Source organism: Lissotriton helveticus, chromosome 10 (genome assembly GCF_964261635.1).
Source record: "Lissotriton helveticus chromosome 10, aLisHel1.1, whole genome shotgun sequence".
Taxonomy (NCBI): Eukaryota; Metazoa; Chordata; class Amphibia; order Caudata; family Salamandridae; genus Lissotriton; species Lissotriton helveticus.
This window is the reverse complement of record NC_136071.1, coordinates 324,966,146-326,016,413: the sequence shown is the minus strand read 5'-3', so window position 1 is coordinate 326,016,413 and position 1,050,268 is coordinate 324,966,146. Positions and strand designations below refer to the sequence as shown.

Genomic DNA, 1,050,268 nt, shown 5'->3' with positions numbered 1-1,050,268 from the left:
GGCCTTTTGAGCACTTTGAGTCTGCCAGGGAACATCTACATGGGAAGACGAGGACGCTCAGAGTCCACCGCCATTACAATTGCAAGGGGAGGACTTGCATTGATTCTACACTTTCCGAATCACATGGTGCGGCTGCACCATTTTGAGGTTGCCCTACATTTCACCGCGTTTCTCTCTGTGCTGAGGAAGACTCGTATGCTAGGACCCAAGTCACCTTTTGCAACAGTCGGGTCGAAACGTCGACATATTTTAGGGATAAGAAGCCTGGACTGATTACCGAAACCTGTGTGGGATTGTTGTCTCAGCTATATACCACCCTGTTCTGAAGAAGGAGAAATAAGAGACTGTAGTTAATCCCGTAGACAGGCTACGTAGTAAATCCCCTTTTTCACTTTTTACTCTATCACTGCGCACTTGAGCACCATCTGAATACACCCCTTTTTTCTTTCCTTCTTGAAGCAACCGTTATACTATGAATTTGATGTTTTCGTTTGCTGAATGATGAATTATGACTTTTGATACTAAAAACGTTATCTGATTGTTTGATTCTTCATTTAGTGCATTTCATTGACTGTGTTGCCTTTTGCTGTATTTTTTGCTCACCTACAGTGCTAAATAAATGTTGCATTTGTAAATTGCTCACGTACCAGTAGGACCATACTGTTTTACGTATCGCATATTACCCAGGTCCTATGGGTTTGTATGGGTTACCTCAGTACCTTGTTCTAATGGGCCTGCAGCACCGATTGTGCCACCCACAGAAGTAGCCTTTCAAACCTGACTCGGCCTGCCACTGCAGGGCTTGTGGGTGCAGTTTACTGCCACCTCAACTTGCATTTCTAACTACTTGCCAAGCCTTAAATTCCCCTTTTATTACAAACCAACCACTCCTTAGGTATGCCCTAGGTAGCCCAAGGGCAGGATGATGTGTAAGTAAAAGGTAGGACATTTACTTTTTTGTTTTACATGTCCTGGTAGGGACAACCACCCGTGCTCTTTTTCATTACTGTGAGGCCTGCTTCTCTCACAGGTTTTCATTGGGAATTCCTTTAATACCCTTTTAAGTGTAATACCTGATAGCAGAGTAGAAGCTGCTTTATGTTTTATATCATTGGATTGGTAATGACAACTCCTCTTTAGTAGGAAGGTTAGAGCTGCTATTACTAATCTAGAAATGCCACTTTTAGAAGGTGGACCTTTATCTGCTCTTAGCTCTCTTGTGTGCCTTACTGCCTGTCACCAGAACACGTCAGATGTGGAGTGACAGCTACATTTTGTGCATTCCCTCTAGACAGGCACAAGTACAGCACACTCAGCTGCATCTGCATTTGCTACATACTGATGGGTGTTACTGGGCAAGAGGGAGGGAAGGAGCTGACACGTACTCCTGAATAGGTAGTGACCTGGCCTCACACAACACACTGATATACCTCCCACAGATAGGTTGGCAGACAGAGCTGGACTTAAGGAGAATTGTGCACCAAAAAGGCTTTGCTTAGAAGTTATCTCCACTTCAAGGGTACATTTGGGTATATGTATTGGGTCTTTGATCCCCTCTCACTAATTTACTTTGGGCTCCTAAGGAGAGTCTGCGAAGAAGAGGAGCTTTGCTACAGAAGGGACTGTCACTTTGTTACCTGCTTTGCTGAGTTGGCCTGCTGCCTACTCCTTGCTCGGCTACAGTAGGGAATGCCACTTTGCTACCCACTCTCATGTGTTGGCCTGCTGCTCTGACCTAGGCGGTCAGGACTGGGCCTGTTCTATACAACCTTTTGCAACCTAAGTAACTCTTGTTGGCTTGCCCATTTTCTGGAAATCCCAGGGCCATTAAAGATTTCATTTGCACAAACGACCTCTGCTCATCTGAAGTCCGACTCTACCTGACTTGCACTCAACCAGTCCTGGGCATTTGCAGAGTGTCAGCAGCTGTTTTTGAGCATCCACATAATTCAGCGTAGTGCACCATATCAAGAACTGCCATGTCTGCCTACTCGAGTGCAAACCATAATTTTTGTCGACTTCAGCAAGGCCACAGCACCCGCAGGCAGTCCAGCGCAACTCGGCATGCTCTGCATGCATCAAGGAAAGACAGGCATCTGCCCTCTGTGACTCCAATCACCGCATTGTATCCAGCAAGGGGAGACTCCAGCAATGTGGGTCTCAATCCTGAGGCCAACGGCACTGCTGCAATCCCTCGAGAAAGGTACTGTGCACTCCAGGACTTAAGAGCTTCCTGCCGCCCACCAGCGCTCTCACGGGCGGCCCCGAACAGAGCGAGTAGATGAGTCTACCACAAACTTGACATTGCATTTTAACTGTAATAACTTTTGAAGCATTGCTTCCCACTGACCAGGAGAGAAAGTCAGTTCCCAATCCATGGCGTGGATCCCTGTCATTTCCCCAGTGTAACCATAAAGAATCTACTGAAACCACAAGGGCTCTTTCAGCATTGTAAATTCTTGAAGTAATGGTATCTTGAAATGCTTTAATAGGATTCCCATCATTTTTATCCTGTTTTCAAGAGTAAAAGAGATACTTTTTTAGTATCTCATTGAGAAAATTTTTGTGGTGTTTTCACTGTTTTATTGCATCCTGGTATGCACAACTGCTTTACTCATTATCTCTTATGTTAAGCCTGACTGTTCTGTGCCAAGCTAGCACAGGGTGAGCAGGGGCTGATTTAAGTTTGTGACTGATTTGCCCTGACTAGAATTGCGATCCCTACTCAGGGTGCATACCTCTGGTTACTAGAGTCCCGATTTCTAACACCACCTCATGCAACAAATTATGTCTGACCCTGCATTGTGCTATGGTTGGACCTGTCTTGCCACACAGGATCATGTTAAGTTAGAAGCTACTAACATTATGGTAAGAATTATCACTGTTGTGTCAGAGGTGAGTCTTTTCATTTCATAGATAGATGTAGTCTGCAGAGGCGTTGCCAGATGCCATGTGTTACGAAAATGTTGGCATCACATCAGAGTGGTCACATAGTTGGATATAGGCGTGTACATACACCCCACCACCCCCACCCCCTCACTCTCTTTAGCCCCAAACAGCACTGTTGTTTACGTATTTGTTTCCTATGCTCCCTTTCTTTCTACCAGCCTCATTCAGTTCTGAAAGTGGCTCAAATCTGAATCCTCTCCAACTTCTGTAACTGAGCCTCCAATGTTGTGTACCATTTTAGGACCCTATTGTATTTTTCCCGATTCATGCCCTTATATGGGTATAAAACACCATATCCTTATATAGGCATAGAAATCATAACCATATTTGGCCTTAGCTCATGCAGTCCAAGTACGGCAGGGATACATCCACTAGTTCCTAAAATCTACAACGATTTCTTGGAAAACTCGGCTTCAGCAGCTAGGGACTTCCCCTTGCTCGAAAACTGACTTGTCCAAGAACTCATGGAGTTTTCAAAGAACTGAGACTCTTTGATGACGTTATTATGTCCACCTTTACGTCAAACTCGGCACCTTCGAGGTATAAATATGCCAACACTTGCCTTAGCAAACACACAGTGGTTTGGAGCAGTTCCACTATCTACTTGCCCGACGCATCTCGCTGCAGCAAGTGCCGAAGGAAGCCGACCCTCCAGCAGACGCACTGAGAGAGACGCTGTCTTTTCTCTGGTTGAGAAATCCAGCTCCAGTGTTTCCAAGCTACCCTCGCGGGTTGCTGGGAAATGGAGTCTGAGCCTGACCTTCTTCATTCTAACCAAGGTATGGGGCTGATTAGACCCTAAGAGAAATCTTGGACAGATTCTTGGCAAAGAATACTAGATTTATGCTACACCTCACTTACTTCTGCCCTCCTACTAAGCTTAGGTTAGGTACATCGGGGTAGGCGTATTTTAGAAGCACCAGTTGAGTACTTTTAGCCTCTTTTATTTATGTATGTATTTATTTATGGTTTAGGAACCATACAATGCTCTTACAGTATTATTTTATTCTGCTCTTTCTACTTTATGCATTATATTTTGCATCCAGTTTTACAATTGTAGCAGTTCATTTCTTATGCCTGATAAAGAAGACTGTTCAATAAATCCTTTTATTGAAAGCACCCGTCTATCGTTTTTCTCGGCACCTCTGGTGAAACGAAGCATGCACGATTGACTGAGTGAAATATCTATCTATTGTTTCCATGACTCTGAAGATCAGTTTTATCTTGGGGAAACAAAGTGGTCATGTTGTCAGAGACTAATCCCTTCTTGTGAATTCGAGAAAGTCTCTAGTGACCTCTGAGCTAGCTGGCACTCACAATTAAGTTTAGTATATTCGATAGAGACCAAGGTGGACCTCAGTCCTACGTCTAATCTATAGGATATATTGTTCCAGTGCTCAGAGCCTATTGGGAATATAGGAACTACACTACACCAAAACAGCTAGCTGTGCTTTTCAACAGTTTATTCCGCTGCTCGGTTCTTTAACTTGCACATCAGTGGTCCCATGATAGGTAACTTGGGTGATGTTTCCGACTTGCGGAGATCAGAATGTAGTGATAGAGGTGACTAAACCAATCATGATGCCAATACAGGTTTGGTGGCACGTTGTGCTGGAGGGTGACATAGAACCTGCTTTGGGCCAGAGTCTGAGTCCAAATACACTACTGACACCTAAGTGAAAAGTGTACTCACCTGCACCATTCTCATTCATACAAGTTACTCAATTCTTGCTGCTGCCTCAAGCCTCCTGTTGTCACAAAGAAGGACAAGCAAAGTCTCGTCTGATGTTATGGAGGCATCCTATTGATGGACGTGCAAACTTTCACTCCCCCTCTGTGTCTTTTCGCCACTTTTCCTGCACTTTTCACTGCCTTATTTCCACTCTTTCCTCTCTTTTTGCCTTTTTTTGCCCGTTTGTCCCTGCCGCTGCTGCCCCTGTGACCCCTCCCCCCAGCACGACCAACGCAACCAGCCCAGTCTAGCTCCCCTCCCGCTCCCGCCTCCCAGCTGTCCAGCCCTCCCCGGCCCCTACTTAATGGCGGCCGCTGGCGCGCCAAATGCAAGCCTGTCTGCGACCCGAACACGACCAGCGCCAGGAATACAGGACCTTCGCAATGCCAATGGTATGACCCAGCGGCACTCCACGGTCTCAACCCAGGATGCAACAAGAACTGCAAGCTAGCATAACCGGCCGACACCCACGGACCCTTCAGCTGTCACCGCTGCCGGCACACCTACAGCATCGCAAAGACCACGGACCCGGTGCAACATGCCCGCAAGACCACAACCGAACTGAAGACCCTGTGATGCATCCTCCTCAACGTCCTATCCCTCCACAAACACGCCACCAAAATCTGGGACCTCCTCAATTTCACCACCCCGGATATAGCGTTCTTCACCGAAACATGGACCAACACCACCTCGGGACCGGCCATCGCCATTCCCCAAGAATACAAGATCTCCAGGAAGGACCACCTGGGAGGAGGTCCCCCCGGAGGAGGAATTGCCATTGTCCACAAATCCACCCTCCGCCTGAGCACTCTCCCTGACAAGCCCACAGACCTGACGGAACACCTTCACTTCAAGATACTGGCCAGCCCTACCATCACCCTCTGAGGAGCCCTAATCTACCAACCCCTTGGACCCCGCTGACTTTTCGCCAACTCCATCACAGACATCATCTCCCCACATGCCATTGCATCCACCAACTACACCCTACTGGGAGACCTCACCTTCCACCTCGACAACCAAATGAACCCCAGCACCACATCCCTCCTGGACAACCTCCACTACATTGGCCAGATCGTGACCGAACCCATGCACTCAGCAGGACACACTGTCGATCCCCTCTTCACAACAGGAAACTCCATCACCTTCAGCCACACCACTGAACTCCCATGGACTGACCATCGATGCATCCATTTCACCCTGCGAACACCTACCATCCACAGACACCAGCATCTGCTCCCACGAAGAAACTGGACCAGAGTCACCGAAGACCAGCTAACCTCATCACTCAGCAACTCTTCCCCAACCATCGCGGAACACGATAACCCAAACATCACAGACCAAACCCTGCACTGATGGATCTCTGACAGCGCCAACACCATAGCTCCCCTCAAGAAAAACAACACCCATTCCAAGAATGCCAGATGGTTTAACACCGAACATTGAGAGTCCAGACGCACTTGCTGCCGCCTCGAAAAGACCTGGAGGAACACCAAATCCACAGAAGCCCACAACAACTTCAGAGCCGCCACCAACACCCACCACCAACTCATCAGAAAAATGAGGAAAAAAGCGATTGAAGACAGAATCTCCCCTCACGCACACAACAGCAAAGAACTCTTCAACATCATCAAGGAGTTCGCCCAACCCACTAGCGAGTCCACCGACATCCCTCCCTCACAAGACCTCTGCGACAAACTCAGCTGCAGCAACTTTTTCCACCACAAAGTCAAGAGCATCTACAACAACTTCGACGAAGACAACCAACATACTCTGCTCCTCCCAATCCGGCTTCAGAAAAAACCACAGTACGGAAACCGCTCTCCTCGCCGCAACAGACGACATTCGCACCCTACTGGACAAAGGAGAGGAAAGAGAATCAGCAACCCTCATCCTCCTCAACCTCTCAGCGCCGTTCAACACAGTCTCTTGCCGCACCCTAATACGCAGACTCCACGACGCAGGGATCCAAGACAAGGCCCTCTACTGGATCCGCTCCTTCCTCTCCGGCAGAACGCAGCAGGTCAGACTCCCCTCTTTCGTCTCGGACTCTACATCAGCCACCTGCGGAGTCCGCCAGGGGGCCTCCCTGAGCCCTACGCTCTTCAATATCTACATGGCTCCGCTTGCCCCCATTGTCAGAACCTACCGACCCAACATTGTGTCATACGCAGGTGACACCCAACTCATCCTCTCCCTATCCAACTAACCCAATTCCTCCAGAAATAACTTTTGAGAAGGCATGGAAGCTGTCGCCAAATGGATGAAAAACAGCTGCCTACAATCAAACACCAACAAAATAATAGTACTCATCATGGGCCCAAACCCCGATGCCTAGAAGGACACCTGGTGGCCCCCTGCCCTCGGAAGCCCGACCACCCCCATGGAGCATGCACGCAAGCTGATTCCTGGACTCTGAGCTCACAATAGACAGCCAGATCAACTCTGTCTCGTCTTCCTGCTTCCACACCCTCCGCCTCCTACGTAAGACCTTCAAATGGATCCCCCTCAAACACATAAAAACAGTCACTCATGCCCTGATCACCAGCAGGCTCGACTATGGCAACGCACTCTATGCCCGAAGAAACAAAAACCTGACCTGCAAGCTACAGAACATCCAGAATATCACCGCAAGACTGGTCCTCGACCTGCCAAGACACTGCCACATCTCCCAGCACCTGCGCACACTCCACTGGCTCTGAGCATTGAGTTACCGTCGAGAAAAAGCTAAGGAAAATGTGCACTCAAGTACAAAAAGCTGTTACTGGGGCAATTCAGTTTTAAAGTACCCATGAGAAAACAGTGCTTTAATTTTTAGTATTTTCAAGGTCATCAAACAACCGCGGAGAAAACTATAACCAGGCATAGGTGAAGGCAAATCAGACAAGACAAGCACTGGCAATGCCAGTAGGTCTGGCTTTAAAGGAATGGTAATGTGAAGCATTACACCTAAATAGCATAGGAATGGATATGTATTTGTATTGAAGCAAAGAACTGTAGAATAATACTAGTGTAGTGTAAAGGGTCAAGTGACATTTGCAAAAAATCATCAGAGGTTAATGTGTGCCCTCCTCCCATCTGTGCTGCTGCCAAAAAACAATATAAACTATCTAGTTATCTAAGGCACTTTAATAGCATTTCAATGCCATGTTTATGCCCCTGAAAGTTCAGGCTCAGGCAGCTGGATAAATAAACCATATGATTACAGCTGTGTGCAGGGCAAGCACTTTTTCTGTGGAAACATTCAACCCAATCAAAACATGTACTCCTGGCTCCAAACGCGGACGTAGCTAAAGCCCCTCTCTAGTGCTTCTCAAATAATTGTCTGGCGACAGCTACGCTGTCAAGCAAGACCATAAAAACTCAATGTACTACACAAAGGCCAATAATTGGGAACTGTTTGTGTAATATCATTTCACTTTAAGTTCAACCTCCTCCTTACCCAAGTACTTTGCTTGCAGTTCTGAACTTAGACTACACACATTCTTATGGACATTTGTGACACATATAGCGACACAGTGCATTTAAGTGGTCAAAATGTAAGTGCATTTCAATATTGGGTGTTAAATGTACATATTTATTTATTTGTTTGTTTATTTACCAGGTTTATGTTTCTCACCTTCACAAGTACTATTAGGGCGCTTTACAATGAACTTGAATGCAGAAATTATAAAAAATAAAGAAAAAGGGTTAGAGAAACATAGTGATAGTTGTTCCACAGCATGTTATGAAATGTAAGCGTGCTAGGATTGATACCTATAGTCAGATTCCACCTTCCTATACATAGTGAAGTCTGAAAATTGTGATGAAGGAAAGAATGAGTTAATTCACGTAGCAGTGGAAACGGATCAGTTTTAAGTGTTTCACAAACTAGAAAATGGGTGTATTGGCACTATTGTATGAAAACATTTAGACATGTTCACAACCATGAAAAGTGTAACTGTTTTTCCAACTGAAAGAAACTACCATTTCAAGGTTCACAGAACTAGTGAAAACTCTCTTTGTTCTAGTAGTGTGTTTTAAGTACCTTAACCTTGGTTAGGGAGATCACTTGGTTGCCGGACTTTCATGACGTGTTTTACTTTTTTCCATGCACTGTTTTGTGTATTTTGACACGATTTAATGGACCCCAACAACTTTGCCCAAAAGTCATCCAAAGGGAAATTAACTACTTCAGACGACAAACGTTGGTCCAAGTGAGGATGCTGAATGTTAATCTGCCATTTTGATCCCTAGAGATTTTGTCATTTCAGGAAGGTGCAAATTTTTCCAGTTCTAAGAATTACACAATGCCTATTCTACAAGGCAATGACTGTGGTGCATGCACAGGAATTTCTCTCCTCCTGTTTATCAGGGGTAGGGGAGAAGAGGCTTACTTCCTCCACATGGCCTGGAACTCTAGCATTAAAGGGCTTCCGATATCGAGTAGGGGAAGCATCAGTGGAAATTCTTGACCTCCCTCCTCAATTTGCATTTGCCGAACATTCTTGATGAGGTGAGACTTAATCGATTAGAGAAACGTCCTTGTCCTGGAGGAAAGAGACATCGTACAAGACTGGCAAAGTGATACACCTTACACTCTGGCCAAGTAGAAGACCGGTCTTCATTTAGTATATTGGAAGAGGATGTTTTGGGAAAATGGCTGTAATATCGAGGGTTTTCTGCATCAATGATCCATTAGCACTGATACTATTCATCGAGTTGATAACTTTCATGTCAGTAAAATGTACATTATACTCAGGTAAAATTTACTATGTGTACATGTACAATTGTTGTTTTTTACATCTGCATAAAAGTTATTAACCAGTAGATAGGCTGAGGCCTTTATAAACGTTCTTATATTAAATCTCCCTTGAAAGAATAAAGATAAGCATACATAGTTGAACATTTTGTATCACAAAGAGCTGACAATCACAAAAGCCTAATGTGTTGTGGAGAACTTAGTACATATTGTGGCAGGTTTGTGGACGTTAAGTCCAGTAATAAGCGTTCTTGGGATGGTGTGAGTTCTCTGGGTTTATTGACCATTTGGTGAAAAAAAGAATGTATCATAATGCTTCCTCTAGCAGGTGTCAAATTGAAGTGGCCGAAAGACAAAGTTGTTTTCTTTTTAACAAACCAACAAAAGGTGATAATAAATGCTCCTGCTCTGCAGCCTGTTTTTTTCTGATTAATTTTAGCATTTGGCAGACTAATTGTACAATGTATACATAATCAATTGCTCGCCGTAATAAAATGGCAGCATGGCATCCCTACATTACTTTAAATTGCAAAATTAATTATTAATTACTTCACTGAGATGTAGCTTACTTTGTAGTGTTAGCATGCAATATACATATATAAGCTGATCCATAAGCCTTGTGTGGAGCTATTCAACAGAAAAAATAGAAAAACTAGAACTACATTTCTGTAGAGTGAAAGGAAAATATGTCATATGGTCCCTGAGAAAGTAAAAATATAATTTGCAGTATTAAATGCATTGTGCTTTTTAATTACCTAAGAATTCCTTTTTATATCATATGCCTTTGTTGAAAATTCAGGTAGGGTTTTATGTTGAGGTGAATGAAAAAAGTGGAAATATATGTCTCCAGTATTGTACCTTTTTATAGATTTTCATGCTAGAATCTTCCCCGTCGTCATGGTGGGAATCCCACGGTAACAGCAAAATAGCAGTACAAAGCTAAAAAGACAGTCTCCCTTGAGAATCAAAATTATTTAGTAACCTGTTAACATCATTAAGGAACATCCAAACTCCAGGAAAAACAAAACAAGGGATTACCGGTCAACTAATCAAACCTAATACAAGAACCCAAGAGGACAAGAACAACAAACACTCACGATTTGAGTAGCACCAGGCTCAGAAACAAATCCCTTCAGCCCACCACTCTGGCGGAGCATCGTCATCTGGGAAATGATGGAATGAAATCTGTGTAGCCAACCCAAAAGTGGAATACAGCACTAGATTTCTATCCAATAGTTGGTCCAGCCAAGAGTGCTCTCACAACAGCGGTGCTGATGGTGTGCAGTGCGAAGTGAATGTGATAACTAAAATTGACTAAGAGGACAAAAAATAAGTTTATTCAGAATTGTCCAGTTGTCAAGATTAAAAACAACCTGATAGTGTGAAAAAATGACTATCTTTTGGCAATAGATAAAAGGTCAACATGTTTCAGCCGTAAGGGTAACAATGACCGGCTTTCGTCAGGACCTAAAGAGAGTGATATGCTACTGCAATAATATACACAATATATGAAACAATTCAGAAATACTTGTAAGAAAATATATGCACCAGTAGTGAAAACCACCCTACCAGAACCTGGTGCAGACCGGAGTAGCCGGTAGGTACATGTGCAATCTTCTTTCCTGAAATAATACAATGAATTAATTTGTGATGCTGTTAGATGAACACACATCCTCTTGAGCAAAATGTACAGTTTGATAATTATGTCAAAAAGTAGACACACATGTGGCACAACAGAACAGTTGCTGGATATCCTCATTAATTCAAAAATTAGTACTCACCCAGCTCTGTGTGGGAGTAGGCCTCACCTCACCCGGCAACTTCTCGGAAAATGAGGCCCCGCTCTATTTGTGGATAAAGCAAGGAAACACAAATGAAAGGGGAGACTCAAATGTGTTCCTTGTCAGACAACAAATTATAAAAACCTTAATTGTTACTAAGATTCTGACAATAGACTAGAGGGCTTGAGAACACACCAGGACAGCAGTGGAGTTAGACAATGAAGCTGACAGAATACATAATCTATGTATACATGACGATCATATCCACCCCAACTGTTTAGGGCAGCCTGTACTTAGGTTGAGGCCATGAGCGACCAATGGATCTCCTACTCTCAAAGTAGAAAAGAAAGAAAGAGAGAATACCATCCCTCCAGAAGCAGAATTAGATTAAAACCTCATTTAGAAATTGAGGTACTTAATGAACAAGTGCTGGAACGGGGAACAAGTAGTAGTGACACTGGAAGCACTCGCAAGCTGCTTACCTGTCCGTCAGTACCTCCGGTTGATGACCAAGCCGAAGGGGAGGTACCGAACGGCAGGCCGGCTTGCTTAATATACTGCCTCTAATTGGTGAAATTGGGGTGATTAATTGAATGCTGATTGGAAGCTCAGCAAATGCGAGTGATCAAACCACTGACGTAAAGAGGAGCGCTCGTTGCCGCTTAGACTGCGCATGCTCGTACTCTGAATGAACAACCTATTGAACAGCGCGCATGTGTCCTAACAGCCACACTACATCCGTTGTTCGCGCATGCTCAGAAGCTAGAACACAGTAGCACTCCCGGGCACGTGAGTGCATTACGGAAGGTCAGTGCTCTATAGCAGCCGCAATAGGTGCTGTCCAAGGAGCGGAATGGACCGGCCGGCAAGCCCTTAGTAAATACCAAACTGCATAAATATTCCGCTATGAAATGCTGCAGATGATGATACTATCTGAGATCTAAAAAAATCTATAATACTGAAAATGGATGTCGATGAGCCCCCACATCGAAGCGGCGCATACAACATCACATTAAACAGCTGGTAGTTGGTCCAGTAAGACACATGCTGTTAATTGTAATATTAACAACAATGTGCCATTAACACAGACTGTGTAACTGCCATACCCATGTGAAAGGCATCTTCAGGATCACATTAATGAATACCTCCAGAGGTGTTGTTAACATTTTATTTGTAAGGACGGGGAGTCTTTGCTAAGCAACGGTGTTGTCGGGTTCACGTGACAACTAAGCCCTTCGAAAAAGAAGAGACTCCGAACCATCAAGAGGCTAGTATAAGCAAAGGGTCGAGAAAATACTCTATTTGAAAGATGTTAATGTGAGTCAGAAAGGGGTGTAAATCAAGGCTATAGTCACTCCACACCTGCATTTGCTAAAAAATGCATTAAAAGATGTTAGTATAAGTCAGGTAGAGGTGTAAAACGTAGTTATAGTCACTCCTACACTTGCATTTACTGAAGTAGTACCCTCCAGAAAAATGCCTCCTGCATACAGTGATACTCCTAATGAGTGTGTCATAAATTTGGCTCTGGATAGAAATGAACCGACAAAGGAGCTCAATGTGCATAGACAAAAGGGCCTCACCTACTTATAGAGAGACTCACGGAATGTTATCATTAAGACCGTTGGTGTCACATTTCAGTTTGAAAATCCACTTTTGTTCTTTAATAAAGAAGAATCTCGAGATGTCACTGACCTGTGGTGGAATGAATGGATGTTCTAACACAAGCCACCGCTTATCATCCATTTTGTGTTTAAGCTAAAGAAAATGATTGGTGAGACCCGTGGATTGTTTGTTACAGCGAATAGTGCTTTTATGTTCGCTGATTCTGAGTTTAATTTTACGTGTGGTATGGCCAATGTATCTCAGTGAGCATGGGCACATAATCATGTAAATAACTCGATCCGAGTTGCAGTTATTATGAGTCTTCAGAATCCATGGCTTCCCTGAGCCAATGACCTCAGACTCTGTCTTGCATGTTTGATTGCACACACTACATGACCCGCATGGATAGCGACCACGGACAGGTGGGAGATTCCATAATGTGTTGCTGTTGTTATGGGACTGAGTCTTAGGCCTAGTGTGTACCAAGCTGTCTCGTAGACTAGGGCCCTTTCTGTAGGAAAACAGTGGAAAAGGGATGTTTTCAGTAGCCACATTTAGAATACTCCAGTGTTTGCGTACAGTTTTCTGCACCTTATTTGAGAGAGTGCAAAAGGTGTTTACGAAAGTGAGTCTCTCCAATGGTGCTTTCTCGAGACGGTCGTCTAATAAGGCATCGCGGTTGTTGTTAGAGGCCCGTTTCCATTCCCTTCGAACAAGGTGTTTCGAGTAGTCACGATCTTGTAGTTGTCGCGACAATTCTTTGGCATGTTTGTGAAAGAGGGGTCTCGTTGAACAGTTCCTACGGATACGTAGGAACAGGCCTACGGGCAAATTATCACGTAGGGCTTTGGGGTGGTGACTACCAAACGCTAACAGCGAATTCCTGGCCATGGGTTTTTTGAATAATTCACATTGCAATTTACCATTCTCCGGAAAGATGAGGATGTCCAGGAAGGGGAGTTTGATCTTGCTAAACTCCACTGTGAATTTAAAAAATCTATTCTGTTGGTTCAGCCATTCATGAAATGCCTGGATCTCAGTAGTCGAGCCTCGCCAAACCACAAGGATGTCATCTATGTATCTCTTCCACAGCACCACTTGATGGAAATACGGGTTGCTCTGGTTAAGAACATGATCTTGCTCGAACAGATGGACATACAGGTTGGCGAGGCTGGGCGCAAAAATACTGCCCATTGATGTTCCTGAGATCTGCAGGAAGATTTGTTCCTCAAAAAAAAATTTTTTCCATCATGGCCAATCTAGCACACTCCATGATGAAGTTAACTGGAGTGATGCTATCCATGGTTCGTGCATCAAGGAGGCCTCTAATGGATTCCAGAGTGTCCTCCTGGGGAATGCAGGTGTATAATGACTCGACGTCAAAACTGACCAGCAGGTCAGTCGTGACGTCGAAGTCAATATCTGGGAGAAGTCTGAGGACATCAGTGGTGTCTTGGAGGTATGTTGGCATGTCTTTGACCAACGGCCTCAAAAAGTAGTCCACAAAAGTTGAAAGAGGTTCCAAAAGAGAACCAATCCTGGAAATGATGGGACGTCCGGGCGGTGGTGTCTGGCTCTTGTGGATTTTTGGCAAGCAGTAAAAATAGGGCATGACTGGATGACTCGTGACCAAAAATTTTGTTTCATGTGGGGTGATCCACCCCTCCACACTAGCCTCATCAATCAATTGTTTAATCTCAGAAGTAAGTCTAGGTGTAGGATCTGTGGAAAGCACACGGTATGATTTGGTGTCGTCTAGTTGTCTACGACACTCAGATCGATAAGTGTCGGTATCCATCAATACCGTTGCACCACTTTATCCACCGGTTTTATTGTGATGGAACCATCCTTCACCAAACTTTCTAGAGCAGTTCTCTCTCTTCTGTGAGGCGGTGTCACCTTCTTTGTTCTTAAAAAAGAAGTGGAGGCAAATTTTTCTGAATTTTTTTCCAGTTCACACCTTAATTTAAAGGGATCTCCTTTATTGGTAGGGACAAATCCCAAACCTTTGTTGAGCACCTTGTGTTCATCAGATGTTAGGGTACGTGAACTGAGATTAACAATTAGATCAGTCCATCTATGTTCATGTTGGTCGCCTGCTGTTGCCCTCCCCTGCTGCCTGTATTGGGGAACGTGGAGTCCCTCTCCCAATGTACAGATGGCACTCCCCTTCTTCTGCCGCGGTTGCGTCCCCGGCCCTGTCCTAAAAAAGACTGGTCAGAAAAAAATTGTGGGTGTGGTTGGAAAGCAGGCATCTATTGTGCAAATGGTGGTGGTTGGTATCCCCATGGGGCTGGCGGCCACCATTGTCCCTGGTTTTGATAGAAGTCCTGCATACCACGCCTCCTGTTAGATCTTCGTAGTGACCCTCTCCCTCTAATACAAAGCTAAAAGGACAGTCTCCCTTGTGAATCATCAGTATTTAGTAGACAGTTAACATCATTAAGGAACATCCAAACTCCAGCCAATCACATGATAGACCCCTGAGTATCCATCCCCAATAGAGCCACCATACCTCACATTTCTTACAGCACGTCGTGTGCTCTGCTCAGTCACAGTGTTTCTACTTTGAACTCTTCAACTTTCAACTGGCAGTTTTCCTTCCTCAACATTCTCTTCAACTGAGGTGCTACTAGAAAGTGAGTTTTCTGTATTTACTACAGATTTTCAGAGTCTAAAAAAGGGCTGATCAGTCCCAGTAAGACTTGTGGAAAGTCCAGGCTGTTCTGAGAGGATCCTCACAGGGAGTGCTTATATTGCCTGTATCCAGAGTAAAACCTAAAGATTGTAAGCACTGCTGGACTTTCTCTTCAAAAACCCTCAATCACCGTGAGGGAAGACTTCTCATTTGTCTACAGAAGAAAAGATCTATGAGGGATTCTGACTCAGAGAGTGAAGAGAGGCCTCATTCCTCCTCAAAGAAAAGAAAGGAAGAAGATCCTTTTTCTGTCAGAAAGATCCGAAAAAGCAAGAATCTCTGAGCAAGGAGTCTGCAGAGGAAAGGAGTAGGTAAAAAAGAGCAACTTGGCTCTTCTTAAACTATAAAAAAGATCTGGCTCTGCTCCTCCTTTTGCTCCACTTACTCCCTCTCAAAAACTCCGCCCGTCGTTGGACCCGTCGACGAGGCATTCTCCGCCTACGACCTTCGAAAGGAAGACTCCGTCGACAGTTTTGTCAGTGTCATCGACGACATCAACGGTAATGACGACGGCTGTTTCATCGAGGAAGACGGAGGTAGTGTTGTCATCGGCGACCTTGGTGAGGAGTTCATCGTGGACGAGAGCCTCATTGTTGACTGTACAATTGTATGCCGCGCCATTGACGAGCATCTTTGCACAGTCGAAGTTTAATTCCACACCGTCATCACAGTCCCTGGTGACGATTCCATTGACGATCCCGTCATCGAGGAAAATGGACATACCAGTCTCAAAATCTTCTTTGCAAGACTTTTAAAAAATATCTCCTCTGCCTCCTTCTCACCTCCTGTATTTTTAGGAATTGGAGGATGAAGGTCCGTTTGGCCCTGCCTACAGCCCCTCTCAACGTTGGTCTAGGTGAGGATGCTGAATTTTAATCTGCCATTTTGATCCCTAGAGATTTTGCCATTTCAGGAAGGTGCACATTTTTCCAGTTCTAATAATTACACAATGCCTATTCTACTAGGCAATGACTGTGGTGCATGCACAGGAATTTCTCTCCTCCTGTTTATCAGGGGTAGGGGAGAAGAGGCTTACTTCCTCCACATGGCCTGGAACTCTAGCATTAAAGGGCTTCCGATATCGAGTAGGGGAAGCATCAGTGGAACTTCTTGACCTCCCTCCTCAATTTGCATTTGCCGAACATTCTTGATGAGGTGAGACTTAATCGATAAGAGAAACGTCCTTGTCCTGGAGAAAAGAGACATCGTACAAGACTGGCAAAGTGATACACCTTATACTCTGGCCAAGTAGAAGACCGGTCTTCATTTAGTTAATTGGAAGAGAATGTTTTGGGAAAATGGCTGTAATATCGAGGTTTTTCTGCATCAATGATCCATTAACACTGATACTATTAATCGAGTTGATAACTTTCATGTCAGTAAAATGTACATTATACTCAGGTAAAATTTACTATGTGTACATGTACAATTGTTGTTTTTTACATCTGCATAAAAGTTATTAACCAGTAGATAGGCTGAGGCCTTTATAAACTTTCTTATATTATATATTAAATCTCCCTTGAAAGAATAAAGATAAGCATACATAAGATAAGCATACATAGTTGAACATTTTGTATCACAAAGAGCTGACAATCACAAAAGCCTAATGTGTTGTGGAGAACTTAGTACATATTGGAATAGGTGTGGCGCCGCGGCCAGGGCGACTGACTCCGGAAGCTGGGGATCACGGTTCGATCCCTTGCTCCGGCGGCAGATTAGTCCAGCACCATGTGACTCTGGGCAATAGCTTGCTTAATCTTCCCGACGGCCCCCAGCGAATAGAGACCCTAACGGGTGATTGTGCGCTTTACAAATGTGGATTATTATTATTATTATTATTGTGGCAGGTTTGTCTCTGAGTGATAATAAGATTTTCTGAAGTCACGTTAAGTCCAGTAATAAGCGTTCTTGGGATGGTGTGAGTTCTCTGGATTTATTGACCATTTGGTGAAAAAAAGAATGTATCATAATGCTTGCTCTAGCAGGTGTCAAATTGAAGTGGCTGAAAGACAAAATTGTTTTCTTTTTACAAACCAACAAAAGGTGATAATAAATGCTCCTGCTCTGCAGCCTGTTTTTTTCTGATTAATTTTAGCATTTGGCAGACTAATTGTACAATGTATACATAATCAATTGCTCGCCGTAATAAAATGGCAGCATGGCATCCCTACATTACTTTAAATTGCAAAATTAATTATTAATTACTTCACTGAGATGTAGCTTTTTTTTTTAGTATTACCATGCAATATACATATATAAGCTGATCCATAAGCCTTGTGTGGAGCTATTCAACAGACAAAATAGAAAAACTAGAACTACATTTCTGTAGAGTGAAAGGAAAATATGTCATATGATCCCTGAGAAAGGAAAAATATAATTTGCAGTATTAAATGCATTGTGCTTTTTAATTACCTAAGAATTCCTTTTTATATCATATGCCTTTGTTGAAAATTCAGGTAGGATTTTATGTTGAGGTGAATGAAAAAAGTGAAAATATATGTCTCCAGTATTGTACCTTTTCATAGATTTACATGCTTGAATCTTCCCCGTCGTCATGGTGGGAGTCCCACGGAAACAGCAAAATAGCAGTACAAAGCTAAAAAGACAGTCTCCCTTAAGAATCAAAATTATTTTGTAACCTGTTAACATCATTAAGGAACATCCAAACTCCAGGAAAAACAAAACAAGGGATTACCAGTCAACTAATCAAACCTAATACAAGAACCCAAGAGGACAAGAACAACAAACACTCACGATTTGAGTAGCACCAGGCTCAGAAACAAATCCCATCAGCCCACCACTCTGGCGGAGCATCATCATCTGGGAAATGATGGAATGAAATCTGTGTAGCCAACCCAAATGTGGAATACAGCACTAGATTTCAATCCAATAGTTGGTCCAGCCAAGAGTGCTCTCAAAACAGCTGTGCTGATGGTGTGCAGTGCGAAGTGAATGTGATAACTAAAATTGACTAAGAGGACAAAAAATAAGTTTATTCAGAATTGTCCAGATGTCAAGATTAAAAACAACCTGATAGTGTGAAAAAATGACTATCTTTTGGCAATAGATAAAAGGTCAACATGTTTCAGCCGTAAGGGTAAAAATGACCGGTTTTCGTCAGGACCTAAAGAGAGTGATATGCTACTGCAATAATATACACAATATATGAAACAATTCAGAAATACTTCTAAGAAAATATATGCACCAGTAGTGAAAACCACCCTACCAGAACCTGGTGAAGACCGGAGTAGACGATAGGTACATGTGTAATCTTCTTTCCTGAAATAATACAATGAATTCATTTGTGATGCTGTTAGATGAACACACATCCTCTTGAGCAAAATGTACAGTTTGATAATTATGTCAAAAAGTAGACACACATGCCCGTAAAGTGGCACAACAGAACAATTGCTGGATATCCTCATTTATTCAAAAATTAGTACTCACCCAGCTCTGTGTGGGAGTAGGCCTCACCTCATCCGGCAACTGCTCGGAAAATGAGGTCCCGCTCTATTTGTGGATAAAGCAAGGAAACACAAAGGAAAGGGGAGACTCAAATGTGTTCCTTGTCAGACAAAAAATTATAAAAACCTTAATTGTTACTAAGATTCTGACAATAGACTAGAGGGCTTGAGAACACACCAGGACAGCAGTGGAGTTAGTCAATGAAGTTGACAGAATACATAATCTATGTGTACATGACGCTCATATCCACCCCAAGTGTTTAAGGCAACCAGTACTTAGGTTGAGGCCATGAGCAACCAATGGATCTCCTACTCTCAAAGTAGAAAAGAATGAAAGAGAGAATACCATCCCTCCAGAAGCAGAATTTGATTAAAACCTCATTTAGAAATTGAGGTACTTAATGAACAAGTGCTGGAATGGGGAACAAGTAGTAGTGACACTGGAAGCACTCGCAAGCTGCTTACCTGTCCGTCAGTACCTCCGGTTGATGACCAAGCTGAAGGGGAGGTACCGAACGGCAGGCCGGCTTGCTCAATATACTGCCTCTAATTGGTGAAATTGCGGTGATTAATTGAATGCTGATTGGAAGCTCAGCAAATGCGAGTGATCAAACCACTGACGTAAAGAGGAGCGCTCGTTGCCGCTTAGACTGCGCATGCTCGTACTCTGAATGAACAACCTACTGAACAGCGCGCATGTGTCCTAACAGCCACACTACATCCGTTGTTCGCGCATGCTCAGAAGCTAGAACACAGTAGCACTCCCGGGCACGTGAGTGCATTACGGAAGGTCAGTGCTCTATAGCAGCCGCAATAGGTGCTGTCCAAGGAGCGGAATGGACCGGCCGGCAAGCCCTTAGTAAATACCAAACTGCATAAATATTCCGCTATGCAATGCTGCAGATGATGATACTATCTGAGATCTAAAAAAATCTATAATACTGAAAATGGATGTCGATGAGCCCCCACATCGAAGCGGCGCATACAACATCACATTAAACAGCTGGTAGTTGGTCCAGTAAGACACATGCTGTTAATTGTCATATTAACAACAATGTGCCATTAACACAGACTGTGTAACTGCCATACCCATGTGAAAGGCATCTTCAGGATCACATTAATGAATACCTCCAGAGGTGTTGTTAACATTTTATTTGTAAGGACGGGGAGTCTTTGCTAAGCAACGGTGTTGTCGGGTTCACGTGACAACTAAGCCCTTCGAAAAAGAAGAGACTCCGAACCATCAAGAGGCTAGTATAAGCAAAGGGTCGAGAAGATACTCTGTTTGAAAGATGTTATTGTGAGTCAGAAAGGGGTGTAAATCAAGGCTATAGTCACTCCACACCTGCATTTGCTAAAAAATGCATTAAAAGATGTTAGTATAAGTCAGGTAGAGGTGTAAAACGTAGTTATAGTCACTCCTACACTTGCATTTACTGAAGTAGTACCCTGCAGAAAAATGCCTCCTGCATACAGTGATACTCCTAATGAGTGTGTCATAAATTTGGCTCTGGATAGAAATGAACCGACAAAGGAGTTCAATGTGCATAGACAAAAGGGCCTCACCTACTTATAGAGAGACTCACGGAATGTTATCATTAAGACCGTTGGTGTCACATTTCAGTTTGAAAATCCACTTTTGTTCTTTAATAAAGAAGAATCTCGAGATGTCACTGACCTGTGGTGGAATGAATGGACGTTCTAACACAAGCCACCGCATATCATCCACTTTGTGTTTAAGCTCAAGAAAATGATTGGTGAGACCCGTGGATTGTTTGTTACAGCGAATAGTGCTTTTATGTTCGCTGATTCTGAGTTTAATTTTACGTGTGGCATGGCCAATGTATCTCAGTGAGCATGGGCACATAATCATGTAAATAACTCGATCCGAGTTGCAGTTATTATGAGTCTTCAGAATCCATGGCTTCCCTGAGCCAATGACCACAGACTCTGTCTTGCATGTTTGATTGCACACACTACATGACCCGCATGGATAGCGACCACGGACAGGTGGGAGATTCCATAATGTGTTGCTGTTGTTATGGGACTGAGTCTTAGGCCTAGTGTGTACCAAGCTGTCTCGTAGACTAGGGCCCTTTCTGTAGGAAAACAGTGGAAAAGGGATGTTTTCAGTAGCCACATTTAGAATACTCCAGTGTTTGCGTACAGTTTTCTGCACCTTATTTGAGAGAGTGCAAAAGGTGTTTACGAAAGTGAGTCTCTCCAATGGTGCTTTCTCGAGACGGTCGTCTAATAAGGCATCGCGGTTGTTGTTAGAGGCCCGTTTCCATGCCCTTCGAACAAGGTGTTTCGGGTAGTCACGATCTTGTAGTTGTCGCGACAATTCTTTGGCATGTTTGTGAAAGAGGGGTCTCGTTAAACAGTTCCTACGGATACGTAGGAACTGGCCTACGGGCAAATGATCACGTAGGGCTTTGGGGTGGTGACTACCAAACGCTAACAGCGAATTCCTGGCCATGGGTTCTTTGAATAATTCAAATTGCAATTTACCATTCTCCGGAAAGATGAGGATGTCCAGGAAGGGGAGTTTGATCTTGCTAAACTCCACTGTGAATTTCAAAAATCTATTCTGTTGGTTCAGCCATTCATGAAATGCCTGGATCTCAGTAGTCGAGCCTCGCCAAACCACAAGGATATCATCTATGTATCTCTTCCACAGCACCACTTGATGGAAATACGGGTTGCTGTGGTTAAGAACATGATCTTGCTCGAACAGATGGACATACAGGTTGGCGAGGCTGGGCGCAAAAATACTGCCCATTGATGTTCCTGAGATCTGCAGGAAGATTTGTTCCTAAAAAAAAAATGTTTTCCATCATGGCCAATCTAGCACACTCCATGATGAAGTTAACTGGAGTGATGCTATCCATGGTTCGTGCATCAAGGAGGCCTCTAATGGATTCCAGAGTGTCCTCCTGGGGAATGCAGGTGTATAATGACTCGACGTCAAAACTGACCAGCAGGTCAGTCGTGACGTCGAAGTCAATATCTGGGAGAAGTCTGAGGACATCAGTGGTGTCTTGGAGGTATGTTGGCATGTCTTTGACCAACGGCCTCAAAAAGTAGTCCACAAAAGTTGAAAGAGGTTCCAAAAGAGAACCAATCCTGGAAATGATGGGACGTCCGGGCGGTGGTCTCTGGCTCTTGTGGATTTTTGGCAAGCAGTAAAAATAGGGCATGACTGGATGACTCGTGACCAAAAATTTTGTTTCATGTGGGGTGATCCACCCCTCCACACTAGCCTCATCAATCAATTGTTTAATCTCAGAAGTAAGTCTAGGTGTAGGATCTGTGGAAAGCACACGGTATGATTTGGTGTCGTCTAGTTGTCTACGACACTCAGATCGATAAGTGTCGGTATCCATCAATACCGTTGCACCACTTTATCCACCGGTTTTATTGTGATGGAACCATCCTTCACCAAACTTTCTAGAGCAGTTCTCTCTCTTCTGTGAGGCGGTGTCACCTTCTTTGTTCTTAAAAAAGAAGTGGAGGCACATTTTTCTGAATTTTTTTCCAGTTCACACCTTAATTTAAAGGGATCTCCTTTATTGGTAGGGACAAATCCCAAACCTTTGTTGAGCACCTTGTGTTCATCAGATGTTAGGGTACGTGAACTGAGATTAACAATTAGATCAGTCCATCTATGTTCATGTTGGTCGCCTGCTGTTGCCCTCCCCTGCTGCCTGTATTGGGGAACGTGGAGTCCCTCTCCCAATGTACAGATGGCACTCCCCTTCTTCTGCCGCGGTTGCGTCCCCGGCCCTGTCCTAAAAAAGACTGGTCAGAAAAAAATTGTGGGTGTGATTGGAAAGCAGGCATCTATTGTGCAAATGGTGGTGGTTGGTATCCCCATGGGGCTGGCGGCCACCATTGTCCCTGGTTTTGATGGAAGTCCTGCATACCACGCCTCCTGTTAGATCTTCGTAGTGACCCTCTCCCTCTAATACAAAGCTAAAAGGACAGTCTCCCTTGTGAATCATCAGTATTTAGTAGACAGTTAACATCATTAAGGAACATCCAAACTCCAGCCAATCACATGATAGACCCCTGAGTATCCATCCCCAATAGAGCCACCATACCTCACATTTCTTACAGCACGTCGTGTGCTCTGCTCAGTCACAGTGTTTCTACTTTGAACTCTTCAACTTTCAACTGGCAGTTTTCCTTCCTCAACATTCTCTTCAACTGAGGTGCTACTAGAAAGTGAGTTTTCTGTATTTACTACAGATTTTCAGAGTCTAAAAAAGGGCTGATCAGTCCCAGTAAGACTTGTGGGAAGTCCAGGCTGTTCTGAGAGGATCCTCACAAGGAGTGCTTATATTGCCTGTATCCAGAGTAAAACCTAAAGATTGTAAGCACTGCTGGACTTTCTCTTCAAAAACCCTCAATCACCGTGAGGGAAGACTTCTCATTTGTCTACAGAAGAAAAGATCTATGAGGGATTCTGACTCAGAGAGTGAAGAGAGGCCTCATTCCTCCTCAAAGAAAAGAAAGGAAGAAGATCCTTTTTCTGTCAGAAAGATCCGAAAAAGCAAGAATCTCTGAGCAAGGAGTCTGCAGAGGAAAGGAGTAGGTAAAAAAGAGCAACTTGGCTCTTCTTAAACTATAAAAAAGATCTGGCTCTGCTCCTCCTTTTGCTCCACTTACTCTCTCTCAAAAACTCCGCCCGTCGTTGGACCCGTCGACGAGGCATTCTCCGCCTACGACCTTCGAAAGGAAGACTCCGTCGACAGTTTTGTCAGTGTCATCGACGACATCAACGGTAATGACGACGGCTGTTTCATCGAGGAAGACGGAGGTAGTGTTGTCATCGGCGACCTTGGTGAGGAGTTCATCGTGGACGAGAGCCTCATTGTTGACTGTACAATTGTATGCCGCGCCATTGACGAGCATCTTTGCACAGTCGAAGTTTAATTCCACACCGTCATCACAGTCCCTGGTGACGATTCCATTGACGATCCCGTCAACGAGGAAAATGGACATACCAGTCTCAAAATCTTCTTTGCAAGACTTTTAAAAAATATCTCCTCTGCCTCCTTCTCACCTCCTGTATTTTTAGGAATTGGAGGATGAAGGTCCGTTTGGCCCTGCCTACAGCCCCTCTCAACGTTGGTCTAGGTGAGGATGCTGAATTTTAATCTGCCATTTTGATCCCTAGAGATTTTGCCATTTCAGGAAGGTGCACATTTTTCCAGTTCTAATAATTACACAATGCCTATTCTACAAGGCAATGACTGTGGTGCATGCACAGGAATTTCTCTCCTCCTGTTTATCAGGGGTAGGGGAGAAGAGGCTTACTTCCTCCACATGGCCTGGAACTCTAGCATTAAAGGGCTTCCGATATCGAGTAGGGGAAGCATCAGTGGAACTTCTTGACCTCCCTCCTCAATTTGCATTTGCCGAACATTCTTGATGAGGTGAGACTTAATCGATAAGAGAAACGTCCTTGTCCTGGAGAAAAGAGACATCGTACAAGACTGGCAAAGTGATACACCTTATACTCTGGCCAAGTAGAAGACCGGTCTTCATTTAGTTAATTGGAAGAGAATGTTTTGGGAAAATGGCTGTAATATCGAGGTTTTTCTGCATCAATGATCCATTAACACTGATACTATTAATCGAGTTGATAACTTTCATGTCAGTAAAATGTACATTATACTCAGGTAAAATTTACTATGTGTACATGTACAATTGTTGTTTTTTACATCTGCATAAAAGTTATTAACCAGTAGATAGGCTGAGGCCTTTATAAACTTTCTTATATTATATATTATATCTCCCTTGAAAGAATAAAGATAAGCATACATAAGATAAGCATACATAGTTGAACATTTTGTATCACAAAGAGCTGACAATCACAAAAGCCTAATGTGTTGTGGAGAACTTAGTACATATTGGAATAGGTGTGGCGCCGCGGCCAGGGCGACTGACTCCGGAAGCTGGGGATCACGGTTCGATCCCTTGCTCTGGCGGCAGATTAGTCCAGCACCATGTGACTCTGGGCAATAGCTTGCTTAATCTTCCCGACGGCCCCCAGCGAATAGAGACCCTAACGGGTGATTGTGCGCTTTACAAATGTGGATTATTATTATTATTATTATTATTGTGGCAGGTTTGTCTCTGATTGATAATAAGATTTTCTGAAGTCACGTTAAGTCCAGTAATAAGCGTTCTTGGGATGGCGTGAGTTCTCTGGGTTTTATTGACCATTTGGTGAAAAAAAGAATGTATCATAATGCTTGCTCTAGCAGGTGTCAAATTGAAGTGGCTGAAAGACAAAATTGTTTTCTTTTTACAAACCAACAAAAGGTGATAATAAATGCTCCTGCTCTGCAGCCTGTTTTTTTCTGATTAATTTTAGCATTTGGCAGACTAATTGTACAATGTATACATAATCAATTGCTCGCCGTAATAAAATGGCAGCATGGCATCCCTACATTACTTTAAATTGCAAAATTAATTATTAATTACTTCACTGAGATGTAGCTTACTTTGTAGTGTTACCATGCAATATACATATACAAGCTGATCCATAAGCCTTGTGTGGAGCTATTCAACAGAAAAAATAGAAAAACTAGAACTACATTTCTGTAGAGTGAAAGGAAAATATGTCATATGATCCCTGAGAAAGGAAAAATATAATTTGCAGTATTAAATGCATTGTGCTTTTTAATTACCTAAGAATTCCTTTTTATATCATATGCCTTTGTTGAAAATTCAGGTAGGATTTTATGTTGAGGTGAATGAAAAAAGTGAAAATATATGTCTCCAGTATTGTACCTTTTTATAGATTTACATGCTTGAATCTTACCCGTCGTCATGGTGGGAGTCCCACGGTAACAGCAAAATAGCAGTACAAAGCTAAAAAGACAGTCTCCCTTAAGAATCAAAATTATTTAGTAACCTGTTAACATCATTAAGGAACATCCAAACTCCAGGAAAAACAAAACAAGGGATTACCAGTCAACTAATCAAACCTAATACAAGAACCCAAGAGGACAAGAACAACAAACACTCACGATTTGAGTAGCACCAGGCTCAGAAACAAATCCCATCAGCCCACCACTCTGGCGGAGCATCGTCATCTGGGAAATGATGGAATGAAATCTGTGTAGCCAACCCAAAAGTGGAATACAGCACTAGATTTTAATCCAATAGTTGGTCCAGCCAAGAGTGCTCTCAAAACAGCTGTGCTGATGGTGTGCAGTGCGAAGTGAATGTGATAACTAAAATTGACTAAGAGGACAAAAAATAAGTTTATTCAGAATTGTCCAGATGTCAAGATTAAAAACAACCTGATAGTGTGAAAAAATGACTATCTTTTGGCAATAGATAAAAGGTCAACATGTTTCAGCCGTAAGGGTAAAAATGACCGGTTTTCGTCAGGACCTAAAGAGAGTGATATGCTACTGCAATAATATACACAATATATGAAACAATTCAGAAATACTTCTAAGAAAATATATGCACCAGGAGTGAAAACCACCCTACCAGAACCTGGTGAAGACCGGAGTAGACGATAGGTACATGTGTAATCTTCTTTCCTGAAATAATACAATGAATTAATTTGTGATGCTGTTAGATGAACACACATCCTCTTGAGCAAAATGTACAGTTTGATAATTATGTCAAAAAGTAGACACACATGCCCGTAAAGTGGCACAACAGAACAATTGCTGGATATCCTCATTAATTCAAAAATTAGTACTCACCCAGCTCTGTGTGGGAGTAGGCCTCACCTCACCCGGCAACTGCTCGGAAAATGAGGTCCCGCTCTATTTGTGGATAAAGCAAGGAAACACAAAGGAAAGGGGAGACTCAAATGTGTTCCTTGTCAGACAAAAAATTATAAAAACCTTAATTGTTACTAAGATTCTGACAATAGACTAGAGGGCTTGAGAACACACCAGGACAGCAGTGGAGTTAGACAATGAAGTTGACAGAATACATAATCTATGTATACATGACGCTCATATCCACCCCAAGTGTTTAAGGCAGCCTGTCCTTAGGTTGAGGCCATGAGCGACCAATGGATCTCCTACTCTCAAAATAGAAAAGAAAGAAAGAGAGAATACCATCCCTCCGGAAGCAGAATTTGATTAAAACCTCATTTAGAAATTGAGGTACTTAATGAACAAGTGCTGGAACGGGGAACAAGTAGTATTGACACTGGAAGCACTCGCAAGCTGCTTACCTGTCCGTCAGTACCTCCGGTTGATGACCAAGCCGAAGGGGAGCTACGAACAGCAGGCCAGCTTGCTTAATATACTGCCTCTAATTGGTGAAATTGCGGAGATTAATTGAATGCTGATTGGAAGCTCAGCAAATGCGAGTGATCAAACCACTGACGTAAAGAGGAGCACTCGTTGCCGCTTAGACTGCGCATGCTCGTACTCTGAATGAACAACCTATTGAACAGCGCGCATGTGCCCTAACAGCCACGCTACATCCGTTGTTTGCGCATGCTCAGAAGCTAGAACACAGTAGCACTCCCGGGCACGCGAGCGCATTACGGAAGGTCAGTGCTCTATAGCAGCCGCAATAGGTGCTGACCAAGGAGCGGAATGGACCGGCCGGCAAGCCCTTAGTAAATACCAAACTGCATAAATTCCGCTATGAAATGCTGCAGATGATGATACTATCTGAGAGCTAAAGAAATCTATAATACTGAAAATGGATGTCCACGAGCCCCCACAAACGAAGCGGCGCATACAACATCACATTAAACAGCTGGTAGTTGGTCCAGTAATGAACCTCGCGTTAGAGTTCAGCTCATGATGAAAGGTACACAGTAAGATACATGCTGTTAATTGTAATATTAACAACAATGTACCATTAACACAGACTGTGTAACCGCCATACCCATGTGAAAGGCATCTTCAGGATCACATTAATGAATACCTCCAGAGGTGTTGTTAACATTTTAGTTGTAAGGACGGGGAGTCTTTGCTAAGCAACGGTGTTGTCGGGTTCACGTGACAACTAAGCCCTTCGAAAAAGAAGAGACTCCGAACCATCAAGAGGCTAGTATAAGCAAAGGGTCGAGAAGATACTCTATTTGAAAGATGTTAATGTGAGTCAGAAAGGGGTTTAAATCAAGGCTATAGTCACTCCACACCTGCATTTGCTAAAAATGCATTAAAAGATATTAGTATAAGTCAGGTAGAGGTGTAAAACGTAGTTATAGTCACTCCTACACTTGCATTTACTGAAGTAGTACCCTGCAGAAAGATGCCTCCTGCATACAGTGAGACTCCTAATGAGTGTGTCATAAATGTGGCTCTGGATAGAAATTTACCGACAAAGAAGCTCAATGTGCATAGACAAAAGGGCCTCACCTACTTATAGAGAGACCCACGGAATGTTATCATTAAGACCGTTGGTGTCACATTTCAATTTTGAAAATCCACTTTTGTTCTTTAATAAAGAGGAATCTCGAGATGTCACTGACATGTGGTGGAATGAATGGACGTTCTAACACAAGCCACCGCATATCATCCGCTTTGTGTTTAAGCGCAAGAAAATGATTGGTGAGACCCGTGGATTGTTTGTTACAGCGAATAGTGCTTTTATGTTCGCTGATTCTGAGTTTAATTTTACGTGTGGTATGGCCAATGTATCTCAGTGAGCATGGGCACATAATCATGTAAATAACTTGATCCGAGTTGCAGTTATTATGAGTCTTCAGAATCCATGGCTTCCCTGAGCCAATGTCCACAGACTCTGTCTTGCATGTTTGATTGCACACACTACATGACCCGCATGGATGGCGACCACGGACAGGTGGGAGATTCCATAATGTTTTGCTGTTGTTATGGGACTGAGTCTTAGGCCTAGTGTGTACCAAGCTGTCTCATAGACTAGGTCGCTTTCTATAGGAAAACAGTGGAAAAGGGATGTTTTCAGTAGCCTCATTTAGAATACTCCAGTGTTTGCGTACAGTTTTCTGCACCTTATTTGAGAGAGTGCAAAAGGTGTTTACGAAAGTGAGTCTCTCCAATGGTGCTTTCTCGAGACGGTCGTCTAATAAGGCATCGCGGTTGTTGTTAGAGGCCCGTTTCCATGCCCGTCAAAGAAGGTGTTTCGGGTAGTCACGATCTTGTAGTTGTCGCGACAATTCTTTGGCATGTTTGTCAAAGAGGGGTCTCGTTGAACAGTTCCTACGGATACGTAGGAACTGGCCTACGGGCAAATTATCACGTAGGGCTTTGGGGTGGTGACTACCAAATGCTAACAGCGAATTCCTGGCCATGGGTTTTTTGAATAATTCACATTGCAATTTACCATTCTCCGGAAGGATGAGGATGTCCAGGAAGGGGAGTTTGATCTTGCTAAACTCCACTGTGAATTTCAAAAATCTATTCTGTTGGTTCAGCCATTCATGAAATGCCTGGATCTCAGTAGTCGAGCCTCGCCAAACCACAAGGATGTCATCTATGTATCTCTTCCACAGCACCACTTGATGGAAATACGGGTTGCTGTGGTTAAGAACATGATCTTGCTCGAACAGATGGACATACAGGTTGGCTAGGTTGGGCGCAAAAATACTGCCCATTGATGTCCCTGAGATCTGCAGGAAGATTTGTTCCTCAAAACAATTTGTTTTTTCCATCATGGCCAATCTAGCACACTCCATGATGAAGTTAACTGGAGTGATGCTATCCATGGTTCGTGCTTCAAGGAGGCCTCTAATGGATTCCAGAGTGTCCTCCTGGGGAATGCAGGTGTATAATGACTCAAAGTCAAAACTGACCAGCAGGTCAGTTGTGACGTCGAAGTCAATATCTGGGAGAAGTCTGAGGATATCAGTGGTGTCTTGGAGGTATGTTGGCATGTCTTTGACCAACGACCTCAAAAAGTAGTCCACAAAAGTTGAAAGAGGTTCCAAAAGAGAACCAATCCTGGAAATGATGGGACGTCCGGGCGGTGGTCTCTGGCTCTTGTGGATTTTCGTCAAGCAGTAAAAATAGGGCATGACTGGATGACTCGTGACCAAAAAATTAGTTTCATGTGGGGTGATCCACCCCTCCACACTAGCCTCATCAATCAATTGTTTAATCTCAGAAGTAAGTCTAGGTGTAGGATCTGTGGAAAGCACACGGTATGATTTGCTGTCGTCTAGTTGTCTACGACACTCAGATCGATAAGTGTCGGTATCCATCAATACCTTTGCACCACCTTTATCCGCCGGTTTTATTGTGATGGAGCCATCCTTCGCCAAACTTTCTAGAGCAGTTCTCTCTCTTGTTGAGGGATTCTGATAACTTTGTTGATGGGAATTACACAGCGTCATAACGTCATGAGTGACCGCTTTCTCAAATGTTGCCACTTGGGAAGGTACTTGTTGTATCAAAGGTGTAAAAATCGACTTAGGGCGTAACCCTGTGTTAGTCAGACTGCTATCCTGTGAGGCGGTGTCACCTTCTTTGTTCTTAAAAAAGAAGTGGAGGTGAATTTTTCTGAATTTTTTTCCAGTTTACACCTTAATTTAAAGGGATCTCCTTTATTGGTAGGGACAAATCCCAATCCTTTGTTGAACACCTTGTGTTCATCAGATGTTAGGGTACGTGAACTGAGATTAACAATTAGATCAGTCCGTCTATGTTCATGTTGGTCGCCTGCTGTTGCCCTCTCCTGCTGCCTGTATTGGGGAACGTGGAGTCCGTCTCCCAATGTGCAGATGGCGCTCCCCTTCTTCTGCCGCGGTCGTGTCCCCGGCCCTGTCCTAAAAAAGACTGGTCAGGAAAAAATTGTGGGTGTGGTTGGAAAGCAGGCATCTATTGTGCAAATGGTGGTGGTTGGTATCCCCTTGGGGCTGGCGGCCACCATTGTCCCTGGTTTTGATAGAAGTCCTGCGTACCACGCCTCCTGTTAGATCTTCGTAGAGACCCTCTCCCTCTATTACAAAGCTAAAAGGACAGTCTCCCTTGTGAATCATCAGTATTTTGTAACCAGTTAACATCGTTAAGGAACATCCAAACTCCAGCCAATCACATGATAGACCCCTGAGTATCCATCCCCAATAGAGCCACCATACCTCACGTTTCTTACAGCAAGTCGTGTGTTACCGAGTCTCCTGAGCTCTGCTCAGTCACAGTGTTTCTACTTCGAATTCTTCAACTTTCAACTGGCAGTTTTCCTTGCTCAACATTCTCTTCAACTGAGGTGCTACTAGAAAGTGAGTTTTCTGTATTTACTACAGATTTTCAGAGTCTAAAAAAGGGCGGATCAGTCCCAGTAAGACTTGTGGGAAGTCCAGGCTGTTCTGAGAGGATCCTCACAAGGAGTGCTTATATTGCCTGCATCCAGAGCACAAACCTAAAGATTTTAAGCACTGCTGAACTTTCTCTTCAAAAACCCTCAAACACCGTGAGGGAAGACTTCTCATTTGGCTACAGAAGAAAAGATCTATGAGGGATTCTGACTCAGAGAGTGAGGAGAGGCCTCATTCCTCCTCAAAGAAAAGAAAGGAAGAAGATCCTTTTTCTGTCATAAAGATCCGAAAAAGCAAGAATCTCTGAGCAAGGAGTGTGCAGAGGAAAGGAGTAGGTAAAAAAGAGCCACTTGGCTCTTCTTAAACTCTAAAAAAAGATCTGGCTCTGCTCCTCCTTCTGCTCCACTTACTCCCTCTCAAAAACTCCGCCCGTCGTTGGACCCGTCGACGAGGCATTCTCCGCCTACGACCTTCGAAAGGAAGACTCCGTCAACAGTTTTGTCAGCGTCATCAACGTTAATGAGGATGGCTGTTTCATCGAGGAAGACGGAGGTAGTGTTGTCATCGGCGACCTTGGTGAGGAGTTCGTCGTGGAAGATAGCCTCATTGTTGACTGTACAATTGTATGCCGCGCCAACAAGGAAAATGGACATACCAGTCTCAAAATCTTCTTTGCAAGACTTTTAAAAAATATTTCCTCTGCCTCCTTCTCACCTCCTGTATTTTTAGGAATTGGAGGATGAAGGTCCGTTTGGTCCTGCCTATAGCCCCTCTCAACTGAGAGTGAAATGCCAGAAATTGGAAGAAGAGGATCAGCCAGATAGATAATCCTTCAACATACTTTTAGGGTGATTACTTCTTTTCAGAGGCGCTGTGGTGCACAATGCCCAGATACCTTCCAGGAGCAGTACCCATATTATGAACAGGAGGAGGAAGATCGTCAAGAACCCTCCATCAATGTGCCAATGTCACTAGTCACAGACTTACGCTTCATGATTGGTGACTACTACAAATGATTCCCTGAACCAGTGTGGCCCAAAAATTAGTTTCTCGACAGGAGGCGCCTGCCGTGATTCCAGTTCAGGAAAATCCTCTGGTTCCACCGAAACATACGTTCTTGCCTCCTCTGCAAATCCCAACTAGGGCATTAGACAGTGGAGACAAACAACTAGAAGAGGGTGAGATACAGATTGACACTGATGTCCATGACGAGTGGATGGACTACGTAGCACATATGCCACCTTCTCCCACGTTACCAGTGGCTGACTCTCCACCTACAGACATAGGTAGCTTCCACAATCTGCTTGAAAGAGCTTCAAAGCGCTTCGACCTTCCTATGCCTTCAAGCAAGTACAATGCTTCTTGTACGATTTTAAAGCTTCCACTCAACGTTCGGTTAAGGCGATACCGTTTATCGACTTCTTGTGGCAGGAGGGTATCAAGCTAATGAAAAATCCAGCGTCTGTGCCAGCAGTCATTCCAAAGCTGAATAAGAAATACCGGGCTCTAGAAGACTCAACAACATGTCTCATTGGCCATCCAAAGCTAGATTCAGTTATAATGCAGGCTACTCAGGGAAGATCAAAGAACCCTGCTTCTACATGTACCACCCCGCTGGACAAAGAGGGGTGTAGGTTGGACAATATTGAAAAAAGATTCTCTGCGCTGGCTGGTACGGCCATTAGAGCTTCCAATGCAATGGCTATTCTTGGAAGGTACGATAGGCAGATGTGGTCATATTTTGCACCTTTTTTTGGAATTCCTGCCAGGAGATAAGAAAAAAGAGGCAAAGGAAATCCTTTCCGAAGGTGAGAGAGCTTCATCAGAGGCCATTGATGTGGCTATGGACATTGCCTCCACTCCCTTTAGGCAGATGTCAGGTGCCGCAGTGTTATGCAGGCAGGGTTGGCTGACAGCTACTTCTTTTTGACCAGAAGTGCAGGCAAAGGTGCTGGACATGCCATTTGATGGCGAAAATTAGTTTGGTGAGCATGTGGGTGAGGCACTGCAGGCTATCAAAGCCGACACGGATACGGCGAAATCCTTAGCCAATGTACAGCAGAAAAGGTTCTCTTCCTTTCCTGGAAGAGGAAGAGGCCAGTTTACAGCTCAGTCCGAGCCTCAACAGTGTCTTCAATCCTATGACCAACAGGGTTTCTGTCCTCAGTACTCCGCCCAGTCCTTTCGGCAGACACCTGCTTCAACTTATTCCAGAGCTCCAGTTTGAAGATGTCCTGCTTTAGGAGTTACAGCCCAGGAATCAGGCAGGAGACAATGAGTCCCATAGGGCACCCACCAGCCTAGTCCCACTTAATTCGGCTCAAGACTACTCCAAATTCGTCTTTAATGGAACTACATTTCATCCAACAAATGGGTGCAAGACGTCTTCACCCTAGAATTTATTCAACAACCTCCAGATTTCCCTCTAAAAAAGACTGCTCTCCGACATCTGGCACTTCTCAAAAGGGAAATAAAACTCCTTCTCGACAAGCAGGCAATAGAGATAGTGTCGCGCAGTCAGTGCAACTTGGGATTCTACTCCCACTTTTTTCTCATAAGGAAAAGAACTGGAAAATGGAGGCAGGTCATGGACCTCAGATTGTTGAACAAGTTAATCAAAAGCCAACCGTTTCGGATACTGTTTCTCTAGGAGATTCTCCTTCTCTCGGAATCCGGGGATTACATAACCTCTCTGGAACTTCTGGATGCGTACTTTCACATTCCTATTCATCCAAAGCACTGCTGTTATCTCCGGTTCCAAGTGGCAGGGTGCCTCTACCAGTTCAGGGTATTCACCAAATGCTTAGTGCCAGTAGCAGCCTTTCTCCGGCGTTCCGGTCACCAGGTCTTTCCCTACCTGGACGATTAGTTGATCAAGGCCCTGACTTTTCATTCTGCAAAAAAGACCACGAGCGCATGTCTTCGCCTTTTTCACTCTCTGGGTCTCAATCTCAATGAGGTGAAGACTTCGCACCTTCCTTCCAGGTCTCTGGTGTTTCTCAAAACCAGATTAGACACCAACCTCTCAATGGCCTTTCCCACAGAAGAAAACATTTCAGGACTTTTAAAGATGGCTCAACCCCTTTCTTCAAAAAAGTTCATTTCTGTAAGGATTTACAAATCAATGTTGGGAATGATGTCATCTTGCAAACCGCTGATTCCTCACTGTTGGTTAAGGATGAGCCTCTCCAGGAGCAGCTCGACAACCAATGGGTTCAAGCCAGAGGCTCCTTCGAGGACGTCATCTCAGTCACTTTGATGATCAAGGCAATATCCCGGTGGAAAGTCGAAAACCATCTCACACAATGTCTATCCTTCCTTCCTCCAGAGCCTCTGATGGTCATGACAAAAGATACTTCCATGGAGGGAGGGGGTGCTCACCTCCAAGAGCTTCAGGTTCCAGGGAAGTGGTTGGATCAGGAATCTCTTTGCCATATCAACCTCTTGTAGCTGATATTAGTTTATCTAGTGGCGCGTGCCTTCCTTCCAAGGATAAAAGGTTCTTCAATCCTTGTCCGCACAGACAACACAACCACAATGTTGTACCTACAGAAACAAGGAGATACGAGATCGCCGGCTTTCTCAACTCTGGCACAACAAATCTGGAATTGGTTGATTCACCACAATATCTCATTACAAGTCCAACACGATCCAGGGGTGCTCAACGAATGGGTTGATTCGCTTAGCAGAGATTCCATACAATGTCACGAAAGGGAATTGGATGGCGTTCAACTCAAAGGAATTTTTCAGTGTTGGGATCACCTAACTTGGATCTGTTTGCTAGATTTCTCAACAAAAAATGCAAGTTCTACCCCAGCAGATTCCCTCAACCAGATTCCCTAGGGAACGCCTTCCATTTCTCTTGAGAAGGGACATTTGCCTACGCATTCCCTCTGTTCTCATTGATACCCAAGGTCCTGCAAAAGATGAAATAAGAACCTTGCCGCATCATTCTCATTGCCCCAGCATGGGCAAGGCAATGCTGGTTAACAGAGCTGTTTCTACTATCAGAAGTCTCTCCAATTCATCTTCATCCCTCAGATCATCTACTTACTATGGACCAAGGCCAGGTGATGCATCCGCAAGTTCAATCTCTTCACTTGTCGGCATGGCTCCTCACCACACTGAATTCGGCGACATAGATGTTCCTGAGGAGTGCCATTCCATTCTCAACAAGGCCTGTGCTCCCTCCAGGGTCAAATGTTACTCTGCCAAATGGAGAAGGTTCTGCTCTTGGTGTGCAAATCACTAATGCCAGCCGCTCTCTTCATCTCCGGAGGAGGTTTTTCTATATCTCCTGTCCCTAGCAAAGACTGGTCTCCCTCATTCCTTGGTAAAAGTCAATGAGGCCACGATTTCAAGGTTTAGGAGATGTTCAAACCAATCGTCCCTATGGTCCTGCAGATTGGGGAAGGAATTCATGAAAGGCCTTTTCAGAGCCTACCCACCGGTTCACCGTGTTTTGGTGTTTGGCAATTGAACATTGTGTTGTCTCATCTCATGAAAGCACCATTCAAGCCGATTCACAAATGCAACATAAAACTTCTATCTTGGACTATGTGGCCCTCCATTCTCCCCTTACAGGTGCACCCTTCCATAACTCTTTTATTTGGCTAACAACACTTGTGCTCGAAATCTGAGGTATGGTGGCTCTGTAGGGGATAGATACGTAGGGGTCTGTCATGTGACTGGCTGGAGTTTGGATGTTCCTTAATGATGTTAACTGGTTACTAAATGCTGATGATTCACAAGGGAGACTGTCCTTTTAGCTTTGTACTGCTATTTTACTGTTACCGTGGGACTCCCACCATGACTACAGAGAAGATTCAAGCTTGTGAATCTATAATAGATATCAATACTGGAGAACCACAGTGTACAGGTAAGTAACTTGTTTTATAATTTACTAAAGAGTAACAAAAGGTTTACGAAATGTACACAGTGCTCTTTTTTAAATGTGACATATGGCGTATTCTACCTAGAGATCTGGGACATGCTTGACACACTCTCGCCAGACAGCGCCTTCTTCACAGAAACTTGGACCAACGCCACCTCTGCCCTGACAACGCCACCGCCATCCCCCACGGATACAAGATCCAAAGAAAGGACTGCCCCCGCCGCCCAGGAGGAGGACTCGCCATCGCATACAAGAACTCCCTCCGACTCTCCACCTCCAGCACAGGCGACCCCTCTCCAACACTGAGCACCTCCACTTCCAGATCCACACCAGCCCCAGACCCACGCAGCATGGGACCCTCATCTACAGACCCCCCTTGGCCTCACGCCTCCTCCGCCAACAACATTACCAACCTCGCCGCACCCCACGCCATCGCCTCCACGGACTACATCCTCATCGGAGACCTGAACTTCCACATCGACTACAGCAGCGACCCCAACTCAACCACCCTCCTTGACAACCTCGCCAAACCTCGGACTTAAGCAGCTCGTCACCACCCCCACCCACAGAGCCAGACACACCCTCGACCCCATCTTCGCAGGAGGGACAACATCCATTTCAGCCACACCACGCAGCCCCTCTTGACAGACCACCATTGCGTACACTTTACATTCAACACCACCACTGCACCCAAATCCGCCCTGTGCCACAAAAGAACTGGAGCAAAATCATAGAGGAACACCTCAACACCACCCTCCTCCACGACCCCCCCTCCGCCACTACCAACAGCAACTCTAAAGCCAAAGAATTATACTGCTGGATCGCCAGCTGCACTAACAAGCTTGCACCCCTCCGCCACCGCGTCAAACGATGCCCCCTGAAGGCCGCCTGGTTCACAACCGACCTCCAAGAAGACAGGCGCTCCTGCAGACGCCTCGAGGAACTCTGGCGGAACAGGAAAACCACTGAAGACCAGAACAACTACAGGAATGCCATGAATGAATACCACAAGCGCATAAGAGCTACAAAGCAGACCTTTGTCAAGAACAAAATCCACACCAACACAAGAAACGCAGAAGAACTCTTCAATGTCATACAACAATTCACCAAACCCCCGGAAAGCCACGGACGTCACACCATCTCAGGACATCTGCAACAAGCTCATCTCCTACTTCCACCCTCTATGACAACTTCAGCGAACAGACTCCGGGCACCACCCCCCCACCACCGACAACCAGCTGACATCACCATCTGGAAATCTGCCACCACTGAAGACACCGCCACAACCATGAAGAACACCCACTCAGGAGCCCCCACGGACCCCTGCCTGCTGCACATCTACCACAGAGCCGCGGCCGCCATAGCACCCTAACTAGACCAGACCATCAATGCCTCCCTCGAATCTGGCACTTTTCCCAATGAATGGAAGCAGGCAGAAGTCAACCCTCTCCTCAAGAAACCCTCGGCCGACCCCTGCGGACCTGGAAATCTACCGGCCCATCTCTCACCTTCCCTTCGCAACCAAAGTCACAGAGAAATTCATCAACGCCCAGCTGACCACCTTTATCAAAGAGAACGCCATCCTTGACTCCTCCCAGTCCGGATTTCACAGCAACCACAGCACCGAGACACCCTCATCGCCGCCACCGATGACATCTGGATACTACTCGACCAGGGCTACACTGCAACCCTCATCCTGCTAGACCTCTCCGCTGCCTTCGACACCATCTCCCATCGCACTCTGGCTGCCAGACTCCATGACGCCGGCATACGAGGAACTGCCCTCGACTGAATACGCTATTTTCTCTCCGGCAGAACCCAAAGGATCAGACTCCCTCCCTTCCTCTCCGAACCTACAGAGATCAACTGTGGAGTACCCCAAGGATCTTCGCTCAGCTCCACGCTCTTCAACATCTACATGGCCCCTTCGCCATCATCGTTAGACAGCATGGGCTCAGCATAGTATCTTACGTCGACGACACCCAGCTCATCCTCTCTCTCAGGACGAACCCCGAAGACACCAGACTCAGCTTCCAAGAAGAAATGAAAGACTTTGCAGCCTGGATGAGTGACAGCTGCCTTAATCTGAACTCTGAAAAGACAGAGGTCCTCGTCCTTGGACCTTCCCCCACTGTGTGGGACAGCTCCTGGATGCCCCCTGCCCTCGGAAGCCCACCCACCCCAAAAAAACACCCCTGGAACCTCGGCATCATCCTAGACCCACCAGATCAACGTCATTGCCTCCCCCTGCTTCAACACCCTCCGCATCCTCCGCAAGACCTTCAAGTGGATCCCCCCGAATGCAGAAAGACCATCAGCCATGCACTCATAACCAGCAGACTAGACTACGGAAATGCCATCTACGCCGAAATCAACAAGACCTTGCTACACAAGATACCAAAGGCAAGGGTTCTTAGTATGAGGGAGCGATTGCGCTCTGCTGGATAATTGGCCAGTTCACTATAGAGGCCTGATGGTGTGGTGCTACCAGGAAAGGGGTGACCCTAACAACCCCTTGAATGATGTTTGTACAGGACATACATCTACATTAGATACAGATAACCTGTGCACACACATAGAAATCAAACATATGATATGGCAGTCTCGGACACTGGAAGAAAAAAGTAATTGAAGCTTGTTGATCTCGTAGCTTTAATGTTCGTTCTGGAAAACGCCAGCCGACACATGTTTCGTCAGAGTACAATACACTCTGACTCTTCAGGGCTGGAGATTAAACAAAATGTACACACCACTGACTATTCTAGTCAGAATGTCAGTTACACATGACATCCCTGGGGAGGAGATGGTCAAAAGATCAAAATTCTCCAATTCGCGCATCATGTACACATTTTACACATTTTAAGAAGGCTTCAGAGATTACCAGTGAGCATGCGAAAAAAGAGGGGATATGTGTTTCACACCGACATTTCGAAATATTAAAAAGTACCGGTTAGTGTACTCGATTGCCCCATTCTCGTGATAACTTACTAAAACAGAAAATTTCAATTAATGCTAAAATATCACAATACCTATTATAAGATTGACTCTACACAAATGGACCAATAGTTTGTTGGCTCATAGACCATCCTTTGTAGTTGAAGACCTTTGTGATAAGACAAAATCGACTATTCTTGTCCGTGTGTAAATTCAAATGTCACCCATGTGATTGAAAAAGAGGGGGATGAAAAGAAAACCGCGAACCTCAAAAACACCACACAACTCTGTGTTGTCCTCGGACAATGATGGGTGAAGTTAAAGTTCTAAATTATGTGAAGATGGGCATGCTGATACATACCTACGTCCTAGTAGGTATGTATCAGCATGCCTGCTACACAAGCTCCAAACCATCCAAAACACCGCAGCCAGACTCGTCCTCGGAACCACATGTCATGAGCACATGACCCAGCACCTACGAGACCTCCACTGGCTCCCCATCGAGAAAGGAGTAACCTTCAAGCTACTCACCCACGCCTACAAATCCATTCACAACATCGGACCCAAGTCTCCTTCTATGTACCTGAAAGGAACAACCGCTCCGCTGACCTTGCCCTGGCAGAGACCCCCCACATCTGCAGAACCAGAGCAGGTGGAAGAGCCTTCTCCTCCGTAGCAGCAAAGACCTGAAACGACCTCCCAGTCAACATCAGACGCTCCCCCACTCTGTACACCTTCCGGAAGAACCTCAAAACCTGGCTCTTTGACTGATCTGGAGATGCAAAGCCCCTCATGCCTTTATACCTTCACGGGTGAGTAGCACGCTTTATAAATCCCTGATTGATTGATTGATTGACCATGAAAAGCATTCTTCGTTTTGACAATATTTACACTTAGAATTCCTCTACCTGTTGCTAGAGACTAGGCAATATAATTGCACATATTGGAAACCAAATAGCATCCATTTTCTTTGTCTCACTTTTCGCAATTTTATTTCCACACTGTGGACCTCGAGGAGTACAAGGAAGGAAGTCAATATCCACATGTGGTCAAAGAATGAATCTACTGTTATTAGAGAAATTGAGTAATCATCCAACACACCCCAGAATTATTCTGTCATCTTCTTGGATGTCTGTCACTCATCTTGGATGATGTGAAGTCTAAAAATATAAAGACTACAGCCTGGTCAATAGTTTTTTTTTTATTCTATTACCTGGTACATATCTGTGTTGGTTCGAAGTGTTGATATTTGATATAGATATGTCCATCAAATATGTCTCGATGTTGAAATATAATATTCAGCTATTTTCTTGATTTAATTTTTCACCTGTTTTCACATCTTGGACCTCAAGGATACAGGGAAAAGCGAAAATATATTTTTAAAGCTTGCAAAGAATACATCTTCTGCTAATGGAGCGTGGAGTGATGATCCAACAGGCGTCAGAATTCTTCAGGATTTATGTTGGAGGTAAAGTATTCACCTTGGATGGTATAAAGAGCAACAAACATATAATTAATTAGGCCTGTTCAATGTTCTTGATTCATCTGCAGCTCAAGATATTTGCATTTGTTCAAAAGGTTGATCATTGTTGTAGAGGTGTCCATAAAATATGTTTCTTAGTAATACACTTGCATCCAACCAAGAGAGAATGATTGTTTAAAAATTGTTATGAGGAAAGAATAACATAAACCCCCAAACTGAAAGAAAAGTGGCTGGCCAAGAGTGGTGATTTCATTAGGCAAAATAGCCTGGAGTGTCCATAAATGCATATTAGACAAAATATAAAAGTGTGCTTCTTGACAGGGACACAGCAAAACCAATTGACCCATTTAAACAGACAACTATTTAAATAAATTTGAGTAAACTGACTGCTTCCAATTACATTCAGAATGATGCATTTGGGGAAAATAGTACAGGTATGTCATTTGTGTGACCCCTTTTGTATATCTGGGCACACTATCTCTTAGATAATCTACATGATAGTGGCTTCCAAATGCACGGTCAGGGATGTTGTCGTCTTCAAGCATAAATGAGGCAATATGACCCTAAACACAAGATTCAAAATAGCATTTCAAAATACTCTCAGTAAGAAAAATAATACAGGCTCAAAAAAGGAGTTTGAGATCATATACCAAGTGAATATTATGAAGCAACAGCAGCCATGTTAATTAAAATGAAGTTGCGTCCTGGTTGCTGCCACGTTTAACGTAGGTCAATAAATAATTTTTTATACATTTCCGCATTTACATTTCAATTGCAATAGATTCAAGGCACTACATAACACTGGCCCATTAAGCCTCATCTATCGCATCTGCTTCCACAAACCTTCCAGACACCTCTGCAGTCCAAACTCCTACTTGCACAAATCTCACACATGGAAAACCAGATCCGGAGATCGAGCCTTCTACAACATTGCTCTTAAAGCGTAGAACAATCTACACCTACACATATGAGCCTTCTCCTCACTTCATTAACTTTGCAAGAAGCTCAAGACCTGGCTTTTCGAGTAGTCACACTAGTCCCTAGATCTGCCTTTACTCACATCAGCTCAGCGCCAGGATACGTTTCCAGGTGATGAAGCACTCAAATCTGCATAACATGTTAATATGCTCATATGTTTCTCACCCCAAAAAACTTCTACGAAGTCCACCCTCTGATTGCAATCATCACCAAAATCCCATTTTTACATTCATAATACAGTCTGCATCACCTTCAGTCTTTTCCGTCTCAATTCTTCCAACATCTTGTTGTCCTGATCCTCTCGTACTTTGATGTCTGCTATCTCATAAAGGTTACGCCTCCTCTCGTACTTAGATGTTGTGACACCTGTTTACTCCCACAATTTAGTCTTGTTAACCCCTTCCATGCTGGACCGATTCCGCTCCCGTGCTGAAGATTTCAGCGCGGGTGCGGTCATGACAGCCCCCAGCCATCATCAGCACACGAGCACTGTAGTGCATGACGGCTGGGGGCCGTCATCAGCATGCAAGGGGTTAAGAGAAAAAATACTTCATACATTTTAATAAAAGAATGAAAACAATTGCACAAAATGACACAATAGTTATTGAGGTTATTATCAAGTATACACTCCCTCATAAATTATCATACTATTTACCAACCATTACAAATTCCTTTCCAATTTCACTAAACCAAGAGCCAACTGATACTTACAAATCATACACCCCAAGAGCTTTTGCTTCATGAGCAATATTATTTACATTTATTAAATAAGAGTTATTAAACTTACTGTTATCAGGTATGAAGGTGCAACAGTTTTGTATCTTCAACACACAACAGATTTTGTCCTTCTTCGCGAGAAAGGTATCCGATACAGGTCGGTTTTGCAAAATCACAGCACACATAGCCATCAATCGTAGTTAATGATCAATCAGTGTTAGAAGCAAGGTAATAATAATAATAATAATCAATTTCGCAAAGCGCTTGTTTACACTAGACTAGTGTGTCCTCTTGCACGGTACAGCCGAGAAGAGACATAATTCCCAAGCCACCCCCCCAAGCAGGGCACGGCACCAGGTAGCTAGTCAGTGGGGAATAAGAACGTTTTCAGTTTCTTGCGAGGCATCCATCCGAGCCCCTACGGGAGTTTATTCTATTGATGAGCTGTCATGAAGCTAAAGGAGCGCCCACCCATCCTTACCCTCCTTACCCTCCTGACTCTGGGTATTTTAACCTGCTCCATCCCGCTAGATCTTAGTTGGCGGGAGGGGACATACGGAGTCAGAAGGTTATGTAGGTATGTGGACCCCTTCCTGTGTAGAATCCGATAACTCACACAAAGGGCCTTAAACAGGATTCGCTCCTTAATAGGGAGCCAGTGAAGGGCGACCAAGGCCTTCTTGGAGGAGGCTGTCCTCGGTAGCATGAGAACCAGGCGGACTGCTGCGTTCTGTATACATTGAAGCCTCTGAAAGCAGTTGACATTAGCCCCCAGGTACAGCACATTTCTATAGTCCAGCCTCGATGTTACCAATGCATGAACCATGGTCTTCCTTGCTACGGTAGGCAAAAGGTCAAGTGTCTTACGGAGTCCACGCAAGACTCCAAAACATGTTCCTGCCACCCGCCTTCTATGATGCTCAAATGAAAGCTTGGGGTCAAGCCACACCCCTAGGTTCTTAACCTGTTCACTAGGCACAGGGATAGGACCCAAGGTCTGTGGCCACCACACCGATGTCCACACAGAAGGTGTTTACTAATAACCAGCACTTTTGTCTTGCTCCAGTTCAGTTTGAGGCAGTTGTTGGCCATCCATACTGCTAGTTCTTGCAGGCATGTATTAAAATTAGCGGCTGCTTTCTCGTCCGACTGTGTTAGGGACACCACCAGTTGCGTGTCATCAGCGTAAGCCACAACTTTGACCCCAAACTTTTCAGTGATCTCTGCCACTGGGGCAACATATAGATTAAATAGGGTCGGACTAAGGGTAGACCCCTGTGGCACCCCGTTTTAGCTTGATGCTCTTATATAGATAGGGTCGCTGCGGTACCTGAAAACTGCGGTCCTGCAGAAAGGATTCCATCCATTCCAAAGCCTTCCCACCCACCCCTCCCTTCCTGAGACACTGAAGCAACCTATGATGAGCTGCAGTGTCAAAGGCGGCACTCAGATCTAATAAAATTAAGGCCGCCATCTGTCCCTCATCAACGTACTTCCGAATGGTCTCAGTGGAGAGGAGCAAAGCCGATTCAGTCGAGTACGACGCTCGAAAACTGGACTGAGTGGGGTGGAGAAGACTATGTTTGCTAATATGGGCCTTCAGCTGGATATTCCCTACCTTCTCAACAATTTTCGCAAAGTAAAGGAGTAACGAAATGGGACGCAGATTGTCCAGCTGGTCCTTGCTGATGCTCGGCTTCTTTATCAGACCACAGCCTCTTTCCATTTTTTGGCACAGTGCCTGAGCTGAAAGAGAGCTCTAACAAATGCCTAATGCAGGGTTAAAAGCATTCCATACTCCCTCGCAGCACCCTTGGCCTTGCAGGGTCACTGGGAGTGCCGGACTTGATGCTACTGGCTATCTTCTTTAGGGTCTCGTGATTTGGGGTACTAAAGATATCCAGACATTCTCCTCCCTTTATGTTAATGGGGGCAACAACCTCAAAGCGCCCCACCCTTGCAGAGACCAGGAAGGTGGAATAGATTTTCTCTACCTTCTCTGCAAAAAACTCTGCTACCCGATTACAGGATTCCACTGAACCTGTAATCGGTGCTGCGATATTGGCCAAGGATGAGATCTCTTTGTTGATGGTAAACAACTTTTTGACTGAGTTTTCCGCTCTCTCGATTCTCTCGTTATAGTAGGAAGCCCGCGTTTTTCTAATAAGGGTATGATGAAGGTTAAGACTGACTTTATATTCAGTCTTCATCTGGGCCAAAATCTACAATCGTCTATCATTTTTTAATCTTTACATCATTCAAAGCCACAACGACAGAATCATAGCACCTAGTAAATCCAACACAATTTGTACAAATCCATGTTTTACTTTTTTCAAACTGACAGGATTATCTATTTCATTTACATAGTAAACTTATAGGAGTACCAAAGCAAGATAGCAGCTTCCTACCCAATTACTTTGCAGATTGAGATAGGCAGTCTTAACACAAACATAATAAAGTCCTCTAAATATTGGCTCTTGACCAATATAAAACTCAGCATTAACAACACAACCTCTTTCATGCTCATTCTCTCCAACAAATTCCATAGTATCTTGAGACATCTAGCACACCAAACACAATGTCCTTTTCGCACATGCTCCATTCTCAATCTCGGATGCACATTTGAATTCTTTTTTTTTTTTTAAGTTCAAAATAAGTTTATTAAAGGGAATACACGATAATAATTCAAAATAGGAACATAATAATGCGGGGGAAAACAAAAGAAGGAAAAGGGAAGCAGATAATGATTAATTGAGAAGAAGGAAGGAAAACAATGCAATATAATATTAACCATTCAAAACATAATGGATTAATCATGGGTTTCAATAGGTAAAAAGTAAATATTGTAACATATGAATAATAGAAACAAATGCAATTAGAGTTGTGCAGTAAAACAGTGTAGCCGAACATGAGGAAATGGAAAGGGTATCAAGGGGGTTTAGAAACCTCCTGCTGATCAGGTCGTAGACGAAAGGAACGGGTTTTACAATTATCCAAATATAACGTGATAGGAAGCCATAACTCAGCACGTTTAGCTGCCAACTGTGCAGGAAAAACAAAAGCATTATCAAGTCTGTGATTGTGGCAAACATTATACCACCAAGCTTTGAAAGTGATATTTGACGTAGACTTCCAGTTGACAGTAATTTGTTGAAAAGCAACTGCTAATAATAAGTCAACAATACGGACATTTGGGTCAATCTGATCCCAACAAGGGGATAGGCTTCCCAGAAAGATTCGTGCATGTGAAAATGGAATGCTGGTGGAGAAGATAACATTAATTTGAGCCCATACTTGTAACCAGAAGGCATGCACCTTTTTGCAAAGAAACAACATGTGAAACAAAGTGGCATTAGGGGAAGAGCATGACCAACATGTGTCTGGTGTAGTAGGGAAACGTTTGTGAAGGGTGGAAGGAGTATGCAATAAACAATTGTAAATAAAGAATATAGTTTGCGTCAGAGAAGCAGCTCTGGAGGTGTTACGGATCTTCGTCCAGATCTTATCCCAAAAAGAAGTTGGCCAAGACAAGGAAAGATCATTTTCCCAGTGCTCCTCCACTGTGCTTTTGAGTCTGGGAAGAGTGTATGTGTAAAAGCGTTTGTAGAGGACAGAAGCTTTTGGGAGGGTAAGTAGAGTAGAATGGAGTTGAGTAGTAGGATCAGGGGAAGAAGGAGAAGGGTGTGATTTGGGAAGTTTATTGTAGACCTCCATAACCGATGCTTTAAGGAGGAGATATTGGGGAGCAGAAGAGAGGGGTAATTCAAAAGTGGAGCGAAGAGTATGAAAGGGCAAGAAAGTGGATTGTGAAAACAATTGTGAGATCCAAAGCAAACCCTTGGCTCTCCAGGATTTCCAGAAAATAGGTTTGCCTCGGATTAAAACTCACTTTCACTGCTGGCTCAGTCAGGTGGATGCATACTTCGATTGTCTTGATTTGTATTTTAGAGGGCATTTCACTGCCTTCTCAGTTGTCGGTAGGCCTTTGATTTTCCCCCATGGCGGTTATTGGCTCCTCTTTTTAAAAATGTGGGTGTGTTAAGTAGCGCACCCAGCACTCCTGAGCCTCCCGCTCTCTCGACCGGTCACCGCGGCAATTCAGAGACACGCTCTGCTGGGCAGCCACGCATCTTTGACAATACTGTTTGGTGTGGCGCTTCTCAAAAGAAGTGACCACACCCATTGGCCCCGATAAAAAATTCCTCCTTGTTGGAGGAAAGTTCCTCAGTATTCTTATTCGGTGCAGCGCTTCTCCACATAAGCAACTGCACCAATTGGGCAAAAAGCGGACTTCCATTCATTAGAGGACAATAACTTACTAGCGTCCGATTGCTTTTAAGGCATGTATGTAAGCAGCCATTTTGTAAAATTGGGATAGTTGAATCCCTAACTATACAAGCAGCTATTATGTTTGTTTGGGCATTTTTGAATGACAGTTGAAAGAGATCTTGGCACTTGTAGTGCAGCTGTGAGGTATTTAAACTGCTTTTGAGGAGAGTTTTTTTGCCAATTTAATTAAGGGTTTTAGCATATTTAAGTACAGCTAGTATATTTTACCTGCCTTATTCTAATAAAATATTTTATATTGTGGCAGAGAAGTCGGAGGATCAGTTAAAGCGAGAGAGAAGGAGAAATTGGTGGGTATGGAAAATACAGCACTGGGTATGTCGATGGGCTCACTACTGCCACCATCAACAAGAAATTTGAAGCACTTTCCAAGAAACATAAGGTTTCAAAGACAAGTGCTGAACAACCAGAATGCTCATTTTGGGTAGGTAAGACCCAAAGGAAACAAACTTCAGGCAACGACCATAAGAGGAAGAGCAAGAAAGCAAAGTTACAGGGGAAGATTTGACACTTGATAGATGGTGTTGATGACAGGATTATTGTGTCAGGCACTATGGATGGGCAAGATAAAGGCCTAGATGTTCCGATAACCATTGATAGTGATGACACTTCAGAGCTAGAAATTGATCTCTCTTACTCCTCAGAATTTGACTCTGACTACAAGGGTATCAAGGTCAGGTAGAAAGGATTGTCAGAGGAGGCAAGTAAGGCCACAGGGTCACAGATGCACATAGTTAACCCTTTGAGGAATGAAATGTTTGACCCTTAATACGACATCCTCTATCCCCTGAATGGGCGCCATCACAGCACGTTGCTGATTACATCTCCTTTTAATTAAGAAGGGAGATACCTAAGGAAAAGAGGTCTCAACTGACATCTGAGTACCCACACCCTTCTCTTCCTGATAAGGTTGCTATGACCCCAGATTTGGATGCCATAGTAGTGGCATTCATTAACAAGACCGGGAAGGACCCAAGGAAGGGACTAGACAGATGCTTGAAATCCTCGTAGGATCGTCTTTTGGGCGTAATTTGGTCCCCCGACTAAGATTGGTTGAGGGTGCCTATCTTAATGAGATTCCAGTTAATGCCTAAGAATTATAACAATGGGCCCAATGAGCCATTTGCCTCCTGGACAATGCTAACAGTGCACTTTCTAACGAGAGAAGGAAGAATATACCCCTAAAGATTGATCCGAAATAGAATGCACTGGCAAATAAGGAGGAAGGGCCTTCCACAGAGGGTTACCTCTTCAATTATGATTTTATCAAAGATATGGGTAAATACATCAGGGACTTCAGCTCGATACAGAAGCTCCAAACGGATATTAAAAAGGCTTTTTAAGACAGAGTTTTTGGTAGGGCTGGGAGGAAAAGGGTCCAGTTCATCAGCCGAGTACAACCTACATTCGGACCCTACTTGGGACATGGCGCAAGGTTCACCCAGACAAAGTTCGGATCCTACCAAGGATTCTACCCCCAGAAACAGAGGTTTTGTGGCAGGTCTTCCAGAGGAGATAGGTGACAAAGAGGAATGTCAGCAAGTGGTTTAACAAAAGACCTTTCAAATACCCCTATAAAAGTGGCAGGTTGGCCCAGTTTTGTGGGACCTGGAGGGTGGTGTCACATGATCCTCGTGTTTTAAAAACTGTCAACGATACAAACTGGAGTTTATAGATACCCTGGTACAGACAAGGATACCTCCGGAGATAAGATTCTCAAAGGCAGATTTGAAGTTGTTGACACAAGAGGCAGAGGATTTACTGGAAAAAGAGGCCATACAGTCACAAATGGTGGTCTAGGTTTCATCAGCACTGTATTTCTGTTTGAGAAGAAAGACAAAGATATGCAACCAGTGATAAATGTAAAGGAATTGAATGAGTGGGTGGTGTATTGCCACTTTAAGATAAAGGGAATGTACCTGATAAGAGATGTGCTAAGGAAAGGAGATTGGCTAACAAAGCCAGATCTCTAGGATGTGTATTTGACTATACCGATTTGGCCACCTCAGAGATATCTTCAGTTGGATGGGGAAAGTATGGCAATTTCGCAGTCTCCCATTAAGCTATTCCTCGGCACCTTGGTGCCTTACTAAAGTGCTTCGTCCAGTGGCAGCATGGCTACGGATGAGAGGAGTAAGGCTAATAATTGACCTGGACCACATTCGTATAATGGGTCAGCGCAAGGAAGTTGTTTTGAGGCATATGGAAATGACTATAGTGCTATTAGACTATCTGGGCTTTGTGATAAACAAAAAGAAATCTTCTTTGATCCCAAGACAAGAAACTCAGTTTCTGGGTTTTGTTGTGGACACGTTCAGGTTGAGTTGAAGTTACCAGGGGAAATGCTAAAGAAGTTATGATATGAGTTGAGGATGGGGTTAGGGATGAAGGCAATACATTTAAGGATTTTGTCAAGGAGTCTGGGTCTGTTATCCTCAAGGATTCATGCAATATTCCCTGGACCACTGTATTATCAGGCCCTACAGAGATTGGAAACTAAATGTTTATGAAACAATTGGTCATACTCCCAGATGATAATATTACATCATGAATCAAAAAAGTAGTTAGAGTGGCGACTCAGGAATGCAGAGGAATGGCAGGGACATTTTCGGGGAGGAGCCGGAGGTGGTGATTTATTTATTTAGTGTTTTTTATATAGCAAACGTGACCTGTTAGGGTTTCAGAGCGCTTAAGAGAGATAAAACGGTCTAGATTGCGACAAAAGCAAGCATCATAATAAACTTACGAGTGAAGAATAAGACAACACAGTGGCTAGGAAAAGTGATAAGCACTTACAATAATATCTGAGACTGAAAGAATACGTTGAATTACACATTTTCTTTTTACCATCAAAGGACTCGGAATTCAAACTTAAGCTGAGCATTCGCCTCAGTAGCTTAAAGTGATAGGGGACCCTTTAAGAGGTTGTATAGATCCCAATGCGCTTCATTAAGGAAGTCTTGAGGGGTCCTCTGATTAATAATCTGTAGGGTCCAGATGAAGATGATCAGGTGATTCCTCTGTAGTGAGTTATGGAAATAATGTACCCATTAGGAAGTTCTTAGCTTCGTTCTTGAATTTTGACAAGGACGGCATTCTTCTAATGTTTGGCAGTAGCGGGATCCAGATTCTGGGTGCGGCACTTGAGAAAGCTCTGTTGTATGTTTTATTCTTCTATAAGAATGGTGGTTTCAGCACAAGATCTTTTGAACTCCAGGAGTACCTTCCTCCTTTGGATATCATCACTTTCTGAGCTAGATACGCTGGTGTTTTTGATTGATGCGCTGTATGAGTGATACAGGCCAGTTTGAGTTGTATTCTGGCTTCGAATGGTAGCCAGTTCCTAGCTTTTAAGTGCAGAGAGATGTGACAAAATTTTCTAGAGCCAGTTATGAGTCCTGCTGCTGCGTTGAGACAGGCTTTTTACGGAGCTGCTGAGATCTCGGGAAAGACAGATACAGTTGTACATCCCTATTCGATCCTAGCGATGACCAAAGCCTAAACTGCCATTTTGAGGTCTGATGTTTCTAGGAATGGTTTCAGTTTGCTAAGACAACTCAGGTGAAACCAGGCGTTTTTAGCCAACAAGTTGATGTGGGTTTGCATGTTCAGGTTCTTGTCCAGTGTGATTCCTAGTGATTTGGCTGAGTGCACTAGGATCGAGGTGAAGTAAAAAGCGGTGATCAGTTTGGTCCATTCCTTTATTTCCAAGGAGAGATGTTTTGGGAGGAAATTTGTAAGAATTCTGTTTTTTGCACGTTTAGTTTAAGGTGATTTCTTGTTAGCCTATGAGTGGTCATCTTTAGTGCTTCATTCATTGACTTGATCTCCACCAGGGACAAAACTTTACTGTAAATCTGTGTGTCCTAGGCACACATATGATGATGTTTGTGTGTAGAAGTCCTTCAGCCATAGGTTCCATGTAGAGGTTAAAGATTGTTGGGCAAAGGGGGCGTGGCTTGGCCGGTTGCAAGATGGCCGCACTTTAAGTGGGCTCTGCCGGCCATGCTCTTTATCCGCCACGATCCTGCAGCCTGAACGTGTTTTGATGCCCTTCACTACCTCGACCGTGGGATTGAGAGGAGTTGCCTGTGACTTTCTTTGGCTGACTCCGACGTCGCTCGGTTGCTGATCGAGCTCCGGGCTGGTGTCGGACCCGCACCGCGTTTCTCCCGGAGCCCCGGTGGTGACATCATACCTGGTCCGTGGTGCTCGGTGAGGCGCCGCGGCGGTGCACCGGCTGCCTGGCGGTGAGTGGTGTCCTGCGGGGGGGTCTGCTGGTGGTGGGCTGGGGGCTCCCGGCTGCCTGGCCTGCGCGTGTGGTGCAGCGGCCTAGTTGGGGCCTAGCTTCCGCCTCTGCTGCTGCCCTGGTTCGGGGCCGGTTCCCGGCTGGCGCACTAGCCCGCCGGGTTTGGTGTGGCGGCAGGGGGGCCTTAGCCGGTCCTCTCTGGTTGCGCCTCCCTCTGTGGGGCGCGGGCTCCTGCTCCCTTCGGGCCTCGCTCGGGCCGGGCCTGGGTGATCGGCGCTTTTTCCATCGGGCGGCGTGGGGCCCGGGTGCGGCTCCGGCTGAGGGCGTGCCACGTTGCTCGGTCCCTGGGGACGCCTCTCCCCCACTGAGCCCCGACCCTGCCTCGAAGACACCAGGCGACCCAGCAGACAACTCTGACGCAGCATCTCTCCCCTCGACTGTCTGCCCTGAAGATTAGACTTGTCCGCCTGCTGATTGCTGTGGCTCGGGCCTGGTGATTCCTCTCCCGACCCCCTGCCATGCGCTACCCTGATAGTGGCCGGCTCCTGCTGCTGGTGTAAATCGTGGCCTGCTACACCCTGCCTGGGCCTCCTACACTGCTGAGCTACTGGCCATCACTGCCGCCCCATCCACGCCTGTGATTTCTTCATTGGTGGCTGGCCCCCTCTGCTTTGGGACTTTTCTTTGCCTCTGAGTGCCCCCGCCTGTGGGGTTGGATGCTGGGCTGCCTGCGCTTGTTCGCCCCGCAACCTTCAGGGATCATCGCGCACATGATTTCTCCCCTGCTGGAGTCCTGCTGGTTCTGGTGGGCCGGAGTCCTGGGTACTGAGCCGCCTGTGGCCAGTGGGGTCACTGACCGGGCCATCTAACTCGGCCCCTGGTGGAAAAACTATCGGACCTATACCTTGCCGTGGAGCCCGGGAAGTGGCTGGTGGTTCGGGCCTGGCATTTTCTCCTACTTACCCGCATGGTCGCACCACGTCGTGGTTCGGCGGTTTGTTGCCTGGTTCGTCCTCCGGACACCTTGACCTCTGGTGGACTCATGTCGCACTCTTCTTTCAAGCCTTGGGTCTCTCCTCCACTGGTCGACCCTGCAGCAAGCCACATCACCATGGGGAAGTCGGACCCCAAGCAGCCCAAGACAGCTTTCGAGCTCTGCAGGTCTTCCTGTCAAGATGGTACGGGCTCGGAGGCGGCGGACTCTGCCGGAGCCCCCGACGCTCTCCCTCGCCGCAACGACAATCTCAAAGCTATAATGTTGGAGGTAAAGTCGGCGGTCTCCTTGATCGTCTCTCAACTGGAGCAGCTCTCGGCTCGCCTCGACTCGGTACAGGCCCGGGTGGACTCCCACGACAGCAGGCTCCTTCATCTTGAATCCAGGGTCTCCGACGCTGAGGACGCGGCCACTCAAGATCGACAGAAGCTGCTTCAAATGGACAAAATCCTGGCGGTCATTTGTGAAAAGAATGAGAACTTGGAGGCGCGCTCCCGTCGGAGCAACCTTCGCCTTACGGGCCTTCCAGAGTCCACCAACATCTCCAAAATGGAGGACTATCTTGAGTGTCTACTCGGGGAACTCTTTGGGGATGTCCTTTCATCCTTCTTCGTGGTGGAACGCACGCACTGTTCTCTGGGCCCCCATCCTCGTCCTGGTATGCCCCCCGCCCTATCGTGGCTAAAATATTGAACTTTCGCGACCGAGATGCCATACTCCGGGCCGTCAGGGACAGGGGCACCATCACGCACCAAGGAAACACCCTCTCCTTTTACCCCAACTACACCGTGTCCGTGCAGGCCGCAAGGAGAGAATTTCTGCCAGCCAAGCGAATCCTTCAAAAACATAATGTGTCTTACTCCCTGGCATATCCGGCAAAACTGAGAGTTCGCCAGGGCACCAAGACACTGGTATTCCCCTACCCGAGGGAAGCGCTTGCCTTTGCCAAACGCCTAGACAAAGACTCCAGGAATTCCCCCTCGGGGTCATCCCATGAAACCACCAATCAGCGAAGTGACAATGACTAACTGCTCAGGCTGGTCACTGTTTGTATTTCTCATTGTTTTTTGTGATTAATATCGGACCTCCGTGTCCATGCTGATCTTTTGCTCGCAACTCTGACCCCTTTATTGTCTGCGGTTGCCCTAATTAATGCGAACTGTGAATTGCTCATATGGGTTGTTTTACTGATCCCGCAGCGGTTATTGTGCCATGTATTCTCCTTTCCTCTTCTTGGCTGCTGTGGGGCTCCTCTTCAGGCCTGCTGGGCATGTGAAATGTACGGTTTACACGTTATTTTTCAGGAGGCTGCTTTTTGCTCTTAGCTTGGCCACCCTGCTTTCTCGCAGGGGTGTTCGCCGAGCCCTACCATGCCTTACATGGGATGATTCCCACCTCTTTGTTGTTGATTCCCGATCCAAGTTTTGCGTTCCCGGGGTGGGGTGGGTGGTATTCTCAGCCTGATTGGGGGGTTGGAGTGGGTGGTGGGAGGTGGGGTGTGGGGGTTCTGGGTCATGTCCACTAGGTGCGGACTTATGTTTTCTGGTGGGGTGGGGGTGGGGGAGTGGGGGCGTTCTTCACATGACGTTGTGGTTTTGTTGTATCGCTGTTTTATTGATTTTTTTTTCTTTGTATGCTTCAATGCTTATATTGTGCCATGTCTGATCTTCTGCATTCCTGTGCTCGGCGAAACACTTGCTGCTCTTTTGAACCTGACTAGCCATGTTAATTCCATCCCAAGCACTGCGCCCTATCTGCAGCCCTGTCTTGTCGCCTCAGTGGCGGAGTGCATTGCTTCAGTCCTGGCATTCGCCTTCTGCTGCCACCATATGCCCTCCTCCCCATATCGGTTGTGTCACGGCGGTGCGTCTTTCGTACCACCGATCCTTCTGCTACCCGACACTTGCGTCTGCCCTCCCCAGTCTGGATTCAGTGCCCTTCGGGCCGCCACCTATGCTCCTTGCCCCGGGGGTTCCCATTCCCTCCTGCTGGATTGGGGGGTGGGACGCGATTGGTTTCCTGGCGGATTCCCCCGCGCTGCGCTGCCTCTGAATCTTCCCTAAATGGCTAATATTACGTCCTGGACTTGGAATGTCCGTGGCCTTAATGACTTCCGCAAGGCCCGCCTGACTCTTGCCCACTTGCAGCGCCATTGCGTGGATATTTGCTTATTGCAGGAAACTCACCTGCTCCCCAACTCGGTATCCAGGCTGCGTGCGCGTTACTGGGGGGAGGCCCATTCCTCTACTTACTCCTCCTACGCCATGGGGGTCTCAATTCTGCTGCGCCGAGGTCTCCCTTGGCAGACTTTCAATGTCCTAATTGATCCGGAGGGTAGATACGTGGTTTTGCACGGCCTCCTGTATGCCCACTCAGTTACAATCGCTGCGGTCTATGGCCCGAACTCTGACGACCCCAAATGTTTTCATCATGTGTGGCATCTGATCTCCTCCTGTGGCCCTACAGCTGTGATCTGGGGTGGGGATTTTAATGTAGCCTTTTCCGCGACACTGGACCGCTCGGGGTCTACCGGTCCCACACGCGGGCTGCTAGTGCTCTGTCCTCTACCCTGATTGACAATTCGCTCTTCGATGTTTGGCGTCATCTTCGCCCGGAGGCCCGTGAAGGGACTTGTGTGACGGGTGCGCGCGGCTGCTGGTCGAGAATTGACCTTTGGATAACTTCACCTGACGTTTTGTCTTAGACGGTCGATGCACTCACATGGCCCGAACCCTATCTGATCATGCGCCGGTTCAACTTATCATTAAACCCCCCCTTCTCTCAACGTCGGTCCTTCTCCTGGCGCCTTTCTCCCAGTGCCCTAAGGGACACCGTATTCTGTGATGAAATTCAGTCCTCCATCACAAATTTTTTCGAGCTTAACGCGGGATCATTGGACTCAGCTTCCGTCCTCTGGGAGAGTTTTAAGGCATACATTTGGGGGGAGTGCATATCTAAGCAATTGGGCGTTCTTCGGTGTATTCGGTCTACGCTGGCCAGATTGGAGGGAGAGATACGTGACCTTGATGCTGCTCTGCTATTGAATCCTGGTCCTGATGTGCTGGCGCTCCTGTGCCAGAAACACACTGAATTTTCTGACGAAGCTGGCCGGGAGCTCTCCTTTTTGGGCAGAGAGGGTCGGGCCTGTCGTTTTGGGGAGGGGGACCGCCCGGGGCGCACCCTTGCTAACCTACTGCGCCCTCCTCGGGCTGATTCCTATATCACCGCCCTCTGTGACGGGGGTCCGGATCGCACCACGTCCACTGGGGAGATATGCGCCTGGTTCGCTGCATTCTATTCTGATCTTTACTCCGCTGGCTCTCCCCCCTCTTCGGTGGAGTTTGACCAATACTTTGAGCCTATTACCCTGGTATGGTTAGCGGATTATCATCGGAAATTCCTTGACGAGCCTTCTTCGAAGGAGGAGATACTGGCGGCGATAAACAGCCTCCCGAGTGATAAGGCACCGGGCCTAGATGGCCTGCGAGCTTCCTTCTATAAAACGTTTGCCGCTCCTCTTGTTCGGCATTAAGCCACCATGTAAAACGAATCCTTCAAGACGGGCACGTTCCCACCATCCCTTCGCGAGGCCCTGCTGACCCTCCTTCTCAAGCCCGATAGCCAGCGGATTAGTGTGACTCTTACCGCCCCCTTTCCCTTATTAATATAGACAACAAGATCTACGCCAAATTAATCGCCTCTCGTCTCTTACTATTAATGCCCACCATTGCACTCCCGGATCAATCTGGCTTTATCCCCGGCAGGGCCACCTCCCACAATCTCCGAACCATTTTCTCCATTTTACACCAAATTAACCCTGAGCTCCCATCCGTGGCGGCATTGCTCGACGCCACGAAGGCATTTGATACCCTGGAGTGGCCTTTCTAATTCTATGTTTTATCGCGCATGGGCTTTAGTGCCCATTGTTTGCAGAATATTCGTCTTCTATATACTAATCCCACGGCCCGGCTCCGTATAAACGACTGGTGTCTGATCCCATTGCCATATCCCGCAGAACTAGGCAAGGGTGTCCTTTGTCGCCCATGCTTTTCGCGATCCCTATGGAACCCCTAGCTGCTCGGTTGCAGCAGCACCACACCCACAGGGGCATCGGTTTTTTGTCTCGTTCTCTCCTGGTATCCATGTATGTGGACGACGTCACTCTTTATGTTTGCCACCCCCAGGACAACCTCAGCCCCCTGGTGCAAGAGGTCATTCGGTTCGGCGGACTCTCTGGAGTCCAGATCAACTGGAATAAATCTGTGCTCTTTCCCTTAACTGACACCACTCGTCCGTTCGCGCCTGATTATCCCTTTGAGTGGGCTTCCGTCCCCATGCGTTATCTAGGAATTTGGTTGATCAGGGACCCAGACAAGCTCTGGCGCTCTAACTTTGGCCGCGCGGTGGATTGGTTCGAGTCCAGGATCCCTCAATGGAGCCGGCTACCGCTATCCCTGGCGGGCCGGGTTGCTATAGCCAAGATGGTAGTCCTCCTCAAATTTCTCTATTTATTTTCCAATATACCTATCCCCCTGACGGCTTATTTCCTCCATCGACTCTGCTCGCTGGCGGTGTCGCTGGTGTAGGCTGGGCGGCAACCCCGAATTGCGTATGAAATTCTAACACTTCCTATGTCAATGGGTGGTCTGGGTGCCCCAGATTTCAGAAAGTATGCCCTTTGCGCTCAAGCCAGCTTCCTCCATTTCTGGTTGCATCCCACCCCTTACCAACCCCATGTCGCGGTGGAATCAGATGTTGCCTCCCCCTGTCCACGGCACTATTCGCACCCGCTGTTCGACCCCGGGTGGAAGTGAATACTGTGGAGACACTGCGCTGGGCATGGTCGCAGCAGAGCCGCCTCGATGGTCTCCCTCTTCTGTCCGCCAACGCCGCACCCATTGTTGATCACCCGGATTTTCCGCCCCTGCAGTCCTCTGCTATGTCTCACCATGCGGCGTCTCGAGGCCTTAAGACCATTGCGGATCTATATACGGACGACTCCTTCTATTCCCTTCCCGAGTCCCTGTCCTTGATGGACACACTCCTTTTTTATCAGCTGCGTGCCACCTGTCGGAAACTGCACCCAACCTTCCCGCGCCCCCCACCTGCTTTCCCAGCATTAGATTACGTATACACTTCGGCTTCCCCACGTAAACTTGTTACCAGATTGTACGCCCTTACTCTGCTGGCCTCTACCGTTTCCTCGTCTCGCGCGTGCGACGCTTGGAGCGCGGACCTCGGAGTGGAGATTTCGGACGCCGATTGGCTGTAACCAGACTACCAAACTGTCCCCGAATTATCGGCTTCGCTTGATCCACTTTAAATTTTGACATAGGTTTTATCGCACGCCGGTACATCTTCACCGCTTGGGGCTATGCCAAGAGGACTCCACCAGGCGCTGTTCGGCGCCGGCGGCTGACTTTGCTCACTTGTCCTGGCTCTGTCCTAAGGTGCAGGGGTTCTGGATAGAGGTCTGTTCCATTATTTCTGCCATTACCGACGCGGAGGTACGTCGGATCCTTCCGTTTGTCTTCTTGGTTTTGTGAAATCCTGTCCCGATGCCTCCCGCCGGCTGATCGCCATGCTCCTGGTGCTGGCTAGGTGAAGAATAGCTATGTGCTGGGGCCGTCGTCCCGCTCCTGAGGTCGCGGCCTGGCTGGAGGATGCCTCCCGTTGTTAAACGCTCCTGTCTGAATTTTGGGACCTGATGCCGACCAGATCGCGCCCGGTTGATATCTGGGGCCCCCTGGTTGCCTATCTCCTCTCCCGTGCCCCCTCTAGAGGAGCTGCCTCCCCTGCGCTCCCCACCGGCCCTGGGTCCGCCGTGGCCACTGCTGATGACTGCGCCTGACAGCCCTCTCCTACCCCGTCCTTTACTGCGTTGACAGCTGATCCCGACCCGGGCCGCCTCTCCCGCGCTCCCCGCCGGCCCCTGGTCCGCGGTGGCCGCCGGTGCTGGTCCCCGTTACCCCTGTCTGGCATGGCCTCGACCGTCCCTACGCCTTTCCCCCTGGGGTTCCCGCCCCTCATGTCATCACTCCAGGAAATTTTTACTTTTCTCTCACACTTACCAGGCAGCACAGCACTGTTAAGCTATTGTTTTCATGATTGCTTGCTGAGTATTCGTTATCTATTGTAATGGACATGGACTCGCTATTATGTAACTTGTCACCTTGCATAATATACAGACGTGGAGCTTTCTTTTGCATTGATTTGTTGTAATATGTATGCATTATAAAATGATAAATACCATTTTTTTTTAAAAAAGGATTGTTGGGCAAAGAGTTGATCCTTGCGGTACTCCAATCGTAATAGGGGATGGTGTTGATAGCTTTTGATTTACTAAATATGTTTGCGTCCTGTTGTGCAAGAAAAATTTAAACCATTTGAGAATGGTTCCCAACAGTCCCATCCTGTTTCTGAGTCGATCTATCAGTTTATCATGGTTTACGGTATCGAATGCAAATGAAAGGTCCAGAAGAATTAAGAGACAAGCTTTGTCTTGGTCTAGAGCTTGTAAGGCGTCATCCACTATATGTAGTATTGTAGTTTCCGTACTATGGTCTGGTCTGAAACCCGATTGACAGCCGTCTAGTAAATTAAATTTAAAGATGTGTTGGCTCAGTTGTTAATGCCACATTTTCCTAGCACTTTTGCTAATAAGAGAATATTGGATACTGGCCCGAAATTATTTGGGTCACCAGTTTTTTTATGATGGGGTGACTATCCCAGTTTTTAGGTAGTCTGGTATGGAGCCTTAAGACATAGAGGCATTATTTATCTCAGTCCAGATGGGGACGACAAATTGGTTGGTTGTCAAGAATTTCGAAGGGAGAGGATCATTGAAGTGGTTATTTGGTTTTGTAGACGTGAGGATTTTGGATATGTAGTTGTCGTCATATAACTTGAAGGAAGACCATTGAGCTTCATTTTTGGGTCCTGCTTAGAGGGAGTGTCCAGGTTCATCGATTTGTGAAACCTTCAGGGAAGGTAGGTTGATAGCGGCTGCTGTAAGTTCACTTCCCAATGTATTGACTTTGTCTGTGAAGAAAGACGAGAATGCCTCACAGCTTATTATGGGTTTTGCAGCTTCTTCATAGGATTTGCCCAATTTATTCGACTGTTGTTTTACCATTTCAAAGCGTTTATGTGGTCTTTTTTGAGCGTTCTCCAGTTCCAATCTAAAGAATTCTTTTTTTGATTTGAAAATGCTTTTATTGTATGCGTTTCTGGTGTTTCTTAACAGTTTTAGTTTGGGGGATGATGGGTTTTGCATCCATTCCCATTCGGTTAGTCTCAGATGTCTCCTTTCCTCGTTCATGAAACTGCTAAACAAAGTATGTTTGTCTCTATCTGTGATTTGTCTCAGTTTTAGAGGAGCAACTGTATTGATTATGTCTGACATTGTTGCGTTGTGGTGGTCCATAAGTTTGCTGACGTTTGTTAAACTAGAGGGTGGGGGAAGATCCTTCTCGTAAGGCCCAGCCAGTTTTTCATATTCTAGACCTTTTGTATCTCTAATCCATCTCTTTGGTTTGACATACTGTGTAACTCTTTCCTTTATTACTCCTGGAATTTGGAAGGTAATAAAATGGTGGTCTGACCATTTACATGGCAAAATCAAGATTAAGTTGACTGCCTTTTCCTTAGAGATGATCCTGTCTAGCGAAGATCCTTTTCTGTGAGTTGGGAGAGTGCTGGCTTGGGGGAGTGTTTGTCAGCTAGGGATTATTTAAAGACATTAACCTGGCTATCGTTAACATCATCCCTGTGCAGATTAAAGTCCCTCAGGAATATATCATTGGAGTGGGGGGAAGCTTTTGCAGTGATGATTTCCATTAGATGGTCTATGAAGGTGTTGTTCTTACATGATGGATCGTAAAAGGTGTGCGATAGAGTCAGATGCAAGTTTAGAAGGATGGGGAACGAGATGTGGGAACTCATCCATGGGTGGACGTTAGACACCCATGGATGAGTAGTAATTACATATAATTTGTTCAGAATTGTTGACAGGTTCATTTGCAATGCATTGCTTTACCCAAGGAATGATGAAATGTTGTGTAATGCTTTGTATGGACAACGTGTCAGCTGTGAGGTACTTCAACAAGATGGGCAGATGGCATTCAAAGGCTATAGCGGCTGGCCATTGCTTAGTAGATGGTGTGTCTGTTGGTCAGAATTTACTTGCTAGGAAAATTATGAGTAGTATGCGAGTCTTGGATCCCACTACGGCGGGATACACTTTGTTGTGGAATGTTAGACAGGTCATACAGGTCTTAGTGAGTTGGGATAATTCTTCCCTGTCGCTGAAACATATCTGTTACAAACTGAGACGTTTGCTTTGTTTGGTGTCTTTTAGATGGACTTTAGATGTAAGGTCTCTGGATGTTAAAAGTAGGGCCTACATGCCCAAAGGAATTTTTATATCGAAAGGGAAATGAAAACCTTATCTAAAATTATTTTCTACCCATAGTTTGAATCGAATGAAAGACTTTGTCTGGTTAAATATTTGAAAGAGTATGAGAGAAGAACTGAGAGTTTGAGGAACAATGTTGCACAATTACTGCTTTCCTTAAGGTGGCCTCATAGAGCGGTTTCACCCCCAACTTTGGCAAGATGGGTTAAAGAGATCATGACACAGGTAGGTGTGGGTGTCAGTAGGTTTGGCACACATTCCCTTAGTGGTGCGTCAGCATCAAAAGCATTCTTTCTGGGTGGTGGCCTGCAAGATATTTTAAGAGCTCTAGATTGGTCGAATGAAAACATGCTCTAAAGTTGCTACTTTAGACCTGTTGTGAATGCAATTGGTATTGTATTATCTAGAATTTAAACTAAAATTGATAATATATTAATTGGAATTTAAACTTGAAAAAGGTTAGTGTACTTATCCAAAATAAAATGTAGATTTTTCACAGCCCTGATGGGCAGAAAACCTGGGTTTTATTGAAGACACAGAGGCTAAAATTAACCAACCACAGTAATATCCCACACTGATGGAATAAATACAGGTTCTGATTTTCTTTCAGAATAAGAAGGCATCAGAGAAGCAAAATCGGGGCGACTGAATAAAAGCATTTGCATTTGGATTTTTAGTTCTCAGTTTTGGGATTTATCATGTTTACAGCATTTGAAGAAGAAAGATGGCATTTTTTAAAAGAGGAGCCAATAACCTCCGCGGGGGAAAATCAAAGGCCTACCTACTGCGTAGAGGGCAGCTAACAACTCCACTACACTACAATTCAAGACAATCAAAGCGTGCATCCTCCTGACTAAGCCAGCAGTGGAAGTGAGTACAATTAAGCTTTGAGAAAGTCGCAGTGCTAAATATAGCTGCGTTATATAACATGCAGACATTTGTTGGGGGTATCACCTGGCCTGGTGCTGCTTCCGTTTCCCGCCGTTGGTCTCCCTGGTCTCCTTGCCGCGGCTGCACCTTTCCACCAGCGTGGCCGAGGGGGGACTACAATCCCTGGGAGCCCATACGGGAGCGGGAGCCCTTGCGGCGGAACCTGCCACCGACCACACCGCGCCCGGAGGCGCATAAATATGAAGAGAGCCCCGGTGGAGCGGGGCTCTGCGGACATTTGTTGGGAGTATCACCTGGCCTGCTGCTGCTTCCGTGCCCCGCCGTTGGTCTCCCTGGTTTCCTTGCCGTGGCTGCACCTTTCCACCAGCGCAGCGCGGCCGAGGGGGGCTACAATCCCCGGGAGCCCTTGCAGGAGCGGGAACCTTTGCGGCGGAAGCTGCCACCGACCACACCGCGCCCGGAGGCTCATAAATTTGAAGAGAGCCCCGGTGGAGCGGGGCTCTGCGGACATTTGTTGGGGGCATCACCTGGCCTGCTTCTGTGACCCGCCGTTGGTCTCCCTGGTCTCCTTGCCGTGGCTGCACCTTTACACCAGTGCAGTGCGGCCAAGGGGGGACTACAATCCTCGGGAGCCCTTGCGGGAGTGGGAGCCCTTGCGGCGGAAGCTGCCACCGACCTCACCGCGCCCGGGGGCGCGTAAATTTGAAGAGAGCCCCCGCATCGCGGGACCGCGCAAGGGCCGCGCCAAGCCTGGGCAAAGGGCGGACCGTCTGTGGGTGTCCGGGGCAAAGGAGGCCAGGCCCGGCCACCCCTTTGACATTCCAGTCAAAACTCAAAAGTATTGTTGATCCCTATCAAGAACATTAAGGGAACGAACTGTGTGACTTTATTGGGACAATTCTGTGGACTAACAATAAGGGACTACTTGAGTTTGTGTTGGGGTTTGGGGCCAGGGGCAGAAGTAGATTTTGCGTGTATGAACAACCAGCGAGGGGGTATCTGGCATTTACTTTGCATCAGTGTTTAGCAAAGCTTACCTGGTAGTTACTGATATAAGCTCATTTATTAACAGACCGACAATATAATGGCCAGTTTGGTTCAAACCAGGTCGGCCAGGTACACCTCATGCACTTCACCTGACATCCGCTCGGCCGGCAAGCCAAAGGTAATCCCCCCCCCACACTCGACAAACCTACAGCAATAGATAGAATGCTGCGTAAAGCCATAGGGGTAGTGGCAGACGAAATCGAGTGCACAGAGAGGTGCCTCTCATTAACACCACAAATAGATCTAACGGCATCAAAAGTGGATTGTGAGGTAGAAGTGTCACCAATCCCCATATATACATCACCAGACTCCGAGCTAACTGATATCCCCTGCGCCCAGGGGGAGATCTCGAAAGTACAAGAGACACATAAAAGGGAGGTGTTGGCACAATTGGGCAAGAATAAGAAGAAGCTAAGCTCTAAGAAAGCAAGGCAAAAGAGGGGTAAACCAGTTGTGGTTGTGAGTAAAAAGCCTAGCACTGCAGCTACGTCCCAGGGTGAGGACGAGTTACACACACAAGCTCCCCCAATGTGGGTAACTCAAATTATAACTGAATTACAGGCTCACTTTGAACACGTTATTAACACTAAAATGAAATTAATTATTAGTAGGCTAGACAAAGTAGTTACCTTGGTAAAAACAAAGGGGTTGGGTGGTGGGAGTACCTTGCCCACACAAAGTAGCATCACAGGAGGGGAGTCTATCACCACAAACCTGGCCATGGCACCATGTAGTAATCCCGTAATAGGACTTATCACCACCGCCACATGCCCCTCTCAAATTGTTGGCCCTTCAGGGTCACATATAACTGAGGCTCCAAAGGGTCACAACGCCATCACGGGTGAGGTGAACTCAGTCGTGACAAAACTTTCTCACCAAGCTATAGTTCACAGACAGCCTTCTCCAGCATCCCTGATACGGCGCCAAGCAGAAGGTCCCCCCCCCCTCAGGGCACCCATTAACACTTTACCCTGTATTAACTTACCACCGCAAGCAGCCCCATATGTAATTATTTTAACGGGGGTCCCAGAGCTAAGGCCAGACCAGATTGAGGCCCACGACGAGCTCAAAAACAAAGTGATGTTTTGGCTGAACAAGCATAGACCCTGTGCAGGGAACGAACAGGGGGGAATGTTGCTGGTACGCAGGGTGAACTGGGTGGGGAACAGGCCTAAGGACATCAGTGGGGATTGCGTGGTGGTAAAATTCAGTAACCCCCGCATTGTTGATCAAATAGTAAGGTGGGGACTGCTCACCCAATCTAGCAATATTAGTTCTATGCCCTCAAGCTTTTTCTATTTAAGGGGTATGCATAACCCGGGCCACGACCTTGCCATACAAAGTAGAAGTGAATGGAACCGGGTGGGGTTTCGAGGTCCATCTTTACAAGCCCCTATCAGGAACCAAGGAGCGATACACCTGAAGAACAGATTTGATCCCTTGATGTCCCTGGAAGAATTAGACTGACTAGCGAAGGACAGATCCCCCCAAAAGAGAGGATGTTGTGAAAATGGTCCTTATATACATGTTGTACAGTCCACAATTTTATCTCAGTACCCCTTACCTAATGATTCACTAGATACTCCCTTTGATCTGGTGGGCGGAATTAGAGAGAGCCCACAAGATTGTCTCGCAGATGATACTCAAATAATGGGGTCTGACATTACTGCCTTGTGTTCCCAGCAACTGAACTCGTACACCTCAGCAGAATTTAAGGAAGCCCTGACTGGGGACAGGACAGAAAACAATAATTTAATCACATCTCTAAGTATGACCGAAAAGCAGGAGGGGCTAAAGCTGTTATCTTGGAACATAGCCGGACTCGCAGCGAAATTTAATAACCAGGACTGGAGGGAATACATCATCAGGTTCCAGGTAATCTGTTTGCAGGAAACCTGGGTGATTGATTGTAATCCTTTTTTTCTACCGGGATATAAGTGCTTCTCAGTCCCTGCCCAGAAGTCCTCATCGGGGAGAGCCATGGGAGGACTGATCACATATGTGGACTTACAGGTAGAGGGAGTGTGGACTGACTTCAACTGGCCATCCCATAACATACAGGCCCTGGGGTTACATATAAAAGGGTTAAATATCACCATGATCAACTTATATAATGCCGTGGGAATAAATGGGAAGGGATGCACAATGAAAGAACTGGATAGCCACCTTAAAGCAGAGCCAGCCTCCGGGAAAAGGGCGGTGGCGCCACTATTGGTTATTGCTGGCGACTTTTAACTGCCACCTTTGCCCGACCCTTAGACCCATCAATAAGGATTGGTCCCGTTGCATGTTGGAGGATGGCCCACACTTCCTGCACTCACCCGAGGGACTGGAATGGGATAGGCTATTGAAAGGCCATGACCCGGTGCACACCATCGACTTAGTGGCAGTGGAAGAGGGAGAGGAGATTAATCCCACTTTTAAGGGCACAGACTGCCGCTCCTTTATTGACTACATTATGGTCTCTAGTCTACTTAAAGTCTGGGTGAAAGGGGCAGAGATTGAATGGAGTATACACAGTGACCACAACCGCCTAGTGTTGGAGCTAAAAACTCCGCCCACTAAAGGGGTGACTTAAGGGGGGGGCAACATTGAGAGGGCAACTGACCAGGGGCGGCGTCTCAGGTGGGCCAAAATAGACGGGGACACCTTTTATAAATCATTAATGGAGAAAGGGGGAGACGCCTTTAAGGTGAGTCTCGACCTTTCCCTAGAGGATGTTGCTGTTGTAAATGCATTCGAGGATATAGCGTACCTGATTGACGGATTCTTAACGACCTCTAAGAAGGCGAGTTTAGATATCACCCCAAGATGGTTTGATAAAGTCTGCTCGCAGGCCCATAAGAAGCTGAAAGCCAGCTTGAAAACCCTACCACGTGATAAGTCATACATTGTCCAATGTAGGCTTATATACTAGAAGGCTTTACAATCTAGGAAACAATCTCTTCAATCTCAAGCCTGGGAGGATCTTAGGGAGGCTACGGAGAGAAGGGACCTGACAGAGTTTTGGAAAACTATAAATAAACCTTGTTTTCAGGATGCAAATGCCCCTGATATATGTAACACAATTCTCCCAGAACAATGGCACACCCATTTTAAAGACCTATACAATCCCATGGGTGAAAATTATGATGGCGGCGGGCCAGGCCCCCGGTGGGTTGCCAAGCCTGAGTTTACACTGAAAGGAGTAGTAGGGGCCATTCAAGGCCTATCCAAAAATAAAGCATCAGGCCCAGATGGCATACCACCAGACCTCTACCTAAGCAAGGTGGAGCTGTGGGCACCTATCTTGATGAGGGTTTTGAATGCAGCAGCCGAAACAGGTCTCCCGCACTCGTGGTCCACAGCAATAATAGTCCCCATTTTCAAAAAAGGGAATAGGGGCGACCCCCAATGTCATCGCCCTATATCCCTGATTGACGTAACGGCTAAGGTGTTGGGTCAAACCCTGTAAGAATTTTTCATTTAAGATAGGCACTCATAAACTAGGGCTGGTCCAGTCCTTCTCCTATCTAGGTTTGCTCTTTGATGGGTTGCTAAATTTCAAACTCCTAGTGGAAAAACAACGCTCCAAACTGGGGGCCTCGACTGGGGCAATAATGAACTATGGTCGGAGGCTGGGAAGGTGGTCACCTGAACAAGTCATGAACCTATACAGATCAATTAGCTGCTCTAAAGTGACCTACGGGTCGGAAGTTTGGGGTTTCGCAAACATTCAACAGCTACAGGAAGAGGAAAACAAATATTTTAGAAAGGTACTCAAAACCCCACAAAGTGTCTCTGCCCTCATTATACACGATGAACTAGGGGGGGAGTACATTGAAGACCTAATAAAGGTCAGACCTCTTATAGCCTGGCTGAAGATCTGGACCAAGAACGAGGCAGATCTAAGCAGACAAAGTATCACAAGACTGCCTGAAAAGGGATAAAGGGCTGAGTATTCCCTGGCTCAAATATGTAAAGGGCACATTTGAGGGTATTGGCTGCATGAACCTTTTTACCAACCCTGAGGAAATCACCGCCCACGACAAATTGAGAGTTAAAAAAATATTTGGGGAACGGGCTGCCGCACTTAGGGCTGCCTTCGAAGAACGAAAACCCACAGTGGGTGCTTACAGACTCCTGAAAACAGGGGTAGGAATGTAACCCTATCTTGCTCTGACACATAACGCGCAGTACAGATTTTAAATGACCCGTTTTAGGCTCAACCTCTTACACCACATATTGGCCGATCCTTCAGGTTTTACGCCATCGGTTGAGCAGAAGGGTACCTGCGGCTGCGACATTAGGTCTCCGCAGGATACCCTTCATTTTGTATTGTTATGTTCATTTTATGCCTTACCCAGACGTAAGTGTTTAGTGGGTATTTTAAAACAAGCAAAGTTCAAACATGCTAAAGTTGCACTACTGTTTTTGCAAAGGGCAATTGATCCCTACACCCTGTTCTGTATAATGAATTTTATCAGGATCTCTGTAAGGCTTAGGAACTCGAGAGGGCGGTGTTGAACGTATTGTGTTTATTCTGTATAATCATGGGTCAATGAATTGTATTTTAACTATCTCTTACTGTTTTGCACTTTTATGGTATTTTTTAAATGCCGAATAAAGATACATTGAAATAACATGCAAGTATTAGGTCCCAGTGGGGGAGAGCCAGCACAAATATCAACACAACCTTTTTGTAACAAACAACACTCATACATAACCATCTAGAGAATTCCCAAGAAAAACTCAATAAAAACAACAGAGACTACTCTTGTGAGCAGCAACAACAAAAGAAGGAAGATTACTGCGATTTGGTGGACTTTATACTTTATTGGAATGTTTAAAAGTTTCAAGTACTCTCTATGCTTGCTGCGGTAAGCATGCACAAAAAGGAGATTTGAATAATTTTACCCTCTGTGGTGTTAGCGTTCTAGACGCTACGTTCAGGGCGTGTGACGTAACACGCCTGACGCGTCCAGACGGGACTGCGCATGCGCGAACGGCTGTTCGCGCGTTACACAGGCCGGCACTGCGCTACATACAGCAGACGCCCTGCGCTCTTCCTGACATATATGTATTGGCAAATAAAGCATATTATCTACACGATATACCTGCCTCCTGGTCCTCTGTATGGTGCAACCTGAGCTTCTACAGTGGCGACGAGGAGTGGGATCTACCCACAGGGAACAAGAAGGAGCAGCACCTGACAGAGCAGGGGTGGAGGAAGCCTTGGGGAACACCAGAACACGAAGGCCCCTACGCTATCCACCTGCAGCACCGGAAGAGAAGGACAGAAGACATACAATTCAGAGGGAAGAGCGTGGCAGAGGCGCAGAGAAGAAATACACATATCACAGGTCAGAAAAGTAAGGCGACCTACACAATAGCACTGCGGGCCGGCGAAACCACCCCACGTAGAACCTGGCTGAGAAGGGCGCCCGCGAAGGAGCGGGGAGTAGTGCACCCAGCGCCGCAACGACGCAAGCTGACAGTGCCAGCGCTCCTGGCAGCCCCAGGCGTCAGGAAGGGGATAACAGCGCGCCTGGCAGCCCCAGGAACCAAGAGGAAGGACCTGAAGGACGGACCAAAATGAGTAGTCAGGCGTCATCACTCACAGCCCCAATCCCGTTCCTACCTAGGCCTGGAGAACCCCAGATGAAGTGGGAGGACTGGAGGGAGTACTTCGGCAACTACCTAGAAGCCCTAGAGGACGAATCCACCGATGAGTTTACTCCAGCGAGACGGAGGCGGATCTTACTACACAACCTGGGCCCAGAGGGCATGAGTATTAAAAAATATTGCGTCTGCACCACTTCAAGCAGCTGACGCCGATACCTTCAAACAGGCCTTAGAAGACTTGGACGCCCATTTCCGCCCAGCAGTATGCGTCTCCATCGACCGGTTCAACTTCCAGCAGAGGAAACAGGGAGAAGGAGAGTCGGTAGACGACTACGTGGCGGCCTTGAGGAGACTGGCGGTCACGTGCAAGTATGGGAACATGGAAGAAGATTTCATTAAAGACCAGATAGTAATGCACACTACCAACAAGAATGTGCAGGACAAGCTATGGGCTCATGGTGAGGCCACGTTAAAAGAAGTGATCGCAATGGTGAAGAAAGCTGAGCTCTCCAAGAGGTGCGCAGAGGCTGCAAAGAAAGAAAGTGCGCAAAGAGTAATGGTTAACAAAATTGATGACGCAGAACCGTCAAACAGGTACAAAATGGCGCCGAGTGGTGACCGTGCACCCAGCAAATGGGCGGGAAAATCTGGGCAAGCAGGAAGACAGTCCTCAGCCACTGGATCGTCGTGCTACAGATGTGGCAGTGCTAACCACTCAGCTCAGGACAAACGCTGCCCAGCCTTTCGAGCGAAATGTATGTTTTGCGGTCTGATCGGCCACTATGAGAAAGTGTGCCGCAAGAAGGAGAAAAAGACAATGGTGAAATACATAGCTCAACAACCACAAGATAGAGGCGCTGGAGAGGAGTCAGGTGAAGATGACGAAGTACTGTTTATCGAGGAGCAGGTACTAGGTGTCGACACTCAGCGTTCCGACAAGCCGCGAGCTGAAATGCTGATAGGTGGTGTAAAAATCAAAATAGCGATTGACTCAGGGTCTCCATACTCCATTGTACAGAGATCGGTGTGGGAAGGAGACTTCAGTCCGAGCTTGGGTTCACACCTCGATCCGCCGGACATCAGACCGATATCGTACACGGAAAACCTGATTCCCATGGTGGGGTACCGGAGCCTCCTGTTCGAGTTCCGTGGACGGAAAGCGACCTGTAAGCAAGCTATATGTAGCTGAGAGAGGACCCTCTGTCCTGGGGTGGAGAGACCAAGGAGACTTGGGAATTAAACTAGACCCGGGTGGCAAGGAACAAATTCTCCTTACAGACGACGAGCAGTGGCCCGACTTGGACAGAGTGAAAAGAGAATATCCCAGAGTCTTCGGGGCCAAAGTGGGCAAATTGGAGAAATTCATGCATAAAATTGTGCTCAAGGGAAACTCCCAGCCTGTGTCCCACAAGGTCCGCAACGTACCCATCGCAGTGAGAGAGGCAGTCCAACAAGAATTGTCCCGACTGGAAGAGCAGGGAATCATAGAGCCCATCGACAGCTCAGAGTGGTTGGCTCCCCTCGTAGTAGCCAGGAAGCCCAACGGGAAAGTGCGTCTATGTGTGGACTTACGCGAGCTAAATAAATGCTTGGTGGTGGAGAAGTTCCCCCTCCCGAGAATAGAAGAGATGCTAGCGAAAACCAGGGGTGTGCAGTGGTTCTCCACAGTTGATCTCACGTCGGCGTACCACCAGATCGAACTCCACCCGTCCAGCAGGAAGCTGACGTCCTTCATTACCCCCTATGGGTGCTACCGATTCCGCAGGATGCCCTTTGGGCTAGCGTATGCAGCGGCGGTTTTCCAAAAACTAATGCATCGCCTATTCAGGGACGTCAATGGCATCCAATACTTCCAAGATGACATCCTGGTAATGGGCATGGATCGCAAGGACCATGACGCTAAACTGGACCAAGTGCTGAGAGTATTGCAAGGAAGAGGACTCACGGCGGAATGGGAGAAGTGCCGTTTCGGTATGACATCTGTCACCTACCTGGGGCACGAAATAAGTGGACACGGAATCACACCCAAGAAAGACAACGTGAGAGCAATCTGCGATGCCAGAGCCCCCAACAACAAAGAGGAGGTACGGTCATTTCTAGGGATGGCAGAGTACTATAGCAAGTTCGTCCGGCACTTCGCGATGAAGACACACGGCTTGCGTCAACTGATTAGAGACAAGACGTCCTTTTGATGAAGCAAAGCTTCGCATATTTTGCGGCTTGCCGAAATCAAGAACCTCGTTTATGTGTAACAAGGTAACCCGTGTATGTTTTACTAACATTTATATTTAGTTTGGAGAAAGACCGTGAAGCTTGCACATGTGTTTTACTAAAATAATTACTCGTGTCCCCTAAAATGGCCGCTGCTTGTATTTTAGTTACTGCGCATGCGTCAGCCACACTCACGTGTCCTGACGCGTCTGCAGAAGTGGAGGGAAAGTTATGCGCATGCGTAATTCATAGCTGTGCTTATCATGTGGTACTGCTCGTGCCACTGCTCTTGTGATTGTGTCAATATAGCTAACATTTAATTGCATAAGTTTATTTCTTGATGATGAGTTAAAAGTACAAACCCTGTGATGTGTTTTCATAATGACATTATTATGTATTAATTTGTTTTCGCTTACTTTTCATGTACTGCGGGAAATGGGGGTCTGAGTGAGAGGAGAGCCATATTGGAGGTCCCTTCTGCGCCTGTGCGACATTCGGCAGCACGAGGGACCTTGGCTGATGGAACATAGCCAGCTGGCAGTGATGGGCGAGATGCTCCTGAGAAAGTCACCTCTGCCCTGCGAGAACAGCGAATGTAGCTCCTTATATGATACATTGTATTGTTGCGCTACTGTTAGCTCATGGGAACCCCAAATCTGCTAGGCGGTACCCAAATATGTAAATGAAGGCTTCAAATCGTGTATTGTGATTGGTGTGTTACCCAAACCCTACCTTAGGACCAATCGAAATTGAGGGATTCTGACACTTTGCAACATTGGGGGGTGGTACACTGTCCCCAAACTGTATATCTACCCTGGGTTCACCTAGTGAACCGTCCGACTTGTCTGGTTTAGCTGACCTGTCACTGACCCAACGCACTCAATAGGTGACTGAAGATACAGAGCGCTGCGGAGCACTCTGTCCGAATTTGACCATAGACTAAGGTTCTACTGAACCTTAAAGTGCTGGCAAAGCACTTAGCTGGGAGTTCGCTGACCCAATCGGGGTCTTGATCGATAGCTGCAGAGCGGGTGGAGCGCAGGCGTTGCTTCCGAACTGTGGGTTCCGGTCCTGTCCTGAAGAGGGTCCTGTCCTGAGGGTTTGCTGTCCTGTCCTGAGGGTCCTGTCCTGATTCCTATTCCGAGGGTATCCTGTCCTATCCTGGGTGTCCATTCTGCACCTGCTGTCCTTTGAGGGGTATCCTTCCTTGAGGGTTTCCTGTCCTTAACTGACCCGTGGCCAGGGTTTGGTTTCCACACCTTTTCTAGGTAAATATTACTCTGAACTTCTTGAAACTCTTGCACCTTCTGAATTTCTAACTTTTGCTAAAATAAAGTTCAACATTGCATATGTTATATTTCCATGCCTTTCCGCAACTATTGAACAGTCATTTATAATTTTGCAAAGTTATTCCTATGTCTTCTCATTTGTTAGAAATCATATTTTGCATAGCAGTGTGTCATTTCCTGATATGGTCTAGAACTTCGTTGCCTAGGTTGTTCAAAGGCCCTTTCACCTTAAGTGAAGCGTGTTATTCATTATAAGTTCTTCTATAGTCACACACACTTAGTCTATCACTGTCTAGATAATACTGACTTATATAGTATCTTTTATCGTTACATTTTATTAGTACTTTGATGATTACTCTGTCATTATTTCTTTATGCATATGTGATTTACGTTATCTTGGTTATTGATTGCCTTGTTTTATTGTACCTCATGCAAGAAAATAATGAACTTTAGATAAACATTTTAAAACTTCCAGTTGTCCGTGGTCATTTAAACAGTATTTGAATGTTATTGGTTGGGTTTGTATTTTGCTGCCTTTCCTTTACAGCTAGCTCCCTGATTCATTGTGGTCATTAGGCACCCGCATCGGTGGATGGTAAGTCGGGTGCACCGAAATTTGGTAGCAGGGAACACACACACACCAACTTGATAGAGCTCGTGAAGTCACCTGATCGATGTATATGGTGATTTGAAAGTATATGGGCCCTGAAGCCGGAAACGGCGAAAACTGTTGGTCGGGTGGCCTCGCGCGCTCTATCAGTTTTCTGGTAGCTAGAGGATGGTTAGGGACTAGTTGAGAGTAAGGCAGGGACTAGTTAGGCTAGTTAAGTCGGAAGCTGCTAGTATATCGATGCTGCTACAAGAGTAGGCACTTCGGGAGGATTGATCACCCACTTGAAATGTTTGCTTTGAAAATTCATGAAATGTTTTAAACTGTTTTTTTTTTACTGTTATATTGATATATGTATTAACCCATGCGTTCGTAATTGTTATATGTCGTCTGGAACTCCCCGGGGAATTGAAAGGGCAAGTGGTGAATAGAATCCATTGTCCTGAGGTCACAGGTTCGAGGAAAGTTAGGTGCAGGTTAGGATAACCGGGAAGCACTAACTAGGGTTTTCTGAATACATGTGTGAATAAATGACAGTAACGGGGTTCATTGGCAAAATTCCCATAGTGGCGTAACCTAGTAAGGGTCACATCGGAAGAGTAGCAGGTTCCTCGGAGCTAGCGTGAAAGCAGAGGGGTCCGCTGAGAAACCTTAAACTCGGAATATATCCCGGAAAGAAGTGGATGAGTTTAGGGGAATAACAGGTTCACCGATGCTAGAGTGAAGGGTAGGCGGAAGAGATCTGCCCGCAGCGAGTGAAAAGTAAATGGAAGTAGTTTACTTGCTGTAAAAGAATTCTTACTCTGTCTAGACACTTGAGCACTGTGGCGAATGTGTATTTGTTGTAAAATAACCAAGCACTGAGCACTTTAAAAGTAAGAAAGTTTCCGTTACCTTGTGAAGGGAGGGAGTCAGTCGCGAAGCGCCTCTGACGTCACTCTGTGCCGCGCTGGGATTGGTGGACGCAGCGGGCGGGTAGCGGAGCTGAAGATTGTAAAGGAGGGGTGAGCGCCGGAGCGTGGGAACTGTCTCACGAAGGGGCCGCGCACCCATTGGCGGAGCTTATTTTGTGTCGCGCACCCATTGGTTGCACGAATTTTCTGAAGAGTATTCTGATTGGAGGTAATTTGTAAACAAAGTTAGCGCAGAAGTCGTATGTGGCACTCGCGGACTACAGAGACGCGACCTGATCCAAGGCATCTAGGGTTTGAAAGGGATCAGTGGAAGGCTAACAGATACGATATTATGTACGGAACCAAGAGAAAAATGTCCCTTGTAAATAAGGTGAAAAATTATTTTAAAACGGACAAACCGATTAAATCTAGGGAGGGTGTTCTTGTCCCAGCACCCAATACTCCCGCCTCATTCATGATGTTTGACCGAGGGTACAATACCTGTGTGTGGCTGGAGAATTGGGTGAAGTACACAAAAGATGACGGAGTATTGGCTTTTCCGTTAGACGGTACTTTCAATGGTAGGATCTTATTTAATTTAAGAACCCGAATGAATGAACTGCATCCCAGACCAAGACTAACGCAGTATGAGGCATTAGAGGAATGGGAGATTGAGGCTTTCGAAAGAGAGAAACCGCGGATGGACAAAGGTCTGACCAAGTGGTACCCCAGGCTGAAACAGGAGTCCAGGGACAAAAGGATGAAACAGTGGAGGCAGAGCATGATTGTTGAGGGTCTGTTTCCCATGATGCCGGCATGTCATAACATTGGAGCGGGTGAGAAAAGTACTGAAAAATGTAAGCATTGGGGGGCCCTGGGGGATTCAGATGATGAACTAATAGATGACATCTGTACCAGAAGTCCGCCACCTTACAATGAGGGAACCCGACCTTCCAGTGTAGGAGATGTTCCCCGACGCCACTTCCTAAAAGAAGAAGACAGGTCCCTGGGACTGGGAGGGGGTGGTCAAGTATTGCCCTATCCTGAAAAACCCGAACTGACGGAAACAAGGGATATATATCCCAAAGTGCCCGCAAGTCAGGAAGAAAAATATCCACGTACGAAAACCTTTTTTCCCAGACCCTTGTATGAAAGCGAAGAGAAACCATCGAATTCAGGACTGCCTTTTGTTCAACCTCCATATGGGGAAGAGCGCAGGTCCTTTAATACTGGAACTTTATTCCCGAAACCAAATTATGGGGGAGGACCAAGTGAAACGCATCCTACTGCCCCGAGTTTTACTCCTCTGCCTACTGCCCCGAGTTTTACTCCTCTGCCTACTGCCCCGAGTTTTACTCCTCCATTGACCCCACAGATATTACATGACACAACTCTAAGAAGGGTACTAGTGGAAAAGGAGCAAGAGGCCCTAGCTAGACAAAGAACAGAAATAATTCAGAAAATTTCTCAGATAAATACCAGTCCTGAGGCATTGACTATTCCAGTAACTATTGGACCAGTGGTCCCGTTATACGGAAATGGTAAGGGAAATCCGATTACTCCAGTCATGACCCCAGTCATAGCAACCCCGAGACAGGAACCAATCATCATAGATGATCAGTCTATTGAATGCGAGTCTGAAGTTGCGTTTTTGGAATTGCCAAACAAACAAACTGGAAAGGGAATACAGCAGAGGTATAATCCTTTTAATACAAAAGAAATTAAATTAGAGACAGCAACAGGTACTAGGAATGTCTCTCTGGTAACTCCGGATGAAATTGAGAGTTGGAGTCGTGAATTAGAGAAGCAGACTCCGCAAACAAAGCCTTTAGACCTCTACAAGCTGAGGGTTGAAATAGAAGAATTAATGGCAGGAAATGTGGGGTTGGATCGATTGAATACCTACTCTGAGGAAGAATTGTCGTTCATATGTAAAAGCTTTACAAGGAACACCAGAGTGCTCCACGAAAAACTGACCGAAACAGCAGTTAGTATGGGGGTAGATATCTCAAAATCCAAGCCCTTACAGAAACCGTACAGAGCAGACTTCTCAGACAAAGATATAGAACACCTGAATGTGGCAGGGAAGAAGTTGCAGATTAAAGAATTAATGGGGGTACTGCAGAAATGGGGAGATGTGGAAAGATGGAGAAGCAGGTGGGCGAAAAAGAGGGAAGAGGTTCGCTCCCGACAAGTGACTCCCGAGTTTGCTTTAAGAGAGGTAGAAAAACCTGAGCAGTTATGCCCCATGCGCGAAGTTCCAGGGGGGAAATATGTGCATGTCCCCTGGTCTAGGCAGGATATTGTGTCCTTCACGAATGATTTTCCAAAATTAAGAGAGAAACCAGTTGACTGGTACCGGCAAGTGGAGAGGTTCGTGAAGGTACAGAAATGTCTGTGGAAAGACCTGGATGGGTTTTTCGACATTGTGGTTCCAGTAGATTTATGGACCCAGTGTAAAATAAACATAGATTGGCCCAGTGAAGAGTATCCCAGAAACAAGGAAACAGGGGAGCCATCAAAGGAAGTCATGCGAAAATATGAGCAGGTAATTCAGCACTTGAAAGAAAAGGTGCCCGCAAAGGAAACTGATTGGACAAAAATAGATAGAACAACACAGGAAAGGGACGAGACAGTGCACTCTTTTTATGAGAGGTTATTGCAGGTATTTAAAACATACAGTGGTATTGACAACATCGACCTGAAGGATATGACGCACTTTATTTACAGGTTTGTAAATGGTTTAAGACCTGAAATTTGTCAGTGGATAAAAGACAATAAAATCTGTTGGCATACTAAGAAAATGGATGAGGTCCTGCGGTACGCTAAGTACTGCGAGGACGAGATGGCAGAAAAGAAAAAGGCCCTTAAGGAGAAGGTTATGTGGGCTCAGGTGAAGCTCGCAGAACAACAGGAAAAACAATTGAGTAACATGGTTAAAAATGCTGAGAACAAAGGTCCTGGGGGAGGGGGTGGAGGAAAGCCCCGGCCCAAATTTAGCAGGGAAGAGGCTATGAAAAAATTTCCCTGCCATCAGTGCGGCGAAATTGGACACTGGCGAAACGAGTGTCCCCAATTAGTCGATGTTAATGAGAAAACTCCTGATTTAATTCCACAGACGCAGAAAGAAAGACCAAGAAAGACTCAACCCCAGGTAAAAACAGTTCAGGTGCCTCGAGCACCCAAACAGGTATACAGGGGAAGACAGGCAGAAAATGAAGAGATAGAGGTTTGGGAAAGTGGGGAGAACAGAAATACAGCAACTTCGCAGTATCTGCTAAATGATACCTTCCTTTGTAATGAACAGGACTGACGGGGCCTGAGAGGGGAGGACGAGGAGTGCGTACTTGGCGCTTCCTTGCCGGTAGACCAGTCTGGACCATATATTGAAGGGAAGGTTGACGGAAATGATGTCACCTTTCTGTTGGACACTGGCGCTACCCGTTCTACTGTAAGAACAGTGGACGTTCCAAACCTACCCCTCTCGGGAGAAAATATCCAAGTAGTGGGTGTATCTAATCAATTGATTAGTACTCCTGTTACCGAACCAATGGAGATTTCAATTGGAAATTTTAAACAGATGCATAGATTTGTCGTCTGTGACACCAGTCCAGTAAATTTACTGGGACGTGATTTGCTGTGCAAAATGAACTGTACCATCTTTTGCACACCAAAAGGTGTTGAAATACAGACCCCAGATGAAGACGGCATTTATAAATTATTGTTGCTTAGACCTGACTCAGAAATTAAAGGATTGACCCTGCAGGACTTGCCCCAAGAACTACAGGAAGCCGTAAAGCCAGAGGTGTGGGATTTCACTGGAAAGGATGTGGGGTTGATGAAAGATGTGGACCCCATACAAATAGCCATCAAGGACAATGCAGTATATCCTAACACTAGGCCCTATCGAATGAATGCTGAAGTGAAAGCAGGTGTCACTCTGGAAATACAAAAATTATTGGAAGGAAACATCATACAGGAAGTGATGAGCAGCCCATGCAACTCACCGATTATGGGCATCAAAAAGCCTAGTGGCAAGTATAGGGTAGTGCAGGACCTGAGAAAGGTTAACAAAATTGTAGTTCCTTGCTGCCCTATTGTCCCAAACCCTGCAGTGATATTGTACCAGATTCCTTGGGATGCTGAATGGTTCACTGTGATTGATTTGTGTCATGCATTCTTTTCGATACCCCTGCACCCCGACAGCAAATTTCTTTTCTCATTTGCTTTCGAGGGTCACGTGTATTGTTGGAACAGGGTCCCTCAAGGGTATACAGAGAGTCCCTCTATCTTTAATCAGATCTTGAAGAAATGTCTAGAGACTTTGACCTTACCTGGGAACTCTGTCTTAGTGCAGTATATAGACGACCTTCTATTGGCGTCTAAAAGTCACAGGGACTGTGTAGTTGACACCATTGCCCTCCTAAATCACCTGTGTGAGAAAGGGCATAAAGTGGCCCCTGACAAACTACAGTTCTGTGCAAAATCAGTGAAATATCTAGGACACCAGATAGAAAAGGGTGTCAGAAAAGTCACTTCAGAAAGAGTGAGAATAATTCAAAAGATGCAGTTGCCCCGTACTCAAAAAGAAGTCAGAATGTTCCTGGGTGTATTAGGGTACTGCAGGCAGTGGATTCTGGGATTTGCAGCCTTAGCCAGGCCCTTGATAAAAATGACTACGAGAGGAATGCCAGATGTTGTACAGTGGGACGATGAAAGTCTAATGGCTTTCACAAGATTGAAAAACTGTCTGTGTACAGCCCCTGCGTTGGGAATGCCAGATTATTCCAAAGAGTTTGCACTATTCTGTGACACTCGCGATAATTGCGCATTGTCAGTCCTGACTCAAGAACATGGCACAACCAGGAGGCCTGTGGCCTATTTCTCTGCCACACTGGACCCAGTAGCTGCTGGGTTACCAGGCTGTCTGAAAGCAGTAGCTGCTACCTGTGCAAGTTTGGAACAGAGTGAGTCCATTGTCATGGGACATCCTGTGACCGTGTATGTTTCACATGGAGTGGTAATCTTATTGACCAGAACTAAAACACAGTATCTCACCCCTAGTCGGCTGACTAAATACGAGAGGATTCTTGTGGGTGCAGCAAATGTAAGCATTGTTAGGTGCGGTATTCTGAACCCTGCCACCTTACTCCCCGACCCCTTGGAAATGGAAGGTGGGGATGATGATGAACATGATTGTATTGACCTGACAGAGTTCAGTACTAAGCCACGCCCAGACATAAAAGAAGTACCATTGCCTGTGCATGATAAAGAACTATTTGTGGATGGTTCCTGTCTAAGACATGAATTAGGAGGCTTGAGTGCTGCTTATGCAGTAGTGTCTTTCACAAAAATTGAACAAGCAGGTTACCTATATAACATCAAGTCTGCACAAGTAGCCGAATTGATAGCCATGATAATGGCTTGCAAAATTGGGAAGGACTTACGCATAACAGTGTATACTGACAGTCAGTACTGTTATGGCGTTGTGCATGACTTTGGCCAATTATGGATGCAGAGGGAATTCATGACTTCCTCAGGTACTCCCATTCGGAATGCAAAGGTTGTTCATGACCTTTTAGAGGCCATCCAGTTGCCCAAAGAACTGGCAGTGGTAAAATGTACTGCTCATCAAAGGAGCATGGACAGAGTATCTCTGGGAAACGATTATGCTGATCGAGTGGCTCAATGGTGTGCCAAAGATCGGTATATTGTAAATCCAAAACGAGGGGGGCCAGGAACCAGCTGCCAGCTTCAGGTGTTTGAGGAAGTGCCTACATGGGATGAGGTGAGAGAGTGGCAGGAGTCGGCTCCTTGGCAAGAAAGAGAAAAATGGAAGGAGGATGGATGTAGACCGAGACGTGTGGATGGTGTCATCATAGGTCCAACTGGTATGCCTGTGTTACCCCGACACTTGCTTGGCACAATGGCAAGATTAATACATGAAGGATCACACATTGGTAGGGATGCCATGATTCTGGTATTTCAACAGACTTGGTACAGCAAGAAATTCAGGAAGGTAGCAGAGTCCCTCTGCCAGAGGTGCCTGTCATGTCAACAGATGAACCCAGGCAAGAGGACAATGGTTGAACTGAGCAAGATTGGGAGGTCAGGGGGTCCCTTTATAAAAATACAGATTGATTTCATCACCATGCCCCATTGTGAAGGAAAGCGATATGTCCTTGTCATTGTGTGCGTATTTTCGAAATGGGTAGAAGCTTACCCTACTCCCAAAAGTGACGCACTGACAGTAGCGAAGTGTTTACTAAAAGAACTGATACCTAGGTTCGGAATACCATGCATTATTGAATCAGATAAGGGTGGACATTTCCAGAATGACATACTGGCTGAACTCTGTAAGGCCTTTGGAATAAGGCAGAAACTCCATTGTGCATACCACCCAGAGGCTTCTGGAATAGTGGAACAAGTAAATGGAACTATCAAAAACAGACTAGCAAAGCTGACAGATGCTACTGGCATGAACTGGGTGAAGGCCCTGCCCCTGGTCCTGATGGGACTGAGAAGTGTTCCAGACCGCAAGACAGGCCTAAGTCCCCATGAAATCATTATGGGAAGAGTGATGAGACAAGCATGGGTGCCAGGAAGCAAACTGTTGAGTATTACTGATGATTTGGTGCTTGAATACTGCAGAAGATTGGGTGACCAAGTGCGTTCTATCTCTCGCCAGATTGGAGACGACGGCATCCTTAATCCAACGACTCCTCTCCACAACTTGGTTCCAGGAGACTGGGTCAAAATAAAGAAGCACACTCGATCAAGCTGTCTGGCACCAAGGTGGGGAAAGAAACGCCAAGTAATCCTGGTGACAACCACTGCAGTAAAAGTCGCAGGTGTTCCCCAGTGGATCCACGCCGGACACACCCAGAAGGTATTGCCAGACAAAGGATTTGAAGAACCAGGGCAACCAGCAGAGGACCCTGAAGAAGTCAGACCAGTAGCAACTGACAACGAGCAGCCCAGCACCAGTCAGGTTGCAGGAACAGCAGACGTTGGCCCAGGAGTAGTTGACTGCGAACTGCCAAGAACCCAGCCTGCTGAAGAGGTCCAGGAAACTGAGCCAGGAGTAGCTGAAGACGAGCTGCCAAGCATATGGCCAGAAGAATGGATACCGATGATTGATCTGACCGAAGATCCTATCAGAACAAGAGAACGACTTAGTGAAGGTAGAGAGTGGACTAGTCAGGAAAAGCAAGGCACAGGCGAAGATCCTCAGCCACTTGAGATTCAAATCAAAACTGAGGAAGGAGAAGGTCAGACAGGGACAGAGCACGTGATTGATACAGATCCAGTGAATAAGACTGAACAAATACCCGATACTGAACAAGTGCAGGATACAGAGCAAGTGTTTGATACTCCTCCGCTGACTCCTGATGTGGATAAGGGACAGACTAGACATAGAGTAATAGTTCGAGCAGAAGAAAATCAAGAGATCGAAGTGCTTGAACAGGATCAGATAGGGTTAGAAAAACAGGTTCAGGAAACAGAAACAGAAACAGAAACAGAGACAATCGAAAGCCAAAAACAAAATATTCCTGAACAAGGCCAGATTAGCAACCAGGCAGAAGAATTTGATGCTAGCCCTGGAACTAGTCAGATAAGGGAAGAAGAAGAAGAAAGTGGAGAAGAATTACCACAAGATAAAGAGAACAAGAGAATAAGAAAAGAAAGTGAAGTCAAAGTACCGACTAAGAGACTAAAGAAAAGAAACAACCTTGAGCCTAGGTTTGTAAAAAGACTGAGACTAAGGATAAAGACAGTGGAAGAAAAACGTGCAGAAGCAAGAAGAAGTGCTCGAATAGCAGAACAAGAAGAAGACTCTTCCAAAAGAAGGAGTGAGCGAATAAAAAGACAAAACAAAAAGTACAAGTCTCCTGAATGGACACTGGTTTTGGAAGAACTTGAAGATCTTGATATAACTGACGTAAGCGACGGAGAACCTGTCCCAGAGTACTCAGCTGAAGAGGAAGACGAGCCACCGTGAATTTGCACAAAGTAAGCTAGTTGTGTAAAAAGTAAAAAAGAGGGGTGAGAACACTCCTTCTGAGCTAAAATGTCTGATTCAACAGTGAATGGTAGTCCTAGTTGCAGCCGTTTTAAGACGTGTTGCAAGGTGTGTATATGTAGTGTAGTAGTGCTGATAGTTATCTGGATAGGATTAACAATTTTCATTCCCTTTGCTGTAAGTAAAGATACTAACATTGTCCCTACTGAAGTTGTAAATACTGACAATGAGGAGCTGACAACACAGAGTGTAGAAAGACATGAGAGAGCATTGAGACAAACTAAACGAGACTTAGAAGCATCAGATGAGAAAGGACTACATTACCATGGAATGAAAAACAGGACACATTTGAATGTTTTCGCAAACTTGTTAATACATTATGTAGAGACTATGGAAATTGAAGATTGCTATGTCTGCATGAAGCTACCTACTTCGGTGGCTGAAGGCGTGACATACCATCATCTGCCATTGACATATGGAATTTCCTGTAGCATTTTAGCTAGTTTATTTTACAAAAGGGGACCGTTACAGTATTATTACTCTAACAATGACGTGATCTTTTCTGAACTTCCTATACGTGGGAACTTGAATCCTGTACATACCAAAACTGACACCATAAGATATATGGGAGACTACTTTCTGACTATAGGGAACATTGACATAGCAGACGCACACAGAGATAACTTGACTTGTTCTTTGCGTGAGCAGGAAAAGATGTTCCTGAACATGGCAGAGAAAAGGAGAATTAAAATTCAGAAGAAGGCTAATGACGAAAGTCAGAAAAAGCCAAAGTGGGCAGAAAACATGGAAGGCACCTCATCTGGTGGAGCGGGTCCTGCTCTGTTGCTGGATTTTGAAAAGAAAGGCAAGCTATGTCTTCACCGCGAGAAGACTAGCTATTATAATAATGTTTTCATTGGTTCCAGTGAATGCGAACATAATTACAAGGTAATTGGAGGTTGGGGTTTCAAAAATGGGTCAGAGCCTGTGTTTCCTGGAATTTATTATATTTGTGGGGACAAGGCTTATTTCAAATTGCCGGATCACTGGTATGGGAGCTGCTACTTTGGCATTGTTTTCCCGAAAATATACCATGTGAATGAAAAAGCTGGAAGCAATGAAGATACTAACGGCTTAGTGCGTAGTAAAAGAGAAAGTATAGGTGAAATTATGGGTAGTATTTTCAGTGCACTGATACCTGGAGTGGGAGTGGTTCTGAACACTCACAGAATTTGCAAATTGTCTACTATAGTAGATGTGCTGTCTACTGAAACAGCTCATGGATTTCTGCTGGTCAATACCGAAATGGTTGCGATCAGATCAATGGTTTTACAAAATCGACTTGCTCTTGACACCTTATTAGCGAAAGAGGGCGGAGTCTGCCGGATGTTGAAGGCGCAACATTGTTGCACTTATATTCCGGATAAAAGTGTACAGATCAAAAGATATGTGAAAAACATTACTAATTTGGCAAAGGAACTCAAACCACTCGAGGTTGATAGTGCCTGGAAGAGACTGGTAGATGGTCTCTCAAATGTAGGTCATTGGCTTGCTAGCATAGGTAAAAGCTTATTATTCAAAATTCTGATGCCAATTGGTATTATAGGTCTTATTATACTTTCCATTTTCTTATGCTGTAAATACCGCAAGCGCACCAAAAAGCATGAGGTAAATGCAAGAGGAGTGAAACGAAGTGTGGATGAGATTGAATTAGAGGAAGTGAATGATCAGATATACAAAAAGGTGAAAACTTCTCACCCTGCTAAAACTGAAAGAGAAAAGTTAGAGCGGTTGCTGGAAGAAATAGAACTTTATAAAGTGTGAAAGAAAGTTGGCATCTGGTTCCATTATAATTTGTGATGATAGTAAATATCATCAAAGAGGGGATTGATGAAGCAAAGCTTCGCATATTTTGCGGCTTGCCGAAATCAAGAACCTCGTTTATGTGTAACAAGGTAACCCGTGTATGTTTTACTAACATTTATATTTAGTTTGGAGAAAGACCGTGAAGCTTGCACATGTGTTTTACTAAAATAATTACTCGTGTCCCCTAAAATGGCCGCTGCTTGTATTTTAGTTACTGCGCATGCGTCAGCCACACTCACGTGTCCTGACGCGTCTGCAGAAGTGGAGGGAAAGTTATGCGCATGCGTAATTCATAGCTGTGCTTATCATGTGGTACTGCTCGTGCCACTGCTCTTGTGATTGTGTCAATATAGCTAACATTTAATTGCATAAGTTTATTTCTTGATGATGAGTTAAAAGTACAAACCCTGTGATGTGTTTTCATAATGACATTATTATGTATTAATTTGTTTTCGCTTACTTTTCATGTACTGCGGGAAATGGGGGTCTGAGTGAGAGGAGAGCCATATTGGAGGTCCCTTCTGCGCCTGTGCGACATTCGGCAGCACGAGGGACCTTGGCTGATGGAACATAGCCAGCTGGCAGTGATGGGCGAGATGCTCCTGAGAAAGTCACCTCTGCCCTGCGAGAACAGCGAATGTAGCTCCTTATATGATACATTGTATTGTTGCGCTACTGTTAGCTCATGGGAACCCCAAATCTGCTAGGCGGTACCCAAATATGTAAATGAAGGCTTCAAATCGTGTATTGTGATTGGTGTGTTACCCAAACCCTACCTTAGGACCAATCGAAATTGAGGGATTCTGACACTTTGCAACATTGGGGGGTGGTACACTGTCCCCAAACTGTATATCTACCCTGGGTTCACCTAGTGAACCGTCCGACTTGTCTGGTTTAGCTGACCTGTCACTGACCCAACGCACTCAATAGGTGACTGAAGATACAGAGCGCTGCGGAGCACTCTGTCCGAATTTGACCATAGACTAAGGTTCTACTGAACCTTAAAGTGCTGGCAAAGCACTTAGCTGGGAGTTCGCTGACCCAATCGGGGTCTTGATCGATAGCTGCAGAGCGGGTGGAGCGCAGGCGTTGCTTCCGAACTGTGGGTTCCGGTCCTGTCCTGAAGAGGGTCCTGTCCTGAGGGTTTGCTGTCCTGTCCTGAGGGTCCTGTCCTGATTCCTATTCCGAGGGTATCCTGTCCTATCCTGGGTGTCCATTCTGCACCTGCTGTCCTTTGAGGGGTATCCTTCCTTGAGGGTTTCCTGTCCTTAACTGACCCGTGGCCAGGGTTTGGTTTCCACACCTTTTCTAGGTAAATATTACTCTGAACTTCTTGAAACTCTTGCACCTTCTGAATTTCTAACTTTTGCTAAAATAAAGTTCAACATTGCATATGTTATATTTCCATGCCTTTCCGCAACTATTGAACAGTCATTTATAATTTTGCAAAGTTATTCCTATGTCTTCTCATTTGTTAGAAATCATATTTTGCATAGCAGTGTGTCATTTCCTGATATGGTCTAGAACTTCGTTGCCTAGGTTGTTCAAAGGCCCTTTCACCTTAAGTGAAGCGTGTTATTCATTATAAGTTCTTCTATAGTCACACACACTTAGTCTATCACTGTCTAGATAATACTGACTTATATAGTATCTTTTATCGTTACATTTTATTAGTACTTTGATGATTACTCTGTCATTATTTCTTTATGCATATGTGATTTACGTTATCTTGGTTATTGATTGCCTTGTTTTATTGTACCTCATGCAAGAAAATAATGAACTTTAGATAAACATTTTAAAACTTCCAGTTGTCCGTGGTCATTTAAACAGTATTTGAATGTTATTGGTTGGGTTTGTATTTTGCTGCCTTTCCTTTACAGCTAGCTCCCTGATTCATTGTGGTCATTAGGCACCCGCATCGGTGGATGGTAAGTCGGGTGCACCGAAATTTGGTAGCAGGGAACACACACACACCAACTTGATAGAGCTCGTGAAGTCACCTGATCGATGTATATGGTGATTTGAAAGTATATGGGCCCTGAAGCCGGAAACGGCGAAAACTGTTGGTCGGGTGGCCTCGCGCGCTCTATCACTTTCTCTGGGATAGTGCAGCTCAGAAGGAGTTCGATGAGCTGAAGAAGGACATCAGCCAAGCTGTCCCGTTGCAGGGTTATGACCCAATGGGAGTCAGCATCCTTACCACAGATGCCAGCGAAAAGGGACTGGGAGCAGTCCTTGCTCAACAAAGAGAGAATAACACCGTCGAAACGCTCAGCTTTGCGTCCAGAGCACTGTCAGCCACTGAGCAGAAGTTCAGCGTAATTGAGAAAGAAATGATGGCAGTCGTGTGGGCCATAGGAAAGTTCCGGCAGTTCTTGTGGGGCACGAGGTTCCGCCTGCAAACTGACCATAAGCCACTAGTCAAGGTGCTGACCTCAAGTGGGCACGCAACGGCCACCCCGCGGATTGCCACGATGACGCTCAAACTTTTGGAGTACACATATGATGTGGAGTACATCCCGGGCACGCGCAACAAGGTTGCGGACTACCTTAGCAGGGCGTCGAACATGGAGGAAGCACCAGCTCCCGCAGAGGAGAACGAGGAAATGGTAGCGGCAATGGAAGACGTGGAGAGGGCGATAAGCATGCAGGAATGGACTCAAGCATATGGAAATGAAGAGATATTGGAGGAGACTAAGAGGCACTTAGTCAATGGTTGGCCGGACAAAAGAAAACTGAAGGAAGAACTCAGGAAACTGTTTGAGGTGAGAGAGGAGTTGTCCATGAGTGATTCAGGAACATTTCTGTACCGAGGGGACAAGGTAATACCTCCTCAGGAGCTGATCCCTACACTGCTGAACCAACTGCACGAAGGTCACCTAGGGATAGTGAAGACCAAGTCACGCGTGAAGCAGATGTACTGGTGGCCAGGGATGGACATTGCAGCTGAGAGACATGTCAGGGACTGCAGCCAATGCCAAGAGTCAGATAAAGTACTCAAGCCATTAAGACCAGCTTTGGGCCGCTTCGAACAACCCAGTGATCCATGGGAGGATATAGCTGTTGACATCCTAGGGCCGATATTGGATGGGCAAGGGATAGCCAAGTACTTGTGTGTGCAGGTGGACAAGTATTCCAAATGGCCTGAGGTGCATGTACATGAAGTAATGGACGCGGAGGTCGTAATCAAATTCCTCACATCCGTGTTTCTGAGGGAAGGTATCCCGAGGACCATCCTGACAGACAATGGCCCACAGTTCACGTATGAGAAATGGCAAAGATACATGGAAAGAAACGGAATCAAGTCAAAACACACGGCAGTATATCACCCCGCCTGCAATGGACAAGTGGAAAGATTCAACCGCGTGCTGATGGGATCCATTAAAGCCGCCATAATGCAAGGAAAGGACTGGGAACCAGAGGTCCAAAGAATGCTGTGGGCATATAGAATTACCCCCACCACGACGGGGTACAGTCCCTTTCAGATTCTCAGAGGTAGACACCCGTTCACGAAAGACAATGTGGTCTGGAGAGAGAAAACGATCACCAGCAAATGGTCACCTGCTGTAGTCCAACACAACTTGCTGAGAGCGCAGAAGGTGTATACAGACCACTACAATCAAAGAAAAAAAGCACAAAGTCCCTCGTTGGAAAGAGGAGAGTGTGTGCGAGTAAAACATGCCGTCCTGAAGAAGAAAGGGGAGAGTAAGTACAGCCCACCCCTACAAGTAGAGGAAGTGTACAGCAGAGCGGCGCTCCTTAGTGACGGCAAAGTGTGGTCACAAGATCGCATGGCCAAAGTCAACAAGATAGTGAAGTGCCCAGAGGAGAACAGCAACGACATGCCCAATCAGGTACAAGGGGCAGGAAATGGAGAAAAAGAGCCAGAAGAAGCAAGCGGAGGAAGGGAAAATGTGAGCATGGACATGGGAGACCCAATCGAGACCAGTGGAAGAGAAACATCGACGAGAGGGGAAGCAACGCCTGGGAGAGCTGGACAAGATCAAGTAGGAGGAAAGGTAGAGAGCCCTGACCCAGAGCTGCTGAGAAGACCCTCCACTCCGGTAAGACGCACGCGTGCTGGGAGATTGGTGGTCAGACCCTTGCATCTACGAGACTTTGAATAATTGAACATTGAACACTGAACTGTTCCCTGTCTTATAGAAAAAAGGGAGATATGTGGTGTTAGCGTTCTAGACGCTACGTTCAGGGCATGTGACGTAACACGCCTGACGCGTCCAGACGGGACTGCGCATGCGCGAACGGCTGTTCGCGCGTTACACAGGCCGGCACTTCTTTAATTTTGTTTTCTAAAGTGGCTAGGAGAGCCTCGTGCTCAGCTCTGTAAGGGTTACCTGTCTCGTCAGTTCTTTAGTTTTGTTCTCAGAAACAGAATGGTGAGCACCCTGCTTAGAGCTTTCACACTTAATTTTCTTGTCAGTATTTTAATTTTGTTTTCTGAAGCTGTTAGAAGACTTTCCAGTTCAGTGATTTGCCACTTCATTTTCTTGTTATGCTTTTGTCCCAAAAGATCTTGCTGCTCCAGGTCTTTTGTTCTGTGAAGTGGCTAGGAAAGACTCCTGCTCAGAGCTTTCACGCCTAATTTTCTTGTTAATGCTTTTCTTTGGAAAGAACTTGATTTTTGTTCATGCTTAACTTCCTTGTTACGCTTTTGTTAGGAAAGACCATGTTGCTCCAGTTCTTTAATCTTTCCCCAGGAAGCGGCTACAAAAGCTTCCTTCTCAATGCTATCACAGATAATTTTCTAGTCACTTCTTTAAGTTTGTTATCTAAAGTGACTAGGAGATCTTCCTGCTTACCGGCTCAATTTGCTTGTCAGTTCTTTTGTTTCGTTCTTTGAAGCAGCTAAGAGGGCCTCCTGCTCAATGCTGTCACACTTAAATTTCTTGCTACGCTTTTGTTTGCTGCTCTAGTCCCATACTTTTGTTCTCTGAAGAGGCTAGTTTAGCCTCCTGCTCAATGCTTTCATGCTTAATTGTCTTGTCAGTTCTTTAATTTTGTTGTCTGAAAGTTAGAAGAGCCTCCTGCTCAGCCCGTTATCGCCTAATTTTCTTGTTAATTCTTTCATTTTTTTTCTCTGCAGCAGCTAGGACAGCTTCCTGTTCCACTCTTTTAGGTTTAATTTTCTTGTCTGTTATTTAGTTTTGTTCTCTTAAGCAGTTAGGAGAGCCTCTTGCTCAGCGCTTTTACACTTAATTTTCTTGTCAGTACTTTCATTTTGTTCTCTGGAACTGTTAGGAGACCTCGCTATTCCACGGTTTCACAATAAATGTTATTGTTATGCATTTGCTCCAAAAGAACTTGCTGCTCCAGGTCTTTAAGTTTGATCTCTGAAGCGACTAGGAGAGCCTGCAACTCGGTGCATTCACACTTAACTTTCCTGTTAAGCTTTTGTTGCGGAAAAACATGCTTCTCCAGTTCCTTAATGTTGTTCTCTAAAGCAGTTAGGAGAGCCTTTTCTCAGCACACCACTTAAATTTCTGTCTGTTCTTTAATTTTATTTTCTGAAGTACTGAGGAGAGTATCCTGTTCAGCGTTTTCAGGTGTATTTTTCGTGTCGGTGTTTTAGTGTTGTTCTCTAATGCAGCTGGGAGAGCCTATGCTCAGTTCTTGCACACTGAATTTTCTTGCTACACATTTGTTTGGGAAGAACTAGCTTTTAATTTTTCCTTTAAAGCATCAAGGAAAGCCTCTTGTGCAGCAATTTCACATTTGATTTTCTTGTTTGTTCTTTCATTTAGTTCTATTAAGCATCTTGCAGAGGCCACATGCTCAGCTCCTTCATACTTAATTTTCTTGTTATAGTTTTGTTCCAAAGGAATATGCCTCTCCAGTTCTTTCATTTTGTTCTCTGATGCAGTAGGAGAACCTCCTGCTCAGCGTTTCACACTTAATTTTCTTTCAAGCTTATTTATGGGAAGATCTAGCTACTCCAGATCAACGATTTCACACTTAAATTCCTTGTCAGTTCTTTAATTTTGTTTTCTTAAGCTGTTAGGAGAGCCTTCTGGTCAGCGCTTTCATGCTTAATTCTCATGCTTTCGTTTGCAAAGAACTTATTGTTAAAGTTGTTTATTTTATTCTCTGAACCGGCTAAGAGAGCCTCCGCAGCAGCACTTTCAAGCTTAATTTTCTTGTCTGTTCTTTAATTATGTTCTGTGAAATGGTTAGGAAAACCTGCTACTCACCTCCTTGACTGTTAATTTTCTTGTCAATTCTTTCATTTTGTTCTCTGGTGGTGGCTAGGAGAGCCCCCTGCTTAGAGCTTTCACTATTCATTTTCTTGTTACGCTTTTGTTTGGAAAGAACTTTCCCCTGCAGTTTTTAAATATTTTTCTATGGAGCATATAGGAGAACCTTCTACTTAGCACTATCATGCCCAATTTTCTTGTTATTTTTTAATTTTGTTTTTTAAAGTGCCTAGGAGAGCCTTCTGCTCAGTGATTTCATGATTCATTTTCTTGTTAAGCTTTTGAACTGAAAAAACTTGCAGCTCCACTTCTTTAATTTTATTTTCTTAAGCGGCTAGGAGAGCCTCCTGTTCAGGGCTTTCACGCCTAATTTTTCTGTCAATTCTTTAATTTTGTTCTTTGAAGTGGCTTGGAAAACCTCCTGCTCAGTGCTTTCAGGCTTATTTTTCTTGTTATGCTTATTTTGGGACAGAACTTGTCACTCCAGTTTTTTTCTTTTTTCTTTTAAGTGGCAAGGAGAGTCTCCTGCTCAGTGCTTTCACGCTTAATTTTCATCTCAGTTCTCTGAAGCGACTAGGACAGCCTCCTGCTCAGCGCTTTAACACCTACGTTTATTGTTAAGCTTTTGTTCAGAAAGACCTTGCAGCTGCAGTTCTTTTTAATTTTTAATCGTAAGCTACTATGAGAGCCACCTGTGCAGCACTTTCCTGATTGCTTTTCTTCTGTCTTTTACTTTTGTTCTGTGAAGCAGCTATAACAGCCCTCTGCTCACTACTCTCACATTTAATTTTCTTTTTTAAGCTTTTGTTTGTAAAGAACTTTATGCTCCAATTTTTAAATGTTGTTCTCTGAAGCAGCTAGGAGAGCCTCCTGCTCAGCGCTTTCAGGCGTTACTGTTATTGTCAGTTCTTGTGTTTTGTTCTTTGACACAGCTAAGATAGCCTCTTGCTCAGCACGTGAACACTTAATTTTCTTGTCAGTACTTTCATTTGTTCTCTGAAGTGAGTTTTCTGCTCAGAGCTTTCACACTTCATTTTATTGTTACGCTTTTGTTCAGAAAAAACTTGCCACTCTTGATCCTTAAGCTTTTTCTCTGATGCTGCTAGCCTGCAGCACACCACTTTCTTACTTGATTTTCTTGCCAGTTCCTTACGTTTGTTCTTGGAATTGGCTAGGAGAGCCTCCTGCTCAACCCTTTCACTGCTACTTTCCTTGTCAAATATTTCATTTTGTTTTCTGGAGTGGCCTGTAGAGTCTCCTGCTCAGAGTTTTCACGATTAGATTACTTGTTACGCTTTTGTTTGGAAAGAACAGACCTATGCAGTTCTTTAAAATTCTTCCTTGAAATGGCTAGGTGAGCATTCTGCTCAGCTCATGCTTGATTTTCTTCTGTTTCTAAAATGTTGTTCTCTGAAACGGGTAGGAAAGCTGCTTTCTCAGCACTTTCACGCCTAATTTTCTTGTTAGTATAAACATATGATATCCCAACTGGTATTATTCTGAGACAATTATAAATGATATGTCAACAACATTATCAGAAGGAAGTGAGGAGACTCTTTCTTGGTTATTGTAAGTGCTCAAGGCATCATTTTATATAGGAATATAATGCAAAGGAAGGAAAACAAGGTAATTCGCAGTTGTGACAGCACTGCACTTAAGCAATTAAAACAATAGATGACAACCCAAATTGTACTTGGTGCTAGGTGTAAGTGGGTGAAGAACACGGTAGCGGCGCAAGTGACAATGTGATCAGCGAAGACAGCGCAGAGTGACTGGTGCAGAGATATATACAATGATTACACGACGATAAAGGATTTCAAGTGACTTGATGAGTACATTTCTATTTGTATGTTTGTAAAACGCGGTGGTAAAACCTTTACTTAAAAAGGCCTCTCTGGATCCTGCGGTTCTAAAAAAGTTTAGGCCCATATCTCTGCTCCCTGCTCCAGCAAAGATGCTGGAAGCACATCTTAATAAACATCTTGCCGCATTTGTAGAGAGTTCGGGCTGTCTTGACTCCTCCCAACATGGTTTCAGGAGGGAACACAGCACCGAGTCGGCCCTCACCATAGTGCTGGATAATATCCGCACGCGTGTTGATGGGGGCCAGACCACCCTCCTGATGCTTTTGGATCTGACGGCAGATTTTGATACTCTCTCTCCCTCAGTGTTAACAGCTCGGCTGAGGGAGGTTGGGGTTCAGGGTTCAGCCTTAGATCTACTTACCTCTTTCCTCAGTCATCGAGTGCAAAGAGTGAAGTTGGGGGAGTATCTATCTCCGTCCCTGCCCGTGCAATGTGGGGTTCCTCAGGGGTCGGCGCTTAGCCCGACCCTATTTAACATCTATGTGACCCCACTTGCCAGGCTTATTTGATCATATGGGATGGAGATAGTATCCTATGCGGATGACACCCAGATCCTTGTCTCTCTCTCCCAGTCAGGTGTCCCGACTGCCTCCAATTTTAGATCTTGTATGGAGGCAGTCGGACAATGGATGATTCATAATTCATTAAAACGGAATGGGGAGAAGACGGAGGTGATGGTGTTTGGAGGGAATGATGACGTGTGGTCATCCTGCTGGTGGCCAGACTCATTAGGAGTTTGCCCCTCCCCTACCTCCTCTGCAAAAAATCTGGGGGTCATGATTGATCCTGCCCTCAACTTAGACAAACAGGTCAGTAGAACTATCTGTACCTGTTGGGGCATCATCCACATTCTGAGGAGAATCAGGCATTATCTATCTCTGCAGGCAAGAAAACAGCTTGCAGTTGCCCTCATTGGTTCCCGGCTGGACTACTGCAATGCGCTGTATATGGGACTGAATAAGAGTCTATTGCAGCGCTTGCAGGTAGTCCAGAACACTGCTGCCAGGTTTGTGCTGGACCTCCCCAAGCGTGCCTCGGCCACAGCGGCCAGAAAATTGCTACACTGGCTTCCTGTTGAGGACCGTATCCTTTTCAAGACCCTATGCATGACTTACAGGGCCCTTTCCAAAAACAGTTCCACTGGTGTAGGATCTATCCTGTCCCGCTATATGCCCTCCATGGACTTGCGTTCCTCTAGTAGACTTCTCCTATCAGTCCCTCGAGTCAGAAGAGCTAAATGGGGTGGCAGGGCTTTCTCCACTTTGGCGCCCAAGGAGTGGAATGCACTTCCACTGGAACTAAGATCCCTACCTACTCTTCAGGCATTCAGAAGCGCTCTGAAGACGCATCTCTTTGTGCAGGCTTACCTGTAACGGTGTCATGCCTATGTTAATGATATGTTTTGTTAGGCGCCTTGATGCCTACGGGTTATTGTCTGCGCATTATACATTTTATTCAAATCAAATCAATCACTTTGTATGAAGCGCCTATAGTCGCGCTGAAAGGTCGACGGCGTTTTGATCCACTTGAATCAGGATCTTCTTCAGGACTTGGGTTGGTCGCAGTGCGCAAGTGGTAACTCGTTGCAGAAGGTCCAGGGTGGTGGTACCAGGGCGGGGTAAACTGCTAGCAGAACATCCTGTGCAACACTTTCACACAAACTTTTTGAGTAAATTCTGTAACTTTGTTTGTTGAAGCTGCTAGGAGATCTTCCTGCTCAGTGCTTTCACTGTTAATTTTCTTGTCAATCTTTCATTTTGTTTTCTGAAGTGGCTACGAGAGCCCCCTACTCAGAGCTTTCATGATTAATTTTCTTGTTACATTTTGTTCGGAAAGAACATGCCAATACAGTTCTTGAAAAGTTTTCTCTGTAACAGCTAGAAAAGCTTTCTGCTCAGCACATTCATGTAAAACTGTCCTGCCAGTTTTTTAAATTTTGTTGTCTGAAGCTGGTTGGAAAGCCTCCTGCTCAGCGCTTACATGCATATTTTTCTTGTTAACCTTTTGTTTTGAAAGAACTTGCTGCTCCAATTCTTTAATTTCGATCTCTTGTAATTTTTGTGTTACTCTTATGATGTGGAATAGAACTTGCTGCTCCAGTTTTTCACTTTTTTATCAGTTCATTAAGTTTGTTCTTGGAAGTGAAGTGGCTAGGAGAGCTTTCTGCTCAGAACATTCATACTTAATGTTTTGTTTTTGTTACGCTTTTTTCGGAAGAACTTGTTGCTTCAGTTCTTTAATTTTGTTCTCTGAAGCTGCTATGAGAGCATCCTGCTAGGCACTTTCAGGCATAGTTTTGTTATCAGTTGTTAGACTTGGCTTTTTAAGCGGGTTTACCCCCAGACTTTTTGCTTTCAGGCCTCCTGTTTTGCACCTATTGTTTGTTGGTTTTAAGACTCTGGGCACTTTACCACTGCTATTCAGTGCAAAGGGCATATGCTCTTGTGTTAGTATTTGGTTTCTATGATTGGCTTATTTGATTTACAACTAAGTCCCTAGTACTGGGCACTGTGTGGGCCTATGGCCTGTAAATCAAATGCTGCTAGTGGGCTTGCACGATTGTGCCACCCACATCAGTAGCCTTTTAAAGGGTTCTCAGACCTGCCAATGCGGTGTCTACTCGTAGTTTTTAACTGCCAAGTGGACCTGGCAAGTGCACCCACTTGCCCAGCCCTAACCTTCCTTTTTCTTACATGTAAGACACTGCTCAGGTAGGCCCAAGATACCCCCATGGGCAGCGTGCAGTGTATGTGAAAAGTAGGACATATACTGGTGTGTGTTATATGTCCTGATAGTGTAATACTGAGCAATTTGGTTTTTACTATTGCAAGGCTAGCTGTCTCATAAGGTTAACATGATAGTTGCTTTCTAACATCATGCACGCTAAACGTTCCATGGGGCTAAGATAGAGAAATGGATTTTAGGCTTCCTGAACTCAGAATTAAAGACACATCTTATTAGTAAAGATGATTTTTATATTCTGTGTATGAAAATGCCCCTTTGGCTTTGCTTTGTTTGCCCGAAGTTGGCAGGGTATGCCCAGACGTGGGTCCCTTGCTCACTTTGCCACTGGATTCTTGCTAGGCTGGCTGTTGACAGCTGATTAGCCAGAAACCGGTCCCAGGATGCTTGTTTCCGGTCCAGGGAAGACCTGGCCTGACAGTTCGGACTGGACTGTTCCCATGAGGCACAGGGTCAGACTGATTTGCATATGGCCATGTCGGAACTGGGGTGGCAGAGTGAGCTAAAGAATGATGATGGATTAAACCCAGATCAGTTGACTGGGGGTGAGTGTTTGCAATGTTCAACACTCCGTCCATCATCCTCTTTGGTTTTGCTTTGTTCTCCCTAAGTTGGCAGGGTATGCCCTGACGTGGGTCCCTTGCTCACTTTGCCACTGGATTCAAGCTAGCCTGGCTGATGACGGCTGATTAGCCAGAAACAGGTCCCAGGATGCTTGTTTCCGGTCGAGGGAACATATGGCTTGGCAGTTCAGGCTGGACTGTTCCCATGAGGCACAGGGTCAGACTGATTTGCATATGGCCATGTCTGAACTGGGGGGGGCGGAGTGAGCTAAAGAAGGATGATGGATTAAACCCAGATCAGTTGACTGGGGGTGAGTGCTTGCAATGTTCAACATTCCGCCCATCATCCCCTTTGGTTTTAATTTTAGAAAGTAGGCATTTTCTTGCTTAACCAACTTGTGTGCCTCAGCCTTTTGTGTATTCCTTGTCTGAGTTTAGAGTGACAGGAGCAGGGAATGTGCATTCACACCAGACAAACACAAGGAGAGGTGGTTGAGGTGTGTCCTGCATTGCCTGGGTGATTGATAGCCAGGCTGAATAGACCTGACTGCATTTGGAGTAGTGGGAGAAGTTTCTGCTTGCATCTGAATGGATTGTGGCTGCCTCTTACAAAACTGTCTCCACCTCCTGTGGTTAACATGGCCTGAGCCAGGCTAAATTGGTTTATGTGTGTCTAGTGACCGAGGTATTTTCAACGATTGGACTGATTATGACCGTTGCCCATCACCATCTCAGTATATTTTACTGTTATCTGGGTATGTGTGATTATAAAGCAGGGATTTGTTTCCGACTTTTATCTACCAAAAAAAACTATGCGTAAAAAACAGACCAGAACGGGCTGTGCCCCCTGGTTCACCCCTGAGCTCAGAATATTAAGGCAGGGCTGTAAAAGGCATGAGCGTATCTGGAGAAGAAATTGGGACACCGCCAATAAAAACACCTATCGGGACGCAATCAGAACTTACAAAGTCGCCCTCAGAAACGCTAAAACCATTTTCTATGACAACAGAATTAAAAATGCCTCAAACTCCACGAGAGAGACCTATAAAATCATGAAAGAACTGCTGAAGATTCCCGATCCTCCGGTGCCCCTCGACCCCTCGGGGTCTAAATGCAATAACTTAGCTACCTACTTTGATCAGAAAATAAAAAACATTCTTTCTTTTCTCCCCCAAACTGAAAGCCCCTCACTACAAGATAACGAGAACGAGAACTTGCCCAGGGACACAGGCCCCCAGTTGAACACTTTCCGCCAAATCTCCGAGGAGGATTTCATCAAAACCCTAACTAGTATTAAGAGTGGCTCCCCCTGCGACCCCGTTCCGATGCGCTTCCTAAAACAGGTAGCTGCCACCATCTCCACCCCGGCAACTGACCTTATCAACCTCTCCCTCTCACAGGGCACGGTGCCCCCAAGTTGGAAAAGGGCCATTGTGAAGGCCCTGCTGAAGAAACCCCATCTCGACCCTCTAGAGCTTGCCAACTTCAGACCGATATCCCTTCTCCCCGGCCTCAGCAAGATTGCTGAAAAAGTGGTGAACCACCAACTTTCCCACTTTCTAGAGTCCAACGACCGGATGTGCAATTCCCAAACCGGATTCCGCCCAGGCCAAGGTACTGACACCGCCCTCCTCTTTGTCATGGAGGAAGCTAGGCGCATTCTGGACTCAGGAGGATCAGTGGCTGTGATCCTCCTGGACCTTAGTGCGGCCTTTGATACAGTGAATCATCGTATCTTGATTAAACGCCTGGCCGAAGCAGGAATAGGCGGGTCTGCCCTAACGTGGCTAACATCCTACCTCTCCAACCGAACATTTCAAGTCTGGGAAGGCAATTCACATTCTGCCCCAATACCCCTCCAGTGTGGAGTGCCGCAGGGCTCTTCCCTGAGCCCCACATTATTTAATGTGTACATGGCCCCCCTGGAGGACGTGGTCGCCCCGTTCGGTATAAAAATAGTTAGCTACGCCGACGACACCCAACTGGTCGTCTCTCTGTCGCAACTCCACCAATGCCCTGATAATTTCCATCAATGCCTGACTAAAATCCATGCTTGGATGTGCGACTCTGCACTCAAGCTAAACGGCTCCAAAACAGAAGTCATGATGTTAGGCCAAAAAACAGCAACCTTGCCCTCCTCTATCTGGCCGGCCTGTTTAGGGGACCCTCCCCCCCCCCAAAAACAGAAATCAAAAGCCTAGGGGTATGGCTCGATCAGGACCTTTCGCTTAAAACACAGGCGAACAAAACAGCAGGCACCTGTTTCGGGCTACTTCGCTCTGCCCGTAAAGTTCTCCCTCTCCTCCCCCTTCATTCCAGAAGGTTACTGATACAAGTCCTAGTTCTCTCGAGACTAGATTTCAGTAACGCAATCTCACTAGGAGCCCCTGAAGCCACAATCAATAAACTGCAGCAAATCCAAAATGCCGCTGCCAGGCTACTAATGGGGATCCCACTCAGAGCATCTGCCAAACCCGCTCTCAAAGTGCTTCATTGGCTTCCTGTGCGTGAGAGGATTATTTTTAAATCCCTTTGTATCACCCACAAAATCATGCAAGGCAAGGGTCCCCCGATTCTGAGAAACTTAGTTACCCCCTATAAACCAAACAGACCCTTACGATCAGATAAAGGGTACCTGGCCTCGGTGCCTAGAATCAAGAAAACTCGCACCGGAGGTCGTCGCTTCTCGGTGAAGGCAGCCTCTCACTGGAACGCCCTTCCCCTACAATTACGCGCTGACCTGCCCTTCTCCGCTTTCGGAAAACACTAAAGACTCTCCTTTTCCCCAATTAATTCCTCTATCCGACTCCCCCCCTCCCTCAGAGTATCTTTCATTTTCAGCGCTGGGATGCCTTCTGGTAACCATGCGCTCTATAAAAACGACATACAATACAATACAATACAATCTCACTTAATGGCAGGGCTTGCCTACTTGCTTTGGCATGATCTTATGCCTTCCTGTATGCCGCTTTTGCTCTTTTAGGGCATAGAAGCCTATTCTCGAGTTACTCCATGTTCTAAGCTGTTGCTATTCTCCGAGCCTCTTTAGGTAAGAGGTTATGTTTTAATTCTGACTTGTTGTGCACCCTTTCTAAACTAGAGAGGACCAGTTCTTATCAGAGGAATGTGCTCACTCGATGCCGGAGTCATAGCCAAACGCTTGGCCAGCTGCTTGTTGCACTCTCATCGTACGAAGTGGTACAGGGATTTGGTGGGAAAGGTAGGTGGAGCTTTCTAGAAGTTTCGATGGCGGGTTGCATTCTATATTAGAGAAAGAGGCCCGAGAGGGTTAGTTAGTGAGTGAGTTGCCAAGGCAGTTGCGAAGCCAGTTATGAGAAGTGCTGGGCCGATGGTTTTGGCGGTCTGGTGATACATCACGGTGCAGACGTGCAGTCGTGTCTGTGGAACAGAGAGTCCTGAAGAGAGAGAGAGAGAGACCTTTCTCCGAGTGCAAGAAGACTAAGATCATGGTGAGGTGTTCCAATGACACTTGTTATATGATTACTTATGTCTAACCATTTCTTTAATTTTCAGCATTAATGTATATGTGAGTAATTGCTATTGTGAAGAATGTCTACTGTAATGTTTAGGTATTTCTTTCTGTTGTCATTCTATCATTGTGTAATAAAGCAACCCCAGAGCATATAATTTGTCTGTATTTCTTGTAAAGGAAGGTCGGGCCCTTTTTTTACCAAGTGCCCACCGAGGGATGGTGATTCCCCTCTAACGGGTAGTTGTTGATACGGGAGGGAAATCGGCTCCCAGCAGGGAAATCCAAATTCTAAGTACTTCACCCCAGCATAGTGGAGGTATGTGTTCGGTCGCCGGAAGGTGTTGTTCGTACTGAGGTGCGTTGTCTGGCGTAGTGGCGCGTTGTTTCACTGAAAGGTGTTGTCGGACAGTGGTGCGTTGTCTCGCGTAGTGGCGCGTTGTTTCACCGGAGGGTGTTGTCGCACAGTGGTGCGTTGTCTCGCGTAGTGGCAAGTTGTTTCACCGAAAGGTGTTGTCGCACAGTGGTGTGTTGTCTGTCGTGCAGTGACGCGTTGTTTCACCGGAAGGTGTTGCCGCACAGTGGTGCGTTGTGCTGCTTTACATATGTCCTCCTAACTATGGCTATAGATCTGCAGTATTTCTAGTCTTCAGTGTTATTCCTTTCTCAGGTAGGTATTCTAAAAGTGTGGTGTTTTCATGAGTCCTGAGAGGGGCTTTGGTAAGTAGTGGCCTGGTAACTGACAGAGACACCAAAAATAGGAGAAAACCAAGTCATTAGTGTGCCAGAAGAACTTTGTTTGTACCACCTTCAAAGGAAAAGGATGAGCACTGCCTCTTTGCTGTTATTGCTTTGTTGGGTTGGCCTTCAGTTGCTGCTTCAGTCTTGGACAGGGAAAGGACTGGACTGTTCTTTCTGCGCTTTTACTGTTGATTTTATTACACTTTTGTGTGGAAAGAAGTTACTGCTCCAGTTCTATTATTGTGTTCTCTGAACTGGCTAGTAGAGCACCCTGCTTGGCGCATTCGTTGTTAATTTTCTTGTCAGTTCTTTAATTTTTTTCTGTGAAGCAGCTAGGAAAACCTCTTTCTTAGCAGTTTCATGCTTAATGTTTATGTTACGGTTTTGTAAGGAAAGAAGTTGCCACTTCAGTTCTTTAATTTTATTCTCTGAACAGGCTGTCAATTATGATGTTGACCGTCAGCCCACAATCCTCCAAAACGTGCCCACCATTTCAGATTTTCTCTGTTTTTGTACTAACTCCTCTCCCAGGGTGGTAGGTGGGTCACTTGTGAATCTAGAAGTGTTTCAAGATGCAAAACTATTGTTATAGGTAAGTAAAATATTTCTTTTTCAGTGTATATCTCTTCTAGGTTCAGATGCATGTAGCACACAAGGGTTTGAAGGGCAAGTAGTGACAAACATATACATTTATAAAATACGGTGCACAAAATGTAAATCGTGTTTCATAATCAACAGTCCAAAGGCAATCACATTTTCCAATTCTTGTTAGAATCTTCTTTTATCCAAAATGGACTTCTTCTGGGCAATATATGACAAGAAAGGATGTCACTACCAATAATGTGACTTTGTCAATTATCTCCTCACCGACAAATCTCCAAAGTATTATTCTCCACAGTAACCAAAGGTCCTTGGGTCATTTTACTGGTCAATTGATTCAGGACCTGTAGATCTATGACCCATCCAAAACGCTCCGCCCCTCCAATTTAGAACATTGAGGAACCCTATTGGGTTGATATCTGACTGTCATCTCTGAACTCCGAGCCTTTCCATTTTGGTGCTCTGTTTCGGGTTTGACTGTTACCCCTTTATACCCTATTTGGTTCCTCAACGTTCTAAATTGGAGGGGCGTTTGTTTCCTGTAAGTAATACATGATTGCCCTTCCTACATCTTATTTGTGTAAAGTGCTCTCAGCTACAGTAAAATAATTAGGAAAAGTGCTCCAAATGCAAAAACAACAAGGTAATGGATGGAATGCATGAATTATTCTCAGCCACTGGCCATTGCTCAGCTTGCGTTGTTTTTCGCCCGCCATACCACCTCAGTGTGGACCCCGGCATATGGAAATCAGTCTAGACCCCGCTCCTTATGGGAACAGTCCAGCTCAAACTGCTGGCAAGGTCCTTCCTGAACCTTAACAGATGCAATCTAGGACTGGTTTTGCCCTAGTTAGGGCTCTTCAGTTAGGAATACCTTGGTTCCAGTGGCACAGTGAGACCAGAAGCCACGTTTGGGCATACACAGCGCACTAGGGGCATCAAACGTAAAAATCACAAAGGTGATTAATGGAAACTTTGAATTTATCTCAGCCACTGGCAATCGCTCGGGCAGCATCCCAATCCATTGTTTTTCAGCCACCATGCCTTCTCAGTTTGAGCCCAGCCATATACATATCAGTCTTGACCCTGCTCCTCACCAGAATATTCCACCTGAACAGCCAGGCCAGGTCCTCCCTGAACTGGAACACAAGCAATCTAGGACTGTGTGTAATGGGTATTCCCAAACGTGAGTCTTGTGCTCACTGTGCCACTGGAATCAAGCTATACCTGCCTGATGAGCTCATTATTTGGGAAAATCTGTTCTAGATTGCTGCTATTCCAGTTTAGGGAGTACCTGGTCTGGCAATTTGGGCTGCACTATTCCCATGAGGAGCAGGGTCAAGGCAGATCCAAACTGAGGTTGCATGGTGGGCAAAAAACAAAGGATTGGGATGTGGCATGAGTGATCCCCAGTGGTTGAGATTAAGCATTCTATCCATCACTGTGTTTTTTGAAGCCCTTTGGAAAAGTGTTGGCAGTTAGTTTAATTAACATGAAACTGTGAAACCACTTTGGGTATGAATTGTGGATTGGCTTCACCACTTTGTTTTTAAAAGATGATTTTCTATCCTTCTTTTGCCAGCGCTTGTAATGTAAGTAACTCTACTTAGGGGGAGAGTTAGTGAAACAAACTTTGAAGAAAAAGGCTGCTTTAAAGTCAAAAGATGTGCTAAAACCACATTTAGGATTTCACTTTGGTAGAAATACTATGCATGGTGGGTATACCCTTTTTGGTCCTTAAAGAAACTGTTCAATTACAGGTTTTAGGAAAACCTCTTTTGATGCATTGCCTTGGTATATGCAGTTATGGCTAAGGAGAGTACCATTAATGAAGCATTACTTAATTTGCATGCCATCCGATACATGATCAATTGTACTATGTCTTTCTCATCTGACATATGTCTTAAGTTATTTTTCTAACTCCAATTAATACATTGTCGGCATTTCATCTGCATTTCCCTATGGAAGGCTTTCTTTTTTGTTTTGTAACATACTTGCAACTTTTGAATAGCTGTAATTGTTGGAATTGTAACAGTTCCTTACCCATGCAGCTGGCTTCAATTGCTTTGGAGTCAGGCGGTAGCTCTTTTCCACCCCTCGGGAGAATGACGATTGTTACTTTTAACTTCAATAATGGTTACTTGCAACTTCAGTACCTCACCTTTGGACAGGTTCATCACCTCTGAGAACCAGTTCTGTCTAAGCCATTTTTGGTGCAACTAGAACTGTCTTCATAATGATCTTTGGAATTTGTTTAAAATTGTTGGCATGGCTAGTATGTGGGGGAATCATATGTAAAGATCCCATCTCAACAGTGCATGTGCTAACAATTTTGGATGTGTCTGTTTAGAGGTGAAGGTCCAGCATCTTCTGCTTGCTTTCGTTGCAACTAGATCTGTGCTTGCGTCTTACCACACCTGTGTGTACGTGAGGCATGACTCCCAATTGCGAAATGTCTAATTGACTGCTTAGGTAATCTGGTTGTACATTTTGATCTCCTAGAACATGATGAACTATGAGAGCAAGTCTTTTGTATTGCCAGTGCCATATTAGGATGGTCCCCATTGTTTGTTTATGTAGAATATTGTTGTAGTCTTGTCCAATATTATTTGCACTGCTTGATTTTGAACCTGACTTTGAAATGTTTTAAGTGCCAGAAATAATGTCATTGGTTCTAGGTAACTTTTGTGATTTACTGCCTCTTTTGGAGACCGGCGACCATTTTCAATCAACTGTTTGAAATGTGCTCCTTGGCCCATGTGCGACTCAATCGCTGGAAAGAAGTATTGAATTCTCCCAGTCACCCTTCTCTTGAGACCAATGACTGCTAAGCCATTCCTATACTGGCCTTGTGTGCAGAATGCCTTCATTCCCATAACTTTCATTGCTGTTCTCATTGTCGGAGACTGTGATGTCTTGTAAATGAGATTCTGCTTTACAAAGACATAATTCTCTAATGCGTTAGTTTTTGTAATGACATTGTTGTATTCAAATTTGCTTTCAATATATTTGGCTCGCACTAAAGTGAGTGTTGCTTGCAGGCAGGCATTAGATACATTGGTAAGCCCGTGCTAATTTGCCTTGCAGACCAATATTCTTGGTGGTGGAAGTGTCCAACGAAAAAATCAACATAAAATAACTTGTTCGCCTTATTTTATTTATAGTTACAAACTCTCCTACCTAATGAACTTTTAAAACACTTTTACATGAAAACACACTTCAAGTTCTCCAGAGAAAAACATGCATGAAAAACTGAAAATAAAAAAATAATCAAGTTGATTTGCACACAGATTACTTAGGCAGTTCCAGAACTTTGAATTCCTGCCCTTGAAACCAGGACGTAAGGCACAATAAAGCTGTGTCTTGCTTTCCTGGTAGGGTTACAATAAATAAGTATTTTAAAAGTGCAATTCTGAGTTGCACCTAATTTATTTTTGTTTTTGTAAAGTACCCTGGTGTCACCTTTTGGCCACTACAAAGCACACATTGATCATTACTGAGTTTCATTACAAATGAGGGCATGGACCGATTGTAATGAAGTGCCAAATAAATTAGCCAGGCTTTGTGACCACCCAAGTATAAAAGTGCTCTTATAGTTGCGCTGGGAAATGTTGGCATTCTTGTGAGCTGCGTGCAACATCTTCCAGAGGGTGATGGATAAAGGACTGAAGCTGTTTTGGACCCAAGTGGACTGTGAGTCCTTCCTTTGCGGAGGCATCTACCTTTGCTTATCTTCACAGTGGAAAAATCCTTACATCGATGCCATTAATTGCTATCAATTAGATGGTCTGGGAGTACAACCCTGGGTTGGAACTTCCTTCTTATACACCTGCACTCTTTTATAAATAAAGGGCATCAGTACAATGCCGGTTGGATTCTCGTCTGACCAGCACTGTAGCGGAAGAGGGACTGCCCAACAAGGAGTCAGCAGTCCCCCTGCATTCATTATGATGCAACCGCCTTCACGGAGTTTGCAAAGTGTATATTTTCTATTGTGGCTTGTGCTGTGGGCTGTGGCCCAAGCTGCTATAGAAAATATACACTTTAAAAGCATCCCTGAACCATGTGGCCGGCACCACGCGGTGCCTGCCACACAGTGAGGGGATGTATTGGAAGCACCATAGGGCCGGGGGATAGGGGGGCACTAGGGCCCCCCAAAGTCACTTTCCGCATGCTTTTTCATAGAAGGTGAACCCCCATGAAAGGACACACGGAAAGGGACATTGAAATTCCTATGGCGGGGCCTGAATAGGCACCGCCCCTATTATAGGGATCAATGACCCTTCGACGGTCCGACTTTGAGCGCGTCGGAAGGTGTTGGAATGTCCCTCCACCTGCTGCCTATGACTGCACGATTGTAATGCGTCTGTTGGACCACAGCAGCAGATGGCGGCTGACCGCATCTGATGAGCCATTAGAATGACCCCCTAAGTAATAAAAGACTGTGCCATTGCTGGTTTATGGAGTTTTTGCCTTGTGCTCAACCCTTCTTTATACTTTCCCTCAAAAAACAGTAATTCAGTAACTACAGATAGCACAGGGCGTCGATTAATGTGCTACAAGCACATCCCATTCTTCAAATATTTAGGCCTAAACTGTGTATGATTTTGAAACCAAAAAGGCGACTGGATGTCTATGTTTTTGTTCTGTTGAAGTGCATAGCACTGCTCACTGGTTTTAGGTGAGGAGAATCCTTGAAAACTTGAAAACAGAATAATTACAAAAATTGGTGAGTTCCAAGCACAACATTATCATACACAATTTACAAAATATACAATTTTCATCTCTGTGCTGCAGTACGTCATATAAAATGTCAGAAAAAATAATTTACATTGTTCTAGTCACAAAATATTGCATCTCAATTAATCTTTGCAAAATATAATTATAATCAATATATTAAATTCGTTTTACAAAGAAGGATTATGTTGGCATGTTCATACACATTTAAATATACATGTCTTTAGTGCATTTTAGTTCATACAGAGATTTATATAAAGGCTGAAAATCAGCAGTTTTCTGTACAGTGCAGCCAGTTGTGCACTGTTCATGACCAAGCAGAAAGAGAATGCAGTTTGAACTTACTGGTGTCATTCCACTTTGTGCAGACATAAGCATTACCATCTTTGGGCCATATTATAAATAGTACAGTAACAGATGGAGTTCATGACCCAGAAATGCGCTATTACCTCATTAGTCAAAATCTGAGCAATGGTACCTATTACACTGGCTTTCTCAGTGATGCTTCCAATGTTTCTATTTGTCAACAATTTTTAAATTACTCATACTACTTGTTAGATGCACTGTACTCTTTCTGATAACGAGGGTATGTTTGGCGGACTAGCAGCATGGATTTCCAAATGTTTTTATGAAAACCAGGTTAACATTTGATAATGCCATTATTACTTCAAATGAAGATTTAACGGTGTGTGTTCATTTTATCACAATTTGTGATAAATATACCAGCGGTTACAAAAAGGCATGAATGACTCAGGATGACAATGCCTGAAGCTTTTTTTATAGCACAAATTTGTAAGCATCAAATACAGCATATCTTCTCAAGTGATTATCTGGCCCAATTCACAAAAAGTTTGTAAATCTCTAGGTACGCAGTCACTCTCCTTCACACTGCTGGACTGTTCAACGGCATACCAGTAAATTCACCAAGAAGTTTCAGAAATTACAACTGCAAATGTATGCTGTTTACATCCATTTACTAAATGATGTTTTCCTTTTGATGAAAAAAAAATTCTGTGCCACACCCACCTGAAACTGAGATATTTCAGTGTTCTTTCCCACACATAGTGCAACTCTTAAGCTGTGATCCTTCCAGTGTAAGCTAACCATTGTGCAGCTGTCATTAGTGCAAGAGGTGCATTGTCACCAGGTCTCTGGCATATGAGGGGCTCACTGTGCCCCAGTTGTCTCTTTCTATCTGCGGTAAGGAATGCCCATTTCCCTTGCTTGCATTAGGGCCGATGGCACTGCTAAGTTTGGAAGTGTTGGTAAGTGTGATGAAAAATGGAAATATTTATCAATACACAAAATTACAATTATGTGGATGTTTGATTCATTTGCTCATTGATGTGAGAAAAGCTTTGTGAATTGTCTGTTTGGTGCTTCTAGATTTTCAGATTCTCCCCATACAGAAGTCTGTCTTATTCACTGAAAATATGGGTGAATCACATCCGATGCTTGTTTATTGGATGTTATATTTGCATTTATCATGTGTGATGAAGCCTTCCAAGGCACAGCCAGAAGTCATAGTCATTCACCACGGCTCCTGCACTCCATTCACACTTGTCCAAATTAAAATAGTGGCAGCTATCCTTGACCAGCTCCCACTAAAGCATGTTAAGTTGCACTGCATTCCATATTCCTGGCATTGAGGGCAGTACGAAAAGCTGGATCAACTAGAGACCCTTTCCCCTTTGTGAATGTAAACCAAAATGTTTGCTTAAGAGGAAGCAGTGGCCCACAGGACCACTGCGTCTTCATAAACAAACAAAAAAAAGAATGAAACTTTAATTTTTAAATGTGGTGCTCTTTCCTTTTAAGGAAACAGGCTGAATTTTTTTTTAAAAAAAAGATTGCTTTATTAAAAAGCAGTCACAGACATGGTGGTCTGCTGACCCTGTTATTGTGCAAATTCCTAGTGGGTCGCAAATTGAAACCAACTTCATTTATAATCGTGAGGTAGGTTGATTTGCAACACTCTACAAATTGCTAATTAATCTTTAAAACTTTAATACATTAGGAATTGCGATTTTCAAATTGTGATTCGATAAAAATTTAAATTTGAACATCACAGTTACTAATCTTGATACATATGGCACTGGATTTCTAATCCAGCTTTCCTATCTGATCATATTGTGCAATCCTGAGTAAAATATCTAATCTCCATGTGCCTTGGTCACCATTCATGCCACAAAAAGTAGTGCTTTGAAGTGGCCTGAATGTAGTTATTAAGTAGTATGCAAATAACTTAACAAATGAAAAATCTTTTTAGGTACAACGTAGAATGCATGGCATCCTGGCCCACCCTTAACTCCTATTACATTGAGAGCAGATTAGCAAGCATACGCTGAAAAACATTAATAATATTAATAATTGCTAGTCTCAATATCAGTAGTGTAGTTGTAGTGTTTTTCCCTTAAAAAAACTCGTTTATGGTTTTGTGAATAGCGTTATTTCAAGATATTGACATGGCATAGGTATGGACGGCAGTATTTTGAATGAAAATTGATTGTTGGGTATTCATGGCCTGGGATGAATTTTGAAGGTGTTTTGCTTCTTCGACCTTATACATCATTGTCATATGATAAAATGATCATCCCATGGCTTTGAAATATTCCAGTATGTCTGTTCAAGGAACTTGAGAGGACTTTGACTGTTCATTCTGAATATACTCGTAGCAGGACTGCAGGGTAAAAGAAAAAAAATTTCAATACTGTATCAAATTTTATATTTCACATTATAAATCATACAATACTGTTCTTCTATTTTCACATTCAAAAATGGAAATACAGAAGGTCATTTAGACTTAGAATTTGAGAAGAGTGACATTACTTACGCAAAAAAGAAGGGCTATTATGTAAGAACATTATAAAGAAACTCATGACCAGATGACTCCATGTCTCTGGTTCAGCATAAGATTGATTGAGTAAAGGTAAAATTAACTTATAGTACCAATATAGGATACATACCAATACAGTGACCACCTTTTCATTGACAAAATTCAACAGAGCCAGAACCTCGACTAACCATGACCTTAAACTGGTCTGGAAGGCCTATCTCTCCCATAAGTTAACAATGGGATCCCCTTAAAACATCTTTTAAGTGTATTTCCAATTAGAAAGAGATAAAGATTTGGAGTTTGGGGTCTCTGGACTCACAAATTAAAAACACAATGTATGGTGAAGTCGAATTGTTAATTGTTAGTCTGAAAATGCCACTTTTAGAAAGTTGGTATATTCTTACTTTAACCACCCTGTGACTCTGCCTGTTTCTGAATTCATGTCTGGGTTGGGTGACAGCTGGGCTTTGTGCATTCACTTTAGACTGGCACACAAAGGGAGAAGGGGTATGACTTTTGCATCCTGATGGCCCATTACCAGATGGGCATTCCTGAGGTAGATTGGGAGGTAGGAGCGGACTCTGGCACCTGAATAGGACAGTGCCTGCCCCCACACAAAGAGCTGCAAAGAGTTGTTAGTCTGGAGCCTGTGGTAAATTAAATTTACTTATTACCTCATTTCTGAATTTCTATGCTTAATAAATCATAATTTCTTGTCAATGCAAAGCGAGGAGTCCGTGGTGCTCAAATGAAGGAGGAGGAGACCAATAACTCGAGTTAAGGGGAGCGCTTCCAGCACCAAGCGGGCACAGGAGCAATCTCTCAAGTCCCTCTCTTGAAGTGGGGTGTCTTTATTTTCAACAACAGGACATTTATACAGTCTTGGTCACGAGGCAAAATAGAGGAACAAACAGGTCATGGCAGATAGAGGAACAAAGATCAGCAAGAGGAGCAGATTGTGAAGAAATGGGGGCGTGTCTTAGGCTTGAGGGGACTTGCGATGTGAAATAGTCTGACAGTTGGAAGGGGGAGGCTTCCTCATTTGGGGTTTGTGCTCGTGCTTCATGTCAGAAACAGGAACCATCTTGTGTAAAACAGGAGCTATCTTTCTGGTTCTGGGAATTGGCTGAACCACAAGAGTCAAAAAGAGGAACTATCTTGTGTAAAACAGAGACCATCTGCTCTCTGGCTTGCAGTAACTATTTCTTAAAACAGGTACTATCTGCTGGTTCTGGGAATTGGCTGAAGCACAGGAAGGGGTGGTCAATGAACTAAGATGCCAGGTGCAGGGTGTCTTACAGTTAAGTATTTTGGAAGATCGGGCCCCTGCCTCAAAGGATGAACCCTAGCAAGGTATAATACTATTTGAAAAAATGGACCGTACACACCGGGTTACGTGCACATTTATTAAAGGAAGGGAAGGGAATATATTCTGTATTTAAGAAATGATATTATGAATGGTCAAAAATGAATGTGTTATTTATGAATTTATCTGTGTAAATTTAATGCCATGTGTTATATGTAAATAAGAAACTGTTATATATATATAAAAAAATGTTGATGAGTTGTAAAAATGAAATAAGACAAGAAAAACTACACCCCCCAAAAAAAAAAAAAATAGAATTATTCAACATAAGTTAGTTGGTGGAAATTAGTTTATTGACAAACAACGTCTCTTTTACTCTGTAGTAAATGTGCACGTAACCCGGTGTGTACGGTCCATTTTTTCAAATAGTATTATACCTTGCTAGGGTTCATCCTTTGAGGCAGGGGCCCCGATCTTCCAAAATAATTATACTCGCGGCAGGTCCGTGAGGGGTCAGATGTGCATATATTTAAAACTAATACAATAGTCAAAAGAAGCAATACATCGCAGTGATTTCTCCTTTTTATGGGCTGGTCTTGTCGGCAGGGCTGTGAGTGGAATTCACCATTTGTTTACTAAAAAGAAAAGTTTTATCTAAATCTCATCTTTTAGTTGGTAATTGCATAGTTTTTGAAATATGGCCAAACTACCAACCTTTGGCTTTACAGATGAACAATACGCCAGTATGGTAGGAAGCTCAGTATCTTTTGGAGAATCCTCAACCACAGGCCAAGATAAAAATAAGGATGTTAATACACTACTGGGACTAAGAAAAAAACTTAAGCTGATAGAACAGCATGGTCAGTTCGTGCTTCAATACTTGAAGGCCGGAGTAATACCACAGGGCCTAAGGGTACAGAATATTCCTGGCCTGTTTACACACATCAGAGAGTTCCTGGAGCGCTGGGCGTTAATTTCAAACCGGTGTTCCAGGGACTACATGATGTTAATCGTTGAAACATCCAAGGGCATCTTACAGGAATTAGCAAAGGAAATTGCAGAATTAGAAGATAAGATTAAGAAATCAGGAATAGTAGATGATGTAAAAAAGACACTGGACGAAATAGAAAAGGATCTCAATTCTTATGCAGACTACCTCATAAAAAGAAAGACAGATAAACTACAGAAAGATATAAAGTTCTTTACAAAAGAGACTGCCTATCCCTATCTATCGGGAAGGGAATATATTCTGTATTTAAGAAATGATATTATGAATGGTCAAAAATTAATGTGTTATTTATGAATTTATCTGTGTAAATTTAATGCCATGTGTTATATGTAAATAAGAAACTGTTATATATATATAATTTTTTTTTGATGAGTTGTACAAATGAAATAAGACAAGAAAAACTACACCCCCCCAAAAAAAAAATAGAATTATTCAACATAGGTTAGTTGGTGGAAATTAGTTTATTGACAAACAACGTCTCCTTTACTCGGTAGTAAATGTGCACGTAACCCGGTGTGTACGGTCCATTTTTTCAAATAGTATTATACCTTGCTAGGGTTCATCCTTTGAGGCAGGGGCCCCGATCTTCCAAAATAATTATACTCGCGGCAGGTCCGTGAGGGGTCAGATGTGCATATATTTAAAACTAATACAATAGTCAAAAGAAGCAATACATCACAGTGATTTCCCCTTTTTATGGGCTGGTCTTGTCGGCAGGGCTGTGAGTGGAATTCACCATTTGTTTACTAAAAAGAAAAGTTTTATCTAAATCTCATCTTTTAGTTGGTAATTGCATAGTTTTTGAAATATGGCCAAACTACCAACCTTTGGCTTTACAGATGAATAATACGCCAGTATGGTAGGAAGCTCAGTATCTTTTGGAGAATCCTCAACCACAGGCCAAGATAAAAATAAGGATGTTAATACACTACTGGGACTAAGAAAAAAACTTAAGCGGATAGAACAGCATGGTCAGTTCATGCTTCAATACTTGAAGGCCGGAGTAATACCACAGGGCCTAAGGGTACAGAATATTACTGGCCTGTTTACACACATCAGAGAGTTCCTGGAGCGCTGGGCGTTAATTTCAAACCGGTGTTCCAGGGACTACATGATGTTAATCGTTGAAACATCCGAGGGCATCTTACAGGAATTAGCAAAGGAAATTGCAGAATTAGAAGATAAGATTAAGAAATCAGGAATAGTAGATGATGTAAAAAAGACACTGGACGAAATAGAAAAGGATCTCAATTCTTATGCAGACTACCTCATAAAAAGAAAGACAGATAAACTACAGAAAGATATAAAGTTCTTTACAAAAGAGACTGCCTATCCCTATCTATCGGGAAGGGAATATATTCTGTATTTAAGAAATGATATTATGAATGGTCAAAAATTAATGAGTTATTTATGAATTTATCTGTGTAAATTTAATGCCATGTGTTATATGTAAATAAGAAACTGTTATATATATATAATTTTTTTTTGATGAGTTGTAAAAATGAAATAAGACAAAAAAACTACACCCCCCCCAAAAAAAAAAAAATAGAATTATTCAACATAAGTTAGTTGGTGGAAATTAGTTTATTGACAAACAACGTCTCCTTTACTCTGTAGTAAATGTGCACGTAACCCGGTGTGTACGGTCCATTTTTTCAAATAGTATTATACCTTGCTAGGGTTCATCCTTTGAGGCAGGGGCCCGATCTTCCAAAATAATTATACTCGCGGCAGGTCCGTGAGGGGTCAGATGTGCATATATTTAAAACTAATACAATAGTCAAAAGAAGCGACACATCGCAGTGATTTCCCCTTTTTATGGGCTGGTCTTGTCGGCAGGGCTGTGAGTGGAATTCACCATTTGTTTACTAAAAAGAAAAGTTTTATCTAAATCTCATCTTTTAGTTGGTAATTGCATAGTTTTTGAAATATGGCCAAACTACCAACCTTTGGCTTTACAGATGAACAATACGCCAGTATGGTAGGAAGCTCAGTATCTTTTGGAGAATCCTCAACCACAGGCCAAGATAAAAATAAGGATGTTAATACACTACTGGGACTAAGAAAAAAACTTAAGCGGATAGAACAGCATGGTCAGTTCGTGCTTCAATACTTGAAGGCCGGAGTAATACCACAGGGCCTAAGGGTACAGAATATTCCTGGCCTGTTTACACACATCAGAGAGTTCCTGGAGCGCTGGGCGTTAATTTCAAACCGGTGTTCCAGGGACTACATGATGTTAATCGTTGAAACATCCAAGGGCATCTTACAGGAATTAGCAAAGGAAATTGCAGAATTAGAAGATAAGATTAAGAAATCAGGAATAGTAGATGATGTAAAAAAGACACTGGACGAAATAGAAAAGGATCTCAATTCTTATGCAGACTACCTCATAAAAAGAAAGACAGATAAACTACAGAAAGATATAAAGTTCTTTACAAAAGAGACTGCCTATCCCTATCTATAGGGAAGGGAATATATTCTGTATTTAAGAAATGATATTATGAATGGTCAAAAATTAATGTGTTATTTATGAATTTATCTGTGTAAATTTAATGCCATGTGTTATATGTAAATAAGAAACTGTTATATATATATAATTTTTTTTTGATGAGTTGTACAAATGAAATAAGACAAGAAAAACTACACCCCCCCCAAAAAAAAAATAGAATTATTCAACATAAGTTAGTTGGTGGAAATTAGTTTATTGACAAACAACGTCTCCTTTACTCTGTAGTAAATGTGCACGTAACCCGGTGTGTACGGTCCATTTTTTCAAATAGTATTATACCTTGCTAGGGTTCATCCTTTGAGGCAGGGGCCCCGATCTTCCAAAATAATTATACTCGCGGCAGGTCCGTGAGGGGTCAGATGTGCATATATTTAAAACTAATACAATAGTCAAAAGAAGCAATACATCACAGTGATTTCCCCTTTTTATGGGCTGGTCTTGTCGGCAGGGCAGTGAGTGGAATTCACCATTTGTTTACTAAAAAGAAAAGTTTTATCTAAATCTCATCTTTTAGTTGGTAATTGCATAGTTTTTGAAATATGGCCAAACTACCAACCTTTGGCTTTACAGATGAACAATACACCAGTATGGTAGGAAGCTCAGTATCTTTTGGAGAATCCTCAACCACAGGCCAAGATAAAAATAAGGATGTTAATACACTACTGGGACTAAGAAAAAAACTTAAGCGGATAGAACAGCATGGTCAGTTCATGCTTCAATACTTGAAGGCCGGAGTAATACCACAGGGCCTAAGGGTACAGAATATTACTGGCCTGTTTACACACATCAGAGAGTTCCTGGAGCGCTGGGCGTTAATTTCAAACCGGTGTTCCAGGGACTACATGATGTTAATCGTTGAAACATCCGAGGGCATCTTACAGGAATTAGCAAAGGAAATTGCAGAATTAGAAGATAAGATTAAGAAATCAGGAATAGTAGATGATGTAAAAAAGACACTGGACGAAATAGAAAAGGATCTCAATTCTTATGCAGACTACCTCATAAAAAGAAAGACAGATAAACTACAGAAAGATATAAAGTTCTTTACAAAAGAGACTGCCTATCCCTATCTATCAGGAAGGGAATATATTCTGTATTTAAGAAATGATATTATGAATGGTCAAAAATTAATGAGTTATTTATGAATTTATCTGTGTAAATTTAATGCCATGTGTTATATGTAAATAAGAAACTGTTATATATATATAATTTTTTTTTGATGAGTTGTAAAAATGAAATAAGACAAGAAAAACTACACCCCCCCAAAAAAAAAATATAGAATTATTCAACATAAGTTAGTTGGTGGAAATTAGTTTATTGACAAACAACGTCTCCTTTACTCTGTAGTAAATGTGCACGTAACCCGGTGTGTACGGTCCATTTTTTCAAATAGTATTATACCTTGCTAGGGTTCATCCTTTGAGGCAGGGGCCCGATCTTCCAAAATAATTATACTCGCGGCAGGTCCGTGAGGGGTCAGATGTGCATATATTTAAAACTAATACAATAGTCAAAAGAAGCGATACATCGCAGTGATTTCCCCTTTTTATGGGCTGGTCTTGTCGGCAGGGCTGTGAGTGGAATTCACCATTTGTTTACTAAAAAGAAAAGTTTTATCTAAATCTCATCTTTTAGTTGGTAATTGCATAGTTTTTGAAATATGGCCAAACTACCAACCTTTGGCTTTACAGATGAACAATACGCCAGTATGGTAGGAAGCTCAGTATCTTTTGGAGAATCCTCAACCACAGGCCAAGATAAAAATAAGGATGTTAATACACTACTGGGACTAAGAAAAAAACTTAAGCGGATAGAACAGCATGGTCAGTTCATGCTTCAATACTTGAAGGCCGGAGTAATACCACAGGGCCTAAGGGTACAGAATATTCCTGGCCTGTTTACACACATCAGAGAGTTCCTGGAGCGCTGGGCGTTAATTTCAAACCGGTGTTCCAGGGACTACATGATGTTAATCGTTGAAACATCCAAGGGCATCTTACAGGAATTAGCAAAGGAAATTGCAGAATTAGAAGATAAGATTAAGAAATCAGGAATAGTAGATGATGTAAAAAAGACACTGGACGAAATAGAAAAGGATCTCAATTCTTATGCAGACTACCTCATAAAAAGAAAGACAGATAAACTACAGAAAGATATAAAGTTCTTTACAAAAGAGACTGCCTATCCCTATCTATCGGGAAGGGAATATATTCTGTATTTAAGAAATGATATTATGAATGGTCAAAAATTAATGTGTTATTTATGAATTTATCTGTGTAAATGTAATGCCATGTGTTATATGTAAATAAGAAACTGTTATATATATATATAATTTTTTTTTGATGAGTTGTAAAAATGAAATAAGACAAGAAAAACTACACCCCCCCAAAAAAAAAAATAGAATTATTCAACATAAGTTAGTTGGTGGAAATTAGTTTATTGACAAACAACGTCTCCTTTACTCTGTAGTAAAAGTGCACGTAACCCGGTGTGTACGGTCCATTTTTTCAAAATGTCTTACAGTTAAGAACAGGAACTATCTGCTGCTGTTTCCCAGAATTGGCAGAACCACAGAAATGTGTGTGTTCACAGTGTACAACCTTGTGCTTCCTCTATTAGTTGGTGTGGTTTCAGGGCCTAACCTCGTGCTTCCTCTTTCAGTTGGGGGTGGTCACAGGGCAGTTGGTGTGACAGGCTGAGTTACCAACAATGGACAGGATGTGGCTGAGTCTCTGGCACAACTGGGGGAAGGCACACAGGCAGGCTTCTTGGAATTGGCTCGACCACAAGGAGCAGGGGGTTGTGCAAGATTCAATGGGGATGTGAAGGACAGTTTTCAGACAAGTTGCTGAGAGCATGTCACACACAAAATGGGTGTTTGTCTGAGAAAAATGGCTGTCAGGCAGAAACAGGGAAATGATGGGGCACAATTGTCAATTTTATTTCCACATTCCCTCCTTGCCCCAGAGTGTACCTACATTATATCTCAATTTGCATGAGATCATCTATACATTCTTGTAGCATAATTCTTTCCCTTTCTCTCTGCTGGACAAGAGGTTTAGGAATGCAGTTTGCAGCACATAGACCGCACAGGGCAGGGCCACATTGGATGCAAAGGCAGCATCCAGTTATTATCAAGAATATTATACCTGCTGCTGACAGCAGTTGCCATCCCCAGGACGATCTTACATGGGGCACTAGGAGGTCTCGGTGGTAAGTGGATGGGGCCACAAAGACAGGGGGTAACAGGAATGCTATATAGCAAGTTCCCCCCCAGTTCAAGGGCAGCTGCACATAGGCCGTTTGGCCACAGACGAAATAAGTATGGCGAAATGCTAGGAATGAGGACTTTCCTCTGTCTTCAAAACTTATAGTGGTATGACAGTCACTGTGTCCTAATGGAACAGAGCCATTTTTCTGGATGCACAGGTGTCCTTTTACTGGTGAGACCGAGATGGAAGGGGGACCAGCATTCTTTTTAGGTTTGGTATTTAACATCTTGTAGGACATGGTCATGTTCCCTTGCTTGTATTCTTCACTTTCTAGGACTGTACCTGTCGCCTGAGGATCTCCCTCCTTATTAGGGTAACAGGCAGTATTGAGTACCTTGTTTAAATCCCCCCAAGGCCACCCATTCTTGCATGAATTATTTTCGTCAGGGCAGGAGGTGGGGGTAGTATCGTCAGCTGTTATTAGGGCAAACCAGACTTCACAAGTTCCATTATAAGAGAATGGGAAAGGAAAAAGAGGCATCCCTCCCTTTTTCTGATGAGGTGGGATGCGGCCACATATCCAACAATTGGTGCTATTACTGGCCTGCTGAGTGTGGTGTAGCATCTGTATGAAGGTATTGTTTCGCAAGGCTAGTCTATGGGCTTGTTCATGAGGGGGTAGGTCGTGATAGGTGTGTTCCTGAGTGCTGTTGGGTGTATGAGAGGTGTGTTGTGTTGGAGGAAAAACAGTGTGGAGAATCCAACCAAGACACGTCATAACTGCCATGAGGAAAAATAATACTGTCAAACATATAGTAGGACCATTATGTCTTTTTCAAGAGTTCATTTTTTTTTTCTCCCACATAGTCAAGGTGTTAAAATCCATTCTCATGCTCCAACCGCTTCACCACTGGACCGACGCCCAATGGACTTAATTAGCCAGAGTCCGAATGGCAGACCTTAACTTTGATTTGTAGTTCTTTTGTGGGGTTAGTTCCAAAGGCAAAAAAGATTGTTCAGTCACAATGTCAGTGGGATTGGCAGGGTCATCAGCAACAGTGTCTTTTTGTCCAAAATGTTTCCGGCAGTGGCTTGCGTGGAGCCAGCCCTTCCTGCCCTCGACCTTCACGGCTGTCCGTGTTGTTAGTAGTACGAGTCTTGGCTTCTTCCACCTGGGCTGGAGGGGGCTGGCCTGGTCGAAGTTCCTCACGAGGACCCAGTCCCCGGGTCGGATGGCGTGTTCTTCCGGGTTGGTTTTGTCAGGGAAGGTGGCAGCAACCTGAGAATGACAAGATTGGAGTGCAGACATCAAGGAAGCCAGGTAGTCAGTCAGCATAGTACTGTCAACATCAGTTATTCTTTTAGGCCTTGGCGTACCCCACATATTTGGTGGTCTGCCAAAGACCACTTCATATGGAGATAAGCCAGTTCTGGAATGGGCTACCATACGCATGTAAAAGAGGGCAACCGGTAAGGCTACCATCCAGTCCACGCCTTTGTCAGTGCATATCTTGGCCAATTTTGTCTTCAAAGTTTGGTTGTTTCTTTCTACTAGACCTGCTGCCTGAGGATGTCTTACACAGTGAAACTTCCAAGTGTACCCTAACAGAAGAGACACTTGCTTCATGAGTTCAGAGGAAAAAAGGTTGGCCGTTATCTGAGTAGATGACACAGCGCAACCCATACCTCGGGAAAAACTCTCTAACTAATTGTTTAGCAGTTGTCGTTGCAGTGTAATCTGGGACGGGATAGGCTTCTGTCCATCTGGTCAGAGCACACACTACAACTAGTACATACTTGTGACCTCTAAATCTCTCCATCTGGATATAGTCCATCTGGAGAACTTCAAATGGATGGTCAGGGGGTTGGAATCCTCCCTGTTCCACCTTTGTGCCTTTTCCTGGGTTGAACTGATTACAAATCATGCACGTTTTAACTTACTTTTTGTTTGGCTGCAGTTCTCAAATGTTTGTTGTGCCATATATTCTGTATGCTGTCTAACATTGCTTTTTCTCCCAGATGCGCTGGTCCATGTATGGTGTTTACCATAACCTGTACCATGGCATCCGGTAGAAACCATACTACTCTTTCAGGTGTCATCCAGCCTTGATCTGTAAGGACCCCTCCTTTTTCCTTCCATTATAGCAGTTCCTGTGGTGTGGCGTGACTTTGGACATCCTGGATGTCAGAAAAGGGGTCTCGTATTGTATATTGGCGGTGTGGTATACTTAATTCTGTGTTTGCTGCTAACTTGGCTGCACTGTCTGCAGAATCATTTCCTTTTGATATTTCATCTGTTCCTTTTGTGTGCGCTTTACATTTTAGCACTGCGATTTTCTCTGGTAACTGACCGGCCTCTAAGAGGGCAGTGATGAGTGTAGCATGCTGTATTCTGGACCCATGTGATGTGAGAAATCCTCTCTCTCTCCACAATGTACCGAAGTTGTGTACAACTCCAAAGGCATATTGTGAATCAGTGTAGCTGTTAACTGACTTTCCTTTTGCTAAGTGACATGCTCGTGTTAGGGCTATGAGTTCTGCTGCCTGTGCCGACAGTATCTCTATCTTGTGTGCTTCTAAAGTGTCTGTACCATTTGTGACGGCATAGGCTGCTGCTAATTCTCCTGTGGGGAGTCTCATACATGAACCATCAACAAAGAGTGTCATTTCTGCCTTAGCAAGAGGAGTATCTTGTAAATCTGGTCTTGGTTTGGTCACTAAATCAATTATGTCAATACAATCGTGAATTTATTCAGTAGGAGAGGTCAGTGGCAACAGTGTTGCTGGGTTTAAAATGTTGCAGCGTCTAATCTCAATGTGTGGCTGAAAAAGTGTCATCTCATATCCGGTGAGTCTGGCTATTGTCAGATGCTGTGTTTGTGTTCTGTTTAACAGAAGTTCTACAGCGAGTGGGACCTGAACTATCAGATGATGTCCCAATACAATAGAATCGCTTTGTCTAATAGCTTGTGCAGTAGCTGCTGCTGATTTTAGACATGCAGGCAATGCTTGTGCTACTGGATCTAATGTGCTTTAAAAATAACCACATGGTTTATGTTTGTCTGCTTGAAGTTGGGTCAGAACTGATAGTGCTGTACCTGAGTTTTCTGTTACAAATAATGTAAAATCTTTGGTGTAATTAGGTGTTGCCAGCACTGGGGCTTGACACATAGCTTTTTTAAGAGACTGAAAGGCTTGCGTGTGTTCATCTGTCCAGGGTAATTGTGGAGTAGCGCCAGCTTCGAGTGTTGTCAGCTGCACTAACGGTTTGGAAATGAGTGCAAATTGTGGGATCCACTGTCTACAATATGAGGTGAGACCAACAAAGGCTCGAACTTGTTTCTGTGTTGTTGGTTGTGGTATTTGTAGTATGAGCTGGATGCGTTCCTGTGTAAGCTGCCTATCCTCCTTTGACAGGAAGTGCCCTAAGTATGCCACTTGCTGTAAACAAAATTGGAGCTTACCAGGGGAAACTTTATGGCCATTTGCAGCTAGGAATTCTAGTACTAGTAGTGATGCTTCAGCACATGCTGCGTCAGATCTGGCCGTAATGAGGATATCATCAACATATTGTAGTATGGCTGTATCCGTGGGCATTTGAACAGTATCTAGTTGTCTTTTTAATGCTTGGCTATATACGCTTGGACTCTCTGCGAAATCTTGAGGAGCTCTTGTGAATTGGAAACTTCGTCCTTGTAAGGAGAAGCCAAAAAGGTATTGACTGTCTGGGTGAATAGGTATGCTAAAGAATGCGTTTTTCAAGTCAATGACTGAAAAATGCGTTGCTTCCGCATCTATGGCTGTGAGTAGGGTGGAGATGTCTGGAACCACAGGGTGTTGTGGAACGACACATTTATTGAGCTCTCTCAAATCCACCACTAGTCTGTAGACAGGTGGTGTTCCTGGTTCCACTTTTTTATGGACTGGTAAAACAGGGGAATTGCAAATGTTAGAAGTTGTTTCCTTAATCACACCTGACTGTATTAGGTCCTGAATAATTAACATTAATGCTTGTTCAGCCTGAGGTGGAATTTTGTATTGCCTTATGCGTGGTAGTTGGGCTCCCTCTTTCAGTGTAACCTTGTGAGGTGTTATTTCCATACATCCTACTGTGGTGGAATCAGTGGCCCACAGTGTGTGTGGCAAATCTTTCAAACGCTCATCTAATTCTCTACTTGTGTAGTGGCCCTTGAAATCTCGCAGAAATAGTCTGACATCTGTAGGTGAGCAAACAATGACAGCTCCTAATTCTTTCAATGTTTTTATACCAAGCAAGTTTTCTGGACATGATTTTGTCAATATAAGATCTGTAGTTGTCGTGAGGGGACCAACCTGCAAGGGCAGTGGTTTTGACGTGGCGTTTGTCACAGGTTGTCCCGAGAAACCCAGAGAAATACTTTTTGAACCCGAGAGAGGAGCCTCTGGGACCTCTTGATGGCTTATTGTTGTTTTACTGGCCCCAGTGTCTAGTAGAAATTTCCTGTCCTCCCCAAGAAGTCGGACCTCTATAAATGGACCTGTCTGATCTACTGGAATGGGGATTAGGGGCAGTTTGTCATCTTCTCTCTCTGGGCAACATCATGAGAAATCTGGGTAATATTCAGTGTAGTCGCTGTCTATAATGTTCATTTGGGCCATTTGTGTTGTCGGTGGAACTGAAGGTGTTGAACTGTCTAGGGAACCATTCTGTTTTGGCTGATATGGACGTGGCTGTGTCTTACCAGTAGCCAAATTGTGCTTTAAGACAGGGCAGTCTTTAACGAAGTGTCCCATCTTCTTGCAATAGTTACAAGTGCTTTTTATATTTGTCTGGCTACTTGGTGTCTGTTGACGCTGGGGTGCAGTTTGGGCTACTAATGCTTTCATCTTTGTGTCTTTCATGCGTTTCTTATAATTTTCTTCTTCATCCCTAATGCGATTTTGGTGATATTGTAGCATTTGTAACACTTGTGGAGGTGTATGTGCTTGCCAGGTACTTTGTACTTTTAGTACTCTGTCCTTAATGGCTGGCAAGGCGTTATCTACTAATTTGGAAACAAACAGATGCGGGTAAGCTTCACTTGTCGGCGTAACGCCGCTATTTACCGCAAAACATTTTTCAAGTCTGGTGTAATAATCTCCTATGTCTTCACCATGTTTCTGTTTGCAGGAGGAAATGGCATCCCAGTCCTCCTTTTTCACTGTTAGTAACTGTGATAGCACCTTTAAAATAGTGCCAGGAAGTGCTTTTAGTCTGTCTCCTATACCTTGACCTGCTACTCTAGTATTTTCGTCATTCTGAAGTTCAGTCCATCTAATGTGTTCACCTGCTACTTCCCAATCTTTTTCTCTTAGTTTGTCATATATACCTGATGGCAACAATAATTTCAGAATTGCTGTGATATCAGAAAGAGTATATGTTCCCATAATTAATACATCTCCTAATTCCTTAAAGAATCCAGCAGGATCCTTTGAGTGGGAGGGAACCATCTCTTTCATCCTTAGTAACTCAAGTTTTGTCAAGGGTACATAAATGAAGACGCGTTGTAGCGCTCCATTTGTGTCAGCTCTGGGGTGGACCTCTCTCATGGGGAACTGGCGTGTTTGAGGAAGTCTATTAGTTGATCCACACGTATTATGGGGAGATCTATATCCAGTCACTTTCTGGTATTTCTGTCTGAAATCTATAAATGTGTTGAGAAAAACTGAACTATTGTGGAGGAACATGTTATCAGCGCAGTCAGACAGAAAATCTTCGAGTCTTGGATCATGTTTAAAATGAGTGTCATTGAGTGTGATGAGATGTTGTACCATGTAGAGACTTGCTAATCTTTGATGTGAGCGTGGTAATGCTAGAAAAAGCTGGGCTATGAGATCATTGTCATATATCGTATATTGAGAGAAGGCAGAGGGTGTTGAATTACTGGAACCTCATATGGAGGTGGAGTATCTAAGAGGAAATTGGTGAAAGTATCCTCTGGTAGTGTGGCTGTAGGCTGTGCTGATGCAATGTTAATGTTTTCAGGTGGAGATGGCAATACAGGATAAAAACCAGTAGAAATGGCTGATGGTTCCCTTTTATTCCTTTCACTAACTACTTCTTTCCCTATTTCTTGTAACTGTTCTTTCTTGGCCTGCTCTGACATTCTCTTACCCTTTTTAACTTTATGCAATTCCTTCTGTTGCCTCCTATGGGCTTCTTTTCTCCATAACTCTACTGAGTCACTCTGTGACTGGCGGACTCTCTTTTTCTTCCATAACTGTTCCTCTAATTTTATAATACATTCCACGTCAAAAGTACCATTTTCAGGCCATCTATATCTGTGTTCTAGGTCTTTAGTATAATCCACCCATAAATCACAATAAATAATTGCACCGACACCATGTTTTGCATACATGAAGTGTCCTGGAGTATCCCGAGGAGGAAGGGGAATTTCCTTCTCAAGAATACTCCTTTTGGTTGCCATCTTACGTATTTTCGAGAAAATAGGCATGATGGCAAGACTTTCAAAGATTTTAGAAGTGAGAAAAAACACAAACAGAACAAATATCTTTACCGTACCCACGAAAGAGGTGAGTCCGTCTTTTATACTAATTTAGTAGTCCTCACAAAATAAGTGAGAAACCCACAAAAACATGTATCTTTACCGTGCCCACAAGGTAGTGAGTCCGTCTTTTATACTAGTTTTAGTAGTCCTCACCAAAGATAGGTGAGAAACCAACAAAACGCGTATCTTTACCGCCCCCACAAAAGCTGTGGGTTCGTCTTTATACTTTTAAGCAGTACTCACCGAAAAATAACTGGAAGGCCTCTTGAAGATTTTGGAAACACGCGGCGCGCAGTTTCAAGGTGGGATTTGTAGAACCTCGGACTCGTCTGCTTCGCAGGTTGGGCTTTGGTTCAGGACGTTCCGCTATTTCCTCACCGCCTCGTGTGGATGCTGGGCCGCAGTCGGTCCCCCTCTTCGCCTCGAGGGAGTTAGCGGGAATTCCCCGCGTTGTGCACTTTTGAAGTCCGTCAACGGTCAGGAGGGGACAGTACCGGGTCCAATATCGCCGGCGCGTGGGGGAAAGGGAATGTCCCTGTTCCGGGCGCCAATTAATGTGGTAAATTAAATTTACTTATTACCTAATTTCTGAATTTCTATGCTTAATAAATCATAATTTCTTGTCAATGCAAAGCGAGGAGTCCGTGGTGCTCAAATGAAGGAGGAGGAGACCAATAACTCGAGTTAAGGGGAGCGCTTCCAGCACCAAGCGGGCACAGGAGCAATCTCTCAAGTCCCTCCCTTGAAGTGGGGTGTCTTTATTTTCAACAGCAGGACATTTATACAGTCTTGGTCACGAGGCAAAATAGAGGAACAAACAGGTCATGGCAGATAGAGGAACAAAGATCAGCAAGAGGAGCAGATTGTGAAGAAATGGGGGCGTGTCTTAGGCTTCGTGAGGGGACTTGCGATGTGAAATAGTCTGACAGTTGGAAGGGGGAGGCTTCCTCATTTGGGGTTTGTGCTCGTGCTTCATGTCAGAAACAGGAACCATCTTGTGTAAAACAGGAGCTATCTTGCTGGTTCTGGGAATTGGCTGAACCACAAGAGTCAAACAGAGGAACTATCTTGAGTAAAACAGAGACCATCTGCTCTCTGGCTTGCAGTAACTATTTCTTAAAACAGGAACTATCTGCTGGTTCTGGGAATTGGCTGAAGCACAGGAAGGGGTGGTCAATGAACTAAGATGCCAGGTGCAGGGTGTCTTACAGTTAAGAATAGGAACTATCTGCTGCTGGTTCCCAGAATTGGCAGAACCACAGAAATGTGTGTGTTCACAGTGTACAACCTTGTGCTTCCTCTATTAGTTGGTGTGGTTTCAGGGCCTAACCTCGTGCTTCCTCTTTCAGTTGGGGGTGGTCACAGGGCAGTTGGTGTGACAGGCTGAGTTACCAACAATGGACAGGATGTGGCTGAGTCTCTGGCACAACTGGGGGAAGGCACACAGGCAGGCTTCTTGGAATTGGCTCGACCACAAGGAGCAGGGGGTTGTGCAAGATTCAATGGGGATGTGAAGGACAGTTTTCAGACAAGTTGCTGAGAGCATGTCACACACAAAAGGGGTGTTTGTCTGAGAAAAATGGCTGTCAGGCAGAAACAGGGAAATGATGGGGCACAATTGTCAATTTTATTTCCACAAGCCAAGGCAGGAAAAGGCAGGGGGCTCCTGATGTCCCCCCTCTGCAATGAGACATTTGGTTATACATACTGGACCCCTGACACCACCAGATGGGAGCTTGCTGGAACCAAGGACATTTTGCCTAGAAGAAGACCTGCTGTGCTGCAGGAGGGACTGCCACTTTGCTAACTGTTTGCTGTGCTGGCCTGCTGATTGTTGTGCTGTAGGAGGGACTGCCACTTTGCTACCTGCATTGCTGTGTTGGCCTACTGCTTCTTGCTTGGGACTGAGAGAAAGTGGACTGGCTCTCTACATCCTTGGGCCAAAGTTTCTCCAAGGGCTTGTTGGCTTGCATCCTGTTCTCTGATGGCTATGGGTCACAAAAACCTACTTGCAACTCTGCTGGTGCTCCTGGACCCTGCCATCTGTGCGTCCTTCCCTTGCCTGATGTGCCTCCTCCAGTCCTGGGCCTCAGAAGTGGGTTCTGCAGCAGTTTTCTGCAAATGTTAACTTAGTCATCTCTTTGCGCTAATGGGATCAAATGCAGTGCCCTCCAAAACAGAAGCCAATTCGATGACAGCGTGAGTCTCAACTACACGGTTCGAAGACAGCACAACGCTGATCTGAAGACTCCACTGCGAGGCTCTACTTTGACATAGCACTGATCCTTCTACATCCTCTGTGAGGTTTGACTGTTGCATTGACCCGACTACTTAATTGGGAACCAATGCTGGAAGTCCTCGATGCCAACTCTTGCTCCATACAGGATACTTTTCAGCCGGCCCTGCATGGGTCCTGTAGCAGGACAGGGTGCACACTCTGCCAACCAGAAGCATCAATTTCTAACATTGGTGATCAGCGGTGAGGATAGGACTTGTTTTCATGCAGTACCTTACCCTATTTTGGTGTACACTACTATCCTCATCTAAGATTATTACATGTTTCTCCTTTTTTATATCAAATAGCTGTCTTTTGGAGGCCTATATCCGGTAATAGAGGAGACTTTTAAAAAAAAAATTTTTTTTAGAGTTTTATATAGCGCAAACTAGACCCGAGACATCGGGTATCAGAGCACTTTACATGAGCACCAGTTTTGTTGCAGATGGACACATTCTCTTTTTTTGTTGGGCATGGGGCGATTAAGTGATTTGCCCAAATTCCCAGGATGTTGAGCATCATTGCCAAGACTCGGACCAAGTTCCCCATCTTCAAGGTCAACCACTCTAGCCGTAAGGCTACACCTGACTCCTTGCTGGCCCTAGGTAGGAGAGACAGGCTGAGGTAACGCACCAAGAAGGAGACTTTTGGCAAGAGAAATGGTTTCATTCCAGAAGAATGCAGGCTGAGATTTAGGGACTGTAGGAAACTATCTTACCAGTCCTGGGGGATTTTTCGGGTCACTTTTGCAGGGCACTGGATGGATGGGTGAAGGGCAGGTTGGTGAACAAATGTGAGGGGCTGCACAGTTTGATAGCTAGAAAGCATATGTTCAGTCAACTTATTCCAGAGCTATGCCAAAACCTGGTGGATTGTAAGTTCTCTTACCCCAGGGAACTTGCAAAGGAGGCAGACTCTGGGTTAGTACCAGAGTGTCTGGGATGGCATTGGAGAGTGATCCCAAGGAGGGTGGCTCACGTTTTCCCATTCAGAGTGAGGGGGAGGGTTAGAGTGACCCAGACAGGTTCCAGTGTAGTGGGGGAAAAGGGTCCCATGTCCTCTCCAAGAATAGGGAAAGGGGTGGGGGTAGGCAGAAGCCCAGGTTGCCCTATTTCTAGCCTTCGTGTTTGTAATGCTCACAGGGAAGGCACAAGCAGAGGGATCTATTCTGTGTCAGGAGGCCGTCCACTGGTGGGAATCCCAAAGTGTCAGGAGAGCTAAGAGGGGCAGCTGCTACAAGCACTCTATCAGTTCTTGTTTCTGGGGACACCACTCCACAGCGGAGGGTACAGAGGCCTAGATGGAGGGGCAGGGGTTACCAGTTCTGAGATTAGAACACCCCAAGACTGTTTCTGGTGAGGCCACTTCTGGCCTGGGGAGCTCCATGCACACTCCCAGGGACAGTGGGCTGGGGACATACACCAGGCCAATCAGGCACATTCTTGCACAACCAACCCAGAGTGTGTTTCTCTTGAGGGGGTAGAGGTACTCCCCATGAAGTCCTGGCTTCCCAGGCTCCGGCACAGGGTACAGATCCTGGGTTGAAGGACGAGTGTCAGGATGTCACCCCTGGACTGGTAGGAAGAAGGTGGCAAAAAGGGGGCCAGTCACCTGGGGCTACTGCCCCCCACTATGAGAAACAACAAAGGTTAGGAACCCTGGATGGCCTGAGGCCTGGCTCTTGACACGGCACCTCTCAGTGGCCTCAGTTGTTGTCCTGTGTTGGGGAAAAGAGTCAGACCCAAGGGGTGGTATGGGCTACATCACACTGTCGGCCCTGGTGGTACAGTGTGCCTACTGAGATGCATCTGTGAGCAAAGTCAGGTTAGGTGCTGCACAGATGGGGACCACAGGTGAGGTGATTAGTTCCCATGGATCAGTTCAGTGAGCCCGAGAGAATAGGAAGAAGGATCAAATTGGTTTCAGAGAGGTGTAGGATTGGCAAGTGCCCCTGCAGTAGTGGGCCGTTCTCCATGTTCTATCGCCTTAAACAGGTAAATCCATCAGGAAATTGACTAGTCTACCCTGGCCTTAGGCTCAAGGTGGATTGTGTTGGACCTGGCCCTTTCTGCAGGGTCACACCCAACTTTTTGCCTCCCGCCTCCTGTTTTTCTGACCTCGTTTTTGTTGGCTTTGAGACTCAGGGCACTTTACTATTGATAACTAGTGCTAAAGGGCATCTACTCTGTACTCAAAACATGGTAACATTGGGTTATCCACAATTGGCATGTTTAATTTACTTATAAGTCCCTTGTAGAGTGCACTATATGTGCCCAGGACCGTAAATTAAATGCTACTAGTGGGCCTGCAGCACTGATTATGTCACCCACTCAGTAGCCCTTTAAACATGGCCCATGCCTGCCACGGCATAGACTGTGCAGTTTAAACTGCCATTTCAACCTGGCAGGTTAACCTATTTGCCAGGTCCAAGCCTTCCCTTTTTTACATATAAATCATCCCTAAGTTAGGTTCTAGGCAGCCCCATGGACAGGATAAAATGTTGTGAAAAGGTGAGACTTGTACTTTGAGTTTCACATGTCTTGATAGTGAAAAACTACAAAATTCATTTTTCACTAATGCAATGCCTAGCTCTCCCATAGGTTAACATAGGGATTTCCTTAAAACATATTTTAAGTGTAATGTCTGATAGGGAAGAGATGGAGATTTGGGGTTTGGTGTCTCTGGACTCAAAATTTAAAATCACAACTTACAGTGAAGTCAGATTTTGAATTGTATGTCTGAAAATGCCAGTTTTAGAAAGTTGGTAAAATCTTACTTTAATCACTCTGTACCTCTGTCTGTCTATGAATACACGTCTGGGTTGGGTGACAGCTGGACTTTGTGCATTCCCCATTACAGTCACACAGAGGGAGAAGGGGTGTGACATTGGCATCCTCATGGCCCATCACCAGGCATGAGGTAGATTAAGAGGAAGGAGCGGACACTTGTACCTGAATAGGACTGTGCCTGTCCCCACACCAAGAATTGCATACCCCCTTTAGTGAGTCTGGAGCCAGGGCAGGAAAGGCCTCTATGATGTCTCCCTCACTGCAGTGGCATATGTGGGTATAAATACCGGACCTGTGACAAAGTCTACCAATTTGCTGCCTGCTTTGCAACCTGCATTGCTGTGTTGGTCTACTGCCTGCTGTTTCTTGCCTGGGAGTGAGAGGAACTGGACCGCTGTCTACATCCTTGAACCCAAGTTTCTCCAAGGACTTGTTGGCTTGCCTCCTGTTCTCTGAAGTCTCAAGGTCACAAAAGACTTCTTGCTGGTGCTGCTGGACTCTGCAATCTGTGAGTCCTACCCTTCCCTGAGGTGCCCCCTCCAGTCCTAGCCCTTGGAAATTGGTTATGCAGCAGTGTTCTGCAAAAGTTACCGCAGTGAACCCTTGGTGCCAATCAGAACCGATGCAGTGCGTGAATTGGAACAGATGTAGGGAGTCCTTGATGCTGCTCCGGACAAGGTACTTTTTCAGTAGGCCCTGCGTGGGTGCTACAGCCCGCCTGCCCTCCATCTCGGTTGGTCTGAACTTGAACTCATCCCTATCTAGTGCAACCTCAAGTAACCTCTTAGCGATATGGACTTCTAAGACCTGCTTGTGCATTTCATCTGTAGAAATTCATAACTCAACTTCTACTGATTGAATTTTTGTCATTTTGGTCTTGCTTTACTCAGATAAATATTTGCTATTTTTTCACATTGTTAGATAAAAAGGTCTATCTGTGGTCACACAAATTTATTACATGGTTTCCTCACTGTAATCTGGAGCAGTTGCTCACAGTTTCTATTCTGTGCTCTCCTCTCGGCTCTTGTGATAACCCTCATTGGGTATTCCCTATCTCTAGGATTCTCTTTTAATACTTCAGCGAGTTTTCATAACCACTTTTCTGAGTACAGTTGCATCTCAATCGCAAAAACAGGCAGAATGACCGGTTCTCTTGAAGACACCTCAGATGAAAAGTACTGAATCGTAACGTTATTTCTATCATTAGGTTTCAGGTAGACCTCTGTTTTCAGACCTTCGGCAGCTGCAAGAATCCTTAAATGCAAATAGTTCAATTTATTCGTATTCATCGTTCATGTAAATCTAAGGTATTTATCCAGTGGCGGCTGGCAACATTCATGAATGGTGAGGCTCACACCATAAATGCTGCCAGCCCCCGGGCACTCCAAACAGATGCTCCTCTCCCTGCCCGGATCCTGGTGGTGACAAGGAGCAGGAAGGAAAGAGAAGGACTTTACTCCTTGTGCACCGTGAATCCAACCAATCTTGGAGCTGCAGAGCACCTCCAGGATTGGTTGGAACAGGTTAACACAGTGCCATTTTGAGGCTGGCGCCTGTGCCTGCAATTCCTTGCCTGTTTTACAGAGCTGGAATTGCTGACTTTGAAGTATGCATTTGTCAGATTGGCCTGCTGTAGGCAGCCGGCCAATCTGGCATACGTACTTGAGCACCGACGCATCCTGCAATCTGCAGCAATTTTTCCCGGCCACACCATCCACTTGCTACGGCCGGTGGCACACCGAATTATAAAATGGTAATGGCCATTTTATTATTCTGTGTTACTGCTGCACTCGCAGCAAGTGAGGCAACGTTCTTCTGCCCATGAAGAGAAACTGCCCCTGAATTTATCCATATTATTTAACCACAATGCAAACTCCCTCGCCTCTTCCTTGAGGCCTTGCCAGATGATAAAAGCATTGTCCATATAGCATTTCCATAATTCAATCTTCTCTTAATATGGATTATCATCACAAAATAGACAGACAATTGCATGACCCTAAACTTCAACTTAAGCTGGTAGAGTTAGACTTCTTTCATCCAAGTCATGCACTTAATTTCTATAAACAAAAGGAGGGCAGTCAAGCTGTTAGCCATACTATCCTGCCTACCCATGGGGAGAGACAACCTCATGTGAAGGAAATAAATATAATGTATCTTAATACTACCTCTCTGACTACCTTTCCTTGCCTAAACAGAGAACTTTTTTCCGAACTTGTAAACAAAGTAAAATCAGGCTCCCCAAGGAGGTATGCCCTTTCCATGTATTTATTTATTTAAATAGTTTTATATAGCACTGGCTAGACCCGAAGGTATCAGAGCGCTTTACATTAGGTTCCACAATGTAACAGAAAATGATAACAATTACACATTACGACAAAAATTAAGCAATACATTGAGAGAGGAGAGAACAGAGAGACATAAATAGTGGAGGGGGGAAAGGGGCAGTGTGAAGAGGGAGAATGAGGGAAGAGACGTCAGGAGAGACGAAAGGAAGTCTGTCTAAAGACCGACTGGGTAGGTGACGGCTGAGAAGGGAATCCACGGCCCGTCTCCCCTTTAGCTAAACAAGGTAGCTCCATCGGCATCAGTCAAAATATCTGGATCTCAATTTACGAGGGACAGTTCACAGATAAACAGGGTGGGGACTAAGGGCAAGGACAGGTGAGGGCAAAGGTCAGTAGCTGGAAAGAGGAGAAGAGTGGAGTGGAGTGGAGAGGGGTTGGGGGTAGGAGAAGGGGGAGGAGGGAGATGAGGTCAGGAGAGATGCGGGAGGGTTTGCCCAAAGACTGGCTGGGTAGGTGATGGTCAAAGAGGGAATCCATAGCCCATCTCCCCTTTAGCTCGCAAGGTAGCTCCACCGGACATCAGTCAAAATGGCTAGGTCTCAGCTGTCAATGGAAAGTTCTCAAAGAAAAGGTCCTGGTGGGTGAGTGGGAACAGGGTTGCATGAAGGCTGGTCGAGGTCCGAACGATGGCCAATGATTTTAGACCAGGAGAGGAAAGAGCATCGCAGAGGGTCTCACTGAGGCGGCCATCTTGAAGTCCGGCAAGGGGGATGAGTCCTTAAAAGTTCAAATTCAATCGGCCCCATGATTCTCTATAGCCCAGAAGGAAAGTGGGAGGGTGGCTATCTTGAGATCAGGTCTAAACACTGGGGTAGAGATTATTGAGCCAGGTCAGCGTTTTTTTTGATGAGTGAAGCCCTGTGGTGCAAGTGAGGGGGGTGTCCGTGATCTGAAGAAGAGGCCCGCTTCATTTGGATGGACCGTGTGTCACTCGCGTAGCTTCAAGTAGTCGGGAATTACCCGGTGGCAGCCATCACAGGGCCAGGCCAATCCAGCAATTGAGTGGTGGTGGAACTGTCCTGGTCCGTACCGACTGGCCGTCAGATAAAAGGTGAATTGTTAGTCGTTCAGGACATTGATTGTAAGGAGCAATCCGCGTTGAATAGGGTCCGGATTTGTGTGTTATCAAGGGAGAAAAATTCTCCGGGTTGGGGGGGCCCGAGTCGGCCATCTTAGGGTCAGGCAGTCTCAACTTATGAGACAGTGTTCATTGTAGGTCCATTGCCGGTGTCTTTATTCAAAGGTCCCCTCCAGTATGGTCATGGTGGGAGGAAGTCGGGATTTACTCCGCTCGGTCGGTGCTTGGCGGGGCATATTATTAGTTGTGCGGGAGAGCTGCGAGTGGAACAAAAGCGGCCATATTGGGTCAGTCAATCTCTCTCTCGGGACAGCATTCTGGGCAGAACCGGCGCAGAAATGCACTCCGATCCAGGTTCCCAGCACCCGTGCCCAGGTGTGGTTAACCATCGGTTTTGCAACTCCTGCAGGTCCAGATCAGGGCTGTCCAGGGGTCGTTTGGAGGGTATCATCGCGACAATCACCTCAAACAGTAAAGTGCTTTCACATCCATCCCAATTAGTAAATCTTTGTCTTCATTGTACCTCAAATCATAAAGAATATTTAGTAGTTTCTTTATATCCTTTATGTAGGTTGGTCCCCTCTCCACTATCGGTCTAAAGAACCAATCACAGAACTTTGGGAGAGGTTCAAGAACTGATTCAATGCCTGAAACAGTCGGAGTACCCGGGTGGAGGGGGGACAACCCTTTGTGTATTATTGGGAGGATGTAGAAGTATGGGACTTGGGCTTCTAGGTGTACAGAAACCTGGCCTCCATCTTAGTGATCCATCAATTCTCCAACCACGTTTCTACCTGAAATTTAACTTCTTCCAATATTTCACTTGTAGGATCTTTCCTTAGTTCCTTGTAGTTTCTTTCAACACTCAATAGTTTCAGGAACTCATTACTGTACATCTCCACCTGGAGGATAACATTTGAACCCAGTTTCCCCCATGCCTACTTGCTTTATGACAATGTCTCATGCTGCTCCAAGTTCAGTGATCGTTTGCTGCTCCCTTTTCATGATATTGTGAAAATTACTGTGTTGCTGGGTCTTTAATTTATCTATCCCCTCACTCACTACTTCCTCAAAATCCATCATACCCGGTGGCATTAGGTGGGTGTGCGGAATAAATGTTGACTTTCTCTTGAGACAAGTGTTCACATCAGTGACATCCATGCTCTCTTGATCCTCATAGAAAAGCTTCAGGTGAATCATTCTAAAGAAACCTGCAATATATGCTCTCAACCTAACAAGGACATCTCTTGGTGTTAGTTGAAAGCTGAGGCCCTTGTTGAATACCGTGATCTGAAAGTCAGTAAAGGTCTTTCCACTCAAGTTGAGTACTATATCTCTGGTGACGCCTAGTCTTTGCTGGTCCTGGGTGCTTGGTCGAAATCCCCGATATTACACTTCGCAGTTTTTTCTTTCTGCTTCCCCATCCTCAACCTCTTCCTATTAATGGTGTGCGTGCTTTAATTTGCCTTGGGACAAAAAACTGAGTTATTGGTTGTGGGAACCCATAAAACTTGGGTCACCCCCAATACAGGTCTTGAAATCTGTCAGGATCATACAATCTATGTGGAGGTATACCCCGCCATTGACCCAGTTTTCCTCTTGATCCTTAGGACTGACGCTTCATCTGAATTCCAAAAGTCAAAAAGAGAATATCCTTTTTTTGACAATTTTCGGATATGACAAAATTGTACTTCTATCACTCACTACGACAAACATGCAGAGTCCCTTAAGAATAAATTGTAAGATAGAAGGTACCCCAACAGATTAGTTAACAACAACTAATACTAACAGGCGAGGAACTATAACAGGGAAACTATGTTCTCTAATGAGAAGAATAAGCAAGCGATGTAGAAACTAGGCTTTGTTAGCTGCTTCTAAGGAGTCAGTAATAGGATCAAAAATTTTATAAATAGGAACTGGAAGATTCTAAATAGCGAACAGGATACCAAACTAGGGAAACCTTTGTATGTCTTTCGACCAATAGAACTTTGAGAAACACACTAGTGCACAAGTACAGAGAATGGAAGTCACAAGTACACATCAACATTACCAGAAATAGTACAATTATAAGGAAATATATATGTGACAATTGTAGTGTTTGTTAGCACCATATAAATGACTCGAAAGACTCTTGTCATGGAGCAAACCATGAGATCCGTTCCTTTTTCAACTGCCCGTGCAAGAACATAGTATACCTAATTGTATACCCATGTGGATTGGGTTATGCCGGTGAACTGAGAGTGATGATTAATGAGCATAAGTCAGCTGTCAGAACAAGTAAGGTTAATGGTCCTTTGGTCGAACATTTTGCACCGGTCATAACAAAACTGACATTAACTGGGTTATTCTAGAAAGAGTTGAGTATTCTATACTCTTTCTAGAATAAACCAGTTAATGGTAACCTAAGAGAACACTTTTTCATGTTGAAATTCAAATACTTTCAGAATTGTCTTGAATAGCAGGGATAATGGGAGCGTCTCATGTTTCCATAGGTGAGCAATGCACTGCATATGTCAATCTTTCTTTACTTTATTATATACTTATAAATTAAATATGATGCTATACATACAGAAGCATTACCATATGTTGTTGGCATGCTTTAGGATATAGTGACCACTGGCCATTCTATTCCGTGATCTTTCTAGTATTGTCGTAATTTATTTGACCAACCTATGTTGTGGATCAGATAGGAATTTCTATTCCTAACCCCTACATATGATTGAATTACCCTCATTTTTTGAGTTATGAGGTCGGTCTATTACATTATTGAATACCAATATCTTGATTATTATTAGCCTTTGTGTTGTCACCTTGGTTGTTTGCAAGCCAGTTTCCGTTTCTAGTCTCCTTTATGCATTATCATATTTTGCTATGAAGAGAGCCCTTTTATGGAGTTTATACTGGGTAAAGAGGAATGCATAAGTGAGCCATTACGTGCAGTGGCCAATCGATTATATTGCCCAATAATTAAGATTGTTGGTGGGCTTGACTGCATGTTTCTATTTTTTTTCCACTTCGGTTCAACCTTTCATTGAAGTTTTCCTTATTTTTCTTTGCTTACGTGCATTATAAATTCAAATTTGTAAAACTCGATATAACTTTGGGAATGTATTTTATTTTATTTTTAAAATGGACGTTGTTCTTTTATTAGTTTGTCTATACTGTGGGAGAGGTGTGGCGCCGCGGCCAGGGCGACTGACGCTGGAATCTGGGGACCACGGTTCGATCCCCGGCTCCGGCGGCAGGTTAGCCCAGCACCATGTGACTCTGGGCAATAGCTCGCTTAATCTTCCCGACGGCCCCCCAGCGCCTAGAGACCCTGAGGGGTGATTGTGCGCTTTACAAATGTGGACTTTACTTTACTTTAAACAGGGCAAGAGGTTTGCGTAATATCAGAAAAACATGACTTCCACCGATTGCTGCCATAGTGTTTAAGCGCAAATCGGTCAAGACTATTTTCTTCTAGTCTAATTGGATGCAGGTGCAGCATGGGTTTAAAAAGCAGGTAACAGGCTGTTTCCTTACATTCTAAGCAATACAGATTGAATAACGGAGTGGCCACTTTTTACATGGTGAACTCATTTTCTTTATGAATGTGAGATTGATGAACCTGTGATCAGGTACATCTCAGCAATGGAATTACTGAGTTCTAGTGGTTTGGACAGAACAGGTGTTAATTTATGACATGAGGCTCAACAATACCCATCATATGTTTTTCATTTTTAGATGGGCAGTTGTCCCCTATTTTGGCAAAAACTAGTATTGCGCTTACATATTTAATGTGAGATGGGGGCTGCCCTTTATTAGTCTTTCCAAATAGGGCCACATATGATAGGCATGCGCATCCCTAGAAATATGTCTGCTACCAATTGCCGCCGTAACACACTGAGACAAATCTGTCTAGTTTATTCCTATCTTATTTTATTTAATACAGGTTCGGCACAGGTTTAGAAACAAAGGCAACAAACATATCTGGTCAATTGTATACATTAAAAGCAGCACAGATTGAATTACGACATGGCTGCCATTTACACGGTAGGCTCTTTTCACATATGGTAGAAAGATTTATAAGTATGTGGGTAGGCATTTCCTGGCACTGGAATCACTGCATCTTAGCGCGTTGGGCATGTTATATGTCTTTAATTTATGACACCAGGCTCGGTAGAAGCCATTTGATGGATTATGTTTCTGATTATTGATTCACATTGAGGGCAACATAATGAGAAAATAATTACTTGCGGTGGTGTCTTTATTACATGACACCACTTGGATAATAAACTTGCGATAATGGGTATATGTGATTCATTGTGAAGTGCAACATTCTTGTTATTAGATAGAGGTTTCTTTCTAACATTTGGAAAAGATGCTACCTAATGTGAGGGATATATATAATCTACTACTCCATCCATATCATACACTCTCTGCATATTGGCTACTTCTTAGCACCATCATTAGCAGAAGACCATCATGTAGCTGTGAATGCCTATATGGAGATATTACCTCTTATTTAGTTCTTTAAAGTGCAGTTTTGAAAAATGTGTTCCACAGAGATTTGGAAGAGATCAGATTCACCTACGATGTAGAGATTTTATATTAGATTCACACTTTTATATTTTTGAATAGTGAACTTCTTTAGTGAATCAAGTAATTCCAGTATACAATTTGGGTGTTCGGTATGGCTTGATCTGTCAGTTTTGTTGAGTATGACTGGGAGTTCGATTTAATTACTTTAGATTTTATTGTTTCCACTCCTGTCAACTTCTTTGTTCCCCATTTGCTCGTTCTGCTGTCCGGAGAGCGGGTGTTACGCTCTCCCTTATCTCGCTGCCTGCTGCCTGGGAGTCCTCCAGTGTCGTTTCCCTGCTGCCGCTGGCCCTGCCCTGTAGTCCCCCCGCCGCCGCAATTACCACCTAGCGGCCGCCGAGTGGGGGACTACCTTTCCCAGCGGCTTAGCGGCCGACACGGCAGACACGCGCCCGGAGGCGCCTTAAATTCCTCTCATCATCGGTGGAGCGGGTGTTCCCCATTTGCTCGTTCTGCTGTCCGGAGAGCGGGTGTTACGCTCTCCCTTATCTCGCTGCCTGCTGCCTGGGAGCCCTCCAGTGTCGTTTCCCTGCTGCCGCTGGCCCTGCCCTGTAGTCCCCCCGCCGCCGAAATTACCACCTAGCGGCCGCCGAGTGGGGAACTACCTTTCCCAGTGGGCTTAGCGGCCGACACGGCAGACACGCGCCCGGAGGCGCCTTAAATTCCTCTCATCATCGGTGGAGCGGGTGTTCCCCATTTGCTCGTTCTGCTGTCCGGAGAGCGGGTGTTACGCTCTCCCTTATCTCGCTGCCTGCTGCCTGGGAGCCCTCCAGTGTCGTTTCCCTGCTGCCGCTGGCCCTGCCCTGTAATTCCCCCACTGCCGCAATTACCACGGCCTACACGGCAGACACGCGCCCGGAGGCGCCTTAAATTCCTCTCACCATCCGCGTCGCGGGAGCGCCCGGGGCGAAGCCCGGGCAAAGGGCGGGCCGTTTTGTGGCCGTTCGGGGGCCGAAGGAGGCTGGGCTGGCCACCCCTCTTGGCCCTTGCCTGTTCACACATCGCTGGACATCATCATACTATGAAGTAAGAACTGCCTACCTTGGTTTGCTGGTCTACTGTCTCCCATTAACCTTATGTTAGTCATCATGCCTTCAATTAAATCAGCTAAACAACGCAAAACCAATATGCAATCGTTGACAGCCATTGATCGCATGCTACAAAAGACCATCGGAGTAGCGACAACTGCCATTGAGTTCACAGAAAGACGCTTGTCGCTACCCGTAGGTTCATTGCCCCCGCTTTCCATTATTAATTTGTCGGATACCACAAATAACTTTCAGGATTCCTACCTACTTCCATCATTTGTATCTCTTCCACGTATTCCATCAATGGCACAACACACTGAAAAGGACTCTAGCATTATGGAACTGCCTTCCCTGCACTCCACGGCACTTTCTTCTTTATCGCTTAATGACATCAGTGCCCCTACAGGGCTAGCTAGCAAGGCCGTGTCCCCCTCACACCAACCTCTGGCCCAAGACAAAGACGGAGATATTAGTATTCCTCTCCAGTTGCGTGAGCAGAATTCTCCAAACATCTCCACAGTAGACTTACTAGAAAACGATGCTCCACTAGAAAGGAAGTCGCCGCCATTGCCACAATTACTTACTCTTTCACCTATAAGGACTAAGAACCAGGTTGCTCCCAGAAAGAGGAAACGAGGGTTGGACCTACTCCAAGGTAGAAGAGCCAAGTCTAGGAAGAAAGTGGACACTAAATACGAGAATGCCAAGAATACCCAAAAAGACTTGACTTCAAACGATACAAATGTCCCAAATAAACTTACAGCACAAATCCCTTTCTCCAAAGAACTGGTAGAGAATTTTGAGAATTTGATCAAATCACTAATTTTACCGTTAGTACATAGGTTAAAAATTATCTCAGAAAAGCTAGGAGAACTAGAAAGTACATCTCAAAGCAATGTAGAACTCACTAGAGATCTAATCAACCAGATATCTAGGAATCCAGCATGTAGGAAACACATTATTCCATCAGTCCCCCAGGAAAAACATACTAGACCAGAGAGCAAAACAACGAAAGGGCAAAATAACCCTAAATCAACTAGTGATAAAACCACCATGGCGCAACCCCTGCAGTCTGAACTGGCCCTTAAAAATTCTACATCCTCATCTCAAAATCAACAAGGTCCAAGAAACACAGGGGATATAAACACTAGGGCCGTTGCAGCAAATAAAGAATCCAATAAAAATAAAACAGAAGCCAATGGGACTAAAAACAACCCTAACCCCACACCAGGTAAAAATAATCCTATTAATCCTAATGGCCAAAAGAGGCCAGAAACCAGAACTCGGCGCGAGATTCAAATTATGCTTCCTCCTGAATCTGCTCCCTTTGTTGCTGTATTGACAGGGGTCCCCGAGTTACTTCCAGCCCAATACGAGGACTATGGGAGCCTCAAAAACAAAACAATATATTGGCTAAAAAGGAATAGACCCCTTCCCCCAAATATAAATGGAGACATCCTACATGTAAGAAGGGCTAAATGGCTGGGCATTAGACCAAAGGACATCAGTGGAGATGTCATAATTATCAACTTTAGAGACTACAGAGTAATGAACCACCTAAATGAGTGGTACCAGGAAAAGGAGAACTTAGGTATTCAGTTGCATGAATTAAACTACTTCTACCCTAGGACATTGATGTTACCTAAACCCCAACAGGAGTCTCAACATCAGAGACATCGTGAAGTCTACCAGTACTCACCCACCTTAACAAACAGATATCGTGCTCTCCTAGATCTTGAAGGTGTAGATTGACCTACCCAGGGACTCCTCTCTAATGTAACCCCTCAATTTCAATCACACTGTTTAGGTGAACAACTACTAGCTCACCCTAAATTGGGAGTCTCTACAAGCATTGTAGCCGGCTCACTCACCCAAACCACCCAAATTGACCCTCCCCAAAATCTCTCTAACATTCCGAAACCCCCATTAAACACAGAAACCCCGGGCTCAGTCATTACATGGAATGTAGCGGGTCTAGCGGGTAAAATTAAAGATGCCCAGTGGCAGATAATAACAACAACTCATTCCATCATTGCCGTGCAAGAAACATGGGCAACTGAGGCACTTCATCTCCTGGGCTACAAAACATTCACTACACCAGCTATACCTAGTAGAAGAGGCAGACCGAAGGGAGGCTTATCCCGTTATACATCAATCACCACGGGCCCAACCGTCTTAAAAACCTACCTGGATAACAACTATTACCAAATTTTAATTACCGTCTGGGGTCTTCAAAAAAATGTAATCATAATACATTTTTATAATAATACTCCACCATCAGAAGTAGAAAAGGCAATAAAATTTTTTTTAGGTACACTTAACGCCATCGAAGAATCCCTAACTGGGGACATGACAATTATCTGGGTAGGTGATTTTAACTGCTCCATATGTCCAATGAGCTCAAAGGGGGTGTGCGGCTTAGAGGGAGATGATCACAGGGCGACATACCATCACTTCTGCCACACAAAGTTTGGTGACTTAATGAATAACATACTGGGAGCTTACTCCCTGGCTTTCATGAATGAGCTTTGTAATCCGCCAAAAACTTTTAGCCCAACCTTCAATGGAAGAGGAGCAAAATCAATTATAGATTTTGCACTATTCTCAACTCGATACGCCTCCCATGTAACAAACTGGGAGACACTCAATACAGCTATGAGTGACCATTACCCCATTTCGGTCACTTATAACTTTTATTTCAATAGACGACCTCAATCCACTTACACCTTTTATGATTAAAATCCGACCTTGGGACAAAAAAATGGGTTTACAATTAAATGGGAGAAAGTAATCCCAGAAAACTTTACAAAAACTCTGATAACCTCTGCTTTAAACGATATCAATGTGTGTCTGTCCGTAGAAAAAGATCCAACCGCTGTTCTTAGTTCCTTTGGTAACATCTGCTCCCACATTAAAAAGATTCTGACAAAAATCCCCCGAAATATCAGTAAGGGTGTCCTGGGCTGGTTTGACGGGAACTGTACAAGGGCACTTAGTGCACTCAAAAATATCCTACATGCTAGTTCGTCCACCAGAACACAGATTAGATCTCCTAGACAGAGTTACCGCTCTGCCCTAATCTCCAGGAAGAAAGATCTTAAAGCTAAGGCCTGGGCCACTTTGCACTCGGCGTGAGAAAAAAAAGACAACGTCGCCTTTTGGAAGGCCGTAAATGCTCCATTTTACCAAGAGCGCGTGGGCCCTTCCATAGACAACGCAATTCCAGCACAGGAATGGGTGCAACATTTTCAGGCCCTGTATAGTTTCCCCATTTCCCTAAATGATTCGACTCATTTAAGATCCATTACCGAAAAATCGGGAAGACCCTATCCAATAGACATCTATTTTGAGTTGGAAGAGGTTCAAAAAGCTTTAAAGGAAAGCCCAGCGGCCAAAGCTCCTGGACCCGATAGTGTCCCAATTGACGTTTTTAAAACTCTTCCTGACCTTTGGGCCCCAATACTTACAAATGTACTTAACTGCGCAAATCAAATAGGTTTTATTAAGACCTGGCAAGAGGCTGTTCTGGTCCCCATATACAAAAAAGGCGATAGAAATGATCCTGCCTGTTACCGGCCTATTTCGCTCTTAGACGGCCTAATGAAAACGGCAGGCAGGATCATTCTTACTCGATTACAGGACTGGCTTGATGAAAATGATGTTCTATCCCCATTACAATATGGATTCAGGAGAGGGAAGGGAACGAAAGAACAGGGTTTAAACCTTGCCCTCATTACCTCAAAATATATACATGCCAAAAAGAATAACCTTTATGTAACCTACGTAGACCTCAGTTCTGCGTTTGATTGCGTAAGGCATGATATTTTGTGGCAAACTTTAGGAGATATCGGGCTAGACAACAGGATTCTTATTTTTATTAAAGAACTTTATTTTGGGGCTGGAGCTCGTGTGAGGTTTGATAAAAAAGGAGAATGTTCAGACTTCTTCCCTATTTATAGAGGAGTAAGACAAGGGTGCATCCTTGCACCCTTGCTTTTTAATTTATATATTAATGATGTGGGCTCTTTCCTAGAACATTATTATAATGACTACCCTGTAATCAAGGGAAAACCCATACCTATACTTCTCTATGCCGACGATGCGGCAATTTTATCACAGACTAAGAGGGGACTACAAAAAGCAGTAAATACATTCTCACAATACATGAGTAAGAGGGGGCTTCACATAAATGTCTCTAAGACCTTTACTATGTCGTGTGGTCCAAGTAAAACTAGAGCACCTTGTAACATAATTTTAGAAGACAGACGCGTTGATTTAGCAGATACTTTTTGCTATCTAGGTGTACATTTTGATAGAAGAGGCACCTGGAAACCCGCAGTCAACGCAAGGGCCCTAGCGTTTACCAAAGCAACCGGAGCACTTTTAAATTTTGCAAAAAAAATAGGTTCAAGGCCTCCTAGGGAGCTTCTCCAAGTTTTTAAATTCAAATGCGTTTCTATAGGAACCTACGGAGCAGGATTATGGGGATTACATCCTGTGGAAACAATCCAACGCATAGAGAACAAATGTCTACGGTACCTCCTGGCAATGCCCAACAGTACATCTACATAAGTACTTCATGCTGAGCTTGCTATCCAACACATCTCGGATATCATAAAGGTGGCACCAATTTTACTTTGGCACAACATCTGGACTAACCCTTCCACAACATTAAACAGAACTATAATAGAGGATTGTTTGTTGTGTGAAGGAGTAAAAAATATTGCATGGTTCACCTACATAAAGAACATGGTATCTGAAATTGGTCACCCGGAATATTTCTCAAACCCAACTACAATGGATTTTGTTTCACGACCTGGTCTAAAAAAAACTTTGATCGAACACCTTGAAATGAAAAGATGGAACATGGAAAAAGCCAAGATATCAGTTATTAATCATGATGATGTTACACTGTATAGAAACATCCAGCTGCATCTTGTAGTAGATCAACCCTTTTTCTTCCGTAGGCTACTAACAAGCTTCCGACTGGAAACGCTTTTTAGACTAATAATGCTCCCAAGGTCTAAAGATTGGTCTAAAGATAAAATTATCTGTCCTTGTGATGAGGTCTCAATTCAATCCAATATCCATTGTACTCTCTTTTGTACTTTCTATTCATACCCAAGGCGACAAATATTAAGACCTCTTTTTCTATCCTGGGGAATAAGAAAGTCACGCGAGGCATATAACAAACTAAGGTTATTGAAAGATTACTATACTATTAATACAGTAACTATGTATCTGAGAGCATTATTGAGACTAAGATGGACCATCATATTCGAATAATTGCTGCCTTTTTTGATGAATTAATTCTTCAATCATAATTTTTAATTTACAAGTTTTTATAGAATACCTCGTGCTAAATTCTAAAAAACCATTTAGACTAAACTTTATCACTGGCTCCTTATTTTTAAATTATAATCAGTACTCACTGAGTTTTTAACAATTGTGATTGTTGTATGCTTTTATGAATTGTTTTTACACTTCGAATAAAGCTTTTTGAACGAACGAACGAAACTTCTTTGTGACTATTGACTTTGAGCAGATATGTCATATCACTGCGCTGTCGAGTATGATTTGTTCTTACAGACACACCCATTTTAGACCTAGTTAGGTCAGTAACTCTACTAGGATGATTTTATTTATATTTGACCTTTTCTGATTTAAATGATGGGACCATGTGGTTTCATTATCACCCTAGGTTTAAGAAATCTTTCCCCTGAGTGATTGAGGGGGTTTCACCCAAAACATAACCACAGATTGAATGTGATGATATAAAGTAGAAGGTAATAGTCCCCAATTATTTTTGGGTATTGTAGTGATTCAATAATTGAATATATGTATAGACACGTATGATGAATGTGATGAGTGGATGCTAATGATATACACTTTTGCACTTTGAAATTATACCTGGTGTCCATGATAACTGCAAGGTTGAGTGAATTACAGTTGTATTTTTATACCACGGAATACTGGGTCAGTACAAATGGTTGGAAAATTAGTTTTACTCAGTGAAAACATTTATAGGGTTTTAATCATTCACTATCAATGTCACAAAACTGTGAAGTCTTTCTTGTATCTCAAATGTTTTTGTTTCAGAAAATGTATTATATGATTTTATAGATATTCAGTTGGGAGGAGTCAACTAATTTACTTGCCCTGAGGAAGGTGGTAAATATTGTCTAAGACCACAAAACACATTGAAGGAACACACAAACACGATCCACCGTGCATGCACGATTTCAATATGTCACTGAACATATTCACTAAATGGTAGTGTGGACTATGCACTCCTAACTTTCACTAATACACAAAAAACCTCTATCTTTTTTTCACTTATCAGTGTGCTGCACCTGATGGTGTACACCTACCACGCCATGTCAACCTAAGCAAAAAGAATGGGCCAGAAGGCAACTTGCCTGCTGGACTCAGGTGCGCACAATTAAAAATGATATACAAGCTATAATATTTGATGACGTAAGTTCAATAGTTTCAGACAAAACACAATTTAATCATGTTAGAACATTGAATTTTCAATTCAAAGAGTCCTTAATTTCTCAATGATACAAAACATTCACTATGTTATTACAATCACTTTGTGAATATTCATAATTTTAGAACAACATTTTCATGGTTATGCATGTTGCAAAAAAGACATAAGCCCAATGCATTTCGGGACTCTGTAGTCCCTTCTTCAGGGGTGTCTCTGCAAAATCAAAACAGTAATGAGATCCTATAAATGTACATTCTTGCAGACCTATTAGTCATCTTTTTGCTACATTCATTATAACAATGTGTGCTCCTTCTCCAAAAAAGAACCATCTGGTGCCACCGTCTAAATCAGAGAAACCAAAATATACGTGTCTGTGAAAAGAAATACGCGACACTGAAACCAACATAAGCAACACAGACATGCATAAAGAAGAAAAACACAGAATGACATAAAGATTTCCCAGTCAAGCAGAGCCTTGGTGGTTTATAGGACAGCTCTTGTTTTCTAGTAGAGCACATCTATAACACAACACAAAGAGAGAGCATGACCCTATTTACAAAGGGCATTGTCACCATGCAAATAAGGGAACACATTAGGGCTGAACCAGCAAACATTTTATGGTGGCAAATACATATTAAAGAAGCATCCGCACAAACATAAGCATCTGCAGCCCCTCTGCAATGCCAACGTTCACAGGGTTGCTAAACATGAACACAAATACATGGTGTGCTACTGAAGCACAATGTGTAATACGGCCCAAAAAATGCATACACCGATTATCACACAGCAAGGACACGCTCAATTATATACCACGCCTTATCACACCCCACCAATAAAGAACTTGCCTCACACCATGACCATATAAACAAAGTTCCTATGTACACTGCTGATTTATGCTACTGGATCACCACAGCTAGTCATGATTAGCATCTTACAATCATTTTTCTGCAAAGTTGTAAGGCAGGATATTGATGCACTGAAACCGCATATGAAACACCACAGACGTTATGGCAAGCCTGCGCAACCTCTATGGCATCGGTGATTTCACTCCTACCATACGTCCAGAGATTGCATACATTTGTACACAATTCTAGTAATGTATCATTAGGATTAATTAAAAAAATCCTTAGTGACTTATCAAAGTTAAGGTTAGTAGACCATAATATTTTCAAATTGGAGCTTATTCTATAAATTGGGTGCTTCTAAAGAAATTATTTGGTTTCCTCCACGTTCAGTTTATGTTGCATAGCGAAACAGTGTGGCTACAGGGTTGTATGTACACCTTGATGCATGGCAAAATGTAATGAGGGTCTAGGAAATGCAGCCATTGATAAGTCAATCAACGTTTTAAAAAAATCACTAGCTTTCCTACTGGCATCTAATGCAGAGGCTCAAGGAGAAAAGCCATTGTGCCTAGCTTTTATTTTATTTTAGTTGGTAACAATAGAGCTGATAGTGTGGTCTTTAGCCTGCTCTCTTTCTGTGGGCACTTACAGTACTCACAATGCTGCAAGTGGTACTATTTCCATAGTTCATGTGCCCATTTATTCATGTCATTTCTCATAATGCGCACACACATATTAATAAATTCCTTAAGGTCAAATTATTGCCTGTTTTGTTTCATGGTGATATTCCATGACAAATTATATCTTTTGATCTGCTTTATGACATGCATGCGCATGTTGGGTCACTTGTCACTCCTTATTCCGGACCTGCCATCTACTATGGATAATGGCAGCACTGTATCGTGTTCTCTTGTTCTTCATGTAACCATCAGTGTAGAGATTTATTTTCTTTTGTAGTCCTTATGAGTCTCATAGATACAAACACACAAGCCTTTCAAAATCACTGAAAAAGCCCTCACTTCTTGAAGCACACATTGGTCTTCTTTTTAGGTCTCTGAGCCCGTGCAATATGGCCTCTTTATTTACGGGGTCGACTCCTCAGCTTTGATTTGATTTGGGATTTATAAAGCGCACGAATGCCCATGGGCGTCTTGGCGCTATGTGACATAGAAGACCAGCTAGCTTCTGTTTGAGGTTAAAAACTTGCAGAGAACAACCAAGTTTTTATCTCTTTTCTAAAAGAGAGCAAAGAGGGGCTGTTTTTGATTGACATTGGGAGCAAGTTCCAGATCCTGGCTGCATGCAGTCCGAAACTTCTCCCACACCATCGAACCTGATTGAATCTAGGTACCTGAATCATTTTCTGATGGCTGGATCTCAATGATCTGGAGGGCTCATACCATTTTAAATGATTTTTCAGGAACTGACAGCCCGTTCTATGGAGTGTCTTGTATGTCAGACAGAGGGATTTGAATGTAACTCTTTTGCCAATTGGCAGCCAGTGAAGACCAATTAATCTGTGTGCTACTGGTTCAAACGCTAGGATATCTAGCCCCAGCCTGGCTGCTGCATTTTGTAGACGTTGTAATGTTGCCTAGTTGCTTGGCCTGAATCCCTGCATAAAGCGCGTTTCCAAAGTCCAACCTAGACAGAGCCAGTGCAGTAACCACTGTCTTACGCGAATCGTGTGGAATGAAAGGTAGGAGTTTTCTAATTATTTTGAGAATGTACCAAATGGAGGAGGCTAACTTGTTTGTTTGTGCCTCATATGTGAGCTTGTCATCCAGGAGGACTCACAGGTTTCTGACTTTATTGACTGGGGAGGGACGTTGGGCCAGGCTAACCGGCCACCATTCTTGAGACCAAGCTTGCATGTCTGTCCCCATCAGCATGACATCACTTTTGTCTCCATTTAATTTCAAGCAGTTGCCCTGCATCCATTGAGAGATGTGTTGCATGCATTTCTTAAATTTCTCTGCCGTCTCTTTAATATTATTCGTGATAGACACCACAAATTTTTGTGTCGTCGACGTATGAGACTGGGGTAAAGCTGTAGTCCCTTATTATTGCCGCCAGGGGTGCCACATATAGGTTGAATAAAGTGGGACTTAGTGACGACCCCTGTGGAACACCGCATGGGGATCTGAAAGGTTTGGATTTTGCCTCTCCCTGTTCCACCGTGAAAGTCCTATTTGACAGGTAGGAGGCTATTAGAGTTTGAGCTGACTCATGCACTCCTGCATCTCTGAGGCGGCAGAGTAGGATATCATGGTTTAGCGTGTCAAAGGCCGCCGAGAGATCTAATAATATCAAGGCGGCCTTTCCCCCGGCATCCAGTATATACCTAAGTTCCTCTGTGGCCTTCAGCAGGGCTGTTTCAGTTCCATGCCCTTCTCGAAAACTAAATTGTGAATGGTCTAGCGTATTGTTCTCATTGAGAAATTGGGACAGCTGCCTGTTCAATAGTTTCTCCAGAACTTTAGCCGGAAAAGGTATTCTTGCTATGGGTTTGTAGTTGCCCGGTTCTTGTGGGTCTAGGGTGGATATCTTTAGTAGTGGGAGTACTGATGCTGTTTTCCAAGTCTCCGGGTAGTGGTTAGTATTAATTATTTCTTTGAAAAGCAATGGTAATTGTTCACTCAATAATTCGGGGAAAAGGTGCATTATCTTGGGTGGACATCGATTGGAGGTGCCTCCTGACTGTTTGCCTAACAACCTGAAGAATCTGGTCAGTGGAAGGAGGGTAAAATTGGAAAGGGTGTCCAATTGTCTGTGATATAAGGTGGTCATTCATTTGCCTGTTGGTGCATGTAGTTTTGAAGGACTCATAGACACTACCTACTTTGTCTACGAAGAACTGGCCCAAGATATTGCAAAACTCTGAGCTGATTTCAGCAGGCGCAGAGTTGTCATTTTTTGTTAATTTGTTTACTGTGGTAAAGAGTTCTCTGCTTGAGTTTTTTGCTTCCTGTATTTTTCGTGTGAAGTATTTATTTTTTCCAGCTAATATCAATTTTTTATAGGTAACCAGTGAGGATTTATATTTCTCTCGTGGTTCAGACTAATAATTCCTCCTCCATATCCTTTCCCATTTCCTACAAGTTTGCTTTTGTGTTTTTAACGAATTTGTGAACCAAGGTTGGGAGGGCGATTTCCTTCTTGCTGTATTTTTAATGTTTGGAGCTGCTACTTTTATCGCAGCTCTTATCCAGCTGGAAATTTGATTTGAGGCTGTACTACAATCTTTGTCAAGGTCTGGAATAGATTTTGTCAGGTGTTCCTCTAGAAGCGAGGGGTTGATTTTTGACCAATTGGGGGTGCAAGTGTGATTACCGGGAGGGACGGCTTCTGCTAACTATTTTCATATTATTCGCTTATGGTCCGACCATGGTACCGGAAGGATTTCTAATAGTGAGATCTTCTTGTTAGATGTGAAAATCCCATCTAGCGTATGGCCTGCGTCATGGGTATTTTGGGTTACGCTCTGTTTCATGTCTAAATTTGACATTGCATCTGTCAGTGTTAATGTACCAATGTCCTTGCTCTTTTCTAGGTGCAGGTTGAAGTCACCCAGGACGGTAGAGTCCGGGTTATTCACACCTGACTCCAAGACAGGGCTCAGTAGTTGTGTCAGAGGTGTTGTCGCTCTTGGAGGTCTATAGATGAGTAGGCTCCTAAACGTGTCATTGTTGGTTAAGTTTGTTTGAAAAAGCAGCATCTCACAATCAGGATTACTGCCCTCATTTTGGCCTTTAGTCCTTCGGGTACTACGATGAATATTGGCCAGACCCCCCCTCGTTTCCCCTTCCTGTCTGCTCTAATTATGGAGTATCCCTCCGGGATTGCTAGTGCTAGGTCAATGTTGGAAGCTTCATCTGCCCATGTCTCGGTGATAAAAAGAATATCGAGGTTTTGGGTTTCTATAAGTTCCATTGTTTCGGAATTATGTTTGACTAGTGATCGTGTGTTGATTAGACCTGCCCTGAAAACTTTGGGGGGCAAGCTCTTGGGCTGAGAACCACTGGTATTCGACCCTTCTCTTCCGGATGGATTCAAAGATAGTTTTAAGCTAGGACATGATTTGGTGTCTAGCAGGCATGGTAGTATGGGGCAGGTTATTTGTGGCCTGAGAGCAAGTAGCTCCTCCCGTGAAAATCGAATGATAGTTGGGTCTGTCTTGGAAGGAGTAGGGGTTCTGGCCCTGGGTCCAGGCGCGGACAGGCGCAGACTGGAGCGCCCGCTGCGCGCGTCTGCTGCGCGCGTCTGCTGCGCGTCTGCCCTGACATTGCTAATGAAGCGTCTGGGCATCGGTCGACTTGACCGCTTCACGCCCGCAGCGCCGGAAGTGCCCCAGCGGGAAGTCAGTCAGCTCTGGCCCGTCTACACCCTCCGTTCGATCGGCACTTGCCGTGACGGACCGGGGTGTTAGGGCAGAGCTAGCAGGACTTGCGGGGGAAGTGCAGAGTGCCAAGCATCAGGTGAGATTTGTAAGGAAATATGTCATGAAAGCAGCAATTTTTAAAAACTAACGTCGCTGTGGCAAGATAAAAAGGAAGTGCAACAATTTTTAAAAAGGAGTGTCACCGAAGCAGTGGTGGTGTGCAGCGATTAACTCCAGAAGCAGCGTGGTCTCTCAATCAGACTTGCACTGCGTGTTCTTTGCATTTGCACATGGTAGTCCTTTAGTCAATGCTATGTCTAGGTTCCAGATTTATTTGCATGTTAATATAATTAATGTTGTAAATAAATGTACGATGCCTTTTCCTTTTATTTAACTTTGAATATGTTAACAAGCAAGGCAAATTATTTGAACAATAAATAAAAACTGTGAAACAATAGCAACATCATCATTGCTAGCTTTGCCAAAAGCTGAAGGTCTTCAGGCTTTCTATCAGATTTACAAGCAAGCCAGAGAATACAAAAAGATATACATTATTTTAAGTAGCATCATGGTCTTAGTCTTATCTTACCTCCAGTGCAGTGAGCATGAAATCGTACATCCCACCCACATTTTCAGGATCCATTAAATCCCTAATGAGATGAATCTCGGCTCCTAGATGCTGAATTCTAAAGAAAAAAAACATTTTATTTTTACAATTCTTAGTAAATGTAGAATCGCCCATTTGGCCAGGACCTTTCTCTCTCTTACCCTCCCAGCTCCACTTTCCTCTGATGTGATTAAAGGCGGTACACAAGCTATTTTGACACTGTCAGCTTCCCATTCCGCCAGTATCCCTACTTGATGTGTCTGGGCACTAAACAGTAATGCACTGTTTCTTGACAAAGTAACATGCTGCTTTACCAGGACTCAACACCTCCCATGGAGGTTCTGTGGGAGGAAAGAGGAACCTTTTTATGGTGTGGGTATGTATTCCTCTGTAATGCAGAAAGAAATAGAGAAAAGAGGTAGTGGCTGCAAGTAACAGGCAATGGTAGCTAAATTAGTGCAAATCAGATGTATCTGATTATCTTTGGAATTGTCTTTCCTGTCTATGCACCACTGCTGATTTATTCCCATTGCTAATCTGTATTTTTGTTATCTTCCCTGAAGAACTGCAAAATCAAGAATGAGCACAGTTGATCAGTTAAGTGTATTTTTACCTTGCTCGTGACACCACATACACCAACAAAGGCAGGAGGTCATCCATAGAGAGGCTATACGCCTTTCCCACAACACGTGACACCGTAGTTTCAATCTCTTTGTAAGTCTTCAGAAGGATGTCTAGTTTTTCCCTGGGATCTACAGTTGTACTAAAAAAACATGTATAATAGAATTAAGATGTTATTTGTTTCTTTGTGGAAAGCACTTACGTACCAAATGAAATAAGAGTTTTGTAATACAGAAAAATGCAAGGTTGATTGCAGCACACACTTAGTGGAGGAGCGGCCACTGGGACCTGCCAAGATCAATTTAGGATGAAATTATGGCCTTACCCTCCACTGGTCTTCATATATTCTTCAATAACATATAAAAGTTATATAAAAGGAACAGGTCCTATGTGAGTGTAACTCATGCAAGCCTTAATCTGGTATTAAAGCACAGTGTCCTAATGCATCCATACTAAGAAGCTGTGTTTAACTTCATGGTAACATCAAGAATTCCCAGGTATCCATTCATTGTTTCATCTTCAGAAGTTGATCAATTAGTACTATTGAAGATGTGTGAGAAAAAAAGATGTTATTCACCGTCAATATACCCTAAAACGTGAATGTGTGCTTTATAAACACACATGATAAGTTATAGTCTCTTTCAAAAATGAGAACATTTTGCAGAACCTTTGGTCACCCAATAAGCCGAACCAGAAAGGTTATGGCTTCCATATTGTCAATAATTGGCGTTGTTTATCTGAGAGACTTAATTACACTCATAGAGTCAACTGTTATTAAATGTCTTTGTTCATACCACGGTTTATCTGTATTCCCTGGGGAAAAATTGCCCCCTCCTGCCTACCTTTTATGTGTTAAAGAGAATACCAACCCACCGTTTTCCTGTTTACTGACCGGTACCAATGTTTGATCAATAATAGTGAAAATACAGACCATCCAAATACATTTTAGCTCACATGAGGTAGAATATCTTTTATCAGTTGGACAAGCTTTGCATCCTTTTTAACCCTATGCTTTGTGAAGATGTCTTTTCATTGGTTTGGCAAATTTCTGTATTCAGCTAATTTGCTGTCACTAAGAAGGGACTAAGGGGATTATTTAAAGTCTGGCTGAAGCGAGTCGCCTGCCAAAAAATGGCTGTTGGCCTACTGGCCAGTTTGGAGGTGGGGAATAGAAGGGTTTCCAAAGGCGGAGTCAAAGCTCGATTCACTTTCAAAACCTCTGACCTGATGGCCTGTCCACAACAAGGCTGTCAGGTCACAATGATGGTAGCCACAGCCTGAGCTTTCATTTCACAAATCATTGCTATTAAGTGTGTTGGTCCAAGTGGGTAAATGGAAGCAAACCAAGTCTATGACTTCCTGAATGCGTAAGAATGTGAAATGACAGCCCATGACTGGGTGCATGGTGACTTTATGACATGGATTGTGGTGAAAACCACACATGCATGTTCTTCTGTGGACTTTAGTTGTGGTGATGAGTGTCAGGAACAAGAGTTCAGATGCCACAAGTGAATTTTCAGTTCTCTGTTATGCTGTGCCTTCAGACGTGACTACCCCAGATCCTGCCATAAGCATTATTGCTTCTCCAAGTAGGAGAGAGTACTGTGTATACAAATCTGCACTAACAGAGGTCACAGCATGCACATCACATAAATAATTCAAGCTGTTGTGAAACAATGTGTGCTGATTAGAGTTAAGTATGTACACACATGTTATTGCTTGCTGTTTGGAATTACTCCCAAACCACAAGATTCAGAAGTGAGGGATGATAACAAATATACATTTTACTATAATCTAACTTATCACTTTCAATATACAGATGTTTGGCTCTTAGAGTTTCAGCCTTGGGTATTGGTATCTTAAGAGTATGTATCTAGTGCCTACTACCTGTGATGAGACGCTGAAGTTCTGTGTAGATGGGTAGCACAGTAGTCTGAAAGATCCCAGTGTTAATAATTTATTCATGCATAAGAGTTGCAATTTTACATGCTATCTTCATGCTGTCATTCATTTTGCACTATACATCTCATGAACAATTTATGTGCACTTCTTTATACTTGATTTATATGGGATGCCAAACACCATTAGGAACTTTGACATTCTATTCTAAATGACGTACTGAAGCAATTTCATTTCAACTTTATTCAGCATCAATGCCATAAAAGCCATCAGTTCAATGTTAGCAGAAATAGTTTGAAAGGAACTGCAATAGAGACATCAGCACAATGATAACGAAAATAGTTTAAAAGAACTGCAATACAAGCACCATCAAAGGAAAGTGAATGTGTTCAAAGACTCAGCAGCATGGAAAGAATTCTCTAAAGACTTGTCATCAGAAGAACAATACATTAATTTACCTAAAATATTTGCCGGACCTACTAGAACAGTTTTCTTTTTTAAAGCTCGTGTCAATGATACATTTACAGACATCACAAGTTTTACACTGCAAAATGTTAAGATAAGTGCATACAAATACTGACTAAGGGGCTTATCATGAGTCCGGTGGACCACGGACCACCGGACTTGCGGTGGCAAGATGGTTTTCCAACCGCCCTATTAGGACCAGGGCGGTCGAGCTGCCCTGGGACAACCGCTACTAATGGCACGGCAGTCTTAAGGTCAGAATATGCTTGGTTGTGCCGCTGTGGCCCTGCCAAGCATAATTCGAGTTTTCTCACCGCCACACTTTTCATGGCAGTGAGGCCTCCATGAAATATGCGGCGGTGAGTAAATAAAGAGAGCAGTACAAGGCCCCCTGGTGCCTCACACCATGTGGATGCACATAGGGAGAAAGGCACAACATGTGCTCCCATGTGTGCATGCACACTAGTACTTGCACAACATGGAGTGCAAGAGTTCGTGCCATTCAGATACTGCCTTTGACATTTCCATTACGGTGCCTATTTCATAGGCACAGCACTGGGAACACCACAGAACCACTCGCTAGTCCAGGAAAAAACTCCTGATCTGGCAGGCAGTTCCTACATAGGTTTAGTGGTGCAGGGCGGTCCCACTCCCACTCCACCAAAGTCGTAATGAGGCCTTAAAATATAACACATTGAAACGCCACACTCTACTCTGTTAGATACTTGCGACATTAGAGACAATAGCTAGGCACATTTAGTTAGAGCTGCCATGCTATTTCTCACTTAGTTGTCACACAGTTTAAAAATAGTTTGCCATGCGATCTGTATTATAAAGTTATCACAAAATGTCATGCAGCCTTTGTGTTGTAGGCTACACGTCCTTAAGAAATTTTGGAATTCGTCACACAGGCAATCAATCGATTGATTGTGTATACAGTTCTGGAATGATCATGCGGACAGTCATGCAAGCATAAGGCTACTGTAAGATAATAGTGCTACCAATGAAATAATGTATGCAATTAAACTAAAAGTGACAGAATCCCAAACTTTTATGATAGGACTAAGCCACCAATACTTAATGTTTATGAAGTGTAGGCTACAAGGGAAAATTGCAATTGTCTCTTTCCTAAATTCGTTACAACTTCAGTCTTTCATCAGTTCATCTTGCCATTCCTTCCTTCCTCAAAGATATCTCCCTGAAAAGGAGAGGTTCACTGAGGGGAGTCCCCCTATTCATTCTCCAATAAGGCTCCAACTAGTTTATATGGTATAGGTTGCCTTCCCATGTGTAGGAGCCACCTCGTACAGAGAGGAATATTGCCTAATAGCTAAACAACTCTTTGGATGTATAATTGTTTGTTTGCTTTTATACATGAAGTTATGGAAATAAAATATACACAATCATCTTCAAATTAATGGCATCCTGCTAAGTCACTTACATTATCTTCTGAAGGCATTCTGTGGCAGAGAGAAAGCACCGGTCTCTGACGAGGGAGAGCCTCTAAAAGCAGGGAAAAATCGTAAATTTATTGTCATGGTTGTGTGTTCACAGCCTCATTCTGTGCTGCAGACTTGAAGTAATTTCTTCTTGGCTCAGTCTGTGGTAAACCAGCTTTGTCCACAGATGGTGCAGCTCTCGCAGTTAAATTGGTACTCTTATGAGCAGTCAAGCAACAACAGAGAGATATTGTAAAATTCAGTGTTGTGGCAATAGAAGAAACATGAGGGTGTCTATTTCCCTGCTTACTCAAAGATGTGTGTAGTTTGTGACTGCTCGGGCCTTCAAGAACTGTCACACCTACCAAGCGAGCAAATTCTCAGTACAATTCTGGGAAACATATTTGCCATGTTGGTGGTAGCAAAATCCACTCAATTTAGAGTTCTTTGCTGCTATGATGCACAAGATGTAATCCAAAGGTGGATGTTTAGCTGCAAGCATTGGCAAAGCCAATGGGTCTCACCATTGCAAGAACAATTGATTATGCCAATGTGTTTTTGCCATGGTGTACACCAGCATGGCTAAAAGTGGCATAGAGGAGAGTGGTGTGGAGTGGCGCAGTGTGGAATTGCTCAGAGTGGAGTAGAGAGTTGTAGGTGTGGAGTGGCATACAGTGTTTTGGAGTGAAGTCGCGTAGAGGGGTGGACAGTGCAGTGGTTTAGAGTAGAGTGGACTGGTGTAGAATGCATTGGCGTAGAGTGTTGCAGAGTATAGTAGTGTACAGTGCACTGGCATAGAATTCAGTGGTGTACAATGTAACATTATAAAAGGCAGTGGTGTATATTAGAGTGTAGTGGTGTTGATTGGAGTAGTGCACAGAAGAGTAGAGTGGCATAGAGTGCAGTGTTGTAGAGTAGAGTGTTGTGGAGTGAAGTGGTGTCGAGTTGGGTAGAGTGCATTGGCCGAGAGTGCAGTGACATAGAGTAGAGCGGCATAGAGATTAGTGGTGTCGAGTCCAGTGGTGCAGAGTAGAATGCAGTGGCATAGAGTGCAGTCCTTCAGATTACATTAGAGTGCATACAGTGGATTGGCGTAAAGTGCAGGGGCTAGAGTGGAGTGGTACAGTATAGAGTGCATTCGTGAGGAGTTTATTGGCTTAGAGAGCAGCATTGCAGAGTGGTGTATAGTGAATTAGCATAGAGTGCAGTGGTGTAGATTGCAGTGATGTAAAGTGGCATAGAGTGGAGTGGTCTAGAGTGGAGTTGCACAAAGGAGAATGGAGTGGCCTCGACGGGAGTGGTGTAGAGTGCAGAGGTGAAGAGTGCATTGGCATAGAGTAGGGTGATGCAGATTGGAGAGGAGTAGATTGGAGTGGCATAGAGTGCTGTGGCATAGAGTGGAGCGGTGCAGAGTGGAGTAGAGTCCAGCAAGACTGTCATATAAATCCTTTCACTTTGAAGTCAGTAGAAGAAAAGCAAACACCAAGCTTGGACCTCTGTCTTTGAATACACAGCAAATATGACAAGATAAGAACAAGATTACAGTCGTTTACCAAAAGGAGCACTCGTGGAAGAATACAAGGAGAGGTAGTGTGAAAAGACTTTGTGCCTTGGGGGGGGGGGGCAAACTCAAGCTGAACAGCATAAAAGAAATAAAGACAGCAACTACAAAGGCAGAAAATGTGAGTTACAAGCCACCAAGCCAATGGTAAGCAAGGGGCAGAGTGCATTCCCAGGGAAGTTTTCAGAATGTCCCCAAGATTTCTTTATCCACCCAGACATGCGGGGATCCCCCTGCAAAATCATTTCTTATACTTTATTTTTTTTTACAGTTTATGGCATCTTTTTATGACAAGACTTTTCCGAGATTAATAAGCCCTTATCTAACAAGGGATGTTCAGCTCTATACATGGCATTTCCATCACCATTTTTATCTGCACATTTACCTCTGTTTGTTGGCAGTAATGATAGTGGTCTTTTTAGTGTAAGCACAGAGGAATTTTTGCTGATAGCCAAAACTTTGCATTGGCTTTATCCATTGTGACAATGCAATTGCACACAACACGCTTTCTATTAATTTCCAAGGACAGTCGTTCTCTAACTTGGTCTTTAAATCTTTTTGGGCAAATCAGGGTGTTTGTCAGCCTGTAAAAACTAATTACTATTCTTTAAGATTATAATTATTAGATTATAATTATTTTTGAATATTATCAAGCATTAATGGTCAAATGCAGAATTTTATAGATGCTTCTGTCAAACTGTAGTTCATTTTCTAATTTATTCTTCATCTTCTCAAGTGCTATCATTTTCCTCCTCTTTCTTTCATAAGCAAAAGGAATAAATGATGAATGAAATGCTGAACAATGCAAACAATGCAAACATTTGTCCCAGTCACCAGGATCTGGGTTTAAACCATAATTCTTTTCCCTGCCACGCCACCCCAGTTTGAACCTAACCATATGCAACTTAGACCCTGTTCCTGATGGGAACAGTCCAGCCCAAACTGCAAAGCCAGGTCCACCCTGGACTGGAAACAAGCATCCTGGGACCAGTTTTGGGGATTCATCCATCATCAGCCAGGCTAGTTTGAATCCAATAGCGAAGTGAGCACTGGACACACGTCTGGGCTCACACTTCTGAGGACCTGGCTTGGCAGACCAGGCTGGACTGTTCCCGTGAGAGTTTTTCATTTTTTTAAAATTATTTTTTATAGAGTTTTATATAGCGCGAACTTGACCCGAAACGGGTATCAGAGCACTTACATAGCACCGGTTGCGTTACATGAGGCCACATTAATTTTTAGAGATTAAGTGATTTGCCCAGTATCACAGGATGTTCAGCGTCATTGCTGAGACTCGAACCCAGGTTCGAGGTCGACCGCCCTAGCCGTTAGGCCAACTCCTCTCCCACATGTGGGGACCGACATTCTGGCCCTACAAATCAGCCCTATTGGCTTCTCATGCAAACTGCAAGTACTCTACTCACACCCGTATTCATAGCATTTAATGCATGCTGCGTTGTACTGAGCAGCCGCCTGTAGCGGGATGTTGAGTTTTCGCGCACCTCACCAACCTCTCTGTACGTGCCTATTTTTAAGGATTTCATTTGAATGGGTTGTGTCCTGGAGATGCGCCGTGTCAAAAGTCAAACCTAAGACAAGTGAACACTGTCACACCTTTCATTCAGACTCAGCAGCATAGGAGGGGAAAGAAATGAGAGATACATCGAGATATCAATGTGTTTTACCTTCTCAAGATTACCAGATGTGCAACTCTATGCATGCTCTATATGTATGTAACATAAGAGGGCCTATGTTTATTCTGTATGTACATACGTTTATTCCCAATCAAACTTGTGAATAGAAGACTGCATGCTGATAACTAATGTAAATACATTCTTCCACGGCCCTCAAGTTTTGAAAATTTCTATAGAGTAGGAACTAAATGGCATATTTTTTGACATCACAGGAATTGATTTCTCATGACTTTTGACATTAACACGACACAATATGCGACATGAATGAACTGACTGAATAACAAAAGCTCACTAAAGAAGACACATTGCTTACATTGGTTCTGGAGAAGCACTCCTTTAATTAAGTGAGGGGTTCTTTATGAGTGCTCTCACTGTGGTGGAAGGACTTCAGGAGCCATCTGCAACTCCCAAGAGCTGCAGTGAACAAAGAAGAGCTCTAAAGGGAGTCACATTTAGTGATCAGGTCTTAGACTTTCTTAGAATGTGTGTCATTTACCATGTGAGTGACAGGTAATCCCAGCATAAAAATGTGTGTTGAGTGAGACTTGAGGTCTCTGTTATTCATCTGAACTACATTACCAACTTATTACCCTCAGTCAATCTCAACATTCAGCAGGTAAGCTAGAAGAGAAGAGCTTCACTGTTGCATTAGTTCATATTGCCAATTTCTTTGGTGGCCGAGTTTGTAACTATAACTGCACATATAGTGGTAGCCTATAAGCAGACTTACGCTGACTCTGCCCCTTGGGACTCCACTCTTCCTATCGCCCAACCACTTCTGCCACCACCCTTAGTTCACAGGGTTTCGTAGTAAATTATTTCAATGTGCACAATTGCAAACATTCTTAGGCATCATATATCATTTGTGAAGCTGATACATATGATACAATCCAGAACTAAGGATCTGTTCGTGAGATAGCATATACCATAAACAAAATCAATAAACAAGGAGACTTCTCTACAAGAGAGTGAAGGTGGGAGAAGACGGACATGGAAAGACAACCATCACAAACTGGAGTTCTGTTTGGACTAAGGCCCAAAGTCATGAAATCTATGATATCCAATGTACAGAATGCTAGGCATGTTTTTGTTGGGACGTGTTCCCTCTTGCCTCATCCCAGTGCTTAATTTGTAAAATATGAAGTGGCAGGGCTCTGACCAGGAGGCCACTGCAGCTTGCACCACCCATCACCCTTGTCATCGCTGCCAAAACAACTACTAACCATCTCTCTCGCTTTGAAATGCAACAGTTCAGAATATTCCAGGTCCCCAAAGCTAAAGGAATGGCTGGGGAGGCAGGTATTCGCGATTTTAATGTATATTGTAGTCATAAACTACAGTTGTTCTGCTCACCTCTAAAAATAAGTATGGTGTTGACAATTAGGTGCCGGTGCTGAGCACCAGAAAGCACCTGCTCAAATTAAGCACTGCCTCATCCTGAAATCTGATGGGCTGCTGCGTCTGCTTTAGTTGTAAGGCAAGGCAAGGTAAGAGTGTCACAGCGAGTCCTGTGATTCTTGTGTTAGAATTGGCTACAACAGTTAAACAACCACAACTAAATTGAAACAGTCTTTCACATCCTTTAATTACACAGCATGCATGTGATTCCTTTAGTTGCTGTCTCACCTGGTTGGTTGTTAAACTGATGTCTTTTAGAGGCCAAAAATGTCTGCAAGTAAACAATAAACAATTGTTAAAAGCTGCACATGAGTCACTTTTAGTTATTTTGTTAAATAATGCATTTCTACACAAAAGAGGTACTATAAAGGAATATCTTGAGAAAAGAAATGTAATTCTCAGTTCAGTGACAGAGGGTAATGCAATTTCGTTGTCTGTTTTATATTTAGGTGAGAACAGTGAACACATTCCTTGTAGTTCGACACTCCTGCATATGGCTAATGATAAATAATAATGGTTAATTGCATTTGATACCACAAGTACCATTATGCACTAAAACATACATAGACAACAATTCAATATTATAAAGCAAATGCGGGCATCAACATTAAAGAAACTAAAAGTCCATTCACTCACCACTACTTCCTTTATATTCAGTAATTTTAATACAAATAAAAACAAAATCACAAAATGTAAACAAGATGCATTCATCAATGCTGATTACAGATATGCCTAATCTGTAGAAGTAAGAGAAAACTGACAAGGTGTTCCAATATAAAATAGGTTGCCAAACACTAATACATCTTTATAGCTAAAACGATATATGAGGTTGGAGTGGCACACAGGAATGCATTTCGATGAAACCCGAAACTTGCATTGGATTTCAAAATGTAAATACAACAGTGACTTATCAAAAGTCTCAAATCTACTCAGTTTGTTTTTGTAGGCATGGGGGAAGCATCCATGCTAGCCACAAGGTTGTGAAACATTATAAGAAAATAAAATGATGAAAAGCATGAGTAAAAAGTTGAAAAGTTATAACAGGCAAGCACTGCCAAAACCAACATTGGATCTAATGTGGTAATTGAAACACGGACATGTAGAAATTATGTTTTCATGCAATAGCACTTTAAGCTCACATTTACTAACTTTGTTGGTTGACACACTCTTTAAATATATGTGATTTACCTTGTTGAAAGTGCAATTTAAATGTGCCTTTTCATATTTCTTAGTATGTGAGGTTGAGTGTGCAAAGGCTGTGGGGATGTATGTTTCATGTGCAGAGGTATCTATGTCTCTCTAGTTGATATCTGATAACCCACATTATTTCACGAATTCACCCTGGCATTCTCGAGGCACTCAAAAAGCACCAGCAAGGTAGACACACAGCAAGATAGGAAATAAGCAAAAAAAAAATCTAGCCATAGGCTTTTATTTTTTTGTTAGAGAATTTCCAAGCAACTTTTATATTTTAGCTAGAGGCGGATGTCGGCTGCGGTGAACCACGCTCCGCCTAGCAACAGGTGACCGCGCTTCTCTCCCCCGGCAATGGCGATTCGGCGTTTGTGGACAGCGCGGCACGGCTCGAGGTGGAGCTGTGATTCTCGGCAGTGCTCAGCGGGCGTGCTCTGATGCTCCGCCGGCTTTCTGTCAAGAAGGGTGAGGCTGAATTGGAGTAACTGATTGAATGTGCATTGAGGCAGCGCTGCGGAGCCGGCATGAGTGACTCTTCAGAGGAGGTGGGAGTGGGTGTCCGAGAGACTGAGAAGCTGAGAGCAATTAAATGGAGGGGGATTTCAGAGTTTTTGGAGCTGGGTCAGCCGGTGCTTGACTGAAAATAGAGCTGATGGAGCAACGGCTGGCTGTTCGACTGATTGACTGACTGGAGGGGCAGCTGCTCTGCTTCGTTCCATTGGGAGGTGAGGCGGTGAGGCGATTCTAGGATTTGCTCAGAGAAAGGTTGCTTTGGTGATTTAGCAGTTTAAAAAATGGAGAAAGCAGATTTATTTTTCCATATTTCTATTTTTAAACTTACCCTCCTTCAGCTCATTGTGTACGGTATGAACTTAAATTTGAATCTATAAGAAGGAGAGGAAGGGGTCAAATAAAAAAATAAAAAACTGTTGTGCTTTCGTAAGAGGGAGCTAAGGATGGGAAGACACAATAAAACAACAATCCTGTCGCTAAAGTTGATTCTGCGGCAGGTTTAAAGGCTATAACTCGCCTGGCGCAGGCGAAAGCGCCTCCCTCAATGATCAGAGCTGGACTTTCGGTCAGCGGTCCCGGCCTCAATTCCAGTTTTGAAAGTTCAGAAGAGGAACCAGTTGAGGAACCTGGTGAGACAGTTCTGGAAATAGGGACTCCACTAGCCTAGCCTCCGATGGAGAATATTGAAACTACAGCGAAAAGGTTGGAAGGGCACTCAGTAGAAGGAAACAGTAAAGAAGAGGGGAAAAGCATGAAAGAATTTCCATTATTTGTGAAAAAGACATCTCAAGCGGCCCTTCCCCAACTTAATGCCCAACCTCCACAACAGGCTGAGAGGGCAGTGGTGATTGCAGATACTGTCAACATCCAACATCAGTCTGGGTTCCCTTCTACATCAACATCGGCAAAAATCCAGGCTGCTCCCTCCCTCTCTCAGCTGCCTGGCACAAGAACTGAATCAAAGTTCCACGACCCAAGTAACTTCCCCCTTCTCTGGGGTCACGCCTCTACTCCATATCCAGCTCATGCAGATTCAGACTCCGTGAGTGTATGGAACAGGATTTCTAGCAGGAGCTCAGGAACTGCTGCAGCTGTCAGATGACAATAACGTGGGACCATCAGGTCAGCCTCCGGCGAGACAGAAAGAGATACAGAATCGACAGTTTATGGTTCCAGAAAAGGTAGAAGCCTCAATCTATGGTTCTTCTGATGCGCCCTCACAAAACAGATGGATATCAAGATCCTGCTAAATTTAATTCTTGAGGAGATAAGAGAAATGAAGAGGTCCCTAGAAAATGAGATAGCCTCTCTCCATCAGCGCCTTGGCAAAATTCAAGAAGCCAGATAAAGGATCACCCAACTAGAGGACCAAATGAGCTCAATGCTCTCGAAAGTCAACAAAGCCACCAAGGACAAGAACACTCGAGAGAACAAACTTGAAGAGCTTGAAAACCACTCACAGCGCTCAAATTTGAGAATAGTTGTGGTTCCCAAGAGGAGCAAGGGTACCCAGACGGTGCAATGGTTGGAATCCTTTATCAAAGAAAGGGTATTGCCAGAGCATAATGGGGATCTCACAATCACAAGGGCCCACAGAATTCCATTTAATCCGTTGCCTAACTCGAACAGTCCATGCACCATCTTTGTTAACTTCGCTGACTATCGCATCAAGGAAAGGATTTTGGCAAAAAACATACAACAAAGACAATTTCCGATTAACGAAATTTCAAATTGTCAAATATTCTCTAATATGTCAGCGGCTGCTGCTAGTAGGCGCAAATAATTTGTCAAATTACTCTTTCTCTTCAAAGCTCATGGCGCACAGGCATCGATAGCCCAGCAATCCAAGTTACGTGTCCTTGTGAGGGGAAAATTTCTTATGTTCTCTAATTTAGAAGATGCTCAGGGTCTGCTTAAGGAATCTCACCTACAAAATGAATTGATAAGCTGGACTCATAGTTTCTGTCCTCACTATTGCCGGGGGGAGGTGGGTTACTGAGGGTGCAAGTCCATGGCACCCATAGGGGAAGTTGGGGGGGTGAGAAGTGGTCAGCGTGGTGGTCCACATTTCTAGAGGGGTGTTAGGTGGAGGGAGGAGGGGGGCCAAAAAATAGGTGTAGCAGTAAAAAGAGCAGCAGCAGGGGCAGTGGGGGAAAGATCATCAGGATTGTGGGAATGATTGTTCACTATTTGAAATTTCATCCAAATGATTAATAAGTGCTGTATTTTCTCTGTCAATGTCAACAGGATACTTAACAAGCAAAAGTATGGAGGATTAAGTAGGTGGCTAGCTTCCATCTCGCCCCAGGTACTATTTCTTCAAGAAACTCATTTAAAAACCAACTCCCCAAAGCTATTTTTTCAAAGAGTTTTCTCCCATGTCTTTTTTGTTTCAGCTGGACTAACGAAAAGAGGAGTAGCTATCTACTTCTGTAGAGGTCTTCCATGGGAATTTGGCCAAATCCGGAGAGACCCCTTTGAAAGGTGGATCTGGATTGAGGCCAAATGAAGCGGTATGCCATTAAACTTTGTGAATTATTATGGTCCAGAGGTAGATGATACTACAGTGATACTAAAGATCAGTGAGATATTAAGGGGGGCACCAGGAAAGTCTATTTTGGGTGGAGACTTTAATTTTATTCAAAATCTTAAAAAAGACACCTCAAACAAAAATAAGAAAGAGTTGAAGCCCAAAACCAAAATGTCTTAGATGCCTTACGACAGGAAGATCTTTTGCTAGATCCCTGGCGTCACTCTGATCCAACTGACTGTAAATTTACATGCTATTTTCGCCAATTTCATACAGCCTCCCGAATTGACTTTTTTTAATGTCCCGATCTCTGAAACATTCAGGTATTGAAATAGGGGAAAACTCTTTTTCGGACCACTCCTTCGTTAAGCTTGAGTTGGAGATTGAGGAGGGCAGGAGGATTAGATCCAGGTGGCAGATGGATCATCTCCTCTTGCAGGATCATCAGTGGGTTGTCGATATAAAAGAATGGATATTAAACTATTTTAAGATAAATAAAAATACAGCAGAAATATTCTCAGTCTGGGGTGGGTTCAAAGCCGCCTTGCGTGGGCAAATGATCGCGTTTTCAGCCGCCCAGTCTAAAAGACAGCGAGACAAGATCGCTAAACTTCAGCGTGTGGTGGACAATGCTATGTGCATAAGAAATGCCCAGTCTCAGGGGACGGGTGATGCCGGAGTTCAGCTGGAAAGGGCAAAGAAGGCACTGAAGGAGTTTTTTTTAATTGAAGAAATAAGCAGCTCTAGAACAACCAACAACAAGTCTACGAGGATAGTCAAATCGTTGGTAACATATAGCTGGGGTAACCAAAACAAAACAAGAAGCAGCCCTGATATCTGAAATTATTGATCCTAAGACTGGAGACACTCTAATGGATAAGGACGGCACAGCCCAAGTCTTTATGGAGCATTACTCTCAGTTATACGCTATTAGATACGAGGTAGGACTGGACCAAATCTATAAATATTTTGAGGAGGCAAATTTTCCCACTTTGTCAGAGCTGCTCGTCAAACAAATTCAGCTTGATTTATCTGAAACAGAAGTTTTAAATGTGATGAAATCTATTGCAGGGGCTAAAGCCTGTTGAGTGGATGGGTTACCAATCAAACTTTTACAAATTGTTTTGTAAGGAATTGACTCCCTTCCTGGCAAAGCTGTTCAACACTATTAAATCATCAGGTCATGTTCCCCCTAATTCAAATGAATCTATAATTGTCAGTTTTGTGAAAAAGGGGAAAGATCATAAGGATGTCAATTCTTACGGGCCGATTAGTCTCCTTAATGATTTTATTTATTTATTTATTCTTTATTTCGGCCGGTTGGCCATAAAAGACACACATGTATACATACAACAGGATCATAGCAATATACGTACATCAATACTTTTTAAAAACAATTAATTTTTTAAGATTCAGTGCAAAATTAATTTTTCGCCAGCCTCTTTAAAACATATTTCGTTTAGCAGCAAAAGATAAGCTTTTGAAGGAGTCCTACTCAAAGCATCTGGCCAGATTTCCTGCGAACAAAATACACAGAATAGAGGAACTTACTAATACTGAATACAATAAACTGGGCAGTGTTAGTTTTTAAGATCCTATATGCTGTAAGACAAGATCTAGTTCCTAGGAGCGCACACATGGGTTTTAGCCATCTTTTTCGGGCTTTCGAATACGCTTTGCATATAAACAACATGTGGACCTCGTTCTCCATACAAAAGGCTGAGCACATAGGACATCTCCCACTTTTGCTGTTCAGACATTCCAATTTTTTCTTTGACCAACGTTCTATATTAAAGTTCAACATAAGATTCCCATACCTAAATTTCAGAAAAAGAGACTTCGCCATAGGGGGCTCTATTTCGTCCAAAAAGGATTCAAAACAGGGTTCATCTTTAAAGGATAAGAAATCTTGTATTAGGGTCCCAGTTCTACTTTCATGTGCAAGCCTTTTAGTCATATAAGACCAAAAGGCTTTCTTTACTATGGACTTGGCGTATGGTGGTAAATTCTCTGGATTTTCCCACAACGAATACAAGCCCAGCATTGTGAGCCATTTTCTAATATGCCCAAACCATAGAATGGAGTTAAAAAAGTCCATATTCAGTAACTATCGAAGGCCATTCCTGTAATCTAGCAATTCTGGGGTAGACCAAATCCTTATCCAAAACATTAATGGTCTAATGATGGTCAGATAATCAGTTCGTTTAAAATTCAGATCTAATTGGAGGGGAATTAGTGGTGTACTAGTGGGAACCCTTACAATTGTTCTCATGAATTTGCTATCCAGGCCTTTGAAGCTCTCCCTGGCCCAAGGTCCCCATATCTCAGCCCCATATAGCGCGGCAGATTGGATTTTAAATTTAAAGAGTTTCAAGTACAGGGGTTACGCTCTTGCTTGTACTGGCATTCAATTTATTAATTATTGGTTTGACATTGTGGGCGTATGACACCTTGCTTTTCTCAATTTGGGCCTTCCATGTTAGTTTTGAATCGAGTATTACCCCCAGATAGGAAAAATTGTCCACAGTTCCTAAAGTTTGGCCATTCAGGATCAAATTCCCTCTGTCCGGTCTACTAGGATTCAATGCCATACATTTAGTTTTGTCAACGTTTATTTCTAGTCCTTTGGTCACACAGTAGCTGCTAAAGGAATTTAAGAGTGCCTGGAGGCCCTTCTTGGTTTGGGATATTAAGATGGTATCATCCGCGAAGAGCAACGCAGGCACCCTCTCTCCATTAAGCTGTGGTGAATCATTGCTACAACCATTCAGGTGATCAGGGACATCATTGACAAATATAGAAAAAAGGGTGGGGGCCAAGACGCATCCTTGCCGGACACCACGCTCGATTGGGATGTTGCGCGTCAGCTCACCATTTGGACCCCATCTAATATTTGCATAATTTCTAGCGTGCAACTCAATTATTTGTACCAAAAGACTCCCTGGCAGTCCGGCTTCATTTAAGGATCTCCAGAGCAGGTTGCGAGGGACAAGGTCAAATGCCGCTCTCAGATCTACGAAAGCTACATACAAATGACCTTTCCTAATGTGCACATATTTCCAATATATACAACAAAATCTGAAGACCTGATCTATGGTACTGATCTTGCTCCTAAAGCCTGCTTGAAATTTAGAAAGTATTGCTGACTCCTCCAGCCAATCATTTATCCGAAATAGTAAATGTTTGGCATAGAGTTTTTGCAGGGTGTCCATTAAACTAATAGGTCTGTAATTTGAAGGAACAGATCTATTCCCCTTTTTGAAAATTAAAACAACTTCTGCTGCATGCCAACTATCGGGGAATTCACAATTTTTGGACAAAGCATTAAACAAACGATTTATATAAGGAGCCCAAACTTCAATTTCGTGCTTGTAGAGGTCGCCCGGCATTTTATCAGGGCCAGGAGCTTTACTATTTTTTAGTTCATTAATTGCCCTTTTCGTTTCGTCCAGAGTGAAATCAAGACATTCAGAAGGTGGAAGTAGCCGTGGAATCTCGTCAACACCTCTATCATATTGTTTTTACAGAGATGTAAAGTGTGACACCCATGTCAATGATTTTAAAATTCTAATGAAAGTCTAGGCTCAACGCTTTACCCGTATTGCCCAGGCACTAATTCATAGTGATCAATCCGGGTTCGTTTGCTGGAAGGTCTATGTCCTCCAACACTGGTTCTTAATTCAGGCCCTCGATTACTCAACGATCAATAAAATTCCAACGCTGATTATGATGGTCGACGCCGAAAAGGCGTTCAACCTGGTCAATTGGGACGCACATTTTATTGGACTGGAAACATTTGGTATCCCTGTTCAAGTCATAAATATGTGGAGTAAGAAGGCTTCTAGGGTTAAGCTACCAATACTACAGTTGGAAACTAATCTGGGGGATTTAGCTTTATCAAGAATTCAAACCTATTATCAGGCAGCGATCTTGGATCCCACAGCACACTTATTGGAACCAAATGGTTTATTCAAATTTTTTTTTTTGATAAAATGATTCAGGAGTCTGGTTCGCAAATTCCAATATTTTTAAAGACATCAAAATTACAGAAAAAACCCCTAAAATAAGACGGTTCGAGACTTTTCCTACAGATTACAGTCCTTTTTAAACAAGCTGGGTCCTCAGGATTTAATTATTTGAAGCTAGAGGAGTGCAAAATGTTCGGTCTTCAAGTACACTCGAGTTGGCTTAAAAGATGGAAGGATGGTGGTATTGAGAAATTGGGTCACTTTTTAATTAATAGGAAAGTAATCTCCTAGCAGAAGGTTAAAAATAGATATGGCAATCAAAATGAGCCTGGGTTTTTGGAGTATCTGCAGATTGTAAATGTAATAAATAAATACGGTCTATTGTCAAGTGGTGCTCCAACAAAGCAGGTAAATGCTCTATATAGATTTAAACTAAAAGGGGGCGGAAATTGGTATTCTCAATTGAGAAAGTGTAATGAGCTCCCCATGGTTGAAGAATTCCTGGAAAAAGTTACCCGGGAAACCAACTGTTCTTTCTCTTGCCAGGAATGGCAGTCTACTGCACAGCTAGGAAGCCAGGCCCTAAGAGCAGCCAACTTTAAAAGCATGGCTTTTTTATCTCAGTGGTTGACATACTACACCCCTAAAACTCTTAACAAACGCTATTCGGATGTGGAAAATAAATGTTTCCTATGCCAGGCAGAAGGCAAGGGAGATTGGCTTCACACATTTTGTACGTGCCCAAAACTCGAACTATTCTGGCTCAAGATCTTCTCGGCAAAAAGCCAGGCAATAAAGAAGAGGCTTGACCCCGAGGCAGAGGTAGCTCTCTTTGGCATTTCTAAAGCTAGGTCTGATTTGACCAAAGCCGAAGAGACCTACATGGCGATTTGCTCTTTAGTGGCTCACTCACTAATTCTCCAAAACTGGAGGTCTGAAGATGTGCTTTCCTATTCAAAATGGTACGCGCTACTATGCCCAGTGGGCATAGTAGCGCGTGAATAAATCATATTTCATTCATTCAAATAAAAGGGAATGGACTATGAGATTTGAAGAAGCTTATGCTAAGAGGGTTGGTGCAACAAAAAAATTAAAAGCGTTTGGAAGTTTTTTGAAAATTGCAAAACTATGATAGAAATATAATTATTAAGAGATGTATGTATTGATGTGTTGGGGAGCACTTTAGCACACTGCACTTTTTTCTGCTGTATATTTAAGGAAATGCAAAAAGAACAATTGATGGACAGAATGCAGAACAATGTCATACATTCACCCCAGTACAGAGATTTGGGCCTTAATCCATTGTTTTGTTGCTCACCATGCCATTCCAGTTTAGACCCAGCCATATGCAAATCAGTCTTGACCCTGTGCCCAATGGGAACAGTCCAGCCCGAACTGCCAGGCCAGGTCCTCCTTGAACTGGAAACAAGCATCCTAGGACCGGTTTCGGGCTTTCAGCCCTCATCAGCCAGGATAGCTGACTCCAGTGGCATGGAGAGCACAACGGCACCTTAATATTACAGTCTTTTAACAATATTAGTAAGTCGTCACTTTAGCAAGTAGCACTTTAGCACTTTAGAAATCTAAGTAGTAAGATTAGGTTTTATAATATTGTAAGATCTAGCCAGACTTTCGATGTCTTTTTTAAATATTGGGTGTTTAGGTGTTGCTATTTAATCCATAGAGGTTCCACTTGTGAATAATGAATAAGAAAGTGTTTTATTCTAAAATGTTGGTGTTTATTCTTGATGATTAATGATATCACAATATATGTACTATCATCTGCTCTGCTCAATAAAAAATTTACAACAAAAAAACTTTTATATTTTACCTCGACATCAAGTTTGGTTGAGGCAAAGTGATGGTATAAGGGAAGCATGACAAGTCCCACGGAGAAGAGTATGAAACGTGGCATTTGTGAATGAGGATGACAAGACCCTGGAAAAGGAGGGCAGATCAGGGCATTGGAAATGAGGCTGGAAAGATACAGAGAGCGTAGGAGGAGGAATTGGGTCTCCAGGAGAGGGTCTATTTAGAAATGGAGCATCACTGACAAAAAGGTCAGCCGTGACACGAACATGGTTAAACAGAAGAAAGGGGTTGATAGGGTGGCAATGGCCAGGTCATTTTTAAAGGAAAATACTTCAGGTGATTAAAAGAGTGCACTCTCCAAAATGTTGCTATCAATGCAGTATCACAAGACCCAGCAAAAGGAAGAAGTAATAAGTCATTCAGTGATTGAGGCTGACCAGACAAAGATAGAAAGGAGTAGTGTCTGGAGCATCTGAAATGAGGCAATGCACAAGGAGTAAAGAAGGGAGCAGGGAAGTCGAAATGAGGCTGACCCCCCTGGTAAGTGAGTAGGGGCTGGGGCATCAGGAATGAGGCTGACAGGTCATGGAGAATGCGTCTATAGATATGGAAAGGGAATATTGTAGCCTTCAGGATGGCCTGACTTCAAGATGGCCGCTCCAACAAAAAAAGTCTTTAGGATGGCCTTGACAGGGTCAATTTTCAAGGAAATATGAAACAGCTTTTGTGTTGTAGCGGGATGTCAAGTGTTCAATATTGTGAACATCCCATAATGTTTGTGTGTGACAAGATACAGTGAAAGGAGGAGGATGCGCTGAATTGGTAATGAAGGTGACAGTACACAGGGACTAGATCAGTGAGGGGGGCATTGCGAATGAGCCTGATATGACAAGGGTAATGGAGGAAAGAGTGGGAATGATTCAGACAAGACACCAGGAAGAGGAAGATGAGAATAAGGCATGAAGGTGTTAAAAAACAGGTTTACAGTCTGTAGATACAGAAAAGGATGATGTTGGCATTAGGACACATGCCAAGATGACCAACCCATCTTGGCACTCTTTTATATCTAGGTAGTCAAAGCAGTGATTGTAAGGAGGCAGAAGCTGAAGAGCGACATGACAATGTAAGCACCAGGTAGGCTGCCGCATTTGGAACAGTCTGGAGCTTTTTGAAGATTGCCTTGTTGGCACCCGCATGTAGGCTATTTCAATAGTCTAATCTGGAGGTGATTAGAGATGCTGTAACAGTTTTCCTTGCTGTAACTGGGAGAAGGTCAAAACACTTTTTTAGGGATTTACACCTTCATGCCTTATTCTCATCTTCCTCTTCCTGGTCTCTTGTCTGAATCATTCCCACTCTTTCCTCCATTACCCTTGTCTTATCAGGCTCATTCGCAATGCCCTCCTCACTGATCTAGTCCCTGTGTACTGTCACCTTCATTACCAATTCAGCGCATCCTCCTCCTTTCACTGTATCTTGTCACACACAAACATTATGGGATGTTCATCCCTGTTCATGAAGCAAAATTACGATCGCAATAGCTGCGAATTAGCTATTGCGATCGCAATTGACAGAAAAGCAATTCATCATTGCAAAAATACAGATTCTCAGAATCTAGGAGGAACCCCTTTTGCGATTCAGAATTAGCGAGAACCCATGGATTCTGCGAATTGTTTAGCAAAATCGCATAATAATCGCAAACGCTAGTCATGAAAACTCGCAAATTGCGAAATAGCTTAAAATCGCTATTCGCGAGGCGCAATTTAAGGAGAACCAAAAGCAGGTGGTAACCATTAAGGAAAAAAAAGAAAATTACTAACGACCCACAGGTGCAGTCCTAAACAAACACACTTAAGGAAACACAGTAGTAGCATGAGGACTCTCACAATGCCAGGACTCTACATGGTGGTCAGGCGGCGCAGGCTCCAGGCTGCAGCACGGAACAGACGCAGGATCCAGGAGCGAATATTCCGCCTGCGGGTCACCCTGCTGGGACAAACAGCGGAGCAAATTTACTCTAAGTACCGCCTGAATGGGCCAATGATCTTAAAGCTGATCCGGGACCTAGACCCCCTGATGCAGCACCCAACAAGGAGGACCAATGCCGTGCCCACCTATGTCCAGGTCTTGTGCTGCCTGCACCTACTGGCCTCCGGAAGCTTCCAGGGGATAGTCGCGGTTGCTGGGGGGATATCCCAGAGCACCATGTCCCGCTGCCTAAAGACTTTCCTGGAGGCAATGCTGACCCGGCTACAACACTACATCTCATTCCCGACAACCCAACAGGACTTGAATGAGACCAAGCTACAGTTCTACAACTTGGCGCAATTCCCACATGTTATCGGATGCATTCACTGTACCCACATCCACATCTGCCCACCAGCACAAACGGAATACATCTACCGCAACCGCAAGTCCTACCACTCCCTCAATATCCAGATGGTGTGCTACGCAAAGACCTACATCACGGACATAGTGGCACAATACCCGGGGAGCACACATGACTCCTTCATTTTCCGGCACAGCGGCATTCACACACGACTGGCCAGGGGAGACTTTGGCGAAGGACACCTACTAGGTAAGTACACATGCCCCCATATAGTACACTGTGATCATGTAGCTGCACAGAACATGCACTCACCCTCTGCTCCTTTCATTCAGGTGACAGCGCCTACGGTCTCCGTGAGTACCTCCTCACCCCTTACCTCAACCCTGCAACACCACAGCAATGGCGTTACAATGCAGCACACATCCGCACTAGGAATTGCATTGAGAGGACATTTGGGCTTTTGAAGAGCCGCTTCCGCATACTGCATAAGACAGGTGGGGCCCTCAAATACGAGCCTGAGATCTGCTGCCGCATTGTTGCCGTGTGTGCAATACTACACAACATTGCTACTAAGCGCAGGATACCTGTTGATATATCTGGCAGTGAGTCGGAAGGGGACAACCGCCCACCTGCACATGATCGTCATGCACACGGGGAAAATCCAGCTGAAGGACACAGACGACGCAACCAAATCACAATTAACTGTTTCTAGTGCACCCACTCCCCTCACCCAACACTTCACTCATGCATAACAATTGAAATAATGACATGAGTCTGATGTACTGTTATTGAATAAATATTATTGTTGTAGTCACAATAATATGGCATTATTTTCACAAGATGCATTTGAGGTGTACTGCGTCATACATCTCTTGATTTGTTAGAGGGCATGCTTTTCTCATCAGCATGTCCCTGCATGATGAGCACAAATGTCAATGGTGCCTCTGGCCCGAGGCTCCGATTGGCCTATCAACATCTTCCTCCGGATTTGCCCGTGAGGCCGCAGTGGGCCTGCTGTTGCGGCGGGGAACTCTAACCGGTGGCAAAGACAGGCTGATGTGGCTAGATGTTCCCTCACTAGCGTCATCCCCTCCTGCTCGAGTGCCCGTGCCACGTCCTGGCAGCATTGGACCATGATCTTCGGGACATCTGGGATGTTGCGTTGCCAATTATATAATTGGAGCGCGTGTACGCCGGGAGGCGTGTTAGGAGCTGGCGGTGGCGGCACCGGGTGAGGTCCCGCTGGGTCAGCATGACCTCAGTGTTTGCCTCCACTGCTGTGGTCATGCGCTCCATCCGGTCGGACAGCTGGCCAACATTCCTGGCTGTATTGTGAAGCTGCAGATGTATTGCTGCAAGGTGTTGTGCCTGTTGTTGGTGGACGCGCAGCATGCGGCACTCTATTGAGAGATCCGGCACACGCACAGTCACCCCTCTCCTGCCGGGGCGTGGTGTAGTTTGGCGCCCTGACCTGTCCGCTGGACTGGGTGGGCACAGTAGGTGTGCGTTGTGTTGGTGGCCTGGAGGCTGCTGGTGTTTCTGGTGCAACTGGCATGGGTCTCACAGTTGGCGTTTGTGGTGCGCCTGTTGTCGCTGGCGTTGCAGGTGGTGGTAAGGCTGCTGGCGCTGGTGCTCGCACTGATGGACCAGGTTGTGTGGATGGATGTGCGTCACCCTCAGAATACTCTGGATTATCGGCAATTTGCAGCCCCTCACTGTCGCTGCTGGTATCTTCAGCGCCACCTGTGATGTAAAGTGAACGTTGATTAGTTACATGTATCTTGCACATGGAAGGTTGCTACATGCATGCAGGCTAGCATTCCCTGACTTGCTGTTGGATTGACTCTATTATGACATGTCTGGCTGTATGGGGCTGAATGTGAATTGTGGTCAGACTACATGTCCCACAATGCAATAGTGATTTTCTGGTGTGCATGGGCTGCATGACTGGGGTTTCTGATGGGTAGCTCTAGGGTCATGGCCATTGTTAGGGGACAGGGGCGCAGTCGCATGGCACTTACCTTGGCTTTCTTGGGTGGGTCGGGAGGAGTCCAGCCGGGTTACCCCCACGCATGCCTCAGGTTGCAAGGCGTCCTCGACGAGGTCCTCCAATGGTGTGTCGGAAGTGACAGTTGGCTCTCCCCCTCCTGTTGCAACGCGGTCACCCAGCCTCTCGGCGATCCTCTCCTTGGCACGACCTCGGAGATCGTACCACCTCTTCTTGAGATCGTCGATTGATCGCTGGGTGACTCCAACTGAATTGACTTTTGCACGGATGCGCAACCAAATTCGCCGTTTGTCGGCCTCTGGCACCCTCCTGGAGTCCTTCCCAAACAGTCTGTCATGATCTCGACTGACTCCGTCAATCAGATGTTCAAGCTCCTGTTCGGAGAATTAGATTTTTCTCTTTCTCCCACTGGAACTGGCCCCTGCTGCTTCCTGTGACATTGCTGCAGTGGGGTGTAACCTGATTCAGTTCTGGAGGTGGTTTAGAGTGGAGCTCTGGGCAGTGCTGCTTCCAAATCAGACTCTGTATTCAGAATGAGGGAGGGAACTGCCTGCTTCCTGGTTGTGATGTCATCACTGTGCTCGAAATGCGACTTCCCGTTTTTGCGATCTCGCTAATAGCGAGATCGCAATTTCAACACGGAAATCGTCCGATTAATCTGCGATTTTTGGAATTTCGCAATCGGCTTTTGCGGCCGAATGCGAATCGCAATTTTTTCCGCATATTTTCATGAATACCATTATGCGAATTCTAAATTGCGATTCGGTATTTCTCGCAATTTAGAATTCGCAGAAAATGGGTTTCACGAATCTAGGGGTTAATCAGCTGAAAACATTTCCCAGCCACTGATAATGCTTGTGGACGGAAAGATAGAGTTGAGTCAAATTTTACCCAAAGATTGTTGAGGGGGAGTGTTAGGCGGCCACCAGAAACTGAGGGGTGAAAGTATTAACTTTGCCTAGGAGCATGATTTCTGTCTTTTGTGTATTACACTTCAAATGGTTCTGCTTCCTCCAGTGTATGACCTCCTTGAGACAATGTTGGAAGTTCTCTTCAGCATTGGCAGAGTGTTTGTCTAATGCTAAAATCAGCTGAGTATCATCAGCATATGAGGTGGTTTCAATATTGAATGATGATATCAGTTCTATGAGGGGAGCCATGTAGATGTTAAACAACACTGGGCTTAATATAGAACCCTGCGGGACACCTATGTGCAGGGGTTTTATGGCTGACTGATAGTGACCAAGCGTGAATATTTGATGACGGTCTGTTAAAAATGATTTAAGTCAGTCTAGAGCCAGATGGGAGATGCTGCATGCTTTGAGGCGATGTAATAAGAGAGCATGAGAAATGGTGTCAAAAGCAGCTGATAAATCGAACCGAATCAGAACTGCATTTTTACCTTGATTCAGGGTAAATTGGAGGGTCTCCGAAGTATATAAAAGTGCCTATTCTGTGGAATTTAATGGCTTAATGCCAGACTGAGTAAGGAATAGTGTGTTAGGGGTTTCAAAGAAGGTCAATATTTGACTGTTGACCAGTTTTTCAGTAATTTTACTGAGGCAAGGTAATAGAGAGATAGGCCAGAGGTTACTTTTTCTGGAGGGACTTAACTGCTACGATTTTCCATTGGGGGGGTAGTGCTGCTAGTGAAAGTGAAGAATTAATTATGCTCTTAATGAATGGGTTAACAGTGCCAATGATGGCGTGGTGTATCTTTGGGGGGCAAGGATCAAAAGGAAATCCTGACTTGCAAGAAAGGATAGCTTGGCGGGATTGTTCCATGTCAATCATTTGAAACAAATGTAAATGGTGTGCCTCGTTCTGGGGTTCAGATGCTAGTTTCGTGTTGGGGTGAGGTATCCCCTTAAAATCAATGTGAATGTTTTGAATTTTCTGTAAAAAAAAATCAGCTTTTTGGTTACAGAGAGATCTAATTCAAGTCATTTAGGGTGCGTGAAATATTTCAATTTTAAAAATGTTTTTGGTCAGAGTCTACTAACGCAAATAATTTGGTGTAGTATGCCTTCTTTTCTAGTCTAATTTAATGGTGATATGCTTTTAAGGCATTAAACTGGGAGAGTTCTTCTGATTTATAGTTTCTGCACTATCTGCGTTCAAGCTGTCTGCATTGAAGGTGTAGTTCTACCAGTTTTTGTGTGAACCATGGAGATGAGATTTTGGTGCTGGGGTTTTTCCTTTTTAAATTGACTGAGGGGGTAGAGCATGGGTACTCACAAACGTTCTCTCGGGGGCCAAATTTACAGTGTGGTTTGTGTCTGAGGGCCGCACCGGTGGGGGCGGGTCAGTGGGGGAGGGGGCAGGGCTAGAGCAACAAAAAAAATGTGACCGTGAGATTGAACACAGGTCCCTGCAGCGGACGCCTTCGTCCACTGAGCCACCAGACCCAGCATACACATATCTCTCTCTCTCTATCTCTCTCCCTCTCTCTGTCTCCCTCCCTCTATCTCTCTCTCTCTGCCTTCCTCGCTCCATCCCTCTATCTCCCTCTCTGTCTCCCTCTGTCTCACTCACTCTGACTGTCTCACTCCCTCTCACTCCCTCTCTCCCTATCTCTACCTCACTCTGACTGTCTCACTCCCTCTCCCTATCTCCTTCTCTCTCCTTCCCTCTCCTCCCCTCTCCCTCCTTCTCCTACCTTCTCCCTCCCTCTCCTTTCATCTCCTTCCCTCCCTGACCATCCCCATCACTCCCCTTCCCCCTCATCCCCCTTCTCCCTTCCTCACTCCCCTTCCCTCACTCCCTCCCTCACTCCCCTTCCCTCACTCCCCTTCCCTCACTCCCTGCCTCCCCTTCCCTCACACCCTGCCTTCCTTCCCTCACACCCCTTCCCTCATTCCTTCCCTCCTTCACTCCCCTTCCCTCACTCCCTCCCTCACTCCCATTCCCTCACTCCCCTTCCATCACTCCCCTTCCCTCACTCCCTCCCTCACTCCCATTCCCTCACTCCCCTTCCATCACTCCCCTTCCCTCACTCCCTCCCTCACTCCCCTTCCCTCACTCCCCTTCCATCACTCCCCTTCCCTCACTCCCTCACTCACCCCCCTTCCATCACTCCCCTTCCCGGCACGGTGAGGTGTTAGCCGGATGCTTTTTCACATCTCCCCACCCTCAGATGCCTTCACTCTCCCGCGAAATGTCTCTTGCTGTCGAGAATCCTTCCCCATTCAGGACATAGTTCTTTCTCGCTGTTGCCCTTCCTGTGAGGGTCTTCGGAAGATGAAACCACCCCTCCAAGGAAAAGTTTATCCCCGGAGCTTTTCTAGGGAGGGGTTCAGCAGACCGCCCCCTCTCCCCCCCACTTGTATTCACCATTAAGGTTGTGACGAGAACCCCGCTCCCTCCACGGGAGTGGTCTCTCCGGCTCACCTCGGGTGGCTGTCTTCACCACAGATCCCTCCCCCTCTTGATATGTTCTCGGCGCAGTTCATCATGTGAGGGTCTCGGGCTCCTCCAGTGAAAGAGCTCTCTATCATTCAAGTGCCTCACATGATTTTGGGCCTCACGAGGAGACTGATGCTGCTTTTTCATGTTTATTTAAATCTAGATGTATGTCTTCCTTAGCTGCTCCCGACACCTTTCAAACACCCCACTTCACGGGCTACTTATAATTCCTGCTTCTGTGTGACAGTTTTGTGGCCACGCTTCCAGGACGTTGCACAAACACAGACTTCACTGTAACTTAATAGGCTGCTTCCTCCATTCTAACCCTGCCTTCTGGACACAATCAGTAATTAAAATGCGTAGAGGTGGAGCCCCGAGTTAGAAAAAACACGATAGTTTACAGAAATACTGGAGGAAAGCATTCTGTCACTCTCTGTCTCCCTCCCACCTGTCTGCCTCTCTCCTCCCACTTCCCTCTCCCCCCCTCTCCCTCCCTCTGCCACCTCGCCTGGCGTGCGTGTGTGTCAGCCGGGGCTGAGACAGCTTCCCACCGCACCCGAGTACTTAACAGGTCTTTAAAAAACCACTTACTTGTTAATGAGGCTTTGTTGTTCTTTAGCCCCTTCTTAGAGCCCCTGCAGCTCCACTCTGACCTTCGCTGGAATCGCCCGGCCCCATAGAGCGCTGCTGCAACCGGCAGTGTTTGCGGACACAGGACACTTAAATTTTTCTTAATAACACTGGTAGGATGTCTGCAAGGTCCGCGGGCCGCCAGGGAAGGCTTGCTGGGCCGCTGGCGGCCCGCGGGCCGTACTATGAGTACCCCTGGGGTACAGCATTGCAGAGTAAGAATGACCAGGAGTTAAAATATTATGTATCCCTAGAGAATCTCCTGTTAAATGTGGTCTAAGGTCTAGCGCTTTGTTATTAAGGACCGGATTGGCTATAATTTTGCTCCATTTCCGGACCATTTTGGGGGTACCCCAGGTACGACCCAGTGTAGTGTTGGTATACTGATGTTTTATCTCAAATGGGATGAGCCAATGTCAGTCTAAGACATAGGTACTGGGCCATTGATTTTTAAGGAACAGTGATTAGAGCAGATTCCATGTAGGGTATGTCCAGCATTATGAGTGAGACAACATACCAGCTGTTCTAGACCCAAGGTGTCAAGGGTACCTAAGAAATTTCTAACTCCTGATTCATTCTTGCATTCTAGGTGTATATTAAGATCCCTAAGTAGGATGAAATTGCAATACGTGATGGTTAAAGGGCCTAAGGAGTCACCCAGTGTGTCTAAAAATTGGGCGCTAAGGCCTGGAATACGATAGACCAGGGCAAGAAGTGGACCCATTGACATGTTATGTTATGTTATGTTATGTTATATGTATTTGTTTTGCGCACAGCTCCTCCAGCTAAGGAGCGTCCTGGCGCCACCAACAAGATGAAGCACAACACAACAGCAGCTAAGAACAGAAGAAAGCTAAACAAAGAAACTAAAACAGAAATGTTTTGATAGCTTTCCGAAAGGGCATTAGGTCCTCCAACAACCGGATTTCCACCGGGAGGGAGTTCCAGAGAGTTGCTGCCTTGACACAAAAAGAGCGGCCACCAGCACGACAGCGCCTGAAACGTGGGACCACTGCCAGGGCCTGGCCAGCAGAGCGCAGAGCACGCGTTGGAGCATAGAGGGACAGAAGATTAGACAGGATCTGAGGCCCCATGCCCTTCAAAATTTTAAAAGCCAAACAAAGAACCTTCAAATCAATTCTCTTCCTGACAGGTAGCCAGTGGAGAGAACGAAGGACATTGGAGACAGGGCAAAATCTAGGCAGACCGACTATCGCTCTTGCCGCGGCGTTTTGTACCCGCTGCAGGCGAGAGATCTCTGCCAGATTAGCTCCCACCAGGAGAAAGCTGGCGTAATCAAGGCGAGAGATAACCGTAGCCTGAATCACCAACTGCCTAGTTGGGGCATCGAAGAATCTAAGCACGGGTCTCAAGCCTCGAAGAACGCCAAAACAGCAAGCTGCTGTTTTCTTAGTGTGGCCAACAAAAGAGAGATCAGCGTCCAACCAGACTCCCAGGTTTCTGAGTTCCAAAACCGGGGTTGGGACTGGACCCCATTCTGAGGGCCACCATCTATCGCCCCAAAGCTCCACTCCCTTCCCGACAATCATAATCTCAGTCTTGGTGGCATTAAGCTGAAGGCAATTCGCCGTCAGCCAATTGGCCACAGCCAAAAAAAAAAAATAAAAAAAAAAATAATAATTTACAACAAGGGGTGGTGATGGACAGAGCCTCTGAATTAAGCAGAGTACTCTCACCCAGTCAAGAGATCAGGGCTAGATCCAACACCGTTTTTTAGCTCATTGCACCATCCCAGTTTCAGAACCTGGCTGTATGCAAATTAGTCTGTCCCTGGCCCAGTGCATCATGGGAACAGGGCAGACCAGACTACAAAAGCCAATTCTTACACTGGGAAGGAAACAAGCTTCCGGGGACCGGTTTCTGCCATTTCAGGCGTCTTCGGCCCGGCTTGCTTGAATCCTGATGGTGCAATGAGCAAGGGACTCACATCTGAGTATACCCTTCCACGCTTAGGGTGGACAAAATAATTTACAACAAGGGGTGGTGATGGACAGAGTCTCTGAATTAAGCAGAGTACTCTCACCCAGTCAAGAGATCAGGGCTAGATCCAACACCGTTTTTTAGCTCATTGCACCATCCCAGTTTCAGAACCTGGCTGTATGCAAATTAGTCTGTCCCTGGCCCAGTGCATCATGGGAACAGGGCAGACCAGACTACAAAAGCCAATTCTTACACTGGGAAGGAAACAAGCTTCCGGGGACCGGTTTCTGCCATTTCAGGCGTCTTCGGCCCGGCTTGCTTGAATCCTGATGGTGCAATGAGCAAGGGACTCACATCTGAGTATACCCTTCCACGCTTAGGGTGGACAAAATAATTTACATGGAGAGATAGCCATAACCTTGACCTCGCCCAAGTTGGTGAAAAGGGGGTCCAAAATATGGCCTCCTACATGGGTGGGCTGGGTTACCTGTTGTGAAAGCTGCATGGCCTCCAGATCAGCTAAAATGCTGCTCACCGTCGGGTTGGTCTGAGGATCAAAGTGCAGGTTCAGGTCACCTAAGATGGAAAAGTTCACACAACCCAGAATGAGTGTGCTAACAGCATCTGGGAAAGCGTTTCTGAACACTGCCTCACTACCCGGTGGACGGTATACAACCATCCCCGAGAGCGTGAATTGAGGGCTGACTTGGATCTTAAATGAGGCACTTTCGCAGCCAGCGATGTTAAGGCCACTCCACTTACAGTTGAAACAGGATCTAACTATGATGGCGATGCCACCACCTCTAGTAGGCCGATTCAGTGTGTACATGGAGTATTCAGGGGGACATGCTAGATTGATAATAGCCGCGTCCACATCCTGAAGCCATGTTTCAGTGATAGTAAAACATCCGGCGACTCATCCTCAATGAGGTCGTATATGGCTTGATAGTGTTTAGCCATCGATCTAACATGAAGCCACAAGCCCAGAATTTCAGCCCCTTTCAGATCTGTGATCTCGAAAGTAGAGAATCAGAGCACATTGAGGTAGAGAATTCCAAGCCCTCCTCTCCGTGATTCCTACCGATCTTGTCTGTGTAGGGTGTATCCCTGAGGGTGAGCCAGAGAGATGTCTGGACTACACCACTCCTGAAGCCAAGTTTCTGTAAAAAATAGAATGCCGAGATTCCAATCTAGGATCAGATCATGAATGATTTGAGTATGCTGACATTGGGATTGAGTGTTTATAAGTCCTCCTAAAAGTGATTTGGAGGGCCTTACGACTTTCTTAGACTGTTTTGGTTGACGATTAAATACAAGTTCGCATTTCCTTCAAAAATAGGACCGTGCCAGTTGTCAGGATGCATGCAATTGTCACAATTCTGAGAGGCATTGTTAAAGCCAAATAAAACATCTCTTGTTAATGGCATCCCTGGTGTGAATTGGACAGCATGGCTGGCCACAGTCCGGGCACGGATGGACTCAGATGGTCTTGCCTTTGGTGTACCCACTGCGTGGGACCGTGGTGGCGGGCACATTTTAAAGTCAACTACTAGATCGCTGCCGGACAAAAAATGGCCACACTTCCTGTGAAATTTCGGAATTTCACCCCTCCTAGAAGACTGTCAGAGCTGGAAGACCGGCAAACATGTATACGAGGCTCTCAACAGGAGAGCGTAAGTGGAGATGATGATGAGTGCACAAAGTCGGACTAGAAAGGTTAGTGCAAATTTAAATTCAAAACAGTTGTACATATATTCTACCTCAGTCTAAATAGTTTCTGTCGTTCGATTTTCCAATCTGGTACAACCCCTCTCCCCGGTTAAAAAAACGTTGTTAAAAGCTTTTAAAAGCAAGTAAAAACAAGAAAAGAGCCAGTGTGGTGCCTATCTAACTGTCAGTAGAATGAGGCAAGAAAGAAATACTCATCTGGGGTGGAAAGAAAGCCCACTCTAGGTGTACTTAAAATTGGGCTACTTGTGACCACCAACCTATTTATTTTTTTGCAAACAGAAATAGCAACAAAACTATTGATTTTCTCCATATTTTCACAATGATAAATGTCAAAATACGACAAAGTATCCCAAATATATCAATAATGTCATAATTAACTAGGATATCAAAAATACTACGAAACAATTAAAAAGCAGTCTTAAAACCTCAGAGGTTAACCTACCTAAACAAATGATGACAGTGTATGGAATGAGACGTGCAAAAAGCTGTCACCATTCTTTTTTTAAATACAAGTCCCATGCAATATACATATCTAAATCGTTCCACAACCGATCTGCACAAACCTAAAAATTAAAAATCCCTCATTTTGTCTGATATTTTCAGCCAAAATCAACAGTAATAAAACCATTCTTCTCCATGTATCTTATACTTCATTTTGGAGCACCATTTACCCAACCTAGGCATCTCCGAGGACGTCCACTGCTGTCGAATTATAGCTCAAGCCACCACTAGAGAGCCAAAAAGCTAAAACCACGAAGATCTCAATCCCTCACCAAAGTGCTCTTCTCATCTTAAGGTAGTGGATCCCTCCTGCACCAATACGACTACATTCTTGGAAAATCATCTACCAGAATAACATTAAGCTACAGCAGCTCCAAAACATATGTTCTCAGGTTCCTGTATCTAACTTGCTACAAGTACAGATAGGGGAGGTTTCTCCAGACATCCTATTTAAGCATCAAAGAGTCAAATAAAGTTAGAAAAGAAAACAATCATTGGAATTGCCACAAGGTCTGCCAGTTCACTTGTAACAAAAAGTTTAAGCATCGCTTATGCAAGGCTCTTTCACCAATTATAACACAGTATGGTACAGTGGTGCACTCCTTCATTACATAGCACACAAGGTGCTTAGAGCCCTTACCCTCACACCATAGGACAACCGGAGCCTGTCCCGGAGCAGGCTTTGAACATCAGACTCCCTTTGGGGTCTGATGTGTCTGGACACTGGTCTCTGTGCTCGAGAAGCCAACTACCAGGAACTGTAGGGAGCACAGCATGGGACTTCATAAGGTCATAATAACTTGAGTATAGAAGCATCCAGTTAAAGGAGGGTGAAGGAAAGTAAGAGCTTTTTCAATAATACCAGAAAGAACATGTGAGCTAGAGCTCAAAACAAGGACAGAGAGGATAAAGGGATTCTCTTAAAGATATGCGTTAGTTCACATTATAACTTGTGTATTCTTAAAATACATGCATCTGGGGGAATACAAACAAGATGACCTCGGAGCAGAATAGGGGTCCAGAGCAGTGGGGCAGTTAAGTAGAATGTGCAACAGAGATGGAAGGTCAGGACACTGATGTTAGGGCTCTGGGCAGGCTTACAAACTGGGAGACGAAGCAGGTGCAGCGGTGTGTGATATGCTTCCAGGAGGCCAGCTGAGGTTGGAGCATTCTGTGTTCTCAATGTAGGCACTAGATGTTAGAGCACCCGCACTTAATGCATGTGGTAAGCAGACTGCCATGCAAGGGGATGTGACTTGCATCATGCAGGGCTCCCAAGTCGCTGGTGTCTGAGCATAGCGTGCACGGGAACCTCGGGCGCCGAGAAACCCTTACCTGCATTCCACAGCTCTTTTTCCACCTGCGCAGCGGTGCACCCTCACCTCTTCATGGGTGCAGGCCAGGGGCATCTTCCGGCCTTGCGGTGGGTGGCAGAAGAAGGGTTGCAATGAGTTTGGCATGCATTCCTCTGCAGGATACTGTAGTTCAAGAGGCTAAAGGGATCGCGAAGTGCCCCATATACGTAACTTTATGCCAAGGGCAACCTCATAAAAGCGGCAACCAGAATGCTCTCCTACCTGAAATTACATCTTCTAGCGCATATGCATCAACGTGTCCTCAATGGAGCTCCCCCACCGCATTGGCTACTGTAATCCAGGCTAGAGATTGGAGCTTGAGCGCACAGCTGCCGCCTGCTCAACATTCACATGCAGGCTGAGAGGAAGTGCTACTGCTTGCCTGGGCTTGCTTAAGCCCCTCGCAGTGCTGCGATCAGTGCGTCATTCCTGCCCTTCCTCCAGGTGATTCCAGGAAAGGAAGAGGAACAATGATTAATGGATCAATCAATCAATCAATCATGCCATTTGTATAGCGCACTACTCACCCGGGAGGGTCTCAAGGCGCTTGGGGGGAGGGGTATGCTACTGCTCGAACAGCCAGGTCTTGAGTTGTTTCCTGAATGCGAGATGGTCCTGGGTCAGCCGAAGGTGGATGGGGAGGGAGTTCCAAGTCTTGGCAGCCAGGTAAGAGAAGGATCTTCCTCCGGCGGTGGCTCTTCGGATGCGTGGTACGGCTGCGAGGGCGAGGCTGGTGGACCGTAGCTGGCGGGTGGGCGTGTAGAAGGTCAGGCGGTCGTTGAGGTACTTGGGGCCCAGGTCGTGGAGAGACTTGTGTGCGTGGGTGAGGAGCCGGAACTTGATCCTCTTGTCGACGGGGAGCCAGTGCAGGTTCCTCAGGTGGCTGGAGATGTGGCTGCGTCGGGGCACATCCAGGATGAGTCGGGCGGAGGCGTTCTGGATGCGCTGGAGTCTTTTCTGTAGCTTGGCTGTGGTTCCGGCGTAGAGGGCGTTTCCGTAGTCCAGTCGGCTGGTGACGAGTGCCTGGGTGACAGTCTTCCTGGTCTCGGTCGGGATCCAGCGAAGATCTTGCGAAGCATACGCAGGGTGTTGAAGCACGATGAGGAGACGGCGTAGACTTGTCTGGTCATCGAGAGGGAGGGGTCCAGGATGAAGCCCAGGTTGCGTGCGTGGTCGGTTGGCTTGGGTGCGGTGCCCAGGGCTGGGGGCCACCAGGAGTCGTCCCAGGCGGAGGGCGAAGATCCCAGGATGAGGACTTCCGTCTTGTCCGAGTTCAGTTTCAGGCGGCTGTCCTTCATCCACTCGGCGACGTCTTTCATCCCTTCGTGTAGGCAGGTTCTGGCGGTGTCGGGGTCTCTGGTGAGGGAGAGGATCAGCTGGGTGTCGTCGGCGTAAGAGATGATGTTGAAGTTGTGCTGGCGTGCGATGGCTGCGAGAGGTTTCATGTAGATGTTGAAGAGGGTGGGGCTGAGTGATGATCCTTGCGGGACGCCACAGATGACTTCGGTGGCCTCGGAGCGAAACGGGGGGAGGCGGACTCTTTGTGTTCTTCCGGCGAGGAACGAGATGATCCACTCCAATGCCTTCTCTTGGATACCGATGTTGCTGAGGCGCTGGACTAGGGTGCGGTGGCAGACCGTGTTGAACGCAGCGGAGAGGTCCAGGAGGATGAGGGCCACTGTTTCCCCCTTGTCGAGCAGGGTCCGGATGTCGTCGGTGGCTGCGATGAGGGCGGTCTCGGTGCTGTGGTTGGCTCTGAAGCCGGACTGCGAGGGGTCGAGGGATCCGTTCGTCTTGAGGAAGGAGGTCAGCTGTCTGTTGACGATCTTCTCGATGACTTTAGCAGGAAAAGGGAGGAGCGAGATGGGGCGGAAGTTTTTCAGATCGGTGGGGTCCGCTGTAGGTTTCTTCAGGAGGGCGCTGATCTCGGTGTGCTTCCAGCTCTCTGGGAAGGTGGCGGTGTTGAAGGAGGCGTTGATGATGTTCCGGAGTTGGGGTGCGATGGTGGAGTCGGCCTTGTTGAAGACGTGGTGTGGGCAGGGGTCGGTCGGTGATCCGGAGTGGATGGTGTTCATCGTGCGGGCTTTGTCTTCGGTGGTCACCGTGGTCCAGGAGCGAAGGGTGGCGGTGGGGGGCGTTGGTTCGACGGTTGGGTGCGTGGGTGGGGCGCCAAAGCTGTTGTGGATGTCGGCGATCTTGCGGTGGAAGAACGAGGCGAGGGAGTCGCAGAGGTCTTGTGACGGAGTGATGTCGTTGGTGCCGGTGCTGGGGTTGGAGAACTCCTTGACGATAGTGAAGAGCTCTTTGCTGTCGTGGGCGTTGTTGTCCAGTCGTTCCTTCAGGGATTTCTTCTTGGTGGTGCGGATGAGCTGGTGGTGCTTGCGGGTAGCGTGTTTGAGGGTGGCCATGTTGTCGGTGGTCCGGTCGAGGAGCCAGGTTTTCTCGAGGGTGCGGCAGGTCTTCTTGGAGTCCTTGAGGTCGTCGGTGAACCAGGATGCCTTCTTGCTTCTGGGTCTGCTGGGAGGGTTCTTTAGTGGCGCGAGGTTGTCGGCGAAGGCGGTCAGCCACTGTGTGAAGTTGCGGGCTGCTTCGTTGGGGTCCGTTGTGTTGGCGGGTGGGCTCTGGCTGAGGGAGGTGGTGAGCTGGTCTGCGGTGATCTTGCTCCAATTCCTGTGAGGTACCTGTTGCGGGTGGTGGTGGTGGGTCGTGGATCTTTTGAAGCTGAAGTGGACGCAGCTGTGGTCAGTCCAGTGGAGTCCGGTGGCGTGGCTGAAGGTGATGTACTTGCTGGAAGAGAAGACGGGATCAAGCGTGTGGCCGGCGTAGTGGGTGGGGGTGTTGACCAGTTGCTTGAGTCCGAGGTTGGCGAGGTTTTCCAGCAGGGCGGTGGTGTTGCGGTCCTTGTTGTTCTCCAGGTGGAAGTTGAGGTCCCAGAGGAGGATGTAGTCAGTGGAGGGGAGGGCGTGCGGGCTGATGAAGTCTGTGATGTCTTCGCTGAATTGTGTGCGTGGTCCCGGGGGTCTGTAGACGAGGGTGCCTCTGAGGGTCGTCTTAGGGTCGGTGTGAATCTGGAAGTGGAGATGTTCGGCTGCGGCGAAGGAGTCGTTGGCGTCGGTCGTGATGTGGATGGTGTTCCTGTGGACGATGGCGATGCCACCTCCGGTCTGGTTGATGCGGTCCCTCCTGATGATCTTGTACCCGTCCGGGATGGCGATGTCGGGTGCAGAGGAGGCGTTCATCCAGGTTTCCGTGAGGAAGGCGACGTCCGGTGATGTAGCGTCGAGGAGGTTCCAGAGTTCCACGGCGTGTCTGTGGACGGAGCGGGTGTTGATCAGGATGCACTTGAGGTGGTTGCTGCTGGTGTTTGTCTTGGCGGGTGCGGGCAGGTTCGGAGGCAGGTGAACTTGCAGGTGCAGCAGGTGAAGGGTCCGTGGGTGCGTCTCGGGCTGGCTCGGCAGCAGGCGTGGGTCCGGCCGGCATTGAGTGCGTTGAGAGGGGCGGCGTCGTAGGTCAGTCGGGTCGTCTTGCCTCGGCGGGGAGGGCCAGTGGTCCTGGCGCTGGGCGCGGGCCAGGCGCGGACGGGCACAGACGGGCTTACCTTTGGCGCACCTTTGGCGCTCAATCGGCGCTCCTGCTGCGCGGTCGCTCTGGGGGCGTCATAAGTAAGGAGCCGGGAGGGAGGAGCAGCTGGGTGGCGGGAGCGGGGCGGCGAATGGAATCACAGGGGGGCGGGGCCGCAGGGAGGCAGCGGCGGGAAATTCCAAGAAGCAGCGGGCAGCGGGAAATTCCCAGGAGCAGCGGGAAATTCCCAGGAGCAGCGGGAAATTCCCAGGAGCAGCGGGCAGCGAGCGAAGGAATCTGCAGGCAGGAGCGGCAGCAGTGAGTGGGGCGACCAAGCCCTGTGGAGGGCTGAGCGGTCACCAAGGGCTCCAAGTCAGTGCAGGGCAAGATGGGGCTTGTAGTCCCTGCAGCGAGGTGCAGTGCGTGAAACAGGCACAGCACTGACACAGAACAACAAAACATGATCACTTTGAAGAAGTGCTCGTTCTACATAAAAAAAGCCCAATACATGAAATATAATGGCACAAGTGGAAGAAGACAAGTCCTGCGACGATACTCCATGGGAATTGAGAAAATGGTGGGACACGTAGCAAGCATTATCCAATTAAAAGCAATATTTTTTAAAGGGCATTGACAACAGCCAATCAAAAGCTGGAGGCTGGCTGTAAGCCCACAGTGTGAGTTCAGTATGTCTTGAGATACAGTGCATGCGCTGCCTAGGCTCGATCTAAAAATACTGCAGCCACTTCAAATTGGTTGCAAAAGTTATTTTTTGAAGATCAGTGAGAGCTTGCAGCCACTCTGGCTCAGTAATGCAAATATCATCCATTTCTTTCCATGTTCCGCTTATCAACTTTGAAAAGCTGATTTAGACCCTTATGTTCTCTGAAACGTACCCAACTGCTCCAACTTCAAACAACTGATTATATAAATTAACATTTTCACCATTTACCTCACGCAGGTAAGAGAAATTCCTATGATGCGGATATTTAAAAAGGAAGAACCCAGAGCAGTTAGGTAAGCATTGCATCAAATGTTTTAATGTTCGTTTCCATGATTGTTGTGAGAGTTATGGATTGCAATTCTAACCGCAACTTGTGAACTTCAGTTTTGTTTTTTAACCATAAATGCACTTTAACTACTTGAATTTTGAGGTTTTTTAATATACAGTAAAACGTTATAAATAAGTCAACCATAAATTTACTTAGACCTTTGCTTTTCCAGTAATCTTTTTTTACCACATCCAAGAGTTTCCTTCAGCCATGCGTAGCAGAGTTGACTGCAAAGCTTGTCTTCCTGAACACATGTCACCACTGGAGTACTACCTTTGCTGCATTAAGTGTTTAACTGCAGGCAGCCAACACCCCTTGCACAAAGTCTGATCAAACAATGATTGGGCACAGTGTTTGTTCTATGGCCAGACCTTTCTTATTTTCTATTCATTTGTGGACCCATGAATTATCTGCGAATCCTCGAATTGAGGGAGGATCCACAAATCTATATGGGAGGGTCATTCTGGGATCCATGAATCCCGAGAGAACTGTTTTATTTATTTTAAACTTGGGTGGGGGGTCGGTGTGCTCACTCTGCCCCCTTATGTCCCCTTTCCTTTTTTATGTTTTTTACTAAGCTTTAGAACTTAATAACATCAACCAGTTTCACTTTAAAAATATGTTACATAAGTTAAGCTGTATCCAACAATGTAGTTCTTACTGATTACAGCTGAAGAGTGAATAGTGTATAAAAGGTGTCTTGGTGTTCATATAAACAAGGAAAAAGTTATATAAAAGGAGTAACACAATGTTAGCCATTTAAATAACAGTGGTGCTTAGCAGGGCAATCATACGGTATGACTTTTGAGAACTTGAGTTATGTGTTTCGTTCATATGCCCAATATGGTGGACATGCAGCTGTACCAATGTGGTCAGTACCACTTAGAGTGCTTCCAACTCTATCAGTTAACATGTCTATTCTCTATCCTGTGAACCCAGACATGGCAGGCTAGGCCGGCCTTCTCATTGTGTATGGCTCAGTGGGCTATTCTGTATCTGGCTGGTATATATAAGATGTAATGTTATTGATCTACAAGGTGGCCCTAATCAGTTTTTGCATCCAATTTCATGAGATGCATATCTCAATCCTTGAATCACCAGCGCCAAGAAACCGCATGGTGAATGTGCGCTTTATAAATTCTTTTCAACTTCAATCCTTAGCTGCCAAGTCAATGTGTTTTACAGGGCTTGGGGAACGAGTCCCTGTCTCCTGCAATGGCAGCTGTAACATGTTCTCTCATGTTGTGGCCAGCCAATCAGATAATTTCAGATCCAAAACTCTAAGGGGCCGATTATGATTGCGGATAATCCGCATCCTCCGGGCCGGCGGAAGCCACCGCCGGCCCGGAGGAAGCGGATTAACCACTGCGGACTGGAAAAAGACCCCCGTCAGATTAGGATGGCTGGGGGATATTATTTCAGTCCGCAGCTTTTGTGCTGCGGTCGCTTTCCGACCGCGGCGGAAAAGCACTAACATGGCTGGTGGTGTCTATCAGACACTGCCAGGCATATTAGGATGGCGGCGGTCCTATGCCTTTCCACTGCGGCATTTCCGCCGTGGGAAGGCATACGGTCTTCTCTTTGGGGGCCCGTTGCGGGCCCCCAGGGGTGAATGGGGGTGGGGGGTGCACATGGGAGGTACCTATGGTACCCCCCTGCCTTTGCGTGCATGAAGCGGCAGGCACCACGTGGTGCCTGCCGCATCGTGCATGCAAAGGTCAACATGCACTTTTTAACCTTGCGGCGGGTGCTGCTACAAGCAGCACCCGCCGCAATGTTAAACATATAGGATGTGACCGCCAGGGTGGCGGTCACATCCTAATTTGCACGGAGGGACCGCTGTTGCCCCTGCGGACGGTCCCTCCACCTCTGGGGTGGCGGACGGACGCAGGTCCGTCCGCCATCCTAATAGGGCCCTAAGTTTGGATCCATGTACCTGAAATGGCCAGTAGTAGAAAAAGTTTCCTCAGTCAAACTGCTTGGGCACCAACTTTATGCATTCTGAGTAATGGACAATGCGCCCTTGAGAACTGTAACAGCACAAGTCACTTGAAATAGCTTATTACAGGTGTGTTATTTTCTTATCATTGGCATGTTCTGACTCAAAGACACACCTACAATAGTAAATTAAAGCACACCACAATATAGAAAGATTACAGTCTCTGATATATTGTAAATATTTCTGTCATATGCATAAGCATATAATATACTTGTAAACCTGGTGATTTTTTTGCTGTCTAAAGTGTGAACATGTGAGATTTACATAACAATGGATAGTGTTGCCTGAAATCTATGCCTACACGCAGGGTGCACTTGAGGCTTTATGATCTGTCAGCTAAGTGATTGCGACATGAACCGAATATGAGTAGAACTTTACTAAGTGAAGAATGAGTCTTTAGTCGGCTCTGCATAATTTGATGTATTGTATTGTTCTTCTGTGGAAATTATTCCATTTCCTAAAGTAAGCCACTGACTCGGTTCTCTAAAATTAGAGGAAGTGACATCTTTGTTGACCTCCCTCAATATACCTCAAAGAAAGGGTTAGATTAATTACTCTTTATAAAATGTCTACAGTTCATCTAAATGTTTTCTTGAAAGCTGAATTACAACCCTCATTTTGGTTTATTGATGTAAACAAAACTCTTAAACATCTATCATTGTAGTTCTGCTGTGTACAATGACAGACAGTCCAGTATGTCTTCTATGTCTAAGGATCGGTATTTGGAACTTTTTTTTTATATCCGTGCACACTTGCAAACTGAAGTTCTTATTCTGTACTCAAGACTCTGTATGGAATATTAGGGTGTGGATAGGTGTAAGATACCACTTATTATGTCTAGGTGTTTTAAATATGGAGCCCCAAAATATGTATGTATTCCTGGCCACAAAACCCTTAAGATGTCCCTGCTTGCAATGTTTGGTTGTCAAAGAAGACCTCTCTACTTTTTGATAGTGTCCACATACTGAGGAGGCAGGGATGGCAAGACTGAGCAATTTGAAACATTCCAAGGTGTATTTGCATATGTTGCAGTTTGAATGTTTGTGTTATCTTTCGTGACAAAGTTGGACTGCTGTAGTGATCAACATAATCTGCATAACTTTAGGAGTCTTTCATTGTATTTAGTATCTTGGGAGTAAAGCTGCTTATTTTGTGACTCAATAGATAAAATTCCCCTGCAGGGCTTAATCGGATTCAGCTGTTTAAAACAAATAGTTCCTGCCGGGCAGATTGCATCTTCCAATCTACCAACGTTTTCCGAGACATCTTCTGCATCCTAGAGTAACAGCAACATTCCGTGTCCTACAGTCTGACAGTCAACTCTTTAGAAGTGTGAGACACAGAACCCCAGCTCACTATGACCTGCATACCCAGAAGTAGCGAAGTTGGCAGAACATACGGGCGCAGAGACGACTAAACACAGAACGAGTCCTGCCCTGACGGAAGACACCTACACTGACCAGGTACAGCCATGGCTGGAGTAAAGAAAGTGATGCAAAGGAAAAACATTCAAACACGTTTTGTGTATAGGGTGCTGGATAGCCATCTCACCAATAAGATTATCACCAATAAGATCATCAATAACATTTACGCGTGTGTACTGTGGCTCACAGGAAGAGCTCTGAATAGAAAACACATTCTTATAGTCTCATGAATGACGAAGCCATGCTATCCATGGTCCTGCACTCTGAATATCAGTCTATGCTGTGTGAATACTCTAAGGGAATTCAAGCCTCACAGTTTAAAGGGATGCTCATGTTCCTGATTATAAAGACACAGACTTTTGGTTGCCAGGACAAAAAGCTAGCTTTTGAAGAATTTTGCCCACACACCTATTGCTAAAATCCAGGGAATCTAAACTGTGGTAACCTGATCATCTTCACTAGCATGCATGTTGGGTGATCCTTGATGATTTAAAGGCTGAGCTTGGATTCCCTTGGCAAGGGCATAGGTGGAGTCAATATTTTAATATTGATGTGAATATTGATCTGATCTCAATGGACAGAGATTTAGCAGTTTTGAAAACTGCAAATGCTTTACAATAACACATCTGAATATTTGCAGCTCTTCACAATCGTGGCTTAGCACATTAGATCTCTCTTAAGAGACTACAGAAGGTCCTGGGTCCAATTTACAAATTGCATTTTGTAGTATGTAACGAAGTACTGTAATAATACCACTTACTAACTACAAAATGCAATAACAAACCTACAGCCAGAGATCTCTGCCCCCCTTATCGTATTTGTGCGGAGATCTCTGGCATGTGTGAGGAGAACTCTGAACTCATTGGCATACAATTCTGTAGGAAATGTGGGAGTGACAAAGGGGAGTAGGTGGGAAATGGTTTGGAGGGACATGTTAATGGAAAACCCACACACAAAAAGAGATAGGCTAATGAAATTCATACATTATACCTATAAAGTTACTTCAGTTCCAAAGGTGACAACGCATATAAATGTACTCCAGCCCATCCTTGGGGTAAGTCTCCACATTTGTTCAACACACTCCCAAAGCAAACAATAGAGGCAGGGAATTAAAGTCCACTTTGGGTCCTTCATGACATGTTTTGTGCAGATCTGTTAACCTGGGCCAAGAAAAGCGGAGGTCCCAAAAGTGCCCTTTCCCATATTAATTTCCATAGGAAGTTTGCTCTTTGATACAAAAAAGGCTTAACCGAATTACACCAAATTTGCCAAGAAGTTAGAACTTCATCAAGGAAGTGCAATTTTGTTTGGTGTAAATTATTTTCAGTTGGCAAGATATCAGCATTTAAACTGGTAATTTTCAAAAGTTTATAGATATCTGGATCATTAATTACCCACGGATCTCCTTAAATCCTGGTTTAAAAAATATTCATATCCTATTGTGCACAGGCTCATTTTGTAAAATTAGCTGTCAGTTTATAGAGAGAGTTTCTGGAGCCACATTAACACTTCCCTCGTTTCCAACTGCAGGCTATTTAAGTAGCCTGCCAAAGTGAGCTGCGCCTGTCCATGTAAACAACAAGAATAATTTCTTACAAAAATGAAGTTTAGAGGAAATCGTTTGCTTGCTCCTCTGCCTTTCAACAATTTTTCTGGATAAACTGATAGTACTGATTTCTGCAAGCTGGCTGAATATAAATGTAACGATGTCCGGTATCACGTATGAACTCTCCAGCAAACACTACATTTTTAGCAGGCAACGTTGCATTCTGGGACATGGAGTTTTGAATACAGCATTGAAAGTCACAGGATGCACAGTGCTCATGACTAAAAATGCAGTGCTGGCATAAAGTGTCACACATGACATGACATGCGGCCACATGCCAGCGAAGGAGGGTGCACGAGACCTGCATATTATGTTGGATAAGATACCCCTTTACTTCACATTGTAAGTATTTTCCAATCCACCTTGAAGGTCTGCTGCTTCATGCCTCCATATGATTATTGGACACCTTGGTGACTTGCAATATCCTTATTAAGTGCTGAAGGGAGTATGTTGCCCCATATATTTCAGGTCACATGGATGTTATAAGGGCGGAATTTTAGCAGAAAAACTATCATTCTAGGTTAAAGAGATTTTACTTACTAGCTTTTCACAAGAGCCAGATACTATGTTACACAGAACTAACAGGTTCTGGTGGCAGCAGTGCCATCCTTCAGATTACACAAATTCTTCAGGCCTGTGCCTCTGACAGCAGAAGGACAAATCAGGTTATAGAAACTTTGAAGGTTCAGACATCTTGTCAGTTAGATCTTACAGGCTGAGGATCTGACAGAAGCTATCACTGGGCCCACCAATCTCTTATGGACTCATGCTACTGTCAGAAGCATTATCCTTCAGATTCCTCTGATTTTATATGACCTCAGAGAGAACAATTATGCCTCAATCATGGAGATCTCATAGGCCAACATTTCAGAATTAACATCTCCATTGTGATCACTCATTCCCCCTAAATTCACAAATGACCAAACCACACAAATATTAACCAAGAGCCTCTTTACCAGCATCACTTGACCTCGTACCTGAGATCACCAAGGCATCTTACAGATCTAATGTAACGGGAAACATCTGGAACTATGAGACCAGAGGCACAAGTTCCGGAAGCCCGCAAGCGTAACCATGCATGCCCGAACTACGAAATGCACTCTAGTGTTCGGAATGGGCGGGGAAAGAGGGGTGTCGGGAAGCAGACACGGACAGGTAAGTGGGACTGGAGCTGGGTGGGTTTGTTGTAGTTTTCATTGGTGGTGGGGGTTCGGGGTAGTGTTCAGTGGTGTTGGGTGTTCGGATATTTCTAAGGGGTGTTGGGGGTTCTGGGTAGTTTTCAGGTGTGGTGGGGGTTCAGGGTAGTTTTCAGGGATTGAGGGGGGTTTGCTGTAGTTTTATGGGCTGGAGGGGGTTCGTGGTAGTTCTCAGGGATGGGGGTTTGGGGTATTTTTCAGGGGTAGTTTTTAGGGATTAGGGGATGGTGGGGTCGTTTTTAGGGCTCAGGGGGAGGTCGGCTACATTTTCAGGGCTTAGGGGAGGTTGGGGTAGTGTTTAGGAAAGGGTTTTAAGCATTAGGTCTGGGGCGGACACAGCGTGTGGGTTGGGAGGGGGTAGGGGTATTTGCACTTCAGGGCAGGAGGGGATATCACAGCTGTCTATCACATTAGAAACATCTTACAGGTTCGGGTTGGTGACAGAAAAGCTATACTTCAGCTAACAGGGAGTGAATCTGCAGGGTGAGAAAAGCGTCCCGTAATGTAAAAGATAAATTACATGCTTAAACTTCAGGCAAGGTATCCATTGGGTTAGCAAGCTCTTTCTGGCTCAGTTTTAGGAAAGCAATCATATCTTTCGGTTTTTGCACTCTAAGGCTTTAGTCTCAAGTCCTTTAGGTCACACAGAGCTCTTCGACTTTAGGCAGCAAAGCTTTCCTTCACCAACAAAGTACAAACTTTTGTTTGGTGTAAGCTACTCACCCACACATACAAAGCACTGCACAACACAGGCCCTGCCTACCTGAACAGCTACTTACATTTCTACCAAGCCTCCAGGCACCTCTGCTCAGCCAAACATTTATTAGCACACATCCAGAGAATGCACAACAGCAGATCAGGAGGTCTTCTCATACACCGCCCCAAAACATGGAATGACCTCCCACACTACATTGGAGCTTCCTCCTCTCTTCTTGAATTCCACAAGAAGCTGAAGACTTGGCTCCACGAGTAAGTCCACATAAGGCTATCCCCAGTCACCTACAAAGCACATGGATAGTAATAATAAAAAATACAGGCAACATAACAACATACTATGGGTATTCCAAAAGTGAAAAGTATGTATTGGAGATGAAAATGGGTGTGTTTCAGAATTCCAATTCAGATTTCTCAAAATATATTTAAAGTTGATTTGTGAGTGAAAACTCATGCAATATTACTGATATTGTTACCTTGGTGCCAGGGACTGTTCAGCTGTAGTTGTCATGCATTACACATGTAGGGTAATTTCAAATTGAAAAAGGCTTTTTACATTACTGCTGGCAAACCTGCCTGTTGAACGGAGGTAATCACTGTTGGGAATCCTGTATGTGATTAGTCAATGATGTAATTTTGTATGACGGGCTCACTATTCAAACCTCAGGGTGCTTTTCGTTAAACATGAGTAGCTCTTATTACAAAAAAGGTTGAAAACCACAGAGCTGTTAAGGCTAAGGTCTCAGACACAGAAAGAACTATCCATCTGGTTTCAGACATCAGGGCTCACACAGTCACAATCAACTGGGAAACCAAGTGTTGCCCTCTGGTTAGATGGATCTTCTGGCCATTCAACCAAGTAGTTTGATCATTTTAAAGACCTTGCATGATTACATGCTCAATCATTGGACAGCTAAATTGGTTTCAATAATCTTTATTCACTCATTAAAAAGACCATAAAAGCAAAAAATAAAATACATACATTCAACAGGCTTAAGAAGATTTTCCAGTTTTATAAAGCATATCTCCTTCAAAATTTGATAGCAGCAGAAATGTAAGTAAGAACAACACAGCAACTTTCCAGAGAAGATAAACTTCTTTTAAAAAGATCCATCCCTTCTTGGTAAAATATAAAATGCTCAGGCTTTAAAATTAGGCATAAAAAGCAGGCTCTCAAAGTGCAGTATTAAGTGCAGAACAGCATAAGGTGCGAAGTAGTTTGAGTGGAAGAAGCATTACATGGACAGCATGGTAAAGATGCAAACCAAGATCCAGGACAAGGAAAAGCAACTAGAAAATGGATTGTGTTTAATCCTAATCTCGTTAAGGAAAATCTGTGTCCTAGATTTACTATCCATTTTAAATAGGTTTCCATTCCAGAAGTGGTAGAAATTGATATATAATTCAATACTGAAGACATTTCTAAACCTCTCACTATTCGAGCCTCCTCTCTATTAGAGAGGAATTTTCGCTTTACTAAGGCTATTGTTTGTAGTCCAGTACTATCTGGAGAATCAAAATGTGTTCTTTCTTCTAAGGTAAAAAGAGTATTACTAACATAGGCATCCATGGGATGGAACTATTGTTACTTGACTTTAAACAGTCCTTCAACACACACCTAGAGAAGCAGGCTTCAGAGGTGCTCCAGTAAGAGCGGAGCCATTTTAATACCCTCTTCCGAAAACCCCATACCCAGTTCAAGGTGTGAAATGAAGATAGAGGTAGACTTGGGGATGGATAAGAGCCTACAGAGAAGTTTATTCTCAGTTGCCTGCAGTCTCTCCAGAGATTCGTAACCCCCCACACCTGCTCCATAGGTTCCTACGGCAAGCTGTTATTCTTAAAATGTTGAGTCATCTCCTTTATACGCTTGTTGCTGAGCTTTCTTGACAATTTAAAAATCGAGTTACAGACTGTCCCCTTTTTCTGAAGACTTTGATTTATGAGTCTACCCCAGATCAAATCTGCTTCAAATAAAATTCCTCTTCAAATACAATTCCTAGGTAGTTGAAATGGTAGATCTTAGTAATTGGAGTTTTCCCCATAAAAAAGGTTTTTGATTCTATATTTTTTGGATCTCTAGTTAAAATGAAATATTTTTTATGGTTAACTTTACGGTTTAAATTGGACATAAAAACATTAAAGCCATTTAAACGTTTTGCAGATTATTCGCTGTCTGTGCAATTAAAACTGCGTCATATGCATACAATAAAACTGTTACTGGATGAGAGCTGATTCTAGGGGCGTCATTACTACAAGTGCCCATGGCTGTATCCAAAGCATTAATATAAAATAAAAACAAAAATGGGCCTGAAATGCTACACTGCCTTACCCCTCTTGCCACCATTATGGGAGGTGTACGCTCTCTGTACTGTGTGTAGCGAACACTGGTAGTCGTACCCCAGTGCGGGTTCCTAATAGTGTTCAACAAGGGGGTTCCGCTCCTGCAAGCTCCATCAATTCCTCTTATCTATCAAGACAGATGCACATGAGAGGTCCATAAAAGCAATGTGTAGGGCACATCTCCTGACCTTGATGTACTCTCCCATGATGAGGGATAGGTTTAATGCTTATTCAGTGGTCCCCAAACCCAGGCCAAACCATATTGAACCTTAGAAAAAAAGAGTTTGCATCAGCCCATTTTTCACATTTCGGCAGTATGACAAGCACTAATAATTTTGCTATGGAGTTTAACAATTACATTAGACAGTGGCATGCCAGAAGGTTCCTGGACCCTTTTTTTGTATATCAGTACTGTGATGGATCCTCATCACATATCAATCGGGGATTTCCTGACGACTGCTCTCAGTACATTTGTGACTAATGATGTCCAGAGTTCTAAATTACTCTTAAACATGTCTACTGATATGCCATCGGGACCAGGAGCCCTTCCTAGTGCTGCACTCAGTATAGCTTTAGCCACTGTTGCTACATTAATAAAATCATTGAGCCAGTTCACATTATAAAAGAGTTGGTCGATTGCTGGTTCTAACGAGGGTTCAGCTGTCACATTATGACGGTTATAAATTTCAGGAAAATGACTGATTAGTCTTGTTAAAAATGTGGCAATCTATGCCACTGGCTGGGCCATCTGAGAAAAAGGTACAATTTATAACTACCCAAAACAACCTGCTATCTTTCAGGTTGGCTGTTGTATCAAGATCTTCCCAGGCTTTAGCTTAAATTCCCCTTTTCCTCTTTTTTATTACCTGTTTATAGATTTTCCTTGCTGAGCTAAATTCCATCTACATTTCATGGAATGGTGTTAGTGGCCTTCCTGTGAGAATTAAGTGCAAATGTACATTCTGAATTAAACCAGGAATGAGATAAGCTAATAGTAGGTGGCTAGGTGCTTATTTGCAAATGGGCAGCAGTGCCACGGATGGCTATTAAGCTTTTTCGAATTACTCTATGCTTGGAATTGGGAGAGAGGCAGCAGAAAACACCCAGACCAGCTTTAGTAATAATATCTTTGTGAAAAATGTGTGGATCAATAATGTGTGGATCAATTTGATCCCACTTTATTCGCACACCCCTGTTTGCTGAAAACTTAGGGGAAGATTGGACAAGGTAAAGGGCTAGTATTCACTGAGATATCAAAACCAATTATTATTAGATTGTGGTCACTATAGGGGAGAGGCCACACCTCATAATGAACTAACAACCGGGCAAAATCATCAGAGACTAACACAAAATCTATTGCACTGCCATTGCCTCTTCCCTGAAAGGTGGGCGGGTTAACAGAATTTGGACTTGAAATCTCAGATGAAAAAACTGGGTATTCACAAATACAATTCTGTTTAGGGCTTTCCTTATGCAGAATGTAAAAAGTGATTAGCATCTTCCCCCTCACCATCTGTAGACCTTGCATATACGATTATCACTGTATAAACATTGCTCTACATGAAAGTCACCGGCCTATATAATCGATACGTAGCTCCCCTTACTGTTTAATGAGTTCATTAATAAATCCCCCAGTTCTTCGATTTTGCCCACTGACCCTAATCACATTGATGGGTTTAAATCTTTTTGTTCACCTGCAATTCTGTCCCCAGTAGGGAGGGGTAAGGGTGGCTTGGCCGTTTTTATATGTCAACATTAGAAATGTGAGAATAAAAGTAATAGAAGTTAAATCATGTTTCCAGATTTAAAAGATGTCTTTGACTAAAGTGTCTAACTTTATATTGGTTAATTGTTATATTTTTATTTCTTTTCAGCATGACAGCTAACTTATCCCTTAGGTTACAAACACTTTCAAGGCTTCAAATATCAAGAAACGGGCACATATCTCACAGGTATAAAAGACGACAAGTAGTTGCCAAAAATGTTCATAATTTCTTCGGACCTGTTTCAGAGTTTGGAGGACGGGTTACTCTGTTACAAACATGGTGGATACGCCATCCACCTCAACAAAAGTGCATTATAACCTGTCCGCCAAACTCTAAATCAGGCCCTTTGAACAATAAATTATGAAAACGAAAAAAAGTTGTTACTTGACATTGTTAGAACACAGCAGTAAAAACATTCTTGACACACACATGGAAGAGTCAGAGCACAGGAAGTACCAGTTCAAGCTCAATCTAATCCCTTGGACGCTGCGCTAATTCCGCCGCGGCGCTGGGGGGGTGTGGGGGGTGAGTGCAGCTCCGCCATGCTTGTGACGGAACCACGCAGCCATGAGTCATGGGCGAGCTGTGCTCATGACGGTGTGGTTCCATCACGACCCCACCCACTCACTAATTCGCACGCACAGGCGGGGAATCAGTGCCGCGTGTGCGGAGCGGCCGCAGCATGACAGAACCACGCCGTCATGAGCACACACCCCCCATGGCTCATGAAGGCGTGGTTCCGTCATGCGCACGAAGGGGTTAAAAAGTACAGACAAAGCATAGACAGCACTTGAGAAGGACTCAGTAACAAAAAAGACAGCAGAACTACAAGTGTTCTGCAACCACAGAACGACTCATCCAAGAACAGGCATAGCTCTGCAGCAGACACAATGGGCAACAGTAATTCCATCTGATTTAGAAATTATATCGAAATTTGATTAAAATATTTGATGGTTTTTTCTTTTCTTTTAATTTGTATAGTGCTGACTTTTCTTGTGACTGCTTCTCTGTGGCAGAATTTTATGTATTTTGGTTAGATCATTAGGCTGCTTCACACAATGTCAACAGTGGCAATCGTTGATGGACTGCTTTTTCTTTACACGTCAGCCACATTACAACTCTCTTAACAGACCAGTAATAAAACACAGACACTTACTTCTGTACATCTAGGAACTCCAGCAGCTTTACATCTGAGAATAACCCAAGGTGCACAATGCCCTGCCAGTAGAGGCCGTCCTCCCGCTCGTGGTAAACCAAGTACAGCATCGAGAGCTCGGGGTAGAACCGGGGCAATATAAGAGGTAGAATGAAACTGGATGAATTAAAAATAGAACTGCAAATAAAAAATAAAACAAGTGTACACTTTAAAATGTCGCAAACTCGAATATTAAATAGATAACAAATATTTGTAGTTAGGTAAAAATGAAACTAATTTATTTATTTTTGATAATTCTTTTAACATTTTTTGTTCCTTGGGTAATCATTAAAAGTATTTTTGATGTGAGGATTTATATTGCCCTTTTACCCTTTCTAAAAATTGGGGGACAACCTGTGATAGTATTATCCTCTTTAATAGTACCAATTTTACCAAACTCAGAAGGAAGCCCTGCTAGAATGTGAAGCAGCAGACAGCATTCAATGACAGCAGGGAGTGTTTAACACACTGTGCAAGGAGTGTTTGCTTTATTGTATTTTACACAAGGATATTTGCACATGGGCAAACACGGAACAAAGAGAATTGCATCTATTATCTCTATGTTTTCATAAAGACACAAGTTTTCTCCACTTTTAAATCAAGAAATGTGTGACAAAATCGATGTAGTCCACTCCACATTAACCCCTTGCATGCTTTGGACGGCCCCTGGTCGTCCGACTTCATGGTTGGCGTGTGCGGAGGAAGGCCGGGGGCCGTCCGAATCCCGCCCACCATTTAAATCGCCCGCACAGTGAGAAAATGTGTGCAGCATGCAAGGGGTTAAGGAAGAAATCGGAGCCAAGCAGCATTTGCTTTTTTTTTTACTTCTTCCACAAATCAATGAACTGAAACAAAACACGTGGACCCTGATTACGGGCAGCCAGATTAATTCAGCACATTTCTCAAGTACAAATTGCGCAGTAAACACAGGAACTCGTGCATTTTTCACCGCTAAATTCTGATCCCATTGATATCAGAACATAGGAGTGTGATAAATACTGCTCCCTTTTCCAGGCTGACCAAATCAAGTCATGAAGTGTGGATTGTTTCCCCTCTATCTTTTTGCACAGATAAAAAAAACGCACCCGCTTTTGTGTAACCATGGATATAATTGGATTCATTTGTTTTGTTTAGTGCATTTCTAACACAAACATATGTTTTCTTTTTGTACTTAGTGGATCTTTTTTTTTACTAATTTAATTTTAAATCTGAAAAGTAAGAAAGTCCGCCTATTTGACTTCACATTCCAGAAAACACAAAAATGTTAAAGCGAGAAAGAGTTAGAGCAAGGAATCCACTCCCCGTGTAAATTACCTTTCTTCGGATTCTTGGTTCTCTGGAAGCTCATTTGTTTTCAGGGTTGTCGGGATATCAAGGAGATCCCTGAAAATGAAACAGTCATTTGTTATACTAAATTAGAAAAGAAAATCATCGTTTATTCTTTATCCCTTTCATAGATAGAAATACGTGACGTGACCTCTGGGGCGGCTTTAGGGCAGTGCGACTGCACAGGCGCTGACCTCAAAGGGGGGGTAGGTGCTCTTTTTAACTATATCTTATGATTGGAGAGCTGAGGGGCACTTTTGCCAGGTGTTAGTGAGAGAATCCGAGGAAGCGGTCATGGGGGCGCCAAAAGTGATTGTTGCATCCGGTGCCATCAGACGACTGTCTGTGGGGTGAGAAATTAAACGCGTCTTACCTGCAAGAAAAAGTACAATAGCCAATTTTTTAAATTTGTTTTATTACATACACTGCAGAGTTGTGCGCCAAACAAATTCTGGGGGATTATTGGATCCTAATGGAAAAGCCAATGCGTTGCGACCCTAATCTAGTGCTCCCTGTATCATTAAAAGAGCAAATATATATATATATATATATATCCGGATAAACACCGCGTATGTGAAAAAGCCACCGTGGACTGTGACAGATTACAAATGACGGAGAAAGGAGTGCTTTGCAAAACATTAAATCCCATGAAAAGAGAGTTATTAGTAGTGATAGCCCATGGGGTAGACGTGCTTGGCGGGGGCAGCGATAACCTTTGTAGTATTGTTGGCGGGGCTGGCTGGGGCTGGTCTCTTGAGCGGAGTCTCGACCTTGCTGCTGTTACCCTTCTCACGCTCCCGCTGCCGCTTGTGATCCTCCCAGTGCTCGGCCACGTAGTTGCCATTTTAGCTTTTCTCTTCTATGTCAAAAAAGCATAAGAAATCGAGAAACTGTCTACTTTTGTAATGCAAAATACCCGGGATGACCTTTCAGAAGAAAACTGGCATAATTTGCTGGGTCAAATATTTTCTCTAATTTGCCTAATTTTTTACTCCCACTGTTAAATATACATTAGGTTTAATAGGGTTCTTAGAAGGAGTAAAAGCAAAAGTATTTTATTTTGTTTCAAACATTTTCTTATGTTGGACAAGACATTTTATCTATCTATTTTATCTATATTTAACTCTCTTGATCAACACACAAGAGTAAATATTTGTTGGATCAATAAGGCATAAAGTGAAGCTTAGATAACCCCGGCTCCTTCAATGTCACACCAAAACTAACTTTTTAGCCGTGATCACTACAGAATTGGCAAAATATTAGTGCAAATTTGTCATCCTTTAATTAGTGTTATAGGAGGAGTGGAAATTGCACCCGAATATTGGTGTACATCCAGGAATGTGCACTCATTTGTATGTTTACCACTAATAAATATTTTAACAGGTAACTGAACCACATTTTTCTTTTGGGATCCCATTGTGGGTTCAAACGTGAGCGCAATTTGGGGCCCACTCGTAATGAGGTATTTGGAAGCCACAAAGTGGTGTAGCATTGCATTTGATCGAAAGAGACTATCTGTGGGAGCGCGAGCGCACAAAACAATATGGCCGCCTACCGGTGAGCCCCGCTTGTCATTGCCCGTTTTTCAACCATTTACTACACTATTTATGTCAGAATTTACTCCTAAATGAGGTAGCTGTGCTCAGAAGCCCTTACCTGCTGCTGTGAGTTTTTTTTCCAGGATTTTCTGGCATCTGAAGTGGTGTCTTCCTCCCTCCTGCTCCAGCTCCCAGCTCTACCTCAAGGTATTGCCCAGCTTGTCTGTCAGTGTACAAGAGAGTGCCTGGCTTTGGCCTAACCACTCCCACTGTCTATTTTAACTGCTGCACCAATCATTTTATCAAGCTTTTTCACTGCAATAATTACCTTTTCCCTAATTTTGCATTTCTATACAATTTTAATTCTTAAAGCAGGAGAATGGAAAATGTGCAAACACCTCATATTAAAAGGAAGCAACCGGTCTCTCCACCTCCAGTTAAATCTAAAGTGGGGGAGTCAAGTGAACCTTCATTGCCATTAATTCTTGATGAAATTCAAGCTCTTCGTACTAACACAGATACAATTGCATCAGAGATAAGAAAAATTGTGCAAAGACATGGCTAGTATGTCAATGAAAATTTCGGATAAATCAATTAAAATACAAGACAATAAAGGTAAAATTTATGCTTTTACTCCACTTGTGGTGAACATTTCTCATATGTCTGCCCAACTTCTGGATATGGAAAATTGTAACAGGCAATATAACTTACGCATTTTTTTTTACCAGAAGATTTTGAAGGTTCCAATTGCAGATTATATTGAGAGAATCTGATTCCTGGCCTTCTAAACATCAAATTTCCGGAGAAATTTGAAATTGATAAAACACATAGGATTCCATCTCATCGTAATCTTCATCACACAAAACCTCGACAAATTATTTTTAAAGTTTTACGTCACCATCATTTGGTCTTGATAAGGAAAGCAGCACGAGAAATTCCTTCCTTGATGGTCAATGGAAATAAAATCTTTATTCACAAAGACTTCGCTAAAGATACTGTTAAAATTTGCCAGGGATTCACTGCTTTACGCCCTCAGCTAAGAAATATTGGATTTAAATATGGTCTTTTTTGACCCTTTAACAATTTGTGTTTGGAAAGATAATTTTTCTAAGTCCTTCCATCAAACTGAAGATTTAAGATTGTTCCTGGATCAACATTCACAGCATACAATTGATACACAAGATTCTGCTACTTCGATATTATTGTTACGTATATTTCTGACAAATTTATGGTTTATTTTCACATGAGGCTCCAACAGTTTTGAAGGAAACCGAAAGGCTTTTTGTCAGAGAAACCACTGGGTGCACAACCGAAAGTAGACACACTGGATACTGATTAGCAAATAAAGGTGGTGCAACTGGGTGAGTGGAGAGCCCTTAGAACCACTCAACAATTGGTAGCATAACCACCAACTTAAAAGGATTGCAGGTTTACCCAATGCACTCAAAAAGTAGATCACATGTTATGTAACATTCAAAAGACATATACAATAAACAAAGCCACAGAGAAAAATAGGAATCTCCAGTGGGAGAGTGGACCGATGGAGTCCTTTCTTCCGTAAAACAGCCAGCCGACACGTGTTTCATCGCTATGGCGAATCCTCAGGGCTATATATGGCTGTATCCCAACAGAAGGTCGCTCAGCTGGTGATAATTCCGACCCAGCCGGGCCCGTGACCGCGGGTGAAGAATAGACAGGGAAAAATATCAGCCACTCCCTGTGTGTGGTAACTGATAAGTGTCACGGTCTTGTGTATGACATCCGAAAGAAGTCTTCGTATATGACGTGTTTGGGCACTAGTGAGTTCCAAGTGATTGTCTAACAGTGCTTCACGCTGCTATCGAGCAGCCTAGCGTCGAGTGTGACTCCCGTCATGTGGAAGCAAGATGCCCAATTCTGGTATGAAGTGCAGCGCTGCCGCGTACTTCTCGTGGGTCGTGTGCCTGTTTGGATGTCCAATAGCAGCGTGAAGCACTGTTAGACAATCACTTGGAACTCACTAGTGCCCAAACACGTTATATACGAATTCCGGCTATGTCGGAATTATCACCAGCTGAGCGACCTTCTGTTGGGATACAGCCATATATAGCCCTGAGGATTCGCAATAGCGATGAAACACGTGTCGGCTGGCTGTTTTACGGAATAAAGGACTCCATCGGACCACTCTCCCACTGGAGATTCCTATTTTTCTCTGTGGCTTTGTTTATTGTATATGTCTTTTGAATGTTACATAACATGTGATCTACTTTTTGAGTGCATTGGGTAAACCTGCGCTCCAACGGTTTTGGTCATGCGTGTAAAGAGTGTGCGCGTTTCATTCCTGTTATAAATGTTTAATTGTTGTCGTCTCGTCATTTTTTTAAATTTTTTTTTTCCTACTCTCTCCTTTTCCCCTGTCTGAAGCTACTATTCTTCAAATTCTTCCTTTACTTTTTTCTCCTCTTCTTGATCTTCTTTTTCTCTCTTTTTACTATGGCTAATGTTCATAATGTCAAGAATATCTCTTTAAATGTCAAGGGGTTACGTCATCCTGTTAAACGTACAAAATGTTTAGATTATTTAGGAAGTTGCAAAGCATATATTTGTTTTTATACAGAAAACACATATTGATGACAACATATTAGATTATATGAAAAAAGTGGGTTGATAGCATTATTTCTTCTCCTGCAAATGGCAAAAAATACTGTTGCTATTCTTTTTACAAAAAGACTACATTGCCAGATGTTGAGTACATTTTTTAAGATACTGATGGTAGATATGTTATAGCTAAAATTAAAGTTAATGATTTAGTCAGTTTTTACTAAATATATATGGTCCAACTGCTGATGATCCTATATTTTGGTCTACTCTGACTACTGAATTTCAACATTATATCTGATCCTTTATTAGATAGATTCTCTCTCACTAAATGTTGACCTCCTAAAGCTTGTTTTGCTTTTAAATCATTTCTTCAAACTACAAAGCTGGTAGATATTTGGTGATTGCACTTTCCTACAGAAAAAATGTTTAAATTTTTTTCTAACCCTCAATATTCTCACACTAGGCTTAATTATCTATTAATTTCCAGACAACTCATTAACTCTGTGGTCACTCCTACTATTGGTAATATTGATATTTCGGATCATGCCTTAATTTCTTTTTTCTTTTTAATTGAATTAATATTTTACAACGCAATCCAGATGGCGAATGAATGATAGTATTGTTCCTAATGACCAAAATAAACCTAAACTCTTAAATGCTATTCATGATTACTTTCTTCTCAACCCAGAAGGCTCTACTTCCATGGTGAATAGATGGGAGAGGAGCTTTTATTTCTCTTATGGCATATGAAAAGATTTGGATAAACAAATCACAAAATATGAGAGACTTTTTATTACATCTAATGATCCTCAATAGATATTGAAATTGTAAAAACTTAGATATGAGTTTAATTCAATCCTTAGCAGAAGAGCTGGTATTCAACTTTCAACCTCTAAAGCCAAATTTTGTTTTAATCTTAACAGATCAGGAAGACTTTTAGCCAATTAGTTATGCATTAAAAAAGATAAGGCACAAATAAATTCAATTCATGGCTTTAATGGTAAAATTGCTTCATCACAAAATGATATTGTTAATGAATTTCAGGATTTGTATACTACTTTATATAACAAATCTAACTTTCACGAGTCTTCTTGAATTGATTCTGTTTTAACTAGATGTGGTTCGACCAAGATTTCCCGATCAAATAAAACTTAATTAGATTTGCCTATTGTTCAAGATTTAAATTTATTAGCCAAAAAATCTCTTAAACAAATAAGTCCCCAGGACCCCATGGTATTCCCGCAGAATTTTATAAAGAATTTCAGTTACAACTTATTCCTTGTTTATTTTAACTTTTTATCTTTTTGGTTCTATGGGAGTTACTACGGGTTCTATTACTGAGATGTGAATTATTGTACTGCCCAAATTTAACAAAGACCCTACACTTGTGTCAAAATACCGTCCTATCTCCTTAATAAACCAAGATTGTAAACTGTATGCCAAAATACTTGCTACTAGATTAACCTCTGTGTTAGATTCTATTCATCTAGATCAATCTGGTTTTATGAAGAATACATATTCTGCCAATAATACAAGAACTTCACAACATGTTTTAGAACAAGGATCCACTCTATCTTTACCATCAGGAGTTCTCGCATTAGATGTTAAAAAAAGCTTTTGATAAAATTCATTGGCAGTTTTTATTTCGTACTTAAATAACATTTAATTTTGGTGACTTATTTATCCGTATGATTTCTGCTCTATATTCTATTCCTACAGCTAGTTTATTTATCAATGGACAAACTTCAAACCAATTCTCTCTTTTCAGAGGTACAAGACAAGGCTGACCCCTCTCTCTACTTGTGTTTCTTCTTGGTATCGAACCCTTACTTGTTTCTATCAGAACATGTGATAAAATTACTGGAATCAATATTAAGGAAGTTTCTATTAAAACTTTAGAATATACAGATGATGTACCTTTATTTATTATTAATCCTTTATCCTCATTTCCTCACTTATTGGAAATTATTTCATCTTATTCCACAGTTTCTGGTTACCAGTTAAATACTAATAAAACAGAATTATTTCCTTTAAATATTTATTGTACTCCTGATATGTTACCCATGAATTAAATCATTTGGCAAAGAGATGAATGTAAATACCTTGGCACTGGGTTTTCTTCATCTATGAAAACAACAATATCATTGAGTTGTGATTCCATCCTAAATTCTATTAAAGATAAAATATCCAAATGGTGTTCACTTCATCTTTCATGGTGGGGTAGAATGGACTCCATAAAAATGACTATTGCACCAACATTTTTTTCATACCCTTGCCATTATTCCTACTCAATCAATCAAAACAAGCTTTATTCGATTTTAGGCACATAAAAGCATACTCACTTTCCTTTAAAGTTTTATAAAGCTGTAGATAAACTCTCCAAATTTCTGTGGAACAACAAATCACCTTGTATTAGTTATAAAAAACTCCCTTTGGCTTAATCACTCTTATTTGAATAATCCCCCTACATGGCTTCTTATAGAAAAACTTTAATAGAACCATTTCCATTACCCACTTTGCTAACTATGTCCAATAAATCTCAATTTTTCATAAATCTGTTATTTTAAAACCCACTACATTTATTTTAAATTATTTTCATTTAATTTTTCAATCACCCATATCCACTACCGAAGATGTGGCATTATGGTATAACACAGGCATAAAACGTAATAGAAATGTTAGATTTTGGCATTCATGGATTAAAGCTGGTATTTTTTACCTTAAAGATGTTTACAACAATAATACTTTTATATCTTTTGAGGCTTTACAAACTAAATTTCTTTTACCTTCTGATTTTCTCAAATATGAATTTTTATGTAATTATATCTTAGATTCATTTCCTCATAATATTCCTTCTAATGTTAAATCAGATATATCAATTTACATTCGAACTATTTCCACTTTATCTCATGGTGTTTCTATATTATATAGAAATATGAACATCTCTCAAGGAATGATACATGGAAAGTTATTTGGCTTAACAATATTTCTGGTTGGTAACCTGTTTCGCTCTATCAAAAACACTCATATATTATATATAATTGTTTATGGTCTCCATTACATTTATTTCAAGCTATACTTCTGCCGAATTCAATTTGTTGGCACTGTAATTTACATACTGGTTTGCTAAAACATATGCTTTAGGATTGTCCTTTTGTTTTTAAATTTTGGACTGAAGTTTGGGATATTATAAAAAAGAGTCTTAATATTCATGGTGATGTTTCATTCAAATTCTTAATCTGTGAATCTGTTGTTCTTTCTCAAAAGTAATTGACTTAGAAGGTAAACGTTTTAATTTTCTGTTATCAGCAGCTTTAAAATCCATTAAAACTTGTTGGAAAGACGTTTCATTATTATCTGTTCATGTTCGGTGGTCATGGATTATTTTTACCAGAAGAGGAGCTCAGTTATCTTTGAATGATATTAATCATAATTCTAATTCTTATCATGCATTTTGTAAACCTGTTGATAATTATTTATCTTCTTAAATATGTAATTGTTTCTAGTTATTTCTTGGTATTATAATAGTTCAGTCTTCATTTTATAGTAGCTCTACTTAACCATTATTAATAATATATTTATATATGCTTCTTCTCCCACCCTTTTGTTTTTCTAGGAATATCATATTATATTGTTTTTACCTATTGAAATTTAATTGCTGTTCTTAATATTTTTCTATTGTAATTGGGTATTTTTACTGTACTTTATTTTGTATTGTCATTTGTTTATTATAAAAATTCAATAAACTATTTTGAACGAGAAAGAGACTATCGGTAAAAACCGTTTACAATCTAGAGAAACAAATGCAAGGATTTTTTGTATCTATTTAACAATTACAATACTGGTAGAGTGCACCCAGATGGGAAACAATAGAGTGCTGAACAAAAGGCAACAACAGAGCAATACGACTCAGTGGGGAAATTAACATGTAAGAACAATACGTGTGGAGGTCTATAACTATATGTCTACAGCTCAAACCTAGGTCGGACACACAGTTTGTCCATTTCAGAACCTCATATTTTCAGACGTTATGCGTGTAAATAAAATGTCAGTGGAATTTATGACCACAAGTCTAATAAGAAGGCACTCTGCAATATTCAAAATAATCTGATTTTGAGATTATCCAAGAGACTTGGTTTCCTTTAGTATTAACTAAACTCCAAGATTGGATAACACAGTGAATGGACTGCCAGAATAAAGGAACTTCATTGCCTTCTAAGGCAGTTCCCATGGTGCACAAATGTGGAGCCTTAACTTTAAATGTATGCAAGGCTACATCTTCAATACTGTCTCACCTTTCAAGAACAAAGAGAAATGATTGTGTTTCGGATACCATCCAGTACATTCCTCTGCCCACAGTATGCCTTTGCTTCCTCCCTCACCACTTAAACACAGCTTGCCTCCATCGGCCCATCCACAGACTGTCTCTCTACCCCAAAACAACAAAAGAGGACCAGATGTGTGTGGGTCATGGGCAGATTAAAAAAAGGCACTGCACTGAGACTTCACTGGAGGAAAGTTATTGACATTGGGTGAAGAACCGAGAACTTCCTACAATAATATCACCTAGGCCCAACAAGAGCAGTATTGGGTCTACCCGGATACGATAGGGATTCATGTAGATGGGATTAATGTCGCAGGTCCCACTGGGGATACATTCACTATACGCCTGCATTTTTATGGGAGACATCTATCCAGAAACGCATCACTAAAAGTGAGAACAATAATTTTTTTAATGCCTGATCAGGAATAAAAATGAGTTGGCTGGGTTGCTGTTGATTTTATAAAGAATAAGTATCATGCCTTGGCTCCTGCATTATATTGAAATCTATGAGAAGAATCTTGGTGTTTTAATGATCACTACATCAAGCTAAATTTGGAATAATACTTACTTGGCTTCCCAAGCAATTTTTGTGCATTGGCTGGACCTGAAAGAAGAAGTTGCATGAGTGGAATGAGATTTGGACTGATATTGTATTGAGATCATTTAGATTTTGATCAACACAATTTTTTGGGAGTACCTAAGCACTTCCTTTTTACGTACATTTGTTCACCTAGGCTTGCTTACCACCCCAAAATAAACTCATACATAATTTGCCCCGTTGGGCAGTTCTCCAGCCCGCCCAAGGGGAGGTGGCCATGGCCATGGCTTCTGTCACCCTTATGGTGGACCCATCCACCCTATTTAGAAATCTCTACCTGCCTAATGGTGCTTTCAGTCTTATCAGAGGAGCTATGACTGAGTAAGTTCCGCTCACAACACTGCAGATTAGCCCAATAGGGACCATGTTTAAAGTACTTTTTTGGCAAAGTGATTTGTTTAGAAATGAGACAAACTCAATTAGCAGGAGTTTGTTTTCTCTAAAAAAAACAAAGGCCCAATACATAGGGTGTTTGCTTCATCTGCTTAGTGACTATTCTATATTTCCTTGTATGCAGACAGTGGAAGTGGGAATCAGCTTCTCTGGCCTGTGGCAGATAGATCCCTGAGTCTTGCGTTTCCATCGGTAGAGCCTCTTGGGACTCTACTTGTAGTAACCAGTGTTTCCACCCATCAAAGTGTTGGGGGCTGCACTGCTGTGATGGGGCAGGAAGACTGCCACACTATGTTACTCCTGCCATTACACTTACACAACTCAGATGAAGTTGTAATCATGTTGAAATATGCATTTTTATTGCTCACCTCAATAAGGAAACATTGTTCTCCGTGCAGAAGCACCTTCCCTTATATTGTCATTACATTTGAGTCTGATCACTATATATACACTTAGTTCTGACTTTAACAAAAGTAGTATTCATTTCCACTACAACACACCCTGTAAAATGTTTGTAAATGCTCACAAATCTGCGAATTTGTAGGTGCTCACTGCATTTTGCTTGCTTTCATTCCACCATTCCCATTTCCTTTCTATTAGGGTGGCCAAAAAATCTAATAGGTTGGCAGATGTTGAGCCACAGTAAATGCACTTTGCCCTTTGAAGATTCCACCTACCCCAATTCCATGAATTTTAAAGTGCAAGTGGCTTTTTTGTTCACCAAGATTACACTGAGGTATGGAAAACTCCTTGTTAATCTGCCTCTTATTATTTTTAACAGTACATGCCTTGCATCATTGCACTTTGCAAACATGATTATCAGGCGCTACAATTACAACTGTTATATAAGGTTATTGAAACACTTCTAATCAACATAATGTCTACACGCGGCAGCAGGTACTTGAATTTAATGAATAATCCTGCCACAGGCAAAATAGTATCCAAAATATTTAAGGGTATGCTACATGTGGTTTGATCAACACAAGATTTTCATATTTTCAAAATATGTTACCTTTCTTCTTGCTTTTTGTTCCTTAACAACTCTTGACTTTCCCGCTGTGTAGCAATCTTTAATAAATCCCTACAAATTAGACAAAAGAGTATTACACAAGTTCCAAAAACCTTACTTCATATTTCCTTATACATTAGCTATGGCAAACTGCTTTGAATAATTCAAGGTATCGGTCGGTCAAATGAAAATACAGTTAAGGGCAGACCTCCATACACTGAGGAGTTCCTTAGGTATTGAGTAGCATATTGGAAATTTCTCGATTTCCTGGTCCATGGGTCACCTATTTACTTATGTAGTGGTGAAATGTCTTTTACTAGAGCAATAGGAACACCTGGTATTATGAACTTTCGACAAGCCTAATTACATAAAAACATCAAAAGACATCAAAATCATCAACCTGGTTGTTTTGAAGGCAACCTATATGTGGATGCCAGAAGGCCAGGGAGGGTCATCAATTCCATGCCAGGAATGAGGTAGACTACTTATGCTTGGCTCTATCTGGCTTGAGAGAAGACCATCCACATAACCCAAGTACTATTAATACCTTACAAGTTGGGTCCGAGACAACCTGATCAATCTCTCCTTCTGTTCAGGCCTAGTGGCGTGCAAAAGTGAGGTAGTCTTCTTCCAGAAAACCTTGTTTAGACATGGCAGATATGGAAAATTACAGGCCGATCACACTGTTGGAAGTGGCACTTTCTGGTTGGCTGAAGCGATGCCCCAGCCAGGCAGAACCTACCACTACAGTCAGGGGCAGGTGATTACACACATTGTATAACCTGCACTCACCCTTGGGTAGCTTGGCGCTGAGCAGCTGGGCTTAAAACAGAGCAAAAAACACAGATGATGGACAGAATGTAGAACAATGTCATACATTCACCCCAGTACAGGGATCTGGGCCTAAATCCATCGTTTTTTTGCACTCCACACCACCCTGGGTTAGACACTGGCTATATGCAAATCAGCTCTGACCCTGTGCCTCATGGGAACAGTCCAGTCCGAACTACCAAGCCATGTCTTTCCCAGACCGGAATCAAGCATCCAAGGACCGGTTTCTGGCTATCAGCCTTCATTCAGCCTGGATAGCTTGACTCCAGTGGTGTGGAGAGCCTGGGACTCACGTCTGAGCATACCCAGCCCACTCGGGGTGAAAATGGCAAAAACACAGATGATGGACAGAATGTAGAACAATGTCATACATTCACCCCAGTACAGGGATCTGGGCCTAAATCCATCGTTTTTTTGCACTCCACACCACCCTGGGTTAGACACTGGCTATATGCAAATCAGCTCTGACCCTGTGCCTCATGGGAACAGTCCAGTCCGAACTACCAAGCCATGTCTTTCCCAGACCGGAATCAAGCATCCAAGGGCCGGTTTCTGGCTATCAGCCTTCATTCAGCCTGGATAGCTTGACTCCAGTGGTGTGGAGAGCCTGGGACTCACGTCTGAGCATACCCAGCCCACTCGGGGTGAAAATGGCAAAAAACACAGATGATGGACAGAATGTAGAACAATGTCATACATTCACCCCAGTACAGGGATCTGGGCCTAAATCCATCGTTTTTTTGCACTCCACACCACCGAGAGGCACTGTATAAAGCATTAGCACAGCCCTCACTGATGATAAATACCTTGAGCATCCCAAAACTTCACATCTGATGTATGTAAATAACGTTTGTATTCAACACACATAATAGTCAACAAAACATGAACATCATTTACTTCTGGGCATAAATCACATTTGGAATTATTACTAGCAGTACTAGGCCCAACCATGTTCAAATGACATCAGCAGTATGTATACTTGTGAAAGGTCCTGTTCTACACCCACCACCCTTATGCGGTGCAACACGTTGTTCACTCCAGGCCCATCCTAGTAATTCTTGTTTTTCAGTACCACCCTGTTAGGGGGTGCACCCCGGGTCACAACGGTATCCGAAATATGTACATAAACAGAATTATACCACTTTTTATATGCACCGTTTGGCCGAGGCCACCCCGTAAAACCAATGTCAAACGTAATGCTCTGCTGGAAAGAAATCAACGTATAAGGTAACACCACTGACCAGTGTCCTGAATCACAGGCGGGCCACAGATTATCACTCCGATACATTTACCCACTTCACACTGACACACAGTGCAACGGATATCTGGTAGGTCTACCCGGAATGCGCTTGCACGCATACACACTTAGCATCCTAATGTGGTGCACTGATACCCAGGAGATCAATTGATAACACTCTGCAAATCCCATGGCCCCAAGCCACCCTCCAATTCACCCCAACTATCCTACACCCCCAGATTGGAGATAACCCCCCTCCCTCCTGGGAACTAGGCCACATGTGGCTGAAGTCACTTTGAGTCAGGATCTCAGGGAAGCAGGTGGAGGGTAGGTAGCAGGACTAATTAGGAGGCAATCGTCAAAGGGTGTTTGGCAGCCACTCGAGAAGTTCACCCACAGGATGCGGAGTGGAAACAGTCTGAGGGCAATAGTCGGTCACACTTAAGGGGTCCACAGAGAGATTCTGCCACTAGCATAGCACTGCAAAGCACAGGGGGGTCACAGAGTCTCTTGACCGACATTCAATCATTCTTAAAAGCCCAGTCAATCACTCTCACCATCCAGGCCCAAGTCGGGCAATACTACCTGGCAACACGCTTTCAATGGGAATGGCCGGATGAGGAGATGCCAGTTGGTCCGCCGCGCGGAGGGCCAAAAAGGGAACAATCAATGAACGATAAATGAAACAGGGGAACCTCTCGGAATAAGGAGGCCCCCCTCCAGGTGCACGTCAATCTCAGTCACACCCTGGCAATCTGGGCGCAATGTCTGGTGCGCAATGATACAAGTCACATCCGACCATTCCAGTCACATACAACAAAGAGGTGCAATTTCTGAATCTCCCTGAGAATGAGGGAAAACGTCTGGTGCACATTGATATGGGTCGCACCAGATAACTCCGATCACACACAAAGAAGAGTTGCAATTTCCGTACCTTCCTGGGATAGAGGCACAACGTCTGGTGGGCATTGATATTGAGCATACCAGACAGTTTGGTCATACACACAGACGCAAGTTCAACAATATGTCACAAGGTAGAATGAGGCACTACTATGATTACACCCCCACCTTTGAGGGTCGCGACCTGTGAATCGGACACCACATACAATGAGCATGCAGACCACACCACTTGCACTTTAGCCCCGGTCCAATCTGGGAAACCAAAGTTCCCATGACCACCGGCTGCCCTTGATTTTAATTGTGGTAAAGGACCACCAGAATAAAATTGTTTTCCGGTACCTTGTACCGCATTTTATCCTCACCCGCACTATCTACTCTGTCCTGGCCCCTCACCCCCACTTCACCCATAGGCAGTTGGATAAAAGATCTCTGAAAAAGAGCCCCTCTTTGAGGTGAGCCCGTTGGGCATTGCACCGCCTGCCCGATGAGGAGCATTGCCTATGATGAAGCATGACACTCGCAAGGGTGTGTGAGGCCATTATATCCAAATAATTGGATACCCAGGGGTGGTCCTCCATTGAGCACTAGCCCTTATACCTTAGTGACCTTCTCCTTCTTTCTTTCTCCCCCCAAGGAACAGCCCAGTCATCTCTCTTGTTGTCTTGATATCTGGGGCAACGACTGCGGCCGGACCTTCCATTCTCTTTTCTCTGAATGGTAATCAAAACCCTACTGGATCACAGTTGATCCTTGTCCTCCCCTACCCTTTGCTACATGCAGTTGGCATGTCACACAAGAGATATGCAGCACAATTGACAAAGTGGGCCACACTGGATCCTGCAACCGGTAAACCCGCTCACCACCAACAAGACGCTTATGCTTGCTAAGCTACATAGAGGAGGGCAAGACTTTTGGGCTCCGCACCAGACATTCCGGTCTCCAGATACAATTCTTAGTTTCACAATCACACCTCACTGTCAGTTGGGATCCAGCATATGATGTTGGATCTTGAGAGCACACCGCTCTCCGTGTGTCACAGGTAGATGATGTGGGTCCCTCGTAAGAGATCTTTGATGCCCCTGAGACCTCCAAAAGAATTGGGGGCATGTCAACACACCCTTTGGAGAGCACACTTCAAGGTGTTACACAGCAGCAGGTAATCAGCTCAGGCCAGCCACTATTCAAGACGGGCACGCAGTCCCTTTAAATGGCAGTAATCCTCCTTGAGCACAACAGATTCCTCTGGCAGTATGGACCTGCACAGTTTCATGTTCTCCGGTCCCACGTCCCCACAAGCATATCTCTGCCCTGCTGAAGTATGGCACTTATACTTATACTGCAGTGTGCCTTTGAAGTTAGGGGTAGTTCAAAGGGTGTCTCTTTGAACCACTGATGTCTCCCCGAAATGTCAGTCCTGTTTGCCATGAGGCAGTGGAATGCAGATCGTAATCTTAATTGGGGCCATGATCTTGCTCCAGAGGCCAAGTGTCAAAACCTCTTCCTCCAATCTATCCAGCCAGGCTCTCAAATGACAGAGGTCTGTTTTTCCAGTTGCATGCCCAGTGTGGTATAGCTGTCGCTGGGGAATGCAAGCTGTGCTCCCCCCAACCCCCAGTGTTGACTGGAGCCAAGCACAAAGGCAGCCAAAGAGTTGTAGAGCAGAGAAAATGTGTACAAAGACTTTTGATGGTAGCTCATAAAATTCTTCTTTTATTCAACAAATCTTATGAGTATCCCATAGAGAACTTCAAACAATGATGAAAATTATGGTTGAAAGCTTCATGCAGATTATAAAAGAATCCCAATGCATTTCGGGCATAAGGAACTGCCCTTCTTCAGGGATATCTACAAGTGAATAAACGTAATGTATTGATTTTTACATTAATACACAACTAAAATTACGAAAGTCTTATGGGCATGGAGAAAGTAAAGGTTCTATGACATAAGAGTTGATAGCTGTAACCAAATGAAGGTAATGAACTCCAAGGCCTTGTGATGACATTCATTATAGAAAATGTAGCTCATCATTTATAGAAGAAATTGGAAGAGAGTCCATCACCTAATCCCCACAAATGTGCATGGTTGTACCGCAGTGATGTGAGCTAAGCAAGCTTTTCGATGTTTGTGTTTCAAGTCTACAGAAAAGCAGGTATTTAATATTAAATGAAAAAAGTGCTCAAATAATACCAGATCTCACCCTGCGTGAATCTGCTTAAAAATAACATGCACCCTGAAGTGGGTGTCTCTTCCGTAGCAAGCAGTTACCTGGAAGCTCAGTCGTGAATGCGACTGGAACAATTACACTGAGTGTATCTAAAATGCACAGTCACCACTCTAAAAAGAGAAACGACCAGCATTATAGCCCCTATTGTTATAATGTGGGGAACAGAAATAATGCTAAACAGAGCTCAGGACTCACCATGGGACTAAACGTCTCACAGTAGATACTGGATCAGGCAAGCTGAAATTGTTTGAATCCGACCAACCTATGCGTCAAAGTATAGAAATATATCCACGTTCGACTATGCTCACTCCGACCCGGCTATGGGTACATGCCGTCAAACTGCACTTGTGGTCGGGAACCACGCCGTGATTCAAACTCAATTTCAGAAAAACAGGATTGAGTCTAACTCTGTTGTGCACGTAGTGGTTTACGTCGTTACCACGCTACTCGGAAACTAAGTAACTGGCCAGCCTTAAAGGCACAGAGTCTCTATGCTACAATGCTGGAAATAATAAAGTTGCATGCAGAGTAAATAATTGAATCCAGTATACGAAGAGTGGATGAACATCCAGGTGGAAAATAAAAAGTGAAAAATAATGTGAAAAGAGTAGTATAACCCGCTAGACTGTACCAAAGGAAAAAGAACAAGAGGAGAAAGAATTAAGTAATCGATGGAAATTATTCAGCAATTACAAACAACGAATAGACAAACATTACTCGATTATCACATACTACGTATACAATCAGGATATGTAATAGCCTCAAGCATAAAGTTGCGGTTACAATTGGCTGAAGGTAACAGAATACAAAAAAAGTTGCCATGTTATGTGGCACACAATTGCCGTTTTATGTCACAAAATTGAATCCAATTAGTATAAAAACAAAGGAATTCAATGACTACATCATGGATCTATAAATTATTAATAGTTTATCGACTAAGACTGGTACAGTGCCATGGTTTACATATACAGCTTGAATGACATCACATAATAAGAAACATGCTCCAACTAAAAAATGTTAAATAGCATCTGGTAAACTGTACATCTAAGGTTTGTGATCTTGATTAATCTAAAATCATGAGAGATAACATGCAACACAATTGTTATGTGAACACACTAGCGCATAACTCTTTGATGACTAATTGAATACATATGCCTGCAAGCATATATACAAAAAAGTAGTGAAAAACTGTAATGCATAACATAAATGAATATCCTGAAAGGACATCTCAATGATGTGTGGCAACCAAGGTGAGCAAACAAGGTGCAAGATGCAAGGCCTTAAGGAGTGAGGTTACTTTATTGAGGTCAGAGAAAACAGAAGAATTCAAGTTTATCATTGAGCCCTTTTGGCATTAAGGTATGCAAACAAAGTATCCAGTAGGACTCACGTTGCGACAAGTATTTGGACAAATCCCTGTCGGCATGTATTGTCTCTGTTTCAAGGATAGTGAATTGGAGCGTTCCCAGCGTTTGAGGATCATGTGCTTAATTGCGGAGGATGAAGTGGAAAAGGTGGATAGAAAGACTTCTCTACTCAGTGGTTGCTTAGTCTCCTTGTGTAGCAATGATTCTCTCTGTAAATTCTGCGCTCGTCTTTCTTCTTCATCAACAATCTCTCGCGGATATCTCTGGTTAATAACCTATTTCTAGTTTTGTGCATGGAAGTAACCAGTTTGGTGGAGTCAGAAGTAATGCGTTTAACACAAAATTTTGAGTAAGGGAGATGGCGTTTCAATGATGGTGGATGGAAACTTGAGAAAGTAATGAATTATTGAGGTCGGTGGGCTTTTTTAAACGTGAAGGTCATGATGTCATGATGTTTGTACCTTTCACTTCAATGTTTACATCCAAATAGGAAATGTGTTGTTGATCCATGGTGAAGGTGAACCTAATTGTACAATGCTAGACCTATGGTCATAGCCTTCAAGTGCACTACCCTAAAACACTCCTCAGGAGTGAGTCACATATTATTGTGAGTAATCTAATATCACAGGTAAGTACCTGAAGAAGGCAGTTGTTTATCCCCGAAATGCATTGGGATTCTTTTATAATCTGCATGAAGCTCGCAACCGTCATTTTCATCATTGTTTGAAGTTCTCTATGGGAGACTCATAAGATTTGTTCAATAAAGAAGAATTATTGAGCTACCAACAACATTCTTTGTATACATGTTCTTGATATTTACTTTGGATACTTTGGTGTCAGCAGTATTATTGTATATGTACTTACCTGTGATATTAGATTACTCAGAATAATATGTGACACACTCCAGAGGAGTGTTTTAGGGTAGTGCACTTGAAGGCTATGACCTTAGGCCTAGAATTGAACACTTTCTAAGCAGGAGGTGGGCTGTATCTCCTCTTTGGGTGCACAGTGAACTGTACAGTCGGTTTCTTGATTGTTTAAATTTGCTGTATCTTTTGTTTAAGAGTAGGCATACTAGCTGTTCTCCTTTTCACCTCCTAGGAGAGGCATTTCTAAACTAGTAATGACAAAACCACTTTTACCACAACTAAGGGTTTGTCATTGTGAATCCAATGAAAGGAATCATGATGAGCCTGATCCACTGCAATCCACTTCTGCAGCCAGAAGTAAGTTCAACTATTTCCTCATGCTAGCCTATGGGAAGGGCAAACCTCATAGTTAGTGTAAATACATGTTTAGTCCTCGCTACCTGGGCAGGGAACACACGTGTACCTGTCCGGCCTTTCACCTACCACACGCTTCACCCCTTAAGACGTACCACCGGGGTACTCTAGTGGTAGTGAAAGGTCCTTTCTGGATGGCTAGTTATTTATACAGGCTAGCCTGAGAAGACGTGCAATTGAGCACACACGGAGCAACAATGGCAGGTTGGACACATGTTTAGAAGCACCATTGGTGCAAAGTGCACACCAACCTGCATTGGTAGGCGGGACACACATTTAGAGACACCATTGGTGCAAATGCGCACACCAGTCTGCAATGGCAGGCTGGACACATGTGTAGAAACACATGTTTAGAAGCACCATCAGTGCAAAGCGCACACTAACCTGCAATGGCAGACGGACACGTATTTAGAGACACCATCTGTGCAGATGCGCACCCCAGCCTGGAATGGCAGGCTGAACACAGGTTTTAAAACATCATAGGTGCCAGTGCGCATAAAGGCCTGCAATAGCAGGCTGGACACTGGTTTACAACCCCCCTAGGTGTGAGTGCGCACACACAGGCCTGAAATGACAGACCTGACCTATGCTTAGAAACCTCAGGTAAGCAGTACTTCCTAACATGTGTAGGAAGGTGCACACACTTTCACACTGCATTTACAGTGGGAAAGAGGGCAAGGCCATAAGGCCACAACAAGAGAATAAGCCACACTCTGGAGGTGTCCCATGGGGAGATCCGACCCCCTATGTAGGGAAAACCCACATGGGGATTCCTCCCTACCCAGGCAGTGCACATGCATGTGAACCTAGCCCGGTTTGGTGGTACTGAAGGCCCCCTCTGGGTTGGCTACCTAGTGAGACAGGCTAAAGTGAGCAGGAGACATTTTTTACAGACTATTCCGGTGGGTGGCACAATCAGTGAGGCGTTCCACTACTAGCCAGTGTAGCAGCCGTCCTAGGTATGTGGTTTAGCGTTTCCATGGCACACACTTGTACAACACCTAAACCAGTCAAGCAAGCACCCTATCCTGGCATGTTCTAGGAATGGATGTACACTTCCCCGCTGTAGTAAAGTGGGAAAGTGCCCAGAGTCCTAAGGTCATGAAAAGAGAGTTTGCAGAAACCAGGAGGGCAAAAAGCAAACAGTTTTAGGGAAATTCCTCTAAGAAGGACCATGTCGAACACACATCTTTTCCCATTTTCCCCAAGATTGCGGGAAGGCATTTGGCCAAATTGCTCCCCTGGTTATTATACTTCTCTGAGCTGAGACAGTATTACGGACTAGAATGCATGACCTTTGTGCTATCAATAATGAAGATGTTTTTGCAAGGTGATGCTATTGGAGGACCTAGGTAGTCATTCTAACCCCTTTTCGATCTGAAGAATACAAATGATCTGCCACACTTGGCCATAGGTATATATGTTCACTTGCACATAAACTAGGTGACACCTTATGTATTGTATTGTCTGCTGACCAGATTAGGAAACTTTGAAGACTACAAAATATGGCCATCCGATTGAAGTTCAAGCTTCAAAGTTCTAACCTTGACTTTGCAGTGTTACATTGACAACCTGCGGAGCAGTTCTTTCAGTTCTATGCTTTTTCCACACAGTGTTTCATAGGACCAACCATTTGTTTCTCACTAACAGTGTGGTCCCATATTTTACAGCACGGCTGCCTGGTTATCTGACCACACACCCATTGACCACCACTTGCATTTAGTAAGCTCCCTGGATGCTTGGTGGAGCACATGCTACAGTGACTCAACTATGGAACAACCACCATTTGAACCGTTGATGTAATTCTGATTGCCTTCAATGTTTGCCATGTCCTGGAGATAAATCTATGTTGTTAAATGTTGTCTGTGATTGTTGAAAATACTTGCTTTCTTTTTTTGCTTGCTCGCACCATCGATACCCTTCAGTCAATGCACAACCTACAGATTAGTACGTACATGAATACATTGTCACACAGAAATTACATTTCTACCATTCATATACATAAAATAAGCAAAATATTTGTGAAATGATGTCATCGAGAATATTTCCACTCCACTGTGACCTGATCTCAATCCTCTCTTTCTTTTAATTCCGCATAGTCTACCTTCCCACAGCTGTTCAAAAAATGTAAAACTGCACGTGTTCATTAAGCAATTACATGCGGTTGAACAATAAACCATGGGGGGAGGGGGCACATAAGGAGACAACCAACTTACAACCTCCCTAAGTCCTCAATGTGCATGGGCAACGACTCTACCTTTAGACTATTTTTCGCAAAGTCAGTGAAAGATGGAAGAGGAGTATAGAATAGGTATAAGCATATGTGCCCTGTGCATTGTAAATAGTTATTTAATGTATATTGAAAAAAGAAGCATGTGCTGTTACTGCTGGCTTCCTGGAAGATGGAGGGGACACATGAATCTTCAGCGTTACAGGCTACAAACAGATGCTTACAGGGTAAGTAATGTTTTCTGTTGTAGCACATGTGGTTGTAGATATCCATGCTTTTCATCAACTGTAAAGCAGTTTTATCTCAGCAGTGGCTAGCAGGCAGATAAGGCGGGTGTTTAAAGCTTAACACAGTGTGGCCAAGCATTGTCTGTTGACAAGATAATATGTCCACACATTAATGCTTTGTGAATGTGTGTGGTGTTGACCAAGGTGCTGCCTAGCAGATATCAGCAAATGACATGTTGGCTAAGAAAGTGAAGATGTTCCCCTTTGTACATGTAGAGCGTGCTTTAGGAGGTGCTGCAAGCACACGTTTAGCCTTGGCATAATACATTTGCATATATTTCACAATCCATCTTGCAATACCTGCTTTGGAAATTGGGTTTAGAAAAAGCAACAAAAAGTTGATTAGTCTTTCTAAAATGCTTAGTCCTGTCAATATAGTATGAGTGCCTGTTCAACGTCTAGTAAGTGTAAAGTTCTCACCACAATTGATTCAGGTTTTGGGGGAAAAACGGGTAGTTCAAAAGCTTGATTCAAATAGAAAGGTGAGACTTCTTTAAATAAAATGTAGGAATGGTTCTAAGGACTACCCTGTCCTTGTGTACCCCGAATGAATGATTCCTGAATAGTCAGTGCTTGTAACTCACTTATTTTCCTGGGCGAAGTTATAGCTACAAGAAAAGCCATCTTCTATATAAAGAACTTTTATTGAAATGACTGGAGAGGCTCCAAAGGCAGTCCCAAAAACCTAGTAAGAACAACAATTAAGATTCCAAACAAGTGCCTAAGGTGTTCTTGGAGGTTTCATCATTTTAAGACCCTCTATGAACGCTTTGACAATATGAATCCTAAAAAAGTAATGCTTGCCCCCTATTTGGCATGTTTCCAGCTACTGCTGCTGAATGAAGATGCCTCGAAGTGTATGCTAGACTTGTCTTTTGATGATTTAAAAGGTAGAAAATCATGTCCAGCACTATAAACTTGAAGGGATTGAGTTGATTTGAGAAGCAGTAGTGGACACAACATCCCCACTTTGCTGTGTAGCTTGCAGGCGTGAATGGTCTACATGTCTCTCACAAAATCGCCATGTACTCCGATGGAAAGTGTAGGTATCCAAACTCTAAGTCTTCAGGTGCCATACTGCAAGAAGGGGCTTTGCAGGTTTGGGTGCCTGATTATGCTGTGTCATTAAGTGAGAGAATTTGGCCTGATTGGAAGCTTCTCACAGGGACTGATGCACATTTCTAGTAGCATTGAGTATCCGTAATGTCTGGCCCACTCTGGTGCAATTAGCAATAAGATCAATGAGACTCATTCTTCCCATCACATATGGTGTGAGTGGGAGAGGTGGAAAAATGGAGGCAAATGTTCATGACCAGTTCATTCGCAATCCATTGCCAACAGACTGAGTGTGGGTACCTGGGGGTGGAGCATGCGCATTTTGTATTACTCCTGAATGTATACTGCCAGGAGGTGAACGTTGTGGCAGACAGCCCTTTGCTAGATCAGTCGAGCCATAGCTGACAGCAGAAGGGAATATGTACCTCCTGGCTTTTGTATGTAATATATCACTGTCATGTTGTCCATCCTTAAGAGAACTATCTTGCCATGGACACGGTAATAAAATGCTTTAAGGGCTAGGTGAATAGCTAGTAGGTCCAGGTAATTGATGTGCCTTCCCTGTTGAAGAGGAGTCCAGATGCTTTGGACAGCTATGTTACCAAGATATCTGCCTCATTCTATGAGCAGTACATTAGTGGTAATAGTCACCTGAGGAAGAGAGGACTGTGAAAGGCTGCCCAGCAACAGATTGTTGCTGTTTCACCATTGCAGAGAGCTCAGAGTGGTGGGCTTCATCAACAACAGATCTTTGCACTGACACTCTGCTAGTGACCACTAACTTATGAGACACTTTTGGAGTAGGCAAATGTGTAATCTGGTGTGTGGTACAATTGCTATTCAAGATGCCATCATACCCAGCAACGTCATTACAGTCCATTGAGTAGACTTAAAATGAGGCACAAGCTTTTTAAATGCCATCCCAATCTGGTGGTTTAGGTGTACCCATTAGACTTATCCTAGAAGTGCTTAGTTCTCTTGAGTTTGTAGGCGGGATTTCTTTGTGTTTAGAGTAAACCCTTATCTGTGTTGTAGGGTTCGAGCTGTCTGAGTGTGTGCCAGACATTGCTGCATATCGCTGCTGTTGATCAGCCAGTCTTTGAGATAAGGGAAGACGTGGATACCCTCTCTCTGCAGATGAGCGACCACAATCACTAGACACTTGGGGAAGATCGTTGGGGCCGTTGTAACCTGAAAGGGTCGTTTTGTGAACTGGTAATGTTTTCCACTTTCACAAACTGGAGGTATTGGTCAGCAGTGGGTGTGCAAAAGTAGGCTGAACACCGCCATGAAGTCCCCCTGACAAAGCAAAGGGATAACATGCTGCAGGATAGTCATATGAAAGTGCTCTGTCAGCGATTTTATAAAATCGATACAATCATTGTATGTAGGACCAACGGCGTGTGTAAGGGTGAATGGAAGCCGCACTACCCCATTTAGAATTACACGGGGCACACGACAGGGGTGCACATGCTCACCCTTGCTCTTTGCACTTTACATAGACCCACTAATTAAGAAACTGGAGCTAAATGATGGAATTAGGCCGCTCGATACTAAGATGGGACTGATTAAGGTACTAGCATACGTAGATGATATCGCGATTATCACACCCTCACCAGCAGAGGCCATCGGTAAAATAGAACAGGAGGCGGAGCAATTCGGGCAGGTCGCGGGGTACGCACTAAATAAAACTAAGACACAAATTATAAAGAACACATACGCAACATGCACAGATTCACGGGTGGTGGCTGAGGGGGTTTACTTAGGAATAACTATCACTGCTGACCTGGGCAATTTAGTGGACTTAAATACTTCCCCTATCATCGCGAAAGCGAAGAAGGATTTGGATAGGATACATAACCTGCATATGTCCATAGTTGGCAGGGTAAACTATATCAAAATGAATCTCCTCCCGAAATTTCTATATATATTTAGAACTATACCTCTATTTTTTAACCCACTTTTGTTTAGTAGAATAGAGCTCATAATAAACCGGTTTATTTGGTCACAGGGTAAAACAAGAAGGGCACTAAAATTTATGGCATTACCTGGAGAGAGGGGGGGTGGGCACTACCGGATCTGAGACTTTATTACTAGGCAGCAGTGCTGCAGCAAATAACGGGCCTCATTGGTGCGGCCGAGATGGAAGGAGAATTCTATACCGGCTCGTTAGAGATATACGGTTTGATTTTAGGTGAGGAGGCACAGAATGTATTCCTGAGATACACTGAACCGAGCTACTTTAAGAGGACCAGATTGAAGACCCTGGAGGCAGCCTATAAGGTGTGGAAGGCGTTTAAAAAGAGCTTTGGACTGGGTAGATACCATGCATATACTAGGTTAGGGAACGACCCCACATTACCCCCAGAGATCTTTTCTGATACTGTTTTCAAGGAATGGGGACGGTTAGGAGTGAAAAGAATGGGGGATTTGATAGGCCCGCTAGGAGTGCACCAATTCTCAGAGATACAGAGAAAATTTGGGCTCAGTGCAAGGACGTTTTTTAAATATTTACAGATAAGAAGCTTATTGGCTGGAAAGAGAGGAGGACCTCTAGGATTTGGAGACAATACAATATTACAAGTAAAATAAGGGGGACAAGGCTGTACGATAAAAAGGTTCTATGCTGAACTTATAGCACACAGGGGAGATGACCTGGGTAAATTTGAAGCAAAATGGATTGATGCGCTAGGGATTACGGAGGGGATCTTTGAGAAGTCATTGCAGATGGGACAGGAGGTTCTCCGCTCTTCTTCATTGCAAGCCCAGCACTATAAGACCTTGTACAAGCTATACTACACCCCAGCCAGAATTGCACAGTGGGGGGGGGGGCACACAAGGGATAACATGCCCAAGATGTGATAGCCAGGAGGGAGACATAGTCCACATGTTCGGCGAATGCCCCAACCTGGTCCCTCTGATAAAAGAAATCGAAGGGTTTTTGGATCAATCGCTGAATTGTAAGTTAACGATGACATCAGAAGTAATATTAATGGGACTGGACAGGACTGGAGAGCAATCACAGTTTGAGAACTTTTTGTTTGTAGCCATGGCAGTATTTCGTCTATGCATAGCTTCAGCATGGCGAGATAAGCACCCCCCCACTATGCAGCAATGGTTGGCCAGGCTTTTACATATATACAACATGGAAAAAGCGTTATACGCCAGAAAAGGGAAGAAGGGCAGATCCCTCGGTCTGCAGATCTGGAAACCAATAACAGATTGGAAGAATAGGGTGGCAGGAAACATAGAATTTCCATAGGGCCTCAAGTCGGGTGTGTAATGAAAACCAGGAATAATAATCAAGCTGTATCCATGGGGTTATGTTTAGTTGTTCGCCCTACTTGGGTTTTTTTTCTTCTTTCCAGCTGTTTTGATTGATGCTCTAGCTTACCCAGTATAATTTGCCAGGCAGAGTTCTTGTAACCTGAGATATAGAAATGTTGTGGAAAAAAGAAAATTTGATTGTATTTGTTTTATGCATTTTTCATGTCCTGTGCGGGGGCGGGGGTGGGGGGAGGAGTTAGGGGAATAAACGTTGTACATTTTTTTTGAATAAAAATATAAAAAAGAAATTTAAAAAAAAGAAAGTGCTCTGTCAGGATAAATTGATTGAGTGACCTGAGGTCAAGAATGGGACAAAGGGTACAGTTCTATTAGAGAGTAAATTCCTCCGTTTCTCTCTGGCAGGGGCTTGTGCACCACTGGGCTGGTCATATGGATTATTTTTCCAATAAAAGCTGCCTGGGTATGAAATGGAATGCACTGACCATTCTGGGGATTCAACTGGAGGTAGAGGTGGGGGCAGTTGTGTGACTTGCCTTGTTGGTGGAGGGGATGGTGGTGAGTGTAGCCATGATGGTGGAGGAGGAGGTGAGTGTGACCATGGTGGTAGAGCATGCAGTGCAAGCTTGGGTGTGAGAGGTTGTGGAGGAGGGCTTGTTCCCTGGTCCTTGTGCTTTTTTTGTCATTGGTGCTGATGTTTACTGTAGCCATGTTCCTCCTCTAAAGTCTGCCTCCTCTTTTTGTGAATTAGAAGTGACATGGAAAACTGCTTTGGTTGTGTGTGGCTTTGCTGGAATTCTGCCTTTTCAGGATGAATAAAGAGATGCTTTTCGTCTGGCGTTGAGCTCCTCTGCATGTCTCTCGAGGACGGGAGCTTCAGAGGTTTCTGAGGTTGGTGTTGAGGGGAATTTTCGGCTTCAACTTTGTGTCCGACGTTAGAGGAGCAGGTTTCAGCTCTGAAGGTGGATTCTCTGCAGATTTTGCAGCATGAGAGGGCAGTGCAATTGGGTGTAGCCTGACACCTCTTGGTAGATGGTGGTTTGGATCCAAAACTCGGTGCTGACTGGAAACCGATGAAATTGGTGGACCAGAGGCCTTTTTCCTGATGGTTTTGGGCTAAATGCCTGACTGCCTCTGGGCCTGTGTCTGCCTTAGTTTAGGGCTGTTTATGGGGACTTGGCTCTATCCCTTGGGTCATCTTAGGAGCTGATGTCGATCTCGTAAGGAAACTCTTCTGACCGAATCAGTTTCAGAATAGTTTCCGAATTATTCGGGTTCTGCGAGTCTGACCGACCCATTACAATGCATCCGGATGCTTCCGGATACGATTCGGTTGGATTCCCATTGACTTCAATGGGAGCCTGCATTCTGAACGAGAACACAGGCTTCTATTGAAGAAAGGGGTGGCTGGGGAAAATGGTGCACCCTGTGGCAGGCACCCCATGGTGCCTGCCACACTGTGCATTGTTAGAAAGGGGGGTCCCTTGGGTGCCCCCACAGGCCTGATTCAGAAAGCCCTGGGTGAAGGGGGGCCTTCTACGGCCCCCCAAAGACCGATTTTGACAGCTGTTTTGTTTCAGGCACACCGAATCGGTCATCGTAATCGCTCGTTTGGAAACCGTGCCCATAGAGCTGTACTATTCGGCTCCGAATGGCTTGGTCTGTACAAATGCTGTTCAGAAGTGATTTGGACAGCCCGAATGATTTCCGGGCATCGTAATCAGTCACTGGGAACTGTGTACGATTCGGTCGGAAACAAGGGTTCCAAATCGGATTCGGCAAATCCAAATCCGATTTGGAGCTCTTCAGAGCGGCATTGTAATCAACCCTTTAGTGTGTAGTCTAATCAAATCTGAAGGGTGTACCTTTTCTTCACCAAAGGTGCTCGAGGCTCTTGAGAAGAATATCTCAGAACTGGGCGTGGGTTGGGCGGCAGAGTGCCGGCGGATCCTTCCTTCTCAATGTCAAATGGGTCCTGTTCTCTTTATCTGGGGTGTCTTAGAACGCTCCATGCTGCATTTTTATATTTGACAAGCACCTTTCCCTACAATACCTCAATGTCTTATTACACCAGATTGCAAGACAGATATTGCATGTCAACTACTCATGGTCAGGAAAGAGACAGATGTTACAGACCCCATTGGGGTCAGCCCATGGAACTTGATCTTACATTTTGGGCAGAAATGGAAGGGTGTGTGTTTCATCGGCTCACATTTTCCAAGGCCAAATCTTCTGTAATCGAAGTGAGACCACGCAATGTCTCTCTGGGCATTGCATTGTCTGTTTCCAAAGCTTGAATAAATGTAAAAATGATCATTATCTTTCACTGGATACAATAACTGCTGTAGGGCCTGAAATCATAGCGAACAAATGCGTCAGTCCCAGAGCTGTGGCTACACCAGTGGCGGCTCCTCCTTCAGCAGTGCAAAAAAGGGAAAATAAAATGTTAACAGCATGCTGTTGTTATTTTATTTTTACTTGCTGATGCAGTTTTACGGGGCAGGGTGAGGCTGCTCACAGAGCAGGGGGAAGAGTGGTGAGTACTAAAGTGCGCATGATGGTTTGGCAGGCCGTCTTGGGCCAGTCAAACAGTCTTGCACACTTTTCATGTTCCCCACCAGGCTGTAATTCACAGCCTGATGCAGAACATGCACAGGCTCCCACTGCCTGTCTGAGCGCTGAACCACAGTGCTCAGACCAATCACAACGCAGCATTGCAGCATTGTGATTGGCTTTGGAGACACCTATTTGTTTCCTGCTTCCGTTACAGACTTGTCGGAGGGGAAAAGGAGGAGAGACGAGGCCGGCCAAAGAGGTAAGTGAATGTTATCTTTTTTACTTCCCAGAACCCTTCCTCGCCCCATCACCCCCGCATCACCTCTCCCCCCTCGCCCTCACCCGCACCGCCACCCCCGAGCCGTGCCAACTGCCACTGAGCTACACGTACGAGCCCCACGACAAAAAAAAACCATGAAGTTGGTGACCCATGTGCATTATGGACTTTGAGTGGAGTTACACAGTATGAAAGGGCTTGAAGTTTCATAAAATAACATCAACTTGTAATGTTCGAGCTCAACACTGGTTAGTTAGCAGGAATGTGCAAATAATGTGTATCTACCACCACACATGCTACAAACATCCAATGTTACAAGTGCAAACTGTGTCCACTTAAAACAACATTAGTATTTCCAAGGTGGGGGAATTACTCCAGATTACAAGTTAATACTACTTACATGAGCAGCCATATTATTTTGAAATAGTGCATTCTAGGTGCATGTTTGCTAATAACATTTTTTTAGTATTAAGTTTAAGTGATTGCAACAAACAGATAAACGTGACTAATTTTCCACATTTTATTTTGTGCAGGAATTTTGTTTCCAGATGAAGGCCGGAAACCTACCTATAGAACCCCCAGATTCTGTCAGCATGGTATTTAACTTCCTCTTGCGCCATGTCTAGGAGGTGCTTGCTTGCTCCCAACCCAGAGTACGTCGCCTGGAACACCCCAACAAGGGTCTTCAGAAGCTTTCCAAATGGGTGGACTGAAGATTTGAAGGCCTATCAAAGAAAGGAGAAGCAATGCAAATGTAAAATGTTGAACACAAGTCAAATATACTTTCAGCCTGACGGTGACCCCGAGCACAAAGCGCCAATGATTATATGTTATATGTTATAAGTGGGATTGAAGTAAGACTGGGACGTTCAAGCTTATGTGCTCTAAGAGGAAACTGTACTACCAGCAGTAAGCCACATGGGCTGTCACCCCTGTATGGGCAATGCAATGATGATTATATGTTATTTGTCATATGTTGTAAGTGCAAAAACCAATAAAAATATTTTTTTAAAAAGAAAAAAAATATTCAACAGATTCTGGATACTTCTGACAGCAGTAACATTCCCTTTTGTACTGAAAACATAAGTAACAGAAGCATGCACTCACCTGTTCCATCCTAAGAAAGGTTATTTGTGTGATACTCTATCTCTAGGGGTTTGCGTAACTAACTACTACATTCTCAATGTGTGATAGACAGTGAAATCAGCACCATACCAGAAAGTGGGAGTATCAAATCATGTATGCAGTGTGTGAACATATTACATATTGCAATACATTTTTATACAAAATGAAACATTACCTACAAATAATGGATGAGGGAGGAGGGCACTGCCCGATAGCTTGGGCACTCATTTACAACAACCTATTCACAGAATTTTCTCTCCAAACATAGGACGTAGACTAGAATTGTGATAAAGGAGCAGGCAGAGGATGTGGCCTAATGGCTAGAGCAGTCAACCTCGAAGCTGGGGACCTGGGTTTGCGTTTCGGCGCCGGCTCAACATTCTGTGATTCCGGGCAAATCACTTAGGGCCATATGTAAGACCCACCAATTTGCGACTCGCAAATGGCATCCTATTTGTGACTCACAATTTGCGACTCCCAAATTGGGATGTATAACAGTGTCTCAGAAACTGTTTGCTATTCCTAATGGGGTCACAAATTCCATGCCTCATGAATATTAATGAGGCAGGCGCAATTTGCGACCCCATTAGGAATGGCTAGTCCTCCCAGGGATGTTGGCCTGCTGGGGTCAGCAGACCACCATGTCTGGGACTGCTTTTAAATAAAGCAGTCTTTTTTTTTTTAAATGCAGCCTGTTTTCCTTAAAGGAAAACGGGATGCATTTAAAAAAGAAAAATGAAACTTTTCAATTTCATTTTTTTAAGGGCAGGCAGTGGTCCCAGGACCACTGCCTGCTCTTAAAAATATTTTCTCACATACTCACAAATGAGAAGGTGTCCCCTGCGGACCCCTTCCCATTTGCGAGTGGTCTACCACATACTTGAAGTAGGTGGTAAACTGCGAGTGTTTTGCGGCCACAAATGTGGTTGCAAAACAATTGTACATGGCATGGTGACTCACTATTAGGAAGGGAAGCCCTTTCCTAATAGCGGGAGTAGCAAATGCTATTTTGCGAGTCAGTGACTAGCAAAATAGCATTTGTACATGCCATTACCCTTCTTGCGGGCGCAAACGGGAGGATCTCCCATGTGCGGTCGCAAAAAAGGGTTGTACATTTGGCCCCTGATCTTACTGTGACTAAAAATGAATGTGTCCGTCTGTAATGCAACTGGTACTCCTGTAAAGCGCTCTGATACCTTCGGGTCGAGTTCCCGCTCTATAAAACTCCCCAAAAAACTAGATGGGAAGGGAAAGGTGCAAATTATTTCACTATACAGACAAACATGTCCTAGTGTGGTAAATAAATAATTAAATACCTGATCTATTTTTGACTAGATATACAATAACAGATAGCTCAATAAATAAGAGTCAAGATTCGAGGTAGCTGGAGTTTGCAGGTTTTAATACAGCATGAAGGACAGGAACAGGACAACCTGCACAGGCATAGGATGGCAGAGCCCGGCAGCTGCCGGGACAGGATCTGGGATGAGCGCGCTAGCTTTAATAACAGTACACAACATATATATACTAAAACAATTGCATTACATTCAGTGTAGTAGGCGTAGCAGTGGGTGGAGTTCATAGCAGTCGCGAAAGATAAGGCATAAAGTGGGTGTAACAAGAGGCGTATACATAGACATGTGATGTAAACGTAACAGAATATGTCATAAATGGGGCGGAAACATGGAGGGGGCTACCTAAGGAGCCGGGACCTCTGACCTAGTGGTGCGCACAAGCTGGCAATGACGTGTTACTAGGGAGAAGCTGGGGGCTATGACTTCTGCGCTAGAAGGAGAGACTAAAGTCTGGAGAGTCAGAGCGACATGTACCTAAACACTATCTAGTATCTGATGTTTAGAGAACATGTTGATAGAATCCAAAAGTTATCAGGGTAAAGGCTAACAGACTCTAAGACTGGTGCATACATAATTCTACATGTAGTGCGTGTCGAGGAATATTAAATGACCATTAATACAGTATTTCTCTTACATGGAGACGTAAAGGCTAGACCATGACTGAAACTATTGATGCGATTCAGTAGCTTAGGAATGCAGGGAAGGAGAGCTGGACTGATAACTAGAATCATAACATACTCTTGGCAGACTGGAGGCAGAGCCAGGCCGAGCCGGGCACTGTGAGGCAGGAAGTAAGTGAAGGGTCAGGGATACAGGTGGGGGCTGTATCGCTCCTCGGAGAGGGTTCAGAAGACAGGAGCTGAATCTGAGTCCGGGCCCTTTTGAGGCCTAGAAACGGGGACTTTACAATGAAATAACGTGCACACTGAGAAACGTGGCAACGTAACTTTACATAGACCTGATATTCGTTGTATTCACGAAAACTAGGAACTGGCATACTAGAGATGGACACAACTATAATTGCGTCTTTAATCGATCATAAGGGAACACATATGCATATTAATCATGCACATATAACATAACATGGGGAACACGTAGGCACATATAACATGGCAAAATTTACTTTTCCACATTCCCTCCTTGTGCCCTACGTTTCCATCAGGAAACATCTATATTCATGATACCATCTATCATTTCATACAGTATCATTTGCTCGTCTCGAATTTTCTTGGAACGGGACTTAGGACGGGACTTGGGACTAGGAATACATGATGTAGCACAAATGCCGCAAATCGCAGGGCCACATTGTAAACAGAGGCAGCAACTGAAAATGATCGCTACTGCAATACCTAGAAATGACAATATTTTCCATCCCCAGGCAGATATGATACTCCAAAACCAACCGGACCATGTCCAGGTGCCTGGATTCTGGTGTAACTGATGGGCAATTTTATGAGGTCTGGTTATAGCTGAATAAACAGACGGCGCGTTATTAGGAATGAAAATGCAGCAACTAGATCCGATGACTCTACATGCTCCTCCTCTATCGGCCAGTATGACGTCAAGAACGAGACGATTTTGGAGCACAACAAATCTCATAGCAGATTGCTCTTCGGTTAAGTTACCTAGGGCAGAAGTAGTCTCATTCACTACTGCTTCAAGGGTTCTGGTCAACCTACGGATTAGCTTACTATTCTGGATAGGGCCTATAAAGAAGAAGAATCCTTTATTAAAGTCTGTATACTGTTCTAGAGCAGTTTCAGTTTGATCGACAATCGGGGACTCAATCTCCCTTCTATGTCTAAGGTGTACTAGATGTGTGTTTCTATGATAATCAGATGGGGCTAGAAAAACTGGTGGCAGTAGGAAGGCAATGTAACAGGTTCCATCCCAATCGAGGGGCAGACGAACATATGCGGTCTGACCACAAACAAAATATGAATGACGTGAGGCTTTGAAAATAGATTTCCCACTGTCACTATACTTGACAATAGTAGTACAATCACTATGTCCTACATGTGCGGAACCATTATTTCTGACACATAATTCGCCTTTGACTGGTAGTACTGAAATAGCAGGTAAGTCTGGAGTAGGATCAGACTGAACATTCAGGACCATAAAATTCGAAGAATAATTACCCAAATTATAAACTTCATTTTCTAGATCTAACCCTGTTCTGTGGGGAAGACCTTGCTTGTCTGGAAAACATGTACTATTCAGAAGGGACATATCTGTTGAGGATGACGTTAACATGGACCATGCTCCACACGAACCATTATGTGAAAACGGATAAGGAAAGAGTGGCAGAACTCCCTTCGGTGTCTGGAAAGGGGGGAGTCGACCACACACCCAACAATTAGTGGCATTGCTGGTCTGGTGTGAAAAATGTAGCATTCTGATAAATGTATTGTTTCGCATAGCAAGACGATAGGATAGTTCGTGAGGAGGCAGATCACTAAACGTGTGCTCTACTGTAGCATTAGAAAACTTATTTACATGAGAAATTGAAAAACATAAATGCAATGCATAACTTGTGCAGGTAACCATCAAACTCAGAAACAATATAAAACTTAGAAAAACGATACATCTGATTGAGTTTTGACTAACTCTCTCACTATGGGGGTCTATCTCATACATGTCAGAAACCTGTCTAACCGTTTCACCCGAGGGGGACTTAGACAATTAAACTCGCTGACTTATTTTACTAGACCGGAGTTTACTTTTATACTCCTGCTGCGGAGTTTTCTCTAACAGGGGAGGCTTGGAATCAAAGTCAATAGCGGGACAGTCCTTGAGAATAGGGCAATTTTTAGAATCGGAAATGTCTGTAGAAGTGTCATTGAACGTTTTAGTTCTTAGTCCATGAAATTTCTTGACGTGAGACAGGTGCACCCAGCCTTTTCGGCCTTCCAACTTCACGGCTGTACGGGTGGTCAGAAGGACTAACTTCGGCTCCTTCCAGCGAGGTTCCAGCGGACTTGAACGATCAAAGTTCCTGATTAAAACCAGAGTGCCGGGAAGGACCTCGTGTGGCTTGACTTCAGTATTGTCGGGAAATGCAGCGGCAACCTGTGAACGACAAGAGTGTAGGGCAGACATCAAGGAAGCTAGGTAATCTGTCAGCATATTACTGGAAACATCTGTAATACTTCGGGGTCTAGGTGTACCCCACATGTTCGGGGGTCGGCCGAATACGACCTCATAAGGGGACAGACCTGATCTGGAATGTGCGACCATGCGCATATAAAATAGGGCGACTGGCAGAGCTACTAGCCAGTCCACACCTTTCTCTTTACAGACTTTGGCGATGCGGATTTTTAGGGTCTGGTTATGTCTCTCTACGAGACCGGCTGCTTCTGGATGGCGTACGCAATGGAACTTCCACTGGTACCCTAACAAAAGGGAAACATGCTTCATAAGTTCAGATGAGAATGGCTGGCCGTTATCAGAATACACGACCCTAGGGAGTCCATAGCGGGGGAAAAATTCACGAACCAACTGCTTGGCAGTGGTCGCGGCTGTGTAATCTGGAACTGGATATGCTTCTGTCCATCTGGACAAAGCGCATACAACTACAAGGACATACTTGAAACCTCGACATCGCTCCATCTGAATATAATCCATCTGGAGGACCTCAAAAGGGTGGTCAGGAGGCTGAAATCCACCTTGTTCCACCGGGACACTTTTACCTGGATTGAACTGGCAACATATCATACAGGTGCGGACTTTCTGCTTGGCTGCAGCTCGTAAATGCTTGTTGAACCAAATGTTCTGGATACTGTCTAACATGGCTTTTTCTCCTAAATGTGCAGGACTATGTGCGGTATTAATAATGATTTGAACCATAGAGTCGGGGAGAAACCATGTGGCTTTTCCCTTCGTCACCCATCCCTGATCTGTCTGGACCCCTCCTTGTTCGGACCATTTCCTGATTTCTTCGGGAGTAGCATGTGACTGGATATCTATGACATCTTGAGTGGGGTCCTTAACTGTCATACATGTAGTCGGATCTGGAGTGGATGTCGGTGTCTTGTTAACTGGTATGTCTGGTGTCTAAGCAGTAAGCTTGGCTGTTCGATCTGCTAGATCATTACCTTGAGAAATAATGTCAGTGATTTTCGTGTGTGCTTTGCACTTCATGATAGCGATAGATGTCGGTAAATGTATTGCATCTAACAGAGCTTGAATAAGGAAACCATGCTGAATCTTGGTTCCATGAGAAGTCATGAAACCTCTTTCTTGCCAAAGCACTCCGAAGTCGTGTACAACTCCGAATGCATAACGTGAATCTGTGTAAATGTTAACTTTCAGGTTCTTGGCACGTATGCAGGCTTGGGTCAGAGCAACTAGCTCTGCTGCTTGGGCGGACAGAGTGTCAATACGGTGTGTCTCTATAACTTCAGTGTCAGTAGTCACTGCATACGCGGCTACTAGTTCTCCTGTACTTGTTCTCATACATGAACCGTCCACATAAAGTGTCAGGTCAGGATCTGGTAACGGAATATCTGTCAGGTCTTGTCTTGGCTTTGTCATGGTGTTAACAACTTCCACACAATCATGTGTGGCAGGATTTGAAGTAACTGACGGTAACAGTGTAGCAGGATTTAGAACGTTGCAGCGTCTGATTTCTATGTGTGGCTGGAACAGTGACAGTTCATAACCTGTCAAACGTGCAATTGTCAAGTGCTGAGTCTGTGTTCGGTTTAAAAGAACTTCCACGGAGTGTGGAACTTGTACTGTCAAGGAGTGTCCTAATACTATGGAATCACTTTGTCTGATAGCTAGTGCTGTGGCTGCAACTGACTTGAGGCACGCAGGCAGAGCCTGGGCTACTGGATCTAGTGTGCTCGAAAAATAAGCACAGGGCCTGTATTGTCCGGCTTGATCTTGTGTAAGAACAGATAATGCTGTACCATCACGTTCTGTGACAAAAAGTGTAAAAGGCTTACTGTAGTTCGGTGTAGCCAGAACAGGTGCTTGGCATAAAGCTTTCTTTAACTCATTAAAACTAAGTGTATGTTCAGATGTCCAAGGGAGAACAGTCGATACGGCTGCCTCCTGTGTCGTTAACTGTATCAGTGGCTTGGCTAGGAATGCATACTGAGGAATCCATTGTCTGCAATAAGAAGTAAGGCCGATAAAAGCTCGTACCTCCTTCTGGGTCTTGGGCTGAGGAAGACTCGCTATTAACTGGATGCGATCGGGTGTCAACTGCCTACCCCACTTGGACAGTAAGTGGCCTAAGTAGATCACTTGCTGGACACAGAATTGAAGCTTCGAAGGGGACACCTTGTGCCCCATCTCGGCTAGGAAATACAGGACTGTAAGTGATGCTCGCTCGCAAGCACGTTCAGAGCGGGCCGTGATCAGTAGATCATCGACATACTGGAGCAGGGCAGTGTCAGCTGGCATGTGAATATTGTCTAGTTGTCTCTTAAGTGCTTGACTGTAAATGCTAGGGCTTTCTGTAAAACCTTGAGGAGCTTGTGTAAATTTATAGCTCCTCCCATTTAAACAAAAACCGAAAAGGTACTGGCTATCTGGATGAATTGGAACACTGAAAAATGCATTCTTGAGGTCGATAACAGTAAAAAATATTGCCTCAGAATCAATAGCTGTCAACAGAGATGAGATATCTGGAACAACTGGGTACTGGGGAATGATACATTTATTAAGTTCTCGAAGGTCAATCACTAATCGATATACTGGAGGTGCACTTGGATCAGTACGTTTCATGACTGGAATGATAGGAGAATTACATACATTGGAGTCAGTTTCTACAACTACTCCTTGAGCAATGAGCTCGTCAATAATTTTGGATAAGGCTGCTACAGCCTCAGGTGGCAATCTGTACTGTCTAATTCGTGGTAACACTACACCTGGTTTGAGAGTCACACGATGTGGTGTGATTTGCATAAAACCAACATCAGTTGGACCTTGCGCCCATAGATGCTGCGGAACATTGGACAATCTCGGATCAAAATCTCGTAAAACATAGTGACCCTTGAAGTCACGCAAAAACAAACGTATTCCCTCTGGGGAACAACATATGACTGCACCTAATTCTTTCAATGTCTTAATACCTAACAAATTTTCTGGACATGACTTTGTAAGCAATAGATCAGTAGTTCGGGACAATGGACCAACTTCTAGAGTAACTGGCTTTGATATCTCGTTTACAATAGGCTTTCCTGAAAATCCAAGGGAAACATTTCTAGAGCCTGAGAGCGGAGCCCCTGGAACCTCGTCATGACTGATAGTAGTCCTACTTGCCCCTGTATCAATCAAAAACTTTCTGTCTTTCCCTAATACTTGACTATGTACATAGGGACCCTCTTGATCTACAGGAATCTCGATGAGAGGCAAGCCTACCTCCCTCCCTAGGCTGTTTCATGAATACGCTTGATACTCTGGATACTCTGTCTGAGCATACTGGTACATCTGCTGTGTAACATGCTGTGTTGCAGCGATAGGCTGCGGTACTGGAACTGTCTGTTGTGCATTCTGTGGCTGAGAAGTCTGTGAAACTTGTTCTTGTCTAGGCGGACGTGGTCTTTCTTTAGTTTTACCAGTGGCTATGTTGTGTTTCAGAACTGCACACTCGTTTATAAAATGACCTGGCTGTTTACAATAATTACAGGTCCCTTTAACGGGAGCTGCAGGATGACTGGCTTGATTCGGACCCCTCTTCTGACGGTCTTGTGGAACAGATTGTGCAACTAGTACTTTCATTTTCGTGTCTTTCATACGTCTTCTCTCGTGTTCTTGCTCTTCCCTGATTCTATTCTGGTGATACTGGAGCATCTGTAACATCTGGGACGGAGTACTAGCTTGCCATGTACTTTCGACTTTCAAAACTCGATTCTTAACTTGTGGACTTGAATTCTCGACTAGTTTAGTAACAAAAAGATGAGGGTATGACTCGCTACTCGTCTTTAAACCACTGTTTATGATAAAACATTTCTCGAATCTGGAATAAAAATCACTAGTGTCTTTGTCTTGTTTCTGTTTACATGCTGAGATTGCATCCCAGTCTTCCTTTTTAGTGGCTAATAACCTAGGCAAAACTTGTATCAATAATTCTGGTAATTCTTTACATTTGTCTCCGAGACCGGTACCTGGTACTCGTATCTTATCTTCAGCTTCTAGAGCTGTCCAATCGATCTTTTTCTCTCCCACCTCCCATTCTTTTTCCTTGAGTTTTTCGTATACCCCTGCGGGCAACAGGACTTTTAGCATTTTAATAATATCTGGATACGTGTATTCTCCCATACGGAGCATGTCTTTTAGTTCTCGGTGGAACCCTGCTGGATCTTTGTCGTGACAGGGAATTAACTTCTTCATTTCTAAGAGTTCCATCTTGGTAACTGGGGTGTAAACGAATACTCGTTGCATTTCACCAACCTGTGTCCTAACTGGGTGTACTTCTCGTAACGGATTCTGTCTATCTATGTAAAACGGTTTACTTTCTGGGGGTGAGACGTGAACAAAATGCGGGTTCAGAAACGTTCTATATTTGTGGCGCTGTTCTAGAATGACACTAATTAAATCGGTACCTAAACCTTTCCATCTATACTGGAGTAACTCGTTCAGGATATCATGTAACGGACCTGGATCAGAATGTTGACCCTCATATAGTGTAATGAGGTGCTGGATCATATACATACCCACCAGTCGCTGCTCGGCTGGGGGCAGTTTCAGAAACATTTGTGCCGCTATTTCGTCTGGAAAAGTGGTGGAATCAGTAATCCATCGGACTGCTGATCGGGCTAGTTCTTGTTCATGCATGGTACTTAACTCACAATAACCGATTCGTGATTTCAGAATGTGATCGGTAGCTTGAAATACTTGTTCTAGAGAGCCTTGTTCTGGTGCTGGAAGATGAAAGACTTTCTTGTGTTCTAGGCGTAAATGTCGGTCTGGAAATCTAGATTTACCTACATACGCTATTCTGGCGGGATTCTCGTCGTCTACCTCTTCACTAGAAGAGTCATTTTCTTTTTCGCTTACTCGAGCTTCTTTGCGTTGTTCGTGTAACCTTATTATTGCTTTACGTATTTTCTTGTACATACTCTCGATACTATTGAGTGTCTTGTGCTTACCCTCGGCTATATTATCACTCCATCTTGTCAGAATTTTCATTTCGTTCAAATCTTTAGTCGGATAATCTTGTTCCCTAATTAAACAATTGATCAGAAACTTTAATAGCATGAACTGAATCTCAGCTTTCCTGAGAGACATGACTTCACCAATACTTTCTGGATCTTGTCCTGTACGAATGAAACGATACATTCTGTCTAGATCTTCTTTCATATTCGGTAGGGTGACCAAATACTCGGACACCTGTCTTATACGCACGGAATATATAACCATACTATCCTCACCTGGAACTGGATCATAACAGTAAGAGCTCGCCTGATTTCTGCAATGGACTGATATTTGGGCGTACGCTGTAACGCACGTTCATGTAACTCGACTAACCCTAGACGTCTATTTGGCGGCGGGGTACCAGGAGGACCTCCTCCCGCGGCCCCTGAACTGGAATCGTCGACTGATACTCTTCATGCTGGCAGAGTGATCGATGTAGCGGGTACTTGTAATGTAGGCTGGACCGGGGGTACCGTAACAGGTGCCCCGGTGGCTGGAGGAGCAGAAATTACATTATTTACAGGAGCTGGCGGAACAGGATTTGCATATTCTGGGACTGTGTCGTCCAAATAGGACGAGAGAAAAATATCAGCTGCGGTCGGTTTGTGACGTAGCTTGGTCGGAACTAAGGGCGGCGGAAAATTACTGGATGCCTCCGGGGTTGCTCTTGGCAAGCCCTCGGCAAGAAGAGGATACATACCCTTAATGAGGGCATTTCTCTGTCTGTCTGACTGTTCGGTTTTAACTCGTTCACCTATTTCGATTAATTCCCTTTCTTGGGCTCTTTCTGAGGATTCTCTACTCAATTCGGACTTTCTGATTTCTTTTTCTGTTCTTTTATGAGATTCTTTGCGCCATAACTCGATGGCATCTTTCTGTGACTGTCTGGCTTTCTTTTTCCATAATGCTTCTTCTACTCGCATGATGCACTCGGCATCCCACGTACCTGATACGGGCCATCTATACTTTTCTTCTAACTGTTTGGTGTACTCCACCCATAAATCTAGATATAATATGGCACTTATGCCATGCTTATGATACATAAAATGACCTGGACTGTCCCTAGGCGGGACAGGAACTGCTTCTTCTAACAGACCTTTTCTAGTTCTTAACTGACGTAACTTGGAGAATAGAGGCATGACTGGGCTAGAGTCTAGACACAATACAATACACAATGAACACGATAATTACTGAAGAACAACACATTCATACCACGACATTGAAATACATGAATGACATTTAAGATAACAGTTCGGGCAAAATACTACCTGGAATACCAAAAACAGAATACATGAATTTCTCGAGAACAGAACAGACTAGAACAGAAACTAGATGCACTGCTAAAACAGTACGAAACTTACCGGTCTCATAAAGAGACACGTCAGGACCCGCATCCACCTAAGTGGACACTTCGTGTTGGATCTGTGTACCCAAACCCACGGACCAGAGACAATACAATTGACCCTGTCTAGATACTACCCCAGCAACGGTACTCACCGGGCAGCAAGAACGGAAGGCCTCGGACTGGACTGGACTGCTACGATGACGGACGGACTTCGGACTTCTGTTACGGGTGGGCCTGCGGATACCTCGGACCTTGGACTCTCGGCTTGGGCTCTGGTCGGGACTCGCCGCGTTCCTCCACCGCCTCGTCTGGATGCTGGACCGCAACCTCCGTCTCCTCCGTGGGCCTGAGGGATACTTGAAGCAGAAATATCTGCACGTGGCCGGTATGGTTCCGTCACGGCTGCAGAGGATCAGGGGGCTTGCGTGGCTTCACCGGCGCGTGGGGAAAGGGTAAGTCCCTATTCGGGCGCCATTATGTGGTAAATAAATAATTAAATACCTGATCTATTTTTGACTAGATATACAATAACAGATAGCTCAATAAATAAGAGTCAAGATTTGAGGTAGCTGGAGTTTGCAGGTTTTAATACAGCATAAAGGACAGGAACAGGACAACCTGCACAGGCATAGGATGGCAGAGCCCGGCAGCTGCCGGGACAGGATCTGGGATGAGCGCGCTAGCTTTAATAACAGTACACAACATATATATACTAAAACAATTGCATTACATTCAGTGTAGTAGGCGTAGCAGTGGGTGGAGTTCATAGCAGTCGCGAAAGATAAGGCATAAAGTGGGTGTAACAAGAGGCGTATACATAGACATGTGATGTAAACGTAACAGAATATGTCATAAATGGGGCGGAAACATGGAGGGGGCTACCTAAGGAGCCGGGACCTCTGACCTAGTGGTGCGCACAAGCTGGCAATGACGTGTTACTAGGGAGAAGCTGGGGGCTATGACTTCTGCGCTAGAAGGAGAGACTAAAGTCTGGAGAGTCAGAGCGACATGTACCTAAACACTATCTAGTATCTGATGTTTAGAGAACATGTTGATAGAATCCAAAAGTTATCAGGGTAAAGGCTAACAGACTCTAAGACTGGTGCATACATAATTCTACATGTAGTGCGTGTCGAGGAATATTAAATGACCATTAATACAGTATTTCTCTTACATGGAGACGTAAAGGCTAGACCATGACTGAAACTATTGATGCGATTCAGTAGCTTAGGAATGCAGGGAAGGAGAGCTGGACTGATAACTAGAATCATAACATACTCTTGGCAGACTGGAGGCAGAGCCAGACCGAGCCGGGCACTGTGAGGCAGGAAGTAAGTGAAGGGTCAGGGATACAGGTGGGGGCTGTATCGCTCCTCGGAGAGGGTTCAGAAGACAGGAGCTGAATCTGAGTCCGGGCCCTTTTGAGGCCTAGAAACGGGGACTTTACAATGAAATAACGTGCACACTGAGAAACGTGGCAACGTAACTTTACATAGACCTGATATTCGTTGTATTCACGAAAACTAGGAACTGGCATACTAGAGATGGACACAACTATAATTGCGTCTTTAATCGATCATAAGGGAACACATATGCATATTAATCATGCACATATAACATAACATGGGGAACACGTAGGCACATATAACATGGCAAAATTTACTTTTCCACACTAGGGATGGTGAGGGAAGTATAATTGCCCTTTTCCTATGTTGCTAAAACTCCTTGCTCTGAATTCAGGCAACATCCTCAACGGCCTGTCTGAAAATTACATTTTCATCTCAGTGAAGTATGTATCTATTAGTCATTTCCTTCCGCAGTATTTTCGTGGTTAAGAAAGGTTGATGTCAAATGAATACAAAACGACAAATCTATTTTCACTGCACTTCATCACGGTGCATTAACTGTCCAGAACCCAGGTACCTCCCTTTTATGCATCAACTTTACACTTGTCGTTGACCAAGTACATGGCTCCTCTGCCTATTGGCTAGGACATGCATACTGCACTTTACTGTCGCCTTGTTATACTGTCCCCTGTCAGTGGGTATTGTCACCGTAAAACTCTAACAGAGAAGGTGCCTATTTATTTGTGATTTTATATAATTCCTAAGGGAAGACTAGTGAGATTCTCGGTGACCAGAATGGAAAGCCAAAGCTAGTATAGGACTCTTATAAAGGCTCATACAGCAAAGTATTGTCCTCCTAGGAGGATAAGAAGACAGTAGGACATCACGGCAACCACCATGAATCGAGAAAGAAAGCTATTTGTGTTTTGGCATAATGTTTTAATGGAAATCAGCATGCAAACTGTATGCAAGACTTAAAATCCATTGAATAATTATGTGTGTTTGAGGTGAAAAGAAAAAAGAGACAGTATGTATGTGAGATAATCACCTTACAAGGTTTTTGAATCACGCACTCCGATGTGCTCAAATTGCTCCAGTGTTTTTTTGTTTTTATTTATGTTCGTGGGCGTTCGCTGAGGTATCGTCCCCTAAACCCGGGCGTATTAAAGTTACTGCAGGTAGCACTTCCAATGCCCGAAATGCATTGGGGTTAATACTAATGTGCTTAACACATTGTGGATAATCACCAATGGATCCAAGTAAATCATGTAAAATTCTCATGAAAACAATGAGCATCAATCACTGCACAATACATGAAAAAGAAGTTTTGATTGCAAATGTGGACCACCTTGAATTATTCGAGTAATTTTGTGATTTTTGAGATAATCATCTTACACATCTGCACACCACATTCATGGTTCAGTCACGAGACACCGGACTTTCAAATCCCAAATATTCTCTGTATGGTATTGAGGTTGCTACGTTGTGCAGGGTAGTAAATGTATTGTAAATGTATTTGAGCTTGTAAAGCGCACTGCTACCCGTCCGTAGGTTTCCTGGCGCTGTATAACTCTGGGGAACCCGTCCTGGCTTTCCCTGTGGGATGGTCCCTGCTGGGAGTCCCCAAGGTTGAGCCAGGCATCCCCAGAGTTGATGGGGCCGTTGTGGAGATTAGGCAAGCTAATGCCCAGAGTTGCCGAGTGGAACCCCTGATTAGAGTAAGCACCTAAGCGAGAATTATCGAGTCCGCTGACCCAAGTCCTCGACCCCGGTAGTAAAGTAATCCTGCTGGGCTCTAGTGGCAGGGTTACAGTAGGATTTGAGAAAATGTTGTTTCAATGTGCTTCAACTGACACATTTGGAAAGGTGCCTTGTCGCTCACTGTAAATGCCAGATGCAAGGAACCCAAAATGGTTTTGAACAACAGGTGGGCTAAGTGCACCCCCACTACAGAGGATAAACTCCTAGAATCGGCCAAAAGCTTACTCCTCCAGAAGTATATTACACCTGGAAATCCCTTAGCTGCATGGGAGATTCTCACCAAGGAATTCAGCAATACATTTGCCACCAATATCACAATCATAAGTGCGCCCAAGGCTGGGAGGCGCCGGGCAAACACCATTGCTTTGCAATTTGCGCAAAACAAGAGGCTCAAGCACCATTAGGTCTGGTCACCAAACACTGTCAGCTTCTAAACTGGCATGCACTGTGTGAGTGCATAAATATGAAGTAATCATGGATGAGACCGGCATAGGTGCCATTTACATTATGAGTGATGTTATGTGCATCCATGCCAATAACCGATTGAGCGTAACATCTACTAAAGTACAAGTATGCAAAATTTAGGGATGTCTATATACCTATCATGCCTGAAAAGCCAGAAATTGCATGAAATGAAAAGGCCTATTGCTATGACATAAGAACCTTAAAGCATAATGTTATGATCATGAACTGCTGCTGAGATCATATTTATAACCTGATGAGGGGCCTTGGACGCTGATGTTTGCAAAATGTCAGCTTCATCCCAGTTCTTTGATAGGTCACATTGGAAGTGAGCTGTGGCAACCAGTTTTACCTGTGGTGAAACGAAGGGCGTGCATGATCACAGAGGTTGACCTGAGGGCATCCTTGCACTGTCAGCATTTGGAAGTTTACATGTGGAGACATAACCATTCCTATTAACTACCATGCTAGTGGAAGGGAATAAATAAGGCCACACTACCCTCTTCCCCAGTAGCTATGAGACGTGGACACCAGACGCAAACTAGTTGTATTGTCTGCCATTATACGTGTATGTTTGGGTGTATACAATGTGAATTAATATTCTTAGTTCGGCAGATGTCATGTTTTCATAATTCATTAACAATTTAAATGTTTGTAATTTCCTATGTTTGCACCTCTGTTATGTTTACAATTTGATGATGTGGGTCTAAAGGTACCTGCAATTTGTCAGTTATTGTTACAATATTTATTTATTTGAGTTTTTTTTACATTACTTTAATATTATTACATTGTAGTATATATAGATGTCTACAATGTCTGCATTTGCAAGACCATTTTTAAATTAATTTCATTTTTTTAAATTCTGTAAATATTTTTGCAAATGCAATGTATATGGGTGTCTTCGATGTCTACATTTATAAGAGCAGGCGTTGGGCTTTGTGCTGGTAGTGTTATTCCATTCTTCTGTGTAGTACTGCTGAGTAACTATGTGAGCTGTGTGATTTACTCCAAGGCTTGGCTGGAGTGCAGGAATACGGAAGGAGAAGCAAAGTCAAAACAGCAGAGTTTGGGGTGCAGATCATCTGATCATCCTGTCATCAAATCTCCCCCCACCCAGGGGGGATCGTGGTATTAGGGCCTTCGGCCTGTCTTCGGCTGGATCCCCTACATGCTCGGGCTCACTTGCGGCCTTCTTTTTCCATGCAGAGAACTCCTTCATGCCGGCGTTCAGCTCTCAGCTTGGCATCCGGCGTTTAAGGCTCATCTCGGCGTGTGTGATAGATATTCTCCATTTTCCAGTCGGTCACCCATGCCACTCCCACATTTACACAAAAACATATACCTACGCTTGGAAAGTCCCCTGAACTTGAGACAGGGAACTCCACACATAAAACATAGGGCAGGTCTAGGTGTAGATTACCGCCTATACCTTAGAGAATTGCATTTTTATTTGACGTAGTATTGCAAGAATATTACATTACATATTCAAAAATGCTTTGACAAATAGACCCAACTGTAGCTACCTTATGATATTCCCCATGATAAAGCAGCTGAAATGATCGCTTGGCAGACTAATTAACTGGTCCTATGAAGTTTGTATAGACAACTGTTATATGATGAGGACGTTGCGTAACTGCAATGGACTATTGGCTAATGCCCAAAAGAAGGTCATTCAAAAATTACAAACCGTTAAAAACGCAGCAGCAATAATTTTATCAGGAACACCTAAATTCAAACCCATCTCCAACATACTTAAGAACTATCATTGGTTATCGGTAAAGAACCGGATAAAGTTTAAAATACTCTGCATTGCTTTCAAGGCATCTCGTAAAAATGGACCTGAATTTTTGATAAATCACCTAAAAATTAATGTACCCAACAGAGCACTCCGGTCATCCGATGCTTTTCAGCTTAAGGTTCCACGCACGAAAACATCCTGCAGAAGATTCGTGGTCACCACAGCTAAGCTATGGAATACCATCCCATTGGAGATTAGATCCTGTCAATCTTTGCTCACTTTCAGAAAATTGATCAAAACTTGGCTTTTTAATCAATAAACGCTTCTGGTCACTTACTGCAGTCCGTAGCGCCGAGACACCCCAGGGTATTTGTTCGCTTTAAAAATCTCAAATAAATAAATAAAGAAGAGGTTCTGTTAGAGGAAGAAGTTCAATAAAATAGGCTCCATCGATTGTAAAGGATAGCAGTAACGTCTTGTGGCCAAATACAGCTACCATCTTCACAGACTTTGTATGTTTTTTTAAAAGACTACCTTAGTGAGGTAAGAAAAAATGTTGAACAGGAGACCATTAAAAAGATAAGACAGTTCCAGGGAGAGATTTGAGATAAAGGGAAGACATCAAGCGAGAGAGGACAGAGGGAGATAGAAAAAGAGAAAGAGAATATGTTCATGGGTCTGGTGGTTGAGTGGACTAACACATCCATTGCAGGATCTGTGTATGATCTCATGGTCACAGGATCAAATCCCAGCAAGCCATTCATCCTTGAGAGGTCAATAAAATGAGTACTATTGAGCTGGGTAACAATAAACAGCTGTTATTCAGCCTCTATAAACCCTTGAGGGAGAATGTGCTCTTTACAAATGTACATTATGTTAGAGCAAGTAAAAAAGAGAGAGGAAGGGAAGAAGAGAGAGGGAGACAGAGGTAACAAGAGAGATGGATTGAGTTGGAGAGAGATAAATAAAAAGTGACCAGGGAAGGACAGTGAAAACGAGAGACAATGAAAAATTGAAAGTGATAGACTGGGAAAGAGAACAAGTAATATAGAAAAAAAGGTAAGCGAGAGAAGAAAATAAATGGTAGAGAGAAAGAAAGTTGAAGGCAGGGTGAATGCAGGCAGAAAGAGAGAAAACAATGTACAAAGAAAAATGGCATAATGGTGAGAAAGAGAGGCAGGATAAAAAAAAATAGATGAAATAGGAAAGATTAGAAGTAAATGAATAGATGAAATGGATGAGGAAATGGGTGCATGGATAGCTGGAAACTACATTAAAGACTGTGCAAATAAAAGGACAGAGATTGAGAAATTGATAAATAGGGCAAATATTTACAAAGAATGGCACACTGTTTGTGATGGGTAGTTTCGTTGTTCCAAATATTCATGTATTTCCTTTATGCACTCACATTTTGATTAAAAAAAGCATGGGTGCCTGTCTGGCAGCACAGATGCTGTGCATCATTTTGCAGCCACATCTGCTGCTTTCGATCTCATTGGCTCCAATGGGTCATGTATGGGAGGGTAAAGGGCCGATCATATCCGCAGGCCCTAAAACCTACCCTCCCCCATGCGGATTAGGGAGAGTATTTTCCTAGGTGGGATTTAAATGGTCCACCGAGGTGAATGTGCATCATTCTTAACATAGGCAGTAAATGCATCTCGCTCAGCAATGCTCATACAGGGGTATATTGTACAGATTGGTTTCTTCTTTTTTGAATCAGGAGTACATCAAGCATTCCGATGTGCATATGTTCTGAATTATTTCACTTGCACAACTGTGGTGTTGCATGGGAGGATATGTTTTTGTAATCAATGCATGTGAAGTGGAGTAATAGTAAGGTATCCGTACTGGGCACATGTATGAGTTCCACTTTTTCAGAACGAGGCAAAAACCACTGACAAGAAGATAAGGGTAGAGCATATTGAGATGTCAGTATTGAAGGCAATTAGAAGTACCTTTTCAAGATAGCATTGCAACTGATCTGGATCTTGAAACTTCCAAATGTCTTTCAGCACAGCTTGTATTTTTCCTGAAAATTCTTCTTTCTCCCTGCATGAAAAAGAAATGATAGGGACACACTTTTATTGATATTTGATTATTTAAACTCACAAGGGAACAGACAGGCAATCAGCTCAACAATGTATCTACAGTTTGTATTCAAAGCTCCAGAGAGCTTCCTGTGATGAAGAAATAGTGGATCCTGATCACTGAAAGATGAGTTCCTGCTGGAGTTGTGGGTTAGTTGTGCTCCTTGGAGAAGATTGTCTCTTTCCATATGGTTGCCAAGATAAAATTAGGATACCTTCTGAAAGCTAGTCCTTTACAAACTACTAGTGTTGGAAATTCCCATTTATGTGTGGTGTACCCCATGACTTTTGCCTTGACTCGGCCTTTACTCCTGCTGACAAGGGTTAAGGTGCTTGTACTCCCCATTTCAGTATGATGCAATTGCCACACTCCTAATTAGTTTATTTAACCCTTCCGCTGCACGCTTAGGCCCCTGTAAATATTTGTCCACGTAAGGTATCCACGCCAAATTTACATCCTTTTCTTCCAACATCATGGGGATTGTAAAGGTACCCAGCATTTGTTGATTGCCCTGGAGGAGACACATAAATTAGCCAGAATACAGCTACATTTTGTTTTTGGGGGAAAAATTGGAAAAGAGTACTGCAGAAGCAAGCATCTGATTGTTTCCCTGCAAATGGAAGCAAAGGGTTTTTGGTGCTGAAATCAACATCTTCCCAGCTTTCAGGGACAGACAGACTTTTGTCAGAAAACCAAAACGTTTTTACACAGTTTTGGCATTTTACTGAGACATAGCCTATTTTTGCTTCTTTTTGTGCTTTCAACCTCTTTCCAGTTGGTGGTGGAAATGGGTATGAAAGCAATAATGGATCCTGGAAAACTATACATTTCTAAAATGTAGATAGAATTCTGAATTCAGCAAGGGGTTATTTGTGTAGATCCTTCAAGGTTTTGTTTTTATAGAAACTAACAGTTGAAAATAGGAAAAATTGAAAATGAGTTGAAAAAAACAGCCATTTGTGCCAACATTTTCACCTGTAACTTCTTCTAAGTATGACAAATTTTTTAAAGCAATATACCGTTACATCCGCTTGACAGTTTTGGTTGTTAGGATACCAAGAACCCAAGGAACTCAAAGCGTTTTGGCCTGCTTCCTGTCATGGGTACTAGGCTTACCAACACAAGTGAGGTACCTTTTTTATCAGGAGACTTTGGGGAATGCGGGGTGGGTAGAATTGTGTGGATCCACACAGATTCCAGAACTTTCCATCACAGAAATTTGAGGAAAATGTGTTTTTATTACTCACAAAGTTTGAACTTTGCAAGGTATTCTGGGTAACAGAACCCAGTGAGAGGCACACAAGTCACCCCATCCTGGATTCCCCTTGGTGTCTAGTTTTAAAAAATGTACAGGTTTGCTAGGTTTCCCTAGGTGTCAGCTGTGCTAGGACCCAAAATCCACAGCTAACCACATTGCGAAAAAAAGTCAGTGCCTAGTGGGCTTTCTGCCGCACTGGGGTGGTGGAGATTGGGGGCTATTGCCCTGATATGCGGCCAAGGGGGGTAGAAAGACTGTGATTATTTTTTGGGGGGTGGGGGCTTTGGTATGTCCGTTCTGGGAGCCCCCACCCCAATGTATAAAATGGTCAGCGTAATCCCTGGCGCCTAGTGGGCTCTCTGCCTCCCAGGATGGGCATATCAGGCGCTATTGCCTCCATCTGCCTCCTGGGGGGACAGAACATCTGTGGCATTTTTTTTAGGAGGTGGACAGTATTGTCATGCCCATTATAGGCAACCCTTGACCTTTGGAAAAAAAGAATCCCTGGTGCCTAGTGGGCTTTCTGTCACCCTTGGGGGACAGATAAGGGGCTATTGCCCCCATCCGCCTCCCATGGGGCATAAAGACTGTGGCAATTATTTTGGGGGTGGGGCATTGGCAGGCCCATTCTGGGTAGCTTTCAACCCTATTTGTAAAAAAATAATGATAATCCCTGGTGTCTAGTTGGCTTTCTGCCCCCCAGAGGCAGATCAAGGGCTACTGCCCCATCTGCTTCCTGGGGGGCAGAAAGACTGCTGCGTTTTTCAAGGGGGGTGGGTGGGTGGTTGCATTGGCATGCCCATTCTGGGCAGCCCCCACCCCTGAACTTTGGGGAGAAAAAATCCCTGGTGTCTAGTGATCTTTCTGCATACCCGGGGGAAGGCAGAAAGACTGTGGCCAATGTTTTTGGGGTGGGAGACATTGGCATGCTCATTCTGGGCAGCACCCACCCCTAGGAAAAAATGAATCCCTGGTGCCTAGTAGGCTTTCTGCCCCCCCTCCCCCGGTGAAGATCAGGGGTATTGCCCCCACCTGCCTCCTTGGGGGGGCAGAAAAACATTTGCATTTTGCATCGCAAAATGTGATGCAGGGTGAGCTACGAAATTCGTTTTATTTATTAAATAGTTTACTTACCTTCAATTATCCATACTCCGGTTTTTAGCACCCCCCACCCTGTTCCTCCCCCGCCCCGCCTCTCCACCCCACCATAACTCCCTCCACGGACCGTAGCTGTATAATGACCTCCAATAACAGGCCAACCCATTTCTTTTAAGTTATAATAAATAACCCTTGGGTACGCTTTATTGCCCTTAAGGCAGCGGGCTTGGTAGTTAAAAGTATGACCTGTGCAAGTTTAATGAAAAGTAAAAAAGTCCCAAAAGATATTTCACTGAAGAAAGGCTGGTTGTTCCTAAAGGAACCATAGGGAGCCAAAACTGGATGTAGTAATGTTATCTCCTTATGGGAAAAAGACACCATTTTCATTCTTGGACTTCTAAAAATATTTGTGGAAAGCCCAGTTCACTGGTGAAGTTGTATTCTTAATAAATATTTTGGCAAAGGCACTTGTACAATGTTACAATTTCCATATGTAGTTTTAAACAGAGCTACAGCCAAAATAGCTGTAAAGAATAACACCAAATTTGGCAAAAAGCAAGATCTTGACACAGAAAGCATGCTTTTTGTGAGTGTGGTGTAAATATGTTCAAAAGAAATTAAGGTTAAAAAGTTAGTGATATCTGGAAGGTTTGGTTCACAGGAGTGCGATCCAAAAAACATGTAAAAAAGAAAGCAGCCTTGAGTATCTGTGGTGGGCTGGCCACATATCAGTGGTTGGCTCTGAGCTACCCCAAGCCAAAGGCCGTGCATGATTGAGGTTGGGTGCCTGCCGCTCCCATGCAACACACAGCTGAAGGCTGTGTGTGGCAGGAGGTTGGCCTTGTTACATACAGTAATAAAATATTACTTTGTGTCAAAAAAACAATTTAATGGAAAAAAGCAAAGCTTAAAGGGTCATTATAGTTAGATATCATAATAACATCTAACTTTACATTTAAAAAAAAACTTAAAAACAAAGGTTAAAGGGATGTTAATGTTTGGTGAAGAAGTCTGTTTTAAATGCAACATTTTAAACAAAAATTTTTTAAATTAACCAGCTAAAGATAACTGGATGAACTATAACTTGCGCCCTCGCCATGTACTGCTTATGACCTCACATATTACATGACTCATGACATGGTCTATGACATCAATGATAACATCACTGATGACATCTGAAATGGCATACACACTGTGAATGAGAGGGTGTGAGTTATAGTTACCTCAGTTTGCAGCCTTACTTCTTTGCAAATGTTTATACACATCCCTCCTTATCCCTTCCTACCGGCTTTATTTGTCTATGATTAACTTCTCCTCTGTGTATTCCTAAAATGTAATTTTTTTAGGCAAATCCATCATGTGAACTGTTCATATTTTGTTATGATATGTGGCTCACTCTCCACTTGACTTCTTGATTCGTCATCATTTTGTGTTTGCTCTTCAAGTCTATAATTGAATGTATCTATGAAAAACACTCTGCAGCCTTGCCAAGTACCACGTATCAGGCATAAGACTAACGCATTTCAGTGTGGTGGTCCGCACCACCACTCTGAAATGCAAAGCCACACATTTACCGCCTCCTCAGCTGTCAAGCTGGAGGTCTAGTATTCATGCATAAACTGGAGTGGCAGCGCGCCATGCGCGCAGCTCCCGGCATGCTTGGGAGCTGGCTCAGAGTCCACAGCTCTAGCTGGTACTCTGACACAATGTAACAATATTCACCCGACACTGCACCGCGGGTCTTTGTTACATCGCAAGACCATGACTTCCACTTATAACCATGACGGGATGTCCTGCTGCTGTTGCACGCTGGGCAGCTGCAGTTCAAGAAAATAAAGTTACAGGCTCCAGTTGCAATGGCAGCGCTGCTTGCACTGCATGTGCCAGGGAAAAGTATCAAAAAAGGGTGGTCCCACGATCGGGTCACCCAGTGACCACCACCGGCGGTTGTACGAACCATACAGAACAGGGAACAGTTCCAGGTTCGTCTTCCTGCTCAGCTGCCGGTCGGGGTGCAATCGGGCGGCATAAGCAAATTTTTTCTGCACTTTGAAGTTTGGGGATTATGAAGAGGGCCGCAGCAGCTCCTCTGAACTAACTGCTCGCATCACAGCGGAAAGCGAGCTCGTTGTCTGGTGCAGTTGACCTGCAGTCCCGGGCACCTCGACAAGGCAGAGCCAGCAGCTGTTTACCGATACCACGGCCGGTAATAAAATAACACCGGAATATGGGATCCCACCAGCGGAACTCGACCCCAGGCCCACCATCGCTGGCTGACAGTGACTCAGTATGAAGCAAGCTATTGTCACTACATTCAGAAAGTGGAGTTAATGCAGCAAATATAGGTAACTGCACATTGGAGCGGACCGGACCAGACCTCAGCCCACTGTGCTGCGGCATCGCCTCAGCAGCTGCTGTGCCGAAGAGTCTGCATGCTGCATGATAAGCGCCTGAGAGAGTGAGCGCCAGTAAAGGGTATTTGTCCTAATTCAACTAACTAAACATTATTTGCGCCACAAATTATGTGTTAATTGCTTATATGACTAGTGGCATGTGCAACGTAATCTTATTATACTACTCAGTCTGTGTTTAACTAAATTTGAGCCTGTGGCTTGGAAAGGAGACCCCTAGGCTGTGAGTGTGCCTCTGTCAGTCTCTCCTGCCTTTCCATTTCTGGTGCTTTGCAGCAGTTCTAAGATCGTCTTAGTGTTTCTCACTGCTCAAATGGGTGTAATTTCTGCTATTTATCTGTTTCCCTCATCTTAATTGCTTAATTTTGCTTGTAGGAAAGTGTCACTCATAGTTGTTGAAATGTCACTCATAATGACACTGAAATTATGAAAATGTCACACATGGCAATCTGAAACCTTGGCAGCTATGACTGTGTCCTCACTGGAACATATACGCACTATGCAGAACTTCATAACCTTAAAAAAGGAAATAAAATCTGGATCCCTGTTTAAAAACATATGTTTTGCTTGCAAAGCACACCTTACATGCCAGTTGAGAAAACACAAGTCAAAATAAAAATTGTGTTGCTATCATTACTACCTTTGGCAGAAGAGAATCTCTTGAGATTTACGCAGTTCTTTGCTGGTCTGTACATGGAATCCCAGGTAGAATTCCTCTGTTCCTTCTCGACAACCAGAATTGATGAACCACTGGAACTGATCATAAATTCCCTGCCATCTCTCTTCCACTGGGATCTCATCAGCACCCAATTGTCTATTAAACAAAGCAAAGATAGATCCAATTAGTATCATTCAATTTCAATTTACTGTGTAAGGCTCGACAACCAAAATTGATGAACTACTGGAACTGATCATAAACATTCTCTGTCATCTTGTCTCCACTAGGATCTCATCAGCACCCATTTGTCTGTTCAACAAGCAAAGATAGTTCCAATTAGTATCTTCCAATTTTAATTTACTGTGTTAGGGTCATCAAGATGGCAAGGTGGACCACCATCATTTTAAAGGATACCACTGTTTTACCCTAAACCGACCTAAAAACTGCTGATCCATGGTGGCAGCACCAGTAACACGTTATCGTCTAATGATAAACTTACACTAAACAGCCTGTTTTGGTATGCTGTGCTTCATACGCTAACCAATTTTATTTTCAATAGCCAATTTACTGGACAATATTGAAGTACCTTTCGAGGATTACAAATAACAATTCCCCAATTCATTAAAACCTGTACTCAAATATTTCCATTATAAAAATTCAGTTGAATCTACAAAATCACATCTTTCAAGTAAATACAAAATGGGATAGGCAAATGATAGTCCATCTGGTCTTATTTACTGTAGGTGTCTACTGCACAATAGGGATGGACTGAGAAGCCTCCAATGGAGCGGGGTAGATGTCCCTCGAGGGGACCTGTGTAGGGGAGTTGCCTGTAAGGGACTAGTGCTTCTTTGCAAAGTAAATTGGAGGAAGGATCTGCAACACCAACGAGGAGAAATGTGAACACTCAGTGACATATCACTCAACCAGCAGGGAACTAAACCTTTAATCCTTTTGAAACCTCCATCCTCATCCAGTAATTGCTAGATTAACTTAATTGTCATTACTACAGAGACCTTGGTGGGAATACCCCCTCTCGAAGAACCACCACATAAGTATACCATCACCAATATTCATATTAGTGTCATGCCTAGTGATACCAAACACTAGAGGACACTGTCCCATCCTGACTTTCCTTGTGGTGACTGGAGAAGGAAGGGCAGGGCTGTAGTGAGGATGAATATGACAGCACGCTATCATTGCACAGTGCTTAATTTGTCAAATATGAAGTGCATGTGCTCAAATGTTTGGCAGAGGCCACACCTACTTTTCTCTGGCTCCGCCCACTTCATACACTGGCCCCACCCACTTACCATATTAGCTCCACCCACATTTTCAACTGGCTCTACTAAAAGTCAGAGGTAATATATATCTGGCTGATCCGAATTTCAGCAAGGGAGCCTTCCTCATAGTAAGGTTTTGATAGGAGGGTCCCTTGCCCTGTGAACATTTTGAAAAAGATTAACTCAAAAGTGCATTTAAAGCACAATTTTGGAATAAATTAGCTAAAATCACTAATGCATTGAAAAGGGACAATTTCAGTGCTGTATGTGCTGATTTGGTGAAAGGACAATACTGGGGTAGGGTATGCCATTTTTTTTTAACAGTCTATGAGTTCTAAGGTACAACTTTTACATAGCTTATGTGCCAAAATAAACCAAAATGTTGTTAAAACACACTAAACGGAGAAAGTGAATAACATCATGCAATGTACTTGAATTAGTCAGTCATGGCACTTCCAGTTGCCGAAGGGGTATGTGGTTATTCAGTACACTAGAGTATTTTGTTAGAGAAACAATTGAAAAAAGAGGATTATCAAGTGGGCTTGTTGCTATAGCTTAGTCCCCTGGGGGCTATATGTGCATTTATTAGACACAGATTAGTTAAATAAAATATGGAACTATGCAGTTCTGTATCACACAGACACAACAGATTAGAAAAGAGGCATATATTCCAAATATGACTTTTTAATTAAAGATTTGTATCTTAGTATAAAGCTCAGAAAAATGTAATCTCCACCAAAAGGACCTAGAGCTACCTAGGCCAAAGGAATAGGTAATGACGAGGCAGTTTGAATTTCACAGTATTGCAAGTCATAGCTATTAGTGCAAAATGGCCATAGTCAGTGCCATACAAAATCTAAACATATAAAGACAAAATAATGTAACATAAAACATATAAATACAAATAAATATGTTCTAAAATGAAAAAGCAAGGTAAGTCTTATAAAAACAAAATAAATTATATAAAATAGAATAAATATAACATCCAAACCAAGAGACAACTATAAGAAAATATTAAATAAATTGACACTGTCAATCAATGCAAATAAATAACCTATATAAAGTACACAACAATTAAATTTCCCCAAAAGTCCAGTAAAGCCTAACTTTTTTAAAACATTGCAATGACCCATTTTTCAGTTGGACTGGGCTAGCATCTATTTTTCTAGGAAAGCCCACACACAGTCTAAATCACTTGTGCATTCCAAGTCCTCCTCTTTCCTTGCTCTACTCCTAGTGTCATCAGCTGCTCTCCGTCCTTTTGCAAGCCATGACTGAACATACGGGATTGGATTGAAAGACTTAAATGGTGGACCAACAAGATTTAAAATCATTAAAGAAGATATTGTTTCAGTCAGCAATGATGCTCTTGTAGATGTGCAAATAAGATTAATTAGAGAAAAGCCCCGCTCACATTCTGCAGTACTGATAGCAATAGTGTGCAAAGCCATCAAAAGCTCCTTGAACTGCCTTTTAATTTCTTTTCCTCCAGATTTCTTATACTCTCTGTAGGCACGTATGGTTTCTCGGCTGGCAATGTTGAATCTTTTGCACAGAGACTCAATGTCACTTTCACCATAAAGAACAGGTAGCTCATCAGGCCAGTACAGTTTGTATAAAACTTTCACTTCGTTAATCAGTGTATCATAGTCAGCCTTTTTGTCAGCAGAATTAGTACCACCTGTAGACAACAAACGATTTCTCAGATTTTCTGCAAGGCTACGAAAAAACTGTCCCTGTTCAATGATTTTGTCAGTGGTCTTTCCTTTGTGCAGCATCACACCCTGGAATATATTTTCTTCCATTGCCTTTTTACACTGTGAGAAATGCTTCCCTTGCCTGTCTACCATTGCCTCAAACACTGCTATTTGCCGACAAATAGCCCGATGGGCATCAATGATTGTAGAATCACGTTTCTGTAACTCGAGTGATAACTCTGATAACTCCTGAAGAGCATCATACATGAGGCCAAGATTAGCAACAAACTGGATAGATGATAATCGCCTTCCTAGGCCGGTGTACATTTTTCGATTGGAACTGTCACGGGAAGTATCAACAGCTGCACTAGTAAAATGCTTGTAGAGAGCAGGATAAGCATTCCAAACAGCCTCTACTGTTCTAAAGCTTGATGCAACCCAACGAGTATCTAACACTCTACCTATTCTGCAGAGCTGAATGTCAAGAACTTCTGCACACTCCTTTAGCTCCAAACGGTTTTTAACAGATGTGGCAAACAGAGAATATAGCTTGTCGAGTAAGTTTTTGAAGTGATTTGTAGCGCCAATATCTTTCATGACATCATGAACGGCAAGTTCCAGGCGATGTGCTGAGCAGTGCCAGGCTACAATATTGGGAGAGATTTTTTCTTGCAACCTCTTTACAACACCACTGTGACGGCCAAACATCACTGAAGCTTTATCACAGGCAACTGAAACCTGGCATTTGGAGAGAAAGTCCCCACTTATATTAATAGGATCTTTTTTTAGAGCAGACAGTAAACTGCTTACTATGCCGTCAGCTGACAAATCACTCAGCTCAATGAGGTCAACAAAAATATTAGCTGGGGAGTCCATGCCAGGTAGCTGCATTCGCATGTACACAATTAAAGAACTTTTCCTATTTAACGCAGTGCCTTCATCTAGTAAAATACTTATTTTTGGGGAAAGTTCAATAATTTGAGCAAATATCTTCCTCTTCATTTCTGAGGATATGTGGCGTTGTATGTTTGAGCAAGCTACATTGGAGTGCAAAATTCGACCCATATCCAGTCCATTTAACTGGTGGCAGTCTATCTCTGTTTCAAAACCATACGCTGGCCTGTTCCGCTTTGCTTCCTTATAAGCTACACAGAATATTCTGGATGTTGATGACATTTGTAAAGATTGAGCTTTTGCAGTTACTTGCAATAAAGAATCTTTTTTTGCATTTTCTAAGATTTTTAAAGTTGCAACATGAGCCTTGCTTTGTGCATGTTCTCCAATCTTTTTTCTCAATGATTTTTGCTGTTGTTTTAGATTTGTGCCATATGCCTTCACAGTAGAGTCAGTCCATTCTTTGGACAATTTCATTCCCCTGGATTTCTCAGCACCAAGATCACGGACTTGGCGACGCACAGAACAGCCAAGGTTAGGGCCTTTAACAATTAACCACGGATGCTTGCGTTGGAAATATATCTTTTGATCATGTTTCCAACCTTTAGGAAGAATGCCTTTCCTAAAAACTCTGTCTGAATGTGGTTTCAGCGATAATTTGTCAAATTGTTTGCTAGTGCTTGGAGTTTCCTCTGTCTCAGTAGCAATCTCCACAGCATGATGCTGGTCATCTCGGAGAGGACTATCTTGTGTCTTTTCTTCTGTAGGTGTGATAACGCTGCTGCTAGTAGTGGTGTCCCTCTCATCTAGTGCCTTCTCTTGCACTTCATCTTCTGTGTTGTTCCCTTCATCCAGCGTAAGTACATGGTCTTTTTTAGCTACTTTATTAGTAGGCTCCCCATCATCTTTGGGCTTAAATTTTGTGAAGTAGCTTGTAATCTTCTTCTGCCCACTGTGTGACATTCTAGGGAAGCAAAGTGAAATAAAACATGCTAGACATGTGTGAAGTGTGATGTCAATTCATCTAAGTAATTACATGCACAATTATTTTTTTTTGCAGTTTGCTCCAAAGAAATGTATGCATCTGCACATATATTACCATCTACAACTGACTACAAGTATAATCCAAATGGATCTTACTTTGCCCACCCCACCCAAATTCAGACCTTTTCCAATACATACGCCTGCCCTGCAGCACTCACTGAAAAGAGGCACAAAGTCTTTAAAGTTTGCCTCACTTTTAAGCGTTGGCTTCCTGTAGTATGACAACTAAAGCAGGGTAAGGTGGAAGTGTGCAAAGTTAGTTACACACTGATTCACAAAAAGTATTCATTAATTGACACTCAAGGCCAGAATGGGAACCCAAAGCAGCCCTGGCAAGTTTTGTTACCAGCCCCCATTGTAGTGTAGCTCCTATTTTCCCAATAGGCTCTGCGCATTGGAATAGTACCTACAGCAGTAAAGGCCTAGACCAGACGTTAACTAGGTCTACTACTGTCGATACTAGACTTAATTTTTGGGTTTGCCAGCTAAGCTCAGAGTTCGCTAGAAACTTTCTCGAATGTTCAGGAAAGAATTACCTCCCCTGATTAGACAAGAAGGGATTTAGTTTCTGACAACCATAGAACATGACAACTTTGCTCTCCCCTAATCAAGAGTCAATCTCAAGAGTCGTGTGAGCACAAGGCAATTATTTTACTCAGTCAGTACGTGCATTCTTAGTCTCATCAGAATGTAGAGAAAAGGAAGAGACGGGCGTGTTCAATAAAAGGTGTTATTTATTGATCAGTCTCTTTTCTCATACATGAGAAATGGATCGATATTATTGCAATACTTATAGTTAAGTAAAGTGCATACATTAAACGCAATAGTATAAAATAATACTGTAAAAACATTGATATGGTTTCTGAGCCATATGATGTTTTAAATGATTAAAATATATTTACATACACATATACATTTGACTAAACGTACTCAACTGGTGTTTCTAAATACGCCTACCCCGTGTACCTGACCTAAGTCTAATGCGTGGGCGGGAATAGAAAGTTACAGTTTAAGTTAAGTTTGTTTTTGCCAAGTGAATAACTAAAGAATTCTCTGTGAGGGGTTATTCAGTTCTGTACCTGGAATTTAGGATGAATGAGGAATGGTATCTCTTTCTCTGCTCTCGATATTCCAGGCTGCCTGCGAGGGCTACCCGGAAGCGCCGGTGCTGGGTCTCTCGGCTTGAGATAGCAGCGCGTCTCTCAGCGCGTCAGGAAGGCGGGGCTGCTGCCTGCGGGTCTGCTTCTGCTCTCGGCTTCGGCAAGTATGGCTGCTCCGTCTTGTCACCACGCGTGTCTTTGCATAGGGCAAGGTCGGCAATATTTATACCTTAAAGGTGCCGGGATTGACGTAAGGATGGACATAGGTACGTCAATAAAGATGTCATACGACTTGCTCGTTAGCACATTCTTTTGCAAAAGTTCTCTGTGAAATCAAAACAATGGCCGCACGGATTATCCAGGTTGTCATAGGTTTGATTTGTTATGAGAACGTCGTATGCCTTATCAGGGGCTGGAGGAATGTCGCTTGTCTAATTAGATCTCAAGCGTTATGACCTAATCAGATAACACGTTCCTGTGCCGTAGTGTGACTGCGTCAGATAACGGTATCTGCATCATGGGGGCTGTTCTTGCCTCATGGGCTGACTGTTAGTTAACTAGCTAGTTAGTTTAACCAGAATAGGGTCAGGAATAGGGGGATCGATTCAGAACCTATAGAAATACACGACACCCACTCCACGCTAACTATGGTCATATCTACTAATCTATGCATAGTATAACATAGTACAACATACTATAGAGTATAGTGTATACCTTACCACCCCAAAATACATAAATGCATTTCGAAATCTTCAAATATACTGAAAAATTGCAGTCATATATATTGTATGCACTTAAGCTATGAATTAAATGCAAAAGTAAACACGCATTTTATGCATTATTGCTTGTTGGTATATGAGTAATACACATGAAATGGCTCTTAATATAGCTATACAGAAAGGAAATTCGAGACCATTTCATCACATAATAAAATATTTGTGAACATACCAGCGGGCAGCTAAAGTCTATATAAAGTATCTAAAAATAGAAATCTTAGTTCTCTAGGAATAGTTTCTTACTTTAAGCAGAAGATCAGTGTCCCGGAAAAAAATATATATAAAAATATTTTAGGGGCTTGCTGAAAAAATTTCTGTTCGTGAACTGGATTGTAATTGTTCATGTGACTTTATTTTTAAAAGTTGAAGGCCGAATTCAGGGAACGCCGTGTGCGAGTTTACTCAAAAGTCTCTATTTCTGTTCGGGAGAGAACATCATATCATTCAGGCTTTCGAAAAAACTGTCAACAGCTTCATGGGAAAGTTCCACTAAGTCGGAAATAGGTGTAACCATGCATTCATGCGCATGATTGTCTGCATTGACATTCTGATTTGCATTGCGGACAGAAGGTCGTACCTGTTCGATGCTGCTTTCATCTTGAACTTCACTACCCTTCAATCGTAGTGGTGAAGATTCCAGGAATGCCGTCATCAGGATTGGCAGCCTTTGAGGGCAGCACAAAGCGTGAACCTTGGTAGGAACCAACAGTGTATCTGCATCCACCGGCGCATCCGATTGTAGCGTCAGACAGGTGTCTAACACGCATTATTCTCCGCATAGCAGACACCTTAGTACAGGTAAAACACACCTTTGCCACATTGGTCGAAATGATAGAAACCAAGTCATGTTCAGGTCTCTAAGCCGGGAGAGTCCCAGGATTTTTGATATCCGGTCCCGGTATCCAATGGCTAGGATCGTTTCTTCCATTGTCGCGAGAGTTTGATCTGTGACATGGGTTGCCATAACGAAAAATAAGGACTAGGAATAGGATTCCTGCAATTAGTCCCAGGATCAGGGGAAGTCCGCCAAAAATCGAATGGACGAAATCTGGAAAAATACCCAGTATGGCTTTGAATGGTGTTAATGCCATCGAAAATACTGTCTTAAATACCTTTGAGACCCCAGTGGTATCAGAAATATTTAAGATTTCGCTCAGGATTTCCGCGAAATGTACGGGGGAATTGGTTGATAATAATGTATGTATCTCTGCAGTCGTCCTTGCGACTTGTAGATCATACGTTTCTTTAGATGACGTGAGCCTTGTAGGCGTCTGAAGAAGCACTGTTTTCATTCTGCTTAAAGTGTCTATTCGAATAGAAGTAATTTCAAACCGGGCCATGCCCTTGCCTCCCTGTCTGGAAAGGAGCTGGGGAACAAAGAACGTCCACAGCACTTGACCTTCGCCGTCGTAGTGACGAGATAAGGAGTCCCGGGCATAAGACTACAACATCTGCGGTCTACAATAAGAATGTAACTCCCATTATAGAGTCTTTGAAAGAATGGTTCTATTTCAGTTGCAGGTGCGCCTTGCTGGTGACATGAAAGGTTGTATGAATTCCCTTCACAGGCTCCGTGCAAACTAATTCCGTGACACAGAAGCGTGCCGCTTAGTGACATAGCACAATTGTTGCCACTAAGAAACACTTTCTGTCCTTTATTACTGACACATGCATGTGAATAGGGCAGGTTCCAAGTTGTTTTAAGGTACCCCTTTCCCAATTTCTCGTACATGCCAGCCTGTATATATTTTTGGCAGTATTGAAACCTGAAGGTTGAGATTGGAATATTTATTATTCCGTGGATTATCCATTCACTGACAGGTCGTTCTGACATTGTCAACGGTAATCTTTCTAGTTTTTCAATGCTCAAGATTGTATAATCAGCACCCTTTTGCGCCATACCGATTTGTCTATCAGTAAGGTTAAAGATTTGGAATAGTGACGTTGTGTTGATTAAACGCCAAGGCACATAGCCTGAACGCAGATTTTGTAACGTCCAGCCAAGCTGTACGATAGAACGCAATTGTGACTGACCATGTTGTAATAACAGTAAGTCTTGCGATAATATATCGATTGCTGAAGACACAATGCTGTCCAATGAAAAAATTCTGGAGGACAGAGTCATTAACCCATTGTCCACTACAGAAAGTGATTTTTCCAAATTAATACGGTCAATTTCCCGTATTCTTTCTGCTGTCTCAATTTGAGTAACCTTCCAGGCCTCATTGTATGCTGCATATACAGAGGCTGCTATGAAACGCTTTTGACGCTGTTTGCGTGGTCCCATTATGAAATCACGCAAGTCAGCACCATCAGTAAGTAAAGTTAGGTGTTGCTTAATTTCAGGCAGTGTGGAAGTCTGAAGCCATTGAAGGCATAGTTTGCCCACACTGTAGGTTGTTATTATCCCTGGGTGATGTCTTTGAGGATATCTAGGGTCTGGCCTGTTCATTTTGAAACCCTGTGTTTTATTCAGGAATCTATTTTGACAGGGATTTGTATCTGTGGGCCAGATCAACCATTGTTTCCAATCAGGATGTGTTCTGTTTTGGTTAAGTATATGGTTTATGTCTATTTCTTCATCTGTATCAGAGTTATTGCTAAACATTGTTGGCTTTGGAATAGACGGTTTGTTTAAATCTTTGATTTCGGCTAAGCCAAGACAGGTGGTTTGTTGAACAGTGTCATTTAAAAATATCATTTGTTCTGGGATCATGCAGGCTCTAAACAAAGCTTCTATACCCTGTACTTGCCATTCTTTTGTACCCCAAACACTTTTCAAATCAACATTTTTGTCCCAATAATCAAATCCAAAAGTATTCATTTGTTCAAAGAACGAATCAGAATAAATCAATTTTGTGTTGGTTATCATGGTTTTGGTCCCTGTCTTGTTTGACAATTTAAAATAAAATGTTTCAGCATTACTAGTGTTAAAACCTTGAAAGTATGAATATTTGTCATAAACGGTTCTTGAGCTCCCTTTTGGAGGTGTAGCACAATGTTCCCATTGATTATAATTTAAAACATTTCTAGGTTGTGCAGATTTATGCAAGAAATGGTTACCATAATGGTTATAGCAATACATACTATCATAATTTGTAGAACCTTGCAAATAATCATGTTTTGTAAATTTAGCAGACATTACTAAGTCAGACATCATATTGTTAATACTTTCAAAGTCCCAATCATCAGCAAATGAGTTTGGTTTTACAAAGTCACTCAAGGAGATCTTAATTTGGTGTGGATATTTCAGGATCTCGACCGGACCATAAATTTCATAGTCAGTGTTGTCCCAGGCTACCCCACCAGGTATCGGATTTGCTGTGAAGTTGGCTGTAGAAAGTTCTGAAGAAAGTTCTCTTTTCTCGACGTGTGAAGATGTGTGTGGTTTGAGGACCAAGTTGATGTTCTGACTTGCTGTGTCCATTTTAGCATATTTTCCCTCAATGAAGCGTCCCAAAGTAAATACCATGATGAGCCAAAGTATGAGGATAAATGCACCAAAACCCACCCAAAATTCAATCCATGGAGAAACCAGATATGTTTCTTTCAGTTGTTTCAAAAGTTCCTTAGCTTTGTCTTTAAAGGATTTTGATGATGGCTGTGTCTTTTGTTCGCTGAAACCTTCAGATGAATCATCGAAGTTGATGAAGTACCCGGATGCAGTTCTGTCAATTGTTCCAATTGCTTCAGGATTTTTGTTTCTTGCATTGTCACTTGGTACTTCATTGTAGATTGGTGTGTCTCTGCTAAATGTCTTTATTTGGGTTTTCAGAGGTCTTAGTGCTATTGCATTGTTGCATAGTCCTTGTTGTTCTTCTGTAGGCGTTTCGAATGTGATGAGCCTCTTTGTTAGGACCTCTGTACTGGTAGCAAACCTTGGTGTTCTGCTATTTATTGGGAGTCCACTTGGCCTACTGTTTGTTATCGGCCACATGTGGTTTTACCAGGTCGATGGATACAACTCGGTTCTCCTTTTTTCCAGCAAGTGGCGGTAGTACAACTGATCTTGTCCCGTTGACAGACAAGACAGCAACTGCTTTTCTGTAAGAAGGCCCAAATTCCTTCTTTACCGCGATCTTCTCCCTGACTAGATCCCCGACTTTTGGAATCCAGACAGGTCTTGCTGGGACAGGTGGTGATTCTTCAGTGGTTGTTGGCTGTTGTTTCAACTGTATGTTGCTCAGGTCTTTTCTTGTTTTGTTTAAGTCCTGCAAAATAGCCAAACGGTCTTTGACATCAAAGGTTTTTTCTATTACCACTGAAGTCTGACTATCAAGGTCAGAGATCAACATCCTAGTTCCGAATAATAATTCGTACGGACTGAATCCCTTCAGAGAATTTCTTGGCAAGTTATTTAGACTACGTTGGACACTTATTAGATGTTTGACCCACCCAGCTCCCGAACCTAATATCCTTTCTATTATAGATTGCTTTCTGCCTTGGTTTTTTCTTTACACCATCCCATACCCTCAGGAAGGAAGTGAGAAGATTCCCGCTGGGCTGTGCTCATTTGGCCATGTTTCCCCCCCAGGCTGGATTGCCTGAGTGAAAGAAATGGTCGAACGTAGCATGCTCTTAGCGTATATGTCATTTAGACTCGCAAATCTTGTATAACAGTCCGGACGTCAGCCGAGTGCTGTGGATCTACATTATAAGTGGAAACTAGCCCGTATATGTTAATCGCAAGCCATTCTTTTTGCTGGTAATATTATCTGCCTTGATACGACGAGGTATTAAACTGCTTCTCTCCCCACTGCGATCTCTGTTGCAGTTTGGGCAGTTTTTTACAAACATGGTGTAGTGCAGGCTCATGCCTGGCCACCAGTACCGTGATTGTAATTCTTCCAGAGAATCTTTTAATTTAAGGTGTCTGAGACCCTCGCCCATGTGTGCGTCTGCGATTAACAAGTTTCTCCTGTCCATGTTTGGAATCACTCTATCCCCCACTCCAGGGATTCGAGCAAAAGGGACGGAGTTTGCATCGATTATGTATGTATAATTGAGTGGATAGTTGATCGGTAACGCTGAGCAGTCGCCTTTTGATGACGTTTTCACTGCCAGCAATGTTTCACCGTCAATGTATTTTAATGTACGCTTTTTTCGATCTACGGGAGCCGGTTTAGTGGCTGCCGCTGCGGCTGTTTCAGCCAATGAATTCCCTACAACGTGAACGCCATCACGCTGATGACTCAGTGAGTGAGTCACGTGAGTCTTTGGTAGTTCTTTTTTCAAAAGAGCTACTTGTTCCCAGAGCAGTCTCTGCTTTATTGGTGCATCTGTGTCATCTTTGTAACCGTTCTGAATCCAGGTCTGCAAATTGCTGTTATATGATTTGACGCAGTAATATGAATCTGACACTATAAGTGTCGGGAATTCGCGATCCGCATTATCTAGCGCCATTTTCAAAGCTAATATTTCAGTTTGTTGTTCTGAATTGGTTTCTACTGAGTGTGTCTTTGTTAATAGAGGTCTTAGTTTACCTCCGCGCCACACTTCTTTTGTAATCCCACATGTGGGGTTGTATGCTTGTTCTCCCCAAACGGGAGGTTGAGCATGTCCGTCTGTATAGATTACACAGGCGTAATGTCGTAGAGGCAGAATGTCGATTGGCAGAGGATACGTCTTTTCATATTTTAGATTTTTCAATTCTTCTAGCTCTTTAGAAGATTGTCAACCAGGCTATACTTGATAACTCATATCCTTCGTACAGGACTTTCAGATGGGCAATTCTGGATTTTTTAAAGTTGAATTTGTAACCCTCTGCAGCGAACCCAAGTATTATGGTGTTCACTCTTTTCAAGTGAGTATCCAAGTCATCATCTGTTAAGTAAATGTCATCGACATAAGATAATGCTTCATCATCATATAGTTGTAGTAATTCTGTTACTCTCGCTGAGAATACCCCCGGGCTGTTCTTGTACCCCTGGGCTAACCGACAGAATTGTTTTTGTGTGCCATTTACTGAGAATGCAGTTAAATATCTGCTCTCTGGTGCTATATTTTGACAAAAGAATCCATTGGAGATGTCCAAGGTTGTTTTGTATTTTTTGCGCACTATGTTATTCATTAGTGCAGCACTGTGTGAGTTTTGCACTGCAAAAGTTTTGCAACATGTGTTAAGGTGTCGGTAATCCAAAACTAGACGATATGAATTGTCTGGTTTGGAGACCGGAAACAAAGGATTGTTCATTTGTGAGGTGCAAGTTTCAATCACCCCCTGGTATTCTAGCTGATCTAGTATTTCATTTACCTGTTTTTTAGCTTCTTGCTTAATTGGGTACTGCCTTTGTGCAGTTGGTTGTGATTTTAACTGGATTTTGTGAGGAGGAGAATCCTCATCCCATCCTACATGATTTTTATATAAAGCAGGTGCTAAGGCCACTGCCCACTTTCTAGCAAGTGTATATTTTTTATGAATCGGGATTTGATTCGAGAAGGCAGGCATAATTACTTCTTCGCCATGAGGGCACTCCCTGACAAACTCTGGTGGCCAGTCTTTTTCAGCTAGAAGGATGTCATAGCCCTTGGAGAGGTTATCCCAAAATAGTCCCCTTATTTTCCTAGTCTTATCTCCCTCTATACGTAATGTTATCTCGTATATCTTGTGGGGCTTGCTAACTCTGGTATCTGCAGTTTCCACTTGAAGGTATTCATTCGTGTCCACTGTCTCCAGATGATTCATAAGGACTTTGCGAGCTATGCTCACCTCTGCTGCGCTGTCTAGCATTGTCTGAGCCCACTCTCCGTTTTTCAGTTGTGTCCTCAGTATTCTCGGCATTGTTAACTACCTTGATACTGGCTACCTTCTTTTTTGGAAATTGTAATTTCTTTTTCAGTTGAGCAGGTTCCTTGTCTTTGGACTTGGCGTGCTCTTCTGATCGTCCTCTTCTTTCCGATTTCTGCGAGGAAGTCTGAAAAGATTGAGAGGGACGTGTATCAATGTCTTGATATCTATCAGGTTTTTTAATATTATCCCTATTTCTAAGGTTATATCTATTCCCAGAGGGGTCACTCTGTGGTGACCTATGTCTTTGGTTTGGAGATTTCTCTCTTCGCCTAGGAGACCTTCCTCGGGACTGGAATTTCTTTTCTTTAGGATTGGATTGTTTGTTTCCATCCCAGTTCTTTTTTGGTGAATTATTATTATTAAAAAATATTTTTTCTGGACTTGTAGTCAGTTGCGGTTTTACTGGTATTCCACCTAGACTATCTCTGCCTAGTTCTTCATAGGATTTTTCTATGATTCTGGCAATTTCAGCTGGTTGGTCTGCTATATCTGTCTCTTTTAACCTCTGGCGGATCGCCACGTTTGCTGCTTCACCTTTTATGTTGGCTAGTAATATAGCCGAGACCTGCTTGAAGTCTTTTAGTAATTTCATACCAAGAGTTAAAGCAGGTTCTGGACCGTATTCATCTTGAATTTGTTTTAGCACATCTGGTATCACCGAAATGGATGGGACACCGTGCGTTTTTGTGTAGATGGAAGCAAAGACTGTACCCCAAGTGTCACAGTCCTCAATGTGTGGTGCGATTCCCATTGGGAGACATATAGTCAGAATCCTGTGTTTTTCCAGCGGGGTGGTGTCAGGAAACACCGCCTCTATTTGGGTGATTTTCTGTGCCAACCAGAATGGTATTTGTTCCCGTTTTGCTGGAACTTTACCTAGGCAGGATTGGATGTTCTGTGGTGTAATTTTATTTGTGTTCCCCTGGTGAGGGGTCAGCTGTGAGAATTTTAATCGCTGGCTGAATTGTTGAAGTCCGCATTACATACTGAACTAATTGTCTATGAATTTTTAGTAGTTGTTTTAGCTGTATTAACAGCTCTGCTGCAGGCATTCTATCGATGTCTGGATGTGGTGTATATCCGGCTAAGACCGGCCACGTTGCTCCTGGTCTTCCTAAAGGACCGAGCCTTGTAATGTGATTATTATGTTTTAGGGCGCCATCAAATAAGAGCAAATGCTCTTGGAATTTGAGTGGTACTTCCACCTCCTCGAAAGGAGTGTATGTTTCAGGAGGTTCCTCTACTTTGTAATAGTGGAAGTACTTTGTTACAGCATTAGCTGCTGGAAAATGTATCCATGAATAGTATACCTCTGTCTGCCGATATTCGTGTGCCTCAATTACGAATATGACTGTGCCACCTCTAGGTGTCAGTCCATTTTCTATAAGTTTTAAGGTTATAGATCTTCTTTTGGCGACCTGGATGAGTATTATATCCGGGTCTGCACCGAGTGCTGTAGTATCAGCTGCTGCTATTTCAGCTGCTAATCTAACTGCTTCTCTTTCTTCATCACTGTCTTCCATTTTATTGACAGGATGGTATTATGTTTATTTGCAGATCAGGTTTCTTTATGGAAACAGAGATTAGATGCACAATATTTTGGAACACTGTTTATCCTTCAACGTTGACTAGACCAAGAACCATACATAGGAGTTCCCTCCTGCGAGGTTTTGGAGGATATAACCTTTCACCCACTCCAGACGTCTTTGGAGTATTTGGGAAAAGGGGTCTGAGTGAGAAAGCACGACTGAGTTACTCTAAATGTCTTACGTTAGTTTTATCGCCCTTTCCAAACGCGTTGGGCGCCATGTAGTGTAGCTCCTATTTTCCCAATAGGCTCTGCGCATTGGAATAGTACCTACAGCAGTAAAGGCCTAGACCAGACGTTAACTAGGTCTACTACTGTCGATACTAGACTTAATTTTTGGGTTTGCCAGCTAAGCTCAGAGTTCGCTAGAAACTTTCTCGAATGTTCAGGAAAGAATTACCTCCCCTGATTAGACAAGAAGGGATTTAGTTTCTGACAACCATAGAACATGACAACTTTGCTCTCCCCTAATCAAGAGTCAATCTCAAGAGTCGTGTGAGCACAAGGCAATTATTTTACTCAGTCAGTACGTGCATTCTTAGTCTCATCAGAATGTAGAGAAAAGGAAGAGACGGGCGTGTTCAATAAAAGGTGTTATTTATTGATCAGTCTCTTTTCTCATACATGAGAAATGGATCGATATTATTGCAATACTTATAGTTAAGTAAAGTGCATACATTAAACGCAATAGTATAAAATAATACTGTAAAAACATTGATATGGTTTCTGAGCCATATGATGTTTTAAATGATTAAAATATATTTACATACACATATACATTTGACTAAACGTACTCAACTGGTGTTTCTAAATACGCCTACCCCGTGTACCTGACCTAAGTCTAATGCGTGGGCGGGAATAGAAAGTTACAGTTTAAGTTAAGTTTGTTTTTGCCAAGTGAATAACTAAAGAATTCTCTGTGAGGGGTTATTCAGTTCTGTACCTGGAATTTAGGATGAATGAGGAATGGTATCTCTTTCTCTGCTCTCGATATTCCAGGCTGCCTGCGAGGGCTACCCGGAAGCGCCGGTGCTGGGTCTCTCGGCTTGAGATAGCAGCGCGTCTCTCAGCGCGTCAGGAAGGCGGGGCTGCTGCCTGCGGGGTCTGCTTCTGCTCTCGGCTTCGGCAAGTATGGCTGCTCCGTCTTGTCACCACGCGTGTCTTTGCATAGGGCAAGGTCGGCAATATTTATACCTTAAAGGTGCCGGGATTGACGTAAGGATGGACATAGGTACGTCAATAAAGATGTCATACGACTTGCTCGTTAGCACATTCTTTTGCAAAAGTTCTCTGTGAAATCAAAACAATGGCCGCACGGATTATCCAGGTTGTCATAGGTTTGATTTGTTATGAGAACGTCGTATGCCTTATCAGGGGCTGGAGGAATGTCGCTTGTCTAATTAGATCTCAAGCGTTATGACCTAATCAGATAACACGTTCCTGTGCCGTAGTGTGACTGCGTCAGATAACGGTATCTGCATCATGGGGGCTGTTCTTGCCTCATGGGCTGACTGTTAGTTAACTAGCTAGTTAGTTTAACCAGAATAGGGTCAGGAATAGGGGGATCGATTCAGAACCTATAGAAATACACGACACCATACAGTGCATAGCAGGCAAGCTTAATGACTGCTAGAGATGTTTGCATGGGGGTCTTTGTCCCCTCACGAACATTTTTTAAAAAGAAAAACTAAAATGGTGCACAACATATTTAGCTGTATCAACTTTCAAAGCATAGTAAATTGTACACCTAAATGGGGACCTGCATAGCCACCAAGGCCAGAAAGCATAGTAATCTCACACTTAAGTACTCAGACAACTTGGAAATGTCAGACAAAGGCACCCAGGCCAGAAATCATAGAAACGTCAGACAAAGGCACCCAGGCTAGAAATCATGGAAACGTCAGACAAAGGCACCCAGCCTCAGGCCAGACATCGTGGAAACATCACACAAAGGCATCCCGGAAAGAAATGATGGAAACGTCATACAAAATCAACCAACCAGGCCAGAAAGCATAGAAACATCACACAAAGGCAAGGCACTCAAGCGACAAAGCATGAAAATGTCAAAGAAAGGCACCCAAGCCAGTGGTGCTGGAACAATTTCTAGAGTGTTGGTGCTGCCCTCAATGTTACATCACTGAAGAAGTCATAAGATTGTGAAAAACCCAAACATACACTAAGGACAAACATACCAAATGAGCCTTGCTCATTCCGGCAGAGGTGGTGAGTGTGTGGTATGTTGCAGTAGATCATTTAGAAGCCCACTGCTTGTTGAGTGGTGTTGGTGTGCTCAACTGTATGAACTAAGCTTTCCACAATACTAAACTCACCACCCCAAGTACCTCAACTTCCTGCTCTCTCCAGTGCTGTGGTAGAATTCCTGCATATCAGCTGATGCTTTGGACAGTTGAATAGCTACCAGACATTGGTAGTTGTTAATGATATGTATGTAGGCATACTGGCATAGTAGCTCAACGAAACAGCTGTAACGATTCAAGATGGCTTGACATAGGTCTTTCAAGCAAAGTGAGCCCTATGAGGAAGAGAATTTGTATAGGGACCCTATGCCCGCCGTAACATTCGGTATGTTTACTTTGGTACAGGTACCTCCAGGGCTTGGCACTTTAACTTAAGGCAATCTCAGGAATGGGCTGGCGAGGTGAGCTGGCATTCTTCAAAATGGGGAAAACGGACTTACCCAGATGATCCAGTAAGCAGACCCGTGCCTTGGGTTACGTAAGGCCTCAAGGGCACTTTGCAGGCAGCATGTAGGCCTGTGGTAAATGCTAAGAGAGTTAAACTGCAAGCTATCTCAACTCAAGCCTCTCCCAGAGATGCTGTGCTGGCTGGCAGGGGTTCTTTATTGAGCTTCCTGCAACAGCTATTAGGTCTGTATCAATGAGGGTTAACTTTACATCTATGTTCGGACTTGAGCACCTGTGCAGACTTATTTACCACATTAAAGTTACACATTTGAAAACGTAAACTTCAATGTAATGACATTTGGGAGTGAGAAACAAAGTCCTAAAATACTCTAGATAATTTGGACTACAGTTTAGTTGCAGTCTACACTAGAGAAATATTTTGTCTCCGGAGCAAAATACAGTACATTTTTACCAAAACCTTGGTGTCCTAAAAACTTAAAAACATTGCTCAAAGTTGCAATCAGCGACGTGTAACTCCCTGTTTGGGAGCATTATGTAGCGGAGTACCCAGTTTCTTACATTAATTTAGTTTAATAGCGCCTCTCATACCAGTTTAAGGTGTCAGAGCACTTTGCATCATTCACACATTGCATAAATACAATCCTATGTGTGTAACTCAGTATAGGGAATGTTACATCAGACAGGACTACAAGGTATAGGCGTCACATGTTATCCATGTTTGTCATTGTAGGCAATATAGTTTAGGAGTTCAAAGTCTGAAAAAGCGCAAATGCAGAATTCAAAACATACCAGCATTGTTAGGGGTTCTCTTCAATAAGAAGTGATTTCTACCCACATTAGACCCTTTTTGCAAGATTAGGATAAAGAAAGATTAGCCCCAAAAACATATAGCGGTACTATATAACTTGCCGTTTGCATGCAGCTCTTTGATGACAGACAGACTAGTTAATAGCTTGCTGTTCTATGGTAGCATTTTAACTTACAAACTGCAAGTAAAAAAAGGATCTTTCCGACAGAAGCAGTAACACACTGATCTATTTTACATTATATGCACATTTTTGATCTGCATGGTAAACGTTATTTGCAGCAGGTATATAACCCTGGCCTGTACTACCTGACTTTCAAGCAGTCACAGCTTCCCCTAGACAAAGCTCCTGGCTGGCTCTCTCCAGGTAGACGATTAATCACCAGAGTTATCTTGACATTTTAATTTTTGCCTGAATATTACTGGAGCCCAGGAACTCGGCACCAGCTGCTTTGCCTTATGCTTTCTGCCTGAGAGCATATAAAGGACAGCAGAGGCAGCATACATTGGCCTTACTGAGCTGGTGCCACATTGTGTTGAGGATACTGCGGTCTCTTTCTCCTTGCAGTAACAGTACGGGAAAGTGCATTTATATATTGCTGAGATCGTACCTTTCTTTTAAGGCCAGCTCAGTGGCAAACTTGTGCTGGCTTCAAGGGTAATTAGTTTCAAGGTTGTTTATTACTTGGGTAAGGGGTTGTATGATTCCTGCTGTAGCACAAGAAGGTGGCTCTGCATTTGCGTCATTGCAACACGAGCCCCTGACAAGTTAATTAGCCAGGCTCCCATGCCCTCATGCTCATGCACATGATCATCTCATATGCCAACATCACTTCTTGGTGCAGAGCCGGCTCAGGTGACGGATTGCCATTGGTTTCTTTGCAAGCAAGATCATCACACTATATTACTTCCCCTTCTTTAACCCCAAACTCTATTACTTCCCCTTAATACCAACTCCTCTAAATGTTTGATGAGGAGGGCGGCTCTTAAGCGACTTGCAGCTCTTCCAGGTAATCTTATACATCCGCCCTTAGCAGGCAAATCTGGCTCTGAGTCCACTAACTCTCTTGTAAAGGCACCTGTATTGACAGGACTGGAGAAGGTCATGGGGGTTATTAGCACCAAAATCGCTTAAACTGAAAGGACACTTTCTCTCAATTCTAGTGTGTCCCTCTCCCTCCCTAGTTGATGTATGATTGACTACACCTTGCAATATAACAGCGTTAGAGACGCGCCTGCGGATGGCCTCCAGCTTCATCTCCCGCCACCTGGGCTCCCACCTTCTCTCCTGGACCTCTTGACTTTTTGCTCTGTCCTGGCCGACACTTTCCTGCTGGTTTCGGACAGTTTTCTCTGGACTCTAGCCCTTCTCCCATTCCCTCGTCCTTTAACCCTTTTCCCCGTGGATGATCCTCAAATGTTTCCTCCCTTTTCTGCTTCCCCTTCTCTCCATACCCTTGCATCCCTCCCACCCTCCCTTTGTGCTGTGACTGCATCCACACTTATGGACCTCTGCTCTTTGTAATAACTCTAATCAATGGTATTTGCTTTAGACCTTGCACCATATACCATTCCTGAGTATATCCATGTGCATCCCCTCCCTAAGTAGATAGAGATATCACTAGTATATGCCTAGAGTTTATCTCCTCCTTGTGTGACTTTATCTCTTGTACATTTGCATTTTTTTCTGTTTGTAAAACTTTGTACCTTTTTTATAACGCATGTATTCCTAAGTCCGTATGTTTTCAACTGGTTCTTATGAAAGTCAAAAATTTGCCGCTTGTAACCTTCAGTCCTTATGTTTGAAACTGGGTCGTATGTAAAGCGCTCTGACACCTTCGGGTAAAGTTCGCGCTATATAAAATTGCACAAATAAATAAATAAATTGTTCCTGCCTTCAGTGTGTACTTGGTTTGTGTGTCTCTCTCACCCAGGACTGCTCTCACCTCACGCCGTATCCATTGCTTCAGAAAACCCCAGCCCTGCTTTGCAAATGTTAATGTGTAAGTCAGAACATTTGCACACGCTGCCTGCAGTGCTTGCCTGGCACAGCCCCAACCCCCACAGATTTTATGAGCGTGCCCGGCCTGCCCTGAAAACGAAAACGAATCCTGCCCTGGGCCTGCATCCTGTACTGATTCCAGGCAGCCCGCAACTGCGCAACAAATAGCCAGTGCACACTGCTGGCAACAACAAAGTTTCAAACATGATCGTGCATCGATTCATGATGATCAAAGTACCAGTAGCCAGGGCATCAGAAACAACATTTAAGCAGTGTGACGTCCATGAACATAAAAAAGTAAATCTGTAGGCCTCGCCTGCGCAGATTTATTAGTTAATTCATTATATATGTGTCTGACTCTGCCGGCCTACGCTGCCTAAATCCCAGGCCAATCTTCATGATAACCAACGACCAACCAATCATCAACTATGAATTGATTTTTAAAAAACGTAATCCTGTGCCTGCGGCCCCCGCCGCCCCCAGCCAGGCCCTGCCCAGTGCCAGCCCTGCCTGCTGCCTCGCCTCACCTGCCTGCCTGCGGAAGCGCTGCTCTGCTCGCCTCATCATGAGGATTATTTATTTATTTATTTCGGCCGGCGCCGGCCTACCCCCATCTTGTCCAGGCGCCCTGCGCTGCTCGTAGCAGTGGTAGGTAGACCAATGCCAATCAGGATGATTTTAAAAACCTGACTGGCCACCACCACCAGTAAATTAATTAATCACCACTACTAGTGTAAGGGCTCCAGGCCCTGCCTCGCGAGTCGCGCCTCGCCCTCACCTGCTGAGCGCTCGGAATCGGATGGATGCGCTCCCAACTCTGAGTCCAGCAACTTTGGGCGGCGAAGGAGTACCAGAGCAGATACTCGCCGAGGGCCAGGGAGAGGGGTGCGGGTATGCTGGGGCGGGCAGAGAAAATGCGCGTGCAACACATGCAATCTGCGCACGCGTCGCTTCCTCTGGCGCGCACAGCCCCAACCCCCGCAGCAAAGCCCTGCCCAGTGCCCTGCCCTGGCCCCTGCAACTGCAACAACACTCAACAGTGTCCCGCCGACTGGGGCCCTGATCCGCGCCGCGGCCTGGAAGAGAGAGAGTAAACTGGGAGCAGCAGGCACGTGACGTCACGTCACCGACACAGCAGTAAGTACTGCCAGTGCAAGTGCATGCATGATCATCGAAGACTAAGTGAATGAATAATCAATCAACAAGTTTGGCAGTACAGCAGCAGTAGGTAGCACAGCAGCGCACGCTCTCTGTGTGTGCCAGAGTCACTCACCGAGTCACCAGTCAGTGCGCAGTGACACGCACGAGTCACGACTTTTAAAAAATTAAATTCTGAGGCAGGAGGACAGGTGCACTTAATGCCGCGTGATAGACCCGGCCCCCATAATTAAGTGCCGGTGCTGAGCACCGTCAGGCTCCGGCTCAAATTAAGCCCTGTCATTGCAAAGGGTAGAGATATCATTTATTCAACAATAACGATCTTAAATAACGATCTTATAGCTCCCAGTGACAATGTTCTACTCTGGTTTTAGCAGCATCGCCATCAGGCAGGAACAAGACCCCACTGAAAGTTTACCATTGTTGCTATTTCAGAGCTTTCAGAGACACTTAATAGCAACATTAACCAGGAGTTTTTTTCTTTTATTTTTCCACAAAACGTTTGAAGTAATGTGGTGTTGTGTCCCCCTCCAGTGCCAACATAAATGCATATTTTATTCTCAAAACAACAGTATTTTGCAAAAAAATGAGTGTTTGAAGTTGTATTACCCCTATGTATCAATGTGTCTACATATGTCTATGTCCAGCCTCTCACCTTCCTCGACCATAGCCAAGGAATATAATTGTTGAGCTAAACAGAATCACACAATCTTCCAGAACTGATACTTTGAGTATTAAAAGGGTAGTGCTGAAGATAATGCTAACCAAATCCAAATATCTGCTTTGGTATTATGCCGTCAGCCTAGAGGGATGGCCTAAGGCGGTTAGTGTTGACACAGTTCCTATTTCTTTTAATTTTCAGCATTTTATTTACTATTTACCTAATGGACATTACAAACTGAATTGTCCCTTGGTGCTTAAATAGCAAATATTATTCCTACAACTCATTGTAAAAATACACTCTATAATGATGAAACATGATATGAATTTGTGACAAATTTTACACCAGGGTCCAATAACGCTGAGAACAAACAACAGGCAAGTAAAACATAAGAAACAGACAGCTAAATATACGCAGTAAGGGCGAAGTTAAAAATAAATACATAAATGGTTAGGGATGAGGGTAGAGCTAGGGCAATAAAAAAAAGATGAGTAACAGGTAAACAAAAGAGAAATGTTTAGAGGGGTACCCCCGTATGAAAAAAAGGTGGACGTCTCATACAAAGATCTCAATAGCAATTAATGAGTCCACAATAATAACAAAGAACCTGATGTTATGGTGATTGGGATTTGCAGGTTTTACAACTGTATTTTGAGACAACAAGGGAATCCAAGTAAAGTCAGCCAGGGACCTCGGGATTCATTTATTTTAAACAACAATGGTCCCTAGGAAATTAGAGATATAAGTACATTAATGAATATAGACCCACTCAGTACTATATTGGTTAAACCTGTCAAGCCGGACACGGGTCTAATATTTAATATTCAGCAATTCTTTGAAATGTGTACAAACAAAAATACAGAGAGTGAATTGGTTTTACAACTGTGACGCAAAGCTGGCACACAGATACCCGCAGTTGGTACTAATCCACTGAACTGTCTGCCAATATTCTATGGCTATACATTTTTCTATCTTTAGCTTCTACAAAGTGACTACCTTGACTAAGATGCCAGGTAACATGACAGGGTATCTTTATAAAACATATCTTTGCTAAGATTATTAGAATACAGTTTCTGGTCCAAATAGGTTTCCTCCCCCATTAGTGGGAATGGGGCTGTTGAGGTGTGTTTTATATAGCTTATGGTGATAGGAGTTTAGATTGCTCTCGTTGCTGTTAGGTTTGTTTTTTGCTATGTCCTTAAAATGCTAAACCATGAAAATATTGCCACTGGATTTAAAATATTCACAGTTCCAGGCAATACTCTGCAGAGCAGAAATTTCACCCAACACTATTAATAACAATCTAGAAAAGCAGCTGCAAATAGGACATGTCCACTGCTCACATTTGTCGTGTTGTCCTGTAATCCTCCTGGTTGCTTCCTGTATTCAGTACTCCCTGAGTCTGGAGCCCAATTTCAGAATTTTTGCTGAAAGTACCTTCTAAAGTAAACCCATTCTGAAAGGTAAGCTTCCCCTGAAAGGAAAAAAAAGAGATCAGTTAAAAGGCTGTTTCTTATGCCATGGAGCTTCTTTGATCCCAATTCTGCCTTCATATCTTTAAATGGTTATGAACTAAGGTGGATTTGTAATAATGGCATATAGTAAATCAGTTAATAAATGTGGGAGTTTAATTTTGCCTCTGCTTCCAGTTTTGCCAGTTGGCGATATTAATGAGCCTTTGTAATCCTCCCTCTTTGTGGCCAGTTGCTGACATCTTTGTGGTCTACCTCAAAAATATAATCTTTAATCGCCCACCTTAGATGACCAGCAGGTACTTACATCATAATACTAAGGTTTATTACATGTGTAAATGTATGGAACAGTTAAGAAAGGAAATTAACAGTAAGTGAAATGAGCTAATTCCCTAAAAATTCCTAAAATAAGTCAATGGGTAAGTAGTTACTCATAACATGACCTGAGCACTTACTCAAAACACTCAACACTAAGGGGCACATGCATAATTTGAAATTGTGTTCGCAAAGGGGCAGATTCGCAGAATCTGCCCCTTCGTGACCACAATTATTGCATTTGGGATGCATCATCCCAAATGCAAAAATCGCAGTTTGCGATTGCATTTAAGGAATGGCAAATTGCAATGCCTTAAATGCAATGCAAGATTGCATTTAAAATAGCGATTTCGCTATTATGGACCGCTAAATACGGATTATTTCAACCTGATGGTATTTTTTCAAAGTTTCAGGTTACACACACACACATTCCCTTGGGGTATGTCTGTGTGCAACATGGGTGCACATCACAATTTCAGGGATGCAACAGGGTGTCCTTTTGACACCCTTGCACCCCTGAAATTGCATGCGTAATTTGCGAGTATCTATTGGTACTTGCAAATTGCACATACAATTTCCCATTCATTCCTATGGGCCTGTGGGCCCATAGGAACGAATGGGAATCCATTCCTTAATTGCAACTCACAATTTGCGAGTCACAATTAAGGAATGTTTAGGAATCACAATTTATATAGCGATTCCTACATGCATAGGCTTTTGCAAGCCCTTAATTGCGATTCCTTAATAATCACAATTAAGGACTTGCAAAAGCCTACCTTGATGCATGTGCCCCTAAGGCTCCTGATATTTAAGCATGCATGTTTAGGTGGTAGGCAAAGGAATGTTTTGGCTGCATACTTGGGTGCCAGGATGTGGTCACATGCATTTAAGTCATGTCATTTACTATTTAATGGGAGTTAGGTTCAGGCAATTTTCAGTTCTGTTTCATTGAGATTTTGCTCCTAAAAACACCCAAGTGTGAAAGAACTCCCAAGAGACTTGGCAACCGATGTCAAACAAACCAAAGAGGATACTCAGTTATGAAAAATGGGAGGATCTCTGGAAAATATAAAGTATTTTATCTAAAGAGTATCCTTTAAAGTACCTTTATCGTCCTATCACTTACCATGTGATATAAAATTACAAAAATTATGACTGGAATGCTTGATTGCTTGAAATATTCTTAGTCACTGGTAATTGCATGGGCCACATTCTAGACCATACTTTTTGTCATTAAAGACAGCGAGCAGCAGTATTCCTATCATACTTGGTCGCCTCCAATAAGAACAGAAAAGGCCAAACTGCCAGGCCAGGTTCCCTCAAGCACTCTACCTATCACTTTTTTATATTTTGAAATGAATAGATTTAGGCATCCAATGGATAGAAAACATCTTAAATGCTCAAAAAACATAGGTTGATTCACAATATTTAGCTGGTATTCATTTTAAAATGTCAATGCTTTAGAGGAAGTTAGAAATATAAAAAGTTGATATTGATAAAATAACATTTATCAGGAATCTATTAAGGAATAATCATCTGACCATGACCATGACAAAATTGTTTTTGAAGACTGAATAAATCATTCTCCATAACCACATAGGTAAGGGAATTGTTTTTTAATCATTCATATAATTCATAGTTCTAGAAAGCACTGGTTATTGCCTCATGTCCACTTTAGACTGGTGTGAATCGGGGTACATTATTGGAGACAGGTTGGATATAGTGATATATTGATATACTTTCAAGATGTAGAGTGAATAACCAAGGCTAACAAATATAAAAAAAAGGAGAAGACTCTAATCTCAGAAGATTTGTATACCTTTTTCTAAAGGTATTCAGGCAAGGATGCATAGTGACTGCTATCTAGACTGGTGCATAGTGACTGATTTCTAGGCTTCCAAAAGTATAACATGTATTATTCATTGGAGTAACAGTGAGATAGACTATGCAATATTGGTATGTGAAATGTATGATTTTCATTTTGAAATAGATGCAATTGTCACATAATTACACATATTATACAAATTACATTTCACTTGCATCTTTAAGTCTTTTCTTTAGTTTATACCTCACACAAACAAGCCTTTATGCTTTTATGTTTTTCTAAATGAAATGCGAATAAAGTAATTTTGACTTGACTTGACTACCTCACACAAACAAGCCATTTGAAATATCATCAGAAGGCTGGTTCGACGAAAAAATAACTTGTATGAGCTGAACATATATTTTGCTCGAACCAGCATAGATAAAAATCGCATAATGGTTTACGTTATATCATAAGATTTGGCAATTATTCAAGATTACACAGGCAAAACAATAAAATTGTACATCAGCAATAGACTATGGAAATGATATTTTGTTTACATTGTATGGGCTGTTTAACACAATTAAACAATTGCACTGTAGTTGTGCTCTACATTTACAAATAATTCACCCATAGGTGCGTTCTTTAGGGGAAATATAGGATATCTGGTGGCAGAATAAAGCGGTCCAGCATAAGTTAATTATGCAAAGAACTGCCCTCCAGTTATTAGTCGGTTTAGTTGTTGTTAAACGGATGTCTAGCAATGCACTCACCTTTCAATCTTTACAAATCAATGGAATGGCAATATGTGAAAAAATATCATAGCTTACCCTGCCGGCCAGGTGTAGCTCTTCTGTGAACTCGCCCTCGTAGAGAGAGTCATCTTCCGAGATGAGAACCCCTGGACCCTACCAACAAAAGCCTACATTACTAAATAAAATAGTTTTTGAGTGATATATGTTTAACATCTAATGTACATATTATCCATGTGGAATTAATACACCTAGTTAGAACACATGGAACATACACATACAACACTTGCACATTGTACATTTTTATCCACAAGGTTGGCTCTATTGTGTTTTGCCCATACGCGTAAAAAGCCATAAAGAATTCTTGGCCTCTTTCACATATGTAATTCCACTTTTGAATCCCTGTAGTATACCTCGGACTCAAAAAATGTGCATGCATCTCTATATTGGGACTGATCATTGATTGTGTACAGTAAAATTATAGCACAAGCTAGAAGGAGAAAAATAATATTGCTCTTGGAGTTACAAGGTCTCTGGTTGAACGAGGAGTTAAAGCAATAACCTTCTGAATTGTGTCTGGTACTAATCATTCTGCCATGTATTCCTTATTTGTGAGGGGACGGTGGGGACCCTGATGATTCTGCTCATGCCCCTGGAGATATCCATACACCGGATGAAGATAAGTGGGTGGCTGCAGCAGAGTTAGCAGGCAGGTTAGGTTAACACTCAACTTGTAACATCACCACTATCCCCCAGATGCATCAAGCATCCATTTTGCGATTCCTTATTAGCGAAAAATAAGGATTCGCTAATAAGGAATAGCAAAATGCTAAGCATGAAGAAATCGCTAAAAAAATTGCGTTTTCTTAATATTCCTTAATTGCGACTCGCAAATTACGAGTCGAAATTAAGGAATACCTCCCCATTTATTCCCATGGGCCTAGAGGCCCATAGGAATGAAAGGGAAGACATTCTCAATTTGCGATTAGCAATTAGCGAATTGCAAATTGAGAATGCAATTTCAAGGGTGCAGGGGTGTCCAAAGGACACCCTGATGCACCCCTGAAATGAATCTGTGCACATATGTTGCGCACACACATGCCCTAAGGGCATGTGTGCGCGCAAAATGAAACTTTGAAAAATGCACAAAAGTGCATTTTTCAAAGTTTTTGCAAATTACCATGAAGTTCAACTTCATGTTAATTTGCTCCCACTATTAGCGAAATCGCTAATTTTTTTACTTTGTTGCATTGCATTTAAGGAATCTCAATTTGGGATTCCTTAAATGCAATCGCAATTTAAGGAATCTCAATTTAGAGATTACTTAAATTGCGATTTTTGCATTTGGGATGATGCATCCCAAATGTAAAAATACCGGTCGCAAAGGGGCAGATCCTGAGAATCTGGCCCTTTGCGACCAGATTTTCCTTTCACGCATCTGGGCCGATGTCTCTAAAGTTTTTATTTATTTAATTTGGGGATTTTGTTATGCGAGAAACAGCACATTAACTGGAGTCTACAGTGTTTGCAGCCGAGAAATGCGGTGAGATAGTAAGAAACGTATACATAAAATAAAATAACTCAAGAAAACTGTTGTTAGAAATGGTCATAAGAACAGCTGGGAGCCAGAGGGCCTGATTATACACGAGCTGTAGAAAGCAGAGCTCAGAAAGACAGAGAGATGGTTTCCACTATGTGCTTCGAGCTGTCCTGTTTGCAGTTCATGGGCTAGCTCGACGTGTTACCTAGTTACTGTATGCATATTGATCAGTCCAATTCCATTGAAAAATGGGGCATGGACCCATCCATGCCCCTATACTCAGCAACTGGAAGCATCATGGAGTACACCGTGGTGGCATAATAACTACCAGGGATAGAACCCAAATAATAATATATTTATTGCATGCCAAGCCTTCAATAATACAAATTGGGGAGGCAATTACAAAGTCCTGCTTAATTCTCCTGGGGCTGGAAACTCCTGCAATCACTCAGCCCCATTGCAATGTCAAAATCTGCAGTATTCGCACAGATCCGGTGCATTAAACCTGGATATTTCAGCTCCTGAAAGGAACCAAAAGCTCCGGGTGAAATACCAGTAAATAATGAAAAATAACTGTAGAGCCATAAACAGGATTGAAGATTGATTCAGTCAGTAATTAATTCCTAATTACTAAAGGGACCCTAAGGGTCCAACATTTGCAGCCAGATTCATCATCGGCATGTTTTGCGAGTCTGTAATAGCGAATAATAAGGAATCGCTATTACAGACTTGAAAAACGGGATTCATGTAGGAATCGCAATATTTATTGCGATTCCTACAGCTTCCTTATTTGCGATTAGCTAATTGATAATCGCAAATAAGGAATAACTCCCCATTCATTCCTATGGGCCTAAAGGAATGAATGGGAAGACATATCAATGTGCGAATCGCTATTAGCGGTTCGCATTTTGATTTTGCGATTTCAAGGGTGCAGGGGTGTCCAATGGACACCCTGTTGCACCCCTGAAATGACATTGGATGTTGGTGTTACGCACACACACATGTCCTTGGGACATGTGTGAGTGTAACATATAACTTAGAAAAATGCACTTAAGTGCATTTTTCTAAGTTTCCGCTATTTACCATGAGGTTTGACTTCGCGGTAAATAGCGGCCCAAATTTGCGAATTCGCAATTTTTAAATGTTTCATGAATTGCATTTAAGGAATCTCAAATAGAGATTCCTTAAATGCAATTCCTCGCAAATTTGCGAATTCTATAATTGCGATTTTTGCATTTGGGATGATGAATCCCAAATGCAAAAATTGCGCTCGCAAAGGGCCAGATTCTCAGAATCTGGCCCTTTGGGAGCCGATTTCACTTTGATGAATCTAGCTGTTAATCCCTGTTAACACCGTCCCTGGAATTTTTCCACGCTTGGCATCAATAACTACGGGGAGCAGGTTTATCCCATGCCCTGATATTGAGGCCCTATGAGCAATATATTTCATAGTATTTAAGTACAAATGCGTGAATTCAGTTACGCTACTGAAGTGAGATATGCGAATTTCAATTTCTCTGAATAATACAAGTGTGCAGATAAAGATTGGAGAAATGAGGGGCATGAATGCAGATTAATTAAAAAAAATTGATGAGCAAATGAAGATTCCGGGTTGATGAAGAGTGAATCAATTCAAAGACTATGTAATGTTACGCAATGCAAGTCTTCAGGGGCTTTTGAGTGATATTTGCTTATTAATGCCTAGGGGCATATGCAAAAGAAAGTAAAAGTCTCAAAATGCTTTGTCATAGATTATGTACATCCACAAACCAGCTCTAAGCTCACTTTACATAATATTTCTTATCCACATCAAGTGGAAGATTCCTTAAACTAAGCCTGCTCTTCAAATAAATCAAGGTACTCTTCTCTGGGCTTTCAGCACGCCATATTATACTTTGTAGTTGAAAATACAACCTAAAGCCTTAAAGAGAATGAGACCCATGGCAGTATTGTAAACAATGAAGCAGGCTGGAGTTGAGGCTGATATTCCCCTGTAGTTTAAAAATCATATGTTTGGAAAGTGCGGATATAAGATATCCCAAACAAATAAGTGTCAGACTTTTTTCTTGTGGAAGGCTGAAGTACATAACCAGAAAGTGTCCCACTATGATTAGCTATAAAAGCCAGAGAAGGTGCAAGTTCCCTTATAAGCAGGGCTTTAAATCGTCTGGTACTCTCTGGTACGGAGTACCAGCACTTTTTTATTTTGAGAGGGAGAGAACTGGCATTTCTCCAGAGAAATGCTATACTTTTAATTTGAGAGTACTGACACTTCTCAGAAACAATCAGGTACTCTGGTACAGAGTACTTCCACTTCTATTTTTCCATTTCAAGCACTGCCTATAAGGTATAAAGATTAATGAACATTTGTAGGTGAGATACAATGAAGCACGTGCAGATTGACCCACTCAAAATTTTAAAATATAGGTCCAATGTCTGGTTGCACAATGGATACATGCTGTTGAAAAAAGTACGTAATTTTCAGTTGTCTCATTTATTTAATAGTAAATCTGCCATCCTTTCATCTGGTTCAATGTATCGGAGTCTGACGGGTCAGAATCATCCTCCATGTTTGACCAGTAACACCCATATTGAACCTTTGTTTATACGTATAGTTTGAAAAACATGATTTCTGGTCTTTTTTAAAGATTGCTTACCAACATCTTGTTCATATGGAAGTATCCTTGGTAGCAAGCGCCGGACTGCATTACCATGATGCCTGGACCGTGCCTGTTGTCATCCTGCCACATTCCAATATATCTTTCTCCCCTAAAATGATAAATAATATTCACACTCTGTGTAACAATCGCCCTGAGTAAATTGTTTTTTAGTGTCTGACTAAAGCATAATACTTACATCCCTTATTTTAATACCCCATAAAGCATATCTATGACATGACCTGACTAGTCACCATATAAAGTTTTCTCCAAACTACATAAAGCACTCTCCAGTTGCTTCATCCCCACCGGAACAAGAAGAACAATCACCCAGGCCCTCGTCAGCAGCAGGATGGACTACGGAAATGCCCTCTACCCAGGAGCCTCGGTCAAACTCCTGAAATGACTTCAACGCATACAGAACGCCTCTGCACACCTGATCCTCGACATCCCTCTCCACAGCCACATCACACCCCACCTGAGAGACCTGCACTGGCTTCCCGTCAACAAGAGAAGAACCTTCAAGCTCCTCACCCACGCACACAAGGCACTCCACAACACCGGTCCAGCATACCTCAACAGACGACTCACCTTCTACACCCCGAACTGCCAGCTACGCTCAGCCGACCTCACTCTCGCCACCGTCCCCCGCATCCGAAGAGCGACCACCGGCGGCAAATCGTTCTCCCACCTCGCCGCCAAGACCTGGAACACCCTCCCCATCCTCCTGCGGCAGACCCAGGACCTACTAACCTTCAGGAGGCTACTCAAGACCAGGCTATTCGAGCAGTAGCAACACCCCCCCCAGCGCCTTGAGACCCCCACGGGTGAGTAGTGCGCTTTACAAATGCTCTGATTGATTGATTGACTGCAGGGACAAAATGTGTTCCTGCAACATTCAGCATGCCATGCGTGCTTTCACGGGTTGCTTTTACAAAAAAAAGTCTTTTGTTTGTCAACTTGACAATCAAGTGCTTATTTTAGTAAAAGCGCCCCATACAGCGCTTTCACTTTAATAGCAGTCATGGACCTTTCTTTAGACACGGCTCGTCTAAAGAAAAGGTCCTGGCCTCTATTAACGTGAACCCGCAGCATGGGTTGCTTGTAAATAACAATCATTTGCAAGTTAATAGGACTCGCATTTTACAAACTTTGACCATAGGTATTGTAAATGACAAAGCCTTTTATTATTGCAGGTTTTAAAAAAAACACATACATAAATGGCATTGTTATTTACAATGCCAATAGGTCAAAAACTCGCAATTGCTAGACCTCTTGCGTTGCAAATGCTTGTTAACATTTACTGAAAGGGCTCTTGATGATGGAATGTGGTACCTCAAGATTTTGCTCAGCCCTATCATTTTACAAAAGCGTACATTATTTTGGCAAGACCACATTAAGTGGAGACGGAGGCCTTGTAAAACGGGCTTTAAAACAGCACCCTTAAATATTAGAAACAAAACAAAATAACGGCAGCACTTGTGGATATCACTAGCATTCTTTATTTGATGTTTTAGCACAGATGGCCAGCACAAAAACTCCTCCAAAACTCGTGCCGCCTGCATATTTCCTTGTTACATTTTCACTTGCAAGACCATGACATTTTTGAGAAATTTCATTTAATATCATTAAATCTTTACAAAATATTGTAACTTTTCGTGAACCAAAATGTTGCCATTTCCACAGTCCTAGACACCGTCAAAGGAAATAGAGCATCTGTCCATTGCCATTTTAATGACACAAAAGTAAATCCCCAGACATTTTCTAACACCATTTTTTAGTAACTTGGGTGCAAGAAAGTACATAAATGCGATATGTATTTTTAAGCCTACCGTTTCTGCTCTCGAGCTAAGCATCTGGATGGTTGCTTTTCTCTGTAAAAGGCTTCACTCTGCATTACCTTTCACTGTTGTCGAGCACTCCATAGCCCTTTCTCTTGTCGCTGTCCCAGTGCCCGGTATACTTGAATGGGTGTTCATCTGTTACTGCTGTTTCTAGAACGCCAAACCCATGACGCAGGTTATCCTTGAAGTACCCCTTGTAGACCCGTTCATTGCTGTACCTGGGAGAAAAGATTCAATCACTACTTCAGGTAAACACTGTGCCCTTTCTCTTCACTCATGTGTAACATTTTCGAGCTTTAAAAAAGTTCCAGAAAGTGACACTCTTCAGGCAGCAGTATTCATGGAGCTCAGGTTTAGCAGAGGAAATGCAGGAGTTTCTGTAGTGCCCAAGTTTATAAAGGTTTACGAAAATATTTCATGGTCACCTGCTGTATGGAGAGGGATATTCGGGTGTGAAAAGGGATCCAAGGTGTGCTATGCCCTCGTGATACTCAAAAACATTCCATTCACACCAGTAAAGAAGCACACAAAAAGGCTCCACATATAAACTTAAATTTAAGAAAGCTGCCACCCCATTTTTTGAAAGAGGGTGTGAGAGAAAACCCTCTCATTGGGATAATATAATGGGGAGAATCGCACTGGCATCACCTGGACAGGTTAATGTCAACTGGCTTTAATTACTGAGTGGTGGGCTTCCTGTGTTCAAGCTAAGCCAAACATGGGGCATTGGCAGTGAGGCCACTCTTCACCCGCATAAGTTGTTTGTGGTCCCCCCCACAAGGATAACAAGATGAAGTATTTATTAGGCACAGCCAAAATCCACAAGATTGGGGATGACTTCCTGGGGCAATGCACAAATGCTAGCTTCAACCATTTGCATGCCAGTCCACCCGATAGTTTACCCGATAGGCCTACAGGCCATATACCTCAACACTCACCAACAGAATATGGTATCACTCATGATGCAGTGTAGGTTCCCAGCAAAAAATGGAGGCACTCACACTTTACTTAACTCTTAACAGTATCATCCTCTGCCATTGTTTTTTTTAAAACTTACATTAGGCATATAAGTAGACGCTGGATATGCATGAATAGTTAACTGTTCAGTAAGATGAGTGACCCTTCGTATACTTAAATTTGTGACTTCATCAGAAGGCCAACAGGCAAAGATGCACTTTAATGAAACACCATCCACCATTCACCAACATGCCACACATACAACCCACACGTCATTTTCGTTTCGAGATTTGATCAGGATGCCTTAACATTTTTTTTATTCCATCATAATTTGTCAAATTCTGTAAACTTCATGGGTGCAAAATCAGACACACCCTTTAGGCACAGACAAATGGTTCGAGGAGAAAATGTCTTGAAGATTACATTTTCTGCTTGAGTCAGCCCTTTGCTGGTATTACACATCAGTTTTGAACAGAACATGTAGTATGGCCTCCAATCTATCATCATTCAAGATATTGCGATGAGAAGTTTGTGAAATTTCATGTACTTTCAAGTAAATTTGGTAGTATGTTGAGAAAAAAACTTTTTAACAGCGATAATTCAGGTGTAGTGCATAACAAACAGAAGAACAATGTAAACAGTATTTGCATAGAAATCAATAGTACAAAAACATTTTAAATGATCAATTCTTTTTTGGAATAATTTTAAAGCACGTTTGGCAACCCAATAGTTTCGGTCCAGATCAATTACTAATTCCATATTAATTGGCATGGTTAACTGAATGACTGAAAGTCGGCTTCACTAAACCATGACTTAATTAATAATTTTAAAAGTGGTGGCACACATAAATGTAAACTCAATCAAATAATTCCATTTGTTCCATTTTATTCACAAATTTTGCTAGGGATTAAACGCTTGGGCTCCCCCTCATCGAGATACTGAGGGAGGCATATCTATGTTGCCAAAGATACAAAAATTTACTTTGGGCCTATTACGAGTCTGGCGGTCCTCGGACCACCCAGGCTCGTGGCTGGGAGGCGGTGCTGTCCTGGGACCTTCGACTCTGCCAAGGAATTGCCCTTCCCTAGCGGTGGAGTGGCGGGGGTGAGGCAGTAATATACTTGGCAGGACCGCTGCGGTCCCGCCAAGCATATTACAACTTTCCTCCCTGCCACTGATTTCCTGGAGGTCTTTCCTCCATGAAAACAGTGGCAGTGAGGAAAGAAGGGAGGCACTACAGGGCACCCTTGTGCCTGACTCCATTTGGATGCAAATACGGGGGCACAACATGTGCCCCCCCTGTGTGCATGCACCCCCATTTCCAGCACAGCATGGACTTCACAGTCCATGCCGTGCCGGAACTCCCTTTGACGTGCCCATTGCGGTGCATATTCCATAGGCACTGCCGTGAGAACACCAAAGAAATCGCCCGTGAGTGACTAAAAAAGTCATAATACGGTGGGTGGTTCTCTCGTGGGTTTGTTGGTGTGGCGGTGCCGTCGCCACATGGATAAACTCTTAATTGGGCCCTATGTAGTGACAAATAGGTGAAAATGGAAGGTGAATGTGCTTGTGGGCTACTGTAATAAGATTTTTTTTGTGATATTAAACATTTCTATTGTCTCCTGAATTGTTTCGCAAAATATAGCTCTACAGGAAGGCAAATTGATGACTTATTGTTATTGAAAAAAATAAATGTTAACTCTTCACAGATTTAGGGCCTTTTAGGACTTTGGTGGTCCTCCAGCAGCGCCACCATCGTGCCGTCTGCTGAAGGACCCCCAAGACTGTGGTGCGACCTCCCACTGGATTACTGGATTCGGACTGTAATCCATTACAAGCGGGTGATGCAGCATCGGTCTGACGGCGGTGGTCTGTTAGGCTCATGGGAGAGCCTATCATGCAGCCTGCCGCCGTGAGAGCACCGACTGCACGTTCCTGCATGATGCCACACATTGCAGGAACTGGGTGTGCAAATCCAGGGGGTCATAACGGGTGCCACCCTGCATGCAGCCCCCAGGAGCTGCAGGAGTTGTCTCTCTGACCCCTTTTCATGGCGGGCTCACTGCCATGGAAGGGGTGGTGGAAAGCCAACTCATAATATGCTCAGTGGTGCCGCTGCTGTACCACCAGCATGGTGTTGCACCCTGACCGCTGTGCGACCAGTGCATGATCCTGTAATCCCCGGCAGGCTAAGCAGTCCTGTGTGGTCCGACCTCCACACTCTTAATACTGTGGGCCGTCCCACAGTGTGACGGTGGTCAGACCGCCATTGCAAGTACGGCAGTCCTCACATTAGCATCTTCCTGAACACCTAACTATTTATGCATGAAATAAGGGCCATAATGTAAACATGTGTTAGAAATTGATGTATTAATTCAGCAAGCGCATACCCTACCAATCTCATAACACTATCTGGTTATTGTGAAGGAAAAACCATAATAAAATTCTCAAATTAATTAGCAAGAAAACTTGAATAGGCAAAGACACCATTAGGAGCTAAAGCAGATAAGAGGAATCTGTGGTATGAATCTTTAATGTTTTGAGGCAAAAAGAACCAAGAAACAAGAAAGCGCCAATGATAAGTCACAGCATGCAGTGACCTTGTCATGATTTTAAATTGGCCAGAGTGCAACAGAGGTTAAGTGGGCCAAGTGGGTCACACCTGTCACAGGTTGTACCTTCCGACTTAATATATTTATTTACTATCTGAGTCCGGAAGCTGTGCAAGGCAAGAAGCTGAAGCCACCAAGAGTCCCTTGCAGTTGGATACTTCAGTGTTGAACTCCCAATGAAGACTTCAAACAAAACAAATTATATTGGAGTCATCAAGTGTCCTTCACCACTGGGGTAGATTTGATGCCTTTTACCGGTACAAGATTTTACCTATTGAATTAGGCACTTTTTATCCTCAAAACCCTTCACTGTGGCACGGCTGGAGGCTACCACTTGCAGAGGGCTCCACAAGACTTCCCTAGGAGAGACTGCTTAAGTCTTTTCCTTTGGGCAAAAAAGTATGAGTTTGACAAACCGGATATCTTGCCACCAATGGTGTGATTTCCCTGTGGAAGGCTCAGCACACTGTTCCATTTCTCTGGGCTGTCTTATATGGCCCAGGCTGTTTCCTGCAGGGTTCTGTCCACACTTGCCAGCTGGGCCTTCTTTGAGTCACACGTCCTTTTGCATTATATGCACCTTCAGCAATAAAGAAGAGGCCTATCACCTTACCCATGGACAGCAGGTCCAGTTACTGGAAACCAGCAGGTGTCAGGAGTCCTTGGGGCTTTTTTCTACTGCTGGTCAGGCACATCCTCCTTCCTTTTCCAAGATATTTTCTTCTCAAGGCATGGGATATTCTAAGCATGTGATTGTGAGATGACAGCCTTTTCCTATGCACTAGCCAGTGATTAGAGGACTCCCTATGCCCAATCCTTGCTATTTTCGTACAGAATTACCAACTCTTTTTTACAGCAGTTCCTTTCTATGTGTGCTGCATATCCTTCCAGAATTCCTCAACCAGTATGAACTGGCCATTTTCCAGATTCAACGGTCTTGTACCTCCACTAAGTCCCTCCCATATAGAGATGAGCTGTCTTCCAGTCTTCCAGTACTAGAAATGGTTTTCTCTCCTGTTGGGGACACAAACAGAAAGTCTAGAGTGGGTCTGGGAATCAGTGGTTGAAGTTCTTGACAGCCCAATTTGGAATCTCCACTTCAAAGGAAGAGCTGTGAGAGTCCCTTTGTGTTGTGAGCAGTTCCTTTTCTCCTGCCAGGTGGCTAATTCCTAGTTAGTGGCCACCGTTAAGACCACTCCTGCCAGCCTACTGCCAAGGCCAAACTATTGTCTTTCAGGGATATAAAGCTTTACCTACACAATGAAAAACAGATTTTTTTTTGGGGGGGGGGGGCTGTTCACTCTCAGGGCATACTTCCCCTAATATCTAGCATGCCCCTTTAAGATGACAATGCAAACTTTAGGGGTAGCTTAGCTAACCTATACGAGTAGGCTTTTCTACATGGCAAAGGCCCTTTTTTCTATCCATGTGTCACTGCAGTATTCTGAAACACAAATTAGAATGCTGGGGCACTGTTTTGCAGTGGCATACACAAAGAATTCTAAAGCTAACTAAAACAGAGAGTAAACGTTGGGGGAAATCAAGAGAAATCATTTTCTTTCTTAGAGGTTGGAAGGGAGAAAATAAAGATTCATGCTACCACTCTAATGTTTTGTGGTTCATAGTGTTAAAAATGCTGGTTTGAGTACATGCTGTTTAAGTTTGTGAATAACATGCATGTAATACCAACACAGGAGATTTAAATTCCGGGAGTGGTGATTCAAGCTTTCTGTTTATTGAGGTGATAAAATGGCAAACAGTTAGTCAGGGAAAAATACTATTTTTACTGCTGTAGTGTCAAGGGACAGTTAATTTGATGGTGTGCTAGATCATTTCAATGTTCTAGTTTCCAAACGCTTTGAAGTTCGACCTTCTGACTAATTTGGGTATCTGTTTTTCATTTCACTATATCTATTTATACAACCTAGGATTATTACTATATTCAAGAACGGTGATATAGCAGAGAGAAGGTCTGTTTTTATAAATTGGATTAACGTTGCTGATGTAATGGATAATGCTTAAAAAATTCAAAGTGTCGTATCAAAATATCATTCACAACTAAGCCATTTCACAAGAGTATTTTTAAAAAAAATATTTAGCATTGTTACTTACTCACAGATTCCATATCCTTCCATTTTTCCTTCTCTCCAGTGGCATTTGTAGCAATCATATCCATCTTCAGAGGAGGAAGGAACAAGGCATATTCCAAACCTATGAATCAAAGAGATTAATGCTCTCTAACTTTGATGTATAACACAATGCTTTGCATTTGGAAATCATAATCATATTTGTGGTGCTACCAACTCAGGTGATTATATATTTAGTAGGACTGAGAATATGTGTTGTTCCCAAATGGACATTGTGAAAAGATTAAAGCCATCAGTATGATGTTCCTGGTAATGCAGATGGGGTTGGTAACAGTAGTTACTGGCTTCATCAGAATTACAAGACCTGATGTAACTCTGTGGATGTGGTGTCTTTCACCATAGCTCTCTCGGAAAAATACCAGGGGGAAATGAGCCATCAATAGGTGAATAGCAAATCAGTATTTCTGATTCCCCTATATTTATCCGTCCTTCAGGGTCCCACATTCAAGGCCTGGAAACTCTGCCCCTTGCTGCCCCTTTTGTCTATAACTCTAGGGGCAGAGTTACTGGGTATACTTCGAGATATGAAAAAAAGGAACTAAATCAGCTGAACAACGATCTAAGCTTGGAATAGCTCCTTTTTCCAAAATCAACGGTATAAAGTGAGTGGTACAGGTTCTTTTTTAAAGAGAGAATAATGTATTTGGTGCAAAGAAAAATAAAGAAAGTAGAATGGGCTGATACTGAAGCCATGAAAGCTTAAACAATTAGATATTACTTGTTTAGTTAGGGTTGACAAAGTCACTACCTTGTTACTATAATTCTCAAACCCTCATATATTTCTATATAGTACTCTGTGATGCTGCAAACTGATAGGGCTTCCCAGGGGTTAGGGGAGGACAATGTACATTTACACATTGGTTTACTAAAAAGTTCAAGTGAAGTGCAAACTTATCATTTTAAAACTTGTACTCTCTTTAAATTCTATATGTTATTAATGGAGAGGAAAGGTTGCCTAGTTCCTAATTGGATGACTTCAGGGTTCATATTTTGTACCTTATAATAGTGACTACATCACTTATTTTTTAAATTCTGGGCAAATTACTTCTTCATATGCTTTAAATTGTAAAGTGATATAAACAAATATGTGACTGTCACCTGTAGAGTATGCTGTTTATCACTATTCCTACTAAATACACCTCTTACTAATCCCATTTGTATTTTCGTAATATGGTTTCTACCAGACCGCACACAGCAATCTCTCTCTATCTAACTGTACATCCGTCACCTGGGTGTCAAAATCCCCCAAAAATGGCGAGAGCTCCCCAACGTGACAACAAGAAATATGTAAACCATTTAAATATATGGAAGATACCAACACTGGAGAACTGTGATTATGGATACAAATCCTTTTCCTTATTAGTGGACTAAGATCTAGGGGAAGTCAAATGTCCTTTGCAAGTAGTTGTCATTCCAGGTTTCTTTCCTCATGTTGTTATTTGTAGATGTGCTTTCCTCACTATAAATCATAGACTACAGGTAATAAGTGGTAAAAAATGGTTTGGATTATCTGATTGTATTTGCCATGGGACTAATTCAGAGCTCCTTTGAGTATAAAGCTATTTTCACCACATACGTTTGATAGAGAAAAAGGAAAACACGGGTTCTAAATCTTCTTACCCATCTTCCTTTCCCATCTTGAAGTCACCAACATGATTTCGCCCATCAGGCCACTTCAGTGTGCCCCTAGTGTAAAAATATGCCAAAGACAGTCAGAAAATTAAAGATTCTAACAGCCTTGCTGTGTTTTCAATTTTCGATTTACGAAGTCCATTGGAAAATCTCTTCCAAATTATAAAGTACAGTGGAAATGAGTGAAACATTTATGAACATTCCCCACATCAGAAGAAAACTAGAAGGCATATTCATTAGATAAATACAAAGTACATGTTCCATGATGTAATTCCTAGGTAAAAGAGGGGAACTATATTAAGCATTTAGTTATAAAAGTTGATTAGGAATAAGGAGCAAAGCAGGTCTGTATGTTTCACTTGAAGTGTGTTTCTTACACAATGAGTTGGCAACTGAAAGTACTTCTGAAACTGAAAATGACCCCATGGAGTCTAAATTTACCCATTCTGGTGAACCTTTATAACAAAAAGAAAGGGGTACAAGACGCCCCTAAAAACAAAAATCTCAACACTATTTTGAAACAGTAAAAGTTTTATTCTTCCACTTTTTTCTTTAAAACCGTACTATTGTAATAAGAAAGAATGGTCTTTGAGCAATGTCCATTAAATGTAATTGATGTTCCATAAAAAGGCAATTTAAAGTTACACAAAGTTATACACATCTTTGGTGAACTGCAAGGCAGTGTCGTTTGCTGTGTCTGACAGACTGGAGGAAGTCTGTGTGCTGAAACCTGTTCATACCTGATTTAAAAACCACACTTCCAGTCTGAATTCCTGGCCAAATACCATGGTTTGTTGAAATCTTTCTGCCGGTATTGGTTTCAGGACTGGAATGAGGGCCACTTGTTGAAGTGAAAAAAAATATATATTTTTTACTTCTTTATTAGGTTTTACAACAACATAGGAAATAGAAGCAACCAATGTACCTTCTGGCATGAGTTGCCTAATAAGCATTCAAATTAGTTACATAGACATGTAAGAAAACTTGAAGCTACCCGGCCACAAGATATAGTGTATGAATTTGCCTCTTTTTACAAATCTCTCTACACACATGGGACACAAATAGATTCAGAAATGTTGACTGACTTTCTTTCAAAGGTAGATCTCCCCCGTCTTTCTGAAGAGGGTAGAGTTTTTCTTGAGGGAGAGATTAATAAAGAAGGAATTTCTCATGCAATATCCAACTTACCTTATCATAAGGCCCCTGGGGAAGATGGTTTCCCATCCAAATGTTATTGATGGTCCTGGCATAATGTTATAGACTCTCTACATGCTGGATTTCAAGAAGTGGATCGTGACAAATCCTTGGGTCCTCGCTCTAACAAAGCAGCCGTACTCCCTAAACCCGTGAAAGACCCCTTGATTTGTGCCAGTTATCGTCCTATTTCACTTTTAAATTGTGATATTAAAATATTTGCCAGTATTCTAGCTTCCCGTCTCAAGAAGGTATACCTTCCCATATGCATCTAACTCAAGTAGGGTTTGTCCCAGGACATAAATACTATGAACTGCTAAAAACCTTTCACAAGATGCATTAGCCTTATCATTAGATGCCGAAAAGGCATTTGATCGTATTGAGTGGGAATACCTTTTCAAAGTATTAGACCATTATGGACTGGGGGATCAGTTCATAGCAAAAATATGGCTATTGTATGACAACCCTTCTGCCCAAGTAAACTGTGGAGGTTTTTTATCTGGTCCATTCCCAATCTGAAGAGGAACTCGCCGGGGGTGCCCTTTATCTACGATTTTATTCCTCTTAGCCATGGAACCTCTAGCAGCCACAATTCGCCAATCAGATGAAGTCAGGGGCATACATCTCTCTACAGGTGAATCCAAACTTTACTTGTATGCTGACTACATACTTTTTATTCTTACTAATCTCTCTTGCTCCCTGCCTTCTTTACTTCGAATCATGGACAACGTTTCCCCCTTCTCAGGTTATATAATAAATTGGGACAAAAGTGAAGCATTACCTATATCTGATGGAACCATGAAAGCAGCTAGACATAAATTCTCTTTTCATTGGCAGTCTTCACGCCTTAAATATCTGGGGATTCTGGTAAACAAAGGTATTGAAGATATAGTTACAGATAACCTGAATCCCCTAATTGCACAAATGCAGCGTGACTTTGAAAAATGAAAATCTTTAAGTCTCTCCATGTGGGGTAGAGTTTAAGCTGTTAAAATGGTCACTCTCCCATGAATCTTGTACACTTTAGGTATGCTTCCTCTTTACATTCACTTGTCCACATTACGACTTATAGACTCTAAGATAAAACCCGCTATATGGGGTTCAGCAAAACCTCACTTAGCAGTGGCAAAACTAAGACTTCATCACTTTTATGGGGGAATGAGTCACCCATCAATTGAACACTACGCTTTGGCATTACAAATCTCTCAATTATCATATATGCTGCTGGAAATTTCTGATGTTCCACAATGGGTTCACATAGAGTGACACCTCTTATCAACATACCCAGGTATTTCCGCCTTATATGTTACAGGAATTAGTGGCCAGAATCCCCCAAACCCAATTTTATCAGCTATGCACAAATCCTAGCAAAGGGCACATCAATTATTAGGCTTAAGTCCAAATATTCATGAAAAAGCACCTATATGGGATAACACCAGCGTTCGCATCAATAGAAAAACATTATCATGGCCCTTATGGAAGTCAGCAGGCTTTCAAACCCTAGATCTAATTTTTCATAATGGTGATTTTAAACTGTTTACACCATTAAGAGAAGAATTTGATCTTCCAATGCATCAATCCTCGATATATTCTCAGATTCAACATTGCTTGAAAAAGCATCTAGATCTGTCCCATGGGGTACTTTAAGACTCTCAAGTATTATCATATTTAATTACGTGGGGCAAACATAAAAGAGTGATATCTGGTCTTTATAAAACTCTTACACTACACATTTACTCTCAACCTCTTTCCCAGACACTACAGTTCAAATGGCAAGCTCGGTGTTAGAACTGGCTATTTCTGGTAGGCTAAGGCTGACGCCAAAGCCAGGCAGAAACCACCATTCTAGTCAGGGCAAGGGAGTCTCACGCCAAGATAACCCCTGCTCACCCCCTTGGTAGCTTGGCACGAGCAGTAAGGCTAAACTCGGAGGCAATGTGTAAAGCATTTGCGCCAGCACACAACAGCAACAACATCCTAGGCACACCACAAAAGGAACTCCACACAAGGTTATATGAAAATAACTTCTGTATTGTCAAAACACATCAGATAGAAATCACACATGTACATTGTGCCAACTGGCACGGGCAATATTCATAAGGGATTATGTACAGGACAGGGCCACATGGGCCACTGTCAGAATCAACGCTTTTAGAAATAGCACTTTGTAGATCATAGAAAATAAGATATAATATCACTGTAAGACAAATTAGCAAGAATAACACACAACCAGTAACTACTGGTAACAGGTAAGTACCACCTACGCAACCCTAACCACCTTAGGAGAATGTCACGCAGGGGACCAGGACCTCACTAGGACCACCTGTACTGGAAAGAACAACCACCTAAGAATAAACTACATTTAGGGGTGTAAGCAAGAACACATTACACATGATGCATCAAAAACACATTCAGAGGTGTAGGGAAAGAAAAACACATGATGCCTAAAACATTCAAAGGTGTAAGGAAAGAAAACACATGATGCATAGAAACACATTCAGAGGTGCAGGGAAGGAAAAACACATGATGCATAAAACAACACATTCAGAGGTGTAAAATCAAGGAAGACACATGATGCATAAAAACATTCAGAGGTGCCAGAACCTAACTCAATGGCGCAAAAACACATGATGCCCAAAAACATTCAGAGGTGTAAGATCAAGGTGCGTAATCATATTAAATGCATTACATTTCCTAGCACCACATCACATTGCGCAAAACTCACATTAGGCAATTACCATCACATAGATAATCACATTGCGCCTAAATAAAATCACATACCAGCCCCCATCTAATAAAGGTCCTAAAGAGCCCTGTGTCCAGAATGTCAGGGCGCGCTGCCATGCAGCGCCAGTCAGGGGTGCGCCACTGGCGCAAAACCTAAACGTTGCAGGTGCCCATTACTTGCTGGGCACCTGGGAACATCCCAAGACCTAAACGGTGCAGCTGCCCACTAATTGCTGGGCAGCTGGGAAGCAGAACTGCGGCAGGGCTCTCACTAGCCTTCAGGGACCAAAACTGCGCCAACTGGGAGCCTTCTAGGCTCTGCACAAAACCAATGTCCCCCTGAGCCTCTCTGGGCTCAAGCAAAAGTGGCACCAACGTTGGAGTCCCCCCCCCCCTGGGGACTTGCAATCACTGAATGTCCCCAAGAGCCTCGTGGGCTCTAAACAAATTGCCCCTGCAATGTAGGAGCCATGCTCAGGGGGCTCGAAACTCCAGTGGTACCCAGGAGCCTCTCGGGGCTCATCAACAATATGCCCCCTGCACCCCTCGGGACGCGAGCGAAAGGTGGGGCAAGGAAGGAGCGGCCCGCTGCCTTCGGGGCCGCTCTACTAATGAATAAAGATGCCCCCTTCGTCGGAAGAGCCTAGACAGGCTCTGAAAGCCACTGCGGCCTGGTTGGAGCCCCCCCTCTGGGGGACTCAAGAATGGTAAGATGACTCGGAGCCCTAGAGGACTCTGCCTCTCTGCGAGCTCCCTCCCGCCCCGTCACTCACCGGCTTCTGGAGGCTGGGGCGGCAGGTCCTCCTCGGAGCTGCAGCGGGGCAGGCACGGCACTGTGCCTCGCGCCCCTCCTCTCCTTCCTGTGGGCGGTCCGGGGCTCTCCATTGCTGCCGCGGGCCTCTTCTCTCTTCTTCTCCGGGGCTCCCTCAGCACAGGGGAGCCCCGCTACAGGACGCCACACCTCCGGTCTCCCTCCATCGCATGGGAGACCGGCCACGAACAACCAAGGCTTCTGCCTACGCCACACAGCTCATGGGCCACGAGGAGGCGGGGTAGGCTCCCGACCTCCTCTCTCCACCACTTCCGGTTGTCTCTGTCGTCCCGACCCCGGCCTGCCTGACTTCCGGTTCGGGCGCCGGGCGGCGGCAGGGACGATCTCGGGGGAAAAAGCCGAGTGGGCACCGGCCATGGGAAATAAAGCGCTTCCAAGCGCTAAGGAAAATGATCAGAGCACTACCAGCGCTATAATCAGAAATAAAGCGCTCCTAAGTGCTATTGTCCCAGTGAAGCGCTCACAGGCGCTAAAGAGAAGAAACACAGCGCTCCCAGCGCTAGAAGGACAATAAAGCGCTCTCTCAGCGCTAGATGCAAATAAAGGGCTCCCTCAGTGCTACAGGAACAAGTCCAGCAAAGTCCTTAAGGAGTCCAGGACCTCAGCAGTCCAGGACATAAGGTGGAGCACAGCAGCTCCCAGAGAAGGAACGTCCATCAGGTGTCCAGGGGCTGGGCAGGGCTCAGGGAGGCAAGCCTTCCCCTGAGCCCAAGCAGCAGCACGCCCCTGGCAGGATTCAAGTCATAAACAAGAACAATTTGGAAAGGGACACAGCCCCTTTTTATACTATAAAATCCTTTGTCTAAAGGGTGCAGGCAGTGTGAGAACCAGCTAGAACTGGTTATAGGGAATTCCTTTCAGTATCAGGGACAGAGGTGACAGTCGCCCAGCGGGGAGGTGGAGCCAGCATTGAGGCCAGGGAGGCACAGCCCTGTTCACTCCCAGGTGCTATCTCCTCCCACTCCCCTGGCAGCAGATGCAGCCTTTCATCCACGGGCTGACTCAGACAACCTCCTGGGGCTCCCCAGCCCCTGTCACCATCAACCCAGACAGTCAATCCACAAGCAGGCCCAGGCACTCCTGGAGCCACGCGCCAGCCAATCACGTGCCAGCAGGCTCACTACACACGCACACCCATGTCCAGAAGTGGCTCTTCCACACTAGACACACTCATGCCACATACATCATTACGCAGCATTTAATCTCACGAGTTCGTACATACCAAACTCGACCCTGCACTCCCCACACATCAGGAACTACCATGGGCATACATATTCCCCATTCATTCCTATGGAGGGGCAGGTCACTCATCACACATACACAGAGAGCTCACGCACTTTACACTGTACCACAGTGAAAAAGTGCGCAGAGGCCTAAAATCACTAACACCAGGTCACATAAACAGGCTAGGAAAAAGCAAAAAGTTTCGGGGTGAACCTGCCAAAAAGGGCCAGGTCCAACACTCGGCTTTCAATGTCCTATACTGCAAGGGAATGGGAGGAGCAGATAGAAGAATTAGACAAGGGAGCTCATGAAGCTAGATTAAAATTCTGCCTCTTCAAAATCCTGCATTACTGGCATTGGTCTCCAGTAAAACTGCGGAAAGCTGGAGATGCTCTAACACCAGTTGCGACACAACTCATATTATATGCGAATGTCCAATGATACAACCTGTATGGATATATGTGGGTAACATTTTACACACAACAATGCCTATAAGCCTTCCATTAATCTAGCAATATTCGTCTCCATGACTCACTACTTTCTCCAAAGATCTCTAAACCACAACGCCGTCTTTTCCATACAGCACTGGCCACGGAAAAAATATGCATATTACAACATTGGAAATCTTCACCCCCCCCCCCTTCACAAGAACAATGGTTGACAACGATGATACACACAGCCTCGCATGAGAGAATAATTTAGAATCTTCAAAATCAGACTGACATGTTTCTTCAAGTCTGGTCACCTTTCTTGAATATGAAGAGTGATTCTGATATTGATAATCATACTTCCACAGCAAATACTCCTATCCCTTGATCTAACATTGTCTTCTTTAGAATTATTATTTTTCCCATCCTCCTTGGCTCCCCTTTCCCTTTAACTCTATTTAATTCCATCTTATTATATCTTATAATATTTCACCCCTTTTCTATTCTTTTTTTATCCTACTTTACTCCACTATCTATATAACATATTGTATTTTAACTCATTTATTCTATTAATATGATTATCTTTATTTTATTTCATCACTACAATGTATTTATCCAAGAATCTTAAAATGATTTATCATATCATACTATTGTTTGATTATAACTATAATGGTTCAATTTATGTATTTATTAAATTATATAGTAATTTACTTCTTACTTCTATGCACTTGTTCTTCTTCTTTATTTTATACTCTTCTCAACTATTTACCAGCTATTTATTTATTTATATATTTCATTTTGTTACAAATAGTATTCTCTACATGTATTTGCTCTTCTAATTTTAATGTAGCTACTTATCCATTATGAAATATTAGATGTTATTACTATTATTGTGATTACATTTTACAAACTGTTAATAAAAAATGACAACACAAGAAAACTTGAAGCTGTTATAGGACTTCTGTTTAAATATTGACTCTACTCATGAAGGGGGAGCAGCAGAGGGCAGGTGAATTTTAGCGGCATACAGTTGCAAAGGTGTCAACGAGGGGTGAAGTAGAGAACTAGTGAGAAATTGGAGCAACAACGGAAGAGGGCGGCGGCAGGCATCCTCAATTGGAGGAAGAGACGTGTGAATGTCTCAGCTAAGCATTGAGCACCAAGCCTAGTCTTCAAGCCCAGGTGCCACTACATCGTAAACCACCAAACTGCCTATACTGCCATCCTCTTGTTCCTACCCTCCCACAATGCTGCAAACTCAGCCATCCGCCCAGGGAGGCCAGGGGAGCATTTCAGCTCTTACTGGCTTTTGTTGGCGGGCGCAGCAGCGGGAGGTAGGAGACAGGATTTAAATGGAGACCGCACTGCCTGCTACTTTGCTTACAGCAAATTTCCCCTGAATTCACACTACGTGTCCCCCCACCGAGTCTAGGTACATCAGTCGTGCCTTGGAGAAAGCAGCACAGCACAACGCAGCCCGATAAGGAGAAAGGGGAGAGGGCACTTGAATGTACTAATGAGTGACTTCCTGGCACCTGCTCAGTGACCGCTGACCAACCAGTGAGACCTGCCCATTCAGGGGAGCAGCCAAGGTGACGGAGAAGTTATTTGGAATCTCAGTGCTAAAGGTACAGCCCCGAGTTTGCGGATGTGGTACAGCTAGTTGGGCTGGGTGTGGCTTGTGTCTGGGCATGCTCTCCACAACTACAACCAATTGCAAACTCTCTGAAAAGGGGGCATGAACAACTGCAGACACTCGCCCCCAGTCACAGATCTGGGTTGAATCCATCATCGTTCTTTAGCTCACTTCGCCACCCCAGTTCGGAACACAGCTATATGCAAATCAGTCTTGACCCTGTGCCTCATAGGAACAGTCCAGCCCGAACTGCCAAGCCATGTCTTCCCTGGACTGGAAACAAGCAACCTGGGACCGTTTTTGGGCTAACCGTCCTCATCAGCTAGGCTAGCTTGAATCCAGTGGCAAAGTGAGCAAGAGACCCACGTCTGGGAATACCCTGACAACTCAGGGCGAACAAAGCAAACACAAGGAGATGATGGACGGAGCGCTGAAACTTTTCAGACACTCACCCCCAGTCACAGATCTGGGTTGAATCCATCATTGTTCTTTAGCTCACTTCGCCACCCGAGTTCAGACACAGCTATATGCAAATCAGTCTTGACCCTGTGCCTCATGGGACAGTCAGCCCGAACTCCTTATGTTTGCTTTAGGCACCACCCACCAGCCTTATCTGCTTTCTGCTGGAAGACCTAATAAGGGACACGACTACAGCCAAAGGAGTGGGTAACTCACCCCGGGACATCAAACCAAATCAGCAACCTGAACAATACTGCAATTTTTGAAAAGATAAAATCCAGCCAATAACTGTCAGAGTTCTCTCTTGAATCTCCTCCCCCAAACAAGCTCTCTGGCCATGCAGCAAAGGAGGAAGTCTCTAATAAAGCTCTTAGAAGGAACAGATGTAGCGCCGACTACATCATGCAGTCAGGCCATGAAAAGGTACTGCATATGCAGACAAAAAAGTTGAAAAAACTTCAACCTCTACTATCGGCAAACAGCGCCACGGCTAAACCAGCAAGTGAAAATCAGTTGCTAATTTCATCTGTAACATGCTGGCTAGGAGAAATCAATAAAAATTTCAAAAAAGGTGACTTCCTAAATTACCCAGTCAGAGTAATTTTTGCCACTCCATGTCACTCGAAGTCTCTCCCAGATCCAATTTCACCAACAAAAAGCAATAGTAGATCTCCACAAACTTCCAATTCAAATTCAAAACCTCAGGAGGCCCCCTTTGCCCCTTCCCTAAGATCGAGCCAGAGGCTAGCAAAGAGTCTGCCTGAAGCCCAATTAGTGACCTGGAGCTTCTATCACTGGGATCTTTGTGGCCACGACTCTCCCCAGAACAAAAGTCACCCCAGACATCTTCTAGATTCCTATTAACAAAACTAGCACCACTCCCATTTGAAGTAATAGTGGAAATGAAAAAAGGGCAAAGCAACTTGGACACTAGCTTAACATACCAGCAAGTACCTGATCTAATAGAACCCCAACAAATGACTCAGGCCCTCTCAAGGCGCAGCTCGCCAACTTCCCCAAAAAGTCGAAAAGTACAGAAGAAGCAACCTGTGTGTTAGAAATGGGGCTATGGTTTGCAACTTTTTCCAAATAGGGACCCTTGCTTCTAATCAGGGAAAGGGGGATACACTCCTAATATAACCCCTGCTCACCCCCTTGGTAGCTTAGCACGAGCAGACAGGCTTATCTCAGAGGCAGTGTGTAAAGCATTTGTGAACACATACAGTAATACAGTGAAAATACTACAAATGGGACACCACACCAGTTTAGAAAAATAAGTAATCTTTATCTAGATTTAACACAAGATCAAATGACAAAAATCCACAATACAATATCAAGAATATGACTTTAAAATGGTAGAAATAGCTTAGTTCAGTGCATATGGTAAATGAAACACTTTATTCTCAAAGTCTCTCGCAGGGAAGGTGATGCGTAATTCCTTACACTCAGGGGAGTGGATGCATTGGTTCCTTACTGCAGCGCAGGGGAGGTGATGCGTGGCTTCCTTACTGTGTGGGGAGTTGATGCATCGGTATCTTACTACTTCCCAGTACGATGCGACAAGATGGCGCCTCAATACGAAGCGACGATCTGGTGCAATGTGACAAGATGGCTTCTTTGAGGCGATATGACAAATTGGATGCGATGCGTACACGCCCGGCAGCAGTGGGGCGGACTCAGTGATTTCTTGAGCCCCGACAGGCCCTGCGACACACCTCTCCGGTGATGCGACGGCAACGTCTATGGTGGCGACACACTTCTCCAGCGATGTGACACGCTTCTTCGGCGATGCATCGGCAAACAGCTGCGGCACACTTCTTCAGCGATGTGATGGTAAAAGCTGCGGCGGTAACACGCTTCTTTCTTGTTGCATCGCGTTTCCAGCTCCCAGCGACACGCAATCTCTAGAGGTCCTAAAAAAAGCAGCAGGCACCTCTCTGCAGGTAGAATTCCCAGCATGGTTAGGCAAGAAAATACCTACTTTCTAAAAGTGGTATTTTCAACCAAGGTTTTTCACCCATCACTGAGAAACTGCCCGCGCAACCCCGCTCCCCAATCTTTCCAAGGGACCCAGTAGGAGGTCATGGGCAATTTATAGGCCTAAAACCATTGCCCTGGGTCAATTAGTATTATAAAATGTTATATTCAAACTGCCCATTCTGGCCTATGGGCTCAGGTAGCCTTGCAATAGTGAAAACGAAATTGGTTGTAATTCACTATCAGGACATGCCACACACATCAGAGCATGTCCTACCTTTCACACACAATGTACCCTGCCCATAGGGGTGACTACCATGTAGGAAAGGGAAGGTTTAGGGAGTGGCAAGTGGGTGCACTTGCCAAGTGGACATGGTAGTCCCAGACTGCACACAGGCTCTGCAATGGCAGGCCTGAGCCACACTTTACAAGCCGCTTCTGTGGGTGGCACAATCAGTGCTGCAAGCCCACCAGTAGCATTTGATTTACAGGCCCTGGGCACACATGGTGCACTGTAATAGGGTCTGAACACTAAATCACATAAGTCAATCATGGACTCTCTCATCCATTACAATGATTTACAATGAGGAGCACTTCCACTTTGGCACTGAATAGCAGTGACAAAGTGCCCAAAGCATCTAAACCATCAAAAACATAGCAAAAACATAGGCGGCAACAGCAAAAAAATGGAAGGGAGACCCACACCAGATCTAACACTGGGGATTTCTCTCGAAGGCACAGTTCTCCTGCAACAACAGATCCAGAGATGGTTTGGGACAGCTTGCTTAGAACATCTAAACTGACTCTCAATGCTCTCATGCATCAGTCTAATAAAATGTATGTGCAATTAGATTTATTGAATCAAATGGCCATCTCAGTCTCCGGCATTAATCAAAAGCTGGCCGAATTAAATAACCAGATCAACCACGCGCAAGCATACATGGCTACGACCAGTATAGACTGTACCTATCCCCGAGGGTCAAAAAACTTGTGACAATCCCTGAGGCTTTAACCATAGAAAATATAAAAATAAGTCTCTGATTCCCTTGGCACAGCAATGACCCTCAATCATATGTGCAACAGTGTCCTCCAACGAGCACAGGTGAGTAACCAAAAGAGATCGAAGTGCACCCGAAAGACGGCTCACTCCCTCACATGGCAGTCTTAATGGAGGACAAAGACACTCTTTACCCAGCCATTGACACACATTGCACTGAAGATGCTAGCGAATACCAAATTAACTACCAAGTGCCCATAATGTCGATAAAACTGAGAAAGAAGTAACGTAAAGCAAAAACAAAAAAGTGTAAGCCCAGAAATTGCTCCAGGCATTAGAACAGCAAAGTTTGGGAACAATTAAACCATTACCGATGCAAAATCAACAAAGAACAACAACAAGAGCCGGCTAAAGGAGGTCAAACTCTTCCTGCTGTTTGATAAAACACTAGTAATACCAACTGGGGGGATGCCCATTGCAAGACCTTTCATCTCTGAAGACGTGCTAGCTAGCCCACCACCTCATAAAGGCCCAAGTACCCCTTCCAAACACACCCAGCGATACATGAGTCAGAGGGAGATGGTTCAACTACATCAAGCGAACCCGTTAAAAAATTGTAATCAGACCTGAGCCCTCAAATTTTAACAATGGTGAGGACGAATATAGCCTGTCATCCAGTCTGGTTAACGCTAACTTCAGGGAAACTCTGTACACAAAAGATCCCCTGAGTAACAGGTTAGCAATTCTAAGTGAAATTGGAAACACCACAATAGCCAGGCGACCAGCTGACCACCATTCCCTAGCACTCAATTCCTCTTTCAAAACTATTTTCACTCTGATAAGTCAGTCGAGAGGGAGACATGACATCCTTAACCAGGGCAATATTCTAAAGCTACTACAAGCAGAACTCTCACATGATAAGATAACCACAGCAGAAATAGAATCTATCAAATTTCTGGCTTCATTGGATGGCAAAAAACAGGAATCCACTCCTGTGACCTGGACAGAAAGCTTACGTGCAAAGATGGCTCTTCAGGAAAAGGAATTCTTCTTGGTCTGGGGTATTAAAATAACCATACCTCCCCCTTGAGCTTATCTAGCTCTAGTTTCACCTTCAAAGGCGACATCAAATGTAAATGACTCAGAAGTAACCAAACAAACATATTTGATTCTCAGGAATTTTGCTGAGAAATCTTCCACAATAGCATCTCCAGTCCACAATATCTCGACAAAAACACAAAATAAAGCTAAAGATAGGGTAGCTTGCAGCAGCCCTACGTAGCAATACCCACTCATTACACTGGAAAGACCATCAAAATAATAAATGTAATAAACCCCTAGCATCAAAACAGCTGGAAAGACTAAATATCTGCTCCTAGAATATCAGTGGTGTACAGACCAAAACTCAGAAAAAGAACCCTTAAACATCTTCTGAAAGGGAATCACTTAATTTGCTTGCAAGAGACATGGACTCTTTAACCATTTTCCATAGACAGCTTTGCTGGCTATTTTAGCCCTACAATCAAAGCAATGAAGTCAAGACTTCCAACGGTGGGCTTGGCCACCTTTGTAGCTGTGGCACTGCAGACCTATAGCTAATTGGTGGAATCAGAAGACTGAACTATCCTTATAATTAAACTCCAGAAGTGGCACCAAGAAATCAAGAACCTGCTCCTACTGATAAATCTATATAAATACAAACAGGCCCAGGAACAAGGACTTCAAGTATATCTAAACTTTCAAGCATCTTATTAGCTAGCCTGCAGGATCAACTGTCCCCAGGGGACTTTAATATGAATCTACTGAGTGTATTTCCTTGAGATGACCTAACATCAGCAGGACCAACTATGGCCTGTCCCCACTCAGTCTACAAGGGGCACAAGCAGGAGAGCTCATGACACCCAGCAATTGCATTAGTGAAAGATCTAGAATCCCAAGGCCTAAGAGTACTGAATGGAAGATACCAGCCAGACACACCACCGGAATGGTCCTATTATTCCTCAGTCTCCAGTTCCGCTATAGACTACACAGCTGCCATACTTCCCTTATCCCACGCAGTTACTTGATTTAAGATTGTCAAAACAACCAACACTGACCATGGGCAACAGAAGATAGAAATCACGTGCAAAACCGACTTCATCACAAAGCACCTTTTCTTCCGGGGGAGCTTGGTACAATTAATTATTGGAAACTCCGCTGGGCAGAATAGACCATAAAACATATTGAGGTCACAGCCCTAACACTAGCAAATCTCTGCTTCGGTAAGGATCATACTGTTCCTTACAGAAACATGGCTGACGCCTGATTCAGACGCTGACATAGTCCAAGCCCTTCCCCCAGGATTCGGTATCCAACTCCTTAACCGTCCCAAGGGCAGAGGCGGAGGCATCGCTGTCATCTCCAAGGACCCAATGCCATGCCGATTCCTTGACAGTCCACTGCTAGACTGTGAAAACGTTCACTTTACCCTACAAATCTCCCCTTGCTCCTCTCTATCTGGATTCCTTATTTACCGTCCCCCTGGTAGCATGGGAAAATTTGTTAACTCCCTCCTGGAATGCTCCTTGGTCACATCTAGCGCTCGGACCAACTTCCTCATTTTAGGGGACTTTAATGTCCATATAGAAGACAGCAGTGATAACACGGCCTCAGAACTGATTCAAGATTTGGCAGTCCACCAAATGCACCTTCAAAACTCCCTTCCCACCCACAACCGGGGGCACTTGCTCGACCCCATATTTTGTAATTTTCCGGACCTCGTGACCAGGCCCCCTATCCCTGTACCGTGGTCCGATCACCTACTTATTCCTTTCAGCTGGCGCACTTATGCCAAACCGCCGCAAACCCAAGCACCTGGTAGACCCTCTCGACCCTGGGCGAAACTGGACTATGACAAATGGAAACAAGCCCTCGAGGATACAGTCCCAACCCTTAGCTCATCCATTGACCTTGCTGATAGTGAATTTTCATCCTGGATCACCAATTCTCTAGACATAGCTCTCCCAAAAAAACCTCATCGTAAACCAAGGACTAAAGCAACCTCTCCATGGTTTACCCAGGAAATACGCATCTTAAAGAAAGCCTGCAAGAGAGCAGAAAGAGTTTGGAGGAAAGACTTTAATCCCATCAGCAAAAACAACTATAGACTGATGATTCTGAATTATAAAAAAGCTCTTAAAACGCACAAATCTCCTTTTATAGTGAAAAAATCAGTAACGCAACAAATTCATCAAGGGAGACGTTTCTAACCATGAAAAAACTTCTAAAACCCCCCACCCCTCCAGCTACGCGCGATCCATCAACTGAATACTGTAATGAGTTAGCCAACTTCTTCGACTCAAAAATACAAAAAATACTTAAAAAACTTCCGCCTCTTTCCCCGATAGACCCCTCCCTCCGTTCCTCCTCCCAACACCAGAACAGAGACAATGAACTAAGCAAGTTCCATCCTATCAACGCGGAAACCCTTGGTTCTCTACTAGAAGCCCTTAAAAGTGGATCACCTCATGACCCAGCCCCGGTGAGACATCTGAAGCAGGCTGCCCCGAGCATCCTACCACTCATGACCAACCTACTTAATGCCTCTTTTGAATCCGGAATCGTGCCCATAAGTTGGAAAAAAGCGGTGGTGAAGGCACTTATAAAAAAACCTAACCTCGACCCGGATAACTTGGCTAACTTTAGACCGATATCACTTCTTCCAGGCATTAGCAAACTGGCGGAAAAATACATCAACTCCCAGCTCTCTCAACACTTGGAGTCCAATGAGCTGCTAAAAACCTCTCAAACCGGTTTTCGCCCTGGCCAAGGAACAGAAACGGCGATGGTAGCGGTCGTCGAAGAAACTAGGAAAATCATCGATGCAGGAGGATCAGTGGCAGTGATCCTCCTGGACCTCAGTGCAGCATTCGACACCGTTAACCATAGCATTCTGGCCCAACGCCTGGAAAACCTCGCCATCACGGGGATGGCCCTCGAATGGCTAAAATCCTTTCTCCACAACCGCTCCTTTCAGGTGGCAGAGGGAGACAGCATTTCTAGGGAAACCCCGATACGTTGCGGAGTGCCTCAGGGCTCTTCATTGAGCCCTACACTCTTCAACGTATACATGGCACCTCTTGAACAAATTGTCGTCCCCTATGGCATTAAACTCCTGACCTACGCGGACGACACACAGCTGGTCGTTTCCCTTAGCCAGTCTGAATCTCCCACCATCGATCTATACTCCTGCCTGGAGAATATAGTCAGCTGGATGAGCGACTCCCACTTAAAGCTCAACGGGGACAAAACTGAGCTAATGGTATTGGGCAACCAGGCCCACTTTCGCTCAGAGTCTCTATGGCCTCCCAGTATGGGCCCACCACCAACCCCTAAAACTGATATCAAAAGCCTGGGGATCTGGCTGGATGACAAACTTACCCTCAATACGCAGGCTAAGAAAACCGCAGGTACATGCTTTGGCTTGCTCCGCACCATCCGTAAGATCCTCCCACTCCTCCCTTTCCAGTCGAGGAAACTGCTCATTCAGGGTCTTGTACAGTCTAGACTTGACTATGGCAACGCCTTATATCTTGGTTCCCCAAAAAAAGTCATAGCTAGGTTACAGATGGTGCAAAATGCGGCCGCCCGAATTCTTACAGGCACAAAAAAATGGTGCTCGGCCAAACCTGCGCTCAAAGAACTCCATTGGCTCCCGGTGGAGCAAAGGGTGCATTTCAAGGCCATGTGCCTAACCCACAAAATCCTGCATGGAAAAGCTCCGCCGGTCCTGAAAAATCTTGTGACTCCCTATACGACTAACAGAACTCTACGCTCAACCAACGCCCATCTGACCAAAATACCCAAGATTAAGAAAACACGCTTTGGAGGCCGGCAGTTCTCATTTCAGGCGTCCAAGATGTGGAACACTCTTCCACTGGACCTTCGGGCCCAACCTAATTTCCTGTCATTCCGCAAATCCTTGAAGACATGGCTGTTCCCCTGACTTCGTCTTTTCCCCTCCTGACCCCACCTCTGGAGCTCATAGTGGATTTCAGATAGCGCTGGGACGCCTCCGGGCAGCCATGCGCTCTATAAATCTCCAAAATAAAAAAAATAAAAAAAATAAATCATCCTGACCCAATTACCAAATGGTCACTTTTCATTGGCAAACTAATTAATGGGTTACCAACGCTTGCCAAGTGGCATGTCATCGTATCAAAATAAAGGAAATACAGAAGAGCAAAGGAGTATGAAGGTATCTGATTTTTGCTGGGAGGTGAGGAAGGAGCATAATCAGGCCTGGAGGCATGCTAGGAAATATCCTGCCAACCCTGAAAATACACTGATCCTTAAAAAGCTTAGACAAATCTATCGGAAATTGATAGGGGAAGAACAATCAACCTTAAAACAACCTTGTTGGGCAAAAGCTTTGTACCTTTCTAAAAAGAAAAATTCAAGGGACTTCTGGAAGATTTTAACAGTCCTTACCGAGCACCTATCGCATCCACCAGCTTTAATCTAATGGAGGATAGCTGGGTCAAGTTTCTGAAGGATCATTTTAAATACTCTCCTGTAGCAACCCCTTTCTATCCTGATGTACAGGGTCATTCTACTGTAACTCCATCTTATAGCCCGGATGCCTTCCCATACATTTTCCTAGAAGAACAAACATGTAAAATTTAAATAAATAAAGGTCCAGGCAGGATGGGGTCACAGAACTATATGGTCTGCCGCAAGCACTGTTTAAATCAAATCCAACGTACTGGGTGGCTACTCTAACAATAGTATTTAACAGTGCGTTGCGACAAAAAATCATTCCAGACTCTTGAAGCGCTCCATAATCAATCCAATCTTCAAGAATCACAACCAGCACATTTTCGCCTGATCACCCTTCTAGACACGAAAACAAAACATTTTGCTAGTCTGCTTCTTACAGATCTGCTGCAGAGGGATGATGCCAATCACATCATCCCTCTGAATCAAACTAGATTCACTCAAGAAGCTGGCACATCAACTAATAATCTGGCATTACCACTAATAATGGACAAGCTCAAGCACAAAAAGTAACCGCTCTAAATATATTACATAGAGTATAAGGCCGCATTCGATTGCATGGACCGTAACCTTCTTTGGCAAAAGCTAACATTTAGAGGTATCCTGGCTCACCTCCTAAAAGCCATACAGCTCCTCTATACAGACAACTGGGCAATGGTAGGAATCGGAGACGGTTCCATCTTGTCCAGGAAAAGACAAACCTCCAGGGGGTTAAAGCAAGGGTGTGTTTTGGTGCCACATTTGTTTAATCTTTTTTTAGCCAACTTCTCTCCCGCCCTGGATGCAGTAAAATCCTATGCACATTTCAAACTTGCTATACGTGGATGATGTGATCCTGCTTACCCAGACAAAAATTTGGCTACAACAACATATTGGTAACCTTCTCCAATACTCTTCAAGGAATGGCATGATAATAAATCAAAAGAAAACTAAGATCATGGAAGTCAGCAGCAGGATCAAGAAAAGCTACAAATGGTTCCTACACAGTGAACAACTGGAATTGGCAAGCACTTATAGATACGTAGGGATACACTTTGACGAAAGAAGCTTATTCCAATAGCATAGAAAAGACCTGATGAGGAGCGGCAACATCTTGATCCTTGCTTTTCACCCTACAACGATCTTTGGGCAGACCAAGTTTTTTACCCTTATTGAAAGTAATAAGAGCAAGCCTCATCCCATGCATTTGGTATGTAAGTGAAGCCCTCCGCGGCATAGACAGCAGTTTTTAATTTAATCTAAAACATTTAGATCACTGGTTCACCTTCCCCCGAATGCTTTGCCTGACCAGATAGGGTTGGAATTGGGTCTACTCAATCAGTAATCAGTCAATAGCAAGGTTGGGGAGCCAAGTAAAAACATGGAAAAGGATCAGGTCCTCCACAGGAAATCAACTGTGCCAAGCGCTCTGGTAGGAACTGCAAACAAATGAAGCAGCACCTGCTCTCCAAAACCTTCGAGGAAATTCATCATCTCCAATCGCCTTCAAAAGCTGATTAATGGCAATTCGAAAAAAAACTTCTGTGCTAACAGACGTGGGAGCATATATATCAACATCCGTGTTTGTGATTCTCAAATAGCGATTTTCTAGGAATCATTATTTGAGAATTGCAAAAAGGGATGTATGTAAAAATTCGCAATTTTTTTGCGATTTCTTAGTTTTCCTTAATTGCAATTAGCAAATTGCGAAATCGCAATTAAGGAATACTTTCCCATTCATTTCTATGGGCCAGGAGGCCCATAGGAATGAATGTGAAGTAATTCTCAATTTGCGATTCGCAATTTGAGAATCGCAAATTGAGAATAATTTCAAGGGTGCAAGGGTGTCATAAGGACACCCTGATGCACCCCTGAAATGAACATGTGTGCGCATATGGCGCAAATACATGCCCTAGGGCAGGAGGGATTAAGTCTGTACAAAGGAGAGGAAAGGGAAAAGTTTGGATGGAAAAAGAGGGAAGAAGGGTGGAGGGGGTCAGGATGGGGGAGTGTGAGGAGGGAGGGAGGGGGAAAGCGAAGGAGTTTAAGGGAGGAGAGGGTGGGTAGAACAGGAATGATAGGAGAGGGATTATGTACCCCAGTATTTGTTGAGCAGGTGAATTTTAAGGCCTTTTTTGAAACTGATATAGGAAGGGGTACATCATAGATCTTTGGGGAGGGCATTCCAAATTCTAGGGGCCTTTCCAGAGAAGGAGCGTGACTGAGAGGTTTTTTTTTTAAGAGCAGGGGGACGAGAAGAAGAGAGTTTGTGCTTCTCAACGTCCGGGCGCAACCTGCTTTAGTGAGTTTGTTGGAGAGGTAGATTGGTGTCTGTTGATAAAGGGCTTTGTGTGTAATGCAGGCGATTTTATAGGAGGATCTGCCTTCAATGGGAAGCCATTTGAGGTCCTTTTAGGGCAGGTGAAATGTGTTTGGAACACTTACAGACAGTTGTAAGCCTGGCCGCTAAGTGGAGGACTGATCTGAGGCGGGCAAGGTGAACTTTGGGTGTTCCAGAGAGTAAAGCATTTCCGTCGTCAATCTTTGAAAGGACTAGAGATTGGATAACGGATTTGAAATCTTCTGCTGGAATGAACGTTTTTTTTTTGAGGTGCCGGAGAGTGAAGAGTGCTCCTTTAGCCGAGTTTTTTATGTGGGCATTGAGCGCAAGCTTATTGTTGATGGTGATGCCAATCGATTTAACTGATTTGGCGAGGGAGAGAGAGAGCAGTTAAGGGCATTAAGGTCAGCGATCCAAGCTTGAATGGGGAGAGGGTTGTTTTTAGGAGAGAAGAGAATGATTTCAGTTTTGTTTGGATTAAGTTTGAGATGGTTGGTGAAGAACCAGGATTGAATCTTAGATAGGGCAGTGTTGAGGTGTACGATGTCAGAGTGGGATTTGATTTTATAGTACAGTTGGATGTCGTCAGTGAGGAAAATGATATTTTGCCTGACCAAATATGTCCACTACATATACCCTATGTTACATGTCATGTGCATGTCACCCATGCATATTTCCCGTAGTGGCCTGAATCACTAGGCCTCTGCAAACATGTCCTGCAAGTCAAGTCATCAAGTCTCCCAAACATTAAGCTAAAATGAAGGCCCATGTATTTGCATTTTGCATTATGCTCTTTTAAATAAATATCGTACTGGTTGAGCCTGAAACCACTTTCTGAATTAATGTTTTCATGACTCTTGGCATACTGAGCTGCAGTCACGTCAGCAAGAAGTCTGCCAAGACAGTATTATGAATAACAGTTATCCGTCTGCTGTACAGAGTGGCATCCCTGCCCGGTGAGGAAAAGTAAACAGAACCCGTCCGATAGCCATTCTGTCTCCATTTAAGTGAATTACAGTGCTTGCACCCATAGAAAGCTCATGCAATGAACGAATAAATATGCCCTCTCTGTCTTTTAGTGACGAACAACCTTTGCTTCAGATAATATATCCCTTGACTCTAGATATCAGTTGTACTAGACGTGCTGGTCGCCCTGACATAATTGAGATTCCTCTACTAGGTTGAAAGTCAGCTCTCCTCCCAGTTACACGTCAATTGCACGTCATGCTCAAAGTTGCACAAGTAGGGCAGAGTTCCAGCTGGTCATGCAAACTCCTCCTAAGTACCCACCCACCTATGACACCTACCTATCACCTACCTATGACTCATCAAAGTACACACCCTCATGTACACCCACATGTTCTTATCTCATTTTCTTTCTTGCTCTGCTTAGCCTATGTACAAGAAATGTATATATACCATGTTCAGTAAATAATTGTTAGAAGACTCTTCCTGAACCTCAGAGGTGATGGAACATATTCTCCCTTTGACTCGAGTTATTGGAATAAAGCCCATTTTAACTCAGATACCACGGACTCTGCTTCTCACTTGATGCATGATACTTTGTTAATGCCTAGAAATTCTGCCAGGGTAATTATTTATTTACCACATAATTTGGCGCCCTTACAGGGACATATCCCTTTCCCCACTCGCCGGAGTTGTGGGTCTAGTCTTTGCCCCCTTCTACAGCCGTGACGGACTTCAAAGTGCGCACGCCATCGGGATTTCCCGCTACTCCCTCAGGCCCAGGAGGAGGACGGACTGCGACCAGGCATCCATTTGAGGCAATGAGGAACGCGGATCGTCTCAACCAGAGGCCCAGCCCGTGAGAGAGCAAGGTCCGAGGTCTCCAGAGGTCCACCTGTTCCAAGGCGCAAGCGTAGTCAAGTCAAGTTTCCGAGGCCTTCAAGTTTCAAGTTCTGCTTTCCCGGTGAGCACCACTATGGGGAATGTATCAAGTTTCAAGACGGGCTCATTTTAAATGAGAACGGTCAAGACGGGTCCACGGTTAAACGTGGGCCCGGTAAAGACGTGCCTCATTTCTGGGACCGGTATGGTTGTACTGTATTTTCAGTGCACAAACTGTTTTTCAAGTACATGTTTAACTCTCTGTATCAGTTTAGGTTGTATCTGTATCTGTTTCAGTGTTTAAATTGTTTAGTGTGAATGATTGTTGATTGTTACAGTCTATTTTTTGTGTATTGTGTTTCCATTGTGTTGATTTCACCATGCCACTGTTTTCAAAGTTACGTCAGATAGGGACCAGAAAAGGTATACTAGAATAGACAGTTAATATCCGGCCTAGAGACACACCTGGTCATGATATGTGTTAAAAAGTCAAGACCCTCTCAGAAAGATGCCATTGAGTTATGGCGCAAAGAGTCACATAGGTGATCAGAGAAAGAATTCAACAAAGCAGAGAGAACTAAAACAAGCAGAGAAAAAATAAAGCCAAAGAAAAAGAACTACGGGATAAGGGGGAACAGGTCAAGACAGAACAGACTGTTAGAGAAAGAAATTCCGTCATTACTGGTATTTATCCCACCCTGTCAGAAGAACTAGTTCAAGTGACCACCTCAGAAAGACCCAGTAGGTAAAGAACGCCACCACCTGTACCCTTTAGAGTATGTAAAATAAGTCAACAGCATCTGAAGAGTTCATTTCCTTGTATCTAGACGAGTCCCTTCTGGACTGCGAAAGTGCCTTGTGAGTAACTAGTTGGTTTATTTGTGAATAAGCGCCTTGTGATTAAGACTTGTGAGTAGTATGTTGAATTTTCTTAAGTATAGCTCCTTGTAAATATGCCTTGTGAATAGCGTGTCATTTTTGTGACTTGTTGAGCTTCTTGTAAATATGGCTTGTGAATAGCGCCATGTGGTTATGTTTTGTGCAGAGCATGTTATCATCAGGTCCCTAGCCATTACGTCAGGCAGGAGAGAGCTGGATCTCTTTCAAGTACTTGGAGAAAACGTTTTGAAGATGTGCGTATGTGTTGTGTGATAACGTGGAGAGATGAGTTCATGACTTTCCCATGTACTGCAGTCATTGGGGAAAGATTGTGCTTCAGCTGCCGAAGAGTTAATATCTTGTACTGAGTAGGCAGTATTTGTTTTAACATGCTGATCAACAAGGTGTTGAGGGATTTTGGCGTTTTTTGCTGTTTGCGGGGGGGCGTGTTTTTGAGCGGAAATTCGTACCCGTTCCAGTGGAGGGATTTGGTTGCTTTTTGGTGAGGATTTAGGGAATAGCTTGGACTACTGTGATGCAAAATTTGAAAAGGATCCGAGCTGTGGAAGTGGTGGAAAAAGCATGTTTTGTGTGGAGGTGCGATTTGCCATGTTATCCAATGGGCGTATTTCTGAAATGTGAGATAAAGGTTTCCTTGACTTTTCATTCTGGGTCTGCCTATGGGCGTATTCAGCATGCAGATTGAATGGTAAAATCTTGCATGGAGAGTAAAGAAGTGTGTTTGTAAAGGGTTTGCCTTGGAACACTTGATTTAATGTGTTTGGCTCAGAGGTCGGTATAGTTGTAAATAGACCAGTCGAATTGAGATAAGGGTTTGCACAAAGAGTGCTTCAATGTTTTCACGGTTGGAAAGAAAATATGAAACAGACCCATTAGAGAATGTGCTTTAAATTAGTGTAATGCAACAGTGTTTTTTGTTTAAATAGGAATGTTCCTACAGAATATTTTTCCCAATGCAAGCTGCCCTTTAGCGTGTGACAGTTATCCCACTCACTTAGGAAAGTGGCTATTTGTAAATTAATGAACGTGGCCCTTTTTGATAGCTACAATACACTACCATCTTAGTGCATTGCTAAGAGTCCCCTACATTAGTTTGATTTGCATTCATTTAGTTTCAAGGCTCACCTATGTACTTTGACAGGCTGCTGATAGAAAGGTATAATGTTGCACGGTAAAAGCAGTGTTCATTAAACAAGACTTGGAAAATAGGATCAATCAATTGATATATGCAGAGAACAGTCCCAACCCAACAGTCCATGATTATTCGTTTTTTTCTCTCAACTGCAAAGTGCTTAGCATTCTGTGCAGAAGCAAACTGTCCCTTTTTGTGTGGTAATTTGCATGCTAAACAAATGCCCATGTTTCAAATGTCTTGCCTTCTAGCTGAATTAGTTAGACTAAAGTGTTTTTTAGAAAGTGGAGTTTTTAAGTAGCAGTACAGAATTATTTTGAGATGCTAGCATGTCACTCAGTTACAGAAAAATACATGTCTTTATTAATTTACTTTTTAACACGTTTTAAAAGTTTGCTTCAGTTAAGTTAGAGAACGTGGGTTAAGCTCTCTGTCCTGGGAAAAGTTATGTTTTGAATAACTTAGAAAGTGTTTTTCGACCTTGAAATGGCTGAATAACTTCTCCTGGCTGACTCCCAGGGACAGATGTTTATGTAAAGGGAGGGCATTTCCCTCTTGGAGCGAGGTGGCCTGTGCCTGTCTTGTTGATATTGGCCATACTCCAATTCTTTTCCGCGGACGAGACCGAGCTCTGTCTTCAGTAACTTGGCAGCTGTTCTCAGCTCTCAGAGCCTCCGTGATGAGCCGCAGAGGAAGGTTTATGTAAAGGGAGGGCTACTGCTCCGACTTACACTAGCTTCATTCGCATGTAAAGAGAGGAGGCTTGCAGCTCACTCTTTAAGGAACTTGGCAGACGCTTGGCTCTTTCAATGAGCTCAGCGTTGGCAGCGACCCAATTTAGAGAAGTAGAGACGAGTGAGAGGCTTGTCACCTATTTGTTATGTTTGACACTGAGCCAGCTCCTGGCTCTGAGGGGAGGGGTAGGTGAGCAAGGAGTGAGTTCGTAGCGAAGTTACCTCCCCAGCCCCTCTGACTTGTGTACAAATAGTTGCTCTTCCTTACAGTTAAGTCACGCTTGCAAATGTATAGTTTAAAATAGTGTAAACAGAATAATTGGCAGGAGTCTTGCTCTTGCGATGGGTTCAGCATCTGGCAGTCATTCAATTGTAGATCTCAGTGTAGCCCGACTTGGAGTTGATCCAAAACTCCGAGCGTGGACATCTTTCTAAAGGGAGGGGCTCTCACAGAGGCTCTAGGCCTTCTGTCTATGACAAGAATACTTTGGTTTTATTCGAATACATTTAGAGAACATATTGTAGGTAGTATGGTCATACTATTCCCAAGATTTAGAGTAGGATTTTAGTGTAAACTGCAGAGCTTTTGGAATGAGGCTCCACTTAACTTAGAGGTCAACAGAGGTTCATGGGCGTTTGTTTGAGGTTCCCCCAAAATAGAAATTGTGCTTTTGAATTGAAAATTCATTTTTATTTATTTATTTATTTTTATGTAATTCATTTTTGCTGGATTGATGACATAGGGTCCTAGCATTCGCAGTCAAGCATTAAAGCGACAGCTAGTCAGTGTTTACATGCCTACCAACACAGCACTGATACAGTACATAAACGACATTCTAATTTCAGCAAGATCAGTACCAGACTGTGACATTGCATCTCTGACAGTCTTACACTTTCTGTGAAAAGCAAGTGGTGTACAACACTTGCTTTCCAAGGAGGGTACACCAGGTATACAGCTAACATAACCATTTATTGGCATTACTTCTTACTGCAGGCAATGGATTCCCCAGTATGCATATCTAGCCAAACCGCTCATACAGTTAACTACACAGAAGGCAGCCATTTTGACTGTCCTCCCTAGGACACAAGAACACACCTTGGCATTTGAGGAATTAAAAAGAACATTATGTCAAGCGCCAGTTTTAAGCGACTCCATGTTGCAGTAAACATTTTATGCTTTTTTATTTTTATTTATTTTTACATTTGACTGTAGCGAGACTGACAGGATATGGACTGACATTATTTCAACCACACATAGAGATCAGACGTTGTAACATTCTGAATCCTGCAACACTTTTGCCCTCAAGTACAGTAAATGCACCACCACATGACTGTGTGGAAGTTATGAATATAGTGACCAAGACAAGACCTGACAGATATTGTACTCCCAGACCCTGACCTGACACTCTATGTGGATGGTTCATGCATGAGAACGAGTGCAGGAGAATTAGTAGCAGCCTATGCTGTGACCACAGGAAATAGACACACTGTCTGCACAAACAGCAGAGCTCATTGCTCTGACACAAGCCTGCATAAGAGCTAAGCACTTGAAAGTAAACATTTATACTGACTCACAATACGCTTTTGACGTTGTTCATGATTTCGGGGTTCTGAGGAGGAAGAGAGAGGTTTCTTGAGACCTCCCATGGGACCAAGATTCAGCACAGCCAGCTTATTCAGGCCCTGTTAGAGGCCATACATTTACCTACAGCCATTTCTATCCTGAAATGCAAAGCTCATACCAAAGTTACAGACACCAACAGACACGACAAGGACAGAGGTACCATTACTGACATAAAGTATGACAGTCAGGGACCCTACACAAGATGTACTCGACATACAGACATATGCCACCACAGATGAGATAAAGAAATGGACTTTACAAGGAGGGGTCCAGACTAACCAAGGTTAGATGACTAGGGGAAAAGGTACATTGTTTTCTTCTCAGCACATAGTCCAGCACACTTGGGAGAGAAGGCAATGCTAGACAGCTTACAGAACATTTGGTTTAACAAGCAGCGAACATGTATGATCTATTACCAGTTCAATCCAGGTAAAGGCATTCCGGTGGAACAGGGCGGATTTCATCCTCCTGACCACCCTTTTGAAGTTCTCCAGATGGATTATATCCAAATGGACAGATGTAGAGGTTTAACAAGTATGTCCTAGTAGTTGTGTGTGCACTGTCTAGATGGACAGAAGCATATCCAGTTCCAGATTATACTGCTGTTACAACAGCCAGACAATTAGTGCGCAGTACTTCCCCAGATATGAATTACCTCATGTGATCTATTCAGATAACGATCAGCCATTCTCCTCTGAACTAATGAAACAAGTGTCCCTTCTGTTAGGTTACACATGGAAATTCCATTGTGTCAGACACCCAGAAACAGCAGGCCTTGTAGAAAGACATAATCAGACAATTAAGACATAGTTGCTGAGATCTGTACAGACAAAGGCGTGGATTGGATGGTGGCCTTGCCGGTTGCCCTCTTTTACATGCGTATGGTAGCTCATTCCAGAACAGGCCTATCTCCTTATGGAGTATATATGTGGGGTACGCCTATGCCAAAGAAAATAACTGATGTTGACAGTAACATGCTGACAGATTACCTGGCTTCCTTGATTTCTGCACTACTCTCTTGTTGTTCACAGGTTGCTGCCGCCTTCCCTGACAACACCCAGGTCAAGGAACATGCCATAGCACCAGAGGATTCTATACTTGTGTCCGGATTTTTGATCGTTCAAGTCCCCTTGAGCCACGTTGGAAGACGCCGAAGTTGGTGGAAGGACGTAAAGGCCGAACTCACCTTCATCACTATTTGGAACTTTGGAACTTTGGAACTTTTATAAAGAACACTGACCTTTGCTAGAAAATACCCCTCAGCAAGAGTATAGGTCTAGATTAAGAACTAGCAAGTCAGACGTAGTTTAATTGTTTAAGCCCACCCGCTGGTGAATCGGTTAGACTCGATTCTGACATGTATAAGATCACATATGAGAATAGCAAGAAGAGAGATAAGAAGGAAAAGTACTGCAAGGTATTACGCAGTAGATGTATAGTTACTTTGATCATCCTTTCTATTCTGTGCATTGTTATAATTGGTGTTAGTTTATTGCTACATGTTTTCTTTCCTATTTCCTCACATATACACTCTTCCAGTAACAGCACCGCAGAGCACACATTTAGTGACCTGCCACCTCATGAATTGTCATATCGACTTGCACTGCGTAACAATACTTTTATTCGAATGTTACACCATTCTCATCAGACCAGCAATGCGACTGATTGCTGGGTATGTGGCCAAATGCCTCCTTATCAAGAAACGAAGGGAGTTCTGCCCTTCTACCCTTTACCATTCTCACACAATGGTTTGTGTGGAGCATGGTTTGCCTTAATGACCTCAATAGATAGAAGGTACATAGCTTATCCAGGTGGCTGGATATATGGAAACCTGAATAAAGTAATGAATGAAGCATGCTTTCCAGACAAAGACGGATTCCCCCAAAGAAAGGGAACCGATTTAGAGAATGAAGAGTACGAACAGGGAAATGCATCTGTTAATTTTATAATGTTAAACGTTCAGCCCAAGCAAAACACAGGTCCACCGTTTATATCAGTCCTGCCAGCAAAGGTGATTTATGTGTTAGTAAGAAGGGCTCAGTACTAATGGGACACAGCAAGTGTAACACTGTAGTAGAGTTTGATGATAACAGACTTTCTTCTTTCAAAACATCACGCCATACCTATTTCATTTGTGGTCAGACAGCCTATGTACATCTGCCCTTAGACTGGGGTGGGACTTGTTATATAGCATTCTTATTGCCACCCGTTTTTCTAGCCCCATCAAATTATCATAGAGATTCACGACTAGAACATGTTAGACAAAAGAGAGAGACAGATTCCGCAGGGATCGATCAGACTGAAACAGCTTGGGAGCAATATACAGATTTCAACAGAGGATTCTTTTTCTTCATAGGTCCCGTCCAAAACAGTAAACTGATACGCAGGTTAACAAGGACTCTTGAAACAGTTGTAAATGTAACTGCATCTGCCCTGGCGAACTTGACCCAGGAACAGTCTGCTATTAGACTTGTCGTTCTTCAAAACCGCCTCGTTCTAGACGTCATCTTGGCGGATAGGGGCGGAGCTTGTAGAGTCATCCGATCTAGTTGTTGCATTTTCATCCCAGATAATGCACCTGTGTACGAAGCAATAACAAGGCTCCACAAGATTGCTCATGCCATACATCAAGATCCAGGCACATGGACTTGGTCCAGTTGGTTCTGGGGTGTAATATCTGCATGGGGATGGAAAGTTATGTCCTTCCTAGGAATGGCCCTACTTATGGTATTTGGTTGCTGTCTCTGTCTGCAGTGTGGTCCGGCGATTTGCGGCCTGTGTGCCACTGCCTGTGTTCCCCATCCACGTAAACAAAGAGTTAAAGATGAACAAATGATTCTGTATAATGAACTATACGGTCTCATGAATATAGATGTATCCTAAAGGGTTATGTAGGGGACAAGGAGGGAATGAGGAAAATGATATTTTGCCTGACCAAATATGTCCACTACATATACCCTATGTTACATGTCATGTGCATGTCACCCATGCATATTTCCCGTAGTGGCCTGAATCACTAGGCCTCTGCAAACATGTCCTGTAAGTCAAGTCATCAAGTCTCCCAAACGTTAAGCTAAAATGAAGGCCCATGTATTTGCATTTTGCATTATGCTCTTTTAAATAAATATCGTACTGGTTGAGCCTGAAACCACTTTCTGAATTAATGTTTTCATGACTCTTGGCATACTGAGCTGCAGTCACGTCAGCAAGAAGTCTGCCAAGACAGTATTATGAATAACAGTTATCCGTCTGCTGTACAGAGTGGCATCCCTGCCCGGTGAGGAAAAGTAAACAGAACCCGTCCGATAGCCATTCTGTCTCCATTTAAGTGAATTACAGTGCTTGCACCCATAGAAAGCTCATGCAATGAACGAATAAATATGCCCTCTCTGTCTTTTAGTGACGAACAACCTTTGCTTCAGATAATATATCCCTTGACTCTAGATATCAGTTGTACTAGACGTGCTGGTCGCCCTGACATAATTGAGATTCCTCTACTAGGTTGAAAGTCAGCTCTCCTCCCAGTTACACGTCAATTGCATGTCATGCTCAAAGTTGCACAAGTAGGGCAGAGTTCCAGCTGGTCATGCAAACTCCTCCTAAGTACCCACCCACCTATGACACCTACCTATCACCTACCTATGACTCATCAAAGTACACACCCTCATGTACACCCACATGTTCTTATCTCATTTTCTTTCTTGCTCTGCTTAGCCTATGTACAAGAAATGTATATATACCATGTTCAGTAAATAATTGTTAGAAGACTCTTCCTGAACCTCAGAGGTGATGGAACATATTCTCCCTTTGACTCGAGTTATTGGAATAAAGCCCATTTTAACTCAGATACCACGGACTCTGCTTCTCACTTGATGCATGATACTTTGTTAATGCCTAGAAATTCTGCCAGGGTAATTATTTATTTACCACATCAGCATACAGGTGGTAGTTAATTTTGGCTTGTATAAGTATGAGGGTGAGGGGTTTGATAAAGAGGTTGAAGAGGGCAGGAGAGAGGATAGATCCTTAAGGTATACCGAGGGAGACAGATGTGGGGTTGGAGAGGCAGTTCTGAATTTTGATTTGTTGGGATCAATGTTGGAAGTAGGAGGTGAACCAGTTTAGGACAGTGCCATTAAGTCCGAAACAATCTTTGAATGTATTGAGTAAGGTTGAATGGTTAAATGTGTCAAATGCAGCAGTGAGGTCGAGAAGGATGAGTATACAAGTCTTACCCTTATCCAGGGCGAGGTGAATGTCGTCGACAATGTTAGGCAGTGCAGTTTTAGTGCTGGAACCTTTGCGGAAGCCGGATTGTAGGGGGTCAAGCAGGTTGTACGAGTCAATATGCTTATCTAATTGAAGTAGGGCGCATTTTTCAAGGGCATTGGAGAGTAGGGGGAGGTTGGAAATAGGGTAGAGGTTGTTGGGGTCATTAGGATCGGCCTTGGGGGTTTTAGGGAAGAGTGTGATTTGTCTGAGTTGGAGGGAGATTGGGACACACCCGATAGAAAGGGATGCGTTAATGATTTTGGTCCAGTAAGGGACAATGATGTGCTTTAGATTCTTTCCATGTATGAAAATCTGGCAGTTCCGTGTCCTCCCCCAGTGTGGTCTGTATCGACTAAGAGTAGCTCTGCCGGGCCACACAAGACCATAACGTACGACATGTATGACAGCGTGGGCAGCTAAGCTGTGCTTCAGGGAAATAATAATTTAACTGGACAGGGCTGAGGTAAGCCCAGTGGAGCATAAAGCATTGTATATGTTGAAGCAAGCATTTCGAGAATCAAGTTTTGGAAATTCTAGCGCTTGTTACCATTCTTTCTCATGGAGTGGCCTCCAAAATTGTCTTTCTACTTGCTTTGCAGCACTGTTAGAGGGGTAATCTTGAGCTCATCAATGGCCTTGTATAGCCAAGTGATTAGGTGGTGTCCCTCGCCCATGTTGAGTATGGTCTGCAACACTGGATTTGTGGTTGGTTCTGCCTCCAGCGTGTCCCAGAGGGTCCGACGGGTAGTATGAAGCCATCTAAGTGTGAAAACTGCCCTCGTGAGAGGCTGTGGTCTACGGTAAGATTTTTTAGGGTTAGGAGATGTCTGTCACTGACTAGGTTTCCCACAGTTACCAGAAATTGCTCCGTCTAGGCCCTTAGTTCTCTGGATGAATAAAAGCCCAGAAAGCAGGGGAGACCTATCAGAGGGAGCACGGAGCATATGCGGGCGCATCACGTGTGAAGTGATGCAACAGGACTATACAGGTACAGACTACCGCCACCTGTAATGGCCATGGGGATGAGGTAACACCATGGGAAGGAGAAATTCCCACATTGTGGATGGCTATAGGAAACCCCGCCCATTACACGTTTCTCCTAGATAGCACCCAGCAGCCCAGAGCGACAACCACTGTAGTTGCACTGCCAAAAGTACGCCTCAAGAGAGTGGGAGCTCAGTCCCCCTTGCCCTACCAGCAGTTGCAACTTTTTCAGGGCGATTTCTGTGATGTTTGTTACCCAGATGAGGACACAGAGCAATATCAGGTAGACGCAGAGCAGGGAATCTAGCTCACTGAAGAAAGCCTTCGGCTGGATTATGGGTAGGTTCGCAAAATAGTATAGAAGGTGAGGGAGGAGAACCATCTTTGCCAGTGCTATCTTGCCTATTGGGCCTAGAGGCAAGTTCCTCCAAATGTGCCCTTGTCATTTGCTGCCAGCCAAAGCAGTTCAAAGGTTCCCCTCACAGAGATCTAATGGGCCATGGTAAAGGCGGATCCCCAGGTAGCTAATCGCTTCACCGCGCTGTATTTCTCGTGCTATCTGGTCGGGGTAAAGCAGAGAGATTGATGACTTCACACAGGCCACCCGAAGACCTGTGACCTTAGAAAACTCAGTCAAGGAGTCATGCCGTGGGAAGAGGTCAGACGTAATGTCTTGCAGGTATAGGAGTAAGTCGTCAGCATACAAGGACACTGCATGCATCCTGTACACTAGGGTTATACCCCATGTTCAACCCTCCCTCCGCAACTGGATGGCAAGGGGCTCTATCGCCATTGCATTGAGGGAAAGTGGACATGCCTTTCTGGTTCCCTAGCACACTGGAAAGGGTGACGAGATAAGGTGGCCCAAATGAATTTGGGAGGACGGTTTGGTGTAAAGCAGTTTCGTGTGTGCAAGCAACCATTTCCAGATTCCCATACGAGTTAGTACCAGGAAGAGGTATTCTCATGTCAGCATATTAAATGCCTTCTCAAGGTCTAGTATGAGGCAGATGGTAAGTCGAAATTGCCTCTGTATCTGATCTTGCACGTGGAAGAGGCGTTGTATGTTTTGGGGGATGCTGCGCCACGGGACAAAGCAGGTTTTTTTCAGAGTATATGAGTTCTGGAAGGATCTGAACATATCTACTGAAGAGGATTTCCCCCAATATCTTATCATTCACCACAAGAATGGCAATGGGTCGATATGATGCCAGTTGAGTGGAGTCCCTATCTGGCTTTGGGATAGAGACTTACAGTGATTCCCGGGAGTCTGCCGATGTTAAGAGCTGCTTTATACATCTCCCCAGGGTGGGGGGCCAGAATAGAGGAAAAAGTGACATAATATTCTATTGGTAACCCATCAAGACCAGGAATTGTGTTTCGAGCTAGCTCCAGGATTGCCTGTGCCACATCTGTAATCATGATTTTGGCATCTAGGGAACCTCTAGCAGCCTCTGTGATGCACAGGAGGTTGAGACCTGATAAGAAGGCATTCGATTCTGCCACAGACATTTTTGGGGGTGCCTGATAGATGGACAAATAGTAGATGTGAAATACATGCAGCATTTCACTCTGCGTGCGCACTGTAATTCCTTAGCACATGACCACTTCGATGATGGGACTAAAAGAGATCTCCTGCCTTACCATCCAGGCAACAAGATGGCCAGATGTATCACCTTCTCTGTGGACCTTGGCTGCATGAGATGTAAAGTTGAAATGCGGCAATCGCTCCAAGAAGGCTGCATATTTAGTTTTTGCATCAGTAAGTACCGGTTACTACCTAAGAGTCACAGTCAGCTGCCTTTACCAGTCTGGTGAGAACCTGCTCAGCCTCTGCTCTCTCCCTTTCTAGGGTCCTGCAGACAACAAAAATGTCTGGCATGCAGGCGCCCCTCATCACTAGCTTGAAGGCGTGCCATTCAAGCATTCTAGTCAAGTCTGTATTATGGTTTTCGGTGAAGTATCATTGGATGTGGGTCCCCTGCACCTCCCAAAAGACGGGGTCGTCCAAGCAATCTAGTAGGAGTTGCCAAGTCGGCGTGGGAGGAGGATTCTATGATGTGGGCATCATGATCTGAAAGGATACTGCCCAGGTAGTCAGTGACAAACCAGGGGTACTAAGGGGGCGGAGCAAAAGGAAGTTATCCAAGTGCATACAAAGTTTTTGTGGGGTGGAGTGGAAGGAGTAGAGTTTAGTACTAGGATGCATGGATCTCCACACATCCAACAGCATCCAGTGTTGCATTCAGCTTTGAAAGCATTCAGCTTGCATGTAAGGGAGAGAGCGCAGCAAGGGCGGGTGGGACCGAACTAATTCGGGGTCAAGCACACAATTGCAGTGTCCTCCAAGTACCCAGGGCATCCCCGTCTTGGGTGCAAGCACTGTGGAGCAAGTGGCCCAAAAGTCTCCCTGATCTGCCTTTGGGACACATATGCTCCCTATGTGTATGGGGTGGACATCTAGGTGGCCCTCAAGGAATACATTCCTTGCATCCGTGTCTATTGCAGCGTCTACGTCTTGAAAAGGGACTCCAGGGGTGATCCAGACCATGTCGCTTTGCGCATATGCTGAACAGGCGGTGGCGTGAATGCTACCCCTTCAAAACTTATGAGGGCACTTTGGCTCCTCACTTGTAGTATGGGGCTCCTGTAACAATACTGTGAGTGCCTGCTGATGCTTAGTGTATGAATAGACTGCATACCTCTTTCTCGTTGTGTGCATTTCATGCACATTCAAGGTAAGAAACCTGACACTAGGAGGAGGGGCCATTTTGTGGAAAGAGGGAAGTGAGCGGCGCACATGGTGGGGTGCCACCCAGGGTAACCCCCACCATGGGTAGGTAGTGCCTGGCTGCCAAGGTCAGTTATGCATGGAATGGGTGAGGGGTAATGTAAACAATTTGGAAAAGAGAACAACATTTAGAGCCTACCACAAACGGTAGTAGCCCAAACTAACCACGGTCAAGAACACTAGTGTATCGTGGGGGGTGATTTGGCTGTGATGCAAGATGTGGAAAATAGTCTGCCCTGTGTGACTAGGGGTGAGTCATGTCAGATCCAGCAGGGGCCATCCTCTGTCCTGGGATTTACCGTGAGTGTAATCCATATTAGTAAGCAGAGTGAGATTGGTGGGTACAAAATTGATGTGCTAGCTTGCACCTGGTATTGAAGGCAGGAGAGAATGGCCAACAGGAGTGGGACCAGGGGCCGTGGACCCCTGCTGCACCAGCTATGTGTGAACCAGTGGACCATCTCTGCGACATGGGATGATGTACTGGGATAAAAGGGTGGGTAGCCTTTACCAGTCTCAAATGAAATCCAGAGGGTGGCGTTTGAGGAGTAACCAATGGAGGGGTCTCAGGGTAGAATGCTATTCTCTGAGGTGAATATGTGTGGATCATTCAATTCATCCGTGGTTCCAAGGTTGTCTCTGCCGTGGTTGAGGGGGACCTGATGAGTGCCCTGACCGCTCTGCAGCCAAGCCACCATGATAGTGATCTGCCCGGTCCCAAGTGTTCTTGGGGTCCCTGAAGAATGTGGAGACTCAGTTCGACATGATTTTAAGTTGGACTAGGAATAACAGAGAGTACTGAACCCCTAGCTGGTGAAGTCAATGCTTGACCTCTAGGAAGGAGGAGCACTGGCACTGGATGGCGCAGGTATTAGATGACCTTAAAGTCAACTGGTGCAGCTTCTCGACTAGGGGCCTAAATATATCATCTTACAGTGAGCCTGTGGGAGACACTGCCCAGGAACTTAAGCTGGACCTTCAGCTGCCTAATGCTGCTGGTCTTCTTGCCAAAACTTTGACTTACTAGTCAGGATTAGTCATAGAACTAGAAGGTGGGACACTTTCTGTTCTTAATTTTGACATTTGCAACACCATGGGATTTTGATCCAATGCCAACTTATTGATGAACCAGTGTGATCTGCTTACTGGAACCTTAGCAGGAACTATATCTGCCTCCTCCCGCTGATCTCCTCTTATTGCCTAACTTCTCAGGCCATCCTTGCTCAGGAATCCATTTCAAGATTGCCCATAAAGGCCAATTCTGAAACACCTGCCATGAAGCTGTTGGGTGCATTCAAGAAGGTAAGAGTCTGTTTTCAGATTACCTAGCTCCTCTCAATGTAATGCATTTATTTTTTTATTGTTTTTTACATGTTCGGATCTCAGTTCTTTCTTTAACTGACTTGATCATGCTGAAGTTATTTGCACCAAGGGATGGCATTATGCCCAAACTAACATTGAATAGGATGTATTTCAAATACTTTAGTTTTACTTTCAAATAATCACATTTTGTGTAATTTTTCACATTAATAGGTCTGCAATGAGAAAACTTCTGGGCTTCATTACATTATTATGTTTGGTTATCTCTATTTTCTTTTTATAGCAGAATGCTGGATGAAAACTACCTTGGTCCTATGTTAGATCTCCTGTTTGAAAAAGGTTACTATTTTGATTGTGATCAGCCTATGCATTTATTATTTTCAAATCTGGAATTAATTTAACATTATATTTGTTCGTTGAGTATTCATGTATCCATTAAGTTCACGTAACTGTGCTCCAACTTATGAAAGAGCTGCAAACAATCTTCTTTCAAGAACACTGCATCACAATGGAATAGCTGTCCACCTCTTCTTCCAAAACTCAGCTACCTCTTGAATCACTTTTTAACTGTATCTTTCCCTTTGCCATTGTATAGCCCTTTGCTACCTAGAACTATACAAATACCACTTACATACATAAATACATGCATGCATACGGGCTTATGGTGTATCCATTGCAAATATGTTTGACTATTTACTATATCTTCCCTTTAAAAAGTGGGGTAGTCATCCTATTGATTTTATAATTTTTTTTAAATATTTTCTTGTATAATGGACTGTGTGCTAGAAAAGGCAAGTTTGGTGCAGGCTAACTCTTTATGGAATGTGTCTTCTCATTAATGTTTTAATTGGGAACTGAGGCTCTGCACTTTGTGTAATACACTTGAGACATTTTTTTCATATCCTTTATTCTCCAATGCAGCTGGTCTGGCCATTTTGTAATTCCCTTTTCTTTTTTATGAGTGCATTTCCATTCCGTGGAAAGGCTCTGTAAACTCTCTTTTAAAAATGTTTCTCCAGCATTGTTGATCCTGAAATTAGCTGTTGTTCATCACAGGTTTACAATATTGGAGTCATCAATTATTTTTACAGTTTCATTCATCATATCTTCTTCTATTGCAAATGAACTTGTTTTTGCAAGAAAGTGTTAGTCGCATAAATGAACCTCTGCAGCCATTGTGTCTTTTGCTGTTCGAATTTAGGCATAGGTGCATCAAGATAAACACCGCTCGCAAAGGGGCAGATTCTCAGAATCTGCCCCTTTGTGAACGGTATTTTAGCATTTGGGATGCATCATCCCAAATGCAAAAATCGCAATTAAAGAAATCGCAAAATTGCCATTACTTAAATTGCTATTGCATTTAAGGAATCTCAAATTGAGATTCCTTGAATGCAATGCATTAAAGTAAAAAAATTAGTGATTTCGCTAATAGGGGGAGCAAATTACAATGAAGTTGAACTTCATGGTAATTTGCAAAAACTTTCACTAAAGTGCATTTTTCAAAGTTCCATTTTACACACAAACATGCCCTTAGGGCATGTGTGTGTGCAAGATGTACCCATATGCAAATTTCAGGGGTGCAACAGGGTGTCCTTTTTGACACCCTGGCACCCTTGAAATTGCAATCTCAATTTGCGATTCTCTAATTGAGAATCGCAAATTGAGATTGTCTTCCCATTCATTCCTATGGGCCTCTAGGCTCATAGGAATGAATGGGGAGGTATTCCTTAATTGTGAGCTGCAATTTGCGAGTCGCAATTAAGGAATTTTAAGAAATCGCTATTTTTTAAGCGAGTTCTTCATGCATAGCATTTTGCTATTCCTTATTAGCGACTCCTTATTTTTCGCTAATAAGGAATCGCAAAATGGATGCTTGATGAATCTATGGGTATGTTTATTTTTCCAGTCCTACCGGCCACATCTTTTGTCATTTCATAAAAGTGTTGAGCACACTTTTTAAAGACAGGTCTATTGACACTGCTTACATCGTAACTGAGCAGATTTGTATTAGAGTGGTGGAAATGTATAGTCCCCTATTTCTATAACATGTTTTTTACGATTGTATTTTTATTCATTTTCTTTTATTTAGGCATTACTTATGTTTTACTTCTTTTGTGACCGCAGATAGCTTGGTCACTATTTGATGAATCTTCATAAAACTGAGCAAACTTTAACTATACTACTTCGTACATTCTTGGTACATTAACTAACTGCTTTGATCGGGCTAAGACATAGATTTATCAAGAATTGTGCAATGTTATACTGCATGAAAATCTATAGGTTAGCTTTGCACACATTAAAAAATATTATGCAGCGCTATATTTGCAAGGTTTTACATGCTCATGATGCGACGAGGCACGCACAGACTAGAATGCCATTTTTGCATGAAACTAGACATGTTTTATTCATGCAGAGAAATGGCCATGGGTCAAAGGAATAATATGTGTGATCTTTTTGTGTGAAAACTATACATAGTGTGTTTATGAAAATCACATAAGGATTAGTTACTTGCCTGTAATCGTAGTTCTCTTCCAGGGTTATCCTCATCAAAGTCATAAGCATTAGAATATTCCCGCCCATGTGCGGGACCCCGGAAACACTATATTATATGTGCCCCACATATATATATACTCATATATATATAAATACATATATAGATATATAAAAACATGCAATAGCAGCCAAATAAAAAACAGAGCTGAAATATGCTGTAAAGAATTTCCACCATACATGAGTAATAAGCATTAGAAACATGAGAAACAACACAAAGTTTGTTTTAGAAACTGTTTTAATGCTTAGAAAGCAGTAGAAATTCTCATAACTCACTGGAAGCATAGAAAGCTCCCAGGCTGCATTGCAAACACACAGTCTAAAAAGACTGAAAAGCTAACCTGTAGCTGCATAGCAATAAACTGACACCGTGCCTTTAAGGCACCCATGACCCCCAGTATCCCGTCATGCCTCAGGGGTGACAGTTAGGTCAGTTGTTCTTTTCGGAGACTGAAAATAAACCCAGTAACAGAAAGGTTAACAATATCTCCTTATTAAAGAATATCCTTTGCCCGGGGAGGCGGGAGGGTTGCTTATGACTTTGATGAGGATACCCCTGGAAGAGAACTAGGATTACAGGTAAGTAACTAATCCTTCTCTTCCAGGGGATCCTCATCAATAGTCATAAGCATTAGGCTAGAATAGCGAGCCTCACCTTATATCCCTGCGGGCAAAGGAGTAACAATACAGTAATAACCATATTAAGCCTAGTAACCACTAAGCTCGTACAGGCCGTCGGCTACCCAAATAGATTCCTCAAAGAGGCTTGTCCTACTTGAGTATCGGCCCTGGAATCAGATTCTAGGCAGTAATGCCTTGTAAAGGTATGAACTGATTTCCATGTCGCAGCCTTGCATATCTCTGACATTGGAATGTCGTGCAAGAAAGCTACTGTAGCGGCTTTCCCTCTAGTGGAATGCGCTTTGGGTGACCCCAACAAAGGCTTGCCTGCAAGCTGATAGGCCAATTTAATGCAAGAGACAATCCATCTCGCGATGGACCTCTTGGCCGCTGGAAAACCTGTACGCATTGAACCATAGTTCACAAACAGTTGATCCGTTTTCCTAATCCCTTTGGTCATTTCCAAATAGAACTTGAGCACTCTCTTAAGATCTAAGGAGTGAAGTGACCGCTCCGCTGGGGTCGTAGGATTTGGAAAAAACGAAGGGAGGGAAATGGACCGATTTATATGAAAATCAGAAATGACTTTAGGCAAGAAAGATGGATGAGCCCTCAGGAGTACTCTATTGTGATGAAAAACAGTATATGGTTCTTTCGCACAGAGCGCTTGAATCTCGCTTACTCTGCGCGCAGAGGTAATCGCCACCAAAAAAGCCGCCTTCCAAGAGAGATGTTGCAAGGAGGCCTTGTGGATGGGCTCGAAAGGAGGTGACATTAACCTGGATAGAACCAGGTTCAATTCCCATGGAGGAGAAGGGTTTCGCACAGGGGGATACACTTTTTTCAGCCCCTGGAGGAAGTCCTTAACCACTGGAATCTGAAAGAAAGAAACCTGATCCGGTGATTTTCTGTATGCTACTATGGCTGACAAATGTACCCTAATAGAAGTGTACTTTAAGCCAGCAGTTGCCAGGGAAAGGAGGTATGGCAAGATGACGTCCTCCTGTCCTTTAGTCTGATCTAAGTGATGATCCCTACACCATAAGTAAAACCTTTTCCACTTGAACGCATAGGACGCTCTCGTGGAAGGCCTCTTAGCCTCTTTTAAAATATTCATGAATTCAGGAGGCAAGTTCTAATGTCCATATTGCAGGACCTCAGGAGCCATGCTGTTAGGTTCAGTGATGGGAGGTTGGGATGCATTATCCTCCCGTTCATCTTGCTCAACAGGTCCGGCCTGCAAGGGAGTTGTCTGTGTGGACACACAGACAGATGTAGAAGGTCCGGGTACCACCACTGCCGCGGCCAATCCGGAGCTATCAGGATCATTTCCATGTTCGACCTGCAGGGCTTGGAAACTACTCTCGGAATCAGAGCCATGGGAGGAAACGCGTAAGCGAATGTCCCTGACCAATCCATTAGTAGAGCATTCCCCTGCGTCCCTGGCCGGTGGAACCTGGACGCGAAGGCGTGGCATTTGGAGTTTTCGTCGTCTGCAAACAAGTCTATGGTTGAACGACCCCAGCAACGAAAAAGCTCTTCTACTATTTTGTCGTTTAGCACCCAGTCTGGCTGATCTTCGAAGTGCCTGCTGAGTGCGTCTGCTTTTACGTTCAACTCGCCTGGAAGGTGCACTGCCACTATTGTGAGGCCTCGAGAGAGGAGCCAATGCCAGATTGTCTGACCCTCTCGAGAAAGAGGGCGAGATCTTGTGCCTCCTTGTTTGTTCAGATAGAACATGGTTGTCGTATTGTCCGTCTGAACTAGGGCTGAGTTGGACTCTATCGCTGGAAAGAAAGCTTTGAGAGCCAGGAATACCGCTCTGAGCTCCAGCATATTGATGTGCTATGTCTGCTCCTGCGCAGACCACTGGCCTTGAATTTGAAGCGGACCCATGTGCGCTCCCCAGCCTTGCAGAGAGGCATCCGTCATTATAGACTGGGATGGAAGAGGTTGGTAAAAACAGTACCCCCACCAGTAAATTCTTTCTCCGAGTCCACCATTTGATGGCATTTTTCGTCGCTTGGGAAAGCGTGACACGATCTTCCCAACGTCCTGTCGCTTGGTCCCACTGATCCTCCAGAGCCTGCTGTAGAGGACGCATTCTCAGCCAGGCGTTTGGGATGAGAAAAATGCAGGACGCCATGGAACCCAGCAGGGATGCTACTTGTCGGGCTGTTGGAAGCCGAGACTCTAGCAGAATCCAACATTTCTGACTCATGGAAAAAAGTCTCTCCTCCGAAGGAAACGCTTTTCCCACTCTTGTGTCCAGAACGGAGCCTAGGTAGTGGATGGACTGTGTAGGCCGCTGGACTGACTTCTCCAGGTTCACATGGAGGCCGAGCCTGCGCAACTGGTGCAGGCACAGTTGTAGATCGTGCGTTACCTGTACCGGAGATGGACCTTTTAGGAGCCAGTTGTCCAGGTATGGGTAGATGAAGAGCCCCTTCTTGTGAAGAAAAGCCGCCACCACTGCCATGCATTTGGTGAAGACTCGTGGTGCGGACTTGAGACCGAAGGGTAGCACTTTGTACTGGTAGTGTTTGTTCCCTACGACAAACCTCAAGTACTTGCGATGTTGTTGAGCAATTGGGATGTGAAAGTACGCATCTTGCAGGTCCACCGAACACATCCAATCTCCGACTTGAAGATGTGGGCATATTTGGTGAAGCGCTAACATGCGGAACTTTTCTCTGACGATGACTTTGTTTAAAAGTCGCAGATCGAGTATTGGTCTGAACTTGTCCTCCTGATCTTTTTTGGGGACAAGAAAATATCTGGAGTAAACTCCCTTTCCTCTTTGAGCGAGAGGAACTTCCTCTATCGCTCTTTTTTGCAGTAGGACTTTCACCTCTCTTCGGAGCAAGCTTAGCTGGTGAGGGCAAGAGCTCTTTGGAGGAATGCTCTTCGGAGGCGCACGGAAACGTAGCCTGTATCCATTGCGCAGTATATTCAGCACCCACTGATCCTTTGTGATGCTGACCCACTCTGCCAGGTGTTGTGAAGCACTTCCTCCCACTGGAGTGGGTAACGGCGCCAGAGGAAGCCACTGCTCAGGCCTTTCCTCCTCTTGTGGTGTTAGAGGATTGTTGGTGACCCCCTCTACCTCTGCCGGGTTTGCCTCGAAACTGGGATTTCCCCTGGTTCTTATTTTGGGACCACTGAGGAGTTTGAACCCTCTGTCGAGCCCCTCTCCCCCTGTTGGTCTTGAAGCGGCGTTTGAATTCTTTTTTCTTCTCCAAACCCACCGCTTTCACTGTGTCCAGTTCCGTCTTCATTCGGGTCATTTCTTCATCAGCATGTTCCCCGAAGAGAGCGGAACCCGAAAAGGGGAGATTAAGGATGCGATGCTGAGCATCCGGCTTCAGACCTGTAAGGCGCAACCAGGCCGACCTCCTGGCACAAACCCCATGTGAATAGGAATGCGCCGCAAGGACAGCACCATCCGCAGCCGTGCTTATCATCTGATTTGCCACCAGACATCCTTCTGTCACAGTCTCTTCAAAATCCTGCTGGTCTTCCTTTGCCAGCTTGGATTTGAACCTTTCCATGGAGTCCCATAAGGCTTTGTCGTATCGACCCAGAAGCGCAGCTGCACTAGAAACCTTAAGAGTGGATGCAGCTGAGTTGCAAACCTTGCGACCCCAGGAGTCTTGAGACTTGCTGTCCTTGTCTGATGGGACTGAAGAGGAACCGGCAACTGCGTGTGTCTTCCTCGCCGCTGCCACAATTACAGAGTCTGCTGTAGGGTCAGATTTTACAAAAACCGGGTCAGAAGAGGCCGGTTTGTATTTCTTCTGAATGCGGGCTGGCACCGCTCTGATATCCGCTGGAGTTAGGAAAACCTCTTTGACAGGATCCATAATCCCCGGGACTAAAGGTAGCAGAGGACGGGAGATAGCTTTTTTGTGTAAAGTCTCAAAAATGACTGTCGTTGTAATCTGAGGGACAGACATTTCAATGCTCAGCTTCTGAGCTCCTCTTTGCAGGACATCTAGAGACGTGCCATTGTCATCCACTGGTGAGGATCTGGATGTAGGACTGTCCGTCAATGTAGGGGAGTAGTCCCTCTTTGAAGACCTGGTAGAAGAGGTAGATGAAGTACACGGAGTTCGTCGACGTCTACGGTGAGCACTGTGCCTCCTCTCCCGCGATCTTTTTGAACACTCCACCCGTCTAGGAGAGCGAGATCTGATCCGATCTTCTGAACGAGGTCTTCCTCTGGGAGATCGGGACCTTCTGGGAGATCTGGTTGGTGTTCTCACAGGTGATTTGCGCCTGGGAGGACTACGCTTGTCCATCTCCTCTACCAGATTTTGAAGAGGAGACCTGTGTTGTGGGCTTGCATATTCTTGCATACGTTTGGTAGCCCCAGAATCTCTCCAATGGTCCAAAGACCTGTACCATCTAGGTGATAGTCTGACTTTCTCAGCCGAAGGATCTGGCCGACGCTCAGGAGATTTGCGCACAGGACTTCTGGACTTTGAAGATGCAGTTGAGGAGCCAGAGGACCGTGGAGTGGAATGACGGGAAGCTGACTCCGTTACCATAACCACATCTGAAAGCCTTGACGTCGAGCGTTCTTCCCTCGCCGTTGACCGCCTTCGGGGAGTCGGCGGGTCAAACAATCTCGACTTTGATTGTCTATGTGAGGATCTATGGTCTCTCGACGTCGAGCGGCGATGACCAGCCGTCGACGGAGTTCTCTGTCTCGACGTCGAACGGCGATGACCGGCCGTCGACGGAGCCCTCTCTCTCGACGTCGAACGACGATGTCCAGTCGTCGACGGAGGCTTCTCTCTCGACGTCGAACGACGATGTCCAGTCGTCGACGGAGGCTTCTCTCTCGACGTCGAACGACGATGTGCAGTCGTCGACGGAGCTTTCTGCCTCGACGTCGAACGGCGATGACCAGTCGTCAGCGAAGCTCTCTGCCTCGACGTCGAACGGCGATGACCAGCCGTCGACGGAGTCCTCTGCCTCGACGTCGAATGTCTGTGCGACGACAGCGGAGGGGTATTGGACACCCTCGACGCCGAGCGCCTACGAAACACTGACGGAGACTGCCTCCTCGATGCCGATCGACTTTTTCCTGTCAACGGCGGAGGGGTCTTGGTCCTCGACGCCGAACGCTGTTTCTTAGACGACGGCGGAGGGGTCACACTCCTCGACGCCGGTCGTCGCCTGATTGACGATGGCGGAGGGGTCTTGGATCTCGACGCCGACCGTCACCCGGTTGACGGCGGCGGCGGAGTCACCTTCCTCGACGCCGGTCGTCGCCCGGTTGACGCTGGCGGAGGGGATTTCAACGACAGAACTGGATCCTTCGACGTCGTCGACGTACCTGGTCTTCTTTTCGACGGCAAGCCCGCCGTCGACGGTAGTTTAGAAGAGAGATGATCCACCGGTGGTTCTTTTCTCAGCGCCGAGCCAGACGCTGAAGTTGAAGGGTGTGAAGACTTCATTTTTGAAGATGTATGAGCCTTCTTGGAGCCCTTCTTCACCGGAGATCTTCCTCTTGATGACCTGTGAGCCAGGCCATAAATGCAAATCCTCTCCCTGTCCTTGAGAGTTCTTCCTGACAGGTGCTCACAATGAGGACAGGTGCCTGGATCATGATCTTCAGGCAGACACAGGATACAAACGTTGATTTTGCCTTCTTGTTGCCACAAGAAGGACATTTGTCAAAGAGTGAAGGCATTCTCAGAAGAAAATGTTCACTAAACTTGTTAAAAGTGAAGTATTTTTCTGTCAAAAAACAGAAAAATTAGTGGAGCTGTGTAACCAGGGTCCTTCTCTGAAGGAGCCGGAAAGAACAACTGACCTAACTGTCACCCCTGAGGCATGATGGGATACTGGGGGTCATGGGTGCCTTAAAGGCACGGTGTCAGTTTATTGCTATGCAGCTACAGGTTAGCTTTTCAGTCTTTTTAGACTTTGTGTTTGCAATTCAGCCTGGGAGCTTTCTATGCTTCCAGTGAGTTATGAGAATTTCTACTGCTTTCTAAGCATTAAAACAGTTTCTAAAACAAACTTTGTGTTGTTTCTCATGTTTCTAATGCTTATTACTCATGTATGGTGGAAATTCTTTACAGCATATTTCAGCTCTGTTTTTTATTTGGCTGCTATTGCATGTTTTTATATATATATATATGTGTTTATATATATATGAGTATATATATATGTGGGGCACATATAATACAGTGTTTCCGGGGTCCCGCACATGGGCGGGAATATTCTAATGCTTATGACTATTGATGAGGATCCCCTGGAAGAGAAATACTATTTTGCCTTGCACTTCTGCCTCTTCATCTGGTGCCAGTATTGCATGCAAATACTTTGCACATCTTAGCTTACATCTTGTTGATTTGACTTTGCAAAGAATGTAAATTTGATAAGTTTCATTCTGATAGCCATAAAAATCGAGGCCATAAACTTTAGGCGTCAAAACACTGATATCCATGTTTATAACCTCATGATTGCCATTTGCATAGTCTGGCAGCACTTTATGTAATGCAAATACCCGCACTAAACATAGTTAAAATCTAGGCCTTATTATTTTGGAGTACTGCATTGTATTTGCATAATAAGTAGATAAAGGTTGTGGTTAAATCCGATAAGTAACAAATCTCCCCAAGGTGATTATCGTATACTTGTCATACAGTAAAAATTAATGCCCTCAAAGAGACAAGGATAAGCCCTAATTGGAAAATAGATAAGCATGCACATGACTTACTGCCCATGGGGATTCCCCCAAGACAAGTCTCCTTCGTATGTGGCATTCTTGAATCTGCCTTCACTTCTGAAAGTATAGATTGAAAGACGGCTGGTGGGCGGGTTTTTTGCTTCTTCGTTCTTACTCCACAAAGGAAAATCTCTCTGCCCTTGAAGCCTCTGGCGAATTACTTGATGCAGTTTCCACAACCAAAGGGCCTGATGGACAGATTATGAGAAGGAGTGAAAAAAAGAACACTGCTACTTTTCACAAACTCAAAATAGTTCAAGACACATCAAATTAAATGCAATGACTACAAACCACAAAATCAATTTAGTTCAAGATAGTTGTCTTATTTTACATAAGAAGCATTGCATGTGATCAGCAAACAACAAACGATATATCTGATTATGTTAATGTCAGATTCAAAACGGTAGGTGACACGGCGTACAGCCATGTATGTGAGAAAAAAGGTCACGTTTTCATCCAAAGCTATTTATTGAGATTGTGCAAATTGAAATTATTTCCTCAAGACTACAATTGTTCAATGTTGAAGCCACGTATTGACGGTAAATAGTGTTTCAACGCTCAAATGATTTCTTTAAGGGCTTTGTTAAGTATAGTTCCTTCACAAGAAGGCTTCCAACTCAAATTAGGAAAAGCTAGACCAGGACACCATTTTGCTTTGAGTCTAATATTTTTCAGTGAAATGCATGTTTTTAGTGTGTTAAAATACTGATAGTAACGTATCTTATTCTAAAATGCAGGAGTTTAAAATCTTTAATTCAATTGCAGCATAGACGATCTAAGGCTTTTTGGTGGATCTAAGATTATTGCCCCACCTCCCCTTCTGATAGACATGACTGCATCTTCAGTGGGTGATAAGCCTACATTTCCTTACAATGCCACATTCAGTGTTTACATGGTACTCTACAGATATCAGTGTTTTAGTTCCATTTGTCAGTGAGAGGAAACAAACTTTTGTTAGCTTCCAGGATAAATGCTTAACAACAAACAACAAGTAGCAGAAGCTGCCATTGCCATCCCAAGACAACATGAGTACATTATTGAGAAGGCCATATCTGCTAAATCACTCATGTGTAAAAATAGAAATTACACGTCTCTCGTTTAAGGCTGCCTAGTTATTAGCATTCTTTTGGACACTGCACATCAATGAACTAGATGCTAAGTGAAAAAAAGAATGTTGCCTTTAGACTGCAGCTCTAGAAAGTCATCTTGCTGTGGGGGGTGGGCGGTAGACTAATATTTTAAACAACTTAGCACTGCCAGACCCCGGTGTTAAGGACATGGAAGCTGTGTTCTGTTTAATATTATCCCTAGTGCTGCTCGGACGTTGCATTGACATAACTATTAGTTCCCTGGAGGTATAGAACAATGTCTACCATGTGTTTACATAGTGATTGGCTTGCAATGTCAGATTACTGTCTTGGTGAGATTTGTGGTGTAAGACCCAGCTCTAGGACAAAATAAAATTATCCCTCAAACACCATTGTTTTCTAAACCAAACTCTGGGTACCTTTAAAGGTGCAATGGCTGCCATGAGTTTGGCCACAATTGTCAAGACTCAGCAAGAAACTGCAGCACCCTGGATACCCCGGGAGAGTGTTGAGATACTTGAATGCAGAAATAACTTACAGAATTATCTTGCTGGATTCAGGCTCGTGTGAACATTCAGAGATACTCACTATTGCGTCTGCCTATACAACCTTATCACGCTGGATACAGAATGGTATAATGTTGGTTAGAAAGACTTATCTTGATTAGATGCTGGATTTAAATGAGGGCATAACGTGAAGGAAAACGTGGTAGCAACATACAAACCTACCCCACCTTCCTACATTATGGGGGCATATAGCAGACATTGTGGACCTTGCCTTCAGTTCAGGGACATTGGTATATGGTTCATGCAATTCATATTAGAACACCCAACAAAGCAAGTCATTTAACCTAACCTCATTTGCTTCTTGTGGAAACACCAGAAAGTATAATTTTATTACAACTATGTCAACTAGGTATGTTAATTTATTTTTATAGCTGCAAGATAATTTGATAGATCTAGATTAGACAAGAAGGTAACACAGATGCCTCTGTTTTACAACAACCAATACATTTATAGGGCTACAACAAAGTCATATTGGAGACAAATACAATATTTTTCTGCTGTGACATGGTCTTTGATGAGCCTCGGTCTGCTTTGACATGTGCTGGTTGAGCCTTGGTCTGCTTTGACATTGTCTTGGTTGAGCCAAGTTAGTTCTGCAGGGGCTAAAGTAAATTATGTTGGCTGGTATTGTTAACTTCCCTCCTCTCTTGCATGGGGTGCATGTACTGCATATGTGCAGGTATCATCTCAGTGAAGGTGCCTTTCCCTGTTAGTCTGCATAATGAAAGAGAGCTTCTCTAAAAAAGTTCATTCTAGTGAGAAACTGTTCCAAAATGAGATATTACTTAATTTTCTCCATACAGTCACATCATTGGGATGACATTTGGTTTGTTTTTGCTTGATCTAAAAGCATTCTGCCATTGAAACCTAGGTAAAATAAACATGGTGCTAGTTTTTACTCTTTTATGAACCACTCCTACATGTGAAATAGGAGATAAAATAACTATGACTCATTAACTGTTCTAGAACATATGGAAGAGGATTGGAAATGGCCGTCATAACAATGTTTTCTGCCAGTTATGTTGAAGCAACAGTATCATATATGAGAAGTGCCATGTGTCACATATATCACTTTAGGCAAAAGCTCTTTATTGCCGTACATTTTTATAGTACTATACTACTGATGAGAAATAACTAGAACAATGTAGCCCAAGGGGCTTTAAACAACAGAAGTGAGACCTTTATACTTCCCTGGCTTCATAAGTTTGGTGCTCAATTACCTGCTTTGGCTGAAAATCTAAAGAGCATCCTGTCTCGGAAACAGCTTTGCATGTGGTTAGGACTCCTGTATGAGGCTGGAAACGCTGAATAAGCAGTATGTACTGCAATTCACTACGAACCGAAACATGTTGTGCATTGAGGCCTATCCATGAACGTTATTAAATGAGAATGTCTTTATGAATGTACTTGATTCAGAACAGTACCCTGAAAAATATGTCAATACAACCTCTTCAATTGGGACAGATATGTGGGCATCACTTTAATTATGTGAGGATTAAAGATAGTTTATTCGCTGGCCTCTACATGATTTTATCCTCAATGTTAATTACCACTAACTATCTGGAAAGTTTTTGTATTTGATAACTTTACTAATGAGTTGAAGCTCTAGCAATGCCTCTGTTGTATGCGGCAAATGGATGGAAATGCAATACCAGTGCTGCAATGCCTTATGTGAAATAATGAGCTGGTCAGTCAAGTTGGGCATTATACCGCCCATCTTCCTGTGGATAATTTCAATCTACTACCACATGGTTTACCTTCCTTTCCTGGTTATCCTCATAATGTCAATAATTGTGCCGATGAGGGCCAATTGAGAACCCTGCGACGATAACCTCAAGAAACTAAGATGAACTAAAAATGCCCTGTGGGTTTCTACTGTTGAGGGTTCTTTAAATCTTATAAAGTTGTCCATTGATGATATGCTTGCCTGTTAAACTAGACTATGGCATATTGCGTCAGCAAGGAATAACTAGTCAAAAATACTTTTGCTGTAGGTGCGATGATTAGTAGTATGCTTTCAACAACGCTCTCTATAATAAAAGAGTGTGAGTTCCATAAATATTGATGAGCTAAATGTAAGTGGGATATATGACTCAATTTTCGTTTTCATGTATACGTGGAACAGCAATTAGTTTGAGGCCAATCTTTGTTTTCCTTACAGGGGCTTTTGTGGATTATGTTGGTTTGAGTCAAGCATGTCCCAGGAGGAACTATAGTTTGATAATAGCGGGAGTAAAAGTTGTCGGAATCAAATATTAGATACAAATATGGCTTGGGTTTTTTCTCATTCTGGAAGTAAAGACGTTATTTTCAATGATATGGATTTCTTGGCATAGGTATTGATTACATTGAAAAGAATCCATTCATGTTTTTCCAGCCAGAGGGTTGGTCTTCACGGTCAAATCATTCTATGAGCACTCACTCACTCTGCAATATCAATCCTAATTTTCTATTGGCTCAGTGTCACCTGGAGTGAACCATTAATGATGACCAAAGAAAATTCTCCATAATTTGTGTACAATAGCTATTCAATATGATGAAGCATTCACCCATATAAATATGGTTTCTCAGTAGATTATGTTAGGCGCACAATTTTGTTTTTACAGTCCTGTGGCCCTGTGTGGCCAAACTGCTGAAGTTAATGGCTCTGTATAGTTCTCAGCAAATAGTATTGAGGCATACATTGTAAACCAAACTTCTTCAAACTCATAGCGAGTTTGTGATGTGGTTTTCAGGGGTCTTCATCGATAGCTGCATGACAACCAAGTATGAGATTTGCTAGTCATTAAAATAACTTTAAAAACATGACAACATCCTGCCTTTCTTGCAGCTCACTCCACTCACTTTTAAAGCTGAGTCATTCAGACTACCCTGGTAAGTTATATGTTGTTAACTAACCTTATGCTCCGGTTCTTTGGCAACTAGAAATATCTCCTCCTCTGGCGTGGTAATACGTAGACTATGGCTGGAAAGCAATTTGAGACAGTTATTAAAATATATATTCTTCGACAACAGAGTATGCATATCATTTAGAATAAAGATAGCACATTAGATATGGTTTACTGAACTCACATTTCTGTCTTTCAAAGTTGAAATATGTATTCCTTTAAATACTTTACGAACGGGGGCGTGGCTTGCCGGGCGATGATGGCGGTCGCAGCTTTGTAGAGCTCCCGCCGGCCCGACCTTGATTCGTACATTTATCCTGGTCCCCGAGCCCGATACTGCTTCCCGACGACTGGCGCGAAGCTGGTGGAGTCCCCTGCCTGCTCCGGAGTACCGATCCTGCGCTCTTCTCTCTCCTGTGCCCGTTGAGAGGCGACGGCGCCCTGCGGCCTGGTGACCGGCTGGAGACCGGGGTCCTCGAGTTTCGGGACGCCCGGCGGTGGTCACGGGCTCGCGGGTGGTGGCGGCTTCAGCTGCGCCGCTACTGGCTCCGTCCTGCTGCTGCAGCTGCCCGCAGACCGCGGTGGCACCCCTCATCCTTGTGCCTTGGGTGGACGCCTCTCTCCCCTGAAATCCCGGGGAGGCAACGACGGAGTGAGGCCTGGTGACCGGCTGGAGACCGGGGTCCTCGAGTTTCGGGACGCCCGGCGGAGGTCGCGGGCGGCGACGGCTTCAGCTGCACGGCTCCTGGCTCCGTCCAATTGCTGCGGCTGCCCGTGGACCGCGGCGGCGCCCCTCATCCTTGTGCCCTGGGCGGACATCTCTCTCCCCTGCAGTCCGGGGAGGCGCCGGCGAGGAGCGGCCTGGTGACCGGCCGGAGACCGGGGCTCCCGAGTTTAGTGACGCCCGGCGGCGGCTGTGGGCCTGCGGGTGGCGGTGGGGTCCGCTGCACCGCTCCTAACTCAGTACCCCTACTGCTACGATTGCCCTCTGACCACGGCAGCGCCTCCCCGTTCCTGCACCCTGGGCAGACATTTGTGGAGATAAACGCCGGGACGGCCTGTCCCGCCTGGGTGAGACCGGTCCTCGGATTTCGTGGCCTCGGGCCTGGGCTGGCCTCTTGGGACTCTCCCACGGCAGTTCTCTTCAGGGGCCTGGGGCCTCCAGCGCTAGTGGCGGTACCTGGGGGGTCCTGAGCCTTGTTGTAAGGAGCGCCGGCCTTGCCCGGCGAGCGGTCCCGGCGAGCCCGTGTTGGGCCATGACCAGAACCGGAGGTGGCGGCCCGTCTAAGCATGGCCCTATCGATAAATTCACGGGGCCTAGTGGCGGCTCCGGGGCGGCCGGTGGCAGCGGTGGCCCTGGGCCGGACAATGCGGCGATCCTGGCGGCCATCACCCAATCCCGGGATGCGCTTGATGCCAAAATCGGAGCGGTGGGAGAGGATGTCGCGCTGTTGCGCCAGGACCTCCGAAATGCGGTGGGTCGGATCACCGAGGCCGAGTCCCGGATAACGGTGACCGAAACGGACATCGGCGCCCTGAAGAAGCGGTTGGCGGAAGTGGAGGGAGTCCAGAAGACGTTGGCAGCCCGCGTGGAAGTTGCCGAGGGGCGCGCGCGGAGGAACAACCTCCGCTTTAATGGTTTTCCGGAGAGGTGCGAGAAAGACGACATGGAGGGGTTCTTGACCCGGTGGCTAGAGAGTTGGCTCCCCGAAGGGGTGCTGTCCACGTGCTTCGTTATCGAGAGGGCGCACAGGGCCCTAACCCAGCGGCCACCGGAGGGTGAGCGTCCCAGGCCAGTCATAGCCCGGCTGTTGAATTACCACGACCGCGATGTCATCCTGCGGGAGGCAAGGACCAAAGGCTCGCTTACTTTTGAAAATCGTACCATCATGATATTTCCCGACTACACGAGGTTGGTGCAGAAGCAGAGACAATCCTTTGTAGCCGCCAAGGCCAAGTTGAGGGGCTTGAAGCTCCAATACTCTCTCCTATACCCGGCCCGTCTGCGAGTGGTACACCAGTCCAGGACGCATTTCTTTGATTCACCTGAGGAGGTTTTCCGTTGGACCGACGAGACGGTGCAGCTCCGGCCGCATCCCCAGCCAGGTCTGAATCCGGGCGGGTCCCAGAGGTCATCGCCGGAGCGGACGAACCATCAGAACCGGAGGGGTCGACACCGGAGGTCCCGGTCTCGGAGGCGGGCGGCCTCTGCTAGTGCATCGCAGACGAGTGGTGCGAGGGACTCAGAACACTCTGATGCCGGCAGTTGAACACTGGTGGGACTGGGCCTTGTTGCTGAGTCCTGAGTTGCCCTTCATAGGCTGGTGAGACTGTTCTCTTTTGATTTCCCTATGCCAGTCTGTTCCCGGTTACTGCTTCCTAGTGCTTTTAGCGGGAGCACGGTAGGGCTCAGGAGGCACCTTTTGTGGGCCTCTAACCCTCACGGTTGTGAGTGTAGTGGGGGTGGTGGTGTGTGTGTGTTGATTGGGGTGTTGGGATCCATTGGTATGGCGGGCCCTGGGTTCTCTGTTCTGGACCCGGGTCTTTCCATGCCGCGACAGATGCTTCAATGTTCTCTGAGGTATTGGGGTGGGGGGAGTGGGGCGTGGGGGGATGTTCTTTGGTTGCTAATGGTTGGGGGGGCCTGGGTCTGGGGGGGGTTGCTGAGTGTTGGGATGGGTAGGGGGGGTCCACACGTGCCTATGATCATTGCTTTTGTTGTTTTGTGGGGTGCGCCGGGGTGGTGTGGAGGGCCGGGTGCTGGTCCCTGTATTGACTATGGCTGATGCCGTGACTATGTCTCCTCCTAAGGCCCTGCGTGTTGTGACATGGAATGTGAGAGGTATTTTGGATAAAATCAAGCGTGGGGCTGTGCTACGATGGGGGAAGAGGGAGAGGATAGATGTGCTGCTGCTTCAGGAGACCCACATGCTGGGTTCCAAGGCCCTTAGCCTCCAGAGGTTTGGATTTCAACAAGTGTACCATGCCGGGTTTACAAGGGGCTCGCGGGGGGTGGCTATCCTGGTGCACCGCAGGGTGGCTTATGTGCATGAGAGGCAATGGATAGACCCTCAGGGCCGCTTTGTTTTCATCATGGGCCAGCTGGGTACTGAACAGGTGGTGTTTGGTAGCGTGTACGCCCCCCCCCCTCTCCAATGGGCCCTGTCTGAGCGGCTGTTCGCGCTGTGGGATGAGATTCCGGAGGTGCTGACCATGGTGGGAGGTGACTGGAATGAGGTTATGGATGTGGGCCTGGATCGTCGGAGGCGGGCGCCGGCTGTGGTAGATCCCCCCCCCGCTGCTGCTCCCACCAGATTGAGCGCGACTGCGAGTGGCCTGGGATGGGTTGATGTGTGGCGCCACTTTCATCCTGCTGTGCGTGCATTCACGTTTGTGTCGGCGGTGCATGGGTCCTTTTCAAGGTTGGACTATCTGTTTGTGCCGGGTGCCTGTCTGAGTCGAGTCAAGGATGCGGTGATACTCCCCAGGGGCCTGTCTGATCACTCCCCGGTCCTGGCGACTATGACCCTCCCTTCCCAACGACAGCCGTTTAGATGGCGGATGTCGTCCTGGCAGCTGCAACGGCCCGAGTACGTGCATCACCTGCGCGTGGCGATTGATCATTATTGGCGTGAGAATCTTGTGGGTGATGTGGATGCGATGGTGGTGTGGGAGGCGCTGAAACCCACGTTACGGGGTATTGATATTGCATGGTGTGTGGCTGCTAGGCGGAAGCGTCAGGAGGCCATTGTGACTGCTGCCGCCCGTGTGGAGGAGTTGGAACGGCGTGGTAGTCTTGGGAGCGACGACGACATGGTGCGGCGGCTCCTACAGGCCCAACAATCGTATGCCTCCGTCTTACATGATGAAGCCCGGCAGGCGTGGCTCGCCACGCGCAGCAGGGTATACCAGTGGGGCGACAAATCCTGCACTATGCTACACAGGTTGTGTCAGTCGACTTTCCAGCCCCTTGTGTTGCCGGGTCTTACGGCTGAGGACGGCTCAGTTATGACTGACCCGGCTCTATTGGCGGCCAGCTTTGCCCGCTATTACGAGACGCAGTACGCCCTTTGTGACCAACTGGAGGAGAGTGGGATCTCCGCTTATCTTGACGACCTGCTACCGCGGGCCGTTCCTGATGAGACCAGGACCGCCCTGGACGCCCCGCTCACGGCTGAGGAACTCGGGGAGGCCCTTGGTCAACTGAATGCCGGGAAGGCGCCCGGCCCGAGTGGCTACCCGTGCGAATTCTATAAAAAGTTTTACGTCCAGCTGGGGCCCCATTATCGACGTGCCCTGGAGGCGGCGCGGGTTCAAGGGGAGATGCCGCCGGACTGGCGCCATGCCGAGATCGTGGTCTTCTTAAAACCGGGCAGGGAGCCGGACAGATACGACTCTTACCGGCCTATTTCCTTGTTAAACGTCGAGGCTAAGATCCTGGCTAAGGCCTTAGCGAACCGCCTGCTACCTCACATCACTGACCTGGTCCACCCAGACCAGGCTGGATTCATGCCAGGGAGGGCCACCCGACACAACATCCGACGGGCGCAGGCGGCAGTGGATGCTATGGGAGCTAGCGATGAGCGGGCGGCACTCCTCTTGGCAGATATGGACAGGGCCTTTGATTCTGTGAGTTGGGTTTATCTGTTTGCCCTCCTGGCCCGCCTCAACCTGGGGCCGGTTTTCCTGTCGTATGTCCGTCTCCTCTACACTAACGTGACGGCCTCGGTCCGTGTGGCCGGAGCTACCTCTGGGCGTTTCCATATACGACGTGGCACTCGGCAGGGCTGCCCCCTGTCCCCGTATCTGTTTGCCCTTGCCATGGAGCCCCTGGCGTCGCGGGTACGAGTGGATGCCCGATTGTGTGGCTTTGTCTGGAATGGGGACCTGGCGGACAGAATTGCGCTGTATGCGGATGACGTCCTCTTCTTTCTCACCGACCTGCAGCGCTCGGGCCCCCGGGTCCTGGAGATTATGCGGGCGTTCGGCGAGGCATCGGGCCTCCGTCTCAACCTTAACAAATCGACCCTGTGGGTGCTGGGCGGCGGAGTGGTTGCCGACCCCTGGGCTGCGGAGTTGCGAATGGCGACGGGAGGCCTAAAGTACTTGGGCGTTTTTCTATCGGAGTCGCGGGTTGTGGCCTGGGCGCGTGGCGTCCTGCCGGTGTGGGAACGGGTACAGGCTGATGTCAAAACTTGGTCCAGGATGCCGCTCACCATCTTTGGTAGATCGGCCATCTTCAAGATGGTGGCGCTTCCGCGTCTACTGTACCAGCTCCAGAATTTCCCATACCCCATCGGCCTGGAGTGGTTCCGTCAGGTTAACTCTGTTTTGGGTCGTTTCCTGTGGGATGGGGGTGCGGCCAGAGTGGCACTGAAGACGTGTTTTCTGTCCACATACTGTGGCGGCCTGGCCACCTCGGACCTCCTCTCCTACTATCAGGCTTCCCAGTTACTTGTTCTTAATGAGTGGTGGTACGGCGATAGAAGCGATCCGGCCTACGCCCTGGAACGGTCACTCATGGGTGACCATACGCTCCACACCATCCTGTATTCGGCTCGCCTGCGTCGTGGGTTACCCTCGGTCACAAGGGTGGTCTTTGCCGTGTGGCGACAATCCTTGCGCCGCATGGGATGGTGGGGCAAGTTGACGGCTGAGACGCCGCTTTGGCATAATGGTCTGCTCCCAGAGCTAGCGGCTCTGGCCGGCTTTGAGGGTTGGGAGGCCATAGGGGTTACACAACTGGGCCAGGTCGTGTCGGGCACCACTCTCAAATCCTTCGAGGAGCTCCGCACGGAATTCCAGATGCCTCAGTCCCAATTCTTCCGCTACCTTCAGCTGCGCCATGCCCTCGCCCCGAGCATCGCCGGTCTCGACTCCTTGCCGGAGTTTAGCCTGATCGAGGCCAAGGTGTTTATGGGAGACTTGGGAGACAGAAAGGTCTCCAAGATATACCAGACACTGGTTGTCCACTGCTCCTCCACCCTACACTCCCTTCGAGAGACATGGGAGATGGACGTGGGCCCCCTCGATGAAGACGATTGGAGGGAGGCGCTGGAGTCCCCACGTGGAACTGCCATTGCTATCAGGCTCCGGCTCATTCAATTCAAGTACCTGCATCGGGCATACTATACACGTGAACGATTGTGGAAAGCTGGTTTGATTGCATCCCCGGAATGCTTGCGCTGTGGGTCGGTGCCTGGGTCCTTACTGCATACTGTGTGGTCGTGTGGCCGGCTGACTGGGTTCTGGAGGGGTGTGTGGAGTTGCCTGGCTGAGGTGCTGGGCTGGGACCTTCCTCGTACCCACCGGTTGGGCCTACTGCACATCATGGAAGGGATTGGGGGCAACATATATAAGCGCCATTTGCTGCTCTTGGGGCTGGTTGTGGCCAAGCGAGACCTGGCCCGGGCATGGAAAGCGGTGAGGGCCCCCCCCCTTTCTGCTTGGAAGGCGGGGCTGGATTACTTCATGGGTCTGGAGAGGCCGGTCTTTGAAGCACGGGGCTGTCCCCACAAGCACTTTAAAATTTGGAAGCGTTGGGCTGACTATCGTGGTCTATCCCTGGACCCCCCAGCGGAGCGTGAGGAGGACATTTGATCACAGTGACACTGTTGGCCCGAAGTAACATTGCCCTGGTGGCGCTGCACCTACTTGCTTTTCTTTATTGCTTTCTATGCACGTGTGGTGGGGGGGGTTGGGGGGTGTCCGGGGCTGGGGGGGTGGAGTTGTGGGTTAGGGTGGGTCACTGGGGTGTTTCTATACTGAGCATATTTTATGAGTCTACTCTCGCATTTGCTGCCTGTGTAATTGCTGTTTTGATACTGTCGTGGTGTTCTTCGGTTGTGGAGATGCCACATTCTCAATGCTCATTTGCTCAATAAAATTGGTTGTGAAAAAAAAAATACTTTACGAACGAGTTTGATTTGCAACTAACTCCATCAAAGTACATGTAATCACTTGGTAAGGTGATGAATTTAGCAGTGGCAATCCATCTTTTGTGAATATGCAGACAATACTTGGATTTGTGTAAGTCTTTAGTGTTGGAATCTGTGGGATGGTGAGAATCAGTCATGGAACTGGGCACTGCAGCAATATTGGTTTATTAATTCCTAGTTATTAAGATTAGTCAGCCTGACCAGACCCAGAAAGTTCTGCAACTTTAACAGGCCTCACCAGAGGTTGTGATGTGGAGATTTATTTGTGTCTGTCACACCGTTCCCAGAGCTGCACGTTTGGATTCTGGCAGGGTTTTGTGCAAGCTGCTGAGATTGTTTGCTGTACTTGGTGTCAGACGGGTTTCATCAATATCTGTGCGGGTTTATGATGGATGTTATTGTCGCAGACCGTTGAAATGGCTGTGGTAACAGTGCATATGGTATGATTCAGCTATGCCTCCCTCTGGGCTGAGACATGAGGGAGGAGCTAAAAGGATTGACAGGAATGGAGCAGTGTTTGGAATCGAAGTAATGTGATCCAACATTATGTTTGTTTGGACCGGCCAAACCTTGACCGCACTACAGACCTCTCTTTAGGATTGTTAAAGAATGTGGTAGACGGACTTCCCAACTTGCACTGAGAGGACAGATAAAAGAGTAGAGGAGTCGAGCTGCCCAGTCTGCACAGGTTTGGTCCTGGAAAGTGACAAGCATGTCCTTGGAGCCTTAGTTCCATTTTCAGAGAGAGGTTTCTTGATGCAGACAATGTTTTTTTCCATTTACTAAAGTGATCAAGACCATAAGAAGAACCCTATCTACTGCGACTTTGGTATGGACAAACGTCATCAGAATCCCTGACAACTTTACACATGCTCTAATCATTTGGCCTTTGGCACTCATCTGGAAATGCTCAACCAGGACAATTTTGGAGGCAGGCATTGGTTGTTTGTAGTTCAAGTAGATTAATTTGTTAAATCACATAGTGGTGGCCTATCTCCGACTGTCCTTCAGTGATTGTTGACTTGCTTTTGTGTTGTGGATCGCAGAGGATTGCAAGGCTGGTTTGAGAGGTGAAGCCAAAGTATACCCACCACAAAAGCATTGATAAAGAGCTGAAGGCTGATGTGCGAGGGTTAATGTGTTTCTGTAATTGTCATCTCTGTGCCCTGTTCTTTCTGTTCAATTTAGAATTATGTATGTTAATCCTTATTGAGTCATTCCTTCTCCTTGTGGGCTAGGCAGAGAAGCATAAAAGAGTTAGATAAAGTGATGAAACACCCACTGCTGCAGGCCTCTTGTTGCAGGAGTTGCCTGACACTTAAGGAAGAACACTTCAGATGCGCCAGGCCATATTGACACTGTTAGACCTGTCTGCTTCTGGAGAGACTCTAACCATTATTATTTATTTTTGTCCCCCTTAGCCTTCCAGAGTTTCTATTTTTATTTTTACATATGTCCATCAGGAATTTTTTAATGCTGTCCGGGGGCTAGGTGTTCCTTGGCGATGACGCCATTTTTCCCTCATAACCTGTGAGGCCTAGTCAGCCCCCTTGAAAATCTAGGGATCTCCAGAGACCTAAGATGGTGTCCACCAACTGCCATAACGGACACCACTGGAGGACAGGTCCATAGGTTAACATTAGGGAACTTTCTAGAATACCCTAGAGAATTCTGCAGGTCTCAGGCCACCCTATATAAGGCCAGTGACCAGCAGCCATTTTGTGCTGACCCCAGAGTAGAGGAGTGAGGCAGTGGTGAGAGGAGGTGGACACACTGAGAGCAGCTAGTTTGTCATTGAGGCTGACAGTTACTTCAGAAGATTGTTCCCCCTTCAGCCTTTGACCGATCCCTCTCCGAAAGACAACAACTACTGACACAGAAATCGAGCTACTTGAGGAAGCAGTCCCTCCTATCTGGGAGCTACATGAAAAATCCTCTCAGGATATCCTTATCTGAAGATATTCCTGGCTGCCCTATCCGGCGCTGTGCTTACCGGTGTTGTGGAGCAGCTGAAGTGTAGGCGAGTGTCTGTGACACCCTGGCGACCTGAGGAGCAAGGGCGCCGTGTGTGGACATCCTTCCTGTGAGGCCACAGTGAGAAGTGTCTGGAGGGAAGCAGCGGCGCTGCTCCGATCGGCATCGGGACCCCGGGGGCACCGGCCGCGTCAAGTGAGGAGGTAGGCGCTTCCGCGCATGTCCGGCGTGTAAACGCTTTTTGTGGAGGCAGGAGGGGCCTAGGTTCGAGCAGGCCCGGAGGAGACAGAGCAGCGTCTGCTTGGCGAACGACGTCCTCCCTGGGAGCCAGCGCGCAGAAGCGGAAGGAGAGTGAGCGCGATCGCGCATGCCCAGCTGAGCAGTGCCGACTGAGGAGAGCCGATCGCGTCGGAGCACCGGTAGCCGTTTCCCCGTCCGGAGGAGGCAGAAGCGCCACAGCGGACGTCACAGCAAGGAGCCTGGGGGCCAGGGAAGCCTTCCTCAACCTTCCTCGACCGCCGATTGCTGCCAGGTTTCAGCGCGAGCGGGGAGAGCCCTCGCATCACACCCAGAAGCCTACAAGTAAGCTGGTAGTGTGGGAAAGGGAGGCAGCAGCACCAGGGAAAGGAGACAAGACAGTGGGGCTACAACTGAGACTTAGACTGAACTGCACCAGGAAGCCCAAGTGAAGAAAACGGGCTTGTGTTCAGCCTAATAATAACTACAGTGTCCCAAAAGTAATTGGAGCAAAGAGGAGGAAGCGGTGTAGGGAATTACAGGGTTCCTGGGGGAGAAACCCTTGTAGTTTCTTGGTAAATTGGAGGAATAGATCTCCTTTTAGCAAATTGAGCCTTTAAATTAGAGTGAGTGGAACTTGGCTAATATTATTGTGTCTCCCCTTTTTAGTCACATTGCGGGTTGGTTATGCAGTGAAGAACTACATCCAGGTCATTCTGTGAGTTGAGCAGTGCTTTAGAGCTGTGGGGTAATGTACCTGCTAATGAGTCTTTAAATACATATTGCACTGTCAGGCTGCATTTTCCTTTCTGTAAAGTTCTAGTGAAGTGTATTGTGTCCTGAATAATTCTAAACCTTAAATGTACCTTTGATTCTTAAATTCTGAACAGGAAAAATATTGAAGTGTGATTTGCATTCCATGTAAAAGGTGTAATTTGATTGACTTTCATCCCTGACTAAATAGCATAACAGAAAAACATATTATTTTTATAAAAGGTAACGGTATTTTTCCAAACAGAGGTGTTGTGTCTTTATTTTAGTGGTTCATTACTGAGTTACTGTGAGTGAGACTTGTAAGTACTTAGCCAACGCCTTGAGTTAGCTGTAGACCACTACTGTGCCAAGCTACCATATGTAGGCTTGGGTAATCTAGGTCTAACATAATTGGTGTTTCAGCGGTGGGATCACGGATTTGTACTTACACTCACTTATTAGTAACGCAGTGCTAACCACAAGACCTCACCTGGAGTTTTCTCCCTGCGGCCCTCCTAATTTATATTTTTGATTTTTCTAAATTTACTTCTGGTGGTGGGTGGAGGTTAACCTCAAGTCACTTCGTGGGTTTCTCCTGTGAGTAATTTTATACCATGGCAAAGCTGGAGGTGAATCTTAAAGAGTTGGAAGCCAATACTGTGGCCCAACTCAGGGATTGGTGTCAGCAGAACGGGGTATTTTTCAATAAAGGTGCCAAGAAAGGAGAGTTGCTGACAAGCATAAGGGCATGGTTAGAAGCTCGCCTAAGGGAGGAACCAGAAATGGAAGTGGGTGATGGGGACACTGTTACTGAGGCTGCATTGCTGAATCAAATGGGGAGAGGGAATCTTCTGACAGGTCCCAGGCTACCTTCAAGGGCAAGCAGCAGTGTTTCAGACAGAGGCTTAACCGAAGCCGAGCTGGAGGATAGGAGGGAGGAGAGGAGGTTGAAAATAGAACTAGCCAGGATGGACATGGAAAGGGAGGATAGGAGGTTGGCACATGAGCGAACCATCAAAGAGATGGATTTACAAGCCCTAAACCGAGGATCCCCCAAATCAGAGAATGGTGGCAGCGATACCCAGACCAACATCAAAGAACCTAGACCGTACCTACCAAAAGATATTATGGCTTGTTATGTACCCAGTGACGACATTGCTAAGTGGCTAGCCGCCTACGAGGTCTCGCTAAGGGCCCATGGGATTCTGGAAGTCCACTGGGGAGGTGGGTTGTACAAATACATGCCCCCCACTGGCAGGGATACTTTGTTGGCTCTTGACCAGAGTGAACAGACCTACTATCCGGCTATGAAATCAGCGCTGCTCAAGAAGTTTGGGTTGACCCCTGAGAAATATAGGCAAAAGTTCCGGGGTAGCTACAAGCTGGGCACGCAAAACTGGGTAGATTTCTTGGACTACGCCAGGAAGGCCCTGGAGGGTTGGGTAAGAGGCAGCGAAGTAGGAGACTATGAGGGACTATATGACCTCATACTCAAGGAACACCTACTCGAGAAGTGTCTTCCCGAACTAAGACAGCATCTGGTGGACAGCAAGCTGACCAGCCCCAGGAAGCTTGCTGAGGAGGCGGACATCTGGGTTAGTACCCGGGTGTCGACTAAGGGGACTGGAGGGAATTCCCAGAAGCAAGGACAGGGCGCCCCCCAGAGGAAAGAGGGAGGGGAAACTAAGAGGGAGTTCTCAAAAGGGCCACAAAATACTTCGCAAGGAAGGGGCAGAGGATTCATCCCCAAGAGTAACCCCCCTCGCAACCCTACCCCTGGCCAAAGCCAGCAGCCAAGGGTTGTTCATTGTTTTGAGTGTGGTGGTGTGGGACACTATAAAGGAGATGTGAGGTGCCCAAAAAGACCACCCCCTCCCACTGGAGGAAAAGCCCCGGGAATCACTAGTGTAGTGCTCGGGGAGGAGATGCCTTTGGTTAATGGGGGGGAGCGGGCGGGTGTCACCTTAGTGTCCCTAGGAGATAAGGAGATGGTTCCCAAGACCCAGCTGCCCTCTAATACTACTAAGTATGAGCAGTGGGTCACCATCAATGGCCGAAGAGGGGAGGCTCTGAGAGACACAGGAGCCAGCATGACTATGGTAAGGAGTCAGCTGGTGTCTCCAGAGCAGGTCATCCCAGATGTACTCCATCCCGCCGTAATGGCTGACGGCAGATTGGGCCACTATCCTGTGGCTGAGGTTCCCTTTGAGTGGGGAGGGGTTGCAGGTCCACTTCGAGTTGCCGTAAGCCCTGCCGTGCCTGTTGACTGCCTGTTAGGGAATGATATGGAGCACAATGCTTGGAGGAGGGTGGAGTACCAGACTCACTCTGAGATGCTGGGACCCCCTGACTGGACTTGTGTCAGCACAAGGTCCGCGACTGCCCGAAGGGGGAGTTCATTGACGCTGGAGCCTGGAACAATGGCCCAGCCGGCTGCCAGAGAGGAGAAGGACAGGAGGCCGGAGGACCCTGCCTCGACATCTCCACCTCGTGAGACAACTGGACCACCTGCGGAGGTGGATCTGGAGTCCACCGGGGAGAATGTTGCTTCCCTGGAAAACCTACCCATCCCAACTGAATGGCATGTGGAGGGAGGTCCTTCCCGGGAAGAATTCTGCAAAGCTCAGAAAGAGTGTCCTACTCTCGAGGGGCTGCGGCAACAGGCCAACGCCCAGGCAGCGGGAAACATTGAAGGGAGCTACCAGATTTACTGGGAGGATGGACTCCTCTACAGTGAGCCCAAGACACCTGGCCACGGTTCAGCCAGAGCCTTGGTGGTCCCTCAATGCTTTAGAGCCTTTCTACTGGAACTGGCTCATGAGATACCATTGGCAGGACACCTAGGACAGGACAAGACCTTTGCCCGGCTTGTCCCCCATTTCTACTGGCCTCGAATGAAAGTGGCGTCGGATACATATTGTCGGACGTGTGTGTCTTGCCAAGCCAGTGGGAAAACTGGGGTGAAGCTAAAAGCTCCCCTGGAACCACTACCCGTCGTTAGCACCCCCTTTGAGAGGGTGGGCATCGACATTGTAGGGCCATTGGATCCACCAACTTCAGCTGGACATCGGTTCATACTGGTTTTGGTGGATCATGCCACCCGGTACCCAGAGGCAATACCTCTGAGGACCATCACTGCACCTGCAGTGGCAAGGGCCCTGATGGGGATTTTCACCAGAGTGGGTTTCCCCAAGGAGGTCATTTCCGACAGGGGGACTAACTTCCTTTCAGCATACATGCGGGCCATGTGGAAGGAGTGCGGCGTTACCTATCGGTTTACTACTCCCTATCACCCACAAACCAATGGTCTTGTGGAAAGGTTTAACAAAACCTTGAAAGGTATGATACGGAGCCTTCCTGAGAGCTTGCGAAAGAAATGGGACATTCTCCTACCCTGTCTCTTGTTTTCCTACAGGGAAGTGCCACAGAAGGGAGTGGGCTTCAGCCCCTTCGAACTTTTGTATGGGCACCCTGTAAGGGGACCTCTCAGCCTGGTGAAAGACGGATGGGAACAGACTCCCAGGAAGCTTCCCCAGGACGTGGTGAGCTACATGCTGGCCTTCCGGAGCCAAATGGCTAAGTTGTGGAAGCAGGCTTCAGACAACTTGGAGGCCAGCCAAGCAGTTATGAAAGAGTGGTATGACCACAACGCTCACCCAGTGGAACTGGAGCCTGGACAGAAAGTGTGGGTAATGGAACCTGGAGAGCTAAATGCCCTCCAGGACCGTTGGACAGGCCCCTTTGAGGTTTTAGAGAAAAAGGGGAAGTCTACCTATTTGGTGGATCTTAAGACCCCGAGGCAGCCCCTCAGGGTGCTGCATGCCAATCGCCTCAAGCCACATCATGAGAGGCCCGAGGTTGTCTTAATGCTGGTGACCGATGGAGCAGAGGAAGAAGAAAGTGAACCTCTCCCTGATCTTCTCTCGTACAAAGAAAAAGATGGATCAGTGGAGGGAGTGATTCTCTCGCCATCCCTGACTTCTGAACAGCAAAGCGATTGCCGCCAGATCCTGGAGCAATTTTCTCCCCTGTTCTCCCTTGTCCCAGGTAGGACCCACCTGTGTACCCATGACGTGGACACAGGAGACAGCCCACCTGTGAAATCTAAAATCTACCGGCTGTCGGACAAGGTGAAGGCCAACATCAAAAGTGAAGTCGCCAAGATGCTGGAGCTAGGGGTGATTGAACCTTCTGGTAGCCCTTGGTCTAGCCCGGTGGTTTTGGTACCAAAAGCTGCCCCACCAGGCACCACACCTGAATTGAGATTCTGTGTGGACTACCGAGGCTTGAACTCCGTGACTAAAACTGATGCACATCCTATCCCACGGGCGGATGAGCTTATTGACCGGCTGGGAGCTGCCCAATACTTAAGTACCTTTGACCTAACTTCAGGGTACTGGCAGATTTCCCTTACTGAGGAGGCGAAGGAAAGGTCAGCCTTCTCTACACCTGAGGGACACTACCAATTTCGTGTGATGCCCTTTGGGCTCAAGAATGCCCCTGCCACTTTTCAGAGGCTGGTGAACAGGGTCCTTTCGGGAATGGAAGCTTTTTCTGCTGCATACCTGGACGATATTGCTGTCTTCAGCAGCAGCTGGGAGGACCATTTGCAGCACCTGCAAGCTGTTCTTCATGCCCTGCAACAGGCTGGCTTGACCATCAAGGCCAGCAAGTGTCAGATCGGACAAGGGTCGGTGGTGTACCTAGGTCACTTGGTGGGCAGAGGGACGGTGCAGCCCCTCCAGGCAAAGATTGAGACCATTATCGCCTGGGAGCCCCCCAAGACTCAAACCGAAGTCCGAGCCTTCCTGGGCCTCACTGGATACTACCGTCGCTTCGTGAAGGGGTATGGCACTATCGTGGCCCCCCTCACTGAACTTACTTCCAAGAAGCAACCCCGACGGGTAGTCTGGACAGAGGCTTGCCAGCGAGCCTTCATGACCTTGAAACAAGCATTGTGTTCCGCTCCCATTCTCAAGGCCCCTAATTTTGCTAGAGAATTCATTGTCCAAACAGATGCGTCAGAACATGGCATTGGGGCAGTGTTATCGCAGCTAAATGATGAGGGCTTGGATCAACCCGTGGTCTTCCTGTCCAGAAGGCTACTCCCCAGGGAAAGGAGGTGGAGTACAATTGAGAGAGAAGCCTTTGCGGTGGTTTGGGCTCTGAAGAAACTGCGACCATACCTGTTTGGTTCGCACTTCCTAGTTCAGACTGACCATCGCCCCCTTCGTTGGCTGATGCAAATGAAGGGGGAGAATCCCAAGTTGTTAAGGTGGTCCATCTCCCTACAGGGAATGGACTTTAGGGTGGAACACCGACCTGGGGCGGACCATGCCAACGCAGACGGTCTATCCAGGTATTTCCGCCTTAGTGATGAGGACTCCCAAGGGGTTGGGTAGTTCTCCCCACTTTCAGCTGGGGGGGACGCGTGTTAGACCTGTCTGCTTCTGGAGAGACTCTAACCATTATTATTTATTTTTGTCCCCCTTAGCCTTCCAGAGTTTCTATTTTTATTTTTACATATGTCCATCAGGAATTTTTTAATGCTGTCCGGGGGCTAGGTGTTCCTTGGCGATGACGCCATTTTTCCCTCATAACCTGTGAGGCCTAGTCAGCCCCCTTGAAAATCTAGGGATCTCCAGAGACCTAAGATGGTGTCCACCAACTGCCATAACGGACACCACTGGAGGACAGGTCCATAGGTTAACATTAGGGAACTTTCTAGAATACCCTAGAGAATTCTGCAGGTCTCAGGCCACCCTATATAAGGCCAGTGACCAGCAGCCATTTTGTGCTGACCCCAGAGTAGAGGAGTGAGGCAGTGGTGAGAGGAGGTGGACACACTGAGAGCAGCTAGTTTGTCATTGAGGCTGACAGTTACTTCAGAAGATTGTTCCCCCTTCAGCCTTTGACCGATCCCTCTCCGAAAGACAACAACTACTGACACAGAAATCGAGCTACTTGAGGAAGCAGTCCCTCCTATCTGGGAGCTACATGAAAAATCCTCTCAGGATATCCTTATCTGAAGATATTCCTGGCTGCCCTATCCGGCGCTGTGCTTACCGGTGTTGTGGAGCAGCTGAAGTGTAGGCGAGTGTCTGTGACACCCTGGCGACCTGAGGAGCAAGGGCGCCGTGTGTGGACATCCTTCCTGTGAGGCCACAGTGAGAAGTGTCTGGAGGGAAGCAGCGGCGCTGCTCCGATCGGCATCGGGACCCCGGGGGCACCGGCCGCGTCAAGTGAGGAGGTAGGCGCTTCCGCGCATGTCCGGCGTGTAAACGCTTTTTGTGGAGGCAGGAGGGGCCTAGGTTCGAGCAGGCCCGGAGGAGACAGAGCAGCGTCTGCTTGGCGAACGACGTCCTCCCTGGGAGCCAGCGCGCAGAAGCGGAAGGAGAGTGAGCGCGATCGCGCATGCCCAGCTGAGCAGTGCCGACTGAGGAGAGCCGATCGCGTCGGAGCACCGGTAGCCGTTTCCCCGTCCGGAGGAGGCAGAAGCGCCACAGCGGACGTCACAGCAAGGAGCCTGGGGGCCAGGGAAGCCTTCCTCAACCTTCCTCGACCGCCGATTGCTGCCAGGTTTCAGCGCGAGCGGGGAGAGCCCTCGCATCACACCCAGAAGCCTACAAGTAAGCTGGTAGTGTGGGAAAGGGAGGCAGCAGCACCAGGGAAAGGAGACAAGACAGTGGGGCTACAACTGAGACTTAGACTGAACTGCACCAGGAAGCCCAAGTGAAGAAAACGGGCTTGTGTTCAGCCTAATAATAACTACAGTGTCCCAAAAGTAATTGGAGCAAAGAGGAGGAAGCGGTGTAGGGAATTACAGGGTTCCTGGGGGAGAAACCCTTGTAGTTTCTTGGTAAATTGGAGGAATAGATCTCCTTTTAGCAAATTGAGCCTTTAAATTAGAGTGAGTGGAACTTGGCTAATATTATTGTGTCTCCCCTTTTTAGTCACATTGCGGGTTGGTTATGCAGTGAAGAACTACATCCAGGTCATTCTGTGAGTTGAGCAGTGCTTTAGAGCTGTGGGGTAATGTACCTGCTAATGAGTCTTTAAATACATATTGCACTGTCAGGCTGCATTTTCCTTTCTGTAAAGTTCTAGTGAAGTGTATTGTGTCCTGAATAATTCTAAACCTTAAATGTACCTTTGATTCTTAAATTCTGAACAGGAAAAATATTGAAGTGTGATTTGCATTCCATGTAAAAGGTGTAATTTGATTGACTTTCATCCCTGACTAAATAGCATAACAGAAAAACATATTATTTTTATAAAAGGTAACGGTATTTTTCCAAACAGAGGTGTTGTGTCTTTATTTTAGTGGTTCATTACTGAGTTACTGTGAGTGAGACTTGTAAGTACTTAGCCAACGCCTTGAGTTAGCTGTAGACCACTACTGTGCCAAGCTACCATATGTAGGCTTGGGTAATCTAGGTCTAACAGACACACATTGGAGTTACATCAAAATGGTTTGCAAAGGCTGAAGTACTCTTGGGTGGTAATGTAATTAAACTTCACCTGCACTGACAAAAAAAAGTCAAACTGTAACAAATATTAGTGGTGTTTGGAGGGACAACCTGCTGTGAGGGGGACAGAAGGGGGGATTAGTGACAATAATTGGGAGCAATGTGGGTATTCTTCTACAAATTCCTGAACAAAGTTGGTGTGGTTGTACCGTGCTCACTAGAAACTCATTATTGCCACCCCTGATGTTATGAAATATGGTTGTACAATAGTAGTTTCCTCTGCACTAGACAGAGCAACGTGGCATGTAATAAATGGCTCCATTACTCACTGGATCTAAGTCTGCTCCTTACCAATTAGTCATTTGTGAATTGGAATTAGGGAATTCTGATCTTTAATCCCATTTGTTGGAGTCATACGTTACATGTACGACCACAAAATTCTTTGGGAATTATTTCAACTGTCTATTGAAATCACATTGCACCGACAATGTGTCTCTGAGTTGGCTTGAAATATTCCACTATTTCCCCAAAACCAGTCTAAAAAATGTATTCTGTCTCTATTACCCCATGAGTCTTAGATCGAGGATCAGAAATGTGTTATATTTCCAGATCACAATTCCCTTAAACCTTGTTGGAAAACTCAAGGCAAGCATACGTATTCCATATGGTCCATCCAGTCCTTCATGTCTTTTCCATATCCCATGAGTACATATTTGGCCCTTCAGAAAAAAAGAAAACACACACAATTGTGCCTGGCCGGCCAAGTCTGCAATAGTCTTTATTTCTGTTTATCGAATAGACACAAAGAGTGACCATCTTCAGAAATGGGAAATTACATACTCTATGCAACACTGACACAAAATTCAGATAAATGAAGCTAAATTGCTGTCTAAAGTTCTATTCTTCATCAGATATCATGCACATTAATGTACGTCTTAATGACAATGTGAATTGTGGTTGGACCACACCTTCCATGAACATGTTATGTGCCCTTGAGGATATCACAGACACATCATAAGTCAGTTCCCGGGATAGCTGTACTCACTTGTCTGAAGGAAGCTTTTCTGGTGATGTGGAATCTACCCAAACCGTTTTCAGGTCAAATATTTGGACTTCATATCCCTAAAAAATAAGAAAGTAATGCAAGCCTTTACAAAGCAATCTGAAACCAGACAATTTAGCTTCAGAAATAACTTTTAAAGCCTTTTGTATCTATGGCAGAATCTTTTCAACAGAGAACTTTCAACCCCAGAAGTAAATATATTCTTTTTCCTCTCTAGTCTTCCTCTGCCAAGCGAGACTCACCTGAAGAAGCACCAGGATATCGTCAAATAGAAGGAATCTTTCAGACCGTCCTGTGCTCATAGAGACCGGTACATTGTTGCTGTCTTCGATTAGCCGGCGCTCTGGATTACACAAGGATAGCTATTAAGTAAAAATATAGACAAGCTGTGACTATGCAAACCCCTTAACCATGAATATTACCAGCTAGATCACATGTATAAAGCCACAGTTCATACAAGTAGCCTACTAGATTTTGTTTTATTTTTTTACCCCAAGTTATTGCCACAGTAGTGTTTGTTATATTAATAGTATATTAGGGGAAACTATTATTGTTCTGGTTTGTGACTGACCTTTACGCTAGAGCCGCCAGAATTCCAATTCAGTGGCTAGTCCATGTTCCATCGACCACGTGGCTTTTTAATTTTCAAATGTTTTAAAGGTTAAAGAAAAAACCTAAATACAAGCAAACACAGAATATCTCCGACATGAATGACTGGATCGTCTGAGAGGCCCTGACTGTATTTAGTAATTGACAAGAGAACAATTAGAATTCCCCTAGGCCCAAGCTTGGAAACCTCCAATAGACTGTGCACAAACTTCCCACACAAAAGGACAAATATATAAAAATATATTATTTATAAAACGTGTAACACGAATCGAAAACAATTAATCAAGTTTACAAATACATAAAACTTAATTTAATTTTAAGGCAGCCTCTATTGTACATCATTGCATGATGAATCATTATATATTCCTAATACTTTCTGGATTCCAGAGTGGCCAGAGGTATGCCTCTCATAATTGTTAATGCGTTTCAGTGGATATAATTAATATGAACCACCTTATTCAGAACGAACTCAAAGCATTTTACATATACATAAAATCTTTCCAGTTAACATTCAACCATTTGTAAACACATTAAATCACCTTCTAAAACCATTCATTAGTTCTTTTAGAGTCCATTCTCTTCATCAAGGTGCCTTTACAATGGGATGCATCTAATCTGTATTTATGTGAACATTGTATATGCGAACCAACCAAAAGTATAACATATGTATTACTAAAGAAGTTGATTCACCTACATATGATGTTTTAAAATCAACTGATCCCTCCAGATAAATGAAGCGCACTGGCCATATGTTTACTCCAAAAGCATGGCATAAATTCAAGAATGCTACTCGTCTATGCCAGTGGACCATTAAAGGTCCAAAAAGCTTGCGAGTGGCTAATCAACTTTATAAACAGCCACTCTTTATATCAAAGTCAATATGTGGCAAAGAGTTGCCTGTAGAGCAAGGAGTCTTCTGTACAACAGTGTCACATGGGGATGTTATCTGTAGTGCGGGGCTCCAGTTCATTTGGAGTTGGGTGCTCCTGGTGGTAGTGAGTGGTTGCGTGATGATATCCTCTGCAGTGGGTTAGAGTGTGAAGTTGGTGTAGATTCGGAGTATTTTATTGTGGAAAAAGTCGGAGAGGTCTTTGCAGTTGGTCTGTTAGGGGATGATGGTGTTGGAGGCTGCTGTTGGTTTGGTGAATTCTTTGATGATGCTGAAGTGTACTTTGCCCGAGTTTGAGCAGGATTCAAGTCAGAGCACAAGGGCCACTTTTCTGGTTTTTTTGATAAGTGGAAAAAAGATTGTTCTGTTGGTCGCCTGTGAGGATAGGCTAGGTGGACCTAAGGGTGTGGGTCTAGTATGCACCTGGTATGTTATTCCAGTTGTGGCTCAGGTTGATTGTAGGCTTGAGTTTTCTGGTGTGGGGTGTGTTAATGTAGAAGTTTATCATGGAGTTTTCTGTTCATGTGAGCGGGGTGACATGGCTGAAGGTGATCTAGTTACTGGCTGTGAAGACTGAGTCGAGTGTGTGTCCCGCTATGTGAGTTGGGCCTTGTAGTAGCTATGTGAGTCCGATGTTGTCAAGGCTTTCTAGGAGGTCGGAATGCGTCGCCGTCCGTTGGGTCATCCAAATTAATGTTGAGGTCGCTGAGCAGGAGGAAGTCGTTGGATTTAATGGCAATGGGAGGGATGAAGTTAGTGAGGAAGTTACTGAAGGTGGTACGAGGTCCTGGTGGTCAGTAAGCAAGGGAGCCTGAGATGGTGGTGGAGTGGCTGAGATGAAGTTGGAGGTGCAGGTGTTGCATGTGTGTAGTAGGTTTGTCCATTGAGATGGTGCAAGTGATAGTGTCTTTGTGGATGACTGTGAGGCCTCCTCCAGGTTTGTGGATACTGTTGCAGCAGATGATATTATAGACGGGGGCTGGCCACCATTATGTCGGGGTGGAGGACGGGCTGAGACAGGTTTTGGTGAGAAAGAGGATGGCTGGGGAGTGTGTGTGGATGAGTTCCCAGACCTCGGTGGGGTAATGGCAGAGAGTTCTGGTGTTGAGGAGCATGCAGGTGATGCAAGGTGAGGTGTGTGCAGAGGGTGGGATGGAGGAGATTGTGCAAGGGAAGTGGCAGTGAGTGCATGAGAATGGCCCTTCAATGCGATGTGGTGTGGAGCGGGGACAGCAGTCGTGGGGGTGTCCGGTGTTGATTGCAAGCGAGTCGGAGGAGGTGTAGCAGTTCTGGATGGGCAGACTGGGGTTTGCTCCCCTAGGCACGGTCCAGGCGTGGATGGGCGCAGAAGAAGTTTCCTTTGGTGTATCAGCATATCCGCTGTGCAGTCACACAGCGGCCACAATTAAGTAGGTCCTAGGAGGGGGTGGAGTGCGAGGGGCAGGAGTTAGCTGGGGGTGGGAATCCACATGCACAGAAGGCACAAGGAAACAACAGAGAGAAGATAAGGAGAGAGAGGAAGAGGGAGACAGGAAAAGCATGGGAGGGGAAGGGAGTACTGTATCAAGGGGAGAAGCAGAAAGGCAGATAGCAGAACCGAGTCAGGGCAACAAAACGGTGCAAATATGGTAACAAATGACTAAAGGGAGCACAAAAAAGGGTACAAAAGCTGAGTAAAAGGACAAAAGCGGGCACAACAGCAAAGCACTGAAGACAAAACTGGCACAAAAGCTAAGCAAATAAGATAAAACGGGCACCAATGAAAAAATGGGCTGAAAAGCTGAGTCAGCAACAGGGCACAAAAGGTAGGATAGGCAGAAAAGCTGAGTACACAGTCAGCACACAAAAGACAAAAGGGGCACAAAAGATGTGTACAAAAGACAAAGCATGAAAGACAATACAGGCACAAAAGCTGATTACAAAAGACAGAATGGGCACAGAAGCAATGCCAAAGACAGAGCACAGATCAAGAGAGAATGTAAAGGTATGGAAGGGAGAGAGGAAGAGTGCAGTGAGGCAGAGCCTCAAGACAGATGGCTGGATCTAAGAAGAGACTTGGACTGGTCGGAGGACCAATCCAAGGTAAGTGGGAGCTGGGGTCTAAGTACCTGCTCAATGGTGTTGCGCAGCAGCCGCCATTAAGTAAACCCTAGGAGAGGGACTTTTATGTTTCCTAACCTAGGCCTAAGTAGTTGTAGGGATGGTACTGGGCATCGCATATCTCGTCACAGTGAGTTCCAGGGTTACTTGTATGCAAGCATTGTTACCACCAGCCCACACAGTTAGGGAGGCAGCACTATGGCCTTCATTAAATGTTTCCTTTATATGGTTTGATTCTCTGAGCAAACTGAAAGCCATGCTTTTTCAGAAAGACGTGGCCTTAACCTCAGCCCGAGAGATATTTGATCTCCTGGTTGCAAGGTCTTCATCGGAGATACAGGCACTAGTCTGTATGAACTTTCCGCTCCATATCGAAGAAATGGTTCATTGAATTATTAACATCTGATACAAGGGAGATCGTGCACCTATTTAAATGCAAAGGTTCTGGGGTTTTGAGCACCTGGGAATTGTTTTTGGAGGGCTTCTGCTGGTCCTACTACTTGTAGTGGGCAGCCTGGCTTTAATTTTCCTGCTTCCGAATGGACATCCCATTTCATCAAGATATGGAAAAAGCACTGCTGGTGCGAAGTTGTTGTGAAAGCATGGGGCTCCATCTGGGCACACCTTGGGTTCAGGAGCTAAACGAGCATTGGTTCCTATCATTCAGATCCGTCTGACTTGACTGCATCTTGCCTGTGTTCCGCTGCCTATTCTGCAGATACAAATGAATGTTGGACTTGTGTCTGACCCTTCCATCGGTTGCACCACCGGACATAGACGTACTACTGACCCCCCTTAAAGGCCCACGTGTATTGCTGTCCTCAGCGTGTTCCCATGTTGATGAGGGCATTCTTAAAGCCTCCACTGGATGCTTCAGCTCCTGGCGAAACAGTCAACAGCTCTACAACAGGCTCACAGGTGTTGAGTGCTTCCTCAGCGGCTGCTGTGAGAACAGGAGAAGATCAACTTTGCTCCATTTACCTGATACAAGAGGTATTACAGGGACTGTTGTCTGCGAATGCGAGCGAAAGTGATGTTACATCTCCCATACAGGACACATACAAATTTGGCTCTCTGTGTGATGGGAGCAATTCAACCTTTTTCCAAAACAAGCCAAATTGGAATGAAAAACATTGTTTTGTATTATTTTTCTACTGCTCTCACTGAGATACCATGGCTTTCGATGTGCTCAGTCAGTCTGATCATATATTTAATTTTTAGTGAACTTATAGAACTTTTGGATTTCAACAGCATCTTTATCTCATATAACATGTTTTTTTTAGATGTTTTCCATTTTTAGGCACTGGGTTTATGACAATGTTTTTATGCTTTTTAGCAGCCTAATTTTAGCATTAGAAACCTTGTCGACCTTCAGATGAGGAGTGGGTGGTACGTTTCCTAACATAGGCCTAAGTAGTAAAGCTACCTTTTACCTAAATTTGTCCTAACTGGCTGTGCAGAAACGTTCTAGCAATGACCTTTTATCCAGTTTTGTGCTGAATAAATGTTCATTGGGTTCCTTGAAACTAGTCCCATTTATTATGCTTGAGGATTCTTAGTATCATATCTTAATCCCCTGCACATGTCATACACAACAGGATTAACATACTCTGTACAAAGGTCATTGGTATCTTCATCATCGGGCAACAGGGTTACTTTGCATAGTTACGTTTATTGATTAATGCTCCTCTACATAATCGTACTCACAACATATCGTTTGTGGTAGAACCCCGAGGTTACCTTTTGGCATAAAAGAACAGCACCTTCGTTAAGTAACAGAGGAGACGTTTCCACGCTGACACTGACATGGAAGTCCCTGCATGCTGAGGCTTCAACACGCAGTGGTCTGACATCCCTTATGGGGTGTCCAACTTGTGAGCAAGACGGGGCCCTTCATTCTCTCCTATCAGGTAATGGGGTTGGCTCTTTCCTAGGGGATTCTTGACTTCACACCCACATACATTCTAGGTACACTTAGTTAGAGTTCGAATCATAGGAGTATGCAAAGATTACTGTTTTTATGTATCCTGCATATATTCATTGCTGAGCACCATGCTAGAAATGTATCTATTGTTTAATCTGTTGGTGCTTGTAATCTCTTACAGTTGAGTATGTGTACTGATTGTTGCACTAAATATGGTTTATACTAGAATGAGGCTAGTTCAATAAATGCTAATTGAAGCGTCACCATCATGTATTCTGTATATGTCTATGAGACTAAGTGAGCACAATTGACTGAGCGAAAAGTACTTTACCGTTTCCACGTTCCCTGAAGAGTCAAGGGTTATCATGTTCAATGGTTGCCAGAAACTATACACTCATTGGTAAGGTACAGGGGCTTATAGTGGCACTGTGAGCTAGCTGGTCCACAGGCTGACATTTCCTGTGAGGTGTCCGGAATCAGTCTAGACACCATTTCCTTAGTTTATGTTGTCCAACATTCGCTCAGAACCTATGTATTTTTAGGAACTACACAACAGGAGGAGCACTGGGCAGGCTGCATAGGGGAAATTTGGAACGGGAGAAGGGACGTGGAAGACATGAGGAAATAGGTAAGGAGAGGGGGAGGAGAAAGGTGGGAAAAGCATAGGAGGGGTGGGCTTGGTGGTAATTTCTAAATTTGATGCACAGAGTACTCTTGGCCTGGTGGATGTTTAGTCCTCCACCAGTCCAAAGGTCTGTCAAATTATAAATCGGGCCCTAAATCATTGTTTGACAGCCTATCTCATACTGTGCGTAATACAGTTTAAAATGATGCCTTACATGTACACATTGATTTCTGTCCAGGTTGGGACTTAGTAGTACTATAAATACATAAGCCACTTTTCTTCATGTCATCAACCAGAATTCAATTATGGGACTCTCTGGTCAGATGCACAGACTTCTGGAGTGACTGCATTAGCCAACTGAGGTTCAATTAGTGTAACTTGCATTCATTTTTTCATTTAATGTGTGTGTGCTATGTTAAATGCAGTTACTTGAAAGTAAAAGAACAACAAACTAGTTACAGAATATTTTGTTGATTTAGCCATGTCTTTGACCGTGAAACCACACTAATTAACCCCAGGCCAGACTGGCCATTTTCCTCCATTGGGCATTTCCCCCTAGGGTTGGGGCCACTGGAGGCTAGTTTTGAAAGCCTGCTGTTGTTCTTGTTTACTTTCCCCAATTTCCCTGAGTTTAATTGCATCAGAGGGTGGCTTCAATAGAAAGAGTAAAGAGAGCAGAAGAGAAGGAAGAGAAGAGAAAGAGATCAGAGCAAGAGGAGAAAGTAGAGAAAGAATAGACGGATGGATGGAAAGAGAGAGCAAAAGACAGGAAGCGAGTGGTGCTGGGTTGAGCTGTTTTGCCTGGTTTCATTTGGTTCCCCAGACTGGCCCTGAATGATTCCTGTCCCCACGGCCAGGATCGCATTTCCTGTGCCTTCCTATGCACTTAAGCCACGGTAAAAGAAGACAGCCTGGAAATATGACAAATAAACAAGGTTGCTCCTCCAGGCCATCTTTATTTACAAGTGCTTGCAGAGGCATTTGTGCCCTTCTGGGAATACAGCCACAGCCCCCAGGGAGGCCCAATCCACTGTTTGTAGACCTTTGAGCTATTCCATGAAGCACACTGCCAAAGGCCTAGCATGGCAAGTGGGGCTGGCTGCTTCCCATTAATGGCCAGGGGTACTCCATCCCCCAAGGCCAGCTCAGCAGCTATGGCCCAGGGAGCCGACTCCCGGGACATAGCGGGACATATCTGTTTCCCGGACTGCAGGGGCATAAGCAGGGAAAACTGTGTTTGCTCTCACTTGGCGGAAGCATTTGTAAATCTCCCGCCAAGTGGGAGCAAGCACCAAGTCCCCTCTCAGCGGACAAGAGCTTTACAAATGCTCCTGCCCGCAGGGGGATCAGAATTCAGATCAGTTTCCTTGCCCATAGTGATGCAGGCCGGGAAACACAGCTAAATATTGCTCCCACTTTGAGGAAGCAGCATCATTTACTGCTCCCTGTGGGTGGGAGAAATGCCAGCTTCCACTGGATGCGGGGGCCAGCTGCGGTTGTGTGGGGTCTTTGTGCTCCCCCTACAGCCCCCTACAACACTATGGTGGGTGTCCTGGCTGGGCCCCACAGTAACCACCCTTTGCTGCACTGGGCCTCATAGGGCAGGGTCCCAGGGTCCAAAATCGGCTCCGAGAGGTGGGCTTTGTGCCCCTCCTCCTTCAAAATGGTGTTGGGCCCCACAGATTGGGTCCCTAAGACTGAAGTCAGCATGAGGAGGGGAGCTGTGTACTCCTGCCTGGCCCCAGAGAATTGGGTCCCAGGGGCCAGAATTAGCCCTGGGAAGGGGACTACGTGCCCCCTCCCCCCAACAAGTATGCTGGGCCCGGGGGTTGCATATACGTATGGTAATTAAGTACTACTTTACGTTTAAAACTCACTAGAGATGTTATGAAATGAACAGATGTTAAAATAAGTAGGTGTGATGAAAGGATCTGGTTTTTTTACAACTTCAGAAATTCACTGACAAAACCAAAGATAAAATGAACGTTATAGCGAGTTGAATATGTCAGTGATAACATTAACGTTGTAAACTTAAAAAACACATACATTCACAAATATAGTTAGCAGGGCTAACTACAAGACATATTCTGGTTGGAATATTAAGATTTATTCCATATTTTCAGGCTCTTGTTGGTCTTGATGTTTAGGCGAATCTGATAGAATACATTTCGCTGAGAATTTACTTTTCTTTGGTTTATATGTGAAGCATATGTAAATGGGTGCTCTGAAACAGGACTATAAGGCTGGGGGATCAGATGATAGATTTCTGAACTGTGAGGCCCACCTGGGACTGAGGTGAATTCTGCCCCTTTGAACATATCGGGCAATTCTGTCTTTGGGTGGGGGGAAAAATCTTGGCTTTGACTGTCGGTTGGCCTGTTATCTATTTGAAGGTGTCAGATGCAGTGAGAAAAGGATGACTGTGGGGCATTATCTCTTTCCACTTCTCAGAGAAGGATAGGTTCCGTCTGTGCCCCAGTGGTCTTTGTTATTCTGCTGATATTTGAGGAAGGCAACAATGTCCTCACCGTTTTATTATCCTCCTATTGCAGGCCTTGCAGGCCTTGGTGATACAGTGGCAGGGAGGTTGTTTGTCTTGTTGAGTGTTCAATGATTATTTCAACTTTTGAATCCCCCAGAATGGATCTTGCATCTCTTGCTGTCTTGCTTGGTTGAATGGGGGAAACAGGAGGCTCCGCCAATTTCTATGTCGGTGATGGGTTACTAGGTAAAGTGTTTTCCTTCTCCAGAACAAGATCTCCCAAGGGAGTCAGTGTCTTCCCTCTGGATTTTCTAAACATAGGAAACAATTCTATTTACAATTTTTGTTTTGCTTCTTGTTTAATTTCTTCAGACATTTTCTATTCATTTTAGAGAGTTTATTCGAAGGACCGGCGGCTAGTGACGCATAGCCCACTTTATGATCAACATTAGGTGCTACAACGTCTTCTTGGTCTGCGTTCAATTCCATGGAGCAATTGGGGATCTTCCAGGATATTATCAACCTTTTGCTGTGTAACAGGCAATGCTTCATAACTATGCTGGGCGTTTCTTAAAGTAGGTCTTAAGTTGTTGTTGCTTAACATGTTGCTTATTTTGTATTCTATAAGAAGATCCGATAATTTCCAGAAGGGCCAACTTTATTTCAAGAAGCAATAAACAATAACTCTGCTCCAATGGCTTGTCAACCTGTTGCTAGGCAGTCCTTATGAGTGAATTTACATTATCCAATCATGATTCCATCTTCTTCGCTTTGTTTGCCAAGGACTGTAATATTGAAATCGGTGAGTCCAATTTATCAACATGCAGCACTGCCACCTGGCTCATGGTTGTCAGTGTGCTGTCAATGCCCAACCACCAGTTCTGTATCTGTGAGTCCATAGCTGATATGTCCGTGATCTTTTGATTGTTTGCCGGTAAACCCGAGTTATCAACACTGTCTTTCTGGGGCAGTGGGTCCTTGTTGCTCTTCAGTAATTCCTTATAAGACGGAGAGCTAGGTTCCTTCTAAAACCCTCTAATAACTGAGCCATGAGGTTGTTCATTTTTTCCTTTAATAGTTTTGGGTTTATTATGTTCATTATCGCTGTTACTCGATGCAACATCAAATTGATCTGTTGCTTATAGCAGTTCTTCATCCCTTATGTAGAATTCCTTTGTTTTTTCCATTTTCGTAGGGCAGTTTCTATGCTCATTCCATGGAGGGATACAATTATTTGTGTCACTGCCTGTGTTTTTTTTCCAAAGGATTCATTAAAGGAGTAAGATTCTACGTACTAGATACTAACTTCTGTAAGCAGCCTTGAGGTATTAGACAGAATTATGTCAGTATAACAATTTCTACATAACTATCTCAGTGTAGGTTTGGTGAGTTTTAGGTGTTTAATACAGATAAAAGCGGTTTGTAGTAGGTCATTTGTTTTGGTACTGACATTAACTATTTTAGTAACGAGGCTTTTTCCGAACAATCATATACAAATTGAACACCAAACTCAATGACGGTTTTCTATATATTTGTGGTTGTTTATTATGGTGAACTATGCTATCTGTAAAGGGTGTGGTATATGGTCAATGCTTTACATTATGCATGCTGTCTACACCTAAGAGAGTTGTATCTGTGATGGCAGTAATGATCACTGATATCCTCCTGAGCTATTTGTGCTTACTGTCAGGCCTCTAATTCATAGTAATTTATAGACCAATATACGTTAAAACGAAGCTTAGCTGATATGGATGATGACATCACTGATGTCATAAATGATGTAATAGAACATGTCATGAGTGATGGCATGTGTTAGGTCATAAGTAGTACATGGTGGGGGTGCACGTTATAGTTAATGGTCATTTTCTGTGTTTTTTTTAGTTCAAAACATTAATGTTTTCACTGACATTCACTTCACTATAACGTTACTTTAACCTTTGTTTTTCTCAGTGTATTTCTAAGGGTTTTTGTTTAACAAAAAAGATCCTTTTTTCTCACCTAACTATAACCTTACTTCAAACTTTTTTTTATGTCAATATATATGTGTGTGTGTGTGTGTGCGTGTATATATATATATATATATTCACACACACATATATCTAAGTATGTATATATATATGTATATATGCATAGATGTATATATATGTCCTCAACCAAACTGATCCAAAAACTAGGAGCGCACAGCAGCTGGTGCTCCACATAGGGGCTGGATCCTGGCCCAAAAAATCAATTCTTTACAAATGACGCAGCACACCAGAGGTGGGTGATGCTTATTTAATATAAACTCAGGTCTTCAAACCAACGTGTTTCAGCTCTGCCACAGCCCCTCTCACGGTCAGTGAGTCCTACCTCTCTTACACATTAAATACCCATTCCAGCCCATAATGAGACCTTACGGGATTTGTAGTGTGATTTGTTACAATTGCATTTTGTAATATATTCTACTACATTGTGCAGTCTTCATTCAGTTCATTTGTGAATGTATATTAATTTACATTTAAATGCATTGTATTTTCAATTTTATATATACAGTGTATGGCATTGAAGCGGCATATCAGTTCATGTTGAGCACTGGTATTTGGGTACAGTACCCTTAAGTCACAGGACTAGCAGATCGATTTTAATTGGTTTTGTTGTTGGGACTAGTATCCCTGAGTTCTACTTTCTTTGTGGACGTCATGAGCTTAGGGCATCTTTTTTAGTCTATGTTGTTATCAGTTGATAGTTTGACCTTCTCATTCTAGGTGTACATATAGTTCCTCATCGTTGTTGATCCCCCTCGGGGTCTTTGTTCTTAATCTGATGATCAATCTAGATTCTGCTTGGCGTAATTGTCTTATTCTGTTCCCTCCTCTCTCTGTTTGAGGTATCATTTTAATGCCATAATATTGCATTGCTCTCCAGTCTCCTTTTTGGCAATCTAGCATGTGTTTAGCTGTTGCGTATGTTATGTCTTTGTTCTTCACTGCACGGATGTGCTCCAGTATACATTTTCTCAATTTGCATGTGATGCTTCCAATATACTTCATGCCGCATTTGCACTCAATTATGTAGATCACAAAGCTGGAGATGCATGAGATGCTTTGATTTATTTGAATTGTCTTTCCATTTGGTTCTGTTATTTTATTCATGTTTTTCCCTTTTTTACATGCTTTGCATTGGAGACATTTATTGAAGCCTTTCTGTTGTTCCATTAGCCAGTTTATCGGTTGGTTTTCACGGAAATGACTTTTCACTTGTAGGTCCTTTAAGGATTTTGTTTTTCTGTAGGTTACTATTGGTTTGGAACCTACTGTTTTGCCAATGTCTGGGTCTTTTGAGATTAAGTGCCAGTATTTTATTCATTATCAATCCACTTTCTTTGCTGTAAGTTGTTATGAATCTTGGCACATCTTTCCCTGGAGTTTTCTCTTTTCGAATTAGTATCTCTTCTCTTGATTTCTGATCCACTCTCTTTTTACACTTTTTCAAGGTTCTTTCATTGTGGCCTCTTTCTTTGAATCTTTGAATTGATTCTTGCATTTTTTCTTCTGCATCTTCAGGCTTGGAGCAGTTTCTTTTCATCCCTAATAGCTCCCCATGCGGAATGCTTTCTTTTAGTGGTGTGGGATGGAAGCTGGTTCCGTGTAGGATGCTGTTGGTCGCAGTCTTTTTCTGATACAGTGTAGAGTGCAATTGGTTGTCTGTGGCCAGGATTTTAATGTCCAGAAAGTCAATTTCTGTTCTACTCAAGTTGTGTGTGAACGACAATCTTATTGTATCGTTATTTAATCTGGTGAAATATTGGATGAATTAATGCTCCGTACCATTCCAGATTAGAAACAGGCTGTCAATAAATTGGACCCACAATATGATCCGATCTACATCCTCTTGGTTGTCTGTGTCCATGCTATTGTTTTTTCCCACCAGCCCATGGTTATATTAGCATAGTTTGGTGAAAACGAAATGCCCATGGCTGTTCCACATAGTTGTTTAAATAGCTCTTTATTGAAGATGAAGATGTTATTTGTTAAACATGTTTCTATCATGTTTAGAAGCATGCGTGTATGTTGTAGTTGTGTGACATTCTGTTGTTTTAGAAAATAACTGCATGCTTGTAGGCCCACTTCGTGTCTTATTGATGTGTATAGAGATACCACATCTATTGTGACTAGTAAATATTGTTGGTTCCATTCAATTCTGTTAGGTATCCTCAAGAAATCTCCTGTATCTTGTATGTATGAGCTCATACTTTGTGCTATTGGAGCAAGGAATGTATCTACATATCGTGATAGGTTTTCATACAGCGAATCACATGATGGTACAATCGGTCTACATGGAGGTTATTGTCATGTTTTGTGTATTTTGAGTACAAAATAGATAGTTGGTATTGTTGGAAACTCTTTGGTGAGAAATGTATGTTCTTCATCACTGATCAGATTGTTGTTATACCATTGTTGTATTTGAGAATTCAAGTCCAGTGTCATTTTGTTCATGGGATTCGTTTTTATTCTACAGTAATTATTACTGTCATTCAATTGTCTTGAAGCTTCAGCAATGTAATCCTCTGTATTCATAAGTACTATATTTCCCCCCTTATCAGCGGGTTTTATAGTTACTTGCTGGTTTTCCATTCGTTTTTTGATTGCCTCTTGTTCTTTTTTCGTTAGGTTTTCTCTGTGTGCCTGATTTGTTGTTTTGGACATTTTCTCCAATTCTTGGATTATTGCGTCCGCAAATAAATCAAATTTATTGCCAGGAGATAATGTCGGACAATATCTCGATTTCTTTTTGAGCCACTTTCCACTCTGGTACCAGTTTCTATATTCATATGATGTAACATTTGTCCTTCAGTCATTTGTTCATCTTGTTGGTCATACATGAGATCAAATATTGTTTTCATGTCTGATATCTGGTCTATTGTGATACCTATATCATCTGATTCGTCCATGTCTCTATTTTCATTGTGCTTGTTTGTTGTTTTATTAGCAAGAGTTTTGGCCAATTTTAATTTCCGGATATATTTGTAGAAATCTATTCGGAATTGTGTGTAGTCATAGTGAGTCTCGGGACAGAAAGATAATCCTTTATTTAAAACTGTTATTTCTTCTGGTGTCAATTGGTGTTTTGATAAATTTACAATCAAATTAGAATTCTCTATTTGCGGTTTCGCAAGGGATACTGTCTTCTTTAGTTTTGCCCTTCTTTTCTTTCTTGCACTGGATTGGTGTTTCCTCTTCCGCGGCCTCGGTTCATGGGTTTTCCCTGTCTTCTGCCTCTCTTGAATGTTTTGTCGAGATTCATTAGGCGTTCTTCCTCTTAAAAAGGCACCTTGGATATGTTGCTGACTCCACTGGATGTTTAATTTTCACTTATATCAGATTCACTTGTGCTGACAATAGTTAGTTTTGTCATTTGTCCTGGGTAATTTCGCTTCAGTGTGTCAAAACGTTCAGCAAGTGTGAGCATTCTGCCATGTAGATAATCTAGTTCAGCTCGTCTGAACTTTCTCTGTTTGGGTTCCTAGATTTCTATTTCATATTTATCAATTCTTGTTTCCATTTCTTTCCGTAGTCAATAAATTTCCTCTTTGTTGGTGTTGCCTGCTATATTTTCTGCCAATTCCTCTAGTTTTTTTGTAATTTCAGTTACATCTATTTTGGCGTGTTTCATTAAAATACGTATGTGTTTCAGGTAGAGAAAGATCCGTAGTCCATAGGTATAGTTCAGGATTTAAGCTTTATTCTTCAGTTCAGATCCATAGTATAAAGATGTATTGTAGAGACCCCACCAGGAACAGTTAACCACTGCTCAGCCCTTCATACCAACTCACACCTTCTTACAATTCCACCCTCTCTAACATTCCAATGACATCATATAGGCCAAGCAGTGGAGCAGGGGGCAAGCAAAGGGAGGAGGCATAACACATGCTATATTATAACACATCCCCCTTTCATCAAAATCACAAAGGAAACAAAAGAATCATAATGCACGCATACACTATAATCCACAATAAGTAAATGTGCTGAGATGAAACAGCTCAACAAGGATGTCAAGAAGCTTCAGAAATAAAATGAAGGTCAAACAACATTATTATTCAACCTCCAAAATCCTAAAACTTCAAACATTCCAAATGTATTCATAAAAAGGATTTACAACACTTGGGCACACACAAAGGTCCTAACGTATATCCAGAAAATAGTCAGGGAATAGATCTATCTCACCCGAGAATGAGAGAACACATACTGTCAATACAACCACAAAATTAAGACATTGTTTACGGGGCGACTAACCTATGTCAACCCACAACCAGGTGAGAGAACGATACTCTCAAGACAACAACAGAGGTAAAAACGGGGCAACAAACCTATGTCAACCCACAACCAAATGAGAGAACACAGCTCTCAAAACAACCCCATAAAGGATAACGGCAGACATTGCCTACGGGGCGACTATCCTATGTCAACCCACAACCAAATGAGAGAACACTGCTCTCAAAACAACCCTATAAAAGATAAAGGCAGACATTGCCTACGGGGCGACTACACTATGTCAACCCACAACCAAATGAAAGAACACTGCTCTCCAAACGACCCTATAAAAGATAAAGGCAGACATTGCCTACGGGGCAACTATCCTATGTCAACCCACAACCAAATGAGAGAACATTGCTCTCAAAACAACCCTATAAAAGATAAAGGCAGACATTACCTATGGGGTGACAACTTATGTCACACACAACCAAGAAAACAACAGGACTGAGGACACAACATATTCCCCCTACTGCATACAATAACTAGACTAAGAACACAGTGTACTACCCCTTCTACATACATCACTGCTACTACACAACACACTTCCCCTTTTCCATACATATGCAATACTACAGAAAAATCTACTCCTAACAGTGTACAAAGACAGGAACCAGTACAACATCCATTCATCCAGAAGCGTTATCATATCAATCAGTTAAAGACAAAAGAGTTCAGGTTATAGGCAAAGGAAGTAAGTAAGGAAGTAAAAACATTCACTCATCCAGAATGTTATCATATGCAACAACAGCGTACAGCTTAATAGGCATGAAAACAATACACATATGCCAAATAAAAAAATTTAAAAAACACCACCTTTCAAAATAAAAATGAAACTAACCGCAAATATACCCAATAGGTTGAACTGTGACAACCTTCTCAACGAAAATGCAACGAGGACAAGACTCTGCTAAGTAACATGCAGTAAAATGTTAACTACAAAATAAATAAGTGACATGAGCTCCGGTGAGCGATTTCTAACCCGGGGTCCCCGCAGACAGCTCCAGGTAGTGACAAGCATCGAATGCACAGTGCGATGTAGTGAAGGCCTGAAAAGAACCGAATACTTGCCGTGTTCAAATGTCGAGTATTGCCATTAGAGTGAAAAGTCACATAGTCCGTGGGATACAATCTCTGTAAGAGTGCCACAAGACGTGATCCATTCTCTGTTGTAACACATTTCTCGTCTTTTGCTTGCCGCTCAAAGTGTTTACAATCAGAAGAGGCTATGGGACTTCTACAAACAGTACTGCTTTTGCACAAGACGTAGCACCAGACGCACTCGTACACACTGCCTAGACTTGCGCACTGACTCCAATCAAAATGGTGGCACGTCGCCACAGCCGCGTCGGATGGTTCCCGGAGCAAAGGAGCAGACATCACAGAGGAAAAGATGCCGGCACCACGAGATCGGTAAGCTTGTGTGTGAGCGCGATGACTAGTGGCTCGTGACTAGTTTAAAAATGCGGCAGTTCAACTGCTGTGATGGTAATTGCATCGTGAGTGCACAAAAAACAAATAAAAATGTCCCCCAGTCACCAGTAAAATAAAGTAGACAGTCCAGTTTCCACAAAGACGAGAGTCGGCTCACACCCTAGATAATGTCCTCAAGTTCGCCGCAGTCACAAGGAAAGCAGGGGAAACTTCACTGTCTTGGGAAAACACTCACCGAAAAGAGGACTCCCAGCTCCGGGGCAACTTCATGAAAGCAGATACAGCAGGCGCTCACAGGAGAAAACGTGCTTGCAAATCTGATACAGTGAGGCAGGCCAGAAATGAAAACACACGATCTTTTCTATTGAATACTGGGGCTCAAATCTTCACGTCACTCCCTTTCCTCTGGAGTACACTCTCAGCCCCAAACACAGCAAGCTCTCTCCAAACAAGTTGTAGTAAATTACAGTAGACCAATGTAGTTAAAATAAAGTCAGTGGTCACTGGTGGGGTCTTTGAGGTGCCAAGTTTCTTCAAATCCATAGGTTGTAGTCCTTTAGTTTCTTCAAATCCAGATTTACTTGAAGTTCCTTAGTTTGTGAAAGTCCATATCCATAAAAAATAATCTGCAGGTTCTTTAAATCATCACCAGTGTTACAGGTAGAGAAAGATCCGTAGTCCATAGGTATAGTTCAGGATTTAAGCTTTATTCTTCAGTTCAGATCCATTGTATAAAGATGTACTGTAGAGACCCCACCAGGAACAGTTAACCACTGCTCAGCCCTTCATACCAACTGACTCCTTCTTAAAATTCCACCCTCTCAACATTCCAATGACATCATGTAGGCCAAGCAGTGGAGCAGGGGGCAAGCAAAGGGAGGATGCATTACACATGCTATATTATAACAGCATCATATTTATAGAACATTGTAGGTTATTTTCTACCCATTAATCTGGTAGTTCCACCTTGGTGTCTGGGTGTGTGGGCATTGTAGAAATTCTCAGGCCTCTGGGTATTCGTTTTACTTCAATGTAGTTTTCAAGTGTAATAATCTCCCAACTTTTATTTACTTCTTTTTTGTAAAGTCTTTCCATCTGATTGAATTGTTGTTTCAAAGACACATTTGTAATACTTCATTGCTGCTTTCATTTTCATTTTACATATATGTATATACATATATATATCAGTTAGTCAGTCAAAATCTTTATTTTGATAATAAAAATCATAAAAGAAGCAGCAATACATACATCCAAGATGCGAAAAATAGAATCAAATATTTACAGATAATAATTGTGCAAGCATTTGCAGACATTCATATATACACAATATTTACAGTTCATGATTTGTGCAAAATAGCTGATAAAACAATGTCCACATCAATCTTCTAGCACCACTGTAAAATCTACAGTTTTTTTTTTATTTTTAAACTAAAATGCATCTTTTGTGTTACCATGATTTAAGACAACTGTGCTTGGAGCGTACAGATGTTACTACTTTTTTTATTAATCCTAGCTGCTGCCACCAAGAAGCTTGCTACACTAAAAATAGTGCGCACGCTTCTCAGTAGTTGCAGGTGTAGGAGTGCTGGTCTTACTAGCAGAAAGCCCGCCACTCGTAGGATGGGATATAAGAATTTTTTTACGCGCCTTGGAAAACTTTTCACAAAACATAATTAGGTGGAGAGTATCTTGTGTGGAAAAATTGTCGCAGGAGCATGGTGCAGATTCTTCAGGTTTACCCCATTGCGGAAAACATCCTAAAGTGAGATGTATTAAATTTAACCTGAATCTTGTCAGCAAAAAGCGATGAAAAGGCTTGGTGACAATCTTCAGATAAGGTTCAATTGAGGGGGAAGTCTGTAAGAGATAAATGCTTCTTGCACCCAGTTTTTTAAGCTCCTCCTCCTCCCTATCTGCCTCCAACATACTCCTAAAATTAAGTTTGATCCAGTCCACATCCTCTTTCTTGATTCCCTCCGGGGCTGTATATAATTCCGGACAACCCAGTCTGACACACGCCGCTCTAACGTATGCCAGCCATGGGATTCCATCTGCCTTCTCGAGGGCTAAACAATCTTTAAGAATAAGGTGGTTATTATTATTATTATTATTAGGCAATTTGTACTGCGCAAACTAAAACCCGAAGGTGTCAAGGCGCCTATCAAAAGGAAATCAAAAATGCAAAGCACAACTACAGGTACGCGCGCACAAAGAGGTGGGTCTTCAGAGTAGTTCTAAATAATTGTAGGGTGGGAAGAGACCTTAGTTCAAGCGGGAGAGCGTTCCACCATTTGGGGGCCAGATTGGAAAAAGCTTTACCACCCCATCTGGTTTTCCGAATACGAGGAACTGAAAGAAGAAGTCTGTTTGAGGAACGAAGATTCCTGCCAGGATTGTAAGGAGACAAGATGGATCCAATGCCAGTGAGGCTATTTTTTGCTAAAGCCTTATAGACCATGCACATAGTCTTAAAAAGTATCCGGTCCTCAACAGGAAGCCAGTGGAGCTGCTTCCTGGCAGAGGTGGCAGAGGCACGTCGGGGTAGGTCCAGAACAAATCTTGCCGCAGCATTCTGGACCACCTGCAAGCGCTGCAGCTGACTTTTATTCAGTCCCGCATACAGCGCATTGGTTAAGGGTGATATCCTCGTTAAGCCACATCTTTACCCAACAAATCAGGGGGGCTATTTTTAAATGATCCGTGATGTAGCCTAGACCTAATTCAGAGTGTACAGACAGGGTCGGGGATGACTGAGGTACCGCCAACAAGGATCTAAGAAATCTGTTTCCGCGAGTTGTATTTTACCCACTGAGGCGTATCCCCATATAGAAGCCCCATAAGACGCGATCGCACAGCATTTAGACTTGTATATTTTGAGCATGGCCTCCATGGGCCTAGCCCCCAACCTTTTGGCACAACTGAGAAGGGCTGATGTAGATCTTATAACAGCATTGCTCTTATGTTTCTGCTGGGGGCCCCAATTGCCCTTCTCGTCAAATAGCACTCCCAGGTCGGTGAACACCGGCATCCCTGGTAAGTTGGTTTCCCAGGCAACTGAATGTATTGACCTTGCTAATCTTCCTACTGACCTTGCTAATCTTCCTACTATATATATATTTTTATATAAAAAACAAAGGTTAAGGATAAGTTTTAGTTAGGAAAACTTTATTTATTCTTTCACCATAAACCCAACTTAAACTACATCCTAAAGTTGTACTTATAACTTAATGCATCATTTACTCTTTCTATACAAACTCAACTTAAACTACACAAACATTACAAATTCTAAAGTTATAGTTGTAACTTCCATTTATAGTTTACGTACCACCTTTAAATAACTATAGGTTTCACACCTCCGTACACAGTGTTGTTGAATTGCTTAGGATAAGACATTACCTATAACACCCGTCTTTTCTATCCACTGCTTAAACCCTTTCATATTTCATCACTTATAACATATTAAAGGGTTGCATTCCTAAATAGACTCATCACATGTCTAAGAAATCATTGACAACACCGTGCATGTTGGAAGGCCGAGATATAATGAATGTAGTGTGGCAAGCGATTTGACTATTTAAAAATATAAAATATTTCTATTTAAAGTTTACAAATGTTTTATACAAAAGCCACACAGCACCCCATCATGCTATCCATCCATGGTCTGGTTTCAATTGAGAGTCACAATATTTTGATGTGTTTTTAACTCACCTTAGCCCTTCTTGGCACCACTTAGGACTAAAAAGCCTGATCCTAATACACCGCGCTGCGGACTTAGCGCTGCCGCGGACTCGAGCAAACAAACACTTCTTGCCGCCATTGCCGGCGACCCGCGTGGCCACGCCCACTTCGAGGCCACGCCCCCCACCCTGACAGTATAAAGACGCTGACTGCGAGCGCCCTGTGTCAGATCCACTTTCTCTCCTGAGGCGGAAGCCGGGAGCACCTTTTTAAAAATTGAGAGTCACAATATTTTGATGTGTTTTTAACTCACCTTAGCCCTTCTTAGGACTAAAAAGCCTGATCCTAATACACCGCGCTGCGGACTTAGCGCTGCCGCGGACTCGAGCAAACAAACACTTCTTGCCGCCATTGCCGGCGACCCGCGTGGCCACGCCCACTTCGAGGCCACGCCCCCCACCCTCGCCTCCCCCTTCATAATATGTGCATTTACCGGACACGCAGCGGGCGAGCCGTTTGCGCGCCAAAGGCGCACCTAAGGCAAGCCCGTCTGCGCCCGTCATCGCCAAGACATCGCCTCTCGCCTGTCCCCCTGGTCGAGCTCCACGAGAACTCCATCAATATGATAGAGAACTCCTTATCGCCCTGAACCCTGGACGAAACTGTGAGGAGACATCGGGCAACCTCGGTCACACTTGCCTTCAATGTAAGTCTTGCCATTTTACCACACCTAGCCCTCGTCATCCCGGGCAGAGACTAGGCTCCCTCAAACCTACCTCTCCTACCGTCCTCCAACTCAACGTTAGGTCCCTCGCTAAACACCATCTAGAGGTAAACACCCTCCTACTTGATGAGAACCCTGACATTTTCTTTTTATGTGAAACCTGGTTACGCGACGACATGACTACTATACCTAACCTCACGCTACCAGATAACTACTTAATGACGACCCTAAATAGAGATGCGAGAGGTGGAGGTATCGCAGTCATCTATAGAAAGCAGTTTATTTGCTCCTTCACCAAGGAAGATATTCCGGGCTGTGAAAGTGCTCGTTTCAAAATCACAACTAGCCCTCATTTTGCCCTGTCAGGCCTCTACATCTATCGCCCCCCTGGACCTGCCTCTAAATTCATCAAAGCTCTCCTGGAGGTGGCAAACTCTTTAGTGGTGAGGTCAGCCAATTTAACTATATTAGGCGACCTCAATCTCCACTTTGATCTGTCTCAAGACCCCACTATCAAAAATCTTCTGGCCGATTTCGCTGCCTTACAACTGAATTCTCTAATCCAAGCCCCTACACACTCAGCCGGGCACACATTAGACCCGGTCTTCACCAACATCCCTGAGGTGAAAACAGATGTGCCCAAACCTACGGGATGGTCAGACCACTATCTCATCAAAATGACTATGTTAGTTGAGGAAGCGTCGAACAAAACTGAGCCAACTCGTCGCCTAAAGAGGCCTTGGCATAAACTTTCTACCAGTGACTTACATGTCACTCTAGGTGAATTCCATCGTGAGGCTAACTTGGATATCAATATGACCTATGATGCCTTCCATGGCTGGATCACTAGAGGATTAGCTACTATCATCCCAGCCAAATGGACTATAGGGCGCAGCTCTCCCTCCAATCCATGGTACAACGACACCCTAAAACCCATGCGAAAAGACTGCAAAAAAGCCGAGCCTATCTGGAGAAGGGAATACAATAATGGAGACAAAGCCCTTTACCTATCCAAACAAAAACTCTACCACAAAGCTATATGCGCCGCTCGCGCCTCCTTCTATGCAGAAGAAATTAACTCGAGCTCGAATCCCGCTAAAGTTGTTTTTAAACTGGTACAAGAACTGCAGAGCAGCAGTTCTCCTTCCCCCAGCATTTCATCCGCACAGCAATGTGAGGATCTTGCTACGTTCTTTGTAGAGAAAGTACAAAGAATATACAGATCAGTTCCACAGCACCCCTCCAATCTGAATAACTCCACCGACTCCATTACTAATGGCACAACTATGACGCACATTCCAGGAATCTCATATGAGGACCTTACCATACTCTGCAGGAAAGTTAAGTCTGGCTCCCCAGCAGACCCCATGAGACCTACCCAATTTTTGGAATCACTTGCATTTTTTCTGCCTTCCCTGGCCTACATACTGAACCTTTCCTTTTCATCGGCTAATGTCCAGACAGCCTGGAAACAAGCTTGGGTCTCCCCTATTCTCAAGAAGCCTACCCTAGATCCCTCCAAACTGGAGAATTACAGACCCATTTCGCTGCTCCCTTGGCTTTCCAAACTTGCAGAGGCCCATGCTAACAAAGCCCTGTCCCTACACATGGACCAAAACAGCATCCTGGACCCATCTCAAAATGGGTTTAGGCCAGGCCACATCACTGAGTCTGCCCTCCTGGCTACGACTGAACATCTCCGGACGATCCTCGACGCCGGTCAGAGTGCTGCGCTGATTCTATTAGACCTCAGCGCAGCCTTTGACACGGTATCCCATAGCATTCTGCTAAATTGTCTGGCGACAGTAGGGATCTCAGGTATCGCCCTGGAATGGTTCCGTTCCTTCCTGAAGGACAGATCCTTCCGGGTGTCAGACCCCCGTTTCTGTCTAAACCCCATCCCATTGGACAGGGAGTCCCGCAGAGCTCCGCACTGAGCCCATCCCTTTTTAATCTTTACGTGCAGCCACTCGCGGTAGTGGCTAAAGAGTGGGACCTAATGCTGGTGTCTTACGCTGACGACACGCAGCTTGCCATCACTCTCACGGAAGGCCCTTCCACTTCGGCCTCAAGATTTAGGGATGGTCTTGCCGCAGTAGCCCAATGGATGACGGACAACTGCCTGCAGCTTAATGCAGGCAAAACGGAGGTACTGCTCCTCGGAAAGAACACCAGTTACTGGAACGAGCACTGGTGGCCCTCATCACTAGGCACTATCCCACCCTCCAAATCCCTGGTCAAAAACCTAGGTGTCTGGATGGACTCTTCTCTCTGCTTTCAAGCCCACACAAAAAAAGTGGCAGCTACCTGCGTTGGCCTATTGAGGAGTCTCAGCCCTATCCTTGGCTTCTTCGATGCTAAGGTTCGTCAACTTATTGTCCAAGCCACAATCCTCTCCCTCTTGGACTATGCCAATGTTCCACTTCTTGGCGCCAACAAAGGAGAGATAGCGCGACTACAACGCGTGCAGAACTCTGCGGCAAGAGCCTTGGTTGGTCTTCCCCGCAGATGTTCGGCCAGAGCCACCATCCGTAAGCTGCACTGGTTACCCATCGAATCCAGAATCCAGTTCAAAACCCTTATTATGACATTCAAAATACTTAAACTCGGATGCCCCGAGCTATTGCGACCTCTCCATACACCGTACGTGCCGCGGCGCAATCTGCGTTCATCTGGCCAGCACCTACTGCACGTACCCCATATAAAGCTCTGCTGCACTGGTGGTCGCTCCTTTAGGGTTCTGGGAGCCAAGCTCTGGAACGCTCTGCCATTGAACATCCGTTCTTTGGAAAACGTATCTACTTTTCGGAAGGCCATCAAGACCTACCTGTTCCCCTCTCCCTAGGCCACCTGTCTATCCCTCTCTTCTTATTCTCAGTGTAGTGTCTGTGGTTTCTTAGCACAGGGACGCCTCTTTGCTGGGGCAGCTGTCGCGCTCTACCAAACTTATAACATAACATAACATAACATGCACTCCAGTTTACACATTCCCTCAGCCACCTAGAGATAAGAGGGTGTGGTGACTGCAAAATTATCTTTTAAGGGACCCAGTGATAGTCACCAATTTTAGGAATAGTATCAAAGAATATACTGAACATAATGATACCGGGGACAAAAATGTGCCAACCTCTGGAATGCCTTTAAGGCAGTCATTCGATGAAACTTCATAGCGGAGATGGGCTTTGTAAAAAAATGCAGGAAGCTTTGTATGGGAAACTCATCACAGAGCTCCTAACATTCGAACAAACACATAAACAGACCCATTCACAAAAAGTTTGGAGGAAAATGCTCATGACCTGTGGGCAAACTAAAACTTTGGAAATAGACAGAGACACATATCTCTTGGCCAAGCGAGACAATAAGTATTCCTCAACCTTTTCAGCACAGACGTTAAAGAACCTGCCCCTGGTGGCTCATGGCCCTGGGGATATTGGGTGATTTTAAGCTGAACTATTATTATACCTCCCGTTTGACAATCAAGAACTGATAAGTCATCACCAATGCTTATGTAAGTTAGAGTATTCGGAGTGCTATCGTGATAGTGATGTGGTTGGCAGCATAGGGAATGACGACAGAAAAGGAAGGGGTAGAGATTGTTCAGATGTTTACTATCACTCCATACACTTATTCCGCAAGCAAACTCAAAAGCCCAAAACAATGTATTTAAACCTAAAAATATGTCTATAAATAAAACATGTTATCTTTAAATATTTAATGGGTCTATTTTAATACATAATTGAATGCAACCTTAATATTAATTAAAAGCACTCATAATTTACTTGTTATGTTATTTTAACACTTTTATAATGCATACTATATATTTTTTCTTTAGATTGAAGTGTTTTGAATTTATACTTCAGCATTTTAAAAAAAATATATCCTCAAAATAAAATAATTTTTAATTTGAAATTAAGCTATTAATGTTGTAACATTTTTATAGTGTTTTACATTAAATATAAATACATACAATTAATTTACCATAATATTTAACAGAAAAATATGTTTTCTAATTTATTTAAAAATGTAATAAACTTATAAACGTATTGCTGTACTTTACCACAGGCAAATCTCTGCACCAATTAGAGATGTCTCCACCAAGTTTTTGTGGAACGTTAAATACAAGTAGTGACTTTACGGTCGTATTTGAAATTTATCCTCACTCCACCCTCTATTTCAGTGTGTGGAGACATGTAGGTCTACACTTTTTTGTAACCTTACACTTGTAAAAGGATAATAGCTAAAACATAGTAAAATTACTTTAAAATGTATGTGTAAATGTATTTGTAGAACATCTACAAGTATATTATTATTTAATCAAGTTTGATTAATTAAAATCATTACATATATGGACCGTTGCATACAAATAAAAAAAATGTAAACAAAAGTGCTGCTCAATTGATTCCGCTAGTGTTAAAACATGGTTAAAATACTAGTAGGTTGAGGTTATGATTAACCCTGAGCATTGAACTCCGCTCCGCTTGCAGAGTTTGCGGAGCTTTCCACACCCCACGTTACCTTGGAGCTCACGGAGTTCCGAAAAACTCTGCTTTGTGCACTGGAGCCGAGGTTTTTTCCTCGCTCGCGTTCACCAACATCAAGTTGGCGAGCAAGGAAAATCCACCTCTCCGCGAGATTTTTCATTTGCGATCGTCAACATCAAGTTGGCGAGCGCAAGAGTGGGAAATAAACCTCCCGGCGAGATAGCTCAACGCAAGGGTCAGGTTTCTTATTGCGAGTGGTTGAGTATGCTCGCTACCGCTTGCATTGAGAAACTGCCTGTTCGCGTTGAGAAAGCTGCCGCTCGAGTAAAAATCTGCTCGAGCAGCAGAAAAGGAAAGAAGGGACCGCTTGCACGGTGCAAGGTGCCGTTCGCAATGATTACACAGTGGGCCTCTGACACCACTCTCAAATCCCTCTTTTAAAATGTATTAATGTGTCAGGTTGCTGTGGTGGTAGAGCGTTAGATGCACTGAGTCCACTGCAAGCTTCTTAGTGCTCCTTCTGCAGCTGCAGGCGACATGTCTCCACGGCGTTGTAAGAGCAGAGGGCCTGTTGCTTGTTTATTGATTCTCTGCCTGTATGTGGTCCGCGTGAAACCTTCAGATCAGCTTGGGATATTTACGTTTTGGCTGGTGAAGGGTCCCTGCTCACAGGTTTAGCTGTTCCATTGGTTGAGTGGTGGTTCCGGGTCCATGACCATTTAGCGCTATTCACATATCCCATAAGCTTGTTGGTGTCAGATGGAGACAGATCCTATGGCCTATTTGGAGGATGCGAGGCCTGTGCTGTATGGGCATTTGAGGTAGTTGCTTCTGTAAGTACGTTTTGAATAGTGCTAGTAAATTTCTCTAGTCTGGCAAGGGTCTGAGGGGAGTTGTCACTGAATCACAAGTCGGATTCCTCTCTGCAGTGCTTGATACCTTTCAGCTGAAATAGGGGAAGGAGCAGGCAATGTCGCTCCTTGGCCAGTTTGGGGCAGCAGCACAATAGGTCCAGCAAGGATTCTTTGCAGTATTTACAAAGCCTGCAGGGGATTTCTTCCTATTGGTAGGCCCAAGTGGGGTTGAAGTCGGCAATAGAAGGGCAATTAGCCTCATATAGATGATTTTCTTGCAGGCCTGGGCAGAGAGTGAAAGTTGAAAATATGACTGTGCCTACACTGGGCTGTATGATTTGTTCAATACCTCTGTCAATGGATAATGTTGAAGACTCCCCATATCTTGTTCAAATGATGTTAGAAGTGTTTGCACAGTCACAGCTTTTTTCCACACTAATAGTGGGATATCTTGCATGTGCAGGCTTTCAGGCCTGATTTTCAAGGTGCTTATTGGCGTTGCCAGCTGTAGTTAACATGGGGAACCTACTTCTACGAAAACTGCCCTCAGATGGTACTTGAGCCAGGACTCAGGGCCCGTAGGACCTTAAGACAGTAATGGAATAAGACCCCCTGTCCTGCTAGGTTTGGCCTCCTGAGGCCCATTTCCAGCCACAATCTAAATCTTCTGGCCTGCCGGGGAGCAAGTAGAGTGGTCTTGTAGGCCTTGATATGGGAGTTTGTTAGGAAATTATTAGGGGCTCCAGGGAAGGTCATGTGGATGTATATAAGGACTGGGGTCAATTTTGCTCTTAATAATGTCAGCATGGGCTCCACTGTAGGCCTTTGTAGACGTCTGCTGTGGCACTTTAGTAGATGGATAGCTGTGGCGCCCTTGTTTTTAAGATGCCTTAGGTGGACTGCTGCATTGGCCCTTTCCGATAGCCACACGCCAAGGTAGTTGTATGCCGTTGGGGGAACCCAACCAAAGTAGATTCGCCATGCTGGTCCCCTCGAAAGTTCTGAAATATTACCCGTTCGAGACTCTCTGACTGAATATGAAAATTTTGAAAAAGGTGCAAAATGTTGCTTCTGTTCAGGATATCAAAGGGCCCTTTGGCAAAGTAACTCGGGGAAAGCCCTACTTCATACGTGCTGTGCTGTCTACTGCCATTGAAGGGGTTTGAATTACTGGCTCCTGCCTTGTTGCTTGCTGTATATTGGGAGAACTGGGCCCTGGTTGACTTGTTGGCAGGAGGCCTTTTGGGTCTAGGATGTTGGCAGGTTTTTCTGCGATTAATGAATTCCGAGGCCGGGCTGGTGATGTGATGGAATAGGTGGGGGTCCATGTGTGCCGGATTGGGGCTATGTTCCCCTGATGTTTCAGAGGAGAAGACTGAGTGCGAGAATCCGCCTTCAGTCTGTATGGCTGCTTGGGCTTTGTGGGATCGGAATCGAGACGTGTCACTTCTGAGGCCTGTACAACCGGTGCTTTCATGATGGGTAGAAGAGACTTTCTTCCTTGGACATTGCTCCCCTGTTGAGGGTATTTTGTTCTGAGTCATTTTAGAGTTAAAAGATTGGGTATAGCGGTACTTCGGAGAGAAATCTGTTTATCAGACTGATGGGCCAGGGTCTCCACTGAGGTGTCTGCTGCCCCATTCTTCTTGCTTTGGCCTTTTTGTGTTGCTTCTGCAACTTTTTCTTGGCCCTCCTGGACAGAGGGGGCCGGGTGTTTCCCTGCGCCAGTCAGCACTTCGCTAGTTAGCGCTACTACAGGTGGAGCTTCGGGGCGGGTGCTTACTCCTGGTGGCGTAGGTTTTAATATTGCCATGTCAGGTTGAGTTATGGGATCATGTTCGGTGAGTAGGCTGAGCAGTGAATTAGAGTGAGGGGTGCCTCTTCGGGATTATCAGTGCCTGGGCAGGGAATGGCTCTTCTACAATTGTCAGCACTTTGGTGCCATAGTTCATAATTCAGGTGACATCAGTGAGGCTAGTAAGACTCAGTGGAAGGAGCGGATGTCAGTGGCGGTGGCGAGGCTGTTGTCATGCTTGTGGTGCCACTGCTTCTGCCCCATGGGGTAGGACCACGGTGCAAGCCTTACCTTTCCACCGCGGCACCTGCACTGGCCAGCCAATGCGCGGTTTAGGTTCAGGTGTTGCCCTCAGATTCGAGTGGGCAACTTCACTCCGCTCAAATGACTGACAGGCCCTCCTTGGTAGATGCTCCAGCCCAACGCTCTAGCCTGGTGCCAGCCTGGGCTTCGGTCCTCGGTCAGCTTGGTGTGGGGCGGAGGAAGGAGGCGGTGATGAAGAATGCTGGGCCCTCACAGGCGTCACTGTAGCTGCAACAGGGGGGGGGGGGGGGGGGTGCTGTGGATGGCAGCGAATTGTGCCACGCCCTAAGGCCTCTCAGGAAGAAGGGTAGCAGGAAGTGCTTATATGTGTTTTTTAAGTTTAATGGCAACTTGTTTTTATTGTTATTTATCCTCAATTTTATAACTTTTTTCATGATTTTTGGATTTGGGCATACTTTGTGCTTCCTTTGGTAAGGAATTTACAAGTAGAGATTAACCTCTGTGAATAGGCCCCATAGAGTGTAATTTGCTGCTTATTCCCATTGTGTAGTGTGAAGAAGGCCCATGCCTCACAAGATGCGAAACCTTGCGTCAGGCATGATGCCACTGCTCTTCCCCAACAATGGTAATAAATAGATTATACTCTGCGTATCTGAATATATGATTTATCCATTGTATGTTTTCATGTGTCACTATTTTAACAAAAAGTATTTAACCTAAACCAGCATGCAAGGGTTTAAATGTGTGCAGTATGGTGAAAATGAAGAGTATTAGGAGATTTATTTCCCTGGATAAAGCACCAGTTACATGCAATCTGTGAGGCAGTAAAATGTGCTCTTTTAATGTCAATTTTGTAGTACTGTGATTATAAACTCGAATTAGACCTTTCCACTGTACTAATAAATACATGAATGTGCATATTATTGCGGTTGCTCCAAATAACATGTTATTTGGTCACAATTATTTGTATTGTCATGACTTGAATAAATAAGTCAACCAACCTTATTTAACTAATTATTTGCAATATGTTTTGACTCACCACAAATTTGTTTCCCAAGGTAGTCCACAGAATTTTGGTCTGGGAAGCCTCATCCAAGGACTGGCTTATATAACTCTGCAATTTCACAAACTGGTTGAGAGCTTCCGTCATTTGCATTTTCTCCATGCTCTGAAAATGAAAGTGTCAAAGTTAGAACATTTTGCACAACTTGATACCTATTTGGAGAAGCACAGTCCTACACTTCAAACTATTTCATCATTAATAATCGTTCTTGACCTAATTCGCATAAAATAGAAATTCAATATAGTTTAGAAACCTGTTTGCATAGATATACTATTTTTTAGGATTTACAAAATGAACCTGCTTTGGAAATCTGTGCATGTCATATTTTTCAATACAGCCTTACAGCCCACCGCTGAGGGCTATACCGGTTGTTAAAGACCCTTAACCCAGGCTATAACAAGGGTGAGGGCCTTTAGCAACAGGTATAGCCAGAGGTTTATGAATATAAGCTATTAGAACATACCACCCACTGAGGATATAATGCTCTGAATTAAAAAGGGAGAAACAGAAAGACAAACATTAGAATGTTGGAGCAGAAGGCTTATACCAGCCATTATAAGCCCAGGATCACTTCACTGTTTACAAAGAGATCTTAACATTCCGATGTTCTAATGCATATTCCTCCTTCCCTCCTGTTGGGTCGTGTATTTTGATGGGTGTTTCTGAGTCTGTCTTTCTGCTGCTGCTACTACACCGCTCCCCCTCCTTTCTAGAGTGTCCATTTGTGTCTTTGTTTCTAACGTCATAAGATGTGGCATATGTTTTTAGGTATCCCATTTATTTCTCGAGGGCCTTTGATTAAATGGTTAGTACATACAAGAAACCACACATGCTGTGGCGCCACAGTACCTTTCCCATCGCGTCACTGGTCTCAGTGAGGAGGAGGGAATACTCATCAACGTGGTTTCTGAAGGGTTCATGGAGGACGCGTTGCAGGGTGACAGGAATGGCGGGCTCTCCTCTGGAGTCAGCCAGGAACGTCTTCAGGGTCTTCTTGTGTGCTTTCCAGTGAGAGCTACGAATGTGAAAGCCCAAAAAAGGAATTAACATTTATCATCGGATCGGTGATTTTGAGCACGTGAATAAAACATGCAACAGCAGGAATTCAACCTTCAAATTATTTTCATGTGCAGCCCGCTCTTTACTTTTCAGAAATATTTCCGCACTGAATGTGCACAATCCACCTACTGTGTGAATGTAATCTTGTGTTTTTTTAAACACTGTAAATTATGTGATGCTAGTACTCTCTGTATTATATTCAGCAGTCTCCCTGTATGCAAACATCTATATAAATATGTATGATTCCATAGGTAGTACTCAAGGATCAGAAAATAGAAGGGATGCTGGCAGCAGTGATAGTGCGGCCTAATTTCACCTATAACATAAAGGTATTGGAAGTGGTAGTACCTGTAGCATTGGAGCTGTGTGTTCCAAGAACAGGTCTTTGGGTTTTGATGCGGACCCAGATTGGTCTCTGTCCAGGACCAGGTTCGGTCTGCCTTATTTATCAATAAGGCCCTGCGTGGGCTGTGATGACTGTGTCTTTCCTTACTTAGTCCCAAGTGGAACCGGGTGCCACCAGGAATTCATGGGTCCAAGTCTCGATGCAGGCTGCCAGGTCAAAGCATAGATCAAATCCATCCCAGCCCCTGAGTGTCATCGACCCCAATCCAAGGGCCACAATGCACTTCCAGACAGAGAAGCAAACCAGTCACCAGGCAAATTGCTCAATGTCTCAGTAGCGAACGCTTATTCAGATCCAGAGTCCAAATGATGGTGAGGTGGAGGCAGGGCTTAATTACTGAGATAGACTGGGACTTTGTAGGTCAATACCATGTGTATTTATGGGTCCAGGAGAATGGGAAGGGAGCTCCGACCGTGGAGGACAGGACACCACCAACTAGACCCCAGTACACAGGACCTGTTGCATATTCCTGTAACTCTAGACCGATAACCCTTTTTTTCCATCTCCTTGGTTCGCGTAGGTGTCAGTCCACTCACAGGGCCAGGTTGCTCCCTGCTTTTGCCACAATGATTTCATCACAGTCCCCTGGAGCACAGGGTCCATACCATCCCCATGCAACACCTGGGGAGACCAGAACCTGTGTGAGTCTCGGCCACCCCCACCCCGGTCTACAGCAGTCCATGCTCATATCTGTTGGACCCTGGCCGTAGTAGTTCCATCGGTACGCCTCTGCCCACAACCTCTCCCAAACCAAATGACACACAGACAAGTATGTTGGTATGAAAAAGTTGCAGGTTTATTTGTAGTACAAATAACAGGATGGGTTAACTGACAGGCGACCCCCTCGCCCCGCAACCCCTTGTTGCAGGGAGCCTGAAGTTGAGCCAAAGAATGGACACCAGCGGCCATAGCCCGGTGTGGTACCTGGGAGGAAATCCTCCCACCGGCGGACCTAACGTCCACCCACCCCACCCTCCGCACAAGGGAGAGTTAACTCACACCTCGCCATCCGGTAATCCGCTGACGGGGAAAACACAAAGGGCGGGAGCTCCCTTCTAGCACTGTGTAAATTTCTTGCTTCACGCAGGACGGAGACCCCACCGTCCCGGTGAATAAGAAGGACAAATGGTGGGGGGCTCCACGAGTGTCTATGTATGGCAGGTCCTAACCCGTGAGGAAGCGCCCCTTGGTGATCTGCTGATGGGGAAAGCTCGGAGGCGGGAGCTCCCTTCTAGCCCGGCGTACACTGTTAGTTTTTACGCAGAACGGGGCCCCCACCGTCCCGGTGAATAAGAAGAACAAATGGGGGGCTCTGCGGGTGCCTATGTATGGCTGGTCATAACCCGGCCCTAGTATCGAGCGGGCCCGACATCACGCTTAAAGAAGGTATCAGGTGTCCGCCCTGATACCTTCGGAAGCGGACGCTCCCCACGACCCCTGGTCCCACCTGGGTATTGTTACTTTGCTGCACTGTGCTGCTGAGTTAATCTACAACTTAAAATTATTCCTGGTGCCTGCGCTGCTCGCATTTCCTCCCCAGCTGCATCCGCCATTATAGTGCTCGATTATCAGCTGTTGTCGTGTGCTGCTCGCTTTGTCTGCCCTTATTTTACCGATTGCCCCCGTATTTATTTATAAAGTGTATAGCCTGATTGTGACAGTGCCCCTGCCGAAAGCGTAACCCTGTCCGTGCCCCGGCCTGTTCCGCTTTCGATTCGCCAGCCATTTTGTTGTTGTTGTTGTGCATAGGAGCCCGTCCCCTCCACCACGACCCTGCCTCCCAGCTGCTCCTCCCTCGCCCCTCCCCGTCCACTATCCACGTATGACTGATGCCTTCGCGCGCAGCGGTCGCGCCGAAGGTGCGCCAAAGGTAAGCCCGTCTACGCCCGTCCCCGCCTGGACCGCGCCCAGCGCCAGAACCCCTGGCCCGCGCAAAACCCACTCCACTCACCTAACTTATGACGCCGCTACTCTCCTTGCCCTTAACCCCGGACGCACCCCACAATGCTGCATAGCTTCCCCAGGACTCACCCACGGACCATTCGCTTGCAACTCCTGCAAGTTCGCCTGCATCAGGACCCACGCCAAATCCTCCCCTTCCAAACAGAACTCCGACTCTAACCACCTGAAGTGTATCCTGCTAAACACCGGATCGATCCACAAACATGCCACTGAACTCTGGGACCTACTTGATACTACAGCACCGGACGTCGCCTTCCTTACAGAATCCTGGATGAACGCCTCATCAGCACCCGACCTCGCCATAGCCATCCCGGACACCTACAAGATCATCCGAAAAGACCGCTCCAACCAAACAGGAGGAGGCATCGCCATCGCCCATAAGAACACCATCCGAATCACGACCAGCTCCGACGATAACCTCGCGACCGCCAAACACCTTCACTTCCAGATCCACACCGACCCCAGGACCACACTTAGAGGCACCCTCATCTACAGACCAACAGGAACCCGCACACAATTCAACGAAGACATCACTGACTTCATCAGCCCACATGCCCTCACCTCCGAGAACTACATTCTACTGGGAGACCTCAACTTCCACCTGGATAAGAATAACGACAGCAACACCACCACCCTTCTGGACAAACTAGCCAATCTCGGACTCAAACAACTTGTTGACACCCCCACCCACTTAGCCGGGCACACGCTTGACCCTATCTTCACCTCCAGCAAACACATCTCCTTCGATCACACCACAGCTCTCCATTGGATGGACCACAGCTGCGTTCACTTCAGCTACAAAAGACCACGACCCACATCCCACCACAACCTATTCCTCGAAGAAACTGGAACAAAATCACCACCGACCAACTCTTCTCATCGCTTAACCAAAACCCCCCCCGCCATATCATCGGACCCAAACCAAGCCGCCACCAAATTCACACAATGGATCACCCACAGCGCTGACGAATTAGCACCCTTGAAAAACCACCAGGTCAAACAAGGTAGCAAAAAGGCCCCCTGGTTCAACGATGACCTCAAGAAATCCAAGAAGTTATGTCACACCCTCGAGAAAACCTGGAGAAAAAACCCAACCACTAACAACCTGACCACCTTCAAGGACGTCATCCGCAAGCACCACCAATTGATCCGATCCACCAAGAAATCAGCATTCAAGGATCGACTCGAAAACAACGCCCACAACAGCAAGGAATTATTCAACATCGTCAAAGAATTTACCAACCCCACCGCCGGGACCAACGACATCACTCCCTCCCAAGACCTCTGCAACTCTCTATCCTCTTTCTTCCACAACAAAATCGCCGGAATTCATAACAGCTTTGAAAACCTGTCCGAAGAAAAATCCACTCCACCCACCTCCGAACCAAAACAGCACTCTCACAACCTGTGCACCTGGAACCCAATCACTACTGAAGACACCATCCGTCTGATGAACTCCATCCACTCAGGCTCACCAACTGACCCATGCCCCCACCATATCTTCAACAAAGCAGAATCCATCATCGCACCCCATCTCCGCGATGTCATCAACTGCTCCTTCAACTCCGCTACCTTCCCAGAAAGCTGGAAACATGCCGAACTCAGCGCCCTTCTGAAGAAACCCACAGCGGACCCCTCTGAACTTAAGAACTACCGCCCCATCTCACTCCTCCCCTTCCCGGCCAAAGTCATCGAGAAAGCCATCAATAGTCAGCTCGCTGCCTTCCTTGAATCCAACAATTCACTCGACCCCTCACAATCCGGCTTCCGAGCCAAACACAGCACCGAAACCGCCCTCATCGCTGCCACAGACGACATCCGAACGCTACTGGACAACGGAGAAACAGTTGCCCTCATCCTACTTGACCTCTCTGCCGCCTTCGACACAGTCTGTCACAACACCCTCATACAACGCCTCAGCAACGTCGGAATACAAGGAAAAGCGTTGGACTGAATCATCTCGTTCCTCGCCGGAAGAACCCAGAGAGTCCGCCTCCCCCCATTCAAATCAGAGGCCACCAAAGTCATCTGCGGCATACCACAAGGATCATCACTCAGTCCCACCCTCTTCAACGTGTACATGAGTCCCCTCGCATACATCGCGCGACAACACAACCTCAACATCAGCTCCTACGCAGATGACACCCAACTTATCCTCTCCCTCACCAAAGACCCTAACTCCGCCAAAACCAATCTACACAAAGGAATGAAAGAAGTAGCCGAATGGATGAAGAACAGCCGTCTAAAACTAAACTCGGACAAAACGGAAGTCCTCATCTTAGGATCATCCCCCTCTGCATGGGACAACTCATGGTGGCCACCGGCTCTGGGCACAGCACCAATACCTACAGATCACGCACGTAACCTGGGCTTCATCCTAGACTCCTCCCTCTCGATGACCAGACAAGTCAACGCCGTCTCATCATCATGCTTCAACATCCTACGCATGCTCAAAAAAATCTTTCGCTGGATCCCCACCGAAACAAGAAAGACAGTCACCCACGCACTAGTCACTAGCCGATTAGACTATGGAAACACCCTTTACGCCGGTACCACAGCCAAACTACAGAAAAAACTCCAACGCATCCAAAACGCCTCAGCCAGACTCATACTGGACATCCCCCGTCAAACTCACATTTCCGGTCACCTGAAAGATTTCCACTGGCTTCCCGTCAACAAGAGAATAACGTTCCGTCTCCTCACCCACGCACACAAGGCCCTCTACGACCTAGGACCCAAATGCCTCAACAGACGACTGTCCTTCTACACACCCAACCGCCAACTACATTCTTCCAACCAAGCCCTCGCCGCAATTCAGCGCGTCAATAGATCCACCATGGGAGGTAGATCTTTCTCCTACTTAGCGGCCAAAACCTGGAATTCTCTCCCCACTCACCTCCTCCTGACTCAGAACCACCTCTCCTTCAGAAAGCAGCTAAAAACCTGGATATTCGAAAAGTAATGCACCCACCCTCCCTCAAGCGCCTTGAGACCCTCTGGGTGAGTATTGCGCTATACAAATTACTGAACTTGAACTAAAGTCCCTTGTGTTGAGCCTAATTACCGGGATGCATTACGCTCCGCAGCCCGACGCAGCAATCATCTGTCCACTCAGAGACGCCGCCTTCACGGCAGATCAACACCGACTGCAAACGCCGAATGCTGAATGGTGAATCCAGCTCTGCCGTTGCTAATATACATATATCACGCTTAATCAATATGTCGCCCCTTGCCGGACGTAATGCAGGCGGAGATCGCGTGCTGACGTTCCACCGCTTGTCGCCGCTTCGGCCGCCGCAATTAAATGCCCGATTCCAACGCTACCCCCTCAGAGGTAGCCACATGGGCGAATTGCACCCCCCGCCCCCACGTTCCACAGTCTATGGAGCAAATAACTTGGCAAACATAATACAGCCTGCTACCGAGGCCGAGATGAACGCCCGACCACTCGCACCTCAATCGAACGCCCGACCTCTCGCACCTCGCTCTAACGCTCTCGCCACAGTGATATTCCGGTGCCCCCGCATAAGCAACCGCCTGGATGTGCCCGCGGCCCACAAATTTGCACCCTACGCTCATCACCCCAGCACCGCGCCGCCGTTCAATATTACGGTGCCCCAGGCCCCCACAACAGACCCCCACCACGACGCACGTTCACGGATCTCGTGCCTCCCCGTGGCATAGCCACGGAGCCCTGTCGACTTGGTTCTGCCCAAGGACGGGACCCAGGGGGAGGCCTTCCAATCCGCTTACCTTTTTGGGAGCTGAAGCGCGCGGGCCTCGCGTCCGACGGGGGGAGGGGGCGGGGAAGTCTAAAGACCCTAGCGGCTGGCAAAGAGCAGCCCGAGGCGCGACTGACTAGTGCGGGGGGCAGCAGCAAAGAGGGCGAGTGTTGGGAGGGGCTACCATTATATCCTGACCCGGGGGGGACGCCCCTCGCCCTTATTGTTGACGCCCCCCCTTTCCCCGCCTCCACCCCCGGAATGGGCGGCTGGCTCCCCACGGCCCTACTACGGGGCCTGCCCTCCTATGGGGTCCCCTGCAGGGACCGCGGACATCCTGCACAGCCACAACAGGGGGCCCACGGGCAACTTCAGCAAGCATATGGCACCTCCAGGGGGCTAATAGAGCTGTTCATGCCTGGATCTATGATGGATATTAGTAGAGGTGTTGGCAGAGCTAAGCAAAAAGGGCCCAGCCACCGTCTGACCACATTCTTAATCAATAACATGTGTTTGATTAATAAAAATGGACCCCCGCCCCCCTATGTAAAAAAAATACGTTTAAATAGATAGTGAATTAAATCTGTTTGGTTGGAGAGATCACTTTTATAATTAAATAGGGCACTCAGAAGAAAGTAGAAGGGTATGCTTGTAACTGTTTTTGAGTTTTGATCGATAACAAGTGCATTCATAGTCTCCTGTTTGACACTATCGGTTTGCAGTCATAACTCAAATGGTCATAGATAGTTTTCTCTTTGTAACTTGTTTCCATTAGACTGGTGAGAAATATATTAATACTTGTTGAAGGAAAAGATATGAAACCCATTTGTTACGTTCTATCTGATTTAACAAGTGATTTTTTTTATGACCTACTTTATAATAGTGTGTGTGAGGTCATGAGCAGTGCCTAATAACACTGAAATGTGCAAGTTGTGGTTAGGAGCACAATCATTAGCTTGCACATCATCCATGTAAACCATAATTCAAACACTAAACAGAATGTGTATTACCTCAAAATGTTTATAGCAATAAATAATAACATCTTAAAGTGATGTGTAATTAAACAATAATACCTAACCAAACCACGTATTCATACCACATTCTACATTCATAGCCATCCCTGTCAAAGAGGTATGGGTAAGATGGCATACAATCTCATCTGTTAGATGATTTACAAAAATTGTAATCGTATCTGTTTCATTAGGGTGAGATCACCAGCATTGCATTTGGTGTGAGAGTTATGGTTTACGTGGCTGTTGTGTGAGTTACGGATTTTACTCCTAACCATAACTTGTGCATTTCAGAGGTTTTACTTCATAACCCTAACAGCACTTTATCTGTTGTTTCCTAAGTGATTACTCACAATTTATAAACATGCGATGAGGTGTTTTAACCAAAATTAACCATGACTTCACTTTAACCTTTGTCTCCAATGAATGTGTGGGAATATACACACTGGTCTTTTGGAACTGGAAGAATTCAGCTATTTGAATATTACCAGGTGCAACAATTACAACCATATACTTTCTAATGTAGATACATGAAGATCTGCATCATCCTTTGAAAGACCAATTGTTAACTCGATGGGATCTCCTTTAGAAACCAGTTTGCATTTTAGCCTTGATCCTTTTCAGTTTTGTGGTTAATTTAACATCCTATGTAAAACGCACCTCAGGCTTCCTGAAGAAAATTAATCATATCCCTTGGATATCAAGTTACATGATGGCAATGCTTGTAGTTGTTTCTTTATATACATCTATTAATCATGACCAATGCCTTGGAGCATTTCTTTTATTTTTTTAAGACAATACCAGTTGAGCTCTTACAGTACATACAAATGCTCATGGAAATGCTGCGTTAATGCCTCGCTCATAGTGTGCTTCGGGTTACAACAAGCTATATTTAAAGGGCGAGGTACGGCCCTGGGAAAGTCCTTTGCCCCCCCCCCCCGCCCATACACTAATATGTTCATGGGATGATGGGAGAAGGAGGTCACCAGGGTAGAGGAATATCACAGTTCCCCAGCGGTAGAGGAATATCACAGTCCCCCACGGGTTCCCCAGCGGTATACAGCGCCAGGACACCACGTAACGAGGTAACAGTGCGCTTTACAAGTATACATACAGTCCCATGTAACATTTTATTATCTGGATGAGATTCATTGATGATTCGTTTATTCTTTGGGATGGTGATGAGGTGACTCTGCAACAATACATGGAGACTCTTAACTCTAATGAGTTAAATCTTTTTGGTTTTTGTTCAAGAAGCTTTATTAGTTTTTTAGTAACGAGAAGCAATACAGAGGAAATTAGGAGGGAGAAGAAAAAAATCAAATAAAACACCTGACAATTGCGCGATGTGTACATAATTGTGGTACATACAATTGTTGACGATAAAGTACTTAAAATAACAATAGACTAAGCCCAGCTCTCAGACTGTAACAAAAGAATGTGGTGTTGAGCCACGGGTAGAGTATAAGACTGGATGAGATTAAATAGATGTAACTGCAAGGTGTATTTATCTTAACAAGTGTCCCGATGTGGTCTCGAAGAAAAAGAGGGTTAGGAGTGACAGGGGAGAGAGGGGGAGTCATGTGATACAGTGTATGGGAGGTATTGAGGATGTAAATGTAGCTAGTAAGATAAGGGATTAGTGACCAGGAGGTGATTGAGAGATTTCCTTTTCTGAGGGTGTGTTGCAGATAAAAAGGTCAAGTGGACCCCAGATACACTGGAAAGTTGCTAGGTAACCTCCGTTATGAGAGCAGGTAATGTGTGTGTTCCGTTAATAGGTTACCCAGGCCCACCATGTATGACAGGATATGTTATCAGTGGACTTCCAGTCGAGCAGTATTACCTTAATGGCATTGGTGAGCAAAAGATCAAGGATGGGAAAGTCCATGGCAAGGAGATCAACTGGACGATCTGCCAGCTGAGGGCCTAGGAGGATCATCGGTAGGGATAATGGAATAGTCATTCCTAAAATCTTTTGCAACTGTGGGGACACAATGCATGTAGGACTGTAGGTAAGGGCAAGAAAATAACATATTTTCTTCATCGTTGGGGGCGTGTCACGGGCCCAACAGGTATTAGCATCCTTCAGGTTTAACAGAAACAGTTTTGCTGGGGTCCAGAACATGCAATGAGCTGCAAAAAATCTGGTGTGAGTTAGGGACGGAATCAGTTTGTGTTGAAGTAGTTTGGATCCTACTTTGGACCACATCTGCACCTCAATGAACACTTCATTTGAAAGGCGGACCTGTACGGGGCAGACTTGAAGCTTAATGAGTTCAATCTGAAGGTTACAGAGTCCCATAGCAAAGACCATATAGAAGTATTTGATGTCAGGTTTTATGTTGAAAACAATGAACTATCCACAAGGATACACAGAAAAACAACTGGTCAGTGTAAATCACTATGGCTGTGGGTAGGGGACAATGGATGATTTGGTGGATTTGCAGCGATGTAATAACCATGGCTGTGGACAGAGCGACGAGGAGTGGAGTAGGTGGAGTTGCATTGGTGTAAATATCTGGGGCTGTGGGTATAGTGACCAGGATGGAGTTGGTTGGGTTGCACTGGTGTAAATTACTAGGGCGGGGGGGGAGAGAGACAAGGGGGGAATCCATAGAGTTACATCAGTATAAAGAACCATGACTGTGGGTAGAGCAAAGAGGGGAGGAGTAGGTAGAGTTGCATTGGAGTAAATATCTATGGTTGTGGGTGGAGGGATGAGGGGGGAGCTGGTAGTGTTGCATCGGTGTAAATGATTATGGATGTGGATAGCACGACGAGGATGGAGTTGGTAGGGTTACACCAATTTAAATGAATAATGCTTTGGATAAAGTAGTGGGGGAAGTTGGTACAGTTATAATGATGTAAATGGTGAGGCTGCGGGTAGAGCATCTGAGTGGAATTGGTAGAGTTGCACTGGTGTTAATGACTAAGGCTCAGGGTAAAACAAAAAGGGGGCGTGGTGAGGTTGCACTGGTAGTGGGTAAGGCAACGAGTATAGAATTTGGCAAACCTGTACATTTACTACATTTTTAGGAATATTTTACTTTGATACTGAATGAGCCTATTGCATTTTAGTGTTATGCTTTTGCAAAAGTGTTTGATAATATTGTGATATTCTTGTGCAGTCTAATCATTTCTGAATGTCACAGTCATCTTTTTTTGCTGAGGGTCTAGTTTCCCTGTTGATGAACCCACTTCACAGCAATTGAAAACTTCTTACAAGTGAATTAAATACAAAAATGACCCAAGATCTCGTAAAAAAAAAACAAACCTTATTATTATTTAAGGGAATGGTGGAAAGTAATTTAGGGTTGACCCAGAGATTCAGTGAAGGAATTTCCGTCTGACACATTGTCGGATTCCCATCCGCTCCCACATCAGTGGAAGAAAAGTTACCATGTAGTGTTATTTACAAAGAAAGGTGACGTTCATCATCTTGCCTGGTCATATCTGTTATCGCAGGAGAAACGTCGCAGTCTGAACCTCAAGCGGACAATGCCCAGTTAGAGGGTGGTTTGTCCAACACCAAATTTGGAAAATCAAAATGTATCTTCATAGTAGAGGACACATTGCAGCCGTCGTTTTACCCCTAAGAGAACCGAGCAGTGTCCCAGCAGTTTTACTGCTGCAATTTCCATCCTCCATTAAATATTGTTACCTCTTCCTAAACCTGATTTTCATGTCTGAGAAAGAAAGTAGCTGAGATTGTGAGTCTGCGTTCTCAGAGCTTTGCTTCTTAATTCGAAATGAGCTCATATGTTATATGGTTCGGGGTCTGAGATACCTCTTTTTCGCCACCTCGGGGGCTTAAGAAACACCTCACGCTGAGTTTGCCCAGACAGGTACTGTTTCCCTGCGACAGTGGGTTGCACACACCAGTCTGCACATAGCGACAAGTGGATAAGCTCTTTGTCAACCCTCGATGCGGAATAACAGCAATTACTGTGGCGGTGGGGGATGTGTCTGTCACCTCACAGCGTTGTTCGCACTTTTGACAGAGCCCTTCCGTTTTGCTGTGGGGCTGTGACTAATTTGCAGCTTTTGAAACCCCACTGTTGTTTCTTTCGAATAAGCAGTGAAGTGTCACGTTTTCTAAATTTAACACCGGCGCCCACTTTGAGACCTCCATGATATGACATCCGCGCACCGCTTTGCGAAAATATACAATACCTTTTTAATTAAAAAGTTGAAGTACAGATTTTCCCCTGAACGGATTGTAATATAATTACATTTCGAGAACCATTGACGTGGCGCTGAATATATATTCAGAGAAGCACAAGAGACACTTTAAGGAAAGACGGTGTCCCTTTTGCAGGCGTAACAAACCAGGAACATAGAGGGACGTTTTTATATTTATTTACATATGCTTTCAAACTGAGCACGCATGGCACCTTCTGACCAGCACACATGCGGATTCTCCTATTAGTCTTTGGGTGTTAATGTAGGTGAAAGTACATTAGAGGTGGGATTGGTCACCCTGTAGTGCCAGTTATGAACACGTGAGGCTACATTGGGCTATGGTAGCAAGAGGAAAAGGGCACAAGACAAAGTGGGGTGGGGAGGGGGCGTGAGAGTCAACCCAGGCACTCGGGCTACTCAGCAGCAGAGAAGCCCAGTTTTTATCTTTAAGAAGGTATAAACGCAAACATTTGCTCACAATACAAGGACCACTCGCAGGTGTGGTAAAACAATTTAACATTAATTTATGATAAATATAATAGCAAGCTTGGCAATAATCTACTTTCAACGACCAGGCGAAATTGAAGTATCTCCGAGTTTATTCTGTCTTTGACTAGGGTGACCGGATTTTAGGAAGCTAAAACCAGAATAGGCGAGGCATAGAAGCAGAACTAAAATCTTTTACTTTACTTTTATGTCTGGCCTGTCCTGATTACAAGGCTATTTTATATAAGATGAGCTGTGGCAGGTGAAACAGTCTTTACAACTAGGTTTTTACCTTGCTGTGCCTTTACCACACATTTTTTAGCACGCATATTTGTACCACATGCATGCCTTTACAACGAGTCCCACACATTTAAGGTAAGTTGGGGGTCTCCACCCACAAATACATTGTTTTTATATATACAAACAATGCATGGTTAATGGCATGCGTTGTAAAAGCATGTGCGTGGTGAAAACATGGAAGGTAAGAAATGCGTGGTTAAGGCATGTGATGTATTCATCTGAGTTGTACCATCGTACAACCCTGTGGCAGGACCTCTATCCTGGGCTCATTTGCCCTCCTTCCCACTCTGTCTTCCGTCTGCTACAAGCATGCAGCAGACCTCCACCTGCAATGCCTTAAAGGCACAGAAAATAATTTAAAATCACTTCAGACTTTAGAGGCGCCTGCTGAAAGGAGATCTTAGTCTTAATTCTGCTTTGCAGAATGACTTGCCCTCACACAAAAACCAGGACATGTATTGAAAATGAAGAAAAGCGTTGGGACAATGAAACAGTCCTCTGAAAACTGGAACTGTCCGGAAGTCTGGTCATCCTGTCTTTGTGGTACCCCTACACCAGATGGTAGGCCTAACTCACTAACCAAGAACTTGGTAGCCAGCAACCAGCCATGCTTTAGCTGCACATACTGTGTCTACTAAGGGGTATCTCAACTTGTCTCTGTTTTAGCTGGCCTTGCTTTTTTGCCAACCCAAGGCACGCTGTTGGAATCCATCCTCCCCCACTGGCCTGTCTTTCTGACCGAGGAGACTCCAATTATCATCAGATTGACCATAAGTTTACGGCTCACGTCACTGTGATGACTAAACCTGAATTTATTTTCCTTTTTCGGAGGGTGAGTCGGTTGAAGTCACTAGCCGCTACTGAAGTAAACCTCTCCAGGGGATTCTTAAAATGGCCCCTGGCTAGCTCCTTTTGTGCTACCCTTGGGCACCTTGTGCCCTTGACCAAGTTAACACTTCAGCCTCCGATGCCCCCTGTGTGGGCAGGCCTTTGTTATAACGCAGGTACTCGGCCACTTAGCCAAGAACCCCGATTCTTTCCTTTTAAAAAGTATAGACACAAACACCGGCTGAAGTTCATCTGGCTGCGGTTTATTTACATTTTCACAAAACATGGTCCGCTCACAGGAATATTTGACGTTACAACGCATGCAATTACAATGCATGGATTTACAACACAGTCTTTACATCGCAACTACCATTGCATGATTTTACAATGCATACCTTCCAACACATTTTTTCAAACTACCATTACAAAGCATTCCATTGCAACGCATACCATTACAATACATACCATTACAACACATAATACTTTTAGGGCAACAGTAGGGTACGATTTGGTTAGGGTAGGGGTAAAAATTACTATTCCCACTCCAGTGAGAGCAACAGTAGGGTAAGTGTTGGTTAGTGTAGGGGTAGAAATTACTATTCCCACTCAAGTGAGTGCAACAGTAGGGAAAGTGTTGGATAATGTAGGGTTAATAATTACCATTCCCATGTTCCCCAAAACCCATACCCAAACAAATACTAAAAAAATCTCCATGACTTACCTTATAATGCGTTGTAATGGCCTGCATTGTAATGACATGCGTTGTAATGACATGCATTGTGATGGCATGCAATGTAAATGCAGTTGCGTTGTAAAGGTAGGTCGTTGTAATGACTGCGTTGTAATGGATGTTTCCCGCTCGCAGGTGGGGAAACACATTTTTAAGATTTATTTAAGATAAATATTATAGCAAGCTTGGCAATAATCTTTTTCCAATGATCAGGCAAGGTTAAAATCTCTGCAAGTGACCCTGTCTTTGAGTAACCCCTGCACTAGATGGCAGGCTCAACTTGCTAACCATTGTTAACTTGGAAACTGGCCAACAGATGGACTTGGGATGCGAGTGCCATGTCTGCATTTGGGTAAATTACCTGTCTGGTCACTAGATGACCACCATTCTCCTAAGGGGTTGCAGCTCCCTTGTTAGACCTTGTCCCTTTTTGTTGGCTTTAGGACTCTGGGCACTTTACCACTGCTACTTAGTGCTTAAGTGCATGTGATCTCACCCTTATAACATGATATGATTGGTTTACACCTGTTTGGCATATTTAATTTACTTTTAAGTCCCCTGCAAAGTGCTATACTGTATACCTAATGCCTGTAAATTAAATGCTGCAGATTGTGCCACCCACAGAAGTAGCCTTTCAAACCTAACTCAAGTCTGCCACTGCAGTACCTGCGTGTGCTGTTTACTGCGCCTGACTTGGCATTTAAAACTGCTTGCCAAGCCTTAAACTCATCTTTTATTACATATAGGTGACCCCTAAGGTAGGCCCTGGGTCGCCCTATGGTCAGGATGCTGTGTAAGTAAAAGGTATGTTGTGTGGCATGTCCTAGTAGTGACAAATCCCTATTTTGTTTCTCACTACTATGAAGTCTACTACTCTCATAGGCCAGCATTGGCAATTCCTGTTTATGTAGTAATTCCTGATCTGAAAGGAGTAGCACTGCCATATTTGGTATGCTTAGAATGATACTGAAAAATCATGTGTACAGGTGTAGATGGATTCTTTATTACTATTTTAGAAATACCACTTTTAGAAAGTGCTACGCAAACAAATGATGGACGGAATGCTGAATAAATCATATATTCACCCCCAGTCAAGAGATCTGGGTTAAATCCATCGTTCTTTTGCTCACCATGCTACCCCAGTTTAGACCCAGCCATATGCAAATCAGTCTTGACTCTGTGCCTCATGGGAACAGTCCAGACCATACTGCCTATCCAGGTCCTCCCTGGACCAGAAACAAGCATCCTGGGACTGGTTTCAAGGTATATCACCATTCATCAGCCAGGCTAGCTTGAATTCAGTGGCACAGTGAGCAAGAGACCCATGTCTGGGTATACCCATCCCACTTAGGGCGAAACGTGTAACTGCAACAAATGAGGAACAGAATGCTGAATGATTCAAATATTCTACCCCAGTCAAGAGATCTGGGTTAAATCCATCGTTCTTTTGCCCACTATGCCACCCCAGTTTGGACCCAGCCATATGTCAAAAGAACAATGGATTTAATCCAGATCGCTCAACTGGGGGTAAATGTATGATTTAGTCAGCATTCCGTCTATCATTTGTTTGCGTAGCACAGTTTTAACTTGAGCATTAGTCAATAGGAGGATATAGTCATGATTTGGACCAATTTACATTGCAAAACCTAAAAAATGGGAAAGACAAAAGCTCCAAGTTAGGCCTCCTCCCCAACACTACTGACATTAGTTGGCAGGAGACACTTCCTACCCAAGATCGCTGACATTAGATGGCTTGACACACTGACCATGAAGAGGGGTCAGTTAATTCCAAAAGTAAAACCTTTGCCTCTGACAAGCACGTCAGACATTCATCTGAGGAGCAGCAAGCTGACACCATTAGGGATGTCAACATTTGTGCCTGTATAGGGTCTGACATAACACTGCTAATTGAAATTTAGGGAACAAAATTTAAAGTATGTCAGAGATGAGCCTTAAATTTGACCGATTTTGGTGCTCATCACACAGTGCATAAAGAATCTGGGAAAAACTTGACTATAGAAGTTTGCTGGATGTAGGCTTAGAATCTAATCAGGTAATGTCTTTTAATATTTGATTAACCCGGGTTGAGGCACAGGGTCAAGACTGATTTGCATATGGCTGAGTCCAAACTGGGGTGGCGTAGTGGGCAAAAGAATGATGGATTTAACCCAGTTCTTTTGACTGGAGGAGAATGTGTGAATCATTCAGAATTCCGTCCACCATTTCTTGCAGTTACACAAGGTAAAACTGGACACAAATTTTAGTATTAATGTCCGCCTTACATAACCATTCCCGCATTCAACTTAACCAGCCATTATCAATACGCCCTGTGGCCTTGCTGGTCCTACCTATTCAAAAGTGTTTGGAAATGGAACATCCTGCCAGAAGCCCTGACCTAAATAAAGAGTTGTACACTGTTAGAACTGACAGCCTTAAGGTGGTCTTCCTGCAACTTCTAGCCTGCCTCTCTCCATTTTTCTAATCTCCTTTTTGCTGGTATTAGGACTCTGCGTACTCTACCACTGCTAATCAGTGCTAAGGTGCTTGTGCTCTCTCCTCTAAACATGATAATATTGGTTCATCCCTAACTAGCATATTTAATTTGCTTATAAGTCCTTAGTAAAGTGGTATCCCTTGTACCCAGGGCCTGTAAATTAAATGCCACAAGTGCGCCTGCAGCACTGATTGTGCCACCCACTTAGATAGACAGGTAACCATGTCTCAGACCTGCCACTGCAGAACCTGTGTGTGCAGTTTACACTGCCATGTAGACCTGGCAATACAACCCTTTTTTGGCCCAAGCCTTCCCTTTTTCCACATATAAGTTGCCCCTAAGGTAGGCCCTGTATAACCCAGAGGGCAGGGTGCAATGTCTTTAAAAGGCAGGACATGTACTTTTAAGCTTTACATGTGTGAGTAGGGAAAAACTACAGTAGTCGTTTTTCACTATTGGAGGCCTATCTCTACCAGAGGAGGAATTGGGATTACCTTATTACATTTTATAATCATATTTTCCAATTGGTATGAGATAAGACCTCCAAGTCTGGTGTCTCTGTAATCAAAATTTAAAATCACAACTTGTGGTGAAGTCGGATTTAAAATTTCACAGTTTTACTGTTTGAAGTGTTGCACAAATACTTTACACCCTGCCTCAAAGTTAAACGTGGCTGCTCTGTGCCAAGCTAACAGAGGGTGAGCAAATGTTAATTTAGGGTATGCCTGATCCTTACCCTGACTAGGGTTGTGGTTGCTGTTTGAAAAAGGTTCACACCCCAGTCAACTTCCAACTCATTTTCCAACATACAGTATTTCTGAGTACTCACACTTTTTTCAGGTACAGGCCACTAGCCTGCCTGAATAAGAGACCTAGCCATGAGCCCAATATTGAAATAAGTGATTAGCACCACCATTGAGCAAAATCAGAGATCTGGATTTATGTAGTGAGCCGCAGCCACAGCATGAGGTTCTACTCATGATTTAGTCCTTCCTCCTCCGTAGGCCCAATCACAAATTGTTTCACCATCATCTTATGCTACTCTCCCACGACAATGTCTTTCTTGCAAGTCAGAAAACACAAGATGTATTTACTGTCACTGGGCAATGCTCTATTTGACTAACTGATAAGCAAGGTCTCACAAGCTCCAGAGATCTCCTGAGAAAGGGGTGGCATTGTCCGCTCTGCTTATGAGGCAAGCTGTCTTACTTCAAATAACTAAAATGTAGGGTGTGCATCTGTGGATGAGTTTTATTTGCCAGATATTTGTTAAAACCTGATTTTACCCATGTGCCTCCATAGATTGAGTACTAATGGGCAGCTGCTGCCCCTCCTATCCATTTGCTAAAATGAATGATTGACAGACCTTACACTCAGCTTGAAATTCCTAAGTCTGTCTGCCTCTGCGTGTAGCTCTGGGAAAAAACTCAAGGAAGGTTACTACATTTGGTGATTTTAAAGAGATCACTTATGGAGGCTCTGCCCCACTAAAGATGGTGAGTTTTGTATGCGGCATTAGGGAATGCCCAAAAGGAGTGACATAAATATTAAGAAAGGATTTTACTTGGCATGTCTTAGGACCACCCCTTCCAAGGGAGTGAAGGAATATGATTTAGTATGCTATAGACAGGGCCAATGAGAAAGGGCAAATTATGAAAGGAACGTGACCCATTTTTGCAGTATTACTTCATTGTTTTAGGTCTCGCCTCGTGATGCAGCGCAAAGTGCTGCTCGCTATCGGCGAAATCTAATGTTACCGACTTGGCTCGGAAGGGGGACAGGACCTGTGCACGTGTATGGCAAGGCCTGGACTGGAGATGTGCATGCGTGCAAGCAGGAGTTGTAAAAACGCCGCAAGCCATATACGTGCACATCAACTGTCTGTACCGAAGCTTTAACAGACAGGAGATGTGCATGCGTACGGCTTGGCTTGCGGCGTTATCACAACGCCTGCTCGCACTATACGCGTGCACATCTCACGGCACCTGGACCTGACATATGCACACTCACAGCGTCTCTTTCAGACAGCCGATGTGCACGCTCATGGCGTGTCCTTCAGCGTGCACCTTACAGACATGGGTCCGCTAAGAGAATGGGCGCCGGCGATGCACCCAGCCAAGCTCTCACTCTCCGGCTCTATCTGCAGGTTCCCTGGCCATCTCTTGGCACGCTGGGGGGCTCTCCTCACCACTCTGGAGCCCCGTCTTGCCTCTGGTGCCAGGCAGTCTGCCTCGCTCTTCGCCCGGTCCCCCTGATGGGGCCGGGACTTCAGCATGGAGCCTGCAGGGTTCCGGACGTCCTCTCTGGCGGTTCCTTCCTGTTTCTTTGGCAGGCCATGCCCACATCCCAACGAAGTCTGCCTGACTTCCGGTTTTGCTGCCATCTGCACCGGGGGCAGGGAGTGTGCCCCGAAATGTCGCCTCCGTTGTTCAGCTTGTTGGTAATACTGATGGCAGCCTCTTGATAGCCAACTAAACTGCATCTTACCCCGAGTTAAATGCATATACAGTGTGGAGAGGATTATAAACAGAATAAAAATTATGCATTACTAGCCATTTTATTTAAGGACCGTTTCCTGTTTCTGTGCTTCAAATCCCCACACTCCAGCTTCGACTGCATGATCAGTGACGATTGAGAGCTGCGATATTTCATGTGTTTTGTCAAGGACTTAAATTAAGACCATGCATGGGAAGGCCCAAATGTCTCCCGGTCACAAGGGAATCAGAGAACACTGTACATGGTCAGAAGGAAAAGAAACATACAGATCTCTAGAGCATGGAGGACTTAGCAGTGAAAGTACTGATGCATCCAGGTAAAGGAGCGCAACAACACACTGACCATAACCCCCAGCACCAAAACCTAGGGATTACAAGTTGTTTTCCTTGAAATGGGTAATAATGCACATTCTCTGGGATACCAGGTCCAAATCTAGTTTTTTCCCACTTCCGGAAGAAATACCAGACCCAAATCCACACACAGCTGAAGCGGTTGCTTGCTCCCCCAAGACTCATTCAGCGGGTAGGTGAGACCGGCACTGACTACAGCAGCTGTCCACAGAAGAGAGATTGGGGCTTTAAGCATTTTTGGGAAGTGAGGTAAAATACAAGCCTAGTGACCCTTCGGATGATTGTGTATTGGTGTATGCATCGAGGCAGGGCAATTAATAAGACCAGGAATGCAGGTCTATGTCAAGCCTGCACTTACGAGTACCCGTTATTTTATTTTTTTCCAACAAGAGTCTTAGAGAGTTTAGGGTATTTGAGGGTTAGAGGAGCAAGAGATAGCGTGCAGTACATAGACGAGGAAAAGTGCGAGATGGGGCTATGTATTTTAGGTGTTGGTTAGACTACACATGTGCGGTCTCCTAGAGACATTTTGTTTACAGTTAGTGGGCTACAGCCTGCCCATAGTCTTAAAATGTGTTAGCTTCATTGTCGCTTTCATATCATTCATTCATTCCCGTTTGTCATAGCATGCATGCCTCATGCCACTTTTTAGGTCGAGCCTGGGCAGAGCATGCGCTTCAAGGCATGCTGCATTCGAGTATGGACTTAAAGCTCCACCCACTCTCTGCCCATATTTTTCATTGGCTTGTGTCATTGTCCTTTGTAAAAGCTGGTTTCTGATTAGATAATAAGCTTGTTAGTCCCTCCTTAGTACTGCCTTGTCTTTATTTGTAACTTCCCATGAGGCCTGGCCCTTTTACTTCTGTTACACGGTATGCATTATTTAGTCTATAGGAACTATTTTCTTTGAGTTTTTCCTACTGCAGGTACGCCACGCTTTCCTGCAACATTCAGTGCGCCATGCTCGGGCCAATGGCGGGCACTTCTTTTAAGTGAAATAGGTCTCGCATTTAAACAAGTTTGAGCTATTGGCATTGTAAATGACAATGCCTTTTATTTATGTGTTCAGTTTCATTGACAACTAGGCCAATGGTGAAAGCTTATTTCTTCCGCATTTTGTCGATGATCCAGGACGGTTTCTTCCACTCAGTGATCACAGTTCGAGTTTGTCTGTTCCTTTCCAGAGCCCATTAATAGAGCCTGTCTCTTACACCGTTTGGTCCATGGTAAAAGTCTGTATCTTATTTATTATTAACATTGGGTAGGCTTTTGAATCTATTGAGTACCAAGGCACTTTTCTTAAACTCTAATTTCAATATGGATACACCTCCCCATTACTTATCAGTTAATGAATCCTACCATTTTCAATTATGCAAATATCTATTATTCCCTCAATTAATTAAAGGAAGATGATCTCTGGTGTTGTCTCATCTTTATTACTCCACATACCTATATAATCTACACATAATCAAGACATTCACTATTTATTTACATACTTGTAATCTCTTTCTATCAAAAACAACATTTACTACATGACATATCTATAAATATTTTCCAAAAACTAGAATAATATCCAAGGCATCCCTTCTTATTCACACAAATCTACTGAATAAAATCTAGGAAGGGGAGTGAAAAAAAGCCAAAGGAATGCCACTTAATGCTTTAGCCCATTACAATTCTGAATTCTGTCCAGTAAAAACAGCTCCTTTCCATCCATCTTTTAAATAATTATCAACTCTGTACACTACGTTTTCACTCATCACTTGTTGCTTCCAGCAGGATACACACAGACTCCTGCTGTTAATATATATGTGGCCACCAAAAGTCTTTTTTAAATTCACCCTTGAATTTAAACTTTTTTTGGGGGGGCGCTTGGTGGATTTTTTTGCACATTAATACAATCTACACCTGCATAAGGAAAACCGCTGTGGAGTGTTCTGGTGCTTGGCGCCCATGTATCTCACGTTTTGTGGAGTAATGATGCGAGGGAGCATATATTGGTATAATCTTCATTCGTTTCCGTGTAAACCTTCAAACCTCCGCAGCCAACCAGCCAAAAAAAACAAAGATTACAGGGTTCGGATCAAATTTCACTTATAGAAAACCAGTGAAATTCTGCAGTTTTCTTTCCTGAGTTAAGTATAACTTACACCCACGCAATGCACTGCTTATGTCAGGGGATCCCAACAGGGCAATAAAGCCTTTTTTTTTTACAAATGTTTGCCACAAAATCATGAATATTCATGAATTTGTGGCAAAAAAAAGTGAGGTCAACCATGCTTGTTTAATGCTTAGCCCTCGGTGGGCTAGGTCCTGGGCTAGGTCCTGGGGGCTTCTTTATATATATAAAATGGGAAGGGCCCCCTCTCCATTACTAATCTTGGCCCCGTAGCCCACCGCCTTCCCGGGACAGGTCGATTGTCATTTTTAATGTGGGGGGGACACACAGCCCCCCTCCTGAGGTGCTTTTAAAAGCCTTGGGAGCACTACCTCCCCAGGCATTCTAAATAAATTGGAGGGGGACCACACAGATACCCTCCTTGTGCACTTAAGGCCCCGGGGACCACCACCTCCCCGGGGCCACAAATTAAATTTAATGGTGAGGGGGACCATGCGGCCCGCCTTCCCTGGGTCTTGTACAGCCCGATGTCCACCACCTTCCCATAGCAGGTCCTTGAAAACGAAAGGAGAAATACTATTATATAGTGTAGTGTGCCAAGCCTCAGCCTTGTTAGGTAGAATCTATGTTGAGTGTTTCTTACCGTGATTAGGTATGTTTGTGTGCCCATCTTTCTTTCTACTATGGTCAAGGGCCAAGCAGTCCATGATTAAATCCTTTGTGAACTTGGTCTCGTCTTTCGCCCAAATTTCTTGCCAAAAGGTGAGACCTGCTGTACTTATAAGATCACTCAAGTACGGTACGGACAGCTCTTTATGTACTATATAATTGGCTGTGGAACTTGGGACTGCGAACACTCTTTTTAAAAACTTATTTTCTTGAGTTTGTAAGGAGGAAGTATTGGCCTTCCACAATATAGCAGCCCCATAGCAGACACCTGTGGCACACTTACTCCTATACAGGGCAAGAATTTCCAGTATGGGTTTATTTCCTATTTTTGCTGAAAATCTGAGAATACCCTCTGTTGTTCTTAAAAATTTCAGATTGCATGATTATATGTGTGTTTTCCAGGTACCGCTCGTATTTAAAAGTAATCCCAGGTATAAAAAAGTTGAAACTCTGTTAATTATAGCCCCTCCCACATGATGTAATCTATTCTTCAGTCTATTATTCCCGCATGTCATGACAAAGGTTTTGTTAAGATTAGGCTGGAGGTCTTTTTCAGTTATGTACTGCACAGATTTTTCTATTAGACATTGCAGACCGTTCGCTGTCCTTGATAACAAGACAGAGTCGCCTGCATATAAAAGTACTGGGGTGGGACGTGCCCCAACTTTTGGCACGTCTACATTTTGTAAATGTAAATGTAAATGTAAATTGATACTTGTATAGCGCACTACTCACCCGCAAGGGTCTCGAGGCGCTTGTACGAATGCCGCTGTGGAACCCATCCTGGCTTTCTCTGTGAGGTGTCCCCAAGGTGGAGGCCAGGCATCCTTAGCATTGTGGGGGCCGTTGTGGAGATTAAGCAAGCTATTGCCCAGAGTTGCAGAGTGGGACTCCATGATTGGAATTGGCACCGAGGCGAGAATTATCAGGTCCGTGGAATTTTTTAGCCCAAGACCCGCCAGGGCGGAGAATTGAACCCTGGTCCCAGGCTAGACCTCTGCATCAGGGTCTGCCGCTCTAACCATTGAGCCACACTTCTCCACTCCATTTTGGTTTTGTAAAAAGGGATGAACTTTAATAATATATAAAGGAAATAAGAGGGATGCTTTAACACATCCATGTCGTATTCCGCGTGTTACCCTGAAGTCCGGGGTACATTCACCCTTTGTACCAAACTGTACTCGAGAGGTCAAAAAAGGGTAAATCTGGGATAAATATATGATAATATCAATTGGAGCACCTAGCCCTTTCAATGTTTGCCATAATTTTGCATGGTTCGAAAGTGCTAGTGAGATAGACAAAGCAAAGATGTAAAACCCCTTCCTTGGCTAGAGTATATTCCCCTATCAGTAGCTCCAGGTTTACACATTGTTCCACCGTCCCAATACCACTTCTGAATCCATACTGGACTACCATTTCGGGAGACTTTGGCACGTGCAAGGCTTATTGTCAGAGACTACAAAGCTTATTAAGGATACCAGGGCACTAGGAACAAGAAAAGAAGGAATCCATTTTAACATCTGTGGTAAGTATTGTCAACTATTTGACAGAGGTCTTTTTAGGCTGAAGTTCTTATAGTACAGTGAATTTAAACAGATCAGCTATTTAAGCAGGTCATGAGTTAGTGGGTGGATTGTATATTGGGTAACATGATGTGGTGAAGAGGTAGATACGGAGTGTGTGCTTGAAGCTACCTCCAGGTCTGAGTTATTCGTCTCTTTGGGATGTTGATTTAGTTTTGAAGAGCAGTCAAGTTGGAGAGAAAACTAGTTCTTGACTTTGAAAGAGTTTTTGTTAAAGTTGGCTATGCTAATTTGTTTGATTTCTTTTAGAAACATTTCATACATTATGGCAAGTAGTTATTTTCAGGAAGGTGTGTGTTTATACATTAGGAAATGAATTAAGACTGCGTTCAGTACCATTTTTTTACCTTAACTTGGAGGAAAATTATAAGTTATGTGTATTAAGGTTTTTGAAGGAATATGAGAACAGAACTGTGACTGTACAGGGTCAAGGTTAATCTAAACTATTGCTTTCATTCAGGTGTCCTCATAAGCCTGTTTCCAGCCAATCTCTAGTGAAGTGGCTTAAGGAGGTCATGAAAAAAGCAGGGATCAATATTTCAAGATTTGGGGCAATGGCTTCAAAAGCTTATTTGGTAGGAGGAAGTGTAGGAAGTATTCTGGCTTCAGAAGATTAAGCAACAGCTTTTGTGTTTAAAAAATATTATTTCAAGCCAGTGTAGTGCGTTATGAGGAATGTTATGGCAAGTCTTCGAAAATGCACTATCTTGGCCTCTGTGCTTTGCCTAAGATTTCAGTTTTTTCCAAAGCAGGGCTGGGTAGAAAATCATGATTTTTTTAAAGACACATAGGCTAATATTATCCCTCCCAGTATATACCCCCCCCACACACCTAAAAAAGGTATTTTGATTGCAGGAAATAATTGAGAGCAACAATGAAGTTTGGGATGTATTTGAACTCCTATCGCAGAAGAATGTTCAGTTTATTCACAGCAAAAAATAAAGATGATGGCTGCTTGGTTACAGGTGTTATAAATGATTGGAAATGGTTAAGATTCCTATTCTGCTGTTCTAATGTAAAGTTCTAGTTGCCGCTGTGTGTGGACAATAACCAGTTATGCATAATGTTAGCCTCCGTGTCTTTAATAAAATCATGATTTTCTACTGACCCTAGCTGTGGAAAATCTGAACTTAAGGTATAAGTATAACTTTAGAATTTCTAACGTTTGAGTAGTGTAAGTTTGGTTTGCATAGAAAGAATAAAAAAAGTTTTGCTAACTATAATTAAGGTTTTGGCTTTTTCAATTAATTTTATTTTTTTCCTTTAAAAAAAAAATGTTTTCAACATTGTAGAGCCCAGTGGCATCAAGTGGAGTGTTGTTAAGTGGAGTTTTGTACAATAGACTGGAGGACTGTGTTGTACAGTGTATGTAGTGTCATAGATGTATTAACAACAAGATCCAGAATTATGACTGGTTCTCTTTTTTTGTTAAGCAGTTTGCGATTTTGTGCCTTTAGGAAACATGAGCCATTGATTGTTACCATATTAATGCTTATCTTACATTCCATACCCTGCCAGTCGCCTCCCTGGCAGGCAAAGCAAAGGCAGGTCACATTACCTATGTTTTCACCTTGATGGCAGGAAAAGTTTGTTTTAATAAAAAACTGGATTTAATATTAGGTTATTGGTTTTGAAATCGCTAGGAGTATGCATTTATACATTTTTTACTATTAAAAAAATATTTTTACTTCGAAGAAAGTAGGTGCGATTTATAGTATTTCAAGAGAATTGGAAACGGTTTGCTTTGTGAAAAGCAGGGATAACTTTGTGATTTGGAGAGAGGGGATTTCAATATCCTGCCTTTGTTACTGTCCCGCTAGGTAAGTATGCTGACACTTTGACCACATTGATCAGGGGACATCTCACTTTGGTCACAAATGTGTACAGTGAGAATTTAAATAATGTAATTTTTAATTTTGATTTGACCATTGCCAATGAGGTCTCTGACCCACAAGCCTCATTTGAGTACACTTTTATGAGCAGAGAATAGAGATCTTTTTTTTTTTTTTCTTTTTTTTTTAAAACATTTTTATTTAAAGGTGACACAGGCATTTTAAGCACATACAAATTATTTCGTTTTAACAAAATTTTCCAAAATCAGCGTAAATCTTTCAAGAAGCAGTGAAAGAAGAAAGAGAAAAAAAAGAAAAAAAAAAAAAAAAGGGAATGGAATGAATAAATTAAAATTACAAAATAGTAAAAAAAAAAAAAAAAAACAGAGCTCAATTTCACATTAGTTCAAATCACAAGTAGGAAACAAGCAACCCCAAATTCTATCTATTTTAACCAGAGCTTTAGCACCTCTTTTCCTAGCTAACAGTAATTCCATGTGATGTATCTCGGTCACTAAGCACCACCATTCATTTGCATGAGGTGATTGTTCCGATATCCATGCTCGAGCTATAACCAGCCTTGCACATGCTAATAGGATAAAAATTAGGTCTTGGAGTGGGAGAGAGTTAAGTTGCAAGCCTAAAAGAATCATGTCTGATGATAATGGTACCTCGATTAAGTGTTTTGATCTCAAAATATTTTCTATACCGTCCCAGAATGGAATAAGAACAGGACATAGAACCAGCATATGTTCTAAATCAGTAGCCTGAGTATGACACTTTGGGCATTTAGTGCGATCGTTGAGAATGTTGTTGGGGGACCATTTACTTATTTGTAAAGGGGTATAGTAAAGTTGGCATATCGTTTTGTATGCTTGAAGTTTTAGACTTGAAGAGTGGGTTAATGTATCAATTTTGTTTAAAAAAAAGGAAATATCATTTGGACTAATACCAGTCGTGAACCGTGAAGCCCATTTCAGTGCTAATTTGGGACAATCATCTATCTTGCCTTCAATAAAGCATTTATATCCTTGACTAATGATATTTTTCTAGACCTCTGCATCAGGGTCTGCCGCTCTAACCATTGAGCCACACTTCTCCACTCCATTTTGGTTTTGTAAAAAGGGATGAACTTTAATAATATATAAAGGAAATAAGAGGGATGCTTTAACACATCCATGTCGTATTCCGCGTGTTACCCTGAAGTCCGGGGTACATTCACCCTTTGTACCAAACTGTACTCGAGAGGTCAAAAAAGGGTAAATCTGGGATAAATATATGATAATATCAATTGGAGCACCTAGCCCTTTCAATGTTTGCCATAATTTTGCATGGTTCGAAAGTGCTAGTGAGATAGACAAAGCAAAGATGTAAAACCCCTTCCTTGGCTAGAGTATATTCCCCTATCAGTAGCTCCAGGTTTACACATTGTTCCACCGTCCCAATACCACTTCTGAATCCATACTGGACTACCATTTCGGGAGACTTTGGCACGTGCAAGGCTTATTGTCAGAGACTACAAAGCTTATTAAGGATACCAGGGCACTAGGAACAAGAAAAGAAGGAATCCATTTTAACATCTGTGGTAAGTATTGTCAACTATTTGACAGAGGTCTTTTTAGGCTGAAGTTCTTATAGTACAGTGAATTTAAACAGATCAGCTATTTAAGCAGGTCATGAGTTAGTGGGTGGATTGTATATTGGGTAACATGATGTGGTGAAGAGGTAGATACGGAGTGTGTGCTTGAAGCTACCTCCAGGTCTGAGTTATTCGTCTCTTTGGGATGTTGATTTAGTTTTGAAGAGCAGTCAAGTTGGAGAGAAAACTAGTTCTTGACTTTGAAAGAGTTTTTGTTAAAGTTGGCTATGCTAATTTGTTTGATTTCTTTTAGAAACATTTCATACATTATGGCAAGTAGTTATTTTCAGGAAGGTGTGTGTTTATACATTAGGAAATGAATTAAGACTACGTTCAGTACCATTTTTTTACCTTAACATGGAGGAAAATTATAAGTTATGTGTATTAAGGTTTTTGAAGGAATATGAGAACAGAACTGTGACTGTACAGGGTCAAGGTTAATCTAAACTATTGCTTTCATTCAGGTGTCCTCATAAGCCTGTTTCCAGCCAATCTCTAGTGAAGTGGCTTAAGGAGGTCATGAAAAAAGCAGGGATCAATATTTCAAGATTTGGGGCAATGGCTTCAAAAGCTTATTTGGTAGGAGGAAGTGTAGGAAGTATTCTGGCTTCAGAAGATTAAGCAACAGCTTTTGTGTTTAAAAAATATTATTTCAAGCCAGTGTAGTGCGTTATGAGGAATGTTATGGCAAGTCTTCGAAAATGCACTATCTTGGCCTCTGTGCTTTGCCTAAGATTTCAGTTTTTTCCAAAGCAGGGCTGGGTAGAAAATAATGATTTTTTTAAAGACACATAGGCTAATATTATCCCTCCCAGTATATACCCCCCCCACACCTAAAAAAGGTATTTTGATTGCAGGAAATAATTGAGAGCAACAATGAAGTTTGGGATGTATTTGAACTCCTATCGCAGAAGAATGTTCAGTTTATTCACAGCAAAAAATAAGGAAGATGGCTGCTTGGTTACAGGTGTTATAAATGATTGGAAATGGTTAAGATTCCTATTCTGCTGTTCTAATGTAAAGTTCTAGTTGCCGCTGTGTTTGGGCAATAACCAGTTATGCATAATGTTAGCCTCCGTGTCTTTAATAAAATCATGATTTTCTACTGACCCTAGCTGTGGAAAATCTGAACTTAAGGTATAAGTATAACTTTAGAATTTCTAACGTTTGAGTAGTGTAAGTTTGGTTTGCATAGAAAGAATAAATAAAGTTTTGCTAACTATAATTAAGGTTTTGGCTTTTTCAATTAATTTTATTTTTTTCCTTTAAAAAAAAAATGTTTTCAACATTGTAGAGCCCAGTGGCATCAAGTGGAGTGTTGTTAAGTGGAGTTTTGTACAATAGACTGGAGGACTGTGTTGTACAGTGTATGTAGTGTCATAGATGTATTAACAACAAGATCCAGAATTATGACTGGTTCTCTTTTTTTGTTAAGCAGTTTGCGATTTTGTGCCTTTAGGAAACATGAGCCATTGATTGTTACCATATTAATGCTTATCTTACATTCCATACTCTGCCAGTCGCCTCCCTGGCAGGCAAAGCAAAGGCAGGTCACATTACCTATGTTTTCACCTTGATGGCAGGAAAAGTTTGTTTTAATAAAAAACTGGATTTAATATTAGGTTATTGGTTTTGAAATCGCTAGGAGTATGCATTTATACATTTTTTACTATTAAAAAAATATTTTTACTTCGAAGAAAGTAGGTGCGATTTATAGTATTTCAAGAGAATTGGAAACGGTTTGCTTTGTGAAAAGCAAGGATAACTTTGTGATTTGGAGAGAGGGGATTTCAATATCCTGCCTTTGTTACTGTCCCGCTAGGTAAGTATGCTGACACTTTGACCACATTGATCAGGGGACATCTCACTTTGGTCACAAATGTGTACAGTGAGAATTTAAATAATGTAATTTTTAATTTTGATTTGACCATTGCCAATGAGGTCTCTGACCCACAAGCCTCATTTGAGTACACTTTTATGAGCAGAGAATAGAGATCTACTGATTTTATATTATCCACTTGGGCATTTAGGTATTTATTTATTAGGATTAGTACACATTTAAATGGCCTCAGTGACCATATTGCAGAAAGTGTTGATATTACCTGCCCACAAATCGAAACCTTAATGATAGTGTTGAGGATGGGGATATTAAGAATGCTTTTCTTGGTCTATCTCCTGAATTGTCAAATTTTTAAAAAGGGAGACGGGATCTCCAACTTGCTAGCGGCCAATCTCCCAGCTGGATTCACTTTTGAAGCTGACTGTGAGAGTAATACTCTAAAGACTGTAGAACGGGAAAGAGGAAGATTCAGTTGTGACAGTGACTAAGTATGATTTCAGAAAGGGGGTGGGAATTGTAGAACAGACTCTTAATATAAGTTTACTCATTGGTGGAAACATGGACCTGAAGATAAGTGTCAGGAGAATAATGGGTAAGATGCAGTGGAATGATGGAATTTTAAGTCCTGTGTTATGATACAGACTTTACAAGCTATAAAAGGCTTTCTTTACATCAATATTAACCCAGAATCAGTCACCTGGTACTAACAACGCAAGGCTTCAGAAAAGGTTGCGATCCACAAATATGGGCCTTTTTTTGGGGTGCCCGGGAGTAATTTTGGTCCCAATCCAACTCTGGCGACAACCTAGGTAGCAGTCTCCAGAAAACAGATTACTGTAGCAACACGATTGTCTTATACTGATACAGAACGCACCATGTGCCTACCAATACATGGGTGCCCTCTTAGAATCGGTAGCCAGGAATGCATTTTGGTGGCTATGAGAGCTGTAAGATAACTAAGAATGGCACAGCAATGCTCTTATACCTTGTGATGCAATTCTCACAAACTCTACTTGAAATGTATTAGTCTAGAAATGTATAACACCTTTTCTACTCAATTTGGGAAGGGGTCCTTCCAACAAGTAATTAACCGACATGTGTGACGAGATCATTTTTTAACTCCTTCCATGCTAGTGACGGAACCACTCCGTCACGAGCCACGGGCGCGCTGTGCTTATGATGGAGTGGTTCCATCACGCCGCAGCCGCTCCGCCCATTCTGCACTGATTCCCTGCCAGTGCGGGCGAATTAGTGAGTGGGCGGAGCCGCGATGGAACCACTCAGTCATAAGCACAGCGCGCCCGTGGCTCGTGACGGAGTGGTTCCGTCAAGAGCATGGCAGCGCCACGGGACCCCCCCTTCCCCACCAGTGCCGCGGCGGAATTACCGCCGTGGCCAAGGGGTTAAGAAAGCACTGCAAGAACACCCCACTAAAATTACAGCAAGATGCCAACTTTGAACCTTCAGCCGCTGAGTGGTAGACCTTACCCACTGGGCCACGATCAATTGTTTCTCTTTATGTGCATATAACGATGTTGAGAAAGAAAGAAACTAAACCTTGAACGTGTAAATGTAACCAAATGAGTCAGCATCAGACAGTAGCATAAAGAAAATCTTGCATCTTTCCTCACAACACAATTTAAAAGCAAGACAACAGCTGTGACATATGCTTACTTATAGATACCACTGAAACAAGGACATTGAATAAGCTTTTTGTGTAAATGCCATGCTTCAGTTACAGCAGGCTATAAACCCTCGAGTTTCAGGGTGTTAATTGGTAACTATAAATTCTGCACCATAGGAAAACGTCTTAAGTGAACCTTATGTCTCAGGCAAAAAAAAAAAAAAAAAATGAAATCTTCATTAGCATTACTCCTTACAACTGCACCTGAATTAGTTAGATCCTTAGGGCCAGATGTACTAAGAAACCGTTTTGCGATTCCCTATTGAGCATCCTTGTGATTCGCAATCGGGAAATCTCAAGACGGCATGCACAAACACTTTCTGCGACTTCCAATGGGTCGGAAATTACCTACCTCATTAATATTCATGCGGTAGATCCCAATTTGTGACCCATTGGAAATGGCTAGCACTCATGAGGATGGTGGCCTGCTGGGGTCTGCAGAACACCATGTCTGTGGTTGTTTTGAACTAAAAAAATAGTTTTTAACTAAAGCCCTTTTTCTTGAAGGTAAAAAGGATGCATTTTAAAAAGAAAAATGAAAAGTTTCCTTTCCATTTTTTAAAAGAAGGCAGTGGTCCGTGGGACCAGTGCCTTCTCCTAAAAAATGTTGGTGCCCTCATTCACAAAATGGAAAGGGTCCCTTGGGGACCACTTCCAATTTGCAAATGGGTTACCACAATCTTGAAGTTGGTCGTAACTGCGAATGTTTTGCGACCACATTCCGGGATGCAAAACATTCCTACATACCAGTGCTATTTGGTATTAGGGATGGACGCCCTAAATACGCGCTTTCCTAATACTAAATTGCAAAAGCACAATGTGATTCAGTAACACGTTACAGAGTCACATTTTGCCTTTTGTACATACCAAAAAGCATTTTACTGGTCGCAAGCGGCCAGATGGAGTGTTTACGACCGGTAAAATGCTTCATACATCTGGCCCTTAATGTTTTGCATTAAGTGTGCTGAGATATACAAATGTGCACAATAACCTGACTTAGAGCAAGGAAGCATGTCAGGATGACCACAATTCCCAGCTTCATTCCAACATAGCCCATTTAAAATTTGCTACTCATTCCCACGGGGTATATGGTGAGCCAATAATGTTCTGGCACCTGTACATCGCCATGCTTATTTCGATCATAAGATGCCCACCCCCATAGTTTCACATGTATGGATCTTGTAGGCTAATTCCCAGGACCTTATCACAAGGAGCTTTCTAGCACAGTCTTTCACAATGGCTGAAACTGGCACTTGGACTGCGGGAACGTAAAGGTGAGTAGGTACAAAACGGATTGCCTTAAGGTTAGCAAAATGTCTTTGTTGTATATCATATCTTGTTTCATGAAAATAGTAGAGGGGAGTAGTTGAACATAGAGGGCCTGGGACAGACTTTGCCTACGTCGATTATGACTGGCTGTGACGGGCAGAAACTAATTGGCTTGATGGCACAGATTGTGGACTTGTTGTCGCCAGGGCAGAGAGGGTTGGAAGACGCTACACATTGGCATTGGAGGATTAGGAGACTTTCTCATTGTCGCCAAATATAGGAAACAAATGGCAGCATACAGAGATGCAATATTATGAGCAGCAATCACAAAAGGTGGAACAGGTTAATCCAGTACCCACCATTTGAAAACACAAATAACTATGGAGTGGAAATAAGATTGGAGCATGAGGCACCCCACCACAAAGTATGTCTTGTGGGAAAACGAGCCTCCCTCATTTTAATCTGCTCACCTCAACGAGAAGCCAACACAACTGCCCACAATCTTTACCACCTCTCTATGAAGGCTTACCTCTCCAGGGAAATGTGCTTAAATTGTCCCCTGGCTGACCCCTTCTTTAATATAAGGGGTGTGGGCCAATTGCTTTATTCTGGACTCTGTGCTCTTTATTTCAAGTTAGCACTTGTCAATTGGTAGACTTTGTGGTGCGACATGCCTTCCGTTCCAGCTGGGGATGCTCTCCCTTTGTTGTGTTGCTTTCTCTCCCGTGGTCTTTTCACACACCATTGAGTGCTACTCTTGGCACCTGGGTCCTTGGCTGGGTTAATCCAGGTTATCAGGGCAGGCCTCCTTCAGCTTCTCTTGGTGGATGCAGGTAGAGTTAATTCCAGGGGTGGCTTAGGTTTTTCTTCAGCCTTCTTCGATGTCTGTGATCAAGGACCTAGGGGAACTAATCCAGGATGTATGTCTACTTAATGATGAGTCCTCCATAACAATAATTCGTAGGTTGGGTGGATAAGTGAGAGGATTATTTATTGGACTGATCTTTCAATGGGTTTTAGCAAATTTGATGGAGTGGCAAATTTTGATAAGAATTAGCATTTCTTAGTTGAAAGATTCGTGGATCTATGAAGTTTGAATTGGGATCATAAAGGCGGTCCCACCAAATTACAGATTTTTGAGCTGTGTATTCCTCATCACCCCACACTCATTAAATTGTCTCCCGTTCACTTGCTCCCTTTGTCTACCCTTGCTTTTCTAGTTCATACCCAAATTAATCAACCGTGTACTGAAACTTGAAGCTGCTTAGATAGCATATGGGTCTTCTTACTTTTATTGTCCTTCCCACTCCTTGGCCTCCACGAATACCGTTCTGCACCAAATAGGAGGCTGTTCAGGGTATGACAGGCAGTCAGCCCTATTTTGTCTACAGAAGATAAAGGGGTGATTATGTGATTTTCACTACCCCTGGCATTTTGATGAATAGACAGCCACGGTCCTTGTATGACTTTAAGACAATATTAGTTTATAAAGAATTACCACCCAAGAAATTTAGGCAACAATTGGATGAGAAGTACCACACTTCTGACACCAAAACCATTGAAGACGGAAATATTCTTCAAGCATCCTTCTACCCATCAAATGACCTTCATGAGCGCTAAAACGGAGGCTGGCAGCGACAGCCTTCTTTAGGTGCAGCGGCCGGTGGGGCAGTGGGGCAGGGAGGGAGGGGGTGAAGTCGATAGACGATGGAATAAGGTAAATTAAATAAATAAATCCTATTCTGTCATCTGTTGACTTCCAGCCCCTCCTGCACCGCCCACAGCGCTTACCTGCACCGTCCACTGCACTTGTTTAGTGGGTTTACAAGCAAGTGCTGGGTCTCCCGAAGAGGGAAATCTTTGACGCTAGGTTTCGTGCAGGGGCATAACGCAAATCCATTTGTGTCACTGGAAATTGGCAAGTAATGCTACATTTCCAGGTATCCAGAGGGAGAAACTCTCATTATTTGCATATGATCAACCTATGTTGTAAGATTCATGTGAGAATAACACTAGAATATGGCTCCTTAACTGAGACTAACCTTGTCAGCTTTGCTGCTCTGTCAAAGCCCTGGACAACAACGAAATTCGTGAACGACGTGAAATATCTGCAAATAAAAAGAGAAGGATTATTCATTTCTACAATGAGGAGAAACAACAATTTCTGCTTTCAGAAGCACATAACTATTAGGACAGTTTCTCTTGTGAAAAGAAACCACAGCGTATGATAAATCCGGTACGCTGCCACCATCACTTTATGTTGTGAGAGCATAAGGTAAACATTGCATTCTTTGTATTAATCAGCTTTCCTTCTCACCCCTCTCTGCGTAGTCAGAAACGAGAGGCAGGCCAGTAAGTTAAACTGCGCTATTTTTTAAAACTCTTTATTGCTGCCCTGATGCTGTAGTGTCTTTCAAAAAACAGATTAGAATCTGAGTCGCCAATTGTTCATTTTTGTCTGTTAAATTTAGGTATCAGAATTGCATTTACATTTTACATTAAACTGCTATTTGGGATGAATGGATACTTTTTGGGATCAACCTTTTTTTTTATTTCTGATTATTTTAAATTGCTTTCATATCTTTTATTCAATTCGTGAATGGTCTTTGTCATGTTTTCAAAGTAAATATTTTAGGTCAAATTGAACATTTTACACTAGATACAATATTGGTCCAAAACGTGTGTTTTTTAAACAGTTTGTCATATAAACACAAGTGGCAGTAATTTGTTATCCACGATTATGTCTACTGAGGCTTGTGTATCCCATCATTCCTTTTAAAAATGATTTGCGCCACAATGAGCAGCAACATTTCTTTTTAAGATTTACATTTCATTTTCAACATTTATCATATCAATATCGAATTGGCACATATACAAACATAAATCTATCTTGTATAATTATGAGAACTAACGATCAATACAACACGTACAAAATATAACAATCAGAAATCACACATCATCTGGATAGAGGCAAATAATGTGTCCAAAATTGAATATGACATAAGAGATTGCTGACTGAGAACACTCTAATCATATTCTAGACATACATATTGAAAGAGCTGTCTCAGCTCAGAACATATCCCTTCCCCATATTCCTGGTATTAAATGCACATTTTTAGAGTTGCCAGTCTTGTTGTTTCCTCTAAAATATTGGCTATATCATTTTAACTGTGTTAATGCCTACTTTACTTATCAAAACTTGATAAAATGAATATGCACTCGTATTTTTTAAACAGCTACATCAGAACATACAGTGCTAGACAGAGAGAGAGAGGGGTTGTCGGGTGACAGTAAGGTAGGTGACACTGGGAAATGAGAAATTGAACATTGTGAGGGTTACCATGATGTGGACTGAAAGAGTAAAGAAGAAATCACAAGCTTTTACCCTACAAGTTTGCTGAATTCTAGATCAGTGTTCTTTACCTGTGATCCCTTAATGCTTCTTAGGCATTCCACAACCATTTGGAAAATTAAATAATATTAGCAGAGTAATAAACAATAAATAAACATTTGTTTGTGAATTCAATAAAATATTTCATATTTTGTGTATTTGTTTGATGTATACTTGTTTGTGTATTTTCTTGTATTGTTTTGAGGTTCAAATCCTAGAAATTGCTTAGAGTCAGAGCCCCTGCTGCCATTAACTCAGTGAGGGTTCCCAGTTTCCAGTAATGATTCAGAAGGGTTCCACAGAAGTAAAAAGGTGAAGAATCGCTATTCTAGATGAATGATTATGGTTACATTCACATAGGAGAGTAGATTACTCTTATAAATGTTTAGCAGTGATAGCACGTAGTGGCGAACTACTGAGGTAATTATAATTTTGATATTGATTGCACTATAGAAGCGGAAGATAAGTTGATGACCCCGCTACCTTTAACTACAAGATGACCTGCAGATCTGAACTACCTCTGCATCACCCACATGGAGCTCAAGAGACAGCTTAAGAGTACAAACTACACAATAGTAATCACCAAAGCCTCAACCCGAAGCAATTTGCACTTTAAGGCCATCAAGCACTTCAGGCACCCAACTTCTGACCTCCCATTCAAACACTAAATAGAGAAATAAAGACCAATCAATAATGACAACCAAACTGCAACAATAAAAAGACAACACAGAAGCTCCTCATATCATCACGATTACCCTACACCAGAATAAGCCTAAAAGCACAACCTTTAACTCCATAATCCTAGATGATTCAGTAAGTTTCCTTGGTTAATATAACGTGTTCCCTATAAAGACAATACCACAGAGCCATGTTGTATGCCTTCTCAATCAGAATGGGTGTCAGAGCCCTTGTCTTGCAGTGTTTCGTATCCTTTCTAAAGAACAGGTCCCAGTTCATCCATAATAGGTCTTCCACCAGGTCAATACACACCTTTTGATCGGCGTCCTCCATGACTCCATAATTTCAGCAGTATTAGCCAACCTTTGGAGCACTGTTACTTTAAAACATCACAATTCACCAGTAATTTGAAAATGCTCTCCTCATCCTGGATTTATCCTATGGGCATGGCATTAATCAAATTAAAGACTGCTTTTAAACAATTTAGACCGGAATGGAAAAAACATACACCAAGCACACTTCTCACAAAAATGGAATTTGTGCTCACTAACAATCACAGCAGGTAACAAACAAGTGTAAACTCACTCTCTGCAAAGCACCTTGATGCATTTACTTCATAAATAGTCAACAGTACCAAATCCATGGGTTTCCGTATAGAAAGTCACCTCAAGTTTTGCAACCCACACTGCATCCAAAAATGAAATAGCCTGCCAACAATTATTCCTGCTCTGCAAAGTAAAAGCCTTTCTTAACATATGTGATTCCAAAATAGCTGTGTAAACAATGGTTTAATACTGTCTCAGTGGGTGAATGTTGTCCTAAAGTTACCCCTGACTTTTCTCAAGAGCCTGCCCAGTGTTGCAACCATTCCAATCAAGGGTCTCTGGAGGTACTTCAGAATCACTCACGTCCTCAGGGAGTTTCACTGATTCCCTTTGCTGGCCATGTATTTGTCAACAGCTTGTTTCTCCTGAAAAGTGCTGTAAAGTCCAGCACTCCACTAAATCTACAATAAGAGTGGGGTGCCTGGTCAGTTTACCACACCTGCTGCAGTAACATCACTAGACTAGAAATATCAAAGTGCAATAAAGATAGACAAGACGATAAGTCTTCTCCTGTTATGGACTACGGGTTTGGAATTAAGATCTCACAGGCTGCATCCCTTCTCCGCCTCTGGGAGGAAATGAAAACAATTTTGCTTGTTTAAATGAACCAGCAAAACTATGCAAACCAATCAAAACAATGCATAACAATTAATATTATAGCATATTAACTTAAAACATCATTACAATCAGTGTCAATAATCAAATTTCAGAGCACATTACATCAATTCTACAAGAGGCATAGAATCACAGCAAACTAAATCTACGCCATTATGTGTGCACATCATTGTAGAGGAGAAGCCAGATACCATCCCAGTTATGTGCACCATATGCTGAGCTGGGATCAGACATGACTACATATATCACATGCCAGGTATTTTCAATTGACATGTGATGCTCTGATAATAAATGCATAACTAAATTGTTCCTCAAACCTAAGGAATACGACAATTATGATACAAGGTCTCAAATGTAATTATATAGAGTCCACGTATTCTCTTGTCCTTTCTGATACCATCCCAGTATTATGAAATCTGGGGAAATCCAATAACATCTAATCAAAACCTCATGAACGTGTGGGTGACATTAGATGCAAACCCAGGTATGGTTGATAGGACATGGTATTATTTAAACAAGAGGTGTCTGTTGTAACTTAGACTTACATTGCAGAGAGGACAAACCTGAGGAACTAAAAAGACATATCCACTAGCAAAATCTAATCATTGTGATGATGCACATCCTTACCCGTCTTCTAAACATACCCTCACAACAACTACCCTCCTATAGTACCCCCACCAATATGTCACACTCTCTACTGTAAAACCCCCTCACTATCCCTACTATATAACTCCCGCCTCTGACTCTTCCTTCCTTCCATTGTGTACTACTCATATGGCTACTCCTTGTTGTCAGTCCCTTCTCCTGTAGGGGGCTCTTTTGCTTTGAAGATAAGTTCACCCTATATAAGTCTCATACATACATACTTATGGTGTGAGTATCGGCTTAGCAAGCACAATAACTTGGTGACTTCTGGAGTAGCTAACTTATTTCACTCACATTTTTGTGTGTCATTGATTAGTTTTATTTCAATTTGTTCTAGGGTGTGTAATAGTGCTTTATTGATGTTACTCAGGATACGAGGGTGGTGCAAATATCTATTTTTACTCTTTACTAAAGCGGTCCAGATACACTTGTTTGCAACCTCACTGTAATAACCTTTTAAAACTATCTGTGATACTTTTCAGCGGTGCTGCATCGCCAAGGGAGTCTAAGGGAGACCGTCACTTTGCTCTCCCGCCTGCTGTTTGCTGTGAGGGACGGACCACAAGTCCCACGAGCCATGCGCCAGTATCACCTGAGGCGCATTGGCCCCTCCTGTTGCCTGCTCTTAACTGCTCGCGGCACCCACTCAGCGGGTGCCGCATCGCCGAGGGAGTCTAAGGGAGACCGTCACTTTGCTCTCCCGCCTGCTGTTTGCTGCGAGGGACGGACCACAAGTCCCACGAGCCCTGCGCCAGTATCACCTGAGGCGCATTGGCCCCTCCTGTTGCCTGCTCTTTACTGCTCGCGGCACCCGCTCTGCGGGTGCTGCATCGCCGAGGGAGTCTAAGGGAGACCGTCACTTTGCTCTCCCGCCTGCTGTTTGCTGCGAGGGATGGACCACAAGTCCCACAAGCCCTGCGCCAGTATCACCTGAGGCGCATTGGCCCCTCCTGTTGACTGCTCGCGGCCCCTGCTCTGCAGGGGCCGCATCGCCAAGGGAGTCTAAGGGAGACCGTCACTTTGCTCTCCTGCCTGCTGTTTGCTGCGAGGGACGGACCACAAGTCCCATGAGCCCTGCACCAGTATCACCTGAGGCACATTGGCCCCTCCTGTTGCCTGCTCTTAACTGCTCGCGGCACCCGCTCCGCAGGACGCGTGCGAGCGCGCGACGGGCAAAGCCCGGGCCAAGGGCGGGCCCGTTTGAGCACGCTGGAGACTGGAGGAGACTGGGCTGGGCCCTCCCTCTAACGTTTACCCTTCAAAGCGTGGCCCCTGCTTTGTAAGTACATATTAAGTATCATCAGTTTATACCTTGCTCTATTGATTAAGCAATGTCCGGGCGCAAAGGAAAGGGGAAGAAAGCTACAGCGGGTGGCTATGTAGCTGGGACACTTGACCAATTCATAACGAAAGCTACGTCTGTTTTGGCACATGAGATAGCCATTACAGAGCGTCGACTTTCACTGGATCCTGTTTTCGCCAAGCGATCATCACTAGGGGGCTTGACAAACGTACGTACACCAGAACGGCGTTCACACATTGCTCTTGTTTCAGGGTCCTCGAATCAGATCAATAGCCAACTATCCCAAAATCAAGGTATCATTTCCATGATTGGAGAGACTTCCTACACTATGCCAACTACTTATAACCTACTCCCAAATTTAAATAGTGGCATACCTACACGTTCTATGGAAGCCTCCGATGTCCCCTCCAAACCCTCGGAGCATACGCAGGGGCGACCGCCAGGAGGAAGCGAGGAGGAGCTCCCCAGAGGGGGAAAAAGCCAAAGATCCCGAAACCTAATAAGACCAGAGATTTGGCAAATGTAGAGACCCTAACTATTGAAGGCCCTCAGGAGGCATTGCCTGTTCCAATTAGCGTGAATGCGGCTGATCCTGCGGACACATTGCCTTAGTGGGAAGAGGGTTTTTGGTTAAAAGTAGGTGGTCTCATAACATCATCTTTGCAGCCCATATTAGAGAGACTATCACTAATTGAGAATAGGCTAGAAAAATTTGAAGAACTCACTCTGTCTAGCCTTGGATCTATTAGGAATAAAATGGAGAACTGTGGCCAAGTCCACGAACCTGCGAAAAATGGTACACAGGGTCTTTCTGTTACTAACACCGTACTGACCCACAGCTCCGCCCTAATACCAATGGACCATACAACGAGAAGCATTCATTTCATTCTTTATTTTGATCGAATAGATCATAAAAGAGTACATCCAAAGTTTAAAAAAGTGCAGTTTGTTAATACAAGTTCATTCTACAGTAGTTTTAAAAATATGACATAGCAGATTTCATCCAATTATACAGAATCAGGCAGTTACAATGGTTTGCCTATCATAAAACACAAATCCGATTTAAAAATATCCTCGATTGAATGCACTGTGTATCAGTTAAATGTCAACAAAGCATGAAATTGTTTTAAAAATTATACCGAATCTGTGTCAAAGTGCATGCAACGAGTGCGTATATGCCACATCGCAGTTAAGAATTTGGGTACCGCAAACACAATCGGAGGTGAAACGTCCGTCATTAGTACTCTGTAAGCGGGCAAGTAGTGCCTGAACCCCAGGTTTTTGAGAAGGGGAACGAGACAATACTTTCTGGGTTTCTGATAGGCATTGGAGAAAAATAGGACATGCAAATCATTTTCCTGATGGTACATACATGCTGGACATAGCTCTGGGGTGGGGGGGTGAGACCAGGTGCTGCTGAATGCTCTAAGAGGGAGTGTGCCATACCTCCACTGTAAAAATAATTTTCTTGTCAGGGCAGGGCTGATTGAATCAAGGACAAGTTCCCGATGGTATGAGTCTTTGGATTTAATGAATAATTGAGTTAAAGACCCCATACGAGAATTCTGAAGTAAAGATGCTATTTTGAAATCGTAATAGTCCTGTGATAAAGATTTGCGCGAAACCTTGCTACAAGCATTTATTGGGTCCAACCACAGTTCTGGCCTACCCAGGCTCTCACATGTCTTTTTGATATATTTTAGCCAGGGAATGTTCATTATGTTTGGTAGAGATAAGATCTCTTGTAACTCCATCCGGTAGCTCAAGAGCTCTAGGGTACTCCAGATTCGTCGCCAGAAAGTTAGTGGTTTTAATCCCAACTCTTCCTCAATTGATCTTAAGCCCAGATCTAGTCTGAGCGGGAAGAGTGGGGTGCTTGATGGTAAGGCCACCATCTGCCTGATAATTTTATTCTCAGTGGTTGTCAGGTTTTGGGCGGGTATGTGCACCCACAACTCCCCCCCCCGTGTGTGACTGCCCCCCGGGCCTGCATTTTATAAATTTGGAGCACTGGGCCGAGGGGTTTGTGTGTTGATCTGTTTGCCATCCTGGAGATACCATCCGTTAACTGAGCTAATTTAATGTTAGCCTTTGTCCGATGTGTATCCCAGGTCAGATTTTGATTAATGGTCACCCCCAGATACTCAAATGTATGACTCCCCTCTAAACTCAGTGTGCCTATGGTGGGATTGGGGGGTGTTGAAGGTGGGGGACTGAGAATCATGTATTTAGTTTTCAGGGCGTTGATCTCCAGTCCCCGCTCAGCACAAAAGCTTTCAAACCCATCCAAGACCCGTTGTATTCCCATCGGGGATTTTGACAACAGCAGGGTGTCGTCCGCAAACATAATAGCGGGCACCCTGCTGCCGTTGAGCTTTGGAGCGTCGATGTATGCTATCCCAGTCAGGTGGACGATTACCCCGTTGACAAAGAGGCAGAACAGGGTCGGTGCAAGCACACAACCCTGCCTCACCCCCCTGTCAATGGGGAATCTTCCTGAAAGCATCCCGTTTCTACCGCACCTGACCCGTGCAAAGTTGTCATGGTGCTCTCTTGTCAGGATGTTCAGGATGTCAGGAGGGATACCCATCTCCGCCAACACGGTCCACAGTCTAGCTCTTGGAACCAAATCGAAGGCGGAGCGCAGGCCTACAAAGACCGTGTAGAGGCTGCCACCCTCGATTAATGCAGTTTTCCAGAACAGAAGATTCAGTCGGAAAATCTGGTCCGTTGTTGAAATCTTCCTTCGGAAACCCGCCTGATAGGGGCTAAGAATAGAGAACTCCTCAATCCAGTTTTGGAGGCGATCAAGTATCAGCCTGTCGAATAGTTTTTGGGACACATCGATAAGGCTGATGGGCCTTCTTAAATATAGGGACAATCTCTGCTCCCAGCCAAGTACAGGGCACCTCCATGCCCCTCAGAACGGCGTTAAAAATTGTGAACAAATAGGGAGCCCAGATATCCGGTTCTTGTTTGAAGATGTCGCCCGGAAGGTCATCTAGGCCAGGCGCCTTTCCTGAAGCCAGCCATGAAATGGCCCCCCGAAACTCTGCCTCTGTGAAATGATCCCCCTCTATCAGTGTGCCAGTAGTGGGCATTACATTGGTTGAGGCCCTATCTCCATCCGTGTACAGGGTCTGGAAGTGATCTTGCCAGACCTCGGCTGAAATGTTAGGCTCGATTGCGGGAGATAGTCCCTCAGACCCTGCCTTCACTAATCGACAAAACTTCCGGGAGTCCCTAACAGCTAGTGAGATGGTCAGATTCTCCCAATTATCGTTGTCCCATTTGGCCTTGGCATGGGTGATCATCCGCTTATAGTCCTTTCTCCTTTCCTGTATAAGAGCTCTGTTTTTGCCTCCCTTGAGGGTAGTCAGTAGGTCAGATTTAGCTTTTCGGCAAGCCGCATTGTACCAGGTAGGACATTGTGGCCTTCCTCCCCCCGAGAAGCAATGAAGTAGCTTGTGCGAGCACTATAGCTGGTCCAGAGGCACAGCAAAATCAGGCCTGCAATTATGGAGAAAGAGAAGCTCAACAACTGATGGGAGAGGGTCAGACTGAAAAATTGAATGTGGCTGCCAAGGGGGCTTATGTTGGTAAAAAGAACACCCTTCCCCACTTCGACCTCCCCCCTGATTGTTCACCCTATGTTGTTGTTTTGGCTGGGGTCCCAGAGCTGGAAACTGGTAGAATGGAATCCTATTTCGAACTGAAGAATAAAACAATTCACTGGTTGAACAATAATAGACCCCTTCCGCCAAATGTATCGAAGGCAAGTCTTATATCTGGAAATTTCATTAATCTAGGACCTGATGGGGGCCTGGTTTCTACCCTGGTGGATTTGTTTTATTCCAATAGTAATAATAAGGCCAAACCCTGCAGCGATAAAAATCCCTGGTACAGCAGGAATTGTAGGGAAGCAAAGCGAGCCCTACTATCATCCCTCAAGGGGGGTGATAACTTGAGTATTAGGGAAGCTAGGGCTGCTTTTAAGAAAACCCGCCTAAAAGGAAAATCTGAATGGAAAACAGATAGATGGCAGGCTATTAAGTTTGCCTTGGATGCAAAAGATAGTAGAGGCTTTTGGAACCTGGTCCACACTGGAAAAATTGATGGCAGGACCAATATTGAGCCAACTATTGATGAGCAAGCCTGGCATCTATATTTTAAGCAGTTATATTGAAGCCCGTCTATCGGATCTAGCGTGAGTGAAATCACGGTGTGTTGCTCTATCCCTGATCCCTTATGGGAAACACTCCATGTACTATGGCTGAGGTACTATCTGCTCTAGCCAAGCTACTACCTAATAAAGCACCAGGACTAGATAGATTTCCTGGGGACCTGTATAAAAACGAACAGGTAGTGTGGGCTCCTTATCTTCAATTACTTTTTAACGCAATTTTTCATGGCCTCCTAGTCCCACCAATGTGGGCTGGTGCAGAGATCATCCCTATTTATAAAAAAGGGTCCCCCATTGAACCTGCTAACTATAGGTCAATTAGCCTTATTGACGTGACCAAAAAATCTTTGCAAGGTTGCTATTGTGAAGACTACAGGATTGGATGGAAGACCATGATGTTTTAACCCCGCTGCAAGCAGGCTTTAGAGTTAAAACTTCAAGTGTAGATCTACTGGAAGCATGTAGTGCTGGAAGGTGGAAGCCTGTACCTTACCTTCATGGATTTGAAATCAGCGTTTGATTTGGTGGACCGTGAACAGTTGTGGAGTATCCTGCTGGATATGGGTGTTCCACCATATCTTTGTTTCCAGCTCAACATTTGCCAGGGTAAAGTGTGGAAAAAATGGGCAATTAACTGCTCCTTTCCCCGTTGGTAAGGGGGTGAGGCAGGGCTGTGTGCTTGCGCCGACCCTCTTTTCCCTCTTCCTCAACGGGTTAATTGAAGATTTACTTGCCATCAAGGATATAGATGCCCCTAAACTAGCTCTTCGCAAATTTCCCACACTAATGTTTGCGGATGACACCCTGCTCCTCTCGAAATCACCAATGGGGTTGCAGCGAGTGTTAAAGGAATTTAGCCAGGTCTGCAAAAAGAGGAACCTTGTGGTAAACATCAATAAAACAAAATACATGGTCTTTAACCCCTTCCATGCTCATGACGGAACGGTTCCGTCATGAGCTACGGTTGAGCTGTGCTCATGACGGAACCGTTCCGTCATGACCACGCCCGTTTCTATTACGGCCCAGCACCGGAGGGGGAAACGCGGTCGCACGGAAAAGGTTAATGCCAATTCCACAAACTATCCCCACCCAATGATAGATGGAAGACCCTTGGAGAGGGTCCACATTTTTGATTATTTGGGACTCTCCTTAAATGATAAAATGGGGTGGGGTCCTCAACTTAATAAGGCCAACCTGAAGCTAACTCAGGCAATTGGGGGAATTTTAAAAGTCCAGAAGAGTTGCGCTCTAAAGGTTATCAGCCCTCCCCTAGAAATCTACAAAAGTACAAGCTAGGACGGCCTCTTTATATGGGGCAGAACTGTGGGGGCATATTCCTTCTAATGCTCTCATCCTTACTGAAAATAATTTTATTAGACAAATTCTGGTCCTGCCTAAAAATACTCCCCTAGTACCCCTAAGGATGGACTTAAATATCCTCCCAATTTTGGACTTAATCTCCTCGCGTCCGTTGCTATATTGGCGACGGCTGTGGAGTACCCCAGAGTTGAGCCACTATAGGGAGGAACTAAAAGTGGTAATGTCTTCACTAGGGGCCGGGGGTAGTATACCTTGGCTGTCCTTCGTTAGGGATTCTTTCCGTGCTATGTGAATGGAGGATCTATGGATAACTCCTGAAGAATCCTGTTTAGCCATTTCTAAGATAATCCTGGCAAATTCGTTGAAAGAGCATAAATTGACTGGCATTCTACAGGTAGTTGAACCTACGAGCTTAACCTACGGGTTCTGGATTTTAAGACACAATATAAGTTTGAGCAGGTGTTGAATGCACTAGGAACTATCGTGAATTTGATAGGATCCTAAAATCTGATACTGACCCGGTTTACATTGTTGTAATTTCGAAATTTCTCTTTGCTATGTGGTCCAAATGCAGGTATTTAATAAAATCTGATGTGATTATAAGTAACACCTAGCTTTGCTTTTCTTACTTGTCCTGTCCACCTACTCTGTAACAATAAAACCTGTAGGCAGCTACGGGGAGTAACCCAATTGTGAGAGATAGAATTACCTGCCTGCTGACTGGTATATTGACCCTGGGCATATCAGTGTTCCTTATGATTTCGTATTTTCCCCATTCGGCATGAATTTTAATATGTTGTAAATTTTAAATGTGCTTTTATGGCTGTAATAGCCGAAATAAAGTTTCTTTGATGATGATGATGATACTTTTTCCAATGTTCTTCTGTTAAAATCATATATGTAGCCATTAAAATGTTCCGAGTTATTTTGGTGTTCTATGCCTGGTACACCATTTTATTGATTTTCTGTTTAGAAACATGACTGAGCATAAACAAGACTACATGTTGTTTGCTGTTATAAGAGGTTCAATTTATTTCCAGCAAATATTAGTTTGTTGATTTATTCCCCACCGTTTGTACGGAATTGTACTACAGAGCAGCATTTTGTTGACGTTGAGCAATTGATTAATGAATATGGAATCGTTTCTCAACACAGTATTGTGCAAGAGAAAATCGCTTTGTAACTTTTGAACCTCTGTTAAAGTACACTCACGTTTTCATATATTCACCTTTGGAGAGGTGCACAGTGTTTTTGAAAATGATTTGTGTGAGTTAGTCTGAATGTAACAGGAACTTGAAACATATTTTGATGTCTTTTATTTTCACAGGGGCGGCTCTAGGCTCATTGCGGCCCTGGGTAGGGAGCGTAGGTAGGGGGCCCCAGAAGAGGGGGTCCGGGCAAGGCAAAACGTCCAGAAAAAGCATCAGATGGCCAGTACCTGTGGCTGCTCCTACACTACCGAATTCGTCTCAGAACGATAACATTTAGGAGGAGGAGGGTATTGTGACACACGACGTGAGGGAGTGGGTAGGGAAAAAAAGAAGCCAATCAGGAACCAGGAGGAACGCAGGCGCAGAGGCCAGTGAATAGGAGGGGGTCAGGGTGTTTGGAAGTGGAACAGAGCCGGAGGCCACCAAATCCCTGCCTGGGGCTGCCACGCAAATATATCCATCCTCAGTGGATTATTATATTAAGGATATATATTGGCGTGGCGGCCCCTGGAGTTTGGCGGCCCTGTGCAGGTGCTCAGCTTGCACATGCCTAAGGCCGCCCCTGATGTTCATGAGTAGATGTGCTAAAAGATTTAGCAATTTCTCCCTCGACTGGAATCAGTCATTTTTTCTGTTTGAGTGTGGTGTTTTTAATTTATGTATCATAATTCTGGGTAGTTTCTACAGAGGCTTTTTCTTCGCATTCCAGAGAAGTCAGAGGCTACTGGGCATCATTTTTTTGTCAGTTAATGTTGTATACCACTAGTGTTCCCAGGGCCGCAATACTGTTCTACTCCAATTGCATGGCCAAGTATTCCCTTTTGGTGCATTACACTCTCAAGATCCTGTGATGTTGTTTGTGTGATGGTATGTTAAATAGGAGTTCTTGTGTGTTTTTAGGTTGTATGTTGATGTGGCCCATGGGGTGTATTACTAGCATATCAGGTTTTAAATATCATATCACATATCCACTATGAAATACGATGTACATAGAGGTGCCATAAAGCTATATCCATATGTCCTACATCCATTAGGAAAAAGGGACAAACATTAACATAGCCAAAACGTCTCGCCTTTGGGGGCTTAAGTATTTAGTTATGCAGCATAATATCCTTGGTGCAACAACAGCAACAGTTGCATGGCTAAACACTTATAAGGTCCCAAAGGCGAGACCTATTGGCTATGCCAAAGCTTGTTGCAGCTGCCTGTGGCCCAATTAGTGCCCCTCTCAGCCTTCTGTGTCCTCGTAGCTTCTTTTGTACCTGTTTCTTTTCCTGTGTCCAGCTACATGAGTTACCCACTGACTTTGTTACTCCACCTTACATCTTAGTGGTGTTAGCCACGCCCGTGTTTCAATCCCCTATGTGCTTGGGACGCTTTCACTGCTGCCACCTGTATAATGATAGGTGTTTGAGGGGTATTGCACTGCTGCTGCCTGTGCGGTAACAATTCAGGGTGAGGTAAGCCTGCACCTCTACTACTTGTGCTGTACCTAGGGCAGTTCGAAATTTTTATCACGTCCACAAAATATGAACATTTAGTAACCAATGACTTGTTGATGCAGTAAGTGTCTCACAGGAGACATTTTCTCCTCCAGTCAGTTCCCCTGTAGGTATCTTGACTACCTTGTGAAAGGACGGTAGACATAGAATTACGTTTTCAAGCAAGATATCCGAAAGTGAATTTCCCGTAATGTTCGTTCAATTTAAAAACATTTCCCAAATATTTTGCAATTGCACACACCCCTAGCTGTAACTGCTCTGTGTGAGAAGCTTACAAGGCTTCTGCCATCACTGCAACTATGTTCTGTGAGGGAAGAGTGCACTGTTGCTGCCTGTTGTGTGAGTGTTTTGTGTAAGCGCACTTCTGCCGCTTGTGCTACGCTTCATCAGTGTATATTATTCAATTCTGGAGAAAGCGGCCTTATCAGACGTCTGAGTGGAAGTAGTAGTGTGTGGAGGACTCTGTGATGAGAGGAAGCAAAGCCATGGTTTAGGAGCTTGGGCGGTAGCCCCTCGACGGCAAAGTGAGTGGGATAGGCAAGAGTGGGTAAAGTGTTTCTTGTTTTGACTTTAGTGTGCATATGCCCCTTCCGAGTCAACGTTCTTGTCTTATCGTTCTATATAAACTGGGAGATATACGCGAGAAGAAGGGGGTGAGGCTGCACGGGCCAGTTCGGTCACAGATCCCCAATATGGAATTCCTTTTTAGTTTAGTGTCAAACAATTGTGAAAAAAGCCAGAGCAAGCCACCGCGACTGCTCAGTCCTGTGAACGCAGACTGTGTTGAAAAGTAGGTGTTGTTTTTGCCGCTTTCAGCAGTTCTTACTTTCACTGCAGCTTTTCTTCAATTACATATTCAAGCTTGTTTAATAGCCCTATACAGCTTAGCCCTCGCTGTACTGAAGGCTGTAAAATGGAAGGGCGTCTCGGGCATGAGCACTCCTCCGACTGCTCCTCTAGTTAATATTGTCTCAGAGGGGTACTGATCGCGTGAAGTGGGGTCAAAGGGCACGCACATCCTGCAGGCGGAAAATGACAACAGTAAAACACCCACCCACGCAATAGCTTTAAAATAGTTTTCTACTTTACAATAACATTAGTGGAGAGGTGCGGGGAGGGTAGGTTTTCTATAGAAACTGTTCTTGTGTGTCCGAATCCATAGAGCAAGGTAGTAAGTTGTATTCTGCTCTTTTTCGGTATTACAACCTAGCGCGTCCCACTCCAGTGTCCCATTCGTTCAGTGATGCAGTAGAGTGAGACGGCTGTATTCCAATTCAGACGCCCACCCCTGTTAATCATCCCAACTGCATCCCTGTGCAATACTGCCCACACCGGGACACGTGCAGTGCCGCCCACGCACATTCAGTGTGTCAGATCTACAGTCTGGGAGGCAGGGTGCATGGGAGACCTTATTACTTCTGTAGGTTGCCACCCGGCTGCAAGTAGCTCACCTCACAGACAATCAGTGTTCCCAGGGCTTCCAATGGAATAAAAACATGGGGGGAGGGTATCTAATAGAAGTGTAGACTATGATATTATTTACATATCCCATGTTAATCAGAGAGACACCAAGGAAGCGGGGGTGCGGGGAGAGGGGGGAGATAGGCCGAAGGCCCGGGAGGTGGGCTGCTGGGAGCTGGGAGGAAGACACTCAAGGAGGGAGAATGGAGAGAGCAGGAGAGAGAAGCCAGTTGGAAAGAAGACAGAACTGGGGGTTGGGAAGGCACCAAGCACTGGGGCGAGAGCACAGCAGAGGGAGAAAGAAATCAGAGGAAAAGAGGGAGGGGAGGGAAAACAGCATGACAAAATTGTCTGATCATGAAGCTGCGAGCGACGGTGAGAGGGCAAATAAAACTAGAAGGGAGACGTGGATACGCGCGCAGGCTTCACTTTTCAAGCACTGCACTCGTGCTTGTGTTGCGTCGCTGCTCGCTCCCGCAAGGTGGATGCCACCACAAGCACGAGTGCAGTGCTTGAAAAGTGAAGACCAGCGGCTAAAGGCCCTCCTAGAGCAGCGCATGCGCGCTGCCTAGGCGAGATCTAAAAAGGAACAGGATGGATGGGGCTCACCAACAGACAATCGGCCTGAAAATAAGGGCTCAGTGCTACACCACACTAAGGGTGCAACGTTTGACTTCTCCAAGGCCAAAAGCAAATTGGCCATTGTCCCCAGCCTCCCATGTACATGATATTGCAGGATCCCCAGTCTACAACATTAGATGATTAAATTGTCAGTGGATTACCAACAACAGTCCTGACATAACAGAAGACAAGGGGTAGAACTTCAAACACCAAACTTGGGAAAAAAATCAAAGATCCATTTACTCCATCTCTCCAACTATTAAGTTAATCTCATGGAATATAGCAGGGTCCAGCAAATTGTACAAGGACCCTAGTGTGGAACTGTTCTTGCAGAATCTAGGGGCAGATATATCAATATTGTGTTTTGCGAATCTGTAATTGCGATTTTTAGCGAATCGCAATTGCAGAATCGCAAAATGGTAGTATGTAGTATTTTGCGATTTTTTTTGCGATTCCCTAAAAATTGCAAAAAATTCTGAGAATATTTTGCGATTTCTTAAATTGCGAAATTCGCAAATTAAGAAATCGCAAAAAACGGGAATCTGCAATGCAGGTACAGGCTGATGACATCACACCCAGGAAGGGGGAGTGATTTCCTGCACCTGCTAGCCTGAGCCACACCCAGTGGCAGTTGGAAGACAGTTTGGAGGCAGACCAGACCTGTGTGGAGTGTAATGGAGTCCCAGAACACACAGGAGGGAATGGCAGGAGACAAAGTGAAAGCACAAGTTTTCAGAAAAGGAACAAGAAATTCTGATTGAAGAAATGGTGTGCAGCCATGAGTTGCTTTTTGGGAAAAAGGCATTAAAAGTTCCTGAATCACTTTTGATTCAGGAACTTTTGGTGGGCGGAGCTTGCAGGCAACGAGGATGGCCGCCTAAGTCCCTTGCTCCGTCGACACCACCGAATATCCTTAATTATCCTGCAAGATAGCAATAAATGTGGCTCCCTTCTGACATCGCAGCACATCGGAAGTGCCCGGGAACCTTCAGAGCTGATGCCCCGAGTGAAGCGGGGTCGTTAAAGGCGAAGAAGATCTGGTGCCGAGGCGGGGGGCGGTGGGCCGCAGACCGCGGTCTCCAGTGACTTCCGATTCGGACTACATTGTGGTGCGTGCGGCGGAGAGAGGTGAGCCGGCCCCCTGGGTCCCGAGTGCCGCTATCGAAATTACGATCATCCACCACCTGGTCAGACCCCACACAGCGAGCCACACGGTGAGGCGGGCGGACACACAGCGGGCGGCTGAGACCGCTGGGGGACGGTGATAACACGCAGCTCGGCGGAGACGCCGTGTTTGGGCTCCTGAGGCGGCCGGGTCGGGGCTGCGGCCCGGGTTGGCCAGGTGGCGCAGGAGCATAGCTGCGACGAGCTGACTGCCGAATAACGCCTCAGGGGACTGACACTCGAAAACTGGGGTGCGACCCCCTTTCCCAGAAAGCCAGCGGCATCGGAGGATGCCTTGTCGGCGGACCCCTGCTGAGGTCTCGCAAGCAGGGGCCCCATTGCATATCCTCTGAGCATCCTCCCCCGCAGGCCGGTGCACGCACTAAGCAGGGACTTCACTGGAGGAGCGGACAGACGGAGGAGATAGCGGTTTGAGGGGCAGTGCCTTGGTGGTCAGCGGCATACCTGGAATCGGGCACAGTTCCGGGGTCGACCTCCTCATAATTTGGCGGATTTTGCGGGAGATACTGGTGTAGGCTTCCACAGGGTCACCGCAGGGACCACACCTAATCACACGGACTCATCTCCCCTGCCCCCCCCCTCCTCTTGGGAGGCGCACTACTCCCGCAGAGACTTGTGGATACCATTCATCGTGCCAACATGGGGAAAGGGGATAAAACGCAGAGTAGACTCCCTTTCTCGCAGCGGTAGCTGCCGGCTCAGAGCCCCCCGACCCAGCACGGTGAGGGCACACGACCGGAAGAGGCCCAGGTAGAGGACTCAGTCATCAAAACTATGCTCCGTTCGATGGAGCAAAGTATCCAAACAAGCATAACTGCGCTGGGATCCAAGATGGATGCCATGTCTTACAGAATGGACCGTATGGCGGAACGTTTGGATAAATATGCTGAGAAGCACGACATGGCTGAAAGAAGACTCACGGAGGTAGAGGAGGCGCAGACGGAGCTGGACACAGCTCACAGGCGAGTGGATACTCTCATAAGATCCCTGCAGGATAAGACGGAGCATTTGGAGGCGCGGTCTCGCCGCTGCAATCTCCGAATCACAGGCCTGCCGGAGTCTACCCAGACTGGTAAGATGGAGCTCTTCGTTGAGAGGCTGCTCACCACGCTCCTGGGGGACGGGGTGTTCTCGGCGATGTTTGTGGTGGAACAAGCTCATCGATCCCTGGGCCCGCAGCCGAAGCCTGGGCTTCCTCTTTGCCCTATTATAGCAAAACTACTCAACTATAGGGACAGGGACACGGCTCTCAGGTTAGCACGAGCCAAGGGGGAATTGCAGTTTGAGGGATCAGCCATCTCCATATTCCCTGATTTCACGGCCAGAGTGCAGGAAGCCCGTAAGCACTTTGCCCCCCACAAGAAGCGCCTCAGGGAACTGGGGCTAGACTGCGCAATGTTGTACCCGGCCAAACTGCGTGTCAACAAACAGGGCCACTTGCACATTTTCATGGACCCCACGGAGCTCCAAAAGGCCTTGAAAACTGGGTCTAAGGAAAGGAGGAATGGTAGTGCAGACCAGCAGAAAGACAAAGACAAGAGTCAACTGGATGAGCAGGAGTGATCAAGAGGTGACTACTTGTTGGAGGGGAGGCTCCGTAGCTGCTCCTGGTTGTGGCTGACCCCTTACCGTGCCGAGAACTTGGAAATGTACTCACGGCACACAGGAAGAAGTGGCGGACTTCTTGCAGATAAGTGACAATGGGGTTTGGGGGGGTGCGGAGCCTGCCTATTTGGAGTATTAACAGTTAAAGAAGTGCATAAATGGGGTTCTTTGCTCCCTATAATGGCTCCACAGAGAACGGACCCTACTACAATATTGGGGATGGTGAGACAGTCATGCATCTTCTGTAGAATATACGATGTGGTATATAATATTGCTTTGATCATTTGGCGGTGGTGGGTGGCGGGAAGGTGGGGTCATGCCTCAGCGTAGGGAGGTTGTTGTAGAGAAGGCGTTGACCTGCGACCTTTGCCCCCGAGCGCATCGCTCTTGTTGGTGATGAGAATGTTGGGGGGGTGGGATGGGTGGGTCTGCTGTGGGAGGGGGGCGGGGCTCCTGGGAATGTTGTTGTTGCACAGTTGTTCTACCTGCTTGCTCTCGTGCCCAACATGGGTCTCACGCTCGCTTACGCCAGGCGCAGGTATTGCGCACAAAAGCCGTACACTCTACACGGTCTCTTTCGGTCTCGGTGGGTGGGGCTGTCACCTATTAACTTGAGATATATAGCTCCCTACTTTGACAGTGGCTGAAGACACTACACAGTCGACGGAACACGTCAATGATTCCATGAGGGCTATGACATGGAACGTGAGGGGTCTCAACGACCACCAGAAGCTCAGAAAGGTCTTAAGCTATTTATGCAGACACCATATTGATCTGGCACTCCTACAGGAGACACACCTACCACTCACCAGCAAATTGCTCACAACTAAGGGACTTCAGGGTTGCAGTCTGGCAGCGGGATTTACTACACATTCCAGGGGGGTGGTCACATGGGTCAATTCACTTTCTAAACTGAAACTGACACCGCTTGAGGCAGACACGGAGGGTCGTTATTTAATTTGCAGATGTGTGGGTAAGGGGCACGACCTTCTGGTGGTGAATGTCTATGGCCTTGCAGACTGAACTGGTGAAACTAGATCTCCTTGATGTTTGGAGAAGCCGACATAACTTGAGAGGCGGATATACGCACTATTCGGCCTATCATGATACCCACACCAGAATTGACTACTGGCTGTCTTCACAGCCGCTGACCCATAATATCTAGGGATGTTCGATATTGCCACGCACTGTATCTGATCACTCCCCCCTGCTGCTGATACTAGATACCCCTATGAAAAGAATCCCTCCGTTTACATGGCGATTCCCCCCGTATTCACTGCTGGATGAGGCTTTTAGGGGAGAGATGGCTTACGAAATTGAGAACTTTTTTGAACGCAATGTGGGGACTGTGGATAGCTTCGAAACAGTGTGGGAGGCGTTCAAGGTCTACCTTCGTGGAATAGCAATGTCCAAGCACTCTAGTGTCCTTAAATCCATAAGGCAAAGGCTGCAGCACTTAGAAACCCAGCTGTCGGATTTGGAGGCAAAGCAGCAGGAAGAACCCGATGGGGATGCTGCTGAGCACATTAAAAGACTAGTCACTGAATACAATGAAGAGGCAGACAGGGAGGTGAAACACATGGGTTAAATAACCCGTGGCCCGCTCCTATGGTGAGGGGGAAACAACCTGGCTCCCTCCTGGCCAGAGTTATACGGAATGAAAGACGACCAATGCAGGTCGGCGAACTGGTCTCGACCTCAGGGAGAGTGCTCACGGACGAATTGGAGATACTTGGGGAATCTAAGGATTATTATTCTAGTCTTTACCGGTCCAGGTCTGCCAGAGTGGAGGAGGAAATTGAGGATTATTTGAGCTACATAGCTATGCCTCTACTGTCCAACTCGCAGAGAGAATTTCCTATGATGCCCATTCAAAAGGAGGAGATCGCTGAAGCCCTCAAAGGGATGCGGTCCGGAAGTGCCCCTGGGGCAGACGGACTAACTGTGGGCTTCTACAAGGCTTTCAAAGAACAGCTAATACCATTTCTCTTCACCCTCTTCGATGACATATGTGTGAAGGGATGTATGCCTGACTCCATGAGGGAGGCCCTACTCATTACACTATTGAAACCAGGGAAGCCCCCCAATGAGTGTGGCTCCTACAGGCGCTATCCCTGATAAACGTAGACGCAAAGTTATATGCCAAGGTATTGGCAGCCCGCCTGGATTTGCTAGCGCCGGAGTTGGTTGCGCCAGAACAAGCCGGATTTGTCCCCAACAGGAATCTCACATATAACATCCGCACTGTTCTGGGTACAATGCAGCATGTTAGGCTGGAGAACAAGGCCCTGGCGGTTTTCCTTGACATGGAGAAGGCCTTCGACTCAGTTGGGTGGCCCTTCATGTCAAGAGTGCTTAGGAAGTTTGGGCTAGGCGAACCCTTCCTACAGATGATAGACGCCCTGTATTACAAGCCCAAGGCCAGGTTGCGCATCGGTGACCAGGTCACGGACGCCTTTGAAATAGGCAGGGGCACCAGACAAGGCTGTCCTCTTTCCCCTTTGCTATACGCCCTGGTTGCAGAGCCTCTGGTGTGTGCACTCTGAGAATACCACCGGAAGGAGGGTATTAGTTTCCCTACGTATAAGATCTGCATCTCTACCTATGCAGACGACACATTGTTGTATATCCGGGACCCAGAATCGAACCTTTCTCCAGTGCTGAGGGAGGTGGTCCGGTTCGGAGCTCTCTCTGGCCTGAAAGTGAATTGGAACAAATCAGTGGCTTTTCCGCTGACTCCGGTGACGCAGCACTTTGACATGGAGTACCCACTGCAATGGTCTACGGAACCGGTCAGATACCTGGGGATCCAACTACATCCTGACCCAGACATATTGGTGCGGAAAAGCTATGGCATCGCATACACTAGGCTGGTCGAGGATGTTGACAGGTGGTGCAATCTTCCATTGTCGCTACTGGGGCGTATCGCTCTAATGAAGATGGTAGTGCTGCCCAGATTCCTGTTCCTCTTTAATAACCTACCTGTGGTTCTGTCCAAAGACTTTTTCAAAACACTAACACAGACTCTTATACGACTCGCCTGGGGTGGTAAACAGCCCCGAGTGCAGTGGAAAGTGCTCATGTTACCGTACGACCAGGGTGGACTGGGGGCTCCAGACTTGGAGAGATACTATCGAGTGTCACGAGTGGCACATCTGCACACATGGATCCACGGGGACTGCAATATTCCGCACGTGATATTGGAACGTTTATTTGCGGATCCGCTCCCCCCCTGCCACAGTATTCCAACCGGCCTCTCGCCGTGTGGGACTACTGGACTCTATAACAACTACAAATCACGCATGGCATGCCCTGGTGAAGGCACGAGAGTGTGTTCTGCTGTACTCCCCTCTTGCCCCGATAGAGTGGACTGGCTGGCTGGCACCACTGCGCGAGAGAGGGGTCACGCGCGCTCTAAATCAGTTGGGCATCTCCACGCTGGGAGATCTGTTCCGGGACGGAGTGGTGAAGTCCTGGGACCAGGTCGCACCCACAGATGTGGCGGCCACACTGTTACAACGCTTTCACTTCCATAGAGTGCGAACAGCATTCCTGGAGCTTTTGGGACCGGACATGACGGAACCTCCGGAGATCCCAGAACTCACGTATGTGATCAAGTCTCCCTCGTCGCGTAAACTGATCACGTATTTATTTAAATTAGGAACCCAACACGGGGAACTACCACCTTCGAAGGCCCGGCTGGAGTGGCAACGAGATTTGCAAACACAGATAGACGACGCAATGTGGAGGTACTGTTGCCAAAATACCAGGAAACTGTCGCTTAATTTGAGACATAGACTGATCCATTTTAAATATCTACACCATGTATATTACACGCCAGAACGTTTGCATAGATACGGGCTCCGGTCCACTGCTGAGTGTGAACGTTGTCATGCCCCAGTGGCGGACTTCCTACATATGGCGTGGAGTTGCTCAGGTATTAACAAGTTCTGGGAAGATGTCTTCTTGGAATTGAGCCAGATATTGGATGAAGAGCTCCCGGTTGATCCCGCGCTAGCACTGCTGGGGCATTCCAAGATGCTCCCTATAGCAATACGACGACTGGCCGATATGGGCCTGCTGATAGCCCGGCGAGTTATTGCATTATGCTGGATGCGGGGCCCCCTGCCGACGAAACAACGATGGGCTAGAGACATGCTATATTGTAGTACCCAATCGCAAACTTATAGTGAGCTCCTCCCACCCGGAAACAGACCGAAGAACTTCTGGGGACTATATCTCACTTATCAATCAGCCAAAGACAGCGCAGAATCAGTACGGGGTGGGATAGCTAGCGGCCTGGAGCCACAGGAGGAGGTAGATGACCTTGGAGATTAGGATTTCATTCTTTCCTTTGGTGTTGTCGAGAGAGGAGGGGGGGAATCTAGTTGCATCACACAATGGAGTCATAAGGTGCCCCAAGGGCGGCGTGCCTTGACTTCTATACACACATACGGATGTACACTGTACTAGTGGGTGAACTTTATGACCATGTCTTTTTTCTGGCGGGGTTGGGTGGAGGGGAGGCGGTTATGTGGACGACATTAATATAGATTATGTTGGGTTTGAGCAACGACCTAATGGTTGGAGAAGAACAACTGGCGAGCGGGCAGTTTGGGTGGGGTGGGGAGGGTTGTTTGGGGACCGTTAAGGGGTTATTTAATGGGCAGGCTCAATACTGGCCTACGCATGGCGTTGTGATCATATCGCCATCATGTGCTAAAGATCCTCCACTTCTTTGGAAGAAAGGGTGGGGCAGGGGGCGTGGACACATCATAGGCACTGGTGTCAATTGTATAAACATTGCTGCACGCCGCCGGACCCCCGGGTTGTCGGCTTATTGGCTGTGGTTGCTCGACACAGAAAGCATGCTATTATTGCCTTTGTTTGCTGCCGGCCCCATGGGTTGTAGGCTGATAGCTGTGTGTGATTGAAGATACCCAAATAAAGGTTTTCAAATTTTTAAAAAAAATCAAGAAAAAGAAAAATCTGGCTGGAGATTCAGCAAAAAGTCAATGCTGTTGGAGTGACAAACCGTACCATAGAAGAACTGAAAAAAAGATGGTATGACATGCGTCAAAGATCTAAAGAGAGGGTTGCTGAAAGAATTAGGGAAGCAAACAAAACTTGTGGTGGAACTTCAACAGCAGATCAACCGACACCACACGAGGAACTTGTTGAATCCACTCTGCTGCCAGAGTGTGTGAGTGGAGTGGCTGATGTAGACAGCTCTGACCCTACACCAACTGCACAAGGTAAGATGCATGCAAAGAAGTCCAGAAGAACAGTTTAATGCATGTGTGTTTGTGTAGTGCATGTACTCAGTGTGAGGAATGCAGTAGTCCTGGGAGACAGTTTAACATATAGCAAGTAATGCATCATGGGAGTTGCAGTACACTCATAATTATATCAAATTTCCATCACAGATACACATGAAAAGTTTGTAATTTTACTTTGAAGACAGAAATATAGTATAGTGAAAGTTAGTTGTTCAAAAAAAAAAACTTTAATTGTCAGAAAATGCACATACAAACAAAAACTCATATGTCTCACTCTACATCCACAGAACAATCAAGGGAATCCAGGGATCAAAGTGAGGGCGATGATTCACCTCCCCAGGTTGTATCTGATGCTGAAGGAGGATGAACTGATGAGACTGTCTCCACTCCAATTGTGCGCAGAAAGCGCAGGAAGGTAGCTCCTCTGCCACCATTGGAAGAAGATGTCAATAATGATGGGGGTACAGTAGACAGTGGCCATGACACAGTGTGCCCTCGTGACTCTCAAGAGCAACCCCAAAGTCAAAGAAGGCCACGTACATACAGGTTGGATACATGTCGGAGCAGCAGTGGTCAACTGGAAACACCAACAGTTTTTGCCGGTTTAGAGCAGGATATATTTCACGTGCAGCGCCTGCAACATAAGGCCCTTCGATCAATAAATAGATAGCTACTAAAATTAAACAAAAATCAAGAAAGCATGGCAGCATCAATAGACCGACTGTGTCTGACCTTCAAACGTACTGAGACTTCCCGCAACAGGGCTGCACACCATGCACATGTGAGAATGCAAGGTTATATAAAAGCCATTAACCGGCTATGTACCGTGACATGCAACTTCACTAGGCGCAGCATCAACATGCAGCATGAAATGAGTGAATGCACTCATAACATGGCAAAATGCTTGGATAAAGTCACCTCTGCAGTTGAAATGTTACAAACTGCAAACTCTGGCGCAAGCGCTCTCATTGCTTCAGCTGACAGCGAGGACACCTCCAGCAGGAGTAGTAGGAACCCCACACCAACTTCTCAAATGACCCAGCGCAGAAGTGGAAGGCGTGCTGGCACTGCACCTGATCATGAAAGCATGCAATCAGAAGAACGCCCTGCGCCAAGCCGCCAGCGCAAGAAGGGACAGTTTACAGTGCAATACTTCTTTCATTAATGCATTGTCTAACATGGCTTTCTTTCAACATTTGTGTTACTTTACCCTTACTGTGAACTAACATTTTCAGTTTGAAAACAGTACTATGGTTTGTGTTGTGAATAAAAACAACACTTGCAAAAATGAGAAATTTTGTGAGATTGCTTGTCTTACCTAAAAGTAATTCCGTGTAATCTCAGACCGTCTTTGACAGCCAGCCGCAGCTCCTACTCCAGCTGCAGCCCTTCTAAGTGAAGGTATGTCATCATCATCAGATGTGTCTGACTCACTCACTTCAATGTCTGTGCCTTTGCGCATAGCCATGTTATGCAGCATTGCACAGCTAGTTACTATTTTGCAACAGGTTTCAGGACTGTATTGCAAAGCTCCTCCACTTTTGTGTATGCAGCGGAAACGGCTTTTTGAAATGCCAAATGTGCGTTCAATGACCCCACGTGTTGACCGGTGTGCCCTGTTGTATCTTCTCTCACTTACATTTGCTGGGTTCATGTATGGCGTTAGGATGAAGTCACACACTGCATAGGCACTATCACCTGCATGGAAGAAACAAAAGAGTAACTGAATGTTCCATTATCAAATGAATGATGGATGGATGTATGCATGGGCGTGATTTACCTAGCAGGTATCCCTCTCCAAACTGTCCAGCACTCAGACGTCTATGAATTCCACTATGTCTGAAAATGAAGGAGTGATGTGTGCTGCCTGGGTACTTTGACACAATATCATTGATGATATATTTGGCATTGCACATAATCTGGATGTTGAGGGAGTGGTAGCTTTTCTTATTTCGAAATACATATTCTGTGGCTGCTGGTGGAGTGATGGCAATATGGGTTCCGTCAATGCATCCAATCACATGTGGGAAACGTGCAATTTGATAGAAATCCAACTTGGTTTCTTGTATGGCTTGTTGGGTGTTTGAGAAGTAGATGTGATGTTGAAGCCTGTTCAGCATTGCATCCAGGAAGGCGTGAAAGGGGACTTTGGGACACCCCGCTAACCTCTGCAATGACGCTCTGAAAAGACCCCGAAGCCAAAAGGTGCAGTGAGCACAATACCTGCACATGGGTTGGAATTGATTGTGTTCTGCCTGTTGGATGCTCCAAAAAAGGTTTCAATTAATCAATGAGATCCAAAATGGAGTTTGGATGAAGTCTGTATTTGTCATATATGTCCTCTTCAGTCTGCTGGAACAGCGTGATGCGTAGTCTGAAAATTCTCTCCTGTCTCTGTCTCCTCTGTGCAAAAGCTTGAATACGCAGCCTCCTGGCTATCAGGTATAGTCCAGCCATTTTGCAAAAATACTCAGTGCATTGTGGGTGCCTTTTTATATTTTTTTCTAGTTACCACCTGCATGTAGTTGGTGTTAACTGCGATTTCTTAATTTGCGATTTTATGAAATTCGCTAATTGCACATTTTTCATACATCTTGTTGCGATTTCTTATGCTGTGATTTCTTGTTTGTGAATTTCGCTAAACTTGAAACACGCAAAATAAGGAATCGCAAAAAATTCTCAGAATACCAGTTCTCGTAAATGAAGTAATCGCAAATATTGCGATTCCTTAATTTGCGATGCGATTTTTAACATACATACCGTTTTCATATTTTTTTGTCGCAAACGCTGTTTTTTTGTGATTCGCAGCGCTTGCGACTAAAAAATACATTGATACATCTGCCCCTTTGACATCATCTACCTCCAAGAAACCTGTCAGGAAGCTGAGAACCCCCAATACCACAAAATGTGGAATTTGCAAGTACAGCAAAGAAGACAAAAAACAAAGGACACTCAAAAGGCAGCTTATCAACCTGCAGAACAACTAGTAAAATCTTTAATGTACATCAAATAGATTTGAAGATCAACCAAATGCTGGCAAGAATTAACACAAAATAGAACTCAGGCTCGCAGGCAAATTCACTCAAAATAGTTAACATTTATATCAAACAGAATCTAAATCTATAGAAAACAAACTGTTAGAATTATGAACTACCCATGGGAAAATACCATGAATCATTGCAGGAGACTTCAATCTAACCATGCCAAACCACTCCAACAGCAGCACCAGAGAGAGGTTCCTAAAATGAGGTTTGGAATTCAAATGCAGGCATCGCAATTTGTGTACATTAACAAAAGCAACTACATTCTCTTGCGAGTCATGGAGGCTCTGGGGCTGATGGACCTCAACGGAAGAACCCCAGCTGACTCGCCAATGGCAGTGACACACAAGTCAAGGAACTCTGAGTTGACAATGGTCTATACCTTCATATCTTCCTCTGCATTCCAGAACATCCAGAATTTTCATATAGATGTTAGATGTGAAAGTGACCACCATCCTCAGATCACAAAAATATTAAACAACCAGCTCATGGACCATGTTATACACCTCGGTGCGTAAGATCCAGGGTACAACAGGAAGTGAATAGGATGGATCAATTTATCCTTGAAGAACTATGAGTAATGGAATGAAAGTTTACCAACCAAGCAAGGGGAAGAACTAGACTTAAACTCCCAATGAGAGATTATGCACGAATCACTACAAAAATAACAGGGTCCTTAACAATGGACAACTTAAGGGCTAGGGTTACACAAAAAGAAATGGTATACTCAGGAATGCTTAAGACTCAACAATAATTGATTGTCATCAGATAGGCAGTTAATATGCTGCAACTCTTGAAAATTTTGCAACAGCTCTATTGAGGCAGAAACTGCGTTACCAGATACTTTCTCTGTTCCAGCCGCATTATGACATTTTAAAAGAAGGTGACTAATTTCTTATACTGTGTAATTTTTCAGAATCTCTGTGTACAGGTGGTGCATATTTTTGAGAGGACAAATACTTAATTTCTTGAAAATTCTTATCACCTTAAGTGACAGTGGGGGCCACTGAAGTGAAAAAACAGTCCTGGATGTTTTGAGAGGTTCTTCTGTTGGCTCCTGTAGGAAATTGGGTTTTTGAATTTAAGGGGGCGGGGGGTGAACACACTTGTCAAACAACAACCACAATCCCTGTCAGGGTGAACCACAAAAGTCACTAAATTAAATTGTGCTTATTACTTTAGTAGCTGGGCACAAAAGCAGTCAGGCTGAGCTTAGAGGTAGTGCTGTGGGGTATTTATGCAGCTCACAACCAGTAATAAAGTGAAAACACAACTCAAGAAATATCCCACACGAACTTAGAGAAATAGAGAACAATAAAACAAATAATTTGACACCAAAACTACAAAAACCCAAAAAGTAGAACTGAAGTTATGAATTTTTAAAGTTTTTAGGAAAAACTAGCACCAAAATGATCAAAGAGCCAACAGCGGACATCTAGTTTGCATGTCTGGGAAAAAGTCAAAAGTTATGGCTGACCACGGTGGAGCACAGTTCGGATACATGAGGTGGATTATACACGGTCCCTGCTTATCAACGGAATTAGAATAATTTTTGAAGGAAAAGGTCTGAGAAGGTACAGTTCAGCGTGGCAAAGCACCCAGCGGTGTCTGAGGAGGAGGCGTAGTCAGGGAGCCGCTGGACAAAGTCACAGTGAAGATTTCTACGTTCGGACTTACTCTTTTTTGGAAGTCAAAAATCTTCATTGAGGCGAAGCTGCAGGCTGTTGTTGACAAGGACTTGAGGAGTCTGGATATCCTTTTAAAGAGGAGTTTCTGAACATGATTTGCTGGTGCGGAGAGTAGCAGGAGCTACCACAAAGATAAACTGACCGGAGATGCACCTTGAGCGGATGGGAGAGCAGGGAGGTCCCAGTCTCTTGACGATTCTCATAGCACTTTTGATGGACATTTTTTACTTTTTGTTTTTTGGATGGTTTGGCACCTTTAGCACCACTTCCAAGGGTTCAGAACTGGGTGTGCACTCTCCACCATTTGCAGGGCAGGACTAAATTCAGGCAGGGTCCAGGAGCAGGGTTCAAGTTATTGGAGGTTTTTGTAACAGGCCAGCCAACTAGTCCTTGAAGTCACTCTGGTAGTCTTGGGTTCAAGCAGCTAGGTGGCCTCAAGCAGAAGTGCAGTCCTATAAGGATTCAGGGCAGGCTCCAGGCAGCAGAGCAGTCCTCTGTGGTAAAAGCAGGGCATTCCTCTGGAGTACAAATTAGGCCTGAAGCAGAACAGTGGTTCTCTGAAGTACCAGACAGGCCTGCTGTGTTGGCCGCAGGTCCAGGAGTGAACTTAAAAGTGGATCTGAGGGTCCAATTTTTATACCTGGTGCCAGCTTTAAAGTGGAAGACACATCTAGAGTTTCCTCCCCACAGATCATTCTGAAATTTTCATCATCCCTGCTCAGGCTCCAAGGGGTTGGAGTAACAATAGGTTAATGTGAAGTTCCTTGTGAGTGTGCTGAGGTACCTCCTTTGAAATATAACACCTATTCCCCCTTTTGTCACTGCCTGGGCGGAATACAAAAAAGGCCAACCACCATGCTATTCGCAGTCACGCTACCCAGGATGCAGGCTGCAGGCACCAAATTGTTAGGACAAGAAAACTCCAACTTTTTAAAAGTGGCATTTTCAGAATTATGACTTAACATCTGAATTTACCATGAAATAGGATTTTAAATTACAAACCTTTTAAGACCAAATTTGACATTTCTACCTGTTCCCAAACAAAGTAATCACTTATTAAATGTAATAAGGTAGCCCATTGTTATCCTATGCGAAAGGTAGGCCTCACAGTAGTGAAATACAAATGTAGTAGTTTTTAACTACTGGGACATGTAAAACTTAAAAGTACATGTCAAACTTTTTAAATACACTACACCCTGTCGTTTGGGCTGGTTAGGGCCTACCCTAGGGGTGACTTAGAGGTATTAGAATGGGAGGCTTAGACTTGGCAAAAAGGTTTATTTTGCCATGTTGAATTTGAAGTTTAAAACTGCGCACACAATGCAATGGCAGTGCTGAGACATATTTTAAGGGGCGACTTCAGTGGGTGGCACAATAAGTGCTGCAGGCCCATTAGCAGCATTTAATTATAGGCCCTGGGCACATGTTGTACCACTTAACTAGGGACATATAAGTAAATTAAATGTGCCAATTGTGTGCTAGTCAATTTTACCATGTTTAGAGGAGTGAGCACAAGCACTTTAGCACTGGTTAGCAGTGGTAACGTTTACAGAGTTCTAAGGCCAACAAAAATCGAACTTTGAAAATTGGAGGGGTGGGCATAAAAGGTTTGGGTATGGCCCTGCAGAAAGGGCCATGTCAAACAGCTCCATACAATTTGGTACTGTCTTGTGAGCCTTTTGCCTCAAGTAACAAAGGAATATGCAAGGAGTATTGGCACATCAGCAATAAAATAATATTTGAGCCTATTGCACCCCCAGAAACATACCTTATTTGCAGCTCTCCATCTACAATACTGCCTTCTACTGATGTCAACATAAGAATGCAGCCTCACATTGTCTTGCAGACTTTGGCCAGTGAATGTTATATGTAAATGACAACTTGAAATAAGTTTGTTGTTCTCACTGCTGTCCTTGTTGGGCGACATTGCGTTTTCGTATATACCAAACCAATACACCATTTTGGTAATATGGCCCATATTGTTGACATGTTGTCTTAAGAAGAGACTACAGAGCACATGGGTAGGTTGACAGGAGAAATCTTTCATCTTCTTTGAAAGGGGTTGTCTGTCTGTCAAATAAAGTATGGGAAACCGGTGGCCATTAGCAAACAGTTGCTGTGAATGCAGAAATACAGCAAACATGGGCTTACTGATCTTGGAATATGTGATTCTGTTATTGCTCCTCACTCTAACTCATGTGCACCGGATTTCACACCAGCACGATCCAACACATTTATTTTAAACTAACACAATCTGCGCGGTTTGTGTTCACTCAGAATATCGCAAGTCACGTGTTCAGCAGAAACAGGAATCCGGTAAAATGTGTGATTTCCTACTAACTTGCCTTTTTTGCTTCTCTAGTGCTACATTAATTTCTTGAATACCTATATATTAACCTGACTCTTTATTTTAGTTAATTTTATTTTTGTAATTCTCCATAGTGTAAACATCATCCAAAGGCATTACAGCAAGAGAATGGGTGTTAGTGAAAATAAACAAAAATAATAGAAACAGTGAACAACAGGATTATACATTTAAGAAGAAGCAATGTAGAATTTCTGGTGGTCAAGGGTAGGCATTATCCAAAGTGTCTCTGTAGGAGGGCGTTAAGGTCCTTGCGTAAAGCTGTATCAGGTTGTACACAGGGTTGGACCCTCAACAAGGCCTCATATCTAATCCTAGCTTTACCTCTTTATCAGGATATGCTGGTAGAAGACACAGTATAAAAATATGGACCAGTGCTCCCAAGTCAGTTACATTTACCTCGGGAGGACAGTCCCCGGGCCGTCTCATCAGACCCACCCACACTCAAGTTGAGGTGTTGTGAGCAAGGTAGAGACAGTGGAACCAAAAGACGTGGTCTGTAATCCCTGCTTCCCATTTGACCACATTGTCCACTTGGGTACTCAGTTTTTGAACACATTCCTAAGCGCCAATGATTGAAAGTAATTCAATTTCTTGGTATTTTATTGCATGCTAAGCATCAGTACTAATTGTGCACTAAAACAATCTGACCCTGACCCACAACAGACTCCTTGGGGGAGATGGTGCCCAGTGTCATAGTATATTCACTAAAATGTGGCACAGTGGGAAAGTTAATACTTGAAAGGAGCAGTTCTGCGATTAAATCTTGGGTCGCCTACTGACAAATAGTTCGATCTTAAACCCATTATGTTGCCTCTATGCTGTTCAGTGCGATTTTCATTCATACGTGAGTAGGATTTAATCAGTATTAGGGTTAAATGGGGGTCTGGTAGGCAGGTGATGACAACCTGAACCACCCCTGTCCATGATTAATGGAAAAAAGAAAACACGCTATTTACCGGGCAAGATGGCTCACCACTTACAAATGTGATGATCTGAAGGTCCAGAGACCGAATTTAGGCATGGTAGTCACAGCCATCCACACTTTAGAGGTCATTAAATTGAGTACCATTAAGTTATTAATAGTAACAAATTATTTACAGCACTTAGAACTAGCAGAATTGCATTATGAACCACTACATTAAAATCACACATCAATATTATTTAGGTTCAAATTCTGTCTAGTACATTATGCTTATAATTATAATTGTGTAGGAACACCACAGGAGTTAGTGGTGGAAAATTGAACCCTGAAGTAACAAAGTTGTATTTTTCTTTTTTTACACAGTAACGTTCGTTCAATTTGTTCATTTGTTTCACAAAGTAAATAGGGGTTTTCTTATTAGTCTCCAGATTGGCCCCTAACTAAATTACAATAATGTAAAGGCTTAAGGGCACCCCCCTGCAGGTTTACAGCTTCTTCTCTGTCTCTTCAGAATGCTTCACTGTAGACGTTCACATTCCTTGTTATTAAAGACTCTATGGAGATCTGTGTTTGTAAACCTGGGTTGATAAGTAAACTTGGCTACTGCAGCTCCATAATCAAAATAAACATCGAATCAAACATTGGCCTTCTAGCAAACACTTTTAAAGTTTTAAACTGTTCCTGTTTACAGCGTGAAGGACTGTCTGAGGTGCTTCTGTAAGGTCCCCTGAAAGCTTCACAGCCCGCATCTGTTTTCTAAAATCCTCCTGTCAGCGACCTAGATAGTAAACAGAATGTTGTTGTTTACAAAGGAGGTCACATAAAGAGGTATGGGGTGCGCAAGTGGCCCGTGGGCCGCACAGTTAGTAGCGCTGCCAGAGAAGAACGGCCTCCTACACCACTCTAGCCTGAATGTCTGGGGCTCGAGCAGGGGGGATTTAGCATTCCTTAACCCATTGCTTTATTTTAGCCGGTGGTTTCGATGCTCTGTACCTCTACTTAATTGTCAACACTGGCACTTGTGACAATCAGCCACATGGTGGTGCTGTTTGTATAATTAGGAGATAAGCACAACAGCCGTTGTTTATTAATTCAATACATTAACTTGACTAATACCTGCCTCCCAAGCCATTCTTATAGCTTTGGTGGAGGTTTGGAATAGCCTGAATTGTCACACTAGTAGGAGTGTGATGCTAGTAGGTGTGTTGGTACTGTCACTGCTAGTACTTGCAGGGGAAGTTGGTGGTGCAAGCGGCAGTGGCCTCATGATGATTTTTAACAAATTAAGCCCTGCCACAACCACTGTTGAGCACCAGACATTTTCACTTTCTTAGCCAGTTTTGGGGGTGTGGAAATGTGTAGGGCTCTAAGAGTGATACGGACAGACTTAAATTGTGCTCTAGCTTCAATGGAGAACCATTAAAGAGTGAGAAGGACATGAGAGATGTGGGCAAGCTCCTTGCATCCTGATACAAAGTGTGTGGCAGAGTGAAGAGCAGTTTGGAGGTGGATGTGCAAATTAATTTTGAGGCAACAAGAGAGAAGAGAATTCCAATATTCCAGTCATGGACAAACTGCCTGATGCCCTAAAGTAACTTGCATTGGTGTTGTGTGTCATTAGCCATCATGGAGATATGCAACAGCAGGTTGAGACAGTTGTCGAGCATGAATGCCAGTGATTTGACACTGTCCAGATTAGCCTGCTTGCAAAACAAGGGACAGCAAGAATCAATGTTCTCTTGGACAGCAAGAACTGTTTTTTGGTGGGGTGGAAAGAAATGCTGTTTTTGTTTGGTTAAGTTGATTTTCATTTACTGGTCAGTGGCAAAAGGCCTTTAAATAGAACGTCACATAGGCTCAGATAGGCATCGGGCAGCTTGTTTTGGCAACCTTTTCCCACAGTTTAAAGTTCCTCATGCATGGCCTGAAATTATTTGCTGAAATTGTGTCCATTGACTCGGACCGAGCACTTTCTGTGAACATCCGCAATGCTGCAGAGTACCATGTCAAGGTGGCCAAGTCAGCTTTTTTGTTTCTCAGAACAAACATACAAAGTCTTGACATTCTTTATGAAACAAAAATCAATGTTCCTACTATAATGGGAGTTTATTCCCAGCATATTTCGTTTTTTTCTTTCATGAAACCGCCATGAATCACGCTAAATAGGTGGGCTATCTAACTGGAATGGAATGGTGGTTCCCTGGTGGCTGGCCCCCTTCCTGACGGTCTCGTACAGGAGCTGGCAAAGGCTCCCACAAAAGCGGAGCAGTGTAATTTTTCACTTCTTGATTATGCCACATATACGTACATGTAGTACCATGTATTTGTGTGTTTTAATATCATTAACGTGAAGTAGTGCACTTGACCAGAATCTTGAAGTGGCAGTTGCTGTATAATCCTGATATTTATATGAGTGTGCATACTAATGTTTTCCTTATAGTGATGCCAAATTGTAGTTTCCTACATATCTGCATTTGTGTAGTTTGAGTAGTTTTGTTAAATCTATTTATATACTCATGTATTCATCTGAATAGTATCATGCATTTATTCTAACTGTATACATATCTATAACCATGCATTTAAATGTGTATTGAAATGTTTTGCTATGTTAAGTTGACCAAAGGAATTCAGAATTTGGGCTCTAATGTTTATTAGAACATTGGAATGTTGGGAGCGCAATTGAAAGCAATGAAGTGCTCCGGGCTTCTAATTGCCGGTTGAAGTTCCAACATTCCAATGTCGTTGTTCACAGCTGTTGCTGTGAAAGAAGGCCTCAGGGAGTCTGAGGGGATTTCAATCCCCTCGAGCTCCGTTTGACCTTTGTTTTATTTGTGAGAACATTCTGTCCTCTAGTTGCGGAATTTTCTAATAGCCTTATAGCTCCGTAGCAGGGCTATACAGGCATTAAAGTCCCTCTCCCTTGTTAAAGGTCCTCACCTTCGGCTCGGGCCTTTAGGGCTGGAATGGGCCTTTAGGGCTGGAATGGGCCTTTAATGGCCGGTATAGCATGCAACAGTGAGCTACTAGGCTATAATCTTCAACATGAAAGTTTGCTGGGGTTGCAATATTTTCCTATTCTTTGGAGGTGTGTTCATATATTCTCATAGCTAATGAAAGGCACATTGTGTATGAGAGATAGTGAGGCTTGGGAGAGTAACTTTTGGCAAGAGATGCTAACGAACAAAGGGAGGACCGTGTTTTCTGTTATATCTAGAGATGGGAGGAATCCAAGGACGCGCTGATGTTCAGACAAAGAGATGGGAGTATCGAATGAAACAGCCAAGTTTTACTGTGAGATGGTGGGAAAGTACTTAGACACGTGAGGTGGGATTCTCGAAAGTTCTGTGAAGATTTACTTAGTGGTCTCACTATAGCAGATTCCTTTTAGACTCAGAGAGGTACAGCCCTCTTAGCTATATTTCAATTGTGTGGTTTTATGCTATACAATATTTATGATTTTGTAGAACGTCTACAAAAGTCTCTACAATGCAGACAGCTTCCTCCTTTACTGGCTCTAATTAGAGTTTCCCCAGTTAATGTTACTTAGCTTAGGCTACTTTAGGTAATTTAGATTTACTCATGTATAGGCAAGAGGACCGAAAACCATATACTGATCACCAGATTTTGTTCATTATCTTCTACATTCCTATTACTGAATTTCTTGTATGCTTCATGTTATTTAGACTAAACTTTGTCAGATGATTTGGTCTGGCTGCTGTGATTCTGTATTTGTACAATATATTCTTAAGACTTGTATACGAGAATCTGGCTCTGAATTTGTAATAAATCTACATGTATTCCTACTCATCGACTTATGGGTCCTCACTATGTAGCCTGATGGGTTACACTGTAAATTAAATTCCTGGATGATGTTAACTCCTCTTTATTTCCTAAACATCTAAAAAGGTCCATCACAGGGAAATTTAGATTTTCGGTTCAGTGCTCTGGCAAAAGAAACAAAGTGAATACACAACCTCTAAATGAGATAGGGAGGTGGGAAAATTCAGATTTAACTCCCACTTTTATCATAACCGCTCATATCTAACTGTTGTTCTGAACCGAGGCATAATAACGCGTTTCCCAATAAATTCCCAGACGTACTTGAAAAGATTGTTACTGAAGTAACTATTTTATGGAATGGTGCTTTACAAATCTATAATGAATTCAGGATGGGCTATTGCCATGAAATATGTGCTTGATGGGGTTTGAAGGGTTTCTGGGATTAACTTAGAAAATATCTCCAAGAAATTGATCATTATCTGTATGAAAAAGCATGCCAAAAGATTAGTGCTACTGCATGCCGAATTCTGAAAAATAAAAATATTTAAATGTAAAATAATCAAGTGGTCGTTTTGTGAAATACGAATATGGTAAAGAATAATTTTATACAAAAATCAAGAGAACACTCACTTGAATGACTGCATGCACTACTGGTATAGTTCAAATAACTTAAATCCAATCTCTTCTAGATCAATAATGAAAATCAACAATATGTATCAAAGATTCAACAAAAATGAAGCTTCAAACACAAAGTTGTTATCATTCAACAATTATTCTTATTGAGTAATTAACATGTAAAATAGAACAACCCTGATATTATTACATTAATGGTTTGTGTTATATATCTAACATGAATCATTCCATTATATAATAATACAAAGTAACATCCTGGCATTCCAGTGTTTTTAAATCAAAGACATTTCATGGTAGCCCGATGCATTTCGGGACCCGCAGTCCCTTCCTCAGGGGCAACTGCAATGCAAAAGAAATGGGTATATATCCAAATACTTGTGAAATATATCCTGAAATAAATTGAAACAGTCAAGGATGATAAAGCTACCAAAATTTGAAACAACACACGTTGTATGCAACCATGAGAGCACGTGTTGGGAAGAAACTGAAGATTAGCCATCACCAGTGCAAAAATTAAAAAAGCTACAGGTGTTCAAGAACCAAAATTACTACGAGTGCCCCCGAAAGTTCGAAGTTCCTGCAAGAGGAAAAATTACACCCGATTACCTGCTGCGGACGAACTGAAAAAGTCCAACACTAGGTTCAAATGAATAGCACAAACACTGTGGAAAAAGAACACAAGCGAAAAAGTGAGCAAGAGAGAGAGTAGGACTGGAATGGGTCGAACTAAAAGAGCAAGACATACGGAGAAAGTACCTGAAATTGCCTGGTATGATAATGCCTGAAAAGTAAACAGGGAGACAAGAAAGCGCCAAAGGAGGAGCAGTCATGCTGCTCCTCCTTTGACATCCCAATGTTAACTTGATTGACTCATGGACATAATTTAAAAATATCTATGAGCCATACATAAGCTGCTGATTCTAATTTATGTGATTTAAACAATCTGACTGATGACTCTTCAAAATGAAATATGCCTTTATCATTTGCCACATTTGGTAGCTAGGTATCTGTGTTTTTATAAATGTATTTTAATTAACATTCAATAGCCTCACATTTTCAATATATTTCAATATTGTATTTAAAGGGCATACTCACATTTTGTAAGGGTTAAAGGTCATGTAATTGCATTACAACTGATGCTTTTGCTGATCAATAACCATGATATACATGTTTTAGTGGCCAAAAAGCATTAGGTAAGTTCTGCTACACCTTTGTAATGATGCCATGCCACCTGGGCCTACTAATATCAGAATACACTGGTGTTAGAAATGGGGATTCTGGTTGAAGAGGGTATGCACCTAAGCCAGGCAGAATCCACCACTCTAGTCAGTGTAAGGGAATTACACACCCAATATAGCCCCTGATCACCCCCTTGGTAGCTTCGTATAAGAGTCAGGCTTATCCCAGAGGCAATGTGTAAAGCGTTTGCGCAACACACTCACACATCAATGACACAGTAGGCACACCACAAAAGAGACTCCACAGAAGGTTATATAAACATTTCCTTTGTATTATACATAAAACACTTTAGACCATAATCACATAAATCACTTTGCCAACTAGGCAACTGTCATGACATCACATAGATCATATAATGACTTTGCTACTAGGCAATGGTCATAACAGCATAGGTAGTGCAATAGGGTAAGTACTCATAGATTGCACAAGTTATAAAACCACCATCACTGTGCACATAAAGGCAACTTCCTGGAATAATCCTTGTTATCCTGACAAATGCAAGGTAAAAACAATATACATTAGAACATAGCACGGCCCAAAATGCAGGAGTTAGGTTATATATCAATCATGGCTGTTGGGCATACTATGCAATCCCGGAAAGGCTAGGAAAAACAGCCTAGGTTACAACATCAGAGGATGGGCACCAAGCAGTTAGGGAATGCCCAACACAGCAGAATTACTCACAGCATATCCATATTCCCATATGTTACCATAAACAACACCAAGAGGTGGTACTTGAAATCCTATTATATGGTAACTGGTGCCCCTGGCCCTTCACGTAGGGTTCTGGGCCACCGGCCACCTGCCACCTACAGCAGGGAATGAGCTAATTACTGCTCCCAATCAGGACCTCAGTTGGGGACTCCCTCTGACTGCCTTCAATGTTCCTCCTATTTTCCACTGATGAGCAGGACCCAGTTCATGGAGCCAAATAGTGCCCCCAAAGGTATGGCCAATACTAAGGAAGGGGGGGCACCCTCGATGGGATTCGCTAGAGAGACCTCACTGGGTCCTTCCCATGCCAAGGAGTCAAAGGGTGCTGCCGGCGAGGGAGGTGCGGGACAGCTTCCCAGCTCCCTTTGGCTTGACTCACCTCCATAACTCGTAGCAACGCCTTGTTTCTGCGCGGGAGGGGGTGTGACAGCCCCCGCCACTCGATTTATGAGACTTCCTTCTTTCTCTGGGATACAGCACTCTGAGCGATTGGGGCAACCCTCGGGCTTCCTGGGCCCCCTCTGTGACAGCACGCTGCATTGCTGGGCCTCGCAGGAGCATCAAAATTCAAGCTGATCCACTCCCTCTGGTAGCTAGCATACTGGTTGTCCTGGCAGTCGTCCGCTAGGCTACGATGGCAGGCTGCCCATAACATGGTGGGTCTCAAGCTGCCGTAGAGCAGTGCGAGTGATCAGCCCCTCGGGGTGACTTACTGTAGTTCAGGCACCATAACGCTGAAGCCCGACACCCGTGCTGGGGTCAAGAACAGATTCAGCATTACACACACATGCTGAAGACAGGGGAGAAGCCATTTCTTATCTGAGGCACCTGACACCTACCAGAAGGGAATGCTGCTCCTGGCCATGAATGTCTCTGCAGAAAAAGTAGAAAGCAAGGCCATTAGCGAAGTCTCCACTGAGGTATCACCAAAGCCGCTGAGTTATCAACTGCTCAACATGTCAGCCTCAGTGCAAAGAGAGATCAGTGCTCTTATTACCCGGTCAGTCTGTCCACAAAGAGAAGCTCCCACCAGGTGCTGGATTTTCAAGTAACACAGGAGAGGTCACCAAACCCTGGGAGATCACTGGGGTACACAGCAGCCAGGAAGCAGGCAACAGACTAGTACACAGAGTCGTTGCAGGCAAAGAGGCAGTCCTTCCAGCAGGTCAGCCCAGCAAAGCAAAGCTCAAGTGGCGGTTTCTCCTGGCAGCATAAAAGCTTCTCTTCTGGTGCAGTCTGTAAGGCCAGCAGCATTTGGTTACAAGTCCCAAGCAGTGTCTTCCATCATGGAGTCACACCCCCTGTACTTATACTCCCAAAGGCTTTGTTCTGGGGCACTTCAAACAACTTTTAGAAGTGAACAACACCCCCATTCAATCCCTAGCCCTGGCTTCAGACACACTACAGAGGGATGGAGACAGCATTGTGAAAAGACAGGCACAGCCTTATTCAGGTGCTTGGGAAACTCCTCCCACCACTCTAAATGCAGATTAGGCCTATTCAGCCCAATTGTGAGTCACCCAGGAATTGCAGGACACACCTCAGTCCCCCTTGTAACTGGCTAGAGTGAATGCAGATCACCGGCTCCTGTCAGTCCAGACTTTGAATACGCAACCAGGCTGGGCACAAAGAGTCATAAGCACACAGAAATGCAGACATCTGAAAGTGGCATTTCTAAAATAGTAATAGGAAATCTGCTTTCACCAATAAGCAGGATTTATCATTACTATTCCAAACATACCAAACATGGCCATGCTGCCCCTTTCATTTCAGAAATTACCACTGAAACAGATAGCAGGGAATTCCCAATTCAAACCTATGAGAGGAGCAGCCTCACAGCAGTGAGAAAAACAAATAGGCTGTCTGTCACTACCACAACATGCCACACAAAAAAGGCCATTGTCCTACTTTTTACTTACACAGCACCCTGCTCATAGGGTTACCTACGACGTACCTTAGGGGTGCCCTATATGTAGGAAAAGGGGAGTTTCGGACATAAACCTTTAGATGCCACGTCACTGTGGCAGTAAACTGCACACACAGGCCCTGCAGTGGCAAAGGCCTGAGACAGGTCTGAAAGGCTACTTCTGTGGGTGGTGCAAGCAGTGCTGCAGGCTCACTAGTAACATTTAATTTACAGGCCCTGGATATATTGGTAGGCTTTCCTGTTTTCAGTTTCTATTTTTGGTTACTTCTGGTGGGGTTTTGTCAGTGTTTTCAAGTGATTTCAATACCTTCAAAAACAGTGGTTATCAGTGGTTACACATTTTCGCGCCATTAAAAACTACAGAAACAGGGATTTTCTGGTGTTTATGGAAAGATTTGCTTTTAATATTGCTTGCTTTCTGCACTGATAACGCATGGTATATAGATAGTGTAAGTATAGTGTATATGAGGTCCAGATAGATTTTTGCTAATTAAACATATTTAAGTACACCATACAATACTTCCTCAGTGAGTGTTTGGTCATGGGTGCTCACTCTTTCCTTCCCATGTAAACGTCTGTGAAAAGGCCCTCTCAACATTGGCACTTGAGATGGGCAACGCCAAAACAGCCAGTGCTCAATTTGTTAACTCTGGCCACTGACATAGCGTTCTATGCCGATACTGGTTCACTTGAAGATTGTGATTCTCAGGGTAGGTTATGCAACATTTATACTGATCTGGGCGCGTACGTCCTCAGAGTTATTGAAGCGGTCAAAAATGAAGCAGCACTTTTGAAACTACGGAGGAAATTCCCCTTTATTTAAGGGATCTAGAACAGAGTACCACAGTGAGGTTTCATTGACTTCAAATGGCATTGGTGGTGAAGGGACATTTCTGTGCATCATAGCAAACCATTTCTCATTCATTGTAAAATAAAAGTTCCTGGATTGCTCTTCACCATTGTTTTGCTTACCAAGTTGCAAGCACTCTAACATGGAACATATTGCAGTGCCAAAGTCACTAAAGGTGTCGCCCAGCCTAATCTCAAGGAGATGTTTCACATTTACACCAATTATGCTGAACACTTGGCAGACAAGGGTGTTTTCAGACTCTAGTTTTTTTATTATGTCCACTACAGAAGTTATGTTTTCCTGTAAAAATCTAAGAATGAAGTAGAGTGTACTTTTTTTCAAATCACTATCAACATTTGACCAAAGATCCTCACATTTTTTGTTTTTGGCATCATCACTCTGCAAAAATTTTGTAAATGGTTGCCACATGGATAATATAGCATTCATAGCGCCTTGGACTAAGAACCATCAGCTAAGGGACACAGTTTGGATGACTCTTTCTTTGATGCCACACAAAGCACGAAATGATAAATATTTGCATGTTAGTTCCTGTGCATAAGAAAATAGTGCACCAGAATGGACTAAAAAGTCAATAGCATTCCTCGTTAACTCTGAACATTGTAAAGATGCTTTCAGCATACCATCTAACAAGTGGCAAGGATCTCTTACAGGGAAGCACTTCAGCTCAGGTATCAATTTTGTCAGGTCATCACACAACTTTTTCATAAACGTAGCTGAATCTCTGCAAATACAAACAGTATCACTCCAATCTTTTTGAACTTGGAAAGAACCTTTTTTGCAGAGCATTCCAAGTGGCACTGCGTTCCATGTTTTCCAAAAGTCTGGTGGCATGTTTTAACTAATATCCCAGATGCTTGGTGATAGCGCTCTTTTCACATATACGTGTCACTATACCTTGCATTGAAGTTTTTTAAAGCCTGAGGTGTTGGCAATTCGCCTACTATCAAAACTGACTCACTAGAAACTGGGAGCTGATGTATTAAGGGTTTTTACCCATTCTATGTAAATGTGATGACACATATTAGGAAAGATTATTCTGAAACCAGCCATTTTACCTATCAGTGAAAGAATCAAACACAGCCAAAATATCAAATATGATTTTGATATTTCCTGAGTCTCAACAGTTTATAAAATAAATAAACAAGACCTAAAACATGCTTCTAAACCCTGCATCTTTAGACCAAAGACCACAAAACTGAAAAAAACAAAAGGAAGAAGAAACAATATTTTAGTGGCATCCCTAAACAACAAAACTCAGGCAGAATAATGTTAGCCCGGACTTTCTGACTGCTAGCTTGTATAACAAAGTTACATTGTATTGGCCCTTCAGGAAGAAAAAAAATGACTCTCACTCCCTTTTTCCTTTCTTTAAATGGCACTTAGATTTAGTTTGTGGTTGTGCAGCTGTTTTTTCAGTGTTTATATGACTGTTGAGGGCTATTTCTCTTTCAGTGGGGTTTTATCGATTATTATAGGTTTAAACCTAAAACCGACAGCCTATATATAGGATACCACTGCACAAGGAACTTACAGGTAGATTAAATATGGCAAACAGGTGTAGTCTACAGTAGAGCACTGATCAACAACGGTAACGTTCACAGAGTCCTAAAAACAACAAAAAGGGGTCAGAAAAAATACAGGAGACAGTCAAACATTTTCCTACTATAATGGGAGTTTATTCCCAGCATATTTAGTTTTTTTCTTTCATGAAACCGCCATGAATCACGCTAAATAGGTGGGCTATCTAACTGGAATGGAATGGTGGTTCCCTGGTGGCTGGCCCCCTTCCTGACGGTCTCGTACAGGAGCTGGCAAAGGCTCCCACAAAAGCGGAGCAGTGTAATTTTTCACTTCTTGATTATGCCACATATACGTACATGTAGTACCATGTATTTGTGTGGTTTAATATCATTAACGTGAAGTAGTGCACTTGACCAGAATCTTGAAGTGGCAGTTGCTGTATAATCCTGATATTTATATGAGTGTGCATACTAATGTTTTCCTTATAGTGATGCCAAATTGTAGTTTCCTACATATCTGCATTTGTGTAGTTTGAGTAGTTTTGTTAAATCTATTGATATACTCATGTATTCATCTGAATAGTATCATGCATTTATTCTAACTGTATACATATCTATAACCATGCATTTAAATGTGTATTGAAATGTTTTGCTATGTTAAGTTGACCAAAGGAATTCAGAATTTGGGCTCTAATGTTTATTAGAACATTGGAATGTTGGGAGCGCAATTGAAAGCAATGAAGTGCGCCGGGCTTCTAATTGCCGGTTGAAGTTCCAACATTCCAATGTCGTTGTTCACAGCTGTTGCTGTGAAAGAAGGCCTCAGGGAGTCTGAGGGGATTTCAATCCCCTCGAGCTCCGTTTGACCTTTGTTTTATTTGTGAGAACATTCTGTCCTCTAGTTGCGGAATTTTCTAATAGCCTTATAGCTCCGTAGCAGGGCTATACAGGCATTAAAGTCCCTCTCCCTTGTTAAAGGTCCTCACCTTCGGCTCGGGCCTTTAGGGCTGGAATGGGCCTTTAGGGCTGAAATGGGCCTTTAATGGCCGGTATAGCATGCAACAGTGAGCTACTAGGCTATAATCTTCAACATGAAAGTTTGCTGGGGTTGCAATATTTTCCTATTCTTTGGAGGTGTGTTCATATATTCTCATAGCTAATGAAAGGCACATTGTGTATGAGAGATAGTGAGGCTTGGGAGAGTAACTTTTGGCAAGAGATGCTAACGAACAAAGGGAGGACCGTGTTTTCTGTTATATCTAGAGATGGGAGGAATCCAAGGACGCGCTGATGTTCAGACAAAGAGATGGGAGTATCGAATGAAACAGCCAAGTTTTACTGTGAGATGGTGGGAAAGTACTTAGACACGTGAGGTGGGATTCTCGAAAGTTCTGTGAAGATTTACTTAGTGGTCTCACTATAGCAGATTCCTTTTAGACTCAGAGAGGTACAGCCCTCTTAGCTATATTTCAATTGTGTGGTTTTATGCTATACAATATTTATGATTTTGTAGAACGTCTACAAAAGTCTCTACAATGCAGACAGCTTCCTCCTTTACTGGCTCTAATTAGAGTTTCCCCAGTTAATGTTACTTAGCTTAGGCTACTTTAGGTAATTTAGATTTACTCATGTATAGGCAAGAGGACCGAAAACCATATACTGATCACCAGATTTTGTTCATTATCTTCTACATTCCTATTACTGAATTTCTTGTATGCTTCATGTTATTTAGACTAAACTTTGTCAGATGATTTGGTCTGGCTGCTGTGATTCTGTATTTGTACAATATATTCTTAAGACTTGTATACGAGAATCTGGCTCTGAATTTGTAATAAATCTACATGTATTCCTACTCATCGACTTATGGGTCCTCACTATGTAGCCTGATGGGTTACACTGTAAATTAAATTCCTGGATGATGTTAACTCCTCTTTATTTCCTAAGCATCTAAAAAGGTCCATCACAGGGAAATTTAGATTTTCGGTTCAGTGCTCTGGCAAAAGAAACAAAGTGAATACACAACCTCTAAATGAGATAGGGAGGTGGGAAAATTCAGATTTAACTCCCACTTTTATCATAACCGCTCATATCTAACTGTTGTTCTGAACCGAGGCATAATAACGCGTTTCCCAATAAATTCCCAGACGTACTTGAAAAGATTGTTACTGAAGTAACTATTTTATGGAATGGTGCTTTACAAATCTAAAATGAATTCAGGATGGGCTATTGCCATGAAATATGTGCTTGATGGGGTTTGAAGGGTTTCTGGGATTAACTTAGAAAATATCTCCAAGAAATTGATCATTATCTGTATGAAAAAGCATGCCAAAAGATTAGTGCTACTGCATGCCGAATTCTGAAAAATAAAAATATTTAAATGTAAAATAATCAAGTGGTCGTTTTGTGAAATACGAATATGGTAAAGAATAATTTTATACAAAAATCAAGAGAACACTCACTTGAATGACTGCATGCACTACTGGTATAGTTCAAATAACTTAAATCCAATCTCTTCTAGATCAATAATGAAAATCAACAATATGTATCAAAGATTCAACAAAAATGAAGCTTCAAACACAAAGTTGTTATCATTCAACAATTATTCTTATTGAGTAATTAACATGTAAAATAGAACAACCCTGATATTATTACATTAATGGTTTGTGTTATATATCTAACATGAATCATTCCATTATATAATAATACAAAGTAACATCCTGGCATTCCAGTGTTTTTAAATCAAAGACATTTCATGGTAGCCCGATGCATTTCGGGACCCGCAGTCCCTTCCTCAGGGGCAACTGCAATGCAAAAGAAATGGGTATATATCCAAATACTTGTGAAATATATCCTGAAATAAATTGAAACAGTCAAGGATGATAAAGCTACCAAAATTTGAAACAACACACGTTGTATGCAACCATGAGAGCACGTGTTGGGAAGAAACTGAAGATTAGCCATCACCAGTGCAAAAATTAAAAAAGCTACAGGTGTTCAAGAACCAAAATTACTACGAGTGCCCCCGAAAGTTCGAAGTTCCTGCAAGAGGAAAAATTACACCCGATTACCTGCTGCGGACGAACTGAAAAAGTCCAACACTAGGTTCAAATGAATAGCACAAACACTGTGGAAAAAGAACACAAGCGAAAAAGTGAGCAAGAGAGAGAGTAGGACTGGAATGGGTCGAACTAAAAGAGCAAGACATACGGAGAAAGTACCTGAAATTGCCTGGTATGATAATGCCTGAAAAGTAAACAGGGGGACAAGAAAGCGCCAAAGGAGGAGCAGTCATGCTGCTCCTCCTTTGACATCCCAATGTTAACTTGATTGACTCATGGACATAATTTAAAAATATCTATGAGCCATACATAAGCTGCTGATTCTAATTTATGTGATTTAAACAATCTGACTGATGACTCTTCAAAATGAAATATGCCTTTATCATTTGCCACATTTGGTAGCTAGGTATCTGTGTTTTTATAAATGTATTTTAATTAACATTCAATAGCCTCACATTTTCAATATATTTCAATATTGTATTTAAAGGGCATACTCACATTTTGTAAGGGTTAAAGGTCATGTAATTGCCTTACAACTGATGCTTTTGCTGATCAATAACCATGATATACATGTTTTAGTGGCCAAAAAGCATTAGGTAAGTTCTGCTACACCTTTGTAATGATGCCATGCCACCTGGGCCTACTAATATCAGAATACACTGGTGTTAGAAATGGGGATTCTGGTTGAAGAGGGTATGCACCTAAGCCAGGCAGAATCCACCACTCTAGTCAGTGTAAGGGAATTACACACCCAATATAGCCCCTGATCACCCCCTTGGTAGCTTCGTATAAGAGTCAGGCTTATCCCAGAGGCAATGTGTAAAGCGTTTGCGCAACACACTCACACATCAATGACACAGTAGGCACACCACAAAAGAGACTCCACAGAAGGTTATATAAACATTTCCTTTGTATTATACATAAAACACTTTAGACCATAATCACATAAATCACTTTGCCAACTAGGCAACTGTCATGACATCACATAGATCATATAATGACTTTGCTACTAGGCAATGGTCATAACAGCATAGGTAGTGCAATAGGGTAAGTACTCATAGATTGCACAAGTTATAAAACCACCATCACTGTGCACATAAAGGCAACTTCCTGGAATAATCCTTGTTATCCTGACAAATGCAAGGTAAAAACAATATACATTAGAACATAGCACGGCCCAAAATGCAGGAGTTAGGTTATATATCAATCATGGCTGTTGGGCATACTATGCAATCCCGGAAAGGCTAGGAAAAACAGCCTAGGTTACAACATCAGAGGATGGGCACCAAGCAGTTAGGGAATGCCCAACACAGCAGAATTACTCACAGCATATCCATATTCCCATATGTTACCATAAACAACACCAAGAGGTGGTACTTGAAATCCTATTATATGGTAACTGGTGCCCCTGGCCCTTCACGTAGGGTTCTGGGCCACCGGCCACCTGCCACCTACAGCAGGGAATGAGCTAATTACTGCTCCCAATCAGGACCTCAGTTGGGGACTCCCTCTGACTGCCTTCAATGTTCCTCCTATTTTCCACTGATGAGCAGGACCCAGTTCATGGAGCCAAATAGTGCCCCCAAAGGTATGGCCAATACTAAGGAAGGGGGGGCACCCTCGATGGGATTCGCTAGAGAGACCTCACTGGGTCCTTCCCATGCCAAGGAGTCAAAGGGTGCTGCCGGCGAGGGAGGTGCGGGACAGCTTCCCAGCTCCCTTTGGCTTGACTCACCTCCATAACTCGTAGCAACGCCTTGTTTCTGCGCGGGAGGGGGTGTGACAGCCCCCGCCACTCGATTTATGAGACTTCCTTCTTTCTCTGGGATACAGCACTCTGAGTGATTGGGGCAACCCTCGGGATTCCTGGGCCCCCTCTGTGACAGCACGCTGCATTGCTGGGCCTCGCAGGAGCATCAAAATTCAAGCTGATCCACTCCCTCTGGTAGCTAGCATACTGGTTGTCCTGGCAGTCGTCCGCTAGGCTACGATGGCAGGCTGCCCATAACATGGTGGGTCTCAAGCTGCCGTAGAGCAGTGCGAGTGATCAGCCCCTCGGGGTGACTTACTGTAGTTCAGGCACCATAACGCTGAAGCCCGACACCCGTGCTGGGGTCAAGAACAGATTCAGCATTACACACACATGCTGAAGACAGGGGAGAAGCCATTTCTTATCTGAGGCACCTGACACCTACCAGAAGGGAATGCTGCTCCTGGCCATGAATGTCTCTGCAGAAAAAGTAGAAAGCAAGGCCAGTAGCGAAGTCTCCACTGAGGTATCACCAAAGCCGCTGAGTTATCAACTGCTCAACATGTCAGCCTCAGTGCAAAGAGAGATCAGTGCTCTTATTATCCGGTCAGTCTGTCCACAAAGAGAAGCTCCCACCAGGTGCTGGATTTTCAAGTAACACAGGAGAGGTCACCAAACCCTGGGAGATCACTGGGGTACACAGCAGCCAGGAAGCAGGCAACAGACTAGTACACAGAGTCGTTGCAGGCAAAGAGGCAGTCCTTCCAGCAGGTCAGCCCAGCAAAGCAAAGCTCAAGTGGCGGTTTCTCCTGGCAGCATAAAAGCTTCTCTTCTGGTGCAGTCTGTAAGGCCAGCAGCATTTGGTTACAAGTCCCAAGCAGTGTCTTCCATCATGGAGTCACACCCCCTGTACTTATACTCCCAAAGGCTTTGTTCTGGGGCACTTCAAACAACTTTTAGAAGTGAACAACACCCCCATTCAATCCCTAGCCCTGGCTTCAGACACACTACAGAGGGATGGAGACAGCATTGTGAAAAGACAGGCACAGCCTTATTCAGGTGCTTGGGAAACTTCTCCCACCACTCTAAATGCAGATTAGGCCTATTCAGCCCAATTGTGAGTCACCCAGGAATGGCAGGACACACCTCAGTCCCCCTTGTAACTGGCTAGAGTGAATGCAGATCACCGGCTCCTGTCAGTCCAGACTTTGAATACGCAACCAGGCTGGGCACAAAGAGTCATAAGCACACAGAAATGCAGACATCTGAAAGTGGCATTTCTAAAATAGTAATAGGAAATCTGCTTTCACCAATAAGCAGGATTTATCATTACTATTCCAAACATACCAAACATGGCCATGCTGCCCCTTTCATATCAGAAATTACCACTGAAACAGATAGCAGGGAATTCCCAATTCAAACCTATGAGAGGAGCAGCCTCACAGCAGTGAGAAAAACAAATAGGCTGTCTGTCACTACCACAACATGCCACACAAAAAAGGCCATTGTCCTACTTTTTACTTACACAGCACCCTGCTCATAGGGTTACCTACGACGTACCTTAGGGGTGCCCTATATGTAGGAAAAGGGGAGTTTCGGACATAAACCTTTAGATGCCACGTCACTGTGGCAGTAAACTGCACACACAGGCCCTGCAGTGGCAAAGGCCTGAGACAGGTCTGAAAGGCTACTTCTGTGGGTGGTGCAAGCAGTGCTGCAGGCTCACTAGTAACATTTAATTTACAGGCCCTGGATATATTGGTAGGCTTTCCTGTTTTCAGTTTCTATTTTTGGTTACTTCTGGTGGGGTTTTGTCAGTGTTTTCAAGTGATTTCAATACCTTCAAAAACAGTGGTTATCAGTGGTTACACATTTTCGCGCCATTAAAAACTACAGAAACAGGGATTTTCTGGTGTTTATGGAAAGATTTGCTTTTAATATTGCTTGCTTTCTGCACTGATAACGCATGGTATATAGATAGTGTAAGTATAGTGTATATGAGGTCCAGATAGATTTTTGCTAATTAAACATATTTAAGTACACCATACAATACTTCCTCAGTGAGTGTTTGGTCATGGGTGCTCACTCTTTCCTTCCCATGTAAACGTCTGTGAAAAGGCCCTCTCAACATTGGCACTTGAGATGGGCAACGCCAAAACAGCCAGTGCTCAATTTGTTAACTCTGGCCACTGACATAGCGTTCTATGCCGATACTGGTTCACTTGAAGATTGTGATTCTCAGGGTAGGTTCTGCAACATTTATACTGATCTGGGCGCGTACGTCCTCAGAGTTATTGAAGCGGTCAAAAATGAAGCAGCACTTTTGAAACTACGGAGGAAATTCCCCTTTATTTAAGGGATCTAGAACAGAGTACCACAGTGAGGTTTCATTGACTTCAAATGGCATTGGTGGTGAAGGGACATTTCTGTGCATCATAGCAAACCATTTCTCATTCATTGTAAAATAAAAGTTCCTGGATTGCTCTTCACCATTGTTTTGCTTACCAAGTTGCAAGCAATCTAACATGGAACATATTGCAGTGCCAAAGTCACTAAAGGTGTCGCCCAGCCTAATCTCAAGGAGATGTTTCACATTTACACCAATTATGCTGAACACTTGGCAGACAAGGGTGTTTTCAGACTCTAGTTTTTTTATTATGTCCACTACAGAAGTTAAGTTTTCCTGTAAAAATCTAAGAATGAAGTAGAGTGTACTTTTTTTCAAATCACTATCAACATTTGACCAAAGATCCTCACATTTTTTGTCTTTGGCATCATCACTCTGCAAAAATTTTGTAAATGGTTGCCACATGGATAATATAGCATTCATAGCGCCTTGGACTAAGAACCATCAGCTAAGGGACACAGTTTGGATGACTCTTTCTTTGATGCCACACCAAGCACGAAATGATAAATATTTGCATGTTAGTTCCTGTGCATAAGAAAATAGTGCACCAGAATGGACTAAAAAGTCAATAGCATTCCTCGTTAACTCTGAACATTGTAAAGATGCTTTCAGCATACCATCTAACAAGTGGCAAGGATCTCTTACAGGGAAGCACTTCAGCTCAGGTATCAATTTTGTCAGGTCATCACACAACTTTTTCATAAACGTAGCTGAATCTCTGCAAATACAAACAGTATCACTCCAATCTTTTTGAACTTGGAAAGAACCTTTTTTGCAGAGCATTCCAAGTGGCACTGCGTTCCATGTTTTCCAAAAGTCTGGTGGCATGTTTTAACTAATATCCCAGATGCTTGGTGATAGCGCTCTTTTCACATATACGTGTCACTATACCTTGCATTGAAGTTTTTTAAAGCCTGAGGTGTTGGCAATTCGCCTACTATCAAAACTGACTCACTAGAAACTGGGAGCTGATGTATTAAGGGTTTTTACCCATTCTATGTAAATGTGATGACACATATTAGGAAAGATTATTCTGAAACCAGCCATTTTACCTATCAGTGAAAGAATCAAACACAGCCAAAATATCAAATATGATTTTGATATTTCCTGAGTCTCAACAGTTTATAAAATAAATAAACAAGACCTAAAACATGCTTCTAAACCCTGCATCTTTAGACCAAAGACCACAAAACTGAAAAAAAACAAAAGGAAGAAGAAACAATATTTTAGTGGCATCCCTAAACAACAAAACTCAGGCAGAATAATGTTAGCCCGGACTTTCTGACTGCTAGCTTGTATAACAAAGTTACATTGTATTGGCCCTTCAGGAAGAAAAAAAATGACTCTCACTCCCTTTTTCCTTTCTTTAAATGGCACTTAGATTTAGTTTGTGGTTGTGCAGCTGTTTTTTCAGTGTTTATATGACTGTTGAGGGCTATTTCTCTTTCAGTGGGGTTTTATCGATTATTATAGGTTTAAACCTAAAACCGACAGCCTATATATAGGATACCACTGCACAAGGAACTTACAGGTAGATTAAATATGGCAAACAGGTGTAGTCTACAGTAGAGCACTGATCAACAACGGTAACGTTCACAGAGTCCTAAAAACAACAAAAAGGGGTCAGAAAAAATACAGGAGACAGTCAAACATTTCTGGGATAACCCTCAAAAAGGGTCAGTTCTATTAACTGGCAAGTACAGCATTGAGCCTTTTCCCATTAAACGCAAGAGTGGATCAGCTTCTCCTATTGGAATAGACTTTACACAGCCAGGCACAAGCTACCAATCCAATACGAATACATTGGGCAGCTGGTTCTACTTCATAAAGCAATTCCTCATACTTTTGGACAACTACTTTGACAGTTTTTCTAAATGAAATGTAAGCATCAGAGTCCCATTAGCGAGAAAGCATTCATAGAATAACCGACACGGTAGCCATTTTGTAGAAACTATACTCTTACAGCTCATCCCAAGGATTACTGAATGTCTGTCTTTTGAAGACGAGCAACACAATAATGTTTAAGAATTAGCAAAGGAGATTCAGTTCACTCCGACCAAATGCTTTCCGTGTAATGGTCCTTTGAATAATGTTGTATCTATGACTATCAACAATAATTAAGCTAACATCCATTAACCATGGAATTCAATCACAACAATCACCAGTCCCTTTCTGCAACAACACAATAACTTGAGAAAGTCTTTGTACTTACTGAATGTAGAGTTCTAGAAAGCGTTCTCTTTTTGGGATGATATAGATGTGATCAATACTCAGAGAAGGCTCCGACAGGCTGAAGTTTTGCTTTAGTGTTTTGAAGTTTTCTTCAGTCCAGTCCCAAAGGGCACAGTATTTTTCATTTAGCAGCTGTAGCAGTTTCAAGAGCTCCTTTCCTTTTGCATCGTCTGGAACTGAAATAGACAGAAGGTATTCCGTAAACCTTCTCAACAGTGCTTTTTGTGCCTGATGTTAGTAGTGTCAAACAGATTTGGTATGGGGGATCCACATCATGTGGGGACTTTCCCCTGGTTCCCCTAGTTTCATGAAAGAACTAGAGTCATTCTACTGTTTCCCTGTGCCCAGAAGGAACACAACTTTGAGCCATCAAATCTAAGTGGGAAGCACTGATGTTACAGCAGGAGAGAATGTTAGGGTCATCAAAGTGGTACAGTGCAGTTAACATTTGGTTGCACGGAGGGTGCGGTGCAAAACAACCAAACAAGAGGGGTTGTGAAAGCAGGGAGGTGAGGCAAAGGGGTTTTGTGAGGGTAAATATGCAAGTGGGGGTAGCGGCATAGAGTGGGTTGCCAGTGCCCGGGGCAAGGCAAGTATCCTTCCACTTTTCTTTAAAAATGTTGAACCCCCAAGAATGTTCCTGCGCCCCTAAGCATGACCCTAAGTATTTTGTGCCTGGGGCAATCACCCCTGTGGCCCTGTCCACACTACGTCACTGAGTGGGGGGTTCAAAGAGACTGGACGGGGCATTATTCAAGCAATTCTATAATAAAGGGGATCACAGGGCACTTTTAGATAAGGAGGTATGATTGTTACCTGTTTTTCTGGAGCAGATGGAGGGTTAACATTCCATGCCCTTTACATTGGTTATCCTATCTTTCTTCAGCTGGCAAGCTGAATGGTTAGTTATCTCAAATTGACAATGGATGAGTTATTATGGAAATTGACAATCATGCACCTGAGAAATGTGGACTAAACTACATGGGGCAGAAATTGCTGATCAGCTTTATGCAAGAGAACTTCTTAGCTTGTTAATGTACTTGGAGGAATCGAAAGTTGTGCATGGAGATGAAACATGAGTGTAATTTTTGATATGTGGTCCATAATCCAGACTGGAAACAAAGAAAGGTTTATTTAAGCCATGAACGGATGATGTGCATGCCCTTATTCTGTTGCTTTGGATTGCTGCTGTGGTTTTCTAGTGGCAAAAGGCTGCTACATATACTGTGGAAAAGGTTCCTTTGTAGACAGGCTAATTTTGAACATTTACCCACACATTTCTGTGAAAGACTGAAATTTAAGCTGTTTTGACCAGCTGTGTTACCTTTCTGTGTGGAGCTCCAAAAAAGATGGAAATACGTATCAGGAATTATACTTAATATTTTTGTTGTACTTTGAGGACCAAAATGCATTGGCATTAGCTACTGAGCCAAACGACTGAATATAAAGACTTTGTGAATAATGATATCCATGATACACAACAAAATGGTCCATAATCCAAAGCAGAATTAGAAACAAAAAAGGGCTTTTTAATCTGTGAAATGTATATACCTGCTAGTGATTTGTTGACCTGAAGGTATGCCCACACCAGACTGTTGTTTTTGAATATATATCTAAAAGCGCCTTACCTAAATTCAATACATCCAACTTTATAGACCAACATGGATGATCTGATGCACCATCTAGATCATCCTAAGAGTGTTAAATAACACTAATCTCGTGGGTCAAGGATGTAGCTTTAAACAAAGAGAATAGATACAGGTTCCCACAACCACCAGGAAAAATGTGTGAGAACAGAGAGAGTGCCTCACGGACGTAACTCCAGAGGGGGTTCCTGGTTTAACAATGCCCAGTGTACCCACTTCTCATCATCGGTCACTCTCTTTGTGTGCAGTGTGTAGAAAAGACCAAATAACAACAATAAAGTGTACATCCTTGACCCCGAGATTAGTGTTATTTAACACTCTTAGGATGATCTAGATGGTGCATCAGATCATCCATGTTGGTCTATAAAGTTGGATGTATTGAATTTAGGTAAGGCACTTTTTGTTTATAGTGGCTTGAGTGGGGGCGGCCTTACCTTTTCTCCCCCTATACTCCTATTGATTAATTTGAATATATATCCACAGCAATTTCAAGACTCATATTTCACATGTTTAGGATGATATTTCACGCATATAACACGCCTTTTAAATACGGATATCATTCAAAGTCTGATTTTTCTTGTATGCGGTAAGCCTTGGCGTTTTTTGTTGGGTTAATAGAGATTTTTATTTAGTGACTATAGCTGGTTTGTAAAGCTGTAACAAAGCTAACAATGACTTAAGGTACAGTGCCTGTATCAATTCCATACTGATGTTGATGCAATCGGAATAGAGTGTGAGACTTCTACCTTAGCATCCACTACTGATGGCTCGTTCAAAAAGATCCTCTATGGAGTTCTCCTAGCAATCTTTTGACACATACTTCTTGCTTAGTTACACCCACACATCTAGAACCTAATTCAATCAACACATGCAGAATATGTTTTAAATGTGTATATACCTTACTGCTAAAGCCACAATGTTTCATCAGGAAGAAAACCTACAACAGAACTTTCTCTGGCGTCACCCATAGAATCTGGAACTCTCTCCCCCTGAAATAAGACTGACCCCTCCACTACCTCCTTCAAGAAAAAAGTCAAACTCTTATTTAGGATCACATTTCTGGTATAGATTATCAGAATCTGCTTCTTGAGCTTATTGTTCTCCTATCCCGTATATACATTTACTATGCTTAAAGATTTGTATGTCGGTGCCTCATTTACTTGTAAACTGCTCTGATACCCGCAAGGCTCACGTTCCCTCTATATAAAACGTTTCAAATAAATACTTACTCTTCGTCTGATTTTCTTCTCTACAGCTAGTTCATCTCTTAGCACAAAGGTGCATTTAATTGGTGACAACCACAGACCACTCAACTAAGCATTATAATTCCCCCTTTGTTCAATAAGCATCCTCTTCAAAACAAAAGTTGAACATTCTAATTGCAGTCCTAGCCCACTTTTATTTTAGCTAGGTAATCTAGACAGTGAATGAGGGGTTTGATGTGTTTCAGGCAGAAAAGACCAGCTAGGGGAGAGGCAAGGTTTGTGGATGATTAGATGAGCCGTTGTCAAGGTATTCATTCAATTGAATATTTCTATGAAACATATGGGACATATCTGTACGTGCTCTCAGATATTCATCAGAGAGGAAACTATGGGTATTTAGTAGTACCATAAGGGACAGAACATAATGCATTTTCCAATGCAAAAGAAATAAGTTTTAGAACTTTTCCAGATTTATTCCTAAGGAAAACACTCTTGCATTTCAGTGGAGTAGTATTTCAAATCAATGGGCTAACGCATAGAATAATAGATGCGTACAGGGATGTTTTCCATCAAGGGATCTGGGTGACATCAAATAGACAATGAGAGCATATGTCAAGTTGTCTATGATGTCACTGAGAACCCCAAGGTGAAAAACATCCAAGTAATTCACTTTCTACCCATCTATAATATTATGTTATGAATGGCCCCCTAAATCATCTGCCTCTGCTTTCAGCTGCTATGCAGGGGAGAGGAGTAATGGGGAAACCCTAAAAAGGACTCTCCTCCTATCTCAAATAAACAAAAAACATGGCATCCTGCCACACACCCCCACCACTCTCCGGGCCTTCCCTTCCCTTCTCACCACTCTGGAAGCTCTAAGATAGCCCGTGAGAACAAGCTGGAATTCCTTTATGACATACCATCAGTGGTTAACAAGTTCTGTAACCCACTACTGCTAAATCAAAGCATTGGATTACTGGATTTAGAATCCAGATGTTCATGTTAATGTCTCTCTAAGAGACCTCTGCATAACAACAATATAATCCCTGTTAATTACAGAGCCCTTAGTAATGGACATTTTGCATATTTCAACATACTGCACATTTGTAGCGGGTGCCGGTCTAGTTTCAAGATCTAAGTTATGTGAATCTAAAACAGCATTGATTCAGTTGCCTCATAAATTCTACACTATGGACCTGATTCACAAAAAGCCTCACCAGTCGTAGCGGAGGCTCCACACTCGTGTAGGAATCTCCGCAATGAGAAACGACAGTGCGGAGATTCCGCCACAACTGAGGATGCGAATTGGTCTCTATATATGCTGAGCAATAACTTCTTATTTGTGGGTTATTTCTGAACACACGCGGAAAGATTCAATTACAAAAACATGTTATCAATAGGAAATTGATTTCCTCTGCGCAAAAATAATGAAGATAGTTTGAAAGACACGGTGAATTAATATAAACCCTAAAAGGAATGTGTCTAAATCATAAAAAAATTATGTTGGAGTATCCAGGTCTTCAGACATACTTAAGAAGAGAGGTGCCACAGTCAAAAACATACTCTCATGATTTATTCACATGAATACTGTGATGTACCCCTATCTTATTAATTTGTATCTCTTTGCTGTCTCGCTCTTGATAAGATGTCATGTGCCGAACATCACAACACAACTAATGTCAAATTTCTCTCCACTAGCAACACATCGGTTGTTGATTCACATCTTACCTGCTTGTAAAAGAGGTTGAAGGATAATTTTGTTTATGTGTGCAATTGATGATAAAAATGCTTCCTCTTGCTTCAGGAGTGATTGCACTGCCCTCTGACACAAGTCCTATAAGTAAAACAGTGAATGGCCATAAGTAGTGTAAATGCATAAACAAGTTGATATGAATTATAGAGCTCTGCAGAAAGACATGAACATTCACAAGGGAACACTCAAAAAACCTGTCCCCATCCACCCTTTCTAACAGAGCAGTACAAGTGGTCAAGGAAGTATTATTTGCAACTATCTGCTAAGATAGCAAAGTGGCATAGGGATAGAAAGAAGTCAAGCAAGCACTCAAAAGGCCAATACTACTGGCTTAAACGTGGCAATGCATGTAAACACAGGTATTCTCAAATATTATTTCCACGCATTACTTGTTAAAAAGTCCCTAATGAATTTAAATGAAAGCACTTTCCGGAAGGCAGTATGATATATCAAATAGGCAATAGCATGAGGTGAGAAAGGTACTCCTCTGGATGCGCAAAACCCACTTCATGTATGTTTTCTGCTGCTGTAATCTTCCTTCCTCTTTTTGTGCTTGTCCCTCCCCTTGAGCCATGGATGTCAATTCACTAATAGGCCTGAGGTAACAGAAGTGACATCATACTAAAGGTCGTCTACTGATGACATCACAGGAAGTGACATCAAATAAACTTTTTACCCCGATAATGTGTGGGAAAGGGTTTCACACAAACATTTACATAATGGCATTAAGGTAATGACACATCAAACTACCAGCAATATTTGAAGAAGTCAACATTAAATGAAAGATTAATAAAATAATGCAAAATGTATCTAAAGCAATTATAAATCTATTTTTGTATCACACATATATAAGTACTCACATCGTGCCAAGATATGCTATGAGTGTAACCATTATATGCTCAGAGTGCTGCCTAGGCACCTCAGGTTTGTATTAGTAATCTACCCAGGTATAGCCAGCATGGACAGATCACCACAATCATATGCACAGGTCCACATACTACGACACAGCTCAACATGCCGAGGCCCAGCCAAGGGTCAAACACATCACACATTCCTCAGGAGCAGCCTTTTCTTCCACAGATCCTCAAATGACAGACTACCATTATTTAATCATTGATCACACACCAAGGCCCAGATTTACAAGAAAATTCACAGAGGGCAGTGCAGCAACTACAGTTGCTCGGCTACATTGTGTGAAAGAGAGAGAGAGAGAGAGGGTACAATATCACCTGCTCTGTGTTGCATGACCCTGCCAGTACAAACGCTTTCCTTCCTTTGTGTGTGCTGTACAAATCAGCCGACATGCAAAGTAGGAAAAGCAACGAGAATTTAAAACATTTCTCCTGGTTATGCCTGCTTCAAAGATGTAATGAAGCGCGGAGACTCCGTTATGTTTCAACTAGATATATTTATTGGAGCGCCGGGGCTGTGTGTCTGCTCTTGCGGTCGGCGCCAGCAAACAATCATGGCTGCCTTCCGCTTCCTGCCTAGCTGCTTCATGTTCCTTCCCCGGAACAACTAGACCGCTACCACATATCTCCCCCCTTTTTAAACACACAACAATTTCAAAAGTCTTACTTCTAGTCCATTACAAAGTCTTTGAATCTCTCCGGTACCTTGATTCTTCTTCCCACACGAGTCTCCATTCTCTCTTCCCTTCTCTCACCTTCTGTCGTTCCGTTTTCTCTTAGTTCTCTATTACTCTCCACTTCTCTGTCCCTCTCTCTCTTCTCACCACCTCCTTCTCTTCTGTTTCCTTCTCCTGTTGACTTCCTCCTTTCTCTTCCTTCAACTTCCGTTCTCTTTTCTGCACCGTCGACGTTCTCTCCTTGTCTCTCTCCACTTCCTCTGACGTTCTCTTCTCGTCTTTCTCTCCCTTCGCTTCCTCCTTCCTCAATGACCTGTTCCGCTCCTTCTTCTATCTCCTCCTCCCATTTCATTATCTTGCTGCACCTTGCCATTCTGTCCATAGACCATACCTTTCCGTCGCTCAGCAGTGCAGACCGGGAGTAGGGCTCCACTACCTTGAGGGGTGGTGAAAACTTGCTTTCCCCTTTTCTCTTCCTGATGGCGAGTTTTACCCTCACCCAATCTCCTTTGTCCAATTCCGTACTACGCGTGTTCCTTCTTTTGTTGTAATGAACAGTGTAGACGTCCTGTGCTCTCTCTAGGTTCTTTCTTACCACCGCTGGTGACCACTTGCTCTGCACCACCAACTTCTTCCAGGCTGCATTGTCTTTGGTGAAGGCTTCCCTACCTCTTAAGATCTTGAAGGGGCTGTAGCCCGTACTTCCGGGTGTAATGCGGTATGCCCAAATCTTTTTTTCCAACTCTCTTTCCCAATCCAGACCATCTTCAATAGCTGCCTGTATGGTGCCCATTATCACACGGTTGAAGCGCTCCACCTGTCCATTGCCTGCGGGGTGGTAGATCGGGGTGTGTTTCACTTCAATGCCATTCCTGTTGGTAAATGCGACCCACTTCTCAGACGTGAATTGGGGACCATTGTCGCAGGTGATGATCCTTGGGATGCCTTCGCTGACGAACGTGGTGCGCAAGAAACGTATTACCGCCTCAGTGTCCACCTGTTCCAATACTTGCAGCTCTGGCCACTTGGAGTACTTATCAATTGCTACTAGCACATATTTCGGAGTGCCTTCTTTGTCCAGAACTGGCCCCATTATGTCCACCGACAACATTTCCCATGGACCATCCGGAATAGGGAATCTCCCCAATGGCGGCCTAAGCATGCTTTGAGACTTGTCAGACCTTGCACAGGACTCACAGTTACGCACGTGCCGTTCAACTTGCGCATCAATGGCCGGCCACCAGTATGCTTGTCTGGCCAAAGCTTTCGTCTTTGTGATCCCTTGGTGCCCTTCATGGAGTAAGGACATCAGTCGTTCCAATATGCTCTGGGGTGGCACCACCTTGTCTCCACGGAGTAAGAACACTGGGTTGTCCGCTATTGACAGCTCCTCCCTGACTTCCCAGTACCTTTTCAATTCCTCCTTCAAATGTCTCTTTTCGGGCCAGCCATGTATTACGTAGCCTTTCACTGCTTCCAGATCCGTATCTTCTTTGTAGGCACTTTCCCAGTCTTGGGCACTAATTACTTCCTCGGTGTCCTGAATGGTGGCTACCATATAGCCTTCCCAATCGTGCTTCTCTTCGTTCTGTGCCTCGTCCATGGCTGCCGCCCTGCTCAGAAAGTCAGCCACTTTGTTCTGTGGCCCCGGTATGTGCTCGACGTCATAGACAAAGTCCAATAGTCGGAGGGTCATCTTGGCAATTCTGGGTGTGGCATGATCATGTCCGCTCGACGTCAGGACGCGAACTAAAGGCTTGTGATCCGTTTTGACTAGGAACTTGGCCCCCCACAGATACTGCCTGAATTTCTCCACTGCCCAGACTACAGCCAGCATTTCTTTCTCCACCACGCTGAACTTCTCCTCATGTGGCGCCAACGAACGAGAGGCAAAACTAACCGTCGACATCTCACCTGATGCCTCCCTCTGCATCAGGACTGCCCCTAGGCCGCGGTCACTTGCGTCCGTGGTGAGAACGGACTCAGCTTTGGGATCGAAGCCCTTGAGGGGAATGGCTGTGCTCATTTCTTGTTTGAGTGCCTCGAACTCCGATTGCTCTTCCTTTCCCCACTGGAACCTGTTTCTTTCCTTAAGTAGTTGTCTCATAAAGTGTGTCTTTGTTGCGAACTGTGGGATGAATTTTCTGTAATACTCGGCCATTCCTAGGAATGACCGAACATCCTCTTTCTTGTCTGGAGTGGGTGCCTCTTCGATGGCTCTGATGTTTGCCTTCTTGGGTGTTATCCCCTGTCCACTTATTTCATGGCCGAGGTATGTAACAGACTGAACTCCTAAATTGCATTTGGACCATTCGGCAGTCAGCCCATTATCCTGCAGCCTTTGTAGCACCTTGTGAAGCTTCACGTTGTGATCTTGCTTCGATTTCCCCATCACTAAGATATCATCCTGGAAGAAAAGGACGTCCTTCAGGTCTTTCAACAGTTTGTGCATGATTTTCTGGAACACGGCCGCTGCCGAGGCAAGGCCGAACGGCATCCTCACAAACTTATAGCACCCGAATGGCGTGATAAATGAGGTGAGGTGGGTGCACGATGGGTGAAGTTTCACTTGATGGTAGGCGGATGATAGGTCCACCGTGGAAAACCATGTGACATCTTTAGTTTTTGCCAACATCTCGCTGATGCGCGGAAGGGGGAATTTATCTATAACAATGTTCTTGTTTAATTCTCTCAGGTCTACACATAGACGTACCTTGCCGTTGGGCTTCTGAGCAACAACCAGGGGAGATAGCCATTCCGCACTCTCAATCGCTCTGATGACGCCTTCCCTTTCCAGCCTTTCCAATTCTATTTGTACTGCCTCTCTGCTACGGAACGGGATGTTCCTCACTTTGTGCAATACCGGCACCGCTCCGTCTTTAAGCTTGATGAGATGTGTGTATTTGCTCAGTTCCCCTATTTGCCCGTTGAAGACTCTCGGATACGTTGCCTGCCACAACTGCACATTCTCCTTGACCTCCATGTCCATGAGTAGAATTTTCTCTATGCCTCCTGGGTTGAGCTGAATTCCCAATGCCCCCTGGTCTTTCCAACTCAGTACAGACGGGCCTTTCTCTGCGACATACAGTTTACATTGCGCCTGCCGGCCTCTGAATTCGAACATGAGCGGACAGTATCCTAGCATGGGAATCTTTTGTCCGGTGTATGTTACCGGTCTCACGTCCATGGGTAACAGAGTTTCTTTGAGAGTGGACGCGAAATTGTTCTCCCACACTCGTTTCTGGACTATAGATATGGGTGCTCCACTGTCCGCAATCATCTCCAGGGGTATACCTCCTATGTGCATGTCTAGCCTGGGTCTATCCGTGTTGGAGCCATCCATTTCCAATATCTGTACGTCAATGTAGAGGAATTCCTCCTCCTCCACTGCACTTTCCTGGTCGCTGGAATCACCTCCTTGCTCTTGGTCCACCAACCGCACCACTGCGTTTTTGGGCTTCCTGCGACATACCTTCTCATAGTGTCCGAAGATGTTGCAGTAGGAGCACTTGGCCCTGAAGGCGGGGCATGCCTTGTCGTTGCCCAAATGAGAGCTGCTGCCGCACCGGTAACACTGTGCTTTTCCCGCTTTGTGTGGCTTGCTGTCCGACTGCGGTCTCGTATGGAACTCTGCTCTGCTACCACCTTGGTTCCTCCTCGATTCATTCTGTTTCCAACGGTCATTTCTGTTGGGCGTCATCACTCTGCACACCGTTTGTGACTCCTGGGCATCTCTCTTCGCTGCCTGAGCGCACCTCTTCGACAACTCGGCCTTCTTGACCATCGCCCAGATCTCCTTGAGGGGAGCGTCGCCGTTGACCCACAGCTTCTCCTGAATGTGAGAGCTGGAGGTATGCATAATGATCTGGTCCCTAACGAGTTCATCATGTAAGGCTCCAAATTTGCATGTGAGGGCCAACTTCTTCAGTGCGACCACGTACTCATCCACTGACTCTCCGTTTTTCTGCTTTCTCTGAAAGAAATTGAACCTGTCAATTGCGACACACACCACTGGTCTGTAATGTGCGTCCAAATCCTCGATGGCATGATCAAACACTTCCGTGTCCCCCGCCGTCCTCTCACCTTTCACTATGGTGTCATAGATCCTGAGCCCTTCTGGGCCTAAATTGTGGAGCAAAATTTTCTTTTTCCTTTTGCTTGTGAATGGGGTGTCACCCTCCTCTTCTAATGCCTCCAGGTAATTTAGGAAGTACCTCTTCCAGTCCTCCCATTTTCTCTCAGGTTCTCCGCTCTTCGTAAGGAATGGCACCAGCTGAGTGAGAGATGTGCTCTGGTTCGCCATGGCTGGTGTGTTCCTCCTTACTGTAGCTGCGGTGTTTGCCTGCCTGGCCGGACTGCCCGGAGCGTCCTGTTCCTCTCCGTCGTCCTCCTTGTTCTCCTCTTCGCTACCCTCCACTAGCGTGCTCCTAGTGGTGTCGGATGTCGCTTGCCGTGCCCCTTCTGCCCCTGGACGCAATGGGCCTGCTTTATTCGCCAGCGTGTGTCACTCTGCCTGGGTGCCTGGACACCAGATGATGTCCCTCCACAGTGCACAGTAATGTAGTGCTCTTCTGACTTTCAGCAGTGGTCCCTCACTGTCCCTCAGTGCCCTCTGCTGTCTGGGCGTTTTTTTTTGCTGGGTGGGGTGGTGCACTGTGCCTAGGCGGCTGGTTATCAATTGCTTGGCTTGGGGACGTGGTGGCTCACCTTCGCGCCAAAACGCTGCTTGTCCCAGCTCCTCTGCCGCGCTCCGGAGCTTAATCGGTGTCTCACGCGTGATGCGGGTGCTAGCGCTGATGTCGCGTGTGTGTGTGCGGGTCTTCAAGGATCCCGACTCGTCGCCATTGTAATGAAGCGCGGAGACTCCGTTATGTTTCAACTAGATATATTTATTGGAGCGCCGGGGCTGTGTGTCTGCTCTTGCGGTCGGCGCCAGCAAACAATCATGGCCGCCTTCCGCTTCCTGCCTAGCTGCTTCCTGTTCCTTCCCCGGAACAACTAGACCGCTACCACAAAAGAGGCATGAGATTTTGACAAAAAATCCCTGTCTATAAATGCTTGTAGATAGGGATCTGCATTAAAACCCATGGGTGGTTGCTTGGGATCATCCATTTACCTCCCATAAAACTCCCCTTTGACATAACGTTACGTAAAGCAGCTTATAGCGTAACTTTGTATTACTCTGCAAAAAAATACAGCTCAAATCCTGATTAATAAAAAAGTTAGAAATGTAATAGATAAAATAACATAAAAAGTAAAGTAGGTAGCAAGAGTCAAGCAGGAAACAATGGAAAAGCCTATTCTAATGTAAATATAAAGAATGAGGTTCAATTGGGACATACAGGCACTTTTAGACTGCTGCACTAATGCATATTAGGGTTTAACTTGGTTTAGCCCAGACAAGGTTTTTACCTTTGGACTTTGAAACTTTTCACGAGGAAAAATATTTCCAGTGGATCAAACCTGATGGTGTGTTTGATGAGGGCTTCATGTTATTAGATGTGCTGATCATAGGGTCCCGCAAGAGCCTCGCACTTGGTGGCAAAAAAGTCTGAGCAGAAGAAGGTGACCTCAAACTAAGGCTGGGGCAAACCTTTTGCTCCTGTTTCACAGCAGAAAGCCACACACAGATACCCAGTGGGAGGCCAAACAGGACCGATCGCAGTTCCTGCAAATGCTGAAGGAGCCTTGGTTTTGTCAGCGAAACCCTCCATGTAGAATAACAGGCAAGTTGAGCCCATCAAAATCGAAATGTTTTATGTAAGGTTGACAGGTTATTCCCTGAAGGACTTCTAGAAAGTCCCAAAATTCGATGTAGGTTTCCTTAGCTGTGCCACATAAAGTAAGTACTTACATCTTCAGGGCTTTGACCACTGACTCCGTCCATTCTCTCCTTGTGGTCAGTCCCCTACAAGCCGATCACAGTTCCACAAATTCCACAAAAAATTCCAGCACCTACTGGTTAACAAGGATTCTTCCAGGTTGGCCACACTTTTAACTCTTTTGGGTCCTTCTGCTGCTGCCTTCAGACACGGGAGGAAGATCCACGATTCCATAAAGATGAGGAGACTTTTCAAGCAAGATCCTGTATTCTTAGGTCTGTAAGTCATCAGAAACCTTGCATCACCGCCCTTGTAACATGTTTGGGAATACGGAAACAAACTGGACATTGAAGCTGTCTAAAATGTTGAACATGTGACACAGAGCTGGTTGAAGTGTTCCTCATTACCACTCATATCAGGACAAAATGTCAGCATGTCTGTCTCTGGGCTAGTCAAGATCGGATAGGTGAGAATTGTCCTCATTGGTGCCCATAATGTTTACTGTGTACCCTTCTTGAGCTATTTTAGCTGTATGGGATTCCTGTTAAAGGGAAGGTGCCATATATTCCCCACTAGCAAACACGACAGGCTTCGTGTACGACATAATGCTCAGAATTCAGTCTCATGTTAAATGCATTTGTGAATGTTCTTGGTATGAACTCAATCCTTAGGAAGAGATCATGATAATGAAATCCTTATGGCCTTTTTTTGCTGAAAAATCCATAAGTAGCTCTACATCCTGTGGTCAGAACGGTGGGCGGAGCATAAAAATTCAGTCAAGTATCACCTGTTTTGCACTCTCTCCATTGGTTACCATTCCAGACTAGACTGACCTTTATAGTCTACCTTAAAACATATTCCAATTGAAGTGTCTTCATCATCAAAGTCAACAATTTCCAGGACATGACAGTGTCTCGCAGTCACCCCAAGGCTGTAGGCACCCAGGTTTTTCACAGACAGACTAAAGTCAGTCATGTTCCACTTTCTGTAGGAATTCCTTATCCACAGAGTAATTTCTTTTTCAAATTATATTAGATTTTTTTATCTATTTGGCTATTTACATTTTTTTACCGTACTCCGCAAAGATTTCTCTAGTGTTTTTAGTATGTGCAATATTCCTTCTATCTGTTTTTATATTGTCAGTGTTTTAATGTTTTGCAATGTAAATCGATGCCTTCAGCATGATTTTCGCTCAACACTTGTATGAATAAAAAAAAAGAAATAGGGCGTACCTACTTAATGGCTCTAGTGTAAAATAAGTGAATAGGTGACCTCAGTCGAATTAGTGGAAAAAGTAATCCGGTAGAAAAAGGGGTCAGACAAGGCAGAGAAACATACGGGCTACTGTAACCCCAACTATTGTCTTGACTAGACGTAAGTAACGATTTGCACTGCCAAGAAGACATAGGCACCCTTTCTGCATTTTGTAACATGTAGGGAAACCTCAGATGGAGTTCATTAGGAGTAAAGTTGTCTCCTACCTTTTGGTTGTGAAAATGCCAAAAACCAGATGTCCTTTTATTATTCAGTAGGCTGACATACTAAGACCTATGCGTAACTTCCATGAAGAAGGACCCAGGTCTATTGCTTCTAAAGTTGGGAAGTCTCTTGTTCTCTTATCTTTTAAGGTCTGGCTGGAAAGCACCGCCATTTGCAATACATATAGAGCCAGATGTAGGTAAATGCATGTTTGCGATTCCTTAATAGCGATTTTTAGGGAATCTCTATTAAGGAATCGCAAAATACCATGTAGGTAGGAATCACAATATTTTTTGCGATTCCATAATATTCCTTAATTGTGAATCGCAAATTGCGATTTGCAATTAAGGAATACCTTCTCATTCATTCCTATGGGCCAAGAGGCCCATTGGAATAAATAGGAATTGCTCCCGCTACTTGCGAGTCACCAAGAGGCACTCGCAAATTGCGGGCGCAATTTCAAGGGTGCCAAGGTTCCAAAAGAACACCCTGTTGCACCCCTGATATGTGCATGTGGCATGAATGTGTGCCACATGGCACTTAAAAAAAAGCAAAAAAGTGCTTTTTTAAAGGAAATCTGTAATTACCACCAACTTGAAGTTGGTGGTATTTAACGATTCCTTATGGCTAAAGTGCACTTTCATTAGTGCTACTTACATTACATATAAGGAATCGCAATTTGCGATTCCTTAAATGCAAGAGCAAAATAAGGAAGCGCAAGTTTGCGATACCTTATTTTGTTAGTAGGTTTCAACTTACCTACATTGCTCCCTGCCAAATAGTGATCGCAAACGCTGAAATTCTGTGAATTTCAGCGTTAGCGCTCGCTATTTGGCCACCTACATCAGGCCCTAAGTTTACAGGTAACAAAATGTCTTGAAGAGGCAAAGCATGCGCTGTTTAGACGAGACCTAAAAACGGGCCACATCTGCCTCAGCATGAGGCCTTTCAACTGTAAGCCAAATGGTTGCACTGCCAATCGGACCAGTGCATCAATAGCTAAAGCATGGCTGTATCAGTGAACTATGATTCCTAGACCCTCTCCCTTATGCCCCAACCTCAGCCCCAGACCCGACAATTCATGTATTTCTTACAAGAACATTAATTTCAACAACCAGTCTTGTGAAAGTGCACAACATCATGCTGTTTTCCCAGTCTGAGGTCTCTCTGTCCTCCAGAGCCCTTCTCTTTTAAACTGGCTTCCCATACCTGCATGGCTGAGCCATCCATAAGTACTCTGGATGTCTGTGATTGGGCCGAAGAGTGCAGGTGCCGGCATGCCTGGCGTCTTCTCAAGGAAATGCCACTATGTTTAGACATCAGGAGATAAAGTCAGGTAAGAAAGAGCTCGCCTCTACTTCAATCAGAGAATTCATCTGTCCAACATTAAGGCGCCCGGTCCTGTGGGAAAAACAGAGGATCAATATTTATTTTGTTATTAGCAACTTTACTTTTTCCCTGATCACATATTTGTTATTTAGACAGTATTTAAGGTATGTATTAAAATTTAACGTACTGGTGGACATGTGGGTACCTGGGTGCTTGTGAACCTACTGTGGCGGGTGTTCTACGGCACATTAAATCAAAAGGCTATATGTTTTTTTACACAATAACCTATGGGTAGGCATTTAGGGGCCGATTATGATGTGGCTCATAAAGGCTCCAACCATCAGTCTGAGCCTTCAGGGTCGCATCGTAATTGGCCTCTCGGTTTACATTACGACCGCCGCATTACATTGCTGGCGGTCGGAAACTAACCCAGTCGGTCATTCCAGCTGGCTTCCAATAGGCTCAAGGAGCCTATCGGTCAGTCAGAGACTGGCTCGTAATCACAAAGGGCGGGCCTTTCCACCCATGGGATTGCAATGCATGGTTTCCAGCATGGTTTCCATGCTGGCCTGTCCGACATGGAAACAGTGCCGGAAAGCGTGTTTGGGGGCCCGCTAGCAGGGCCCCCTTGGCTGTGCAGGCTCCAGTTGGGGCCGAACCCCTGTTGAGCCCTGCACCCTGTGGCAGTCACCTTGAGGTGCCTGCCATGGGGTGCAGGAATGAACTGCACCTCCCATTTCTCTATGGGAACATGTATTATGGCTGGTTTACAGCCGTAATGCATGCTCCCATAGGGAAATGTAGGAATGCGACCAAACCGTGTTCAGTCTCATCTTAATTAAGTGGTCGGGACCGTCGACCAGAGGTCAGTCAGTCCCAGGACGAGACGCTGTTGGGCGGACTAAGTCCGCCTGACATCATAATTAGCCCCTTAGTGTTAAGTGATTTATCAGAAGTGCAGTTGTCAATGGCATAGGAAGGATGCTGTGAGCCTCCAATGCAAGCAAGGAAATGTGGTCCAGTTTGGTAATATGATACAGCAATGGCTGGAGTTCTGTCACCTCTTACTGCCCTGTGCTTAAGTGCCACTGTCCCTTCTGCACTCTGGATAGATATGCCCGGCAGTTGTGTATTGGCAGGCATTTGGTGGTCCCCTCTCCAGAGCTAAGCAAGGGAAATTTCTTCGTCCCAAAAATACACACTCAAAATTGGCCTACTAAGCAAATATGCAAAAATATGCATTTTCCAACAATAATAGAGGTTGGCAGTCTAACACCTTACATTCTTTACCCCACCACATAGAGTTAAAATTCAGAGTAAAGTGCATTGCAACTTTAAAGATATTTTAACGGCTCAATTGTATGCCTTCTTTACAGCTGATGATTATAGTTACAGTTTTGTGATACAGTAGTCAATTTTAAAAACGAAATTAAAGATCATTCTCTGGTGATGTCAGTGTAAACACAGATTGTTCATGCAGTAAATGACGAGTACACATTCTGTTTAGAGTAATCGATGGATAGGCATGTGACAACTCTGCCAATAGACATGTTGGGCTTGACTTCTGAGCAGGGACTGACCCTTAGGCATTTTATAGCACAGTAAGTAATAGCTAGGCCACCCACAGTACGTTTTAAGATAGGGCGGTGTAGTGCAGTACTTGATTTGTAGGCTGCTTTTTGTAGATACTATTGTTGATAATACTTATCCTGCCACATTTAGACAGAACAGTTTATTTTAATTGCTGTGTGGGTAAAGAAGGGCAATATTGCTGTTGCTTACATATTTTTATGGAGCTGGTTTTGGGGGGGACTATAAATAGGTTTTCTCTGACAGTGGCAGATTTTTTTCTAGGCTCTAAGACAGAGCTTGATGTCACCAAAAATATGACTTTTTAAGCAGTGGCCCGCAGAACAGCTGTAAAACTACACCCATACATGCACTCCTAGGATGGGTGCAATGTTTTGCTTTGGGCAGACTACAAAACGTTTGAGAAGTGCCCATGGCAAGTTGCTCCACTCTGACCTTCCAAGTCGTACTCCTTGGAAAGTCATGTGACACTACTTTTTAAAAATCTTTGCCATTTCCCCAGTGCAGAATTGTATGCCTAGTACAATTATTCGTCAGGGTAAGCCAGCACCTAGGTTAAATTCCACTTTTTTGTCTTTCTTCTTTTCTTTTTTTTATCCCCCTGTCGGTGCTTCTTTCCCTGCAACCCAGTTACATTCGGAGGGTTTCGTGACCCTTACCACTATAGAGTGCCATTCGGCCTCTACCATACATTGTTTCACAGTTTCATCCTGAGGCCTGAAGGTATACATCAAGTCTGGGTTGACTGCTCGAGGCACCTCCAGAGAGAACCAGAACCCAACGTTGTTGTGCTTTATTGTACTGTAGTACTGCGCCTTGAGACCCTAACAGTTGAGTAGCCGCGCTATACAAACTCCTAATTGATTGACTATGTGACAATACAGAGGCCTATCTTGCTATTGGATCCACAAGGGGTCTGCAATCACAATAGGAAGTCTCCCTTGGCCCGTATGAATCTAGGACCATTTTCGTGGTGGTAACGGGTTGGAGAGGTGTTGGTGAATGCTTACTGTTAGAACTGGGATTTCTGGTTGGCTAGGCTTGCGCCAAAGCAGGCAGAAACCACTACTCTAGTCAGGGCAAGGGAGTTACACGCCAAAGATAACCCCTGCTCACCCCCTTGGTAGCTTGGCACGAGCAGACAGGCTTATCCCGGAGGCAATGTGTAAAGCATTTGCGCACGCACACAGCAACAACATCCCAAGCACACTACAAAAGGAACTCCACACAAGGTTATATAAAAATAACTTTTGTATTGTCAAAACACATCAGATAGTAATCACGCAATATATATTGTGCCAACTGGCACGGGCAATATTCACAAGGGATTATTTACACCGGACAGGGCCACGTGGGTCACTGTCAGGATCAGCACTTAGAAGAACTAGCACTTAGTGTAACTGTAACACCAAATAACAATTATAGACCACAACCAGTAGCCACTGGCAACCGGTAGGTACACACTACGCAATACTAATAACCATAGGCATTGATCATGCAGGGACACATAAACTCACTAGTATAAACAATCATAAAGCATGAAAACACATTTAGAGGTATCACAGGCATAAAGGCATTGCACATTACGTATAAATCACATTAGGCCTGACTAGTATAAATATAGTAGGCAATCTCCTCACTAGTCTAAACACCTTAGACCCTACCCCCTAAGCATAACTCACATTTAGGGGCGTAAATCACAGTGAAGCACAATCTCACTAACACAAACCTCCATAGGTAAAACCATCTCTAGAGGTATCAACACAGGGTGTGTAAAACATACTAGATGCATTACATTTCCTAGCACCACATTTAAAGCACATATCACATTTAGGGCCTTGCGCCCCATCCACAAACCTGCCCCCCTGGCCAACCGGCCATCTCAAGAAGGGGCTCAAATGCCCTGGGTCCCAAATGTCAGGGCGCGCTGCCAATGCAGTGCCAGTCAGGGGTGCGCCACCGGCGCAAACCTAAACCTTGCAGCTGCCCACTACTTGCTGGGCAGCTGGGAACAAGAACGGGGCCTAAACGCTGCAGCTGGCACTAAGTGCTGCGCAGCTGTGGAAGGCCTGGCACCTCTGTGCCACTTTTGTCCCTCCCAGGAACTTGCACTCAGAATTGCGCCTAAACGGAGCAGCTGCCCACTACTTGCTGGGCAGCTGGGAAGTAAACTGCATCATGGGCCCTCAGTGGCCCTCTGAGCAAACTGCGCCAAACGTTGGAGCCCTCTGGGCTCTGAAATAACTTAGGCCACTGTTGGAGCCACCAAGGCTCTGAAAACAAGCCAGCCCATCCCTGGGAGCCCTCTAGCTCTGGAAATTCTATAAGGTACCCCTGGGTGTCACCTGGCTCCTAAAAACAACTGGGGCTTCTTTGGAGCTCTCAGGCTCTAGAGATACACATGTCCCTTGGAGCCCACTGGCTCCTTAACTTATACTGCACCAACTGGGGTAGCACGGACCCCTGAGGACCCCGCCGGGTTCTTTAAACAAATATGGCCAGGTTTAGAGCCACACAGGCTCCTGAAAACAAATATGCCCCCATGGGAGCCACCTAGGCTCTAAGATACTTGGGCCAATTGCTGGAGCCCCTTAGCTCTTAAACTGAACAGGCCAGAACAACGTGGGAGCGGCCCGCTCTCCGGTGCGGCCGCTCAGGGGAAACGACTATGGGAGCAGGCACCAATAGCCTGCCTCTGGATGGACCCCCCCCCCCCTCCCTGCCGTAGGACTCAGCCTGTACTCACCGGTCGCCTTCAGACTAGGGACAGGCGGCGGGATCCTCTCCAGTTCACCGGGGATCCTGGCAGTGCAGCACAAGAGCCCCCACCCCTCGGGGCGCTCTCGAACATCACGGCTGGCACCGCAGGGCTCCCTCCACAAACACGGGAGCCCCGCGTCGGACTGGGAGCCTTCCTGTGTCCCTTCTCGCGTTGCTTCCGGCTTCCTCCGCTTCTTCCTTTTCACCCTGCGGTGGGGGGGCAGGCACCGGCAATGTGCCTCGCGCCCCCTCCACCTCCGAGCTGCACTCTCTGGCGCCTGCGGGGCTCTCCCTCTGCATGGGAGCCCCGCACAGGCAGGCACCATTCTCCTCCAGCCAGCTTCTCCTTCCGGCTGCATTCTTCTTCACGCTTCCGTCCCGCTGGCCCCGCCCACAACCAGGCGGGCCGCAGTTCACGGCGGCAGGATTCCGTCACCGAGGGGTAGGCTCCCTCTATAATTTAAAATGGGCAGTGGGGTGGCACCCGTTCTCTATAAAATAACCATGGCAAGATGCAGGGTTGGCACCTGCACACCAAAGAGAACGAGACAAGCAGGGTGGGCACCTGCAAGGAAGTCAGCCACAGCGGGGGAATCCCTACATCCGGATCCCCCTCACAAACGATCGCAGCTCAGTGCTGCAAGGTACAACCAGCAGCTCTTTCCCCCAGAGCAAAACAAGGCGCCTTGGTGCCACATAGACAGGCGCTCTCCAGGGGAATCTAAAGCACTCCCAGGGTGCTAGAGAGATGCAGCAAGGTCCGGGGGCGAAGAAATGGAGCCACCAGCTTCTCAGCAAAGAAAAGTCCTCCTATGTCCAGGGGCAGGGCATCCAGGGGCTGGGCAGGGCCCAGGGAGGCAAGCCTTCCCCTGTGCCCCAGCAGCAGCACGCCCCTAGTAGATTCAAGTTGAGCACAAGAACATTTGTATGGGGTCACAGCCCCTCTTTTATACACAAAATCCCTTTGCCTCAGGCTGCAGGGCAGGGGGAGAACCAGTTACAACTGGTTCTTGAGCACTTTGTTGTGCTCAGCCCCTGTCACTATTCACAGGACAGGCTAGGGGCATCAGTCGTACCACAGGGGGCGGAGCCAGCATTGTGTAGGGAAGGCCCAGCCCTATTCAGGTCCCAGGTGCACACCTCCCTCACATCAACATGCACATCTCTCCATTCACCACCGGGGCAGACCCATCCTGACTCCTGGAGCCAGGCACACTAGCCAGCTCCAGCCAATCACAAGCCAGACAGCCAATTCACATTCACTGCACAGACATGCCAACTTCTAGAAGTGGCACTTCCACACTAGACACAATAAATCCGCGCACATCATCGCGCAGCATTTAATCACACGAGTTCGCACATACCAAACTCGACCCTGCACTCCCCACACATCAGGAACTACCATGGACACACATATTCCCCATGCATTCCTATGGGAGGGCAGGCCACTCACCACACATACACAGAGAGCTCACGCACTTTACACTGTACCACAGTGAAAAAGTGCGCAGAGGCCTAAAATCACCAACACCAGGTTACAGAAACAGGCTAGGCAAAAGCAAAAAGTTTCGGGGTGAACCTGCCAAAAGGGGCAAGTCCAACACATACGAACTGACATATTTGTGGGTATTCACTTTCAAGGCTGTCCACTCCTTGAATTACCCACTCCCCACACACTGCATGGGATTTACTGGTGCAAAATATTACACTCATCTAAGATAATATTGTGTAGGGCTAACAGCAGTCATAATAAGTTCAGACATTTCCAATTATTAAAGTAATTTTAGGAGTACAAATGTTTGTGTGGATCTGGCCCAGTGTTTTAAGAGATTTCTTCAGTCGCATAACATGCAGAAATACAAGAGTTGCCTAACAGTCCGTGGCGTGCACTTACTGCAATATTCATTCTTATGATTTGGGTGAAGGGTGCCTGTGCTCAGCATGCCCTTTAACCTCCTTTGCTGTGATCTCAACTAGAAATTTGTGTGAAGGTGTACCCTGCCTACTTTGTACTTAGTGGTCTCGGTTGGTCACATATCAATCCATAAATTATGAAGCCAGACCAGAGACCCAAAGGTCAAGATCATTGTGTTTGCAGGCGAAGGTTGCATAAACAGATCAAATCTAATTACTATATGGTTGGGCTTTACAAAGGTTACAAGTGTAGCAATACTTCCAATGTCCCTGAATGTGGCAGGATGTGTGAGACCACAACTTCCATAAATTTGAAATGAGCAAACTGTCCAAATATATTAGTCTAGTTCTTGACTGTGAATGAATCAGACCTAAATAAGAAACTAACCTATGGGTTTGTAACCAAAGCTATTCGTGTATGCAAAGAAGGATAGAATGAAAATTCAAGAATGTTACAACACAGTCCAATCCAAATGCTTTCTTAAAGCTCTTTCTCACAAGCATTAACATATATACAACTGTTTTGCAATAAGATGCTATTTTTACGATCAATTTGAGCTCTTTTTCATGTTACATCTGTGTTATTGAAGTTAATACTGAAATACTGAGTCTGATATCAATTTATGAGATTAGCAAATTGTGATTGTAAGAAAAGGAGCTTGATCATTAAATGGTATTTATTGCCAGGAGTGCTGGCACAATCACGTCTTTCATTTTCAAGGAGTCATTTCCCATATACCTTACCCAATTAGACACTTCTAATTCCATGCCTCACCAGGTATGTTGTTATGCCATCCCCCAAGAGACACGTGCTGCGCCTACCCTATCAGTCACTTCTTACGCCAGGCCCCATCAGACCTTAGCGATGCACATCACACCATCATGTGATGATGGCAGAAACTGTGAATCTATAAGAGGATCATTGTGCCCTATTTTATAGTTATTGTCCCACTAGCCATCTCATCAAACAGAAAGTCAATGAGCTAGTCTTCATGGATCATTAACCAGTCAATGTATTACTAATCACATCCTTTGAGATAGTTATTGAGCTAGTAATCATAACTGTCAGACAGGTATTATGCTAACCATCATATCAACCAGTCAGTTTTTTTTATAAAAATCTCGCTTCAGTTTGACAGTTATGTCTCCATTGGGCAAGTGCTGACACATTATTATGCTCTCATTCTCCTTGAGTGCTGTCAGTTTGCTGAGAACAAGTCTTTTTCTCCATTTCTTCAACTAAATACAGACTACTTGCTTTTAATCTGTATTTACATGGACTTACACAATAAAAGAGAAAATATATATATAATCACAGTATTATCCTCTCACTGCCATACATTTTCATTGTATTTAAGACTCTCAATGTTGGAGATTCAAAGTTATTGCCCACTTTGACTCCACAGTCTTAGAACCACATCCAGTCTTTAACCTCCCTCACAGTTCATCAGTTCTTACATATGCTAACCTATGCAAAGGACATAACATTACGTATACAACCAGAAATTATTTATTTTACGAGTAACCATCAATAAATATTTTATAAAACGACTGTCAAAAATTGGGCCATTTCAGTTAATACATGCAAGGATTGCTTGAGGGCATGAGTGAATTTCACATTGAATGAATGCTGCCTGAAACATTTCTCTTCTGTTCTGCAGTACCAATTTTCATCCCATTTAAAGTAACTGATAGAGTGTAAACATCAACAGTTCCATCAACAGTATTTGCAGTTTGGGTTCAATGTTAGAATGACGTAGAACTCGCTCGATGGCTTCTATGCCCAGGTTGTGAGGGATTGAGGTGTACAGTGATTTAACATCAACTGTACAAAGTCATAGTTCATCTTTGGGGTAAGTTTGGAAAGCGTGAATTTTAATCATGAAGTCAGTGGTGTCTCGGATATATGATGGAATGTTGACAACAAAAGGCTGTAAATATTTATCAATGAACTTTCCAATGGGTTCATGGATGCTGCCTTAAGTGGAAACAATGGGTCTGAATGGAGGCTTCTGTAAATTCTTATGGATTTTGGGTAGCATGTACAGTGATGGCGACCTGGGGTTCTCTTGATCAGATATATTTTAACCCTGTCTGTAATGGTCCCTTCATCCAATGCTTTGTGTATGATGTTCAATAGTAAAGCCTTAAATTCCTGTGTAGGATTGTAATCCAATTTGGCATAAGCATTGATATTCGAAACATGTAGTGAAACTTGTTCTAGTGAGTATGAACTGTCCATAATGACTAGGGCCCCGCATTTGTCTGCATTTTGGCAAGTTATTGAGCGATTGTTAGCGAGTCTCTTCAAGATGCTTCTGTCTTTCGTAGTGAGATTATGATGTTTGGAAGTCTGTTGGAATTTGAGCGAAGTGATTTCTTGTCTCACTAAGTTTTCAAAGATGTCGATGATTTTATGACTTACTGGAGCTAAAAAGGTACTTCGTGTCCGTAGGCCCATTAACATGTCTTCTTCTTGGGTGGTTGTTTGGACCACGTTCTCAAAATAATTTCTCAGTCTGATATTTCTCATAAGTTTAAAGAAACTGATTTCTAGTTCTAGGGTGTTCGTGGTTGTAGTGGGTACAAACGTTTGTCCCTTCTGTAAAGTTTGCATTTCAAGTTGGGATAGCTGTTGAGAAGAGATGTTAATCACTAGGTTATTAAACTGCATTATCTCTTCTTGCCGCGCTTGTTTTTGGTCTCTGTAGTTTCTTTTGGTTTTTCTACAGTTTTGGCCCCGCCTGGGTGGTCCTGCCCGCTTGGGATTTCCTCTAAAAAATGGACCGCAGTGGCGGCTGTTGTAAGGGATTTTTCAACTGGTCCTTCTGTGCGTTGTGTGGTTCTAGATTGTGATTCTCCGTCTGAGGATGAGGTATCTGTAGCAGAGTATGGATTGTATGACCGGGTTTGACGGCGGCGGGCTTACATTTCTGCCCAAGTGTATACCTCACCGAGTTTATAGTCGATAGTGTCTCTTTTAAACTTACGAATTTTGGGTTCCTGAATTTCTTGGGTGTATTTATTCAGTTGCACATTAATATCATCCAAGATTTTGGTGAAGTCAGTAGCTTCCATGGTGTTAGTCAATTCTGTTCTGATAAGGTTAATCTCCGTTGAGAGTTCTTCCAAGGCTTTTGATAGCTCCTCGATTATCAACAAGATAAGGTCTAGAGAGCATTTGTTGAGAATGGCGTACCATTCCTCTACAAAGCGGGAGTTGTTTTTACATAATAGAGGTTTTAAAGGGACTCTCAGGCCCCTAGGGATACGTTGAGCACGGTGGTATCTAACGGGCGTGCTGGCGTGTAATCTTTGGTTGGATTCTTTCTTCAATAAATACAATAGCTGTTTGATATTGCTTTCTTTGTTTCTGGTGTTGGACGAAGACGATATATCTTCCTTGATACGACCATATATTTTAGTGGCATCGTCCTCAGAAAATGCAAAGGTATCTGCTTTAGAGTCTGTAAGGTTGGTGATGGTATCGTAATTCATGTTGTTAACATTGGTGTGCGGTGTCGCAGGACAGACGGTAAGTATGAAAATTCTATGAAGGGACACACACTACCTGGGGTGTTCAGTGTAGACTGTGAGTTAAATGAGTGTCGCATGCTACAAGGGCTTCACTTTCTGTTCCTTGAAGTGTTATGTAAAAGTTTGACAAAGGACTGTTGGTCATTAAATTAATCAACAACTCATCATATTTTTCTCATGGTTTCTAGCCAAGATTAAACCAAATCTTTGGCCTTTTACGCTGTGCACAGGGGGACTACTCCTATGCAGGAGTTGCATTAGTTTGACTTTTACATAACACTTCAAGGAACAGAAAGGGAAGCCCCGGTATCACGCAACACCCATTTAACTCACAGTCTACACTGAACACCCCAGGTTGTGCGTGTCCCTTCATAGAAAGTCCCATTTACTCATATATAATCTGTTTGATTTAACTGTATTATACATTGATCATGGTCCATGTGTGGAGTTCTCCAATACATGGGAAGCAAAATGCCTTGCATCATTGTCAAGTAGGGATATGAGGCGATGCTTGCTTTGTTCAGACCTGTCACCCCACCTTGAAGATTGGGTTAACAATGGAGCCTCTCCAAGAGTCGGGGAGGGTCTGGGTCTCAAGGACAGTGTTGAACACCACTGTTAACTTCTCTGCCCGGTCGTTTGTATTAATGTTGTTTATTGCCTGGGGAATGTCGTTGGGCAAGGGAGCTTCATCTCGTCGTCCTTGCACAATTATTTTGCAGATTTGTGATGACGTTGTCCTTATTGTTTCGTTTGTGAAAGTTTGAGTGGGCAGATCTGTTGTCGTTGGTTGTGACATATTGGCATGAGCCCCTAAATCCTCTAGTTCATCCTTTATAAAGGTCATACTGTAGTGCTGGTCATACGATCTCAGCAAGTGTATCTAGCCTGGTCTCCAACCAGGCTGTTAAAATGAGTAGCCAGGTAACCAGCCCTTGTTGCATCGGATGTTTGGTCCAATGATTGGCAAGGGCGCTTTGTTGGTGTGGTTGATTTTCTTCCAAAATCTTTTGGAGTTTGGTTTTTAACTTAGAAAAATTATATTTTGCCCAAAATCCTTCATCAGATCTCTTCTTCTCATCCCCAGAGTAAATTTCTGTAGGATTTCCTAAAATGCCCATGTATGAGGACTGTGCAGCGTTGCTTGGTGATTCCCTTGGTGTTCTCATTCCTTGTTTAAGCTTCATTTTGCCTGTTTGCAGGCAGCTGATAGCTTTAAATCTCCTGATTTTAAATTAGCATGTGCCTGTTATACAGATCTGGACCGATAGGTGAAGTGTTTCCTGCTGCCTGCTGCTAAAACGTCACTGAATGTTTACCCTGCCTCACTCAGCTTCAAGAGGTTCCTTTGTAAATGGTATGAATGAAACAATACAGTAGACTGAGGAACAATAGTCTTGTTTGCTAGGATCAGACTTCCTTATCCATGACAAAATACATTCTCACCTATATAAAGCATGCCTTAATTAATCAGGGCTTACACACTGTAAATACAACAGGCTGTTGATGTGCTAATACTTAATGCAATCAGAGAGTCATTTTGTTTATCAACTTCTAAACAACAGGCTAATATTGCATTACTCTTCCTGCTTATTAGACTTCCCCATTTCAAGTCTTCATAGTAACTGGGAACAGTTAATACTATGATGTGCTGAAACTCAAAGCAGGGCATTGAGAGGTCATTCTAAATATTGGACTAACTTCTCACCAATCTGATAGCTATCGATAAAAAAACAAGTGGAATGCTGCACTTTGAAAATGAGTCTACAACACCGGTCTATTGCACACCTGCGGACTTGGCCTGGACAGGCAGAAACTAAGAACCAATCAGAATATAGAACTGAGTGCGTCCAGGACAATTTAAGCAGCCGAGACGCAGGAACAAGTTACCTGTATCTGCCTGCTTGTATGGTTTCTGTTCAATCAGCTCGTCCACCTCAATTTCTGCACTTTTGTTTTGGTTTCCCAGCCTCTCTCATGTTTTCCTCCTCTCCTTAGAGCTTACCTCATAGGGTGGTTCCAAAGGGGCACATAAATCTGCGTCAGATGATCTGCAGTATTTTTACATCCAAAGCTATTTCCTGATTTCAGAAGCAACTGGTGCTACCGAGCTTAGAGGAAGAGGCGCTTCTGCTCCCCTTGTGTCATTGTGCTCCATCGTCTATCACATACTTCGTTCACTTAGGTGTATGTTAGATTCCCCATGTTAGACTAATGTTCTGATTTGTTACCTTTGCCTCAAATTGTAAAGCGCTCTGATATCCTTCGGGACCAAGTTCGCGCTATATAAAACTTTATAAATAAATAAATAAATAAATAAATGTGATCGTTCCTAGCATTTCCAATCGGAGCATTGGGTGAGCCCCAAGATTTAATGGGTTTGCACTATAATCACATTCCAGGAGCACTTCGAAGTATATTCACTCCATGGGCACTGTGCTGCCTTCATGAGCATTACCACAGCCACTACCACTTCTTATCTGAATGGCGACCACGACACCCACAACAGAGATTTACAGATTGTATTCTTTATCTCCTTTCAACCCCATTTCCCCTCACAATATCCCATTGGCTTGGGTTAATGTGTCTGTCAGTCTGTAGATCTCTTCGAGTGGACATTGTTGGATTTGCATCAAGTCAGGATTTAAAATCGCCCAACGACCCTCACTGAGTGTGTCATATCAGTTTTAAAAAAAACTCTGAAATTCGCTTGCAAACAAAGATAAATTGAAGCGATGGTTAGAATACAAAAGCGAAAAAACGCTGAAATTTGCTAATTATGGTAAGCTCTGCAATCCATAACTCGCGTAACAGGCATGCAAACCATACTCAGGGCCACTGGAATTATGTGATTCTGTGGCGATTTGTGCACAATTATGGGTTTGCTGCATTTGCCACATAATGCATCACGTGCTGCCTAAAAGTGACCCGAAGATTTTAACAAAAAAATTGTTTCCACCACAAGCGCATCAAAAGTTACAAAAAGTATTGGGTCTCGGGTTTCTGCACACCAGATGGCTTTTTGCAAAGGTTGACCCGTCATCTTTCATTTACTTATTGTTATATATGGGTGTTAACCAGGCACTAATAAGCTGATTTCTTTTTTCAGATACTGTTACCCGGTGTAAAAATGACAAAATAATGAAGTGATACTATCACAAAACGTGCCGTATGATGCTGCGTGATTTGATCTTTCTAGCTGCATAATTTAATCAACCTGCTGAATGAAATGAAATGGCGATTTATAGAGCGCGAAACAATCACTCGAGGGTGTCAAGGCGCTTGCTCATTGAGACAGGATTTCCGTTAAGAGGTTCGCAGGCACTTTAAAGACTGGCCAGCCAAGTCTTTAGCGCTTTCCTGAAAGCTAACAGATGTGTCTCCTGTTTCAGTTTTATTGGGAGAGAGTTCCACTACCTAGTTGCGCCTAATAAAAAGCTTCTCCCCTCCCTGGAGCATTTTCTTACCCTGGGAACAATAAGATCATGAGCGAAGATTGCGTGCTGGGACGTAGGGTATCAAATTCCGTTATGAAAATCTCGGTCCTATGTCCTGTGTGATCTTACAGAAAATACATAGAGCCTTAAACTCAATACGTCTTTTTATTGGCAGCCAATGTAGATCCTTGAGCACCTTTGACACAGATTTGTGTCTTGGGATGTTCAACAAGAGCCTGAATAATTTGGTTGTTCGATGTCGCATAATTCCAGTGGCTCTCATCGTAACTCACAACACCCAATGCAATGGCAACATGATTATATAAGAACACATACTCAAAGCAATAAATAATATTACATTCCTTCTTGTTTAATTCATATTGAAAATGTGATATGTAATTTCACCTTTAATTAAGATAATTTATGACAACTCTAATTGCATCTATTACACAAAGGGTGCACTCATGAGTGCTGCTTTGGTGTTCGGTTTTAGGTTAGAACATTTGTGTGCACTTTGTGTAGCTTTATATAAATGTAATTTCTTTTCTGATGAAGGTAAGAGAGTTTCTCAAGCTGGCTAAAGCATGTTTGAATAAAAGTATTTGGCTGGTCGAGGCTGGCATCAAATTAAACCCAAGGCACTAAGCTGCCAGCTGACGGTTAGAAAATGCTGGCTTTGGGACATGCGACTCTTAGTTTGAGTAACTACTTTTCAGATTTGCTTGTGCATTGGCCTTCATTAGGGATTTCTATCTTTGTGTCCTGGAGCTGCATCCAAATCTCACTTGCATTGGAGTTGAGGTAAGCTTTGAATCAAGGATGTATGTTTTGGACAAGGGCATAAAGTGTATGTGTCAGGGTGGCTCTACCTAACAGCACGACAAAGTAGCATGGGTCCAATGCCACATGATAGAAGTTCAATTTCAATCCTCAATACCCGTTTCCAGGATTATCTGTTGCCAAGGCTTTCAGATAACTGCCCCAATTTATTGACATTTACTGAGTTACTAACCACAGTATTCACCAGTGTTATTTTCCACTCACTTTTTTGGTAAAGTCAAGCAGACAGTTAGTGGCAAATTACAAAACCTCTCTGTAATGGTTTGGTATTGGTTACCTGAACCTGCTTTTCTTGAGGTATTCTAGGTAAAGATGATTTTGTAGGTGGATATTATGTTTTTACTTCATACAGTAAATCACATGGCACAGTTGAGGTTCAGAGATGTTCAAACGGTTCTGCTTACGTAACTGATGTGACCCACATAGTAACTTGGGGACTCTTGCACATGGTCCAGGTTTTCTATTACGAGTTAATGTGGACATGAGTGCACTCTAAGACCGTTGAAGTTCCTGTGTGCACATTTAACATTGAAATTTCCAAGTTCACATGAGACATATGCCATTGGATTTTCTACTGTAGGATGTGAAGGGGGGTGATGTTGGATGCAAATAGTGTACATCTCACACTCGAAGGTACAGAAGAGTATTGACATAGAAAATCTTCTGCAAGGCTGGTTGCTCCTTTAGTATACTGCTTTTTCCTTTCTTTCAAATGACATGTAATCACACAAATGAAGTATTTCTAAAACCAGATGGGACGTAAGGTTCCATTATACATGCTATAATTCATTTGAAAAATTAAGAGAATAGAGATTTGAATACAAACTGCTTTAGTTGCACAAGGATAAGTGATCTCATTTCAGTTTTCATCAGTGATGTTATCAATAATATAATAAAACATGTTGTAGTATGTTTCATCATAAGCAGTGCATGGCAAGGGTGCAAGTTAGTTACTTAACAATGCAACTGGTAAATGTTAATGTTTTTTAAGTTAAAACCTTACGTTTTAACTGATATTTTTGCCCAACAATAATGTCACTTTAACATCTGTTTTCTTTCAGTGAATTTCTGAGTTTTTAATGTAAAGTCAGATATTATTACCGGACCTGAGTAGAAGCCACCTTAACCGTTGATTTCTTCAGTGAATTTCCAGAGATGTTTTTAATGTAAAGTTACAATATAAAGAGGTGGCACTTTAAATAAGGCAGACCTACTGGCTTTGTCAATAGATCAGAACACCAAAATATAATAAGCTGGCCTATTGGCTTTAACAAGGGTCGACACATCAACCTATATAAAGCACACGCTTTGCCTGTGCCAAAAAGTCACCATAATAATGTATCAATACCCACACTGCAAAGTATTACTTAGAAATACACACATAGTAATGCATAGTAATAATTGTCACCAAAAATAATTCAAATAAATCATTAATATTCCAAACAAACAAACATGTGTGTTTGAGTCTTTTTTAACACTCCTCAGGCCACAACACGCAGCCATAGAACCAACAGAAAAGTGTCTGTGCACTCCAACTTTAGAGCATACAGCTCTAGCTCGGAGTGCTTTTAAAATGAAGGTACGAGCTCCTGGGGTCATGCATTCAATGACCCAGGAGACTTATGTTTTTTTTTTAACTATCCTGGGGGCTGTTGTGCTCCTTGCAGCCCCACAAACACCTTTTGAAATTGTTGGTGGTGCCACTGCTACTCCCTGGGGCACCACAACAACTTGCATGTACAAAAACAAAACCCATGAAGGGCAATAGGAGGCTCTACCAGGATGGGCCAGTGAATATTGTATGAGTGGCATAGTGAAGCAGCAAGGCCATAATTATTTTTTTTAAAAATAATCTAGGTGTCCCACTCCCACCTGAGGAACCCACAGCCTATTCTTTTTTACGTGGCAGTGCAGGGAGCCCACTCCTGCAATGCTAGCAGTGCCCCACTCCCACCTGAGGAACCCCCAGCCTATTCTTTTTTACGTGGCAGTGCAGGGAGCCCACTCCTGCAATGCTGGCAGTGCCCCACTCCCACCTGAGGAACCCACAGCCTATTCTTTTTTACGTGGCAGTGCAGGGAGCCCACTCCTGCAATGCTGGCAGTGCCCCACTCCCACCTGAGGAACCCACAGCCTATTCTTTTTTACTTGGCAGTGCAGGGAGCCCACTCCTGCAATGCTGGCAGTGCCCCACTCCCACCTGAGGAACCCACAGCCTATTATTTTTTACATGGCAGTGCAGGGAGCCCACTACTGCAATGATGGACCATTTTCTTTTTTTCTGTGTGGCCCTACCCCACACAGGTCACCCACAACATTCAGAGCCTTCACATACATAGGAGGAGGCCCATGACCCATGTGGCCCTGTAGGTTTCCCTGCCAGTCATCAACTTGACAAGAGCCGGCTCCACTGCTTTGTTCCCATTCGGCAGGAACAGCTTTTGTTTCAAGAGTTTGGGCAGGAAGTTAGGTTTGTGTTCTCTGCTCATGCAGCCAGACAGTAATACAGTGTACCACTACCTGCCTTTGGGCCCCGGGGGGATAGGGTCCCCGGGGCCATTATTGGGCTCTGGCAGTTGAGCCCCAGGACACCCTCTGTAAATACATAAATGAAACGGCCCAAGCAGATGGAGTCCCTGGGCAATTATATGGGTCGGGAGAGGGGGCAATCCACATTCCCAAAAAAACTGAACAAACAATACCTCAGGTCCCAGTGGTGGGGCCCCAGTGGCTATTAAGTAGCTCAGGGATTGGGGATGGGAGACAGCACACTCCTGTCCCCTTAAGATAAGGATGTGCTGACCACCCCTGGGGTTTGACCTATCCCGGAACGATTTAATATAAAAAGGCACCTATTTTATAGTTATTTTACTGATATGCAGATTTTTTTGGAGGCCCGGGAGCACCCTTTTAGGAATCCTCTGCCCACAAGGCCTAGAGTGTCAAGGTATCCCTACCGTGCCCACTATATGTTTTTTATGATGGTTTTATGGCAGCAGCCAGTCAGATCTTAACTTTTGATCTGCTGGTCTAGCAGTGCTCCCACATCTCTGGCTATCTTTCTATATATTTGTAAGTTTAATTTCTCAAAAATTACTGAATGGATATACACCAGCTCACAAAAGGCACACATTCTGGATAAAGAATTCGTTTTCTGCCAAATTTGGTGTAATTCCATTTAGTCGCTTTGGCTATAACCTTGTCAAATGTTTTCATGGCTAACTGTATGGGGAAAATGCCTTTAGGGACATTCCATTTTTCCTGGTCCACGCTTGAAGGATCATCACCCAGAAACATCCCAGGACAGAGCTGAGGATGATTAACTTATTTTTTGGGAAAGTTTCGTAGAGATTTCCAAACAATGTCAAAGTTATTTTTCCAGATTATAAAATGTATATATGACTTTGAAATGCACTGTTCGAAATGAAGTTTTTACTTACCAGTCATGGGACCTATGAGTTTTTATGCATTCACGCAAGCACTTTGTGATCAAGGCGATTGGACGCTGAAACGCGTAAGGGAAAAGAGGAAGCATGACGTGTTGCTGTGTCTAAAATAAATGTCACATCTCCGGAACTGGGCCTCATCTCTTGTGTTCACGATGGTGTTTGATGGGCCTCTTCATGCCAATTGTTCCTGAGGCCACTCTATAGGGTCGGAGGCTCCTGTGCTTGGGGACTGTTTGCAAAATAACAAATCTGGAGCATGACCCACTTGCAGACTCATACCTACAAAGGAATATGCTAACAAAGCGAACTTCCGTCTGCGAGGAAGGGATTCACAGAGGAGTACTTCCTTTGCTGATCGGCCCGGAGAACAGGCATTTTTAAAGACAATCATAATATTCCAGCACTACGCCTGTAAGAGCACTCACCTGTCTGTGTCCCCCAAAAAATGGCATACTAATATCAGGGCATGGAGAAAAAGAGCAAAGTAAGCACTATGCCGCAAAGATGGATTTTTCCCGATATAAAATGTATATAAGACTTTGAAATGCACTGAGGGATGCACTGCCAAACGCGTTTCGAGCCCAGATGGCTCTTGATCACTGGCTTGCATTAGAATAACCGAAACAGCAACGTACTGCTATGTAGCCACATCTTTTCCATGATTAGTCCCGCTCATATGGGCGTTAACACATAGCATACTGGTTATGGTAGTCCTTATGATAACGGGACTCTAAAACCAAACCCTGGTGTGAATGTTGCTGTCCTCGCTCAATGAAAACACCAATTACACTCCGGGGGTCAGGACCCCTCCACTCCCAAAAGTGCCCACGGTTGAGAGCACTGGATCCGCATTGTATGCAGACGGACTTCTCCTGCGGCCGGACCAGCCGCTGTACATCAAGAAAACCAAGTTTGCCCAAGTGGTGAAGTCGCTCGTGGAAGGGAAACAGCACACGGCCCCCGGCAGTAACACCACAGTGTTCCCATGCCATTACTGTAATTTTTGGGAGGGAGAGCGGAGCCCACTAGGGCTTGCATTGACTTTGGCAAACCAAATGTGCCACGATACACCTGCGCACATGCCCACTTGGGCGGGAGATTTAAACTTGCGCGTGATTTGCCTTAACTGCTCTCTTCTCATGCCAGTGACCAAGGGCAACGGAATGCCCGAAACGCGTCTGGCTACGACATTGGTGCTTCGAGACGCTGGTTGTGATGCTGTTGTGCTCCCCTGATTAAAAGGACTCAAAACTTACCATGCGTGGTGATCTCATTTGGAGGCAACTCTTTTTATATGTATATATTACCCAAAGGTGAGTCCGATCTTATGGACGCAACTCCATACGAGAGTACATTTTCAAAACCTTTTATTAGGACAGCGCGCATCATGGCTGGTCTTTACCAACTCCCTAACGTGTTTCAAAGCAACATGCTTCTTCTTCATGGGGTAAAGTTCTACGAATGACGGAAACACTGCAACCGTTAATTTCCATTTTGTATGCACTCTCCAGTGAGGCATACTGGTAGTTGGGTAGTTGTAGTTTAATTCTTCCCCCTTGGTGGGGTCCGTGTATTTGTCAACATTTTATCTTTGCTTCTGTTTATATATATATATACTAGCAGCCCGTCCCGACGTTGTCCGGTTATGAATTGCTGCCGGACAGTAGTATATTGTTTTGTAGGATTTCGTTTTGATAGCATTTCTTATCTGTGACAGGCCTGTGAAACGCCCCGATTCACAGTGCACTGCTGATGCACTTAAGAGTGCGCGTTCAGTAGTGTGTGAACTTGAGTTTCCCTACTTTATTTTTCCTTGCAATATTATATAGCGCAAACTCGACAACATGGCATGAGCACAATTTACATTACAGAAGAACACATTCATTTGTGGTAGGCACGGGGAGACAAAACGATTTGCCTGGAATCACAGGATGTTGAGCTGATGCCGAGATTCGAACGTAGCTCCCCAGCTCTAAAGTTCGCAATTCTAGAACTTGTGGCGGGAGGTGTGTCTAAAAGTGTATGTCGGTGCTGGTCATCAATGAGAGAGACCAGTGCATTTTTCAAATGGGTGGTGAAAAAATATGAGTATGTTGCTGGAGATGTGGGCCGCCGTGCCACCAATGTACTTACCGGCGTAGGGTAAACACCCATTATTCCGCAACTTTCTTTCCGCATACCATCACTCCGCATACTTTCATTACGAAAGTACCATGACTCCGCAATGCCATTATAACGCATGGCATTACATTTTATATGCTTTTACCACGCATACATTTACAACGAAATTCGTTGTAAATGCATGAATGGTAAAAGCATGGTTTTTTTAAAATGTTTGGATAAGGTAAGTATGGGTATAGGGGTATATGTTTTGGGGTAATGAGGTATATGTTTTGGGGTGTTTGGGTATTTTTAAGGGATCAGATATAGTTTTGGGTTATGGGGTAAGGGGTAAGGGGTAGTTTTAGGGTGTAGGGATAGGTATGGGTTTTGAGGTACAGGGGTATTTTTAGGGCTCAGGGCTAGGTTTGGGTTTTGGGGTATAGGGGTATTTTTAGGGTTCAGGGCTAGGTTTGGGTTTTGGGGTACAGGGGTATTTTAGGGTTCAGGGGTAGGTTTGGGTTTTGGGGTACAGGGGAATTTTTAGGGTTCAGGGGTAGGTTTGGGTTTTGGGGTACAGGGGTATTTTAAGGGTTCCGGGCTAGGTCTGGGTTTTGGGGTACAGGGGTATTTTAATGGTTCCGGGCTAGGTTTGGGTTTTGGGGTACCGGGGTATTTTAGGGTTAGGTTTGGGTTTTGGCGTACAGTGGTATTTTTAGGGTTCAGGGCTAGGTTTGGGTTTTGGGGTACAGGGGTATTTTTAGGGTTATGGGGTAGGTTTGGGTTTTGGGGTACAGGGGTATTTTTAGGGTTTACGGATAGGTTTGGGTTTTGGGGTACAGGGTATATTTATAGGGTTAAGATGGGTTAGTGTTTAAGGGTGTTGGGGTATTTTAAGGAGTAAGGGTGGGTTATGATTATGGGGTGCAGGGGTATTTAAATGGAGCAGGGTGGGATTAGCACACGATATGAGACATGGCATGAAGGGCGGAACGTACCACACGCCCCCAGCGCTTGTCACGCCCCCAGCACATGCCCACAGCACAACGCAGACACTCCCACAAGGGACTACTTTTCTGGCACGGTTATTTTACCTTTTAAATGTATATGGTGGGCGTCTGCATAGCCTATGTCCTTCTGCTGCAACTGCCCTTTCCAACGCTGTATTGGGTGTTGTGATTGGTGCTGTGGTTCCTGAGATTACCCGCCTCAAAGGTTTGGGCTCTCTCTTTATTATATTAGTATGGATATATATATATTTCTTCCCTATTTTGCACAAGAATGTGTGTGTGTGTGTATATATATTTCTCCGCACTCCTGCCGACGAGCCCCATTCCTTAGACATACTGCAGGTAGTAATTACTGTCATGATTACTATTCTGAGGGACAGTAAAATCGTAAGAGTTACGATTATATATTATCAAGAGCATTGTGGAATTTCTACCAGCAGTAAATGTCACCAGTGATAATTACTACTGGTGGAAAAGACATAAAGTCACTGAATGCCTAGACTGGAGAAAAGACTGTGTAACTCCAGAAAAAGAGCCCTCACTAGATACTCTTCTGAGAACTGAACTCAATGTCTGCACAGCTGATTAACCAATGATCCTTCAAGAGGATGATACAGAGTCAGTGATTAAACATGTGCAGGCCCTGGAATATCTGTAGCCTAAACCTGAACTTTGAACCCTTCCACAAGTGTTTCACACAGCATTAAAACTGAGCTACCCAGACTTGCCTAAAACTCAAGTAAACACAGAACAGGGGTTGCAACCAAAGACTAGTGGACCAGGGTACCTAGCCTCCATCAGTGGAGTTTTATCTAATCCTTCAAACTTTAAATTGCAGTTGATTTACTTCTGTTAGAACTGGGAAGTAATCGAACGGTGATATGCAGTCCTTTAGAAATGTCTTCAGTAAACAAATAAATAGATAACTGGGGGTTGTTGAAATGCTGATGGCAAAAAACAGAAGTGGTCGTAACAAATTTCAATTTTGGAATGGTGCTAGGGTAAATTCAGGGTACACAAAGCATCAGTGGCGTAGAGAGCAGGATGGGGAGTAGGGGGTGCTGGTAATTCCTGCCTTTGCTGCCCCGTGACGTCTGCAGGTAAGAGCGGAGGGGAAGCCGCTGCACCCAAAACTCGTGTCGCCTCTGGCGGACGTCCCACCCCCTTACTACGCAACTGCCAAGCATACATCATTCATAGTGTGTTTAGAAGTTGCACTTAAGTGATTCCTCTCTTTGCGATGTTCAAGTGCATATTTATCAATCACTTTAAAGGGTAACTTTGTTGTGTAGTGAGAAATACAGCTTTAAGGCCTATATTATTAATTCTCCAGCATTAAACTGTACTTGAAAATTTACCACTGACACTTATGTAGGTAATGGTACCAACCAATGTCAGTTTTACTGCCATCTTTTCAGTAATCAAGTCCCTTCATAACTTCTCATAAACAATCGATCTATATTTTCATTTTTTTTAAAAATCTTTTTATTGGCAGTGCAGATAAAAATTATCATGTCATGGTAACCGCATTCGTAAATGTTACATGTCAGGTGAGTAAGCAAATATAATTTCTCTGCATTAATGATACATTTTCATTTTATACGTTTCAAAACGTTCCCTATTAAACATCCCCCTCCCACTCCCACCCACCCTAGGCACTTGAGTAGAGCATAAGTCAGCAATCGCGTGCATAGTCCACTCTATTTGATCATATTACTTGCGGTGTATCTATTACAACTTCATAGGGGATTATACGTAAGTCTCCTTACATGCTTTGACTGTTCATCTATATTTTCATTTTAAGCACTATAACTTCAAAATGTAGCACCATAGCCTGAAGAGTGGTCACGTATTGTCAAAAAATATATTTACATACTTCGCGTTTTCTCCCTAGCTCTGTGCTGCAACCACAGAAAAACAATGTGCAATCGGAAGTATGATACACACTCAAATAAGCCTTACACTACTTAGCAACCCTTATGATATTAGGGAGTGATTATAGAGGATTTGTCTTCTGTGGTTCTCGTGCAATAACAGAAGTCATGTTTGTCATCCTCTGCACTTTAAAAGGAAGTGCAGCTTTCACGTAAACTACTCACGTTCTGTTCATCAATCATAGACCTTCCCCATCCTGTATGTACCTCTGTCAGTCAAAGATATACTTTACAGAAGGGTGTTGTACATTCCTTTTATCAAACAAGCAAGCTTCAAATAAGTCAACCCAGGCCATTCACCTAATACAAGTGACTAGACGGTCTTTACTTTTTTTTCAAAAGGAAATTTTGAGACTCACATGAGCCATTTTATGTTTTCGTCCTATCATCTAGTAGCCAGAAATATTATATTATTTTGAAACTGCATTTAGATAGTGCTTAGTACCCCTGATGAGACATTGAAGTATTTTATGGTGGGTAGCACGTTACTTCAAAACCAAAATGTAGTGGTTAACCCAGTGGTTATTAATCACTGTTGCATATTGTTGTTTATTGGATTAGGCTTGTGCTCGGAAGAAACTGAAGCCTTTCATTCAGTTCCTAGTAGTGAATTCAGGTTATAAGAGTTGGGAGTGACTATTAGAAATGGAAAAAGGGATAAAATACATAGGGTAGGATTCTAGATATTGTGAAATTACAATGAGAGGTTACACAATAGAATTTTGATTTATGAGAGTGGGGTGAGTACATAGGTTAGAAAAGCTTAGATAATGCAGAAGTGGTTACTCAGAAGGAGGGTTTATGACTTGTAAGGAGAGGAATGGTTAAATTACTGAAGTACAGCTGAGACTGAAAACAACCATGGTCATGGAAGGTGAAAAAGGAGAACAAAACACCAACTGTGGCAAACAGTACATAAATGCTTCACAAAAATATTCCAACAAAGCTGTTTTCCAGGAATGAAATGGAAGGTGGGACAGTGAGTGTGGATGCTTCTTTTACCCCGACAATCACTTCATAATGAACCCGACTCCTGATAATATAATTTACGGCGGAGCATCAAGACTCAATATCCTGACGATTGCAGAGTTGATGTCTCTTACCGTATTTGTATTTAATTGGATAGTTATTTTGCTGAATCTGTTTCTCTGGCATCAGTTACACAGCTAAACAATTATGTCTGTAGATAACAGATAAGTAAACCTGGCTATTCACTGTAAAAGTCCAGGGGATGATACTGCTGGTGAGGGAGTGGTAGTGCACTCCCTTCACTGTGCTTGAGAGTTTGGCTGGCCGTCTCAGGCCAGCCAAACCCTTATGCGCAGTGAAGCTCTCTCCAGGCCCAGCTGCGCTGCTGGGGCTGTAGAGAGCAGGTATACGCTTCCAGTCAAACACAAGGTGATGATGGATGGAGCACTGAAACTTTTCAGACACTCACCCCAGTCACAGAACTGGGTTGAATCCATCATTGTTCTTTAGCTCATTTCACCACCCCAGTTCAGACCCAGCTATATGCAAATCAGTCTTGACCCCGTTCCTTATGGGAAAAGTCCAGCATGAACTGCCGAGCGAGGTCTTACCTGGACCAGACACAAGCATCTTGGGACTGGTTCCGGAGTAACACCCCTCATCAGCCAGGCAAGCTGGAAAACAGAAGCAAAGTGAGCAAAGGACCCACATCTGAGCATACCCTGCCAACTTAGGGCGAATAAAGCAAACCCATGGTGATGATGGACGGAGCACTGAAACCTTTCAGACACTCACCGCCAGTAACAGATCTGAGTTGAATCCATCATCGTCTTAAGCTCACTTCGCCACCCCTGTTCAGACCCAGCTATATGCACATCAGACATGCCCCTGCTCCTTATGGGAACAGTCCAGCCTGAACTGCCAAGCCAGGTCTTCCCTGGACCAGAAACAAAGCATCTTGGGACTGGTTTCGGGGTAACACCCCTCATCAGCCAGGCTAGCCTGAATCCAGTGGCAAAGTGAGCAGTCCAGTCTGCCTGGAAGCGCAAGTGACCAGCGTTCAAGCCAATCCCAACGTTGCTTTAATGCAGCGCCAGGATTGGAAGCAATGCAGTCTGGGAGCCTGTGCCCAGAAGTAGGAAGAGCGCACAAGGAGATGATGGGCGGAGCTCTGAAATTTTGGTAGGAGAAAATAACTTATATTAACACTCCAGGAGTTTTACAGACAGAACTGAAGGCATCCAACAAAACACACCACTCAGTATTTTTATTAATGTACCACAATAGACTACAAAATAAAAGTAATTAAGGCATCAAACTTGGATCACTGTAACGGTTATAAATATTAGTCAAGATGAAAATATTCAGCATCTTGGAAGCAAAAGAAGCTGCACGGAGACCAAACCTGGGGACGAATGCACACAGAGTATTCAGGAGGGGTGAGGAGGAAGGAGCTGAAGATGCAGTATGCAGAGGGGAGGAGGGAGCAAACCCAAGGAGATGATGGACGGAGCACTGAGCCTGTTCGAGTCAGCCCGATCTGCCAAGCCAGGTCTTCCCTGGACCGGAAACAAGCATCCTGGGACCGATTTCGGGGTAACACCCTCATCAGCCAGGCTAGTTTGAATCCAGCGGCAAAGTGAGCAAGAGACCTACTTCTGGGCATACTCTGACAACTTAGGCCAAGCAAAGCAAACACAAGGAGATGATGGACGGAGCACTGAAACTTTTCAAACATTCACCCCCAGTCACCGATCTGGGTTGAATCCGTCATCGTTCTTTGGCTCACTTCGCCACCCCTGTTCAGACCCAGCTATATGATAATCAGTCTTGAGCCTGTCCTTATGGGAACAGTCCAGCCTGAACTGCCAAGCCAGGTCTTCCCTGGACCAGAAACAAGCATCCTGGGACCGGTTTCAGGGTAACACCCCTCTTCAGCCTGGCTACCTTAAATCCAGTGGCAAAGTGAGGAGTCCGGTTTACCCGGGAGCACAAGTTTCCAGCGCTCAAGCCAATCCCAATGCTGCTGTCATACAGCATCAGGATTGGCCAATGCAGTCTGGGAGCTTGTGCCCAGAAGTAGGAAGAGCACAATGCGCTGGGAGAAGTGGCAACGTTAGGGTATGTTTTAAAAAAAAAAAGAAATTCTATCCCCGAAACACCCCTTCCCTTTCCCACCTTCCTCACTTCTCCGGCCCACCCACCACTTTCACAGGGGGTGTGCCGCTACTGTGAAAGTCTCCTATAATTCATTCTCTATATCCCAATGTGGTAGTGCAGATTCTCCACCAGCAATTTAAAAAAGAGATTTATTTGGGGGCGCGAAGCACATGATAGGTGGCACTCGTTGTGGCCTTCTGAGTCTGGCGTTTCCTGCTGTAATGGAAAATGCATTGTTAAACTTCCTTGTCTCTGCAAGTCCACAGTGTGCAGAATGCAGAAACTAGTTGCATTAGAGGCCTCTGGTAAATTCCACATGGCTTGTGACTGCCTTGGTTCCTCCAGCCACCCACAAACGCAGACCTCACTACTGGCCTGCACCTTATTCAGTGGCAAAGATCCAAAAAGAATTATCAGTGCCTGTGGATGTACAAGGCTTCTGTTTCTTTGGTTGTGCAGGAATGTTGGTGGTGCCTGATTCTCTATTACGGTGAATGGCAACATATTTGCACAGTGACTGATGCTCCACCTAATCCTTTATTTGTGTAAACCTGCCTGCATCCATTTCTTACTGCAGGCTACTGAGGTGGTGTCCGCCCCCCATTGCTGCTCTGTTGATTAGTTCATGCAGAGATGAGGCTATGCTATGGCTTGCCACCTATTAGACCCCGCTGGGTGGAGGAAGCAACTGGGCAGACAGGGAAAACTGTGCTGCAACCGTAGTGGTTGATACACTTCAGTCATGCCAGACAATAGTTGGTCTGCAATTTCCTAGATTCAGTTCTCCACTTGAACTGTGTAGGGAGACAGCATGATCCCTCAAGTATCAGGCTGGCACCAGTTGTGCTTTTGATGTCAGCTGACTTCTTCCCACACACTGGGAACATAGCTGCCCTTTTCCTCCTGGACAGGCTTCCCTTCTGCAGGATAAGGCACACTCTTTCCCTCTTTGTGCTAACCAGCAGTATACTAGGTGCTATGCAGACCCGCAGATTTTACAGAAAGTTGTGCAAACTTCTGATGATGTCTGCTCACCTCTGGGAGGCCCGATGTCATGCAGACACAATCCATTGACTCCCAGCAGCACTTAAAATACTCTGCGGGGAACTACCTTTTTTGGTCAGTGAGGAAACTTGAATTTGGGCAATTTGGAATAATTTGAATCCACCTTTTAACTCATTTTCCAGACATTTTCCAGACAGGATATGTAGCTCCACTACCTAAAGTCTGGTAACTGGGTTTAGGTGATTCCCTTTTAAATGTCACTTTCTGGCTACAGTGAGGACACAGCCGGTACAAGGTGATGGCTCTCACAAGTAGTGATGAAGTGGCTCCAAGCAGGAGTATCCAAAACATGGCAATAATGAAGTGTGAAGATTCCGTACCTGGCTCTCACCAACCTGCTCGAAGCAGTATCCATCCTCCATCTGCTGCCATGTTAAACTAGCGGCAATCCAAAAAGAATCTCACCAGTCCTAGCACTCAAACTCTCACCACACATGAAGGTTTGCTACCTTACACGGGCCACACAACCACTGTGGATACATGCACTTGGCATGCACACAGAATGTCAACACACAGGTCCGTGTGTAACTTCTAAGTGGAACTTTGCATGAGAGGGGTCAGTAAACCACACTCCACCTGAAACAGCAAAAGGGGGTGCTCAAGACAAGTAATTCACAAAAATTGAGGCAATGCCACTACTGCTTCTTGACAACAAACAAGGATATGGACTGTAATCCTGTGCCATTAAAAGGGCAACATGCTTGGTGCACTCCTCCAGGCATAGAACATATGTTTTACTTTGGTTTTACCATTTACAGACCTGGTTCTTAGCATACATACTAGATTAGTGCATTAGCGGAGCCAACAAAAAAGTCATGATATCAATTTCACATGCAGTCGGGCCACTTAGGTGAGGGGTATATGCCTGTATAGCCTGCAAGAAAAAAGCCCATCAAAACACCGACTCTACTGTAGATATGACCAACTGGAAGTTGAACCAAACTGAATTAGTCACTTAACTCTAGAGAAGGGTGCCCATTCTATTTGATCAATCTGAACGCACATCCTGTAATATGTTCCCTCGCTATCTTTTGAAATTGGACATATAACATAGTCTGACGCTACTCATAACATTGTGTATGCAATATTTCCTAGGCAGTCAAGAGGCTTCTGGATAAAATAAACAAGTGAAAGACCCAAATCAAGGACAATTAATTAACTGAAGACTGATCTAAAATCATCAAATTTTAATAAAAATTGAACATGTAGTTAATATAAAAACAGGCCACCTGTGGTGGTGCAATAATAATAGACACAAGAATAACACAATAATTAAAAATACAAACAGGAATTACATAAGAAACAAGATACAATATAAAATTATGCCAGGACCACCATTAATGAACGGGTCTGACCGAATTAACAATGCATTACTCGACGCGCGTTTCGGCGATTTAACGCCTTATGCTACTCATAACATTGACTTACCAGCCCTCAGAGTAATGATCAATCAAGGGTGGATACGTAAATGAATTGGCAGTTCTTTGGGAAGTTGAAAAAAGAGTCGGGTACTATGTAAAATGGATCAAAATTGTCACCAGAAGTATAGAAATATAGAAGAATTGCTGGAAAGACTCAATGCCATGCTCTTTGTTAAACCTATTTATACTAACATTCTTGAATTAAAAAACGCATGTACTACTTGGACTCTGACCAGCACTAGATGTGCCACAAAGAACTGTTATTTAAAGATTATGATGACATTTTAAAGGCAGCAAGAAAAATTGGCATAATAAACTATAAAAGCTCAACTATGCACTTTTCTACACATTTCAGCCCAATTTCTTTCTAAAAGCATGTTCTCTTTTGTTGACACCTAGTCTGTCCTTTGTGACAAAAACTGGAATATACAGTGATCCCTGCTAGACCACTAGGGCCATGGAGGATGATAAGGTCCATTTCTTCACATATCCAACATGCATTGGCAAAGCCTGTGGCCTATGTTTGGCAAATTGGTGGTATGAATACTTTTTTACAAGCAATATGCCCTACAAATAAAAATGAAGAAAGAAAAGTAAAATCTTTCTCTAACTAAATATGACAGTCATATGCATGCAATACAAAATTTTAATTTAAAAACAATTTAAGCATTGTATATTTCTTAACCAGCAACTATACTTAGAACAAATACAGTAACCCCTTTTTAGTTTTAATTCACATTACAGGAAATATGGTCGAATCAAAGAAAAAGTGCTATTTCATGCAATTACTGTAACTTGAAGACAGAGTTTAAAGTATGATTACAAAAATTAAAAGAATAAAGAATTGCCCCTTTTTTAATCCTGGGAAAACCATTGAAACCATCAATCCTCATTCTGTTCTGGATAGCGGTCAAGACAGAAGCTCCTTATAATAGTGGAGGGCTGTTGAGAGGAGATGATAGAGATCCTGAGGGATGAGCCATACTAAGGCATCCCTGATCCCAGCCCAATTTTTTGCAGCATTTATTATGCATCAAAGTATCCAGTCCTAGAGATAGATGGCGGATCTCATCATGCATGGGTTGTATGTCTTCTTAGTAAGAATGAGACTGGTGTAGATGGCTTCCCTGATTTACCGATTTTTGAGATATGAGATGATAATTCAGAATAAGATACTGGTCATTCTTTTCAACAATTTGGAGCACAGGAATTCCCCGAAATATTTTATACTGTTTTCATTGTAAATTGGGAGCAGACAATTCTTATTGTATAATAAAAGCAAGTAGCAAAGCAATATTCGAAAATGTAACATCACATGGAATGTATTTCATTGTCAAACTGAAGACATTATACAGGCCAAAAACATAAATGCTGGAGATTTCATCCATTCATGCAAGAGATTGCAAGAGTTAACAGACAGCAAACACCCATGGGTCCAACCAGCCACGGTCCATGCAGGTAACAGTGTTGGGGTGGTGGGGCCATGTAAGGGGGATTTCGAGGGACGATGCATAGGGGAAATTAAATAAATAATTAATTTTCCCTCTGCTTCGTTTCCCGAAATACACCCTTACACTACCCCACCAAACCCACCACTGTTACCTGCACGGACCGTGGCTGGGTGCAACCCACTGGGCTGAAGAAAAGAAGGTAAAGCGTCACAAAAATCTCCTTAGTTTATCAACTTGTACCCTAAAAATGGGCAATGGCGAGAGAAGTCTACACTGGTATGAAGGAATTCATAACAATTCCTGCTGGCCAAAAACAGTTAGATATAGGAACAAAGATGACCCATGCATTCACAATTTAGTGAGTCTACACGCCTGAAAACATGCCAGATTCTATTTGAGAGCAATATTTTTGCAAGCAATCAATATATCTACTAAAAGCCATACTGCAGAGCAAAAGAAGAGCCCTAGATGAACCCTCAACAGAGAACAATATATCTTCAAAATCAGCTCTGCAAACATGGAGATCATAAGAACCCTCTAAATCCACAGGGTGGTCAATTGATTTAAATGTTTACATTCCTTGAACTAGGTGGATGAAAATGTATTTGCCTTGGACAAATGCATGACCTCATCACATTTCTCCCTAAATAATTGTTTCAATGAGTCTTTAGAGCAGAGATTTCCTGTTTCTGGTGAAGAAAAATCACCCAGTAATCCTTTCTTTTCAAAGCTACCTTTGACATATTTCAGTCATGGTATTTGATTACCATAATCCTGTGAGAGGCAATCAGAAATGATCTCATGGTTAAGTGACGCTTTATGTTCACTCCAGATGGCTGACTACAATGCAAAGTGGCAAAACTTTATCAGATCTTACAAGAAGGTGATTCTGTGCTCGGTATGACAAAGAAAAGTGAACACTGATTTGGGTACAGACAGAAGCCTTCAAGGGAAATCATTCTTCACCAATTGTGGTGCATTTACATCGCTATAGCCCCATAGTTAGCAATAGAAATACATTTGCTTTTATACATTTCTAACATCTCTTTAACCGGTTTTGACATTAAAGACTGGGGGATGCTTTGATAAAACCTGCAGTCAGGATCATTGAGCCCCGGTCTTATCTCCCATTAGTGGGTGTAGGATTTCCTTTTTGTGTAACATTAAAGTACTCCCCTAGATTTACACACCCACTTCCCAAATCCCTGCATGCCCTCCACTGGTTACCTGTGGCTGGACATGCTCATTTAAAATTCTCTACCTTGCCAAGAAAGCTTTGTATGACATTGGCATGACATTGTTCCCATCACCCTTACACTAAAAGTTTGGTAATACACCCAAAAAAAAAACCTTTGTTCCAGGCTGGCTGCCAGGCGGATTATCCCTTTCTCGAGAAAAATGTGTGTCTTCATTTTACTTTATTCCCTTTGTAGACAGCTAAGCTCTGAAATTCTTCACCTACAAGGATAAGGATCATCCATGGTTGATCTGAACTCAGAAAGGTGTAAAGACTGGCTGTTCACAAACAGATCGCTTGCCTTACACCAAGGTAGCTAAAAAGAGGATGGTACTTCACCCGTCCCATAGTCCACTGCCGTACCCCAAACTGTTGGGCCTCGTCATTTCAGAATAAGAAAAATAACCAATCCCCAACATGTTGATGAATTGTTTTGCTCAATTGGTGTGGTGCATCTTGAGCCTCCACAGCACAGTGATTTTGAGATCCACGTCTGTGCTTTCCAACCCAATTCAGATCCGAATATGTGGTGATTGCTCTAGATGTATTTCATGCCACAGCTCATTTGTTTGGCTGTGCAATTAGGTAACTAGCCTACCAAATGCTAATCAGTTTCATCTCCATCACAGAAAGGACATTCCACTCCAAACTGATATTCCACGTCTCCCTATGGACTGGAGTGAGGACAATGCAAGATATGTTTCACATCACATTCTGAGGGAAGCGTGGGTTGGTATGGGGCAGTGGCCTCGGGACCCGGATCTGGGAATACTCGTACCACTTACGATTGCTCAGACAGGCCATGAGATGGATTAATGGCTGGAAGCACTGAATTAAACTGAACCCTTGGTGATTACTGTGGGCAAACACCATTCCAATTATACTTTAGTTTGTCTGTACCAAAAGCGCTAGCTCTTCACACTGACATCTCATATGTCTGAAGCTCCTTTCACTGTCTGTCAATGTACTCTGGGCTCCTCACACTGAGACACTTACGAGTTTCAAGGAATTCCATGCGGAGATTCTTGGCAGGCGGGATTACTGATGTCCCCTCAAAAAAGGAATAACTGGGCAGACCAGGATGTATAGGGTGGAAGTAACACTGCACAGTATTCTCAATTTTAGGGGCGTAGCGAAGACATTTACTACTCTGAACCCTTAGTCATTGGCTGCAAGGACTTCAGGGTGGGAGGCAGTTAGGCTGGGAAGGTGGTGGGCCTTATGGGGCATTTTGGGGTCCGGTGGGAGGGCGGAGACTGGGGCTGAGATGCACTGCTGCCTGTTCCCTTAAACGAATTTACTGGCTGAACGTTCAGGCAGGTAAATTCGCATCTGTGGGCTAGTACTCAGGTCGCCCATGAGCAGAAACACTGGCCATCTCATAATTGTGCACAGCGGAGTTCATCACAGCAACTGCACGCAACTCATATTTAGGATACTTATGTACACTTGCACAACGGTCTTAACATCATACGTCCTATCCTACGCATCATCACCTTCCTCATCTCTTAGCCCCCCCCCCCCTCCCCCCCCCCGCCACAAGCCCGTCGCGTAATCTGACTGCCCTCAAACCCTAGAGTCTTTTTTCATGGCCGCAAATCCGCCAATGTGAACCAAAATATCACAAAATGGGGCTCGGGGACTGGCAGGGACAGGTAACTCTTTCGTTCTGTTTCGCTTCTGCACTCGTTTCTTTACACAGAGGTAAATCGCCGCCCATGAGTGCACAGCACAGACTTCGGTTCCATTCCTATTTGTGCTGATCTCAGGCGGCGCAGATTTTTAACGGAAAGATTAAAAAAAACTGCCTTACCTGGCTCATGAATACTTCAACGGGCCACCACTCTGCAAGACTGAACATGTAGTTAACGGAAGCAAGTCTGTCAGAGTTCACTGAAGTGCGTAAACTCACGATGGCAGGACTGCGAAAAAGCCAAATACTTTCTGACAGGCTTTTGGAAGTGTAATCTGCGTGTGTGGGGAAGCGTCACCTCCGGTACCAGCTCACTTGGGAAATCATGACCTTACGGTAAGTAAACATAAAATGTACTTTTCGGTGAGTTACAGAGGAAGGAAGAAGTGCCGCAGAAAAGCACAGATAGAAATGACTTCATCATTTACGTTGTGTAAAAATGTTACACAACTTGCCTGCTGATATAAGCACTGTGTGGTACTGTAGTGTGAGAAAAAGAATTTATTTTTTGTCACAACTCCATCTATAATAGATGCACAGGTACTTAAGTACTAAGGACATACGTCACATCTTTTTAATGTGTAATTGTGGTATGATATCAGACTTTGGTTCTAAAAAGACATAGGTAACTCAGTGGGTTGTGTGCCTGGCACAGGGATCTGTGATTGACAAACTCTCCCTCTGTGATCATATATTCTATATAAGTGGTCAGAATATTATGATGTGGTTTTTCTCATATGCCACTTTTAAACACTAGTTGTTTCTCTTCTCTATAAAACACGTATTCTTCTGGCCATTCACATCCCATCGCACCACAGTCTGTATCAAATTGCTACCTAAAATATATTGTGTGGTTTTAGATCCCTGTGCAATGTCTGTCTACCACATTCTATCTGCATGTGTGCTCTCTTGTTCCTTTTTAAAGTAATTCATCTACTGTAATGTCCTATGATTAAACGTTTGAACCTCAGCTGGTCCGTTCAGCTGTTCATTCTACCACGTTTGATGAAATTACCTCCTCTTAGGCCTCGGTTATGAAAGCCTCAGTATATTGTACCTATTAAATAAGAACATCCTTGGGATCAATATTTACCAAGGTGCAATAAATGGCAGCAATTTATAGTTTTCCAGCAATAATGGAGAATAACATACATTCTGATACTTACTGCATCAAAATCCGCATGTCCCAGTAATATCCATCTCAGGTATGAAGGCACATCTGGAGGGTAAGCATATCAGAGGCCATATTACATAAAGTGCCCTGGGGACGCTACATGCGTTTGTGCCCATTTTGCTTGCCCTGGGGTACTTTGGTATTACAGAAGGGGCTGCAGATGCGTGTGTGGCCCCTTCTGTAATACCAATATCGTAGGCGCACATAAAGCTCCAGCGCTATCTTCAAGGGGTGTTCCCTCATTTGCATGGGGGCGTGCCCCATAAAAAAAAGCAATCCCTTTGCGTCTGCATCTTTACCGTATTACTAACGTGGGCGTAGAGGCAAAGAAGCCCTGAGGAGGTGCACTGACAGTGCACCACCTAAAAGGTGGTGCACTCTCAATGCACACCTTGAGAGTAGCCTTCTGAAGGGGAGAAAGGGGGTCCTATGGACCCCCCCCAGACATAGCCTTGCACCCGCTTGCAAGGAGATCTTTATTCCCCTTTAAAACAGCAGGCAGGTTGCCGCCTGCACAGTGAAACATGGAGCAGCTTCAAAGCAGACACTCTGTATTACACGTGAATGCGCAGCCCCCAGGACAGCATGAGTTTGCAGCTGCCCTTGGGGCAGTAAGTTCCCCATAATGAGGCTCATTTCCCTTCATTAAGCCTGGCGCACCCTTTTACAGGTGCTCCTGGCGCAATGAAGGAAAATGCGACACGTGTAATGCGGCCCCAAGTGAGCAGAGTTAGCATGAGCTGAAAACATGGCAGTTTAAAACTTACAATAATCAAGCATTCGTATTTTTAATGATACAAAGACACCCATGTGCCTAGAGTACATGAAAATGTCTTAGGACTTAGAACATGGGTGAGCTTTAGATAAAGCCCTCCAGTCTCTTTCCTTAGATATACATATCACTCACCCATTGTTCAATGGAGAATCTAACCAACAAGATAGCAAAAATTCAATACCCATTATACATCACCACAAGCTGAATCAACTTTGGCAAGTGAAGCCTCTCACTCATGTGGAAGACCACTAGGACTAACGAAAGTGCACAAAGGCCACAACTAAGGTGAAAAGTGGTGTGTAAAAGTGCCAGTAACAAGTCACATGCAGGCACAAATGTACACTTTGGTACTCACAGACAGCACACATACAAACACCTGTGTGCAATGAACAACAATACAGAGACAATGTGTAAATGCATCGATGAATAGATGGGTGTATGGGTGTGGGTGGAAAGATGGATAAATGGGTGGATGGTAAGTAATTTTCTGAATCTGGAAACACTCCAGAGACAACGTTTAGGCTTGGGCACCTGGTTATTCTGATGTGTATTTCCATTAGTTTGTTATATTAAATGTCTTATTTCACTGGATTGGATTGCTAGATTCACCATGCTTGTGGTCCACGGATTCAGGGTGTTTTCTAGTTTCTGATATCAAACGGCTCACATTTTCTGTTTGGAACTGGAATGTGTTTGTGGTAGCTCAAAATATGTTTATCTAGAGAAGCTGTCAGTTGTATGGTTAGGTCACAGCCTCATTTGTGCAGGTGGATGCCAGCAATGTGCTGAGGTACTCATTTTTTAGACACATTTTTCCATCATCAGAGCCAGACACAGAGCAGGTGAGAGATTAGCAGAAAATGGAGAAAAAGGCTGAAAAGAGTGGCAAAGGGAGTTTGCAGTTGAAAGGTCCGTGTAGATGGCAGCATTTGAAGTGTTACTCCACAGGGCCAATCTCCGGAAGCACTATGGGGCATATTACCAACAACTAGCGATAATTATGTTGGCTTAGCGGCAGTATTTTTATCTCCGAGGTGCGGCGATTTTTATCGCTTAGGAACCTTGCTATTATCAAGGTTTATCTCCTAAGCGATAAAAATCGGCCGAAATGCATGAATATCGCTGAAAAGTCAGCGATATTCATGCATTACCGAGCTAATGCTCTTAGCCATGTTATCCACCTACCATTGTATAACATGGCTAAGAACTGCTCAGGGGCAGGTGTTAGCTTTTGGAGATATTCGCGCTTAGCGCGAATATCTCCAAAAGTTGATAATAGGAGATAGCGATGTTAACATCTTGGCACGCCCACTTTGCATGTCATTAGTGATAAATTTCACTGACATGCAAAGCGGGGCCCAAGATGGTCGCTATCTCCTACTAGCTGTCGCTAACTGGTGTTAGCGACAGCTAGGTAATAGGGAGATAATTTTATCTCCGCTTTCTTGGATTTTAAAGCCAAAAAAGCAGAGATAAACCCCCTTGATAATATGCCCCTATGTCCGCTAGTAACAACGCTAGCAATGCCGCTCATATATCTGAATGTCTTCAAAACTTACCTCAGAGGTTTGTGTGAAACTGCAAATCAGAAATTGGAATCTCAGGAGTGCTAACTCTGCCTTTCAAGCTTTTAAGGAAAATAATGTGTATGGTAGAAGCACCATCCGTATTTCCTTGCTATCAGAAACATCAGTGTACAATTATAGGGCAAGGCGTGGAGGCCAATAGTATGTCTTATGTGATTCTTTTTGGTTATCTCGGTAATCACCTAAAGATTTTTTCCCCCTAAAATGATCACTAGGCACACCAGGCATCACCCACATGGTGGCTCTAGTGTGCCGTACTTCCCAGGGCTGGCTCTAGGGCGGTGCGATCGGTGCCACCACACCGGGCGCTGACTTGGGGTGGGGGCCTCAGTTTGCGAGTGTATATATTCCCGTTTTAAAAGCACCTGCTGCGTTCCTGGCCTCCAGCAATATCCAGGCATCAATTAAAATGTCACGATAACTCTGGTGCTTAATCATCTTCCTGGAGAGAGACTGGAGTTCTGTCTAGGGGAAGTTTTCACTGCTTGTAAGGTAGTACAGAGGGTTAGTATGCCTGCTGCAGAGATCGTTCACCATGCAGATTAAAAAGTGCATATAATGTAAAATAGGTCAGTGTGTTACTGCTTCTGTCAGAGAGATCCTTTTGTTACTTGCAGTTTGTAAGTTAAAATCCTAGTATAGAACGCTAAGCTATTAACTGTCATCAAAGAGCTGCATGAAAACTGCCAAATATATATTTGAGCTATATCGTTTTTTTGCTAAGTCTTTTATTATCCTAATCTTGCAAAAAAGGGTTAATTTGGATAGAAATCAATTCCTATTGGCGAGAATCCCTAACAATGGTGTTACGTTTTAAGTTCTGAATTTGTGCTTTTCCAGACTAAGGACTCTTAACCTATACTGCCTACCATTATGGATGACATATGACTCCTGTAGTCCTGTCTGATGTAAAAAAAGACTATGTCGCACAGGGCGCTAACAGTGTTAAAGCCGGCCCTGGTACTTCCACTCCCCCTGAACTGGCATTTCTATCAAATTGCCCTAACGCTGAGAGCGTGTCACATAGCTTGTGCTGTCTTCACTTCAAAAGCTGCTGTCTTGGGTCTTATGTGCTCACGCGGATGTATGACGTTACAACGCATGCTTTTACCACGCATGCCTTTACAACGCAGGTTTTACAACGCAAGTCTTACAATGACTGGCGTTGGGGGGTGCTGGATAGTGAATAGTTTAATTTACTATTCCAACTCCAGTCCCCGTGGATAGTAGGGAAGGTGTTGGATGGTAAATTAAACTATTCCCTATCCTGGATTGCCCCCCAGCACAATGCGTTGTAATAACTTGCGTTGTAAAAGTTGCGTCGTAATGGTAGTGCCTGGTAAAAGTTGCGTTGTAAAGGATGTTCCCCACTCACGCTCCTACCCCCTCTCAAAAGCCTCTGTCAGCTTACTCTTACGCCCTTGACGCTGTTATGTCAGACCGTTGCCTGCACACAGGACGATAAAAGCAAATGAGATATTTGGAAACCTCGCTTTAAAAGAAACTGAAAACATTCTCAATAATTCAATAAAAAAAAAAATACATAAAAAACTTCTCCATTTAAAAATTCTGATGAAAACCACACAGAATTTTCATCTAGGTGCCCATTGTTAGTTTAATGAATGTGTGCGGGTATTGCACTCTATTTTCCTGTTTGTATGTGCGTTTTGTACGGTATGTGTGCAATGTTGGATTAGTGCCTGCTACACTGAAACAATACCATTGCATTAGGCCTGGCCCTTACAAGCGACCAGGACTCCAACATGCACAGCGAGTAGAAATTAGTACGTTTTAAACAATTGAATACAATCTTATCAGTGCATTTAATTAAAGTTTCAGATCATCATCATTTTATATATACATATCCAAGATTATTTGCGAAAACAAATCGTTGAATTTTCATGATTTCAAAACATAAATGAAATTTGATCAAAACACAAAATTTTTAACATAATTCTTCTAAAAAACCCAATGCATTACGGGGCCTGCGCCCCTTCGTCAGGGGTCTCGAGTGTGAGGTGTTTCAATCAATCTGGAAGTACGTGAACTCCAGTTTCACTGCAACTAGTCTGAATCTGAATTGTTCGATACTCGTCTGTCTTCGTTACGTGTTACGCTTTATGTGGGTTGCCTGCGAGCCGTTTTCCGATGGATCTTTGGTCTCGCTTTTCAAGTTTGCTCGTTTGTGACGTTTTCGCCAGTAGAACCACAGTGGTTCTACTGGCGAAAACGTCACAAACGAGCAAATGGGGCAGCAAAATTAGAACCGGTTTGATTGCGAGGAGGTTGCTGCTGGTTTCACCGGTTTGTAGGGAGGTTGTACCATGGCTGGGCCCAGCTACTGCGAAGTTCCTGTCTGGATTTGCATTTGGATTTGGGAGTGTAGGAGAAGGTGAGTTAATTAGATCGCAAGGGTCCGGATGGCACATACTTTTGTTTGTAGTCTTGTATGGAGATGGGCAGGCCCGGACTGGCCGTTGCGGGCACCGGGCAATCCCCCGGTGCGCCGCACGGGCATGGGGGAGGCGGTTTTGGTCCCTTGGGGGCCGTTTTTGTTACAGGGCCGTTTTTGCAGCATAATTGGCCCTGTAACAAATTCGGCCGAAAACTGGCCCTGGTAAAGGGCTCGGCGGTAACCCCAACCCCCCATGGGGGGGGGGGGGGGGGCAGCAATTTGCCAGGGCCGGTTTTGTTAATGAAAACAGTAAGAAAGTAATTTGCACTAGGCCAGGGATGCCTGATTTATTGCTACATTTGAGCCATTTCGTAAAGGGGGAATAAGGTTATCATTGTTTTCAGAGAAATGGAAGAGAGGAGAGGGCAGTTCCTCATCCTCATATTTCATACATCAGAGCCACACGTAAGAAAAAAAAACCATGTTTATTTGACTTCTATGTCCTTTCACTGCATATTCGTTTTTTCAAGCATTCATATACCCATTGCGTTCCTTGCTTTCCTTGCATTTTCATGTTCCTTTCCTCTACGTCCACTATTTATTTCCATGAAAGGGTTTGTTATTGGATCATTTCTATTTTCTGTTCTTTTTTGGTTTGCAAAATCATCTTGACGTGGAATGTTCTTTCTCTTTCCCCGCAGTAGTCATTCTTTTTTTGTGCAATTATTCAGTCCGTTTCCAACTTTATTCCATTTTGTCTTTAACCATTTCCTTTCACAACAATCTCTCTGAGGCGCTATTTTTTTTCGTAGCTCCTTTGGCTGTCCTGTGTCCCAAATAACTACAGAGCTTACACTGCGCAAATGGTAGATTACTTTAAACTTGATACTATTTCCAATCAGTTGGGTAACACGGATGCCTCGGGCCCTGGTGCCAGCAAGGAAAATGGCCAGGTTGCTGCTACTGGGGTAGTCAAATACAGCAATGATCAGGGTTCAAGGGGCCCCTTACGGCAGGGGCGGCCTTAGGCATGTGCAAGCTGTGCACCTGCACCTGCACAGGGCCGTCAAGCCAATATATAATCCTTAATATAGTAATCCTTTGAGGATGGATACATATTTGCGTGGCAGCCCCTGGCAGGGATTTGGCGGCCTCCGGCTCTGTTCCACTTCCAAACACCCTGACCCCCCCCCTCTTCACTGGCCTCCGTGCCTGCATTCCTCTGGGGGCCCCCTACCTACTCTCCCTGCCCAGGGCCGCCATGAGCCTAGAGCCGCCCCTGCTTATGGCTCTGGGCACCGGCGCGGCTGCATCATCTGCGCTAATGGTAACTACGTCCCTGTTTCTCATACAGAATACGTGAGGGAAGAAAGTTTTAACTGTGTGGTGGAGTTCTACAAGGGCACTTAAAAAAACCTAACTTCATAGAAATAATGTAACACAAATGACTTATAAACTAATTTTCCATTTATAAATTACTCTGATATAAGAACTTGAATGTCATAAGAAAATTATGGGCAGAAGTTATACTGTCACTGTTCACTGTGGATGGAATTTTTCCATGAGAAAGACATGGCCTTCTTTTAGCATTAATGCTGATTAAACCTTGTGACTGTACAGTTAAGACGTCACAGTTTTAATGCAATCCTGGTTAATATCTCTAAACTCTGTTACATAACTGTACTGAATGGACATCACAAGCACTTTGTTACCTTATAAAATCCTCTCCTTATACATCACAATTTTCTTCTTGTTTACATAGCCCCTTTATCTTTTCCTGTGACAGATACTGTTGGACCATGAAATAATAGCAAGAACAGGCTACCTATATCGTTGAAACTTTCTCACTGTAAAATCCTTGCATTTCAATGGCGCGTAGATGCTCTACAAGGTAGAAATATCAAAATGTCAAAATATCAGATGTCAAAATATCGCAGTCAATAATATCCCCCTGCAATTATATCGACTCTAGAATATGGACTACTAACATATCGTCAAAGTAAGCATGAATATGGAAGTAAAGATTGGATATTGTTTACTGCTTAGCCTCTTAACCCAATAGAATGCTGGTTGTCTGTACTCTTGAGGTGATATGTTATGTTATGTTATCTGGAATTTGTAGAGTGCGCGGCTACTCCAAAGAGTGTCCCGGTGCTACGAAAAGACCACCATAACCGCTGACAGACAAACACCCCAACCACAGAACCGGAAAAGCCTAAAGCTGGAAAAGTCACATCTTCAGATTCCGCCTAAAGGTCAGGAGGTGCGGATCTTTCGCAACATGGGGGGGGGGGGGGGCTGTTCCAGAGTTGCGCTCCTTTTACTTGAAAAGATCTTCCCGCTACCCGTGAGAACATGACCCTCTGAGTCAAGATCAAGCACTGGGTAGAAGACCTTAAAGAATGCTGAGGCAAATTAGGCTGAAATCTCTCCCTAAGATACGGAGCTCCAATTTTATGGAATGCTTTGAAGACCAGGACTAAGGCTTTAAAGTGAATTCTCTTTCGCACTGGGAGCCAGTGAAGTGCGGATAAGAGATGAGAGGTATGTGTCCTAGTTAAGAAAATGGCCCTGGCTGCCATGTTCTGAATAGTCTGCAGACGACCTAGTAGATACTCTGGTAGTCCCAGATACAAAGAATTAATATAATCCAGTCTCGATATCACTAGGGCCTGGACAACTGTTTTACGATGTGAGACTGGAAGTAAAGGGAGGACGTTTTTCAACATTTTCAGTGTCCCAAAACAGGTGCCTGCCACTGATTGGACTTGCGCCTTCATAGAGAGTGCAGAATCCAATTTGACCCCCAGATTTTTCACGATAGAGACCTCAGACGACGGGGGAAGGACTTGTCTTGTGGCCACCAAGAGTGCCAGGCTTCGTATGGACGAGGGCTAAAGAAAATAATCTCTGATTTATCAGAGTTACATTTTAGTTGGTTACAGCTAAACCACGCAAAGACTTCAGAAAGGCAATCCTTTATTTTGGTCCCATTGAAGTCAAAGCCCTTCTCGCACGTGAACAACAATTCGGTGTAGTACGCCTATGACATTATTTTAGCGCCATGCTTCTCGGTGAGAAGGGCATGAGGAGCCATGTACAAATTAAACAACGTGGGACTCAAAATAGATCCCTGCGGAACCCCCACATTTAAGGGAGGGATTTCTGCTGAAAAAGGAGGTGCCCAGACTGTTTGATGGTGGTTGCTGAGATAGGATGTCATCCACTTTAACACCGTGCCTCCAAACCCGTCCCCCTCAAGTCTTTGCAAAAGTCGCTTGTGGGGGGGCGGTATCGAAGGCCGCGGAGAGGTCTAGCAGCACCAAAACCACATTTCATCCTCTATCCAATGTGGCTTTGATCGTCTCAGCGACCTCTAACAAGGCAGTTTCGGTACTAAAATTGGCTCTAAAGCCAGATTGACGGGGTGTAAGAGAGCGTTGTCCTCTGCAAAGTTCGTGATAACTTCGTTCACGTATTAAAAAGGGCAGGAGGTAGATCGACCTGTAATTACTGGTAACCTCAGGGTCTGCCAAAAGTTTGTTTAAAAGAGGAAGGATTTTGGCGTTTTTCCAAATTTGGGGCATAAAGCCCTCCTGCAATGTGGGATTTAAAATCGAATTAACAACCGGATTGATCACCTCAGCTATGGACGACAAAACTTTGGCTGGGCACAGGTCTGAGGGTGAACCAGACTTGAGGTTTTTCATAAAAGAGAGAGATTGATTGAGGATAATACTCAGAAATTGCAAAAGACAGGAATCCATGCTGCGGCGTGGGGGTGGATCACTAACTTCCTCCACCTCTAAGGGTTGGTCCGCAAAGGAGTCCTTAATACTCAAAATGTTTCCATAGAAGAAGCTGGCCATACACTTGGTCCAACCGCTGGTGGAGATAAAAGGGCGGCTAATAGATGAGGGAGATGAGAAACGTTTTACGATATTAAAGAGTTCACTACTTTTGTTCGCGGTCTGTTCAATTTTAGTGGCAAGTTTAGTTTTCCTCTCGCACTTTCTTATAATGTTATTTTAGTGCATGATTATAGATGGCTTTGTCTGAAGGACTATAGAGCCTTCACCATACTCTTTCCAGATGTTTACATGAAATTTTGCTTTTGTATGCGTGAACCAGGGAGCTGAGACTCTGTTAAGTTCAGCTACTTTCATAGTAGCGGGAGCAAGGTCCTTCACCTGCTGGTTTAGCCAATCCTCTAGAGAAAGTGCATCCTGCTCGGGCTGGCCAATGAGGTGGATAGGGCATTGGTGCAGAGCACTCTGTATTGCCTCCGGTGAGATCAGGTGAAAAGGTCTAAAACTACTGCGGGAGAGAGATTTTCCCATAGGGCCGATTTATCAAGTTCCTTGCTTATCTTAAAATTTATTAGGTAATGGTCAGACCAGGTTAGGGCAAAGGGAACCTCAATTTCAATCCTCATAGAGGAATAAACCTGGTATAAGGTGTGCCCTTTATCATGCGTGGGTGAATTAAGATACGGGGTTAGGTTAAACATTTCTAGAGATTCATACAATTTTATAGTTTCTGGATCTCGGGCATTATCCATATGAATATTGAAGTCACCCAGAACCAGACATTGACCATGATTAGCAGCAATAAATGCAGACACCTGGCCGATCGACTCTAGGGATTTTCCTGCCGGGCCAGGAGGGCAGTAAATCAAGGCCCCCGCGATGGACTGATGTGCCGAGACGGTCACGAGAAAGCTTAACCGCATGCGTGCGGGCGGAATTCCGCTCTTACGCGGAGATTTTTTAAAGCGCATGTTACGTGACGAGCTGGGCTCGTCATCAGCGTAGCAGGAGGCTACCTCATGACGAGCCCAGCTCGTCATCAGCGTGGAAGGGGTTAAACTGTCAGTACCTTCTGGATCTGGCAGCGGTAGAGAAATACAGCTAAGGGAGCTCCTAAAAATCAAGGCTAATCCGCCACCCCCTGCCCGTAGTACGATCTTTCCTTATAATCAGGTACCCAGGGTGGATGGCATTGGCAATGGTAGGATTGGGTGCTTCAATCAGCCATGTTTCTGTCAAACACACCAGGTCTGGGTTGAGGTCAACTAGTACATCATATAATTGAAGCTCATGTTTTTTACGGAGCGTATATTTAATAGAAAAGCTAATATCTGTGCACGTTGATATAAAAAAAATTGATACTGTGGTACAACATCCTACGCACTAGTGTGCAGTCTATGTAAAGTTTCTGCAGTTGCAAATAAAAGTGCAAAAGCTTTATGCACTATTTTCACTACTTTCAGACCTGACACATTTTATGCAAACTTTCGTTATGAGGAAATAATGCTTGCTTCAGACCCTGTTGCACAAGCAGCAGAAATGCTGCAAATACATTTTTGTGTGTTTTTTTTTACAAACCAGAGCAACGGGCCTTCACATGAAGAAGTTAACTGAGGGAGGGGGTATTTTCAAATTGAACATGGCGATAACCATTTTCTGAAGGCCTACAAATATCTTTTTCATAATTATTCAAAATAATTCATGTTTTTATTTTTACTTTTAATTGAATTCAGTTTTGAAAAACGTCAAGGGGTCTGCCTAACAGTGTTTATGGTGGATAGACAATGAGATTTGATACATACGAAATAGTTTTTTAATGGTATGACCGGATTCTTCCCTAATATCAGGTGGTAGTGGTGGTTATATGTAAGGATATCAAGTACAAAGTAACATGGGGCAAAAATAACATGGACTAAATTTAAGAACCAACATATTGTAAAGATAAGAGTAATTAGATAAGTATAGATTTACTATAGTTTGCTCCACATCACTAGGCAGTGTGGAAAATGTCGATTTTAAGGACACTCTGTAAATACAAAAAATCTGTTTTAAATTTGTAAACTTCATTGTGCCCTATCTTTCGTGACACAGTTTTCAACCTCTTTCCTGTTGACAAAATTCATATTTTGCAAGTAGTAACTTCAAGGCTGGAGAATATGTTTAATTGTAAATCAGACAGCTGTACACTGATAAAATGCAGACTTTTGATTGGCTCCTGCCTGATTGACATATGCCCAGAAGATTCATAGCTGGTATGTGAGACAAGCCTCGGTACAGGTTCAACCCATATATCACTATGCCTTATTCCTATAAAAGCTTCATGGGAGGATCGCAGAGTTCTAATAAAGAAGTTGGAAGTTCACTTGGATAGTATAAAATTCCTACACTGAGGGTACTGCTGCTGGAGAAGACAGCTAAAATATAATTCATGCTCCTATGCAGAAGGCTAAATATGTGAATTAAATAATTCGTATTTCTACTGCTGCAACTTTCTGAAAAAAAATAAGCCTTAGAAAGCATTCCTTTGCATTTGTTATATATTTAAATTGTAACTTGTCTGTGAAAATTGTGTTGTCCAGGTAGTATCACAGTCAGGGACGATCCAGCACAGCGCTTGAAGGCAACTACTTGCCACAGGTTGCCTGTTTCCCATTTTCTCGTCCTGACGATGACTCTGTCTAATTTGTATGCTGAGGGTCGAAACATTGACATGACACAATAATAGTGCACTGTTTGTGTACTGTCTGGAGTATTTCACGCTGTGCCATAGTGTGTACCAATCACATGTGCATCCTGGGCCAGTCACTATTTTATGTACATAGATTATATAGCACCAACCCACTTTACACTTAGCTATTTTACTTGCACTGCATCATTGCACCGTTTGGGATCCCTCTTGCTTGCAAATTGATTTAAATATAAAATTACAATATTTGTTCTCTATTGTTTAACACCTTCCCTGCGGCGGCTATTCCGCGGGGGGGCGCGCGGCACGCCCATGCTGGTGACGGAACCGCTCCGTCACCAGCCTCGATTGAGCTGTGCTCATGACGGAGCGGTTCCGTCATGGCCCTGCCCGCTCAATAGAACACGCCGCGCAGGCGCGTCGGGCGGGCCATGACAGAACCGCTCCGTCATCAGCACAGGGCCACCGCGGCTGATGACGGAGCGGTTCCGTCATCAGCACGGAAGTGGTTAAGAAATTCATCCCAGTACAAGGATCTGGGCCTAAATCCATCGTTTTTTTGCACTCCACACCACCCTGGGTTAGACACTGGCTATATGCAAATCAGCTCTGACCCTGTGCCTCATGGGAACAGTCCAGTCCGAACTACCAAGCCATGTCTTTCCCAGACCGGAATCAAGCATCCAAGGACTGGTTTCTGGCTATCGGGTGGTGGTATGCTACAACAACAGTACAAGGCGGGTAGAACAGCGGGTGACCGGCGGTGAGGGTAGGTCTAACTAAGAAGACGCGGGATAACGAAACCTGTCAACTATGAGGTTAACCCGCTGTTCTACCCGCCGGGTACTGTTGTTGTAGCATACCACCACCCGATAGGAACACAGAGCGCAACACAGGTACACGACTTCCCCTTATTTTTGACAATGCAAAATAGTGGAATAGCCATACTGTAGACAGTTGTCTTTTAAATAATATAGTTAGACAATGGTCCTGATGAATCGCCAGTCAAATTTACTAATTGGCGAGAAACATGTCGACCCAGTCACACACCAGGTTAGCCTTGTACTAGGGTGCATTATTTCCCTACAAGTCTAGTCCTTGTTCAAATTTTAATTGGAGCCAAGGGACCTCCAGAATAAAATTGATCCTGGTACCCTTGCCCCCATTTTAACTCACCTTCACGTCTACACCTTTCTGGCCCCACACCCGCACTTCACCTATACGGCAGTTGGAAAAAGATCTCCGTCAAAGAGCCCCTCTTTGAGGTGTTGCCTGTTGGGTATTGCACCCCCGACCCAACGAGGAGCATTGCCGATGATGAAGCATGACACTCGCAAGGAGGGTGTGTGAGGCCACTACATCCAACAAAATGGATGCCCGTTTGTAGGTAACCCTCGTTGTCCTACAGCATCCCTAACCTGTCTCCGACCAAACTAGCACTCCTTTAGGAACAGCCTGGTACCCCTCTTGTATTTGGCCCTCCCAAAACCCTAAAATTTCCCTAAATCCCTCACATTTAGTAATAATTATTCTAGGAAGAGGAGATTAGGCGACCATCCGGTGGTAGAGAGTTTCATATCTTGAGTGCAATAACCGAGAATGCTCTGGCACCCGTTTTCTTTTTGTGAGTTTGTTGGGGTTTCAGAAGCAAGGTGATCGCACTTCGTGAGGATCTAATGCCCCCTGATTTTTCTAGCTTTTGAGCCAAGTAACTGGGGGTATTGAGATGTAAAGCTTTATGCATCAGGCAGGCAATTTTCTGATAGATTCTTGCTTCGTACGGTTGTCAGTTTAATGATTTTGGAGCCGGTGAGATGTGTGTGTTTCTTTTTGTTCCTAGGACAAGTCTGGTACTCTTAGATGGGCCAATTTGTATCGGGGTAAGCCACATAGAGTGGCACTACCATAATCCAGTTTGGGTAATATTAGGGCTGGTTTCCGCAGAATGCTCAGTTGGCAGTTCGCTCCTTTGGTAGCTGTGCTGATGTGATCCTACATATTTAGGTGTTTGTCTAATGCAATACTTAAGGATCTGGCAATTTCTATGATGTTGGGAGACCATTTGATGGCTGTAAGATGTTTTAACCATAGATCGATCTTGTAGTTTGGTGGAGATATGAGAAGAAATTCAGTTTTGGCAACGTTGAATTTGGGATCTTTAACCATGAGCAAGAGGTGTGTATTTTGTAAGATGGAATTGAGCGATATATGTCCTCTGGGGAGACGAATTTGAGATACAGCTTAGTGTCATTAGCATACATATGGTATTGGACATTAGAAGATTTTAGGAGGTAAGCCAGTTGATCCAGGAATAGGTTAAATAGAATGGGTGAGAGAGAAGATCCTTGAGGAACGCCAAGAGTGATAGCGTGGGACTTAGACAGAGATTGATTCATTTTTACTCTTAAGGGTCTGTTTTGGAGGAATGAAGAGAACCATTGTAATACAACCCCTGATAAGCCCATCCTTTGTTCCAGTAAATTCAATAGATTATCATGTCTGACGGTGTCAAAGGCAGCCGATAAATTAAGCAATATTAGTCGGCATGATTCATTTTGATCCAGCATTTTTAGTATGTCACCCACTATACGAGTAAGTGCAGATTCAGTGCTGTGATCTTGAGGGAAGCCTGATCGGTGTTGGTGGAGGAGTTGATATTTGTCTATGTGATTGCAGAGTTGATTCTTGACACGGTTTTCTAAGAGCTTTGCCAGAGTAGAGATGTTGGAGATGGGTGTTTGACAAAATCTTCCTGTTCCACAATTATTTTGACTAACGAGAAACTGCGTTTGGACCCACCACTGAAAAAGTTAAAAAACAAGTGAACCACGGAACCCAAAAAAGCGGTAGACAAGCCACGAAAAGGGAATGTTGTTATCCCCACCCAGAACATCAATCAACTCCCAACAATCAAGCCAGAATCCAGCCTTGTTTGCTACTTTCTGACCCCGAAACATAACACTAAAATTACTCTGAAATACAATGTGTACATAATCCGCTTTCTTTCAGGGGAAGGCACCGGTATGAAATAAAAATATGTAACAATGATCCAATCAGCAGCTTCTCTACCTCAACTACAGCAGAGATGTGTAGTCTTGTGCTCGTAAAATGACAACACACACGTGGGAAGTGTTTGGCCAGCCCCAGCGTATGGCAAGCCCCGTGACAATATGGCTCATCGAGATCTCCTACAAACAGCCCGCTTCTGGCACATTAATTATCATTCAGATTGCAGCATAGCAGACATTTTACACTCCATTCCCAGTCCCAGCAATCTGATAATTGGAAACCTTGCCGTAGAGACCACAAATTAGTAAGCAGGATTATATCAAGTGTAAGGCAGTAATGAAAATAAGTTGTCAGGTACAGCAACACCTTAAATATTTAATTAACTATTTAAACCATCACCATGCAAGAGTAACACACGAGGCCCCTTCAAATAGGACTATGAATTTCACTCATTGATTGTGTCCAGAGAGGTTTTAATCACCAAACTGAGTGGAAACTACAGATTTCTATATATCGTTACTTGATTCTTCCTTCAGTAATACCTGCCGCTCCCACCCGGCAAGCAGGGTGCAGACGTGAGGCAGGCAGGCCCACGAAGCCCTGGCCAGGTCCACAGAGCCTTTCATCAGTTCTGCATTTCATCCGTTCCACAGAACTGGATGGGGTCAATCACCCATCAAGAAAGGATCTTTGCCTTTGATTGCAGCCAACTGGCACTCAGGAAAGGCATCCTCACAGGCCTCTTCCCACAGAGGCTTGAGTATATTGGCTTAGCAAGAAGGGATGTCTGTCCAAGCCAGAACTAGACATCCTCCCAAGGCCACCACCAGCTCGACGCTGTCATCCCTGCTGGCCCCTTCTAGTAAGTAGTAACGGTGCAACGCTGCAGAAGACGGATGTGCCCGATCTTGAGAAAGCATTAGAGACGGGCTTCATTTCTGCCTAGGGCTTCCGAGGTACACAATATGAAGTTTATTTCAACCAAATTTTTTAATTTAATGGCGTTGTCTTGAAAATGTGCTTCTGATCAGTGGTTTTATTTTTGGATCAAAGTCTCTCCCTTTTTAGACCTGCTCCTGGTGCCAAGGGGATAGGATGTGGGTAAGGGCCAGAGTTGCCAACATAGGAGCTGGGGAACCAGGTTTGTGCCTCTGCGTTGGCTGAACATCCTGTGATTCTGGGTAAATCACTTAACCTTCCCGTGCCTACCAAAGATGAATGTGTCCTTGTGTAACATAAGTGGCACTCATGTAAAGCGCTCTGATACCTTTGGGTCGAGTTTGCCTAAATAAAACTGCAAAAAGTATACGTGCATTGGGTACAAATCTGGCCTCGCATTAGGCCCTTCCATGTGACTCTGAAGGTGTTCAGAAAATAAATTACAGTAGGGCTCTGTTAGACCTGGCATCATTGGCATGAGTCTCTCCTCCATTTTTTCTGTTTGCCTCCACTGTTTACAATGTTTTTGCTGGTATAATGCTTTGGGCACTGTGCCACTGCTGATCAGTGCCACAGTGCAAGTGCTCCCTATGTGAAATTGATGTATTGATTGGATTCCATGTTTGGCTTATTTGGTTTACTGTCAGTCCCTAGTAGAGTGCACCAGGAGTGCCAGGGCTTGTAAATACAAATGCTGCTAGTGGGCTTGCAGCACGTGTTGTGCCACCCACAGAAGCGGCCTCGTAAAAGTATGTCTGAAGGTCTGCCATTGCTAGACCACGTGCAGTCTGACTGTCACGAGGACTGCGCAAGTACACCTACTTGCCAGTCCCTAAACCTTCCCTTAACTTCATGTTAGTCACCCCTACGGTAGGCCCAAGGGCAGGGTGCATTGTAAGCATAAGGTAGGACAAGCCTGACAAGGTTGGCATGTCCTAATAGTGAATTACAGCCATATTCGTTTTTCACTATTGTAAGGTTACCTGCTCTCCATCAGTTAGAATGGGCTGCTAGGATTATTAATGCTATAATCCAAGCGTGCTCGGGGAGCATGGTGCAATGTCGAGTTTGGTATCCCTGAACTCAGGGTTTAATAACGCATCCGTTTGGGTGGATGGTTTTGGACTCTGTGTTTGAAAATAGCACTTTTAGAAAGTAGCTATTTTCTTGTCTAACTGTCTACCGGTCTCTGCTGGTTCTGGTGTGCGTGTGACAGGAGCTGGGTGGCTCCAGAGGTCTGAATGAGTCAGTGTGGGGTGATTGGGGCATTTGCATTGAGAGCAGGGGAAGAGTAGCTCCTGATAGCCTGCCCTGCCTGATACAATGCTGGCTCCACCCCCCTGCCAGGCGACTGATGACTATGTGCCTGCCAGGGACTTTCCTGGCCCCACCTCCTACCGGGCGACTGATGGCCCTGCCACTGCCAGTGACAATGCTGGCTCCGCTCCTGCTGGGCGGCTGAAGACTCTGCCCTGCACAGTGAATAGGCCAGGTGCCTCGGCCTAGCAACACCCACAACAAACCCGAGATGGGGGGAAATTCCCCTGCATGGACAAAGGGATCAAAGCCAAAAAGGGGTATAAGAGAAGGACCCCTGAACCAAGAATTCAGATCACTTCTGACAAGGAAACCTGAACCAAGGACAAGAAGCCTGCTGATCCAAGGACTTGCCTACCCCTTCTGCCAGTGTGCTGTTTGTTGGGGGAATCCTGCAGTTGCTTCTTTATTTTTGCCAAGGAACTAGGAGAGAGGAACTGAGTGTGTACTCTCAAGCTTTGCCAAGGAAATCTCCAAGGGCTGGAAGAGTGCCAGCCTCCTGTTGAAGTCACAGGGCCAAAGGACTTTATTTGTTTGCTGAAAGTGCTTGTTGCTGGAACCTGAAAATCCAGCACCTCTGAAGAATCCAGCAATCTCGACGCCGACGGACGCCGCCGAATCCAGCTCGACATCGTGAGTGCAGCTCCCGTGTCCCGCACCTTCGACGCCGGCCGCCGGGCCCGATCGACGCCAGTAGCGACGCCAGTGAGTAGCGAGTTCGGCTCCAGCTCCAAGTGACCCTGTGTCGACGCCGCCGCTGATCGCATCGACGCCGAGCCCTCTCGACGCCGTGAGCGCTGCTCACTCTTGCAACATCGACATCGACGACGACGCCGTATCCTGCTTCACCTCGTGAGCGCTGCTCCTGCCTGACATCGGTCGCCGCCGCTGCAGATCGCTCCGACTCCGAGGACCGATCGACGCCGAAGACGCGACGCCGGACATCTCGACGCCGCTGATCATCGAGTGCTTCACTTTTCCAAGGTACTGTGTTGTGAGTGTCTGTGCGACTCCGGGCTCGACGTAGCGCTCCTCGCGGTCGACGCCGAACCTTTGGATTAACTTTGCCTCGACGTCGTGTGACTCCCGTGTGGGTTACATTGTTGCCAAGAACTGTGTTTTAAAGAAGAAGAGTTGCTTTTGTTACTAAAGACTTTGTGCCAAGAAGAAACTACGCTTGAACTGTTATTTTTCCTTCCAAGAGTATTTATTAAGATTGTGGTATATTTTTGTCGTTATTTGGTCTTGTGCTAAGCCTTATATAAACATCCTTATTTTTATAATACTACTGTGTCGTGTCCATTTGTAGTGTATTCACTTTATTACTGTATGTGGTCATAAATGCTTAACGCACTGCCTCTGAGATAAGCCTGTCTGCTTTGCCAAGCTACCAAGGGGGTGAGCAGGGGTTATCTAAGTGTGTGATCCCCTTGCCCTGACTAGAAAAGGTGTCCCCCTATTTGTCAGAAGTGTATACCTCTGCCAACTAGAGACAGCCGCTTCTAACAGGCTCACTCCCACCCTGGCACAGGCAGCTCAAAGCTGTAATCCTCACAGGCGCTATTTTGGAGTGGGGGTCAGCTGAAGTGGACAGATCTACAAAATGCACCTGCCCGATCCAGAAGAAGCAGGCACGCCTATTCTGATGGAGCTCCCACGCTAGGACTTCTGGATGAAACAATTTGGAGTTAATGTCAGTTACATAAAGTTTATATTTGATAGTCCTTCATTTGTGTTTAACAAGTGTTTCTGAGCATTTGGTACAGATTTAGGTCAACTTCATCCCCTTCTCTCACTGCCCCCTCCAATCCATGTGGTGTTTCTTAGCCCTGGGCTCCACTTGGTTAACACGTGTCTTGGGTTCAAATTGCAGCTGTTTTGTACACGAATCACTGACCCCATCAGAGCGCAAGAACAGCGGTATTAGGATGTGCCTAGGGAGGCAAATCCTGTGACTTTTTCCAGACTTGTCGCAATACAGTTCTGTGCTTTTGCTATAACTTTAAAAGCAAAAAAAATCTGGACATGGGAGGGGGCGGCATTTTTCAATTCTCGTCTAGGGTGGCAAAACACCTAGAAACGGCCCTGTCAAACACACACATGATGGGAATCTGAGTAGTGCAGATGGGTGTTCTGGTAAGATTTTTGTTAAAAGACCCGTTATTTAGCCAAACACTGTCGATGATGTTGATCTACCAAAATGCATGGTTTACCGGAAATGTCGCCACTATACACATACCACTCCGCCATATCTTCACAACAGGTAGTATCCTGAAGCCACTAATTAAATAATAGTGCCGTCTTTTGCAACCATACCATAGCGATATGTCTTTTAGCTTTCATCAAAAGGATGGATGCCAGTCACTGGCTCATGGTGGGTAAACCACAGGTGCACACAGCAAGGCCATCTAGGGAGAGAGGTCTAGGGGGATCGCCAATATCGTAGGTAGAGTTACAAATATGTCTTGCCAGCACAGAAACACAGGAGGGCAGTTCCAAGACGTGAAGAAAATTTGCGTCCACTAAGCCACACCTCGCACAAGTGTTCCGCCTACCCTCACCACATTTAGCAATATGATCTGATGTGTGGTAGTATTAGTGAAAATATTTCAATTGCATTAATTTATGTCTCAACTAGAGAGCGGTGTCCTTGACCTGTGCATAATAAGCCCAAATCTTGGCAGATAGGGATAGCCTAAGTATCCTCCCACCTCCGTTTGGCATCCGGCAGTGTGTCAACAATATTAGACATGAAGTTGGAGTAGAGGAAATATATTGAGTGGCCCATGTCAGCCCTATTTGTATATGCTGTGAGGAGGGTCATTTTAGGTGCCAGATTAGGGAACGTGGGAGGTCTGCATTGATCGCTGAGCGGAGTCTAATGTTGTAGAACAGTGCCAACCAGTGATGCCATAGTATTCACAGAAACTGCATTGCCATCACAGCATTGACTGACTGTCACGCCCTTAGCACCTCAGCAGTCTTCTATTTGTTTTAGGCTTAGAAGATGGTAAGCAGAGGAGGTTACAGCAAGAAACAGGGCTCCTATACTTCTGTTTGCCTCCTCTTTCTGCTGCTGCCTTCATGCCTCCTGAGAACAGAGGCCGTGAGGATAGTGTCGTGTATTTCTATAGGTTCTGAATCGATCCCCCTATTCCTGACCCTATTCTGGTTAAACTAACTATCAAGTTAACTAACAGTCAGCCCATGAGGCAAGAAATCCCCCATGATGCAGATACCGTTATCTGACGCAGTCACACTACGGCACAGGAACGTGTTATCTGATTAGGTCATAACGCTTGAGATCTAATTAGACAAGCGACATTCCTCCAGCCCCTGGTAAGGCATACGACGTTCTCATAACAAATCAAACCTATGACAACCTGGATAATCCGTGCGGCCATTGTTTTGATTTCACAGAGAACTTTAGTAAAGAATGTGCTAACGAGCAAGTCGTATGACATCTTTATTGACGTACCTATGTCCATCCTTACGTCAATCCCGGCACCTTTAAGGTATAAATATTGCCGACCTTGCCCTATGCAAACACACGCGTGGTGACAAGACGGAGCAGCCATACTTGCCGAAGCCGAGAGCAGAAGCAGACCCCGCAGGCAGCAGCCCCGCCTTCCTGACGCGCTGAGAGACGCGCTGCTATCTCAAGCCGAGAGACCCAGCACCGGCGCTTTCGGGCAGCCCTCGCAGGCAGCCTGGAATATCGAGAGCAGAGAAAGAGATACCATTCCTCATTCATCCTAAATTCCAGGTACAGAACTGAATCACCCCTCCTAGAGAATTCTTTAGTTATTCACTTGGCAAAAACAAACTTAACTTAAACTGTAACTTTCTATTCCCGCCCACGCATTAGACTTAGGTCAGGTACACGGGGTAGGCGTATTTAGAAACACCAGTTGAGTACGTTTAGTCAAATGTATATGTGTATGTAAATATATTTTAATCATTTTAAAACATCATATGGCTCAGAAACCATATCAATGTTTTTACAGTATTATTTTATACTATTGCTTCTAATGTATGCACTTTACTTAACTATAAGTATTGCAATAATATCGATCCATTTCTCTTGTACGAGAAAAGAGACTGATCAATAAATAACACCTTTTTATTGAACACGCCCGTCTCTTCCTTTTCTCTACATTCTGATGAGACTAAGAATGCACGTACTGACTGAGTAAAATAATTGCCTTGTGCTCACACGACTCTTGAGATTGACTCTTGATTAGGGGAGAGCAAAGTTGTCATGTTCTATGGTTGTCAGAAACTAAATCCCTTCTTGTCTAATCAGGGGAGGTAATTCTTTCCTGAACATTCGAGAAAGTTTCTAGCGAACTCTGAGCTTAGCTGGCAAACCCAAAAATTAAGTCTAGTTTCGACAGTAGTAGACCTAGTTAACGTCTGGCCTAGGCCTTTACTGCTGTAGGTACTATTCCAATGCGCAGAGCCTATTGGGAAAATAGGAGCTACACTACATGGCGCCCAACGCGTTTGGAAAGGGCGATAAAACTAACGTAAGACATTTAGAGTAACTCAGTCGTGCTTTCTCACTCAGACCCCTTTTCCCAAATACTCCAAAGACGTCTGGAGTGGGTGAAAGGTTATTATATCCTCCAAAACCTCGCAGGAGGGAACTCCTATGTATGGTTCTTGGTCTAGTCAACGTTGAAGGATAAACAGTTCCAAAATATTGTGCATCTAATCTCTGTTTCCATAAAGAAACCTGATCTGCAAACAAACATAATACCATCCTGTCTGTAAAATGGCAGAGAGTGATGATGAAAGAGAGGCAATTAGATTAGCTACTGAAATAGCAGATGCTGGTGCTACCATGCAAACAGCAGACCCGGATATAATACTCATCCAGGTCGCCAAAAGGAGATCTATAACTCTAAAACTTATAGAAAATGGACTGACACCTAGAGGTGGCACAGTCATATTCGTAATCGAGGCACACGAATATCGGCAGACAGAGGTATACTATACATGGATACATTTTCCAGCAGCTAATGCTGTAACAAAGTACTTCCACTATTATAAAGTAGAGGAACCTCCTGAAACATACACTCCTTTCGAGGAGGTGGAAGTACCACTCAAATTCCAAGAGCATTTGCTCTTATTTGATGGCGCCCTAAAACCTAACAATCACATTACAAGGCTCGGTCCTTTAGGAAGACCAGGAGCAACGTGGCCGGTCCTAGCCGGATACACACCACATCCAGACATCGACGAGATGCCTGCCCCACAACTGTTAATACAGCTAAAACAATTACTAAAAATTCATAGACAATTAATTCAGTATGTAATGCGGACTTCAACAATTCAGCCAGCGATTAAACTTCCACAGCTGACCCCTCACCAGGGGAACACAAATAAAATTACACCACAGAACATCCAATCCTGCCTAGGTAACGTTCCAGCTAAACGGGAACAAATACCATTCTGGTTGGCACAGAAAATCACCCAAATAGAGGCGGTGTTTCCTGACACCACCCCATTAGAAAAACACAGAATTTTGACTATATGTCTCCCAATGGGAATCGCACCACACATAGAGGACTGTGACACTTGGGGTACAGTCTTTGCTTCCATCTACACAAAAACGCACGGTGTTCCATCCATTTCGGTGATACCAGATGTGCTAAAACAAATTCAAGATGAATACGGTCCAGAACCTGCTTTAACTCTTGGTATGAAATTACTGAAAGACTTCAAGCAGGTCTCGGCTATATTACTAGCCAACATAAAAGGTGAAGCAGCAAACGTGGCGATCCGCCAGAGGTTAAAAGAGACAGATATAGCAGACCAACCAGCTGAAATTGCCAGAATCATAGAAAAATCCTATGAAGAACTAGGCAGAGATAGTCTAGGTGGAATACCAGTAAAACCTCAACTGACTACAAGTCCAGAAAAAATATTTTTTAATAATAATAATAATTCACCAAAAAAGAACTGGGATGGGAATAAACAATCCAATCCTAAAGAAAAGAAATTCCAGTCCAGAGGAAGGTCTCCTAGGCGAAGAGAGAAATCTCCAAACCAAAGACAGAGGTCACCGCAGAGTGACCCCTCTGGGAATAGATATAACCTTAGAAATAGGGATAATATTAAAAAACCTGATAGATATCAAGACATTGATACGCGTCCCTCTCAATCTTTTCAGAATTCCTCGCAGAAATCGGAAAGAAGAGGACGATCAGAAGAGCACGCCAAGTCCAAAGACAAGGAACCTGCTCAACTGAAAAAGAAATTACAATTTCCAAAAAAGAAGGTAGCCAGTATCAAGGTAGTTAACAATGCCGAGAATACTGAGGACACAACTGAAAAACGGAGAGTGGGCTCAGACAATGCTAGACAGCGCAGCAGAGGTGAGCATAGCTCGCAAAGTCCTTATGAATCATCTGGAGACAGTGGACACGAATGAATATCTTCAAGTGGAAACTGCAGATACCAGAGTTAGCAAGCCCCACAAGATATACGAGATAACATTACGTATAGAGGGAGATAAGACTAGGAAAATAAGGGGACTATTTTGGGATAACCTCTCCAAGGGCTATGATATCCTTCTTGCTGAAAAAGACTGGCCACCAGAGTTTGTCAGGGAGTGCCCTCATGGCGAAGAAGTAATTATGCCTGCCTTCTCGAATCAAATACCGATTCATAAAAAATATACACTTGCTAGAAAGTGGGCAGTGGCCTTAGCACCTGCTTTATATAAAAATCATGCAGGATGGGATGAGGATTCTCCTCCTCACAAAATCCAGTTAAAATCACAACCTACTGCACAAAGGCAGTACCCAATTAAGCAAGAAGCTAAAAAACAGGTAAATGAAATACTAGATCAGCTAGAATACCAGGGGGTGATTGAAACTTGCACCTCACAAATGAACAATCCTTTGTTTCCGGTCTCCAAACCAGACAATTCATACCGTCTAGTTTTGGATTACCGACACCTTAACACATGTTGCAAAACTTTTGCAGTGCAAAACTCACACAGTGCTGCACTAATGAATAACATAGTGCGCAAAAAATACAAAACAACCTTGGACATCTCCAACGGATTCTTTTGTCAAAACATAGCACCAGAGAGCAGATATTTAACTGCATTCTCAGTAAATGGCACTCAAAAACAATTCTGTCGGTTAGCCCAGGGGTACAAGAACAGCCCGGGGGTATTCTCAGCGAGAGTAACAGAATTACTACAACTATATGATGATGAAGCATTATCTTATGTCGATGACATTTACTTAACAGATGATGACTTGGAGACTCACTTGAAAAGAGTGAACACCATAATACTTGGTTTCGCTGCAGAGGGTTACAAATTCAACTTTAAAAAGTCCAGAATTGCCCATCTGACAGTCCTATTCTTAGGATATGAGTTATCAAGTGAAGGCAAAAGCCTGGCAGACAATTTCCTAGAGAAATGTGCCGTTATCCAAGCTCCTAAAACACTAAAAAACCTACAGTCAATTTTAGGCTTCCTAAATTTCGGAAGAACATACATTGCAAATTACGCAGAAAGGGTCAAACCCCTTTACGATCTAATTAAACCAGACTTTAAAAGATCCAGTTGGACTCAAACACACACAGAAATTTTGAGATCCTTACAAACAGACATGCTAATTAAGACAAAATTAGAAACCCGTGATAATACACGCAACCTTGTGATCCGAGTCATCCCAGGGAGATGCGGATTCACATACCTGACCTCTAATGAGGGAGAAAAGGTACCAATTGCATTCAAATCACACTTGTACACCAAAGCTGAACAGAGATTCAGCAACAAAGGAAACATTGTTCAAGCAGTTCAAACCGCAATAGCTAGAGAAAAAGACATAGCTGACGGAAGACATATCACAGTCAGAACAGCTGAATCAGCCTTTGAGGCATTAACAACACCGTGTAATTTACCAACAACAACATTGGATCCAGAATGGTTACAATGGGTAAATTCAATCACAACGGACAAAGTATACTACTTCTTTGATCCAGAACTAGAAGAATTGGAAAATATAAAATATGAAAAGACGTATCCTCTGCCAATCGACATTCTGCCTCTACGGCATTACGCCTGTGTAATCTATACAGACGGACATGCTCAACCCTCCGTTTGGGGAGAACAAGCATACAACCCCACATGTGAGATTACAAAAGAAGTGTGGCGCGGAGGTAAATTAAAACCTCTATTAACAAAATCACACTCAGTAGAAACTAATTCAGAAAAACAAACTGAAATAATCGCATTAAAAATGGCGCTAGATAATGCGGATCGCGAATTCCCGACACTTATAGTGTCAGATTCATATTACTGCGTCAAATCATATAACAGCGATTTGCAGACGTGGATTCAGAACGGTTACAAAGATGACACAGATGCACCAATAAAGCAGAAAATGCTCTGGGAACAAGTAGCTCTTTTACAAAAAGAACTACCAAAGACTCACGTGATACATACACTGAGTCACCAGCGTGATGGCGTTCACGTTGTAGGGAATTCATTGGCTGAAACAGCCGCAGCGGCAGCCAGTAAACCGGCTCCCGTAGATCGAAAAAAGCGTACATTAAAATACATTGACGGTGAAACATTGCTGGCGGTGAAAACGTCATCAAAAGGCGACTGCTCAGCGTTACCGATCAACTATCCACTCAATTACACATACATATTCGATGCAAACTCCGTTCCTTTTGCTCGAATCCCTGGAGTGGGGGATAGAGTGATTCCAAACATGGACAGGAGACACTTGTTAGTCGCAGACGCACATATGGGTGAGGGTCTTGGACACCTCAAACTAAAAGATTCTCTGGAAGATTTACAATCACGGTACTGTATGGTATGATGTAGGCATGAGCCTACATCATACCATGTTTGTAAAAAACTGCCCAAACTGCAACAGAAATCGCAGTGGGGAGAGAAAAAATAAAATACGGTGGAATCTGACTGCAGATAACATCACCACTAAAAAGAATGGCTTGCGATTAACATATACAGGCTAGTTTCCACTTATAATGTAGATCCACAGCACTCGGCTGACGTCCGGACTGTTATACAAGATTTGCGAGTCTAAATGGCATATACGCTAAGAGCATGTTACGTTTGACCATTGTTTTCACTCAGGCAATCCAGCCTGGGGGGGGAAAGAATGGCCAAATGAGCACAGCCCAGCGGGAATCTTCTCACTTCCTTCCTGAGGGTATGGGATGGTGTAAAGAAAAAACCAAGGCAGAAAGCAATCTATAATGGAAAGGACATTAGGTTCGGGAGCTGTGTGGGTCAAACATCTAATAAGTGTCCAACGTAGTCTAAATAACTTGCCAAGAAATTCTCTGAAGGGATTCAGTCCGTACGATTTATTATTCGGAACTAGGATGTTGATCTCTGACCTTGATAGTCAGACTTCAGTGGTAATAGAAAAAACCTTTGATGTCAAAGACCGTTTGGCTATTTTACAGGACTTAAACAAAACAAGAAAAGACCTGAGCAACATACAGTTGAAACAACAGCCAACAACCACTGAAGAATCACCACCTGTCCCAGCAAGACCTGTCTGGATTCCAAAAGTCGGGGATCTAGTCAGGGAGAAGATCGCGGTAAAGAAGGAATTTGGGCCTTCTTACAGAAAAGCAGTTCCTGTCTTGTCTGTCAACGGGACAAGATCAGTTGTACTACCGCCACTTGCTGGAAAAAAGGAGAACCGAGTTGTATCCATCGACCTGGTAAAACCACAACATGTGGCCGATAACAAACAGTAGGCCAAGTGGACTCCCAATAAGTAGCAGAACACCAAGGTTTGCTACCAGTACAGAGGTCCTAACAAAGAGGCTCATCACATTCGAAACGCCTAAAGAAGAACAACAAGGACTATGCAACAATGCAATAGAACTCAGACCTCTGAAAACCCAAATAAAGACATTTAGCAGAGACACACCAATCTACAATGAAGTTCCAAGTGAAAATGCAAGAAACAAAAATCCTGAACCAATTGGAACAATTGACAGAACTGCATCTGGTTACTTCATCAACTTCGATGATTCCTCAGAAGGTTTCAGCGAACAAAAGACACAGCCATCATCAAAATCCTTTAAAAACAAAGCTAAGGAACTTTTGAAACAACTAAAAGAAACATATCTGATTTCTCCATGGATTGAATTTTGGGTGGGTTTTGGTGCATTTATCCTCATACTTTGGCTCATCATGGTATTTACTTTGGGACGCTTCATTGAGGGAAAATATGCTAAAATGGACACAGCAAGTCAGAACATCAACTTGGTCCTCAAACCACACACATCTTCACACGTCGAGAAAAGAGAACTTTCTTCAGAACTTTCTTCAGCCAACTTCACAGCAATTTCGATACCTGGTGGGGTAGCCTGGGACAACACTGACTATGAAATTTATGGTCCTGTCGAGATCCTTAAGTACCCACACCAAATCAAGATCTCCTTGAGTGACTTTGCAAAACCAAACTCATTTGCTGATGATTGGGACTTTGAAAGTATAAACAATATGATGTCTGACTTAGTAATGTCTGCTAAATTTACAAAACATGATTATTTGCAAGGTTTTACAAATTATGATAGTATGTATTGCTATAACCATTATGGTAACCATTTCTTGCATAAATCTGCACAACCTAGAAATGTTTTAAATTATAATCAATGGGAACATTGTGCTACACCTCCAAAAGGGAGCTCAAGAACCGTTTATGACAAATATTCATATTTTTCAGGTTTTAACATAACTAATGCTGAAACATTTTATTACAAATTGACAAACAAGACAGGGATGAAAACCATGATAACCAACACAAAATTGATATATTCAGATTCATTCTTTGAAAAAATGAATACTTTTGGATTTGATTATTGGGACAAAAATGTTGATTTGAAAAGTGTTTGGGGTACAAAAGAATGGCAAGTACAGGGTTTAGAAGCTTTGTTTAGAGCCTGCATGATCCCAGAACAAATGATATTTTTAAATGACACTGTTCAACAAACCACCTGTCTTGGCTTAGCCAAAATCAAAGATTTAAATAACCTGTCTATTCCAAAGCCAACAATGATTAGCAATAACTCTGATACAGATGAAGAAATAGACATAAACCATATACTTAACCAAAACAGAACACATCCTGATTGGAAACAATGGTTGATCTGGCCCACAGATACAAATAACTGTCAAGATAGATTCCTGAATAAAACACAGGGGTTCAAAATGACCAGGCCAGACCCTAGATATCCCCAAAGACATCACCCAGGGATAATAACAACCTACAGTGTGGGCAAATTATGCCTTCAATGGCTTCAAACTTCCACACTGCCTGAAATTAAGCAACACCTAACTTTACTTACTGATGGTGCTGACTTGCGTGATTTCATACTGGGACCACGCAAACAGCGTCATAAGCGTTTCATAGCAGCCTCTGTATATGCAGCATACAATGAGGCCTGGAAGGTTACTCAAATTGAAACAGCAGAAAGAATACGTGAAATTGATTGTATTAATTTGGAAAAATCACTTTCTGTAGTGGACAATGGGTTAATGACTCTGTCCTCCAGAATTTTTTCATTGGACAGCATTGTGTCTTCAGCAATCGACATATTATCGCAAGACTTACTGTTATTACAACATGGTCAGTCACAATTGCGTTCTATTGTACAGCTTGGCTGGATGTTACAAAATCTGCGTTCAGGCTATGTGCCTTGGCGTTTAATCAACACAACGTCACTATTCCAAATCTTTAACCTTACTGATAGACAAATCGGTATGGCGCAGAAGGGTGCTGATTATACAATCTTGAGCATTGAAAAACTAGAAAGATTACCAATGACAATGTCAGAACGACCTGTCAGTGAATGGATAATCCACGGAATCATAAATATTCCAATCTCAACCTTCAGGTTTCAATACTGCCAAAAATATATACAGGCTGGCATGTACGAGAAATTGGGAAAGGGGTACCTTAAAACAACTTGGAACCTGCCCTATTCACATGCATGTGTCAGTAACAAAGGACAGAAAGTGTTTCTTAGTGGCAACAATTGTGCTATGTCACTAAGCGGCACGCTTCTGTGTAACGGTATTAGTTTGCACGGAGCCTGTGAAGGGAATTCATACAACCTTTCATGTCACCAGCAAGGCGCACCTGCAACTGAAATAGAACCATTCTTTCAAAGACTCTATAATGGGAGTTACATTCTTATTGTAGACCGCAGATGTTGTAGTCTTATGCCCGGGACTCCTTATCTCGTCACTACGACGGCAAAGGTCAAGTGCTGTGGACGTTCTTTGTTCCCCAGCTCCTTTCCAGACAGGGAGGCAAGGGCATGGCCCAGTTTGAAAATTACTTCTATTCGAATAGACACTTTAAGCAGAATGAAAACAGTGCTTCTTCAGACGCCTACTAGGCTCACGTCATCTAAAGAAACGTATGATCTACAAGTCGCAAGGACGACTGCAGAGATACATACATTATTATCAACCAATTCCCCCGTACATTTCGCGGAAATCCTGAGCGAAATCTTAAATATTTCTGATACCACTGGGGTCTCAAAGGTATTTAAGACAGTATTTTCGATGGCATTAGCACCATTCAAAGCCATACTGGGTATTTTTCCAGATTTCGTCCATTCGATTTTTGGCGGACTTCCCCTGATCCTGGGACTAATTGCAGGAATCCTATTCCTAGTCCTTATTTTTCGTTATGGCAACCCATGTCACAGATCAAACTCTCGCGACAATGGAAGATACGATCCTAGCCATTGGATACCGGGACCGGATATCAAAAATCCTGGGACTCTCCCGGCTTAGAGACCTAAACATGACTTGGTTTCTATCATTTCGACCAATGTGGCAAAGGTGTGTTTTACCTGTACTAAGGTGTCTGCTATGCGGAGAAGAATGCGTGTTAGACACCTGTCTGACGCTACAATCGGATGCGCCGGTGGATGCAGATACACTGCTGGTTCCTACCAAGGTTCACGCTTTGTGCTGCCCTCAAAGGCTGCCAATTCTGATGACGGCATTCCTGGAATCTTCACCACTGCGATTGAAGGGTAGTGAAGTTCAAGATGAAAGCAGCATCGAACAGGTACGACCTTCTGTCAGCAATACAAATCAGAATGTCAATGGAGACAATCATGCGCACGAATGCATGGTTACCCCTATTTCCGACTTAGAGGAACTTTCCCATGAAGCTGTTGACAGTTTTTTCGAAAGCCTGAATGATATGATGTTCTCTCCAGAACAGAAATAGAGACTTTTGAGTAAACTCGCACACGGCGTTCCCTGAATTCGGCCTTCAACCTTTAAAAATAAAGTCACATGAACAATTACAATCCAGTTCACGGACAGCAACTTTTTTCAGCAAGCCCCTTAAAATATTTTTCTATATATTTTTTCCCGGGACACTGATCTTCTGCTTAAAGTAAGAAACTATTCCTAGAGAACTAAGATTTCTATTTTTAGATACTTTATAGACTTTAGCTGCCCGCTGGTATGTTCACAAAATATTTTATGTGATGAAATGGTTTCGACTTTTTTTCTGTATAGCCATATTAAGAGCCATTTCATGTGTATTTCTCATATACCAACAAGCAATAATGCATAAAATGCGTGTTTACTTTTGCATTTAATTCATAGCTTAAGTGCATACAATATATATGACTGCAATTTTTCAGTATATTTGAAAATTTCGAAATGCATTTATGTGTTTTGGGGTGGTAAGGTATACACTATACTCTATAGTATGTTGTACTATGTTATACTATGCATAGATTAGTAGATATGACCATAGTTAGCGTGGAGTGGGTGTCATGTATTTCTATAGGTTCTGAATCGATCCCCCTATTCCTGACCCTATTCTGGTTAAACTAACTATCAAGTTAACTAACAGTCAGCCCATGAGGCAAGAAATCCCCCATGATGCAGATACCGTTATCTGACGCAGTCACACTACGGCACAGGAACGTGTTATCTGATTAGGTCATAACGCTTGAGATCTAATTAGACAAGCGACATTCCTCCAGCCCCTGATAAGGCATACGACGTTCTCATAACAAATCAAACCTATGACAACCTGGATAATCCGTGCGGCCATTGTTTTGATTTCACAGAGAACTTTAGTAAAGAATGTGCTAACGAGCAAGTCGTATGACATCTTTATTGACGTACCTATGTCCATCCTTACGTCAATCCCGGCACCTTTAATTATAAATATTGCCGACCTTGCCCTATGCAAACACACGCGTGGTGACAAGACGGAGCAGCCATACTTGCCGAAGCCGAGAGCAGAAGCAGACCCCGCAGGCAGCAGCCCCGCCTTCCTGACGCGCTGAGAGACGCGCTGCTATCTCAAGCCGAGAGACCCAGCACCGGCGCTTTCGGGCAGCCCTCGCAGGCAGCCTGGAATATCGAGAGCAGAGAAAGAGATACCATTCCTCATTCATCCTAAATTCCAGGTACAGAACTGAATCACCCCTCCTAGAGAATTCTTTAGTTATTCACTTGGCAAAAACAAACTTAACTTAAACTGTAACTTTCTATTCCCGCCCACGCATTAGACTTAGGTCAGGTACACGGGGTAGGCGTATTTAGAAACACCAGTTGAGTACGTTTAGTCAAATGTATATGTGTATGTAAATATATTTTAATCATTTTAAAACATCATATGGCTCAGAAACCATATCAATGTTTTTACAGTATTATTTTATACTATTGCTTCTAATGTATGCACTTTACTTAACTATAAGTATTGCAATAATATCGATCCATTTCTCTTGTACGAGAAAAGAGACTGATCAATAAATAACACCTTTTTATTGAACACGCCCGTCTCTTCCTTTTCTCTACATTCTGATGAGACTAAGAATGCACGTACTGACTGAGTAAAATAATTGCCTTGTGCTCACACGACTCTTGAGATTGACTCTTGATTAGGGGAGAGCAAAGTTGTCATGTTCTATGGTTGTCAGAAACTAAATCCCTTCTTGTCTAATCAGGGGAGGTAATTCTTTCCTGAACATTCGAGAAAGTTTCTAGCGAACTCTGAGCTTAGCTGGCAAACCCAAAAATTAAGTCTAGTTTCGACAGTAGTAGACCTAGTTAACGTCTGGCCTAGGCCTTTACTGCTGTAGGTACTATTCCAATGCGCAGAGCCTATTGGGAAAATAGGAGCTACACTACAATAGTACCCACGCAACCATAGTGCAAGGTATGGGCGGCAGCGATTATCACTGCCTACCCAAAGTCAAGGTCATGAATCTCGAAATGGTTGCTAAAATGATTCTGAGATTATGGTATATTTTATCCAGACAGCTCTTAAAGGTGTAGAGCAATGATCTAATGCCATTTTCTATGAGAACATTTATCATAAAGGGATGCTTCAGAAGTCTCACCTAAGGGCACCATACACAATATTTATACGGTGTTGGTCACAAATATGGCCCTACCGCATTTTGGTAGTTAGAGTTCACAAATTATCAAGCAATGTTACTTTCTTATCCTTTGAAGTAGTAGTAAAAACAATACCAATAATAAGTACAATATTATTAATAACAAAATAATTCTCCTTTGAAGTAGCAATAACAATATTAATAATAATAGTAGTAATAATAATATATATTAACATAGTAATTCATCACTCACTTTTGAAGTTTTTAAGCAATGTACATAACAGATGTCACTGCTACTCATTTCATGGTACTCAATTTCTCCACTTGGGAAGGATAAAAAGCATGGTTGAACATGCTGGGACCTTTAGATCACCAGGTTGGCGAGTGGTGAGTGTTGAGCTAAACCAAGGCTCACATTACAAGCAACAGGTTTAATTGTGATATGGGAGATAAGAAAACAAGTTACTTACCTGTAACTTTGGTTCCCCAGTATTGGTAACTTTCATAGATTCCCATGCTTTGTATCATTCCCCGTCGTCGGACTGGGAGTCTCGGTAATAAAAAATATCATAGTAGTAGGTACAAAAGAGAAAGAAAGGCCTAGGCCTCATTCCCTTTTGTAACATATCAGCCTCTTTTTGTAAAAGAGACCAAACTCTAGGCGTCAGCCAATCAGAAGAGCCTCACCCTTAGAACCTTCCTGAAGGAACCTCAGAGCCTCAGATTTTCGTAGCCGTAGTGTGCTAGACACCATAGTTGCTGAAGGCTGAGCTTTCCCCGGGGAGGTGGGTGGGCGCATGGGAATCTATGAAAGTTACCAATACTGGGGAACCAAAGTTACAGGTAAGTAACTTGTTTTCTTGCCCCAGTATTGGAACTTTCATAGATTCCCATGCTTTGTATCAGAATAGCAAGCAGTAAGCATCATAAACACATTTTGTATAGCAGTATATCATAACATTAGTCAGAAAATTACAAAATGTGTCACCCATGGAAGGTGGGATAGAAAGGAAAGCTCACCCATCACTTGAAGAGGTTTCTCAGGACAGCCTGGCCCACAGCCGCATCATCCTGTTGCAATGACTCTAAGCAATAATGCTTAGTGAACGTGTGCACGCTGCTCCAGGTAGCAGCTCTGCAGATGTCTTTGATATGTACCCCCGCAAAGAGGGCCGTAGAAGAAGCCACTGATCTCGTCGAGTGAGCACGGATCTTGCCCACTAGAGGTTTTCCTGCTAACTTGTGGCAATGCAGAATGGCACTTGAGATCCATCTCGAGATCCCCTGTTTAGACATAGGGAGACCTTTGTTTGGACCGCCGAAAGCAATGAACAATTGAGAAGATTTTCTAAAGTCTTTGGTGCGGTCCATGTAGAACTTCAGACAGCGTTGCAAATCCAGAGTATGCAATGTCTTTTCTGCTGGAGTGACTGGGTTTGGAAAAAATGTCTTTAGAATGACCGGCTCATTTAGGTGAAAGTCAGTGGGAACCTTGGGAATGAACCTTGGGTTCGTCCTTAAGATGGTAGTGTTCTTTTTGAACTGCAAAAACGGTTCCTGGATAGTTAAGGCTTGCATCTCCCCCACTCGCCTCGCTGATGTGAGGGCCAAGAGTAAAGCTAACTTCCATGATAAGAATTTTAGGTCTGAGCGGTGAATTGGCTCAAAAGGTCCCTTCATTAGTTGAGCCAGGACTAAGTTCAGATGCCATGCTGGAGGAGGAGATCGCACTGGCGGATAGACCCTGAACAGGCCTTTGAGGAATTGTTTGACAATTCTTGCAGACCACAACGAAGGACCAGAATCAGACCTTCTGAATCTCGAAATCGCCGCTAAATGAACCTTGATAGTAGAATGGGACAGATTAGACTTAGCTAGCGAGAGTAGGTAAGGTAGGATCTGATGAGGTTGTGACGTGAAAGGATTAATCTTTTCCTTCTTGCGCCAGATACAGAACCTTTTCCACTTTAGTCTGTATGTTTTGTTTGTGGACGGAGCCCTTGCCTGAGAGAGGATTGTGGTGACGGCCTTAGATGAAAGAAGGAGCCGTCACGAGTAATAACAGAAGCCTTTATTTAGATGAAGTTATCACACCTGCGACCTCAGCCACAGCCTAATGTTCACGCTGTTACCGCCTCAGTGTCCCCGGCGCTCCCCTTGGAACGCTGGTCGCGGTGACATTCTAAGTGATGTCACCGCGAGCAGCACCATTACAAGCGGAGCCGCCGGGGGACGAAAAGAGGGAGATACCACAAGGATGTCTTTGACCTCCTTGGAAAGAGGAACATTCATGTATTCTCGCTGGTCAGGAGCCATGCAGTCAGGTGCAACGATCTCGAGTCTGGATGCCAGACTTGTCCTTCGGACATCGTAAGGAGATCCGGAACGTCCTGCAGCGTTATCGGAGGTACTAGCGATAGCAGATGGAGCTCGGTGTACCAAAATTGTCTTGGCCATGCCGGGGCGATAAGGATGAGCTTGCAAGGTTCCGTCTTCATCTTCCTGAGGAGACGAGGAAGCAGGGGAATCGGTGGAAATGCATAGAGAAATCTCCCCGTCCAGGCTATCGACAGGGCATTGCCCAAAGAGCCTTGGTGATGGAACCTGCTGGCGTAGGCTAGGCACTTTTTGTTGGCCGGCGTGGCAAAAAGGTCCACCTCCGGTGTGCCCCAGGTTTGAAAGAGTAGATCTATCACTTGTTGTTTCAGCTCCCACTCGTGACTGACCGAGGCGAGCCTGCTCAGCCTGTCTGCGCCCTCGTTGAGCACTCCTGGTAAGTGCTCTGCCTTTAGAGAAATTCCGTGAAGAATAGTCCATTCCAGAATCTGTTGAGCTTCCCGCGACAAGGGGAGTGACCTTGTTCCTCCTTCCTTGTTCACATAATGCATAGCCGTGGTGTTGTCCGTCCTGACTAGCACCTGTGAACCCTGGAGACGCGGAAGAAAGGCTTGAAGGGCTAGCCTGATCGCTCTCAGCTCCAACAGGTTGATGTGTAACTTTTGGTCGCTTGGAGACCAATGGCCGCTGACTTGCAGGTCCTGCATCACTGCTCCCCATCCCTCCAATGACGCATCCGTCGTCAGTATGTGAGGTGATGGAACGCTTGCGAAGGATAGACCTTGGCATAAGTTCTGTGGATTCGACCACCAAAGCACTGCCTCCTTCATTTCTCGAGTGACCGTTACTTTGTCGTCGAACGATCCCTGCACTTGTTGCCACTGGAGGTCCAGTTGCTCCTGAAGGGGGCGCATCCGTAGCCTGCAGTGCGGGATCAGGGGTATACAAGATGACATCACCCCCAACAGCGACTTGTAATTGCGTACAGAAAGACACTTTTTTCTTTGAAGGCTTCCTGCTAATCTTTGCAGTTTCTGTACCCTTTCTCGAGTAGGAAATGCCTTTGAGAGCCGCGAATCCAACAGCGCTCCCAAGAACCGCGCTGTCCGTGACGGCTGCAGCGTGGATTTCTCCATGTTCAAGGTGAGACCCAGATTTTGGAACAGAGTGGTGCAAGCCTGCACCGCGTCCTGCGCTAATGCTCTGGTCGGGGCCTTTAGTAACCAATCGTCCAGGTAAGGGAAGACCTGGAAGTGGTGTTTGCGCAGAAATGCTGCTACAGGTGCCAGCACCTTCGTAAAAATCCTTGGAGCAGAGCGAAGGCCGAACGGCAAGACTCTGAACTGAAAATGGCTCTTGGCTACTGTGAAGCGTAGGAACCTTCTGTGCGCTGGGTGAATCGGGATATGGAAGTACGCATCCTCCAGATCGAGCGTGGCCATATAATCCCCCGGGTTGACCATTTTCAAAACGTCCTGTAGGGATACCATCCTGAAGGATAAGGAGATGAGATAGGCATTTAGCTCCCTGAGGTCCAGGATGGGACGCCACTTCTCCTGCGTTTTCCTCACCAGGAAGAACCTGGAATAGAAACCGTGGCCCTGTTGATTGGAGGGGACCGGCTCTATCGCTCCTTTGCGGAGCATTTGTTGTACTTCTCGCCGCAGGAGATGTAGATGTTTGGAAGGGATGGCTGATGGGGGTCTGGGTGGAGGGACCTCCGTAAATTCCAAAGTATGTCCCCGTCTGATGATATTGAGCACCCAGCGGTCCGATGTAATTTGGGACCAGTTCAGAAGGAATTTTGACACCCTGCCTCCAACTGATGATCTCACGGAGGAGGGAGCAGTAGGCAGAGCCAGCAGGCCGCTATTGGCGTTTGGACGAGTCTCGGCCACGGGCAGTTTGCTTGCCCTTGTTGTAAGGCCGTGAATAACCAGAGGACTGGCCCTGTCTTTGTTGGTATGACTGGCGATTCGGCTGGTACCCAGAGCTGTTGGAAGAATAGCGCTGTTGTTGGTATGCTCCTCTATAGGTGCCACCTCTGCCTCTTGTGCCCCTAAAAGGAGTTTTGCGGTACTGGAGTGTTCCCAGCGATCTAGCTGTTTCCGTGTCCTTCTTGATGTCTTGCAGCGTTTCGTCGATCAATTTGCCGAAGAGTGCCTCGCCATCAAAAGGTAGATCAAGAACCTTGGTTTGGATTTCTGGCCGAAACCAAGTCGCTTTTAGCCACCCTTGGCGTCTTAGTACTGCTGCTCCTGCCAAAGCCCTAAAGGACGTCGTGGCAATGTCCATGGCACAATCTATTATCTCCATGGAGACCGCTTCACCCTCTTGCAAGGTTTTCTTGGCTTCCGGCCCGCTTTCCGGTGGAAGCTGATCCAAGTAGGGAGCTATATCGCACCATAACTGGCGATCATATCGTCCCAATATTGCCAAAGCATTGGCGGCGCGAACCAGAAGGCTAGCAATGGATGAAAATCTCTTGCCTGTGTTATCCATCCGTCGTCCATCCTTGTCAGGAGGTGCTGTCAAGGGAGCAGAAGGGTTCCGTGACTTCCTTTGCGCCGCTTGGGAGATGACAGAGTCCGGTTTGGGATGACCTGTCAGGGCAGCCGGTGCATCATCCGGCGCTTTATACTTTTTATCAAGGCGCGGTAGTACAGGGACCACCGTCGCTGGGTTTTTCATGGATTTCAAACCCTCCTTCCATAGATGTTCCACAATTGGAATGGACCTCGTAGTCTTGCGGAGAGTGTCTTTAAAATCATACAGGAAACAGTCTGTGGTTTCCGCAGGCAATACCAACTTAAATCGGCCGGCTGCACGTTCCATCAGTTGGTGAAAACTGCCAATGTCAACAGGAGGAGAGTCACCGAGGTCCTGGTGGGGCGACGCTGGATCCGGGATGATGTAGTCGTTGTATTCATCCCCTTCCTGATCCGTGTCCTGATTATCACCGGACGACGCATCCGTATCATTATCATGATCCTCATCCGGATCCTCCGCTGTTCCAGACGCAGTCTGGGGTACTGGCCGCTGTGGTCGAGGAGGAGTTTGCACTGGGTGTGTTTGAGGGACACTTGAAGAGTTGTCCTTCACTGGTGTTGACGGAGTAGACCTCCTCGGTGCTGGACGCTCGGCCTTGGACTTATAGTCTTGCAACATCTTGTGCAGGTCATGCAGGAAGGACGTCGGTACTGAAACCATGCCTTGTGATTCACAGTCCATTAAGTGGTCTGTTTGTGGGTAGTAATCTCCACCTTGTTCATATGCCCCCTCTGAGTCCGTCTCTTGACTTTTAATGAGAAGCTGAGATGGGCTATTTGCATACTCAAAGCTATCCTGACCGTCTCCCTCAGAGTAGTCCTGGTCTAGCAACGTAGTTGGGGGTAATGAGGTCACCCTCCTTGGGGATGTCATTTCTGGCGTGATCTTTGTGAGAGAGATTGTTACCCTCCTCTCTGCAGCCAGTATCGTTGGTTGGGCCGTCGACGCTGGTGAAATCCTCGTCGACGAGATAGGAATAGTAGATGTCGTCGTCGACGCCACCGACGACGAGCCCGCCGTCGATGTAGAAATTGTTGTCGTCGTCGAAGCACTCGTCGACGACATGACCGTCGTCGAAATCGTCGACGACGTCGTCGTCGGTACTGCCTTCGTCGACACTGTCGTCGACGACGATGGTTTCTTCGTCGACGATGTCTTCGCCGTCGTCGACGATGTCGTCGGCATACTTCCCGTCGACGCCGCCGTCGTCGAGGTCTACTTAACTGACGACGAAGCCTTCGTCGTCGACGTTCCCGTCGACGAGCCCGTCGACGGGACCAATTGGATCTTGGTTTTCAGTTTTGTCGTCGACGGAGCCACCGTCGACGAAGTCTTCGTCGTAGAGGACTTGGAACTCCTCTCTGAAGAGTGTGAAGAGGGTCTTTTGAAGGCTGGGTCTGTCTTCTCACCCTTAGGAGGCGAAACCAGTTCTGCCTTGCCCGACCCACTGCGGTGGGGGGAACCTCCTGAACCCCGGCCATCAGAGTCCCTGGGGGTCTTCTTTGAAGCCTTAGAGGGGCGCTCCACAGAGGAAGATGGGGAACCTCTACCCCTTTTCACTGACCTTTTAGAGGAAGCACAAGACACCGAATCCTCCTCATCACTGGAAACTCCATGTTTCCTTTCCTTCTGCTTCTGCAACCATGTAAGTAGCCTTCCAGCACGATCTCTCAAGGTCTTGGTGGAGAGAGTGCGACAAATCTTACATTCCTCTGCCCTGTGATCTGGATACAGGCAGTAGATGCAATCTTTGTGTTTGTCTTCCACAAACAGCCTTTTCTTCCCACAGGTGGAACAGGGCTTGAAAAGGGCTTTTTTCTTCTCAACCTCAGACATCTTGAAGAAGAAGAGTGTCCTGAAGAAAAACTGAAGAAAATCCTGAAGAAATATCTGTAGAAATGGGTTTAAAAGAGTAGAAATAGAGCAGAGCTCAATGGAGACTCCCTAGCACAACGTGCGGTAGAAAATCTGAGGCTCTGAGGTTCCTTCAGGAAGGTTCTAAGGGTGAGGCTCTTCTGATTGGCTGACGCCTAGAGTTTGGTCTCTTTTACAAAAAGAGGCTGATATGTTACAAAAGGGAATGAGGCCTAGGCCTTTCTTTCTCTTTTGTACCTACTACTATGATATTTTTTATTACCGAGACTCCCAGTCCGACGACGGGGAATGATACAAAGCATGGGAATCTATGAAAGTTCCAATACTGGGGCAACTGATGTTACTGCACATATTGTAATTATGAGTTTTGTTATAAGTATTGGCCGGTCAACCCTGCAGATTTTTATTAGGGGAAACTGCCACTTAGTTACTGCAATATGTGGTATTCCTAATCCACTGGTATTTATCACACCGGATACATTCTAACTTAGCTGAGCCAGATTTTATGAGCTGTGATAAATATCACATAAATTACAGGACTTGGATTAATGAGGACCTAAATCCCTTGACTCCAGTATTTTATTGTTGCTACTGCCTATCAGAATAGGTTATTACGTTATCATTTTTCAATGTGATGCCTTTCCTACTAATTCATCAATTTAAAGGATGTAATGACTAAAGGCGTGCTGTACACACCCACTTGCACCAGAACACCAATTTAACCATGCCATACACCTGGCGCAACCTTCCTCGTCCTATTCCCACACATAAAGTGAGTGTTTGCTTGGTGCTAGCAGAGGGTATTGTGGGCAGCACCCTTCCATGGCAATGAAGATGTAATGTTGACAAAGGATAGAAAATGCTTAGTATGGGTTATGGCATTGGTGGGCAGTAATTTTAGCAGGGTGGGGGGTATGTCGGGCCACACAAGCACAAATATGCGTTCAGTCACTCACGCCCATGCATTCACAAATGTGCACACACAGTCATTCACAACACTCACTCACAACAAATGTATGCACGCATACATACATGAATGCACGCACACATGCATGCACACACCAAACATTCAAAAACATAAAACTTACCTGTGCTGCAGCTCCTGGAGAGGAAAGCCTCAGAGGTCCCAGGAAGGTTGTGACAGCTGCCTCTCCTCATTGCCTGACCTTAAGTCAGTCAATGAGGAGAGGCTCAGTCCCTCACTTGTCACAGAGTGGTATAGGATCAGTGAGACTGCTGATCCCACCCCACTTTGTGATGAGGTGCAAATAATTGGTAACAGGCCCTGGGCACTTCAGAGCTTTAAACTGAAGCACTGAGTTCCGAGGCAATCACTAAACTCCCCCTTGTCATGAGGGGGAGGTCCTCTTGAAACTAATTCCAGGGTGAAGAGGTCATGCATACAGGGCACTGAAATTCTCAGCCTAGCAAACTACAGCTCAGGCAGCAAGGCGCCTACGCATTTAGCACATGTCTAGGTCCTGGCTGCTTGACCTGTCCAAGAAGAGTGTTGGTCATGTTGACCTTTGTTCAGTCTGACAGACACTCTTCTTGTCGGAAAAAAAGGTGGGGGGCATTGACCCTCTACCCGGACATATGACGGGTAGTCAGTGGTGCACTTGTCTGTTGACGCAACTCATTAAACAAATAATTGGACAGGGAAGAGCAACTAAGGAGTTTTGCAAATTATAGGGAAGGAATGAAGAGATTGCATTTGAGAGCTAAAATACATAATCCTGAGGAAAATTCCAGAGGGAGACATTTTGTATTGACTTGGTCTTGTCCAGAATCCTCGAATGTCTTGTGAGAAAGAGCATGAATGCTTGCCACTTGGATAAATTAATACATTTGACAACCAAAACCATGTACTGCTAATACAATAAATCTTTTATCTTTAATGTCATCCTGGACAAGGAAACATAGGATACAAGAGGTGCATTTTCAGATTCTTCTTGAAAATCATGTGATTTTGTTTGAAGCACATGTCATCACGAAGCAAAGGTGAAAAGTCTGAATCCCTGAGAGGCAAACCGACTTTTCCATTTTTAACAAGACTGAATACTAGTGACATCAGTACAATTTAGTTGGTGGTCTGGAAGGAGTATCCTCACCAATGTTGTTTTATTTTATTGCTGCAGTGTTTCTCTATTGGAAGCAGTGCAGAATTTGTAACAGTACCATATAGCAATGTGGGTGCTCTCAGAGTGCCCAGAGTTACCAACACTTGTAACTTTATACTTTTGTAATGCAAACTTGACTCAAAGTATTATGCTGGGATTTACTATCCAATGCAATTCAGGATTTGAGTTGGATAGTTCCCCAAAGTAAAGCAAAGTTGTGTTATGTACTGCTTTCCAATACTTTGCATCAAGGGGGCATTCTGTGGGTGGAACTTGGGCGTTTCCATGCAACCACCAATAGGTTATTATGCAAAAACCTATCTACAAACATAGGTAGACAATAATTTCTGCCAAATTCTTATGTCTCCTCTAAGCAGGCGTAAGGAGGAGAAATATTTTATTTTCTCCTTGTTTTTCCTACTTTGCATGTGTGCTGCATTGTATATCCAACTACAATGCAGAAATGTGGTAAAGGATCGTTTTTTTTCTGTAAGTGGACCCTTCCAGTATAAAAACATTTCCTTTAGAACACATACCCTTGATCCATGGTGCAAGGGTATGTGCTTTTGTGAATGTCGTAAAAGAGTGAGAGGAAAACAGCCCCATATATTAGTATATATGGCACAGTTCTACTTACTACTTTTTATGCACTGCAGTGCAGCAACTTTAGTTGCTGAACAGAGTTGCATGAATTTTCCATAAATCTGGCCCTAGGTTGGGGAAACTAGGCCCTGTCTTTATTGCCAAATATTACTAATATTTATAATGTATTGATTACTGATCCAAGCTTTATTACCATCTCAGGCTTTATTCCCATTTCCTATTATTGCTCCTCATTTTTTCATTAGTAGCCCAGCCGTTTTTACCGTTTATTAAGTTTACTTCTCAATAATGTATTAGTATCCCAGGCTTTATCTCCATTTATTACTATTACTTCCCATTTGTTAATAACTATTCTAGACTTCATTTGATTTATTCCTAATATTTCTCATTAACTTATTACTATCACACTCTTTGTCTCCAATTATTGGAGTTACAACTTATTTACTTATTACTATCGCAAGCTTTGTCCTCTTTTATTACAGTTACTTCCCATTTATTTCTTACTATCCGATAGTCTATTTCAAATTATTACTATTTGTTATTATTTATTCAATACTACCCAAGCTTTATTCCCACTTAATATTTTTCAGAAGTTCTTCTTGACCTTCCTATTCAGATGTGTTTATTTCGAAGTCGTTACCTAACTATTAACATAGTTTTTTAAGCACTCCACTGCCCAGGTGGCTAGGTTCATGCAATAAAAATTCAATGAACAAATAAATGAATAAATACAATTAGTGTAACTTTACCATGACTCACCTCCATTTAATGCCAGGATCACTGGTACATTTGATTGCAATACACACCAGAGTCTATAATTCTAGTCTTACATATGTGTTTTGGTATCCCACAAATCGGCAGTCATTTCTGTACCAATTCCATTATACAATACTTACAAAGCTTACAAATGAGTGTTAGTATTGCTGTAATATACAATCTAGCATATGCTTACCGAAGCCATTTTCAAATGTCAGTCCTAACGCTGGTAGAAAACAATCCCATAGATTCATCAAGCATCCATTTTATTAGCGAAAAATAAGGATTCGCTAATAAGGAATAGCAAAATGTTATGCATGAAGAACTCGCTTAAAAAATAGCGATTTCTTAAAATTCCTTAATTGCGACTCGCAAATTGCGAGTCGCAATTAAGGAATATCTCCCCATTCATTCCATGAATGGGAAGACAATCTCAATTTGCGATTCTCAATTAGGGATTCGCAAATTGAGATTGCAATTTCAAGGGTGCCAGGGTGTCAAAAGGACACCCTGTTGCACCCCTGAAATCTGCATATGGGTACATCTTGCAAACACACATGCCCTAAGGGCATGTTTGTGTGTAAAATGGAACTTTGAAAAATGCACTTTAGTGCATTTTTCAAAGTTTTTGCAAATTACCATGAAGTTCAACTTCATGGTAATTTGCCTCCCCCTATTAGTGAAATCGCGAATTTTTTTAACTTTAATGCATTGCATTTAAGGAATCTCAATTTGAGATTCCTTAAATGCAATAGCAATTTAAGTAATCACAATTTTGCGATTTCTTTAATTGCGATTTTTGCATTTGGGATGATGCATCCCAAATGCAAAAATACCGGTCGCAAAGGGGCAGATTCTGAGAATCTGCCCCTTTGCGAGCGGTGTTTAGCTTGATGCATCTATGCCAGTGTTCCTAGTAGCCATAAAGAATGGCAGAGATAGAATGGCACACGTGTGCCTTCCTATTTTTGCCCAATTCACTTCAATTTCACTAGTCACACATTTGTCTGCACATTCTAAAACCTCTATTTTATTAAAATCAATCAATTAGATAATACACCTCTCGTACAAAAGTGTTTGTAGAATCAAGGGTGTTAGTCATAGATAAGAAACAATCAGAATCAGGACATTTTATTTGTACAATAGTAGATTAGGTTGGCCCACTGCCTAACACTACTTCCTGGTTACCAGTTGGCCGGACTCGGGTGCATAGATACCAGAATTAAATTACTGGCGGGTATTTCAGCACCGAAGTCTGGAATTAAAATTACCATCAGGTATCTCGGCACTAAAATCCTGCCATTTTGAATTTTTCCCTGAAAATGGAAAAATTGCTCATACTCAGAGTTAATTGGTTGCTTTGCCAGGCAGTTTTTCACCATTTTGCAACATTAAAAAAATTGGCATTTTTTGCCTTCTCTGAGCCTTCTCTGAGCAGTACACGCTCGCGTCTGTCTGGCGGGAGCATTCTGTGCCCCTCCCCTCCCACACTGCTGCAAGGGGTGAGGGTGGACCGGGAAATTTGGCTGGTTGCAGATCCTACCCTTCGCCATTTTCAGGTCTGCAGTTTACAGAACCGATGATTCTGGGCCCGAACACACTTAAAATGGCGACTTATTCTCCTGGTAATATCACACACCTCTTAATGAGGGTTAGTGGTGAGGAAGCACTATGAAAGTATTTGAAGATTATCATTTGTATTATTATTATTCACACTATAATAGGTCAAACATTGTTTTGTTTTCAAAACGGAGATATGCAGATGTGGGCGTGACCTCACAGACCACTTGAGTGAATATTTGAGACATTGGTGGAAACATATTTTATTTCAAATTATATTCGTTTGATTTTCACCAAATACAAACCGCCTTGAAAATAACAATGCAGTATGTATACAGTGTTTACAGCCAAAGTATTAAACACAAAATCAATAATGGTCCTTATTATTGCTCATTAAGTGTTAAATAAACTTGCTTTAAAGGCAATGCACTCATTTTATTGATCTCAGAAGATGATTTATCCAAGTAATCAAACCTTTTACTTTTGCTCTGCTTACAGATCTGTGTAAAAGACACACAAATGATGGTATAGCAATTCGGGCGGGACTGTACCCATAGGGAGCAGGGTCAAAACTGATTTGCATATGGCTGGGTTTGAACTGGAATGGCATGGGGAGCAAAAGAACGATGGATTTAGGCCCAGATCTCTTTACTGTGGTGCATGTTTGACTTTGCATTCTGTCAATCAGTTGTTCTTTTTGCACAAATCTGTGCAGCTGGTGTTGATCCCACTGGCTACTTATGGAACCTAAGTGAACTTTCGATCCACAACTAGTGTTACCTGCTTGCTGCTTCATGCTTGATGAAAGGCGTGTTGTTAATTATAGCAGCAATAGCCCGTAACTCCAGTAGACAAAGCCCCAGTTCATAGTGAGCTACGGTTAAGAAAATAAACTGCTGCTTCCTCAATGCACTTGCTGATTAACCTTGTTAGGCGAGACTGTCACCTGCAGTGAGAAATAAAGGTGTTAGGCGTTGGCCAAGTGGCAGCCCTGCAAATGTCATACAAAGGAGCACCCTGCATCTCAGTCAAGGATGCCAACATCTCCCTGGTGGACCTCCCCTGGAGCCCCAGAGGAGATGGGAGACCAACCTGCTTGTAGGCCTAAATCACCAAAGACTTAATCCATCTAGACAAAGATGGCAAAGAAGGCTTTAAACCCTTTTTAGCCAGACCAAAATTAACAAACAGAGAGGACACCAGCCGAAAATCCTGAACTCTAGATAGATAAATCAGACCAGCATGCTGAACATCTAGCGTATGCCACTCAACCTCCTCCGGAGACTGAGGATCAAGAAAGAACTCCAGGAGGATGACTTCCTGCAGCAAATGAAAAGTAGAACTGACCTTAGGCACAAATCAAGGAGCCGACCGCAGAACCACCCAATCCTCAAAAATTCGAAGAAAAGGAGCCCTGCAGGACAAAGAACCCAACTCCCCCAGGCGTCTAGCAGAGCCAATTGCCATCAAGAAAAAAATCTTCAGAGTCAAAATCTGGAGACCCACCGACTCCAGGGGCCCCACCGAATGCAAATCTGGGCAAAAACCTGAGGAGCCAGACAATAATCCTGGAAGGACGGAATCACCCTGCTCAACTGATCTGCTTGCACTATGAGACACCCCGGAATGTACACAGCCTTCAGGGGAAAACCGTCTCCTGTGCCCAAGCAGAAATCAGATCTGAGATTACCGAAAAAGACAAGTCTCTCGTCCCCCCTGACGATTGAGCTAGGCTTTGGCGGTCATGTGGTCCGTACGTACCAACACTGACCTCCCCCGTACAAGATCTGAAAAATGCAGAAGAGCCGGCCACACCACCCGAGGCTCCCTCCAATTGGAGGAGTGACATTCCTGGACTGGAGACCAGAACCCCAGGACCCGGTGGGGCCCCAACCTGTCTCGCTGGCATCTGTAGTTATGACTACAGGATCCACCCGACACAGAGAAGCCCCCTTCTCCAAGTTCCCCAGCTGCAGCTACCATCGCAGTTCTTGACGAATTATCTCTGTCAATGACACCACCTGAGTCAAATCCTGAGACTGCGGATTCCAATGAGCTAACAGAAAATGCATCAGGATGTTCAAATGCCACCTCACCGAAGGAACCATAAACAGAGAAGGAGCCAAATCCCCTTGAACTAAGCATGGGCGGATTTTGCGAATTGGCAATCCGCGAACTTGCGTATTCACGGATTCGCAATCCGCGAACTCTCGCGAATTTGCGGATTTCTTTTTTTTTGTGTTCGCAAGGGTTTCTGCCAGTTCGCAAGGGTTGTGTACCAGTTCGCAATTGCGAACTTACTTGTCGGCTCGCAACGGCCGCGACTATGTTGTTTCTACATCTGGTTCATCATCACAGGTTCACAGCACCCTCTGTTTCACCACTGCCACCCTCTGGTACACCCATGCCACCCTCTGGTACCTCACTGCCACCCTCTGGTTGGTTTATCACTGTAGATTATGGGGGTGAAAAAAAGCAAGCACACCTGCCCTGCTTCAACTGACATGAATTAATTTGGGGTTGATTAATGTGTCACTGAATTTAAACTTCCAGTCTGGCTGGCACCTGCTTCCTTATCTGTAATTTGCTTTCTGTTGCAGTGCAATTTTTTTTCACAGGACCTTTGTGGCCTACTTGTAGCTATTCTCTGAGCCTGCTGTGAGGGTCAGAGCAGGGTCATAGAATAGTTGCAAGTAGGCAACTGAACTCTGAAGGGGCCCCTCAGGAAGCACTACAGGGAATGGTTACTAATGATAAGATTGAACTTTTGCACCTGCTGAGTGCTTTCAGTTTTGCAAAAATCCAAATATCCAGCAGCATCCACAAAAAGTAATCCTTCCAGGTCAAGATCCAAATCAAAGTGACCAGCACATGAAGAAATCACTGGGAGGAGCCTGCTGGACAGGAACAGGAAGTTGGAGACTGTGGGGCACTTCCTTCCTTCCACCCCCCCACCAAAATGGACTCCTTGCAAAGAAAAAGTGCAGGCAAATGTCAACCTGAGGAGTTATTCTGATAAAAATCATAATTTTCAAGGTTTATGCTGCCTGCTGGTGGATTTCTTGTGCGAAATTGCAAATTTTGCAATCTCGCAATTGCGAGATTGTCGCTGCCCGCCGCATCTACGTGTTCGCAAGTGTTTACTCCTGCGAAATTGTATAGTATTCTAGTTGGCAAGTGCGACCAAGCAAAAAATCCGCTTCGCACGGATTTTACGAATTTTCGGCAAGTTCGCGAGAGTTCGCGGATTGCGAATTTGCCGAAAATCCGCAAAATCCGCGAGCGGATCGGATTTTACCCTCATCCTTACCTTGAACCCTCATCCAGATAGACAGAGGAGGTTGAGACATTGATATGAGCTCCAAGATATGGGAACAAAGGGCCAATACCCAGGGGTTGGGCAACAACACTTTCCCCTCCGAAGTCTGGAAATGAGCCCCAATGAACGTCTGATCCTGGGCTGGAACTAGCCTGGACTTCTTCCAATTGATCAGAAACCCATGATCCTGTAACAACTGCAGAACCATCTGAACATGAGTTACCTCTTGCAGAAATCAAGGTGCAACCACAATTCAATCATCCAGATAAGGCTGAACTGCTATTCCCTGGAGATGAAGAAGGCCTACCAAGGGAACCAGAACCTTGGTAAACACCAGAGAAGCTGATTTTAGCCCAAACGGAAGCACCCGGAACTGGAAGTGTCGGTCCCCTACCGCAAAGCGGAGGAATCTCTGAAAGTCCTTGTGTACCGGAACATGTAGGTATGCATCCTGTAAGTCTATAGTTGAGATGGAATCCTCTGGGGCCACCAGTGGAATCAGTTGTTGAAGGGAAAGCATCCTGAAATGAATGGTCTTGACCCACCCATTGAGTTTCTTCAAGTACAGAACTCGTCGATAATCTCCTGAAGGCTTCTGAACCAGAAACAGGACATAATTAACCCCTTGTTTCTTCTCCTGAGGAGGAACTGGCATAATCACCCCTTTGGAAAGCAATTCTGTGACACCGTCGAGCAGAGCCTTCCTTTTTTCCAGCCTCCGAGGGACGTGTGTATGGATGCAACCTGAGTCTGGAGGCCAAGAACTGAACTCTAGACAATAACCGGTCCGCACAATGTTCACTACCCAGAGATCCGAAATGGAATTTGTCCCGACCTTGGAAAAGTGCATAATCCAACCACCCACAGGATAGTCAGGACCGCTGCTTGGAAGATCCAGCCTTGGCAGAAAAAGTCTGACCTTTCCCCTTCCTTGGTTGATATTTTCTCTTCCTTGTCGCATAGAATTTTAACTCATCTTACCGTCCAAGGCAGACCTATTCCAGGACCCAGAAGATTTAGAAGCAGAGGATTTAAAGGACCACGTATGCTTCTTATCCTTAGAGGCTTTCTTAATAATATCATCCAGTCGTTCACCAAACAGCTTGCACCCATCAAATGGCAACTTTAAGAAAGCACTCGTCAGCGAAATCAGCTTTCCAATCCCGCAACCACAAATGCATCCGAGCCATAACCGTAGCACTGGATGCCACCGATGATGCTTTAATCACATCTTCCAAAATATCAGACAACAGCTTAGGGTCCAGCTCCATGCTCACCAAGTACCAAGTGATCAGAAATGTCCAACCTCCCTGCAAGGCATCAGACAAAATCTCAAAATCCTTAACCAAAGACTGAGAAGTCAGGGCTGCATAAGACACTGCTCTCAAAGCGAAATTAGCAGCTGAAAAAGATTTCTTCAAGTTTCCATCAATCTTCCTGTCCACTTGATCCGACTGGGAGCAGTCCTCGCACTCAAAGAAGAACGCCCAATTAGCGGAGCCAAGTTAGTTTCCACCTTCATCAAATGTGGCAATTCCTCCCCCTGTTCTAGGAAATACGCCTTCATCAGAAATCTGGGAACTGGAAATGGTCAGGATCCTTCAACCCTCGAAAAATAGACTCTTTCATCAGAGGGTGAAGAGTCAAAGCCACTCCAGCAGGATTGGAATACTGGCAACACATTTCCCCCTGCTCAGGCACTGCAGACGGCTCCAAACCAAGATTCACCCGTATGTGGTCCAATATAAAAGACATAAAAAACGTACTTCCCACTGGCAGCCTTAAGCATAGAGGAAGACGAATCAGAGTCTGAGTCAGTCTCTCCGGGCGTGACCAAATGCTTAGCTTTAGACTTTTTCTTAGCTGCCGCATTGGCAACCGCCTCATTGATCATGGCCAGCACCTCCATAACTGAAAGCAAGCCAGTGCCACCAACAGACTGGGTAGCCTGCCCAGCCTCCAGCTCACTCCCTGAATCCGACAAAATTCGCAGTCTCTTCTCTGCATAGTGGCCTTCCATGGTTGCCAATGTATTTCAAAACCTAGAATCCAGGTAGTTTAAATACTGCCGCAAGCATTGATATGGCCCCGGAAACCCAATCAGAAGGCAGGGAGGAAAACTAACAACCAATGAGAACAGGGCCAGACTATAGGTCAGGAACCAACCAATCACAAAAGTACAGCACAGTTATACATTGTATAGAACTGATTGTACTACCTGTAGTGGCTGATCTGCCAGCAGAAAGGAGCACTGCATCCCAACAGGCTGTCATGCACTGCAGACTCCGAGAGGCACAGCACTCCCATAAACCACACTGAAAGGGCTGAAAGCATGCAGTATCAAGATGCCTCTGCGCCATCATGTCAGAGAGACAGACAGAGCACCGCTCTGAAGTGCCCTGACATGTCCTCAGGAGCTCCATAGCCCAAGGAGTCCCTCTGAGTCAGGCCTAACGGCCAGGCCGATTCACATGCCACTTTTCCGCACCTGAATCAGTGCACAGCTTTGACGTGTGCAGACCAGGCTTGAGGAAGCCGTGCTTACTGCTGAGTCTCTGCCCTTCCCAAAATATTCACAGAGATGGGAAGCATTCAGGCAGACCAAGAAAGAATCCAGGTTGGAAGAAATGCCATCAAAGAAAAGGAGCCGGTTAGACAGAAGAACCAGCTCTAATTAACCCGCGCTGGAACGAGCACACCGCACTCACCCATTTGTGTCTACAGACACGAAAGAACAGGAGATGTGAGGGGGGCGTGAACCTTTTAAATAGGGTAGGGGTGTGTCTATGAGGCACAGGGGCCTCGCGATATAATGGAAATGAGTGAGAGAGACGAGAAGGTAATGAAGAACTCACAGTTAGAAAGCATCATTGCATCTTGAAGGCCTATTTTGTATATAACACAATTCCGTCAGACGGCAGACCTTGTCATCTCAAATTATTTTCACAAATGTCCTGTGCTCGTGTGTCGATTTGAAAGGGCCATTGTCAACAGCAAGGGAGCAGTGGTAACCTGTGCTTTTCGTTTGAATATTGTTTTTAATTTTGCGTCTAACAGTAAGGAGAGCAAAGCTAGAGCACAGATCAAATTGAGAAATTCCCAAGGATGACCTGAGTTGCTGGCCCAATTGCGGCATTCTGCTTGTAATTGGGAAGGTTCAAGTGTTGCATTTTTGTTTGCGGATCAATCGAGAACCTTCATGGTCAGGAGTACATGTACATGGAGCTACTGATGTCTCTTGCGCTTGCTTTTATGGTCATTCATGTTTTTTGCCCTAGGGAGGGGCTTGCAAGTGTCGTATTTGGATTGACTGAGGCCATGCTGTGTACGACTTGGGTTGACCTGGATGTAGACAGTTAGCAAAGGTGGACGCAGAAAAGGTCACTATTTTTATACCAACCGCTTTCATTCAAAAAGTGCATATCAAATAGATGTTTCAACAAAATAAAATCAAGTAATAACTAATGACTGGGAAAATAATACAGGATGGGGCCATGGGGTCATATTAGTGGGTGTGATGCTGGTGCTGTTAGCCTCTTAACAAGAGAGGAGCTTTGTGGGGGTTCTCAAAGCATTTCTCTGAGGATGTGTTGGAGTAAGATACCCAAGTGATAATCCTTAGTGAGCATGAACGTGCTCCCCGAAGATCAGCATTCCAGAGTTTGTGGACACAGTCATATATTGTGTTAAAGGTTGGCCAGTCCACTGACCAACAGGTGCAACTATATGCCCTGTCATATTGTACTATAGAATGTTATGACATCTGACAATGTGTATTAAGCATCTGAATAGGTATTCAAATATTTATTTATTAACTTCTGCATTTTTGTTGTGTTTACTTGTCAAAAAAGTCTCTGCTTGCAACTTCTGAAGAGCGTTCTCTTGCATAACCAAATGAAATTTCTCAGTAGACACATGTGGGAAATTTCCTAGTGACTTGTAAGGCAAACGTTTGCTTATCTATATATATAAAAACGAATGTCTGTCTGTCTGTCCGTTTGTCCTTTATGCATTACTACACCATTCATCCAATCGCCATGAAACTTTGGGAAGTTGTTGAGTACACTCCCACAAAGGTTTCTGGCATAAAAATGTTTTAAATATCGGCCTCCCAGGGCCCTCATAATCTTTCGAATATTGATAAACGTTTACAGTTTCCGGTGCGACTCGCTTTTGCAACGACCATCAACAAAGCACAAGGACAATCGCTGCAAGTGTGTGGACTAGATTTGGAGAATCCATGCTTCTCACATGACCAACTGTATGTGCGCAGCTCACGCGTCGGAAAACCTTCTGATTTATTCATGTACGCACCGACGGGAAAACAAAAAATATCGTGTATCCACAAGCACTCAAATAAATAAATAGAATTAAAACAACACTTTGAAATGTTTTCCATATTAAAATGTATATGTTTCAATACAAATGACACAATGTAAATTGAATGTTATCATAACAAGTTTCCTTGAATTTCCTTTCTTCTGAGATCACAGCAACATGCGACGGGTAAGCTAGTATATAAATAAAATATGACTCTCAGTTTGGTCCCTAGAGGATACTTATAATGGGGGGAGTCCATTAATTGTTGGGGGTTGCTTGTATTTCAGTGTAAAATGCCTGAAGTTAGAGTCTGGCCAGTTGCTCCACATCTCAGCGTCTCGAGGTCAGGCAAGCGCCTCGTTTTAAAACTTTGCTCTGCTTGGAGGACCTGTGTGAGAGAGGGTATTTACAGAGATGAATAGGAGAAACAGAAGCTACTAACTTTGAGAGGCACCACATGTCATAAGATTGTGGTGTGGATTGTTTATTTTTAGGTCTCGCTTAGGCAGAGCTTGCGCTGTCTCGTTGAGACATGCAGTATATACTATAGCAGGGAAGCTTTGTTTAAGCTCCGCCCACTCTCCGCCCATCTTTTGCATTGGCTTACATCCTAAATGCTGCATTCGGATTGGTCTACAGCTTGTTAGTCCCTCCTCCTGACGGCCATCTTGTTATTTGTATCTTTCCTCGGCTATTGGCCCCTTTACTCCAACATTATTTTCTGCCCTGTGTTCCCCCCAGCCCCCTCCTGCAGTTCTGACTTTTTGCACTCCCCTCACCCCCTCCCCCTTGTGCCTTCCTTAAAGCCACACTCACATTTGTAATGCAATATGTCACGCGTAAATGCGAGTTGTATTGCATTGCAAATGCTTGTTTTAAAGTAATGCGCATTGGGCGGGAAGACTGGAAGTCAGGCGTCTTGCCCCTCAGTGTGGGCGGGGCTCCCGTGCACCAAGGAGAGCCCCGCACATTAGCCCTGTTCTCCTGTCCCTATTGCACCTGTTTGCCCTCTGCTGCCCTAGAATGTTAAATGTCACGCACTCGTAGTGCGCTAGCATTATGAACTGAATGCTGCCACGCTTCCGAAGGTGAAGCTCATGCGCTTCACATTTACTTCCGGGTAGAGCAGGTTCACGGAAGTCAGGTTGGCTGCAGTGCGCATGTCCGTCGCTTTGACATCCGCTCAGAGAACAACAGAATGGCGGTGCCAGTGCCATGCAGCCTGCCATTAGAGGTGCTGGGGAGGAAGAGCGCATGGACTATCCTGCGGATGCCCGTCACTAAGGTAAGCTTTCATTGCACACAAAGGCTCAGAGAACAACAGAATGGTGGCACCTGTGCCATGCAGTTCGCCATTAGAGGTGCTTGGGAGGAAGAGTGCATGGACTCTCCTGCGGACGCCCGTCACTAAGGTAAGCTTTCATTGCACACAAACTGCACCACAAAGCAAGGGCGAGGATGGAAGAAGCTAATTGTAAATCTCCTTCACAGTCATTTCTCTGCCGTTTGATCTCTGAGCCACTGGCAATGTTTCTGAACTCAACGCTGCAATAGTTACTCACGTAATGTATAATCTCTACAAATGGGCCGATCTTTTCTTTTAAACTATTAACGTGTGTGCTGCAGTTCTAATGGCAGAGAAATGACTGCACAGTAAGAGCGCGGGAACTTCTAATTAGGTAACAAGTAGTGACTTTCTTTTGATTCATCGCAAAGCAAAATAGATTGATTACCAGCCCATGCAATGAATCAAAAGAAAGTCACTACCCGGAAGTAAGTGTGAAGTGCATGATCACCTTCGGAAGCGTGGCAGCACTCTGCCTTGTTTACTAATGGTATGGTTGAGCTTGGCAGTTGCTGACGTTTAGATTTATTTGCATTTTTAGCTCATTAGATATCTGTGGTTACCTTGTTAGTTGACATGTCACACTTTTGGGCACATATCCTGAAGACCACTTTTAACGAATATACCTATTCGCCAAGCAGTAGTAATATGTAGTGTATAGCAAATTAATTCATAACCATTGCCTTGTCTGAAGTCTGCTAAGCGTAGGTTATGCGAGATAGAGATGCGCTCTGATTGTGTTGTGATGGGGCTCGTTTTATGGTGAAGCTTGATGTGTCCGGAAGAGGTGAGATAATAATAGAATAATAATCCACATTTGTAAAGCGCACAATCACCCGTAAGGGTCTCTAGGCGCTGGGGGCCATCGGGAAGATTAAGCAAGCTATTGCTCAGAGTCACATGGTGCTGGGCTAATCTGCCGCCGGTGCCGGGGATCCAACCGTGATCCCCAGATTCCAGAGTCAGTCGCCCTAATCGCGGCACCACACCTCTTCCTGAGATGAAGTCCCAAGTTCTACGCTTCTGTTAGGATAAAAATAAAAGGTTGCAGCTGGTATTAGTTGTAATAGTTAGATGCTGCGCTTGAAGATCAAAGGAAAATATGCTTCTTTTGTTTAGCTTCTATTTTCGTATAGGATGATAGATGTGGAAGGGCTTGTGGTACCACGTAAACCTGTTGTAATGTGGTTGTTTGGAGGCTTGTCTGGGAATCTTTGCCCATAGGTGGTCCAACTAGTAGTAACTGTAAAGATGCAAGGTGGCCGCTCCATTTGTAGGTCTGGTTTAGCTGTGCATCTGTCATACATTGGGATCATCGAAGGCCCTGCATTTATATTAAAAACAGAGCTTTGGACTATACCATTCCCAGCTGAAAGGCAATATTTCTCTACATGTTTTCCTATACCTAGCGTGTCACACAGTTTGGTGCTTGCTTTCCCTCCATATTGAGGAATCTCAAATTCTATTCTACTCACGCAGGTGAGTTACATTGTTAGTTCGGCCAAAAGAATTGATATTTTCGTAACACCTTCAATATATTTATAACCTGTATTATCATTCTTTAGGTTGCCATCAAACCCTTGAAACCTGTTGAGACGGGTAAGTTTTAAAACTTAAGGGATTAGACTATCTCCACATTATCTTGGTGATGAGCGTTCTCAACGTTATATATTTTTTTCATGTACAGACCGTGACAGTGTTTTCCAAATGGCATTACGCATGCTTTAGAATATCTACTTTTTAATTAGGTAAGATATATTTCTACAATCATTTTCATATGAGTAATTGCATACACAAAATTGTAGGCACCAAACTAAAATGTTTCCTTTTATTGTTTTTTGACAGAACCCCTGACGAAGGAACTATCGTTCCGAAATGCATTGGGTTATAAACTAATTGAAATGTATCATGGCTTTTCATTTTGTATTTGTTAAAAAAACATTGATTGCATTGTAAAGCATTATGAACAATAACAAGTGACTATATATTGTATTCGATTGTTGAAATCGTGATTGTTGACATGATTAAAATGTTTATGATCTAAAATATATTCTCTCACTGTGGCTGCATGCCAGAGTCCTAGCATCCGATAGATGCTAGGCCACTTTCATACTTCATATACATGCTAGCAGGCACTAATCTGGCATAGCACACATTTAGTTCAAATTTTATAACGAGTGCGGTTCTCACATACAATCATTTTCCCTCCATATTAAACAAAAGTAGATGTTTCAGCACCCAGGCTAATGTGCCGCATAGCTAAATACATATAAGGCCCTAAAGGCGAGACCGATGCATTGCAATTGCTTGTTTGTTTTTGTGTTCTGTTTTTGAGATAAAAGGATAATCATAGGAGGACTTTCTTTGAGATACCCGATACTAAAAAAAGGAAGTGTATGATAACGCTGAGGTGAATGGGGTTTTAGGTCACATTCAGGTCAGGTAGAATGGCAAGGCAGACTAGATAATAAATTGTGGATGACCGGTAAGAATAGCGTAAACAGTAAATTGTGAGAGCTGATAAGGTAGAGTTAGTGTTCTGTATGAAACTTCAGTCTCATAAATTAGCCGGAGACTCTGGATCATATTAGACATGTATTGACAATTTAACAAACTGAAGGGAGAATGGAGAATGGTACAACTTTGGCCAGGGATGCTCACCCACATGGGACACGCAGCACACACTATATAAACTTTACAGGTAACTTTCACCACCAACTGAAGAGAAAAGCAAGCACCAGGAAAGCCAGTTGGTCTGGAGTTGGCTGACAGCCTTTTGGCTTTATCAATGCTTTTTTTTGCGATGCTTTTTGAAAAACCTTGCTCTTGGGGATGCTTCTTCCTGTTCACATTGGCTTTAAGCAAAAACATAATCTGGCCTCAAGAAGCATGCATTGCACTAGCAAAATGCCATGACTCACAGTGAAGAATGACGTAGTAACAGCCCAGTAGATGAAGAGTGCTGACTAAACGCCCCATAAATATAATATAAATACATTAGTGAAATCAAACTGAGTACACACAATCTCAGGACAGATTAAAAATTGTCCTGTGTTTAGTCCACAAGCATTGCAGGGGCTTATGTTAACAACTATTGCAAGTATTCATCCTCACTCACTAACTTTCTTTGTCTCTCTACTGAGGAGAAGATGCAAGATGCAAGCCATTGAAGCTAACTTGTCGACTTTCAAAATAAAGTTTGAATGATTCAAAGATTCCTTTTGACATTCATGTCATTCTTCTTTCCAGGTTCATCCAGCAGTCCTTCAAGAGCCCTCCACAGTTTCAATCACCTATCTAGTCCATGCACTAAGGAGATACATTTTCGATTTCTTCTAACTCGTGATCTCTCCCTTGAATATCACATTAACAGTCAACTTGTTCTGTTTTTAAATCTCCTGTGAAAACCACTTCCCTACATCTCAAACTCCATCCATGCTATTGTGGCTAGATCCTGTATTCCCTTTCACCTCAGACCTAGGAATGCATTGCTTCTAAAAACGTACAAAGTGTTACCATCTGTCTTGTAAAGCAAGTGAAAAAATTTGACAATGTAACCTGTTGCAAAGAATAACCGTACACCAGAAGTATTCTTCTTAGATTTATTCTTTACTTAAACAATCTTCAGACAGCAAGGCAAAATAGACACAACCATCAACAGATGGCTCCCCCACTAAACTGCCTTCTCATTCTTAACATTCCTATGACATCAAATGTAACACTGGAAATGTGTCAAGCAGTGCTCGAGACTAATAATCAACCCAGTCATAACTATGCTTTTGCTTGTCACCGGTAATAGATTCATCAATGTGTCCTTTATATAAAGCAATTCTGTTTGCATTCCAAACTTTACCATCACTCAAAAGAGCAGAGTTGCGAAGTATTTTAATTACTTCAAGGGGAGCAGAATATTTGCTTTCTTCCTTCCGCACAAGTCTCCCTTTTTCCACTTTTACAAAATCACCTACTTGTAACTTAATTTTGCTTCTTTTACTTAAGTCAGTACGTTTTTCTACTAAGATAGTTTGTTTATTCTCTAAGGATTGGTTTACAATATGTACTGCCCATGAAATAATTTCTGCACACTTCAACCAACCCATGTTGTCTTTTGTGCGAGCAGATCTTCCCCTCATAAGTTCAAAAGGAGAATGATTAGTCGATACACACTTAGTGATTCTATATGCACTCACCATTTTCCTTAACTCATCTTCCCAATCATAATCATTGCTGAGAGCTAGCTCTATGATGTTTTTAATCACTCTGTTGAAGCGCTCAACACTTCCATTCCCTGCGGGATGATGTAGAGAAGTGGTTCTATGTACAATGCCAGACTCTTTGATAAATGTTTTAAATTGTTCACCCACAAATTGTCCACCATTGTCAGAAATTAGATCCTTGGGAAGACCTTCTCTTGCAAAAACTTCCCCTAAAAATTGTAATAAATTCTCAGAATCTACTCTCTCAACAATTTTATACTCAGGCCATTTTGAAAAATGGTCTATTATAACAAAAACGTATTTGGGTATACCTTCCAAAGTTCTGACAGGACCAAAAATAACCACTCCTATTCTCTCCCATGGCATACCAGGAACCACAATAGGATGCAAAGTAGGTTTGAACGTGACTAAGCTCTTGTCTGAGTTGATACATTCTACGCAGTCACAAACTACTCTTTCTACGTCTCTGTCAACTCCAGGCCACCAATATGACTGTTTGATTCTACATATAGTTTTAACAATTCCCAGGTGGCCCTCATGACATAAATTGATGACACACTCACGAAAGGTTCTTGGGGGAATTAGTTTACCGTTCTGTTCAATAACTTTATTTCGGCCACTGTGGCCATCAAAGTACAGGTAGCAGTAAAACAGATATTGTACATTTGTAATTTGAAAATTTGGATTTCTCAAATTCATATATTGGAACAATGGTCCGCTGGACACACAAGAATTAAAAATCTCATAGAGAAGTAAAAAGCTTTGTGATACAATCTTCAGCCCATTAAAAGAAGATAAAAGCAGGTAACTAAAGGAGGGATGCGCTCTAAAATTATTACAAATCTAAAAATATGGGACTAAAACAATAAACCCAAAACACGGATACAACTGATAAACCTGTCTAATTTCAGTGCATTTCTACTTCCCGGAAGGTTATACTTTAAGATAGCTCGCCGGATGTGCCACATGCAATTTAAAAATCGGGATACAGCAAAGACTATTGGTGAATGGGTGTCGTACTTTAAAACTCTGTAGGCCTCAGCACAGCACACAAAGGCCAGGTTTTTACAAAGTTGGATTAACCATCGCTTGCGCGGCAACCGATAGGCTGGGCAGAGCAACAGAAAGTGTATTTTAGACTCCACCTTATAATTACATGCTGGACAATCCCCCTTTTGATCTTTAACCCATTTGCTGGTAATCGCTAGTAATGGGAGGGTCCCTAATCTAAATTGCACATATAATTTCCTGGCCAGTGGGGGTTGAATAAAATCCAGAAAATGTTCCTTGCTATATGTGTTTATAACTAACAAAAACTCCGCTGTCAGACGACCAAATGTGGCACTTTCTTCTAGGGACATAAAATTAAATTGTCTGTAGCATTTAACTAATTCTAACCTGGAATTCATAGCACATGATAGTTCGGGAGTTTTCCAGAGGCCCGACTTGCCTAACTTAAAGGCAAGATCCTTTATGTGCCAAAGCCAAGGGATTTTCTTGGTGAAACAGATGGTCAGGAGCTCATTTAACTCAGCCCTTTAGACGGACAACTCTGGGGTAACCCATAGCCTCCTCCAGAATGTTAAAGGTCGCAGGGCAATCTCTTCATCAAGGGGCCTGGGGCCCATGTCGATACGGAGGGGAATATGGGGGTACTACGAGGTAGGCCAACAAGCTGCTGCAAGAAGTTGTTCTCGACCTTCGTTAGGTTGGTGGTAGAGCAATGCCCCCACAACTCCTCTCTGTATAGCGTGGCACCCCTTGCTTGTGCTTTGTAGATTCCCACCACAGCGGTGGCTGGTTTAAAAACTGAGCTTCTGTACGTTTTCATTATACTGCCCACTGTCTGGGTTAGCCTGAGTCTTGCTTTGGCCAGCTGTGGCCCCCATTCAAAATGCTCTGACAGGGTAACTCCCTGATAGTCAAATATCTTTACTCTTTCTAGGGGAGTACCATTTAGAGAAGGGTTTGGCCTAGTCATGTGGGGGGGATTGAAGACCATGTATTTAGTTTTAGTTAAGTTGAATCCCCAGCCCTCGCAACTTACAAAAATTGGCTAAGCCATCAACAGTGCGCTGGATACCCATTGATGTTTTTGAAAGTAACAGGTTGTTGTCAGCAGACATCAGACCAGCCACCCTCCCTGATACTAACTTAGGAGCGTTGGGATCCTTTATGTTTATAAGGTGGTCAACCAGACCGTTAATGAAAAGACAAAATAAAGTAGGGGCTAAAACACATCCCTGCCAGACCCCCTTTTGAACCGGGAAATGGGAAGTAAGTTCCCCATATTTTCCACACGTACTTGTGCAAAATTTCTCAGGTGGAGCCACTCTATAACTTTGAGAAGGTAGGGTGGAATTCCAAGATCACTCAGCACCTTCCAGAGTTTCTACCGAGGGAATTAGTTCACCACCTCTGAGTAAAAGTCCATCTTCAAATGAGAGTTCATTTCTAACCTCCCAGAATGGTAGCAACTCACCAGATAAGCTTGTCTTATCAGACCAGGCCTTCAAAGTGTAATCACTCACCTTAAGTAAAATGTAATCTTTGGCTACACTGCTAATCCAGTCATCATGTTTAATGCAGGATAATTCATTGCTAAAGATACCTGCCACCAACCAATCGTCCCATTCACACTTTAGATTCTCACGAATGGGTAAAGGGCACCTACTCAGAAAATCTGCAATTCTGTTCCTGATCCCTGGTACGAATACCATGTCATACACAAAGTTTAGTAACTGAACTGAAAAATGAGAAATCCTAGGTGACACATTATTACCATGAGACGTGAGTACTTTGGTAAGTGGTTTATGATCCGTCCTCAAGGGGACTCTCGTGCCCCACACAAATTGTCTAAAGTGTTTTAGACCCCAAACACACACAAGGGCCTCTCTTTCGATAACAGACTATTTCTCCTCTGTGGGTGTAAGGGCTCTTGAGGCAAATAAGGTATACAACCTTTACAACTAATCTTTTACCACGCGCTACCATTACAACGCGGTCATTACAACGCATACCATTACAACGCATTGCGCTGGGGGGCGCTCTAGGATAGGGAATAGGTTAATTTACTATCCAATAACCTTCCCTAGTGTCCATGGGGACTGGAGTTGGAATAGTAAATTAAACTATTCACTATCCAGCACCCCAAAGCTCTATGCGTTGTAATGGTATGCGTGGTAAAAACCGCGTTGTAATGGTATGCGTGGTAAAAGTATGCGTTGTAACGTCATACATCCGGCAAATGCAATTACACACTCTGCACCATTACATTGCAATTGGGACAATACAGCCCCTAACCCTCTCCCACTAGCATCTGTAGTTATGAAACACTCTAATTTAGGGTCAAAACCTTGAAGTGCAGGAGCGGAACAAATGTCACTCTTAATTCCGTCCATACATAGCTGACACTCAGTGGACCAGTTGAACACAGAACCCTTTTTTGGTAACTGTCTGATACAAAACATTTTGCTTGCAAAATTATGCACACATTTCGAATAGAATTCCGCCATACCTAAAAAGGACCTTACATCTTCTTTATTTTGTGGTGCAGGAGCATTTCTGATAGCATCCACAAGGTCCGATTTAGGGTGAATATCACAGGCACTAATTGCATGACCTAAGTAAGTAACACTTCTTTTAGCAATTTTACATTTAGATTTTTCAGCTGTTAAACCTTTGCTATCTAACATATGCATGACTTTAAACAATACTTTTTCGTATTACTCTCTAGTCTTCCCCATGACAAGGATGTCATCCTGGAAAAATAACACGTTCTTAACGTCCTTAAAAATTAAGTGCATAATGCGTTGAAACATAGAAGCTGCCGATGCTAACCCAAAAGGAACTCTGTCACCTCCTCTACCATCCGCTAAGAAACACTTCCTCCTTTGGAGAGCACCTCTCCGACCTATTAACTCATTCCGCACTCCAGAGCCCAAACAACATACTTCTAGGTGACCTCAACTTAAACTGGGAAGATAAAAACATTGCGCTAATCAAAACCCTCAACGATCTTATAAGCAACCTCAATCTCACCCAACACTGCACAGAGGAAACCCACAACAAAGGTTCTATCCTCGATGACATTATTGCTCATGCAGACTTAGTCTCCATTGACCAAACCTTGCCTGTGGACTGGTCGGATCACCATATCATATTTTTCCCCCTAAACCAAAGGATCCAAGACAAACCCGAGACGCGGGACCCACCACGCTCAGTGCGAAATCTAAGGCAAATCCCTCTTGCTGACCTGGAGGAAAGGGTATGCTCCCTCCTCCCCACACACATAGTTGATCTATCAGCAACTGAACTCACTTCTCAGTACAACTCCACCATGACCTCCATTATGGACCAAATAGCCCCCCTGAAACTAAAAAGAGCCAGGAACACTCCTTCCAGATCATGGTTCAATTCAGACTTAAACTCAGAAAGAAGAGAACTAAGAACGGCGGAAAGACTGTGGCAAAACAACCCGTCCACAATCCTGCGAGCTTGACTCAAAGCAGTAAGAGGGAAATACAACAAACACATAAAAAATGAAAAAAAACGTTCTTCTTTTGCAACGCCCTAGACAAAGCTAAGAACAGACCAAAGGAACTATTCAGCTTCATCAAGCGACAAACCTCCAAACCTCCTACGACACATGTTATATAGCCTCTCAAGACCTGTGCGACAACTTTGCCAATTTCTTCAACAACAAAATCTCCAAGATAGAACTCTCCTTGGTCGTACTGAAAAGCCCCCTCGACAGCAAAGCGCCCGCTTTGCTGTCGAGGGGGCTTTGCACACTTTGCACACTCGAGGGGGCTTTCACACCTAAACACCCCCCTAACTTTTAGAAATCCTTCAACCCTATCGCCGAAGCAGAGGTCATCAACATGATCTCTAACACCAAACCCTCAGCACACACTATGGATCCCCTAACGGCCCAGCTAGCCAAAAAGCTCAAACTATTCCTTGCCTTGCCTAAGATTATTAATAGCTCCCTGAACACCGGAGTCATGCCTGACTGTCTCAAAATTGCCCAAGTCACTCCTCTACTGAAAAAAACATGGCTCAGACACAAACGATCTGAACAACTTCAGATCCGTCTCTAACCTCCCCCTTCTAGCGAACATTCTGGAAAAATGTGTTCTCACTCAAATCACTCAACACCTAGATGGCACCAATCTTCTTGATCCCCATCAATCAGGGTTCAGAAAAGGATGCAATACAGAGTCAGCGATTTTAAATGTAATAGACGATATGCACAAATCTCTGGACAAAGGCCAATGCTGTCTACTCATACTCTTGGATCTATCGGCTGCCTTCGACACCATCGACCACAAACTCCTCATCAAAGTACTTCAAGAAAGGGCGGGAGCAGAGGAGGTGGTCCTACAGTGGTTCGCCTCTTTCCTACAAAACCGCACCCAAAATATAAAAATCAAGAACTTCTCGTCTGATCCACTCCCTGTATGTAGGGGTGTCCCTCAAGGATCAGTACTCTCACCACAACTTTTCAACATATATATGGAGCCCATTACCGCCATTCTAAAAAAGAACAACATTCCCTTCCACCTCTATGCAGACGATACCCAAATTTACCTGGAAACCTCCTCCATCGAAGACATCCAGAGACTGAACATCACTCTACGAGAAGTCCAGCACTGGCTCTCAGGCAACCACAGAAGACTAAATCAGGACAAGACGGAAATCCTCCTCATCTCCAACAAAGACAAAAACACCCAAATCACAGAACCTCTCAATCACAACCTCATCCTAGCTGATTCCGTGAAATCATTGGGAATCACTCTGGACCCCAAACTAGACAGGAACAAACACAGCAAAGAGTGCATTCCTCAACCTTAAACTTCTCAACAAAATTAAACCCTTCATCCCTCCTAGCGACCTCAAACAAGCCACACAATCCCTGGTACTGTCCAGACTGGAGTACGGAATTGCAACTCTCATAGGAGCACCAACATCCCATCTAGCTCCACTCAGATCAACTCTTAATGCAGCAGCCAGAATGGTCACCGGAATAAAGAAATATGATCACATCTCGCCTGCACTCAAAGAGCTAAAATGGCTCCCTGACGAAATGCGTGCCAGCTTCAAAACCGCTTGCCTCATACACAAAGTGTTGCACACCGGGAAACCAGCCTACCTGGCAGCTAAACTACAGAAGGCCGGGCAGTCAAGAACCCTGAGGAGCACATACACTCAACTGCTTATCCCCCCGAAATCTCGCAGACAAAAAACCGCAGCTCGAAATTTTGCAGGAAATGCGCCGAAAATATGGAACTCCCTTCCAGTACAAATCAGGACTAACCCATCCTTCATAATATTCAAAAGGCAATTCAAGGTCTTCCTCCTCAACCGATATCCCCCTAACGGATAGCTACAAGTCTGTCGCTAAATTCATACCAGAGTCGCACTCAGAAACTTTTGCCTCATCGACCTCTACCTCACTCACTGTAGTGACTACCTCTCGAGTTTTGGGTTTCCCTTCGACTACCTCATACAGTCCCTGTACAATCTACTGTGATATATTACTTATGTCTAACATGTTTTCTTTATATATACTAAATTGCTTGATGTATCCTATGATCGATCTTGCTGTAAAGCGCTCCAATACCTTCGGGTCTGGCTAGCACTATATAAAACTCATAATAAATAAATAAATAAATAAATAAATTGGAACATGCCAATGGGAGTAACAAAAGCAGTGAGGTGTTTACTGTTTTTATGGAGGGAAACTCGGTGGTATGCATACGTTAAGTCTATAGTGGGGAACCACTCCATATCCTTGGTTGCAGATAATAATTCAAATATTTTTGGGAGGGAAAAACATCAATAAAAATATTTTTGTTAAGTTCTCTTAAGTCTACCCATAGACAGACCCGGCCGTTTGCCTTACGGGCCACAACAAGGGGGGCGACCCAGTCAGATTACTCCACTCGTTCAATAATGTCATTATCCACCAGTTTTTGAATTTCAATTATGACCTCTTCTTTTATACCAAGTGGAATATTTCTGACCTTGTGGATGCAAGGAACTGCATTTTCTTTTAAAATTATTTCATGTGAGTTCACTAACCCCGCAAGAAAAAACCTTAGGAAATTTTGAAGTTAAATCTTCCATTATTTCCTCATCATCCAACTTCACACTCAAAACAGGGTCAATACAATTGGGATCTAAACATATTCGCAGTTCCCCTTGGTCCCACCATCCTAAAATGCAAGGACCAGAGAGGGAGACCTATAGTTTGTATACTGCTTGTCTACCCTTGAATTCAAACATAAGTTTGCGAAAGACCAACAGTTCAATAGGTTCACCCGTATAACTTACTGGGTGAATATCAGGGATTTCTAATTCAGAGCCTATTACAGAGCAGAGTAAGTTTACCTATCTGTCTCTGTTGACTATAGAATAAGGGGAACCAGAGTGAGCCATTAAGGAGACCTCAACACCTCCGACCATGACCTCGCAAACTGTTTTTTCCTATGCTTACCACCAGGCGCATTTTCCTCCCTTTCATGGAGACAGCATATATTATTATCATCATTATCAGAAACTCAATTTTGTTCCTCTTGTTCACATTCTTCTACAAAGCATTTCACAGACTTAGACTTAAGGCACATGCGCACAAAATGACCAGACATTTTACAATATGCACATTTCTGTTCTAAGGCTGGACATTTCCTATCATTCGCAAGATGAGAAGAACTGCCACAACAGTAACACTTTCCTTTTACAGAAACTGTATCAGTGAATTTATCCATAGTATTTTCTAACCAACAGGTCTATCATATTTCTTTTTAAATTTGTCGCTGGAACGTGAAACATTAGCTTTGACGACTTTTACACTTTCGTCACTGCTATCAAGCTTGCTTTTAGCAATGACTGTTTTGGCACACCTAGATGTTAGTTCTGCTTTGCTGATGATGGCACTGATTTCTCGTGAGGTAGCATCTCCATTAAACCACAGTTTATCTTGAAGATTTTGATTATTACAGTGCATAACCAACTGATCGCGAATTAATTCCTCCTCAATTATACTAAATTTGCACGACAATGCCAGTCTTCTGAGCGAAGCAATATATTCTTCAACTTTTTCATAAGACTCTTGTTTCCTGTGGTAAAAATTAAACCTATGCACAGCTTTGCAAACAGTGGGTGCGAAGTATGCATTTAAATCTGCAATTGCTTGGGTGAAGACATTAACGTCGCTTCCTGCTGAGGATTTCTTTTCAAAGCGGTTGTAAAGTCTTAAACCTCCAAATCTCAAGCAATGTAGAAGAATTTTATTTTTCCTCTCAGGTGGGAAATCTTTACTTTCAAAAGTGTCTAAATAATTAATGAGGTAATCCCTCCATTCCTCCCATCTTTGACTCAAAACTTCGCAATCCTTGACCATAAATGGTTGAGGAGAAGGTAAGTTCATGGTAGCCATAGCCATACTGACTAATCAAGTTGAGTAATAAAGTGCAATTTAATTACAAACTGCACTATGAGTTAAAACAAAACAAAATGAATGAACATATATAAATAATATTGGGGAATACTTAACAACTGTTTCAAAGGATACGAGTTCCCACAGTGTAGATGGTATACTGATAATACACACTGTGCATAACTGACTGGCTAGAATTTGGATATAGGAGAGAAGTGAATAAAAAGAAACAGTACCTTAATTGATACACGGTGTGCGTATCACCGAGACATCTCAATATATGTGGTATACGCAATATGTAGGATAATCGTTGAAGGAAATATGAGCAATAACCAATTATAAAGTTGAACGATCATGCTGATGTGCTCCGTGCATTTCTTCTTGTGCACTTGGAAAACAAGAAAAACAAAGATGGCGGCACGAAAGGTCAAACAACGTGACCTCGCGTGCTGACTCCTTGCACTTCAGGATGAAGAACTCTCGCGTCTGCTGGGAAGTCGTTAGGATACGCCAGGATGCGCCGGCACAGCTTAAAGTTCGGGCGAAGAATGGCACCACCAGTCAAAGAATGCCACAACCTCGGAATACAGCTGCGGGCCACGTCTGCACTATTCGAAGCTCGGGCAAAGAACAGCGCCTCCAGACAAAAGATGCAGCCAGTGGCAGTTTCCATAGAGCAAAGCAACGGCTCGTAAGTACGAAAATGAGTAGAGTACAGAATTGATTATGCAATTTGCTCCAAATCAAATTCTACTCACAGTGTGCAGGGGGTGATCCTCATAGAAAGTCCAATCGAACTTCTCCAAAAGCGCGTAGAGTGATATTCCTAAATGATGCACCCAATGACAGTTCCTCGAAGTACAGGACCGTATGCACACTCCAAATCACAGGAAGAAGGCACAAAAATGTTTCCAGAAGGTGGAGCTCTATATTACCACAGGGTACACAGGTGTATTTCCTTTAGAAAGAGTTCCACAAATCCCATGAAGTAATAGATTTGAAGAAAAACAAATTCTCCTTGAAGTATCAAAATTCATAAACGTGGGTTCGTAGGGCTTAAGTCCATCGTCGCCATTGTTGCAAAGAATAACCGTACACCAGAAGTATTCTTAGATTTATTCTTTATTGAAACCCTCTTCAGACAGCAAGGAGAAGTAGACACAACCATCAACAGGCAGCTCTCCCTCTACACTGCCCCCACATTCTTACCATTCCTATGACATCAAATAGGACACTGGAAATGTCTCAAGCAGTGCTCAAGACTAATAGACAACATTACCAAGGCATTTACAAGCACTGCAGAGATTTCCTATTCAGCAGCACCTTTATAAAGGTGTGCATTATTCATAGTGCTGTCTTCAGCTTTGGCCCATTTAGATCGTTTAGTAAATATTCACTACCTATGCTTCCTCAACAACACTATAGTCTGTAGTGCAATTAACCGTTTCACAAAGATGTAATTTAGGGGAGAGTCTTAGACCATAAACTGTTGTATTTTTCAATTTTGTCTTTTTTAATTGAGTCTCCCGAGAATCACAGATCATTAAGCCTCCTCAAGCCACAGGAAACACATACGTGTTGATGATTTTAGCCTAGGCTTCTTTGCTATATTTTAGGGCTGAGCCAACTATACGCACCAAGAACTGTGAGGCTAATATTTTGCTCAATAAGTATTTCAACCAATCAAACAAACAATCGACATCCTTCTGGAAAGATATAATCATCAAAAATGAAATTTCAGCTGCAGAGAAAGTATTATTGTAATAATCAAGTCTATACAAATTGGATGATATGTATGCCACCTGTGTAATTATATACCACCCTAAAATAAAGCTGATTGATTACTTTACTTCTGTTCTCCTCAATTTAGCACTGTTTTTATGCCCACATTTTTTAACTCTTCATTTAAGTGAACTCAACATCTGGGTAAATGATTCCCGAAACTCCTATGTGAAAAAATATTCGAGAAGATTGATAACCTGATTTATGGTAGTGAAGACTGAAGCATGGACCTTGTATTCTTCAAAGTTCAAAATCTCTTCATCTCTGAGAGTCAGGTTCTTTCTTTGCCAAATCACTCTTCGATCTATTTCTACCTACCTGACAAATTCAACCTAATTAGATAACTAAGCGGCATACTAGCAGAGCCAGCTAGGCAGGAACCCTGAAAACTAAACTGAGCAGATACTGGCATACATATACCCTCCACTATAGCTCCTTCAGACATCTTAGATTACCTCTATCAAGCAATGACCTTAGCTCTTGACACAATGGCTCCCCATTACAAAAGAAGATGTGAAATAAACAAAAGCAAGTCAAATGGTTTTCAGAAAAGCTTTGGTTCCTTAATAGGATGGGGAAAGAACTAGAACTATAAATCATACAAAAGATCACACTGTTGGCATCCATCTTGCTGTACCGCTCAAAATATAAAGTAGACCTGGAAGAAATAAACCACACAAAGGGATCGCCTACTCAAAACCTCATCACAGTCTGCTCACCTTTCCCATGTGTGTACTGGTCAAGTTATGCTGCCTGGAACAGTGTTTTACCTCAAGATCCTTAACCATCATTCTTAATCCTCAGTAGCAATGTCATGCCAGGAATGTACCAACATTTTCTATCCTCATTGGTGTCTGAGATATTACTACTCTACTCAGTAAGCAAGTGCTCTCTATTTTTGATCTTTTTGTCACAGGTTCACTTAATGTTATGAATAATATAACGGATATGCATAGCTCACACATTCTGGTATTAAAGTTTTGACTTATGTCTGATACATCTATTCATCTTGTCAAACAGCAAGCACTATTGTACTTTAGATTACGTTAACAAAATGTAAGTTACGTTTTGTTGATTGTCTTTGATAAACAGACCTTATATTTGTGAAAATTGCTTTTATGTAAAGTGCTCTGTCACCTGGACTGGCTCTTCTATGCTGGGAACACAAACCTACAGGACTGGCAGTGGATCTTGGTGAGTGGATATGGTCTGCCAATTTCTATCCTAAAAGAAGGAGCTATTTTATTGGCCAGTTGGAACAGTGCACCAACAGAGAGGAATTAAGATGAACCGGGCACCATTACAACATTTTTGGGCCACTGCACTCTGAGATGCACTTCTGCATAGGTAGTGATGTCAAGCCCCTAAGGTCAAACTCCATTTTATGTAGGCCCAACTCAATCTTAGTCCATGGAAGTCGCCATCTTCCTCAACTCAAACAGTGGAGACCGCCATATTCCCTGATTTATGCGGAAACATTGCCATGTTTGCCTTTAGACGCAGATGTCACCATACCTTATCTTTCTAGGAACTGTGATATTGTTAAGTTCTACGATTAATGAGATAGATACAATATCTAAAGCAATATTAGTCTGGGTCAAATATCTACTCCTCACCATGTCAAGGCGCTGAATAACAACTCATACAGACATATAACCAAAATAATATAGTCTTAATTGACGCCTTTTTGCCTTATATGTTCATAAGGAAATGTCTAGGACTTATACCTTGATGAAAATCATCTATGTCAGGCATTCCTAAACGTGTCAGATATTCTCATTTCTGATAGGATTTAGTATATAAGGACTGCCACTTGACCACTTGTCAGGAGAGGTCTTTAGCACAGATTATCTCCCTTAATTCTGCCAGAGCAGTCACAGCTGCTGCCAGATCACTTCACAGATGCTACATCTCACCAGAACACTGAAGCTGATAAAGCCAAGTACCGGAGGAAGACCGACTGACTGCTACTGTAGTGGGTGTTTGCCCTTCGTGGGGAACACTGTCTTCACGCTGCCACTGATAAAGACAGACTTTGCTGTCAACAAGGTATGCAGTGAGTCTTTCCTCCCTAAGAAACTGTAGACTGTAAGTTGCTTTGCCATTCATCCTCTCGTAGTATAGCGCACAGAAGTAGGCATTGGGGTGTTAGGTAGTAGCTCATATTGTAATGACATTCTAACAATGGTAGAAATTTTCATTTTATTCTTGTTAGTGATAACATGCATCATTGCTTTTTGTATAATATTCTGTATAGTTGATTTAGATGTACTGAGAAACAGATTGTCCCTGTAGTTATGAATACTTTTAACTTAAAAGTGTTAATTCTTCTTAGTACAGTGTCGGTGATACTGTAAATAATTAAATCCGGGCTATTGCTGTTTCCACCGTGCCTCTGATCTCTTTGTGGGATTGTTAGTAACCAAAAAGCAATGCCTCTATATCAATTACACATTGAGTAGTGTTTGAGAGGCTACAATTACTTGTCTTTTACACTCATCGCTGGTGCATTGATTGGTCATTCTTGTTGCCTGTGGTTGTGGAAAAGCACCCCTTATAGAGTTACGCCAAAGTCGCAACTTACGCAACAGTTGGAGCAGAGTATCTGCCAGATTCAAAAAGATTTTGCCTTGAGTATAAAGTGTTGACTCTTATATGACTTACTTCAGAACTGCTGGACTAATCTAGGAGTACTCCTGGCTTACTCCTAGCTATACAGTAGTAAACCAGGAGTATTACATGATTAAATCTAAGCAAAGTCTTTGTAAATTGGGTCCTTTAGATCTAGATGTCTTATCCATTTAGACCAAGTTGACGACGATGAAGGCTAATGCAGTTAAACAAAAAAACCTGTCCTTAAGTACAAACATGTTCTTATGCAAAGTGTTCTGACACCAATTGTGTCTTGTCCGCGCTAACTAAAACTATTCCTATATAAATAAACATGGTAGCTCCTCAGAGTTTGCTAAGTGAGCACATTTCCAATAACAAAAACAACCTAAATTCCTACACCTCACCCACAAATTATTTTACTACAAAACAAATGATCATGCCAATATTGCAAGCCTTGTCAATGCGTTCATAATGTCAGAGGCTACCCAGTGGAAAATCCAGCTTGCCACCAGCACAAACACACCCTGGTCAAAGGGTAAATTAATGAAATGATGTGCAAAGTCTGCATTGATTTCATTAAAAAAAGAAATTCTTGTGAAACAACATTCCCCTTGTTACTAAGTTCTGTTTTAACAATGAACTTCATTGTTAAAACCCAGGACAGAATGCAACATTGTCTGCCGATACAACAGTGAGCTCCAATCTATATAATCCTATGTTATGGTCCTTATTGCAAAATAGACAATATGCTCATTTTCGTCTATTTCTAAAGACTGCGTTGGGATTTTCACTAACCCTCAACATTGTCACTAACTAAAACATATCTGGAATTCACTAATTGGATAATAATTTCGCTTCTAAAAAGTGAATTCGCTCACCAGCTCCCACTGCTGCTTTGGCTTCCTAATCTCTCCAGGACCGTCGGGCGCTCAGTTGCGCGGATCCGCAGTTTGTTTTACGGATCGGAGATCGGTTGGATAGGTCTCCAACCCGCTCGCACCTGGTGGCTGCGCGCTATGTCTCCCAAAAAATCCGCCGCGAATCACGCGGAACACCAAGGCTACCGCTGCTCCCCCTCCCATGGATGCTAGCACGGGGGGTCCAAGCGCAACGAATGTGGTAGACACAGCGGTGATTCCTATAGCTGCGGGAGCTGTGGGAGCGGGGATGGGGACCACAGGAGCAGCAACCGCATTGGGGGAGGTCTCCGCTTCAGTGCTCAACTCGCTGCCGGCAAATGGATCCTCGGACCAAACAACTGTTGCATCATCCACCTCTAAGGCACCAGAGGGAGAGACAGTGCCCCATGGCCTCAAGGAGTTTTCTTCTATGTCCGAGGCATTGGCTGACAAGAACACGGACAAAAATACTGGAAAATCAGCTCCCGGTAAGCCTCCATGTTGTCCCTTAAAACAAATTGATTTAACTGACCCTAGTACTTCCTCGTTAAAAAAAACTACAAAAAATGTTACTAAACAAAAATTCAAGACGGGAGCGGGGAATCTTGGACCTAAAAGCAATGTACTTAACAATACTAACAACCCCGCAAGCCCAAGTAATATGCCCAATATGTTTGGAAAAGTAACACCGGAAGTCACCGAAACAACTAATGGGTCAAGTGACACATTATCTAAAAATCAAGAGACAGAAATAAATAAAGCATTAAAAGAAAACACAAGGAAAAACGCTAGTTCAACTGCTAATTTAATTGCACAAACTGCTGATGGGGCATCTAAATTCCAAGATACACAATCTACTGAACTACCATTTATTTTTTAAACGGTGCAAACAATTGACTCTGTTGATGCAGGACGCGACAGCATGAAGCCACAACAAAAGGAACTCAATTCTATCGTGGTGATAGGCGAAGAGAGTGCAGACTTAGGTTCATATGACGAATTTGAAAACGAGACAGGAGAAGAAGAATCAACCGATCCATCTGAAAATGTAGCAAAATCTTTGGCGACCAGAAGACGCAAAACAAAAGGCAAATTTAAGACCAAAAGGGGGGCGAAAGCAAGCACTACCTTAAACCGAACTGTTATCAACAATATAGCGTCTGCTAAGAAAATTCTGGTTGATAAAAGCCCTCTTAGAAAATGGATCGAGGCTAAAGGGCTGGTTAAAAATATGACATTAAGGTTATCTGGAACAAGCCCCACGGACCTTGATTCAAACTCCAGTCTGTCAAGCGGACTAGTTCTTCCAGATAACAGTACTATAAATGAACCAGTCAATTTAACTGCCAAGGTTACATCGGAACAAACTACGTCTACGTCTATGCTACAGCATACTTTAGCAACCTTAACTGGTGACTCAACGATACTAACCAACTTAAAACAGGCAGTTACAGATGGGGGGGAGAAAGATAACACTACAGATCTAATTGGTGATGATAACACTCTTGCTATATCTACTGTCTTATCTGTGCCAAATGCGAATACTTCGGTATCCTCTCCTTCTTCTTCTTCGTTGGCCAGCAATAGTATTTTATCATCGAATGCAGAAGGGGAGGACAAGCAAGAATCCAACTCTACCCAGCTTGACACAATACTTCAGATATTAACTAACCAACGCACTGAAGCGCAAGAGCACTACTCGCAAGTACGCGAAGATAACAACAAACTTCAATCTGCCTTATCTGATCTAACTTTCAAATTCTGTGGGGTCTCACAAGATATTGAAGAGCTCCAGCACAGAGTAGTAGGTATAGAGGAAACTACAGCCCGTACACACTCAGTGGTAAATCAACATGATACTCAGATAATCGCACTCCCACTCAAAGTAGAGGATTTAGAAAATAGACAGAGGAGATCAAATTTGAGACTTTTTGGGGTGCCGGAAGGATCAGAGGGATCAGACCCGAGAGCTTATTTGGTAGGATTACTGCAAAAGGCTTTCCCGGATTTAGCTGATTGGGACTGGGATTCCCAAATCCAACGAGCACACCGTTTACCCCTAATTCAAAAAAACAAAGAAAGTAAATTTCCCCGTCCCTTTATTATTTTTTTTGGCAACTTTTTGATGAGACAGGCCATATGGCAGAAAGCGCGTCCTAATACCCCTATAGTAATAGGGAATCTGTCTCTATTTGTTAGGTCTGATCTCAGTAAAGCCACAATGGATAGACGTTGGGAATTACGTAAACTGATAGACCCAAATAAATCTATGGGGGGCCAAGCCTTTCTCCAAGAACCGGCACGGCTGAAAGTCATGAAAGGTGGGCGCACTCACTTTTTCAATGATCCTAAAGAAGCTGAACATTATCTTTCTGGACTAAGTAAAAGCTAAAGTGAAAGTTAAAACTATAGAGATCTTACTATTCAGTTAAGATTACTATGTCCTTTTTTTTTTTTGATTGTGTCGACTTAGACAGGCTAAAGTAAAAGAAACTAACTTCTCGAGATGCAAAGTTATTTAGTGGGGGTGGTGGTAGGATTCTTCAGGTAGACTGCAGCAGAAGCTGCCTCTCCAACGGCAGCAGAACCTGAAGGGTGGTCCCTTCCCGTTGCGGGTGGGTGACAGGGGGGTGGTGGGGGGGATCCATCGACTCTCCGCGGGGTGGGGGGGAAAAATACTCTGAAAAAACATGTTTGCAAACTAAGAGGGAGACTGGTAAAAAATGATAAAAATATAAATAAATATTTACTTATGCACGATTTTGAATTTAGGAAATACCATTTGGTTTACTATTATGGTGGTTGTTTACATTTACAATGCATAGAATAAAATGTCTGGCTTGGAATGTGGCGGGGCTAAACAGTAAAAACAAGCGACGTCTGGTGTCTGAAGAAATAAGAATTTACAGCCCTCATTTTATACTACTTTCTGAAACACATCTAGCTGGCAAAGACAAAAAAATACTACGTCAACTAGGTTATGACATTATCAGCTGTACTACATTTGGGGCATCAATAAGAGGGGTCGCGATTCTCAAAGACAAACGATTTAAAGCTGAAACTTTACAAACTGCATATGATAAGGATGGCAGATGGGTAATAGCTCAAATGGATATCGAAAATCATAAATATGTTATTTGTGCAATTTACGCACCAAACCAAGATGAACCTAAGTTTTTTGATGATTTGAATATAAATTTGCTGGGTTGGGATGGGGAGCTTATTATAATGGGGGATTTTAACTGTATTATGGATTATCAAATAGACACACTACCAGGCCAGGGAGCTTTCAGCGGATGCGCAAATCTAGAGTGTCAACCTTAGATCTATGTCGCACTCATAACATAAAAGATGCGTGGCGATACTTACACTCAAATTCTCCAGGTTATACATATTATTCTGCACCCCACAAACTCTGCTCCCGGTTGGATATGGCTTTCGCTAACATACATTTCTTAAACACTTGCCTAATGGAGGTTTGTCCCCGAATTTCTTCTGACCATAATCCTGTAATGCTAACTTTTGATATCTCGCATAGAAACATACGCCCTAGATTATTTTCTTTTCCTAGACATTTGATAACAGACCCTGTTTATATTTCACAGCTGAAAATTCATCTTATAGAATTTATAGAAATTAACCAAGACTCTGCTATATGTAACATAGTCTGGGATGCCTGTAAGGCAAGTATCAGGGGGTTTACGCAAGGATATGTGATTAGACAAAATTACGAACGCCAAAAAGCTAATCAATTTCTGACTTCAAGTATTTCGGCTCAAGAAGCGCTGTTGTCAACCGCACTACGTCTTAATCTGCCAACGGTTGTAGAAATAGGTCTCAAATTAAACCAGTTGAAATCAGAAACAAAAGCTAAATTTATTTAAAAAAATAGTACTAAACTTCATAAATATAAGATAGAACAATATGAGGGCGGGGATAAAATTGGGAAAATCTTGGCATACAAAGTAGCAGAAGATAGAGCCAGTACTACAATTGCTAGTATTCGGGGTTCTGATAATTTACTACACGATCAACCTTATGATATACTAGAACAATTTGCAGAATTCTATAGGACTTTATATACTCCAGAATCCACTCCAAACGAAACAGTAATACAGAATTACCTAGATGAGCTTCCTATAGTTTCACTTAGCGAATCAGAATCAGATCTTATGTCGGAAAACATCACTGGACAAGAACTACGTCAAGCTATTACCGCTCTACCCTCTGGAAAGGCTTCAGGAGAAGACACAATCCCGTTAGAGATTTATAAAATTTGTTTAGAGGAACTTGCACCTTTGTTATTACGGGTAATGCAATCGATTGGGGAAACCGGTAAGGCACCCAAATCGTGGAATAGAGCCAAAATAATATTTTTTCTTAAAAAAGGTAAACCAAAACAGGAAAGAGGGTCATATAGGCCCATTTCTTTGATCAATACAGACGCAAAAATGTTTGCAAAAATTTTAGCTTCCAGATTAGCGCCTTTTATGCCTAAAATGGTTAACCCCCAACAACACGGGTTTGTTACTGGGCGGTATACTACCATACACGTCAACATGGCTATTACAGCATTCGATGTGGCTGAGATTGAGTCCACCCCACTTGGTATGATATTACTGGATGCCGAGAAGGCTTTTGACCGGGTGGGGTGGGATTACTTATGGCACGTTATGACCAAAATTGGGTTTAACGGATATTTTCTAAAGTGGATAAAAGCGCTATATGACAGCCCCTCTGCATGTATTAGTTATGGGGGTTTGATCTCTACAGATTTTTTGATACTGCGGGGCACTCGTCAAGGCTGCCTCTTATCACCATTGCTATTTGCCCTATCACTTGAACCAAATCTGGCAAAGTATCTGGGTACAAATTAAATACAAATAAAACACAAATCATAGCTAATTACTTACCAGCAACAGAAGTCTCTGAGATATGTAAGACCGCTAATTATTTAGGCGTTAAAATTACATCAAAAATACGAGAAATAAACAATCTCAACTACAACGATCTAATCAAATCTACTATTGTCACATTAAAAAAATGGCATAGATTACCTTTGAATTTAATTGGCAGAATTAATGTCATCAAAATGAAGATACTTCCTAAATTTTTATATCTATTTCGCTCCATCCCATTTGCTTTAAATAACTCTTTTTTCAAACAGCTTGACGGGATTTTCAGTAGTTTTATATGGGGATACAAAAAAGCCAGAAGATCGTTGAAGCTCCTCAAAAACAATACAGATAAAGGCGGTTTAAATTTTCCAGATTTAAAACTATATTTCTGGTCGTCGTTTATTAGGCGCCTTCGATCTTTATTATACAAGGAAAACACTTTTTTCTTTCATGTATTTATGTATAAATCTGAATCTAATATGTTTTTACAGCAAGTTAACAACCCTAATTATTTTAAAAGGGTGAAATTCAAGACCGCCAAAGACATTATCAGGATATGGAATAACATTTTGGCTTATTGTAAAACGTCTTTTTACCACCCGAAATTACAACTCTGGGACAATCCTGGCCTCCCGGGAATATTTAATGATGGAACCACACATAGATGGTCAACACATGGTATTAATACTCTCGGGGATTTATACGGGGCACAAGGGTTTCTAGATTTTCATACCCTACAAATTCTCTACAATTTGACGGAAAATATGAGGTTTAAATATATACAAGTACACGATTTTCTAATTAGAAAGAAACAGCTATTTAATATCTTAGATTCTGATATTTGGAATTGTTTATATTCTACCAAAAACAAATCAGTGATAAGCGAGGCATATAAACATCTCTGTGCTGCTAAAATCGATGATTGTCTACAACTAGCTCAAAAATGGAGCAGTAATACTGGTTTAAATATAACGCCTAAGCAAATCAGATGCTCTTTAGCTAACATAAATAACGCTGTACGCTCATCTAGTTTGAAATTACAACAGTTCCGCACAGTTTGTATGTTAAACTATACACCGGAAAAGATCTCAAAGTGGTCCCCTAATAACACTCAAGGAGACCGCACTAAATGCCCCAAGTGCCTTGCTTACGCAGCAGATCTAGAACATATGCTGTTTTCTTGTCCAATGCTAAAGGACTTCTGGGGGGAACTAACTAAAATCTTAAAAATCAAAAAAATACTTTTGCCCACGCTTACTTCATCAACTGTATTACTCGACTTATATCCTACTGTTCTATCACAACCCGCTCTGATAACAATCCTCATGTCCTGCGCCAAACTCACCTTGGCTAGAGCCTGGATCTGCCCCAAGCCTCCTAATATCTGGGAATGGTGGTCATTAGTCAGTTTCAGTTTCAGTTTGTTTATTTATTTCGAAGGTTAAAAAACCATCATGAAAATACATCACAGTAAAATACATACATACATGATCACAAACTTTCTCAACAACATATCATTATTTTTAAAAAAGGAGGGAAAAAGGGGCATCACATTTAAAAAAGAAGAGTTTTTGAAAGTAATAGGACCAAAGTGCAGATGGCATACAGAAGCCCAGAATCACATAATAAAAACCTCCCTTGCCAACCAATTCAACATCCCCTAGTGTTTCTCAATTTAAAAGCGATTTTAAGAAAGCTTATAATGGCACATAGGGTTCGCATTTCAGTGGCTCTTTGCAGATACAGTAATGCAGATTTGGCATGGATAATTTTTGAGTCTTTTAGAATCCCTACTAAAAATCTTTGACGAGGTGTTTTAAAAAAAGGACACAATAATACAAAATGAAGGGTGTCCTGCGGAGACCTATTGTCGCAGCCGCGGGCACCCTTCTGCTCAATTGTTGGAGTAAACCCTGGTGGATGAGCTAAATTGTGGTGCAACAAATTGAGCCTAAAACGAGTCATTAAAAACCTCTCATGCTGACTATGCAATAAAAAGAGGTAAGGTTCCATGCCAACTTGATTCGAGACTAGCGAGTGAGCAACTACCGAGGATTTAATAGAGTCAAGCTCCCTCCTCCTGCCACTAAATTTGTCCAGCAATGGCCCTTGTACCGAGTGGCTGGTGTATATGTCCACCAGGGATGGATCCAAAAATAGTCTCTGTTCATCTATTTCCCCCAGGGTGTCTTTAATGTATTTCAACCAGGGGATTTGGAGGCACTTTTCTTTCGTCAAACAATCCTGGATAATCTGTCTGGATAATTCCGCATTGGGATTTAGCCAAATTTTGATCCAGGCCAGTATGGGTCTCAATCTAATCAAGTCCGCTATATATGTTATTCCCAGCTCATTGTGTGTTACTGCAGCGGAGGTGCTCAGGGGAAGTTTTAACAGTTTTTAAAAAAAATTCTCTTCCTTGCATTGGATTAGTTGAGCATCTCTGAAGCCCCAGACTTCAGATCCGTAAATAGTCTTTGAGATGCTGACTGATCTGTACAAAGTCAACACCTGCTCTGGGGACCACCTTCCCATTCGACGAGCAAAGTTTAATATGGCTCCATTGGCTGAGACTAGTCTCCTCGCCCTCTCCTCTACCAGCGGGGCGAACTTTAGCGTCTCGTCGAATAAAAGACCCAAATATGGGAATGTTTTGACACTGTCCAAGACATGATCCCCCAGTTTGAATGCGAATTTCTTCTTAGGTTTCTTCCCCACTATCATGATGAAGGATTTTGTCATGTTTACAGATAAGTCCAATTTCCTCATGAAATCTGCGAAACCCTTGATTAGAAGCTGCAGGCCGACCGCCGTCCGGGCTAGGAGGACGGCGTCATCGGCGTACAAGAGTACTGGCAGGTGACGTAAGCCCACCTTTGGGCAATCAGTTCCCAATGCTATAAGGTCGCTCTCCAGACCGTTTATGTAGAGGGAAAACAAAAAAGGTGCCAGGATACACCCCTGCCTGACCCCGCCTGAGCACAGGAAGGGATCGGTACTCACCCCCCCGCACTGTAGCGGACCTTGGCAGTGGTGTTCCAGTGAAGTTCCCTCAGGATGTTGATAAGATCCGGGTCAATTCCCAGGTTGGACATGATCGACCATAGTTTGGCTCTGTTAACATTGTCAAACGCCGCTGCTAAGTCCATGAACCCCATATACATGGTGCCTTCAGACGCCTTAGTATACTTAGCAGTGAGCAGGTACAGGTTGAGGCACTGGTCGGTGGTTGATCTCCCCGTACTGGGTGTCCACCAAGATGTTATGGGTGTCCGTCCAGTCCAGTAGGCGATTGAGAAGTGCCCTCCCCAGTACCTTGGCAGAGACGTCGATAAGCGAGATTGGTCTGTAGCACTGCGGGCTGTCCCTACAGCCTTTCTTGTAAATCGGGACAATCACCGCAGTGGACCATGATCTCGGCAGGCCCGTTTTGATGGCTGCATTCAGTACTCTCATTACCATTGGGGCCCAAAGGTCCGTGTTGCTAAGATATAGATCCGGGGGGGTTCCATCTGGACCCGGGGCTTTATTTCGTGTTAACCCTAGGATTGCCTTCAGAACTTCATCCAGGGATAATTCGAATTTTCCGCCCTTGGCCCCCTCCATATTCCGTCACCAGTGTCTACATCCTGCTGGTTGTAAAGGGATTTAAAGTGGGCAATCCATTGTTCCGGCAGAATGTTTGAGCTGATGACTGGGGAGCTTGAATCGTGAAAACATGGTTTATTTATAATTTTCCAGAACTGGATATAGTCCTTGTTTTCGCCGGCCTCCCTTAAGTCTGCCCAGATTTCCTTATGGAGGGTGCTTTTTCTGATCTTAACCTGTGTTTTATAGTTCAGTCTACAGCGAGTGATTTCATTTTTATCCCTTGGTGTCCTTTTCAAGCTCTGTTTTAAGTCTCTTAACGCTTTAGAGCAGTTGGCATCAAACCATCTGGGCGTGGATTGCAGGTTTACGGGCTTCTTGGTTGTCAGGAGTTTCTCTATGACTTTAGTTAAGGATTCAAACGCCTCTACTACTCCTCTGCTGAAACCTCTAGACAGGTCTCTATGTGATCTTTCCCTTCACTAACTAGTTTAGCATAGAAATCTTGGGGGTTAATCACTGACCACCTTAGGCGTCTCCCTCGATCTGTCGGTTGGATTTCTGCTTGTTGGATCACCCCTGGTGCTTTAATAAAATCATTCCCTTTGATTTCTGTTATAATAGGGTTGTGGTCGCTAAAGGGACTCCACTCTGTCCTGGTATTTATGATCCTTTCTCTAGCCCAGGTGGATATCATAACATAATCTATTATAGAACCCCCGCCTTTACCCTTGAATGTTGGTATTGGTGATTCCCCTGCTTTATAAGCGGCTAGATCCATGACCTTAGTGAGGGCAAAGTTGTCTAATAGCTTCATCAATAATCTGCCCTCTTTAGTATGTGAGAAGTAGGGGCCCTTTTCTAGAGGGCAAGCTGACCAATCGGAAGTTAAGGGGAGTAATTTGGGGCATAGATGGCAATTAAAATCCCCCATCAACAGGACAGTTGGTTCAATCCCCGTCGTCCTTTGATCTAATTCCTCGATTAGACAGCTCTCCAACTGCTCTAAGATTGGGTAATTTCCCTCCACCGGTCCGGAATTGTAGAAATTCACAAACAGTAGACACTCCCCCTGAAGAGTAAGTCTAACTGCTTGTAAGTTATCTGAGGGGCAATCGGTATATGACCAGGCACCTTTCAGGTCTAAGTCTGCATATAAAACTAAACCTCCCTTTGCTCTTCCCGAGTTTGTACCCTGTGCGGGTTTAAAAAAACATTTGTAGCCCTCCAATTGACATGGGCCCGAATCTCTTGCCCATGTTTCCTGGAGCGCTATCACATGAAAACATTTAATAAATTCTAGCCATTCCTTGTTTTTTAATTTGGCTTCCAGCCCTGCAACATTCCAAGATAGAATGGTCAGGCCCTCCCGCTTTCCTGTACCTCTTGCCTTATGGGTTTCAGTTGCTCTCACCACCCCATCTAATGGTGAATCCAATGTAGTTGTTTTTTCCTTTTCCCTCTCGGGCCGGGGTGAGTCTAGTCCCCTAGTTGATATACTCTCCTCGCTCCCCCCTATAATCCCTACTTGTGGGCCAAGATAACTACTAATGGCCGGGCTTCCTATAAAGTTCTTTTTAGTGGGTGGAGTGAATTTGAGTCAATCTATGTCCTCTAAAGATTGAAATGGGTCATATCTATTTCTCCATTGAGGGTAATCACGATGGAAATGGGGCTGTTCGGGGTGGCTTGCTAGTCTAGGTCTATATGGGCGCTGTGATCTAACCAGCGTCCATCCTCCCTCATCCTCCACACGATTGTTATTTCTTGTCTTTGGGTAGAAATATCCAAGTGAGAGAGCACAAATCGTGCTTGTTTGGTTCCTATTGGGGTTCTTCAGGATATACTCTACCAGGCTAGTGTCCGTGAAGTTTGCGACTATACAGTCTCCGCTAATATCTTTCTTTCTCCCCCCAACCCAGTTTACCCTTCTTACGCTTAGAATCTCTCCTCTTTCCCCAGTATTTAAGGGTCTGTGGATATTCAACCATTTGGAAATTTTTGAGAGCAATTGTTGGTGTGTTTCTCTTTCGTTAGGCCTATTTTCAGGAACCCCTGCAAAGATTATTACAAAGGGATTCGCCTCGGGAGGTAGATCTAAATGTGGTGCCTGAGTGTTGGTGTTGTCAAAGGGATCAGGGTCTTTATAACAGTGGTTGTAATTCCCTTCTCTCTGCGGGCGCTCAACGTATCTCCGTTGCATTAGTGGTTGTATGGGAGGTTTCTCCCTCTGCGTGTTATTCGCACCTTGATTTTGTCTCCCTCTAGAATTATCATTTGTTCCCCCTTTGGGGTTTTGGACAGAGTTGGGGGCCTCATGGATCTGGACTATAGCCTGTTGGACATGGCTAACACAGTTGTTATTTTGGGCCCTCTTTGTGTTTGCCTTATCATTTGTGATTTCCTCCATCAGTTGTGGACGGTCAGCGGAAGTTTTAACAAGTGCGTGTTCTAATGCTTTAGATTGTTTGGAGAACTCACAGATTATTTTGTCTACCTTGCTTATGATGGGTTTTAATTGTGCCGCAATGAAGGATTCTAACTGTTTTTTAATATCTATTACTACTTGCTCAATCCACCCTGGGGGAATGGTGTCTACTCGGGGATTATTTTCTAATGAATTATATTCTTGAAGGCTTATTGGGGAATTGGTTCTTGGGGGTGCTTTCCTCTGCCTCTGCTGCCCCTTGTTCCTCCCCACTCGCTTCCTTGCTTTCCGAGGGGCCATGTCAATAAGTTCCGGGGATTCTAGCCCTGAGGTTTGGGCACAAGGGACATCCACTGTGTCATAATTTGGTTGTTACATACTGCCCTGGGCGTTTAGGCTATCAATCAGAGAAGCGTCTCTGGGGGGTGTTTGGCTAATGGCATTCAGATTGGGCGAGGAGGATAAGCTCCGTTCCATTCGTTCAATTTCACCTGTAACTTTTTTTAGCATTAGGTCAATTGCTGTAGGTTTATTCCCCTTTGCATGGGCTGCCTCCTTTATTTCCCCCCGTGTTGGCTTAGGGGTTGTTCTCTTAGAAGGCTTAATCCCGGTCGAGTGTGTGTTGGGGTGAGTGGACATCGTTCCCCTGTGGTCTCCTTCCTTTTCGCCACAACAATGTGCGGCGTTGGTTTCTACCAATCCTCCTGCGTGCTACCGTGGGGGTTTAGCGAGTGATCTTTCAAGGGCTCCTCTGCCCTAAGAAAATCCCCTATGGCCAGAGTACAGTACCTGTGTGTAGTATCATAGACGTACAGACCAAGGGGGGTGGCCCGTCCCGTCCCTCGTCGTCCCCGGACGGCCACAGACGGCCCGCCCTCTGCCCGGGCTCCGCCCGGTGCCGCCCGCGCGCGTCCGCGATGCGGTGGCGGCTGTCTATTTTTATGCGCCTCCGTTCGCGCCAAGCAGGAAGTGGGCGGCGATCTCCCAGGGCAGGCTGGGAGCTGTAGTCTCGACCCCGCTCCGCGGCCGAGCGATGTCAGCAGCTCGCCGTCGGGGGAGACCACAGCGTCAGGAGCCCAGCTGTGCCCAAATGCCCAATGAGTTCAGTGATGCAAGAAGATCAGGTAAGCTGCGAGCCCCCTCGCAGCGCGTCCCCACAGGTCCGATGTTTGGCGTTCCCGCTCCTCTACGGGGGCTGTCCGCCTTTATGCGCCTCCGTTCGCGCCAAGCAGGAAGTGGGCGGCGATCTCCCAGGGCAGGCTGGGAGCTGTAGTCTCGACCCCGCTCCGCGGCCGAGCGATGTCAGCAGCTCGCCGTCGGGGGAGACCACAGCGTCAGGAGCCCAGCTGTGCCCAAATGCCCAATGAGTTTGGTGATGCAAGAAGATCAGGTAAGCTGCGAGCCCCCTCGCAGCGCGTCACTACAGGTCTGATGTTTGGCGTTCCCGCTCCTCTACGGGGGCTGTCCGCCTTTATGCGCCTCCGTTCGCGCCAAGCAGGAAGTGGGCGGCGATCTCCCAGGGCAGGCTGGGAGCTGTAGTCTCGACCCCGCTCGCGGCCGAGCGATGTCAGCAGCTCGCCGTCGGGGGAGACCACAGCGTCAGGAGCCCAGCTGTGCCCAAATGCTCAATGAGTTCGGTGATGCAAGAAGATCAGGTAAGCTGCGAGCCCCCTCGCAGCGCGTCACCACAGGTCTGATGTTTGGCGTTCCCGCTCCTCTACGGGGGCTGTCCGCCTTTATGCGCCTCCGTTCGCGCCAAGCAGGAAGTGGGCGGCGATCTCCCAGGGCAGGCTGGGAGCTGTAGTCTCGACCCCGCTCCGCGGCCGAGCGATGTCAGCAGCTCGCCGTCGAGGGAGACCACAGCGTCAGGAGCCCAGCTGTGCCCAAATGCCCAATGAGTTCGGTGATGCAAGAAGATCAGGTAAGCTGCGAGCCCCCTCGCAGCGCGTCACCACAGGTCTGATGTTTGGCGTTCCCCAGTCAATGAAGCTCGCTCTATGGAATTTGGGCTAGCTAATCTTAGAGGAACTCGCTCACGAAAAAAAATTGAAAAGACATGGGGCGATTTCATCGATGGTCCTGGGTTTGTTTAAATGCTCAAAATGCTTAAATGTCTGTATCATAGATGTATCGATATATTTTTTCCTTTTTTTTTTAAAATATGTTCCAAATGGAAAACTGAAATCAGTTTTTGTGAAGATCGTGCTATCTATTGTATTTCATTTAATGGATTTTTGTTATGTCTCTCTCATTAGTTTGCAAATAAAAAAAAGATTTAAAAAAAAAAAAGGAATTCACTCATTTTGGCTACAGTTTCTTGACTACTACTATATAGTGACATGGCTGTCAATGACTGGTTATCCTGTGGCCCCTCCCACAGTAATAAAATGCTGTGCACGAAAATTTAATGGCAGGAAAACAACGTGTTTCCTTGATCACGTGATGAAACGCAGTATAAGTCAAAACAATACCTTTGCAGGCATAGAGTGATGCATAAATTATGCAAAAAAGAAGGAGAGCACTCTGGGCAATTCTCAAGTTTAGGTGGAAATAAACTCCTGTATAGAGCACTCTCAACACCAGCGACACTCTAGATCTGCTCACCTCAAATGTCTGCTTTTCTATCAAAGTCTTTAAGAATAGGATTAGCGCAGTGCCATCCACGTCGAGATAGAAAGAGACAGAGTCTTTTGCCATTTCTACAGCAAAGTCTTTAAGCATAAGACTAGCACAGTGCTGTCCATGCAGAGCTGCAAAATGACAAAAGCCACCCACCACTCCAGGAACAGTACCACAGCTTTGAATTGGTAAAATACCAACCAAGCCAATCGGAAATGAGCAAAAGCAACCCCTGACACAATGTATATATATATATTTCTCCAGCGGCAAGTGATCGCCAAATGCCGCACGTCTGCCAGAAAGTGCTGGTGCCTGCTGTGGTTGCGGAAACCACAATTACGAAAGAACAGTTCAAACCAAGGGGAATGAGGCGGCACACAATCTAGGTGATGCGAGTGGTTTACTCCCTTGCAAAACAACGCATTTCAGCCATAAAGGCCTTTGTCAAGTTACCAGAGTGTAACACGGAACGCATTTAAATAATATGACGTCACAATAGACAAGGTAAAAATACTCCGTAGTGCCGGTTGCAACATGGGCAAATTTACACATTTGTGAACCTCAATGTTAAATTACAAAAAAGCAAATGCGTTTTGAAATAAATAACAACGTGAAGTAAATTACTTCCAAAATTAAAGGCAAACTTGCAGGGAGAATGTGTGTATGTGTATACTCATACACGTAGTGTGGTACTAATTGCAGCATGGCTTAGAAAAATGCAAATCACATTAATACATAGTGACAATTAATGGGGGCAGCAAGATATTAAAAAGAGAAAACAAACAGATTGCAAGTGCATGTCACATCCTCCCAAAATAGAGAGAGATACATTGGTTATTTGTAATGACGTGCGTAATCGCGAAATACATCAAATGTTGTCCCAAGAGGATGCAATGCTGGAATTGTTATATATCTCCAGGAATACCACATATGTCAGTTCATCACATGGTCAGCTCAATTTATTGACTCTGTTCTTTCCTTTGGGAGGCTACTTTAGGAGAGGAAGGATAGGGAATGGTTCAGACCAAGGGCACCCCTTATCCCATACCCTTTTGAGATCTGGAGACCTTTCTCATGCACTCTCCATAATACCCTATGTCTTCTCAAAAGTGCAAGTCTGCAAGTGACCTGAGAGAGGTACTCACACAGGGTGGGAGAGCATGTGGAGAGGTCGATGAGAGGGGAGATTGGTGGCCTCACAAGACGACAGGTGAAAACCAACAGGATGCTTATGAAACATTCTTGATGCCATGGCATATGAGGACATCTTAACCAAACAAACAAGCACTTACTTCATATAGTTAAGAGAAAGTATCCTTGTTTGGTAGAGATTTACCTCTTTGTAGTCTTGTTCTCTTCTCTATAGGAGAATACATATTATCACAGATTATGACTAAAGATGCACAAGGAACAATTACATTGCTAACACACACACAAGGTCACTAGAGACATTTGCTCGTGGGCCATAACGTAATGAAAAATACGCACTGGACATTTAACCAATGAGGTAGTTCTTAGTAATTAACCAGAAGAAAACACTCCAATTAGGTGCACATTTTATTGAAAACTGTGTTCTATTGTAGGATAAAAGGGCAGGTGAGGTTCTGTTCTGGCACAGCCACTCACACAGACACCAACACACCCATTCTGCCACTCACACTCCACTCACAGATGAATACAGCCACTAACATCCACTGACCGATCCATACACCACTCGCACACCCGCAAACCATTTAGACACCCATACGACTTCTCACACACCCACTCACACAACAATATGGCCACACACACATGCCCACTGATTGACCAATATAGTCACTCACACACCTACTCTCAAATGTCACAGGTTACAGTTAGCAAATATCATTTAAAAATCTTAGATATTCAATAAAAAAACAAAGGTTACAGAGCCATTATAGTTTGGCAATAGAATTTAAAAAAACCTTAGAAAGTGACTGAAAAAACTAAACAGTTTAGGGCCGTTATAGTTAGGAAACCAAATAAAATAAACCTTAGAAATTCACTGAAAAAACTAAAGGTTACAAGAACGTTAAAGTTAGGCTCAGATTTAACTCGTACTAAACCAGTGACATTCAGCAGTTACAGTTACCTGAGCTAACTATAACTTATGCTCCTGCAATGCACTGCCTATGACCTCACATATCATATCACTCATTACATGGTCAGTGACATCACTGATGACATCACTGTTGAAATCTTAAATATCTTTACTGATGACATCATCCACAGAACCATTCACACACCTACTCACACCCCATACAACCTTAAACATCCACTCACACACCCACACAACCTCTCACATACCAATTTACAGACACATACAAGTACTCCCACAACCACTCACTCATCCATAGTCACTCACACACCCACTAACTCGTACAGCCACTCACACAGTCACTCACACACCCATATAGCTACTCATGCATCCAGTCACTCACCGGTACAGACAGTCACATAGCCACACACCCTCCCATATAACTAGTCACACACTCACTTATTTACCTATACAGGCACTCAAACAACCACTCACTCACCCATACAGACACTCAACACAGCCACTAACTAACTCATACAAGCACTCACAAACCCACACCACCACTTATATACTCATTCATACAAGCACTCACACATCTGCTCACTCATGATACAGCCATAAACACAGACACCCACTCACCTGTACAATTACTTAAACACCCACTCACCCACCCATACAGCCACTCACTCACTTATACTACCACTGACACACCCAGTCACTTACCAGTACAGCCAGTCACACAGCCACTAAGTTAACCACACAGCTACTCACACACCCACGTATACACTGATAGAGTCACTCACACGCCCATAAACACACTCAGACAAACACTCACACATGGATACACACAACCAGCCACTCACATAATCTATCTTAAAAACTTGAATCTCATAGTAATACGGAAAGTATATTAATGTACCTTTTGTGGTACCTTAGTATACATATTTAACACTCATACACTTTTAGGATTCATTCACAATCACTGGATGATGTCATCAGTGATGTCATTTGAGATGGCATCAGTGATGTCATCAGTGTTGACACTGACCATGTGATATGTGAGGTCATAAGCGGTGCATTGCGGGGGTGTAAGTTATAGTTATAGTTAGCTCAGGTAACTGAGTAAAATCTGAGCCTGACTATAACATTTTTATAACCTTTGATTTTTTTGCAGTGAATACATATACACACAAACTCAAATTATCTCAAATGTAGTCAATACTGAACCTCATTCAAAGAACCATAAAATCTCAAAATATGTCAGATGATTAGTATGCCATGCGTGGGTGTTGCTGCAGCAGTCCTAGATCTTGAAACTTCCACTAAATAAAAAATAAACCTTGGCAAGGCCAGTAAATATGGTATAGGATGTCAGCCTTTGGCTTTTGTCAGTGCATGTTTTGTTTTGTTATGTTTTCTCCATTGGCTAAACACAAAAATGTTTTGGTCACACATTGCCATAGTAGTCCTTGGAAGCATTTGCTTAGCAGGGAACAAGAATAATTGTACACAATCATGATGTACACATCAGATACCATGGTGGAAACTGTCTCGGAAAGATGCACGGCCAAGTAATGCTCTTTTACGAACTGTGGTACCAACAGCATTCAGAAGGCAGAGACAGAGGGACACTGGCCCAACATCTGCCCAATCAAGTCTTCTTCACATACTTAGAAAGATAACATCTAAAGCTGCCATATTTATTTGTATGTTTTATTTACTGATTTTTGCATTTTTATTTCAAAATATTTTATAAATGTTTTCTAAACAAGTACATTAGTAGTTCTGTTACGAGGTTCCAGCCAAATATAGCTTGTGTTGCAGTAATTACAGGTACTTTGGTATACATGTTTATCTAATCCCCTCTACATTGACTTGCTGGGAAATTAGGCAAAGGATGATAGAGAGAGAGAGAATAGGTATAGCGCAGACATATCCTGAAGGCATCACAGTACTTTAGAACAAGCAGGATACAAGAGTAACATCGGTTTACAATACAAGTAATTAAACTTGTATGTTGAAAATGGTGAGTGCGTGCAGGAGTTATCTCAAGAAATTGTTACAGCAAATGAGCAGGGGAGCTACACAGTAAAAGCATTGATTTAGGTGGTGGGGTTGCATAATGAGTCAGAGTCAGAGTCAAAAGCACTTTATTCGATTAAATTAAAATCATAAAAGTATCCTATACATTCAAAGTTGATCACTGGGATATACAAAAGAATTTTTATATAAACAATGTTAAAACAAGAGACATTATGTGCAAATTTCCAATAGTACAAAGATATATTTACAAGGATTTTACAAAGAATTTACATCATATTTACACTGTCTATAGTTACCTACAAAATTTCACTTCATTTACACAGGTTGCACTAAGGGGTTTGACAAATGATCTATTTATAGTAATATTTACAAGCCTATAATGCAATCATTTTATAGTGCTACCCTGACAGGGCGTACGTTTTTTTACAAAAACGAAATCAGGTAGTCGGTGACTGAAGTCTTTTTCGTCTGGACCTAATAGACGTTGTAAGAAAATTTGCTACCCCATACATAATTAAAGGTGTTTCCATTAGCTGTAAGAACAGAAAAGCCGGTTTGACTTGGGTAAACATTTGGTCTTTTAGTATAGGCTTAATATATTTCTCTCTAGCATTTCTGAATAATGGACAAAAAAAGAAAAAATGCACAGAATCCTGGTCTGAGAAGTCGTCACACTTGCAGGGGGCGTTCTCATGGGGCTTACACCATTTACTATATTCACCCAGCAAAAGGTGAGCCTGATTGAATCGAAATTTAGTGAGAAGCCACCGGTGAAAAGGTTTATTTACTATCGCCAAATATGGTTCGATAGCTAGAGATGTAATTGTCAGGAAATGTGATCTCACGGTTGGCTTCGTGATTTCGCATGATTCTCTTTCAGCTTCTCTTTTCTTTGTATATTCCAATTTTACCCAACTAATGTCATCTTTTTTTAGGCCTTCAGGATTAGTATATAGATCAGGGCGGCCCAGATATCCTGCTATTTTTTTAATGTATGCAAGCCACTCAATCTCTGCCACACGATCCCGCCCCATGCAGTCTTTGATAATCTTGTGATTAAGTGTTAAATTGGGATTAAGCCAAGTTTTAATCCATGCCCTTAATGGTGCCAGGGACAACATATCTTCAATATAACCCATCCCTAGTTCCATATGGATAGAAGAAGCAGGTGTGGATTTTGATAAGCCCAGAACAGATCGCAGGAATATATTCTCTGCTCTTTGAATGTGGGTTGTGTTCTTATAACCCCAAATAGAGGCTCCATATCTGGCTATTGCCAGGGTTTTAGCTTTATATATGGATAGTATAGCCTCTGGAGGTTTGCCGCCAAGGCGTTTTGCGAACCCCAGTATAGCAGCAGATGATCGTTTTACTGCAGCGGTCTTGTTCTGGATTTGTGGTGCCCATGTCCCTTTCTCGTCGAACACTACTCCTAAGTATGTAAAGGCTTTAACTTTGGTAAGTGCGGAGCCATAACAGGACAAGGTTCTGGAATTACTCTTGCAACTACCCACAGCCATAACATGTGATTTCCCTGCATTAATCACTAATTCCAGATCTTGCATGAAAGCCCCAAATGTATTTAATAGATGTTGAAGACCCCTAGGGGTCCTTGACATCAATACCGTGTCGTCGGCATATAAAAGTACCGGCATCACGGAACCACCCATACGAGGCATATCTGTAGAGGCAATTTTTAGGGACTCACCCAGTGAGTTAATATAAAGGGAGAAGAGCATAGGTGCCAAAATGCACCCTTGGCGCACTCCCCTTCCCGATTTAAAAAAAGCGGTGCAGTTCCCTTCTTGAGACATGCGGATAGTTGCCCTTAAATCACTGTGGAGACGCGCCAAAAAATCCACAAGTGCACGGTCCAGTCCCTTTTCAAGGAGTATTGTCCACAGCTTTGACCTATTGACTAGGTCAAAAGCTGTGGACAAGTCCATGAAGGCCAAATACATCATCCCCCTTGATGCTACAGTATATTTGCTCAGTATAAGGTGTAAGTTAAGGCATTGATCTTCTGTACCTCTGGCAGATCTGAAGCCATACTGAGCTTCACACAAGATGTTTTTATTAGTAGCCCATGCTGAGATTCTTTCCAGTATTATTTTACCAAGGATTTTAAATGAGGAATCTAGCAGAGATATGGGTCTGTAGCATCTAGGGTCCCCCCTTTGACCCTTCTTAAAAATGGGGATGATGACTGACTGTGACCAGGTAGTTGGAGGTCTTATCTTGTCTATACCAACTACATTAAAAACGTTAGTAAGTACAACTGACCACATTTCTGAATTTGTTTTAAACATATCGGCGGGTACGCCATCTGGACCGGGGGCCTTCTGTGATGACATATCCTCAATTGCACTCTGTACTTCCTTAATGGTGAAACTTGGGAGGGGGTCTTGTGTTTGAATCGATGTTAGGTCTGATTGTCCTAAATCGAGGTTGCTGCCATAGATTTTTTGGAAATGGTTCAGCCATTCCTTCTCAGGGATATTTACCTCCAGTGGTGCGTTTTCTTTCCCATTGAACAGTGGGGTATTAACAATGGTCCAAAATTTTGCGCTATCCCTCAGGGTTGCTTTCTCATACAGATCCTCCCAGGCCTTTTTCTTAATTTCCCTTTTCCTCATTTGAATGTCCAAAGTATACTGTTTCCTAAGCCTAGCCACCTCCAATCTATCACGGGGTACCTTTTTCAGTGCTTTATGTAATTCTCGATGTGATTTGGAGCAAACGTTGTTAAACCACCCCTCAACCTTTTTCTCTCTCTTTATAGATTTACATTTTAGGTCATCTGCCACCTGGCGACAGATGGCTTCAAAGGACCCAATAATATTCCCTTTGAACTTCAGTGGCTCCCTGCAGACATTAATATCACTGCCCACTTTCTCCTTAAGGGAGTAAAGGAAATCCTCAGGAATAATTTTACTCCATTTCACACGTCTCCCTTGATCCTTTAAGGTTATATCTACGGCGATGTCTACTTCAGAGTTTTTATTAAATAAAAATAAAATATTATCCTTCATGTTCAACACAACTGGGTTGTGATCACTGTGTGTGGTGTGTATAGCATTATAAAAAATAACATTCTGCAACATAACCGGTGAGATGAATATGTAATCAATGATGGTGTTACAATCCCTAGCTCTGTAGATTGGGACCCTTTCATTGCTATCAAAGAACTCCGGTTCATAAAGATCATTCTGAAGAAGAAGATCTTCTAAAGCTGTCCCTTTACCAGAATGTTCAAAATGTGGGGGTTGAAACATATCTAAATTCAGAGTATCTTTTAACTGACAGTTTTGTTGACATAAATGTACATTAAAATCTCCCAACAGTATAAAATATATCGGCGTGGTTTGACTCTCTTTAAAATTATACATGAACTCATTCAGGGAATTGAGATTTTCGATATCACCAATACTTTGGGTGGCATTATAAAAATTGATATAAACACATTTGGATTTATTAATCAATGTGACTTCTAAAACAAGAAAGTTTGGGGATAGTGTATTTAATACCTTCGCAGATCCATTCATTTTAACCGATAATAAGAACTGCAACCCTCCTTTGTTACGACCAGAGTTTGAAGGTTGTGCTGCTAAGAAATAGGATGTATACCCATCTAACCAAAAATCACAAGCCATATCCCATGTCTCCTGCAGGGCTATTACATCATACTTTTTCAATAGATTCAACCATTTGAATAATGAGAGCAGGTCAGATCGTAGTGGGGAGAGTACATAATTCAGATTGAGGGTGAATTTACCAAGATGCCTGTCAAAAAGGAGGAGCTTGAGGTCCCTGTTGAAGGTTACTAGGCAGGTGGTTTGAGTGAGGGACGCAGAGAGTTCCAGATTCTGGTTGTTCTTCCAGAGAAAGACTGGTCCTCGTGTCGCATCGACTGAAGGTGGGGTTTTCCAGTAGCAGGGGTTGGGCATTTCTGGAGCCCCTATTTGCGCCAGAGATTTTCAGTTTCTCATTTAGATAGGAGGGCGAGGAGTGCAGCGCTCTGTGGGTAAAGCAAGCAATTTCGAATTGGGCCTGTGCTTCAATAGAGAGCCAAAGGAGGGTATGCAGGGCAGGGAAAATGTGGTCAAATTTCTTGAAACCTAAAATGAAGCGTGCTGCAGCATGCAGTGCTGTTCTTAGTCGGCCTAGGTGAACCATGGAAATGCCTTAGAGAAGGCCAATTCCATAGTCTAGTTTAGAGAGATTAAGAAACTGCACCACTACTTTGAGGTCTTGTTCTGTAATTAGTTGGTGTGGTGGCTGGTGACTTTTCAAAGTGGTGGGCGTAAAAGTTAGGAGCAAGTTTGACTTAGCAAGTGAGCCCAACTGACATGAGGGCAATTGGGGGGTGGTTTTCCACCTGAGAAATTTTTAAAAGAAAAGGGGGCAAATGGTGCATATTAAATCCAATTATGTTAAAGAATTTGTTGAAAAAGCAAGAAGAATCTAGACCACATATAGGAGGAACATGGCCACTGATGTGCCTCTTAGTTCATTAATGGTATTGTTATAAGGGAGAGGAAAATGTTTCTAGTAAATTTATGTTTAAAAAGTTTCACTTTTGGTAAATGCCACTCAATTAAGTGATACAATAATTCTGATGTACTAAGGTAAAACGCCTCAGCTCATTTAAAAATACACTTTATTTTTTATTTTTGAAGAGGCGACATGAAATGTGTTGGATGATTTACATTGTATTGCTTCGTATTGTAATAGGCAATTAGATTACTGATGAGGCATTGAAGCACTTTACGGCTTCACAGAAAATATATATGACAGGTTGTATGGGGCATATTTGTTGTAAAGCTATGATACATATTTTATCCAAACATTGAGAAACTTAAAGCAAAACACTTCACAGTTGATGGCTATGAAAGTCGCGATATGTGTATGACTGCAGCTCCTTATTCACAAAGCAAACATAAACAATCAGTGCATGCTTTCCTAAATACAAAAATGACAGCACTGTTGCAAAGTCCTTGATTATTTACATACACACAGTGTGTTTTACAATTCTCTTACTCCCAGAATTAATTATACAGTGTCTCTGCTAACAATCTTACACATGATTAGAACAAGTACAGGCCAAGGAGTACACAAATGGGGTGGAGCATTAGAAACACAATACTATGACCCAAATACAGGGCTGAACACGTAGGCAGATATGGCTAAACTAACTTCCAGGCGTTGATTGCTCATAATCTGCAAGTGAACATCTTGAAGAAATAAAATGGAAGCTCTTGCTCATTCAAAAAATCCAAGTGTGTGAGAAACAGCTACAGATCAGTAACCTGCCAGCAAATCAAGTTAAGGAAGACTGAGTTAAAATATATACTCAGTCATTTATAGAGTATATCAGTGCCTCTTTGAGTACTTCAGAGCTGTGGAATTACAATGATGTTTGGAAGTGCGCAGCATTACTTAAAGATAACTTAGCCCATTTCTTTAAAATAAAATCCACTGAAATAAACCAGCTTTTTGTTTTTCATCTGTTAGAAGGTGGTTCTGACACTCTGGGCCGCCCGGATTTTTCGCTTTTGAGCACCTATTTGTGAAGCTTATACTGTGGGAGAGCCTCATAAGTTGGGACTCACCCACAGTGAACTCATGATGAAGGAGACTGCATGTGGGTTTCACTGGTGTCCCCCTAGCTTCCCTAGGCCACTGCGCAGCAGCGGGAGTAAGAGGCATCGGGCTGGTTACATGCAGACACATGTGTACATGTGCGTGCACACATGTACGAGCTGCGCTGGGGAGATTCCAGGCGTACGCAGCCCAGGAGCAGCTAAAAAGTGAATGGTGTGGCAGGACTTATGCAGAATTGGGTGGTGACATGGAATAGGCTTTATACACTGGGAAAAAACATGCCAGGGAAAGTCAGTGTGTTTTACTGTTTTCACTTCATTGTTCTCCTATGGGGATGTGGAGCCCATGGGCTAGTGACACTTTCATAATTCCAGACACGCACTAAAGTCTACTGTACCTTGTGTGAGAAGAAGTATTCTGCAGAGTCCAAAGTCATATTTGTACTGCGTCTGAGTCATACAGAAATGTTACATTTCTCTGAGTCAGCTCATAACCAGGGCATAGCTGGGGGCTAACTGCCAGGCTGATTTAATTACCTTCCTCTCCAAGCCGTGGCCTCAGAGGCTTAGCCCAGCACAACAAGCATTCCAAGGGCGAGGGCCTCCATGCCAAGAAGAGAAGATAGGAGGAGCTACAGGTTCACCCATCAGTAGCTGACACCTGGTGCCAGCCCCCAGGCCGCTCTGGAGGGAAGGCAGCCTGGGGGGAAGGGGCTCTCAGAGACCATGTGGCAGGAGACCCTGGACAACGCCATTTTGAACAAACCCAGAGGCCTGGGCAGGAAGGAGAGAGCAGGGGCAGAGAAGTGATGTGTCGCTCTGTGATAGGGCAACCAGAGATTCCCTGCCAGCCCCCTCCCCAAATCTTTAAAAAGAACTCGCACAGGAAGAGTAGCTCTCTCTGGGGTGTGGTCTACTGAGGCAGAAGGTGCTGGAGCCTGGTGCAATGGGCAGTTGGAAGGGGGAACCCTCGGACTCTCCCAGGATCCTGAACAGCGCCAGGAGAAGAGACCAGGACCAGTGCGCAGAAGCAGGGGCCTCTGTGCAGGAAGAAGAGAGGCCCAGGAGAAAGTCTGGTGCAGGGAGCCATTGAAGACAGCTCCTTGCTGAATCCCCCCTCTCAGAGACCCAGAGGGCGAAAGAGAGTGCTCCCAGTGGCTGTGAAGCACCACCAGGAACAAGAAGAGGCCAAGATCATCAAAATCAGACCCCTGGGGGCTGAGATACGCCCCCCAAAAGGTGGGTGAACTTTTACCTCTGGAGGGACCGACGACGAAGCGGGTGGGGGGTCTGTCGCCGGTCCATGATGTGCCCCCGGGTGGGTCACATCCCCGGGGCTGCCCCCAACAGGAAGAAAAGCCAGGGAGCACCGTTGCGTTCCCCATGAAGGTGGCCAAGCAGGGAGCCAGGAGCCCACCCTGGCCCCCGGTGATATGGGCATGGGCGGGGCGGAATGAATACTGTTATTCGCATCAGATGTTACTTTGAAAGAGGCCTACCTTTTATAGCATCATTCTGATCCTAGGAAGGGGCCAGTTTATGCTTATAATCGCAAAAAGGAAAAATCCAGGTCCCAGAAAACACCATTCTCTCCTCCTTTTGTTGGTGAACTCACCATCAGCTAGGCTTATACAGGCAGATATAAGCCTGCACACGGGAGTTTGGATGAATGAAAGTTAAGTTTGTAGATCTTATTTTTATTTCTGGAGTTTATAACTTGAAAATAACCTCATGCATAACAATTATAATACTACTGAATATTGTTCATAGCAGTAGTATAGTTATATCGTTATCATTACTGGTATTATTATTAATGATATTATCAATGACATAAATGTTATTATTACATCAACTTTAGCACTATAGCTGCATCTCCCAGTAGCAGATGCAATCTTATTGCGACAGTTTAAACTGCCAACTTTGATGACAGAACAACATTTTTTTGTCCGAATTCTCTTATTTATACACATGGTGTGATCCTGGGCAAATTACTTCCTTTCTCCATGCCTCAGTTATAGAATTTGCCTAAAGCAGAAAGCACTTTGAAACGGATAAGAGGTGCGGTTTGATACTCGCCACTGGATTGATAATGACAATGGGCTTGGAGCTGTGACCTAGAGCACAGGAAGTGACAGTAACTCAGGACAAGAGACCAGGGTTTTGAGGTGAAACTCCTTTTGGGGTCTCAATTTTTTGTTATCAATCTTTGTCTCAGAGCAAACAGAGAGAAAGGAAGAACAGAGAAAAAACGTGAAAGGAAAACAGTAAATGAGGGAGAAAGCTATGGTGTAAACAGAGTTGCAGCGTTCACGTTGCTTACAGGTGTATAATTTTATTTATGCAACATTGTTGTAAATTAGGTTACTGGTTGAGAGGGGTGAAACCCTACTCAAGCAGCAGCCACAATTTCTATCAAGGTAAAGTCACAAGCAAACCCCAAATTAACCTGATCTTAACCCTCTTGCAGCTTGACACAAAAGCAGTCAGGCTTAACTTAGAGGCAATGTGAAAGTATTTATGCAGCATTTCAATCAGTAATAAAAGGAAAACACAACACCGGAAAAATCCCATGCCAATATTGAAAAGTAGATAAAAATGTAATAACTCATTTGAAGCCATAATGACAAAAACCCAATCAGTAGAACCGGGGATATGCAATTTTAAATATTTCAGGTAAGTAATGTACCTCAAAGCACAAAGAGCCACGCACGGTTATTTGGTTGTGCGAGGCCTGTTTAGGCCGACCGTGATGGAGTGCTGCCCTGATACAGGAACTAGGTTAGTCCCACTGAAAGAGGTAACTTCCAAAGTCCAGTGCGAAGAGTTCCATTCGTGGTGGAGGGGGCCGCGAGGAGCTGGGAGAGTGTTGCGGATGGGAGTAAGGCAGGTTGGGATGCGTGGGCAGTTGTTCCTGTAGCACGAAGAGCATTTTGTGTGTTGTTGACAGTTGGTGTTGGAGCTTTGTACTGGCAGTCACTACGAGTTGTCAATGCTTTACTACAAAGTGCACATCTTGTGTTGCCAGGCTTCACTGGTGGTTGCTGTGGCACAAACAGTTGGGTTCAGTGGAGCTTCGTGTTGGTGGAGGAGCTCAGGGGATAACACACCAAGGGTCCAGGACCTGAAGGGCACCTCTTGGGGGTCAGGAACTCACTCCAGAAGAGGCTAGCAGGGCTCTCAGGTCCAGGCAGCAGGTCAGCTGGTCTGTTGCAGGGAGCCTCTGGAGTTTGTTAAATCCCTGTAGCTCAGGACAGGAGGTTTGTCGGCTGAACCTTGGAGACACTTCAGCCTAGAATGAAGTTTGCAGGTTCAATCTTCCTTCTCAGCAAGCAGGACAGCAGGCAGCAGGGCAGCAGAGAAGCAGGGCAGCATAGTGACTGTCCTTGCAGCAAAGCAGCACAGCAGTCCTTCTTCTGTATTATCCACAGGTCCAGGAGTGTACTGAACGGTGGGTCTGAGGGTCCTATTTTTATAAACTAGTGTCTTCTTTGAAGTAGGAGAAAGTTCTAGAGAATTTCATTTGAAGTACTTTAAGTTCCCTGCCTCCTGTTCCCTGGCTCCCAGCTAGCTGCATGAACAATGCAGTGGGTGGCGACAAGTCCTTTGTGTGAAGGCATGGCACAGTCTATTCAGGTGCAAGTGTGGCTGTGCTGAACTCTGTCCCTCTCCCCATCCTGCCAGTTGATGGCCCATCCAGGCTCACCTAATCCCTTTTTGCAAGCAGTCTAGGAGGAATAAACAAAGTCCAACTGCACCCAGTCACGTCACCCAGTAACAGGCTGCAGGAAAATGCCACCTTTCTAAAAGTGGCATTTTCTAAATTGTAAATTAAAATCTGACTTTACTATTACAGAGGATTTTTTATTACAATTTCTCAGACACCAAACATAAAATGTTTACCTGTTCTGAATCAAATGTTAGCACTTATCAAATGTAATAGAGCAACCTAATATTATTCTGTTGGAGAGGTAGGCATTGCTGTAGTGAAAAACAAATTTAAGAACTTTTCACTACCAAGACATGTAAAACTTAAAAGTTCATGTCCTATAGGTTGTTTAGGGTCTACCCTAGTGGTGAGTTATATGTACTAAAAAAGAAGGTTATGGCCTGGTAAAAGGTATATAGCGCCAGGTCAAAATGGCAGTTTAAAATTATACACACAGGCTGCAACGGGAGGCCAGGAACATTTTTGAAAGGACTACTTTAGTGGGTGGCACAATCAATGCTGCAGGCCCATTAGTAGAATTTAATGTACAGGCCCTGGGTAAATGTAGTACCACTTTACTAGGGATGTACAAGTAACTTAAATGTTAAAATTGGGTGTAAACCGATTTCACCATGTTTAAAGAAAAGAGCACATGTACTTTAGCACTGGTTAGCAGTGATAAAGTGCACAGAGTTCTAAGACCAACAAAATCAAGATCAGCAAAAATGGAGGATTATGGCAAAAGGTCTGGGAGAATATCATCCTGTGGCTGACAGGCCAAACAAGCAGGCAGTACCATTCAGCATCCTTTAAGAAATGTCCCAAGCAAGAGTTGTCACTACTTAATTAATTTATCATTTAATAAACCAAGCAATAGTTTCCAATTCACAAATCTTTGTAAAGCACAAGGGTGAGTGAACATTTTGGATTTGAAGGTGATCGCTGACATAATTATGCAGCATTCAGCTCTCTTACAAGCCTGACACAGATCTTACACTGGGGCAGATGAAGTACGGACTGATCTTATGCCGGAAAATTGCATTGTTGTAGGCCAAACGCATATGTGCACTGAAGGCAGTGCATTTCACTAATGCACTGCCATCAGTGCACATATTGGTTTGGCCGGACGTCTCAGGACGGCCAAATCGACATGCGCACTCAAGCTGTCTCCAACCCGAACTGCGTTGCAAGGTTAGAGACAGCAGGCACAGGCTCCCAGTCTCACTGTGAGCGCAAATCGAGGGTGCTAAGGCCAATCATGACACTGCTCTCAAGCTGCAAGCAGCATCAGGATTGACCACAGGGGAATCTGGAAGCCTGTCTGCAGAGGTGAATGCAAGCCTGTCTGCAGAGGTGAATGCAGCTGGCTGAATGTAAGTTCTTATTTTTATTTATTTTATTTTTTCTGTCGTAGTACTTCGTCGTCCCCCCCGCCACTGTGCCCTTACACCAGCCACCACTGTGTCCAGTGCTCTGTGTTGCTCACTCATTCACAAGTGTGTGAGTGGAAGTAGTGGGGGCCAGGAGCACAGAAGGCTTGTCTCTGCAGCCGTGACTGCAAATGAGCCCTTACTTCATGCAAAGCGGAGAGGCATTTGGCGATCCAAGAAGAGCCGGGTTCTTTCTATGGCAGGGGCTAATGATGCAAAACATTTTATTATACCTGCTATTTGTATTTGTATCTGATTTCTGCTTCTCACAGCATCCTTCCTCCAAATCAGTTGGCACTCTCTGGCGCTCCTCATGTTTACACACTTTTTCCTCAGCTCTTACTTTTTGTGTTACCCTCATGTACTGTTGGCCAGCCACTCCCCTACCCCTCTGATAATGATACTCAGTGACAGTACCTGTTAGTGCTATGCAGTGTCCACACACGGGCGCCTCCCTGAGTCTTTTCTAGTGTGATCTCTGCTCTCAAAGATTAACTGGTCTTCGGCTTTAGTCAGGAAGCCCTGTCATCATGAGCCCTCTCCTGCTCCCCTGTGACGACCCAGTGCTCTCAAAGCTGGCTTCCCCAGGCCCTCCTCAATCAGTGCTGTGTGAAGCCCTGTCTTTTCTAATGTAGACTCAGTGCTCTTTAAGATTGGCAGCTCCTAAATTATCGTGTCAGACAAAATCTTGCATGATTCTGTCCTGCTGAGTATGCACCCGGAGGGGATAGAAAAAGGAGGACAGCTCTGGTGGAGTGGGCGCTCCTCTGAACACTCGTTGTGGGGGGTAGAAGACTCGTTTTGGGGGAGAATCACCCCTACCTGCTCACTGCTGCCCACAGGACATTTGGGGATCCTTGATGTTTCCCCCCCGCCGCCGCTGAACTATAGGATAGCGGCCGCCGTGGGGTGGGGAAACTACATCACCCTGACTCCTCTGCTGCTACTTCCGCGCCCGGAGGGGATAGAAAAAGGAGGACAGCCCTCGCGTTGCGGCTCGCGCGCGGGCTAAGCCCGGGCAAAGGGCGGGCCCTCTGTGGCCCACAGAGGCCTGAGGAGGACGGGACGGGCCACGCCCCTTGGTTTTTCCCACAAGAGGAGGTAAAGAGACTTGGACTCCATACTTTGTGGTTTACTTAATATTTATAAAATTTCCTGACCGTGTTGCTGCTTGGTATTACTCATATTCCTCTTACTCATAACCAAGCCATATTATGACTGGTAAGGGGGCTAACAGAAATGTCATTCCTCAGGGGGGTTCATGCCATGGGACACAAGTCCACCACCTAAACGGGATAATATTACCCACTCCTAGTGAAACAGATGGAAATAATTCTTGCCAGCCCGTAGATAGTATACTTAGTCTAGACTCTCCTTTACTAACAGGCGGTATTGTGAAAAGCCTCTCACTGGAAGAGGAATTAAATATCCTGTGTAAAACTAGGTATGTTCCAGTGGAACCGAGATCCGAACAAATTAGTGCCTTACTTTGTCACCCCAATAGTATCGGTACATTATCCCCTAATGACTGCCCGATGGAACACACCCTATTACCTCAAAAAGTTAACATCCAAAATATAGTACTCCCCCAGGTTTCATCCGTTAAAAGGAAGTACGAAGGGGATAAACACAATGGGAATCACCCAAAGCTACAAAAGCTGTCCGTAAGCCCCTTACTTTCCACCACTAACTCCCCCTTAACCTCAGAGGCTGCAGAAAAATTAGACCACTCAATACTTCCCTCCCAGTTAACTTTACTGTCCCAGATTGAACTACTGATTAAATCTATTACATCACCGTTGGTGGAAAAACTAAATACTCTAGGGGACAGGTTGACGAGACTAGAAGAAATGATCAAGGCCAACCTCCCTCCCACTGAAAACTCTGTAGCATCTAACCGTTCCCAGCCACCTGCTTCCCCTGAAGTGCCTACGTTAACTACACAAAGCACTACTGACCAAATTCAGCCACTAGCCCTTAATACATCAGCCCCGAATGTTCCTAAAATCCCCTCTAAACCCGTTTTAGCACGGCATACTGCTCCTAGAGCAGAGTTTAATAAAGCACCTTACATACACCTACCACCGGAGGCCGCCCCATTTGTATATGTCCTTTCGGGAGTACCAGCACTTACTCATGGAAAAGTCGAAAGACAAGAAGATCTACTAAACAAGGTTATGTTTTGGTTAACAAAAAATAGACCCCTACCAACCGACCTTAATGGAAGTATAGTGAGTGTCAGAAGGGTGGGCTGGCTAGGTTCTCTCCCAAAACACCTTCCTGGTGATCTAGTGCTAGTTAAATTTAGGAACAGACATATTGTCCCGTATCTGAAAACCTGGCAGCCACAAGTAGGAGACGGCCCTATATCCACCTGGGATTTACACGACTTTTACCCCTGTGCGTCATACCACCCTCTATCAAGACCAAAGACCAAAGACCGGGTATAATTACTCGATGGGTAGAAGCGCCTGTGTATTGAATGGTAGTAGCTTTTCAGCTTCTAAACGATTCGAACAAATGTACAATAGCTATAATCATGGAAAGCTCTATTAATTTGCTCCTAGTAAGCGACAAGTTGATGTAATGGTAGATCTGTGAATGCTAATCCTGTGAACGGCACGTAACAATAATGAAATTATTCCCACAGGCTGGGCCAAAGTTTTTAACTTGTACATATTTTGTGCTACTGCATGTTTTGTTTCATGACTGTTTTAAACTGTACGCTTTTATGATTTTAAAACCAAAATCGAATAAAGCAAAACTGAACTGAGTATGCACCCATTTTTTTCAAGAGTGAGTTCCGTCCTCTCAAAGATTGTCTGCTCCTCTGTTTTTGCAGGAAGTGTCCGGTACTGGTTACCTGCACTTCTTTGTTATTAAGGGAGAGTATCTGTACTTCTCTTTAGAGGTGGAGTACTTTTAATGGGCGAGTACTTCCGCTTCTAAGTAGTAAATAGGTACTTCGAGACAGTGAGCGTCTGCACTTCTAAATTTCCATTTCAAGCACCGTTGTTCCTTTTTTACGGTCAGTCAGTGACCCCTGTGCAGGGCTTCGTCCTCCTGAGCCTGGCTCCCTGTGATGGATAAGGCCTGGTTGCTCCAGTCTTCGGTCAGTGATCTCAAGAGGCCCATCCCCCTGAGCCTGGCTCCCCTGTGATGGACCAGGACTGGCTGCTTTAGTCTTCAGTCAGTGATCTCCAGAGTGCCCCGTCCTCCTGAACCTGGCTCCCCTGTGATGGACCAGGGCTGGCCGCTCCAGTCTTCGGTCAGTGATCTCCAGAGTCCCCCCACCCTCCTGAGCCTGGCTCCCCCGTGATGGACCGACGCTGGCTGTTTAGTCTTCAGTCAGTGATCTCCAGAGTTCCCTGTCCTCCTGAGCCTGACTCCCCTGTGATGGACCAGGGCTGGCCCCTCCAGTCTCCGGTCAGTGATCTTCAGAGTCCCCCCACCCTCCTGAGACTGGCTCCCCCGTGATGGACCGACGCTGGCTGTTTAGTCTTCAGTCAGTGATCTCCAGAGTCCCCAGATCCTCCTGAGCCTGGCTCCCCTGTGATGGACCAGGGCTGGCCGCTCCAGTCTTCAGTCAGTGATCTCCAGTGTCCCCCCACCCTCCTGAGCCTGGCTCCCCTGTGATGGACCAGGGCTGGCCGCTCCAATCTTCAGGCGGTGATCTCCAGAGTCCCCTCGTCCTCCTGAGCCTGACTCCCCTGTGATGGACCAGGGCTGGCCGCTCCAGTCTTTGGTCAGTGATCTCCAGAGTCCCGTCCTCCTAATGATACTACCCTCAATACTTCTTTTGTGGCCTGTCTGTGGTCTCAGAGAGGCTGGCTGCTTCGCTCACAGAGCCAGCTAGTGCTGTAAGGGGCACCATCCTTCCCGGCTCACCCTCGTTCCCATGTGATGTGGCCAGTGGTCTCGAGGCTGGCTGTTGCAGATCCTCAGACAGCCTGTCAGTCAGTGCTGCCCTGGCCCTGCTTGAGCTAGCCTCATTCCTCTCCTAGTGCGACTTTGTCCCCTCTCAGGATCTGGCTGTGCCTGGACCTCAGCCACAGTGCTACGCTCTGAAAATCTTGGCTCACCCTCTCACTCCTCTCTGGTGTCGTTGAATGACACATACTGTTGCAACACTTCTCTGTCCTCTTGCATGAACTAGGTCAAAAACTACACGTGAACAGTCCAGTCCAGCGCCAGGAGTTTTGCGTGACCTGCACTGATCCTACAAATACTAGCATTTGGCGGTGAAAACATTTGAATTGTTTTTTTTTTAAATTAATTATATATACTGCCTTACATGATACACATTTGTTCATCCCAAATGTGATTTCCTTAAATATGCTTCGGAAGTGTTTTTCTTTTTATGTAAAATATACTTTCACCTAAATGTATGGGGGTCTGTATTCCATGAGTGACCTGTGCGGCTTGTGGGGGTGATTTGTATGAAGAAACATACCAGTGATGTGCAGCACTCTACTCTCCCCCATGATTTCTCATACCATTATCTTGAGTGTATAATGATTCCTGCATAGAGCTGACTGTATGCTGATTTGCTTCCAGATTCTTCTGAAGATTCAGTTCATGGACAGATGTGAAGGTGTCCGACTGGTGGCGCGGAATGCAGTCGCCTCTTTCAACTCAGCAGAGCGTGAGATGCTTGCTCTGCCCATAACTGAGAAACAAAGATGGCAAAGAGAAAATCGTTCAGACTCTGAACCCCTTCAATTTATGTGTGGCTAGAGTCGAGTTGTGATTATAGCAGGTGGGTGCTTGAGGGTGAAGTCAGTCAGGGGTTTGTGGCTGGAATTCAGTGGGCAGGATGGATAGGAAACCAGTGCTTAAATTGAGCCAGTGGTTTCCGGTCCTCAGCACCGGCACTTAAATGTCGGTACCAGTACCTATGACAGTGTGCCACATGGTGGCGCTGTTTTTTAATTCAGAGATGAACACAACAACTGTTTTTATTAATCTATACTAATATAATAAAGAGAGAGCCCAAACCTTTAAGGCGAGTAATCTCAGGAACCACAGCACCAATTACAACACCCAATACAGCGTTGGAAAGGGCAGTTGCAGCAGAAGGACATATGCTATGCAGACACCCACTATATACATTTAAAAGGTAAAAGAACCGTGCCAGCAATGTAGTCCCTTGTGGGCGTGCCTGCGTTGTGCTGTGGGCGTGTCAAACGCTGGGGGGGGGGGTGGTATGTTCCGCCCTTCATGCCATGTCTCATATCGTGTGCTGTGGGCGTGTGCTGGGGCGTGGGCGTATGCGGGGTGTGGGATTACGGGAAAAAAAGCGAGCGTTGTGCCCAATATTTCATTGTTTTTTCTTCCCAGGTTCTGTACATTCCAGCTCCAGGTGTCCACCCTGCTCCCTTTAAATACCCCTGCACTCCATAAACATAACCCACCCTTACTCCTTAAAATACCCCAACACCCTTAAACACTAACCCATCTTAACCCTATAAATATCCCCTGTACCCCAAAACCCAAACCTATCCCTAAACCCTACAAATACCCCCTTACCCCAAAACCCAAACCTAACCCTGAACTCTATAAATACCCCTGTACCTCAAAACCCAAACCGACCCCTGAACCCTAAAAATACCCCTGTACCCCAAAACCCAAACCTAGCCCTGAACCCTAAAAATACCCCTGTACCCTAAAACCCAAACCTACCCCTAAACCCTAAAAATACCCCTGTACCCCAAAACCCAAACCTAGCCCTGAACCATAAAAATAACCCTGTACCCCAAACCCCAAACCTACCCCTGAACCCTAAAATACCCCTGTACCCCAAAACCCAAACCTAGCCCTGAACCCTAAATATACCCCTGTACACCAAAACCCAAACCTAGCCCTGAACCCTTAAAATACCCCTGTACCCCAAAACCCAAATCTACCCCTGAACCTTAAAAATACCTCTATATCCCAAAACCCAAACCTAGCCCTGAACCCTAAAAATACCCCTATACCCCAAAACCCATACCTATCCCTAAACCGTAAAACTACCCCTGTCCCCCATAACCCAAAACTATATCTGAACCCTTAAAATACCCAAACACCCCAAAACATATACCTCAGTACCCCAAAACATATACCCCTATACCCTTACTTACCTTATCCAAACATAAAAAAACATGCTTTTACAATTCATGCATTTACAACTAATTTTGTTGTAAATGTATGTGTGGTAAAAGCATATAAAATGTAATGCCATGCGTTATAATGGCATTGCGTAGTCATGGTACTTTCGTAATGAAAGTATGCGGAGTGATGGTATGCGGAAAGAAAGTTGCGGAATAATGGGTGTTTACCCTCCCCCGGTAAGTACATTGGTGGCACGGCGGCCCAGATCTCCAGCAACATCCTCATATTTTTTCACCACCGATTTAAAAAATGCACAGGTCTCTCTCATTGATGGCCAGCACCGACATACACTTTTAGACACACCTCCCGTCACAAGTTCTAGAATTGCAAACTTTAGAGCTGGGGAGCTACGTTCGAATCTCGGCATCAGCTCAACATCCTGTGATTCCAGGCAAATCGCTTTGTCTCCCCGTGCCTACCACAAATGAATGTGTTCTTCTGTAATGTAAATTGTGCTCATGCCATGTTGTCGAGTTCGCGCTATATAATATTGCAAGGAAAAATAAAGTAGGGAAACTCGAGTTCACACACTACTGAACGCGCACTCTTAAGTGCATCAGCAGTGCACTGTGAATCAGAGCGTTTCACAGGCCTGTCGCAGATAAGAAATGCTATCAAAACGAAATCCTACAAAACAATATACTACTGGCCGGCAGCAATTCATACCCGGACAACGTCGGGATGGGCTGCTAGTGTAATAATAAAACTACAATTGTCCAAAACATCTCATGTTTGCATAATATAATATACTGTTGAAACACTGATATTAAATAAATGAATTCATTTTAAGACATAGTCCCATTTATGCTTTCATCAACCTATTCCTACACCTAATGGCGTCTGTTATGTAGCTGGCAATGCCAAAACACACCATGGGTGATGCCAACATTTGTAAATATACCAGCGCTGGTCTGACTTTTCAAAAATTTTGGCCTTTTAGGGGATGATGAATTTCCTGCATAACAAGACGTAAAACTTACAGAAAAATATCATATGAAGAATATTTTGATCTGAGAAGTTGTCGCAGGGACAGGGTCTTAACGATCCCTCTTTAAAAAACCCTTTCGGGAAGGCCAGTAGCCAGGGAACCATATTATGCTTAAATCTAACTAAGACAAACAGGTGATAGGGCCTATTTATATATGTTAAATATGGTTGCATCTGACTACCTATACTCAATATGACAAAACTTCTCACTGTGGGTTTCACTAACTCCCTTTCCTCCCTTGACAGTATAGATCTATTCAGGAACTGCCGCTTCAAGTCTCTAATCGATAGTTTGCCCAGAGCTCAAGGGCGTGAAAATAGGTCAGGGCATCCAAGAATAGCCATTTGAGACTTGATATAGCGAACCCAGGGTATATCAAATCCCTTGTCTAACGAGATGTAGTCCTTGATGAGCAGCTGGTTTAGGTTAGGGAATGGTTGGGCCCAAATTCTCAGCCAGCACATAATGGTGGCAACCGCAATCTGATCTGAGATGAAGCCAGCTCCAAGGTCCTCATGGATATTTAAAACAGGGGTGGAGGACGGGACGGACTGTAATTTACGAAAAAACCAATTTTCAGCCACTTTAATTTCACTCGACTCTAGATAGCCCCATAGATCACTCCCATACGTCATCATTGGAAGACACTTGGCATTATAAATTTTCAAGAGCGCAGGGAGAGGTTTCGAGCCAATTTTTTAGCAAATTCTATAATGGCCCCCGAGGCTCGGGCTAAGGTGTTCCTTTTATGCATACGCTGTATAACCCACGAGCGTCGGTCGTCAAAGAGAACCCCCAAATACGGGAAGGTAGAAACCTTAGTTAATTCCATATTCCTACAATAGAATTTAGCCTTCATTGCTTTAACAGAGCCGATGGACATGGAATAGGACTTTTTAAAATTCTCGACCAGGTCTAGGCAGTCCATAAAATCAATAAAACAATTTAAAAGTGTTTGAAGCCCTCTTGAGGTCCTTGCCAACAAAACCGCATCATCTGCGTAAAGCAGAGCCGGGATCAATTTTGTGCCGGCCCTTGGGATGTCTTTACAACTGGAAATTAAAGCAGGCCCTAAATTATTAATGTAGAGTGTGAACAACAGGGATGCTAAAATGCAGCCCTGTCTCACCCCCCTTTTAACGGGCCATGGGTCTGTGAGGCTACCATCTTTAGTATAGCACGCAGAAGCTATGGTATTCTCATGTATGGCCACCAAAAAGGAGATCAGATCTGCATCTAGACCCATTCGATGGTCTATCGCCCATATCTTTGATCGATTATTAAGATCAAAGGCGGAAGATAAATCCATAAATGCCAGATGCAGGTCCCCCCGCCTAGCGACCGTGTACTTTCCAATTATTAGGTGAAGATTGAGACATTGACCCACGGTACCTTTACCCTGCCAAAAACCGTATTGGAGATCAGAAATGATGTTATTCTGATCCAACCAATCCGTTAAACGGGCAAGGACAACTTTCCCCATGATTTTGGCCGCGGAGTCCAGGAGAGATATTAGCGGTAACAGGCCGGGTCATCTCTGGCTCCCTTTTTAAAGATTGGGATAGTAACTGCTTTGGCCCAAGACAGGGGAATGCCAACCTGGGCAACTGCGTTAAAAACCGGAGTTAAAATATTAGACCACAAAATGGGATCAGCTCTATAAAGGTCAGCTGGGACGCCATCGGGGCCCGGCGCTTTCCCCTTGTTGTTGACCCAATTGCTTCTATTACTTCGTCCTTAGTAAAATTCAAAGGGGACGAAACACACCCAGTGTCCACAGACCAACCTAGGGATCCCTGGCTAACATCGCTATATATAACCACAAAATGTTGTACACATTTCTCAGAGGGAATGTGGCAATCTAAAACAAGATTAGATAGTTCGTCAAAAGTAGGGCTGTTCACCACGCTCCAGAACCTGGAGCTATTTAATAAGACACTAGCTTGGCTGAGCTCTTCCCAAGCCATCTCTGTTAGTTGTTTCTTCCTACTCCCCACAACAGTTTTATATGCCTTCCTTGCATCCCTAATTCTGTCTGCATGTCTTGGTTGCCCTTTAAGCTCATCCATGAGAGCTTTATGGACTCTTGTACATGTATCGTCAAACCATTTTTTATGTTTTAAAGGCCTAGTTTTGCAAGGAACTGTCAAGTTAGCCGCCGCTTGTTTGGTAATACGTTCAAAGGCATCCTGGACTGTTATAGGATCAGCGTCCTGGTCTGCGCAGATGCCAAACTCCTCTGTGCAGACGCCGGTAAAACTATCCGGGATAATTGAATCCCATCTTAGCCGGCGGGCTTGATATTTTGGGGCAATGCTGGTATTACTTAAGTGTGCCAGGGGACTCGGTATATCACTGACGCAAATATTAAGATTCAGTGTCAGTGGGTTGTGATCACTGAGGCAGTTATCTATTACCTCAAATGTACCTAGATGGTCCGCCATAGAGCCAGAGACTAAGATATAGTCGATGGTGCTATGATGGCCATGACTGGTATAAGTAGGTATGGGGGATAAAGTTTGCCACTGAATTGGGCAGATCAAATTGTGGTCAGATAAAAGACTCTCTAGAAAGATTCGCGAAGGGAAATGTACAAAATGCATTAACCCCTGCGGGAAATATTCCTCGTCTAATTATAAAAGACAGTCGGACAGACACGAATATTAAAATCACCTAGGACTAGTATGTGGTAGTGCGTATCAACCATGGACTCATAGTCAATCAAACAAGTGGAGAGAGACCTTAGATGCTCTAGGTCGTCATCTCTCGTAAAAGAGTTTTAAAAGTTGACCACTAACAGAGTAGGTAGATTCTTGGCTGATAGTTCAACTACTAAGATATTTGAAGAGTATGAGTCCAATAACTTGACTTTATATGTTAAATTCAAGCTAACTAGAAGCAAAAGCACCCCACTAGCTCTCCCCATGCTGGACGGTATAGCATGTTTATAAAACGTTAAAAAGCCATCCAGAAAATAGGAGTCATGGGCATCCCAAGTTTCCTGGAGGGTAATGATGTCGGCACCAACAAGAAAATGCTCCCAATTGCTGTCTCCCCTTTTGGTCTTGAGCCCCGCTATATTCCAAGATAAGACTTTTTGAGTGTCATTCTTGGGTAAACTTACAGTACAACGAGGGTTAAGGACGTAATGTCAAGTAGGGCTAGGTGTTACGTCCAGAGAAGGGGCGACAGATGGAATACTAAGCACGGTGAGAAGGGTGTGGTCCTCTGTCATTACCCCATGGTTTGGTATGTTGTCCGAGGCTGTGTTAATAACATTTAGTCAGTCTTGGGTGTCAAGCCCGGGTAACTCCTTTAACCACTGGATATTCTGTGTGTAGGAATAAGCAATCCATTATAACTTGTTGGGTAAGGATCACAGTGTCTCTACGCCATATTGAATGCCAACGTTTATTTGATCTGTTATATAGGGGATATTGAGCTCTTGATGTAATTTAAAGTAGGAACAACTAATCGGGAGGCTCATCATTTATTTCCAAAAGCAATCCTCTATTGTTTGCATCCCCTTTACATTGACTTGACCCCACACTAAGGCACTATAGGTAGCTACTGCACTAGATTTGGCCCGTAAACCTTTCTTTAAAAATCTAGATTTCTTGTACCCAACTTTTTGGAGATCGAATGAATAGCATTTGTGCTCTTTTGATGCATTATCCCACGATTCGCCACCATATTCATCCAGGTTGCTCTATAATCAAAAGTCACCCTAGATAAGGAAATAACTCTGCCTGTACCACTTTACGATTTGAGATAAAAAATGATGGAGGATTCTTCAGCTTTTGTCCTGCAACTAAAACAAATGACTTAGATTTGTTTGTTTGAATTTTACTTATTTAGCAATTTCTGGAGTGACCTTCCCGTGTGCGCAATTACAACTGCATCATCTGCATACAATAAAATTGGGATATGCATCTTATTTATTCTAGGGATATCTATGGCTGATTCAAGCAGTTGAGACTCCATCCCATTAGTAGATAAAGAGAGCAGAAAAGGGGTGAGGACGCACCCTTGGCGAACTCCTCTAGTGACCAAGAACCATATGGTGCACTCACCCTGTTGGCCATACCTTACACACGCTTCGAATACAATTGTCTTATGAAGGTAATTATTTCCTGATCTACCCCCATTTCCCTCATGATCCTCTAAAGATAGGAATGGGATACGCGGTCAAAGGGTGCGCTAAGATCCATGAAGGCCATAAAGAAGTTACCTTTCTTTGCGTGAGTGTACTTTGCTTTAAGCGAACTCAGGTTCAGACACTGATCTTGAGTCCCTCTACCTTTTTTAAAGCCACATTGTACCAAGGTCAGGATGTTATTTTTCAGTGCCCATGCCTCCAATCTACTTAATAGCACTCTGCCCATGTGTTTTGCCTTGCTCTCAAGGAAGGAAATTGGCCTATAATTTCTGGGGTCTAGTTTGTTTCCCTTTTTGTAGATGGGTATTAAAACTGCTTTATGCCAAGAAGCAGGCATACCGCCTTTGGCTATGGCATTAAATACATTAGTAAGCAAAGGTTACCCACAGATCAGGGCAATCTGTAAAGAAGTCTATTGGAGTGCCATCTATACCAGGCGCCTTATTACTAGTGCATTGTGCCATAGCTACAACTATATCCACATTATTAAAAATAAGAGCAACATTAGATGAAGAAACAGACTCTTCATCCATCGTCATGGGGCCCTCTCACATACCATTACAATTTCTACTTAAATGCTCCACCCAATAATCCTCATCCACATGGGTGTCCAAATTAGGATCAGATTTCGATTTTAAAAATGGAGCGTTAATCATTGACCAGAAGTCTCGCACATTATTTGTAATCAATGCTTTGAGTAATTTTTCCCAAGCGTCTTCTTTCAGTGACTGTAAGCTATTCTTCCTGGTCGCAGAATTACTTAGGCAATCCTGTTTCAAAAGGGATGGATTGTGCACATACTTAAGAGATTATTGTAGATGGAAACGTGCTGTCATGCAGCTCTGGTCAAACGATTTCTGTCCCTTGCTTTTATGTGACCCACCGCTCATTGAGAGATTCTTTTTCACCTCTAACAAAATAGTTTCAAAGGCCTCGATAATAGACTGTGGCTCCAGATTTAAATCTAAACATATTACTATATCTTTAATTCTGCTAAATACTACCTGGGGAATAAGAACTGCCTTATCAATGCCCTCCCACTTAAGTATTATCTCATTCTTCCTTACAATAATGGGTTTTATATGTGAGGAGTTAGGGCCATGGATACCTATCCAATGCATGTGCCAAGTTACAGCTGCATGATCACTAAAATCCAGAAATTCAGATTTCCTATTACTAAGAGCTCCTCTCAATGTAGCAGAGACTATTATAAAATCAATTGTGGAGCTATATGAGGTAGAGCGGATGGTTACTAGTGGGAGGCCGGTAGATTCTGACCAGGGGTTCATTATCTCCAGATCTTTTGTAATAATTAGTTTATTTAGTACATTCCCACAGTGGTTGTGGCAGAAATGCACATTACCTCCTCCATCATCATCTGATAAACCACAGACTGAGGTTAGTGCAAAAGGGCATGGGTGTACGTTAAAGTCGCACATGCACAACACTGTTGGATCTTTTTTACACAAGGTAATTAGTCTATTCATATTTTCCTCCACTATAGAAACAACTTTGCACATTTCATCCCCAAATAGATTGTTCTAAAAATTGCTCAGTTTGGTGTTGCCTTCTGGACCTTTGAGATGTAACATATTAAAATATTGACATTCAGTCTAAGATGATACCACCATTTGTGGCAATTGTGGGGGTATAGTATGACCCATAGCCATATATTTTAACAGGACCCACTACCCAAGTCTCTTGCAGGCATATTGGGTCAAAAGTGGAGATATACTTTAGCCAATCTGGATCCAACATTTTATGACCCAAAACTGCAATGTTCCATGTGATAGCTATAAAAATATCCTTGTCCCTTTGTAGAGGGGCTTCAGCAACCAAACACTCCAGAGTCTTGTTTACAACAGTATTCTGAGATCCCTCACTAGTACACAGTCAATCACAGGGTCGGTAATAAAGGAGTAGTATTTCTGCTATGCTCAAATGTGATTGGGTCTCCACTATGGAAAAAGTAAAATTGTGGGCCATGTTTCTATCTGCACCTTGCTGGTACATCAACGGACTATAAACGAAACCAAGTGGTAGTGCAAATATTTGTGTAGATGCTGATGGATTATTGGGTAATAGATGTAATAGCTTTTCAGCCATAGCCGGAGATTTCAAAGTTAACACCACACAGTCCCCTGTAATAGATTTGGCATGTTTCCCAAGCCAAGAGACTCTGTGGGCCATTAGAATGTTACCAAATCCCTCTGCCCGGCCATTCGCAGTTTTATAAATCCAGTGCTGTGCTTTGTGGATTAGCTGGGTAATAGTTTCAATTTGGTCACTTTTTAAAGCTGGGGTATTTGCCAAAATGTCCATATAGGGACTTGCAGCTGGGGGAGATCTAACCTCTGCCCCTCATCCACTGTTTGTGAGGGATTAGGGCCCCTTGCCCTTATAGCTGAAATCTCCTGTTCTATAGCCCTAGGGTCCAAATGTATATGGGGCACTGTTGTTGATCCTGATCCTTGAATCACAGCTGATACCGGAGGGGGGGGGGGGGGGCAAGCATCATTACACCAAGGTGGAGGCTGGGTTACTGAAGTCACACCATGAGAACCCAGGTAGCGATATCAGTTATGATCATTTTGAGTTACAATTTTGAGCTAAGGCCTGGCAGTATATGAATATGGATTTCAAGGACCCTCACCGATGAACTGGGTGAGTTTGTCGAAGACAGCTAGATGAGTGATGTCATGTTGACAAATGCAGCAATATCAGGAATCTTCTAGTGGGAGAACAAAATCCACACTGTATATTTAACAGCAGGCATGTAAAACACAAACAAAAAGTGCACGCCATGCCACACCACTAATCCTGATGTGGTGATTATTTTTGTTCTACCCTTCTGTAAATCTCACATACACTCACAGTGCTAGATATTAATAATAATCAAAGGAATCTCTTTTTTAGGGTGTGCTTCATAGCACACTCTTGCAGTTTCTAAACACTGTACATAAAGGATGTTACTATTACCACTTTAACAAACTCAATATACTAGCCTATGAAGTTTTGAAGGTTAAAGGCTGAAGTGGCATTGCAAGGAAGTGAACCTGCTACTTAGAGATACTCACACAGTTCAGTATGAGGTGTCCATTCACTGAGCCTCTCTTCTGACCATCTTCAGAATGCTGTTTTTGGGAACAAATATATATTTAATAGTTTTCTGAGAGCTCTGAAAATGTTAACTAGAATAGCGTTCTAAAGTTAGTATTCTAGAGGTGAGAACGCTTTAATGAACCTTGAATAACTTGTAACATGTAATGAACACTTTATGCTTGAGAAAAGCAGGGATACATGTGCCCCACATCATACACTCAGGAGGAAGTGAAGGTTCCCTGTTATAAGGGAACTGAGATGGCTAATAGCATTGTTCTTCACAGTAGGTTCTCTACCAGTGTAACAGAATACATGCAAGCTGTACTCAGACAACTTCATATATTACTGCACCATAGCCTGGTGTGGGGGCAGTAACCTCAGTCTAGTTCGGGGTACACTTTGGATGCATCCCAATCACTAGACAGTGTGCTTGCTTGAGGCGTGTTATGAGAAATGTATGTAAATATGTATGTACCAAGGGATTGGTAGCTCCGGCCCACCTCTGATTGCAGAAGCAGGGACAGGGCAGTTTCCCGGAGCAGCTCGACACTCTGCGAGGAGCTGGGAATCATTGCATCCCGACTCGCTGCCCACCAGGTTCATGCAGGAAGGGCTGGAACATCAGTGGGGGCCTGAGGGAGTCAGAGGACACAATTCCTAAACGGGGCCAGTCATCATTACAGCAATTACCTATTCTCCCCGTGGACATCAACAACCTATTTGTTACCCCTGTGCATTGCCTTCCAATACTGGTGAACTCTGGGTACTGTAGTCAAGACTCAAAGACTACAAAGGGTGTGCAAGCCAACAACTGTGGGCGGAGCTCTCCGACCAATGCGGAGTTTTATAGGCGGAGATGGAATAGCGCTTCATTTTTGTAGGCATCTGACGAGGCGAAGGGTCACCGAAATGCATAATGCCCTGTGTCCATATTAAAGGCTCCCAACAGGATTCCCCCGTGTGGCCTCTTACTTCTCGGCATCGGAGGGGTGTTTTTGGATGTATATATGTATGTATGCAAGTATTTATGAGCCTGAGCGAAATCTGGTAAACTTCTCAAGTGAAGCTGTGAGAACATCTTACTTATTTGTAAATTTACTAAGTTGTAAATCTTTTATCCCAAGAATCAGAATTTACAAATAAATGTGAGGTCAACCTAGTATGTCAGCAAACAGGGGTTAATCTTGCCCAATGGATAGTTTGAAAGAATGTCTGATAATTAAATGAAGTTACTGGTTTAAAACAGAGGCCTGAGGCAAAAATTAAACCAGATTATTTTGTTTTTGGTATGGGTAAATCTTTGATGTTGCCTGTAGTTGAACTGTACAGGGATCCGGAATTGTTTAATTTAATTGGTGACTGGCAGAGAGATTGAGTATAACAGTTAGGGAAAGTTTCAATGTAAGGACCCACCCTTTTCAGATAGCTGATTTCATAGGATGTTCAATAGGTCCCCTTTCTTTCCCTGGATTAAGTGTACATGTTACCTTTAGCCCTGGTAGCTAAATAATTAAACTTGCTATCTCAGATATGTACCATAAACATTGTTATTAATAAAAAAAAAAGAGTGAATTGCACTGGTGTATGGAGCGTGGGAGTCCTGAGTGTCGGCCCGAAACTCTCAACCAGTAATTGCCAATGCTGGTGTAGGCAATCAACACTATGTTTTTTTAATTGTGTGACGTCATCATTGGGTTTCACACCTGGTTCCTTGCTTCCCACAGGTGAGTACTGCCTCCATCTGTGGGAGGGTACTGGTGGAATCCATGCAGAAATAGTTACAATTACCTCCTATACCTCAAAATGTGAAGTTTAATGTAGATAAAGAGTATAGGGGTAAGATTCAAAAGTAAGGTGGTTATGTTATTTGGACATGCTAATTGTCCTTAGCATCACTTGTTAGCGGTCAACGTGTTTCAGCACTTGTGCCCTAACAGATCCAGGCCTTCATTAGGACCTTTGAAGTAGTAATCAGGCCCTTCCGTAATCGGTCTGTTATAGTTCCAGTGAGATTAATTACTGATGCGTTTTTTTTGTGGTTGTAAAACAGGGTCTTGTGCAGGCTTGAATTGAGCCTGTAACTATAGGACAAAAGAGTTTCAAAGGAAATAGGAATACACTAAACATTATTTCTGACTTACTCAATATGAGGTTCTAAAAATTCCCATGCAGTTATATCTGTTTTTTTTGCAGAATATACAGTAATGGCATAAAACATGTGTTTAGGAAAGTGTGGGGTACCCAGATTTTGGAGAAATGTGGTCTTTTTTGTTGTGTGCTACCCTTCAGAGTGCTTGCAAAACACAGTAAAATGGTCATTTGACTGGCAGGATGGCAGGGACATGGGTTAAAAGGGAGAGTGCTGGGGAGTAGTTCATTTCGTAAATGTCTGGTGAACATCCTTTGGGTCACACTGCTGTTTGTGATGATTATTGTGCATGATCCCTAGGTATAACTACTATGAACATGAGAGAGGGAATGTTACATAAGGTGTGCCCATTGTACAATATAGTTTTTTTTTTTTAAATGCACCACAAATATTTTGCATTCTCTCACAGTGTTTTCTGTGTGATGTATTGTTCCTCTATGTGTGGAAAATACTCTTTAAGTAACACTACTGTTTTTGGCAACTATTGTACAAGTTCCCTCGATATACCTACTGAAAGCATAGAAGAAAGAAATATTACTCAGGGTGTGGGCAAGATACATTGTGGGAGTCGTTTTTTTAAGGTATTAAAAGGCAACATTCATCCGCTCACTTTGTTTCATCTAAAAAATCTTTTATTGAGTAATAAATACCTTTTTCACTTGTTATGTTATATGATAGAACATTTCTAAACCGCACGTACACCATCAGGTCTCTTGGCGTTGAGTTAAGAAGTCACCATTTGTGGAAGTCCGTGTCTAACTATATGCTTGGGTAAAAAGCCATGTTTTCAACTTTTTCTTAAAGCACATGTAATCTGTTACTTGTCTTGTAGTGATGGTCAGAGAATTTCAAAATTGGGGTCCTTGTATTGAGAAACACGACCCTCTGGTCCGTTTACGTCTAAATATGGGGACCACCAATAGATTCATATGTGAAGATCTAAGAGCGTGCTTTGGGGAGTATCTGTGAATCCTAGAGGATATATACTTGGGGTCTATGCCGTGAATAGCTTTGGATACAGCCCGTCTTAAACTTAGAACGCTGCTCCACTGGTACCCAGTGGAGCACCTTCATCAGCGGCCTAACATGACAGCGCCTGGTTTGTTGGTAGATGATTCTGGCAGCTTGATTTGATATCAGCTGTAATCGATATTTTTAGTTGCATGGAAGGCATAGATAGATTGCGTTAGCATAGTCAATTTTTGACAAGGTCAAGGCGATAGTGATTTGAATACTGGCCTCTCTGCTGAAGAATTTTCTGATTTTTCGGAATTTCCGCAATTGGAAAAAACAGGAGGAAGTGACCGAACCTATCTGAGATCTCATGGATAGTTCTGCATCAATTTTTATGCCAAGGTTCTTTATTGTGCTCTTTGGAATATGTGCAGAGCCTCGCTCCAGAGGCCAGTGAGCAGGAGTCCAGTGGATAAGTTTATTGTTGGGGATAATTATCTCTGTTTTTTCAGAGTTTAGTTTTAATTGGTTTTGGTTCATCCAGTTCCTAATGAACAACATGGCGTTCCTTAGAGATCCCTTGGAGTCAGTTGAGTCAATGATAGTCAATATCAGCTGCATGTCGTCCGCATAGTTATAGATTTTTACCTTTATTTATTTAAGCGTGCGTATTAGGGGTCGAATATAGATATTGAAAAGATATGGCGACAGAGAGGAGCCCTGCGGTACTACACAGTTCATACTGACAATGGCAGATCTGTGGGGCAACTTGCAGCTCTGCCTCATAAGCATCGGGAGAGGCATGGCCGATGCTCCAATCTACAGTTTTGACATAATGAGGAAGAATAACCACTTCTGTTATGCGTTATCTGCATCTTTATTTTGTGCAATGTTATGCTTTTTGGTAGTTTTTTTAGTAATGCGTACACAACCATGCCTTTAAAAATTTCTTAGGAATAATTGTGTGTTTAAAAAATCTGGGCATCATTTTGTCTGCCCAGATTAATGAGGAGACTTCAGGAGTGCATGTTTTTCTCCAAGCATCACCTTGAAGTATCACAGTGGCATGGGGGTCCTCGTAAATGAAACTGGCACCATAACCTCTTTCTAAGTGAAGAGGGGTGGAACGCTTTTGAAAACTTCCTTTTTAAATAGTTTTTGACAAGGCTAAAGGGGGGGAAAGTACAGAGTGATGATAACCTCTTAAATGGTAGTATTTATGTTTACAAATATGTTAGTGACACGCTGCAGTAGAACTTCATACACAACCACATTCTCTTAGATGATCTGGCTATTTCAAGGAATCAAGGTGCACTTATCTAAGGAGGACTGAGTAGCATCTGCTTCTTGTCTCTGTTGCCACTTTAAGTTGAGGCAGAAACTCTTCAGTGGCAAGGGCAGAAATCTAAAACTGTTTTGGAATAGCCAATTTCTTTAAGAAACTCAGGCCTACATTGTTGTTAAACTGGCTTTTCTCATACAAAAAATCTACAGGGATAATTATGAGGATTAGTCAAATGTTTTTTTTGTATATGCTGCATGCAATCCTACACATGGTAAGGTAACAAGAAATGAGTGTCAGAATATCAACTGACTTAGGATCATGAGAGTTCGAAAGAGGGTTTTTAGTCAGGTTGCAAGCAAAGGGCTCACAGCTAAGAAGTAGCGCAAAAATTATTACTATTATTATCACTCCATGCACCGGGATAAGGGACCTTATCCCGGTACACGGAGTGAGGAGCAGGGAATGGATGCACCCGCCCTACTACCCTAGGCTGCAAATTCTGAATACCGTCCAAGCTTTTTTCTTTACTCCCATACTCCGTGATTACATTTCTTTTGATTTCGTTCAGAGTATAAACTTTCCATGTACAACACAACTTGGCGTAGCTCCTTCACAACGTTATTAGGAGTGTCCTACAGTTTGAATTACCCTGTCATTTCCCGCACCACGGATTTAACATACTGAGAAAATTCTCGAACACTCATCCTTTTATAATGGGTGTTTACCCTCCCCCGGTAAGTACATTGGTGGCACGGCGGCCCAGATCTCCAGCAACATCCTCATATTTTTTCACCACCGATTTGAAAAATGCACAGGTCTCTCTCATTGATGGCCAGCACCGACATACACTTTTAGACACACCTCCCGTCACAAGTTCTAGAATTGCGAACTTTAGAGCTGGGGAGCTACGTTCGAATCTCGGCATCAGCTCAACATCCTGTGATTCCAGGCAAATCGCTTTGTCTCCCCGTGCCTACCACAAATGAATGTGTTCTTCTGTAATGTAAATTGTGCTCATGCCATGTTGTCGAGTTCGCGCTATATAATATTGCAAGGAAAAATAAAGTAGGAAAACTCGAGTTCACACACTACTGAACGCGCACTCTTAAGTGCATCAGCAGTGCACTGTGAATCGGAGCGTTTCACAGGCCTGTCACAGATAAGAAATGCTATCAAAACGATACTACTGGCCGGCAGCAATTCATACCCGGACAACGTCGGGACGGGCTGCTAGTTCAATATACATTAAGAATGGCTAATACTTGCTGCCAAATCCATTCTTTTAACTTTGGGGTCCTGAAATTGTCAGAATTCTCACACTGGTATTAGTGCCACTTATTAGTTATGCTGTTCCTGTAATTGACAGCGGCAATGGGCAGAGCGAGTGGAAGTGGCCTGCTGATTAGAGCCCTGGCACTTATTTTTTAACTAGCACTGCAGGAAACCAAAATCAGTCCCCACTTTGCGTGACTACAATGGGGACGCAGGGCCTTGGTTGGGTCTTGGAAGCCCAACTTGCTCTGAAAGTACCCCCCTGAGCCTGCACTCCGAAGGTAATAAGTGGGATTGCAGGAATGGCCAATACAGCCCTGTCTGTGGGCTTATGTTAATGTGGTGCCCCAGTGCTTAGTTTGTAAAGTATATTTTCAGGTTCCCAAAGGTTTGTTCAGAAATCCACGGCCAGCACTATCGAAGGTTGGGGTGCCGAATATCAAGGATGCATACGTAGTCTTGATTCCACCTCATGCCTCTTTAATCTACCACCAGTCACTCTCAGCCTTTTTATATCACTCCTTTAGCTGCTTTTTCATCTCTGCTTTCTCTCTTTGTCACAGTTTTTCTTTCTTATTCTCCTTCATTCCCCCTTTTGTGTTTATCTCCCTCTTGCTTGATCAGAATTAGTTGATAAAGATTAATTACCAGTCCCCAAAAATGAGTGCCTGGGGGCCCCATTTGCAACCGCCGACTCAAATTAAACACTGGCCCCCATTGTGAAACAGTAATGCCCTGTGCTTCTCATTACACCACTGTGCCAAAATGGTTGTTGCATTCAGGACCTATACATGTCAGCAACATCCACTCAGGTGGGTGAAGAAGACAAATTCTGGACACATTTGGGATAAACAAAATATCTGGGCCGTTCTGTCCACTGCCTATGAAGGTTGGGCACATAGTACCCGGAGTCCATTTGCCCTCCTCGTTCTGCCTTTGCAAAATCTAAATAGGTGTTGATGGCAAAGTGTGTGGAGCTTTGTGCGATCAGTGCAGTCCCTGCTACCTGCAACTATGAGTGCGGGGATGCACTGGGAAAGTGCTCAGCAAAAACACTGCCAAGATAAAGCCACGGTGCCCTCTTATGCCATCCCTTCCCTCTCTCATACACCGGTTACCCGCCTTCTCAACTGTACCGTCTCCTCTCTCTTTTTGTACTTTGCTGCACAATTCTATCCATTTGCCATGCAGCCCCTTGTCAATCAATCAATCAATCAATCAGGGGTTTGTTAAGCGCAACTGCTCACCCGATAGGGTCTCAAGACGCTTGGGGGGGGGGGGGTATACCACTCGCATGCTGGGAGTCAGTCTTAATCTCACGTTGCACACTATGCTACTCCTTTCACTCATGCACGATTGTTTTCAACCTACTCCATCTTTGCAATGCTCTGCTTCCACACTGATGTGCATAATTCTGCTCATTTTTTTTCCTCCCTCTGTGCAATGCCCTTTCCCTGCCAACTGTGTGTCTGGGGTCTCTCTTTTCTTTCTTACTCTAGCTGCTTCATTTATGTCCTCCACTTCTGCGTGCTACTTTCTCTCTCCTATGATATTGTGCCTCTCTTGCTTACTCCTGCAGTTGATTCCCGGCCTAGCCTTCTCATCACTGTGTGATCTCCCACAAGCACACTGTTGAACCCATCTGCCACGTCCCTTCTCATCTCTCTCTTACTCATCCGCGTTACAGCTCTCAAGTTTACGAGTTTCCGTTGACTTCAAGCACTTGCCTTCAGGATTTTATAATATAAATATGTAATGTTACATGTTATCACTGAGCTGCTATTTAGAATGCTGGTATTGCACACCATGTAAAATGGGATATGAATTTGAGCTTTTTATTACTGTATGTTTTAAATATGAGACTCGATATTTTATAGGTTTTTATCTTTTTTTCTGTATATCCTGTTCATCATATTTATCATGTACAAATGGATTATGACATTTGTTCTATTTATTGTCTATTTTGAATATGAGATTGGAGATTGTGTACATTTGTCTTCTTCATGTACCTTGGTTAACATGTCTGCTATGCTTTTTACCCTCAATACAAATTTCTAAAAAAAAGATTTTATAAGGGAAGAAACAGGACTTTAAGTACCGGAATGTAAAGAAAAAACCTGCGGAAACGGCTGAGCAGCTCAAACATGGAGTGGATAAACTTGAGGGCTCTGCAGTGTACATTCTTCCTCTTCTTCGGTCTCCTCCCCTAGTTGTAGTTTACTTGCCTCCCCCTTACAATGATTCAGAAAAGGGGGTGGTGATGAACAGAGTGTCTGAATTAAGCAGACCACTCTTACCCAGTCCAAAGATCAGGGCTTGATCCATCACCGTTTTTTAGCTCACTGCACCATCCCAGCTCAGAACCTGGCTACATGCAAATTAGTCCTTTTCTGAATCCCCCTCACAATGGGCATTCTTTCTCATGTCACTCACTGTACTGCCTCCCTGCAGTCGTATGAATGATATTCTTTATTTCTGCAGTGCGTAGCTCCTCTTCTCACACACATGCCCCATTTCTTTCTCTCGTTTTCAGGCTTTGCTCGTTGCTGCTCAGTCATGTACATTGATTCATTCCATCCACCTACTTACTTCCCCTCTTGACACTCTACTCCACAGAAGCCATGTCCATTGTCCAATCTAAGCTCATCCCTATCAGCTACTATCAATCCACTAACTCATGTAAACACTTACCCATTCACTCACCATCAATTAGCACAGCCTTCATGCTGTCCCCCGCACATCCATTCATGCATGTTCATCTGATTTGTCATTTAACCATTGACCCATTACCATATTCACACAAAGTCAAACAATGAAGAAGCACTTTTGACGTGTCAGCCAGAGCTAGAAACGTTACCAATTACCATCCCCACCACGCCCAATAACATTTCACAACTTCCCTTTACTAATCCACCGCATTTAACCTATGCCTATTCACAACACCTGATCATGAGAATGCAAGAGCACAGACTTAACAAACTTACTACAACTAATTCTCCAAGGAAAAAGGAAGCACTTATTACTAATCTACTACCTATTTACATCTGACCTTGGTTTCTGGAGTAGCGTGCTACTCACCACAAAGCGCTTCAATGCCTCGTCAGGAGTAGTAAGCACTATATAAATACAATTTACTCTGTTGTTATTCTGTTGTTTTACCGGTTCTTCCTCACCATGCCTGCTTTTGTCTACCTTGAATGTAACTGGATGTGAATTGAGCACTGTTGATTGTCCACTTGCGCCACACCATCAATTAAAAAGCCACTAATGAAGGCGCAGCTATCCTTTCATTTTACTAGCAATGGGAGTGTGCTGAGCAGGCAAAGTGTAACAGTTGCAATGACGTATAAACAAGCGACTAAGGACTTATGTAAGCTTGGAAATGCTGTTACTCATATAAGTTCTATTCAGACCAACTGCTTTACGTCTTAGTATCAAGGAACAGCAAGATGACGTGTCAATGCTAAACTGGACATTTTCTGAAGATAGGCTGCTTAGTCCCCATGGGTATGAAAGTCAATTAAAAGTTATTGATATTTACTGAAAGGGACACTTAAGTTGTGCTGTCCTACTGGTTACTGTCAGTATACAACGGCATGTAAATGATCAGTGGCTGACGGAGAGAGTACTTCTAAAAGATGTGAAGTAAAGAAGTGATTCTTGCATGATAGCATGGCGGAAGACAAGCTCCCCTGGGAGTGGAGAAACCTCTGTAACATAGAGGGCACTGGCAATAAACACTAGTGTAATACAGTTATCTCCCCATCCTGCACTTACATTATACCAGTCACATGAGTGATAGACGAATACATATTTTTGTATCCAGAGCATATGACACAATTTGTTCCAAAAGTGAGATAAATAGGGCTGATACAAGACATTTACAGAGACAAAATATTTACCTAAAATATATTTTGTGCATGTTTGGTAGTACAAAAAAATGGTTGAGAATTCCTCTGGTAAATGCAACCAGCATAACACTAACCAAAAGTGCTGCTCACTGCCATCACAGTCACCATTCGCTTTTTCTGTTTATCTTAGAGAGACACTCTGTTTGCAATGCACATGTTCGGGCATGGGTCCCATGCTCGCTGCACCACAGAGCTCAGGGTGCGCTTCACTAATGAGGAACAACAAGGCTGAAACTTATCTGGGGTGGCGTTTTTCTCCTTCACAGGAAAATGTGATCTGGCAGTTCAGGCTAGAGTGTTCACACCAGGGCGGGATCGAGACAAGATTGCATAAAGCTGGTCCATGTGTGGAGTGCTACACAGAGTACAAAAAAATGATGTACTGTAATGGGGCCTGAGCTATTCCTTGTGACTTAGATGAATGTAAACATTCCACCTATCACATGTATGTTGGTCTCAGTGAGAGGCCCAGATGTCGCTCCATAGGGTGGGTCTGTACCATAGGACAAAAGCTATACCTCACTGTTGAGGAACAATTAGGCTGAAACTGATCTGAGGCTGCTTTTTTTCACAGGAGAAATGGCCTGTCAGTTTGGGCGTGACTATTCCTAAAGAAAGGGCCAAGGTTAATTTGCATAAGGTACGCCCAGTTAGGAACGGGAGGCAGAGTAAGCAAAACATGATTGACTGGAATGGGGCCCAGAACATCTACCAGTGGCTGAATTTAATTCAGATATTTCATGCATCACTTTTTTGTTTAGTGCATTCGCCTTGGACACTTTCTCATGGGAAATGAATGCCTCCACCTCCAAAAGGCACAATATCTGTTAAACAAAATACACTGGTAGCCCTGAGACAGACCTTTGTTTTAAGTTATCTCAGCAAATAATTGTAGCATTAAAGGGAACCATGGGGAACAGAAGTATATTGAATGTCGGATCAACCTCATGGGATGTAGGGTCTAGTGTCAAGGTGTCCCTACAGATGGGGTATTTGGGATGTTACACCTCTCTTATTAATGTATTCTGAAGTAAATAGTTGGGTACAGGTGTTCTCAGTTGGGTATTGCTAGGTCACTGTTGGACATCTCCTGGATGTGTAAATGCACAAAGACAAATACATACACAAACAAATACACTCTTTCTATGTCTCTATCTCTCTCTCCCTACTTCTGTTGTAAAGGTCTTCAGGGAATGTTGGCTGTTTTACAAAATATTTCATTTTCTGTCGCTTAATACCCTAACAATGCACACTCCTCACCCTCTCCACTGCCCCTCAGTCCCCTCATGCCCTGCTTGCTGTGTTAATGTATTTTAACTGTTATGCCAGTGTGATTGTTGGAAAAGCTAAAGGCTCTTCTCAACCTTTTTGACCAAGATATGCCCCTGTCTATTGTCGCCATGCGATGGTCTTTTCGGGAGTATGTGAAATTGGGAACTAAGTAACGGTTGGTATTTCACTGTGTAAGCCTATGTTGCTGCAATGCAAACATGTTGTTGGTGCATGAAACACTACTGGAACTAATGTATTTTTGGAAATTATGGAAGTGTGTGTTGGAACAGTATCAGGATGATCAGAGCCTCAGGCAAGTCCCTTCCCTAAAAACAAGGATTCCTCTTGTGGCATCTTGTGGTGCATTGTGAGGAAGTAGCATCCCCATGCCTGGATTAAGGACCACCTATGAATGGATGAGGATCCTTTTTGTAGCTATGTGAGTGTATGTTTGAACGAGCAACTGCTTATATTAATGTATTTAACAGACCAATATGAGGACGAGAGAAAACTGAAAGGTTTAAAGTGTGGGAACACCTGGTGGATAGTTCGTTGGCCAAGGAAGCAAACACAGATTCATTAAATAGCTCCCTGAGACTGTGCGGGTAAGGGATGGAAAATCTGGTTTAATACTGATAAATTCGGTGATAATAAGTACTACTGTGATATACGTGTCCATGAAAAATATGTTGAACTTTATTTATAACTGCTTCTCTTGATTAGGGGTAACAGTGGGTGGGGAGATTGATGTTTTAGTTGTATTGTACTGATTTCAGTAGACCTCAGATATGTATGAAATACACAGTAGTTGGAATATGCTTGAATGCTTGTGGAAGAATGTCATATGAGATATATTGATATCACCTTTAATCTGTAAATTATAGTTATCTGGATATTTCTCCTTTTTAACCTATATTTTATTCTATTTATTATAATTATCTGTATACCTTTTTAAAGCCAAGTCAAGTCAAGTCAAAGATAGCTTTATTCGACTTTCAATAAAAATCATACAAGCACATTTAAAAAATACATACATACAAGAAATTCAGAATAAAACAAGATACAAAATATGTCATATTCATACCAATAATTCTTTTGCAATTAGGGGCACCTAGAATCTTCATATCATATTATATACATTTTAAACATTGACCTTTTTAAAGCAAATTATTGTATATGTAGTGTACATCATTTATGCTCTGTATTATATTCCTGTTGCTTTTGCACTAAGGTCTGTTTAATGAAACTAATACAAATTATTTTAACTAGGGAAAAAAACGAGAATTGTAAAGGGGTTATGAGGTGCTCTGTTGTGACTGTAGAGTGGTCGGTTATGGACAATCTGAGAGTCTGTTAAGGTTGTGTGAGTGTGATCGGCTACTGTAGAGTATCATGGGGTCAGATGTTGGAGGTGAGACTATATATAGGGTAAGTGAGAATTCTTTGGGGTTAGCTAAGGCCAGGTTTGCTTGGGTCTAGGTGAACGTTTGTAAGTGAAAGTATAAGCTTCGGTTGTTGGCAACATGATAGTTTGTGCAGGTTATGCTTTTGTGAAATTAATACAGCTGACAAGATTTATGCTGGGATGGCATCATCCCATTTTACCCTTGAGTATGGCCTGTGTGTTCTTTCCTGAAGATTGCATTAAATGATAGATATACCTCACACTGCCCTCTACCTCCTCTGCGTTTCTTATTAGGATAGAAAAACTGCCCAAAGCTAGACCACAAAACTGGAAAAGAACATGATCACTTCCAGCTGCTATATTTTCCAACTCATCTCTGCTGTGACGTGATGATGACACTGACCCTGCAGGACCTGATTCCCTCAGGACACTAGACATCACTTTCTGTCCCAGTATGGGGAGGGATAAATGCACAGGGATTCAACATGGGGCATAGCACGGACAGCATGGGTGGAGATAAGCTCCCCAGAAGTAGAAAACATGAAATAGCAAGGCGAAGTATAATAAAGCCTAACTTGTACTATACCAGTGTTCGCATGATCTGTTACTCAGGATACTACAACAGGCGATGAAGGTTGTCAGGAGTCACATGTGTTTAGGACGCACCCAGCTGCAATGGACTCCTCCGGATGATGCTCCTAAAATTCTGTGAGTGAAGGCTCCACGTCAGTATTCTGACAGGCAGTATAGAGCCCCACCCCCCCCTATTGGTTAATGTGTGTAGACAGCCCCACAGAGATAAATATCGTCAACTGCTTCTATAGGTTGAGGAGGCTTACTGTAATTCTGCTGACATTATTTTTGGGCGACCACTGGGGAGATGTACAGATTAATGTATAGATTATAAACCCCTCATGGCCCATGGACCGCGCCTCCCAGTTTGATCAGGTGAAGTGCACCCCACTGCAAAACACTGCCCTTGAGAAAGTAACCCCAGATCATCACGTCAGTCTCCCGCCTTGCTACACACTACCTCCCACACGTTTAATGGACCCTCATAGCACGAACGTCCAGGGCCACAGCAGAAGCCCGCATGCTAGTCTTTATTAGTTGGACATTGACAAAAATACCTAACATAAAAAGTCCCATACAATGCTGACAACAGTTTGGTTCCAGCAGAAAATGTCTCTCAGCAACAAAATGTCACAAAAATGACACAAAATGACGCAATGCAAAATTTGTAACTGTTTGTCCATTGCGAAATACGGGAATTTAAAGAATTTCGCTGCCGTAATTACGTTGTCTTCCAGTGGTAAAGTTGTGTCAGATATATATATATATATATATATATATATATATATATATATATATATATATATATATATTGTCTCCAACACCTCTCAAATCAAGAAGTAAACCTGGACACCCAGCGTTTGCAGTAAATCCTTTATTCTTTAGACAGGAAAAAGTCGACGCGTTTCACCTTTACGGCTTGATCACGCTCGTCTGGTCGGCAACAAACGACCATTTTTAAAATCCCTTACACCACACCCAACGTGCAGGTCATGTGATGACCAATGTAAACGTGGAGGACATTTTGGGCTAGTCAACAAATGCATAGGATGCAAACATAATATGCTATACACAGTGTCCGTGTTTGATATATATGCCACAAGTACAATGTTATGGCAAGTTGTTGGTACTGAAATTAAATATATCACGAAACGCACCCTGGTTAGATTACAAACAGTAAAATTAATGTAGTGCCATGTAGAGCGCTACATAATTTAGATCAAACCTTAATCATCCACATTAATATTGCCCAAGTGGGCTACATTATAGAGCTACCGAAGTTCTAACAAAAATGTAAACTGTAGTTACACCAGTAAACCATGGCATCAAGCAAAGTAAATATAACATGGGTACTTCACTCAACCGGCAAAGCCAGACACATTCTGCCCAAGTGGGCTAGTACAAATTGTCCTGGTAGTTCAGTTGTATGGATGAACTGTCTGATTGTAGTTTCAGGGTATTGTGTACTCTGTAATCATATCATGTCCATCAATAACTCATATCATATACTGTGACAGCCACCAATCCTCCACACAAATCTGAAATATTAAAAAAGTTAAAATCAGAAACAGACGACCGAATTATCTAGTAGTGCACAAGTAACACTCATTCATATAAATGCACTTTCAGATCTTCACTCATATTGAGACCCATGGGGTATAGACATTGGAAATCAATGATGTACTTAGATTCTAATTTTCTGAGTGATAGTTCTAGATTGCCACCCCTTATGCCCAAATCAACAGCATCAATTACCACCATACGCAGAAGGGTTTCATCTTGCATATGTGTGTCAAAGAAGTGTCTCGCAACCGGGTATAGTTTATTGTGTGAGCGTATAGCTCGCAGGTGCTCCAAAACTCTTTTTTTGGCTTCGTGCTTGGTACTACCCACATACCACCTGTTGCATGGACATATCAAAACATACACACTGTACGGGGTATTGCAAGTAAGGTGTTTCCGAATAGTAAATTCTCTGTCACTCCCTGGAATCATCAGACTCTTACAACTTCTACTGTTTTTGCATGCCTTGCATCTGCCACAGCATGTAAAGCCTGTACGTGTGTCTTTTTTCTTTCCCCTCTCAGTTACATAGTTCTGACTTAATTCATCACGCAAAGTTCTCCCCTTGCGGAATGTAATCTGGGGATGTTCCTCAAGATATTTTTTCAGATGTTCATCAGTATTTAAAACATGCCAATGTTTTTTGAGGATTCTACGTACTTCATAGGACTGGCCAGAGAAGGTAGTAATAAATCTGACAATATCAGTAGGCTCCTTTGTCTCTCTAGGATGAAGCAGTTCCTCCCTTGTTTTGGTATCAACACGTTGTGATGCTCTATTGATAACTTGTTTGCTATACCCTCTATTTCTGAAACGTTGACACATAACCTCTCGTTCCTCTTCGAACCCTGCTGGAGTACTGCAGTTCCGTTTGGCGCGTAATAGCTCTCCATACGGAATGCTGTATAGGAGGTTCTTAGGATGGCAACTCGAGGCTCTGAGGATGCTATTCCCTGCTGTACTTTTTCGGAATAGCTTAGTTGTAAGTTTATCCTCTCTAACTTCCACTCTTACGTCCAGAAATTCCATGTCTGTCTGACTGATGTGTTCTGTTAAGAGTAGGTTAAGACTATTGCTGTTTAGTTTATCGACAAACTCCTTTGCCGAAACAGCATCCCCACTCCAAATGAAAAAAATGTCATCGATATATCGCAGCCACAGGGCTACGTTGTCAAACTCTGCCATTTCCCGGACGACCTGCTCCTCCCACCAGCCCATGAATAGATTGGCATAGCTGGGGGCGAAGCAGGTCCCCATGGCTGTACCCTGTGACTGCCGATATAGAACATCATCAAAGTAAAAAAAATTGTTGGTAAGGCAAAACTCAATCATTGTCACAATCATTTGTGAGTGGTACAGCAGTGAGATTGATCTGGTTCTTAAAAAGTGTTTCACTGCCGCCACTCCTAAGCTGTGTTTGATACTCGTATATAGACTGCTCACATCAAGAGTCACCAATGTGAAGGTAGATTCCCAATGGATCTCATTGATAGTACTTAGGAAATGGGTGGTGTCCCTGATGTACGAGGGTAATGCAATTACGAAGGGTCTCAAATAATGATCTATATATCTGGAGGTGTTTTCCAGTAAAGATCCAATGGAGGAAACTATTGGACGACCTGGGGGATTTAACTGATCTTTGTGCAGCTTAGGGAGAAGGTATAGGATGGGTATCCTGGGATGGGCACAGTACAAATACTGATACTCTTCACATTCGATTAATCCCTTATCCCTCCATTCCAACAGTAGTTCTCTAAATGCTGTATGGGATTCCAACATGTTGTTCCTGTTACATACAGTGTAACACTCTTTGTCGCCTAATTGTCTAATACCTTCTAGGAGATATTTGTCCTTGTCCATTACTACAACATTACCCCCCTTGTCAGATTGTCTAATGACAATGTTAGGGTCTCCTTTCAATGTTTCTAACGCCAATTGCTGTGTATTAGATATGTTTTTGTTACTCCCAGGTGTTCTATTGTACCTTATCCTAGATAGATCATTTAGAACCCCTCTTTCAAACACATCAATTGCATCACATTGAATTGATGGCAAAAATGTAGATTTAGGTTTGAACTTTGAACCCGGATTGATGTTGCATTCACTACCCCATGTATCCCACTCAGGTATAGTACCTATATCTGCTCCATCCATGTGTAGTTCATGCAATAGTTCTACATCATTAGCATCAAGATTACTAATTACATCAGTGTTACTCACAGTTCCTATGTTCTTAGGTTTGGTGCAGAACCACTTCTTAAGTTTGAGCTTGCGTGAAAAATAGAAAAGGTCAATCCGTGTCTGTGCAAAGTTTAAATTTTGAGTGGGACAAAATGATAAGCCCAATGCAAGTGTGTCAATTTCATCTTGTGTTAGCATCCGCTTTGATAAATTCACCACTGTCATATTTATTTCTGCATTTGGCTCCTTGTTGCCAATCCCATTGGAGCCTGCGCGGCGTTTGTACCCCCTCTTTTTTGCTTTCTTGTTCCGTTGGTTCCTCCTCTGTTTCCACGCCCTCGGCCTCTCTGGTTTCCCACATTCTGAAACGATTCTGTCCTGTTTTGGTTTAACATCTGGAACTGTAATAAAAAATTCGGTTTCTTTCGTGCAACAGTTGAATCTTCCATTACCGTTTCACTATTAGAAGTAACTGAACCCTCAGAAATGTTACCATCCGATATATCGCTTTCCACCACCTCTTGTCCTGTGCCTGTTCGGACCGAGCTTACAATTGCCATCCCTGTCTTCTTGTCGAAAAGATGGTCAAATTTTTTCTGGAAAGTTAAGGTACGCCCTGCTTGATAGTCTTTGAAGTCACGGATAAACTTACGTTGCTTCTTAGCAGTGATCTCCTGTTCAAGTTTATCCATCTTGGTTGCCAGATTCTTTAAATGTTCCTCCAAGGCTTCTTTGGACATCATGGGGCTAATTTCTGATAGCAGTTTTTCAATTTCTACTAGAATTTTTGCGCGATCTTTAATAGCATACTTCACCAATATTTTCATCATGATGAACGAACAGTTACCAGTGTTGTCCGACCATTCTTCCAACATTTCCTGGTCAGGATCCTCATAAGTGGGAATCGTAAAAATTCGAAGGCCTCGCGGTACTCTCTTAACATCGATGTACCTTTGCAGTGATTCGGCCTCCCACCATTTGGCCAGTTCTTTCCTGTGCAGTTTTTCCAACACACTCAATTTAGTTTGTAAATTCGTTTCTTGAGTGATATTCTCTGAAATCTGTGCATCTTCAATGCGATTGGCAAGAGCCGCATGCGCCTTACTCGCAATCCCCCGTAGGTGCTCCCACCTATCGAGTGATTCTTTCAAGCACCGCAGTCCCGCCCAGCCAAACACAGACGAAATAACGATGTAGTGGTTTTCGCTCAATTCACCTTGTAATACACAATCCGTGTTCAGAATGTTCCGTCAGGCGAAATGCCATTACGCTGAATAGACGGAAGCACCCGGGAGACAGAGAACGTGTGTGCAGACATTTGGCATAAAACAGCAATTACACACGTACAGCGCCTGTGGACCTAACGTTCTATAAATATGACAGGAAATTTGGATGCTCGTCGAAAGCAGACGGCCGATAAGTTATTCTTTGCGGAAACAACCAATCGCATTGAAGATGCACAGATTTCAGAGAATATCACTCAAGAAACGAATTTACAAACTAAATTGAGTGTGTTGGAAAAACTGCACAGGAAAGAACTGGCCAAATGGTGGGAGGCCGAATCACTGCAAAGGTACATCGATGTTAAGAGAGTACCGCGAGGCCTTCAAATTTTTACGATTCCCACTTATGAGGATCCTGACCAGGAAATGTTGGAAGAATGGTCGGACAACACTGGTAACTGTTCGTTCATCATGATGAAAATATTGGTGAAGTATGCTATTAAAGATCGCGCAAAAATTCTAGTAGAAATTGAAAAACTGCTATCAGAAATTAGCCCCATGATGTCCAAAGAAGCCTTGGAGGAACATTTAAAGAATCTGGCAACCAAGATGGATAAACTTGAACAGGAGATCACTGCTAAGAAGCAACGTAAGTTTATCCGTGACTTCAAAGACTATCAAGCAGGGCGTACCTTAACTTTCCAGAAAAAATTTGACCATCTTTTCGACAAGAAGACAGGGATGGCAATTGTAAGCTCGGTCCGAACAGGCACAGGACAAGAGGTGGTGGAAAGCGATATATCGGATGGTAACATTTCTGAGGGTTCAGTCACTTCTAATAGTGAAACGGTAATGGAAGATTCAACTGTTGCACGAAAGAAACCGAATTTTTTATTACAGTTCCAGATGTTAAACCAAAACAGGACAGAATCGTTTCAGAATGTGGGAAACCAGAGAGGCCGAGGGCGTGGAAACAGAGGAGGAACCAACGGAACAAGAAAGCAAAAAAGAGGGGGTACAAACGCCGCGCAGGCTCCAATGGGAATGGCAACAAGGAGCCAAATGCAGAAATAAATATGACAGTGGTGAATTTATCAAAGCGGATGCTAACACAAGATGAAATTGACACACTTGCATTGGGCTTATCATTTTATCCCACTCAAAATTTAAACTTTGCACAGACACGGATTGACCTTTTCTATTTTTCACGCAAGCTCAAACTTAAGAAGTGGTTCTGCACCAAACCTAAGAACATAGGAACTGTGAGTAACACTGATGTAATTAGTAATCTTGATGCTAATGATGTAGAACTATTGCATGAACTACACATGGATGGAGCAGATATAGGTACTATACCTGAGTGGGATACATGGGGTAGTGAATGCAACATCAATCCGGGTTCAAAGTTCAAACCTAAATCTACATTTTTGCCATCAATTCAATGTGATGCAATTGATGTGTTTGAAAGAGGGGTTCTAAATGATCTATCTAGGATAAGGTACAATAGAACACCTGGGAGTAACAAAAACGTATCTAATACACAGCAATTGGCGTTAGAAACATTGAAAGGAGACCCTAACATTGTCATTAGACAATCTGACAAGGGGGGTAATGTTGTAGTAAAGGACAAATATCTCCTAGAAGGTATTAGACAATTAGGCGACAAAGAGTGTTACACTGTATGTAACAGGAACAACATGTTGGAATCCCATACAGCATTTAGAGAACTACTGTTGGAATGGAGGGATAAGGGATTAATCGAATGTGAAGAGTATCAGTATTTGTACTGTGCCCATCCCAGGATACCCATCCTATACCTTCTCCCTAAGCTGCACAAAGATCAGTTAAATCCCCCAGGTCGTCCAATAGTTTCCTCCATTGGATCTTTACTGGAAAACACCTCCAGATATATAGATCATTATTTGAGACCCTTCGTAATTGCATTACCCTCGTACATCAGGGACACCACCCATTTCCTAAGTACTATCAATGAGATCCATTGGGAATCTACCTTCACATTGGTGACTCTTGATGTGAGCAGTCTATATACGAGTATCAAACACAGCTTAGGAGTGGCGGCAGTGAAACACTTTTTAAGAACCAGATCAATCTCACTGCTGTACCACTCACAAATGATTGTGACAATGATTGAGTTTTGCCTTACCAACAATTTTTTTTACTTTGATGATGTTCTATATCGGCAGTCACAGGGTACAGCCATGGGGACCTGCTTCGCCCCCAGCTATGCCAATCTATTCATGGGCTGGTGGGAGGAGCAGGTCGTCCGGGAAATGGCAGAGTTTGACAACGTAGCCCTGTGGCTGCGATATATCGATGACATTTTTTTCATTTGGAGTGGGGATGCTGTTTCGGCAAAGGAGTTTGTCGATAAACTAAACAGCAATAGTCTTAACCTACTCTTAACAGAACACATCAGTCAGACAGACATGGAATTTCTGGACGTAAGAGTGGAAGTTAGAGAGGATAAACTTATAACTAAGCTATTCCGAAAAAGTACAGCAGGGAATAGCATCCTCAGAGCCTCGAGTTGCCATCCTAAGAACCTCCTATACAGCATTCCGTATGGAGAGCTATTACGAGCCAAACGGAACTGCAGTACTCCAGCAGGGTTCGAAGAGGAACGAGAGGTTATGTGTCAACGTTTCAGAAATAGAGGGTATAGCAAACAAGTTATCAATAGAGCATCACAACGTGTTGATACCAAAACAAGGGAGGAACTGCTTCATCCTAGAGAGACAAAGGAGCCTACTGATATTGTCAGATTTATTACTACCTTCTCTGGCCAGTCCTATGAAGTACGTAGAATCCTCAAAAAACATTGGCATGTTTTAAATACTGATGAACATCTGAAAAAATATCTTGAGGAACATCCCCAGATTACATTCCGCAAGGGGAGAACTTTGCGTGATGAATTGAGTCAGAACTATGTAACTGAGAGGGGAAAGAAAAAAGACACACGTACAGGCTTTACATGCTGTGGCAGATGCAAGGCATGCAAAAACAGTAGAAGTTGTAAGAGTCTGATGATTCCAGGGAGTGACAGAGAATTTACTATTCGGAAACACCTTACTTGCAATACCCCGTACAGTGTGTATGTTTTGATATGTCCATGCAACAGGTGGTATGTGGGTAGTACCAAGCACGAAGCCAAAAAAAGAGTTTTGGAGCACCTGCGAGCTATACGCTCACACAATAAACTATACCCGGTTGCGAGACACTTCTTTGACACACATATGCAAGATGAAACCCTTCTGCGTATGGTGGTAATTGATGCTGTTGATTTGGGCATAAGGGGTGGCAATCTAGAACTATCACTCAGAAAATTAGAATCTAAGTACATCATTGATTTCCAATGTCTATACCCCATGGGTCTCAATATGAGTGAAGATCTGAAAGTGCATTTATATGAATGAGTGTTACTTGTGCACTACTAGATAATTCGGTCGTCTGTTTCTGATTTTAACTTTTTTAATATTTCAGATTTGTGTGGAGGATTGGTGGCTGTCACAGTATATGATATGAGTTATTGATGGACATGATATGATTACAGAGTACACAATACCCTGAAACTACAATCAGACAGTTCATCCATACAACTGAACTACCAGGACAATTTGTACTAGCCCACTTGGGCAGAATGTGTCTGGCTTTGCCGGTTGAGTGAAGTACCCATGTTATATTTACTTTGCTTGATGCCATGGTTTACTGGTGTAACTACAGTTTACATTTTTGTTAGAACTTCGGTAGCTCTATAATGTAGCCCACTTGGGCAATATTAATGTGGATGATTAAGGTTTGATCTAAATTATGTAGCGCTCTACATGGCACTACATTAATTTTACTGTTTGTAATCTAACCAGGGTGCATTTCGTGATATATTTAATTTCAGTACCAACAACTTGCCATAACATTGTACTTGTGGCATATATATCAAACACGGACACTGTGTATAGCATATTATGTTTGCATCCTATGCATTTGTTGACTAGCCCAAAATGTCCTCCACGTTTACATTGGTCATCACATGACCTGCACGTTGGGTGTGGTGTAAGGGATTTTAAAAATGGTCGTTTGTTGCCGACCAGACGAGCGTGATCAAGCCGTAAAGGTGAAACGCGTCGACTTTTTCCTGTCTAAAGAATAAAGGATTTACTGCAAACGCTGGGTGTCCAGGTTTACTTCTTGATTTGAGAGGTGTTGGAGACAATTTTAAAGGCTGGTCGGTAACCTTACCTGGACCGCTCATGACAGCGGCATCGCTCTAACTGGCAAAGGTGGAGTGCATATATATATATATATATATATATATATATATATATATATATTTTTTTTTTTTTGCAATTGAGTAGTATGTGGCTGGGGAGGGGGATATAAGACACCATTTACTGACATGACAGCTGAAGCCAATAGGTCTCAAAACACTAAGAAAACAAATGCTGTCGTTAAAAGCCTTTTTGAAAACCCACTTAAGATTTTCTCCATGGCAGCTCATTTGAAGTAAAAAAAAAAACCACTCTCGGCAGCTATGTTCTTATAGCTGTTTACCTGGGACCTGAGATTGGCAAATGAACAAGTCAGAGAGAAAAACAGGCATTTCTCCCAATGTTTCAGTTCGGGATTCTGACATAATGATCCGTGTCAATGATATCTATGCTGGAAAAATGCTTGGAAGTTCCCGGAGTTAAGCGTATCTGATGATTTGAGTCAAAGGTCACAGGAGCCGTGCTTACACGGATACACTTATGACAGAGAGAACTTTCGATAGGTTTTATCCATCAATGGACAACCGAAGTCTGACTTCCTCCCACGCATGATGTCAGGACCTTGTACACTATATATATCGTTCGTTCCATAACACTGCTATAGTAGACTGCAATCAACACGGAGGCATCAGCGCGAGACGGGTTACAGCAACAACAAGTTCTGGCACGCCACCCGAGGCGTACAAAATGTGCCTTTCGCAGGCTCAGACTCCTGTCTTCCCACCCTCTTGCATATGTTTATAGGAACTATCGTTCCGCCTCCATCTGATGCACCATCTGTGAGACGGAGAGCGACGGTATCTGGAGGCAATGTTATTCACAAGAGGAGGCAGAGAGAGATAGAAGCTCTGTGCAAAAAAGAAAGAAAAGCCTTTTAACATCTGTTTACATGTATAATCGTCCAGAAAATCGGGTGGCGGCAAAGAATGTGTAAAAATGTATTTCGATTTCGTAACTCAGCAGACACATTATTGGGTAAGAGCCAGAACAGACCAGAAGACGATTTGTAGCTGAAGCTTTAGGACAAATAGTTATCAAACTACTTGGGACTGGCGAGCTTATGGTGCTGTTAGCGAGTAATGGCAAAGTCAACAAGTCTGTTGTTGGTTGCCAGCATTTTGTCGTTGTCAATGCTTGCTTTGTTTTTCATTGGTTATTTCCAAACCTTATTGCTGGGGAATCTTCCGGGCCCTTGGCCCACAAAAATATATATTGTCTGATTGCAAAAATATTTATCTGGGCTCAAAAAGCACAGATTATCATAGCAGTCACTGGCACTGAAGGGAACTACTTTGTGAGCGGATGTGCCTCTTGTGAAAGTGTGCAACGCAATAAATCACAGTGAAGTTAGCCAATTGCTGAAGGGGGCAGATCCATGTTCTATCCTGTAGTGGGCAGAAGAAAAACGTTATCGATACAATAGCAGGACAATGAATAAAGAGGACTGGCTGAAAACCCTTATAAGTATATTATATAATTTTAGTAAAATAAAAATGTCTCGGTTGACATCAGACCTATACAAATGTGGTATTTAGAGCACTGACAACTGAGGTGCTTTTCTGGTTGGGGTAGATGCAAAAGCCTACTCCCTTGTAACTTTTATTAGGACCTGTGTACCAGAAAGAACAAAAGTTGAGACCTGCATATAAGAAACACTGCGACAAACAAATACAAAAGAAAAGTATTAAATGTATACACTGCACAAAAATCCAAAAGTGGGCTAATAAAATGTACAATCAATTCAACATTGCAGCTGACAATGAAAAGTATATACTACCCCTTCGGCATATAGTTTGGGCCTTAATGAAAGATTATTTTGTATCGTTTGGTGCACAGACTAACAAAGTTGAGACCCTCTAGTGTACATTAAAGAGAGCTGAGCAAGAGTTCTAGGATATAATGCCAATTCTGGAGTCTTAGAAAATGTGTCCACTTGTCTCCTATCCAGAGCACTAACAGATTCAACTTTCATGTTTTATGATCTTAGCAGCAAGTTGTCTACAACATGTTTTTCCCTTCTTCTATATGAGAATGTAATTCCATGTGCTCTTTCTCGAGCGCTTTGCTCGAGCCACAGACTTCAGCTGAAGGCACTAGGAAGGTCAGTCATTCGCAGTGCTGGACTGACTCAGGAATGCTTCCCGCTTCAATTAGTTTGATTTTTAATCATTTGGCTTTTAGGAACGCAATGTAAACTCTGCTACTCAAAGAGCAAGCTGGCATTTGACATTTAACTTAATTTCTGGTGCCCCCAGCAGCGCCAGAAGGCCTTTGGACATATATGCACAATCTAAATCCACAGAACAAATACCAAAATTTGGAGGAAGGAATGAGCAATGCAAAAACAGCCACCATGCTGCTTTAATATGGCCGCCACACTGAAGCTGATAAATACACGCCAGAGAAGGGTGTAAAAGGGGTAACTGGTTGGGTCTCATCCAGAAAATGGGACCTGCAATCGATAGCCGACTTTAACTTCTAAAAAGTGCGAAAAATTGTGTCCACCAATGTATTGCCCTCACTTAAGAGGGACAGTGGCTACACTCGTAAAGCAAGTGTTGTGCTCACCAGCCAGGGGTGTGGTGTAGGTAATTGCTCCAGGCACAGTGAGTCCATAGTCCATCACAAATCATTTCTCCAATGCAGTGGGTTGGTGTCCAGCTTTAAGCAAGCATTTATTAAAGAGCTGTTAATGAAAAAACATTTCTGTCTCTCACTGTTCCCGGGAACCTCATCTAACAACCAGTTATGTTCCTATAAAATGGTATGGATAAACTCGCAATTGCATGGCACTTGCTACTTACGAAGGATTTAGCAAATGGAAAAGTCCATTTGATGAAGTGATCATGTTTCTCACCAGAGAGCAGTTTGCTGTCTTGCGCTAGCCTAGATCAAAGTATTAATACATTCACAATCTGGATTCGGCCTCTACACTGGTAAGAGAAATAGGATCTCTAGGCCAATAAAATACAATACATTTTATAGAGCGCACAGCTACCTAAAAAGGTGTCCCGACGCTAATAGTAAGAGTGTCCACTGAATTCGGGGGCAGAATCCAGCTCAGGAGGAGGTTATTACAGAGACGAAGAGAAACGTTTTAATCCTTTTCCTGAAGACCGATTCAGATGGGCAGCTTCACAAAGCCACAGGTAAGGCATTCCACAGTCTGGCTGTCAGATAGGCAAATAAGTGACCACCTCTTCTTGATTTACCAATACAAGGGGTTTGAAACAGCTTAAGATTAATAGAGCAAAGGGATCGCACCTGGAATGAGAGTTTGAACCAATACCTAAGATATAGAGGGCCCCTGAAGGTAAAAATCTTAAAAGCAAAAGTGAGGGCCTTAAACTGAATCCTTTTACCAATCAGCAGTCAGTGAAGCTGACGCAGGTGATTAGAGATAGAACACCAGGGAGGTAGTTTCAGGATCAGTTGGGCAGCAGCGTTTTGAATCATTTGTAGACGATGTAGAAGAAAGGAAGGGTGTTCAAGATGGAGGCTACTGGAATAGCCCAGTTTGGAAGTGATCAAGCGATGCATGATAATCTTCTGCTGATCCACTGGAATAAAATGCATCATATGTCTCAAAGATCTGAGAGTCAGGAAACAAGGACTAGAAAGAGCCTTACAGACTGTCATTGTAAATTCCCTTCAGATGCTCTTCCAGACACACCATCTTTGAAAGCAAGAGTGGAAATGGACTATATAAAATTGAAAAAATAAAAAAGTTTTTGTTCGAAAACAATCACAAAAACCAATTTGTATTTTTGCTGTTTACTCTTTCAAGAATGCTGTTAAATTTCAGGAATAAATAAGCAGTTTAGTGTCATAATTTGGTCTTGCGATTAAGTCTTTCAAAGGAATATAGTCCATATGTAATGAGGGGCAATTCGTCTTTTGCTTCATTACAAATCATATAATTTGTGGAAACACTTCAAAGAAATCTAAATAACATTCATGTGGTTGAGATATTTAAGCTCCTGGGTGCACTCCTTATGTATATGTGCATAACAAAAGGGTGTCTCCCTGACACATTTATATCCTATGTACTCGTGATAGACCTGGCATCATTGGCGTGGTTTTCCATGACTTTTTGGCCTCTAACGCCTGTGTTTTTGATGCTGTGCTGGATTTCGATTTTGCTGGCTTAGATGCTTTGGGCTCTTTGCCATTGCTGATCAGTGTCAAAGTGCAAGTGATCCCTGTGTAAATTGATATTGTGATTGGTTCTCCCTGATTGGCGTATCTGTTTTACCAGTAGGTCCCTAGTAAAGTGCACTAAGTGTGCCAGGGCGGGTAAATCAAATGATACTAGTGGTCTTTCAGCACTGATTGGGCCACCCACATTAGTAGCCATGAAAAGATGCTTTAGGCCTGCCACCGCAGTGCCTTCGTACAGTTTGTTAACTGCCATGGCAATCTGGCCCGTGCACCCAGGCCTTACCCTTCCCTTTTCTTACACATAGGACACCCCTATGGTAGGCCCAAGGTACTCCCCTGGGCAGGGCACAGTGTATGTGAAAGGTAGAACATGTACTGGTGTGTGTAACATGTCCTGATAGGGAAATACTGACAATTTTGTTTTTCACAATTGAAAGGCTATCTTGCCCATAGGACAGAATGGGCAATGCTTTGTGACATTTTACAAGCATATCTTCTCATAAGAGTAAAATAATAAATTGAGTTTGGTATCCCTGAACTCATGATGTATTAATGCATCTTTTAGTAAAGATGTTTTTTAAATTGTGTGTTTGAAAATACCACTTTTAGAAAGTGGCTATTTTCTTGTTCAACCTTCCTCTGTATCTCTGCCTGTTTGTGGAATGACTGTCTGGCTTTGGAGTGACAGGGGCTGGGGTGACTCCAGGAGTCTGGTTAAGTCAGCACTAGGCTGAATATGCCTGATCTGCATTTGGAGTGGTGGTAGGAGTAGCACCTGTACCTGAATAGGGCTGTGCCTGCCTTCCACAATGCTGGCTCCGCCCCCCTGCTGTGTGTCTGGGGCCAAGGCTCACACTAACAAAGGATGTTGTTGTGCACTGGTAGAGTGACCCCCATAACTGGTTTGAACTGGGCTCAGAGCCCTGGGCCAGGAGAGAACAAAGAGATTTACTATATAAAAAGAGGGTCCCAGACCTCAGACTTTTAGATCATTCTTGGAATTCATGAGGAACCTTCGCCAAGGAGAAGAGCTGGAGAGACTGAGAAGTACTGCCCTTGCTGTGTGTCTGGGGTTGGCCTGCAGTTGCAGTTTCTGCCAAGGAAATGAGAAGGACTTTGCTGTGTGCTGTGTACCCTGCTTAAAGGAGATCTCCAAGGGCCTGGAGTGAGCTGGCCTCCTGTTCAGAAGTCTGAAGGACACAAAGACTTCGCCCCCAACTCCCCTGAACTCTGCTGTTGTGAGTTCTGACCTGCTTTGGGGGGCCTGTGCCAGTTTTGGGTCTCTGGAGGTTGTTGCTGCTGTTTGGGAGCTGGAGGAGAGAAGAAACTCAAAGGACTACAGAAATCGTTGCATCGCTCTTCTTGCAGCTGTTTTTCCAATGCATCTTCACGGCGTGAGAAGAATTTCCACGCATCGCCGTGTGGCTGCAAGAATCGACGCATCGAGGGATCGCGGCTGAAGAGTACCGACGCAGCGCTGTGCAACGCCGCCCCATCGATCGCCGACACATCCCAAAGATCCATGCATCGTACCTGGGCAACACGCTTCCCCGACGCATCACCTGTGGACCCAAACCGGCACGAAGAATCGACGCATCACTCCCCCTACAGACCGGAATCGATGTAACCATTCCTCTGCGTGCAGCGGGACTGTCGTATAGCCTCCTCAGGGTCTCAGGACTGTCGCATCTCTTTGTCTTCCGACGCTGCAACTGCTTGGCTTGGTGAAGTTTGACGCAACTACAGGTACTTTGGGGAAAAGTCACACATCCATAGTTTTCTATGGTGCAAGTTCTTGAAACATTTTGAAAGTCATATTTTTAACTGTGTATGTTGGAGTTTTGTCGTTTTGGTTTTGTTTAGTTTAGATAAATATATTTTATTTTTCTAAACTGGTGATGTGTCCATTTGTGGTGTTTTCACTGTGTTACTGTGAGTGTTGGTACAAATACTTTACACATTGCCTTTGGGATAAGCCTGTCTGCTCGTGCCAAGCTACCAAGGGGGTGAGCAGGGGTTATCTAAAGTGTGTATCCCCCTTACCCTGACTAGAAGCAAGGGTCCCTCTGCCGACTAGAGATCCCCATTTCTAACAACTCACCATTATGTTAAGGGCGCCCTGTGTCCAGCAGCTGTTTTGTAAAAATGTTTTAAATGTATCCCCCTCCCTGCCTGGATGACAAGTTCACACTTGTGCTGCATGTGCTAGAATGGAATTTGGTGGTGCCGAATCCCTTCTTGGCCCCAGCACACTCCTAAATGAGGTGGTTCAGTTTTCACCTTCGTAATTATACGAAATTTCCACAAAGTTGCTCATAATAAGGCAAAATGCAAAGTTGACATTTTTAGCTGTATTTTAGAGTAAAATGCATCTCCTTTGGAAGTGAGCATGCCTTTCGCATTAAATATTAGTGCATAAAAACAAGCATCTGAAACAATAGCCGCTCGCATTCTGCTATTTGCGTTTTTCCTATGCGTTTGCATTAAATTTGTACTGAGAACGGCACATTTGCAGGAAAGTTTTACAGCGAGTAGTGCATAATTATGCAATATTACACAATAAAATTTTTGGGGAATTTCGCTAACAAGAGTAATGCAAACATCCCAAAAATACGCTAATTACACCACGTGACACAAATTTCACCCAGACCAATTCATTTCACATAGCTCTTTCATCTCACAAAACCTCTTTGTACAAAAGAACCTTTCTGGAAGGAGCAAGCTCTGTGTACGTGTGTCAGCAAGGAGCCAGATGCTTTTTGGAATTTTTCAAGCCTTAGATAAAATACAAACTGTGCCTGGGGCTTGCTCGGTCACAAGCACACATTCCCTCCATCTCACAGGGATTTTGGTTGTCTCCATGGGAAGCATTGTAAAAGGATATGATTATATGTTTGTGCCCCAAAAAGAGCTCAGATGCAGTTTGAGTTTTTTCTTAGACAAGAAAAAATACTGACAGCATCTTCCTCCTTCCTGGGTCACTCTGCCCCAGCAAGGAGCCTAATGCTATTTAATTTTTTACTTGAACTTAATTACGAGTTTGGCGGACAGGGTTACCCGGTCACTAACATGACGGATATTCGTCCACCAACTTACAATTCTATTATATCCTGTGGAACTTGTGGTATAGTGGAGAGGATATCCATCACTTTTGTGACGGCCCTTATTCTCAGTAAAAATCCAATAAGTGGCTGGGTTCTTTGCTTATTGGATTTTTCCTTAGATTATGAAACCAATCCGAACAGCATCTGGCTCCTTTCTGGGGTGCAGATATTTGAGACAGTGTCACAGAAAGGAGACAGGCACTTGTTTTTTTTTTCATATGCTATGAAAAAATCCCCAAAAACGTTTGGAAACAAACGTCTGTGCCCTCAGCAAGGAGCCAGAAGCTTTTTTCAAATACGTAATAGCCACACAAAATAATTCAAAAATCCACTGGCTCCTTGCTGGGGTAGAGCGATACATGTCTGTGCCCCAGTAAAGAAGGGCCCCTCTGAAGGGAACCTGCTCTTACAATTTGGCCTTGACTGTTCCTACTGGAGCAAGACCAAGACTGATTTGCACAATTTTGGTCTTTGTCTGGAATACTTAGTGGGTGACATGGGTCCTGCTCTCACTGGGCTACACAGCACTGATGATTTCTTAAAAGGTATAAATTGGTCTGATGTTGATTGAGTTACTTCCTGTAGGGAACAAGGCCTGACATTTTTGGTGTACTGTTCCTACTGGAGCAGGACAAAGGCTAATTTGCATGTGGCTGTTTTTTATCTAAAGTGGCTTAGAGGATGAAAAACAAAGGACTAAAATGCAGATCAAGTAATCACCAGTGACTGAAATGTATTTAACTTAGTTGTTTGTTGCTGTGGATACCTTAAGTGCAACACTTATGCTCTTTACTTAACGGGTCAAGAGTTTATTGTGCCACAAAACCTAAGCTGTTCCTAACTAACAAGGCTTATGTACGTGAAACCTGTCTAGAGTTGCCTATGTACCCGTCTGAGAGGATCTACTCTATCAGTTCGGGCTGGATTGTTCCTATTGCAAGAGGACTAAGACTGATTTGCATATGGCTGGTCTGAATGTAGAGATGGGAGGTGGTAAAAAATATTGAACTGGAAAGATTCCCAGAGTGATGAATGCCATTGGCAGTGGTTAATTAAAAAATGTGTTCCATCATTTTGTTGTTTGTTGCAGTAGATGTCCTAAGCACAAAGGTATGCCCAGACATTAATCATGTGCTCACTGGTCTACTAGACTCAAGCATAACTCACTGATGAGGCCTATATAGGCTTAAACTAGTTTAGGGTTGATTGTGTTCCTGTTTCAATCGAATGTGGGCTAGCAGCTTGTGGTTTACTGTTTATTCTGGGGCAGGGCCAAAATAGTTTTGCATATGTTTAGTATTTGTCTAAAGTGGCACAGTGGGTGAGAAATGATGGACTGGAATGTGATCTAATTAATGAATGAGATTAAACAAATAATTCCTTTAGTCAGTGTTATTTGCTGAAGCAGATGCCCTAAGTTTAATAGGGATACTCAAACATAGCTTTCTTGCTTACAATACCACAGAACCAAAGCAGTAACCCACAAAAATGGCCTAAAACTGGTCTGGGGTTACTTTTGTTCCTGTCAGGAGAGGACCTGCCCTGGCATTTCAGGCTGAAATATTCCTATTAGAGCAGAACAAAGACTGATTTGCATAAAGCTGCTTTCTGTGTAGGGTGGAGTCGTGAGTGAAAAACAGACTGGAATGTAGATCGAGGGATTGTCAGTGGCTAAAACTCATTAATACATTCACTGCGTCACTTTACTGTTTGTTCCTGCAAACAGCCAGACACTGTTTGGATTTTTTCTTAGCCTAAGAAACAAAATCCAAACAACTGTTGGCTCCTTTCTAGGGCACAGACACACAAGTATTTGGCCATGCGGCGAGCCAAAAAGCTGTTTGGATAGTATCTTAGGCTTTTAAAAAATCCAAAGAGTGCCTGGTTCCTTGGTGGGGCACGGAGCAGATATTAATTGTATTTCTTCATAGCATAAAATAAACTTCAAACTGAGTCTGGCTTCTTGCTGGGGCAGAGACACAGCCACGTCTCTCATAATGCGAAGTGAGAGGAAGCACCTTTATGCAAGTCAAGTCAAGTTAAAGATTAGCTTTATTCGGTTAAAATTTAAAACCATCAAAGTATTTCATGATGTCAATAACACATTACAAATAACCAAATGGTATCAATAACACATTACAAATAAACAAATGCTATAAATAATGCATGAGCCTAATGTATCACATAGCACCATCAAAAAAGAACACTTGGGGTTCAAATAAACAAATTAAAAAGTTTGTCACACATTGAGTTTTTCACTTAAAAATCAATAATTCATCAGCTAAATCGTCATACCACAGATTTTCTATTTAAAAAGTCACTATAGGTAAAAAGGTAGAGGACAGTCCCGCTATAGCTGTACTTTGTTTCTTCGCCTGATGGCCCCTGCGATGTAACTAGCTACCCCGAAACACAACACTGAGGACCTAAGCGATTGCAAGTAGGCCATAGCTGGCCTGACTTGCTCAAAGTTACAGACCCTTAACAATGGCAAAATGAATTTCTAGCGTAATAAAACATAAAAATCGCAGAAAAAGACCATATGTAAGGCATTCTGCTCAGAAAAATTGTCACAGGGGCAGGGCCCCAAAGCCCCTTCCTTGGAAAAACCTTTTGGGAATGATAATAGCCATGGGAGCATGTTATACTTTAACCTTATTAACACAAACAAATGGTATGGCTTGTTTATGTAGGTCAAGTACGGCTGGATTTCTCTCCCTATACTCAGCATTACAAAACTCCTGACTAAAGGTTTTACCAATTCCCCTTCTTTCCTCATCAACATTACCCTGCTCAGAAACTGAAACTTTACGGCTTTAATAGCCGTCTTGCCTAGCGCACTAGGGTTCGAGGACAGATCAGGGCTGCCCAGTGAATCCATTTGGGTTTTAATATAACGGATCCACGGGATATCGAGGGCTCTGTCTAAAGACATACAGTCTTGAATAATCAATTGGTTTAGGTTAGGTGGCTGCTGTGCCCAGATTCTCAACCAACATAATATTGGGGCCACAGCATTCTGATCTGAAATATAACCAGCACCAAGGTCCTCATGAATATTAAAAGTTGCAGTGGAAGCTGGGAGCGACAACAGCTTGCGAAAGAAGACGTTTTCTGCTATTTGGATTTCGTTAACGTCTGTGTAGCCCCATACCTCGCTCCCATATAGCACCATTGGGACACACTTGGCGGTATACATTTTCATGAGGGCCGGGAGTGGTTTAGAACCTAACCGTTTTGCGAACCCTAGGAGAGCCCCAGTCGCCCTGGCAAGGGTATTCTTTTTATGAGCACGCTGCGTGACCCATGACCTTCTATCATCAAAAACTGTAAATGTAAATGTAAATGTTTTTGAGCTTGTAAAGTGCACTGCTACCCGTCCATAGGTCTCCTGGTGCTGTATAACTCTGGGGAACCCGTCCTGGCTTTCCCTGTGGGATGGTCAATTGCTGGGAGTCCCCAAGGTGGAGCCAGGCATCCCCGGAATTGGTGGGGCCGTTGTGGAGATTAGGCAAGCTAATGCCCAGAGTTGCCGAGTGGAACCCCTGATTAGAGTAAGCACCGAAGCGAGAATTATCGAGTCCGCTGACCAAGGTCCACGACCCTGCCACGTCGGGAATTGAACCCTGGTCCCGGGCCAACTTCTGCTCTCGGGCCTGCCGCCTCTAACAAGTGAGCCATACTGGTTAGAGGTTCCTAGGTGTGGGAAGGCTGGGACTTTAATGAGCTCAAGTCCTTTACAGAAAAATTTAGCCTTTTTCGCCTGTCCCCCACCTATTGACATAGAGTGTGACTTTTAAAAATTGGTTATTAAATCTAGAGAGACCATAAAATCAATAAAACAATCTAAAATCGATTGTAGCCCTCTTGCCGTCCTTGCCACCAAAACTGCATCGTCTGCATATAATAATGGAATATCCTTGCAAGATGAAATTCATGCGTCTCCCAAGTTATTAATGTAGAGCGTGAACAGCAAGGGTGCAAGGATGCATCCCTGTCGCACCCCTCGCTTAACTGGCCAAGCTTCTGTTAGGCTCCCATTCTCATTATAACGGACCGCTGCCGTGGTATTCTCATGGATATCAGCCAGGAAAGATATCAGTGCAGGTTCTAGCCCAATACTATGAAGGGAAGCCCACGACTTTTGCCTGTTTACAAAGTCGAAAGCAGTGGACAAATCCATAAAAGCTAGATGGATGTCCCCCTGCTTTGCGACCGTGTACTTCCCTATAACAAGATGTAAGTTAAGGCATTGGCCCGTTGTGCCCTTTTCCCGTCTGAACCCATACTGTAGGTCCGAGACGACACATTTTTTTATCCAGCCAATCTGTAAGGCGGGCTAGCACAGCTTTTCCCATAATCTTGGCAGCAGAGTCCAAGAGTGAGATGGGCCTATAACAGGCCGGATCTTCTCTTGAGCCCTTTTTAAATATTGGGACTATGACTGCTTTACCCCAAGACATTGGGAGACCAACTTTAGAGGCAGCATTAAAAACAGAGGTTAAAATCTTCACCCATACACTGGGGTCTGCCCTATATAAAACAGCCTGCACCCCGTCCGGGCCTGGCGCTTTCCCCTTTGCTGTGGACACAATCGCCTCCATTACTTCCTCCTCAGTAAAATAGATTTTTGGGGCCTGGATAATTTCCCCATGAGGATTGAGCGGCGCCTGACTGGCCTCGGTGTATAGGCCACTAAAATGTTCCACCCACCTTTCTGGGAGGACGAGACAATCTTTAATTGTATTGTCTGTCTCGTCAAATAATGGGCTGTTAATCACTTTCCAGAATTGGGTGCTGCTTGTCAGAACACTCGCTTGGCTGAGTTCATCCCAAGCCATCTCTTTTAGCTAGTTTTTCCTTACTTTAGTTGCGATTTTATAGGCCCTTCTAGCCTCTGCAATCCTATTAGTGTCCCTTACAGACTCTTTCAACACCCCCAAGAGTGCCATATGAGCAGTAATACAAGCTTGGTCAAACCAGTTTTTGAGTTTCTTAGGCCTTGGTTTACCACGCCGAGTCAGATTGACCGCTACCTGTTTTGTAATACGGTCAAAGGCGCCTAGGATTGCCCTTGGCTCAGAGTCTGTGTTTAGACATAAACTCAAATCCTCAGAATTACTATTATACAAATTATCAAGGAAGTCAGCTGGAGTAATTACCTCCCATCTCAACCTTCGACCCTGATATTTAGCAGCTATATTAGAATTCGAAATACGGGCCAATGGTATCTCACTTACGAGGGCCGGGATTTTAATGACCATCGTAAGGGGTTTGTGGTCACTCAGACCATTCTGTGTCACACAAAAAGAGCCTATTAGGTCCATTAAAGGGCATGATACTAAAATATAATCAATGATAATACAATGACCTTTCCCTATGTAGGTTGGGACAGGGCACAGGATTTCTGCTTGTGATGGGCAGAACAAGTAATGGGCGGATAAAAGACTCTCCAGATACGTCCCGCTCTTCGTGTGCTCAAAATGGGTAACCCCCTGTGGGCCGTATTCGTGCTCAATACCTTGCATACAGTTTAAATGACAGACATGAGTATTAAAATCGCCAAGAATTAAAAGATGGTAGGGCATATCATTATTTACATCATAATCATCCAAAAAAATAGACAATGCTCTTAAATGGTTCAATTCATCTGTCCTAGTAAAGGAATTATAAAAATGTACCACCAACATAGCTGGGAGATTATCACCTACAAGTTTAACAGCTAAGATATTTGGGGAACTTGTCACTACCAACTCTGGTCTATACAATAATTTGAGGCTAAATAATAACAAGAGACCCTCCTCGATCTCCCCATTGCAGATGGTTCAGCGTTTTTACTAAAAGAACAATACCCATCCAAATGGTAGGGATCTCTAGCGTTCTTAGGTTTTCTGTAAAGCAATAATATGATGTATTGACAGAAAGGCCTCCCAGTTTGTATCCCCTCTTTTCGACCACAACCCAGCAATATTCCATGAAAGAATCTCTACTTTATTCTCGGATACGGTCTGCCCTGTTTGTTTTGTTTCCAAGACCGCTATATTAACAGGATTTGGCAATACAATCTGGTGTCCGACCTCTTCTTCAAGGTCAAGCACCAAGGCCGGGGACTCCCCCTCCACCAACAGCCCAACCACTGGCTGGCGCACAACAGGCACATCCCTGGTCTGCAGTCAACCTTGTTCCTCTAAGTTGGACAGGGCCTCAAATCTATTTGAGACTGGAATAAACAGAATAATCCCCCCTTGTGGTCTCACAGAGGGCCTATAAAAATAGCCCAATGGGAGAGCCACAATACAGGTAGTGATTGAAGAATAATCTTCTACTTCAAGGATTGTTTGGGCAAATTCAGGTCTTCTAAAATTGACAATAACACAATCCCCCCTTATCTTTTTTTGTGAATTACCAAGCCATGCCACTCTAGGCACCATCAAGATGTTATTTGCTAACAACGGTCTAAAGCCTTTATGTCTAGTAAGCCAATCCACAGGTTTTTTTTTTAGCTGGGACCAGGTTTCAACTTGATCTGATCTCAGTGGAGGGACGCCAGCCAGGACTACAACCAAGGGGCCCGCGGCTGAAGGTAAATCAATAATATCTTGGGCTGGTTTCTTCGTGATGTTATGGGCTTGTCTGTCCTGCCCGCTACCTTGCCCTACTATAGGGACATTCACGGACCCAGGCAGGTTGTTTAAGGGTTGCGGATGTTGTACACCTGGAGGGTGTTGGTGAATTTGCTGGGCTAGATCTTGCTGTAAATTACCGGCTAACAATATCTGGCCACCAGAATACAAACTCCCACCCGCCATTAGTTGATTGGTAATAGTTTTTCTGACGTTCGGGTGGTCTGTGGACGTGATGGTCTTTTGCTTACCCAGAATCTCCCCTGTCGCTATACTCCCTGAATGGATAATGGGTACATTACCCCCCCCCCCGGCACTCTGTTGGTTAGTGCTATTTTTTACTTCAATGTCTTTTACCAAACTAGTGACTTTGTCCTCAATGCCCTCAAGCTTAATCCAAAAAGGGGCAAAAATAGATATTAGTGATTCCATGCGCTCCCAAAAAGCCTGGCTACCCCCTAAGTCACATGGCTCATTTGCATCAGAGTTTACAACCTGGTCCTCCCCAGGATCAGGGGTACCTTGTGATTTTCCCTTCTGTGTTTTACCTTTCCCTTTGGCCTTATTTTGTGATCGTGTCTCTAGGCCACCCCTTGTCCGTTTTGCCAAAGGCTCCCCCAGGCCACCACTTGGGCCGATACATTCCCTGGCATGCCTTTTCGGCCTGGTTGATCGTGTGTCACCTGTTTCCCCTTTATCTATGGGGGGAAAAGTTTTAGCATTGGCTAGGGTTTGATCAGGAGGGCAGGCCAGATTGGGCAGGCTAGATGATACCACACTCCTATCTTGTATTGCATCTAACACAATGCCATCCTGGGGAGTGATACACTCCTGGGACCGTGGATTATGCCCAATTCTCAAATCCAGGATCAAACTTAATGCTATGTCCCCCATGTCCCCCTGTGAGTGATCTGCGGGATCTATATTCAAGAGGCTTAGAGGTTGAACCGCTATCACAGGTAATTTGGCCAGTTGAATGTTACCCATTGAGGATCTTTTTTGAGCTGCGTAGACTCCTAACGAAAGCCTTTTCTCTGTTAGCATTATCTCATTCCAGCCCTAACCAAAAAGGCATCCAAAGTGCCTACCACACTTCCCCCTGCCCCTACCTTCTGTCCCACTCCATTTGGTTTGGCAGTCATAGCCCCAGACTGATATTGCACTCTTAAAAAATTTTGGGTTCACTAGACACTTAAACAAGATTTTATCCTGTAATTAAGGAGGCTATAACTGACGGAGGCACTCACATTCACAAGGCAGCTATAATATGCCCACTAGTCAGTCCGAGGGTAACCCCCTCACAGCTAATAAACAAAGTGTTCAGCAAAGTCTTTAGACCAATGTCATAGAGAATACATTCCGCTTAATTTGTGTCCAAGTGTAAGAGTTGGAGGGGTGGCCCAGTCCAGCCTCTTCCGGGCTATGACGGGCATGGACAGGCCCGCCCTTGGCCCGGGCTTAGCCCGGCTGCGCCCACGCGCGTCCCGCTAAGCGGGAACTCTGCTGCCCTTAAGTGCGCCGCCTGGCGCCAAATCGGCGCGTGGTGGGCGGCGTCAGCCGCAGGGAGCGCTGGGAGTTGTGGTCTTCCCCCACGGCAGCCGCAGAAAGATGGCAAAGTGCAGCGGCAGCGGGGGAGACCGGTAAGGAGCTGCTGCGCGTGATGTCACATCCCTGAATGCCCCCAAAGCCTCTGAAAATGTTCTTGCCAACCAGGCAGTTCCAGGTAATTCCAACCCGGGTAAGTTCCGTAATTTCACAGAGGGACCCGCTCGGCCGCAACTCTGCTGCCCTTAAGTACGCCGCCTGGCGCGAAATCGGCGCGTGGTGGGCGGCGTCAGCCTTAGGGAGCGCTGGGAGTTGTGGTCTCCCCCCTCGGCAGCCGCAGAAAGATGGCAAAGTGCAGCGACAGCGGGGGAGACTGGGAAGGAGCTGCTGCGCGTGATGTCACGTCCCTGAATGCCCCCAAAGCCTCCGAAAATGTTCTCGCCAACCAGGCAGTTCCAGGTAATTCCAACCAGGGTAAATTCCGTAATTTCACAGAGGGACCCGCTCGGCCGCAACTCTGCTGCCCTTAAGTGCGCCGCCTGGCACGAAATCGGCGCGTGGCGGGCGGCGTCAGCCGCAGGGAGCACTGGGAGTTGTGGCTCCCCCCTCGGCAGCCGCAGAAAGATGGCAAAGTGCTGCGGCAGCAGGGGAGACCTGTAAGGAGCTGCTATGCGTGATGTCACGTCCCTGAATGCCCCCAAAGCATCCGAAAATGTTCTCGCCAACCAGGCAGTCCCAGGTAATTCCAACCAGGGTAAGTTCCGTAATTTCACAGAGGGACACCTTTATGCTTGTACCCTATTAAGAAGCCAAATTTGCGTTACATATTTTCTTAGTCCAAGAAAACAGTCATTTTGTTGCACTTTACACCAACCTGCAGTTTGTGGGGGGAGAGGTATAAAACCTTGTAGCTCCAAGAAAGAAATTGATTGCTGAAAAGTAGATACAATTCTTAATTGAACAAGGAGTCATTTGTGTAGATTGCTCAAGGATTTCCCAAAGAATCAAATTTTTTAGATCAACAAATAGTGGTTGCTGGTAAAAAAAACAGGTAACTAGGTTTTCATCTAGATATTTTTACACAGAAGACCATTTATGTGTAGTGTTTATTGTTTGCTCAAAAGTGTAAATAAAAACTCTAAGGAATACAATATGTTGTGAATAAATACTATGCTATACCATGTGCTTTTGAAATGTCTCCAAGCATAAGTTTGAGGATAGGATTTTGTCCAAACCCCTTTACGAGGGCCACTAGGCAGGCAGGGATTACAGGTCTTTTACTATTAATGTATCGGGCTTGACCTACTATGGATTCTGAGCATCTGGGCCAAGTACCCCTTCAGCACTTGGCTCTCAGTGGTAATGCTCACCGTCCCACTGGATTCAAACTAACCTAGCTGTTGATGGGTGATACCCTGAAACCAATCCCAGGATACATGTTTATTGTCCAGAGAGGACCTGACCTGGCAGTTCGATCTGGACTGTTCCCATGGGGAGCAAGGTCAAGACTGATTTGCATATGACTTGGTCCAAACAGTTTTAGCATGGTGGGCAAAAATAGAATAGATTGGGATGCGGCCGAAGCGATCGCCAGTGGTTGCGATTCATTTAAGCATTTCATCCATCACCTTTTTATTTTTACATTTACAGGAAGGTATGGCACCCAGGGACAAAAAATGTAGTTTTTATGGTTGTGGTAGGTTTTCTTTCAGCCAAGGGGAGACACTTCTACCCCAAATACAGGTACCCTAAACTATACTTCACTTTCAGTTGCTAACCATATTTCTCAGATATACTGCACATAGTTTAGTGCCTGTGAGCACCATCCACCCTTGGAAAACACACTTGTCTGATATTCCCATGCTCAAGAGATCTAAAGGAACACAGATGGTGGTCAAGCCTTGGTAAAGATATGTTCCTGCAATAGGGAGACTAGAATATATTATCATATTTTGAAATAAAAAGCTTTATTATAACATATCTCAAGTTCAGCACTCTACTAGTATGACAGTCAGTGATAAAAACCTTAGGAGAAGAAGATTTTGAAAATATATGGTTGTGGCATTTTCTCATAGAGGCCACAGTGATGCCTGCAACCCAAAGTCAGATACCCTAAACTTGCATTTCGTTTTCAGCTGCTTTCCAAAGTTTGAAAATGTATTACACCCAGTTTATCATCTGTGACAGCCGAAACCTACAGAAATCCCATATGCTTGCCATACCTGGACACTAATGAGAACAGGATGATCACAAGTGTCAAGTCTTGGCAGGAATACGTTTCTGTATGAGGTACAATGGAAGGAATTATCATGTTTTGAAAAAAAAAAATCTGACAAATTCCATTTTCAACATATCCATCGAGTCAACCAATCAGTACTAGAATGACCAATCACCCAGGGATAAAAACCTTAATATGGGTAAATGTTAAAAATATATTGTTGGCTTCTATTCCCATACAGCCACAAGTGCTAACTGTGGCCAAAAGACATGTTTGTTCAACTGGTATTTTGTTTTCAGTGCCTTTCCAATGTCCTCAAGTATACTGCACCCAGTTTGTCGCATATGGGCATCCCAAACCCATAGAAAATCCATATGTCTTGTATTCCAGCCCCAGAACCTCCATCAGAACCAAGATGTCCATGTGGAAGAGAAACCAGAAGGAACTACCATGTTTTGATAAATATAAATGCCATTTTCATTGTGTCAACAGCAGCCCTTGACCTCCTTGGTCTTGTTCACCACTCCCCCGCTGTGACTGTTCAGCTGCCTTGGCTCCCCTGGTCGAGGGAGCGGGCTGTAGTCCCCGAGCCCTCCTGTTTGGTACCGCTGTGGGGACCTTGCCTGAAATCATATTTACTTAATTTGCTTGATTTTTACTCTCACACAGATTTTGCAGGTTTTCTACTTTTAGTTAGTGAGTGAGGGAGCTTCCCTATTCTTTGTATTTGCCACCATTGCAGCTAACTTTCCTGCCAGTTTTTCAAACTTTCCACCCTTCCACCTTCCTGCCTGCCCCTCCCACCTTACAGGACTACTTATGGAGGACACTATCGGCCATTGCGCCAGAGATGAAGGTCATGCCCTGACTACGCCAAGCACCAGGACCCCCAGCTCTTCCACCCCATGAAGCTACACCACAACAGACACCTCTGAGCCCTGGACTCCAGATGCACCAACAACCACTGCTGGCACACATCCACATGCACCACCAGAGAGCCATTCTTCTGCTGACACTGCTGCTTCACCTTCAGCACCGAAGCAACCAATGGCACTAAAGACACCGCTAACATGACCGCGTCCACCACGTCGACCAAGACCAAGATGGCAAAACTCCAGTGGATTCTACTGAATGCATGATCACTCGGCAAACACGTCACGGAGATCTGGAACGTGATCTCATCCCGCACCCCGGATGTCATCATCTTCCTAACAGAGACCTGGCTGAGCCCCATTTTTGCACCAGATATCACCATCCACGAAGGCTACAAGATAACTCTTCGGGACGGAACCAACAAACACGGAGGTGGAATCGCCATCATCTGCAAGGACACCATCCACTGCACGACATCCCCAGACAACCCAACCCGATAATGGAACACCTCAACTTCCACCTCCACACAAACAGGAAAAGCACCATCAGTGGCACCCTTCCTACAGACCACCAGGACCACACCCCAGCTTCTACAATGCCATCCCAGACCTTATCGCTCCAATCGCAATCAACTGTGAGCACTACATCATCCTAGGAGACTTCGACTTCCAACTTGTCAACCCTAGCGATGCCAACACCACCAAACTCCTTGAGAGCATAAGCAACATCGGCCTAAAGCAACTTGTCACTGACCCTACCCACATCGCAGGACACATGCTCAACCCCATCTTCACCTCCAGCAAAAGAGCCAAGTACGACCTGGCCACACAACTCAACTGGTCTGACAACTACAGCATCCACTTCACCATATCAGGGCCCACCAACGCTGGCACCGTGCCCTCCCAGATCCACACGCAGAGACTGAAAAAAGATATCAGAAGACCAGTGGAATAACACTCTCTGCTCCCCCCTCCCAGACGCTACACCATACTCTACACCAGACCCAGAACTAGCAGCAAAAATCTTCTCCCAGTTGAACACAGAATGAGCCGACACAATCACCCCCGCCAAGACAACCAAGTTCAAAGAACTAGCCAAAAGATCCAGCTTGTTCACCAAGGAACTGCAATCTACCAAGTGAAACTGCTGGCAACTACAAAGGAAGTGGCTTTGCAGCAAAAAGATGGAAGACCGGCTTCAGGACAGCACTGAACCTGTACCAATGCCTCTTGAAAGAATCACAGAAGAACGCTCTAGCCCATTGAATCCAGAACAAACCACAGCAAGACACTCATCACCATCATGAAGGAGTTCTCCACTCCCGCTGCCACGAGAACAACATTACACCCTCCCAGGAACTGTGCGGCAACCTTGCTAAGTTTTTCCACGACAATATCTCGGCCATCTGCCAAAAGTTCGAATGCCAACCCTCTGCCACCAACAGTATCAACCAGCTCACACCCACGAACACAAATCCCAAACACCTGCTCATTCACTGGGACCTCCTCACCATGCAAGACACTATCTCCATCATGAACTCCCTTCACCCACAGACCCCTTCCCCCACCACATCTTCAAACTCAGAAGCAAGCCAATCGGCAACGAGCTCAGAAAATGCTTGAACACCTCCATCACATCTGCCTCCTTCCCTGAGGACTGAAAACTTGCTGAAGTGAAGCCCCTCCTGAAAAGAACATACACCGACCTACCCAAACAGAAGAACTAATAGCCCATCTCTCTGCTCCCCTTGTTGTGTGACGTTTTAGGCTCTGAGTGAATTTTCCCGATTCATGCCCTTATATGGGTACAATTCACATTGCTCTTATATAGGCATAGAAATCAAACCCTTATTTAGGCATAGCCCATGCTACCCAAATACAGGCATGGCTACTTCCACCCGTACCAAACGTCACAACAACTTCTTGGAAAACCAGCTTAAGAAGTCAGGGACTTCCCCTTGCTTGAATATTGATTTGTCCAAGAACTCAGTTACTTTACAAAGAACAACTATTCCCTAGGGGTTCTTTCCTGACATTCATATGCCCGACCTTGCGTCAAACTATGGCAATCCTAAACACCTTCAAGGTATAAATATACTTTCACTTGCTCTAGCAAGATACGGTGGTTCGGAGCAGTTCGAAGATCTACTTGCCCGAAGCAGCTCGCTACAGCAAGTGCCGAAGGAAGCCGACTCTCCAGCTGACGCACTGATCAAGAAGGTGCCTTTCTCCTACAGAGAATCCAGCTCATGTTTCCTGCTCTCCTTATGGGGTGTTGGGAAATCGAGTCGAGAGAGAGAGAGAGAGATACCAGACCTCCTTCATCTGACCAAGGTATGGAGCTGATTAGAACCTAGAGAAACCTTTGGTAGGTTCTTGGCAAAAGAACTAAAACCTATGCTACACAATACTTACTTCTTTCCTCGTACTAGACTTAGGTTAGGTACATTGGGGTAGGCGTATTTTAGAAGCACCAGTTGAGTATTTTAGTCAATGTTATTTATGTATGTATTTTTATATGGCTTAAAAACCATACAATGCTCTTACAGTATTATTTCATAATAATATTCTCGGTGTATGCATTACACTTTGCAGTCTGCATACCGATTGTAGCAGTTCACTTCTCTTGCCTGAGAAAGAAGACTGTTCAATAAACCCTTTTATTGAAAACGCCCGTCTCACTATTTCTCTGCAACTCTGTAGAAACGAAGCACGCACGATTGCCTGAGTGAAATACTTATCTATTGTTTCCACGACTCTGACAGATATATTCTTATTCTTGGGAAACAAAGTTGTCATGTTTATGCGGTTGGCAGAAACAAATCCCTTCTTGTGTATTCGAGAAAGTTTCTAGTGACCTCTGAGTTAGCTGGCACACACACAATTAAGTTTAGTATGTTCGATAGAGACCTAGTTGACCTCGGTCCTACGTCTAATCTATAGGATATATTATTCCAATGCACAGAGCCTATTGGGAATATATGAACTACACTACATGGCGCCCAACGTTTGGTAATGCACTAATTTAACGATAGATACTAAAGTAACTCAGTCATCCTTTTCTCAGAGACCCCTTTTTCCGTAATACTCCAATAGACGTCTGTAGTGGGTAAAGGGATAATATCCGCCATCGCTGCGTAGGAGGAAAATCCTATGTATTAGTTTTCTCTTTTTTCAACGTTGAAGGATACAGTGTTCCAAAATATTGTGCACCTTATCTTTGTTTCCTTGAAACTTGCTCTGCAATTTTTCATTAAACAATGTTGATTAACGGCAACAACACCGCAACCGGTGGAGCTGCAGCAGATGCAGCCATACAAGTTTTAAACTTCAGAGGTTTCCAAGAGACCGACGAGGACGCTATAAGCATTCCAGAAACTTTAAGGAAAGCCATCACTATAAAACTTATAAGAAATGGCCTATCATCTAGAGATGGTAGGGTAGTTTTTGTTATAGAGGCACATGAATATCATCAGACAGAGGTATTCTATTCATGGATAGTCTTCTCTGAAGCAAATCCAGGAACAAAATTGTTTCACTTCTACAAAGAAGATGAACCACCAGAGGAATACATTCCTTTCAAGGACATTGAAATTCCACTAACATACCAAGAGCATGCGCTCTGGTTGAAACTCGCCCTAAAACATATACATCACATTACCAGGCTCGGTCCACTAGGTAGACCAGGAGCAACATGGCCGGTATTAGCCAGCTATACACAACACATCCTGCCATTGAAGAAATGTCGGATGAGGAACTATTAGTTCGACTAAAAGAACTAATCAAAATTTACAGACAATTGGTTCAAAATGTCATGCGGACCTTTACTGTCCAAACGGCAATAAGGATTCCATAACACACCCCTTAAAAGGGGAACACAAATAAAATTACACCACAGACTCTACATTCAGTCGTTGGTAAATTACCCGCAAAACGGGAACAAATTCCATTCTGGATAGCTCAAAAAATTACACAAATCGAGGCAGTATTTCCTGATAATACCTCTCATGAGAAACACAGAATTCTAACAATCTGTTTACCTATGGGGATTGCACCACATCTGTAGGACTGCGACACTTGGGGTACAGTCTTTGCTGCAATCTACACCAAAACACATGGTGTTGCATCTATGGCGGTAATACCAGACGTCCTGAAACAGATTCAAAATGAATACGGGGCAGAGCCTGCTTTAAATCTGGGTATGAAATTACTGAAAGATTTCAAACAGGTCTCAACAATAATATTAGCTAATATTAAAGGTGAAGCGGCATCCGTGGTGATCCGCCAAAAGCTAAGAGAGTTTGATGTAACTGAGCAACCACATGAACTGGCCAGAATAATTGAAAAATCCTATGAAGAATTAGGCAGAGACAGCTTGGGTGGGAAACCAGTTAAACCTTAACTGTCAGAAAGTCCTGAAAAGATCTTTATTAAAAAAACTCCTACTCCTCCTAAAAAGAAGTGGGAAAACACCAAACAAACTTCTAAAGAGAAGCGTTCTCAATCCAGAGGTAGGTCTCCTCAAAAGGAGCCCTCTGAAAGGAGGTATAACCTCAGGAATAGGGATAATTTGAGAAAACCTGAGAGATATCAACATACTGATACACGTTCCTCTCGTACCTTTCAGACTTCGTCACAGAAATCCGAAAGAAGAGGACAGTCAGAACAAAAGGAAGAACGCGTGAAATCCAAAGATGATCAACACGTTCCAAAAAATAAGAAAACTCAATTCACCAAAAAGAAAGTAGCAGGTCTAAAAATCAGACATGCCGAGGATCTTGAGGACACAACTCAAGAATGGGGAATGGACTCAAACAATGTTGGACAGTGCAGCAGAAGTCACCATAGCTCGCAAGAACTTGAAGGATCATCTGGAGACAGTGGACTTCAATGAGTACATCCAAGTTGAAACGGCAGATACCAGGGTTAGTGTCCCACATAAGTTATATGAAGTAACACTCCAGATGGAGGGGACATAACCAGAAAAATAAGAGCATTCTTTTGGGAGCGGCTCTCTCAGGCTTATGACATTCTTCTAGCTAAACAAGACTGGCCACCTGAATTTATTAGGGAGTGACCCCATGGCGAAGACATCATTTTGCCAGCTTTCTTCAACCACGTTCCAATTCATTTAAAATATACCTATGCCAGGAAATGGGCAGTGGCCCAGGCTCCTGCATTATATAAAAATAATGTAGAATGGGATGAGGACTAGCCTCACCATAAATGGAGAAAAAAAAATCAACCAACTGCACAGCGACCGTATCCAGTTAAGCAAGAAGCTAAAAAAGAAGTCAGGGAGATATTAGATCAACTTGAATAACAAGGGGTGATTGAAACATGCACCTCGTCAATGAACAATCCTAATAATATTAATCCACATTTGTAAAGCGCTACCAATCACCCGTAAGGGTCTCCAGACGATGGGGGCCGTCGGGAAGATTAAGCAAGCTATTGCCCAGAGTCACATGGTGCTGGGCTAATCTGCCGCCATCGCCGGGGATCGAACCGTGATCCCCAGATTCCAGCGTCAGTCACCCTGGCCGCGGCACCACACCTCTCCCACCCACCTCTCCGTTGTTTCCTGTCTCCAAACCAGACAATACATATCGTCTAGTTTTGGATTACAGACAGTTAAACTCTTGTTGCAAAACTTTTGCAGTACAAAATGCACACAGTGCAGCACTAATGAATAACATTGTGCGTAAAAAGTATAAAACCACATCAGATATCTCTAACGGTTTCTTCTGTCAAAACATTGCACAAGAAAGTAGGTATTTGACCGCTTTCTCAATAATGGGGACACATCGTCAATTCTGTCGTCTACCCCAGGGATTCAAGAATAGTCCAGTGTTATTTTCAGCCAGAGTAACAGAGTTACTACAAACCTATGATGATGAGGCATTGTCATATGTAGATGACATCTAACTAACAGACGATGACTTCGATAGGTACTTGAACAGGGTAAACACCATAATATTGGGCTTCGCTTCTGAAGGGTACACATTCAATTTCAAGAAATCGAGAATTGCCCACCTCAACGTCCTTTTTCTAGGATACGAGTTATCAAGTGAAGGCAAAAGTCTGGCAGCAAACTTTCTAGAGAAATGTGCGCTGCTCCAACCTCCAAAAACGCAGAAAACTTACAGTCGATTCTAGGTTTCCTGAATTTCGGAAGAACTTACATTCTAAACTACTCAGAAAGGGTTAAACCTCTCTACGAATTAATCAAACCTGATTTCAAAACAGTTAATTGGACACAAAAACACACAGAAACTTTGCGTTCATTGCAAACAGACATGTTAGCAACAAAACATTTACAAACATGCGTAAACGTACGCAACTTAGTGATCCGAATCATTCCAGGACAATGCTGATTCACATACTTAACCTTAAATGAAGGATAAAAAGTACCAATAGCTTACAAATCACATTTGTACACACAAGCATAAATAAAATTCACTTCAACAGAAAAAATTCTGACAGTGGTTCAAACTGCAGTAGCAAAAGAGAGAGCCCTCGCACAGGGTAAACGCATAATGGTCGTTACTCCTGTACCTGCCTTAGAGGCAGTGACAAAGGCGAGCATTTCAAATGCTAAAGCTTTACATCCGAGATGGATACAATGGGTTGATTCTCTTGCTACAACAGATGTTGAATACGTTTTTGACCCTTATTTGAAAACACAAGCATTTCTACAACATGAACAAGAATGTCCTCTGCCTACTGAAATTCTGACTCTAGACCAGTATGAATGTATAATTTATACTGAGGGATCAGCACAGCCCGCTACGGGGGGTAAACAAGCTTATAGTGCTGCGTGCGCGATCGTTAAAAGTTGCTGGCGCGATGGTAAATTCCGACCTATGGTCACTAAAACACAATCACTAGGAGATCGTACAGCTCAACGAGCTGAACTATAAGAATTCAAGATGGCGCTTGAAAATACTGATCGCGAATTCCCCACACTCATAGTGTGCGATTCGTATTATTGTGTTCAATCTTACAATGAATACTTGCAAAACTGGATTCAAAACGGTTACAAAGATGGAAAAGGTGGCACAATCAAGCATAAGTTGCTTTGGGAACAAGTAGTTCAGTTACGACAAGAACTACAAAAGGCTCATGTGATACATACACTGAGTCATCAACGTGATGGTGTTCACGTTGCAGGGAATTCATTGGCTGATGAAGCCGCGAAGACAGCTGTGCAAACGGCTTCCGTAGCTGCAATCACTCGTTCAAAAACAAAAATAGACAGCGAAATAATGCAAGCTGTCACTGCTTCAAGCAAAGACACTGGTAAAACATTACCAAAAGGCTTTCCACTCAAATACTCATACATAACTGATGCAAATAATGTTCCGTTTACTCGAAACCCTGGAGTGGGGGATAGAGTAATTCCAAACATGGAACAGAGATTAGGACTAATCTTAGCAGCGCATGAAGGGCTCACCTGTGCACACGCAGGTGTTTCCACCACAGTGTCATTATTAAAACAGCGATACTGGTGGCTGCGCATGAGGAAACAGACAAGAAACTAGGTTTTGGAATGTGAAATCTGCCAAAAGATGAAAGTGTCTACAGTGAAACGTCCTGCGCATACGCCCCTGTTAATTTCAGACAAACCATTAGCTTGCATTTACCTGGACCACTGCGGTACCTTACAGAGGGATGGTAACTATAAATATATCATGGTCGCAGTGGATTTGTTTTCAAGATACATTTGGATGTGGCCTCCACGCTCGGCTGAAGTTCGAACGGTTATAAAAGATTTGCGAGTCTTTATCAGCACAAACGCAGTCGGCACGCTACATTCTGACCAGGGTCCTGCGTCTAGCTCTCGAGCTTACAAGGAGGCCATGGTCAAATTGGGCGTTGCATTGTAGTACTCTAGTCCATTCTATCCTGAGGGAAATTCGGTAGTGGAGAAAAAACCCGGACATAAAGCAATCTATAACAGCTAGGGTATTAGGCTCGGGTGACCGGTGGGTCAACATCTAATAAGTGTCCACCGTAGTCTTAATAATCTGCCAAGAAGTTCTCTAGGGGGTATCACTCCATATGAAATTCTTTTTGGAACAAGAATGACTATTTCGGATCTCGATTGTCAGACTTCACTGGTAGAACAAAAACCCTTTGATATCAAAGACCGTTTGGATGTTTTACAGGACTTAAATAAAATAAGAAAAAGCTAGAGAAACGTGTTCCTGAAGCCAACGACCACTGAAGAAAAACCATCCGTCCCAGCAAGGCCTGTCTGGGTTCTAAAGATTGGGGATCTAGTCAGAGAAAATATCGTGGACAAGAAGGAATTTGGGCCTTCTTACAGACAACCAGTACCTGTCCTAGCCATCCATGGATCAAGAACAGTATTACTGCCGCCCCTTGCTGGTAAAAAGGAGAACAGGTTTGTGTCCAGCGACCTGGTAAAACCACATCATATGGCCGATCATAAGCAGAAGGCCAAGTGGACTCCAAAGATGGAGCAGACACCCTAATCTGGCTACTACTGAGAGACTCATCACTTTGAAGAATCTGCAGTGCGAAAAGAAGGACTATGCAACAGAGCCATGGAACTTGTACCTCTTGAGACCCAAATAACAGTTTGTCAAGAAACGCCTGTCTACAATGAAATAGCATCTAACTAGACAAATGTAACAAGTGAACAAGTGGTTCCAGGGATTTCAATGAATCCTGAAGCAATCCCTACAATCGACAAAACTGCCTCTGGCTATTTCATTAACTTTGATACGTTTTCCGAGGATCCCAGCGAACCTGAAACGACGCCAGTAAAAAGAACTTTTAAACAACAAGCAACAGAACTTTTTCATCAACTGGAAAAGACTTATCTGGTTTCACCATGGATTGAACTTTGGATTGTGTTGGGTGTACTTTTTCTTCTACTTTGGTTGACTCTTGTAACAACTTTGGGTAAGCTGATAAATGGAAGATATGTTAAAAAGGACACAGCAAGTAAGAACATCAACTTACTCCTCAAGCTGCACAAATCATCTCATCGTAAACAAAGAGACTTGTCATCAATGAAAATCACAGCCGTTCCTATACCTGGGGGTATAGCTTGGGACAGAAATGAAAATTAAATTTTCTGTCCGGCGGACCTGTTGAAGATTGCACACCAGTTCAAAATTTCCTTGAGTGACTTTGTTTCATCAAGTACCTTTTCTGATGATTGGGACTACAAGGCTATTAATAATATGACGTCAGACTTAGAAATGTCTACAAAATGTACTAATCATGAATACTTAGAAGGTTCATTAGATTATGAACAAATGTATTCTTATACTCACTATGGTCATCATTTCTTGCATAAATCTGTAAATCCTAGAAATTTATTAACATATAACCAATGGGAACATTGTCCGATGCCACCAAAGGGTAGCTCAAAAACATTTTATGGCAAATTTCCATACTTTTCAGGTTTTAACGTTTCAAATCCAGAATCATTTTACTTTAAAAATGTTAAGAGGACAGGGATAAAAAGTAGGTTGACAAATACCAAGCAAATTTATTCTGCAGCCTTTTATGCTCAGCTGTCTTCATTAGGTTTTGACTTTGGAAAGACACCATTGAGACAAAAACTGTCTGGGGCACAATAGACTGGCAGGTGCAGGGTTTAGAAGCTTTATTTAGAGCCTGTATCATTCCAGAGCAAATAATGTTTTTGAATGACACTGTCCAACAGACATCTTATCTTGGGTTAGCCAAGATCAAGGACTTAAACAAACCGTCCATACCTACACCTACACCGGATAGTAATAACACTTCAAAGGGGGTGGTCGACGTACATACTATTTTGCTTCACAACAGAACAGATCCAGATTGGAAAAAATGGTTAATCTAGCGCACAGATACAAACAACTGTCAAGATAGATTCTTGAATAAGACACAAGGGTTCACATTCACTAGGCCAGATCCAAGATATGTTCAGAGACAGCATACAGGAATAGTAACAACATACAGTGTAGGGAAACTGTGCCTGGAATGGCTACCCAAGTCTACATTAAAGGAAGTAAAATAACACTTATCTTTACTTAAAGATGGCGCTGACCTGAGAGACTTCTTACAAGGACCTACTAAACCGCGTCATAAATGTTTTATATACGCCGGTATCTATGCTCTATATAATGAAGCATGGAAGATTACGCAAGCAGAGACTGCAGAACAAATACGTTCTGTTAGCACCTTTTGAAGCAGTCCTAGGAATATTTATAAACTTCGTGCACTCTGTGTTTGGTAGACTGCCTCTCATTTTGGGACTCGCTGCAGGGATTCAATTTTTGCTCCTACTGCTTCGATATGGGAAGGCAATCCATAGCAGACACCCAGATCACAGTGGAAAATACTCTACTGGCGATGAAGTGTCGTGAGCGCACAGTCCAAATTTTGGGATTAACTTGTTTAAGATAATTGAATACCACATGGTTTATGTCATTCACACGAATCTGGCAAGATTGCATCTTACCTGTTTTACGATGCCTGCTATGTGGAGAAGAATGCGTTAGACATCTGTCTCACACTCCCATCAGTCATGCCAACGGATGTTGATACTTTGCTTGGACCAGTGACAGCTCATGCACTGTGTTGTCCCCAGCGGCTACCAATTCTGGTGATGGCATTCATTGAGATCTCACAGACGCAAAATGCTGACTGTGAGGTACGAGAGGAAAGCGGCACACAGGTACCCAATTCAAACATCGCTAATGCGACCACCCCTGACGGCGATGCTTCACATCTATGTGCAATTAATCTTCTTAACGAGGCAATCCGAATTTCACCTACAATGGTAGACAAATTATTTTCAGACTTAGAAGATTTGATGTTTTCTCCAAACAATAACATTGACTTTTGATTTGGCACACACTGTTCTGAGAGACTCTGAATTCGACCTTCATTTTTCAAAACAAAGTTTCTAACTTTGGAACTCTATATTTTCTATGATCAAACTTTTGTTTTTCCAAATTTGAATTTTTATTTTTTTTTGGCACAAAGTAATCTGCTTAAAGTAGAACTATTAATAGAGAACTAGAATTCTTTGAAAACTTCCAAGAGACAATATTTGACCTTGTCCACATTCAAACAGTTTATATAATCTGCCATGGAATGGTCTAAACTTTTTCTTCTGTAATTAAGAGCCATTTCATAAATGTATTTTCATGATTCATTCAGATAGCATTTTCAAATGTAATCTATATGCTTTGAATGAAACATTGCTTTAAATGCGTACAGCACATATGCTTTTCGTGTACAACTACTATCAATGCATTTTTAAGTATTTTGGGTGGGTTTTAACACATCACGTTTAGATATGTTTTTATGTGTTTAGAACTTAGTATTGTCATACATAGGAAAGTGGAGTGGGTGCTGTGTGGCATTTTAAGCTCCGAGTGAATTTTCCCGATTCATGCCCTTATATAGGTACATTTCACATTGCCCTTATATAGGCATAGAAATCAAACCCTTATTTAGGCATAGCCCATGATACCCAAATACAGGCATGGCTACTTCCACCCATACCAAACATCACAACGACTTCTTGGAAAACCATCTTAAGCAGTCAGGGACTTCCCCTTGCTTGAATATTGATTTGTCCAATAACTCAGTTACTTTACAAAGAACAACTATTCCCTAGGGGTTCTTTCCTGACATTCATATGCCCAACTTTACGTCAAACTATGGCATTCCTAAACACCTTCAAGGTATAAATATACCTTCACTTGCTCTAGCAAGATACAGTGGTTCGGAGCAGTTCGAAGACCTACTTGCCCGACGCAGCTCGCTACAGCAAGTGCTGAAGGAAGCCGGCTCGCCAGCTGACGCACTGATCAAGAAGCTGCCTTTCTCCTGCCGAGAATCCAGCTCTAGTGTTTACGGCCCCCCTTGCGGGGTGTTGGGAAATCGAGTCCCGAGACAGAGATACCAGACCTCCTCCATTCTGACCAGGTTATGGAGCTGATTAGAACCTAGAGAAACCTTTGGTAGATTCTTGGCAAAAAAACTAAAACCTATGCTACACAATACTTACTTCTTCCCTTGTACTAGACTTGTTATTGTTATTGTTATTGTTATTTTTGATTTGTAACGCGCCCAATCACCTGCAGGCTTCTAAGCGCTCAAGTTAGGTACATTGGGGTAGGTGTATTTTAGAAGCACCAGTTGAGTATTTTAGTCAATGTTATTTATGTATGTATTTTTATATGGCTTAGAAACCATACAATGCCCTTACATTATTATTTCATAATACTATTCTTGCTGTACGCATTATACTTTGCAGTCTGCATAACAATTGTAGCAGTTCACTTCTCTTGCATGAGAAAGAAGACTGTTCAATAAACCCTTTTATTAAAAACGCCTGTCTCACTATTTTTCTGCAACTCTGTAGAAACGAAGCATGCACGATTGACTGAGTGAAATACTTATCTATTGTTTCCACGGCTCTGAGAGAATACTCTTATTCTGTGGGAAACAATGTTGTCATGTTTATGCGGTTGTAACCAACAAGGTATGTAGTTCCTAATGAGACAAGCAGGTGGAGGTCAGTAAAACCTAGTGAGTGGGTGGACGCAAGGTAATGAGAAGAGATTCCTCCTTTTTGGAAAGAGACCCTAACACACCCAACAAGCAGGTGTCTTGCTTCATCATTGGGCCTGCTCCTACTCGGGTCGGCGCTGCAATACCCGATCAGGCGCCCATGTTGGGGCCTACTTAGCGGAGATCTTTTTTCCTCAAGCCGTTGGGTGTAGTGTGTGTGTGAGGGCCCTAATGTGTAATGTGAGTGTAAGTGATAATATGGTGTAAGCGTGGGTTAAAACAGGGAATAGTGGTCCACTCAAAACAATTTTAATGAGGTGTGGTCACTACCCTGGTTAAAAACTAAAAGGACGCACCCTTCCACTTTAAAGTGTGTGGGAATGTGTGCTATTATTATAGGTCAACATGTTTCTTGCCTGTTATCCACTGATGGCAATTCTTCAGGACCAAAATAAAAATGAACTACCTACACTTTTTGGTGGTGGTTAGGACCTTGAGGTGTAAGTATGACCACCTGTACAGCACCTTAAAAAGTGGCACTGGTAGATCTAACCCCAACCCTAGTCGGGTCAAGGGTACATGGCATCCAGTTCTGGAAGAGATAGACACTAGATTGTAGTGTCTGTTAACGGCATAAAGGACCATCTGTATCCTATCCCAAAGCTGCTGCCAGAAACTAATCCCTTCTTGTGTATTCGAGAAAGTTTCTAGTGACCTCTGAGTTAGCTGGCACACACACAATTAAGTTTAGTGTATTCAATAGAGACCTAGTTGACCTCAGTCCTACGTCTAATCTATAGGATATATTATTCGAATGCGCAGAGCCTATTGGGAATATAGGAACTACACTACACCCTATCCAGCAAAGGTCCTTGAGAAAGTGATCAACAAGCAACTCACACAACACCTAGAATACCACAATCTCCCGGACCACTCCTAATCCAGATTTCGAGCCAACCACAACACTGGACATCCTTGTTCGCAGCCACTGACGACATCAGGGCCCTCCTAGACCACAGAGAAACAACAGTCCTCATCCTCCTGGACCTGTCCGCCACATTAGACTCCGCCTCCCATCACATCCTGATCAACATACTCCAACACATTGGGATCCAAGGAGAAGCACTCAAAGGGATCGCCTCATATCCCACCGGTAGAACCCAAAGGATCCATCTGCCACTGTTCACCTCAGAGCCCAAAAGGATCATCTGCGTAGTCCCCCAAGTATCGTCCCTCAGTTTCACCCTCTTCAACACCTACATGACCCCACTGGCTGACACTGTCAGATTTCATGGAATTAATATCATCTACACCAATAACACCCACCTCATCCTCTCACTGCCTGAAGACCCTTCCACCACCAAAGCCAACATCCACAGATGCATGAGGAACGTTGCTGACTGGATGAAGGACAACTGTCTCAAGCTCAACACATGCAAGATGGAAGTCCTCATCTTTGGGTACAACACCTCGCCATGGAATTTCGCATGGTGGCCCACGGAACTGGGCCCACCCACTACCCCAACAGACCACACCCGCAACCTCGGAATCACCCTGGACAGCAAGCTATCTATGAAGAAACAAGTCAACGTACTCTCATCCATCTACTTCCACACCCTTGGCATGCTCAGCAAGCTCTTCAGGTGACTCCCGATCCAGACCAAATGCCAGTTCAAGATGCTGACCCACGCTTACAAGACCTTGAACAACGAAAGACCAGTATAAATCAACAAACACCTGACCTTCCATTAACTGACAAGACACCTTCGTTCTGCTTCCCTCTCCCTTGCAGACACCCAGTAGATCCGCTGAATTACCAGCGGAGGGCGCTCCTTCTCGCACCTGGCAGCCAAGGCATGGATCAACCTTCCCCTGCACCTCAGGACCACACCATCGCTCCACAAATTCAGTAAAGAACTCAAGACCTGGATGTTCGAATGAAAAATCCATCATGCAGCAGCCAACATCTCCAGCGCCTCGAGACACTCATGGGTGATTTGCTGCGCTTTATAAATGTTTGATTGATTGTATCTGCCAGTCAGTTAGGGCAGGGGGCTTTTGCCTTTCACCAATAGATTCCTTAGGCTATATGGAATTATAAAATATATAATTCTAACACTTACCATACATACCTGACTTTGGTATCTGTCATCAAATCAACAGTTCAAAACAAATAGTGATTCTATTGTGCCCCAATTTAATGATTTGTGCTAATGTTACAAAATTTCCTTGGAAAACTCGACATACTTCACATTTCTGGACTCCACACATTCAGGATCATATTTCCCTGGTGAGCGTTCCTAGATTTATGTTTTCCATTTGAGAAGTGCAACAAAAAATTCAGTAAATGTGTTTACAAGTGAATATATCTACGTTTTTAGGTCTCGCCTACGCAGCGCACATTCGATGCATAGGAGACCTTTAGCCGTCGTTCAGCTCTTTTTCGAAGCACAAACTTGTGCATGTGGCGGCATACACCTTTCGGGAGCACGCAGGGGCACGCCACAAGCACAAGTATGTGCTTTGAAAATGAGCAGACTGCTCTCCCCAGCGCGTGCGCGTGCACGGGTGCACCCCTCCGCCTCTCGCTCCCGCCAGCATGCCTTTCTTTTTTTAAACGATTAGTACGAGGCGCGCACGTTTGTTTTTTACAACCCTCTAGACTGCATACTCGTAAGTGCTACTGACACCTTCACTGAATACTTACTGTGCTTCCACCCATACAATGCCAACCTCACAACTGCAAACTCATATGTGCCGCTCAGACTCCCTCAAAGGTAAAGACATACTGTGCTTCCACCCACACAATGCCAAACTCTCGACTGCGTACTCGTATATGCTGCTCTGACTCCCTTACTTATCAGTACTTAGTCTGCTTCCATTCACACACGGCAAATCTGTGGCCTGCATACTCAACTCTGCCTCCCTGACTGCCACACTTGTCACCAAGCATGAAAATAAATACCCCATCCTCTAAGCACAAAAAAATAGACCTGATGTAGCCAAACAAAGTAACCAGACAAAATCCATGCAGCAAATCCATTGTGACTTGGCTCCACACATTGACTCCAACTAATACAACACATACCAGGACCTCTGCCCCTCTCATCTGCAGCCTTCCTCCAGCTGCTATTCACTCTTCATCATCAAAGACACGACTGCACTCACTTCTGCAAGGAGGCAAGAAATCTGATTCTGGATGTCATAAGGACTACAAGCAGGAACAGGCCGTCAATATAGCCATGTGTCAGCTCTCAAGATTGCAAAGTTTACTGTTAAAACCTCATCACCTCCCTTAAACTCCTACCCCACACCAGTTTCACCTGCACAGATTTTTGCTCCTCTAGCCCACACCACTGTAACCCATTCGAGCATCTTCATTAGTGTTTTAGCTGTTAGTAGTCTCCAAAATCAACTCGATCTCACACTGTCCAGCTCCCACACTTGTTCACATCCCTATTACGTCCTCATCCTACCTGATCTATCCCTATTCTTAAGACAGGTAGCCACTATGAGGTCCCCAAATCAACCCAAACATCAATCTCTTAGCCATCTCATCCAGAGTGCTTCCTTTCTTTACCACTCTTTAAAACACTCCCATCTCTGGTACTCATGGGGAATGTTTCAAAATCGGCAGCAGTTATTCCATAACAGTAGCTGCCTGCATATGACTTCTCACTCACTGCTAAAACATGGCACAGTCTCTCAATTCTCATTCTTTCCCACAATGCTGGAAGAACTAGACAGAGTTCAATCGGCTAACCCAAATCGCTCTTCATACCACCTACTAAATTCGTTTCAATGTGACTTTTGAAAGTTCCTTATAGGCCTCAGCAACTATGCTGATTTGATTAGCATCATATGCTTATAAGCACTCTTACTAAATATTCTCATGTTCTTTTAATTCTCACCTACATACATCACTGCCCTATGGCATGATCTTTGATCTTTCCTCTTCTCTACATACGTTATTTCCCTTGAAGACATTGCTAAATCTCCATTTCTTATCATCGTTAAGCAGACAACGCCTAAATATCTTGCGCCATTCTCATCATACTCATTTCATGTCTTAAGGGCATCTAATACTTGATGGTTTTTCCCTTCCCTCACTGTTCTGCACATCCCAGTCTTGTTAATTTCTACTGACACAAACCATTCTCGCTCTCCCCCAGGATCTTTGATGTGGTAATAAACTACACAAGGCAGCTGAATTCGTTCACCACCACCACAGAAACAGCAGCCAGTTCTGTTTTTGAGAAACATCTGCCACTACCTCCATTCTAGTCATCCAAATCCCTTTACACCACTCATGCAATGAGCAAACAATGAACCTCCTGCGCTACTCCCTCTGCGCAGGACAAAGTTATCAACCCTACTATATGGTGGAGAAGTGTGGCTCACTGGTTAGAAGCGGCAGACCCTGAAGCAGAGGTCAGGACCGGGACCAGGGTTCAATTTCCGACACGGCAGGGTCTTGGGCTCAATGTCCGCAGACTCGATAATTCTCGCCTCGGTGCCTACTCTAATCATGGGTCCCACTCTGCAACTCTGGGCAATAGCTTGCTTAATCTCCACAACGGACCCACCAGCGCTGGAATGCCTGGCTTCACCTTGGAGGTGCCCTGGAGGGGGCATCTCACAGGGAAAGCCAGGATGGGTTCCACAGCGGTATACAGCGCCAGGATGCCCAGAGATGGGGCGGCAGTGCGCTTTACAAGTATACACACATTTACATTTACATTTACTATTCAAAACTATGTTTAACCTATCCTAATGTGTCTGTGATCTGCTGGTCAAAGACAAAGGCCTCAACAAATTATTTGCCTCGTCTTCAAATGTGCCCACAGCTGAACTTTGAGCCCACAACCAACCCCTCACTATCCTTTATCTAAACTCCCATGATTCATATCCCATAATGAACTAAGGCCCATCCACTCGAACTCATTTTGCAAAGAATTAAGGGCAATTTTTTCTCAACACTTAAGGTATCAATGAAAGACAACCTCCAACCAACTGAAGACCAACATGGCTGATTAAATTTTCCAAAACAATCTCACAACCCCTTAGTATTTAACAAATAATTTCTACCATGTAATTATTTTTTTCAATCCACGTGCCTTGTGAGTGTTGTCTCATTCACCAGCATATTGCCACTCGTCTGTGCCTTTAAATGCACTACAGCTGTCATTATGTGTACTGCTACACCATGTGTAAAGCAATTATTTCAAAAAGCTCACATGTCTCTGTCAATATACTATTACCAGGGACACTGGAATTATGCAATTGTGCAGCCGCAGCGTTTTTGCATGATTATGGATTTGCCGCGTTTGCCACACAATTTATCATATTCTGCATTAATCGCAGATTTTAACAAAAAAATTGTTTCTAGCTCAAACGGTTCAAACGTTACTGGAAATGCAGAGACACGTGCTGCAGCGCAATGGAGGTCGCATTGCAAATGTTGCCTGATCACCTTTCCATTGCTTATTACTATATTTGGGTGTTAAATCGGCAATAATAATGTGCAACATAAGCCCAGGACAGTGTTAATAAGTGTAAAAATCAGAAAATATTGAACTAATAGTATCACAGAAAGTACTGCATTAGGCCGCATAATTTGCCTTTGCTTTTGGCCTAATTTAGCCAACCCCGCCACATAATTTGACCCTCTGCTGCCGCATGATTCCAGTTGCCGTAACAATTACTCATGATATTCTGAAACCAGTGAATCCTGGGTTGGTGCAAGTGCATAGTGTTGCAAAATTGAGTCATTCTAGAGCTCAATAAGAATAAGCGCTCCTGCACAATTATTCTCACGTATGGATACTGACGTCATGCCCCACCAGCTTCCACCTATTTATGACACCAGAGAAACATCATGCCTCTGCTACCTCACACTTGAACAGAAGCAGCAAGAGTTATGCCCTAGAGAATGGAATGGCTGCTGCACCTGCAAAAGTTGCAAAGACTGCAAACTCCCAGTTGCAGCTAAAAAAAAGTAGCTAAAACAACAGACAAAGAACTTCAACAAAAACAAGCATTGGCATAGCCAATAGTTCTCGCATTTGGGACCTTATAAGTGTTTAGCCATGCAACAGTTGGTGTTGTTGCACCAAGGATATTCTGCTGCATAACTAAATACTTATAAGATCCCAAAAGCGAGACCTATTGGCTATGCCAATGTTTGTTTCATTTTGTCTTTAGGATGCAATTAGGTATTGAAGTTGGGGTTGCACCAAAATACAGCCCTGAATGGGCAAAAAAAATAATACTTTGTATAGATGACCAAAGTGATCATAGAGATGTACATGTAACTCAATACCAAGTTTCGGGGGGAAAAAAACATCCCCAGCAAATAGGTGCACAAACACCCTGGCAGGCGAAGATTATAAAATATATATTTTTATTACACCTGAAGGAGATATGTTAAAACGAAAATCTGATCTGCTAAACTAAAATGGGTAGAAGACTGAACTAAGACAAAGACAGGTGTCATTAAAGCATACAAAATAAATTCAGGCTGAACTATTTCTGCAAACGTTAATCTGAGGTGTCCTTTTAGGAAATTACTCAAAAATACTGCATTTTAAGATTTTACCTGTCTGGAGAACTTGCTGTTTTACAGGAAGTCTTTCAGTCCCTACTAACTTTTCTGTCGACTGTGAGTTACTGCTCCTTCTTGATATCAACCCCACCCCTCTGTCTCCTCCCACGTGGAATTCTTGTCATTGCTGAAGGACGGATCCAGGCTTGTTTAGAAACCAAAAAAAGTCAGAAGCACAGCTAAAGAAAAAGAAAAATAAGTGGGAGATTACGTTTCACTTTATGTTTCTTCCTGTTGCGAGATTAATAAAAAGGAATCGAGAAAAACTGTCGATCAGCGATTTAATAGGGATTTAACACAGCAGTGATGGCGTGTTTACCATCCAGTTCCGTTTAAACATCTCTTTGTCTGTGTACCAGTTCATAATGAAAGGGCAGCGCCTGCCCCCTCGCCTGTCAGATCATCTAGGTCTCAAACTTTTAGGCACAGTGACAGCACTGTAATTGTTTGTGCAACCGCACACGGAAAAACATTACAAACTTTGTTGAGCAGTCACTGCCAGATTTAATTATTCTCAACAGTTCCAGTTTCCAAGCCACAGAGGCTAACTGCCGCGCCTGTGTTGGGAAAGCTTTGCAGAATTTTATCAAAAGGCCTTTCTTGGAAGCACAGTGCCCCTCTAGCAAGCATGCACCGTTCTGCCAATTCATATAAATGCTCAAAGCCTGCCAAGGGAAAACGTTTTTTCCAATTCCCTGGGCCCCAGCACTATTTTATTAATGCGCCTGTTTCTGCTTCAATGCAGTTTCCTAAAACTAAATACTAATACTTTTTTTTTTAATTTTCGTGCATAGAGGGAGGAATGCCAACGTGCACGCGCTGTTATGAAAAACACCCTGAACAATCTACCCATCACAGGCGCCACCTGAATTCCTTTATTGATGACTTCACAGAAGTTGTTCGGGAACAGAAGCAGTTTATCTGTAAATTTAGCTTCAAGGATTCAAGATGATGCAATTCAAATCCTCTAGAATTTAGAAATTGAACAGACATTCCCACATAAATTCAAGAGTCACACATGAAACCTGCTCTGTTTGGGGGTTGATTAGGGTGATGTCGATGACAATGCTATTGGGAGGCCGCATTGGAAATGTTACTTAAGAAATAGTAGTGTGTTCGAAGAATGTGCAACAAGAAAGTATGGATCGTATGGCAGCCTAAAATGTGTAGTGTGGGAAGTTGCAAAATTTAGTGATGAGCAGCTTAATTTTTTATACAAACACAGTAAACTTTGCAAGGTGTGATTTACAGAGCAACACAGCTATCTCAAGCTCAAACAGGAGCCAAAGGCCACCATTTGCGACAGACCTTCCCATACACCTCAACCAAAACTCTATGCCGCCTGGCCTGTAGGTAATGTAATCCCCTGCCTGAATAACTTGCTCCCTACTGGCAGGGTGATCGCATTCTCTTTCTATAGTTGAACAATGAGTTCCATAGACGTTCAAAACACTTATCTCTTTCCTAACCAACCCCTTCTCTTCCCATATTTGAAGGCTGTACATGTTTTATTTTAAGATGAGAGAATGTTGCTGGAACAGTTTGGCTCCTTCAGGAACCTCTGTAGTACACATTTCTTTAATTACTTATATAAAGACTTTATTATGACAATTGTATTGTATGTTGATATGCTACTTGTAAGTACCTTCAATATAGAGAAAACATAGTACCTCCTACTAAACAGAGTGACATTGATATTTTAATAGAACCTGCTTCATGTTTTCCTGGCCATTTTATGGAGGGGATATTTCCTTAATTTTTGGTTTCAAAGTTGTTGATGAAAACTGTTTTCAGCTTGTGGAAATATTCCCCCTCCATACTGGTAAATTTTCTTTCCACCAATCAACCAAGCTAAAAAAATGAGAAGGAGGAAGAAACGGAAGAACTTATGACTGGAATGAAGAATATTGGACTCAGTGTAATGAAATTACTGATAAGTAATTTGAACATTACCTCCTCATCAGATTTCTCGTTCTAATCCTCACGCTATGGAGAATACAGAGTCAAATAGAAAGGTTGACCTGATTGTATCATTACAAAACAAAACATTTCGTGGTGAAAGACTTTCATGCTTAAGAAATAATGTATTCACTAAAAAATATCCTGCTGTAATGGCGGACTTCGCTCGCGTTACCACTTTCACGTGAGTTTGGCTCGTGGGTTCGACTCCTGTCCACCTCACGAGCCAAAGCCAGAGCCTAGTATGTTTACCTTTAAAAATGTGAATACACGTGCCACGGCCCGTGTATACCCTGTTGTATTTCGAATTGTTTTCCTCGCGCATGGACGGCTGAGTCTTTCCGTTTACCATTGTAACCACCGGCTTCACGGAGACCAGACGTCCATGACGGGTGGAGTCATCTTTAAAAAGAATAAACTTCTATACCTGAACCCGCTGTTTCATCCTTCATTTACCACATAATTTGGCGACGATCGGGAGACTCCACCCCACCCGCGCTGATATTTTTCCGGAATCAGCACCTCGTCAATTTCGAGTGATGTCATTGGTCGGATGAAACCACCGCTTTTCCAATCAACGGAGTTGCCTTTCTGAAATTCGTCTTTCAGCGACTCCTATTGGGCGGTTACAATCATCTTCTACTCGATCAACCTCATTGGATGTTCCTTTGTTCAACAACTTGATTGAGGTATCGGTGAAGACTGAAGACACGACAAGGTACTGTGTTGATTGAAAGTGTTTATTTAATTAGCGCATCTGCAGCGATACGCACGTTGTGATCAAAAACATTGCGTGTCACTACAGCGACACGCACGCTTTCGACTTACAACGCTTTTGAGAATTATTTATTTATTTAATTTTGTACTAACACTCATTCATCGCGTGTCACCCTCAACGATACGCACGTTATTGCTGGATCTACATTTATTCATTGCGTGTCATCTCCAACGATACGCACGTTATTATATTAACATTTAAACATTGTGAGCGACTTCAGAGACACACACGCTTTCAACAATTAATCACAGAGTTGTGCACCGCGTATCACAGCGATACGCACGCTTTTCATTCCAGAAATAGCATATTTACAACAAAACAGTCATATTTAAAGATTTAATCTTCTTCTTTGTTTAAATTACATGTCCTCATTTTAAAACTTTGCTAATATTTAGATGTCTACGATTTCAACAAGTTATATAACCTTTTACAGCATTTAACATGGCTAACAACCAGTGGCACCAGATTACTCAACCTCCACCTTTCTTAGATAAACCCGGCACTCCAAACATAATTTGGTCTGAGTGGTTTGGGTTATTTGAGAACCATTTAGTGGCTATTGATGCTGCTGATTATACTGACAAAAGAAAGTTCGCTATCCTTTTTGGTTGTTTAGGGCAAGCTGGTCAACGAATCTTTAAGAGTATTGTTCCTATAGCACCACCTATTTCACAAGATGAAGGAGGGGATCATCTTTGGAACGTTTACATTGAAGCTATTGCAAGGTTAAAAAAACAATTTTGTGATGAACCTAACATTATGTTAGAGAGACACAACTTCTATGCCAGGAAACAAAAAGAGGACGAGAAGGTAGAAGAGTACATCGCTGCACTCAGAGTTTTAGCAATCACTTGCAATTTCGAACCTTCTCCTGATAAATTTATTAGAGACCAGTTCGTATTTAATTGCGCATCAAGGAAGATTAAACAAAGAATTCTGGGGTGCAAGAACCCATCTTTAAATGAAGTCATAGACCTTGCTCTTAGCATTGAACGTTCTACATTAACCAGCAAAGTCGTTATGGATCAACCTAAACAGGGTGTGAATGCTATTGACTGTTATGACTCTGATGAAGGAGAAACTCTGTGTGCCATTACTAATAAAAACAGAGTTCAATCCAATAAATTTAACCAAAAAAAAAAAACTTATTTTTGTTATAGGTGCGGTTCAAAGGATCACATTGGGAACGCCCCAAATTGCCCTGCTCTCAAGAAACGGTGTTCTATTTGTAAAAAAATTGGACATTTTCAGGGGGTTTGCAGATTCGCGAAGAAACCTCCAAATGTTAATATGGTAGACTTTGATGCATGTACTGAATCTTTTAAGAACATTATAGTAACTCTTGATGCTAATGGTGACATTGATTCTATTAAGGGTCCGCTATGCGCAGCTATTATTGATAATGTGCATCTTCAAGTCATGGCGGATTCAGGCTCCCCATACACTATCCTTAGAGATTCAACTTTTTACGAAAAATGGGACAAAAGGGTCGAACTAGTTGAATCTGATGTTAATCCACTAGCATTTGGGGAGAAAAATATTAACATGCTAGGATATTTTGAAGGATTAGTCCAATGCTTGGGGAGAGAGACCGTCACTAAAATTTATGTAGCAGAAAAAGGCAAAGACATCGTGGGCTGGAAAGACTTAGCCAGGATGGGTCTTTATTTAGTTCCAGGTGATGAGAACCCCATCAAAGTAGGGAAGTTACCTATTTTTAAAACTGATCTACCTATTGCTGTAATTGATGATCATAACGCAAAGGTTCAAGAAATTTTGTCAGAATTTAAACCAGTATTCATGGAAATGGTAGGGAGTGTCAAAGGATTTGAGCATAAGATTAGACTGATACCCGGGGCACAACCAGTTACTCATAAAGTTAGAACTGTCCCACTGAGTGTCAGATCTGAATTAAAAATAATGTTGGATGATTTGTGTAAACAAGGTATCATTTCCCCCATCAATTCCTCACAATGGGTCGCACCAATTGTAGTCGCACGCAAAAAGACTGGGGAAATTAGATTATGTGCGGATTTACGCTCATTAAATAAGAACATTATTATTGACTGTCACCCAATTCCAAGAATCCACGAGCTTCTGGCTAACATAGGCGACGCTAAATGGTTTTCATTGATCGACTTGAGGTCAGCATACCATCAGGTGCCTTTAACGAAGGAGTCCCAAGAACTTACTTCTTTTATTACTCCATTCGGAGCTTTCAAATTCCTTCGCCTCCCTTTTGGTTTAGCGTCTGCTGGAAGCGTTTTCCAGAAACTGATGGATATGTTGTTCCAAGGAATGACGGGTGTACAGGCATACTTAGATGATATCTTGATATTTGCCAAAACGTTAGACGAACATAACATTATCCTCAGGAATGTACTTTCAATTTTGATGTCTAAAAATATGACAGTACACTCAAATAAATGCAAATTTGCAGTTAACAAGATTGACTATCTAGGACATACAGTTTCTGACCAAGGTATCACTCCCAAGTTTTCAGTTATTAGAGCCATTGAGGATGCAAAACCCCCTCCTGATAAAGACGCCTTACGTTCCTTCCTTGGACTAGCAGAATATTATGCAAGGTTTGTCCAATCATACTCACAACTAGTTGAACCTTTAAGGAAACTTTTAAGGAAAGGGTCTAGTTTTGTTTGGACTCAAGAGTTAGACAAAGTTTTTTGTGAGATCAAAAAGTTAATTATTTCTGCAAAAGCCATACATGCCTTTAGGGAGGATGCCATCTCCGTTATCACTGTGGATGCAAGTATTTCAGGCCTAGGGGCAGTACTTACACAGAAGGTTGATGGTCAGGAACAAACTGTGGCATTTGCGTCTAGGGCACTTAAAGAATTCGAACAGAGATATAGTACTATCGAGAGGGAAGCCCTGGCTTGCGCATGGGCGGTCCACAAATTTAAAATGTACATTTGGGGTAGGAGATTCGAGTTGGTCACAGATCACAAACCATTAATTTACATCTTTAATAAATCCAATTCAGCGTCCATGTCAGCACGACTGATGAGAATAGTCTCAAAGTTGCAAGAGTTCAACTTTTCTGTTAAGCATATTGTTGGTGGCAAGAATTTTCGAGCTGATTGCCTATCTAGAATGGCTATGGACAAGGATGATGAGGAGGATTTTCTTGTGGAGGATGTCGAATGCGTAACCTTTATAGATGCAGTGGATGAAATTAGTGATGTGATTTCTGAGAAGGATTGGAAAGAAGCCACTACCTTAGACAATGTGTTGTTAAAAGTTATCGATTTTACCACCCGTTGCTGGCCTGAACCTAGAAGTTTGAGCGGCGATCTACGCAGTTTTGCTCAAATATCTGAGGAACTGTCTGTTGAGAACGGCGTAGTAAGAAGAGGTGAGAAATTTGTCCCACCTTTTAAATTGAGAGAATCTATTATTAATAAGGCCCACCAAGGACATCTGGGGACAACAAAAACCTCTATGCGCATTAAACAACACTATTGGTGGCCCTCAATCGATGTCCAAGTTAAAAATTTGATTGACTCGTGCCCAGAGTGTTTATTATCCGATAAACATTGGCGCACACTGAAAGTTCCCCTACATCCCACGAATTTCCCTAACTCTCCCTGGGAGAAAGTTGGAGTAGATTTTTCAGGGCCATATTCCATTCTTCAACAGGAGAATAAGTACATTATTCTTTTGGTGGACTATTTTTCAAAGTGGATGTATTTTGATTTTGTTAAAACTCCTGATTCAGATTCCACAATAACTTTTCTCAAGAGGATGTTTGATTTGGAGGGATCTCCCAAGTTTATCGTCACAGATAACGGGACTCATTTTGTTTCGGATAAAATGTCCAAATTTTTGAAACAATTAGACATCAAACAACTCAAAGTCTCACTTTATTCCCCAGCTTCGAATGGTCTTGTCGAGAGGGGAAATAAAGTGATCAAAGAGGGTGTTCAGACGGCGATTTCTTGTGGTTACAATGTGGTCGAATTCGTAAAGCAAAAAGTATGGCACTATAATACCTCTCCTCATTGCGTAACTGGAGTCTCCCCGTTTTCCTTACTGAGAGGTAGAGAGAATCGTTCTGTTCTATTTCCTTCCTGGTTACATCAGGACTCTACTGGTAAAACTATCGATTTGAATTCCGTCAAGAAATCTGTTCTAGAAAAACAGAACCAAATGAAGTTACAGTTTGATGGTACCTCAGATGGTAAATTGGTGGACCTGCTGGTTGGTGACTGGGTTTTAATCAAGAATCCAGGTAGGGTAGTTAAAGGACGCTCAAAATTTTTTGCACCCATTCAGGTAATTAAAGTGAGTAAGGGAGCAGCCTTTCTGGGAAAAAAGGGTTGGTGGAACAAACGACAACTAGTGAAAGTCTCTGATCACCAAGCATAGATTATCAAAGAAAGGAAGCATAATGGTAAATCCGATAATTTAGATTGGAGTTTTTGGATGGATGACCTTTCTGTTCCCGATGTTCCTAAACATTCCTTTTCACAAAACCCTCAGTCTTCGGGACAATCCTCAAGGGGGGTTTCTCTGGAATCTCCAAACGTTATTAGACAGGATATCCCTTCTCACACAAAAGTTTCTTCTTTCGGCAGACACATCAGGGCTCCTGAGAGATATAACGAGTTCATTAAGTTTTAGGCAGTTGTGTTACTGATGAATAAATCCATTTTAATTTCATATGTTTACTCTTTCCATTTTATTGATTGTTGTAAGGGGGAAGGTGGTGTAATGGCGGACTTCGCTCGCGTTACCACTTTCACGTGAGTTTGGCTCGTGGGTTCGACTCCTGTCCACCTCACGAGCCAAAGCCAGAGCCTAGTATGTTTACCTTTAAAAATGTGAATACACGTGCCACGGCCCGTGTATACCCTGTTGTATTTCGAATTGTTTTCCTCGCGCATGGACGGCTGAGTCTTTCCGTTTACCATTGTAACCACCGGCTTCACGGAGACCAGACGTCCATGACGGGTGGAGTCATCTTTAAAAAGAATAAACTTCTATGCCTGAACCCGCTGTTTCATCCTTCATTTACCACACCTGCATGTTGCTTCACAGCAGAAATAACTAATTCACAAAAATTGGTGACAATAGTTCTTTTAACGTTCAACTTATAATAGCTTGCACTGATTTTGGTGCAGCATCAAAATATCTTTGTTTCTTTTCTATTTAATGAATAGCAAAGTTTATTTGAAAATGATTTAATGATAAAATTGATAAAATATTACATGAAAGTTTAAACTCCAAAAAATTAACACGTTTCACAAAAGCTTCACCAAGGCGATTTCTCATGATATATCCCCAATCAAGAATAGACATTTTTTACATTAGTTAACACAGCCCGAACGCCTAAACCCTTTAAATTAAATTATTTTAACTCAACAGCAGGTGAAAACAACCTGAGGATATTTTTGCACATAACATGAGTATGGATTTCATTCCAAGAATGGAGGCTATCATTATGCATCTACCTTTTATTACTGCCAAACATGCAGCCCTGAAAAGAACATAAATACATCATAAAACATTCAATTCCAATCTGGAATGTTCAGAGTATAGAAACCCCTGTCACATAACTCCATTCCTCTCTTTTATTGGCTGCTCAACAGATAAGTGCATCTCTATATTGTAATTGTATTTAAATATGCTTACTACCCGATATGAGGCGTCCAAGTGCTTTTCGGCACGTGGCATGCTACTCTGTAACCCAAAAAGTATTTGTGGTGAATTAGTATAGTCCCTGCATTGTTTCATATGGTATAGCTTTTTCTATCTTTATTTTAATCTATATGGTCATTCCAATTTATAGAGTTACCGTTCTCTTTTCTTTTCTCTCTCTACTATTTTTTTTAACTTTTCTGTCATATGAGCATTAATAGCATATTTCTATAGTCTAGATATTTCTCTTGTTTATGTGCAGCGCAAGTTGTTAGATATTTTGCTGCTTGTTTCTTTTGGTTAACTTATCGTTGCAGAGGATATGGCACATTTTCACATTTTACTGCCGGTCTACTGTTCTTCTTCGCAGTACCAGACCGATACTCTGCCACTGCATGCTCCGCGTGCACAGACCAACTTATGTTCTAAGCAGGCGGTGTTGCAGGTCAGCTTTTTCCCTTCTCACACACACGGAAGGGAAAGAGGCAACATTTCTCTACTCCGGCCTCTCCAACCACATAACTGTAACACACACAGAGGAGTAGCGAATGATAATACGAATGTGGCACATGCTCAGTGAGAAAATACTGCCCTCACTCACAAAATTGTGACATGCTTCAGCATTGAGCTTGTTTTAATACAGCCCCGCGCAGACCAATGCCTGGGGTGGAGCAAAGGGAGGGGAAGACAATACAAACACAAAACAAAATATATATAGATATATTTCTGGGATCACCAAAAGAAAAGTGCAGTGAAGGTTAAAACTAGTTTGGTGGTATCTCTGCTCAACAATTTATACCTGGACCCACCGGCTAGGTCTAAAAACATGAAGGATGGTGGTGATGGGAAAGAATTAGGAGTTCCTACACCCCTCCTTACTGCCAAAGGGTCAACATGTTTCTGCCATGTTTGAAGTGCCCACAGTGTTGGGTCACTCCAGCATTCCTTAGGACCTTTCTGATCCCAATAGCGTATTACCCTCTGTACCTGGATTAGGTTTAACTGTCGGCAGACACTTTTGCAAAATTCTATTAGAGACTAGTGGAGCAGTCTGGCTCTGGAGAGCCTTAAACATGCATAATGATAGCCTCCATTTTTGTAATGAACAACTAACATTCGGAGAGAATCTTGAATTCATTAAAGGCACAGAGGATAGCAGTATCTCACCCACCTCTCTCTATGTGGTTTGAAAAAAATGAAATAAAAAAGGAGGGGGAGAATTTATTATGAGGCTTGGTAAAGAGGATCACATAATTGTGTTTTGGTTTTAGTTTCTACTATATACAAATGCTATTTCCAGTTCTTCCTAATTGGTTTGTGGAGATTTTGCTCATTTAGGTTTTCTCTATGAGATAGCAATCTGCATTAGGAAGTTACTTGATCAGATTGAAGAAAATACTACAAGTTTAAAAAGGTGGAGGTAGAGGAGATAGACAAAATAACTCGTCCTCATATTAACCATACTGTAAACAAAGAGAGACTGTCTGTCTCTTGGGGACTTCCTTTTCACTCTAGGTTTTTGGAAAACAGAAGGCTTTCTTTAGATAACCCTCACCAACCAGGGTTTCCCCTTGGTGGCATGCTTCATCATTGTGTTCTTTCCGTTCTGCCCTGGAATGGGGCGTGCTGCAACCTAAGAGGTAAGTGGGAGTACTTATGGTGTTGTTTATAGTAGCTGAAGAGAAAATAGGAGTGGGGGTTTGTGTGGCGAATTAAAGACATCTGGCTAGTAGGAAAAATATTTTTATTTATACCTGTATCCAGAATAGTTAAAAAAGTGGGGAATGTTGAAACTCTATGAACTTATGTTTCTGAGTTTCAAAGTCTACATGTTTCAAGCCCTACCCCAAGCCTATTCATCAGGACCAAGCGGTGTTACTCCCTGATACCACTCCTGTCAGCACTTACTTGAAATGCAACTGCATGCTAGAAAAATGAAAGCAAATATACATGTACATGCAGCACTGATTTGGTCCTCGGAGCCATGGACGGGTGTTTAGCTTTGTGAATGTGCAAGGGAGTAGCCGTGGTGTAAGTGTGGCTACAATAATCCCTTCTCCCTGTTTTGGACTCATGATAGTGAATTTTAGCATCTGACCCATCTTTCAGATGCACCAAATCGGTTCTGTATGTATATGTATATTCTTTTTCATTTTTCTAGCATGCAGTGGCATTTCAACTAAGTGCTGACATGAGTGGTATTAGGGAGTAACAACCCTTGGTCCTAATGAATAGCCTTGGGGTATGGTTTGAAACATGTGGACCTCTGAAACTCAGGAACATAAGTCCATGGAGTTTCAACCTTACCCACTTTTTTAACCACCCCGGATCGAGGTACAAATAAAAACGTTGTTCTTACTAGCCAGATATTTTTAATACTCCACACAACCCACCACCCACCACCGCTCTTATTTTCTCTTTACCTACTATAGACAACACCAATAGTGCTCCCATGTAACTCGTAAGTCAGAGCACACCTCGTTCCATGGCGGAACGGAAAGAACCCAATGATGAAGCATGCCACCAAGGGGAAATCCTGGTGGGTGTGGGTTATCCCAAAAAAACTTTCTGTTTCCAAAAACCTGGAGTGAAAAGGAAGTCCCAAGAGGCGGACAGGCTCTTTTTGTTTTGTTCCAGCTTATAAGAGGAATGTAGTGGTGTGACAGGGGTTTATATGTCAGACATCTGTTTGAAGAATCCACATTGGAAATGTATGTTTTATGATGTAGTTATGTTCTTTAGAGGCTGCATGTTGGGACATCAATGAAAGGTTTAGGCATAAAACTAGCCTTTGTGTCTTTAATGTAATCAAGATTCTCTCTTTATGTTATTTGGAGAATCTACAGTCTCTCTTCAGATTCAGATAAATACATTTGAGATCAAAGGAAACAGAGGAAAGGTATATAAGAGACATGGAGGCCAGGTACACCAAAGAGCATCTTCTCCTCTTATTTCTTAGACCTGAAGACTGGAATAAAACAGGATAACTAGTGCATGATCTTATACACAATTAGATCTACTGCAAAAGACCCCTACCTCTTGTAAATCAGGGTTCTGGACAAAAATTCTGGGAGACTGGAATATGCTGAGAAACCTGTCCATCTCTGTGTATGCTGTTTACTGCTGAATATGTACTACATTTATTTGGACTACAACTTTGTCCTCTAAAAACAAAATGGAGTCTGGGATCCTTGTCAATGCCTGAAAGTGGGTTTCTCTGCCTTTTTTGATGTAAGATTTCTCGTCATATTGTCCTGACAAGAAAGTCTTTCTCCTTCTGGACAGCTGCACAACTCAGCAAGGCTAAGTGAATGGTTTCGTTTTTGCTCTAATTCATTGAATGTCATTTTTTGCTGTCTTGTCCATTACCCCTGTAAAGTCTTTTCCTTGAGAGTAGCACCCCATCTGATCCCTCTGGCATCTGTTGTGATGTTTATAGGAGGATGATTGTAAGAGAAATTCCCTCGTTCAGGTTGCAAATTCCCAACCACCAACAACATTCTTCTTTTATGCCCTTGGATAATGACACTATTATGTTGTAGGAGTGGGACACTGAATTCCATTATGAGAGAACATGGTTCATTGCTGTCTCCATATGACATCTCAACCAAGTTACTACTGACAGAACAGCCGCAGTGTCTCCCACTGCTTGAAATCATTCTCTCACTAAAGCAAGCTTTAGTCTGAGGAGGGCTAACAGATGAGATTTGATTTTTCTTTTCTCTGATCTGGAAGAACTAGCCCTAACTATGCTAACAAAATGAGATCCTATATATCCTGTGTCCTGAGAAGGGAGTAAAATGGGATTTCTTTCAATTGATAAGTAGCCCATGGTTCTTTAAGAGCTAGATTGCTTCAGTCATAAACTTCAGGGCTCGACAAATCATAAAAAATGCTCTAGACCTGCAGGTCTAGTAAACTACAAAATCTCCTCGACCTAACTTAAATGAACTTGACCTCAAACTCTGAAAACTGAGCAAATGTGACAAATGAACAAGATTTAAAAGCATTTTTATTGTTCATTTACTTTGTGAGCAATAAAGATGCCTTTAAATCTTCCTATCTTGTCACATTTCCTCTGCTTTCAGAGGCAGAGGTCAAGTGTCAAGTTTGTATTCCTACTTGCCAGAAAGGGCGAGTAGGACCTAAAAATAGCTCGTCCTTAATCAATCTCACTCGCAAATGCAAGCGGTCGAGTGAATTTGTCGAGCCCTGAACTTCACTGCTTGATCTGTCAAGTAGGAATGTAATAGAATTAATTTCTTTTGGAGGAAACCCACCGAAGGTGTCATCCCCTTTCTAAGAACCCAGAGCGCAGACTTGAGGGTGAAATGCATGATTCAGAACTGAAAATGTTGATTTTCCACGGCGAAATGAAGGTAGTTTTCTTGACATATAGAGATATGCATTCCACAGAGCCTCATTCACAACAGCCATAGTTGGGATCAACATGGACTTCCCTTAGAAGGTAAAGCATGGTTTCTGTCTTTGAATTGTTTTGCGACCAATGGTTCCATGCTTCCCCAAAAAGATCAATAGCTAAAAAAAGAATTCTTAAAAGAGCAGACTTGTCTTGCAATCCATCATCCACACGTGTTTTGTGGCTAGAACAGATGCCCCAGAATTTAAAGCAGTATCAGTTATCTCCTGACAAGCCACAGCCAACAAAAACAAGCTTGTTTCTCCATTTTTGCTAGAAGATCAGAACAATCCTCTCTTTCCTAAATTGTTTCTAACAGAAATCAAAGTCTTTTATCAAGGATCACGTTGTGTGTGCCTCACACGTTTCTGCTCTCCATGCTAAATCTTTTCGAGAATAGGCTTTCTTCATAGCACCTTTGTTACATTTCATATGTATTATTTTGTGCAAGTTCTCTTTAAATTTATATGTCATGTGGGCGCATGCTCCTGCATGCGAAATGTTATTATTTCAATAATGTTCCAATGTTCTAACTGTTGAGAAAAACTGTATTCTACTGTTGGTATTAAAAGATATACCTGGAGTCTGCAAGGATGGGTCTTCTTCCACCGTGCTACAATAAATTGAGTTTATTCATGAAATTTGACTGGATTCATTTTAATATTGGCGACGAAGGAAAACCACTCTTCTTCAGCACGAGTACAGAATGGTGATTATGAACCCACCAAGACGTATTTAAAAGAAATATCCTGCTTATTCTAAAACACAGACTTTTCTCCAAAATTATACGTTGGTGGAACGGTACGTGGTTTCTTTGCTTTTCTCATACTGGATATTTTATGGATAATATTGTCGTGCAATAATAGCAACAGCGGCAGATTTCATAATTTTAATAATTGTGTGCTTTCTTCAATACGCCCAGTGAACTTTTCAAAGTCAAGTATGGAAACCTTTTCAATACTTTGAAAAGCTTTCAAAGAACTTAAAAACTACAGCCTTCTCTGCATAATCTGCATTATTTTGTGGCTTATTTAAGCTCACGCATGACTGCTTAATACAACATCTCAGTTCATATTATAGTTTCTTTATTGGTTATTTACAGAGTATTTATATGTTTAATTCCATTTCCTTTTGGTACCATTTTACGCAATCTAATATCATACACCTACCAACATTTGCATATATATTATACATCTCCAATTCTATATTTATCCATCTTAATAAACCTGTATTTATTTTGTTTTTTTGATTTCCTATTATTAAGAGTACATAGTACCCATTTATCAATACAATATGCAATTTGATCCACCTCAACATTTTTTACAAGTTAAAGGTGATCCACCAATGCAATGAACCAGGGTTCTGAAAGGAAGAAAAGCACATTTTTGCACTGTCTTGGCTCGGAAGGCCAATTAGTTTTTAGATCTCTATCACAGATTTCAACACAGAACAAAGGGGGAGGTGATTCCATGAATGTTTATAGTGAAGATTTAGCCAGAATGGAAAAAAGATTTAAACCTACAATTAATATAGCGTTGAATTGTTTCAAATTTTATACAAGGAAACAAAAAGATGATGAATCATTTGATGACTTTCTAAAAGCATTAAGGTCTCTGAGTGTTCATTGTAATTTCGGCACCGTGACTGATGAGATGATACGTAATCAGATTATAGTTCATGTTAAATGCAAGAAGATTCAAGATAAATTATGGGTTATGGGTGATCCCAATCTAAATGAAACTATAGCTACGGCCAAATCCCAAGAACAATCTGATTTGTGGATGGAATCTATCAGACAAAACACAGAAAAAAGTCAACTGATGAAGAAATTTGTGCCATTAGACACACAATTGAACCCAAACAAGAGACTACACAAAATATAGGAAGATATAATGTCAATAAGTTTAAACAGAATACAAATCAAGGAAGAAATGAAGGGTTTAATAAGTATGGTGCATGTTACAGATGTAGCAACATATCTCACTATGCTTCTTTTCCAGGTTGTCCTGCTTTAAAAACAGAGTGTAAAATTTGTAATAGAGTAGGTAATTTCAGCAACATGTGTAGAGATAGACGACCACAATTGCAAACAAGAGGAGCTGTATCTTCTTTAGTAGAAGAGAATATAAACACAATTAGAGAAGCCACACCCAGTACTGACTAAGGTTTTGTTGTGTCTATTTTAGATAACTACACACAAGTATGAATGAGATCACACAAATGAACATTTCAGGTTGGTGGTATCGAATTGTTACTCATGGTCGACTCTGTGTCAGTCAATCAGTCAGTCAAATTCACTTTGTTCGGTTAATTAAAGCCATAAAAGTATGCTACAAATATACAATAAAATATCCAAGAAGTGTTATAAAATACAATCGAATTCATCAATGTACACGTTAAAAAGGAAGTCCCATCAAGTTACCAACAGTGAGCAAAAATTATGATCTTGTCCTAATTTCTTCTTTATTCTAACTGCGGCAGTTAAAAGTTAAAAAGCTAGTGATACTGAAAATTTCCCACGCATTATTCAACATTTGGAGGTAAATGAAGGCTGGTCTTGCCAGGGTAAAACCTTTACCCTTTAAAATAGGAATTATAAATCGATTTCGAATATGGAGAAAGTGATCGCAAAACAAAACAAAATGCTGAGTAGAAAAAGTATCACAAGCACATACATTTAAATCCTCCAACTTTTCCCACCCCTTAGGTTCAACAAAGAGCAAGTACTCTGGGTCACCATGGACTATTATTTCTCATCAGTACTATCTTGAAACACTGGCTGATTCTATTTCATTTGATTTGTTGCTACAATCAGATAATGTTGCAGAAAGTTTTTGTGGCACAAAAATTGACATTATGAGTTTTTTTTCAGGTAGAATTACAGTTTCAACATAGAAAGGCAGAAATTAAAGTATATATTTCACGGAAAGGTGTAAATGTTTTAGGATGGTATGATCAGTGGAAATTGGTCATTCTGAATTCTCGTTCCAAAGAACCGGTTTTACTATGTGATGAATCTTTAATGGACACTGACACTGTTGTTGAAGACAGCTTGTCATAAACCAGCAAAGAAAGTACTCTTATGAAAAATTTTGGAAATGTATTTTGTGACGTTAGGCAAACTTAAAAATTTCTCACACAAAATTGTATTAAAAAAAAATTACACACCAGTGGTACAAAAATTGAGAGGTGTCCCCAATACCATCAGTGAAGAACTTAAATCAATGTTAGATGATCTATCTAAGGAGGGTATCATTGAACCCATAGAGTCTTCGGAATGGGTGTCTCTGATAGTTTTGGTATGCAAACCTGATCAATAATTGAGGGTATGTGTAGACTTAAGAGCGCTAAATTCCAACATAATTATAGACCACCATCCTTTACCTAACATTAATGAGTTGGTGTCTTTTTTAGATGGTGCGCAAGTATTTTCCACACTCGATCTCAGATCGGCTTACCACCAGACAGAACTCACTGAAGATTCCAGAAAGTACACTGCCTTTATTACCCCACAAGGTTTATTTCAATACACTTGCATGCCTTTTGGACTGCCATCAGTCGCATCAGTTTTCCAAAGGGTTATGTTCCAGATTTTCAGAGCTGTAGACAATTATGTAAAATGCTTTCAGGATGATATTTTGGTGTATCCTACAGATACTGAGGAACATGAGAGACATTTACAAGAAGTATGTGGAAGGTTGGAACAACATGGTTTGACTCTTAAAGCACACAAGTGCTAATTATTTAAGAAATCAATTGAATATTTAGGTCATACTTCATCGGGAAATGGTCTTATTCCAAAGAAGTCTAATGTAGAAGCAATTATCAAAGCTCCAGCACCAAATAACAGAGACCAACTTCTTTCGTTTACTGGTATGTGTGAGTATTACAGCAAGTTTGTTGAGGGTTTGCCACAAAAATGGAACCTCTATGGAAACTGTTGAAACAAGGTGTTAAGTATGACTGGACTGATGTACAACAAGCTTCTTTTTAAGCTATAAAGAATGATATAATCAATGCTCCCACTCTTAAACCTTTTTGCATCAACAACGAATGTGTCATTACGGTTGATGCCAGCCTGTACCGCTGCCTTAGGAGGTGTTCTCTCACAGAAAGAAGGAAAGGAAGAGTGGAATGTGGCTTTTGCCTCCAGAACGTTGAACGAGTGTGAACACAAGTATGCAGTAATAGAAAGGGAACTTCTAGCCTGTATCTGGGCTATAGAACACTATACATTTTATGTGTGGGGTACAAAATGTACTCTTAGGACAGATCATAAGCCACTTGTCAATATCTTATCCACTGGAGGGCGTTGGAATTCCACAGCCAGAATTGCCAGATTAACTTCCAAACTACAGGAATATAACTTTAATACAGTTTATGTACCTGGAAAAAAAATGTCACAGCTTTTTTTCTATCATGTCTACCGTGTGATCAATACAAAGTCAATGTTATTAAAGAGCATGAGTTTGTGCTGACCATTGAAGATATACTGCGAGATAATTTTCAAGATATAACAGAAAAATGTTGGCGTGAAGATGAACTAAAAGATGATAAATGGTCTGAGTTAAAAAAGTGCATCAAACATGGTTGGCCTAAAAGGAATGTGTTAAGACCTGATCTGTTACCCTTTTTCAATGTTTTAGAAGAATTAGAAAGTGATTTTGTTTTTAAATCGAGCAAATGCATTCCTCCAGAAGGTCTGTATTAAGTTATATTGAAAATGGCACACAAAACCCATCCCGGTATTTCTTCCATGAAATGCTTAGTCAGAAGTTATTTTGGTGGTATGGTATTGACAAATTTGTTGATAGAGTAGTCAGAGAGTGTTAGGATTGTGTTTCTAGTGAAAGAATGCTAAAGACACATATTCCACCATTAAGAGTTGTCAAATGGCCTACCGAACCATGGCAAAAAATTGCTTTTGATATCTCAGGTTCATTCCATGCGTTTCCAGAATCTTCACGATATGCTTTAGTAATGATTGATTATCATTCAAATTGTCTGGAAGCAAAATTTGTTCCTAAGGCTACTACATGTGCAGTAATGAATTTCTTTAAAGAAATGTTTACTCAAGAAGGTTGTCCATCAATATTGATTACTGATAATGGTGTTAAATTAACTTCATCTGAGATGGCAGAATTTCTCAAGGAATGTAATATCATTCACAGATTCACGTATCTTTATGAACCACATGAAAATTTTCAGGTGGAACATTTTAACAGAGTTCTCAAAAGTTTTGTTGTTGATTCTCTTAAATCAGGGTCTAATTGGGTGAGTGCTCTCAGAGAACGTTTATGGATTTATCGGATCACACCTCACACTACCACCTAAGTGAGTTCATTTAAACTTTTTAAAGGGAGGAATCCTGCATCCAAAGTTTTTCTGTGGTGGTTAAGAGAGAAATCACACAAATTTAGTTGTGACAAAGAGTGGGTTAGTGATGTTGCTAAATGAGTAGAAATTAAACAAATAAAAACCAAGAGTTGGTATGATAACAAATGGAAGACAAGGTCACATTCTTTTCAAATAGAAGATTGGGTACAAATTCTCAAACCTGGTTTTGTAAATAAAGGTGCCGACAAGTTTAGTAAAGCCATACAGTTAAAAATGTTTTTCGCTAATAGTGCAATGACACAAGATGGTAAACTTTGGAATGTCAAAAGGTTGGCTAAATGTCCCAGTTTAAATTCCTCATTTAAAGGTAATTCATGTACAGATGTCAATTTTGACAGTAATGATTCTGTTGCTCATAGGGTCAAAAATTCAAGACATATTATACAAGTTCCTAAAAAATATAATGACTTCCTGTAAATAGTGTTTTCCTGTGTATGTTTATTAGGGAGACATGTTTTTCATATGTATTATTTTGTGCAAGTTCTCTTTTAATTTATATGTCAAGTGGTCGCATGCCCCTGCATGTGACATGTTATTTTTTCAGTAAGGTTCCAATGTTCTAACTGTTGAGAAATACTGTATTCTACTGTTGGTTTTAAAAGATATTTCTGGAGTCTGCATGGATGGGTCTTCCTCCACCTTGCTGCAATAAATTGAGTTTATTCATGACATTTGACTGGATTAATTTTAATAACCTTCTATGTGCTTGTCCATCTGATCCACCAGTGTACATTTTTCTGTTTTCACTGGTGCATGCCTGTCAAGGTTAGTAGCATGAAATCAATTTTGAGGGCATTCAGCAAAACATTACTTGCAACCTCAAATGTGCACATGCTTTGCATGAAACGAATAATGGTAATATGATCTAAATCACACCATTCTCTTCAGATGAGAGCCCTTATCATGCAAAGGAAGAGAAAGCCCAGTTTGGAAAGCCTAAACTTTACTCAGAAATGCTGCAAAACGGGACCAAGCTTTACACAAGAAACATATTTGTTTGCAAGTGTCTGCTCCACTACCTTCTGTACCTGAGCTGCATATAAATAGTCAGGGATATCAGGATTTTCAGGAGATTTAGAAATAGTGAGTTAGTATTGATTTATTTCTGCTTGAACTTCTGTCCTCATTAACAGAACTGACCACAGCCAAATGTTTCCTCTTAACATCTTTTATTCTCCCCATTGCCATCTTAACACCAATAAAAAATGGCACAGCACGCAGGATATTAAAAGTTTCTCCAATCAAATAGGAGCATCTCCCCCTTTCAAAGAAAATCTTAAGTGACTTTATCCAGTGCTCAATCAATATATCATTCTTTCAACTCCTAACAAATATAAATATCCCTCTTTTTTAATACCACTGTAGAAAGTTTAAAGACAGAAACCATGCTTCACACGGTGCACGCTTACCTGCTGATTAGGCTATGGTGGGAAGAGCTTACGGCTGTCTATGAGATTCTCCCACTAGCCCAGGTTTACATCAACGGCTTCATTCCATGCATTTAAGAAACCGCGGGTCTAAATATCGACACAATACCGCTGCCATGACCAGTTCTCATTAGTTTTTGAAGTGCAGAACATCAGCCCAGATATATGTTGCTACAATTCCTGGGCAGAAAACGTTGCTTTAGCAAAAACACTGAATGCCTCAACATCCACGACACCCCCAAAAAAATGAGGCAGAAATACATTTAATAAATTATAATTGGGGTGGTAGACTCAACTGAGAATCCAAACAGGCTAAATAAGTATTTCTGACGACAGGGATATGGAGCACCCACCTGGAAATCAGACAACAAAATCAAGATGTCTTCTGAGTAGGTGATCTGGGTATAATTCTCCGAGAGGGGGTTGTCTTGGCTCAAGAATGTGATTGGGCCTACCTGTGGGAAGAAGTCTCACCTTCATAATGTAGGGACTGTAAGGAGAAATGGGAGGAGGAGGTAATAAGAGCTTTTAAGGAAGGCATAATTTTTGACTGACGATGCCATCCTTGGTCTTGTAAGAGATGGAATTATCTTACAGGTTGTTTAGAGTCAGAGTTTGAAGTGTGACGAAAACGTAGTACAACTTTAACTCGTGTGGTGTCCAGGAGCTCGAGAGAGATTTTGGGAGCAAGGGTTTTATTTTCCCCAGCAGATCTTTCGTTTTTGTGGCTCCCAGCTTGGCAAGAATAACTGTGCACACATAGTATGAACTAGAACTGTGAACTAAGGAAATGTATGCTTAAAGTGCAATAGGAGTACTGACATTATTGTAAAAAATGTATTGTAAAATTTACTGTAAAATGTTCTTAAATTAAATTAACTGTAATAACAATAAGAATAGAGTGACCAAGAATATTGTGGATTAATTCCCTCACACGTTGATCATAGGATGGAGTTTACATAAATGTGATATTAAGTTTCACGTAGACCATGTTGTTCAAGATCATTTTGCCCTCCAACAGCCAGTGCTGCAGTCCTTGTGCTGGATAAGTGGTCTCTCATTTTCTGCCCTCCTACAAGTTAAACGCTATTCTAAGCTACTTTCATATTCTCTTTTGAGCGTTTTAGGTAGTGTCTTTGTAACATTAAGATTACCATTTAGAATGTCACTGCTCTTCCTAATACAAGGAAGGTATTTTCTTATTTTGCGCATTTGATAAAAAGTACATTTTTAGCTCTGTTAGAGCCAAAACCTTTTTGAACAATACACAGAGAGTGGGCGTTGGGTTAACCCTCTCCTGCTATTGACTTGTTTGAGTGCGCCCCCTTCACCTGTTTCCCATTTCACATTGCTTGTGCGTGTTGTTGAACAGAAAATAAAAAATCAAAGGAAATCCTGTATTTTTACTTTTTGTAAAATGATTTGCCACATGATACCTACCAACTGTCAGGCTGCAGCTGTCCCGTTTCGGAAGCAGTGGTTGATACATTTCACTAGTACTGAATTAGTAGTCTATGCCGAATACTGTGATGTGCAACTTTTGCTTTCTACCTAGCTCAGTTATGTCAAAAGTGCAGAGGTAATCAGATGCAGTCATTACATCAAATGGAATTACATTTTTATAGAGCACAACTATAGTTAAGATGAGCTTTTTTGATAATAATACTATAAATACGGTGGGAATCCCTTCGTAGTGTAGTTGGGAACAGGAGTGTTTTACCTGCTTTAAAAGAGCTCTAAAGTCTAAACAGGATCTGAAAGGAGCTCAGAAGGCTGTGAATCTCAGAGGAGATAGTGAGTACCGCATAACTGGAATACTGAGATTGAAACCAGGTATTTGTAGAACGAGAGATTTTAACATAAAAATGCAGTCTCTCCATTAGAATAAAGTCACAAAAATTATGGAAGAAGCCACAGATATCATCCACCATACCAAGCCTAGGTGTTTCTGATCCTCTTGGATTCTGAAATCATTGACATCAATTTCGGCTAGCAAGGTTTTAACTGCTGCTACCATTGGCTTGGACTTTCTTACCCGTTATACAACTTTTGACACCCTTGTCTCGGGGATCATGAAGATAACGGTAGGAATACAAACTAAAAAATCGTATTATGAACTCTGTTTACTGTCTGTATTTCCATACTTTTCCACTCTTCTAGCTCTCCAGCAGCTGATCAGAAGATGTTGTGGGGTTACGGCTGGGACAGTATTTTAATGTCTATTCAAACTTAGCATATACTCAAATTATGTGTAATGTCACTTCCGTTACCAATGGAATTGGGGGGAAACAATGTGCATAGCAGAATTCCCGCAAGAACTGGATACAGTGGGCAATGGGATACAGTAGGCTAAGTTAAATCAAATGATGTTGCAATTGGTGAAGAGTTCATATTGACCACACATTTCTACAAAATATGAACTCGTTTGAACAATTCAGCCATGGTCTGAGACAGTCTTATGACTTCCTTTGACCTCTCTGCACTTCATCTCCAGCAGCCTCATGTCTACAACCCTGGGATCAAGATTCACGTTCACACTTTAAGATACTCTTGTTCATGCACAAGTAGCATAAGTATAATACCACTGACAAACATGATTGCAAAGCAGCCATGAAAGAACTATTGTGAACTCTAGACAATGCTAAATCTGACTATTTCCAAAACATCATTGACTCTCTTACACACATCCACAAGGACTAGCAGGTACTATTAATAACTAGGACTCCTGGTGTTATGGTATTTATTTTTTTAACGTTTCCATCTGTATTTATCCATATTTCTTTTTTTGGTCATCTTATCAATATTTAATCATATTTATTTTGTGCTTCGTAAATACATGAAACAGTGACAAGTATATTTCTATGTTCATTTAACAATTAAATGGGCACTCATATTTCGATGCCTGTCCAGTTTTATCAAATTAGGCGGCCAAATATTATAAAACAAAAATACACATGAAAACAATTATATAATAGCACAAACATATGTTGAGATATGCAGTTACTGAAGGCAATCTCATGTCTTTTTTTTAATTCCAAGTGATCTCAATCTGTACGACTATTGGCTTGGTATTCATGGACAACATGTGAAGTCACAGAAAAGATGCCTATTTTTCTATATTTTTTACTTTTAAAAATAAGTACAGACAGGAAACATATTGTTTCTGGCTGTATTTATTTGCAGAAGTCAGTAAAAGCGGAAAAGTGGGAGCCTTATTAATAATTTAGTCTCTCCATCATGAACAGCTACCACTCAATAAAACCTGTCAGAAGTGGACTTTGCTCACTACTTTTCATCCAAACTCACTATAATCAGGCAACACTACTTAATGCCCTACCTCCATCCCTTCCACACTCTGCTGAGCTCTCCACATTCATAAATACATTGCTCATAGTACATTTCCCCGTTCTTAAATCCATAAACCCTTTTTGTGCCCTTTAACCATCAAACCACAACCTCTAACCTCCAACTATCTACCCTGCCTAACTACTCTTATTAATCATTCATGCCTTACAGGTAGCTAACCCTCTTGTTTCAAATCCACTGTTCTACTGCTTTTAGTCAAAAAATTCCAAACCAAATCACACCACTCCTTCTTTAGTCCAGTGTCCAAACTCCCTTATTTCTCCAAAATACTTGAATGTTTTGTCATGTTTCTTTCTGAGCTTCTAATAATCTATTAAATCAGCTATTATAAGGTTTTTGTGCACGTGACGCCTCGGAAACAGCACCCTCACATGTTGCCCATAAGACCCCTAAAATCGTATTAAGCACAATCCCACAGCAGCTATCATTGCCAAGCTGGCTAGTTTACAATCCAGAAACAGGGCCCCTGGACAGACTCCTGACATTGTCTACAAGGCTGTCAATCATTTATCCTTGGGCTCCCTCGCTGATATCCTATCCCGAAACACTCCCACCCCAAAATACGCTCTGCCTATCAGTACCCTCTATCCTCACCTAAACATCTGTGTCATCGCCAGGTTCTGCTCCTTTCACCTATTAGGACCACCTACATTAGAATTCATTTCCAATTACCATCAAAGCTAAGCGCTACCTACCGACAGGATTTCAAAACTGCTCTAAAAAATAAATCTCTAATAATGAAAGCAACAACGGGCATTCGGATCACAAAGCCTTAAGCATGTGTTGCAAATATTCACATGTAAATGATTCATATGTTAACCTGTAACTAATGTATGTGCTCTACCTTGAAAGGCCATATGTTGTTTTGTATAGACTGTCGCACACTACTTTCAACCACAATTATTGATTTATGGGTTAATTCCACCATGTCATCTAATCTTTTATAAACCTTTAAACGTTCATTTTGTACTATTCAATTTGCAATTTTTGCAATGTTACTATTGTTGGAAATGACTATCTTGTGTGCTGTGTTCCCCCAGATTTTTGCCTTCTGTTGCTGAACCTGGCTTGTTTGTCCATTGGACTCTGTGTACTTTACCTCTGCTAACTGGGGGGCTGGACCACTGAACTTATGGGATTGTGCGGCCACTGTGTTTTTCGTATAATTATGAATTTGCCGCATTTGCCACACAATCCTTCATCGTGTTTTCACAAAGACAAGGGAACCCGAAAGGTATGCCATAGGGACCTTGGGCAGTATCAATTTACAAAAAACAGTGGTCCCTACATGTGGACAAGATAACATACAAAAATCATTAATCATACACCTGATAAGTAGTATGTCTTTTGTCCAGCCGGACAAGAAAATTTATTTTAAATATTCTGGTTGATAAAGTGAATTGTAAGAACCAAAAAAGATAACAAGTGGGCACAGCCGTGACCCACAACAATCAAGACAAAACAACAAAGAAATGGCCAAAAGGGCAAGGCGAAAATCTGTCTGTATACTTGTGGTCAGTGCTACAGACTCAATCTCTTAAACATGACCATACCATTACATCAAATAATATAGCATTATCATATTGCATATAGGGTTTTTTAGTCGACGACGTTTCAATGCCTTTTTACATTTGTGACATCATCATCAGGACAAGAATTATCAACATTATTGTTTTGTACAACAGTTATTAACACAATGACTATTATCGCATTACTTTACATGAAGGAAATGGGAGGCAAGGGGGAAGGAAAAACAGGAAATATATATCAGTTTACGCATGTTGGAGACAGTTTTTTAAAAAAACGAGTGACTTGAGAATTGTGGCGAGTGAAGAGGTGAAGATTGTGACCTAGGAGGTGTTCAGGCATGCGTGTGGTTGGACGGAGCGGGTAATCGGCGAGTGAAGGGGATAGTGATATAAACACGAGTTCAAGGTCTCTATTGAGATCAATGGGATGTGAGGTAGAAATAATTTAATCAATATTGGCTTGCTGCCTAAGCGGTCGTTCTGGTGATCGAATGGAAATAAGTCTAAGGCAATTGCATGGCTGGGTCGTGAATGACGTGAAGAAATAATGTGACTAGGTCTCTGGATGTGACAATAATCGCGGGCGGTGGCAGGAGAAAGAACCGAGTAACCTACAAGTTGGTTTCCTCGTAGGTTCAGGAATACTGATGAGTAAACGCTGATAGATGTGCTTTCTGAGGAAAAAAAAGGTGTGGGGTTAGTGATTCCGGTCATCTGTCTTAGGCGGAGTGCCGGAGTGAGGGGGTAGGACATATTTACCTTTCACATCAAGTCCAGGGCTTCCATCAGGTTTGTATGGATTTGCCAGGAAAGGAGCGTGATGGCTCAATCTAAACAAACGGAGCGGGGTAGGAGAGTTAGATACCTGCAATGCAGTGTATCAGATTGCTCCTTGCTTAATTACCAAAGGGTGAGAGTCACTTACTTGTGATGGCCGGAGCACTATGGCGAATACGGCAGTCCGATGGGATCGATCTTCCGGTCAGCCAGAGGAACAGGCTTTTCAAGCCACATGGTCTGTGGAAACTGATGAGGGACTTACTGTGACTTGGTATCTGGTGGAGAATGTGCAGCAGTGAGGCGGCCATTTTGGAGTGGTGAAAAGATCATTGTGATTATGTGAGACTAATAGTGCAGCATGCTCCTTTCCTCACATCCCATTGATCTCAATAGAGACCTTGAACTCGTGTTTATATCACTATCCCCTTCACTCGCCGATTACCTGCTCCTTCCAACCACACGCATGCCTGAACACCTCCTAGGTCACAATCTTCACCTCTTCATTCGCCGCAATTCTCAAGTCACTCGTTTTTTTTAAAAAACTGTCTCCAACATGCGTAAACTGATATATATTTCCTGTTTTTCCTTCACCCTTGCCTCCCATTTCCTTCATGTAAAGTAATGCGATAATAGGCATTGTGCTAATAACTGTTGTACAAAACAATAATGTTGATAATTCTTGTCCTGATGATGATGTCACAAATGTAAAAAGGCATCAAAACGCCGTTGACTAAAAAAACCCATATGCAATATGATAATGCTATATTATTTGATGCAATGGTATGGTTATGTTTAAGAGATTGAGTCTGTAGCGCTGACCACAAGTATACAGACAGATTTTCGCTTTGCCCTTTTGGCCATTTCTTTGTTGTTTTGTCTTGATTGTTGTGGGTCACGGCTGTGCCCACTTATTATCTTTTTTGGTTCTTAAAATTCACGTTATCAACCAGAACATTTAAACTAAATTATCTTGTCCGGCTGGACAAAAGACATACTACTTATCAGGTGTATGATTAATGTTTTTTGTATGTTATCTTGTCCACATGTAGGGACCACTGTTTTTCGTAAACATAATCCTTCATCTGCTGCATAATAAACAGTTTTTAACAAACACATTTTTTTTTCTAGGTCACACAGTTCAAACGTTACTTAAACACAGTGAGACATGTTGGTGCACAACGGAAGGCCTTTTGCAAAGGTTAACAGGTCACTTCTGTTGCTTATTGTTATATTTGGGTTTTAAACTGGTATTAATGAGGTGTGACCTGTGCACAGATGGTGCTAACAAGTATTAAAAAATGAGAAAACAATAAAGTAATACTATCACAAAATGTACCGCATTACGCCCAATAATGTGCCTTTTCTTGCTGCATAAGTTAGTAAACCCTGCCACATAACTTTGCATTCCCCTGCCGCATAATTTCAGTGTCCCTGCCAGTGGTAAATTGATAGTAGCTTCCTTTGCTAACCTGCAAACATTGGGATACACCATAATGGCACATTTAATTTGCTTGTAAGTGCCTAGTGCATGGTACCAATTGTTAACAGAAGGGGGAGGAAGAGAATAATCTAAAAATGGATTCGTTCTCCCTTGGCTAGTTTTTATAAACAAAAAGAATCCATTTCACAAAAGGGGGAAGACTGTCCCTACGATGGTTGGGAGCACCCTGGTTGTTTTTGGTACCCCTCACACACCAACAGGCTCCTTGGTGTCATGCTTCATCATCGGGGTCCTCGCACCCCTCTACGGGATGCGGCGTGCTGCGACCTACGGATACATGGGAGCACTTATAATGGCTATGTGTGATGTGGGTGAGGGTATTTTTTTATATATATGTGAGTGCGTGGTGGGGTTCTTAGTGAGTGATGTTTAATAAGTGCCTGGCTCGTGGGGTGTCTCAAAAACTTTATTTGACCCCCGGGCTGGTACTATTAAAAATGGTGAAAAAAGAGGTATATTGCGCAAACAATGTGCGCCACCTCCTATGTGTGCGTCAACATGTTTCGGTGTAAAAACACCTTCTTCAGGACTGGGGTACACAAATCCTCACCTTACTCACGTTTTTCTACTTTTTACTAAAAAAGTGAGCTTGAAAGTGCAATGTACCTACTAGTTAGCCGCTATTTAGCTGACCTGTAAAGGAAAAGGGACAACACATTTTTTTCAGGTGGTCCGTTTCCTTAAAAACCATAGGTAAAGTGACCTGTGGGTACATTGTCAAAAAAGGTGCGGCTCGGTTTCTAGACACGGTTGTGTCATACTATATGTGAAATCGTGCCTGTACTGAAATTTTAAGGAAAAAACAGACTAGACAAACACACATAAAACATAAATCACACAATCTAAATTTAGGCGAGGTCTGGGTTGTTATTAGATCTTGTGGTCAGAGGGAATTGTTGCCATAGAAAAAATCACTGTGAGGGTCATAGTGGGCATAACATACTGTTTTTTAGGAGTCTGCTGCTCCATGGTCCCGTGAAAAACGTAGGGGTTCCTCGCGCTTCCTTGCTGCCTGTGAGGAATGAAGAGTTTTAGTCTTTGACCTGGTACTTACATATTCGTAGAGGCGGTAGGTAGGTCACCATACTCACGAGTCTCTGAGGAGAATCCCTCCTGGCTGCCCCTGACGCTGGCTCCGTTGGTTGTGCCGAGGTGCTGCCTAGTGCTCTTTTATACCGCCAGTGACCTGCCGATAATTGAATAATTGGCAATTGAGTTCTCCGGATGTGCCCGTATTTGGCTTCCCGGTTTCTCTGCCTAATTTGTCGCTGTCACTATGTCTGAGCATGCGCGCCCTTAGGACAAGGCATGCGCATGCGTGTTCTGTTCGGTAGCGCTTGGTTCTATTGCGCATGCGTGGGAAGTGGTTGTTCCGACACTGATCTTTATTTTGCTACTACCGTGTTAGAAATGGCCGGTCAGGTATTACAATAGCATTGTATTAGTTCTGACAAAGAATTTCTTTGAATTTGATGGCACCATCTACCTGCAGAGCCACGGTACAAGCATGGGAAGCACCTTTGCGCCAAGCCTAGCTGGACTGTATGTCCATCACAAGGAAACAAACAAAATCCTCCATCACAACAACCCACACAGACATCACATATTAACGTGGAAAAGCTACATCGACGACGTTTTTGTGATCTGGGGTGATGTGGGGTGGGCTCCCGATCAACTACTTGGGGCTCTATGCATGCTCCGCAGGCCATTAGGCGTGTCCTCCGCCTGCTCGTTGGGGGTGCCCAGGTAACCAGGACACAAGTAAAGAATTGTTACAGGAATGGGGAGAACATATTTTGCAGTCATCAATGGGCCTGATGGTGATATTAGTAAAGCATCTGGAAATAGTAATTGAACATTCTTTACAACAATTACAAAATCTGGAAATGGAATTAAGAACACTAGACCTAACCCCGGATATGGAAAAATTCAAGGAAGAAATAGAAAAACAGATTGATAAGTATGAGGAAACTGTTTAACTACGAAAACTACTAAAATTCCAACGGGACAAAGAAGATTATGCTGAAGGCAGAATTTTCACGTACGCAAGAAAGTTTGATATGTTGAAACAACAAGAAAAATTGGATAGCGCTGCAAATGTATCCACTAGTTTATCATCTATAACATCTACAGATATAAGTGAAGGGGGAACTCAACAAACTGGGGAAAGAACAAAAATGACTTTTTTAGAAGATATATAGAGATACCTTTGCCATTTGATGCCTGAGGCTTGAGCCGGGCAGACGCTTTTTACTCTGTTTTAATAGCTTTGTGTGAATTTACTTCCTCTGTGTCCTACCCCCCCCCCCTCTGCACAGCGCGCGGATTTATCGCAGCGCGTGTCTCCACCGAATTGAGGGTGGAGGCATTGTTCTTAATTAATCTTTTAAATTTACCTCTGCACCCCCCGTCTTCCGCGCTGCACGGACAGCACCTCAGCCTCCCCCCAGAGCAACCGGCCAGTTCAGGGCGGGCTTGCCTGGGACACGGAAGGAAAACGGTGGTGGCCATTTTGGGTAGGGCTAGACAGTATAAACGGCTATGACTCCGCGCAGCGGACGCGCTCAGCGGGCACGCCGTACTCACGCCGGAGTCAAGCCAGAGTCCAGCCCGTCTGCGCCCGTCCGCGCATGGCCGGGCTCAGGGGCAGGGACCCTTTTCAAACGGAAGGTCTATTCTGGGGAGGAAATTCGTCAACTGAATGGGGGCATAACAACTTTAGACCTAACTATAATCACTCGCATAGAGGAACTGGCCATCCAGGCACCGCAGATAGGTAGGTCCCCAGCCCCCCCCCATACCCTAAAGTTGGTTAGCCTAAACACTAGGTCACTGTGCTGTCATAGTCTTGAAATTTTCACCTTATTGCAAGACGAAGACATCGACATCCTGACCTTGACTGAGACCTGGATGGGGGACAACTCCATACCAGACATTATAGCCGCCGTCCCTGTAAATTACGACATTCACTGGCAGAATCGTACAGGGAACACTCGAGGGGGAGGAGTGGCAATAATATTCAAGAGACATCTAGCAGTAACTAAAATACTGGCTGAGTCAGCGGATCTGGCCGACTTGCTGGCGATAAAAATCATGCTTGATAACATGTGTGTTACAGTTCTTACAGCGTATCGCCCCCCCAATGCCACCCCAGGCTTTAACGACTCCTTTATGTCCTCTGTCTCCGACATGCGTTCCAGATATAGAAACATCATAGTCACAGGAGACTTTAATTTTCACTGGGACAAAGAACAGAAACAGCCAGCAGCTAATTCCCTAGAGACAACTATGTCCTCCCTGGGCTTTAGGCAGCTCGTAAACGCCCCTACTCATATAAAAGGCCACACCTTAGATCTGATATGGACCACAGATTCCAGGGTGGTATTAGCTGGAATCCTCCCCTGTATCTGGTCCGACCATCATCTGATCTACTGTGACATCCCTCTGGATACCTTACCCTCCCGTCCAGCACCTAAACCCAGACTGACCCGCCAGTGGAAAAATGTGGACCAACACACACTGACCACGGCACTCAGGGGAATTGTCCAGCCGACATCATCTAATAAAGATGTAGACCAAGACTGTAAGGACATGATGGACTATTTAGTAACAGCCATCGATCAGTTAGCACCCGAGAAACTCCAAACAAAAAATAGTGGAATAAAGGGAGCCCCATGGTTTACACCCGCCTTGAGAGATCAAAGGAAGGCTCTGCGTAACATGGAGAGAAACTGGAGGAAAAATAAGGATATAGACTCCTGTGAACAATATAAGAAGGCGCTTCGCAGCTATAAAAAAATCCACCCAGGAAACTAAAGCCTCATTCTATGAGATTCGTATAAATAGGGCGACCAATGTTCAAAAGGAAACGTTCAAAATCCTGAAGGAATTAACTAAAAAAGCTCAGGATATAAACAGCAGCATAAACTGTGATACTTTCCAGAAATATTTTCTGGATAAAGTAGACACCAATATGCTCGAAATAAAAATATGGGGCATGGCCCCATCGAGCAACAGGCTATCCTAAACCCTGCTGCCAGCTGCCTAGCATCATTTCCCCTTATGGACTCACTAACCCTCGAATCGCTGATGAGGAAGACAAAATCAGGTTCCCCAGCAGATCCCTGTCCTCCTAGTATTTTCTGCTTGGCACAACCTATGTTAGAGGACCATATCCTAGCCACACTGAATAAATCCTTGAGCACCGGCAGGCTCCCCACTAGCTTCAAAGAAGCTCGTGTAAGACCGTTGCTAAAGAAAGTGGGAGCAGATCCCAACGCCTTAAAAAATTATAGGCCCATATCCCAGCTGCCTTTCCTGTCCAAAGTTCTTGAGCAACATGTGCTTAAATCTCTGTCTAGCTTCCTGGAGTCTAACCATCTACTCCATGAGAGGCAGGCAGGTTTCCGCGCACATCACAGCACCGAGCTTGTCATGCTCTCAGTGCTGGACGAGCTCAGAAGGATGGCTGACAGTAAGAGACCGAGCGCCCTGATTTTGTTAGACCTATCAGCGGCGTTCGATACTGTCAGCCATACCCTTCTACTGGACAGGCTGGCTGGGGTTGGGATTCAGGGCTCAGCTCTTCGGTGGCTGGAATCTTTCTTATCTGGGAGAACCCAGAGAATCCAGATGGGAGATAGCATATCAGGAGTGGGAGGTCTGACCTGTGGTGTTCCCCAGGGCTCAGCGCTATCCCCACTCCTGTTTAACCGATATCTGCAGCCTCTGATTAACACACTAGCGGAGATGGGCTGTCGGGTGTTCAACTATGCCGACGACACACAGCTTCTGTTGGGCATAGATGACACCGTACAAGCCCAGTCACACGCCCAGGACATACTTAGATACACAGTTCACTGGATGGCTACTAACCAGCTAAAAATTAACCCGGAAAAAACAGAGGTGCTGATAGTACCATCCAAGTGCTCTTCCTGGAGTGACATGTTCTGGCCCCAGGAGCTGGGCCCAACTCCACAGCCACTCACTACAGTCAAAAGTCTTGGCATTAAGTTAGACAGTGCTCTTTCAATGACCAACCAGGTTTCCACTGTAGTCGGTACCTGCACTGGTCTTTTAAGACAGCTGCGCAAACTAGTTCCTCTCCGAGCCGAGCCGATGCTTCGCACAGTGGTTTCTGCCACCATAGTGTCAAGACTCGACTATGGAAATGCGCTCTACTTAGGCCTGCCAAAGACGCTAATTAACAGACTCCAAGTAGTCCTAAACGATGCCGCCAGGCTCATTTTTAATCTCCCGAGGAGAGCGCATGCCTCCCCATTATTAAAGAGTCTACACTGGCTGCCAATCGGGCAGAGGTCCACCTTTAAAAGCCTCTGTATAGCCCATAAAGCCATCTATGGGCAGGCCCCGGCCTACATCAAGGAACGGATTGAGGTATATAGACCGGAAAGAAATCTTAGGTCTTCAGACGCCCAACTCCTTGTTTGCCCACGTTTCAAACTGGCTACAATTGGAGGGAGATCTTTTTCGGTTGTGCTACCGAACCTATGGAACGCCCTACCTGAGGCACTCCGTAAGGAGGGTAACCTACTCCGTTTCAGGAAAGTCCTGAAAACCAACCTTTTTAGAACAGCACACAACCTAGCGTAAATCCTGTCCCTTCCTCTACCCCTCTCAGTACTTTTGGTTATTATGTCATGAGGTAAAAGCGCCCTGAGACCTGTAGGTGATTTGGCGCGATATAAACCCGCAATAACAAATAACAAAATATATAACTGGTGCTCCAACAGCGCCAGTGGGAGTAAAATATGAACAGCCAGCCGCAAACATACCGAGGAGGGAAAGAGGCCGTCCCCGGGGACAACGAGGAAACAAACGAGAAGAGGACAAAAGAACCGAAGGGATAGAAAAAGTAGGTACTTTAACAAGGAGCATGAGACAGAAGCGATTGTAGAAAATGGATTGCAAGACTTAACTATTGTCAATTTATCTAAGCAGTGCATGTCAGACTCAAAAATATATCACTGTTGAAACGGGGCAAAAACTTCTGGCCAAATAGACATAGCACAGACCCGAATTGATTTATATCAATATATTAGAAAAATAAAATTGGCAAAAGTATTTGCGAAGAACAAAAAAATGCGTGAACATAAAAAACTGTAGAAACACCGACTTCTGATCTCACTATAAAAGATGCAATACCTTTACTTACACTTGTGAACCTGAATGAAACCAACAAGGAGAATAATGTGGATATGGAAGTGGGTGGCCACAAATGGGATCTGGCCTAAGTAGTAAAAAAACAAAATCACGATTTTACCCACAACTGACGACAGGCAACAAAATAGATATCTTTCACGAAGTGGCGATACATGATATCTATAATATGAAAACAACAAAATATATTGACAACCTAAATGCAAATTAAAGAAAGGCATTATCAGATCTAACCCAGGATGATAAAATTGTAATAAAAATTGCGTAAAAAGTAGGGAATATCATTATTTGGGCGAAGAAAGAATATATAAAGGATGCCCATCATCAACTGGGTAACTCTAATTACTATGTAAAATTGAAGACAAATCCTACAATGAAATTTAAGAAAGAATTGGACAGCAAACAAAGTAAATGGATAAATGCGAACTTTCTAGATGATGATGAAGGGAAATATTTAACAATGGAATATCCGGTCACGGCAACAATAGACCGATCATTGCAGCTACAGGATCACTATTTGAACAGGTGGCAAATTATGTGGATTATTTTTTAATGCCCTTTGTCCAAAATTTAAATTTGTAAATAAAGGATACTAGTGATTTACTGAGACATCTGCAGGGAACACAGTGGCAGGAAACATAGAAACATAGAAACTGATCACAATGGACGTGATATCTTTGTACATCAACATAGAGAACAAAATTGGAATATCAGCATGTGAACACTTACTGAAAAAACTAAATATACATTATGCCCAACACAATGGCATGCTGTTGGAGATGAAAGAACTATGCTTAAATCAAAAGGTCTTTTTGTTCAGAGAGGAAATATACATGCAGACAAATGGTACAGCCATGGGGTTTTCATTTAGTTCTAGTTATGCCTGCCTGGCAATGGGCTGGTGGGAGCAGCACCTTGCCTGGCATCCGGATAACAACAAATATGTGAACAAAATAATTATCTGGCTTAGGTTCATTTATGACCTTTTTATTATCTTGGACTGGTCAGAGGAAGAATTCAGTGAATATTTCAAAATTCTAAATGCCACTAAAGCCAAATTTAAGTTCACGTTCAATATCAGTCAAGAGAGTGACATTTTTGGATATGGAAGTATATATAAATGAGAAACAAAATCCAGACAAAACTACATAGTAAACAAACAGCAGCAAATGCTGTACTTCATGCAGGTAGTTTCCATTAAAATACTCTGATTCAAAATATTCCGTACAGCGAATTTCCAAGAATTTGAAGAATTTGTTCTGAGCAAAATGAGTGGATCAAACATAGTAATTGGACATCTCAGAGATTTAAAAGTAGAGAATATACTTCGGGAATGATCAAAAGAGGTCGTGAGAGGACCCAATTAAAATAAGGAGATGAAATCATCAAAGCAAAAACACCTACTAATAAACCAGAGAGTCAATTTGTGACATATAGGAGAGCTAAAAATCTGAAGGACAAACTAGTTCAAAGCCATTTCTGGAAAGGAGGGAATAAACTGACACAATGGCTGAACACAACAGGATTTGTAAAATGCCATAATTGCAAAGTATGCGAAATTGCAAAAAACACAAAGGGAGTACAATTGGCAAACAGGAAACTGTGGAAAATCCAAAAGTTGATCACTTGTAAAACTCAATTCGTGGTATACGTAATCGAATGTCCGTGCACACTCAAATATGTGCACAGTACTAATAGTAAATTTTAAAAAACGGATTTTGGAACACGTTCGTGCTACCATCAATAAGGACCACAGCAATGCGGTAGCAAAGCATATGGAATCACAACATGGAGGAGATTGGAAATTGCTAAAATGTTATGGTATTGAGACTGTGGATCATCATGTACATGGGGGAAACAGAGAAGGAAAGCTGTGACAAAGGGAATCACGTCAGATATTGGCATTGCTTACATACACACCGTATGGATTAAATCAAAACAAAGAATTATATGTAAATTTAGATTACTGTTTCACATCAAAATGCTTCCAACGTACAAAATCATGCTTTTAAACAAAAAGGTTTTCCTTTTTTTTCTTCTAATTTGCACTCTTTTTACATGTTTTACTTGCATAGTAAAATAATTTTGTATACAGAAAGAAGATTGAAAGTACAAACTTAGGGGACATGAGTATGAGTATTGGGACAATCTCTGACAATTGGGATATGCCATAAATGGGAATACACCCACTGGAGAGTAGTACGGATAACAAAGTGTACGAAATAATATATTAATAATAAATATATTAAAAAAAGATGGGAAGAGAGAGAAACCTGGGCTGAAAAAGTACTCTGAATTCCAGGAACCATGACTGACTTGGAGTAGGAGGGATAATATAATATAATATGGTTAACACCCACTAGAGGGCGAACCGCTTTTATTTTGATAAAGTCTCTGGACATATAAATATAATTTGAAGAATGTTAAAAATTGTGTTTATATTCAGTCAAAAGTTGGAATATGTAGATAAGTGCCCCCATTTTGAAATTAATCACTCAAAGGGTATGTTTATAGATTGAAAAAAATAAGTTTTTCACTAATTATGCACATACAAAAACTACAGAATCCATAATGCTTAGCGGCAGGGGGACAGAAAGTTGCATGATACACGTGTGTATTTAATTTATCCCTCACGAACTGTTGATCCAAACCGTGACTGACTGGATTGCGTTGGTTGTGGTATTTGCCTGTAAAATAACTGAAAGTTGGATTAAAGCATTTCAACATATCCGTGAGTGCGCTGCATTCTTCTCTGCTCGTAGAGTGCGTTTTGTGTCTATATATATATATATATATATATATATATATATATATTCACTGAAAAAAACGTAGGTTTTACACACGTTATAGTTAGGAAGTAGCATTTACAAAACCTTTGAAATTCACTGAAAAAACCATAGGGTGGACACATGTTATAGTTAGCTGGACATTTCACTCATATAAAACCATTGAAATTCTCCCGTTATAGTTAGTTCAGCTAACTATAACTCGCGCGCCCGCAATGCACTGCTGATGACGTCACATATTACATCACTCATGACATGGTCAGTGACATCACTCATGACATCTCAAATGACAAACTGATTTAACATAGAGAACTTGTTGTTACTTGCAGTTCACACATTGTAATCAGTAGCTCACTTACCCATTTACATGAAATAAAAATCTTTCATCTGTGTGTTACATTATGTGCCTTGCAGTAGCCATATTAACCCTCCATGCTACGTTGTTCAAAACTGGGTCTAGACAAAATACAGATCCCTCCAGCAAATACATTAACCTCCAGAGTTATCTCACCATCAGTATAATTCCTTGAGATTTAGTTGGCACACACAGATCTCTGCAGCAGGTGCCTTAACCCCATAAGATAGTTTAAAATTCAGGCTGTTCAACCAATTAAGCAGAAATTATTTACTGCAATATTTCTCTTTGTAGCCAATTTCTTTGTAGCAGAGTTTTCAAAAAATGTATGTATAGGCTGATGGCCAGATTTTGAGTCAGAATTGCGTCCCTTTTGTGGCACAATCCCGATGCAAAATCTAATTTGTTAAATGTTGTAATGTGCTAAAATTTACTCATGATAGACTTGCTAAACACATGTGTGAGGTCTTAAGATCTGATGTCACTTCTTATGGATTGGGTTGTGATGCCTTTTCCTGTGATGCCATGTACATTGTCACACTCTGTGATGTCATGCACTGTGATGTCATGCACCATGATATCACTAAAATATGGCCAAACTTGGATAGCCCCCCTACTTCTGTTTTTTAGGACTAGTGGTCCGGCTCGGAGTTAAGGGCGTATGAGAATTGTAAAGTCTGGAGGGCGCCCCAGTGAAAGATTGTTTTGGAACCAGAGATGTTTCAAATTTCAGAGTTTCCAGCGGAAGAGTGTCGTTTAACTTTTAGATCACCCACTCCTCATGAGATAGGCTAGTGTATTACTGGGTGGCGTCATGAAAAGCCATGTAAGTTAGACTTTACATTTCATTCTGGCTAGGGATGGAATGATCTTACATGTTTTGAGTGACAGGGGAGTTCTACGTATAAAAGGTTATTTTCATTTTAAACTAACGTATTAAAACCTCAGAAACTGCATACCATACATGGAGCTATTGAGGTGCTGCAAGAAACGTGGCAAACTAGGCGAGCTTTTTGCTTTAACTTTCTTCGTACTTGCTTAAAAGGTCAATTACACCATGGTGTACTTCTCGGCACATTTCGCTACATAATGTAGTCTTCCCTGGATTTATCCTACAGGATATTGAAATAACCTTTTTGCAATCCTCCATGATTATAGTGTCAAAAAACACTCTAGAGTGCCTATGAGGTGGACCTTAAATATAAAACCAAATCAATTTTAAAGCACGCACTGTTCATAGTTCCTAACACACTTTAAAAATGGATTGGCGCTCTGAAGGGTATATTTATCAAGACTGCACCACTGCAAAGTAAAGCAAAGTGATGCAAAACGGCCCAAAATCGTGAAAAGATATTTACTTTCCGGTGCAAAACTTTTTTTCCATATTATATAGTCCTTGCTCAATGCAACTTGGTTCTGTTGCTGTTTATTTTAGTAAACCTGTCACTCTCTGCCATGCCTTTTCCACAAACATATTTTTCTTCTTTTTTAGTATTTTTTTATTTGTTCAGTGTGGTGACGAGCATACACAGCGATGAGAGGCCTATATCAAGAAAGATAAGCAGAGGTAAAATAACAGCATGAACCATTTTCCCAAAGAAATTTTCTCTGTTTTTTGAAATGTCATTGCTTTTCAACCAGACTTTTCAATATTTCCTTATTCACAGTTTATTTCTCACTAAATCAGGTGCCGAGAGCACGCCGTCAGCTGATGGTACTGTGTTTTTTGAAGTGTGTTTTTGGTGTGTTTATATAGGTTTTCTATTGCATGAAATGGGGCTGCCAGAATTCTATTATCTAACCAAGGTATTGTCCAATTGAAGAGCTCAGCATAATGCATTAAAATAAATCACCAAACATGTATCTAGTGGATACACTGGGTCCCAGGCATGCCCAGCTGTAAGGAAAACAAGCAGTACCGCCCTATGACACAGAGCATGTGATATCCATGTGTACGTTAAGCCAAGCAGTTTATACATTTATAGAAAAACAAAAAAAAAGCAAAATCATTCATGAACGACTTTCAGAGAGAAAAATTCTCCTTTTTTGAGCTTTTGACAAAAAGAGGAAAGCTTGCCCGACTGACCTTGCTGTATATACCTTCCTTTAATAAAGGCACATGCCATACCCTTCTGACACCACACCTTCACAAACCTCCTCAGAACCGTTTCAAGTATTTCTGGTCTACCGAATGTGCTATGAGGCCATACTAAAGACCAACTGTGCACTATGAAAGTCCCAAATACCAATGATGCTTATTCCCAACGTTTTTGCTGTGACATAGTTTTATAGTAATCCTGATACCTGGGAGTAAGTCTTAAATCACACCTATTTATGCACCAGTATTTGTGCATCAGGCCCAAGTTGAACAGTTACCTTTACTTTGTACTGGATACAATTTTGCATATAGGTATATAATGAACTGCTAGGAAGAAAATTCTAGCTGCATGCAATTTTAGAAGATTCTTTATGTTAGATGCTTGCTGAAGGTCTGCCATAACCTCACAATGATGAGTTCAGTTCTTAGTAAGTGACTCAGACTTAAAACCTGTTTTTTCTAGAGCTTAGAAATGTCAAAATTCCACTAGAAAGTTAAAAATACACATTGGGCCCGATTCATAAAAATATTTTTTATGAGTAGGCGTGACTTACTCCAGACCTTCTCTTTAATTTCTTGAGGTAAGTCACACCTACTTTTACAAAACGTTCTGTGAACTGGTCCCATTATTAATAAAGTGCCCACTGATTCTAGTTTGTATGTCTTTTTGAACAAATAGAACTTATTTTGTAGTTTTTTAGTCCACTGCAAATTTTGTTTGCTGTTCCCTTACTTCTGAATTGTGCCCCATCAATAAATGCTGACAATCCCATCCCTAACTCTAGTCTTCAAACTGTAGCAGCAATGATGCTACACTGGTGGAATTTCTGCTTTCGAACATGTTCTGAACTAATTACCAGCCCTGAATGGAAATTTAAAAGGCAAGTTCAATGTAGGTGCAAGAACCTTTATGACAAATTAGCAAAGCAGGCGTGGAGAGAGGGAGAGAGAGATAAATCCAAACAAGGAGGGAAAAGTGGGGGAGACAGAGAATAAACGAGACACAGAGGGTGGGGGGAGTGAGGGACCGGGAGAGAGAAAGAGAGCAAAAGGAAATGGCCTCATGAATGAGAGTGGGAAATTAAGTTAGGTAAGGATTTAAAATATAAACGTTTAGTGATTCTAAGAAAAGTAATTTTTGTAATGTGTGGTTCATTTTTGTCCACTGTACCTAGCCAAAACATACTCCAGGGAATAGCCACTCAATCAAAGGCTTCGCCTTTCACCCTGCATCTCCCATGGATCTCACATAGCTTACTACTCATCTTGAGACATTTTATAAAAATAATAAAATAAGACTTAGGGAGTGACATCATCAATAAATACAAAAACCTCATGAGGCAATTGAAAAAGAATGATACGTGTATAGGTATTTCTTACATGGCATCCCAAAACAATATGTAAAAGCACGTTTTAAACATCAGTTTTGCTGGTTCCTTCATGTTTAGAAGCTTCCTTTCTTAATTAATCACACTTCCGTATACATAGTGTAGATATTTTCACGTTGTAAGTCCCACAGTCAACACGTGTTCAACCCTTTAGCTGCCAGGCCTTTCACCCCCCCGTGCTAAACCTTATTTTGGCTAACTTCCTTTCCTAAATAATCACACTTCCGTATACATAGTGTAGAAATTATCACGTTGTAAGTCCCACAGCCGACACGTGTTTAACCCTTTCGCTGCTAGGCCTTTCACCCCCTCCGCCCGTGCTAAGCCTTATTTTGGCTTTTTGGGGTAGTTTGCGCTTAGGCCCCTGTAACTTTTTGTCCACATATGGTATCCACACTAAATTTGCGCCTTTTTCTACCAACGTCATGGGTTTTTAAAGGTACCCAGGGTTTGTTGATTCCCCTGGATGGGACCCAGAAATTAGCCAAAATACTATAAAATTTTGTTTTTGTTTAAAAATTGGGAAAAGTGCTGCAGAAGAAAGTGTATGATTTTTCCCCTGCACATGGTATCAACAAAGGGTTTGTGGTGCTAAAATCATCATCATGTTCCCAGCTTTCAGGGACAAGCAGACTTTTGAAAGAAAACCAAAGGTTTTTACACAGTTTTGGCATTTTACTGGGGCATAGCCTATTTTTGCTACTTTTTGTGCTTTCAACCTCCTTACAGTTAGTGGTAGAAATGGGTGTGAAAGCAAAAATTGGTTCCGGAAAGCTAGACATTTCTAAAAAGTAGACAATATTCTGAATTCAGCAAGGGGTCATTTGTGTATATCATTCAAGGGTTTTTTAATAGAAACTAACAGTTAATAATAAGAGAAATAGAAAATGAGTTGAAAAAAACAGCCATTTGTACCAACATTTTCACCTGTAACTTCTTCTAAGTATGACAGATTTTGAAACCACTAAACCATTACATCCGCTAGACCCTTCTGATTGTGGGGATGTATAGGACTTGTAGGTTCATCAAGAACCCGAGGAAACCAGAGCCAATAACTGAGCAGCATCTTGCAGTGGTTTTTCATTGTGTACCGGGTCCATAGCAAATAATTTGGTAAAATATAAAGAGTGAAAAGTAGGTATCAAAGACACTGATGTATTTCCGAAATGGGAACAAAATGTAGAGTTTAGAAACAGTAGCTATTTGCACATCTCCAAAACTGTGGTTACCCATACTGGCCTGTGAATTGTAGGACATTTTTCAAAGTGACTTCTTTTTTACACATTGTCTTACATTAGGAAGGCAGAAATACATAGAAAGTCAATAGATAATAACAGTTGCTATACAATTCTGAGTTCCCTTAGGTTCCCCAATAAAAATGGTACCTCACTTGTGTGGGTAGGCCTAGTGCCCAAGGCAGGAAATGGTCCAAAACGCAACATGGACACACCACATTTGTACAGTGAAAACAGACCCTTTTTTCGCAAAGTGCCTAGCTGTGGATTTTGAACCCTCGCTCTGTTGACACTTAGGTAAACCTAGCAAACGTATAAATTTTTTAAAATGAGACACCCAGAGGAATCCAGAAAGGGGTGACTTGTGTGGGTCTCACCAGGTTCTGTTACCCAGAATCCCTTGCAAACCTCAAACTTTGTCCAACAAAAACACATTTTACTCACATGTCTGTAATGAAAAGTTCTGAAATCTGTGTGGATCTACACAATTCCACCCTACCTGCATTTCCCACAGTCTTCTGATAAAAATGGTACCTCAATCACTAGAGTGGGCCAAGTACCCGTGACATGCAAGGGCCCAAAAAGTACTGAGAAGACATCAAAATTACCAATCACAAAACAACCTGGTTTTGCAAGGGGGGTCAACTGGGTTTTTGGCCCCAGGCTCGGCAGCCATCTTGGGAAACTACCAAACCCACACATTTCTAAAAAACTAGACACCCGGGGGAGTCCAGCAAGGTATGGCTTGCTTGGACCTCCCAAAGGTTTCCTACCCAGAATCCCCTGCAAACTTCAAATTCAGCTGGAATAAAATCACCTTTTTCTCAAATTTCTGGATGGAAAGTTGTGGGATCAAAGGGATGACACAAATTTCCTACCATCCAGCGTTCCCCCAGGTCTTCCAATAAAAATGGTATCTCACTTGCACTGGTGGGCCAAGTACCCGTGACAGGCAAGGGCCCAAAACGTATTGAGGAGACATAAAAACTACCTATCACAAAACAACATGGTTTTGCAAGGGGGTCACCTGGGTTTTTGGCCCGGGCTCTGCCGCCATCTTGAGAAACTACCAAACCCACACATTTCTGAAACCTAGACACCCAGGGGAGTCCACTGAGGTATGGCTTGCGTGGACCCCCCAACGTTTTCCTCTCCAGAAGCCCCTGCAAATCTCCAATTCAGCTGAAAATAATCTAATTTTTCTAAAATGTCTGTGTGGGAAAGATGTGGGATCACCAGGCTGATACAAATTTTCTATCACCCAGTGTTAGAAATGGGGGTCTCTAGTTGGCACTGGCTGGCGCCAGTGTCCAAATAGGGACCTTTCTTCCTAAGTCAGGGCAAGTGGGTCACCCCTTTCGATAACCCCTGCTCAACCCTGTGGTAACGTCGCACAAGCAGTTAGGCCTATCTCAGAGGCAGTGTGTGAAGCGTTATGACCACGTACAATAAGGCAGTAATGACACCACAAAAGGACACAACTCAAGTAGGTATAGAAAAATAATATCTTTATCTAACAGTTTAACTCAACTCTCACAGCGCTTCAACAATGACAATTCACGTCAACCCGTAGGGACTCAAAGAGATAACAACATCTCCACCAGAGCGTAACACTGACTGAGTTCAGGGACGTGCCTATGCGACCCGTTGCGGACCCAGTACCTGCCGTTGAAAGGGGGCACAGCACGCAGCTTCTCAAAGAAGCAGAGACAGTGACAGGCGGACTCCCATCGACCACAATACGGGGCGGCAGAAGTCTGCAGCATGCACCCACACTGACTCGGGCACTCAGGGCCAGGCAGGCTCCCAGGTTGTGGGAGGCAAGGACTCTCGTTGTGTTGCTCTTCGGTGGGCGCAGCGGCAGCAGCTCTTAGCTGCGGCAGCCCACAGGACAATTTCAGAGGGGATGCAAAGTTGTCAAGGGTGCGGGCGCTCAGCGGCTACAGCTCTCTCTCAGCTGCGGTGGCCCGCAGTACCATTTCAAAAAGGGGATGCAAAGTTGTCAAGGGTGCGGGCACTCAGCGGCTACAGCTCTCTCTCAGCTGCGGCAGCCCGCTGGACAATTCCAAAAGGCAGGGATGCAAAGTAGTCCAATGTGTGGGTGCTCAGCGGCTACGGCTCTCTCTTAGCTGCGGCGGCCCACACAACAAAGCACGATGATGCACGATAACAAAGGGAGGTGGGCGCCCAGCGGTTACAGTTCTCCTCTGGCTGCGGCGGCCCACGGGACAGCTCAGGATGGTGCACAGTAGCACAGGGTGTAGGCACTCAGCGGCTCCAGCTCTCTCTGGGCTCTCTCTGGGCTGCGGCGGCCCACAGGAAAAATCACAATGGTCCGGGTTCCGGCAGCTCTCAGCGGCGGCAGCTTTCCCTCAGCTGCAGCGGCCCACACGGATCAGGCGGAAGGTTAGAGGTTAGAGGGTACAGATTTAGGCGGACTCTCAGTGGTGGCGGCTCTCGTCTTATCTGCCGCGTCCCGCACAGGTTTAGCAAAGAAAGGTTCAAAGGTTCAGAATTAGGCGGGCACTCAGCGGCGGCAGTTCTCTCTGAGCTGCAGCAGCCCACACAGGTTCAGCAAGGAAAGATTCAAAGGTTCAGAATTAGGCGGGCGCTCAGCTTCGGCAGTTCTTTCTGAGCTGCAGCGGCCCGCACAGGTTCAGCAAAAGTTCCAGACGATGCCCAGTCCGCAGCCCTTACAGTAGAACTAGAGGCTTCGGATTACTCGACGGGGGCCTCACCTGCAAGCAGAACTCCTCGCACGGGAATTCCAATGGCCGACTGGGTGAAGTCTAATGTCCCTGAGACTTTGGCAGGAGGCTCCCTCGATTTGGGCCCTCTGGTAGTTTCTTCAACAAGATGGGTTAAAGTTGCAAAGTCCTTTTCTCTGTTCACTCAAACAGAGTCTCGTCTTGACATCCAGAAGGAACACTCTTGGCCAAAGTTCCAGCGCAGCATTTTATACTTAGATAGTCTTTGTTCTCTAAGGTTGCAAATCACTGACGCCAGAACCAGATCAGTGGGGTCGGGGAGCATTTGGTTTACGATGCAACATCCTGCCCTTTCAGAATGAGGGGGTCTGCTATCAGACACCAAGTGGGAGGTGAAACCCTCATTCACCTTGCCAGGCACAACCCTGCTTGGATCAAAGAGTCACCCCGCCCCACGGTTGGAATAACGATCCCTCTCTTCAGCCAGGTCTGACCCAGTTGGGCCTGCTGCTCCAAAACCAGAAGGCCAATACGCATAATCGCAACAGCCCGCAGTAAAGCTTTAAACAAGAAAGTACTGCATTTTCAGGAAAGGCATTCTACAACATATAATACCTAAATGGTCCTCACTAAAAGGTGGCCCTCGCCGGCCTGATCATAAACATATCAAACTCGTAGTTCCTGTCTGGGTCCTAGGCCCAGATAGGATGATAGAAAGTAATCCTTAGCAACACACGCTATACTAATGTAAGCGTCAGAGTTATCCTAATTCACACAGTCATTTATATACATGGAACAATCGCACTGTGGCACTGAGTAGCAGTGGCACGGTGCCCAGAACATCTATATCCAGCCAACATACAAGACAGGAAGAATCGCAGGGGAAGGGAGACCTACTCCAATGATACCAGGTCTAACACCCAGCATTCCCCCAGGGCTCCTGATACAAATGGTACCTCACCGACGTGGGTGGGCCAAGTACCTGCGACAGGCAAGGGCCCAAAACGTATTGAGGAGACATCAAAATTACCTTTCAGAAAAATACCTGGTTTTGTAAGGGGGCATCTGGGTTTTTGGCCCAAGGCACAGCAGCCATCTAGGGAAACCTACCAAACCCACACATTTCTGAAAGCTAGACACCCGGGGGAGTCCAGGGAGGTATGGCTTGAGTGGATCCCCCAACGTTTTCCTACCCAGAATCCCCTGCAAACCTTACATTTAGCTGAAACAAATCACATTTTCCACATGTTTTTGCATGGGATCACTGTGCCGGCACAAATGTCCTACCACACCGTGTTGTTCTCAGTCTCCGAGTAAAATTATATTGCCCCCATCTGCCGCCTGGGGGGGGGGCAGAAAGACTGTGGAATTTGGGAGGAGGGGTGGGAGCATTGGCATGCCCATTTTGGGCAGGCCCACCCCTACAGGTGTAAAATAAATGCCTGGGGCCTGGTGTGCTTTCTGCCTCCAGGGGGGCAGATTGGGGCTATTGCTCCCATCTGCCTCCCAGGGTGGCAGAAAGACTGAAATTTGGAGAGGGTGGTGGGGCCATTGGCATGCCCATTTTGGGCAGCCCCACCCCTACAAGCGTATTAAATAAATCCCTGGTGATTAGTGTGCTGTCTGCACTCCGTCGGGGGCAGAAAGACTGTCTGTGGCAAGTAATAACGGGCCGCTCACCCCTCCCTTGTAATCCCTGATGCTTAGTGTGCTGTCTGCACTCCAGCAAGGGGGGGGCAGAAAGACTGTCTGTGGCCAAAGTAGTAAGCGGAGCAACAGCAAAAGTCCTTGCCCATGGGGCCGCTCACCCGTCCCTTGTGCCTAGTGGGTGGATCCCTGATTGGGACATCGCCCTCCTGAGGCAATCCCCAAGCAAGGATCCACTAAGGAGGGGTAACATCGGAAAGGGGAGATTCTTCCCTTTCAAATGATACCTCTCCCGTCTGCATCAGTGCTCAGGAGGCTGAAATAGCCCTCTGAGCACTGAGGCAGTAAAACTGAAACTGATTTTCGGTTTCTCCATAATGACGTCTGCGCGATGTGCGTGTTGACGGTCATTTCGGAGAAATAATCAAAACACCGTCGGGAGCTGGGGAAGCTCTTTCCCATCTCCCGAGGGTGTTTTGACAAAAAGGGAATCCCTCAAGGATTTCCTGTGCGTGGACGGCCGGGAGCCGCCCGACGCACATGAGCACTGGTGCGTCGGACGGCTACCAGCCGTCCGACTCACCGAAAGGGTTAACACGATTACGCTTCTCCTGTGTTTTTCTTTTAATTTATTGATGATGTCACTCCTCAAGGCTTATGGTATTATCGCAATTTGTAGATCAGTGGGATCTTCTTAGGCTCAGCTGCACTGGTTCAACCACATCTGCAAGACCCTACGTATTTGTGCCTTGTGATATTTTATAAAAACATAAAACTGAAATTACATTTATTTTTGTATGACATAGTGATGCACTTTTCGAAAGAAACAGAAATGTTGTACACCGGGTTTGTTGCAGGTGAAATACTGAATGCACAAGGGAGGCCAGAAGGTGAGCCCCTGCAAATCCTAGAATCCATACTAATTATTAAACACACACAGTAATACACTTAAAAACACCTTTTAGACAAAGGAAAGGTTAGCAGTGTCCGGGTAGGCCAGAAAGATAGCTCAGTCTGTTAAACTACCTGCTACTAAAATAGTGATACAGCTGCAGGGCACAATCACAGTTTGCTTTCCCGGCCCTTGCGGTAGCCACAAAGATACCAATGACTCACAGTGCCACAAAGCTTTACATTTGTGCTAGCAAGCACAGCAAAATACAATGTGTTCCCATTAATCCTCTTACAATATTTACCAACACTCACTAATTCGTATTTACTCTTCCCTCTGATAGTTTAAAGTCCCTTCTCCAGGCACTAGGAAGTTGGTGAATATTACATTGTATGTAGGTTTTTGTCCATCTTCAATCCATGACCCGAAGCACCTAGTTAAAATTAGATCAGTCAAGATCTGAGGCATTACCAAACCTGTGTTTATAGGTCGAACCTGGGCAGTGCATGCACTCTCTCTCAAGACATGCTGTAATCACTTCTGTGGGGTTAAATCCCACCCATTTAAAGGGTAACTTGGATTGCCGTTTAAAAAGCCTTCCTTTCTATTGACTAATCTTTCTTTTTGGTCCCTCCTTGTCACTCCTTTTGTTAGTTGTTAACGCCTAGAACAGCAGCACCCAACTACTGTTAACATTCCACCATTGTGTTTTTAAATGTTTGTTGGAACTTTTTTTTTTACCCTGCCGATGGGCAGGCTTCTCTCACAACACAAGCACTGCTGAGAACCACCATGCTGCGAGTGCGATGTGTGTGAGGGATTGAAGGTGATCTGCTGTACGGTGAGTGCAGGCGCACTCTCTCGTCATCCCACAGCTGGTCTTCAGCACTTTTGACAACAGTGCTTTTCACGAGTACTAGTGTATACAATTTACATTTGGTCTGAGTCTGAGAACAGATTTGAAGAAAAAAACGCAAAGTTTGCTTGAGGTTGTCCATCCTCCCTCCCCCACTCCGGCACCATGAGCTCACGTGATGCATTTGCGTCAGGCTGAGCTGCTTGAGCGTCTCTGGTGCTCCTTTTATTTTCATTATGTATTGTATTGTATTGTATTGTAATTGCATTTATATAGCGCTTACTACCACTGGCGAGGCGCCGAATCGCTTTTTCGGCGAGTAGCACGCTACTCCGGGACCCATAGAGGATTAGTGTTGAATTAGTATAGTCAAACATGCGAGTACATTTTAAGTGGTGGATAGGTTAGTCAGTTATTTGGATTTGGAATGATAGCAGAAGGATAGAGGAGGACAAAGGTTTGTATGTATATAGCACTTGTTGACGCACGCTATTCAGGAAGCCTACAAAGGATTAGTGGTGAATTAATATGGTGAAATATGAAGTAATTTCAGTGGTGGATATTAGTCAGTTACTTGGAGTGAGAAGGATAGCGGAGGGATAAAAGGGGAATAAAGATTTGCATTCATATAGCACTTGCTACCCCTGATGGGTGTTGAAGCGCTTTTGTGACGAGTAGCACGCCACTCCAGAACTCATAAAGGATTACTGTTGAAAATTAATATAGTAAAAAAAAAATAATGAAGTAATTTGAGTAGCGGATATGTTATTCAGTTATTTGGGTAGTATATTAGTATAGTTTAATATGGAATTTGAGAAGTGAACATGTTAGTCTGTTAATTTCGATTGAAAAGGATAGTGGAGGGATAAAAGAGTGAAAGATTATTATTAATATTTTTTTTCAGGTCTTAGCAATAGGAGGAGGCTTTTGGATGAGTGAAAAGGAGTTTTGGAGGGGAGGACTCAGTGGATTGGGTATTGCTAAATGAGAAAAAGGGCAGCATTTCTGGCCCAAGTCCCGACCAGTCTCGAACAGGCTCAAACAGGGAACTCCCCTTGTCCTCTCTGCCCTTAACAGGCTCAAACAGGGAACTGCCCTTGTCCTCTCTGCCCTTAACAGGCTCAAACAGGGAACTGCCCTTTCCTCTCCGCCCTTAACAGGCTCAAACAGGAAACTGCCCTTGTCCTCTCCGCCCTTAGCCTCGACGCCCGGGCAGAGACGCCCTTAACCCTGGCCTTTTATAGCCCTAGTAATCAGGTGACCCCTTCAGGCAATGGGGTCCCTAACACTATCCAATCACAACACTAGCCCTAAAATCTAGAACCAATAAGAGACCAGGACCTCACAGCCAATCTTAGCCCTAGTCCAAGCACCCAATCAGTTCAAAAACCCTGATCTCTACAACCAATAAAGGCCCTAGCCCTACCAGTAGTCCCAAAACAAGTCCATGCAACCAATGTCACAGGTAGCCCTAGTCCCTACTTCCAATAGAAAGCCTAACCCTACTCTAAGTCCCACACCTTGTCCAGCAACCAATCACACCAGAAGCCCTAATCGCTATGTCCAATTAAAGGTCTAAACCTAGCCCTAGTCCCACCCTACTCCCAACAACCAATAACATAAGAAGCCCTAGTCCCTACTTCCAATAGAAATTCTAACCCTAGCCCAAGTCCTAACCCTACAATGATTGAATCACAGACCCAGAAATCAATCAGAACCCTCAAATACCCAACCAATGAGGACATTACCCCTAATCCAATAGAAACACCAGATACAACCACCAATCAGTGTAGACATGTACCAACCACTAGCAGACCATATAAGGTCCCACGCGACCTCAGACAAGGTTTGCTGTTACAATTACAGGCAGGCTAAAACTACAATTTTTAACTGTAACAACCACAGGCAAAGACAGTAAACACAGAAAGTGAAAATCGTTTTTTAAACAACTTTTTGTCTTGGGAAGAGACAGCACTAGTCTGTCTCCTTACCACTTCCTGGACTCTGCTCACTGCAATCTGGGGCACAGGTAGGCTGCGAGTGCAATGTGTGTGAGGGGGCCAGTGTGCTCTGCTGCTCAGTGAGTGTGGGCGGGCGCACTCTCTCATCACACGACAGCTGGTCATCGGCACTGCGCATGTGGTCCATTCTCATCATGGCTGCATCAGACAGAGCTGCCGGGGCGTCTGCTAACATTCCACCAGTGTTTTTCAAATGTTTGTTGGAACTCTTTTATTTCCCCTGCCAACGGACAGGCTTCTCCCAACACAATCACTGCTGGGAACCACAAGTGTTATGTGTGTGAGGGGGGCGAGAGTGCTCTGCGGCTCTCATCATGGCTGCATCAGACAGAGCTGCTGGAGCGTCTCTTGCGCTACTTTTATATTCGGTATGCTGGAAAAGAAGTGATGCTCTGCACACCAAGGGAGCTGTGCTTTTCATATTTGCATGCATTACAAAAGTCGGATTTATTTCCATAACTAATCATACTCATAAATGTTTTTTAAGATACATAGGCTGTCTTCACTTCCTATAGCCTTTAGTCCCGTCACTGTGTTATTTTATCAATATTGGTCTCCTTCTCAAGGTTGATGTTTATTATTTGTTTAAAAAATAACTGTTATATTTTGTTGGCCTGATTTCTGCTTGCTCAGAGTGGCATTCCATGTGGGTGGCTTCACTGGACGGCAGCATTGGCAGCGCCTCCTGCCTGCCCTTCATGGGCATGTTTATATAGATGTAACTTTCTATTGGAATAAACTATTCCAGCAATGTATCCACCTTATTTACCTGAGGATTCAACATCCTCCTTTACACTCGCAAACGGCTAAAAAAGCTTTCATCCAACCATCCAACGTCGTTCTCCCATCCATAATCTCGTCTCTCCTCTCATCCATCCAACGTCCACCTCAGTGTCAAAGTTTCTTTGTTAAAGAAATACAACCAACATAATAATTACACTACACACCACATAAATCCACACTACTCCGAACAAAAACATACATTCGTAAAAAGACATTATCAATGAAGTCAATAGGTCCAACTCTCGCAAATGCGAGACCTATTGCATTGCAAATGCTTGTTTTATTTTGCATTTTGGTGATGGGTTTATAAAGGTGGCAAGTAAAACAACTGACAGAAAACAGATACAACTACATGGTAAACTCAGAAACTCGCACCTGACATGGGACAATTTGAGCTATGTATAGACTACACCAGCTGCACAACCTCGAATTACGACAACCCACGTGACAGCTAAATTCGCTGTCATTCATACTCTGAGAAAAGGCAGACTACGACGGTCGAGCCACCCCGGCTGTAATCAGCTCATTTACACATGATAAACCCCTCACTCCGTTCTTGCAGGAAAGAAAGCCCCAAAACATGTTTCACGAGTCCCAGCGGATCCAGCAGTGAAGCGAATACCGCGAATAAGAACAGGCGCCGCGTGAGCTCAGCTCTGTGTAAACACCGTCTTGTGACGCAGCGGCATTTCTTACCGTCTGCTCGCTGCGCTGCTCCTTCGTCATTGACAGCTGAAGGTCCCCCCACGCGACCGAAAGTTAACACAATCCAACAGATTCGACTTTCGGCAACTTCATGTACCAAGTGAAGAAAATCAGGAAGTAGCCGTAGCTTTTCACGTGCAGTGTGCACTGTGCACTGCAGGCATTCCAAGCGAGGGCTGGCCTGCAGCCAGATATTGGCCGGGAGCCTTTTTTCTGTCACTCCCCACGTACCGTAGCCGCGCGTGTTTTGTAGCTTGCTGCTTGCTGCTCGCTGGGTTCAAAACACACATACCTTTTTGTATCCCCCAGGCAGCGCTTTTATTTAAAATGCTCTTTGTCAGTCCATCACCCAGTCCCATTTTTTACATCCTGTATTAGCACCTGTTGTGTTGTGTTTCTTTAAAAAGCACAACTGTAAAGACCATGATGCAAAAAATATAAAATAACGTGCAACAATTTGGATGGCCCAGGATTTTTTGATTTGCTTTCATTGTTTATTGTTTTGCTTGTGCAAACAATTGTGACAGCAACCCTTTTTAGGCTTTGAAAGTGTTCTGCCTGAAAGAGCAGAACACTCTCAGTGAAGTTATCCGATGGGTGAAGTGGGCTGACTGCTTTGACTCAAGCTGATTGAGGGGCTGGCTCAAAGCCCCTATAAGTATGACAAACATATCATTTTAGTGAAATCAAAAGCTCTTGGGTAGCACCATGTATATGAAGCAAGGGGATGTCCCGCCGAGAAGAGCCTTTAAATTACCACAGTGACTGTTATTGTTATCACTCCAACCTTGGAGGGCCTAAGAATATACACTTAAAATTCAAATAATGGGAAGTATTCATGATTTAACCAGTGATGTATACTTGAGCAGATGAACATAATTCCCCTACCCCCAAGGACATCACCAAACAGCAGCCCTCCCATGGACGCAATTCACCAAAGTGCTAACAGTAGCAGAAGTGACATCATATGCCCTTTGACTTTCGCTTTCTCTCACACACTTGCTTACACACTCCATCTCACATAACACACTAGCACCGCAAGTTCGCACGCATCATAAAAATAAAAGCATGGTTTTCTTATCTCAGCTGCCAAGGAAAGTCATATTTCAGCTAATTGTATACTATTTTTAATAGACTAATAGTGAATAATTGAATATTATTTACTATTGGCGCAATTAGAAATTGAAAGAAAACAAGGAAAGTGAAGACCAAACCAAGGTTCATAAGGGCGAGCTGCTGCTGTTTACCAGGCACTGATCTTGCCTTCTCTCATGCCTAGGTTCGCAGAGGCAGTGCCATGGGTTGAAGCCAGGGGTTGCAGCTGTGACCCCTGCAACCCCTAAATGATGTCCATAAGCCCTCTTCTCTACCACCTTAGATATCAATATGAAAGGGAGATGTTTTATATTTTCTTCAAAAAAATGCATTCATCCTTCGTCCTCTTAATCACATAGGTGTTTAATGACAGAAAAGTGCGTCACTGTCCAAGACCCAAAATATATATACTTTACAATCATGTGTATTTAATCACACAGGTCCAGATCTAAAGAAAAGCACACAGGGCCTGTATGTGAGGGCCCACTTCCACAAACATGCATTCAAACTTGGCGGAGCTCAATAAAAATAGAAAGTCAAACTCCCATATCAATAGTGTTACAATTTAAATAAGAGTCACTTGTTTAAATGGGTGGATGGACAATGACAATGGCAAGAAGGATAGATTCAACTTCTGTGCACAGTTTGACCCTGAAGAATATCAATGCTAAAAATGGCTGCTGTCATGGTCATAGTCTCAAAATTCCAGATTAGAAGGATATAAGGGGTCAACAAGAACTGCTGCATCAGCATTACAAAATAGAAATTTAACACAACCCAGGGGTTTACAAAACAAGCATTCATTGGGAAAGCCAATAGGTCTAACTGTTGACTTTGTCAACATTTTTAGGAGTCAGCAAATAAGACTGACAACGAAGCCACAAATACTAAGCAATGGATCGGCTCCAAGCCCCTTATTGTGCACAACACCCCTCACAGCGACAGAGTATGCTCTGTCGGCAGGCGAGACATTAAAATTAGTTACTGCTATCTGACACTGGTCTTGAGGTCACTGCTGTAGGATAAATGATAGTAACAGGGCATGATCACCAAGAAATTGATGTAATTCAGGATCTTCTTCGAAGCAAATTCAAACAGCCCAAATGCCCCAGAAATAGACGTAAAGGTGAAGAAAGAGATTTGCATTCTAGAGATGTAAGTAAATTATTAAAATTTTATGTTTATGGTATTATATAGCACGAGCTCGGCCAAGTAGGCATTGGAGCGCTTTAAGCACCAGTTACATTAGCTAAGGTCAGATTAAGTTTTTATTTAAAAATAGCACAAGGAGTTAAGAGTTGGCTGCATAAATCTGCATTGAATCTGAATGTCACAAGTACTGTAGTTAGTTGTGCATGAAACCTTACTTTACTGAAGCTGAGGAGATATGTGTGTGTTTCTTTTTCTTTTTAAAGCAAGAGGCCCTCCAATACAGGTATGTGTGACTCCATATTTAGGTTGTGAAGGGAAACTACATATTCCCTAACAGAAAGGGCTCCTCACCTATTGTGTCAGACATAACACAGGGCCACATAACAGCAAAGGTCAAACATTCAAATCACAGTGTGATGATTCAGGAGTTCATCTTTCTTATTCTATTGAATTAATTAATAGCAACGAAACACCACCAACTGACATTTCTGTGCACTACACAAGTGCAGTACCAGAACATGCCAGCCCTCTCCCTTCAGCACTGCAACCTCCCGTGGCCTGGAAGTCCTCAGGGGTGGGCATACCTTCTCACTGCATCCTACTTTATAGCTCTCTTCAATAAAGCCAATGCCCTGGGCCTGCTTAAACAGGCTGAAAGTTTTGATTAGGGGTTCTTTGTTATAACAGAGGTCTCCAACCTTTTCTGCATTGATAGCTACTTCTGATCAGTGAAAATCATTTTGAGCTACTGAAAGCTCAGCAGCTTGCGCATTTTTACCAGACGTCCCCACACCCAGCTTAATTGGCTTTAAGCCTAATATCCATAAAGCCAGATGCAATTGTTTGAACCAAATACTTTGCTTAGGGCTGCCATGTGTGTCAGTGAGACGGATGGAGCAAGGTGGCAAACACACAATTTTGTGTACCCCTCCCGAAATTAATATCCCATAACGTTAATATTTACTGTTTGCATGTTTTGCGAAATTAACCAACCATAGAGTAAAATGCACACATTATTTATTTTTTATTACACATGGGGATACTAATTTTGCTTGCATGTTGCAATGAAATAAGCTAATATGTATTGTTATTGTATTGTGAACTAATGTGCAGCCTAATCGTAAACAAATGCAATTTAATGTGCTTATTGTACACGTTTCCGTGTTGAGAGGTGGTCGACAATGTAAGTATAAAATGCATTTATGTGGCTTATCTGCTAGGTAACAATTAATTGGGAAACATTAGTAAGGTGGGAGGTAAACAGAACGGGTTTAAATTCAATAATTAACATGAATCTGTGTTTGTTTCTATGATAGTTCCAAAGAGTGGCTTTTGAGGCCTAAATTTAATGGACGCCCGGGTAAACAGTGAGCAAGAGCTGAACAGCGCAGGCGCACCAAAAACCTGCAAGTCAGAGTGAACTGCCTGTACTCCAGGAGGTTCAAGGCTGCCATGGCCCAGAACCTAGGATGGGTGCCAAATATGGACGATTGAATGTACTGATCCTCAGAAAATACTGTGATGTTGCCACTCTAGGAAATGGCTAGGCCAAAGACTATTCTAAAACAAAGACCCTTTATTTTTCTGATGAACAATCGAGAGAATGATGTCGTAATGGTGAGGTGATGCTCACTCACCCCGAAATTGTCCAATGAAATTTTGAATAAGTGATGGTAGTTACAATTTAGATAGATTATGTTGGAAAAATAGGGTATAAAAACCCCTGGTATTAGCTAGAAGGGGTCGCTTTTCTGATTTCTACTGGAGATGCTGCCCGATTGCTGACCGATTCCTGGATGTAAGATTCTAACAATCTTTTACTTGTATGCTTTGCAGAATTGAAGGATAAGATGAGGGTGTTAGTTAGGGATGTTAGGAGAGATTGAATTTGGAACTATCTGTTCTTTGCTAATATTTAACTGTTTCTAAAATAAAGCGATTCTTTTCTGAGCTCTAAATAAAATGATCATTTTGAAATAAAGTTTAAGATTTACTGAATAAAACCACGGTAAAGTGTAAATAATGATTAGTTAAATAGGTTTAGACGCTCCACCAAGATGAGATGCATGAAATGGAAAGTGAGAGGTTGAGCAAGTATCTTAGACCAAGAGGTAAAGGTAGAGATTTGTGGAGAGAAACACATGAGACTAGAATGCGAAGATGGAGGGATGGAAGTATGTGCGAAGGCATGTATCCAGTCAGATTGGTGGAAGAATATGAGGGACGAAAAAGTACAGAAAAGAAAAAGAATACAGAATTGGGAAATCAAAGCTATGGTGAAAGTGAATCAGAGGATGCTGTTTTAGAAGAAATATTAAATAGGAGACCACCCCCATATCAGCCAAGTTCTTTATGGACTACCCCAAATGCCAAATGCCCCGATGGCAGAAGAAAGAGTTAATGAAACACCAAGACAACCATCACATTTTAGAGATTTTTCTGAAAGAGTAGAAACAAGATATATTCCAAGTACACCGATAGAAGAAGCTAGGATCACAGGAACTCCTGTACAAAGTAATGATTCACACAGAATTGTGTTAAGTGCGGAAAGACGAAGTAAGGAACAGCCAAATATGTCTGATTATGAGCGTTCTGCACATGAATTGATTCAAAACCTTACTAAGAATATGGAAGCTGTAACTGTACCAGTAACTATAGGACCTGTGATACCGGTATTTGAAGATCAGAAATTAAAAGTGCCGAGATTAACTATTCCATTACAACAAAGTCTACGGAGAGCAAAAGAGAGTACTTGTCCTGACTTATCAGAAATAAGGCAGAATATAAGTGTAAATCCACCAGAGTTAACTTTTAATCAAAATTTGTCATGCGGATACCCAACAGGAGCAGAATCTGACTCTGCTACTCCAGAGAGAAGTGCAGATAAAGTAGATTTAACGCAAACACACATGGGACCTTCAGAAAAAGAGTTGAGTGATGGATAAAATCGTTAAAATTAAAAGAGCAAGAATTAAAAATATTGGATGTAGCTAAATTAAAAATAGATATGGAGGAAATAATAATTGGGACGATTGGGACAGACAGATTAAAAACCTACCAGGATAATGAGCTCATGTTTTTATGTAAAAGTATAACATGGAGAGCTAAGACCATGTACGATCAATTAGAAGAAGTGGCAAGTGAATGTAGAATAGATTTTTCCAAAGTAAAGTCATTGCAGAAAACCTATCGAGTAGATTTTACAGAAAGAGACATTGAAAATATCAACACTGCAGGAAGACAAGCTCAGATAAAAGATGTGATTGTATTGTTGCGCAAATGGGGTGATGTAGGCAAATGGAGGGTCAAGTGGGCAAAGAAGAAAAAAGAAAATAGTGATAAGTCTACCTTAGCTTTCCCCATTAGAGAAAAGGGAAAAGTGGCAACTGAATTTCCTATGAGAGAGATTCCTGGAGGAGGATATGTACATGTTCCTTGGGGCAGACAAGATATATTGTCATTTACGAATGATTTCCCCAGATTGAGAGAAAAGCCAGTAGAATGATATCGACAAGTTGACAGATTTGTAAAAGTGTCAAAGGTACTGTGGATTGATTTGGATGGATTGTTTGACATAGTAGTGCCAGCAGATTTATGGACAGAATGTAAAATATCTGTGGATTGGCCAAGGGAGGAATATCCCAGAGATGAGAAAACAGGAGCTCCATCACCAGATGTGATGAGAAAATACGAACAAGTGATAGTGTGGTTGAAAAACAAAATACCCCCAAAAGAAACTGATTGGGTAAAGATAGACAGAACTACCCAGGAGCCAAAAGAAACTGCATTCATTTTATGAAAGGTTATTGTTGGTTTTCAAACAGTATAGTGGTTATGAGGAATTAAATGAAAAGGACATGAGACATTTTGTATATAGATTTGTATATGGATTAAGACCAGAAATTTCAGACATGATTAGGCATAGCATGATGGATTGGCAGTCAAGTTCAGTAGATAAGGTATTGAGACAAGCAAAATATTGTAGTGAGGAGATTGATGCAAAACAAAAGAAGCTGAAAGAGAAAGCCATGTGGGCACAAGTAAAAGTAGCAGAACAACAAGTAGCACAGATGGAGAATACAGGGGATCAAGGTGGGTTTAAAGGCACACCTAAATTGATAGGGAATATTGATGAATTGAAAAAGAAAATGCCATGTTTCAATTGCGGCAAGATAGGGCATTGGAAACGCGAGTGTAAATGTCCGCCTAGAGTTATTGGGGAACATACATCATTGAATCTGCAGGTGCAGTTTGAGGTAAATCAGCAGAAACCACAACAACAGCAGATAGCAAATCAGCAAAGTCAGGTGCCGCAACCGCCACTGCCATACAGTGGGAATCAGCCGGGGTACAGTGCAGAGACAGGATTCAGCGGAGGTGAGCAGGTAAAAAGACCGCAAAGAGCAAATGCGTGTCCTCAATATTGGTTGCAAGAAGAGAATGGCAGTGAGCCGGATGAACGTTTCTGACGGTGCCTGAGGGAGGAAGAAGAGTGTTTGCTTGGAGCCACTCGAGGTAGATCAGTCAGGTCCATTTGTGATCAGAAAGGTGAATGATGTGGAAATAACTTTCCTAGTGGACACTGGTGCTACCCGTTCTACTGTTAGATCAGTGGAAATTCAAAATCTTCCTCTCTCGGGTGAGACAATCCAGGTTGTAGGTGTAGCTAACAGACAAATAAATACTCCTTTGACAAAACCAGTTGAAATAGAGATTGGGACGTATAAAGATATGCATCGGTTTGTGGTGTGTGACAGCAGTCCTGTTAATTTGCTAGGTAGGGATATATTGTGTAAAATGAACTGTGCCATATACTGTTCACCAGATGGCATAGAATTGAAGACTCCAGATGAAGATCGTTTGTATAAATTAACAATGCTCATGATTGAGGCAGAACAAGACAAACTGTTTCCTGTTTTTGATAAAGAGAAAATTCCTGTTGAATTGAAAGAAGCAGTGAAAGAAAGTGTGTGGGATTTCACTGGAAAAGATATAGGGTTGATGAAAGGAGTTGATCCTGTGAAAGTGTCTATAAAAGAAGGTGCAAGTTCTCCGAATATACCACAGTATAAAATGACTGCTGAAGTAATTGAAGGAATTAATCCAGTGATTGACAAAATGATTGAGCTGGGAATTCTAAGAGAGATCGAGAGTAGTCCTTGTAATTCACCAATTATGGGATTGAAAAAGCCAAATGGAACCTTTAGAATTGTACAGAACCTGAGAAAGGTTAATAAAATCGTAGTCCCATGTTGTCCAATTGTTCCGAATCCGGCAGTGATTTTGTACCAAATACCTTATGATGCAGAATGGTACACAGTGATTGATTTATGCAATGCGTTCTTTACTGTTCCATTGCATCCAGAAAGCCAACAAATGTTTGCGTTCCGTTTCCAAAATCGTATCCTGGCATGGTGTAGAATTCCGCAAGGGTACACTGAGAGTCCATCGATTTTTAATCAGTTGCTAAAGAAATCATTAGAAAATTTGAACATGCCTGGAGAATCTGTGCTAGTGCAGTATAGTGATGATCTTTTGGTTGCATCAAAAACAAAGGATGCCTGTATAATTGATACAGTAGCATTGTTGAATCATTTGGCTGAGGAGGGACATAAAGTGTCTCCATCAAAGTTGCAGTTTTGCCAGAAAGAAGTACAGTATTTAGGTCACAAGATTGCTAAAGGAATCAGACAAGTCATAATTGAGAGAATTAAAATAAATGATACAGGGAATGCAGCCACCTAAGACTCAAAGACAGGTAAGAATGTTCCTAGGAATGGTGGGTTATTGCAGGCAGTGGATAAGTGGATTTTCATTGATTGCAAAACCATTGCAGAGACTGACAAACACAGACATCAGAGACCCTATTGTTTTGACCAAAACAGAGATGGAAGCATTTGAACAGCTAAAAACTAAATTGTGTGAAGCACCAGCTTTGGGAATGGCTGATTACGAAAAAGAATTTGAACTGTACTGCAGTGAGCGAGAAGGATGTGCTCTGTCAGTATTGATTCAGAGGCATGGAAGAATGAGAAAACCAATTGTGTATTTCTCAGCTGTTTTGGACCCTGTTGCAAAGGCTTTGCCAGGTTGTCTGAAAGCAGTAGCAGCTACTAGTGTAAGTCTGGAGCAAAGTGAAGGAATTGTGATGGGATTTCCTGTGAGGGTGTATGTACCTCATTCAGTGGAGATTCTCCTCACAAGAGCAAAGACCCAGTACATGACTAACAGCAGAATGACTCGGTATGAGAAAATAATTTTGAGAACTGAGAATGTGACTGTTGCGAGATGTGTGATTGTCAACCCATCAACACTGCTACCCGACACCCTTGAAGCAGAAGTGAAAGGTGAGCTTGACCACAAGTGTTTGGATGTTCTGGAGTATTGCACAAAGCCTCGTCCAGACATTAAAGATGAACCATTGCTCGAATCAGATTCTGTAATGTTCGTGGATGGATCATGTTTGAGAACAGAGAGTGGCATTCTAAGTGCTGCATATGCGGTCTGTACAGTGGCAGAAGTGTTGGAAGCATCTTGTCTGAAAGAAATTCATTCTGCTCAGATAGCGGAGTTGATTGCCTTGATACAAGCATGTGAGTTGGGAAAAGAGGTGAAAGTAACCATAGTGACCGATAGTCAATATGGTTATGGAGTTGTTCATGATTATGAACAGCTCTGGTCCCAAAGAGGTTATTTGACCTCTGCAGGAACACCCATTCGGAATGCAGAGTTTGTGAAGACACTGATTGATGTGATACAGTTACCTGAAAAATTGGCTGTGGTAAAATGTTCTGCTCATAAGAAGGGTGAGGATTATATCACTCGGGGTAACAGTTACGCAGACGCAATTGCAAAGCATTGTGCTAAGAATCAAATTTCAATCAATCTAGAAAAAACTGAAGAACATGTTCCAAGTCCTTTAATGCTAACCACTGTAGTTGAGACCTGGCAGGAAGTAAAACAAATGCAGGAAGAGGCTGGAACAGAGGCAAAAGATATTTGGCTAAAATCAGGATGTAGACAAAGGGAAGAAGATGAAATTTGGGTTTACAAAGATGAAAGACCAGTAATGCCCGATAGCATGGTTTCAGACATGGCTCGAATGTATCATGACAATGTGGGGGCACTAGAAAGTACCCCTAACCATGGCACTGTCGCTATAGAAGCAGAAGTCAATATTCCACTTCCCCATTTTTGAATCCTTATTGGTAATGTTTTTCACTGTTATTCCTCATTTAGTCATATATTCATTATTTTCTCATTCTTCCTCCACTTGCAAGGAAATGCCAATTTCCTGTGCTTCTCATACTCCCGATGGGCCATCCGTGCCTCTGCATTCAAGAATACGTACAAACGCCAATTTCATCTGAAGCAGTTTATTTAAAACCCAATGCATTTCGGGCCTCCATGGGCCCTTCGTCAGGGGTAACTGGAAAGATCAATTAATAAAAATTAATATACAGTACATCCCGTTTTGTAAAAGTAGAACATATTATTTTACATCTTATGCACTCAACCAGCAGTACTGTCCTACAAGCTTGTTCACAAAGGGCCCCATCATAGTTTCCGCTTGTTAATACGGTGGTGTTAATCACTCAAATTTCATCAGTTTGCCTATACACAAACAACGTTTGTCCTGTCATACCGACAATGAACCCATCACATGTCCTCACCCCTCCCCTTCAACCCGTGTGCATCCTGTTACATCCCTCTGGTTAAATCACTCGTTCATCATGCCCAGCTAAAATGCACGTTTACAGAAACAGATTTCCAGTGATGTACCATGTTTATACTGTCATACACAAGATTTACCCGAGAAAATGCTTCGTATTAAATAAACTCAGCAACCACTTTCCTAAGCTCTCTCAGACGTTCAGTCCATGGCAGTAATCACGGAACACTTGAAACCCCCTGTTGCTGCCCCATCTGCTATGCTGCACCGCCCGTTAACACATTTGCATACCTGCTCCACTGATGCCGATGCGTTCCCCTCACTTCCGACAGAGAAAATCTTTCGTGATACATCAAACACCTGGTACTTAAACCATCGGCCCGCCCCTGATTCCCAGTCTGTGCCACCCATTACCACAACGAGGCTCACACCTGACATACTACAGTTACGACTTCAACTCCCAGGGTACTCTATTTCACAGGCAGATGACGCCCGTTCTGAAAGTCCAGACTGCTTTTTGAAAAATATTTTTGTACATTATAAAATCACAACGTGAACGTAGTCCCGTATAAATAAATCATCTCCAGCGTACTACCAACATTTCCAAAAATAAACTTGCTGCTTGAAACTAGATGTTCCGCCTTGCTCGTGGGTCATAGTTCCTTTTACGTAGACAACTTGTATTCCATTTTCGAATGGGTGCTAACCTGATCGGGCCAGTTCGACTTGAATGTCGAATGTATCATGGGCAGGCCCATATTGGGAGAGATGCTATGATACGTCTCTTCAGACAGACTTGGTATAATCCCAAATTCAGAATGATTGCTGAAAGTTTGTGCCAAAGATGCTTAGTCTGTCAGCAATTTAATCCAAACAGAAAAACTGTTGTAAGTTTGCGAACCATAGGACGGGAGGTTGGCATATTCACAAGAGTTCAAATGGATTTTGTTGAGCTACCTCCATGCAACAGACTCAGATATGTTCTTGTGATAATCTGTTTGTTCTCTTGATGGGTAGAAGCTTTCCCCACGAGAAGGAATGATGGATTAACTGTTGCTAAACTGTTCTTGCGTGAAATAATACGACGTTTTGGGTTTCCGGTCACGATTGAATCGGACAGAGGCCCGCATTTTCAAAATGAGTTAATGCAGATGATTTGTGAAGCTCTGGACATTCGCCAGAAGCTACATTGTGTATATAGACCTGAGGCTTCAGGAGTAGTTGAACAGGTGAATGGAACAATTAAAAACAGAATTGCAAAAATGTGTTTGGCAGCAGGAATGAAGTGGCCTGATGCTTTGCCACTTGTGTTAATGACCTTAAGAAGCATACCTGACAGAAAAACTGGATTAAGTCCACAGGAAATTTTGATGGGAAGGGTGATGAGACAGGCATATGTACCAGTTAATACGTTGTTGACAATAAATGATGACATCATACTGGATTACTGCAAGAATCTATCTGATGTAGTAACTTCTTTGCTCCACCAGGTGGGAACTGAATCAAATACCAAAGAGAAAATTCCAGCTCATGATCTAGTCCCTGGGGACTGGGTACGAGTGAAAGTCCATTGTAGAAGGAATTGTTTGGTACCAAGGTGGCAAAGACCACGTCAAGTGATCTTGGTCAGTACGACTGCAGTTAAGTGTGCTGGACTAAAAAGGTGGGTTCATGCTAGTCACACCATCCGTGTGCCTGAACCTGAATACCCATACGACGGTGAAAGTACAACTGACTCTGATTCTGAAGGTGAACCAGAGAAGGATCCCGATATTGAAGATCGACAGGAACGTCGACATCTGGAAATATCAGAAGCCAGTTCTGCGTCTGAAGGTGAAGGCGAAGGGGAGATTGTTGAAATACCAGATTCAGAAGATCAACTTGAAGGTCGAGAATCGGTAAAGACACCAGTAAAGACGCAAAAGAAAGTGAAGGAAAAGTTGTTGAAAAAGAGAAAAATGTAAAGCAATCTGAAGACTCTGAAAGCAGGAATGGAAATCCTGAGACTGGAGAAAAGGAAGTAACTCACGACAAGGATGAGATTCCAAGTACCAGTTATGAAGGTGTTCCTAACAGAGTAACAGTAGAGAGAACTGAAACTGATGAAGACAAAAATATTGTGAAGACTATAATCAATGATACAGTAGAAGACACTGAAAGTGAAACTGATGACAGTGCAGATGAAACTCCATTGAGAAAAAGCACAAGAAAAAGAGCTTGGAGAGTGGAGCATAATACAGTAGAGCCAAAGACTAAGAAAGTCTGCAAAGGAGACAATTGGCCAAAAGGAGCTGGAGGATTAAGATTCAAAATAGTCAGTCAGTCAGAATACTTTATTTCGATAAATCAATATCATAAAAAGACAATAGTACTATACAGAGCATACATAAAATACATTATTTATACACAATTAAAACACTATATTAAACCAGTTAAAAATTTCCCAGAAAATTTCATAAGATAAGATCATAATACAAAATTTCATAAGATAAGATCATAATAAAAAATTTCATAAGATAAGATCATAATAAAAATAATAAAAACATCAATCATTTTGGTTACCCTGACTATTCTTTTACACAGTGCAGACATTATACAGAATTACATCCGAATTCATTTAGGAGCAATCAATCATTTTCCTATTCCTAATCCTGACAGCACCCACTAGAAAACTAGCAACATGGAAAATGGTCCTGGGGGTCTGTAATAATTGCAAGTACAAGAGAGCAGGCTTGACCTGCAAGAACCCAGCCTCCTTAAGTATTGGGACCAGGAATTTCATCCTTAATGCCGTGTAGTGACCACAGAACATCAGAAAGTGCATTGTGTTCTGGATGGAAAAGTTGTCTCAGGAACACGGCATTGCGTTTTCAGGGGTACTCAAGTTGGAAAAGTAGCCTAAATTCAGATGAATCATGTTAAGATGAAAACGAGTTAAAAGGAACCTATGGTGTGGACGGTTCACCACATTAAGGTAGATTTCAGGTCCTAGTGAGCTGGTTATAATGAGATTAGCCCTTACAGTGGGTTTTTTAAGTTCTAGTTCCTCTCTCTCCAGAGTCAGCATTTGTGCCATTGCTCCCCTGATTAGTGCAATGTCCTTCGGTGTTATTGACTCTGGTGAGGAGAAAAGCTCCGGTGTCCTTAGTTTAAAAAGACTGTTTTTAATGTATGTCAGCCACTGAATCTTATTGTAATTATCTAGGAGACAATCTTTCATGATAATGTGGTTCAAGGAGATTTCCTGGTTTAACCAGGTCTTCATCCAGCATATTAAAGGAGCCATTCTTATCATGTCAGAAATGAAGCCTGCCCCCCGTTCAGAATGGATAGTGTAAGAGGGAGTAGACTGTGGCACTGATACGACAGCTCCCATGAATTTATTTTCGGTTATCTGTAAACAATCTGGGGCACTGTAGCCCCATATTAAACTACCGTATGTGGCTACTGCGAGGCATTTCGCTTTATATATCTTCATTAGTGCCACTATAGGCCTTGCCCCCAGTTTTTTTTGTAAAACCCTGAAGAGCAGAAGTAGTTCTTGCAAAGGAGATGTTTCTATTTTTAAGCTGCGAGCCCCAATTCCCTCTCTCATCAAAGGTAATCCCCAAGTAAGGGAATGTGGGCACTCTACAAAGTTCTTCTTTGCAGCAGAAGAAAGTTTTAGATTGCTTCTTCCTAGAGCACCTCCCAATGATCATAATTTAGGACTTCTTTGCATTTATTTTAAGGTCCAGGGATCCCATAAATTTCCCAAAGACATCTAGCAGCCGTTGAAGTCCAACCCCGGTCCGCGAGAGAAGGACAGCGTCATCCACGTAGAGGAGAACTGGGATACCAAGTTCCCCTATACGCGGTATGTCGAGGGTAGCCTCCTTTAGTGCAGGTTCCAAGGCATTGATATATATCGTAAAAAGAAGGGGGGCCCGGATGCACCCTTGCCTGACCCCCCTTTCCGAGTAAAAATGGCTGGAGCAGCGCCCCTCAGCAGTAACTCTGACGGAAGCCAATAGACCAGAATTTAGGTCCGCCAAGAGGTTAACTAAGGCCCGATCAAGTCCCATGGTAAGTAAAATTTGCCATAACTTTGTCCGGTTTACAAGGTCAAATGCCGATGAGAGGTCCATGAACCCCAGATACATAGACCCCTCCTTAGCCTTGGTATATTTATCCAGTAACAATTGCAAGTTGAGGCATTGGTCTAATGTGCTCCTTTTCGATCTAAACCCATATTGCACATTGGACAGGACCCCTCTATCGTTGACCCATTCATTTAATTTGTGCAAAATAACCCGTCCCAAAATTTTGACCGAGGAATCTATTAGGGAAATAAGTCTGTAACAGGAGGGGTCCTGCCTGTCTCCCTTCTTAAAAACTGGGATAATGATAGATTTTTTCCAGGAGACCGGTATGTTGTTTTGATTTAGAGCGTTAAAGACACTACACAAAATCTTAGACCAGAATTTTGGCGCGCATTTAAAAACATCTGCGGGAACCCCGTCAGGACCGGGAGCCTTGTTTTTTAGGGTCAGTTCAATTGCTCTTTCAACCTCTGTGACCTCAAAAGTCATGTGGGACCTATGAAATTGCCTATCTTTGAATTCCAATAAAAAATTATGACACAAAAAAAAAAGTCATGTGGGTACCCTCAGGTCTAGTAAGGGTGTCACTGATTTGATTTTCGGGGCCTGGGATAGAATACATTTTTCCAAAATGAGTTATCCAGCCCTCGTCTGGAATGTTAGACTCAAGTGGAGAATTCTCCTCACCCGAGAATAACGGCTGATTTACAATTTTCCAGAACTGCCCACTATTTTTTAGGGTCTCAGGAGCAAGTAATTGTGACCAGGCCTCTTCTTTCAGCTAATTTTTCCTATCTTGAATAGCTTTCTTGTAAGCAGATCTTGAGCTAGCTATTTGAGCTCGGTCTTTGGGGGTGGCCTTCAAAGCCTTAAGTAGATCACCATGTGCCCTAGAACATCTTTTATTAAACCATCTTTTACCATTGTCTTCTGTCTGGGGCCAACAAGTAAACTTTGGTTAATTTGTCTACAGATGTTATCAAAAGCGGTAACCACATGTGTGTTTTGATTCAAAATAGTGAACAAAACAAAAGAGCAAGAAGACCAAGTGAATGAGACCTCCAGCCAGAAAGAAACATTGGGAAAGAAAGTAGAAACTATTCAGAGGCCTAAAAGAGTAAGACGTCCGAATCAGAGGTACAAATCAGCTGAGTGGACATATATTGTCCTGCCACCAATGGTTGAAGTTAATAGCAGTCAAGAAAACCCGTACAACCCAAAACCAATTGGGAAAAGTGAGTAAAAGAAGTCAATTAAGAAATGGAAAGTTAGGTGTTCAAAGTATATGATATTCAAGTAAAAAGTCTGAAGTCCTGTGAGACGGTTTTTGTAAATATAGAAGAGGTCAGAGTTGACATAAGGTCGAAGAAAACTTGTTAGTAAAATCTAAATATAGTAAAATTTAGAATAGTAATTGACACAAGGTCGAAGAAAACTTGTTAGAGTGCTGAGAGGTGTGAAATGTTTAGGTGACATAAGGTTGAAGAAACAGTGTTAGGGAAAATGGCAATGAATAATCACAAGACGAAATGTTCAATTTTTAGAAAATGGTGTAGATGCTTTACAATATGTATGGGATTGTTGATGATATTGTGGGTAATTTTAGCTATTGTGATTCCTTTCCAAACTAGCTTCACAAAATTAAAACCAAATGTGAGTTCAAGTAAGCCAATTGAGAAAGAAAAAGTGTATGGGGCTCATGTGTACAAGCCAGAGTTGCATCAAGATAGGTCTATTAGTGATTACACCAAGAATACTTTTTCAAAGTTATTGCTTGAATACATTAAAACAATGAATGTTGATGACTGTTATGTTTGTGTAAAATTGCCAGCATCAGTGTCAGAAGGGGTGACCTATCACCACCTTCCTCTTACATATGGAGTAACTTGTAGTGTAATTTCAAGTTTGTTTTATAAGACTGGAAAATTGGAATATCAATATTCCAATGTGGATGAAATATTTGCGAAATTAAAGATCAACAATACATTAAATAAAAGAAAACGTGTAGAGGGAATGGGAGAATATTTTCTAGAAGTAGATCAGTTAACGCATGAGTATGCATTTAATAATAATCTGACATGTAAAATGAGAGTTGAAGAAAAGGTATTTTTTAATATGGTTGATGAAAAAAGAATTGCTTACAAACGAAGTGAGAAAATGAAACATGCAAAGTCTAAATATTACACATTTGATGATGAGAATATTGAAGATAAGAAAGTGAATGTAGCAATCAATATAGATGCCCCAATGTTGGGAACATTTTGTATTAGAAGATATAACCCAATGTATGACAATTATTTTGTGGGTGCGAGTCAATGTGAAGATACCTATAGAATTATAGGGGATTGGGGATTTAAAGGTGGAAATGATCCTGTTTTTCCTGGAATTTATTTCATATGTGGGAATAGAGCTTATTATAGACTGCCTGACCACTGGTATGGGACATGTTATGTGGGTTTGGTCTTTCCTAAAATTTTCCATGTAGATAGAGGTACTAATGGAAAGCATGAGATAGGTAAAGTTTTAAGTAGAAAAAGAGGAGAAACTGTGTTAGAAATAATAGGTGATGTATTTGGAGCACTGATACCAGCAGTGGGAATTTCGTTTAATGCAAATAGAATCAGAAAATTGTCCACAATAGTTGATAAATTATCAACAGAATCAGCAGGTGGATTCCTAATGGTAAATACTGAAATGGTTGCTATGAGAGCTATGGTTATGCAAAACCGACTTGCCCTTGATATAATTTTAGCAAAAGAGGGAGGAGTTTGTGGAATTTTGAAAGTTCAACATTGTTGTACTTACATTCCAGATAAAAGTCAGAATATTGAAAAGTATATTATAAATATTACAGATTTGCATAGAGAAATTGAACCACTGGAGGTTGAAGGTGTCCTTGAAAGACTGGGTAAAAGTTTCTCAGCAATTAAGCATTGGTTTCAAGAAATAGCTAGTTCAATTATAGGTAAGATACTAATTCCAATAACAATGACAGTGATAGTGATTTTCTTTATAAGATTATGTTGTATATATAATGGTAGGAGAAACTTTAGACAAGCAGTAAAGAAAAGAAATGAGGACAAATTGGCAAGAATGAGAGAAAAGAATGAGATAGAAATGGAAGAAATAAAAGAAAAAAAATTCACAAATTCAAAAGAGAAAGAGACAAAAGTATAGATGACATTAACAAAAGGAAATTGAAACATGTTCTGCTAAATTGTCCAAAATTTTGAGAGTTATTTGGTGATAGAATAACCAGATGAGGGAATTGATAGAGCGAGGTGGCAAACACAAAATTTTGTGTACCCCTCCCGAGATTAATGTCCCATAACGTTAATATTTACTGATTGCATGTTTTGCGAAATTAACCAACCATAGAGTAAAATGCACACATTATTTCTTTTTATTACACATAGGGATACTAATTTTGCTTGCATGTTGCAATAAAATAAGCTAATATGTATTGTTATTGTATTGTGAACTAATATGCAGCCTAGTCGTAAATAAATGCAATTTAATTGTACACGTTTCCGTGTTAAGAGGTGGTCGACAATGTAAGCATAAAATGCATTTATGTGGCTTATCTGCTAGGTAACAACTAATTGGGAAACATTAGTAAGGTGGGAGGTAAACAGAACAGGTTTAAATTCAATAATTAACATGAATCTGTGTTTGTTTCTATGATAGTTCCAAAGAGTGGCTTTTGAGGCCTAAATTTAATGGAAGCCCGGGTAAACAGTGAGCAAGAGCTGAACAGCGCAGGCGCACCAAAAACCTGCAAGTCAGAGTAAACTGCCTGTGCTCGAGGAGGTTCAAGGCTGCAATGGCCGGAAACCTAGGATGGGTGCCAAATATGGACGATTGAATGTACTGATCCTGAGAAAATACTGTGATGTTGCCACTCTAGGCAATGGCTAGGCCAAAGACTATTCTAAAACAAAGACCCTTTATTTTTCTGATGAACAATCTTGAGAATGATGTCGTAATGGTGAGGTGATGCTCACCCACCCTGAAATTGTCCAATGAAATTTTGAATAAGTGATGGTAGTTACAATTTAGATAGATTAAGTTGGAGAAATAGGGTATAAAAACCCCTGGTATTAGCTAGAAGGGGTGGCTTTTCTGATTTCTACTGGAGATGCTGACCGATTGCTGACCGATTCATGGATGTAAGATTCTAAAGATCTTTTACTTGTTTGCTTTGCAGAATTAAAGGATAAGATGAGGGTGTTAGTTAGGGATGTTAGGAGAGATTGAATTTGGAACTATCTGTCGTTTGCTAATTTTTAACTGTTTCTAAAATAAAGCGATTCTTTTCTGAGCTCGCGATCCAAAATCCAGAACCCAGCGATTGAACTTGACTCAAAAAGACCTGCTTTTGCATCTTAAGAAAACTCTTTTTTGATTAACAAAGACTCAGCAAATCTTGAACTGCTCTTTCTTACAATCACAATGTATTGCAACAGTTTGCACAGGTCTTTTGTCCACATTTTTAACCCTCTTTTATTGTTTTTAACTGTTGATCATGTATCTACTCCAATGTTTTTTCTAAAGAGTTATTGCAATTTTTTTTAATAATCACGCAATGAAGTTATTATTATTATTATTAATGAATAAATATCAGACATAATGAAATTTTGCTGTTGAATAAAAATTAGATAAATGGAGAAGTAAAAGCTGGTCTTTGATTTTTCCTACGCCTAATTTTCGTTCTAGCAGATCCATTGACACTATGGTGGTGTGTCTGAATGTTTAAAGTCTGAATAAAACCATGGTAAAGTGTAAATTAGACGCTCCACCAAATGTTACAGCATTTCTCCATTGCGATTCACCAAAGCCTTGACGCCAAGTATAAGTAAACAGGGTAAATACGCAGTGTTATGGGCCCCACTGATGCTTGATGTGTGTGTTTTAAGGTTTCAGGGAAATGGTGAGTATTGATTAGAAATGATTTCTGGAGCCGCGCTGTAGCAAGAGTGTGGTCTTTGGGGATGTATGAACATGTGTATGTGAATAGGATATATGTATACGGGTGACTGAGAGACTTTGTTGTATGTACTTGTGGCACAGGACATACTTTACGCCATATGTGGCACTGTTATACGTATAACAGAAATTGGAGAAATATAAACTGCAGAAAAATGTTCTGCAAAAATGTACAGAGTATGGAACATTTTACAGTACTTTAAATTTCACCTATTCAAAATAACGCTGTATTTTTTATCAATAAATGTAGCACTGTATCGAGAAAATGTTAATGAAGGGTTTACTTTGTTTATGTGGATTCCATAAAACTCATCATTTAAATTTTCTCCCATTTCAAAGTGTCACATTTAGCATCTTGCTCCCAGTGGCCTGTAGACTTAGTGCCATATTTATAACAGAAAAATACATTTGTTGAAATGGGAGGGTTTTTAAATGAATAAACATGCTTCATCAAATATTAAGAGATCTTTGGCTTAATTGAAAATGGTCAATGAAATGAATACTTAATGTTCCATAGAAAAAGTTTTCTTCACTTTGCATTTCTCCCATTTGCAAACAAATGAAACATTTTCGGTTATAGATAAGGCACAGTGTCTTCTGGCCACTGGAAGCAAAAGGCTTGCTGCTTATAAATGCGATACTTTGAAATGGAAGAAAATTAAAATGAAGAGTTAATCATTAAGGTAAGGTTTCATTTTAATTTTCTCGCACTCAAAAGTATTCGGGAACCTCATTTTGTTTGGATTTTTATTTAACATTTAAATACTTTAGTGCTTCAGTTCATCACCTGTGTGACCCAGCCTGGCACATAAACCAGACTGAGCACTGCTCATTATCAGTTTCTGCTATCTACTTCCGGATGATAATATTGTAAAGTAAACACAGCCTTCCCTTAACATTAAAAGAAAAATGTCAACCTGTGCTTATTTAAAAATGAACTCAAGACTACTTTGAAGGTGTCTGGGAGCAACTGCAAGCTCCTGATCAACCAGTTGGAGACACCTTGGCTAGAGGAACCCACTTTTAACAATACAGTTGAGGTCTCTGTGAGGGAGAGAGAAGGTCAAGAAAGAGAGAGGGGGAGAGAGAGGGAGGGCCAAAGAGGATGACGAAAGAATGAGTGAAGAGAGGGATTGAGAGATGAGCGATCGGGAAAAGACACACTTGAGTGACAAATTGCACATACAGGTTCACCCTTTATGCACTTAGCAAGATTCTGATTTACTGCAATCAAACCATTACAGGAAATCAAAATAACCCAGGCGAATTCTTCTGAAAAATCCAGGCTGCGGCAACCATCATGTGGTAATACCTGGATTTACTTGAACAGCTTCAAGCTCCTTGCTGCACTGAGTGTGATCCTGAGCAAGTTGCTGCATTGATCGGTGATATGTCCAATCATTCACTTTACCCAAGCACATGTCTTGGACCTGATCTTGTACTCATCTGAGCTTGTTAAGATAGCAGCTGAGACCAGAGCTTTAAAGTCCGCATTCAGTTTTTTGAAGGCCTGGATCTCATCAGGCCTGGACCCTTACCTAATGCCTTGACCTCCAGCTTCTGTGTAGACAGAGGGTGCCACACAAGGCTTAATTTGAGCTGTGGTTTCCAGTGCTCCGTACCAGTAATTGCCAACACTGTGCTTGCCACAGTCTGTCACAAGGAGGTACTGTCTGGCTAATTTAGAGATACCCACAGAAACAGTTAATTATTAATTAAATATACTTTAAAAATGACGGTTACCTGCCGCTGAATATATTCTTATAGTTGTGGGGGCCTGAAATAGCCTGAATTGTCACACTTGTAGGAGTGTGATGATCAGTAGTTGTGTTATTACTATCATTGGCAGAATAGCAGGGGCATTATGTGGTGCAAGCTGTAGTGGCCTCCTGATGAGAGCCATGGCACTTATTAGTTTTTACCTATTAAGCTATAGAAAGTGCCTGTAAGATCTCTGCATCGCTGCACTCCAAGAGAACCTCCTGCTGGAAGCCCACACTGCACTGTCAGTTTCAGTTTAAAATGCTTTATTCGGTTTATAAGACATAACAATATAAGCAAAACAGGTACATAAACATTCCAATGAATTAATTATTAAAAAAGTCATCAATTAGCCTAAAATAGATATTTCATTTATAAATCCTTTTAACACGATGTTTCATGAACAATTTACAATTTGATAATCAGTACAAAAAACAGTTTATATCGCGTTAAAACCCTATAATGTATTAAAAATTGTGTCATACAAATGTAATAAATCCAAGAACTTTACCATAAATATACCCTAAATCAAAGTATACATACAATTTAGAATGTACAGACAGGTCAAATTTCATATGGCTCAGTCAAATAATATCAAATGACTATGGATTTCCTGGCAGCTGTACATTTCAATATATATGTGGCAAAAAAAGCATGTGTCTGAGCTTTCCAAAGAACATAACAGATTCATTGCTGTTTTTGTGGAACGAACATGGCTTTTTAAAATGACAGGTTTTAGATAAAATTTCCTCAATGAGGTATAAAATTTACAAAATAATAAAAAGTGGCAGCTACTCTGTCTTGAGGTGTTATCACATGGGCATGCAGAGTCTGATCGAGATTTCATTTTAGGAAAAGCTACTAAATGGTGTGCAATACCCAATCTTAGGCGCGTTAAAACAAAACGGTGGGAATTTCGAGTCACAATGAAAAGATAAGATTGAAAACCAATATTCAATTGGAGGTCCCTGTAAAAGGCCAAACTGGATAACTTTCCAGACATCTTTTCACGGTTCTCCTTTTTATATATTAGAAACCTTGTTTTTATTTCTGTTTTGGAGAATTGAACTACATTTTCCGGTTCGAGAAAAATATTACAGTCAAACAAGAGATCGTACCAGTATTTAATATATTTGAGCCAAGAAATACGGGATACATGGTCAAGCCTCAGGCAGTCACGAATAATCTCTTTTGTAAACTGTGTTTCCGTTTTGGCCCAAATAGAGCGCCATAGCAGCAGGGGGCGTAGTGAATGAATGAATGAATGAATGAATGAATGAATGAATATGGGACTTCTATAGCGCATGGCTGCCCGGAAGCGTCCCAGCGCTGAAGTGCCGCTATGTCAGAAATATATTCAATTCCTACCTCCTTGTGTACTAATTCATTAGATGCCGAGGTAGGTACACAGAGTAGCTTTTTAAAGAATTTATTTTCATCCCCCTGAAGAGTTGGATTGTGTTGGTGCCCCCAAACACCAGCACCATATAAAGCCGATGAGGTGCATCGTACATTGTAAATTGCCATCATATCTTTTATACTTCTGACCCCCAATTTTGAAGAAAATCTAAAAATACTACTGGTGTTCCTACTCATCTTTAAACTTATATTCACAAACTCATGTTGCCATTTAGCATCCCCTGAAAATGTAATCCCGAGGTAACAAAAAGTTTTAACTTGTTGCATTTTAACCTTGTCAATAAAGAAACTTGAGCTTGCTGACTTGACCGTACTCCCACAAGTCATCACGAAAGTCTTAGTTTTATTCACCTTAAGTGTCCTACTTTCGATAAACATCATGAAATTATCAATAAGTCGTTGTAGACCATTCTGTGTACGTGCTATTAAAACAGCGTCGTCCGCATATAATAATATAGGGACCGCCTTCCCTCCTATGTCTGGTGCATCCGCAGGAATCCCGCTCAAAATTGAGTCAACCTGATTAATAAATAATGAAAATAAAAAGGAGCTAAAACACAGTCCTGTCGAATGCCTCTTGAAACTTTAAGGGAGGGGGTACATTCACCAAAGGGTCCATAACGTACTTTACATGAGAGTTTTTCATAAAGCCTAGCTAAAAAATGTATAATTTCATTGGGTGCGCCTAAGTCGGTTAAAATGTGCCATAATATAGAGTGATCCACAAAATCAAAGGCACTGCTCAGATCCGCAAAGCAAAGAAACAGTGATCCATCCTTAGCAGTGGTATATTTGTTAATAAGCAGATCCAAGTTGACACACTGCTCTAATGTCCCCAAGCCTTTTCTAAAAGCATTTGTACTTTAGTTAAAATTGCGTTTTCAGCCGCCCAGGTTTCTAGCCTTTTCAACATTATCCTGCTCATAATCTTGATTGATGCATCTAAAAGGGAGATCGGGCGGTAGTTACACGCTTCGGATTTTGATCCTTTCTTAAAAAGGGGTATGACTACCGACTGACTCCATGAAATTGGTAGGCTTCCTTCCGCTGCCACATTAAAAAGCCATACTAAAAGTGGTGCCCAAAGGTTCATTTCGGTTTTAAACAAGTCTACCGGGACCCCATCTGGGCCCGGCGCTTTCCCTCCTTTGCTATCAGTTAAACTCTCAAATACCTCCTCAAGGCTTATTCCGAGGGACATGGGCAACCATACAGGATCCTCCTGAAGAACAGTTTCTAAAATAATCCTGTCTGGGTTAAAAATGTTAGTAAAATATTCGATCCACGCATTGCAATCGACAAAAGATGTTATTTCTGGTATGTTATCGTTCTTTAAAAAGGGACTATTTATAATCTCCCAATAAAATTTAATATTATTCGTTTCGGAAGCTAAATTAAGGTTTTGCCATGCCTCTTCTTGGAGCTCCTTTTTCCTTTTAATCAAGGATATTTTGTACTTATTACGTAACATCTGGATATTTATGTTATTCCGGGGCTTTGTGCTCAGTGCATGATTTAACTCGTGTAGTGCCCTTGTACAACTTTTGTCAAACCAGCCCCTCCTAGCATCTCTTTTCCCCCTAGTTTTTTTAATGCCTTCTATAGTTTTGTTAATCCTAATGAAATTTGAAAGCAGAATTTCTGGGTTAACTTCATCACAAAGGCAAAACTCTATCTCAGTTCTACATTTGTCCACTACCTCTTTGTGTATTTTGGAGGGATCAATGCCAGCCCATTTGATCCTCATTCCATTTGGTCTTGAGGCTACTATATCCTTAGAGCAAACATTAGTATCACAGGGTTTATACCCCCAACAGAGTAGTAGTATAGATATGTTGTTATGATTGCTCAGAGCTTCCTCATTAACCCATAAATTAGAGTATTCACTATTACAGGAAATTAGGATATGGTCTATATTAGTGTGCGCGTTCCTACCTGTGAACGTAGGGCAACTGATGTTATTCTTATTCCTATTACAGGCTAATAATTCCAGATGACACTTAACTATCAGTTTATTCAGTGACGAACCATAATTACAATGGGGAAAGTGCAGATGATCTAAGCCTTCCCCATCGTAATTATCCATTTCTTTCCTAAATCCACATGGGTTCCCCAGTGCCAATGGGCATGGTTGAATATTAAAGTCTCCCACCCATAAGATGGTAACAAGCCTACTGGGTACTGCCAAAACTCTTTCAATTTCCTTCTCTAAAGGTAACAACATTTTTTCCTTAGAGGCATCGAAGTTATTGTTATAGAAATTGAGAAGAATTGAATCTGGGCCTCCATTGCTTTCCAGCCGCAGCACCTGGCTATAGGGTTCCACCACTGAATAACTTCTGTTTTTAAAAATAGTTAGTTTGTTAGAAATCAACAGTAGTAGGCCGCCCTTTGCTCTTCCAGCTGGGGAGCTAATAGCATTTAGGCAGTATGAGGAGTACCCTTCTATATGGATCGATTCCTGACTCCACGTTTCTTGCAGGGAGATGATATCATGCCCTGCAGTAATAAAATCCTTCCAAAACGGAGTATTTAACTTTCCCTTGATGCCCGCTAAATTCCAGCTAACTAGTGAATAGCCCCCTACAGCTCCTTTGGTTATTGCAATGGTCTCCAACCGTGGTGTCACCATGTCATCATCGAGGTCTGTTCTTATTACGCTATTTGCACCTGTTTGATTTTTATGTACTGCTTCCTGTTCTTATTCGGCAGTAGAAATATTAATTCCTGCCATTATATCAATAGCTCCAGTTACACTATTTAATTCCTTCTCATCACTAGCTTTCTGCGAACATAGTATGATTGGATTTAACGGTTCGCGGAATGGGATCACTTGAGTACAAAGGATCGAAGGTATGTTTTCTAACTCCTCTGAATATTCCCCTTTTAACCTTTCAGAAAGGTTAATATGTTGACACTCTACCTTCACCCTCTGTCAATCATTCTCATCATTCTCACCACTCACAAGCCTCGGCTGTATCCTGATCGATACCACAGTCCTGTGTGAAGCAATTGCTGTTTTCATAGCCAAACTATATAACCTCTACCTCACCTTATCTATTGATATGGATTGTGTTATAAGCTAGGCCTTTCTCACCTTTTATTACTAATTGCACATGTGTTTGGAATATATTTATTTAGGCATCCCTTATAGCCACAGCTTCTTCTACCTTATATCTGTTGGTTGTTAGAACTTATATCTGACTGTCAATGTGTAACCTACCTCGATGTAATGTGATGTAGTGTGCTGAGATGGTTTAATCCATTCCTAAGCAACAGAACTCAACGAGTCCGGGTTAACCAAGCAATCTCAACCCCTTGTCCTCATGCAATTGGGGTCTCGCAAGGCCCACCTTATCTACTGATATGGACCGTGTTATGAACTAGGCCTTTCTCACCTTTTATTACTAATTGCACATATGGTTGGAATATATTTATTTAGGCACCCCTTATATCCATAGCGCCTTTTACCTTATATCTGTTTGTTTTTAGAATTGATATTGGACTGTCAATGTGTAACCTACCTCGATGTTAAGCGCTCTGATACCCACGGGTCTTGTTCGCGCTATACAAAACTCTATAATAAATAAAATAAATAAATAAGTGAGGCAAAGGCCTGAAACCGATTAAAAGTGGGAATAGTAAAGCATGGACGAGGCCTGGGAAGCATTGGATGCATTACCCGATGACAAGGTACTGGAGTATTCCTGGAATTAAGGTTCTGGTCTATAAGGTGCCTGTAAAAATAACCTAAAGGGAGAAGGGTTGTATTATACTCCCAGGGTGACGGGAGTGGAGCTTTAGCCAACATATTCTGGGCCCAATATGGTGATCTGAAGTTTATGATTATGCAGTCCCCATCAAACTTTTTCCTGAGTGGACCCACCCACCCCACTCTTTGTGTTAGGATAATTTGATTAGCTTCCTCCATTGGGAAATTACAATTTTCAGACAACCAATGGAGGATTCTATTTTTTTGGCTGGCTGAATTTTCCGTTTGATCATTTCTTAGTTTAGGGACATTAACTAAAACCGCAACATAGACCCCGCATTTCGGTGGTAAGTTAATGCGGGCCGGGACATGTCTTGCTCTAGTTGCTATGTTCTGTGCATCATTGTCTACTGGACAATTCTTCATGCCCCTAACTGCCTGATCAGTAGGTATCGTTTTGTTGTTGCCTGGGACTAAAAGAGCTTCACCTACGCTAGCCTCCTTTAATGAGCTAGGTTTTAATGGCTGTTTCACTGCAGGTTGCGTAATCGCTATAGTTTTGCTCGTACACGGGATCAGAGCAGGGTTATTATTATGCACGATTGCTTTTTGATGCGTGTTATTATTTCTGGCTTTATTTCCGTTGTTGGTACTCTCTGCATTAGTAATTTTTGCCAATTGTACATCCATAGCACCCAGCCTTTTTTCAATATTTGAGATCTTGGAGTTAATTGGTCCTAGTAGAGTGGAAAGCAGAGTCTCCATTCTCACCCAAAAACCTACGTTCCACAACTCTGTACTTGACTCAGGTATTTTAGTAACTGTATCATTTGTCTGATCCGTACCCTTGTTACCACCTTGTCCTATATTATTAGTGTGAGCTTCCCTCTGTTGTTTCCTACTACCTTTAGCTGTTTGCTTATTGGTAATTCATTTGTGGTATGTTTGAGTTTATACTTCGTTTTTTGACCCCTTGTTCGTACTGGTGGGCTCTCAATATTTTCCCTGTCCCCATCATGGCCTTCTTCTTCCCCCGGATCGTCAACGATAAGAAAAGGGGGGGGCTGGACTCACATTCACATTCCTACTTGGTGACAACATGGTCGGAGTTGACGAGAGCCTACTTCATGATTTTGAGCATTCAATTGGGGTTCTTTCCTGTTCAGGGCGGTTCTCATTAATCTCTGCTCCAGGAAACCCTGCAAAAGATACTGCGAGGAATGAATCCGACGAATTGCCCAATGCCATAGATGTATTATCTGATTGCATGAGTGGTGGCAGACTGGAGGGGAGAGAGAAACGTCTTTCCGTATTCTCGTTGGCTGTTACTACCACCCCAATGGTCTTCTGCAGCATTTTATCAATCGCAGTAAGACTAGGTAAGGGGGTAGTAGAGGAAGTTGTTGTAACCTTCCTATTTTTTGGCCCTTGAGCGGAAGGTGTATTCTTACCCATGTTGCTTATGAATATAGTACAACCACAATGATAAGTCGAGCTAACAATGAATAAATCCCATATAACCGGAAGGCACAAAGGAGACTACAGATGTTTAGTTACCAGGCCAGTTATAGGGATAGCCTAAAGAATCGGGATCTATACAAAGAATCCTGCCAAGGGGAGTGTCCCAGCCCAGCCTCGACCGGCCCCGGACGGCCCGCCCTTTGCCCGGGCTTAGCCCGGCGCGTCCCCCGCGCGTCCTCGCGGGACGAGATAGCACGCTGATCTTTATGCGCCTCCTGGCTCAGGATGATGACAGTGGCGGCGTCCTGGGTTGGGGCTGCTGGAAACGGTAGTCCTGACCAGCGGAGCAAAGCCCGGCCAGACAGGAAAGCAGAGGGGGTGGGTCGCTCGGCAGAGCGAAACCCAGGCCGCTACACCCGACAAGCAAAGGTGAGCCTCGAACGCCTCAGCAGAGCAGAGCCCGGCCGGCGTGAGACCCTTCACAAAGCAGCACAAGGTCCTCGAGAGCACGCTGATCCTTATGCGCCTCCTGGCGCAGGATGATGACAGTGGCGGCGTCCTGGGTTGGGGCTGCTGGGAACCGTAGTCCTGACCAGCGGAGCAAAGCCCGGCCAGACAGGAAAGCAGAGGGGTGGGTCGCTCGGCAGAGCGAAGCCCGGCCGCTACACCCGACAAGCAAAGGTGAGCCTCGAACACCTCAGCGGAGCAGAGCCCGGCCGGCGTGAGACCCTTCACAAAGCAGCACTGTCATTTTCTGGGTGGATACCAGAAGGAGGGCTCTGCTGAGGGAGGCCTGGGCCATTGGTAAAATCTGAACTCTAGTGCCCAGTTACTTCAAAGCAAGCACAGCAGAACTACGGCACCCGGAGTACACCAAGAGGACACATCGATGGGACGGTGCAGAAACCCTTGCTCTAATCATGTAAACAGTATTTAGGTTTTTTTCCATGTTGTTTTATCTGATGTAAACCACAGCCTCCCATGGCACAGAACGAGGAACAGGTTCAACTTGCCACTATTTGCACACTGCCCCCCCGGGAGAAGCCCAGTGGCGCCTAGTAGGGAATGGGGTGGAGGGGTGGGTGGAGACGATAGATGACAGGGAGTATTAAAAAATATATTTTTTTTAACAGCGCACTTACCCATTCTCCACCGGCTGCATCGCTCCCCCGCTTCTCTGCTGTTCCTGACTCCAGTCCAGAAGAAGCCACAGAAGCGCCAGGGGCACACAGGCTCCCCTGAGCCAATCACAATGCTGGGAGCCTCTGCATATTTCCTACCAGGCTGTCCCTTACAGCCCAGTAGGTAATATTGAAAGTGCACATGACTGCTTGGCCAGCCAAGTCGTCCGGCAAGCAGTCATGCGCACTTAGTTTGCATAGTCCAATCCTCCTCCCACCCAGAGCCACCTGCCCGCCCCGCCCGCTCCAACTCAGCCCGCCACAACAAAAAATAAAATATAATAACCTTGTTATAATCATTTTATGTTATCACTTTTCACTGCTCTAAAAACAGTGGGGCGACACTCCTCCACCTTAGCGGTAGAGCGGCCACTGGACAAGCCACTAACATGGAAAATAGACAACTCTTATACCCCCTGTGATACCGACCCCGGGCACACAAAGAATCGGAAGCCATACTGGAAAGTTAGACGTTGTAAGCCGTTCAGAGAGACTACTACAAAGAAACGAGGCATTTGTGAAGATACAAATGATTAGGATAGTTTCTAATTTCCAAACAAAAATACTCAAAAGCTGCTCTACATTTACTGTAAAGTAGGCCTAAACATTGTTTTATCTTATTAAAAGAAATGCAGTACTGGGAAAAAAAGGGAAATATTGTGTCAATACATGTGATATTTGTAAACGGTGTTAACAGGTTTCATTACAGTCTCAACTCACTTCTGCTAGTAGTAAACGCAACCAGTGCCAGTTTTTCGTGGGTACTGGAATGATGGGAGGTGGGAGGAAGGGCAAGCCAGGGGATGATGATCACTGGGCGCCTGCAGTCCCGTGCATTACCAACAGTATGTTTACTGGGCGACAGGAAGAGCTGTTAAAGTCGAGGAGCAGACCGAAATATATCCAATCTATAAGAAAGGACCTACAAATTTAAATCAATATAAACTTGTAAGTCAAGTCAATCTTCAAAAACCTGAAGTTGAGTGTAAAGGGGCAGCTGGACCGTTTGGAATTCCATAGGTTTCTGGACAGGATGGAGTTTGTAAAAGCCCAGCAGCAGAACTTGCAAGGTCGTCCCAGAGAAAGGCCTCACATTTTATTAACTCTGCGCCAGTCATATTGTCATAAAGAAGCATTACCGGCCCATCTGGCTGGCTTATGCCTGGTCCCTACCAGCCTTTGATAACCAGAGTCCTGCCATGTGACTGACGGTGTCCCAGCCTTAGTGGTAGAGCCAGTGGTCTGTACATGGACTGGCTTTGTTCCAGCCCTACCAGCAACCCAGAAGCGCTGGACTGTGTGCAGCCAGCGGACTTTCCCGTCTTAAAGTCCACCGTCGTTATCGAATGCATCTGTTGGCAATGTCGTTGTTTGAATTAAGGCAGGCTACGGTTTCGATACGCTATATAAAAAGTTTCTAATCAGCGTCTTTTAAAAAAAACTGCATCACGTTTCTTAAACTAAAGCAGCTGTTAGTGTGCCTTAATGTGATGTAAACATCTAAGCGCTTTCACTGACAAATGTAGGTTTGAACAATGCCCTTAAACGTACGATTTTGAGAATGTTATGCATTTTACACATCTTTTCTCCATCTCTCCATGTTTCCATGTCTTTTCTCCATTTCTCCATCCTGTCCCCTCATGCTCTTTTGCTCTTTGCACCCGTCCTTCCCCCTCCCGCGCTGTTTCTTTTTTCTTTCGCCTACCCCTGCTCTTATAATTTCACGGAGGGAGGGGCGTTGACTTCACTCACTTCCAGTCTGAGGCGCCTATTTCATCTGAAATCTTAATGAGCTGCTATTTCTGTCAACCAAAGAACCTTGTTTTTCGCTTTTTATAACAAGTTGATATGGGAGTTGACAGAAATAGCAGCTCATTTGTTAAGCTCATTAAGATTTCCAGGAGCAGACGAAATAAATAAGAAGAAAAAACAAGTGTGCCAAGCCGAGGGACACATAGAAATAAAGGTATCAATCAGTACTCGGTCCATGCTCTCCATCAAAGCACAACACAAGAAGAAAGTGAAACCGGAAATGATGCCCCGACTAATGTTCAGTCAGAAGAAATATATGAGAGTGTTCATGTAGCTAAGGAATAGTAAGTAATGGTGGGGCTCTGAAGCCCTTTATAGAGTGTTTTTGTTGATACAACAGATTGTCGCCAAGCGACAGTGCGCAAGCGCGGCCTGCAGGCTCGACCTACAAAGAAAGAAAGAAAGTGAGTTTCAATTTCTCTGCATAACAATATCTGTAAGATGAGGATGGCTCTACTTGACAACTATGAATGGAAGACTCAGTAATGCTTAGTTGCATGCACATGGACGTACATCAGTGATACTCAAAGTACAGGCGGTGGCCACTTGCTGCCCTCTTGAGCTTTACTTGAGCCCCCCCTGGTGAACAGCAGCACCAGCAGCTGATCAGTTGCTGTTAAATAAAAGTGCAAGCATTTATTAACCTGAAAATAAATGCTTACGCATTTATTTAACATGTGTTTCGACCTCCTTACACAATCCCTGACCCACCCAGACCCCCTACCGCCACCCTGCTGGCATCAGTGCAGCCCTCGGTCACACCATAGACCGGACTTTGTGGCCCCTGGGCAAATGTTTGTGAGTACCCATGCTCTACATGAAGGGGGCTGTCCACAGTCCCCTTGAAGCTCTCTCACCTGGCCTTTGTCTGACTGGTGACCAGTGACACACGTTTCGCTGTGGACGATGGGAGTTTGCTAGATTAGCGATGAAGACAGTGAGCAACTACAGAATACAGACTTGCGAGTAGAGACAGCATTGCAGGAGAAGTAAAAGAGAAGGGAGGAGAAAACAGGAAAGGAAGAAGGAGCACGGAAACAAGAGGGATGAAGCGAGAGGCAGGAGTGAGTAGAAAGTATAGTAGTATCAGAAGGAGAGAGGAGTAAAGCCTGGAGAATATGTATACACCTCTGGTAAAAATAACATTGAGCTGTCTACCACCTCCGTGGAGTGGTTCAGGCCAAACTAGTCATGAAGTCTAAACACTGTGAATGAGTCTCCGAAAGAGCTTTGAGGCACACATGAGGGCAGTGTCAAGTTGAGGCATGAGTGGGCCCTGAGAGGAGCTGTCACTGGTGAGAAATGTGGGGGGCCACCACTGGTAGACAAGGGGGAGTGGGTAGGGGCTAACACTAGGTGTCTATGAGATACATTGCCACTGGAGGACAGTGTGAGGAATTGCTCTGTAAGAAGCATGCATTGGTTAGCAGCATGAAGACCTACTGGTGGTAAACATGCAGAATGAGAAGCTAGTAATGGTAAGACATGTGAGGAGCCGGGTATTGAAGGTAGTGTGATGATCCTTCATAGAGGGACAGTAAGTGGAGGCCACTTTATAGTGCTGTGCGAGGTGCAGGTATTCATGCACAGTTTGAAGGGCTGATGGTGGCAGTCTGATAGTTGGCACTGGCAAGCTCTGAGGGTGGGACATTGGTCACCTGTATGAGGAGCTGGCATTTGATGAGGAGACACTAGCTTGAAGTGTCAGTAGCTGGTACATACTGGTGATCAGTGCAACACAATTGGCACTGTTAGGTGTTGTGCAGAGGAGGTCCTGATATGCACATTATGGAGTTAGCATTGGTGGAAAGTATGAGGTGCTGACACTGAGGGGAAGATCAGGCTGTGATGGGCATCGTGTGGGGCAAGTACTACCAGATAACGCAAAGCACACAGGTTTAACGATCAGGCAGTGATGAGCATCGTGTGGGGCAAGCACCCTTGGATAACACAAAGTACACAGGATTCCAATGGACTTGAACTTATGGGCAGTTTGCTTAGCTGTGGCTGCTTGGTTGCGCGAGACTCTCCAACTGGTGGGCAGAATGATGAGCTGGAATTGATATGTAATGTGCTGGGAAATCCAACACAGTGTGAGTAACACAGGTATTGGTGGGTTCTGTGCATAGCAGGACCTGTTGGGTAGTTTGTCAGGGACCGGACACAATGAAGGTATCTCTAGTTTTCTTGTTGATTGCTCGAGGAAAGAGTGATTCCACCCAGTAGCCACAATACCTCTCGGCTCTTCAGCGCCCCAATTAAAAGGCCACAAGTTTGTCTCTTAGAAGGAAAAAACCTCAAAGTGCCCAAAAAAAAAATCTTTTGATTTTTTTTAGTTATGCTTGTAGTTGGTGGATAAAACAGATGTTGATAAAAAAGCCCCCCCAAGAAAGGAAAAGGCCTGGCTTGAATCTTCCTGAAGGCAAAATTAAAAAAAAAAAACATAGAGAAAGCAAAAATGATAAAGCATGAATGTGACAAAAACAGGGAAAAATATATAAAAGATAATGTTGTCTTATAGTGTGAGGTGAGGAACTAAACAGGTTGCTATAATATTCAAGTACTTAGTTGTTCGACAGTAATCAATGGGGTGTCAAAAATGTATAATAATTCTCTTCTGAATGTGGGCTGTCAACATTATCCTAAAAGAACTAGACAATGCTCGACCCAACTTCATGAAAAGTAATTTCAGGATCTCTCTAAGACTGTTGATTTGTTCGGACACTCAAATCTTGATCTTGGGATTCCAGAATTACATTTACTCTTCAGAACCGTTGGAGTCCTCGTTAGTTCGCACTTCCTTGTCTTATGAAGTGCGCCACCCCACCTAGGGGGCGTGGCGCCGTTAGGGGCAGCAAAGAGCCTGGCAAGTGTAGGAATCCCTTCCGGGTCACGTGACCCGGAAGGGAATGCCATCCACAAGCGGAAATACGTAAGGAGACAAGCAAGGCTGACCCGGAAGTAATTAAGTGGCGCGAGGCTTGAAAAGCCAGCGAGCCAGTGGGCAACCCCTTCTTGGGCACTCGCCGGCCCGGGGGTCGGAGGTCGCACGAGAAGTTACCCACCCACACATCCCTGAGGCTAAGAATTTAGGGCAGGCGGGGTCCTGGGCACGAGGTATGACAGGGACTCCTTTGGTCGGTGCCATTTTTACCCCAGAACAGGTTTTGGAAATCATCAGGGGGTTCCGGGCTGGCGAGAGATTTGGGGCTGCCCTGCTGGGGGCTCTGGATTCTCTAGCTCTACCCTGGAAGCCGTGGTTTGTCACAAGTGGTGGCAGATTATTTACCTGTGGCTCTGTTGACCGGAGGGCGGTCAGCTTAAGGAGAGCAGGCTATCTTGGTTGTGGCCTGCTGGCACAGCCCGAAGGTAAAGCAAAAGACCCCTTGGAGAGCGGGTTGTAAATATTATGACAACGAATATTTGATGGCTTATTTGAATGCTGTGATGTTCTATAAGCAAAGTATTTTAAAGAATTTTACAATAAATAAGAGAGGCCAATGGAGTAATTGGCCAGAAATGTAATTTAATAAAAATACACACTGTGAAGACCAAATTTGACTCAAGTGCTTCTATTAGAGGGTGGAGTATTGGTCGGGGGAGGGAAGTGCTCTTTGTATGCCACCTATCTGTTTCTTGCCAAATAAATAGCACACCTTCTGAAACATTTTTCAATTCTTTGAAGGTACTCGTACCTACCGCATTTGGGTTTTGATGAATGTGTGCTGCAGGTATTACCCACCGTTTAGTACAACCCTTTTATCACAGGACACAGGTTTACATGATGTGGCAAATCTGTGGTAAGTTTAGGCAGGCACAAAGAGAACAAGAGAATCAAGTACGGAAATAAAATGCCAATACAGAGTAGAGGAGACATCAGGTTAAAATTCTTTATGCCAACAAATCTTTGGTGTTGAATTTATCTCTCATTTAGTTACAAAAACAATTTGAACACCTAACAGATCCTTTTGAATTTGTGAATATTTTTTTGTTCCAAAGCATAGTTTGGTATTAAAGAAAATTGGATATTAACCTTCTTTCACCAATTGGACTATAAGTTCCTCTTCCTCATATTGTACTTTTTCGGGCTAAAATCTAGCATTCTGAAGCAAAAATGCTACCGAATAAATTAATAAATATTAGATACGTATTGTAGCCGATACATTAAATCTACTGGTCCATATCGGGCTCCTACAAGAAATACACTGATCTTTTCCCAGGCAGGATCTGAACTATCCTTCATACCGGAACAATGCAATCCCTCTGAAATCAATGAACCATCCTAATAACCTCATATTTTTGACTACCACTATACTACTTTGTAGGGAGTTCTCCCACTACACTATGAATGAAAATGTTTTTATTCTGCGCATACTTTGCCCCATGGGCGTCAAGGCGCCTAACATCAAAACACAGCTTATCACTCCAGGGAACGTTCAGTTAGAGATAAGACTTCCTAAAGAACCATGTCTTTAGCTCCTTTTTGAACAACTCAATAGATGGCAACCTCTTAAGCTCAATGGGAATCGAATTCTAGAGCTGAGGGGCCACCACTGAAAAGGCCCTAGCTCCCCATCTTGCCAGCCTGACCCTTGGCACGACAAGTTGGAGCAATTCAGCGGATCGAAGGCCTCTAACTGGGACATAGCGAGCGAGCAAGGAACTAATCCCACTCATTGATCCCTCCGCCAATGCTCTGTAAGTCATGCAAAGAATTTTAAAAGAAATTCTGTGCTGCACTGGAAGCCAGTGAAGATCTTTCCTGGCTTTAGTCGCCGAAGCCACCTTAGGAAGGGCCAATACAAAACGTGCAGCCGCGTTCTGCACAATTTGCAGTCGATATACAAGGCTCTTGTTGGACTCCATATACAGGGAATTGCAATAATCCAACCTGGAGCCAACAAGAGCGACTGCAATTTGTTTCCGAGCTTGGGGAGAAAGATATTCACGGATTCTATTTAGAGTCCTAATCACACCCCAGCAAGTGGCCACGGTCCTGTTTACTTGAAGGGACATAGAGAGTGAGGTGTCAAATATCACACCTAGATTTCTGGCTGATTGGGAGGGAGAGGGGCAGGTGCCAAGAGATGAAGGCCACCACTCGCTCGACCAGACATCCTGGTTCTTTCCAAAAACCAGTACCTCTGTTTTTTCGCCATTGAGCCTCAGGGAATTAACAGTCATCCAGTCTGCCACCAACTGCATGCATACCCTGAAGCTCAAGGCAGATGTCACCACAGAGGAATGAGCCAGAGACACCATGATTTGAGTGTCATCAGCGTAGGACACTACCTCCATCCCCTGCGATCTTATAAGTCTAGCAAGGGGGGCCACGTAGATGTTAAACAGGGTCGGGCTTAAAGCCGACCCTTGTGGCACCCCACATTGCAAAGACTTGGCAGGGGAGAGGTAGTTCCCAAGCATCACTCTCTGCTCTCTTTCTAAAAGAAAGGAGTTTAGAAGACTCAAAGCCGATCCCTCGACCCCTGCCTCCCTAAGCCGAGATGTTAAAATGGCGGGAGACAGGGTATCGAATGCGGCCGAGAGATCAAGTAAAACCAAGACAGTGGATTGGCCAGAGTCCACTTGCCGACGGATCTTGTCGGCCACAAGAGTCAGAGCAGACTCTGTGCTGTGGTGTTTCCTGAAGCCATGCTGTGTGTTATCCAAATATCCGGATTGATCAAGAAAGGCGGACAGATAAGAATTTAGATGTACTTCCAATATCTTTGCAGGTGCCGGAAGAAGGGAGATTGGCCTAAAGTTTTTTAAAAGGCCAGGGTCAAGGGATGGTTTTTTGAGGAGAGGCTTCATGATGGCCTTCTTCCATACCGTTGGAAAAGAGCCCTGGGAAATGGATTTGTTCATAACCATGAGCATGGAAGGAAGAAGACTGCTTCTACACTCTTTGAGCTTTTTAAGAGGTAGAGGATCCATAGGAGAAGAAGACTTGGTTCTATCCAGCAGGAGACCCAGCTCCTCCAACGACAAGGGGGGGAATTCCGATAGAGATGGACTAGCAGTATCCCTACTGAAAGAATCAAGACTAGACAGCTCCACAGAGATACTCCGATCCAATAAAAGGCGTTCGACATCCAATGAGGCATGGATATCAAGAATCTTCTTATGGAAAAAAGCAGAGATCTTGTTGCACAGTTCCTGTGAATGGACTACAGGATCAGGGAGTTGGAGGGAGCATAATGAATCAGCGATTTTAAACAGTTCCCCCGGAGAAGAAAGAGAGCTGGTCAGATTAGCAAAGTAGTCCTGCTTCTCCTTTACCACTCTCAATTTATACTCCCGTAGTGCAGACTTGTGGGCCTCTCGGTCCCTAGGATCCCATGATTTCCTCCACTTTCTCTCGGTACACCTACATCCCTGCCTCAAAAGTCTCAACTGGCTGGAGAACCAGGGAGCGGTAGGCTTTCGCCTTGCTACATATCGCAGCGAAGCAGGGGCCAGCCTATCAACAGCACTGACTATGGAGTTCGTTAGATCAGCGGCTGCCTCACCTGCATCCTTACCAGCAAGAGAGTGAGTGGAAGAGACAAAGGGAACAAGAGCTTTGTCCGTAACATTCCTCAAGTTTCTCCTGAGTGTATGAGAGGAAGTCGTCAGATTGGCAGAACTAGGGGCAGGAAGAATAAATTGCAACGGGACAGCAAAGTGGTCAGTCCAGACCAGTGGAAGAGGAAGGCCAGTCGATAATCTAGGATCGTTGGAAAACACCCCATCCAATATATGACCAGCCGTGTGAGTAGGACTGCTCACATGTTGTTTAAGATCACAAGCTCCAAGTGACTCAACCAGAGATGTAGTGTCTTTTGAATTGGTGTCCTCAAGATGGAAATTTAAGTCACCCAAGATGGTAAGACACGGCTTACCAAAATAGGGTTCCAGGATTCTCAATAGGTCCGCAGGGAAGCCCGATCTAAGGCCAGGAGGCCTGTATATCAAGATCCCTGTAAAAGATGCCGACGGGGCACAGGCAATACAGAAATAGAAGGCTTCAAAGCGATCTTGGGGCCCGGATAGAGGCTTAATGCTACATGGGAGAGAGGATCTCACAAGAATAGCAATCCCTCCACCTCTGCGGAGCAGTCTATCCTGCCTGTGCAGAGAATAGCCATCGGGAATGGCCATCAACAAGTCATGGCCAGACGTGTCGGATGTCCAAGTCTCAGTAATGAACACCCAATCCGGTTGACGAGCATCAACGAAGTCATGAAAAGCCACATTGTGCTTGACCAGTGAGCGCGCATTAATGAGAAAGCCATTTCTTAAAGAGGTGGGTGGACAGGTAGGAAGGGGCAAGAACGTGGTCGGATCGTTGGAAACAAAATTAAAAGAGGAGAGACAGGCCCTGCAACATCGGGCATATAGAATCCCTTCTGGTGAAAAACGATGAGCACAAGACAGCAAGCGCGGTTTAAGTGAAAGGAGGTTGACCCTCGAGTATTGTCTGCTAGGATCGGAGGGAGAGAGAGGGGTAGCAGCCGAGTCCAGCCCGGCCTGCAGCCCGTCCTCAGCGCGGACGGGCGCAGACGGGCTGAACTCAGGCGTAACTCCGGCGGAAGTCAGGCGATCCTGCTGCGCGATTACGCTGCGCGTAAGCATGGCTCCAATTTAAATGGTCGCGCCTCCTAAGTGAGGACTAGACCGCGCTAAAACTCACCCCTCAAGCAATATGGCCGCCGTCGAGACACTGGCGAGGGACCCGCGAAATGCGGTGCTTCCGCTATTATGGTGCAAGTGAGGGTGGCAGCGTGGAGGTAAGCGGGGCCAGGTAATTCTAAAATCAGGGGAAAATAGTTTGCGCTAACAAAGAAATAACCAAGATGCAAAAACGGGAAGTTTAAAATCCTCAGGAACTGCCTGTAACAGAGCGCTGCCAGGGAGTGCGCTAAGCAAAAATGAGAGCGCGCCTAAGATTTGCCTCCAGTTTAAATGGTCGCGCCTCCTAAGTGAGGACTAGACCGCGCTAAAACTCACCCCTCAAGCAATATGGCCGCCGTCGAGACACTGGCGAGGGACCCGCGAAATGCGGTGCTTCCGCTATTATGGTGCAAGTGAGGGTGGCAGCGTGGAGGTAAGCGGGGCCAGGTAATTCTAAAATCAGGGGAAAATAGTTTGCGCTAACAAAGAAATAACCAAGATGCAAAAACGGGAAGTTTAAAATCCTCAGGAACTGCCTGTAACAGAGCGCTGCCAAGGAGTGCGCTAAGCAAAAATGAGAGCGCGCCTAAGATTTGCCTCCAGTTTAAATGGTCGCGCCTCCTAAGTGAGGCCTAGACCGCGCTAAAACTCACCCCTCAAGCAATATGGCCGCCGTCGAGACACTGGCGAGGGACCCGCGAAATGCGGTGCTTCCGCTATTATGGTGCAAGTGAGGGTGGCAGCGTGGAGGTAAGCGGGGCCAGGTAATTCTAAAATCAGGGGAAAATAGTTTGCGCTAACAAAGAAATAACCAAGATGCAAAAACGGGAAGTTTAAAATCCTCAGGAACTGCCTGTAACAGAGCGCTGCCAGGGAGTGCGCTAAGCAAAAATGAGAGCGCGCCTAAGATTTGCCTCCAGTTTAAATGGTCGCGCCTCCTAAGTGAGGACTAGACCGCGCTAAAACTCACCCCTCAAGCAATATGGCCGCCGTCGAGACACTGGCGAGGGACCCGCGAAATGCGGTGCTTCCGCTATTATGGTGCAAGTGAGGGTGGCAGCGTGGAGGTAAGCGGGGCCAGGTAATTCTAAAATCAGGGGAAAATAGTTTGCGCTAACAAAGAAATAACCAAGATGCAAAAACGGGAAGTTTAAAATCCTCAGGAACTGCCTGTAACAGAGCGCTGCCAAGGAGTGCGCTAAGCAAAAATGAGAGCCCTAGCACTAGTGCATTAAATTAAGAAAGCTGACATTCAATTGTGTATATTATATATATCACTGGTACCCTTGGCCAGTGCACCACCTTGTATCCTCTTTCCTATGACCACATCTGGCATCTTTTTTCTGTATGTGACAATCAGCAATACCCCTGGATTGTCTGGGCCATTTTTAGGTCTCACCTCTCAATGCGCATGCGCAAGACTATAGGGGCTTAAACAAGGTTTACCTAGACTGGCGATTTACTGGCGATTTGATGCTGTGCCCGTGCGCTTTTAGGTCAATGCGCAAGCTCATTGACCTAAGATGCGCGTGCACATCATCAAATCGCCATCTGTTCCCCAGCAGCACTCCTCCCACACTTTTGAAGTGGAGATTAGCTTCACTTCAAAGGCCTCTGCTGCTTCGTACTATTCACGGCCCCAGGCCGTGTCTCTCCCTCATCGCCGCTCTCCCCGCTCCGCCCCCTGCTGCGGCCGTGTCGCATTTCTCCTCCCCCCTCCCCACAGCAATGCCCTCCGTCTTGTTTTCTTTCCTTTTAATATTTAATTTAAACATAGCATTTCCATTATATAAGCAACAATTTCACGAAGTCCGTTTTGGTTTCAACGTGGCATTTCCACCTTCATCTTAGTTTCTGTGCGAGCCTGCTTCCATTACCCTTCCCCTGCATGTGCAGATTCGATCACTACTTAGGGTCGTCTCCCCGTTTTGACAGTTAGAAGGGTCGATGCACGCACTCAGGTGTCCAGCTGTGCCTGTTCCGCCTCCCCAGCCTGCACTCCAAGCTGTTGGGAATAATCCAAAATTTGAGAGGGGTGGAACAGACACAGCTTCACATGGGACTTTCTTTACCAGATGACTTACGTAATAGGCCCGTGCAGCTCTGCATCAAAGGCTATAATTTCGTCAGGCCGTGTCGCATTTCTCCTCCCACCTCCCCACAGCAATGCCAATTCTCTCGTTTTCGGCCCACCCCCTTCCTCCTTCCTCTTCCCTCTTTCTTGTCACCTTTTTGTTTGCTTCCTGTCTTGATACACCCACTTACGCTCCCTCCCAGACCTCTTACATGCCTCTCTCCCCTGCCGTGTTGCTCTCTCTCGTCCATTTTCTTCTCTCTCATCCTGCGCTGCTCTTTCTCTCTCAAGCTTGTTTTCCATTATTTTCATTTGTCGCAAGACACTTCCAGTGTGGCACACTGTGCTGTCAAGGCTCTTCCGGCGCACGTTTTCACAAGGGTGCAGTTTCTTTTTCTTTTCAGTGCGAGGCCGTTTCAAAAACAACCTTGCCTTCCGTTACAGCTGTGGGCTTGTTTTCATTCTTGCCTTTGGGTCGGATTTCACTAACAAATTCACCAAATGGTTACACCTTGCCACTGCTGTGGAATTGGTGTACCTATGAAAATAGCAGCTACTGTATAGTGTGCCTGCTATGGAGCTAACGCCGTCAATATAACTGGGCTCATCTCTGTTTCCATCAAATCAGTCTCATGCGGAAAAGGCCGCCTCTGGCATTTGAGCCAAGAGCAAGCCCACTCAAATGTAATAAACCGAGGCTCCCAGGTAGTTATTTGTGTAGTGTTTCAGGGGCAGATTTGGTAACGTAAACCCTCCTAATGCGAGACCTATTGCATTTCTAGTGCTTGTTATTTTTGTGGATGACACCAAGTACACACCAAATGCCGAGATTTGGAAAGTTCTTCTCCCACTGACCTCAGTGGCTTCATAGAGTGCCTTTGGGATCTCCTACTTGTTTTCACTTTTGTTACCTGTCTGTATGTCCAATATTCTTTCCTTTCCATACTCTTGTTTTTTAGTCTGTGGATCTGCCCTTCATGTGATGTCCATCGAGCATCTTTCCTCCTTATGTGAGCCATGCAATTCTCTCCACTGCCACCGTAAATCCATCAGCTTTCTCTTTCTTCCTTTTACTTATCATGCATCTTCATGTATTGCACAAAATCTCCCACCAAAATTTCTTATAAACCCCTTGATCTGAGCCTAGCATGCCCCCTTCTCAAGTTTCCACACGCCAGAGCCATTGAATTTGTGCCATTTTCGCCCTTCTTGAACACTATCCATATTATCTTTGGTTTTTCTAAAAGGCCCCACAAGGTTCTCTGGTATGCATCTGAGCAAGCGGGCAATATTTCATCCCTCAGGAAAACCCTTCTTCAGTTTCTGTTAGGCTCAGTATCCATTTCTCTCTTTTTTCTCTCTGTCCCTCTCCCTCTTTTTCCTGGCCATGATCAATAGAGAGGTTATGCTTTTGCACATCTGATATCTCCTTGTTGATGTGCACCATCTATTCCTCTACTATTCCTAGCGTGACTTCGGCCCTCAATGGCATACTGGGTATGTTTTGTTCCTATCTGTTAAATGTTTCTCTACTATCTGCCAGGTCCAAATAGTCAGGATAGCCGTGTTCTGCAGCCCGGATGAACCCTCTTTACAGAGAAGTCTTTATTTTACTAAGGGACATTTCTGCTATCTGACCTGGAGAACTGTACCCTGCCAGAGCCTCGTGTTACTCTTTTGATCTACTGCCAGGCGCATTTGTCCTAATTGCCTCCATCATCCCTCTACCCCTGATGTCACTGGAACCACAATAAGGTCCGCTTTGGACTACACTAGGCTTACTCCGAAGCTAATTTCCCTTGGAGCCTAACAGTAATTTGGGGGACCAGCCATCTTGGTTGTTATATACAGATGTGTTTGTCCCACACCAATTGTCCATCCTCGCCCTGATGAAGGTGTAGCCCCGGCAGGGGCTAGACACCGAAACGTGCGTTGGCAGTTTTCTGCTGCGAGTAGCTGGATTGTCTCCACCACTACCTGTTGGGTGATATTTTGAAAGCTTATCATCCAACCATCATGTGCCAGCCTAACCGTCTTGATGTACTTGTTTATGTGATGTTCAGTTGTTGTGCTGTATGAATTACTTTGGTATCTGGAATGTATGATATTATGATTGTGTAATCTGGAGGAGGTGTGTGGGACATGGTAATTATAATAATTTATTGTCGAGTATTTTTTATGTTATGAATCTATTCTATTAAAGTTTGAATAAATGTTTGCTGAAAATATGAAAATAAAAATGAAAATTATTTTGTTTAAACAAGTTTATTATTGGATTATTATGATCTGGGCAGCTGTCTGCACCGGTGTGTTAATGTAAGTATTGGGACCCTTTTTACATGGCCTTTTTGATATCCTTAGGCAGATTATTTCTTTTTACTACCAGGTCCAAATAGCCCACCTACAAATTTCTCCTTCTCATCACAAATTCCTCAGTTCATCAAACTCTATTGTGATCTCACACACCCAACCATCTGTATCCACAGAAATGCCTCCCAAAGAAACATGGTCTTCAAACCTCACCTAATATGCCTCCTCACCTTCAGTATTACAAGAGGCTCTGCATATTTACACTTGTGACCAGTATGGTAAAGTATTGGGATCGTGCTGGATCCAGGTTTTAGCAGTTAATTTTATTTATTTATTTCAAGTTACAAAAAAATATACATATATATATATATATATATATATATATATATATATATATATATAAAATAAAACTGTACAGAAACAGTACAGAAGGTATAGAAATAGATGTTGTATAGTGGGGTATAATGAATGACAATGGGTACATTACAATTTGTAAAAAGAGATATGATGTCAAGGAAGCATAGTGTCTTGTCATATCATGATGTCAGTGAAGCATAGTGACATACTGTCCTGGATACCAGAGGTAATTGAGGAACTATGGGGTTTTAATAGGAGAATTGTGTTGTGGAATACCCCACAATAGTATTATGGTAGGGAGAGGGAGAGAGGAGAGAGAGCGGAGACAGTGGGGAGAAAAGATACAGAGGAAAGATAGGTTGCAGAAAGTAGGAGAAGTAGCAGACCGGGCAGACGGTAAGGGGATGGAGGGGGTTAGGGGAGAGGAGGTTGGAGAGGGGATTGGGGAAGGGAGGGTGTGTTGTGTAGTTTCCACCCTACGGTAGGAACTGCACGTTTTGTGAACAGCATAACCTTTGGGATGGTGCCAGACTGGTTCCATGCCCACCTCAGGCTATGTCATCCTATAGGCCTGCTAGCTCACAGTGCCACCATAAGCCTTCCTAACCCTAGACAGGTGCGAATGGTCTGGCAACCACTGAACATGACAAGCCTAATCCCCCATGAATCATGGTCATAGATCTAGAACCCTTTTGCTTAGTCACTTGTGCCCTCTTTCTCTCAGAAAAATATACAAGGAAAACACAGTGGGATGTTGGCAATATTTATTGAACCAACGTGCTGCAATGATCAATAGACAGAAACAAATGACAGTTATTAGAAGTGCTAGGACAGTGAACTGAATGAAAGATTTCCACCACTGTGCTGAAAAATGTATAAAAGCAAGCATACAAAACAATATAGAAATCCGTCATACTTCTACTCTACATACCCTAACCAAAGTGACTAGGGGATGTTTTGTTTGCTCTGACAAGTATCCCCATACTGGATAATCCAACCCTCGTTATCTGAAGGGCAAGAATTTAGGTACCTGTTGTGGTCACGAGCTGGACACCCTCATAGAGCGGGTTGCTAGGCTGAAGCATAAACATGTAGAGACCTCGCAAATTACAGCAAAGCGCTCCTCTGCCAACAACTGGAAACAGATTTTTATTTCTAACAAAAGGCAACCATGCCTAGGGTCGAGATCGCTGCCAGGGCCAGACTGGCCATAGCAGGCACCAGGTGTTTTCCTGGTGGGCCAGGAGGGTGGGGTCTGGTTTTGGACCGGTGGGGGATGTTTTTGTTACTGGGGGCTGGTTTTGTAGCAGTAATGCAACATCGGCCCCCTGTAACAGAAGCAGCAGCTGTATTTCCCATCAGCACCCCAAACCCTCTCCCCCCTGGAACACATGGCAGGTGGCATCTATGATAATGTGGCAATGGAGATGTAAGAGTCTAGTTCCAACCAGATTTTTTGTTTTTCCTTGGAGGGATTATTTTGGTAAGTGTTGAAGGAGTTATTGCACCCCCCGGTAAATTGGACCCCTTCCCACCAAGCATGGGTAGAGAGTTTGTATAGATCTTTCCATTTGGATAGAATAGCTTTAAGACCAATTAAAATTAGTGTATCCTATAATATATGACTTTCACAGTCTAGGTGGTGAGATATTGCAGAGGAGAGAATACCCAGTGCTAAAGAGGCGAGCTCAGGGGTCCAACGTATCGGAAGGATCTGCGGTATGATAGGCCCAAGTTCAGACTGAATATTTTTAGCATACAGCATTCAAGTAGCATATGGAGTAAGTGTACTGTTGCATTACTGCAGCCCCAACAGTTGTCTGAGAGACCTAGCTTGTATAGTTGGCAAAGGTCAAGTGCACCATGTATGCTGTTCATAGTCTGTATTAAGCTAAGAAGGTTATGATCTTGTTGATTGTTAGGTTGGACTAAATAGATGGCCAATTTAAGAAGGAGTTCTGAATGGTATTTGTTTTGCTCAAAATAGTATTCCCATTTAGCTTGTAACGGTTTAGCAAGGGGTGAATTTGTGGAGGTCAGTATGGAGTAGAATTTAGAAGTTATGTGACTTCCCTAGGCTATGTTCTCCAGTGTGGATGGAAGGTCAGGTGTTCTTTAGGGTTTGCGTCTAGTGATAATAGCTTTAATCTTTGGAAAGTGGTCAATCTCGTAGAGTTCAAATTTAGATTTGAGGTGTGAAAAGGGTATGGAATCTGCGAGGGAGTCCAGGTCTCTACAAAAAGTGTGCCTTTAGGTGCCCATTTCTCCAAGAAGAGTATTTTGCCCTCTAATTTGTGGTTATCGTTGTTCCATAGAGATTCCAGTGTGAAGTATTGTATTTTGTTATGGAATTTATTGCCAATTTTCTGAAGAGCCTGTGTTGTGTGGAAAAGAATAAATACGGAGTGTTCGTTCATCTGTCTTGGTGGTAATAAGGGACATGAGAGAGAGTTGTAGAGCTAGATTGATCTCAATGTTAAGCCAAATTGAAGTGCATTATTAAGTAGGGGAAACCAGAAGACCCCCTGTATCACTAGGTTTGCAGTTTGGAAACTACGGGAGTCTGGGAGGTTTAGGCCTCCAAGTTTCGTTTGAAGGCATAGCTTTTTGAGAGCTATTCTCAGTCTTTTAATTTTCCACAGAAAGTTGTTGAGTATGAGATCTATTTTAGTGAAGTAGTTGTCCGACAGATGGATTGATGACATGCTGATTAGAAAGTTAGTGAGAAGAGAAATCATAATTTTGACGGTTTCTGTACAACACTACCAGGTGATGAATCTAGTTGATCATTCATCTAGTACTTCTTTTATTTTGGTTAGGGTAATATTGTCATTGTGGTCAAAGAGTTCTTTGAGGTTTTGATTGAACCAAATGCCTAGGTATTTTATTTTGTCAGGAGCCCATTTGAGGCCGTGGCCACCCTATAGGTAAGCTGTTGTAAGAAACTTTCAAGGACTGGACCTCCATTTTGTCCCTATTTAGGGTGTAACCTGAGACTAAGGCATAATTCATGATAGTTGACATGATGTTGGGGTTGGCAGAATCAGCCTGAGTTGTGAAGCAGAGCATCCTGTCTGCGTATACGACCACTTTTTGTGGTCCTGCTGTAAATGGGATACCAGGGATATATGGGTTCTCACTAATGTTTTTGAGGAGTGGTTTAAAGTAAGTAGAAAGAGAAGAGGGGAGAGGGGGCATCGCTGTCTAGAGCCTTGTTGCAGGCTGCAGCTGTATGACAGGTTTCTGATAATGTTACTTCAGATTTTAGGTTCTTTGTATAGTGCGAGAATCATTTTAGATAGATTAGGACCGTGATTGAATGCAGTAAGCATAGCCTGTATGAAAGACCATGAGAACTTGTCGAAGGTCTTTTCGACGTCTTGTGCCATCGTGCAGGCCAGTTGGTAGAGGTATTGTGCTGTCTCAATTACATGAATGAACAGTTTGATATTATCCACACTGACTCTATCCTTAATGAATCCAGATTGTGACAGATGTATTATTGTTCAGAGGATGGGTTATAGTCTGAGGGTTAATATTTTTGACTACATTTTGCAGTCAATTTTTATTAGTGAGATTGGGTGGGAATGGGGATGACTATTATTGTGACCTCCACAGCAGTCCTTGTGATCGTTCATTTGGTTGAGAATTAAGAGAAGAGGTCTTCGAGGGGTGTGATACAGGATGATCCTCAGGTATTGGATAAGAAGGCGGGGAAGCCATTCGGCCCAGGTATTTTCCCTGTTTTAAGTAATTTGATTGCATTTGTGATCTTGCTTTGGATAATGGGGTTCTCAAATAGGGTTTTAGTTATGTTGTCTATTATTGTAATGGGGATCGAATTAAGGTACTGTAGGCAAATGTCATAGAGAGTGTGATTTCTTTTAGAGTGAAGAGTACAGTAAAAGGATTCAAAGGCGTCAAGCATATCCTCTTCCTTGGTGCCGATATCATTAGCAATGGAGGTTATCCTGGATTGACAGTAGTTTTGCTTAAGGTAAGAAACAATATTTTTCAGGCTTTATTACGTCCCCAGAAGGAGATTCCTTTGGTTTTGTGTACAATGACGTGTGCCTTCTTGCTTAAAATGTTGTTGAATTCGTATTTTAGCTTCATTAGATGATTTAAACATGATTTATCTGGGCTTAGTTTAAGGTCACTCTCTAGGGTTATTATTTGTTGTTCCAGTTTATTTAAATGGGAGTTGTCCTGTTTGTTGTTCCAAGACATTTGTATATCATGTGACCACTGATGGTGGATACCAGCATCTATTTCTGAGCCAGAGCTTGGATTGGGTGACCAAGGGAAATATGCCAAATTGTTCCTAGTGTCCTGGTGTCATTTTATAACACAATTCAGCACCATGCACACATTGTCTGCAACAACCTGCAGGCAGTGAGGGAATTTCTTATTTTCACTTCCAGATGGATAAAAAGGCCTGATTTAAAGGGGCCTCGGCCATTTTTACATTCAAGATTCACCCTGGCTGGGAGCCATCTATAGCCTAACATCTAGATGCCAATTCAATGGAAGAAACCAAAGACACATAGCTTATTATTTCACAAGTACTTTACAGAAACTATGACTTGGAGGCAAGATTTTGACTTTGTTCAACTCACCTACATAAGAGATGTGCATATGCTGTAAGAAGACAAGGCTTATCTATGTGTATAAGTAATTACAATAATAATGATTTAAATGGCACATACTGATCTATTTTTTATTTACTTCTTTTACAGCAATACTCATCCCAATGTATGGGGTAAGGGTGCTTTACGTCCCACACATAAGACACAATAAATCATACAGGTATGTAAATCAATATGTAGGAAATACTACTTAAGACAAAGAGGGTTATAAGGTTTAATCACATATCCTCCGTACTTGTAGACACTATATGAATAGACTTAATGGTCCGGAGAAATACAAATTCTGGATATAAAATGTAGTGCAGCAATTTTGGTTGTCTGTATTAACAAGACTTTATAAATTCCAGTAGGTGTCTTTCTTTGTAATATTAGAATAAAAAAGATTGAGGAAAAAAAACAATAATGTTTGATACCGGTTAATATATCATGGAGCTAAATTAGATGGATTGCAACTTCTGAACTGGAAGTAATGAAATTACCTAAGTGTCTTAAACAGTAGCCTGTAGTATGTTACTTTAAGGTAAGCTGTATTTCATCATATTAGAACCTTATTTACAGTCTAGAATTGTGGAATGAATTGCGTAATGACATTCCTTTCCTTGGGCATTCTGCTGAGGAGGTTGTTCGTGCTGGATGTGCTGTTCCTGTATGTGGGGGGGGTTGTAATAAAGAGTCCAACATATTCGTTTACTTTTAAGCTGATTTATTCTAGAATGCTACATCAATTTGGCGACGAGGATGACCAACCTCCTGTCATCTAATTTAAAAAAAAAAAAGCCGACGGATTTCATATTTCAACCGAGGATTCAACTTTTACTACATTATTTACGAATACCGAGCCACTACCTGAAGGGAAAAAACAACAGACAACTCCGCTACTTCGTGAGTTTAGTTGTTGTATTATAATTTTTTTTTTTCTTTTCCCTACGTTGTAAGCTCTGCTGACCTTTAAATTGGCTCCAACTGCCACTACAAAAAGAGAAACAACGCCGGACAACTCCACTATTTTGTGAGTTAAGTTAGTTGTATTCTTTTTGTTTCTCCACGCGCTTTGAAGGTCTGTTGACTTTTAAATTGGCCTCAACTGCTGTGCCATTAACAGTTTCACTAGCGCGAGCGCTGTTTACCTTTGAATCAGCTGTTACTGCTGTTCCGCCAGTGTTTACACTAACGCGCGGACCGCCTCTGAACGAAGTTTTTTGAGACTGCATTCTATCAACACAACGTGCTGATGTCATAGCACATAAACAACTAGGTCACGCAGCGCAACCCCTGAGGCCATTTTAATTTACCGATTCTACAGATTTACATAGTATTTTTATTACAAATCGAGCACATCGTTTACCTTAGTGCCATTAACAATTTCCTTGCATCCGGCTGAACTCTACAATTAATTTCAACTTGATGTGCTCTACATTACAGTAAGATTTTATTTGTACTAATTTAAATATTTTACACTTTATTTCAATTGTACTTATTTTTAATACAATATGGATGAAGAATCCAATACAGCATCCACAGCTAGTAATGTTGCACAGAATGCAAATGTTAGCATTACCCTAAGTAATCCGAAATAATTTTTAAATAACCCAGGAGAACCTATCATAAAATGCAAGAGTGGAAAGGATATTTTATAAATTATATCGCTACTCTTGAACACAATGGTAGTGTCATGTCTCCAGAAAGAAAAAAGAGAATTTTAATGCATTGTTTAGGACCTGAAGACCTCAGAGTTTTTAATTAAATGCAGAAAATTGAAAGAAGTGGTGATGTTGATGTTTTCAAATGTTCAATAGCTGATCTGGACAGCCACTATTCACCGATTGTATGAGCAGCAGTATATAGACGCACGTTTTACAAATGTAAACAAGATACTAATGGATTTATTGAAAATTATGTGTCTGCTTAAAAAACTTTAGCTATCAAATGCAAATTTGGTTCTTTACATGACGATATGATTATTGACCAAATTGTCATGTGCACTGAAAATAAAAACAACCGATTGATTTAACTCCCGAAAGCTTTACTGGACAAAAAATTTAAATGCTAGGTTTCAGATCTTCAATGTTTGAATTTAAAGGTAGAAGAGCATTATGTAAGTTGTATGTGGCTATGGAAGGACCTTCAGTTTTAGGTTGGAAAGATCAACGTTCTCTTGATATTATTTTGAATCCCAACAGCCCGGAACATGTTTTAGTAATATGTGAAGCTGAAAATACAAACAAATGGGTTTTGGAAGAATTTTCTAAAGTTTTTGGTGGTGGTATTGGAAATCTTGATAGTTTTACACACAAGATAATAGTTAAACCCAATGCTATTTCCAAAATTCACAAAGTGCGTCATATCCCATTAATTGTACGGGATGAAGTAAAAACTTAATTTAAGAAATTACAAGATGCCAAAATAATTAAACCAATTGAAGCATCTGATTGGATTTCTCCAACTGTGATTGCCAGATGTGCTAATGGAAAAATGTACATGGGTATTGACTTAAGGTATTTAAATGACAATATAATCATTGATCAATTTCCTCTTCCGAGGATTGACGAGATGCTTTCGTTAACTAAAGGTGCTAAATGGTTTTCAACCATTGACTTGTTCTGTGCATGTCAGCAGATTTCTCTACACCCCGTGAGTAAATATATTACAGCTTTTTGTCCCCTTTTCGGTTGTTTCCAGTTTCGGCTCATGCCATTCTGATTAGTCTCCTCAGCTGCAGTATTCTAAAGACTCATGTATGAATTATTTGGTGATATGCAAGGAGTAGTACTTTTTAAAAGACTACATCCTGATAATGGGACCCAATAAGAAAGTCCATGATGAACGTTTGAGAATAGTTATGCGTATTGTACAATTTAAGGGTGTCACTGCTGTATTTAAAAAATGCAAATTCGCAGAATTTTTTTATACTTATCTAGGACAAGAAGTTAGTTCTTTATGTATAAGACCAAAAGCCAGCCTGGTAAGTGCTATTAGGGATGCCCCTCCACCCATGTTCAAAGAAGACCTTTGATCCTTCTTAGGACTCACAGAATTTTATTCAAAGTTAGTTGATATATTTTCTGAAAAAACTCATGTCATTAGATCTTTGCTCAAAAACAAAACACAATTTTATTGTGTTTCTTGACAAAGATCTTTTGAAGAGATTAAAAAACCTATTGCCCAATCACCTAGTCTTCAAGGTTTTGATCCTTTTGCTAAAACTATTGTCACCACCACTGCCAGCACCAAAGGTTTAGGAAGCGTATTGACTCAACTAGATGATAACAATAGAGAAGTCATCATCGCCTTTGCATCTCGTTCCCTCACTCCTACTGAAGAACACTATTCTGTTGTTGAACGAGAGACCTTAGTGTACAACAAAGGGTATCTAGGAGTCTAAAAGAAGTGAAATCTAATCACAAACACACATTGGCATGAAAAAATAAGAGACTCTTATTTTTTCATGCCAATGTGTGTTTGTGATTAGATTTCACTTCTTTTAGACTCCTAGATACCCTTTGTTGTACACTCATGATCCTGATAGGGGCATGTATCTAGTCTGAGTCGGTAAACCAGCCCTTTGACCCCCCCTAAGTAGTGTTTGTTGTATAGAACGAGAGACCTTAGCCTGTGTTTGGGCTCTAGAGCATTTTAGGAAGTTTCTTTGGGGTAGGAAATTTGTTTTACGTTGTGACCATAAACCGTTAACTAAATTACTAACTACAGATGGTTTAATCAATGCTACAGCTAGAATAGCTAGATAGTCTATGAGATTACAGGATTTCATATATGACATACAATATATGCCAGGAATCAAAATCTTTACTGCTGACTTTTTAAGTCGCATGTCCTTACCATTAATTGAACTTGACAAGAACTCTTGGAATGATTTTTCAGTCGCTCACATTTCAATAGATAAAACTCAGAGTAGTTTTAGTAAAGAAGAGTGGCTTGAAGTGGAGAATTCTGACCAAATCTTACTTGTTCTTAACCAGTTGATTATGAAAGGTTGGAATGGTATGGACAAAAAGTTTGTCAATGATGATTTAAGGGGTTTTTGGGAAGTTTGTGATGAACTCAGTCTCTGTGATATGCTTGTCTTACCAGGTGACAGAATTGTGCCACCGAAAAATTTAAGAAAGTAAATACTTGATTTATGTCCTGAAGGACATTCAGGAATCACATGTACCAAACTTCATTTTAAAGAGCTATATTGGTGGCCTAGGATGGACTTAGATGTTGAGAGGCATGTAAGGTTGTGTGTCAAATGTGAAGTTTCTGATAAAACACTTAAAACATGTAATCCACCTTTAGCTTCTCCACATTGTCCAAAGTTCTCTTGGGAAGTTGTTGCCGTTGATTTTATGAGACCAGTCAACTGACAAGATGGATCACAAAAGTACATTTTAGTGCTTTTTGATACTTTCTCGAGAATGGTTAGACATTTGTGTAGTGGATGTTATCAATACTAAAACTGTAATTACATTTTTGGATGATATTTTATTGAGAGAAGGTTTCCCTAAGTTCATTTTTTCGGATAATGGTGTACAATTCAAACCCCTTGAAATGAGGAACTATTTGGCTGCATCTGGTATTCAACAAAGGTTCACAGCTTTATTTCATCCAAGTGGAAATGGTATTGTTGAGAGAGCCAACCGTAGTAGTAAAGGGGTTTTCCAACTTGCCAATAAGAGTATGTTACCTTGGGAAGAAAAGTTAAGGAAGTTACTTTTGGCCTATAGAAGTACTATCCATGGTACCATATGTCAAAGTCATTTTTCCTTAATGAGAAGCAGAATTCCACATTCAAAAATTAATCCTGGTTGGGTAAACAAAAGTGGAAGGACCCAGTGTGATATACCTACTGTGGAGAATACATTAAGGATTCTCAAATAAAGAATAAAACCTACTATGACCTAAGACATGGCACTAAACAAGTACATTTATGTAAAGGTCAATGGGTTTGTGTTAAAAATGCTAAGAAAGTTTCTAAAAGTGATAGTAAATATAGTGAACCTAAATTAGTTGTTAAATTCATGAACAACACTGCCTTGCTACAAAATGGTGAAGTGCGGCATTTCAGTCGTCTTGCACCAGTATGGTATATTAGTGAAAAAGAGAATGTGTGCAAAAGCACAACATTTAGGTGGTGGGATACATTTGATTTCACACAAGATACTGATGATTCTACTTTGATTGGTGATAGATGTACTGTTGCTCCTGGTAGTATAACCTTGCCAGATGTTTAATCTAATTCCAATCCAGTGTTAGATGAAAATTCACATGAATGTTCTGTTATTCCTTATTGTGTTCCCTTTCCGGAAATTTTATCTGATTTCAATCCACTTGTGGAGGAAAATTCACATGTGCTTCCTGATTCTAGTACACCAAGTCTTTCCTTAAAACGTCTAGTGGAAGGATTATTAAGAAACCTAAATGCCTAGAAATGTTTGATTGTAGTTAACTATATATATATATTTTTTTTGTTGTTGTTTTTTTTCCATTCCTTATAGAGGGGAGATTGTGTAGTTTGTTACTTTAAGCTGTATTTCATCATATTAGAACCTTATTTACAGTCTAGAATTGTGGAATGAATTGTGTAATCACATTCCTTTCCTTGGGCATTCTGCTGAGGACGCCATTCATACTGGATATGCTGTTGCTGAATGCGGGGGGTTGTAATAAAGAATCCAACATATTAATTTACTTTCAAGCAGATTTATTCAAGAATGCCACATAGCCCTCTTACCTTTCCACGTAAAACACAGGTCCCGATTCACAAAGGGCCTTCACGCTCATTGCGGGGGGCCCACACTTGTGAAGAGACCTCAACACTGCAGTCACTCATTGCGGAGGTCGTGACATGAATGGGGGGCTCCCACCATGAGTGCTGCCCCCCGCCACAACTACAGGAACTCCACCACAAGTGCAGAGGCCCTTTATTAATCTGGCCCACAGATCTGTGGTCTGCATGTTACACAATGAGCTTTGCAGCCAGCACATTAACACTATATACTAGTGTTTGAGTCCAAACCGTGAATGGTCAATTCAAAGAACTATCCCAGGCCTGCATTAACCACCAGAGTTATCTTACCACCATTATAATCCCCCCAAAATGAATGTACGCACAAAGATCCCTGCAACAGGTATCTTAATCTTGCAGGATATTATAAAATGCATTCTCTTTGTAAACAATTTAAGAAAGCTGAATAGATTTGCTGTCACATTTGTCCTTGTTGCCAATTTCTTTACAGAAGATGTTTTTAATAACTGGATAGGTTGACAGTCAGCCTCTGATTTTCAAGCGCTGCCCCCTGTGACGCCATCCTTTTTCCTCTGCCATACCTTGATTCCAGTTCAAACAGAACAAGGGGAACCCTATAAATAGTCAAGGACCAGGGTAGCAGTTTTATCAAGTAACAAAATGTCCTTGATTAAGCACAATAAATACAAGTTAAGGATAAATTATAGACAAGAATCTGTACTATATAAATAAGGTGCCCAGCCGGACACTAATTTAATTGATTGAGGTAATAACACTTATAAGACACAAATAATAGTGGGATACAGTCCTGTATCCTATACATACAACATTTAAGAAAGGAGACAGATTTTAAACCATAAAGACAAGGAATCAACAGGCAATTATATATAGAGCCGCTAGTTAAAAGATAACAATTGGTCTAGCTGAGCACATGTAGATAACACAATTTTTGTCACATTGGAAACTGATGTGTCACTACACTGACAGTCGACGGCGTTTCGATCCTATACCCTTTGAAGGATCATCATCAGGACTACAGATGACATTGCCTTAAACATAAGCCTACACAAAAAGGAAACACAAAAAGGAAAGAAAACATAATTATATTCCTGTGTCCTCTGTATTTATACATAGTATAACGAGCTTCCATACCATGCTTAAAAGTGAGGATCTTCCACTCGTGCGTGAAATTGTGTAAGTGACAGTCAAACTCATCATTTGAGTGACATTGATGGTGCTTTAAGATGTGAATTGATTTAACGGTAGGGCATTAATGAACATAGGAGAAAGAAAAGTAAGATGAGATAAGTAAGATACCTAATGGGCCAATTGAAGCAAGGGGACAAGGTTGGACCGTGTAGTAATTCAGCAATTGTTGGTCCACGGAGATTTTCGTACTGGGTACTTCTATAATTGAAGCCAAGAATTATCAGTATTCACCCAATCTATTTTCATTAAAAAAGTGGTAAACTAAACAAGTGTAATACCTGTTAGTAATTGAGTCCGCACTATAGGGGGGCCATGCGAGGCGTCTGGATGGCGCTTGAAGGAAGACTAGAAATGAATTGGAAGAGTAGCCTTATTATGAAGGTATTAACCTGTCCTTAGGGGCCGAAAAAACCTTGGTAGGGCTTACCGTTTATTCTTTAGTTACAAATCATTTCTGAATGATTTATCAGGGCAGGCGCAGTGAGGGTTCTTTAGTTCGAGCAGTACTGGTGAAAAAGATGATAAAAGCCCAGTTACGAGTTCAGCCTAAGTAACCTAGATGTAAGTAAATAATAAGGGAGAAGGCAGGCTTACCGTATCTCAGTATGGAGATTCCAACAAAAAGTAACTGGAACCTTCAATCAGGTTCACGATATGGTGTGGGAATTACCTAATGGACAGGATAAGGCATTAGATTGATTCCAAAATTCTGGGTTTTTAGAGTAAATTGTTTCCAATTCCAACACTGCTTTTGACATTTTACAACCTATCTGCAAACATTTTCAACAGAGGATAAAGCAAGCTCTCTCAGAGTTGTACACCCACTCCCCTTTTATGATTTCTTGTCTCCCTGCAGTTATTATGGGGCATTACATGTTGTCGCCAACTGCCCTGAGAGGAGGTTGGATCACAGCACTCTGTTGCTTACCTTCAGTGCTCCGTTAGGTTGCATCTTGCTGCCTTCCCTCTGAAATCTTTCTTTAGTGGGGGAGGAAGAACCCAGTCCTACTTCTGTTTCTGGGATGCCTACTTGCAGATTTGTTTTGCTTCACTTGGAACTGGGATAGCGTTTTTTCCACCATTGGACTGCTCATTTAAACCAAATTTGCCATGCTGTTCCCCCAAATCATCCTTCAGTCTATGTGTAACATTAAACTAATCTTTTTTATTCCTGTTTCCACATACACTGAGGGCTCCCTAACACCCTGCCATTTCCTCTTTTTTACGAGGGCATGGTAAAGTAGCTGTTGTACTGTTATGAGCTTTGAGTAGCTAAGCCCTCTGATTATTCTTGGAATGTTTGTTGGCAATGCTCTACTATGACATCATGGGATTCTGGGGGTTTTGAATTGACAAGTTTAGTTGCTGGCTGTAGCCTCGCTCGGGTGGGTGATGGGATTTTTTGGACTTAATAAACCTGCCACTTCTACCAGTATATTTGTGGACTATTGATTTAAGTATAACATTTTGGCGATGAGGATGGGAGCCAAACCCACATGTGCAAAGTACAATGGATTAACAGGCAGCAGCCCTCAATGCACTTAGCTGGAGATTAAATCCTTTCTGAACAACATTGGTATCAGGCATGTTAGAACATCTTTATACAATTCCCAGGGGAATGGTTTAGTATAAAGGATCAACCAGTGGGTGAAGGGGACCATGGAAATGGCAAGTAGTGTAGGGATGTCTGTTCAAGATGCTATCAAAGAAATGTGGTGGGCTCATAGGGCCACAGCTAATGCCGGCACTGAAAGAACACCATTTGAAATGATGCCATAGAGGCAACCAGGGACTAAACTATTTCCTTTTTGTATGCATGGTGTACGTTACGAAGAGTTGGGAATGCGGGTTCAGGAGCATCAGTTCATCAATAAAAAGTGATTGGGACAAAGTCAAACCAGGTGGCCTGGATAGAGGTTTGTCCCAATTTCGTCGTCCATATAAGGTGAAGGCAGTGGGGGGAAATTGTGTCAAATTGGAGAATGGGCAGAATTGGAATTTGATAAGAGTTGCTTTGTATCAAAAGGATGGTGGTGTACAGGTGTGGCCTGAGAGTGAAGAGAAATGTTCTACTATGACATTGTGGGGTTCTGGAGGGGTTTGGAGTGCCAAGTTCAGTTTCTGGCTGTACCCTGGCTCGGATGAGGGATGGGATTCTTCTGACGTAATAAAATTGTCACTTCTACAAGTATGTTTGTGGACTGTCGATTTAAGTACAGAATTAGCTCTCTTTCCTTATCACCTCTTACTTTCCCCCTGACTTGCCCTGCATCAGTGCTTTTTCTAATACCCCCATTATTTGCTGCCCTGGTTCTAACCCATCAATCTGTATTCTATTTCCCACTATGGAGATGGTGTTACCACTATATAACTGACCTTCACCCATTATCCTCAGTAAGGACCTCCAGTACACAAACACTACAGCAAGCTCTCTATTTACTTTTACTGTTCCCTTCATCTTTTTCTTTCCAGATGTAGTGGCCGTGGCTTGTGGGCACACTAACTCAGTACTCCCCCCATGTTTTATTTACCTCCACATTTCTCCTTGATCAGATACCTCTTTCCAATTAGGAGTTAGACCCACAGCCCACCACAGATTCCAGGACTCAGGAAGAGACAGTCCTACAAACAGGTTACTGATTGCCTAGCTTTACAAGCCCAACAGGTGTGCTTGTCACAATCTCTAGCCGTGAAGAGTGTGACTAAGAGCAATAGATTTGAATCCGAAACGTTTCACTATTGGGGGTGTTCCCAAAACTTGTCACTAGGGGATGACTACTGAAGGAAACTGGCTAAGGAGAGACAAACATAGGTGTTTCCAACTGGCACTATCAATGTGTTCAATAGCAGGAAAGCTTCTAGGAGTGTTTGGAGTTCTTTAACACAAAAGTTGGGCTGAAGGATGAGGGGTACAATTAGTTCTAAACGGTGGTAGAAGTAATATCATATAATTTATGCAAGATATATCTTTGGAGTTCTTATTTGTTATGCCAAAAGATGCTATATTTACACCTCTGGCTATCTTAAGACCACTGTAAAACTAAACTGAGTTGTGCAGTTGCTCAGAATGAAGTGAGGTGAAGTGAGGCAATGCAAAAGGTGCTGCATAATAAAAGGCGTTGTAGTGGTGCTGTCTTCATGAGACGGACCAGGGAAACCAGGAGTCAGGACCTGGAAAGGAAAATAACAAAGTCCTCACAGCAGAAACCTCTCCAGGACAAAAACAAAGATGCAGTAAGGTCAATGAGTGAAAATGAATGAAGCAAAACAAACCCACCAATTGCTGTTTTTTTTATCAAAGATACTCTGAAGGCACGGCTTGTTATCCTGACTCTTCTCCTTCCTCCCTGGAAACATTTTGTGTCTGTTGTATATTCATTCTCTACCCTATAAGTGTCCCACCCAATACCACCAATCTAATTTTGGCAATTGTCTAGATTGCTGTCTTCTGTTGACTTTAATCTCCTTTCGCGGCCCCAGAAGTCATTGTTTCTGTTTTTCACTCAAGTTCTGATAAGTGCAGGGATGGATGTTAGTCCAGTGCTTAATTTGTAAGAAAATAAGTGTCAGGCTCTCGTCAGGAGGCCAATGCAGCTTGCACCACACAATGCCCCTGCTATGCTGCAAATGCTTGTAACAACCCAACTAATAGCAAGCACACTCCTACAAGTGTGACAAGTCGCACTATTTCAGGCCTCCAAAGCTATAAGAAATGGCTTGGGTGGCAGGTAATAATAATTTTTAATGGAGAGTGAATCAATAATTAACTGTTGTGATCTTCTCTAAATCAGCCAGACAATGCCACCTTGTGGCAGCATGTCTTGCAAGCTCCGGTGCTAACAATTATGTTCCGGTGCCGAGCATCGGAGACCAGCAGCTCAAATTAAGCACTGGGTTACTATGACTTCTGACAGTGTAGCTGCCAGGTAGTAGATCTTCAACGAATTTCCTTTTGGGAACCTTGAAGAAGAAATCCAATTGGAAGCTACTACATGGAGCCCATCAATGGAGCACATCCATTTTAATTCATGTAGAATAAAGAATTGTCTCCTTCACCAAGTGAAGACATTCTAAAGACATGATATATATCTTTAGTCAGTCAACAACTCCAGTTGCTCTGAGGAAAGAGGAATTGTTTAGATAGTGCCTATTTATCCTCTGATCTCCATTTGGGTTGCTGATTAATGTGCTCTGGTTGTTCCATACCTGTGTTTAACATGTGACTCCATGTCGTCGGAAAAACCTTGATCAATTTATGAGCTTTCATAAGCCTTTCTTACCTGTTATTTGTAGCCCAGTTGCTTGAATTAAAATGGGGTATGCCTAAACTTCAATAGTGTTATAACTTATAGCTTATTTTCCATGACTGGAACTGTTGTACTTGTTCTTACCTGTGACAATAGATTATATCAGAGCTAAACACACAAAAGGCGATGGGAGGAATGCTTGCTAATGGTCTAAACCACTGCCAATAACTCTGAGTAGAATTCCTACCTTTGGTATTTGCCCAAAGTGTCACTCTAGACAGAGGCCCGCCTAATGCAAATCAGTACTGACCCTGCTCCTCATAGGAACAGTCTTTCTTGAACTGACAGACTAACGCCATCCAGAAGGGAACGCAAGTACCCCAAGACTGGTTACCACCTTGTTAGGCTTCGTCAGTGGGGTATAACAAAGATTCTTTGGCATAGAAAGCAAGGAACCCATACCTTGGCATATCCTTTACCACTTAGGGTATTACTTCAAATACACAAAAGGTGATGGGAGAAATGCTAGCAAATAGTCTAAACCACTGACTGTCACTCTGGGTAGAAATCCAATTCATCATTATTTGCCCACCGTTCCAATCTAGACTTATGTAAATCAGTACTGTTCCAGCTCTTCACTGGAGCAGTCCATTCCAAACTGACAGATAAGGCCCACTCAAGTAGGAAATACAAAAAACCACAGACTAGTTTCGGACTTGTTAGACCTCATCAATGGACAGTGGAACTTGAGGCTCAACAAGTAAGGGAGCCATGTCTGGGGATATCCTTGTTTCCTTGAGGCTTCACATCCATTACAGAAATGGTGAGGAGTGTAAACCTTCGCCAATTGCTCTCAGTAACATTCCAACACATTGATAATTACCTGAAATGAGGGAGGGTTAATATTACCTGTGGCTGAGTCAAACATTCTACCCATACATTTTTTAGTTTCCACAGTGCTATACCCAGGCCTGACAGTTTGGGCTTGACTGTTCCTAATGGAGCAGGACAAAGGCTGATTTGTATTTGCTGGAATGTATGACGTTACAATGCATACATTTACAACACATGCACTTACAACACAGTTTTTACATCGCAACATCCACTACAACGCATTCCATTACATTGCATGACACTACATCGCATGTTAAAAAACTACCTTTACAAAGCATTCCATTACATTGCATACTACCTTTAGAACGCATGCCATTACAACCCATACCATTACATTTCATTTAAGGTAAGTATTGGATAGTATAGGGGTAAAAAATACTATTCTAACTCCAGGGGGTGCAACAGTAGGATAAGTGTTGGATAGTGTAGGGGTACAAATTACTTTTCTAACTTCAGGGGGTGCAACAGTAGGGTACGTATTGTAGAGTGTAGGGGTTAAAATTACTATTCTAACTCCAGGGGGTGCAACAGTAGGGTAAGTGTTGGATAGTGTAGGGGTACTATGCATTGTAATGGTATGCGTTGTAATGCCTGGGTTGTAGTGTCATGCAATGTAGTGTCATGCATTGTAATGGTATGCGTTGTAATGCCTGCGTTGTAGTCACATGCGTTGTAAGGGATGTTGCAATGTAATGACTGCATTGTAAGTGTAGTGCAATGTAATGACTGCGTTGTAAAGGTTGTTTCCCTATTTGCTGGCCGTGTCTGAAGTGGCATGTCAGGCAAAATGGTGGACTATATGCATAAATTACTAGTGGCTGAGATTAATTCAAGCATTTCATCCAGCACTTTTTTGTTTTGTTCAGTGTGATGCCCTAGATGTAATGATTATGGTCAGATGTGGGTCCCATGTTCACTATGTCAGCAGAACCATGTTACACCCTACTGATGAAGCACAAATAGTTCAAACCCACTTTGGAGTTGCTTGTATTCCAGTTCAGAAGGAACCTGGCCTGGCAATTAGGACTTGGGCTGATTTGTATTTCACTGGTTCCCGCCTAAGGTGGCATTGTGGGCAAAAAATGATGGACTGGAATCCAGCCCGAGTAAGTAACAGTGGCTGATATTAACTCAAACATTCCACCCATCACTATTTGTTTTGCACCTTTTTGTTTTTCCTATCCTAGTTCCAACCTGGTCAGAATGGAGTTGCTTGTTCATTTAGTTTTTTAATTTTGCCATAGAATGCTTTAGAACCACCAAGTAAAACTGTTTTATTTGGTATTACCAGAAGAGAGGGACTACATCAAGAAGAGGCAAACCACATCAATTATTCAGCCTCTGTAAAAGGGCAATTAAATTCTTGTGCCTCATGGCAAAGTGCAAATCAGTTGTAGTAAGGAACAATTCATCATGGTTTTTGCAACTAAGTGTTAACAACAAAACTGGATGTGACAATCATTGTCTCTAGATATGCAAATGTATATAAGCTAATTTGTATATATAAAATTGAAAAATATACACTCAAGAGAAAATTGCAGAGCTGCCTATATATTACCATTAAAACCAATGAGAAGAAGGAAATATCTGAAGATGGAAAGAAAGGGAATTGTCATACACAGTGCCAGAAAATGAAAAACTAGATAATTGCAAGCTTATTTAAGTTTCACCAAGTTGATGTTGAAGACTAGACATAACTTGTGCTTTGCGAAGGTTTCTTACGGCATGTGTATATTTTCATGAGGAGAGTAATTAAAAAATGTGACTTGTTGGTGTACTGTTCAAATTCAGTATCTTTTCAGGGAATAGTCGGGTACTGGGTACGGGTGGGCTCCATTTGCATAGTCACACTACGCAAAGCTCAGTGAAATGGTAAAAAATCTCCGCAAGCCGGCAGAGTTCCGCAAACACGCGGAATTGCTTCTTCCGCCCGTTCGCGATTCTGTTTTTATGTTCGCGAACGCTGTTTGCGTGCTTTGGAGGAAATATCTAGCGAACACACATTTTGAAAGCGTGAACAAGCAAAAATTAAGTGAAACTGCGGATCGCTGAATTTGGGGCAATTCAGCATTCTCTGCTGAACACGAAATTACCCAAATTCTGTAAATTCCACTAGCGGAACGGAATTTACGGCCCAGGCCTGGTACTGGGGGTCACAGTGGGCACTCAAAGAGTGAAAGGCCAGAGGTAAATCTGACAATCCTTTGGAGTTGGTCAAATCCTGTGGCAGTAGGCAGTGATTTGCCTTTGGAGAACTTCGATAGCTTACCAGCGTTGGTGTTAGAGGTGACAAATATTAAGGCATGTGAGTTAAAAAAATGTAGGGCAATTGCTGGGGCACTTAAAATTTTCCTGTAAAGTTATGAAGCATTCAAATGCTTTCTGTAGGAATATTGTGAAAGCAGGGATATCAATTCCACATACTCGGAAAAGAGGGAGACAAAAACGTGATGGAGCTTCAGGAGCCCAAAAAGTTGTTACTTTTTGTGAATTTGCCATTCGGGCGCACAGCAGGATTTCTTGTCTGACTCCAGTAGAATATTAATGTAGCTCAAAAACAAACCATCTAGTGCCATGTAAACATTTTCCCCGAAACTGCCAGATATGCATATTTTTCACTTCTGAAGAAATGTAAATGCTCTGCGAAATAATTTAGAAGAAGTTGGACTCTAGGAAACAGTGTAGTGCCTTGTCAGAATACTTTCCAGTTGTGGTCGCTCTCTGCTTGCCTGCTCAAAAATAGAGAAGTGGCCTTCTACATGAACAATGATTCACTGGTGTATATTCTGAACAAATTAACCATAAAAGAACCATAGTTGTTAAACTTCTTCGTGGAAACTGTGCTGAGATTCTATAATATTGGGTTTACAGGAACACACTTTAAGAGATTAAATAAGCATAGTGGATGCATTTCCTGATTCTCAGTGCTTGAGGTTTAATGGGCTTTCACCAGAAGATGAGCAATGGATGACCCAAGGGGCACAGGAATTGTGATTTGTAAGATGGTGATGCCATTGCACATGCATGAGTTACATTACATTACCTTAATAAGTTACATTACACATAGGCACAATCGCTATGTAGAATATCGAGAGCGACCCGCGGGAGTTCTGCAAAATGGGGGTTAGTAATAGTACAATGAAAGAAAAATGTTTGAAGAGTGAGAAGATTATGAATGATGAATGAATAAAAACATTTAAAAAGCACACAGCGACCTCATACCTGAGTGTCCCAGCGCTACTGGAAAGAATGAAAAACACTGCATCTGATAGAAGATATGGTGTGGTAACATCGTAAGAAATGATTGAGATGAAATTGTGCCATCACTGAATGTGACACTTCTGATGTAAATGGAATGTAATCCAGATTTGTAAAACACAAACATATCACCCCTTAAGGTTTTAAGGCGCTGGGGACTATCGGGGAGATTGGGTGAGCTATTGCCAAGAATTACATGATGCTGAGCTGGGCTGTCACTGACGATCGAACCATGAGCCCCATGCTTCAGAGTCAGCTGCTCTGGCTGTTGCGCCACACCTCTCCCCTGGCCTTGAGAACTGGACACAATATTACAGACAAAGCGGTTAGAACTTAGTAAAGCACCACACAGTGTGCCTGATATTTAAGGTTTTTGCACACCGTAGTTCAAAATTGATAAAGAAGAACACATTCAAAGATGAAGTAACATCACTGATTCAATGAATCAGGAATGATGGATCTTCACCTATGCAAATAAGATCAGCCGTTTAGGAATTCTGATATTAGAGGCATTTCCAATCAAACTGGGTGAGAATGAAGGGAGGATTTGTAGATATGTTTGGTGAGTCCAGCTGTAAAAAGATGAATACCAACAAAATTGTTAGCTTGTGAGTATCGCACATTGATATGCCTATCCTTATACCACAATGCAGAGCAACTTCTGACAAGTGAATAAGTAAGTGTGGTTCAAGAATGAGGATGGGGAAAGAAGCTACTCAAATTCAAATTCAAAATCTTTATTCGGTTATTCAAACAAACAACCATAAAAGCAGAGTTCAGTAGGCAAAATTTTAAAAAAGATTGAATCAATATAAAAACCACTTCCAGAATTTAAAATTCACAATTCACCATATACAATACAATGTTAAAAGCAATTTTATACATTTATCCCTCCATGCTATTTCTAAATTTTAGTGCCAGTTTTAAAAATCCGGTAACAAATAAAGTGCAATCGTGGGTTAGCAGCTGTAAATAACAGAGTGCAGGTCTAACCTGAAATTCATTTTTTTAAGAAGAGGCTTTAAATAAAGCCTCCGAGGTATGTCATAATAAGGACAAATAAATAGGAAGTGCACCAAGTCCTGCGGAGACACATTGTCGCAGCCGCAGGATGGCAGCACTTGACCTCGATGGCTCCCCTTAGGAGAGGCAAGCAGTAAATGGAAGAGGTCCAGACGGAACCTAATTAACAAAAATCGATCAAAGCCCGACATTGGCCATGACAGATACGGTTCCATACTGGGTGTAGATTTTATTACAACATATGTCCGGACACTACTTTTGTTCAGTTCCACCTCCTCTCGATGTAGATACCGAGAAAGGGAAAAGGTTTTCCTCACATATGTTTCATCTGATCTGCTGATTGAGTCTGGTCTTGTAAAAAGCTCAGGTCGCCCCAATTCTGAGAAGCAATCTTTCAAGTATTTGAGCCACGGGATTTTGTACATATTGTCCCAGGATAGGGCTTCTCTCAGAAGTTGGTGATTAAGTGGCAGGTCTTTGTTTAGCCAACACTTTAACCAGCAGATTAAAGGTCGTAGAGCTATAGTGTCACTTATGAAGGGGACGCCTAGTTCTTCATGCACTATAAAACTGGCCGTTCCCCTTTGGGACCCCCAGCAGCTGTTTCAGGAAATTATTTTTTGCTACCACCAGGTCATTAGTTGCCGTGTGCCCCCAAAGTTCACTCCCATAACAGCCAACCGCTACACTCTTTGCCTGGTAAATTTTTAGCAATGCAGCAATTGGGCGATTGCCCATTTTCCTAGCAAAGCTAAAAATGGCCGCATTAGCCCGAGTTACCTCCCCCCTTCTCCTCTGGACTGCAGGGCCCCATTTCAACTGATTGTCAAACAGGACACCCAGATATGAGAAGGTTTTTGTAGTAGGGATCTTCTCCCCATTAACATGAAATGAGAACTTCTTCTTGTAGCCCTTCCCTACGTTCATTACAAAGGATTTTGTGTTGTTAATGGCGAGATCTCGGGATTTCATAAAGCTGTGAAAAGAGTCAAGTAGCAATTGAAGCCCTTTTACGGTCCTTGCCAACAAAACGGCGTTGTCCGCGTAAAATAAAACGGGAAGTCCTTTGCGCCCAACATAGGGGTAATCTGCTCCGGTATATAAAAAGGTTCTCCTCCAAATTATTAATATATAAATTAAAAAGAAAAGGGGCTAAAATACAGCCCTGTCGGACTCCCCGATGCACTCCAAAATCCCTTGTTACCTATAGCTCTTGGGAGTAACGTACATTGGCCCTCGTGTCCTGGTGCAGGTCTGCCAGCAAGTTAACTAAATTTTGCTCCACGCCCATGTGGCCCATGACCTCCCAAAGCTTAGCCCGATTGACACAGTCAAAGGCTGACGAGAGGTCCATAAATGCCATGTGTATTGTGCCCTGACGTGCTAAGGTGTATTTTCCCAGGACCATATACAAGTTGAGACACTGTAAGATCGTGGAGTGACCTGCCCGAAAGCCGTATTGGATCGGGGAAATTATATTATGCTCTTCCGCCCAGGTTGTTAATCTATTCAAGATTACCTCCCCCGCTACTTTGACCACAGAATTAATTAGAGATATTGGTCTGTAGCAGGTCGTACTATTACGGTCCCCTTTCTTAAACACGGGAACTATCGTGGAGACCCCCCACGACCTAGGGCATCCAGATACAACGGCTGCATTAAGCACAGTGGTAAGAACTGGTGCCCACAGTGATACACGTGACTTAAAAAGGTCCGAGGGCAAGCCGTCGGGCCCTGGAGCCTTATTACTTGTTAAGCCTTTTATTCCCTTTTCAACCTCGCTAATGGAGAAGCACAGAGGGTTATCTTCTAAAACAACATTTTTAAATTCTGCTTGTGGTAAATTACTATTAAAAATAGAACTAAAATGAGAGACCCACTCTTCTTCTGATATGTTAGTGCCTACAGCGGAATTACCTTTTGTTTCAAAAAGTGGTTTATTTATAATTTCCCAGAATTTAGCACTATTGTCTCGAATTTTGGGATCTAACAGGTTTTCCCAAATAGAGGCCTTCCCTTCTGTTTTGCGTTTAGCTAGGGCCTTATTATAGTAAATGCGTAATGCCCTGATTCAAACTAAAGGCAGATGTAGGTTAAGGTATTTCTCCACGGGGGAAACAATTTTACCCATTGAAAAAAGTACAACTTTAAATTTGGCAAATAAATATTTATATTTAGTTTTCCCGTGCAGAATTAGGGAAAGGATGCAATTTTGCACATGAAAATACTTATGCATTTGAGTGTTCAAGGAACTCTACAACTGTTTATGATTTCCTTGTCTATTCTCGGATTTAGCCAATTTCAAGAGTTTTAGAAATTTGATTCAAGCATATGAATAGCCTCATGGGAGCCAATTCATGACTTTCTTTTCCTACATTTTGATTTTGGTGCTAAAGACCATAAGTGGACTCCAAAAGTATTAGCAGTGGTCCAGTTTAAACATCAATATCTGGAAATAATATTCGAGTAAAGACTTCAATCAGTGGACACAGTTTCACATGTAATCTCTCTGGAACTGGACGCAATACATCATTTGTGGTCTCTAGAGTGGTAGCAACACTTAAGCTGAGTCAATGACAACCACACAGTATTTCACATGAGCCCTGCTAAACTGCATATGGGAATGCAGATGAAGTCCTGCTATTGATGTTTTCTGGTAACACCCCCTCTTTGTTTTCTGCTGGACTTATTTCCCCATGCACTGTAAGTTTCCTTTAGTGCCACCATGCAGCCTTTTCCTTATGCTTACTCACTTTGGAGTTATGTATTTCTCATTTGAAGATGCCCAATAACAAGGGAAGCTTGTACTCTTGCTGCCATTATGGTAACTGGTGTGTTTGTCATTAGATGTGTGTATTTGTTTAAGGGATGGTTGAACCTTCTTTGATTAAACTGTAACTTTGTGTTTATGTGGGTGAGGGAGGCTTGCTTCCAACAATGTAGCCACATACACTGCATATGTTATGTGCTTTAGGGAAGAATGTGCTGCTGCTGTCCATGCAGCATGTGTGCTATATGTGTGAGTGTGACATGGTATAAACCTTTCAATACACAAAAGCCAAAAAGAATAGTACTGCTACAAGTAAGGACTTGATTACGCGTAAGCAAAAGCCAAATCACCATATACGATTCCACTCGGCCTAATTTTGAGTGAGTTGGTGTTACAACTCTCGGGTTCCCTGGGTGTTAGAAAATCAGACCCATTTTTACAAGGGCGGTAATTCCATCTCTAAAAACAAGCATTGGCATAGCCAATAGGTTGCGCCTTTGGGACCTTATAAATGTTTTGCCAGAGCTATTGGCTTTGCCAATGGGTTTAAGCTATGTTGTAGAGTAATACGGCTGCTTTACAGCATGTTGAAAAGTTATAATAAAGTGCTGTAGGTAAGGGCACAACATGGTTGCTAATAAAAGCAGACACAAAATAACTTATATTATAACATATATTAGGCAGGGGTAGTGTGGGCTGATTGTAAGGGGAAATACTGGAATCTGTATGAAGGCAAAGGGGGAGGAGGGTCTGAGGGTGAGGGGGAAATACTGGAGTCTTGTATGGAGGCAAAGGGGGAGAAGCAGGAAAGAGAGCAAGAAGCAAAATAAAGTGAGGTTCTTTTTTTACTAAGCGTTGTGCTTGCACAATTTTGTGCGGTACAAAAGGGGGTGGTGATGGACGGAGCATCTGAACCAATCAAACACTCACACCCAGTCAACAGATCTGGGTTTAATCCATCACCGTTCTTTAGCCCACTCTGCCACCCCAGTTCAGACATGGCCATATGCAAATCAGTCTGACCCTGTGCCTCATGGGAACAGTCCAGCCCGAACTGCGAAGCCATGCCTTCCCTGGACCGGAAACAAGCTTCCTAGGACCGGTTTCTGGCATTTCAGCCGTCTTCAGCAGGCTTGCTTGAATCCAGTGGCAAAGAGGTGTGGAAAAGTAAATTTTGCCATGTTCTGTGTCCCTACGCCTCATCCATCATATGTTATGTGTGCATGACCAATATGCATATGTTATTCCCCATGTCCGATTAATGACGCAATTACAGTTGTGTCCACCTCTAGTACGTCAGTTTCCAGTCCTCGTGAATACTACGAATATCAGGCCTATGTAAAGTTATGTTGCCACGTTTCTCAGTGTGCACGTTATTCCATTATAAAGTCCCCGTTTCTAGGCCTCAAAAGGGCCCGGACATCAGATTCAGCTCCTGTCTCCTGAAGCCTCGCTGAGGAGCGATACAGCCCCCACCTGTATCCTCGACCCTTCACTTACTTCTTGCCTCGCAGTGCCCGGTGCAGCTTGGCTCTGCCTCTGAGTCTGCCAAAAGTATGTTATAGTTCCAGTTATCAGTTCAGTCCTCCTTCTCTACATTCCTAAGCTACTGAACTGCATCAATAGTTTCCGTCATTGTCTAGCCTTCTCGGCTCCATGTTAGAGAAATACTGCATTTACTGGTCATTTAATATTCCTCATCACGCATTTCATGTAGAATAATGTATGGTCCAGCCTTAGAATCAAGTTAGCTTTTCCCCTCATGACTCCTAGTTTATATCAACATATTCTCTAAACATCAGATACCAGATAGGGTTTAGGTACATGTCGCTCCGACCCTCCAGACTTTAGTCTCTGCTCCTAGCACAGAGTTCATAGCCCCCAGCTTCTCCTAGTAACACGTCATTGCCAGTTTTCGCGCACCACCAGGTTAGAGGTCCCGGCTCCTTAGGTAGCCCCCTCCAATGTTTCCGCCCCATTCATGACATATTCTGTTACGTTTGCACCACATGTCTATGTATACGCCCAGTTACACCTACTTTCACTGTTATCTTTCGCGACTGCTACGCGTCACGCCTTCTGCTCCACCCACTGCTACGCCTACTGCAATGTAATGCTATGTGTTTGCGTTATGTATATAAGTTGATGTATTGTTATTAAAAGTTAGCGCGCTCATCCCAGACCTAGCCCCGGCAGCTGCCGGGCCCTGTCACTCTGTTCCTATGCAGGTTGTCCTGATCCTGTCCTTATGCTGTAATAAACCTGCAGAAACTCCTACTACCTCGAATCTTGACTCTTATTTATTGAGCTATCTGTTATGCTATATGCTTAGTCAAAAATAGGGTATTATTTATTTATTTACCACATAATGGCGCCCGAATAGGGACTTGCCCTTTCCCCACGCGTCGGTGAAGCCACGCCGACCCCCTGACCCTCTGCAGTCGTGACGGAACTCTTCTGCGCAGTGGCAGATATTTCTGCTCAAGTATCTCTCAGGCCCACGGAGGAGACGGAGGAGGCGGTCCAGCATCCAAACGAGACGGTGGAGGAACGCGGCGAGTCCCGACCAGAGCCCAAGCCAAGAGTCCAAGAGTCCAAGGTCCGAGGTATCCGGAGGCCCACCCGTAACTGAAGTCCGAAGTTCGTCGTCCGTCGTCGTCAGTCCAGTCCAGTCCGAGGCTTTCCGTTCTTGCTGCCCGGTGAGTACCATTGCTGGGGTAGTATCTAGACAGGGTCAGTCTAAATTGACTCTGGTCCGTGGGTTGGTGGTACCCAAGCCCACAAACGAAGTGTTCACCTAGGTGGATACGGGTCTTGATGCGTCCCTTTATGGGACCGGTATGTTCCGTACTGTTATAGCAGTGCATCCAGTAACTCTAGTCTGTTCCGTTCTCGAGAAATTCTTGTATTTCTGTTCTCAGTATTCCAGGTAATATTCTGTTCGAACTGTTATTTATAATGTTGTTCAATGTATTTCCAATGTCGTGGTATGCCTGAATTGTTTTCCCAATTGTTATTGTTTTTCGTGTATTGTATTGTGTTCCGATTCAAGTTTACAATGCCGCTCTTTTCAAGATTACGTCAGTTAAAAACTAGAAAGGGTTTATTAGAGGAAGCAGTTCCTGTCCCGCCCAGGGACAGTCCAGGTCATTTTATGTATCAGAAACATGGCATAAGCGCCATATTGTATCTAGATTTATGGGTAGAGTATACCAAACAGTTAGAAGAAAAGTATAGATGGCCCGTATCGGGTACATGGGATGCCGAATGTATCATGCGAGTAGAAGAAGCATTATGGAAAAAGAAAGCCAGACAGTCACAGAAAGATGCCATCGAGTTATGGCGTAAAGAAGCTCATAAAAGAACCGAAAAGGAAGTCAGAAAGTCAGAGTTAAGTAGAGAATCCCAAGAACGAGCCCAAGAAAGAGAATTAATCGAGATAGGTGAACGAGTCAAAGCCGAACAGTCAGACAGACAGAGGCATGCCCTTATTAAGGGTATGTATCCTCTTCTTGCCGAGGGCTTGCCAAAAGCGACCCCAGAGGCATCCAGTAATTTCCCGCCACCATTAGTTCCGACCAAGCTACGTCACAAACCGACCGCAGCTGATATTTTTATTTCGTCCTATTTGGACGACATAGTCCCTGAATATGCAAATCCTGTTCGCGCTCCGCCCGTCCCTGTAAATCAGGTAGTTCCTGCGCCTCCAGACACCGGGGTGCCCTTAACAGCTCCCCCGGGTCAGCCCGCCATACAAGTCCAGCCCACGTTACAATTACCGACCCTGCCAGGTCGGAAAGCATCAGTTGATGATACTGGTTTAGGGGCCGCGGGAGGAGGTCTTCCTCAAACCCCGCCGCCACACAAGCGTTTAACATTACTCGAATTACATGCTCAAGCGTTACAGCGTACGCCCAAACATCAGTCTGTTACAGAGATCAGGCAAACCCTTACCGAATGTGTCTATGATCCAGTTCCAGGCGAATATAATATGGTTTTATATTCCTTACGTGTAAGGAGAGTGACCGAGTATCTAGTCACCTTGCCGAATATGAAAGAATATCTAGATAGAATATATCGTTTCATCCGTACAGGGGATGATCCAGAAAGTATTAGTGATGCCATGTCTCAAAGGAAAGCCGAGATCCAGCTCATGATATTAAAGTTCCTGATCAATTGCCTAATAAGAGAACAAGATTACCCGTCTAAAGATCCGGCCGAAATGAGAATCCTGACAAGGTGGAGTGATAATATAGCCGAGGGTAAGCACAAGACCGTCAGTGCCATGGAAAGTATGTACAAGAAAATCCGTAAAGAGATAATAAAGATACACGAACAGCGTAAAGCAGCACAAGTAAGCGAGAAAGAAAGTACCTCTGAACCTGAAGAGGAAGACGACGAGAATCCCGCCAGAATAGCGTATGTAGGAAAATCTAGATTTCCAGATCGCCATTTACGTCTAGAACCCAAGTCTATTTTCCATCATCAAGCACCAGAACAAGGTTCCCTAGAACAAGTATTTCAAGCTACCGATCACATTCTGAAATCACGAATCGGTTATAGCGAATTAAGTACTATGCATGAACAAGAACTAGTCCGATCAGCAGTCCGATGGATTACTGATTCTACCACTTTTCCAGACGAAATAGTGGCACAAATGTTTCTGAAATTGCCCCCAGCCGAGCAGCGACTGGTGGGTATGTATATGATCCAGCACCTCATTACTCTGTATGAGGGTCAACATTCTGATCCAGGCCCGTTACACGATGTCCTGAACGAGTTACTCCAGTATAGATGGAGAGGTCTAGGTACCGATTTAATTAGTGTCATTTTAGAACAGCGCCACAAATATAGAACGTTCCTGAACCCGCATTTTGTTCATGTCTCACCCCCAGAAAGTAAATCATTCTACATAGACAGACAGAATCCGTTACGAGAGGTCCACCCAGTCCAAGGGGCGGGTGGCGATATGCAACGAGTGTTTGTATACACTCCGATTTCAAAGATGGAACTTCTTGAAATGAAGAAATTAATTCCCTGTCATGACAAAGATCCAGCGGGGTTCCATAGAGAATTAAAAGACATGCTCCGTATGGGAGAATACACTTACCCAGATATCATTAAAATGTTAAAGGTCCTGTTACCCGCAGGGGTGTATGAAAAGTTAAAGGAAAAGGAATGGGAGGTGGGAGAGAAAAAGATCGATTGGGCAGTTCTAGAAGCTGAAGACAAGGCACGAGTACCAGGTACCGGTCTTGGAGATAAATGTAAAGATTTACCAGAATTATTGATTCAAGTTTTACCCAGATTATTGACAACGAGAAAAGAAGACTGGGATGCAATCTCAGCCTGTAAACAGAAACAAGATGAAGATATTAGTGATTTTTATTCTAGATTTGAAAAATGTTTCAGTATCAACAGTGGTCTCAAGACAAGTAGTGAGTCATACCCTCACCTTTTTGTTACTAAATTAGTCGAGAATTCAAGCCCACAAATTAAAAATCGAGTTTTGAAAGTCGAAAGCACCTGGCAAGCAAATACTCCGTCCCAAGATGCTCCAGATGCTCCAGTACCACCAGAATAGAATCAGGGAAGAGCAAGAACACGAGAGAAAACGTATGAAAGACACGAAAATGAAAGTGCTAGTTGCACAATCTGTTCCACAAGACAGTCAGAAGAGGGGTCCAAATCAAGCCAATCAAGTCAGTCATCCTGCAGCTCCCGTTAAAGGGAATTGCAATTATTGTAAACAGCCAGGTCATTTTATAAACGAGTGTGCAGTTCTGAAACACAACATAGCTACTGGTAAGACTAAAGAAAGACCACGTCCGCCTAGACAAGAACAAGTTTCACAGATTCCTCAGTCACAGAATGCACAACAGACAGTTACAGCACCGCAGCCTATTGCTGCAACACAGCACGTTACATCGCAGATGTACCAGTATGCACAGTCTGAGTATCCAGAGTACCAGCCATATTCATGAAACAGCCTAGAGAGGGAGGTAGGCTTGCCTCTCATCGAGATACCTGTAGATCAAGAAGGTCCCTATGTTCACAGTCAAGTATTAGGGAAAGACAGAAAGTTTTTGATTGATACAGGGGCAAGTAGGACCACAATTAGTCATGCCGAAGTTCCAGGGGCTCCGCTCTCAGGCTCAAGAAATGTTTCCCTTGGATTTTCAGGAAAACCAATAGTTAACGAGATATCAAAGCCAGTTACTCTAGAAGTAGGTCCATTGTCCCGCACTACTGATCTGTTACTTACTAAGTCATGTCCAGAAAATCTGTTAGGCATTAAGACACTGAAAGAATTAGGTGCAGTCATATGCTGTTCCCCAGAGGGAATACGTCTGTTCCTACGTGACTTTAAGGGTCACTATGTATTACGAGATTTTGATTCCAGATTGTCTAATGTTCCGCAGCATCTATGGGCGCAAGGTCCAACTGATGTAGGTTACATGCAAATCACACCCTATCGTGTGACTCTCAAGCCAGGTGTAGTGCTACCACGAATCAGACAGTACAGATTGCCACCCGAGGCTGTAGCAGCCTTATCCAAAATTATTGACGAGCTCATAGCTCAAGGAGTAGTTGTAGAAACTGACTCCAATGTATGTAATTCTCCGATCATTCCAGTCATGAAACGTACTGATCCAAATGCACCCCCAGTATATCGATTAGTGATTGATTTACGAGAGCTTAATAAATGTATTATTCCGCAGTACCCAGTTGTCCCAGACATCTCTTCCCTATTGACAGCCATTGATTCCGAAGCCACGTTTTTCACTGTCATTGACCTCAAGAATGCATTTTTTAGTGTTCCAATTCATCCAGACAGCCAGTTTCTTTTCGGATTTTGTTTAAATGGAAGGAGCTATATGTTCACACGCGCTCCTCAAGGTTTCACAGAAAGCCCTAGTATTTACAGTCAAGCACTTAAGAGACAACTAGACAATATTCACATGCCAACTGACACTGCCCTGCTCCAGTATGTCGATGATCTACTGATCACAGCCCGTTCTGAACGTGCTTGCGAGCGAGCATCCCTTACAGTTCTGTATTTTCTAGCCGAGATGGGGCACAAGGTGTCCCCTTCGAAGCTTCAATTCTGTGTCCAGCAAGTGGTCTACTTAGGACACTTACTGTCCAAGAGGGGTAGGCAGTTGACACCAGACCGTATCCAGTTAATAGCGAGTCTTCCCCAGCCCAGAACCCAGAAGGAGGTACGTGCCTTTATCGGCCTTACTTCTTATTGTAGACAATGGATTCCCCAGTATGCATTTCTAGCCAAGCCACTGATACAGTTAACGACACAGGAGGCAGCCGTATCGACTGTCCTCCCTTGGACATCTGAACATACACTTAGTTTCAATGAATTAAAGAAAGCCCTATGCCAAGCTCCAGTTCTAGCTACACCGAACTACAGTAAGCCTTTTACACTTTTTGTTACTGAACGTGAAGGTACAGCATTATCTGTCCTCACACAAGATCAAGCAGGACAATACAAGCCCTGTGCTTATTTTTCGAGCACATTAGATCCAGTCGCCCAGGCGTTGCCTGCGTGCCTCAAGTCAGTTGCAGCCACAGCACTAGCTATCAGACAAAGTGATTCCATAGTTCTAGGACATACTCTGACAGTACAAGTCCCACATTCAGTAGAAGTTCTTTTAAACCGAACACAAACTCAGCACTTGACAATTGCACGTTTAACAGGTTATGAATTGACACTGTTCCAGCCACACATAGAAATTAGACGCTGCAACGTCCTAAATCCTGCTACACTGTTACCATCAGTTAGTTTGAATCCTGATCCCCATGACTGCGTGGAAGTAGTTAACATTACGACAAAGCCAAGACAAGACCTGACAGACATTCCGTTACCAGATCCTGACCTGACACTTTATGTGGATGGTTCATGTATGAGAACTAGTACAGGAGAACTAGTCGCCGCGTATGCAGTAACTACCGACACCGAAGTTATTGAAACACACCGTATTGATACCCTGTCTGCTCAAGCAGCAGAGCTAGTCGCTCTGACACAAGCTTGTATACACGCCAAGAACCTGAAAGTTAATGTTTACACAGACTCACGTTACGCATTTGGAGTTGTACACGACTTCGGAGTGCTCTGGCAGGAGAGAGGTTTCATGACTTCTCATGGAACCAAGATTAAGCATGGTCTCCTTATTCAAGCTCTGTTGGATGCCATACATTTACCGACATCTATCGCTATCATGAAGTGCAAAGCACATACGAAAGTCACTGACATTATTTCCCAAGGTAATGATCTAGCAGATCGCACAGCCAAGCTTACAGCACAGACTCCAGACGTTCCAGTTAACATGACACATACTCCAGATCTGACTACATGCATGACAGTTAAGGACCCTACACAAGATGTCATAGATATCCAGTTACATGCTACTCCCGATGAAATCAAGAAATGGTCTGAACAAGGAGGGGTCCAGACAGATCAAGGATGGTTAACGAAGGGTAGAGCCACATGGTTTCTCCCCGACTCTATGGTTCAAGTCATTATCAATACCGCACATAGTCCAGCACATTTAGGAGAAAAAGCTATGTTAGACAGTATCCAGAACATTTGGTTCAACAAGCATTTACGAGCTGCAGCCAAGCAGAAAGTCCGTACCTGTATGATATGTTGTCAGTTTAATCCAGGTAAAAGTGTCCCGGTGGAACAAGGTGGTTTCCAGCCTCCTGACCACCCTTTTGAGGTCCTCCAGATGGATTATATTCAGATGGAGCGATGTCGAGGTTTCAAGTATGTCCTTGTAGTAGTATGCGCTTTGTCCAGGTGGACAGAAGCATATCCAGTCCCAGATTACACAGCCGCGACCACTGCCAAACAGTTGGTTCGTGAATTTTTCCCTAGATATGGACTCCCTAGAGTCGTATATTCTGATAACGGTCAGCCATTCTCATCTGAACTCATGAAGCACGTTTCCCTGTTGTTAGGGTACCAGTGGAAGTTTCATTGTGTACGCCATCCTGAAGCAGCCGGTCTGGTCGAGAGACATAATCAGACCCTGAAAATCCGTATTGCAAAAGTCTGTAAAGAAAAAGGTGTGGACTGGCTAGTAGCTCTGCCAGTTGCTCTATTTTATATGCGCATGGTTGCACATTCCAGATCAGGTCTGTCCCCGTATGAGGTCGTTTTCGGCCGCCCCCCTAACATGTGGGGTACTCCTAGACCCCGAAGTATTACCGATGTTTCATGTAATATGCTGACAGATTACCTAGCTTCCTTGATGTCTGCCCTCAACTCATGTCGTTCACAGGTTGCTGCCGCCTTTCCAGACAACACCGAGGTGGCACCGCATGAAATCGTTCCAGGTTCCCTTGTGATGGTCCGAAATTTTGACAGATCAAGTCCGCTGGAGCCTCGTTGGAAAGAGCCACGTCAGGTCCTCTTGACCACCCGTACTGCCGTCAAGCTGGAAGGCAGGAAAGGATGGCTACACCTTTCTCATGTTAAACTTTTTAAAGGATTGAAACCCGTTTCTAAAAACATTTCCCAGGATTTTAAAGACTGCCAAAATATTTCTCTTAAGGACTGTCCCGCAAAAGACATTGTTACAACCCCTTCCCTGTTAGAGAAAACTCCGCAGCAGGAGTATAAGCTAAAACTACGGTCTAGTAAAATAAGTCAGTCAGTTTGATTGTATAAGTCCTCCCCTAGGTGAAACGGTTAGACTGTTTCTGACATGTATAAAATAGACCCCCATAGTGAGAGAGTCAGTTTAAACGCAAACCGATGTATTGTTTTTCTGAGTTTCATATTATTCATCAGCATTATGATTTCCTGCACCAGTTATGCCTTTTTCCTATATTTCCCAGTTCCTCATGTAAATATGTCTGCTAATGCTACAGTAGAGCACACGTTTAGTGATCTGCCTCCTCACGAATATTCATACCGCCTCGCTATGCGCAACAATTCTTTCATCCGTATGTTACATTACTCACACCAGACCAGCAATGCCACTAATTGTTGGGTGTGTGGTCGACTCCCCCCTTTCCAGACACCGAAGGGAGTTCTGCCACTTTTTCCTTATCCATTCTCACATAATGGTTCGTGTGGAGCATGGTCCACGTTAACATCATCCTTAACAGATATGTCTTTTCTTAACAGTACATGTTTCCCAGACAAGCAAGGTCTCCCCCACAGAACAGGTTTAGATCTAGAGAATGAAGTGTATAATTTAGGTAATTATTCGTCGAATTTCATGGTCCTGAATGTTCAGTCTGATACTACTCCAGACTTACCTGCTATTTCAGTACTACCAGTCAAAGGTGAATTATGTGTCCGTAATTATGGTTCTGTACATGTAGGACATAGTGAATGTACTACTGTTATCCAGTATAGTGACAGTGGGAAATCTATTTTTAAAGCTTCACGCCATTCTTATTTTATTTGTGGTCAAACTGCATATGTTCGTCTGCCCCTCGATTGGGAGGGAACCTGTTACATTGCCTTCCTACTGCCACCTGTTTTCCTAGCCCCATCTGATTATCACAGAAACACACATCTAGTACACATTAGACATAGAAGGGAGTCCCCAATTGTCGATTATACTGAAACTACTCTAGAACAGTATACAGATTTCAATAAAGGTTTCTTCTTCTTCGTAGGACCTGTCCAGAATAGTAAACTAATCCGTAGGTTAACAAGAACCCTTGAAGCTGTAGTAAATGAGACTGCCTCTGCTCTAGGTAACTTAACCGAAGAACAATCTGCTATGAGATTTGTCGTTTTACAAAATCGTCTCGTCCTTGACGTCATACTGGCCGATAGGGGCGGGGCCTGTAGAGTCATCGGATCTAGTTGCTGCATTTTCATTCCAAATAACGCGCCGTCTGTTTATTCAGCTATAACCAGACTCCATAAAATTGCCCATCTGTTACACCAAGATCCAGGCACCTGGACATGGTCCGGTTGGTTCTGGAATATAATTTCCGCATGGGGATGGAAAGTCCTGTCCTTTCTAGGTATTGCAGTAGCGATCATATTTAGCTGCTGCCTCTGTATACAATGTGGCCCTGCGATTTGCAGCATGTGTGCTACCTCTTGTATCCCTAGTCCCAAGCCCCGTTCTAAATCCCGTTCCAAGACAATTCGAGATGAACAAATGATACTGTATGAAATGATAGATGGTATCATGAAAATTGATGTTTCCTGATGGAAACGTAGTGACAAGGAGGGAATGTGGAAAAGTAAATTTTGCCATGTTCTGTGTCCCTACGCCTCATCCATCATATGTTATGTGTGCATGACCAATATGCATATGTTATTCCCCATGTCCGATTAATGACGCAATTACAGTTGTGTCCACCTCTAGTACGTCAGTTTCCAGTCCTCGTGAATACTACGAATATCAGGCCTATGTAAAGTTATGTTGCCACGTTTCTCAGTGTGCACGTTATTCCATTATAAAGTCCCCGTTTCTAGGCCTCAAAAGGGCCCGGACATCAGATTCAGCTCCTGTCTCCTGAAGCCTCGCTGAGGAGCGATACAGCCCCCACCTGTATCCTCGACCCTTCACTTACTTCTTGCCTCGCAGTGCCCGGTGCAGCTTGGCTCTGCCTCTGAGTCTGCCAAAAGTATGTTATAGTTCCAGTTATCAGTTCAGTCCTCCTTCTCTACATTCCTAAGCTACTGAACTGCATCAATAGTTTCCGTCATTGTCTAGCCTTCTCGGCTCCATGTTAGAGAAATACTGCATTTACTGGTCATTTAATATTCCTCATCACGCATTTCATGTAGAATAATGTATGGTCCAGTCTTAGAATCAAGTTAGCTTTTCCCCTCATGACTCCTAGTTTATATCAACATATTCTCTAAACATCAGATACCAGATAGGGTTTAGGTACATGTCGCTCCGACCCTCCGGACTTTAGTCTCTGCTCCTAGCACAGAGTTCATAGCCCCCAGCTTCTCCTAGTAACACGTCATTGCCAGTTTTCGCGCACCACCAGGTTAGAGGTCCCGGCTCCTTAGGTAGCCCCCTCCAATGTTTCCGCCCCATTCATGACATATTCTGTTACGTTTGCACCACATGTCTATGTATACGCCCAGTTACACCTACTTTCACTGTTATCTTTCGCGACTGCTACGCGTCACGCCTTCTGCTCCACCCACTGCTACGCCTACTGCAATGTAATGCTATGTGTTTGCGTTATGTATATAAGTTGATGTATTGTTATTAAAAGTTAGCGCGCTCATCCCAGACCTAGCCCCGGCAGCTGCCGGGCCCTGTCACTCTGTTCCTATGCAGGTTGTCCTGATCCTGTCCTTATGCTGTAATAAACCTGCAGAAACTCCTACTACCTCGAATCTTGACTCTTATTTATTGAGCTATCTGTTATGCTATATGCTTAGTCAAAAATAGGGTATTATTTATTTATTTACCACAGAGGGACGCCCGGAGTACCGACGGGCAGAGTGGTGCTCTACCTACCTGAGCCGCATACAGGTGAGGCGTAGTACCTTCGTCCTACCCAATAGGGAGGACCAATATATACCTAAGAAGCCCAGGTGACATCATTGTAATGTTAATTGTATTTGTCACTCTATTTTTACTAATGCAGTAGCGAAGTTCGGTCCTGAAGAAAGCAGCGGACACCTAGCTGGCTCCACACACTGCAGAAACATGTCGACCTACATTATCTAAATAGTAGTTATTTGTTAAAGCTACTATGTTCCCGCACTGGTTTTTAACTCTTGGAAGCTCGAGAGGTACCTAATATATTTCTTTTCCTCTCTACTCTCCAATTTTACATCATCCACTATATTCACATACTCACTTTGTCACGCACTGCTTTCCAGTTGTCAGTACACGGTCACCTCCTACACTCCCTTAAAACACTGGGGCATCCACTTACATTACCAACCACCATTACATTGAGTGGATGCTGATATACCCTCCTTGGTGTAAGGAGTCCCAGATGATGATAAGGGCGGTACCGGACGACAACTGATGGGTACTTTCACTCCTTGGAAGTATTGTGTCCTGTTTAATTTATACGTTATGACTTAATTTTAGTAAGTTACATGTCTGACACAGATTAGCAAGTAGACAACCTAGACCCACAGTTATATTTCGTTTTCTTTTACTGTTTTTTTTGGGGTGTGTAGCTGTGCCTGGTCTTTAAACTTACCCTTGGACCCTCTTTCTACTAGTTTGTTCTCTCTCTTAAATAACTATACCAACACTCAGCCCGCACACATTTTCACTGCAAGAAAAGCTACACGTGTTTTGCCTTTTACATGTTTGCTTTCTTGTTGTGCGAATGGAAGTTTCAAAGTAGGTGCAAATTCCTGTGCCTCGGTCTGGACCATGCAGCTCTACCAGGAGTCTGGGGGAAATCGAAAGCAGACCGTCCGTTACTTACTGTTTTTCTAAGTTGTCGATCAAGTGTTTACCTGTGGGCTTAATAAAGTGGCAGGGCTTGATCAGGTTGGCGCACGCTGTACAAACACACTGCAGCCAGGTGGGAACAAAAGCATTTGAGACAAGCGCGACCACGGACGCGAAAGTGAAAGCGACCGTAACATGATCTAAAATAGATGGCACCCTGCGCACCGCTACTCGCTTCCGCATGCTGCAGGCCGTGGGAGGAAACATTTCATGGGAAAGGTGGGACATACATCCGCCTCTGGCGAATTGCATGCTTTAAATTTTTAAAAACCCCATGCATAGGCCAATGGGATGTGTGGGTGGATTGACACACACACGGAGAAGGCTCTTGGAAGTTTGAACTGATTCCAAGAGCCCTCTCCTAGGACCACGCTTGTGTGCTGGCTAGGCGAGACCTAATAACATGAGGCTTCGTCCCCCACAGTAATTCCCTATTCCATGGAGTGTAACCTTCAATTGCATGGTACTGGTGTGGTGGCAGTAACATTGTTGTGTGCGGATTTGCTATCGCGCAAGGACTGTGCAACTTGTAATGAGTCCTAAAGTGCATTATGTCTCTGGCAGTTCAGCATTTACAAAAAGAAAATGAAAACTACAAGAATCATGTTGTAAATAAAAGAAAAAGAACAACATTTTTGTCATATATTTGAAATGCAGCAACAATCTTTCTCTAGTACCAGAGACTAGATGGGCGCTGAGAAGTTCGTAAATGAGCAATAGATACATAAACAGACTCACAGAAGACTGGAAGGCAACAGAAACATAAACACACATTGTTAAATGCAATAGGTTTTGCATATGTGATTAATATTAAGCTTTTTTTGTTGTAAGTTGAGCTTGCTGAGTAGTTGCACAATATAAGTTACAGAAAGTCTATTAGAGTGTAATGACTTGTACAAAAGGCAATATATTGTGCTGCTTCTAGTTGTATAGTGCGGGTAAGTAATAGCAACATTTAAAAAATGAAAAGAAATAGGAAAATATTAGAATGTATTGATGTAATAGGGATATTATGTGTTTAGATGAGTTCTGACAACTTTTGGGCCCGGTGCCACTACACCTGCTGCCCCATTTAAATCATGCTCCTAGTGCCTGCAAGATAGCTGTATTTGTGACAACCTGTTTAGGAGTAACATATAGCAATATTTGGTGTTTGGATGAATTATGACAACTTTTGAAACTGGTGCCACTGCACCTGCTGCACCATTCTAATCATGACCCTATTGCCTGTAAGGTAACTGCACTTGTGATTGCATGTTTAGTAGTAAACTATTGCAATATTTGTTGTTTAGTGGGGTTCCTAGAGCTTTGGGTCCCGGTGTCACTGCACCTGCTTCACAATTAAAATCATGACCCTAGTGCCTGCAAGGTAACTGCACTTGTGACTGCCTGTTTAGTAGTAACATTTTGCAATATTCTGTATTTAGTTGGGCTCCTAGAGCTTTTGGCCCCATTGCCACTGCACCTGCTGCATCATTTAAATCAAGCCCCTTTCAACTGCAAGGAAACTGCAATTGTGACTTCCTGTTCAGTAGTAAACTATAGCAATATTAGGTGTTTAGCGGAGTTCTGACAAATTGTTGGCCCAGTGCCACTGCACCTGCTGCACGATTCAAATCATGACCCTGTTGCCTGCAAGATAACTGCCCTTGTGACTGCCTGTTTAGTAGTAAAATGTAACAATATTTGGTGTTTAGTGGAATTATGACAACTTTTAGTCACTGCACCACTGCACCTGCTGCACCATTTAAATCAAGCCCCTTTTAACTGCAGGGTAGCTGCAATTGTGAATGTCTGTATAGTAGTAAAATATAGCAATGATAGGTGTTTAGAGGAGCTCTGACAACTTTTGGACCCAGTGCCACTGCACCTGCTGCATGATTCAAATTATGACCCTGTTGTCTACAAGGTAACTGCACTTGTTTCTGCCTGTTTAGGAGTAAAATATAGCAATGTTAATTGTGTAGTGGCGTGGCTAGAGCTTTTGGTCCTGGTTTCACTGCACCTGCTGCCTCATTTAAATCATGTCTGTCGTCTGCAAGGTAACTGCACTTGAGACTGCCTGTTTAGTTTTACATTTTAGCAATAATTGAGGTTTATTGGGGTTCCTAGACCTTTTGGCCCAGATACCACTGCACCTGATCCACCATTCAAATCAAGTCCCTTTTAACGGCAAGGTAACTGCAGTTGTGACTGCCTGTTCAGTAGTAAACTATAGCAATATTAGGTGTTTAGCCGAGTTCTGACAGATGTTTGGCCCAGTGCCACTGCACCTGCTGCACGATTCAAATCATGACCCTGTTGCCTGCAAGATAACTGCTCTTGTGACTGCCTGTTTAGTAGTGAAATGTAACAATATTTGGTGTTTAGTGGAATTATGACAACTTTTAGTCACTGCGCCACTGCACCTGCTGCACCATTTAAATCAAGCCCCTTTTAACTGCAAGGTAGCTGCAATTGTGACTGTCTGTATAGTAGTAAACTATAGCAATGTTAGGTGTTTAGAGGAGCTCTGACAACTTTTGGACCCATTGCCACTGCACCTGCTGCATGATTCAAATCATGACCCTGTTGTCTGCAAGGTAACTGCACTTGCGACTGCCAGTTTAGTAGTAACATTTAACAATATTTGGTTTTTAGTGGAATTATGACAAATTTTAGTTACTGTGCCATTGCACCTGCGGCACCATTTAAATCAAGCCCCTTTTAACTGCAAGGAAACTGCAATTGTGACTGCCAGGGGGGACCTGACACTGTCACTGACCTGGGAGGTCACCACTTGGGCTCCTGGTCCGCCGCAGCCCGAGCGCTGCTTGCTGCAACAGACACCAGGCTCTCTGCATTCCCTGCTGCCTACCGCTTTCCAACCATCGCGGCGAGGCGGCAGATCGGGGACTACATCCCCCAGCACCGCTTGATACTAGGAAGGCGCGCATCCTGTCCCGCCCCCGGAGGTGCGCTTAAGGCCAGCGCGAGCCCGGGGGAGCTGGGGACCTGACACTGTCACTGACCTGGGAGGTCACCACTTGGGCTCCTGGTCCGCCGCAGCCCGAGCGCTGCTTGCTGCAACAGACACCAGGCTCTCTGCATTCCCTGCTGCCTACCGCTTTCCAACCATCGCGGCGAGGCGGCAGATCGGGGACTACATCCCCCAGCACCGCTTGCGCCTAGGAAGGCGCGCATCCTGTCCCGCCCCCGGAGGTGCGCTTAAGGCCAGCGCGAGCCCCGGGGGAGCGGGGGACCTGACACTGTCACTGACCTGGGAGGTCACCACTTGGGCTCCTGGTCCGCCGCAGCCCGAGCGCTGCTTGCTGCAACAGACACCAGGCTCTCTGCATTCCCTGCTGCCTACCGCTTTCCAACCATCGCGGCGAGGCGGCAGATCGGGGACTACATCCCCCAGCACCGCTTGCGCCTAGGAAGGCTCGCATCCTGTCCCGCCCCCGGAGGTGCGCTTAAGGCCAGCGCGAGCCCCCGCGTCGCGGGATCGCGTGCGGGTCGGTGCCCGGGGCTAAGCCCGGGCAAAGGGCGGGCCCTCTGTGGCACGAGGAGGACGGGGACGGGCCAGTCCCCTTGGCATCCCCACAAGAGAAGGTACAGTGTCGATTCTCTTTTGTAGACGACTTATGGACTTTCTATGGACCATCTGTATCACCAACATAGCCATATTACATAAATTATGACATCCAAGGGGGCCTATCCAATCTTCTTTCAAAAACGAACCCCGGGCCAGGAAATGGATACGTACACCCAGAGCCATAGGACCCTTATCACTATCAGCGAAACAGATACTGATGATTGCTGTCAACCCCTAGACCCAACTCAAACCTCTGCCAGTTCAGAAAAATTGTCTTATTGGGAAGAATTAAATGCTTTGTGCGGGACTAATTTTATTCCAGTTTTAGCCCCTTCCCCCGTAAAAGGCTCTACTATCGACCCTTGCGCCGATAGACCTTGCGATCCACCCCTATCACCCAAGGAGGATAGCAGCCAAGCTATTGGACTGTCACAGCGCCAAAGTGCGAAAAGGAAGTACGACGGGGTTAATGATTACGAAACAGGAGCAAAAATAAAAAAACTCTGTACTGATCCCTCATCACCTGCTATAAATCCTATCTCATCCAAGGCGCACACTGGAACTTGGGATGACGAAGTAGCATCCCCCATCTGCAACTATTGTCCCACTTTGAATTGATGTTAAGATCTGTAATAACACCCCTGCTTGACCAAATCAACATCTTAGGGGATAGGTCGACAAGCCTAGAGACTATTATTAAAGACAATTCTTACTCTCTCGCAAAGATTGTTACACCTAATTTTTCCACTTTCCCTACTGCCCCCAAAGTGCCTCTTACTATAAAAACTGTCCCAACTGTAAGTCAATCTCCCAACTGCCTATCTAAAACCGTTACCAAAATCGCCCACACATCTGTGATCAATGCCACAAAAAATGTCCAAACCAATCGACAACCTCCTAAGAGACAATCTCCAATTGCCACCAAACTTGCCCGTAAACCCGTGTTATCTAATTTCTCTGCTACTAGGGCAGATCCTAACAGAGCAGCTTGTATAGATTTGCCTCCAGAAGCCGCCCCCTTTGTGCTTGTGCTTGCAGGAGTACCTGCACCTACCCATGGGAAACCTGAAAGCCATCAAGACCTATTTCATAAAGTCCTGTTTTGGTTATCAAAAAATAGACCCCTCCCACCCAACAAACAAGGTGGCATCCTGAGCGTTAGAAGGGTGGGCTGGTTAGGGTCATCACCTAAAGAAATTCCCGGGGACCTAGTTCTAGTTAAATTCAGGGACAGGCACACAGTCCCCTACTTACGATCCTCCCAGCCCCATGAAAATGATGGCTCCATTTCCGTTTGGGATGTCTACGATTTTTACCCGAGTACTCCACCTATCCCCTCACCAAGATCAGCAGCCCTACACAAATATCTGTTAGGAAGGGGTACTATCAACTATCAACTCTCCAACCCCTATTAGTTCAGCTCCAGTTATCAGTAGTGAATGTTTATGGAAATCAGTATTATGTAAATATGTACCGTGGTTTTCTTTTATTGTATCTTGTGTTTTTTTATATTGATGTATACTTTTATGATTTCTTCTTTGTGGAATCGAAATAAAGTTATATTTGATTTGATTTGACTGCCTGTATAGTAGTAAAATATAGCAATATTAGGTGTTTAGAGGAGTTCTGACAACTTTTGGACGTGGTGCCACTGCATCTGCTACAAGATTCAAATCATGACCCTGTTGTCTACAAGGTAACTGCACTTGTTACTGCCTGTTCAGGATTAAAATATAGCAATTGTAATTGTGTAATGGGGTCCCTAGAGCTTTTGGTCCTGGTTTCACTGCACCTGCTGCATCATTTAAATCATGACTCTGTTGTCTGAAAGGTAACTGCACTTGAGACTGCTTGTTTAGTTTTACATTTTAGCAATAATTGAGGTTTATTGGGCTTCCTAGACCTTTTGGCCCAGAGACCACTGCACCTGCTCCACTATTCAAATCAAGTCCCTTTTACCGGCAAGGTAACTGCAGTTGTGACTGCCTGTTTAGTAGTCGAATATAGCAATATTATGTGTTTAGAGGAATTCTCACAACTTTTGGGCCTGGTGCTACTGCGCCTGCCTCACCATTCAAATCATGACCCTGTTGTCTGCAAGTAACTGCGTGTTTAGTAGTAAAATATAGCATAGCTCTTGTACATTCAATTTATTTTTAAGGCTCAATGTTTATTACAACAGTTAAGAATTTGATCATAATGACCAAATAGATTAAGTTGAAAAAATCAATCCGATAAGGCCTACAAAGTGCAAAGAAAGGTACTGAGACATAAATAGGAAATGCCACAAACATTCTAAGGCTAAAGCATCTCTTTTACACACCTAAGTAATAAAAAGCAAACATTCCAGCATACTGTTAGAAGCTGTCTGCCTTTTCCATGGGAAGAGACCTTATCTTGACAGTGAATCAGGCTTAAACAGTATGAACAGCTTTTAGTAGAAGTATTGTAAATGCTGCAGCCAGGGGAAGTTAACAAATCAAAAGTGAATGAACACAGTAATTCCGCAATGGGAACTGGTAGGAGCTCTCTTTTAAGATATATTAAATACAAGGGATTTCACAAGCACAGGGCTGTGCAGGCAAAACATAAAAATTCTGTGTGATCGAAAAAAAGAAGCAATACACAGAGCCAGCAAGGGTGCGTCTGGAGAGCCTGACGCATCTGTGATGTCAATAAACAACAGAAGCATAAACAGATGGATGACTTCCGCCTTTAAAATATGCATAGATGTTAAAATACCATATTGCACTATTGGACTATCTACTAATTGGTGTGGTAACGTGAATGGTCGAAGCTGATAGTGAGGATTATTTAAATCCCAAAAATTCAAACATGAAAACCACTTTCTGAAAGCAATAACAATTTTCATAAACTATTGTTCACTCGTTTTCTGTATTTCTAATACCCTCGTCAACACAAAGCATGGAATAAAAACAATATAATAAAATAACCAACTATTTGATGAAACAACAGTTTTGTTTATATGTGAAGAAATAATAGTTTTTAGCTAAAATGATTCTTCCGTTCCAGTTTTTGCCAGACACCAACTCTTAAGTGCTTTTCTTGAGGCGGGGCGCTTCGCTGCCTCCTCAAGTGTTTCAACACATCTTAAAGTACGCACAAGTAGGTCACTTTAAAAGCAACAAGCCGAATGCCTACACTTTAGCACTTTAGACTTGACTATATATACCCTCCCTACAGTGCAAGCGTTGGAAGATCTCTGCAAGGCATGTCGCATGACAGGACATGATCTTTTCCCTCCACCCTCTACCACCCCATCCGCAGGAAGTTGAGACTTAAAAGTGCTGGCGCCTAATTATGGGGAGAGTAAAACAGCGTGAGTCAGACCGTAGCACCCTGAGCAACAAGTCAAACAGGGCTGCGAAGTCAGATACGCCCAGCTAAGCTGAGGAGAGACAATCATGGCTTCACCCACAACAGCCTGTTGCTACAAATCCCTCTGCAGTACTTGCGAGTTTCAAAAGAAAGGCGAAACCTATTGGGTATTATAGCCTTACTACAACTGCTGTCATCTGTTTTGTCATGAAACTGTTTGGAACGCTATATCCTGTTAATTTTTTCCTGAATATTGTTGTTGCTCTAAATTGAGTTGGTTTAAGAAAAGTGGTGCAGCTTAACAATTAAGAGATCGAATTAGAACTAGTTTTCACGTGTAAGTTTAAGTTGCACGGCGAAGTCACAAAACAAATTTGGAAACAAACCATTGTGTGTGAGGAAATCCTCTAACCGGAACGGGTGGGTGTCCAAGAGCAAGGATGCCCTGAAATACACATCACCAAGTACATCGGTGGTTATTCGCAATCTTTTTGGTCCCATTTCCTCCTTGAAATCAGTATCCAGGGTGGGAATGGAAAGGGAACACCACTAAAGCTGTCTGGGGAGTGGACTCCCTGGAGAAACATATTTGTCCAGGGGGAAAATGTTGAAATGCAATTGTACTCGTCCAAAACATTTTCAAACAGGTAATTGTATACAAAGCATGCCATAAAAGGAAAACCTCAAATGTTTTCTGGAAGCATTCCTTGTACCGTGACTGTTGGAGATTCTGACGAGTATACTTGGAAATCTTTGCACAGAAAAATAAATGTACTTTTAGTTTGCTCCTACAGAAGTAGTTTTCTGATATTGTTTCATGAATCTTGAGTACGAAGTAACATTCATATTCTGAGTTCACAAAATGCGAATTCATAATTAAAAACGAATTAAAAACACAAGTAAAATTGCACAATGGTAGCATATTATTTTATGGGAGTAACTGTGTTTCCAGGAGTGGGGAGAGGGCTTACGATGGCAGGAATGCAATGTAAAAAGTGTGAACACCCTCAAACAATTTGTGGGTATTCATCAACTTTTCATAGCCTAATACCATCTTGGATACAGTTGAAGATTCACTAATGTCAAGGGCAGAAATAAATACCCATCCTGGGTAGGAATGTGTAGGTAACACCTCCAAAACAGATGGCTGTGCACTGATGAGTGTGCCAGGCAATGAGTTTTTCCAATGAGAAAAATATCCTCTCCATCAAGACATATAAACAAAATATAGAATGTGCAAATTCATGTTGGCTAATCACTTAATGTAGACTTCAGCCCAGATTTACAAAGAGTTCACACAACACAGGGTAGCAAGTAAAGCTGCTGCACAGCGTTGCATGACCAGAAGAGAGTGGACCTCAGAAATGGCAGAGTTCTGCTTCCTCGAGCGCAGGCAACCTTTGTGGTCAGCCTAGTTTCTTGTGTAGGAAGGGGCCCCCTTCCTGTATGAAAACTATGCTTTAAGTCAAATTCCTCTTTATGTGTACTGCAGAATGCAACACACTTGGAAAGGGGAAAAAAAGTGAAGAAATAAAAATATTTCTACTCATTAAGCTTGCCTCAGGGAGGCACAGGGTTTTGGCGCAAATCCCTCCCTACCGATCTTTTTAGATAGGGATTTACATCAATTTCTATGAGTGGTTACACAGTAACGTCCATGCACCACAGATGGAGCACCCCCTTGACCCAAAGTACTGCAAGGTAGCACATTGCACCATCGAGTTGCTTTTCATTACAAACCAATGCAAATCGTGGAGTGCACTGGTTTTTAATACCTACCTAGACTTTGCCTTAGGTCTGAGTTAAAAAAATAACTCACACCCAAAGCAAACTCTTTGTAAATTTGAGCTTAGATGCGCACCATTTTTATTTATGCATGTGTAACTGCTGACACGAGTGAACACACTGGAAATCTACGACGACTGTTGTTGTATTCCAGGAGTACTTCTGGAACTGTTTGAGAGCTTCTAAAAATGTATACCTCCACTCAGTGGCAGCAGGCATGGCTCGCGGGTGAAGGGGCGGTCACTGAGGGACGTGTGGGGGTCACACAGGGGCTCACAATTGTAGGAGGGAGTGATAAAAATAAAAATAAAATCACTTATCTTGCCGCCGCTGTGTCCCGCGTCTCTGCTCCTGCTCTCCTGCCTCCAACTTCAGGAACAGGAAGAGGGAAACCAGGCTCCCTCCCCTAAGCCAATCACAATACTGCCATGCAGCACTGTGTTTGGTCTGAGTGCTGTGACACGGCGCTCAACCAGGGGCTGGAGGGGTGGGCATGTTCTTCATGTTCTCCATGCAGGCTGAAGTGGGAGAGTGTGCATGACTGGTTTGGGCAGCATTAGAGGGCTGATCAAACAGTCACTGTGCACTTAGGAGTGGGCACACCACTCCTCCACTGTCCTGCTTGCAGAGAAAAGCAGCCCCGCCCACCCGCAAAGCAGCACACACATAAAATGATAATAACTGAAAGTTATTATCATTTTATGCTTTTGCTTCTCGTACTGCTTGAAAGTAATGAGGCGACGCTCCTCCGCCATAGTGGAGGAGCCACCACTGCCTATACTCTTGAGAGACAAAGTATAGTATTGCAGACAGAAACAATTTAACCAGACACCATATACATTTGTAGGTCAGAATATCAGATTATCTTATATAGAAATATCGTCTGACAAGTATGGTGTCCTAAATATTGTTTACAAAACTTTTGTCCCATTGGATGCAGATTTTTATTATTACCTTCAATGGGGGTGATATTTTTGTGCATGATATTTCTGTCAGACCATATTCTGACAGTGGTATTGTGGTACCACACCCGAGATAAATAATGAACGCTTCATCATATATTATGAAAAGTTACTGGTAATTGTTTAGCGCACATGCTATGTATGTAAAACCCTGAGGCGTAATATATTTGTCACACTGTTTCTCCAGATTCATGGCAATTAACATACTGTCTGCTATTTATCTCAGTGCTCATTAAAGAGGATTCTTATTGGACATGGCTCTTTTTGCAGAGTCTCCCCTATATTTGTACCTTCTGTGACAGAACCCATTTTTGCTGGCATTAGGACTCTGAGCACTTTTCCCCTGCTAGCCAGGGCTACAGTGCTTGTGTTTCCTCCCTAAAAATATGGTAAGATTGACCTTCAACTAATTTGCAAATCTGATTTACTTATATGGTACTACATGTACCCAGGGCCTGTAACTTAAATGCTTCTAGTGGGCCTGCATCACTCATTGTGCCACTCACTAAAGTGGCCCTCGAAAACATGTCTCAGACGTGCCACTGCAGCATGTAGTGCAATTTTAAACTGCCATTTCAACTTGGCAAAATAAACTTTTCACAGGGCTAATCCTTTCTTATTAGTACATATAAGTCGTCCCTAAATTAGGTCCTAAAGGCTCATAGGGCAGGGTGCATTGTACTTAAAAGGTCGAACATGTGGGTTTAAGTTATACATGTCCTAGACGTGAAGAGTGGCACATGAATGAATGAATGAATGAATATTAGATTTCTAAAGGGCAAACTTTGCCCAAGGGGTCAAGGTGCTACCGGCGAGACTGTCATACAAAAATAATTCTTTTTAAAGAGCCAATTCTTCAGAGCCTTCCGAAAGAGGGAATGAGACAGCAGTCCAGAGAAGGGAGTTCCATAGACTAGCAGCAACAATGAAAAAAAGCCCTGCCTCCCAATCCAGACTTCCTAAACTTTGGAACTTGCAGCAGATTTTTGCTAACTGATCTAAGCTGCTTGGTAGGGACATAGCACTGGAACAGCTCTTTGATAGTGTCCACACTCAGACCATAAAAGGCCTTATGGGCGAGGCATAGGGCTTTAAACACACTTCTTTGATTTAAAGGAAACCAGTGCAGCTTGCTTAGGGAAGCCGAGACGGAGTGGAATTTCGGAAGATCCATCTCTAGCCTGGCTGCTGCGTTCTGCACCAGCTGCAAGCGATGGACAAGGCCCTTTTTAATACCCAGATAAAGGGCATTGCAATAGTCCAACCTGGACATCACTAATGCAATCACTGCCTGTTTGCGAGAGGCGACAGGCCAAAGAAATTAGACACTTTCATTAAGTATTGATAGGGAGGGTTCATTTTATACGTTTCCCAAAGTGTAGCCTAGAACTGCACATTTTAAACCTCAGCATTTTTCAAAATATCAATCAATTAAAAGGATCTACCTAAGGACAACATATATACACTAAATGTCTGCAATGGGAAAATAGCTTGGTAAACAGAGCGCCTTCCCAGATACTTCTAGTGTACAGATTTAAATTGCAGCATACTCTGCTCAATGCCCCCCCCTCCTTTGATGCCTCAAGAAGTAATTTAGGAAGGGTTATCACCTCACCTCAAGGTCATTATCACACAGTTTCCAGTTCTGGACCTTTATGTGGTGACCTTATGTATTCTCGGTGTATCAATCTTGCTTTGCTTCCATTCAACTAATTAGACTAACACACCTGAAAACAAAGATTTGTAGGTGAAACGTTCAAGATTGTAGATGTGTCCATAACGATTTTGCAGTGCTGGTGATTACCCTAATTGTACATGGCTCGATGAATATACAATCACTTTGGTATGCTTTAAAATAGTCATTACTGATATTGTCTAAAGAATGGAATTTGTTTGAGTAAGAGGAAATTAGTTCAAATAAGAACACTTGCCCTGGTTCGCAAAGCCAGCCCATAAAAGTGAAAAATCTTCCTCCTAGACGTTGGCCTGGAAATCTAAGGCTGTTGTGGCTTTCCACATTTACGTTTACTTCTCAAAAGGTAGTCACTTGGTTACACCAAGAGGTTGCAAACTTGCATGAGTAAATGTGTGCCTGCATTTTCACTTTTATTTCTCCACATGAAAAATAGTTTTCTCTATGGAGAAACCCCCACTCTTATACCCACATATCACAGAGAAGTGGCCATTCTATTTCCCACACCTGAAAGGCGCGTACTTCTGTTTTTAACAGGAGTGTGTCTACGTGGCGTGTGGAGCACTACGTACTACGAAATGTTTATGAAATGCTACAAAGTAACACGTTTGTCTGTTCATTGTATTTTGACTGCTCATATCCCTAATATGGCCTGTTCAACACCAAATATTTTATTGCCTAACCAGTCGTTTTGTTTTTCCTATTATATGCAAGATACACAGGTCTACTTTACTGGCCCAATGTTTAATATGCCGTAATATGAGTCTCGTAGGTTCAGAAAACACCTTACCTGTCTGCAAGACTTTTTTGTCACCTTCTGTGTATGTGCCTCTTAAAGGGGCTCTCTGGTGAACAAGGCCACAACAGATCTCAAACCCAAGGATACGGATACCCCATTTCCTGTTCCTGGGTATTCTTACCGATGCAATACTGGATAGAGAGGATTGTTTTACTTCTCTACACTGTAAGTCCGATTCAAGGCCCTCCTGCACCGCTAAGGCGCCTTGTAGCCATATCTAAATACATAGGACCTATTCATGGCTTCACCTCGGTGCTCATAACCAAGGGCGAAGGCACTCTGTATCATGCCGGATGAAATGGTGTTTCTAATGATGTGAAGTCAAATGGAGTCTATATCTATTTCCCTGTGAATTTGAGACATTGCGGAAGGAGTGTGCGGTGCACTTTTTACAATCTTTACTAAAAACACTTTCCCATTACACAACGAAAGGCATTTTTTTAAGATTATGAAAATAAAACGACATGATATTTTATAGAAAGACTAAATGTGCGACCGCCTTGTTGAAGATCAGATATTTCTAATTTACAAGGATATGCTACGTTGTCTACCACAAGCAGAAAGCTGAGTTATTACAGTGTAAGTCACGGCTGAATTTATTTTAACTGTAAATCGACATAGACTGTTGAAAGCAGAGCCAACCTCTCGTGAATGAACCTACGCATTCTCCCAATTAGCAGTTTCTTCTGCGTCTTAATAATCTTGTTAAAGTGCACATTTGAGTCCTCCTTTACAGAACTGACCAAATTTAGCATTAACAGAAATGCCACAATAATTTGCCCCAGCCTTGAATTTCAAAATGTGCAGTATTGTGAAGCAACACCCTGTAATAACCCAAACTGTAAATCTGCAAGAATTAACCATTTTGTTACTGGGCTTTTTGCACAACCTGTGTGAGGGCACTTTCAGAAAGGTTGCAGTGTAGCTGTTTGAGCATTCATACCTCGGTTAGTAAAATGACAACAATGATACATTTTAAAGGTGCACAGGTATGGCCCGCTAAAATGTAAATGCATTTGCAAACTCCTAAAAAATTAGGTGGAAGGCTATTTTATTAACTTTTTCATGCTTGTAATTATTTCATCCTACTTAGAGTGTATCTACTTACTCATAATGCAATTAAAACACATTACCACATCACTGAACATTGTGGTGCCTAGTAACAAATTGCATTTATAGTCCATGAAGTAGTACCACAGTAGTGCTAGTCATAAACTACAAGAAGGCTATTTACTAATCTTAGGGTGGAGATCTCTGCCTCCCCTGTCTTTTCTGTGTGATCTCGACCACAGTGGCAGAGATCACCGCACTTGTAAATCAATGTTTTATTAGTAAATGTAGGAGTGACAAGGGGAGTAGGTTCCGGGGAATCATTACCACTAAATGGAAAGGGTTTATGGAAAAGTAAGGAGGATTATAGGGAGAAACAGTCGTCTAAAAGTGTTGCAGGGCTGCGGGGCCGTCGGTTATCTGTGCTCGCTGCTCCGGGGGTCTAGGCCAATTTAAAGTATGCCCGCACTAGTACCCCAGCGTCTTCCCAGCACCATGTAAAGCAAATTGGGTGGTTTGGACTACAGTGCTGTTGGAGGCCTCGCTTTTCACACGCAGCCAGGAATGTTTGACAATGGCGCCCGAATCTAGACAAGCCCGCATTAGTACCCAGGCATCCGTGGGCTCCGTGTAAGGCCAGGAGTCTGGCAGTCCCCCTGTTGACCAGGGGTCTGGGATGCCGTTGTGCGGTCGGTGCGCAGTGCAGCGCCATGGCTGGCGATACCCCCCCCCCCCTGGTTTCCACCACGCTAGCCACTGCTCGGGTGGAATCGGTCCCGGGGTTATTTGTTAGGCCTCCCGGGGTGGCCAGATGTTGGGCCCACGCGGTGGGGGTCAGTGGTGAGGCATTAGGTCAGGGGCGATGCGAAGGAGGTTTCCATGCCGCAAAAGCAGGGGATGTGTAACTCTCCTCGTTTGAGCAATGCCCGGTCTCTCCCAGCATTGGTATACACGGTTTCGTAGAGGCAATGCTGCAATGTCCAGGCGGGGGCAGATCCAGGCACAGCCATGGCCCGAGATGGGTGAGAGCAGTATTGGCACCGCTTGCACTAGGCTGGCTGTCGCGCCCGGGACGTTGGGGGGCAGCTACGAGCCCCTATGTAGCCTTGAGTGTGGTGTTGGGTTCAATCAGGCCTACATACTTTGCTAAACTCTCGAACACCTTAGTATAGAAGTTGGCACGGACACTGGAAAATGCAAAAAACAGGTTTATTAAGACCCCATGGGGTGGTGGTACATTCCTACAGCACCCTTCGGCAATGCAAGAAGTAGCACACCGAGTATCGGTGCACAACCTCTTTTATACAGTTTAATAGCAATAAAAAGATAGGCGTTTACAAGTTTACACATTTTAGGTACATATAAGGTCATTTTTGGAACACAGCCAGCATGTGGGAGGAGTCCAGTAGTACTGGTCAGTTTGGGATAACATTCCTAAAGAATGACCAGTTGATGTATAATGCGCATGTGCGCTTGACCAGTACTAAAAATAGCTTGTTGCTGGGCAAAGTAGACGACCAAGGGTATCGAGAAAGGACAAAAGGGCATGCTGACCACGAGGCAGCGTGTTCATACAAATGGAAGCCAAAGGATTCAAAATGGCCCCGTATATTTTAGTCAAGTTAAGAGAAAAGATCATATAGCTGAGCTAAACGCTAATTCAGGAACTGCCAAAATACGACAGACGGCCCTTTTAGCGTTTAGCAAAAGCTACCTCATAACTGAAGTAATCAGGGTATTCATCATCAATATTGATTGCCATTATCTTCATCATTTCATCATTAATTATTTTCTCTTGCTTAATAATAGCTCGTTTGGACGGAATACAAGCTGTGATACATACAGAGCATAAGGTAGGACCACATTGAATACATAGACACAGGGAAAACAGTACTCCGATAATAATACATAGAATAGTTAATAGCTTCCAACCCCATGTACTAAGTAGAGTCCAGAACCAACAAGAAAAGGTCCATGTTCCATTCTCTGGGTCAATCTCAGCAGCTATTTTATGCAGCTTAGTAATAGCATCATACACGGAAGGTGAATTATCTGGCACGTACACACAGCAACTACTACCAATAATGCGGCATGCACCTCCACGATCAGCTAGTATCACGTCTAGAACCATCCTATTCTGGAGCGTTACAATTCTAGTAATCTGCAATTCTTCAGTTATGTTTCCCAAAGCAGAGGCAGTTTCATTAGCAACTGCTTCCACAACACGTGTAAGTCGTCTTATCTTTCTACTGTTTAATGCAGCTCCTACAAATGAAAATAATCCTAAATTGAAATCTACATATTGCTGTAAAGAGGTATCGGTCTGGTCTACTCCATCGATATCTAATGTTCTTTTAACCCTATTTAGTACAAAATCATGATACAATACATAATCATTATGATACATAGGTGGGGCAATGAATACAGGCGGTAATACAAAAGATATGTAACAAGCTCCTAACCATCCAATTGGAAGACGATGATATCCCTTATTTCCACAAATAAAATATGTATTACGTGATGCTACGAATGCAATTCCATTTGGTGTATCAAATGTAAGCGTGATATTACATTCGCTGCGGCCTACAGGGATTGTACCTTTATTTCGAATACAAAGATCTGCTTTCGTATCAATAACAGTTATCACATGAGAGGTCGATACATTTATGAATCTTTGATTTGTAAAAATACGAGGTATAGATACATTGTCCGGACGGTATTCTTCCCATTCAAATTTAGTTCCTTCAGCTTGTGGATAGCCATCTTTGTCATTGAAGCATATTTTATTTAACCGAAAAAGTAGTCCACCTTTCGTTGGCCATCGTAAAGTGAAAAGAAGAGTGTACCAAGCATTGCAGGAACCATTATGAGAAAACGGGAGAGGAATGAATGGAGTTCCTCCCCTTTTCTGATGTCCAGGCAACATTCCACATACCCAACAATTGGACATGTTGGTCATGTTATGAGTGTGATGCAAAATCTGAATGAAACTGTTATTCAAATAAGTCTGTCTATGTCTCTCTTCATGATAAGGCAAAGTAAAATGGAAATGCTCAGATGGGCTTGGAGTGGTAGGCAGTAAATGTTCTTGTGCAGGAAACAATTGTTCTATAGTCCAAGCTATTACTGCTATTACCACTATAGTCAAAGCAAACAGTACAGCACCAAAGATTCTCCCCTTTCTTGTCGGAGGAGGTGCCATAGTTCACGAAACAAAATTCTTCAGAAGCAAAAATAAAAAATAAAAAGGTAGTCCTGGACTGAGGCTGCCGTTGGTTTTTTCTCCGAGATTCAAGACGGGTGTCGCTACACTGGACAGAACTGACCCCCCCCCTTGATATTCCCGGCTTCCGTTTCACAAACCTCAGAACGGTAACTAACCAGTTTCAAAAATGCTAGAAAAATTATTTCCTAGGACGTAGATTGTACTTCACTCCATCAGAAACAGTGTGGTCCGAGAAGGCTCCCTCCAGTTCGTAAACAGCTGGGCTTTTTTCTGCATCCAGAATATCTCTGTAGTCAGATAACACCACAGGGCTCACCAGGTCCGGAGAGACACGTCGGCAGTGCGTCGAATGTATCCACCGTTTCTTGTTCGTGACGCGCACAGCCGTCCGTGTTGCTAGCAGCACTTGTTCTGGGCCACGCCACCTCGGTTCCAGGCTGCTTGTTCTCTCAAATACCTTAATCATAACATGGTCACCAGGACGGAGATCGTGAGCCTCTCCAGTGGAGTTATCGGGAAGCGCTTCTCGAACCTGTTGATGAATAGAAAGTAAATCATTTGTTAATCGTGCCAAATAATCGTTCATCATTATACAAGGCACATCATGTATCAAACGAGGCTTAGGAACTCCCCAAATATTCATCGGCCTTCCAAACACCACTTCATAGGGTGTGAGGCCAGATCGGGAATGTGGCACTGATCGAATAGACAGCAATGCCAAAGGCAAAGTGTCCGGCCATTTCAAAGATGTGGATGCCACGATCTTTGCTAGCTTCAGCTTCAGAGTTGCATTTTACCTTTCTACCAAACCTGCTGATTGTGGGTGAAAGACAGCATGGAATCTTTGCTTGATTCCCAATCCTTTCAGGACGTACTCCACTACTTTCCCAATGAAATGAGGACCATTATCATTCCACATAAACTTACAAACACCATAGCGCGGGAAGTACTCTTTGAGTAACACCTTAGCCGTTGTCATTGCTGTATTATCTTTCGTGGGGTAAGCCTCAATCCATTTGCTGAAGGCACACACCACCACTAAGATATACTTGAGGTTATTACAGCGTTCCAGCTGGATGTAATCCATTTGCAGTACTTCGAATGGTGCAGTAGGTGGAACAAACCCTCCTTTGGGAGTATAAGTCCCTTGTCCAGGATTGTGCTGTAAACATATCAGACAGGTCTGAACCACTCTCTTGGCCGTACTAGCAATCTCATGATTTTCCCAAACCCGTGTAAGCAATTTAGTAATTGCAAGAGCTCCAACATGTGCCAGCCCATGTGTCATTTGAACCATTGTTTGTAAATAGGCCGTAGGTAATTTCCATCTTTCCATATCTTTACTACGCCAACAACCCTCATCATCCAGCACTCCTTCAGTGGCCCATCTCACAAGTTCTGCTTCAGATGCTGATCTCTGTATGTCTAATATTTCTTCTCTAGCATCGTGCCATCGCTCAGCTTGTGATTTCACCACATACATGGGAGAGTTATTTTGTAGCATAGCAGTCTCTCTCGCAATGCGATCTGCAAAAGCATTTCCTTGTCCTATTTTATCTGTCACCTTTTTGTGTGCACTGCATTTCACTATCGCTACCTTCTCTGGACATAATAGTGCATTCAGGAGATCACGTACCAATTCTCCATGCATGATATGCACTCCATGTGAAGTCAAGAACCCTCGTTCTTTCCAGAGTAGGCCAAAATCATGCACTACTCCAAAAGCGTAGCGACTATCCGTGTAGATGTTCACACATAGTCCAGCACTTAACTCACATGCTTTCGTTAAGGCTATCAATTCTGCTGCTTGGGCCGATTTCTGGGGTATTCGTGCTGTTTCTACCACTGTTTTAAGTGTCGTGATCGCATAGGCTGCAGAAGTTGTTCCATCTGGTAATTTCACACATGATCCATCAACCCACAGTTCCCCATCTACATCTGGAAATGGTGTATCCTGTAAATCGATACGACCCTTTGTCTGTTCCTCAGTCAGAAAAACACAGTCATGTTGTTCTTCCTTCTGGGTCTCAGCAACAGGATAGGGCAATAAAGTAGCGGGGTTCAGTGTAGCACATCGTCTTAGTGTGATATGTGGCACCAACAACGTCAGCTCATATCCTGTTAGGCGTGCACTAGTTAGATGCTGTGTTTTCGTTTGATTCAACAAAGCATCTACCGCATGGGGGACTAACACCAACAATTTGTGTGACAAAACTATCCCCTCACTTTGCCGTATAGCTACTGCTGTCGCTGCAACTGCTCGAAAACATCCAGGCAATCCTCGAGCCACAGGGTCGAGTACCGCCGAGAAGTATGCACAGGGTCTCTGTTTGTCTCCGTGCATCTGCACTAAGACTGATAATGCGCACCCATCATTCTCATTTACGTACAATGTAAAAATCTTCATGTAATCTGGTGTACCTAACACTGGTGCAGAACAAAGAGCTTGCCTCAATTGCTCAAAAGCATTCTGACATTCATCTGTCCATTCAATGGGAATCGGTGTATCTTTGGACAACAATGCTAGCAATAGTTTAGCAATGTGAGAAAATCCCAATATCCATTGCCTACAAAAAGACGTCAGACCTATGAAGGCACGTACATCTTTCTGAGTACGGGGGACTGGTGTGTCTAAAACTGCTTGAATTCGGTCTGGTGTTAATGCACGGCCCTCCTTAGACAAAAGATGACCGAGGTAGGTCACCTTAGGTCTACAGTATTGTAACTTTTTCTTCGAAACCTTATGATTGTTTTTAGCAAGGAAGGAAAGCAAAGATAAAGTACTCTCCTCACATTGTTCCTGTGTGTCTGCTGCGAGTAAAATGTCATCCACGTACTGAATAAGAGCCACCCCAGCCTGTAATTCAAAAGAATCAAGCTGTCTTTTTAAAGCCTGACTATAAATGCTAGGACTTTCTGTATAACCTTGAGGAACTCGACAAAATCTATACGATTTGTTATTTAATGTAAAACCAAAAAGATATCGACTGTCAGGATGTACAGGAATCGAGAAAAATGCATTTTTGAAGTCGATAACTGTAAAAGTAGTTGCCGTCGGTGGAACCAACGTAAACAACGTGGTGATGTCAGATACCACCGGGTACTGAGGCACTACTATCTTGTTAATTTCCCTCAAATCGATAATAAAACGATAAACCTTAGTATCTGTATCTCTCTTAAGAATCGGAAGAATTGGGCTGTTACAAACATTATAGGGAACTTCCTCAACCACCCCTGCCGTAATCAAATCATTTACAATGTGTATCAATGCAATTTCGTCCTCCCTAGATATCTTGTATTGTGGGACACGGGGCAGAGATACGCCCTCCTTTACAGTAATACGCACTGGAGGAATAATCATCTGTCCTACATCAGTATCAGAAGTGGCCCACAACGTTTTTGGCAGGGAGGCTAATACTCCCGATTCTTGGAGAAGACACACTCGCTCAATTTCTGGATAATTTTCATTTAACACGACCCGTACTCCTTCCGGAGCACAACGAATAGTAGCTCGAAAATGTTTTAACATATCGAGCCCCATAATGTTATCTGGTGTGTTTGGGGACAGCAAAAATGAACATGGGGCAGCAAATTTATCAACATAAAATGTAACAGGTTGAGACAATGGGCTAGAAGTAGGTGTTCCATCGAACCCTATAGCTGTAATTACCTCGCCAGACAGGGGAGCCCTTGGAACCAAGTGTTTGGACAAAGCGCTACGAGTAGCTCCTGTATCTACCAGAAACTGATCAGTAGAACCCAAGACATGTGCTTCTATATATGGACCCCTTTGATCAACTGGTACTTCAACCGATTCCACACCCCATCCTACGCAACCCTATGCATGACGCTCGTCACGTGACTCAGGCGAGTCACCCTCATTTATCTGGTATTGATTTCGTCGATCGAACGTGTTATAATCTGTCTGTCCACGACCCCTCAATTCACTCCTTCCACGGTCATTCGCTCCACCTCTCGATCCCCCATAATTATTCCTAGACCTTCCACTTCCTCGACCACGCTGACTACGCTGTTCTCTCAGCACCGGACAATCTGAAACCCAGTGTCCAAACTGTTTGCAGTATGCTCACTGATCCTCAGAGATGTCGGAACGGGGAGGAGGCGCATTATTATACGATCCTCGTCTACCCCTATCATTCCCCCTCGTAGCCTGGACCTGAGCCAACATTACCTTTGTCTTCAAATCCTTCACTTTCTTATCACTACTTTCCTTTGCCTCCAATTCCTGTCGTTCATAGTATTGAGCCATAGTCAATAAAGAAGCAGGGGTTGCCGTGGTCCATGAACTTTCACTCGCCTTTAATCGTTTTGCAATCTCCGGTAGGAGATTAGCCACATACTTATCAACAAATAAATGCCTGCCTGTATCTTCTGTTAATGATTGGCCACTGTAATCATGAAACGCTTCCTCAAAACGAGAAAAGAAATCAGAGACCGATTCATCTATCTTCTGTTTACAAGAGGCCAACATGGTCCAATCAATTTTCTTAGCGGGAACAAGCGTTTTTAATTTGTTTAGTATAGCCCCTGGGAGTTCCAATATTAATTGACAAGGCTTACATGCTGGTTCCCTGTCTAAATCAGCTTGAGCTATATCCTTCCAACTTGCCCCAAGAACCGTTTGGTCATCAAACTTACGAATCGCTCTCCACATATCAGGGGGCAATATCAGCCCAAAAAACAGATCAATATCAACTAGTGTCATAATACACGAAGAAATTGCACTTTCAACACTTTCATAGAAAGCCGCTGGATTTTTACGGGGATCAGGCAGAGCATTCTTAAGCGCCATAACATCTGCTCTATTCCAAGGCGTATAAACCCAATTATATATAAAATAACCCTTCGCGTCTTTAGACGTTTTATCGTCATCTGTGCCATCCCCTTTATGAGGGACATACAAAGGCGCAGCTTCCCGCATAGGTCTAACATTAATCGCGGCGTTCTTATCTGTTCCAAAGATAGAGCATTCTTTGGATATTTCCGTCGATCCAGACGTAGGTGAACCCGATGTCTTTTCCAACTCCCGTAGCCGCGACGCCTCATTCCGTAGCTGAACCAAACGCTTGAAAAACTCATCCGCATCTGAAAGAATAAAGAGACCTTTACGAAAGTTATCACGACCCTTCGAGATATCCTTAGGTTCTAACTCAGAAGAATACTTTCTAAATCGGTCAACAACCTCATCTCCAAAATGATCTAAGAAATACAATCTCTCCTTATCAGACCACTGTTCCATATGCTTTCTAATCTCAGAAACAGTTATAGTATTAACATTTAGTTTTCGTGCAAGCAAACGTAATTCCGCAGTTCGATCCGAAGATAACCTAGTACGCTGTGTATTCTGATCTTCCTCATCTGATTCCTCATTCGGAGCTGTAGGTGCAACATACGGAGGCGGGCAACGATCTAATAACGAAAAATCATCTATTTCATTAGTAAGGACCGGATAAAGAGGACGTCGGATAGGGAATTGCCCATTAATCTGCAAATTACGTTCTCGAGTCTCCCTCTCTTTCTGTTCCTGTAACTCCTTCTCCTGTAGCTGTAAAGCTTTGTCACGCGCAGCCCTTCGCTGCACCTTCTCCGTCAAGGCTTCCTCACGCTTCAATCGTTCACGTACCTCTTTCTCCCATATACGCACACAATCAAACATATCCTGCCTAGACCTACGCTGAAACAAACACTGCTCCACATATTGCACCTTTCGTAAATCAAATGACCCATGCAGTGGCCATTGCAATTCATGATCGGCTTTGGTATACTTATGCCACAATGAACTATACATTATTGGCGGAATGCCAAATTTTACATACATCTCTCGATTTGGAGTCCCCTCTGGGGGAGCCGGCTGTGATTTATTTAATCGATAACTGGTACCATTTCCAAGGCAGCACATCCCTCGGAGTGTGCTGAGAACAGGCATGTCAAAAATATCACGAAAACGTGATACTACATAAAATGGCACTTAATATACTTTATACACGGTGTGCCGCTCAAACAAAAAGCAAAATCAGAGAAATATCCCTACATGCCTGCCTATGTGAGGTGCACTCCACATATACGTCAAATTCATAGGTCCAAACGTTAGCTAACTCAAACAAATTCAAATTCAAAAAGCCACAGTAAGTGTCAGTAGACTACCTTACCAATCATAAGCTTACCAAGTACCTTCAAACGTCCAAGGTCCAACTGCCAAGTTCTTTAGTCGAATCAGCCAAACGGCACTACACGACAATCCAAGATCAGAATCTCAGTCGAGGACCGGCGCCACCTGGAAGGTCGGATCAGAAGGAAGGAAGAAACACCGTGGATGCCAAGACTCGGGTCACTGAAAGGCAGCGATCGCTTCCATGGCGAGTTTCCAATCCTTCGTCACGACCTCTCCTTCGGGCATCCGAGTCGCCGATGAGTCCCTTCGTGGTCGCCAATTGTGGTGTTGGGTTCAATCAGGCCTACATACTTTGCTAAACTCTCGAACACCTTAGTATAGAAGTTGGCACGGACACTGGAAAATGCAAAAGACAGGTTTATTAAGACCCCATGGGGTGGTGGTACATTCCTACAGCACCCTTCGGCAATGCAAGAAGTAGCACACCGAGTATCGGTGCACGACCTCTTTTATACAGTTTAATAGCAATAAAAAGATAGGCGTTTACAAGTTTACACATTTTAGGTACATATAAGGTCATTTTTGGAACACAGCCAGCATGTGGGAGGAGTCCAGTAGTACTGGTCAGTTTGGGATAACATTCCTAAAGAATGACCAGTTGATGTATAATGTGCATGTGCGCTTGACCAGTACTAAAAATAGCTTGTTGCTGGGCAAAGTAGACGACCAAGGGTATCGAGAAAGGACAAAAGGGCATGCTGACCACGAGGCAGCGTGTTCATACAAATGGAAGCCAAAGGATTCAAAATGGCCCCCGTATATTTTAGTCAAGTTAAGAGAAAAGATCATATAGCTGAGCTAAACGCTAATTCAGGAACTGCCAAAATACGACATGAGGATCTCTGGCGCTTACATCTTTGGTAATTATTTCAACGACTCGAAACGCAGGGCGGAATACGGGACTGGCCACAGGCAGTAGGCGCCCCCCACACACGTTCGTTTGGTTTTGGGCGTTCGTGGTGGGGCTTGCGTACTATACCCTGGGAATAGCTCAGCGGTCTATACACCTTTCGGCCTTGCTCATAACGTAGGAATCACCCCATTATGGTGATATGGGATACTGTACCGGCCCGGAGCGGTTAAAGCGGGCAGTGTTTGCCTGTCTCACAGGCCGCCCACACTTCGTGGGCCACCTTCCCCCACCCCTGGTAGGCGGAGAGGTGTGGATATCCCAAAATGGGTACTCGCGAGCCTCGGCGGTACCCGCAGCTATCAGGACGCAGTGTTGTTTGAAATTGCGAGCCACTTGGCATATTGCTCGGGGACTGAGTTTTCCTCGAGGGGGGAATATGCCCTCATTGTGGTACCGACAATGCCGTGCGGAGCTCCGAGGGGATATGGAGGACAGACACCCTCCTTCCACCGGCGCGAGCGGAGGGTATGCACCGGGTCGCAGCTCGGGTCAATGAGCAGCGGAGCGCTAGTGCGGCGGGAGGATTAACACCCGCATGGGCGGCGCTTTGCTTTATCACTTTCAAATGGTGCGCTGGCCTCTATTGGCCATTTGTGGTCGGCGCATGCTGGACGGGCATGGCGCTTATACACCGGGGCACACGTACCTGGTCAGCAGCTTGACAGGCCAATTGCGGCGGTATGCCATATTTAGCGGGGACAGCCAAGCGTGCTTTCACTGGAAGGGCTGCCGACCTGGTGCATGAGACCAGGGTTCGAGTCTCGTGGTGGCATCCATTCCAGTGATTCAGGGCTAATCACTTAAACTCCCGGAATGTGTCATGTAAATATGGTACTCAGTTATGCGCTCCGATACCTTCGGGTCAGGTTTGCGCTATGGTTGTTTAATGTAAACACGATGCTCGTGTTTGGATTACCACCCGTGATCCCGGCGGAGTTGAGGGCAAAGGTCAACAAAATAAAAGAGGTGGCAAACGATGCATTACGAAAGTGACAATCGTGAGCCAACTAAATACAAGAGGTAGCAAACAGTGCATTACAGGAGGAAAAAGTGACTGGGCAGGTTGAAAAGCGTACAAAGTGAACATATTGGTATAATACTGCAATATATGGAGGACACTCACGCACAAGAACAAACGTTACGTAGGCACTGGTGGCACTGGTGCAGATGTCAAAACTACGAAATGTAAGAGGTAGCAAACAGTGTGTTACAAGAGAACGTGACGGGCGCATGTTACTCACAAATACCAAACACAGGTAGAAGGATAATACTGCAATTATGGCATTCCCCTTTAGTGGCTTCCTTTGCCCCTGCGGGTAAGGGGGGCCATGTAGAAGCCCGTGGCAGTGGGCAGATGTGAGTTTAGTGCCTTGGGCAGCGCCAAGCACTGGAACCCCTCCCCCGTGCCTGATTGGTTGCAACCGGTGCTCAGGTAAGCGCGGGTCGCGTCACGCTTAGTAACCAACAAGTGGGGGATACTTAGATCCGAAGCATGGTGCAAGAAACAGCTAAATTCTTATAGCACGAATGACGGACTAAGGGTTGTTCGTCTCGGGGTCAGTTGAAGACGTTCAACACTTATCGAACGAATACGTAAAAGGAAGCGGGAAATCAATATATACACGTTTCGCCCATGCCTGAAGGTGTAGGCAACCGGCGCTCAAGAAGCGCACCAGAACCTCCAGGCCGCGTCGCGCTAGATAAATAAGACAATAGCGGGCAGGCAAATACAAGTGCCTGAATTAGCTTAGTTCAGAGAGCGTTAGAGTAAAGAGTTATAGGTTCTCGGTTCTATCCTGGGTGTCGGCAGAAGCATGTTAGTGACCAACACGCAGCATTAGCACTAGGGGAAACGTAGGAATAGAGCATACACTTTTCACGTGACGGAATGTGTAGGCATCTTTGCTCAGGCAAAGGCGCTCCAAGATCTACTTTCTAATTCGCGCTATATTTATATGCAATTGCAGAATGCTAAGCACGTAATACCTCCATGCCTGGGGAGAGGCTCATCCCATTAATATGTTTGTGTGCCTCCTGGTGTTGGTTTCTCAATAACAGCCGCCCGTTCTTTTAGGTCGCAAGGTGATCATGGTTAGTGATACCCCTACTCATGACTTGCCCCATTCTTTCGGGTTGAGTTCGCGCTGGATGACTAGTGGTTTCTAGCCTCCGGGCCGCTTTCATAGGCAGGGATTTTGGCTTAATAACTTCGTTAGTGTTGAGTGCGTGCTGGATAACTAAGGGTGCGGCTAAAATAGCGGTTTCCTGTCTCAGGATCGCATTCACATGCAGTGATGTGGGTCAAATCGATTAGTTTGTGCTGAGTTTGCGCTGCTTAATTATAGTTTCCTGTCGCAGGATCGTGTCACATGCGGTGATTTTGGTCAAATCAATTAGTTTGTGCTGAGTTCGCGCTGCTTAATTAGGGTTCTTGTCGCAGGATCGCGTCACTTGCAGTGATTTCGGTCAAATCATTTGTTTATGCTGAGTTTGCGCTGCTTTAATAGTGGTTCTTGTCGCAGGATCGCGTTCACTCGCAGTGACTTCTGTCAACCTATCTACCTTGCATGTGCCTTGGATTGATATGAATTATTGCACATAAGCGCTCCTTCTTCTGGACCGAGCTCGCACTTCCGACGCGGGTGCTAGAACCAGGTTTCGACCCTAGGGTCGCGTCCATTTAGGTGATCCTGGACTAAGCGCGTTCACATGCAGGGATTTTGGTCAAATCAGTTAGTTTGTGCTGAGTTCGCGCTGCTTAATTAGGGTTCTTGTCGCAGGATCGCGTCACTTGCAGTGATTTTGGTCAAATAATTTGCTTGTGCTGAGTTTGCGCTGCTTTAATAGTGGTTCTTGTCGCAGGATCGCGTTCACACGTAGTGACTTCGGTCAACCCATCTACCTTGCATGTGCCTTGGATTGATATGAATTATTGCACATAAACGCTCCTTCTTCTGGGCCGAGCTCGCACTTCCAACGCGGGTGCTAGAACCAGGTTTCGAGCCTAGGGTCGCGTCCAATTAGGTGATCCTGGACTAAGCGCGTTCACATGCATGGGTTTTCGGGCAAATCAGTTAGTTTGTGCTGAGTTGGCGCTGCTTTAATAGTGGACTTTGGCCAAATCACGTACCTTGCAGGTACCTGAATTGGTAAAGAATTACTGCTCATTTTAGCGCTCCTTACTTCTGGGCCGAGATCGCGCTCCCGACGTGTGCTTGAAGATTACGTGTTACATCTAGAGGCAAGCACATCATTCCCACCTTCACTGAGTAGGGGGAGAGCACAAAAGGTTCAGACACGAGCTGCCCGAGCTCCCATTTAACCATAGGAAAGGGTATTAGCATGGTCATAAATCCATTCACCAAGGGGCCAAAAATACAGGCTGGTATTGAACACATACATGTCGAAGGGATGCCGGTTTTGGTATCGTTCGCATATCCAACACAACCTTCACCTGCGAGTCAGATTCTACCCAATTGTTCCATAGGAAAGGATTTAAATTGCTTCTGCTTCACCTACCTCCTCACCTGTCACAATTCTCAGCCCCAGGCATGCCGTCTGGTACGGCCCTGTTGTATGGTAATAATTCCCATTCTCACATGACGCGAGCTCCCGGGGGATGACTGGGTGTCATGTGAGTCAGCTCACAGCTAGTCGAAGGTCACCCTACTGTGCCATTTCGGCAGGCAGTGCTCCTTATGCCGATTAAGCGCAGACTTGACCCGGAGGTGGCTCTTGCCTAGTACCAGAAGTAAACACGATGCTAGAGGATTTTACTGCATCAAATGGCGAACGCGCTAACCACACTTGGGTAGACACTTCCAGGGTCAGGGAGAATAGAACCTGTATAATATAAAGGCCTTCTGCTAATAACGGAAAGGGCTTTAATTGTAATTGTAAGTGTCCTTATAGGAGGGGAACTGGAAGTTCAGTTGGGAGGCCCGGGATGAGGTAGGTTCCTGGGTAGAGTGGTAAGGGGTGGAGTTAGAAGGTGATACTAAATCACACACACCAAAGTGCTTTGGTCATTATCTGGCTTAAGCATCCGTATATGGACGCAGCGGCAAGTCATGATACCACGCCACCCCCTGCCAGTTCAGGACACTGCTAGTATTATTCTTCTGCCTCACCTTGCTGGTGCATCAGCGGCCACGTAGCCAAGTATACCTCACGGGGCGCTGCTCATACTCAATGGTGGCCATGTTCACACAATGCACAGAATGTAGTGCGATGTCAGTCATATGGGGCTATCCCGAGGTAGCGGAGTGGACAGTTGATACCTGGTCGCTTCAGTTCATATATATCCACCCGCGCTTTAGCCAGGGCAGCAGGCGGGGGGAGTTAGTTGCACCTATCAAGTGTATTGAGCGCAGAAAGTGGGGTCTACAGTGCTTGAGCCAATGGCGTCAGGGTCCGTTGACCCTGACATTCCCTCTTCCGTACCCTGGAAAAGGGCACACAGTAGCAGTATGCTCCTTTACGCTGGGCCGGATATACCAGGGAGTTGCTCTGCAACGGCGGGAGTCGAGCTGATCGCACTGCAGTATTGTGGGGCATCCTCCCTCTGACATGCACTAAAGGTAGTGATGCATACAAGCGGCTAATTACCCCAAGCACATATTCCAGCAGGCGACGCTTTACATCCTTCTATTGGAGGCAGTACAGCGTCAAGTGCAGCGTGTAGTTTGTGTAAATAAGCTATTGGAATAGCCTTTGCAGCTATTGTGGCACTCTTCAATTGCTGTGCGAAAATTCTCCTGGGCACCTTAACTTATACAATGTACAGATTTGCTGTCTGGGCTTACTCCTGTGGCGCTCAAGGGGGAGGGGTCCGCACTATTTTCCCCGCTTAGTTTTCGGGGGTTCTCACTGATCTATCTGGTGACGCAACACTCCTTTCCCCAATGTGAGAAGTTGGCCTTATGACGATGTCTCCAACTCGCGGGGCACCTTGTAGCAGACAAAGCAATTCCTTAGGGTGGTGGTTGTATGTCAACCTTATAGTCAAGCTATCCTATTGATAGCATGGACTAAACAGCCTCGAGGCCAAACTCACGAGGGCATTGTGAAGCCAGTGTTTTACCATCGCAATCCTGTGATATCAAATGTAGGGACTCCACACAAGTTATTTATTATAGAATATATGTAATTTTCACTAGAATGATCCCCTGTACTCTTTGAGTATGGAAGCTCAAGCGTTTAATCAGTAGCACTTTTTACTGATTATTCGGGGGACCGCGTTACGGCAGTAGTTGAAACTTACCGGGGTGTAGTCTGCTGACGCTTTGTGTAGGTGTGTGGTTGGGTCTCAGTGGCGTGCGCTGGATCTCCTATTGTACAGATTACAGGAAGCGCTATCAGCAATGGGGGCCCCTCCTCAGCGCTTGGTCCTTCACCTGGGGGAATGACCCCACGTACCTGAGACGGTCTACTCTAATGCTGTAGAGGCATATAGACCCGGGTGTAATCTGCAGATTAGTGACAGAGGGGCTTTGGTTCATCAGGCATGTGTTGATTCAGGACAGGATCAGGTCACTTTGTAGTGGAAGGGGTCCAACTCTCTCCTGCCGGTTTGACTTGTTCCTATTAGACTGCCGAGAAGCTCTGCAGAGCAAGTGTTGCAGGTTTCCCTAAGTAACGAAGTGGTGGGGGGCCCGGACGGCGACGGTGACCACCGGCCGGGCTGTGGCGGAGTTACAGGGCGATCCGGAAGCAGAGAGGTGCAACATTGTACTTCAACAGGCACATAGGGGTGCCAGAGCCTAACCTCGAACCTCATGGGAGGTCCGGGAACCTGTGTCGGCGCCCCAGTAGTCCTTCGGGCGGTTGTGGGCCTGTGCAACCGGGGGTTTGACTAGATACGCCCCGCAAGGGGCGTGAGTAGAGTGATTACCATAATGGCGCAGCAGATGGGTGGTTCGCCACTGTGCTGCTTGGCTCATCAGGCGGGCAGGTGGCGAGAAGGCGGCCTGCCCTTGGATCGTCCATAAGATAACCCACCGTGATTACATAACGTTGTATGTAATAAACCTGCAGCAACTTTTCCCAATCTAACACTGGTGTCTGTGTGTTATTTGCGGGATGTTGGGTATGTTGGGGGCGGGGGTTCTGTTGACCTGATGTGACTAGTGCGTGCTCGGTTTTTACTGCATAACCTGCCAAAGAAAGCTCATGTTTAGAACTTACGTGCGCAGCTGCATATTCAATGCGTGTTCTTGTGACCGTATTGATTGACAAAGTGAGTCCAGCTGAAGCGAGCATCTCTAAACGTGTCACAGCTGGTGGTGACGCAAGCTGTGCCACACCTTTCTTTGTGGCCGACCAAAGGAAACCATTAGTGAAATCACCACGGGGTAGAACAGACACAGAAAGGAGGGACCAACACTGGCAACCACCAATAGTAAGCCAGCATTTCTGATTGCCACAGATAATAACCAATGGCAATAGGTGGGTGTGCGAAAAGCCCACAGAAGAATATATGACGGGTCAAAGCTCCACCTAAAAACTGGTTACAAAATTTAAAGAAAAGGACCCTCAAGCACCCACCATTAAGGAGGAGCACGGAAGAAGAGAAATTTGCACAAACTCTTTGGGGAACTCCTCATCACAGAGGATTCTAGTTTTCCAGTTTCATGCATGCTTAGATTATCCTGCGAAATCTGGTACTGTTTATCCTGTATATCCCTTAATCCATTGTATCCATTCTATATTCAGTACTACAAGTGCCAGAAAGCAGAAACAAAACCACAAGAAAAAACTGAACTGCATGAGTTGCCAGGATTTTAATAGTGCAACATGAGAGCTGTGCAGCATCGAAATTTGATTTTAAAGTGCACATCAAACCAATACTTCACCTCATCTAGTGCAGCTCAGGGCAACCCAAGCAGGAAACCAAAACAAAGCCCCTATTCGGAAATGTCCTCAGAACCACATGCTGCACACGCTGAGTGCCTCACAACCCCATGCTGCACACACTGAGCGCCTCACAACCACATGCTGCACGCTCTGAGCGCTTCACAACCACGCGCTGCATGCTCTGAGCACCTCACAACCACATACTGCACACTCTGAGTGCCTCACAACCACATGCTGCACACTCTGAGTGCCTCACAACCACATGCTGCACACTCTGAGCACCTTACAATCACATGCTGGACACTCTGAGTGCCTCACAACCACATGCTGCATGCTTTGAGCACCTCACAACCACATACTGTGCGCTCTGAGCACCTCTGAGCACATTCTGATCGCCTCACAGTCACATGCTGCATGCTCTGACCGCCTCACAACCACATACTGCACGCTTTGAACGCCTCACAACCACATGCTGCACACTCTGAGCACTCTACAACCACATACTGTGCGTTCTGAACGCCTCACAACCACATGCTGCACACTCTGAGCGCTCAATTTCACACATCTAATTTGTAAAAAAGTTATTCAGTGCAATTAATTTATTAATAATTAAAACATTAAGGACTACATTTACCACAATCAACGCAAAATAAACAGTACTCACTCATGGAATTGTAAAAAGTGAGTGCTACTTCAACTCTGTTGACTTTCCATATGGTTCTACATTTATCATTGCTGATCAGCAGTAGATTTATCATGTAATAATCAATATTGAGTTGTGCTTCCCCAACATCTCCCCCACATTTGGCAGTACGATAGGGAAAACACAATCCTTATAACACAGTATCGCATTTGAACTCAGATTCCAGACTACTAATTTAAATATGGAACCATATGTAAAAAAAGTAGACATCAGAAAGCACTATGAGGCCATCCCAGTACCCGAATGCCCGCTGTATAAGTGGTCAATGGCATAAAAATACACATTGTTATACCTACAAAGATGAACGCAGTACAGAGCAGCAACAGTGGTGAAAATAGCCCACCGACTCTCTCACACCCTAAGCATATATGTCTTCAGACACCCCCCCAGAAGTGACATCAGCTCTGGATAAGAAGCCCTGTGCCTCTCAAAATAACACAAAATCCCCCCACATGCACCTAGTGGCGGATACAGGCCTATTGCCACCTCCACATACTACCAGAAAAGGACTTTAACTCCTCAACCACAAAGGACATAGCACCACAGCCTGGCTTGAAGAGGTAATACAGCCTCAACATCGTCCCACATATCTTTTTCGAAACTGTGATAGGTTTATGTGCCCAGGGTAAATATGAAGAATCATAAGGCCAGAGAATCACAAAGTCTGGTATTACGTTGTGGATACAGGAAGTTCAATACTATGTTTTTAGTATTTTCTTCTTTATTCCAATGCAAGTGAACACAAGAACAGTCGACGTGTTTCGCTCAAAAGGCCAGCGGGCAAAGGGCTTTTTCAAGGCAAGCTAGATAAAACCATTCCTCCCCCAGACAACTTCAAGTCTGCAGTTCACGCACTAGTAATATCCAGGCTAGACTATGGGTGTGCAACACTCTGTGGGCTACCCAGATACAAGTTGGTTCCTCTCAGGGCTTCCTTGAACTCAGCAGCAAGGCTCATTACAGGTTCCAGAAGAAATAGCCACTTCACGCCAGTACTGAAATCCTTAAGCTGTCTGCCTCTGGAGGCTAGGATTCATCTCAAGATTGCATGCATGACGCACAAGGACCTCCACTTCGACACCCCTCTGTACCTAGCCGAAAACTGGAGCTCTCTGGTGGGAACAAATCTTCTAGGAGTTCTAGCACTCTGCTGCTGAAACCTCAAAAATTCCAGAAAAAGAAAACTTACAATTGGGCATTCTCTGAGATTGCCCCGAGAATCTTGAACTCCTTGCCTCCGCACATCAGATTGATTCCCTCTACTGCTTCATTAAAAAAAGAACTGAAAGCCCTATGGATGAATGTCCTTGTTTGATGTCACCTACTGTCAGGATGGGTCTGATGCTTTTGACTATGTCTTTGATGCTGGTTTGTGCTTTACCCCTCGATTTGTATGGTGAACTTATTTGCTATACTATCCTCTCTTCCCTGGGCATATTTTACTGCTCCATTACTTGCTTATCATTGTTATTGTTTTTATTTATTTTTATTTTTACTTGCAACACTGTTTGTACTTCTGTACTTTTGTGAAGCGCTCTGATACTCACTCGGGTCATGTCCGCGCTACATAAAACCGTTAATAAATACATACATAAATAAATAGGCTGTGAGAGCTTCTGAATGGAAAGGTCAAAAATTGTAAGAATGTCTTCAATTGGAAATCTGAGACATGCCCAAACGGGATGCATAGGGGCCCATTAGGATGGCGGGCGGTTCACCCCCGCCGGGCTAGCGGTAGCCACTGCCAGCCCTGCGGGGGCGAACCACCCGCCATCCACACCAGAAAGACATATTAGGATGGCTGGGGGGGGTCGTGGCGGATGGAAGGACCGTCCGCCGCTTTTCTGACGGTCGACTCGTCGACCGGGCGGAAAACACCTTTAATATGGTGTCAGTGTCTACAAGACCCCGCCATCACCGCCCTTTGCTGGCCCCCAGGGTTTTAGGGGGTGGGGGTGCACATGGGGGGTACCTATGGTACCCCGCAGCATTTGCATGCACAAGGTGGCAGGCACCGCGCGGTGCCAGTCACCTTGAGCATGCAAATGCACAACGTGCATTTCCAGCATTGTGGCGGGCGGTGCTCTGAGCTAGGAATGGGGTGGCATCCTAATTGCAGGTGCGGGACCGCCGCACCCCTGGCGGACGGTCCTGCATTCCCTTACGGTGGTCGGCAGACTTTGTCCACCTGCCATCGTAATGGACCCCATAGTGCGGTCTTTGCAGTCCAGTTGCATATCTAACATTCTTTCAAAACATAAATGAGATTGACATTCATGTGGCCCACCACAAGGAATCTCAGTTGCAAGGGTCGAAAGGCTAAAGATGCAGTTGTGGTGCACAACGTTAATATTGTTGCAAAAATATAATTGGATACTTATCTTGTGTCAAAAATATTGTGATATCAGGAATATAGTGGGACAGAATATCACAGATAAGACTATTAGACGCTACAAAACAAAACAAACAAATAAATAGGTGGGCCATTGCCTTGTTGCAAAATCCGCCCAGGCAGGACAGAGTTCTTCCATCCAAGAGGGTGATCTACCCATTAACAGAACCAATGCAGCAAGCTTGAACATTCTGTCATGGAATGTGGCAGGGCAGAGGAAACTGAAACTCCCAGAAATTCGTGGATAAATTTGAAGTATGTATATTCCAGGAGACATGGAGTTTAGCACCACTCCATAAATCAGGCTATATATCCTACTGTATTCCCGCCATTAGCTCAGGCAAAGGCCGCCCGTCGGGAGGGCTACAAATCTGGATAAAAACCGCCCTCAACTGGGTGGTTACCCCACATACTGGCGATTCTCCTGATTTATTACATCTGACCGCCAAAGGACAAGGCAAGGGCCCGGCACTCGAATTATTTAACGTCTATGCCAGAAGGTCACCTGGTGCCCAGACCTCTCATGTTATATACACCCTTGAGAGATGCTTAGAAACTATATTGCCCCCAACAAACACAATCGTAGCGGGGGACTTCAATGTAACCTTCGAACCTTTGAGTTTGGGAGATTTAGCAGGAATCACTGAAGAGGATGACAAATGGGGCATCCCGCGCCTTAACCTAGACCCGATCAAGAAATGGTCACAGCGTGCGATTCAAATTAACGCCCTTAGTCTGGAATATGACTAGAGAGCCGTCAATGGTAGATTGCGCTCTGACCATAATAGAGCATTTACCTTTAATAGATTGGGGTCCCCCTCAAGGATAGATTACATCTTTCTGGATGTTCGGCTGTGGCCGGATTTGATCAACATGAAAATCGTGCCCACACTTGATAGTGACCATAACCCACTCTGCCTCCAATTGGATAATATTTTGCAGCGGGGGGGGGCGGTTTAGGAGACGCAACCGCCCTGCCCTGGTAAGCAGAGAGGTAATACCATCAAGCTGCAAAAGACGCCTGAAGTGGAACAAATTCTCTCATCAGGAAGGGTTATTAGCAAGTGTGAAGGACGAAGTTGTTGCCAAAAGTAGTGAGCTGATGGCATTGTATAACGGTGTGGGGGAACTTACTGATTTTAATTTTAAAAGTTTTTATCAAACGTCAATCGATAAGCTGAGCTCGTTTTTTATCTCTGAAGGTAAACCAGCCAGAAAACCTGACCATCCAAAGTCTTGCAACCCCTGGTACACCAAGGACTGCAGGGACAAAAGGGCAGCCATCGCACGTAGTATTAGGTTGAAAGATTCAGCTGCTCTCAGAATAGCCAGGAAAGAGTATGCAAGGGCATTGGTGGAGGCCAAATGGGGCTGGGAGGAGGCGCACTGGCAGGAATTGAAGGCAGCTGCAGTACGGAGAGATCCCATAGTATTCTGGGACTTAATCAACCGTAAAGACAGGATATCAATGGACCCTATGCCCAACCATATTACTTGCTCACAATGGCAGAACCACTTTGCCAATCTATATATGGGGGAAGCTCTAGGCGAGCCTCTCCCCATTGAAACCAGTTTGGTCACCCGGGAAGTTGATGGAACATCGGATAGGTTTGATCTTCTGGAAGTGGAGCAAGCAATCTATAGCATCTCTCCAGGGAAGGCAGCAGGCCCAGATGGATTGCCTGGAGACCTGCTCCTACATGTTCCCATGCCTTGGGCCCAACTCATTCTCCATATCATGAATCTGATAGTTAGAGGGTTCGCCATCCCGGACTCCTGGAAAGAAGCCGAGGTGGTTCCAATATTTAAAAAGGGGAATAGAGAGGACCCTGCCAACTACCGGCCTATCGGTCTTATAGATGTGATTCAGAAGGTTGTCGGGAGGGTCCTTCTCTTGAGGATAAGAACCTGGCTGGAGGATGGCAACATCCTATCACATTTTCAAGCAGGGTTCCGGCAAAAGGTGTGAACAATGGACCAGGTCCTCAGATTCTTCATGATCTATTGGAAGTCAGTCCTTTTGGGTAAAGGGAGTCTGTATCTGGCTTTCATAGATCTGAAGACTGCTTTCGACCTGGTCCCCCGGGGCAAACTTTGGGAGGTGCTTGGACATCTAGGCATGCCACCATATATTTTAGATTTTATACAAAGGATGCACATTGGTAATTATGCCAGTATCATGTGTGGGGCCCAAGGGGAGCTGACAGAGAGGATCGCGGTAGGCAGGGGGGTACGCCAAGGTTGTGTGTTGGCCCCCACCCTATTTTCAATATTCATCAATGGGGTGGTGGCCCACCTCAACAAGGAGCCATCTTGAAGAACTGGGTTTTCAAGCACCCAGCGGCGCCAGGGACACGCCCAAAGTCCCCAGGGTTCCCTTGCCTTGGTATACAGAGACACGGAATACTTCTAGGTGGTGTCAGAGATCAAATTTATTAGCTGCAGCTAGTAGCAGAAATCCCAGTAATACAGCATGGTGTACAACTCAAGAAACTGCTCAATTTTCCTAAGGTGAGACATCCCTATTTATACACAAAAAGGTACATTTAAAATGCACGCCCCTGCACCAAAATTCAACCAATAGAAAATACATGACATCACACAGCATCATACAGAAAAGCTCATTTTACAGTGTCCCAACCCACAAGTTAATATTTAGGCATATCTAAATAATAATCTGGAAGGGCAGAACAAACCCTTAATTGAAAGCGTAACCCATGAAATGAAGACACAGTAAAGAAAAGTAGTTTCAGATAATGTGCAAGATAACAGAAACGTAAAGAAACTTAAAAGCTAACAAATGTCTTGAATGGTGATTGGGAAAAGTGGATAACGATCTTGCAGGGAAATTGGCTTGGCAGGATCAATTCTAGGTGAAAGGCCAGCTTCTGAAATTAACTCAAGTGCACAAACAAAACCTTAGTTAATGTATATATGACCCAAAAAAGGTCAGACTGCTTTGCTCGCAGACTTAACTTCTGAGGCTTAGTAAAAGGCAACACCAGATGCCAGTCACGACACATGGCAAAAACCCATGTTTAGAAAAGAAAGTCGTAAGGAAAGAAACAATTTAGATATTGTTTAGGATAAGATATGTGCAAAGAAACTAAAGGTTAACGAGGTCCTGAACAGTGATTGAAAAACTCAGACAACGATCAGCTAGTGAAACTGGTTTTTGCAAAAGGTCAGTTTCAGGTGAAAAGGGTTACTCTCTCTCTGCAGTTCATTCAGAGTCAGAAAAACCCAAGTTAATATATGCACGAACTCAGAAGGGCAGACCACTTGTTCGTTGGGCCTACTTCACAGGTCTACGTGAGGGCTAGACTAAAATGGAGTCAGGTTTGAGAATTACAGAACCACAGACCCTCCTTTTGCCATTACGTAGGCAATAACCTAAACTCATGTCAATCTGAATCTAGGTCTATATCTATCCTCATCAGGTCATCAAGGTGTTGCTGTAACATCATCTTATTATCCTTCACTTCTCTCGGGACTGGTCTTCTCACACAGATTGTAGCACAAAGACTACAAATGGCGGGACCACACTGAATGCAAAGGCAACAAGAGAAGAGAATTGTCAAAACCATACCAAGGAACGTCAAGATCTTCCATCCCCATGTGGACAGTAGTCCCCAAAACCATCCTGTCAATGACCAATCTCCTTCGTCTACGTGAATAGACTCAGAGATCTTGTGCAATCTAGAGATGGCTTGGTACACTGTCGGGGCATTATCTGGTATGTATATACAGCAACTGGATCCGATCAATTTGCATACTCCTCCTCGATCTGCAAGTATAATATCTAAAACCATACGGTTCTGCAAAGTCATAAGGCGGTCCGCTTGAAGCTCCGCTGTAATATTACTCAACGCTCCAGCTGTTTAGTTAATGGTAGCTTCAACTACGCGGACAAGCTGTTGAATATGCCTACTATTCATCATAGGACCCCAAAAGGGCAGGAAACCCTTAAAGAAGTCTCCTACTTCCTGTGCAGCAGTGTCTTCCTGATCGAAGACACCTCGACCATATCTTGTTCTATGATAGTCTGAGGAGGCAGTATATGTTGGGGGAAGCAGAAACGCCACATAACAAGTTCCTGAAAAATCAGGTGGCAACCAAGTGTAGGCTCTGTCGTGACAAACAAAATATGTACCTTTAGCTGGCACAAACGGTGGAGAAGTTCTGGATGCATAAACGTAGGTGTGATCACAAACACTTTTACCTAACTGAGCTCTCGGATTCCGACCATTACCCAGTAAGCAAAATTGACCTCGATGTGGCACAATCCAAATAGGAGGAGACCTTTTTCGTCTCTCCTTCTCTGTCAACTTAGCACTGTATCCAGTCACATTCCAACCAATGTAAGGCAGCACCTCATCCTTAGGGATAGCCTTGTACGCATCAATATCTCTGATCATATCGACTATTCCCTTTATCAAGGCACTATTGCTCGGATTGTCTTTCATGGAAAGTAAAGGATATACCTCATTGGCATAGATGAACATAGTCTGGAAAGCCCATGCAGAACCATTAAAACTAAAGGGCAAAACCAAATATGGCATTCCTCTATCTGTTGTATGAAGCATACGACCACACACCCAACAATTAGTGGTATTGACTACTAACTGATGCTGATGCAACAGCTGAATAAACGAATTGTTGACAAACTCTGATCTCCTTATCTGTTCGTGTTCAGGCAAAGTATGAAATTGGTGCGAAGAAACAGTAGTAAAGGAAAGCATAGGTTGAGAAGTTGGTGCAGACGTCAATTGTGTAGAAGGAACACACCAGAATATAGTAGCTAATAGAATACATAAAAGTATTAAAATAGATAAAGCTATACCACACTTGGAGAACAACATTCTATAATATCGGTTTTTCATCTCTTGCCTTTTATCGTCATTCCTCAATACAATCTTCATTTTCTAATGTTGCTCACGCAATCTTGACAGAGTACTTCAGCTGTGATTATTAGCAGGTCGTAGGGACACCGCAAGTCCTGCAGACCTATTGCCACTACTCAGGTCACAAACTGAACCGTTGGTACTCCTACGTGACCCTGCAACTGGCAAATGGTAACCGATCAAAAATTTAACAGAAAACCATAATACAATTTCAGAAAAAGCAAGAGAGAAAGAAAAACAAAAGTCAAATGCAAAATACTCGAAGAAATTGACTCTTTTTGATCTCAGTGTGGAAAAAAATAATGTTCAAAGTCTATTTATTCCGAGATCGGAGGTTGTATTGTAATTTAGTCGGCACAGTTTGGTCCGTAAACAAAAGTTCAGGTTCGGTAGTGTCCAATCTCAAACGTGGAGGAACAGCTTCTTGCAACACATTGTCATTTTCCAGTTCAGATTGAGTACATTCAAGCTGTGCGTCACTAAAAGGGACAAACCTAGGGACACGTTCTCCTTCAAAATCTCCCACACCCTCTCTAACCCAAGTGTTGTACGGCAAAGGCAGGGGTACGCGCTTCGTATGGGCAGCGTGCACCTAATTCTTTTTTCCAAACACCTTAACAGCAGTCCGAGTAGCCAAAAGAATTTGGTGGGGACCAGTCCAACGAGGCTGTAGGTTCTTTGTTCGTTGGAAGTTACGCACGAGCACCCATTGTCCTGGATTGAGGGTATGGCCTGGGTCCACAGATGCTGATGGGAGCTGGTTGTGGACCTGTTGATGAAGGACACGCAGTTTAATAGTCAAATCATGCAAGTAGTCAATTAGCATAGGATGTTCGATGTCGCTATATTCCTTCGGTCTAGGGACACCCCAAACGTTGGCAGGATGCCCAAACACAATCTCATATGGGCTAAGTCCCACACGAGAATGCACTGTTGTCCTTGTCGACATAAGAGCCAAAGGCAAAGCATCGGGCCTTGTAAGGCCAGTGCTTGCTTGCACTTTCGCTAACTTAAGCTTCAATGTCCCATTATAACCCTCAACCAAACCCGCTGACTGTGGGTGATTCGCAGCATGAAATTTCTGCTTGATGCCCAAGCCCGCACACAGTTTCTTCATTATCTGACCCACAAACTCACTTCCATTGTCAGACCATACAATCCGTGGCATTCCATACCTAGGGAAAAAATCTTTGAGCAAAACCTTGGCAGTAGACAAGGCAGTATTATCCTTTAGGGGGTAGGCCTCTATCCATCTGGAAAAGGCACAAACAACCACAAGGACATACTTCAAGTTATGCATCTTTCCATGTGTATATAATCTGTTTGTAGAACCTCGAACGGATACGTTGGAGGAGCAAAATGACCTGCAGGAGTTGGAGTTCCCTTGCCAGGATTATGCATCAAACACACCATACAATTCTTGACCAGATTCTCTGCACATTTGTGAATTCCACTATTCTGCCATACCAGAGCCAACAACTTGCATATCCCTTTTGAACTAATGTGAGCCAATCCATGAGCCATCGTAACAACTGGAAGCACATACGCATCTGGTAACAACCATCGCTGGTGCTCTGACAACTCAACCCAACAACCTGTCGAATCCAACATACCCGTAGTTTCTCTCCAAACACTCACTTCTTTCTCAGTCGCTTCAGCCTGAATCCTTTTCACACTTTCTATTGTGTCTTCACACATTCCACCAGCCATAACCCAATTAGCTGGGCCTGCAACATACATACGGCTCAACATGTCTTTCGCCGTTTCCTTCGCAACTTCATCCGCAAACGCATTACCTCGACCAACATCGTCCACAACTTTCTTATGCGCACTACACTTCACAATCGCAATCTGCTTTGGGAGAGTGAGAGATTCCAAAAGTTCATTCACCAAATGCCCATGCTGTATTTTTGTCCCATGCGAAGTAAGGAACCCACGCTCTCTCCACAAATGCCCAAAACTATAGGCAACACCAAACGCATACTGACTATCGGTGTAAACATTCACTCGCTTTCCTTCTGACAACACGCACACTCTTGTCAATGCAATCAACTCTGCTGCTTGCGCAGAATTCTGTGGTATGCGTGCTGTCTCAACAACTGTATGTAAAGTTGTAATAGCATACGCTGCAGTCGTTTCACCATTCGGAAGCTTAAAACACGAACCATCTACCCATAGGGTACCATCAACATCCGTAAGGGGAGTATCCCTCGGGTCAACTCTAGCTTTCGTTTCTTCCTCTGTACGAAGAAAACAATCATGCTATTCCTGAGGATCCGTCTCTGTAGAGATTGGTAACAACGTAGCTGGATTCAGCACATTACATCGTTTAATGTGAACATGACTAGCCAACAATGTCAACTCGTAACCTGACAGACGTGCACTAGTAAGGTGCTGTGTCTTAGTCCTGTTCAATAAGGTATCCACTGCATGTGGGACCATCACAATCAACGTATTGTCCAATACCAAACCAGCAGACTGTCGAATAGAAACAGCCGCTGCAGCTGTAGCTCTCAGACAACTCGGCAACGCCTTAGCAACTGGCTCTAACGTTGCTGAAAAATATGCGCATGGACGCTGCTTGTCCCCAAATGGTTGTGTCAACACTGACAACGCACAACCTTCTCTCTTGTGCACGTACAACGTGAAAGGCTTACTATAGTCTGGAGTACCCAACACAGGAGCCAAACACAATGCATTGCGTAGTTCAGAAAAACTTTTCTGACATTCGTCAGACCAAGGAAGAGGATGCGGAGTATCTTTCAGAGTCAATGCCAACAGAGGTTTTGCTAGCAAGGAAAAATTGGGGATCCACTGTCTACAATATGATGTAATACCTAAAAAGGCACGCACTTCTCTCTGTGTGGATGGTACATTCGTTTGCGCAATCGCTTGAATTCGTTCTGGGGTCAATCTCCTTCCCTCCTTCGACAAGAGATGACCTAAGTAGGTCACTTCTTGGCGACAATATTGCAACTTTGAAGGTGACACTTTATGATGAATGTCAGACAAATACCGCAACAAAGAAAGAGTAGCCTCTTTACAAATCTTTTCATCACCAGCAGTAATCAACAAATCATCGACGTACTGAATAAGAGTAGCACCAACAGGTAACACAAAACCGTCAAGCTGAGTTTTCAACGCTTGACTATAGATGGAGGGACTTTCACAATAACCTTGGGAAGCTCTCTTAAACCGAAATCTTCGGCCTCCTAATGAGAAGCCAAAAATATCCCTGCTCTCCTCAGCAATAGGAATACTGAAGAAAGCATTCTTCAAATCGATGACAGAAAACCAAGCTGCCGAAGCAGGAATCAAAGTCAACAAAGCAGTGATATCAGGTACCACAGGAAACTGTGGCACGACTATCTTATTGACCTCTCGAAGGTCGATCACAAACCGGTACACAGGTGGCTGAGAAGCATCAGTACGTTTAAGGACAGGCAAAACAGGACTGTTACACACATTACCTCTCGTTTCCTCAACTACACCCTTCTCAACCAGATCATAGACAATCGCTAAAAGAGCTCTCTCACCATCGCTCGAAATCTTGTATTGAGGAATACGAGGTAGCCTAGCATTCGACTTAAGAGTAACAACATACGGAGGAATCTGCAAAAGACCAACATCATTTGTACCTGTAGCCCAAAGTGTATCAGGAAGCGAACGCAATTCCAGTGGCAAACAATCCTTAGACAAATACATTGGGGAAATCACTTTCTTACCAAGGGTAAGTTGTACTCCCGAAGGAGAACAATGCAATGTCGCATACAATCTTTTCAGCAAGTCCAAACCCAACAGATTCTCACCACAACCAGTCGTTAAATAAGTGGAGCTTCCAATTCACAAGGGCCAATGTTAAGGGACAAAGGGCTAGAAACCGGATTACGAACTGGGGCGCCTGAAAATCCTACTGAAACATTGGTCAAGCCAGACAAAGGTGCGCCAGGAAGTTTAGAGTGCATAATAGAACTCTTCATCGCACCAGTATCCAAAATAAAAGGTTCTACCACACCTGATGTAATCACTTCAACATAAGGTCCACTCTGGTCTACTGGAATTGACACTACTCCCTCACTTTGTCCTTGGCTGTCCTAGTTATCATTATAACCAGAACTCTCACCTTCGACATAGTAATCCTCAACATAATACTGGGCAGACTGACCACTCGGAACATTCTGTATGTCAAAATAATTCGCAGAATTCTGTAGGGAAGAGGAACGCTCATTCTGAGGGATCACACCACGTCCCCTACCCCTAGGAGCTTGCTGAAAACTACCACGACCTCTCTGACCAGATACACCATTCGCACGCTGTAACAAAGCCGGGCAACTGTTCTTGTAATGACCTTCCTCTCTGCAATAAGCACACTGATTAGGGCCAGGAAAGAATCGCTGAACATAAGGCTCAGGCTTCTGTAACAATCTCTGAAATTGTGGAGGTTGCTGAAACTGAGGCTGATTCTGACGAGGCGGATAAGCTTGCTGCAAAAGAACTTTCGTCTTTAACTCTTTCGTTTTCTTCTCCACTTTATCCTTCTCATCTTTATCCCTATTCTCGTAATATTGTGCAGTAGCCAATATCTGGGCCGACGAAGAGACAGCCCATGAACTCTCAGAGTCCTTTAACTTATTAGAAAGTTCGGGAAGCAAATTAAAGACAAATGTATCCACAAACAACCTTTGACCACCCTCCGTGCTCATATCCTGACCACTATGATCAATTAACGTCTCTTCAAACCTAGTGAAGAAATCAGATACACTCTCGTCTTTCTTCTGCTTACATGCTGCTATCTTATCCCAATTCACTCGTAAAGCGGGCATCATCGTTTTCATCAGATTAATAATTCTACCTGGTAATTCTATAACTAGAGGTTCAGGTTTAGCACCTCCCTCCTGTCTACCATCTGCAGCAACAATATTCGCCCAGGTATCACCTAATTCAGCAGCATGATTCTCATGACGAATCTTTGCCCACAAGGGTTGAGGGACTACATTACCCATCAGCATATCGATGTCAGCTAAATTCATAATACATGCTTCAACTGTCTGAGACAACTCCTTGTAATAACCAGCAGGATTCTTACGAGGGTCAGGTAAGGTCTGCTTAAGAGCCAAGACCTCTGCTCTCTTCCAAGGGACATGTACCCATATTCGCTGAAAATGCGGCAGAATAACTGGATTAGCATTTGGATGCCCTTCCTTCCAAATTGGTGGAACTTCTCCCATTGGATACTGTCTCGCTTTTCTTCTAACAGAAGAATCAGGTTCATACAATGTCTGAGGCGGAAGGCTAGATCTAAAAGCCAGTATCGTCTCTACGGCATCTGTAATATCAGATTCTACTATCATCCCTTTAGCAAAATCCGACTGAACATCAAGTAGTTCCTGCGGGATCAAACCCAAATCATTATCTTCCCATTCCTGACGCAAAAACATACACATCATATTAAAAACATACGTTTGCTTAGGCGGCTCCCACTGAAAGAAAACATCCATAACCGCTGGCAAACTATACCTTGAGGCATTTATAATCCATTTACGAGCCAACAAATCCAACACAGCCGTTCCTCAGAACCAGGAAGCTGACTACGACTCTGCTTACGCTCCGAAATAGGGGTCATATCCAGTGACCCAAACAATGGTGACAACAGATTAACAACAGTCTCGGTCATTCGTTTTCGAGCAGAAGGGGAAGAAGTAGACATAAGAACAGGAGAATAAGTATTCTGAGGCAAAGAAGGTGTAGGGGCAAGAACAGTAGAAATCGAAGATGCAGAAGCAGAAGGCAAAGGAGTTTGAGGCAAAGCTGATAGCAAGGCTGGCGACCCTAGAATGGGTTGCGCAGGAGGAGGCAAAACCATCTGTGGAGTACCGGGTGGCTGAACAACAGCAGGAGGTTGAACAACAAAGGGTGGAACAACCGGGGGTAATAGAAGCGCAGTAGCACCCTGCACATATGGAGGAGGCAATCTCAGTAAATGAGAGATCAAAGGATCTTTTCCAGGGTCTTCCATCACTTTCGGAGGAGAAGACGGCAAGGCCGGATAACATTTATCTATGGCCATGCAATGCTGTCTATCTAAAACTTCACTCGCACGCTCTTCTCCTTCTTCCTTAAACTGTCTAGCAGCTTGTAATACTGACATATTCTTATCTTTCCTATCTCTCTTTGCTTGTTTAATTTCTCTCTGTTTGGCTTCCTTACGCCAAAGGCGGAAAGAGTCAAACATTGCCGGCCGGGCTTTCTTCTTAAATAGCTTAACTTCTAGATTGTCTAAAATCTCTGTTTCAAAACTACCATGTGGGGGCCATTGCAAAACACCATCCTTTTTAGTGTAGTGGACCCATACTTCATTATAAGTAATAGGGCCCACTCCGTGTTTTGAATAAAGGTCATAAGTCGGAGTTCCAACCGGAGGTATCGGACATGAATCCTCCAATCGGGAATCCCTGTTACTACCACAAACAAACCAATTACCAAATTTACCAAGACCAGGCATCTTACTCACTAGTCTGTTTTCAAACTTCAAAGGTAATCAAAAAATGATACACTCGTAAATATACAAGCCCTTCGGCTTTGGGTACTGAGGCAACAAAATCAAAACCAAGAAAACAAACAAAGTCGTGGGAGCGACCCACTTATACTTAACCAAATATCTGTCACGCCACCAGAAGACCGTCTATCGTCTCGCTTTACAAACATCAATCGGAGGGTCCAAGACAAGGCGACAGTCAGGGCAGCAGTCCTTCGTAGCCGTTGGAAAGCGGGAAGCCTCGCAGAAAAGACCTTCGGTCCACGTCGACATGCAGGGGTCGATGAAGTGGGGGCCCTCCTCCAGAGTTTCCTCACGTGGCTCCTCGCAATCTTCGGGCTTGGACCGGTACCACTGAAGTCGCCCCGCTTTGGGCGGCAACTGAAGAACTGGGTTTTCAAGTACCCAGCGGCGCCAAGGACACGCCCAAAGTCCCCTGGGTTCCCTTGCCTTGGTATACAGAGACACGGAATACTTCTAGGTGGCATCAGAGATCAAATTTATTAGCTGCAGCTAGTAGCTGAAATCCCAGTAATACAGCACGGTGTACAACTCAAGAAACTGCTCAATTTTACTAAGGCGAGGCATCCCTATTTATACACAAAAAGGTACATTTAAAATGCACGCCCCTGCACCAAAATTCAACCAATAGAAAATACATGACATCACACAGCATCATACAGAAAAGCTCATTTTACAGTGTCCCAACCCACAAGTTAATATTTAGGCATATCTAAACAATAATCTGGAAGGGCCGAAAAAGCCCTTAATTGAAAGCGTAACCCATGAAATGAAGAAACAGTAAAGAAAAGTAGTTTCAGATAATGTGCAAGATAACAGAAACGTAAAGAAACTTAAAAGTTAACAAATGTCTTGAATGGTGATTGGAAAAAGTGGATAACGATCTTGCAGGGAAATCGGCTTGGCAGGATCAATTCTAGGTGAAAGGCCAGCTTCTGAAATTAACTCCAGTGCACGAACAAAACCTTAGTTAATGTATATATGACCCAAAAAAGGTCAGACTGCTTTGCTCGCAGACTTAACTTCTGAGGCCTCGTAAAAGGCAACACCAGATGGCAGTCACGACACATGGCAAAAACCCATGTTTAGAAAAGAAAGTCGAAAGGAAAGAAACAATTTAGATATTGTTTAGGATAAGATATGTGCAAAAAAACTAAAGGTTAACGAGGTCCTGAACAGTGATTGAAAAACTCAGACAACGATCAGCTAGTGAAACTGGTTTTTGCAAAAGGTCAGTTTCAGGTGAAAAGGGTTACTCTCTCTCTGCAGTTCATTCAGAGTCAGAAAAGCCCAAGTTAATATATGCACGAACTCAGAAGGGCAGACAACTTGTTCGTTGGGCCTACTTCACAGGCCTACGTGAGGGCAAGACTAAAATGGAGTCAGGTTTGAGAATTACAGAACCACAATCTGATGCTCCAGTGTTGGCAGGGAAGAAGACACCCACCCTCCTCTTTGCCAACGACACACTCCTAATCTCCAAGTCCCCAGGTGGCCTACAGAAATTATTGAAGAGTTTTGACTCATTCTGTAAAGAGCAGGGGCTAATCATCAACACTAGTAAAAGTAAGTTGATGAATATTAACCCCTCTAAACGCTTTAGGAACAACATTAGTCTTAACCAAGTCCCACTAGATATAGTTGAGTCCTTCGACTACCTGGGGATCAGAGTTTCAAAAAACGTGAAGTAGTCCTTACACCTAGATAAAATGCTTTTAAACCACAAGCGGGTGTCTGGTGCAATTGCCAGAGAACAGTATCTCACGGTTAGCAGACCGGTTGCACCAGCACTTGCAATTTATGACGGGAAAGCTCTACCCTCAGCCCTTTACGGGTCAGAGCTTTGGGGCATGGAGAACATTACCGAATTATCCAGGTCAGAAAATAGATTTTTAAGAAATCTTGTGTCACTTCCCACCTCTACCCCTTTGAAGCCCTTGTCTACGACACTGGTAGGAGGCATATCCAGGACATCGCCAGGCTTCGACCTCTGCTCTTTTGGGCTCGTCTTAAGCGGACGGCGGAGCTTTCTAAGTATGCCGCGGGGTTTGACGAATTGGTAGCGGCAGATAAGGGATGCAAGATCAAATGGCTTGCTGATCTGAAGCACCTTATGGGCCTTATCGGCCTAAGTGAGGCATGGGTGACCCAGACTCCCCCTTCCAAGCCCGACTTGAAGCGGGCATCTTGGGATTGGGTGTCAAAACGTGAGTTATCGTGCCAGCAGGCAGGGAAACTAACGGAGGGATTCTTTGAATTTAAAAGCATCCGCAGATTAGAGCCCTATCTCGACTTTATTCAGGTCCAGAGGGATAGGACCTTGTATATGAAGCTGAGATTTGGCACCCTGCAGGTTAACTCAGTGATATCCTCTTGAAAGAGGTCGAATCCGGTCCCTGCACCTTGCCCTAGCTGTGGCCATCCTGATGAATCCATTGCCCATTTTTTCCTGGCATGTCCTGCTTATATAAAGGCCAGAGAAATGTGGCTTAAGCCAGTCTGTAAAGCGCTAGGCTTTATGAGCCATGTGGCTGCCCTACGCATCATGAAAACAGATACCTCCTCTCTGACACTGATCTGCGGAGTAGCCAAATATCTGGGGTGTGCCTGGCTACTAAGACTAAAGGCGGCAGGCAAGAACCTGGAAGGTTCCCAAATGAAGGATTTGGGATGAACGACTGACGTGATTTAACAGCTTAATCCAGGGGGCATTAAGTGGTTGTTCTCGCCTGAATACATGAAATGGTGATTATGATCATGTCTCATGAATGTAATCATTTTAAACTGAACAATTAGGAACTCCCTGGTACATACATACAAGGAGAATCCCAAAATTCTTCAAACCACGATTGATAACAATCCTCTACCAATGGGAACCCATCCATGCATGGGTTGCGTAAACTGTACCAATATCCTCAAAGGTAGCCAGATTACTGTAAATGGAAAAACAATATACATAAAAAGTTTCATTAATTGTAGAACTAAAAACGCCATCTACCTTATTCAATGCCCCTGCAATAAGCCCTACATAGGGGAAACATCCAGGGAACTCAGACTGCGCCTTAACGAGCATCGGTCAGCGCTCAGAACAAACAAAACAGGAGCGCCCCTTACTGAGCACTGGAGGGAAGCTAACCACAAGATTGAAGATTTAAAATGGTGTGGTTTAGAAAAGATATCTGATAATATCAGAGGTGGGAACCAAAATAACAAGAGGAAAAGAAGAGAGCAATTCTACATGTCGACCCTCAATAGTGTAAGGTGCGGTCTAAACTCAAGGGAAGATTGGGAGAAAATAATCCAATAAAAAGTATAAAATCTTCCTATAGTGTGCGGCAGTCGAACAAGAGAGTAGTATAAATACAGTAAAGTAAATACACCCAAGATCTGAGTAAAACTTGGGGCATGGTATTTATCATCAACCAGAGAACTAATAACAATAGATTGTTTCTGATATATAAACTCTGTTACATACAAGGTAGGCAAAAATAAGTGGAGCGAACATTTAAATAACCTAACACCAAACGAACTTAGATTAAGGGCTGCTAATACGGAGTTAGACAATGACAAAATGATAAGAAATGGTTATACTTCTGTGTGTATCTATGTACGTGGGCAAAGGTCAAACAGAGCCTCGGTAAACACCAAAATGAAAGCGGTGGTTTAATTAACATAATTCTGAGAATAAATAAAATAAGATGAGTAAAAACGAGTGAACCTAAAGGTATGACCTTAAAAGTACCATCCAGAAGTCATAACAATGTGAAACCGGCCAGTTAGTTAAAAGTAAGATATTACAACACAGGTACTCTGGAGAAATCAGTATTGAACTTGGTTTCTTGCATAGAAGTGTTTCGCAGCACAATACTAAATAAACAAACACGCCCAGTTGAGTGCAGGGAAATGCGTTAAGTTACCAAGCAACCTGCACCCCAATCACGACGAAGGAAAGACAACAGACTCGGCCGGTATTAGAGCGGGTTTAGAATGAGAGAGAAAAAGCGTTTGGTTGCTACGGCAACTGTACGGTGATTGGCCCAAAGTGAACCAATCAAAATGGCAGGGAACACAATGGACGCGCCAGTAATAGAGCGGGTCCAGAAGGAGGGGAAAAAGCGTTCGGTTGCTATGGCAACCGCACGGTGACTGGCCGAAAGTAAACCAATCAGAACAGAGAATAGGAACGCCCAAGGATAGCACGGGTAACATAAAGCACCGCGGAAGTAGCAAACTTTCAGTGCTCTTTGCGGCTCGGACCACACCGGCTGAAGGACGTATTGAGAGACTACCAGGAGACAGGAGCAGGGAGGCCGAATCCGATACTAGAGGTAAAGGCAATTTAGAATTAGGATAAATTAAAGTCTAGGATTAGGCTTAATAGTTCTCCAGTAATTTAAGCGGTAACAGCCAAATAAATACTCAAAACCCCAATATTTTGATCGTATAATCATGTTAAATCCTGATACATTAGAATCTAACTCCTTTCTCTTCTTGACATATGTCATTAGAGGGTATATGAACAAAATAATGTGGAAGCATGAATGGAAATCAAACCGACAATATAGCATGCATGATGTATACCTTCCATACTTTGTATTGTCCATTATAGAACGGACTTCCTATCCATAACGGAGTGACTTGGAAGCAACATATCCTTGGAATTGCGCCAGTCATCCAATTTTTAATGGTGAGTTATCCCCCTATGATTATCATTCACTAATATCAAGGTGGTTTCTAATAAAGTGAGGCCCAGATGTGCTAACATGGAACAATTAAAAATTCCCCAGGGTCATTGATGAAACCCATGACTGAGAATACGGTGGCTCCTCCTGGTAGTTCAAGACCAAGCTAACTTTCCTTGTAAATCAGGTATTGAAATTTATAAATACATAGAGAAAAAACATTGTTGTGTTTTAGCTCTGAGGTATGAAACATAATCTACCTTTTATCATACATTAAAATAAGATCTTATCGATAAACCCATAATGGTGAGATGCATTGAAAACATCGTGCTTATGTATTTATCTTAAATAGTGACATTACAACTGAGAAATAGAACCCAGAAATAAGCCCAGTAACTTGAAGGCAACAAGGTTCAAAACTGAAGCAAACTGTGTCCAGTGGGGAGACTTGTCCCACCTGATTTAAGGTATGCGTAAGAATGAGAATCCTATAAATGTACATACATAGACTGAGGTTCCAATTTGGGCCTTCTGAGCATTGGACCTTTTTAGTCCAAGGGAAAGGTAAACATCATTAGTTTTGTCCAAGCGTAGGAACGTACATTTATAAAGATCGATATATTCCCGGAATGTGGGGATTAATTAAAATAAGATGGGGGAAAAGAATTTGAAATAAGGAAATAGCAAGATTTTATGTTATAGGTGGATGCCTTTTTAACAAGAGATGTTTTTGATAAAAAAAGTATACTAGAGCTACTATTTACTGTGACCACGAAGAGTTTCGATTCAATAGATATCTGTACCAATGTAAGAAAAGTAACCCTATGTTTTTTAAATCTTTTTTAAATCTATCTAGAATCAGTCCTGAAGAAGGTAGACATAAAGAATACCGAAACGCCGCGTCGACTTGTGATTCTTAGTTTTAATTAGTTTTTATGAAATGTATAATCATGTCTTTTAAAAGTTTGTATACTGTATTATGATTAACTTTGTTTTGAAATGCAATAAATGTATAACAGAGGTTTACGAAACTCATGGTGTGGGAAACATCTTTTTTTTTAAAAAAATTTAACTTTTTTTTTTTAAATTACTTTAAATTGTTTTATTTGTGTCATTCATTCTCGTAGAGTCTTATGCTTATGTTTGAATTAAATATATAGTTCTGAATATGCCGTTCACTAAAGACTTGGGAACTGTAGATATACAGGAATGTTAACACATAGATTCTGCCCCCCCAGTTAAAGTACGCTTTTAGAGATTGGATTTCAAATCTTGTAACTTTACCTTTCCCGCCGAAATAACGGCATGCTGGTACTTGAGTAAAATACTCAACTTGTGTGTTTCTTTGTGTGGGGACGCCCTTGTCCTTTTTCAGATCATTTTAAACTGTACATTATATGCTGATTTTATTGGTTTTAATTGATTGATCTTTTGATACGCGTTTTGTGCTCCTTTTTAATTGTGGTTACATATTTTTATTCCTGTAATGCTTTTATGATAAATTTGTATCGAATAAAGCTTATCTGACGATTATCTGACGAATAAATAAGTGTTTAATGTCATTTTTATATTTGTATATATAATATTGTTTTTCATTACTTTTAGTATACTATTTGTTTGCTTTGGTAATATAATGAAAGAATTTTTTTCAGATTCTCTACAATTCATTTACTTATTATCAGGTTGTTGGGTTTGTAGGGAAGTATGGTGGGTAGTTTTTATATATATCGAATATATTTTTATAAATCATTTAGTTATTTTATGATTTGTTATCTGAATTTTTAAATAAGTGTCTTTTTAAAAATAATTATTGATCATTTTAACAAAATATTTGTTAGTTTCAACTGTTAATTGGTTAAATAGATTATTAATTAATCACGTTAATTAATAGCCTTTTTAATAGAAATCACAAGTGCACATGCAGAAAGAACCTATGTAGTTCTAATGAAAATATTTAGAGTCCAAAAGGGTTAATGATCATGCATTTATGGTGGCTGGTAAATGCACATCATAGTACGTTCTTTAGCTTTTGTCAAGGCAAGCCCCCTCCTGGATATCATTTCTCTGTGCTCAGTACTTACTCTAATCAGCACTGGGAGATTTTCATAGCAGAAACTGTCTTATTAAATAACCCTACTAGAACGCTACTTGAAGCTCTCAGCAATACTGTGGATAAGCTATCACTGTTGGTTAATATCTTTGGCAGCACTTTAATTGTTTCTTCTTGGACACCCTGGTACTGACCCACAATCTCAAGCAGCATGAATGACTCTGAGCACAGTACTTATCAGCAGGTCTTGAAGTACAGGGGGAGAAAGAAAATATTTCTCAAAGGCAGACATATGACTGAATTCAGCCTCAGTTCTTTATTTCAGGAAGATGTCAAACAGATTCTTGAATGGAGTGTTTTTTAGTCCTGCTGGGCAGATCTTGAACGTACTTTCTGGTTCACAAAGGGGTGCAGTGAGTGTGTCATCAGGTTTGGCAAGGAGCACAGGCAGAGGAACAAGTGCAGTTGACGCTGCAGCTTCTTTCTGTTTGCGGATCAGCCGCAAATCTTTATGCTCAAAGGCAGTCTGGACCAAGATACTTCCTGTGGCCGAATGCTTGGCGGGCTTTGAAATAGTTGTAAGACCAATGGCAAAAGCGCAGGAGCGGCCCGTGCAGGTAAGAGCGGTAGGACTGTGGGGCAGGGTTGGAGGGGATTCAACAGACGACCACAAGGGAAAATTAAATGAATAATGAACTTTCCCTCATCGTCTATTGAAACCCCTGCTCTCCCACCCGGCCCCATCCAGGGCCGGATTAGGAACCACAACCGGCCCTGGCAAAGTGCTCGGCCGGCTCCCACCTCTCCACTTGGGGGTGGGGGGAGGAGGTTGAAGGTGCCGCCGAGCTCTTTGCCGGGGCCGGTTTTCAGCCTATTATGTTACTGGGCGAAACGGCCCTGTAACAAAAACAGCCCCCAGGGGCCCAAAACCGGCCCCCACCCGTGCGGCGCACCGGGGGATTGCCCGGTGCCCGCTATGGCCAGCCCTGGCCCCATCACCCCACCGTTCCTACCTGCATGGGCCGATGCTGCAACAGCGACAGCTGAGGTGGGCTCAGGAATGATATCTGCCCTTTCATTTTAATCCTGTTAGAGCCTTACTGCAAAGATTGTGTGAGGCTCTGTTACTCTATGATCTCTCAGTTAGGGAGTCTTGAATGTTTCATGGTTTTGAAGCTTTTCACTTGAACTTGTTTCAAGGACTAGGTTACTCTGTCTCAGGAGCAGGAAAAATAGAGCGTTTAAAGTTAATCTGTATCTGGTAGGTCAGTTTTTCCTTAAGCTCCTCTTTCTGTCTTTGGAATTTCTGCTTACACTTTTATGTCTCAACTGGAGTATTAACCGAAGTCCAATCAAAAGAACTTTGGTAAAGTGAACAGGGATTAGTCTGAGGCGGAGCTGGCTTTGGGACTGGTGGCGCCCGGCGCAACAGTCTTTCTTGGAGCCCACCATGACCTCCTTCTAAACAAATTCCCTCACTACCATTCCCCACCATTACCCTTCATCTCTCCATAGTCCCTCTCTGACATGCATTTCATTTTTTAAAGCAGTTTTGTGATTGACATGGTACACATTCTTTGGAGTATGCACATTAACCCTCCTTGCTAGTTTATGATGAGTCAAAACTGGCACTAGACAACATTCTGATTCACATTAATCACCAGAATTATCTTGACATTTTTATTGTTGCCTGAAACTGATGGACACACAAGGAAGTTCACATGCTTTTAAACCCATAAGTTATTTCTACGCCCAGCACCCTCCATGAAAGTAAGTGCCAGGTGCAGCTGCACCAGTCGCACCACCCTAAAGCCGGCCGTGGTCTCAGGGGAAATATACCCTTTGTAAACATTTTGTCAATGTAGACTAACCTAGTTATCAAACAAATGGGCAATCTTTCTCCTAAAAGCATAAAGGTCAGCTGTGGGCACATCTTTGCTGTACTGGATATGTGTGTGATATTCTGTCCAAAGTAAAATGTTGAATATTGTGCATGTGGCATGAAATTGGAGATGCGTGCTCTTGTGAACACATTGATACCCTATTATCTGGTATAGCTGAGTTATGTTATGTGTGTGTGCAGTGTTTCACCTAACTTCACATTTTTGGTCTTGGGCAGTCCTGTGGGATTACTGAGATAAGTGAAAACAATGCAAGCTTTCCATTAGTTATAGAGGTAGATCAGAGCGTAATGAATGAAAGGCAGAGGTTAGCAGAGGCTGCAAAACCACATTGAGAGTTGATGAAGCCTAGAAAGCCAAAGATTAATCTTGAAGCCGTAGGAAGGAGAGAAGGACAAAGAAAAACGTACGTTAACGGCCCAATGGGGAGTTAAAAACACATAGGTTGAGGATGCCAAAGAGGCAGTGAGATGAAGGAAGGGAAAGGCATTACTTGTAAGGGTAAGGCATTGTCTCCAGAGGGAGACATTTTACTGATTTGTTTTATCATTTTTTATCATTAAATTGAGCAAAAAGTGATGTACTTTTTCACATTATTTACTACAAATGATCTAGATTTTTTGCCACAGATTTCATTATTTCCCAGCAAAAATTAAAAAATATTTAAGATGTTCAAATATTTTTCTTAGATTTGGACTGCCTCTATGTGTGAGCTTAAAATGTGAAGCACATATCACCTCGAGTACATACAAGGCGTTAATGGCAGTTTATTGTAAATTCACTAGTGAATAGCTACTTATTGTTCACTGCAGAGGATGCTGAAGATCAGTGGACCCTAAAGGATTATTGATGCATTTTATAATTCAAACAGCATCCGGGTTTTTTTTTCCTTCCTTTCTGTAAGGCACATGTTAATTGTGCTCCTGCATAAATTTGGAAACATCTGAATAAGATGCTGGATTGTGGTCCTGGCCCATCAAACGAAGACAGACAACTCACTGGGTTACGTGTTCACTGCTGAGATATGCTACCGAGGGTCATGAGATTCAATCCTGACGTAGGTTTCTTATCATTTTCTCCTTCTGAGGTTGATAAATTGAATTGGTTTGTGAAAACAACTGTCAGTCTGCTACGAAATGGCTTAAACATGGGAGAAAGAGCTGTATGAAAATAGACAAGATGTAATTGCTATCATTATTTAATGATATCACGTGACGCATGTTAGGCGTCACTATTTATTTTCATATGACAAGAGTGCCACCTTGCTCTCCCAAGAAAATTCACTACAACTAGAGACTCCCCAATTTGGTCGTTGCCCACGGATTTAATTTGTACACGACTGGTAGTGCTGGTTAAGACCTTCCTTCCATAGTGGGAGAATCTCATACTTCCTAAATGGTTGAACTTCAAGCCGACATAAACTGCAAAAAAAGCTAAGAAAACATTTCAGTCTGTATCAAGCTACTGGGAATGTTCTGTACATCAGCAAGGATGAGGCCAAAGGATGACATGTGTCAAGTCACACAACTCCGAAACATGTTCATGACTCTAGTAGATATTCCCACTGGTAGAAGCCCCCATGAAGTAAAGTCCGCCCTCATCCCTTCAGGCATCCACATGTCACAAGGCATACTGGGAATGATGTTTCTCAATATGTACCTCCTGATGCAGGTGGATCCTGAAATGCATTGGGGCGTAAACAGTATTAATGATGAATCAATAAAAATGCAACAGATATACTGACTACACAAACTAAGAAACATTTTGAAGAAACTCCTTCTTTTCTACAGATTTGTATTAAGGTGGTTATTCATATATACAACTAACATTGGAATTTGGTTAATTGATGACGTCCTGATCACAGGAATTGCAGCATATAATGCTTTATGATTAGGGTGTGATTCTTTGTTACCTAATGTAGGAGACTTGATATGGCAGCAATTGTTTTTAATGGAAGCCCATCTATTGATTCAGGAGAAGGTTTGGAGTTATCAGGAGCATTATTGTGAGAATGAATGCTCGGAAAAGAGTCTACAAGACTTGCTTTGGAGGTCTGGAGATTGGAAGTTGAGAATAGGGGAGCGACTGACGTAACGAGAGTTATCATATTATGACCTAATGAAAATGATGCCTTTGGTCAATTAATTTTCCATATTCAGTGGGGAGAAAAGGCGTTATGTCAAGGGTCATAGCTTGAGGATGAGTGTAGATTTGATAAGCTCAATAATTTGATTTTAAAGGATAGGTTGATGTTGAATTTGCCAAGATTGATGTGCTGTATTAGATCATTGGAATGGGAAGAGTATTCGTTAGAGTAGTTGGGAAATGCTGAATTGTCATTTCAAGAGTTTCCATTTCAGCTGTCTGTTCCTGCTCTGACTTGCCTGATTCACCAACTCTCTGAATGTCCTCTTTGTACATTGTTCCTGCTTCTGGAGAGAAATATAATTACTATGGCACACCAGGGTGGCAAAAGGCCTGGGTTCTGATTCTGAGCTGAGAAAGAGATGTATGGCAATCGTGGACCTATAAGTTGTTCAGATAAACTCTCAGATTTGGGTCTGGCATATGGGTTCCACCCCATTTTGATACGTAAGTGGCTTCTGAAGGCCAAAGGGAAGCAAAACTGCACTCTAAGGCAGTCTTCTCAATAGGTGTATAATAGAGTGTCACTGCAGCTAAGACAAGACAGTAAACCATAATAACTGTCTGTATGAGCGCAGACTAACATTATGAGGTTTACCCCAGGGTAGTATCCAATCCTGCAGTCTCCTATGAGCCGAGCTACCTGTGCATGATTACCAGGCCTCACACGGCAGGGGTCTCACACATGCAGCCCTCACACACATGTGTACACGCATGTGCACATGTGTTCACATGTAACCAGCCACGTGCAACTTAACCTTGCTGCAAAACAGCAGCCTTATCATAAAAGGCAGTCACTAGCGGTAAACATGCACAGTTCATTTACTGTGGCTGAGTTACCAATTGTGAGACTAACCCACAGGAAAAAGGTAAAAAAACTGGGGATCCAATAGCGAAAAATATAGGCTTATTTGATGGGCAGAACTCAATGCCCTACAAGCATGGTTTAAGATTGTCCTAGCAGAGATTGGGCTTGTTTTTCTTTGGAATATAGTTGTAATACAACATTCCTGCTGACTTTGCCCTATGGGCGATTTGCATCTAAACCTATTAATGGACCCAAAAGTGATTCTTCCTACCAAACGTATCTCTGTACTCATGTTGATATTTCACCAAGGGTAATTTTGCCCCTAAGTTTGTTTTCGCAGTAAGCTACATGTTTTCTTGCACTTAAATGTTTCTCCACTCCTACTAATATTGCACCAAGGTAAACTTGCACCTAATGGTGTTTCTACATCTAAATGTAATATTTGCTCCAACAGGTGTTTTCACACTCCTGTTGATGTTGCTCCAAGAGTAAAGGTGTGGTTCTCTTTATTGCATTGACATGTGATTCACAACTAAGTTTTATAATACTGCTGACAATGCTAAGCTAAGGATGAATTTGCACCTAAATGTGATTCTGCACCTAAAATAATTTGCTTCAAAATGTGACTTTGCATTTGAATGTGACTTTGTTCTGCTCTGGCAGCTGGGGACAGATATACTGCAAGAGTAGATCTGACCTATTGCCTTCCTACCTCCTTATGGTAACCTTCCTCAGCAGTATGTCAGACTGGACAGAAGGGCTAACTCTTACGAGTAGGGAAACAGGTAGCAGTGATACAAAGGGAGCTGAAACAAGACAAGGACAATAATCAATAAGATGGCCTCATTACACAATAGGTGTGTATGTGTCCATGTTCTAAATAATTCATCCCCTAAATACCATCCCTGCTCCCAGTCTTTCTAACCAGAATCCCCTAGCCACAGCTTCTGTTCATAAATCTTTATTTCGGCACATTGTGGCCATAAAAGATGCATAAAAACAACGGTACATAGCACAATCATGATAGAGCAATGGAAGATTTACATGGAGTTGGATGGGGTTTAGGGAGAATACAATAACATCCATAATTTAGTTAAGAAGGCATATATAAAAACATTTCTGTAAAATCAATTTATACAGTACCAATAATGTGGTTACATTGGAGCAATTAATTAATATACAACCATTTAATAATCAGAACAAACTTGTCATATACAGAATACTTAAACCCAAGCCTGGCCACAGCTTCTGAGAAAGTATGGTAAATTCCCCTGGAGAATGGAAGGAAGCTGACACAATTGACTGGAGTCAATGAGAGGGAGCCCACCAGAGATAGCTTCATTTAATCAGCGATATAATTAGTCAAAATAGGAGGGGTCATGATGGTGTTACAATGGTGTGAAGAACAAGAAGCAAGGCAACTCTTTTAGTGGAGGAAGGAGGGTAAAGCAGGAATTCGAACAATGTAAATGCCAAGTCTAAATAAGTGAACCGAAAAGGCAGAATGCAGGAGTGAGTCTGGCCAACACAAATAGGTTTAGCAAGACTGAGGAAGCTGCTATGACACAGACATTCTGTGGTGTTGCCTTTGTGTGGTCCTTTCCCTGAATACTTATTAATGTAAGGAACAGTGTCTGGGTGTGTGTGAAAGAAGGTAGTGCCCTACAAAAGTTACCAGAAATAGAAAAGCAGAGTGTCAAGTCAAGTCAAGTAAAGTCATAAGTTACTTTATTCAGCCACTGAAAGCCATAAAAGCAAGCATTAAAAATAAAACATTTGATATGAGATACAATGATTAAAAGATCCCACATATACAATTGAAAATCCAAATCACGCAGGTAAATAAGCTAAGACCAACAGTACAGACAAATAAGAATAAAACGTCATTGTTAAAAACCAGCACTAAATGCTATAATAAACATAAAATACAAAAGGAAAAGTGCAGAGGTAATACAACATTAACTGGGTAAATAGACTAGGGAGTTGACATGACGGACATGACTCAGGGGAACATAGAAATCACAAAAAAGATAAAATGTAGAGTTTCCTGCTCAGAACAATTGTCACACAGACAGGGCTGTAGTGCACTGGGTTTCGTGTAGCCTTTGGGAAAGGCTAGTAGCCAGGGTACCAGATTCAGTCAGAATCGGGTTAACACAAAGAGATGATATATATACATTAGTGACCAGCAACAAGTACGGCTGTACCTGTGGGCTCAAAGTCAGTGTAACAAACCTTCTCACAGTAGGCTTAGCTAGCTCCTTTCCTTTCCTCAGCCCCTGCCGTTTAGCCAGAAACTGTTGTTTAATGTCTCTAACGGCTACTGGGCCTTTAGGAATGGGATTAACATACAGGTCGGTGCAGCCTAACCATTTCATTTGCTCTATGATGTACATTAGCCAGGGGATACATAAGTTCCCCTCATGTGCATTGCTGTCCGCTATGAGAAGTTGATTTAAGGTGGGGGTGGGACAAGCCCAAATTCTCAACCAGTGCAACAGCAGGGTAACAGCAATCAGAGCTGATATATACCCAAGCCCAGCTCCTCATGTATGATGTACGCCGGAATAGTGGGGGGAACGGCAAGAAGTTTGTGCATTAATTTATTTTCTGCCCTTGGATGTCCCTGACGTCTTTATAACTAACCCTGGGCGTAGGAGTACGCTACGCTCATGGAGCGTGCGTAGTTTGCACAACTACTCGCTATGCGAATTGCACGTAGCACAGTGCAAAAACGCGTAGCGTAGCAGGCATTTTTTGCTTGCTCGCGGTCCTCAACATCAAGTTGGCGACCGCGAGCGAGCAAAATAACATCCCGGCGAGACTTTTTACTCATTCGCGATCACCAACATCAAGTTGCCAATCGCGAGCGTGGAAAATAAACCTCCTTGCGAGATTCTCAATGCGGGGAGGTAAGGTTTCTCATTGCAAGTGGTCGCGTATGCTCACGACCGCTCGCAATGAAAAACTACCAGTCCCGTTGAGAAAGCTGCCGCTCGAGTACAAATCTACTTGAGCGGCAGAAAATGACCGATTGCACTGTGCAAGATGTGGTTTGCAAAGATTGTGCAGTGCGGACAAGCATCCGGCACTGTGCAATCAGTCCGAACAGCATTTTCCCTACCGCACTAAGCAGTTCGCGTAGCTCGCATAGTGCGAAGTGCACTTCGCGTAGCTACGCCCAGGGTTATTTATAACCTCAAACATCACACCCATACGTGGCCATAGGAGTGCATTTTTGTCTATACACCTTAAGCAAAGCTGGAATGGGCTTTGACCCCAGCCTTTTTGCAAAATCCAAAGTAGCCCTGGCTGCTCTTGCCAGGACATTCTTTTGGTGAATTCTTTTTGCAGATCAGGTCCCTTGATCATCGAACAGCATCCCCAAATGTGGGAAGGTTGACACTTTTGTTAGTTCTGCCCCTTTACTGAAAAACTTAAAGCTGACAGCCTTCCGGGAGCCTATCAACATGGTATGAGATTAACAAAAATTAGTGGCTAGGTCAAGTGAATCCATAAAATCTATAGCACAATTTAAAAGTTTTTGAAGACCCACGGCAGTTCTGGCAAACTGGACCACATCATATGTGTACAAAAGTGCAGGAATCATCTTGGATCTAACTCTCTGGATGTCTTTACAGCTGTATGACAGGAAATCCCCTAACTTATTGATATACAGTGTGAACAGCACAGGGTCAAAATGCACCCCTCTTGACCACCCAGTAGTCTGTCATGACGCCATCCTCATTGAATCTCACTGCCGCTGTGGAGTTATTATAGGTGGCATGTAAGAAGGCCACCATTTCCGTCTCAATACCCAGATCCTGAAGAGTCAGCCACAGCTTAGATCTATTTACACAGTCAACGCTGATGTTGGGTGCATGAAAGCCATATGTAAAATTCCCTTCTTGGAATTGTATATTTCCCGACCACCAAGTGCAGGTTGAGGTATTGGTTGAGCATCCCTTTGTCTTGCCTAAAGCCGAACAGTGTCAGAAATTACGTTAAAATGATCTAGCCACAATGATAAATGATCCAGTATCACTTTCCCCATGATTTTGGTAGCCGAGTACAGAAGCAAGATAGGTCCATAACAAGCAGGGTCATAGCCTTGGCCCAGGAGTGAGGAAAACCACACGTACAGGCCACATTGAAGACCCGTGCTAATGTCTTTGCCCAAACCACAGGATCAGCCTTGTAGATCTGAGGGGACTCCATCCAGGTCAGGTGCTTTCCCACAAGATGTCGACCTGATGGCTTTGTGGACCTCATCTGTGCTAAAATGAAGTGAGACACTAGCTAAGACAGAGTCCCAATATACCTCGGGTTCTTCTAAATTGTCACCACTATACATGCCTTCAAAGCGTTGATCCCAGGGCTCAGCAGATATGGTACAGTCTGTACTAGAATTGGCTGTATCAGTGAAGAAAGGGCTATTAACTATGGCCTAAAACTTTGAGCTATCAGAGAGAACACTTGCTTGTCCAAGAGCCTCGCAGGCCTGTTCTCTGATAAACGTCTTCCTCTGTTCGACTACAGACTCATAAGCCTTCCTTCCTACAACTCCTAACCACAGTATTGTAGCTTGTTTGAGTGCCAACAATAAATTCCTATAAGCCGATGTACATCAAACCAACTTTTGTTCTTGGGACTTTTAGCCCTACTCTTGGTAGTTAAACTAGAGGCTATCTGCTTTGTTAACCTGTCAAAGGCATCTGGGACAGCTCTATCCTGTATGTTGGTGGCAATACATACTAAGATCTCTGAGGTGCACATAGAATACAAATTCTCCAGGAATCTTTCCGATATCACCTTCACCCACTTCAGCCTATGTGCTTCGTCTTGCCAATGTCCACATTTGGGATATTCCTGCCCTCTGCTCCTTGTAGAGTAGACAGGTAACCCAATTCAAGCATAAGGGGATTATGGTCACTGTGGCTGCTCCAGGAAACGCTCAATTTCTCAACTGGCGGGATTAGAGATGCAGAGAGCATTATGTAATCAATAGTACTGGTGCAGCTGCTGCCTGCGTAAGTACAGGTTGTTAGCTGAGAGGAGCCCATCTATGTGAATGCATTATGATGAGTCCTCAAAGTGTGTGGCCACAGGTGAAAAGTCCCTGTGATCCTTTGTGACAGTACAATTCAGGTGACATTGATGATTCTTGAATGTGAGCTCCGCTGTGAACAAATGGGGCAATTGACACTTTACCAATCTAATTTTACAGGTTAGTTCGAGTGAGACCAATAAAAGGAGACCCCCCTTGCTCTTCCCACTGTTGAAGAGATTGCACTCTTAAAAAGTGAGATAAAACCATCAAAAAACAACTATCAGTGGTGTCCCAGGTTTCCTGTAGGTCAATTATATGATACAATAAGAGGAGCCTCTGCCATGTTACGTCGTCTATTTTTGACTATTCTACAACTATATTCTACAACTGGATACTCGCAACCCTTGTGTTTGTGCCCCTTGTACTACAGGTATCAGGTTCCTAAGGGGCACCCCCTCTCTCAATGGGATGGAGATTTGTGTCTGCTGTGTCACCTAATCCAGGCTACCAGGTGCGGCAGAAAGTGTCCCTGTGCCAGACAGTTGCGTAGAGATGTGCCTAGCACAACAGGAAATCCCTCCCCCTCTGTCCCATTGGAAGGATTGAGGGTCATTGGAAAAAGGATATTAAACCTCGCCTCTATGTCCTCCAGCTTTTGTCGTATAGGTGCTATGAGTGCATTAGTCATTAATTGTAGCCTACAAAAAAGAGTATCTAGCAATGGTTCAAAACTAGTGCTGGCTGGTAGCATTGACTTGTCCAGTGATATCTTCTGAGGGGCTCTTTTGCAACCAGTTCTCTTGCTTTTAGTCGGGGGACAATCCAAGACTGTGTCATCTCCCTCCGTGAACATAACCAGCTCAACACTGGAAACCACTATAGATGGAAGCGCAGCCGTAGGCAGGGAATGGCCCGGGCGGGAATAGCCCCTATGGCCCCACAATTCTCCACAGCGGTTAAATCCTGGACAAATTTCGCAGTCTCCAAAGAGAGTCACCTTTCAGTCAGGGCGATCCCCTAGTTAGGCAGGAGTCAATAGTTGCTACTGTGCTGCCCCCAGTAATTCCCCCTGTTCTCCCAGCAGCCATTTTCCTTTTGACCATAATGAATGAGTCTAAAATCACAAATCTCGTAAAAAAAAGAATTAAGTGCAAGCGCCGTAGTGGGCCAAGAAGAACAGAATACACGCCCACTTAGCTGTCAACAATATGCCTAAAGAACCGATTAATATCGAAGTCAGATAGAAAGCTGTGTGGGTGAGATGTTAACAGTACCGTAGCCTTTCTGGGGCACCCAAAAATCCGAGAGAAATCCAAGGGACCTGGCCCAGCCTCTGCCGGCCGCGGACGGTCTCAGACGGGTCCGCTCTTGGCACGGTCTTCGCCCAGGCACGTGTCCAGGCACGTGCCCTGCAGCAGGAACCCTTGCCCAGTTTAGTACACGCCTCCGGGTCTGGAACAGCTGTGGCATCATTGGTGGCTAAAGCTGTGGGTCCTGACGGGGCGTGTAGTCCTACTCCCACCACCAGCAGGGGAGACACAGCATTCAGCACAGCGGGAGCCCTGGCCCAGGTGAGTATGCGCCTCCAGGTGCGGAACAGCTGCGGCGTCTTTGGTGGCTAAAGCAGCGGGTCCTGACGGGGTGTGTAGCCCTGCCCCCAGCATGGTAGACACAGCATCCCGTGCAACAGGAGCCCCGCAGGTGCGTAACACAGTCCCCCGCAGCCCATGCGGTGCGGGGGGGGGCCCTAGCTCCAAGGGGCCCCCTTGGCACTGAACTCTGGCCGGGAGAGCTCCTGATTGAGCCCGGAGGGGGCCCCCCTAAGTACCGTGCAGGGAGGCCCCCTCACTTTTCGTTACGCCAGTGGAGCCCCGGCCCAGTTTAGTAATCGCCTCCGGGCATGGAACAGCTGCTGCATTGTTGGCTGCTAAAGCCGTGGGTCCTGACTGGGCATGTAGTAATGCCCCTACCACCAGGACTGTAGACATGGGGTCTCGTGTAGCGGGAGCCCTGGCCCAGTTTAGTAATCGACTCCGGGCACAGAACAGCTGCAGCATTGTTGGCTGCTAAAGCCGTGGGTCCTGACTGGGTGTGTAGTAATGCCCCTACCACCAGGATGGTTGATATGGGGTCCGTTGTAGCGGGAACCCTCACCCAGTTTATTATGTGCCTACGGGCGCGGAACAGATGCGGCGTCGGCCGCTAAAGCCACGGGTCCTGACGGTGCGTGTAGTCCTGCCCCCATCAACTGCACGGTAGATACGGCATCCCGCGCAGCAGAAGCCTTTGCCCAGTTTAATATGCACCTCCAGGCGAGGAACAACTGCGGCGTCGTTGCCCGCTAAAGCTGTTGGTCCTGACGGGGCATGTAGTCCTGCCCCACCACCATCACGGTAGGCATGGTAGACCCAAGCAGAGAGTCATTGACCGTGGCTTCTAGCTCCTCACATTGGGATGGTGTTTACTGGAGCACATTACTTTATGTACTGCTATGCCCTCTTTACCAAAGTTTCCATGGGTCTCTTCCCCAGTACTGCAATGTCCCGATGCCAATTCTACCCTGTGGCAATGCTTTATTAGTGTATCAGTGAGTGGAAACGTGTTGCCTGCAATTTAGTAGTGTGTTTGGTGGCAGTGCCACTCAATTCTAAACAATTGTAGCCCTGCAAATGTTTCCACTCTCCCTTATATTTGTTTTTCTTAACTCAATGTACACACACATTGGATTTATTTGGGAAATACCCACAAGTACCTGAATACCTTATAAATACGTATCAAAATGCTAAAATAGAACACAAATATACACAACTGTTATGACATGTATATTGTATGGAAAAATAGATGAATACTACACACATGCATATCTGTACTTTTTTGTTTTATTATTTTTAATCTAAATGTACTTGTGGTTTGAAATGTGATTTGGGTTCCAAAAAGATTTCTGTATTACCTTTTGTTGGAATTAGGTAGCCTGGCCTAGGGCAAGACTAACATAACAGAGGCACAGTGTAAAGGTTGCAGACCACCCAAAAGTAATTCTACGCAATAGCACTCAAAAAGAAAACACTACACCAAAATTATATGAAAATACGTACTGCTTTATGTAAAAATAATATGCTCTTTGTTGTCAAATATCAGTAGCTCACACATAAATAGTTCAAAACATTTCAAGGCACCTTTAGAATCAGCAGTTACACTTTTTAAATTACTAGCAGATTATCGCTTTTTAAGTTAATAACAGTTACTATGTTCCTGAACTTTTATCACACTTTTGCAATAGGATAAATGGTACCTTAGAATCAATAATTACTTTTAAAACTGCTAAACCGTTTTATCAATTGAATTCTAAGGTGCAGTACATTTACCAGGTAATCAATAATGACACTTTCAATTATACCAAAACCACATTAAGCAGGATTAACCTGTTGTAATTATGACTTCCTATGACTCTTCTAAGAGGCAATACCAGCACTTTACTTCAGATCAGATTCTAGCATACCAGACTTGCAGAGGTAACCCCCCTCTGCCACATTTGAACCTTAACTCACTACCCACCTTAATTCACAGAGGAATTAATTAGCCTCCCTCTCCCCTAACTCTTGGCAGTGGAATTATCTAATGACTTTCATCAGCATTAGTTTAAATCAATTTAGCAGTGTACATTTGCTAGTTCTCTCCACCTTCAATGTCAGATTTCCACTGTTACTTCTTAAGATCAGAGGGACACTCCCCAGCACCAGCCTGGTCCAATCAGTCGGTTGCCTCTGCTCTTCTAAGAGACACCTCTTCTCTGGTAAATTCTAAAGGTAAAGTTGACTGGGGATCAAGGCACCTAATTAGGCATTAGTGCATGGGAGAATTTACCACACCAGCAAGGGCTCAGCCCTATTCTTCCTCTCCCCTCCCACTCCTCCTTACTGTATTTTGAATTTCTGGTCCGGCCCCAGTCCACAGGGGGGTAGGGCTCTCAACCGGCACCACCAAACAACACCAGTGGCAGTAGCAGCCACCAATTCCCGCCCAGCCAGCCTTTTGGACACAGCGCTGGGGTGGGGAGGTTCAATCGTGTTGGCCCGTCGTTTCCTCACACTGGCTGACTCGAGCGCTAGGCAGGCCGACGTCCGCTCGATCAGCGGAGGCTAAAGGTTCCCGCTCCGCTCTATGCCAGCTCCGCTGAGGTGGTTTGAGGCGCGCCGCCTCTCAGGGTACCCACGCGTCTCCCAGGGCAGTCTTCAGTCGCGCAGGTGCGGGGAGACTAGCGGCGCAGCCTGCAGCGCCTCCTCTCACCAATCGGCACTCGCGCAGATGTAGGGGGATTAGCGGCGCCGCCGGCACCGCCTCCTTTCACTAGGGGGACACTCGCTCCTGCTCCTGCGCAGGAGAACAGCACCTTACTTCCTCTTCCGCCGTGCAGATCAGATAACGAGCGGCAGCGCTCTCCTGCCGACTGCACTGCTTGGCAGGTTCCTCGCACCCTTCAGAACAAAGACGCCTCAGGCTTCCATGGGTATCCAGTCGACCCAGGCACCGCTCTTCTCAACCGGGTAGGCAAGGGCTCCAGCAGGAAGGCGGGGAGTCAATTAGTAACCCCAAGAGGGAACGCAGGGGTGAAGGTGGGACACAGTCGTCTGGGGAGAGGTCCAAGGTTACTTGACTGGACCCGATCGATTTCAGGCCAATGGTAGGGTTCGGTCAGCAGCACAAAGGGGAACGTCCTCTGAAAGATGCTGTCAGTTAATGAAACCAACTAGCTTCTCCTAGCGCGTCCTCCTCCTCACACTGCAGCCTCTCTCCTCTCACACTGGACTACACAAAATGGCCTCCTGCCCCCTGCCCTTTTATAGCCTAGCCTCACAGAGTCCAGTAGGGTCCAGAAGGTTCTGGAAGTCCTAATGTTAGCCTATGGGGCTGACTATGGGGTGGCAGTTGGTGACAGTTAGGGCCCTCCATTTTGTGACAACATGAGGTTTCCTGACAACACAGGCCTCTGGGCCTGAGGTAAAAGATTACAAGGGAGGAAAGAACACCTATCCCCCTGGTCAGCACCTAAAAAGTTAGTAGACAAAAAAAAGATTACCAAGGATATGAGGGGCAAAAAGGGGACAAAATAAATAAAAATTAGGAGGGACATTGCCAAAAAGCCAGACAGGTCTAACACGCGTCCCCCCCAGCTGAAAGTGGGGAGAACTACCCAACCCCTTGGGAGTCCTCATCACTAAGGCGGAAATACCTGGAGAGACCGTCTGCATTGGCGTGGTCCACTCCAGGCCGATGTTCCACCCGAAAGTCCATTCCCTGTAGGGAGATGGACCACCTCAACAACTTGGGATTTTCCCCCTTCATCTGCATCAGCCAACGAAGGGGTCGGTGGTCAGTCTGAACCAGAAAGTGCGAGCCAAAGAGGTATGGCCGCAGCTTCTTCAGAGCCCACACCACCGCAAAAGCTTCCCTCTCAATGGCACTCCACTTCTGTTCCCGGGGAAGCAGTCTCCTGGATAAGAAGACTACAGGTTGATCCAGGCCCTCTTCATTGAGTTGCGATAACACTGCCCCAATGCCATGTTCGGATGCATCTGTTTGCACAATAAACTCCTTGGAGAAATTGGGAGCCTTCAGGACCGGTGCTTCGCACATTGCCTGCTTCAACTTTTCAAAGGCTCGCTGACAAGCCTTTGTCCAAACTACCCGTCGAGGTTGTTTCCTAGAGGTGAGCTCTGTGAGGGGCGCTACAATAGTGCCATACCCCTTCACAAAGCGACGGTAGTAACCTGTGAGGCCCAGGAAAGCTCGGACCTCAGTCTGTGTCTTGGGGGGTTCCCAGGCCATGATTGCCTCAATCTTCGCCTGCAGGGGCTGCACTGACCCCCTACCCACCAAGTGTCCAAGGTACACAACCGACCCCTGACCAATCTGGCATTTGCTGGCTTTGATGGTCAATCCAGCTTGTTTCAGCGCCTGGAGAACTGCTTGCAAATGTTGCAAGTGGTCCTCCCAACTGCTACTGAAGACAGCAATGTCATCCAGGTAAGCAGCCGAGAAACCCTCCATTCCAGAGAGGACCTGGTTCACCAGTCGCTGAAATGTGGCAGGGGCGTTCTTGAGCCCAAAGGGCATCACACAGAACTGGAAGTGTCCCTCAGGCGTGGAGAAGGCTGACCTTTCCCTTGCTCCATCTGTCAAGGAGATCTGCCAGTACCCTGAGGTGAGGTCAAAGGTACTGAGGTATTGGGCAGCTCCTAGCCGGTCAATTAACTCATCCGCCCTGGGGATTGGATGAGCATCAGTTTTGGTAACTGAGTTCAGTCCTCGGTAATCCACACAGAACCTCAGTTCTGGTGTGGTGCCCGGTGGGGCGGCTTTTGGGACTAGCACCACCGGACTGGACCAAGGGCTGCTGGACGGTTCTATCACTCCTAGCTCTAACATCTTGGCAACTTCGCCATGGATGCTAGCCTTCACCTTGTCCGACAGCCTATAGGTCTTGGATTTCACTGGGGGGCTGTCTCCTGTGTCCACATCATGGGTACACAGGTGGGTTCTTCCTGGGACAAGGGAAAACAGTGAAGAGTACTGCCCCAATACCTGTCGGCAGTCCTCTCGTTGCTCAGAAGTGAGAGACGGGGAGAGAATCACTCCCTCCACCGACCCATCCTTCTCTTGACATGAAAAGAGGTCTGGGAGAGGTTCGCTTTCTGCTTCCTCAGCACCATCAGTCACCAACATCAGGATGACCTCTGGCCTCTCATGGTGGGGCTTGAGGCGATTGGCATGCAGCACCCGTAGGGGCTGCCGCGGGGTCTTAAGATCCACCAAGTAAGTGGCCTTACCCTTTTTCTCCAACACCTCAAATGGGCCTGTCCAACGATCCTGAAGGGCACTTAGCTCTCCAGGTTCCATCACCCAGACTTTCTGGCCAGGCTCCAACTCCACCGGGTGAGCATTCTGATCATACCATTCCTTCATGACTGCCTGACTGGCCTCCAAGTTGTCAGCAGCCTGCTTCCACAACTTGGCCATCTGGCTTCTGAAGGCCAACATGTAGCTCACCACATCCTGGGGAGGTTTTCTGGGAGACTTCTCCCATCCTTCCTTCACCAGGCTGAGAGGCCCACGCACCGGGTGCCCATACAACAATTCGAACGGGCTGAAGCCCACTCCTTTCTGTGGCACCTCTCTGTAGGAGAACAGTAAGCAAGGTAGGAGGACGTCCCACTTCCTCCGTAAACTCTCTGGCAGACTTCTTATCATGCCCTTCAGGGTCTTATTGAACCTCTCAACCAGTCCATTGGACTGGGGGTGATAGGGAGTGGTGAACCGGTAGGTCACCCCACACTCCTTCCACATGGTCCGCATGTAAGCAGACAGGAAGTTAGTCCCCCTGTCAGACACAACCTCCTTCGGGAATCCTACCCTAGTAAAGATTCCCATCAGGGCCCTAGCCACCACAGGTGCAGTAACAGTCCTCAGAGGGATGGCCTCTGGGTACCGTGTGGCATGATCCACCAGAACCAGGATGAACCTGTGACCAGCTGTTGTTGGTGGATCCAATGGCCCTACAATGTCGATGCCCACCCTTTCAAAGGGGGTGCTAACGACAGGAAGTGGTTCCAGGGGAGCCTTTAGCTTCACCCCTGTCTTCCCACTTGCCTGGCAGGATACACATGTCCTACAGTATGTGTCGGACGCCACTTTCATTCGAGGCCAGTAAAAGTGGAGGACAAGCCGTGCAAAGGTCTTGTCCTGGCCTAAGTGTCCTGCCAGTGGTATCGCATGAGCCAATTCCAGCAGAAAGGCTCGGTACTGCTGCGGGACCACCAAGGCCCTTGATGAGCCAGGTAGAGATACCTTGGGTTCACTGTAGAGGAGTCCATCCTCCCAGTAAAGATGGTAGTGTCCCGTAACATCACCTGCTGCCTGGGCTTCAGCCTGACGCCTCAGTCCCTCAAGGGTAGGGCACTCCCTCTGCCCCCTACAGAATTCCTCTCTGGTAGGACCTCCCTCCACATGCCATTCAGCAGGGATGGGCAAATCCTCCAGAGAGTCTACTTCCCCCTCCACGGACTCCTGGCCTACCACTGCAGGTGGCCGATCTGTCTCATGGGGCGTGGAAGCCGGAGCAGGCGGTCCCTGTCTCCGTTTCTGACCCTTTTTAGCAGCGGGTTGGGCCATTGTTCCAGGCTCCAACCCAGGCAAACTCCCTCTCCGGGCAGTCGCAGACCTTGTGCTGACACAGGCCCAGTTAGGTGTACCCAGCATCGCAGAATGCGTCCGGTATTCCACCTCTCTCCAAGTGTTGTGTTCCATGTCATTCCCCAACAGACAATCGACTGGCACGGCAGGGCTTACGGCAACTCGAAGTGAACCTGCAACCCCCTCCCACTCAAAGGGAACCTCAGCCACTGGATAGTGGCCCATTCTGCCGTCAGCCATCGCGGCGGGGTGGAGTACATTAGGAACAACCTGCTCTGGGGACACCAGCTGACTTCTCACCATAGTCATGCTGGCTCCTGTATCCCTCAGAGCCTCCCCTCTCTGGCCATTGATGGTAACCCATTGCCCATACTTTGTAGTATTTGGGGGCACCTGGATCTTTGGCACCATCTCCCGCTCTCCCAGGGACACTAAGGTGACACCCGCCCACTCACCCCCCTTATCTAAGGGCAACTCCTCCCCGAGCACTACACTAGCTACTCCCGGTGACTTTCCTCCGGTGGGAGGGGGTGGTCTCTTTGGGCATCTGACATCTCCCTTATAATGTCCAACGCCACCGCATTCAAAACAGTGGGGAACCCTGGGCTGCTGGCTTTGGCCAGGATAAGGGTTCCGGGGCGGGTTTGCCCTAGGGGTGAAACCTGCTCCCTTCCCTTGGAAGTTATTTTGGGGACCTTTAGAGAACTCTTTCTTTTTCTCCCCCCCCTCCTTCTTCTGGGGGGCGCCCTGTCCGGCTTTTTGAGATTCCCCTCCAGTCCCCTTGGAGGACACCCGAGTACTTGTCCAGATGTCCGCCTCCTCTGCAAGCTTCCGGGGATTGGTCAGCTTGCTGTCTACCAGGTGTTGGCGCAGCTCGGGAAAACATTTCTCGAGGAGGTGTTCTTTCAAAAATAGATTGTACAGCCCCTCATAATCCTTTACCTCACTGCCCTTGACCCAACCCTCTAAGGCCTTTCTGGCATAATCAAGGAAGTCCACCCAATTCTGAGTGCCCATCTTGTGACTCCCCCTAAACTTCTGTCGGTACCTCTCTGGGGTGAGCCCGAACTTCCTCAATAACGCCAACTTCATGGTGGGGTAGTTTGTCTGTTCCTCTGGATCCAGGGCCAGCAAGGTGTCCCGACCAGCAGGAGGCATGTACTTGTACAAACTACCCCCCCAGTGCTTCTCCTGCACTCCATGAACCTTCAAAGAAACCTCATAAGCGGCCAGCCACTTAGCTACATCATCCCCCTGACTGAAGCTCGCTATCAGGTCCTTTGGGATATAGGGTTTGGTCTCCCTGGCTGACTCTTTTGGTTCGCTGCCACCATTCCTAACAGGAGAGGACCCCCGTCGCAGACTTTGGAGCTCCAGTTCCTTCAGTCTAAACTCGTGGACCATCCTCCTCTCCTCTTTCTCCTGCTCCAACTTAGCCAACTCCCACTTTAGCTGTCTTTTCTCTCTCCTATCGGTGAGCTCGGCTTCTGTTAGGCTTCTCCCAGAGATGCTACTGCCCTTACTGGAATAGGACATTGGTTTGGTGAGTAAGTTTTCCCCCTCATCGCGGAATAACTCTTCTACCTCCCCCAGCATGTCCTGGTCAACCTCTTCATCCTCCTCCTTTGTCTCTTGGTGTGCCTCCACCCAGGCCCTAAGGCTAGTCTGGAGCTCCCCCTTCCTGGCACCCTGTTTGAAAAAGACCCCCATTTGTTGGCAGAACATTCTCAATTGGGGCACGGAATAGACTTCCAGGTTTTCCACTGCAAACTCCATTGTGAGTCTGGCAAACCTGGATACACACCAGAAATTTCAGAGGGGTAAGGGTAACCTAAAACCAACTCCACCCACCACCAGGAATAAATTTAGAAAAAACAAAAGGACTAATTGGGAGGGCCGCAAGGAGAAAACTCCTGGTGTAGGTTAGGTGTATTACGTCAAATTACTAGTAAGTAGCTGCAACCAAGTCCGCAATCCCACCGCTAGGCACCAATATGTTGGAATTAGGTAGCCTGGCCTAGGGCAAGACTAACATAACAGAGGCACAGTGTAAAGGTTGCAGACCACCCAAAAGTAATTCTACGCAATAGCACTCAAAAAGAAAACACTACACCAAAATTATATGAAAATACGTACTGCTTTATGTAAAAATAATATGCTCTTTGTTGTCAAATATCAGTAGCTCACACATAAATAGTTCAAAACATTTCAAGGCACCTTTAGAATCAGCAGTTACACTTTTTAAATTACTAGCAGATTATCGCTTTTTAAGTTAATAACAGTTACTATGTTCCTGAACTTTTATCACACTTTTGCAATAGGATAAATGGTACCTTAGAATCAATAATTACTTTTAAAACTGCTAAACCGTTTTATCAATTGAATTCTAAGGTGCAGTACATTTACCAGGTAATCAATAATGACACTTTCAATTATACCAAAACCACATTAAGCAGGATTAACCTGTTGTAATTATGACTTCCTATGACTCTTCTAAGAGGCAATACCAGCACTTTACTTCAGATCAGATTCTAGCATACCAGACTTGCAGAGGTAACCCCCCTCTGCCACATTTGAACCTTAACTCACTACCCACCTTAATTCACAGAGGAATTAATTAGCCTCCCTCTCCCCTAACTCTTGGCAGTGGAATTATCTAATATGACTTTCATCAGCATTAGTTTAAATCAATTTAGCAGTGTACATTTGCTAGTTCTCTCCACCTTCAATGTCAGATTTCCACTGTTACTTCTTAAGATCAGAGGGACACTCCCCAGCACCAGCCTGGTCCAATCAGTCGGTTGCCTCTGCTCTTCTAAGAGACACCTCTTCTCTGGTAAATTCTAAAGGTAAAGTTGACTGGGGATCAAGGCACCTAATTAGGCATTAGTGCATGGGAGAATTTACCACACCAGCAAGGGCTCAGCCCTATTCTTCCTCTCCCCTCCCACTCCTCCTTACTGTATTTTGAATTTCTGGTCCGGCCCCAGTCCACAGGGGGGTAGGGCTCTCAACCGGCACCACCAAACAACACCAGTGGCAGTAGCAGCCACCAATTCCCGCCCAGCCAGCCTTTTGGACACAGCGCTGGGGTGGGGAGGTTCAATCGTGTTGGCCCGTCGTTTCCTCACACTGGCTGACTCGAGCGCTAGCATGCCGACGTCCGCTCGATCAGCGGAGGCTAAAGGTTCCCGCTCCGCTCTATGCCAGCTCCGCTGAGGTGGTTTGAGGCGCGCCGCCTCTCAGGGTTCCCACGCGTCTCCCAGGGCAGTCTTCAGTCGCGCAGGTGCGGGGAGACTAGCGGCGCAGCCTGCAGCGCCTCCTCTCACCAATCGGCACTCGCGCAGATGTAGGGGGATTAGCGGCGCCGCCGGCACCGCCTCCTTTCACTAGGGGGACACTCGCTCCTGCTCCTGCGCAGGAGAACAGCACCTTACTTCCTCTTCCGCCGTGCAGATCAGATAACGAGCGGCAGCGCTCTCCTGCCGACTGCACTGCTTGGCAGGTTCCTCGCACCCTTCAGAACAAAGACGCCTCAGGCTTCCATGGGTATCCAGTCGACCCAGGCACCGCTCTTCTCAACCGGGTAGGCAAGGGCTCCAGCAGGAAGGCGGGGAGTCAATTAGTAACCCCAAGAGGGAACGCAGGGGTGAAGGTGGGACACAGTCGTCTGGGGAGAGGTCCAAGGTTACTTGACTGGACCCGATCGATTTCAGGCCAATGGTAGGGTTCGGTCAGCAGCACAAAGGGGAACGTCCTCTGAAAGATGCTGTCAGTTAATGAAACCAACTAGCTTCTCCTAGCGCGTCCTCCTCCTCACACTGCAGCCTCTCTCCTCTCACACTGGACTACACAAAATGGCCTCCTGCCCCCTGCCCTTTTATAGCCTAGCCTCACAGAGTCCAGTAGGGTCCAGAAGGTTCTGGAAGTCCTAATGTTAGCCTATGGGGCTGACTATGGGGTGGCAGTTGGTGACAGTTAGGGCCCTCCATTTTGTGACAACATGAGGTTTCCTGACAACACAGGCCTCTGGGCCTGAGGTAAAAGATTACAAGGGAGGAAAGAACACCTATCCCCCTGGTCAGCACCTAAAAAGTTAGTAGACAAAAAAAAGATTACCAAGGATATGAGGGGCAAAAAGGGGACAAAATAAATAAAAATTAGGAGGGACATTGCCAAAAAGCCAGACAGGTCTAACACCTTTGATATGTCATCAAAAGTAATTTGTAATAGTATTGCGATTTTGCACCTAAATGGGATTTCACTGCTAAATATGATACCACAATGCAGTTTACTTTATATTATATTTTGCACATATATGTGATTTGTGTTTTTAAAGGTTTTCCACACTCATACTGATGTTGCATCAGTGTGCGCCTCAATGTTCAATCAAACAAATTTGATATATGCTTTTTAACCTAATGTAAAGTTTTCTTACCATGTTTTCTCAGAATTGTGTGCTCTTAAATGTGATGTCTTACTCCTTTTGACTTTGAACCAGTGATGATTTTGCACACAAATGTGTTTATTTAAGAGATTCAAAGACCCTGATAACTAGTCTTGTTGATTGGAATTCACATGGGGAATTACGATCCTCCCCATCACAAGAAAGCTGGTTCTCCCACACCTGGATTTCCTGGGTGCAGTGACGCCAGTCTAGATTTCAGGGGTCAGAAAGAACAGTCAATAAAATTGCTTGAGACTTTGATTGCAACATCTGCCAAGCCTCTGTCTCCGTCCAGCAGGGGAGCATCCACCCTGCCAAGTACCTTTTTCAGGGCTGGCGTTAGCAAAGAACATTTAATTTTACCAACATAATGTGTAGAATATATTTACTTTAAGGGGCTTTTGCCACCTCTCTTTAGACATTGGACTGTTGTTGTATAATTTCCGTTTAGTTTTCTCCCACTTTGCATGCATCATAGGGCAGTGGGTCAGCCTACTTAAGCATCTAGTTAATATGACTTTGAGTGATTGCATTTTGCTCTTTCACAATGTGCACATTCACAAACATGGTAGTTTATTTAATTACCTTCATTGGCAGTGTTGCCTGATTTGATAATAGGATGCATTTGAAGTAAGCCCAGGGTACATTTCAGTTGCATTACTTCCTGTCTCCTTCCAATGCAGTTGCAAATTCCTTTTGAAGTGGCCTGCTGCTATTTCACCGCATACCATATTGTGTTCATCGACTTTCACCAATGTATTTTCAAAAAAACTTTTCACTGGAATGAAACCAATCTTGATTGCAGCACACTTGTAACACTTTTATTTAATGCCGTTGATCATCTTTCCTTACATCTTTTTCTTTCTCTCCGTTGTCTTTCCTTCTTTCCTTTTTTCTTTCCTGCTGTCTTTTATTCGTTCCTTTATTTGTTTTTAGCCTTCTTTTTCCCTTTTTCTTCTTTCTTTCTTTGTTTTCTTCTTTTTCCTTTCTTTATTTTTTCCTTCTTCCTTTTTTCTTTCCTTTCTTTCTGTTTTGCCTTCCTTCATCTTTTTTTCGACTTTTCGTTCCTTCTTTATTTTTTTATTGTTTCTTTTCTCCTCTTTCTCCTTTGCTTTCCCTTCTTTGTTTGTTTTGTTTTCTTTCTTTTATTCTTTCTTTCTTTTTCTTATCCTTCTTTATTTCTTGCCTTCATTCCTTTCTTCTTTTCTTTTGCCTTCTGTCCTTGTTTCTTTCTTTCGGTTTTACCTTCTTTCTTTCAATTTTTCCTTCATTTTTCATTCTTTCTTTCTTGTTTACCTTCGTTCCGCCTTTCTTTTTCCTTTTGTAATTCCTTCTTTCTTTTTTGCCTGGCTACATTTGTTTTTTCATTTTTCCTTCTTCCCTTTTGTTCTTTCTTTCTTTCATTTTCCTTCCTTTCTTCTGTCTTTCTTTCTTTTTTGCCTTCTTTCCTCAATGCTGATAAGACGGAGGTTCTGTTTTTTAATCAAGCAGTCCCACCCCCGGCTGCCCTGTGGTGGCCAGCAGAACTGGGAACTGCTCCTGTACTTAAGGACTCGATCAAGAATCTTGGCGTCAGATGGGAAAATGACTTCTCCCTTTCTGCCCATGTCCAGCACGTATCTGCGACCTGCTTTGGCGAGATGAAAACTATTAGAAAATTCATCGACTTCTTGCCAGAGATAGCCCGTAAAACTGTAGTGCATGCCGCTAGACTGGTCTGCGAGGTTCCTCTCCGTCAGCATATTTCCCCCCACCTCAGACAACTCTATTGTCTCCCAGTGGCCAACAGAGTTGAATTCAAGCCCTTGTGTTTGATTTTCCGGGCCTACCAGGGCAGAGGCCCCAATTATCTGAGGAAGAGACTTACCAGCAAGGAAGATCGCTAAGGTCCAACCATAAATGCTACCTCACCATCCCCGCTTTGCTAAAGCGAGAATGAGGGGTAGAACGTTTGTGCTGGGATCCTCCAAATGCTGGAATGACTTGCCTCTTCAACTACATATGATGCACTCTGAACAGGAGTTTAGAAAGGCCTTGAAGACCTAGCTGTTCAGGTGTAGAGACTAGATCCTCACCGGCTCTGCTCTGTTGTTATCCGTTTTAGCGCCGGGAGACCTCAGTCGAGGTAGCTGTGCGCTTTACAAATGTCTTTATTATTATTATTGTTATTATTATTTCCTTCTTACCTTCTTTTCTGCCTTCTTTCTTTTTTCTTCCTTTCTTGACTTCTTTTTGCTGCCTTCGTACATTTGCTTTTTCTTCTTTCATATTTTCTTTGTTTGCCTTCTTTCTTTCTTTTTGCCTTCTTTCCTTTATTGTTCCTTCTTTCTTTTTTGCTTTCTCTGTTTGTCTTTTTTCTTTCTTTCTTTCTTTCCTTCTTTCCTCCTTTCTTTCTTTTTAGCCCTCTTTCCTTCTTACTTTCTTTTTTGCATTATTTCTTTTATCTTTCTTTTTTGTCTTCTGTTTTCTGCCTTCTTTCTTCTTTTCTTTCTTTATTTTCTTCTTTCTTATCTTCTTTCTTTTTTCCTTCTTTCCTTTTTGACTTCTTCCCTCTTTTCTGCCTTTTTTCCTTCCTTCCTACTGCCCCTTTTTTCTCTCTCCCTCCTTTTTTCCTCCCTTCATTTTTTGCCCTTCTTCTTTCCTTTTTTGTCTGCCTTCCTTCCTTCTTTGTCTGCCTTCCTACCTTCTTTATCAGCCTTCCTCCCTTTCTTCGCATTTTTCTTGCCTTCATTCTCAAAGGCGAGGCCAGCAGCCAATGCCATACCAATGCCTTTTTTGTGTTTGTGTTAGTCAAACCCTTTTATTTTTACTAAAAATATGTGTAACTTATGTGTAACTTAGTCACTTATAGAGCTTTCATCCGTCTGTGATTGTGTCATTCACATTTTTCTTCCACCCGCTCCAGAATGCATCAATGTTAGCCCATTTCAGCCATTGACTGACTTTACTACGAGTTATGGGATGCTGCCCTTTCACAAGGAGCACATCCACACAAAATGTAGTACTCTTTAGTGCTGGGTGTATCATGTTAATGTGTACTTCTTTGAGACCAGAAAAACACATTTGTCCCTAGCCAATGTTTTCTTTAGATTTAATGAGGGCCCAGCAGCTTCCCGAACAATAATGTTTTGCAAAAAACTGACACAAAAAAAAGAATTGCCAAAAGGCTTACGGCCACCATAAGATCTACTTGGCTTTGCCAATGCCAGTTTCACTTCCATTCCTTCCCTTCCCAAACCTGCAGTGCCCAGCATCAGCCCCCAGCTCACATTTCCACCTGCTGAGAGCTAGCGCTAAATACATAGCGCTAAATACAAGCGTTAAACCCACCACAACAGGAAATGCAGGGCAGAATTTCACTTAGTAGAGCCGGGTACGTACAGTTATTCCAGGGAGATTAGTAATTGCAAGCTATTGGCAGGATGTATAGTAATGTTTGCTGCAATGTAATGTTAATTTTGCGCCTCACCAGTATGGTGCGACTCATACTCAGGAGCATGATGCGTTTGTGCACCAGTAAGTGTTCCCACAATTCTGCCTGTATTGAGCCAAAGATAGTTTAACATCTTAATGTAATTTTACACCTCAGTCTGATCTTGCGCGTACATTTGAGTTTTTTCTTCAACAGTTGTTTTTACATTTTTATTGAAGTCGTGAAAATGCTGATTTAGCTCCTAAACCTGTGTTTTGCTTCTAAATGTTAGGTGTGCTCCTAAAAGTATTTTTAGAGCCCTTGAAGATTTTGCACCAATGGTGATTTTACACTTAAATGTGAATTTCCACCTAAGCATTTTTTTGTTGTAAATTAAATTTATGCTTCTGGTAGTGTTTCTGAACTCTTGACAATGTTGCACCAAAGAGTGATTTGGAGCATAAATGTGATTTAGCACTTGAATTTGATTGTATCCTTACAGTTGTTACCACAGTGCTCCCTACTTTCTTCAAAGAACGATTTTGCACCTGTAAGTGAATTTGCAACTATATTTGATTTTGAACAAGCATGTGATATCTACTCCTAAAAGCTTTCCAAATTAATAAAGAAGTCATACCAAGGATGATTGTTCACCGTCATGTGCTGTTAAACAAATATGAGATCATACCCATGCACATCTCATCACAATGTTAGATCATCCTAAAGCACTTCTGTGACGCCCACTGAATCATTACTGGAATCTGGGGTCCCCTACTGAGCCAAGGATCCTTTGCAATTTCCAAAGTCTGAACCTCAAACCAATCGCAAAAACACAGAATAAAGTACCCTTCAAACAAATAAATAGTGAAATATGTATTCAATCAATCAATCAATCAATATAGAAAATAGAAATCATATTGGGAAAGTTGACGTTTTGTAAATTCTATTTTTAATCCGCAAAGTTGAAAACCTGTGCTAAATTCTAACATATCACTTTGTCTTTTTTGCTCCTAATGAATGCTTTCTTTTTGTCGGTGCTTCAATTGATGCCACCCATCATCTATACTATATTATATTTTATGCTTCTCCAAAAAATGAAGCTAAGTGTACCATCTTAATTTTTAGTCGCAAATCCAAAATGTAAAATTCCTTTTACAATAACTGAACACTTTGAAATTTAAAATGTGCTTTTTCATTTATATATACTTTTTTTATCTTTACGTTTCATTTTCTAAACTGTTGCAGATAGGTGTCGCTGGCCTCCACGGTTCTGAAGACCACTTGTCAAGAACCACTGAACTACAGGATTTACTCACTACTGAATGAAACCCAATGTATGCATATTGTGGCTATCCCATTCTGAATCTGCCTACACATTTTTTAAGTGATCTTATTATGGTTACCAAACTTAAGAAAGGAATGCTTCCGGTCAGATCAGATGCCAGGATGCATACAACAACGCCACAGTAATCCTTTTCCCGCTGGCCTAGCTAAACCGAGCATCAAATACGACAACCAGAGAGCCTAGCCACCAATCCACCAAATTTAGCCAGTCACAGATAACATCATCTCAGACAGGGATGTATTAAAACGGATGACCTACTCTTCTTATACGAAAGACATCCCCGCCTAGACAGATACACTATCCTTATTCATTTGTATACATCACTCTGTTTGAAAATGAGAAGGGTATGATCCAATCGTCGTACATCAATTTTCATATATTAACCACATTTTGTGATATCCAAATTCTCTAAAAGCTTCTGCGATAGAAAAGAGCATTGCTACTGACACTTACATACAGTCTGTAGCATCACCAGATCACCCTCCTTCCCTTTTCCCATCTCCACATTATCACACTCGCACCCTTCAAGGATGAACACCAACCAGCTTAATGGCAACATAAATTGAGGAAGTTAGGACCATAGCCAGGGACAAATCTAATCGCACACCGGCAGACACCGAAATACTGTCATGAACGACGCCATTGTTCCTCTATGTAGCCACCACTTTCCCTTGATATAGTCTCAAATTGTAAATCCATCTCCCAGTCCAGTCCAGCTACATCTTAACAACAGGACAGAAACTGTCTACAAAAAGTCTCAATCACCCATAGGCACAATTCACATGAAAGGTGTGATTACTCCGGTGGTTAATTTACAAAAAATATGTGCCAGGCTCTCTTCAGGAGGAAGCTTGCACCAGCCCATCTCTCCTGTTAGCGCCGCCTATAACAGAACCAACTACTAAACATGAAAGTGGGGAGAGGATGTGGCGTAATGGCCAGAGCTGCTGACTTCTGTGCTGGGGAACATGGTTTGGGTCTCAGCTTTGGCTCTACATTCTGTGGTTCTTGGCATATCACTTAATCGCCCTTTGCATACCATAAATAAATGTGTCCTTTACTGGTGCTCATGAAAAGTGCTGATGTTGATGATTAACTGCTGGTGCTGAACACCGGAAACCACCAGCTCAAATCAAGCACTCTATTACTCACACATACTTCATTAGAGGCACTTATTCTCACAATAGAATAAAACTCTTATCCTCTCTGGCCCTCTCTGCAGCATCACCCCCAAAGTTTTGGGCTTTTACCCTTCTCTTTTTGTTGAATTCCTTTTTGTTGGTCTTAGGACTGTGCTCTTCAACCAGTGCTAAAATGCTTGTATTCTCTCTCTCTTAAGCATGGTTTAATGGGCTTACACCTGATTGGCATATTTCATATACCTATAAGTCCCTTGTAGAGTGGTATACAATATACTTAATACTTATAATAATGGTACACAAGCAGTCCAAACTGTCAGATTCCCGTCCTACTTATAGGGTGACCGGCTGGGCCCTATGTAGGTACTATTTCTTTCCCCCTTTCCACTGAGTCACTTTCCCATGGGTGTGTGCACTACCATTCTGACAGAATATCCATTTCAAGCCAGGTGTCCCTTAATTCTTAGGTCCTGATGAGACTTCATATTTCGTAGGAGTTCGTAAATTCATCGACACACCTATAAGCCAACCATTGTATTTAGCCTCCATCATTGTCACAGGAGACTGTGAATGATTGTTTTAAATTGATTAGATTGTTGCTTTTTGCTTTCTTGTATTTTTGAAACCTTCATGTATGTCACACCCTGTCACCTTTGTATATAGGTTCTACTTTTCACTGGGGACACCGCACAAGTTTACTGGACTTTTCTATATAAATTATAATGCATTTTACCTACTTCGCTTTCTGAGTGCTTTTTCTATGCTTGTACATCTTCTCCTAGATTATTGCCACTGTGCTGAACGAATACCATTATTATAAGTACTAGGTTTATTTTCTTATTAATTCCTCAGGCACCATTGTTTTTTGATATGCAATATGTACCCTTGGTCCATATGAGTAGGGTGTCCCTGTCTCCTTTGACCACGATACCATCTACTTACGGCCTGTAAATTGAATGCTACTAGTGGGCCTTCCATTATTGTGCCACCCACTTAAGTAGCACCTTAAAGCTTTCCCCAGTTGTTCTATCACAGACTGAATGTGGTTTTAAACTGCCAATTGGATGTGGCGATATAAACCACTTGCCAAGCCTTGAACTCCTCCGTTATTGAATATAAGTAACCCCTAAGAAGGTCCCTACGTAGCCCATAGGACAGGTTGCATTGTCACCAAGAAGTTGGACATGTTACTTTTAAGTTTTACATGTCTTGGTAATGAAAAACACCTACGTTCGTTTTTCACTACTGTGAGGCCTACCTATCCCATAGGATAGCATTGGATTGCCTTATTGCATTTAATAAGTTCTAACATTTGATTAGGATCAGGTAACCAATTAATGTTTGGTATCTATAACATTGGAATGAAAAATCCTCTTTAATGGCAAAGTCAGACTTTTAATTACAATGTTGAAAATGCCACTTTTGGAAAGTTGGAATTTTCTTCCCTTAGCCATTTGGCGCCTGCAGCCTCTCCTTGGTCACATGACTGGGCATGTGTTACGCAATAGATGGATTAGGTTTGCCTGAACGGGCCATCTGCTGGTAGTATGGGGGCAGAGTTGAGCTTGCCCACCTTGCAACTGAATAGGCTGTGCTCTTCTTTCACACAAAGGGCATATTACTTCCACATTGCCTCAACAGCCAGCTTGGAACCAGGGCAGGGGAGTCAGAAAAAAATTCCATGCACTTCAAAGTAGAAACCTCTAGAAACCTCTTCCAAACTTCAAAGGAGACACTATGTATACACATAGGGCCCACAGACCCACTCTTCAGTTCATTTCTGGATCAGCGGAAGGAGCCTTAGAGGATTGCCTGCTGCTGTGAACTGCTTTGCACTGTGCAAGACGACTTTGCTGTACCTGGAAGGAATGCTTTGCTGCCTGGAGCCTGCCTTTAACCCTCAGAGGCCAGCCCGGCAGTTTGAGCCCAGCATACTTACCTGAGATCTAGACTACTAAAGTGACTCTAAGGGCTAGTTTTCTGACCTTCAGTTCAGAGCCAGAGGGACATAAAAAGGCTTCCACCATCTTGAGCCCACACCTGGACCAAGCCTCAGTGAATCCTTCACCCCCAAGTGGTGTTCCCCCAGTCCTGGCCCCTTTTTGGGGTGCTAAAGGTACCCAGATAGTCAAAATCCTTCTACATTCTTCTCTGTAGCAGCAAATCCTGTTCAGCGTTCCTGTGCCAAAGGGGTATCCAACACACTGAAACTTCTTTGGCTAAAGCCTCCTGCCTCTTGCCGCTGAAGATGTTCTTCTTTCGAAAGAAATGACTAAATCTGAAAGTAGAAATGTTTACTGCGACTTCAACCTAAGGCTCCCTGACGACATTGCTTTCTCCTCGGACACCGCCTGCAGCCTTGTCCCGCTGAGGTTTACCTTCTCTGAAGATTTTTCTCAAAATTCTTCTGAGTACCAAGGTAAGCGCTGACCAGGCTCAATCCACTTCATATATCCAAACTGGGCTCCATCATGGTCATCCATTTTCTTCAACTTTCACCTCGACTAGATGTTTGCAGTTGGTGCTTTGATCTTTTACGCACTCGTTTTTACTAAAATCTTTAAAAATTCATGAATCCAGTTCTACTGATTGGGTTGTTGTTGTTCGCTGTTAAATAATTTATTAACATTTCCTCGATTTTTCTAAATTGGTGTAGGATTGTTCTTGTGTTGTGTTTTCACTTTGTTACTGGTAGACTTGGCACCATTGGTGTGAGTCTCCCTTTCACTTTTTGCTGTTACCTCATCTGTTTTTGCTGGTATAGATGCTTTGGGCACTTTGCCACTGCTGTTCAGTGCTCCATATTGTAAATTGTAGTATGGATTAGTGATTCCATGACTGGTTATTTGATTTACTTGTCAGTTCCAAGTATAGTGTACCATGTGTGCCTAGGGCCTGCAAATCAAATACGGCTGGTGGGCTTGTAGCACCGATTTTGCCACCTACAGAAGCAGCTTGTAAAATGAGGCTCAAGCCTGCCATTGCAGAGCCTGTGTGCAGTCTGGGACTGCAATGGCAGGCTTGGCAAGTGCACACACTTGCCAGTCCCCAAACCTTCCTTTTCTGCATGTTACTCACACCTAGGGTAGGCCCAAGGTACCCCTGTGGGCAGGGTGCATTGTATGTGAAAGGTAGAACATGCCCTGATGTGTGTGGCATGTCCTGATAGTGAAATACTGTCAATTTCATTTTTCATTATTGCAAGGCTATCTGTTTCCATAGGCCAGAATGTGCAGTTTGCCTATAACATCTTATAAACATAACTGACACAGGAAACAAGATAGGAAAATAAAGTTTAGTATGCCTGAACTCAGAATGTTATAGTGCATCTTTTAGTGGGGGTGATTTTAACATTCTGTGTTTGAAAATACCACTTATAGAAAGTAGGTATTTTCTTGCCTAACCATCCAGTATGCCTCTGCTAGGTTTTTGTATTGCATGTCTGGCTTGTGAGTGACAGGAGCTGCGAGAGGGCTGCGGCTCCAGCAGTCTGATGAGTCAGGGCTGGGCTGAATGGGACTTGGGTTGAATTTAGAGTAGTGGGAGGATATTTCCTTTCACCTCCCTGGGCCAGGTCTGGTTTCAACAATGCTGTCTCCACCTCCTGCCAGGACGCTGCACCAGAGAGGACAGAACTGGTTTTGGCTGGGTACTGACACTCTCTGCCTTCAGAGACAATGGATTTGTGTGTATAAAAAGGGGGACCTAGACCCCAGAATTTTAGATTACTTCTGGGAAATCAAGAGGAACCTTTGCCAAGGAGAAGAACTGGAGAAGCTGAAGGAGGATTACTGCCCCTGTGCTGTTTGATGTTTGGAGTTGGCGTGCAGTGGTTGCTTGCTGCCAAGGAAAGGAGAAAAAGGACTTTGCTGTTTGCTTTGTCACCTGCTTAAAGAAAAGATCTCCAAGTGCTTGAAACTGAGCTTGCCTCCTGTCTGAAGTCTCAGGGATACAAAGACTTCACCCCAGCTCCCCTGAATTCCCTTGCTGGGAGTTCCAACCTGCAAAGAGGTGCCTGCTGCAGTTTAGGACCTCTAGAGATGGTTTGTTTTTGGGAGCTGGAAGATGGACACAACACGGAAGAAGATTGTCACATCTGCACCGATTCCTGACACATTGGTGAGTCACGGAGAAGACGCGTGCTGCATCCGCTCCGGGTCCGTACGCATCACCGAGCCACAGAGAAGAAGCACCCCGCATCCACACCGGGTCCCGACGCATCGCAGAGAAAACCATTGCAGCAACTGCCGTGCGGCTGGAAATGTTCACGCATTGATCGGATCGTCGCATCGCATCAAGCCACCATTTTGTCGCATCGCACCGGATTGTCACCACGCATCGATGCTCCATCTTGTTGCAGCGTTACCGGAACGCTGTAAGAAACTGACGCATCCCCTCTTCTCCAGTAAGGAATTGACACATCGCCTCCCTGCACTGCAGTAAGGAATAGGTGCACCGCCTTCCCCGAATAAAGGAATTGACGCATCGCCTTCCCTGCGACCCTTTTGTTTGTTTTGCATGACGAATCTAAGGTACTTTGTGGGAAAAGTGTCGCATTTACAACTTGCATTGAACTGAACTATTTCTACAATTGAAGAGCCTATTTTGATACTGTATTGTGGATTTTTGCAGTTTGGTATTGTTAAGATAAAGAATACTTATTTTCCTAAACTGGTGTGGTGTCCATTTGTAGTGTTTTCACTGTATTACTGTATGCGTTCACAAATGCTTTACACACTGCCTCTGAGATAAGCCTGTCTGCTCATGCCTAGCTACCAAGGGGTTGAGCAGGTGTTATTTTAGGAGTGTAATCCCCTATCCCTGACTAGAAGCAAGGGTCCCTATTTGGATAAAGGTGCAAACCATTGCCAACTAGAGACGCCCATTACTAACAGTTACTGTTTGTGTGCTGCATAAATACTTTACACATTGCCTCCAAGTTAAGCCTGACTTCTTTTTGTGCCAAGCTACTAGGTTAATTTAGTGACTTTTTGTGGCTCACTCTGCCAGGGAGTGTTGCTGTGGTTTGACCAGGGCTCACATCATAGTTATCCAACAACCAAATTTCTCACACTCTCCAAAATGAATTGCTTGACAGCAAATTAAAGATGGATCCCCTGTATGACATGATATAAAGTTTGCAAACCACATACTCCACCTGTCTCCCTCACAAGGACTCTCCACCCATGAAATGTTTGCCAGATACCCATTACACCTCACTATAAATACCTATTCCTTAATATCACACACCAATCCTAATCCTTCAGAGCATTCTTCCAGGCACATTACCTCTAATGCACCACACACCCAAACAACACATACACCACACACACACACACACACACACACACACACTCTTACTACATAAAATACCTATTATTATGAGGACCGGCTATTGACCGTAATGAACTTTCTTCCTTTATGTTGCAGCACTCATTGAAACCTGGTTATGTTCATCCTCTAAGTTGATAGTTCCCCTTACTCTAGCACTAGGGATCTATCACCTTCTACCTCAATGGAGCTAACAAAAGGTGGTAGTGTGAACTTGCTCTTAACCACAAGAAGTTCCTAAATTAAATGGACTAACTTGATAACTCCTCCATCTTACAATGCCTCACTGTGCAGATTGCAAAAATGATGGCTAAATCCCTTATCCTGACATTTTCTTTACTGCCAACTTGTCAGCAAAAAATGTTTTATTGATGTATCCCTTAATTGTACAGCTGATCACACCATCTTGCCAATAGATACGATTTTTCAGGATGATTTTAACCTCCACTGAAACAAAGAGGAAGATGAAGACACTTGCTCACTCATCAATCCTCAAATCCTTCCATTCAGGCAACTGAGGATGGATACTGTAAAATCAGGAGATGCCTACACATTGACAACAAGCATTGACACAGCCAGTAGTTCTGGCTTTCATGTGTTAACTCATGCATACACATGCATGCACACAAGCGTACAGACGGTTTGTGCCACTGTGACAGCTGCCTCTTTCCGTGCTTACTGTGTTTGCGTCCTGTTTTTTATTTCGCAAGCTACCACTGAAGAATTTTTTCCAACAGATATCTTTCTATCGAATATACAGTGTCCTGTCCTTGAAACTTGCACTAGGGTCTGGATATACTATTAATGTTCACAAAATACTGGTTGCAATTTACAGTATTTGTACACGATTATAGAATTGCCAAAAACCAACCTATGTCCTAATAAGTCAAGTCTTAAAATGTCAAAAGATTTTGGGTCAGAATCCGACCTACATCATGAAGACTAATTGCGACTCACTACGATTAAAAGCTTGAGGTTCCGTGGTTTTCGGGACCGGACTCCATTTTGTTTGCGTTGTTCATAATGCCATTTTGTGTTGCCCTCACGTAGGCCGTGGAGGTAACCGAACAAACAAAGTTGCATGGGCCTCATTGTTCATGTATGCATTAAACAGGCCCTTTTCTGACTTGTGAGTGAACTGCAGGAAGCTGACCTCTTCACCTGAAACTGACCCTTCACGAAGCCAATTTCTCTGGCTGATCGTTGTCTGAGATTGCCAATCAATGTTCAGGACCTCGTTAACTTTTAGTTTCCTTGCACATATCTTATCCTAATCAGCATCTGAATTGTTTCTTTCCTTTATGTTCTGACATTACATGGGTTGTGCTTTTCAATTATGGATGTGTCCGGCTTGCAAAGATTGAATTTGGGACATTCCTAATAATTAACTTTTGGGTTGGGTTACTGTAAATTGGGTTTTTGTTAATGTGATACTCAGTTAGAAAAAATGTCCTATTGGTCAGAATTTTGCGCAGTGGGTGTTCATTTATAATGAGAATATTGTGTATAAAAGGTGATGTCTTGCTCTATAAAATTGAACAGTTTCTTGAGTTGTACACCGTGTTGTATTGCTGAGATTACTGTTACTAGCTGCAGCTAATAAATTTGATCTCTGACGCCACCTAGAAGTATTCCGTGTCTCTGTTTGCCAAAACAGGAGAACCCGAAGACTTTGGGCGTGTCCCTGGCGCCGCTGGGTTCTAAAACCCGGTTCTTCAGTTGGCGCCCAACGGTGGGGCGACTTCAGCGGTAGCGGTCCAAGCCCGAGGATCGTGAGGAGCCACGTGAGGAAATTCTGGAGGAAGGCCGCCACTTCATTGACCCCTGCATGTCGACGTGGACCGAAGGTCTTTTCTGCGAGGCTTCCCGCTTTCCAACGGCTACGAAGGACTGCTGCCCTGACTGTCACCCTTGATTGATCCTTTGTAGAGCGAGACGATAGACGGTCTTCTGGTGGCGTGACAGATATTTGGTTAAGTATAAGTGGGTCGCTCCCACGACTTTGTTTTGGTTCTTGGTTTTGATTTGATTTTTGCAAAAATCGAAGCCGAGGGGCACGTATATTTACGAGTGTATCGATAGTTGATAACCCCTTGAAGTTTGAAGCTAGATTAGTGAGCTATAAGATGCCTGGTCTTAGCAAAATTAGGAAATGGTTTAGTTGTGGTTGCAACAGGGATTCCCGATTGGAGGATTCGTGTCCGATACCTCCGGTTGGAACTCCAACTTATGAGCTCTATTCAAAACACGGAGTGGGTCCTATTACTTATAATGAAGTGTGGGTCTGCTATACTAAAAAAGATGGTGTCTTACGATGGCCCCAACATGGTAGTTTTGAAGTAAATGTTTTAGATAATCTGGAAGTTGCGCTATTTAAGAAGAAAGCACGGCCCGCAATGTTTGACTCTTTCCACCTCTGGCGAAAGGAAGCCAAACAGCGAGAAATTAAGCAAGCAAAAAGAGATAGGAAAGATAAGAATGTGTCAGTACTACAAGCTGCTAGGCAGTTTAAGATAGATGAGGAAGATCGAGTGTGTGAAGTTTTAGATAGACAGCGTTGCATGGCCATAGATAAATGTTATCCGGCCTTGCCGTCTTCTCCTCTGAAAGTGACTGAAGACCTTGAAAAAGATCCTTTGATCTCTCATTTACTGAGATTGACACCCCCTTATGTGCAGGGTGCTACTGTGCCTCCATTACCCCCGGTTGTTCTACCCTTTGTTGTTCAACCTCCTGCTGTTGTTCAGCCACCCGGTGCTCCACAGATGGTTTTGCCTCCTACTGCGCAACCCACTCTAGGGTCGCAAGCTTTGCTTCCAGCTTTGCCTCAAACTCCTTTGCCTTCTGCTTCTGCATCTCAGACTCCTACTGCTCTTGTTCTTACTTTGTCTCAAGATTTTAACTTTCCTGTTTTTACACCTACTTCTTCTCCTTCTGCTCGTAAACGGATGACAGAGACCGTTGTTAATCTGTTGCCTCCATTGTTTGGGCCACTGAGTATGACCCCTGTTTCGGAACATAAGCAGAGTCGTAGTCAGCTTCCTAATTCCGAAGAGCGGGCGGTGTTGGATTTATTGGCTCGTAGATGGATTTTAAATGCTTCTAGGTATAATTTGCCAGCAGTTCTGGATGTTTTCTTTCAGTGGGAGCCGCCTAAGCAAAGGTATGTCTTTGATGTAATGTGTGATTTTCTGCGGCAGGAATGGGAAGATAATGAATTGGGTCCGATTCCGCAGGAAGTGCTTGATGTTCAGTCAGAATTTGCTAAAGGGACGATAGTGGAATCTGATGTTACTGATGCTGTAGAGACGATACTTGCCTTCAGAACTAGACTCCCGTCTCAGCCATTGTACGAATCTGATCCCTCTGTTAGGAGGAAAGTGAAGCAGTATCCTATGAGAGAGGTTCCCCCTGTATGGAGAGAGGCAGTTGCTGCTAATGTTAATTTGGGTATTCAGGCTGCAGAAGCCCATTTTCAGCGAGTATGGGTACATGTTCCATGGAAGAGAGCAGAGGTCTTAGCTCTTAAGCAGACCTTACCTGGCCCTGTAAGAATCCTGCTGGTTATTACAAGGAGTTGCCTCAGACAGTTGAAGCTGTATTATGAATTTAGCTGACATAGACATGTTAATGGGTAATGTAGTTCCTCAACCTTTGTGGGCGAAGATTCATCATGAGAATCATGCGGCAGAATTAGGTGATACGTGGGCTAATATTGTTGCTGCAGATGGTCGACAGGTTTGAGGTGCCAAACCTGAGCCTTTAGTTGCAGAATTACCTGGTAGAATTATTCATTTAATGAAAACTATGATGCCTCCTTTACGAGTGAATTAGGACAAGTTAGCAGCATGCAAACAAAAGAAAGACGAGAGTGTGTCTGATTTCTTCACTAGGTTTGAAGAGACGTTTATCGATCATAGTGGTCAGGACATGAGTACGGAAGGTGGTCAAAGGTTGCTCGTGGACAAATTTGTCTTTAATTTGCTTCCTGAACTTTCTAATAAGTTAAAGGACTCTGAGTTCATGGGCTGTTTCTTCGTCAGCCCAGATATTGGCTACTGCACAATATTATGAGAATAGGGATAAAGATGAGATGGATGAAGCAGAGAAGAAAACGAAAGATTTAAAGACGAAGGTTCTTTTGCAGCAAGCTTATCCGCCTCGTCAGAATCGGCCTCAGTTTCAGCAACCTCCACAGTTTCAGAGATTGTTACAGAAGCCTGAGCCTTATGCTCCGTGATTCTTTCCTGGTCCTAACCAGTGTGCTTATTGCAGAGAGGAAGGTCATTTCAAGAATAGTTGCCCGGCTTTGTTACAGCGTGCGAATGGCGTATCTGGTCAGAGAGGTCGTGGTGGTTTCCAGCAAGCTCCTAGGGGTAGGGGACGTGGTGTGTTACCCCAGAATGAGCGTTCCTCTTCCCTTCAGAATTCTGCGAATTATTTTGACAGACAGAATGTTCTGAGTGGTCAGTCTGCACAGTACTATGTTGATGATTATTATGTTGATAGTGAGAGTGCTGGTTATAATGATAGTTAGGACAGCCATGGGCAAAGAGAGGGAGTAGTGTCAGTTCGAGTAGATCAGAGTGGACCTTATGTTGAAGTGACTACATCAGGTGTGACAGAACCTTTTCTTTTGGATACTGGTGCGACAAAGAGTTCTATTATGCACTCTAAGCTTCCTGGCGCACCTTTGTCTGGCTTGACCAATGTTTCAGTAGGATTTTCAGGCGCCCCAGTTTGTAACCCGGTTTCTAGTCCTTTGCCCCTTTCTATTGGTCCTTGTGAATTGGAAGCTCCTCTTATTTTGACGACTGGTTGTAATGAGAATCTGTTGGGTTTGGACTTGCTGAAAAGATTGTATGCGACATTACATTGTTCTCCTTCGGGAGTACAACTTACCCTAGGTAAGAAAGTGATTTCTCCGATGTATTTGTCTAAAGATTGTCTTCCACTGGAATTGCGTTCTCTTCCAGATACACTTTGGGCTACAGGTCCCAATGATATTGGTCTTTTGCAGATTCCACCTTATGTTGTCACCCTTAAGTCGAATGCTAGGCTACCTCGTATTCCCCAATATAAAATCTCTAGCGATGGCGAGAGAGCTCTATTAGCGATTGTCTATGATCTGGTTGAGAAGGGTGTAGTTGAGGAAACGAGAGGTAATGTGTGTAACAGTCCTGTTTTGCCTGTCCTTAAGCGTACTGATGCTTCTCAGCCACCTGTGTACCAGTTTGTGATCGACCTTCAAGAGGTCAACAAGATTGTGGTGTCGCAGTTTCCTGTTGTCCCGGATATCACTGCTTTGTTGACTCTGATTCCTGCTTCGGCAGCCTGGTTTTCTGTTATTGACCTGAAGAATGCTTTCTTTAGTATTCCGATTGTTGAAGAGAGTAGGGGTATTTTTGGCTTCTCTTTAGGAGGACGAAGCTTCTGGTTTAAGAGAGCTCCCCAAGGTTATTGTGAACGTCCCTCCATCTATAGTCAGGCGTTGAAAACCCAGCTTGATAGTTTTGTGTTGCCTTCTGGTGCTACTCTTATCCAGTACGTTGATGATCTGTTGGTTACCGCTGATGACGAAGAGATTTGTAAAGAGGCTACTCTTTCTTTATTACAACATTTGTCTGACCTTCATCATAAAGTGTCACCTTCCAAGTTACAGTATTGCCGACAAGAAGTAACCTACTTAGGTCATCTTTTGTCGAAGGAGGGAAGAAGGTTGACCCCAGAAGGAATTCAAGCGATTGCGCAAATGAGTGTGCCATCCACACAGAGAGAAGTGCGCGCTTTCTTAGGTATCACCTCGTATTGTAGACAATGGATCCCTAATTTTTCCCTGTTAGAAAAACCTCTGTTGGCGCTGACTCTTAAAGATACTCCGCATCCTCTCCCTTGGTCTGATGAGTGTCAGAAAAGTTTTTTTGAATTACGTGATGCATTGTGTTTGACTCCGGTATTGGGTACTCCTGACTACAGTAAACCTTTCACGTTGTATGTTCACGAGAGAGAAGGTTGTGCATTGTCAGTGTTGACTCAACAGTTTGGAGACGAGCAACGCCCATGTGCGTATTTTTCAGCGACGTTAGATCCAGTAGTTAAAGCGTTGCCGAGCTGTCTGAGAGCTACAGCGTCAGCGGCTGTTTCTATCCGACAGTCTGCTGGTTTGGTATTGGATAATACGTTGATTGTGATGGTCCCACATGCAGTGGATACTTTATTAAACAGGACCAAGACTCAGCACCTTACTAGTGCACGTCTGTCAGGTTATGAGTTGACTCTTTTGGCTAGCCATGTTCACATTAAAAGATGTAATGTGTTGAATCCAGCTACGTTGTTGCCGATCTCTACAGAGACGGATGCTCAAGAACAGCATGATTGTTTTCTTCGTACAGAGGAAGAAACGAAAGCTAGAGTTGATCTAAAAGATACTCCTCTTGAGAATGTTGATGGTACTTTATGGGTAGATTGGTTGGTGTTTGAAGCTTCTGAATGGTGAAACGACTACAGCATATGCCGTCACAACTTTACATACAGTTGTTGAGACAGCACGCATAGCACAGAATTCTGCGCAAGCAGCAGAGTTGATTGCATTGACACGAGCGCGTGTATTGTCAGAGGGAAAGCGAGTGAATGTTTATACCGATAGCCAGTATTCGTTTGGTGTTGCCCATAGTTTTGGACGTTTGTGGAGAGAAAGAGGATTCCTTATTCCCATGGCACAAAAATTCAGCATGGGCAGTTAGTGAATGAACTTTTGGAATATCTTGCTCTCCCAAAGCAGATTGCAATTGTGAAGTGTAGTGCGCATAAGAAAGTTGTGGATGATGTAGGGCGAGGGAATGCGTTTGCGGATGAAGTTGCGAAGGAAACGGCGAGAGACATGATGAGACGTATCTATGTGGCAGGTCCTGCAAGATGGGTTGTGGAAAGTGGAATGTGTGAAGACACAATAGAAAGTGTGAAGATGATTCAGGCTGAAGCTACAGAGAAAGAAGTGAGTACGTGGAGAGAGAGTACGGGTATGTTGGATTCGACAGGTTGTTGGGTTGAGTTGTCAGAACACCAGCGATGGTTGTTGCCAGACGCGTATGTGCTCCCAGTGGTTACTATGGCTCATGGAATGGCTCACATCAGTTCGAAAGGGATATGCGAGTTGTTGGCTCCAGTATGGCAGAATGCTGGAATTCCTAAATGTGCTGAGAATGTTGTGAAGCATTGTATGATGTGTCTGAAGTATAATCCTGGCAAGGGAACACCAACTCCAGCTGGTCATTTTGCTCCTCCGACGTATCCATTTGAAGTGATACAGCTAGATTACATTCACATGGAGAGATGCAACAATCTGAAGTATGTCCTTGTGGTTGTTTCCAGATGGATAGAGGCCTACCCCCTAAAGGATAATACTGCCTTGTCTACAGCTAATGTTTTGCTCAAAGAGTATTTCCCTAGATTTGGTTTGACGAGAATTGTATGGTCGGACAATGGGAGTGAATTTGTAGGTCGAGTCATGAAGAAAGTGTGTATTGGATTAGGGATAAATCAGAAGTTCCACGCTGCGAATCACACCCAGTCAGCAGGTCTTGCCGAATGCTATAACGGCACATTAAAGCTGAAACTCGCTAAGATTCAAGCGAGCACTGGTCTTACATGGCCGGATGCCTTACCGTTGGCTCTTTTGTCAACAAGGACGACAGTGCATTCTCGTGTGGGACTTAGCCCATACGAAATCGTTTTTGGTCGTCCAGCGAATGTTTGGGGTGTGCCTTGTCCTAAAAAATACAGTGACCTTGAGTACCCTATGTTGGTGGATTACTTACATGACTTGACTGCTAAATTACGTGTTCTCCACCAACAGGTCTATGACAGTTTGCCGACAGCTACTGCAGATCCAGGGCACACGATCCAACCTGGTGATTTTATCTTGACGAAGAATTTTCAGCGATCCAAGAATTTGGAGCCGAGATGGACTGGTCCCTATTTGGTATTGCTGGTCACTAGAACTGCTGTTAGAGTAGCTGGTAAAAAGAACTGGGTGCATGCCACCCATACGAAAAAAGTTCTGTTGCCCTTACCGTATGATAAGTGGGTGAGGGATGGAATAGCTGACTCCGAGTGTGAAAGGGTTCCTGGATTCGTACCTTTTAGTGATGCACATTTGACATGGACTCAGTCGGAACGCGAGGATGATGATGTTCTGCAAGCTGCTGTGCCTCCGTCTCTGAGACTCGACACGACTAATCCGGAACTCCTCTTTAAGGATCAGACTATGCCTGGCAAAGAGCGCTACAATCTGAGATCGAAAAAGGACATTTGAAATGGACAAATAAATCTGAATATTTTTATATAGTGAATTACACCTTGTCAGATCAAGAGACTTTTTTTTACTTTTTCTTTTTCGAGTCACCATCCGGACTCAGCTTCCGGGTCACGGTATAAGTTCTTAAGGGGTGAGCCGCGTATTGACACAAGGTCTGTGGTTTAGGGCCGTTAGTACGATCTTGACGCACACTTAAGTGAAGAAGGAAAATTGCCGTGAGCAGCACGTTAGAGGATGGAGTCTTTTGAGTCCGACAAGGGTGTTAAAAGAGTTGATTTCAGAGTGCAAATGTGTATATTGGTTTGTAGCAAATGTTTTTTAATAATGTGTTTTCTTATGCTTTCGAACATTACGTTGGTTTGTGTGGGTTGGATTTTCTATGCATCACAACAGACGCTTGCATCTACCTCCCAACCTACTCTTTCTTGTTCTTCTGTTTCCCCTCATGAGTTTCATACGTTGCCTGAACATGAACAGACATGAAGATTAGAATTTGTGAACAATTTGTTTATACAGATGTTACATCAGCATCAGCTAGTCGTAAATACCACAAATTGTTGGGTGTGTGGTCTTATGCCACATACGACTGATAAGGGAATGCCATATTTGGTTTTGCCTTTTTCGCCTAATAGGTCAGTATGGGCACTCCAATCAATGTTTATCTATGCGAATGAAGAATCTCCTGTACGTTCTGCTAAAGATAATGCGAATAATAATGCCTTGATACAGGGAATAGTAGATATGGTCAGAGATATTGATGCATATAATGCTATCCCTAAAGATGAGGTACGAGCATATGTTGGTTGGAACTAGACGAGATATAGTATTAGTCTGACAGAGAAGGAGAGACAGAAAAGGTCTCCTCCTATTTGGATTGTACCCCACCGAGGTCATTTTTGTCTGCAAGGTAATGGTCAGAATCCGAGAGCTCAGCTTGGTAAGAGTGTGTGTGCTCACACCTATGTCTATACATCCCAGAAATCTCCACTGTTCGTGCCAGCTAAAGGCACGTATTTTGTTTGTTATGATAGAGCATATACATGGTTGCCTTCTGACTTTTCAGGCACATGTTATGTGGCATTTTTGCTTCCCCCTACGTATACAGCTGCTTTCAACTACCATAAGACAAGATATGGTAGAGGTGTTATCGATGCGAAAGATACTGTCGCACAAGAAGTTGGAGACTTCTTTAAGGGTTTCCTGCTCTTTTGGGGTCCTATGGCTAATGGTAGGACAATTCGTCAGCTTACGAGAGTGGTCGAAGCCACTATAAATGAGACTGCAGATGCTCTTAGTAATATTACAGCTGAGCTTCAAGCGGATCGCCTTATGACATTACAGAACCGCTTTGCTTTAGATATTATACTTGCAGATAGAGGTGTAGTATGTAAATTGATCGGGTCTAGTTGCTGCGTTTTTATTCCAGATAACGCCCCGACAGTGTACCAAACCATCTTGAGGTTACATAAGTCCGCTGAGTCTATACATGTAGACGAAGGGAACTGGTCATTGATAGAATGGTTTTGGGAACTGCTGTCCAAATGGGGATGGAAGATTCTGATGTTCCTTGGTATGGCTCTAGCAATCTTTTTCTCGTGTTGCTTATGCATCCAGAGTGGTCCCGCCATTTGTAGTCTTTGTGCTACAATCTGTGTGAGAAGACCAGTCCCGAGAGAAGTGAAGGATAATAAGATGATGTTACAGCAACACCTTGATGACCTGATGAGAATAGATATAGACCTGGATTCAGATTGACGTGAGTTTAGGTCATTGCCTACGTAATGGCAAAAGGAGGGACTGAGGTTCCGTGGTTTTCGGGACCGGACTCCATTTTGTTTGCGTTGTTCATAACGCCATTTTGAGTTGCCCTCACGTAGGCCGTGGAGGTAACCGAACGAACAAAGTTGCATGGGCCTCATTGTTCATGTATGCATTAAACAGGCCCTTTTCTGACTTGTGAGTGAACTGCAGGACGCTGACCTCTTCACCTGAAACTGACCCTTCACGAAGGCAATTTCTCTGGCTGATCGTTGTCTGAGATTGCCAATCAATGTTTAGGACCTCGTTAACTTTTAGTTTCCTTGCACATATCTTATCCTAATCAGCATCTGAATTGTTTCTTTCCTTTATGTTCTGACATTACATGGGTTGTGCTTTTCAATTATGGGTTTGTTCGGCTTGCAAAGATTGAATTTAGGACATTCCTAATAATTAACTTTTGGGTTGGGTTACTGTAAATTGGATACTCAGTTAGAAAATGTGTCCTATTGGTCAGAATTTTGCGCAGTGGGTGTATATTTATAATGAGAATATTGTGTATAAAAGGTGATGTCTTGCTCTATGAAATTGAACAGTTTCTTGAGTTGTACACCGTGTTGTATTGCTGAGATTACTGTTACTAGCTGAAGCTAATAAATTTGATCTCTGACGCCACCTAGAAGTATTCCGTGTCTCTGTTTGCCAAGACAGGAGAACACGAAGACTTTGGGCGTGTCCATGGCGCCGCTGGGTTCTAAAACCCAATTCTTCAAGCTCAGCAGACCACTATGCTTGTGATTGCTTTTTAATAAAGCAAACTTAAAAAAAATACAGCAAGTTTTCCTTAAAGGAAATGGGACTGTGTTTAAAAAATATAGCTTGCTTTTCTTGTTTGTTTAGAAGATACTCAGCCGTTCCCCAGACCACTGCCTATTCTTCAACAACGTTTTTTTACATTACCAAAGGGAAAGGAGTCTCGAGGGGAATGTGAATGCTATACACTCTCCTATGAGGTGTCAACAAAATATAAATATTTTGCAACAGGATTTTTGTCAGAAAAAAACTGGATTCATAATGTGAACAATTGGGGTGTTGGTTGAGGGGTGTATTAGCCTTCTCATGCAACAGCCATAGACCTTGTCAGGGTGACAAAAGTCACTAAATTAACTTGTACGTAACTCTTTGGTCGCTTGGCACAAACATAGTCCGGCTTAACTTAGAGGCAATATGTAAGGTATTTCTGCAGCACTCAAACTGTAATAACGTGAAACCACGACACAAAAAAATCCCACACCATTTTAGAAAAATAGAGTAACATGTAATACATTATTTGAGTTTAAAATGACAAACATCCAATCAGTAGAAATGCAGATTTGTAATTTTAAAAGATGTCTGGTAAGTATAGAGCCTGAAAGCACAAAGTGCCTCTTGTGATTATTTGGTCATGTGACACATAGTAAAAATCACGAGTTCAGGTCAACGGTAATGGAGCACGTTTGTAAACATATTGCAATCTAATTAATACTCACTTCTAATCTCTTGTCTTTCACTATAGAGTCGCCTTTGTTTTGATAGAATGCAAAAATGTATTTTATGTTGCTCATTTCAGTTTCATGCTTCTCCTATGTGGATTGCGTTTTCATGTTGCCACAAATAATGAGATTCTAGTGATACTATAACTATTTTTTATGTGATGGGTGAATCTGAAGGTGTGCATTTCCAAGTGTGGCACATTCCTGGTGTAAACTGAATTAATTCAGAACAAATAATGCTCGAAACAAGTGCGTGGAGAAAATATATAGGTGAAATATTTTACACTTGCTCTATAGTACAGCTACATGATGTGAGACATATTGTATGCTTAAAGCCAGATATCATATAATGCCATATTCGTATTGTAAGCTTTATTTCGATATAAAAACATATCATAAAAGCTGCACTTCACAACAACAATAAAAACATAATTGGCACTTGCAGTACAATGAGCAACATATTTAGCAGTATACAATATAAAACAGTCAAAAATAGTTTTTAAGAAATATAGGAAAGCATACTACTGTATCAACAGTTTTTTTGCAGTTCTTAAGCGCCAGGCCCAGCCTAAGAATTTTGCCATACAGCAGGCAAAAAAGGGTCTCGCGTCAGTGCACAATATACGCTGAGCTTCTGAATGGGATCTTGTTCCCAGACTCCTGCATAAGGGTCTCAGCCACAACTTTCTAGGTGCTACATAGGTGTTGCATTCAAACAAGAGGTGTGCAACAGATTCAACCCTCATTTCGCAAAAGGGACAAAATGGCACAGTTTGTAAGGGCGGTTTCCAGGTTGAGGTAAATTGGCCAAGAGGGAGTACACCTAACCTGAATTTAATGTACAGTGCTCTGTCACCTGAGTTGTGGATAGAATCCAAATAAGGTTCCCTAAAAGGGAGTTCTTTAGTTAACAAAAACTGGGCGACAGATTTACAGTGATTAGTATTGGACATTCTTTCGTTGTCCACCCACGACCAGTATGCCTTTTTTAGTACTTGTTTTGACGGAGCTGATTTATTATCCCAAGCATCACCTAGCCCCAGTTTATAGAGAAGGCACTTAACATCCCTAAGCCAGGTAATTTTGTAGCATCCTGGAAGGGACAGAAGGTCTTCCAGAGCATCTGCATAGCTGTGGAGTTCAGGGACATTCCAGATTCTAGACCATAATAAAAGAGGTCGTAATTTTGCTTGGTCACATATTGGGCGGGAGCCCGCATCTAGAAAAATGGGGATTGTAGGAGTGCTGTGGGGCAGTCTCATAAGATCTTTATGAAAATTATCGTCAAGGGAGACCAGGGTATCAGTTTTCTGGGAGCCCCACAGTTCTGCGCCGTATAGTGCTGCGCTTACAACCTTTGCCCTGTAAATATCTAGGACCGCCCCGATCGGTTTCAATGGCGATGCTCGCTGCTGTTTAAGCAGGGCTCCAGCTACCCTCTTGTGAGCAAGAAACACCTTCTGATGGTGTGCCCTCCAGCTCATAGAGTCGGATAATCGTATGCCCAGGTAGTCAAATTCCTTGACTCTCTCTAAATGGACAGAGTCTAGAACAGGAGGAACAACTGTTTTTTTTGGGGGGTTGAGGACAAGGAACTTGGTCTTTCCTATATTTATGGCCAGGCCTTTATCATCGCAGAAGGACTTAAAACTAGATAGCAATTTTTGGATACCCACTGGAGACTTAGAAATTAGAAGGGTGTCATCCGCGAACAGGAGCGTCGGAATTTTCTTCCCCGCCAGGGTCGGTGCATCAGATGGATCTTGTAAGAGATGCTCCACCACTCCGTTAACATAAAGAGAAAACAGAGTGGGGGCAAGCACACAACCCTGGCGGACGCCCCTGTTCACCGGAATGCGAGGTGTTTTTTCGCCCTGTGAACCCCATCTAATTTGGGCAAAATTGCTATCGTGGAATTTGATCAGTAAGGCTAACAGGTAAGGTGGTAAGCCTAACTCATTAAGAACATTCCACAATAAAGTTCGTGGGACCAAATCAAACGCTGTGCGTAGGTCTATGAAGACCAAGTACAAGCTGCCCCCCCCCAACACCACAACTTTCCAATAGAGCATAAGGAGGCGAAATGTCTGCTCGATGGTGCCAGTCCCCGTTCTAAAGCCTGCTTGATAATTGGACAGTATCTGATTTTCCTCTGCCCACTGCAATAACCTGGTCAGGACAACTTTACCCGCCACCTTTTGAGTTGAGTCCAGCAAGCTGATGGGGCGATAGTTTGCCGGGTCGTCTCTGGAGCCTTTCTTGAAAATGGGGACCACTTCCGCTCCCCTCCAAGAATCGGGGAAAGACCCTCCCAGCAGGGCCTCGTTTAGGAGGGAAGTGATCAATCTGCTCCACCGCGCCGGATAGGTTTTTAGCAAGTCGCCCGGAATCCCGTCAGGGCCAGCAGCTTTGTTGGAAACAATGCCCTTAATTGCATTTTCTACCTCCTGCCTAGAAAATGGACCATCACTACTTGTGAGGACAGTTGTAGGGCGAGGTAAAGGAGCCAAGATGTGGTGGCAAGCCCCCAGTGGGATGGAATACAGCTTGGCGAAATGTTCCAACCATACGGCACCAGGTATATTGCAAGTTATCTGCCGGTCAATGGGCTTTTCCCTGGCTCTTAACAGATCCCAAAACTCTTTGGCGTTTTTCCTTTTACTTGCTTCGGCCAAGTCCCGCCAGAAATTTAGATCGTATGCCTCTTTTGCTTCGGTCACAGCTCTTTTATAAATCTTCCTTGCAGCTCTTACTTTATCTGGCTCATTATCTTTAACTGCAGAGATAAGAGCCCCCTTCGCTGCCCGGCATTTCGAGGAATACCACTTAGTTCTGGACGTGGAAGCACCTTTTGGACCCACCTTGTTGCTCGATTGAGAGATAGTAAACAAATCACTCAAAGCCTCTATGGTCTCTGTAAACAATGGTAAGATCTTTTTACCAGTGGGGCTTAGTGTATCGAGCTTGGAATCAGCCTCTAGCAAAATAGACCCAGCTTGTGTTAGCCTCTCTTCGTCCGCCGAGACTCTTGCCCACTTCAAGCGCCTACTACAGTTAGAGGGAACGATTTCACGTGAGGTTTTCCACTTGTGGTCTGGGCTAACATGAGTCCCATCTTGCCATGGGAAGGTGATCGAAAGGGAGAGTGGGTTATGGTCACTGTCACAAGATACAATGACCTCCATGTCTTGGTGGAAGGGCCAAAGATTAAAATTGAGCATGACAAAGTCAATTCTGGAAGTTCGCCCCGTTCTGTTGTATGTATGGGCTCCCATAAGGTCCGATTTGGAGCGGCCGTTGGCTGGTCTCAAATTGTGTTCCAGACAAAGGGCATTGATATCTATTGCGCTTTGCGTCCATTTAGGGATCGGATCGATAGTTAAAATAGGAATACCTCTCCTTGAGTCCTCGTCAAAGGTATCCAGAATGTCTTCCCTGGACAATGGCTCAAAGCAACAGTTAAAATCCCCCGCAAGAAGGACATAAGAATCGATGTTACAAGAGGCTAGTTCGCTGCTTAGGCCTGTTGATGATAAACGTGAGGCCCCAACATTAGAGCCCCTCAGGTAGATGTTGAAGACTTCTAGGGTCCTCCTTCCCTTGCGATGCAGTGATAGCCATTGTAAGTCAGGTGATTTAGTAGACCTTTGGGTAACACCTAGCCTTAAGGCAATGCTAATCCAAATCAGTAGACCGCCTGAAGGACGACCTTTAGAGCCAACTTGTTGTACGGCTGGAACAAAGTAGGACGTAAACCCCACTCTGTGCTTTGGTTCTTGGCACCAGGTTTCCTGTAAAAGGCAGATGCTATAGGGTTCTAGAAAGGCAATCCAATCTGGATTCTCAAAATTGCGGGCAAGCCCAGCCACATTCCAACTCAGGATCTTTATTACCGGTGCACCAGTGGTGGGCTGTGGAAAGGGGTGAGTAAGTAGGGAAAAATCGGGTGCAGCCCCTCTGGGAACATTTACACATGAAACAGAATGTTGCGGTGATAGAGCCTTGGTTGTATCAGTATGGTTCACCTCTACTGCGCCCCATCGGATTAATGGTTGAGAAGTTGTACTAGGTGAAACTTCCAAAACAAGTGGGCCAAGAATATCAGGAGGCACCAACCCTTCCTTAATGTCTAAGCTATTTGTAATTCCTACTAGGCCCGATGGATAGTCTGGGGGTGCGTGCTCAGCTGGCCTTCGTGTATGCAGGGAGAAAGATTTCCCAGGGTTATGTTGAGTGTACTGGCTAAAAAGTCAATCCACCTCCTCCAGGCCGCCATATCTGTTTGAAGTTGGAAAGCCGTTCCAAAGTGGTTGGAATTGATTATAAGTTTTAGGATTGCTCTTCCAAGGTTGGCGCTGGACTAAGGACCATTCATCCACCGGGGTATGCTGGACACGTGGTGGATAAAAGAAAGACAGAGGTCTGGGTATAACTGAGGACCCTTCAGAGCCAGGCCAGGAGCAGATGAATTGTGCCATATGTGGGTCCTCGAAGGTCACCACTATACAGTCCCCTGGACTGGATTTCTTTGTTGGGCCCACCCAGCGGGTTCTTCGAACCATCAGGACTCTGCTTCTCCGGCCATTGGGGATAGGTCTATTTATATTTAGCCAATACAATATTTTGTTTTCAAGCGACCAGTGGTTCTCATGCTGGTTTACACCAATCTGGGGAACACCCGTTAGTACCACCACATAATCATTGGCCTCAGGGGGAAGGTCAATGTACCCCCCTCTAAAGTTATCCTTTGTAGGAGGATCCTGTACGGTACTCAAGGTCGATTTGGACTGAGCGCCGGATTTGGACTTTCCTGATTGGGTGTTTGGGGCTCGTTCGGAAACCTTAGGTTTGGTGGCAAGGGGAATTTGGTCCACCGCCACAGATCTTGGCTTGGGGATTGGCCGTAAAGTAGCTGGGGCTGAGAGTGGGACATCCTGCACTGGAATGGTAGGAATTGGTGGTGTTACATCCAGTACAGGGTGGCCCTGTTTTTCAAGAGTTCTCAACCCAAGAGTGGCCAGGGCGATAATACTTTTTTCCATCTCGAGCAGGTTATTCTCTATTCTCGAGAGTCTAAGGTCAAGAGGGGAAAGAAGTTTTTTTAAGGTTAACCAAACCAGATCTATGAATTCGCTTTCATTGTTGCCCAACCCTTCAGACTGCAATCCCTCGATCTTTTGGTCGATGCTAGGTGGGGTGGCGTCGGAGTCCACAGTACCTCCATCCCTAAGGGGTTGAGACCCTATGCTTTTTTCTTGAGTCGCATTAGGTGACAGTACTCTTGTGGAGTTCAAGTTTTGGGGAAGACCAATTTTCGCTTTTTTGCGAGCATAGGCAGTACCTGTTCGACGCTTCCTTTTAGGTGGTTTACCAGTAGTGGAGTTTTGGGATAACTGAGGGTTGGGGGTCGAATTCTGGGCGCAAAATGGAGCTGGAAAGTTGGCTTCATCTACATTAGAATGTCGCTCTAGCGACGGAGAGGCAATGGAGTTGGAAGAGGTCCGATGGACATCAGCCTGTGTAACTACACATGGAGGGATGGCAGGGCGTTCCGGTGTAACCGCAGTGGCTATATGGCCTAGGGAGGATTTTTTTGAGAGCGCTATCACTTGCGACAGTCTTCTGGCAGCACCTAGTTCTAATGACACCCGGGTTTGCAATTTAGATATTTCATTGTCAATAGCTATATTGGTGCGGGTGATAAAATCGTCCATAGGGCCGCTAGATTGCGATGCTGCCTTAGAGGCTTTACTCCGAGTGGCCCTGGTACTCATATCTTGTGGGACAAGGGAAGATTGCCAGTACGATAAAAGCGATAGAGGGTGGCCCAGTCCAGTCCTCTCCGTCCTCGAACGGCCTCAAACGGTCCCGCCCTTGTCCCGGGCTTCTCCCGGCGCCCTCCCGCGCGCTCCCGTGCGACTGAGCACTTGGCTCAAAATATACTATCTGGAGGTAAGGGGGAGGAGCCATCGAATGTCAGGTGGGGCTGGGCGGGGCGGTCAGGGAGAGCGGGCCAGCTGGAAACGGCCTGGGCAACCCGGGACTCCTGGGATACTGAGTCCGGGTTGCTGCTCGCAGCCCTGTCGCACACTCACCGCCCAGCAGCAAAGCAAAGCACAGCCTCGGGTTACCCCCTCAAGCGACGTGGGACCCGCGAAGCGGGTTCCACTAGGTGTAGAGCAAAGTCCGTGGGCACCAGCAGAGAGACGGCAGCAGCAAGGAAACGGCGTCCGTGTGAATCCCAAGGCTGAAGGGAAACACTGCCGCTTTTGAATCAGGTGGGGCTGGGCGGGGCGGTCAGGGAGAGCGGGCCAGCTGGAAACGGCCTGGGCAACCCGGGACTCCTGGGATACTGAGTCCGGGTTGCTGCTCGCAGCCCTGTCGCACACTCACCGCCCAGCAGCAAAGCAAAGCACAGCCTCGGGTTACCCCCTCAAGCGACGTGGGACCCGCGAAGCGGGTTCCACTAGGTGTAGAGCAAAGTCCGTGGGCACCAGCAGAGAGACGGCAGCAGCAAGGAAACGGCGTCCGTGTGAATCCCAAGGCTGAAGGGAAACACTGCCGCTTTTGAATCAGGTGGGGCTGGGCGGGGCGGTCAGGGAGAGCGGGCCAGCTGGAAACGGCCTGGGCAACCCGGGACTCCTGGGATACTGAGTCCGGGTTGCTGCTCGCAGCCCTGTCGCACACTCACCGCCCAGCAGCAAAGCAAAGCACAGCCTCGGGTTACCCCCTCAAGCGACGTGGGACCCGCGAAGCGGGTTCCACTAGGTGTAGAGCAAAGTCCGTGGGCACCAGCAGAGAGACGGCAGCAGCAAGGAAACGGCGTCCGTGTGAATCCCATATTATGCCATATTATCAATGGTAGAGGAATTATTAGGTTTAAAAACATCCCATCTCCCTTCTCTTATTGTAGCTCAAGAGCTGCGTCAGTTGCCATTCAGGTGCTAATATATTCTGCATTTGATTAGTTTCTGCATGTCAGAGAGTATTCATTTGATTAGCGAGGCACACTCTTCTACATTCAAAGAGTAGACAGAGTACCCTCTTAATTAGAAACGTTCAGCTGAACAATTATTCGTGAGAGTGAGCTGCAACCCAAGGATAATTAACATTGTAATTGGCAATGTGTTAGATGTTTCTTATTTTAGTATACTTTTCTCTCCAATCTGTTCTTGTAGAGTTGCATTGCATTGCAATACAGTATTTATTATTCATGGGACCACTGAATATTTATTCTTTTGCAGGCAGAAGAATTTGGGGGTTTAACATAAAGCAACGGTATTGAAAAGTTTCCTTCGGGAAATTCAAACAATTTAATGACATTATTTAAGCATTATTGTCCTCAGCTCAAGACGATAGCAGTGGTTAATACGCCCTGATAAATCCTCCTGCTAAACCCCCCAGGAAATCACTGTAAAAAGACCAATCCAAGGACATCACGAAACCTCACTCCAAGCATCTCAATTTCTATATAAACCAAATAAATATTATGTGTAACACGTCTGATAAAATTCCCAATGTTATAATGTATCTATTTTCACACCATAGTAATCAAATATTTGCAACAGTCTCATACTAACCAAATGTATCTAATTACTGCCTGACCTCAGAGCCATAATAACAATATCATGACCCCAAGTTAAACTCCTACAACCCTGTATGTAAACAAAATATATATTTATTTTTGACCCCAGACATTCATAGAGATGGCAGGCAAAGGTACTGTAGAAGATAAGCACAGGCATAGCACATAATGTCAATTTATGAAGGAAAGTCTTAATTTTTTAAAGACATGGAGGCGAGTATTGTGCTTTTTTTAAACTTGCTTTAATCCAATAGCAGCAGTCAAGGTAAACTACAACTCCCAAGAGGCTAAGCGAAGGAGTAGCCAATGGCAAGAAAAAATATAGTGTAAACACAGTCCAATACAATTTAGGCACATATCTTATACCTAACGTGACTGCGAACAGTCCTCTTTCTTGTGCGAGTGGTCAAAGATACAATTTGAACAAAGGTAAAATAGACAACATAATAGAAATGGCAAGAGCAAAAGTGAATACAGCTTGGCAAAAGTCCATCCAGGTAGGATGCAATGGCTGGAGAAATGAAGAACAATTCAAACGTGCAGAGGAAGGATGTGCTAAAGGAGAAGGACTTGAGGAGCCATGACTGGATTATGGAGTCTTAGGTAGCAGGAGTTGTTTGAAGATGCTGTTAGGGTGGGAAATAGCAAAACGTTAATGGCATGTTGAGAAGGGATAACACTCGCCTTCGTGTCTTTAATAAAATGAAAACTTTCCATCATAAATTACTATAAAAATCTACATTTATGACAAGACCTGAGGCTCCTATTATTTAGTTTAAAGGATATTGATCACTATCGAAGAAGCGGTAAGAACAGGTTTACAGTAAAAGGTACGAAGCATGATTAGACCATTCAGCTTATCTCAGAATATTCTCCAACCGGGAGCCAGACGAAAAAGCTTTGGATACCTTGGCTCCTCTGGCACCAAAAAGGGAGGTATCAATACCCGCAAGGGACATAACCCACTTAACCTAGAGAGCAACTGTGTGATGTTCATATACTGTGACACATTGTGCAACACAGAGTTTGGGATGGTCAGGAAAATATAGATAAAAAACAGAGATTAGATCAGTCTTCATACGTTTGTGTATGGTAAAAAGAACATCTGTAGGAGTGAATTGCCTAGAGGTAATATTGAATGCTTTGATGTCTGATAAATGTTTGATTGAAATAAAGCACAAGAACATTATACGTTTTACAGATTCTGAGAGATAGAGCATCATTGTCAGGATAAAAACTGATTTAAAACAACATTGACTCACCGTAAAGTACTGTGCTGTAGAATAGAAGGATTAGAAAATGTTACTCTCATTAACTGCTGACACAAAAGCAGATGTTCTCCTACTGGTTTCCCATTGACCTAAGGATGGTTGATGGAAATAGCAGATATGTAAAGATTTATGGCATGGTATGTTTTCACATTGCTGGCTTCAGCTGCAAGAAAATTAGCAATATAAACTACATCTGCTGAAGAGGGATTATGTGTTTTCCCAAACACGAGCTTGACCAAAGAGCCCAGTCTGATTTATAAGCCTTGGTTGTTCCTGGAGCCCAGGATTTGTCGATATATTGCGAAGCCTTTGGCAAAATGAAAGGTGGAGATGTGGATGACCTGATATCTTCCATGCTGCCTGAATGAGGGAATTGTATAGAGACTAGATTGTGTGGATTGCCTAAAGAGTCTAGAAGGTGGGGGAAAGAACGGAAGCAGGGCAGGAAACTCAATGGTCAGTCCTAGAAGTGAAGGGAACCAAACTTGAGGCTGCCAAAGGAGATTCACTAGGACAAGGGTTGCTTTCTGGTGTCTGACCTGAGCCAGTGCTCTGGTTAAAATGATAAAAGGTGTAATTCACTAACTGGGACCAGTCCTGTAAAATGGCATCTGAGGCTAATGCTAAGGGATCTGGGCATCAACTGACAACTGAAGAAAAGAGGAAGTTGATGATTGAGTGTAGAAGGGAAAAGGTCCATGTGGGAGGGACCCCATTTCTGAAGTAAGGACTTTAGGACTGAAGGATGTAGTTTTCAGTCGCTTTGCATCTTGAAGGGAACATTAGTGCCAGTCTGCCACCATATTTTGGTCTCCCGGTAAGTATTCCGATTATAAGGAGATTTTGTTGTGAAGGCAAAATTCCCAGAGACTTTTTTTTTGTTGCAGCAGAGGTGCAAACTATCTACCTCCTGAATGATTGATGTACCTTACAGCGATATGTTGTCCATGAAAAGAAGGAATGGAGCAAGAGACCCTGTTTTTTACAAGGCTTTTGATCACAAAGGAGCCTGCAAGTATCTCTAAACAACTGATGTGCAATTTAAACTGGTGACCATGTACTTTCAGTCGAGATTTGTCAACAATAGGCATCCAAACCCGTCAGGCTTGCATCTGATTCTAACACAAAATCTGGGGCTGATGCAAAGATTGTACTGCCGTTCCATGTGTCTAAATGGTCGATCCACCATTGAAGTTCTAGTTGGGACTCTGTATACATACTCAACGGAATCTGAGTATGCTAGGCCTCTGTGCAAAGGTCAAATCTTTGGCTTTGGAGAACATGATAATGCAGAGGGCCTGGAAACATTTCCTGAATTGAAGAGGAAAGAAAACCCACTATTCCGCCAATAATTCTGAAAGAAATGGTAGACTTGTGAAGAGTTTGAAGAATTTCCACTTTTATGGACTTCACTTTTGCAGAAGGAAGATAAAGAGTGGCGAAAGAAGAATTTATTTGAAAACCCCAGAGCAGCTTAATTGACATAAAAGGGGTTTGTGAGAGGGGGTTGTTCCCCAGACAAAAGTTTGGGAAAAAATATTGGGCAAATGGTGCATTTTAATTGTTTTAACAGCCTCAATGGGAGACCAAATGGATAGACCTGATGCAGTTAGTTATCATCAGCATCCTCATGCCTAAAATAGAATCTACACATGAAGGAAGAAGGCAGGGTCCGAATAGGGCAGGTAGAATTGAACTTTTGACACACAGCAGATAGACTACATTGGCATGATTTGCATCATTATATATACATTTAAAGTTTAAAAAGCACAGATCATTTCAATATTCTGTTTTCATATGTATATATAGAAAAATAACATAATTATTGGCAAGCAAAAGAAACACCTCTGCAAAACAAGATTTTATCACTGCACTTCCAGGCCATTCTGTCTGTATGCAAATAAAACAGTGCGCACAGGCTGCGCAGTCAAGTTGTGCTGTTCTGTTAGTTCGTGCACTGTAGTCAGACTGCCACCTACTTCAAGGCCAAGAAAGAAGACATCAATACGAACAAGCATTAGAAATGCAATAGGTCTCGGATTTATTTGAGTTAGAGGTAATGGCATTGTAAATGGCAATGTGTTTTATCCATGTCTTATGGAGTGTATGCATGTGGTTTGTAGTAGAAATATGTGGGTTGTATTGGAATAGTATCAATGGTGGCATGCTGCGCTTTAGATGAATATGTTTAAAAGTAAAGTGCACCATACTGCAATAGTTTATTGTGGATGCGTTAACAATTGATGTGTGCACTGAAGGCTGTTGGTGTGTGTGCCTGTAGAAATTGTTCACTGATGGCTGGTGGTGTGTGTGCTTGGTGGAAGCGTGCACTGCCGACTGGAGGTGTGTGTGCCTGGTGGAAGCGTGCACTGACGGCTGGTGGTGTGTGTGCTTGGTCAAAGCGTGCACAGATGGCTGGTGGTGTGTGTGCCTGGTGAAAGCGTGCACTGACAGCTGGTGGTGAGTGCGCCTGGTAAAAGCGTGCACTGACGGCTGGTGGTGAGTGCGCCTGGTAAAAGCATGCACTGACAGCTGGTGTTGTGTGTGCTTGGTGCGATGAAAGTGTGCACTGATGCCTGGTGGTGTTTGTGCCTGGTGAAAGCGTGCACTGACGGCTGGTGGTGTGTGGTTGTGTGTGTGGTTGTGTGTGTGGTGGTTGTGTGTGTGGTGGTGAGTGTGTGGTGGTGAGTGTGTGGTGGTGAGTGTGTGTAAGTTTGCACTGAGTGTGTGGTGGTGAGTGTGTGGTGGTGAGTGTGTGTGGTGGTGAGTGTGTGGTGGTGAGTGTGGTGGTGAGTGGTGGTGAGTGTGTGGTGGTGAGAGACTGGTGTGTGTGTGTGTGTGGTGTGTGTGTGGTGTGTGTGTGGTCTTATGTGTGTGGTCTTATGTATGTGTGTGTGGTGGACTTAGTGCAAGTGTTCGTACCCTGCACACTCACACACTGGCCCTACACACTCACACACTGCTCACCTTGCACACTCACACTGTTCACCCTGCACACTCACACACTGTTCACCCTGCACACTCACACACTGTTCACCCTGCACACTCACACACTGTTCACCCTTCACACTCACACACTGCAGTCACTGTCACTCCGCAGTCACTATCACTCTGCAGTCACTCTGCAGTCACACTCACTCTGCAGTCACTCTGCAGTCACACTCACTCTGCAGTCACTCTCCACTCACACTCACTCTGCAGTCACTCTGCAGTCACTCTGCAGTCACACTCACTCTGCAGTCACTCTGCAGTCACACTCACTCTGCAGCCACTCTGCACTCACACTCACTCTGCACTCACTTGGCAGCTGCACTCACTCGGCAGCTGCACTCACTCTACACTAACTCTGCACTCTCACTCACTCTGCACTCACACTCACTCTGCACTCACACTCACTCTGCACTCACACTCACTCTGCACTCACTCTCACTCTGCATTCACTCTCACTCTGCACTCACTCTGCACTCACTCTCACTTTGCACTCATTCTGCACTCACTCTGCACTCTACACTCACTCTCACTCTGCACTCACTCTGCACTCACTCACACTCTGCAGCACTCACTCACACTCGGCAGCACTCACTCACACTCTGCAGCACTCACTCTCACTCTGCACACGCTCTGCACTCACTCACACTCTGCAGCACTCACTCACACTCTGCAGCACTCACTCACACTCTGCAGCACTCACTCTGCACTCTGCACTCGTGAAAACATACGTGCATAACCTTTAGGCAACAATGGCTTTACTTGTTACATTTGCACTTTTAATGTCTATTGCTATGTCTATTGCATATATTTATTCCCCCAAAAATGTGAAAAAAGAAACGCTGGCCTGCCAACGCCAGACGTTTTGCTAGTGGATGGATGGATGGATTGATTGTTGATGCTGGTGGATGGGTGGATGGATGGATGGATTGATTGTTGGAGCTGGTGGATTGATGGATGGATTGATTGTTGGGGCTGGTGGATGGGTGGATGGATGGATGGATTGATTGTTGGAGCTGGTGGATGGATGGATGGATGGATGGATGGATGGATGGATGGATTGATTGTTGGGGCTGGTGGATGGATGGATTGATTGTTGGGGCTGGTGGATGGATGGATTGATTGTTGGGGCTGGTGGATGGATGGATTGATTGCTGGGGCTGGTGGATGGGTGGATGGATGGATGGATGGATTGATTGTTGGAGCTGGTGGATGGATGGATTGATTGTTGGGGCTGGTGGATGAGTGGGTGGATGGATTGATTGTTGGAGCTGGTGGATGGATTGATTGTTGGAGCTGGTGGATGGATGGATGGATTGATTGTTGTGGCTGGTGGATGGGTGGGTGGATGGATGGACTGATTGTTGGGGTTGGTGGGTGGATGAGTTTGGTGAAACTTTGTGTGGATGAACACAAACAAAATGTTTTTGATTTTGCTAACCGGATAGATTAACTGACATACAACACTAAGTAGGTTGACCCGTTGCAAGACTGACATGTTTTGGTAAAAGATTTGAATGATAGCACCATTGAAAGACGTCGCTGGTTACCGGTGGTTAAATGGAGGGGGTGGTGAATAGATCGAAATTTACGACGATTATTTGATCTATAAATAGAGCAATCAACACCGAAAACCGTTTTTGAGCGCTAGATTGAAAGCGCTGAACCGAGGGCCTTTGTGGCGCTGTGACGGGGCGCGGACACCAGCTCCCGGGCCGGTGCCCGCCAAGCTGTGCTCGCCAGACGCGGCTCAGTTTAAGCCCCTCCGCGGTTTGTGTTCTTTTCATAATAAGAAGAGGCAGTCGGAGCGAGGGGGCGACGGCCCAGGGCAGGCTGCTGACATGAGGAAAACGAAAGGGACACCGACAGGGGCAGAGGGACACGAGACTGACGGTGGCACGAGAGAGAGCAAGGAAGACACAGGAGAAAAGAAATCATAGAAGGGAGAGAGCGCGAAAAAGAGGCAGACAGAGTGAAGGTTAGGGAGAGAGGCTCATAGAAGGAAGGGGAAGAGACGGTGTGAGGAACAACAACAGAAATAGGAGCGGAGAAAGCGAAAGAGACAGATGGAGAAATTGACTGGATATAGAGGCTGACTACAAGTGACAGGGGGAGAAGAGACTGCCATTGTAGAAAGAGTGAGTCACGTGCGTGGGGTTGAGACAGGAGCGACAGGGAGGGCAGAAGACTGTCACTTAAGTAACAGCTCGACAGGGGGTGCGCGAAAGAGAAGATGGACAGAGAGGAAAGACACCGACAGAAGAACGAGGGAGAGTTAGTAAGAGACTGAGATAGAAGAAGAGGTCAACAGAGAAGCAAGTGGGAGAGACAGTTAGAGACAGTGAGGTAAAGACAGGGAAATAGGGACAGAGGGGCGTTAGGGGAGGTGGAGGGGAAAGAACACAGGACACGGGGTAGAGATGGTGTGTGTGAGAGAGAAAGGGGGCAGAGAGATGTAGAGAGAGGGCGCAGTGATCGTTAGATACCAAGAAGAAATAGTGGCATGTCTTAAAAAAAGAGAGTGATGAAAGAGGAGAGGGGGCAGAGAGAGAGAGAGAGAAAATAATCTACAGATAGGGGGAGAAATGGAAAGTGAGGGGAGCCAGGCGTGAGGGAAGGGCACGGAGAAGTGTGGGAGACAGAAAAAGACTGCGCAGCGAGGATAAGTGAGAGAAGAGAAGGGGAACCGAGAGAGGAAAAAAGAGGAGAAAAGGTAATACCGTGGAGATATACCGAGGGAGCAGGGAGAGAGAAGGGGAGGGCTATGTAGAGAGAGAGGGGGTGTGACGGGGTGAATGAGATCAAAGACTGAGAAGAAGACGCGAAAGATACTGGGCTCTGAGAGGGCCGGGGAAACGCGGAGAGAACACGGGGAGAGATTGAGAAAGGGGAACGTTGTGGTGCACGACACGCGGTACCCAGAGAGAGCCACAGATCGTGAGGTCATTTATGGCGAGACACACGGAGTGAACTAAGCTCACGGGAAGAGCGCGCGAAGACAAGAGAGCTACGGGAGTGGCCGCGCAGTCATCGTGCTCAGCTTTCCACTACACAAACAACATTTGGCCGGGACAGGAGCCAGCATGCGCACACACACAGCTGAAATAAAACAAACTGGGAAACTGGTGCACGTGCGCCCACCATCTGTCTTCAATTACCGCGGGCCCTAACAGCTGGTAATTGAAGAAATATGCCCTTCTGCTGCGCGTGTCCGCACGGAATATGCACTAGGCGGAGCAACTCTAACGCTTATGGCCTATTGCGTGCTGGCTTGTAAAAACACAGGCATGCGAGGCCCAATCGCCATGCAGCTGCCAAAAATAACTAGCAAAAATCACGAGCTTTCTGGAATTCGGTAGGTTAGATTTTCGAAGCCCTCAGAAAAGGACTCACAAGCCACGCCCACTTCGTGGGACGTAGGCCGAGCTCTAAACATACTGACTAGACCGGCTTCTTTGAATCTACTGACATTTTTTTTTTTTTTTATCAATAGCGTCGTGCAGCACATCTGCTGACCCCATGGTCACAAGTGTACACATCAAAGGCAAGGCTGGAATTTCTTCCCCACAGTTAGAGCCTGAGCCCATATCTAAACATATCCACCACCTCTCACATCAAAGGCAGCCATCAATTACTCGGCCTGGTGCGCCTGTGTTTGGGAGCCCTGTCAAATGGTTTACATTGCTCGCTTTCCGAAGGGGTGAGAAAAAGCTGTCATTAAGCAAAGAACCAAGTATGATGTAACACCCGTCTGCCAGGAGTTATAAATGTTATAGCTGCATGGGGTGAACAAATGAAGAAAATGTCACATATTTATTTTTCCCACTTCCCTGTCACACCTAGCGTTTTGTAACTTGGTGATGAATTGTGCAGGTTTGCCCACTTTGCAGCCAGGAGGCAGGTCACTGTCAACTTCCTGACTTCTTAATGGGGTACGAAAGCTCAAGTTTAGTCATCTATAGCGTGAAATGGATAAGATAACTTTTCTGTAGCGGGAACAACATGAAATATATTGTGAACTAGACATGATCAGTATTGTGTCTATGCTTGCATAGGTGAATATAAAATGTACTGGGCTTTTGAGTACCTAAATGCTAAAGGCCGCACACATCATTCACAATCAAGTGTGTTAGTGCAAATTGACAAAAAGGATGTGTCACAGTGTCAGTGAGAAATAACTCTCCCTGCAACGCCTGAATGAAATCGCAGAGGTAGTGCTTCGGTGCAAGTGCACTGACAGCATGATAACTGCAGATCCAGAGCAAAGCACAGTTTCCTGTTCCACCTGTGCACACCAGTGCAAGCGTTCACGATTCAGAGCCAACAGATAACGAGGAACGCCAGTTACAGCGGGTACCTCGGTGGCACAGTGCAGCACCTAGTAAAAGTTAAAAGCATCCAGGTGCTGGTCCGCGCTGCCGCTGAGAGCGATAATGACTGGGCCCTTGATAGTAATGGGAGGCACATTGCTGCCGCAAACTCCTCAAAATGTCCACCTTTACATTGTTTAGACTCAGAATCTATAGCTACAACATTTTGAAAAGAAATAAATGATTCAATTAAATACAACACAAGCCTTTTTTTCGAAGAGGCACACTCCTAATTTGGATAAAGCAGATTCAAACAAATATGTAAATTATAGTTTTTGTGTGCATGAGCATGGCAGCAGTGTGGCAAATGACAATCAACTCTTCACATCATGCGTGGTGTGGCATGGCTGCAATGAACACTGCATTTTGATTAGCATCCTGTTACTAAAGTCTGGACTAGTCTGGAATGAAAGGCACAATTTAAAAAGGAAAAACAACAGGACCCTATTAAGTACTTACGTAATCATGGCATAGAACACCACACCGGACACAATGTGGAGATATACGAACGGTCTCTTATTTATTCTGCCCCCTCGTGTGTGAAGCTGTCACTGGTGCTAGGCGCCTAGAGTGAAGAGAGGGCAGGGACTCAAAATGGCCAATCACTACATGGCTGTATAAAAAGTCATACAGGGATTGGTCATGTGCTGTGATTCTGAACCTCCTATGCCCATGCTGCCTCAGGTGCTTCACTTAGTTGACAAGATAGGCCTCTCATGCTTCTGGAGCTAATCCAGACTCTTCTCTCTTGCTATTTATGTTATCAAATAGCATGAGAGCATCTCCAGGATAGGCTGGGGCAGGCGAACCTCAGGCTCCTTAGGAGACTGGGTCCTGTGGCTGTTATCCCCCGGCACACTCGTACATATACTCAGATCGCGCCCTTACTGCTTTTTAACCCTTGACACCACGGGATACCCAATAAATGTATTCTCTTCTGGAAGTCAATTTTAATTCGCTTCTTTCTTACACTGCACCACATACTTATCACACGGCCCTATGCTTCATCGATCTTATGTGATCTAGTTCCGGATTACATCAAAAACGTCCGTGAGCTCCTCCTTTACACTAGCAAGGAGTTGTAGCTTCTTGGATGCACTAGTGTGCAGCCAAGAGGAAATCCCAAATGATGAAGCATGCCACTTCGGTGAGTGATGAGAATCCATCCTCTTAATTGAGACTCCTTTTTGTTTGTGCTCTCCTGTGGGGTGGACTGCTTAAACGTCTGTTTAGATATTCTTCATTGAGACCCGCAGATTTTTTGTTGTTGTCAGAGTCCATGTCATCCATGTCATTAATATGGGAAATAAGGATAGGAGATGACACAAATGATATAGTTTTTTTTATCTCTGCATTTAGATGCAGTCAAAATATTTTTTATTAGTAGTAACAAACCCCTCTTTGGAAGGAGACCTGGGAGAAACTGTGTCATCTGTCAAGTGTGAGGGAACCTCATTGTCCACCAGCACAATGTTATCTTTAGATATTGTTTTGTTGAAAGAAGGTACAGGATAACCCATCTCTTTGCACTGGCCAAAATTATCTTTGACATAAGATTAATGAGCAAATCTTCAATATTTTTTGTCACCTTATCCACACAACAGCTTGTTCCACAGAGGACTGTATACATTCACTCATGGTGTCATTTAAAATTGTTGGTTCTTCATTCCCCATTTGTAATATTAAAGAGCTATTTAATTCAATGTGTAAAATAAAAGTGCCTGCCAAGCTAGCAAAAAGGGGTTAATCAGAGGGAAAATATTAATAATCAAGCTCCCTGCAATGGGCGTGTCAATAGGAGGTTTTAATGCAGGGGAAACCCTGTTGGGTGGAACAAGGGGTGTGACTGGAAAAGAAAAGCTTTTGACTCAGTGAGGAGACACACCGGCCCCGAATCTGCCAAACAGGCAGAAGTACTAATAACTTCACCATGGCAGTAAAAAACCACTGCAGAGTCTGCAGTTGAGGAAAACTTTAACTCCCAGCAAGCGCTGTTAGAAAAAGAGATTTGTCAGCGTCGCAGTAAGAAAATGGCAAACATGGTCCAATTTGCGAGGAGCGGATGGAAATCGGCACAAAGAGACACTTGTTGGAATGCGGCAACTTGCCGGCTAGGAAAGAATAATAAAGGGCATAACACTGTATAAGTAGGAAGACACGGCATAAAATAACCAATAGATATGTAAAAACTGCAATAGAAGAATAAAGTTGAAATATAATGCTTATCTTGACTGAGAGCACAAAGAAAAGAGGACTGTTCACAGTCAAGTTAGGTAGAATATATGTGCCTACATTGCTATTTGACAGTGTTTAGACTACATTTTTTCTTCCCATTGGCTAGTCTTCTACCTAGCCTCATGGTATTTGTAGTTTATTGTTTATCTTGGCTGCTGCTACTGAATTAATGCAAGTTAAGAAAAACAAAATAGGAGCCTCCGGTATTGCCATATAATTCTGAGTGACATTGCCCTTCACTGCGGACAAATGACATTTGTGTGTAACATAAGCAACACTAAAAGCAGAGCACAATAATGAATGCCCACACAATCTAGCTGCTCAAAAGAATTTATTGAAGTGAACCCAAACACCCTCTCCCGCTCATTTTTACGATTCAATCCACTAACCAATTATCTCATACAATACACTATTGATAAATGAAACTGTCCACAAACCTATTCTAATCAACATGCCCTCCCACTCACTAACTTTTCCTCATTCTTGAAATCGTTGTTGTAACCCCCCAAAAAAATCCCAATGTACAACTACACCTCATTAGCTAACACCTTCCAATGTACTCTCACAAGTGGAAACATCATGAAATGTTCCCATAGGCTTCAATCTATTCAGTTCATAAATTCTTATTAAGAAAGGAAACAAAGTTTGAGGCCTTCATGAAATACAGCTTGTGCCGGATTAATTTATGCTACAATATGAATCTCATATTATATAAAACAGGGCATTCATTTCTCATTTCAGCATAACAGTATCACTTTAATATGAATTGCAATTAATTTGTATAAGTATGTTATGTTATGTTATGTTAATGTCAGTTTGTATAGCGCCAAATCACCGGCAGGTCTCAGGGCGCTTTTGACCGCAAAACACAACAACCTAGTCAGCAACAGGATACTATAGGATATAGGATATACTAGTCAGTATAGGATACTCATAAATTATTTTGTAAGCCACTATCATTTCATGTATAATTTTCGGAAGTCTTTTCTACATGTTATATGCCATTTCAACAATACAAAGTTAAAAAAGCGCATCAATTAACAGTTTTTCTAATTAAATCTGAACACATCTACATGTAACGGCTACTTTCCTAGTCATTGTCAGTGCTCACGTTATACATTCTAATATTATTATCTGTTTTTCTAACACATAGAAATTTCCGGTGTTATTGTTTATTTGTCATGTTTATCTAAGCATAACACGTTACTAATAGTAAGATTTCACAGCTACTTATTATCTGTTATTAGAAAAGTACCTCTAACATTCTGCATGCTTTTGTGATGCAGTATTTAAATCAGGACTTAATTTGAGAGTTTTCTTAAAAAATAAAGCCTAATGCACATTTTGTGATTTCATGTAAATTAGTGTCACAAACCATTTCTTATGCAAAATTGTTGTGAATAGGTGAATGACTACATCTCTGCTCTCTGCTCTATCAGTAGTAGTTCTTCAAATGCAGACCTTGGTTTAATGTCTACCTCTGACTCTTTCATGGGATGATGCCAATTACTTCGTCATCCTATGACTCCTTTAGAAAGTACGGGCAGCTGCCACACTCAGAGGTTTGGGTAAAGTGAAGCTATAGTGATGCTTGGACATAGGGATAGGTGTAGTTTGTACAGTCAAAGTCATGTTCTGAGACTACACCGTACAATGTAGTGGTGGCCACAGTTGGTCTTGGAGTTGTTTTACAGCTCTACTTGCAGGCAGGCTGGAAAATGAGTGTTACACAAATGGCAGTTTGGAGCAGCTGTAGAGCCCGAGAGAGTGGCAGTAGTGGTGTTGCTGTTGTTGGTAGAACTCTTTTGCTCTTTATGCTTGTAGGCATATTCAGCTTGTGGAAGGCATGTCTGGGGAAACCTTAGCCATGTTGACTGAAAGTAAAGTACTTGTTGACTTTTCAGATTAGGCGATATTGGTCATATTGGTTATACATGTACTATGTCAACGTAATCTACAGTACATCTGTGAATTCTTTCCACTTTGTCATGAAATAACAATTAGATCATGGACAGTCATCTCTGTCAGCAGAATGTTCTTTGCCAGACATATCTCCTCAATGTAACTTCAAATCTACTGTACCATGTTATTAGCAGACATTTTTCCCAGTGAATTTTGCTTCGAGTCACTATGCACTGTCTCAAAAGCTTAGTAGGTCTTGGTCTTAGTAAAGTGAAACGTAAAGCACCCCACCTTGAATAACAATTGGTGAAGATCTAATGGCCACTCTAAAAAATATTTGTATTTGAAACATTACAAAATATATAAGGAACAGATTAAAGCAACTGTTGGGATGGAAAAGTCCCTCACATGGTGATGGACGGTCATACCTAACCTGAGTGCCCTAACTGTAAGTATGCCTGGATAATTGAGGCTGATTTTTGTTGTCATAGGTGAACATAGATCATGCATGTACACAATGACATAAGCATGTTTCTCGGATTGCGGTCTTTTTGGTGCTACCGTCGTAGTGATGAAAGGCTACTGCATTTACCAAGAGTATAGCAACGCCAGTGTGGTGGTGGCAGCACACTCTGTAGTGATCAGTATGAGTAAACAGGCCTTTTTTCCTATGTCACTGGAGCGAGACCTACAGACTCACTCAATCAATCAATCAATCATACCACTTGTATACCGCGCTACTCACCCGGGAGGGTCTCAAGGCGCTTGGGGGAGGGGGTCCGCTACTGCTCGAACAGCCAGGTCTTGAGTTGTCTCCTGAAGGCGAGATGGTCCTGGGTCAGCCGAAGGTGGATGGGGAGGGAGTTCCATGTCTTGGCCGCCAGGTAGGAGAAGGATCTGCCTCCGGCGGTTGCTCTCCGGATGCGTGGTATGGCGGCGAGGGCGAGGCTAGTAGACCGTAGCTGGCGGGTGGGCGTGTAGAAGGTCAAGCGGCCATTGAGGTACTTCGGGCCCAGGTCGTGGAGAGACTTGTGTGTGTGGGTGAGGAGCCTGAACGTGATCCTCTTGTTGACGGGGAGCCAGTGCAGGTCCTTCAGGTGGCCGGAGATGTGGCTGCGTCGGGGGATGTCCAGGATGAGACGGGCGGAGGCGTTCTGGATGCGCTGGAGTCTTTTCTGTAGCTTGACTGTGGTTCCGGCGTAGAGGGTGTTTCCGTAGTCCAATCGGCTGATGACGAGGGCCTGGGTGACCGTCTTCCTGGTTTCGGTCGGGATCCATCGGAAGATCTTGCGAAGCATGCGAAGGGTGTGAAAACATGATGAGGAGACGGCGTTGAGTTGTCTGGTCATCGAGAGGGAGGAGTCCAGGATGAAGCCCAGGTTGCGTGCGTGGTCTGTTGGCTTGGGAGCGGTGCCCAAGGCTGGGGGCCACCAGGAGTCGTCCCAGGCAGAGGGTGATGGTCCCAGGATGAGTACTTCCGTTTTGTCTGAGTTCAGTTTCAGGCGGCTGTTCTTCATCCAATCGGCGACGTCTTTCATCCCTTCGTGTAGGCTGGTTCTGGCAGTTTCGGGGTCGCTGGTGAGGGAGAGGATCAGCTGGGTGTCGTCGGTGTAGGAGATGATGTTGAGGTTGTGTTGGCGTGCGATGGCGACAAGATGTCTCATGTAGACGTTGAAGAGGGTGGGGCTGAGTGATGATCCTTGCGGAACGCCGCAGATGACTTCGGTGGCCTCGGATCGAAACGGGGGGAGGCGGACTCTCTGTGTTCTTCCGGCGAGGAACGAGACGATCCACTCCAGTGCCTTCTCTTAAATGCCGATGTTGCTGAGGCGCTGTATTAGGGTGCGGTGGCAGACAGTGTCGAACGCTGCGGAGAGGTCCAGGAGGATGAGTGTCGCTCGTTGTCGAGCAGGGCTCGGATGTCGTCGGTTGCTGCGATGAGGGCGGTCTCGGTGCTGTGGTTGGCTCTGAAACCGGACTGCGAGGGGTCGAGGGATCCGTTCGTCTCGAGGAAGGCGGCAAGCTGTCTGTTGACGATGTTCTCGATGGCTTTGGCAGGAAAAGGAAGGAGCGAGATGGGGCGGAAGTTTTTGAGGTCGGTGGGGTCCGCTGTTGGTTTCTTCAGTAGGGCGCTGAGCTCAGCATGCTTCCAGCTCTCCGGGAAGGTGGCGGTGTTGAAGGAGGTGTTGATGACGTCTCGGAGTTGGGGTGCGATGGTGGAGTTGGCCTTGTTGAAGACGTGGTGGGGGCAGGGGGCAGTCGGAGATCCAGAGTGGATGGTGTTCATCGTGCGAGCTGTGTCTTCGGTGGTCACCGTGGTCCAGGTGCGGAGGGTGGCGGTGGGGGGCGTTGGTTCGGCGGTTGGGTGCGTGGGTGGTGCACCGAAGCTGTTGTGGATGTCCGCAATCTTGCGGTGGAAGAACGAGGCGAGGGAGTCGCAGAAATCTTGTGAGGGAGTGATGTCGTTGTTGCCGGTGCTGGGGTTGGAGAACTCCTTGACGATGGTGAAGAGTTCCTTGCTGTCGTGGGCATTGTTGTCCAGTCGTTCCTTCAGTGATTTCTTCTTGGTGGTGCGGATGAGCTGGTGGTGCTTGCGGGTGGCGTGTTTGAGGGTGGTCATGTTGTCAGTGGTCCAGTCGAGGAGCCAGGCTTTCTCGAGGGTGCGGCAGGTCTTCTTGGAGTCCTTGAGTTCGTCGGTGAACCAGGAGGCCTTCTTGCTTCTGGGTCTGCTGGGAGGGTTCTTCAGTGGTGCGAGTTCATCGGCGCAGGCCGTCAGCCACTGGGTGAGGTTGAGGGCTGCTTCGTTGGGGTCCGTTGTGCTGGTGGGTGGGTTCTGGCTGAGGGAGGTGGTGAGCTGGTCGGCGGTGATCTTGTTCCAGCTTCTGTGAGGAACCTGTTGCGGGTGGTGGTGGGTTGTGGTTCTTCTGAAGCTGAAGTGGACGCAGCTGTGGTCGGTCTAGTGGAGTCCGGTGGAGTGGCTGAAGGTGATGTGCTTGCTGGATGAGAAGACGGGATCAAGCGTGTGGCCGGTGTAGTGGGTGGGGGTGTTGACCAGTTGCTTGAGTCCGAGGTTGGCGAGGTTGTCCAGCAGAGCGGCGGTGTTGCGGTCCTTGTTGTTCTCCAGGTGGTAGTTGAGGTCCCCTAAGAGGATGTAGTCGGTGGAGGGGAGGGCGTGTGGGCTGATGAAGTCCGTGATGTCTTCGCTGAATTGTGTGCGTGGTCCCGGGGGTCTGTAGATGAGGGTGCCTCTGAGGGTCGTCTTAAGGTCGGCGTGAATCTGGAAGTGGAGGTGCTCGGCGGTGGCGAAGGTGTCGTTGGAGTCGGTCGTGATGCGGATGGTGTTCTTGTGGACGATGGCGATGCCTCCTCCGGTCTGGTTGACGCGGTCCCTCCTGGTGATCTTGTACCCGTCCGGGATGGCGATGGCGATGTCGGGCGCTGAGGAGGCGTTCATCCAGGTTTCCGTGAGGAAGGCGACAACTGGTGATGTTGTGTCGAGCAGGTTCCAGAGCTCCACGGCTTGTCTGTGGACGGAGCGGGTGTTGAGCAGGATGCACTTGAGGTTGCTGCTGGTGTGTGGCTTGGCGGGCGCGGTGCAGGTCCGGAGGCAGGTGAACTTGCAGGTTCTGCAGGTGAAGGGTCCAGGAGTGCGTTTCGGGGCGGCCCGGCAGCAGGCGGGGTTCCAGACGGCATTGAGTGCGTTGAGGGCGGCGGCGTCGTAGGTACGTCGGGTCATCTTGCATCGGTGGGGGCCAAGGGTTCTGGCACTGGGCTCTGTCCAGGCGCGGACAAGCGCAGACGGGCTTAACTTTGGCGCGCCTTCGGCGCACATTCGGCACGCCCGCTGCGCGTCAACGCTGCGCGTACGCATGCTCTCTGCCATAAATGGAGAGTGGGGGGCGGAGCGAGGGAGGGGCAGCTGGGAGGCGGGAGCGGGAGCGGTGATGAGATGCGGAGGGAGCGAGGGTGTGGCCGCAGGGAAGCAGCGGCAGGGAGCGGGGTGGGTCAGGGAAACAGGGGGTGAGTACAGTGATAACACAAAAAACAATAGGAACAGCAGCAGAGTTTAGGGCACAAAAAACAAAGGCAGAGCTAAGTTACAAGGGGCAGGGGATCGACGGAGCAGACAGCAACACGAGGCAACGCAGCAAAGCAGGACACAAGTCCAGACGGCAAACCTTGGCGGCCCGAGAGAGCGGGCAAGAGCAGGGGGCCACTCCACACAGGGGCAGAGACTCGGCCTGGCAGCGGTGGCGGGGGAGCCATCGGGTCTGACCAGGGCTGGTCGGTCGCAGCTAATCGTCCCGCGCGCCGGGCTTTAGTACTACTTAGTGGGAGGGAGGGGCAGCTGGGAGGCGGGAGTGGGGTGGCGAGTGGGGGGGGCGGTGATGAGATGCGGAGGGAGCGAGGGTGGGGCCGCGGGGAAGCAGCGGCAGGGAGCGGGGTGGGTCAGGGGAACAGGGGGTGAGTACAGTGATAACACAAAAAACAATAGGAACAGCAGCAGAGTTTAGGGCACAAAAAACAAAGGCAGAGCTAAGTTACAAGGGGCAGGGGATCGACGGAGCAGACAGCAACACGAGGCAACGCAGCAAAGCAGGACACAAGTCCAGACGGCAAACCTTGGCGGCCCGAGAGAGCGGGCAAGAGCAGGGGGCCACTCCACACAGGGGCAGAGACTCGGCCTGGCAGCGATGTTCTACTACTGCATGCTTAACTCATCATTGGCTTCATTGATTTGGTGTGCAGGGCTGCGCCACACATGTGTGTTATACATGTGCTGGGTGTATGTGTGCCTGTGAATGGTACAATACAAGGTTGGTGCAGTGTGTGTGTGTGTGTGTTATATGCATGTACTGAGTGTATGTGTGCCTGTGAATGGTACAATGCATGAAGGATACCTCACTGTACAGTGTGTGTATAATAAATGTATGTGCTTGGTGTTTGTGTACCTGTGAATTGTACAGCACATGGAAGAGGCTGGGTTTCATTTTGGGTGGCCCAGGACTAACTAAAGTAACATGAGAAGGTAGAAGAATCCCCCCGGCAGGTTTGTAGATTCTTGCATTCCTGTGTGGGAACATTGGAGGAAGGGAGAGCCAGGCTCTTCAGTATAGTTCAAATGGTGCTTTTTGATTCAGAGAGAGGTCACTAATAAGGGGGTTGGGCACAACTCAGAAAATAGATGGGGCTGATAAGAGAATAATAAAGAGTTTGGCAGAGGCCCTGGAGTACCTTTTTGATACACATATCACTATGGCTGGCATGCAGGTGTGAACATCAGCTTCCGAGCAGGTTACAGCACTGAATCAGCCATGACACATATAATTGACGATGCGCTACAAATCCTTGGTCAGAATGGAACCTTTCTGCTCATCCTGCTAGACCTCTCCTCAGCCTTTTGTACTGTCAAACATGAAAACCTGATAGATCTTCTGAAACATAGAATGGATTATCAGGGTCAGTGCTAAATTGGTTTACCTCATTTCTCCAAAATCGGACACAACAATTCAAGGTCAACAACTCACTTTCCAAACCCGTCCCAGTTACTTTGGGAGTCCTGCAAGGGTCCTCACTATCCACGACATTGTTCATGGAACCAGTCACCAAAATTCTACACGCGTCTAACGTGCAATATCACATGTACGCTGACGACACACAACTATACCTTAAGATCCACACCTTAGAAGACATCAAATTGCTTAACACAACGCTTAGGAATACCCAGACATGGCTGGCAGAAAACCATCTCAAATTGAATGCCCTTAAAACCGAATTGCTTCTAATAGCTCCACCCGCCCAAGTCCCCATAATGCAAGACTGGATCATACATCTTACAGCACTCAACGTTCAACCAACCATCGTTGACTCAGCGAAATCACTGGGAATAACTCTTGACAGTAACCTCAATATGCAAAAACACATCAGCAACGCTAGAAAGGGAGCAAACTTCCAGATAAACACACTGAGGAAGGTGAAACCCTTCCTGCCAGTCAATGACTTCAAGCAGGCAGTACAAGCTCTAGTTATCCCTAGAGTGGAGTACGGGAGTGTCTCACTTTGTGGACTTCCCAAAGCTACAACGACACCACTAAGAGCTTCAATCAATGCTGCAGCGAGACTCATTACTGGTTCTAAAAGAAGTTCCCACATCTCCCCCGACCTAAAATCCTTGAATTGGCTACCACTGGAAGCCAGAATTCATTTGAAAATAGCGTGTATGACGCATAAAGCCATGCATCACAAAGAACCCAGCTATTTGGCACAGAAACTGTTGCTGTCTGGTGGGATAAGATCTTCAAGAAGTGTGGAAAACCTACTACTGAAACCGCAAAGGTTCAACCAGAAGAAAACATATAACCAAACCTTCTCAGGGATGGCGCCCAGAATCTGGAATGCCTTACCCCCAATAACCAGACTTAACTCCTCTACTGCATCTTTCAAAAAGGAAGTAAAATCGATTCTCATAGCCAAATTCACCTGAGCAGGGTCTAAAGAAATTTCGAGGCCAAACGTACCCTTGCTACTAACCCTTATTATGACAAGGGACCATCTAGGCAACCTAGATATTATATCTTCCCTTTACCTGACTCAATGGGATAGTTTTGTGTTGTACCTTACTACTTTGCTTTTACAAGATGTTATGTATACATGCTTTGACTTGCTTTCATTGATGTATAAAGAACTTTACTTACTGTAAAGCGCTCTGATATCCGCAAGGGTCTTGTTTGCGCTCTATAAAACTTTCAGATAAATAAATAAACCCACTCATGGCCTGTCTTGTGCGGTTATCAGATTGGGAGTCCTTCCAACTGTGATAGACTACTTTCTAGAGAAAGGGCAGGGCAGAGAAAAGGGTACTACAAAAAGAAGCAAACCTGCAACATAAACATCTAAAATTCAGACTCTAAATAACATTTAGTGTCTGAAAATGGGCAATAGAAATAGGAGCTTGAGGCCCCAAAATGGTCAGCGGTCAAGCAGCCAGTCGGGCTGTGCGAGGGAAGCTCTGCAAGACTTCTGCCTTTGACCAGGACTAGGTGCCTACACATGCCAGACACCCAGCTGTGTGAGGGGACATCGCCCAGGGACTCCAAGACCATCTGCCCATGGAGCCTGAAGCACCAGTGTCTGCCTGTTGCCAAGACCAGTGGGCTCTGTGAGGATTACGAAAATGGTGTAGGACGTGAGGTCCAGATGAGGATCCCTTGGTGAGGAGTGAGGAGACGACTGCTAAACCGATCGGATCATCGACCATGTGTAGTGAAACATTGGGGAGCCCTATATGCCAAAGGAGGTGTAAAATTCCAGGAAAAATTATATAATAAATCCAATTAAAATGTAAATCCAGTTTAATGAGAAGAGCACAGTACTGCAACTGCAGAAGATCAAGCTAGAATCCCCAGAACACCATTCCATATGATGTAAGGACAAACTGTATGGAAGGTGCCAAGGTTAAAAGTACACAGAACAATTAACAGGGAAACAAGTAGTTAAAAGGGAAAAATATGATAAGATTACATGAAATGTAACACATTTTCCCCCTTAGAAATATTACGAATGTACCATAGTACATTTAGAAACACGTCTTACATTCCAAACGTGTCCGTCTTGATTAACTACACTGTTGCGATTAACTTTGACAATTTTAACAGGCCTAATAAACTTAGCACCACCTTTGAGGAGTGTAGGAAGGTGGCTACCTGACTATGGTTACCCCAGATTTGTTGCCTGTGTTTAGCTGGTTTTTTGACTTAGTTGACCTGGTTCCCTGCTAATCAGGGCCCCAGGCCATCTGCTCTCTCTGTAAAATGGATTCCATGTACCCTAGGTGCATACCACAATTGGAAATGGACTCCTTGTCAGCCCCTGTATAATGCACTATAGGTGCCCAGGGCATAGGGGCCACCAAGGCCTACCAGGGGCTGCAGCATATCTTTTGCCACCCCTGGCTGGTTCTTAAATTGACACAACTGGCTGATCACTCAGCTGGGGTAAGGTGGTGTAATCACCCGTTACTTAGATATAGTATACCTATATCTAAACCTATATCTGGACACATATAAACCTGTGAGCCACTCCTATGGAAGGCCTCATCAATCCTGGAGGCAGAGTGCGTGGTTTCATGTGAGATGGAGCTCTAGCATGAGCTGAGCCTGTCTGCAGCTGTCGGGAACAACTCCCTAAGCTGTTTCAGGATAATGCCATACCATATACTCTTAAGTGCCTTATAATCCTCGCGGTTATATAGCAACTTTGGTTTGGCTTTATCAAAACATGTCGTGTAAGGTGTCATACGATTTGGAATCCTATCCCCTCGCCAGATTTGGCGACGGGGATAGCATTCCACCCCTCTAGAGGGGTAAGACATGTTACTTTGCTTAAATGCGGTTAATTTCTAAAAGGGCCTTAGATCCACAAAATGGATGCCTCTGCCACAGACAAGAGTCTGACCCCCTGAAGCTGACCGAAACTCAGCCAAATGGGGCCTGGACAAAGGGTTTCCTGTCGCAGGAGGGTGTCACCACCCTCCAGACAGGAGATAGTGGATTGTAGCAGGGAGGTCTGAAAGAAACCAGACACTGCCTGGGGCGCACAAGGCTGCCCCTTGCATAATCCGGCCAAACCGGTTCTGGGGCACTCCAGCCCTCGTGCCAGGGCGGCCTGGATCAAAGGAAAGGGGTGTATCCACCCCCTTCCTGGGTCCCACCCATAGGAGGGGACCTAGCAGGTAATCCAGCCCCCAAAATTAGTATAAGACTGGGAGCAGTGCCAATGCACTTCAGATTATCCTGAAGAAACATAAAAAATGAAATTCTGGACCCTTCGACATCCTACTCGACGTAGAAGCCCGAAGAATCTCCCTTGTGGTCAAGGAGTGACCACCCTGTGCAAACAGGCACCATCCAGCTATCAACGTCTACTTTGTTGCAGTTCCCGCCGGAACTCGAGCGACAGAGATCGACGAGATCAAGCTTGCCTGCTTTCCAACAGCCCGATCCACAGTCCCTGCAGAGCTGAGACCCGTGGAGGCGACCGGAAGCGTGGGGCACGCCATCTTGAATTGACCACGAGACGCTGACCGTGCAGCCCACGAGTGACCCTCGAAGCTGTACACCGGGGTTTGAGAAGCCCCAACCCTGAGCCACACTTGCACCGAAGTTCAGCCCTCCACACTCGACGAGTGCTGCGTGGGGCCCTTCTGCTTCTTTTGGCTCAACGCGTTGGCCCGGTCACTTGCCAGCCGGCTAGTGGCCCCTGTGCCGACGAAAACTTGAAATCGACTTGTGAATCTGGTTGCTCCAGATCTGCACCCGCTCCCCTGAAAAGGAGCCCTCACTCTGACCCTCCTGGTTTGAGTGAGAAGCAATCTCCCGGTTCCGCGTGGATTGCTTTTGCCAAGTGTTGTTTGCTCCAATCTTGAAGCCGACAGCGCCGACGGTGAGAGCCTGCATGGGACAGATCGTGACTTGCTCCTGGACGTCGTAGATGCCCCAGAGCCCACGTGACAGCGGAGAGAAGCACCTCGACAGCGACCTGATTGCGCCCGACATTGCCTGGTTCCGTCCTGGTTCCACCCTGGTCACTGCTGAGTGACCCAGACTCTGTCCCCTCTGCTTTCAGGTACTTTTCGACTCAAGTCCACCCTTGGACTCCACCGGACACTTCTCTTTCACCCCGCCTGCAGCCCTTTCAGCTTCAAGCACCAAGAGCCTGCGTGACGAATCCCGACTCAACTTCGACCCTGTGCACCCGCTTCCTGTGGGTGAGGTAACTTTGCTCCGCCGGTGTTCCCACACTGGTACACATCTCTAGGGTCTGTGTCTTAAGTTTTGTTCCTCTAGGTTCAGCGGAAGTGTCCTTAAACTTTAACTTTGTAACTTTTACGCACCATTGGTTAACATTGGTGCATGCGTGCACTTTCTGCACTGCTCCCGAATCCCGTGGGCCTCTCCCGACTTCAGCACTGCTTGTCCTGACTGCTCCCAGCGATTCCCTAGGCCCTAGGCCTAACCACTGTTCGATTGGTATCTCTTATACCACTTGTTTAGTATATGGTTTGAGTGGCCACCCGCCCTCATCCATAATTGTGCAACTTTGTATGTTTAAACTGTGCTTTTGATTTAACGCTTGTGCCCCTTTATTCATAAAGAATACTGGGGATTGTTTTTAGTAATAAACACATATATTTTTAAAATATATACTTGTGTGGTGTCCTTTCATTTGATATTACAGGATTGTATGTGGTAAAACAGCTCGCTTAACACGACCTCTTAAGTTAAGCCTTTAGGCTGCTTAGTCCATGCTACCCCTAGGATAGCTTGTCTAACAAGGTTGACTTACAACCTGACACCATAAGGGATTGTTTGGTCTGATAATAGGTGGTTCCAGAATTGGAAACATCACCTATCAGGCCAACTTCCCACATTGGTGAGCAGCGGTGCGGATTTGAGCTTGCTGTTGTTTTACCATTGCAATCTTTTATCAAATTGAAAGATCACATCAAGTACCTCTAGGTACATATAAAACAAAAGCTTAGCATATTAAGTTCTACTGAACTTAGTAGTTGTAGGTTGAAGGGATTAGCACACCCTGACTACAACTCACTAGCAAGGTACAGTAGGAAAACACTTAGTGTAGGTAAGTGCACCACTTACACCTCACTAGCAGTCATGTCTGACACAGGAAAAGCCTCAGGGTCTGCTCCTGTGACAGTTGACCTTACCAAGGCAACTTCCAGCTATGACAAGTTAACCCGAAAGGACTTGATTGCCTTGTGCATATCAAGAGGGTTAAAAAGGGGCAGAAGTCCCACCTGTCCTATCCTGATAGCCATTCTAGAGCAGGATGACTTAGAGAAGGGAAATGAACCTCCCTTAGAATCAGGAGAAGGAGTGAACCCCCCTGTAACTGATACCCCTCAAGAGGAAGGAGAAGAGGAGGAAGAAGAGGAGGAGGAGGACTCAGATGTAGAGGACCCAGAAGATCAGGATCAGAGGGGTAGCCAGGTCCTAGTTGCCAGGCTTAACCAGGCCAACTTAGACCTACTGGGAAATGGAGAGGGCCAGCACCTCCCCAGATCCAACCATATCATTCTCCCAGGCAACAGAAGAGTGAGATCTCCCTCAGGGGACTCTCATATTTCTAGTGCCTCAAGAGAATCTCAGAGAGGTATGACTGCCTCTCAGAAGATAGAGCATAGGGCCAGAATGAGGGCTGTCAAACTCCAAATAGAGAGGGAGGAGGTAGCCTTGGCTCAAGCTAGACTTGCCTTGGCAAGAGAGCAAAAATTGTGTGGCTTAGATGCCACTGGTGGCAGCAATATTCCTAAAGAGAAATCCAGGTCCTATGATAGTAGAAACCTGACAAAGATTGTGCCCCCCTACAAGGAAGGGGATGACATCCACAAGTGGATAACTGCTCTTGAGAGAGCCTGCATAGTACAGCAGGTTCCTGAGGAACAGTGGGCAGCAATCTTATGGTACTCCTTTTCAGAGAAAGGGAGAGATAAGCTCCTCACTGTCAGACATGAGGATGCAAACAATTACAAAGTCCTGAAGAGTGTCCTAATAGATGGGTTTGGCTTAACCACTGAACAGTACAGGTTGAAGTTCAGAGACACCCAGAAGACACAGACTCAGGACTGGACTGATTTTGTTGATTGTGCAACTAAGGCTCTGGAGGGTTGGCTACATGGCAGCAAAGTACATGACTTTACAGGATTGTATAATTTGATTATGAGGGAGCAGATCCTAAGTAATTGTCAGAACCAGCTCTTACACCAGCACCTGGTGGACTCTGATCTGACCTCTCCCCAAGAATTGGGAAAGAAGGCAGACAAGTGGGTCAGAACCAGGATTAGGCCTAAGAATCAGGACAGTAACCAGAAGAAGGAGTCTACCAAGCCTCAAGATAAGGGTGGGGATAAAAATAAAGAAAAGACTTCCCCAGGGCCCCAAAACTCCAAGAATGGGGGTGGGTCCCAAGACACTTCTTCAACAGAGAAAAAGCCTTATTGTTATGCCTGTAAACAGGTTGGGCATTACAAAACAGACAACTGTTGTCCCAAGAATAACAATAAAGAGAATATACCTCCAAAGCCAGCCCCAACACCTCCTGTTACTGTCAGCAGTAATCCCCCAGGAAGTGGGAGCACACCCAGGAATCTGGGTGGGTTTACTTTTGGAGCCCAGGAGGACCCTGGCCTATCCAGGTCCCCCTCCCCAAATAATCTTGTTTATGAGACTGGCATGGGGTTTGCCAACTTCTCTGATTGCCCAAATACTTTGAGCAAATATAGACAAGAACCCATCATCTATGGTTTGAAAGTTGAAGCTTTTAGAGACACAGGGGCTAGCATCACCATGGTGGCTGATGGTATAGTCCCCTCTAAGCAACTTTTACCTGGTGCCACATACCAGGTAACAAACATTGATGGCATCAAAACAAATCATCCCATGGCAGTAGTAAGTCTCAGCTGGGGAGGTGTCATTGGCCCAAAGAGAGTGGCAGTGTCATCAAACTTGCCTGTAGACTGCCTACTTGGTAATGATTTGGAAATCTCAGCCTGGGCTGAGGTTGAACAGGAAACCCATTCTAGAATGGTGAATTCCAATGGAAAGGTTAGTGGGGCTGTACTAGCTACAGCCCCAATTCAAGATGTCCTTCCTGAAAATGTTGGTAGGGCTGAGCAACTCTCTGCCCCATCTTTAGCAAAAGCTCTTCCTGAACAGAATAGCAAAGCTGTTATGATAACAGCAGAAACCCAAACTGAGTCTCCTCCTGAAAAGGTTGGTGGGGCTGTGATGGCCACAGCCCAAACTCAAACTGATGTGTGTGTTGTGAAGCCTGAAATGATGGATAACTCCACACAAACTGAGAGCATGGAGGAGGAAGAGAAATCTCCCCCTCACCAGACTTTAGGACAGGATCAGCCTCCTCAGGGAACTGATCTTACCCCTGATGAAGGAACTGCCCCAGAGGTGGTTGGGCCTAGCCTGACAGAACCTCTGATGTCAGTGGACCCTTCTCAGGTGGGACCCAGTCTGGAGCAGGTAACCTGCCCCTCTCTACCTTGCCTTAGTCAGCCCAGGGCTGCAGAGGACAAGAAGGACAGTGAGACCCAGAGGGCCCCCTGTCAAATAAAGCACCCCCATCAACAGATTAGGGGCACCAAAACTAGTAGCCCTAGTGAGGTGAAAACTTTAAAAACTCCTGAGGGAGCCCCCTTAAAAACAGTTAGGGACCTCCCACAGATGGATTCTGTTGGGCACAGCCAAACCTGGGACCCAAAGGGCCCAAACCTGAACTGTCCCTCCAGCAAGCCAAACAGAGGGACCCAGCCTCCAGCTTTAGGTAGCCAGAGGTTGACCCTGAGAGCACAGTGCAACTCAGTTAAAGAAAGAAAGGCACACATGGTGGAAGATAATTGGAGGAAGCTAAGCCCTAAATTAGTAGAGCCTCACTTCAATACTCCATATCCAAACCAGCCTTTAACTTTGCATAAACACACCCAAGGTAGTGATTCCCTATGGTGGAGACCCTCTAATACCCCAAGGGTGAGGGACTGCTTAGTGGACCATGAGACAGGGGGTACCCATGCTAGTGCAGGTACTTCCTTATATGGCCACTCAGGCAATATAGGCTTACCTGGCCAAGGATAGCCTTATCTCCTTTCGTTTGGGGGGGGGGGGGTTGTGTAGGAAGGTGGCTACCTGACTATGGTTACCCCAGATTTTTTACCTGTGTTTAGCTGGTTTTTTGACTTAGTTGACCTGGTTCCCTGCTAATCAGGGCCCCAGGCCATCTGCTCTCTCTGTAAAATGGATTCCATGTACCCTAGGTGCATACCACAATTGGAAATGGACTCCTTGTCAGCCCCTGTATAATGCACTATAGGTGCCCAGGGCATAGGGGCCACCAAGGCCTACCAGGGGCTGCAGCATATCTTTTGCCACCCCTGGCTGGTTCTTAAATTGACACAACTGGCTGATCACTCAGCTGGGGTAAGGTGGTGTAATCACCCGTTACTTAGATATAGTATACCTATATCTAAACCTATATCTGGACACATATAAACCTGTGAGCCACTCCTATGGAAGGCCTCATCAATCCTGGAGGCAGAGTGCGTGGTTTCATGTGAGATGGAGCTCTAGCATGAGCTGAGCCTGTCTGCAGCTGTCGGGAACAACTCCCTAAGCTGTTTCAGGATAATGCCATACCATATACTCTTAAGTGCCTTATAATCCTCGCGGTTATATAGCAATTTTGGTTTGGCTTTATCAAAACATGTCGTGTAAGGTGTCATACGATTTGGAATACTATCCCCTCGCCAGATCTGGCGACGGGGATAGCATTCCACCCCTCTAGATGGGTAAGACATGTTACTTTGCTTAAATGCAGTTAATTTCTAAAAGGGCCTTAGATCCACAAAATGGATGCCTCTGCCACAGACAAGAGTCTGACCCCCTGAAGCTGACCGAAACTCAGCCAAATGGGGCCTGGACAAATGGTTTCCTGTCGACGAGTGCTGCGTGGGGCCCTTCTGCTTCTTTTGGCTCAACGCGTTGGCCCGGTCACTTGCCAGCCGGCTAGTGGCCCCTGTGCCGATGAAAACTTGAAATCGACTTGTGAATCTGGTTGCTCCAGATCTGCACCCGCTCCCCTGAAAAGGAGCCCCCACTCTGACCCTCCTGGTTCGAGTGAGAAGCAATCTCCCGGTTCCGCGTGGATTGCTTTTGCCAGGTGTTGTTTGCTCCAATCTTGAAGCTGACAGCGCCGACGGCGAGAGCCTGCGTGGGACAGATCGTGACCTGCTCCTGGACGTCGTAGATGCCCCAGAGCCCACGTGACAGCGGAGAGAAGCACCTCGACAGCGACCTGATTGCGCCCGACATTGCCTGGTTCCGTCCTGGTTCCACCCTGGTCACTGCTGAGTGACCCAGACTCTGTCCCCTCTGCTTTCAGGTACTTTTAGACTCGAGTCCACCCTTGGACTCCACCGGACACTTCTCTTTCACCCCGCCTGCAGCCCTTTCAGCTTCAAGCACCAAGAGCCTGCGTGACGAAACCCGACTCAACTTCGACCCTGTGCACCCGCTTCCTGTGGGTGAGGTAACTTTGCTCCGCCGGTGTTCCCACACTGGTACACATCTCTAGGGTTTGTGTCTTAAGTTTTGTTCCTCTAGGTTCAGCGGAAGTGTCCTTAAACTTTAACTTTGTAACTTTTACGCACCATTGGTTAACATTGGTGCATGCGTGCGCTTTCCGCACTGCTCCCGAATCCCGTGGGCCTCTCCCGCCTTCAGCACTGCTTGTCCTGACTGCTCCCAGCGATTCCCTAGGCCCTAGGCCTAACCACTGTTCGATTGATATCTCTTATACCACTTGTTTAGTATATGGTTTGAGTGGCCACCCGCCCTCATCCATAATTGTGCAACTTTGTATGTTTAAACTGTGCTTTTGATTTAACGCTTGTGCCCCTTTATTCATAAAGAATACTGGGGATTGTTTTTAGTAATAAACACATATATTTTTATAATATATACTTGTGTGGTGTCCTTTCATTTGATATTACAGGATTGTATGTGGTAAAACAGCTCGCTTAACACGACCTCTTAAGTTAAGCCTTTAGGCTGCTTAGTCCATGCTACCCCTAGGATAGCTTGTCTAACAAGGTTGACTTACAACCTGACACCATAAGGGATTGTTTGGTCTGATAATAGGTGGTTGCAGAATTGGAAACATCACCTATCAGGCCAACTTCTCACAAGGAGAATACCAGAATTGCGTATTCTTACAAAGTCTCCAACCACAAATTTTGGTATTTTAACTTTCATGCGAAAATCATTAAGATATTTACTTCTCTGTTGTTTTTCTTCCACCTTGTTGGGCTATATCCTTTTGATCCAATTTAGGAGTTTGAACTTTAATGAACTTCTTAAACCACCATGGGCATAATTTGGACACAGGCTCTCTCCCCTTGAGTAAACGGAAAGGTGAAACTTCAGTTGATGAATGACGAGTTATATGGTATAACCATAACTTCTCTCTCAACTTATCCTTCCATTCTGCACCAACGTTTCGTGCCCAAAGAATGTCTTGCTTGAGAACCCTATTGAACCTTTCTACTTTACCATTTCCCTCAGGTTCATAAAGAGCTGTAGTAACATGACAAATATAATATAATATTAAAGATTCTGTAATTTCATGAGATTTTAATTGTACACCGTTATCTGATATAAGCACTTCAGGCCAACCTTCTCTGGCAAATACTTCTTTTAAGAACGAGACAACACTACTGGTATTGACACACAGAACCAACTTTACATAAGGCCATTTAGAGTGGTAATCCGCCATTAATAACACAAATCTTCAATCCTGAAGTAGAAAATTAAAAGGTCCTGCAATGTCTAACCCAACCTTTTGCCATGGATAGTCAGGCAACTTGACAGGAATGAGAGGAGCAGGATCACACCTGAGTGTTTGCTCACTGCATACGCATTCAAGACATTCCCTGACCATTCTATCAACGTATTTGTCTAATCCTGGCCACCAATATGCCGACCTGACAAGTCTTTTCATAGAAGACATCCCTAAATGGCTTTCGTGACTCAAAGACAAAATGGAATCACATAGAGATACAGGTGGAATACATTTACCTTGTCAGAAAATCAACTCTCCTTCTATAATCAACTCATTATATTTATTTATTTATTTATTTGAGTTTTATATAGCGTTGGCTAGACCCGGAGGTATAAGAGCGCTTTACATAAGGTTCCACATAGTTACATAAATACATAAGTTACAAGTTACATCAGTTACGGGAAATACATTTCACGAATGTAGAAAATGAGATAAGTGGCGCTTAGAAGGGAAAAGGTGTAGGGTAGAGGGGTAGGACGGAAATAGGATGGAGACACAAAGGAGAATCTGCCCAGAGTCCGGCTGGATAGGTGACGGCCGAGGGTGAAGTCCACAGCCCATCTCCTCTGTAGCTATCAGGTAGCTCCACCCGTCCTCAGTCAAATAGCTAGGTTTCAACGGGAAAACATTTTGAGAGCGTAGTGGACAAGATAAATGGAGCATGGGGGGATAGGGTAAAGGGGTAGGAGGGAGAATGCGATGGAGAGATGAAGGAAAGTCTGCCCAAAGTCCAGCTGGGTAGGTGACAGCCAAGGGGGAAGTCCACAGCTCATCTCCTCTTTAGCTATCCGGTCGCTCCACCGGGCATCCTCAGAAAGCAAGGTCTCCACAGTCAGAGGTGAGTTTGTTAAAACCTGAGTCGGGTCGGGGACAATCGATATTTGCCCGGCGGTATTGCCTCTGTGACCCTCTAGTTATTTAATCAATGAAGAGGCAGGCGCTGGAGACTGGAAAGCAGGAAACAAGGTTTTTATTCTCTCCGGAGGAGAACACAACGAAACGGACAGAAGGTATCGTTCTGAGGTGCTCTAACTGCATCCCTGAGGCCTGGCCTCTTATACACAAGTTTATGACTTTATTGTAGATTACACATTCATGTTAAAGCTTTGATGTATGGAAAAGACATTCCCGGAACTCCCCTTTGGGCCCGTTCCCACACACATTTACAGTTGAAGTCCCCACCCTAGTCACAACAGGTGATGAGTATCACGCAGCTGGATATTCCGCCGATTCACGGAATGTGGGGGGTTTGATCGGGTCTCATGGAGTGGGGGCTTTGATCAACCCGGGGATCCTTTGATGGGGGAAGCTTTCTACTGTACGGGGAGGGGCAAGGGATGGTATCGGCAGAGCTGGGTGTCGGCCTGGGAACGGGGAAGACAAAACGGGCACACGGGGAAAAAGGGGGTTTGCATCTAAGGGCCGGAGATCATAAAAGGGAAGCAGGGAGGTGTCGCGCTGGGAACAGGATGAGGGCCTGGGGCAGAGCAGCGCCGAAGAGGGGTTTATGACTCAAGGCAGGTGCAAGCAGGGGGGTGGTCAGCGTGCTGGCTTAGTGAAGGCGAAGGGCTATGTCAGGGGCCAGCGGCATGCAAAAGGGTTCGTTCTGATCGGGGCATCTTAAAAAAATGGCGGGCGCGCACGACAAAAGTGTGGCATCAGGGGAAGAGGCAAGATGGCGCAGATAATGTTCACCAAAACGTACTAATTTTCAACAGTCCTCCCTTTAACATATTCAAGACATCTTGCTGGTTCATTTTCTACTCGGGTCTATTGTGGTGGACATGAGAAAGAAAACGGTAGGAACCCTAGATGAAAAGAGTCGTAAATAATACATTTTAACATTTCTAGTTTTTAGGAGGTGGGCCTATTTGATAAACTTTGATCAATTTGTTTAGCAGGAAAGTCATAGGAATGTAATACAAAAACGATTCTGTAGCGAGAGCAGCAAGTATATTCCATACTGGATTGGAGCATGATCAATACAATGGCGGCTGGGAGAGAAATGAGGTCTAGCAGAAACGGCGATTGGGGATGTCAAATGTTCTTTGTTGCTTTTCGTTGGCGCTGTTGAGCACCGGCGGTGGAGCTACGAGTCCAGCTCTGTTCTAAGTTCTGCGTTGCAGGGCACGACCCTTTCCTCGCGTTTCTGGTCGGAAAGGTCCTTTTCGCCCTGTGTCCTTTGAGGTGATTGTCAGAAAGTTCAGATGGAAGAAGAGCGTACAAAACAGTCCATAGGGTAGGTCAGAGGAAAAGGGGGATGGAGCAAGGCCAAATTAGGAACAAACTAGGGGAACGAGAGACTTCAAATAGGCGGGCGTGTGACAGAATTCAGAGAGCGGGGACTTGTTGACAAACACTGGTCATCGAGCAGGGGCATCAGGTCGACCCTTTCTTCTCATGTTGTCGAAAACAGTGCCTCGTCCTGCAGCTCTTTTCTGTCGTGGTCTCGCCTTGGCTAAAGTCGCAGGTGTTCCTTAGTCTGCAGTCAGGCCTCGTGCTCCCACATCCGGTCCTTCTCTCCTTCAACCGCAGTACCCTTAAACAAGTTTGAAAAGACAGTCTTTAGAGAATTTGCAGATGAAGATAATCAAAAAGTCTATTTCTCTCCCAGCTCCAGGCAAAGAATGAAAATGCCCATTATATTAGTGTTCACAACTGGCATATGAATGACCGGTGACGGGCCTGTTGGATTTACTATGACTTTCCTTTACAATTATTTACTACACAGGTATTTTGCTGGGAGACGAACATGGCTAAACATTTCCTTTCTATTGATGCATCCTGCTTTTCAACTACTACGGGGTTCATTTTGATGATTTCTTTACATTGGACTAGTCTGTTAACCTTGTAAAACATCATTCTGGATCCTACGTAACCTTTTACAGCCCGATTACTTAATTAGGAAGGACAGGGGTTTTATGGGAAACAACCAGGGACATAGGAAACTTGTGGTAAGGGCATAAATCGACCCATCTCTCACAACCGGAAATGAGGGGTAGTTTCATAATTCCAGTTTTTGGGCGGCTGGTACAGGGGAGGTAACAGGGGTGATCATTTTTCCGGTTTGGGTATCGCGACAATTCGGGGAGGGGAGGGTCGCGTATTCTGAGGTCCTTGTTTTATACCATAGGAGCCGTTGACATGTAGTTCCCTTATTTCGGGTCAGATTAGGGAACCTCTGTCGTCTTACCTGTCCTTTCCCTTACGGTCCAACCTCGGTTCATTGACTTCTAGCGGAAAAGGAGAGGTAATGACGCGGTCTCAGGGTGATTGTATTAAGGACAAGTTTTTTTTTGTGCAAATACTGACGGTATTTGAAGCCAATTAGGTGGTGTGCTAGGGGTGGCAATCTGCCAATTTCGGGGCTAATCACTCGGAAGAGTGGGAGTGCAAAAATAGAGGGGGAGAGAGAGAGAGAGAGAGAGAGAGAGAGAGAGAGAGAGAGAGAGAGAGAGAGAGAGAGAGAGAGAGATAGAGAGAGAGAGAGAGTGTGCAACGGCAGGCTAAATAGTACACGTGCAACAGAGAGGGTGGCAGTGTATTCAAGAAAGGCTATTTAGTGCATTACACAGTAAAGGGCATTCACGGGTCTGCGTTAGAATCTTGTAATCATGCAGTTTGAGCATTAGACAGGGTAGAGGGGACGTGCTTTGAGAAAAAGGAGAGAAGAAAGGAGGTACCATTTTGTCGCACTTCTCGCATTCTCGGTCCTTCGACCAGTTGGGTCGACGCCTCAGTCACACACACACACACACATTCCCTCATAGTTTCGCATTATACGTGACATGGGTTCATTCGCCCGGTCTGGTTTAAGGGTGATCACTTTTTATCAGGTCGTGCTAATTTTTCGGGTTTGTTCGATACGTGAGTAGTTTGCAGGCGTGCTTAGACACCACCTTGCGGCGCTAGTCCGCTTCGTGTATTAGACATGGCAAGGCTTCAGATCTTCGCCACACCTCGGCTGTAATCTCTGATGTAACCTGCAGAGGGAGGGAAAAAGGGGGTGGGAGAGACAGCATTCGCGCATATTCAAATACATGGATTCATAAGTCCTTTACTTACCTCTTACTCGTCTTTCCTCCTCGGGGCAGGGTCAACGGGGATATGGTTTCTGGAGTCGAGGGGGGGGGTAGTGTGTCCATATAGGTCGTGTGCGGGGAAACGTAAAAAGGAAACCAGAGGTGCCTAGTGCGAGGTATCTAGTCAAAGGATGTATCTCACTATCGGGATCCTTAAACCTCCTTCAACGCTGTGGCGTTCTAAGGTTCTTCGGTTCTTGGGTCAGCTCCGTTCCCTGATACTTTGGAACGTTGCGCTTTATAACATTTACATTATTTCATTTCACCCTCCTTTTACATTCCCTCATTTACACCGTTCGTTTTACCCATCCTTGGAAGTCAAGGTCTTCCTCTACGCGAGAGTTTTATGGGTCAGTCGCGTACTTTGAAGGCGGAGTGTCGTGTTGTCGATCCGATCCGTCCTCCAGGGCTGGGCAACCATCTTCTTTTAACCTTAAAGAGAGAGAGAGCAGAGTAGGGTGCACAGAAAAGAACTTCCCCACCGATCCCACATTTTTAAAATAAAGCATGCAATACCCGTCCATAGTTTCAAAAACTTTATTTTGCAAAATCATTTCAGCATGTGGATTTATGAGGGTGCGGTCGTATTTGGCCGGTCGTGGCAATGGCTAAAGTGCGTACAGTGGGGGGTGTCGTTTGCAGCAATAAAAACATCGGAAAGTTTTACTCATTCATTTGTAAGAAACTAAAACGTCTATTAATTGGCTGGGGGTTCGGGGGCATTTATTTTCATAATTTAGAAGCATAATCATAATGGTTGTAATCAGATTTCCTATATGCATACCGTACGTGTACGTCGCAAATGAGGTTTACATCAGTTATAAAAATATAATACATTGTACATTTGAAATCAACATTTGTAACGGGGATCCTTTCATACTGTTCGTCGAGTGAGTTCTCTTTGTCTTTTCTAGCCAAGTGTACAAAGGATCATATAAAATCTCAGAACATCAAGTTTATATTAGTGCGAAGGAACACCACGAGGTGTTCGTAAGTTCCGATTGATACCAGCGCCATTTTGGGCGGGGCCGGCTCAGTCCGGAAGCAGCATCAGGGGGAAATGTTTCCAATTACTGGCAGTTTGGACCAGAGTCCTTTTCGGCAGTTCTAGAATTCATGCTAACAGAAGGAGTGGCAATGTCATGTTTGTTTCGTTGGCGATCAAGGCAGCCGTCCCTTACCGGAAGCCTGCAACGGCCGAAGGTTCCGCCGGGGACCTTTGTAGGATCTTCAAGGCTGCGGAGATGCTGTCGGAGATGGGGGCTCGTGCTCCAGGGGGCAAATGTTCGAGTTATATTGCTGGTCAAAGTTACTCTAGTGGCTGGGGCCCGCCTTCCAGCGGACCCAGACGCCATTTTGAGGCCCTACAGGGGCCACTCTCGTCGAGTTTGCAAGAGCGGGAGAGATCCTTCGGAGTGAAAGGAAGAGGTCCCTGTTGTGTGAAAGCGGGACGTTCAGCTGGGGTGCAGCTGTGATGCCCCCACCTGGGGGGGCGAGGGAGACTCGTTCGCATCGTCTCCTTCTCCCGGTGCACTCCATGCCGCTCCTTTTCATCGCCCCGCATGAAGGTCTCTCCACATCCGGTGTTCCCCAAGTCTTGTGCTCAGTGCTGTGGGAGCATGGCCACCATTGCACGTTCGGTGCTGCGCAAGTACTGGGGTGCCACCATGGTGTGTTCGGTGCTGTGGAAGTATTGGCACCATCGCCTGACTGGGGGTGTTCGGCGTCGGGCCGGGGGCTGGGAAACCTCCTATCGGTGGAGGTGGGAGAGGCTCGTCCGCGTCGCCTCTCCCTCCCAGCCCAACTTGGACAAATTGTTGTGGAGGTACGTGCAGGACATCCCGCCGTCCAGAGCTGCTGCGGCTGTTACGGAAGAGAAAAGGAAGAGGTGCCTCGTTCTTCTCTGGACATGTGGCGGGACTACTTAAGTCTATCCAGGCCCGTTGCGGCTGGCCGAGGAGACATGTGGCGGGACTACCTACAACTGCCCAGGCTGCTGGCTCCTGCCTCTCCTCCGGCTCCCCCATACGTTAAGATCTCCTGACCAAGAGTTGGCGGCCGGGCCCGCCTTATATGGGTTGCCGTTGGTTGGGCGTAGCCGTAACCCTGCCCTACTTTGGAAGGTTCCAGAATGGGGGGGGGGGGCGAATGTTCTGTTTGACTTTCATTTTCTACAGTTTACCGTTATTATTCCTTGTTTGTTGTGTTAAATTAAAAGTTCAAGTTCATTAATGGTCTACGGATTTTGTTTTACCATTTCTTTCTTTCCAGGTTGCTTTTATGCTAAGTTTCTGCTAACAGAGGTTGAGTAACACGGAAACACGTGTAGAGGGATGACGCAGATTTGTACATTACATACACACAAACTCAGACGGGGGACAGTACAAGTACGACATACAAAGACCCAAGACGAATATAAAACAGTTATTGGTCATAATTATCTCTTTCCGTCTGTGAATTTGAAACGAGGCTGGGTTCCCGTCTTGACGTTGCCCGACCTAGGAGAACTTGAGCATGCCGCTGAAATTGTCCTGGCGAAATCTGTGCCATCGGGCATAATCAAACGTGGTGGTTCTGTCTGGTCTGTCTATGTAAGTCGGGTTCTTCTTTGTCTCGCGCCTTTTCTCGTACTGCCGGTCTGTCGTTCCAGTCGGCCCTTTGCCTTTACTCACGCTCAGTAGAGTCGGGCATTGGGCTTTCCAGTGTCCGACATACCTACAAAAAGCGCATTGGTTTTGCCCTAAGTCTGGTCGTCTTTTGCATAGTGTCGGGGGATAAGTTGTGGGTAGCGGTGTCCTGGGGTTGTCCTGTCGGTATATTTCTCTACTTGGTTTGTCCTCGTCTTTTCTCTGTCGTTGCATAGCCTCTCTGCGCCACATACCGAGACTGTCGAGCATAATTGGCGTTGTCTTATTATTTCGAAGGGCTATTTCTAACGTTTCTATTTTATCAAGGTCAAAGGATCCTGCCAGTGGCCACTGTTTGTCTTGACTCTCTTCGGTATACCTGTGCCACAATTTATTATAGGCTATGGTGACTAATCCATAGTTTATGAACATGTCCTTATTAGGGGTGCCTTCTAGTGGAGCTATATGGTCCACCTCTAATACACGGTCCGGGCTAAACAGGCTATTAATCAGTGGGGAGAAGACAGACATGACGGCTCGTAACGAGGGACTAAAAAGTCAGCACTGCCTATCTTATCACTAGGTGCAAAGACTGTACAGAATATTTCTATTCAACGTTGTTTGCAGGCAGTGAATACCTCATGGATCAAAAATAACAAAAAAAAGACCAATAAATAACAATGGGGAGAATGAGTAGGTCCGCAAAGATCTGCGTTACCTACCCTTTTCACTATCTGCAAAAAGGGTGGTCTCTTCCCTGTTTGCAGACAGGGAATCTCCAGGAAACAATAGTTTTGCGAACAACAGTTCAGTTTCAAGTAATTATTGAGTGGGGGAGAAAAAATAAGCACGGCTGCCGCCCTACCTATCCTCCACTGCTTGCAAAGAGAGAGCCCGTTGTTTCTCCGTTTGTAGACAGTGAATCTCCAAATAAATAAAGAGCAATACTAGTATTTTTAAACAATCAAACAATCAAGCAAGCGTTTCGCAACTTGTCGTGATTACACGACCTTACCCGGACCATGTGGACAGTTTCTTGTCTTCCGAATCCAGCGCCCGATCGTCCTCTTTTTCTCGTATTTCTCACGGCACTCCTGATGGTCCCCAGTCAGGACCGTAGATCACTCGAGAGAGGTCTGTTCGGAACTAGTGAAGTTCGGATGATCGGCTGCCAGACGAGGGTCTATTGGGCAAGAGCTCTCCCGATCGTTGCAGTCGTTCACTCTGTCGTCGGGACCTCTCCCACTGGATCCACGAGTCGCTGATGGGCCCCACGCTTGGGACGCCAATTGTTAAAACCTGAGTCGGGTCGGGGACAATCGATATTTGCCCGGCGGTATTGCCTCTGTGACCCTCTAGTTATTTAATCAATGAAGAGGCAGGCGCTGGAGACTGGAAAGCAGGAAACAAGGTTTTTATTCTCTCCGGAGGAGAACACAACGAAACGGACAGAAGGTATCGTTCTGAGGTGCTCTAACTGCATCCCTGAGGCCTGGCCTCTTATACACAAGTTTATGACTTTATTGTAGATTACACATTCATGTTAAAGCTTTGATGTATGGAAAAGACATTCCCGGAACTCCCCTTTGGGCCCGTTCCCACACACATTTACAGTTGAAGTCCCCACCCTAGTCACAACAGGTGATGAGTATCACGCAGCTGGATATTCCGCCGATTCACGGAATGTGGGGGGTTTGATCGGGTCTCATGGAGTGGGGGCTTTCATCAACCCGGGGATCCTTTGATGGGGGAAGCTTTCTACTGTACGGGGAGGGGCAAGGGATGGTATCGGCAGAGCTGGGTGTCGGCCTGGGAACGGGGAAGACAAAACGGGCACACGGGGAAAAAGGGGGTTTGCATCTAAGGGCCGGAGATCATAAAAGGGAAGCAGGGAGGTGTCGCGCTGGGAACAGGATGAGGGCCTGGGGCAGAGCAGCGCCGAAGAGGGGTTTATGACTCAAGGCAGGTGCAAGCAGGGGGGTGGTCAGCGTGCTGGCTTAGTGAAGGCGAAGGGCTATGTCAGGGGCCAGCGGCATGCAAAAGGGTTCGTTCTGATCGGGGCATCTTAAAAAAATGGCGGGCGCGCACGACAAAAGTGTGGCATCAGGGGAAGAGGCAAGATGGCGCAGATAATGTTCACCAAAACGTACTAATTTTCAACAAGTTCATAGAGTAAGTATCCTGATGGGTAGGCCCAATAGGGGAAGGATAAGGGAGTAGCCATTCCGCAGCACCTGGTCACTCCTTATTGTTCTGGTTTTTTTTTTTAAACACAACGTTCCCCTCTCGTCATGTGTGACATGGCAGCCATCTTAAGGTCAGGCACTGGGTGAGATCTTGTATAGCATATCTCTGCAGGCCGGTCGCTTGCTATGAATTGTGAGGGTCTCTCCTCTTGGTCCCCGAAAAGACCATGTGCCTGTGTGTCATCAAGCTGTGCCCCCTTTCCTTACAGCCTTTGTATGTGTGGGCGCCATCACAGAGTCAGGCCACTAAGAACATCCCACCTGAAGTTCCCGGCCGCACTGTCTGCATGAGTGCTTACTGGGGGGGTCGCCCTCACGGGCCGTTCCCTCTGCCACGCTTATTGATCCTCCTCATCTCCTCTGTCCGTCGGATTTATGTGACTCGGGTAGTCACGGAAGCGACTGGCTTCACTGCCCTGTGCAATCACCGAATTCATGTGGTCATAAATTCCGTCGTGCTGCGGTGACTGGTAGTGCACCGATGATTCCGCTCACCCTCCCGGGGCTCCGGCTCGCGGGTGTGCCTCAGAGCCCGTTTATCTCTCCCAGGAGCTCCGACGCTGCTGCCATCTTGTAGCCGCGGGCGCCCCTCGACCTCCGGGTTCGTGCCCAAATAGCGGGGATCTCGGCAGAATCACTGCAGATGCAGCCTTTCTCCTTGCTCCCGCAACATTCCTGGACCTGGCTGTTACATTTGGAACAGCAAGTGGCGGGGTATGTCACTCCGAGCGTAGCAAGGTTCCGAAACAACTCATCCAAAAGTTCCTTCTTAGAAGGCCAACTGTTGAACTTGGCCCTTTTGGCAGGTTCACCCCGAAACTTTTTGCATTTGCCTAGCCTGTTTCGGTAACCTTGTGTTGGTGATTTTAGGCCTCTGCGCACTTTTTCACTGTGGTTCAGTGTAAAGTGCGTGCGCTCTCAGTGTAAGTGGTGAGAGTGGCCTGCCCTCCCATAAGAATGCATGGGGATATATGTGTCCATGGTAGTTCCTGATGTGTGGGGAATACAGGGTCGAGTTCGGTATGTGCGAACTCGTGAGATTAAATGCTGCGCGATGATGTGTGCAGATTTATTGTGTCTAGTTGAGAAGTGACACTTTTAGAAGTTGGCCTGTCTGTGCAGTGAATGTGAATTGACTGTCTGGCTTGTGATTGGCTGGAGCTGGCTGGTGTGCTGGGCTCCAGGAGTCAGGATGGGTCTGCCCGGTGGTGAATAGAGAGATCTGCATGTTGATGGGAGGGAGGAGTGCACCTGGGACCTGAATAGGGCTGGGCCATCCCTCCACAATGCTGGCCCCACCCCCTGAGGTGTGTCTGATGTCCCTGACCCACCCTGCGAATAGGCAGAGGGGCTGAGCAAAACAAAGTGCTCAAGAACCAGTTGCATCTGGTTCGCCCCTTGCCTTCACCTTTGGAGACAAAGGATTTGGTGTATAAAAGAGGGGCTGTGACCCCATGATTTTGTTCTTGTGCTTAACTTGAAACAACCAGGGGTGTGCTGCTGCTGGGGCACAGGGGAAGGCTTGCCTCCCTGGGCCCTGCCCTACCCCTGGATGCCTGGAGGACTTCGTGGGACCCTTTTACTTTGCTTAAATTATCTCCAGGACCCCAGAGAAACCTTCAGGGCTTCCCCAGCACCTTGTGAGTGCTGGCTTCGTGTTTGGGCCACCTAGCTCCCCCTGCGCTCCATTTCCCAGAGGGAGTGCTTTATTCTGCTTGTAACACTTGCCCAGCTGGTGGAGAACGCGTTGTTTACTTTGGGAGCGCTTCTGTCTCCCCCTGGCAGAGCTGGGCTGCGATTGCCTCCAAGGGAATCCCGATGTAGGGATTCACCCATTTTTTCCAAATATTGCAGGTGCCCACCCTGCATTGTGACCGCTGGTGTCCTCGTGGGGTGCGCAGGTGCCCATCCCGCTTATTTAATTATTTTTGTATTACGGGTGCCACCCCGCTGCGCAATTTAAATTGGAGGGAGCCTACCCCTCGTTCTTGTGACCGAGAATCACCGCAGCAGCCGCGGGCAAACAGAAAGTCAGGCACCGTAGTGCCTGCCGGTGGGCGGGACTTCTGGTTTCCAAAGGAAGTCCCGCGCCCGCCGCCGGAAGAGGAAGGAGGTAGCCTGAAGCCTCGCTGGCTCCGTCCTGAAGCCCCGGTCCCAAGATGGGGGACCGGGTGAAGTATGGCGTGTGGGGATGGCGGGGCCCCCATGCGCAGAGGGAGTCCCGCAGGTGGTGCAGACTGCCACCCTTGCTGCATCCGGAGGAGAGAGCCCCGCGGATCCCCCGCCCGACGTCGGAAGCTGGACCGGTGTCCTGTACCGAGCCAGTGAGTGTTGTGGAGGGGTTCTGTTTGTGAACTGGGTGGCCCGGCCTGACAGAGGGCCCCCTCAGCGAGGATGACAGAGGGCCAGTGAGGGCCCTGTGGCAGTCAGAGCGGCCCCCATTTAGCAGCGGGCCGCTCCAACATGTGCCAGCATAAGTTCTTGAGCCCGGGTGGCTCCCATGAGGGGCAGTCATTCTTGGAGGGCCCAGAGGGGCCATGTTTTTAGAACCCGTGCATGGCTCCACCGATGGGGGACCATGTTTATTTGGAAGGCCCTGTGGGATACCTCAGTGTTTGGGGCAAGTTCCTTCTTGATGGTGGCCCTATTAGTTGAGGAGCCAGTGTGCTCCCCCTGAGACATGTTTATTTGTAGAGCCAGATGGCTCCAACCTGTGGTGCAGTTTGTCCCAAGGGCCAGTGAGAGCCCATGCCACAGTTTATCATTTCCAGCTGCCCAGCAAGGAGTGGGCAGCTGCACCGTTTAGGCATTTCTTTTCAGAGGACATGTCTGTGTGAGTCTGGGAGTGAGACGCACTCCGTTGCCCTACTTTGGCCTCCACAGCGGCGCAGCACTTAGTGCCAGCTGCAGCATTTAGGCCCTGTCATTGTCCTCAGCAAGTAGTGTGCAGCTGCAACGTTTAGTTTTGCGCAGATGGCGCACCCCTGACTGGCGCTGCCATTCTGGACACAGGGCATTTGAGCCCTTCTTGGATGGCCAGTTGGCCAGGGGGGCTGGTATATGGTTAGGGCGTAAGGCCCTAATGTGATTTATGCGCTGAAGTGATTGTGGTGCTAGACAATGTAATGCATTTAGTATGTTTTACGCATCCTGTGTTTGATACCTCTAGATATGGTTTAGACTCATGAGGTTGTTTTACCTATTTAGGTTTGTGTTAGTGAGATTGTACTTCACTCTGTGCTATACGCTCCTAATGTAAATTATATTTAGGAGGTAGTGTCTAATGTGTTTAGACTAGTGAGAGATTGCATAATGTGTTTATGCTGGTGAGGTTGGCGCAGGATGTAATTTGCGCCTGATGTGACTGTGCATAATGTAAAGTTATGTGACAGGTTGAGGTGGAGTACAGTGATTACCAGTGGCTACTGGTTGTAGGTTTATGATCTATTTTTACTTGTACCAATTTCTGCTAAGTGTTGATCCTGACAGTGGCCCACGTGGCCCTGTCCTGTGTAAATAATCCCTTGTGAATATTGCCCATGCCAGTTGGCACAATGTATATTGTGTGATTACTATCTGATGTGTTATGAGAATACAAAGGCTATTTTTAGATAACCTTGTGTGGAGTTCCTTTTGTAGTGGGCCTGGGATGTTGTTGCTGTGTGCGTGCGCAAATGCTTTACAAATTGCCTCCGGGATAAGCCTGACTGCTCGTGCCAAGCTACAAAGGGGGTGAACAGGGGTTATCTTTGGCGTGTAACTCCCTTGCCCTGACTAGAGTGGTGGTTTCTGCCTGGCTTTGGCGCAAGCCTTAGCCAACCTGAAATCCCATTTCTAACACCAACCTATTCTGGTATAATTAACAACTTGCTGCAAAAGATCATCTTCATCCATGGCTTTTTTCCACAATTCTTCAGACCTAGAACTAAATCTTTCAGATAAAGCCTCAGAAATGTTCGCAACAACTTCTTCATCATCGGTAGTATCATTCACATTACAGGGAAGTCTCGATATACAGTCAGCAGTAACATTCACTTTTCTAAGGAAAATTTATATTCTTGTAATCGAGACATTAACCTAGCTATTCTGGCAGTGGCATTGAGACCACCACCGGGGGATAAAATAGAAACCAAAGGTTTGTGATCAGTCTGTGCGCCCCAAATGTAGTTTCTGAAATGTTCCACTCCCCACACGTTAGTAATTCTTTTTCAATCACTGCATAACGTCTTTCTGTAACGTATAAAATGCGGGAGGCGAAAGCCACATTCCATTCATCCTTACCAGCACATTGAGACAACACACAACCTAGTCCATATAGATTGGCTTTAACAGTAAGTACACAAGTTTTCCCAACACAAAATGGCTTGAGAGTAGGAGCAGCAATTATTTCCACCTTAATGTTTTCAAAAGCTTCCCGTTGTTTCTCTCCCCAAACAAATTCAGTATTTTTCCTTGTTAGTTCAAGTTTTAGTAGCAACATTTTTATAAACTTACTATAATATTCGCTGAGACCTGAAAAAGTAAGAAGTTTATCTTTAGAGTCAGGAGCTGGTGCCCTGAGAATAGCATCAAAAAGTGATTTTTTGGGAACAACACCTTCTTTAGACAGCGTGTGTCCTAGTTGACAGTTTGCACTTGCTCCTCTTCAGAGTAAGTCCATATTCCTTGAGAATGCCACACACTTTTTTAAGATGTTCAAAATGGGTTGCTTCATTAGGAGAGTAAATTAAAATATTGTCTTGAAAACATTTTACACACAACTCCATTTGTTTAAAAAGGTGACACATTGATATCTGAAACATAGATGCCGCAGATGCTAACCCGAAAGGCATCCTCTTGAATTGAAAAAGTCCATGTGGTGTAATGAAAGCAGTCATGTGACGAGAATATTTGGCTAACTCAATCTGATGATATGTGGACCTAAGGTCCAAAGTGGAGAACACTGTTACTGTGAGAAGTTGGCCTGGTATATGATGCTCACTAGTTCTAGTGATCACCTTGTACCATGCCAAGCAACCCCCTTGGTGCAGGTTGTAAAGTCAACCTTATAGACAAGCTATCCTAGGGGTAGCATGGACTAAGCAGTCTTAGGCTAAACTCTGGAAAGGCATGTGAAGCAAGCTATTTTACCATACACAATCCCTTGAATACCAAATGAAAGGACACCACACAGATATATATTGAAAATATATATAGATTTATTTCTACAAATATCCCCTATACTCTTTATGAGCACAGAAGCAAATGCGTTAAAACAAAACACAGTTTAAATATACAAAAGTTGCACAATTATGGATGAGCCCTAGGGGCCACCTAAACCATATACTAAAATAGTGGTATAAGAACCACTATGGGGAACGTGAAGAGGCCTAGGGCCTGGGGAATCGGTGGAGCTGTTCGGGACTAGCAGTGAAGAAGTCGGGAAAGGCCCGCGGGACTCGGGTGCAGTGCGGAAAGTGCACGCATTACCAATGCAATGTCAATGGTGCGTAAAAGTTACAAAGTTAGTTATTAAGGAACCTTCCGAGTGACCTAGAAGGATGAAACTTTAGACACAGACACTAGAGGTGTATACCAGTGTGGGGACACCGGCATTGCTGAGTTACCTCACCCACAGGAAGCGGGAGCACAGGGTCGAAGTAGTGTGGGGGTTCGTCACGCAGGTCGATGGTGCTTGGAGCTGAAGATGCTGCAGGCGGCTCGATGTGAAGGGTTCTGGTGGATCCAAGGGTGGATCTGAAGAGGTGAAGACCTGAAAGCAGAGGGGACAATGTTCAAAGTCACTAGCCAGTGACTACCGTGGAACCAGGAAGGAACCAGGCGATGTCGGGTGCAAACAGGTGATGTCATGAAGATTGTCTCTGCAGCCACGTGGACACGAAGAGGTCAAGGACGTCCAGGAGTCGGTCACGAGCTGTCCCACAAAGGCTCTCACTCATGGCGGTGTCGGCAACTTGATTGGAGCAAACAGGCCTTGGCTAAAGCAAGCCATGCAGGAAGTGATTCAAGCTTCTCACTCGGACCAGCAAGGTCAGAGCGGGTGATCCTTTTCAGGGGAGCAAGGGCCAGTCTGGAGCAACCAGACCAGTAGTGTAGTTTGTCGTTTTCGTCGCCAAGATGGCAACTAGCCACGTGGCAAGTGGCCGGGATGGCGCGTCGAGTGGCACAGTGCAAAAGGGCCCCACGCAGATCGTGGAGATGCTGGGGGGCTGATCTTCGGTGCAAGGGCTGCTCGAGGTTGGGGCTTCTCAAACCCCAAAGCACAGCATCGAGGGTGCCTCGGGTGCTGCGCAGTCAGCTTCTCGGGGGTCTTTCAAGAGGCCCGGTCCCACGTCTCTCGCTGCCTCCACGGGTCCCTTCTTTGCAGGGACTGTGGATCGGGCTGTGAGAAGTCTGGGAGTCTGCATCTTGTCAGGCTTTGGGCTCGGGCTCTGGCGGGAGGTGGCGGCAAAGCAGACATTGAGTTGCTGGATGGTGCCTGTGTTCACAGGGTGGCCACTCCTAGGCCACAAGGGAGATGCTCTTCAGTCTTCTGTGCAGCAGAATGTCAAAATCCAGTCGTCTTCTTAGTTTCAAGTTGATTCAGGATGATCTCAAGTCTCAGGACACAGCTCCCACTCTTATTCGAATCTGGGGGGCATGATCACCTACTAGGTCCCTCCTCTGGGTGGGACCAGGAAGGGGGGTGGTTACACCCCCTTTCCTTTGTCCAGTTTCGCGCCAGGACTGGGGCTGGAAGGCACCAGTACCGGTTTGAACTGGCCTATGCACAGGGACACCTTGTGTGCCCCAGGCATGTCTGATTCTATTCAGCCCTGTCCTACCCAATACACAAAATCCTGTCTGGGGTGGTGCTAGCACCTCCCAAGGCAGGAAACCCTTTGTCCAAGCTGCCCTCGCTGGAAGGACTCCCAGCAGCAGGAGGTCAGACTTGTGTCTGTGGTGGCAGCATCCATTTTGTGATGCTGAGGCCCTGTTTAACTTTAACCGGGGTTCAGCTTAGGTACATGTCGTGTCCCTCTAGAAGGGTGGAATGCTACCCCCGTCACCAGAACTGGCGAGGGGGTAGTATTCCAATTCGTATGACACCTTACTCGACATGTTTTGATAAAGCCAAACCAAAGATAGCATTTAACCGCGAGGTTCATAAGGCACTTAAGAGTATATGGTATGGCAGTATCATGAAACAGCTAAAGGACATGGTTCCGAAAGCTGCAGACAGGCTCAGCTCATGCCAGAGCACTATCTCACATATTCCCAAGCACTCTGCCTCCAGGATTGATGAGGCCTTCCATAGGAGTGGCTGATAGGGACATATGTGTCCATTTTAGGTTAGGTATAGGCATACTACACCTAAGTAAGGGGTGATTACACCGACTTACCCCAGCTGAGTGATCAGCCAGTTGTGTCAAATATGGAGGCCAGGGGTGGCACAATACATGCTGCAGCCCCTGGTAGGCCTTGGAAGCACCTATGCCCTGGGTACCTGGGTACACTGTTACAGGGGCCAATAAGGTGAACCAGTTCCAATGTCATTATGCACCTAAAGTACATGGGTAACAATTTAGAGAGAGAACAGCAGGCTGTGGGTCTGATTAGCAGGCCCACAGCCACATTAAGTCATAAACCAGTGAAGCAAAAAGCAAAAATTTGGGGTGACCATAGGATAGCAGACCCTACTCTCCTACACAACCCCCCCAAACGCAGGGACATTAGACTAACCTTGACCAGTTGTGTCTTCATGTTCTAAGTGGAAGTACCTGGAGAGACCATCTGCATTACCATGGTCAGTCCCTGGGCGGTGCTCCACTGTAAAGTCCATCCCCTGTAGGGAAATGGACCACCTGAGCAGTTTGGGGTTTTCACCCTTCATCTGATTAAGCCATAAGAGGGGCTTATGGTCGGTCTGAATCTTGAAGTGAGTGCCAAACAAGTATGGTCTCAACTTCTTCAGGGCCCACACCACAGCAAAGGCCTCCCTCTCAATGGCTGACCAACGTTTCTCTCTGGGGGTCAGCCTTCTGCTAATAAAAGCAATGGGCTGGTCTTGACCATCTACATTAAGTTGTGAAAGCACAGCTCCCACTCCCAACTCAGAAGCATCTGTTTGGACAATAAACTCTCTTGAGTAGTCAGGACTCTTCAGGATAGGTGCAGAGCACATGGCCTTCTTCAGGTCATCAAATGCCTTTTGACAGTATTCTGTCCACTGAACCTTTTTGGGCATCTTCTTGGATGTCAGATCATTAAGAGGAGTCACAATGGACCCATAGTTCTTAACAAACTTCCTGTAGTACCCAGTCAGGCCCAAGAAAGCTCTGACCTGAGACTGGGTAGTTGGAGGAGTCCAGTCCTTTATTGTCTGAATCTTACTCTCCAGTGGTTGAACTTGGCCTCCACCCACAAGGTGGCCCAAGTACACAACCTTACTCTGCCCTATCTGGCACTTGGTTGCCTTGATAGTGAGGCTTGCCTTTTGCAGAGCCTCTAGCACTTCCTTCAGGTGGACCAGGTGATCCTCCCAGGTGGAGCTAAAGACAGCAATATCGTCCAGATATACTGCACAAAAGTCATCCAACCCAGTAAGGACTTGATTCACCAACCTTTGGAAGGTGGCAGGTGCATTTTTCAAACCAAAGGGCATCACCACAAACTGATAATGCCCACTGGGGGTAGAAAATGCTGTTTTGGCTTTAGACTCCTCAGCTAACCTGATTTGCCAGTAGCCAGCTGTCAAGTCAAATGTGCTCAAATACTTGGCAGAAGCCAATTTGTCTATGAGCTCATCTGCCCTTGGAATGGGGTGTGCATCTGTCCTGGTGACAGCATTGAGTCCTCTGTAATCCACACAGAACCTCATCTCTCTTTTTCCATCTTTGGTGTGAGGTTTGGGGACCAGAACCACTGGGCTAGCCCAGGGGCTCTCTGAAGGCTCAATGACACCTAATTCCAGCATCTTTTGCACCTCAGCCTTGATACAGTCTCTGACATGGTCAGGCTGCCTGTAAATTTTGTTTTTTACAGGAAGACTATCACCAGTGTCCACCACATGGGTACACCAGTTAGTCTGACTGGGTGTCAGGGAGAACATATGTCGGTATGACTGCAAAACCTGTCTACAGTCATGTTGCTGATGTTCAGTGAGGCTGCCATCTAAGGCCACACCATCAACTGAGCCATCCTCAGGATTCTGAGTCAGCAGGTCTGGGAGAGGGTCACTCTCTTCCTCCTGCCCCTCATCTGTAGCCATGAGCAAGCCCATGTCTCTCCTGTCAACATATGCTTTCAGCCTGTTAACATGGAGCACCCTTTGGGGGCTCTTGGGAGTTCCAAGGTCCACCAAGTAGGTAACCTCTCCCTTTTTCTCAAGGATTGTATGGGGTCCAGACCATTTGTCTTGGAGTGCTGCTGGGGCCACTGGCTCCAACACCCATACCTTCTGTCCAGGCTGGTACTCAGTCAGAACAGCCTTTTGGTCATGCCAGGCTTTCTGTAGTTCCTGGCTAGCCTCAAGGTTTTTGGATGCCTTCTCCATATACTCAGCCATCCTGGAGCGGAGACCAAGTACATAGTCCACTATGTCTTGCTTGGGCTTTTTGAGAGGTAACTCCCATCCTTCCCTTACCAGACATAGGGGCCCTCTTACAGGGTGCCCAAACAACAATTCAAAGGGGCTGAAGCCAACACCCTTTTGTGGGACCTCTCTGTAAGCAAACAGAAGGCAGGGCAGAAGGATATCCCATCTTCGCCTGAGCTTTTCAGGTAATCCTTTGATCATGCCCTTTAGGGTCGTGTTAAATCTTTCAACAAGCCCATTGCATTGTGGATGATAGGGAGTGCTGAGCTTGTAGTTGACACCACATTCCTTCCACATAGCTGTCAAGTATCCTGACATGAAGTTTGCACCTCTATCAGATACTACCTCCTTAGGAAACCCCACTCTGGAGAAAACCACAAGTAAGGCCCTGGCCACAACAGGAGCTGTTGTGGTCCTAAGTGGAATTGCTTCTGGGTACCTGGTGGCATGATCCACCACCACCAGTATGAATCTGTGCCCAGATGCTGTAGGGGGATCCATTGGTCCAACAATGTCAATCCCTACCCTTTCAAAGGGCACCCCCACCACAGGTAGTGGTATCAGGGGGGCCTTTGTAGTACCACCTGCTTTGCCACTTGCTTGGCAGGTTACACAGGAGCGACAAAACTCCTTTGTATCTTCTGACATGTGAGGCCAGTGAAAGTGACAGACAAGTCTGTCTCATGTTTTGTTCTGGCCTAGGTGTCCTGCTAAGGGAATATCTTGTGCCAAGGTAAGAAGGAAGCCCCTAAATTGCAGAGGTATGACCAACCTCCTGGTTGTACCAGGCTTGGGGTCTCTACCCTCTGAATAAAGGAGCCCATCATCCCAATAAACCTTATGGGTACCTTGAGCATTCCCAGCAGCCTCAGCAGCAGCCTGCTGTCTGAGCGGTTCAAGAGAGGGACAGGATAACTGAGCCTGCCCCAAGTCTGCCCTAGAAGGTCCCCCTGTCCCCAGAAACTCAACCTGATCAGGTTCAAGCTCTATAGGGACAGTTCCTTCGGGGGTCTCAGAATCATCTTCCTGTGAAGGCTGATCCTCACTTGTAGGCATTTGGGAAGGCACAGCCTCTGCCCTCCTATTCCTTGTCTTGGGAGGTACTTGGTCCATTGTTCCAGGATCCAAGACCTGAGGTTCAGAGAGGCACTTTTTGGCCTGTGACCTGGTCACAGCAAGGACATGTGATGATATCCCTAACATCTCTGCATGAGTCCTGTACTCAACTTCTGACCATAGAGAGCTCTCCAGGTCATTGCCCAACAAACATTCTACTGGGAGATCAGCACTAACCACAACTCTTTTTAGGCCAGTTACCCCTCCCCAGGAAAAGTTAACAATTGCCACACTATGTGTAGTAGTGACATTGCTGGCATTGGTCACCAGGTAATTATCACCTGGTATGTACTGTCCAGGGTCCACAAAGCTAGGCGTCACCATAGTGACACTGGCACATGTGTCCCTGTATGCTTGAGCCACTTTTTCATTAATCAAAGGTGTCTGTCTGTACTTGCCCAAATTACTGGGACTGACAGTAGGGGAGAAATCAATTTCCCCATCACAGATCAGAACAGCCTGTGTAGGAGTTCTGACTAGGCCAGAATCTCCATCAGTTCCCAAGGTGATACCCACTACCCCCTTAGTCTGTGGACCAACACTGCTAACTGTACTAGTGGGTGCAGGTGCCTTAGGGGCTGCAGTGTTGGGGGCTCCACCCTTTTTACAATCACTTGTCCAGTGAGTGGTGTTTTTGCAAAAGCTACACCAGGGTTTTCTTTGACCTTCTTTCTTCTTCTTCTTGGAAGTTTGGGACCCACCCTCAGTATTAGTTTGTGGCCCTGTTGAAGACTTCTGGTCTTTAGCTTTCTGCTCCCCACCCTTCTGGTCTGTTTTCTTTTGGTCACCACCCTGGTTCTGGTTCTGGTTCTTTTGCTTAACTCTGGTTCTAACCCATTTGTCTGCCCTCTTTCCCAATTCTTGGGGAGAGGTTAGAACTGAGTCAACCAAATGTTGATGCAACTGCTGGTTCTGACAGTTATTTAAAATCTGTTCTCTCATAAGCAAATTGTACAATCCTTCATAGTCTGTAACCTTAGTTCCCAGCAACCAGCCCTCCAGAGCCTTAGTGGCACATTCAACAAATTCAGACCAGTCCTGAGTCTGTGTCTTCTGGGTATCTCTGAACATTAACCTGCACTGTTCAGTGGTTAAGCCTAACCCATCAATCAGAGCACTCTTCAGGACCAGGTAGTTTCTAGAATCCCCATCACTAACTGTGAGGAGTCTGTCTCGGCCTCTACCTTCAAAGGAGAGCCACAAGATTGCTGCCCACTGATCTTGAGGGACCTGCTGTACTTTGCAAGCTCTCTCAAGTGCAGTCATCCATTTGTGGATATCATCCCCAACTTTGTAGGGGGGCACAATCTTACTCAGGTTTCTATTGTCATAGGACCTGTCTTTATCCTTAGGGATAGTGCTGCCACCAGTGGATCCTAATCCACTCTCTCTAGGCTGCCTTGCTCTAGCAAGTTTCTCTTTGGCCAGGGCAACTTCTAATTCTTGCTTCTGGATCCTAAGTTCAGCCTCTCTCATTTTGGCCTCATGTTCCCTTCTCTGAGGGCTAGTCAGCTCCCTTCTGGAGTTGCCATGAGAACCTCTAGAAACATGGGAAGTATTGGATTCACCTGAGTGATTCCTCCTCCTCCTATGCTCCTGGTTAAGTCCATTTGGGGGTCTGAAGGGGTTGGACCCACCTTCAGTCCCAAATAAGCTTAAGTTAGCCTGGTTAAGCCTGCTGACTAACACCTGGCTATTTCTCTCATCATCAGACCCACTTTCTTCCTCCTCCTCCTCCTCTTCTTCCTCATCCTCTGGCTGAGTATCTCCAGTGGCCTGGTCTTCCTCATCTATGTGGATAACAGGGGCAGGGGCATCAGTGATTTCTTCTTCAGAAGGAGAACCTCCATCACCAGTCCCTGAGGGGCCTGGTTTAGAGTTCTTTAGAGCTTCAGACTGGTCTAAAAGCTCTCTGAGGTGTCCTGCTGTAGGAGTAGGACCTGTTTTGATTCCTCTCATGGAACACAGTTGCCTCAGTTCCTTAAAAGGAAAGATAGCAAATTTGGATGGTGCCCTTGGAGGGTCACTCTCAAAAGAGATGGGTCCAGTGGATCCCTCTGCTCCAGACATTGCTCTAGTGTGGTGGATGTGTTGCAATCTACCTACACTTGTGTTTTCCTACAAAACCTATCTAGTAGTTGTAGTCAGGGTGTGCTACTCCCTATCCTCTACAACAACTAAGTTCAGTAGAACTTAAGTATATTAGTCTTGTTTTAGTGTACCTATCAGGTACCTGTATGATCTTTCAAATGATACTATCAAAGATTGTGATGTTAAAACAACAGCAAGCTCAAATCCCAATCCGCTGCTCACCAATGTGAGAAGTTGGCCTGGTATATGATGCTCACTAGTTCTAGTGATCATCTTGTACCATGCCAAGCAACCCCCTTGGTGCAGGTTGTAAAGTCAACCTTATAGACAAGCTATCCTAGGGGTAGCATGGACTAAGCAGTCTTAGGCTAAACTCTGTAAAGGCATGTGAAGCAAGCTGTTTTACCATACACAATCCCTTGAATACCAAATGAAAGGACACCACACAGATATATATTGAAAATATATATAGATTTATTTCTACAAATATCCCCTATACTCTTTATGAGCACAGAAGCAAATGCGTTAAAACAAAACACAGTTTAAATATACAAAAGTTGCACAATTATGGATGAGCCCTAGGGGCCACCTAAACCATATACTAAAATAGTGGTATGAGAACCACTTTGGGGAAAGTGAAGAGGCCTAGGGCCTGGGGAATCGCAGGAGCTGTTCGGGACTAGCAGTGAAGAAGTCGGGAAAGGCCCGCGGGACTCGGGTGCAGTGCGGAAAGTGCACGCATTACCAATGCAATGTCAATGGTGCGTAAAAGTTACAAAGTTAGTTATTAAGGAACCTTCCGAGTGACCTAGAAGGATGAAACTTTAGACACAGACACTAGAGGTGTATACCAATGTGGGGACACCGGCGTTGCTGAGTTACCTCACCCACAGGAAGCGGGTGCACAGGGTCAAAGTAGTGTCGGGTTTCGTCACGCAGGTCGATGGTGCTTGGAGCTGAAGATGCTGCAGGCGGCTCGATGTGAAGGGTTCCGGTGGATCCAAGGGTGGATCTGAATAGGTGAAGGCCTGAAAGCAGAGGGGACAATGTTCAAAGTCACTAGCCAGTGACTACCGTGGAACCAGGAAGGAACCAGGCGATGTCGGGTGCAAACAGGTGATGTCATGAACATTGTCTCTGCAGCCACGTGGACCCGAAGAGGTCAAGGACGTCTAGGAGTCGGTCACAAGCTGTCCCACGTAGGCTCTCACGGATGGCGGTGTCGGCAACTTGATTGGAGCAAACAGGCCTTGGCTAAAGCAAGCCACGCAGGAAGTGATTCAAGCTTCTCACTCGGACCAGCAAGGTCAGAGCGGGTGCTCCTTTTCAGGGGAGCAAAGGCCAGTCTGGAGAAACCAGACCAGCGGTGTAGTTTGTCGTTTTTGTCGCCAAGATGGCCGCTAGCCACGTGGCAAGTGGCCGGGATGGCACGTCGAGTGGCACAGTGCAAAAGGGCCCCACGCAGATCGTGGAAATGCTGGGGGGCTGATCTTCGGTGCAAGGGCTGCTCGAGGTTGGGGCTTCTCAAACCCCAAAGCACAGCATCGAGGGTGCCTCGGGTGCTGCGCAGTCAGCTTCTTGGGGGTCTTTCAAGAGGTCCGGTCCCACGTCTCTCGGTGCCTCCACGGGTCCCTTCTTTGCAGGGACTGTGGATCGGGCTGTGAGAAGTCTGGGAGTCTGGGTCTTGTCAGGCTCTGGGCTCGGGCTCTGGCGGGAGGCGGCGGCAAAGCAGATGTCGAGTTGCTGGATGGTGCCTGTGTTCACAGGGTGGCCATCCTAGGCCACAAGGAAGATGCTCTTCAGTCTTCTGTGCAGCAGAATGTCGAAGTCCAGTCGTCTTCTTAGTTTCAAGTTGATTCAGGATGATCTGAAGTCTCAGGACACAGCTCCCACTCTTATTCGAATCTGGGGGTCCGGATCACCTACTAGGTCCCTCCTCTGGGTGGGACCAGGAAGGGGGGTGGTTACACCCCCTTTCCTTTGTCCAGTTTCGCGTCAGGACTGGGGCTGGAAGGCCCCAGCACCGGTTTGAACTGGCCTATGCACAGGGACACCTTGTGTGCCCCAGGCATGTCTGATTCTATTCAGCCCTGTCCTACCCAATACACAAAATCCTGTCTGGGGTGGTGCTAGCACCTCCCAAGGCAGGAAACCCTTTGTCCAAGCTGCCCTCGCTGGAAGGACTCCCAGCAGCAGGAGGTCAGACTTGTGTCTGTGGTGACAGCATCCATTTTGTGATGCTGAGGCCCTGTTTAACTTTAACCGGGGTTCAGGTTAGGTACATGTCGTGTCCCTCTAGAAGGGTGAAATGCTACCCCCGTCGCCAGAACTGGCGAGGGGGTAGTATTCCAATTCGTATGACACCTTACTCGACATGTTTTGATAAAGCCAAACCAAAGATAGCATTTAACCGTGAGGTTCATAATGCACTTAAGAGTATATGGTATGGCAGTATCATGAAACAGCTAAAGGACATGGTTCCGAAAGCTGCAGACAGGCTCAGCTCATGCCAGAGCACTATCTCACATATTCCCAAGCACTCTGCCTCCAGGATTGATGAGGCCTTCCATAGGAGTGGTTGATAGGGACATATGTGTCCATTTTAGGTTAGGTATAGGCATACTACACCTAAGTAAGGGGTGATTACACCGACTTACCCCAGCTGAGTGATCAGCCAGTTGTGTCAAATATGGAGGCCAGGCCAGGGGTGGCACAATACATGCTGCAGCCCCTGGTAGGCCTTGGAAGCACCTATGCCCTGGGTACCTGGGTACACTGTTACAGGGGCCAATAAGGTGAACCAGTTCCAATGTCGTTATGCACCTAAAGTACATGGGTAACAATTTAGAGAGAGAACAGCAGGCTGTGGGTCTGATTAGCAGGCCCACAGCCACATTAAGTCATAAACCAGTGAAGCAAAAAGCAAAAATTTGGGGTGACCATAGGATAGCAGACCCTACTCTCCTACAGTTACCCCCCCCCCCTAACATGCTCACCACCTCGTTAATATTGGGCAGGGGATGGCAATCAATCAAAATAATAGCATTAAGAGCACAACGATCTATACACAGCCTCAAAAATGTGTCCGGTTTGCATGCCAAAACAATCGGAGAAACCCACTCTGAAGCCTCCACTCCTTCAATAACTCCCTGATCTAACATTCCCTTCAAAGTCTTGCCAAGTTCATCCCTTATATTAATGGGCACATTCCTAAGTTTTTGTTTCACAGGAGATGGCCCTTTCTTTTTTTTTTTTTTTTTTTTTTTTTTTGTAAGACCTTTATTGACACAAAGCAGAGTACACAGCATGAACCTACAACCCCGAGGCCGGTTCGCTATCACAATGCAAACAGAGTGTAGTTATCAAGCGGTATATGAAGCAAAGCGTGTAATCTGTTGGTACTACCACCCTCATCATCTTATATATGGCTCATTTCTGTCAAGCGTAGTGAGTCTTACATTTTAACCTTTTATATAGAGGAAAACAAGGAAAACAAAAACATACCCCAACTGAAGACCTGACATTATCCTTTCATACGACCTAGATGTCTCTTCCCCCATAACTTCAGTGTTCCCCCTATGTACACCTTTGGCTAGTCTGTACCCGTGCCTTAATCAACCCACCCATGAGGCGAAACAGTTGGGTAACTAATCCTCCTCACTGTCCTGCAGTGAAGTAAGGTAGTCTGTCAAAAAACACCACATATCCCTCGGTCTGGATCTCACCGGTAATTGCTCCTCATATGTTTGTAGTCTGTCCCGGCAGATGGACATATCATGCAGCCATGTTGTCTTCGTCGGTACCTTTCGGCTATGCCAACATTGCGCCACCTGTCTCTTCGCCATCAATAAAGCAATTGCACAAAACTTACGCTTCAATGCACGGAATTGAGGAACTATGCCCAGTAAGCAGATCTTAGGTGTGCATTGTACCTCTTCCTCTAACATACCAGCAAGGGCGGTAGTCACCTCCCCCCAATATCCTGCCACTTTCTCGCAACCCCAAGCCAGATGTGCAAAATCCGCCCCCTCTCTATTGCACCTCTTGCATCTGTCTTCCTCCTGTAGGCCAAACCTTCGCAGCTTGGTCGGCGTGTAGTAGATCTGGTGTATAAATTTAAAATGTATTATTCTTAAGTTGCCGTTAGGCGTTAAAATCTGTGTTAACGCGCAAGTGTTGTTCCATTCTTCATCTGTTAGTGGATTCTCTAGTAGTGCATCCCACCGCCCCTTAGCTTTCTGAGTGTGTCCCGCCAGTTCTGATTGTGCCGCTGAGTATAATCTAGACACTAGATGTGAGAGATCAGTAGTAGTAATCAGGAGTTGTAGTGTTGCAAGACAATCTGGTTCTGTCGGGAATGTTGGGTAATGTTCCCTCAACGCCCTAGTTAGTCAATAGTACGTGAAGTGGAACATGGGAGTCTGGTGTTGGATGTAATTCAATTGGTCCAGGCTTACAAACGTACCGTCACGAAACACATCACCCAGCTTGTCAATGCCTGCCCTACTCAGCAAGGACATTCCAACCTTCTCACCAGTGACTGACAGCGCCTGGTGATGCTGTAAAGGCATGTCTGGAGCGTATAGTGGAGTCTTGTGGGCCAGCTGTCCAAGCCTGTGCCATGCTTTGACCGTGGTGTCCACCGTGTTGATGTCCATTGCATGCAGCGGTGGCCTCGTGTGTGATATTATCGCAGATAGGGGGATGGGATGAGCATCACCCTCCTCAACGGCCGTATGTGCGAGATATGGGACATTGTGGTACCAATACGCCGCATACTGCGCCTGTGCGCAAAGGTAATAGAGGAGAAAATCAGGCACATTAAAGCCGCCTTTCGCGAATGGAAGCGTTAGGGTCTGCAGATCAATCCGAGCCTGTTTGCCTGCCCAAATCAATGTCCGCACCATGGATTTTATGCGGCGGAAGATCTCACGCGTCGGCGTTATTGGGACGTTGTTAAACAGGTACAATAGCTTGGGCAACACGTTCATCTTTACGATTGCGATTCTGTCGGCTAATGATAGTGGCAAACGAATCCAACGTTGGATCTTATCTTCAAGCTTAGAGAGTACCACCCCGTAATTGGCCCGCAGGACCTCTTCCGGATCTCTGTGGAACATGACCCCTAAGTATCGGATCGGGTCCCTCTGCCAGTCCAATGGAAAATCCACGTCGAGGGCATGGTGGCGTCGGTCAGAGGTATTATGGATGACTTGGACCAGTTAATCTCCAGCCCTGAATGTCCGCCGAAGCGGATGTATTCTCTGAGCAGTGGGTTCAGATGGATTTCAGGGTCGCGGACGTATAAGAGCATATCGTCCGCGTAGAGTGATATGTGAAGAGGCCTGGCTGCAAACTGCAACGCCGACTCTTTGTAGTTCTGTCGAATTATACACGCAAGGGGCTCTAGAGCCAGCGCAAATAACAAAGGGGAGAGTGGGCAGCCTTGTCTGGTGCCACGCTCGATGTCAAACGGATCCGATATGTAGCCATTGATCCGAACCCTAGCGCGCGGTTCTGTGTAGAGCAAGGTGACCCACTGTACAAACCGTTTAGGGAAACCCATCCGGTGTAAGACAATGATCATATATCGCCACTCAATGGAATCGAACGCCTTCGCGGCGTCGAGCATGACCGCCGCAGCTTTAATCGATGGTTGGAGATAGTGTGCAAGAGCGAACAAAGATCTAGTGTTGTGTGACGTGGATCTGGTGGGTACAAAGCCCGACTGATCTGGAAGGACCAGACTAGTCATCAATGGAGACAGGCGGCATGCTATCAGCTTAGCGAGGATTTTTGAGTCCACATTGATCAGGGATAGCGGTCTGTAGGAATCGCATTCCTCCGGATCTTTGGACGGCTTCAGGAGCGCAATGATCATGGCTTCTCGCAGAGTGGGGGGGAGTAACGAATTCTCGAAGGCAGCGCCATACATGGCTACTAAATAGGGTGCGAGAATATCCACAAAGTGCTTGTAGAATTCAGAGGTGTACCCGTCAGGGCCGGGCGCCTTGCCATTCGGAAGCGAGGCGATCACTTCCGTCACTTCCTCAACTGTGATGGGCCTAGCCAAGTATTCCCTGTGTGTATCCAATAGCCAGCCAATTGCTACATCGCGCAAATAGTCATACGTGTCCTCCGCTGGGGCAGTGGGTTGCGACTGGTACAGCGTGCCAAAGGTGTCAACAAAACATTTCAAGACGTCTTCAGAGTGCGTTTGTGGTATACCCTCTTTAGAGTTAACCCTAAGTATCGCTTTTTGTCCTCGTCCCTCACAGATTTTACGCGCCAGCACCCCCCCTGGCCTTCCTCCCTCCCCGAAAGCTCTAGCCACTTGCGGGCGATCTAAGTACTTTATTTCGGACTCCAAAAAGTCTGCATGCTCCGTATGTAGTGCACGCAAGCCTTGTAAATGTGAAACATCCTGCGTGGTCTCATACAACAGTTCCAGGTCCCTCATTTGTTTCTCACAACGACTAATTTGGCCCCTTATGTCCCTGAGTACCCCTACGGTGGTGCTTAGGCAGACTCCCCTGATCGTAGCTTTGAACGCCTCCCAGAGAAGGCACGGGTCATCCGTCGATTGCGCATTATTATCAAAGTAATCTTTGATAGCTTTCGTTATTGTGTCAACATAGACTGTGTCCGAGAGGGCACGGGCATTGAATCTCCACTGGAAGGGGGGAGGCGAGTATCGGGGCAACTCCACCCGCAGTAGTACAGGATTGTGGTCCGATAGCGTTCGGGGTAGCACCTGCAACTTACGAACCCACAGCGCCATGTCCCTAGAGCCTAGCCAGTAGTCCAGCCTGGACCAACTATTGTGTGATGAGGTGATGTGAGTAGCGCCCGGCATATCAGTGTGCTGCAACCTCCATAGATCTGCTAAGGCCAGATCATTCATCATGTGACCCACCATTTGCCTTGATTGCTTGTGTTGTTCTAGCGATTGGGAGGAGCGGTCCAGTCCATCCTGCAACGTGACGTTCCAATCCCCCCCACAGAGTATGTGTGCGCTAGCATGTGCTTGTAAGTGTCCCCATATTTCCCGGAAAAATTCGGGAGCATCAGTATTTGGCCCATATACGTTCAGGAGTGTCAGTCTTTGGCCTCTCAGTGTGCCTGTCACCAATACATATCTGCCATCTGGATCACAAAGAACGTGTCGCTCCTCAAAGTTAATCCCTTTCTTGATCAAAATAATCACCCCGCGTGAGTAGGAAGAATACGAGGCTCTATACACTGATTCGGCCCACCTCCCACCCAAATGTGCATGAGTGTGCGGTGCGAGGTGCGTTTCCTGTATGAACGCTACATCCACGTTCCATCTGTTAAGACTAGCAAAAACCTGCCTGACCTTTTGAGGCTTAGAGAACCCCCTGATGTTCCACGTAAGAACGTTCAAGCACAATCTACCCTCCTCCCCAGAACCCATTGATATCTGCAAAGATAACAAACACCATCTCTTCACATGCCACTCCCGCAGGTGGTATCCACCCGCCAGTGATGCAAAGAATGATCACTTCAATGACAGCATAGTACAATGAGGAACACAACAAGCAGTACATATTCAAGGTTGTCGGTCTTAGTAAACTGGCAAACATACCCCCACCCCGAATCCCACCCACTCCAGCAACCCCAACCTGCCGAAGCCATATCCCCTCAGAGCATAATTCCCACAAACATAGAACCATCAAAACATTGCCCATAATTAGAACACTTCGTGGGTAATACCCTTACGGAGGTCCGCTAGGAGCACAACTCTACACCCGGTGGTCGGGTTCCGGCGATACTGCAAGCAACTGTATATATGCATAAGACAAGTGATCGAACCCCCCGCCCCCACCCTCCACCTCTCCAGTACCTCGGCTACATGTTACAATGGGTCTCAGTGCCATAAGAGCATCACCACGATATCCCGGCACCTATCGATGTCCGTTGCCGACAACAAAGACAATCCGCCCCCTGTACCCGACGCCACCCTTATGAAGTGCGGCGTAGCCAGGGGGCATCTTCGCCAACGTTACAAGTGAATGCGTTGCCAACAGCTGGAGTCTGTGCCGCAAGTCGGTGCATCCTCACTCGTGAGAGTCTCGCACGCTTCTAGCGGCCTTGTTACTCCGCAGTGTTAGAAGTTATTGTTAATGCAAGAGGCGAGAGCCCGTCAGCCCCCACAGCCGTCCGCCACTACAGCAGCCTGTTCCGGCCTCGTGAATAAATGCATCGTGGGATGGAAAACGTAGCATGGGGCAGCTACAGGGGAAAGTAACCATCAAGAGGAAAAAAGAAAAAACAGAGTTGTACTGTATCCCCCATCGTGTCATCGGACGACTGCCCCAGTGATAAAGTGCAAGTGTTGTATAGCTACATTGACCTCCCCAAGGAGGATGACCCTGGTCGGAGCCGTCCACTACAACCAAAAGTGGTCCAGTGGTCATTCACGTCGTGGAACAGTATAACAAAACTCACCGCTGCATGATGATAGACAGCTTCAATGGCATTATTCCGAGTCTCTGTGCTGGTCACGTTGCGAGTCCTCTCTCGACTCACGCTGCGCTCTTTTAATAAAGTCCTGGGCCGCCCTCGGTGTTGTCAGCACGATTGCTTTCTCCTTCCACATCACTCGAAGCCGCGCTGGATAAAGCATGGAGTAGACAACGTTCATTTCCCGCAACTTGGCCTTCACGGAGGAGTATTCCTTACGTGCCTGTTGAACTGCGACCGTGTGATCTGGGTAAAACTCCAGGGAGTTGCCTTGATGGTTGATTTTGCCCTTTTCCCGCGCAAGCCTGAGGATCGTGTCCCTGTCTCGATAGTTGAGAATCCTCGCCACAATAGGTCTTGGTGTGGCGCCAGGTGGCGGCCTGGGGACTAGCGATCTATGGGCACGTTCCACTATGAAGACCGATGACAGGGCCTCCGCTCCAAAGAGATCTTTGCATAGGTTTTCAACAAATTGCTCCATCCTCCCAGTGTTGGTCGTCTCCGGCAGGCCCGCTATTCTGACGTTATTGCGCCTCGAGCGCGCCTCCAAATCCTCCTCCTTTGCCTTGATCACCTCTAGGAGACGTTCCATTCCCGTGCATTTTGTGGTGGAGGTCCTTGCCTCGTCCTCGACTGCGGAAATCCTGGCCTCCGCCTCATCCAGCCGTTCACCATGTTTCTCCTGACGTGCGGTCATACTATCCATTCTGCATGTGAGGTTATCAAGCTTACCGTTGATGTCCTGCAGATTCGACTGTATCGCCAGCAGTATCTTCTCCATGTTGGTACTGGGTGGTGGGTCGGCCGCACCGCCCTCTTCCACCGCCCCGTCCACTAGTCTCGTCGCCTTTTTGGAGTCGAAAGAGATCTTTGGCTGTTGTTTATCAGGTTTCCCCATGGTAGTGGAGGGGGAAGTCACCTTCTTGAGGATGGCCCCATATGCCCTCGTGGCCCTCGCCGCTGCCGCCGTGATGCCTCCGTGCAGACGTGTAGCAAGCTCTCGCAAAATCGTCTCAGAGCTCGGGCTCACCTCATCAGACCGCACATTTCTAGAGGGGGGGACGCGGCTTGCGTAATCTGTCCTCTGCGTGTACTGGCGTTGTCAGCGACCGTCTGCAGCCCCGTCCTGGGCCCTGCAAAAGGCAGCAAGACGCGGGATCGCCTCCCACCGCGTGCGCCCCACCGTGTCTGGGTCACGTATCCTGGCCGGTCGGGCTTGCGCCCACGCGGCAGTGCTGGTGATGTTAGCAACTTTGGCCAGGACAGACCGCACCTAGGAGTGTACAGCTGTCCGCAGTGTGCCAGCGCTCCCCCGGAGTTCACAGACCCGTGCAGCAGTTATAGCGCGTTTTGGCGCGAAGGCAGCAGACTCGGCGCTCCGGAGCCTCCCTCCGCCATATTGTCAGGCATTTGCGTTCGGCCGTCTGCAAAGTCCTGTGGCCGGTAAATAAAGTGAAGGGCAACGCCACACATCTGCACAGTCCCTGAACGCTAACCCTCACCTCCGCTTGCGTTGATCAGTACAGGAGGGCGAGTTTAAGCCGGGTTGCGTCTCGTTATGGGGATCCGCTGTCCGACGGCGGCCATATTGTCAGGCACGCAAGCGAGCTCCGCATCCAAAACGGTGAAAAGTCGTTTTTACCGGAGATGTAGCTGAAGCATCCCCTCGTCGCCGACGCACCTCATCTTCCCACGAGTGATGTTGGCCTTGGAGAGTGGAATAACGGGGTGAGGGCGGAAATCGACCACCTAGCTGATGATCGCCCGGCGGAGCTGCGGTTCAGGCAGCCATTCCGCTGTGCGCCCCCTAGCGCCTCGGAGATGGCCCTTTCTTAAGCTTAATTTCATGAGTGAAAACTTTGAGCTTCCTTAAAGAATCTGAAAAAAATTCAGGAAATTATTTTCCAATGACATCAAAACCATCACTTTTTCCAATGACATACCTACTATCACCTTCTCCAATGACCATGACAGGTTCTTTGTTACGGGGATTGAAGATATTCCCTAATCTCCATTGATCTCACCAGCCTAAAACATTAACACCTTTCCTTGCCACATACACCTTTAAAAAAAGCTGACCTCCCTTTGAACTCAACATCTGAAGCAACATATCCCTCGAGATCAATAGTAGATCCCTCAAAACTTTGAGCTATGATGTCAGGAGGGCACAAAGCTTTTAGACACATGACCTTACCAAACTTTTTATTAAAATATTCTTCAGTGATAATGGTCTATGGCAATTCAGAATCGGCCATGAGTTCTAAAATTTCATTTTAAAATTTAACTTCACACTTAGGTGAACATAAATACTCCTTGAGAGAACACACATCAATAATAGAAACAACAATACCTCTGTCACTAACCGGATCTTTATCAGAATGATTGATACCTCTTACACAAGAGACATCATTGGTTCTAGAACCAATATTTCTATTTATGTTGATAGTTCTTTTACAGTCATCTCTGCAGGCTTTAGCAAAGTGCTCTATCTTTCCACATTTGACACACTCTTTCCCTATGGCGGGACAAAATTCGAACGATGCCACATTGTTAGCACTTCCACATCTGAAATATACAATATTTTTAATATCCCTATTCCCCTGGTGAGGAGTCTTTGTGAAAGATGTTTTTTTTACAACACAAACTTCATCTATGCATTTATTACTATTATCACCTTTCGCATTAACATCTTCAATAGTCTTCATCCATTTGTCGGATTGTTGAAAAGCTTTTATTTATTTATTTATTTATTTACGGGTTTATACCGCGCTAGGATCACCTCCCGAAGGAGTATCTCCGCGCCTTTGAAAACCTTTTCAGCTTGTGGCAGTAGGTACACAGGTATCACTAGTTGGGAAATAGGAAGGTTTTTAACTGTTTTCTGAACGGGAGATATTCCTGGCAGAGTCTCAGAGAGAGAGGGAGGCTGTTCCACAGCCTTGGTCCGGCTATGGATAGCGCCCTTCCACCTTGCCTGGTCTTTCTAGCTCTTGGGACCTGTAGTAGAGCTTGGTCACTAGATCTCAAGGACCGTACAGGTTTATAGAGGGAGAATCTGCTGTTTAGATACTCAGGACCTCTATTCTGGAGGCTTTTATGTATAGTACATCCAATCTTGTACTTCACCCTTTGTTTAATGGGTAGCCAATGTAAGATGTTCAAAAGAGGCTTCGATGGTGTGCGGGGGGGCTGATTTAGTACAAGACGGGCCGCAGTGTTCTGGACTACTTGCAATCTTGCAATGACTCCCTCGTTTGCTGATAGGAGCATCCCGTTGCAGTAGTCCAGACGACTCAATATTAGGGCCTGCACTAACGTTCTCCTAGTTGAGTCAGGGAGCATAGGGAAAACTTTCCTCAGCATGGCGATCACATGGAAGCATGAGCTCACCACTTGGTTACTGTGTTGTTTCAGGGAGAGCTCCTGGTCCAGACGCACGCCGAGATTTTTTACCACCTGCTTTGGCTCTGGGACTGGGCCGAGTACTTGCGGCCACCAGTCTGGGGACCACAGGAGCTTAGCCTCACCGAACAGCATCACTTCCGTTTTTGCAACGTTGCATTGCAAGAAGTTAGATGCCATCCAGTGGGCCACTGCCTTCATCCCCGAGGAGAAAGAGTTCCTGACCGTCTCTGTAAGATGTTTGAACGGAAAGAGGAGTTGGGTATCATCCGCGTATGACATAGGGATGAACCCATGAGATGTCATGATGTTTGCCAGGGGGGCCACATAGATATTAAACAGGGTCGGGCTTAAGCAAGACCCCTGTGGCACCCCCTTTGAGATCTCCAACTCCTCTGACCGGTGGGGTCCCAGGATGACTGTCTGGGTGCGGTCAGTCAGAAAGCTCCTTAACCATGCCAGAGCTCCACCTTCCAGACCGATGTTCACAAGTCTGGTAGTCATGATGTCATGTGACACGGTGTCAAACGCCGCAGACAGATCCAATAGAACCAGGATGACGGAGTAGCCCTCATCCTGGTACATATGTAGATCGTCTGCGACTGACAGCAAGGTGGTCTCGGTGCTATAGCTTGGCCTGAAGCCCGATTGGGAGGGGTCCAGCCCATGTGTATCCTCAACGAACCTGGACAGATGTCCGTTAACAAATTTCTCTATCATCTTGCCCATAAAAGGGAGAAGAGAGATGGGACGTAGGTTGGCAAGATCCGTCCAAGGAATGGTGGTATTTTTCCTTAGCGGTCTTACCAGTGCCCGTTTCCAATCTCTCGGAACTTCTCCCGTGCTTAACGATAGATTAATTAGCTTCTGGATACCAGGACCAAGAGTTTCGGCCAACATGGGCATAATACGGGCGGGAACAGTGTCCTGCGGACTGCCGCTCTTAATCATTTTTGTAAGGGCGATGACTTCCTCTAAGGAAATAGGGGGGAAGTATTTTAGTTGATTGGCCTGTGTGTTCCGCTGCGGACTATTGTGAAGGGGGGTATTAAGATCGGCTACTTTAGTCAATTTAGCGGCCAGTATCTTTGCATAAATCGAATCGATTTTGTTCATGAAGAAGTGCGAGATCCCATCACATAATTCTTGTGAAGCAACCTCCACCGTCTCGCATGCTACAGGCTTGGTAAAGGTTTGCAGGATTTGAAAAAGAACTTTAGAGTCCTTCCCAGCCTCTGCAAGTTGCATAGCAATGTGACTTTTCCGGGCCGTCCTTATGGCTTTATGATAAGATCTGAGGGATGTTAAGTAACATTGTTTATCCTCCTGACTCCGGGATTGTCTCCACACTTTTTCCAGCTTCCTGGACTTTTGTTTCATATGTCTCAGGTCTTCAGAGTACCAGACTTCTTGTCTGGCTGCTTGGCGGGGTTTGTACACTTTCAGCGGAATAATGCCATCAATGGCTTCATTTACAGCATTTACAAACCGATTGAGCTCAGTTGACATCATTCCCTCATGCTCATTAATCATAGGGGCTTGATAAGCTTCTCGGAAGGTGTCCTGTGTTAGTTTGTGCCAAGGTCTTCTCTTGGTCGCTAAGGCGGTCGTTACATTTGATTTACCCATGGGCTTAGTGTAGAATTTTAAAATAAAATGGTCTGTCCATTCTACTTGAATGGAGGGTGTACACATATTTAAAGATGAGTTGGAGAACACCAGATCCAACGTGTGCCCTGCCTCATGTGTGGGTCCCTGATTCATCTTTTTAAGACCTATATGTTCCATATCCGTAAGAAGTGTTCTGGCCTCCAAGCATGTCTCTAATTCACTGTGGAAGTTGAAGTCTCCCACTAATAAGAAGTTCTGGTCATTTAGGAGTAGCTTGCAGTAGCTATTGTGTCATGTAGATTAGAATTTCCTCATACCCATAATTGCTCTTGGGTTTTCTTACTTCTTACATTTACAATAATTTGGTCTCTAATCATTTCATCTGCTAAATTACCAAAATTACAAAAAACTACAAGGGTCCTAAGACCAGTTAAAAAATCATCAAATGTTTCAGCTTCCCTTTGGGCTCTAGTATAGAACTTATTCTGTTAAGTCCCATTAAAAAGGAAATTGAAGCATTTTTAGAGGGGCTGCTAGCTGTCAGAATAGACCTATCCCCGACACTTTTAATAATTGGATGTGATGTTAAACTGGGTTTAAGCATAGAGATTGAGGCGCTCATTTTTATATCAGTAGCTGTTTTTAGGTCTCGCCTGTCGATGCGCATGCGCATCGAGCAAGCGAGACTATAGGGGCTCATCCACTCTTTATCCAACTTGCAAGGAATCGTGGCGATTCCTTGCAGTGCCCGTGACTTTTAAGCTCAATGCGCATGCGCATTGAGCTTAAAAGCGCGTGCACATGCCCCCAGCCGCCTGCCTTGCCTACTCTCCCGCCCCCTCACTTCTTGATTGCACGGCCGCTAGGCCGTGCCTCCCCTACTCTCCTCCTCCTACTCTGTCTGTTCCCGCACTCCTCCCACACCCCCGCTCCGCCCCCTCCCCTGCCTGCCATGTCGCGTCGCATTTCTCCTCCCCCCTCCCCCCAGCCGCCTGCCTTGCCTACTCTCCCGCTCGCCGTCTGTTCGATAGCCATTGTTTTGTATTTCCTATTTGACATTTTTTTTTTCAGCCATGCAAATCGTTAGCATTCCCTTATCTGTTACAAATATAAGTGTTACTGTAATTGAATTTGCTTATGTCACGTCTTATTTCCGTCACGTCCTCGAAGCATAGTCAGAGATAGAGGCGCACTCGGACGTGCAAGCATACTCAGACATAGAAGCAGAGTCAGAGATAGAAGCACACTCAGACGTGCAAGCATACTCAGACATAGAAGCATACCGCGTGCACATGCCCCCAGCCGCCTGCCTTGCCTACTCTCCCGCCCCCTCACTTCTTGATTGCACGGCCGCTAGGCCGTGCCTCCCCTACTCTCCTCCTCCTACTCTGTCTGTTCCCGCACTCCTCCCACACCCCCGCTCCGCCCCCTCCCCTGCCTGCCATGTCGCGTCGCATTTCTCCTCCCCCCTCCCCCCAGCCGCCTGCCTTGCCTACTCTCCCGCTCGCCGTCTGTTCGATAGCCATTGTTTTGTATTTCCTATTTGACATTTTTTTTTTCAGCCATGCAAATCGTTAGCATTCCCTTATCTGTTACAAATATAAGTGTTACTGTAATTGAATTTGCTTATGTCACGTCTTATTTCCGTCACGTCCTCGGAAGGCTGAAGATGGGAGGGAGCCAACGTTTTTGGTGTGATTTCTGGTCTCTTCATTTGCAAGGCAGCTCGGCTGGTTTAAGGCCGCCTGCAGAGATCTGTGTGAGGCTTATGGGTCACAGCTTGCATTATTATCAGGGAGACTTTCACCACCATAAGGCTCAAGCTGATGTTGTGAATGCTGTGGGTGAGGCAGCCTGTTAGTAATACGTGCGCACAAGAAGTTTTCAGTGGGCATTTATCAGAAGTTGAAGTGAGCAGGGATTAACAGGATCTGTGTTCCACTGCTTTTGATTTTACTGTCAAATTTTCAGAGTTCTGGTTCTCTCAGTTTTCGAGTTAAAAGCATAAATCTTTTTAACTTACAAAACAGTTCACGTGAACACTAGCACTCGCTTGCCATTTGCTCCCGCCCGCCTCCGAGAGCTTCACTTGAAAGGCATCCAGTCCCCCGCCCCCTGCTTCACACTTTTCACGGCCGCCAGGCCCTGTCTCGCATTTCTCATCCCCGCCCTAATTATCTACCCCTGCTGTTGCTGCCCACGGCCTCCCCACAGCAATGCCAAGAGCTTGTTTTTGCCAGCCGCTTTCCTTTCGGACGATGCTTTTTAGGTCGTCGTTGTCGTCGTTGTTGATTTTTTTTTACTTGTTGAAAGCGACCCGTTATTCTTTTGGGCAGGTGATTGTTTGCGGGCCACTGGTTGATGTTTCACACTAAGCCTTCTTTGAATGTCACATTATAAATTTCCCATTGCACCTGGAGTGTGCATAGTTCATTCAGTGGGGACCTTTAGTGCAGAGTGCAAGTCGGTAGCATTGGCTACAAAAAATAAAAATGCAAAAGATTTACAACAAAAAACCCATAAACAATTCTAAATGCACTAACTCTAATGCTGCGAGACCTATTGCATTTCCAATGCTTGTTAGAATATTAATTGCTGCAGTCTGGAAAGATGTTGAGGCCCCAACCTTCCAAATGTGGATTTGCAGGATGCTAGGGATTCATAATATTGAGTCAGAGCTGTATGCTCTAAAGGGAATTAAATCTAGGGAAATGGGGCTACGGATCTGGGCACCAGTGGCGGCATGGAGGCTATCTAGATGCGGGACCTCACAACAATGTCCCCCAAGCCCCTGACCTTTGTATGACCAACATTCCTTTTAACCTCTAATCTATGTCTTGCTGTATATAATGTTATTCGTTACATCAATTTGCTCCTGTTCTCCCATCATGTATATTTATTTCTATATTTATATATATTGTCGTGTTTAATGTATACTATATTGTCATGAACTTTCAATAAAAAAAAACAAAACAAAAAAAAGAACTTATTCTGTTTAGTGCTATGCTTGTTGTGGGTTTAACGGAGTTTCCATGCACATAAGTGCCTCTTCAGATGTGCGGAGTTCACCAGGCACGGCAGGTAAAGTTCTAAAAACAGCTTGTCCCCCAGATCCTATGCAATGCAATAGAATACTTTTTTTCTCTCATTACCCATCCTGTCTCCGTCAATTGCTTTCATGTACGTTAACAATTCCTCCTTCCACCTAGACCATTGAATAGGAGGATCCCCCTTAGATTGCAGAAATTTAGTAGGTGGATCAAACTGCATAGTGCACAGTAAAAATTAGTATGTTAAATATAAACAGTGCAACAATAACCAGTAAAATTGTGTGTCAGATAAAGAGAAGAAATAAATGAACGTAGCAATAAATAGATTAAAAGTAGAAAGCTTTGCACATCTGCTTGATTTGCAGTAATGTATATAACTGTAGGGAATAAATAAATGTAGCAACAATGACTAATCTTTGAAAGCTGTGCACATCAGCGTGATATGCAGTAAATGTAAATGACTGTTGCAACATCAACCAGTTATGATTGAGTATTTATGATAAGATTAAGTCTCCATAAAATGTGATCGATTTCACCAAGTACCTCTTTTTTTCCCTTTAAATTGAATGTGCAGCCGTGCCCATAGGCGAGGGTAATAAACGTGATGTGAAGAATCTGCACTAAAGATGGAAGACTGTAGAAGTAAAGACGGAGATGCAGTGGTGGGTAACCATGGAAACGCACTAGAAATTTCAAAATGGCCACAGTTACGTTGCGTAATGACGTAATATCGTCCAGATGCACGTGCGTAGCGTGATGACAAAGCACAAGTATCCCAGCAAGAGCATCAGTATCCAAGGTAACATGCGCCCGGTCACATTAAGTAAAGAATAGCTAGTCTTACATTACCGATGATGACGCGTGGCATCCCAGAAGGTAACAGTGGTTTTCAAATAACGCAGAAGTTCAGGAAAGTCTCAAACAGCTTTAAATATTTTTGTAGATGGAAGAAATCTCGTAAAAAATCCAGTTTAAAACGGTGGTGAACCATAAATATAGATCATTTACATGAAAATGTGAGATCTGAAATCCAAACAAGGGAAGGCAAATTTTAAAAACAAAATTAATCCCAAAATGAACAGAACCACTCCTGTGCTCCCAGAAGTAGTAGGTGCAATGTTCCTCAGCGCCAATGTAAAATTCCATGAAAAATTATGCAATAAATCCACGTAAAATGTAAATCCAGTTTAATGAGAAGAGCACAGTAAAGAAACTGCAGGAGATCAAGCTGGAATCCCAGAACACTATTCCATATGATATAATGACAAACTGTATGGAAGGTGGCATGGTTAAAAGTGCACAGAATGATTAAAAGGGAACAAGTAATTAAAAGGGAAATATATGATAAGATTACATGAAATGTAACATGAGGGCCAACCGTGAAGTGAGCTGTGGCCACTGCTTCACCCATCAGGCCGTAGTCTGTGTGGAGAGAGCTACAGTGACCCCATATGCCACCTCGGGCCACTGTGCATAGTATGGTCATGATGATCAGGCCGTAACCCATGTACCGAACGTATTCGGTGGCCCTGTATGCTAGGTGGGGTCACTTTGAAGATTGCTGATGCACTGATCAGGCTGCAGCCCATGTACAGAGTGGAGTCATGACCCCTCATGCCAGAGGTGGCCACAGGGACAAGGCAGAGAGTGTAGTCTGGATGAGACCACTGTCGAGAGCAAGAGGCCGCTGTTGTGACCGGAGCACACACAAGCCCCAACTTGAGACTAACACTAGGAGTGTCGCAATGCCTCCACTCCACCTTGTGGGAAGATCCCAAGAATCATCATGGATTGGAGGAGCACCGAGGACCCCCCCTGCGACTGCCTCCGCAAGACTGTGTATGATTCAAATTTCCCAGATCGACACTAAAAAATGTGGGAAATATTTTGGTCATTTTGTTAATTATTTGTACACCATCATCTATCATCAAAATGTTCCTGGCTTTCTGGATTGAGCACAATGTGTAAATGACCATGGTTGAACCAACCAAGTACCAGAGGTCCTTTCTTAGCAACATGCAGTTGCTCCTAGCATGTCTATTCTTGAATCTAAATGTAAATCATCCACACCCTATCATGTCTATTTCTTCACTGCTATAACCTTCAGAGTTTACGGCACCCATAAATAGTTTCTTGCCCACTTTCTTGACAAATTGGTTCCTCCAAAGTTCCTCAATAATGATTGAATACAGGGATCCAGAATCTGCATACATTTTATAAGGTACCCCCACACCCAATTGTCATCCAGCACTTGGTTTTAGGCTTGAGTTTATCCCGCAACATTTAAAATCAAACTTCTACATAAACTGGCTACTTTCTTGCAACGTTCGTTGTCACCCTCAGAACTATCCTCATCATCCTTACTAGTAGGTTCATTCACGCTCTTGACAGATTTCTTATTCCTTCTACATACTTTTGCAAAATGCCCTATGATGCCATAACTGCTACACCTTTGTTAGATAGCAGGACATTTTTTGCTAAATGCTAAATGATCCTTGCTCTTACATCTGTAACACCTAGTTTGGTTGTCCCGATTTTATTCTCTTTTCCCTCTTGTTTTAATGCTCTTGCACAACTACTTGATAACTCAGCTTTGTGAATTATCAATAAAACATCATTTAATTCAGAATCCTCATTGACTCGAAACACTTTGTCTGTCACATTTATATCAACTACGAATGCTGAGTGAAATAGGAAAGCCATCAGTTCAACAATGCCTATTAATACAGCTGGTTCCAACCATCCAACCGTATTTGCAGTATGACTTATCACAATATGAAAAACTTCTTCTTACCCGTTTCAGGTTTAACCTATATCATTATACGGTTTTATTTCCCAACCAGAATGTTTGGACGCACAATATCTCAGCGTGTCCCTGTGACCTAATGTCCCCACAGTCTACAATTCACGTCCTTTTCTTTTGTAAGTTTTATACGCCATTACGCAGGAGGTGGATACTACCACTACTAACAGCTATGAAAATTCGCAGATGTCGCCCTGCCTATCTGGCGTTGCAATTCCTGGAAAATAACTTAATGACAAAATCTGTGGCACAGTATTTAAAATTATGCATTAGGCATCGTACGAACTTATAAAACAAGACTGAGCATCCTGTCTAAAATGGATCCTATAAATCGTTTTTAAAACACTGCTTGATACAGAATGAATAAGTTTTAATATTTAATGTGTTTTATGTACTTTTATGGTTTTTACAAATGGAAACCGAATAAAGATGATTTTGATTTGATTTGACTCGAAACTGCTCCTGAATAGCAGAATTATTCACATGCATTACTAACTGATCTCTGATCAAGTCATCATGTAAGTACCCAAATTTGCAATGCAAAGCTAATTTCTTTAGTTCTGTGACATGTTCATCAACTGTTTCGTTCTATCCCTGTTCCCTTTGAAAGAATTCAAACCTGGTAATACCAACAGAAACCTCAGATGTGTAATAGCCATCCATTCTAATATAGTGCAATAAAAACATTCACATCACCAACCACCTACATTTTAGTTATTTAACAATAAAGTTTAAGTCCCATGGGATCCAAAGAATGTAACAAAATCATTTTCATCTGTTCCTGACATGGAATGATTCTCGTCAATGGCTGCAATGTAATTTTATAAATGTTCTTTCCACTCAACACATTTCAAAGAAGGTTCACTCCCCGATGACCAAAAAGGTGTGGATGGGCTGATGATAAATGTCTGTGCAGATACAGTAGGGTTAGAAACTGAAGAAGTTGATGTGATCTTGTTGTACAATGGAAATGTTCAGTGCCCAGGCTTCACCTACAAATAGAACTAGTCCACTGTCTTTACTTCACCATTGATACCTGAATACCTACTGTAATTAATTGTGATCCTTGTACATATTTGTAAAATGGTATAATGATCCAATACCAATAGTGCCAAGAAGTTTATCTTTTGATATGCCAAGCATGAATAATAAAAAAAATCCACAATGTGAAGCAAAATGAGATATTTATAAAACATATAAGTCTCACCTCAAATTCCACTATTGTCTATCTGATAATGCATAACATATGCTAAAACAGCAATTTCTATCAATACCACATTGAAACCTCACTTCATACAGTGGCAGCACATAGCAACGTAGTATTGCACCCTCACACAGCATTGGTTTGTGCAGGCAGACTATGCAATGAATGAATCGGTCCTTATACCTACAATATGGCGGCTCATGTGCATGCCAGCACAAACGCAGTAGACCGCACGCAGCTGCAATTACATCACAGCCAAAGTACAGGTGCGCATTGTTGCGTGCAAGCGCCACATTCAAAGTAGCGCGAGGGTCAACAGCAACCAATATAATAATGCACGAGCTTCAACTGCAATGCATTCACTGCTAATTAAGCAACAAAAATGCTGGAGGCTGTAAGATTGGTTCAATTCCTCAGGTGCCATTGATTCCGTCAAAAGTTTCTTCTGATGTAAATCGATAAATTCAAAGTAAATGACCTCCCACTGTATTAAAATGACCTCCCACTGGTGTTATATCACACATGGGCTCCCCTTCAGGCACCTTGGCTCCACTTGTTCCAAGTAGATTCCTTATTTGCAGGTATAGAAAAGTGTACTTTATTTCTGTATTATTGCCTGGACAGAAATACAGCAGGTACCACAGGCAACGTCTGTCTCCACTGCTTGTCCTGTCCGTTCCTTTCTCCCCCAGTATTCGCTTTCCCCACAGAACCCCCAAGACCACTTGTTCCATACCTGGACCCTGATGATCATTCAGAGCAATCCCACAACACATGCCTTCATTGGTAAAGCCAATATCAATGTCCAGACATTGTAAAAGTGGTAGTCAGACAAAATATCGAAATTAAAATATCGATATACAATAATATCGATGTTTTAATATCGATGGTATAGTATATCCATGTGCCATAATATCGACAGACAGAATATCGAGATTAAGGTATGTATGTTAGTAATATCGAAATTTTGTTGTTTAGTGTTAAGTATTTTATTATGTTGTTTATATGTTTGGTAAATATGTTTAGAAATGTATGTTTGAAAATTAGTAATTATGTTAACATTTTGCGTTTTAGTATTAGAGCGGGTTGTGGGTTTATAGGGGAATAGGGTGGGAAGTAATTTAATAATAATTAAATAATTAATATATATTTTAAAATATTTTTTAATTAATAATTAATTTGTAATTAATTAAGACTAATTAGTTAATTACATTAATTAGATTTAATGTGGTAATATATTTAATTTAGTGTTATTGTTAATTAATAATTAATTGGTAATTAATTAATATTAATTAGTTAATTAAATTAATTAGATTTAATGTGCTAAGATAAATAATTTATTGTTATTGTTAATTAATAATTAATTGGTAATTAATTAATGTTAATTAGTTAATTAAATTAATTAGATTTATTGTGCTAATATATTTAATTTAGTGTAATTGTTAATTAATAATTAATTTGTAATTAAATAATATTAAGTAGTAAATTGAAATCATTAGAGTTAATGTGTTAATATTTTTAATTTATTAATTTTTGATATTGTTAATTAATAATTAATTGGTAATTAATAATTATTAAGTGATTAAATGATTTCATTTATTTATGTGTAGTGGGTTGTGTGTTTATAGGGGAGTAGGGTGTTATATAATTACATGTAATTAATTAAAGAGATTGTATTTATTTATTGGTATTTATTGTTAATTAATTGGTAATTAATAAGTGTTAAATAGTTCATTTATAATTACATAAATTTAATAATATTTATTGTTATTAATTGATTAATTGAAACTTTTATTAATTGTGTTTTTTTATAATGTGTAGTGTGTTGTGTGTTACAGGGGGAGTAGTGTGGGAAGTAATTTAAACCCTACGCAATCCAACGCTTTCCCTACTGTTGCACCCTCTGGAGTGGGAATAGTAATTTTTACCCCTACGCTATCCTACGCTTTCCCTACTGTTGCACCGTCTGGAGTGGGAATAGTAATTTTGACCCCTACGCTATCCAACGCTTTCCCTACTGTTGCACCCTCTGGAGTAGGAATAGTAATTTTTAACCCTACGCTATCCAACGTTTTCCCTACTGTTGCACTCTCTGGAGTGGGAATAGTAATTTAAACCCCTACGCTATCCAACGCTTTCCCTACTGTTGCACCCTCTGGAGTGGGAATAGTAATTTTTACCCCTACGCTATCCAACGCTTTCCCTACTGTTGCACTCTCTGAAGTGGGAATAGTAATTTTTACCCCTACGCTATCCAACGCTTTCCCTACTGTTGCACCCTCTGGAGTGGGAATAGTAATTGTTACCCCTACGCTATCCAACGTTTTCCCTACTGTTGCACTCTCTGGAGTGGGAATAGTAATTTAAACCCCTACGCTATCCAACGCTTTCCCTACTGTTGCACCCTCTGGAGTAGGAATAGTAATTTTTACCCCTACGCTATCCAACGCTTTCCCTACTGTTGCACTCTCTGGAGTGGGAATAGTAATTTTTACCCCTACGCTATCCAACGCTTTCCCTACTGTTGCACCCTCTGGAGTGGGAATAGTAATTGTTACCCCTACGCTATCCAACACTTTCCCTACTGTTGCACTCTCTGGAGTTGGAATAGTAATTGTTACCCCTACGCTATCCAACACTTTCCCTACTGTTGCACCCTCTGGAGTGGGAATAGTAATTTTCACCCCTACGCTATCCAACGCTTTCCCTACTGTTGCACTCTCTGGAGTGGGAATAGTAATTGTTACCCCTACGCTATCCAACACTTTCCCTACTGTTGCACTCTCTGGAGTGGGAATAGTAATTGTTACCCCTACGCTATCCAACACTTTCCCTACTGTTGCACTCTCTGGAGTTGGAATAGTAATTGTTACCCCTACGCTATCCAACGCTTTCCCTACTGTTGCACCCTCTGGAGTGGGAATAGTAATTTTTACCCCTACGCTATCCAACGCTTTCCCTACTGTTGAACTCTCTGGAGTGGAAATAGTAATTGTTACCCCTACGCTATCCAACACTTTCCCTACTGTTGCACTCTCTGGAGTGGGAATAGTAATTGTTAACCCTACGCTATCCAACACTTTCCCTACTGTTGCACTCTCTGGAGTTGGAATAGTAATTGTTACCCCTACGCTATCCAACACTTTCCCTACTGTTGCACTCTCTGGAGTTGGAATAGTAATTGTTACCCCTACGCTATCCAACACTTTCCCTACTGTTGCACTCTCTGGAGTGGGAATAGTAATTTTTACTCACACACTATCTAAAATGTATTTAGCTTTTTTATTAGTATTATGTTGTTATTAATTGTTATTTATGTGATTATTTTATGTATATAAATGTATTAGTAATTTATTATATTTTTATTTTTTTATAAGTTATGACAATAATTAATTTAGAGTTAATATTAATAAAAAATATATTATGTATTATATATTTATTAATATTAATTTGTATTACATTATGAATTAATTTTAAATATTATAGTAATTTTTTAAATATGTTTATTACATTTATAAGTATTATTTTGTTAATATTAGATTTTTATTTAATTTAAAAAAAACGATATTTTACAAAAAACGATATTTTTGTCATTCTATATATTTTTTTCGATATATTTGCACTTACCTTGTTAGGGATAGGATTCCTATATTTTTGATTTCGATAATTTTGTTCCGATGTTTTTGTATATCGATATTTGTGATATCGGTATTTTGTCAGACATTCGTAAAAGTATAGAAAACACTGTTTTCTACACCTTTTAGATGGTCGTCCACATGAAGACGCTATGCCACAATTCATGAGGCTTGAAAGTACTGACTCCTGAAAGCACAGATAATAATGTGTTCTGTAATTTTGTAAATGCCCTTCACTTAAGCAGAACTATGGACTGGCGGCCAGCTAAGGGAAAACAGGAGCCATGATTAGGCACTGTCCAGGGCAGGTGGCGAGGACCTACTGATTGAACTTCACACTATAAGAACCCACCACCTTTCACAATTTTCGCATTGCAAAGTAGGCAGGTTTGCATAGCTAACTGCTCCACATAAATAGGGTCCACTGATCTGCACCACTAAGTCTGATATAGGGGAGTGGCCATCCCTTGATGGTTTGATTATACCTATCCCTATGTGAATCTCCGCTGCAGCACCAGGTAGAAACTCCCTTGTTGAGAAACTGAATGGAACGCTCAGCTTATTTTTTTCTAACCATTTGTCTGAGGATTATATTTGTACTTTGAGATTTTTGTTTAGAGGCTAAAAAAACTATCTGACGTTTTATGTAATGATGAACTTAATATTGGGAAGAGAAGGATCTTTCTCCAGGCCTCATTTTATTACACTTTTAGATCTGATTCATACATTCCTGTTTTAAAAGTCTCACATTTACTGTCTCGCGGTTGTTTTCCTATGAAGGGAATTAATGTGTGTCTTAGAGGCATTGCCAAGGCAGAAGGCTTAATCGTGGAGATCTTTTAACGTAGCCTGTGCTTGTTAATACTAAGGTGATCATGCATAGAGCAACCTATAAAACATTCCCAAGTTTATGGCCAAGACTTTTTTATGGTATTTCCCATATAACCCCATAGTTTCTCTCCAGCACTGCTTTCTAACTGTCTCCAAGTCTTGAACAGGAACCTTTGGGTGCAAGACATTTTCTGTAGCCACTGAAAAGACTTAAAATGTGCTACACTTGGCTCTCCAAACTGAATCTGTTCTACTTAAATGACAAACAAAAAAATATATATTTATGTTTCAGAATCAAAGGTACATGTTTTAGACTAATTTGTGCAATTTTCACCAGTTAGTGCATAAAAGCTCCAGCAAACGCATTCTCTATAAATTACATACCATAAACCGTGAAAAGTATAATCTGGAAAAGGTCTAACCATTTTTCATCAAAGGAGGTGTTCAGTAGTGTACCTTATTGTGTTCAATAACTGAAAATGATGTGGAATGGGCCACTAAACTGGTCTCTGTTCCTGCTTTCTAAGCTTATCATGAAGTTAGAAGGGTGCAATTGCTTTAATGTGCCCACAAGCATGCAGTTGGTATATTCAGGTAATGCGTTGCATCATGGGGCCTTGGGAGATGAGCATTTACCTACGCCAAATGCTGCATAGGCACTGGAAGTAGGGATGCTGGGGGTGCTGCTAAACCCCAAAAAAATCACCATGCTGGTGTAGTGTAGTTCCTATATTCCCAATAGGCTCTGCGCATTGGAATAATATATCCTATAGATGTGACGTAGGACTTAGGTTGACTAGGTCTCTATCGAATATATTAGACTTAATTATGAGTGCCAGCTAGCTCAGAGGTCACTAGAAACATTCTCGAATGAACAAGAAGGGATTAGTTTCTGACAACCGCATAAACATGACAACTTTGTTTCCCCAAGATAAAACGTATCTTCAGAGTCGTGGAAACAATAGATAGATATTTCACTCAGTCAATCGTGCATGCTTCGTTTCATCAAAAGTGCAGAGAAATAGAGAGACGGGCGTTTTCAATAAAAGTATTTATGGAACAGTCATCTTTCTCATGCAGAAGGAATGAACTGCTACAATCGTAATACTGGCTGCAAAGTATAATATGTACAGCAAGAAGAGTATTATGAAATAATACTGTAAAAGCATGGTATTGTTTCTAAGCCATAAAATACATACATAAATAATTAAAGACTAAAAGTACTCAACTGGTGCTTCTAAAATACGCCTACCCCAATGTACCTAACCTAAGTCTAGTACGAGGGAAGAAGTAAGTGAGGTGTAGCATAAGTTTAGTATTCTTTGCCAAGAATCTATCCAAGATTTCTCTTAGGGCCTAATCAGCTCCGTACCTTGGTTTAGAATGAAGGAGGTGTGGTATCTTTCTGTCTCGTGACTCGATTTCCCAACACCCCGCGAGGGGAGCTTGGAAACACTGGAGCTGGATTTCTCGGCAAGAGAAAAGACAGCGTCTCTCTCAGTGCGTCAGCTGGAGGGTCGGCTTCCTTTGGCACTTGTTGTAGCGAGCTGTGTCAGGCAAGTAGATAGTCGAACAGCTCCAAACCACCGTGTGTTTGCTAGGACAAGTGTGGGTATATTTATACCTGGAAGGTGCCGAGTTTGACGTAAAGTTGGACATAATATTGTCATCAAAGAATCGCAGTTCTTTGAAAACTCCATGAGTTCTTGGACAAATCAATATTCAAGCAAGGGGAAGTCCCTGACTGCTGAAGCCGAGTTTTCCAAGAAATCGTTGTGGCTTTTCGGAACTAGTGGAAGTATCCATGCATGTATTTGGACTGCATGGGCTATATCTATGTATGGTTATGATTTCTATGCCTATATAAGAACAAGGTGATTTATACCTATATAAGGGCATGAATCGGGAAAATTACACTGGGGTCCTAAAATGCAATACAACACTGGATTTGAGAAGGTGAATGAGCAATAAAGATGCCTTTAACTTTTGTGTTTATCTTGTCACATTTGTAGTGGGTTCTAAGACGAAGGTCAAATGGCAAGCTATGTCTTCTGACATATTGCTCCTTGTCTGTGAACTGGTATTTATTTGTATTTCTCTGACTGTAAAGAGAAATGAGCTAGATGACAATCTTGCTGGGTTACTGGTAATAATATGAAAGACTGTACAATGCTGTTTCTGTTTTTTCCCCTAAAAACTCAACATTTAAATACCTGTAAAAACTAAGTAAACATGTGTCAACCTTTTTCAGCAATAAGACAATAACAAATGAAGCAATTTTTTTTGTAATTCAAAAGTGTGATGGTAACAAAGATTTGATAGGGTCAAAACAAATCAAGACACTTTACTTGGTGATGCGCAAATGATAAATATTCACTGAAAGCCGATTTCCACACAATATCGTTTTTTGCTATATTCATTTAGTGTCCCTTTCAATGGAAAATGTGTTATCTATAAATGACAGTGTGCTATTACACCAGTGTGCCTCACCCACGCATACAAGGCCCTTCACAACACCGGACCCGCATACCTGAACAGTTGACTCTCCATCCACGCACCCAAAAGACACTTGAGATCAGCCCAGATCTCTCTGGCCACCGTCTCTCATATCAACAAGACTAAGGGCCCGATTCTGATCTTTCTAGGAAAGCCCTCCATACGACTCAGATCTAGAGGGCTTTCCTAGCGAATCGCGCTGTGCGAGTCTGACCGAACGAGTACGATGCAGCCATATGCTGACGGACTTGGTTCTCTCGGACTCCCATTGAACTCTATGGGAATCCGTATACCGATGCATACACAGGCTCCCATAGCAAAAAAGGGGGTGGGTGGGGAAAAGCGTACACCCTGTGGCGGGCACCCCATGTTGCCCACCACACTGTGCATGCTTGGATTGGGGGGACCCATGAGCACCCCCCTGCAACCGATTCGGAGGGCTCTGTGTGAAGGGGGGCCTGCCCTGGCCACCCGAATTCTGATTTCCACAGCCGTTTCATTTCTCTGAGACCAAGTTGATACAGCTGTCCGAATCGTGCATCGTACTCGCTCGTTCGGAAGCCGGGTCCATTGCGCGGCATGATTCGGCTCCAGACGAATTGGACGGAGAGATTCGGGTTCGGAAACAATGCGGTCAGCGTGGACGAGATCTAGGCATCATACTTGGTCGTTCGGAATGGGGGACAATTCAGATAGAAAGAGTGGCTCCATATCGGATTTTGTTGTTCTGGATACTGTCAGGAGCCCTTCCGACTGACATCGGAATCGAGCCCTAGAACGGGAGGAAAGTCCTTCTCCTTCCATGCAGCCAATGCCAGGTACACCCTACCCAGCCACCTCCGGCAATCTCCCACGCTACCCCACTTCAGGAAGGACCTCAAGACCTGGCTCTTCGGATGACCTCAGCACACTACGGAGCCACCTTCCCCTCCCCCCAGCTCCTTGAGACCCTCACAGGTGAAATAGTTGCACTTTACAACCCCTGATTGATTGCGCCAAAATGAAGCACCGGCTACATACTACACCTTTACTTAGCTTCTACTGAATGGGCGTGGCACACTTTCTACACTAGTGTTTTTGTTTGGCGCTCGTTCTTTTTTTTTTTACAATCCCTATGACTTCAGTCAGATAACATTATTGTCAGTTCCCCCACTCTGAAAATTGTTCCAGCACCACTGAAAAACTGGTGGGGTTGTAAAGGAACAGTCACATAGGGCCCTTGTTTCAAGAGTGTGGAATAGTGAACCACTATGCCATCAGTATGTCATCAGCACTGCTGCATATTACGTTATTTCAGTGCCTGCCTGTTTTGCTTTTGTCGTGGTGAGGTTTGGGCAGCTCTGTGCTAAGAACTTTTCCATCCACACCTAATCTTATATGAGCTCCGTGCTTGCCAGACTCACTTCGATCAACCTATACAATGGCGATTTTCTGACTGTAGTGAACCTCCCTTTATCAACTTCTGTGAACCGGTTTAAATGCCTATATTAAGTAGACTTGAGTGCTATGATGCAAGACAAATAGTTCCGAGGGTGAATCGCCTTATAACTGATGAAATGTTGGTAACTCCGAATTAATTCAGAGACTGGTAGTTAGAACCGGAAAACAACTTTAATTAAAAAAATATTCTCACACAATTTAAATGTGTTTGAATTACTAAAAGCAAAGAGAATCTCATCGTTTTTTCGACAGATGAATGAAATGATTTTCAAAAAAAAAAAAAATTAGAGTGAAATGGCTTCAAGACATAAGATTTCATCCACCAATGTGGTCGCAGAGATAAGGACTGCGGAACATGCAACCAACAAAGCTGTTCAGCTAATCATCTGGTGCCTGCTATTTGCAGGGGTCAGAATCAATCTAAGCACATCCAATGGTCTTAACAGAACTTAAATTACAGTACCTAAACTCAGATAATTGAAGTGTATAACATAAAAGTGGAAATAAATGTATCTTATTCCTTAACACACTAAGCCATTCAGTGGTTCATTTACTTGGGTCCTTTCTCACAAAAAATTGCAGTTAGCGCCATCTTCTATCTTTGTTCTTTTCTCAGTCCGAATAAACACAGCACATTGGGAGATCGACACAATATCCTGGGAAAATATAATTATATTTTTGGACAGGGTGGGTGTTTAGTATTTTCATACTCTGTCCGTGGCACACAGGCGTGCTTTTGAGACAGGCGGCAGACAGTACGTCAATAAAATGCGCATTAGGCTTCAGCAGTCTTGCATGAAGGTGGCACTGGGGACATTTTCTGAACCACGCTACAGTCTTCATCCATCCGCGTCGGCGAGCCTCATTTTTGCTACAACGCTCCGTAAAATTAACATCACTGGATAAAACGTGAACTCCAATGCTGAACTCTGAGCTTGAATGTGCAACAAGAAAACAAACTACATTTGGTTTTCCAGGCGCCTAAACTCCATACCATTTTGGGCCCAGCTGAAACGAGCTTTAGCACTTTCTCTTACTTCCACAGTAAGACTTGTGTATTAAAAATGGTCTTACTCAAATGTCTGGAAGAGGTTTGAATGGGACTTTAACCTGTCCTGGCTATTGTCTTCGTAGGCCTAAATGTTGAAGCTTTAGAATATGCCGTCTCAGCATTTCAATCATGCTCAAAATGTACATTGAGGCCCAGATCCATAAAATTTTAACACAGCACAACGCATCATGCCACCTTGCTGCGCTGTGTGAAAGGGCAGGAATGCACAGTATTCAACATTATGCGGTGCATTCCTGTGCTTTCCTAGTGGTGATGTACTTTTGGCTGCCTAGCACCAATGCAGGATTCCTTGTGCTATGTTGCAAGGGTGCTTGTGTTGTAGGCAGTTTTTTATTTTTTTAGAGTTTTATTTAGCACGAATTAGACCCGAGACATCTGCGCACTTTACATGAGCACCAGTTTTGTTACAGATGGATACATTTATTTTTGTTAGGCATCAGAATGTTAAGTGATTTGCCCAGAATCACAGGATGTTGAGCGTCGTTGCCGAGACTCGAACCCGGTTCCACAGCTTCGAAGTCCAGTTCCACAGCTTCGAAGTCGACAGCTCTAACCGCAAGGCTACATCCTCTCCTTCCTCTTTGTTTTAGTGAAGGAAGGGACACCTTTCTGCACAAAAACAAGCCTCAGAGATATTAAAAGAGGAAACAAGCAAGAAGAAATAAAGATATTTCTCCTCGTTATGCCTCAGGAGGCATAGCATTTTGATGCATTCCAGGGTCTAACACTCATGGTAAATTTGGGAATGCACCAAAACCCATTGGTGGATATTTGGGAACACCCAGGCTCCATCATTGTAAGGCCTCCCTGGGGCAGAGTAACGTAAGTCAGCGATTTGTGTTGCTCCAGATCTAACAAGCAATACAGGGCCACGGTGGCCTTGTGTGTCTTGATAAATCTGACTTTAGTGTTGCGGGCGCAAGGGCAATCCAACACTATGATAAATATGGGTCTGAGTGATTTCAGTATTAGTGATCTGTATGGGAAACCTGTACCTAGTCAGTGTCTCTGAGAATCTAAACCAACACACTGCACTGAATCCTTGTGACTTTAAGTAATTAAACTGCACTGTATCTTGAGAACATTCAACCTTAGGGACACTGTCTCATTACGCTGCATGTTAGGAACATCACTGCACCAGCCTGCACTGCATCCTCTGAACTCAAACCCAGCACATAGTACTTTATACTAGCAATATTAACTCTATCCCACCTCACACCATTCTAATGGACACTCGTTCAAAATGTGGCAATGTATCATAGATGCACTAATCAACTGCACTGCAGTGCATCCTAGAGACACTAACCTACTACTAGGCAGTGCATAGTTGACTATCCCATCGAATTGCACTATAGAAAGACGAAAAACACATGGTATCCTAAGAGCCCTAATCTGCTGCTTTGCATCATAGCAACACTAGCACACCAAACTACATTTATTCTGGTAACAATGTTTCAAAATATTTTAAGAATTCTGAGAATGGTATCATAATGCATCGCTGAAAACTGGATTCCTCCAAGGTATGAAGCACATAGACTGATAGCTTTAGAGCACAACTCACAGCAAGATCTGTGAAACCAAAGCCTAGCTCATAGAAAATGCTTTGACTCCTGGTATTCATGAAATAGATACAAACATAATAGCTTGTATTTCACATAAAAAGCAAAAGGACAACATGACAGATCTCTATTGATATGTTCATTAAGAAACAAATTTAACCCTGTTGAAGGTCTACATCATGTTCTATTCTCTTCCTTGTAGTGCTTAGAAATAGGTGATAGCCAATAAGTAATCCAAATATCCGGCTCTATGAACAGCTCAGCAGTAGTTACTTCCATAATGGAGAAAATATTGGCCACATATATTAGTTCCAAAGAGTAAGTCTCATAATTACTAGACCTGGGGAAAATGTTATGGTGTGGTAATCTTGTGTAATTTCCGGCATTATATAACGCTTGCTTTGTGAAATGCCTGAGATTACGTCATTATACTATGTCGCATAACTGAGATGTTGTTTGAGTATAAAAATCTAGTGTGGAAGCACAGGATCTTTTGTTCGTGTCATGTGTGATTTGTTTGCTATTTATTTTAGCTCAAAAGGTTTCCTTGCGTCAAAATGGACATGAGGTTGCATGTTGTGTTAAAAATACTTCAACCTGGTGAATCAGCATTTCACATACTTCTCCCTGTTTATGGAAATTTTGCATAATTTCGGGAACAGAATCTAAGCAAATTTTTCACTGGCCAAATAATTACTCTCATTTGAGGGTAGAGAATCTCAAGACTATCTCAAGCAATTAGAAATTCTTTAGGGCAACCTCACCTTATGGCCATTGCAAGTTAATTGTGAAGTGGATATGTTTATGCAGACTCTTGCTAAAGTCCTAGTGATAACATATCAACAGGATAGATACTAGTTTGTACATATATTAGGCCTTAGGGGTATATTGGATGACAACTAGCTCTAACTCAGAATCTGCCATCCCAAAAAGACAATTGTTAGAAATGTGGCTCCTGGTTGACAGAGGTATATACCCTGCCCAAGCAGGAACCAGAATCATAGTCAGGGTAAGTCAATAACACACTTTAATTTAACTTGTGCTCACCCTCTGGTAGCTTGCTACATAGCAGTTATGCTTAACCGCTTCGCCGCGGCGGTGCTTAAAAAAAATGACACATGCGCAGATCACTGCGACGCAGGACCGACGCATCGAAAAGGCTTACTTAAGAGGCAATGTGTAGAGTATTTGTGCAACACATCAAACAGCAACACAATGAAAACACCACTAAAGACGAGAATTTAAGTCAAATATGCTGAAGGACTTGAAAATGCCAAGCCAGTCTATGAAGTCATCAGCTCTGGGGACTGGGTGTGCATCAGTCTTGGTGACTGCATTGAGCACACAGTAATCAACACAGAACCAGAGTTTAGGTGTGACACCCAGCGGGAAGCCTTGGGGGCCAACATCATGGGCAGGACTAAGGGCTGTTTGAGGGCTTTATAAAATCTAACATCAGCATCTGTGAGACCTCATATTTGATGCTCCTTCTCACTTTGTCGGATAACCTGTACATTTAGTTCTTCACAGGCATTCTGACTCAAGCATCAATATCGCGATTACACCATGTAGTTACTTCCAGGATAAGGGAGAACAGAGAAGCAAACTGTCCCAGCAAGTGGTGACAGTTCCTCAGTTGATCTCGGATTAGTGTCAGAGAGAGGCTCACCTCCTCCACTGACCCACCCTGCTCCCTGGAAGAAAGGCATTCAGGTAGAGGTACACTCTCCTCATCCATCACATCATCAGTAACCAAGAGCATGATAAGCTCAGGCCTCATAAAGTGGGGCTTGAGACAATTAACATGAAGGAACCTCAAAGGGTTCCTGGGAGTCTTGCGGTCCACCAAGTAGGTAACATCACCCTTGCTGTCCTTCACTTAATGAGGCCCAGACAAACAGTCTTGCAGGGCCTGGGGCTCCCCTGGCTCCTTTACCCACACTTTTTGACCAGGCTGAAGCTCAACCAGAGTGATATTCTGGTCATACCAGTGTTTCATGCCCTCCTTGCTAGCTTCCAGTTTCTCTTGTCTGAGTTTCCGGAAGTGGGCTGTCTGGTTGCCGAATTTCAGCATGTAGCTAACTAAATCATGGGGTGACTTCCTGGGAGCTTGCTGCCAGCCTACCTTCACCAAACTAAGAGGTCATCTCACAGGGTTCCCATACAGAAGTTAAAAGGGGCTGAAGCCAACCCCCTTCGGTGGTACCTTGGTGTAGGCGAACAAAATACATGGCAGGAGGACGTCCTACTTATACCTCATGAGTTCTGGTAGACCCATAATAATGCCTTTTAAGGTTCAGCTGAATGTTTTGACCAAACCCATTGGTTTTTGGGTGGTAAGGAGTGTAGAACTTGTCTATTACACCACACTCTTCCTGCATAGCCCTCATGTACCCAGAGATGAAGATGGCACCCTGGTCAGGTACCACGTTCTTTGGAAAACCCATGTGGGTAAAGATTTCCGTCAGTGCCTTAGACACGTCGGGTGCAATCACAGTCCTCACAGGGATAGTTTCCGGGTAACAGGTGGCATGGTCCATCAAGACCAGAACAAATCTGTTGCCCATGGCTGTCTTGGGGTTCAGAGGCCCCACCATGTCAATGCCCACCCTCTCAAAAGTAATGCTACAACCAGAAAATGTTGCAGGGGGCCATGCATTTTCCCCTGACTTGCCACTCTCCTAGCAGGTAGGAAAGGACCTACAGAACGCATTTGAGGCCTTCCTCATTTGAGGCTAATAGAAGGGGGTGCCAAGCCTGTCACAGGTCTTGTCTTTCATCAAAGGACCATCCAGTGGTAAATCATGAGTCAGTTGGAGTAAGAAGGTCCGGTAGCACTGGGATACCACCAACACATGTGTTATACCAGGCTCAGGAGCCTTAGGCTCATTATACAGCAGACCATTCTCCCAGTAAATCAGGTGTTTGCCAGAGGCATCACCAGCGGCCTGGGTCTCAGCCTGCTGCCGAAGACTCACCAGAGTAAGACAATCCTTCTGTGCCTTACAGAACTCCTCCTTGGTGGGACCTCCTATCTGCTGCCAGTTGGAGAGCTCTGGCAGGTTTCACAGTTTGGCCATAACATGCCCTTTAAGTTACAAAGTGTCCCCCTCATTGTCAGCCTCTCCCAGACTGATGGAGTTTCAGAAGTGGGTTTCATTTGCCCCTTGCCCATCCTCTTCTTGGCAGTTACCTGCGCCATTCCAGGCTCCAAGTCCTTCTGACTACCCTCTTGAGCTGCCATGGACCGTGTAGTCAGGCACACCCACTCAGGCATCCCCAGCATCTCCAAGTGTGATCTGAACTCCACCTCCTTACAGTTGGTATGCTCCAGGTCATTGCCAAACAGATAGTCCACAGGCACGTCTGGACTCACAGCTACCCTCAAAGAACCTGAAACCCCCCCAAACCCTATTCAAAGGGAACCCAAGCCACTGGATAGTGACTCTTACGGTTGTTAGCTGCAGCAACGTTGTGGAACACATTAGGATCCAGATGACATTGGATGGTATTCATGCAAGCTCCTGTGTCTCTCAGAGCCTCCAACTTCTACCCGTTATGGTGACCCACTGCCTGTACTTCCTAGAATGAATGGCCATGTGTGTTCTCTGCTGTGAGGCCCCTGCTTACCCTTGAGGTGATCCCCCTCAACTACTTTCTTTTGAACCTGGTTGCTGACCCAGCAGTCTGCCTACTTCACAAGCTCCCTGGGGTATCAATCAAGTGCTGGCACAGATCTGGAAGACAAAGAATAAACATGTGTTCTTTTGTAATCAAGTTATACAGCCCAATGTAATCCTCAACATCACTTCCCTTCATCCAACCATCCAGTGCCTTGCAAAAATAATCAACACTATGCACCCAGGTCTTTAGGGATAGTTTCAGACTGTCCCTAAACTTCTGCCTGTACCACTCTGGGGTCAAACCATATTTATTGATTAAAGCTTCCTTCATAGAGGGATAACGCATCCTGTCACTCATATCTACGGCCGGTAGGGGTTCCCTCCTCTCAATAGGGATATGCTTCCACAGACTACCCCCCCAAATCCCCTCCGGGATCTTGTGCATCTGCAAAGCAATCTCATATGCCTGAACCCATCTGTCTATGTCATCTCCCCCTCCATAGTAAGGCACCAGACCCTTGGGTATGCGTACTCTCTTGTCAGAGGACACTGAAGAAATGCTATTGTCAGAAAGAGTGGTTCCAGTGGAATTATAGAATCAATATAGATAATAAGGTGCACAATCACAATGGAAGGGTTAAAATGATGTCAGAGGGTGAAGAAACCACATACACCTATGGTTTTAGTTTGATACAATCATATTTTATATTTTATCAAACAATTCTATATACAATGAAAAAGAAAAACATGCGTAGTGTCCCCAGTAAGAAACAGGAACCTAAAATATTGGTGACATAATTGTAACAGTATTTTACAAGGTTTCCAAGGTATTCAGAAAAGTTGACCATTTAGCAACTCAATACATAATATGCAGCAGCTATATACAATAATACGCGCTGTTAATGGTTTGCTTTCTTTTGTTGTCGACGATGTTTTGACCCTATATGCGATTTAGGGTCTAATCAGGACCTATGGATTTAGGGACATCTGACGGGTAGAATGTGCAGCCGCGTGAGGTGTATGTGCCACCAGTGGGTGAAGGAGGAAAAGGTAAACGAGATACTCACAAGGACACCCAGTCGGGAACTCAAGTGAGAGTCAAGGTTGGCATATGGGTAGCTGAGCACTGTTACTGTGTTGATCATACACAGAGACGTGTATGAAGACGGTGATTAGGTACTCTGGAGTTGGTGTTAATCACAAGCGGTTCTGTCGTGCTGACCTGTGAATCATGAATGTTCAATGTTGTGGTTTGTACCTACATATGGTATGAAGCCCATCTATAGAAGCGAGCATTTTTCAATGGAGACAAATCATTCAATAATAGCAGTCCTCAAAGCGCGTGACGATCCACTACGCGGGCAGCACAGCAGCACAACAGTCATTTGGCCACTAGCAAGACAGACTGACGATGAAACGAAATTGGAGCTGCACCACAACCGACCAGAAAAGTCCATGAAAAATTATCAATGGGAGTTGAGACAACACAATATTATGAAGTAAATTGCTGCTAATGCAAGATGTACGATGTGTCTCTTCTTTATTCAATTCATACAAAACCATCAGCCAACACGTTTCTTCCTTTTACAAAGGACTTCTTCTAGGCTGGACATTAAAAAAATATATGCACAATATTTACAAAAAGCACACTGTACATTACTAACAACAGGTGTGGAGTTCTGGACTTTTTGGTTCCGTCCAGAGGTGTCAGGGACAACACCCGAAGACCCCGGAGTTCAACCTGTCTCGGTGCACAAACAAACAGAAACACGGGCTTCTCGATGGTGGCGTCAAAGACCAAAGGTTTATTACTGCAGGGACACAGAAGTCACAGAAACTGCACACGGGCAGTGTCTAGGAGCCTGTTCAATTTGTACAAAGAGGGTTGTTCCTTATATACTAAATATTCTGCTCGGGGCAAATTCTTTACATGTTACCACAGTTCTAAACATTCGTGTCTTAAACAATAAATATTTGGCGTTGCACAGGAATCGTCAACAGTATCTGATGTCAAAACATTACGAATGAAGGGTTCCCACTAGTCCATCATAATCCCATGTCAATTCTTCATTCAAGACCCGGACCGCCTCATCGTAAATTTCGTTACCTCCCCCTAATAAAGGCCCAGAAGGAAAAGAGCAAAGCCAGGTGTGGAAGATAGAAAGACAGGATAAGAGATGTTTGTGGGTCGTAAATGGGCACGGTTACCAGCTTCGGCCGCCTAATCATGATCAGGCCAACGAACACAAGAACCAGTATAGCAGGACTGGCCTCAGGCTGGGGAGGCAGCTCTTGCCGAGTCATGCTGCCACAGCGTTGCTGGCCTAAGGTGCACGTGTCACTAGCAAGGTGAATCGCCGGCTAAAGCCTACGTGTCCTTAAATGAAAAGAGGTCATTGCGTGTTCATTGACTATGTGAGGGCAAGGAATACAAAATGGCTTCCGTGTTCTAAGATGGATGCCATGGGTAAATCACAAATGTGTTGGTAACAGGAGTGCTCTTGCTCGTAGCATAGCGAAAACACCAGGATATACTAAATGGATCATTTGCGGTCCACTGATACCAAAATTATGTATTTACGACAATGTTACAAACACGAGTAAAATCGTCACGGAACCTCAGACCCTACTTTTGCCCTTACATAGGCAATTACTCAGTCTATATCAGAGTCAGAATCTAATTCTATGCTCATTAGGTCAGTGACATGTTGTTGTATCATCATCCTGTCTCGTGCCTTTTCTCCTAATGCAGGTGGTTTTCTGAAACAGGTTGCAGCACAGAGACTACACAGAGCGGGACCACATTGGATAATAAGACAGCACGAGAACAGAAATACTAGGATGACACCAATGACCATCAGAACCTTCCATCCCCACGCTGATACCAGAGTCCAAAACCACTCCATGAAGGACCAGTTTCCCTTATCTACGTGTATAGAGTCGGAAATCTTGTGTAGCTTAGAGATCGCTTCATAGACTGTTGGAGCATTATTTGGAATAAAGACACAGCAGCTCGATTGGATCATTCTGCATACCCCACCTCGATCTGCAAGTATTACGTCTAGAACCATACGGTTCTGCAACGTCATGAGACGGTCCGCCTGAAGCTCAGCTGTTAAGTTACTAAGGGCACCAGCAGTTTCTGTAATAGTAGATTCAACTACCCGTGTTAGTTGACGTAGATTTCTACTATTGGCCATAGGCCCCCAAAACGGAAGGAAACCTTTGAAAAAGTCTCCAGCTTCTTGACCAGCGGTATCTTCCTTGCTGAAGACACCTCGTGCTACTCTGGTCTTGTGATAATCTGAAGAAGCAGTGTATGTCGGAGGTAACAATCGAGCAATATAACATGAACCTGAGAAGTCAGCAGGCAGCCATGTATAAGCTCTGTCCTGACAGATGAAGTAGGTACCCCTAGCAGTCAGAAAGGCAGGGGAGGAGTTAGACGGAAATACGTAAGTCTCAACGCACTCACTCCTCCCTAGCTGAGCTCTCGGATTTCTCCCATTTCCTTGCAAACAGACTTGACCTCGGTGAGGCACGACCCAAACTGAAGTGGAGCTTTTACGCTTGCTTTCTCCCAAACTAAGGCGATACTCTGTAGAGTTCCAACTCAAATACACCCGTAATTCATCTCTGGGGTAAGATGGAGTATTATTGACGTCTTTAATCATGTCAATAATTCCCTGGACTAAAGCTTTGTTGGCTGAGTTGTATTTAGTGGACCGTGGTGGACGCGGAGGATAGGTCTCAAGGGCATATGAAAAAATGGTCTGAAAGGCCTGAAATGATCCATTGTAGCTAAAAGGCAAGACTAAATAGGGAATGCCTTTATCCATAGTGTGAGGTATCAAGCCACACACCCAGCAGTCTGTAGTATTAACTACCAGTTGGTGTTGATGCAAGAGCTGTACAAATGTATTGTTAATAAATTCTGAGCGTCGAGCTTGTTCGTGTTCAGGAAATGAGTGAAAAGAATGCATAGAAGAAACCGTAGAAGTAGTAGGATCAAGGGGAGGTACTGTAGTTACTGGCATAAAAATCAAATGTACACCAAAGATGATTCCACCCACCAACGTTATCAAAACAATTAAAAATGTAACTGCACATTGCATTAGAAAGCATTTGCTGTGAAGTATTCTGTACAGTCTATTTCTGCGAACATAAATTACATTTTCTCGTTGCAGCTCAGGAAGCTCCATCTTCTACGACCGTTCGCGACCACTGATGATGTGTACGTAGATGAAAATGCCTCTATCAGCCCTGGGAGTTCCCAGAACTAACAGAAAGATCGACCTTGTGTCTGACCCCCGCAGATTCAACTAGGCACACAGCCACGACCCTACGGCTACCCAGACGGCAAGGCAATTTTAAAACAAAAAGAAACAATACAAAGTATTAAGCAAACTTCCTGGCTGGAGGCAATGTGTCATGCCTCGGGACTCCCCTACGCTGTCCCTTTAAGACACATGCTATTTAAAGAACCAGGAAACAGGGAACGACGCTTCACGTTCTCGCGTCAAGCTTCCCTAGTTTCCGGTTCCGTCTACTCCTTGTTGCCTGACTCTGCAGTTCCTGTTTCACATCCTTGTTCCGTTGCCAGTTAGCGTATTGCGTCCCCTGCCTTCTCCAAACTCGGGAGACGCCTACGCTGCATTGTTTGGCAGTCTTCAGCTGCCTTCGGCGTACCTTGAGACGCCTATCTCCCTCTTCCCCTTTCCGTGTGCCTCGCCCGGCGGCCGGGCTTAGCTCCGCCATCCGGCCGGGCACAGCATTCACCGGTGATTGAGGAAGAGCCTGTACTCAGCGCCGGAGTATTTCTTCCTGACATTCTATTGATTGTGTTTCCACCCGGCGGCCGGGTCTTGCTCCGCCGCCCGGTGGGATACATTTCAGAGGGTTCTTCTCAACTCGTCCTCAGGCTGCATTCTCCACCCGGCGGCCGGGCTTTGCTCCGCCATCCGGTGGGGATTGTTTTCCCTATTAATTCTCTGCTACTTGTGTACTGCACCCGGCGGCCGGGCTTAGCTCCGCTGTCCGGTGTCAGTAAATTCCCCAATTATTATTTTCTTTTCTTAGCTAGTTAGTTAGTTGCTCCCTCATCATTTTTACCTATTCCTATCCTATTTCCACGAAGTCCCTATTACCCCCATATTCCAGTTCATTTCAGCCATATTCGCTGAGATACTACTGAATCCCTCCTTACTTGATATTTGGTGGCACTCTTGCGTGGATCAGGGTGGGTGCATATTCCACACTACCAAGAATCGCGGTAAGAGCGCACATGCGCTACCAATCTTTTACTAAGTATTATATCTACATATGTATGACTTATATGTCCTGCTTTGGTTCTTCTAGATGGTGATACACTGTGTAAGATATCTCCAGAAGTGTTGGGTGAAAGTGTCTTCGTAGACTGGTTCATTATAATTGATGTAAGAGGGGAGTTATATGGGCCGTTATTGTACCTAACACCATCTCCCATGCAGGTGCTCAACATTCTATTGTGTCATTCCTGTTATAGCTCCAGACGCTGTGCCTTTGTCTTCACCTTCACATGTTACCTCTGCTACATACTAAGAACCTGGGGTATGTGATATGGTTGTATTTTGTGCATTGGTATATTCTAGTTAATGGATTGGATCTAGAATTGTTGATTTCCTCTTGTTATTACAGCCTACCTGTTTGTTCCGGTTCCTTACGTAGAGACACCATCGTATTCACTACTGGAGTGTACCATCAATCATCATTGTCTTCCCCCATCTTTCCTTGTTTTGTCTCCCTGTTTTCCCCTGGCGTGTCTCTCGTACTCTAGTGCTTGATAGAGTCGGAAGACCGTAGGGGAAGGCTGCGGATTACTCTTCGGATTCCTGACGCTCCTGTGGAACCAGCCTGCAATCCTTACACAATGTATAGCAAATTCAAATCCGAAAATAGGCAGTTTCCTGCTTTATTTGTCCATATTGCGAGAACGTAAGTTGTATCTCAGTTTTGCAGGAGCTGTCTGATCTGGAAACAATATATTTTCAGCTGACGTTGCAATGTTCACGTTCGCAGATGGCAAATGTCCTTTTGGTGCAGATGGCAAATGTTCAGGGTTCAAAAGAGCAGTTTCAGGAGGAGAGTCAGAATTTGGTGAATCCGTGATCAGTTCTGCATCGCTGAAAGGTATGAACCTGGGGACTTGTTCCGTTTCAGAGGCACCGATTCCTTTCTTTACCCAGTTGTCGTAAGGAAGTGGCAGAGGCACACGTTTGGCATGTGTCGTATGGATCCAGTTTTTCCTTCCGGCCACACGAATAGCAGTTCTCGTTGCTAGTAGGACTTGGAAAGGGCCAATGAATCTGGGCTGAAGATTTTTCGTTCTTGCAAAATTTTTGATGACCACCTGATCACCCGGTTTCAGCTGATGGCCTGGACTCTCCGGTGGCTTTGGTAATGCATCGAAAACCTGTTGGTGAATAAGACTCAATTTAGCAGTCAAGTCGAAAAGGTAATCAATTAACATTGGGTATTCCAGCTGCTTGAATTCTTTTGGTCTAGGTACCCCCCAAACATTTGCAGGACGACCAAAAACTATTTCATAAGGACTAAGCCCTACTCTAGAATGTACGGTTGCTCTTGTTGATAGCAAAGCCAACGGCAATGCGTCTGGCCAGGACAAACCCGTGGATGCTTGTATCTTAGCAAGTTTCAGTTTAAGGGTGCCATTGTAACCCTCGACTAAACCCGCGGACTGGGGATGATTCGCACTATGAAACTTCTGTCTAATCCCTAGGCCGGCACACACACTCTGCATAACTTTCCCTACGAACTCACTTCCGTTATCTGACCATACAATCCGTGGCATTCCGTATCTGGGGAAGTATTCTTTGAGAAGAATTTTGGCAGTGGATAAGGCAGTATTGTCCTTTAGCGGGTATGCTTCGATCCATCTGGAGAAAGCACAAACTACCACTAGGACGTATTTCAGGTTATTACAACGATCCATGTGAATGAAGTCTAGCTGGATCACTTCAAAGGGGCAGGAAGGAGGAGCGAAGTGACCTGCAGGTGTGGGGATTCCCTTGCCAGGATTATGCATCAAGCATACCATACAATTTCTCACCACTCTCTCTGCACATTTACTAATCCCATCATTCTTCCAGACCGGAGCCAACATCTTACAAATCCCTTTTGAACTGATGTGCGCTGTTCCATGTGCCATCGTCACTACTGCAAGCACATACGCATCAGGCAACATCCAACGCTGTTGTTCCGACAAGTCAATCCAACACCCACTCGAGTCCAATTTACCTGTGCTCTCTCTCCATGCAAGTTTTTCCTCCTCAGTCGCCTCTTTCTGAATTTCCTTCACGCTTTCCACTGTGTCTTCACACATTCCAGACTCAGAAATCCATCTTGCAGACGTTGCAACATACATTCTACTCATCATATTTCTAGCTGTCTGTTTTGCAGTCTCATCGGCAAAAGCATTCCCACGACCAACATCATCTGTGATTGCTTTATGAGCACTGCATTTCACAATCGCAACTTCAGTCGGCAAGGTTAGAGATTCCAACAAGTCATTAACTAGCTGGCCATGTTGAATCTTAGTCCCATGGGACGTAATGAAACCTCTCTCTTTCCACAAACGGCCAAAACTATGGGCCACGCCGAACGCGTACTGACTATCTGTGAACACATTCACTCTCTTTCCCTTAGCTAAAACGCACGCTCTTGTTAGCGCGATCAATTCTGCAGCCTGGGCAGAATTCTGACTCACTCTCGCAGTCTCCACAATCGTACTCAAGGTCGTTACTGCATGAGCAGCAGTCACATCACCATTCTCCAATTTGAAGCAAGACCCATCAACATACAGCGTGCCATCTGGATCTGACAACGGAGTGTTTTTTAGATCAATACGTCCTTTTGTTTCTTCCTCAGTTTTGAAATAACAGTCGTGTGGTTCGGAATCACTCGACTCTTGGCTAGTCGGCAACAATGTTGCTGGATTCAATACATTGCATCTTTTGATCTGAATATGACTAGCTAACAGTGTCAGTTCATAACCTGATAATCTAGCACTGGTAAGGTGTTGCGTCTTGGTTCGGTTCATAAGTGTATCCACCGCATGAGGAACCATAACCACTAGCATGTTGTTCATTACTAAACCGGCAGATTGTCGAATGGAAGCTGCAGCTGCGGCTGTAGCTCTCAAGCAACTAGGCAACGCTCTAGCTACTGGATCTAATGTTGATGAAAAATACGCACAAGGGCGTTGTTTATCACCAAATTTCTGCGTCAAAACACTCAATGCACAACCTTCTCTCTCGTGGACATAGAGCGTGAATGGCTTACTGTAGTCGGGTGTACCCAATACAGGTGCTGAACACAGTGCATTTCGTAACTCAGAAAAACTCTGCTGACATTCTGCAGACCATGGTACCGGACTCGGAACATTTTTCCCAGTCAAAGCTACCAATGGTTTTGCTAAAAGAGAAAAATTTGGGATCCATTGCCTACAATATGAGGTAATACCTAAAAAGGCACGTACTTCTCTCTGCGTGTTAGGAACATTCATCTGTGTAATTGCTTTTATTCTCTCTGGGGTCAACTTCCTTCCCTCCTTTGACAAGAGATGACCTAGGTAGGTCACTTCTTGGCAGCAGTATTGCATTTTTGAAGGTGACACCTTGTGATTCAAATCTGACAAGTGATGCAATAAAGAAATCGTAGCTGTTTTGCAAGTTTCCTTGTCATCAGCAGCCACTAGAAGATCATCGACATACTGTACTAAAGCAGAACCACGAGGAAGTACAAAGGAATCTAACTGGCTTTTTAATGCTTGACTGTAAATGGATGGGCTTTCACAATAACCTTGTGGAGCGCGTTTAAATCTGAAGCTTCGTCCTCCTAGAGAGAAACCGAAAATATCTCTGCTTTCTTCGGCTATCGGAATGCTGAAAAAGGCATTTTTCAAGTCGACAACCGAAAACCATGCTGCTGTAGCAGGAATCAACGTTAACAATGCAGTAATGTCTGGAACCACAGGAAACTGTGGGATCACAATTTTATTAACCTCTCTAAGATCAATTACGAACCTATATACTGGAGGTTTTGTTGGGTCAGTTCGTTTCAAAATAGGCAGTACAGGACTATTACAGACATTTCCTCTAGTCTCTTCTACAACATCTTTCTTGATCAGGTCTTGTACTATCAGTAGGAGCGCACGCTCACCTTCACTAGATATTCTGTATTGCGGAATTCGTGGAAGTTTGACATTTGCTTTCAAAGTTACTACATAGGGTGGAATTTCCAATAGATCTACATCATTAGGACCAGTCGCCCAAAGAGTATCAGGGAGTGAACGCAGCTCTGGTGGGAGCGCATCCATCGACAAGTACATCGGAGAGATTATTCTTTTACCCAACGTAAGCTGTACTCCTTCTGGAGAACAGTACAATGTCGCGTACAGGCGTTTTAACAAGTCTAAACCAAGCAGATTTTCGTTACAACCTGTCGTCAAAATCAGGGGTGCTTTCAATTGACAGGGTCCAACAGAAATAGACAAAGGACCAGAAACAGGGTTGTGAACAGGGGCGCCCGAAAAACCTACTGAAACGTTTGTTGAGCCAGACAAAGGTGCGCCAGGGAGTTTCGCATGTATGATAGAACTTTTTGCTGCACCAGTATCCAACAGAAACGGTTCGACTATACCTGATGTTGCTACTGCGACATAAGGCCCACTCTGATCTACTGGAACTGATACTACTCCCTCTCTTTGTCCATGGCTGTCCTAGTACTCACTTTGCTGACCTTCCTCACTAGCTTCATAATAGTCTTCAACATGATATTGTGGAGACCTATTCTGTTGGGCAGATTGTCCATTTCGCTGGTCGAAATAATTAGAAGGGCGATCACTCGTCTGCGGAGGCATAGCCCCTCGTCCTCGACCTCTAGAGTTTTGCATAGAACTACCACGACCTCTCTGAGCTGCCGCAGCATTATTTTGTGCCCGAACTGGACACTCATTCTTGTAATGACCTTCCACTTTGCAATAAGCACACTGATTCCATTGGTATTGTGGTCTTTGAAAATTAGATTCCGTTCTGTGATATGACCCTTGCTGCATATTAGTCTGATTCGTGCGAGGCGGATAAGCTTGCTGTAAAAGTACTTTAGTTTTTAAATCTTTCGTCTTTTTATCTGATTTTTCTTTCTCCTCATTATCCCTATTTTCATAGTACTGGGCAGTCGCAAGTATTTGCGCAGTCGTAGAGACAGCCCACGCACTTTCAGAATTCTTTAATTTACCACTAAGTTCTGGCAACAGATTGTGCACAAATTTATCAACAAATAATCTCTGGCCTCCTTCTGTGCTCATATCCTGACCACTATGATCCACGAAAGTCTCCTCGAATCTTGTGAAAAAGTCTGAGACGCTTTCGTCTTTCTTCTGTTTGCACGCGGACAATTTGTCCCAGTTAACGCGTAATGCTGGCATCAGGGTTTTCATTAAATCGATTATTCTACCAGGCAAATTAGCAATTAGGGGTTCTGGTTTGGAACCACCTATTTGTTGACCATCCGCTGCAATTATAGCTGCCCAGTCACCACCTAGGGCAACTGGATGATTCTCTTTACGAATTTTAGCCCAAATTGGTTGCGGTACTACATTACCAAATAGCAGATCTATGTCAGCAAGATTCAATACACAAGCGTCAACTGTTTGAGCCAACTCTTTGTAGTACCCTGCAGGATTTTTACGCGGATCTGGCAAGGCCTGTTTCACTGCTAACACTTCAGCTCGCTTCCATGGAATATGTATCCATACTCTCTGGAATTGTGCCGGAGCGGCTGCAATACCAAGGTTTACATTAGCTTGCACAGCTTCACGCCAAATTGGTGGAACCTCTCTCATTGGGTATTGACGGTTTTGTTTCGTACTGCGTTTCCCTAACTCTCTTGGTGAACGAAGGGATGAGTCGGTTCTATAACTTAGAACCAGTTCCATCGCTTCTTTTATATTTTGTCCAACTATCATACCTGCAGCAAACTCTTTCTGAACATTAATTAATTCTTCTAGATTTGATTCAGGGTCATCCTCTTCCAGTTCCTCACGTAGAAGGAAACACATTTCATCGAACACATATCGTTGTGTCGGTTCATTCCATTGCATAAATGTATCTAATACATCTTGTACATTATATCTTCCAACTTTCGAAACCCATCTAAGAGCAGTGGAATCTAATATTCCTCTTTCTTCAGTACTGGGAAGCTGACTACGCCTCTGCACAGAGTCAGAGGTAGGAGTCTTAATCAGAGTTTTATAGAAGGGAGATAGAATATTAGAGACAGAATCAGTGATTCTCCGACGAACAGAAAGCGGAGTCATAATATTAGCAGAAGCAGTAAATAGAGTAGCAGTTGGAACAGATAGATTAGGAACAGTAGGAGTAGCAGGAAAAATAGCTTGTGAAGTAGCAGGTGTGCGCGACATAGGCATAGGTAAAGAAGTCGGCAACCCTAGAAGAGGGGTTGTCGATGGAACATTAATATTGACCACAGGAGGTACAGGAACTTGATTCGGGGGAGCGGGAACAGGGACACCAGGTTGTCCAGCAACCGGTAATTGAACATTCGGTATAGGTGGAGCCGTAGCACCCTGTGCATACGGTGGGGGTGATCGTAACAAGTAAGACAACAGGGGATCCTTTTCAGGGTCCTCTACTATCTTAGTCGTACTCGTTGGCAAAGCAGGATAGCACTTGTCTATCGCTAAATTACGCTCTCTATTGGCCACCTCCATCGCTTTTTCAGACTCGTTGAGTTGCAGCTGCCTAGCAGACTGTTCTAAAGTCAACTCTTGCTCTTTCTGTTCTTTCTCCAACTTTTTAATTTCTCTCTGTTTAGATTCTTTTCGCCAATAACGGAAAGAATCAAACATTGCCGGCCGGGCTTTCTTCTTAAACAACCTTCTTTCTAGATTATCGAGAACTTCAGGTTCAAAACTACCATGTAGTGGCCAACTAAGGACACCATCTTTCTCTGTGAAGCGGATCCATACCTCGTTATAAGAGATAGGGCCCACACCAAATTTGCAATATAGATCATAAAGGGGAGTTCCAATCGGAGGAACCAAACACGAGTCCTCCAACTGGGAATCACTGTTGCAACTAAAACAAGACAACATACAATTTTTCCGACTTACCATTTTATAATCCGGAACACAAAACAAACAAGACACAAACAGAAAAGATGCGCACTCGAACCAAGAACTTAGGCCTACCAGAACTGACAAATGTATCGATACCTGAACTGAACAGAATGATTATCGTAACCAGAATAACCAGCGATAATCTTACAGAACTGAACTGAACTGAGAACTAAAAGGATTATCCAAACAGGAGCAACCCTCACAAAATACTTAACTGAGGTACTGAAGACGTCACCAAGGAGAAACCCGTCACGTTTCGCCGTACTGAGGACTGCACCTCGGGTCCAAGACAGGGCGACGGTCAAGGCAACGGACCACTGCAGCCGTCTGAACGGGAACCCTCGTGGAAGAGAACGTCGGGGCCACTTTTGCGATATGCCGGGATCGATGAAGTGGGGCGCCTCCCTCTGAAATCTTCACACGAAGCTCCTCGAACTCTTCAGGCTTTTGGACCGGTACCGAATGACGTCGCCCCACGTTGGGCGCCAATTGGAGTTCTGGACTTTTTGGTTCCGTCCAGAGGTGTCAGGGACAACACCCGAAGACCCCGGAGTTCAACCTGTCTCGGTGCACAAACAAACAGAAACACGGGCTTCTCGATGGTGGCGTCAAAGACCAAAGGTTTATTACTGCAGGGACACAGAAGTCACAGAAACTGCACACGGGCAGTGTCTAGGAGCCTGTTCAATTTGTACAAAGAGGGTTGTTCCTTATATACTAAATATTCTGCTCGGGGCAAATTCTTTACATGTTACCACAGTTCTAAACATTCGTGTCTTAAACAATAAATATTTGGCGTTGCACAGGAATCGTCAACAGTATCTGATGTCAAAACATTACGAATGAAGGGTTCCCACTAGTCCATCATAATCCCATGTCAATTCTTCATTCAAGACCCGGACCGCCTCATCGTAAATTTCGTTACCTCCCCCTAATAAAGGCCCAGAAGGAAAAGAGCAAAGCCAGGTGTGGAAGATAGAAAGACAGGATAAGAGATGTTTGTGGGTCGTAAATGGGCACGGTTACCAGCTTCGGCCGCCTAATCATGATCAGGCCAACGAACACAAGAACCAGTATAGCAGGACTGGCCTCAGGCTGGGGAGGCAGCTCTTGCCGAGTCATGCTGCCACAGCGTTGCTGGCCTAAGGTGCACGTGTCACTAGCAAGGTGAATCGCCGGCTAAAGCCTACGTGTCCTTAAATGAAAAGAGGTCATTGCGTGTCCATTGACTATGTGAGGGCAAGGAATACAAAATGGCTTCCGTGTTCTAAGATGGATGCCATGGGTAAATCACAAATGTGTTGGTAACAGGAGTGCTCTTGCTCGTAGCATAGCGAAAACACCAGGATATACTAAATGGATCATTTGCGGTCCACTGATACCAAAATTATGTATTTACGACAATGTTACAAACACGAGTAAAATCGTCACGGAACCTCAGGTGTATGCACAAAACATGTATATTACATGGACAAAACACACCAACCAACAAGGGATAAGATATTTCCCTCCACAAAAATAATAGAAAAAGGCTAATTAAAAACCATACCCAAGATGGCATACACAAACACAACATAGGCAATTTTATCAAAAATGACACAAATTGTTGAGATTCGTTTGTCAAAAAGAGAAAAGGAGCAGAAGAGAGGAGAAGAAGAATTGAAAAGAGTCAAAAGAGAGTAGACAAAGGTCCAAGGTTTGAAGGACAGCTGGGATCATAACGTGAGCACAGTGACAAGGAATTGGGGCGGTGATTGGGAGACCACAAGTGCACCGCATTCCGGTACCATCAATGAGTACCAAACACCAATACAGAATACCCCCTATGCTAGTACAGGGGGTACCTATCAATGTCAATATGTGGTAACAGCCCATCCGCTGGGTTGTGACCTAGTTCCAAAAGCTATCTTGCACCAAAAACATAGCTTGGTATCTGTGGACAATAAGCCAGACAACCATGTCATATATCGACAATGGCGTATCCACAGTTTTGTATAAAGAGAAACCGCTGTGTACTAAATAATCGTTGTACCTACCTATTTGAAAACTTTAAACAACTAATTCCAGTTGAGCTGTTAGAATCATCCGGTGCAATCCAATGCCAGATTATATCGGAGTAAGAGATGCACATGGTATGATAGCCAAGGAACATCATACTGGCCTTTATGTCCAGCTCTGTAAGGCTCATTTCATGAGTCAAACATTCCACAGTAATTTTCTCCTTCATTTTGAGCTTAGCCAGCTCCAATTCAAATTTTCTCTCATCTCTCCTGCCATTCAGTTCCTCTGGGGACAGGCCTGTGGATAACCTACTGCTCCATGCCCTTGAGAGAACCCCTGCTCCTGGCACACAGGCAGTCCCAGATTCTCCAGTGAATCCTGGTCCAGCTCGTCATCATCATCCAGTTCCCCATCTTCCTCTGGGGTTTTGCCCAGGCCCTCAGGAACTTTTGCAGCTCCACCTTCCTGGTGAACCCCTTTGTGGAAAGACTGATAGGTAGTAGTGTTTCCTATGAGGGAAAGAACCGCACATCAATATGAACAACGTATTTATGACTGACAACAATAAGCGTGAATAATTTTATTGCTATATTTACAGCGGGGTGCTAGAGTAGCTTAAAACACCTACTACCTAAAGGTGCTATTAGCACATTTCAGATTACATGCATATCAATACACTGGAAAAAAACTGTTACAGCATACCCATTAATATGTATAACAGGACAAATACTAAACACAGTCTGATTCCAATATATTCCTAAGCAAATGAGGACAATCCAATGAGACAAATAGTATGCAGAACATTTAAATAGTCCAAAGACGTCATCAGGCAATAATTCTTTATCTTTTTATTAATTTCTAAAAAATTCCCAGCACACGATTCTGCAGACACATGTTTTGTCTGTACTCAGACTTTTTCAAGGCAATATGGGAACAATGAAATAGTACAGTCCAGTGTGGATGATTCCAAGTTGCACGTCCAATTGCGTAACTCAGAGAAGTCCAATTTAGTTATGTGGACCATACGTAGCATCAATTAAAGTGCACCACATCCTTGCTGTGTGCGCGTATACTGCAAGCGGTCACACACGTTTTTGATGTGTAGATACAGTTTTCTATAGGGTTGCAAACTTACTAGGGTTTTGCCCCCATGCTACAAGGATGTGGTGCACTTTAATTGATGCTACGTATGGTCCACATAACTAAATTGGACTTCTCTGAGTTATACATGACAATACTCAAGGGTCGTGACTATAGCAGCCTACTGATTACAATTTGGAACTCATGACTTATTATTGTTTCATGTGTCACACCACAGCTGCTTATTTTGTACAAAACACAACATTTTTGGCTTTGGGGAGGAATAAAAAATGGCAACTGAAAAAGGCCTGAGTTGGTCTTTAATATGCGTAGTAGTGCACACCAGTTACTGTCTGGCACTGCACAAATACAAGTCCTTTCCTCACCGCTGATCATCAATGTTAGAAGTTGGGTTTCTGGTTGACAGAGCTATGCACCTTATCCAAGCAGGAACCCCAATCCGAATCAGTGTAAGTCAGGAAAAACACTTTAAATTAACCTGTGCTCACTCTCTGGTAGCTTGGCACAGAGCAGTCAAGCTTAACTTAAGAGGCAACGTATTGAGTATTTGTGAAACACATCAAACAGTAACATAGTAAAAATACCACAAAAAGATTCCACACTAGTTTAGAAAAATAGAGAATAATCTCATAAATAAAACAAGACCAAAACAACAAAAATCCAGACAGTAGAAGTCTAGATATGAATTTCTATAGATTAAATGCAAAAAAAAGCGCTTAGAAGCAGTAAGGGCTTGAACCGTTAATCGGTCACGCTGGACTGGGACAAAGTCAAGAGTTCAGGTCAAATGTGATGGAGCGCAGGCTAGATATAGGACACATGCAGGGCATGCTGAGCAAAAGTACCTTGACTGTGGCCTCAAGCAATGAGATGCGTCAGTGATCCCTGACGCTGTTGGGGTGATGCGCCCAATTTCTCCACACAACAACGTGGATGCATCGGATCTGTGAGCGATGCACCAGTTCCGAGGTGCGGCAGTTCAAAATGCGATATGCTGGGTTTCTCCAAGTTGCAAATGTGATGCGTAAAACCTCTCCACGCACTGGTGTCGATGCGGGGGTTCTGGAGGCGATGCTGCAGTACCAAAGGCCATTTGTTGATCTGGTTTCATCAACCTCCTCATATCGCTGGGCACTTTGTCACGGGAAACGCTGTTTCAGACCGCTGTGTGCCGCCCCTGCTCGCCGGACCCGCTACGCGGGTCCCGCTTCGCGGAGACACAGCGGCTGTCTATCTACAAGGGGCTTGTCTTCACCGGCAGGGCTGCGAGGGTAGAGCGGAGGACTCCATAGACCAGGAGTCCCCGCGCGCCCGTTAACAGCTGGGCTCCTCTCCCTGCCGGCCCCGCCCCCAACGCCGGGAAAACAGAAAAGGCAGCAGAGCCTTCCCTCTTTGGATTTCATCAACCTCCTCATATCGCTGGGCACTTTGTCACGGGAAACGCTGTTTCAGACCGCTGTGTGCCGCCCCTGCTCGCCGGACCCGCTACGCGGGTCCCGCTTCGCGGAGACACAGCGGCTGTCTATCTACAAGGGGCTTGTCTTCACCGGCAGGGCTGCGAGGGTAGAGCGGAGGACTCCATAGACCAGGAGTCCCCGCGCGCCCGTTAACAGCTGGGCTCCTCTCCCTGCCGGCCCCGCCCCCAACGCCGGGAAAAACAGCCATCCTATAAAGCTAAGGCATCAACCCCGCTGCGCGGGAGCGCGCGGGAGGGCGCCGGGAGAAGCCCGGGACAAGGGCGGGGCCGTCTGTGGCCGTCCGTGGTCGGACAAGGTTGGGTTGGGCCAGGGGTCCTGGTTTGTTTTATATCCTGTATATCCCTTCCCCACCCAGCTTTACCTAGAGGCCCTTTCCCTAGTATTAATTTCATCCCTTTTTTTGTGAAATATGCCTTTAAGATCGGGGAAACAGCGCCTTGTGCACATACAAACTTCTAAGGGTGTTGTTTCAGGTCCCCTAGATGCATTTATTTCTAGAGCGACGGGAATTTTAGAAAAGGAAATTGAACAGGTAGAACACAGACTGTCCCTGGACTTAGTTACAGGGAAACGCTCCTCTATAGGCGCCCTGGCCCATGTAAAAAGCCCCATAACGAACGCAGCGTTTAACTGTATTACAACTTTAGAAACAGAAGCAATTGTACATGCAGATGGGGATGGGGTCAGAACACATACGGCTAATGTAACTGTGGATTCAACCACTGATTCTATCCTATCTAGCCTTGAAGATGATAGTTATGACCCCGAGGACGACGTGAGTAGCACGGGCGGTTCTGCTACACCAAAGGCCCCTATTTCAACCATTGTACCAGCCCCGCAAACAATTACTATTAAACAGACCTCTCGGAAAAGAAAACACGCCTCAAGCCCACAGAGCGTCAAGGAACAAAAACACCTTAAAATAGATCCTGCGAACAGTGTTAGTCACTCCCCCTCACAGATCACCCCCGAACTACCTGTAGTATACTGCCCCTCACTGGTTCATCCCGGGTCATCTAATTCATGTCCTACATGTCTTAGCAGTGACGAGGTCCTACTAGCTAAACTGGAAACTATGTTTCAATCTTTATTGCTTCCGGTCCTAGATTTAACAAGGATATTGTCCGCTAAAATTGATGTCCTGGAAGCGGCAGCTAACATTAATATGGACCTTCTGAATAAACTCACAACTTCTAGTTCTAGGATGGGGGATCCCATTATCGGAGGGAGGGCGAATCAAAAAGGTGGGACAGACACTATACCAACTGTAGGGTTACCAAATAATCATATTAACAAGAAGTCAAACCCGGGGGCAAAGCTTGCAGCTTCGACATCGCTTGCTACAAGTAGAGCTAGCGGCCCAGCAATGTCGAAAGCCAACCACCCTCTGGTACCCAACAATGCGCCGGTAAAACAACATACAGTGAATGGTCAGTTACAACAAAACAATAACATCACAGTGCCAACCCCTTTATTAATTAAAAAGAAGAAAACCCCCGACTCCAACAGACATCATAGGCAAGTTAACAAGAAAACACCACACCCTCCGAGAGCTAATTTGCCCCCAGAAGCGGCTCATTACACCATCGTCCTAACCGGGGTAACACCGTTAAGAGAGGGCACAAAAGAGTCACATGAGGAACTACGGAACAAGGTCACCTTTTGGTTAAACAAACATCGCCCACTCCCACCATCCTCTCCCACCGAAATCCTCTACGTAAGGAGAGTTGATTGGGTAGGAAAGGGGGATAAAGATCTAGAAGGGGATTGTATTCTGATCTCCTTTAGAGACCCATGGGTGGTGGAAAAAATCCAGAGGAAAGTTAGATTTGCCCGTGTAGGTGACATTCAGACCCTAAACTTAGATTATTTCTACCCTCAGTCACGTCATAATTATCCAATGGACTCCAATCATTGGAACCTTCGTGGGGGGAGGCCACGAGAGTACCTATTCCCTCACCGCCCGTACTACCCCCCACTCTCTAACCATTTCGAGGCACTATCAGACTTGGAATGGGTTGACTGACTACATACACCGCCATTGTCACCAACCGTAGCTAGAGGGAACGGGGAAGTAATGCCCATTACACCTAGCCCCACCCTGGATATCTTAGGAGAGGGGGAGTCCTCGCCTCATAATAGATTTAGATCACAGGGGGAACAAATGGGGGAGAAGATCCCCGCTCCTATTGTAGCAGAAACTAGGCTAGAAAGGGATATTCCATCGAGTCCCCCTCCCACCCCGACAGTTAATGATGTCCCAGAGGTCCGGGACATGTTGACTTCTCGGATGGTGTCCTGGAATGTAGCTGGAGTCAAGACACGTCTAGTATCCGAGGACTGGTTGGAGTTCATAGGCAACTATCAGGTCGTCCTCCTGCAAGAAACATGGGCTACTGTCCCGTTTTTTAGGGCTGGCTTTCTAAACTTTTTTAAACCTGCCATCAAAGGTCCTAAAGGACGGGCGTCAGGGGGGTTATCAATATGGGTTAAACAGGCCTGGTCATATTCCGTCTCTGAAATTTCAGTGGACAATCCAGACATACTGGCCATACGGTTGAGTAAAGCAGGGGGGCAGGATATGCTGATTATCAATATATATTCTAGAGGTCTACCAGGTGGCCGTGGCCCCAAGCTGATAGGGGCTTTAGATACTTTACTTTCGGGTTGGAACAAAGGGTCTTTTATAATGTTAGCAGGAGACATTAATTGTACCTTTGAGCCACTGTATCAGCCTGAGGATAATTGGGGGTCCGCAGAAGATGTGTCCTGGAAAATTCCGGATCTCTCAAATAAAAATCCAGCCAAAGCAACGGAGGCCGCCTTGAATTGGTCCGCTTTTTGCCTCTCTTGGGGTTTAAGGGCGGTAAATGGTCGCACCAAATCAGACCAAGGAGCCAATTTCACCTTTGACAATGGCGTTAGAAAGAGTCGTATCGACTATATTTTCCTCAATCTGGAACATTGGTGTCTAATCCTTGATTTGGAAATTGTTACGCGTCCTGAAAGTGACCACAACCCACTGTCCCTAACAATTAAAATGCAGGACTTATCAAGCCCAGCGGAACCTGTTCCAAGGGGCCAGGGGGTCGTAACCATATCCAATGACCGGAGAAGACTGAAATGGACTTCTATAACCAATGATGCATTATTACAGGCTAAATTAGAAAAGGTGGTGTTGAACGCACTTAACAACCTGAGGTCCCTTGATGGTGACATGGGTAACACTCACTTAGATATGACTATGGACATACATGATAAATGCTTCATAGAGCTCAACACTCTCCTCTCTAAACCTTGTAAGCCTAACGCTGTGATCCAACCTGCTCCTAGAGCCAAGTGGTATAATAGAGAGTGTAGAGAGGCCCACGGCCATTTAATTAAGTCAGTCAAATCTAGAGATTTGAGTGCAGTAAAGGCGGCCAGGCAAAGGTATAAAAGAGTCCAATGGGAAGCGAAGAGAGAATGGGAGGATGATTTCTGGGCGGACCTCTTGGCCGCCAGTAAATCAAACAACCAGACCAAATTCTGGGACATCATTAGATGTGGAAAGGATGGTGACTTTCGTATACCATCTAATCATGTACCCCCCGAAGTTTGGATAAATCACTACTCCACCCAATTTTGTCAAGATGTGGCTGATCCAACGGACTCATTTAACCCGCAACAAACCATTTTCTTTAGCAATCTGACTATGACCTTTTCTGAAAGGGAAACTGAGATTGCATTAGGGTTAACGAAGCGGGGGAAGGCCCCAGGACTGGATGCAATTCCAGTAGACCTTTTTAAAGCAAATACAGGCCTCTGGGTACCCTACTTAACCCGCATTGCAAATGCTATAGCCAGAGGTGCACGCATCCCACAGACTTGGAAGGGGGCGGAGATTCTCCCAATACATAAAAAGGGTGATAAATCTATCCCAGGGAACTACCGCCCGATCAGCTTAATTGATTGTTTCCAGAAGGTATTTGCTCGCATTCTCCTGGCAAGGGTACATGGGTGGATGGAATCGGAGGGAATACTGTCTCCTCTACAGGCGGGATTCAGATATGGCATAAGTACTATTGACCAGGTTTTACGGCTTTGCATGATTTTCTGGAAAGTCGTCTTACTTGGCGGGGGTACCATCTATGCCGCTTTCATAGATTTGAAATCGGCTTTTGACCTAGTGCCGAGGGGGAAACTATGGCAGGTATTGAGGGATCTTGGTATGCCGGGGGACTTGGTCGAAATGATCACCAGATTACACCAAGACAATTTTGCGAGGGTGAGATGGGGGGCCAAGGGGCAAACCACAGACGCATTTCCGGTATCACGAGGAGTGCGCCAGGGGTGCGTTCTTGCCCCTACCCTCTTCCTACTCTATATAGACCAGGTTGTCAAATTTTTTAAATTGATCAACACCGATGCACCATCCCTGGCGGGAACGAAATTCCCAATGTTGATTTTCGCCGATGATACCCTCCTCTTGTCTAAGACCAGGGGAGGGTTACAGCAGGCCTTAAATCATTTTGAGGAATTTTGTAATAAAAATGGTCTCCAAATCAATGTGGGGAAAACCAAGTTCATGGTTTTTTCTAGGAAAAAACCCATACGTAGTAGTGTTCAACTGAACGGGGCCAACCTGGAACAAGTCGACAAAATGACGTATCTGGGGGTTACCTTGGATTCTCGCCTGTCTTGGGACCCACAAATAGAGACCCAACAATTAAAACTCGCCCAAATGACTGGCTGCCTTTTGCGCGAGCAAAAGAAAACCATCACAAAAAGGGTAGCCCCTGCCCTCCAAATTTATGATGTCAAAATCAACACAGCTACACTTTACGGGGCAGAGCTCTGGGGCCATAAGGACCTCACGAGTCTATATAGAATTCAGTGTAGGTTCTTACGTAATCTGGTGGGGCTGCCCCAATCATCCCCACTGATCCCACTCTGTCACGACATGGGCTGTCCACCAATAACCGACACGGCCAGATTTAGAGTAGTGTCACTGTGGAGGCGAATATGGACATCCGAGGACTTGGAGTTTTTTGCAAAGGAGCTAGCCGAGGTGAAAGCTATGGGGGGCTCGGAACGCATTCCGTGGCTTCGCTCAGTGAAAATTAGCCTGTGTGAAATGGGGCTTAGTCATTTATGGGTTTCCCCAGGTATTAACAACTTTCCATCAAAAAAGGAATTTAAGTGTTTATTTTGGGCCTCAACCCGCATGTCCCTGGTCCAAGCCTCCAGTTTGGTGAACTTGACGGGTCGTTTTCTAAGCTTTAAACAGGACTCTGCCCGTGAAACATACTGGGACCTTATCACCAGACCAATGGACAAAAAGCTTTATCATCAATTTCGGGTGGGGTCCCTACCCCTGAATTCCTTTACCACATCCTGGGATAAATCTTTTTCTAACTTATGTATATTTTGTTCAGGTTGTAGGGAAACTGAGGGTCATTTTTTGTTTGCTTGTCCCCAATATCATGCACCCCGTTCAAAATGGTTAAAACCCATTTTTAAACAACTGTCCTGTAGGAAAGCCTCGGAAGCTATATGGGCCCTAAAAACAAACACTTCCAACTTGATTGTGATATGTCTTGCCAAGTTTTTAGGGTGGGCTTGGGCAATAAGAGCTAGAAGGATTGCAACTGTCCCCCGTCTATAATATACCATGTGTAAATTGTGTTCCCAATGCATTGGTTGTTTTTATCCTGCTGATGAAATCTTAATAATGTCTGGTTTTTCGAAAACATAGTTTAATAATGTCTTAACCGAGGGATATTTTGCCCTATTTTTACATACTCTATTTAATATATAGATACACTCCGTTCTTAATGATTTTGTAAAACTGTGGTGATTTTCATGAATTGTATTTGTTATCGTGTTTAATTTGTCTTTTATGATTTTATTATCGAAATAAAGACATTAAAATCTGATCTGATCTGGTTCCCACAACAATAGGAATGTGTTGGTTTTGATCGGTGCAATGAGGTGTATGCGTGGGTTTTGGCAGTTACATCGCTTTGAGCTCACTTCTAAGGGCCCATGACTGGAATTGGCACTACTTGAAAGAGAAGGACTCACAGCAGACAGAATCCAGATGCTGTTTGCAGGTTGAAAAACGATGTCTTTGATAGCCTTGAGACTTCAGAAACATAAGGTAAGCCCTTGGAGATACTTTGGTACTGGGATGTAGAGATGCAGTTCCAGCCCTTCCCCCTCCCAGGCAAGAAGCAGAAGGCAGCTGGCCAACACAGGAAAGCAGTTCAGCAAAGCTGCAGTCCCTGCAGCAGCACAACAATCCTTTTCCCAGGTAGAATGTCCTTGGTTTCAGAAGTGTTCTGAGTTGGTTGCGTCAGATGTCCAGTACTTTTACCCAGTTGGGCCTTTGAAGTGGGAGAAACTTCAAAGAGATGCTTGGAAGTGCACAGAGTTCCTTTCTATACGGCCCTGGCTCCAGACTCACTACAGGGGTGTATTCAACCCTTTGTGTGGGGACAGGACATATCCCTTTCAGGTGTAACTGTCAGCTCTTCCCTCACATCCTGCTCAGGATGACCCATCAACATCAACATGCAGGTGGCTACTCAGTCACACCTACTCTTTCACTGTGTGAGGCTGTCTAGAGGGAATGCAGTAAGCCAGCTGTCACACACCCTAGATGTGTTTCCAGAGATTGACAGAAATAGAATGTAATAAAAGGCCAACTTTCTAAGTGGCATTTTCAGAATTACAATTTAAAAATCAACTTTCTCATAAGTCCTGTTTTTAAATTGTCAAGAGACACCAAATGTGTGGGTCCCGTCTCTTCCAAATTAAAAATAACAGTTATAAAATGTAATAAAGCAATCTCAATGTTATCCTATAGGAGATATAGGCCATTCAGTAGTGAAAAGCGAATTTAAGAGTATTTCACCATCAAGACATATGAAACTTAAAAGTATATGTCCTAGTTTTTAAATACACTGCACCCTGCCCATGGGCTATCTAGGGTCTGCCTTAGGCGTGACCCATATGTAATAAAAGAAAGATTTAGGCGTCGCAAGTAGGTTAACTTAATAAATTGAGTCCTAGGAAACCAAGGGCTATGTACTGCACAGCTCTAGGGCGTTACGCCTCTGGGAACATTTTTGGAAGTTAATACATTATGAAAACATGATTTTTCACATTTTATTCATGCGTTTACTTGTAGTGCTCCAAGATATATACTATGTGCAAAAACAAATCCGAATGAAAATTCAATATGATGCATATGTATCTGGAATACACATATCAATCAAAAATACATACTGTATCTACAAGAGTTTCAAAAAGTTCAACTAAAACCAAATCTGAATAACCCAATGCATTTCAAGTTCAACCTGAACTCTTCTTCAGGGGTTAGTTAAACTTCACATTGATTATGAATGTACAACAATGTTCGTGTTCAAGTCCTTAGGAGAGGTGCAGGTACGGAATCTACAACAAAAAGTATAAATGATCACAAATTGGTCAATGCGCTACAAGTGATGCACCTTCACCTATAACCTCAGGGTTTGCATTCTCAAGAAAGAAGATGTGAATTAGGAAAACGATGTGAAATAAAAGATAATAGTGATAGCAAGAATAATAATGTCCACGTGACAAAAAGCTTGCAAATAAGATTGCAAAACATAGTTCCTTACTCCCCTGAATCCAACACCAAAAGAAGCGTAGTAATAAAGATCACACTAATACACCAAAGTAAAAGATAGACCAACCCTAAACCTGAAGTGAATGTGCCAATACCTAGCTGGCTATCACAGTAAAAGTAGCCTGGTGCTTGTTCAGGAGTTGAATGAGACCTGCAGCCCGTTTTCTGTGAACAGAATCACATATATTACTGAAGTAAATAGCTTCCGATGTCTTCTGAAGACATCGGAAGCTATTTACTTCAGTTTTGGATTCATGGGGTATGTCTGTTTATCTTTACATTTTGGCTGCTAATGGAGTAGATTTTTGCATATATAGAGGTTTGTTTGGTGATAATATATGTGATTCTGTTCAAAGAAAACAGGCTGCAGGTCTCATTTAACTCCTGAACAAACACCAGGCAACTTTTACTGCGATAGCCAGCTAGGTATTGTGCTTCATCTTGTATAATGTAGTGTAGAACCCCCTGAAAACATCAATCAATCAATCAATCAATCAATCATTTCTAAAGCACACTAATCACCCGTGAGGGTCTCACGGCTCTGGGGGGAGGAGCTTAATAATTCCCTTGTAAAAGGAGATCACAGAATGTTCTGGAGAGTAGTGAATGGGGGGTCGGGGAATCTCCACTCAGCCATTGAGCCTAACATTGCAGCTGGGGTGTGGCAGGCTCATTTCCAATCCCTCTATAGTTCTGAGTTGGGAGAAACCACAAACGACATTGGTTGTGGCCAGGCGGTATATGAGGGGGAACCAATAACAGTGGGAGAGGTTAGGGCAGCAATAGCAGGTCTGACTTCGGGCAAGGCGCCAGGATTGGACGGCCTACCTGGGGACCTGTTTAAGCAGGAACCCGACGTTTGGGCCCCCTACCTTGCCGTTCTGTTTAACGGAGTTTTGAGCGGCATGGAAGTTCCGAGTACTTGGCTGGGGGCAGAGGTGGTTCCCATATTTAAGAAGAGCTCGCCCCTGCTCCCAGCCAATTATAGACCAATCAGCTTAATTGACGTACCACAGAAGCTGCTTGGTAGGGTACTGCTGAATCGACTTCAGGACTGGGCGGAAGAAATGGGTGTCCTTAGCCCCTATCAGGCAGGATTCAGAAAGGGAGTTTCAACGGTGGACCAGGTCTACCGATTGAGCATCATCTATTGGAGGGCAGCGATATTCGAAGGCGGCAGCTTATACACAATATTTGTGGATCTGAGAGCCGCCTTCGATCTGGTGCCCAGAGGTAAACTTTGGAGTGTCCTGTCTGAGATGGGTGTACCCGCGGACATCTTGATAATCTTACAGAGATTACACCACAACAACTATGCCCGAGTGAGGTGCGGGAAGTCAGGGGAATTGACGGATAGATTCCCCGTTGACAGGGGGGTTAGGCAGGGCTGTGTGCTTGCACCGACCCTGTTCTGCCTCTTTGTCAACGGGGTAATCGCCCACTTGAACGGCACTGAACACACGGACGCCCCAAAATTGAACGGTAGCAGGGTGCCTGCAATCATGTTTGCAGACGACACCCTGCTGCTGTCTAAAACCCCAATGGGGATTCAGCGGATTCTCGACTCTTTTGTGGCCTTTTGTACAGATAGGGGCCTAGAAATCAACGCCGCAAAAACTAAATTTATGGTCTTGAATCCAAGTCAAAAACTGCGCCCGAATCCATTACTGGGAGCGTCACGGTTGGAGAGAGTCTCCACCTTCGAATATCTAGGTGTAACCCTGAATGAGACTATGTCATGGGGGCCACACCAGACTAGGGCCAACCTTAAATTAGTACAGACCACTGGGGGCATCGCGCGGATGATGAAAAGCTCGACACACCGGCCGTTGGGACCGCTCATCCAGATCTATAAGGCACAGGCTAGGGGCGCCACTATGTACGGGGCGGAACTGTGGGGACATACACCAACTCGCAGTCTGTCGGTAACTGAGAACAACTTTATCAGACAGATAGTTGCACTTCTGCCCAGCACTCCGCTCCTTCCCCTGAGGCTAGATCTGGGACTGAGACCAATAGCTGATGAAATAGGTCTCAGACCCATAGTCTTCTGGCGAAGACTATGGAGCAGCGAAGAACTCTCCGCTTATAGGGCGGAATTGAGGGAGCTTCTAAGTCATCCGAAAGCGTTACAGATCCCTTGGGTAAAATACATCCAAAAATCATGTACGAAACTGGGGCTCCCTGATCTTTGGTCTGAGCCTGCTAACGCCTCGCTAAACATCTCACGCAGAACATTGGTCAATGTCTATCACGACCAGAAACTATCAACTGCCATGGACTGTCAGCGGGAGGGATCACTAACATCTGTATTTATGTTAAGCAAGGACTCATACAGGTTGGAAAGGGTTCTGGACGCCATGTCCCCCGTGCTGGCCAGGAAGCTGTTCCTCCAATGGAGATACGGCACGTTGCCCTTGCGATCTTTTACCAGCTCCTGGACAACCCCGCCCTCCTCAAAACAGTGTCCGACATGCTCTTATGCTGAGGAAAGTGACTTACATGTAGTCCTGTTTTGCCCAACCTACATGAAAGCTAGGAAATATTGGCTTCTCCCACTTATCAGAAACCTTGGTTGCAGGGAGTATCTCCCGATGTATAGAATTTTAAAAACCGATGTTTCGAGTCTAAACGTGTTTACACTGGCAAAATTTCTCACTAATGTTTGGCATACCCGCATTCGTATTCTGAAGTCGCGGTCCTTGATTTAATTCTAAGTCTTTTTTAAATGTAACCTTGGTAGTTTTAATTTCCAGAAACTAATGATTTTATAGTGTATAAATATGTACTGTTTGTTATTGTCGGTGATTTTATCATGGTGCATATGGTTTATTGTTGTTGTACATCTTTGATGGCCATATGGCCGAAATAAAGATTGAAAGAAGTAGAATTTAAGACAGTGCTACTATCAAGAAGGCTCAGTCCTCTTGATTAAAGACCCTCTTGGCATCGAGGGAGAACAACACTGTTCTTCACCTACCTCAAATTCCCACACCCAAAGGATGGAGGGCTCATTTAACGTTTTCTATGATGTATCTGTCAGTTCTGAAGCCTGCTTGGTCTGGGTGGATTCTTTGGAAATTTCCTCTTACAGTCTAGTAATCATAATTGCAGTCAACATCTTGGTGCAAATATATAATAAGGAAATCAATCTACACAGAGCTCAGTTGGTTAGGGGTTTACCCATCTTCAGGATGAAGAGGACTGCAGCCTTCCTTGCAATTGAAGTAACAGTTTTGGCCTGGTGTACCTATTAAACACCTGCAATAGATTCAGAAGAATTTGTGGGTCAACGGTACGGGCCTATTTCCGACCCTCTTTTGTTATAGTTGTATTCATGTTAGCTTACATATCTCAATTTACTCATAGAAGAGACAAGCTCTAATAGTATGTAGGTCGTTTTTCTTTACCATTGTGCTTCATCTTGTATAATGTAGTGTAGAACCCCCTGAAAACATCAATCAATCAATCAATCATTTCTAAAGCGCACTAATCACCCGTGAGGGTCTCACGGCGCTGGGGGGAGGGGTGCAGCTCCTGCTCGAACAGCTACGCCTTGAGGTGTCTCCTGAAGGTCAGCAGGTCCTGGATCTGTCGCAGATGGGTGAGGAGGGTGTTCCAAGTCTTGGCTTTTGCCTGTTCCCTGCCATGCACCATTTATCTACATCCTTTAGTCTAGTATAAAGCTGCTCACCTATTTAATTCAAAGTAAATTAGCAAGGAATCTGCCACCTTTATTATAATCATCAAACAAAGTACATTTACATTTGTGCTAGTAGGTAGTTAGAGCTATCAAATTCGTTGACTCTTATCTGTCCCTTCAGTGTCACCACCCTTTGGATTACGTTGCCACTGTATGTTTTCATGCTGCTTCTCAGCCTCAAATAGTTCACGATTTAGTTTCACTAATATTTTCTTAAGCTGAGCTGCTTCAACTACAAATTTTACCCAATACACCTTCATTTCCACCCACATACCAGCCATGTTCACCGCCACGGTATCAGTAGAGGCAGGTTAGTTCTGTAAACACTGCCATATGCTTCCTGAAACACTGGGAAGATTCATTAGGGTGGTGTTAGGATGCCACAAGTCACCCGCCCCACTAAAGTTTGCGGGCCAATCAGAGTTATTTAGGTATTTACACTTCATCCAATAAAATATTTGGTAGAAAGTAAGATATATTTCTTACATAACCAAATAGCAAAAGATCATAAAACTCTAAAACTAAGCATATGAAATGTTTCCATGATGTACTTCGTATACTGCCTAAAACAGGAAGAACAGATAAAATCGATGGGGCTTTCAGATATCATTAAATTCACCAGACATAATCCCGGTGGCACAAATATATGGGGTAACTGCGTGATAGAACTCTGTCCTACACCACGTTCTACAGGCAATGGTGCAGTTCATTTTTTTTTATATAATCTGAACAAAGGAACAAGCCATTTTGTATGGGTGGTTAATGTCCTAGGGCAAAACAGCATAAAATGCAACATGGTTTCGCCAACTCTCATGCCACAATCACATCGGCCATCACACGTTATCCCTATATATTTTATCATCAATGTGCTAAGCCTAGATTTAACACACAATGCATGCTGTGCTTCAGGATAAATTGCATCTAACGAGGTCTCAAAATAGACAAGATCTTTATGTGTTCGGAAACTATACACCAGAGTCATTCTTATCTTTATTACAAATATCCCTGATTGTATACTGCCAGGATGCCGCCTTAATTATTCTTATTGTATCAGAATTAATGGTAGCTGTACTTGCACAAATAGATTCAAACTCAAGTAACTTTAATGTATTCTGTACATTGGATAACCATTGCACCATATTTGGTGCAGAGCAAGTTGCTGTATCTGTCAAAGGTAGCAAATAAATGCCTGCTTGTTGATTTTTATGATGCGAACCAATAATGGAGTGGGGTAAAATGTCTACCAGAAATAGCTTTAATTCCCATTTCCAAGTAAAGAGGGACCTCTGGTATACATGGGCCCTAGCACAGATGTGACTTCAGAAAAAGTGATTATCCACGTTCTGCAATGCAGTACCTTCTATGTGACCCCAGAGTTAGGCACTATGACAAGTTGAAGCTATCACTTTACCCCTATATACCTGGAGACGAGTGCTTAGGGACTGTCCTCCAGTCTTTTGTTTGAATCTCATGACAGCCGCCATGGTTTGCTTCAAAATGGCCACCACATTCTCTCGATATTGATTCAAAGTCAACCCGATATCAATATGTATTTCCAAGTAGTCAAACTTATCCACACATTCTAGAGGCTTGCTGTTGATCAGAACACACACACATTACACTGGAATTCTATTAAAGTGTCTGAGTTAACTAGATAATTTGTGTAATTTTTCTACGGCAGCAGCACCGATGGGAGGAGGGTGGTCATTAATCTACATGAATTGTTATCTCTCACTTAACAGTAGAACTGTCAATTGACCATCTAACCTCCACCAATGTTATTCAACCGTTCTATGTTTTCACATAAATGCATATCTATTCCCATGTTATTTTCTTGTAAGTCTTCACATTACCATGCAACATTCCTTTAACGCCAGACCAAATTGTCATTGCCAATGATTGTTACAAATGGATACACCCTTTCTCAGATAAGGCTTTTAAAGTTGCAAGAGACTCTTGGGGATGTAGTGCTCTGTAAATTATCATAACATAGCACAGCATGTACTGGGTGTTTATTACTACTGCTCCGTGGATGTCCCATATGTTGTAGAATGTTCAATCTAACTTTTAAAATAACTTTATAGAGCCGTTTCTAAGCTGAAGTCCATCACATATTTCAGGAAAATAAAAGAAACAAGCAAACAAACAAATCACATACATCATTGACTTGATATGGCACAAAATAGAGTCCGTGGATAAGTGTATGTGGAAATACGGATGTACAAAGACAGATGTCGGTCCAAGAACAAGATGATGCACGAGCCACTAAGCACTCCAAAAGCTGAAGTTTCCTAGCAACCAGTGTTCACAGTGCCAGGTCCACGGTGAAAATGTAACTTCTTCAAACTTCCTTAAACCTTCAGGTAGACAAGGAGAAGCAGTCAAGGCTGAGCTCAAGGATGGTAGCGTATTGTAAGCCAAGATGCAGAACAGCACAATTATCTTAATTGCAACAAAGGAGATCAACCAGCTAAATTTACGCTGCAAAACTCCAATTACAATTCACAATATATTGTATTGTATTGAAATTGCATTTATTTAGCGCTTACTACCGCTGACAAGGCGTCAAAGTACTTTGTTGGCGAATAGCACTCTATTCCAGAACCCAAAAGGATTAGTGGTGAATGAGTATAGTGAAACATGAAATTAATTTGAGTGGTGGATATGTTACTCTGTTATTTGGATTGAGAAGGATAGTTGAGCGATTGAAAGGGGAAAGGTTTGCATTTAGCACTTGCTACCCCTGATGAGGTGTTGAAGTGCTTTTTGGTGGGTAGCACGCTACTACGGAACCCAAACAGTATTAGTCGTGAATATATGTTCATATTCACTGTATAAATCACTGGTTCCAAAGTTGAAAGCACAAAAAAATGCAAATTGCTTAGTTCTCAATGAATACAATGATGAAGTAAAACCAAGGCCCATGGTTGTGAAAACTATTCAATGTTTGTGAATCTCTAATGATTATGAAGGTCACGCGTATAACAGCACACATCAACGTAATAGATTATGGAAGCTTTAGCAAAAATACAGCAGGTCCTCAAACAGCTAATGTTCACAAACTAGAACAGAATACTGTAACAAAAAGGAGGATCTCAATCTTTCTGCAGAAACAGGTTCGTTTGTTGCAGTGTGGTAACTCTTACATTTCAAGATCAATCTGTGCCTCAGCAATCAAGTGGATCAATGAGGTGTCAAAGTGCAGCAAAGGCAAATCCAACATCCTCCACATCAGCAAAGCAGAGGATGGTGGATTTGTTTTGTGACGCCTCCTCGATTTTATGACTTCAGCCATTTCCCTTTATTGATGGTGATCCGACAAGCACTGGATATTAATTAACCCACATACCGCGATGGAGATAACTCACTGCTCGCAATCATATGGAGCCAGATGGTAATCCATCAAAACACCAACATATTTGTTTCTAACATTGACTACTGTGCTCTCCTATAGAGAACCTTGAACATTATATTGAATCTTACTGTTCTATTATTTATATTGATTCATCATATACTTTTTTGATGTTGTATATAAATATTCACCTATTCACAATGCACTGAGCTCTGGACTATCTGCACTACTATGTTAACACATTGATAATTTATATGTAAGTTGATATAGATGTTTCCATATCATTACTTGTGTTGATCTTTTTATTTGTTGCAAATAGGATTAAGGTTAAACAATATAAACTGATGATGAAGATGACATGAAGTCTCAGCTAGGGGTTGGGTCAGGAAATTATTACTAAAGAACTAATTATAAATTAAACCTCGGAAACAACAGTGTTTCTCTTCATAGAATACCAAGAATCCTGTTAGGCGTAAAATCATCCCTGTGTTAGTACTTTTCACATACCACAAGTACTGATCAGAGAGTGACTCACTTGCCTGTGATAACTGGCTTGGCAGAACCAATGCACGATGCTTGACCTTCCACAGCTTCTGAGGCTCTACCAAATGAGTTGCACACAGCACTCATTCTGGAGGACCAAGGGGAAATGGGGAATGGTACAAAATAGGAAAATAGCTAACTGCTGAATGTATGACAGCTTCCTTGTATCACCATTCAGGCTTGTCTGTCATCTGCCTCTCAGTGTGCGAGTGTCTGAACAACTACAAGAACAAATATTCATTATT

At 43.9% G+C, this 1,050,268-nt stretch overlaps 2 protein-coding genes across 4 annotated transcripts; both read right to left on the bottom strand.

Annotated features, from left to right (window-relative positions):
• Positions 1–102,000: 102,000 nt before the first annotated feature.
• ALS2CL (ALS2 C-terminal like) lies at positions 102,001–747,425 on the bottom strand. Of its 3 annotated transcripts, XM_078662474.1 has the most exons (29): positions 747,243–747,388; positions 489,733–489,924; positions 479,610–479,715; positions 475,011–475,206; positions 423,318–423,383; positions 389,462–389,627; positions 388,589–388,717; positions 359,643–359,762; positions 359,383–359,459; positions 340,977–341,043; positions 336,416–336,612; positions 291,563–291,628; positions 289,908–290,006; positions 284,280–284,441; positions 282,380–282,491; positions 278,261–278,338; positions 275,183–275,313; positions 251,358–251,531; positions 245,818–245,911; positions 227,147–227,304; positions 209,050–209,118; positions 207,615–207,650; positions 198,593–198,661; positions 197,240–197,416; positions 156,734–156,776; positions 151,855–151,916; positions 148,042–148,191; positions 147,411–147,507; positions 102,001–106,281 (listed from the first exon to the last, which is right to left on the bottom strand). In XM_078662474.1, the coding sequence occupies exons 2-29, from the start codon at positions 489,841–489,843 to the stop codon at positions 106,228–106,230; spliced, it is 3,066 nt and encodes a 1,021-aa protein (XP_078518600.1). In that variant the 5' UTR covers positions 489,844–489,924; positions 747,243–747,388; the 3' UTR covers positions 102,001–106,227. The 3 variants fall into 3 exon arrangements, 2 of the variants coding, with proteins under 2 accessions (XP_078518600.1, XP_078518601.1); XM_078662475.1 differs by lacking the exon at positions 207,615–207,650 and having other exon boundaries at positions 747,243–747,425; XR_013601601.1 differs by lacking the exons at positions 102,001–106,281; positions 147,411–147,507; positions 148,042–148,191; positions 151,855–151,916; positions 156,734–156,776 and adding an exon at positions 205,065–205,109 and having other exon boundaries at positions 197,359–197,416; positions 747,243–747,375.
• LOC144785229 (E3 SUMO-protein ligase KIAA1586-like) lies at positions 253,816–256,212 on the bottom strand. Its single transcript, XM_078664252.1, has one exon. The coding sequence runs from the start codon at positions 256,210–256,212 to the stop codon at positions 253,816–253,818; it is 2,397 nt and encodes a 798-aa protein (XP_078520378.1).
• Positions 747,426–1,050,268: the final 302,843 nt, after the last annotated feature.

Bases quoted from the DNA above. Each gene is read 5' to 3' on its own strand.
- LOC144785229 (XM_078664252.1), bottom strand. From the start codon at position 256,212: ATGTCACACAGTGGGCAGAAGAAGATTACAAGCTACTTCACAAAATTT.
- ALS2CL (XM_078662474.1), bottom strand. From the start codon at position 489,843: ATGTCTAAACATAGTGGCATTTCCTTGAGAAGACGCCAGGCATGCCGG. The intron at 479,716-489,732 runs GTATGGGAAGCC...TTTTACTTATAG, and splicing joins TGGATGGCTCAGCCATGCAG to GACTTGTGTCAGAGGGCAGT. The intron at 389,628-423,317 runs GTTAGTCTCAGT...TCACATTCGTAG, and splicing joins AGAGCAGCAAAGCTGACAAG to CTCTCACTGGAAAGCACACA.